The sequence below is a fragment of the Mirounga angustirostris genome, unplaced genomic scaffold (assembly GCF_029215605.1).
Source record: "Mirounga angustirostris isolate CCGP_5_RB_7025 unplaced genomic scaffold, mMirAng1.0.hap1 SCAF_10, whole genome shotgun sequence".
Lineage (NCBI taxonomy): Eukaryota > Metazoa > Chordata > Mammalia > Carnivora > Phocidae > Mirounga > Mirounga angustirostris.
In genome coordinates, this window is record NW_026991718.1 from 120,643,456 (window position 1) to 121,796,888 (window position 1,153,433).

A 1,153,433-nucleotide genomic window follows, 5' to 3' on the forward strand; every position below is an offset into this window, starting at 1 on the left:
GGTCCTTTCTGGCCTGCCAGGTCTCTGTGGATAGGTCTGTTGCCAATCTAATGTTTCTACCCTTGTAGGTTACATATCTCTTCTCCCGAGCTGCTTTCAGGATTTTCTCTTTGTCTCTGAGACTCGTAAGTTTTCCTATTAGATGTTGGGGTGTTGACCTATTTTTATTGATTTTGAGAGGGGTTCTCCCTGCTTCCTGGATTTTGATGCCTGTTTCCTTCCCCAAATTAGGGAAGTTCTCTGCTATAATTTGCTCCATTATACCTTCTGCCCTTCTCTCTCTTTCTTCTTCTTCTGGTATCCCAATTATTCTAATGTTGTTTCGTCTTATGGTATCGCTTATCTCTCGAATTCTGCCCTCATGATCCAGTAGTTGTTTATTTCTTTTTCTCAGCTTCTTTATTTTCCATCATTTGGTCTTCTATATCCCTGATTCTCTCTTCTGCCTCATTTATCTTAGCAGTTAGTGCCCCCATATTTGATTGCACCTCATTAATAGCCTTTTTCATTTTGACTTGGTTAGATTTTAGTTCTTTTACTTCTCCAGAAAGGGTTTCTCTAATAACTCCATGCTTTTTTCAAGCTCAGCTAGTATCTTTAAAGTGATGATTCTGAACTGTAGATCTGACATCGTACTAATGTCCGTATTGAGTAGGTCCCTGGCAGTCGGTATTACCTCTTGTTCTTTTTGTTGAGGTGATTTTTTCCATCTTGTCATTTTGTCCAGAGGAGAATAGATTAATGAGAGAACAAAATGCTAGCAGAGTAACCATGTCCCCAGAAAATATACTCTAAACAAATCAGAAAAGACCTGAAGCAGTGGGGAAAAAAGGGAAAGAGAGAAAAAAGGAAAAAGAAAAAAAAAAAAGATAAAGATAAAAACAGAGCAAAACAAAAAAAAAAAACCAGAATATGATCAAATATGATCAGGCTGGTATATAGGTCAGTGCCACACACTAGATTTTGGGTGTATTTTGGTCTTTTGGAAGAAAGTGCCTCCCAGAATTTTAAAGAAAGAAAAACTTGGTGCGCCTGGGTGGCTCAGTTGGTTAAGCGACTGCCTTTGGCTCAGGTCATGATCCTGGAGTCCCGGGATCGAGTCCCGCATCGGGCTCCTGGCTCAGCGGGGAGCCTGCTTCTCCCTCTGATCCTCTCCCCTCTCATGCTGTTTCTCTCTGTCTCTCAAATAAATAAATAAATAAAATCTTTAAAAAAAAATAAAGAAAGAAAGAAAAACTTATATATGTACAAAAATATGGGTTGATATGATGAAGGGATGGAATATGAGTGCAAAGATGGAAATTATAAAAAATTTTATAAAAGGAATTGATAAGAAGTTGTTTGAAAAAAGAAAGAAGAGGATTTAAAAAAGAAAAAGGAGAGAATGTGATCAGGCAGGGGAATAGAAAAAAACCATACACTAGAGATTTAGGGTATATTTTGATCTGTTAGAAAAAACTATCTCAAAATTTTAAAGAGAGAACAACTTATGTATATATGCCAAAAATATGGGTAACTACTATGAAGGGATAGAATATGACTCTAAAAATGAAAAATAAAAATTTTTTTTAAAAAAGTGATTGATAAGATGTTGGTTGAAAAAGGGAAAAAGAAAAATTCAAAAAAAAAAGACAGTAAAAAAAAAAAATTAACTTTGAAAGACTACAGAATCATGGTAAAAAAGCCATGGATTCTATGTGCAGTTTTCCCCTAGCGCTGGAGTTCTGCTGTTCTCATTGATTAGTAAACTTGGTCTTGGCTGGCTGTTCTCCCTGATCTTCTCAGGGAGGGGCCTGTTGCCGTGGTTCCCAAATGTCTTTGCCGGAGGCAGAATTGCCCTGCCCTTGCCCAGTCCGGGCTAAGTGATCTGCTTGGGTTTGCTCTTGGGAGCTTTTGTTCCCTGCAAGCTTTCCGTACAGCTTTGGAGGTGGAAAGTGAAAATGGCGGCCTCCCAATCCTTGCCTCGGGGGAGCCGAGAACTCGGGGCCCCGCGCTTCAGTGAGCCCCCAGAGAAAAGCCGTCAGTCACTCCCGTCTCCCCGGTCTCCGGCCGCACTCCGTGCTAACCCGGCCTGTGACCGCGCGTTTCTCTCTCTGGCCCCCGACCCCGGGTGGAGTCTCCAAACCCAGCAGATCCCTATGGTGCGCTCCCACGCCTCTCCTCCCAGGGGAAGAAGGTGAGTCTCCTCGGATCTGCCGCTTGTTGGGTCCCTGCTGGAGGAGCAGGGGCCCGACTGTGCCGCGGATCGCGGTTTATGGCAACCCCGAGCTGAGAGCCCACACCTGGGCTCCATCTCTGCAGCCGGCTTCCCCGTTCCGATACCTGGGAGCTCTGCTGCACTCAGGCACCCCCGGTCTTTCTGTGACCCCGAGGGTCCTGAGACCACATTGTCCCGCGAGGGTTCCACCCCCCGCTTAGCCACCGGAGTGACGTCCCTCAGCAGAGCAGACTTCTAAAAGTTCTGATTTTGTGCTCCGTGGTTCTATCACTTGCCAGAAGCGGCCGATGGAGGCCCCTCCCCCGCCATCTATCCTCCCGAATATCGCCTCAGATTCACTTCTCTGCACGTCCTACCTTCCAGAAAGTGGTCGTTTTTCTGTTCAGAGAGTTGTTGCTATTCTTTTCTTCAATCTCCTGTCGAGTTTGTAGGTGTTCAGAATGGTTTGATCCCTATCCAGCTGAATTCCTGAGACCAGACAAAATCCAGGTCTCCTACTCCTCTGCCATCTTGCTCTGCACCCCGTATCCCTCCCAACTTTTAAGGCATAGTTATCTTCCAAGTGATACAAATACACAGAAAATGAGATGTTTCTATTTGGCACACAGTGATCAAGATCGACAAGACAGTTCTAAGGAAAATGTCAGCGAATTAAATCCACTCATATATTAAATGAATGATATGCCATGATCAAGTAGGATTTACTTTGGAAATGCTGGGTAATGGAACACCTATCATGGGATCATCAGTGTGTTAGACACTTCATACAAGCTAGATGAATTAGTGATCACAGAACCTTATGAGTTATCATTTTATAGCTAAAGAAACTAAGCAGGGAGAGGTTAGAAAAATTGGTCAGGGCCAAGGTGAACACTAGGGCTGACACTCAACTCCAGGTCCAACTTAGTCCAAATCATAAAGTATGTTTCACACATCAGCCTGAGTCTGATTTAATAAATTCCTGAAGTTGCATTTGATAATATTCAATCAACCCTGTCATTGATGGAAATTCTTCAGTTACTTAAGGGAGACACATTTTATATACTATGTTGAACAATATGTATATTAAAAACTCTATTTCATGCTTAGTGGTGAAATACCAGAGTAATTTCCAATGATTTATTTCTATTTAAGATTTTTATGGGAGTGCTAGTTGATATAATAAGACATGGATCAGAAATAAAATGTATAACAATGAAAAAAAGACATTATCTTTATTTGCAAATGATGCAATTATCTGTACAGTTTACCCCAAATATTATCATCTGAAATGCTAATAGTACTAATAAGATAGATCTATAAGGTAATCAAATATTTAAGAAATATTAAAAATATTATGTATAAATATGTACTATATTTATATATAATATAGTGTATATTTATATATACTAACATTACCAATTAGAAAATATGAGGGAAAACAGATTTCTATTAGCAATGCAAGTACAAAACAGTAATTTTAATAAAAATTGTACAGGATATACATGGACAAATTGACAGTGATCAATGGGGAGGAATAAACAAAGACTTGAATAAATGGTAAGGCATACCATAGGGCTGGTTGCAAACACTCAATATTATAAAGACATCATTTCCCCCCCCAGATTAATTTATAGGTTTGAGTTAATTTTATCATGTTTTATTCACAGTGGGGGGCAATGTCTTGGAATCCAATGAGGTGATTCTAGAATTCAAGTGGATGCATAAAAAGAAAATATTTAATAGGATTTCAAGGGATTGGGATGGGGAGAAAAAAAACATTCACTAAATGTATTCATTGATTCTAAGACTTTCAAAAAACATTAAATTGTATATCTTAGAATGGAGGGACTATGATAATCAATCCGTTCAAAATCTTCATGAATCCTTAAATTAAGACTTTCTACTACAACATATACTTTCCTCCCATAAAATGCATTAAAATTTAACTGAATAATGCATGTTTTTCTTCAGAGCCTTAATGATTCTATAAATACATGACTATAGAAATGTATAAAGTAATTGGCTTTTTAAAACCAGGAAACACAGCTCTTAGCACTTTGTGAGAGTTATTACAGGGATAAAAAGGAACCGAAAATCACAAAACCATGGTGAGAGGTGAATGCTGGTGGTCGACCAGGTTTGGCGGGCTGTTTAATGACCCATGCATCTTCAAAAGGCGGGTGTTTAGAACCTGGGCCTTTGTGCAATTAAACCGTTCTCGGTCATTCCCTGCAGTGAGGTTCCTTACAAAGCAGAGGCTGAGATGAGAATGCTTGAGCAACACATGGAAGACACCTCTAAGGGGGTGACAAAAGCAAGGCAGGAGAGGGAAAGAAACCAAAGATGCCCTTTCAACTGAAGTGTACCTGATTCTACAGGAAGCTCGAGCATAATGGGGCCCTAGCTTTTCTGCGTTGAGGGAGAGGACGCTGAGCTTTTTTTTTTTTTTTTTAAGAGAGAGCACAGCAGGGGCATTGGCAGGAAGAGGGAGAAGGAAAAGCAGTCTCCCCATTGAGCAGGGAGCCCGATGCAGGACTCGATCCCAGGATCCTGGGATCATGACCTGAGCTGAAGGCAGACGGTTAACTGACTGAGCCACCCAGGTGCCCCAGAGGCTGAGCTTTTATTTTTTTTTAAATTTTTTATTGTTATTTTAATCACTATACATTACATCATTAGTTTTTAATGTAGTGTTCCATGAGTCATTGTTTGTGCATAACACCCAGTGCTCCATGCAGAACGTGCCCTCTTTTTTTTTTTTTAAAGATTTTATTTTTTATTTGAGACAGAGAGAATGAGATACAGAGAGCATGAGAGGGAGGAGGGTCAGAGGGAGAAGCAGACTCCCCGCCGAGCAGGGAGCCCGATGCGGGACTCGATCCTGGGACTCCAGGATCATGACCTGAGCCGAAGGCAGTCGCTTAACCAACTGAGCCACCCAGGCGCCCCAGAACATGCCCTCTTTAATACCCATCACCAGGCTAACCCATCCTCCCACCCCCTCCCCTCTAGAACCCTCAGTTTGTTTTTCAGAGTCCATCGTCTCTCATGGTTCGTTGAGGCTGAGCTTTTATAACTCAGCTCGTAGTTGGTCTTTGGCTGGTGGGGCTCTCAGGGGGGTAAAACCTCCCAAGCATCTCAGATAGTAGGGGGCAGCTGTGAGCCAGCAGCAACCAACACTCAAAGCAACTGGGGGATGGTCTGTCTGCTCCGTAAACATCTGGGCAGATCTTGCTGCCACCGTGGCCCTTGGCTGTATGTTGTGGGTTAGTCAAAACCATAGGTGAGAAAATGGCACCTGCCAAATATCTACCATAGATACATAGAAAAAGGACCTAGAGGAAAACACGCCAACATTGTGGTGGTGATTATTTCCTAGTGATGGTAATTTTAATATTGTTCTTATTCTTTAACATGCTGTCCACATTCTAAAAATATGGATGTGATTCCTTTTTAAATCAGAAGAGCGAACAGCAGCCCTGGGCAGTAGATTTGACCAAATGGATCTGGGTTAGGGTTTGGCTTTGCCAGTTTCTAACATGTGACTTTGGGCAGGTTACTTAGCCCGAGCCTCAGCTTTCTCCTCTGTAAGATGGGGTTCACAGGTGTGAAGCACTGTATTAGATACTGTTGTTTGCACAGAATCTGTTTCCTTTTTTCCCTGATGCGGCATTTTCTGCTTGCTTTGGAGAATGGCTCCTGTCTTAGCCCTTGTGCTTCTGTGGGAATTACAGTAATGCGCACATTCCCGTGCCACGCAGGTGATGTGTAGCCCAGACTCACATAATCCCACCATCCTAATTTCCCTCCAGACTTTTCCGTGTTGGAAAGCAAGTTCATTCTCTTTTCCTTGGATCATAGGTTTTAGGACTGCGATTGAGGACCTTCCAGTGGCTGTCTTGCCTGTTACATGGAGAAAGCCTTTCTGTATGGAGTACGACAAAGAAGGCAGAGACAGAAGTCCTGGTGGCCAAGTCCCCAGTTTCTAACTCTGTTCTGTGTTCCCAAGTCTGTGGTTCTGTAGCTATTCTTTCAGCAAAACTCCCCACCCCTTTTATCCTTAAGTGGTTTGAGTTGGGTTCTTGGAACTCGCAACTGAGAGATCCCAAGTAATACAGAGTCTGTTGCTAAGATAATTGCTAATGTCATTTCTCTTACCTGGAATACCCACCATTCACCAACTCCTGCTCATCCTGCTCCTCCAGCCCGTAGAGGTCTGCCTTTCATTCCACTACCATGCTTTCCACCAACGAATTTAGCTTCCTTTTTGCTTCATTATCTGTCACAGGCTGTTAGATCATATCATAAGTGCCTCTTTGTTCACCCCCATTACCTACAACACATATAGGTGCTCAAAGTGTAAAATCAGAACTTAAATGGATCTTGCAAATCAAGTTAAAGAGAGGAGAGAGACAGAAGGAGAGGAGAGAAAAAGAGAAAGAGAGAAAGGAAGTCATCCAGTTTGTGAATTGTGGAAACTGAGGTCCTGGCTCATGCAGCTCCTTGCCCAGGGTGGAGACATAACTACATGCCAAGTTCTTTACTTAGGCTAATGTTCTCGACTCTTTGCAATGCCTGGACACTAAACAGTAAGACAAAGTGAAAAACCACACCAGGAAGCAGATGATTTCTGTCTCAGTTGAGTTTTCGAGCTGGCTGACCAAAGATGTGGAAGAATTTTGTTGCTGCTGTTGGCTATCTTCTACCTCTAGCTTTCTCATTGAAGCTCTGATTTCCTCCCTAATGGTGCAGTTAGAATCACCGACGCTCAAGCGGGAGCTGGAAGTGGAGCCCATCTTGTTAGACAAGACTAAAACCTCCGGGTGGCCTTCCTCAGCACATAGAGAGCTGCTCTCCAGGCCCATAAAATCCAGCATCAAGTCCAAAAAGGGCTCTTATCAGGGAGAGGGTTCAGTGCTTGAGACTTCTTGCCAGGTAGGAAGAAGGGTGTCCTCACCTGGGGACCAAGAAGACCTCTGTTCCTGCCAGAGCAGGTCCCTCCCTGAGGTCGGCCAAAACCAGTTAGTGCCAAGCCCCGAAGACTCCATCATTACTTCCCTGTTAGATCTGCTAAGCACAGCCAGACTCGTCAACCCAATCCCTCAGGCATGAATGATGTCTTATGCTTCCTTTCTAAATCATATCTTATTCTGGCCACAGGGAAAAATTAAAAAAAAAACAACAACCAAAAGTTATCCACAACCATTTCAAACCGCTTGGGATCTGTTGCAGGAAGTAGGAAACTTGCAAAGGGCTTATTTGAACCTTGAGAGGAAGTGTGTAGTGTAGGGGAAGGGAAGCCTGTGGAATCACAGTGGGCATGCTGGGGAGTCCCTCCTGTTTGCCTTCAGGCAAGTCACTTAACCTCTCTGAGCCTGCAGTTCCTCGGCTGTTGCTACTGTACATATAGACTAATAATGTCCCAGGGAGTGACCTCTTCTACAACCTGATAATTCTGAAGTGCTGAACTTGACTGCTTTTAGACCCTGGCCAGCATGTCTGCTGGGAATACAGACCTCGGTAGAAACAGTCGTGTTCCGCCGAAATCATACCAACCTAAGAGGCATACAAGCAGTCAGACCCCATCTCTCCCCAGGCAGAACCCTGCTGGGCTTTTCTTCTGAAGGCACTCAGCACTCTCCCCTCCTTCCACATGCCCTGGTGTTCCTTCAGTGGAAACCATAGCCTGCCCTATCTACGTAACATCTCTTCTTGCCTGCCCGCCCTCTGACTTTATCAGAATCTGGTTCCCAGGGAGCCCCTTACTGACCATGCTTAAGGACTCACCGATGTCCTCACCCTTTCCTCTCCCTCCTTTCCTTGGTGCCTCTCTGAGGTTCAAGTGCATTGTTTTTAATTTTTAAGAAATATTTCAAATACACACAAATTTAAAAAATATACATCCAGGTGTAAGAGGTTTCTTGTGTTTTTTTTTTTGTTCTTGTTTCTTAGATGAAGTATAAGAGTCTTATGTATCTGGCCAATTTTTTTTTTCAAGAAATGGCACATTGCCAAAATAGTTGCCCTTCTTGTTCCTTCCCCAGTCCTCCCTTCTCAGAGGTAACCAGAACTCGGAAGTTCCTCTGTATCTTTCCTCCGTTGGGTTTGTACTTCTGTTCATGTGCATAAATTCATTAATAATATAGGCCTTAAGTTGTATTTCCAACATGTCCATATTTGGTATCCTGTACATAACGATTGCGACTTGCTCCCAGCACTGTGTTCTTTAGATTTATCCATCTTGAGTTCAGTAAGCTAGCCCCTTTCCTTTAGATGTTATGTGAATAAACCAGTTTATCTGTTCTTCACTGAGAAATATTCAGGTTGTTTCCACTTTTCTCCGCTCCTTAACTTGCAGCACCGAATGCAGTGTGTCTCCATGGGCACAGCTGTGAGGGTTGTTCCTTAGTCCTGGGCTAGACACCCTTAAGTAGGACCCCTCTGTTGCGCCGCATGTGTGTTTCCAAGGGTACTGGTGTTGCTAGGCTCTTCTCCGAAGAGGTGGCGTCAATTTACACTCTCATCAGCAATTGTAAACACTTCACATTTGCTCCATGCTCAACAGTTATTGACGTTATCAAACTTTTAAAATTGCGAATCTAATGAATACGAAATAGACTCTTTTCCTTTCGAAATTTGCATTCCTCTCTTTACCAGCCAGGGAGATGTTTTTATATATTTATTGACTCTCTGGATTTCTGCTTCTGTGACTTGATTATTCATATTCTTTGTACAGTTTTGTTATCCATGTGTCTTTCTCTTATTGATTCTGGATTCCAGTTCTCAGTTATATGGATTGCAAATATATTCACCCAGGGTTGTAAATTTATGGTGTCTCCTATACATCTTAATTTAGAATTTTTTTTTTTTTGGTAGAAGTTTTTTTTTTTACCTTTTTTTTTTTACCATTTTGTAATGACTTTTTATTCTTTGTGATTTTTACCTTTTTACCTCTGATACAGCCACACCAGCTTTCTTTCCCTTTGCAATGATTAGGGGCTTCTTTTCCCATCCCTTTGTTTTCAAGCTTTCCATGCCATTATGTGTTTTTTTAAAAGATGTATTGATTTGAGAGAGAGAGAGAGAGAGAGAGAGAGCACAGGCGTGAGCAGGGGGAGGGGCAGAGGGAGAGGGATAATCTCAAGTAGACTCCATGCTGAGCACAGAGCCCGATGTGCTGGGCTCGATCTCATGACCCTGAGATCATGACCTGAGTTGAAATCAAGGGCCGGACCCTTACCAGACTGAGCCACCCAGGGAACCCCTCTGTGGCCATTGTGTTTTGAGTGTATCATTTCTGATTATCTTATAATGGTTCGTTTTAAAACCCAGTCTCAGAGTGTCTGAATTTGAACCACCAGATTTTGTCTGTCCTTATTGATACATGGGCATTTATTTCTGTCTCTTTGTGTCTACAGTTGACTCTGCTGCTGCTTTTATTTCCTCCTCTCCCTCTGTCACTAGAACACAGTTGTCTTCATTACTCTTTCCTACCTCAGTAGTGCCCTTCATTTTTCTCCTTTTAGTGGTTACCCTTAAATTTTTAATGTTTATTCTTGACTTAACGTTAAGACTGAAGGTAATCAAAATTTTACCTTCTGCTTTACTCTGATCATCCCCCTACCCGCCCCGATCTTGCAAGTAATTATTGCCTTAAACATTAGTTCTACTTTCTCTACCTTCAATTCATCACCACCATCATTGTTACTATGATTATTTTATACATTCATTGTTGGTTTCGTTTTACTGAGTGTTTGTAACAATTTCTTTTCTCTTGCATCTTGCATTTGCTTTCTTTATTTTTGTTGCAATTTCTTTTTCCTGATAGCATTTTTTGCTAGCTCCTTCAGTGGACCATCCCATGCGTGAGCATTAAATCTGAGACCCCCAGAATCTAGGACCTGAGCTGTAGCCACTCTCTGTCCCTGCCTCTTCATGGGCAGCTCGGTACCATCTCTCTTGCTTTACCACCTGATCCATTGTTCCCCCTTCAGTTCTGACATCTGAAAAATCACCTTTCTTTCTTTTAAGCTCAGCTGTGTATTTAAAATAGTTACACCTTACCTCTTTCAATTAATTTGCTAAAGTGGCCCACAGAATTCAGAGAAACATATTACTTACTGGTTTGTTTAAAAGGATACAACTCAGGAACAGCCAGATGGAAGAGACAGGGCAGGGCATGGGGGAAGGGCATGGAGCTTCCATGCCCCCTCTGGGTGTACCACTCGGTACCAACCAGGAAGTTCTCTGAACCGTCTTTTTGGGTTTTTGTAGAGACTTCATTACATGGTCATGATTAATGAAATCGTTGACCGTTAGCAATTGATTCAACCTCTAGCTCCTCTCCCTTCCCCAGAAGTCTGGGGGTGGGGAATGAAGGTTCCAATCCTTTTATCTCAAGGTTGGTTCTCCTGGCAAGCAGTCCCCATCCTTAGTTATAGTCCAAGTCGCCTCATTAACATGACAAAAGGTACCTTTAAAGCTCTTATCATTTAGGAAATTCCAAGAGTTTTAGGAGCTCTGTGCCAGAAATGGAGATGAAGACCAAATACATAGTTCTTATTATAAATCACAATATCACATATGTTTTTTAAATTACAGAGCACATGTTGACTATATAAAAGAAAAACTAATTATATCCCTGCCATTCTCCAAGCATCTCCTCCCTGCCAAGATAACCAGTGTTGCCAGGCTGGTGAATATCCCTTCTTGTAGTTCTCCTTGTGAGAAAACATACACAAACATATCTACACAAATACAGAAAGTATATTTGTTTGTTTAACCAAAACAGAATATGCAACTTGTTGTATTCAGTTAGGAGTATTTTATTATCCAGAATTCCTCAGAGTTGTTAGCCCGAAAGTTGTCAGATTATTTTAATCCACCATTTTTCAGGATCCCAACTCACCTGTTTGCTTTCCATCTTTATGGATTCTAATCTTGAGCTCATTTTCCCATTTTTAGCCTTACTCTTTGGCTTGAGCCTCAGTCCTGTTTTTCAGGTTAGTCCTTTATCATAATCCACAAAAAGTTCAAGTTCAAAAGTCCCCTCCCTTACAAGCATAGATCAGGGGAGAACTGAATTAGTATCTACTCTCATAGAAAAGGCCTGGGGTTCCGTGTGATCACTCCAGGGTCTACTTGAGCTCACAAGGTTGCAAGGTGGTAGGCCTGGAAAAGATGTAATTTTGAAACCAGGTGTGTTTGGTTAAACTGTGGTTGCTAAAAAAAAAACCAGACCCAGGATCTATTTGTCCAAAAATCGATCTAGGACAATGATCTTCAAGGTTTTTGATGCTATTGATTATTAATTATTTGATGCTGAACATCAAAATCACTTGGGAAACTTTTAAAAACACTTATTTCTAGACCCAGGCCTTAGGAGTTCTGATTTGATTTGTCTGGTTGGAGGCACAGGCATTGACATGAATTGATTCTCACATTTAGACCACGTTGAGACGGACAAGACCAAGGATAGCATGGGACTCACATGAGAGCTTCTCTCCTTAGGACTGCTGGTTCTCAGCGCAGTCCTCGGAGCCATCCAGATATAGCTATGGCGTGGTAAAAGTAGCTCTGGATGTGGTGTGAGACATTCTGTGGTCCAGCCCTAGTTTGTCACTTACTTGCCATGGGACCTTGAACAAAACGTGTCCCTCTCTCGATCTCTGTGTTCTCATCGTAAACATGGAGATTATGGTCGTGTTACACACAGTGATCATTAGGATCAAAAGATAAAAGGTTCCTGCAAGGTTTGTTTTTTGTTTTTTAATAAGTTGTAAGTTTCTTTTTTTTTTTTTAAAGATTTTATTTTTAATTTATTTATTCACGAGAGAGAGAGACAGAGGCAGAGGGAGAAGCAGGCTCCCTGCGGAGTAGGGAGCCCGATGCAGGACTCGATCCCAGGATCCTGGGATCATGACCTGAGCCGAAGGCAGATGCTTAACCGACTGAGCCACCCAGGCATCCCAAGTTGTAAGTTTCTATCAAAATGTTGAGCATGAAGTTTCTTCGAGTCTTAAGATTTTTTTGGTTGTCTAAGTCATTGAACTTTTCCTTCACACGGGCCTGTGAATCCAGTGGAAAAAATATTGTTAAATATTCTGAGTGTTTTGATTTTCTGAAATATCTCCTTCAAAAGCTCTCCAAGGCCGGTAATTTAGGCTAGATTTAGCAGACTGACTTAAATAATGAAGGTAATTATCCAGGTCATTCTGGTCCCTGGGTGATTCTCCCTCAGAAATATCCAAATGATTTAACTCAAGAGCAGTTTTGAATTAAAATTATCTGCATTGTTGTTGTGGGTCTTCTCTTTTCTGATACAAATAAGTTTATAAAGAGAATTCAGACCTTTGAAGGTGGGTCTGTATGAAGGGCTATAAATACTGTGAATAAACTTGCCTTTGTAAATGGTTTAGTCTCATAGTCAAAGGACTTAAATATTATGAAAAAGTAAAAAAACCATGAAAATTTAAATATCATTGAGAGAATGCTCCATTTTGACATACCATATAATTTTAACACACCAAATATTTTTTAAGGTAACAATTATATTCTTCACTCAGGCGTAAGATCACCTGAGTGTGTGTGGCTGTTTCTCAAGAGCTTGTTACTGTAGCATTTGGTGTGTGAGTGGACAACACCTGGGAGGTGGTCATTTCAAAACTGGAAGTCATCCAGCATTATCCGCTACATCTCAATTGGAAGGAAATTACCAAAAATGAAGTCTGGTCTTTTCTCTGTTCTCATAAAAGAGATTTCACTTTTGGCCCTTATTGGCTATGTAAATTTCTCTTACTATTTCCTTAAAAAATAAAAATAATTGAAATGGTGTGTTTCTCTTCTGTTATAAATTCAACCACAATAGTACATTGTCCAACTGAAGTAAATGGACAAAGCTCTCATTTCATCCTCGTCTGAGGAGGCAGGCTTACAGCATGAGGGGATCAATCTCCTACTTCCTCCCTTTGGCAACGTTATGTCTTGAACACTAACTCATGAAGGAGTGAGCTATTGAGACTTCATTTTGGCGAGTGAGTTTGTGCATGACCCTGTTCTTCCTCAGATGAATGTAAAGGACGTGAAAGACCTATAGCTCCTTCTTCTTTGTAGCATCCGGAAGATGTCAGAATTGGTTTTCTTCTTTCTATCTCTATTGTGTATGTGTCATCATCCAGAAAGGAAACAAGTATTCTTGGAGCTACTACTGTGTCACTTACTTGCATTGTGTTGGGAGTTTGCCTAGATCATTCTGTTAGTCTTCACAATCATTCTGTAAGAGAGGTGTTGTCATGCCTGTTTTACTGATGAGGGAACTGAGGTTTAGAGATGTTATGCAACCTCAGCAAAGCCAGCAGAGGGGTAGGTTTGTATGGCCTCTGTTTTGCCCCTTACGTGAAGCAAGGAGAGTGTCATTTGTGAGCCCCAAATATGGGTACTATTTTCCTTGGGCCAAAAGGGTTTTTGTACCCTTTTTGATATTTGCAACTGAGGCTTTTCTAGCAATCCAGGAAGTAGATGAGGTGTATTCAGCTCTGGCTTTGTTTCCCAATCTTTGACTTTCTCAGGTGAGGTTGGCTGGGTGTAAGACAGGTCCCTTCTGTAAGTACAGGGAAAATTTAATTGCAAAGGTGAATGTTAGTGGAAATACCCAAGTAACAATGAGGCCATGTTATGACCTGCTTTATTGTGATTGTTATCAATTCAAATGTAATGAATATGATTGATTATTTCACTTATTCATCTAACAAACATTTATTAAGCATTTACCATCAGTCAGATAATCTCAAAGGTGCCAGAGAGAGAGAGAGAGAGAGATGAACAAGACCAAAATCTTTACATTTATTGAGTACAGGACAGATGCTGTGAGGATAAAAAGACAATACCCATTCTCAAAGATTTTACAATCAGGCTGAAAACTCAAACATCGTATCAGTTAACTTGACTCATAGATAATAAAACTAGGTGCTAGAAACATAGGCAGATAGCTAGGGGAGCACAGAATCGGATGGTGAAAGGCGGTGGTGAACTCTCATAGTAGAGATGTAAGAAATTTGTTGGGGCTAAGATATTTTAAATGTGCCTTCAATCATGGGAATGGAGAGATGCAGTGTTCTGGACTCTGCTATAAAATCCTGGAGACTCCTGCAAGTAGTTATAGGTATAATCCTGATATATCCCAGGGCTCCAAATGGACTAGTCTCTCATGGTGTTACATTCCTAGGAACAGTCCAGGAACCAAAAATTAGTTGTGAGTATTTCAAGTCTATACTTAGTTTCTGAAGGAAATGCCAAAGAGGGAGGGCATCCTTATTGCCTAGAAGACATTACAGAAATTGCTCTCTCCAGATCACCGCCGTTCTTATCTACCACCTTCTACCCAGAAGGGAGCTGCTCCTGCTAAACCTTCTTTCTTATTTTTACATCCACTCCTAACTCTTCAGCTCTTTCTAATACCCAGCTCACGCAGAGTTTCTCTTTCTCTTCTGACCTTCCAGCTGTACTGCCTTGGTTCTTTTTTTATGTATATTGTTTTAGCCCCTCTGACTTCTATTAATATTTTCTCTTGCTGGACTATTATCCAGACTCTCCTCAGCAAAGGAGATCTCAGGGATAGTCTCAGAAAGCAAGAATCGTTTTTCCTTAGACTCCAGGAGGAGAACAAACAATTATAAATAGTTATGTATTAATAATATTTTTGGTCTTTATCACATGGGCACTATGTCAATTTATGCAGAGCTATCTCCTAGGAATTCTGGTCCTGATGGAGGAGGCCTTAAATCCTGTCACTTTGTAACAGATGTTCGCAGCACTCAGGCCCAGCTTGCATGGGCTCCCTAGGGCCCTATCTGGGGGGAGTGTAAATGGTCTCCTCAACTGTCTTTCATCCACTCTAAATTTCACTAAGGGCTAGAATAAATTCACTTTCTATTTTAGTGTGGGTACCACTAGCTGCCATGACAAATGTAAGTATTTCAGTGGACTTAGCACAGTAGAAATTTCTTTCTCACTTTACTGTCCAATGCAGTGTTCTCAGTTGGCACCTGTCTTTCTTCCATGCAGTAATTCAAGGATCCAGGCTGTTATAGGTTCTGCCATTATGAATAAGTGTCTTCCAAGGTGACCCTCTGGGTCATTCCTATGCCCATCAGACTAAAGGGAAAGATATGGAGGAGCACAGGTGGGCTTTTATGCAAGGCCAGGAAGTGGTACCTCTTCTCATTTTCTGCTGGTTAGAATGCAAGCACCGTGGTGTGTTAGGCTGGGTTCCCTGGAAACAGGCCCTGAATGACGATTGATGTGCAGGTGATTTCTTTAGGAAGTGTTCCCAGGAGAACCAATAGAGAAGCAGACAGGACTGCAGAGGGGATGCGGGTAAGCATAGATGTCATTTCAGACAAAGTCCCCCAAACTGCAGTGCTTGGGGGAGAGGGGTTTCTGGAGTGTAAATTACACCATAGAGTAGGTCCCACTTCAAGGCAAGGGGTCCAGGCTTTCATACACTGGCTAAGGGCTACCCTGGGGACACATGAACCCCCAGGCATTTCTGGCTTGACAAGTACAGCACTCCGTTAACCAGGGACAAGCTTCAAAAGAAGGGCAGGAGGAAACCCTTGGAATCAGAGCACTCTGAAACAGGAGGATGGATGTGCAGAAATAGTAACTAGAATCCAAGGGGATTGGGCAAAGCACAGATAACATCTACTACACGTGGCTACACTTAATGGCAGCGGGAGCTGGGAAATGCATCTGGTTTTATCCTCAGGAAGAAGAGAAACATGGATCTAGGTGAAAGAGAGCAGTGTCTCCCTCACATTTGCTTTCACATGATACTCCGCCCAAATCCCTCTTGTCTCTAAATCCAGTAAACACAGCAGAAATGATTATTTCATCAGACTTCATGGGTGTGTGTCGGGGGTGGGGGGGCAGGGATGGCATGGGGGCAGGGAGGGCAGATGCTCCCATTATGGGTGTAATAAAAATTGTACATCTTAGCTTTTATCTGTAGTGGCAGAAACTTCAAAAAGAAACACTACAACCATTTAATATCTTTTTTTTGGTCTGCTATGCAAATCCCCCTACCTACTACCATGGTGAGCATGGGGAGCTTTCTGGGCTGGGAGCATGGGGCCTGGGGAAGGGCTTTGGCTCCTACAGCCAATGATACTGAGACTTCCTCTCAGTCCAGATATTTCAGCCATTCCTGAGCACATCTGGCTGCTTTTGTTTCAAGGGCCTCCTCCCTCCTCCCTTCCTTGCCAACTCTTCATTCTTCAAGGCCCAGCTCGTAGATCACTTCCTCTAAATACACTTTCCCAAGGCTGCGCAGATAACCACACTTTATGAGCATCTTGCAAACAGAAATAGTAAGGATGGCTACTCTTTAATGAGCATGTACTCTGCACTTTATATGCACCATCTCACTTTGTTTTCACACTACTCTGGAAAAGGAAGTGTTATTCCCATTTCACAGGCTGGTGGGGAGGAGATTGGACAGTTAAACTGGATGACAACCCTCTGGTCAAGAGTCATAGGCTGAATGATCCAGAATATGATCATATTTATCTTTTAAGGTGTCATCAAAATGAAATTATATACATCTATATATGTATATATGTTTATATATGCAACATACATATATATACATACATGCACACATCTCTCTCTCCCTCTTCCCCCTTTCTCTGTCTCTGTCTCTGTCTCTCTTTTTCTATGTCTCTCCCTGAAGAGGTCAGAGAGTTCAAGAAACAATTCCCTGGCACATCGCCTCTCTCTCTCCTACAATGCTCACCATCTTTTGGTATCTCTGTTTGCCTTGTCTTTGTCTCTCTCCCCCTATGATGCTTCTCTCCCTCTTCCACTCCCTCCTTTCTCTCCCCTTCTTCTGTGGCCAGAAAGCCTGCATCGTCCTTTGGTCTGCATTGTCTGTTCAAACTCCTAGCAAGGCAGGCTGTGTCGTTGGCTCTCGTTTCTGCAGAGAAACAGCTTGTTTAAATCTTCAGCCAGACTCTGTCCCCTTCCCTGGGCCACAGTGATGGATGGACGCAATTATGGCCAGTGTGATTCCATTAGGGCTTCACCAGCCCCAGGTACTGTGGAACCTCTGCGGGGTTGGCTAATTATGGTGTGGAGAAGTAATGGGAGGGGCCCCCAGCAGTGGGGCTGGGCAGCAGAACCTCAGAGGCTGAGCATCGGGACTTGGCTGTGGCCCAGGTCCAGCACATTCTAGCTGGGGCTCATTTGGTTTGTTCCCTATTCTGGGGCCTGCACCTCCAGAGCCATGCCTTTCCCTGTCTGGGGGACTTCATGCCCATGTTGGGGCACCCACAAGCTGCAAACACGTCTCATGGCCAGGAGTTTGAGCTTTGGAACAGGACTGCCTGGCTTCAGCTCCTGAGCCTGTCATTTGCTAGCTGGGTGAGTTTGGGCGAGTACTTACTCTTTGTGCTTCTGCTTCCTCATCTGTAAAGTGGGCATAAAAAATGGGACATATCTCAAAGAGTTATAAGGGTCAAATAATGTGATTCAGGAGAGGTACTTAGTAAGGTTGCTGGCACATAGAGCTCAAGCAATGCAGACTGTTATCACGGTGTCAGTAGACCACTTGGTTCAGCTCTCACATTAAACTTGCAAGTAGAAACTAAGTCCATTTTATGGTGGAGGAAACAGAGGCTCAGACATATGAAATGACACTGGGAGAGGGTAGGAGAGCCAGGATGGGAGCTGAAGAATTTAAATTCTGAGCTCAGCGCTCCTTCCCCTGTCCTCTGCTGGGTACCTTCTGGCCACCCTAACCTTTTCCTCCTCCCAGGATTGCCACATTCTCCTTTGCCTCTGAACTTTTGTTCCTGTCTGCTCAGTACAGAGCCTGAAATCTCACAGCCTATGGGAGTGGACTGGGCATGCCCAAGTTCACAGTTCACAGGGGAGCCTGGCCTGGCACTTGGGACTCTTCACGTCTGATCTCAGTTCTCCTTCTAGTATTTTATGTAACTTTGAGAAACTCTCCCCTCTCCGGGCTTTGGTTTCCTGACATGGAAAACCGCCTCGGCAATTCCCCTTCAAGATGCGAGTTTATCCTGCAGAGACGCTGTGGCGCTTGTGCAGAGCTGGAGGGACCCGCAGTGTTTACTGCAACCTGCCCGTAAGAGTGCAAAACTGGAAACAATCTCATTATCTTTCAGATGATGGTAACAAATAAAGGTAATGGAGGGGAACTCTGCCTACAGACATGGGAATATGAGGAAACGTGGAAAGATAGATTGTTAAATGCCAGAAGCCAGCCATGCAATTGTATATACAGCACAATCCTATTCATTTAAACAGTCAGTCCCTAAACTCTACATATGTATATGGACATATAGACAAATGCATTTAAGAAAGGTCCAGGGGCACCTGGGTGGCTCAGTCGGTTAAGTGTCCGACCCTTGATTTCAGCTCAGGTCATGATCTCAGGGTCGTGAGATCGAGTTCCACGCTGGGCTCCGCACTCATTGCAGAGTCTGCTTGGGATTCTCTCTCTCCCTCTCTCTCTGCCCCTCCCCCTGCTCGCTCACTCTCTCTCTAAAATAAATAAATCTTAAAAAAATTAAGGTCTAGAAGGCTGCACAAAAGGCTCTTAATAGTTACTTCTGGGGAGAAGAAAGGGATGGGGTCGTGGATTCCGGGGGGACTTTCAGTTTTTATTTTATACATTTTGGCATAACTTTAATTTTTATGATATTGCATTTAATATGTAATTTGTTCCTCTTTTTTTTTTTTTTTTTTTGGTAACAAAATACAGAGGCATGAGCTAGGGATTCTCTCAGCTTCAGTTGCAGCAGCCTAGATCATATCGTGGGCCTGTGGTTCAGAGTGGGGACTGAACTCATGCACAACTTGGGTCCTCCTCACCCTGGGTCAGGGAGGGTCTCGGGCTGTAAGGAGCATCCCAGGTGTTTGCCACTCCTGACTCTTCTCAGGGACCCAGGCTGGCTGGATGGCCTGCTTCCAGGCTTGCAGGAGCCTGAGGGACTGGGAAGGGCAAGGCAACTCTCAAGCTTTCTGCCATGGTCCTTTAAGCCTGGTGGATCCAGAACTGGTTCTGGCCAGTTGTGCCCTGGTGGCCTCCGAGGCCACAGCCTGAAGTATCAGGCCAGATTTATTTCTCTTCCCTGGTCCCCAGCAGTTCTTTCTGCTTACATGTCACAGGGGACTGCAAGGGCCTGAGCTACAGGGGAAAAAAATATGCCTCAAGAAACATTCCAAGACAAGGGCATCCCTCCCAGCCATGTGGGCTGGTTATCACTGGTTCCTGGGAAGACCTGCTGGATTTCAGAAAAATCCATTGATTTCTGCTCTGTGTCACTTCAATCTCTTCTTAAGAACCAGTTTTGTTGGAGTTGTTTCGATGTCATAGAGCTTAAAAGGGCCTCCAGGGCAATGGGTCATTGCCCCGGTCTTCCCGGAAGTATCTTGAATACGAGGTGAAATGATTTTCTAATAGCACCCCAAATTAGTAAACCAGGGAGACTCCGGCTCTCTATTATACCTCACCCAGCTCTCAGAGTGTGTTTGTCCTGAGAATAATTTTCTTCCTTGTAAGATGTACTGCTGTGGAATGGTCCTTTAAGGAACAGAGAGCTGGAAGAACAGAGGATGGCTCCTTGGCCATTGGTGGTGAAGGAGGAAGAACAGGTGAACACCACAGCCAAGTGCAAGTTCACTAGCCAGCTTCCATGGCATGTGGAGCCTCTCCCTCCAAATCTCATTTGCCAGCTCCCTTGTTCTTGTTCACCTCCTTTCCTCTCTTCCTAACCCTCCTGCCTTTTTTTTCCCCCCTCTTGACTTGGTCTCTCTCCCTTTCTCCCTGGGTCTCTTCTTTTTCAACAAGGGCAGCCTGTCTGTCTGTGTCTGTCTCTCCTTTCTCAGACTCTTCCTCGCATTGTTGGCTCTGCACCCTTGCCTTGCCTCTACCTTAATTTGTCATAATTGGAAAATTAACTACATTTACATCCTTGTTGTATTTTTAGTATTTAGTGCTTTCTGTGCCAAACTTAAAGGCAGAGGAAACAGAGTGCATATTTCTTCCTCTCAGGGTGACAAGAAAATTACAACCCAAACAACAGCCCTAAACTAAGATGCTTTTTGTGTGGGATTCCCGAAGGGGTTTTTTGGGAGGCAGGGAGGGGAACCCTTGATAAAGGGGGTTCCTGGAACCTCTGGGAATGTTAAAGTTTTAATTCTGACTCTGATTTTAGATTTTGATTAATTTAATGCTTATATATTAACTGCATTGCAGAAATAGAAGTAAGAGGAGTTCAATTTGGCAGATCTGGCCCTTCCTTCTGTAGCAACCCAGGTAGTGGTGCTCTCTTCCTGTCAGGATGTTCTGGGGGCATGAGAAAGACAGAAAAGTGGCCCTAGGGTTGAGAAATCCAGGATTAAACCCTTGCTCAGCTGTTGATGAGTTGTGTGACTCTGGGCAGTCCAACCTCTCTGAGGCTCCATTTCCTCATATGTGGAATGAAATCAATAAAGTGACTCTGTAGGCTTGTGAGGGTCAAGTAAGAAAAGTTATACGAAAATGTATGACTCATCCTAGGGGCTTAATAAATATGAATTAATTGTCCTTTCTAGCCCCTTCTGGGTCTCTCTCATTCCCCCTGGGACACATGGAACTACATTGGGCTCTGGGACTTACGGTATTCTAGGCAGGAGTCAGGACAAATCAACTAAAAGACCATCCTACAAAATTCAGTTTAAATATCCCCTCTTTCAGGAAGCTCTCCTTGACTTTTTACTTCCCAGGCTGAGTTGGATGGGCTCTCTTTGTCCCCACAGCACTCTGTCCTTAGCCTGACTCAGTTTTCTGTGTCTGTCACAAGACTCTGCCATCCCCTGGGCATGGGCGACATCTTCTTCATTCCTCTTCAGTCTCCAGGGCAGAACAGAGCCCTCTGGAAGCCCACAGGAAACATGGAAGCTTCTATGAAGCCTGGCACTGGGTTGGGCACTTTACACCCTTATATACCCTATTGTTTTGACCTTATAACTGTGTTGAGGTGACCACTATTACTATTCTCATTTTACAAACAGGGAAACCGAGTCTCATAGGGTTTAGGTAATTTGCCCAAGATCACACAGCTGGCAATCAGCAGAGACAGTTTTGAACCCAAGCAATCTACTTCCAGAGCTCATGTATGCCACCACCGTCTCATATGGCAGAAGAAATGAAAGAATGAATAAAAGAATAAGTGCATGAATCACATGGCCTTGGAGGACCACTCAGGGCTTACTGATATAATTAACTTCAGTTTGAACTTGGTCATAGTGAAGTTATAGCAGCCTGAGAGACCAAATCCTTGACACTTTGCTCCTCTCTGGTAAGAGATTTGAATAGCCTGAAATCCCTCACCTGTTTTGATAAATACAAATACAAAGAAATAAATAATGCAATAGCTTTTTTCCCCATCGCAATTGAGACTTTGCAGTCATAATTCTGCTCCAAGCCAGCAAATTCAAGGAGGTAGGGAAGAGGGGGTGACGTGGCTTCTTAAGCAGTCCAAAATAAATTTCCCAGGATAATTACCAACCAGAGTAAATTCCATAAATTTGATTTAATTGGCACCAAGCAAATGAAACAGGGAAGGAAAATATTCTTCCTCTTAAAGTCTTTGGGGGTATCTCAGAAGCAGAAGACGGAAACATCAGGATAATGTAGAAGCCAGCAGCAACCACTAGACAAACTTTACATTCAGGGCAGGGGAAGAAAGGGCCTCCATTTACTGGCTTTCTCATATATGTCAGACACTGTACTGGAAGCTTACATATTGTCTAACGTAATTTGTATGACCAGCTTGAGAGGTAGGTATTATTGGCTATTGCATCTGTTGACTATTACTGTGTAACGAACCACCCCACAACCCAGTGTCTTAAAACAACCCAGTGTCGATAAACAATAGTTTATTATCACTTACATGTCTCTGAATTGGCTGGAGCTTGACTTGTTCAAGCTGAACTTGGTTGGGATAGCCTTGCTTCATACTGAAAATCTGTAGGTTTTCTGGTGTGGCTCTGGTCTACATATCTCTCTTCTTGTCCTGTTGTCACTCAGCTAGCCAGACTACGTTCCTCCTATGTTGATAGCACTTCCATTTGTATATCACTGGCCAAGAAAGTCACATGACCAATATAAAAGCAAAGGGCAGGAGAGTATACTCTACCCATGATGAGGCCATAACAAGGGATGGATGCAGGAAAGAGTGTTGAATTGAGCACAGTAATTCAATAATACAGGTATTATTACCTTCAGTCTGTGGATGGACAATCTGAGTTCAGAGAGGTTAAACAAAATGCTCCTATCACACAGACAGTAAAGTGTGGATATGAGATTCAAATCCAGGATTTTGGGCACCAAAGGCCGTGCTTTCCCTCCTGATTCTGATTCTTAAAGAGAACTTTATGAATCCTAACTTCAGGAGGTCATTGAAATCCTCCCTGACATCAATCTGTTTCCTCCTATGTCCAAGAATTCATCTCTCAGGTGAGTGAGAAGTTGAACACAGTTTAAGATTCAGGTCCTATTTAGATCTCCCACCCTTTCCACGTCACTCAAACCTTGGCCTTTCTTGGATTCATTGCATGCAAAACCAAGGTCAGTTGCCATCTCTGCTACCCCTTCCCTCACTCCACTGACATTCCACTGACAGATCCATCCAGTAGGCTCTCCTTGGATCATGTCCTATACTGGATGGTGCCCCTTCTAGGCTCTGGAATGGGTCCTGGAGCTGTCCAGTGTCCTGAAAATACCCACTGTGAGCCTGGCTTAGGGAATCCAGCTGTAGGCAATTAACGACTCATGCTTGATAGGCCTCATTTGGTTCAGGAAGCTTCTGTTCTGGCTTTCTGCCTCAAGTGCACTTGGGAACGTGAACTATATGGGTAACTGTTAGTAACTGTAAGTACACTCTCAAGACTTACAACATTTTGCTGCGTGCCATGTCGGAAGCAAGGGGTTGGTGTGGCAATTCACAAAATCTCACAAGGGAAGTCAGTAAGATTTTTGTATGATGTTTTGCAGTTTGTGAGCCCCTTTCACACACACCATCTGCTCTGTGGTACTGTGGCCAGATTATTTTGCCCATTGTACAGATGATGAAACTGAGCCTTGGAAGACATTTCTTATTCCATGGTCATAGACCAGTAATGAAAGACACAGGGCTATGGACTTCTGGATTATCCATCTTTCTCCTTCCATTTGTCCTCTCAACAAATAGATTTTGATTAATTGATTTAAAGTTCTTTGGGGGCCCAGAGAGGAAAAAAAAATCTTCTATACCTAGTATACCTAGAAGTTTGCAATTATGCATATGAGTATTTGGGGAGGGCAAGGTAGCTGAGTATACAAGTAGGGATAATGGAGGACAAAAAGTATCAGCTCTGAGCTTCATTCATTCATTGATCTAACAAATATATATCAAATGCCTTCTATGTGCTAGGTACTCTGAGTAGTACAGGTGATATGAGAGTAAATAAAGCAGATATCATCCCTGCCTCGTCTAGAAAGGAACATAGTTATTAGAGAAGTAAACAAGAATGGAGCTCATAATCACAGATTTCTTATGTATGCTATTAAATCAGCCAATGAATAAAGTATTGAGATGGAATAATGGGGGATGAGGGGAGGGTCCTACTTAGGTATTGTGATTAGAAAAGACTTCTGAAGATGTGACATTTAAGCTGAGACCTGAAGGCTGAAAAGTCACCCGGGCCAAGGGATGGGATAGGGTGTTCTAAGCAGAGAAAATAGCATGTGCAAAGGTCCTGTGGCCAGAAAGAGTTTGCCTTGTTGGATGAACTGCAGAGGTGCCCATGTAGCTGAAAAAATGTGAGTAGGGGAGTGATAGGAGGTGAGATGATAAAGGTGGGCAGGAGCCAGACCATGCTGGGCCTTATAGGCCCACTATTGGGAATTTGTCTTCCTTCTTTGTATTATCAGTTGTTTGGCAAAGAATCTGGCACAAACTAGGTGGCCATAACTGGGTGTCCTAGATTAGATACCCTAGAAGCAGACCCTGAGACAAGAAAGTGAGTGCTAGTTGTTTATTTGATCCCAGGAAGTGCCAGTACAAGAGTGGGGAAGAAGACAGGGGAGGAAATAAACAATACAGGTACAATGTGGAGCAGGCTACTGCTGTGGGCAAGTGGGGCTCCTCAGGAAACCTCTGGGAGAGAGTCCAACATTCTTAGTTATTCTAACTGAACAAAGGAGCTGGAGTATTTATGCACCAACTGCCATCAGTCACTGGTTGAAGGCTGCTCCCGGGGCATAGGTGGAATGAATTCTTCTAGCTTGTCTGAGGGCTGGGCAGGCAGTGTCTCAGGTGTTTTCATTTGGAAGTGTTCAAGTTTGTGCATAGGAGTTGGCAGTGCTGAGGGACTATTGGTAGGGCACTTACAGTGTTTGCTACAGTGGGCATCCAGTATCCCTTCTATAAGCCACGATGCATGGGGGGGATGAGGGGAGCAAGGACAAAGGAAGGAGGAAATGCCACAGATATTGGCAGAAAGAAGAAAGGCCCCACACTTTGGGGGATACCCTCCCCAGAGATGGCGTAGGGGAGCACCTGCCCCAGATGCTTGCTGAGGCCAGAGGAGCAGGCCATATCCCTGAGGGTCACATTCTCACCTTCATGGGAGTAGGCTTTGCTTCTCAGCTCTCCTCCTAGGGTCAATCACAGAGGCTTCTCCTTTATAAGGTTGAGAGAGCCCCCAGCTCTGTTTCCTTTTACAATGAGGGCTCTTCTCAAGATCAGCCGTTAATACACGGTGGAGGGAGGGGTTGCAAAGTCAACCTATTCCGTGGGTGTCCCATACCAGACACTTGTACTTCATTTTAAGGGAATAGGTGAGATTTAGGGACCAGACCAGGGATGGTGGAAACCCCTTCAGAAGCACATTCAAAATAAACTTGTGTTCTCTACAGAATCTTAGGTGATTAATGAGGAAAATCATCTAGTCCTCCCTTGGCTATATAGATAATAAAACCAACATTACTGAACTTTTTTTTTTTTTTTTGAACTTGTTTTTGTAGCTAGTGAAAGGCTAGCTAACAAATGATCTCATTTGTTCCCACAACAACCTAGGGAGGCAAATAATATTGTTAGTCCCACTTAACAGATGAAGGAGCTGAGGTTCAGGAAGCATTAAGTGCTTTGCCTCAAATCCCACAGGCAGTGAATATCAGAGACACTCTGTTTTTCCTCTGGTGACAGTGAGCTCTTGATTAGGGACACTTCAACTTTTTTACAATGAAATGACAACTGATCCATATAGTACAATTTATAATAGAAATATTAGAAATGACTTCTGTGTACAACAATAGAGCATAAATACCATGGAGCCAGTAAATCTGAGGGTTGAGGTTCATAAACATGGGCAGATAAATGTAAAGGAAGCAGCTTACACAATTGTACCATAGGGCAAGGTCAGCAAATTTCTGCAAAGGGCCAGATAGTAGCTATTTTAGACTGTGCAGGCCATTCTGTCTCAGTCACAGCTACTCAACTCTGCCATTGTTTTTAGTTAACAAAAACAAAAGCAAAAAACAGCCGCGGACCATTTGTAAATGAATGGGCGGAGCTGTGTTACAATAAAACTTTATTTACAAAATCAGGCAGGGGACAGATTTGGCCTCCAGGCTTGGTTTGTATTGATCCCTATTGTGGACATTTCAGAGATGGTATTTCTATTTCCGTCACTAGAGGGCGCCCCTCCACTAGCAAGGTGGCGGCTTGACTTGGGGACTTGGGGAATGAGTGGATTCTGGCAGGAATTACCCTAGGAGGGTGGGACCCAAGAGGAGTCTTAGTATAATTCAAATAACAGAAAGCACACATGCGCGCACGCACACACACACCCAAGCACACACACACACACACACAATTTACTGTGTTCCAGGCACAGTTCAGGCAATAGTGTGCTGGTAAATATTTTTTTTCTTAAAAAAAAAAAAAGAAAGAAAAAAAACAAAAACACCCTTGATTTGTAGCTTTGTTGATTTCTGTAGTGAAATACTCACATCACGGCTGTTTTCATGCTACTAACTTGCCATCAATCTGTTCACAACTTTCCTAATGTTAAATAACAGAGTCTTGGAATCTCCCAAGCCTATACAAGCCAGCTTCAGCACACCACTGACACAAGGTCTTTTATGTTCTTCTGTTCCTTGTTTTTACGTTCACCTGCTGAGGTAGGCAATACATACCAACAACAACTAACATTTGTTGAGCAGTTGCAACATGCAGATATTCTGCTATGTGCTTTACATATATTACCTTATTTTGTGGTCTTCACCATTCTGTATAGCTATAACTATCAGCCCACTTTGCAGATGAGCCAATTGAGGCTTAGAGAAACTCAGTGATTGGCTCAAGGTGATATCACCAGGATTCAACTATTGCAGTTTGACTCCTGAGGGCAAGCACTCAATGAGACCATACTGCATTGCCTGTGCTGTTGTTGGGGAAGGTTTAGGTGTTTACATCTGTTTATAGCTAAGGAAAGGGGTTTAAAAAAGTCACTGGCCTATCCGTTGCTGGTCACATTAGGACTAGAATGCAGTTCTTTTTGACTTCGCTGTCTATGTTTTTTCCAAGTGCTAAGGAGCTAGAGAGTTAGTTGAGTTGAGCCAGTTATTATTTACAGAGAAGATGAGTCTGAGGAAGGATTTGAAGGAGGAGAGGAGCCCAGATGGACAGAGGAGAGGGAGACATGCATTCTGATTGAGACAGATGCACACCCAAAGCAAAGGTGTAGAAAGAAGCAGAACTATATGCCACCTGGAAGGTATTGAGAAGATTTTCTTGGTTGAGTCAGAAAGGGTGAGCTGGAGATGATAGGGGAAAATGAGAAAGGTAGAGAGGGGTCTGGTTTTTGAGTCGCTAAATTATAGGGGGACATGCAATGCTCTTCCAAGCAGAGCAAGTGTAGAGAGTTGGAGCCAGGGAGGCTGATGGGGAAAGGAATCAGAGCTGACCACTGAGGATGCACCAGGGGAGGAGGTCCAATGCCTGGTGTGGAAGAAGGTGACGGTGGACCTTGTAATGCTCTCCCTCCCTCCAGTCTGCTTGCATGTGGGAGCTGGCATTTTCAGGCTCCTTGGGATATTGCATGTAAAGGAAAGAGCATCAGCCTTGAAATAAAAAAATGCGGATTTGAGCTTCAGCTCTGTCCATTACCAGCTGCCTGACCTTGGGCAATTTCCTTAATTTCTCCGAGCCTCTGTTTATTCATCTTTAAAATGAAGTAATGGATGTTAAGACATCTAGCCCCGTGCCTGACACACAGTTGGAAGTCTAGTAATCTTGGCTCATTCATCTGTTTCCAAATGCCTATGTCTTGGGGGTGGGGTGGGGCAGGGCTGCAATGTTTCCTTTGTAAAGCGCGTGCGCGCGCACACACATGCACATGCATGCCAGGAGTGCTAGTCCAGGCCCTGGCTGTTCCTATTTTACTGAACTCTTTTCTGTAAGGGCTTGAATGAGAAGAGACTATGAGTAGAAATGAAGCCAGGTTTTACCTTTCAAGCAGTGAACATATTTAGAAAAAGCATAAGAAATAATACCAGTTGTGTATACACACTTTTCACCTGCAGAGGAGACACTCATGAACATAGACATTGGAAAAGCTGACCGCACATCTATGTACAACTTATTCCATTGCACGGTGGGAGCTGAGGAATATTCATGGGGCAGCAAAATTCAAAATGGCCTTGGTTCTCTTAACCGTCCATCATGGTGAGATCATCTAGGATCTCATTTACCCAGAAGTCACTTGTTTAGCAACCTCCATTGTCCAGAATACATCTCAGAACCAAGAAAGAAGAAAACTATCCCCCTCTCCGGTCCACTACCAACACAGGCATACAAACTCATTTGTGGCAGAGGTAGAGGTCATCAAATTCACGGACTCCGAATGGGTCCAGTCATCTTATTTGTAGAACAGAACCTCAACTTTTCATTCAGAACATACTTAGTCTTATGTTAATATAACTTGGATGAGAATGGTTATCAGGTTTTCCATCCCAGAGGAGATTAGAAGCAATTGGTTAGAAGCGATAGTGGGTCTAAATTTCCTATAAGCAGATTCTTTGAAGGCAGGAAGAAGGATCTGCTGATACTTGATAGTGGAGGGAGAAGGTGACAAGGCAATTTCAGAAGTGGGATATTTGGAGCCATTGGGTGCAGGAGTAAATAGTTCTCCACATTTTACTGGATTTGAGGGTATTGCTGTCTCGGAACGCCATCGTTCATGCTCATTGCAAGCTCATTCAAGTCACCTGGAAGAATTTAAATGATACTTAAGAAGGTAGGGCATTGGCCAATTCATTTTAGAAAGTCTTCTCTCCAACATGCTTCCCCCCCCCCCCCAGTTGTCCTTAAAAGACGTACATCTTGTCATATGGAAATTTTATATGCATGGAAAAATCCCTCTCCTGGTAAGGTCAGATGATTGGGGCATTGCCATAGCATCTTCTGTTCCTTCTGATTAGCTCTAAAGGTGACAACCCTCCATGTAAAACAGGCCTTTTCTCATCTGCTCTAAAACACTCTCTTCTCATTCCTTGGTTGTGGGATTTGATGAACAAATCCATTTCCACCATCTCCCTTTATGAATTTGTGCACTTTGATTAGGACTGTTTTTAGGTGGCCTTTTCGCAGATAGAGGCAGTTTGATTCTTAAAATCTGTTCTTCCCTATAGGGCATTCCATCTAGTCACCCACCTTCTGCTCCCTTTTTCCAGCTATGCTGCCTCAACACTTTGACTGGGGGTCATGTCCTCTCTGAAGACTTCTTTGAGGTGCCATCTTTGTTCAAGTACGTTAATGACTCATTCTTCTCTGCTACAGGTGCCGCTTCTCATATTCTTTTCATTGTTTATGATCTCCTTCCTTTAAGAGAAAGAAAGTTCTTTAAAAGGAAGTAGTGAATATTAGGCAGGTCTGTGCTTCTGGAATTTAGGACTGCCTGTGGCTGCTCCCTCCAGGAGAACCTGTTACAGGGTGACTGGTAGCATCCTGGCTGTACCTTTGGCCTCTCCCTGTCACTCAGACTAAGGTTGAGCTTCCTCTGGACTGCTTCTAGCCCCAGACCAAAGATTTTAAGAGTCTAGAGCCACATCATTCTTGCCCAAAATGGAGCTCCTCCAAGGGGCAAACTTTGGGTTTTCTCCACCTGGATGACACTATCACAGGCGTGCCTGTGATCTGAGCTCTTCCTTCCCAGTCCTGCCTTTCCTCTCCCACAGGTATCAGACTTGAATCTTTGAGGGCTCTCCCCATCTACTCTTGCTCCCTTTCTCCTTCAGAGGCATTTCCCTCAACACTAGCCAATGCCTCCTTAAACTAGACTGAATTATCTCTGGGTGACTCGGGATCCTTACCATGGACATTCTTTGACTGAGTAGTGAACCCACTGATACCCTCAGAATCTACGCAGATGTTTAAATCTGTTTATCCATGTGTGAGTGGCCCCAGATAGCTGTACATTGAGTTATTGTATCTGTTTTTTAGTAGTTTTATTTTTCTGTCACTGCTTTGCTATCAATTTTTTAAAATACTGGAGCTTGGAGAGACTTCAAAGATCATTCATAAGGAGATCTTCAGAGCATATAATCACCAGGCACTACTCAGGTGCTGGGAATGCAGGGTTAGATATGAAACAGTCCTTTCCCTCAAGGTGGGAGCAGATTCTAGCTCCTCATTTTACAGATAGACAAATCAATTTGGCAACATTTCTCAGCAGAACCATTATGAAAAGGAACATATAGGAAGTCAATATATAATGACAGCAATGGATTTCTTCAAGATGGGCAGGTGTGGCTCCACTCTAAACATTTATAGTGCCTTCTGGGCCTTATGTCTGAGCCAATTCATGATGGCATAGAATCACCTGCATACCCAGTCTTCACAGGAAGCTTTGAGATTTCTGTGACTAATCAACATATTGAAAAAGATGTTACTGTGCACTGACTCCATCAACAGGGACCTCATGCTGCTCATTTAATTGTTGATTTACCCTTACGAGAGAATAAGAAATGCAGTGACTTGCGAATGATGCCAGGCATTAGCTTGGAGGAGTATTGCCTTTCCTAAATGGTGGAGTAATTGCGGTCTGGAGACCTGGGTCTACTCTCAGCTGTGTCACTAAGTCTCTGGGTGACCTTGGGCAGGACATTTAACCCCTTTATACTTCAATTATCCGCAAAATTGGATCATAATGAATACTACCTCATTGCAATGTTATTACTAATAAGGGTGAATCTCTATATGAAAGCATTTTATAAATAATTCAGCACCATATAAGGATATGAGATAGTAATTATTAATTTTATTCTGGCACATACTTTGGCGGGATCATTTATTTGTTGAGCACGCACCTTTGTAATACTATGTGTCAGGCACTGTTCTAAGTATTTCATAAATCTTCCCAACAACATAAGATGTGTTATATGAGATTGTATACTATTATTATCATGATTTTACAGATGAGGAAAGTGAGGGACAGGGACATTGAATAACTTGCCTAAGGTCATACATCTAGTAAATGGCAAAACTGGGATTCTAACCTAAGCAAGCTGATTCTGTAGTCCATGGGCATAACCACTGAAGGACAGAATGTTCTGGCTTTCCTTTAAACTAGGAACTGGGAAACAATATAAACAGATACAGTCCTGCCCCTAAGGTACTTACAGTCTGGTACCTGGAGGGGGGAGAGAGATAAATAAAAAAGTATAACATCTTCGTCATGAGAAGTGATTATGTACCAGGCAAGCCCTGAGATCTGCTTCCAGTGATTCCTGTCTCTTGGTATTCCCATCCTTGTGTAATCCCCTCTTTTTCAGTGTGGACTGGATTTATGGACTCACTTCTAGACTAGAATATGGCGGTAGTGATGGGTATCACTTCTGAGATGAGGTTATAAAAAGACTGTGACATGTGACACATGTCTCTCTGTCTCTCTCTCATATCACTTGTCTTGAAGGAAGCAAGCTGCCATGTTGTAAGCAGTCCTATACCCCCAAGGAATGGTGAGGAGTGCTGTATGGAGTGCTCCATACAGCAGCCCACAAGGAAATGAATTCTGTCCACAACCACGTGAGGGGGCTTGGAAGTGGATTCTTCAGCTCTGGTTGAGCCTTGAGATGACTGTAGGTCCTCTGACACCTTGATTGTAATGACAAGAAAGATCTTTTGCCAGAAGAACCCAGCTAAACTCCTCGAGAAACTGTGAGATAATAAATACTTGTTATTTTATGTTTCCACGTTTGGGTTAATTTGTTACACAGCAATTGATAACTAATACATGGCGGCACACAAGCTTTTCCATACTAGCTCTATAGAGCGAACTTACAGTCAAGTTGTGATTTAAAATGACAGATGTTTGCCAAGTTGGGGGGGGGGTATTCTAAATAGTGGAAGAGTCATAGAGGCCAGAGGGGATAGTCAGAGTTTGACCAGACTAGAACATGGAGTGTGGGTTGGGGCAGAAGTGGGAGATGAGGTTGGAGAAATGAGTTAGTGTATGCGATGGGCTAAGGAGACTTGATTATAAAGTCAGATTCCCCCTGTAGAATCACTCTGCAGGGATTTTTGTGGGTTATTTGAATGAGCAAGTTTAGGAAGGCCAAGAATCTGAAAAATCCTTGGAATATTGGACCCTGTAAGCCTATAAATTCAGCAGCCTTCACTGTAATTGATTTCAAGGCTACAGTTCTCTCTGCCTCAGGGGTTTTTATTTTATTCTTCTTCTAATCATTCTTTATTGTCATTAATGTTATAATAAAATGCAATGCATGTAGCTTATTGCATGATTATGGGGCTCACTGAAGACTTACTGTGCTTCACCCCCAGTCTCAGGCACAGATCTGGGAGGGTCCCTGTGGAGCTGCCGCACTTCACGTGGATGTGAAGAGGGGGAGCTGGGGTGGGCCCTTGCCCTCATTCCCACAGCCTGTAGAGGCTCCTGACCCATCTGTGGTCTGGTCAGGGTTATACTGCCGTGGTTAAGAGGGTAGGTTCTGAAGTCAGAGAGGCCTGGGTTAAACCCTGGTTTTCAGCACTAGCTGTGTGGGCCTGGATGAATTACTTAGTCTGTCCAAGTCTCCATGTATTCATCTGTGAGGCAGGGAGTGGGGCAGGGCCAACATCACCAGTGGTGGTGTGGATTGAGTGGGATGACATGAGAGGTATGCATGCAAAGGATGTACTTGCCGGCAGTGTTGGTTACTATTATTTGTGGTGCCTAAGAAGGGTATTTCCCACTCAAATTCCTTTTCTTTGTCTTACTTTTCCCCTGTTGCTGACTGTAAAATGATTGTGTCTACAAATCATGACTCTAAGTCCTAATTATGGTCCCAATGCTTTCTCAGTGGCAACCAATAAGAGCCAGCTATGTTTGCATGTTATCAGAATCAATATATTGGGTATGCTAGTTATCTATTGCTGCATAACGATTTACCCCAAAACTTAGTGGCTTAAAACAGTGCACATTCATTATCTTGAGATTTCTTTGGGTCAGGAATCTGGGCACAACCTGACTGGGTCCTTTGCTTTTGCGTCTCTCTCAGGCTGCATTCTCAGTTGAAGGATGGACTGGATAAGGACCCTCTTCCCAGCTCACGTGGCTGTTGGCAGGATTCATTCCTTTGAAGACTGTTGAACTCATGGCCTCAGTTCCTTGCTGGCCATTGACTGGAGGCCATCCTCAACTCCTTGCCACATGGGCATCTCCAGCTTGCTTCATCGAGCAAGCACACAAGAGCCAGGGCAAGAGTGCCAGCAAGAGAGAGAGCGGGAGAGAGACATAGTCTTTTGTGTCCTAATCTCAGAATTGACATCCCACCACTTTGCCATATTCTTTCCATTAGAAGCAAATTACCAGATTCAGCCCACACTAAGGGGAGGGGATTACACAAGAATGGAAATACCAGAGATCACTGGGGCCACATCAGAAGCTACCTACCACTCCAGGGGGGCCCTATTTGAATGTCAGTAAAACATACCACTACAGGGTTAGGAGTCCAGTTGGCATCTACATTACTACCAGCACTTTAGGATTTACCGGGGTTAAGAACTTACTGTATGACCCTTCCTCCCCTCTCGGGAGCCCATGCTCTCTCTCAGTCTCCTAATATTCGCAGATTGAGTCTCTGGTCAGAGGTTCTGGACCTCATTGTGACAGGAGTCTTTATGTAGGGTCCTCTCCACAGTGATGGCTAGAGGGGGCCATCTCAGCACTCACATGGGGGTTAAGCTCCATGGCCTTCTACTCCAATGCCCACCCTATTCCCACTACTGCTCAATTTTCTGTGTGCTGTGTGTGTTAATAGGAAGGATCATTTCAGACAGATCAGATGGTTTTGTACAGGATAATCTTTTGCCGAAAAATTCTGTGAGAAGTTTAAATTATTTGATAAAGTTATTTCTGTGCGCTTGGTTTCCATCAGTCCTAACAGAACCAGTGGAGTGATTGTCATGAGGGTCACTGAAGGTCTTAGACCCTTCGGGAGCTTTGACACTGATCACTCTCTATTTTTGGAATCTATGGTCACAGGCTCACATACCCCATCCTAAGCTCCTTGATTCCCAGCCCAGTCAAAGCTTTGGGACTTTGGGGGTTTCCCCAGAGCTGGCTCAGGGGTTGGGGCTCATTGAAGGGCTGTGATCCTGGAATCCAAAACAGATTTTGAAGTGCAAGTCGTATCCCTAACACGCAGATGCCATATCCAGCATCCCTCTTGAATGCATCTCTCAAGAAGTCCACCGTTTGGGACACAAGAGGTCAGCTAAGTCCACGTTCAGATTTGCACTTAACACTTTCCTGCAGCGCCCACTGCTTTCTCAGGTCCCAGTCACCGTGTTTTGACAGAATGTATTTCATTTAATCTGCACGACAGCCAAGAGAGGTGTATATTTTGACTCCAAGTTGTGAAATATGAAGTAACTGAGGTCTAGAGAGTTGAAGTGACTTAGGTGTCAAGAGGCCAAGCCAGGACTGGAATTCAGGCTGGTAACACTCTGAATTCCAGGCTTTTTCCAAACAACTCAGTAGCAGCCCCTGAGAACCAGAACTTCTGACCTGTCCTTAACATGGGGGAGGAAGCACTGACATCTATCATCCCAGGCAGTGACTCTAACAGAGACCCCCAGCCTAGCGCTCTCTCCTCCCACAACCCAGCCAGTGCTTATCCACCCTCCTCACCCCCAGGCTTCAACATGGCAGCCCCTTCTAGGTCAGCCTCCATACCCCAGTCCCTGAGTAGGTTCCTGCTGCAGCAGTGAGCGTATTGAATTGTGTTTGCTGCTTTCCCCAGATTGGTGGGTTCTGGAGGATAGGAGTTGGGTGCTGTTGCTGGCACCTGGCAGAGTACCTGGTAGCAGATAGGCACTCAATAAAAATTGATGGTGCTCGGGGAGGACTGCAGCCATTTCCCAGTGGAAGTTCCCAGGACTGGTATTTATGTAGCCCTTTAACTGGAGTAGTGCCCTTAATTTCCATGCTCTCTCCATCTTAGCACTGACTGCACTGGCTTGCGATGGAATGATCACTTGTTTGCCCCCTGCCTTAGTTTTGTTGTTTCCAAAGCCAATCTTGAAACAAGGGTTTGGGTGCAAGTAGTTTATGTGGGAGGGGATAACAGAGCAAACTGATGAAGAGGGGCAAGTAAAGAGCAGGTTGTGGGTAACTGGGCTCAGTCCCACTGGAGCTTTCCAAGAAGTGGTGTGGAACAGACCTCAGGATGGTTCTACTGGGGTGAGGAAGCTGGAAAATTCAGCCACGAACTCCTGTCCCTCAGTGACTGTCCTGCAGCTATTGGTGCAGACAGGAACTTTGGGTAGATGCCCTCTGGGGTAGTATATGGGAAAGCACAAGCAGGTTACCAAGAGTATCTATCTACTCATCTCTTTGTTGGGGCAGGAAGCTCTGTAATAAAACTCGTAGCCAAGGTTTATTGAGAGCTTTCTGTGAACAGGCATGTGTATGATCTTATGTAGTTTTCACAGCCATGGGATTACTATCATCAGCCCCATTTTATGGATGGGGAAACTGAAGCTCAGAGAAGCTACCTAACTTGTCCAGGCTAGTGAGTGGGTCTGATTACTCAGCCAGTGGCCATTCCACCCCATTGCACCTCTGACGGTGCTTTACAAAGAAGAGGGTGATGGCGTTTAAATGTTGATAAAGGCAGGAATCCTGGAGATCACTTAAAAGTGCAGCCTGAGAAGGTCCAGGCCTGGGCTAGCCATAGGCTGGGTGAGAAAGAAGAGGCAAGGAAATGGGACAGTAGAAGCTGCAGGTGGCAGGTCCAGGTCAAGGGCTGCAGCCCGAGCCAGACAGATGACAGTGCAGATCAGGAGATATGGGGAGACCTCAGTGTGTGGCAGGGAGGGCAGGGAAGAAACTGCACCTCCAGATAGACCCAGAAGCCCCTTGCAAATAAGCAGAAAGAGGTTTTTACAAAATGCATGAAATAGAAGAGGCAATAAAGAATCAGTGGGACCCCGAGATCTCCAGCTCGAATGACTCATTTGGGCATTGTTCTGGTTTGCCAAGCCTCTGGGATCACCCTTTGGTGACAACATGCCAGAGCTAAAAGGACCCTCCTTTGGAGATTGTTTGGCCAGGTCTTCATCGTTTTGATGGGGAAACTGAGCTCGACCAGAGGAAATGGCTCCCCCATGGCCATAGAGCGGAACCTGCTGGGCATCCCAGTTCTCACTCACGGATCAGTCACTTCCATTTACAAATGGACTCTTGCACCTCCGAGTGAACTTGCAAACTGGGGCAAGTCAGTTCCACCATCTGCAGCCTCATCATCATTTTCTGTAGAGAGAAGCAAGATTCTGCCTGGTTGTGTGGCTTTGAGGGTAATAGGAGGTTCTAGATGGGAGTCTGTGCTCCCTGCCCATCCCATGGCTGGTGCAGGTTCAACATGGTAGCCCCTAGCCCTGCCCAGCCCAATCTTCATGGGATGCTGGGCTCAGAGCTGGAGCCAACACTGTGGGAGGGGCACAGGGTCCCCTGCACTGCTTGCACCTCCACCAAGATGAGGAGCCTCTCACAGAAGACCCCTGTCCCCCCCCTTCCCTTCCTGAGAGAGGAAATGCAGTTGCTGTGTGATTCCAGGGGAGTTCCTTGGCCTCTCTGCTCCTCCATCCCCATCTGTGAAGTGTGCAGCTGAATGCGGTGGCTAAATGTTCTGAGTTTGTTACCCTGTGACATGAAGATGGATGATGGATGGACGCGGGTGACGTGGGTAAGGACATGGGTGTTCTCTGTGTCCCTGCAAGCTGGAGGCATGTGGCTTGGAGGAGGGGTGGGATGGGCATTTGTGGTTTGACTCTGTTCATCCATTGTGCACCAGGCTCAATGCCAGGCAAGGTGTGGATTGCTGAGGTGTGGGAGGCATGGCCCTGCCTTCCAGGAGGGGTGTGGGGCTGCCAGCTCTGCTTTCCACAAGGGGCTGTTCTAAACACTCTACATGTGCTAACTAACTGCATCCCTGCCCCACCTTATAGGTGGGTTCTATTCTTGTTCTCATTTTTTTTAAAGATTTTATTTATTTATTTGAGAGAGAGAGAGAGAATGAGATAGAGCATGAGAGGGAGGAGGGTCAGAGGGAGAAGCAGACTCCCCGCCAAGCAGGGAGCCCGATGTGGGACTTGATCCCGGGACTCCAGGATCATGACCTGAGCCGAAGGCAGACGCTTAACAATCTGAGCCACCCAGGCACCCTCATTTTTTTTTTTTTTTTTTTGAGAGGGAGAGAGAGTGTGAGCAGTGGGGGACGGGGAGGCGGGCAGAAAGAGAGGAGAGAGAGAATCCCAAGCAGATACCCCGCTGAGCATTGGCCCAATAGGGGCTCAGTCTCATGACCCTGAGATCATGACCTGAGCTGAAACCAAGAGTCAGCTGCTTAACTGACTGTGTTTCTTTGATTGTGTTATTAATTGTTCTTAGTTTAAGAGCAGGAAGTTCAGGCACAGAAAGGATGGGTAGCTTGTCCAAGGACACACAACTGAAAAGTTACTGAACCAGGGACTGACTCCAAATCCTGTCCTCTTAAACCCTACAGGATGGGACTTCACGGCCATCCCTTCAGCAACTTTTCTGTGCCAGGCACTGTGATAGGTAAATTACACATGTGATCTGCTTTCATCTCCCCGGTAATTTGGAAGGTAGAAATTGTAGTATTCATGTTGTAACAAGGGAGACAAACTCCGAGAGGTAAAGTGACTTTCCCAAGGCCACACAGCTCACCTGTGTGGGGAACCTGGATTGGGATACAGGTTGCTCTTACCAGCGTATGAGAAGAGACCAAGTCCAGGGTACGTTCCAGATTGTTAAGAATCCCAGTGGGAGTACCAGTGTGATGTAAAAAGGCAAGAGTGAGTCCAGCTTGGGGGGATGAGAGAGGGAACTGTAGAGAAGGTAGGGTTTGAATGATGCCTGGAAGGGTGAGTAAGGTGGGATGGGGTGGAAGGGCATCTGCGTGAGAGCAAATGCACAGAGGCAGGTGAGTTGGGCAAGCAGGAGCAGCAGGGTGAGTAAGCTCGGGAAAGCATGGAGAGGAGTCTGGACCTGATATGTCAGCAGTGGACAGTGGTGGTGAGGGAGCCACGGGTGGCAATTAGGAAGGTGCTTCCGTGGCCCCTGCTTGTGCGAGAGCTCTTCCAGAGTAGCTCCTCCTGATCCTCCTTGTCCCCCTTCTCCCTCCCAGATATCACGTCCTGCTGTGTTTGGGGGTGTGGGAGGATTGCTGGGGCTGTCTGACTGCTGAGACTTGGGTTGCCCGGGGTCGGCTGCCTGGAGGTTTCCTTTGCCTCTCAGAGGACAGTCTTGAGGAGCTTCCTTGCTGTTCTGGTCAAGCTCCAAGCACTTCATTCTTACCGGGGAATGAAACTCGTCGTGGCCCAGCTGTGTGAGCAGGCTCTGCCTCCACCTGGCAGCCTTGGCAGCTCCCACAGGCCCTCCTGATGCCTCACACAGGGAGGATGATCAGCATAGGCTCCTAGGGTCTTTTCCAGTTGGGCTCGGCCGGCGTGGGGTCTGCTTATGAGAATTTGCTTAAATTGAGCCAAAACCCCTCTTTGCTTTCTCTGTGACCCCATGCATTTCCTGCCAACAAAGGAGGGCCCGTGAGATGGCTGCAGAGATCTAAGCATCTGTCATGGTGTGTCGGGAATGCCCGCTTGTTTCCCTGCAGGTAGGAATGCAATCAGGGCTGGGTTTGTGGTTCACGTTGAGATGACACCAGGATATTTTAAGAAATGAGTGCAAAGCAGTGGAAATTGAGAACTCAGGCTCTTAGCAGTAACATGTATTTAGAGTTTGGGGAAGGAAAACAGCCTAAATTGTAGGAAAGTGTGATGAGCAAGATCTGACATAAATACATCAACAAAGATGAAATGCAGACCTGGAAATTGGGAAAGCCTCTCTTGCATGCTGTAGGGGATCTCGACTTGCTGTCTCCTTTGCCTGGCAGAGAGGCAGGAATCCATCTTATACCTCCAGCGGGACTTCTCTTGGCTGGGATGCCAGCTAAGCCTAAATTACTCTGATCTTTGGGCCTAGGGTCACCTGGAGGAAGGGTTTTCTGTGTCATGGTCTAAATGCTGGGCAAAGCCTTTACACCTGGAACCAGCAGCTTTCCTGTGGACGGGGCTTTGCAGCTTTGGGGCTGGTTCCTGTGTTCCTGGCTATGCTCACAGAGGGCCCTCAGATTCTGACACTCACTCGTCCTTTTGGTATCTCCTGGAGACCTCTGGAGCGGTCTGTGCCAACTCCCCTGCTGTAACCAAGACCTTCTGCTGTTCACCGATTGCTGGTGCTGAAAAAGCCCCACCCAGAACCGACCCTCTGTGCTCCTGCCTTCTCGCCTGGTTCTGCGACTTTCTGGGCATAGACGATGCTTGTTCTGGTTCATAGCAGTTCCTAAGGAGTGACTGATTTTTTTTTTAAAGATTTTATTTATTTATTTGAGAGAGAGAGCACAAGAGGGGGGAGTGGGAGAGGGAGAAGCAGACTCCCTGCTGAGCAGATAGCCCGATGCGGGACTCGATCCTGGGACTCCAGGATCATGACCTGAGCCGAAGGCAGTCGCTTAACCAACTGAGCCACCCAGGCGCCCGTGGGAGTGGCTGATTTTTATTTTTGTTTTTGATCTGCCAAAGAGAAGTGCCTGGAACAGCAGTTGCTACCATGCCACAGGGCTGAGATGGTGGGCACGGTGAACACTGCTGCCCACCTGGGGGAGGTCACAGGTTAAGTGGGAGTATCTAAGTTGCACTTTTTCTCTACCTCCCAGAAAGTCCTTAATTCTTGGGTTAGCTTTTGATTTCTTCTGTCTTAAAATCTTTTGTCTAGACATTCAGGAGCCTAGTGATACATTGCATTGCTTAGCACTTTGAGCATTATTTAATAAAGCACTTTTACATTTATTAGAGAGCACTGGCTTAGCATGTAGACTTTGAAAACACACTGCCTGAATTCCAGTCACGGCTCTACCATTGCAGGCTGCATGACCTTGAGCAGCTCATTCTTCCTAGATTCAGTTTTCCCATACAATGGGGGCAATTGTATATATAAATCGTAAGTTGTTGTGGGGATAGCTAAGTTAATAAATGAGACCTGCACGTAATAGGTCTACATAAATGTTAGCTACTGTTGTTGCTGTTATAATCGTTATTACATTTACTTTCCTGGCCAACTGTTTAGGTTAGTGGCATAATCCAAGTGACCCAGGCCCCCCAGCTCCCTCCCTTGCATGCACCAGCTCCAAGCCCTGTGAGTTCACCCTGCCGCGGGTATCTGGAGAGCTCCCAGGTGCTGGCTCACCTGCCTTTAGCACCCAGCCCACGTCCTCTGTAGCAAAGCTGTCTTTGGAGGCACAGTCTTCTGCGGGTCGTTGCTGTCACTCCCACCCTGACCCTGGTGTTGCCTCCTGGCTTCTCTGGGAAATATTGCCTCTTTCTCGGCTAACGCAGGTCTAGCAGTTTTTCTAAGACCATTTGGAGAGTCCAGAGCCTCTCCTGCAGAGTGACCTGGAGTGAAACAAGGAGAGTAGCTCACTGCTCTTTAATCTGCACTCTTGACACAGGACTCAGCCCTCTTGCCTGTTCTACCTTCCTCTCCAACCCCAAAGAAAACCCACTCTGAAACATCAGTGAGCAATGGAGCTTTTACTGGAGGTTGGATCAAGGATCTGGTTTAATTGCACACTGAACAGTGAAACACCTAGTCAACACTTCTTTAGCTTACTAGGATTCTCTGCCCATCCGCCTGCCCCCAGGCACCCCTTGGCCCTGCTCCTCCTTCCTCCTCCTTTCTTTAGTGTTCAGAATCTTTCTATCTTCTGCCTGATCCCTGGCATCTTGCTCATCTCAACCCCCAAGGTGCTCATTAGGGCTACTTTTTAGCATAGAAGGCCTCTCCCTGTGAATGAGCTCTCCCACTGGCTGCTGAGAAGGTCAATGTTTCTTTCTTTCTTTTTTTTTTTTTAAAGATTTTATTTATTTATTTGGCAGAGAGACAACGAGAGAGGGAACACAAGCAGGGGGAGTGGGAGAGGGAGAAGCAGGCTTCCCGCTGAGCAGAGAGCCCAATGTGGGGCTTGATCCCAGGACCCTGGGATCATGACCTGAGCTGAAGGCAGATGCTTAATGACTGAGCCACCAGGTGCCCCCTCAGTGTTTCTTTATATGTTGCACAAAATAGGGTCACCACTCCTTCGGGTCATTGCTCTCCTCACTGACCAGCCCTCCAGTCAATCTTTGTTTTCAGTTCTACTCAGTTCTGGATTCTTTTTCAACTCACACAAGCTCATGCTGGAGCATTTGCTCCTTCCACTGCTGCAGCCCTCCTGACTTACAGAAATGCCAGGAGTGTGGTATCATGCACCTCCCTGGGGAGGGGTGGCCCCACATGGATGCAGTTGGCTCTGTAACAGGTGGTCCATGCCATAAGCCCTATTACCCAATGAGAATACCCAGTGAGAGCATGCTGTCTCTCCTTAAGGCCAGCCCATCAAACTCTCTGAAGGTTACGAAAACTCACAGCTTTTTAGAAATGCGTGTAAAGGCGAGTGACCTCAGAGAGTAGTCAGGGATCAGACCATATCTGACACTGGCAAGGCCTAGCTGTTGGGTGGGAATGGCTTGTCTGGCTGGATCCAGTCACTAGACAGTGTTTCTCAGAATGCACTCCACTGACCACCTGCATCTGAATCACCTGGGAAGTGTGCAAAAAATATCCATGCCCGGGCTTTCCCATAACCTACCAGATCAGAGCCTTGGAAGTGGGGCTGAAGAATCTGAATTTTTAACAAAGGCCCTACTCGTGCTTCTGCATCCTTAAGTTTGAGAATCAGTGCTCAAGACTCTGAGCTCCATTCAGGCAGGGACCTCAATTATATTCTTCAAGGAGCCCATCATTGTTCCCCTCCTCCTCCTGTAGAACACAAAGGAAGAGTCCATCTCCCAATTCCCTTGCAAGTAGGTGAGACATGTAATCATTTCTAGGTAATGGGCCGTAAGTAGAAATTAATTTTATTACTTCTGGGCCAAAGTGTAGAAGAACAGGGGTGAGTCTTCCATCTTCTCTTTCTGTGGCGACTGAGGAGGCCAGGTGTTCCAGCTGGACAGCTACAAGATGGTGGAGCATCCATCATCTGGGCTCCCTGAGCGGCCATATGGAACAAAGCCCCCTAGCGGAGCCCCTGTGGACATGGAATGTGGGTGATAAATAAATGCCTGCAATGTTAAGCCCCTGAGATTTCAGGATTAATTTATCACAGCATCACCTAGCATTCTTCTCACCTATCTACAAGCTAAACTCATCATCTTTCAGTGATGTTGGACAATTGATTTATCTATCATTAAGAAGTTTAATGAGATTTGCTTCAAACTCTGGTAGCAGTTGCTGGTGAAATGGTATCTGACTGCGGTGGACAGGGCTGGGACAAGGGTGTGACAAGTGGGGCACGTCAGTGTGATACTGAAGAAGGTGCTCATTCTCAGGTTCACGCCAAGGAAAGGGTCAGCCCCAAAAAGTGAGCACCTATTTCAGTTTTATACCCTAGGTGCCTCACTTGCCTTATCCCAGGCCTGGCACCAGCAATTGAAAAGGCCCAGCCTGTTTTTGTTTTAGTTTTAAAGATTTTATTTATTTGAGAGAGAGAGCGCAAGCGGTGGGGAGGGGCAGAGGGAGAGAGAGAGAAGCAGACTTCCTGCTAAGCAGAGAGCCCGATGTGGGGCTCAATCTTAGAACCCCAAGATCATGACCCGAGCTGAAGGCAGATGCTTAATCAACTGAGCCGCCCAGGCACCCTCGAAAAGGCCCAAACTGTTAAGCTCAGCACAGCGGGGGAGAGCTCCTGCTTTTTAAAGGAGAAAATAACAAAGCAACGAAGACTTGCTGAGACCCAGGCTCTGGCCTGATCCTCAAGGAACTCACAGTGAAATGAGAAGGCAGACAAATATGGATGACATGGTGGTTCCAAGGGAGATGGGGTACAAGCCAAGAGCTCAGGAGCCCAGACGAGGCAGAGGCCTGCTCAGCGGAGCTGAGAGGGCAGCTCAACTTCCCTGGCAGATGATGATGTGAAAATGCCAAGCAGAACAATGCCTCCTGCTTGTGTTTGGAGAAGGGTTGTATGATCATAACTGAGGACACTTTTTCTTTTTTTTGTGTGTGTGTTCTGATAAAACTTTTTTAAAAAATTTTTTTATTCTTATATTATCGCCATACATTGCATCATTAGTTTTAGATGTAGTGTTCCATGATTCATTGTTTGTGCATAACACCCAGTGCTCCATGCAGAATGTGCCCTCCTCAATACCCACCACCAGGCTAACCCATCCTCCCACGCCCCTCCCCTCTAGAACCCTCAGTTTGTTTTTCAGAGTCCATCGTCTCTCATGGTTCGTCTACCCCTCCGATTTCCCCCGCTTCATTCTTCCCCTCCTGCTACCTTCTTCTTCTTCTTCTTTTTTTTCTTAACATATATTGCATTATTTGTTTCAGAGGTACAGATCTGAGATTCAACAGTCTTGCGCAATTCACAGCGCTTACCAGAGCCCATACCCTCCCCAGTGTCTATCACCCAGTCACCCCATCCCTCCCACCCCACCCCCCACTCCAGCAACCCTCACTTTGTTTCCTGCGATTAAGAATTTCTCATATCAGTGAGATCATATGATACATGTCTTTCTGTGTTTGACTTATTTCACTCAACATAATACCCTCCAGTTCCATCCACGTTGTTGCAAATGGCAAGATCTCATTCCTTTTGATGGCTGCATAATATTCCATTGTATATATATACCACTTCTTCTTTATCCATTCATCTGTCGATGGACATCTTGGCTCTTTCCACAGTTTGGCTATTGTGGACATTGCTGCTATAAACATCGGGGTGCACGTACCCCTTCGGATCCCTACTTTTGTATCTTTGGGGTAAATACCCAGTAGTGCAATTGCTGGATCATATGGTAGCTCTATTTTCAACTTTTTGAGGAACCTCCATACAGTTTTCCAGAGTGGCTGCACCAGCTTGCATTCCCACCAACAGTGTAGGAGGGTTCCCCTTTCTCCGCATCCCCGTCAACATCTGTCGTTTCCTGACTTGTTAATTTTAGCCATTCTGACTGGTGTGAGGTGGTATCTCATTGAGGTTTTGATTTGGATTTCCCTGATGCTGAGCGATATTGAGCACCTTTTCATGTGTCTGTTGGCCATTTGGATGTCTTTTTTGGAAAAATGTCTGTTCATGTCTTCTGCCCATTTCTTGATTGGATTCTTTGTTCTTTGGGTGTTGAGTTTGATGAGTTCTTTATAGATTTTGGATACTAGCCCTTTATCTGATATGTCATTTGCAAATATCTTCTCCCATTCTGTCGGTTGTCTTTTGGTTTTGTTGACTGTTTGCTTTGCTTTGCAAAAGCTTTTTATCTTGATGAAGTCCCAATAGTTCATTTTTGCCCTTGCTTCCCTTGCCTTTGGCGATGTTTCTAGGAAGAAGTTGCTTCGGCTGAGGTCGAAGAGGTTGCTGCCTGTGTTCTCCTTTAGGATTTTGATGGACTCCTGTCTCACATTGAGGTCTTTCAAGCATTTGGAGTCTATTTTTGTGTGTGGTGTAAGGAAATGGTCCAGTTTCATTCTTCTGCATGTGGCTATCCAATTTTCCCAACACCATTTGTTGAAGAGACTGTCTTTGTTCCATTTGACATTCTTTCCTGCTTGTCAAAGATGAGTTGACCATAGAGTTGAGGGTCCATTTCTGGGCTCTCTGTTCTGTTCCACTGATCTATGTGTCTGTTTTTGTGCCAGTACCATGCTGTCTTGATGATGACAGCTTTGTAATAGAGCTGGAAGTCCGGAATGGTGATGCCGCCGGCTTTGCTTTTCTTTTTCAACATTCCTCTGGCAATGCGGGGTCTTTTCTGGTTCCATACAAATTTTAGGATGATTTGTTCCATTTCTTTGAAAAAAGTGGATGGTATTTTGATGGGGATTGCATTGAATGTGTAGATTGCTCTAGGTAGCATTGACATCTTCACAATATTTGTTCTTCCAATCCATGAGCATGGAACGTTTTTCCATTTCTTTGTGTCTTCCTCAATTTCTTTCATGAGTATTTTATAGTTTTCTGAGTAAAGATCCTTTGTCTCTTTGGTTAGATTTATTCCTAGGTATCTTATGGTTTTGGATGCAATTGTAAATGGGATTGACTCCTTAATTTCTCTTTCTTCTGTCTTGTTGTTGGTGTATAGGAATGCCACTGACTTCTGTGCATTGATTTTATATCCTGCCACTTGACTGAATTCCTGTATGAGTTCTAGCAGTTTTGGGGTGGAGTCTTTGGGGTTTTCCACATAAAGTATCATATCATCTGCAAAGAGTGAGAGTTTGACTTCTTCTTTGCCAATTTGGATGCCTTTGATTTCTTTTTGTTGTCTGATTGCTGTGGCTAGGACTTCCAATACTATGTTGAATAGCAGTGGTGATAGTGGACATCCCTGCCGTGTTCCTGACCTTGGGGGGAAAGCTCTCAGTTTTTCCCCATTGAGAATGACATTCGCTGTAGGTTTTTCATAGATGGCTTTTATGATATTGAGGTATGTACCCTCTATGCCTATACTCTGAAGAGTTTTGATCAAGAAAGGATGCTGTACTTTGTCAAATGCTTTTTCTGCATCTATTGAGAGGATCATATGGTTCTTGTTCTTTCTTTTGTTAATGTATTGTATCATATTGATTGATTTGTGGATGTTGAACCAACCTTGCAGCCCAGGGATAAATCCCACTTGGTCATGGTGAATAATCCTTTTAATGTACTGTTGGATCCTATTGGCTAGTATTTTGGTGAGAATTTTTGCATCCATGTTCATCAGGGATATTGGTCTGTAATTCTCCTTTTTGATGGGGTCTTTGTCTGGTTTTGGGATCAAGGTAATGCTGGCCTCATAAAATGAGTTTGGAAGTTTTCCTTCCATTTCTATTTTTTGGAACAGTTTCAGAAGAATAGGTATTAATTCTTCTTGAAGTGTTTGGTAGAATTCCCCTGGGAAGCCATCTGGTCCTGGGCTTTTGTTTTTTGGGAGATTTTTGATGACTGCTTCAATTTCCTTAGTGGTTATAGGTCTGTTCAGGTTTTCTATTTCATCCTGGTTCAGTTTTGGTAGTTGATACATCTCTAGGAATGCCTCCATGTCTTCCAGGTTATCTGATTTGCTGGCATAGAGTTGTACATAATATGTTCTTATAATTGTTTGTATTTCTTTGGTGTTGGTTGTGATCTCTCCTCTTTCATTCATGATTTTGTTGATTTGGGTCATTTCTCTTTTCTTTTTGATAAGTCTGGCCAGGGGTTTATCAATCTTGTTAATTCTTTCAAAGAACCAGCTCCTAGTTTCGTTGATCTGTTCTACTGTTCTTTTAGTTTCTATGTCATTGATTTCTGCTCTGATCTTTATTATTTCTCTTCTCCTGCTGGGTTTAGGCTTTATTTGCTGTTCTTTCTCCAGCTCCTTTAGGTATAGGGTTAGGTTGTGTACTTGAGACCTTTCTTGTTTCTTGAGAAAGGCTTGTATTGCTATATACTTTCCTCTTAGGACTGCCTTTGCTGCATCCCAAAGATTTTGAATAGTTGTGTTTTCATTTTCATTGGTTTCCATGTATTTTTTAAATTCTTCTTTAATTTCCTGGTTGACCCATTCATTCTTCAGTAGGATGCTCTTTAGCCTCCATGTATTTGAGCTCTTTCCAACTTTCCTCTTGTGATTGAGTTCTAGTTTCAAAGCACTGTGGTCTGAAAATAGGCAGGGAATGATCCCAGTCTTTTGGTACTGGTTGAGACCTGATTTGTGACCCAGGATGCGATCTATTCAGGAGAATGTTCCATGGGCACTAGAGAAGAATGTGTATTCCGTTGCTTTGGGGTGGAATGTTCTGAATATGTCTGTGACGTCCATTTGGTCCAGTGTGTCATTTAAAGTCTTTATTTCCTTGTTGATCTTTTGCTTAGACGATCTGTCCATTTCAGTGAGGGGGGTGTTAAAGTCCCCCACTATTATTGTATTGTTGTCGATGTGTTTCTTTGCTTTTGTTATTAATTGCCTTATCTAATTGGCTGCTCCCATATTAGGGGCATAGATATTTACAATTGTTAGATCTTCTTGTTGGATAGATCCTTTAAGTAGGATATAGTGTCCTTCCTCATCTCTTATTAGAGTCTTTGGTTTAAAATCGAATTTGTCTGATATAAGGATTGCCACCCCAGCTTTCTTTTGGTGTCCATTAGCATGGTAAATGGTTTTCCACCCCCTCACTTTCAATCTGGGGGTGTCTTTGGGTCTAAAATGAGTCTCTTGCAGACAGCATATCGATGGGTCTTGTTTTTTTATCCAATCTGATAGCCTGTGTCTTTTGATTGGGGCATTTAGCCCATTTACATTCAGGGTAACTATTGAAAGATATGAATTTAGTGCCATTGTGTTGCCTGTAAGGTGACTGTTATTGTATATTGTCTGTGTTCCTTTCTCGTCTATGTTGCTTTTAGGGTCTCTCTTTGCTTAGAGGACTCCTTTCAAGATTTCCTGTAGGGCTGGTTTTGTGTTTGCAAATTCCTTTAGTTTTTGTTTGTCCTGGAAGCTTTTTATCTCTCCTTCAATTTTCAATGACAGCCTAGCTGGATAGAGTATTCTTGGCTGCATATTTTTCTCATTTAGTGCTCTGAATATATCCTGCCAGTCCTTTCTGGCCTGCCAGGTCTCTGTGGATAGGTCTGTTGCCAATCTAATGTTTCTACCATTGTAGGTTACGTATCTCTTCTCCCGAGCTGCTTTCAGGATTTTCTCTTTGTCTCTGAGACTCGTAAGTTTTACTATTAGATGTCGGGGTGTTGACCTATTTTTATTGATTTTTGAGGGGGGTTCTCTGTGCCTCCTGGATGTTGATGCCTGTTTCCTTCCCCAAATTAGGGAAGTTCTCTGCTATAATTTGCTCCATTATACCTTCTGCCCCTCTCTCTCTTTCTTTTTCTTCTGGGATCCCAATTATTCTAATGTTGTTTCGTCTTATGGTATCGCTTATCTCTCAAATTCTGCCCTCGTGATCCAGTAGTTGTTTATCTCTCTTTTTCTCAGCTTCTTTATTTTCCATCATTTCATCTTCTATATCACTGATTCTCTCTTCTGCCTCATTTATCCTAGCAGTTAGCACCCCCATATTTGATTGCACCTCATTAATAGCCTTTTTGATTTCAACTTGGTTAGATTTTAGTTCTTTTACTTCTCCAGAAAGGGATTCTCTAATAACTTCCATGCTTTTCTCAAACCCAGCTAGTATCTTTAAAGTGATGATTCTGAACTCTAGATCTGACATCGTACTAATGTCCGTATTGAGTAGGTCCCTGGCAGTCGGTACTACCTCTTGTTCTTTTTGTTGAGGTGATTTTTTCCATCTTGTCATTTTGTGCAGAGGAGAATAGATTAATGAGAGAACAAAATGCTAGCAGAGTAACAACATCCCCAGAAAATATACTCTAAACAAATCAGAAAAGACCTGAAGCAGTGGGAAAAGAAAGGGAAAGAGAGAAAAAAGAAAAAGAAAAAAAAGACAAAGATAAAGATAAAAACAAACAAAAACAGAACAAAACAAAACAACAACAACAAAAAACCAGAATGTGATCAGATATGATCAGGCTGGTATATAGATCAGTGCCACACACTAGATTTTGGGTGTTTTTTGGTCTGTTAGAAGAAAGTGCCTCCCAAAATTTTAAAGAAAGAAAAACTTATATATGTACAAAAATAAGGGTTGATATGATGGAGGGATGGAATATGACTGTAAGGATGGAAAGTATAAAAAATTTTATAAAAGGAATTGATAAGTTATTTGAAAAAAGAAGAGGATTTAAAAAAAGAAAAAAAAAACGAGAGAGAATGTGATCAGGCAGGGGAGTAGAAAAAAAAACCATATACTAGAGATTTAGGGTATATTTTGATCTGTTAGAAGAAACTATCTCAAAATTTTAAAGAGAGAACAACTTATATATATAAGCCAACAATACGGGTAACTACTATGAAGGGATATAATACGACTCTAAAAATGAAAAAATAAAAATGTTTTTTAAAAAAGTGATTGATAAGATGTTGGTTGAAAAAGGGAAAAAGAAAAATTAAAAAAAAAAGTTAAAAAAAAAATTAACTTTGAAAGACTACAGATTCATGGTAAAAAAGCCATGGATTCTATGTGCAGTATTCCTCTAGCACTGGAGTTCTGCCTCTCATTGATCGGTAAACTTGGTCTTAGCTGGCTGTTCTCGCTGATCTTCTGGGGAGGGGCCTGTTGCCGTGGTTCACAAATGTCTTTGCCAGAGGCGGGATTGCCCCGCCCTTTCTGGTCAGGGCTAAGTGATCTGCTCGGGTTTGCTCTCGGGAGCATTTGTTCCCTGCGAACTTTCCTTACAGGTTTGGAGGCGGAGAGTGAAAATGGCGGCCTCCCAATCTCTGCCCCGGAGGAGCCGGGAACTCGGGGCCCCGCTCCTCAGTGAGCCCCCAGAGAAAAGCCGTCAGTCACTCCCGTCTCCCCGGTCTCCGGCCGCACTCTGTGCTCACCCGGCCCGTGACCGCGTGTTTCTATCTCTGGCCCCCGACCCCGGGTGGAGTCTCCAAACCCAGCAGATCCCTGCAGTGTGCTCCTGCGCCATTCCTCCCAGGGAAGGAAGGGGAGTCTCCCCAGATCTGCTGCTTGTTGGGTCCTTGCTGGAGGAGCAGTGGCTTGACTGTGCCACGGATCACGGTTTATGGCAACCCTGAGCGGAGAGCCCGCACCTCGGTTCTGTCTCTGCAGCCGGCTTCCCTGCTCCGATACCTGGGAGCTCTGCCGCACTCAGGCACCCCCGGTCTTTCTGTGACCCTGAGGGTCCTGAGACCACACCGTCCTGCAAGGGTTCCACCCCCCCGCTTAGCCACTGGGGTGACGTCCCACAGTGGAGCCGACTTCTGAAAGTTCTGATTTTGTGCCGTTCGGCTCTATCACTTGCCAGAAGCGGCCGACAGAGGCCCCCTCCCCCACTGTCTGTCCTCCTAAATATCACCTCGGATTCACTTCTCCGCACATCCTACCTTCCAGAAAGTGGTTGCTTTTTCTGTTCAGAGAGTTGCTGCTATTCTTTTCTTCATTCTCCTGTTGAGTTCATAGGTATTCAGAATGGTTTGATCCCTATCCAGCTGAATTCCTGGGACCAGAGGAAATTTAGGTCTCCTTCTCCTCTGCCATCTTGCTTCTCCCCCTTCTCTGTGAGTAGCTTATTTCACATAGCATAATGTCTCTAGGTTCATCCTTGTTATTGCATATGGCAAGATTTTTTTTTTTAAGGCTGAATAATATTTCATTATATTTATATACTGCATTTCCTTTATCCACTCATCTGCTGATGGACGTTTGGGTTGTTTTCACATCTTGGCTATTATGAATGATGCTGCAATAAACATGGGAATGTAAATAAAGAAGACAAAAATAAATGAAGTGACATCCCATGTTCATGGATCAGAAGATGTAGTATTGTTAAAATGTCCATACTGTTCAAAGTGATCTACAGATTTGATGCAGTCCCTATCAAAATCTCTTTGGACTTTTTTATAGAGATAGAAAATAATCCTATACTTTATATAAAACCACAATGGACCCTGAATAGCCAAAACAATCTTGAAAAAAGAAGAAAGCTGGAGGCATCACACTTCCCGATTTCAAAATATATTACAAAACCCTAGTAATTAAATCAATATGGTACTGACATAAAGACAGACATACAGAGCAACAGACACAAATAGAGGTCCCAGAAATAAACCCATGCATATGTGGACAACAGATCTTTGATAAGAATGCCAAGAATGCACAATGGGGAATGGATAGTCTCTTCAACAAATGGTTTTGGGAAAACTGGATATCCACATGCAAAAAAATGAAATTTGACCCTTATCTTAGGCAATACACAAAAATCAACTCAAAATGGATTGAATATTTAAATAGAAGACTTGGAAGTATAAAACTCCCAGAAGAAAACATAGGGGTAAAGCTTCAGAATGCTGGTCTTGGCAGTGATTTCACTGATAAGATACCAAAAGCACAGGTAACAAAAGCAAAATTAGACAAGTGTGATTACATAAAACTCAAGAGCAGCACAGCAAAGGGAACAACCAACAGAGTGAAAAGGTAGCCTATGAAATGGGAGAAACTATTTACAAACCATGTATCAGATAGGAGATTAAAATCCAAAGTACATAAGGAACCCCTACAATTCAATACCAAAACAAGAAAACCCAACCCAATTTAAAAAGGGCAAAGGACTTGAATAGATACCTAAAGAAGATACACTAATGGTCAAAAGGTACATGAAAAAATACTCAACATCACTAGTAATCAGGAAAATGCAAATCAAAACCAGAATCAGATATTATCTCACAGATGTTTCTTTTTTTGAAAGAATTTAAAAAAATTTTTTTAAATTTAAAAATTTAGCTACTATTTAAAAAAATAAAAATAAGTTGTACATTATTGGTATGAATGTAAAATAATGTAGCCACGTGGGAAACAGTACAGAAATTCCTCAAAAAAATTAAGAATAGAACCACTGTATGATCCAGCAATCCTACTCCTAGGTATATATCCCAAAGAATTGAAAGCAGGATCTCAAAGAAGTATTTATGCTGCTACTGCATTGAATTTTGAGGCTCTCCATCCTAGGTTTCAAAGCTCAAGGGAACCTTTAGGAAGAAGAGGGCTGGCTCTGAGAGGGGATGAGATCACGATCCCTCTGGGAGGTGACTGGGGAGCACTAGCAGAGGTCTGGCTGGTGTTCCGTTGTGGTACTCCTTCTAGTTCATTGTCATAGCTCAGATACCTCAGTGTCCCTCCACTTCCCTACAGATGGGCAGCCTCATTATAGTCCCACCCACATAGAACAGCTCTGAGCCTCTGTCTGCACATGGACTAAGCATTGCTGCCCCCCCCCACCCCAAAATACTTCTGAGAACTCTAGGGGTTGCTTGCACTCACAGCCTGAATATTTCCACTGCAAGTGTGTGGGTCTCAGTGATGTCTGTTTGTAGTCCTTAAATTTGGCAACTGCCCTGCAAGCAGAAGGGAGTCTCTTGAGGATGTGCTATCTTGTATATAAGAGTTGTTGTTGGGATCATTCCTTTTGTCTCGGGCACTTGGCCTCCTTCAATGGAGAGGTACGTTTACTGATGATTACTATTGGCCAGACCCTGTTTTAAGCACTTTACACGAATACCCCCATATTTGGATTCAAGGGCTGAGGCTCAGAAAGGCTAAGTACCTTGCCCCAGGGTCACAAAGCTTGGAAGGGGCAGAGCCTGGCTTTGAACTCAGGAAGTTGGGCTCTGAGTCTGCTCTCAAACCCCCTGGCCCTCTGAGTGCTGAGCCCAGCACACAGCGTATTGGGGTGCCTCCCCCATCAGACCATGTGATCCCGGGGCACTTGCCCTACCAAACTCTTTTTCTGTGTCCTCAACACTGAGCCAGTGCCTGACACACTGCAGCCCAAGAGATATTCCTTGTGAAGGAGTACGCGTGCCCCAAGGTGTGATCGCAGCAGGGCTTTAATTCCACAGGGAGACTTTGGGGTGCAGCCATGGGAGCACCAGCTGGAGCCAGAGGAGACGCTCAAGTCCTGAGTCATGGAGGAGAGAAAGGCGCGAAGTTCTCTGCTCTCTCTGCCCATGAAGAGGAGGGGAGGCAGAGGCTGGTATCTGACTGGGTCACCCTGCCCCCTGAGAGGGACCCACTGGCTCTTACTGAAATGTCAGAAGCGGGGCCAGGAGCTGTGGGTGATTCAAAAACACAAATTTATGAAAATAGCACTGCCTGTGGAGAAACAGGGGCTCAAGGAGGAAGAAATCTAAATGGGAGAAAGATGGCTCCTCGCTGCCGTGAATGCATTCCCTGGGAGAGGCTCAGAGATGACCTACAAGATGCTGGGAGGCACACCAGTATCTCAGCACCAGCACTGAGAGACAGGTGCATGATGGGCTTGGCTCTGTAGTCTGCGTCCTCGCTTGTCACTCTGGCCAGAGTACCAAAGCTGGGCCTAGCCTGGATTCCTCCCCAAGCCCTAAAAGCAGATGGGGCCAGCAGGTTCATTTTGGTGATCTGTACTAGGGGCCAGAAGTGGAAGGAGGAGGCAGTCCCACTCTCTCAGCTGGGTTTCCATAGGAGTAGACTCAGACAAGGGATGGGTACAGTGGTTTATTGGGGTGGTGGTCCCGGAAAGCTTACAGGGAAATGGGAAGTGAGACAGGGAAGGAAGATAATTATGAGAATTTGCTCCTGTCTTGCTTTGAGGAGTCTAGTCTTCAGCTATCATTGCCCTAGTCTCCTGCAGTGGGTTAATGTGACAATAGACGCCTGCAAAATCTAGCTGGGTCCCTCCGTGTGGGTGGCTCGAAGGGCAAGGGATAGGATGAGACCTGCAGGCAGAATGGGTGTCAGACCTCATGGAAACTGGGCGTAAACCTCCTTCTGATGCTGGGGAGCAGGGGAGAGGGAAGCAAGAAACGAAGGTACACTAAATACTGAGATCACGTTCTGGGGTTCCATCTAGGCCTGCCATCAGTACATAGGCACAAATAAAGTTAAAGTTTGTCTCGACACTGAAATCACAATTAAATCACAATTTTCCCTGGGACTAGGGCAAAATCATAGAGAGTTCTTCTCAAGTCTGAGTAACCTGGTATCTTCGTTTGTGGGAGGCCACCTTTCCCAGACTTTTCCTGTGCAAGCAGCTATTTCTAGATAACTCCCTGATTGTTGAGCCCCTGGTGGATCTGTTTAATCTGGAATTTCCCCAAGGCCTTGTTCCATTTGCCAGCTGAACAGATTACATTGATTGGTGTGTGTGTGTGTGTGTGTGTGTGTGTGTGTGCGCGTTTCAAGTCATTTTTAAATAACCCAAATCTGCCTATACTCCCAGCACTGACTGTGGTTTGTTTCCCGACATGTGGGGTCACGGGCCCTGGTGAGCGCGGAAGCACAAACAGAAGGCAGGCCTGGCCTGGCCAGTTTCATCAGCGCGGCCTGAGAGTAGGAATAGTGCTGGGCTCCTGCATGCCCAGCCAGGTGGCTCTGGTATCCACAGACCCGGGGACCCTTGTGCTCTGAGTGGACTCTGCTGGCCCCTGTCTACCACTGAGCACACCACAGATGGCAGACCTGCCTTCCCGGGCCCCAGAGAGCGACTGATAAGGCAGGTGGCTGGGACCACAGTTGGCCTGGGTGGCTTCTTTTCCCCTCAGAAATCCTGTGGGTCCCATGATGTCCCGAGTTCAGTTATTCTACCTGCTGATTTTCTGTGTTTTGGAGAATTTGAAGGGTTGCCCCCTAGACTGCTTCCCTCTTTCCTTTCTCCCCTCCCACACTTCTTTCGTCTACCAGGCAAGGCTTGAACAGAAGGGCAGGAGTGTGGGAATTTAAAATCAAGGAGCTAAACTCAGCTCTGTACACGTCCTTTGCACTCACCTCACCAGGACTCCAGTTGCTGAGACCCGGAGCTTGGTTCTCAGACAGGTCTCACACTCACCTTAGCTTCTGGATCTCATCTTGCAGGTGCCCTCCCCTCCACCTGGCAGTGCCAGCCTACATACCAAGACACTCCCCATGCCCGTCAGCCTCTGGGCTCCTGCAGCCTGGCACATTCCGGCTTTCTTCTAGGGCAGTGGTCAGAAATAATGTGCCCTTCTCTACTGAAAACCCTGGGCCAGCGTCAGACCCCTCATCCTACTTACCTACTGGAAGCACCTGTAAATTACAGCACTAGTTGGTGGACTTTTTCTGTAAAGGGCCAGATCGTAAATATTTTAGGCTTTGTGGGTCATGTGTCTGTTGCACTGCTCAACTCTGCCATGTAGTATGAGAGCAGCCATAGATGATATGTAAATGACTAGGCGTGGCTATGTTCCAATAAAACATTATCTACAAAAATAAGCAATGGGCTGGATTTGGCTTGCCTACCTTATTTTGCTAACTCCTAAATTGGAGCTTAGGCTCTGAGAATAATTACATTGCTTGCAGTCATTTATTGAGTGCATGCTAAAAGCCCGGATCCCCTATCCAGAGGTTCTGCTTTGGTGGTCCTAGGGTGGGACCCAGGAATCTGGATTTTTGCAAACTTCGTGGGTAATTTGGCAGTGCACCCAGGCTGTACAGGTGGACCGGTGGCAAAGCTGGGAGCAGAGCTCTGGTCTTCCTCCTAGACCAGGATCACTTCTGTTTCTACCTGCTCCTCTGGTGACTTCTGGGGGCCCTTCCTGGAATACAAGAGGTGTGATGAGCTCAGCTGTGGGCATCAGTGGGTTCAGATAATGGGAGCATTTCTCACCTCATTAGTTTTCAATTGCCTGCCATTTAGCTCAGGAGGAACTGCCCACCGCACAGTTAAGCCCAGTGACAGGAATATTAATAAGTCACATGGAGAAGAGCTTGGAGCCTTCCAGAGTGGACATGAGAGAGGGATACCTTAAAAATAAACCCATCTCCTTGGCCCCATGTCTGAAAAATCAGCCTGAGCCGTTTTCAACCCAAACCCACTTACTCATTCACTCATTCATTCATTCAGTTTTTCTTTTATGTATTTGATCAGCATTTATTTAGCACCTCTTTGGAGCCAGCTCCTGTTCTGGCATCCAGGAAATACAGCTGAGTCACCCATTATCTTTGTCTTCTCTTTACTGTGATTCATGTAACCAAGGGAATACATTTATGAGTGACTGGGGAGAAAGGGAGTCAGTTTTATCAGAATCAGGAATCAATTTGGGGCAGGAGTCTGGGCTATTTCAGGAGTCAGTCTGGGGCCCACGATCAGAGGTCAGTTTCTGGTCAGGAAACATAGGGAAGGTCATAGAACACACAGGTCCATTTCCTTGGGCTTCATTGCCACAGAGAGGCCTCAGGTATGGATGGACATCCTGGGTGGTCTTTCTCACGACCTGCAACATTGATCTCAATCGTGATAAGATCCATTCCAAGGCCATATGATCTTGAACAAGGTGGGGAAGCGGCTCAGTAGGATCAGAGTGTCTTCTTACCTTCTCATTATTCTCTACTCACTGGGGTGAAGGTTGGGGAATAGTCTGGTCAGAAAGACCATTTTTGTAGAACTGGTTTTGGAATGAGAGCCATTGTAAGATTTAAAGATCAGCTCGTCTTAAAGGGTGAATCACAGTTCCAAAGCAGAAAGATATTTTGCACTTTAGAGGGACAGTATTTTATTTCATAAACAGGAATTGCTGAGCCACCGCCTAACCATGCCAGTGATTTTAGCTGAATATTTTTCCATGTTAAACCCACAGAATGTCAGAGCTGGAGGATTGTTCTGGTTAGTTGTTTTTAAATTGTGCTCTCTGGACCCATCCATTTCTCTGGTGGTGCCTGTGGAGACGCTGGAGTTGGGGTGTGGGTGTCTCTGTATGGTCTGACAGCAGGGTAGTTAAGAGAAGAGTGCTCCACTCTGTCTCCCCTCCTCCACCTTCCACCCCAGCCCTCTTCTGCCTGCATTCCCTCTCTACTTTGGGAATTAGCATTCCTGCCCACTCACAGAAGACCTACTGGATTTTTCACTGGTGTCCAGGTGCGCTCACCTGAGACAGGTGCATAAGAGGATATTCAGTGAAGGGCAGTGAAGAGGGCAGTGAAGACAGACTGGCAGAGATCCGGTACCTGGAGAAATGGTGTGGTCTTTCCATTTTCCAAGGACCTATACTGTAGAAAACGGATTATTTTAAAGGAAGTTGTGTCCACATGAGTTACCTTGCTTTTCCCTAATATTGCAATGGTAAGGTGTGCTTAAGGTGAATATATATGTGAGACTCCAGCATTACCATGTTCTATTCACCTTTTGTTTTTTCATGAAGCAAGTAAAAGAACATTTCCAAATGGCACTTAATATTTTGAAAGATTTTCTTCCAGTTTTTGTGATATCTCCTCCTTTAGGTAGGACCAAGAACTTGGTTTATCAACTCTTCTCATTCTTGTTTTAAATTTATTCATTCTTTTGATGATTTAATCTTTTGCTAACTGTGCCAAGGGCTGGGAGCATGGATATTAGGGAGATTGGATTCCTGTCTTGTCTTTAAGATTCTCGGAGGTGAGGGGAGGAGGGGAGAAAGAGAGAGAGAGATCGGGAGAGAGGGAGAGAGAGAAGACAGAGCTGCAGAGCTTAGGCAGCCAGGCCAGCAGAGTATTTGTTTTTTGAAGAGCAAGTTGCAATGCCTGAGCTCTGCGGGATGGGGTGTGGGGTGGGCACCATTTACATAAACCGCCATGTGAGTGGCACCCCCCTGGAGGCAAGCAGTGCAGCCTGCTCTCACAAGCACAGTCACCCTTTCTGGTCTCCTGGACACATTTGGGTTCCTTGCATAATTCCTGGACATGGTACCAGGGCTTGCAGAAAGGCATGGCTATTGGGGGCTGGGGGAAATGGAAGGCATATAGAGGAATAAGAGAGAAAGAGGTGCAGAAAGAAGAAAAGAGTGTTTGGAGGAGGAGAAACTGTGATTGTGAAAGCCTGGAAGCTCCAACTGGGTAGGAGCACATACCTTTTCTTGACCCTCAGGGAACCAGAAAGGGCAGAGTAGTGGGTGAGTGACTTTGAAGAACCCAGTGATATGTTCAGCCATGTTTACTCTCCTGTGTAGGGGGCCAGCTGTTCTTGATCAAAGTGTGGGTGGATTTCTGCTCCACATGCTTTATGCTGCCTTCCAGAATATTCCGCCCTTCCCCATCTCCCTTGTAGTCTTCCAACAGTGCTGTTTATTGTCCCGTGAGGTTCTGATGTTCTTGGAAGCTTGTTTCTCTCATTCTTATTGAAGTTCTAATTGTATTGAGAGGAATTTAGGTTGGTTTGACCTGAAATGGGCTTTTAGAAGCCAACGAGGGTATTTCTCTTCAGATATTTAGCAGTAATTGTCTCATGAAGTACTCTCAAGTCCACACTCAGAAAACAAGCCTATAATTTCTATTCAAATAGCCTCTAATGAGATGACGTTTTTGTCAACTTCTGAGGCCAAGTCAGGCCATGAAAAAATATATTTTGGATCCCTTGGCCTCTGGACAAACTCAAAATGTGCACCAAATATGCTTTGGAACATTGTGGAAGCATGAGAAATAGACAACTGAGGTGAAGTGGAGGGCACGAAAGGTCTGGGAATTTTTAGAAGCCTTATCCCTGAATGATGTATTCACTTAATCAAAAAACATCCACCAAACAGTGACCATATGTGTATGTGCAGGACATCAAAGGGTAAATAAGAACTGAATTCTGTGCCACAAGTATGATGTACAGCCCTGTGTGGTGGGTGTTTGTGTGCACATGTGCCTTTGTGTGACATGGAGTGCGTGACAATGCATCATTCACACGGTGACTATACCATTTGTCATCCAAATTTGGACACCTTTAGGACAAACGCTAACCCCTGGACAACAAACATGCACTGGGACTTTCCTAGGCAAACCAAGACATGTGGTCACCTTATGCAACACCTGGTACAGGGAAGAGCAGAGGACTTCCTGGAAAAGTTCCCTCTGGATCTTCCAAATGGCTTCTCCCCATCCATTCTATCTACCTCAGTTACTGAGGTCCCAGCTCCATCATCCCTTCCTCTGGGAAGCCTTCCTAGACCTGTCCCCATCAGACCAAATCCTCCTCATGCACACTCATAGCCCCAAAGAGCTCCCCTTCCAATCAGTCATCCCTGAGATGGCTTTCTATGCATTCGTGTGATCATTTCATTGTTTATCTGCTTCCCTCACACCATGAAGACAGGACCATCCATGATGGTTTTATTGACCATATGTGGGTATTCAGTAAATACTGGAGGAGTGAGTGGTCTGAGCCTTGAAATGCTGTCCTGCTGAGCCAGGTGACCAGGCATCTGAAGAGAGAAGGGGAGGAGTGGGGCGGGAACTGGAAGCAGAGTATTCAGGCGTAGAGCCTGGGGGTGTGAGGTCTGGTGCCAGGACAGTGCACGTGGGAGGTGGACACAGCTCAGCGTGACTGCATCACAGGGTCTGGGAGTATTGTGGGGAAGGGCCATGGGGAGGGCAGGTCACATCCTGTTGGGCTCGTGAACCACACTATAGACCCTGATCTATGGCTGCCTCACCCTACATGAAATCTGATTAAATGAACTCTAAGGCATCTGCCAACAATTCTTCCTTGTCATCCTTTCACAGATCTGGCTAACTGTTTAAGGACATTTCTCCTAATGACCCCTACCATTTTATACTCCTTGTCTGGATCAAGATTTCCCTCAGTGTTGGAAAAGTCGAGCAACCCGGGAAACCCGTAAGAGATGCTGGGGCTGACTGAAAACAAGGGGAGGGGACGTTGGAAATGGATTCACGCAGTCAGCCTCTCCCTCCTGCTGAATACCTGGGGCAGGGGCTTCCTGTGATCTGAGTACCTCAGGAAGGCCTCCTCTCTCCCACATGTCAGGTACTAACTAGATGACCAATGAGCGCTCTTGCTAGGCTGGAGAGTTCACAGGCTTATAAAATATGCACTAAACAGATGCCACCTTCCATTTCTCTCAATCTGCAGGTATTTTGTGAAAAGTGTGTGTGTGTGTGTGTGTGTTTCCCTTAAAAGGTTCTCTTGGTTTGAGATGTGACAGAGCCATCCACTGGGCCCCTGGAGCCTGGGTGGTTCTAATGACACTTGGTTGGCCCCAGAGCACAAATGTGCGCAGTTCCACAAAGAGGCGCTAACCCAAGTCACCATGTCCCAAAGCCAAGAAGCCGTGTCCTTAAGTGTATGATTGGTTCCTTGCAATCTCAGCCACTCTTGCATCTTCCGCATCCCCCACCAGCCCAGAAATTGCATCAGATAACAGCTCCCAAGTCCCCTTCCTGCCCCCTTCCTCACCATCTCAGCTGACAGAGTCTGTAAAGGAAATGAGAACAGAGACTCATTTCCAGTGGTAGCAACAAGAATTTGCTAATTAAAATGAAAAGCCTCAGTTCCCTGGATCAACGAAGGAGGCCTCTGAGAGGCGCCGAGAGGAAATCTTTCTCCAAGCGAAATGGCCTTCCAGCTGGGCCCTGATGGAGCCCAGGCATCCTTCTCACAGCAGGGAGCGGGGAACTGGGGCTCAGCAGACCCGCTCCAAGCCTAATGAGGCCTCGGACCCATTTCTAGGAGTGCCTGTCCCTTTGTCTTCCCCAGTCCTGGATCATCATGTGGATTCACACACTTCTTCAGAGATTTAATAAATGTGAGAGTCGGGGCCTTTGGATCATCCAGTCAAGTGGTTTTCAACACACTACGATCACCTGGTGAGGGTTTAAAAGATACTGTTACCCAGACAGGATCATGAAAAATGAACCACTGGAGGGGGTCTGAGCTCCTGCATTTGATAAAAGCTTCCCAAGTGATTCTGCTGCCCGGTGAGCAGTGGGGGCTGCTGGTCTCATCCTATAGCCTTGTCTCTGGGTGATGAGGACTCTGAGGGCCAGAGAGGGAGATGAAGTTGCCCCAGGCCACACGGCAAGGCAAAGGCCGAGCCCTGGTGTCCTGACTTGCTGGCCCTTTCCACTACACAGGACTGCTCCCTGCCCTGCCTTCCTCATCCCACTGTGTGTGAATGCAGTAAAATGAAAGGGAGATGGAGAGGTGTTTAGCCCGAGGGTGTTCGTGTGACTAAGCATGTTTGGAGAATAGCCAGCAGGAGTCTCTTTGCAGAAAGACCAAGGAGCCTCATGGGCAATGTTCAGTCTGAGGGAAAAGGTGAGTGAGATGTATGAAGGTGGTCCAAGCATCAGGGTCAGGTCCAAGGATGGGGGAAGCACTGGAGGTACCTGACATGCAGCACCATATTTTCTTCGGTTGAATCATATGAAATTGTGTTATCTGGTCATTTTTGACTTACAGAAGTGACAATTTCATATGATTGGACATCATAGTTCCAGCAGCAGTGAAGAGGGGTTGAAAACCAGGGACCGCCACGGGCTCAGATGTGAGCTGGGGTGTGTCGGACTTGAAGTCTCATCTTGGCCTCAGAGCTGTGATCTCCCACACAAAGAAAGCAACTGGAAACTTTCCGATCATAACTGTGAGAAAAGTGACGTCTAGGTAGCTAAAGACCTGGGGTCCTCGTGCCTGGTTCTTTGACTTCCCCTTTGTTATTACCATTATTGTTATATTAGGGAACATCTGTAATTCCAGCGATCCTTTATATTTTGGGGCAACTTGCTAAGACCTCACTTTTCCCAATGAAATGCGGGATATGGTGTTGGAGGGACTTCCCATCTCCTTAATTCTGATGGTCTAGTGAAAGTGATGATTTACATTTGTCATGAATTTTACAGCTTTCCAAAGCATCATGGCACATATGGTTTGGTTTGAACTTTCCATAACCTGATTAGATGGAAATCATCATTCCCAAATTTTAGATGGAGGAACCAAGGCCCAAGAAGACATTAGGCAACTGTTAAAATCATACAATGTTTTACTCGTAAACTTGGAACTAGAATTCAGGTTTCCTGACTCCAGAGTGTGAGGGCCTTTCTGGGCATTAAAAAAGAGGAGGTCTGATTTGAAAGGCTGGAGTTCAGAAGTGGCCTCCATGGGTGCATGCTCCCTTTGCTTTATCACAGGGGTATTGGCAGGCTTATCCCAGGGGTATGGGAAGAAGGGATTAACCCTTAGTTTACCTTTCAAGGGCTGCCCTGCCTCCTTACTCCCCTACTCTGCCCTGTTTCAACATCCCCAAATCTTCTGTAGAAGAAGGTGCTTAGCCATGAAGTTCCTTGCATTTTCCTTTAAGATACCTCTATCAGTGAGAGCCAGCCTGGCATAGTGGTTAAGAACAAAGGCTGCATGGATTTGAATCCCAGGTCTGCCACTTACCAAATAGGAGACCTGAAAACAGTTACTACACTTTTCTCTGCCTCTCTCCCCTTAATGGGGATAATCATGGTGCCTATATTATAAGATTATAAGGAGGATTAAATGAGTGAATTGTAAGTACTGGTATTAGTCCAGGTAAGCTGTAGTAACCAGCCTCCAAAACTCAATGGCTTAACCCAACAAAGGTTTGTTTTTCACTCACATGGAGTCTGATGGGGGTTCAGTAAATCTCCAGGGCCCTCCATGTTAGATTCAGTGATCCAGATTCCCCTCATCATGTGAAACGTCTTCACACGTGGTTTCCAGAGCCTCTCAGATAGGTCATGCTGTCGCCCCTCAGTGTCTACTGGCCAGAATTAGTCACGTGGGCTCAAATACAGTTATGAAGGATCCTAGAAAATTCACGAACCATTTGGTGACCACCACTGTCTCTGCCAGTAGTTTTGTTAAATATGAAATGTTATTTTTAAAGAAGTCTCATTTTTATATGTGTTGATAGTTTAATCTTCTTACTGGAATCATGTGTTTTATTCTTGCTTATTTCTTACTTTACTGTCAATTTAACATTTCATCACTTCTTGTTCTTTTATGCTGCCCACTGATTTTGCTTTATCTTTTTGACAACCAGTAAGACATAGTTTGGCAGGGACAGTAGGAGCGAGAAACCCTACCCACATCTGGGAAATCTAGAGGCCACCATCCTTCCCATTCCAGCTACTTCTGTAGCCTCCTCTTTGAGTCCCCTTGGGTAAGTAAGTCTTCTAGTTATTTCAAACATCTCACCCTGGGTGCTTATGGGACCCATGGTTCAGCTTCCCCAGGGCTTTGACTCTCCCCCTGCTGTTGTATGCCTCAGTTGTCAGAGAGGTGTTACCACTGACATTTCCTCCAGGCCTGATGTAAGGTGTGGTATGTTTTAACTCCAGTCTCTGACGCTTGTAATTTTGCCTTCTGGGATAAACAAGCCATGTCCGTAGTAAGCCACAACCCAGGGAGGATGGCTAACAGAGGTCCTGTGCAGGGAGGTACCCCAGCCCAGTGCTGTGAAGAGCCACATGGTGGTGACCTTTCCTACAGGTACCCACAGCTAGGTGGCACTACCCAGCTCCTAAGACTTCCTCCTGAGTTACCCACCTCCCACCTCAGCAGGTGTTAAGACACCTCTTGCTGTGTGGGCCCCTTAACTCTCTTCCCTTTATGGGAAGTGTTAAGCAGAAGAGAGGCAGACTGTGGTTTTTTTTGAATGCAGTCAGCTGGGAGGTCAACTGCATTTGTCAGGAACATATAAAGCAATGTGGGTTGGCTGAGAATTCTAAAATCTGAAAAGAAGGGGCACTTATTCCTCTGAAGAGTAGGGGCCTGGAGTCCTCCTGGTAAGCTCTTGGAGCTTCAGGGAAAAAAATCAGGATTGGGGTTCTCTGCTCTAGATCCATCTTTTTAAAGGTTGATAGATGTATTTCTGGGAAACTTGGGGGTAGTGTCTCTGCAGAGGGATTTTATCAGCTTGCAGAGTGAGACCATAATGACAGTATGCCCCCACATCATGCATATCTCATCCTTCCCTCTGTCCCTGATGAATTCTAAGAATGGCATTTCTGTCACACAAATGTGACCTTTGATCCCATAACTGAATGAGCTCTTGCCTAGCCCCAGAAAGAGGCCTCTCTCCTGTCTTTCCTTCCTTCCTTTTTTTTCTTTCTTCCTCCCTCCCTCCCTCTCTTCCTTCCTTCCTTCCTTCCTTCCTTTATTTTTTAAAAGTTTAATTACAAGTGCCCTCCTTAATCCCCATCACCTATTTTGACCATCCTCCCTCCCTCTCCTCTGGTAACCATCAGATTGTTCTCTATAATTAAGAGTCCGTTTCTTGCTTTGTCTCTTTCTCTCATTTTTTCCCCCTTGCTTCTTTGTTTTGATTCTTAAATCTCACATATGAGTGAGACCATATGGTATTTGTCTTGCTCTTACTGGCTCATTTCACTTAGCATTATACTCTCTAGCTCCATCCATTGTCATTGCAAATGGCACAATTTCATTCTTTTTTATGGCTGAATAATATTCCATATATCTTCTTTATCTGTTCATCAATCGATGGACACTTGGGCTGCTTCCATATCTTGGCTATTGTAAATAATGCTGCTACACACATAGGGATGGAGGTATCCCTTTGAATTAGTGTTTTTGTATTCTTTGGGTAAATATGCAGTAGTGTGATTACTGGATCATAGGTAGTCCTATTTTTAACTTTTTGAGGAAATTCCAACTGTTTTCCACAGTGGCTGCACCAATTTGCATTCCCTCCAACAGTGCATAAAGGTTCCCCTTTCTCCACATCCTTGCCAGCACCGGTTTTTTCTTATGTTTTTGATTTTAACCATTTTGACAGGTGGAAGTGATATCTCATTGTAGTTTTGATTTGCATTTCCCTGATGGTAAGTGATGATAAGCATCTTTTCATGTGTCTGTTGGCCACCTGGATGTCTTCTTTGGAGAAATGTCTTCTGCCCATTTTTAAATTGGATTATTTGTTTTTGGGTGTTGAGCTTCGTAAGTATTTATATATTTTGGATACTACCCTTTATTGGATCTGTCATTTGCAAATATCTTCTCCCATTTAGAAGGTTGCCTTTTAGTTTTTTTTGATTGTTGCCTTTGCTATGTAGAAGCTTTGTATTTTGAGGTAGTCCTAGTAGTTTCTTTTTGCTTTTGTTTCCCTTGCCTCAGGGCATCTATCTAGAAAAAAGTTGCTTGGGACAGTGTCAGAGAAATTACTGCCCATGTTCTTTTCTAGGATTTTTATGGTTTCAGGTCTCACATTTGGGTCTTTCATCCATTTTGAATTTATTTTTGTCTGTAGTGTAAGAAAATGGTCTAGTTCTTCTACATGTGGCTGTCCAGTTTGCCCAACACCATTTGTTGAAGAGACTGCCTTTTTGCCACTGGATATTTCCTACTTTGTCAAAGATTAATTGACTACATAGTTGTGGGTTTATTTCTGTATTTTCTATTCTGTTTCATTGATCTGTATGTCTATTTTTTGTACTAGTACCATACTGTTTTGATTACTACAGCTCTGTAATATAACTTGAATCTGAAATAGTGATGCCTTCATCTTTGTTTTTCTTTTTCAAGATCGGTTTGGCTATTCAAAGTCTTCTGTGGTTCCATACAAATTTTAGGATTATTTGTTCTAGTTCTCTGAAAACTGCTATTGGTATTTTGATAGAGATTGCTTTAAATATGTACATTGCTTTGGGTAGTATAGACATTTTAACACTATTTGTTCTTCCAATCCATGAGCACAGAATGTCTTTCCATTTCTTTGTGTCATCTTCAATTTCTTTCATGAGTGTTTATATATATGTTTCAGAGGACATGTCTTTCACCTCTTTGGTTAGCTTCATTCCTAGGTATCTTATTATTTTGGGTGCAATTTTAATGGGTTATTGTTTTCTTAACTTCTGTTTATGCTGCTTCGTCATTGATATATAGAAATGCAAGGGATTTCCGTATGTTGATTTTGTATCCTGTGACTTCACTGAATTCATTTATCAGGACTAGCAGTTTTTTTGGTGGAGTCTTTTACGTTTTCTATACGTAGTATCATGTCACCTGCAAATAGTGATTTTTTTCCTTCTTCATTACTGATTTGGATGCCTTTTATTTCTTTCTGTTGTCTCATTGCTGTGACTAGGACTTCCAGTACTCTCTTTATTTTTTGCATATTTGTTACTGATTTTGATTTTTGGTTACTATTAGGCTTGTATACAGCCTCTTCTGCATATAGCAGTCTATATTAAATTGGTCGTTTAAGTTTGAACCCAATCTTTACTCCTTTCCTCCCCACATTTTAGGTATATGTTGTCATATTTTACATCCTTTTATTTTGTGAGTCCCTTGACTGGTTTTTGACAGAAATACTCATTTTTCACTGCTTTTGTGTTTCCTACCTTTATACTGTCACGTTTGTTCTCTCTTTTCCAAAGAGTCCCCTTTAACATTTCTTGCAGAGCTTCTTTAGTGGTCATGATCTCCTTTAGTTTTCGTTTGTCTTGGCAACTCTTTATCTCTCCTTCTATTCCAAATGATAGCCTTGCTGGATAGAATATTCTTGGCTGTGGGCTCTTCCCATTCAGCACTTTGAATATATCATGCCATTCCTTTCTTGCTTACAAAGTTGCTGCAAAAGCTGCTGCTAGCCTTTTGGGATTTCCTTTGTATATAACTGTCTTCTTTTGTCTTGTTGTTTTTAGTATTTTTCCTTCATCACCATATTTTGCCATTTTAATTACAGTATGTCTTGGTGCGGATCTGCTTTTGTTGATTTTGATGGGAGTTCTCTGTACCTCCAGGATCTGGATATTTGTTTCCTTCCCTACGTTAGGGAAGTTTCCAGCTATTATTTCTTCAAATAAATTCTCTGCCCTCCTTTTCTCTCTTTTCCTTCTGGGTCTCCTATAATATGAATATTATTACACTTGATGGAGTCACTGAGTTCCCTAAGTCTACTTTTTTTCTCTCTTGTTTTTTTCTCCCTTGTTCAGCTTGATTACTTTCCATGACTTTGTCTTCTAGATCACTGATTTGTTCCTCGCTTCTTCCAGCCTGCTATTCATTCCATCAAGCATGTTTCTCATTTTGTTTATTGAGCCCTTTATCTCTGCTGTTACTCCTTATCTCTGTGTTAATGGTCTCAGTGATGTCCTTCACTATTCTTTCAAGTCCAGTGAGTATCCTTATGATCATTGCTTTAAATTCTCTATCAGGCATGCTACTTGTACCTGTTTGCTTATTTCTCTGACTGTGGTCTTGTCCTATTCTTTCATTTGGGACAAATTCCTCTGTCTTCTCATCTTGTCTAAATCTCTGTGCCTGCCTCTGTGTTAGGAAAGTCAGCTACACCTCGCATTCCTGAAGCCAATGGCCTTATGAAGAAGAGGTCCCGTAGTGCCCTGCAGTGTATTATCCTCTGTCCCCTGTAGTTCCTGCCACTTCTGGGAGTGTCTCCACTGTGTGCTGTGTGCACTCTGATATTGTGCTGCTTTATCCTTCAGGCCAGTTGTCTGTAAAGGCTCTCTGCCTGTTGTGGGTAGTGTTTGGTCCCTGGTCTGAATGTGGTGTATTTCAACTAGGTGTACTCTGGTTTGCTTGTGAAATGAGACCTGTTGCTGCTGCCACCAAAACCAAGGCCTTGCAAAACTCCCGAGTAGGGAGATGTGGTTTTGGCAGGGGTTTAGATCAGTCTTCTGGGGGAGGGGGCCTGCTGCACTGGGACGGGCAAGTGTGACTGTGAAGGGCAGGTCCACCAGAGTGTGGGGTGGGGTGGGGCATGGTGCAAGTCAGTTAGGCAGTGAGTGTCTGCACTATGCTGGTTCCCACAGGTGGCCCTGTGTTTATGCTGGGGGGCCATGGAGGGAAATGGCACCGGCCAGTTCCCTTATTCCTGGAGGGGTCTCTCTGTGAACGCTGCTTCTCTGGGACATGGTCCAAGCTGAACAGCTAACCTCCCACTGTGTACCCCAGGTGCTCTTCAGGTTGATGTTTACGTGCTGTGTGTTGTGGGTTGTTTGCCTACCTTCTCTCCAAGAGCAGCACAGGGCCCCTGGGCTCTATCCCAGCCAAGCCTATTGACCTTTAAAACTCCAGGCTTTAGCTCTGCTGGTTGCTAGAACTCATGAAATTCAGGCCCTCTTGCTTTCCAAGCCAGTTGCTTTGGGGATTTGTTCTGCCCGTGAGCTCCCCTGTGTGCTAGTCTGTTTCTCACCCTTCTCTGTCACAGCGGCTCCCTCCCCACCACAGCACCTGTGATCCATTTCTCTCCCAACCTGCATCTCTGCATTTTTTACCTTCTCTGATGTGGCCTCTTTTTTACCTTTAGTTGTGGAGTTTGTTCTGCTAGTCTTCAGATTGATTTCTGGGGTATTTAGGATGATTCGATAGTTATCTAGTTGTATTCATGGCATGAGGTGAGCCTAGGGTCTTCCTACTCTGCCGCCATCTTCCCCTCACACTGCTTTCCTGTCTTTTCTTGACAGAGTACATGAACTCATAGGCCCTCCTCTTGCCTATGGCCTACATTACCATTTCTGGGAATTTTTTTCTAGTTGGCTGATTCTTTAATAATCCTCACTCCAGTGTAAAAACCGACATCTTTACTTGCTTCAGGAACTGGTAAACAATGCATGACTTTGGACCAGTTAGCTGGGCTTGTAAGATTCTAGATGAAGTGCTTCTTGGAGATTTAGGACTTTCATAGGTAACAAGGCCTGCTTCAGATGCAGTGAGCAATCTGGGGTACACTTCTCAGAGACAGGGTATTTCTTTTTTTTTTTTTTTAAAGATTTTATTTATTTATTTGAGAGAAAGAGAGAGAGACAGAGAAACAGCATGAGAGGGGAGAGGGTCAGAGGGAGAAGCAGGCTCCCCGCTGAGCTGGGAGCCCGATGTGGGACTCGATCCTAGGACTCCAGGATCATGACCTGAGCCGAAGGCAGTTGCTTAACCAACTGAGCCACCCAGGCGCCCGAGACAGGGTATTTCTTCTGGACTTATTTGGTTGGGATTATAAAGGCATAAATCTGGATGCTTTGGCTTTAAAAGTTTTAATATTAATTTTTTTTCAAGAGGCCTGGAATCTAGAATATTCATGTGGTCACATTCATAATTTCAGATATTGTATTTCTCCAGTGGCATAGATAACAGAAAATTGGTTAACGTTTTCCTTTCTGCATATATCATGTGGCTCTCTTTGCCTCTTGTGACCAGGACTTTCTGTCTTTCTGGTTCTGACAAACAGGACATGAATTTCCTTAGCTCATTTCCCCTCTGAAGGCACCCACAGTCTGTTTGGACATATGGTGCCTCTCTGAGGATCTTTTAGCTTGCACTTATTCCACAACCCCAGGGCAGAATTCATTATCTCTGGGGAACTGGATGCCAGAACTCTCTGGGTGTCCCTTGGGGCCCTACTTGGAGCTATTAGTGATGATGGCTGATTGCTCTCCAAGGCCAATCTTAAAGAGACAGATGTATTCACCTCCAAGGAAAATACCTCACCCAACTACTTATTTTGCACACAACCTGCTGGAGCTGAATTGTGGAACATGGCATAAACCCTGGGGGAAATTTGCCCATCATTCCAGCCCAGGAATCAATATACTGAAGTTGGCCCCTCTCTGCTTGCTTCTATTTTCAGATGAGATGTTCTCAACCAGGTAAAGCCATTTCTTTTCCTCAGAGTAGTGCCTGGGAGCCCATTTGCCCTCATGGTTGCCTGGAAACATTGCACCAGAGTTAGAGTTAGATGGATCAAAGACTGTTCCTTTTCCATTGGGGAGGGGCTGGGGATTGGGGATGGTTGCCAAAGAAAGCCTAACTTCATTGGTAAGGTTCTGATTATTTTACCAGGAGAATGTCTTTGTGTGTTACTTGTGTAATTAAAAATTAAGTAAATGAATAATGTGAACACTTTAGGTCTTCGACATTAACATAAATGGATGTCCTGAATACAATAAAATGCATTGAATTGAACTAAACCCGAAAGACAACAAACACTCTGCTTTGGTGTTTTGTCAGAGAGGTTTTCCCTCTCATTTTCTCTTGCCTTTGATCAATGGATACTTGATAATATCAAACCACTTTTATTCAAATTATATCTTAATAGATATGAAACTTGTCTTCCTAATATGTAGTGTGACAAGAAGTCCCAAGGAATTGATTAGATGTATTCCTGCACTGGTAATACATAGTTTCAATTACTGTAGCTCATTTAAAAATTGGTTATTCTTGTGTGTTGATTTTTTTTTTCAAATAAACTTTAATATGAATTTTTTTCATGTTACCTACCTACTAAAAGACTCATTTGGATTTTGATTGGAATTGAATTAAATTTATTCTTTTAATTTTGCTAGAATTGGCATTTTAGCTATAATTATTCTTTCCCTCTGCTACATCTCTTCATTTATTATTGTCTTCTTTGAGGTCTTGAGATAGGATTCTGTAGTTTTCTTTATGTGAGTCCTCCACATTTTTAAAGTTGATTCCTAGGTTTCTAATAATTTGTGCTGCTGTTGTGAATACAATATTTCTTTCTCATTATGTTTCCTAACATAAAATTTATGTTAGCTCAATGAATTAATTAATTCATTATTTCATTCTGCAAGTATGAATAGGGAAACCATTTATTCTGCATGCTTATAACTTGTACCTTTGCTGAATATCCTTATTATTCTTAATAAGTTTGGGGTTACTAGGCATACATCATTGGTTGTGATAATTTTGAACTTTCATTTACAAAGTAATTGTGGCAATTTAAAAACATGTATGCAAATTATTTGACACTCCTTTTATAAAGAGGATAATGTCCTCTTCCTTTGAATTAGGGTTGACCTCAGCGAATCCCTTACAACCAGTAGACTCCAACAGAAGTGATGTGGTATAACTTTGAAGGCCAGGACAGAAAAGTTCACTTAGTTTCCACCAGAAATTGTGGGACAGTCCTCTGGGTGAAGGCAGGGTCTAGGTCATGAGTCTGACTGCCCTCAGACCACCATTCTAGAGAGGCCCCCTGTAGACACCTTAGTTGATAGCCCAACTGATCTCCTAGCCATCAGCCAGTATCAACAGTAGCCATGTGTGTGAGCAATCCAGAACATCCTGCCCAGTCAAGGCTTAAAGATGACTACAGCCCTAACTGACATCTGATTATACCCACAGGAGAAATCCTAAGCAAGAACTAGCCAGATGATCCCTCCCTGAATTCATCCCTCCCGGAAATCATAAACAAGATAAAAATGGTTGTTTTGGGTGCATTTTTTGTACAGTAATGGTAACCTTGGTAGTAATCTCTCTTTTTTCTTGCCTAATTGCATTCACTCCATTGGCATCAGCCAAAAAGTTAGATAATAGCAATGATGTAGGCATTCATGATTTTAATAGAAATACACTTACTTTTTCTCTAATCTTGAATACATTGACTATTTATATTAGGTATTTTGTAGTCATACAGAGCTCCAGACACTCATTGGCTAAGGACCACAAATCTCTGTATGTCCAGGTCACCCCCAGGAGCAACCGTCCTCCTTGTGGTGATTCAGTGATCCAGGCTGATGGGGGCTCCTCCTTTCTATGGCTGCATCATCTGGATCACAGGACCTCCTTGACTGATAAGGCAGGGAAGAAAACGCTATCGGGTCTCTTACCAGCAATTAGATACTTTGGCATAGAATTGATACACATCAAGTCTGCTCAGGCTGATTGGCCAGGACTTGTCACATAACCCCACTAATTTCAAGGAAGGTAGGAAGGTGTAATCTTCCTTTATGTCTGGATGGAAAGGAGAAGTAGATATGGGTAAATTCTAGTAATGCCTCCCACTCATTATTTTAGCTTCTTATGCTAACAGACTGTCTTATAATTACTAGCTTACTGAGACTATTATATTTAATCAGAAATTGATACTAAATTTTGTCAAATGCTTTTTCAGTATTAAGATAATTATATGTCTTTCTCCTTTTATCTGTAGACTTCCTAATATTGAGTTATTCTTGGATTCCTGGCATACAGGCTACCTGGACATGGTATATTATTTTTAAAAAGCAGCTAAATATAATAAAATTTGGTAAAAATCTTTGCATTTATAAATGTGACTGGTCTAAAAGTTTTAGGTGTGTGTGTATGTGTACTTTTTAGATTTGGTTTCTATGCCATTTTAGCTTCATAATATAAGTTGGGAAGCTTTCCCTCATTTGCATTGTTCTGGAATAGTACATTCAACATAAGAATTGTATTTTTGTTCAAAAGTTTGACCAAGTGTGCTCTTAAAACTATCTGTTCTTGCATCTTCTAGGGAAAAATTAACAACATAAACATTTTTTTCTGATAACTGGTCTACTCAGCTTTTCTATTTCTTGAGCCAATTTTGGTAACATTCATACTTTCCTAAAATGATCCACTTGATCAAGATTTTAAAATTAGTCTCCAGGGTTGTTCATAATACCCTTTTATTACATTGCATAATTTCCCTTTTCACTATAATATCCCTTTTCTATTTCCTAATTTTGAATATTTGTGTTTTATTTTGGTTAGCATTGTCAGCAATTTGGTTGGATACAACAAAAAATTTCTTGGACTCAGTTATGAAATCTAGTGTTTTTCTGCATTTGTATTCATTGTACAATGTCTTCCTTTCCCTGGCAAGAACCTTGATTTCACAGGCCGGCACTTTCTCTGATTTCTCAAAGTGAACCTTGGCTTTGAACTCTTGCATCTTTTCATGTGTCTGGTGATGTTTTCCTGTTTGTTCATCCTTATAAGTGGAGTTCTGAGCTTGCTCAGAGTTGGGAGCTGCCAGAGAACATGGTGGGGGAAGAAGAAGGAAGGGGAAGGAGGTGAGACTTGGTTATTTTTCTCTGTCAGTTGAGAAATCTGACAGCCTGTGAGGGCAGGGGGCTTAGCCAGAGCTGGGGCTCTCAGTGTAGAAACTTCATCAGCCCTCAAGAGGCTTGTATCTGTTAGTGTTGGCTGGACACCCTTCCTCTCTACCTTTTCCTGGCACAATTTCCCCCATTGGGAACCAGCTGCCTACACGTTTTGTCAGGAGCCACATCCTGTCAAGGGCAGGCTGGAAGGAAGTATTGCTGCAGGCTTCCGGTTCTGTGGGCAGACATTCCCCTGCTCCACCAGCCAACCCACCCCATTGTGCTAGTGCTCATAGTAGGGCTCCCTTGGGGCCACTTATGGCCCTTCTTACTGTCTACTGGGCAGGATTACTATTTTCAGCAAGAATATGGGAAGGCAGGATTCCTGTTCCCAAATCTGAGTAGTAAATTAACATGACACATAGGATGAACCTAGGACAAGACTGTAGATTCTCCCATATGAATCACTTTACACCAATTCCATTTTTGTCCCTGGATCAAAAGCTTAACTGGACAGCTGGGAGCCTTCTATGTGTGTTGGCAGGGTCCCATTTCAGATTAGTAGCTGGAAGGTGGGGTACTGTGCATAGCTTAGCCCAGTTTCCTAGTTAGTACCCCCCTCAAAGCCAAGCCTAGGATAACGTTTTATTTGAAGATATGATTCCAAGAAGCAACGAGAGTAGGAGGTGTAAATTGGAGAAGGAGGGAGGGAGAAGCAATACAAGGTTGTGCTATGCAGTTGGCTACTCCTACAAGGGTCTGTTTGCTTGTTTTGGAACCATATACAAAGTCATGAAATATAGCTCAGAATTGCCTTCAGAGGCAAGAACAGAGAAAGAGTTTGTTTACAGGCTCCAGTCTCCTATTGGTCAAAGTTTGCCCCATGGTGGCGGCGGCGGGGACAGTTAGCTCCCCCATACTTCTGGGTGGCACGCACATGACTGCTAAGTGGGTTCCTGTGGGCATCTGAGAGCACACGTCAGAAGCTATGAGGCAGGAGCAAAAGGTGCAGAGCAGGTCTGAGGGGAGGCACTGTGGCTTCCCCTGTGTGGAATCTGCAGAAGGCTGCTTGCTCAAAACAGCCACGGAGGATATCAGAGGTGAGGTTGAGGATATTTGAAGTGACACAGTAGGCATCTGCTTTATCCAGTCTCGTACATGTTCAGATGACACCATGTTCTCCTCTCCCTGCCTCCCTCTGGGCTGCTCTGAACAGCTTGGGGACATGAAAGCGCAAATCCTCAACACGCAAGTTTCTCCTTGCCATTCCCCCTCCCAAAGAGGTTTTTATTAATGTCATTTCATCTCCAGGGGATAGAAATGGACGATTGGCCAATTTTCTGAGTGAGTGCAGACCATCTGGAGGGATGAACCACTTCATCTTCTCTGAAGCTCCTTCACATGGTTTAGGTAGCAAACCATGATTCAGCACCAACCACTGATTATGATTCTCATTTCAGCTCCTAATGTCTTGTAATCAGAGGAAACTCCTCCCAGATTCACTCAGTGGCTTGGCAGCCAAGTTTCCAGCTTTTATGAATGTGTAGGTATTTTAGAGGGAAGTAGGATCAGATGGAGTCAGCCATGGTCAGAATCTGGGATGACAATGGCTTTTTGGTCCTGCCCCACCCCACCTCACCCCATAGAGGGATGAACCCACCTTCTATCTGGGCACATATAGTTGTTAGGGTCCTCATCATTCAAAAGGACATGTTAATACCTATACCTGGCTCAGGTTGACTTGCAGAGAACTTTATAGTTGGGCCCCTTCAATTTGGTCCTCCAGTAAAGAGCTTTCATCAAGTTGTTCCATGGCAAGAGACCATCAGCCTTCAGGGAGGGAAATGTTGCATTCTGCTAAGCTATTCTTTTTATTAAGGGGACTCATAGAAAAAATTACTTTTTGCCTCTGTAGCAGGAATACTTTTATTTATGCTGAGCAACTGGTTTATTTTTCCCTTTTGGACATTAAATTAATTGACTGTGTTCTCCTTCTTGGGTGGTTGGGCAGTGCCAAGTTTTTGAACCTCTTCCTCCAAATGTAAGGCAAGTCTTTTGGGTATGGTCCCATTCCAGGTATCATCTTGTCTATCCTGCTCTCCCTATTTTTTCCTATGTTCTGCTCTCCCCACCTTTTTATATAATTGGGTTTTTCAAGGTATGAGAATAATATAAAATTTAGAAAATATAGAACATGTAAAGAAGAACAAAAATTACTCATGTTCTCTATGATGAGAGATAATTGCTATTAATATACTGATACAGTCATTCACTTGTACATTCCATTTATTTTCTCTATGCATCTATTTTTCTCCATATGTTTCTCTGTCCTTCTGTGTACTCTGGCTGTTCTTGAATAATTAATTCAACTTTGATCCAGTGCCTAATCCATGGACTGTGGAAACTGAAATCCTCCTCAGTTTCTCCCAATTTCCATGGGTTTATTGCCATGCTCCTGTCTCTGGTTATCAGTTTGTGGGTGTCATCTGTCTGTGGGTGCTAGATCTCTACTGCATGCCCAGAGAAATTAAATTCCCCTTCTCACCTCTTGCATGGCATGTCGGTGACCTCATGCCATGTTCTTAAGAGTCTGAGGGCTTGGGGCGCCTGGGTGGCTCAGTCGGTTAAGCGGCTGCCTTCAGCTCAGGTCATGATCCCAGGATACTGGGATCGAGCCCCACATTGGGCTCCCTGCTCAGCAGAGAGCCTGCTTCTCCCTCTCCCTCTGTCTGCCGCTTTGAAATCTTAAAAAAAAAAAAAAAAAAAAAAAGAGTCTGAGGGCTTCTAGGTCCCCTGGAGTTCATGTGGAAAGCTTGAACTCCTGGATTAGAGGAAGATCTTAAGCCAAACCAGAGCTACCCATCAGTATCCAACAAGGTGCTGTGAGGTTTGATGTGGACCCACATTCCAGGTCCAGCCAGAAAGGAGCGCCAGGCCAGGACCCACCTGGGCAGCTAGCAGCCATGAAAAGAGGATTGTGCCACTGTGGCCAGTCTCCAGGTTGGATCACACAGGGGTTGGCATCCCTCAGTGTTAATGATGGCTCAAAGACATCCCTGTGAGAGCACCTGAGTCTTGACATACTCAAACCAGGTTACCCTCAGGTTGCAGATGTACTGGGAGGGGGTCAAGAAAGATAACAGCTATTTAAGCAGATGTCCATGGAAATGGTGGTAAGCATGCATAAGCTTCATGTCCACAGTATGATGTTAGGTGGAAGGAAGCCTATCCGCATGTATGTGTATGTATAGATGTTTATAGATGTGTAGAAAGGTCTGGAAAGGCATAAAAATATTAATAAGGCACCTTTGAGAAGTGGTGACTTTCACCTTATGTCACAAACAATTTTGTATTGAGTTCTTTCAAGTAAGCATATGCTACTTTTATAATAACTCTTTTTTTTTTAAAAGATTTTATTTATTTATTTGAGAGAGAGAATGAGAGAGAGAGAGCACATGAGGGGGGAGGGTCAGAGGGAGAAGCAGACCCCCTGCTGAGCAGGGAGCACGATGCGGGACTCGATCCCGGGACTCCAGGATCATGACCTGAGCCGAAGGCAGTCGCTTAACCAACTGAGCCACCCAGGCGCCCTTTTATAATAACTCTTAAAAAGGTATTTCCATGTGGGGGAAAAATGATATGCCCCAAAGTATTTTTGTTATTAGGAGATATGCAAGGTTTTTCCTTCTTTCTCATTTTATTTTCCCAATGTCAACTATTACATTTGTGGCAAAAGAATAAATATGGCAGGCAGAATAAGTGAGATTAACATGACCAAGGACAAAGGGACAACCACAAATGACTGTTGTTTCAAGTCACTGAATTTTGGGATGGTATGTTATGCAGCAGTAACTTCTGTATCCAGGCAGTTTGTTACTATTCAGATCTTGAAACTGCGATTCTGTAGGGTCTTAAAAATTTGTCTGTTAATAAACTTCCTGAGTGAATCTGGTACCATTGCTCTATGGACCATACTTGGGGGAAAAACTTTTAGACTCAACCCTTTTACTAGCTCAGTATATAATCATGAAAAATCCCTTAACATTTTTGAACCTCCAACTTTCTCATCTGCAAAAAGGGGCTAATACACATTTTCCTGCACTGTAGACATGAGGATTAAATGAACACAAAGAAACCCTAGTATTTTCTCCTCCTCCTCCTTCTACTTGTCTTCCCCTCACCCTCACCAACCCCAGGAAGACACCAGTGCGAATATCTTAGGAAAACATGAATCTCAGGGTCACAGCTTTATTGTATAGATTTTCAACACAGCCATATTACAAACATTGTCAGGGAACATTTACAAGAATAAATAAGATGGACTTGCAGGTGTAAAAAGATTACACTTCACTGTAATGTACAGTCAAAAAATATATCTGATATTCATTGACCTGACATTATTTACCTTCTGCTTTTTTAAGCTAGAATTGGAAAGGAAAAAGAAAAAAAAAAAGAACACTGACAGCACAGTGCTGGCTTTTTAAAAAAAAAAGTTGATTTATTTTGTTTTCTCTTCTCATACGTGCTTTATCTACCAAACACCCAAACTGTACAAGCGCAGGCCATTGGGATTCACGGAGAAGGCTGCAAACAGTGTGGAGACTTTGGTCTCATGCAATATCATATGCCCAGTGGATGTGATGATGTCAGTCTCCCTAGAGTCGAGTGGGAACCCCATGATGGCCCTTTGAGGATGATGATGGTGTCCAGTAGCCAAAGCAACCTTAGAAGCCCTCTTTGCCTTTCGTTGGCTAGTTATGTTGGGTGAAAACAGAAGGTAGAGAAGTGCTTTTGAGTCTGCCTGCCAACATGGGGTAGCCTGGATTCACCTGGGCTAGCCCAGGGTCCATCTGGCAAGGAAACGGACACCCTGGGGATGATTATAATTACGTGCCAACAGAGTCACTATGCTTTTGCTTTTGCAGTCTGCTCCAACAGGCCTCGAGTGGGGAGTGGGGAGAAGTAACCTCTGCAGATCATGCATGTGGTAAGCAAAGCCCTGCTCTGGGTTCTGCTTGAAACTTTACTAGTTCTGTCTGTCACTGATGGCCCTGATGGCCAGTGGGCCTGAGCTAGGGTTGATCTCATCCCAGATCTTGGTGGGCATGGGTCTATGGCAAAGCGGCCGTTCTTTCTGGACTTTTTGGTGATAACCAGCCTGGATGAGCCCTAGATATGGGGCCAGAGCAGCATCTTGGCCTGCATGGTTGGAAGACTGGGGCAGGAGAGTAGGGGACTTCAACCTGCACAGACCAAGCACAGCCTTGGCTTTGTGCTCTACAGGAATGAAGGAGTTCAAATACAGTCCCAGCTCCATAACAGATCACCCATCTAGGGTGGAGGAAAGTTCAGGGTCACCTCAGCAATGCTCCTTCTTCTCTTTAAAGCCTGGCCTCTGCTGGACCACTGCTGAGATGGGCAGCTCATCCTCTCTGGCACACAGCAAGTTCTTCCTTACAATCATCAAATTCATGCATTGATCCTAGTTCCACTCAAAAGAGAGACCGGGGACTAGCAAACCATGCTTGAATTTGTCCAATGATCTCTAGGCATATGGGCACTAGCATTCTGCCTGACCCTTTGGAAGTCTGATTTGACCTGGGATGACACCGCTTGGCCCTCTGAGGCTCCAGACTGCCCTGGGGCTTTGACCCAAGGAATACCTTCCATCACTGATCTTCCATGGGAGGGGCAGGGGGGCATGATGAGCACTGAGAGCTTGTTAGATCATCCCATAGGAGGTCTATAGATTTGTATTCACAAGCCCAAGTGCACTGAAGTATGCTTACAGGAATTCAGTTGTGCACTGTTGGCAGGTTCTTTCACATTCTCCTTCCTCCCCCAAATCTAAGAGTTCCACTCACCAAGGAACCATGAACTACCCTGAGCTCCAGGCTTGCACACCAATACCTTCCTGTCCAGTGCTCTACTGCCCCCAGACTCTAATTCTCTGAGCATCCCAACCAAGGATCAGGGTCTAAATCCCATCACCCAGAGCAGCTCCGAACGATGTTCCATGGTGATCCAGCCCCAAAAGGTCTTCCCTATAGACTCATCCTGAGTCTTCTCACATCCCTTCTATCAGCCCCAGTGGACTACCCCCAAGCTCTTAGATAGCTAAGATGCCAGGTGTGGGGTCTACCACTGTGGGTGCTGACTTCACCTCTTGGGGACGAAAATTTATGAGTGGATTTCACAGGGGTGAATGTGGCCCTTTTGATGACCTTTTCCCATCTTTTCTGAGGGTGGGCAGGAGGGATGCAAGAGGTGGTCTTGGTCTCTACAAGATAGTTGCACAGCCAGTGGTATGCAAAAATCTACCTCTGGTTACCAGTAAACCAGAAGAAAGTCTTCTCATGTGCATTAATATGGCTTAGACATCTCTGCTGTGCTTCTAAGGGTCATATCCTGAAATATGTGTCAGAGGAAATGAGTACAGTAGCCCCTCCACTCTTTGCCATGGACTTCTCTCCCTGCTACTCAGATTGTATATGACGTCAGAGGCAGATCCCTGCTAGGTGATGCCAACACCATATATTTTATCACTTTCAGTTATATATCCATGGGAAATCTCCAAATTTGAACTCCTGCATGGGAATATAGGAATAATGATGAATCTCATCTGGTCTTCTCTAGTTGGATTCACTTTATCTTTTTCCTGTTTTATTGGGCTGTGATTTGGAGTTGGCATCATCAGCTGAGAAAGAGCTCAGACTAGTTGGATGATGAGGAAGGCAGGTCAGGGCTTAGAGATGAAATGGCCATCCACAGGATTCATGTCTCTTCTTCTGATCTGCCCTGAAGGTGGGGACTTTTGGTCCCCACAGATCTGGCCCAGCACAATCTGTTAGCATCCTGCTCCTCCTACTCTTGGGCTGTTCGTGTTTCCCATGGCATTACTGCTGACTTAGCTGGGTGCTGGTGGCCTGTCTACCTAGCCCAGGGGTAGCCAGGTGCGGGCTAAAGGAAGGTGGCTTTCTTCATTCTGTTCTATGGCAGTGAGGTGTAGGAGAATTAGCATCTGCTTCGATGTCTCTGGGTCTGGGTAGGGCAGTTACTCCTGCTGAGATGACATGGTGAGTACCTGGCTATTCCCCACTGGGCCTCACTTCTGCTGTCTGCAGCAGCTTAACTAGACTGATACCTACATGCACACAACAGGGATTCATACCAGAGCTGAGGAAAGTGGATCCTCCTGAGAACATATAGCAGGAGCTAGTTCAGCAATGGGGAACATATGATGAATAGATATGACTTGATTGGTTAGAGGGAAAATTATCATCTTTTCTCCAGGACACTGAAACTTGTTCTAAAGTGACATACTTGCTTCCAGTGGTCCTGGCCAGCCCTCCCCAGCCCCTGTCCTTCTGAGCAACAGAAGTGACCACTTTGCTCTGTAGTCCATGTGCATCCTTGAGTATTTCTGTTGGGTCCCAACTCCTTGGCCTTGCCTTCCTGTTTTCCTGCCCAAAACTCTCCAAATCTATGCCTTCTACCCAGCTGAGGCTCCTTTTTTTCACATCTTTTCCATTAATTGGTTGGCCCAACATTGTATAGCTAAGAAATGGCCACGCTGAGACGTGAACTGAAGACTAAGCTCTTCCAACCACAACCCTATGCCTCACCAAGGGATGAACTGTGCCATAATAACCTGTGCTTCCTGTGCCCTGCCTGGCATGTTGCAGGAACCCAGTATGTATGTGTGGTTGAAGTAAAGTGAGAAGACTTCCAGACCCCAGCCCCTCATGTGAAGCATGTCCTTAGATTTGCCCACATTAGCAACCATGTGACTCCACCTAGACAAAGGGCATCACCTTCTAGAAGCCCCAGCATTCAGGAATCTGCTCAGAAAGGCTGTGCACATCTTCTCCTTTCCCTTTAGGGTATTATGGGCTCAGCCTTCACCATGCCAGATGGGCACATCCTCATCATTCCAGGATATGCCTTCCAATGGGTTCCTTTCAGCATCCAACTGGAAGAAACTTGAGATCGACCCATGAATGGTGAGTACCCCCACACCAAAGCATCTGTCTAGGGGAAGTTGAGCTGGTCTTGAGCCTGAGTCTGGAATTGGTCTCAGGAGGAAGCAGTGCAGACGCTATGCCTCTCAGACTGCGATATGATTCCCTAGGTTCTGTCATAGGGAGTTGAGGGGCTGGAAGGACCTCAGAGCACATCATTTAAAAAATAGTCCTATTAAAACAAATCAGGCAAATTAGAGTGGAATGCAAGTATTGCATGAATTGTTAAAGTAAAACAAGAGACTGTGAAGGAATTTTAAGCTTGTCTGCTTTGGGCTTTACAAGACCCACTGGGTTTCTGTTCCACTCTACTCTTTGCCATTATGGGTAGACCCATGGGAAAATCTGAGTCACAGTGGTGGAAAAATATGGTTTTTGAAGTCAGAAGAAATTGAATTCCTGGCTCCCCTATTCACTAACTGGGGGAACTGTGGGCAAGTGATTTCTCCTCTCTCAGCCTTCGTTTCCTCATCTGTAAAATGGTGACAAACACAAACACTGCTTAGGGATGTTGGAAGAATTCAGTGAGCTCTCTGGTTAGTGTCCCCAACACAGGTTCTGCTGGTTCCATGGGAAGGCTAACCTTTGGCAGGCCATTGCTCAGGCCACACACAAAGAGAGGGCCAGCCTAAAAAGCAGTCTGATCCTTCTGTTTGCACGAAGGGAGGTGGGCTGTGGTCATCCAGAGGCCCAGAAAGGGTGAAAGGGCGCTCGTGGAGGCATAGCTAAGTGATTCCTGAAGCCATCAAGGCCATAAACGCATGAGGCTGGTGATGGTTCTGGCTTCTCACTAACTAGAAGGTGACCCTGAGGCTCTGTACTAAGTGGGGGCGCTCCCTTTGGCACCCCAGAGATGAGAGGCTGGCTCCTGCTGTGGAGGCTCAGAGAGCATGGATACCATTTTCCTCTGCCTTGTGAAAGGTGGCCCACCCTCTAAGTGGAGCAGCGTGGGAAGATCGCTTGGGGGAGGTGGTGTTTGCTCTTATTTCCCAAGGACTGGATCAAGTCCAAATTCCAGGGCACTGGTGCCCCATCTCATCCAAGCCCTGCCACATGCATGTCATGTGGAATCTTCGGGAAGATATCCCCATCATGAGCCTTAGTTTCATCCCTTGTAAACAGGCCCAAGACCTGTTCACTGCCCTGCCCTCTTTGGAGAGCGGCTAGGTTTTGAGGAAATGGGGGGGGGGGGCGCTTAGCTGGGGGAATCATCGCCGGCCTTGTTGGGTCAGGTACCCCATCGTGGCCTGAATTTTTCCAATTTCCCTTCTCCCTGAAGTCACATTTTAGATTCCTACCGTTTGAAATGATAGAAGCCAGTGTCGTTTTTATCTGCCAGCTCTGTCACCCCTTCTGGAGCAGAATAATCTTAGGCTTTGTGTTGGATAGCTCCCCTCCCCCATTCTGCAGGGATGAGCCATGATCTGAGAAAAGAGCATAGGACAGGCTGATTTGCTTTGTTACCAGCTCCTTGAAGGCAGCGTGAGGGCTGGCTGGAGTCGTGGACTGGAGCCAGGGGACCTGCTCAAGCACACTGGGGAAGAGACCCATCAAAGGAGAAGAGTGAGTTTGTTGCAGGGGGGGAGGGGCGCTCCTTTGCCTTCCTTTCCTTTGAGATGCTTCCTTTTGAACCTCCAAAGTGACAGCCCTTCTGTGATCAAGTCTGGTGTCCCTGGACTTCCAGACAGCTCCAGAGCCGAGGCCAATGGGAACAACTTCTGTGGGCCCCTTTCATGTCCCAGCCTCATGGCTCTGGAGGCCTGGATTGGTCACCTTGCTCCACGGTAGAGCAGAGACCCTGAGTGTCTCACAGAAGCTGAGTCTTATGATCCACTGTGTATTTTGTTCCAGCAACAAAATAATGAGCAGACAGACAAACAGATGTGATATTAAAAAGCACGCGCTTCAGGGAATGTTTTCACAGTGTCTGATGAAAGAAGAGGCAGCCCCACTGGCCCCAGAGAGAGTCTTCTCTAACACTGAGCCGAGCACATCACTCGGGAGCTCTGCTGGCCCCCTGTTGCCCACAGGGGTATTCTATACTCCAGGTAAGCTCTCTTCTCCCTGACCCTGGCTCATCTCCTGCCACCCCTTCGGCAGTGCTATGCTCCAGCTGGGCTCACCTGCCACCATACCATGTGCCCCCCTGCCGGCCCCCAACCCAAGGAGTTTTCACACCTCTTTGCCACTGCACATCCTGATTCCTGGGACTGATTTCCTTTCTTTCCTTTTTCTATCTGTTGAGATCCAGCTGGAGTCGATGCCATCCCCTCTAGAAAGCCCTAGGCAGGCAGAGTCTTGCTCCCAGGTTCCTGTAATACTCATATGCTCTACCACCTCTGCACTGGGGGCCAATCTCTCCAGTATACAGTGAGCTCTTGGGTGCAAAAACTGTGCCTTCTTGAATTCTGTGTTCCTCATCCCCTGTCTGGGGCTAGACCGGCCTCCCAGCGGAGCTTCCTAGATCCCAGGCCACCCCGAGGCTGCCAGATACTGTGCTTGAGCACCCAGTAGAGACCAAGGTAGAGAGCATGTCCCTGGCTGGCCGACCTCACAGCCTGAGGGAATAGGCATCTGTTTTCACTGGTGAAGAAATGAGAAGAGACTAGCTTTCCTGGGGAGCCGGGAAGGAATTACTAAAAATATATCTGAAATTCTGGGCTTCCCAGAAGAACTCACATCAGAAAGAAAGAATTAAATTTCCATTGTGGAGTTCTCTGCTCAGAAGTTTCTAGCCTTATTTTCCTCTCCACAAAATAACTGCTTTGCTGAGAACGATGAAGAAAACAGTATGAATAAGTCTTATCACCAATGTCTGCCTTTTCAGAACCCAGAATTTCATCACTGAGGAAGATGCCTCAGTTTCCCCAGTCATGAAGTAGAGATGATCACAGGTTAGTAGTTCTCTCATGGGAGTCTAGGACCACGTGAAATGTCATATGGAACGTGCCAAGCCTGGCCTACAGCAGGTGCTTAGCAAATGTTGGTTCCCTGTCACTGACTTACCCATACTTTGGATAAGATCCTAGATCCCTGGTGTGATCTCCTTGACCACATACCTGGGTCCACTGTGGCCTTTCTCACGATGGCAGCTAAGGGTTTCTCTAGGAGGGAGTTCAAATTTGGAGATTCAAGATGATGCACAAAGCTGGCACTCTATCTGCCCCACAAACTGAAGGGACCGTCCTCAGATGAGCCTGTTTCCCTTGCTCAGTAGCAGTGCTGTTCCAGGGTGGGATCTTTTAAGGACATTGCCAGGAAAGATGAGAGGCCCGAGAGATTTGTCTTATAGTTACACATCCAAACTTCCCTCTCTCTTTTATTTTGGCATAACAGACTAAGATTTTACACCCCCAAAGAAAGTTTCTTTTCATATGCACTTTGGAAAATAATCAAATCTTATCCACCACCCGAAAGACACAAGGTCAGCCAGAGCCCTGCCCCAGAGAGATGGTTCCTTTTCACAAAGACAAGGAAGAGCAGCAAAATTCCACACTCCCCCGTCCCACTGATTACGAAAAGCAAAGAGAACCTTTATCAAAGGCTGGACACAGTGGGCTGGCCAGTGAATGACGGGTCAAGGCCTAGGCTAGGGGAGGGGTACAGAATGGTATTGGGCCAAGCCCCATGCAGGTTAGGTGTGAGAATGGGGGCCTCTGCTGTGGTGTCGGGAGCATCCCGAGGTTCACACTGATCCAGACTGGCAGGTGTCCAGCGCCAGAGATCCCTGAAGGAGACTACAAGGGGCAGCAGTGCAGGGACCCCCAAGAGCCCAGTCATTTCCACGACAGCATGGAGTAGAACCCACACCCCCTCCACTCCCAAGGACAACTAGGGCAGGGACGTGCTGCTGAGGCTGTCACTCCCCAACACTCACACAGCCGGCTTGCCAGGAGATTCACAAACTTGAAAAGAGCAAAAGCAGGAGGTCTGGGAACGGAAAAATCCAGGGCCTTGCCATGGGCGCACTTGTGCACAGGCCCGTGGTTCCAGCTGGTTGGGTGTGGAAGGGAAGCCTGGGCCTTTCAGAGCAGCATCTCCCACAGCTACAGGAGACCCCTTGGAAGGTGCAGAGCCCACCACGGAACACAGGACCACAGTCTTCTCCTTGGAGTTGGGCAGGGTGCTGCCTCTTAGACCCTGAGCCCAGTCACTGCCATTCACAGAAAAGGGGGCTTGGCTGCAGCAGCCTCTGGGCTCTGGCAGGCTCCCCATCCCATCGGACTAAAAGGAGCTTAAATATTCCAGTGCCGCCTCGTATACAAATTTATACTGTTCCTGAGAGGGGGAGAGGCAGAGAGGGAGTAGAGGAGGCAAGAGAGAGAGATGAAAAGGAAAGGGGAGATGCATTTAGGTTAGAGACACAGATTTTGGAGGAAGCTTTACCTACATCCATACTAACAGTCAACTCAAAATTACCCACGTAATTATCCGTATCTGGACATCCCCCCAAGTTCTGCCCCATGCCTACTTACACCCACGCCTTCCCAGATGCCCAGTGGGTCATTCCTTTCCTTTTCACCATTCTGGACTCCAGTGCCTCTCAGACTGTAAGGTGCATATGAAGGACCCAGGAATCTTTCTAAAATGCAGACTCTGAGTAAATCTGGAGTGGGTTGGGATTCTGCATTTCTATCAGGGGCCTGCCTAGGTGATGCTGACACTGCTGGCCTGTGGACCGGAGTTTGAGTAGGAACATGCTTCAAGTCGGTTAAGACTCTTGGAGCAAAGTTCCTTGTGCAGTGGGCCTGATGACCTGGGCTCCGCCCGCCCACGTACTGTCCACCCCTTTCCGCACGGTGTCTGAGCCCTGTGCTTACGCCGTGCAAGTTGCATACATTAATTAGAATAGGATTGGACTGAATTGAAAATATAATGCACACTCTCCTAAGCCAGAATCTATGGCATCAGGATGAGTATTTGGGCTGCCTTGCAGGAAATAACTGTACAAAGGCTGTGGCCCATCAGGACTCTGTACACAGCCAGCTGTTGGGTGTTTTTACTATCTGAGGCTGTCTTCTCCAGATCAGGGAACTAGGGTCAGTCCCCTGCCATGGTAGAAGCCTCCTGGGACACTCACCAGGGTCTCCACCATGTTGGATTTGTTGTTACGCAGCGTTTTCACAATGTGGAACACGTCGATGATGTTTTGCTGCTGGATCATTTCACACACACTGCAGATGGCACAGAAGGTCCCACTGCGGCCGCCCCCATTTCTAGACACAGAGGGACAGAGGTGAGCGATATGCCTGGGTACCCCCCAGGCACCTGCTGGTCCTAAAACCACATCAGGAGTAGTGGGCAGTGGCTGGCCTGGTATGTGCAAAAGTCAGGCTACGGTGAAAGTCTTAGTGGTTTGAGTTCCGTTGGTGCCATGAACCTGCTTTGACTTTGGGCAAGTCTTTTCCTATCCATACAATGGAGGGGTTGGACTAGATGCTCTTTGAGAATTCAATTAGCCCGATGTTTCCTTGGTTCTATGAGCATGTTAAAGTCACCCATGGCACACTGACCCAAACAGTGTGACAGTGTCTTTGTACGTGTGGTGCCTGCATCCTTGTCCAAAAGGAGGCTCTGGGTCCACCTACACATCCAGTGAAGACCGTGGAAGGTTCCAGGTGGTTTTCATTCTAGTTCTTTCCATCCACTAAGGACAGAAACAGCCTCAGGTCAGCCAGCCTAGGTTTGGAGGTGGGGCTGGGTAGGTCTGAGATGTTCTATCCTGAAATGATAGGTCTCTGGGCACCCTGGTTTAAGCAAGACCCTGTCAATCGGGAGAGCAGAGCTCCAGGGCTCCTGGCAGGTCACCTCTCTGACTCTCCTTTCCGGTGCTCCATAATTCATGTTCATGGAAACACCCCTCCAACTATTTACAGAAAGTCCCTTTAGGAATCTGCCTGATTTGGAACTCCTGGGCGTGTTGCCAAGGGCAACTAATGATTGCATGTAATGGCCTATGTCTAAAGAACATCTGGATGGAAACTAAGGCGCTCGGTTTCCCAGATGTTTTATCTACAGGACACCCAACAAGCAGATGTTTCAGGTACAGACAGTTGCCCTCCATTCACTGGCCAGTGCCTGCATTTTGGTGTCTGTTGTGTCTGGCCTCCGAGGATGCCACGGTCCCCATTGATAGGAGGACATGCCTGTGCTTTCCTTGGGTTCAAACTGTGGGTCACCTTGGCGAGGGGGGACCTGGATAAAAAAGTACTCCTTCCAAAAAGTGGGCTAAAAAACAATCACCTGCAGAGGAGGAAGAACGGATCCCCCCTCCCCAGAAGGAGGGTTCAGTACTTTCCAAAGCAAGAATGACAGAGTCCAAGAGGAAGAGGTGAGTGGGCACAGGTATCCCAGGGCCTGGTTGACTGAGACCCGGATGGGGACGGGTGTGGCTGTGGGCTACAGGGGAGGCCACCTGAGTGTGTGGGAGGGACCTGGAGGGGGCAGGGGCTCGTTGGCAGGGAACCAGTTGCCAGGTTCTAGGATGTGGGCAGAACCAGCTTGGTTTGGCTGATAGCGCCCATCGGCGTGACACAGCTCACGGCATCTTCCTGGTCCCTGGTTCGTGATTTGCGTCCTTGGAGAAGAAAGGATTGTGATAGGTGGTGGCCTTAAGCTGTGTGTGCGCGTGCCTGTCTGGTTTTCCTGACACGTGAATGCACCACTTGTTTGAAAGGTGGGAACAATAAGCTGGTTTTGTAAAGACTGAACTCGATTCTGAGGTCAGTAAGGTGTTATTAATGCCTCTGCTGGCCCCAGAAATATTTACTCCGAAAAGGAAAGAGCTTGCTCCCAAGTCCTCTGACACGACATTTTGAGAGAGCAGGGCCCACTCCGTCACCTCCCCCCAACCTCCACGTTCTTGGCAGCAAAGTGACGGTTGCCAGTCAGATGTTGCACATACGGCTGTTACGGCTGGGGTTACACATGTGTTCTGGGTCTGAGATCTTTGCGGGATCCTTCTCTGAGGTCATTTTATACTCCTCTGGCAGACTCTGACACAGGTTCTTGGAAGTAATCACTTTTACAACAGGTGCATATTTGCTACCATGATATTATGGGTCTGTATGTTGGTAGATGAATTGTATTTTTTCTCTATTTCCTACCAAAGCACGATAGGGTCTTAAGATGACCTAATTCAACATACCCACTGGATGGATGAGGACACTGAGGCTCACTCAATTAAGTGACTTTCTTGATGACAGCTTGTCAGCCCTAGTCCCCTAAGGGTCCTGACCTCCACTGGGCATCAAGGTCTATTTGGGAACCCCTGTGCCCCAGCCACGCCCATTCTAAGATAGGTGGTAGAGATTCCAGCATGCCCCAGCAGTGGAAGTATAAACACAGCCCACCTGAGCCCACTGAGCTCTGGGAAACAGAGTTCCCAGGGCCCTTCATAGCCATCAATCCGCCCCACAGGCTCCCCATGTCCCTGCGTGCCCACTACGCCCATAGCAAGAGATGATCCCACAAGGTGACGTGGCGGATGGGTCCTTTGGTTTACTCAGAAGCAGTGTGGGTTAGCAGATGGCATATTAGCTTGGAGGCCAGTGGCTTTAAATCAAAGCTCCTCTCTTAACTGCCTGGTCCCTTCCCCTGTCTGTGCCTGTTTTTTACTACATGATTACACCTACCTCACAGATGGTATTTTAAGATTCACTTAAAACATCTGGCATCAAACTCAATCAACACCTGCCCCTTTCTTTCTTCTTTTCCTTCTTTAGGAAATAATTGGAGGATCTGGTCAGTGGAATCCACTTCGTCCTAGCTTTCTTGCGACTAACAGGACACATCGTGCCTCCTGTGGGGAGTGGAGTTTACCTCCCTACTGGGTGTGCTGGGGGGCGGCCTGCCCACACCCGATGTTTGTGAAAGACCACCAGGTTTTGCATCAATAACATGTCACATAACCTTAGTTAGTTCAGGGCAACAGACGGGCAACCCCAGTCCATGAAAGATTGTAATTCCTTGAATACACACCCCTGGGCTTTTAAGGGATGGCTTTTAAGGGAAGTTCACTGGACTTAAAAATCTTTGCTATGTTGATTTCAAACCATTTGTTAGGGTTGCTGGGCCTCAGTTTCCTCCTCTGTAAAGCAAGGGGGAATAATACCTCCCTTGAAGTGCTGGCAGGATTAGAAGGAGCAAGTACAGTCTCTAGTTCAACGTGAATCCAGGCAAACTTCCCCATTCCGGAAAAACCTTCCCAGTGTCCCATGGCATGCCCATGGTCATGGCCAGGCATGCCCATGGTCAGTGGCATCCTCCAGGACAGATACCGGTCACCCACCCCCAGAAAGCCCTCCATAGCACTCACAGGCAGTGGACCACGGTGCGCCCCTCCCTCCCGTCGTACTGCTCCTGCCACTTCTCCAGCCGTCGGACCACTTTGAGCAGAGAGCGCTTGGAGGGGGGTGTGTCCCGGTAGGCGGGCCAGCCGATGTACTGGAGGTGCTGGACTATACGATACCCATCCTGAGGCTGAGAACAGAGAGGCCGTTAGGGCTGTTCTGCCAGGGATGTAAGCCCTTCACAGGCCCTGGGGCTGCAGCACTGGAGTGGGAGACAGACCGAATGGGGTCAACGCTATGTTGTCATGGGGACACACTCCTCTTTCTACCTTTGTGCACATGGATTCTCCTGCCATGACTTCCCTGCACCCCCTTTCTCCTTGGAAAACTACTGGTTTCCAAAACGCAACTCAAATGTCCCTTTCTCTAGGAAAAGCTGACTCTACTGGGCAGAATTCATCTCTTCCCCCAAGGCTCACATGCCAGAACATAGCTCACCTTCCCATTGGACAGTGAACTGAGGGCAGAGATGGAGTTCTGTTCACCCTGGGACCCCCAGTAAAGACCAAAGTCGTTCTTTAGCTATTTCATAGACTACTCATCTGCTCCCTCCCACCCACTTCTCCTCCACCTAGCCAGTGAATTTCCCCACGGAAGCAACTAATTATTTTCCATCTTGGTGTTCTCAAGGTCTAGCCCAAAGCTTACTGGATCCAATCAAAGACCCTGTCACCTCATGCCAAAACAGCACAGCACAGTGGGGAAGCACTGATTTCTGAGCAGTTCTGACTATAAGACAGCGTGTCAGGAAAGAGGCAGATGGCAGGCTGGAGGTTTCCCCGTGCGTCTCTGAGCGCTGGAGCCATTGTTGGGTCTGAAGCTGGAGTCGGCAGAAGCATTGCTTCCCCAAGGATGGGATGATCAGGAGAGCACAGCACAGACTCCTGGCTGGCTGAGGACTGCCTCCATCTGGGCTGGGGAGGAGCAGCACAGGAAGCCGAGGCAGGCTGGATGCTTACCCGGGCCATGTTACAGATGCGGAATATTCTGTGGATGATGTCCTCGTCGATGTCTGCGGACACGAACTCCACCTGGATGGGCCCGTAGCACCCGGAGGTCTTCTCAGGCCAGTACTGCATACAGAGCTGGGGCAAGGGAGAGGTCAGAGAGAGAGGCCGAGGGAGGGGTGGTGGGCGTTGGGCTCATTTATCACCAAGCCCTTTCCTGCTGCCTGCAGAACATGCTGGCTAGGAAGGTAGTAGGTGGGAAACTTGACCCCACTTCCCCGTTGGGGTGCAGCCACCCATGTTTGTTGTTAAAAAGTCAAAGCTCTGAACACAGAAACACTGGACTTAAAAATCTTTGCTATGTTGATTTCAAACCATTTGTTAGGGTTGCTGGGCCTCAGTTTCCTCCTCTGTAAAGCAAGGGGAAATAATACCTCCCTTGAAGTGCTGGCAGGATTAGAAGGAGCAAGTACAGTCTCTAGTTCAACGCGAATCCAGGCAAACTTCCCCATTCCGGAAAAACCTTCCCAGTGTCCCTCTCATCATCAGATCATCACTAGTTTAAGAAACACACAGGCCTTAGCATCTGACAGGCTTGGGTCCCCATCCTAGCTCTGCTGCTCACTTGCTGTGACCCAGGCCTGTTTTCTCTTACGTAAGATGGGGACAGTTATGCTTACCTTGCACCAGAGATCATGTGACATGGTGCTGAGAAATCCTGCCTGTGATCTTTCCTATTTTTCTGGAATTGGGAGTTAGGACCTACAGTTGAGGGCAAAAGGCAGTGGTTGCCCTTTGACCAAAGACAGTGGTTTTCAGCCAGAGGTGGTTTTGTCAGCCGGGGGACATTTGGCAATGTTGGGAGACATTTTTGAAGGTCACACCTGGGAGTTGCTATGGGCATCTAGCATGTAGAGGCCAGGATGCTGCTAACCATCCTACATGATATCATAGAGCAGAGATTGAGAAACCCTGGCTTAAGATCCTAAATTGTTCCCTACCTTTATAGCACCATCAAGGTGAGACAGTAATTTATTCCCCTCTATCTGTTGATGAAAGAATATTCAGGTCGGTGGCAGGGGTTGTGGCTCAGAGAGGGGCAAAGCATGCTTCCTCAAATCCCCAGTTTTGAAGGGGCATGGAGATAGACCCTGTCCAGGTCTATAGCCCCAGAGTTGGGAAATCTGGGGATTTCCCAGGGATATCTGATGGCCCCCCTATGGCCACCATGGATGCAGGATCTTCATGAAAATGATCCTTCTCCTTCTTGTTGAGATCAGCCAACTGTCCCTGGCCAGTCACATGCAAAAACAACTATTTATTCTATCTTTGCTCCAGAACTAGAACCAGAATGGAAGAGCAGGGAGGAAGGAGGATTATAGGAGAGAGAAAAGAGCCCAAATTCCAGCTTGGGAATAACATGTTCACACGATGGCTTACAGGCTAAACCTGGCCAGTTGGCTGATTTTGTAGATATAGTTTTAATGAAATACAGCCATATTTACTCATTTATGTATTGTCTGTGGTTGCTTTCAAATGACAACGGCAGATCTGAGTAATTGAGAATACCTTGCATAACCCAAAGTAGCCTGCAAAACCTAAAATACTTCCTGTCTGGTCCTTTACAGAGCAAGTTTGCCAACCCTTGACCTACAGGGTTGTTCTAAGGATAAAGGAGTTGATAACATGTGAAGAAAGCCTTTTGCATAGTGCCAGGCATGAAATAAGCATCCACTAAATTCCAGTGAGTCACATTATTCTGGAACATATCAGTGTCCAGCAAACATAACCACCATAATGATAATAGCTAACACATATATTTGAAGGATTCTTCTTATCATTCCTCTTAAATAGCAAAGATGAGCATAGGAAGGCTAGGTTTCATAATGCAATGGTGCCTTGCTTTCCTGTGTCCATCATGGGTTAATTGAGCACATTGAGAAAGGACCTGGGTGTGTGTGTGGTGGGGGTGCTGGACAGTTACCCGCTGAGCTGTGCAATAACGACAAACCCACAACCTGAACTTGATTTCTCTTTGCCATTGGCTCTTCTGGCTTGCAACCTTCACAGTAATGAGGGACTGGTAGAGGTAAGGCGGTGGCTAGCCAAAGAAATCAGAATTAATCAGAACTGCCCATTAAAAAAAATAAGAGCCTTCATCACCTGCATTGAATTGAGCCTTGCCAGAGGTTGGCTGTGATTCTGACAGGAGGTGCATGGGTCCCAGGAATCAGGGAAAAAGTCTATTACCCCCAATATTTTCAGTCCGGAGAGAAGGCAGATTTGTCTCTTTTAATAAGATTTCCAGACCAATTTCTCAAGCTAATAGGTTCTACTGTGCCTCAAACAAGACTCCTATATTTCGGGACACTTCGCTGCATTTGATTTTCCAGGTCACTCTCCCATGATGCCCAGAGGGCTGCGGAAGGTGCAGGGTTCTTCTAATCCTAAATCGGAGCCATCCTCGCACTTGAGGATGGGAGGATTCACGTGACTGGAGTGGCAGCAGGAGCATGGCGACATCCAGCCCAGTGATGTGTGCGCAGACGGGGTGCTGGAGCTGCCAAGCATCATCAGGTCTCCCCACAGCCAAGGATGGCCTACATAGTCCAGGTATGGGCAACAGGAGAAAGACGGGGGAAGCCAGTGTTCTGTTCCCAGTGATCCTTTAGGGCTTGGAAAGGATTCTCACCAAGTGTCCTCTGTGGTTTAGCTCAAGGCTGTCCTGGTGTCCAAATACTGGGATGGTGTCTCGGTGGGCGCTGCCATTTTGGCCTGTGTCCGTAGTATAGCTAAAGGTAATGGGGCTCCCACTTGAAGCGCCCTGGGTTCAAATCCCAGCCCTGATGCCTTTTAGCTGAGTGACTTGGCCACATCTGATAGCTTCTCTGGGTTATGAGTGGTTGGGAATCTTAATGTGTTACTTAGCACAGAGATCTTTCGTGTGTACTCAATCAATGTGAGCTATTGTAAGCAGGCAGTGCTGGGGACGGTCACCCAAACAAGGGGGATAAAGTGAAGGGGTCCCCCCCAATTAGTATCCCTTATGAAAATTTCTCCTTAGGATAATACCCATAGGACTGACCTTGTGAAAATTCCTGCTGAGCCAGCTTGGGGTAACAGTGGAGGTGGGCAGCATCCTGGACATGGGGACACTGTTGTTCATGTCCAAGGAGAGAGAGCTGTGGGCTCTTATTAAGAGGGACCCAGGCGATGAGAAAGGTTGGGAGCATAGGAGAACCAGTGAAAGGGTGGAAGGTGACTCACTGAGTGATGTGGTCCCCCCAACCTCCTAAATATTCAGTAAATTTATAATAGCATGTACAAGGCTCAATGCACATGGTGGTTTCTTGTGAAAACCAGTGTGGAATTGAGCTTTGTTACCTAGGTGACACAGAAAGGGGGCAGACGTTACATGTGTGAACCGAGGAGCCTGACTGTGAGCACATAAGTACCAGTGATTGACAGAATTCGTGGGGAGGGAGGATTATGGTTTCTTTCTTTTTTTTTTTTAAAGCTGTCAATTAGTAGTATTCTTTTGAAGTTTTTTTTTTTTTTTTTTTTTTAATTCCAGTTAACACACAGTGTTATATTAGTTTCAGGTATACAATATAATGATTCAGCACTTCCACACATCACCCGGTGCTCATCACATGTGGCCTCCTTAATCCCCATCCCCCATTTCACCCATCCCTCTGCCCCCCCCCCCACTTCCCTCTGGTAACCATCAGTTCTCTGTAGTTAAGAGTCTGTTTCTTGATTTGTCTCTCTTATTTTTTCCCTTTGCTTGTTTTTTTCCCCTTAAATTCCACGTATGAGTAAAATCATATGGTATTTGTCTTTCTCTGACTGGCTTATTCTGCTTAGCATAATACTCTCTAGCTCCATCCATGTCATTGCAAATGGCAAAATTTCATTCTTTTTTATGGCAGAATAATATTCCATTGTATATCTACACCACATCTTTATTCATTCATCATTCGATGGACACTTGGGCTGCTTCCATTATCTTGACTATTGTAGATAATGCTGCTATAAACATACGGGTGCATGTATCCTTTGGAATTAGTGTTTCTCTATTCTTTGGGTAAATACCCAGTAGTGTGATTGCTGGATTTTAGGGTTGTTCTATTTTTAACTTTTTGAGGAACTTCCATATGTTTTCCACAGTGGCTGCAGCAGTTTGCATTCCCTCCAATGATGCAAGAGGGTTCCCCTTTCTTCACATCCTTGTCAATACCTGTTGTATCTTGTGTTGTTGATTTTAGCCATTCTGACAGGTGTGAGGTGATATCTCCTGGATGATGAGTGATGATGAGCATCTTTTCATGTGTCTGTTGGTCATCTGTATGTCTTTGGAGAAATATCTATTCATGTCTTCTTTCCATTTTTAATTGGATTATTTTGGGGGAGTTGAGTTTTATAAGTTCTTTATATATTCTGGATACTAAACCTTTATCAGATGAGTCATTTGCAAATATCTTCTCCCATTCCATAGATTGTCTTTCAGTTTTGTTGACTGTTTCCTTTGCTGTGCAGAAGCTTTTTATTTTGATAAAGTCCCAGTAGCTTCTTTTTGCTTTTGTTTCCCTTGCCTTGGGAAACCTATCTAGAAAGAAGTTGCTATGGCTGATGTCAAAGAAGTTACTGCCTGTGTTCTCCTCTAGGATATTTATGATTTCTTGTCTCAAATTTAGGTCTTTAATCAAACTTGAAGTTAATTTTGCCTGTGGTGTAATAAAGTGGTCCAGTTTCATTCTTTTGCATGTTGTTGTCCAGTTTTCCCAACACCATTTGTTGAAGAGACTGTCCTTTTCACCACTAGATATTCTTTCCTGCTTTGTTGAAGATTAATTGACCATATAATTGTGGGCTTATTTCTCAATTTTTTTTATTCTGTTCCATTGATCTATTTTTGTACCAGTACCATCTGTTTTGATTATTACAGCTTAGTAATATAACATGAAGTCTGGAGTTGTGATGCCTCCAGCTTTGCTCTGCTTTTACAAGATTGCTTTGACTATTGGGGTGGGGTCTTTTGTGGTTCCATACAAATTTTAGGATTGTTTGTTTTAGTTCTGTGAAAACTGCTGTTGGTATTTTGATAGGGGTTGCATTAGATGTGTACATTGCTTTGGGTACTATAGACATTTTAACAATATTTGTTCTTCCAATCCATGAGCACAGAATATCTTTCCATTTCTTTGTGTCATCTTCAATTTCTTTCATGAGTGTTTTATGGTTGCCAGATGACAGGTCTTTCACCCTCTTTGGTTAGGTTCATTCCTAGGTATTTTGTTATTTTGGGTGTAATTGTAAATGGGATTGTTTTCTTAATTTGTCTTTCTGCTGCTTCATTATTGGTGTATAGAAATGTAACAGATTTCTGTCCATTGATTTCATATCGTGCGACATTGATGAATTTGTTCTAGCAGGTTTTTGGTGGAGTCTTCTGGGTTTTCTCTGTATAGTATCATGTCACCTGCAAATAGCGAAAGATTTACTTCTTCCTTACTGATCTGGATGACTTTTACTCCTTTTGTTGTGTGATTGCTGTGGCTAGGACTTCCAGTACTGTGTTGAATAAAAGTGGTGAGAGTGGACATTCTTGTTTTGTTCTTGACCTTAGGGGAAAAGCTCTCAGGTTTTTTCCATTAAGTATGATGTCAGCTGTGGGTTTTTCATGTAAGGCCTTTACTATGTTGAGATATGTTCCCTCTTAGTCTACTTTGCTGAGGTTATTATCATGAATGGTACTTTGTCAAATGCTTTTTCTTTGTCTATTGAAATGACTGTATGGTCCTCATTCTTTCCCTTATTGATATGTCACATCAATTGATTTGTGAATATTGAACTACCCTTGCAATCCAGGAATAAGTCCCACTTGATTAGGGTGAATGATTTTTTTAATGTATTGTTGGATTCAGTTTGCTAGTATTTTGTTGAGGATTTTTGCTTCTATGTTCATCAGAGATAATGGTCTGTAGTTCTCTTTTTTGTGGTGTCTCTGTCTGGTTTTGGTATCAGGGTAATGCTGCCTCATAGAGTGAATTTGGAAGTTTTCCTTCCTTTTCCATTTTTGATAATAGTTTAAAAAGAATAGGTATTAATTCTTTAAATGTTTGGTAGAATTCTCCTGTGAAGATCCTGGGCTTTTGTTTGTTGGGAGTGTTTTGATTCTGATTCAATTTCTCTGCTGATTATTGTCTTAAGTTTTTTTATTTTTCCTGCTTCAGTTTTGGTAGTTTACATGTTCCTAGGAATTTATCCATTTATTTTAGGTTGCCCAATTTGTTGGCATATAGTTTTTTTTTTTTATCATATTATCTTATGATTGTATTTCTGTGGTGTTGGTTATTTCTCCTCTCATTAGTGATTTTATCAATTTTATTGATTTTTTTAAAGAATCAGCTCCTGGATTCATTGACCTGTTCAAATATTTTTTTTTAGTTTCTGTAACATTTATTTCTGCTCTAATCTTTATTATTTCCATCCTGCTGCTGGTTCTTAGGTTTTGTTGTTCTTTTTCTAGCTCCTTTAGGGATGAGGCTAGGTTGTTTGAGATTTTTCTTGCTTCTTGAGATCGGCCTGTATTGCTATAACTTCCCTCTTAGAACACTGTTTGCTGCATTCCAGAAGTTTTGGACCATTATGTTTTCATTTTTGTTTCCATGTACTTTTTGATTTCTTGGCTGATCCATTCATTGTTTAGTAGTGTGTTATTTAACCTCCATGTATTTGTGGTCTTTCTAGATTTTTACCTATGGTTGATTTGTAGTTTCATAGCATTGTGGTCAGAAAAGATGCTTGATTTGTTGAGGCTTGTTTTGTGGGCTAATATGTGATCTATTCTGAAGAATGTTCCATGTGCACTTGAAAAGAATGTATATTCTTCTGTTTTAGACTGCAATGTCCTGAATATATCTGATAGATACATCTGGTCTAGTGTGTTATTCAAATCCACTGTTTCCTTGTTCATTTTCTGTTTGGATGATCTGTCCGTTGATGTAAGTGGGGTATTAAAGTCCCCCACTATTATTGTAATGTTATCAATTTGTTCCTCTTTGTTATTGTTTTATGTATTTGGCTGGTCTCATGTTGGCTGCATGTATGTTTACAATTTTTATCTCTTTTTTTTTTTAAATTTTATTATGTTATGTTAGTCACCATACAATACATCATTGGTTTTTGATGTGGTGATCCACGATCCGTTGTTTTCGTATAACACCCAGTGCTCCATGCAGTACGTGCCCTCCTCAATACCAATCACTGGGCTAACCAATCCCCCCTCACCTCTAAAACCCTGTTTGTTTCTCAGAGTCCATAGTCTCTCATGGTTCATCTCTCCCTCCAATTCCCCGCCCCTCCCCCCATTTTTCCCTTCCTTCTCCTAATGTCCTCCATGCTAATTCTCATCTCTTCTTGTTGGATTGTTCCCATTATTATTACATAGTGTCTTTGTCTCTTTGTTATAGTCTTTGTTTTCATGTCTATATTGTCCAAAATAAGTATTGCTAGCCTGGCTTTCTTTTGACATCCATTTTGCGTGATAGATATTTCTCCATCCCCTCACTTTCAATCTGCAGGTGTCTTTAGGACTAAAAGGAATCTCTTGTAAGCGGCAAATAGATGGGTCTTCTTTTTTTTATCCCTTTATCACCTTGTGTCTGTTGATCAGAGCATTTAGTACATTCATATCCAAAGTAAATACTGATCTATGTATTTATTGTCATTTTATTACTTGTTTTGCAGTTGTTTCTGAAGATTTCTCTGATCTGGTGTGATTTTCTTTAGTGATATACTTGGATTCCTTTCTCTATTTTTTGCATATTTGTTATTGATTTTTGATTTTTGGTTACTATTAGGCTTGTATACAACCTCTTCTGCATATAGCAGTCTATATTAAATTGATGGTCGTTTAAGTTTGAACCCATTCTTTACTCCTCCCCACATTTTAGGTATATCATATTTTACATCCTTTTATTTTGTGAGTCCCTTGACTGGTTTTTGACAGAAATATTTTTCACTGCGTTTGTGTTTCCTACCTTTATACTGTCACTTTTGTTCTCTCGTTTCCACTCAAAGAATCCCTTTTAATATTTCTTGCAGAGCTTCTTTAGTGGTCAAGATCTCCTTTAGTTTTTGTTTGTCTTGGCAACTCTCTATCTCTCCTTCTATTCTTTTTTTTTTTTTTGAAGCAAGAAAAAAAGGATTTATTAATTTACATAACATGGATCTACTCTTACATGTTTCTACAGGGGTGTACTTTCTACTTCTAAATAACACGAGTAGTTTCAGTTCTTAATACTTTGGTTGTAGGACTTATCTATTGACTTCCCATTTTGGAAGATGAGAATTTAGTTTATTTACCAATCTCTGTCCCTCCTCACCCATGTTCCCTCTCTCATACTTTCCAATATAGTTCAATATTCGGGGTTATATTTCTCTAGCTATGCAACTGCCATTCCTACGTAAGCTATGTGAACAATCATTTTTAATTCACATGCAAACTTGCTTGTAGAAGTGTTAATCTTCTCTCAGTCTGTTTAAATACGTTGTCTGCAGTGAAGGTTGCTTTTTTTTTTTTTTTAATGGACTGTCCTCTAAGACAGGTGTCATCCTGGAGTCTCCCTTTGCCTCTCTTAACCAATCTCTAGCTTTCTGGCTCATATGTCTTATTCTTTTTTGATTTATTCCTTTATTCTGCTAAATGGAAGATGATATTTTGAGACACTGCACACTTGAAAAAATATTGTTAGATACCCTTAGTTGTAATAGAGAGCCGAGTTTAGATTTTTAAATTGGAAATCTTATTCTCTGGGAATTCTAAGACAAATCCCCTTTGGCTCCTGGCTCCCAATATCATTATTACTTAAGTTCAGTGCCTTTGTGCTCCTTGATCTTTTATATGAAATGTTTTTCTCTTCAGGGGCTTGTGGGCTTTTATATTTTCTCTCAAATGTCTGAAATTTCATAATTGTGTGCTTTAGTTTAAATGTATTTTGATCCATTTTGCTGTTCCTTCTATTCTGAATGATAGCCTTGCTGGATAGAATATTCTTGGCTGTGGGCTCTTCCCATTCAGCACTTTGAATATATCATGCCACTCCTTTCTTGCTTGCAAAGTTTTTGCTGAAAAAGCTGCTGCTAGCCTTTTGGGATTTCCTTTGTATGTAACTGTCTTCTTTTCCTTTGTTGTTTTTAATGTTTTTCCTTCATCACCATATTTTGCCATTTTAATTACAGTATGTCTTAGTGTGGATCTGCTTTTGTTGATTTTGATGGGAGTTCTCTGTACCTCCAGGATCTGGATATCTGTTTCCTTCCCCAGATTTCCAGCTATGACTTCAAATAAATTTTCTGCTCCCCCTTCTCTCTTCTTCTGGGACCCCCATAATATGAATGTTATTACGTTTGATGGAGTCAGTTCTCTAAGTTTTCTTGTTTTGCATAACTTTTTTTCTCTTTTGTTAAGTTTGATTATTTTCTAGTAATCTGCCTTCTAAGTCAGTAATTCATTTCTCTGCTTCTTCCATCCTTATATTTATTCCATCAAGCATGCTTCTCATTTCATTTATTTAGCCCTTTATCTCTATGTTATTCCTTACCTCTGTGTTAAATATTTCACTGATGTCCTCTACTGTTTTCTCAAGTCCAGTGAGTATTCTTATGATCATTGCTTTAAATTTTCTATCAGGTATGTTACTTATATCTGTTTTGCTTAGATCTCTGCCTGTGACCTTGCCCTCTTCTTTCATTTGGGATAAATTTCTGTGTCTCCTCATTTTGTCTGCCTCTTTGTGTCTGTTTCTCTGTTAAGGAAGTCAGCTGTGTCTCGTTTTTCGAAGTAATGATGATATGAAGAGGTGTGGAGTGACCTATAGTGTGGCATCCCCTGTGCACCAGAACCTGGCACTTAAGGAGAGTTTCCTATATTTGTTGCTTATGCTGTGCTGTTGTGTCTGGGTCACTTTTCCTTTCAGTGCAGTTGTCTGCGCTGACTCTCTGCCTGTTGTGGTCTGTGCTTGCTCTCTGGTGGTAGCTCCAGGGGGGGTGTGCTGCCGGGGAACTTGGGAGTGGGCCAGTGGTATTAGCAAAATTTTTGCTGGGCCACTAGTCCTATGCTGGATCTCCTAAAATGCTGTGGGAGCTTGGGGCTGCATGCCAGAGCGGACCACAGGCCAGGGCTGCCAGGGGTGTCAGGCTGGGAGTGGTGCATGAAAGTGGCTGGCTGCAGCTGGGCCTGGTGTGTGATGGTGGCTGTGGGTGTGCAGCAGGGCAGGGCATGTGACAGTGGCTGGCTATGGCACAGAGTGGCAGCTGGGGGCACGGCGATGTGCCTGGTACACTGAGGCTGCTGTGCACCTACTGGCTGGTCGGGGCACATGTGCAGCTTTAATGAAGTTTGCCCTGAGTCTAGGGTGGAGGCCAGCGGGCCTGGAGTGGGTGAGTCCTCAGGAGAACTCAGGGGTGTGGTGCCCGGCCACCATGTCAGGCACAAGGGTCTCTCCAGCCCTGCCTCTCACGGGTGGCTCTGTGTTTATGCTGGGGGGCAGGGGAGGCACACGGTGCCTGCCAGGTCCCGCAGTTTCAGAGAAGTCCCACAATATGCTCCAAAATTAGTATGAACAGATCTGTTTCCCATTTGCCCCGGTGTTCTATAAACTGCCACTTTAATTTGCCTTTCAGTGCAGGCTGCTGTCTCTTTAAGGGTGGTGACCCAGCTTTCACTCATCCTCCTGGCTCACCCAGTGCTGAGTCAGCTGACTTTTAAAGCTCACAGAATTCAGCCCCTCTGGTTTTTATTTTATATACACACACACAAATGTATTTTAGAGTGAGAACACAAGCAGGGGTGGGGAGGGGAAGAGGGAGAGAATCTTAAGCAGGCTCCACGTGTGGAGCCTGACTCAGGGCTTGATCTCAGGACCCTGAGATCATGACCTGAGCTGAAATCAAGAGTCAGATGCTTAACTGATGGAACCACCCAGGCGCCCCAGCCCCTCTGGTTTTTAAAGCCAAATGTTATGGAGCTTAGTCTTCCCTTGGTGAGTTCCCTAGTGCCAGGGCTCATTTCTTTGCTCTCTGCACATACAGCTCCCTCTGTCCTGAGGGCCATCTTCCTTTGCCTTTCTGACATCACTTCCTAACCTTTCAGAGGCAGCTTCTTGTCTATATTTAGGTGTGAAGTTTGTTCTGCCAGTCTTTGGATCACTCTCTGATTTGTTGACTTGGGATGTGGAGGATACCTAGTTGAAAATGTGGGACAGGGTCCTCCTACTCTGCCATCTTCCCAAGCTCCTAGGAGACCTGGGGTTTCTTAAGGCCCTGGAAAATGGCCAGGGTTCAAGGAGGCCCACTTGCCTCTAAGACCATGAGAACCCAGCTGACCTGGGGCTGCATGCACACTCAATGCAACTTTGGCATTTTTTTTTTTTAATTTAGTTGAAAATCTTTTGAAGTGGCTTTCTCCAAGAATAGGTTCCAATCCTCTAACCTAGAGTCTGGATCAATGGCCCTTTCCCACTTCATGTCCTGGCACCCCACTCCCATTTCTTACCCAGTAGTCTGGGGAGGGATGATATTGCCTTCTCAAAGGGAAGCCTTCACCACTGCAGATACAGCCAATGTTGCTGATCACACCTGGGAGGAGAAGCCAGTCCATTTGCTGTATATGACTTAGAAATGCCCATGCTTCTTCCAGAAAAGCAGAGGGGCTTTTGCTATTTATTGTCAGAACAAGTTAAACCAAGCGTGGGTGGACAGCCCTGGAACAGATGACATACATTATTCCACCTAGTGATCTCCATAGCTGTTTGGGCCATGAAAACATGTCCTTTGGGAGTGCAAATTCACACGTGAAATATAACAAATGTAGCCTCACTGCTGAACATCATTATCTTGCTGATGGAATCAGAAAGCTTGTTAGTCACTGAAATAAACATGCTCTGATGAGTTGAATGAAAACTAGGATATGGGCCTATTTTTGGAATAAACAATTTAAAAGCACATTTCAGTGTACCTTAGTTATGCCTTTTGTTAATTAAACAATACTTTGATAAAATGGAAAGGCCAAGTAATAACACAGCTTTAGAAATGAAAGACTTATCAAGGTTCGTAGTAGGGGAAATCAGTCCTGGGCCACTTAAAGGTGAAGTTGAATTAGTATTTCTAAGAGAAAAATATGAAAGTCACCTGAATTGGTTTCAAAATTTAGATCAGTGATTATAAAATTCCCTTATTTTTTAAATTAATTTATTTGACACAGAAAGAGTACGCACAAGCAGGAGGAGCGGCAGGCAGAGGGAGAGGAAGAAGGCTCCCCGCTGAGCAGAAAGCCCAATGTGGGGCTGAATGCCAGGAACCTGGGATCATGACCTGACCTGAAGGAAGATGCTTAACTGACTGAGCCACCCAGGTGCCCTGATATAAAATTCCTTTAAAGTCTATAAAGAATTAAAACGTATAATTGGCCAGCTAAGGAAGACAGATTGAGGGGGAGGTGGCACGTACAAAGCAAGGGGCAGAGAGCGAAAGGCACATGGCTGGTGATCAAAGCACATCTTTCTCAATGGGTGAATAATACGCTCTCTATGTATTGGGGGAACTTATGACAGTTGCATCGGAGTCTATTTCCAGGGAGGAAGGGTAGGAGTTTAGACTATCTACAAAGGACAGTAGAATGGGTGGATGGCAAAGTCTCAGGGCCGGCATGAGAAAGAGAGAGATCAGGAAGGACTTCTAGGGAAGATGGTGTAATAGGAGGACGCTAAGCTCACCTCATCCCATGGATACCACTAGATAACACTCATATCAGTGCAAATAATGCAGAAAATAACCCGAAGACTGGTAGAACAAACTCCACAACTAAATGTAGAGAAGAGGCCACACTGAAGAGGGTAGGAAGGGTGGAGATGTGGTAGGAGCTAAACTGATTCACAGGCCAACCTTGGGAGGAAGCTATGGGTGAGGAGAGGGGAGAGAAACAAACTATCCCAGCAGGGAGCCGGCATGGGGAAGGTGAATCCTCATAGCATCTGGCCGGGAAACCAAACTGAATTTTCTGAGTTCTTATAACTAGGGTGACTTAAAGCCTGGAATTTTAAAAACCAGCAGGCTTGGCTCTGGGAAAGCCCCGAGGATGTTAGGAAGCTGAGTCCCCAGGCTTAAAGAGATAGCCCACAGAGATCCAGCCTAGAAGCAGCAGTTTGAAAATGCCAGGGGCCTATGGGTTGGAGTGTTATTTACTCATCTCAGAGCATGTCCCAGAGGAGTGGGCTTCACAGGGAGACCCCTCTGGGTACAAAGGAGCTGGCAGGTGTCATTTCCCTCCTCCACCCCTCCCCCCAGCATAAACACATGGCCACCTGTGGGAACCAGCACAGCACCCACATTAACTACCTAACTTGCTTACACCAAGCCCTGCTCCCCTGTGCTTTGGCAGATCTGGCCTTTCCAGAGTGAGAAGACCCTGCAAATCTTGCCAACACCATGTCTTCTGACTGACTGTGTGCTTTGCAAGGCCTCAGTCTTGGCAGCAATGGTGGAAGCTGGTCACCTCCTGCAGAGGACACATGCACCTTGTTAAAACTGTATGCCCCACCCAGGCACACTTTGTGCAACAGCCCCAGCCACCCTGGTCTCAGCAGCAGTGGCTCATCCCCTGTGGAAAAGAACCAGTGCCCACAACTTGTGGGTACTGTGTGCCCTGCCTGTGCGTGCTTTGTGGATTGGCCCCAGTCTCAGCAGTGGAGACACATTCCCTCTGGCAAAGGACCAGTGCCACCTTGTTAAAAGTGCTCGCCCTGCCCACTACTTTCAAGAATAAGAGATGTAGCTGACTTTCATAACACAGAGAAACAGACATAAAGAGGCAGACAAAATTAGGAAACAGAGGAGTATGTCCCAAATGAAAAAGCAGGACAAAGCCACAGGAAGAGACCTAAGTGAAACAGAGATAGGTAGTATGCCTGATAGAGAATTTGAAGTAATGGTCATAAAGATACTCACTGGACTTGAGAAAAAAGTGGAGGACATCCGTGAGGCCCTTAACAATGAGATAAAAAAAGAACAAATCAGAGGTGAAGAACACAATAAATGAAACTAAAAATATACTAGATGGAATAAATACAGGCTAGAGGAACCAGAAGAATGAATTAGTGACCTGGAAGACAGAGTCATGGAAAGTAATCAAGCTGAGCAGGTGGGAGAAAAAATTATACAAAATAAAAATAGGGAACTCAGCAACTCCATCAAACTTAATAACAGGGACAACAGGAGAGAAAAGGGTGCAGAAAATTTATTTGAAGAAATACTAGCTAAAAACTTCCTTCATCTGGGGAAGGAGACAGATACCCAGACCCAGGAGACACAGAGATCCCCCAACAAAATCAACCCAAGGAGGACCACACCAAGACACCTAGTAATTAAAACAACAAAAAGTAGTGATGATAAAGCAGCAAGACAAAAGAAGTAACTTACAAGGGAAGACCCATAAAGCTAGAAGATTTTTCAACAGAAACTTAGCATGCCAGAAGAGAGTGGCATAATATATTCAAAGTGCTGAATGGAAAAATCTGCCACCCAGAATACTCTATCCAGCAAGGCTATCATTCAGACAGAAAGAGAAATAGTTTCCCAGACAAACCAAAGCTAAAGGAGTTCATGACCACTAAATCAGCCCTAAAGAAATGTTAAAGGGGACTCATTGAGTGGAAAGGAGAGACCATAAGTAAGAGTAAGAAAATTAGGAAGCACAAAAGCAGTAAAAATAAGTATATCTGTAAAAATCCGTCAAATGACTCACAAAATGAAAGGATGTAAAGTATGACATCATAACCTACAATGGGGGGAGGAGAGGGGTAAAGAATGTGTTCAAACTTAAACAACCATCACCTTAATATAGACTGTTATATGTAGAAGATGTCATATATAAACCAAATGATAACCACAAATCAAAAATCAAAAAGCAGTAATAGATATGCAAAAAATAAAGAGAAGGGAATCCAAATATATCATGAAGAAAGAAACAGAGAAAATCTATAAAACCAACCAGAAAACAAATACAAAATGGCAATACATACATATATATCAATAATCACTGACTATACATGGATTAATGCTCCAATCAAAAGACAAAGCGTGGTGGAATGGATAAAGAAAGAAGACCCATCTGTATGCTGCCTATAAGAGACTCATTTTAGTCCTCAAGACACCTACAGATTGAAAGTGAGGGGATGGAGAAACATCTATCATGCAAATGGGTGTGAAAAGAAAGCCAGGGTAGCCATCCTTATATCAGACAAAATAGACTTTAAAACAAATAAAAAGAGACAAGAGCACTATATAATAATAAAGGGGACAATCCAACAAGAAGATATATATATGCACCCAACATGCGACCACCCAAATAACATAACACAATAACAAACATAAAGGAACTAATTGATAATAATACAGTAATACTAGGGACTTTAACACCCCACTTGTATCAATGGACAGATCATCCAAACAGAAAATGAACAAGCAAAGAGGGGGTTTGAATGACACACTAGACCAGATGTATCTAACAGATATATTCAGAACATTTTATTCTAAAACAGAATATACATTCTTTTCAAGTGCACACAGAACATCCTCCAGAATAGATCACAAATTAGCCCACAAAACAAGCCTCAACAAATTTAAAAAGATCAAAGTCATACCATGCATCTTTTCTGACCATAATGCTATGAAACTAGAAATCAACCGTAAGTTAAAATCTGGAAAGACCACAAAAACATAAATCTGGAAAGACCACAAAAACATGGAAGTTACATAACATGCTACTAAACAATGAATGGTTTAACCAAGAAATCAAAGAACAAATAAAAAAGTACACGGAAACAAAAATGAAAACATAACAGCCCAAAACCCTTGGGATGCCACAAAAGCTATTCTAAGAGGGAAGTTCATGAAAATACATACCTACCTCAAGAAGCAAGAAAAATCTCAAAGAAATAACTCAACCTTACAACCTAAAGGAGCTAGAAAAAGAAGAAAAAATAAAACCCCAAACTAGCAGAAGGAAGGAAATCATAAAAGGATTGGAGTGGAAATACATGATACAGAAACTAAAAAAATGAAACCAGAAGCCGGTTCTTTGAAAAGATCAACAAAATTGATAAACATCTAGCCAGACTCATCAAAAGAAAAAAAAAGACTCAAACAAAATTAGAAGCAAAAGAGGAGAAATAACAACACCACAGAAATACAAAGGACTGTAAGAGACTATGATGAAAAATTATATGCCAACAGATTGAACAATGTAGAAGAAATGGATAAATTCCTAGAAACATGTAAACTACCAAAACTGAAACAGGAACAAACAGAAAATTTGAACAGACCAATTACCAGCCAGAAAATTGAACCAGTAATCAAAAAACTCCCAACAAACAAAAGCCCAGGACCAGATGCTCTCACAGTGAATTGTACCAAACATTTCGAGAAGAGTTAAGACCTATTCTCAAACTATTCCAAAAAGTAGAAAAGGATGGAAAACTTCCAAATTCATTCTATAAGGCCGGCATTACCCTGATACCAAAAGCAAATGAAGACACCACAAAAAAAGAGAACTACAGGCCAATATCCCTGATTAACACAGATGCAAAAATCCTCAACAAAACCCTAGCAAATTGAATTTAACAATACACTAAAAAAATCATTCACAAAAATCAGGTGGGATTTATTCCCAGGATGCAAGGGTGGTTTAATATTTGCAAATCAATGAATGTGATACATCATATTAATAAGAGAAAGGATAAGAACCATATGATTATTTAAATAGATGCAGAAAAAAACATTTGATAAAGTACAATATCCATTCATGATAAAAATCCTCAACAAAGTAGATTTAGAGGGAACAAATCTCAACATAATAAAGGCCTTATGTGAAAAACTCACAGCTAACATCATTTTAAATGGGGAAAACCTGAGAGCTTTTCCACTAAGTTCAGGAACACGAGAAGGAGGTCTACTCTGACCACTTTTTTTTTTCCCACTCTCACTACTTTTATTCAGCAGTGTACTAGAAGTCCTAGCTACAGCAAGCTATCCAAATTGGTAAGGCAGAAGTAAAAATTTCATTATTTGCAGGTGACATGATACTATATATAAGAAAAGCCAAAAGACTTCACCATAAAAACTATTAGAACTAATGATATACTACTATACATTGGCTAATTGAATTAAAAAAAAACTATTAGAACTGATAAATGAATTCAGTAAAGTCACAGGATACAAAATCAATGACAGAAATCTGTTACATTTCTATACGCCAATAATGAAGCAGCAGAAAGCAAATTAAGAAAACAATCCCATTTACAATAGCACCCAAAATAATAAGATACCTAAGAATGAACCTAACCAAAGAGGTGAAAGACATGTCCTCTGAAAACTATAAAATACTCATGAAAGAAATTGAAGATGACACAAAGAAATGGAAAGATATTCTGTGCTCATGGACTGGAAGAACCAATATTGTTAAAATGTCTATAGTACCCAAAGCAATGAACACATTTAATGCAATCCCTATCAAAATACCAATAGCAGTTTTCAGAGAACTAGAATAATCCTAAAATTTTATGGAACCCACAAAGGATCCTGAATAGCCAAAGTAATCTTGAAAAAGCAGAGCAAAGCTGGAGGCATCACAACTCCAGACTTCAGGTTACATTAAACAACTGTAGTAATCAAAACAGTATGGTACTGGTACAAAAACAGACATGTAGATCAATGAAACAGAACAGAAAATCCAGAAATAAGCCCACAATTATATGGTCATTTAATCTTTAACAAAGGGAAGAATATCCAACAGCAAAAAGGCAGTCTCTTCAGAAATGCTATCAGGAAAACTTGACAGCAACATGCAAAAGAATGGAACTGGACCACTTTCTTACACCATAGACAAAAACTAACTTCTAATTTGATCAAAGACCCGAATGTGAGACCTGAAACCATAAAAATCCTAGAAGAGAACACAAGAAGTAATTTCTCTGACATCAACCATAACAATATCTTTCTAGATATGTCTCCTGAGGTAAGGGAAACAAAAGCAAAAATAAACTATTGGGACTACATCAAAATAAAGAGCTTCTGCACAGCAAGGGAAACAACCAACAGTCAAAACCAAAAGTCAATCTGCTGAATGGGAGAAGATAGTTGCAAATGACCTATCTGATAAAAGGTTGGTATCCAAAATATATAAAGACTTTATACAACTCAACACCAAAAACAATCCAATTAAAAGTGGGCAGAAGACATAACAGACATTTCTCCAAAGAAGACATTCAGAGGGCTAACAGACACATAAAAAGATGCTCAACATCACTTATCATCAGGGAAATGAAATAAAAGGCACAATGAGATATCACCTCACATCTGTCAAAATGGCTAAAACCAAAAACATAAGAAATAACAGATGTTGGCCGGGATGCGGAGAAAGGGGAACCCTCCTACACTGTTGGTGGGAATGCAAGCTGGTGCAGCCACTCTGGAGAACAGTATGGAGGTTCCTCAAAATGTTAAAAATAGAACTACCCTATGATTCAGTAATTGCACTATTGGGTATTTACCCAAAGAATAAAAAAAATAATTCAAAGGGATACATGCACCTGATGTTTATTAAGCATTAATTATAATAGCCAGATTATGGAAGCTGCCTACATCTCCATCCATAGATGCATGGATAAAGTAGTAGTATATATATGGAATATTATTCACACATAAAAAAGAATGAAATCCTTCCATTTGCAACAACATGGATGGATCTAGAGAGTATAATGCTAAGCAAAGTAAGTCAGAGAAAGACAAATATCATATGATTTCATTCATATGTGGAAGTTAAGGCAAAGAACAAAGGAGCAGTGGAGTAAAAAAGAGACAAACCAAAAAAACAGACCCTTAACTATACAGAACAAAGAGATGGTTACCAGAGGGGAGGTGGGTGAGGGTTGGGTGAAAAAGGTGAAGGGGATCGGGAGTGCACATACTTGATGAGCACCGAGTAACCTATGGCCTTGCTGAACTGCTATATTATAAATACCAAACTAATACAGTAGTGCATGTTCACTATTTGTAACACTGTATGTTAAAAAAGAGTGCAACTGTACAGCTTAAGAAAGGCACAACTTTTGCGTAGAAGGTGGCATCACTAGGAGAGGCATGGGAGGAGAGGTAGAGGCAGGAAGTGGTTTGGGCAACAGAGTGGGGAGGCGGGAGATGTGCTGCCACATGCCAAGGGTGAGGAGGCAAGGTGGGGGGGTTAAGAATGAGGATATGCAATGTTCAACCTTTGGTCATGGGCATTACTGGCATTCCAATCCCACCTTGCCTCCAGTAAGGCCCAAGCAGGAACTGGGAAGTATACATGCAAACAGGACTCCCTTGCAATTCCCAGAAATCTGTGGGGTAGACAATGGACTTGGCCACAGGATGGGGAAGAGGAAACAGAGCCCATCTCAATGAAATCTTCAAGGACAGAGTGAACTTAGCTGACCTCTGGGTTTCATGAATTTAATAGATGATCACACTGAGACTTGTACAAGTTATGAAACTGGCTTAAGGTAGCAAGTAGGTGGCAGGGCTAGAACTTGAAGTCAGGTCTCACAGGCCCAGACTTCTGATTCTACTGTTACTCCCACTGGAACAGAAACACAGCCCCTTGCAAAGTCAGACTTGAGGCTCTCAGAGACATAGACTTGGGTGTTCTGTGGGTTTTCCCAGCATGTTAGGCTGTTTTCACAAGCCGAGATAAAAATGGGGATATCAATGCTTGCTATTTCCCTTGCAGGCACAATGACAACAAAAGACATCCCTGAAACATCACCCCTGCTTTTGTCCTGGGAGGATGACAGACTTGCTTGCCTCTCTCACTTCTAGAAGTTCCATGGGAATGCACTGTTCTTGGTCTCATCCTCCCTCACCTTTCTACCTGGCCTAGCATGACCTGAACGCTCAGACTTTCCACGGTGGGAGCCTCAGAACTGGGTGACTCAGTTTTTATAGAGCGCTTGTTTGCTTTAAACCAAAGAACATTCCTTCCTGCTCCATATACCCAGGTACCAGTCAGGGACTATCAGGCACGAGGGCCCTGGAAATCCTATTGTTTAAATGGTGACCAAAATCTCCACAATCCCTAGCAGAGGGCCTTGGGCCCAAGTCAGTGATGGGTTATGGGGCTTTGGATAAATCCTTTTTCCTGCCTGGACCTCAGCTTCCTGATGTGCAAAATGAGGGGAAATGGACTCCAGGCAGATCAGTGATTTCCAAAGTGGGGTCCATAAAGTTGGCAGGAGAAGCCAATGAGATACTGCCAACATCTTTGAAAGCCTAAGGGAATCACATTGTTGTCGTGGAGTGGAGGACACCGAATCTCTGGCTTTGGGCTGGAATTAGACCTTCTCATGTTAGCTCTGTCTGCCAATCAGAAATTCACTGGGGTAGTTATGTTTGTGGAAAAATATACAAGTAAAACTAACAAATGATTGATTAGTAAATACAGTTCAGAAAATAAAAGCTTCTAAAATAGGTCTATGGAGAAAGGACCTAGGAAATATCAAAGGTGCTTGGAGAACATATAGATGATAAAATCTCTAAGATAATAAGCAAAATGATGTGTCCTCCCAAGAATGAGTGACAAGTGAAACACTGAGAAACTCAGGGATGCTGCAAGCAAAGCCAGTGTAATCAATGCGTAGGATATTCAAGGAATCCTAAAGACCTAGCACTTACTGTGTGGAGACAGCCAAAGTGACACTGGGTCTCATTGACCCCAAACCTGATTCCAGGCTGGTGGGGTGATGTGTGGTGGCCATCTGCTGGATTCTTCCAGAGCTGCCCACAGAGCTCAGGAGCAATGTGACATGCTGCCTGGACACTGGCTCTTCCATCCCTTCTGCTTCCTGGTGAGCTTCTTCCTGCCACTTGGGGGTCTTGGTTGAGATGGTTCCATCCTGACTGATGCCAAAGGGAGTCTGGCAGGTAGATATGACTTCACTACAATGTCTGCACCTTGGGGACTGTGGGTTTTTTGTGCCTCTTTTGTCCTGTGCTATGTCTGGTCTGTGCCTTGTGCATGGAAGGTTCTCAACTGATGCACGTTGATGACTGAAGGATTGAATGCAACCCAGAAAGCAGGTACCTTGACTTTAAAAGACCTCCTTCTGGGTCCACAAGAGTCCTGTGTTTGGTGAGGTGGACATCTGCCTTCTCCTTGGCTTTCCCCATCTTGCTCTCTCATGGTTCCTGAAGGACTCTGATTCAGACATGGATTTCTCCAGCTTGAACCACTTTCTAGTCCAACACTGCTGACTCAGGATGTTCCCAGGATTTCAGCCTCACACCTTGCACTGACACTGATGCCCTGTACCTCTGGGTCTGAATTCCTGTTTTCAGTTTTATTGCCTGTATTAGTTTCCTATGGCTGATGCAACAAATCACCACAAATGTGGTGGCTTAATGTAACACAAATTTATTATCTGGAGGTCAGAAATCTGAAATGAGTATTAAAGGCTTAAAATCAAAGTGTCAGCCAAGGTGTCTGTGTTCCTTTCTGGAGTCTGCAGGGGACAATCCATTCTTCATCTTCTCCAGTTTGAGAGGTGGCCAGCATTCCTTGGCCTGTGGCCATATCTCTCCACTTTCTGCTTCCATCACCCCGTGGTCTGCTTCCAACACCACTGACTCTGGTCTTTCTGCATCCCTCTTACTAGGACCCTAATATTGGGCCCACCTGGATAACCCAGGACAATGTACACATCTCAGTGTCCTTAAATTTACCACATTTGCAAAGTCCCTTCTACTCTGTAAGACAACACATTCGCCGGTTTAGAGACAAGGATGTGGACATCTTTGGGAGGGAGGGGACGTGATTCTGCCTACTGCACAGCCCCACCCCACGGCTGGCACAGAGGATCTCCTGAGGTGTCTAAACAATATGGTGGGTGTGGCATGACCATGAAGAAGGCTCCTTTTCCACGTCCGTTCCCCATGGACTCTGGGCTATCCATAGTGCCCCCAAGGATGGAAGGGATCTTGCGTCAGTGCTATTGGGTGTGACTGGAAAGGTTCTTTCTGAGGTGCCCACTGGAAACCACAGTGCCATTTACTGGATGTTGTGGTTCTAGGATATTGCCCCACTAATCTGATCACAGGCCTTAGAGTCCTAAAGAGCTAAAAAAAAAATCTCTAAGGTTGAATACCTGTAGTGGCCTTCAGAGTCTTCATCTTCAGCCCCCGCTGCTTGGAATTATCTTTGAACAGAAGCCACTGTGGAGAGTGGGAGAGTATCTGTGGCCGGGAATGGCCGACTGAATGATGCAGTATAGGATTCCGAGCAGTGCAAGAAAATAAGGCACTTGCCAAAATAAGGCAAGAAAATAAGAGATGCGGGGAGGTCTCCATATCTCCTCCACCTTACTTTGCGGCAACTTACAGGTAGTCCTGCCACAACCCTCAACCCGAGCCCGGATAGGTTTGGTCCCCAGTCAGACCACAGGATGTGGTCCCCCGCTGATGCTCAGGCCCTAGGGCAGACCCATCCGTGCAGACCCGAGGCTGTCCTGGCTGGCATGGGCACGCTGGCGGGCAAATGCTGATACCGCTTCAAAGAACCGCCCTTCCAGGTGCTGAGGGCGGCTTTCCTGACGCTCACGCGGTGTCACTGTTTATTTTCACAAGGCACCCAGCTGTTGTGGTGATGATATTTATATCAATAAGTGCTCTATTCATCTGCCGATTTTAGGGGACGCTTGCCAGCAGCATATGGCAGCCAACCCCACGGCTCTTCTGAGTCTGATGTTTTTGCATCTGGGGAAATCAATTCTCAAAGGCTGTACCAACATCTGGGGCTGAGAAATCTCTGTTTATCCAAGACCCACCCTGGAAGGGGGAGCTAGAGCCAAGGACCTTGACCCTGGCTTATCTCCATGTCCCAAAGTGAGGTTCTTGGAGACTCCTCCTCCGTGCCTGAGCTCTGGTTTTGCAAAAAGGGATTCTGGAAGAGGTGAACGGCAAACAGGCTTTCACAGACTCTACTTCACTCAGGGGCTCGTGGAGCAGAGTTCACGGTTTTACTTTTTTAGGCAAAGTAATAGGACAGCTGTGCCTTCTGAGTCTGGAACTCCACAGGGGTCTTTGTTTTATGGGAATCCATTTAATTTCATGGTTATCTCGGATTCCAGTCATCTACCATTTGAGCCCCAAATCTTGGAGTCACCTTTTTTCTCTCACACTCCCTACTCAGTCTGTCAGGTTTTTGGTCGGGATATATGCGGAATCCACTCCATTGCCAACCCCAGGTTCAAGCAGCCATCACTTGTCACCTGGGATGACTGCAGAAGCCTCCTCCTCTCCATCCTCTCTGCTCCCTCCCTTAGCAAACACCCTCTCCCCCTTCCTGCACCAACAGTCTATTCTCAACGCAGTAGCCAGAGGGATGCTTTTTTTAAAAAAAAAAAAGTCAAAGTATGTCACTCCTCTCCTCAAAAACTTGTCAGTGGCTCCCTTCTCTCAGAGTAAAACCTCAAGTTCTTCCTATGACCCCCAAGACCCTCCATGACCTGGCCCTGCCATGTCTCTGGGTCACCTGCTGCTGTTGTTCCCACTTCCACTCTGTTCCTGTCACAGTGGCCTCTGTGCTGTTCCTGAAACGTGCCAGGCATGAACCCACCATAAAGTGTTGGTGTGGTTTGTCCTTTCTCCCTGTGATGCTCTTCCTGGAGACGGTCACACGGCTCGTTCTCTCCCTTCCTTCAAAAATACGCTTCTACGTGACCTCCTCAATAGGACCTGCCTTGATCCCTCTATCACAATTGTATTCCGGGCCCCAAACCCGCCTTCCAATCTTCCTTACCCTGCCCTTGTAGTTTTTTTCCATATACTCATCACCTTCTAACATATAATTAAGTACATTATAGGGTGTTCGTTATTCACTGTCTCCTCCACTTTAAAACAGAAGTTGCAGCAGAGATGGGAGTCTGCTGTTTTGCTTGCTCTTATTCACAACTCGTTCCAAACACCTAGAATAGCTCCTGGTAGGTAACAGATACTCCACAAATACGGCTGAAGAACAAGCGCATCTCTCCCGCACATCTCTCCCTCGAGCGTCCCACTGGGCACTCCAGCTCCCCCCGCCCCCCCCCCCCGCCTCCTCCCGCATCCTCCCAGACGCCTGACTGCCCAGACCTGGGCCCCTGCCACCATCCGCAACTTTTCCTTCTCATTCACCTCCTGCATCCAACTGCTCCCCCAAACCGTGGACTTGGATCTGGAAGCCCAGCTCCCACATCCCAGCCCCACCGTCCAGCCTGCCAGCCACCTCCTCAGTTCAGACCCCCACCTCTCTTTTCTGTGCATTTGCAACATCCTCCTCCGCTGTCTCCTGGCTGGCAGGTTTCCCTGCAGCTTCTTCTCCTCACTGGTCCCCAGACGCGGCTTTCTAATGGGATCTCAGCCACACCTTGGCTTACACGCTGCCATCTCTCTCCTCTTTGGACTGCAAGTGCTGTCTCACAGTGCTCCTAGGAAGCCTGGGGGTTCACAAAGCCACCCAGAGTCCTGACTCTCCAAGAGGCATTGGGTGGGGGCAGAAGACCAGTCTGGAGGGAGCTTAACACCCACCCCAGGTGGCTTCACCACGAGCAGCTCTTGATTAGACCTGTTCCCTATATGCCGCCTGCATGAGAGCTTTATTCGAAGAAAGGGTTCTGCTGCTTATAAAGTAAGCATCTGACACCTACCATGCTGCAGGTCAAGGCCCAAACTCTGTAGCCCACATGGGCAGCCCCGTGCAAGCAGCATTCTGCTGCATTTTCCACCCTCACCCCCTCCTCTGCTCCCGAGAGACCCCAGCTCCGGCCCCACTGCAACCCCAGCTCTTCTGCAAACAAGCCACACACATTCACACCACCTTGCCTTTGCCCTCCTGTTCCCTCTGCTCAGAGGGCCTTTTCCCAGCTCCCTTAGCCCCACACCCCCAAACCTCTGCTGCCTTCTTCAAGGCCAAAGTCACCTTCTTTTTGAAGTCTTCCCTCACCCTCTGGGCAGAATTAATTGCTCCCTGTTCGCGGCCAGCACAGCACTTCGCGGCTGACCTCTATCACAGCATTGCCACATGACGTTGGGACAATTTGCTCATCTGTCTCTGTAGCAAGACTGTGAGCTCCTGCAGCGCTGAGACCGCAGCTCAGATCCATTTTATTTTATTCCCACACAAGGCCAGCGCACACACAGGAGTGTACTGAGGTACCCTGAGTTTCTTTCAAGACACCACTTTTCAAACACTCGAAAGGACATTCCCACTTTTCCACCCAGGAATGGCTGTCCTGCCATGGGGGGCACGGGCGCCAGCAGCTTTCCCATGACACGTGTCCTGAGTACTGGGATGTGCTGCAGGCACATGATGCTTGGAGCTGTCAGACCCTGGGGGGCTGAGGCATGAAGCCTGACTGGACACAAGGGTCATCTGTGATGATGCCAGGATCCTCGGGGTGGCTGGTGGGCAAAGGGCCCACGGTTCAAGCTCCAGCTCAGTCGGTGCGGGCTGCATCTCCGAGGGGGTAGGCTGGGTGGGGGTGTGGCCAGGCCTCAGGCTCTTCTGCAGGGCTGGAGATGCTCAGAGCTGGGGAGGCTCTCTGAGCCCCTGGGCTCAGTGTGCTCAGTGGGATTTGGAGCAAGACCCTCATCAGTGCCTGGCGGATGAAGCAACAGAATCTGGCCCCAGACTGGGGAGGAGGGCTGGGCAAAGCCCACAAGCAGGGAGAGTCATTGCTGGAAGTGAGAGGGTGCGGGGTCGGGGGTGGCGGGTCTGGCAAGAGACCCCCCCAGCCTCTGCTGGCAGCCAGCCAGTGCCCATGCGCAGGCAGCTCGGTTAGGTGGAGGAAGCACTATGCTGACCCTCACGCTCCCCCTCCAACTCTCGGGCATGGCCGCCCGAATGCACCCGGGCACCTGGGTGGAGGCCAGGCCCCTCCTACCTGGGCAGTGTCCATCTCATTCAGCATCACCACGGAGGAGCAGTTGTAGTCGAACACCAGCCTCCAGAAGTCCGCCACGGTGTTGGGTAGAGGATGCTGCGTGACCACGAATGCAGCAGGCTGCTTGTGGCTCTGACAAAGGAATGACACAGGCTTCGTGAAGGACACACCCAGCAGTGATGTTCTGACGGGGAGGAGGCTTGCCTGGCCGCCAGGGGCCCCCGAGCCTGCTGAACAGATTGCACAAGACACCTACCTGTTCTGTCATCTGTGGGTGCCCCCAGTGGCTGAGGGGGCCTTCTCATAACGAACTCATTCTCCTCTAAACTAAGACATTTCATTAGCAAAGTGTCACTTGGCTGGGGATTATCCACATAAATTATTTATGTTGTGGAGCTCAGCAAATAATCATTATTAGAATATGAAATGAAAGATTCTGGATGCAGATTTGCTGCTCTGCTGCCCGAAGCACCTCCTGGGACATTGAGGATATCTGTGTTCCTGTGCCCACAGTGCTGGAGGAGGGGTTGGCTCAGGCCCAAGGCAGAGAGCCTCCTGAAGGGGCTTCTGTTGCAGGAGCCTCACTCGCGCTCCAAGGCCAGAACGAGGGCGGAGGTGGCCTGTCAGAAGGCGGACACGGTGTGCTGTGAGGCAATGGGCAGTGGAAGGTGCTCAGGTTTTAGTGTCAGGCAGCCCTGGGGTTCAAATCCAGCTCTCTGACTTGTAGGTTATCAGTCATCCACCCGCCTATCCATCCATCCATCCATCCATCCATCCATCCGAGCATCATTTGTAGAGTGCCCCCCCCCCTTTTTTGGTGCTAAGCCCTGGCAAGTTATTTGATCTTTCTAATCTGGAAAATGGGAATCGAAACTCCCATTCTGGGATGGTTGTCATGCACAGTGAATGCGATTTGTATTTGAAAAGACCAGGACACACGAACGGGCGGGGAGCCCACTGGCAGGACAGAAACATCCCTGACGTGGTTCTTCATCCTTGGCATTGGCGCCGTGGCTGACACACGAGACCCCCAGTACAGGTCAGGCAAGCAAACGAATATACTCAGTTCCATGTTACAGACAGGGAAACTGAGGCCCACAGAAAATAGCTTGTGAGAGTCTGGGCTACGTGGGAAGCTTTGGCGGGGCCCTATTTATTACAGTATCTTGTGAGAAGGTGTTTGGAAAGATTGGAGGGCTTCTCCTTTAGTGGCCCGTGAAACCGGAGATTGTCCACAGCCTATCTTCTCAACAAGCTTTCTTGAGAGACGGGCCCTGTGGCAGCAGGAAGATGGGGAGGAAAGAGGAGCTTGCCCATCCAAACCAGGGGAAGACCCAGGCAAAAGACCCTGCCAACCATACTACATAAATGATTTCTTGATGCCTTGTGACTGTGGATGTCATGCAGATACCAGGGTCCCGTCTTCCAAGGGCCTTCTCCTGGCCAGTGGGATGGTCAAAGGGCGGGGGTGGGGCTGGGGGGGCAGAATAGTTTCTCCAAAACCCAAACTCCAGCTGCAGGTAGCAGGTCTTTGAGCCCTTTCTAGACATGGAAAAGAATCTAGTTTTTAAGAGTCAAAAGACAGACTCCGGACCCTGGGCTTCACCCTTTCTGAGCTAGTCAACCTGGAGACAGTCATGCAAATACCCTGAGCCTCAGTATTTCATCCAGAAAGTGGGGACAGTAATACTCAAATACAGAATGAATCAGGATAAGTCTCAGGTCCCGACATGGTGCCCAACACTCAGTGAATGTTAGTGCTCTTTCCTTTCTCTCTGTCTCTGTGATAAATGCTCTATTAGACCAGTATGCCTGACTAAGCCTTATCTGAAAATATGTTCAAGATCCGCGCTCCTGCCGGGTTTCAGGGATCAGCCAGCAATCCATTTCATGGATAACATCATCCTTTACCAGGGGAAACATTAAAAATTAACCCAGAGGACTTCATATTTTTCTGCTAGGAGCAAAGCTGCTATGGTTACCAGATAATGCACAGACTGAACTGGAATACAGATAAGGACTTTTTTCTTTTTGTAAGAAAGGCAAAGGCCCGGTGATGGCTCACTGGAGAAATGCCCTGTGGACAAAGAGAACACAATCAGCACCAGAGCTTGGCAGAAGGCATTTGGCTCCAGGCAGCATCTAACCTACTAAGTCGAGGCCAGAAGCATGTTTGCTCCCTGCATAGATGAGGAAGCCAGGGAGAGGGAGCTGGGACAAGTGGGAGAAAAAGCAATGAGGAACTTGGAAGTGTGATTACACCCCCAGGCCCCATCTCTTGCCCCGCTCCCCCCCCCACACATGTGCACACACACACCTACATGCACACATACACGTACATGCACACATTGATCCTGGAGGGATCTAAGCTAAAGCCAGAGGTCTCCCCTCCACCTCTAGCTATTTGATCTGACCAGGACAAAGCTCCCTGCTTTGGGACCCATAGGAGGGAGTCCGTGGAGGACTCCCCCTGTGGACAGAGGCCAGGGCAGGCCCCGACAGAGCTGATAGGCATTGAGCTCCCATCACTTCTCTGCCTCCAACACCAAGGGCCCTTGGGGAGAGTTTCAGGAGGATCAGAGGTCAGAGAAGTAGTTGGCTTTGACCCCAAGAGAGGGCACTGCACATTCCTGCCTGTTCTGGGGGAGATGGGAAGTCCACGTGGGCTGGATGGACGTGACCTTGGACATGAGTGGGGAAGGGAATCTGGAAGGGCTTATTTCCAATCAGGCAATGGTATTCTTGGTCCTGAGCCTCGGGAGGCAAGATGTCTGTGTTTTCCTGGATTGCACAAACTGTGGGGAGGCCCACGGAATTAATCTAGAGTGAGTTCTGGGTTCTGGCTCTGCCACTAGCTTTCTGGGGGTGACCTTGAGCAAGTCTCTTCCTCTTTCTGGCCTCAGTTTCCTTTGCTGAAAAGTACAAGGATGAGACCAGATGATCCACGGCTCCTTCCTGCTGCAAACGTCTCTACATCCAGGAGGTGGAGGGATGACCACGGGAAGGAGCTGAAGGACCCAGTGGGGAAGCCTAGGAGTCAGGAGCAAGGACTCACTGGGGCAAGGACATGACCTCCTCATTGGGGTCATGACTCCTAAACCAGGTCAGGGTGGGAGTGCCCTTCTTGGACTTGATGCTGAGAAAGCACGAGACAGTGCCCCTGACGGAATAGTCAGGAACATGGCCTGTCCCCTTCTGTGCCCCCTTTGCCACATCCCATCACTTGTCCAGTAACCACTTACTGATCACCTACTACCTGCCAGTCTCATTCTTGCCTCTGCACAGGGGTTATCTGGGAACCTGCCTGGGAGCTCCCCGAGGGCAGAACCTACGTCTGTACCATCTTGCATTCCCAGAGCTCAGGCCAAGGCCTGGCATATAGAATGTTTCCTGAACTGAACGGAAGGCCGAAAGTCAGCTCTATAGGGAGCAGGAGGGGGGACTGGGCAGGCCTGTGCTGTACCGTCATGGACACACACTTTATGCCTTTGGTCCATTCTTTCCAAGCTTATGGGAGCAAAGAGCCAAGAACACAGCTTGTATATAGGTTTGGGCCAGAGCCTTCAGGGGGAGCAACGGTCCTTGGGGCCAGAAGATGAGAAGCAAGGAGAGGCTGTCTGGGGGTGGTGGTGTGGGGTGTCAGTGCCCTGGGCTCCAGCCATCTCCACCTCAAAGAGACTTCCCAGTGAGTGCCAGCCAGGTCTCAGCTTACGTCCATCAGAGCGGCATTGACGTAGTTGCTGGGTTCCCCATCCACCGAGATAAGGAAGGGCAGGCAGCGGTCTAGAGGCAGGACATCCATGCTCCGGTTCTTATCGTGATTCCGGGGCAGGAGCCCGATGCTGCAGTCCTCGGGCCGGACTCGGGGAGTCACGATGTTGAGGGTCTGTAGGGCGCAAAGACAGATAGGTAGGCACTGCTTAGGCGGTTGCCTCAAACACAGCAGACAGCGAGGTTCAAACTCAGCCTACCCCATCCTATCTCTGTCCTCCAAGCTTGGCCCTCCAGTCCCCGCCCCCCCACCCCCAGGACTTGTTCTTCTCCCTTGTGATATGCTGCCGTCTCCTGTTGGCTGCTCCATGCCCTGGGAGCTGAGAGCTCCTGCTGGGGCTGTGGGACACCCCCAAGATGCCAAGGCTGCAGGGCGGCACGCCCACGTGCAGAGCCAGAAACAGGTTGCCAACACCTGTCAACCTACTCATCTCTGTAAAGGGTGGGCCAGCCAGGAGGTCAGGGGTTGGGGGTGGGGAATCTCTAATGAGTGTTATGCATCCCTTGAAGTGTCATGGAAGGAGGGAAAGGATTTCCCCAATGCTCCTCTCAGAGAAAGTGGTTTTTGGAACGAGCTGCTCAGGATGGGTGAGAGATCCCCAGGGGGCAAGATCTAGGCATCTGGAAAATTTCAGGGCTATGTTCTGCAGAGTGAGTCTTGCAAGTGTGGGGCCAGAGCTGAACTGTCCAGCCAGGAGACCAGATGCTCTGTGCACCCAGGAGGGGGCTGTGGCCTCCATCTTTCCCCCATTCTGCACTTGGTCTCCCGTCCCAATCAATAAAGCTTCCGTTTGAGGGAGCATGGGGGATCTGGCCTGGCTGGGTATCTGCCCATGGAATCATGGGCCGAGCCCTTGCCCCTTAATTCCTGAAACTTCCTTGCTTCCGGCTGCCTGGTTCTCAGCTCCTGTTGCCCAGGGATGACCCTGGCACAGACCTCAGAACAACAGGCTGGATTCTTGGCTTACTCAGTGATATATGTCCAGGCCTCCAGACCAAAGCTGCCACCATTCTGGCCACATGGGCTGCAAGGTGCAGATCTGCCATGCCTGAGCTGAGCTGAGCTCTGGGATGGTGCTTCTCAAAGTTTAATGTGCAGACAAATCATCTGGAGATCTTGTTATACTGCACATTCTTGTTCAGTAGATATGGGTGGGACCCAGGATTCTACAGTCCTGATGAACTCCCAGGTGAAGCTTATGGTGCTGGACTCCAGACCCCACTTTGAGTAGTGAGGATCTAGGACCAATACACTCTAATTGTACAGAAATGGCAAGAAAACCTGAGTCCCTTTAGGGCCGGCGGAGCACGAGACTCACACCTATGTTTAGAAACTTGTCTCCACCCACAACTAGGACTAGACTAGAACTAAGTTAGTTTAAACACATGATCACAATTAAAAACATGTGTCAGCAGTCACCGAGTGACTGGTTAATAGTTGCTCGTGGCTATGTACCGAATGTTCTGGAACTCATTCTGCAGCTGCCCAACGCAGCTGACACTGGAAGCACTAGGCTTACCCACTCTCGTAAAGAAAACCCCTCGAATGTGCTCAGTGCCACTGAAGTTGGCTGGGTCACCAAGCCTGGGACTTGCCCATACCTGAAATTCGTCTTTGATCTGGCTGGAGTTGGTCTGGGGGTCCAGCCTGCTGATGTTGTAGTAGAGAGAGCGGAACTCGCACACGGGGATGGCTGTGTTGCCGCAGAGGCATGCTTCCAGGATGGCGTCGTGCACGAACACATACTGCTCCTGCCAACCCACAGAGAGGAGAGGAGAGATAGGGTTCTGGGTGAGAAGAAGAGCGGTCTGGGCATGTGTCGCCCAAACATAATCCTATGGCGGCGAAGGATGCGCAGGATTTAGATCGCAGAATCACAGCTTCCTCTCCAAAACCCTGAAGGGCCAAGTTTCCCTGTTTCTTCGTGATCGCCTGAGCAAGGGTGAGACTACACTGTAAGACTCAACAGTGTAGTCACTGATGACAGTTAGAAACTTCTGGAACTGCTGCAGCATGGGCTCTTGGTGCCTGCCTCTGTCAGCTTTCACCTCTACCTTGAAGGCTGCTTACTGCAAGCACCTGAGATTCAGGCTGAGGGATTTCTTCTAGTCCCAGGAGCATACTGGGGCTGGGTGCAGGGCGAGCCAGCAGGGCTGCAGAGTCAGCACGCCAGGAAGGAGCCCTCAAGCAGTGTCAGCCGGAGAGCTGGGGCAGAAATACCTAAGCTCCTTCTCTCCCAGGTAGGATATTTGGGAGGGCATGTTCCATACTACCTCAGAGCTCCCAGCACGCTTGGGCTCCAGGTGTCCACAGGGTGAAACAGCTTGCAAAACCCCTTAGCAGTGTCACACAGACTGGCTTTCTTTCCTTCTCTTTGCTTTCCAACCAGTGAGTCTTGGGATCACCTCACCAATAAACCACATGCCCTCAGCTCCTTGTCTCAGAGTCTGCTCCTGAACCCTGGGCCCCCCTGCCACCTGTGTCCTTTGCACCTGCTGTTCTCTTCCCCTGGAACCCCGTGCTCCCTTTGCTATGGCCCCCATTGCTTCATTCCCTCTGGAAAGTCTTCTGCAAATGCACCAGGTGGAAGCTGTTGCTATTGCTCCTAGGCCCTTAACAAACGTTTGTTGAGTGACTGTTCTCTTGCAGAGCTTGGCCCATCTCTACATCAAACACTTATCCAGATGCATCATGATGATCTATCTGAATGTCTGTCTCTGCACCAGACAGCAGGGACCCTGTGTCTAGCGCCAGCCAGTGAGCCTGTCTTCTGCAAGCACAAATCTGGGAACAGAGAAAGCAGCCACTCGTCTTTCCTGCAGCCTCACCAAGTCTAGACGTTTGCCTGCGGGAGTTGGCTCAGAGCCCACAGCGGGCTCCCTATGTTCATACGCTTGTAAGCGAGGGGATTCTCTGCGGAGCCGGCAGTGACTGGTCAGGCCCAAAGCCAAAACTTGCCTTTGCAGGACTGATGATGGATGTAGCTCCTTATCTGCCCTAGCTGACTGCCTGGGCACCCACAGGCTTGCCTAGAACCAGATGATGGGCTTGTTATAAGAACAAGCCATGGCTTTGAGGAGTAGGGTAGGCAGAAAAGGCTGCCTAACAAAAGAGTACGGTTCAGGGAAAAGTGCATGGGCCTTGGGGTCACATGGACCCAGGTTCCACCACTGTCCACCTCTGTGAGGACGTAGGGACCCTTTATCTGTAAAATGGGGATTTTAGTAGGAGCCACCCCACAGCCTTGTTGTGAGGAGTACAAATAATATCCTGAATATAAAGGACCTAGCGTGATGCCTGGCACATAGTAGGTGCTCAACAATAAAGATGAACTCCTCCCATCTCCCTCGGGTCTTGGGCTCTCTACCTAGATGGAGGGATGCGTGAAGGTCTGCTTTTCCCTCAAGGGCGGGGGCTATGTGTTACCTCTTTTGGAATCCCTAGAACCCAGCTCAAGTACTCAATAATTTTGTTGATGAAGTCATTCCGGCAGGGACTGAAGCAATGCTTGGCACACAGTCTTCTCCTTCCACCAAGGCAGGAATACTATTCAAAGAATCCTTGAAAGTTGCCATTCGGTCCCTGCTTGGATGCCCTCAGAGCCAGGGAACTCACCACCACTCCCCACTGGTGCAAGTGCTTGCCCTGTGGGACCTCAGGGCTGGCAGCAGTGTCCTAGCTTCTACTGTGGTCCCCACTGTAGCAAGCCATGTATTCCCTCCCTCCCTTTCTCCCACTCCAGGTCTCTCTCTACAGGATACCCCCACCCATGGGTGTCTGTTCTACCCTGCTTCTCCTTGGCCACGGCTGCAGCTGGCTGCCCAGCTCAGTCCCCCAGGACTTACCTCTGTCTGCACCAGGTTGACCCTCTGGGCCCGGAGCTCACGCACACAGTTGAATATGTCCACTACCCCTTCGTTCTCGGCCATGTCGAGCATGGTGTCGATGGCGATGAAGCAGCCAGTCCTTCCGGCTCCCGCACTGGAAGAGAGGACAGTGTCTGTGTTAGGGATCTCGGGGAGGGACTAGCCCAGGCGACGCTCCCCGCCCCCACAACCACTCAGCCCTGTCCCAAGGACCCTGCAAAGAGGCAGCAGGCTGCGGAGGTCAGACACAACAGTCTGAATCCTAGTGCTGCTGGGAGACTCTGAGCAAGCAAGTGAACTTGGAGCCTCAGCTTTCTCTTCTGTAAAATGGGAGAGCAATGCTTGCACTGGGGGCTCTTTTAGCAGAACCTGCTTACTTTTGTTGTCCTCATTTAGCAAGCATTCACTTAATGCTTACAAAGTACCACACATTGTTCTAAGTGCTTTTACAAACATTACCTATTGACTCCCTTGCGAGGTGGTTGGGAAGTTTCTCACCCCATTTTACAGGTGAGAAAAGCGAGACCCCGGGGTCTAGGAGGGAGCACAAACAGCCACTCATTGGCGTCTTCCTGAAGTCTCCTCCTCCATCTGTGTTAGGGGAAACAAGCATCCTCACCTGGTTTTGAATCTTGGATCCACCATGGGTGAACAACCTGCCTGGTGCCCATAAACCTCACACATATAACCTGCCTCCCTACCGGGTTCTCTTGAGGACTTGAGCTGTATTTCAGCCTCACATAACAACTGAGCTTATCATACTTGGGGTCAGACCCATGGAACCCAATCCTGGCTTAACCACTTACTAGCTGTGTGACCTTGGGTAAACGACTTAACCTTTCTGGGTTTCAGTAACCGCAGCCATGAAATGAGGCTGATGATAATAAATAGACCCACCCTGTAGCATTGATAGCACAATACATGTACATTGCACGAAATGATGCTGAAAGAGCCCAGTGCATGTAAATTACCTAGCCCTATGCCTAGTTGCGTCACAATTTCTCAGTAAATTGTAGCTACTTAAATTCAACAAGTATTTACTGAGCACCCAGTATGCACTAGATGCTGGGATTGGGAGTGGGGATATGAAGATAAGCAGACATGGTTTCTGCTCTGAAGAATTAACAGTCTAGGGAGCGGACCAGTATTAGAGGCAGAGAACAGTAGCGTTTTTAAGTGTTTATTAGATGTCAGGACTTCTCCTAGGCGCCGAGTATATGGCAGCCAGCACATTTCATCTTCAGAATGGTCCCAGGAGTGGGGACCACTGTGCCAGGCGTGTTAGGCGGACTGGCTCTGGAGGAAAGACATAGAGCCATCGTGCAAAGAGAGCCTAATAAATCGTCCCCCTTCCTCCCTTACTCCAGAGCAGAGGAAGGGAGACAATTTATCTGGCTGCTCTCTGGGACACAGGACTTGGGGGCTAACGTTCTACTGTCCTTGAACTGTCATGAGTTATAAAGCAGAGGATATATGCAAAATGCTTAGAGAGTCCAGGGCTGATGGCGACTATTACCTCCCAACCCTCAGTGACCTCCTCTGTGAATTGGGGTCTCTAATTCCCACCTGCTCCCGTGGGGAGGGTAAATGGATGCCGAGTGACAAGGGGCTGGCCCTGAGATGCCTGCAGTTTGTGGAGTCCCTCCGTGGCTTCACTCAAGACCTTGACTGACGTGGACACCACCAGGGCAGGCATAAGTCAAGAACACACAGGGTCTGAAAAGCTGGGCTGGGCCCAAGGTCACACTGGAAGAGGGAGGCAGGAGTGTGTGGGCCAGCTAGCCTTCAGGTCTGGTCCAATTCTTAATGCCCTTGACACGACACTTCATCTCCATTTAGGAGGATTGGAAGATGTGCCAGTCATTCCCCATGTGACTTTCTAGGTCAGAGCTGAAAATACCTCTTCTCCATAATAAGGTGAAGCCTGGCGCTGTCCATTTACTCTCGGTTAAGGACCCTGCAGGCCAGCAATTGAGTTTTAAAATAACAGAACTGAAGAGCCGCATACTTCCACGGAGGTGCCCCGCTGCCATGGCAAGCGGCCGAGGGAGAGCGACTGGAGAAAAGCCTGTCAACTCCCAGCGCTGCTGGCTTACACCTGCGTGACCCGAGCAAAGGGCCCACCTTCTCAGCACCTCGATGTTCTCATCTGTAGAATGGGAAGGATGCTAACACCCACCCCTCCAGGCTGCATGAGGAGTGTGCCAAGTGCACACGTAACAGACGCTGTCAGTGTGAGCCCACGTCCCCAGGGGGCTTTACTATTTCAGGGCAAGAGTAATGATACCCACGGGTACTGCTGCTATTACTTTGCTGTTGTTGTCCCACGCAGACCTTGGGACCTGGGCTGAACTTGGGGACAGGCAGGGCAGTCCTGACGGCAAAGAAGAAAGGCCACTGGAAGGGCTGCGTCTCCCTCCCTGAGAGCAGCCCTGCAGAAGCAGCCTTGTTTGGAGCTGGAGGCCGTCGCTTACCTGCAGTGGACCACGATGGGCCCGGCCTCGGGGGGGTTCAGGAACTTGACCTGGCGCACGAAGCCCAGGAGGCCAGTGGCATAGCAGGGGACGCCGTGGTCGGGCCAGCTGGTGAAGTGGAACAGGCGGAGCTCCCGGATCTCGTGGTAGCCTTTCTGAGGAGAGAAAGGGCCTCTGTTCCTCCAGCTGTCACCCCCACATGCCCGCCCAGCACCCACAGGGAGCACGGCTGCCACACGGAGGAACCAGCCTCCCTGCCGTCAGGGAGGACAGGACCCTGCCAGGATGAGCAAGGGCTGCCACACAGGGTGACTCCTGTGATCCGTTGCGTCTGGGAGCCGTGGAAGTAGGTAATGTAGAGGTAGTATGGCTTTGCTGCAGGACTTCTCAGAGCCTTCAGTGGGCTTAGGTACACTCTCCATCCCCAAGGGGGCATTATAACACACCCACAGTGTTTGTCCTTTTGACAAGGGTGTCATAGGACTTCTATTCAGCAGAACAGACTCAGAGAAAGGTTGGTCTTAAACACCAAGTTCAAGTCATTTCCAGTGGAACACAAGGCCTTTCAGTGACTGGGGTCTGCTTCCCTCACTGTCTCCATGGCTTTCAAATTTAAAAAAAAAGTGTCTGACTCCTCTATTAGGTTCTTATTTAGAATTATAAGACAGGAAACAAACAAAAGCAGAGCTTCTCTGACTGATGGGGGCAGTGGGGCCTGGGGCTCCAGTCCTACCACTCCTCACTGACACACTGCAGGCGAAGGGCACTTCTCTGCCCAGTCTGTAGTCAGGTGTCACCTCGGAGCCCATGCTTATGCGGTGCCCCTACCCACTTTCTCCTACCTTGCAATCTCCTGCAGATATGCAGAGAGCACCAAGTAGGAAGAGTGATCATTCTTTCATTTAAGGAAGAGTTTTAGGTTTAAGGGTTATCTGTGCCAAGCCTTGTGCTAGGCACTGTGAAGGCAGAAACAAAAGCCACAGTCCCTGTCCCTGGAGCAGCTCATGGTCTAGCTGGAGAGGCAGAACTCCTAAGTGGATAATCCTATTAAAGTGCTTAAAGAAGCGTCAGGTAACCCCACCTGGGGAAGGAGAAATCAGAGAAGGCTTCCTGGAGGAGGTGATGCATGACCTGAGTCTTGAAATACATTAAGAGTGAAAATAACAGCTAACATTTATTGAGCACACACTGCATGCCTGTTACTCTTCTGAACATTTCAGTGTATTAACTCATTTAATCCTCCTACCAGTCCTTATGTTATCTCTGTTTTACGGATGAGGACATTGAGGCTAAGCCAGGTTAAGGAACACAACCAGGTCACACAACTCGTGACCTGTAACCCAGTCTGGACCCTGGCTGTCGGCCTCCACAGTCTGCACTCCTAGTCACTATGAGACACTGAGGCCTGAGTGTTGCCCCGTGGAAGAGATGGCAGGACTCATAGGCCAAGAGGCAGCCCAGGCCACAGCATGGGGACAGGACTTAGCACGGCACGTGCACAGAATCACAAACAGGGCACCCCCAGGAGGGACTGGGGGAATGCTGGCTGCTAAAAGGCCTCGCATCTCACGCTGGGTCTCGCTGGGGAGCTCTGGGGAGGTTGCCCAGAAAGGGAAGGGCATCATCACCCTTGTATTTTGGGAGGACTGTGTTGGCTGCTATGTGCAGCCTGGAGTTGAGTGCGTATGTTGGGGGGCAGTGCAGAAGGCCCTGATGGTGCCCTTCCAGATCCCCTTTCCTGGGCTAGGGTCCCCATCCCCAGCTCCTGGGTCTTGGCTGCAGACACCCACAGCTCCCCCCTTCTTCAGAGAATTGCTCAGCCGCCAGGAGCAGCTTCCCCTGGGGGTGGGGGTGGGTAGCTGGCATTCAGGGGCTGACGGGACAGCAGGGTGACCAGCTGACTTGGTGAGTCTGCGCAGGACTGAGGGGTTTCCTGGGACATGGGACTTTTGGTGCTAAAGCCAGGATGGCAAACCAGGACATTGCGTGATCCTAATGGAGGAACAGAGGACTCCTTTGCCTCGAGACAGGATCAGCTGTGTGGTGGAGTTCATGACCCAGAGCTCCCATGGGATCCAGCTGGCTTTGGTCTCCAGCTGAGAGCATGCCCTCGCTTGGCTCCTTCTGCTGCCCTGTCCCACCTCCCTCTCTTCCTCCCCTTCTCAGAGCTCCTCCTCCAGCTTCAGCAAGCGCACCCAAAGCCCTGCCTCAGGGTCGGCTTCCCAGAAACCCAAACCGAGATGGGGTGAGACCAGAGGCAGAGAGCCCCATAGGAAGCTGGGGCAGGAGTCCGGGTGGGAGTGAACAAAGGCCCAGATGAAGGACCTCATGGACGAGCTGAAATAGCAGAAGAGGAAACAGCTTCAGGAACACTCAGTTTTTCATTCCATTCTCCAGGTCAGCTCAGCCCCGGGAAGCCCTTGTTTGAGCCCTCACCACCTCCACTGCGGTCATGGATCAGGGGTCCTCCCTCCCTGATGGGACTGTGCTCTCTTCGAGGGCGGACACCACTTTCTGCTTATTGTTTCTGGATCCCCAGCTCAGGAACCAATTTTGAGTTAATGACCTGGGCAGTGTTTGCCGAGCGCCTGCCTGCAGTTCTCTAAGGCCTCCCTGCTCAGGTGTGGGGCCCAGGATGGGTCCCCACGTCGCCACTACTCATCTCACTCCCTGGACTAACTGCACACATGCCAGACGGGATGCCCTGCCAGGTCCTCTTCTGTGGCCTCTGTCCCTGGGCCTCAGCTGTAGGAGTGCTGGCTGCTAGTGACTCCCCTTTTCTGGAGAGGTGCCCTCAGCTGACAGGACCCAACTTGGGCTGGAGGTGCCCTCTCAGTGGCTGGTCCACAGTCAGTGAGCTGATCGAGGCAAGGGGGCCAAGTCTGTGGTGCAGGTCCTGCTCTGGTAGCCCCCATGGATCAGGCCTAGGTTAGACTCTGCTGAAGACTCTGTCCTTGCTCAGGTCCCTCCCCTTCTCTCTCCTGTTTCCCTCCCTCTCCTATAAGTTTCTCTTGAGAGTGGTCCCTGGATACACCATATGCACCCAAATCCTTGTCTCAGGCTCTGCTTCTAAGGAACCAACCTAAGGCTGTGTCGATGTACCTGTTGTCATGGAGAAGTGCCCTTCCCTCCTGGCTCTTCACCTGAGTCTGCAGATGCAGGCCTTTAGGAGCACCTGGCTTGGAGAGGGGGCTACCAGGAGCAGTGTGCCCCATATCAACCTCGCAGCTGGGCAACTCTGGACAACTGACACACGTGCTCGGTGCCTAATTTTCTTACCCTGTAAGATGGGAGTAATAATAGTACCTCCCTCAAGAGGTTGTTGGATTGAGTGAGTTCATGTATGCAATGAAAAGCACCTGCTTTAGTAATTGCTCAATAAATGTTAGCTATCATTATAATAGGAATTAAATGATAAATCTAATTTGCAATCTCGTTCCTGCTCATCAAGCCCCTGCCGGCCTCCTTTCAATGCCTAGACCAGCACTTCTCAATCCTGACATCATGGACATTTTGGGCTAGATAATCCTTTGTTGTTGGGGCCTGGGGTGTCCTGTGCATTGCGGGGTGTTCATTAGCATCCCTGGCCTCCATCCACAGATGCCAGCAGCACCCTCCATCCTCAAGTCTGGTAACTAAAAATGTCCCTAGACATCGCCAAACTTTCCCTGTGGGACAAAATCACCACCAGCTGAGAACCACAGGCCTAGAACATGTTGCAATCTTCTTTCCCCGTGACTCTGCGTACTTCTTTCTTTCTGCCTGGCATAGGGTTCCTCCCGCTCTTCCCTCAGCTGGCTCCTTCTCATCCATCACTGTCTGCCTAAATGCCTCTTCCCCTAGGAAGCCTTCTCTGACCACCTCATCTTGCTGTCTGCACTCGTGGCAGGTTTCTTCCACGGCTTTTGTCACCATGTGGCATCAGTCCATTTATTTGTCTGTTGAATTCTGTTTGTCCCTCCCGCTAGAGGGGGTAGGGAATCCTCTGGAGCAGGATCCACATCCAACTTGACTGCTGATCTGTCCCTGGAGCCAGGCACAGGGTGGGCACAGAGCAGACCCTTGCTCAGCGAGTGTGCTGAATGAACGAACAGCTGGCTTGCCCAGGGCACAGGCTGCCTGCAGCCACGGGGAAGCTTACCTTCTGGACGGTGAAGGTGCGTATGACGTACTCCGCCAGGGGCTCTGTCTCAATCAGGCTGACTTTAATGTCCCCGTAGACCTCCGTGTCATCCGGCCAGTACCGCACACACTTCACCTGTGAGGAAGGGCAGAGACAAGGACGGATGAGTGCGTGGCCGAGCGTGAGCAGCCGCCTCGTCCGGCCTTCCTGCTCCGATATACCCGAGGGCGATTTGGGTGGAATTTCGGTCCAAGGGGTTGTCAGCTGGCTGGGGACTGGCCAACTGCACAGGGCCACGCCCACTCCCAAAGGCCCTGGAGCCGTTAGGAATAATGGTAGTACCTTCTTTGGCAGAGCTCCTTAAAATCTCCAAGTCCATTATCATACTAGGTGAGCGAATCAATCAAGGTGAGATAGGCAGCTGGTGTTACCCCATTTACAGATGGAAACAAAGCTCGAGTTTGGAGGTCAGATACCTGGTCCCAGGTCACGGGGCCAGTTTTCTACCTCTGGCTGAGCCCTTTTTCTGCTAGATCAGGTGGGGCAGTGGGGCGGTGTCAGCGGAGCAGAGATGAGGATAAAAGTGGGAAGCAGTGAGGGGGTGGAAGCAGAGGGGTTGGGGAGAGGGCCATTACTATCCAGAGGTGGTGACTGGGGGCTGGAAGGAGAAAGGCTCTCGGTTGGGAGAAGGATGCAAGGAGCGGGACTAAAAGGGAAGAGTCTGCACAACGGCTCTCTGCCCGGGCGGTGGGTGCAGATGCTGGTGACAAGCCAGTCCCACACTGGACTCTAGGTCACATTCCGAGGGAGGAAAAAGAGATCATTGTTTTCCCCTAAAAAGAACAAAAGCATTACCATTCCGGGGGACGCCGTGCGGGCTAGAGTGGCATTTCCCACAGTGTGTTCCGCTGGGTGCTAATAGGTGTTAGGTAAAAAAAAAACAAGAAACAAAAAAAACAAACAAAAAAAAAGGTTTTGTGGTCAAATGAGTTTGGGAAATGCTGGATTAAACAAAGTTAAACAGGCCGCTCTGCTACAAGACTCCTCAGCTCGTTGAACGTGCTAACGCTAATGTGTTTTCGACTCTCCGAGAGGGGCAAAAAGTACACAGCATTTCCCAAACGTATTTAACCATGGAACCCTCTTCTCACTAGGCATCCTGCAGACTAGCATCCCATGGAACCCACTTAGGGAAACGCTGGTATAGCGCAACAGGCTTGGCAGGCAAACGGATGCATTGCTTGGTTCTAACGCTCAGCAGCTGTGAAGCTTCCAAAAAGTGCTGAAATCTCTCGGAGGCTCAACTTCCTATTAATACGGATAGCTAACGCTCACTGACAGCTTACGGTACCTCACACTGCTTGCTAAGTGTTCTACTAATTCCTTACCTGTATTATTTTAATCGCTTATCACTACAACCTTTACAGATATGATTATCACCCCGTTTTATGGATGAGGAATCAGAAGCATTGAGAGGCTAAGAAAATTGTCCAAGGTCACAAAGGGATGGAGCCAGGATGCAAAGCCAGGCCACCCAAATAATTACCATAAACACTGCCTCGTGCAGTTGTTGGAATCAAAATGAAGTAATGCACAGGGAGCGTCAGGCACGGTGTTTGGCTCCTAGCAGGAGTTCCGTCAAGAGACTGCTCCCCTGTTCCCTCCCCAAATCCAAATTAGATTCATGAACTGTCCATCGAGGGACTCTGTCTCCAAGATGGGATATGTTATAGAACGGGCTGGAATTTGCCTCTGAATTCTTAAATCCTAGCCTGGCCTTTTTGTCCACAGTAGCTGCTCCCTGGGCCTGGGTCCTTGGGGAGCAGTTGTGAGTGGAGGGGCCACGACACTAGCATGAGAGTTAAGAGTCAGAGATCGTGGCCAGGCTCTGGCTGGAGGACTAAGGGGTAGACGCTCCAGCCCCTCGGGGTCTGTTTCCTCATCTGTAAAGCTGGGGAGGGCATGAGGTGAGAGTGAGCTCAAGGATAAAGTCTCTCTTGGCCCTAGAACCCTATGAGGCCACGAGATGTCCACAGCCCTTTCCTGGATTATGATGACAGCCCAGGTTCTCTCTTTCCCATGATCTTGGAGGCCAGGACTCTTTATTTTAATGGGTTATCTGGTTCTTTGCCAAAACAAAAACTTACCTGCCCACTCTTCGGTTAGTTCCTATGGTAAGTAGAGAAGCCCTCTTCCTTCTAGTGTTGTGCACCCTGCCTTTCAACCCAGCAGCCCACCCACCCACATGCCACAGTTTACCAAGTGAGCAAAAGCAAGCTGGGCATAGCAGTCCCATTTCCAAGCCCTAGGAGTAGCTAAGGACGACGTAGGAGAGAGTTGAGATAGAGCAGAGCAGGAGACCAAGGCCTGAACCCTGAGGAATATCAAGGTTTAGAGGTAAGGGAGCAAAGGGTCAGATGCTCTGAGAGGCTGAGTTCGATGAGAAGAAAGAAGTGGCGGTTGGATTCGTCAGCATGAAGGATGCTGGTGATACTGACTGTCTCACTATGGGTGGGATGGAGAGGGGAGAAGAGAACTGGAGTGCAGAAACAGAGCCTGTGTGTGAGTCTTTAGAGTCTGGCAGAAAAGTAAGGACAAGAGAGTCCTTTTTGTTTGCCTGTTTTGTATTTTCAGGGGGAAGGTACTCAGGATGTTCCGTATGTTCAGGGGAATAATCTAGCAATGAGAAAAAGAGTTTCGAGTGAGAGGGGAAATGAGACAATTCTTGCATAGAATCTGTGATACAAGGCACTGGGATTGCCTTTGAAAGGGCAAGAGTCACTTCTTCCATAGAAACAGCAGATAGTCTACCATTTGGGTCAACAAAAAACGGCCATGTTTTATGGTTCACCCTGATAATAGAGGGGAAGAATGAGAAGATGGTTGTAGATGCAAGTAGGATTGTGGCTTTGTGGTGTGAAGATGAACGTTCATGTCTGATGGCTTTCATTTCCCCAAAGGGTATGAGATGACGTCATCAATGGAGCGAGGGTGGAGAAAGGGATGACTCGGGGGAAAAGGCCGTATTCCCCGAATGGGAAGCAGTGGTGAGGATTTCTCCCACGCAGGTTGTTGTGAGGGTGAAGTGTTGAGTGGGGGCACATGCCATAAGGCACAGAACAGAGAGATGCTCAGGAGGGCAGGGCCAGCAACCTCTGTCCAGGTAATTGCGGGAGGGGCTTACCCTGCCCACTTCCACGAGGTTCGTGACCATGACGATGCTGGCCGAGTTCTCCTGCCAGATCATTCTCCAAAAGTCCTTGACAGTCTCCTGCATCGGACCTGCCGACAGAGAAGGTGACAGGGTCAAAGACCACAAGTGCAAGAAGGCAGCCAAGAGGCCATCCCTCCTGGTTGGTAGGTCCAGGCTCAGAACAGGTGAGCGAGAGTGAGGCCAGATGATTCTCGCTGGGACACCTGAGTCACTGAGACCAGGGCCAGAGTATGGAAAAGCAAAGCGGCATTCCAAACTAGCATGGTCTACAGCATCCATGGAAATGTCCACACCCTTTCCTCTTCCCTCTGCTGTCCTCCTGCTCAGAGGCTGTCCCCCAGCCGCACTTGCCCCCCATCCATCACCTTATTGGGACTATATTATGGGTTAATAAAATAGCTTAAGGGAGTTTTCATAAAAATTGGGCTCCAGAACCTCAGTGAGAGACAGGGAGGAAATTGGGGTTGCAGGGGGCGGGGAGGAGGACAGAGAGCTGCCAGGAGCCGGATGCTCACAGTGCAAACAGTAGAGGCCTGATTTTGAGCTTGACAAACACAAGGAGCATTCCTCTGGAGCCCAAACAGGAGGGAGGGGAAAGAAATGGACAAGGAAAGCGAGATAGGATCTGAGAGTCCAAAGCAATTTCCCTGGAAATTTCTTTCAATGTCCTGGGCCTTCATTGCTTTTACAATTACAAAATACATGTATTTGATATAAAAATCTGAATAGCATTTTTCTGTATATGTATATATATATATGTATTTATACATATGCATTTGCTGTAATAAGCAAATTATTATATGCATTTTATATGCATCATTATTATGTGCACTTTTGCATGCTCTTAAAGATTCTTACCAAGCATGGTACGTGTTCACTGCATAATTTTTCTATAATATAGAAGTATCACATTTTATTTAAGCAATCTACCAACTGTTGGGCACTTAAGATTTTTCACTTTTTTCCTATTAGAGATAACACTGTGACGAGTATCTTTGTATATGTCACTGTCCACATATGTAATTATCCACAGGATTTGCTCCCCAAAGGGTTCGGGAGGTAGGATCATTTTTAAGCCTCTGATAATGGACTGCCAAGTTGTTTTCCAGAATGGCGGAGTACTTCTCTCTTCTAGGCACACACTCATCAAGGAGATAAGGCACCTAGTTTTGGATGGTGGATCCTGAGGGCACGTGCCTGAGGCTGAGGCTTTGGGTCTGCCCTGCCTGTGCCATTTCCTAGCGATACCTCCTTCATCTCTCACTCACGTCCCTCCCCCCGAGAGCTGAATTCATCACCTCCTTCCTTCCCAAACAAATGGACGCTCCCAGGGACCTATGTTTGTGGGACTTTTTTTTGCTGGCAGAAGCCCATTCCTCTCTTCCAGTGAAGGGTGAGGCCCCCTTCGAGGAAAAGGGGAGCACTTACCCTGAGTTGCAATGTAGTGCCGAGGTCGATGGTATCCCTGGATGACAGGAGAGAAGCAGAGTGAAGGGCCTCCAGTCAAAGCTCGCAAACACCATAATATTAATAGTTATCCTTTCCAAGACATGCTTTCCTCACAGGCAAAATGAGAACAGCATTAGACACTTCCCAGAGAAGTGGCAAAGATGAAATAAGTAACGTATGGCAAGCCCTTATTAAATCACTAAACGTTAGCTATTAGAGTAGTAACTTGGAAGGGGCCCATACGGGCTTGCCTCAGAAGCAAAACTGGGTGGCTGTTACTTACGCCCATGTACCCAGAAAGAGGTGGAGAAGGAATTGTGGCGTTTCTGTGGGACATAAACCACCAAAAAGTCCTTCCTGGGTCCTAACTGTGCAGAACACTGTGAGTCTCTGTAGGGCACCTGATGGAAGACAACCATTGCATCGCTGGCCCCTTGCATTAGTAACAATTAGAAAAAACTGGGGAAGAATGCCACAGGGCCTCTCTGTGCCACACGGCAGGGCTTGGAATTAAAAGTCCCACTCACCAGGGAGGACCCCGTGCAGCTGTGACTTCGAGGCTGATAAAGCCACTTTCTGATTCAGAGGCCAGTTTCTGATATCCCTGTATATTTCAGTGTCCCAGGAGGCCCTGCCGCATCTGGTGTGGGGTTACTCTGTGCTCCATAACCCTCATCATTGGGGAAGAGGTTGAAGAGAGCCTTCTCTTTTGCCTGGGTATGGCAATACTTGGAGGATCCCCTTTCTAGTTCCAGAGAGGAATTCTATCATACTGGGTAGAGTTCAAGTTTTGGATAAAGATTTGCATTTAGTACATACCACTGGACATAGTATTTATGGAATGAATACATGAGTGAGCAAACGAATGGATGGACAGATACTTTTTCAAACTACAGATGCCAGTTACAGAGCCTGCTGGAGGAGAGGTCACTGACAGCCCTGAAATCCACTTTGCTTTAGGGTTATCCATCTCAGGAGAAAACAAACCCAAACCGTTGATGAATCCCTAGTTTTGTCTCCAATGTTGGTGATCCATCTTTCTATCCTGTTGGCGGGGAGGGGATGAGCTGCCTCCAGGCCCTCTCACTCAGGAAATGAGCCAGAATTACCATCTGTATGGTTTATGGTGAAACAGACGTGGCCTCTCTCCAGTTCTGGATCCACTTTCTGATTCAAAGACTCGTTTTTGAGCCCCCAGTGTATTTCTCCACCTCAGTCTTCCCCTTGCTCCATAAATACCTAGTACGTACCTTCCCATTGCTGGGCATACTCTAGAGGTGCCAGAGTTCACTGTCAGCACCAAGCCAGGGCCGGCGGCGTGGTCAGAACTGCTGGATTAACCACAGTCCCTAGGAATCAACAGCCCCACCTAAATAAACTGTTTGCTAACTTCTTAGTGAAATTATCAGTTTCTTGAGGACAAATATTGCCTCCTCTAAGTTTAAAAAAAAATTTCTATAGACTCTCGCACAGTGTGAGACTCAGAACAAATGTCCAATGAACAAGTGGCTGGGAGCACAGCTAAATAAGGTACGGCTGGAGGAGGTCATGTGCACACACTCTGGACCCGATGGCCTGGGTTTGAATCCTGGCTCTGACCCTTGGGAGCTGTGTGTTCTGGAGCTAACACTTAACCTCCTCGTGCCTCCATTGCTTTTTTGCTGTCAAATGAGGGTACTTAGATTTACAATATAGTGTTTCTATTAAGATTATATGGCAGTTACTATGCGCCAGGCACTGTAGTCTAAGATTTAACATACATGACTTTATCTTATTAGTATTTTATTGGTCATCTGGCAAACATCTATTGGGTGCCTCCCGTGACCGCTTGGGAGATGGTGAGATCAGAAGCCCTTCCCGCCTCACCGCTCTGCCTCTAATGCAAAACAGAGCCCCCCTCTGACACATGAGAAGTAGGAAGGGAGGTGAGAGGGACAAGGAGCTCTCTGTTCTTTCAAGTCAAGATGGACAGGGTTTCCCAGGCTTGCAGGAAGAATTAGACACTGGGAATTTTCTTGAGTAGGTTTGGGAACAGAATATAGTCCCCTAGAGTGTGGAAGGATGTGGTTTCTCAAGCCCACCCTCTTCCATCAGCCGCATCGTCACTCCTAGTTACAGTCCTTGTCCTTCCTGACCCAGGCCACAGCACTGGCCGCTTGCTGGCCTCCCTGCCTTCAGTCCGGTCCCATCTCCCATCTGCTTCTGACCGGAGTGAACTCTGCAGTGCACATCGGATTACGTTATTTCCCCACCCAACAGCCTGCAGTGGCTCCCCGCGGTGTGTGCAGTCATGTCCGGATGTTCTAGCTCAGGACTAATCACCCGTCTCTAGCCTCCGTGCCAGGTGTCCCTCTCCATGCCCTCCCACGGGCCCTATGTCCCAGCTTTCCGGCACCACACCTCCAATGAGACCTCCCTCCTCCTGAGCAGTCCTGCAGGCTTCTGCATGTGCCCAACAACACATGTAGCACATGAGCTGCAATACGGTTTTCGTACTTGTCTCCCCATGGGCCGTGGAGCCCGCACTCAGAGCTGGGGGCAGCTTTCAGCAAAGGCCGGTGGGTGGCATATATGCATAAACGGGTCTCCGAGGTGAGGCTGGGGCACCCTTAATGGAGTTCCCGTTTCCTCCCCTCTGGCAGCATGCCCTGTTCCTACCACTCTTGCCCTGGCTCACAGGCCATCTTGCTCTTCTTCAGACACAGGAGTCACGTTTCCATCCAGAGGCCTTCGCACAGGCCATTCCCTGCGCAGGGTGCATCTGCCCCCACCGAGCTCGGCAGTTTGCTCTCTCACTCCAGCCCGGCTTCCGCTTGGTTGTCAGTCACCTCACAGAGAGCCTCCCCTGACCATCCTGTCGGTCCCTCTCTCATTTCTCCGGTTTACTTTTCTTCAGGGCACTTATCACTCAATGGCAGAATGTTCCTTGTTTATGGACATGCTCACTGTCTGTCTCCGCAGTGGAATGAGAGGGCCGACAGGGCAGGGCTGTATCTGGCTTGCTCATGGCTATGTCCCCAGCACCGACAAGTCGGCCTGGGCCATCAGCCTTGATAAACGCGTATCGAATGCATGCATGCATGCATACTGTGGGCCTGTCTGTGCACTGCATGGGAGTCAAGAGGCCCTCTCTGGTCTCCAAGACCCCATCGAGTCCCCAAAGAGAAAACGTTCTAACCACGAGATTCCTCAGCAAAGGAGATAAAAGGAAATGTATTGCTCGACTGGGGCTTTACTGGGGATTTGCCAAGGACTGGTTCAGAAAACTTCCTAACCTTAGAAGAACTTTGAGTTCATTTAAGTCCCACCTACACAGCACACAGATCGACTGCAAACCAGCACCGGGCCTGCCTCCATCCGTCTGTGAGCAATGGGAAAGAGGCTTGCATCCAAAACACATTTATCTCACTCTGAACTTACGCATCTGTTACTTACTGGGGACCCAGATACGATATTTATTTCCAGACCGGTAATTTATAACAGGTTCAAGTGGCCAATACATTCTTGGGTGTGCAAACAAACCTGCCAGTGGGATGGTTCAGATGGTAGCAGAACCATGGCCTCTGGAGACACAGACAGGGCTGGCCCCATCCAGCTCATTATCCAAATGGAGTTGTTTTAATGGATCGTCAAGAACCAATTGTGGATAAATGATTCCAGCGTGGGCAGTTAGCTCTTCTGAGAGCAAATGTCCAGGAGGATTTCAGCGGGGGTGGAGAGCAGGGCAAAAGAGTGAGGACCTAGAAAACTATGTAGTGTGTGTCTTGCCAGGAATCCCCAAAAGGACTACAGGAATTTTAAGTTTGCTAGAGCACACAGTAGGCTCAGAAATCATGGGATTCCTCATTCCCCGTTATGCCCCATATTGATAACAGGGTGCTAGGAGGTGCTTGGTGTCTTCTCCACTGCCCCCCCCCATGTTCCCGTTTTTCCCTTCTAGACTCTGCTCTGTGCTGTGGGATGGATGCTGACCTGTATGGACTACATCATGGGGTTCCATGGCTTCTGGTTTCCAGTTGGGTTCAGCCAATGGGGGAGCAGAAGCAGGCCATGGGGAGGCTGGGGTGTATGTCTTCTAGATCTGCCCTCATCAGGCCACTGAGGTTGGCACTGACTGTCAGAGGCTTCTGTTTCTAACTCAGGGATACTGCACCCCACCCCCTTGGTTTCCCTTAACTTTGTTCCTACCTTGCTAACCCCCTCCCTTGCCCCTCCGTTACTCCCTTTGAGTGAGCCTGTTTCCTAATGGGAGACTGACAGATATGTTGGTTATCATATTCTGCCGGGGTAGCATTATTATCGCACTTTACAGATAGCAGAACAAGTAAATAAGATCCTAAGGCTAGTAAGCAGAAAGGCCTAGACTCAACAGGCCCAACAACGGCTGAATTCATGACTCTGGTCTCGTGAACTTTTGACTCTAACCACTGAGATCCAGCAGAGACCAATGTCACATATGAAGACAGCATCTTGTAGAGGCTGTTTGGCCTATTTGCACAATCTACTTCTCCAAGAGGGAGAAGGTGGTGGGGTGTCCTTAGTGCACAGAGAACAGGATTCCAGCCATGTAACCTTGAGCAAGGATCTTAACCTCGACCCCTGGTTTCTTATCCTTAGAAGCTTACAGAATGCACCGTAACGATAGAACCTGGCAGGGATGGGAGGTGTTTTCGGCGTTGATGTCACGGAGATTCACCTGCATTTGAAGCAATTTCATTTGTTGCCTGTAATATACCAAAGTGCCTCTTGGCTCTGACTATAGTCAGATGCTTATGCAACTTTGTTTATCTAGGGAAGCATCTCTCTAGGAAAGTTAACTTTTGTCGGAGGGTTACCACTCAGATGACAAAAGCTATATATGGCACCTTGGGCCGGCAGACCCCATGTGGGCCTTTGGGGTTGCCACAAGTACTCGGCTGTAGACAAGGTCAAGGGGAAACTGGAAGGAACTAGTTCAGTCTGGTTAACTGCATGCTGAGTCCCCACTATGTGCTGGATGCAAGGTGCTGTCTGGGAGTAGATGGGGAGGGACAGGAGGAAAGGCCCCAGACTGGGAGCTATTCCGGTCTGGTTCCTAGTTTGGTTTTGCTGCTGACCCGATGCATGGCTGTACTAAAGCTCTGTAATCTCTTTAAACTTTTTTTTTTTGGGAGAGGTTGAGAGAGAGAGAGAGAGAGAGGTGGGGGGAGGGAAAGAAGGAGAGAGAGAGAGACAGACAGAGAGGTGGAGGGAAAGGACAGAGGGAGAGGGAGAGAGAATCCCAAGCAGGCTCCACGCTCAGCACAGAGCCTGACATGGGGCTCCATCTCACAACCCTGATCAGGATCATGACCCGAGCTGAAATCAAGAGATGGATGCTTAACTGATGGAGCCAGCCAGGCGCCCCAAGCTTTGCAATCTCTTTCAACCTCAGCTTCTCTTTCTGAAAAATGGGGATGATTCCCTAACTTGGGGGGTTATTGAGGGGTCTCCATAAACTGACTCCTTTACAAACACCCACCACAGGGCCCAGACATGACTCATTTAGATCCACTGGCTGTTGTCATTGCTTTACTGTTATTATTTAAGCCAGCAGAACACGGTGGGGAAGCCACCCCTGATTCAGACTTCTGCTCCCTCCTCCTCTACATCCTAGCAGTGTGATCCTGGACAAGTTACATAACTAATCAAGAGCCTCAGCTAACTCATCTGGAAATGGGTAGTAACAGCACTTACTTTGTGAGGTTGCGGTACCTAGTTAAGTAATGTTGATACACAAGAGGTGATCTTAGGTTACTATCAGTCCTTCTTGCCTGTTGGACTCTTACTCATTGGCTGAGGCAGCACTGTTTCACCTCTTCCAGGAAGGCTCCCCTGACTACCCAACCCCATCCCAACCAAAGCTTTGGTTTTCCTTTATGTTCACACAGGCCCTGCTCTGTGAGGGTCTCTTTTCTTACCCAACTCCTTCACCAGACGTGAGTCCCTTTTCGGGTCTGCATTTCCAGCACACACTGGAGGACCCACTCAGTGTTTGAGAAATGAACACCAGATGCACAAGGGAGAGGCTAGAGCTGTGATGGGCGGATACTCAAGAGTGCTTTGTCCAGGCTCGAGACAGGCTGCTCTGAACTGGCCATCTCCTTGTGAACTTTCCTGGGAGGGCCACAGGGACAGAGACTGTGTCTACTTTGACTTCCACTGAAACTCCAGCCCCAGGTCCTGACCACGGGAAGGCCCTTTATAAGCCAGGGTCCCTGGGGGGACTCGAAACCACTCTGGGTGTTTCAGACTCAGGGAATTCAGCATGGGGTGATGACATCGGTGACAGGGGAGCTGAGATGCTAACCAGGGGACAGAGGGGTGACGCAGAGATTGGCACCAGGAGGAGACTGTGACTGCCCCTGCAACTAGCGGACGACCAGAGACAGAGAAGCTGCCAGACCCTGGAGCTGGGGCTGCCGGGCAGAGGCGGGAATTCTGGTGGGTCTGCCTGGTAGAAGCTGGTGCCACAGCTGGGATGCGGCCCCTGCCAGAGCTGCTACCCGAGGAAGTGAGGGAGGAGCCGGACACCAGCTCTCCTTTCGCCCTCCAATCTCCCATCACAGCCCTCCCTGCCGGGATCGGCTTGCCCTCCTTCCTGCCACAACACACACACACTCACGCACACACACTCACAGGTATACTCTATCACACACATACTCAGATAAGCAATGCAAAGCAGAATGGGGAAGGCCGAGAAATAGATCTGAGAGCAAACAGACAAATGACTACCACAAAGCTCAATAAGTTTTTGTAGAATCAATGAATCATCTGGATCAGCCTAGATTAGGGGGAGTTCAAGCCCACACCATTCCACTTCATAGCCTGTCTACAGAAACACTTGGGTGTCAGAGGGACCAAGGTGATCTCTGCCATTCGTCGAGGCCCCCAGGCTCCTAGCTGAGGTCCTGAGAAGCCTGGCTTGCATGGGTTATGAAAGGACGTCCATTTGTCCCTGGTGGCCATGCTCCCCCTTTGCAGACTCTCTCATTTCCATGGTGAAGCAGCCCCTTTCCTAACTGGGCGTCTGAATCCCATATTCTCCTCCCTCGGATCAATCTTACCCTTGGCGATAGATAAATGATCCCGAAGCACCCTTGGCGATAGATAAATGATCCCGAAGCTCAGCTCTGCACTGATCACATCCATGATCAAAAATTTCCAATAGCGTTCTCTTGCCTCCAGAATCAAGCCCAGCTTTCTAAGTTTGTTCGTAAACCACCGATGATCTAGCTCCAATCTTATTTTCCACTATTCCCATGACATGGTCTCTGCTCTCCTCAACCTGAGCTGCTACATACTCTCGGCTTCCAGGTGCTACATTTTGGTTTGTGCTGTTCTAACTAGAGGCCCATCTTCCCCCTCATTAATTTTAAATTCATCCTGTGCTTGGAGCTTTGGTTCATATCACATTCTGCACTCCTGAAGGAAGAAGCGATTCCCCCCCACCCACCTCTGAATCCCTGCAGCATTTTATCTGAACATATGACACTTACCACTTTCCAGTTTGCCCTGGAATTATTGATGTGCATAGCTTATCTTCCTGCTCAGGTTTTAAAGGGTAGAGACCATGGCGCTTTTAGTTTTATGGTTCCAATAGCATCTGGCACACAGCACGCACTTTTAAATTTGTGTTGCATAAATGGCTATACCTTCAAATGAATGAATGGATGGACAAACAGACACACGTACAAATGAATTAATGCGTGAATGAACAAGACGGGCAGCTGTCCTGGGGCCCCACAGAGCAGGCTACTCCAGCCAGCCCCAAAGAGGATGCAGCTTTCGATGGATAATCAACGTGGGTTATGCTAATTACACAAATCAGGGAGGGCCCAGACCCCTCTGGACACGTTCTGGGAGGGCCACCTTGTGGGGGAGGGAGGCTGGAGGACAGCCACAGGTCTCGAGCCTGCTACAACCAACCCCAGAGCCCGGCTGCCCAGCCCTGTGAAGACTCACATCAATGTAGTTGGCGTTGATGTAGTCGGAATGCGGGTCTCCGTCCAGCACCAGCAGCCTCACCCGGGAATGGTCGTCTGCAGAGAGAGAGCAGAAAACAAGGGGGCGGGGGAGTAGAAAGGAGCCTGCGGTGAGGGGCCAGCACTGCCCTCCTGCAGACCTACCATGCATTAGTAGTATGGGCATCGTGCTGCTTCTCACACACTCTCTCATTTGACCCCCGGCGCCACCCCATTATCATCCCCATTTACAGATGAGGCAGCTGAGGCTCAGGGAGATCATTGTGCCTTAAAAAGCAATGTGTGTACTCCTTCTCTTTTTTCCACCTGCCCTTCTAGTTCTAGTTATGACCTACCTGGGTGAGTCACCTTGCTTCTTTAAGTCTTAGTGATTTTGTCATTAAAAGGGCAGTAGAAATACCTTCTTCACACGACAGTGCAAGAGAGATCAAAACACTCAGGAGGCGAGAAGTGTCTGATCTGAACTAACATGCTCTGTTTTCATTATTGCATAAAAACGGCAAATTTACCTATTTTCCACATGTGTGCAAATGCTTTTCTTTTGCCTTTCGGAGAATTGTTGCAAATAGATTGTTGGCCACATATTGTTATCAATACAATCATTCAAGGGAAGCTGGCTCCATCATTATAAAAGAGGTCATCAATAACTGAAAACGTGTTCTGGAGAATACCATTTCAGCACAATCCAGGCATAAACAAGATTTGCAGGGTTTAGTCAATGGCACGTTTACTTCAAATAACATCAAATAAACACCATAAAAAAACCCCAAAAACCCTTGTGCAGAAGAATCAGGCTAATCCTTTACAACGAATTAAAGCGCACTGTGACGCGCTAACAGACGCACACAAATGGAACACCCTGGCTGGGTCTGGTGGGAGCAGGGGCTCAGCTTGCTGTCTGGGTCCCTGTCACCCATCGCTGCATGTTCCTGCCTCCACTGTCTGGTCTAGGACAGGGCTAGGGTTCCTACTAAGGCATATGCAGCCCTTTGCAGTTTACAGGCATATCTATTACTACGAACCGGAAGCCCCCGAGAACAGGGCCATTACCACTCTGTTCCCTGTTTCATCCTCTCCGCCTCCACCTGCAGCAGGCACTCCACAAATCCTTAGTGAGAGCATGAGTGGATCACCTCGTTGGACTCTCACAGCGATCCCAGGAGACAAGCAGCATAGCTCTGTTACAAATGAGGACACCGAGGCTCACATGGACTGACTGGCCACATGGCCTGTGAGTGGTGGAACTTGAAAGAGAGGGTTCTCTGAACTCTGAGCTCAGACACTCCTGCTTCCAAAGAGGGGTCTAAGCAGGATATAGGAAGGCTTCAAGAGTACATGGCAGGGCGATTAATGCCAGAGACTTGGCCATCTGGTGATGGAAGAGCTGAGAAGCCAGAGAGAGGCTGTGCAACTCAGAGACCAGCACTAGCGAGGAGACATTGCCTCCCTGGGGATGGTGGGGCAGATGGAGGAGGCGAGGTTATCAGAGCTGAGGGCTGGGGCCCCTGTGGAAACTGGAGCCTACGAGCCTCCCTGGTTGGAGCTGGAGAAAAAGAGGAGCCTCTCTTGCTGCTAAAGGAGGAGTCTGTGACTGGGACAGAGTGGGAGACATATCCCAGCTTCTTCCTTTCCCCGACTTCCAATCTCCCACCAGGGCATATCCTTGGCCAAAGCCAGCCAGATGCCAGCTGGCAAGAGACTGGGAAATGCAACCCACGGGTTGAACCCACAGGTCAGTAGAAGAGGAGAAAGCAAGGAATGGGTCCGAGATGGACAAACAGGCCCAGAACTGGACAGGACGCTACTTCATATCCATTAAATAATTCAAAAATTAGTCCTTGACCGTGTGCCAGGTGCTATGATAGACACAGAGATATACCAGATGCCACTTTTCTTACTCTTCATGGGCGAGAGTTGCAGGTGGGAGGTCTAACTCATCTCTTTGGGGGTGATGGGGGAGTGGGGTGTGAAGTCAGAAGTCTGAAGTTCACCTTTATGGAGTTCATGGCCGGTACTAGACTTTATAGACATGATCTCACCCAATCATTTATTCCTCAACATAGCTCTGTAGATTACTACAATAATACCATGATGATATAGTATGTTGATTCTTCCCATTTCACAGATGAAGAAACGGGCTCAGAGAGGTTAAGCACGTTCCCAATGTTATGCAGCCTGCACGGGGCAGAACTGGGATTCTATCTCAGGTCCGTCTGAACCCAAAGCCCTGCTCCATCTACACACAGTGCTGTCCCTGGACTTCCAGCATCCAGCAGGCACTGCTCCTAGAGTCTGTGCAAATGGTTGGTCCCAGATTCTGCAGTATTCTAGCCCCAGGAGTGGTACCTCCCAGGTGACCACCATCCTGCTCCAGGAGCAAGGAGTCAGACAAGGTCCAGCGCCTGACTCCAAGCTGAGACTGTTAAGCCCCATTACCAGTGGTTACAAAAACAATAAGCCTTAAAAAAGTAAAAATGCACATTGTGCTTTCACTCATTGGTCTCACTAATGACTTATTGATTTATTTATTATTTTTTTTAATTTTTTTTTAAAGATTTTTTTAAAAAATTTATTTATTAGAGAGAGAGAGAGAGTGAGAGAGAGAGCGCAAGAGGGGGAAGGGTTAGAGGGAGAAGCAGACTCCCCGCCGAGCAGGGAGCCCGATGCGGGACTCGATCCCGGGACTCCGGGATCATGACCTGAGCCGAAGGCAGTCGCTTAACCAACTGAGCCACCCAGGCGCCCATGACTTATTGATTTAAAAATCTCCTTTATTTATTGAGTTATGACTGCCCCTGGGGTCTATAGCACTGGAAACAGAGATTCTGGTTTAAAATGTGGAGAGGGAATTTTCTTTAACATAAAATGAAAGTTAAAACCTGAAAGCAAAAATGATTTAAAAAACCAATAAGAAACAAACTTAAGTTAAATATTCTTTTTTTTTAAAGACTTTATTTATTTGACAGAGAGAGACACAGCGAGAGAGGGAACACAAGCGGGGGAGTGCGAGAGGGAGAAGCAGGCTCCCTGCTGAGCAGGGAGTCCGATGTGGGACTTGATCCCAGGGCCCTGGGATCATGACCTGAGCCGAAGGCAGTCGCTTAACCGACTGAGACACCCAGGCGCCCTAAGTTAAATATTCTTAAAGATGAAAGGGGCCTCTACCCACCAGAGGATGGTGTTTGTTGGTATTTTGTCTTCATCCATTCATGAAGAACCTACTATGTGCAGGCTGGTTGAATGGCCTAAGGAAGTATTGTCAAAATGATACTCATGCTTAAGGAATTTGTCGGTGTTGTGCGGGAGACAGATTGTACACAGAAGTAGAACTCCAAGGCCTAGAAAGTGGAGAAAAGAGGGCTTTGTGAAGCAGTATGTGAATGAGGAATTAAAAGTAGGCTAAGACTTGACCAGTGGACCCTTCCATCAGAGGGTACAAGGAAAGTGAAGACAGTGCTCCTGAAAAAGCAAGCACACTGGGGAGGCTGAAAACCATCTCCTGTCTTATGGACACAGTGTGAGGGGATTAGCAACATGAGAAGAGAAAGAGGAGATAGGCAGGGGTTGGGTTACAGAGGGCTCTCCACCCTGTATTAAGGCACTTAGACGCAAATACCCATGCTGGGCTCTGCAAGGCATCCAAATACGATACCTCTATTTTCTGAGGGTGTGGAAGATTATTTTATTATGTAGTGACCAAGATTCACTCCCAGAAGGCTAACCTGTGGCAAATGGGATACACTGATGATGTGAGGTATGAAGCTGAGGGTCAGATCTGGGTTCAAATCTTAGCCCTATCACTTAGTAAGTCAATTGATCTCTCTTAGCTTGTGTTGCTTAACAAAGTAGAGCCAATACTATATAGCTCATGGAGTGCTGCGGGGGCGGGGATTAAATGAGAAAATGTAGGCATGAAAAGTGCGAGGGCCTTAAGAGAATGAAAAGACAAGCCACAGACTGGGAGAAAATATTTGCAGAATATCAGATAAAGGATTTGTATCCACAATATACAAAGAACTCTTAAATTCAACAACAAGAAAACAACCCTATTAAAAAATGGGCAAAAGGGCGCCTGGGTGGCTCAGTCGGTTAAGCGACTGCCTTCGGCTCAGGTAATGATCCTGGAGTCCCGGGATCGAGTCCCGCATCGGGCTCCCTGCTCAGTGGGGAGTCTGCTTCTCCCTCTGACCCTCCTCCCTCTCATGCTCTCTGTCTCTCATTCTCTCTGTCTCAAATAAATGAATAAAATCTTTAAAAAAAAATGGGCAAAAGATCTGAACAGACACCTCAGCAAAAAAGATACACAGATGGCAAATAAGTATATAAAACTAAGTATATAAAAAATGTTCAACATCATATGTTATTAGGGAATTTCAAATTAAAACAACAACAAGATATCTCTATAACACCTACTAGAATGGCCCAAGTCCAGAACACTGACAACACCAAACGCTGGTGAGGATATGGAGCAACAGGAACTCTCGGTTCATTGCTGGTGGGAATGCAAAATGGTACAGCTGCTTTGGGAGACAGTTTGGCAGTTTCTTTTAAAACTAAACATACTCTTATCATATGATTCCAGCAATTGCTGTCTTTGGTATTTACCCAAATGAGTTGGAAACTTATGTCCACACAAAAACTTGCACACAAATATTTATAGCAGCTTCACTCACAACTGCCAAAACTTAGAAAAAAAAACCCCAAGATGTCCTTCAATACATGAATGGATAGACAAATGTATACCCAGACAGTGGAATATCATCCAGTGATATTTAGAGATGAATGATCAAGCCATGAAAAGACATGGAGGAAACGTACATGCCTATTGCTAAGGGCACAAGCGAGTCTGCAAAGACTTCATACTGTGTGGTTCCAGCTCTATGACACTCTGGTATGGACACAGTAAATAAGCAGGGGCTGCCAGGGACTTGGGGACAGGATGAACAGGTGGGACAGGGGCGTTTTAGGGCCCTGAAACGATTCTGTAGGATACTGTAATGGTGGATACATGTCATTACACATTTTAAAAATCCCACTGAACTGCACAACACAAAGAGTAGACTCTAAACTATGGACTTTAGCTAATAATAAATGGATCAAGACTGGTTCATTAAGTGTAACAAATGTATCACACGGACGTGAGGCGTTAATAACAGGGGAATCTGAATGTGGGAGGGAGGCAGGCAGCACACGGGAACTCACTCTGTACATTCTGCTCACTTCCTCTGAAACCCTAGACTGCTCTAAAAAAAAAAAGGTATTAGGACAGTGCCTGGTATGCAGCAGGTGCTTAATAAATGGTGGTTCTGGGCTGGACATGAGGCTCAGGGCTGAGACGCTTAGAATGCGGTGTTCCCCACTTGCCCTTCTGTACCAGATGTAAATCCACCTTCTGCAGAGGCAAGGAGCTATGGTGAGTATTCTCGAAAGGGAAGAATTCAGCCGTTGGGCCTACCAGAAAGGCATTGCAAGGAATAGCAGTGTCCTCATGGTGTATTTATTCCTTCTGGGAGATGCTAATATTATTCTGTGTCCCCTTCTTCTTCTAACTTTACATAATTAGAAGGATAAAAAATTGTGTTTATCCACAGGCACACGGAGAAAGATGGGGCAGCGGGCGATGTGAAGGAATTTATACAAGGTAATTTACAAGCAGCCCAGAACGTTCATTATGCTCTATCTACATTTCGCAAGCCTGAAAAACAGCTAATTTGGTACTCCTCGTTTGATATTCCAGACAAGATGCTGGGAAGAGTCACATAGAGGAGAAGCATACTCGTCCATGGTGAGGTGAGAGGAGGCTGGCCCCACCTGGCTCTCAGAAGAGGTGGGAGACGGGCAAGAATAGGCTTGTGGGGAGGAGAAAACGGTAGCAGCCAGGGGAGGGGAGACATAGCTGCACAGATATGGAGATCCAAAGAGCTCCGCCGAATACAACTCTAGGGGAACAGAAACACCGCCCCTCTGGAATCAATCTGTTCCTTGTCATTTTAGGACAAAGACCAGTGGTATGTTGCTAAATGTTTAACAAACAGCTCTCTGGAGGGAAAAAAGGCCCTGATCGGTACAGTCTGCTGATTTCTGTGGTATAAATACTCCCACCATGACTAATTTCAAGCTACCAACATGGCATCAACTAGCTCACAAATTCCTGAAAATTTAACAATCTGTTCTTGCAAGCTGGTATGAATCAGCTCAGGACACCACTAACAGGGAACAAAGCCCACAATGCTTTGCATGATCTGATGGTTTGGGACCCACTTCCCAGTCTAGCCTCATGCTCCCCTCCCCAAATACTATGCTGAAACTATGCTCTTCTTTCAGTTGCTCAAATGCACAATGTCTGCTCTGACCACAGGGCCTTTGCACATGTACAGGAATACCCCCAACCCACCTCCACAAGTCTGGCAACATCTTATTCTTCAGGTCTCTGCTCCATGTTCCTTACTCAGGAAGTCTCCTGTGATCTCTCCACCTCAGACTCTGAGAGCTCCCTGTACTTTTCTTCAGAACTCTTAGAGCGGCTCTATTTCTGTGACTACCCGATTAACCTGTGGCTCCCCTTCACATCCTATTTAAGGAAGGGCATCCTATTTACTGAACTCCTCTACAGTGTGTGGCACATGGCAGGTACTCAATAATTATTTAATAAGTGAATTTGTATTTGTGTCTGAGAGGCTGAGAAAGGGCCAGGACCCCTTGCTTAATAGCCATACAGTTGATTTTAGGTAACCTGGCCTGGGACCCAAGGCTCTTTCCTCTACACAGAACTGGAAGGGTGTGCCTGGATCCTGTGCTCAAATACCCCCTTTCCCCATAGCTGATCCATTACCCCCCTGCAGACCCATTCTGTCCTGTCCCCAGATTGGCAGCCAGTTCTGCCTCTGTAGGAGAGACTAGGGGATCTGTAGACTCTGGAGGCAAGTGGGACATCTGTCGTACACTAATCACATCACCTGGGGCAAGTTCCTTACCTTACCTGAGTCTCACTTTATCCAACTATAGCATCTAAATCCTATCTACCTTTGCAGATGGACTGCAAGGATTAAAAGAGGTGAGATAGGAAGGCACCTGGTGTGTTGTCAGAAATCGAACTTAAGTATGTAAATTCGGTTTAATTATTATTCTAGATCAGTGGTTCTCAAAATGTAGTCCCTTGACTAATAGCATCAGCAAAGCCTGGGAGCTTGTCAGAAATGCAAATTCTTAAGTCCCAGCCCAGACCAGCTGAATCAGAAACTCCGGTGTGGGGCCCAGAAATATGTATTTTAACAAGCCCTCCAGGAGATGCTAATGCATACTCCAGTTTGAGTGTGCAGATCAATGTTCAATTATGTAGCATCAAAGTGCCCTTGTTATTCACTTCAATTTGTCTTGGGAAAGACCAAAAGATCCTTCTGGAACTGGGCCCTGAGACTAGATGCCCACCTTGCCTTAGGTGGTGAGGCAGAGGAATTTATCTGTGTGGAGTGCGTAGGATGGATGCCATGCCATTTGATTGTCATGGTAACCCTGTGAGGTAGGGTGTGTGTGTGTGTGTGTGTGTACCTTCTCACAGAGTGGTGGGATCCCTACTCCTCCTGAAACCTCAAGACCCGCTGCCCCCACACCCCTTCCATGCCAGTTCTGACTCCAACACTGCCCATCCCATTGTACCCACATCCCCATTCTGGAGGAGAGTGTTATTTCCTCTTGTGTGCCATTCTTTCTCTCCAAACAAACCACAACCTCTGCTCCCCTCCTCCCCCTGGAAAGGTAGCCCAACAAATGGGTCTTCTCAAGTGGAATCCACTTAAGAAGAGAATCACTTGAGAGAGTTGGGGCTGGGGAGAGACTATCACTTAGATATATGATGTGCTTTCTTCCTGTCTTCTGGGCACTCAGGAGGTTAAAGAAAAGGTACAATTTTTCAGAGAAAAGAGATTTGGCTCATTACAATGAACTATGGAGCTGAAATATCATTTCCTAGAAGGATTGGAAATGTTAATGCCATCATCTTGCACGAGTGGATAGGGAGGAGGCAGACAATTCCACTGAGTCTGCCTGGTACCTCATTGAAGCTAAAGGTCTGCACCTTCAATCTTGATTGAATTACTACTATCAAGAGAGAGGGTGGCTGGGAGGGGGAGAGGGAAAGAGCCCAGCAGGCTCTGTACCTCCTTGCTGTGCCCATTCTGTGCCGGCTGAGGTTGGGTGGCTCCCCTCTGCAGGGACCTACCTGGAGCCTTTGAGGGGGTGTAGAGGGGTTAGGCATAGAGGGGCAGAGTGCTGGGAGAAGTGAGAGGCACAGAGGACCACCTGATGCATTTACTGCTGCATCCTAAGCAGGCTGTCCAGCCCACACTCCACTAAGGGAACTTTCTGGAGAGGAGGAAGGTTTCTCATTCAGGTTCCTTTGGAAGCAGAATCTGAGACAAGGACTTGAGCGCAAGTAGTTGGTATGGGAGGTGATCCCCGGAAGTGGGAAGGGGAATGAGAAGGAGATGGAGAAAGGAAGGAATCTGGTAAGGGGTGTGTCGTCAAGCAAGCTACCACTGCAGACCACTGTGGCTTCATCCTGCTGAAAGCTCCAGTGGGTTTTTCTGCCTCAGGGGAGAGAGGCCAGGGTGCTCACACACCCACTCTCTTAGTCAATGGCTGAAGGCTGCTCCTGGGGATGGTTCATCTCTCGGCACTTCTGGCTTGCCCTGTAGGCAGGCAGAGAGGGCTCCAGTGGCCAGAACAAATCTTCTGAAGAACCAGGGCACTGACGACTTCTGTACTAAGACGCATGTGTAGGGTCCCACCCCCGCCTCAGAGACCCCAAAGGAGAAGGCAGACTGAGAGTCAGAAGCACTGGACAAGGTGTCTACTTTGTCATCCCAGGTCTGTCTTCCCAGGAACCAGCAGAGAAACCACTGTGAGAAAAGCCTCTGGGTTTGTTTTGAACCTGAGTTCCTCCCCCAGAAGTGAATCTGAAGAGCTCATCCCAGTCGGCCATTTGTTCTGAGGTTGGAGCCCTTAGCATGATGTGTCTTGATGCAGAAGGATTCCTTGCCAGGGTCACTTGGTACCCCAGCCGCTACAAGCCAGGAGGGCTGGGTGTGACCATCCTACAGACTTGCTGTGTGACCTGGGCCGGGGACTCTACATCTCTGGACCATTACTCCTCACCAGTGAACTCAGAGAGGCTGGACTAAGTCTCAGCTGGGTTTAAAAGTCTCTACACTGGATTTGGATTCAGTAGTAATTCATCTTAATTTGCCCTCTGTACACTGAGAGAGGAGAAACTGAGGGTCAGAGAGATGAAGTGACCTTGCCGAAGGTCATGCACCCAGTCAAGGGCAGAACTGAGACTAGAACCCGGCTCTGCCTGAGCCCATGTCCAGTATTCTAGTACACCCGGGCCCAGTGGACTAGGTCTGCAGATTCCCTTGTCCTCTGGCTTCGGGTTGGGTTTGGCCAATGGAAAGCCCCTGCAGGAACTGGACCAAAAGAGAATGTGACCAACGTATGCTTACTTCCTCAGCTCTTCACATCCCCCTCCTTGAGCGTCTCATCTGTTTCCTGCTGGGACCCTGACAGAGTTGATGAAACCTGCAACCTCTGCAATCACTTCCTCTCCTCGCTGTAACTTCTTCCCACCAGCCCAGGGAGCCCCCTCCAAAAGAACATCCACATGGGAACGCTGGGGTATTCTTGAAATTTCCCCTTGTCCACAGTCTCTGCCCCAGAGCTGCTTGAATGCAAAGAACTCTTTGTTCTGGATCTCCATTCACTTCCTTCCCTTTCATTTCCTTGTCATTCCACCCCTGGAAACCCCACTGTCTCTGCTACCAAATTCTAGACAGCCTCATTTGGAAGAAAGGGCTAATTTAACCAAGGTTTCTCTTTCATTGTTTCATTTGCAAGCAGTGCCTTCCCTCCTCCTCTTCCCCTTTAATCTTCTCTGTCTTCCTGGCCTGGGCCTTTGTCCTCCACTCCAGCCTCCCAGAGCTCCGGGTTCCTTAAGATGCTAATCACACCCAGTTTTCTTCTTGTGCCAAGAATATTTCTATTTATCAAGCCGCGACAGACTTTGCCTTTGGGAGGGACACATACAAGGACAGGAACACTTTCCATTCCTTGGGGCTGTCTCCCTTTTCCCTTTCTCATTTCAATTCTAGGAGTCTTTCTTTGCTTGGTTCCTCGGTATGTCTTCCAGGGTTTTTGAATGCACGGGTTGCCTGATCCTGTCTCCTTTTTAGGGAGTGCAGACCCACCCAGGCCGCAGTATCCTGTAGAATTACTGACCCTTCCGTGAGAAAGGAGATTCAGGTTTGTTCGAGCCTGTCAGGGTGGTAACGTTAGGTGTTTGAATTCCCTCTGCCTCCTTTGGGTTTTCCCAGAAGGAGATGCGAGAGGAGGATCCTGGTGCACATAGTTTATGCAGGAAGGGGGCACCAGCAGGAAGGGGGGCAGGGAGGCGGCCGAGAGAATGTAGCCCCCAAGGGAGAGTTTTCAAGCCCGTTCCTGTGGTGGGAAATGGCAGCCCAGGCCCTGATGGAACTCTGGAAAAGGTGAAGAACACACCCTCAGTGGGATGGGAAGGAGCTGGGCTATTTCATTGGCTAGGGAAAGACTGCCTTTTGCACAGAGTGTCTTGCCCCAGCTTGGGAGCAGGTCCTCAGGTGACAGGGCAGCACGAGGGGGAAGCAAGTGAGGTGTCCAGGGCATACACCTCAGTGAGGCGCTCGCTCTCAGGGTCATGCAGCCGAGCACAGCATCTCCTTGAATGTTGCACTCTGGGTGCCTGGCTCGCTCACCCTAGTCCCGGCGCAGGATGACAGACTGCCTGCTGGTTCCAAACACCAGGTGGTGAGGCCGTGGGGTGTGGGCGTGATGCATGCTGACAGCGTCTTCTGCACCCCCAGTGATGGAGTTCAATCCCTTTCATTGTTTTCCTTGCTACTTGGAATCCTGCCTTCCAAGACGCAGCTCTCACACGGGACAGGATGGTTCTCTTCCGGCCCTTTCCTGTGTCCTGTCTCTCTGCCCCCACTCAGGCTCAGTAGCTTCTTCCTACTGGCAAATCTTTGTGCCCCCTGTCATCCTGCTCCAGCTTACCTCCCTCCATGCTTCCTGAATATTCTCTCCTTTATTTGAGAAGCCAGAAGGGAGAGGTCCATGGCTGAAGCCCTTCGGGGTCTTGCAGAGAGTCTGCTTTCCAACATTAAGTTCCTATTTACTGAGCCCCAACCATATGCCAGGTTTGGGGACACAGAAGTACAGTCATCTTCCTGCTGTCACAGAGCATCTATTCCAGTGAGGAAAACAGGCAGTCAACAGATAGTCATCCAAATGCCTCTCAAATCACAATGATGATGAGGGTTAAGGAGAAGACATGCAGTGTGCCCAAGGAGTGAATAATGAGGTTTTGACCAAATTCGAAGGGCCTGGGGAATTCCCTGAAGAAGTGATGACCAAGAAGGATCTGAAGAATAAGTAGAACTTAGCAGAGCAAAGTGAGGCGGGAAGGGCACTCTGATAGAGTACACAGAGTGTGCAAAGGCCCTGTGGCATGAGTGAGCACAGAAAGCTCAAGGGACTGAATGAAGATCAGTGTGGCTTAATTGAGGAAACTGGGATGGAGAGGACACGATATGAAATGGGAGTGGAGAGGTGGCTGAGGGCCTTTGGATAAGGAGTGCTTAGAAATGCAGGAAAGCCATTTGAAGGGCTTTCAATAGGAAAATGACACGATCCAATTCCCATTTTGAGGATGTCCCTCTGGCTTCTGTCAGAGATCAGATAGGTGGAATTTGGGGTCAGATTAGATGTGCAGCAGTAGGAAGAAGGCTGGGCAGAGTCCAGGTGAGACCTGACAATGGCTTGGGCAAAGGTCCTGGATGCCAAGGATGAGCAGGGAAGTCTGGAAGACAGACAGCTTGGTGTGGCTTTTCATCCTTAGCCCCCACAGGCTTTTGCGTGGATACCTGGCCCAGGCTGGATATCCTTGTCTCTCAGGGAGGCAAAGGCTCTTCACTGTGCTCTAGTCATTTATCTTTTCTTATCTGCACAATGCCCTGGGAGGAAGACATCATTGTACCCAATTTACAGAGAGACGACTAAGGTTTGGTGTGATCACCTAAGGTCTCACAGACTATAATTTAGTGGCCCCTCTCTAAACTCACAATCTGAAAGGGGGAACGGACAAGTGGCCAGATATTTTAGGGAATGGTATGCACAGTGCTCGAGCAGAGGATGGTCAGAGTGAGCAGCTAACCTGTGCCCAGCACAGGAGCTTTGTGGGAGCAGAGACTGAGGGTCCAGCACAGGGCCTGGCTCAACGGAGGCCCATGAGTTATGGGTCTTAATAACACACTTCCTGATTGTTCGAGCATCTCTTTCCAACGCTTCACTTGCAATAAATCTTGCTGCCTGCATTACTGTCTTCCAAGAGACAAATTATAAATGTTTTCTGATTAGTTCTACCATTCATAGCCCATTCCTAAATCAGCACAGGAAACAGCTAAGCTAAAACTTCTGCCTCTTTCTTCCTTTGCAAGCTGCCTGTATCTTATGTTTTCTTCCTCCAAGTTTTTTTCTTAGGCAATGTCTAGACAGTTAAACAAAACAAAACACTGAACTATGCTAGAAATAATTTGTTATTCAAGGTCTTTTTTTCCCCTCTGTTTCTGGCTAGATGGGGTAATCCTGAGAACTGAGACCAGAAATGCAATGCACACAATTGGTGAGATGTCAAAAGGTCCAGGTTGAGTACACCATGGCAGACAAAGGCTGTTGTCAACTCTGTTCTAATCAGACCATGCGCTCAACATTCTGTATGAGGTAACTTTGTCCTCTCTGTATTTATGCTGCTTTGAAGGCTGTACATACCAATATTTGGCAGTGATGATACCGTGTGACCTCTCCTCTCTCCCTGCCTCATCATCTAGCACTGAATATTATGCACAGTCACACACAAATGTTGGCACTGTCCTTGTTCAGGCCTCACTGTCCCTCGCTGGGACCACTGCAGTAGCCTCCTGACCAGTCCCTCTGCCTCCGATCTCTCACACTCTAATCCACCCTCCCAATCAGCTACCCTAGTGATCTTTCAAAACTGGACATCTGATCATGCCCATCCCCCCACCAACCCAGTTTATCCCATGTCCCCAGATGGGTAGTCAGTGATTTCTGGTTAAAAGAAGGTGGAATTGGGGTGCCTGAGTGGCTCAGTCATTAAGCGTCTGCCTTCGGCTTGGGTCATGATCCCAGGGTCCTGGGCTCAAGCCCCGCATTGGGCTCCCTGCTCAGTGGGAAGCCTGCTTCTCCCTCTCCCACACCCCCTGCTTGCGTTCCCTCTCTCGCTGTGTCTCTCTCTGTCAAATAAATAAATAAAATCTTCAAAAAAATAAAAGGTGAAATTATATATCTGTACTGATCTTCAGGGACCACGAGAAACTAACTCTATGGCCAAGAGTAATGGTGCCAAGCACTGGGCAAAGGTTCATGTACCTTTTTAAAATAACCCTGTCTTTGTTGTTTGTGTCATTTCCGAGGGAAGAAACTGAAGCTTAGAGAGGTCAGGTAACTTGCCCAGGGCCCCATAGCTGGGATGGAAGCCCAGGCAGTCTGACTCCACAGGGCTCAAACCGCTCCGCTTCACTGCCTTCATCAAACCACGTATGAGCGGTGATTACAGGAATGTTAAAGCTCGTTGTCGAGCAAAAGGCAATGACCTTGCATGCCTCCCCAATCTCAGTACAAAACATGTTTTCCTCCTGCAGGCTCAGGGCCACCAAGTGTCTTGGCCAACGCAGGGCCTGCGTGGCAGACACTCACCTTACAACAGCCACCACCCTAGCAGTGGGGGCCGGCAGAAGTCATGATGCCTTAAACCCTGTCCCTTGTGTGACCAGAGTTGCCTTGGGCTCCTCTGGGCCCTGAGCTGGCTGCTCCCCAAACCCTCAGGGCTCTTACAGGAGATGATGTTTCCGTATCGATTCTTATTGCGGTTTTCATCCTCTTTGGCTGTGTCCCACGAAGCTGTCTGCCCCTCTGGTAAGGCCTAAAAGAGGAAGAATAGAGTGGTTAGAACGGCCTGAGATAGGGGCTTTCTCCATGTGTAGATGAGCTGGGGTGTGTGTGGGGGGGATCAGATCCACTGGGATGGGTCACTCAGTATAAAGGGCTCCGCGTTCTTGGATGTGGCCTGGGGAGAACGTAGACTTGGCCCCTTCGTGGACTTATCCACTCGTTCATTGACTCAAATGTCATTGATGCCTTCTGTGTGTCCAGAGTCCAAATCTGGCCCAGTACGGGACTCATTTGCTCATTAACTCATTCATTCATTTGACGGGTATTTATTGAGTCCCTAATATGTATTCGGCGCTGTTGTAGGTACTCAGGATACAGAGAAATAGGCAAAGTCCCCTTTGAGCTTCCAGTCAACGGGGCGACGCCGCAAGTAAAAGAGAAAACATATATAATTTCAGATTGTGGAAAGTGCTATGAAGAAAATTAATCAGGGAGAAGGGACAGTGATGGAGGATGAGAATTTCTTCAGATTATACAGTCTGGGAGGGCTTCTCTGAGAAGGGAACAGTTAACCTATCTCCTTAATCATGTGAAAAAGCCAGTTGTGCTAAAAGCAGGACATGCTTTCCAGGCAGAGGGAAGAGCAGGTGCAAAAGAGGTAACCAAATGACCGTATTCAAGGGTGAGGCAGGGAGAGCAGTGGTGAGAGCATCTGGGTGGGCTGGGACAGTTCAGGCTCTGTAAGGTATTGTGGTCACTGGTAACGAGTTGGATATGATATCATTCTAAGTGAGACGGAAAGCCTTTGGAGGGTTTTGAGCAGTGCAGTTAGCTGATCTGATTTAGGTTTTACATTCTGGCTCATGTTTGGGATGCAGGCTCTTAGGAGGCCCGGGGAGGAAGCAGGGAGATCAGTTAGGAAGCTGTTGCAATAGTCCAGGTAAGAGATGAGGGCACCTTGGCCCCTTTTCCAGGATGGTGGCAGTAGATGTAGTGAGAAGTGATTATTTTCAGGATGTTCAGTTGAATACTGTAGATTTTGGTTCCCTCAGAAGCAGACTTGGAAACAAGGATTTGAATATGAGATCTTCTTTGGAGGCAATCCTAAGGAGCATGGGTGGGAGAGTGGGGGAAATGACACAAACACGGGAAGGAAGTCAGTCCAAGTATCTCAGTGAGCAAGTCAGCACCGTGTACACCTGGGGTTTAATCTCACCAGCCCACCACGTGTTGGGGTATTTACCCACAAATTCCCATTGACCATTGGTTGAGGACAATGCTTAGGAAATCCCTTGGCATTTCTGCCATGCTCTGCAGGTAAGCTGTGCATATTCTCTAAGAAAGTCCTTGGGCAACAAGCCACAGGTGTTTCTAGGTGGCTGGCATTGGGTGAGCGTGCATGGGAACATGAATGTAGAGGGGACAGAGGCAGGCCAACACATCTGCTGTAGGTGTGGACTATGAAGGAAAGAGGGATGAAGGCTGGCTCCTAGACTGTTGGCTTGAAGAAGTGAGTGGAGAGCCGTGGCATTTGCTGAGATGGAGAAGAAATACAAGGGGAGAGAGACCGGAGAGGCAGGAATTATGTGTTGTGTTCTGGGCACATTGAGTGCTTAGAACAGCGCCTGGCCCTTGCTGAGTGCTGTGTGCTTCTTGCCATGTCCCACACAGTGAGAACAGTGTAGCAGGGGCCATGTTTGAGATGACTAGTCGACATCCATGCTGAGTATGAAGTTGGACACAGAAGCTCACAGTCAGAGCTGGGGGAAGGGGTGGGAGTCATCAACCCAAGAGGAGACAGACAAGTCCACAACCATGTGGAACGATTAACAGGGTTATGAGCCAAGAGCTATGGAAACACAGGGGCAGGTGAAGTTGCTTCTCTCACAGAGAACGAAGATGGGCATTCAGGGGAGCAGGAACAGCTGTAGGAAAGCTCCAGAAGCATGAAGACCTGGCCACATTTTGATTACTGTTTCCACCCTGCACCCTGTGGCGTGGGCTGAATGCCCTGCTTGTGGGCCCTGCACTGCTTCTGAGGCTGGACCTGCAATACCTTCAGTCTACACAGCTCCCTGTCTGCAGCTCAGGGGAAAGGAGCATCCACTCACCTTATTACACTGGCCTTGCCTTTTCCCATCCATCCCTTACTAGGTTCAGCCCCAATAAGCAGTCCATAAGCCAAACAGTCAGAAATTCCATCAGTGGGCTGTGTTTCATAGGCAGGCAGCACCACTGCCTGAGAAAAGCCCAGCTCATGCACAGTACCCCCTTTCTTGCTTCCAGTCTCCCATGTGTTAAGCCAACCTGAGTGGATCTTCTAGAGAAGAGGTAGGCACACTTTCTGTAATGGGTCAGAGACTGGGCAGCATGGGCTTTGTAGGCCAAGTACTCCATGCTGCGGCCACTCAAACTCTGGTTGCAGAGTGAACGCAGTGACAGACAAAAGGCAAACAAATGGGCATGGCTATGTTCTGATGAAACTTTATTTACGAAAACAGGTGTTGGGTTGGATTTAGCCTGTGGATGCACTCTGCCGACCTTTTTTCTAGAAGCGTGACCATGATCCTCAACTCTGCAGTGGTTGGGTAGGTAGAACTAGTCCTCATTCTGCGACCTCGCCATTCTAGATGGAATGGAGATGGGGTGGGAGGCCCTTGCCTGAGCTGCCTGGCTAAGCTGTGTTCCCCAACCTCGCTTTCCCCAGGGTTTCAGAAGGGGGTACTAGATTGTCTTCCCAATCTCTGCCCTAAATCTGAGTGTGACAAAAATGCCACGGAGAGAGGAAAGTGCTTACTTTTCAAACGGAGGGCCTGTCTCTCCTTTTTCTCCTGGTCCTCTTCCTCCTCCTTCCTCCTCATTACAAATGACCATCTCCCTGCACCCCCCTTGCCACTTGTGTAGGACAGCTCTTGATTGCAAATGGTTCTTGCTTTTTACATGCAACTCTTGGAACTCAGACTCCAGCCTGGGGCCTCATTCTCCTGGCCAGGCCCGCTAGCACCAGCTGTTGGCAGACAACTGCCGAGCCCACATAGTCCTGGCTCTCCGCAATGGTGGGCTGTGACTGTCTCACAGGTAACACTGGACTTCTCAAGGTTTAAGCCCACTCTGGGGATGGATGTTCTGCCTGAAACTCTCTGTGATAAAAGCCAACTGTTCATTCCATTATATCCACCCCAAAGTGGTATGAAACCAAGAATAGGACGCTCCAAATATTTTCATAATTATTTTTGGGGAAAAAGTCTGTTGAGTACCTACCATGGGCTAGGGTTTCAGTTATAATTCGCTGAGAGTTTTGTTATGGCTGTACATTAGAATCATCTGATGGAAGCTTTAAAACTCCCAAAGCCACGGCCCTATTAAGTTCAGTCAGACTCTCTGGGGATGGGACGCAGGCCATCGGCAGGGTTTAAACTCCCTGGGTGATTCTAATGCACAGCCACAGTTCTTGCAAATAGTGAATTTATCCGGAGAAACACTTTCCCATGAGTCTCCTCACTGGTTTCTCTTGCTTTGGTTTTGTCCCCTCCAATCCATTCTCAACTGTAATCAGAGAGATCTTTCTAAAATGTGAATAGGACCCAGTTACTCCCCTTGCCATTATCTTCAGGATAAATTCTAGTCTTTAATTCAAGGTCCCTAATGACTTCACCCTACATGCCCCTCCAGCCTCATTTCTTGCCCTTATATTAATATTCCAAAGATAAGGAACTAAACGTAAGGCCCACAGACAATGTCAGGTGTTTCAAACTTCTGAGACTGACTTTATATATGCTGTTCCCTCTGCCTGAAATTCTCTTTCACCTGAGTCTGCCTGGAAGACTCCTACATACCCTTTAAAACCCATTTCAAGCATCTTCTGTTTTGTGCAAACTTCCCTGCTAACCCTCCCACCACTCCATTTCATCCCCAGCTAGTCGGTCACTTCTATTATTAGATGGACTCCTTTATATCTAATAATTTGAAAGTCTTGTCTCCCAACTTGATGATGGGCTACTCCAGGAAAAGGGCAGCATCTTATTCATGTCTGTCTCTCCAGAGCCCAATACTGGCCTATACTTCATATGTACCTGAATCCCCTTTATTTTTTATTTATTTATTTATTTTTTAAGATTTTATTTATTTATTTGACAGAGAGAGACAGCGAGAGAGGGAACACAAGCAGGGGGAGTGGGAGAGGGAGAAGCAGGCCTCCCACGGAGCAGGGAGCCCGATGCGGGGCTTGATCCCAGGACCCTGGGATCATGACCCGAGCCAAAGGCAGATGCTCAACGACTGAGCCACCCAGGCGCCCCCTGAATCCCCTTTAGAATAAATGAATGGATTGGACAGACGGTTGAAAATATTAGTGGGTAAGGTGGCTTCTGTGCAGTCTCTTTAATCTCAGAGGTGTATGTGACCTTGAAAATTATCTGGTTGTGTTCCCTTCCACAGTGGCCTTCTGGGCAGTGGACAAGCTGATCCATAGCATCTGCTACTTGGATACCCTCAGTGACAGAGAGCTCACTACCCCCACAATGTTTCCTGTCTCACTTATGGACAGTGTTCTGCCTCTATGCACTTTGCCTTTGCCCTATGCTATGGGGGACCCACAGAATTAGCATGCACCACACGTGTTGCAACACTGCAGAGATTTGATGAAGATCGCTGTCCACCCCCAGAGTCCTTAAATGGCACAGTTTGGGAGCTGTCTCAACATCCAGACCATACCCTTCAGGAGGCACCCAGCATGCTGATATCCTTTGAAAAATCTTAAGATAAACAAAGCAGCTGTGATAAGTGGCCCTTCTTTGGGAAACCACATGAGCCCCTGATGCAGCCCTGGGAGTCTCTGCGTCCCTGGGTGGGGCTGGGGAGAGGAGGTGTGAGCCTGGGCTGGGATGCTGCTGACCAAGGTAGAGGAGGCAAGGCCTAACAGAGCCACCTAGGAGGGAGCAGTAATGACCCCCCAGTTGGCAGACTTTGATCACATATCCATTTCCCTTTTTAGGGAGCTGCAATGTAATAGGGGATAATCTCTTGAAGGAAGAAAAAAATACGAAGGGGTAAAAGTATGAAAGGGAGACTCATCTCCATCTTCAAAGTGAGGCAGCCAAGGGGCATTATTTTTACATTAGCGGCTAGTTACAGTAGATTGACCAGGGAATGGCGGTGGTCATTAGGAGCTAATCACATTCTTTTCAAACCAAAATTGCCAGCTCATTATATTCATCCATTATCAATCTCCGCTTTCCTCTTCTCATTCTCTTCTCCCGAGAATGCAAGCTCTATTTTTACACTCTCCTCTGAGTGTGGAAATGTTTTCTACTCTTCAACAGTGTTGCTTTTCTAAGGCAATCATTTGTGGATGTCCTAAAGGATGCATTTGGGGATGTCCTCATCCCTGGAGGTCTGAGCTGTGGTATTCACAGAATCCTCAAAAGTCAGACCTGGAAGGATCTTCTGAGAAAACCACTGCTTCACTACAGAGATCGACAAAGTGAGGTCTAGAAACAGGCAATGACTTGCCTAAGAACACAAGCTGAGTGAATCCATCTTCCTTCCGCTCCTCCTCCCTCCTTCCCATCCTCCTCTCTCCCTCCCTTCCATGGCAACTATCTGGGTGCTAGGCACTGTGTTAGGTCCTAGAAATAATAGCAATGGATGTGGCACACAAGATCTCAGGAACTTAGCTCTAGTTGTGGGAAGGTACAAACAATAAATAGACAAGATAATTACTGTTTATAAACCAGTATATCCCAGTGCTGTAAAGGCAATAAATAAGGTGTCAGCATAGACAATGCGTGGGAACAAGGGACTGCTTCAGGTAGAGTGGAGTGCGCAGGACCTTTTGAAAAGGTGACATTTGAGAAGGAAAGTGGTAGTTGGCCTGGCACCCACAGCCGGACCCCGTGTCTTACTGTTGAACATAAACAATCTCACAGAATGCCAACATCAGACGAGGCTCCTCTGAGACAAGGATGGGGCAAGGCATTAACATGACCACTGCGTAGTCCTAACTAAACACAGAAACAGTATGAATATTGTCCAAGCCAAAAAAAATATAACCAAACCTCCCCCTATCCTGGCTAAGAGGAGTGACCACTGTTCCTTTGCCACTTACAGCTTTAGCCTCTGTCCGGTGTCCCCTTATTACAGCTAGCTTCATTAAGGGGACCTTACCACTGCCTAACGATGCCCATTCCAGAACAAAGCCCCATATCACCCAACATAGCCCACAGCCTCGGAGCCCCTTCTCACGTCCTCTTTCTGAGATGTCCTGCAGTATTTAAACCTGGCTTGCTCCACTCCAGGTGTGTTCCTATGTGTTTCTCATTGACGCATTTGGGCTGAACACTAAATGATGAGCAGAAGCCAGCCATGGCAAGAGCTGGGGGAAGAATATTCCAGGGCTGAGAGAAGAGCAAGTGCAGAGGTGCTGAGGTGGAATGAGCTCTGTGTGTTCTGGAGCTTGAAGTGGGGGTGCTCTCTGGGGTCTAGAGAATAAGAGCAAGCAAGCGACGCATAATGTGGATGGGAGGGTGTGGTGAGCAATGGCAGTTGGTGAACCACCACGAAGAATATGAGTTTTATTCTATGTCAGTGAACATGCTTTGGATGTGCTTTCAGATGAGGAGGCTGAGCCAGTACCAGCAGCATGGTAAGTGGCTTGGAGCTCTTGCCTCGTGAACCCTCCCTTCATCCTTGCTGCCAGGGTTCATAGACTTGAGGATAAAATTCTGATCTGGCGCCTAGTCCAGACTAATCCTCCCTGTGACTGCGACCCACCCATTCACCCATCCAGCCTCGCTCCCAGCCACGGAGCTCAGTAAGCCAGACACTCCATGTACCTAGAGAGACCCCGGTGGGGGTCACAGGCTTTTCAGGCCCTGCTGTGCTGAGTCAGTCCATAGGACTGTGCAGCCTCCCTCAGTTTCCCCACTTACTACTTTAGTTCCCTACTCTAACCCAGAATTGCTCCTGATGCTTAACTGCTTCCTTCGACCTGTTGGTTTGGCTCTCCTGAGAGAGGAGGGTCCTTTCTGAAGCTTGCCATCCTTCTTTGCACACTATTCTTTGTACCTAAGCCTCTTCTTTCACTTGTGCCCAAATAGTGAAACATCAGAGCACAGAGCTTCGAAGAGAGACGCACCTGCAGTCCAAGGCTGAGCGCGTCCTGGTCCATTTCATTTCCCTGTTCACCCCCTATCCTCGGCCGATTTTGCCAGTTATGATGCCCCTCTTACTCCCTTTGATTTGACTGTATCCTTGGGGACAACTGGCTATGATATGCCCTGGGGTGCAGCACAACCAGGCCCAGGGAAGGCTGACGAGGCACTTCCTGGCCACTGCCTCAGGGCACAGCCGAGGGCTACTCCCTCCATGAGCAGTCCTGCCCTCCAGGACTTCCCCATGACCCTGCCCACCTCGGCATTCTCTTGAGGCAGGCAAGACTCCAGAGAGTCCCCGCCAAGGAGGCACTCTGTCCCCTGGGTCTTTCATTCATTTTTCTTGTCAAGAATACCTCTTGCCCACCAATGGTGCCTATGAGTCAGGGAAAAGGCAGGGCTTTGCAAAAGGCAGACTAGACTAGAGAGGGGATATTTTGTCACTCCAAGTCTCAATGGACTTTTCTGGAAATTAAGTCAATAAAACGCCCTTCCCAGCCCTGCCTGTTTCTGAGCCTGGCCTGCAGGGTGGGTGGGGGGTGGGGACAGCTGCTCTGCGGATGTTGGGTCGGCTCGCTCCCGATCCAGCTGCCGTACCTGAGATGTGGAGGCACAGAGGAAGTGGCTATTTCTATGCTCAGTGCTTAAAATAGTGAGCACTAAGAATGGTTTATAGCCTACCATGCTAAAAAGAAAAAAATGCACCCTTCAGGTTAGGGGTGGGGCAAGGGTTTGACCTTATGGGGCAGCGCGGGGAATTTTTTGCCAGTGGAACTCTTATGTTTCTTGGGGTTTATGTGATTCTATGCATTTGTTAAAACTTATGGAACTGTATACCTCTGCCCCCCCCAAATGGATCTGATAGCATGTAAATTAAAAAAAAATGAAAAACAAATACACCCCATGGAGTTTGGTGATGATTAGGGACTACCCGAGTAACTGTAGTGGGCTCCTCACCCCATGCCTAGTGCACAGGTGTTTGGAAACTCTTCCATCCCAGTCTTGCCTAAGGATGTGCTCTCGAGCACCCGTGGCTTACTTCTGGAATTCACTTTCTGCCTCCCCTTGATCACAAACATCCAGTTTATTGTCGTAAGACCAAAGATGGGGGCTCCTTGCCACATCCACCCTGGTTTCCCTTGACCAAAGGGCTCTCCGGGATATAGGATTTTCATTTTAATACTGGGGCCATCCCGGACAAACCAGGACAAATCATTCACCCTAGAAACAGGTAAGACCGAATATTCAAGAAATGAGAGTTTCGTGGAGCTGTTGGAAGCTAAAGGTCTGGTCTCCACGGAGGTCCATGAGTTCAGTCAGCACCCACATTTCCTGAAGTCCATGGCTAGCTGGTGGATGGGAAGGGCCACCGTGGATAGCTGTGTTGGTTGTGCACAATGCAAGAGTGCCATGTCTGAGGGAGCATCACACATCTGGTAGACATGATACATTTCTGTATATATTACAAACAAGCATCTCGAGACAGGTGCGCCTTTTGCTCTTTCACCCTAAGGAGCTGTAGGAGCTCGTGGTGGCCCCGGCAGAGCCCAGGCTTGCAACAAACGCCTCTTTCTGTGCTGAAGAGCCCATGCCTTAGGGATTATAAATGTGGATTGAGAAGGCAGGAGAGGATGACTAATGACATCTACTCAGAGTGGCATCAGGAGAGCAAATATTATTGCGACCATGTCACTAAACAGACGGTAATTTATGAGTTCTGCTGGGGAAGCTGAGTAGAAAATCAGACGGCAGTGAAATGGGGGATTTGTCTGTGACAGGAGCTCTGATCAAGGTGGAAGAGTTGAGTGCGTATCTGTGTGTAGAGTCACAAAGCACCATTTAAAAAGCCCCCATTAGGGTGCCTGGGTGGCTCAGATGGTTAAGCGTCTGCCTTCGGCTCAGGTCATGATCTCAGGGTCCTGGGATCGAGTCCCGCATCGGGCTTCCTGCTCCTTGGGAGCCTGCTTCTCCCTCTGCCTCTCTCTCTCTGTCTCTCATGAATAAATAAATAAAATCTTTAAAAAAAAAAAAATAAAAAGCCCCCATTAAAAGCTACAAGGTTTCTTTTAAAAACAAATTTTAGGACCATGGTTCTCAAATTTTGGTAGTCATTCAAATTTCCTAGGCAATTTGGCCAAATGCAGAGGCCTGGGCCCTGTCCCGTCTCAATGCACCTGCATCTTAATGTTCTCTCCTAACTTTCCAGGTGATTCTGACACGTCACAGTTTGAGAACCACTGTCTTAGGCAGTAAGGTAAATGGAAACAGCAGATTCCTGGGGAAGAGTCAACTTAAATTTTAAGGCAGATACTTGGTGCTCCTACAGAGACAGCCCAGAGATGTGAGAGTCTTTCTACGTTGGTGTCTTTCTTTAAGAAATACTGCCTTTTTCTCTCTCTCAACAAATAAAATCTTAAAAAAAGGTGGGGGGGGGGCAGTCTGCTTCTCTCTCTGCCTTTCCTCCTGGCTTGTGCTTTCTTGCTCACTATCTCTCAAGTAAATAAATAAAATCTTAAAAAAAGAAATACTGCCTTTTTTTTTTTTTAACCTGGATCGAACTATTCTTAATCACAAAGATTTTTGCCAGCACTTTGTAATTCAATGAAGTTGATATTTAGTATTTATATATTATTTTGCAGATGGTTGGGAGAAGAGAAAGGAGTAAGATTCTGCCTCTGCCCTCATGAAGCCTACTGTCTCCTGGGGAAGCTCACACAAGGGTACCTCTTTTCCTCCCAGCTCTGAGCCCATGATCTGGGGGATGCCTGCATCCCATTCTAGGCTACTGACTTGTGGTCCCCTCCATACACCGTCTCCATCTTTGTGCATGAGCTTCTGGGTGGCTGTCTCTGGGCCAACAGCTCTTTCTTGAAACAAAGTCAGCCACAGTGAAGGGAGGGATATTAAAAGCCATCACTATTGCCTTGTTAACTTTATCCAGGAAAATGGCAAGAGGTGCAAAATTCCTCTTTATCTCCCCAACTGGTTTCATTTTTATTTCTCTTTTCACGGGCAGGAATCTTTGTTTCTCTTCCAAGAAGTGGTTCGCAACATTTCAATTCTTTCATGTTTCCAAGCCCTGCACACCATGGTTCCCTCGGCCACACATGCTTTTCCTCCACTCAGCCTTCTTCTACTTTTCTTCAACTCAGTATCTCATCTTTTGTGAAGGTTCTGATTGATCTTGGCAGTAATAACTGACAAAAAGCAAAAATAAACACCACCACATTGATCCTGGGCTGGCCTTACCCATGTGCTGCAAAGCATTTTAAACTGGGGTTTGTTATGTAAGTACAAGGTGTAGTAAGACCATGATCTTCCTTTAAAGTAGGGTCTTCAATTCCTTTATTGAGCTTTCTAAGTATCTCCAGGGCTCCAAATAGTGCAAGGTAGACAGTAGGCACTCAGTAAGTGTTTCTGTGCCAATGAAGTAGAAACATATACTATTAGGCTGCAGAAGTCCACCCTATGCAGTCAAGTATTTCACAGGAGGTAATATGGGGACCCAGGGATGGAAGAGTCTTGGCTAAGACCACCCAGCATGTCAGAACAGATCGAAAACCAAGTCTTGACTCTTGGTCGAGGGATTTTTCTCTGATACCATCTGGAAATTACTCACTTGTTTACAGAGGGCTCTCATATCAAATGCAGAAAATACTGTTTGTTGGATTACAATTATAAGTAGAAAATAAAAATAAGCTCAAAGGAAAACACTGAGTTAATAGTCTCGCCTACATGAGCTTTTTCCTGCTAGAAAATCTTTCAAGTCCAAACCCACATGGTTTACTGATGTCTTTGGGCCACCCTCTGGAAATGGCTCATTTTCTCCTTATTTTAACCCACAGGGAGTGGAGTGAAATGAGCAGGTGGAGTCCAAGTCTTCCCGTTTTGGTCACTGTGAGTCCCCAGAGTTGGAGAACAGCCATGGTTTCCCCTTTCATGACTGGGGCACCTGCTGCTAATTCCCCAGCCCCTCCCCAGAATCACTTTCACTCAAAAATTAAGGAAAGGGACCAGAATCTCTTAGGAGTCACCTGCCAGTGGATGTTCTGTGACTAATCTTATCAACTGAGGAGCGAAAAAGTTATGGGAGAAGCAGAAGGTCTACTCTGCCTCTGCTCAGGAGGCTCTGAGCAGAGAAGGGGGCACTGGGGTGTGGAGACCCCCCGTTCGAAGGCTGTCTGCCACTAGCCCCCACAGATGACTAGGAGAAACATGGCAACACTAGATGAAGCCAGACATGCATGCAGCATGTCTGTCCAGAGCTGGAGAATGAACAAATGTTTGCTCTTCATTAGGCTGCATCCTATTCCCCCCAGCTGTTCCTTGTTGCCTTAAATAGTCTTAATGGGGCTGTAATAACCAGATACCTTCTGGTTGCCCCACTGGGCTCATCATTCATTATGGTGACAGACTGCCCGGATTGGACTGGGATTAAAATGCTTCCCTTCTCTCCATGACAAAGTCACCTCCTCCTGTTGTTTCGCATCTTCTTTGAGCCTACTACTCTTCTGACCATGATGATGCCTGGGCTTACCAGGCTCACAGACAACCCTTCTCTCCAGCCAACATCTCCGAGCATGTTGGCAGGCTAGGGTTTTTGTTTTGCAACTGGGGAAGGTGGGAGAATCTGGGCTGGGAGAAATAGGACAGGGAGAAGGGAAGACTCTGCAGTCCAAGATCATGTGCAGAAGCCTCTTAGCTTCAATGTGGCTGGGTTCCATCGCCTCTGTGAGGGGATGTCACATGCTCCATGACATCAGATGTGACCAGCAGCAAGTAGAGTAGGTGAGGTGATGGGTCTGGGGGCACAGGCAGGACATGCACTGGGGACTCCATGGGTCTCCTTAGACCAGTGTCCCTTAACCTTGAAAGTACATTATAGTTACCAGGAGGGCTTAGAAAATACAGATTTCTGGATCCCACCTCCAGGAATTCTGATTTAATTGGTCTGAAGAACAACTTGGGCATTGGTGTTTTTAAAATTTCCCTATGTAATTCTAATGTGTGGCCGAGACTGAAAACCTCCAGGCCTCATATTTGTATGGGAGGTGCAGTTAATTTGCCTTAGGTCTCCTTGAGTTCCTGGGAACCCAGGGTCCCTGGTCAATCATGGTTGCTAGGACTTGAGATGTAACTATGGAGGGCAGACCCAGAAAGGGGTCCAGTGCGACTATCAATAGGAGGGAGATCCAGCTGGCCTGGACAATTAGTTCCTACCTAGGCTCACAAAATATGTGGGACATAAGCATTTTTTAGATCACTTGGACCAATCCCTTTTCCCTCATTGCATAAATATGGAAATGGAGGCCCAGAAAGGAGAATGACCTGGCCAAGGTCACCCAGATACTTAATGAAAGAGACAGGACTTGAATCCAGGTGTTTTGACTATTAACTCAGAACGATTCATACATGAATTCAAGTCATTGAACTTAAAATATATATATTGAGAGACTCAAGTTTACATGCCAAAGAGCATGAGCTGATTTTACGTCTCTACCTGAGAGAATGTGTGTGGGCTTGTCTGGGCTCTGGGCCCAGTCTCCTGGTTTGAGCAATTCCATCTTTTCCTTCAATTAGTGTCCTCGTCGCCTACCCGCCTACCTGCCCCTGGTCTCCCTGCTCTGATCTATGCCAGACAATTAAATCTAAAATGCTAATTCAACTTTAAAAAAATGCTGCTCCCTTCCATGGTTCCGCATGACCCCTAGAATAAAATCCAAATTCCTTAGCCTGACAAATGTCCCTTTGCTTCCCTACCCCAGCCCACTCCTTTGTGCAACAAACACAGTTTGTGTGCCAAACTGCTTCTGGTTCTCTTCACTCAACCTGCTATGTGTATCTCCATGCTGTAGCCTGGTCTAGTCCCTCTGCCCAGAACACCCTTCTTTGCTTTCATCTGATTATTCCTATTTCTCAAGCTTTGGTTTAGGCTTTATGTCTTCCAGAAAGCCAGTGGCCATCCATCCCCAGGCTAGGATGAATGCATGCCACTCCCAAGGGTTCCCATAGCACTTGACTGTGACATTTTGCCAAGATATTGAAGTGATCAGTTTATATGCCTGTGTCTAAGAATATGCTCTAAATTCTCCCAGAAGGCTAGGGCTCTATCTCTTCTCAGTTCCTAGAGCCTAGTACAACATCTGGTCTATGGAGAGTACTCACACATTGAGCTGAAATTCCACAAGGCTCAGTCCTTGGTTATCATCTCTGTCGATGCTCACTTGCTTCATGACTTTGAGCAGTCTTATGGCTTTAATATCATCTATATGACACTAAGTCCTGAAGTTTTCTCCCCAACTCACGCTTCTTTCTCAAATTCCAGACTCATATATCCAACTACCTACTATCCCTCTCCACTATCAAGTTTAATAGACATCTCAAACTCAGTTCAAAATTGAATTCCCAGTGTTCCATTGGCCCCAAGTCTGTTCTCCCCATGGCTTCCCCATATCCGTTAGTGATAACCCCATCCTTCCAGTGGCTCAGATAATAGCCCTGGAATCACTCTGGATTCCTCTCTTTCTTTCACACACCATGCCAATGTACTAGGAAATCCTGTTGGTTCTATCTGTAAGATATATTCAGAATCCAACCATTTCTCACCACCTCCATTGCCACACCTTGATTGTGTCGCCTTTGTCTCTCACCATGGCATTACTGCCATGGCCTCTGAACTGGTCTCCCTGATTTTACTCATGTCTTCCTATGTCTCTTCTCAACACAGTAGCTAGAAGGAGTATTGCAAAATAATGTCAGATGGCTATTTATCTTCTCAAATTTCTGCAGTGGCTTTCCATTTCATTCAGAGTAAAAGCCAAAGGCACTACATGGTCAGATCCCCCTTTACTTCTCCAATGTCATCTTATATTACTCTACTCATGTCACTCTTGGCCTCCTTGTACTCCCCTGATCTGGAACTTTCTTCCTCTAGATTTCTTCCACCATGTGTCTGCTCAAACCTTATCCTTTAATTAATGACTACCTTTCTACCCTATTTAATATTGGAACCCACTTACCTTATGTCCCTGGAATATACCATCTCCTTTCCTTTCTCCACCCTTTCTTTTTCCATGGTACTTGTGGAAGATTGTATCATCCAAAGATTGTATTTTCCAATATCTCCTGTTCTGCATTCTCTTTTAGAATCTTGCAAATGCCTCTCTATGCATCAAGAGATGGAGTCTAATTCCCCTTCCTTAGACTATAGGCAGTTATTACTTGCTTATGACCAATACAATGAGGTAATAGTGATGCTTTATGATGTTCAAGTCTAGGTCACAAGGGATGATGTACTTTCTACCTTATTAGCTAAGAGACTTGCCTTTGAAACTATGAGCTACCACGTAAGAAGTCCAACATCCTGAGGCTACCATGCTGTGAAGAAGCCCAGACCACCCGAAGAGGCCATGTGTAGGTGTTCCAGCTGGCAATCCTACTGAGATCCCAGCAGACAGCCTGCAGCAATCACTAGATATGAAAGGAAAGACACTTTCTGATGATTTCAGCCCCGGCCTTAGAGCCTTCCATGTCAAAGTTTCAGACACCAAGGAGCAGAAGCAGACCCAGTTGTGCCATGTTCAAATTTGTGACCCACAAAATCAATGAGCACAATACATTGTTTGTTTTGTGTCGCTAAGATTTGGGGTAGTTCCTAACACAGCAAATAGTCTGTTTCACTGTGTAACATACTACATGAGTGGGAGGAGGGGCAAAGGGAGAGAGAGGATCTTGAGCAGACTCCCCACTGAGCACAGAGCCCCATATGGGACTCGACCCCTGAGATCATGACCTGAGCTGAAATCAAGAGTCAGACACTGAACCAACTGAGCCAGCCAGCCGCCCCTGAGAGGTCAACTTGTCAAACCCACTCATTTGTATGAAAACAAAACAAAACAAAACAAAACAAAACAAACCTGAGCAGGAGCAACAGGCAAGAAAGAACACGTAGCATGTTGGTTTGACAGTAGGATTAGAGGCCCAGGAACCTTATGTCTACAACAGAGCATAGTCTTCAAGCAGACCTGTGACTCATATGCCTGTTATATAGATTCCAGACATCATGGGAGCTTTGATGATCAAAGTAACATCCAGCTCGAGTCTAGGAAAGGGGACGGGCACATTGTGGAAAGATTCCCATAAAGTAACGCTTCCCAATTAACCTCCAGTTAATCAGAAAATGTAACTAGAAGCTAAACATCCCAGATAACTGATTAATACAATTTGAACAGATTGAACGCAAGGCTGGTCTAGTTAGCGATGTTTCCGTTTGGGGTCTAAATGATGGAACAACATGCACAGTTTTCTCTCTTACTATGTAAGTGGACCGTTTCCAGGTTAGAAAGTTTAGAAAATTCAAAAAGGCACAAAAATAAATTTTAAAAATCAACCCAAATCCTATCACACAGGGATGGATACTTTCAAAAAAGATATCATTCTGGAAAGAAAAGTACTAAAGGAGTCAAATGTATTTGTATTTTTGTTTTCAGATGTTAGACCACAGGTTCTAGAATAGTGTTTCTCAGTCTTTGACTATTTGTTCCCCTTTTGGATAAGTCAGCTGTCTCCCTTAATGCTATTCAAACCTTAAAACAAATGAAATAGTAGGGCTGATGACCTATTAAACCATCATGACACTGAATGTGCCTTTACCAACAGCACTTTCTCTCCTGACATTCACTCGCCAGTCAGAGCTACATAGGTGTGCATAAGCACGTGTGTATAACACTTTCAGGGGCTGGGACTATTCAACAAAACCCCTAGGAAATAAGGCCCAGGGACGGGAGGTGATGAGACAATCTCCTTCAACTATTATCCCAATTTCCTCCAAAACTTATAGACTGAGCATATGAAAAATGCTCTTTTCCTTGGACCATATTTGAAATTAAATGTACATTCTCTTGAGCTGGTCATTACTCCTATCCATTGACATAAATGCTTTTGTTCTCATAAGTGTGTCAAACATGCCCCCTGCCACCATGTTTTATACTCTCCTAGTTTTAGGACCAGACCGGCCCCTTAGAAATCACCTTATCCAAACTCTCCACTCAACTAATAAAGAATCTCAAAACTCAGGGAGCAAAATGATATGCTAATATCACACGGTTTATTGTATTGGAATCTGGCTGTCTGGATCCCAGTTTAGCACAATTTCATGACCTCATACAGCTTGTGAAATACTGCTTTGTAAGCTTTTTCTCAGAATATAGTCTGAGAGATAAACTTAGTCTGCATTATCAAGAATTCCAAATGTGTAGAGTCTGAGTCAATGCGTCCCATTGCACACAGTGTAACTGAAGCAAGCATATTTGGGGCACATGCTGCATGTGAAATAAAAACCCACAAAAAAACTAGTACATATAACTCAGAGCCTGGCATACAGTAGATGCTCGAAAGATATTTTGGGAAGGAAGGAGGAGAGGGAGAGAGAGAGAGGAAAAGGAGAGTCAAAGAAAGAAATGCTTGTTTTCAGAGCTGGCTCCAGGAGGAGGCTTGCAAAATTCCTCTGGGGGTGTGAGGTGCTCTTTAGTTCAGGAAAACAACTTAATGAATTTTTCCTCCTATTTTACTTCACTCTTTGTAAAAGGTGAGGCCTAATGGGCAAGGCCTGAAACAAAAGGAGGGAGGCAGAGAAAGCTGAGTTGTTCTGCATAATAGTGAGGGGAGTGTAGGAATTCTTTTCCAGGCTGCTGGGAAGAAGAAGAAGAAAAAAAGGAAGATTTTGAGGACACCACAAAGGACTTTTGGTGGGGAGTGGACAGACATGTGTCAGGAGACCAGAACCTCAGGAGGACTTCTATTCAGGTACTTCCTGTACTTTGCTCCAGTCCTTCTCTTATTCCCCAAACCTCAGTAACAACCACTACTCACAAAGTCCTTTGCATTAGAGATGCTCTGGGGAGGGAGGAAAGGGATGAGCAGGGGTGAGGAGAAGGTACAGAGAGAGAGAAGACAGCAGACACCAGAGGTGACACTGACTTGGCAGGGGTGTGGGATGGGTGTTGAGCAGCAGAAGCAAGATAACGAGGCCAGAGCAAGTCTCCCAGAAATCACTGTTTTTTTTTTTTTTTTTTTTTTTTTACAATAGGTGGGATGGGGTTTGAGCCATTCTGTCTTCCTATTGCAGGAAAGTATGAGTGCAAACTGATTCAGTATGTCTGGGTGGGGACTGAGATGGTGCCTCTCCAGCATGCCCCCAAGTGATGCTGATGCTGCTGGTCTGGGGACCATACCTTGAGTAGCAAGGATTTAGCATCCATAAAACCTCTGCACCCCCGTTGGTCTCTTACCTCATATTCCTCCTTGAACCCGTAGCCCTGGCCTCTCTTCATCTGCGTGATGTGCTGTAGCAGGTCAGCCACCCGGATGGCGGGCTGGAACTGGTCCCGGGGATAGCTCATCTCCACGGGGTCGCAAGCCCGGTAGGGGTGAGTCTGGATCGTGAGGGTAGGCTGGGACAGCTCCCCACGGCTGCCATCTGCTTCAAAGAGAGGGAGGCAAAACACACATCACCTATGAGAGTTTTGCCCTCTGTCCTCCCTGCCTCCCCCAGGGCGGGGGGAACTAACTCAGGACTCAGGTGATCAGGAAGCAGCAGGAAGAACAAAGACGCACTGCTTCCCTTGCATGGCTGTGGAGGTCGATTTAAAAATCAAAACAACAAACCAACCAAAGAACACATAACCCTTTGGGTTTGTTTCTATTCCAAGGGTGCGTATCGGAGCAGAGACAAAATTCCAAGTTGGCTGTCATCCTCTGTCTGTCTCAGTCCTTGACAAGGGTGGTCTTGGCTAATCCTGGCCAATCCCAGAACAAGTGAGAAGCCAGATGGCTGTTTAGGAAGGAGGATGCCAGGAAATCATCTCTGGTGCCTGCCTGCAAGTGAGGAGAGAGCCCCAGGTCTCTGGAGATCAGAGCCTCGTGTCTGCTCCTGGTCCATTTGCCTACATCCTCGAGAGGAACTGAAGCCAGTTGTGGACCCCCAACCGGTAGCAGGGACGCTAACCCTCTCAGCTGCTCTCTCCAGCTGTGGGCTCTGCAACGGTGATCGCCTTCTGCTTATGGTCTAGTTTCCCCACTGCTTAACACTCTTGATCCAGGAGTGTCGCTGAACCTACCTGTTAGGTTAAGGAAGCCCAAACCTCTTCCTTTAGTCCTGCTAGCTTCTTCTCCCAGGCCTGGGTCCTATGCCCCATCTCCTTTCTCAAATCTCTCCTTGATAGAAGGTCTATGCTCTCCTTGGTAATAGTTTTCATACCCACTGAGCTGTGCTGACTGGTCTCTTGGGAAACCATTCTGCTGGGGCTAGATGTGAATCCCCCTGTTCCCTTTGTACCAGAACCACCACATTCTTGCCCTACTGACTCCCTGGCAAGCATATATTGCTGGTCTTTCAGGGCTAGTTTGTCTTTCTCACAACCATCTAGGCTTGGTTTCCCGCACCTCCTCCCAGAGACACGGACAGTCTATGCCCTAGAGCCTCCTGGTATGGCATGCACACGGTGAGAACTGCCATATTTGATGTGACTCTCCCCAGATTTTCAGGTCCCACAAGATACCCATGCAGACCCCATTTCAGTCTATGCCATGTTCACTCCCTGGGAGGCTTTAGCATATATTCCTGACTTGCTGCAACTTGTCTTTTCAAAATTCATGTTTCCTTTAGCTTGTCTGTCGCTCATGTCACAATAATCCCCCAGACATTGATTCTGTATATAAAAGTGAAATTTTCTATGTGACAGCAAGAGCAAAACTGTTCCAAGCAAGGAAAGGATTGCCAATGGAAAGATCTAGAGTGTACAGGTTTCTGTACAAGGAGGAAGGGCCTAGGTGAGATGTTAGCACAGCTTTCCTGACCACCCAGAAGAAAAATACTGCTTACTTCTTCTGGAATTGTAGGTAACAGGTAGTACATTTTCACTGGCATTGTTTCAATGTAGAGCTTTGCAAATGTGGGGGCTGCTCCTCTCCACCACACCCATGGGATCAGGAGTCAGATTTATTGAGAACTCACTCTCAACGTGCCAGGGATGTGGTAGGTACTCTCAATGTGCAGCACACAGATTTCACCCTCAAGACTTGATAGTCTGGTATGGCAGACAGGCCAGAAGAACCATCTAAAGCACAAGAACAGAAGCCGGAGAGGCCAAGCACATTGAGGGAAGAGCAAGGAGGCTGGGATGGAGAGAAGGTGGTGGGTGGAAATGTGAGTGGGCAAAGCTGTAAGAGTTGATGAGAGCTAGGTAAAAGAGGCTGTAAATGGGTGAGAATCTCCAAGCCAGTGGGCAGCTGCTGAAGGGTTTTAAGAAGAATTCCTCTCTTTAAGGACACACTATTTTGCTGCAGGTGTCCCAGCTGTCATAGATATGAGGCCTCCTTCCAGTGAACATCACTCCTGTGATGCTATGGTGGGTTGGGGATGGGGAAGGGGCACTTGAGTTTGCTTCTCTAGATGCTGCACTTCACGATCCCCAGGACAGCATGAGCTGGAGTCCGTGCCCAGAGCCCTGTGTCTCCCACCTAAACCACCAGCGCATATGGGGACAGATGTCTTCGGAGACCCGTGGTCTCCCAAAGGCCCTGGGGTGTGGCCTGCCTGGGATGCCTGCAGAGACAGGCATCTTCGGAATGGGCCCCTGGCAAATTTTGTGAGAGGCCAAATGTTCCCCAAACCAATATGGGTATTTTCCCTAAACACATTGCTAGACAGACTGTAAACTTGGTGTCAGCAAAACCAACACTGGAATGGAAAACAAATGCATTTGAAATTTAACAACTTGTATCGCTGTAACATTTGTCATAACTTCAACGCGGGTGCTAATGATGCTATGAAGACTCAGAACCAAGGGGCTTTCAAGGTTTATTAATTCAACTAGTTGGACTCCCTTTTCCAATGTATCTTACCTCACCTATTCCCTTATTAACCTCTGATAATGCAGAAGTGATGCCTTTTATCACACCCCATTTCACCAGACGCACTATACTTAATTTCCCGTCATTAGGTTTAATGAAAACCCAATTTCACAACTCACTTCTCTCAGGAACCTACAAGTAAAGCTACGTTTTTATCAGCCCCAATTAAAAAGCGTTATGATGCTCCTATTCGAGAGGGAGCCTTAAAAGTAATGTGCGATTGGGCTGCTAATTCAACAAGGGCGCTAGAATTCACATGCTGCTCATAAAATGTAACTCAAACCAGCTGGCCCAGGAAGAGAACACTGCTCATTTTTCTCCTCACTAGACCCTTAATTTTCATGCCATTTCAACTTCTCATGTATGGGTCTTGCATGTTTATTTATCACATAATCATATTTTGGATGTCTTCTGCACCTTTTCTATAGCTGTTGCCTAAGCCTGTGAATTCCCCTGCAACTTTTGTGGCTGCCTGCAAGGGGCTTGTGGGTGATACGAATGAGATGCCCGGATCACCACTGTCCCTCTTCCGGTTCCCCTCCCGTCTGGACTTGACCTATTTTTTTTACCCCCCCTGCTACCAGTCATTATTGATCTCCCTCTAGCTCCAGCCACATATTTCCAATTACTTCCTAAGAATTGCCACTCCAACTGGTTAATAAATATTTACTGAGTACCTATATTGTGCAAAGCACGGTGTTAGATTCCACGTACATACATACAGGAGGGTGGAGGAAAGTGTGTTCCGTGGGAGATAAGCACGCCACAGCCCTTGCAGGAAAGAAGAGATAAGGTGTACATCAACAAGTCTAACAAAGGTGGGAAGGGACAGGTGCCCAGGATGTGGGAGGGTGATGTGCTGTGGAGCTGTGAACCCCAGAAATGTTTCTCAAGCTTTAGGCACTCACACCCCAGCTCCGTGGTTTTTGCACATCAGCTCTGTCTGATAGAACTTCCCACAGTGATGGAAATGGTCCATATCTGTGTTGTGCAATATGACAGCCACTAACCACAAGTGGTTCCTGAGCATGCGAAATGTGGCTAATGTGACAGATGAACTGAATTTTAAGTTCTGTTTAATTTTAATTAATTTCAGTTTAAACATCCACATGTGGTTTATGGCTACTGTATTGGGCAGCACAGATTTCGAAAAGAAAAAGGGAAATAGCACTTGAGTCACATAATAGGGCAGAGAGGTCCATGGAAATACAATGCAAGCCATATAAGTTAATTTAAAATTTTTTTTAAAATTTAAATTCAATTAGCCAACATATAGTATATCATTAGTTCCAGATGTAGTGTTCAATAATTTATCAGTTGTATATATTACATCACCTGTCCTCCTTAATGCCCATCATGCAATTACCCCATCTGCCCACCCATCTCCCCTCCAGTAACCCTCAGCTGACCTCGGCCGCAGCAACTTCTTGCTAGACAAGTCTCCAAAGGCAAGGGAAACAAAAGCAAAAATGAACGATTGGGACTTCATCAAGATAAAAAGCTTCTCCATAGCAAAGGAAACAGTCAATAAAACTAAAAGGTAACCTATGGAATGGGAGAAGATATTTGCAAGTGACATACCAGATAAAGGGCTAGTATCCAAGACCTATAAAAAACTTCTCAAACTCAACACCCAAAAAACCAAGTGATCCAGTCAAGAAATGGACAGAAGACATGGAACAGACATTTCTCCAAAGAAGACATACAAATGGCCAACAGACACAAGAAAAAATGCTCCACATCACTTGGCATCAGGGAAATACAAATAAAATTTTCTTAGAGCAATATTAAGTAAGGTAAAAGGAACAAGTGAAATTAATTTCAATAATACATTTTATTTGATCCAATACACAAAATAGTATTTCAACATAGAGTCAGTATAAAATTATTAATGATATATTTTACACTCTTTATTCACACTAGAACTTTGAAATCCAATGTGTATTTTGCACTTACTTTAGTGTAGTCTTATTTCAATTCAGACTAGCCATATTTCCAGTGCTCAAAACCAACGGGTGATTGGTGGATGGTGCGGGTGGATATAAACTTACCCAGAGCCAAGTCAAGTCCTAAAGAGAGCTGATTTAGAGCTACAGTGAACTTCAAAGACACTGATCTAGTGGAAAGCAGCTCTAACACAGCACTGCCCGATAGGCCATTTTACGATGATGGTAGCGTTCTGTGTTGGCGCTCTTCAAGATGGTAGCCCCTAGCCACCTGTGGCTACTGAGCAACTGAAATGTGGCTTGTGTGACTCAGGAACTGAGTTTTACTTTACCTTAATTTCAATTTAAGTTTAAATAGCCACGTGTGGTCAGTAGCTGCTGTACTGAATAGTGCACATCTATATGATTATGTCTTAAAATTTTTCCCGCAACTTTCCACATTTTTAAATTTTATTTCATTATGGATGATAATCAAACATGAAATCATGGGTGCAATATGCCAGTTTTTGTTTCATGCTCACTGGAACGTTTACCTAACTATTTCAGAACTGGCCTGACCATGTCCCGTGAGAGGAGCATGATCTACCCCCTGAGAAACGCTGTGAGTCTGGGTCCCAGAATCAGACAGAATGGGGTTTGTATTTTTAATCAACCAGTTGTGGGCTGTGTGATCTTGGCCAAGCGACTACAGTTTCTGAGCTCAGGGTTTTCATCTGTAACACAGGGAAGGTGCATGTGAAGATTTGAGGACGATGCCTGGCTTCTGTTAAGCAGTGAAGAAACATTAGCCACTCTGATGTTGGACAAGCTCTGCTGATCAGCATGAGACAATCTCAGACCAGCAAGAGCATCTGGGGAGTCTTTTAGGCCCTCTTTCTTCTTTACTTCACGACACACTCCACGGCCATCTAAATATTTTAGTCCATTCCTGCACGACTATTCCATCAGGTTCCTCATGGGTCTTTCTGCCTTCACAGTTTTTTTTTTTAATTTTTTTATTGTTATGTTAATCCCCATACATTACATCATTAGTTTTTGATGTAGTGTTCCATGATTCATTGTTTGTGCATAACACCCAGTGCTCCATGCAGAACGTGCCCTCTTTAATACCCATCACCAAGCAAACCCATCCTCCCACCCCCTCCCCTGTAGAACCCTCAGTTTGTTTTTCAGAGTCCATCGTCTCTCATGGTTCGTCTCCCCCTCCGATTTCCCCCCCTTCCTTCTTCCCCTCTTGCTATCTTCTTTTTTTTTTTCTTAACATATATTGCATTATTTGTTTCAGAGGTACAGATCTGTGATTCAACAGTCCTGCACAATTCACAGTGCTCACCATAGCACATACCCTCCCTAGGGTCTATCACCCAGCCACCTCCCACTCCAGCTACCCTCAGTTTGTTTCCTGAGATTAAGAATTCCTCATATCAGTGCCTTCACAGTTCTTTTTACACAACTTTGATCAAGTCATTCATCTTAGCAGAAGCCTCCACAGAGTCCAGACAGAATTTCTTCACTAGCCAACCAAATTCCTATGTTTTCTATTTCTTATTTCATCAATCACAATTCCTCTCCATCCATGTGCCCATTAAGGCAGGAGAGCATGAAGAATGGATGGGTAAACATCTGGAGACTGCTTGCTGAGAGGGGAGAGTCTGAGCCCAGAAAGAAAGTTGAGGTGGGGATGAGGCTGGCTCACCTGCTCAGAGTGGAGACCTGATTAGCACAAACACAGTGGGTGCTGTGCCAATAGCAGGTGTCAGGGTCAAAACACGGAACCTGAAGATAAAATCTGGCTTCAAATATGAAGTTCAACTCTCTAGCTATGAGATGTCAGGTAAGTTACTAAGATCTTTATTTGTAACTGGCATTAGAGATGGAGATGACCATCATCATCATCATCTAAGAAGGTCGCTGTAACTTGTTAAATGGGGTCCATTGGAAGAAGCCTCAAGGTGGCACCTGGCTAGCAGGCAATGCCTCATCCTACCAAATATCAGTAAAGCCTCAAGAAAATAAACTTGTAATAGCATTGAAATCTAAGTCTGTGAACTAAACTAGCATCAGAATTTGGGAGGAATATCCATTAATCATGTCAGTATCACACTGCCTATATGCATGAAGATGAAGAATTTTGTCAAAATTTCTTAAGCATCTCTGAAATTGTATAAAATCACCTTTCACCTGATTCAATGTAGGGGAAGTTTCCCTCTAGAGTGAAAGAGATTGCAATTTCTTTGGTGAAGCATCAGATGAAGTAGTTGGCTTGTGTTCAGGAGCCACGTTGTAAGAGAAATTTATTCTGTATTTCCAAATTCTGGACTTCAACTAGGAGAAGTGTATAGATTTGTGACCCCTGAGGCACAGTAGATCCACACCCCCATCTCACATCCACTCTGGATGTGCTCTCACTCAATGGAACAGTAGATGAGCTAATCTTCTCTTCAAATATGAACCTCACAGTCAGTACCCTTCCAGCCCTGGCATCTGGCAACCACTGCTCTGCTTTCTGTTGTAATAGTTGTTTTTTCTGGAATGTAACGTATATGTAATCATACAGTACATAGTGTTTTGCAACTGTTTTTTCACTTAGCAGGAAGCTTTTGAGGTTCTTCACGTTGTTGCACGTAGCAGTAATTTGTTTCAGTTGCTACACATCCTCACCAACACTTGTTTGGTAAGGTTTTATTACTTTTAGGTAAATTTTTATTAATTTTAGGCATTCTAGTGGTTGTATAGTAGGATCTCATTGTCATTTAAATTTGTATATTTTTATGTACCTATTTGACATTTATTTTCTTTCTTTGGGTGAGGTGTCTGTTCAAATCTTCTGCCCAATTTTTTTTATCTTATTATCTTATTACTTTATTTATTTATTTATTTTTATTCTTATGTTAATCCCCATACATTACATCATTAGTTTTAGATGAAGTGTTTCATGATTCATTGTTTGTGCATAACACCTGGTGCTCCATGCAGAATGTGCCCTCCTCAATACCCACCACCAGGCTAACCCATTCTCCCACCCCCCTCCCCTCTAGAACCCTGTTTGTTTTTCAGAGTCCATCGTCTCTCATGGTTCGTCTACCCCTCCAATTTCCCCCACTTCATTCTTCCCCTCCCGCTACCTTCTTCTTCTTCTCTTTTTTTTCTTAACATATACTGCATTATTTGTTTCAGAGGTACAGATCTCAGATTCAAAAGTCTTGCACAATTCACAGTGCTTACCAGAGCACATACCCTCCCCAGTGTCTATCACCCAGTCACCCCATCCCTCCCACCCCACCCCGCACTCCAACAACCCTCAGTTTGTTTCCTGCAATTAAGAATTCCTCATATCAGTGAGATCATATGATACATGTCTTTCTCTGTTTGACTTATTTCAATCAACATAATACCCTCCAGTTCCATCCACGTCATTGCAAATGGCAAGATCTCATTCCTTTTGATGGCTGCATAATATTCCATTATATATATATAAATATATATATACATATATATATACCACTTCTTCTTTATCCATTCATCTGTCGATGGACATCTTGGCTCTTTCCACAGTTTGGCTATTGTGGACATTGCTGCTATAAACATCGGGGTGCACGTACTCCTTCGGATTCCTACTTTTGTATCTTTGGGGTAAATACCCAGTAGTGCAATTGCTAAATCATATGGTAGTTCTATTCTCAACTTTTTGAGGAACCTCCATACTGTTTTCCAGAGTGGCTGCACCAGCTTGCATTCCCACCAACAGTGTAGGAGGGTTCCCCTTTCTCCGCATCCCCGCCAACATCTGTCATTTCCTGACTTGTTAATTTTAGCCATTCTGACTGGTGTGAGGTGGTATCTCATTGAGGTTTTGATTTGGATTTCCCTGATGCCGAGCGAGATTGAGCACTTTTTCATGTGTCTGTTGGCCATTTGGATGTCTTCTTTGGAAAAATGTCTGTTCATGTCTTCTGCCCATTTCTTGATTGGATTCTTTGTTCTTTGGGTGTTGAGTTTGATGAGTTCTTTATAGATTTTGGATACTAGCCCTTTATCTGCTATGTCATTTGCAAATATCTTCTCCCATTCTGTCGGTTGTCTTTTGGTTTTGTTGACTGTTTCCTTTGCTTTGCAAAAGCTTTTTATCTTGATGAAGTCCCAAGAGTTCATTTTTGCCCTTGCTTCCCTTGCCTCTGGCGATGTTTCTAGGAAGAAGTTGCTTCGGCTGAGGTCAAAGAGGTTGCTGCCTGCGTTCTCCTTTAGGATTTTGATGGACTCCTGTCTTACACTGAGGTCTTTCAACCATTTGGAGTCTATTTTTGTGTGTGGTGTAAGGAAATGGTCCAGTTTCATTCTTCTGCATGTGGCTATCCAATTTTCCCAACACCATTTGTTGAAGAGACTGTCTTTGTTCCATTTGACATTCTTTCCTGCTTTGTCAAAGATGAGTTGATCATAGAGTTGAGGGTCCATTTCTGGGCTCTCTATTCTGTTCCATTGATCTCTGTGTCTGTTTTTGTGCCAGTACCATGCTGTCTTGATGATGACAGCTTTGTAATAGAGCTGGAAGTCCAGAATTGTGATACCGCCGGCTTTGCTTTTCTTTTTCAACATTCCTCTGGCTATGCGGGGTCTTTTCTGGTTCCATACAAATTTTAGGATGATTTGTTCCATTTCTTTGAAAAAAGTGGATGGTATTTTGATGGGGATTGCATTGAATGTGTAGATTGCTCTAGGTAGCATTGACATCTTCACAATATTTGTTCTTCCAATCCATGAGCATGGAACGTTTTTCCATTTCTTTGTGTCTTCCTCAATTTCTTTCATGAGTATTTTATAGTTTTCTGAGTACAGATCCTTTGCCTCTTTGGTTAGATTTATGCCTAGGTATCTTATGGTTTTGGGTGCAATTGTCAATGGGATCGACTCCTTAATTTCTCTTTCTTCTGTCTTGTTGTTGGTGTATGGAATGCCACTGACTTCTGTGCATTGATTTTATATTCTGCCACTTTACTGAATTCTTGTATGAGTTCTAGCAGTTTTGGGGTGGAGTCTTTGGGGTTTTCCACATAAAGTATCATATCATCTGCAAAGAGTGAGAGTTTGACTTCTTCTTTGCCGATTTGAATGCCTTTGATTTCTTTTTGTTGTCTGATTGCTGTGGCTAGGACTTCTAGTACTATGTTGAATGCAGTGGTGATAGTGGACATCCCTGCCGCGTTCCTGACCTTAGGGGGAAAGCTCTCAGGTTTTCCCCATTGAGAATGATATTCGCTGTGGGTTTTTCATAGATGGCTTTTATGATATTGAGGTATGTACCCTCGATCCCTATACTCTGAAGAGTTTTGATCAAGAAAGGATGCTGTCCTTTGTCAAAAGCTTTTTCTGCATCTATTGAGAGGATCATATGATTCTTGTTCTTTCTTTTGTTAATGTATTGTATCACATTGATTGATTTGCGGATGTTGAACCAACCTTGCAGCCCAGGGTTAAATCCCACTTGGTCGTGGTGAATAATCCTTTTAATGTACTGTTGGATCCTATTGGCTAGTATTTTGGTGAGAATTTTTGCATCCATGTTCATCAGGGATATTGGTCTGTAATTCTCCTTTTTGATGGGGTCTTTGTCTGGTTTTGGGATCAAGGTAATGCTGGCCTCATAAAATGAGTTTGGAAGTTTTCCTTCTGTTTCTATTTTTTGGAACAGTTTCAGAAGAATAGGTATTAATTCTTCTTGAAATGTTTGGTAGAATTCCCCTGGGAAGCCATCTGTCCCTGGGCTTTTGTTTTTTGGGAGATTTTTGATGACTGCTTCAATTTCCTTAGTGGTTATAGGTCTGTTCAGGTTTTCTATTTCATCCTGGTTCAGTTTTGGTAGTTGATACATCTCTAGGAATGCATCCATTTCTTCCAGGTTATGTAATTTGCTGGCATAGAGTTGCTCATAATATGTTCTTATAATTGTTTGTATTTCTTTGGGGTTGGTTGTGATCTCTCCTCTTTCATTCATGATTTTGTTGATTTGGGTCATTTCTCTTCTCTTTTTGGTAAGTCTGGCCAGGGGTTTATCAATCTTGTTAATTCTTTCAAAGAACCAGCTCCTAGTTTCGTTGATCTGTTCTACTGTTCTTTTAGTTTCTATGTCATTGATTTCTGCTCTGATTTTTATTACTTCTCTTCTCCTGCTGCGTTTAGGCTTTATTTGCTGTTCTTTCTCCAGCTCCTTTAGGTGTAGGGTTAGGTTGTGTACTTGAGACCTTTCTTGTTTCTTGAGAAAGGCTTGTATTGCTATATACTTTCCTCTTAGGACTGCCTTTGCTGCATCCCAAAGATTTTGAATAGTTGTGTTGTCATTTTCATTGGTTTCCATGAATTTTTTAAATTCTTCTTTAATTTCCTGGTTGACCCATTCATTCTTCAGTAGGATGCTCTTTAGCCTCCATGTATTTGAGTTCTTTCCGACTTTCCTCTTGTGATTGAGTTCTAGTTTCAAAGCATTGTGGTCTGAAAATAGGCAGGGAATGATCCCAATCTTTTGGTACCGGTTGAGACCTGATTTATGACCTAGGATGTGATCGATTCTGGAGAATGTTCCATGGGCACTAGAGAAGAATGTGTATTCCGTTGCTTTGGGGTGGAATGTTCTGAATATGTCTGTGACGTCCATTTGGTCCAGTGTGTCATTTAAAGTCTTTATTTCCTTGTTGATCTTTTGCTTAGACGATCTATCCATTTCAGTGAGGGCGATGTTAAAGTCCCCCACTATTATTGTATTGTTGTTGATGTGTTTCTTTGCTTTTGTTATTAATTGCCTTATATAATTGGCTGCTCCCATGTTAGGGGCATAGATATTTACAATTGTGAGATCTTCTTGTTGGATAGATCCTTTAAGTATGATATAGTGTCCTTCCTCATCTCTTATTACAGTCTTTGGTTTAAAATCTAATTTGTCTGATATAAGGATTGCTAACCCAGCTTTCTTTTGGTGTCCATTAGCATGGTAAATGGTTTTCCACCCCCTCACTTTCAATCTGGGGGTGTCTTTGGGTCTAAAATGAGTCTCTTGCAGACAGCATATCGATGGGTCTTGTTTTTTAATCCAATCTGATAGCCTGTGTCTTTTGATTGGGGCATTTCGCCCATTTACATTCAGGGTAACTATTGAAAGATAGGAATTTAGTGCCATTGTATTGCCTGTAAGGTGACTGTTACTGTATATTGTCTGTGTTCCTTTCTGGTCTATGTTGCTTTTAGGGTCTCTCTTTGCTTAGAGGACCCCTTTCAAGATTTCTTGTAGAGCTCGTTTTGTGTTTGCAAATTCCTTTAGTTTTTCTCTCCTTCAATTTTCAATGACAGCCTAGTTGGATATAGTATTCTTGGCTGCATATTTTTCTCATTTAGTGCTCTGAATATATCCTGCCAGTCCTTTCTGGCCTGCCAGGTCTCTGTGAATAGGTCTGTTGCCAATCTAATGTTTCTACCCCTGTAGGTTACATATCTCTTCTCCCGAGCTGCTTTCAGGATTTTCTCTTTGTTTCTGAGACTCGTAAGTTTTCCTATTAGATGTTGGGGTGTTGACCTATTTTTATTGATTTTGAGAGGGGTTCTCTGTGCTCCCTGGATTTTCATGCCTGTTTCTTTCCCCAAATTAGGGAAGTTCTCTGCTATAATTTGCTCCATTATACCTTCTGCCCCTCTCTCTCTTTCTTCTTCTTCTGGGATCCCAATTATTCTAATGTTGTTTCGTCTTATGGTATCGCTTATCTCTCGAATTCTGCCCTCGTGATCCAATAGTTGTTTATCTCTCTTTTTCTCAGCTTCTTTATTTTCCATCATTTCATCTTCTATACTACTGATTCTCTCTTCTGCCTCATTTATTCTAGCAGTTAGCACCCCCATATTTGATTGCACCTCATTAATAGCCTTTTTGATTTCTACTTGGTTGGATTTTAGTTCTTTTACTTCTCCAGAAAGGGTTTCTCTAATAACTTCCATATTTTTTTCAAGCCCAGCTAGTATCTTTAAAGTGATGATTCTGAACTCTAGATCTGACATCGTACTAATGTCCGTATTGAGTAGGTCCCTGGCAGTCGGTACTCCCTCTTGTTCTTTTTGTTGAGGTGATTTTTTCCGTCTTGTCATTTTGTACAGAGGAGAATAGATTAATGAGAGAACAAAATACTAGCAGAGTAACCACGTCCCCAGAAAATATACTCTAAACAAATCAGAAAAGACCTGAGGCAGTGGGATAAGAAAGGGAAAGAGAGAAAAAAGAAAAAGAAAAAAAAGAAAAAGATAAAGATAAAAACAAAAACAAACAAAACAAAACAACAACAACAAAAAACCAGAATGTGATCAAATATGATCAGGATGGTATATAGATCAGTGCCACACACTAGATTTGGGGTGTATTTTGGTCTTTTAGAAGAAAGTGCCTCCCAAAATTTTAAAGAAAGAAAAATTTATATATGTACAAAAATAAGGGTTGATATGATGAAGGGATGGAATATGACTGTAAAGATGGAAATTATAAAAAATTTTATAAAGGGAATTGATAAGAAGTTGTTTGAAAAAAGAAAGAAAAGGATTTAAAAAAAGAAAAAAGAAAAAGAAAAAAAAAGGGAGAGGATGTGATCAGGCAGGGGAATAGAAAACACCATATACTAGAGATTTAGGGTATATTTTAATCTGTTAGAAGAAACTATCTCAAAATTTTAAAGAGAGAACAACTTATATATATAAGCCAAAAATATGGGTAACTACTATGAAGGGATAGAATATGACTCTAAAAATGAAAAATAAATTTTTTTTTAAAAAAAAAGGGATTGATAAGGTGTTGGTTGAAAAAGGGAAAAAGAAAAATTCAAAAAGAAATAAAAAGACAAAAAGACAGTTAAAAAAAAAATTAACTTTGAAAGACTAAAGAATCATGGTAAAAAAGCCATGAATTCTATGTGCAGTAGTCCCCTAGCGCTGGAGTTCTGCCGTTCTCAGTGATCGGTAAACTTGGTCTTGGCTGGCTGTTCTCGCTGATCTTCTGGGGAGGGGCCTGTTGCCGTGGTTTCCAAATGTCTCTGCCGGAGGCGGAAGTGCCCCGCCCTTGCCCCCTCCTGGCTAAGTAATTTGCTCGGGTTTGTTCTCTGGGGCTTTTGTTCCCTGAGAGCTTTCCGTACAGCTTTGGAGGTGGAGAGTGAAAATGGCGGCCTCCCAATCTCCGCCCCAGAGGAGCTGAGAACTCAGGGCCCGCTCCTCAGTGAGCCCCCAGAGAAAAGCCGTCAGTCACTCCCGTCTCCCCGGTCTCCGGCCGCACTCTGTGCTCGCCCGTCCTGTGACCGCGCGTTTCTATCTCTGGCACCCGACCCCGGGTGGAGTCTCCAAACCAGGCAGATCCCTTCAGTGCATTCCCGCGTGGCTCCTCCCAGGGGAGGAAGGTGAGTCTCCCCGGATCTGCCGCTTGTTGGGTCCCCGCTGGAGGAGCAGGGGCCCGACTGTGCCGCGGATCACGGTTTATGGCAACCCCGAGCTGAGAGCCCGCGCCTGGACTCCGCCTCTGCAGCCGGCTTCCCTGCTCCGTCACCTGAGAGCTCTGCCACACTCAGGCACCCCCGGTCTTTCTGTGACCCCGAGGGTCCTGAGACTACACTGTCCCGGAGGGTTCCACCCCCTGCTTAGCCACCAGAGTGACGTCCCTCGGCGGAGCGGACTTTTAAAAGTTCCGATTTTGTGCTCCGCGGCTCTATCACTTGCCAGAAGCGGGCGACGGAGGCCCCTCCCCCGCCGTCTATCCTCCCGAATATCGCCTCGGATTCACTTCTCCGCACGTCCTACCTTCCAGAAAGTGGTCACTTTTCTGATGAGAGAGTTGTTGCTCTTCTTTTCTTCGATCTCCTGTTGAGTTTGTAGGTGTTCAGAATGGTTTGATCCCTATCCAGCTGAATTCCTGAGAGGAGACGAAATCCAGGTCTCCTACTCCTCCGCCATCTTGCTCCGCCCCCTTATTATCTTATTATTGAGCTGTATTGGTTGAGTTGTATTGAGTTGTATTATTGGTTATGTTATTATTGAGTTGTAATCTGGATACAAGCCCTTTATCATAAAAATGTTTTGGAAATCCTTACTCCTAGTCTGAGGTTTGCCTTTTTATTTTCTTAATAGTGTCTTTTGAAAAGAAAAAGTTTTAATTTTAATCAGGTTGAATTTATCAATTATCTTCTTTTATGGTTTGTTATTTTTTTGTTTTGTTTTCTCCAAGAAATCTCTGCCTTAAGGCCACAAATATTTTCTCCTATGTTTTCTTCTACCTTCTCTCTGTTAACTCTGACCAAATGTATAGGGTTGAACTTGTAAAACTAATAGTAAGTACAGTGCCACCCCACTGTGCCACACTTTGAGGAGATGAAATGGACATTATATACTTGGTAACTGACAGTGATCCACTTTGTTATGTGAAGTAACACTAGCCTGAAGAATAGAAAAGAAACACTTCACCATTTTCTAATTTCCTTTTCTGGGCTCCAAGAATCAAAGACTAAGCAACCAAATATGGGGGGCTGGGCATCTCTGAGCCCTTTCTTCCCCTCAATCACATTCACTGGTGTCTCTGACATGGCAAAGACAAAAGAAGGTGGATAAAGACCTTTATACCCCAGAAAGCAGATTCAGTATTGGGGAAAAAAACTGGGAGAAGAGCAGTCATGGGGAAGGTGATTTCTGGATTCACTTGCCCCTTCTGATAAAGAGATCAGTCCTCCTCTTTGTGGGGAGAACATGAATTCCTTCCTCCACAGCAGTCACATCAGATGGAGGGATGGTGTCAGATAGTTTGCAGAGGGATGGGGGCTCTGAACATCCATTACTCCGCCTGCTTAAGCCACAGAAAAAGGGTTCCCACCAGCGGGGTGGTGAGGACAAACAATGAGAATCTGCCTGTTCTGTTTGCAGGAAACACCAGTCCTGGAGAGATCTCTCCTCTTTTTTAAAGGTCAGTAAATTGTTCTAAAGGTAGAACAATTTACCATATTAAAAATAAGGAGAATGACACTCTGAAGGCTGAGAAAAATAAATTATCAGAAGAGAAAAATCAGCCAGTGTTGACTATTTCCCTAACCACCATCTCCTACCTTCTTCCTTTCTGGCAGAACCCTCAAATTAGTTTAGGTATCCACACATTTTCCATGTGACTCAGGTGGATGACCCACCCTATTCCTAGATCTAGAGGCAAATCCTGATTTCTTTGAGCCAATCAGGTGCTCTTAACCTCTTTGCCAATTTTTCAAAAATTTTTAGTGAGATAGGAGGGGGTTTCTATTAAGGAGCTTCTAGGAAAAGTTCCCTTGCTTCTAAGATTATTCCAGTTGCCCCTCTCTCCCATTGGACATTACACCATTTGTGGGTTTGAGGCTTGGAACTACTAAAGCAATCCTGTATCCATGAGGATAGACAAGCTGTAGGCAATGCCAACATGACAGGGCAAAGTGGGGAGCTTATCAGGACTTGGGTCCTTGATGACACTCTTGGGCATCTCATTCACCCAACCCTGGAGCCTACTCTAACTCTTGCCTTCCAGTTCTGTGAGTGAACACATTTATTTATTGTTTAAGCCAATTTGTTTTTTTCCCCATCACTGGTAACTCAACCTACACAGCAGAAAACAGAAATGCCTTTTAGATTGCATGCATTTTATTGGAAACACAATGCAAGAAAACACAGAAGAATAAAAGAAGCAGAAGATGAATGAGAACAGATTTTTCAAAATGTGGGTCAAGAAGCAACTAGGAAAAAAACTCACTGGGTGAGAAAAGGGAAGATTGTAAGGAAACCAAAATGCAATAAGCATTATTAAAGTGGACACTGGAGTCTGTAATGAGAATAAGCAACAGGCAGAGACTTGAGGTTTAACCTGCAGGGGACTGAGAACCAGGAGACTTCCATGTCCTGCGTACCTATCTGCTCAAGCGTGCTCACGTGTTCAGGCACCAAAAAGTCATTTTCAGAGAACAGAAAACAGACACAGAAAAGACAGATAACTGGTGTTACTAAAGAAGATAACAGAATAAATGACACAGAAGCAATAATAAGGGGTATTTGTAAAAATAGCTCTTTGGCAGAATAAAACAGCAATCTTCAAATGTAAAAAGTTCTCTGTGTACAGCTTAAAAGAGAACAAATCTCCTGATGCTTCTGCTTAAATACTAAGGATGAAGAAGCACTTAGATAAACATCTAGGCTAGAAAAAAAATGGTTATATATAAAGGAAAAGAAACTATGCTAACTCTATTTTCTGTTGCCCAAATTTAAATGCCAGAAAGTAACGGAAGAAAGTTTTTGAGGGAAAAAGGCTGTGACCCCCCCAAATTATACACTGACATAAGTTGTTTTTTCATTTGTGAAGCTCTAGAAAGACATCCCCTGCTACACAAAGATTCAGAAATTATATCTGCTTTGATTCTTTTCCAGAGGCTTGGGGAGGTGGAGAAATAAGGGGAAAAAAATAAAAAGTAAAAACCCTGTGAGATTGAAGGAAATCATGTTATAAGATAATTGATTTGTTCAACACTGAAGCCAGTTAAACATAGATAGGAGCAGAAAAATCAAAACAAATATGAATAAAAAAGAATGAACTACAAAAAAGAATTCTTAAAGAGAACATACGTAAAAATGTCTGACATAAAAATTCTTGGCTAAAATCTGAAATTTTACCAACAAAAAGGAGTGGGTGACTGATACATCACCAGAAGTAAAAGTGTTAACAACTGCTTCATCTTTCATACATCATGGATAGCTGACACATACTATTTTAGTTTTGATCTTAGTTCAAGGATCTAACTTCAAGCATGGATGTGCATATCTAAGTGTGTGTGTGTGTGTGTGTGTTTAAGCTGAAGGTATCAATTAGTAGAATAAAAACAAGGGTGGACAGCTTTCAAACAGAGGCAAAAACCAAGCAAAACAAAGCAAACCCTGGGTCTGGGGTCCACAGCTAGACAACTTGGGTGATAAACAAACTGCAAACATAGAAACCAACAATACAAAACATTACAAAACCTCCTGTTCTGACAAGCAAATGAGAAACCATGCTATGGAGGTATTTTCATAATCCAAGACACATGAATTCCCCCAGAACCAAACCGCTTCCACTAACAATGAACTCAGAGTGGGAAAATAAAACATAAAGAAAGACAAGCCATGTGAGGAAGCTCATGCCTGTGAGGGCGAGGTGGAGGACATGGTACCAAGAGAAATATGCCTCCCAAGAATTGAAAATAATACAACCACCAAAGAGGCCATAAAATAAAGACATTTAGATTAATTAAAGAGAAAATGGGAGGACTTGGAACCACAGCAATAACGCAGCACATCATGGGAAAAGGATGAATGGATTTGAAAAGTACAAACTTCACTTTGAGAGATGAAAAATACTCATTGAAAGTAGAAAATAATAAATATAAGAACAGCTGTTAATGGAACACAATGGAAGATAAACACAGAGACTGATGAAAAGCAAAAGCTGGTTTTTTCCTTTGAAAACATCAATAAATTAGACAAACTTCTGCCAAACATGATTAAGAAAAAAAAAAAAGAGACACAAATAAGCCACTTGGCAGTTGCTAGAGATTGGTGGAGCACTTTTATTGCATGTGGACTGGCAAGTGAGTAAATGCCTGGGAAGACCAGGAAGCCCATCTGAAGACTACGATGGATGTGGCCGGGGCCGGAAGTGCCGTATCAGCCCATCACCGGGGCACCAGCGTTTTTTATTTTATTTTATTAATTAATTAATTTATTTATTTTTAAAAGATTTTATTTATTTATTTGAGAGAGAGAATGAGATAGAGAGAGCATGAGGGGGGGAGGGTCAGAGGGAGAAGCAGACTCCCCGCTGAGCAGGGAGCCCAATGCGGGACTCGATCCCAGGACCCCAGGATCATGACCTGAGCCGAAGGCAGTCATTTAACCAACTGAGCCACCCAGGCGCCCCACCAGCGTTTTTTAAACACGAGGTTTTATTTTGAGATAACTGTAAATTCACATGCAGTCTTGAGAAATAATGCAGAGAGGTCCCTTACACCTTTCCTGTGGTTTTCTCCAACATCAATGTCTTGTAGAACCACAGCACCACCTCACAGTCAGGAAGCCGACGTAGACACAGTCACTGAGTGTATTCAGATTCCACCCGTTTCCACACACTTGTGCATGCGCGAGCGTGTTTCCTTCTCTACAATGTTATCACATATGTAGATTCCTGTGACTACTACCACAGCCAAAATGCAGAAGCAGTTTGGGTGCAACAATCCTTCGCATAAGAGAACACTAGCCTTTGAGTTCCTCTATTGTCTCTGGGCTGAGGGCTGGTTACTGGACCCTGCGTGACTATTGCAGTAATTAAAAAAACCTTTCCTGATGCTCCTATACCCCAGAGGCCCACAGGGCAGCCCTAGGGGCTGTGCATGTTGTGCACTGCTAAAGGTTGGAATGTGTCATTCATGTGATAGCCTTTCTCTTATGACCCACGCCCTGTTAATTAAGCTCCACCAGTCTTTTCCTGTTTAAGTGACTAGTTATTGGGTTCATTGTGTTCATTTTTTTGGTGAATCATACAGTGGAAAGGTTCACCTATGCAGTCTAGAAGGAAAGGGATAAGTGAATTCTATTCTGTGGACTTAGTGTCCACAATGGGCCAGAGTTAGGAAGGGAGACCTCTGTTCAGAGTCTCTTCTGTGGGTCAAAGGATGGGACCCGTGATGAGTTTTGTATCAAAGGAATGGAGTACTTGAACTTTGACTAGCAGAAAAATACCACATAAACAGACAATGAGATATGTACCTAAACACTTCTGTAAACAGATGATAAATCTGGTAGAAAAACTGGCTGGGAAGGAATGGGTTTCTGGGGAGTGTATTACTTGTCAGACGAGAATGGTGTCTATAAAAGTAAGAAGAAAATGAGGTCACTTAATGTTAGATCAGTATTATTGTGAAGTTCTTTAATATTATCCGCAAGGAGGGTGGAGCAAGATGACAGAGGAGTAGGAGACCTGGATTTCCTCTGGTCCCAGGAATTCAGCTGGATAGGGATCAAACCATTCTGAACACCTACGAACTCAACAGGAGATCGAAGAAAAGAATAGCAGCAACTCTCTGAACAGAAAAGCAAGCACTTTCTGGAAGGTAGGATGTGTGGAGAAGTGAATCTGAGGCAATATTCGGGAGGATAGATGGCGGGGGAGGGGGCCTCCGTCGGCCGCTTCTAGCAAGTGATAGAGCAGCGGAGCACAAAATCAGAACTTTTAGAAGTTGGATCCACTGAGGGACATCGCTCCAGTGGCTAAGCGGGGGGTGAAACCCTCATGGGACAGTGTGGTCTCAGGACCCTCGGGTCACAGAAAAACCGGGGGTGCCTGAGTGTGGCAGAGCTCCCAGGTATCGGAGTGGGGAAGCCGGCTGCAGAGATGGAGCCGAGGCGCGGGCTCACAGCTCAGGGTTGCCATAAACTGTGATCCGCCAGCAGGGACCCAAGAAGTGGCAGATCCAGGGAGACTCCCCTTCCTGCCCCGGGAGGAGTGGCGTGGGAGCACACCGCAGGGATCTGCTGGGTTTGGAGATGCCACACGGGGTCATGAGCCAGAGATAGAAACGCTCAGTGACAGGCCAGGTGAGCATGGAGTGAGGCTGGAGATCGGGGAGACGGGAGTGACTGACTGCTTTTCTTTGGGGGCGCACTGAGGAGCGGGGCCCCGAGTTCTCGGCTCCTCCAGGGCAGAGATTGGGAGGCCACCATTTTCACTCTTGTCCTCCAAAGCTGTAGGGAAAGCTTGCAGGGAACAAAAGCTCCCGAGAGCAAACCCAAGCAGATTACTTAGCCGGGAGGGGGCAAGGGCGGGGCAATTCCACCTCCGGCAAAGACTTTTGGGAACCACGGCAACAGGCCCCTCCCCCAGATGATCAGCAAGAACAGCCAGCCAAGACCAAGTTTACCGATCAATGAGAATGGCAGAACTCCAGTGCTAGGGGAATACTGCACAAAGAATTCATGGCGTTTTCCCCCCGATTCTGTAGTCTTTCAAAGTTAATTTTTTAAATTTTCTTTATTTTTTCTTTTCTATTTTTTTAAAATTTTTCCTTTTCTCTTTTTCATCCGACATCTTATCAATTCCGCTTTTTAAAATCTTTTATAATTTTCATTTTTTGAGTCGTATTCTATCCCTTCATAGTAGTTAACCTTGCTTTTGTATATATATGTTTTTCTCTCTTTAAAATTTTGGGATACAGTTTCTTCTAACCGACCAAAATATGCCCTAAATCTCTAGTGTATGGCTCTGTTCTAGTCTCCCACCTGATCACATTCCCTTTTTTCAGTTTTTCTTCTTTCTTATTTCAACCAACTTCTTTTCTTATCAATTCCTTTCTTAAAATCCTTTTTAATTTTCATCTTTACAGTCATATTCCATCCCTTCATCATATTTACCCTTATTTTTGTGTGTATATAAGTGTTTCTTTCTTTAAAGTTTTGGGAGGCAGTTTCTTCTAACAGACCAAAACACACCCAAAATCTAGTGTGTGGCTCTGTTCTATTCAACAGCCTGATCATGTTCTTTTTTTTTTTTCCCCCTTTCTTCCCTATCCCCCTCCCCCTGGTTTCAGGTCTTTTCTGATTTGTTTAGTGTATATTGTTCTGGGGTCTTTGTTACGCTTTTAGCATTTTGTTCTCTCGTTCATCTAGTCTCCTCTGGACAAAATGGCAAAACAGAAAAACTCACCTCAAAAAAAAAGGAACAAGAGGCAGTACCGACTGCCAGGGACCTAATCAATACGGACATTAGTAAGATATTGGAACTAGAGTTCAGAATGATGATTATAAAGATAGTAGCTGGGCTTGAAAAAAGCACAGAAGATATCAGAGAATCCCTTTCTGGATAAGTAAAAGAACTAAAATCTAACCAAGTCAAAATAAAAAAAGCTATTAATGAGGTGCAATCAAAAATGGAGGCTCTAACTGCTAGGATAAATGAGGCAGAAGAGAAATTAGTGATATCGAAGACCAAATGATGGAGAATAAAGAAGCTAGGAAAAAGAGGGATAAACAGGGGGGCGGAGCAAGATGGCAGAGGAATAAGAGACCTGGATTTTGCCTGGTCTCAGGAATTCAGCTGGATAGGGATCAAACCATTCTGAACACCTACAAACTCAACAGGAGATTGAAGAAAAGAATAGCAACAATTCTCTGAACAGAAAAACGACCACTTTCTGGAAGGTAGGACGTGCGGAGAAGTGAATCTGAGGCAATATTCGGGAGGATAGGCGGCGGGGGAGGGGCCTCCGTCGGCTACTTCTGGCAAGTGATAGAGCCACGGAGCACAAAATCGGAACTTTTAGAAGTCGGCTCCACTGAGGGACGTCACTCCGGTGGCTAAGCTGGGGGTAGAATCCTCGCGGGACAGTGTGGTCTCAGGACCCTCGGGGTCACACAAAGACCAGGGGTGCCTGAGTGCAGCAGAGCTCCCAGGTATCAGAGCGGGGAAGCCGGCTGCAGAGATGGAGCCCAGGCGCGGGCTCTCAGCTCGGGGTTGCCATAAACCGTGATCTGCGGCACAGTCGGGCCACTGCTCCTCCAGCAGGGACCGAACAAGCGGCAGATCTGGGGAGACTCACCTTCTTCCCTTGGGAGGAGAGGCGTGGGAGTGCACCGCAGGGATCTGCTGGGTTTGGAGACTCCACACATGGTCGGGTGCCAGAGATAGAAACGCGCGGTCATAGGCCAGGTGAGCATGGAGTGTGGCCGGAGACTGGGGAGACGGGAGTGACTGACGGCTTTTCTCTGGGGGCTCACTGAGGAGTGGGGCCCTGAGTTCTCGGCTCCTCCGAGGTGGAGATTAGGAGGCCACCACTTTCACTCTCTGCCTCCAAAGCTGTAGGGAAAGCTTGCAGGGAACAAAAGCTCCCGAGAGCAAACCCGAGCAGATTACTTAGCCCAGACCAGAAAGGGCGGGGCAATTCCGCCTCCGGCAAAGACATTTGGGAACCACGGCAACAGGCCCCTCCCCCGGAAGATCAGCGAGAACAGCCAGCCAAGACCAAATTTACCTATCAATGAGAACGGCAGAACTCCAGAGCTAGGAGAATACTGCACATAGAATTCATGGCTTTTTTACCATGATTCTTTAGTCTTTAAAAGTTAAATTTTTTTTAACAGTCTTTTTTTTTTTTTTTAACTTTTCTTTTTCCCTTTTTCAACCAACATCTTATCAATTCCTTTTTTAAAAAACATTTTTATTTTTCATTTTTAGAGTCATATTCTATCCCTTCATAGTAGTTACCCGTATTTTTGGCAGATATATATAAGTCGTACTCTCTTTAAAATTTTGAGATAGTTTCTTCTAACAGATTAAAATATACCCTAAATCTCTAGTGTATGGTTTTTTTCTACTCCCCTGCCTGATCACATTCTCTCCCTTTTTTTTTCTTTTTCTTTTTTTAAAATCCTCTTCTTTCTTTTTTCAAACAACTTATCAATTACTTTTATAAAATTTTTTATAATTTCCATCTTTACAGTCACATTCCATCCTTCATCATATCAACCCTTATTTTTGTACATATATAAGTTTTTCTTTCTTTAAAATTTTGGTAGGCACTTTCTTCTAAAACACCAAAATACACCCCAAATCTAATGTGTGGCACTGATCTATATACCAGCCTGGTCATATTTGATCATATTCTGGTTTTTTTTTGCTCTGTTTTTGTTTGTTTTATCTTTATCTTTTTCTTTTTTCTCTTTCCCTTTCTTTTCCCACTGCTTCAGGTCTTTTCTGATTTGTTTAGAGTATATTTTCTGGGGATGTTGTTACCCTGTTAGCATTTTGTTCTCTCACTTATCTATTCTCCTCTCGACAAAATGACAAGATGAAAAAAATCACCTCAACAAAAAGAACAAGAGGTAATACCGACTGCCAGGGACCTACTCAATACAGACATTAGTACGATGTCGGATCGAGAGTTCAGAATCATCACTTTAAAGATACTAGCTGGGCTTGAAAATAGCATGGAAGTTATTAGAGAAACCCTTTCTGGAGAAGTAAAAGAACTAAAATCTAACCAGGTAGAAATCAAAAAGGCTATTAATGAGGTGCAAACAAATATGGGGGCGCTAACTGCTAGGATAAATGAGGCAGAAGAGCGAATCAGTGATATAGAAGACCAAATGATGGAAAATAAAGAAGCTGAGAAAAAGAGAGATAAACAACTACTGGATCACGAGGGCAGAATTCGAGAGATAAGCGATACCATAAGACGAAACAACATTAGAATAATTGGGATCCCAGAAGAAGAAGAAAGAGAGAGAGGGGCAGAAGGTATAAAGGAGCAAATTATAGCAGAGAACTTCCCTAATTTGGGGAAAGAAACAGGCATGAAAATCCAGGAAGCACAGAGAACCCCTCTCAAAATCAATAAAAATAGGTCAACACCCCGACATCTAATAGTAAAACTTATGAGTCTCAGAGACAAAGAGAAAATCCTGAAAGCAGCTCGGGAGAAGAGATATGTAACCTACAAGGGTAGAAACATTAGGCTGGCAACAGACCTATCCACAGAGACCTGGCAGGCCAGAAAGGACTGGCAGGATATATTCAGAGCACTAAATGAGAAAAATATGCAGCCAAGAATACTCTATCCAGGTAGGCTGTCATTGAAAATTGAAGGAGAGATAAAAAGCTTCCAGGACAAACAAAAACTAAAGGAATTTGCAAACACAAAACGAGCTCTACAAGAAATATTGAAAGGGGTCCTCTAGGCAAAGAGGACCCAAAGACACCCCCATATTTAAAGTGAGGAAGTGGAAAACCATTTACCAGGCTAATGGACACCAAAAGAAAGCTGGGGTGGCAATCCTTATATCAGACAAATTAGATTTTAAACCAAAGACTGTAATAAGAGATGAGGAAGGACACTATATCCTACTTAAAGGGTCTATCCAACAAGAAGATCTAACAATTGTAAATATCTATGCCCCTAACATGGGAGCAGCCAATTATATAAGGCAATTAATAACAAAAGCAAAGAAACACATCGACAACAATACAATAATAGTGGGGGACTTTAACATCCCCCTCACTGAAATGGACAGATCGTCTAAGCAAAAGATCAACAAGGAAATAAAGACTTTAAATGACACACTGGACCAAATGGACTTCACAGACATATTCAGAACATTCCATCCCAAAGCAACGGAATACACATTCTTCTCTAGTCCCCATGGAACATTCTCCAGAATCGATCACATCCTAGGTCATAAATCAGGTCTCAACCGGTACCAAAAGATTGGGATCATTCCCTGCCTATTTTCAGACCACAATGCTTTGAAACTAGAACTCAATCACAAGAGGAAAGTCGGAAAGAACTCAAATACATGGAGGCTAAAGAGCATCCTACTGAAGAATGAATGGGTCAACCAGGAAATTAAAGAAGAATTTAAAAAATTCATGGAAACCAATGAAAATGACAACACAACTATTCAAAATCTTTGGGATGCAGCAAAGGCAGTCCAGTCCTAAGAGGAAAGTATATAGCAATACAAGCCTTTCTCAAGAAACAAGAAAGGTCTCAAGTACACAACCTAATCCTACACCTAAAGGAGCTGGAGAAAGAACAGCAAATAAAGCCTAAACCCAGCAGGAGAAGAGAAGTAATAAAGATCAGAGCAGAAATCAATGACATAGAAACTAAAAGAACAGTAGAACAGATCAACGAAACTAGGAGCTGGTTCTTTGAAAGAATTAACAAGATTGATAAACCCCCGGCCAGACTTATCAAAAAGAAAAGAGAAATGACCCAAATCAACAAAATCATGAATGAAAGAGGAGAGATCAGAACCAACCCCAAAGAAATACAAACAATTATAAGAACATATTATGAGCAACTCTATGCCAGCAAATTACATAACCTGGAAGAAATGGATGCATTCCTAGAGAAGTATCAACTACCAAAACTGAACCAGGAAGAAACAGAAAACCTGAACAGACCTATAACCACTAAGGAAATTGAAGCAGTCATCAAAAATCTCCCAAAAAACAAAAGCCCAGGGCCAGATGGCTTCCCAGGGGAATTCTACCAAACATTTCAAGAAGAATTAATACCTATTCTTCTGAAACTGTTCCAAAAAATAGATATGGAAGGAAAACTTCTAAATTCATTTTACGAGGCCAGCATTACCTTGATCCCAAAACCAGACAAAGACCCCATCATAAAGGAGAATTACAGACCAATATCCCTGATGAACATGGATGCAAAAATTCTCACCAAAATACTAGCCAATAGGATCCAACAGTACATTAAAAGGATTATTCACCACAACCAAGTGGGATTTATCCCTGGGCTGCAAGTTTGGTTCAACATCCGCAAATCAATCAATGTGATACAATACATTAACAAAAGAAAGAACAAGAATCATATGATCCTCTCAATAGATGCAGAAAAAGCATTTGACAAAGGACAGCATCCTTTCTTGACCAAAACTCTTCAGAGTATAGGCATAGAGGGTACATACCTCAGTATCATAAAAGCCATCTATGAAAAACCCACAGCGAATATCATTCTCAAAGGGGAAAAACTGAGAGCTTTCCCCCTAAGGTCAGGAACGCGGCAGGGATGTCCACTATCACCACTGCTATTCAACATAGTACTAGAAGTCCTAGCCACAGCAATCAGACAACAAAAAGAAATCAAAGGCATCCAAATCGGCAAAGAAGAAGTCAAACTCTCACTCTTTGCAGATGATATGATACTTTATGTGGAAAACCCAAAGACTCCACCCCAAAACTGCTAGAACTCATACAGGAATTCAGTAAAGTGGCAGGATATAAAATCAATGCACAGAAATCAGTGGCATTCCTATACACCAACAACAAGACAGAAGAAAGAGAAATTAAGGAGTCGATCCCATTGACAATTGCACCCAAAACCATAAGATACCTAGGAATAAATCTAACCAAAGAGGTAAAGGATCTGTACTCAGAAAACTATAAAATACTCATGAAAGAAATTGAGGAAGATACAAAGAAATGGAAAAACGTTCCATGCTCATGGATTGGAAGAACAAATATTGTGAAGATGTCAATGCTACCTAGAGCAATCTACACATACAATGCAATCCCCATCAAAATACCATCCACTTTTTTCAAAGAAATGGAACAAATCATCCTAAAATTTGTATGGAACCAGAAAAGACCCCGCATAGCCAGAGGAATGTTGAAAAAGAAAAGCAAAGCTGGCGGCATCACATTCCGGACTTCCAGCTCTATTACAAAGCTGTCATCATCAAGACAGCATGGTACTGGCACAAAAACAGACACAGAGATCAATGGAACAGAATAGAGAGCCCAGAAATGGACCCTCAACTCTATGGTCAACTCATCTTTGACAAAGCAGGAAAGAATGTCCAGTGGAACAAAGACAGTCTCTTCAACAAATGGTGTTGGGAAAATTGGATAGCCACATACAGAAGAATGAAACTGGACCATTTCCTTACACCACACACAAAAATAGACTGCAAACGGTTGAAACACCTCAATGTGAGACAGGAGTCCATCAAAATCCTAAAGGAGATCACAGGCAGCAATCTCTTCGACCTCAGCTCCAGCAACTTGTTACTAGAAACATCGTCAAAGGCAAGGGAAGCAAGGGGAAAAATGAACTATTGGGACTTCATCAAGATAAAAAGCTTTTGCAAAGCAAAGGAATCAGTCAACAAAACCAAAAGACAACCGACAGAATGGGAGAAGATATTTGCAAATGACATATCAGATAAAGGGCTTGTATCCAAAATCTATAAAGAACTTATCAAACTCAACACCCAAAGAACAAAGAATCCAATCAAGACGTGGGCAGATGACATGAACAAACATTTTTCCAAAGAAGACATCCAAATGGCCAACAGACACATGAAAAAGTACTCAGTATTGCTCGGCATCCGGGAAATCCAAATCAAAACCTCAATGAGATACCACCTCACACCAGTCAGAATGGCTAAAATTAACAAGTCAGGAAACGACAGATGTTGGTGGGGATGTGGAGAAAGGGGGACCCTCCTACACTGTTGGTGGGAATGCAAGCTGGTGCAGCCACTCTGGAAAACAGTATGGAGGTTCCTCAAAAAGTTGAAAATAGAGCTACCATATGATCCAGCAATTGCACTACTGGGTATTTACCCCAAAGATATAAAAGTAGGGATCCGAAAGGGTACGTGCACCCCGATGTTTATAGCAGCAATGTCCACAATAGCCAAACTGTGGAAGGAGCCAAGATGTCCATCGACAGATGAATGGATAAAGAAGAAGTGGTATATATATACAATGGAATATTATGCAGCCATCAAAAGGAATGAGATTTTGTCATTTTTAATGACGTGGATGGAACTGGAGGGTATTATGCTGAGTGAAATAAGTCAAACAGAGAAAGACATGTATCATATGACCTCACTGATGTGAGGAATTCTTAATCTCAGGAAACAAACTGGGGGTTGCTGGAGTGGGGGGTGGGGTGGGAGGGATGGGGTGACTGGGTGATAGACACTGGGGAGGGTATGTGCTCTGGTAAGCACTGTGAATTGTGCAAGACTGTTGAATCTGAGATCTGTACCTCTGAAACAAATAATGCAGTATATGTTAAGAAAAAAAAAAAGAAGATAGCAGGAGGGGAAGAAAGAAGGGGGGGAAATCGGAGGGGGAGATGAACCACCAGAGACTATGGACTCTGAAAAACAAACTGAGGGTTCTAGAGGGGAGGGGGGTGGGAGGATGGGTTAGCTTGGTGATGGGTATTAACGAGGGTATGTTCTGCACGGAGCACTGGGTGTTATGCACAAACAATGAATCATGGAACACTACATCAAAAACTAATGATGTAATGTACGGTGATTAACATAACCTTAAAAATTTCACAAAGTTAAGAAAATATATTATCAGCAAGAAGTTCTGTATATGGTTCTGCATGTTAATGTAAATAGAATAATATTCAAAATAACTTCAAAGAACATGTTTGGTCAGTTACTTCAAGTAGAAATAATAAAGAAAAGTGAATTGCATAGTTTTGATATTCTTGCCAACATGAAAAGGGCTGGCATTGGGATGGCTCTGGAGAGGAGTTTGAGCAGAGAAAAAAACTGAGATTGTATGAGGAAGGATGTAAGTTATACATAGAGGGATTGAGCTGCAAGCACAAGAACTGTCAGGTGGCTCCTGCAGGTCATTTCCGTGTTTGGAAGAGTGACAACCAGCGTAGATAAAAATAAATAAAACTGAGTACTGGTAGAGCCATGTTGGATCACCTGCCCCCATCCCAAAACCGTCACTTAAAGGAAAATCTGGGCTACAGATGATGAACTTATCCTCAGAGTAGACCTCAGTTGGTTGGGATTGCTAGCAACTGCGGCAGCCTTCCACCTTGAAAATTCTGGAGTGGTTGAGGAATCAGATATAATGAGGGAAGAATGATTCTAATTAGAAAGGTTGAAAAACTCCCATTATTCTTTGAAGAGTAATGAAAAGTAATGAAAATTATATAGACTTTGACATAAATACACGTGAGTGAGGACCCTGACATCGTAACTTACTGGCTGTGTGACTTTGTGCATGTTACTTAACCTCTCTGAACCACAGTTTCCATAAAAGCTTTCTGGCTGATTTCACTGAAAAATGAAGATAGGAAAGGAAAAGCAAACGTTGTGATTTATAATTGTTAGAAGTGCAATGCATCTGAGGTCAGCACAACAGAAGAAGGGATGGACATGGCCAGGGCCCTCATATATGCTACCCCTCTCTTTCTCCATAACATCTGAAACAGTGTCTTCACATCTCCCCGAATCCCCTCCTGTTTCTCCATGTTCTGTTCTCTACAGTGAGGCATGATAATTTTTCAGAAGTCCAAAGCTGAGCATATCACCTCCCTGCTGAAACCATTTACTGGCTGCCCACTGCCCTTCACCTACATTCCTGAGCATTAGCATGGCTTCAAGGTTCTGACTGATCTAGTTTCCACCTCTCTCACCTGCCTCATCTATGTCCCTCTACCCTGTGCTTGCCAGGCTGTAGCCAGGCAAGTTCTTGTCCACCTGAGAACCTGTACATGATGTGTTATTCTCCTGGAATGGTTAATCTTCTTGAACCTTCCAAGGCCAAGTGGACTCCTATTCATCATTCAGAGCTCAGCTCAAAGACCACTTCCTCTTCTAGAACAGACAAACTGATCATGGTAGGGAAAAATATCAGGACTGTGGTCACCTACTGGGTGGAGTGGGGGCAGGGTTTGACTGGGAATAGGCATGAGAGGTCTTCCTAGCCTGCCTTTATATTATTAGGGGTTTGGGCTGCACAAGTATATGGAATTGTTGAACTCATTGACTCGAAAGCTTAGGATATGTGTATTTCTTTATATGCAAATTTTACCTAAAAAACCATAGAACATGGAGCCTGCATTATTGATATGCACAGTGTAGTATTCGGGAAAGGGAGGTGTACTAATGTCTGAAATTTCCTTTGTAATGCATAAAAATTCAAGATGGATTGAGGGATGGATCAATGGGAAATAGGTGATAAAGTAAGTGTGGTAAAATGTTAACAGTAATATTTAGGTGATGAGTAGCAGATGGGTGTTTACTAAAAAAAAAAAAGAAAAAAATCTTTCTTTGAAGATATCAAAGAAAACATTTCTGTCTGCCCCTCTCCCTATCTGAGAGTATCATGTTAGATCCTAACAATATCACCTTCATGAATTACAATATATCTTCCTGAACACAGATGTCATCTCCATGAATTACAATAATTAATAGTGATTAATAGATCGAATAATAGTGAAATTATTTAATGTCTAGAATCCTTCTCTAGACTGTAAGTTTCATGAAGGCAGGTGCCATATCTCTGTTGTTTACCACTGCATCTCTAAGATCTAGTGGTTGCTCAGTAAATATTTGTTTAGTAAGTATACCTGCCTTCCTAAAATCCATCTTCCATTTTGCTGATAGACAAGATGCCTGTTTTCAAGGTTCATCTCTCATGCCTTTTTACGTCTATGGTGAGAGTAGCAAGATCTTCATTTCCTGCCTCAGTTTCATCAGCCTTGATGGGTGTAGGGAGCAAGAAGTCACATTTATCCCAAATGCATTTCTTCCCCAGATAGGCTTCTGGTGATTTTAGTTATACCCAGATCCAATGTATTTCTCTCATACTGAAGATTGTCAGCTTCTCTAGAACTCCAGGTTGGCGGGACATGATCTGGAGTTTCTCATTGTCTCCATGGTTGTGCTCATACTAAAAATCGCCAGCCCAGCATTTTGTGTTGGGTATGCATCACTACACTCCAAGACCCCCATCCTCACAGGAAGATGTGTGATGGGAAGAAAAAACCTTAAATAATGCCCGACACTGAAAACATGGCTTGTCTTATTTTCTCTCTCTCATTCATCAAAATCATAATAAGACAAAGGTATGCAAAATAGTTGCAGAGTAATACTTAGCTAAACTAGAAAAACTCAATTTTGACAGGTTTTACAATCTTCAGGCTGACAGGTGACTTTGTCTTTCACTGATGTGTAAGAAAGAGAAAATGAAATGACTAAACTTGTCTGGGAGAAAATTTAAATGTGCAACAGCTGTTTGAAATGAGTTTACCATTGTACTGGGTGGACAGCAGTCTGCTTTCTCCATTTCAAACTATGCCCCTGGATACTTAAGCAGTTTGTGGATATAATAAACCACTAAGACAACAGCGCATTAACAGAATGGGAATAGCACAGTTTTGGTGTTACAAGACCTGAGTTTTCATCCTGGTTTTGCCACTAAATTGTCTTGCACAATTACTTTCACCTTTGTGGATCTTTTTTTAAAAAGAATTCATTCATGCATTCATTCATTCATTCATTGAGAGAGAGAGAGAGTGAGTGTGTGTGCATGCAGGGGAAAGGGAAGAGGGGGAGAGAGAGTGAGAAGGAGAGAATCTCAGGCAGACAGACTCTGTGCTGGGCATGGAACCAACATGAGGCTCAATCCCAGGATCCTGAGATCATGACCCGAGCTGAAACCAAGAGTCAGAAGTTTAACTGACTGAGCTATCCAGGTGCCCCGCCTTTGTGAATCTTAACTTTATTTTTTTTTAAAAAAGATTTTATTTATTTGACAGGGAGAGACACAGCGAGAGAGGGAACACAAGCAGGGGGAGCGGGAGAGGGAGAAGCAGGCTTCCCGCTGAGCAGGGAGCCCGATGCGGGGCTCGATCCCAGGACCCCGGGATCATGACCTGAGCCGAAGGCAGATGCCTAATGACTGAGCCACCCAGGCACCCCTGGATCTTCACTTTAAAATCAGGGAGTTGGATTAGACCATTGCTTCTCAAAATTTAATGCACATTATCTGGAGATAGTTTAAAATGCAGATTCTGATTCAGAGGGCCTGTACTATGGCCTGAGAGTCTGCATTTGTAATGAGCTCCCAGGTGATACTGATATTGCTGGGCCATGGACCTGTACTTTGAATAGCAATGGATTAGAAGATCTCTCTAAGGGAATTTCCAGTTAAATACAATTTATGTATTAACAGCCTAGAGTTGCTCATAAGAAAAGCAGGGGCTCTTGGGTGGCTCAGTCAGTTGGGCAGCCAACTCTTGATTTCAGCTCTGGTCATGATCTCAGGATCCTGGGATCAAGCCCCATGTTGGGCTCCTCACTCAGCATGGAATCTGCTTGAGATTCTCTCTCTCTGCTCCCCACCCCCCATTCAGAGACAGCAAGTGCACTCTCTTTTTCTCTCTAAAATAAATAAACCTTTACAAGAAAAAAGAAAGGCAAACACTATCCTTTCTGCTCTTACTGAATGAATGAGGTACTATAGCTTAGTACTGTTCAAAACCTACCAAACAAAAAATTTCAAGCAACCAGAGCTGATGGCCTTCGCTCTGAAAGAACAGATATCCAACAGTTCTCTCATAAGAGCTAACAAAGCAGTGTGTACCAAATGTGTGAACCAAGCACTGCATAAGCAGTGTTGTGAACTAATAAAGCACATCACAGTTTAGCCTAGCAGCCCTCAGCTGCTGAATTACTGAAGTTGATCCCTGAAATGGCAATCTACTTTGTTTAATATAGTGGATCCCAATCCTGGTGCTGTACAAGAGTCACTCGGGGAGCATATGAAATAGAGATCTCTTACTTCACACTCTGGACCTAAGAATTCAGGAGCTTTAATTTGGGCCAGTCATGTTTGGGAACTACTGTTATAACCATATGATGGGGGAACAGGGCAATGACTTGGGGCCAGAAAGGAAATTTTGACTCAATTCCTGATGGAAAGATGGTAAAGAAGAGCAATTCCACAAGCCAGCTTCTCCAGAATCCCAGTGGCATATTCTAATGGTAATGAAGGTGTATGGGTCACAAGGGAATCACTGTTTTAGAAAAGCAGCCTCTGAATAGGATGGTAAAGCTTTAAGGACCCCTGAAAGTTGCAATGAGAAGTTTTCACTGTAATTCATTTTCTTTCTTTCTTTCTTTCTTTCTTTCTTTCTTTCTTTCTTTCTTTCTTTCTTTCTTTCTTTCTTTCTTTCTTTCTTTTTTTTTTTTTTGTCTATAGTAATGCATCAGAAGAACTGGGGTTAAATGCTGGCTGTACTATTTATTAACCAAAGGCTTTTGGTAAATTATCATAACATCGAACATGTCAAGCCATGTAGTAGTCATCTACTGCTACATAAGAAATGACCCCCAAACTTAGCAACTTAAAATAACAAACATCTACTACCTCACAGTTTCTGTGGATCAGAAACCTGAGTGCAGCTTTAACAGGTACTTCTGGCTCAAGGTCTTTCATGAGGTGGCGTTCAAGCTGTCTGCTGTGACTATGGTTGCATCTGAAGACTCAATGGGGAGGAATCCAATTCCAAGTTCACTCATGTGATTGTTGGAAGACTGATTTTCTCATGGGATATTGGAGTAAGGGCCTCAGTTCTCTGCAGGCTGTTCGAGGGAGACCTCCCTCAGTTCCTTGCCCAGTGGATCTCTTCTGAGCACAACGCCCAACATGGCAGCTGGCTTCCCGAAGAGCAGGTTAATGCAAGAGTGAGAGAAAGCACCCAAATGGAAGCCACAGTCTTTTTATAACCTAATATTGAAAGTTATATCCTAACACTTTGTCATATTCTATCATTACAAGCCAGTCACTAGACCCAGCGTGCATTCAAGCGAAGGGATTTTTGCATGAATGTGTAACAGGAGGCAAAAATCACTGGGGCTATCACAGAGGCAGCCAACCATAAACTCCAGTGTCACTCCACAATGAGTGAAAGCCCCCAAAATAATGTAAATGAAAGGGGATTTATAGACATTACAGCAATATATATGTATAGGAGTATAATAATTTCTTCCAAGGAGTCCAGTGAAAGCTCTCCAGCTAATTTTACTCAGCTTTGCCAAGTGTTCTGAGCCTCTCAGTTAATGAAGGTTCTTTAATTCTTGCAAGGTTCTAAACTACCCTCTCTACAGTCTTCCAAAGATTTTCCCACCATCCGATACTTCAAGAGAAATAAATGGTTTAATTTTCCTTACAACATGAATTGCCACTGACAACAATCTTTAATCATTAAAGAGTTAACAGTGCACTTTGAATTGCTTTACCCAGATAAAAAATTCATTCCCTAAGTAAATGAATTAGCCACATAATTGACAGTTCCAGTAATAAAACACTAATTAAGTGATTCTGCTAAGTAAAAATTGCAATGTGATGAATTTGCTAAACAATGGCCTAACTAATAAATTTCATGCTAAATAAATGGCTTGGAATGGTGACTAAACACTCACCATGTCTAGGGTCAGTCAAAAAAGCAACCATGCTTTTAGAAAACAATGACAGAAATGACTGTACCAGCTAACATCCTTAACAGCATTACACTGGGCTCCTTGCCAAGCAGGTACCCAGTGAATAAGTGTGAATGGGGTAGATGTACTAGATTAGGGGGTGGGGGCAGGGAAATCACTATGGGTATAGAATGGGTGAGAAGCCTAAATGAGAACTTGGAATAGTCTAGTATAGTCACACTGGAGTCATAGCACAACCCAGTATTGGGCAAGCAGAGGCAGGATTCAATGCTAGACCTTACTAGGCTAAGCTCGGAATCAGCACCAAGGAGAGACTGGGAGCAATGGCTTCAAGAGTGATTTCTATAGATGTGTATGTTTTATCATGGACAAGGAAGCTGAAGGTTATAAAGCTTGCTCTAAGCTTCAGAAGGCTAGCATGGCAGTGGGACTCAGTCCTCATAGGTATAGTGGTATGTGTTGTCCTTTAGAAGCATCTTGGGTTAATCTCATTTACAATGGTGCCTTCTGGAAGGATTTAGATTCAGAGAAGTCCATGCTTCCCTTGGGCTCCACTCATTTGGATTTTCAAATCCTATACAACAAAGAACAATGCAGGCTTTTCATCACTAAAACCTTGTTCTCTAGACCCTTGAGCTGGAACAGGGCCTTGATTTCCTTGCTTTTCCTTGAACACATCAGGCATCTTGGGAACCTCTAGTAGGAACATCCTTCCCTGATTTTCCCAGACATTGGGACGATCCATAAGGAAATAAAGTTGGAGAAGGGTAAGCAGTGCCTGGGGTGGGGAAAGAAAAATATCAGAAGCACAAAGCCCTCTGGAAGAGAAAGAGAAGGTCATGAGGGGAGAGACAGCAGGGGCCACACAGTAGTTCTGAAGAGTGCTCCTTCTGTTTTCCAGGCCTGCACTGAATGATGAGAGTCCAAGGAAGCCAGTATTTGGTGATGAGGCCTTTTAAATTAATCATTAAGACAAAGATACCAAGATTAGAGCTTCCAAGAAATGCAGTTGCAAAGTGTACCCAATGTATCTTTCTCAGACTAGTGCAATAGTCTTCCCTCTGGTTTCTCCATCCCCACCATGGGATCAAAACCTGAGTAATCTTAGTCACCTCCATGCTTAAAGGTTCTTGTTGTTCCAGTAACACACAAGAACAATTGGCCGACTAAGAATAGTTAAAAGTGAATCATTGTGATCCATCTTGATCACAAAATTGACACAGTGATTCATTCAACAAATACTCATCAAGCATATATTATATGCCAAGTACTATACTAGTATCCAGGGGTACAGTGGTAGCCAAAAACAGGAGTGGTCTCTGCACTTGGGAGCTTATAGACTAGTGAAGAAGGCAGATGTGAACCAAAAAACTCTTCAATGAATAAACATTTGCATATATGATACTTGTGATACCTGCTGAGAAGAACTAGAACACAGTGCTAGTAGAAAAAAAAATGGTCACTGTTTCGATAGGTGCTTGGGAAGCCCTCAAAAGTTAACAGTTCATCACAGATCTGAAGGATAACTAGAGGCCAAACAATAAATGAAGGCAAGAATACTCTGGGAAGAGGGAACAGAATTGTGAAAGTCATGATGTTGGAAAATACTTAGTGTTTTCAAAGCATAGGAAGAAAATCAATATAATTGGATTATAGTGAGAAATCCAGACAGTGGCCAAAGATGAGACCAAAGATATAGATAGGAATCAGATCATTCTGAACCTCATAGCCCATGAGATACATTTTAGCTTCATCCTGGGAACAATAGGAAGCCAGTGTCAGGCTTTTAGCTGGGCAGTGGCATGGTGAAGTTTGCATTTTTAAATTGCAGAACAAGGCTAGGCAAGTAATTATTTTATAAGTAAAGCATAATAATGATATTGAATTATTAGGCCAACCTCTGCTGATGATCAATTTGAAAGGAGAGTGATGGGACAAAATAAGAAGGGTTACTGATGAGAGAGAGCCCAGGGACAGATGTGCAAGTGCATGCATTTGCTAGAGCACAGCTGGCTGAAGACTCAGTGGAGGACCACATAGGTCTTCACTGCAGCAGCAGCAGAAGTGACTCTGCTAGTTTGGAATGACTCTCTTACTTTCTGAGCCTCTGTCACATCCATAGATCTAAAGGAATTTCATCCTACCTAGATCAAAGACCCTGAAGATGAAAGGGGTTTTCACCATGGAAAAACTGAACTGACCCAATGAGATATTAGCTGAATAAGGATACTCATTTAAAAAACCAAACATGTCTAAGTATTTTAGGGCATCAAACCATCAAAATATTGACTGATCAAGAAAATATGGAGCAAGGAGGGAAATCTAATCAATACTTCTGGATTTAACAACAGTCCCAAGAATAGGAAGTCAGAGAGTATCTGTTCTCTTACCACCTGCTTCATTACAAAGAGTTGGTTACACTAGTTGGGTTGTAGTGACTATTAAAGATTTTATTTATTTATTTGACAGAGAGAGACACAGCGAGAGAAGGAACACAAGCAGGGGGAGTGGGAGAGGGAGAAGCAGGCCTCCCGCGGGGCAGGGAGCCCGATGTGGGGCTCGATCCCAGGACCCTAGGATCATGACCTGAGCCGAAGGCAGATGCTTAACGACTGAGCCACCCAGGCGCCCGGTTGTAGTGACTATTAATGCTGTAATCAGGTATATGTATATGTGTGAGTGTGGGTGTGGATGTGTATGTAAAATAAAATTTCCATGGGCACCACTATTTTGTGCTGTCACTTTCCTTGAATCTGATATACACAGAGACCATACCTACTTTTTACTGGCCTTATTAACTCCCACTCCAGTAACATTCTCCTCATTGTTGCTAGGGTGATCTTTCCAAAATTAGACTCAACCCTGCCCCTCCACTTCTTAAGATCTATCTTAGCTCCTTGCTGAGAACATAATAAATTTCCAACTTGCAGGTTTTTGAGACTCTTTAAGACATAGTCCTTGATTACCTTTCCAAGTTAGTCTCCTACCACTTAACCTCACGGAACTAACACTCCAAAAGTTCAGAACACTCCTAATTACAAGTCCAAAAGAAGGGACTTCCTGAGAAAAAGGTCAGGGTTGGCTTGACTTCAAGGACAATCAGCACCTTGGACAAAGACCCTAAGTTCTATCTCCACTCTTCACATTTTCTCTCAGGCCCTATGGAGAAGTTAACATTACTGATGTGTTTTAGACACTGTATTTTAGGGAATATATTTACACTTACAAGGAGCTACACAAGAGAGCAAAAGCTCTTTCTAAATTTTGAAAATCTTCAGAGACGCTGCTAGACCATGTGCTAGTAATGGAAGAGTTATCAACCTAACCAAGGTAGAAACTGGAGATCTAGAAAATATTCCTATTTATTCTTGATTATATTAGCTAAGTAGACTTCCTCACACCTCTGTGCCCTTGTACATGTACTCTCTCCTTTTAGAACAGTGAGGTGGTTTATCTCCAAGATGACTACCACCGATTCTTGCCCTTCCTGTAGGCATATGCCATCTCCCTGATTAAGAGGTGGAGTCTGTTTCTCTACTCTTAGGCTGGCTGGTAACTGGCTTTAATAATGATAAGCCACAGAAGTGATGTTAGCCAGTTCTGGCCAGCAGAAGTGATGCCTAGTTTTTAAGAGACTGGCATTCCTCCTGGCTTTCTTGGAACACTCACTCTGGGGGACATCAACCATCATACAAGAAGTCTGATTGCCTTAAGTCTGCCATGCTAGAAGGGAGCCTAAGCTAGATGCACAGGGAGATAGCAATACCAGCTAGTGCCAGATGTTCTAGTCATTTCAACCCAGGGGTCAGATGTGCAAATAGAAGAACTATTTGGGCATTCCATCCCTAGCAGATGCCACTTAAGGAAGAACTGAGGCCCCAGACATATGGACCTCAGATAACTGTCCAGTCATTTCCAGCCATTAAAGTCATTCCAGCTGTCTCCTCATTTTCACACAGACACAAGATATCCCTGCTATGCCTTGCCTAAACTCCTGGCCCACAGAATTTCAAGCAAAATACAATGATTGTTGATTTAAGCCATTAAATGTTGACATGGCATGTTATAAGAAACCAAAGAACAATGACACATTTCTCCCTTTCTGTCTTGACAAATTCATACCACTCATCCTTTAAAATTCAACTCCTCCATGTTTTCCTTGATATCTTGATACAGCCTGGGAAGCCTAGTTCCATTTCCTACTGATATTCTATCAACTCACTTTGGCTTCTTCTCACCTAGTAAACCAACATGGTCCCAAACCCTTCTTTTTACCTAGTAAGTGAGTTGCAATAACTAAAGAAACAGCTCAGCTCCCAGAACAAGGGGTGTAAAGAAGCTACCTCTCTATGACCATAGAAATTGGATCCACATAATAGGTGCCCATTGTCTCCCAGTACCTTCCCAGACAACTGATGTTCCCATGGCTACTTGAGAGGCCATCCAGCAGTGGAGAACCACAATCTGTTGCTACATCTGCTTCCTATATTTACTATTTTATTTTATTTTTTTTGCTTCTTCTGCTGGCAGAGCCAGAAAGCAGTCCATCTGAGTTTTGCCCTTATTTGTGTGTGGTCTGAAGACTACCAACTGTTTTTCTTTTTCCTAGGATTGGAGGAATGATTGTATCACATTCCCAGACCAGCCAATAGTTGACCACTTGAGGATATTTTGAGTAGCAGTTCCCACTTGTGCTGGAACCATGAAAAGGGACTTGTAAAATTCCTTTGGTTGTTGGCAGACTAGGGATTGGTGGCAGGGGGTGGGAGACATGCTAAGATCTGGATATCAACTGAGTGGCAAAAAAAAATTCTTTGATTCCTTTGTCTGCATATACTCAATTCTGGATGCAGAAAACAGGACAATAATGTATAGTGTCAGCTGTACCAAGCTCTCTAAATATTCCTTCTTATTCTGTCTTAGTATATAGGATTGCTTTGTCTGAGTCCCATCTGTCTAACACCCAACCACTCATTTATCCATTCAACTAAATAAGCATTTTTGGGTATCAGTTCTGTGCCACACACCACAAGGGGAGGACCTTAATCAAACACATTTGGAAGATGAAGTCAGTGCTGAGAAGAAAAGGGGAACAAAATTCTTTGAAGCACCTAACAAAGGAATCCAATCTGGTCTGGAGAGAAAAGGGTTAGGAATGGAAGAAATCTCTGAGCTGAGATTTAAAGGAGTCAGTCAGGAAAAGAGTATGGGTATAGCCAGATGAGGAGTTTGCAAAACATTTCTGTTAAGTGCTAGAGAGTAAATAATTTAGGCTTGTGGGCTAGATGGTCTCTGCAGCCATCACTAAACTCTACCGATATAGCACAAAGGCAGCTATATATAGACTGTTTGTAAACAAATAAGCAGAGGTGTGTTCCAATAAAGCTTTATTTACCAAAACAGAGATTGGGCTGCATGTGGCCTATGGGCTGTAGTTTGTGCACCCTGCACGAGACAGAGCAATCGCATGGACAAAGGCCCTGTGGTAGAAAGAGTATAGAAAAGGTGAACCACCAAGAGAAGGTAATATAACTGGAGCTCACAGAGAAGGAGGCAGTGATATGCGAGAGCTTGGGAGAGGTGGACAGTGCAAGACCTGTATGTAAGGTCAGAATGAAGACTGGTTTGTAGCTTAAGAATAATCGGAAGCTACAGAATTGTTTTAAGCCAGGGAAGGATGAGGCAGCATGTTCCAATTTGCATCTGCTTAGTTGTTAAGAAGGACATGGACTAGAGAATGACAAGGATGAATCTGATGATTATTTAGCGGCTGTGGGTCTTACTGAGCTAAGAGATGGTGGTAACTCAAAGATGGAGGGAGTGGGTTTTGATGAGTTCTAGCTATATGGAAGACTTAGAATAATCAAAATGTGGTGTAGAACTGGTTGTTGAGGGTAAGGGAAAGGAACACGTTGAGATGAGTCTGCACTGTATCTATGATGAATGTATCCTTATTGTTACATTGAATGCATCTCCTCTTGCTTTGGTGCTAAGGAACTGAAACCTTATTTTCATTTCCAGCCTCCACACAATTAGAAAGTCAACTTGCATGGTTGGTGAGGTGAAAAGTAAATCACTTGAAGAGAGATGAAGCACATGGATAATGGGCCAGGATGGCTTCCCCTCACCAGACACCACTCTCCTTGCAGATTCCCACACATATCTCTACCAGAGGAATCATGCCAGATCACTGTTGTCTGCCTTCCCTTTGGGATTTTTAAGGGAAGAACTGCCTTTTTCTTGTTAACGTCACCAACACTTTGTATTCTGGTTGGGGGAATCGCCTCACTTGAAATCTGTACACTCTAGATGTAGGTATGGGTGACAGATGTATTAGATGTGGTGTGGGTAGTTCTCTCAGTTGAGTCAGGAGCACCTCAATGATACCCTCCTCCAGAAATACATAGAGCACCATTCAGAGAATGATGAGGATTATGATGGGGACAGACAGATTTTGCCTGTCCTTGGCCCTCTGATCTTTTCTTCTACTTCCTCAAATGCTACTTAAAGATGTTCCCTTTCCAAAACTCTACTTCCTGTCTATACTTCATACCTGCTGCCCATCTCTGTGAGCAAAAATTTTAGGTTGGCTCGAACTGTGTGATGGATCCAACCCTATGACTAGACCTTCATCGACTTTCCAAGATATATAATCCACTCCCAACCCACTAACATAAATCAGACTTCAGGTTCTTTGAATTTCTACTTTGAATCAGAAAATTCTGCTTTGAATATTGAGACTCTATCATAATCCAGGCTGAGTAGATAGCCATGAGGCTGCTTAATCCATTAACTTCTTCACACACTCTGAGTTCCATCTCAGAGTCCAGGCGGATGACCAGAATGTTCTGCATTTGGATCACATTCACACAGTCCTTTTCAGAGACCTGTGTTTTGCCCTCAGTTGTGACTACTTCTCTATGGGCACTCCTAATATATAAATCCTGGTTCAACATTCTGGCTCTTCCATTAACTTGCTAAGTGACCCAAGGCAATGTGTTTCATCTCAATGGGCCTCAGTTTCCTTATTCATGGCAAAGTCTTCAATCACCTTATGTACACAATGTAGCAAATATTTTTATCTCTAGGCTGCACCCCTCTGCTGAGCTCCAGGCCCACAGATCCAGCTGCCTACTTGACATCCCTTCAATGACTCAACAGCACCCTCCAGCCTAACCCGACTAGATGTAAACTCCCCCTCTTCTGCTCCAAATCTGGCCTCTTCCTGTGCTCATGATCTCATTTAATGTCATCACCACCCACTTAGGCTGAATATGAGCAGAAAAGAGAAGATTCTGGACTAAGATCTGGGATGCTTCAATGGTTAGAAGTTGGGAAAAAGAGGATGAATGGATAACAAAGAAGGAGAAGAAATGGCTGGGGAGGAAGGAGGAATACCAGAAAAGGAAAAGCCAAGCAAAGAAAGTGTTTCAAGAAAGATGACATGCTGATAGGTCTATCATATAAACCCAGGTTCAAACCCAGATTTGACCTCTTGGTAGCTGGGTGCCCTTGAGTAAATTACTTAAATTCTCTGAGTCTCAGTTTCCCTAACCTGCCTCATAGAGTTGTTAAGAATATGAAATGAGGCATGTAAAGTGCTTTGTCCAGTAATTACACATGAAATGTTAGCTAGGAGAATTATTATTTATGCTTTCAACTCATCAAGGCTGTAGCACTGAGCTGAGGGAAAACAAAACAAAAAACCTGGTCTCTAAGCTTGGTTTATTCTGCTACCTAGCAACTATATATTTACACTTTCAACTTCACTTCTTTATCCCTGATTACTTTAACAAGCACTTTCTAAGTGCCCTCTTGTAATTCAGGACTACCTATGAGATATAGAGAACAATCTATTTTCTTCTCAAGATGTAGTGGACTAGCATAAATTGCCCAAAGCAAATTTAGCTTTGGAGCTTTACTGAGGTCTCTTTGAGAAGGAACAGCTGGGCCAGCTCCCTATGAAAGCAAAGGTCCATAGCTGATAAAATGCTGTTCCTACTTATCTACAATGGAAAACTGAATCTATACAAATCAAAGAGAATATGAGGCCAGCTTTCAACAACATGCAAAGGCGCCTAACACTGGGATCACTCCAATTTCCAAATAGGTTGCCCTTCCTGTAAAGTGAATTGAAGTAGGCTACAAATTTAAGACTCTTCTCAGGCAGGTTCCAGCTACTGTTTCAGCCATATCTCTGGCCATATGCTCTCAACACAGGACACTCTGTACTCTAAGCCCCCTTTTCTGAGCCCACCATGATCCTTTCCCAAGCCTTTGTCCCCTCTATCAGGCACAATCTTCCTCTTCCACCTCCCTCAAGTCAAAATCCATTCTCTCACATAGTATTGTCTAGGGCAGAATCAATCACTGGTTAAGCCTATGATGAGTGTTCCTAGGGCACTATATACATCTTTTCTCTATCACTTATCACATATATTGAAACTAATCCATGTATAAGTCTCCTCTTGGAGGACCATAATATCCTTGAGGGCAGAGACCATGCCTTATTTATTTTTACAACCCCTACATCAGTTGGCATACAGTTGGGATTCAATGAATATTTAAAGGAACACCTCAGTTCCCATAACCAGGAGTTGAAAAGCATAATTCAATTTGAGAAGATTCTGTTTATGCAGAAATTGGATTGGGGGGTCTACAGAAAATGTCTACAGAAGACAAACCATTATTGACCACATTTCATTCATCCAAAGGAGACCACGGGACACAGACTAGAGTGGTCACAGCCCCCAATTCTAGCCCAGGTTCTTTTGCTGGTGATTCAATGAGTGACCCTGAGGAAACTCTCTGGGACTCAATACTTCATGTTTAAGATGGGGAGTTTGGATCAGATGGTGTCTAAGGTAATTTTTAGTTTTGATTTTCTATTATGTCCCTTTTCGAGTTTAATACGCTTCTTTGAAACTTGTGTTAGTTTAACTCGGTGTTTGTGATAGACAGTTTGTCTACTTTTTCAAGGCCACTTAAATTTCCATTTTGCACTTCCAGGGAATAAATAATTCCATTCAACTTTGGGTTGCCAGGAATTAAATAAGTGTGTCCTTTAACCTGTCAGCCAAGTGGATGATTACAAAATATTCAATAATCCCTGTAAAATATTCAGTAAAACTGGAGGTGGCAAGCTTGTAACATTCAATTCTTCTCCTAGATTCAATTTAATCTTGGAGCAACCAGAAAATATAATTTCCTTGCAAACAGAATTTTGTGCATTTTTTTTTTATTTCTCTTCATGATGTTCCATTGAGCTCTTGGTTTCACTGTGTGACTCATGATTGCTTTTCCTTGTAAATTTCCACTCCTTCCATTCTCTTAGGTTGTTTGCTATTCAGACAAAAGGAGAGAAAGCTCCAGAGACTGCTGAGAAAGAATGCCTATAAATGGGGCACAGCTATAAATGGGTTTTAGCAAACTTAAGGCCCAGTACCTCCAAGTGGCAATGCTTTCTTGGTGACTCCACCCTGAGAAATGGGGAGTTAGCTTGTCACCCCCAGTGTGCTGTAACTCTACCATTATCAGAGACAACTTGGTACATAAAGACCAAGGCCTTTGGAGTCTGACAGTCCTAGGCTTTACCTGGAGCCAATGACTCAAACTCGAGTGTGCATCAGCATCACCTGTAAGGCTTGTTAAAAACAGTGATGGCTGGGCCCCACCCCCAGAGCTTTGGCTTCAGTATGTCTGGGGTGGGGCCAAAGAAGTTGCTTCCGAAGAGTTCCCATGTGATGCTGATGTTTCTCATTTGGGGACACTCTGAGAACCACACAATGACTCAGTACTCAGTATCTGTGGACTTCAGTTTCTTTCTCCATAAAATGGGAAGAGTAACACCTGTGATTTAGTGGCGTGGTCTTGGCTGTAGGCATGTCAGATCCTGGTTTTGGTTCCAGCTTTGCTACATAAAGCTATGAGCCTTAGGCAAGTTCCTACTGTTTAAACCTCAGTTTCCTCACTTGTAAATCATCAGGGACAATCATAACACTTATTTAATCTTCCCAAAAAGATAATGCACATAAAACACTCAGCTGGAAACAGGCACATAATTAATGCTCAATAGATGATAGCTGGTATTATGAATAATAATAATCTAATAATTAGTGCATTTTGAGGTTCCAAATTGGGAGGATTAAGTGAGCTCACTGGCTGACAAAACCAGAAATAAAAAATACCTCAGTAGGGTGCAACCACTCTGGAAAACAGTATGGAGGTTCCTCAAAAAGTTGAAAATAGAGCATTACTGGGTATTTACCCCAAAGATACAAATTTAGGGATCCAAAGGGGTACGTGCACCCCGATGTTTATAGCAGCAATGTCCACAATAGCCAAACTGTGGAAAGAGCCAAGATGTCCATCGACAGATGAATGGATAAAGAAGATGTGGTATATATATATATATACAATGGAATATTATGCAGCCATCAAAAGGAATGAGATCTTGCCATTTGCAACAACGTGGATGGAACTGGAGGGTGTTATGCTGAGCAAAATAAGTCAATCAGAGAAAGACATGTATCATATGACCTCACTGATATGAAGAATTCTTAATCTCAGGAAACAAACTGAGGGTTGCTGGAGTGGTGGGGGGTGGGAGGGATGGGGTGGCTGGGTGATAGACACTGGGGAGGGTATGTGCTATGGTGAGCGCTGTGAATTGTGCAAGACTGTTGAATCTGAGATCTGTACCTCTGAAACAAATAATGCAATATATGTTAAGAAAAAAAAAAAGAAGATAGCAGGAGGGGAAGAATGAAGGGGGGGGAATCGGAGGGGGAGACGAACCATGAGAGACGATGGACTCTGAAAAACAAACTGAGGGTTCTAGAGGGGAGGGGGTGGGAGGATGGGTTAGCCTGGTGATGGGTATTCAAGAGGGCACGTTCTGCATGGAGCACTGGGTGTTATGCACAGACAATGAATCATGGAACACTACATCAAAAAGTAATGATGTAATGTGTGGCAATTAACATAACAATAAAAAAATTCTCAAAAAAAAAATACCTCAGTAGGCTGGGATAACAGGATCAAATCTAATGAGGAGATATGGCACAGAGGAAATATAAAGTCCTTTGTCTGGGCCCCCCAAAATCATCTTTACTTGGGCTGAATGAGGCAACCTTAGTTGGAAGCCATGAGCTCTGCATTAGGTAGATATGTGATGGACATATGGAGGTTCACTCAAATGTGAGCAATGTATTCTGAACCCAGATTTGGAATCCAGAGTGAGGGTGATGGAGGCTCTCTAAACTTCCACTAATTGAACCTAATGCAGAGAATCACATCCATCTTGGAGACCAGGCACTCCATGGACACGGACCAAATGGAGACAGAGGTGCCATTCAAGATTTTGAGCAGATCAGAAAACAGAAAGGTATCCCAAAGGAGGCTGATGGCTGATGTGGGCTGCTCAGCCAGAGGGAAGGACCTGCAGGGCACACACATGGCCGCAGTCTGACAGTGTGGGGTGGGAGGTGGGTACTGCAGGAAGAGAAAGACTGACTTCACTACCTTATGTGAGATCAGAGGGCAGACAAGGGCCAGCATATGGTTGCTGGCCAATACATACTTGGGCACAAAGAAACAGGAATAAATGGATGGAAGTTACATACAGCAAAATGCAGCTTAAAAGGAGAGAGAATTCACTACCAGAGGAATTGGAACCAGATATGGGCTCAGAGCTAGAAGATCTTCATTTGAGTTCCAGATCCATCACTGGTTCTCTGATTCACACATTCAAACAAATACTCAATGGGTATCAGATGGACCAGAGAGTTTGGGTAGCAGTCAAGGTACACACTGGTCGGCGGCCATGGAGAGCCAAGGAGTCCATGCTTAGGACTTTAGCCTTTCCCTCAGGGGCTACAAGGAGCTACTGAAGGGTTTTAAGCAAAAGGAGGGAGGGTCAAGTTGGAGTACTGCAAAGATAGGACAGTGGGAATGTATTAATGTATTGCATTTAGGATTCCTTATGACACCAGGATAGTAATTCCTACCCTGGTTGCAATGCTTTGAGAAGTAGAGATAATTCAGCATCTAGCAAAATGACTGCCCCAGCAGGTGCCAAACAGAGTGAAGGTATCATAAGCAATCCTTAACATCACTTATCATCAAGGGCATAGCGTCCCAAGGGAGGGTCATAGCCAGACCAATTTTCCCAGAGACCCATTTCTCCAGCTGGCTCAATATCCTCCTGACAGGGTAAAGGACTCTTCCTAAGGAGTTTAAGGCAACCTCAGCCATTATACTTTTAAAGTCATGATCTGTAGTCCCTATCTGAATCACTTTAGTTATATAATATGTTCCTAAAATAATCAGGTTAAAATTCTGCCTGGTGCTTCCTTCTGCCCGGCCCATCTCTGCCAAGCCATTCTGCAGGGTATCAAGCTTGGACATTCCCTGATGTATCCACAAGGACATCCTTTTAGTAGGTCTGTGGGCTGAAGGTCATGGAGGACCATTAGGTTTCAGGATCACCCTCCTTATCAGCAGCAAACATCTCTGAGGCCACAGCAAGCTCTGAGGCTACCAGATATATTTTTGGTTGCATTGGAGGTACAAAGTCAGGGCAAGAGTCCTGTGGCTCTTTTTGCAGGCACGCTGCTATTGCAGCCCCTGTTGGGCTCTGCAAAAATCTTTGTTGTTGGAGCACCTGTTCCCCTCGTGAGCTGTGAGCTCTCTGTGCCCGGGGCCATCCCCTCTCTGCGTCTATCTAGGGCTTCGTCCAGATCAGGAATGCCTGAGGATGGGGCCATCTGATCTACAGTCCCACCTCCTAGGAAGCTCCGATGGGACGATTCCCACAGATCCTGCCTGTTAGAGCATCCCCTGGGGCAGCTGCCTCCCTGCAGGCTCTCAAGCGGATAGAGGAACCAAGAGGAGGTGCTGTCCTCCCAGCTGGTAGGGCAATTCCCCTTAATCTCCTTTCTTTCCTTCACCTCACCTTATGGTGGGCAGAAAGCTAAAGGTTAGAGGGAAGACAAAGACGGTTTGGGGTTCAGACCTCACTATCGATTCATCATGTGACTTAAGGAAGATTTTTCAATATCTCAGAACACCAGTTTCAACTGTAACATGGGTTTGGTAATAAACATACCACTGTACAGGGTTCTGTGAAGACAGATGAAGATGCATATTTGAATGTGCTTATCCCAGAGCCTGGCACCTTGCGGGAATCTGACTGGCTCCATGTCAGTGCCCAGCCCCAGGCCTCCATGTAGGACAAAGCTACAGTAGCAGCTTCTGCCCACATGGGAGAAAAGCTGGCTGGCCATGGGGAGAAGAGTGATGCTCCCCCTTTCTCCTAGCCGTCAGCAGCTACCGTTCATGGTCCAGGACAAGGAACACTGGTTCTGCAGTCAGATAACCCTATTTGGCTTCTAATCCCATCCCCACTCTTTGTGTGTGCGATGTTGGGCTTATTTATTTCAGCTCTCTAAAACTCAGTTCCCTCATTTATGAAGTGGGAATGATATCTAATTTATAGGGTTCCTAGGAGACTTAAGAGTGGGATTTATACAAAGCATATGGTCTAGTATGTACGGGGTGCCAACGAAAGTTACCTTCCTTTGGGCTTTTGCTACTAGAAAGCTCAGAACAAATTGCAATTTGAAAGTTACCAGCCTGCATATTTAGATTACTTTTTAATATAATGCAATTACATTTTAATCCAACCTGGTCTTGATCTTGTCTTCATTTATGTGTTCCTGATCTTGATTATTTATTTCTCTTATTACTATTTTACTTTAAGTACTTTTATTGGATATGTTCCCAAATTCTCTGCAGAGCTAGATGGATAGAATCAAACTGATGTCAGGAGAAACGGATCCTTAATATGACCCTGCAAATGCCTATGTGATTGGGGCACGGAGTCTCTCTGAACCTCAGTTTCCTTGTCTGTAGAATGGGAGTAATAAAAAACCTACAAGCTATCTTATTTATGCTGCATGAATAAGGATCTTTGGCTCCAGCATTTTGCAAAAGCACTTTTGTAAACTATGAAAAACTTAGTAGAAACACTTGTTATATGCGAGACACTACTTTATACATGCCTCAGAATGCAAACAGTGTATGTCCTCCTTGTAAGGGACAAGGGGTTAGTGATTTTCTTAGAATAGATAACATCTAAGGAAGGACCAGGTGAGAATGACCGCATGAAGCCACCACATGCCTATTCCAGACCCCCGGCATTAGGACACTTGAGGCCAGGACCCCTGGGTTCCAAGGAATAACAGCTAGGCTCTTATCTTTGTTCTACCTGGTTCCTGGAGGCCTGAGTGGACACATATGCCAGACCACCATCTTCAGTACAGCCCCCAGACCCCAAAAAAGACCAGACTCCCTCCTTTCCTTTCTAAGTCTCCCAGACACTCTGTACCTTCACTCTCTTTATACCTTCGATAAACTCTGTTTTCACCTCTTGTTGGCTGGTGTTTGGTTTCTAGCCTGTGCACAGCCGGGACCCTCTTGGCTGGCCCTGCGGGAACCCCTCTGGGTCCTCGGACCTGGCCCACCAGCATCACTATCACAGAAATTCAACAGGGATTTGTTTTGAAGCATTTTGATTTGGACTGAAAACGAACACAGAGACAATGACGCTATGAACAGAAGATAAAGAAGACGATGTAAGCATGGATATAAAAAGACATCGGAAGAAAGACCCGGAAAATTATCCCAGTGAGTGAAAGATCTCAGGGAAAAAAAAAAACAAAAAACAATCAGGTACACATGACAAGAAGATCAAAATGAGATTACTTAATAAAAGCCAGCATGCTTCAAACCGAAGACAACGCACACTGTTTGTCCTTGAAATGTGACGTACACTCCTTTCTCAAGAATGCTGCAGTAAAGACAGGCCCAGCGCTGACAGGGCCCTATCACCCTTGCAGCCCGGAGGTCATTGTTCCATACAAAATCCAGAGGCTTGCCTGAACCACTGCGGCACAATTTAGCAGTCATTTGGAAAGAGAGCCCCAGAAAATCAACGTATGCAGGGAGATGGGGAGTTTAAATTAGGCAAGAGCCCACCTGTTCAATAATGAAATAATTGCTCAGGGCCCATTCTTCTGTAATCTTTACTGATGCGGCATGTATTCTTGGGCTCTGCCTTTCTCAGTGCTTCCTCGACATTTGCAAATCATCTCAGGGCCTCCTAAAACTGATGCAGAAGCCAGGCAGTCAATTCCCTAATGCCGCGAAAATAGATTCAATTTTACATACATCAGGGTGATTTCAGAAGCAATTTCTACATCTCTAGTGTAAGCATTACTTACATTTTTCCCCCTCAAATCTCATCCCAGTGGTTCCACAGGACATTTTAAAAGGTACCTGATGCATTCCAGGGCATTAAAAAGAATCCCCAGGGCGTGTTTGTGGCTGTAGCCTGAGGATACCAGATGCACAGATAGAGTCCTAAAATATTCAGTGATTCAAACAAATGCAAAATTTCTTAATAATTGAGTATAATGCCAATTGAATTTTTTCCTTGTCTTTCTAAAAGCAGTATCATTAAAATGTATATGCGGGTATGTCTGTGTATATATGTTTGCCTGTGTAGACATGGGTATGTCTGTGTGCGTATGTATATTAATCACACACACATATCAATCATTTGGAAATATTGTCTCTCTTTATGTTGAAGATGTCTAATTAGATTCTACTGGATAGCCTTCCTCTTCCCCTCTGGCTGGCTAATCTACTGGGTCTTGGGTGCTTTCCTCTTAAGAGCCTAAGTTTTAGCCCACGGGGAAAACAGTGGTGATGTTTCCCCTTGAAATCCAAAAAATTGGTGTTAACCAGGTTTTCACTTGAGATCAGAAAGCTTAAGATCAAAGACCTATAATTTTGAGGTCATGTATCTCTATAATATTTTTGGCAGTCAGTCTTCCCAGGGCATTTTTATAAATGGAAAAAAGTGTGCCCAAGAATCTGGCCGATCCAGGAAAGGTTTTGGGTTAATGGGTATCACTTGGCCAGGATATTCTATCAGCTAGACTCGCTACTGAACTTCCTGGTCCTTGGTCCAAAAGCAGGAGAATCTGTGACAGGTTAATCCAGGCAGAGGTTCTCAGGGAGCTCCGGATGGACCTTTCTGTAAGGACACACCGAGACCACTTCCCTGTCAACCCCCTGTCTGCCTCTCCTGGACACCTATGACACTTTCCCCTTTTCCCCTTCCTGAGGGAAGGTATGAATCGCTGTGATTCATCTGTGTTGAGAAAGGAAAGAGGACTGGCTTCGTGGGCAGGCAGACTACAAACTTGCTCTGCTCTCTGAGGAAAACAGAAGTTAAATATTTGCTCATGAAATAATCAGTATGCAATCTTAGATTTTATCTTTAAAGCTATTACACAATCTTAAGAAGTGCGCAGACTTAGCGTGGCCAACAACAGGCAATGGGATAGCGTTTGTCTGCTGATACAACGCAAAGGCAGGTATATGATACCACCCAGGTCAAATTTTTGCCAACATGTTGACCTGAATGTGATCATGATGAAAAAAATTCAGATTAATGTGGATTGTGCCACATCCTATGGGACCACTGGCCTAGACTTTTTAAAAAAGATGTAAGCAGCCTGAAAGAAAAAATAAAGGAGGGAGGGCCGTTCTAGGTGAAAGGTGATGGAGAGACATGATGACGAAATATAATGTGAGCACCTTGACTGGACCCTGCATTAAAACAACAACAACAACAACAACAGTTTGGGGGCCACTGAGGAAATTCAGCTGTAGATGGTATATTAGATACTGAAATAAGGTTACATTTCTTGGGTAAGATAATTTTATAGTGGTTATGTTGAAGAGCTGTCCTAGTTCTTAGGAAGCACATGCTGAATTCTCTGGAGATAGAGTGTCATGATGTCTGCAACCTACTTCTAAATGGTTCGGAAAATTATATATATATATATATATATATATATAATATATATAGTATATAAATATATATAGATACACACACACACACGGAGAGAGAGTACATGTGAATAATTGGTGACTCTAAGTACAGGTATAGGAGGATTCATTTTACTATTTTTTTCAACCTTTTTATAGGTTTAAAACTAATTTCTTTCCTAAGGCAGCATGTCAATATTTGAAAACGGCTATTGCTTCCCCAAAGTTCAGGGTTCTTAACCAGTGTGCCTCTAAGAACCATCTAAATAGCTTTCACAAAATCCACATCCTACCTTACCCCTCATCTCCCTCCTCCTCTTCCCTCAGGAGATTTCGATTTAGTTGGTAAGGTGCACAGCCTACATATGTGTTCTTTGAAAACTTTCTCAGATGGGTTCTGTGCTGCACATGAGGTTTGCAATCATGGGTCTGAGTTACCCTCAGAACCTGGATCCATCGGGAATTAGCTAGGTCACTCTGAGAAGGTCAGCCAAATGCACGGAACTTTGGATGCCTTATCTACAAAATGGGACCAATCATACAAAGTATCTTACAGGGCATGGAGAGGACAAAGATTGTCAATAAATACTTGTTTCCTTTCTTTCTTCATTTTCTCATGGGCTCTCACCACCCCAACTTGATCATACCTACGTGATTTTTACATATTATGGTTTCTTCCATTTGCCATTGATGTAGTGTGTGGAGGACATTTGTCTATGCTCATAGTCCTTTAGAGTTTCTGAATTCCCCAATCTGGAGCAGAGGCTGGAGGATCCACCATTTCTATTAAAGCCAGGAAAAAGACTGGCTTAAAGAAAGATGAGAACAAAATTTAGCTCTCTTGAGTAGCTTTAAATGTTGCCAGTCCTGTAGTTCTCCTTCGGACTAGGGTTAGTCCTGAAATCTTAGCCACTTCTGTTGGCTTGGGATCCTGTATCCACTCTGAATGAGGGCTCAGGGGCTCTTGACTGAACAGCACTTGGAAACACTGGCTGTGATTTGGACCTGGCCAGGCTTGCAAGGCCTGGCTTCCAGGTCTGGATATGTTACTCATCAGCCCTGGGACATTGGAGAATTTGCTTCTCTGAGCCTCAGTTTCCTAAGCACTTAAAACAGAAACAGTAATAATCCATAATGCACCTACCTTACATAGTTTATATGAAACACTGTTTTGAAAACTGTAAGACACTCAATTCAGTGTGGCATGTTTTTCTCCTTATGGGCATAACCATGTCCTCTTTTTTTTTTTTTTAAATATTATTAATTTTGTGAACAAGTAGTTAAGATGGCCTGCCCCCACTTCTACCTGCTTTGGGGGACAGTCTTAAATTCTCCTTTTCCCTCAAGATGGGCTGCCCCAAGTCTCTGCCAGGGAGAACCTTCCTGGAACATGCTTGGGAACATCCTAGGGAAGCACCCTGAGCCCATGCCCTTTAGCATCTGACCACTGTGAGGGGTCCACAGCAGAGGTACCAGGGTCAAGCAGGACCACAGGCATTCCCTTCCCCTTAGTTGATTCAACTTACTGAATCCATTAACGTCCTGAGAGCTAGAGGAGAAGCCTTCATCATTGCGGCTGGTGCTGAGCTTGGTGGTAGGTTTGTCAGCTGAAGCCACAGGCCCCATCTCTCTCTGGGCTCCACTCTGTGTCTCCTTCTGCTTCTTGGCCAGCTTCCTTTGGGACATGTGCAAGGGGAAAAAAATCACAGTCAGATGGTTTCAGTTGTATTAAAGCATTGGGAAGACCAGATTGCTCTTCTTCCCTACTCATCATCCTCAACCCCCAAACCTGGCTCATTCTCCAGAAACAGTCATGGTGGGTCCTCCAGTGCCAAGGTGGAATAAGCCTAAGACCTCCTGAAATCATTAATGGCTTTCCTTCACTCAGAAATTTGAGACTTATCCTGGCTCATCTCCAACAATAGGTATGTTCTTTACTTGAACTTAAAATGGGAAATCAGTGAGACTTGGCATGATGCTTCCCTTGCTCTCCTTCCAAAGGGGGGAAGAGGCCAGATTGATCTTTCTGTTCCCAAGGCTCTGAATGAGATTCACAATGGAGTCTGACGTTTTTCAGGGACAAGATTACAAAATAACACACCAAACAATGGTAGACTGAAGTAGGGGCTGTTGGTTGGTGAAGGGTGAGGGTGGGGGTAGTTAGTATTGTAGCTCAAAGGAGAACACCGAAAGCTGAACTGTATGCCTAACTATTCTCATAGGAATAAAAGACCCTCAGAACCAGATGGTATTTATAATAATACTAGTTTAAAGCAGTGGTTCCCAAACTCTGATGGAAATTAGAATTATTTCAAGAGCTGATAAAAGCACACAGAGGCCCTGGTTCATGAAGGCAGGACAGGGGCGAGGCCGGTGTGTGACCACCTAGGTTCCCCAGGTCATTCTGACATCATCACTGGAGGTTAAAAAAATTGGTTTTGGCCAGGAAGGCCTGGGTTCATATCCTATCTCTGCTGGCTGCATAACCACAGCAAATTCTTTAGCCTCTTCAAGTTCTGAACTCATCTTCTATGTATTATGGGAAACAACTACCAAACCCCTAGGGTCATGATGATTAAATGGGATCAAGTGCTAAACACATGGAGCACAGTGCCTGGCACAGAGAGAACATTCAACACTTGGCAACTGCTTTTCTTGTTTTTATGTCATCCTTACTGGTCCAACCTCATTCTAGGAGACCCACCGTGAAATCCCTGGATATCAAGTGGTAGAGATTTTGATACCTCCCCAGGCAACTGAAGGGTTAAAAAGTTCTCCATATGGATTTCAAATCTATTTCTCTTAAATCTTAACTGATTGTTCTTAGATCATTAGAAATACAAAAATATGACTAATACCTCTTACCTATAATAGTTCTTCAAATATTTCTAAAAAACCAACACAGTTCCTCTGAGATTTCCCCACATTTCCAATTCTAAATACAGTTATTTTGTTCCTGTGATGTGGAAGGCAATGGGCATATTATATATCTGGGGGGGTAAATTCTCAGGTCTCTTGCTCTGTTTTCCATAGGTCTTGGCTTCAACTTCAATCTTGATCACTCCTACCTCAGCATGGAAACAACAGATCTCTCAGACAAGTCAAATTGAGCACCATGTAGGAAATAATTTTCCAAAATGGAGCCTGCTTGGTCACGAAATAGGCAGTTCAAGAGGTAATGATCTCCCTGTCAGAGGAGGTATGATACGAAAGAATAACCCTAGGCCTAGAAGTATTTTAGGGGAGTTCATCTAGGATCAGTTCTGGTTTGACAGTATGATAGCAACCCCCTATATATGGGTCCCTCAATCTAGGTGCAGACTGCACAGAAAAATGACAGATGGCACACTCAGGTGGGCATAATTTGGGAAGACTTTATGTGCAAAAGGACTACTGCCAAAAGTAAGAAGGGTGAAGGGGAATGCAAGGTCCACTCTAGTGACAGATGAGCTGTTGGCCACCATGTGTCCAGAGGGACAAGCAGAGGCAGCAGCGACCAGAACCCCAAAGGAGAGAGTTGTGAAGACAAGAGAAGACCACTGGCCCAGAAGCAGCAGCCTCTCTCAAGGGATCCAGCTGGTCCTCCCAGGGAGGGAACCAGAGACATAAACACCCTGACTACATCTTCCCCTCTCCCCCTGACCTCCAAACAGCGGCTCTCATTAGCTAAAACCAACTGGAAGCCGGAGGCACGGAGTCCATGTCAATCTAGCTCTGGAAGCAGAGGGCAGAGTGGAGAGGCAGGAAGAGCGAATCTGGATCCAGGAAATGCCCCCCAACAAGAGGATTTTATCTCTCTGATTTGGGCCACAATTTGAAGACAAATGTAGCCTAAAATGGAATTCTTTTTTTCTTTCCTTTCCTTCTCTTTTTCTTTTTTTCCCATTGGCCTGAAGAAAGAAGGACCCTCAGGAAAAGGAATGTGTCTTTTAGTTAGGATGTTTTGGCTACAAACATTGTGTTCCAGGAGTCAGAATCTTTCTGACAGACAGAAACAACAAGGAGCAAAGCGTTGGATCATTTGGGCCTTCTCTCACCGTTGCCAGGCAATCAGACTGGGGGGAGGGGGAGCACCAGCGAAAGAGATATGAGTGGGTCTACTACTGATGACATTTTGAAATTTTATTCTTCATTTATTATCAAAAAGGAGTGTTTAAAAATGTATATGTGACCTTCTTAATCATAAATTTGAAAAAATATACAGCAGATCCGTTGCCTCTCTCTGAGCTCTGCTCACACTGCACCAGCAGGAAATAAAAGGAAATCCAGTAAGAAAGTTAACTTTAAAACTAGAAGTGAATGTGTATTAGTGGCTTTGATATTTCCATAGGGGCAGAACTCCCCCCAGGGGTAAAATAATATGGAGAGAGTTGTCTTAGGCACAAATCATTTGCTTCCAAAGGAATAATAACAATAATAATAAAAGGTCTCGCTGCATTTATGAAAAATGGCATTTTACAGAAATGTTTGGGTAGCTCTGAAAACCTGGATAAAAAATGAAAAATTGAGTTTCTCCAAAACATAGGTATTTAAAAACTGGACAGCTAACCAAGTTATAAAAACTCAGGAGTATGGCATGCTTAGTATTTAGCCCATGTTGACACTATGTGTTCGTGGCAATGATGATGTTCTATATAAAAATGTATAGACAGGTGTTTTAGCAACTGGCAAACACAGCTACAAAGTGCAAATAGAAGGAAGGAATATAGAAGGAAATAAAACACAAAAACCATAGTTTTGGGACCTATCTTTATTCTATCAGAATTCAAAATAGAAGTATTAAAAAACCCTTTCGGTAATACAGGAAAAATCATGTTTATTCCTATAACCACAGAGCTTAACTGAGTCCCTTCCCTGTTTTTCCTTAAAAGAGGGGAAAATCCAAGCCTATGAGTTGGGCATGAAAGACCCTCAGGCTATGGCTCTAGGCTTCAACTCAGCCTTATCTTCCGCACACACCTCCTCTTAGGAAACACCAACTACCTGTCTTCATCCCCCAACAATTCCTCAATACTCTATATTCCCTAATGTGTCCCCATTCTTCTCCATTGGCCACCTCCTCTTCATCCTTCAAGGCTCAGCAGTATTCAGATGTCACCTCTCCTTTGAGGTTTCTCTTGCTCCTCTAAATAGATTTGTGGTTTTCTCTTCTTGGCTGACTTATCCGCTGTACAAATATTTATTGAGCACCTACATGTACCGGTCTCTGCTAGCTGTAAGATCACAGTGACAAGAGCCAGACACGACCTTGACCTTCAAAAAACACAGACACTACTGGCAAAAACAGGTGCTAAACATGTAAATACAGAAACAAATATAAAATCATGAAAGTGATGAAAGCCAAGGAGGAGAAATGCATGGAGCTATAAGCATGCCAATAGGTGATTTGAGCCCTCTCAGCAGATCAAAGAAAGCCTTGTTGCCATGTCAGCTAAGCACTCGTCTAGTTGAACTGAAATGATTCAACTCTCCCACCCACTAGGGCAAGAACCTCTTGGGTGAAGGGCTTTTGACTTCTTGCACCTACTCCAATTTCTTGCTAAGTGTCTGGCACATAGCCAGTGCTCAATAAATTTGTTGTACAAATTTATATTTAAAAGTCTACAATTTGAAGTGCAGAAAAAATTGCCATCCTACTCCGACTGCAAATTATAACCACTTTAAAAAAAGATACATACGAGGAATGAGGAAGAAAAACTTGCACAAAATTAGTTTGTGACCTGAAATATTTCTACTTATGAATATTTTTGGCTGACAACTTAGCATTTTCTTCCGGTGGTTATCATAGAATTCTTGTGATGTTTGCAGAATTAATGGAATGTTTACAGAAGTCAGAATTTTTTTTCACTTAGAGCCCATGGAATAGCCATAGCTACAGAATGTTTTTTAAAAAATCACATAAAATGGTTACATGATAAATAGGATAGTCACATAACTCATGGAATCTTCAGATCCTTCAAGACCCAAGTACTTCTGACTTCTGAAACTTGGAATTTTTTCTCTAGCTGTTCTGAGATTCTTGCCAACTGGGTCACAAAATTTCACCAGCAGGGGGTACCAAAAGCTGGTAAAAAGAGAACATGCATAAGCCTATCTATTCCTCTGCAGGGATATTTCTAGAGCTGAAGAATGTTTTAAGACCTAGCAATCCAAAGTTTACTGTTTCTGACAGGTGGGGACAATGTGATGTGACCATAGCTCTTGGCATTCTTTCTTCTAACAGATCACTCTGAGGTCTTTCTGACCTTTGCTTGTTAGCTGAGTGAGGGTAGGTGGCAGGGGATATGCCCATGACGGACCTTGAGTCCTATGATTTATTCTGAGCACCACTCTTTATAAGGGACAGTGTCAGGTGGAATGGCTCAAGAGAGAGGAATGCAAGGCTGTGAAAGGTTCTGAAATCATTTTGAGAGAAGGAGCATCTGAAACGATGGGGATTATTTCTCAAGGAGAGGGAATATTCAGGAATGCTCTCTTCACACATTTGATGTCTGGCTCTGTTGTGGCCCCAGGAGCAGAATTAGAAACAGGGTGGCTTGACACAGGAAGAAAGAACAAAGTAGAAGTTCTTGGGTCTCTTTCGGAAGTGCCTAATACCCGACTGTCCTTCCCATTTCTTCTTCCTTGGTAATCTTCTCTACATCTTTTACATCCCAACTCAAATGTCCCCCACTCTTAAGGAAGTCTTTGTCTCCTTCCCAAAGTTAGTAGTTTCTTCCTTTTTGCTCAATGATTTGTTGGAAAAATATTTAATGAGCATCTACTTTGTACCAGTAGCTCTTAGAAAGAGACCATGATGTAAAAAGCCAGGCATGATCCCTGCCCTGCTTAAGCTTTTGGAAGTAACAAGCACCCCATCCCTGGAAAAGTTCAAGTAGAGACTGAGAAGCGACTTGGAAAAGAGGCGGTAGGGAATTCCACCATCTGGATTCTGCAAAACCCTTGAATCTGTTCTGGGCTGGGAACAGGAGGCTCCAGCCAACGGGGGGAGAGTGTTGGGGGTTCCACCTGGTTTTTCCCTACATGTGAAGAGCTATGCCCATGCTCCTGGGGAGACACGGATAAGGCACTCTTTCTTTTCCTCCCAGGGATCTTCCTCTGACCCATCCTCTGTTGGTATCTCTGGATAGATGTTCTGGGAAGCCACAAAGATTGGAACACTGGAGCCAGAGAGAGATCCTCAGCCCGTAGGAGGTGGACAAAGAAAACACAGAGCTGAGACTCTACTCCTATTAAAAACTGGCACTGTACCCTTTGAAGCTGGGGTGCTTCTGTGCTGGTACAATCGGATCTTTAAAGTTATGCATCAGAAGTATAAGGGAACTGTACCATCCTCTCATTTTATTCAAGAAGAAACAGGCCCAGACAGAGGAGGGGCTTAGCTAAGGCACATGGCACAATGGCAGAAGCCACGGGACCCAATCCCTACTTTCTACCTGCCAGCGCAGGACACCTGTTCTAACTAACAATCCTCCACCTCTCTTTTCGGAATGAAATTAGAAGTGCAAATTCAGTCCATGGTATACATGGTTCTAGTCCCTTGTGAATGCAGCAAAACCTTATTAATCCAAACCTCACTAACTCAGAATTACTGTAATTGAGGCAGGGGCTGAGCTATACCACATCAGAGTCGATAGGGTAAACGAGGCTATGGATATGTGCAGGATTTAAAGGAGAACACACCACTTTCTCTTAGGCAGAATGGCAAAGCAGTTAACACACTGGCTTTGGTGCCAGACAGCCTGGCATCAAAACCTGGCTCCATCTCAGACTAGCTGTGTGAGCTCTTGCAAGTTACTCATCCCTCTGCATGTCAGTTTCCTCCGGTCTAAAAAGAAGGTACAATAGTACTTTCCCAGAAGGCGGTTGTGAAGATGAAATGGTATGTGGCTAGCAAGGCATTTTTCCTAGTACATGGTACACAGTAAGCACTCAATACATGCTCTCTGGTAATCCTTTAAATACAGGAAACAGCCACGTTAATTTAAATTGCCTCATTATTTATTAAATATGAATCTTCTAAAGTGGATGCCCTGAAGAATGCCTTTTCTCTAAAAACATCCTTTGAGGTATTCTAGAGCCACGTTTCTCAACCTTGGCTGCACAAATCATTTGGGGAGCTTTAAAAATTACTGACGAGCTTCAAGTTTAATTGGTGTGGGGTACAGCCTGGGTATATGCATTTTCAGAAGCTCTCCAGGTGATTATAATGTGCTGCCAAGCTTGAGCACCACCGATGTAGAACAGTGTTGTCTCTGGACCAGCAACATCAGTTTCACCTGGGAACATATTAGAAATGCAATTTCTCTGGCCCCACCCCTGACCTACTAAGTCAGAAACTCTGGATGATTAATAATCCCTCCAGGTAATTCTAACGCAAGCTGAAGTTTGAGGACCCTGATGTTGAGAACCCACTCCTCAGCTGGTCTGAATCAGTGAAGAGTCCCTATCATGTTTCACCTGTGAAAGTGGAGGACCAAGAGGTAGGAGATCTGGATGCCAGCTCTAGGTCTCCCAATCCCTTACTGAGTTACCAGGGACACACCCTTTCCCCTTTCTGGGCACTGATTTCACTACAGGGGGTAGTTGGCATCTTAGAACCAAGGCAAGAACAGATACTTTTTAAATGACTGTTCTTGGTTGCATTGTGTCCCCTCCTAAAGATATATTGAAATCCTAACCTCTGGTACCTGTGAATGTGGCCTTCTTTGGAAACAGGGTCTTTAGAGATGGAATCAAATTAAGATGAAGTCATTAGGGTGGGCCCTACTCCAACAGGTCTGGTATCCTTACAAGAAGGAAATTTGGATGGAGACATGAAGGGAGAAGGCACGTGAGGACAGAGGTAGAGAATGGAGGGAGGCAGCTGGAAGCCAAGAGTTGCCAGTAGCTACCAGAAACCAGGAAGAGGCAAGGAAGGATTCTACTCAGAGTTCTAGAGGGAGAATGACCCTGCCAACATTTTAATTTTACACTTCTACCCTCTGGAACTGTAAGAGAATAAATCTGGTTGTTTTCCACCATCCAGTTGGTGGTACTTTGTTATGAAGCCCTAGGAAATGAATAACAATTCCATGAAACAATAAATCCCAAATTTATTTCATTTCTTTAATAAACACATATATAGCACTTATTCCACGCTAGGCACTATTAAGGCTATCACAAACACAGTGTATTAACTCCTTTAATTCTTCCAATTACTATATGAGATTGGGAGTATTACATCCCTATTTCACAGATGAGAGAGGGAGGCAGAGAGAGTGGAAGTAACTCATTGAAAGTCCACCCAGGCTTTAAGAGATGTAGCTGGGATTCAAACTCAGGCAGTCGGGCTTCTGGATGGTTCTCTAAGGTTCTTTGTTATGTCATGCTCAGCCAAGGACCTACACATATCCACCCTCATCCCAAAGCTTTTTCAGCTGGCTCTCTTCCTTTCCAGGCAAACACACACTCACCCACATATGTACACACATTGAGGCAGAAAGCTCACACTCACACCCACTCACATCCAGTCTGCTCATGACCTCTGTGGGGTACCCATTCTGGAATGTAGCTGGTTCCTCTCCAATTGCATCACCCTAGCCTGGGGCTTCTATGTGTTTCCACCAGAATGGCAAGGTTATAGAAATAACTGCAGCACATCCCACCACAATTTGAAAGGCCGAAGGACCTCAGCCACCACCTGTCACCTCCATCTTTCTGCTGTCTTGCTCTCCATGTCTATGCCTCTACCTGTCTGCTTCTGCTTCTCTCTTCTGGATGTGGCTGCCCCTCTCTCCTTCTTGCCTGGGTTGGCTCTCTTCTGTATCATGTTCTTTCCACTAAGGACAGAGTCAGACTCAGTCTGACCATCCTCTAGAGGGCTGGCAAGGGAACCAGTGCAGCAGAAGGCCTAAAACAGGTGCCAGGCCCTCCTTCTACTGACCACATCGCCACACTACCCCTTGGACCCTGAAGCAGAGCCCAGAGGGAACAGCACGGGCTCTGGAGCCAGACTGCCTGGGTTCAAGTCCCAGCTCCACTATTTACTAGCTATGTGCCTTGGAAAATTACTTAGCTTCTTTATAACTCAATTTCCTCATCTTTAATAGGGATTAATTATAGTGAATTCTTATGACAACCATTTGCAATAGATACTGACTTATAAATACTAAAGCACTTACAATAGGATCTGTCACCTACCAAATAAGCTCTCCAAAAGTGTTTGTTAAATAATACACAACGAGAAGGGAGTAATGCCCTCACAAGAAAGAGACAGTAGCAAGTGCCCAGAATGCTTTCAGGCCACTGAACTCAGAACCCCTTGGTTAAGCAAATAGCCCTCTGTTCTCAAGGCTGTGGAAATGAACTTTGGCTCCAGACTAACCTGGCCCTAACCAGCTGTGTAATCACAATTGTGCCTCCATTTCTGAGACTATGAGACTCAGTTTCCTTCTCTGTAAAATGGCAAGCTCTTGACCGCAGAGTTACTGTGATGATTGGATTCTTATAATAATAAGTGTAATGCCCATTTAGAATTTTTAAAATGAATAAACATTTAAAATGTGTTCCCCCTAAGCAAGAAATTCCATATGTGATATCATCCCCCTGGAACACATGATAAAACAATAGGATGAACAATAACTAATACTGTCAAAAAATAAAATAAAATAATAATAAAAAAAAAGAAATAAGAAGTGTAAATTCCCTAGCATGATCTTTGGCATATAAGAGACTCCGCAAATGCCAGTGCTTTTTCTCTCCCTTCTTCACACTAGCAGTCTGCATGTTTTTTTTCTGCTTTATTTTTACCTTAATTTTGTGTTTGACCTGCTCCCTGGGACGAGCACTCCAGGGAACCAAGTTAACGACTTTTTCTCCCCTGCCCTCCTCGCTCCACCCATACCTTGCTCATATGACTGCAAACCAAGCCAGACAGTTGGGTAGATGTTTTTCTCCCAGTCACGCTCTGACCCTCAGTTTCAGGTCATTACAGGTTACAGGGTCTTAGGTTCTCTGGGCTGGAATGGCCTTTGGGGTTCTTAGAGTCATTCTCCAAGAGACCCCTGGGTGGAAGACCCCTGGAAGACCCCTGGCAATCCCCCCCAGCAAGTGGACATCCAGCCCCTGATTGCCAACTCCGGTGACAGGGACTCCTCACCTCTGCAGCCCTTCCTGAGGTGCAGGCCCCTACCTGGGGATGTTTTCCTCTGAGCTGAGGCTGAGCTGAACTCAGTCTCCTGTCTATGTCCTCTCAGATGCCACAGGCTGCTCTGCCTGCTCTTACCCATCCAGCTTATCCATGGGCGGATGGACGACCACGAATCCTTCAGACTTTATCCAAAGCAACCTCTTCCAAACCATCTTTTCTCATTGCCAAGGCTCTGTAGCTCTTCCTTCCCCAACTCCGTGAACCTCCTTCTGCATTCTGCATCCCTGTGCCCACACCTCTTCTTAGATCTCGGCCCAGGGCACTCTCTTTCTCACCCCCACCCCAGGCCTTCAGTTCCCATCCAGAAACCACGCTGGCCTGCTGGATGGCCAGTCCCCAAGGTCATCTCTCCCGCTACACTGTAACCACATGGGCAGGGACCATGCTGGCCTCGTGCACTTCCCATGCCCCAGCACCCTGTGCAGCTTCTGGCACAAACACGTGTTGAGTTAATGCATCCACAGATCATGAAGCCATCAAGTTCCATCTCAAGCCCTATGTCTTTCAGGAGGCCTTTTCTGATCTCTCCCTAATGGGACATACTTTACCTCCATTTCCTATCCTCGTCATCTGCCTGCCACTCTCACCATTCTTCATTATAATAACTTACACAATATGCATTAGTTCACATTTCTCTTTTCTCTAGCTACCTAGTTGAGCACTTGGCACAATGTCATAAAAGCTTTAAAAATGTTGACTGACTAAATGAATGAATGAATGAGTCACATTTTTAACTCCTTTGTTGTTGCTCTGTTTCATTATTTGAAGATGCCCATGACTTAGACCTGACACATTTAATCTATTTCTGCCCCAAGTGTCTGTCCTGGAGCCGTACAAGTGGGCCTTTCTCTACAGATGGTGTGTGACAGTGATTCTCAAACCCGAGGGTGCATCAGAGTCACCTAGAGAGCGTGTGAGAACAGGGATGGTTGCGTTCCACCCTCAAGAGTTTCTGATTTGGTGAGTCCGAGGCAGGACCCGAACACCTGCATTGCCAAGTTCCTAGGAGATGCTGGGACTATCCCTGGAGAACCAGTCTATGGAATGTCACCTCCTGCCCCACTGGGGAGCACATACCATTTACCTGCTGCCTGTTCTCCCGAATCAGTCACCTCCAACCTTATTCCCATCCCCCACCCCACCCCATTTCTCCTTAAACTGCCGGTGGGCGTAATATACTCTTTGCTTAAGTATTCCCATTTTCTTAGGACTTTATCCTAATGAAATAATAATAACAAGGGAAGAATATATATTCTGTAGATCACACTGGAAAACAGCTTTGTGTACACCAGGGGTTCTTCATCTCAGCACTACTGACACGTGGGCAGTATAATCCTTTGTTGAATGGGCTGTCCTGTGCATGGCAGTGCGTTTAGCTACTTCCTTGGCTTCTACCCACCACATTTCAGTAATTCCTCTCACTCCCAGATGTGACAAATCAAAAATGTCTTTAGGCCTTGTCACATGTCCCCAGGAGGGAGGCCGGGGAGGACAGGATTGCCCCTGATCCGCGAGCAGTGGTATAGACATGTGAGTGTAATAGTTTCACATGCAGTAAATACCACCATGTACTCGGTGTCTTGAAAACACCTGTAATCCTCATAGCAGCACTACAAGGTAGTGATCATTTGTTTCATAGGTGAGGAATCGGAGGCCCAGAGGTTAATCTCAAACTCGTAAAACAGGTAAATGGACCAGGTGGGATTGGAGCCCCAAGTCTTCGGGCTGCAGAGCCCTGCTCTCTCCCAGAGTCTGCTCTGCTGCTTCTCTTGAATAGCACACCATCAGTCACAGCCTCATAAATGTCTACCGACAGGGGATTGGTCCAGTAAATGACGGTGCATCCCCTGGATGGAATATTATGCAGTTATTAAAATGATGGAGTGCCATTAAAAATGAAAACTATGTAACAACATTGAAGAATGCTAACTGGCTTACGTTAAGTTAAAAAAAAACAACAACAAAACTATAGACAATGAAATGGGGTCTGCATTGTGATTGCCACTGTGAGGAAGTGCATCCGTGCTGATGTGTTCTAGGGAAGGTATTAAGGATCATTTTCATTTCTTCTTTGATATCCATTATTGCTACTAGAATATCTCTGCGATCATTATTTTTAAGTAGTCGCAAGGTAATGAAATTCAGGATGTTTGGTTTGTCATAGGTCTTTCTTCCACCTGAATTAGTAGAACAAAAGCGTCTCTAAATCCTTTGAGTGGGGTCGGGGTTTGACACACTCTCACTTCCCCTCAGAGAGCCCTGTTGTATGTATGTTTCTGAACCAGGACATCTCTCCTTGAACTGACCAGCTTCCCCGAAGCGCAGCAAGCTGGAAATGCAAAAGAAAACGACGCTGAAGGCATCGGTGTGGATCACTTGGGGAGCCAGGGCTGTGAGGAGCACACAGCCTGTGAATAACAGATGTGTCTGTCTGTCAGAGGGTACTGAGCAGTGTACCGGCTTCATGCATTATGCATCAAGAGTGGCCTGGCATCCTGGCCCGGCCATGCGGGAGAAGGCTTGCATAAGGAACATCTGATGAACTGATTGGAATGTCAAAATGTCATTAAGGATAAATTAATGGATGTGTTACTTTGGCTGTAAGAGGCAGTGCCAGCAAGACAACAGGCTGCGGGCCGGCTGTTCCCTAGCCCAAGACAGACGGCGTTTGCAATGGAGATTCACGGTCTTTACGCAATGTGAGGTGCTTTGCAGGGAGAAGAATCAACAGAAACGCTCCAGCACTTAAGCACCGTAAAACCATCAGCATGAGATAAATTAATTAGTGTACACTAGGAAGGTGGCTGGTCTGTCTGCACTCCTGGGGAAAGCCAGAATGGATGGCACTGGGCTGGAGAGGATGGGTCTCAACACCAGACTCCTAAAGAAAGCAATTGAATTTAATGTGTAATCATAAACTGCAGCTGATGGAAAGATAAGTCTGGTCTGCATTTATTTTTTTCACGGATACCATTTCTGTCTATTGCTTCAAACTCTTTGTGTCTGTGGGTCAAGTGTCTTAGGTGACCAGGGAGACTGGAACCACTGCCACTTGCTTCTAATGCCACGGGGGAATTTATAGTAACTTAACACATGGGAAATGCTCTGGGAAGCCTGACTTCCCTTGGGACATACTAGATAATGGTGGTCTATTATTCTGTGATGGGAGGCTCACTACCCCACATGCAGCCTATTCTATCGTTGGACAAACATTGTTAGAAAGGTCTTTCTTAGGCTTCTCTAGCATCTTCCTCCTTGCAGCTTAACAACAACAACAACAACAAAGCAACAATGAGAGTATCTAACACTCACTGGACATTTGCTAAGTACCAGGATCTGTGCTCTGGTCAAGTTACCACCTTATTTTGTATCATCCCCACTTTATAGTAATAGGAAATTGAAGAACAGAGAGTGTGAGAGACATGCTCCAGACCACACAGCTGGTGCATGGCAGAGCTAAGATCCAAACCCAGGTCTGCCTAAAACTAAGTCTTACCATCTTAACTATTCCATAATTCTAACTTCCATAACCCCCACTCATGGAATAGAGCCTCACTTTTAGAGCACTACAGAATGTGAGAAGCTAAGACAAGTGGAACTAACATTTTGAGCACATACCGGGTTCTTGGCTAAGTACCTGGTCTGGGTTAGCCTAACCTATCTTTTTTAATTTTTTTCATTTGAGGACAGTTGACACACAATGTTACATTAGTTTCAGGTGTAAAATATAATGATTCAGCTTCTCTCTATGTTAGATTATGCTCACCACAAGTGTAGTTACCATTGATCACTATACAGCACTATTATAGTATCATTGCTCATAATCCTTATTCTATTTTATTCCCATGGCTCATTCATTCCGTAACTGGAAGCCTGTATCTCCCACTCTCTTTCCCTCATTTTGCCCATCCCCCACCCTTCTCTCTGTCAGCCATCAGTTTGTTCTCTGTATTTATAGGGCTGATTCTGCTTTTTGTTTATTAATTTGTTTTGTTTTTAAAAGATTTCACATGAGTGAAATCAATGGTATTTATCTTTCTCAGTCTGACATACTTCACTTAGCATAATACCCTCCAGGTCCATCCACGTTGTTGCAAAGAGCAAGATCTCATCCTTTTTTATGATTGTGCAATATTCCAGTGTGTCTGACTATACACACACACACGTACCACATCTTCTTTATCCGTTTGTCTTATCTAATCCATCTTTCATGCAATAGCCCTGTTTGCTTGAAATAAGTTACTATTTCTCCACCTGAGACCTCTCTTTTTTTGTTTCCACATACATTAGCTTTTTAATATACAAGAATCAGTTACATTTCTATATATTAACAATGAACAATTAGAATATGAAATTTAAAAAATGGTACCATTTACAATAGCACGGAAAAAAAATGAAACATTCAGGTATAAATCCACCAAAACATGCATGGGACCTGCATGCTGAAAACTACAAGTAGGTGATAAAATAAATCAAAGTAAACCCATACAAATGGAGAGACACCCCATGTCCCTGGGCCAGAAGACTCAATATTGTTATGATGTTAATTCTCACCAAACTGATCTATAGATTCAACACAAGCCCAACCAAAACCAAGCAAGATTTCTTGCAGGTATCTACAGCTGATTCTAAAATGCCACTGTACATTTATTTTTAAAGAAAGAAATGCGGGGGGGGGGGTGCTTCAAACCTCAACTGTCCAGAAAATGAAACCAGACACCTGTTGTCTTGTTAAATATCATAATCATCAGGTATATTTAAATAACATTATTTCTCTATGTCTGGCATAACTGAATTTAAATAAAGTCTTCTCCATGGCAGAAGCTTATTCGTAAGACATTATGAACAAAAAACATGTTAAGAGACAGAAATTTATCCTATAAAATTAAAAGTGGGACTTAGGGCACCTAGGTGGTGCAGTTGGTTAAGTGTCTGACTTTTGGTTTTGGCTCAGGTCATGATTTCATGGGTTGTGAGATCAAGCCCCATGTCAGGCTCTGCACTCACCATGGAATCTGCTTGAGTTTCTCTCTCCCTCCCCCTCTGCTCCTCACCCCACTCCCCCACTCTCTCTCTCATTTCAGATAAATAAATCTTAAAAAATAAAGTGGGACTCAAGAGGCCTGCTTAAGAACCAAATCACCTTATCTTCTCTTTAATCTTTGTCCTTATTTCTCCAACACATATTATAAAATTTCTTACAATTATAAAAAAGATGATTGACCTTGATCTTGTTCGAGTTTTGGCCCATTTATATGATGAATGTATTTAATGGAATGAAGGGGTTGGTACAGGTTTATTTTTCTCCAATTATAATATGGAGCAATGGGTATAAACTTTCAGGTAGTGACCAACTCGACTTCATTCATTGCATATTCCGCCTGGTCTCAGAGGGCATAAATCTCATCAGCTCTGCTGCCAGATCCCCGTCACACCCACCTCCCAATCCATCATAAGAACATGGTACCAGTAACTGGCAACTCTGTTCCATGGATTTCTTTCAAAGAGCCTGTGGCCCTGGTCAGTTTGGTGAGCCTTCATTTCCTTACATTTAAGAGGATAATTCCTCCCTTGAAAGTTACAGGAGATGCCTGGATAAAAGTACTTTGTAAAGTGCAAAACACATGTATACATAAAACATAAACTACAATTAACAGCAACAATGCACTGAGCACCTACTATGTACCAGACCCAGAACCAGATGTTGCTCACGCATTGCATTCTCTTATGCAATCCTGGTAAATCCCCATGGCAACCCTCCAAATTTGGTATCACTGTCCTCCTTTTACAGATGAGGAAACATAGGCTCAGAGAAGTTAGGTTGGAAAGTGTCAGAGGCCAGGATTCAAACACAAATACAGTCCATGGTCTTCTTTCTACAACACTGCTTCTAGGTGCTGAGTATGGTTTTCCTTGACATTCAGAGCTAAGTCAAAAGCACTGTTTAATACCCATAAGAGGTGGGAGATGAGGTTAAAGAAGTATCACTTATTGAGCAAACTGCTCCTAGCTTAGATGGCTGGAAGATACTTGCATGGTAATATAGTAGGTGCATACACTTTGAATCAGCCATGGATCTCCTGGAAAAATCTTAGATCCCACATCTTCATGGTAGTTTTGCTGTATAAAGCAGAGCCAAGACAAAAGAATAGTATGAGGTCCCTTATTAACCACATCTGAGCTTAGATTTTTCACTAGAAGTTCTGTCTTCATCAGTAGATGTCCAAATCATAATGACATGGGAAGGGAGAATAAAGTAAAATAAAGACTCTCTTAGCTTTTTTGATTTCTAATAATGTCCATTGTCCCTAAGCTGTTTTCCAAAACAAAGCAAGCTATCTTTAATCTTGAGGCTCAATTTGGTTTATAACTTTAATAAATCATATTTTCACTAAAAGGGTCTTGACCACGCCAACCTTTCAATCCTTCCACTTAAAAAACATGGGTAGTTGTAATATACCCAACAGTCGCCACCCTCTTAGAATACTCTGCACTGTGGCTCAAAGCCATTGGAATGAGAAACTGCTCAAGAATGAAGCTCAGCCAATGTTCTTTTATTCTGATAAAAAGCAGATTTCATAAGCAGAGGTACTGGGCTCCTTGAGGTTTCACTGTTGAAAAGAATGCTCATGAACACTTATTTCTCAGGAGATTGTTCATGGCTGAGGGGTCTTTACTCCTCATGGTGGCACCAAACTGCTATGAGAAGTGACTGTTATGAGAAATTAAAGACTATTTTAAAATGTGCCTGGGGCATTTTTGCCATTTGTTAAATGGCCTCTACACATTTCTGAACAGCACACAGATAGTGTACCTCAATATCTAAAGGAAGGAAATGGTGCTGGCCAATATGGCTCTGTCTTCTATGGACTCTGCCTTCCAAACTCAATTTCCACTAACATAACCAAAACTATGTCTATTTGATTATACTGTGGGATCAAGTTCTCAGCTGAGGTTCTGGGGTAAGTGGCCAGAGCAGGCCCTCATGATCATCTTGCAAATGCCTACATAACATGAGCCTAGATTTTCCAGCTCTCTCAGATGGATGATTCTCAACCATGGTTTCAGATCAAAGTAACCTGGTGGACTTTAAAATGTGTAGCCATCCCTTGAGACCAAGGAAATCAGTTCTCCAGTCTTTCTAGGTTGTGGCTTGTGGTATCCTACCTCACTGCCCTCCCCAAACATACACCAACTCGGTTGAGCTCTGCTCCCAGGAAGGAGGCATCATTCCCAGTGGGACAATGGGACCGTTCACAATAGAATGAACATTCTGCATTCTGCCTCCTGAGAACCTTGTCTCTTTTAAGGCAGGTTTTGGCAGCCACGTTACAAAGGACAGACCTGTCATTGCCCAGCCTCGATTTTGGGAATAGCCAAGGGTAGACCTTCTACCTTCAACCCCAGCCTTTTTTCTGACCACTGGTCTACAAAGTCTTCTTGTGTTGAAATAACTTTGTCAACCCTTGTGGTGCTGGCCAGAATCATTAACTGACTCTGATCTCTCCCACTGATGTCCACAGGGATGGATGCCAGGAGGAGGGGTGTCTTATTCGATTACTCAGGGGAGAAATTTTCTAAGTTTAAGAACCACTATCTACAATTGCGCCACTTCATTCTGTCTGACAAATTCTTCCATTTAACTTGTGTTGGAAGGTACAATTTCTATCTTCTCCCAGCCCCGACATAGCCAACCATAGCTCTGTCCTAGCTCAGCTTTGCCATTTAATAAATGACAATTCCCCTGGCACACACATTATATCATTTAATTTAAGATTTCATTTATTTATTTTGAGAGAGAGAGAGAAAGAAAGCATGAGTGGGGGGGGGGTGGGCAGAGGCAGAGGGAGAGAGAGAATCCCAAGTAGACTCCACGCTGAGTATGGAGCCCAACATGGGGCTCAATCTCATGACCCTGAGATCATGACCTGAGTGGAAATCAAGAGTTGGATGCCTAACCAAGCCACCCAGGCGCCCCTCATTTCATGTCTTAAGATAATCTCATGAATTGAGCACTAAAATTCCCATTTTATATATAAGAAATAAACTCAGATGCTTAGGATTCACAACTGCTAGGTAGTAGGACTGGGATTCACACTTTCTCCCTCCTCTTTTCTTGCTCTCTCTACTCCATCCCTTTCTTCCCAAGTTGTTCTCCAGCACATCACCTATTTAGTTATACACGTGTGTGTGTGTGTGTGTTTCTACACAGTGAGACCAAGGAGAAATGTGGGTGTCATTTCTCCAGTGAAGGGTTCTGTGTCTTCCCCCTGCTAGGCACCATATTAAGCCCTTTGGCCTATAGATGTCTTTCCTCAAAGCAGATTTGGTGACTTCCTCCCCTTGTCATGTCTTCACTCTCCTCTTTCATGTATGCATAACTTTCTAACTTTTTAACATGGGCAAGTTGCCTTTCAAGCTGTGAGCTTCTTGAGAGAAGGACATTTCTTTCTAAACTCTTGACACCTAACTCAGTACTTAGCACAAAAGAGTAATTGCTCAGTAAATGCTTATGAATGAAAGAATATGTCGCTTAAACAGAACAGCTTTTCTAAAAATGTAGGTGTTTTTACCCCCATTTTCCAGATAAGACACTGAAGGTGGGATTGTATCAAGTGCCCTAAGCTGCAGAGCCAGCATGCCCAGGGCTCTTTTTGCACAGTGTAGTCATCTGTCTGATAATACCTTGCTAAGTACCTCCAAGCCCAACCAGACAACTAGGTAATAAGTGGGAAAGCACTTTGGAAGAGATAAAGTTGTATATACAAACACGATGTAATCATTATCATCATTATCAACATTGCAGAGCTTAACTAAAGCACTTCCTTCCATTAAAAGCACTACGCTGAAACACTTAAAAAAGCATTTTCCAGTTTGTGCCTCTCAGGATCCTATCTTTGCTACAGCCCTAGCTGTAAGAGTCATTCCCACTCTGGGGATACTTGCTAAAGGCAAGTGCTTTCAGGATTAAACCCATTCCTGCCCTGGAGGGCCCTGAGGAGCGCCATGGCGGGTGGGCACTTCTGACCCTCAGCTTTTCCTCTGGCTGGTTCAGCAATAGCTACAGTCTCTTCTGTGATACACAGTGAGCTCCCCCAGGCAGGAGCTATGAATGAAGATGCCCACAGCCCCCCGCCCAGCACAAACACAAGTGAGAAGCAAATGCCTGTGAATGAATCATTGTCCAAGGAAGAACTTTTTAGAGTTTACTTATCATCAGTGGGCAACAAGTGGTGACCCCAGTTAGCTGGCATACAGTGTGTCCATAGGCAATGACACGTGCATGTGGAGGGGAGGGGCATGCCATGTACTCAGATCCACTTGTCTCCAGTGGCCAAATTGAAGAGAAGCCAATGGATGTTGTGTTCTCTGAGAATGAGACTGTGAGACAGAGACTGACGTGCAGGAGATGAATTAGGAGGTGCTTTTGGGGTCAATGTCTGTGGAAGGGAAAGGGAATGGGAAGGGGAAGGAGGGGAGGGCAAGGGGAGGGGAGGGAAGGATAGGAGAAGGAGTGGGTGGAAGGGGAATTTGGTGATGCAGGTGCAGTAAAGGCTTGAGCCAACCCCATGGGAAGCTCTGAAGCTGGGGTGACTTTCACACCCCCGCACTGAATATCTACTCATGACCTTGGATGAGGCAGCTCTGAAGGGCAAGTTGTCTGAAAGGGAGCTGTCAACCAAGAGCTCCTTCATTCTTTAAAAATTTTTTTAATTTTAAAAATTGAAGTATAATTAATATATAGTGTTATATTTGGTTTCAGGTATACAATGATCCAACAATTCTATACATATGTCAGTACTCAGCAAGATAAGTGTACTCTTAATCCCCTTTATCTATTTCATTCATCCCCTACACCTACCTCACCTCAGGGAGCCACCGGTTTGTTCTCTGTATTTATGAGGTTTTTTGTTATGGCTGTTCATCTCTTTCTGTTTCTTAAATTCCACATGAGTGAAATCATATGGTATTTATCTTTCTCTAGATGATTTATTTCACTTAGCATTACACCCTCTAGGTCCATCCATGTTGTTGCAAATGGCAAGATCTCATTCTTTCTATGTTTTTATGGCTGAATAATATTCCATTTTATACACACATACGTTTATGTATACATTTTACACACACACACACACATTCTCTTCCACAACCTCTTTATCCATTTTTCCAAAGAAGACATCCAGATGGCCAACAGACACATGCAAAGATGCTCAAGATCACTCATCATCAGGGAAGTGCAAATCAAAATCACAATGAGATACTACCTCATGCCAGTCAGAATGGCTAAAACCAAAAACACAAGAAACAAGGGTTGGTAAGAATGTGGAGAAAAAGGAACCCTCACACACTGTTGGTGGGTGTGCAAACTAGTGCAGCCACTGTGGAAAACAGTATGGAGTCTCCTCAAGAAATTAAAAAGTAGAACTACCCTACAATCCAGCAATTCCACTACTGGTATTTACCCAAAGTCCTTCATTCTTTTTTTTTTTTTAAAGATTTCATTTATTTATTTAACAGAGAGAGACAGCGAGAGAAAGAACACAAGCAGGGGGAGTGGGAGAGGGAGAAGCAGGCTCCCTGCCGAGCAGGGAGCCCGATGAGGGGCTCGATCCCAGGACCCTGGGATCATGACCTGAGCTGAAGGCAAACGCTTAACCAACTGAGCCACCCAGGCACCCCCAAAGTCCTTCATTCTTGAAGGGAGATCTGAGTAGCACATCACAACTTTCTCCATGAGAACTTCTCTTTCCAACCACATTTCCATATGTCACCTCTCTCTGTCAACAGAGAATCCCTTGTACTCTCTTTTACCTTATTTACAAAGTTGAAATGCATTTACAGAATAGAAGCATTTAGGATCACAGGCATACCTTTCTAAGCCTGAAGGCATCACTAATACCTAGTTCGTTTTAAAACTTAAAGTATAAACTTAAAACTTAAGTATAAACATCTTCCATCTTCTTTGGAAGGGACATGCTCATTTGTATTTTCCCTGATTAAGGTGACAGAGCCTCTGACTTATAGATTTGCTCTGTTTGGTATTCATGACTGATGTGTTTAGACTCTAATTCAATAGAATAAACAATAAAGCATCCATTCAGTTGCAATCCCTATCCAGATCTATCTGTTCACATGATCTAGCCCTGTGCATTTATATCTATCTTGTTGCAACAGCATTCACTAATTTTATGCATTTATAATTGTGACACAGAAGTACAACATTTCTAAACCTAAAACCAATATAAAATTACAAAACAGGTCTGATCCAAAAGTCCCCCCCAACCCATCACCATATGCCAAAATAAGTGAAAATGGATACTAACTTCTGGAGAATGGAATAGTATAATTCAGTGGGAGATCAAACAAAATGGGGGTATCAACCTCACACATACACCCACCCATGTGTACTCATTCATGTAATCAACACAGTCTTATGATGTCTGATTTGTTCTGGGCTCTAAGTTAGTCATCGGGAAATGAAAGATGAGTAATACACAGTCCTTGTCAACAGGGAGACAGACATGCAAATATACCACGGGCAGTCTAACCTGAGAATGGCTCATGAATGAGTGAGTCAGCAGGGGATGAATGAAAGCTGAATGCAACTACAAAGATGAGGGCTCAGTACTACGGATACTATGTCCCCTTTAAAGACACTGGAATTTTGCAGGCACAGAAGGTGGCTAGGCATCCTAGGAAGAGGGCTAAGTGCAAAGGTCTGATACTGAGAAAGGGACAGTGGTATCGGGGTGATGTGAGGATGTCAGGAGAGAAGTTGTTCTCAAAGTTGGCATGCAGAGTAATAATCTGAGGTGTGTGCTCACATGCAGATTCCCGGGCCACACCTTCAGAGGGACTGAGCTGCTCTGGGGTGGGGCCCAGGAATCAGAATTCTTGCCACGGTCCTCCCCTGGGCAGAGCAGCGAGGAACGGCAGCATGGCAGTCCTTTCTGCCTTGCCCTCATGGCAATGCCTTCCATTTCTGCTCGTCAACATGTTTGCTGTCAGCTTTTGGTAATTGATACTTATCATCTCTAAATGGTTTCCTTCGATTCCCATTTTTTCTTCATTTTTATTTGAAGTGACTGATGAATTACATAAAATGATTTTTGAGTATCTCTTGATATAATCATTTTAAATTCCTCTTTACGTGTATTGAGGCGATGATACTTTATTTGCAAAAGCCTATGGTGTGGAAAGGTGTACGCACTGACAAAAGGAGGTGGTTTCTTACTTTGGTTGAAGATCTACCACATGCTAAGCATTTTCCAAGCATTATATCCTTGAGTCCTTGCAAGATCTCTGTGAGGTATGCATTTTTAGGCTCCATTCTGCATATTAGGAAACTGGGATTCAGATGCTGAACAGGACCAAAGGTTGCCTTAAAGATACAGCAGCAAGGAAGGTACAGGGTCTGGAGGTATCTAAAATTTGTTGCCATTTTTTTTCTTTTTAAGAACAGATCATCTCTCTGTTGACTTTAGCTATTATGTCTTTTAATATCATCTTGTTCTTCTCATTCATTCCACACACACTTACTGGGGTTCACTGTACCTGTGAGGGGTACCATGGGGGAAAACCTCAATGAAAAATAAACATTCTTAAGACACATTTGCTCCTGCCCGTGGTAACAAGCAACTGCAGTGAGAGTTCTGAGAAAAGGCCCATCCCACAGGTGGAGAGAATCAGGGAAAACTTCCTGCAGGAGGCACTGTTAGATCTGGACCTTGAAGGGTGGACGTAGGATTCAAATATGCTGCCACGGGAGAGACAGGAAGGATATGGGAAAAAACCAAGAGTTCCAGAGTGTCTGCAGACAGGGCCCAGCCCAGGTCACCGTTTTTCACCTCCTTGATACTTGCATGGCATTTATCTGAGGCTAAGTGAAATCGTTAAGTGCTCTCTCTCTCTCTGTTGGAACAGTTGGTAAACATCTTAGTGCTTTTTCAAGAACTACTACACTAAAATGTCTCTGTTTGAAACAATTACTGTGCCCATCACACACCTTGAGATAAATTAACCCGTGAACACATGCCAGCTCCTAATATCCTTTTAAAAAGCAGACACTGAAGTTGTTGGGTGCTTCTTTACTATAGAAAGGCAAAAAGGCATTCTAGAGAAGCATTTCTGTCAGCCCAGAATGCAAGGAATCATAGCTGCTATTTATAAAATACCTCCCTGTGTCAGTAACTCTGCATATACCCTCTCTCACCAGCCCTTGCAAAAACGCTGGGGAGTCACCATTGCCATCGCCACTCTGCAGATGCAGAAACAGGCTCAGAGTGGTTACATGATTGTTCAACGTCTGAAGTATCTGGCAGAAGAGGTAGACATAGAACTGTGATCTAGGTCTGACACCAAAGCCCACATTATTCTGCTATTTTTTCGTGTGTGCTGGACAATGAAGGGCCCCATTCTAGACTCTCCTCTGTCCCAAGGTCTCAGTTCCTTTGATCTATAGCTCTGTTTATCTTGGTCATTAGCACTCTATGGGGCACTCTTCACTCTAACCCCTTGGCTGCATCTGATCTGGCAGCCCGGTGCTCTCAGGTCTGACCAGGTGGCAAATCCCTAGGGCAGCAAATCCTCAAGGGCCTCCTTGCCAGTCAGAGATTGCTACCACTTCTTGTCCCTAGCAAGGCACTGAGGTCCATGCATGGAACTGAGTTTCTGCAGGCAGGCAGACTTGCCCGTTGATCCTGGCTCTCCTGAAGTCTGGTCAAGGGCTGTCCAAGCCTATGGTCTAGGCAGGAGCTCCTCCATCCCCTGAAGAACAGGGCTTAGTGAAAAGGATGGGCAGGGCTTGGGGGCATATGGTCCTGGATTCAACCCCTCACCCTGCCATATCCTGCCTGTGGGATCTACACAAGTCCTCAAACCTCAGTCTCAATGTCTATGTAGACTCAACACAGTCACATGTATCTTGCAGGGCTTGCTGCAAGCATTAGAAGAGCCTGGCCCGTACTAGTGACCAACTGGTAGTTCTTTTCAACTTCTGCCTGCTTCTTAACTGGATCAGGTGCGCCTCATTCATCTCTGTGTGTGCAACAGCAGACACATGGTGCAGCACACAGTAGGAGCTCATAAAACAGGATGAATCTTGAACTCCATCCTCCTCCTACCTCAAAAGTCTAGGGCAGGGATTGGCCAACTATGGTCCCCAGGACAAATCTAGCCTGCTATTTGATTTTTTTAAATAAATTTTTTTATTGAAATATATCCATGCTCCTTCACTTGCACATCATCTATGGCTGATTTCCTGTTAAAACAGCAGAGTAGATGCAACAGAGACCATATGTCCACAGAGCCAAAAATATTTACTTCTAGCTCCTTATGGAAAAAGTTTGTGGACCCCTGAGCTTGTGCATAGGATCTTTCAGTGCAAGTAGAGCCCTTGGGGACCTCTTTGTTTTGGGGAAAAAGATTCTGGGGCTTTTAGAGGGATCCGGTGGCTCTCCAACCCTGGGGGAAGGGTATTACTTTTCCTATTTTATAGATGAGGCAACTGAGACTCTGGCTAAGTCAGTGCTTCTCAAACTTTCATGTGCAATGCGAGTCGCCTAGGGTTCTTGTTACAATGCAGGTTCTGATTCAGGAGGTGTGAGCTGGGACCCTCGTGCTACAGTTCTAACACACTCTGGGTGATGCTGCTGGTCTACGGACCACTCTTAGAGTAGAGAGGGTTGAAGGCACCCGCTCAGGGTCCATACCTAAGACTTGGGGGAGTGGAGTTCTGAATCTGGAAATCACGGAGGTCAGCATTTCCCTTGTGTTTCCTTTATTCCATCTCCATGCACCTCTTAATCCTATGGTCTCACAGAACCTGTCGTGCCTCCCCAGTGGGGCTGCTTGCTGTCCCCAAATAGTCTGCCCCCAGACCTTCTCTTCCATAGCTGCCAGCATCTTCAGGCTCTTCCTTCTGCAAAGGACTTCTCCTCTTGGTTCTGAAGGTTCTCCTCATACCTCTCTGTCTGCTTTGCCAGTCCTTCTCCTCTGAATTGTTAACCATGGTCAGTTCCTGAGCTGGCATGAGTTTCACGCTCTAAGATCTCTGACTTAGAACTCCTAAGTATGCACAACTTAAAGATCCCTGTGTATCACTGCACCTTGAACTACAAGTACTTGAGTGTCTGTCCCCTATACTCTCACACTGTGATTTGATTCTATCACAGTGCCCAGCACAGTGCCTGGTATGAAGTGGGCATCCAAAGACAGGTCTAAGTACCATGGCTAACCGACGGAGGAGGTGAGGTGCCCAGAGGCTGTGATGGGTCATTGCAGGCCCATACCTACTGTGGAGCACTGATGCCAGAAGAACCTCTGGAAGATCAGAGGAGCTCCTAGGGGCCACCACTACTGTCCTGACCCCTTATGCTTTCTGAAGGGGGAAAGAAAGAAAACTAACATTTCATGAGTGCCAACTGTGTGCCAGGCACGTTACAAGATCCCTCGTTCCCTGAGTTAGGCACTATGACCCCTATTTAGGAGTTAGGAGAAATAAGGCTCAAGGAGTTCAGAAGATTTTCTCAAGGTTTCATAATGTGAGTGACAAAGATGTGACTTGAACCCAGAGCTTCATGACTCCTAAAGCTCATTCTCTTTCTACCACAGCAACAACACCCCACATTGTTTTAACCTCTATGCCTTTGCAGATGCTGTTCCCTCTGCTTAGAATTCTTATTTCTTCAGTAGTAAATCCATCTCTATAAACACTGATAACTATCCCTGCCCCATTAAAAAATTAGTCATCCAAGTAAGCGCTCCTATACCAGAGTACATATAGGCACCTCTCAGCTGACATTTCAAGTATTTGGGTTTATCCTAGACCCCAGAGAGGCTTGAACACTAGGAGGGTGGAGCTCAAAGTCCTGGACATCTTTCCATCCACAGTGTCTGGAACATAATGAGCATGTTCAATGCATGTTTGTCAAATGAATGAATGAATGAAAAAATAAAGCAAGTTCTCTGATGCTTTTAGTGTTGGTGGTAGGAGTCCATTGGTTCCTATATAACATGATGGCAGTGGTACCAGAATCTTATCTGCTCGTTGCCTGGCCTATTGACCTGGGACCCAAACACTGAGCAGAGGGGATGGGAGAGCTTTTTGTTGGTCAATTCACATGACTAAAGTCTTCAGCAGATGATCACTAGCAGACATGGCCTCCCTCATAAGGCTGGGTGTGCCAAGAGCGGAACAAGACATGGAATGATGGACAATACACTTTACCAAAAGCCAGGCATCCTGAGTTTTAATCCCACTGGATGTGTGATTTCACACACTTCTTTGGACCTCAATTTTCAAACACTGGAAATGCATATTAGGGATATGGGACTCCTTCAGTGGTTTTCTTAACTTTTCATTACCAAGGCTCTGTTTATGGAGTTTTTTCCCCTTTACCTTTGTGTTTTCAAACTTTCTGGTTTAATAATGAGAAGAATCATCACCTTTATTCAGAAAGTGCAAAAAAATTGAAAGGCAACAACCAGCTATGACTACCAACAAAATACATTGGTAACATGAGATAACTAATGCCAAACCCCAGACTGCGATCATTCCAGCCCAAAGCAAAGACCTTGGATGTTTCTGTCACCTGTGAAGCTGGTTCTAGGTAAAGCCATGGTTCCCTGTAGACTTACTGAAATAGTGGAAACAGCCAATGAATTTCTTTCTAACCTTTGAGCCCCTTGAGGCTACATATTCCCCAAGTAGATGCCAATGGGCTCTGAAGTTGCTGAGATTGGTGATTCTGTTTTATCTCTGCAAGTCCTGCAGGGGTATTAGGTTGACCTCTTGCTGAAATTCAGGGATTTCTAACTAGAAAATTATACTGCCTTTACATCTCCAAAAATTGGGGGGGAAATCCAAGATGGCAGAAACATAACAGACATAAACAATGACAGTGCATTTTCAAATGGAAAACATCTATGTGAAATAAAAACTTTGGGGCTACAGATAACTTAGACAGAAGTGAGTATGAGAAAACCAACAGACACTTGGTTGGTGCAGGAAATGCATGCTACAGGTTCCCTTACAGGGCATGAAGCAAAGTTTCCCCGGGTCGATACTTACAAGTAATAGGAGTAGGAATAAGCATTTCTTCTATATATTGATGGGCAGTCAGATGAAGGAAATGTCCAAAAAGGGGGAAAAAGAAAAGACAAACAAGAATTAGATTTATATGAAATCTTGATTCTTAGAAATGCACATAGTATTCCAGCATCCCAAAGCTCAAGGAGATGCAAGTTTCTCTAATCATCTTCGCTGAGAATCAGATACTTTCGGTGGTAGAAGGAGAGAGAGAAATTCTTAATGGTGGAGAAATTCACTACTCATGCAGAAAAATCCATGTCTAATGTTGGCTGTTTTAGTTGTTTGAAAGTTCTTTTCTTATGGTCAACTAAAACTAGCTTCCTTGTAATTATGACTTTTTTGGTCCTGGGTCAGACTTTTCTGGCCTTCTAGAACTATTCTACCACTCTTCCACATGATAGTGCTCTTATGACCTAAGGAAAACCATAATGATTTCTATGTTCTCTGTTTCAGGTCAAACCACATCAGAACCTATTTAGTAAAGTCATCAGAACCTATTTAGTAAGGTCATGCCAAAAGCAAGGTAATCAGGTAGCTAGCATTCAAGATGGCTCCCCAACAATCTACACTTTCCATATGCATGCTCATGTGTACTCCCTTCCCACACTGAACCAGGACTGGCCCTATGTGACCAACAGGATGTGGTAGGAATTACACTCTGGGACTTTCTAGGATAGGTCAGAAAGAAGACTTGGAGCTCTGTCTGGGTCTTCTGAACTCTCAGCTGGAACCCTGACTCTCCATGTAGTAAGTCCAAGTATCCTGAGGTTGCTGTCCTGAAAAGACCAAGTGGAGAGATGCTAAAACTGCATGAAGAGAGACACCCAGCCAGCCCCTGCCAGTTGGATTATGTCAACAGAGACCATTGGTGTCATGGAACAAAACAAGTCATTCCCTTCAATCCCTAACCGAAGCACAGATATATAAGAAAAATAAGTCACTAAATTTCAGGTTTGTTACATATCAATCATCAGAACAAAATTCAAACTTTATCATTAAGAACACTGCACTAAGAGAAAAGAATTCCAACCTTCAATCTGAACAAACTATAACTTGAATAAATTCTCTGTGCCTTTATTTCCTTATCTGAACCTCATAGGAGTTGAACTAGGTCATTAGTTTTCAAATTGTGTTTGTAGGATCCTGGGGGTTCTGTACAGTAGCCTCACTGAAATGGGAGAGAGGGAAACTGAGCAGGTAGGACTGCTGGTCCCCCACCATCCACAAAAGCCAGCACTTCTCTATTTTTTTCTATTTTATAAACTGAAGTTGCATTTAAAATTTCACATGACTAAGAATTCCACTCTCCAAAATGAAAAATCACTACCTGAAATCTCTTTCCAAGATGTCCCTTCTAGCTCTTGGCTTCTGAACAATAAAAAACTCAAATAAGTCCACGATATTCCTTTTGTTATAACTTTTTGTATTCTGTAGGAAAAAATAGGAATGCTTTTATCTTACAGACTTAGCCACACTGACAATAACAGATACATTTGTGGATTGAGAAAAATTGCTGATAATTAAGGTCCCCAAATATCCATCTGAATAGGCAAGAATAGTTCCCTTCCCTCTAGAGTTATTTGGTTAATTGCAACTGTTATCCCAGTTGCTTGGCTCAGGAATATGCAGTCTTTATATCTGTAGCGTGGGAACATGTCCTCAGAGCCTCAAATTTCTCCCTCTTGAGTAGGAAAGTAGCCAAAGTCCCCTAGGCAGGGCCACCTCTAGGCTTTCTCTTATTCATCAGGAGAGCCCAACCTCTAGCTCCAGAAGGAAAGTGATTCTGAGAGCTAAGAAGTTATGGCAGAAAGGAAGCCCCATGTATACTTGGGAAGCTGAGCCAGGGAAAATAAGCCACAGTGCAGAAAGATCTGGTCACTCATAAAACCGTTCAACATCTTGGGTCAAAGGAACAGCAGCCCTAGGTGATGAAAGGGGTGAGGAATGCCCTGCTCTAATGGGTGGGAGATGGAAGAGCCCACGCAAGTCACCATATCCCCCTTGCCAACCATACAGGTTCACACTGTACGGAAACCATTCCTCTCCTTCATGGCTGGCTCTGTAGTCCTGTGCCTAGAAATGTGATTCCTTGGGGAAGAAAGCTAGGGTTCCATTTTATGAAGACTTACAGCTACCTATGTTCTCCATATTGTCAAGAAAAGTGGCTGAGATTTGAGAGGACAGGGTTCTGATCTCAGCTCTTTCACTTGCTCACTGTTACATCCTGGGCAAGTCAGTTCCTCCCTCCAGACTGCTGTTTCCTGATCCATGTGCCAAGGTGAATGGCATGGATGACTGCCAGCCTAAACAGCTTTGAGGAGTGGAAATATGTCTTTGTGTCCCAGCACCACCACTTGCTAACTGCATGGCTTTGAATAAGTCACTGAGTATCTCTGAGTCTCAGTCTCTCCACATCAAGGTTGGGGGCAATAATTATCTATTACCAAGAGTCATTGTGGGCATTAACATTAATCTAAGTTGTATTCAAATTGTATGTGATATATGATATATAATAAAGTATATTAAGTAAATCATATTAATCTAAACACCTGACATTCGTAGTCCTCAACAAAGGGGAGTTCATGTCCCTGCCTCACCTACAGATATAAGGTTTACTGCTTCTCACTCTGGTGACCAGGAACAAAGTGTTCACCTCTACAGGAATGTTAAAAATCATAATAAAATAAGAAAAGATACTTATGGAGCACTTACTATGTATCAGACATTGTCCTAGGCTCTCATACGTTAACTCATGTATTCCTCACAACCACCCTGACAGATGGTATTATTATCATCCCCACTTCACAGAGGAAGAAATTGAGGCAAAGAAGCTTTATGTAATTTGCCTAAGATCAAGCAGCTAGTAACCAGATTTGATAGCAACATGGCTCTAAAGTTTGTGTTCTGGACCACTAGCAGGTGCTGTCCATGAAGAGGTAAGAAAGCAGATGTATTTTTTTTTATTCTTATTCTTTTTCTTTTTTATTCTTCCCCATACATTACATCATTAGTTTTAGATGTAGTGTTCCATGATTCATCGTTTGTGCATAACACCCAGTGCTCCATGCAGAATGTGCCCTCCTCAATACCCATCACCAAAGCAGATGTATGTTGAGCAACACAGTGGGTCTGGCATTGAGATGACACATGCTTTAAATCTTTTAATCCTCCCTACCACCCTATGGAGCAAGCATTATTGTTCTCATTTTTGGTTGAGGAATCTGAGGCTCTAAGAAGTCACTAGGTCTATTGCCTTGTGTAGTTTTGAACCACCAACTGCAAGGCCTCCATCCTGAGCCAGATGTCCTCGCCATCAACAGCCCCAGGCTGCACTCAATATTCTGTACCTTCTGGCTTTTCTGCTTTTAACCTTCAGGATTCACCTCTGCCAGGCCACCTCCTCATGACAACATACTTCCTTACTTTCAAACCACCTCTTCCAAGTAGCTTTTCTGAGTTATCCTGGTTGTCACCAAAAGCCAGGTGCTATCCTGACCCAGCTTCAAGTCAACTCCAGAAGAACAGCAACTGGCAAGCTTCTATTAACTGAGTAGCTTTTCCCAATTATATTGCAAAGTGTTCCAGGGCAAGGATTACAATCTTTACTGTGTGGCCACAAGACAGTATACGTGTGTGTTTTCTCTCAGGCTTGAAGAAGATTTACTGAACGTTTAAATTTACAAGGATACAGTGATATTGCAAGTAACAGATTGCCTGAGACCAAAAATCTTGAGCAGGAAGACAGCTGTGCTTAGAAAAAAACAAAAAACTCCAAACTTAATAAATCACATACTGCAGAATCTTCTTTTCAGCTGGCTAACAAGGCTGACTCGAGGTACAGCTTTCCTTTGTTCCATACTACTTAAACAGGACTAAGTTATCTATTTAACTATCTGTTTGACCATCTACCCATCCATCTAGTTCATAAACCCACCCGTCCACTCTTCTATCCATCCATGCATTCATCTATGCATGCATCCAACCATCCATCCCTCCATCCATCTAACCATCCATCCACCTACCCACTTAGCAATTTATCCACCCACTTATTCATCTAGCCTATAAACCCACACACTCATCTACCCTTTCATCCAACAATCCATCCATCATTCACTCATCCATCTTTCCATCATCAATTCAGCAAACATTTCTTAAGAGCCTACTATATGCCTGTCCCTGCCAAGTTCCAGAGATAGAAAGACAAATGAGATCTTGATCCAGCCCAAATGTCTGATGAGAGAGCCAGATAAGAAACTTGTAAAACAAAGAGTAATAAGAGTTACCACTTAAACAGCAGGACATCACTTACGTGTCAGGTACTGTGCTAATACAACATGTAGACTACTTTATTTAGTCCTCTGTAGCATTATTATCCTTGTTTTATGGATGAGGAAAGTGAAGCTCAGAGAGGTTAAACAACTTACTCAAATTTATATAGTTGGTAAGTGGCTGGCATGAATGAGAATCCAAGCAGTCTGACTCTAGAAGCCTGCATTAATAATCACTATGCTATACTGTCTTCTGGAGTGATAAGTGGCATGAAGCAGCAACACAGGGAGCAGTGGGACCATATCCAGGGGTAAGGGTGGGGAGGGGGTACAGATAAGGTGGCCTAGAGTCTGTGATGCTTGAGTTGTAAAGTCAAGGAGCGTCTAGATGGATGGAGGAGGAAGGGTACTTCCAGGCAGATGGAACTATCTATAAAATGGGTGGGTCAGTTAGCAAGGTGAGAATGTCAAAATATTGGCAGGGCCTAGTTCCCAAGGAGCTGAAGGACCTTAGTCTCAATACCACAGCTCATAGGGAGACCCCAAAGAGCCAGTGGCCAAATATTTTTCTAGATGAATTATTCTGGCAGGAGTGTGAGAAGAAAGTTGGAGGGAAGAGGGATTGGGGTCATGAATGCTACTGCAGAAGTCCAAGCAAGAGATGTTGAGGGCCTATCTCATAATGGCCATGGGGAAGGAAAAGTGAATGTGAAAGGTGAGTCAGTAGGCGATTAAATGGGAGCATGCTGAGGAGGACCTCCAAGGTTCTAGTTTGAGTGACTACCTGAATAAGTGCAAACAGAAGGATTCACTTTTCAGTGTGTGGAGCAAGGAGCTATTTAGAATGGGGTAGACAAAACAGCCAGCATGACACACTTAATTTGGGCTGCTTTCCCACCTCAATAAACCACTGAAAATTATGTCATACAATTCAGCATCTCAGTAAGTCCTGTTTTATATTTCATTCAGGCTAGATGGTGTTTAAGAGTGTGGCATCCATTATCAGATTGGCCAAGTCTGAGACCCAGCTCTGCCACTTATTAGCTATGTGACTTGGGGCAATTTCTTTAAATTCCACATTTTGGTTTTGTGATCTGTAGCACACTATAATCTCATAGTACTACTGTCTCTTTTGGCTGACACAGAAGTTCCCTTTTCCTATTGCCTCACTTTTCCAATCCTGAATAGACAGTATGTTCCCTGAAGGCTCAGACCATGCTGTATCTTTCCCATGCTGACCTTTCAGCCTCACATCCTCACCACAGGACTGGTGTACTCTTGATGTTCCATGTTGATATTTGGGTCTGTGTTCTGAGTGAAGTTTTCATGCCCAAGAGACAGAGTTAATCCTGGGCCCCATCTGTTCTAATTTCACTGGGCTCCTCCATTCAACATGCTTTTAGGGAATCCCCAGTATCCACATGGCACGTTTGTGATAAGGATGAATCAGAATAGGCAGCTGATGGTCTAGTGGAGAAGATAAGATATGAATACAAATGACAAATATAACAGGGATATACCATGGATCCTAATAGAGGGGATCCAGATGGTGAAGGGATTGTGTCTGGATTGGAGGTCAGGGAGGGTTTACTGGAGAAAGATGGCTTTTGAATTAGACCTTAAACAGGGGTAGAATCTGGTCCCATGGAATGGAGGAACACAGGCATTGAATGAGGAGGAGATTTCACAAGCAAAGGTATAGGAATGGAGTAAGACCATCAGGAAATCTGCCAGAATTACTGTGAGCAGGAGGATGGCATAGCTTGACACAACTCTGCAGATGACCTAAAACATATGCTTCTTTTCTCATCTCTACTCCATGAACTATTGTTATAAGGGAGGAGAAGCCATCAAGGGATTTTCGACAGCAGGTTTGGGAGTACAAGTTTCATTCCTGAACCATCACTCTGGCTGCACTGTGGAGGGTGGGTAGGAGGGGTGGGGCTGGGGAGGAGACTCATGCAATAGAGCTACAGAGGTCTGCACTAGGGAAGGAGCAGTGGAGGGAGTGAGGGGAGGATGTGACCCAAGAGAAGGTAAAGACTCAGTTTCAGAAGTATCAGGGTGATACAACCCCATCAATTTGACTGATGGAATGAGAGGTAGTACCTGTCACTAAGATGGGGACACAGGATCATGAGCAGATTGGTAGGCAGGTGATGATTGGGGCTTTGACCATGAAAACCTCGAGGGATTTTCAAGGCAGATATCCAGAGGCAGGTGATACAGGGCAGTGAAGCTCTGTTGAGAAAAGGCGAAAGCAGAAGATCCTGCCCTCCTGGGCCATTTCCATCTCAAGGCCAGCAAAACTACACCCACAGTGTGGATGCATCCACACCTGAAGACCTGGGCATATGACACAGTGGCTGCATGCAGGGAGTGTCACTGAGTCTTCCTGGGGTCTGGGGTTTGTGGGAAGACTCAAGGAAGAGGGAACAGTTGGGAGTCCTACTTGGAGGAACTTGGGCTGAGGGTTAGCGATTGGCAGGAGGCTTGTAGGTGAAGACAAATGTCCAACAGTTGCTCCAGGGCACTAGTGTGCACAAAAGCAGAGAAGAGCAGCAAAGGATACCTGAACCTGGGTTGCCTGTTTCCTATTCCAGGATTCACGTATTTCCTACTAGTCTCCATAGACTGACAGAATAGAAGTTATGAGCATTCAGTTAACTCTCTGGAATCACAGAGCCTGGGTTTGTGTTTTGATTCTCCAAGGTCATGGGCAAATTGTAAACCTTTTTGAACTTCAGTTTCCTCTTCTCAAAACAACAACAACAACAACAAACACACAAAAAACCCCCCACAGGAGTACAACGTCCTACCCTATTACAATTACCTGTAGTATTAAAATCAGAATATGGGGGCCATTTAAATGGAAAATGTACAAATATGTTAGAATGTGTGTACTGATTGTAGCACCGCCCTTAGCATATTAGCAATGGGTTTGGAGCTGGCTTGGTCAGTTGATGGTCACGTGAGAGATGAATGCCCCTGTTGACATTATGCTTTATGATCTCTTAGGCAGGTACAGGAAATAAAGCCTGTCCCAACCATTAGCTCACTTGATCTTCAGAACAACCCCATGGGATTAGCTGCATCTCACAGGTGAAAAAGCAAGAGGCTGAGCTTTGTTGTTTCTGCAAGGCTAACAGAAAATAAATGGGACTGTAGAGATGTGGACCCAGTTTTTCTGCTTCCCTTTCCACAGCAAAAAGATGTCTATACCTATTAGACTGGGAGCTCCTAGGGCAGACCCAAGTCACAGATAATCAAAGTACACCAAGAGATGCACATTTTTCTCAAAGTAGGCTATCATATCTCAAAGTCAAGACACTCCAAATTCATTCTTAGAAAAGTTACTATTTGGACAAAGCATGGTTGGCAGAAGATCAAGGCTGGACCAAGAAAAGCTGGGCAGGGGGAGGAAGAGGGGAGATAGAGGTGGCTAGAACCATGGGTAGGGACTGACTTCAAAAAGGTCTCCCTAAAAGTTGTTCAGTTTCCATTTGAAAAGTAAAAAGGAATGGAAAGGTTAATGTAGGATCCAGACAAGTCTTGGGGTACACATCTACCAAAGAATCCTGCTTCATAGCTCCAGTGTTTCCCCGTGCAAAAGTAAATGACTATGCCTTAAGCCTTGGAGGACCATGCTCAGACTTCAGCAAGTGTGTCCCAAGGATTAAACTGGGACTATGTGAAGCCTGTGGGCATGCACACATACATGCATATCGCCAAAACAAACATTAAAATGTAGAACTTCCCATATGTGAGTGGCTAATAAACACCTTCAAACACCAAGGGTAAGGCACTGAGGCTTGAGCTTTCCACCTTTCTTTTCATTGATGGCACCCACAGCCCTATAGTAGTAAGCCAAGGGACCACACCTAGCAACATATTCCTTTGGGAGAGGATGTCCAGCAATTCTAGAGGGAGGAGGCCAGGGAAGAAGATGACCGGGATTGTAGTAATGACAGTCTCTCTCTATTTCAAAACTCAACAGGGTGAGTGAAAAGGAGGTATGTTCTATTACATAATGGCACAAAGAGACCCATTCTAGAACATTTTGAGGTCCAGATGTGATCAAGAGAACCAGGAGTAAAGGATGGAGCCATTATCCAGCCAATATTCAATATCCCAGTTAAGAACTGTATCAGGGAGGAGCTCCAGGTTGCTTTCTTTTTTTTTTTTTTAAGATTTTATTTATTTATTTGAGAGAGAGAGAATGAGAGAGAGAGAGCACATGAGAGGGGGAGGATCAGAGGGAGAAGCAGACTCCCCGCCAAGCAGGGAGCCTGATGTGGGACTAGATCCAGGGACTCCAGGATCATGACCTGAGCTGAAGGCAGTTGCTTAACCAACTGAGCCCCCCAGGTTCCCCCCAGGTTGCTTTCTTAAAATGCTCATGTAACCCTTTGTATCTCCATGTAGTTCTGATCCTGCATTGGCCTGAATTCAAAGAAGCCCTCTCCAAACAGCCAAAGGTACTACGCAAAATCTTCAACTTGTATTTTTGGCAAATCCTGTTTGAATCACCCACCGACATTTCACATCCCCTTCTGCAACCTTACATTTCTCAATACCCCCTTCATCCATTACAAAACAACCAAGCAACAACAACAAAACAATTGATTTAGCTTCTTTCATTAAGTCTTTCCCTTGGTCCTCTGTATCTCTAGCCTATTCTCCATAGCTTTCTAGTTCAGTATCACCAAAGGAAACATCTAACAGCAAGAGAAAGACCCTCATCAGAGAGCCACAAGGAAGCCCCAAGGCCAATGATGATGAACACTGCAGGGAGAATCGAGGGACATCTTATGTGTATTGAAACATCTGGCTGTGCTTTGGGGAAATTTTTGAGCCAGGTGAATCCCTTAGGATTCAAGTCAGTGGAGGGGGGTGCATCAGGCATGTGACTTCTGAGAGTTCCTGCATCCAGGAATTAACTCTAGGTCACACTGGGATACTGAAGAGATGCTGACACCAGGATATGAGTTGTGATGATCTGCCTATTATTTAGGGGTTTCTTTTCCTTTAATATCTCTTCCTTTTAGGTAGCTGCAGACAACATTCAGGCCAGCAGTAAGTTAGTGACAGACTCAATTGAACAGTGAAGCTTTCCCCATACTTCTATAAGGGGCTGGAGTCAGAAGAGCTAAGGGAGCTCACCAAATGCTTCACTGTCCTTCGGGGGCATCTCTCAACATCAGAAGACACTAGGCTACTGGAAAGAGCGCAGACCTATATTTATGTTCTCTTTTTCTCTTATTTCCTTGCCCTGCACCCATCTGTAAATTATTACTCTCAGCTTTTCCCTTTCTCTTTTTTCCAAAAGATACTGTGTATGCAAACAGTGATTAGTCCCTGCCCCTGCCCACCCCCTTTGATGCCACAACATCTCAAATTTGCCTCTTGGGGACAAACGGTGATCATGTGACTCCTCTTGGTTGGGTCTGATGGACGGTTTTGATACAGGTGAGCAATGATGAAGATACACAGTAGAGGTTAAAACCACACAAAGGACTCACTTTATACTTGTTCCCACCCTGGAAACAGAAAGCCCTTTCCTCCCTCCCGAAAAGTCACACATTGCAGAAATAGCTGTAGAGAAGGAAGTGAAATTTCTTCACAAGCTCACAGATGATGGTGACGTGGGTTAAGCCAGGCTTTAGAAAGAGCAAAATTGGAAGAGCTTATCTGACTTACAAATCAGTGGCAAAGAATGAGAACATTTCAGGTCTATCAGAGGATATGCGATTCTATTAAATTGGTTACTTTTTCCAGGTAGACAATCCCAAACTCCCACCTCTGCCTCTAATGCGTCTGAGACTCTAAGAAACATGTCAGCAATCTTACACGTGCTTACTGCCTCCAGAGAAACCAGACTTCATGTTTGACTTCACCTAATAGCAGCTGACTGATTACTAAGACCTATAATATGGTCTTAGGGATGATGAGGATATGACAATGCGGTGCTGTCCTTAGTGCTTCGGGGGTTCTTGTTCCCTGATATTAATGTCATACCTTCCCTTTCCCCTCTCCCACCAGAAAATCAGTAGCTGGGTAAGAACCTTAACTCTCCCGTCATTCTATTGAGAGCCTGAGGAAAGGAGTGATCCTGTTAGACAAAGGATATCAAGAAAGGACAAGGTCCTACCAATAAGATATCCTGGCCAGAGGGAGGACTAGCTGATTCAGAACAGAGTCATGAAAGACACAGGGATATTCTGGTGCCAAAATAGCTAAGAGAAGGCTGACTGCATGCATAGTGGGAACCCCAGTATTTCTGACTCACTGAACACTGGAAAGGGGGATTTAAAAAAAAATCAAAAACTTTCTGCATTTATACTCATGGGACTCCTTAGGTAGAAGCTGGAATTTGTCTTTAGGACATTCTGTCTCTTTGCTATGGTGGGAAACAAATTTCATGAGCACTTTTTGCTTCACAGAGGGAAGCAAGTCCCTGGGTCCTTGTTATGGGGCTTGCCCTAAACTCTGTGAATGACCAAACAAGCAGAGCTTCAGGCTAGGTGTTAAGTGGTTTGTTTAATGATGTAAAATTATCTTCAAGTTGGGGGCAAGTCATGCTGCAGCATATAATATACAATGTAGATGAATGTTTTGTTTGCTCTGGCTGACTAGGGGAGTGGGAAGGAGGAGACCAAGACTGGGACTGCCATGTTGAAATTGAGAAGACAGGGAGGTGGGTGGTAGGTATGGAAACATGGTGCCAGCCCAGGGGTCAAGGAGAGGTGAGCCCTGGGACTCCCTCTTTGGAGGAATAACCTTGATCCTGGGACAGTGACAGCTGATACGCATCAGCTTTCTTAGATGAATGGTTCCTTTCCCTCTCCGCAATTCCCTTGTGAATGTCTGATAAACAAAAGATGTCAGTGCAGCAAATCTTGGGGATGTGGGGATAAGGAGGAGTCTGTACCCTGGTTTTCATGAGAAATTCAACAGGCAGTAACTGTGTTAGTGGACCCAGGAAGACATCTTGTTGAGAAATAACAAGCAGCAACAATCCAGCTGGGATGATATTATCAGACATAGAGTAGGAAGGAACCTTCCTTTGGGACTACAGCACCACAGGAGGCTTTATCTCTGCCACGCTGGGGTCAGCTTGGGATACTGCTGGTAGACCAAGGAGAAATCAGGGTGAGTGAAGGCAAAAAGGGTGAAGCATTATTTTCCTCCATCTGTATTTCTGGGGCTCCCCAGTAATCATGATGAGACTTGATCAGTTATAACAGAGCAGTTAACTCTGAGAAGACTCATGACCTGGAATCCCATGGCACATCAGGGTGGCCCAACCGTAGGAGGGATCACTGGCTCTGTAGGAAACCACTGCTCTCTGGGTCACTTGCCAAACAGGCAGCACACACCTTTCAGACGCCAACACAATGAGCCACAACTGGCTCAAGTATTTCAGGACTTGAACACTCATAAAAGAAGGTCCCTGCTTGGAAGTGATCAGCGGAACAAGGACCTGGCCACACGGCAGTATTGGGCCAGGTGGGGTCAGCAGAGTCTGAAGGGCAGCACCGGACACTCACCTCCTTTTGATGGTGAGCATGACGCCCAGAAGAATGATGATGAACATGAGGAGGCCAGCAATCACACCGGCCATCTTCACGGTATTGTCCACCTGCTTCTCTGGCTCTACAGTGTTAGAATTCTGAGTGGAGGCACCTTCGAGGGGAAAGAAGAAAGATGTTGAAAAGGCTCATACACATGACTAGAAAACAATTATAATGACAACAGCTTCCATTTATTGAGTGCTGACTATGTGCCAGGTACTGTGCTAAGAGCATTACACACAGTGTCCCATCTAATCTTTTTGAGGGTTAGTCCCTTGTGATGTTGATTATTATACCTTTTTTTTTTCAGATGAAGAAACTGAGGTGCAGAGAAATGAAATGAGTGGTCCAAGGTTGCACAACTGCTGGGTTGGGGCATTCTTATCCTCCAGTGAAATCAAGTGGAAGGTTTTATCTCCCACACTGATTTGTCCCTGGGATCAAACCATGGATCTGTAGTTCGATTTTTGAGTTCATGGAATTATCCCAAGCCCTACTTTATTCTTTTTGGTAAGTGGTGAAAACAACAGCTTTGTTGTTAAGGTAACACGATTAAAATCACTGGATTTTTAAAGGTACAAACATAAAGATTTTGTTTTGTGCCTTATATGAAACAAATGGTGTGGCAGAAATGTAGTACATTGAAGGAACTGCCTGGGGTTCGGAAAACACATGCAACTAACTCCATTTCTGGAATTTAATGCTGATGCTACGTGCTCTGCCAGGTACTAACTTGTTGATTCAACTCTAGGTAGCCAAAAAATGCCTCTGCCTGGACTCTTCAGGCAATGGACCAGGGGTCAGAGGCCACTTCTCATTCCAGACACCTATATGAACACTCCTGGAGAGTGGCCCAGGGATTACCAGCACCCTGAGTGAATTCCTTCCTGCTCCTGTTCATATTCCCAATGGTGCCATGTTTGTGTGGGGCAGCCTAAATCCACAGAATCCTCTCCCTGACACATCTCTACTCTGCCTCCTCAACACCAGCTCATCTTTCATCAGTGACTGCATCTCCTCTGGTGGCCTGTACCCCTGGGACAGTTCCTCCTTCTTCACTAAATTCTAACCCCCTGTAACACTTGGCTCACACCTCAATATACAGATATTATTAGTTATTTGTTTCTCCATCTGTCTCCTCCAGTGGTCTGTAAGCTCCTTGGGTGGGGGGAGATTATACCTCCTTTATCTTCGTTTCCTCTTGGTAGCACTGAGCCTGGCTTGTAATAGGTATTCCCTTAATGTTTGTGATTGTTCAACGTTTAGCTGAAGGGGTGACATCTATGCCCACACACATTTGTTCTCATGGAACCAAATTGAATTTCTCCATTTTCAGCCATGTGTTCACAGGACTCAGCTGAATTGAAGGGATGCTAATGCCCATAAGCTATGATTCTGATTCCCCAAAGTCACTGATTTTTAAGAACAGCCCTCCAGCACAAGGATGCATCCCTTCTTCTTATTGTGTCAAGTGTTTTCCTGGAGCACAGCACATTCCCCAAACTGTCTTGTAACTGGGACAAGCTGGGTTTACTTAGTCTAGTCTCCCCAGTGGGAATGACCAGTCTCCAAGAACAGGGAGTGCGTGTCCTCATCTCTCTGTCAGTGTCTCTCACACAGGCTGTCCTTCTCCTCCTCCTGTTGATTGGACTGTTGAGTGGACTGCAATTGTTTGCTTCACTCATTCATTCACTTACTACTGAGCACCCATGTGTCAAACGATGCTATCTATTGAATGGGATGAGAGATCCTTCTCCCGGATGGACTCATGAATATGGGATTTTATTCAGTTCCCTTCACCAGCTAAAGGCAAGACCAGCTCATCAAATCCCAGGGCTGCCTGAGCAACCTCTACTCATCTACAGCCCAGAGAGTTCATAGGGGGAGTTAGCCAACCACCTCTTTGGCAGGGCTGGTCTCATATCCCAGAATGGGGGCAGGTTCCAAGGAGCCCCCACATAGCCTCCATTTCCCAGTTTGGAGCCATGATTTTTGAGATGGTGGCTAGTCCACTGCGTACCAAACATCAGGGAAACTGAACACCCCAGATAACAATTTCCTCAATTGTATCAGAATCTTTTTATTTGGATTTGGAGGAAGGAAATTGGCTCGGGAGCATTCACTGGCATAGCTAAACTTTATTTAGTGCCTGCTCTGAGATCCTATTCTAGAGACCAGTGGTACAAGGGCAAAGGAGCCCTGGAGAGGATCCTATTACCTTAGGAACACTGTTGCTGGCTTGGCTTAAAGAGATTCACACATCATTCCTTTGGTAAATAATCACAAGCACTCACTATATGCCAGGCATTCAGTGATACAGTGGTGAGCAAAACAGGCACAGTTCCTGCCCTCAAAGAACCTACCATGAGTGGTGGGGCGGTGGGGGGGGGGGGGGGGGGGCTCGGGAGATAGAATTAATGAACCATGAATTGGTAACAGTAAGCTTTCAAATCTGTTAATGATGAGACAAGAGAGGCATGTGGCACTTGGAAATCACATAAGAGGGGAATGAAATCACTAGTGGGAAGATGTGGCCAATGGGGTGAGCTCCGAGGGACGACGGACTATAACCAGTTAGAGAACACTACAAGAGCCTGTGGGAGCAGCAGAAGGAACAGCACTATGTGATGGGGCAAGGAGCCTGGAGCATTCAAGAAATGAAAGAAACAGTGTAATGAGGGTGAGAAAGCAGAGCTAGCATGGTAAGAGAGAAGCTGGAGAGCACAGCTGGGGCCCGTCCACACAGGGCATCAGAGGCCACAATGAAAGCTTCTGTTCTTTACCCCGAGAAACCCAGACATTTAAGTGTTGTTCATGGAGCAATAATATGCTCAGATTTGCTTTTCTAACAGATCATTCCAGCTTCAGCATAGAGCCAAAGTGGCTTGGAGAGACGAATTTGGAAACCATGGTAGGCGTCCAGGTGGGAGATGATAGTTGTGTGGACTTAGGTGATGGCGGTGGAGATAGAAAAAAAGAGATGATTACTTGAAATGCATATAAATAAAACCTGTTGATGGGATGGATGCAGAGAGTGAGGGAGAAAGATGTCAAGGATGTCCACAAGTCTTTGGTTTCCTTTTTTTTTTTTTTTTTTAAGATTTGAGAAAGAGAGAGAGACTCTGTGTGTGTGTGTGTGCATGCAAGTGCAAGTGCATGTGTAGGGGAAAGGCAGAGGGGGAGGGAGGGAGAGTCCTCAGCAGACTCCCTGCTGGTCATGGAGCCCAACATGGAGCTCAATCTCATGACCCTGAGATCACAACCTGAGACGGAACCAGGAGTTGGATGCTTAACCAACTATGCCACCCATGCACCCCAAGTCTTTGGTTTTCATAACAAGGTGGATGATGGTGCTGCTTATGGGTTCAAGAAACAATAGAATGAGTACAGCTGTAGAGAGAAAATGGGTGTTTGGGGGGCAATCTGAACTAGAGATATACTCTAGAAAAGGAGGCAGTTAAAAATGCAGGTCTGGGGCGCCTGGGTGGCTCAGTTGGTTGAGCGACTGCCTTCGGCTCAGGTCATGATCCTGGAGTCCCTGGATCGAGTCCCGCATCGGGCTCCCTGCTTGGCGAGGAGCCTGCTTCTCCCTCTAACCCTCCCCCCTCTCATGTACTCTCTCTCGCTCTCTCAAATAAAGAAATAAATCTTTAAAAAAAAAATGCAGGTCTGGAACTCTGGAAAGAGGTCTGAGCTGGAGGTAAAACTGTGTGATTTATGCACACAGACTGTATCTGAAGCCTGAAGTTGATGGAGTCACTCAGGGAAAGAATAAAAAGTGAAAGGAGAATCAAGCTTAGAGACAGAGTAGAGGGTCTGCAGCACTTAATGAGTGGGTAGAGGAAGATGTGCCTGCACACGAGGCAGAGCAGGAGTGGCCAAATCGGTAAGATAACAACCCAGGAGAATCAAGTGCCCCAGAGCCAAGAGAAGAGTGTTTTCGAGAAGGAAGGAATAATGGACCATGTCAAACACTGCTCCTAGGAAAGAATCAAGCTCCATACTCAAGGGAAAGCGAAGGTCTTAGATGAGTGTTAGAAACCCTTCTCCAAATAAGTCCCAAGATGTCCCTAGACTGAAGCACCTTCAATGGTGACCATGAACCAACAATGGAACACACTTGATCCAGGGAGGCGATCTGAAAGGCCAGAACCCAGTGGTGTAGACAGATTCAATGAGTTCAGCCAACAGGCATCAGAGGTGAAATCACATACTCTGTACAGGGAAGTTATGAGAAGGAATCATGCTTGGCTGACCCAACCAGACTCCAGGTACAGGGACATGAACGTGCCCCAGGACACTGCCAACCCAACATCCACTGCGGCACACTTTCAAGGGCATTTGCTGTGGCCACTGTGGAATTGTGCCTCAGTTCAAAAAGGAAGTATGCCAACAATGTTGAAAGGTGGTACAGATATAGAGGAAATGGCTCTGGGACTGAAGCCAGACAGCATTCCTGTGTGGCTCCTCCATCTGAGAGGAAGAAGAAAGGGACAGAGACCAAGCATGGGCTAGCCCTGCTCCTGATTCAGAGTCAGAAGTAAGTCCATGAGGCTTAGATCTAAGTGCTCAACAGAGCAAATGAGACCCTGTGATAGGACTTACAGGGAAGCACATAAGGGTTGCCTTATGATGGGTCCTGCTAGCAATGTGATGGGCTGTCTCAGGTAAGCACTGATCAAACAGAAGCTCAATTACTACAACTTTTAAAATAATTCAGCTTAAATGGACTGATCCATTGCTGGGTGCCAAGTAATGTGCCAAATACTTTTCATATATGAGGTCATTTAATCTTCACAAAACTCAGAAGATGCTAGTTTTGTTTTCCCTTTTATATAGATAAGAAAACTTCACAGAAGGGTTAAATGACTTGTCCAAAGCCATATAACTAGTGAGTTCCAGAGGTGGACTCTGTACAGGGCTCACCTCCTTGTCACTATAATGAACTGTCCTTCATAGAGTTGTAGTTAAGGAAATGCCAGAACTGGGTCCACAAAGAATGTTGGCCAAGCAACTCACCGTCCAGAAATCCAAGGGAAGTTTTCAGAGATAGAATTGGTAGCCCCTCAGCAACATGATAGCTGTGTTGCTTTTGCTCTAAGCCCACCCTTTTCATGACAGTCAAACTTAGTACCATACCAGTCCCCAGTCCCTAAAAAGTCCTGTTTCTGGCCTTAGGCAACTTCTATATACTAAGCAGGGATTGGGATGGGAGTCTGCCGAGAGAAGGGGGAGGGACATGGATATATCCTCTTCATTTCTGCCCTCCATTGGGAGCCAGCCTGAGAATAGTTCAAGTAAATTAGAACTGGCAGCTAGGCACCAGGTGGTAAATTTATCCAACTGGGGGAACTTCAAGGCTCTACTTGAGTCCCCTGTGTGACGTAGTCATCAAAAACAATCTTGTGAGCTCAGCCTGCACTAACAGGAGACTACTGTCTCTGACATGAGGTTCCATGCCCAACCTTATACCCCAACCAGCTGCACCCTTTGAGCTCTGAGCACTCCCAAAGCTGAGCCAGCCCTCTCAAAGCAGTTGCTGCCATCCCCTGCCTATGAAATCTAGCATGTCTTAGAATCCAGATCCCTTCCAGTTCCAGCTCAGAGTTCCCATCTGGCTTTCAGTGTACTACCTACTCATTGTTGCATATGGAAACCTGGTGCCCAAGGGAGGAGAGCTCTTGGTCTCGTGAAGTCTTCTTCTCTCCCTCAATATCTGCTCTATACATAGGGCTCAGTTGCCATGTTTTACTTCCCTATCTCCTCCTCCCATGCCACCAAACAACCACCCCAGCTTATATTCCCCAAGGACTCTTGATATCCACCAAGGCCAATTAGCTTTGCTTAACACTGCACTAGTCAGACCACTCTGGTGAGGCTTATCTAATTGTAGACTCTACCGTCTGAGAGGGACTTCCAGGGTAAAGACAGGCTAAGAGCCTTGCCATTCAAAGTGTGGTCGAAAGACCAGAAGCATCAACATCGCCTGGGAGCTTATTACAAATGCAGAATCTCAGGCCCCATCCCAGATCTAATGAATCAGCACCTGCATTTTAACAAGGTCTATTTGTGATTCAGGTACACATTGAATTCAGAGATTCATTGACTTTGGAGGAATGGTGGTCAAAATCCGGACTTTTCAGCTTAGAGAATGGAAGATTCAGATGAGACTTAGTTTTTGCCTTCAAAATGTTGAAAGACCATTGTGGAAGATGGAATAGATTGGTCCCTTTAATCTTTTTTTTTTTTTTTAAGATTTTATTTATTTGACAGAGAGACACAGCGAGAGAGGGAACACAAGCAGGGGCAGAGGGAGAAGGAGAAGCAGGCTTCCCGCTGAGCAGGGAGCCCGAAGCGGGGCTCGATCCCAGGACCCCGGGATCATGACCTGAGCCGAAGGCAGACACTTAGCCGACTGAGCCACCCAGGCGCCCCTGGTCCCTTTAATCTTAAAGATTGGAGCTAATATCAATGGGTAGAGTGACACGGGTAGATTAGGGACCAACACCGGGAAAGGTTTTTATGTGGAAGCACTATCCAGGGGAGGCTCAAGCCCAGCCCCTGTAGGCAGCATTATGATATAGAGAGGAGCATGAAAGCAGTCATGGTTCCCAAGTCCTGTTCCAGAGTTGGCCCTCCCTTTCACCTGTCCACTTTGTCTCCACCTGTTTTTACTTCCTGGGCTTCCTGGATGCTTAACCAAACCCTCAATACCTCACTGTCATGGGATGCTGACCTTTCTTCTTTGCTAATCGACCCTGCTTCCCACCTCGACTCAGCATCCCTTGATTCCAGCGATACCCATGCTCTGGGTGAGAGACATTCTCCTTAGAGATACGGGACTCCCATGGGGTCTACCTCCAAGTCCCCAAGTTACCAAGAAAGGCAGGAGAATGTGTCACCAACAGTGAAAAACACTATCTGGAAACTTTGTGTTCTCCCATCATGCAGAGGGACTACATGACCTCTTACACACCTTTTGAAGTTGAGATTCTACGGTTTTATGAGATCAGTCAAAAGCAATGGGTTTCAGACCTGAAATACATGCGTTTGCATCCAGACTCCATCACTAACTGGCTGTATCATCTTGATCAAAGCTATTAATCACCATGTGATTTTATATCCTCATTTGTAAAATAGTAAGTAAATGCCAAGTTCACAGGGATTTTCTAAGGATCAAATGTAGTAACAGAGGTAAAAATGTTTGATAAACTCTGAGGAACTGCTCACACATGTGGCATAATGATGGAATGGCCTTGGAGCTGGTTCCAGGGTGGTAGCAGGAGTTTTCTGTGTCTATAAACTGTGGGTGCGCTGTGGGTGTTGGGGCCATGCTTCCTTGCAACCTGCAGCCTGAATTCATCCAATCCTTAGGATGAAGGCAGGCAGAGTCCCCAGAGTGATTCACTTAACTTTCCTCCTATAGGCGAGACCTGTATCAGGCTTACATCTAGATGACTTAATGGCAGCAATAACAAAATTTGGCAACAAGGGATTAATCATTCATTCTCAAGGTGCTCTCACTGGCTACAGGCCCAAGTCTATAACTTTACTTCAGAGAATTTCCCCGTGAAGATTTGGAGCAAAAATAGAAGTCTCAGATAAAGAACATCTAATTGCAACTGATAAAACCAAGTAAATCTCAGTGGATGCATAACCCATGCTGGTGATCATTGCTGATGGTAAAGAAAGGAAGCTGGCTCTTGGGAACACAATTCCTAAAAGCGGCAGTCTTCAAAACACACAGTCCCCTCTTAGCTATCCAAGGGCATATTATCCCCAAATCTTACTATGCTGGCAGTTCACCTCCGTCTCCTTAATGACTTCTTTTCATGAAGAGTTTCTCTGTCTTTACTCTGGCTTTGCATGCATCTGGCACCCAGTGGAGAAAACCTTTCAGACTCAGGCTTGGAGCTGCTACCTCTATGCCAGTGAAGGTTTTAAGGATCGCAGACATCTCTGATTATTGGAAGGGGGGTTGCCAAGAGGAGGCAACAGGGAAAAGATAAGGAAGCTGGGCAACTTTCTGGCTCTTCTAAAGTCAGGTACGTACCATATCCCTTCTTGATTTTGCTGGAAGCAAATTCTTAGAATGGTAGGCTATTTTTAAGATGGAATTTAAGTCCAAGATTGGAAAAAACGTTGGTAGGAAAGCATCTGGATACTTCATTAGATTCAAGCCTCTAGACTTTACAAATTGCATCCCAAGGCATTGAGAGCATTTGTAATTGTGATCATGAACTACTTTGGCAGTCTTTGAGGATTGAAATTGTAGCAAACAGGAGGGGTGCGAGAAGCCTGGGGAGAAACAAATGCTGTTGTTGACTTTTTTTTTTTTAATGGAAAATGTGGATTTCAGATATTTTGCAAGAGTAAGTGTGATGTTGATACAGGAAAAAAACATATAGACTGGATGATTAAATCAGAATTTTTCCCTTACCATTTAACTAAAGGAAGGAATAATCACTAGAAATCAGCACAGGCTCTGCATCCATCAGCATCCAACCAGGAAAAGGGAAACCACTCCAAACATATAAAATGGAGCAAATTTGCTAGAGAATGGATACGCAGACATTGGAAGAGGATGGGTGAAGCAGCCCAGACAGTACTGACACCAGGAGCCATTACCCAGCATAGATGGGAGAGACAAAAGGAGGTGGTGGTGTCATCAGAGCCCAGAGGTCAGGGTCACCCAAAAGAAGCTGGAACTCTGGTAGACCTCTGGGAGAAATGAAGTCATGGAGGGCACATAGTCATTGTCCAAGAAGGTGCCTGAGGTCAAGAGGGAGAAAGCTCCTCCTCCCTCTTACTATATAATTAATGTCTCCTACTGGCCAAACCTAGATGCCAGTTGACATGGGGCCCAGGAAACCTGCACATCCCATCCAGGAAGGGAAGAGCAAAGGAGGGATGTGAGGCCAAACAGGCCAAGGGCCAGCAAGGGCTTCCTATGAACAAGTGATGATGTTCACCCTGTTGCCACTTTTGAGGGGTGTCTGGGCTTGTCAATCAGGAGGAAGGTCCAGGACTATGTGTTAATTTTAGCCAAAGTCAAGGCTAAGTTAGAGACATTGTGGCTGGCTTTCAGGAAAGCTAGGTGTTAAACTGGGCTGTTCAGTAGGTATTGCTTACTGGTATTTTGATCTAGAATCTTATCTTGATGAGCCAGATTAAGCCATCTTTGTATATATGCCGGTTCCTGCTGAGTTTGACACCTGCTGTATAATGCAGCTCCATTCTATACTCCCTTCTCTTGAAGATTATCTCCCCTCACGCCATCTTGCCAATATATCATATTCTAATATCGAAGGGATTGATGAACATGTCATGTGAACCTTGTTATATGGGCCAAATTATACAGACTTTGCTCAAATGATATTTAAACTTGACCTTTTAAACTTAAGCTCCCTCATCCTTTTTAGTTTCCTTGTATATCAACCACCATCTCTAAGCCCTTAACACATTGAGTTCAGTTTTATTATTAATCTCTGGGCTTTCCCTATAATTCTTTTCTTGATATTTAGCCACCACAGCATCTCATATAATTACAAAGGGAGACAAGCCTTGCTCAAGTTTAAGTAACTGTTGTCTACTTCATACCTAATACTCTTTCTCTGGTCCCACGATGACTAATTTTTAAAAATTTCTGACTACCTCCCCTACACCTGGGCATAGTGCCTCCCTCACTAGGTCTGGTTGATAACAGAGTGCTTGAGAAAGATTATTCCATCATTCTTCTAAGTGACATCACCTAGGATGTTTCTCAAGTAATAAATAAATTGCCTCAATTCATCATATGACAGTAATTGCTTTTAGCCAAGATTTAACTCAGAGTCAATGTCAAGGAGCTGGAAAACACTACAGAGACACAGGTTTTTTCAAAGATAGCTCTACCCTTGCTGGGGAAAACCATTTAATAAATACCGAGTTAAGTGTAAAGAAAATACAGATCTCTAAAATCCTAGCCTCCCTCAATATCACCCAGCCGGTCCTAAGAGGTTGGAATTGACTTCATCACAGCCTATGTAACTAAAGCTGCTAAATATTGCCGACAGAGGTTGCCCTCTTTTTCAGCCTTAAATGGAGGTTAGCACCCCATGAGATGGGAATAGCTTTAATTGATTGTTTGAAAGCACTCCTGCCTCTCAAATAAATTGTTTCTCAAGTGCTGATTCTGCTTGGTCCTCTGCATCTCCTGAATCTGTTTCCAGGTGGACCCTGCTTTACACAGCAAATGCTCTGTGTAAGTCAAATTCTAACTCAGTTGTGTTACATACAGTAGGAAAGCTGACTACGTAAGACCCCCATGGTGAATCTCTTCTGGGTGCAAGAAAACTCCTTTATTAGAAATTGTTTTTTTATGCATTCATAAGTTAATAAGTATAGACTTATTTAAGAGTAGTCATGCCTGAATGATGCCGGGCGTTGTCATTACTGATGCATCCCTTGCAAGGCATGCCCTTTCAAAGGCTTCACCATTGGTGGGCTGAGAGTTCCTTTATGCTTCCATAGCCTCAACTGCTCCCTCTTGTGCCCAGAAGCCCACAGTGTGAGTGCCAGGACCCTAGCCTGGGACTAGACTAGGACCATGAGCTATGGTTAGAGTTGGGTGCGCTTTGTAGGCTGCTTTAGGAATCAGACCACAGTTAAGGTTAAAGAGCAGGATGTGGCTGAGGTAGGGGTCAAATCTAAAGGAGGGATCAGGAGCAGGCTTGTGGTTGCGGTTTAGGAGTGTTCTGCTGGTCAGTCTGCACCCATTCATGGTGAAGAAGTAACCTATGCCTACAGTTGGGAGTGGACTTTTTGGCCAGCAATAATATTTAGCCGATGGAATGGAACTGGACAAAGCTAAGTGACGTCTAAATGGACTAGACCCATTACCTTGATCTCATTAGCATCAACTCAACACCAGACCACAGAGGAAGTCCTGGACATTGCCTGATGAGTGGTGCTAGGATTGTAACACTGATGGTGAAGACAGCAAGGTGCTAGGCATGCAAGGTAATTAAGAGACAATCCTGCTGTCTGGGAGCTCACTACATGGTAGGACAGAGAAGTGTACAAGCTAAAAATCAAAGCTAACACAGGTATGTACAGGGAGGGGCACACATGACCGCTTAGGCAAAACTAAACTACAAACTTGGTTTTCACATGTCATCAGTGGTATGGGACATGTCATGGGCATCCTTGAGACCACCCAGTGGCCTCCTCTCTCCCCTCCCCACCCTGGCTCCCTAGGGTCCAGACGAGGCCAGCCCTGACAACAAGGGTGAAGAGGCTGAGTCAGCTCGGTGCCAACAGGCCTGGCTTCCTGCTTGTAGAAATCTGTGCACTGAGCCTGAGCACAGGGGGGTCAAAGCTGCTTAGCCAGGGCAGAGAGGAGCACCCACAGCCTGTGATGGGGATTAAGGATTTAGTCTGAAAAGCAGATGTAAGAGAGGAGAACACACACTCTTCCGTATGCCCTGTGGCCAAGCAGATAGTCCCATTAGACTCTCCAGGCAGCCAGTGTGAGAGAGGTGTGGTCACCCTGAACAGACTGTATTCTTCCTGTGGAACGAGGGAAGCCTTCTCAGGAGCAGTCACCGGGGCAGTGTGCCCCAAAGCCCACCGGGATGGTAGACAGGTCAAATAATGCCAGGACGCCAAGAACAGATTACCACAGCCTGGTTGGTGAGGCAGAGGCCAAGGCCAGGGTGCGACCAGCAACAGATGCTAGGACTGCTCAAAAGCAGGAGGCAGAACCAAAAAGGGGAGGGTCAGAGCCACAGAGTAGAGGCTGGCTGTAAGCTAAACGCAGAATACAGCCAACAAGGAGACCCCACAGGGTGGGCTAAAGAAACTCTGGGAGGGAGGGCAGCTCCTGGCCTCCGTCTCACTGAGGTCTGTCCATTGTAATGGTACAGCCTCGAGGGCGGACCCCTGCCCATTGCCCAGGGCTCTGGATCCCCCTGTTTCCAAGTGTATTAGTTTTGTAGGGCTGTCATCACAAACTACCACCATCTGAGTGGCTTAAAGCAACAGAAATGTACTCTCTCACAGTTCCAGAGGGTAGAAGTCCAAAAACAAGATGTCCATGATTCCTGTGAGACTGGGTAGAATCTTTCCTTGCCTCTTCCTGCCGCAGGTTTATTGGAAACCTCAGCAGTCCTTGCCTGCGAATGCATCATTCCACTCTGCCTCTGTCACCACATAGCATTCTCCTTGTGTGTCTGCCTTTACCTGATATTTTCTTCTTTTTTTTTAAGGACTTACTTATTTAATTTAGAGAGAGTGTGCACATGCACACACAAGTGTCGGTGGAGGAGGGGCATAGGGAGCGAGAGAGAATCTTAAGCAGACTCTGAGCTGAGTGTAGAGCCCAACGTGGGGCTCGATCTCACGACCCTGAGATCACGACCTGAACCGAAACCAAGAGTTGGATGCTTAACCAACTGTGCCACCCAGGCGCCCCGATGTTTCCTTCACATAAGGACATCAGTCTCACTGGATTAGAGCCTGCCATCTTCACTAATTCTATCTGCAAAGACCCTCTTTCTGAATAAGATCACCTTCACAGGAACTGGGGGTTAGGACTTCCACATATTTTTTGGGGAAAGACACTGAATCCATAACACCAGGCTAAGCTCAACTAAGCAGCCTGCAAACAGGAGGAAAGTCTTAGCATTTCACTGAGTAAAATGCAATCACTGATAGAGGTTAGGGTCAATCAGAGAGGACGTGGGAAGAGAATGGGGCACTCCTGCTTGGTCATGGTCTGAGCAGCAACAGGTGCTTCCAGAAGGCCAAAATGTCCTGGCTTTATTTGTCTGAATAGCCCAGGAGGGTGCACCAGGTCAAGGTGTCCCCAAGGCTCTTACTCAGAAACATAATTCAGTTCTTTCCAACCGACTCTGGTGGAGCTGATCCCTCAAGGGGTGATCACATTACCTGACCCAAAGGGGTAGGAACGGGGAGGAGAGGCAAAGATCTACCCAGCCTGGGCAGCTCTGTCCGGATCTTGCCTCTGGAATATGCTGCTTGCGGCGAGCATCAGAGTCTGGAAAGGAGAGGAGGCACGGGAGGGAACAAGAAATCTATAGGAAGGATTAGCGGAAGCATGAGCGGGATCAGAGAGAACGGCCGATAAACATGCAGCACGGAATTCAGATTAGTGCAATGAAACTGAGCAAGGGTAATAAAACCAGCAGCGGGAGTAGCATCGATTGGTGAGATTCCAGGCAAATCCACCATGAACATGTTTTCTTTCTTCTAGCCTTTGCCCCTTGGCTTTTGGAAGCAGAAACACTGAATCACTGTGTTCTGTACTAAAAGCTGATCTACCCTCCTCCCCAAAGGATGGATGGAAAAGCAGCTCTGTGTTAGGGGAGACGATAAAGGGCAGAAGTGAGGCCCAAAGAGTTTGAAGCCATGGCTGTTGTCCACAGGGGCATGCTCAGAGTTCTGAGAGGTCTCCCCTGGGGTGCCCACGCTTTCTGCCTACAAGCCTGACCGCTCCTGGGCCAGCACCAGGGGAGCCCAGGGGAGCTTATGTGGGGCCAAACCAGCAGACATAGGGGACCTCCATTCAGAAACTCCAGAGAATCAGTCTCTAAGAAGCTTGGCAGGTGGGGCCACACAGAGTTCAAATACTGGATTGAAAACCAGTACTCAGTGACTCACAATCAGCCTAACCAATGGCAGAAGGTGAGCCAGGTGATGTGCTGGAACCTTCGTGTGTAGAGGCAGATGGGGGGGGGTGTGTGTGGCGAGCACCCTATGCCTGGTACGTGCTCTATGAGCATTAATCATCCCCTCACCTATAAGTCCACTCATGCATGGGGTCAGGTGAATGGCTACCATATGTGTGGTGGGCATGGGCTAAGAGGTGACAGACCAAAAAGCTCTAAGACAGTGTGCTTGGGATGTGAATGTGGCCATGTTGGTGAGGCTCCTCACTCAGGGCTGATTCAGGGGGTCCTCTGTGCACACCGGCCTGGCCAGTTGAGCATCTCCTCTCAGTGCAGCCCAAGACAGTGAGGGGTCAGGGAAGGTTTTGTCTGGACTTGATCCTAGGGGGTAAGCTAGACCACAGAGGGAAAGCATTCCAGTGAAGGGAGGGGGTGTGAGAAGGCAGGTCCTGCTAAGATAATCTGTGTGAACGGGGCACAGGATGCCAAGGAGGCAAGAAGTCAGAGAGCAGTTAGAAAGTGAGGGTCTTCGATGGAGGCTAGTTCTCCCAAAGCACAGGGGAGCCTGGGGGCATTTCAATCAGGAGCAGATACTTACTGCTGGACCATCACTCAGGCTTCAGTGGAGCTTACACTGGAAGGGCACTAGTCTGGAAGCTGCGACACTAATCTGAGCAAGATGTTATGGATCTTGGGCATGAGAAGCAGCAGCGAGGAAAGGAGAGATCCAGGAGAGATTCTGGAGGCCGTATCAGTTCCATGTGGTGACTAGCTGGTACTGAAGATGGGGAGAGAGAGCAAGGATGACCCTAGGATTCCAAATCTGAATTTAATGGCAGTTTGCATAAAGCCTGGAGACTGGTTTCTCCCTGGTCTACGGAGAAGACCCCCAAGAGAGAAAAAGGTATAGTGAAGACCTTAGTCATATATGATGCTTGTTTTCTAGGCAGCAGAAATATTCACCTGCTATAGGGGACCCCCCACAGGGGAAGTGGCATGCCAGAAAAATGCTTTCTTCTTCTGCATTAAGGCTACTGATTCAGTGGGGAGATTGGTAACATTAAGGCTACTGATTCAGCTGGCAGCCAGAATGCGCCCAGAGCCTTGGGCCCATCAGGCTATGAGCATCTATTGTAAGACTGCTGACAAAGATGGCATTCTGGTGCGCTTGATCGAGTACTGCGCTCCCTCCGTGCTCTGCCGAGTCAGCCTGCAGCCACGCCGACAGCCAAGTGGAGGGAAGAGCTGTGTCTGCCTGGATCTTGAATTTCGCCCACCTCCCTGACCTCTAGCTGTGGTCCTTGCTCCTTAGCTGCAGACACAGCCCTGGCCTGAGCTTCGGGACCAACCGAGGCCTGGGTCAAGGGGGACTGGAGGACGCCCAGGGGGAAGGCTCAGGGACCTCAGCATTGTGTCACCTCCGCTCGCTGTCCTGCTCTTGCCTTGGGCCATCACAGCAGCTGAGGTTGCCATGCAACTGTGTCCAGCCTCCCACTTGATATCCTAACTCCCTAAGGAGCCCCTAAATTTGTGAACCCTGCTTGTCATTTTAGGCTGAGGCTCTGATGGGCTCTTACCTCTCACCCCCATCCCCCACGTTTCTCAGGAAGCACGGTTCTGGTCCAGCCACCTGCCTGAATTTCACTACTAGTGAGCTTACCTGCTTCTTCCTGTTTGGATCTCAATTTCCTCACCTGTACAATGGATTTAGGATAATAATAACAGCAACAGCATGCATTCAAGTAGTTAAGGTGTGTTTTTCTCCCTTAGTCCTCTTAGCAAGTATATTAGTATCCCCATCTTGCTGATAAAGAAATGGGACAGTTTATGTAACCTTTCTGTGGTTCCAAGTCCCACTGCTAGTCATGATGTGGTTTTTGAGATATCGTGCTGAACCCCTCTGCTCTGGTATTTCCTGGTTCTTGGCACATAATAGGGGGCTCACTAATGTGGGCTCTGGGCATAGAGTATGCTGGGTAGGAATGCAGACTGTCCAGAGAAATTCATCATCTCTGAGCTGTGTGATATCCAATGATCAGAGCCTCAGTTTCCACATCCGTAAATGGGAATGCTAACAGCACCCTACGGGTGAAATACATAAATAATGGGAAGCCCTTTGCATGTGCATGGGATATAGGAAGTCTGTAACACGTCTCGGCTGTCCTATTGTTCTCTTCCTCATCTTGCTAGGTATCCCTGATGCCACTCTCCCTCAGAGCTGCCACCTCTCTCCAGCCAGCCTGGCAGGCTGTGTCTCCCACTGGGGGGTCTTCCTTCCCCCTCTCTCCACCCAGCATGGTCCCGTCATGGTGGGTGCTTGGGTTTCAGCCTTTTCCAGAGCACTACATCTGGTCCTACTGCTTTCCAGCTCCTGTGCTCATACCATCTGTCATCCTTTGCCAGGGGGGCATAGCCTCCCTGGGAAGGTCGCTGAGGCCCCAGGGTGTCCGAGGCTGCAGAGGCCACCAGGCACTACGCTGAGCCCCCGGGAGGCTGCCGTGCTGCTTCCCCATCTGCTGTGGGCCCACACAGCTTTATCCCAGAGGCTGAAACTCAACCTGGGTCCAGAATTTATAAGCCATCCCTGGGCAAGTTGCTTTAGAGGCAAAGCAGTCTCCGAGAGTGTTTTATGGCCTGAATCCTGCTACCGTGGCAAGGCTCTGGTTTTAAAAACTGCCAGGAAGACAATGACAGAGAGTTTTCACATGAAGTGGACGGGAAAGAAAAGAACGACAGAGGGGAGGTGCACGTGATACCCTCTCAAGCAGGAGCTATGCCAGAAATGCACTCCTTTTCTCTGATGACCCTCGCCACCAGTGAGCATGGTGGTGCTGGGACTCATCCACATTATCTCATAGATGAGGACCTGGGATCAGAAAGGCTGTGTGATGTGCCCAAGTTCCCCCAGTTTTAAGGAACAGAGTTTGGGCTCCATATGAGGGCTTGTCCCATAGCCCTTCTCCTTGTGGAGAACTGACAATGGGCACTGGGCACGGTCAAGGCGGTGAGTCTGGTCTGGCAGGGGTTCAGCTCAAGAGCATGGATGCCTGGCTGACCATGAGTGCATCCTCTCCAGCCTCCAGTTGGTCCCAGGGTCCCAGACTGCTCCCTGGAGGCCTGGCTGAGTTACTGCAAAATCCAGAGAAGGGGTACTTCCTGCTGTGGTGGGTCCATGGGGTCCCAAGTCCTTCAGGTGAAATGTTAGCTAGTCATTTGTCGACTGCAGCCTCAAGTCAGCCCAGTACACAAAAACACCTACCCTGGCCACAAGACCTTATTTTTGCAAGGCAAGCATCCCCGGTCTCCACCCTCATACCCACCCATGACAACTAAATATATTTCCAGACGTTATCAAATGTCCCTGTGTGTGTGTGTGTCAAAATCAAACAAAGGAATTGAACATTTACCGAGCCACTTCTCTATGCATATACACTTCTGTTCACCAGCTAGGCACAAAGATGGTCAAGATATCTTTTTGCCTCTAGATCAGTGCTGTCCAAGATGGTAGCCGCTAAGCCACATGTGGTTACTGAGCACCTGAAATGTGGCTAGTGTGACTGAGGGCCTGAAATTTTAAATTTATGTTATGATTTGTTTTAATGAATTTAAATTTAAAAACTAATACAAAGTATGTTTACTTATTAAATATAATGTTTACCTTTTTAAGGTTATGTTTCATTTTAACTGTTTAAAATCTAGCATCTGAATTGAGATGTGCTCTAAGTGGAAAGTGTATACCAGATTGCAAAGACTCAGCGCAAAAAAAAAAAAAATGTAAAGTACTTTTCATTAGTAATTTGAAAATACTGATTGCATGTTAAAACGATAATGTTTTATATGCACTGGGTTAAACAATATCTATTAAACTTAATTTCATCTGTTATTTTTTCTTTTTTTAATGTGACTCTAAAACATATAAAATTATAGGGGCACCTGAGTGGCTCAGTCGGTTAAGTGTCTGCCTTCGGCTCAGGTCATGATCCCAGGGTCCTGGGATCGAGCCCCGCATAGGGCTCCCTGCTCAGCGGGGAGCCTGCTTCCTCTCTCTCCCACTCCCCCTGCTTGTGTTCCCACTCTCGCTGTGTCTCTCTCTGTCAAATAAATAAATACAATCTTTAAAAAAATGTCAAATTATATACATGGTCCCAGTTCTATTTTTATTGAACAGTGCAGCTCTGGAGGATTTCCACAGGGGGAGCTATTGCCCCTCAGGGGACCCTGCAGACTGGAGATAGAGTTGGCTGTCGTAACTGAGGGATGAAGTGCTACGGCACCTAGTGGGTAGAAGCCAGAGGTGCTGCTAAACATCCTACTGTGCACAGGACAGCCCCCCACGACAGAGAATCACCCATCCCCAAATGTCCCTTGTGCCGAGGTTGAGGAACCCTGCCCCAGAGCATAGCCAGGAAGTCAGAGACCTGCAGAGCTCTTGGAGTGAGCTGAGCAAAGAGGTTAAGGCAGTTACCATACTCAGTTCTCACGACTAATATGGCTGGGGGGTGCCACGGTCCCCACTTCTCCAGAAGAGAAGGAAGCCCAGAGAAGAGAAATCACTGGCCCACGATCGCCAGGCCAGAAGGGGGCTCTGCTCCGCATCCCAGCCTCTCCCTGCTACACGCTGAGGGTCCGCGGTTCCCCGAGCTGGTGCCGATCCAGAAAGAGGCTGCCTGAGCTTTGGGTCTAATATCCCTGTCACTCAGAGCCGGCAGTTATTATTTCCACCAGCCCTTCTTGCTACCAGGGGATGAGCAGGAACAAAAACACCCTCTGAAAGGGACATTCTGCTCCAAGAAAAACACTCGTAGGCACCTCACCCATCAAATGGGCCCAAGAAACAATGGACCGCGATGAAATAAACCTGTCAGAGGAGGAACATTCAGACACCTCAGAGGCAAGAGGTAAGAACAAATGTGCCCGATATGGAATCGGCTCTGTTTAAAGAAAACATTATCCAACTGCTCAACTTGAAGAGATGCCAGAGAACAATGGCCCTGTGGAAATGGAGCTCCCACACGGGCTCCGGAGATGCGTGGTGTCTCAGGAGAGGGGGTGTGGGCACAGTAGTGAGAGTCCCTTCCCCCTCGCTGTGAGTGACCAGGCAACTGCATGCAACTCCCCGCCTCCTTGGGGGTGAGGGTGAGGCTGGTGGGCCTATGATCGGGGACGGTAGGGGACTGGCATTTCCTGAAGGCCTACTACATATGGCTGTTGAGCAGGGCAGTCTCTAGGGTCGCCTAATAGTGATCCGTAATAGGACTCTGAAGTGTGACAATTAGATTTGCAGGTGAAAAAATGCTATGCAACTTGCTTTAGGTCATGTAGGTAGGGAATGGCTACGATGACATTCCTGGGGTGTTGGCAGTGACACGCTGGGCTATGGGGGTGGCGGCAGGGAAAACCGGGCTGCAGTGAATGCTTTGGAGGCTCTGCCCACATCTCCTTTCCTGGGCTGGCACACCGAATGTCCAGCTGCTATGAGTGTTGGCTGCTAACGGCTCACAGATACCTCCTCACCGGCAGAGGGGCCGTAAGGCAAAGGCGAGGGGCCCCTCCAGGGGCCTGTGCCCTCCCATAGCAGCCCATAGCCAACGCCGGCTGGTACCGTGGCACAACTGTGAGCCCCTTGGCCTCAAGGTAAGAGCAACTCCCACCCGTCGGAGGCCCCTGTGGGCTCAGGCTGCCACAAGCCTCCACATCCTGCCCTAGCCTGCCTTCCTGCCTTTCCTTCCTCGGAGAACACCCCTCAATGAGTCATTTGCACAGAAATCCCTATCTCAGGCTCCGTGTGTACAGAGCCCAGCCTAAGACATTCACTAGCAGTGATATTTCTGACTTTGGGGAAGGGGGTGGACAGAAGTGGACCATGAGGTACTGGATGGCCAGACTCCTGTCATCCCTGCCAGCCACAACCCCTTTCCCACCGTGACAAAGTAGCCGGTCAGGGACTAGTAGAAAGGAGGCCACTGTCTGAGCAACCACTCTGAGAGAGGTGACAGGTAATGATTTGAAATTATCAGAGTCTTCCACTGAAAAGAAAGGGCCCTGAAGTAGCATCTCTAGGTCAGTGGGGTCTCTTTCGTCTGTAGGGCCTGCCATGGGCATCAGCCTCTGACACAGGTGGGCTCTGCATCCCAGTCTTGGAAGAGTGGCAGATGTTTATGGGAAATACAATCAAACTACAGCGTGTTCCAGGAAAGGGGCTGGTATCTCCCTCACACAAATACCTACTCTAGGTTGGGCACTTCCACACAAGCCCTTTCACACTCATCATCTTGTATGGTCTTGGAATACACCTCCAGAAGACTCTGCATGTGCAGATTCTAGAAGCAAATGGTGCCCCCTAAGAGGCATCCGTTATGATTCCTGCTTAACACATAGGAGAGGTGGGGACCATCACATTTCAAGGGCTTGTCCAGCACACAGGGGAGGCCTGGGATCATAGCCAGATCTACTCATGTCCTAAGCACAGATATAGTAGGCCCACTACTTCCCCAACCTCAGACCACAGCTCAGTTGTCACTTCCCGGGACACATGCTCTTAGCTCCAGGTATGTGTGTGTGTTTCTTTTGAACACCACGCACCTCTCCTTTGTAGCCCCCCTCATGGTTACAGTTATACATTGATCAGTGTGGCTCTCTCCCTTCCCAGAAAGGCACAGGAATATGTCTTCCTTTCCTCATTATTGTATCCCTCCATGCCTAGAACAGTGCCTGGCACATAGTAGGTACTTAGTAAGCATCAGTACAATGGATGAGTGGATAGATGCATGGATGAAGGGAAGGATGGAGAGATGCGTAGGTGGGTGAATGGGTAGGTGGGTGAATGTGTGGATGGGTGGGTGGCGTGGAGGGACTGCCAGTTCCTCTCTGGTGCACCTGGCCCGGAGGACACCCTGAGCGTGAGCCACTCTCAACCCCTTCCCACCCGCCCAGGGCTCTGGTGGTCACCTGTGGTGAGGAGGCAGAGTGGAGTCCCCGGGGTCACCTGGGCGCTGCCCATTGGTACTGACCACAAGGAAGCCAGTCCCCAGGCAGCATGCAGAAGAGAAGGAGAGAAAGAAACACACATGAAAACGTGTGGCACCGTGAACAAAACTACAGTTCTTGTGGCTCTGAAGAGCTCACACTAAACAGCAAAAGAACATTGTGTTCTAACAAAACAAGGCCTGAAATAGATTTTAAAAAATGAAACGAGAATAAGAGTCAGCATTTATCAAGCACCCACGACATGCCAGGTACTCTGCCAGGTACCTCACGTACAATGTTTCTAAGACTGAGAGCAACCCGGAAAGGTCAATTTTATTATAAACGAACCCCCATCATCTTTCCACTCTGTGTTTTCTCTCCCAGTCTCTGCTTTCTTAGTAAATGGTGGCCCTACCCACGTGGCGGCTCAGTCTAGCAATCTGGGAGTCATCCTTCGCCTCTCCTTTTTACTGACCTCCCACTTCTAATCACTCAGCATGCCTCAGTAATTCTTCTCCAGGAAAGCTCTCGCAGTCTCTCCCTTTCTCTCCAATCTCATTTCTACTTGGTTCAAGCCACCCTCACGCTTCACTTGGGATTGCTTAAAATACCAGCCTTCTTGCTGGTCTTCCTGCCTCCGGTCTTGCCCCCTTTTCAATTTACCTTCCACCCTACAGCTGAAAAGCATCAGTAAGGGAAACCTCAGAGCCCCTCCCCCAGCTCGCAGACCCTCAGTGATGAGATCCTTGCCTGTCCCTCCACACACTCTGCCCCAAGCACAACGAAATCCTCTCCATTATCAACAGCCCCCCACGTTCTTGTCTGTAGGCCTTACCCAGGCTCGTCACCTTGTGTGGAATACACTCCCTTCCTACCCCTTTACCCGACTGGCAACTGCTCATCCTTCAGGAATCAAGTTAGGAAATACTTTCTTGGGAGTCTTTGGTGTCTCACTGTGTGTGGGGCAGATACCCCGCTCTGTCTTCCCATAACACCCTAGTCTTCCTTTCTCACAGCGATAACCCTGCCCTGTTATTAATGGCTGTCTTTTCCTCGACTCTGTAAGCTCCCTGAAGGTAGTCACCGCGTTTCATTTACTAAGCGCTCCTGTGACCTTGTCTTGTACCTGGCACGTAGTAGGGACTCTGTGGACATCTGTTGAATAAATGAATGAATGAGTGAAGAAATGAATCAGAGCACCGATATAACTTGCTCAACGTCTCAGAACTAGTAACCGGAAGAGGCAGTATTTAAACCCTGGTTTGCAAGACTAATGCTCCTGGCCCTCTGAAACCGACTACTTGTCTCTGTAAAGAGAATGATATAAAAGGCAGGAAGGTGTCTTATGCTTGGAGAAAGCCTGCATGTTCCTCTAGTGATTCATCAACAAAACTGTATAAAAGCCCTTATGCAAAATGGAGAGAGAGGTAGGGTGTTCCAGACCAACTGATAAACAGGAAGTACATAATTTCAACGAAAATCACACAAATAGCAAGCTTGAGCAATGTTGTGAAATACTATAAAATGTAACTGCCAGTCACAATGTCCATAATAGCCAAACTGTGGAAAGAGCCAAGATGTCCATCGACAGATGAATGGATAAAGAAGATGTGGTATATATATACAATGGAATATTATGCAGCCATCAAAAGGAATGAAATCTTGCCATTTGCAATGACGTGGATGGAACTGGAGGGTATTATGTTGAGTGAAATAAGTCAATCAGAGGAAGACATGTATCATATGATCTCACTGATATGAGGAATTCTTAATCTCAGGAAACAAACTGAGGGTTGCTGGAGTGGTGGGGGGTGGGAGGGATGGGGCGGCTGGGTGATAGACATTGGGGAGGGTATATGCTATGGTGAGCGCTGTGAATTATGCAAGACTGTTGAATCACAGATCTGTACCTCTGAAACAAATAATACATTATATGTTAAAAAAAAAAAAAAAGAAAATAGCAGGAGGGGAAGAATGAAGGGGGAGAAATTGGAGGGGGAGACAAACCATGAGAGACTATGGACTCTGAAAAACAAACTGAGGGTTCTAGAGGGGAGGGGGCAGGGGGATGGGTTGGCCTGGTGGTGGGTATTAAAGAGGGCACGTTCTGCATGGAGCACTGGGTGTTATGCACAAACAATGAATCATGGAATACTACATCAAAAAGTTATGATGTAATGTATGGTGATTAACATAACATAATAAAAAAAATATAACTGCCAGTCAACTGTCATTGTAATATTCCTCCCTTACTGGTACGGGGAGCTTCACCATTTTCAAAGCATGTGCTAAGTCAGAGGTCAGTAAACTGTGGCTCGTGGATCAAATCCAGGTTCTCACTGTTCCCTCTGTGGCCATGTGAACTAGGAATGGTTTTTACATTTTTAAATGGGGTGCTATTTTATTTATTTTAATTTTTATGTATTATTTTTCATTTTTTATTTAAATTTGATTTTAGTTAACATAAAGAGTATTATTAGTTTCAGGGGTAGAATTTAGTGATTCCTCAGTTGGGGGAAATAAAAGCAAAAAGAAGAGTAATATTTTATGACACATGAAAATTATATAAAATTAATATTTCAGTGTCCATAAATAAAGTTTTATTGGAACATGATCAAGCTCATTCTATATTTCTCATCTATGGCTGCTTTCTGTGCTACCATGACAAAGTTGAGCAGGTGTGACAGAGACCACATGGCCTGCAAAACTGAAAATATTTACTATCTGGCCCTTTACAGAACAGTTTGCCAACCCCTATTCTAAGTGGCTATTTTTATTAATTTTTCCCCACCCGTGGAGATAGGCAGGACATGGCTCACATGTCAGAAGAAGAAACAGAAGGCTTGAGAGAGGACACGACTCCAGTGCTCCCACATGGCCTGTTTCAGTGGCTTCCTACCTGTTCTCCCCCATGGTCTTGCCTTGTCTGTACCCCAGAACCCCATCTCTGGTCCATCTTCTAAGGCGGTCTGCTTAAGCACCTCCAAGGGCTCCCACAGTCTCAGGACCATGTTCATATATGTGCTACAGGGCTACACAGAGTCCTTGGTGTCCTGGCCTTGCTTGCTACTTCAGCCCTACCTCTGATCACTCCTGGCCTCTGGTCACATTGGCATCTATCCCTTTGCTTTGACCCATTCAAGTTCAGTGGCATGCTTTCTTGCCTCCAATGATCTGCACATGCTACTTCCTCAACCCAGAAGACCTCCCTGCCTTACTCTCCAGCCTTGTTCAATATAATAACTGTCACTCTTTCAAAACTTGTCTCAGCAACCATGTACCTGAGAAGGCACACCCTAAACTGATTTATGTTTCCCTTCTCTGCTCCCACAGCATCCTAGATTTACCTTCATCACGTACTTAATCATGCCGTATTGATATAATTTATCTGTTTGCTGTTCTCCCACTAGCTATTTGTGGAGTGCTTATTATAAGCTCAGCATTACACGAAGCACTTTATATGCATTGGCCCATTAAATTCTTACGTTAGCCCTATGAAATAAGTGGTGTTTTTGTCACTGTTTTACAGATGGGGAAACCAAGACACAGAGCAGTTAAATGCCTTTTCCAGCCTAGAATCAAAGACTGTCCAAATCCAAAGACAAAGTTCTTAACCTCTCTGGGACAAGAGGCCACAATCAATAGTAAGTTGCACTCAATATATGTTTATTGAGAACTAAATGAATAAATGAAATTCTAGTTTAGTATTTACCTACTAGCTGTGTCACTTGGAAAATTACATTTCTGAGTTTCAATTTCTCTACCTATAAAATGGGAATAATAATAAGTATCTCATGAAGTTCTTTTAAGGAATAAATGTAAAACAGTTGAAGCCTGGTTGACAGGCCCAGGAGTCTCCCCACCCTACCAATCCAGGGCTACAACTCTGCCGAGCAAGAGTGCTCAGCTGTGAGGGGCAGAAACAGAGGTATAGATGGACAGGTGGTGTTGGGATGGGAAGAGGTTTTCCCAGTGCGTGGAATAGCAGAAGATAAGTGATGGATCATGGGTCTCAGCAGGACACAAAGGGAAGTCAAAACAGGAAAGGGGCTCATACCTTTTCTGTAGAGATGACTAGTGTTTCCTGGTGCCTGGCCTATCTCTCCTTAGGCACACAGAAGAATCCAAGTCCCATCAACACCATGCAAGTGGAAGTGACACAAGTCATTTCTAAGTGAGGTATTCAAGATCCAGGTTACTAACCCCATACCTTCTCTTTCCCTGCTGTGGAGTCTGTTGAGGCCACATATATTCTAGATGGCATAACAACAAAGAAAATTTTCTGGTATTAAGCTACTGATATTGGGTATTCATCTGTTATTGCAGCAAAGCCTATCCTAACTAATCCAGCAGAAGAAAAGGTAGCAGTCCCTTGCCTTCTCTTCTATCACCTGGTTGCCCCATCATACAGCTTTTCTATTAGAGGATTCATGACTCCACTCTCTCCATATTTCCAGCCTATGTTCATATGTATTTATATGAAAATTAATTAATTAATGAAAATAGTAAGACCGTGCAAAAAAGAAGGAGGTCAGAATGCTGAGTGCCTCAGACTTCCTTTCTTTTATTCCCTTCTAAGGCAAAGAATGTTGAGTAGAGAGAGATACTGATGGGCTAAATATGACACTGGAGCTGATAATGCTGATGACAAACTAACTTCTTGGTTTATCGGCTTCAGTCTATTATAGTAATGTAGAAGGCTGAGGGTTCTTTGTGGCACCAGGTCTGCTACAGATTCCAGGACTTAGCCTGGACACTGCTGAAGAGAGACAAAAGACCCATCATACCCTAAAGATTCCACTATCAACTATTACTGGAAAAGAGGCATGGGAAGGGTTTAACAGACTCCGACAGTGGCTCATAGAATCTCGCCCAGTCTACGTCACTGACAAGATTCAAAATGGTGCCCTGGGAATGCCATAAGCTTTGGAGTTAGAGCTACAATTCTGTGGATCCTTGAGGTCTTTATTCAACCCTTCTGAGCTTCTACTGCTTCATTTCTTAAGTTAGGGTAATAAGCATGACCACTATTTATTTAGTGTGTAATACGTGCCAGACTTTGATTCTTCTTCTTTTTTTTTTAGATCACATTGTAAACTTGTAAACTCATGTCAGCATACACAGCCTTGTGACTGGCACAGAGTAGATGGTGATTTTCACTAAGCCCCTTCACAACCCCCTCCTTCAACACTACATTGAAACCCCATCAGAGAAAGCGCTCGTGGAGCTTTCTTCTATTTCTAGCCCTTGTCTTCAGCCTACCCAGATTTTCCCCTTTCTTTGACTCATAATTTTAAAAGGCCTCCTATTCCCTTTGTAAGATGCAATTGCTTTGGAGCATCAGATTCGAGCTAAGGTCAACTCAGGTGTCTCAGGTCTTGTGTAGATGATTCTAATTTCTAGTTCACAGGGATGAACTGAGACTGCCCAGTGACATGCTTGAAGGACAGGTGTTGGTTGTGGTTTTGGTTTTCCTGTACTCCATTGCACCAGCTCCGTCTCCCTGAGTGGGGTGTGGAAAAGGTGTGTATGTGTATTGTGGGGCAGGGGGGAGTAGTTTGAACAGTCTAGAGAGTAGGGATAGGAGAAGGATAGAAGAAGACTAAGGAGATGTACCAGTGGGTGTAGCAGGGAAAATATTAATGGGTTGGGATATTTGAGTGTCATCTTTAGGTTATTTTTGGTCTACTTATGATATAATTCTCTTCTTTTATCTTGTCACAAAAGCTTCAGGAAAAGCCACATTATTCCTTTGGCATTTTGGGGCCTAGAGAACACTGGGTGAGAACAAAAGGGGCCAAGGGTCAAGGCGAGCTTGTCACACTCAAGCAATTCTGAGAACCTCCACTGTGGAAAATTCACCTCATTGGGCTTGCATAGGGAAAAACAGCACTACCCTACCCTAACCCCCAAAGTACACACCCTGGGCTTTCCCCTCTGAAAGTCTGGCAGGATTTCTAAGGACTGAACAATAGCCAAGAGCTTTCCAATAGACTGATTCACTATAGTCTACCTCTCATAAATAGGGTCTCGACTCTAGCTACCATAGCTAGATTTGGGCATCCTGTGGTCCTGAGTCCCTCCTGAAATTGCTGGGTAGATGATGAGAAAAGAAAAAGGCTAGCGGGTGCATGAGCAAAATGCTACACTTAGTCAATAAAAATATGATTGCTATGTAGAATCTCATCTAAATACAACAACCCTTAGTTGAAGAGGTTAAATACTAAGAGCTGAGGCCAGCATCATTCCTGTGCCTCTGTTTCTGCACTTTGAATCTCGCCTGAGTTCATTTGATAAACATGTGATTTGTGGAATTGTATGAGAAATGACTAGAGTCCAGGCTTTGGCTTTTCTTCCTTAGAGAACAGCAGTGAGAGGCTTGGGCCTCTGGGTCTCTTATCAGAGAAGGTTCAGAAGAACGAAGGAGGGAAGCCCAAGATGTTTATCATTTGTTATATTCTTGACCTTTTATGTGCATTATCTAAAATAACTGGGAGAAAGAATTAATGACCTCTGGCCTAAGAGGGGTGTGATAGACTCATAGGGGATTGATTTATCCAAGGTCAAAGAGTTAAGTTTTGGATGTGGGATTTGAATCCAGGTGACTCTAATTCCCCATTATTCCATGTAACCTCTCAAAGAAGCTTCATATAAGATAGAACTTCCATATAGAACTGGATTAACAGAAGAGGGGAGGGCAGGCAATGGGCATTTCTTATCTGATAGCAGACAATTCCTGCACTGTGCTTGGCTTCTCATACCACCTGTGACATGTTATTCTTATGGATAAGGAATCCGTGGACACATCATTCCCTTTCTTGGCTCCAATCTTAGCATCTGCAAAATGAGGGCATCTCACTGGAGAAGGCGTATTTATTGTCCTGCCAGTCTCTGCAGGGGTGAGAATCCGTTATGAAGAGAGAAGAGAAAATGCTGGATGAAATGGTCTACCTCAGGCTTAGCCATTATAAAAAGAAGCCACAATTACAAAAGACCATTGCCCACGCCTCTTGCCTGTTGCCGTTGCGACAATGGTTTTAGTCCACCACTACCACGGGGCAGCATGGGACTATTGGTGACACTGGCCCCTTATCTCATGCTTCATTATTCTGGAGTTCAGCTTTCAGCACCTACTCCGAGGGGGTTGTTTTAATGGGATCGTTAGAGAGTGTTTACTAGATTAAAACTGTGGCTGTCTTCTGCAAAGCAACTCTGCAAATGGCTTTATGGGTTTCCGGATTTATTTTGTCTCAATGACTAGGCTCAGTTTGCAAATCAAATCAAAGCTGATTTTTCTAACTGCCACTTGGGCACACCCAGCAGGAGTGTGCAGAGCCAGCTGTGTTCCTTTGATGGCTGGTGCCAGAGATGGGAGTGCTGCTGCCTGCTGGTGGCGAGAGGTTCCAACAGGGAGAGGGTAGACAAGCAAGTACCTGCTTAACCCTAACCAGGGCAGGCGGACAAAGTCAAAGAAAGCAAATTTTACTTTCTGGAAGGAGAAAAGGCAGACGGGATCTATGTAGCTTCAAAGACTCACTGGCAGAGATAATTGGGAGCCAAATATGGACTCATGATATTGAAGCTCCCTCCAAATGAAGTGTCCCAAGTTTGGAAGGAACTCATTGGGACAGAAGTGAGGTCCCTGTCACAGCAAGTGGAACTGGACATCAGTTTCTGGAAGAGAAACTGACTGGTATGGTTTTAGAACTGAGCCTCTGGATTGGAAACCATTTTCCCCTTGGCCTGCTCTGAGTCAGAAAGGCATGACCTAAGATGCTCAGGTGCCTCCTTCAGCAGCTGCAGCCTGGAGCAGGGGCATCTTCCACCACATGGGATAATCATCTTCCACAGGAAAGGCTGTTCCCCCCTCCTCCTTGAGCTTCAGCACCTTGGAAGCCTAAGTATCCCACCCCAAACTTCTGCGTGCTCCATTTTCTCAAGGGTCACCTCTGAGCAGATTCAGCTTACATCTTCAACCTGGTTCCTAAATTGAGCCCATCCCTCCTCTTCCAGATGAAAGGTAAACATTATTTAATGGGTCTAAATGCACCTCCCCCTTACTTGCCCTGTCTTTACATTTTCTCTTTTAACTACACCATTGTTAAGTAATCTTTGTACTGCCCTCCCTTCAAGGAATGAATAATAGTTCTCTGTTTCTAAACCAAAATTTAATGTTTACCCATTAGCTGAAGTTTTCTATGGTTCTGAACAAGTTCCCAGAGTACAGTGTCCCAAGCATAAGGCTTTTAGAATTTTCTTTCAGCTCTTGAATTGGAGGCAATTCCATGATCTCTTTGCTATCCCTCAATCCGATGATGAAACACATCCTCTGTATAAGAAGAGCACGTGGTAGATGCCACTCTCCCCTTTTCAAGTTGGTGTACCATCCCCCAGCTGCTGTGAGTGTTGAGACTAAGGGCTTATACCTGTGACTTTCTCCAGACACATGTATAGGACTCAGGGTTGCCATTTCCCTTGGAACCACCTGAGAGATGGAGGGGAGGGAGAAGGGGAAAGGAAGAGGGGGTACCAAGGACTAATTGTTATGGGGGAAGAGGCAGAAATCCGGGTCTTGTTCAAGGCAGAACAACTTTGGAGAAGTTTATACTCCACCCATATCTAGTGTAGGCTTCAATTTACCTGAGACTAGATTCTTGCTTATCATTTTCTCATTACCTATCCCACTTCTCTCTTTCTTTTTTTTTTTTTTAAAGATTTTATTTATTTCTTGAATGAGAGAGAGAAAGCACATGAGAGGGGGGAGGGTTAGAGGGAGAAGCAGACTCCCCGCCGAGCAGGGAGCCCGATGCGGGACTCGATCCCGGGACTCCAGGATCATGACCTGAGCCGAAGGTAGTCGCTTAACCAACTGAGCCACCCAGGCACCCCCCACTTCCCTCTTTCATTTACAGATTTCTTCCATGAGCCCTCCCTTAATACCATACTGCACCCAAATCCCTGCCCCAGGCTCTGTTTCTAGGGAATCTGTCTTAAGAGAGCTCGCATTTGCCTTTATCTGCTCACTGATAAACTCCACTTCCCCACTATGGTTGAACTCACATTCAGATTCCTCTAAATCTCCAGCCAAAGTTAATCACAGGCAACCCCTGACTGAGGAACAAGGTGAAGATGAATGTGAATCTGGGGCAGTGCCAACAAGTCCCCCATCAATGAAAAAGACTGCCTTCAAAGCTTTGGAGGTGAGCTTGTTCTGATCCTAGAATTATCCCCTTTACTAGCATATACCAAACTCCCACCCCACAGTCCCTTAGCTGTGCCTTCAATTTGTGGTTCTGTAAATAGTGTCCCCTGGTGATATGTGAATCTATCCACTAAATCCTCCCTAAATACAGGGGACTTGGCCCTTTACAGGGGCTTTGGCCAGGGGTGTGGCTCTTCTCACAGTCTGAGGTGTTCAGTCAGCTGGCCTCCCAAATCCTACCCTTGGTTCTGGTCATATGCAATTCCCAGTGTTAGGTGAGAAGGGGTGATGATGGACAGGGAGACACAAAGCCTCCTATACTATACCAGTCCCAGAGACGCAGAGCCCCAGATGATGGCCCAGGGCCATATATGCCATTATTGCCTGAGCCTTTGGCACCATTGATACTTTAGTCCCCATTCACTACATTTCACTCCTCTTTGGAAGCACTAATCACAATCATAACTCCACTATTATCTGTTAAAATCATTCATGTAAGGTCTGTTTCCACACTAGACTATGAGCTCCGTGAGGACAGGAACCAAATCTGCTGATTCACCACAAAACCACAGTTCCTTTCAAAGTGCCCAGCTCACAGATGCTGAGTGAGCTGACTATACAGAGGAAATAACATTCATCGACAATAATTTTACCCAAAACACTTTGCAGTACAACACTTATACGCTTACTGTATCACCTGATCCTCTAACAAACTGGAGGGTAAAGGTCTTCATGTGCTGGAGCTGGCTCGTACCAGCTTGCTAGAGCTAACTGTTAAACATTCTTGACTTTTTTGCAAGCCAGTTGTTAAACCATTAGTAACGTGATTGAACATGGTGGGGATATTTATATCCTGGAGATCAACAAAGACTACAAATAAGAGGTTTTCTTTTACAAAGAGCAGGTTTATCATCAAAGCACTGGTAGTAGGTGTGTTAAAAAATGTTCTGTAAATGAATAGATGGGCATAACTTTAAATATGGTGCCTCTGAGTTTCAGGAAGATGAAGTGAGACTTTCAAGGTCTCTGACCCTTGCTATAGTGAGATGCTGGCTTCATGCATTTACTCATTTCATCAGGCATTTTTGAAGTGCCAATAATGTGCCAGGAACTTCCTGCCATGGCAAAATGTGATGGGGAAATTAGTAGTTAAGACCAAGGAGCTCCTCAAGAGAGATCCTCTCAATCAGCAGTGATGGTGCCTACCCCAGGAGGTGGGCCCTACTCAGACCCCAGAAACATGACTGGATCAGGACCTGATACATCATGTGGGGTCTGAGAGGGGTCCTGCTGTCACAGACCTAGCCATTCGGTGTGTACAGATGGCCCACGGTGTTTACCCTCTGTCCAGGGCTCCTTCCACAGAACCTGCAGATCCTCTGCCCAAAGCAGCCTCACTGAGCTTCCCAAGGGAACAGCAGTCAAATCTAGACCTCAGCTCACCACCAGAGGCCCCTCTGACAGGGCTAGTTCCTGCTCTCCTTGCACACCCTTAAAAGCTATTGGGATTATACCATGAATAAAGAATAGTCAGAGGCTCCAATGGAAACCACATGGACACTACCCCTAACTGTATGGATCCTGCTATGGGTTGAACTATGTGTCCATCCCCCAATTCATATGTTGAAATCCCAACCCCCAGTGTCTCCGAATGTAACATCTACAAACCCTATATTCAGAATGTCTCAGAATATAGGGTTTGTGGATGTAATTAGTTAGTTAACTTAGGATGAGGTTAAACTAGAGTAGGGTGGGCTCCTAACATAACCATACCAGTCCCCATAAAAAAAGGGGAAACCTGGACACAAGATGCCCACAGGGAGAATGCCATGAAAGATGAAAAACCAAGGAATATCAAAGATTGCCAGCAGTTAGGGGAGAGGCATGGATCAGATCCTTCCCTCATAGTCCTCAAAGGAACCAGCCCTACTGATAACCTTGACCTTAGTCTTCTAGCCTCCAGAACTATGAGACAAGAAATTTTGTTATGAAGTCACTCAGCTGGTGGTACAGCAGCCAGAGAAAACTAACCCAGGTCCCTTACTTTGCAACTCTCTAAACTGGGCGGTACTACATTAGAGTTTGGGTGACTAATAGGGATGTTAAAGACAGACAAGAGTTAGAGCTCCACGCTGGAGCCAGGTGTGGAATCTAGCAGAAGAGGGGCTGCACTTGGGGTCAGGGCAGAATGACCCTGCCTGAGTGCTGGGGACTGTTACATTCTGCCTGTGAACCCTCCAGTTCTGCGGGACTCACACAGTTGGCTATAGACACCATCTGGAATCACCAGGGTCAGGGACAGAATACCAGCCAGCTGCTCCATCACCAGCGCAGTGGCCTCAAGTTTGCACATGTGATCACACTCCAGAGGCTAGATGCCTACTGGCAGCCCCGCAAGGAAGGTGCCATGATGACAGGGACATGGAAGCATGTGGAGGGAGCTGGGTGGCCAGTGGAATATGCCACTGGCACTTCATCAACCTCCGACGCCTGCAGGATTCCCAGTAACTTATTTTCCTCTATTAAAAGGAAAAGTGTTTTCGGCAAACCCACAAAGTGGGAAATTTGATTCAGGAAAGAGATGGGTCAAATATGGCTTCCTGGCCTTAGATCCTTGATACAGAGTCCTCATGAACTGTGCACTGATTTAGAGAGGGTTTGCCTTTAACCAACCCTGGATGTTACCAGGCTAACTCAAGGCACAGAGAAGACATTGACCAAATACAGGTCTCCTTTTCTTTGCTTTTTTTTGGCTTTTTTTCCAACAAGTAACTTCTTATCTGAGGTGGTGCTGAGAGGGCTAACTCCCTGGACTCCACGAGACTGGCATTGTCCAGCTCTTGGTCCAATTCCAGGTACTCCTAGTTTTGTCTCTCTGGGCTGAAGTGACGGCCCTTGCGGACCTGGAAAGTGTGGGTGTCAATCCTTGGAATCTACTTCTGACTCTTTCCTGCCTGGCTAGCACCTGGCCAGCTAGCTGGGCATTCACCTTGTTCCCATCCTTCCATACAACCACATGCTATATGAGCACACACTCCACTAAGGAAGACTGTGACCTAAAGGTCGAACAGGAGGAGAAATCCTTATGCTATGAGGAGGTACAAGCTTTCTGCTCTAGCTCTTTAAAGACCACTGCAATTCTCCTGCAGAGGAGCAATGCAGCTCTGGAGAAGTATGGCATAGTGGGCCTCAATGTCTATGATGACAGCAGATCCTGAAATCACCAGGGCAGTAGAGTTTTAATTATTCTCTCGCAAAGTCCCCATATGTACCTATTGCCCATCCAACCACATGTTCCTGATTCTCAGTTTAGAAAATAAGATCTAACCAGCTACCCCTGGTGGGGAGCTTATGTCCCAGAGGGTGTCTCTAGAATCTCACAAGCCCATGGAGGGCAGAGCAATTGCATCGACCCCTCCCTTGTCTAGAGGTCAAAAGCTGGAGGGGAGCCACGGAGCACCATCATAGTGGATAAGGAAGGTCTCCCCCTAAGTTTCCTTCCCTCAACCGGCTGCTCTTTTAAGCTGGACACTGCAAACGCTCAGCTGTTCTGCTTGCAGTCTGGAGCTCTGGTGCTCTCCTATAGATGATGTTCTTCCTTCTGGATTATCTGTTTCCTTCAGTGGGGAAGTCTGCCACGGCCTGTGATTTGTGCCACTTTTGTTTGCAGGCCATCAATTCTCCTTGCCTCACAAAGAGTATTTTATCTCTTTCTCTCCTAGCCTGAGTTCCTAAGAGCGAACAAGTGAGGGACACGCCGGCCTCTCATGACTTATGTGAAATCAGAGTGAGTTCTTACCACGGTGAGTCCTTAGTGCTTCCATCTTCTCCCTCCTGTATCATCTTCCCTCTTCTGCCTACACACTGAGCTGGTTTTTTTCAAAGTTATGGAAGTCACGAGTGATAGGTCTTCATGTATATTTTGTCAAATAACCGTAGATATTCTCCTCCTTCTCTCTCTCTCTCTCCCCACTCCCTCAGCTCTTCCTCTTCCTCTACACACGCGTGCATTTTCCTCTGAATGAGTGTACATGCGTGTACATAGTCACATATGTATAGACACACTTGGGTCATCGTCGTTATTCATGGTTTATACCTATGATTATATGTCTACTTGTATTTGTAATTGTCATCTCTGAGGAAGCATCCTATGTAACTATATGCGCTGTCGATAAATGCAGGGAACAACAGAATTGTCCAATTTTGGTGTGTTTATATGGAGAGAATGGCTGTTAAAAATATCCATTCTGTAACAAAAAGATAAACCTGATTTCTAGCCATTCAACCTTGTAATAGGTTAAATGATAACAAACCATTCATTGATTTTTTTTTTTTTAAAGAGTAATAAACAGAAACATGTACCAATTGAAAGGGCCAGGCAATTCAGTTATAATTAGGAAAACAAAAACTGATGAGCCTGAACAATGCTGCCTTGGTTTTGGGGTAAGTATTGAAAATGCCAACTACATAACAATGCAGTGTTTGTTTTCTCATTATTAAAGGCACCAACACTATCACCTCATTTGTGAAAGCCAAACCCAGTTGAAAGAAATACAAAGCTCAGAGGATAGGTTTGATAGACATATTTAAAAAATACCCACATAAACACAGACCTAAATATAATGAAAATATATAGCAGAAGAATATTTGAGTAAATTTATATTCACCACTCTACTGATTAATGTACCAGTCCATTCATCCATTCATCTGTCTGTCCGTCTGTCTGTCCATCCATCCATCCACCCACCCATCCATCCATCCATCCATCCATCCATCCATTCATCCATTCACTGATTCAACAAATATGTTTTGAGCTCTTACTATGCTTTAGGAACTATGTTATATAATATATACTGCAAGTATATATTAATACCTAGATTCAAATGACTCCAGTGAAAATAACAATTCTTTTTTATTTTTAGTAATTATTGGCTCAACTTTCCCTGTGTGGCTAGAAGAAGAAATACTTAAACAGCTGAACACAGACAATGATATGCCAACATACCTTTTGTAGCCAGGCGAACGCAGTTGATTTTGGTTTCCTGTGAACAACAAAAGTGAGGTTCCAGTTAATTAGTTGCAGGTTTGATTTGTTATATAAAGAAAAAACATACATATGTATTTTTAATTATAATTTTAAATCTGTCCTTTCCATTTCTTCCCCCATTGGAATCACCTTTTAATTCTATTTCTTCATTTCTTTTCAGGCTAGGCACATACTTGGTTCCTTTCACTTCCTGGCTCCCATCACCTCATAAACTTCTTCCCCAGACAGAACCACTTATAAACATATCAGATACTGCTACTGCATAGCACAGGACAACTTTAACAATGACACTAAGTAAGTAGACTGTGGCATGAGTTAGTAGATGGCACCAGGACCATCCTTGGGAAACTATAAATAAATAATGCATCTATCCGCACAGGCTGAAATAGACCCTTGGCAATAGCTCAGTCAATAGGAACGTGTAAGAATCAAACTACAAAGTTCATGTTCAAAAAGTCACTTTGGTCCCCAGATCTTTGGTGAACCTCATGGTTTTCATGGATAATGTTGTATGTGTGTGCTCGTGTGGCAATCAAATCTTTGCTGGGTACACTAATTATTGTTGGCTGTTCCCCAAGTGGACAAAATCCATAAACTTGTGATGTTACTGGGCATGCAGTTGAGTTACAGAAGACTGTGTTTAGAAAGAGAATCATTTTAGCCTGCTTTATTGGGATCATCTCCCAGGAGGCCCTGGAACCAGTTAAAAATTCCAGTTTACTAAGCTATACCTCCAGCAACAGTCTGAATGTAGTGTAGCAATGAAAATAAAAGGCAAAGAATGCAAGTGAGTCTCAAGAATCAAACGTGTGTCCCGCTACTGCTCAGTCATAAGAAATCACGGCATCTTGAAGGCACCTGTGTTAGTCAGGTCTTTGAGGGTTCCTGGACCCAATTCTGTTGTGTGTGTGGGGGGGTGGGGGTGGGGGGTGGTTCCTCCCCTTCTATAACACCAAGCAATCTTCAGACACTGGCAAGGTATCTGGGAATTCAACTCAGTTCTGACACAGTCTACCTGGAGATGGCATCAGATTCCACAGGTTAAAGGCTCAGTTCTACAAGACTGTCCCCCACACCCTACTTCAGATGCCAGGTGCAAGCCTCAGGCTGTTACCTGTGCTTCTGACCTACCAGCTACAGATTGAAGGTTCCAGTGATCTCCTCCTTAGGTTTGATTAATTTGCTAGAGCAGCTCACAGAACTCAAAGAAACATGTTAGTAGAGCACCAGTTTATTGTAAAGGGGTGTAACTCAGGGGCAGTCAGATAGAAGAGATGTATAGGGTGAGGTATGTGGGGAGGGGTGCAGAACCTCCATGCCTTTTCCAGAAGTGCTACTCTCCCAATCTTCATGTGATCACCTACCCAGAAGCTCTCTAAACCCAGTCCTTCTGGATTTTTATGGGGGCTTCACTGCATAGTCATTATTGACTTAGTCATTGGTTACTGGCTGATTCAACCTCCAGCCCCTCACCTCTCCCCAGAGGTCCAGTAGGCTGGGGGTGGGGTGGGACTGTGGGACTATGGGACTGAATGTTCTAACCCTCTAATCAGAAGTTGATCCTCCTGGCAACCAGTTCCCTCCTTGGGTGGGGTCCAAAAGTCACCCTCATTAACATAACAAAAGACACCTTTATCACCATTGACACTTAGGAAATTCCAAGGACTGAGGAAACTGTGAGCTAGAAACCAGGGACAAAGACCAAATACACATGAGAAATATATTTTTTGTCATTCAGAAATCACAATCTAAGAAATCACAATATTGCATCAGGGTTATGCAGAAGTATAAAACCCATGAACTTCAGTGGCTAAAAACACTAAAGGTGTATTTCCCACTTAAACCAACATGTCCAATGTAGGTGCATGACTAGGTCTGAAGTGGGGTTGCGGTGGTGGTTGGGGGATACTGTAATCACTGTAGGTCCTCAGAGACCAAGGCTGGTACATTTATTTTTTAATTTTTAAATTAAGAAAAATTTTATTTAAATTCAATTTAGTTAACATATATTATTAGTTTCAGAGATAAAATTTAGTGATTCATCAGTTGCATAAACACCCAGTACTCATTATATCAAGTGCCCTTCTTAATGCCCATCACCCATTTACCCCATTCCCCCACCCACTTCCCCTCTAGCACCCTCAGTTTGTTTCCTATAGTTAAGAGTCTCTTATGGTTTTTATCTTATTTTATTTCTCTTTCCTTTCCCCTCTGTTCATCTGTTGTGTTTCTTAAATTCCACAGGAGTGAAATCATGTGGTATTTGTCTTTCTCTGACTGACTTATTTCACTGAGCATAATACCCTATAGTTCCATCCACATCATTGCAAATGGCAAGACTTCGTTCTTTTTGATGGCTGAATAATATTCCATTGTATGTGTGTGTACGTACACACACATATATATATACACCACATCTTCTTAATCCATTCATCTGTTGAATGAATGTTGGCTATTGTGGACATTGCTACTATAAACACTGGGGTGCATGTGCCCCTTCAAATCACTATTTTTGTATCCTTTGGATAAATATCTAGTAGTGCAATTGCTGGGTCATAGGGTAGTTCTATTTTTAACTTTTTAGGAATCTCCATACTGTTCTCCAGAGTGGCTGCACCAGTTTGCATTCCCACCAACAGTGTAAGAGGGCTCCCCTTTCTCAGCATGCTCACCAACATCTGTTGTTTCCTGAGTTGTTAATTTTAGCCATTCGGACTGGGGTAAGGTGATATCTCCTTATGGTTTTGATTTGTATTTCCCTGATGCTGAGTAATGTTGAGCATTTTTCATGTGTCTGTTAGCTATTTGTATGTCTTCTTTGGAGAAATGTCTGCTCATGTCTACCTCCATTTTAACACAAGCCTGCACTGTTCACTGAGGCAGGAGAAAAGAATGCTGGAGTTGGGAACTCACAATCAAATACTTTGTATCAGAAGCTACAGTTACTTGACTCAAGTTTCATTGACTAGAACCAGTCATATGGCCATGCCTAACTTAAGTGAGGTAGGGAAATGGAGTCTTCCATGCACCCAGAAGTAGAGAAGAAATCATAATGTCTATAGCAGAGTCTATTTTCTCTAGGCACACCTCTGAATGCTAGAAACTGTCTCTTGAAGTATGACTCCCCAGTGGTCTTGATTCTGTTCCTCACACCACAGAAAGTCCTCCCTTGCTTGTGTACAAAAGATGTCTGGATATTGAAAGATGGTTCTCATTTCTATTAATGTTCTTCAACCATTCCTCAGATGATAAGAGTTCAAGTCCTTTGAACCAATATTGCTACTCATCCTGGGGCATCTTGCAGTTTCATCCCTTATTGAGAAGGAACTAGAATAGGAAGCAGCAGTCTACATGTGGTCTTGTCAATATATGATTACCTAGATTATCACTATTTTCTATTTTCCTTAGTTATATGGGCTTCTATTAACATAGCCAACATCTCAGTTTTTCATTGATCACAATGAATGTGCCATCAACCTTCCCCCTACCAAAAAAAAAAAAAAAAAAAAAAAATCTGCCTGCTTCTACATACATAAATGTGGTTGTATTTCTGGAATCCAAGTAGAGAGTCATATACTGATTTCCCCTATTGACTTCCATCTTCTTTGATCTGGTTGCTACAGCCTGTCATCATATTCTCCACCATACATAAGTTTTTGGACATAGTTCTCTATAATTTTATCCAGATCATTAATATAGGTGGTAACCTGGAAAATGCCATTGATAAAGATTTGTGACATGTACTAGAATCCGCCTTCCAGGTTGGCATTCATTGCTCATCAGAATTTTTGGATGGTTATCTAACTACTTATTTCCTCAACTGCTTATGCACTTGGATCCTCCTGCTGTGTTTTCCCACCAACATAGCTTGAGGATAGGGTCAAACTCACTTCAGATACTCAGACTCTGTCTACTTCATTTCCCCACTCTATCAGTCTAAGAACTCTCTCAAAGAAAGAAGGTTGGGTTGACATGACTTGTTCTTTAGGACAAGTGTTTCCCTTCCTTTCATTTTTTAATGCTGAAAGTGCTCTTTTTTAAAATAAACAATTACTTTATTAAACAACTGGAAAATGCAGAAATGTTAAAAGAATATCACACACTATGATTCAAATATAGGAAGTATTCATTTGAGGTGTTCATATATTTCAAGTAAGCTATATTTCAAGAAAAAGGTTTTTTTTTAAAAGAGTATATCCAGAAGAAAGAAGGAAAAATTATGAATAAAAAATAGAAAAATAAAGTGGAACTTTCTAAATGTGATGCCAAAAAGCTTCAGTCACAAATGAGGTAAAACTTGAAAATGATGATAAAAGTGAGCCAATGAATTCTTTTATTTTCATGTTTGGAGAAAGAGCAGATGTCCAACTCCTGTTGGCTTCCATTTCTGTTCTCTGGCTTAAAGGGTCAGTGAGCTGAAGCCTGAGATGGTTACAGAGAGTATGAGCTCCTGAGGACGGAAGGCGGTCTGCATATGGCTATGTAGCACCATAACAACCAACACCGAGAAACCCTGGAGAGTGGAGCTATGCCACTAGGAATGGTCAGAAGGATTGCCAACTTTATATTAATACAACGAAAAGGATTTTGCAAGAACTGTATTAGGAAACTTGCCAATTACATGCAAGATTATTACATACAGGAATGGGCAAGGGTTTGATGAGGATTTCACTGCTGGAGGTAATTTGTAAATATGTACCTAGACTTCAAAGAGAGTTGATCTAATCTTTTCACATCTCAGATTCTATTCTCAGGATGTCTTGGTGGCTTAGTTGGTTAAGCATCTGACTTTTGGTTTTGGCTCAGGTCATGATCTCATGTGTTGTGGGATCAAGCCCCACATCAGGCTCCGTACTCAGTGGGGAGTCTGCTTGGGATTCTCTCTCTCTCCCTCCCACTGCCCCTCCCCTGCTTGTGTGCATATGCATACACGTTTTCTCTAATAAATAAATAAATCTTTTAAAAAAAAGGATCTATTCTCAGGGACTAATCTGAAATGTAGACGAAGGTTTATATTCAAAGATGTTGGTTTCAGTGTTCTTTATATAAAAGTGAAAGTGAAGAGCAACATACCTGTCTAACTCTACAGGCACGGTAAAGAAAGTTGTGGTCTATCCACACAGTGGAATATTATGAAGCTAACAAAAAATGATTGTGAGGACCACATAACAACATGGAATAGTACACATAAGAAAATATTAAATGGATAAAGCAAAGTACAACTTTAACTACAACTAACATGCAAAGGTAAGCATTTAAAAATAATCCGTGAAGGAAATATACTAAATCATAAGAACTGTTACATGGTTCATTTGAAGTGCAACATGTATAGAGACAAGTATACTAACCTTAACTACAGTTTGCCAAATTTTTCACAAAGCAAGCACCCACCGATGACCGGCACCCCAGATGAAAACGTCAAACATTGCCAGCACTTCAGAAGTACCCTTCATGCACTCTCTGGGTCATTTCATCCTGGCAATGGTGCACACTAACCTGCTTTCCTTTTTTACTTTAAGGTTTTATTTATTCAGGAGAGAGTGGGGGAGGGCAGAGGGAGAGAGACAAGCAGACTCCCCGCTGAGCATGGAGCCTGACATGGGGCTCAATCCCAGGACCCTGAGATCAAAACCTGAGCCAAAACTAAGAGTCAAATGCCTAATTGACTGAGCCACCCAGGTGCCCCGACACTAACCTGCCTTCTGTGGTCGTGTTCTCTCTCTCTCTTTTTTTAGAAGATTTATTTTATTGAGAGAGAGAGAGAGAAAGAGAAAGAGAGAGAGGGAGGGAGGACACACATGTGGCAGGGGGAGGCAGACAAAGAGGGAGAGAGAAACACAAGCAGACTCCATGCTGAGCATGGAGCCCGATGTGGGGCTCAATCTCACAACCCTGAGATCAGACTTGAGCCAAAAGCAAGAGTCAGATGCTCAACTGTGCCATCCAGTTGACCCGGGAATGTTCTCTTTAATATGTGTTACATTAAAGGAAATCTGGGTAGCTGCAATGGTTTATTCTACTGCCTTCAGTCCCTCATTGGGTCATTTGTAAGAACTTTCTAATTCTGAGAATCATCTTCCCTTCCACAAATGCATGCATGAGAGTGAGCCATATCCGACAACCACCTCCTCCACCCCACATCTATTAAAAGCTGTTTTCTATAACCTGGAGTGCATGTCTCATTATGCTTAACTCTCCCTCGTTCTCACAAACATGATGTTGACATGTCTGCTTTCTCCCAAGTTCCTGACACCTTTAATTCCATAACCAATTTGTCTTTGTTGGTTAGAATTAGATACAAAATAACAAAGTCCTAAGTCACTCTCTTGACCTTTTGCATGATTGAACTGTTAGCAAGCAAGTCAGGAAGATGTTCTGCATCCCAAGTCTGCTAGATAGTCTGCATCCTGACATGTGGGAAGTCTGGCCAGTGCACATATACCCAAAGTCCCCAATCAGCTCAATAAACAGGAAATGAGTACTTTCTTTGTACCAAGATTATATAAAGTTTCTGAAAAGGAGAAACATTTGGTATATTTTCTGTTCTATCTCCATTATTATATCCTACTTCTAGGTCTGTAATATATTCTGGGACAGAACAAAAATTTCATTTCCCCATCATCTGACTTTCACTCATATCCCACGTCCCACTCCAGATTTGTGAATCTGGACACAGGTATGTACCACGTTGGGGAAGAATATAATTCCCTAACTATTGTGATTCTGTTGAGACCGACTTCTACTCAAGCTCTGCCAGTGCTGGGCAATATTGAGCAAGTCACCACCACTCTCTATGGCTCAATTTCCCCATCAATCAAATAAAAGAGAAAGGGATGGAGAAGGCCAATTTGGTGGAGTGGGCAGAGTATTCTAAGGTTGCTTCAAGTTCTCAAAATGTGAGGTCTGGCTTCAGCTACTGGCTGTCCTCCTGCTCTTTCAGTACTCTGTTCTCTTGACACCACTCCATATCACCATACCCCATCCCACAACACTTAGCTTACTTAAAAAAAAAAAAAAAAGCTATCATCTACCTTATTTCCCAGAATGCCATATGTTTACACCTACTTACCTACTCATGGCCTCCATTTCAAGACTAGATCAAGTCTGACTCATCCATCCATCCATCCATCCATCCATCCATCCATCCATCCATCCTTCACTACCTACTGAAATTAAAGGGTGTCTCTCTAAATCAGAGACTTACAGCATAGAGTCTAAGGCATCAAGTATTTCAGTAATTGCTACTTACTATCCAGATGGGCTTAGGTTAAGTCATACTGCCACCCTGAACAAGAAGCCATAGGTACCTGGGTAGTGCATACAATTCTTATTCTACTGCCCCATTAGACTGCCCTATGTAATAGGATGGGGAATTAGGCCTGATCCCAGTTTTCAAATAATTTCCCCAGTTACCCTAACTCTTGCCTTTGTCTTCTCTAAGACTGAGCCACCCTAGTAAATATGATGTGAGTTAGTTAGCCCTGACACCATAGTCTAGTTTGCTGAGTTGCTTTTGCTCCACCCTTAATATTCCTCTAAGTCTTGGCTGTGGCTCCAACAGCCCACTTAACCTTTATTCATCTGGTCAACCAAGCAACAGATATTTATTGATATGATCACTATTAATTATATTGATGATTACTGCACGATCACTATGTGCCAAGCATTGTGCTGGGTACTAGTATTACAGCATATGCAAAACAGACATGGTCCATGTCCTCATGGAGCATGTACACATTATTTTCCAATATTTGTAACAAACATTAGATAACTATTCTCACAAATAAGTATCTAATAACAAGTTGCAATAAACACTGTGAGGAAGAAGTACTAGGTGCTATGTATGTGTATGAAGATGATATGAGGTATAGATGGGAAGGAAGATGATACATTGCCTTGAGCAAAGACCATTTAGCCTGTAACCTGGAAGATCAGTAGGAGGTAATTATATGAAGTGTCAAAAAAGTGTGTCCTGGACTCAGGAACAGACATGCAAAGACCTGTAAGTGAGAAAATGCACGGTGTAGTTGAAGGTGTAAAGAAGTCTGGAAGGTTACATCATAATGAAGTACTTGGAGAATGATATGAGATGAAGCTAGAAAGAGAAGCCTGGTAGAGCCTTTTAGACTGTAGAATTTCAGTCTATATTTTAAGAACAACAGGAACCAATCAAAGAGTTATGAGCAGGAACAATAAAGTTTTCAGACTTATATTTTATTAAAATGTAGAGACTGTTATATAGAGAACAAACTTATGGTATAAGAGAAACTAGTCAGTAGGAAGAGTATAGTGGTGTAGTCTAGCCTAGAGATGGCGATGGCCAAGACAGTGGCTGCAGAGAGCCTCTTTCAACCTACCCCACTCTGGGAAGACATATTTTGGCTCTGCCTGAGCTTAGAGATCTCCCACTACCTCACTACACCCAATGCTTATGAATCTGTATTGGCTTCTGGTATGGACACCTACTTGGGTCCTCAGTCTAGCCTCCCTGCACCCCAATTCTCCTTGACTCTCTTCTAAAAATCCACAAAGTACACAATCTCAGCATAATTAAAATACAGAGAATCTTCGAAACTTCATAATCCTTGTTAGGAAAAAAAAAAAAAAGCATCAAACCTGAATGAAATATTTCTAAGGTTTTCAGCACAATACAGAAAAGCAATTGAAAGAGAAGAGAGGTAAGCCAGCACAGGGTGTAAGATTGATCTAAAATGATCACTATATGATGGCTAATTGAACATAATAAAAAAAATAAATAAAATGATCACTAGCAAAGCCGAGTTTGTATGTAGGAAAAATTGGAAAATGTGTGAAAATGCTGGTAGATTAAGATGATGAATAGATGGAAAGGACTTGAAGGCACAATAATTCAAGGGGCAACCTTAAATAGGTATCACTTATGGAGGAAAATATGGTAAAAAGAGGGGAAAGTGCCCTTGGGAGATTGGATGAGGAAAAGGAAAAGAGGCAGGAGGAATTTTAAGATCCTGTAAGTCAAAAGAAAACAACAGCAATGATTCCAAGAACACACAACCACCCATCCCCCATCATACACAAAACTTAGTTATCCATTGAAAAACTGTACTTCACTATTCTATCAGAATACTGTGTTTTTAAACTAGAAATATTGTAAGCCACCTTAAATCTACAATATGAATAAAAGAAAGGAGTCAAATACAACTACTATATGAAGAAAATGGAGGGGCACCTGGGTGGCTCAGTCAGCTAAGTGTCTGCCTTAAGCTCGGGTCATGATCCCAGGGTCCTGGGATTGAGCCCTGCATAGGGCACCCTGCTCAGCGGGGAGTCTGCTTCTCCCTCTCCCTCTACCTGCTGCTCCCCTTGCTTGTGTTCTATCAAATAAATAAATAAAATCTTAAAAAAAAGAAAATGGAAAATAAAAATCAAAACATCCTAAGTGATGAAAATCCACCCCCTCAAATAAAACAAAAACAATTGCACACCAGAGGAAAAATATAACAATACTCCAAACTGAATTAAATTTCCTCAATTTTGAATTAGAAATGCAAAGATTAAAAACTGAAATGTCTAAAAAAATCAGCACAAAAAGAGAGTTGATTGAACTCAGGAAAATAAGAAAAAAGGCCAGAGCACTTCAGAAATTAAGTTTAAATAATATGGTGTCCAAAGTAAAATTTTAATAAGGGGCACTGAAGAAAGAGAAAAACAACCAAGAGAAGAAAATGAAATAAATAAAACAGCCAGGGTCAGTGAAAGGGTGACTTAAAGAGAAGACAAAGAGGATCCAATATATGTATACTTGAAATCCCTGAGAAGACAGACTGAATAATTGAACAGGAAAAGATTTAGAACAATAATCCAAGGAAAATTTCTGGAATTAAAAGAGAACCTGAGCCTATATATTGAAAGGACTCAAAGCCCTGAAAGATCTATTCCAAGATCCTAATAAAACAATTCAACTTTTCAAAAAGAAAAAAGTCCTCAAGGACTCCAGTGAAAGAAATCAAATAATTCACAAGGGCAAGAGATATCATGAGATATTGCCAAGGCAACATAAAAGGCCAGGAAATATGGGGCACCATTTTCAAGAAACTCAAAGAAAGAAATTATGAACCAAGGATTTTATAACTAGCCAGGTATGTTTTGAATATCAAAGCTACAGAAAAATAACTTTCAACATTCAATAACTCAATGAATACCACACTCATGACTCTTTCTTGAGGAATATATCAGAGGATAAGTTTCACTCAACAAAGAGTTGACTGAGGAAATTTCACCAAAAGGATTGATGGTAAGCATTTAATATAATTGTAAATCTAAGATTAAAACAAGGTAGGGACATAGTTGAGAGTAGAACACAGAAATGTTATATTTTCTGACATGCAGAAGTAATGCAAGAAAAAGTGAAAAAGAGAAAAAAAATAGAGAAGAGGAAAGTAGGATAAACTCATTGATTGCTCTATAGGCACTAGGTGAAAGTCAGTGGATACCATCAAAAACTGACAAGCCAGTGATGTCTGCAAGATGGCAGAATAAGAGTTTCCAGCACTCATCCTCCTACAGAAATATAATTTTGACAATCACGCCTGGAGAAGAGTACCTTTGTGGGAGCTCAGAAGTCCAGCAGAGGGGTCCCAGTACACTACCAGAGCACAAAGTCTGAGAACAAATGCAATGAAGAGGGTAAGAAGAGCAGTTTCACTTTACTCATGTCACCTGTCCCCCAAAGTGGCACAGCCCAATGCCAAGAGAGACGCCCTCAGCCCACAATTTCTCTCCTGGGGTTATGTGAGAGCACAGTGAATGCATGGCTTCCCCAGATGGCAACATGCTGCCCAAGAGGGCCACTCTTTTCTTGTCCCAACCAGAACATTAAGGGGATAGGCATGGCTAAATAGTTTGAGGGACATTAGGAGTAGGGAAAAGAAAAATGTGATATATATAGGATTATGGACTATTATTGAGCCTTAAAAAAAAAGACAGACATCCTGCCATTTGCAACAATATGGATGAACCTGGAGGACGTTATGCAAAGTGAAACAAGCCAGACATAGAAAGACAAATACTGCGTGATCTCACTTATATGTGGAATCTAAAAAAGTTGAAATCATAAAAGCAGAAAGAGGAATGGTGTTTGTAAGGGGCTAGAGAGCAGGGGTGATGTTGGTCCAAGAGTTATACAGGATTCATAAGTTTTGGAGATCTGTATAATACTGTATTTTATACTTGAAACTTGATTAGAGAGTAGATCCTAAATGTTCTCACCACACACAATGTGAGGTGATGGATATGTTCATCAGTTCAAGTGGGGTAATCATTTCACAATGTACATGTGTCTCAAAATATCACATTGTTCATCTTAAATGTATACCAATTTTATTTGTTGATTATACCTTAATAATTCTGGGAAGAAATGATGACAAACCAGATAGGAAAGGTTAGCTATGAAAAGAGGATCAAAGGATTACAAAGATAACTACCAGAAAAAAAAGTACAAACCTTTCTAAATATTAAAAGATATTTTAGCACAAAAGAGTAAGGAAAACACATATAAATTATGATATAAAGAATGGGTGATAGAGTTGATACCAAACATGTCAGTCATGTCAACAAATGTGAATGGGTTTAACTCACATAATTAAAATGAAAGGGATTTCAAATTATCTCATAAAGCAAGACCCAACTATCTGCTATATATAAAGGTCACACCTAAAACAAAGTGATTCAAAAAGGTAACAATAAAGGAAAGGGAGAAATTATGCAAATGAAAAAAACCCCCAGCAGTAATAGCAATCCTGATATCAGACAGATGAGAATACAATTTAAAAACAATTAAATATAACAAAGGACACTTTTTAATGCTTAAACCCACAGTTAATGAGAAATACAATAGGTATGAATATCTATGCACCAAAACCACAATAATCACCTTTATGAAGTAGAAACTCTAAGAGATGCAAGAATAATAGATTATTGTCAGTTTAAGACAGATCAAGTGGGAAAAAAAGATAGGCACAGACATAGAAAAGCTAAAATAATTAGGCAGACCTAGTGGATGTGTATCAAACCCTACAGACTGATAATAGAAAACTTCTTATGGGTTTATGAAACATTCACAAAAATTGACCATATATTAGCTAATTAAGAAAGCATCACTATGTTCCATAAAGTAGAATTATTATCAATATTCTATGATTACAATGTAATGAAATTAGAAATTATTAAGAATATTAAAAAACCAAACAGGTCCTTCCACCTCAAAAGCTCCAAAATAATTTCTTTTGACTTACTCCTGGCTGAACAGGATGTTAAAATATAATGAAAACTCTACATGGCAGAATCTATGAAAAACATTTAGAGCAGCCATAAAATGAAAGAATGAAAACTAAGTTTCCAGCACAAAAATCTAGGAAAGGAACCAAAAAAAAAAAAAATTCACCAAATAGCATACAAAAGGGAATAATAAAGGCAAAATAAGAAATTATTGAAGAGAAAAATTGTAGAACAAAGGGAAAGAGAGAGGAAGCACCATTATACAAATAAGAAATGACAAAGGGGAAATAACCATTGAAAACGGGAACATTTGTAAAAGTGAAACTATTCTTCAGATGTCTGGAAATAATTTGAAAAGTTAAATGAAACTGATAAATCCCTAGGAAAAATGGGTCCTATTAGAAATAAAAACTTATACCACAGTCCACAGAAGAAACAGAGAAAGATGTCAAGGACTACTCCATAAAAAACACACTGTGCCCAGATGTCTTCACAGGGAACTGCTACCAGACTGTTAAAGAGAAGATGATACTAACATACATTGTTCTACAACATGGAGAATGAAGGAAAACTTGCTCATTTCTTTATGAAACCAGCATAACATTTACACATAAACTTGGTAAAGACAATACCAAAGAAGGGGAAATTATAGACCAATTTTATTTTTGAATGTTTGAGACTTTTAATGTGTTAGTGAGCAGAATTCAACACTGCATTGAGAAAAATAAAATGCCATGGACAAGTGGAATGTATTCTAGAAGTGGAAGGTCGGTTCTATGTGAAGAAATCCATTCATATAATATATATACCGTATTAATAGATCAAAGAAGAAAATGATTATCTCTAATGTAGAAAAAGCATTTGATGCAATTCAACACTTACTTCTAATTAAAAAGACACTCAAGAAAATAGGAATTGATGAAGACTCTCATAATATGATGAAAAAATATCTTAGTCCTAAAATCAGCATCCTACTTAATGGGGATTTAGTAAAAGGAATTCCCACTAAGATCAAGATCAAGAGTAGAATGTTCTCTATCTCCATTACTCCTTTATATCATACTGGAAGTATCAGCCAGTACAATTGGATAAAAGAAATCAGTTAGAGGCATAGACACTGGAAAATAAACCTTTTTTTAAAGATTTATTTATTTTTGAGAGAGAGAGCACTAAAGAGTGAGTGCCTGAGCAGGGGGAAGGGCAGAGGGAGAGAAAGAGACTCCCTGCTGAGCATAGAGCTCCAGGAGGCAGGGCTAGGTATCTCCAACCTGAGATCATGACCTGAGCCAAAACCAAGAGTCCTATGCTTAACTGACTGAGCCACCCAGGTGCCCCTTGAAAATAAACTTTAAAATATTTCTGTTTGCAAATGACATGATGGTCTATCTGGAAATCCTTAGAGAATTAACATTTATGTGAATAGTATCCATATATACAACTGATAATCAGTCAGAGGATATCATGCCAGCAAATCCCATTTACAATGACAACAAAGATTAAATACTTGGTAATAAACTTAGCAAGAAGTACAAAACCTATATGAAGAAAATTTTATACCACCCCTGAAAAACAAGCAGACTTGAACAAATAGAAAGCTATTCTCTGTTCTCAGCTAGGACAATTTAACATCTTAAAGATGTCAGTTCACCCTAATTAATGTATAAATGGAAGGTAATCCCAGTAAAATTACTAACAGGATTTTTATGGAGCAGGACAAGTGACACCAAGACTTACATGAAAAAATGAACATGCAAGAAGTAGAAAATCAGTGAAAGAGAAAATCTGGGCAGGAGGACTGGCCCTATCACATATTAAAACATAAAAATCTCTGTAATTTTAACAGTGTGGTACTAGTGTATAAATAGGCAAACATGCCAGTGGAACAGAATGCAAAATCCAGAAAAAGACCCAAGAACATATGAAAATTTAAAATATGAGAAAAGGGGCATCTCAAATATTGGGGCAAAATGGACTTATAAATAAATGATACTAGGACAACTAAATAGGCATTTGGGAAAAAAGATAAAATTAAATCTATACTTCACACCATATGCAAAAATAAACACCAAACATCGGAAATCTAAAATTTAAAGAAATGAAAGTATACAAGTACTAGAAGCAAATGTGTGAATTTCTTTATAAACCTGGTGTAAGAGAAGGTTTTTCACTATGACCCAAAGTTTGGATTCAATAAAAGAAAACAAAGAGATGCACTGACTACATATTTTTTTTTAAGATTTTATTTATTTATTTGAGAGAGAGAATGAGAGACAGCACAAGAGGGAAGAGGGTCAGAGGGAGAAGCAGACTCCCCGCCGAGCAGGGAGCCCGAGGTGGGACTCGATCCCGGGACTCCAGGATCATGACCTGAGCCGAAGGCAGTCGCTTAACCAACTGAGCCACCCAGGTGCCCCTGACTACATATTTTTTGGGGGGTGTGGCAAAAACATAAGCAGAGTTAAAAGATAAATAACAAACTGGGAAAAAGATAAAGAATTCACAGATAAAGAATTAATATCCCTTATACATAAATAGGCCTTAGAAATTGAGGGGGAAAGGTAAAAAGCCTGATAGAAAACCAGGCAAAAGACATAAGGAGGAGTGCTTGGTTGGCTCCATTGGTAGAGTATGTAATTCTTGATCTCAAGGTCATGATTTCAAGCCCCATGATGGGGGCAGAGTTCACTTTAAAAAAAGATATAAGGAAGTAATTAAGAAATTAAAATGTCTCGGGGCGCCTGGGTGGCTCAGTTGGTTAAGCGACTGCCTTCGGCTCAGGTCATGATCCTGGAGTCGCGGGATCGAGTCCTGCATTGGGCTCCCTGCTTGGTGGAGAGTCTGCTTCTCCCTCTGACCCTCCTCCCTCTCATGCTCTCTGTCTCTCATTCTCTCCCTCTCTCAAATAAATAAATAAAATCTTTAAAAAAAAATTAAAATGTCTCCTAAATACATGAAAATATATTTTAAAATATATGTTAACCTCACTTATAAGAGAAGGGAAATTAAAACTATATTGAGATTGAGGTATAATTGACATACAGTATTATATATATATATATATATATATATATATATATATATATATATATTTTAAAGATTTTATTTATTTATTTGACAGAGAGAGACACAGCAAGAGAGGGAACACAAGTAGGGGAAGTGGCAGAGGGAGAAGCAGACTCCTCGTGGAGCAGGGAGCCCGATGTGGGGTTCGATCCCAGGACCCTGGGATCATGACCTGAGCTGAAGGCAGATGCTTAACGACTGAGCCACCCAGGGGCCCCCATACAATATTATATTAGTTTCAGGTATATGACACTGATTCAACATTTGTATATATTATGAAATGATCACCACAATAAATCTAGTTACCATCTGTCACCATACTAAGTTGACAAAATATTACTGACTATATTCCCCATGCTATATATTGCCCTAGGACTTATTTATTTTATAACTGGAGGTTGATATTCTTGATCCTCTTCAATCATTTTGCTCTCCCCCAAACCCCTCCCTTCTGGTAACCACCAATCTGTTCTCTGTTTCTATGAGTCTGGGTTTTGTTTTGTTTGTCTGTTTGCTTTGTTTTTTAGATTCCACATATAAAGTGAAGTTATGTGGTATATGTCTTTCTCTGACTTATTTCACTTAGCATAAAATCCTCAAGATCTATCCATGTTGTCACAAATAGCAAGATTTCATTCTTTTTTATGGTTGAGTATTCCATTGTGTGTGTGTATATACACACATTAAATATATACATACACGCATCTTCTTTATCTCTTCACCCATTGATGGACACCTAGGTTCTTTCCATCAAAAAGATATGCACTCCTACACTTGTTGAAGCATTATTTATAACAACCAAGACAAAATTTCTTATGTATGACTTTCAAGACACACCTCCAACAATACAGAAATATATATTCATATATTCCTTTATTACAACAATGTTTGCAATTGAAAAATACTGGGAACAATCAGTATGTCCATACATGAGTGAAATTGAATACATTAATATAACTATATCATGAAATACTATGCAACTCTAAAAAAGAATGAGGAAGACCTCTATGAACTAATATAAAGTGATTTCCAGGCATCCATGGTATGTTGCCTTTTCTATAAGAAGGGGAAATAAAATACATATGAATTTCTTAATTTTTCCAACAATTTACAAGAAACCAATGACGTGGGTTTCCCACAAGGGATGGTGGGAATGGGATAAAAAGAAATGGTATGTACCTTTCTGCATACACTTCTTTTGTACAGCTTACACCTTTGGAACCATGTTATAATATTTTACCTATCCAAAAAAAGAAATAAGAATGGGTAAAGGGAACCCAAAATTCGTAACAAAGATAACCAAATAAACCTAACTATATTTCCAATAAATAACCATACCCTAGAGGAAGAAAAAGAACCAAGTAACTTGGAACACAATATTCTGTACAGCCTAACTATCTATAAGCCTATGTTGAACCACAGTTAATTGGTTTGTTTTACAAAATGATATAGGTTAGTCATTCTGAAAATAATTTCTGGGTATTCTAGGGTTGAACTAATAAGTAAATATATTGAGAATAATGAAAGCCAAGTTCCTCACTGCCAGAGAAGTGAATTAAAATATGGGAAGGGCAAAGACTGAAATCAATCCTGTGATGTTGGACCAGAACTGGGGCTATCAGTATGAACTCTTGGTTTTTAATATGGAGATAGCTAGCTAGTTAGGTAGGCAGATAGATATAGGGAAGTATATAGGTACATGTATATCTTGTGTTTATGTCCACTGTGAGAGCCAAGAAGCAGTAGTACCCACCAGCAATGACACACAGTAGCTCTCAGATCTTGGCTTTTAAGTACCATTCTCCACTAAAAGGAAACGGAGTTGGTGCAGAAAAATCACAAAAAGTTGTGCCAGAAAAATAAAAGAAGTTTTCAAGAACTGATGGGGACATATCAGAAGGACATAGGCACTTCCCTAAAGGTATACTTCTTACATTTGCAGGATCTGGAGAGAGGGACAAATGGAAGCCACGTACTGCTTATTTAAATGTTTAAGTCATTTAAGCATTTAAATATTTATTATTTAACATCATATATACCATATATAATGGTATATATATTAATAAATATTTATTAAATAAGCATTATTTAAATGCTTAAGATCAAACTAATAACCTATTAAATGAGATATATTCCATCCTACTTTGGCAAATGTATGTATGTATAAAAACAAAAATGAGAAGATATATGCACAGTTTTCACATGAGTACAAATTGGCAAAATAAATCTAAAAAAAGGATTTAGGAACCAGCTTGTAGGGGTTCCCACTAAGACTGGGAAAATATGAGCATAAAAATAAGTAATAATGGCAATGGGTTTTCACTGGCTGAATACAATAAGAATCTATGAATTTTCACTAATAGAAATAAAAGATACATTAAAAAGAGGGGAGAAAGGAGAGCCCATCCTCACAAAAGATGTTAACCAATACATAAATTACAAACAATGGGCTGAGAAAAACATCATTTGGCAAACATCTTACCAATAACCAATTCAGACAAGATTCATCAACAAATGTTAAAACTAAGGGCTAAAAGTTAGATGAAGAACAGTACATTTACATAGTCTAGAAATAAATCCTCACAAAATATGTACACATTAAGAAAGGAATAGTAACTTTACAGTGAGGAAAGCCTTAGTGGACAACACTTTTATGATCAACTTTAACATCACCCATAATGGGACACATGGATACAATGTGTCTCCTGATAAGATGCACTGGGAAGAATTCAACATCGCTTTTGTAGTATTCCTGCCAAAAAGGCATAACTTGAATCTAATCGTGAGCAAACCTTGGGCAAACCCAACGTAGGGGACTTCCTGCCAAATAACTGGCCTGTAATTTTCAAGAGTTAAAGTCATGAAAGCCAAGGAAAGACTGAAATACAAGGAATCTAGAGACAGGACAACTAAATGCAACATGTGATCCTGGACCAGATCTTGAAAAAATTTAATGGAGAGGACATAACTGAGACAACTGGAAAAACTGCAGCTAAGAGTGTTATATCAACATTAATTTCCTGGTAATTGTATCGTACTGTATTGGAAAAGCACACTGAAGCATTTAGGTGTAAAGGGATGATAGATCATTGATGGATGGATCTATAGTCAAATAGAGGTGGGGAGACAGAGACAGGAAGAAAGAATGGAATGGTAAAACAAATGTGGTCAAGCAATTAGGGAACTGGGGTGGTCTATGAAAACCCCTTATACTATTTTTGACACTTTTCTGTAAGTTTGAAATTACCCTGAAATAAGGAGTTAAAAATATTTGGCAGAGCAGAGGGAGTGAGTTGAGGTAAACAGAGGAAAGAAGACTGGCTACTGGTTGATCATCGTTGAAATAATGGGCATAGAGAAATGAGTCTATGATCCTCTATTTTTGTACATGTTTGAAATTTGCCATATTAACAAATTTCTTAAAGGGAAAGGATAAATGTTTTTCCACATCCTGAATATATTGTGTTCTCTTTGTCTCAGCTGTTACCACCTTAATCTAAACAGCCATCATCTCTTCCCTAAATGACTGCAAAGGCTTCCCGTCCACTCTACCTACAGCCTTTCTTGTCCCAGATAATTAATGCTTCTCTGTAATCTTTTAATTGCTTAAGACAGATGCCACTAATCCCCATTTAAACTCTCCAATGGATTACCAGTGGACTACAGGTAAAATTCCAACTCTTCCCCTTGATTCTTACTGCCCTGCATAAACCGACACTGCTATCTCTTCTAACTTCTTGCCACTTTCTCCCTCCAGGCAGATTGCTCTTGCGTATAATCCCTGAACATGCTGAATTTATTTCATCCTCAGGGCCTTTACATTTGCTGTTCCCTCTGCCTGGAATACCTTGCAATCTTCATGTCCTCATCTTTTGAGTTCTGTTACCCGTCACTTCCTCAAGATGCCTTCCCTGATGGTTCCACTCAATAGTCATATCATACCACTCTTTTGTATTCTCACCCATCACTCTATGAAATGATTTGTGGATTTACTATTTGTCAACTTTCCATGCTACCCACCGGGTGTAAAGACCATGGAGGCAAGAGACCTGCTCTTTCTTTTCACTGATGGCACAGTATCTAGCACATATTAAGCATGCCATGAAAAATGGGTGGTGTTAGGGGTGCCTGGGTGGCTCAGTCGTTAAGCGTCTGCCTTCGGCTCAGGTCGTGATCCCAGGGTCCTGGGATTGAGCCCCACATCGGGCTCCCTGCTCTGCGGGGAAGCCTGCTTCTCCCCTCCTTCTCCCCCTGCTTGTGTTCCCTCTCTCGCTATGTCTCTCTCTGTCAAATAAATAAATAAAATCTTTAAAAAAAAGAAAAAGAAAAAAGAAAAATGGGTGGTGTTAGACATTCAAATTCTAGTTTTGTTTTTCATCAGTTGAGTGACCTTGGGTAAAACCCCTAGGCAAATTCCTTGGGTGAATTCCTTAATCTTCCTGAGTCACAGTGTCCTCATCTACAGAATGGTAGAAAAATCCAATGCACATCTCACTGGGTTGAAGAAATTCTGAATGCACAAGTGCCTGAGAGATGCAAAGAAGTATACGTGCATGACTTTATTATTGTAATAAATTGATATTGGGATTATTGACAAGATCATTTCCCCCATCTGCAAGAAAATAAATTCTAAGCTTTTTAGCATGGCATGTAAGCTCCTCCCACCCCCCATTATCTGCTCCCTGTCTCCCTCTAGACTTCTATCTATATATATTTTTTTATTCTTATGTTAATCCCCATACATTACATCATTAGTTTTAGATTAAGTGTTCCATGATTCATTGTTTGTGCATAACACCCAGTGCTCCATGCAGAACGTGCCCTCCTCAATACCCACCACCAGGCTAACCCATCCTCCCACCCCCTTCCCTCTAGAACCCTCAGTTTGTTTTTCAGAGTCCATCGTCTCTCATGGTTCGTCTACCCCTCCGATTTCCCCTGCTTCATTCTTTCCCTCCCGCTACCTTCTTCTTTTTTTTTTTAACATATATTGCATTATTTGTTTCAGAGGTACAGATCTGAGATTCAATAGTCTTGCACAATTCACAGCACTTACCAGAGCACATACCCTCCCCAGTGTCTATCACCCAGTCACCCCATCCCTCCCACCCACCCCCTACTCCAGCAACCCTCAGTTTGTTTCCTGCAATTAAGAATTCCTCATATCAGTGAGATCATATGATACATGTCTTTCTCTGTTTGACTTATTTCGCTCAACATAATACCCTCCAGTTCCATCCACGTCATTGCAAATGGCAAGATCTCATTCCTTTTGATGGCTGCATAATATTCCATTGTATATATATACCACATCTTCTTTATCCATTCATCTGTCGATGGACATCTTAGCTCTTTCCACAGTTTGGTTATTGTGGACATTGCTGCTATAAACATCGGGGTCCATGTACCCTGTCGGATCCCTACATTTGTATCTTTGGGGTAAATACCCAGTAGTGCAATTGCTGGATCGTAGGGTAGCTCTATTTTCAACTTTTTGAGGAACCTCCATACTGTTTTCCAGAGTGGCTGCACCAGCTTGCATTCCCACCAACAGTGTAGGAGGGTTCCCCTTTCTCCGCATCCCCGCCAACATCTGTCATTTCCTGACTTATTCATTTTAGCCATTCTGACTGGTGTGAGGTGGTATCTCATTGAGGTTTTGATTTGGATTTCCCTGATGCCAAGCAATGTTGAGCACTTTTTCATGTGTCTGTTGGCCATTTGGATGTCTTCTTTGGAAACATGTCTGTTCATGTCTTCTGCCCATTTCTTGATTGGATTCTTTGTAATTTGGGTGTTGAGTTTGATAAGTTCTTTATAGATTTTGGATACTAGCCCTTTATCTGCTATGTCATTTGCAAATATCTTCTCCCATTCTGTCAGTTGTCTTTTGGTTTTGTTGACTGTTTGCTTTGCTTTGCAAAAGCTTTTTATCTTGATGAAGTCCCAATAGTTCATTTTTGCCCTTGCTTCCCTTGCCTTTGGCGATGTTTCTAGGAAGAAGTTGCTGCAGCTGAGGTTGAAGAGGTTGCTGCCTGTGTTCTCCTTTAGGATTTTGATGGACTCCTGTCTCACATTGAGGTCTTTCAACCATTTGGAGTCTATTTTTGTGTGTGGTGTAAGGAAATGGTCCAGTTTCATTCTTCTGCATGTGACTATCCAATTTTCCCAACACCATTTGTTGAAGAGACTGTCTTTGTTTCATTGGACATTCTTTCCTGCTTTGTCAAAGATGAGTTGACCATAGAGTTGAGGGTCCATTTCTGGGCTCTCTATTCTGTTCCATTGAGCTCTGTGTCTGTTTTTGTGCCAGTACCATACTGTCTTGATGATGACAGCTTTGTAATAGAGCTAGAAGTCCGGAATTGTGATGCTGCCGGCTTTGCCTTTCTTTTTCAACATTCCTCTGGCTATGTGGGGTCTTTTCTGGTTCCATACAAATTTTATTTGTATGGTTCCATTTCTTTGAAAAAAGTGGGTGGTATTTTGATGGGGATTGCATTGAATGTGTAGATTGCTCTAGGTAGCATTGACATCTTCACAATATTTGTTCTTCCAATCCATGAGCATGGAACGTTTTTCCATTTCTTTGTGTCTTCCTCAATTTCTTTCATGAGTATTTTATAGTTTCCTGAGTAAAGATCCTTTGCCTCTTTGGTTAGATTTATTCCTAGGTATCTTATGGTTTTGGGTGCAATTGTCAATGGGATCGACTCCTTAATTTCTCTTTCTTCTGTCTTGTTGTTGGTGTATAGGAATGCCACTGACTTCTGTGCATTGATTTTATATCCTGCCACTTCACTGAATTCCTGTATGAGTTCTAGCAGTTTTGGGGTGGAGTCTTTGGGTTTTCCACATAAAGTATCATATCATCTGCAAAGAGTGAGAGTTTGACTTCTTCTTTGCCGATTTGGATGCCTTTGATTTTTGTTGTCTGATTGCTGTGGCTAGGACTTCCAATACTATGTTGAATAGCAGTGGTGATAGTGGACATCCCTGCCGCGTTCCTGACCTTAGGGGGAAAGCTCTCAGTTTTTCCCCATTGAGAATGATATTCGCTGTAGGTTTTTCATAGATGGCTTTTATGATATTGAGGTATGTACCCTCTATCCCTATACTCTGAAGAGTTTTGATCAAGAAGGGATGCTGTACTTTGTCAAAAGCTTTTTCTGCATCTATTGAGAGGATCATATGATTCTTGTTCTTTCTTTTGTTAATGTATTGTATCACGTTGATTGATTTGTGGATGTTGAACCAACCTTGCAGCCCAGGGATAAATCCCACTTGGTCGTGGTAAAGAATCCTTTTAATGTACTGTTGGATCCTATTGGCTAGTATTTTGGTGAGAATTTTTGCATCCATGTTCATCAGGGATATTGGTCTGTCATTCTCCTTTTTGATGGGGTCTTTGTCTGGTTTTGGGATCAAGGTAATGCTGGCCTCATAAAATGAGTTTGGAAGTTTTCCTTCCATTTCTATTTTTGGAACAGTTTCAGAAGAATAGGTATTAATTCTTCTTGAAATGTTTGGTAGAATTCCCCTGGGAAGCCATCTGGCCCTGGGCTTTTGCTTTTTGGGAGATTTTTGATGACTGCTTCAATTTCCTTAGTGGTTATAGGTCTGTTCAGGTTTTCTATTTCTTCCTGGTTCAGTTTTGGTAGTTGATACATCTCTAGGAATGCATCCATTTCTTCCAGGTTATGTAATTTGCTGGCATAGAGTTGCTCATAATATGTTCTTATAATTGTTTGTATTTCTTTGGTTTTGGTTGTGATCTCTCCTCTTTCATTCATGATTTTGTTGATTTGGGTCATTTCTCTTTTCTTTTTGATAAGTCTGGCCAGGGGTTTATCAATCTTGTTAATTCTTTCAAAGAATCAGCTCCTAGTTTCGTTGATCTGTTCTACTGTTCTTTTAGTTTCTATGTCATTGATTTCTGCTCTGATCTTTATTATTTTTCTTCCCCTGCTGGGTTTAGGCTTTATTTGCTGTTCTTTCTCCAGCTCCTTTAGGTGTAGGGTTGGACTTCTATCTATATCTCAAAACCAATCCTATAAAATCTCCCCAAGTCATGGAATGATACAATTTGAGTCTCTGCTTAGGTGCTTCCTTTGCAGGACACACCCAGTCCTCTGACCTATTGTCTGCATGAGAAATATTCACTTATCTTCAATATTCCCCTGAAATATCATTTTTTCTATGAAACTTTTCCTAAAAATCTTCTCATCCCCTCCATTTCCAGGCTACCAATTGTACACTGGGTACTCCACCAATGAGATTCCTGATATGGTTTATTATACACATTTGTTTTCAGGACTGTCTTTTCCACTGTATTGTGGGTTCTCTGAAGGCAGGGATTGTAGCTTATTTAACTGTGTATCCCCCCACTGACTCACAGCAAGCCCTTAATAAATAATTGTTGAATTTTTATCATCATCATTATCACCATCATCATCATCATCAATATCTCCTTACAGAGAAAGAATGGCCAATGATGACACAATTTTGCAGAGTAAACAAATGCAGATAAAGTGTGGGAGATTGGGTTCAAGTCATGGCTCCGACCTTAGGCAAATTACTTTCCCACTCTGGACTTTTTTCTTTTTCTGTCATAAGAAGGGATCAGCACAATCTATAAGCTCCCTTCCCAAACTACATATCATGCTTTTCATTCTTCAGCACCAGAATTATACTCTAATGGGGATATCAGAAGTGTGGTTCCTGGGCCTCATGGAGATAGGTGTAGACTTTTCACCAGAGACTCGGGACTCCCAGGTCTAAATCAACCTAAGCCAGGGCTGTCCTTCATGCCTCCCTGCACAGCTCTTACCTGACCTTAATGATCACTGCTCTCAGTGAGAGATCCTTTGAGCTGTAATTACTAATTGATGTTTGTAAAGTCTTTGAAATTCTCAGGTGACAGATGTAATCAAAGGCCAATTTATTATGATAATTGTTATTAGTACAGCTCCTCATTATTTGTTGATATTAACGGCAGGGCCAGCAGGTGTTTCAAGATTGAGCAGGGGATTGAGGCTGGCCATATCTGGGGGGAGAAAGAGATAAGTGTGGATGTGTGGGGAATTTGAGGTCTTTTAGGGACCCCTGCTGGTTTCAGTCTAGCCAGATTCCACTTTGTGGGGTTATGAGTCAGCCTGAAGCAAGGCACTAAATGTACAAAGCTGCCTAATGGCATTTTTACATGCAAAGATTCAAACCTAGCTCTGTGTCTTGCTTCTGGAATGTGCTCTAGCACATTCTGAGTCTTGGTTTGCTCATCTGTTAAATGAAGATACATAATCAATTTACACTTGCTGTGTAATTGTGTAATTTACACTTGCTTGAGGCACGTAAGAATGGATGTGGGAAGACCAATTATGAGGCAGGTTTCCCAGGCAAGAGATGATGATATTCAGGACTAAGATGGTGACAGTGGAAATAAGAAGAGTATATGGACTGAAGAAAATTTCAGAGTGCAGAACCAGTAGGATTTGGTGACAACTAGATATAGAAAGTGAGGTGTCTTGGGCAACCCAGACTTCTAAGACAGGAAAGACCCAGGGATCTTTTTGGAGGGGAGGAATGAACAATTCAGCTTTTAAGAAGTTGTTTACTACTTCCATCAGTCTCTTGTAGGTTTGGTTTATGTGAATCTCACCAACTCTGTAGCCTGATAAATTGAGTTAATGGGTTTGCAAACTTGGGGGCCATGATATGAAAGTTGGAACTTGACCAACATTCAGTTTCTAGGAAGGGCCTGCAGAACTGCCCACTTGTTTCTCTGTTAAGTACATTCCCAACCTCCCTTTGAAGTCTCATACTTCCCTTCTTCTCGATGCGTCCAGTGTGCCAACTGGTCTCTCTGTACACTTCGGACTTCACTGATTTTGTTTCTCCTCCCTGAATTAGCCCCACCCCCAAACCCTGTTCACAGTCTATTCAAATCTGATTTTAAAAGTCTGTGTACCCACTGATTTTTAAAGATATATTTATTTATTTGAGAGAGAGATTGAGAGTAAGAAGGAGAGAGAATCTGAAGCAGACTCTGCACTGAGCACAAGCCCGATGAGGGGCTCAATCCCACAATCATGAGATCATGACCTGAGCTGAAACCAAGAGTTGGTCGCTTAACCAACTGAGCCACCCAGGCGCCCCCCTGTGCACCCACTGATTTTGCTTGTTCTTTCCTTAGCACACCTCCATACTCTACCTCATATATATCACCTGTGATATTCTGATAATGATAGCTGAAATTGTTTATTGCATACCAAGCACCATGATAGGCATTTTTAATGCATCTTATTTAATATTTATAGATCTTTTTATAAAGTTGATACTATGGGCATCAAAATTTTCCAAATGAGAATGTGATTAAGAAAGACTAAATCACTTTCCTAAGGTCACATGGATGGTCAGTGCCAATCTGTGCAACAGATCCCATACTAGACATATTTATCAACAATGCCTAGGGAAAAGAAACTTTGATATCCATTAATCTTATTTAATGGAATCAATTAACGGCATTAATGATATTATACAGCACAAGAAACAGAATCCTTAAATGTAAATGGATCCATTAAATTCCAGTTTAATACTATATCACAACATTGATGGATAAAGGACTAATGAAGTGTTGGAATAGAGATATTATGATATTGACCAGTATCTCCTCAGGGCTCCTTATGTAAGAATGTATATGATAAATCTCCCTTCTAGTGTCTCCCATGAAAAGTATGTATGCTTCTTTCTTTCCACTAAGAGAAGTTTTGCAAACCTACCATACAATTTTATTTTATTATGTCATGTTAGTCACCATACAATACATCATTCGTTTTTGATGTAGTGACCCATGATTCATTGTTTTCGTATAACACTCAGTGCTCCATGCAGTACCTACCATACACTCCTTTTGCCTTCACTTCCAGGAAGCTCAAGAGATATAGATAATGTTCTATCTCATTAGCCACCTATATTAGGCCTCTGGTGTAATGACAACCTTTCTGCCACTAAGATTCTTGAGCTAACTTAAAATTTCAACTAAGTATGTATACATATTCTTATATATATATACATATATATACACATAATTATATACAAATGCCAAAATATTTATGTGTATTATGTACATATACACATATGCTGAATTTGCACACACACACACACTCATGTTAGTAGTATCTTCATTCAAAAGGTGCTTAGGAATGTGCACAAAATTATCACACCTATTGTTTATTCCTCACAAAGACCCCAGTGAGCTTGGGAGGGCACATCTCATCCCAACTTGACAGATGGGGAAACTGAAGGTTAGCAGGCCAGTATTCAGTTTAGGTAGCTGAAAAACAGCAGAGCCAGTTTTTAAACCCATGGATCCAGTATCCAAATTCAGAGGTATCTGAACTTTTTCACCATTTGGGAGCCAACTGAGCCAAACTTCATGAGGACCCCTGTCTTTGGAAGGGGCCCAATGGAAGCAGAAACCCCTGCTCTACGGAAACTTAGGCAGTTACTTCCATGAAACTTTTTAGGACTGGGGGCTGGATCATTGATGCCTCAAGACCCAGGCTGACAAGATTATCAGCTGTCAACATTTGGGTAACCTTCATTTCCTTTTCCAAATGAGTCTAAAGTATATTTGAATCAAAAGGAAAATGTTCTTGGTCCCTCAGGTCTCATACTGTGATAATAAAATCTGTAGGAACTGTAAGTGAGTGGAAAAATAAATTAGCAACCTGGGAGAACTCATTTTGGTATTTGTACAAGGTGACACTCAGGGAATTTCTCTGTCACTTGGAAAAAGAAGTTTGAGCCCCAAGAAGCCTTCAATAGAAGTTCAGAACTTTCAAGAGCAGGTGCTAAGGTTCACATAGTGGAATGGAGCCCAGAGGTAGGTATGCCCAAGGGGTTGGGTGATCTCCAGGATCCAAGGATTGGGAAGGAGGACTAGGCAGGTTGATGGGGCATGAAACCTAGGCTCTGGTGACAGAACAGAACTGGGAGGGGCATTGACCAGGCCAAAGGTCTCCAAAGTGGTTACAGAAAGGTTTGGTGATAACCCTGGATTCCAAATGTCTATTTCAATCCTCTGCTGTTACAGAGCTGATAAAATCCAGAAACAGGTTCCTAATAGAGGACTATGGCAACAAGTCAGAAAAAGGATATGTGGAGGTCTTTGGTTCACAGTTTTCTGTTACTCTACACTACTCAACCACACTACATGGTAGACTTGGAAGAACCACTGCCTTTCAAAGTGGAATAGTATCACAGGGAATATTAGACATTTCTTTACCATGTATCCATGGAGATAAAGAGAGAAAGCTGTTACTAAAATCCATTTCTCAGTATGAAATAACTGAGATGCTATGAGATTATTGAGTGCTGATGGGATGGCAGGCCATCTATCTACTGATTTAAATGGAGTCACTTTGTTTGTGAGACCAATCAGGAAGTAGCACAGATGATAGTACTTTCTTAGTGTCTGGGATACAGTAGGTACTCAATAATAGGAAGTTCTTAAGATCTATGATAGAACTGTACAGGTGTTTAAAAAATGAGTGTGGGTATTGTGGGAATTTGAAGGAAAAGCTTCATAATGATGCATAATGGGGAAGTGTGGTGGTCATTAGGGATGGTCTCAAATATTCCAGTTCACATTCTAGGCACATAGTTGGAATGCACTGCCTCATTCTTTTTGAAGTTTAGCATGGCTACATGACCAGCCTTGGCCAATGGAATGTGAAAGTGCTATGTGTCATTTTGTGTGGAATTTTAGAATCCGTGTCCTATTTTGCCATATTACTCTTTCTCTGCCTTGGTGATTGTGGAAGCATATGTCAAGATGGGCCTTCTGTTAGCCTAAGCCTCTAAGTTACTATGATAAACAGAGCCCTTCTGCCGACCCATTTTGAACATGTAGGAGGAGTGAAAAATCTTTTTTTTTCAGATAATACACTGAGATTTCATGGTTCTTTGCTACTATAGCATAAATTAGTTTGTTCTAACTAATATAGGAGTTTTCTTATAAATTCCATGACAGAATATCTAAGACCCAAGCCATGAGATACCCTGTGTGAATTTCACTCCAACCTTTTTTGAGCTTGGGTCTCCCACATCTTCTCATTCCATGGTCCACCTGAGATTTTCCCACATGACATATGAGCAGTCACTAAAGTAGAAATAGAATCAGGAAATGGGGTTGGGAGGGGCAAGATTACTCCCCAAAGACAAAATCAATTATGTCACAAGATTCACAAGAACAGAGGTCAGGCTTGGAACCATATGTGAAACATTAAGAAAAATAAAGCCTGAAATGGGGTTAGGAAGCAGTTAAGTCATGGGTGAGTCAAGGCAGTCAATAGCTGCCACATAGACATGGTTCCTAGGTCAGGTAGGATGCTCCAACCTTCCCCTCCCTCAGGACAACAGCTGCAGGAAAGCAGCAAAAGGGAAAAGAGAACAAATATTACAACTGTGACAGATGACTTTTACGTATTGTCTCATTTACTCTCCCCAAATTTTGGGGAGGTAGGTCATTAATCACATCATACATCTTGAGATATTAAGTAACAGCTCAAATTCACATCACTGGAAATAGCCAAAATTCAGAGCCAAGTCTGTCTGATGCCTACCTCTCAATTCTTTCCATTCCACCATGCCACAGAGAATCAAGCATGTACAAATGTTCTTTTAATAGTGCTTGGACACAACTATAGCTTCTTCCAATACATTCAGAGACACAGAAATTTCCCTAACCCAGCTCTACCTAGATAATCCTAACTGTTATAATGTGATTACACTGCAAACATGAGGACCCATTCAAAATAGCATCTGGCTTCCAACTGCTCTCAAGAGGCAATTGAGTTCAGGAGGTGGAAAAGAAAGCGAGAGAACAAGAGCAATCACCCTTCTACTTCCCACTTCTCTTATTTAGATCACCATTTGGCAGAGGCATCATCAGGTTAAATGTGTCCCTACATGATGAAAAAGATATGGCAAGGTAAGAGTTTTCCCATTACATAAATAGAACACACACAACAGCCCTGCCCAAGAAAAGGTGGCTTCTGGTGGATATTTGCATGAATTTGCCACACTTGTTTTGCAGCCAACCGTTAATTATGGTCCTTTCAACTTCACAATCATGGCTAATGGTGGTGGGGATGCAGAGAACAGTAGATTCAGCAGACCTCATTCTGGGAAGAGTGGGGGGAAAAACAATGCAAAACTGTACCCACCTGCTGTTTACAACTGAGACAGCTACTCTGGGTACCATTTGGAAGATTTGGAAGAAATCAAGGCTGCCCAGGAGGAAATCAAGGCTGCCCAGGAGCCTGGAGCTTGGGAAATGAGACAGCTGGGGAAAAGTCTCACTATTATGACGGAAGGAAGGTCCTTTAGGGCTCATCTGTCTGTGGTGAAAATAGCTCATAACTACATCTCATGCACACTGGATGGAAATTCAGACTGTGCTGACACTTATTTGGTGCCTTTCAGAATTTAAGATCTTTCCTCATTTAATCCTCAAAATGATTGTGTGAAGTGGTATTACCATTTCGATAAGTGAGGAAACAGACTCAGAGAAAACAATCATCATTCATTCATTCATCCAACAATCATCAGGTATTTATGTGTTAAATATTGTACTCAGTATGGAGAACACAGCAGCAAACAAATAGAGCTGCTACCTCCTGGAGCTCTCAGTCTAAGGAGGGAGGTATGCACTACGTAAAAACAAGTGAAATTAAAAATATGCTCAGTGTTATAAAGAAAAACAGGTTAACATGTGAGTACTGGCATGGACAGCTCTTAGATAATATGACTGGAAAGTTCCTAGAGGATGTGACATTGAAGATGAGGCCTGAAAAATGAGAAGGTAGTAGTTCTGCAAAGAATGAAGAAAAGAGACACTCAGGTAGAATTACAGCTTGCATAAGGGACCCAAAGAGAGAAAAATACCTTGGAATGTTTGAGAAATAATGTTTTAGAAAATGGTAAAGAGAGGAGAAGTAGTGAAAATGTAGCAGGCATGGTGTAACTGTATCTGAAACACAAGGCAGGTTCTGGGCACCCCTTTTTAAGGAGGCATTGGAAAAATGGAGTATGACTATGAGAGTATAGAATAAATAGGATTAAGGAGATACAGAAAATCATGCCATGTGAGAAACAGAAGTAACTGCATGTTAAAATATCAATAAGAAAGAGCCTGGGTAGCCAAAGATGGTAGTTGGTACTGTCGTATTTCCTCCAATAGGCTGACATGGGAAAGAAAGATTTGATTTGTTCAAATCAATACAAGTGCCCAAGAGTAGAGAGTTAAGGAGACCAAATTTGGCTTTACAGAAGGAAGAAAGTTCTAATAATTTTACCTGCTCCACAAAGGAGTCAACTCTTTCCCTCCAGAGAATTGCAGTGGTCAAGCTGAGGCTCTATGATACCCCGCCAAGAAGACTTTATTGGATCTTTATTTGTTGTCTGCTGGTCTACATTAGATGACACTGCAAAATCATCCAATTCTAAAATGCTATAATAGATCTATAATATAGCTCTACCCAAAACAATGGTTACAATATGGCCCGATTCACAAGAAAGACTAACACTGAGGATTCAGAACCAAGGACAGCGCACTGACAGACAGCACTGCCCTTGTTTTCTTTCTGTAAGAGTATTACTCAGCTATCAGAAAGGATGAATACCCAACTTTTACATCAACATGGATGAGACTGAAGGAGATTATGCTAAGTGAAATAAGTCAAGCAGAGAAAGTCAATTATCATATGGTTTCATTTATTTGTGGAACATAAGGAATAGCATGGAGGACATTAGGAGAAGGAAGGGAAAAATGAAGGGGGGGGGGAAATCAGAGGGAGAGATGAACCATGAGAGACTATGGACTCTGAGAAACAATCTGAGGATTTTAGAGGGGAGGTGGGGGGGATGGGTTATCCTGGTGATGGGTATTAAGGAGGGCACGTACTGCATGGAGCACTGGTTGTTATACACAAACAATGAAACATGGAACACTACATCAAAAACTAATGATGTACTGTATGGTGACTAACATAACATAATAAAAAAAAAAGAGAAAGCATTAAGGGGTAAATGTGATATTACTAATCTGATCAAAATTTCCAATAAAAGTGCCTGTCAACAACTCATACTTCACAAAAATGTCTGCAAGGATTCTGAGCATCATGTCTCATAATGCATATCATACTTGAGTTCTCCATAGTGTTTATAGATCTGGATTACAATATTCCACATTTATATAGATTACTGGAAAGTTTACAAAATGTCCTTATCCTCATCCTATTAATAGTCAACATAGATCTTAAATCAACAGTTAATGAGTGACCTCCACATTCATAAATCTAATGACACATTAGATTAGACACAAATAGACACAAATCTATTTGACACATTATTTCACTTAGTTATTTTTACATCTCCCCTACTAGAATGTAAACAGTATGAGGGCAGGGATTTTTAACTGTTTGGCTTACTGTTTTACTCTGGGCACTCAGAAGTGCCTTTTTTTTGACATATAGTATGTGCTTCCTAGATGTTTGCTTAATATATTTAACTCTTTTTTAATAGCTTACTTAAAGTCAGAGTTACTAGGGTTTTTTTGTGTAGGTTAGTCTGATCGTAAAGGCTGGATATTTAGCCACTCTGCTAAACTGAAAAACAAAACAAAACAAAACAACTATCCTTAATATCCACAGAATAAATGTATCTGGACCCTAAAATTTTCTTACCCTGTCCTGACTGAAACCTGCAGATTAGGTTGGGAGGAATACAATTGATAGTAAATTATTCAATCGGGCCCACAAATATCCTGCAACAAATGGCCATTTTTACTTTCCTTTAATTTGTCTTAATTTAGTATGACTTTGCCCCATCCTTTGGTTTTAATCTTCTAGTGATACAGAAATATCTTGACCCAAGATATTTTTTCCTCTTTTTGAAGGGAACAAAGCACCACTTGAAAAAACCTAGTGCTTTTGTCTTCTGGCTTGTTTTATAGTTGCTGATTTTCATGTTAACTTATAGTTTCCTTTGCTTTTCCACCTTTTCTTTGTAGACTGTTGTTTTCTGGCTTTTTTAGGATAGACTGGAAAGCTGCCTTTATGTTTAAAAAACTGTACTTTTCAAAAATTCTCAGTATCAAAAATAAAGTAGAAGTTATTTATTCCATCCTGGCTAAAGTGGGGAAATCAGATTTTTATTTACACTCATCAATCCTCCAACTCCTTTTCAGTTTTTGTTGACATAATAGCAAATTATAGACCCAGATTACAATGGTTAATTTTTTACATTATACATTTTCTCCTTAAGTAATTATTTTTATGTTAACATTCTCTTTTATAACATATTTATAGCAATTATTTAGCATTAACTCTGTGTTTAATTAGCTTCCATGCTCACTGTAGGTCATTTCATTCCATATATCTCTGTTCTTGATTTCTTTATTTTGACTCATTGCTTGTTCAATTACTCTTTGAATGATTTATTAGAAGCAGGGCATGTGGGAGCCCCTGGATACTGAGAATGTCTTTCTGATGTATTTGCACAAGAACAACAATTTGGCTGATAAAGAATTTGTGGGTTATAACATTTTCTCCTCAAAAATCCTCCAGGCTTACTGCATTGTCTGCTGCCCTTTACGAGATGGAGAAATCTGAGAAGGGCCAAGCAGAGATTTGTTAGAATGGCTTTTCTGCTCTTATGACCCTTTAGCTTAACTCTTTTTAGTAAAACTTAATACTAAATACAGTAATTTGAAATAGTGTGTAGTTTTTCCCTTGCCAGAAGAAAAACAACACGCTGAGTGCCCAGCTCTCACGGCTTTTCCTCTCTGTTCCTGTGAAGCCAATGACACACTCAAGACCCCCGGCATAAGCATGAACCCAATTCTCTTAATTCCCTTCCTGAAAATCTTAGTTCCAAAACAGGAGCACACATGGCGTGGGCTCAAAGGCATAAGTAATTAAATGATCCTTGTTCATCTCGAAGCAATAGTAGAAACTGCTTCCTAGATGAGGTAGCTTCAGGTTAGGGTGACTTTTTTTCCCAAAGGCAAAACCCCATGTCTTGAGGAGACAGTCCACTGTGTGAAGTTTGGGAAGCAAAACTTCCCACAATCCTCCTGTGTCACCTGCTGTTCTGCTCAAGGGTCAACCATGCTTGGGTTGGGCAAATTCCATTTGGGGTCCATCTATCAATTTCTTGGGTTCTACAGACTTGGTCTCTTGCTAGGATTTTATTAGAGTCTTGGTAAGAATGTGACAGCAAGTGAATTGAGTGTAGCTGCTACTCTTCTTCACAGCATGGAAACCCAAAAGCACCTCTTGACATGTTGCCAAGAACAGGGAAAGTCACACCTTCTCAGAGTTGTGCTCCGCCAATAAACTGGCCAGTCTGGAATGCAGAGAACCAGGAACAAGATGGGCCCCCAGATGCTTTCTGCTCATCTTTATGTGTTCCTCTTTAATACATCAGAGTGCTTCATGCCGAGGGAAGACCAGATGGACAGATGGAAGGCAGTCTGGCAGCTTCTCTTTGTAGTTTTAAACTCTCTGTGAGGAATGTTGCTCGAGTAAGTAGTAAGTGCAGAACTGAAATACCAATGTGGAATTTAAATGGCTATGTGGACATTTAAAATGTTAATTAGTTCCTCAATCCAGGTTTCTCATAAGGTAATGACTGCCACTGATGGACTAAACTCTCTATCTTGGCCACCAGAGCCTATAAAAGCTATTCTTCACACACTTCACCAGATCTTGCTTTTGTCTCAGTGTCCCCTTCTCCAGTGAGCTTCTCACTTCTCCAGAAATACTGTGAAATATGGCACATACCAGATTCCCTTATGTTACAAAAGCTCTTGGAGGGTACCTACTTTATAACCTTAATATGAACTATAGGGCCTAGCATATGTCAGTGTTTGTTACATATTTGTTGAATGAAATATAGCAACCTGAGATATGTCCACAAAAGCATCCTAGATAGAAAATACTTGTGTCATAAGAGGAACTAAAGACAGTGAACTTTCAGAAAATAAGACTAGATGGATGTGTTTGAACAGAGGGGAGGTGGATGGTAGGAAAGATCTTATGGAACTGAAAGAATGCTGCCTGAAAAGGTGATTGCATTAGCTATCTTGGGACCTAAGAGTCTAGACCAAGGGCAACAGGTAGAAGCTATAAGAGACAAATTTCAAGCAGTACAATAAAAGGACTTCTTAGAGTCATAGCGACCCCAAAGATCAGTAAAGTTACCAGGTAAAGAAGTGAGTTCTCTGTCATTGGAGATATTCAAGAATACGCACTATTACCAGTTAAGTGTGATGTTGTAAGGTTGATTGTTTTATGTGTAGGGGGAGGAAGTAGGTATTCGGTGATGTTTCAGATCTTTTCTAGCCCTGTGCTTTTGTGATGTTATGACTGGCATCCCATCTTGACCAAAGAAATATTTGACATTAAAAAAGGTTACCTTGTCTTTGGGAGAAGAAAACATTTTCTAATGTGACTATTGGTAATAATAAAAGAGTTAGCATTCACTGATTACAACATGCTTAGTACATTCATAGATAATAAATTGATAGGTATTATTTTGTAGGTGAGGAAATTAATCTTCAGATAGGCATGTGATTTGCCCAAAGGTAATTTGAAAGACCCTTTTTATCTTTTATTATTTTTATTTATTTATTTTTAGAGAGAGAGTATGCATGCATGTGTGGGCATGCAGGGGTGGGTGGGTAGGAGGGGCAGAGGTAGACGCAGAAAGAGAATTCCATGAAGGATCCACGCCCAGTACGGGGCTTGATCCCACAACCCTGAGATCAGGACCTGAGCTGAAATCAAGAGTTGGTGGCTCAACTGAGCCACCCAGGCACCACAGACGTTTTATCTTTGAATACTGAAGTCTGCAAATCTTTTCTGTAAAGGGCCATATAGTAAATATTTTAGGCTTTATGTGGCATAAAGTCTTTGTCTAAACTACTCAACTTGGGACATCTGGGTGGCACAGTCTGTTAACCATCTGCCTTTGGCTTGGTCATGATCCCAGGGTCCTGGGACCGAGTCTCGCATCAGGCTCCTTGTCCAGCAGGGAGCCTGCTTCTCCCTCTGCCTGCCACTCCCCTGCCTGTGCTCTCTCTCTCTCTCTCTCTGACAAATAAATAAAATCTTTAAAAAAAATAAACTACTCAACTATACTGTTGTAGCATCAAAGCAGCCTTAGACTATATAAATGAATAGGCATTGCTGTATTAAAAAAATGTTTATATAAAAGGCATGGGGCTGGATTTGGTCCCCAGGCCTTAGTTTGTCAAGCTCTGCTCGAAAGCCATGCTACTTCTCATTTGAGAATGGGAAAATACAAACAAGGCAAGAAATGGCCTCCATGTGGCCGTACTTACTCCATTTGCTTTGCTGAGTGCCTGGAAGTAGATGCTGTAGCTTTTCAGAGGGGAAAGAGGAGGGTTCCAGTATCCATTGTATGTCTTATTGTCACCCACTGTAAATGGCTGGGTGACAGGCAGGTTGGCGGGCTTCAATTCAGCAGCAAAGTAGTGTAGAGAATCAAGGCTGGAGGCATTCCTATAGCTCACAGGCACTGAAAAGCACTCAATGATGTCAGCTGCCCTTCGTGACTTCTGAAGTCGCTCCTCCTTGACAACCAGCTGATAAACACTGGACAAGAAAGAGAGGCAGATGAGCAACTATCTAGAAGGATGAACTTGTTATTTATCACCATTTCTGTCTACAACTAAACCTCCCTCCTGAGCTTTAGAATTAATAAATCTACTGCTTTGTAGAAATCTATCTCTATTTAGATGTCCCAAGGCCAGCTCACATTGAGATAGATCCAAACTGCAACACGGTCCCAAGCCCTAAACACCTGCCTCCTTCTTCTATGTTTGTTTGTTTGTTTGTTTTCTTAACAAAGGGTAGCGTTGCCCATCAAGTGATGAGATCTGGAGTCGGGGCTCATCCTCAATTCCTACCTCCTTAGATCTCATTCTGCACTTATAATCAAAAAGCCCTGTTGACATCAGCAATCTGTACCTGCCCTTCTCCTTTCTTTCCCTTCACTGATAATGCTGAGGTTGGGCACTTCCCTACCTCTTACCTGGATTCAACTGGTCTCTTTGTCTCTAACTTATTTATCAACCAGTCAACATTGTTCTTCCTGAACATATAACACTGTCCCTCTTCAAGCACTCTCATAAGCTCTCCATTATCTGAATGATATAATCTAAAGCCCTCATCCTGGCATTGGGGACACTTGTGCCTGGCTTCCAGCCTGTCTTTTAGAAACTCTTGGGATGAACTCCTCATTCCAGCTGCTCCAGGCCCCGTGCTACTGCACAAACATCATGTGGATCCCACTCCATGCCATCATCAGTTCATGCTTCCTCCACCTGCAATGCCCTCCACTTCTGCCAGTGGAAGCCTTTCCCTAAAGACTGAGTCTATCTTTCATCTCCTCAATGAAGCCCATCTAGACCTTTCCAATCTGAATGAGTCTTCCTCCTTAGTTCCCCTACAATTCATTAATGGATATCTCCTTGGGATTGCAATAATATGTACACAAAACTATGTTTCTCTGGCTAGACTGTGACCTTTTGGACAGTGGGAGTTGTGGCTTAGTTATCTCTGTATCACTCCCTCCACCATATACTGCTGAATAGGTTGCCTGATAACCATACAGTGATCAGTGAATTCTTGTTCAAGTGAACCAAATTAAATTGAGCTAAAACTGAAAGTAGGCATGAAACCAAATATGACTGGATGCAGAATCCCTAGTCAAGATAAACACTCCAAACTCCTGTACAAGATCACTTGTACCATTCCTTTCAACTTAGAAGGAAGTAAGAAGGTGCTAGTGTGTGAAGAGAGATGACCAAGCCTTTAATGAACACCAGCTATATGCCAAATGTGTAGGCTCTTTTTATAAAAGTTATCCTAAAGTTTGTGCATTTGGATAGCATTTTATGACCTCTTTGAATGTCCACAATTTGTACTTCTCTTGAGAAATGCTGTCCTTTTTTTAAAAAAGATTTTATTTATTTGAGAGAGAGAGAGAGAGAGAGTGAGTGAGTGAGAGAGAGAGGGAGAGAGGAGCAGACTCCCTGCTGGGCCGAGAGCCTGATACAGGGCTCGATCGATCCCAGGACCCTAAGATCATGACCGGAGCCGAAGGCAGATGCTTAACCGACTGAGCCACCCAGGTGCCCTGAATGAATGCTCTTCTTTTAGAAGGTCCTTACTCCATAGATCTCCATAGGTCCTTACTCCAGATCTCCAAACTCTCAATTGCCCAAAGAGTACCCCCAGGAAACTTTTGTGAATTAATGAGGTGATTGCAGCAGTGGCCCCAAACCAATTGTTTAAAGATGGCATAGTGAGCTAGCATAGCACATGGTTTATGAAAATGGAATGTGGTGCAGCCTACCATCTTTTGATCAGGCAGTCCATCTAAAGACATTTGGTTAAGAAGCACAACTTAGGCAAAGACAGAGGCACAGGACTATTTCAATTAAAAAAAAAAAAAGGTACAGAGGGACTGACCCAAGGAAACATGCCACACTCAACATGGCAAATCTTCCCCCTGAATCTCCTTGAGCATGGGGATCATCGGCAATGCAAATGGGAAAGAAATAGGCATATGAATGTCCGCCACACTTAGAATGTGGTATCTGAGTTGAGGTGAGCAATGGCTCAGCAAGCATGTGTACTGTTAGGCACATCTGAATGAGAACTGAGTGGCCCAGAGGGCATGTGAGTGGCATGTGAGTGAAAGTGGCCCACGTTTCTGGGAATGCAGACTACATTTGAGTGTGAGCAATGTCCAAATGAGCATCTTTAGGACTTGGGTGTCTAAAAACTGAGCAAACATATATACTCTTGGAATGAATGGGTGTGACATCCAGATGAATGTCACTTAAGTGTGTACACACCTAAATGTGTATGACATCTGAGCGTGTATATGTGTGTGTGACATCATCTATATATGTTCATAAAACTGAAGTCAATAAACACCTAAATTAAATGAGGACTTCAGTGTTCATTCCCTCCTCGTCAACCCTGGGGTCCTTCTGAATGGTATAATCACTTTGTTTACCAGGACAGCTAAGCTCAAAACAGTCTCTGAAAGACATCACAAAGACCCAAGATCCAAACCTAGAGGTCATGAGGTGAGAGTGGAGGGGTGTCTATAACAGTTTTCAAGACCCCCACTGCTTTACATGTAACAGCAGTCTCAAAAATCAGGCTAGAGTGTTAAGGACTACTTATTGAGGGTTTATGATTCATGCAACTCTAATCTATGAGGGAAAGAGCAAAAGGCAATGAACAGAGAAGGAGCAACAGTCTCTTGGGTCCACCTGTGGAGGCTTATAGTAGCACCTATAAGACAGAACTGGGCTTGGAAGCACTCAGCCTATCCAAGCCTCATGCCCTCCTGACCAGGTTGGGAAGCATGAACAGCCTCATCCCTAGGAACAGGGGTTGCAAAGAGCTGTGAGTCCCTGCTTTCCCCTGAGGCCCAGTCTATCCCTAACTACTTTCGGGTTAACCCTGTCCACATAAGAAGACCTCTGTTTTCATTTCTAAGCCCGAAACTCTCATGCCATTCCTGACTCCTGTCACCTTTCCCCTCTAAATTGAGAACCCAAAGCCTTGGGAGCTTCACTGTGGCTGGATCTCATTCCTGGAATCACTTTCTGTTGTCCTTGGCCCTACTATGATGGGATGGATCAAGAAGAGGCACAAGGCTGGCCTGAGCACTGCCCATGACCTGCATGAGATTCCACAGTTGTGGACAGCTAAACAGTGGGTCTTTGCTGGGCTCTGACACGCGAATGTTGCCAAAGGCTACAGAGGGAGGCAAAACATGTCTCCAGGCATTGGCCTGTGATCCTGACACCAATTTGACTTTGACTCAATTGTCAATTCAACCACACTCAGTAGCCAGATAACAGAAGATGCTGAGGCTGACACAAATGGCCCCCGATTGTCAAATTGCAGCAAAAGTAGAAAGCCAGACTTCTCATTTACAGTCTTGTACCCTTTTTTCTCTACTTTTCTTCTTTTTCTATAAGCCAACAAAATGTACAAAGGGCCTTCTGAATATTTTTTACTTGGCAGCCTGAACTACTTAGCTCTATCCTACCCAGCTTCTTCTGAAATCACAAAGCCTCACAAAGGATATATTTGAGGAGGGGGGGTGTTAAACTGTGCTGTCAACATACAGTTCACATACAATTGGGATGAATGTGCCAGAGTATAGCCAGCAAGACCCTCAGGCCCATTGTGCCTGCAGCTTGTCTATTCAGAGGCAAATCTGCAATTGCAGTCAGAAAACTATAAACCATTTGGTCGTATAAATCTTTCTGCCAGTAGATCCAGCCTCTCTCCAAGATCAGGAAACTGATGGAGGAGGAGGAAGGAAGAGATGGCACGTGCAAGCATGCCCTGATATATACGCTTGAGGAAGTGGGGGCAGGGTTGGGTGGGTGGGGGGACAAGACAGTTTCTTTTTGTTTCTTGTCGTAACTTCATTCTGATCATCATTCTCTTGGAAATATATTTATCTAAGCTCTTTTCAGGCTGCTGATAATGATGAAATCATACCTAAATGAGAAGAACTCCCCAAAAGTCATATCTCAAGTGCAAAAGAAGTCATTGCAATACACTATTCAGGAGCATTTGTGAAGTTTTTTTTTTTTTTTTTTTTTTAGTAGAAAAACCCTGATAGTATAAGAAGAACTTAAGATGCTCACCTCACAACATGTAGCATTTATTCATATATTTTCCCCTCCTGTGGCACCCCCTTTATTTCTCCCAATGAGAAGATGGATATTTATGACCATATTTTGTGCATAAGTTCTCCTGAGAGTCTCTTCTTGCAGGACCCTGAAAGCAGCTACTCATCAGGAAAGGTGAAGCGGAATGTGCACGTTCTTTCACCTCCCTGGCTTTGGCTTCCTCACTGCAGCTCACCTTCAAGGTCCACTGGTGATCCTCTTTGCTGCAGTGACTGCCCCCAGCCCTCTCTCTCCAACTGTTCAGACTCAGGCTTGCCTGCAACTTCAATCCTCTAGTTTGTATCTCTTGAGACTAGAACACTCTACCCAGTCTCATGTCCCAAGACTCAGCCCATACAGAACAGTTGCTTCAGACACCTTGAAGAGCAAGACACGCAGGAATTCCTCTGCAGGTGTTAGAGGACCCTGCCACTGTAGACTCATGCCCCCCCTGATTCCTGAGCCAACAGTCCGGATGGGAACTCATGCTCCTCTGTGAGGGACCAGGGGCCTATCAGAGCCATCCATCAATCACTAACACATCCCATGGCCTCCTTTGTGTATCCGGGAAGAGATCTCCAGTTAGGGCCTGTTATCCATTCAGAATGCTGAAGTCAGGTGGCAGAGAAGATGCTGTAGCTCACAGGTGAAGACTGCCCAGGTTCATAAAGGGATACATTTGGGCCCATGTTCTCCCAGAAATAGGCTTCATAAATTCATACCCATTAGTTCATACTGATATCCTCAAATCAAATCCACTAACACAAGTTCTTCCTCACCTTCCCTACTGCCTATTTTTCCTTTTTCCTGCAGTAAAAACCCTCATTTCCAACAACAGTATTGTTTAGTCATTTACTCTCTCACACAATACACACAAAATCATTTAAGAATTAACTCAATACCACAACCAACCTCAATACTTAAAAGTAAAATTCAAGACTTCTCTACTGCCCTGTTCCAGCTCCTTCCCAAACAATTCAGTCTTAAAGCCATTACTTAAGGCAGAGTGAGGCAGGCATCCCTATGTGATGGGGAAAGCTATGGTGGCCCAGTGTGGGGATGGAAGCCCACCTAGTATCCCTGAGGCTAGTATCCCTGCAAGGTCAAAACTATGTTTAGAATACCGTAGGGTTCTATTTGTTTTGCACTTTCAGCGTCTTACAAGCATACTCATAAAAAGCCACAAGACAGGGCGAAGCAAGATGGCAGAGGAGTAGGAGACCTAGATTTTGTCTCCTCTCAGGAATTCAGCTGGATAGGGATCAAACCATTCGGAACACCTACAAACTCAACAGGAGATCGAAGAAAAGAATAGTAACAACTCTCTGAACAGAAAAGCGACCACTTTCTGGAAGGGAGACGTGCGGAGAAGTGAATCCGAGACAATATTCAAGAGGATAGATGGCGGGGGAGGGGCCTCCACTGGCAGCTTCTGGCAAGTGATAGAGCCACAGAGCACAAAATCGGAACTTTCAGAAGTCTGCTCAGCTGATGGACGTCACTCTGGTGGCTAAGCTGGGGGTGGAAGCCTCGCGGGACAGTGTGGTCTCAGGACCCTCGGGGTCACAGAAAGACCAGGGGTGCCTGAGTGCGGCAGAGCTCCCAGGTATCGGAGCGGGAAAGCCGGCTGCAAAGACGGAGCCCAGGCACGGGCTCTCAGCTCGGGGTTGCCATAAACCGTGATCCGCGGCACAGTCGGGCCACTGCTCCTCCAGCAGGGACCCAACAAGCGGCCGATCCGGGGAAACTCACCTTCTTCCCCCGGGAGGAGCGGCACGGGAGTGCACCGCAGGGATCTGCTGGGTTTGGAGATTCCACCCGGGGTCAGGTGCCAGAGAGAGAAACGCTCGGTCACAGGCCGGGTGAGCACGGAGTGAGGATGGAGACCAGGGAGATGGGAGTGACTGACGGCTTTTCTCTGGGGGCTCACTGAGCAGTGGGACCCCGAGTTCTCGGCTCCTCCGAGGCGGAGATTGGGAGGCCGTCATTTTCACTCTCCGCCTCCAAAGCTGTACAGAAAATTGCAGGGAACAAAAGCCCTGGAGAGCAAACCCAAGCAGATTACTTAGCCTGGAGTGGGCAAGAGCGGGGCAATTCCGCCTCCAGCAAAGACTTTTGGGAACCACGGCAACAGGCCCATCCCCAGAAGATCAGCGAGAACAGCCTGCCAAGACCAAGTTTACAGATCAATGAGAACGGCAGAACTCCAGCGCTAGGGGAATAATGCACATAGAATTCATGGCTTTTTACCATGATTCTTTATTCAAAGTTAATTTTTTTTTTTGAAAATTTTTTTCCCTTTTTCAACCAACATTTTATCAATCCCTTTTTTAAAAAACATTTTTATTTTTCATTTTTTGAGTCATATTCTGTCCCTTCATAGTAGTGACCCATATTTTTGGCATATATATATATATAAGTGGTTCTCTCTTTAAAATTTTGAGATAGTTTCTTCTAACAGATCAAAATATACCCTAAATCTATAGTGTCTGGTTTTTTTCTACTCCCCAGCCTGATCACATTCTCTCCCTTTTTTTTTTCTTTTTCTTTTATTTAAATCCTCTTCTTTTTTTCAAACAACTTATCAATTCCTTTTATAAAATTTTTTAATTTCCATCTTTACAGTCATATTCCATCCCTTCATCATATCAACCCTTATTTTTGTACATATATAAGTTTTTCTTTCTTTAAAATTTTGAGAGGCACTTTCATCTAACAGACCAAAATACACCCAAAATCTAGTGTGTGGCACTGATCTATATACCAGCCTGATCATATTTGATCACATTCTGGTTTTGTTTGTTTTTATCTTTATCTTTTTCTTTTTTTTCCCTTTTTCTTTTTCTTTTTTCTCTCTTTCCCTTTCTTTTCCCACTGTTTCAGGTCTTTTCTGATTTGTTTAGACTATATTTTCTGGGGACGTTGTTACCCTGTTAGCATTTTGTTCTCTCATTAATCTATTCTCATTTGGGCAAAATGACAAGATGGAAAAAATCACCTCAACAAAAGGAACAAGAGGTAGTACCGACTGCCAGGGACCTACTCAATATGGACATTAGTACGATGTCAGATCTAGAGTTCAGAATCATCACTTTAAAGATACTAGCTGGGCTTGAAAAAAGCATGGAAGTTATTAGAGAAACCCTTTCTGGAGAAGTAAAAGAACTAAAATCTAACCAAGTCGAAATCAAAAAGGCTATTAATGAGGTGCAATCAAATATGGGGGCGCTAACTGCTAGGATAAATGAGGCAGAAGAGAGAATCAGTGATATAGAAGACCAAAAGATGGAAAATAAAGAAGCTGAAAAAAAGAGAGATAAACAACTACTGGATCACGAGGGCAGAATTTGAGAGATAAGCGATACCATAAGATGAAACAACATTAGATTAATTGGGATCCCAGAAGAAGAAGAAAGAGAGAGGGGGGAAGAAGGTATAATGGAGCAAATTATAGCAGAGAACTTCCCTAATTTGGGGAAGGAAACAGGCATCAAAATCCAGGAGGCACAGAGAACACCTCTCAAAATCAATAAAAATAGGTCAACACCCCAACATCTAATAGGAAAACTTACGAGTCTCAGAGACAAAGAGAAAATCCTGAAAGCAGCTCAGGAGAAGAGATATGTAACCTACAAGGGTAGAAACATTAGATTGGCAACAGACCTATCCACAGAGACCTGGCAGGCCAGAAAGGACTGGCAGGATATCTTCAGAGCACTAAATGAGAAAAATATGCAGCCAAGAATACTCTATCCAGCTAGGCTGTCATTGAAAATTGAAGGAGAGATAAAAAGCTTCCAGGACAAACAAAAACTAAAGGAATTTGCAAACACGAAACCAGCCCTACAGGAAATCTTGAAAGGGGTCCTCTAAGCAAAGAGAGAGCCTAAAAGCAACATAGACCAGAAAGGACACAGACAATATACAGTAACAGTCACCTTACAGGCAATACAATGGCACTAAATTCCTATCGTTCAGTAGTTACCCTGAATGTAAATGGGCTCAATGCCCCAATCAAAAGACACAGGCTATCAGATTGGATTAAAAAACAAGACCCATCGGGGCGCCTGGGTGGCTCAGTTGGTTAAGCGACTGCCTTCGGCTCAGGTCATGACCCTGGAGTCCCGGGATCGAGTCCCGCATCGGGCTCCGTGCTTGGCGGGGGGTCTGCTTCTCCCTCTGACCCTCTTCCATCTCGTGCTCTCTCTCATTCTCTCTGTCTCAAATAAATAAAATCTTTAAAAAAAAAAAAAAAACAAGACCCATCGATATGCTGTCTTCAAGAGACTCATTTTAGAACCAAAGACACCCCCAGATTGAAAGTGAGGGGGTGGAAAACCATTTACCATGCTAATGGACACCAAAAGAAAGCTGGGGTGGCAATCCTTATATGAGACAAATTAGATTTTAAACCAAAGACTGTAATAAGAGATGAGGAAGGACATTATATCCTACTTAAAGGATCTATCCAACAAGAAGATCTAACAATTGTAAGTATCTATGCCCCTAACATGGGAGCAGCCAATTATATAAGGCAATTAATAACAAAAGCAAAGAAACACATCGACAACAATACAATAATAGTGGGGGACTTTAACACCCCCCTCACTGAAATGGACAGATCGTCTAAGCAAAAGATCAACAAGGAAATAAAGACTTTAAATGACACACTGGACCAAATGGACGTCACAGACATATTCAGAACATTCCATCCCAAAGCAACGGAATACACATTCTCCTCTAGTCCCCATGGAACATTCTCCAGAATTGATCACAACCTAGGTCATAAATCAGGTCTCAATCGGTACCAAAAGATTGGGATCATTCCCTGCCTATTTTCAGACCACAATGCTTTGAAACTAGAACTCAATCACAAGAGGAAAGTTGGAAAGAACTCGAACACATGGAGGCTAAAGAGCATCCTACTGAAGAATGAATGGGTCAACCAGGAAATTAAAGAAGAATTAAAAAAATTCATGGAAACCAATGAAAATGACAACACAACTATTCAAAATCTTTGGGATGCAGCAAAGGCAGTCCTAAGAGGAAAGTATATAGCAATACAAGCCTTTCTCAAGAAACAAGAAAGGTCTCAAGTACACAACCTACCCCTACACCTAAAGGAGCTGGAGAAAGAACAGCAAATAAAGCCTAAACCCAGCAGGAGAAGAGAAATCATAAAGATCAGAGCAGAAATCAATGACATAGAAACTAAAAGAACAATAGAACAGATCAACGAAACTAGGAGCTGGTTCTTTGAAAGAATTAACAAGATTGATAAACCCCTGGCCAAACTTATCAAAAGGAAAAGAGAAATGACCCAAATCAACAAAATCATGAATGAAAGAGGAGAGATCACAACCAACACCAAAGAAATACAAACAATTATAAGAACATATTATGAGCAACTCTATGCCAGCAAATTAGATAACCTGGAAGAAATGGATGCATTCCTAGAGATGTATCAACTACCAAAACTGAACCAGGATGAAATAGAAAACCTGAACAGACCTATAACCACTAAGGAAATTGAAGCAGTCATCAAAAATCTCCCAAAAAGCAAAAGCCCAGGGCCAGATGGCTTCCCAGGGGAATTCTACCAAAACTTTCAAGAAGAATTAATACCTATTCTTCTGAAACTGTTCCAAAAAATAGAAATGGAAGGAAAACTTCCAAACTCATTTTATGAGGCCAGCATTACCTTGATCCCAAAACCAGACAAAGACCCCATCAAAAAGGAGAATGACAGACCAATATCCTTGATGAACATGGATGCAAAAATTCTCACCAAAATACTAGCCAATAGGATCCAACAGTACATTAAAAGGATTATTCACCACAACCAAGTGGGATTTATCCCTGGGCTGCAAGGTTGGTTCAACATCCGCAAATCAATCAACGTGATACACTACATTAACAAAAGAAAGAACAAGAATCATATGATCCTCTCAATAGATGCAGAAAAAGCTTTTGACAAAGTACAGCATCCTTTCTTGATCAAAACTCTTCAGAGTATAGGCATAGAGGGTACATACCTCAGTATCATAAAAGCCATCTATGAAAAACCTACAGCGAATATCATTCTCAATGGGGAAAAACTGAGAGCTTTCCCCCTAAGGTCAGGTATGCGGCAGGGATGTCCACTATCACCACTGCTATTCAACATAGTATTGGAAGTCCTAGCCACAGCAATCAGACAACAAAAAGAAATCAAAGGCATCCAAATCGGCAAAGAAGAAGTCAAACTCTCACTCTTTGCAGATGATATGATACTTTATGTGGAAAATCCCAAAGACTCCACCCCAAAACTGCTAGAACTCATACAGGAGTTCAGTGAAGTGGGAGGATATAAAATCAATGCACAGAAGTCAGTGGCATTCCTATACACCAACAACAAGACAGAAGAAAGAGAAATTAAGGAGTCGATCCCATTGACAATTGCACCCAAAACCATAAGATACCTAGGTATGAATCTAACCAAAGAGGCAAAGGATCTGTACTCAGAAAACTATAAAATACTCATGAAAGAAATTGAGGAAGACACAAAGAAATGGAAAAATGTTCCATGCTCATGGATTGGAAGAACAAATACTGTGAAGATGTCAATGCTACCTAGAGCAATCTACACATTCAGTGCAATCCCCATCAAAATACCATCCACTTTTTTCAAAGAAATGGAACAAATCATCCTAAAATTTGTATGGAACCAGAAAAGACCCCGCATAGCCAGAGCAAAGCTGGCGGCATCACAATTCCGGACTTCCAGCTCTATTACAAAGCTGTCATCATCAAGACAGCATGGTACTGGCACAAAACAGACACAGAGATCAATGGAACAGAATAGAGAGCCCAGAAATGGACCCTCAACTCTATGGTCAACTCATCTTTGACAAAGCAGGAAAGAATGTCCAATGGAAAAAAGATAGTCTCTTCAACAAATGGTGTTGGGAAAATTGGATAGCCACATGCAGAAGAATGAAACTGGACCATTTCCTTACACCACACACAAAAATAGACTCCAAATGGTTGAGACCTCAATGTGAGACAGGAGTCCATCAAAATCCTAAAAGAGAACACAGGCAGCAACCTCTTCGACTTCAGCCGCAGCAACTTCTTCCTAGAAACATCACCAAAGGCAAGGGAAGCAAGGGCAAAAATGAACTCTTGGGACGTCATCAAGATAAAAAGCTTTTGCACAGCAAAGGAAATAGTCAACAAACCAAAAGACAACCGACAGAATGGGAGAAGGTATTTGCAAATGACGTATCAGCTAAAGGGCTCGTATCCAAAATCTATAAAGAACTCATCAAACTCAACACCGAAAGAACAAAGAATCCAATCAAGAAATGGGCAGAAGACATGAACAGACATGTTTCCAAAGAAGACATCCAAATGGCCAACAGACACATGAAAAAGTGCTCAATGTCGCTCGGCATCAGGGAAATCCAAATCAAAACCTCAATGAGATACACCACCTCACACCAGTCAGAATGGCTAAAATTAACAAGTCAGGAAATGACAGATGTTGGCGGGGATGCGGAGAAAGGGGAACCCTCCTACACTGTTGGTGGGAATGCAAGCTGGTGCAGCCACGCTGGAGAACAGTATGGAGGTTCCTCAAAAAGTTGAAAATAGAGTTACCATATGATCCAGCAATTGCACTACTGGGTATTTACCCCAAAGATACAAAAGTAGGGATCCGAAAGGGTACGTGCACCCCGATGTTTATAGCAGCAATGTCCACAATAGCCAAACTGTGGAAAGAGCCAAGATGTCCATCGACAGATGAATGGATAAAGAAGATGTGGTATATATATACAATGGAATATTACGCAGCCATGAAAAGGAACGAGATCTTGCCATTTGCAACAACGTGGATGGAACTGGAGGGTATTATGCTGAGCAAAATAAGTCAAACAGAGAAAGACATGTATCATATGACCTCACTGATGAGGAATTCTTAATCTCAGGAAACAAAGTGAGGGTTGCTGGAGTGGGGGGTGGGGTGGGAGGGATGGGGTGACTGGGTGATAGACACTGGGGAGGGCATGTGCTCTGGTAAGCGCTGTGAATTGCACAAGACTGTTGAATCTCAGATCTGTACCTCTGAAACAAATAATGCAATATATGTTAAGAAAAAAAACAACAAGAAGAAGGTAGCAGGAGGGTAAGAATGAAGGGGGGAAATCGGAGGGGTAGACGAACCATGAGAGACGATGGACTCTGAAAAACAAACTGAGGGTTCTAGAGGGGAGGAGGTGGGAGGATGGGTTAGCCTGGTGGTGGGTATTGAGGAGGGCACGTTCTGTATGGAGCACTGGGTGTTATGCACAAACAATGAATCATGGAACACTACATCTAAAACTAATGATGTAATATATGGGGATTAACATAACAATAAAAAAATTTAAAAAAACCCCATCAAGTATAAAAAAAAAAAAGCCACAAGACATCAAAACTGCACAAGGCTGGTAGTACAGATATCTCTTTGAGACACTGATTTCATTTCCTTTGGATATATAACCAGAGGTGAGATTGCTTTATCATAGGGTAATTCTATTTTTTTTTTTTTTGAGAAATTCCACAGTTTCCCATAATGGTGGTACCACTTTACATTTCTGCCAACAGTATACAAAGAGTCCCCTTTTCTTCATATCCTTACCAACACTTGTTATCTTTTGTGTTTTTGATAACATTTTAATAGGTATGAAGTGATATCTCATTGTGGTTTTTATTTCCCTGATGATTAGTGAGGTTGAGCACCTTTTCATGTACCTTTTGCCCACTGAATGCCTTTTTTTTTTTTTTTTTTGGAAAACTGTCTATTCATGTCCTTTTTCTACCTTTAATTAGATTATTTTATTTTTTCCTACTGAGCTATAGGATTTCCCTATATATTTTGAATATTAATCCCTTATCAGATATGTGGTTTGCAAATGTTATTTCTCATTTTTTAGTCTGATTTTTCATTTTGTTGATCATTTCTTTTGCAATGAAAAGGTTTTTTTGTTTGTTTGTTTGTTTGTTGTTGTTGTTTTAGTTTTGTATGCCCTACTTACTTATTTTTGCTTTTGTTGCTTGTGCTTTTGGTGTCAATTCCATTATATCATTGTCAAGTCCAATTCAAGGAATTTTTTCCCTATATTTTCTTCTAGGACTTTTATGTTTCAGGTCTTAAATTAAGTCTTTAATCCATTTCAAGTTCATTTTTGTGAGTGGTGCAAGACAGGGGTCCAGTTTCATCTACTTGCATGTGAATATCCAGTTTTTCCAATGCCATTTATTAAAGAGATGATCTTTTCCCCATTGAGTATCCTTGGCTTCCTTGTCAAACAGTTTGACATATATGCATCTATGTATATATCTATATATGCATGGACTTACTTCTGTCCTCTCAATTCTGTTCCATTGGTCAATGTGTCTGTTTTTATGCCATTGCCATACTATTTTCATTACTATAACTTTGTAATATAGTTTTGAATCAGGTCATGTGTGGCTTCCAGCTTTGTTCTTCCTTTTCAGGCTTGCTTTGGCTATTTAGAATCTTTTGTGGTTCCATATGAATTTCAGAATTTTTTTTTCTATTTCTGTAAAAATGCCATTGGAATCTTGATAAGGATTACACTGAATGTATAGATGACTTTGGGCAGTATGGATATTTTAACAATATTAATTCTTCTGAACCATAAACACAGGATATCTTTCCATTTATTTGCATCTTTCAATTTCTTTCATCAATGTTTTATAATTTTCAGTGTAGTGATCTTTGATCTCCTTAAATTTATTCCTAAGTATTTTATTCTTTTGATGCTATTATAAATGGGATTGTATTATTTTTCAGATAATTGTTAGTATATAGAAATGCAACTAATTTTTAAATGTTGATTTGCGGGGGCGGAGCAAGATGGAGGAGTAGGAGACCTGGATTTTGTCTCCTCTCAGGAATTCAGCTGGATAGGGATCAAACCATTCTGAACACCTACAAACTCAACAGGAGATCGAAGAAAAGAAGAGCAACAACTCTCTCATCAGAAAAGCGACCACCTTCCGGAAGGTAGGACGTGCGGAGAAGTGAATCTGAGGCGATATTCGGGAGGATAGACGGCGGGGGAGGGGCCTCCGTCGGCCGCTTCTGGCAAGTGATAGAACCACGGAGCACAAAATCGGAACTTTTAAAAGTCTGCTCGAATGAGGGACGTCACTCTGGTGGCTAAGCGGGGGCTGGAACCCTCCGGGACAGTGTGGTCTCAGGACCCTCGGGGTCACAGAAAGACCGGGGGTGCCTGAGTGCGGCAGAGCTCCCAGGTAATGGAGCCGGGAAGCCGGCTGCAGAGGCGGAGCCCAGGCGCGGGCTCTCAGCTCGGGGTCGCCATAAACCGTGATCCGCGGCACAGTCGGGCCCCTGCTCCTCCAGCAGGGACCCAACAAGCGGCAGATCCGGGGAGACTCCCCTTCCTCTCCCGGGAGCAGCCGCGCGGGAGTGCACCGCAGGGATCTGCTGGGTTTGGAGACTCCACCCAGGGTCGGGTGCCAGAGATAGAAACGCAGGGTCACAGTCCGGGTGAGCACGGAGTGCGGCTGGAGACCGGGGAGACGGGAGTGACTGACGGCTTTTCTCTGGGGGCTCACTGAGGAGCGGGGCCCCGAGTTCTCGGCTCCTCTGGGGCGGAGATTGGGAGGCCGCCATTTTCACTCTCTGCCTCCAAAGCTGTACGGAAAGCTCGCAGGGAACAAAAGCCCCGGAGAGCAAACCCAAGCAGATTACTTAGCCGGGAGGGGGCAAGGGTGGGGCAATTCCGCCTCCGGCAGAGACATTTGGAAACCACGGCAACAGGCCCCTCCCCAGAAGATCAGTGAGAACAGCCAGCCAAGACCAAGTTTACCGATCAATGAGAACGGCAGAACTCCAGCGCTAGGGGAATACTGCACATAGAATCCAAGGCTTTTTTACCATGATTCTTTAGTCTTTTAAAGTTAATTTTTTTTAACTGTCTTTTTGTCTTATTATTTCTTTTTGAATTTTTCTTTTTCCCTTTTTCAACCAACATCTTCTCAATCCCTTTTAAAAAATAAAAAAAACATTTTTATTTTTCATTTTTAGAGTCATATTCTATCCCTTCATAGTAGTTACCCATATTTTTGGCTTATATATATAAGTTGTTCTCTCTTTAAAATTTTGAGATAGTTTCTTCTAACAGATTAAAATATACCCTAAATCTCTAGTATATGGTGCTTTCTATTCCCCTGCCTGATCCCATCCTCTCCCTTTTTTTTTCTCTTTTTCTTTTTTCTTAAATCCTCTTCTTTCTTTTTTCAAACAACTTCTTATCAATTCCTTTTATAACATTTTTTATAATTTCCATTTTTACAGTCATATTCCATCCCTTCATCATATCAACCCTTATTTTTGTACATATATAAGTTTTTCTTTCTTTAAAATTTTGGGAGGCACTTTCTTCTAAAAGACCAAAATACACCCCAAACCTAGTGTGTGGCACTGACCTATATACCATATAGATCATATTTGACCACATTCTGGTTTTCCTTTTGTTGTTGTTGTTTTGGTTGGTTTGTTTTTGTTTTTATCTTTTTTTTTTCTTTTTCTTTTTCTTTTTCTTTTTTCTCTTTCCCTTTCTTATCCCACTGCTTCAGGTCTTTTCTGATTTGTTTAGAGTATATTTTCTGGGGACGTGGTTACTCTGCTAGCATTTTGTTCTCTCATTAATCTATTCTCCTCTGCACAAAATGACAAGACGGAAAAAATCACCTCAACAAAAAGAACAAGAGGTAGTACCGACTGCCAGGGACCTACTCAATACAGACATTAGTACGATGTCAGATCTAGAGTTCAGAATCATCACTTTAAAGATACTAGCTGGGCTTGAAAAAAATATGGAAGTTATTAGAGAAACCCTTTCTGGAGAAGTAAAAGAGCTAAAATCCAACCAAGTAGAAATCAAAAAGGCTATTAATGAGGTGCAATCAAAAATGGGGGCGCTAACTGCTAGAATAAATGAGGCAGAAGAGAGAATCAGTAATATAGAAGATGAAATGATGGAAAATAAGGAAGCTGAGAAAAAGAGAGATAAACAACTATTGGATCACGAGGGCAGAATTCGAGAGATAAGCGATACCATAAGACGAAACAACATTAGAATAATTGGGATCCCAGAAGAAGAAGAAAGAGAGAGAGGGCCAGAAGGTATAATGGAGCAAATTATAGCAGAGAACTTCCCTAATTTGGGGAAAGAAACAGGCATGAAAATCCAGGAAGCACAGAGAACACCTCTCAAAATCAATAAAAATAGGTCAACTCCCCGACATCTAATAGTAAAACTTACAAGTCTCATAGACAAAGAGAAAATCCTGAAAGCAGCTCGGGTGAAGAGATATGTAACCTACAAGGGTAGAAACATTAGATTGGCAACAGACCTATCCACAGAGACCTGGCAGGCCAGAAAGGACTGGCAGGATATCTTCAGAGCACTAAATGAGAAAAATATGCAGCCAAGAATACTCTATCCAGCTAGGCTGTCATTGAAAATTGAAGGAGAGATAAAAAGCTTCCAGGACAAACAAAAACTAAAGGAATTTGCAAACACAAAACCAGCCCTACAGGAAATCTTGAAAGGGGTCCTCTAAGCAAAGAGAGACCCTAAAAGCAACATAGACTAGAAAGGAACACAGACAATATACAGTAACAGTCACCTTACAGGCAATACAATGGCACTAAATTCCTATCTTTCAATAGTTACCATGAATGTAAATGGGCTAAACGCCCCAATCAAAAGACACAGGCTAACAGACTGGATTAAAAAACAAGATCCATCAATATGCTGTCTGCAAGAGACTCATTTTAGAACCAAAGACACCCCCAGATTGAAAGTGAGGGGGTGGAAAACCATTTACCATGCTAATGGACACCAAAAGAAAGCTGGGGTGGCAATCCTTGTATCAGACAAAGTAGATTTTAAACCAAAGACTGTAATAAGAGATGAGGAAAGACACTATATCCTACTTAAAGGATCTATCCAACAAGAAGATCTAACAATTGTAAATATCTATGCCCCTAACATGGGAGCAGCCAATTACATAAGGCAATTAATAACAAAAGCAAAGAAACACATCGACAACAATACAATAATAGTGGGGGACTTTAACATCCCCCTCACTGAAATGGACAGATCGTCTAAGCAAAAGATCAACAAGGAAATAAAGACTTTAAATGACACACTGGACCAAATGGACTTCACAGACATATTCAGAACATTCCACCCCAAAGCAACGGAATACACATTCTTCTCTAGTGCCCATGGAACATTCTCCAGAATAGATCACATCCTAGGTCATAAATCAGGTCTCAACCGGTACCAAAAGATTGGGATCATTCCCTGCCTATTTTCAGACCACAATGCTTTGAAACTAGAACTCAATCACAAGAGGAAAGTCGGAAAGAACTCAAATACATGGAGGCTAAGGAGCATCCTACTGAAGAATGAATGGGTCAACCAGGAAATTAAAGAAGAATTTAAAAAATACATGGAAACCAATGAAAATGAAAACACAACTGTGCAAAATCTTTGGGATGCAGCAAAGGCAGTCCTAAGAGGAAAGTATATAGCAATACAAGCCTTTCTCAAGAAACAAGAAAGGTCTCAAGTATACAACCTAACCCTACACCTAAAGAAGCTGGAGAAAGAACAGCAAATAAAGCCTAAACCCAGCAGGAGAAGAGAAATCATAAAGATCAGAGCAGAAATCAATGACATAGAAACTAAAAGAACAGTAGAACAGATCAACGAAACTAGGAGCTGGTTCTTTGAAAGAATTAACAAGATTGATAAACCCCTGGCCAGACTGATCAAAAAGAGAAGAGAAATAACCCAAATCAACAAAATCATGAATGAAAGAGGAGAGATCACAACCAACACCAAAGAAATACAAACAATTATAAGAACATATTATGAGCAACTCTATGCCAGCAAATTAGATAACCTGGAAGAGATGGATGCATTCCTAGAGATGTATCAACTACCAAAACTGAACCAGGATGAAATAGAGAACCTGAACAGACCTATAACCACTAAGGAAATTGAAGCAGTCATCAAAAATCTCCCAAAAAACAAAAGCCCAGGGCCAGATGGCTTCCCAGGGGAATTCTACCAAACCTTCAAGAAGAATTAATACCTATTCTCTTGAAACTGTTCCAAAAAATAGAAACGGAAGGAAATCTTCCAAACTCATTTTATGAGGCCAGCATTACCTTGATCCCAAAACCAGACAAAGACCCCATCAAAAAGGAGAATTACAGACCAATATCCCTGATGAACATGGATGCAAAAATTCTCATCAAAATACTAGCCAATAGGATCCAACAGTCTATTAAAGGATTATTCACCATGACCAAGTGGGATTTATCCCTGGGCTGCAAGGTTGGTTCAACATCCGCAAATCAATCAATGTGATACAATACATTAACAAAAGAAAGAACAAGAATCATATGATCCTCTCAATAGATGCAGAAAAAGCTTTTGACAAAGTACAGCATCCTTTCTTGATCAAAACTCTTCAGAGTATAGGGATAGAGGGTACATACCTCAATATCATAAAAGCCATCTATGAAAAACCCACAGCAAATATCATTCTCAATGGGGAAAAACTGAGAGCTTTCCCCCTAAGGTCAGGAATGCGGCAGGGATGTCCACTATCACCACTGCTATTCAACATAGTATTGGAAGTCCTAGCCACAGCAATCAGACAACAAAAAGAAATCAAAGGCATCCAAATCGGCAAAGAAGAAGTCAAACTCTCACTCTTTGCAGATGATATGATACTTTATGTGGAAAACCCCAAAGACTCCACCCCAAAACTGCTAGAACTCATACAGGAATTCAGTAAAGTGGCAGGATATAAAATCAATGCACAGAAGTCAGTGGTTTTCCTATACACAAACAACAAGACAGAAGAAAGAGAAATTAAGGAGTCCATCCCATTTACAATTGCACCCAAAACCATAAGATACCTAGGAATAAATCTAACCAAAGAGACAAAGGATCTATACTCAGAAAACTATAAAATACTCATGAAAGAAATTGAGGAAGACACAAAGAAATGGAAAAACGTTCCATGCTCATGGATTGGAAGAACAAATATTGTGAAGATGTCAATGCTACCTAGAGCAATCTACACATTCAATGCAATCCCCATCAAAATACCATCCACTTTTTTCAAAGAAATGGAACAAATCATCCTAAAATTTGTATGGAACCAGAAAAGACCCCGCATAGCCAGAGGAATATTGAAAAAGAAAAGCAAAGCCGGCGGCATCACAATTCCGGACTTCAAGCTCTATTACAAAGCTGTCATCATCAAGACGGCATGGTACTGGCACAAAAACAGACACATAGATCAGTGGAACAGAATAGAGAGCCCAGATATGGACCCTCAACTCTATGGTCAACTCATCTTTGACAAAGCAGGAAAGAATGTCCAATGGAAAAAAGACAGTCTCTTCAACAAATGGTGTTGGGAAAATTGGATAGCCACATGCAGAAAAATGAAACTGGACCATTTCCTTACACCACACAGAAAAATAGACTCCAAATGGTTGAAAGACCTCAATGTGAGACAGGAGTCCCTCAAAATCCTAAAGGAGAACACAGGCAGCAACCTCTTCGACCTCAGCCGAAGCAACTTCTTCCTAGAAACATCGCCAAAGGCAAGGGAAGCAAGGGCAAAAATGAACTATTGGGACTTCATCAAGATAAAAAGCTTTTGCAAAGCAAAGGAAACAGTCAACAAAACCAAAAAACAACCGACAGAATGGGAGAAGATATTTGCAAATGACATATCAGATAAAGGGCTAGTATCCAAAATCTATAAAGAACTCATCAAACTCAACACCCAAAGAACAAAGAATCCAATCAAGAAATGGGCAGAAGACATGAACAGACATTTTTCGAAAGAAGACATCCAAATGGCCAACAGACACATGAAAAAGTGCTCAATATCACTCAGCATCAGGGAAATCCAAATCAAAACCTCAGTGAGATACCACCTCACACCAGTCAGAATGGCTAAAATGAACAAGTCAGGAAATGACAGATGTTGGCGGGGATGCGGAGAAAGGGGAACCCTCCTACACTGTTGGTGGGAATGCAAGCTGGTGCAGCCACTCTGGAAAACTGTATGGAGGTTCCTCAAAAAGTTGAAAATAGAGCTACCATATGATCCAGCAATTGCACTACTGGGTATTTACCCCAAAGATACAAAAGTAGGGATCCGAAGGGGTACGTGTACCCCGATGTTTATAGCAGCAATGTCCACAATAGCCAAACTGTGGAAAGAGCCAAGATGTCCATCGACAGATGAATGGATAAAGAAGATGTGGTATATATATACAATGGAATATTATGCAGCCATCAAAAGGAATGAGATGTTGCCATTTGCAACGACGTGGATGGAACTGGAGGGTATTATGTTGAGTGAAATAAGTCAAAAAGGAAAGACATGTATCATATGATCTCACTGATATGAGGAATTCTTAATCGCAGGAATCAAAGTGAGGGTTGCTGGAGTGGGGGGTGGGGTGGGAGGGATGGGGTGACTTCGTGATGGACACTGGGGAGGGTGTGTGCTCTGGTAAGCGCTGTGAATTTTGCAGGACTGTTGAATCTCAGATCTGTACCTCTGAAACAAATAATGCAATATATGTTAAGAAAAAAAAAAAAAAGAAGAATAAGAAGAAGGTAGCGGGAGGGGAAGAATGAGGCGGGGGAAATCGGAGGGGTTGACGAACCATGAGAGACAATGGACTCTGAAAAACAAACAGGGTTCTAGAGGGGAGGGGGGTGGGAGGATGGGTTAGCCTGGTGGTGGGCATTGAGGAGGGCACATTCTGCATGGAGCACTGGGTGTTGTGCACAAACAATGAATCATGGAACACTTCATCTAAAACTAATGATGTAATGTATGGGGATTAACATAAGAATAAAAAAAAAATCTCAATAAATGTTGATTTGCACCCTGCAACTTTATCTATTGAATTTTTTTATCCCTTATAATTATATTTTTATAAGGTTATTATACTATATATGTTACATATATCATATATGATACTATATCTTATATATAAGATCATGTCATCTGCGAACCATGAGAGACGATGGACTCTGAAAAACAAACAGGGTTCTGGAGGGGAGGGGGGTGGGAGGATGGGTTAGCCTGGTGGTGGGTATTGAGGAGGGTACATTCTGCATGGAGCACTGGGTGTTATGCACAAACAGTGAATCATGGAACACTTCATCTAAAACTAATGATGTAATGTATGGGGATTAACATAAGAATAAAAATAAATAAATAAATAAATAAATAAATAAATAAATAAATAAATAAATAAAATATTTCTAAAAGTTAAAAAAAAAGATCATGTCATCTGCAAACAGAGACAATTTTACTTCTTCCTTTCCAATTTGCATAAATTTTATTTCTTTTTATTGTCTGACTGCTCTGCCTAGGACTCTAGTACTATGTTGAATAGGAGTTGTGAGGATGGGCACTGTTGTCTTCTTATTTTAGTGGAAAACCTTTCAACTTTCAAATCTGAGTATGTTAGCTGTGGACTTGTCATGTCATTATGTTTAGGTATGTTCTGTAAATACCTAATTTGCTGACATTTAAAAAAAAATCATGAATGGTCACTGAATTTTGTCACTGAGATGGTATGACTTTTACCTTTCTTTCTATTAATGTGATGGATGTATCGCATTTATTGATTTGTGTATGTTGAACCCTCCTTGCACCCCATCCTTGCATCAGGTGGGATGAATTCCACCTGATCAACCATGATCCTTTTAATGAATTCAGCTAACCAGTATTTTGTTGACACTATCACTGATTTTTCAAGTGAGGGCAGAGAATAGTCATTTCAAAATCAGAAGTGTGTTGCTCAAGAACCGTGGTTCTCAACTCTGGCTGTACATTCTAATTGCCCAGAACACTTCCTAAAAATGCTATTCCTTGGCCCCACCTCAGACCAAATCTGAATCTCTAGGGGTGAGGCCCTAGCATCAGTACTTTTTAAAAATGGCCTCCAGATAGTCTTAATGTGCAGCTATAAAACCACAAATCCAGGTGATTCTGATATTTCTACCTCTGCCCTAGCAAGGACATCCCCCTCCAACATTCCTACTTTGTTGAAAATCATTGCTTTGGGTCATTCCAATCCACCATAGCATTCATTCATAATTACCAGTTTGCTTGAATCATTGTCTATTACATCTGCTGATTTATTTCTTTTATAGCTTTCATCACAATTGAAATATGTCTTGTCTGGTTATTTCTTTTACTAGCTTACTGCCTGTTTCCTAATAGTCTCTTAACTTCATGAGGTCTGAGGTCTTGTTGTCTAGTTCACTGCTGCATCCTCAGCTTCTAATATCTGTTAAACATGTAACAGCTGTTCACTAAGTACTTATTAAATAAACAAATTTGGTAAAATTTAGAAAATGAATTTCACATGTTCATGTCAATTCTTATTTTTAGATTTTAAAAAGGGAGAGAGAGGGAAAGAGGGAGAGAGAGAGTGCATATAAGCAGGAGGCAGAGGAAGAGGGAGAAAGAATCTCAGGCAGACTCTGTACTAAGAACAGAGCCTAACATGGTGCTTAATCCCATGACCCTGAGATCTTGACCTGAGCTGAAATCAAGAGTTAGATGCCTAACCAGCTGAGCCACCCAGGCACCGCCATTCATGTCAGTTCTTACTGCATGTTTCAATGCTATTCTAGATGCTATTCCATCTCCCCAAGATGCCTTTTTCCTTTTCCCCCATCTTGAGGTTTCCTTATCCAATCCAGACCCACATCAAATGTTACTCTTTCCAAGGAGCCCTTCTTGCAAACCAGAGCTAGTTTCTCCTTCCTCTGTTCCCAGAGCTCACTGTCCATACTCCTATCACAGTTCCCACTGCTGTGTACTGCAATGATTACTCACCCACCAGAAAATGTTGAAGGAGCAATTACCATCTGCTAGACACCATGTTAAACTCATTCAACATATTATCTAATCTGACCTTCATAATAACCCTAAGAGGCAGATACTATTATCTTATTCTGACAGAATAAAAAGAAATGAAGTACAGAGAAGCTCAGAAATTTACTCAAAGTCACATCACTGAATGCTGAAGCTAGGATGTGAATGCAGACAGTCTGACTCCTGAGCCCTCATTCTTAACCATGAGACCACACTGTTTTTTAGCACACCCAAAGCTGAGCCATCATCTGTATTGTACCCCAATAAATAATCTGCTTTTTAAAAAAATATTTTTTATGTCAAGGAAAATACAATAACATCTTATATAATCTGTAAAGTAGAGAAAAGAGAGAAAAGGATCCCTGTTATCCAGCCACTCTGATGCAATCATCAATGAAATATTGGTAAATCATCCACCATTCTTTTCTTCTGTGGGGAAAAAATGTCTGATTTAATACTGGAAATCAATGAGGGAAAGCTTTTCTTTCAAAGATATTTATCTTACAGATAACTTGTTTTGCAAGTACAATTTTAATATTATACACAAAAGGCTCCCCAATAGGAAATATCTTTATTCCAGAAGGTCTGGTGACTTAGCAAACTTGTCAACTAAGCCCTTAATATCAGCACACTGAAAACAGGTAAAGGCGTAAGGTCTTAATTCAAACACACTGACTAATGATCACATGGTCTGCTAATACCTTTTCTTCCAAAGGACACTTGACTGAGTGAGCTATAGGAATGTGTAGACCTTGGTTGTTCATGGCCCTGACAGTGATCTACAGGAACAAGGCAAATGCACTCCCCACCGAGGTTAACTTTGTTCTCTCTTATGCAGTCTCTGTACTTCTTTAGGTTAATACAATTTCATGAAGTAGTAGGAAGCTGCTTAGTCTCTATATTTTTTGAGATTACCACAGGGCCTTCTGATGACAAGAATGACTATAGGGAAAGGTCCCAAACTGTAGCAATGGGCATCAGAGTCGATTCATAAACAGATAATAAAGCCTTTAGTCATAAAAAAATGTTAATCAACAGTAAATAAAATATGTTTAATAAAACAAGGGCTCGTGTAACACATCTTTAGTAGGTTTCTAATAAATCTGATTAAAACACAAGTGTTTCTAGTGCAAGATCTGCTAATAAATACATAGCTGTGTGACCTTGGGCAATTAATTTAATCTCACAAGAGAACAGTTATTGCATTTCTTAATTACTCTTTCTGGTTTGGTGTGTCCATCAGCCAGCTTTTGTGTGGTATGATGTTAATGGGGGCCCTGTGGACCTCTTCAGAGTTGTTCTGAAACTCCTGGTGCCTCCCTTTCTAGTAAACAGGGCTAGAAAATTTAAGTCCTGCTCTTCCCCAACCTTCACCTGTACTCCGCCTTAGGCTAGAGTTTCCAGTATCTGTCTTGGGCAGAAGTGAAAAAATTCTGCTCCTTTGCCTCAAGGGGGACCTATTCAAGGTGTAATTCACTGTCCAGAGACCCCCACAGGATCGTACCCTTGTTTGGTTTCTTTACCTTCTCTTTCCAGCTTCCCTTTGTCTCAAACTAGTTTCTACTGGGAGCAACCTTTTGTAAATCATTTGCTTTCAAATCCTTGGTCTATGAGTCTGCTTCTGGGAGAACTCAACCTAAAGTAACCTCTACATGCCTCAACTTCCTCATATTTAAAAATTATGGTGTAGGTCTTCTTGAACAGTAGAGTGAGGGGCTCAGCACAATCTCTCTCCAAAGAGCAATGAATAAACTGAACACTGTCCACACTAACAATTTCAGGAGTGGCTAGAGAAAATGCATAGTTTTAAACATCTATATTAGAGAAAAAAAAAGTCTCAAATTAATAATCTATGTTTCCATCTTAAGACATAGATAAATGAAAGCAAATTAAACTCTAAACAGGCAGAAAGAAGAAAAGAATAAAGATTAGAGTAGAGGGGCGCCTGGGTGGCTCAGTCGTTAAGCGTCTGCCTTTGGCTCGGGTCGTGATCCCAGGGTCCTGGGATCGAGCCCCGCATAGGGCTCCCTGCTCCGCGGGAGGCCTGCTTCTCCCTCTCCCCCTCCCCCTGCTTGTGTTCTCTCTCTCGCTGTGTCTCTCTCTGTCAAATAAATAAATAAAATCTTTAAAAAAAAAAAAAGATTAGAGTAGAAATCAATGCAATAGACAACATAAAAATAAGAATGAAAAATCAATGAAACAAAAGTTGATTTTTTGAAAAGATCAACACAGTTGGCAACTCTTTCTCTCCACTGGTCAAGAGAAAGAGAGAGATGATATAAATTACCAAAATCAAGAATGAAAAAGGGGACATTACTACTGACCCCACAGATATTTTTAAAATTATAAAGAAATGCCATAAAAACTTTATGCCAAAAAACGTAGACAACTTAGATGAAATGGAAAAATACCTAGAAACACACAATTTACCAAAACCGAGTCATGAAAAAAGTAGAAAATTTCAATGTACTCATAACAAGTAATTGAATTAGTAATTAAAATTCTTCCCTCAAAAAAGCCCAGCCCATTTGGCTTCACTGATGAAGTCTACCAAATATTTAAAGAGTAAATAATTCTGATTTTTCATAAACTTATCCAGAAAACAGCAAAGGAAAGAATTCACCATTCTATGAAACCCTGACGTCAAAACTAGAGAAATACATTACATTAAAATAAAACTACAATCTAATCCTTCATGAATAATGACCCCCCCAAATATTTAACTAAATATTAGTAAACTAAATACAGTAACATATAAAAAAGATTATAGATAACAAATTGAGATTTATCCCAGGAATGCAAGGTTGATTTAATATCCAAAAATCAATTAATGCAATACAACATATGTTTAAAATAAATGGAGAAAAACACATGATAATTTCAACAGACTCAGAAAAAAAATTGACAAAATCAAATGTCTATTTATGATAAAAAGTACTAACAAACTAAAAACAGAGAGAAGCTTTCTAAATTTGATAAAGGCCATCTATGAAACATGTAAAGTGAACACCATACTCAAGGGTAACAGACTAAATGCTTTCCCTATAAAAGCAGTAACAAGACGAAGAAGTCTACTCATCATTGTACTCAAGATTCTAGACAGTGAAATAAAGCATTGTGCTAGAGATTCTAGCCAGCGAGCCTAGTTAATTAATTAAAGGCATTGGAAGGAAAGGAGTGAAGATTTTATTTGCAGATGACATGATCCTCTAAATAGAAAATTCTATCAAATACACACAGACACAGAAACAGACACAGATACACACATCCCAACTAGAATAAACAATTTCAACAAGGTCGCAGGATACAAAACCAAAATACAAAAATCTATTGTATATTTGTCATTGTCAAAGAACAATTTGAAAATGAAATTAAATGAACAATTCCATTCACAATAGTAACAAAAAGAATACTTAGAAATAAGTCTAAACAAAAGAAGTGATATACTTATACACTGAATAGTACAAAACATTGTTGAAAAATTAAAGATATAAATAAATGGTGAGACATTTGATGTTCATGGGTTGGAACAGACAATATTGTTAATATGGCAATTCTCAGCAAATTTATCTATAGCCTTGATGCAATCTTTATCAGAATCCCAGGAGACTTCCTACAAAAACTAACAAGCTGATATTAAAATGTATATGGAAAGGCAAAGATCCATAATAAGCAAAACAATTTTTAAAAATAAGAACAAAGTTGGAGGATTTACAGTTCCTGATTTTATAACATGAAAATCAATACAGTGTGGTGTTGGCATAAGATAGACTTATAGATCAATGGAAGAGAACTGAGAGTCCAGAAATAAACCACTACATTTATGATCAATTGATTCTTGACAAAGAATCCAAGAAAATTCAATGGTCAAAGAATAATCTTTTCAGCAAATGATCCTGGGCCAACTGAACAGCCACATGCAAAAATATAAATTTAAGTTCATACTGTATACAAGAACTAACAAAATAGATCATTGCCCTAAATGTTAGAGCTAAAGTATAAAACTTCTAGGAAAAAACACAGGAGAAGATCTTCATGATGTTGGATTAGGAAAAAAGTATAAGATACAACACCAAAAACATGACGCATTAAAAGGGGAAAGGAGATGAGTTGGATATCATTAGACATTGTTTTTTAATTGGGCATCAGAAGACACTATTAAACCAATGAAAAGACAAGCTACATGTTGACAGAAAATATTTGCAAACATATGTATGATAAGACTTCTCTCCAAAACACATGAGGACCCTTAATAACAAGAAGACAAACAACCCAATTAAGAAATTGGCAAAAGATCTGACTAGACATTTCACTAAAGATGAAATACAAGAGGCTAGAAAGCTCATGAAAAGATGGTCAACCTGATTAGTCATTAGGAAATGTAAATTAAAACCACAATGACAAACCCCTAACCCACCCATTAGAACGGCTACCAGTAGAAAGACAGACAATAGTGTTGACACAGGCAGGGAAAAACTAGAACCATCATACATTGCTGTTAGAAAGGTTAAAAAAAATGGTATAGCCACTTTGAAAAATGGTTTGGAAGTTCCTTGAAAAGGCAAACGTGCAACTACTATTCACCTAGCCATTCCACTAGCTATCTACCCAAAAGAAATGATAACATGGGTCTACACAAAGACTTGTATGTATATAAATGCTAATAGCAGTATTATTCATAATTGCGAAAATATCAAAACAATCTAAATGTCTACCAACTGGTGAACAAATAAATAATATGAGGCATATCCATATAATAAAATCTAATTCAGCAATGAAAGAAACAAATTACTGATATATTCTACAATATGGATTAAGCTCAAAAACACTGTACTAAATGAGAGAAGCTAGATGCAAGAGACTACTCATGGTATGATTCCACTCATCTGAAATGTCAAGAAAAGGCAAATTTATAGAGACAGAAATCAGATAAGTGATTTCCTTGGATTGGAGGTGGGGACAGGAATCAACCACCCTCAGGCACATGGTATTTTATGGTGTGACAAAGTGTTCTAAAATGGGATTGTGGCAATGGTTGCACAACCCTATAAATTTACTGAAAATCATTGAATTGTACACTTAAAATGGGTGAATTTTATGGTATGTAAATTATACCTCAATAAAGCTGTTAAAGAAATGAGGGAAATGGACTGAATAATCTTGGATGTTCTTTCTCCCTCAAAAGTCTGTGCTTTAGCATTCAGCTATGCACACATTTTAATACAAAAATGCTATGATAAACCTTTGACATTACTGTACAAGCCGGGCTAAGAAACAAATGTGAGCTTTATAATCCCCAACAGAATCTAGCTTTACAATTACATTCCCCACATTAAAGGTCACTTGGAACTAAGAAGCTGAAATTTACAATGATATGTCTTAGTTAGCCAACCTTTACTCCAAGGCTCTGGGAATTCCTGGTTTCCCCCCCCACCACTGTTTGCCTAGCACAATAGCCCTTTGAGAAGGCAAGGTAATGGGAAGATGTATACATTCGCAGTTTGGCACGTGCATGTGCATCTTTGCTAGCTGTGTGACCTATTGCCCCCTCCATCTTCCATGTGCTTATTCATTTATTCATCAGTGACTATAGTGTGGCAGGTGCAATTCTGAAAATAACATGATCCCTGGTTGATGGGAGCTCAGGACTAAGACGGGGAGACAGATATTAACTGTTCAGCATAATCCAATGAGGTGGAGCAAACGAGGAACTCAAAGAGGGAAGGATTCTGAGAAGAGGGGCATATACAGGATAGTGTGAGGACTAAATGAGATAATGTGTCTAGAGAGCACTTTCTATAGAGGAAAGTGCTCTATAAAAGTTGGCTGGAGCCAACAACAATTGCCGCATGCATCGTTATTACAGTGTTATCAAATTAGACAACAAAGATTTGCTTTGTTTTCCATTTGGACCTTCCCGTGATTGAATTGCACTTGGTAAATTTAGCAAAAGTGGATGTTGAGTAGAAATTTTAGAGAAAGAAATATTCTGTGTAAAGGGGCCGTAACAACTTTCAAATTAAGTTTTACTTATTATCAGATGAAAGCAAAAGAGGAAAAACCAGACAACCATCTGATGATGGCCAGAGCTCCACACCCTCTTCTCCAATATTTAATAGAAGTTTAACTAGCGTTGACTGAGCATGCACTTACTTGCAATGAGATATATTTTAAATCAAAATGCAGAAGACCTGGTTATGATCCTTATGTACCCCCCTTAATCATGGGTCCTCTCTTGTTCGGAATGCCATACGTAAGAACTCCCATGGCTCTAACTGTAATATATATCCAGAATTTGACCACTTTTAACACCGCTACAGCTACCACCTGGCCAAACGCCCATCATGTCTCAATTGGATTAGCGCAATGGCCTCTCAACTAGTCTCCCTGCTTTCGCTCTTGCCCCCCATAATCTGTCCTCAGAACAGTGGCTAGGGTGACCCTTTAAAAACATGACTCTGGTTATGACAGTCCTGTACTAAAAGCCTACCTACTTAAGAGTAAAAGGCAACATCTTTGCAATGTATCCAAGGCCCTCTCTTACAAACTCTGATTTCATCTCTTTGAAATCTTCTCTAGTTACATGGCCTCTTTGCCATTCCTTGAACACCCTAAGCATGCTCCCATCTCAAGGCCTTTGCCCTTGCTACCTTCTATGCCTGGAATACTCTTCCTTCAAATATACCCAACCCTTGGAAGGCTTGCTTCACCATCTCTGCCAGTGAAGTCTGACCTGCCCATTTTATTTAAAACACAACCCCAATCCTAACATACCCTGTTAGACTTCTCTGCTTAATTTCTCTCTATATCATTTATCATCATCACACACATGGTGTGTGTATGTGTGTGCATGTATGCACATGCATGCACACACATACACCTTTTAAGGGAGGACTGTAAGAGTAAAAATGTCAACCTTCCTTCGGGGAAAGGCAACTGGATAGATAGGAGGTCAGTTAGCTGGTATTTGGATAGATGACCTTGATTTGATGAGGTTTTCTAAAGCAGCACTGAACTAAAACACAAGGTCGGGGTTTTAGTCCTGGCTTTACCACTCCCCCGCTCTGTCTGACATGCTGAGTGAGTCACTTTACCTCTAGAACTTGCATCTAAAATGGGAAAAGTCTGGCCAATGCAATAAGACAAAAAAAAAAAAAAAAACAACAGACGAGATACACATTTTAGAAAGGAAGGCAATTTATCATCATTTGTAGATAATATGATGGTGACCTAATATATCGAAGAGAATCAACTGAAAGCCCCTAAAATTAATGAAATAATTCAGTAAAGTGCTTTGATAGAAGATAGAGATAAATAATCTGTACAGCATGAAACAAACCAGAAGATGTAATAAAAAGTCCTTTTAGAATAGAGTCCTTTAAAAATAGCTAAGGATCACACAAATAAGAAATGTACTGGACTGACATGGGAAGGAAAAATAAAGCTCTCTACTGAGTGAAATAAAAGGGCATCTCCAGCTCCTAGCACAGGGCTTGGCAGAGTGGGAGACAAAGGAACAGAAATGCTCAAGTCCCGGATGAAAGCATCACACACTGTAAAGATGTCTGTCCTGGCCAAATTGGGGTTTTTTTCTTTGGGGAAAAAGCAACCTGTATAAAATATGAGGCCAGTTAGGTGACATTTGGGAGCCCTGAAGATGTATATGACCCTAATTTGAAAATTCTAACAATTTCATTGGGACGTGCTTTGTTTTGTTTTTTTGTTTTTTGTTTGTTTAAAATGAGAAATATAGTTAACTTTTTTTAAACAAAGAAGGGTGAAAAACCACTACTGAATATTAAAGCATATAATGAAGTAATTAAACCATTGGTACCGGAGTATGATTAAAAGAAAATGTGATAAACGTGTGTGTGCATGCACACGTGTATGAATTTTACATACAGAAACAGAAGCAACACAAATCAAGGGAAAAGAAAAAAAATTATCAATAAACAGTGTTGGGAAAAACTGCATAATTATGAGAAATAACACCAAATTTAAGACCTCACCATGTATGATAAACCACATTATAGCCCATTGGTTCAAAATAGAATGTATTTATTAAAAATTTTCAGGATGCCCTGGCAATCAAACGCAATGTGACTAGATCCTGGATTGGACTGGAAAAAGCCTTAAAACTGGGGGTTCTAGAGGGGAGGGGCTTGGGGGGAAGGGTTAGCCTGGTGATGGGTATTAAAGAGGGCATGTATTGAATGGAGCACTGGGTGTTAAACGCAAACAATGAATCATGGAACACTACATCAAAAACTAACGATGTAATGTATGGTGATTAACATAACATAAAAAAACTAATGATGTAATGTATGGTGATTAACATAACAAAATAAAAAAAGCACAATTAATTGATATAATTGGGGAAATTGGAATGTGAGCTATATATTAGACGCTAATATTATATCAATTCTAAGTTTCCTGAATATGATAATTGTATTGTGGCTATATAGAAGACTGACCTTTTTCTTAGAAGATACCTAGCAACCATTTGAGAGATAAGAAAATATGACAAAATGTTCACAACTGGTGAGTCTGGGGAAAAGATATATGGATGTTTATTGTGCTATCCTTGCAACATCTTATAGGTTTGAAATTTACAAAAAAAAGATCTTGAGTAGAAAAATCTTTTTAAGCTTTAACAATAGAATGACTTACAAAAGATAAAGATGTGTCTATTATAAATCTGAAATGTCTGAATACAAGAATAAAAAATAAAATGACAAATTAGAAAAGCCACTCCCAGAAAATATGACATAGACAAAAATGATACTTTAATATTTGAGATACTTGATATGCAGGATAAAAATGGTAAGGGGTATACACAAAGATCAATAATGCCTTTGTATACATAGGGGTATGCACTATATTCTCTCTGCATAATGAGACAGAACCAGAAATTATTAAAGCAAAATTCTAAACAAATAAAAACTTCCAGCTGGGGAAAATAAGAACTTTCCTAAATAACTCTAATATCAAACAGGAAATCAAAACCACAATTTCACACTCTTTAGAAACTATTATGAGGAGAACAATGATGTTTAATGCTTATAGGATAGGACCAAACCTGTTTTCAGAATCTGAAAAGCCTTTGTTATTAAACAAAAAAGAATGACAATAAATTAATTAAGCATTCCATAAAAAGAAAATTAGAATAAACAACACTGGAGCCAGATGGCTTTTTCAATGATTTTTTTTTCAATCTTTCAACAACTGATAATTCCCATGCTATACAAACAATTACATAAGACAGAAAAAGAGGGAAAGCATCTCAAATTATTGCAAATTATTCCTCTAATATATTATTAAACTGGTTCCCCATAAACAGGTCATTTAGCTCAGGTACACAAAACAGACTTAGTTATAACTGTTGAATCTCAGATCTGTACCTCTGAAACAAATAATGCAATATATGTTAAGAAAAAAAAAAGAAGAAGAAGAAGGTAGCGGGAGGGGAAGAATGAAGCGGGGGAAATCGGAGGGGTAGACGAACCATGAGAGACGATGGACTCTGAAAAACAAACTGAGGGTTCTAGAGGGGAGGGGGGTGGGAGGATGGGTTAGCCTGGTGGTGGGTATTGAGGAGGGCACATTCTGCATGGAGCACTGGGTGTTATGCACAAACAATGAATCATGGACCACTACATCTAAAACTAATGATGCAATGTATGGGGATAATATCAGAATAAAAAAAAAAAACCAGACTGAGTAATAGAAAATCTAGGAAAATAACACATAAATAAAATCAATATGATCATGTGAATAGATGCCAAAAACACATGATAAAATTTAACATCCATTTCTGATATAAAAAGAGTCACAAAAATAAATGGTAAAATACAGGTAATTTTTCTTATCATGTTTTAAAAATATCTATTTTAGGGGCTCCTGAGTGCCTCAGTCATTAAGCGTCTGCCTTGGGCTCAGGTCATGATCCCAGGGTCCTGGGATCAAGCCCCACATCAGGCTCCCTGCTCGGCGGGAAGCCTGCTTCTCCCTCTCCTACTCCCCCTGCTTGTACTCCCTCTCTTGCTGTCTCTCTCTGTCAAATAAATAAATAAAATCTTTAAAAAATATATCTATTTTAAACCTACAACTAACATCACACATAGAAAAAATTTCCTGGAGGGCTAATCTTTGAGGTTGGGGGGTAATGCAAAAGGTTAACCATCAACATCATTTGGCAACATTGCCCAGAAAGCTCTACAATGTAACCAAAGTATAAAACCAAAATAAAAGCTATCACAACTGGAAAGGGGGACATAAAATTATCCTTATTCACAGATGATGTGATTATTAGACTGGTAAACCAAGATAATAAAACTTAAAGAAATTCACAAGAGGTTTCAGCAAATGGGATGGGTAACACACACACACACACGGTTTTCCTAAATACCAGTAAAACCCAGTTAGCAAACATAAGGGGGGAAAACAGCATAAAATATCACAAACAAGAGGAGGAAGAAACAATTTTAACAAAGTAGCTAGTGATGTCATCAATATGAAGAAATCTATGTAATTTTCCTGAGAAACAGTAAAGACTTGAATGGATATATTCAAAGCTCATGGTAATGTAACCATTTCAGATTAAGTAAGAGTCTTGATACAATTTAGGTCAATTCCATTGGGGATTATTTAGGGAACATGATAAAGTGATTTTAAAATTCAGAGGGAAATGTAAATGGGTGAAAATAGCTAAGGACAGTTGGAACAACAAGAATCATTAGGAAGACCACATATTAAAATGTTTTGTTATGCTATGATTAAAATGGATGGTACACACAGTGATCAACAGAGGCAGTTCTAATGGAACAGTGAAGGCAAACCAAAAATATAGTGGGATGCATACAAATACACACACAAGCACAGACAAGCAACATCACAAGTCAGCAGTTCCACAAGGAATAATCAATCAAGAATAAATACCCAAATATTTACCCCAAAGATACAAAAGTAGGGATCCGAAAGGGTACATGCACCCCGATGTTTATAGCAGCAATGTCCACAACAGCCAAACTGTGGAAAGAGCCAAGATGTCCATCGACAGATGAATGGATAAAGAAGATGTGGTATATATATATAATGGAATATTATGCAGCCATCAAAAGGAATGAAATCTTGCCATTTACAACGACATGGATGGAACTGGAGGGTGTTATGCTGAGCAAAATAAGTCAATCAGAGAAAGACATGTATCATATGACCTCACTGATATGAGGAATTCTTAATCTCAGGAAACACTGAGGGTTGCTGGAGTGGGGGGTGGGGTGAGAGGGATGGGGTGACTCGGTGATAGACACTGGGGAGGGTATGTGCTCTGGTAAGCGCTGTGAATTGTGCAAGACTGTTGAGTCTCAGATCTGTACCTCTGAAACAAATAATGCAGTATATGTTAAGAAAAAAAAAAGAAGAAGAAGAAGGTAGCAGGAGGGGAAGAATGAAGGGGGGGAATCGGAGGGGTAGACGAACCATGAGAGACGATGGACTCTGAAAAACAAACTGAGGGTTCTAGAGGGGAGGGGGGTGGGAGGATGGGTTAGACTGGTGATGGGTATTGAGGAGGGCACGTTCTGCATGGAGCACTGGGTGTTATGCACAAACAATGAATCATGGAACACTACATCTAAAACTAATGATGCAATGTATGGGGATAATATAAGAATAAAAAAATTAAAAAAAAAGAATAAATACGCAAAAAAAATCATTAAAATGATGACTACTGTTATGATATGTGGCAAAAGTAGTACGCAACATTGTAAGGGAGTGTCATAATTATGTACAACCTTATTTTTTAATTTGGTAAAGAAAAATGGAAAAGAAATCCCACTCCAAATGTTAATATTTTATGGTAATAGAGGACTTTTTCCCCTTTATTTTTTCCATAATTTCTATATAAGCACATATCATTTTTGTGATGAGTTTCTATTAATCTTTATTCAAAATAAAGTTATATTAACCACCTCAGTGTTTGATGGAGATCAAAGATAATTAGGAACATGAAAGTACTCTAAAAATGATTACTTAATGTAATATGTTACAACCAGCCATAGTATCGTATTTTAATTAATGGATGGATTTCTGTGCTTGGGTGACATGGCATAATCCATGCCTAATACACTGGTAGCTTGCTAAGTAATGGTGACATGTGAATATTTAGTAAATCTACCCCACCCCTACCAAACCTCAGAGTGTTATTGCCCAACCAAGTTTATGTTGAAAAGTATCACTTCAGTCAAGGATCCAGTAAGGAATGAAGGAAAGTTTACTCAGTTTACAATGACCACTGACCAACAGCTCTATTAGCTAACATTAATAGCTCATTTAAACAATAACTTTAAGGGGCACCTGGGTGGTTCAGTTGGTTAAGCGTCTGACTCTTGATTTTTGGCTCAGGTCATGATCTCAGGGTCATGAGATTGATCCCGCATCAGGCTCCACGCTCAGCAGGAAGTCTGCTTGAGTTTCTCTCCCTCTAACCGCCTCCCCACCCCACCCCCCCACTCAGGCAATAAATAAATCTTTAAAAAATCCCAAAACTTTAAAACTGTTTATGTAGACTTAATAAAGAGTCTTTAGAGCAAACAGTGCCAATCAACAAGGAGAAGCAGAATGCTGCAGGGCTTTGCTACTTAGTGGTCCATGAACGAGCAGCATCCTTATCTAGGAATGTGCTAGAAATGAAGAACCTTGGGCCCCATCCCATATCTACTGAATCAGAAACTTTTTTTTTTTTAAGACTTCAGGTAAAATTCCTCTATACATTAAATTTTGAAAAGCAGGAAAGTGAAATAGAACACTTTAGGGACTGAAAATCTTCCTGTTTTGTTTTGTTTTTCTCATAAACATTTGGAAGCATTTTATGTCCCCCAGTGGAGAGCCAGGCTGTTTCCCTCACCCCAGGCCTCCCAGCATTGTCTTCTTCTCCAGATGTCCTGGGAAGCAGCCCCTTTACCCTCCTGCCAAGTTCTCAGTTGAAATGTCATTGTTCTTTTCTAAAGTCACCTTATATTGCAAGGGGAGCAAAGAAAAAAAATAAAGTTGAACAAGGCTAGCTTCAACAGGGATTCAGCTTCCAAACTTCACGGTTAAAACCCATAGTGATGCTTTTTATAGAAGAAAATGCTACACTGGCTGTTTTTAAGACTGATCAATAGGGCGCCTTGGATGTCTCTACTTGCAACAAAGACATTTGCTTAAGGAAAGTGTCACATGAAAATCCTCTGTGCACGTTTTTATAAGACTATCTGAAATCAATTATCCTCAAAAAGCCCTTCTAAGCTCTAAAAAGGTAAATGGAATGATTATTAATTAACCATCAAATTAATAATAACTGGTATATTAGTGCCAGATAGGGCAAATAAATGCTATAGAAGAATTATTGCACCAACTAAAGCATTTTTTCCCATGGGGAAATGTAACCCACTGATGAAATTATTTGTAGGAGGGCAGTGACGTGAAAATCACCCATGTGTAGGGAACTGTAGATGCCGGTTTTCCATCCAAAAAGAGAATCGCTGTGAATTTCAGAGCCCACTACACATCTCTGGATGTGGGGCTTAGAAATATGAACTTTCAACAGGCTCACCGAAGTTTTCTTATATATACAAATTTCAGAGACCCTCCTGCAGAATTCTTGCCCTGATTTTATGATAGGAGTCAAAGAGATCCTTGGATACCATATAATCACTTAACCTAGCAGTTCTCAAAATGTTTTCTATGAAGCTCTGGGGGTCCCCAAGACCCTTTCTGTGATTCTACAAGATCAAAGTGATTTTAACAGTACACTAAGACTCTATTTGCCTTCCCCCCCCCCCCCCACTGTGTTGATATCTGCACTCAGTGCAGACACAAGGGTGGGTAAAATGGCTGGTATTTTAGCATGAATCAACACAAGGATTTCCAACTGTTCTGTCATTGTATTCTTCACCACCATGTAAAAACTCACTTTATAAAAACCCAAAATGCCAGTTTTTACTTAAGAATGTCCTTGATGAAGCTGTAAGAAGTGTTAATTCCAACACTTGAGTGCATGTCTTTTTTTTTTTTTTTTTTAAGATTTATTTATTTTAGAGACAGAGTAAATGGGGTGGGGAAAGAGAGGGACAGTGAGTCTTAAGCAGACTCCAAGCCCAGTGAGGAGCCTGACTCAGGGCTTGATTTCAAGACCCTGAGATCATGACCTGAGCCTAAATCAAGAGTCAGATGCTTATCTGACTGTGCCACCCAGGCACCCCCCCCCCCTTTTTTTTTTTGAGTGCATGTCTTTTTTTTGTTCATGTGACACAACAGGAAGTTTTTATAAATCATTTCTCCTGCTTACTGAAGTTCTATGTGTTCTTAGGGAAAAACATTTCTGTGATCAAGTTGCATGGTAAAGTAGCCGCATTTTAAATGAAGCACCATTTTTTTTTTCTTAAATGAGTGACTGACAAATTGTGGTTATTCACATTTGGATATTTGGCAAACATTTTCTCCATAATAAATGAAATTTATCTGTCACTTAAGAAAACTGACAGTATTTGTTCATAACTGAGCTTTCACATGAAAATTAGAATTTGGAAAACTTGTTATCTGTCACTCTGAATTTGACAGATTCCCAATACTTTTAAACTTACTGATGAGATCAGTGGTGATATTAGCAAATGTGATTATTTTGATACTGTGTAATGAGATGTGTCAACATTTGGAAGATTTTTATAATTTGGTGAAGTTTTACAAAGGACCAATGCATAATGTTACAAAATCAAGCAGAAAACATCAAGGATAAAATATCCATTCAAAATGCAACATATAACTGATATATTTTAATATAACAGAATAGGAAAACTTCACTGATACAGTTACATTGCAACGAAACTTGAGGAAACTCTCACTCTCTGAATTTTGGTGTTATATCAAAGAATATCCATAATTACTTTAAAAGGTTATTGAACTACTCCCCCTTTTTCCATTACATATCTGTGTGAGGCTGGATTTTCTTAAAATATTTCAACCAACCAATTCATGACAACAGATTAAGTGCAGAAACAGACGGGAGAATCCAATTATCTTCTATTAAGCCAGACATTAAAAATATTTGTAAAAATGTGAAACAATGTGCCTCTTCTCCCTAATTTTATTGCTCTGGAAAATATAAATCTGTTATTTACATTAATATGTAATGATTTTATTACTATTTTTAAATGACTTATAATGTTCTTAAAATGTGGCTTTAATTTCTAATACAGTAAATATTGATAGACAAAACTCACATGAACAAAAGCTATTTGGGACCTTCATTATTTTTTAATAATGTAAAGGGAGATGAACCATGAGAGACTATGGACTCCGAGAAACAAACTGAGGGTTTTAGAGGGGAGGGTGGTGGAGGGATGAGTTATGGGTGATGGGTATTAAGGACGGCACGTATTGCATGGAGCACTGGGTGTTATACGCAAACAATGAATCATGGAACACTACATCAAAAACTAATGATGTAGTACTATATGGTGACTAACATAACATAATTAAAAAAAGGGGGGGTCTTGATTCCACAAAGGTTGGGAATCTTTGAACTAATCATACATTTTCAAAAAATTAAAAAAAAAATAAGGAGGCTATCAAGATCCTCCTATGTCAGCATTTCTCAATGTTGGTGCTTTTGACATTTTGGCTAAATGATCTGTGTTGTGGAGGGCTGTCCTGTACATTGCAGTATATTTAACAGGATCCCTGGCCTCCACTCACTAACTAGAAGCCAGCAGCATCCCCCCCACCCCCAAGTTGTAACAACCAAATATATCTCCAGTCATTGTCTCTGGGGAACAAATTAACTCTGGTTGAGAACCATTGCCATCGGTAAAAAGATGTGAAAAGGACAACTTACAAAAAGGAATGTCAATAGTATAAAAACACAGGAAAAAATTATGTCTTGCCATTAATCCAAGAAATGCAAATCAAAATGATAATATGCTTCCATTTAAAACCCATTAAATTATCAAGGTAAATGTAAATTATAACATGCCATCTCAGTGAAGTTGTGGTGAAACTGGGAGGATTATATCATTCCAGCAGCTCTGTAAATTGATTCATCAAATTGGGAAAATAATTTGGCGAAGAATTTCAAGACTCACAAACACTTTTATGACTTAGGAGTACAAAGAGCATAGATTCTAAACTCTGCATTAAATCTGAATTTTGGCTTTGAAACTCACTAGCTATGTGAACTTCCTTCAAAGATTTAAATGATATTTTAAAATCCGAGGACAATAAATGATTATTGTGAAAACTGAATAATAATGTAAGTGAACTTCTAGTTAAAAGTGGAAGATTTAATGCACTCTACTTATCTCTCCTTTCTACTGAAATTCCACTAAAATGACAGGAAAAGATGAAAAAGCATATAAATCCACAAGGAAAGAAAGAACAGGAGAGGGGCCTTTAGTGGTTGAGAAGTTTCAACAAAATTCTGGAAGATTAAAAATGGCCAGAGAATGGGTGTCTAGAGTGGGAAGATAAAGAAAACCAAACTGTAAAGAAATATGAGTCAGGGGAGTTCACTTGCCAATGGATTTCAAACAAGACTCTGATCTTGGAGCAGAAAGGTATGGGGAGTGTGGAAGTGAAATGTGGGGCTGAAACCAGGGGTGTTGATCAAAAGTCTGCATATGAATCCATCAAACTCTTGGAATGGGCCTCCATTTGTCTACTCTCTAGTCTCACCCTTTAGGCAGAAGAGAAGAAGTTCCATCTCTGGAGAATCTGTCTTTTTTTTTTTTAAAGATTTTATTTATTTATTTGAGAGAGAGAGAGAATGAGAGACAGAGAGCACGAGAGGGAAGAGGGTCAGAGGGAGAAGCAGACCCCCAGCTGAGCAGGGAGCCCGATGCGGGACTCGATCCTGGGACTCCAGGATCACGACCTGAGTTGAAGGCAGTCGCTTAACCAACTGAGCCACCCAGGCGCCCAGAATCTGAATGTCTTTACTCCCCAAAACATGGCACTTCCAGTCAATTTCTACATCTTACTTTTATTTTTGTATTTTATCTTTTTTTAGGTTTCTTCTAATCTTTTAATCATTCTTTATATACACTTTCAATACAGAATTAAAATTGTATTATATGTAGTTTTATGTTTTTTTTTTATGTTGTGAACATTTCTTATTTACTCTCATTTATTCATTTAATCAGAAGGAAAAATAGCACAACTTCTCCCTTCTGCCTTTTCAACCGAGTGTTAGACAATCCTATATTAATTTTGACAGGTTTTCAAAGGAAATAGAAATACTAGCTCAAAAAGATATCTGCCTCCCAATGTTCATGGCATTATTTACAGTAGCGAAGACATGGAAACAACCTAACTGGCCATCAATGGATGAATGGGTAAAGAAATTGTGGTCTATACATACAATGGGATATTATCAGCCATAAAAAAATGAGGAAATCTTACCATTTATGACAACATGGATGGATCTTAGAAGCATTATGCTCAATGAAATAAGTCAAACAAAGAAATACAAATACTATATGATCTCAGTAACATGTGGAATCTAATAAAAAACAAACACAGAACTCGTAGAAAATGAGATCAGATGTGTGGTTTCGAAGCAGGGGGGTAAGAAAGAGGGGGGTATTGGAGAAAGGTGGTCAAAAGGTACAAACTTGCAGGGATGTATGGACAGCATGAGGACCACAGCTAACACTGTTGTGTGACAGACATATAGGAAAGTTGTAAAGAGAGTAGATCTTAAGAGTTCTCACAACAAGGAGAATTTTTTTCTTTTCTTTTTATTGCATCTATGAGAAGATAAATGTTTGCTGATCCTATAATTGTGATCATTTCACAACAGATGTAAACCAAACCACCATGCTGTACACCTTAAACTTATATAGTGATGTATGTCAATTATTTCTCAATGAAAGTGGAGAAAATAAAAAAAATGGACAGGTTTCCCAACTAACAGCCAAAGTTTTTCATTTTATAACATTCCAAATTTTCTTATGAAAGAAAAAAGAAAAACACCCTGAAAATTAACTGGCCTTGACATGTATAAATTAAACGTTACACTGTAAATAAAAAATGTATCCTAAATATTATAAATAACCACTTTTTATTTTTATCAGGATATTACCTCAAATCCTATAATACTGTCAGATGTCTGAATTTCCAAAGATAATTAAATTTTGGACCTTTTCACTTCAGAAAAAACAGGGAAGAGGCATTGAGAATAGAAGAATAAAACTGAAGGCTACTGGAAGCTATGATGAGAAAGCAAAAGGCAAATTCAGATTGATATAACTAATAATGTGTCACTTAATTTTGTATCATTACTGCAGGAAATTGCAGTATCTCAAGCAGATTATAGACAGGGTGACCATATTTCCCAGTTGGCCCACAAGAGTCCAGGTTAATGCTTATAGTCCTGCAGTATTTATTTGACACCCTTCATTCTCAAAGTGTTCCAACTTGGAATCAATTATATGGTCACTGGAGTAATTCATTCACAAGGAAAGTCTCCTGACACAGATACCTAGTTGTACACCATTGAAGAAGTGCACAAAGCAGGACATCATGTCTTAAATGCATGTCTTAAAATGGTTGCCCTTATCACAGATAGCACATGGCGGTTGGAATTACTTTTTTTATTGTAGTTTCATCAACATATATTAGTTTCAGGTGTATAACATAATGATTCAGTATTTGTATACACTGTGAAATGATCACCACAATAAGTTACCTTCCATCACTATACAAAGCTATACATTTTTTTTCCCCTTGTGATGGGAATTTTTAGGATTTGCTCTCTTGGTAACTTCCAAGTGTGCACTACAATATTATTGACTATAATAACCATGCTGTACATTACTTCTCCATGACTTTATTTTATAATTGGAAGTCTGTATCTCTTGACCCTCGTCACTTACTTTGTCCCCCTTCCCTCGAGTAACCATTGCTCTGTTCTCTGCATCTATGAGTTTTGTTTAGTTCGTTTTCTAGATAAGTGAAATCATACAATACTTGCCTTTCTCTGTCTGACTTATTTCACTTACCATAATTCCCTCAAGATCCACCCTGGATGCAAATGGCAAGACTTCATTCTTTTTCATGGCCAAGTAGTATTCTGTTGCATACAATATACCACATCTTTATCCATTCATCCATTGATGGACACTTAGGTTGTTTCTATATCTTGGCTATTGTAAATAATGCTGAAACAAACATAGGAGTACACATATCTTCTTAGTGTTTTTTTTTTAAAGATTTTATTTATTTATTTAATTGACACACAGAGAGAGAGAGAGACAGCGAGAGAGGTAACACAAGCAGGGGGAGTGGGAGAGGGAGAAGCAGGCTTCCCGCTGAGCAGGGAGCCCGATGTGGGACTCGATCCCGGGACTCCAGGATCATGACCTGAGCCGAAGGCAGTCGCCCAACCAACTGAGCCACCCAGGCGCCCCTCTTCTTAGTGTTTTAATTTTCTTTGGATAGTCAGTAGTGGAATTGGTAAATCATATGGCAGTTCTATTTTTAATTTTTGGAGGAATATTTATATTGTTTTCTAAAGTGACTGCATCAATTTACATTCCCACCAACAGTGCACAAGGGTCTCTTTTTCTCCATATCTTTGCCAATACTTATTTCTTGTCTTTTTTGATAATAGCCATTTTAACAGGATGAGGTAGTATCTCATTATGGTTTTGATTTGCATTTCCCTGACGATTAGTGATGTTGAGCATTTCTTCATGTGCCTATTGGCCATCTGTATGTCTTCTTTGGAACAATTTCTACTCAGGTCTTCTGCCCACTTTTTAATCTTTGCTATTGATTTGTAGGAGTTCTTTATATATTTTGGATATTAACCCCTTATTGGATATATGATTTACAAATATTTTTTCCCATTCAGTGACATGCTTTTTCATTTTCTTGATGGTTTCCTTTGCTATGCAAAAGCTTTTGTTTGATGCAGTCCCACCTGCTTATTTTTGCCTTTCTTGCCTTTGCTTTTAGAGTCAGATCCAAAAAATCATAACCAAGACCAATTTCAAGAAACTTGTCACCTATGTCTTCTTCTAGGAGTTTTATGGCTTCAGGTCTTTTATCCAAGTCTTTATTCCATTTTGAGTTAGTTTTTGTGTATAGTCTAAGATAGCAATCTAGTTTTTGTTTTGCATTTGTTTGCATGTGGCTGTCCAGTTTTCCCAACAGCATTTATTCAAGAGACTGTCCTTTCCCCATTGTATGTTCTTGTCTCCTTTGTCATAAATTAATTGACCATATAATTATGGGTTTATTTCTGGGATCTCTGTTCTGTTCCATTGATCTGTGTGTCTGTTCTTATGCCAATACCTGTTTTGATTACTATAGCTTTGGAATATGCTTTAAAATCAGGGTGTGTGATGCCTCCAGATTTGTTTTTCTTTCTCAAGATTGCTTTAGCTATTCAGGGTGTGTTATGGTTCCATATAAATTTTAGGATTATTCCTTCTATTTCTGTGAAAAATGTCATTGGAATTTTGATAGGGATTGCACTGAATCTGTGGAATGTTTTGGGCAGTATGGACAATTTAGCAATATTAATTCTTCCAATCCATGAGCACAGAATATCTTCCCATTTCTTTTTTGTCTTCAATTTCTTCCATCAATGTCATCATTTTCAGCATACAGATATTTTGCCTCCTTGGTTGAATTTATTCCTAGGTATTTTATGGTTTTTTTTTATGCAGATGCAAATGGAATTGTTTTCTTAATTTCTCTTTATGATTACAATACCTTACTTTTAAATATGACTACAAGCCTTGTTGGTTAGGTGAGAAATGCACCAATATAAAAGAGAGTAGTCAATTCAAATGGCAAAAAAATGATTCCAGAGGAAATGGAGATAATACAGCAGTCAGCAAAGCCTCTCTCTCTCCCCTAATCAAAATAATATCCTCAGAAAAGTTTGAGAAGTGATTGTTTCTATAAACAAGAAGTGATGATATGAGGAAGACAAATTCAGAGAACTATAAATAGCTCTTTTTTCAAAGAAAAAAATTGTAATTGCTCAAATTTTAAACAATTGCTATACAAGGGTTATTTTTCTAGAAAATAGAATGAAAAGACCAAAAAACAGAAAGAAAAAATGAAAGAAAAAAGAATATATAAGAGTAAACCTGAAATGATAGAGCTCTGTAAGAGGAAAAACATATGAATATCATAATGCAGATATTGCTTGAATAAAATAGAATAATTGTACATTCTAGGATGAATTAAAAAAAAATTATACAAGACAGGAAGAGTCATGACATGTAATACAGCATAGTGGTTAAGAGTTCAGACTTTGAAGCCAGACTGTTATGTTCAAATCCCAGATCAGCAACACACTAGCTGCTTGAACTTGGGCAAGTTACCTAATCTCTCAGTGTTTCAGTTTGCACATCTTAAAATAGGGGTCATGCTATTCTTACCTTAAAGGGTTTGGATGAGAATTAACTGAGTTAATATATGTAAAGAACTGAAAATAGTATCTAGTACATAGTAAGCTTTGAGTTAATTATACAATACTATAACAAAAATAGTATATACCACTTGGCACTGAAGTGCCCTGCCTTTATAGAACTATAAAATTAGCCATTGTGTATTTATTTAACTAAAAATTGTGGTATAACTACATTGGGAAGCTGGAAGGGAAGTACTGGATGATTTAAAACAGCCAAATTCTCATCTATAATAACAGGAAGTAAATAGATAATGTCTATAATCAATGATTTTACAACAGCACATTATGTAGTGACAATGCCAATTCCCAGAAGAAATAAAGAATTACAATGCGGCTGCCTTTGGGTCACAGGAGTGGGGCTTGAAAAGGTGGGGGAGGGAATGGTCTTTAACTATCTGATTTCCTAACTATGTACACTTGTTACTTTGAGATTCTTTTTAATTAAAGAATGAAAAAGGTTAATATATATGAATTGGCTGTCAGTGCCTGGAATATAAGAGTAGGTACTCAATACATTTTAGTTAGATTTTATTCATTTCAGTAATTCCACTCCTGGGAATTTTTCCTATTTAAAGACACAATACCAAAAGAAAAACATGAATGTTTATTTCTGGGTTATTTATAACAACAAATAACTGGAAATGACCCAAATTTTCAACCATATAGGAATGTCTAAGTATTATGCAAAAATTTGGTTGAATGATATAGGCAAGAGCATAAGTTTATTGTTTCAGATGGCTATGGACTGGCTAAAAGCTACCCCACACAAATATACACATACATGCACAGAGAGATTGAGAGATTGAGAGATCGAGAGAGAGAGCGAGAGAGAGAGCGCATGCGCCCCTGATGTGTTTAGACTAGGAAACATAAACCTGAGAAAACCAAGATGTCCAAACAGAGGAGATGGAGATATGGTGCATCTTAGAGCAGCTTCCTCTGCCCCTAAGGTCTCTAATGGGGGGCTTAGAGCTACTTGGGACACTATGGAAGGGGAATTTCTTCCAAAACTCAGAGTTTGTTTTGAGCTCTGGGCTTTATGCTTAGAATTCACATTACTATTCAGGAAGGATGCACACTAACAATTTATGCCATTAACAGCAATTACTATAGATATGTAGGGGCCTCTCCCTTGTCCTACAGTCAGACTCAGCATTAGCAAAGGCATGACGCACCTGGAATTCATTCTCAGGACTGGCTCAGCCTCCAGCTTCACAATGCTCAGAAAACCCATTTATTAGCAAAATATTGATGAAGCAAGGTGACGACAATGTAAAAAAATGGACAACATAGTGCATCTGAGTCTCCATCTGAACCTACAAACAAGGCCTACAGCTCTCAAAGATGCCATGAGCTGGACAAGTCAGCTTCTGTGGATCTTCGTTTTCTCACCTGAGAAACGGGATACATTTTTCCTGCTTCAGTGGGATGTTATGAGTATAAAATGAAATGATGCTTGGGAAGTTGCTAATCATGGGTTCTGATCCAGAGTAGGAGGAGTTCAACAAAGCTCAGCTAGATGTGACTTGGGCACTCTGTGACTCACTCTTTACAACTGTGCTTCTCAAAGTTTAGCATGCATCAGAAACCCTTGGAGGCCTTGTTAAAACCCAGATGGCTAGGCTCTAGCCCCAGAGTTCCTGATTCAGTAGGACAGGGGGCAGGGCCCGAACATCTGCATTTCTAACAGATTCCCAGATCATACTGCGGGTCCAGGACACAGGCACAAAAATTACCAAAACCAAATGGGATAAAGATTGAGACTTGGAGTGAGAAGAAAAAGGCAGGTGGAGAAAGTTTTCTAAGGGTTCCTCATCTGTCCTTTGTCCTGATGCCCACCAGGCAGAACTTTGATTTGGCATTTTTACCAATTACGCCTCCTTCCCAAGTTCCCTTTCAAGGTTCTCCCACCAAACCAAACCTCCCTTGTCAACTTCCTGCACTGAAAGATGACAACCCGCTCCCATCCGCCTGCATCCTACATGCTGATGCAAGAGGCCACCTCTTTAGGTTCCAAGAAATTATGCATTCGTTATGGAGGAAATTAACACCTCAAAGCAAACTATAATTAGGAATTCTTCAATTCAGTTTATGCTTTTTCAATTAGGCACTCTATAATTTTAATCATGGGAGCATTAACATGTTTCTGTAATTTATATACCTGTGGTATAATCAAGCCTGGGAAACACACTGCTCTAAACCTGAATAGAAGGGATTGTTTCCCTTCACACTTGCGGTATTACAGGTCCCTAATGGAGAGATGATGCCGGTTTCAAAGGAGCCATTTCTAAGTTGCAGAGGCCAATGAAGGCAGTCGTAGACCATGTGATGCCTTTGAACATCTGGCTCATGTGTCGACATCTGCATCCTGAAGCTTCAACTCCTATTGTGACTTTCAAAACATTCCCGCCATTGGAAACTGCTCTGGACAACTATTCTTGGAAACTAATTTCAATTAAGCAGGAACAGGGTGTCCTGGCAGGGGAGACGTTATCTGAGAGCTGTGGGAAGCAGATGGCTTGGAATTGAAGAAACTGAACAATAGGCTAAAACTTAGCCTGGAGTGGGACCAAACTCCTTTTTGTACATTGATTCCTCTCCCCATCTCTCTAATTCTGCTCCTCTCTCATAATTTCTGCTCTGCCTTTTAGCTCTAAAGCAGGGCCCGGATTCCATTTGCAAGGTAGTTCTCTTGGGATTCTGAGCAGTTTTGCAAATTCAAGGAATTCAGAGGCACACTGAAAGTTTTTGTGCTTATTCAGACTGAACCTCTGAACTTTCTGAAGGTTAAAAACCTTAATTTTTTTTTTCCCTCCTCTTCCTGCTCTCCCCACAATAGCAAATTCAGATTTGCTGACTGCAATAAAAGGAAAAAGAACATAATCAAAACTGGCCCGGGGGGACAATGCATACAGATTCCAACCCAGCTGAGTGAGGCGCCCATAGAGCTGCAGCATTTTGGCACTCAATATATTTTGTCTGATCTAAGAAAATATGGAACTTTTTATAAAGTGGAAGTTAGAAATGGATTTGTTTCTCCCAGGCTGTTCTAGCCTTCCACAAAAGAATACAAATTTGTTCAGATCCTGATGCTCCATCTCACCAAACATCCATCTTCTACCTAAGCCCCATATCTGCATCGAAGTGATATATTCAGATGTGCTATCAGCATGTAACAACACAACATGAATGATTTCACACGCCAGTCACTCTCATCATCGTAGGAAAACAGGGGTGTGTTTCTGGCCCCCATATGGACCTTACTTAGTGAAGTAAGCTGGCAGAGATCCTAGTTCGGCTCTTATGAGCTAAAATTGATTATCTTCATGCTGAAATGTATGCCAAAAGAGACACAAGTTCCAAAAGCTGTAAAGCCAACAGGGGCAACTCCAGAGTAAAATGTGAAACAACTACTTCCCCACGTCTTGAGAACAAGCAAGTATCAGCACCAGAGAAGAGAATGCTTGGTTTCCCTGTACTGGCTCCTTTCTCTACACAGATGCTCACCTGTAAACTAACCCAGTGGTGCTGAAGATGTGGTTTGAGACCAGCATGATCATCCTCTGGGAGCTTGTGCAAATAGAGATTCTCAGGTCCGGTCCTATTAGTCCTGGAGATGGGAAAAACCTACATATTTCCTAGCTCCTTAGGTGATTCTAATAGCCACTGGGATTTGATAACCCTGGGGTTAAATCATTTCCCAGATGCTACGCCAGTGAGCGGGATGCAGTGGGGCTTGGGAAGCCTCCCTCAGGAGGTCAGGGTCTGAGCAGCAAGTCAGCCCAGTCATAGGTCCCACTCGAGCTTTTGAGACTTACATTTTAGGCCTGAGTCTAAGCCCCCATTAATAGTCCCTTTGAAATGGGATGTGGGCCCTGACCTCTTTTGAGCAGCCCTCTGAGGGTCTAGAGCAATGCAGTGAAACAGAATTTTCTGTGATGATGGGAATGCTGTTCAATATGGTAGCCACTAGCCACATGTGGCTATTGTGTTTGAAATGTGGATGGTGTAATTAATGAATGGAAGTTTTAATTTCATTTCATTCTAATTAATTTAAATTTAAATAGCCCTATGTAGCTGTGGCTTCAGTATTAGACAGTATAGGTCTAAAGTCTTGCCCTTGAATCCTTCTTGTGTTACTGGAGCTGCTACCCCTGTCCTATGAATACTTACTTTATATATTTATAATCTTTACAAAGTGCTTAGCGAGCCTACACTCAAGTGGAGATGCATCAGTGAAAGAGCAAACCATAAGCAGTTGTAGCCAGGCAAGAAAAGGATGGACTGCATTGTGAAAGGGGGTAAGTACAAATTTCTTCTGCCTCGTGGCTGAGACTCTAACCTTTAGGTTGCTCTTGTCCTACCAAAAAGCCAGGACTTTCAAGATCACCTCTCTCTCTCTGCTACTGAGAGGAGGCAACTCTCTGAGCAGCCGCAGACAGCTGGAGCGAGCCTTGTGCAGAATGCTTTTTGGATGAGAGCAAACCTCCTTGGATTCTAACATGGCACAGATCTATGCACTAGCTCAGAAGAACATCAATAGATCAGGCCATAGAAATGCACTTGATGGAGGCTGACTTGAAAGTCTGACCTTTGGGCGGCTGCAGACAGAGAAACAGAGAATCCGTTATCAGCTGCGCAAGATCTGAGACAAAGCAGTGATGCAAACTGTCACAGGGTCCAGAACACTGTGAGAAACAGAAGTCAGCCAAAAAAAAGTTGGAGCAAAGTGAGACCCAGGAGAAGACACCTTGCAGAATCACTGTTGCTCCTGCAAAGGGTTTCAGCACATCCCCAGGGTTGGGAGGATTCGAGTTATAAGAATTACATCTACTCAGACAGCTTGCCCATCCTTAGTTTGGCCTCTTTGGTCCTTGAAATACTTGGCTTCAGTGACCTTCACCTTGAATCCATTACCATCCATCTACTACCACTGCCAACATGGTGACACCTAGAGCCATATTCTCCCGTTCCTGGGCTCCATTACTAAAACCTTATCTTTGATCATTTTACTCTCTGAATGCCACTTCCCGTCTGTCTAGCCTCTCTCAGCCTTGTACCTTCTGCACAGTTTCCTCAACAACATTGGGGTCACCTGGCCCTCAAAATCTGTTATCTGCACATCTACCTCCATGGGCTTTTAAAATCAAGCCTGGACCATATGGCCCATTTTTAAGCACTTCTGTTGACATCATCATCTTCCTTTTCCCATGGCCCTGGATCAAGGTAGGTGTCTTTCTTCTTTTCTATGGTAAGAGCTGCTGGGAGCTCTTAGAGAAAACTGAACTACAAAACTTCAACCATCTCCTATTTAAAAAAACATTCTTCCTTTAGCTTTCATGTTTTAACTCTGCCCTGGTGTTTCTTCTACCTCTTTGGCCAGCCTTTCTCCATCTCCTGCATGGTTCCTTGACAGAGCTTCACAGAGCTGTCTTGTTCTTCATCTCTTCTTGTAGATACTCTCCCTGGATAAGGTCATCTGCTCCTCCCATGCTTCAAATACCACTTGAATGTTAATGGTTCTCCAATCTAAAACCCGCTGTTCTCATGCCTCTCTAGCCCTCCAGCCTTCTGGAATTTAAATAGTCCCTATGGTAGGAGGTGAACATGACAACCACACGCTCTTCTCCCTCATGCCAGTGACAGTTTGTTTCCATCTCTCCAGATGGCAGACGGTCCAAAATAGAACACTCTTTCGTTCTTCATGTTCTAGCAACTGCTCCTCCTGCTCCATTTAAAATATTCTTTCTGAAACACCTGTTTTTCCTCCTTGATTTGAGCCTAAGGAATAAAATCCAGAATCCATCAACACCGGAACCAATTCTTGGTAAGTTGGGTTGTCCGGGGGCCAAAAAAAGGAAAGCCGCAATACAATTAGGGTGAGCTGAAGTGAATGTTAACCCGCCTACGTTATCTGGGGCCCACCCTTCCTCCCTTTTGTTTCCCTGCATGGTCTTTCCAACTGTGCCTTTGTGCCACACTCACCGGATTGACCCTGTCTCTCTAGTTTCAATGGTGGTGACATGTCCCTTTAATCATAGTTACGTGTGTCCTTAGTCGCCATATTTAGAGTATGGGACAGCCCCATCGGGAACAGCTCTGCAGTAGTATTTATCCCACTATGTCTTATTTCTGGTTGTCTCTTTTTGTATCTGGCTCCTCTTCCCCAGTCTGGTGTGATGAAATCCCGGCATGCGGATAGACTTGGCGACAAACGGTATTACTTTCAGAGCTAAATCTTCTTGCAGTCTATGTGGGAGTGCCTCTTGCCCATCCCTCCACCAAAGTGGGACATGTAGCGCTCCCTGTCTTCAGGCCCCAGCAAAGGAGGCCCAGAGAGCTGGGGAACTAAGTGAAATAAATGGTATATCGAGAAAGAGTATCCAAGTATAATTGCTGTTTTCCATCTCTCCCAATGTGGACGGGGACTCAGGAACCCCTCAGTCTGCCCCATGCTAATAAATCCTCGAAAATGTTCATTCCCCTTCCTAATTGGACACCATCATGTGCTCATATCTGAGAATCAGATGGTAACGATGCCAATTTTGCTCACTGCAGCTCCAAGGGACCAGCAGAAGCCTTCTGTGGTTGTTTTATGTGGTCCCCATCTGGGCTCCACGGTTATTAAAGGAATCCTGGAAGAAATCTGGCAATTTTTTCTCTTCTTTCCAGTGAAGTGTCTTCTTTCTTTAGGAGTTGACTGGATCTCCAATTTGTACTGCAGCTCGTGACTGTGCATTTCAAAGTCATAGTCTTAACGACCTGCACCTGTCAAATGCAAAGGGCTCAGGGGTTTCTCATCAGGGAGTAAAGAGAACTTGCAGTGGATATTAGAGGCCACTAGCCAGATTCCTGTCTTCATGTACTCAGACTGTCATGCCCCTGGCCCTCCAAGCCAGAGCTGCCCCACCATGTACTAGGCCTGAAGCATCCCATAAAAGCAGGTCACAAGTCCTAGCTCTGGAGGAGGTCCCTCAGAGGTCCCCCAGCACTCGCCTGGACCACACATCAAATCCCAGCCCTATTCCTGCCCAGCTGGTTCCTTATGCCCCATTAGGTACCCAGGCCACATTCACCACCACTGGTGTCTCCTGGGTGATGTGTCCTCGCAGACTCTTTCTGCCCTCAGTGTTCCTTGACTCAGAGAATGGCACCATCCTCCACCCCACTAATTAGCCAGAACCTGGGAGTCACCCAGGACAATGTCTTTTCCTTCCCACCCACATGCCCACCCTGTAGAGAAGTCATCACCAAAGCTGCTGCCCATTCTCCCCGCTCAAGGCCCTCCCTCCATAGCCACAACCGCTCAGCCTTGGATGGCCGTCCCTTCTCATCTGGAGAGCAACGTCTTCTAGCCCTTTCCCATCCACCCTCATCAGGGGCCACTTGCCCTTGCATTTTCTGCCCACCGCTGTCCTCCTGGCCTCCTTTTAGTTTTTCCAACCTCATCTCCTGACTCTCCAGCCTGGTGTGATCCCCTCTTAGGTCAAACAGTGAGACACAGAAGGAAGAAAAACCAGCAAGGTGTGTGTTGTTGAGCTGGATCCCCTTGCGGGCAAGCCGGGCTCAGTCCTAATGTAAGTATGTGAGGACCCGCGTGGCATGCATCTCAGAATGGCCCATCCGGAGGATAGGAGGCCGGGCATGCCTGGACTCCCGCCCCTGGTTGGCATTCAATCCCATGTGTTTCTGAGCTGTATCTGCCTGCTCACATGCACCAAGGTCTGTGGGGCTTTGGAGGGAGCACTGAAGCCAAGAAGAAGAGAGGGAGGGGGGCTGGCGCTGGAGGAAGGGTCCTGTCCCTCTGCATGGAATCCACCCAGCTCAGCCTCAGCTGAAATCAGAGGTGGGGTGGAGAGGAGGCCCCGAGCCAATGAGAATGGGCTGCAACTGCGAACGGGTCCGTGTCGTCAGTCAGTGTCTGGTACCATTTGCCCAGAGCTCTCTCTGCCATTAGGATGTCTGCACGTGGGCCTGCCTGCTCATGTCTGGGTCTCCAATGCTCAGCCCAATGTCTGGCACATGGCTGTTTGCTCAAATTCCAATCAGGTATTTACTGACTTAATGAATTGTGAATGGAAAAACCTGACTCCTCTCCTGTGATCTGGTCTCACCTCTCCTGCTTGGTTTTGATTTCAGGTCCCCAGTCTGGTCCCCTGTATTTATAAGGTTCGCTAAAGAAAGTTCATGTGGGACCCCAAGCCCCTTCCCGAGGATGCTTTGGGTCTGCTTTCCTTTGATTTCACAACATATGGGGGCCTCTCCTCCAAGTTGAGGGCGCTGCTCTTAGCCCTTGATTTGCTGGCCTTTCGGCAGTGGAGATGCCCCAGCCCCATCTGCTTGATTCCGTGTTTCTGAAATGTGCCGAAATCTGAGGATGTGTTTGGGAGGAATACTGGTTTGAGGATTTTGTGACACTCCTGGAGATCACTGCACATTCCCCGATGTGTCACACCCTTGCCAGCACCCTACAGGCAGATCTTCTTGGTCTCCGAGCAGCAAACAGCAAACAGGCATCCGTGTGCAGCAGGCCTCAGAGAAGCATCTTCCCCGCGGCTCCTAGGGCAGGGAGCCACTCTCTGCCAACAGCTGGGCCACCCCAAGGAGCAAGCTGAACAACGACCGGGCGCGCCTTACACAATTCACCTTATTGGACTTTTAAAACAATCTGTGACGTGGGTACTCCCATTTTCCCAGCAAGCAGCTTTAAGGTCAGAGAAATGAAGTAACTGGCTCGAGGCCACTCAGTGAGTCAACTGTGTAAGGCTGGATCTGATTCCAGAAGCCTCTGCTGTTCTGATGGATCCAACCGGGAAGTGAGCTACGGTAGGAGGAACCTAAGAGGTCAGGGGCTGGTAGAGACCAACACTCCAAGTCCCTGACCGGGGAGCACGGCCAGCGCCGAGTGGGAGCCCAGAGGGGAGCCGATGCAGCCTGCTGCAGGGTCGGACCCGGACACTGGCTGGGTAGAGAAGACGAGCTCAGCACAGAGAACGGCTAGGCGAGGGCTCGACTGCTGAGAGGAGAACGAAGTGTTCCCTACACCTGTCAGGACAAAGTCCAAACCCAGAGTGAAGATTCTTTACCTGGCTCCGGCCTGCTCCTTTGCCTCCCTCCTCCTCTCCACCCGAGCACGCTGCTGTTCTTGCCACCACACGTGTACCTTCTCTGCCTCGTCTCCTGCGTGTGCTGCTTCCCCCTCCTTCATGGAGCAAACTCCCCTCAGCTGGCAACACTGCCTCCAGGAAGCCCTCTTTGCACCTGAGCTCATCAGGCTCAGGATGTATGCCTCTGCACAGAACACTCTCATAGAAACCTCTGACCAAGCACTTTTTTCTTTCTCTGATTGTCTTCCTGACAGAACTACATCGTCCAAAATGGCAGCCATGAGCTATGAATGACCTTGAAAGACTCTTTAAAGTAACTTAAAAAATTAAAACTCCAGTTCCTCAGTCACACTGGTCATATTTCAAGTGCTCAGTAGGTGGTTGAGTTGGAGGTTATGACTGTTTGGAGGTGATGACCGGACGGCACAGACACAGGACATTTCCATCGCTGCAGGAAGTTCTACCAGGCGGTGCTCTTACGGATTCGGAGACAGCTGAAAGCAGCGCCTGTGAACTGCATCTCCAGGACCTGACATCTACCAGGTGTGCAAAACAGACGTGCTGAATCACTCACTTAATTGTGTTTCCGAGGACCTACTAAGTGCCGGCCACTGTCCCAGGGAAAGGGCATCCAACAGTGTCAAGCCTCAGGTTTGCTGGAGCTCATCATCTAGTGAGGGGCGGGCAAGACACAGAACCAAAGAAAACCTACTGGCAGGTACATAACACAATTAAAGAAAGAATGAGGAACTGGGTCCTGCTGAGTAAACACTGGTAAAGGGGGCAGAGTGAAGGGGAATAAAACCAGAAGCGGAGGTCATAGCCAGATTCTGATGGGCCTTGAATTCCGTGCTAAGAAGCTCGAACCTCATACAGTGGAAAGCCAAGTGAACCACTTAAGAATTTAAGGGAGCGTCCAGCAGCTCAGTGGGGGATGGACTGAAGGAAGAACAACTGATGGCAGGCAAACCAGCAAGGCCACCACGGCAGGTCAAGGGAGTGGATGCAGTGTGGCAGAGGAGTACAAGAAAGAGCTAATCCCACCGCTGACTCTGCGGTGCGGTGGTGGGCAGGTCCCTGTGACTGACAGGAGGGGAAGGAGAGCAGGGGGACAGAAGGACAGCCCCAAAGAAGCCAGCTGGGGACCTGGGGGGGAAGGTCTGCTACAGACTCTGGGGCTCTGCTTCAGGGACTGCATTATGGGTGATAAATTCACGGCCAAGTTACTTTCTTATGAAGGTTACCACAGATACATCGGCGTGACAGGTGAGGCGTGGGGGAAGAAGGTTTGGTGGGTTCGAGTTGGAGCTGAATATTAGATTCTAGTCACTATTTGATTGATCTTTTAAGCAATTCTGGGATTCTGTCACTTAAAAACCAATAAATCTTTGAAGGCCTGGGGAAAGCAATGCAAAAGCAATAAATCTCCATTGTGGAGTATTAGAAAAATAGGCCAAGCTTCCGAGGTGGTTTGGATGGAGGGATGGGGGTGCAGGAGCCCCACAAGACAATCCGCTCTTCTCCTCCTTGCCTCCCTGCATGGTGGGGGGAGGGGGCCTGCAGCTGAGGCTCAGGAGGAAGGCTGCTGGAGAACCGGCTGCTTGACTCAGGGACGTGCTGGGGTTCACAAGTTACAGGCTGGACCTGCACCGTCCTGGGCTGGAGGCCCCCTGTGAATTCACCTTGCCTGCCCCAAATTCCCAAGTCAATGAGAGCTCACTCAACAGCCCTACCAAAAGGTTACCGAGACCTCACTTGACATCCTGGGCAGAGAATACAGAACGTCCTGAGGGAGCAATAAACTCAGAAGCAGGAAGCGAGGTCCATGCACTGGCTCCATGGAAACGAACTCCATGACCCTGGGCCAACCACTTAGCATCTTAGACCTCAGCTTCCTCCTCTGATATGCAGATGGTACTCCCCACCAGCTGACTCACTGGGTAAGCGAAGATCACATGATACAATGGAATTAAAGGAGCTATCAACCAGAAAATATGATTCCAGGCACCCATGACCCAATCCATCCAGTGGCTCACCATGTCCTACGGTTAGAGAGCCTTCACTGTCTTCTTGATGCCCATGCTTCCCTGACCTGTGGGACTCCTCACTGGCCTGCTTGCCAGGGTTGTGCCTATCCCTCTGGCCAGTCCAGTTCTCTCCATCAATACACTATCCCCACAGGCTTCATAGTATCTTGTTCTGCCAGTTTCAGTACTGGGTCTGCTTACCTGCTCCATGCCCTGCCTCTCTCCCTGTCTGCATGCACACTTGCTGGATGCTAAGCCTCAAGAGGACAGGTGTGTATCGACCTTGTGTCTTGCTCTATCCCCATTGCTTAGCTCAGTTCCTGGGACACAGCAAGGGCTCAATATATATACGCTGAATGACCTAATGGTCACCTGCCTCCCAGATGGGCATCCCAGTGCCTAGAGTTCAAGATGAAAGAGGGTTAAGGTAACTGAAATCTTCCATGACATGGCCACTGCTATTGTTGCTGTTGGCCTGGAAGTCACGCAGGCCGGCACTGGCTAGTCTCCTTCCCTTCCTGGCAAATGCCCAAGCAACAGTCTGAAAATAATTCCCGAAACTGAGCGTACACCCACCCTCAGTGATCCAGAGCCTTAAGAAGAAAAGCATCCAGACATTTCCAGACACCAAGCATTGCCCCTTTGAGCGGTGACATTTAATTTTTTTTTTCCAATGGAAATGTCACGAAAATATGGCATGCACAACTTTCTCCTCGGGAGGTAGTGTGAAATGAGTGCTGGCTTAGGGTCAGCTGAACTGAGTTTAAATTCTGCCTCTACCGCGGCTTGTCTCGTGGCCTGGGTCAACTTACTTGGCCTCTATTGATCTCCGTTTCTGTATCTGCAAAATGGGGAGACGATTATGGCAATGTTGTGAAGATACAGAAAGTTTATGTATGGCGACAGGCACGTAGTGAGGGCTTACTCATTACATGGGAACTAGCAGGCTCTTTTCACTTGAAGACGCAGAACCTAACGCTACATTTTTAGTTGAATCAGAGCAGCTAACGAACATCCATGGCTGTGAGTGGCTGCAGGGGTCACAGCAGGTACACCTCCCCGTTTGCTGAGTCATCTGTGATTGTTTTGTAGACTTGCCCTGTTTTTTTGCTCCCTGCTCACTGTCATTTCTCACTGCTACTGGGGCATTTCCATTCCCACCTCCTAATCACCGCAGTCTTAGGATGCAATGAGCTTAGTGCAAACTAAGAGCATGCAGGCTCAGAGGGGAAGTGTAAGGGGCCCCTTTTGGGGGGGGGGGTGACTGGAAAAGCTTCCCCAGGAACATTGGTTTGGGCTGCTCAGAGGACCCTTTTGCTGGTCTCTGGAGTTGGGCAGGCCTGGGTGTTAAGTCCCATCACATCACTTACTGGCTCTGTGACCATGAGCTTTTAGTTTTCTCATTTAACAGGGACATAATAATACGAATAGGTTAGTCAAGGTTAAATTCTTGGAACCTAACAGTCGCCCAATAAGACACGATGATAATTACTCCCATCTGTGTTCAGCTAGGCTTGATGAGTTTTCAGAGGCTCACAGATATATAATCTGATTCATTTTGAGGATGGGACCTTGGATCCTCTGTAGAGAAAGTAACTTGATCTGCCACTGGGCAAGATCAAGATTGCTTATTTCTCAGTATAACATTTTTTTTTTTTTCTGAAAAGAGGTTTTTGTGCAACTTTGTGCTGGAATAAAGTCAGGGGCTCCTAGGTAAAAAAACAAAGCCCTTTCTTTCCCACCATGGAACTAGGGTCTCGAAAAGCCCTGGAAATTTGAACAGGTTGTAAGCCTCATCTCATCACTTACTGGCTCTGTGACCATGAGGAAGTGGGCAACACTGTGACCCTATAGTGAGGGTAGATTTTCAAAAAACCTGTTCTGAATAGAACCCCCTAAGTGCCACAGAGAAGAAGCAAAGCTAAGGAAGGAACTAACTCTCTAAGGTCTGCCTTGCTTTGGGCACTTCCATATTTTATTCAGCCTCTATGAAACAGCTACCATCCATGCCTTCCTGATAAGGAAAACTGAGGGCCAGGGAGATTAAGTATCTTGCTCAAAGTCACACAGCAGGGATGGAGCAGGATCTGAATCCAGGTCAGCAGTCACCAAAGTCACATCCTCTCCATCACCCCACACAGCAACCAGCAGTCGGCAGCAAGCTAGAGAGAACCCGCACCTGCCGGGAGGCGCACGGTTGGATGCCAGCTGATGAGGTCCCCTTGCTGATCTGCAGGCCTGCAGTAATGCAAGGGGACACGGGTCTCCAACATAAAGGTCATAGGCTTTCGGTCAGATCTGGCCCGTGCACCTGGGTCAGCTGCTAACTTGCTGTGCAATGTTGGGCAAGCTGTTCTTTTTTTCCAGACCATACTCGTACCACCTAAGAGGCTCTCTTAGATTTTGGAGTAGTGACCAGTCCTGCTGTATGTGAGGCTGAGAGCTGGGAAAGGGAGAGAGGCATTGGTGGCCCAAGGGGAACACATGATTTGGCACCTGGGGGACCTGCATTCGAGTTCGGCTCTCCTACCGACTCCTGTGTGTTCCTGGGCATTTCCGAGCCTCGGTACCTTCCCGTGAAAATGAGGACAATCACTTATAGAATGTACAGAGAGAGTGAAATCCGTGCACAGAGAGAAGCAAAGGACCACGTTGCCTGAGAGTTACAGGGAGAAAAGCAGTTAAGTCAGGTAATGATTCATCTGACGGAAGAGCCACCATCTGCTCTGGCTCATCACAGGTAGGACAGTTCTGGAACAACCCATGTGGAAAATATAAGACAAAAGTTCTACGGCCAGGAGCTCCACGAGTACTATACATACCTGTTGCAAGGCCTGACTCAGAGCCAAACACTGTTCAAAATCTTTAGAATATGTGGCAACTTCTAAGCTGTTGGCCGTTGATTCTGTTTCCTCTGCCACTTACACTTTCTGGGTAGAGCTGGATCCAGGTCAGAAAACAGAGAACTAGACCATCTCAATAGCCTCCATCCTGGCTGGTCTCCCAGCCTCCAGTATCATAAAAGTCACATTGCAGGGGGCTATCCAGTGGCTCCCCAAGGGCCCTCAGAGAAGCTGGAACTTCTCAAACATGGCCCCCCTTCTCACCCAACCGCTCCCGCCTTGCCCTTGATGCTAAAGGAAGATCCTGAGCCTTGGATTAACTACTGCTGGTTGCTCCCATGATATCAGGCTGTTTCTCTCCTTCATGCCTTGCTCATGCTGAACCCTCTTACTACTTTGGCAAAATCTTATATAACATTTAAGATACACAGCTCTGTGTCACTTGAGAATGTCAGCTGGGAATGTCTTCCCTGAACTCTCATAATGACCTATGTATATCTCCATAAGCACGCACTCTATTGTAATTATGTTCTCATGTTTTTTGCTTCCCAACTCAAGTGTGACTTTCTTTAGAAAATGACTTCTTCACGGCTAGTTCACTGCTGTCTCCCAAGTAGTTAAACAGGGCCTGGCCCTGAGTGAGTGCCCAATAAATGTTTGCTGAAGGAATGAATAAACAAATCGTTTTGATCCCCTGTGCCCCATCCATTCCTGGCATGTAAGATGCTCAACGCATGCTTGTTGAACTGAGCTGAGCCAATTTTTTTTTTTTTTTTAAAGTAGGTTCCATACTCAGCATGGAGCCCAACACAGGGCTTGAACTCATGACTCAGATCAAGACCTGAGCTGAGATCAGAAGTCAGATGCTTAACTGACTGAGCCCCCCAGGTGCCCCCGAACTGAGCCAATCTGAAAGCTGCAGCCCTGGGGCAAAGTGTAGTTGCTGGCAAAGTCCAAGGGAAGAACCTTTCTCACCTGACAGGGGCTCCCCGTGACTGAGCGGGCTTCAGCATCACCGTGATGGTCGTGTCTGTTTCATTCAGTGGGGTGTCTGTGTCATATTCAGGCATCGACGGAGCTGGGCAGAGAGCAGAGAGAGGAGGGCACTCAGCACAGGTCCCAAACCCAGCTCACCACCTCCCCGTTGGGGCCATCCCTAAAGATACCCAGGATGACCAGTAGGGGGACATGTGGGAAAGGGTTCGGTGAGAGGCACATGGTGTCCCAGGCTTTCAGCAGAGCACGCTCTCCTTCCCACCTGCCCTCGGGTCCCTCCCAGGTGCGCAAGAGTCTGGGGAACAATGGCCATGAGGTGGCCAGCAGCCCTCAGGAATCAAAAAGTTCCACACCAAATAAACAGATAAATGCAGGAAGTCTAAGTACTTAACAAAGACGTGAAGGCAGAGCCGATCTTGTTCAACACATTTGAAATGCAAATCACAGCAGTGATGAACTAGTTCCTCTTATCTTTTCTCTCTCTCTCTTTTTTTTCATGAGACCCTCCCTTCTCTCAGCCCCAACTGATAGGAGTATGAAAATCTAATCCCTTGGGAAGGTAATCTAGCCATTTATATTAAGAGCTATTAAAACCCACATCCCTTTTAATTCAGTATTTCAATTTCTAGAATTTAATCCTAAAGTTATAATCCAAACCAAGGAATTAAACTTTATTCTGTAACAAGTTTATGAAGCATTATGTTATAAAAACATGGAAGCACCAAATATATCCAACCACAGGGGAATGTTTAATTAAATAACGTCCATCCACTTGACAGAACATTATCATGAAAGCAATGTACCAACATGGAAAACGCTTATGGTATAAAGATAAGTGAAAACATTAAGCTGCAAAAACCACTGTGGGTATCTATACAAACTATGTATGTATGCAGGCCAGAATTGCACAGGGAGTCTCAAAAAATGAAAATTGTAAAATGGGATCCGAGATAATTCTGTATTGATGTTGCCCGGTGGTGGAGGGGGCCCTCCCATGGACGGCAGGTGAAATCTCAGACTTCTATGGCTTTGGACTAGTCATTCATTCATTCATTCATTCATTCACTCATTCTCAGACATTTCATGAGAACTTGTGCTGTGCTCTGTACTGCCAAAAGGAATATTGCTGAAAGCACATTTTTACAAACCAATTTGTATGAGAAAAAATGTACTATTTAATGCAGTTGTGTGGTAAATTATTTGCTGAATCACTTAGCATTCCCGCTGGTCTAGTCTAATTAGTATGTTTTTTACACTTTAGGAAGGTCGTGGATTCGGTTTCTTCACAAGACTACCATGCTAACACGTTAGGGACTGCATCATCCTAATTGCTCCAATACCACCAGGTGACAGCTGGCTCTGCCCTTTTTTGCTCCCAGAAAATTAGAAATGGGGAAAAAAAAAACCCAGAACACGCTTCTTCCCTTTTCCCTTTCTATTAAGAGAGATACCTGAAATTTTGGTGGCAATCCTAGTGGTGACAGGGGGCCCGAAGCCTTTTGCTGTGCTGGCCTTGATGGTGAAGGAGTAGGTGGTCCCCGGGTACAGACCCACAAAGAGGTGGTGGGTTTCATTCCGGAGCTTGAAGACTTTCCCCCGCTGGCTGGAGAGGTCAGCACTCGGGTCCAGTGAACCAACAGCCTTGTAGTTGATCTGTACGACAAACCAGCAAACAAACAAGTAAATACCTCACTCAGGAAGCTAGACGGAGCTCATCCAGGGAAACATCAGGAGAGGCAAAGAAAAGGAGGCATGTAGGCTTGAACAGCAAGCTCTGCTGTGACCGTCCACTTTCCAGATTATCCCAGCCTCGAATACTCCACTGTTGATACACGGGAGCCTTGCTGCCCAACAGAAACAGAATGTGAGCCACACACCTGCTTTTCAACCTTCTAGTGGTCACATGAAAACAGAAGAAAGTAAAAAAGAAAGTAGAATTAATTTTAATAATATATTTTGTTGAACCCGATATTTGCAAAGAATTATCATTTCAACCTGTAATCAGCCTAAAAATCTAACACGGTATCTTATATTCTGTTATTCATATCAGGTCTTAGAAATCTCGTATGTACTTTGTCCTTAAGGCACATCTCCATCTGGACTAGCTACATTTCAAAAGCTCAGGAGCCATGTGTGGCCAGAGGCTGCCATATTGGACAGCACTAAGAGCGGTGTTTATGCACGGCATCCGGTAAGAATGGTTTGGAAGGCTAATTTAAAAGGCAGTTCCCGTGTCCCTTGGTGTCCACATGGCACTCTCTGGTGCTTTTTCTTTTTTTTTTTTTTACTGCTCTTCACTTTATTTATTTTTAATTTGTTTTTATTATTATGTTATGTTAATCACCATACATTCCATCATTAGTTTTTGATATAGTGTTCCATGATTATTTGCGTATAACACCTCGTGCTCCACCATGCAGAACGTGCCCTCCTTAATACCCATCACCAGGCCAACACATCCTACCACCCCCTCCCCTTTAGAACCCTTAGTTTGTTTTTCAGAGTCCATTGTCTCTCATGGTTCATCCCCCCCTCCGATTTCCCCCTCTTCATTCTTCCCCTCCTGCTATCTTCTTCTTCTTCTTTTTTTATTTTAACATATAATGTATTATTTGTTTTCTCTGGTGCTTTTTCATGCATTATCTTGTTCCTCTTCCCCAAACCTTGGGGCATCAGGATACTTATTCTCATTTTTAATGGTGGAGACACTGAGGCTCAACTGGAAGTAACTTGCATGAAATCAGCACTTTCCAAACTCTCTACAGTAAAGGCCCAGTTTTGTGTTTCTCAATCCACTGCTGACCCATGATCTGCAGACCACATGGGACTCATCACGTGAGTCTGGTCACAGCCAAACTGGTCTGCAATCCGTGTGATGAGACCCGTCCACTCATCACACACTTGGGTGTTGCAGCAATGTCAAGGTACTACGAGAGTTTCTAAGCGTTCACTCCCAATTTCTGCACTTACCCTGCTGTGAAGGTAACCAAACAGGTGGCATTCCAGCACCAGCCCCCACAGATCCCATTCTGAGTGCCACATTCCTAAATCACACAGTTGTTGAAGTGACAAATACAGGATTGTGTGTTTGTTTCATCTAGTCTGTTCTATTAAAAATGTTTTATTAGAGTATAACATACATACAGAACACTATACAGTTCAATGAATTCTTACTAACAGGACACTGGCCAATAACCCAGCACCCAGTCAAGAGACAGAACATCACCGGAACCAAGACGTAGCCTTTGTGCCCCCTTCCCATCTCCTGCCTCCCCCAACCGCAACCCAGCAAGGATAACTTCTATCCTGACTTCTAACAGCACAGACTAGTTTTGCCCGGTCTTGTACTTTATATAAATGGAACCATACAGGGTGTACTCTTGCATGTCTGGCTTCTTTCACTCCACATCATGTTGGTGAGAGTCATGCAGGCTGTCCCGTGTCACTAGAAATCACGCATTCTCGTGGTTATGCAGTATTCTACCACCGACACACGACAAACCCAAGTCTGGGGGATCTGACCGCTGTGCTCCTTATTCTATAAGGAGCTGCCCGGCTTGGAGACAACACATCTAGACAACACACCTAAAGAATGCATTCATTCGATCCATTTACTCATCCACTTATTTGCTCCTTCACGAATGTTTCCCGCGCAGGCCTGTATTCTGGGACCTGCGCTGTGTTCTGCTGGGAACAGCCCAGGTGAGTGCAGGCTTGACCCTGTGCCCTGGGGTCTTCCGTTCCAGAGCGAGGCAAGGCAACGACACAGACACCGAACGTCACTCTGTCTTCTGTAGAAGACTCAACGGGGAGACCAAACCCAGACCGCAACAGGAACACACCAACTTTACGTCCGAAATAAGCAGTTGGCTGTTTCTGGCAAGGGCACCAGATGTTTTGGAGACAGAGGTAAGTTCTCTGTCCTCTGTCCTGCAGTAGGTGTGTAGGAATCGATGTCACCTGCCGAGGAGCGAGGCCAGACTACTTGGGGCAGAGCAAACCCTGGAGGAGAAACACGCAGAGCTGAAGGATTTGGGCACTTTGCAAGCAGAGCCACCGGCCAGGGGCACCCGGGCCACAGGTCCTTGGCGAACCTGTCCCCAGCTTTCCCTCTGGTCACCTCTGCCTCGTCCATGCTTCTCGGAGGGAAGCACTGCAAACATCTGCCTCTCTGTGCGTGAGTGCTGTTCCGAGGCGGGGGGCACTCGCAGGAAGCTCTGGATAACGAGCACCCCCAGTGACCAGACTCACGGTAGCTGATGTACACATTCGCTGGGCTCCTCCCACGTGACACCCCCACAGCATCCCAGGGGACTTCTTGGAGGGATTCCACTCCGACTGCCTCCAAAGGTAGCCAGCTGGGGAACACATCCATCACTGGCTTCCTTTCCCTTCCCCACTCCTGCTTCTCAGTAATCTACTTATATTTGAGTCTATGTCTCAGGGTCACCAAACTAAGACAGTGTGCTCCTGGAGGTTTCTCAGGGGAGAAGTGGGCTAACATCTGATGATGACAGAGTCAGAGCAGAGGTGAGAGCATTCTAGGTTCACAGCAAAGGGAACTGCCTGGGTGAAGGCCTGGGGGAGGAACAGAGTTGGGAGGAGTGAGGAGAGCCCAGTGTGACTGGTGGGTGGTGAGCAAATGGGGGAGCTGAGCCCCCCATGTGCAGCTGGATTCCAGTTTCCCGGTGGCACAAGAACAGAGACATCCAGAGAGCTCTGCTGGGTGGCAGCTGACCCCAGTCCACCAGGTGCTCATGCATTTTGAAATTCTGCCCCTGTCCCCTTGCCTGGGCTGGTGGCAAGCACACTGATATACAGACACTGGGAGGTAAAACTCATGCCTTATTTACTAGCCAATTCCTTTCCTGCACTCCAAATTCAATCCAAAAGCGACTCAATTTCCACCGAGCTGTCAATATAATATACTGTGCTCCCCTGCTCTCCTAACCTTTCCTGGTATTACAGGATCCTCACTTACTTGTAATGAAACACTATGAATAAATCAATGTATGTTAATATAGCGTGTCTTCAATTTTTTATGAAGGGCTTCACCAAATCTAATTCCCACTGCTTTGTCAGAAACAGTCTTTGAAAAATTTAACTTGCAAGTTTTACGAAGTTAGTTGGGGATTGGCCTGGGGAGGGAAAGCCAGGAGGTGAGAAAAATGGAATGGGATGGAGCTGTGTGGTCATAAAATGCATAATGCAATGTGAACTTTGGAACTGGAAGAAGAGCAAGATTTGTTAGAATAGCAAACATAAAATAAAGAGTTAGTGGGGGAAAGGGTGCTGAGCTGCCTGTCAACCCGGGTCTCTTTTGATCGCTGTCAGGGAGATTCCCAGCCAGAAGTCAGAGTGAGCACTTCATAAGGAGAATCTAGTCATATCACCCCTTAGAGTCAAAAAAGCAGTGGTTTCCCATTGCTCTTGGGATTAAGAGCACACTCTTACCCTGTGGTTTTCATCACTCCCGCGCCATCCCTCTTGTGTTCCAAGGCTCTATTCCAGTGTCTGAAAAGAGCTATGGTTCCTTTGGCCACAGGGCCTTTGCACCAACTATTCTGTCAGCTGAGAACACTTACCCCTTCCCATGCCTTCCTTTCACCTAATTAATGACTCCTCATCTTTAGATCTCACTTAAAATGACACTTCAACAAATGGATGGTCACCAGAGGGGAGGTGGGTGGGAGGATGGGTGAAACAGGTGAAGGGGATTAAGAGGACACTTATCCTGATGAGCACTGAGTAACATACAGAAATGTTGAATCACTGTATCATACACGTGAAACATGTAACATTGTATGTTAACTATACTGAAATTTACAAAAATAAATACATAAAAGGCACCCTCCCCCTGCAAATGACACTTTTCATGAGTACCTTCTCCGACTCTCCGGTCCTCCTATTTTATGTTCCCAGAAGAACATCTCTTCCCTTTGAACGACTCACTTTACAGTGAGCCATGCAATTGTTTCATTCATGAGTCTCTTTTCCACTAGCCCAAGGGTTGAAAAAGTAAAGCCTGGAAGCCAAATGTGTCTCATCATCTGTGTTGGTACATAAAGGTTTACCAGAGCACAGCCATGCCTTTCAGTTACGGATCACTATGGCTGCTTCCACACTTCAAGGGGGGAATTAAGTCATGGCAGAGAGACTATGGCTCATACAGTGTAAAACATTTACTCTCTGCTGCTTTATAGAAAAAGTTTGCTGACCCCTGTAGTAGACTTTAAGCTCCACAAGGGCAAGGATCTTATCCAGATAAGATACATGCTTCCCCATGCAGTATAAATGAATGATCAAACTAGCTATGCAGTTTGAGCAATTTGCTTCACTTCTCTGAGTGTAGGGTTCTTCCAGGGTTAAATAATCATTTTAATTTTGGTTTCTGTTTGATTTTGCAGAGTAACCCCCACTTCTTCACTCCTGGAAGGCAGCCTCTTTGATCAGGAGTGAGGCTCCAGGGGGGTCCATGAGCAGCTTCTGCCTTTGCATCAAGGCTCTGGCTGCCATGGACCATGGGTCACCTTGTGAAGAACAAGCAGCCTTTCTAGCCCAGGCTGCAGAGGATGTGGCAAGAGAGGCAGGAAGAACAGAAGGAAATGATTTCCCTCAAAGAGCCCCACCAGGAAAGACCTGTTTGTTTCTTAAAGACGCTCAGATTGAGCCGTGCTGTGGTCCAGGCACTGGGCTGGGTACGGGGTAAATTCAGACAGAGCAGCTGATGAGATTCTGGTCCTGAGAATGAGATACTGCATGGAGGGGGGAGGGTGAGGGAAGATATGAGATAAAACAAGGGTGAGGGAAGTGGCCAAGATGCAGAAGCAGGGGGCCGGAAGTTGCAATTATGACAAAAACGCAATTTGGGGGCACTCAGTATGTGCCAGGCACTGTGAGGGGACCTCACACAAAAACCATCTCATTTAATCCTCCAAAAAATGTTTTGGGTTCTTTATGATCATTGCCATTCCTTAGCTGAGGATACTGAGACCAAGAGAGGTGACAAGTCAAAGCAGGCATGAGGGAAGCTTTGTGTGCCAGGGGGCAGTGTGCTGAAGGACAGATGGGAACCCACAGTTCATGAAGTGTTCTCCGCTGCCTCTACTTCCCCATGGTCTCATCTCAGCTGGTGCCTGAATGTGGGCGCCATGATGCGGCAAGAGCTTGGAGAAGTCACTTAGAATACACGGAGATGTCCTGGAAGGACCAGAGCGCTGTTCAAAGAGCTCACTCACAACTAGATGACCCCAAGTGGAGGAAACCCATAACAGCATCAGCTGCATAAAGTGTGTCAAGACCTGCCTGCTTATAGTGTGATGCTCCAGAAGCATCTTCCATAGCTTAGCACCCTCCCCCCTCTCACTACACCCCTGCTGTCTTTGTCCTAAACCCCTTGGGGGAGGGATAAGTCAGCACCCTACAATTAGGCATCCCATCTATTCCTGACTTTCTCCACATGGCTTCTGACCCATACTCCAGAGGTTTCACCCTCATAGAGTCCTAACAAGGTTACCAACATGGTCAGTTCATTTAAAAAAAAAAAAAGGTTAAATTAATTTTATTTTTCTTTAAACTCAAAACAAACGGTTGCAATATTTTCTCCCTTTTTTGGATCCATTGTAAAAGGGTTTATAAAAGGCATGGTCTTTGCCATCTTGGTGAGCTCCAAGGTAAACAGCCAAGAAGGGACCTATTCAAGGTCAACTCTTCTCGTCAGAAGTGTTAGTGTTGTCTTTTTGGGTTCCTGAAAATTAAAAAAATCAAATGTGAGCACGTTCCTTCTGAACAGTGTGGATGCAGGGATGGCTGAAGTGCATATGCCAGTGACTTCTTGGCCACGGGGCCCTCGTTTCTCCTAGAGAGCGGAGAGCTGTAACTACAGCAGGAAAATGAGTATGACTGACACATATCCTCCTGCTCCTGGTGTTTCTAACCCAGTTTCTGACTTTGGGGACAAACAGAGGCGCTGATGGATACTGCCAGGAACCAAGTCCTTGAGGAACACAGATTGTGGGAGTGACCGGTTCTGCCCGAGAGAGTGAGGACAGCCTCCCGGCGAAGCTGCCAGAGGGTGGGGCTGGGCCCACGGTCCTCAGCCCGGACTCCAGAGCACGGAACGCCCTTGAAGACCTTTTATAAAGTATTAATGCCTGCACCCTACCCGAACTAACGGAGTCAAATGCTCTGTACACAAAGATCTGGGCATCAGTACAGTTTTAAATTTCTCTAGGAGAGGCTACGGGGCAGACAGGGCTGAGAGTGGTAGAGCTGGACCCTCTACATGAAGGGGATTAAGCAGAAGAATTGCAAACAGGGGGCCGTGCCAAGGACAAGTGTCCTCAAAAGGCATGCTGGAAGGAAGGGGACTCACCAGGGAGCACCACAGTGCAATGGTGAAGGCTGCAGGCAGGACTGTGGGTGAATGTGGAGTTCGGTGGACCCCAGTGAGGGGGAATGACATGTCTGCACAGCCTTGTCTCCCCCCAGGGTTACTAGCTACCATTGTGGTTTCACCAGCGGAACACAGATTCTTTGGCACCCCTCCCCCCCGGAAGGGTGTCCTGATCCCTCTCTCCTTGAGTGTGGGCTGGACCTAATGACTCACTTTACATAGACCTAGTATGAAAGGGGGATTATAGTAGCTTAAAGTGGAGAGACCTGGCTGACACCCCCTTAACCAAGTGATCAAGGTCAACACTGCCAATGATCAGTCATATTGAGCTCAAGAGCACCTCTTAACGATGTGATGAGAAGGGTATATGCCCTCTGTGGTCTTTTTCCCTAGAATCTCAGCCCACCAATTAAAACAAACAAACATATAAACAAACATCAGGGCACTTGGGTGACTCAGTCAGTTAAGCGTCTGCCTTCGGCTCAGGTCATGATCCCAGGGTCCTGGGATCAAGTCCCACATTGGGCTCCCTGCTCAGCGGGGAGCCTGCTTCTCCCTCTCCCTCTGCTCCTCCCTGCCCCACTCATATTCTCTCTTACTGTTGCTCTCTCTCTCAAATAAAAAAAATAATAAAATCTTTAAAAAAATACAGATCAGACCAACCCAGACTCAATGCTGGTCAGCACTCTTAAAAAACATCAAGGTCTTAAAGACAAAGAGAGACTGAGACACTGTCACAGAGGGGAGGAGGAAGAGGACACATGACATATAAATGCTACATGGGAACCTAGAGGGGAGAAAAGGACACCTGTGGAAAAAACTCAGGCAATCTGAGAAAAAAGTCGGAGGTCTAGTCAACAGTAAGGCACTGACGTGAATTCTCAGTTTGGATAAATACACGGTGGCTATGTGAGACGTTAATATTCGGGGAAGTTGTGTGAAGGGTACAGAACTCTCTGCACTGTTTTTGCAACTTCTCTGTAAATTTAGAATTACTTCAAAATAAAATGTCCACAAAACAACAACAAAAAGTGGCGTGCCGGTTTGGGTACCTGGGAGGTCTTTGTGGCTGCAGAACAGAATCTATGACAAGTATTCACTGAGCTCTTGCCTTGGCCCTGTGCTAAGCACCAGGGAGCCTTCAGAAACATATAGTCTGGTTGGGGAGATAGGCACGCCCACAGGAATGAGTGGTAAAGGCACAGAAGGTTTACTGCTCTGAAGGAAGGGAGGCTTGTTCTCAGAATACATATTAGAGAAGGTTTCTGGGGCCAGGACGTCTTTCCCAGAGAGAGTGAAGGTGTTAACAAGGCGAAGGAGTGAGAGATGGCTGGGAGACAGGGAAGAAGGGAGGAAGTAGAAGCTGCAGAGATGTTCCTGGGTAGGATGACTGCTGGCCTATGTAGTGCTTTTGTGGAAACTAGAAAAAGGCACTTCTCCAGGCAGATGCAGGTGCCCTCCATCCCAGCCCCTGGTACATCAGTGAGCTGAGGGTGCCCCTGTGACAAGAAAAAGATAGACCCTTCTTCATGCCCAGTCATAGTCCGCCTGACAAATACAGTTCAGTGCTTCGTGGATTTCATCCTCTTAGTGGTGTGTCATTGTGCAGTGCACAAACTATACAACAGAACGTGACAGCCCTGCTTTGAGGTTGGTCGTAGAATACCCGAGTGTTTAGATTTTATCTTGATGGTAATAGAAAGCCACTGAAGGGGTGGGTAGGCCATCAAGAGAGAGACAGGGTCATACCCTAATTTAAGAGCAGTGCTACTGAAATTGTGGTCCAGAGCCAAGATAGCTTCAGCATCACCTGGGAGCTTGTTAGAGATGCAGATTCATGGGCCTATCCCAGACCTACTGATGAAAATGTCTGGGTTGGAGCCCAGGAATCTGTTTTCACAGGTTCTCCAGGTGATTCTCATGCATGCTGAATCTGAACGGGAGCATTTCCTGGCAAGGGGAAGAAGGATTGAACTGACTGGAGGAACAGGGCCCTTTGGGAGGGTCTGGCTCTCATCCAGATGACAGATGACACAGAAGGCCTGGTTTAGACTGGAAGCTGAGGGGATGGAGGAGGGAGTGAATTCAAGAGCTGTTGAGTCCTGGCTGGTGAAGAATAGTATTCCCAACACTTGGCGCCAGGCCTGAAGGCAGATGAGACTTCGAAGGCTGGACACTGATGGGAAGAGCTGTGAGAGTCCGCTAGCCTGGACCTCCTGATGCTGCTGACATTCAGGAATGGGAAGAGTAGGGAAAGGAAGACCATGGATCTCAGTCTTTGGAGAACCTACACTGAAACTGAGAACGACCACTTATGGAGCTAAGTGCCTAGGATGTATTTTGTAACGTCACCTGCCAAAGCACTCTGCTAGCATTTGCCAGGGCCTGCCAGGCTTCTCTGGCTCCCAGGGTCAGAGGCCCAGACTGTGGGTTTGGTTTGCCCTGCAAGCACCTTGCCTGGGCTGCATTCCTTCCACAAAGCTGCCAGCACAGGGACCAAGACCTGCAGTGGCTGGGCTCGTCAGGCCAGCCGCTGCCCCGTAGGGAGCTTGTCCTAGTCTCGCGTGTGCTCCCTCAGTTGCCACAGATCAAAGAGGTGTTACAGAAGGGAAGCTGGCTTGTTTGCCCAACATGGCTTTTACTGATTTCCAATCAATATCCTGTTCACTAACTTTGGCTGGTTTCCCGGCCGCTTCGGGATCAAACATGAGGAGGAAGCAAGCTCAGAATCCAGTTGGCCCAGGGTCATTAATATTTACCACCCAGCAACCCAAGCTGCAAAGTTGGCGTGTAGGTGGTAATAACAAGAACTAACATTTATTGAGTACTTACCTTGTGCACCTCCCTCCCTTCCCTAAATCACCACCTTGGCCTTCAGCTCCTGGCCAAACTTCAGGTGAGTACGTTCCTGTCAATACTTGTCCCCCTCCCTGCCCCCAAAGCACCACAGCCCTTCCAATCCCTACCCCTGGGCTTCTCTCAGTGTCCTCCTCTCCCTTCTTCTGGCTTCCCCACATGGGAGGGATATTCTGATAGTTTCACTCTGTCAAACTGCTCTGAATTTCAAAGACGCAGGCAGTCAGATTCCCATAACAGAGCCACCACCAACTCGGATGGCTCTAAATTCTTCCTTCCTAAACTGTCATAATGTAGCTTAACAATATGAAGCTTGAACCTCCTTTCAGCTTTTAATCTCATGCTGGGGTGCCCTGGGTGCTATGATTTTGTTATTTTCACAGAAACCTTCTTGCTTAATGAGTCTGTCTAGTGATATTCCCAATTGCTTTTAGTCTGCATTGCAATATTTCCTGGGTTTCTAGATGTAAGCTGCTTGCCTTCCAACTTCACACTCAGCTGATTTCTGTTCTGCTGAGTTTAACCTGGTTCGGTTGCTAAATTGCGTGACCAATTCCTCTCCAGTGGGCTTTGGGCATGGAGATGTGAGAGCAGTCGAATAATCCCTTGACCCTGCTCCCCAGAACCTTGCAGCGCTGCCCATGGGCTTTCTGGCAGAGACAGCCTGGGGAAATCCTTCACTGAGGGCAAGGCCTGGATTCTATTTATTTACTGCTGTAATTGCCATCACCCAGCTTGACGCAGAGCAGGAGTCAATGAGGTTTACTAAATGAGGATTAAGGATGAAAATGTAACAAACTCAGAATGTGGTACAGCCCGGTTTACACTGAAGTCATTCTGATGCCAAAGTCCAGCATTTTCCACCCTGCGCTGCACCTCATCCTTGACCCTCTGCACATGTCCACGTGTGACCACGTACCAGAGGGGGGGGGAATGCGGTGGCGGCCACCTTCAGTGGTCAGACCACAAAGCTTTGTCGTGGGTCCATCTGGGCCTGCCACCCCATGGAGGGACTTGGCAAGCATCCCTGACAGCTGGACCCACACCTGGTCCATAGCTGACACTAAATTGTGTATTTAATAATTAATGAGGCCCAAGTTGGTGAAGCTCTTGTGCTCTTGGGGCTGTTTCCAAACCTGTATAAGCAGAAAGACCCTTCCGTGCTTTTCTATTTTTTCGTGTTTTTTACAAATGGCCACAATCCTTTGACACTCATCCCCTCAAGAGGTGGAGTTTTGTCCCCCTCCGTGAGTCTAGAAGGACTTGTGATTGCTCTGACAAATAGAACATGGAGAAAATGATGTGGTGTGACTTCTGGGACTGGGTCACAAGGACAATGCAGCTTCTGACCTGTCCACAGGGGGACACTCGAGTCTACAACTCACAGGCTGCTGTGCCAGATGCTGCCATGCTGTGAGGAAGCATGGGACCCACGGAGAGGCGAAAGGCCCTGCTGAATCCAGGCTGGGAGCCATAGCCGTGTGGGCACCAGTCTGGTAAGAGAGCAAGCCTCCAGATGGTCCCGCTTCTCTGTCCGGTCACTCCTACTCATCTGAGTCTATTTGGTTGAGTCCCTAGACATCGTGGGGCTGAGACGAGCCACCTCTGCCACGCCCTTTCGAATTCCTGAGCCCAGAATCTGTGAGCACAGTGAAGTTGTTGCTCTCCGCCACTAAATTCTGGCATGGTTTCTTATATGGCAATAGTAACTAGGACACCATTTGTCCATGAGACTTGACAGTTTCTTGGGAGCATGGGTAACATTTTATTCACTTTTGTATCCTGAAAAGGAAACGCAGTAGATGTTCAATAAGTGCATAACTACCTTCCTAACCAAATGATCAAAGTTAGCAACTACAGTAATGAGAAATATGGACATCAGGAGCCTCCTGGTAAGACGCTCTGAGAAAGGCATATCCCTTGTGTGGTATTTTTGCCCAAAATGCCTAAGTCACATTGATGGGCTAATCTGGAATCATGGAACCACAGGTCAGAAGCCAAAGGCTCAACCCTCTGCTTCCCACTTCCTTGTAGAAACGTATTACTCTAATAATAACAACGAGATGAGTTAATATTTATTGCCACTCAACGTTTTCCAGGAGCCATGCCAAGCACTTTCCACACATTACTCATTTAATCATCACGCATGTAGGAGACTAGTGCCATTATTATCCCCACTTTACAGACAAGGAAACTGAGGCTTAAGGAGAATAAGTAGTTTCCAGGCTTCTCAAAGCTAGTGAGAGGCAGAGCAGGCTTGCCACCCAGGCGGTGGAAATCTAGATTCTACCTGCTTAATCTCAGGGCTCCGGTATCCTAATGAAGAGGGGCCAGTCTTGTTTCCAGGTTCTGGGACACCAGAAACTGCTGTGGGAACCTGTCTGCTGAAAAATTAGCTGGCATTAGAGGATGTGCCTGGAATTTGGGGATACAGGGAGAGCTCCAGGTTAGAGAGTTGGGGGGGGGATACAGAAGCCAAGGTTCAGGAGGACTGGGTAAAAGTGAATTTGGAGGATGGGGATGATGGGGGGCTGGCCCCCAGACTGCACTTCCTGAGCACCCCAGAGGGTCTCTCCTTCCGACCTCGAGCTTCCTGCCTCCTCCTCAGAAGGCTGAGGCAGGGGGTAGATTCCAGAGGGCTTTCTGAGGAGAACTTCACTGATCACATAATAACATATTCTGGGGCAGCAGGGGGCTGAAGGCTCAAGCTTCACTCTACTGCATTTTTCTCATTCAGCATTTTCCTCATGAAATTAAAATAAAATTGATTTTATACCCCCCCCAAATTAGGCATTAAGAAAGGAATAAAAGGGTGGGCATATTGGAGATCTGAACATCAATTCAATCCAGCAGAGCACATATGTAAAATGTTTTATGAGCCCCTATTAGCAGGGGAAGGTTTTGTGAAAAAAAAAAAAATTTTATATATATATATAGTTTTATCTCCTCCTCCTCACAAGAAATGAAAGCTTTTGTTTTCCTCCCTTCTTGGTTAAAATGATCATTTATTCTAACACTTTCGTTTGCTGGTCTCGGGTTAGAAGCTCTTCCTTCTTCTCATCTTGCCCCGGTGTGGTATCTCCCCAGAAGCAGACAGACAGCAGGTAGCGATGCTATTTAGGGAACTGTCATTTCTGTCATTTCTGCTGAACCGGGTCATCAAAGAGCCCACACCCTCCTATCTACAGTGACTCCAGGCCCCCAGCTGGGTCCATTCTGGGTCCTCACAGCTGGAGGGAGCTTTTTCATTTGGAGCTTTTCATTTACAAAGCACTCAGGAGAAACGAAGGCTCAGAGAGGCTAAGGGGCATGCCTAAGGTCACACAGTAAGTGCGTCTTCTGCGAGGAGACAGCTGTGTGATAACAAGACAGCCAGAGAGGGAGTCCGAAAACTCAGGTACAAATCCTGGCACTTCCACTGAACAGAGGGTTGTCTGCAGCACCACGGCCCGTGAGAAATAGAATGGGAGCTACACGTGGAATTGTATCTCTTCTAGGAGCCACGTTAAACAAAAAAATAAAAGAAACTGGCGAAATTAATTTTAATAATAACCCAAGATATCCACAATGGTATTGTTTCGGCATATAATCCTCACAAAATGATGAATGAGATATTTTATATCCCGTTTCTCCTCCTAAGTGTTGGGAATCGGGTGTGAATGTTCTATTTCCTACACAGCTTGACCCGGACTAACCACCTGTCAGGGGCTTGACAGCCACATGTAACTAGTAGCTAGCCAGCGCTGGTCTAGATCAGGGTTCCTCAACCCTCTTTTCTTCCTCATCATCACCTCTTAAGAAGCCTACTTAGTCATTTTTTCCCTCAACCTCCCCCATGAAATTTTAATTCTGCAGGTATGCTGGACAGCTGTACACGGACTCTGCACAGACCTGTGCAGCTGTGTGTATCCCATGCACATGCACAGACGGGGAAGATTTTTTGGCCCACTCCTTCCTGCAAGAACCAGCTTTCATCTCTTGTGGGTGATAACACTGTGTTAAGAATGCATGGTCTACCCCTCCGATCTGAATCATGGAACACTGCATCAAAAACTAATGATGTAATATATGGTGATTAACATAACATAATAATAATAATAATAATAAAAAAGCAGAAGCAGACCCATAAATACAGAGGACAAACTGATGGCTGCCGGAGCAGAGGAATGGGCAAAACGGGTGAATGAGAGTGGGAGATATAGGCTTTCACTAATGGAATGAATAAGTCACAGAGATAAAAGGGACAGCATAGGGAATAGGAGATGATATTATAATAGTTTTGTATGGTAACGGATGGTAGCTAACTTGTGGTGAGCACAGAATAATGTAGAGTTGTCCAATCACCATGTTGTACACCTGAAATTAATGTAACATTATGTGTCAATTGTATTTCAATTAAAAATAAATTTTAAAAACATCTGGGGGGGTGGGGAGAATGCATGGTCTAGAACAAGCAGGAACAGCCCTGAGCTTAGGAGGAGAAATGGATGTAATGTGAGGACTCATGAGTGGACAAAAGAGTTCTGTGGAAAAGCATCTAGTAGTGCCAAGCGTAGCACTGATGCTAATGACCTCGTGGGACTGGTGCTTCCAGCACATTGTTCCCTCACACATGGCTGGCGCTGCCAGGAGTTAGGATCCCCCTCCTGGGCCTGCAGGCTGTTCCCGGGGTATGTGCTATATGCCCACGTCCTCACTCCTTCGTCACAGGGAGAGACCAGGGGTGCCATCCCTCCACCTGGCCACAGCTCGGCTGGGGGCACCAAAACCTTGTGGATCACTGCTTCGATGCCCTCTCTCCCTTGCCTGCTGGACACTGAATTGATGCCAAATGGCCAGAGGGCACCCCTGAGGGGCAGCCCAGGTCCCCTGACACACCGGGACCAGGCTTTTCTTCTTCCCCTGGGTGTCCTCTGGCAGAGGGGTGGTGCCAGGTTCATTATCTCCACAGAGACACCTGCCCCGTGTTCCAACACCTTCTCCTCCCACAGTCTCCTAGATTTGAGAGGTTGCTAACTGTGGGCTAACATGGTTTCTCCCCTTTTAAAAAGCCCATGCCCTCTGTGGATGGAGATATAGATTTGATGCCCCAGCTCCTTGTTGATTCTAGCACCTTCTTCTTCCCTTCCCATCCCAATTCTTTGTAGAGGCCAGTGAGATGCGTCTCTGCACCTGCAGTGCCCAAGGAGCTCTAACTTGTCATCGACAACCCCGCCATCTCTACCCAGTTCCTCCTCCTGTCCCACCTGAGTGAGGTGCTCTTGGAGGCAATGCTGGGATCACTGGGGAATCATCCATAACAGCTCTGGAGATAGGGACCTCAGTTCCTCTCACTCACTCTGTGGTTCTGCCTGTGGGCAACGCTGTGAGAACAGGGGTGCTGGGGTCAGACAAGGCTGGCCGGCTTCCACGCGCAGCTCTTCCTACAAGCCCATTGACTCTACACAACGTGTGTGAGCAGGCTTGCAGCAAAGGCTATGACTTGGTGTCCTGAGCTGGGGATGGCAGAGTAAACACAGGAAGTGAACAGTGATTGCCTGGTCTTCCAGAGCCATGCCTCATTAGGCACCCATTGTAGGGAGAAGCCAAGCAGCCAAGCTGCAGACTGGAAAGGAAATTGGCTTTGGGATTTTGCCTTTTTTTTTTTTTTTTGCCTCATAGCAAAGTGTACTTCTCGGATTCTTGTGTTTCTTTTTAAATATAAACCCTTCCCTACCTTTTACTTGGGAGGGGGTTCGGAATAGAAAGATATTGAATCTCATCAGCTTTAATTCTTTTTTTTTTTTTTAAGATTTTATTTATTTATTTGAGAGAGAGAGAATGAAAGAGAGCACATGAGAGGGGTTAGGGTCAGAGGGAGAAGCAGACCCCTCGCCGAGCAGGGAGCCCGACGTGGGACTCGATCCCGGGACTCCAGGATCATGACCTGAGCCGAAGGCAGTCGCTTAACCGACTGAGCCACCCAGGCACCCCCAGCTTTAAATCTTTTAAAGACTCAAAGAAAACACAAGGCCAAACCTTGAATTGTGAAAGACTTAAGTTAACAGGTGTGCATGTGATCTTGGGTACCTGGGGTTGACTCCTGGCCACGATGCTCAGCAGCTGGGGGACCTTCCATAAGACTCAGTTTCATCATCAAGAGAAAAGGCTTGCTGTGGCACTAAAGCATGTCCACATGGATAAGAACCCTTGGAAATGCCTAGAACTTAGGAGGATAGCAAGTAGGTCAGTCTGACCTCAATATGCAACATGAGAGGGTCTTTGAGGCTATTCTGGGCAACCTATAGCTTCATTCGATTTGAGTCAATAATTATTTGAGCTAATATAAACTAGCCAGTATTTCAGGCACTTCAGTCAGTGAACAAACTGATAAAATCCTCTGCCCTCCTGGAGGTTACCTTCCACCCGCCAGGGCAATGAGAGGAGGGGAGAAAACGATACAAAATATAACATGGCAGTTACTTAGTATGTGAGTAGATGATAGGTGCCATAGAAAAGAGAGAAAAGAGAAAGGACACAAGAGAGCAGAGTAGGAGGTACAGGACTGCTGGGGGAGACCCAGGCAGTGCAGGCCTCATCGAGAAGGTGGGGTTTAAGTGAGGACTCCACGGAGGTGAGTCAGCTAAGTGGATTTCGAAGAGAAGAGCATGAGGACAGGCCCTGAACTGGGTTCACGTCTGGTTGATTTGGCAAACAGCAAGGAGGCCAGTGTGGCAGGCGGCCAGCGAGCGAAGGAGGGCAGATGGGAGATGGGGTGAGAGGGGGTGAATGGGGTCCCTGTAAGATTTAGGCTTTCTGGTCTGGATGGAACAGGGGCCCCTGCAAGTCATGAGCAGCATCAGACTGAGAGACAGATCTGGGGGTTAGGACTGGCTGGAAGGACTGAACTCTTTGTCCTAAAAGGTGATTAGTGGCTGGTCCAACTCAGGCCACGGACATAGGGGCCCATGAGCTCCTGGGACTCCAACAAGGCTCTGGGGCCCTGGGTAGCTGAGAGGGCAGGCTGGTGTAACTGGGCCCACCTCCCTGCCCTCTGAGTCCATAGGGTACTGCAGAGCCCAGCTTTTGGACCCTGCGTCCCTGTCAGCTGCCCACCCAGTTTCCTTCCAGGACCACTGCTGGGTGAGTCAGGGGTAAACGTGGAGCATGGAGTCAGCCCCAGGCAGGAAAAATGAACACAAATCAGGATGCTGAGGAGGTGTCTAGGAAGATTGCTGCTGCCCACCCAGCATGGCCCTCCCCAAGCTGGACCTCAGGGGGAGCAGCTGATTTGAGGAGGTCAAAGGCTATTATAAGCAACGCTCTCTGAAATGGGTGATCCCAGAACTTTGGCAGGTGGGGCCTTTAGTGTGTTAGCCTCCCATGAAGCCTGAGACCTTGAAACTCATTGCTCTCTAAGTAGAGGAACTAGAGATGGGGGCTCAGCAGAGCTTCAGATTCAAGGTATACTGCTGGGCTAATAGAGTACACAATCTCTTTCTGAGGTCCAGTCCTGAAATTCCAGCCTCCCATCAAGATGCAAGGCTCACAAATCTCTCAAATGTGAAGAAGGCAACTCAGAGACTCTCTCCTCAGCACATACAAGGTACGCAACTGGAAGGCACTGGGTGTTTCATGTGGGAGGTGGAAAGAATCATTCCATTGATTCAGATGGAAGCTTCATTGAAAAATATCAAAATTTGCATGAAAGATGTTTGCTAAAGTAATAGCAATTCAAATACTCTTTGAAGTGCTCTGAAGATAAATACAGAAACACTCCCATGGAGACCTGTCTGGACTGGCTTCTCATCTTACCTCTATATTACTGGGTTCACTGTCAGCCTTGGATGGGGTGATGGAGTGGCCTCATTATCTTGGGCTGCCTGACCTGCCATGGGGTTGGAGGGAGTCCTCCATTGATTACTGCCTCTCTGGGTCTGGCTCTTTTCTTCAATGACAAACAATCCTGGGCCCAGATTTTGTCTCCAAAGAAAGAAATCAGGAGCCTTGAGAATATTCCAACAACAAACTGGACCCTCAGAAGAGGGGTATGCTATCTGTCTCCAAATTTGGGTACCTCTGGAGAGGTTTAATGGTATCACCTATCCATCCTTTCCATCCTGAATCTGTGTGTTGAAAGCTACCTTCCCCTTTCCCTGAACCATAGTTGCCATTTCTGAGTCAATGGAGTCCATGGTGCCATGGACACATCTGCCAACTTGCCTTCAATTGCTCAGAGGACAGAGACTGTGCTAAGCCAAAAGGGTGGGTTGGAGCTCAAAGGCACAGTGGTGGTGGGGGCCAGAGTTATCCCATTGCAGGCTGAAGACTTACACTCTTTGAAGCAGGTGGCATAGAAATCAACAACCAAGCTGAGAGGAAAGTCAGTGTGCAGAAAGGAAGATGGGGCAGACAGACCAAAGGAAGCAAGAAGCATGGACAATGGAGAAGAGAAAGAGAGACAGACCTGGGTATTCGACTTTCCGATTACAGGTCCATGACACTAAATCATTTTTCATCCACTGCCCAGGGTGGTGTCTGTAAAGCCAATCTGAGCTATTTCAAGAAACTCTTGTTTCTTAAAAAGTGTATTTCCCTGATGAGAAGATCTCATCTACACCATCACGTCATCTGGGTCTTAAATCCATTCCTCGCTCTTTCTTCAGCAGATAGCCGCAAGTTCCTGGCTCCTCCAGCTCTGCAGTTGCCTCCACGCCCCCTCCTCTGGGTCCACGGTCCTTCCTTCCCCATCCCAAGTCCTGCACCCGCCCAACACGAGCCATGGATTCACCCACGTGCAGACTCCAAACCACATTAATTCAAGTGGGCACCTGGTGCTCCCCAACGCTGCACAGTTTATGCAGCAAGCAGAACTGAATGTCGATGCCTTCATTTCATGGCCATGTCGCTCCCTGGGGAAACAGCCCAGGAAACAGCTGTGTGGGCTGATAAGGGCTTTTCTGCCTTGTCAGAGTCCTCAGCACCAGTTCCAGATAAGGGCCGGTGATAGGGTCCGGCACCTGTCCCAGGTGTCAAGTCCTCTCCTCGGGCCACAAGTATACACAGGCACACCACTCCTCCCGGCCTGGCCAGGTTCCTGGCAGAGGGGTGGGCATTCCCTTGGGAGACAGACTTGGGTTCTCCTGCTATACCCCCAAAATAATACCAGTCCCTAGTCACTCCTCAGAACCAGGTGACGCCTGCCTGCACTGGTTAAGCACGTGGGCTCTGCCACTGACAAGCCGTGAGTCTTTGGACAATTTGCTTAGCTTCGTGGTACCTCCATTTCCACATCTGTTAAATGGAGGTAATGAAGTCCCTATCTCATGGGTGTGAATGAGGAAACGGTGGGGATAATACTGGAAAAGCCTGTAGAATGGGTCCTGGGAAACAGTAAGCCCTCAGTAAATGCATCTATCATCATTCCTGCAAAAACACTGAAGTTCTTCAATGGTTCTCCATTGCTCTTAAGATAAAACAACCATCTGCACTGTGGCCCACAGATCCTGCATGATCTGGCCCATGCTGTCACTTCCATGCCATCTCAGTGACCACATACATCCCCCTGTATGGACGTGCTAGCCTCTTCCCTACACCTGGTGTTGGCCCTGCATCCCCGACCATAAAGGTATGTGGCCAGGCTCTTCCCGCCACACAGCACACTCTTCCATCCCCTCTTTGTTCAGTTAACACATTCTCTTCCTTTTGTTCTCCATTCTACTGTCATTCTTTCAGGCAAACCTCCCCTGCCCAAGTCCAGTGTGCCATGATTTTCTCTGAAAGGGCCAGGACCATTGTGCACAACTCTAGGGAGCACTGCTCATATTGTATAAATATGGATGGTGCCCCTAGAGTTGCACAAAGCAGCAGGGCAGCAGGGCAGGGGGTCGGGCTAGAGATAGGGATGGGCTGACGGGGGTGTTGGTGGGGGGAGATCTGCACCATTGGATGGTGAAGGAATTAGGATATCAAAAAGACACCACTACTTGCCAACGGTTTCTTTGTGACTCAGGGTCTAAGCACCGAGGGCTCAGTCTTATGACTCATGTGGCTTTTCTACTCTAGTCTCTACCATTTTTCCACTACAGTCTTAACATCTATGGCCAAGGTACCACTTTCAGACAATACATGAAGAAAAGGCAACTGATACTCCCCTTCAAATCCTCCCTTACAGTGACCCGGGAAGAGGAGCCTCACTGCCCATCTTATGTACACAATTTAACATTTATTTGTTTGCCTCTCTGATTAATATCTGCCACTCTGACCAGACTATGTAACAGGTGAACAGGGACCACATCTGGGGCGTTCCCTGCAGTCACCCTAGCAACTAGGGAACAGAGTAAACCCTCAATAAGTATTTGTGGAATGAATGAATGAGCCTAAGTTTCAATACCCAGGGCTGTCCTCTAGCCCAAAACTATCAAGCTCAGGGCCTGAAATTCCAGCCCAGTCCCCAGCTCAATGGAAAGAGAGTAAGGAGCTTCAATCACACTGAGTAGGTACATTCCAGAATCAGTCCTTTCGTTGAAGGAGAAATTGACAGTTGTGTCCCAGTGAGCTGCTGGGTTTGAGCTCTCCTACCCCTGCCTATGTGAACCCGGGGGCAAGACTGGGATCACCTTAGAAGGATCACACAGAGGGTAGTCCCAGGCTGACGCTCTAAGTAAGCTGGTCTAGAATGTGGCCAGGGTACCAACATTTTTAGCAAGCCTCTCCTCCTTCTGGGATTTTGATGCAGTTTGTCTTCAGGCTGTTGGGGAAGGGAGTATGGTTGAGAGACCCTGCACAAGGAGGCTCCACAGGTCCTTTGCTTCCCTAAGAATCCAGGGTATAATGAAGAAGCAGAGGGTCCAACCAACAAAGATGAGAAGCCCCTTCAGACCTTGGCTATGTTCCCAATTGCAGAAGGACAATTAAAGACAGGTTAGCAAGAGAGCTGGGCCAGGAAATAGGAATTCTGAATTGAAGGTAATTAGGGATTCTGGAATTTGGGTAAAAAGAAGACAGGGTCAGCTCAATTTTGATAAAGGGTTCTTAATTCTATTTAGAGGACATGTAAATAGAGTATTAAAAACATTGAGACTGACGTGAAAGCAACGTAAGTGTCCACTGACAGAGGAACAAACAAACAAAATGTGGTAGACACATACCATGGAAGATCATCCAGCCTTAAAAAGGAAGGAAACCTGACCCAGGCTCCAACATGGATGAACTTTGAGGACATGACGCTGAGTGAAATAAGCCAGTTGCACACAGGCAAATAAGCAGGATTCCACTTCTAAGAGGTTCCTGGACTAGTCCAATTCCCAGAGACAGAAAGCGGAGAGATGGGTGCAGAGGAGAGTCACTGTTTACTATTTAATGGTACAGAGTCTCAGTATTACAGAATGAAAAGAGTTTTGGAGATGGATGGTGGTGAACATGAGTGTATTTAACCACTGAACTGTACATTTAAAGACAGTCAAGATGGTAAATTTTGTCATGTGTATTTTACTGCAGTTAAAAAAAATAAGGAAAAACAAAACACTGAGACTTCTTTCACATTCTGACCAAAAAAAAAAAAAAAAAAAGAGATCCCAGCCAAGGCAGGGCACATGGAGGCCGCTCAGTTTCTGAGCACCTACTGTGTGCCTGGTACTTTGCTAGGCTCCCTAGGATCCACTGTATTATTTAATTTGGCGAATAACACTATGAGTTAAGGATTACTCTTTCAATTTCCTGCTGAGAAGACAGGCCCAGACAGGGTGAGTGACTTCATCTAGGTCATTCACGTGGTGAGATGCTGCCCAGCTGGGCTCTGACTTCTATCCAGAGAGTAAGTGACAACAGGCTCGTACGTGTCACCAAAGGAAGCACTTGAGGACAGAGTGACGGAACTATTAGCTCATAAATATTCATTTTCAATCCTTATTTTCAGGCAGGGGCTTAGGGTTTCTAAATATTTAGATTTTCATTTGTAAACTGACAGGATTCTGCCATTGATAGAAACTCTCTGAGGGAAAAGAATTTACTCCTTTTTGACTGTCACATCCCCAAATGACCTTTCAGCTGTGTCAATGCTTCTAACAGCCTGGACATGGTGCTGGACAGCGGCAGGCGGCCTCAGACGTTAAATGAACCGGTTGATGCCAATATTAATTTGTAACAGCAATAATGGGAATCATGGACATATGTGTAGAGCTCTGCCATTTGCAAAGTACAGACTCAATTTGACTCTGAGCGCAGCTCTGGGTGGTGGGCAGAAGAGGAGTGACACCATGTTACAGAGGGTGGGGAGGAGAAGAAAGCCAGGGATGGGCCACAACCACCAAGTGAGAGATCAGGGCTCATGTGTACACCATCCCATCGCAGGTTCTGTGTTCATTACACTGCAAAGCCCTTCCTTTTGTGCTGACGGCAGAAGCTACAGGCCAAGGATAACAGGGAGACCATCTCACAGCATGAGTCATGCAGGACCCAGGGAGATCCAGGTTCCAGAGGGATGGGGAGGAGCTAATGGCCCAATCTGGGCAACAGTTCTCCCCCCAGAGGCATGGAAGGCGTGTGGAAGGGGGCAAGTAATAGCCTAGGGAGCAACACTGACAGTTCTTGTAAGTCTGAACACCCAAGAGGGAGGGCTTCCTTAATCAAACTCAGTGCCCTGGGCACCTCACTTGCCTTCTTTGTCCCTGACATCTGTATAAGAATGGGGTGACTCCAGGGCTGGCAGATTCAACATCTGTCCTGCCCCAGGAAATCCTACAGCATCCCTCAGGAGACAGCCTCCCTCCAACAGATTCAACATCTGTACTGCCCCAGGGAATTACTGCAGTATCCCTCAGGAGGGAGCCTCCCTCCAACAGCCCCACCCCTCTGCCCCTCTGTCTCACTCAGCTCCAGCTTATCTTTTCTCAGAAACCTTACCAAGGCCAGGTCCGCTATGTTCTAAGGTTCAAGGAAAACATCAGGTATGAACAAGGAGAAACCTCCCTCAATTAAGTAGTCAAATGTAAAATAAATGAAATCGTAAAGTAAGAGAATTCAAGGTGGCTAGTTGTTCCATCTCTGACTTGGACATTTTAAACACGCAAGTAAATGAAGAAAGCATACCTTAAAAAACAGTGATAGAATTTAAAGTCAAGTTTTAAAAATGTAAAAATCTATCATCAATGCTACTAAAAAGGAAAGAACAAAAGGGAAAACAATGAAACGGGAAATCTAAAAATAGATATGACAGTCAACGTCCTCAATATAGAAAAACCTCTTGCAAGTCAATAAAAAAGAGGAACACTCGAATGGGGAAAAAATGATGAATGACATGGACAGGAAATTCACAAAGATATATATTCGTCAGTGCGGAGACGAGACTCAATCTCACTTGAAACCAAGTACATGCAAATTTAAATTAGACATCTAGGTTTGCTTTTCTAAGTAGTAAAGAGAATTTAAAATGATTAACAGAGAGCTTTGCTAGAGTGGGAGTAAATGGGCAGTTTCATGCATTACACTGATGGGGGATCTCTTTCTGGGACTAATCTCATGACTAGAAGCCTCCCATAAGAAGTTAGTAATACCAGAGCCTGACACAGACAGCAGGACCATAACCAAATAACCAATAACCAAATAATCAATACCAAACCAAACCAAAACTACAGACCAGCATATCAGTTGTTTAATAATATTACTGCCAATAAGAATCTATTCCAGAAGTTGAAGGATTATTATAATTAAGACTCTCCTAATGTAATGAATCCTATCCACGAGTCAGAGTTCATCCCAAAAGATGTCAAAATGTATTTGGCAAAATTCAACATCAATTTATGAAGAAAAGGCAAAATATGTATAATCTAGGAAAGAAAGAAGGCTTTCTTAATGGGAGAGAAAAATCATCACACACACAAAAAATGTGTTATATCCACACTCATCTACTGAGTACCCTCCAGGGCCAGGGGATACACTGGGAGTGAGACAAGCCCCTGCCCACATGGAGGTTACTTCTAGTGGGGGAGACAGGTGGTAACAGATAAATAAAGCCATTTTTTAAAAACAAGTGAGTGACAGGTGCTATAAAGAAAGTCAGGATGAGGGCTTAGAGAGTGATAAACAGTCAACTTCACATTTAGGGCAGAAAGACTCAGGACAATCCCCTAAAAGACGCATGGAAGGAGATGCCTGGTCAGACCGCGATGGTTCAACTTTGCTATCAAAAGGCAGGCACCTAGAATTAAACAAGCAAACGAACAACAGCTGCCATAAATAAAGCAGCATGGGAGGGTGTAAAGATTGCATAACTCTTCAGAGAAAAAAAAAATCTGAAAGCTATACAAATTAAAATATTTCCAGAACCCAAAGACTGGATTTTGCCAACAGCGAACTATCACAATGGATGGGGAAAACCGCATCCCCAATTATGCCAGAAAGCCATCAGGAACAGGGCTGAAGAGCTGTGAGATCACCAGATAGAAGATGGAAATGCTCTCACCCTGCAGGGGAGAAACAGCAATCCCAAGTTCCAAGAGCAGGAGGAGAGACATTTTTAAGTTGATTCAGTGCAAAACTGTCTCCGAAATGTCATCAGGAAAGAATCTCCCTCACCGTACTCCTAAGAGCCTCACATCAACAAATACTCTTTCCCCAGAAAACCTTCTCCTGAAAAATGCATCCTTGGTCCAGGCCACAGCTGGTTGCACGTTGTGACAGTGATCAATGGCTCCATTATGTAGATTTGCTTCTTGCTCCATTTCATCCACCAGACAGTCCAGCTACCTGTCTAGAACACACACACACCAGGGGGCTCCTGTCCAAAATCATGGCGGCCTCTCTGGGAGAAGTTCCCACCAAACCCTAACCCTCACCTCCAAGAGTCCTGTTTTGCTAGCTCCTTCTGTGAGGGGAGTTTTAGGAGGTATAATGGCTTAAGAGCCCAGACTTTTATGTTACTGCTTATGACATGAAATGGGAGTAAGAAGCTTCTGAGCAGATTGGGGCAAAGGATTCCAGACATAAGGAACACCCTGAAGAAAGATCCCGAGTCACAAAAGCCTGGAGGGTTTGAAGAACAGTGAGAAATTCTGTGCCATGGCATATCTGTTGGGGGAGATGAGCCAGGGAGAGGGGGGTGGTGAGTTGGGTCAGATAAGTAAAGGGCCTTGAAAGGCATGATAAAGGGTTCAGGTTCTATGACAAAGCTGTGGGAAGCCAACTCTGGAATTAAACCAGAGGGTGATGTTATCGCATTTTCCTTTTTAAAGGAAGAACACAGTGGTGATAGTCTGAATCCATGTAAAGAGAAGATACAAAGCAGGAGAGGGAGTGAGGTTGTCAGCTGCTTGTCTCGGAGTTCATTTTGCAATTACCTCCTTTCTTTGATAACTTGGACGAGTGCCATTTCTACCACCGTGTTTCCTTCTCAGCAAAGCCATTTCGCTGTGCATGCGGACACGGAGGGAGTGCTCCCGAGGGCACTAAGGGTAAACATCCCTCACTTGTGCTTGAACAGCCTTCGTGGGGGGATGCTCTCGGGCCACTCTAGTCAGGCACAGGGAGGAGTCTCATGTGGCGGAGTAGAGAGCCAGTGAGCTGTCTGTGAGCCCCGGGGCATGGCACAATGCCAGAAGTCTTCGAGCAGGGGCCCACCATGGAGTTCAAGCCTAGGTAATGTTCCCAGCGGGGAGAGACGCTCAAGTTGAAGTCCTAGGCAGAGGTGATGGTCTACTGTCCTTCATTATACTCCACAACACACACATGCATGCACACACACGGCCCCCTCCCAAGTTATTTACACCATCAACAGATATTCTTCCAGAAGTTCATGGACAGCAGACAGGAATCCAGATGCACGTCTGACACCTGTCTGGCTGGCTCCACCTGACCTACTCCCTTCGGATCCCCGACTCTCACAACATCATCATCTTGACCCCCACGGAGAGGGAGTTACCGTACTAGCTTGCCATTCACACTCCCGACCCAAGTGGGAACAGCATCATCGGCTCTGTTTCCTGGTGGGTTTTAAGGATTAAATGTCGGGATGGATTTGTGGGCATTTTCAGTGCTTGGCCCACTTTGACATGCAATCCAACCAGACTCTGATTCAGGAGGCCTGGGATGGGGCCTGAGATTCTGCATTTCTAACCCATTCCCAGGTGACCCTTACACTTCCCTCGGCACAGAGAGGTTCTAAACACTAACAGGCCTTCTGCTGCAAGTTCTTTGTATCAATCTGAAATTCCACCAGTCTGGAGATAAATGACCAAGATCTAAAATGCTGTGCTGCCTCAAGTCAGCCTTGGGCCCCTACCTGATGCATTAACTAGCTCGGAGCCTCCATTCCCCATCTGTAAAAAAGTACCTGCAGAAGGCAGGGCAGCAGATCTGGGACTGGGGCAATGAACATGGGGAGTTTGGAAGAGCGAGGAGGAGGAGGAGGGAGGAAGCAGCATGAGGTGGCAGCAGTGGTGTTAGGATTTGTAAGAAGAACACCACAGGCAGAAGCGGAGTGATAGTATTACAAGCCCTGCGGCAGCCTCAGAGAAACAGCAGTAAAAATCAGATCATTATCATTAACAATACAGCGGTAGTACAAGGGGTCCTGCTCACGGCAGTGATAAGAGTGTCAGCGGGGGGTGGGAGGTGGGGGCAGACTAGGAGGAGCAGGTGCAGTATATCCCACTGCTCAAGAACCCAGACTCAAGCCTGAATTTATTTTTATTTTTTAAAAGATTTTATTTGAGAGAGAGAGAGAGAGAGAGAGAGAGAGAGCAAGCACACAAGCAGGGGGAGGGGCAGAGGGAGAAGCAAACTCCCTGCTGAGCAGGGAGCCCGATGCAGGGATCAATCCCGGAACTCCAGGATCGTGACCTGAGCCGAAGGCAGACGCTTAACCGACTGAGCCACCCAGACACTCCTCAAGCCTGAATTGAAAGACCAAGTCTCCTACTCACTAACTGTGTGACCTTGGGAAAGTTGTTTAATGTTTTCGTGCCTCGGTTTCTTTGTCTGTATAATGGCACCTGTCTTTTAAGTTGGCTGTGAAGATCATATGAGTTAGTGTCTATAAAGGAGAGGTCAAGTTGTAGGAGAAGGGGTCGAGCTTAGAGACAGTATATGAATCATTCTAGATCCAAAGAAGGTTGCTAAAATAGACTCCGTTTCACCTGGTCTATGGTGCCCTGCTGCACCATGACAGTAGGAATTATATCTAGAGGAATCCTTTGTTATCTCCCTTGGCAGGCTGCCCTATGGAGTCTCGGGGCTTTGGGACCTCAGCGGGGCATCTGGGAAGCTGCAGGCTCAGCCAGAGCCCACTGCCCCTTGCCTTGGCTGATTAGAAGAAAAGCCATTACACATGAGGGGCAATCTTTGATGTGTTAGCTAATGTCCTTTCACTTTTCTGGGGTTTCCCCTTTCTCTGCTCCCCTATTCAAAAAAGGTCATCAACTCTGTACTTGTTGATTGCCTGAAAGCAATAGTGCAGTAGGGTAGAGATCATCCTCTTTTATACGATCGTTAATATATTCCCTCTTTGGGAAGTTGGAGAAAGGCTTAGATCTTTTATGGCAGGGGAATGTGGGCTATCCAGAGAAGGAAATACTGCTCTTCAGATTTTCCGGCCATGAGCCAAGCATAGGAGAAATAAAGGTGGAGGGCATGTTTTAGTAGAACTGACAATGGATGAAAAAAAGGGTGTCTTGTAAAGCTTCAGGTACCCAGGTGGCAATGGTTGGGGAAAGAATGTAAGATCCATGAGGAGAGGGACTGTGGCTATCTTGTTCTGGTGCCTAAAACAGATTGGCACCAGATCACTAGCTACGGAATCTATCAGGAGTCTTGGATTCTTTTCTCAACCCTGCTGCCAATTTAATGTATGGCTGAGATGACTCTCCTTTTCTTGGCTTCAATTCCTTCACCTGGCATTGAAGATCCTTTCATGCTCTCGTATTTTATCTCCTGATACCCTAGTTTACTTTTTCTTTGCAACCTGATATTCTCTTTTCCATTAACTATTTACTGATTTTCTGTCTCCCCAGTAGATAGGAGCCCCCATGTGAAGACACCGCTTGCCATCTTGCTCAACCCTGGCTTCCCAATACTTAACATAAAGCCTGTTGCATATTGCACTCAGTGAATATCTGCTGAATGAAGGAAGGACTAGATGAGCTCTATTTTCATCACCAGAGGTTTCACAGTACAGCAATTAAGATAGGGGCTCGATTTTCAGACTTCTGTGTTTGGACCTCAATCCCACCACTTACTGGTGCGGACACTCTGCAAACTGATGAACTCCTTGAGGCTTAGTTTCCTCATCTGTACAATGGGGATGCTAATGGTATTCACCTCTTGGGATTGTGAAAAGATTAAATAAGATACAAAAAATTCTTAGAAAAGTCCTGACATATAGTAAGTACTCACTACTTATCAGCCATTTTAATAGGACTGTCATCACTTAATAATGATCTATATAACTGAGAGGAAAAAGAAATTCCTTGTGAATTCCAGACATGAGTTGACTGATGTGACATTAAGTCACCTTGCTCTAGCAAGCCTCCAAGGGGAGCACTCCGCAGTTCATGCTTCTGCTGTGCCAACCACATCTCCATTTTCCACCTGCGATCCCATATTTAATTTTTAATGTGCATGCCTCTTCTTCTGCCTTTAGACTCTAACCTCTTCAGTGGGCCAGGCCCTCCTAGTCTCCTCTCCACCATTCCCTCCCTTCCCCTTCCTGTTCTAGTAAAGTGCCTCTGGGCTTTGGCATGTGGTCTTCCCTCTATATGTAGTGGACTTCTCACTTCCCTCCAACTGAGTAGCTCCTGGTCATTGTTCAAGACCCAGGTCAGGCTCCTTGATTGCAGGAAGATTTCTCTGAACCCCTAGGCTGGAGAAACACATGACTAAGTTCTATTCATTTCCCTGCAGCAATACAAAAATCCCCACTATTTCATCAAGACAGAAAATGAAAGCAAAGAAAAACCAGTGGGAGTACCTTGGTATAAGTCAATTGACTATGACCCCAATCACACCATCCTGGGGGGAGGTCTAGAACTACTGGACCCAAGTTTAGAGTGCCTACACCCCTCACTCTCCCATCCCTAGAACATCTGAGCCCATGTGGGGACCTGGATCTCGCCCTCTCACTTCACCTCTTTTTCATGTTCCTAAAGAGGAGGTAATAGGCCAGGTACCTCCTTTCTCATTCTTGGCCCTGGCGGGGTAATTGGGAAAATGAAACAGAGTGGCCAAGGTTTGATGCCCCTAAATTGTAATTTCAAGGTAATTTGAACTCCCTTCCTCTTGGGGATGGATGGAAAAGCTAAAGTCTCCTCGAATCAGTGTGTGGAACTCAACAAAGAATTAAGGTGCTCCTCTGCCTTGCTCCAAAGCCTGTGTGAGACGAGCAGGATAATCAATTTCACAATTCTGTAAAGCTGATTGGAATGTGATTACAAAGCTAGCCAGAGCATTCTCTCTGGGCTCTAAAAAGGCCTGTTGCACAGGGTATAAAGTCTATGATGTCTGGCTATCCACAGCATGCCCACCATAGCCAATGACTCCCTTCACTTCCTAGGGTTTAATCCCTTGCTCCCCCGAGCTCCAGAGCCAATCCTGCCCAAGACCTGTACAGTGTGTGTGTGGTGGGGAAGTCCTCTCAGAACTAAAGCTCAACTTTAGCAGACAGGTTTTGGGCTGAACTGCTACTATAAGTGGATTAAGGAAAACCCGATGCTTCAGTATTGCTCTCTGCTGAATTCCTGCCTCAGTTTCCCCATCTCACTCTCCACTACCCCACTCCTTGTGGGGTCTGAATCCTTGCTCCAAACTGCTCTACTACCTCCTCCAGAGCCCTGTCCTTTGAAATGATTGACTTCTTGACACTGAGATGCAATAGGCACCTACCAGTAGGCTATGGAGCAATCAGGGTAACCCACACCCACCATGCTGCCTGAACCTCAGCCTTCCCTCCTTGGGCTCCTCACTTTCCTGAACCTCAGGCATGCCTAGGCTGGTTGGTCTCAGACAGTTCCTTTCCTCATAAGCCCATGGATCAAGGGTCTGTGAAACTGAAGACAGGGACCTGGGGAACTGGGTCAGGGCGTGACTAGCCCTTCCAGACACTAGATCCCAAGGAGAAGGAGGAAGGTGCTCATACCACTAGCTGTAGCAGAGCTCCAGGGGAAGGTCAACAAAGAGGGGAGCAAATGAGCCCACTTGGCCCCACGGCTCCTAGTATAATCTCACACCCCATCTACTATGCTCTGACTGGAGTTTGTTTTCTAGTTCTCCCAATAGATTCTGAGCTCCCTGAGAGCAGGGTCTGTTTCTAATTCACTGTGATATCACAGACTATTATTACATTGGTTGGCTCACAGAAAGGGCCTTTGGACTCACTAGAGGATAATACTTCCATGATCCCTTTGAAGTTAGGCACGGCCATATCACTGACTTTGGGCAATGAAATATGAGTCGAAGGGCCCCATATATTCAGGTAGATGCTTTTTATTTTATTTATTTTTTGTAAGCTCTACATCCAACATGGGGCTTGAACTCAACAACCCTGAGATCAAGAGTCGCTTCCTCTACTGACTGAGCCAGCCAGGCACCCCTCAGGTAGACGCTTGAAAAGCCAGATCCCAATTTGCTACCTTGTCTTTTCCCTCTGGCAGGATGACTGGGAATGTTCAGCATGGTGGCTGCCCCATCAGCCTGGATCCTAGAATGACTCTGCTCCCCCTACTGACCCACAGTGAACAAGCAGTACAGATGACAGATAAACTTTGAATGTTTTCACATTTAGCAGAAGTAACCTAGCCTAACCTGTCTGCTAGAGGGCTCAAAAAATATTTCAGTGAGAGCGAGAGGAAGGAGAGAGTGGGGTCAAGGAAGGAAGGAGGGAAAGAAGAAGACAGGAAGAACAAAGAAGGGAGGAAGGGAGAAAGAAGGAAATGAGTACACTCATCTTCAACTCTCTTTGGGGCTCAGCTTCCAACTTAGGTGGGAACTAAGGTGAATCTACTGTGTTCCCTTCACCTCCAAACACTCTGAGAACCTGGGAGGATGCAGACACAAAATCCACTCAAAATTTCATGTTCCCAGATCAAACACATAGCATGGCAATATTTATAGAGAAAGGTGGCAGAGAAATGAGGCAGGAAACAAAGCAATTGTAACTTTTTTGGTAATATATCCAAGCCATAAAGATTTCATTAGATTCCCTAATAGATTGCTAATGAAAAATAAGACCCTTTCCTATTTTATCTCCTTCCTCAACATTAGAATCAACTTGGCTTTCCAAGCTTTGCACCCCATTTACATTAATTAGTAAGTTCCATATTAAGGGAGGCTTTTAATGGGCTGTTATTGCAGATTATTTTACTGGTGAGCTGCACTGTTCTGTTTAATAGCACATAAAATGGATCATAGGGGAGACTCTGCTCAAATTGAAGTTTTGATGGACTCTGGAGCTGAGATGGCGTTTGCTGGGGTGCTGGGGTCCAGGGAGATTTTCCGATTAGGAGAAATGGCTCTTCTGCCTTCTTGGACTAGAGTTTCTTCTAAAGCATCAAATGTTTCTGGCTCCAGAAGTCCACACTGCCTCCTGAGTACACTATTGGCAGGCTATTTCCAGATCCCTGCACAACAGGAGGCAATATCTCTCATGGGTCTTTGTGGACAAGATGGAGCAATCTCAGAAGTGGATATAAGGAATGGATTTCAGAAGGACAGATTGCCTGGGCCAGGTGGAGAGTGTCATGGAGGTGGGGGCCAAGTCAGTCCAGGAAAACAGGGGAGGCAGGATTTGAACACATTTAGGGGCAAAGGTGGGAGGACAAAATACTTGGAAAAACTGATGTTTGTAGATCTTAGAAAGAGGATGTAAAGTGGGGAGAAGTCACACATACTGACAATGAATTACACAGAAAAAAGCCTGGCGGGTGAATTGTGATAATTTCACAACTGGGGTATCATGGTGGCTATAAGGAGAGCCAGAGGTGCTGACATGGGGCCCAGATAGTATCTGACTGGACAGCAATTGCTATTCCAATGGTCTTTGTCCCCATTTGTGCCATACATAAAGGGTCTCACCCATAGGTGTTCTTGAAGGTTTTCCTTGTTCCAGGATTCTAGATGCATAATGCCCACGGGATCCCCACTTAGCCCTATGGTATGAGAATAAACTGATTCAGGAGGCTGTATGGTATGGAGTGTAGGAATGTGGGCACTGGAATTATGTCTGGGTTCAAATCCCAACTCTCCTGCTAAATAACAGCCCTATGTTTTGAGCTCAGTCAGTTAAGCTCTCTGAACCTGTTTGCTCAGCTGCAAAACGTGTATGCTTTAGGGCAGTTGAAAGGATGCAGCAAAGTTATGCGTGTGAAGAGTTAAATGTAATTCCTGGTATCTAAAATGTGCTCACTATATGTGAGTGATTATAAGTAGGATTAAATAACTTTGGATGGTTTAAAATACTAGCAATTTGGACAGAGGGCAGGACATCTGAAACTGGAACCATCTTGAAAACCAAAGGGGCACCAATGAAGAAATGGAGCATGGGGTCTCTGATCTGAGAGAGCCTTGAATGATGCCTTCACCAGTGATGTTTGAGGTTATGCAATCTGGCCTCCTGGGTGCCTTGACTAGATGCTATAATCTGTGGTTCGAGTAACTGTGAGTACCATGGGCTCACGCAATTTTATTCTTGCCAGGTTGGCAGAAGGATGCTTCTAGGCAGAGATCAAGAAAAACCAACTCTTTTGTTTGGACTACCCTGGAGGATAACCATGATGCAAGGTCTCACAAGGGAGCTTCCGGTGGATGTGGGAGGTCAGGCAGATGGTTCTGCAATTGAGTTTGGGGACTAGAGCGAGAGTAACTAGTTTGGGGCCGTTGCTCCTACAGTGTATGACATTTGGTGAGGACTTAACAATGTTAGCTACTATTACTCCTATTGTAGAGAAACATAGGAATAAACACAAGCATGCTTTATTTTCTCCTCTTCGTACCACAATATCATGATTAGGACAAAGACCCTCCATGCTGTCAGAATCCATCCAGTATCCTGGGTTTAGGTCTAGCCATGGCACTGGTGACCCACAACAAATCCCCATGAGGGAGAAAAGGGGATAAGGGACCTGGACACCACTGTCACTCTAGGAGTAAGTAGAGGAATTCTCTAAGAAGAGGAAATTTTATTGCTGCATGATGTTGATAGCATTCTAATAGTGAAATGGCAGCCATTTGAGGATTATATATATTCTTTCTAAGTAGGATCAGAGGGTAGTGGGGGGGTAGAGAAGTAGATATGGCAATAAAGATGGAGACCTATCAATCTGGATTTGACATGCGGGCACATGGTCAAAATCAGGCTGCTGCCTTGCAATGTTGGAAGTTCCCATCACTGTGAGGATTCAAGCTAAATGTGGATTCATTCATCAAATGCTTATGGAATATGGACCAGTACAGGATCAGTGATAATAGCTGGGAATACACAGATTAGTAAGATCTGGTTCTTGCTTTCTAGTAATTCACTCTCAAATGGAGAAGACAGACCCATAAGTAAGTACTTAAATCAATAAGGCATGATATACATCAGCATAGAAATGTGTACGAGGTTGTGTCAAAGCAAAAAGGTGGTGAAGTGGGGAGGGAGGCCAGTGGGAGGTCAGAAGATGCTCTGGTAGGTGATGGGTTCTTGAGAATGAATCAGTAGGACTCTGGTGGGTGGACAAGGATTGGGGAGGGATGGATATCTACCTACAGAAACAATGTCTGAAATGGCATGAGACTATGAAACAGCATGTAGGACTCTGTCAGAAGTTTGACATTGCTAGAGCACAGGATGAAAGGCAGGGTGCCTAAGAGAGAGAAGTCTGGACAGGTAAGACAGAATCCAATTTTGGATCCTGTGGGACAATGAGAGGTAGTATTCAGGGAGTGACATGGTTAGATTTCAAAATCTTTGGCTATAGGCAAGTTGGAAAACCATTGCAAAGTATCCAAAAAATAAATTATGGCAGCCCAAGTAAAACATGGAGGTAAACTTGAGGGAATTTGGTAATCTTCTGGATGTAAAGAGGAAAGAGCTGAGGATAAACGAGCTCCCAGATTTCAAGGGGACCATCTCTTAGGGATGCTTGAGAGGAATATGAACCGGATCATCTGAAGGAAAGAGGGACATTTCATTTATTGGGCATCTATTGTTATGTCAGATGTTGCTATAATCTTATACATCCTTATAATAATCCTGCAAAGTAAGAATTATTATCTTCATTACATATGAGGAAATTGAAGCTATTTTATACATCCAAGATCACAGAGCCAAGGCCAAATTTGACCCAGAAGTGTCTGCATTCCAAAAGCCATGATTTTCCCATAAGATTCTCTACGTTCCCTTTTCACTCAAGATTTCAGGATTCTAAGCACACAAGCTAATTCTTGTCTGCTCAAAATTGAAATAAGGCAAGTCTTGGTGGAAGTAATCTGACTTTATACCCAGCCTGGTTATATACTCTTTCCACATTAAATATATTCATATAGGATATAAGCAGTACCTATAAATATCTTTCCAATAAAAGCGAGGCCATGTATTTCTCAGTGATAATACCCTGCTTCAGGCAGTGATATAAACCAGCAGGCTGAAGGCCAAACAACTTTAGCCAGCCCAGAGATTCAATAAGTTAAAATACGTTTTGGAAGAGAGCTTCAGGCCAGACCTGTTTTTTCCTTAGCAATTATATGAAGACACCTTATTCAGCACAAGCAGACTGGCTACAGGGTGTGAATTTCTGTTTAAAGGGGCACCAACAAGTTATCCAGACAAGAGTCTGATCTGAATTTAAACCTGAGAATCAGAATTAGGTAACTGGGTTTTTTGTTTGTTTTTGTTTTGGGGGCGTTCATATTACTTGATAACATCTGTCAACAAAAATCTCACTAACATATTCTTTCCTCTTCCTGAAATGCCCCTTCCCCTAACACTTTTCATTTAGAAATTTCCTATAGACCAGTGGTTCTTAATTGGGGGATATTTTGCCCCTGGGAAACATTTGGAAATATCTAGACATTTTTGGTTTTCGCAACTTAGGGAGGGGTGAGGGCATCTAGTAGATAGAGGCCAGGGATGCTGTTAACATCCTACAATGCACAGGATAGTCCCCACAAAAGAACTATCCAGTCTAAAATGTCAATAGTTCTGAAGTCAAGAAATCCTTGCCATATGGCTCTTCCTGATTTTCAAACTAAATTAGATCACCATAATACATGTTTTCATAGTACTATATATTGGTATATTACCACTATTGTGGTAATATACCAATTTATGCAATTATTCATGTAACTTTCTCCCTTACTCAACTGACAACTCTGGGATGGTAAGGACAGTATTTATTTCCCTTCTCACTGTATCCAAGCAACTAGTATAGTGCCCAGCACATGGGAGATGATCAATAAAGAGTTAATGAATGAACCGACACATACTGAAAGATGGAATGCAATTAATTGATGGGTTGTGTCTCTGAAATTATCCACATCTCTAATTAGAAAAATTTCCATCTCTAGTTGGAAAAATTAATGGAAAATATAAATGGATTGATTAATTCATTACAAAAAGTATAAACCAGGAATCATTTTTCACCCTGGTGTTGCAGATACACATGGTGCTAAAATCAGCCAAAGTAAATGTCCTGTGGAAGCCAGCCTCCAAGTAGGACCCCAGGGAGCCCCATCTCCTGGTATTCAGACCCATGTGTGGTCCCCTCCTGCCTCTAAGCCTGGGTCATAAAATATACTGTGATTTCTCCCTCTATTCCCTGCATCTCTCACTTTGGTGGAAGCCATGTGCCACGTCATGGAAGAGGCCCACGTTGTGAGGAACTGAGGCCTTCTGCTAACAGTCATGTGAGTGTGCCATCTTGGACACAGATCCTCTAGCCCCAGTCAAGACTTCAGATGATACAGCCTCAGCTGACAACTGGACTGCAACCTCATTAGACCAGAGTGAACCAGTGAACCAGAACCACTCAGCTCAGTCATTCTCAGATTCCTGACACTCGTAAACTGCGTAAGATAATAAAGGATGTTTTACAGGGAAAAAAAATATTTACCAAAGAGCAAGGTCTGTCTGAAGTACTGATCAGGAAGCTGCTATGTAGGAGTAGGAAACTAGCTTATGGAGTCGGGCCTGAGTTAGAAACTAGTTATTTAGATTTACTTTTGCATTATAATTGAGCCTGAATAAATTAGTTAGCTCTTTCCATTGCTTTTAAAATAAGAATAATACCCACTTTTAAAGGTCACAACTAGAAGTAAATTGATAATATGTAGTGAGGTGTCAGATGGATAAATTAAAGAGGTATTTAGGATTTTTAGAGGAAAAAGAGAAGGAGGTTAACTATGAACTCTTTAAAATAAGAATTAAAAGCAATCATCCTTTTAAGTGTGAGTTCTGAGCTCCTTCAACACAGAGATGAATTAAATACTTCTATTTAATATCTCTCAACTACACCTCGAAGAGAGGGAGGAGGAGCCTTTGTGCTACAGCAAGAACAGAAGAGGGGCATGGCCTGACCTGGAACACAAGTGTAGCAGTGGGGAAGGCTGGAGCAGGATTATCCTAACTGCAAAGACACAGACATGTTAGGAGGGAGACATTCTGAGTACCGAGCTCAGCAGCCTCAGGAATTAAAGCCCTGGTCAACCTCCTGGTTGCTGAGCTTGGTAAGGTGGGAGTGGACACGATCAATAAAGATTCCAGGGCACCTTGGGCCTGGACAACTCACAGCTCAGAGGCAACCCAAAGGCCCAAAGACCAGAGGCCCTTCTTGGACATTCCTATAGTGAGTGGGTCAGCCTGCAGTTCTTTTAAAATCCCAAAGGCTAGGAAGAGGCAAATGCAACAATGATTGGGCTTAGATGAGCTTCCAACCACCCTGGTGAAAGTTGAGATGTTTCCTTTGATTCAGTAAAGCAGAAGAAACCTGTTAAATCTTGCCCCTGGGTATCACTGAGCAAGTCATACATGTTGAAAACAGGAGTTTAAATGGGCTGAATTTGAATGTGTATAAGCATGTTAATCATTGTTGAGGACAGCCTATGCTCCTCCCAGTAGAAGAGCTTATCACTGTCGGATGCCCTGCATGTGTCAACAAGGTTGCCAAGGGCTCCACTGGGCTCCTATCCTCTTCCTGCCACACTGGGTGATGGCCAGTGTGGAGCGCACTGCCTTCACCACCATGCTGTGTCCTGTTCTGCCCACTGGCCCCACACCATCTCTTGCTTCCCAGTAGCTCTCAAAGGGTTCTATCCCATACTTACACCTGGTGCCACCTCCCCATGCTCATGGTTAATTTGTTCCCTGCAGGCGTTCCATTTCCCCTCACATCTCACTTCCATTTCGGCTAATTCCAATGGAGGCAATTTTACTTAAACTCATTCAGTTCTAACACAGACAAACATTTCTTCCCCTACCTTTTCTCAGACCTTGCATGAAATGTCTTTGTTCCTTCTCTCTGTTCTAGCTGTGAGTCAGCCAAGGACCTGAGAGGTAAAAGGGCTGTTCGCATATATCAAGCACAAGCAAAAAAGGTAAAATAGTTATGTTTTTTTTTAAGAAAACAAAGGTTAACATTTTCTTCTGGTGGAGGGCGTTTACTAATCTTTCTTCTGATGCTTTTTCCAAAAAACAATCCACTTCGGTTTTTTGCTTTTTATTTTTTTTTAAATCTCAACCCACATTTACCTTAAAAAAAATTTTTTTTTCAATGACCCACAGTCACCTGGCTTGGCATAGGAAGAAGAGAGGGGCTACAGAGTCTGACGGAACTAAATTTAGTTTCTAGGAAAGACTGCAACATAATCGCAGCTGTTTAGTTCTCTCCATATCCCCAGAGATTTGGAGCTTCACAATATAACAACAGGAAAAGCTTGCATGGGCCCTGGGAAACTTGGAAGGGGTAGCATCCACATGCAAGAACTTCGAAGAACTTCCATGAGGTCAGATGCAGATGTAGCAGGATTGAAGGGGACACAGATGGCAAGCTCAGGACAGTCAGTTCCGCTATGATGTTTATTTTGAAAATGCAAACTTGTCTATTAGGGAATAATTTGAACATAAGTTTTGACTACGTGTCATTTCGTACAAGAGAAACACAAGGTGATGCAGAAAACTGCACCCAAATGAACCGAATCATGTAGGAATACACAAAATGCACACACACACGCCTCAAACATCTGCCGGCTCCCTCAGTTCACTGCATGTTATCAGCCACATCTGGTGTTCCAACTTTTCCTTCCATTTCAGACTAACTTCCTCCCATCAGTTCATAATAACTCACAAGCTTCAACCTGATGCTCACTTCCACGTGCAAACTTCAAGTCTTTTTCAAAATAAAGACAAATTATTAAAGACTGAAATGTGAGCCATGGAACCATATAAATCCTAGAAAAGAATACAGACGGCAATTTCTCTGACATTAGCCATAGCAACTTCTCTCTGGATATGTCTCCTGAGGCACGGGAAACAAAAGCAAAAACAAACTAATTGGGACTACATCAAAATAAAGAACTCCTGCATGGGGAAGGAAATAATAAAACTAAAAGGCAACCTAAGGAATGGGAGAAGATATTTGCAAATGACATAACTGATAAAGGGCTAGTGTCCAGAATATATAAAGAACTTATAAAACTCAACACCTAAAAAACAAATCATCCAATTAAAAAATGGGCAGAAGACACAAACAGACATTTCTCTAAACAAGACATCCAGATGACCAACAGACAACTGAAAAGATGCTCCACATCACTCATCATCAGGGAAATGCAAATCAAAACCACAAGGAGATATTACCTCACACCTGTCAGAATGGCTAAAATCAAAACCACAAGAAACAAGAGGTGCTGATGAGGACGTGGAGAAAGGAAACCCTCTTGCACTGTTGGTGGTAATGTAAACTGGGGCAGCCACTCTGGAAGACAGTATGGAGGGTCCTCAGAAGGTTAAAAACAGAACTGTCACACAATCCAGCAATCACACTACAGGGTATTTACCCAAAGAATACAAAAATGTTGATTCAAAGGGATACACGCACCTCACTGTTTACAGCAGCGTTATCTACAATAGCCAAAATATGGAAGCAGTTTAAGTATCCATCAATAGATGAATGGATTAAGAAGAAGTGGTATATACATATATATACAATGGGATATTATTCAGCCACCAAAAAGAATGAAATCTTGCCATTTGCAATGATATGGATAGAGCTAGAGAGTATGATGCTAAATAAGTCAGACAAAGACAAATACCATATGATTTCACTCATATGTGTAATTTAAGAAATGAAGCAAAGAAGCAAAAGGAAAAATAAGGGAGGAGACAGAGAGAGAGAGAAATCAAGAACAAACTGATGGTTACCAGTGGGGGGTGGGTGAAATAGGTGAGGGGGATTAGGGTGTACTTGTCATGATGAGCACTGGTGATTAAAATAAAAACTTAATCGAAAGACCATATTTGCATTGGATTCATATATTTGTAACCATTTAATGTGTAAAATCGTGCTACTATTTTTACTAGGTTCCTATGTTCTTTTTTTGTTTGTGTTTGTTACTGATAAAGTTTTTGAGTATACTGCTAATCCCACTTTCTCACTAATCCCTGTGGTTTTTATTGTGCAATTTTGCATAGCATAGTGATTTTTTAGGAATGCATAACTCATTTTATATCACAACTGACGATATTCCCAAGTGTCAGGTACATAAAGGGGAGTACATGTCAACAGAATCCCACTGGAAGCTAAGTGCAAATCTCATTAACCTCATGGTTAGTAAAATGGAAGAAAATTACTCAAATTTTCTTCCCTTTTTTATTATATTGACAAAAATAATTAAGCAATAATACCCCAAAAATGTGCTAACGAAACGATCATTTATGTGCGGGAAGATTGATGCGCAACGACTTTCATCACAGCTCTGATTACAACAGTGGAAAAGTATCCAGTAACGGGAACTGGTTAAATAAATTATGTACATCTTAATGATGGTGTATTATGTAGGCATTAAAATGATGTAGAAGATTATTTATGGGATATGAAAATAATGAGAGTATTATTACATAAAAAATGCAGGTTGCAAAATAGCACATACAGTGGAATTCCAATTGTGCATCACCTAGAATAAAAACGTTTATGTCTCCATTTGAATATCAACATTCTGGAAGAATGCAAGCTTTAGTACAGAGAGATCATATGTGATCATTTTCAATTGCATATATATGTATTTTTTATATTATATAAAATAGTAGGGTATCAGATATCTATTGGTATTTCAATGGTCAGTGGCTTAACACAGCAATGATTGGTCATTGCCATAAATCCATGAGTTAGCACTCTGGACTGTTTTTCTGCTGGGCTTACTGGGATCACTCATGTGGCTGTAGTCTCTCATATGAAGGCTAAGCTGAGGCTGGACATTCCAAGATGTCCTCACTCCTAAGTCTGGCTGATCCTGATTAGAACACTTTGATGCTCCTCATTTGATTTCTCATCCTCCAGAAGACCCAGACTGGGCTTCTTCACAGAATGGTGGCCTCAGGGGGTGAGAATAGACATTTCAAGGGGAGGCCTTTGAAGACCTAGTGTCCAGATTTGCACATTCCTACCACATTCTCTTGGTCAAAGAAAATTATACAGTCGGCACAGATTTGAGAAGGCAGGGAAACTAGATTCCATTTCTTGCTGGGAAGAGTGACAATATTACATTACAAAGGTGCATGAGCACGAGGCCATCTAACAGATAAACTCTAACAAGTTATTCAGTTTTCCTCCAACTCAACAGGCCTTCTCAGGATTCTCTCTTGAACTCAGTTTAGGTTCATCTTTGGATTTAGTTGTCTGGGACTCTCTGGGGACCTGGTGAGGTGGGTCCACCAGGGCTTTGTTACGCACAAAAGGCACAGTAGGCTCATCATTGTAGCTTATTATAAGAACAAAGATGGTCAAAGCAATGATGTAATATCCAGTGATGATGGGTTAGTATCTGGGGAGGAGTTACCCACACAGGGTCTTATATTCAGGTCGCCCCAGGGACTCATGCCTTAGTCCTAGGCTAAGGAAGATAGGGGAGAAAAGGAGCTATTGTAGTTATTTATTTTTTTTTAAAGATTTTATTTATTTATTCATGAGAGACAGAGAGAAACAGAGGGAGAAGCAGGCTCCCAAGGAGCGGGAAGCCCGATGCGGGACTCGATCCCAGGACCCTGGGATCATGACCTGAGCCAAAGGCAGACGCTTAACCATCTGAGCCACCCAGGCGCCCTATTGTAGTTATTTTTAATGAATTCCCACTATCCTGATAATTTTGCTGGTCCTTGTGGCATCACTGGCCTGTTTTCAGGCTATCGGTTATCCCCCTTTAGCAGGGATGGAAGAGCCTGTCCCTGTGAGCATCAGCAATGCTGGTCCAGGCATCAGGATTAGTTTAGCGTCAGTGCCTTCAAAGGACATCCAAGATCATCCTTTGGCAGTAGAAACTATGGTACCCTCAGAGGTCATTACTCAACTACAGCTTTGAATTTGGGTAGCAATATGAGAAGCCACCTCCTAGTACCAAAGCAGGGGAGGAAAAAAAATTCAGAAATTATACCAGGATCACCTAGGGCTTTAAAAATATGTATATTTTCCTGGAGCCCACTAAATATTCTGATTTTAATGGGACTGGTCTAAAGTTGAACCAGTGAATCTTTTAATAAATCCTTCCCAGGTAATCCAGATGCTGAACCAGGTTTTTAAATATCTGGACAAACCCCGGATATTCTGAGGTGGTTTTGGGGGAATCCTGGAGACAGGCTCCTTTCCCCCAGCTCTTGGGTGTACAACCAGATGGCTTTGAGACTTGCTGTGACCCAGGAGACACGGGATATATTTACCAACTCATCCTACACAAGCACTGCAACAATATGGATTAAATATAATTCTGTAGGTTCTAGCTACCATTTATATCACTTTTCACCCTGAAAAATGTAATGTGTTTTTCAAATATCTGGCTTATGAAATGACTTTGGCAATATCACCTTTTGTAAATTGAAGATGGCCTATAACTTGGTTGCCTTAGCAACAAATTGGATTGAACATCAACATTTGAATCCAGATGGTATTCCAGGAAGACAAGAAATAGCCTCAGTCCACTTTGGAATGCACCCATCAGCGCTGTCCACGTCAACATTTGACATGGTCCTAAGATATCCCGTCTTGTCTTTAACCCAAGTCAGAGCCATGCACATTTCCAAGGCTGGATTATGGTTTTGTTTTTGTTTTTTCTTTATTAAAGAGACAGCAACGTGGAGTAAAACTGAGCACTGACTTTGAAAGCAAAACTCTTCCAGCACCTGATTCAGGGCCATCACTATTAGAATCATAGGGGGCTGGCTTCAGTACCGTTTCTGTTTCCTCTAAGGAAACATGATTTTAGATGGACACAGATGACTGATTCATTTATTCAAATCATTTTTATTGAGAATGTATCTTTTGCCCGGCCCTGGGCTAAGTCCTGGGGGTACAAGCATGGCTACTGTAATTTCTGCCCTCAAGGAGCTCCACTCTGGAGAGGAGATGGTATTTAAATTGCTGCTATGTGTTGTGAGAAAGGACAATGTAAAGATATTTGCAAAACTGGGGGAGCCGAGAGTAGGCCAGGTAAGCATGGAACTCACCCCCTCTCTGACTGTAGCAGGAAACACACCCTCAAGGAGCCACAACCTGTTGGATAAAGACAATGGTACAGGACGAAGGAGAGGATGAGGGAGCATCTTTGCAGAAGGAATTGTCCTTGCAAAGGCCGGAACTGGAAGCTCGTGGTGCATTCAGGGTGTGCCAAGCACTCTGATGTGTGCAGGCACGAGAAGAGAAAGGCAGGGCCCTGTGAGTCATACTAAGCCCTTGGGCTTTAGAGAATGGGAGCCACTGAGGGGCTCTGAGCAGGTGAAGCAATATGCTCAAATGTACATCTTAGGAAACTGGTAGGGATCCTGAGGATGAACTGAAGACAACAACAACGGTGGGGCTGTCTGGGGATGACTGGGATTTGAATTGCTTTTAACTGATGAAGCTATACTGAGGGAATAGGCATTTGGTGGCTAGTTGGATGTGGGGTTTGAGGAAGAGGGTGGAGTCCAAGATGCCCCCGGGGCTCTGGCTTGTGGATGGTGGATCTCCATTTTACCAGGACAGAAATACAGGAGCAGTAGTTTTGATCATTCAGATTTCAATTTGGAATAACTAAAAGTGTTAAGATGGTTAAAAAAAAAAAATCACCAACCTTTAAAAAAAAATGCAAGAAAACTCTAGTAGAATTGGCATCTTAATGCATTACTGCAGACTTAACATCTCAGAGGCTTATTGATTTAGTCCCCTTCCTCCCCACACTCTGCCCATCATCCCTGTGAATAGCTCCTAACAAAACAACATGCAAGGGAAGTCCTGAGGAATCAAACCATTGCTTATGTAAACCATGACAGAGTGGTGGGGGCTAGATAAGTGGATAAAGAGATAATAATATTCATATGGTATTCCGTAGTTTCCGAAATGCTTCTACCCAACCCATCTCACTATCTTACTGTAACAAACAAGGCTATAAGAAAAATGTTATCTTTTTTAACCACCATTTTACAGATGAGGACACACACACCACACACACCCTACACATGTGCTCATGTGTGCAAAGGCAGGCATGGAGCACCAGAGGAAGACTGAACCGAGTCAGAGCTAGATTCAAACACCACCTCTGCAGATGATGCACATGTGTGAACCTGGATGTGCCACCATGCTCTGCAGGCCCCAAGACCTGCCCTATGAAATGGGGTTAGTAGTGTTACTGTGAGGATCGCATGCTATTAATGGATGTTCCCAGCCCTGGCTTGATGAAAGGATGTTCAAATCCCAGGCACTGTCACTCTTATGGTCGGCTTTACCAACAGACTGTGCAGGCAGATCACTGGAACAAGCCCAAAGCCATTGGAGCAGACTTGTCTCTGTGCCACTTTTTAGGATCATATTTAAAATATTTTGCAACTGCTGCTTTTGATTGGCCAGGCAGTGGGGATGTCTTTGCTATCCAGAGCCTCTTATCCACCTCCCCAGTCACAGTTGGTGGACACCTGGCCTATCAATCAGATCCTCTGTCCTGAGAATCTGGAATTGGGTCATTCTGATTCTAATCAGGTTAAGAACTGCTGTAAGGGGCTGGGATGGCATATTCTGCCATGTGAAGGTGTCACGGGAGAAGAGAGAAAGGTGATCGATGTCAGAGAATGAAGCAGATTAGCAGAAGAAGCAGAGAGCTGGAGTGAGAAAGATGAGGACAGACAGAGCCAGCTGCTGCCTCAGTTTCTGTTGTGGGTTTTGGTTCCCTGAAGCTTTGCTGACTTGAGATTTGGGAGTTATCCTTGTACCTTTCCAGCAAATACTCCTCTCTTGATTAAGCCAGGTGGAGTAGGTTTCAATTATTTGCAACTAACCAAGCCTGGGCTAAAACAGATGAGGGTCTATTTTCAGATAATTGAGCCCAAGAGACTGGAAGCAAGCACACAACCAAGATATTTGTGAAAAATGCAAAGAAATTTACATGCTCATTCTCAGAAAGATGCCCTATTTGCTCATGGAGAATAGAGCAGTAAAAAGGGAAAAGTTGGCAAGAGTGTTGAAGCAGTTGTGAATGGGTTTGAGTCTGACCTGATGACCTACATTCAATAATATGCAGCCGTTATGAGAGGGAGGGAGAGAGAGGAAAGAAGAAGGGAGAAAGAGGGAGGGAGGGAGCGAGGGGGAGAGAGAGAGAGGAGGGAGGGAGGAAGAGAGGGAAGGAGGAAGGGAGGGAGGGAGAGAACAGTAGAGAAGGGGAATCAACAATCTGGTTTCCAGCAAAGTAAGAGATAATAATGCGCAGTGTGCATTATAAGGCATTTAATCTTAAAGAACTTGCAGGGTTTGCAAGAACATCTGCTGCTACTCATGCTGCCTTGGGTCTTGACCCTCTCAGGAAGACTGTGGGGTGTGGGTGTGCATGAATGTGGACATACTTCTATGTGCTCATGCATGAATGTATGTGTATTGCAAGGAATGCCGTAATATTTGACTCTCTGAATAGCTAAAATAGGCACCTCCAACAATGACACAGTTTTAAAAAGATGTTTCCTTATTCTAAATGTAATACTTACGGCATTTGCAAATACATAAAAGAAGACTGGCCCTTTCGTCTCCATCATATGGGAGTCTACCTTCCTACCCTTGTAGGCCCTCTGGGCTTTTGTCCCAGTTCCCAACAAAAGCTCCTGTTCTCCAGACTTGGTTTGGAACCTCATCCTGATTCCCAGATCAACAGAGGCCCTGCACTCAAGTGAGTTTCTTCCCCCCACATCCACATCCAGTCCTCTTCTCCACCCAAAAACAAGATATGGTAGAGACTAGATGGATGTTCACCGAACTCCATTCTCCTGGCCACACAGTTAGACAAAGTTAGGCACTTAGCTGTGCACTAAGGCCGTATGACTGAGTTCTGGCAATGGAAAGAGAGTGGAAGTGATGTATGCTGCTCCTAGGTCTGCTCAGAAAACCGCATGAGGAATCCATCCCTCTCTCCCTCTTCCCTTGTCTGGCAGCCAGATCCTGCAGACACTCAAATGCCCTAGGGGATGATGGATACACCAAATAGGAAGAACTTGGGTCACTGAGTGAAGTAGAACTCACATCCACATACTCCCCAACATTTATTAACTCTTCCTTTTTAGACCAGTAACTACATATTTTTTGCTATTTCCATTTTTACCTATAACTGATAATCTATTCTTGTAGTTTCATAGAGAAGTAATTTGATCATAGGACACTTGGAGGATGGGGTATGGTAGAAATAGTCCAAATACACCAGATTCACTTTGTGACTTAGGACAAGGCCTCTCTCCTTTCTTTTTTTTTTTTTTTAAAGATTTTATTTATTTATTTGAGAGAGAGCACATGAGAGGGGGGAGGGTCAGAGGGAGAAGCAGACTCCCTGCTGAGCAGGGAGCCCGATGCGGGACTCGATCCCAGGACTCCAGGATCATGACCTGAGCCGAAGGCAGTCGCTTAACCAACTGAGCCACCCAGGCGTCCCCTCTCTCCTTTCTTAACCTCGGTTTCCCCATTAGTAAAACCGAGAGGCCATTCTACAACACATATATGAATTTTTCAGTGGTAACATCTCATTTATTTGAAAAATTACAAGTGACACAAAACGTTAAATATAAAGGATTGAAAAAACATTTGAATTTGACACTTAGAAAAATAAAAAGGATAATAGTCATAAACAACATAGAAGCCAAACATATAATTCCTTAAATTGATATTTATATTTAAATTTGTAAATATAAATAAGTAAATATATATTTATATATAGTATATATATTTATATCTATGCATATATAAAGTATATTTATATATATAAGTAATTTATATATATATACATATATATAATTATTTGGCTAAAAGGAAAAGCATAATAAATTCCATTACAGCAGCAATCTTTTACAAATCATATTTCTAACTACAACCTAATCCAATGAAAATGAGAGCCTTAGTTTTTTGGAAGTTAAGAAACTTCATCTTAAATACCCAAACCTTAGATCAAACATGAGATCCAAATGGAAATTATAATCTAAAAAATAAAAAATAAAAAAAGATAGAGATTGTTTCATGCTAAAACATGTGGCAGCAGCTAAAGCTATACTCAGAGTAAAGCGATCCAAGAATTTCAACTTTATGAACTAGAAAAAAAAAAAAATGAAATTAGTAGAATATGAGAACTGAAAATAAGAATATAAAAAAGGAAAAAATACATATGTAAATAAAGCTAAAGCTGGCCCTTTGAAAAACATATGCACATGTGGTGAAGCAAATAAAGATAAACGAAGTATAACATAAAATACTAGAAAAGAGAAAGGCGATGTAACCATGAATAGGAAAGAGATTATATGAATTTATAATTTTAAAGAGATTATTATATATAACTCTACAGCAACAAATTTTAAAATCTAGAGAGTAATGATATTTCTAGGGAAAAAATTAAGTTCAATCAAGGAATAAAAAATCATGGAAGACTGTAAGAAGTTACTTAAACATCTGTTATAAAAACCCTATCAAGGCTATATCCTTTTTCCAGCTGTTTTTTTTATCTAGTCTTAATAAAAGATAATTCTAATGACATTTAAATTATTTCAGTCCATATAAAAAGAAAGAAAACTTTCCCATTAATATTTGGTATCAAACATAACCTTAACACCAAAACATGATACAAATAACGCAAAAGATATGAATACAGATGGAAAATTTTAAATAAATGGAATCAACCAGTGCATCAAAGGGATAAACCATGACTAAACAAGGATTATTCAAAGGATGGTTCATCATCAGCAAATATATCAAGACAATGTATTGCTACCAGAAATTAATGGGACGAACCATATGGTTGAATCGATAGATGCTGAAGTGACATCTGTTATTGTGCTGCGTAGTATTTGTTTTCTCTTAATGCTGGTAAGTAAAACCAAAGCTTTCCTCTGGGGATGCACCTGCTCTTTTCCACTCAGCGGAGGAGTACTGGACGGATCTCTACCCAGTCCGGTGGTGAAGCTTGTGCTCTATGTCTAAGCCAATCAACACATCACATTACCCTGGTTATAATGATTCTCTGATTCAGGGGCAAGCGATGGTCCTTCCAAATCCAGTGAGATGAAATAAGATATCTTATGGAATTCTAGGAAAATATCACTTCCCCCATTGCTGGATTTGAAGCTAAATGCATGGATTTTAGAGTTGATGTAGCCTATCAAGTTGCCACAAGGGCAGTCTGTAAGAAATACCAGATCCTGGTGACACAGTTTGAGCCTTTATATCAAGCTGGGCTCAAGTCACCTTTATCCTATGTGCTTTCAGTTATTAAAGCCAATGGATTCACTTTTTGCTTAAGCCAATTTGAGATTTCCTGGCACTTGTCATAGACGGAGTCTTCATTGATATATATGCCAAAATACATTCAATAAAATCCAGTAAATATCCTAATGAAAACTTTAACTAAAATAGGAATTGATGGGCACTATTTAAATATAAGGGCTCTTAAAAAACAAACAAACAAAAAAACCAAAACCAAACAAAAAAACCCTCAGTAAATCTCACATTAACGAGTAAAATACTGAAGCCATTTCCTCCAAAGTCATGAACAAAACAGACATGTCCACCATCTCCATTTCTATTTAATATTGTTTTAGAGGTTTATGCCAATGCCCTTAGTCAAGAAATGAAATACCCAGGAAAAACACTGAGAATGAAGGGACAAAACTGAACCTGTCTGCATATAATGAGACAGTAAACTGAGAAAATCTGAGAGACTATTTTTAAAACTATTATAATTTATACAGGAGTTGCTTATTTGGCTAGAACTGACCTAAACACATAAAGATCAATAGCAATAATCAAAAACAAACAAACAAAAAGTTCATAATTAGAAACTAAAATAATATGAAGTAAGAATACATTTGATTGGACTTAACATTTTAAAAAAGCAAATAAACAATAAACTTTATTGAAGACCTACAGACATGTCCTGAACAAATAGAGACAGTGGATATGCGAATGAGAAAACTCAATATATTAAATATGTCAGTTCTTCCAAAGCCAATACAATAATGGAATCTAATGTCACTCAGAGTCTTTATGACTTTAATTCATAAAACTGAGTACCAAATTATTTTGAAGTTTACATGGGAAACTGTATGTCTAAGAAACAAAGGAGTAGAGACTAGAAATGCAAGAGAAAAGATCAATGGAACTAAGAACTGGATTTTAGGAGATAAAATTTGACAAACTTTTAGCTGGACAAACTAAGAAGAGAGAAGAGCTCAAATAAAATAAGAAATGAAGGAGGAGACACTACAGCTGATAACACAAATACTGAGGATCATAAGAAAATACTATGAACAATTTATGACAACAAATTAGATAACCTAGAAGAAATGGATGAATTCCTGGAAACATACAAGACTTCTATGACTGAATCATAAAAAAAGTAGGGAATCTGAACAGACCAATTTAATCTCTGAACAGGAAATTAAGTCAAAAACCTCTGAAAAAAGAAAAGATGGCTTCACTGGCAAATTCTACTAAACATTTAAAGAATTAATACCAGTCCTTCTTGAACTCTTCCAAAATATTAAAGAGGAGGGAACACTTTCGATATTACTGTATTAGGCCAGAATTACCCTGATTCCAAAGCCAGACAAAGACACTACGATAAAAGAAATTTACAGGCCGATATACCCGATAAACATAGATGCAAAAATCCTCAACAAAATATTAGCAAACTGAATTCAACAGTACATTAAAAGGATTATCACACCATAATCATGTAGGATTTATTTCTGGGATGCAAGGATGGTTCAACACGCACAAATCAATAAAAGTGATACACATGAACAAAATGAGAGATAAAAATTATATAATCATCTCAACAGATATAGAAAAACCACTTGACACAATCCAACATCCTTTCAAGATTAAAAACTCTCAACAAATTAGGTATAGATGGAACGTCCTTCAGCATAATTAAAACCATATATGATGAGCCTCACAGTTAACATAATACTCAACAGTAAAAAGCTGAAAGCTTTTCCTCTAAGATCAGAAAAAAGAAGGATGTTCACACTCACCACATTTACTCAACATAGTACTGGAAGTCCTAGCCAGAGCTATTAGGCAAGAAAAATAATGAAAAGTCATCCAAATCAAAAAGGAAGAAGTAAAATGATCTCTGCTTGCAAATGACATGACCTTATATATAGAAAACCCCAAAGACTCCACCAAAACAGTAAGAATAAATGAAAACTTCAGGAAAGCTATAAAATACGAAATCATTATACAAAAATCAGTTGCACTTCTATATGCTAAGAATAAAATATTGGAAGGAGAAGTTAAGAAAACAATCTCATTTACAATAAGCATCAAAAGAAATAAAATACTTAGAAATAATTTAACCAAGGAAGTGAAGGAACTGCACAAAAACTATAAAACACTGATGAAAAAAACCAAAGAAGGCATAGATAAGTGGAAAGATATTCCATGCTCATGGATTAGAAGAATTAATATTGTTAAAATGTCCATGATGCCCAAAACCATCTATAGATTCAATGCAATCTATCAAAATTCCAATGGCATTTGTCACATAAATAGAAAACACAATCATGAAATTCATATAGAGTCACAAAAGACCCCAAATAGCTAAAGAAATCCTGAGAAAGAAGAACAAAGCTGGAAATATCATACTTCTTGATTTCAAATTATATTACAAAGCTCTGGTAATCAAAGCAGTATGGTATTGGCATAAAAACAGACACAGAGACCAATGGAAATAGAGAGCCCAGAAGTAAACCCATGCATACATGGCCAATTAATTTTTGACAAAGCTGTCAAAAATACACAGTGGGGAAAGAATAAACTCTTCAATAAATGATACTGTAAAAACTGGACATCCACATGCAAAAGAATGAACTACTTATTTTTACATCATATGCAAAAATCAAGTCAAACAAATTATAACATTGCTAGAAGAAAACATGAGAGGTAATCTTCTCGACATTGGTCTTAGCAATGAGTTTTTGTATTTGACATCAAACAGAGGCAACAAAAGCAAAAATAAACAAGTGGGACTAAACCAAACTAAAAAAAAAATTTTAGTAAAAGAAACCATCAAAATGAAAATGCAATCTATGAAATGGAAGAAAATATTTGCAAACTACATATGTGATAAGGGATTAAAAAGCAAAATATGCAAGGAACTCACACAATTCAAAAAAGGCAAGGAACTTATTCTGAATAGATATTTTCCAAGAAGACATACAAATGGCCAGCAAGTACATGAAAAGGTGCTCAACATCACTGATCATCAGGGAAAGGCAAATCAAACCACAATGACGTACCACTTCGTACCTGTTAGGATGTCTTTCATCAAGGAGGCAAGAGATAACAAATGCTTGTCAAGATGTGGAGAAAAAGGAACTCTTGTATACTGTTGGTGGAAATGTAAACTGGTACAGCTGCTATGGCAAATGATATGGTGGTTTCTTAAGAAATTAAAAATAGAACTACCATATGATCCAGGAATCTCATGTCTGGATATATATTCAAAGGAAATGAAATCACTACATTGAAGAAAAATCCATACTCTCCTGTTCATTGCAACATTATTCCCCATGGCCAAGGTGTGAAAACAACCTAAGTTTCTGTTGACAGAGAAATGGATAGATAAAGAAAATGTGGTGTGTGGTGTATGTGTGTGTGTGTCTAAGTTAAATATATAGCAGAGTATTCTTCTATATATATGGTGGAATATTCTTCAGTCTTTTTTTTTTAATTTTTTATTGTTATGTAAATCCCCATACATCATTAGTTTTAGATGAAGTGTTCCATGATTCATTGTTTGTGCATAACACCCAGTGCTCCATGCAGAACGTGCCCTCCTCAATACCCATCACCAGGCTAACCCATCCTCCCACCCCCCTCCCCTCTAGAACCCTCAGTTTGTTTTTCAGAGTCCATCATCTCTCATGGTTCGTCTACCCCTCCGATTTCCCCCCCTTCATTCTCCCCCTCCTGCTATCTTCTTCTTTTTTTTCTTAAAATATATTGCATTATTTGTTTCAGAGGTACAGATCTGAGATTCAACAGTCCTGCACAATTCACAGCGCTTACCAGAGCACATACCCTCCCCAGTGTCTATCACCCAGTCACCCCATCCCTCCCACCCCACCCCCCACTCCAGCAACCCTCAGTTTGTTTCCTGAGATTAAGAATTCCTCATATCAGTGAGGTCATATGATACATGTCTTTCTCTGTTTGACTTATTTCGCTCAGCATAATACCCTCCAGTTCCATCCACGTCGTTGCAAATGGCAAGATCTCATTCCTTTTGATGGCTGCATAATATTCCATTGTATATATATACCACATCTTCTTTATCCATTCATCTGTCGATGGACATCTTGGCTCTTTCCACAGTTTGGCTATTGTGGATATTGCTGCTATAAACATCGGGGTGCACGTACCCTTTCGGATCCCTACTTTTGTATCTTTGGGGTAAATACCCAGTATGCAATTGCTGGGTTGTAGGGTAGCTCTATTTTCAACTTTTTGAGGAACCTCCATACTGTTTTCCAGAGTGGCTGCACCAGCTTGCATTCCCACCAACAGCGTAGGAGGGTTCCCCTTCCTCCGCATCCCCACCAACATCTGTCGTTTCCTGACTTGTTAATTTTAGCCATTCGGATTGGTGTGAGGTGGTATCTCATTGAGGTTTTGATTTGGATTTCCCTGATGCCAAGTGATGTTGAGCACTTTTTCGTATGTCTGTTGGCCACTTGGATGTCTTCTTTGCAGAAATGTCTGTTCATGTCTTCTGCCCATTTCTTGATTGGATTCTTTGTTCTTTGGGTGTTGAGTTTGATGAGTTCTTTATAGATTTTGGATACTAGCCCTTTATCTGATATGTCATTTGCAAATATCTTCTCCCATTCTGTCGGTTGTTTTTTGGTTTTGTTGACTGTTTCCTTTGCTTTGCAAAAGCTTTTTATCTTGATGAAGTCCCAAGAGTTCATTTTTGCCCTTGCTTCCCTTGCCTCTGGTGATGTTTCTAGGAAGAAGTTGCTGCGGCTGAGGTCGAAGAGGTTGCTGCCTGTGTTCTCCTTTAGGATTTTGATGGATGCCTGTCTCACATTGAGGTCTTTCAACCATTTGGAGTCTATTTTTGTGTGTGGTGTAAGGAAATGGTCCAGTTTCATTCTTCTGCATGTGGCTGTCCAATTTTCCCAACACCATTTGTTGAAGAGACTGTCTTTTTGCCATTGGACATTCTTTCCTGCTTTGTCGAAGATTAGTTGACCATAGAGTTAAGGGTCCATTTCTGGGCTCTCTATTCTGTTCCATTGATCTATGTGTCTATTTTTGTGCCAGTACCATGCTGTCTTGATGATGACAGCTTTGTAATAGAGCTGGAAGTCCGGAATTGTGATGCCGCCAGCTTTGCTTTTCTTTTTCAACATTCCTCTGGCTATGCGGGGTCTTTTCTGGTTCCATACAAATTTTAGGATGATTTGTTCCATTTCTTTGAAAAAAGTGGATGGTATTTTGATGGGGATTGCACTGAATGTGTAGATTGCTCTAGGTAGCATTGACATCTTCACAATATTTGTTCTTCCAATCCATGAGCATGGAACGTTTTTCCATTTCTTTGTGTCTTCCTCAATTTCTTTCATGAGTATTTTATAGTTTTCTGAGTACAGATCCTTTGCCTCTTTGGTTAGATTTATTCCTAGGTATCTTATGATTTTGGGTGCAATTGTCAATGGGATCGACTCCTTAATTTCTCTTTCTTCTGTCTTGTTGTTGGTGTATAGGAAGGCCACTAACTTCTGTGCATTGATTTTATAACCTGCCACTTTACTGAATTCCTGTATGAGTTCTAGCAGTTTTGGGGTGGAGTCTTTTGGGTTTTCCACATAAAGTATCATATCATCTGCAAAGAGTGAGAGTTTGACTTCTTTGCCGATTTGGATGCCTTTGATTTCTTTTTGTTGTCTGATTGCTGTGGCTAGGACTTCCAATACTATGTTGAATAGCAGTGGTGATAGTGGACATCCCTGCCGTGTTCCTGACCTTAGGGGGAAAGCTCTCAGTTTTTCCCCATTTAGAATGATATTCGCAATATTCTTCAGTCTTAAAAAAAAATACTGCCATTTGTGACAACATGGATGAACCTGGACGGCATAATGTAAGTGAAATAAACCAGAGAAAGAAAAATACTGCATGGCATCACTAAAGAAAAAAAAGCAACTATAAAAAGAAAGAGGAACCACCATCTCCTTTTACTGAGCTTACAGTAAAGTCATTATAAAGAAAATAATACATTATTTGCCCAGAAACAGAGAATAAGTCAGTGCAACAGAATAGGATTTCTGGAGTTGGACCTAACTTTTTGAGTATATGGTAAGTAACAAAGGTTGAATTCATGGAGACATAAATGTATTTTAGTTGGAGAAGTTTGGTTATCATGTAAGATAAGGTTTTCATGGTAAAGTTAAGAAAAACTAACTATTCTACTGGCAAAGAAATTCGGAAATACATTTATAGAATCTGCAAGGCACATCAAGAATGATCTCCAAGGGGAAGTATGAAGGGGGGGACATCGGAGGGGTAGACGAACCATGAGAGATGATGGACTCTGAAAAACAAATTGAGGGTTCTAGAGGGGAGGGGGGTAGGAGGATGGGTTAGCCTGGTGATGGGTATTGAGGAGGGCACGGTCTGCATGGAGCACTGGGTGTTACGCACAAACAATGAATCATGGAACACTACATCTAAAACTAATGATGCAATGTATGGGGATTAACATAACAATAATTAAAAAAAAAAAAAAGAATGATCTCCAAAAGAGCTAACCCCTACCCCTTAAATTGGAAACTGGACCCTTTGTGTTAAACCCAGCCTGAATTTCTTTCTGTTAAGAGAAAACTACATGGTGCTTATACATGGGTGACCAGAGAATTAAATCTGATAACAGAATAATTTATTTTTTTTAAAAAAAGATTTTATTTATTTATTTGATAGAGAGAGACATAGCAAGAGAGGGAACACAAGCAGGGGGAGTGGGAGAGGGAGAAGCAGGCTTCCTGCGGAGCAGGGAGTCCTATGCGGGACTCGATCCCAGGACCCTGGGATCATGATCTGAGTCGAAGGCAGACGCTTAACAACTGAGCCACCCAGGTGCCCCTGATAACAGAATAATTTATCTTGCAATATAATAATGAAATTATAGGGGAAAAGATGGTAACTGATAGATCCATTAAATCTAAGTTGCTGTTGTCCTAAAATGGAGTTACTATACTGTAGTAAGATTGGAACTAAATCAGAATAATTGAATGTAATATTTATACAAATTGGTGAATTAACAATTTTTCAAGTTATAAAAATGCCAATAGGTTGCTGGAAGGCAAATATTTGAAAGGTGAAGCAGTCTCAAATAGTATGTGACTGTATTTTATGTTCTGTTAGGTTCAGAAGAAATGTTAAAGGAAATATAAGAGAACAAAGATAATGCAAATTAATGTTTTATTGGTCCTTTCAGGACAGCGTTTGGCACAGCCCATGTGCCAAACCCTGCCTTCTTTCTGTTTTTGTAAATAGTTTTATTGGAAAATAGTCATACAGATTTGTTACCTCTTGTCTTGACTGCTTTCACACCACCTGATTGGGTTAAAAGAAAACTTTAAAATTTTAAAAGCAGAACAGACTACAGTCTCTGACAACTCAATAAATTTAGAAGGAAATTACAAATAGGAACAAAGAAACAAAAACCCAAACCATTTGGGAATTTTAAAAAGTCTAATCAGGATTTAATTAAAAAAAAAAAATCAAAACCACATTTCATTCCAGAAATTTTAGAAAAGAGCAATAACTATTATGTTTCCTACAAAAACTTAGGGAATGCTGCCAAAACTACCTATTTCATTACATACAAAAAGAGTGAAAATAAATCACTGAATGCATTTAATTCAAAAAGAAAAAAAAAATCCTCACGAAAATCCAAGGTAAGGAGAAGGAGGAACTAATAAAATGAAAGTAATAAAAAAAGTAGATTCAAAGGCATATTTAAAATTGAATTGGTTGGAAAGCAAACACATAACAGATAAACGAACAGCTAATAAAATCAATAAAAAATAGAAATATAAAAATATTCTAAAATGCACCTAATAAAAGAGCTATATAAAACAAAACAAAAACACACCCAACAACAAAAACACATAAAACAAAAGCTGACAGACCTGAAAAGACAAATATACAAATCCACAATCACAGTTAGAAACTTCAATACTGCTCCCACAATTGACACAATAGGAGACAATCACTAGACCTAGAGAAAGAGTGAGCAATACTATGAACCCACTTGACCTAATTAGCATTTAGAGCACACCACATCTAACCATAGCAAAATATGTATTCTTTTCATGTGCACCTGGCACATTCCCCACAGTAAACCGTATACTGGGCTATAAAATAAATCTCAGTGAATAAAAAAGAAAGTGCAATCATAGAAAATGTGTTTTCCAAATCAAAGTAGATTTAAACTAAAAATCAATTCCAAAAAGATATCTGGAAAGTCCCCCAATATTTGCAAGTCCGCAAAACACTTATAAATAACCCATAGGCCAAAAAATAAATCATGAGGGAAACGAAAGTATTTCAAATTGATTGAAAATGTAAACATAGTATATTCACAATTAGGTGGGATAGCGGGGGCCAGCTAAAGCAGTACTTGAACAGAACTTTATAGCATTAAAATGCCTGCATTAGAAAGTAAGAAAGTTCTTATATCAATAATGTAAGCTGCACACTAAGAAACTAGAAAAAGAAGGGAGATTGAATATAAAGGAAGCAGAGGAAAGGAAATAATAAAGAGCAGAAATCAGTGAAATTGAAAACAGAGAAACAATGAAGAATCATAATAAAATCAAAAGCTGACTTTTTAAAAAAGATTTTATTTATTTGACAGAGAGAAAGACAGCGAGAGAGGGAACACAAGCAGGGGGAGAGGGAGAGGGAGAAGCAGGCTTCCCGCGGAGCAGGGAGTCCGATGCGGGGCTCGATCCCAGGACCCTGGGATCATGACCTGAGCCGAAGGCAGACGCTTAACGACTGAGCCATCCAGGCGCCCCCAAAACTAATTCTTTGAAAAGATCAGTAAATTGACCAATCTCTAGCCAGACTGATGAAAGGAAAAAGACACAAATTGTTAATATAAAGAATGAGAGCAGAGACATCATTACAGATGTTTGAGACATCAAAAGGAAAAAAAGAATGATATGGAGCAACTTTATGCTAATAAAATTTGATAGCACAGATTAAATAAACTATACAAAAGACACAAACTGTCAAAGCTCATTCAAGAGCAATTAGATAACCCAATTATCCCTGTATCTATTATATAAGTTGAATTTGTAATACAAGGATCTCTCATACAAGAAAAATCCAAACCCACATGGTTTCATTGGGGAATTCTACCAAAACTTTAAGGAAATAAATCATAGAAGAGAAAGGGTAGTATTTTTAATCAATGGTGCTGGAGTAGACATCCATATGTAAAAAAATGGACCTTCACCCACACCTCACACCATATTCAATAATCCCCTCAAAACAAAACACAGAAGAAACATTTTGTGACCCTGGGCTAGGCCAGCATTTTTTTAGATAAGACCTAAAAAGCACAAAATAAAAAGGCTTTGATTAGTTGGAGTTCACCAAAATTAAAAATTTCTACTCTTGAAAGGACACACTTCAGGAAATAAAAAGGGATGTCACAGACAAAAACAAAGTATTTACAAAACCATATGTAACAGAGGACAACAGAGGACATCTATCCTGAATAAAGAGCTCTTACAACTTGAAAATATGAGATAATCCAAATTTTAAAATGGGCAAGTGATTTGAACAAACACTTCACCAAAGAAGATCTCTAGAAAGTAGCAACACATGAAAAAGGCTCAACGCTATTAGTCAGGGAAACCCGAATTAAAACCACAATGATATCTTACCCCTTACCCATTCACCTGTTAAGATGGCCAAAGAGCAAAGGGGGAAAGACAACTGAAAGTCCTGACAAGGATACAAAATGACTGGGACTTTTATATACTGCTGTTAGAAATGCAAAATGGTACAGCCACTTTGGAAAACATAATGGTGGTCTCCTATAAAATTAAATATATACTTTATATGTGACACAGCAAACTCAATACTGCATATTTACCTAAGAGAAATAAAAATATATGTCTATGCAAAGACTTGTACACAAATATTCAAGTAGACAAAACTGGAAGCATCCTAAATTTCCATCCGTGAATGGATAAACTGGTGTATTCATACAATGGAGTAGTAGTCAGCAAATGGGAAACAAACTGATGGATGTTAGCTAAACTTACTGTGGTAATCATGTTGCAATATATACATATATCAAATCATTACGCTGTACACCTTAAACAAATACAATATTATATGTCAATTATATCTCAATAAAAAAGGAAACAAAAAGAAACCAACTACTGACACATGCATTAATGGGGGTAAGCATTGAAAGCATTGTGCTTCATGAAAGAAATCAGACTCAAAAAACTACATCCTATGAGATTCTATTTATTTGACACTCTGGAAATAGAGAAACATAATAGGGACAAGATAGGGACAAAAATCCGATCAGTGGTTTCCGGAGTCTCGGGAGAGGGAAACTTTTTGGGGTTACAGAAATATTCTGTATCTTGACAGTGGTCGTAGTAATTCAACTGCACCCATTTGTCAAAATTCATTACAGTGTCCTGCTAAAAGGGCCATTTTTATTAAATGTAAATAATACTTTGGGGGAAAAAACCTTAATTAAATTATTACATACAAAATTATTTACAAGAAAAGGCAAATAACCATGGACAAAGATAAAATTAAAGTGATATGGCACAATATTTTTTCCAACCCTACCACTATCCTATTTGAAAACTTATTTGAATTTTCAAGAAATCAGAAACTAATAAATTTAACTGAAAAAAAAAAAAGAAAAAAAGGAAATAAATCCGTAAACATCAAATAAACTAAACCACGTAAGAATGTCCAAGTGAGTTGTGTTCCCTTCCTACACCCAAAGCACAGGGACATCTGGTTTTATGAGAGAATATTTTCAGTCCTTTAAGAAGCAGATAATTCCTACATCAATGAAATGGTACTAGGCTATAGAAAAAGGAAAGAGGACTTAAAAAAAAAAAAAATCCTGTTTTTAAGCCTAACATACAGTCTAACATACAGAACAAAACTTGACAAAGAATGACTTAAAAATCTGCAGGACAAACTAACTTACGAATATGGATACAAAAAATCAAAATTAAACACTGTCAACCTAGCAGCCCATGCAAATAACTCTACATTGTGATGAGATGAGATTTACTTTGGCTGTACACGATGATTCAATATTAGGAAGTGTGCCTTCATTCATTATCACACCGGGAGGTCAAAGAGGAGATCACTGATCATTTCTGATTCCACGGCTTGATATCTTTCTGAAGATCTCACACAGCTCACCCCACACTGAATTCAGGTCTCTGCTTAAATGATATCTCCTCAGAGTTAGTTGCCTACTTAGACTAATTCTCTGAAATTTCACCTCCCCTCCAGCCCAGCACCATCTCTTTCCACAAGGATAGAGATTCTGCCCACAGCGCTGCCCGCCACTACTCAATAAATACTTGTTGCATGAAAGTCACTAGCTCCCTACAAGGCTTTTAAAGAACTTCAACATCCATTCCTGATAAAAGACTTGGTAAAATAGAAATAAATGGCTACTTTTTAACATGATAAAAAAGTAAGGTATCTCATATCTGAATCTTGCTTCATGTTTAATGCTTAATCAACCCAAGTATTTCCATTGGATTCAGAACAAGACAAGGATGTCCTCTATTCCAGACATAACTGCCAAAGCAATTAAACAAGAGGTTGAAATAAAAGATATGCCTGTTGTTAAAATGGAGGTAAAGATGATGATTATTGGCAAGTCAGTCTTGGCAAATCAACTGATAAATGTATTATAAAAGACTAGAAAAATTTACAAAGGAAGCTGGTTGCAAAATTATGTATTAATTAATAAATTAAATAATTTAATAAATTAAAATAAATTAAAAAGCTAATAGGCTTATAACGTATAACAAACAGAAAATGTAATGAAAGTAACCATCAGTTTGAAAATGTAATGCAAACAAAATTCTATTCATGAAAGTAAGGAAAAAAAATCTAGGCACAAGCTTAACTAGAAATGTGAAGTACTTACATGAATAAAGCTATCAAATCCTATTCAGAACATGAAAGATTTATGGAGTCATAGTAGCTATTGGATAAGAAATTCAATATTGTAAAGGTATCAATTCTTCCTAAATTAATGTAAGTTCAATGCAGGTACAATATAAATCCAATAGGGTGCATACTGCAACTTAAAATTCTCTACCATTTATCTGGAAAAACAAATAGATAAGAATATCCAAGGGGCGCCTGGGTGGCTCAGTTGTTAAGTATCTGCCTTCGGCTCAGGTCATGATCCCAGGCTTCTGGGATCGAGCCCCGCATCAGGCTCCCTGCTCTGCGGGAAGCCTGCTTCTCCCTCTCCCACTCCCCCTGCTTGTGTTCCCTCTCTCACTGTGTCTCTCTCTGTCAAATAAATAAATAAAATCTTAAAAAAAAAAAAAAAGAATATCCAAGAAACTTCTGAAAATGGGAAGTGGGGGACAAGTCTCTCAGATATTACTAATGTGTTATAAAAGTCCAAGGTTAAAACCCTATGGTAATGGAGCAGAAAAGACCAACAGACAATACAACTGAGTACTGCCCAGAAACAGAACATATATATATGTTATATATATAGAAAATATAAATATATATATAGAAAGAGGTATATATGTATATAGGTATGTATGTATACAGGTATGTGTGTTTATATATATAGGTATATAGGTAGGTATGTGTGTATATATATATATATATATGCATATATACATAGGCATATAAATATGTATGTATATAGGTATATATATGTAGGTATATATGTAAATGTGTATGTGTATATATATGTATGTGTGTGTATAAATGCATGCGTGTGTGTGTGTGTGTGTGTGTGTGTATATATATATATATATATATATAAATTCAGTGTAAAAGACAACAGTAGTTAGTGTTTACATGCCTGGGCACTGGGTTCAAATCTCAGCTCTGCCTCTCATAGCTATGGGATCATAGGCAAGCTGATTAACCTTTCTGGAAAGCATTCTTCTTCCGTGTAGTAGATGAAAACTAGGATAACAACAGTAACTATTTCAGAGGTTTCTAATATAATTAAATGAAATAATGTATAGAAATGCCATGATAGGACCTGACATCTGACATTTAGTAAATATTCAACAAATGTTAGTATATACACACATATATAATCTATATGTCTACATGTACATATGTAATTATTAAGTCTGTAGAGAAGGGATACTTGATTAATGGTATTAAGACAACTCATCAGATATCTTGGACAAAGTCCACAAGAGGTAGTGATACATGTGTGAGGATGTTCATCTCCACCATTATTTATAATGATGACATATTATTAATCCACAGGATTAAGCAAAATGAGACAAGTGTACATAACAGTGAACTGCACGCTATGTAGCACTCAGCAGTCCACAGAAATGAACCCAGGAGACCCCTATACATCGATATGGAAAGATGTTTCTAATATATTGTTGAGTAAAGAGAAGCAGATTATGGGGTGACATGTATGTAACAGGAACCTGCAATATACAACTGTGCTCACGAATCTCAATGCTTTCTCTTCCCGTAGTGGGTGGAATGGTGACCCCTAAGAGATAAGTCCACTGTGAAGCTGGAACTGTGACCTTATTCGGAAATTGGTTGTTTGCAGATGTTATTAAGTTAAGGATTTCAAGATGAGAGAGAGCTAGATTACAGTGCACCCTACATCCAATGATGAGTGGAAGACACCCTAAGGAGAAGCCCACATGAAATTGGGAGACAGAGACCCCGATCCTGGGCAGTCATCAGAAGGTAGGAGAGACGCACAGAGCAGATCCTTCCTTGGAGCCTCCAGAAGAAACTGACCCCATCAGTACCTTGATTTTGGAATTCTGGGTCCAGAACTATGAGGGAATACATTGTTTAAACCCACTAACTTCGTGGTAATTAGCTACAGAAGCCAGGAAACAATTATACTTCCTGAACTCATCAAATCCCAAATTTATCTTTGAAAGTCCCCTGTCATTCTCCATGTCCTTCAGCTCCTCTCCACTCTCCGGGACCCACTGACCTATTTGCTGCATCTAAGTTTAAGAGAAGAGACTGCTTGCAACCCGACCGTATGCATGATTCATGGCTGCTTCTGACTGGATCTGCTGTGTCAGCGTTTGATCTACTGCTTATAGAGATAATATCATTATCTGTATTAGAGGAAGTGTGCAGTAACAGGGGAATGGGTAAGTAAATTAGAGTCCATCAGTTTGATGAAATATTACATAGTCAATGAATAAGATAATGACAAAGACTAGCAACATGTAGGGAAAAAGGTTTCTGACATAGCACTAAGTGGAAGAAAAGTATGTTATCAGATCGTATCTACAATATCACAGTAACTATGAAAAAAATCTTCCTAGATGTGGACAAGAACTTGAAACAGCTTGATTCTCTGGGGGGCTGTGAGATCAACTGTGGGTGTGTTTCTTCTTCCTTTCATTCAGAGTCTAAGGGATGTAAGGGTGTTTCTGTGAGAGTAAAAAAGAAAAGACAAAGGTGACCAAAGCCTACAGTTTACCTCAGGGTATCATAGAAGCTGGAGAAGGAAAAAGGGGAGTAAGTGAAGGGCCCGGAATAGATGTTCCACCAAACTTTGTCCTCAGGGAGAACCGGGGTCTCATACTACAATATGGAGTCTTGTGTTTCTGAATGAAGCTCAAATGCCAACAGGCAAATTCCTGGTCCATCTTAGCTATCCCCGAGTGTCCCACTACCTACAGATAACCTCATGCCCCAAGCCTTCTATGACCTGGCCTTCCTGGATCCTAACCCTACAAACACCAGTGTTCTTCCTTGTGAAGAGTCTTCAGTTGCTGGGCATCCCCTGTTTTTTCTTTCTTGCAAACACACACAAAAAGGGTGTCCTCTTATCCCTTCTCCTATTTCTAAACAAACCAACCATCTGGTTGTTCTTCAAGGCTCTAAGTCTCTGGGGATTTCCCTTGTCAGGCCAATTCCTGCTTTGGCATGTGCAGATGACGACACTGAGTTCGAGAGTTCTAGAGATGCACTGGTCCCAGGAGGCCACATGGAGCTGAGAGTCTTGGAGACTGAGCAGCTTCCCTGGTCTTGCACCTCCAACATGGAGGTCAGAGGCACAGCCCCTCAGGACAGTCAAGCTTTCAGGCATCTGGGAATGTAAGGGGCAGGGTGAACTGCAACAGCACAGCATTAATGAGTGACGAAGTCCAAGCACAGTGGGCTGAGGGATGGAATGGAGGGAGAGGACGAGGAAACAGTTCACTGAAAGTGTATTAGTTTCCTTGGGCTGTCTGTTGTAACAGTGACCCTCAACTGGCGGCTTCCACAACAGATATTTATTTTTTGACAGTTCTAGATGTTAGAACTCTAAAATCAAGATGTGGGCGGGGCCATGTTATCTCTGAAGGTACTAGGGGAGGATCCTTCCTTGTCTCTTCCTCCCTTCTGGGATTCCTTGGCATTCCTTGACTTGTAGACATGTCACTCCAATCTCTGCCTCTGTTGCCATGTGGTCTTCTCTCTGTGTGTGCTTCTGTGTCCAAATTTCCTTCCTATAAGAGTAGTAGTTATTGGATGAGGCCCACCATAATCCAGTATGAAGCTGATCTTAATGACATTTGCAAAGGCCCTATTTCCAAATAGTCTCATTCGTAAGTCCTGAAGATTAAGACCTTAACATATATTTGCGGGGTGGAGGATGCAATTTAACCACCTACAGAGAGTAATCTTCCGGACGTTTTAGGGATAAAATAAAAAAGAAAATAACAGCTGAAGAAAAGTAACAAAATAGCACGAAATAATGGACAAGCTAATATCTATTATGTTTAAAAAGTTCATCTATGTTTTGAGGCAAATGTTAGCTCCTACCCAACATGCCCAAAATAGATGAATAATGTGAAGGTGAGGAAAGCCTGACATTTACTGATCCCCTGCAATGTTCCAGGAGTTCTCACACAGAAACTCATTTTGTTCTCAGTGACACAGGTATTCATATGACCCTCATACACAGGAGGAAACTGAAATTTGGCTACTGAACACTTGAAATGTAGTGAGAACAGACTGAAAATGTGCTGTTACTGGGAAATACACACTGTACCTCCAAGTCTGAGTCTGGGAAAAAAGAGTGTAAAATATCTCCATATTTTTATATTAATTACATGTTAAAATGATACGAGTTTAGATATACTGCATCAAGTAGATACATTATTAAATTATTATTTTTTCCTGTTTCTCTTTAGCTTTTTAAATGTCACTACTAGAGGGGCGCCTGGGTGGCTCAGATGGTTAAGCGTCTGCCTTCGGCTCGGGTCATGATCCCAGGGTCCTGGGATCGAGCCCCACGTCCGGCTCCTGACTCAGCGGGGAGCCTGCTTCTTTCTCTGCCTCTCCCCCTGCTCGTGCTCTCTCTCTCTCTGTATCCCTGTGTCTCGAGTGAATAAATAAAATCTTAAATAAATAAATAAATAAATAAATAAATAAATGTCACCACTAGAAAATTTGACATTACACTCATGGTTCGCATTACGTCTCCATCAGAAGGGGCTACTCTACAGTGTCAGAACTGAACAGCACAAAAGTCCAGATCAGACCCAGGATTAGGACCCCAAAACTGACCACGTGCTTCCCCTTGGGTCTCTGCCTCCGAAGACCCTGAGCTAGAAACAACTGTTTCAGACATCACGTAGCAAGGGTTAACAAATGCATAGAGCAAGAGGGAATTAACCTAGCCGGCAATCTTGACCAGGTGGACTGTCGCCAATACATGAAAAGTAAGAGGACTGTGGCCATCAGCTTGCCCTCGGAATCAATGTCTGAATCAGATCAGAACAGAGGGATGCAGATTACCCACATGCGGAAGAGGAGCTTCTAGACTATCCGGAGTGTTCTATGTGGACAGAAAGAACCTGCTGCTCAGATGGGGAAAGGAGTCTGCCAGCCAGGAGCGTCTGGGCTGGGCCAAGTCACGGAAGTCTCAGCCACAGCACATACCCCAGCGCCATCCATGGGTGAGAGGCTCTGCTGGCTGAGGGCAGCCTCCATTGTGGTCTTGGGGTAGGCAGAGGCAGAAGCCATTAAAAACCCTAGTTGGCCTCCTCTGGCCTTTGACCAAGGCTTGCCAAGTCTTCATAAAGCCCTCTATTTGAACCAAAACATCAGCTCCCGGAGGAGAAAGATTTGTGTCTGTTTGGTCCACTCAGGTATCCCAATTGTCTAGAACAGTTCCTGGCACATAGTAGGTACTCAATAAAGACTGAGTAAATGATTGAGCCAACAAACGAATGAATGTGACCCCCATGGTGTGCTGACCACAGGGAGAGTCTGTGATGGCTCTTAGGGGCTGGTTTCTACAGTTTCAGTTCTGACACTGTAGAGCAGCCCCTTCTGATGGAGACGCAATGCGAACCACGAGTGTGCACACAGATTGTGTGTGGCCCCACGCCTTCCAACATTCAGTGTCACAACTGTACATGCAGGTCCAGCCTACCCCAGGTGCGACAAAGCCAGAGGTCAAGCCTGGCTCACCAGAGTCTGCTGGCACTTGCACATAGCTTCCCTGAGCACCAGAGACATTCAGCAATAAGGGTAGTAGGCAGGAGCTCATCACCCCCTCTACCCCCATCCTCTGCTTCTTTCTCTGCCTCTCCCCCTGCTCGTGCTCTCTCTCTCTCTCTCTGTATCCCTGTGTCTCGAGTGAATAAATAAAATCTTAAATAAATAAAATAAAATAAAAGCTAAAACGGCTGGATTGGGGGGCAGAGTATGTATCTATGGCTTCTCCTATTTGCACATCTCTCTGCTTTAGGTCCTCTGCACCTCATACAGCTTGGCCTCACCTCAAACACCCCTCCTCCCCACCTCAGCCCCGAGTACATGGTTTGGATGTTAATGCTGTGGACCCTGGAATTGGAGGCTTGAGCTTCTCTGCCCCTATGCCCCTCTCCTCCACCTTCCTCTCCTCCGGGTCCCCTCCCCACTCCCAGATCTGGCCACTTCATCCTCTGGTTCCTCCCGTAGAAGTGGAGGGTCAGCAGAGGACCAAGAGAGCAGAGTGGGTGAGAGGTGGGTTGGGAGCTAACTGAGGGCAGATTGGGCATGTTGGCAAAGGACTCTCATTCTCTCTGGTCTCCTAAGGGGAAGGGGCAGCTTTGTTGGGGACTGAACTCGATGCTGACTCTCCCCCTGCTGCCTACACATGGGAAGGCTGCATGGTTTTGAAGGGTGATGGCCATGCAAATCCAAGTGTGGGGGTGTACAATGTAATGACCGTGCTGTCAACGGATGGGGCTCATCTCTCCGTGTCACTGGTGGGGAAGCTGCAGCTACCATGTGCTGATGCAGGCTGGGTGTGGGAGGAAGGAGGGTCTGAGGGAAAGACAGTTGTCCCCAGTCATTGTAAACACAGTCTCACGGGGCAGGCCTCAGTGTGGGCCTGGAAGATATAATTGGGTTTAGTGGTTTGTTGTGGGTGGAACTGTGTATCCCGAAAAAGAAATGGTGAAGTCCTAAACCCCCTACACCTGTGAATGTGACCTTGTAGCCTTATTCGAAAATAAGATCTTTGCAGATATAATCAAGTTAGAATGTGATCATTAAGGTGGGCTCTAATCCAGTATGACTGGTGTCCTTGTAAGGAGAGAAGAGACGCAGACACACCGGGAGAAGAGCAGAGGATGGGGGTAGTGGGAGTGATGCAGCTGCATGCCCAGGGACCCGAGGACGGCGGGCGACGCCCACGGTTAAGAATAGGGCATGGAACACATTCTCCCCTAAGACCTTCAGAGGCAGTGTGGCCCTGCCAACAGCATGGTTTTGGAATTCCAGTCTCTAGAACTGTGAGAGAATCAATTTCCGTTGTTTAACGCTGCCAGGTTTGCAGTACTTTGTTATGGCGGCCCCAGGAAACAAATACGGGGTGCTGTGGGTGAGTGTGGGGTGAGTGTGTGTGTGTGTTCAGCTATTACAGGTGATTGGTTACCAACAAGCATAATTTTGACGAGAAAAAGTGAGTCATGACATGAAGACGTGTATGGGAGGGTCTGACTAAGACTATCCAAATCCTACCATTTCCAAAGTTTGGAGTGACCATGACCATGGAAAGCCAAGCTAGTTTCCACTTAGATGAATGTCTGAGCTCTTGTGCTCCATTCTGTCATGTTCCCACTTCCCCCTCCTCCATGCAAATACAGTTTTTGTTCTGATTACAAACAAAACGCATGCTTGTTAGAAACTCAGATAACTCAGAGAGAAAGACAGAACAAACAAACCATAAAGGAAAAATAATTAGTCTCTATTCTCCTTATCCCTAGCTAATCACTGTTGATGTTATGTTCTCTTCCTCTTTCCCCATTAGGCTTATTTCATAAAGGACTTCAGCTAGCCTTGCAGTCCAGCCGGCTGCTCATGAACCTGACCCAGTGGGCTTGGTTACTCATGCCGGAGGCACTGAGGAATCTGTTTGGAGGGGGCTCTGGTCTGTCTTGGTCTGTCCGCAGAGTATGAAGTTCCCCAGGAGACAGGAAATAGTCTGGCAGTGTCTAGGACCTAACTGGCCTTGTCTAGGACCTCCTAGACCTTACGGCGTTTGGGGGTGTTTTGAGAAACACTGTCTGGAGGGGGGCCTGAATCAAAGAGGAGCAGCTGTGGAGGACACCCCTGGCAAAGGCTGAAGTGACCCCAGAGGGCAGTTCTCAAATCTTGATTAGAGAAGTGATTCCTTCTGTAAGGGAGTATTTCATTGTCTTAAACCATTCAGTCTTGCCCCAGGCCCTATCTAGCTCAGGCACAGTTGGCTCAGAGTTAGGCTGGGTATCTGTTCCTGGTGGATGCAGGATTGCTCTTTATTTTCTGCTTCTTCTTGGCATCAGGTAGATACCGTATAAACCCCAAAAAGTGAAAGGGCTGATTAGATCCCATTTTTCTGAAAAATGAGCTGCAGTCTGTCTTTGTTTTCTAGAGACATCTACAAAAGATGTTTCCAGCAAGCTCCTCCCACTCTGCACTTTTTCAGAGGATTTGCCACCTGTCGGGGGTGAATGGTGGGCCTCCAAAAGATACGTTCATCTGGAACCTGTGACTGTGACTTTATTAGGGAAAAGGGTCTCTGCAGATGTAATTATGTCAAGGATCTCAAGATGAGGTCATTCTGGATTAGTGTGGGCAACAAATCCAATGACAGGTGTCCTTTTTAGGGTCAGTCAGAGGGAGGATTGAGATACGGAGAGAAGACTGCATGAAGACTGTGGCAGAGCCCGAGTTATGCGGCCCCAAGACAACAAATGCCAAGGGCTGTCAAGGATTCCTGGCAACCAGCAGAAGCCAGGAGAGAGGCAACAGATTCTCCCTCAGTCTCCAGAAGGAACCAACCCTGCCATCAACCATCACCTTGACTTTGAACTTCATCCTTACAGAACTATGAGGGAGTAAACCTCTCTTGTTTAAGACACCTGGTTTGTGTCATTTGTTACGGCAGACCTAGCAAACTAATATACTGTCACTGAGCCAGTTTTCTGATCCCCTCATCCTTCAGAACCAAAAGGGAATCATGTTTAATGTCCAGAAGATATCCTGCAAATAAGAACTTGATCCAACTGTGTAGGACATTATGTCTCTACCCTACTGTGTTCATGAAGAAGGGCCAGAAGCTCTTGGGAGCTGTCCAGGTTCACCTGGGTTTGGTCAAGTTCTTGATGGTGTGTTTTCAAGAAGGCTACAAATAAATCCCATGTGTTGGGAGGAGGTATTGGACAGCTTTGGAGGGTAATGGCTTGCTGATGTCACCATCATTTCCTTTGATGGGTTTCAGGCAGGAGAGTGACATGAATAAACTGATGTCTTAAAAACACTAGTTGCTTCCTGTAGAATGGACTGTGGTAGGTGTGCGCCAAGCATGGGAGCAAGGAGAACAGCTGGGACATTATTGTCGTCGGGGCAAGAGATGCTGGTGCTTGCAACTAGGAGGGTAAAGGCAGAAAAGAGGGCAGATTTCAGGGACATGCTGGAGGCCACACTCTAAAGACTGCTGAGAAGCTGTGTGCATGTATTTAGGGGAGAGGAGCACAGAGCCAAAGGGGATCAGAGGTGACCCATTTAGTGCCAGGTCCTCCACTCCCCATCACAGTCAGTGACCTGGTTACCAACTGGCCAGAGTCGTCATTATTCTCCCCACCTACAAGCAAGGTATCGAGCCCCAAAGAATGACCCACACAACACCACGCAGGGACGGGGGGCAAAGTTCAGACTGGATCTCTCTTTTTTCACATGGTTCGTCGTCCTCTGTCCCTTCTCGCCACACCCTCAGTCCGTCCTAACCTTCGGAGCTCACCCTGCCCTGTGCCATGAGCCTCACTGGCCTGGGCTGCCATGCTCACTAGATGCGGGTTTGTGCGATGCACCATGAAAGGGGGCAGTGTCACCCCAGAAAAATGTCAGGTGGCTATGTTCTTTGACATCGTAATCATAACTCTGGAAACTTATTTAAAGGAAGTAATCTAAAGATAGGGGAAAAAAGGGGGCACCTGGGTGGCTCAGTCATTAAGCGGCTGCCTTCGGCTCAGGTCATGATTCCAGGTCCTGGGATCGAGCCCCGCATTGGGCTCCCTGCTCGGCGGGAAGCCTGCTTCTCTCTCTCCCACTCCCACTGCTTGTATTCCCGCTCTCACTGTGTCTCTCTCTGTCAAATAAATAAATAAAATCTTAAAAAAAAAAAAAAAGGGGAAAAAAGCAAATGCATGAAGAGGTTCACCAAGGCCTCATTTGTAAAGGAGAAATACTGGAGACTGTCCATATGTCAGATGGGGATGGTTAAATAAATTGTGGTAGCACCATTTGATGGGACATCAAGCAGCCATTAAAATGCTAATAATGCTGTAACTATGATATATTTTTAAGTGAGAAAAAAGCATTTAAAGTCATAGAAGTGCAATAATTATAGCCAAATGAAAATTTCATATGCAGATAGACAGAGGCTAGAAGGAAATACAGAAAAAGAAAAATGTGAGATTCTGAATAATTGAAATTGTCTTTTTCTGTTACTATGATTACATTTTATAAATACAAACTAAGTTTTTATAACACATTTGAAGTTTGTGCTAAACCCCAACTTAACAGCTCCCTATGGATCTCTATTCATTTGGCATCTGCTGACCTAACCAAATGTTATCTGGATGTGGAAAGGACCAATCTCAAAGTGGGGTATTTGTTTTGGTTTTTGTTTTTCCCCCAAAACATTTTTGTTGCTGCCTTATCCGTGACTTTAGATACTGAGGCTTTTCCAAACCTCAACAAAGAAAACCCTGCTTTCCTCTGCTGGAATCCCAGTGTCACAGGTGCACTTTCTCCCTGCAAACAAATACTCTCCATTTACCGATAGAGACTTGACAAAGCCAGGATTGCAGCTCTCAAGGTTACAGCAAAGGCATTGCCCCAGGACTTCTAGAGGTCAGGAATATATGTTTCCTATCAATGGATTCCGGAGCCCCTGGCAGAAAGTACCAAGGTTAGTAACTGAAGGTTTGCATCTCCCCCTCTCTCCCCACTTGAGCAATGCTGGCCTGATGGAATCTGCAGGATGGTAGAAGGGGAATACTGCGTCTTAAAAGCCTCAAACAGCAAGCAGGATGACCTGCTGAAGGCCTCATTGGAGAATGATTTTCTCATTTACACGTGTGAGTGAAGTTCTGGCATGAAGACCTGGTGTCATCGGATTCTGTGTCTACGGGGATGATGCGGCAGCCAGGACCACGCCAAGCGCAGGGCAATTACAGCAAATTGCACTGCTCCTGGGCATGGCAAAATAGACTTTGTCACTGCAGCCGTGGGCATGTGTGTTGTTTTTTTTTTTTCAGGTGAGAACACAAATATAAAATAATCCTTAGCAACATCTTTCTTCCCAAGACAAGAATGTAGGTGGGAATCTACGATGGCAACAAGATATACAGGGAGATGGTTCTAGTAAGAATCCTAAGCTAAAGAAAGGTACACATCTGTGATGCATACATGCAAGGGGACAGACTTAGGCAAACAGATAAGGACTAGAAGAGAAAGAGACCAGGAGTGGAAGACAAGGACTAGGGAGACACTTCTTCTTTTCCATATTTCTGACCTTAAATAACTTACTGCTAGAGCTAAAGCCATATGGGTCAATTCTGGGAGAAAACGAGGCCAAATAAAGTCAGGCATTTCTCAAGTATCCCTTGAGCGTCCACTGTGTGCTTAGCACTGTTCTAGATGTGGGGGAAGCCGTAGTGAATAAGACAACATCCGTGCCTTGAGATCTAGCAACTCACTCACCTGCAAATACACACACACACACGCATGCATGCATGTACTTCTATAATGCAATGACAAATATAGCCCGGGATATTGCACAGAGACTACAAAAACCAGTTGGAGAAGGTGAGAGGCAATCTCCTTGAAGAGGTAACGATTGAGCTGACTGAGAAGCAGGCATTACCCCAGCAAACAGGAAATGGGTAAGGGAGAGGGGCCTGGAAGGCAAAGTGTCAATATACACAGAAATACAGAGGCAAAGGGCAGCTTGCATAAGATGCTGCCGGATCACAGAGAGGGAAGCAGGAGATGTCTAGACCGGAGACGAACAAGGTTGTGAAGGCTGAGGAGCACATCAGGAGCTCACACACTGTTCTGTTGGTGCAAGGCCGTCCACGCCTGCTGGCCTGTGTGTTTGATGGGTTACGCTGATGGCTGATGGGCAGGGTGGATCAGAGAGATTTCAGTGCCTCCCAAATCTGGCTGCAAGAGGGACTCCTCGGGGCTCCGATTCTAAGTATTGAAGTTTCTGATTCAGCAGCTTTAAGGGGACCTGGACCTTTGCAAAACTTTAAGGTTTACAAGCTCAGACAGATTTGAAAGCAGCTGATGTGGGTCATCAGGTCTGCTCCCTCCTCTGTCCTCCCCTTTCCCCTTCCTTCCTTTCTAGAACTGTCTATTAAGCACTTACTATATAGCAAGAATGTATTCAGGTTAAAAAGTACCACAGAAGCTAAGGACTAAAGAAAACGGAAAAGGCCTTTCAGCCTGTTATGTTTCTCAAACAGGAAAACCTGCACATCTCCAAGCAGGAATGTGCAGATGTCCCCATGTGTGGGATTCCACAGACTCCAGTTGGAGAAGCATTGCCTTGAGCACCAAAAACCATCACTTATGGGCTGGACTTGCTCCCCAGAAACTACAAACTGAACATGGTCACTGGGTTCTCCGAAGGCACGAGATGATGCCTTCTATAAGCAGCAGGCATCATCTCGTGGCCCGGGACAGGCTTCCCTTGTTATTTAAAGATCATAATTGATTTGAAAATGTGAAACTTCATAACTGCCCTCTTTATAGGGAGCCCTGCCCATTCTAACACTGCTCTGCAAATGTTGGAAAAGGTTTTGTTTTTTTTTCCCCAAAATTGATTTGGAATGGGAAACTTTTTTCACTACTGAGAAATATTATGCCAATCTGCTTTCTGCAATTTTCCTTAGATACTGTCATACCAGACAGTGCATATTTGTGTCAGAAATTCATGTCAGAACCCTCCCAAAGCCATCGGGGCATGGCACGCCATTCAGTTGCAAAAGAGGGGAGGGCCAGGGCTTTAAATACCTCTGTTCAGCTGCAAAAATGTTCAGGCTGAATGGGATCTGCCAACAGAATCATGCTGGTGAAGCCCCCTCTGCTGAGGGCCAGGAAGCCTCCTGCTCCCAATCTGGCCCCACCTGGCTTTCTCCCACCCACCTCCCTGGGCAGGTCCTTGTCCTGACCAAGTGCCACTCCTCCAGGATTTGATGGTTCTGGTTGGGAAGACACAATGAAGACGTGAAGATGGTTTCCAGGCCCATGCTGGTTCCAGACCTCAGTCTCCCATTTTGTCCCAAAGCTGCCTCTTGAACCCCCATCTGCAAGAACATGACCACCCCAGGAGGGTGGACTGATCATGACTGGGAGCTCTGGCTCAATTCTATAATTATTTATTGAGTGCCTTAAGAGAAAGTACCATGACTGACTTGTTAAGCGAACGATTTTTGAAATCCATCCTGCCAGGAATCCAGGTTTCCCTTACAAGTTGTGTGACCTTAGGCAAGTTACACCCCCTCTCCAAGGCTCAGCAGTGAATGGAGATAATGACCCTCACTTGGGAGGGTTTAAGGCTTGAGGTCAATTACGTGATGACAAGCATTCTGAGTGGTACGTGACACTGATAACAGGGGTTTCAATGGGGTCCTAGCAGGAAACAAATGGATAATTCAAGGAAAGTCTGATAAAGGAACGATGTACACTGTAGGAGGGGTGAAGGAAACAGGGCACAGTGCAGTGGAAGGGGGTGATTTAGTATGGGAGAGAGGGGTAGAGGATGGAGCAGTTTCTGTAACAGGGAAGGTCACCTTGAGAGAAGTGGTGACCTTCCTCTAGGGAGATGGAGCAGTGACAGCCCCTCCCTCCCCCTTCTTCTATCTGCTGCAGAGCACTCTTCTGCTGAACAAAAAGAAGACAAGGCAGCTCAGTGATGTCTGAGATTCGATCTCCTGAGAGCAGGCAGAGAAGGATGGAGAAACCAGGAGGAAGACCTACCATACGCCAGGTTCTGGGAACTCAAGAGGGAATAAAATGTGTTCTTGGAAGTCTAAGAATTCTGAGCCTAGTTGCAGACAGATACAGAAATAAATGATCACAGTATAGGGCAGTATGTGCTAGAATAACATAACAAGAAGGGACCTCTAATTCAGGTGGTTCAGAGGAACAAAGTGACCCTGGAAGGATCCTCAAGCCCTTCAGCACGCTTCTGAAGGATGCACAGGCTTTAAATACAAGAAAGGAGGCTTGGGAAGGAGCTCCTAGAGAGGGAGGATAGGAACATGGGGAGTGTGGTGTGGCTTTTAAGCAAAGCCTGGGGATTTGGGAAGGGGGATACAAAACCAGGAGAGGATGCCAGGGAGGCCAGCAAGGGGTCCATCATTCTTAGAGGGACCTGCTGGTCAAGGCAAAGAGGGGTTCAGCAATTATCTTGAGAGCCACTGGGATCTACAGCTGGATTTTAAACAAGAGAGTGACTAGTAAGATCTGTTTTTCAGCAAAATGGCTTTGGTCACCTTAGGGAAGAAGGTAGTGGTTGTTGCGACCCAGACCCACAAGCACTGGTAGGGAAATCCTGAGATGGGTATGGTCATGGTGCAGGGAGAGCACGGTTCTAAACTGAGGCTCCCAGCAAATGTTCCTAGAGGGATAGAAAGTCTTGGCCAGAAGAGAATTCAGCGCTCTATGTGTCAATCTCTAAGCAAGTTACACCCCCTCTCCAAGGCTCAGCAGTGAATGGAGATAATGACCCTCACTTGGGAGGGTTTAAGGCTTGAGGTCAATTACGTGATGACAAGCATTCTGAGTGGTACGTGACACTGATAACAGGGGTTTCAATGGGGTCCTAGCAGGAAACAAATGGATAATTCAAGGAAAGTCTGATAAAGGAACGATGTACACTGTAGGAGGGGTGAAGGAAACAGGGCAATCACCTGGGGTCTTATAACAGTGCAGACCCTGACTCAGATCTGGGGTAGAGCCTGAGATGGCACATTTCCAGATGATGCTGACGACAGAGGACACACTTTGAGTGGTTAAGCCTTCGAGGCCACCCAAGTGCTCTTCCCCAGATTAGCTAATCGAGGCCATGGGAGGGCGTGCCTGGTGGGGTACCCAAGTAGGTCGGTGGCAGAGCCTACAAAAACCTAGCTTTGCGTCCCCCAGTTCTGAGTTCTTGTGGGGCCCCCAGGACCTTTTGGGAGATTGTCAGAGGCCAGGCGCTTTACTTGCTACTTAAGGGCAAAGGGGAGAGGGAGCGAACAATGAGTTGATGAAGCAAAAGTGTTTCCGGCACATCCTTGGACAGTGCAAATGGATGTGCCAACATGTGTGATGAGCTCTTCACACATCAGCCTGCTCTGAGGGGATCATGAAAGCTGACATAAATCTCTGGTGGGCTGCCAAAGGCCTGCTTCTCAGAGTGGCTGGCATAAAAGCACAAGACTCAAAACACATGCTCACACTGGTGCAATCTCACATACTTGGAGAACAATCTCATAATATGTATCAAGAGTTGCAAAGGTGTTCATTCTATTCAACCCTGTAATTTCATGTGGGGGAATGTCTAAGACAGAAATACATGGAATAGAGGAGGAAGAAAGCCAGCCATGACTCTGAATGACAACTGGGTAGCGACAAACACCTAATTCTTACAATAGTCCTGAACTGTAGGCTTGAATATTGCTTCTCCCATGTGCATTAAAAAAAAAAAGTTTAAGAATATAACTCAATTTCAGAGCCGTTAATTTGCCCAAAAGTCTTCCATCTAACAGGTAATATTCAAACCAGGATTTGAATCCAAAGGCCATGCTCTTTCCACCATCACACAACACCACATGTGCACACTAGGTTCATTACCATGTTATCAGAAATACAGAAAAACAGTAGTGGAATGGATAAGTAAATTAGGGTATATACACTCAATGGGAAATTATGCAGTCATTATAAAAGATAAGCTGTTTCTATGATGCTATAAAAGCATCATAATTGTGATAAAATGCTTAATGAAAAATTACAATAGCAAATTTTATGTAGTTATAGTTAGGTAAAAGATGTGCGCATATTAAAGATAAAATACAAGGAAAAATAACTGTTATGCTAGGGGAAGAGATCATACATGATTTTTTTTTCTCTGATACCCAAACTTCCTGTAATATTGTTAAAAGAATTGGCTGGGGGAAGGCTAATCTTACAGAATACATGTGTTGGTGAGGACTGCAAAAAGCAGACTATACATAGAGGGTCCTGAAGGGAAGTTCCAAACACAGTCCTGAAACCACCATGCATGCTCCCATCCTCCTATGGCCCTGTGTTTCAGTCAGAATTGTGAAAACACTCTAGCTGAGTCACTCCAGTGTTAAGTTACACCCCTCTAGCATCTTCCCTGGAAGGAAGTCACAGCACAGGTACCATATCCCAAGCAGTAGCACCATCATTAAAAAGAACTGCCTTCCAGAATTGCAGATGCTACGCTCACACAGAGGGTGGGAAAGGACAAAAGGGCAGTTAAGCATCACAGATGACATTAGGACAACCACCTAGAGTGCTCTGAGGGAGGGGTCCTGAGGCCATGTTAAGGTCTAAGGGAAGTGGGTGGCCTGATTGATTATTGATGTCTACCATGGGAATGGTATTAGGGAGGAGTGGGGACACACACATACCCCATATTCACCTCCATTTGTTAGGAAATAAGCAAACGGAGACTTAAATTTTAAAACAAGAAGGAAAAACAGAACTACCCCTTCTAACTTTGGGTTTATAGATTTCCATCCAGATGTGTGCATACTGTTGTAATCTCCTCCCTCAGATCCATTCCTATTGAATGAAGAGGGCTATTATTCTGAGCTCATTTCTACAATCAATGGAAGGCATGTGAATGTCTCTGCTTGCTACCGACAAATCTACCGAGAAGGAAAAGGAAAGCAGAGATTCAAACTTTGCTAACCAGCTGTTTAAAAAGATCCCAGTTCATTTATACCATATCCCCAAAATTCTGTCTTACGTTCTGGGGAGATCAGTCACCATACCCCACAATAGAATGATTAGAAAGTAAAATACAGCCTCTGTACTCAGGGGATCAGAAAGTGATTAAATGGGATAGTTAAGTAGATTACACTGAAATTGGAAAATGTTTGACATAGCGAAAACCCAAATTTTGCAATGTGGTCATAATCATGCAAGAGATATAATTGCACAAAGACTAGAAAAAAAATAAACCCATGTGAAATGGTTGGCGTGTGAGGGCCTGGGAATGGGGTTACTTTCCTCTCTCCATCTCCCCAACACCATGTAATGTTACAATGTCACTAACATTAAGAAAGAATAAATTCTTCTAAAAAAAATCAAGCCATCATAAAGAAATCCATATTTAAATATGCTCTCTTCACTCTGATTGAAGTTTGGAGGACAGTTTTATTCATGCAACAAATATTTATGGAGCGCCAACTTTATGCCAGGTACTGTTTTAGGTACTTGAGATATAGCTGGAAAAAAGACCCGTCACCTTGACAAATTGACCTATTGGAAGTGGAGCTCTATGTGTTCAATGTAAACTCACTGGTCACTGGAACCTCATGTAGTCTGATATCTTAGGATTTTTTATGGTCATATCAGGTTATATCTGTCAGTTAACTGATATGAAGAGTTACTCTTAACCACCATCACTTTACCCTAGCCATCAAAAAGAACCTCTCTAACCTTCATTCATTAAGAAAAAAAAAAAAGTTTTCAGTGCCTACTCTTTTCCAGGTACAGCATACGGCATTGAGTTCTCAAGCAGTGAGTAATACAGATGTGTTTCCTGCCTTCATGACACTTAAAATACAGGAAGACACATTTATAAATAAAGACACAGTACTTATGAATTGTGATACATGTTTTCAGACAGGAAGTGCTAGAGAACAACAGTGAGTGGGTAGAGTCCTACTTAAGTAAGACTGTGAGGAAGGGCCTTTCTGAGGGAGTAGTATGCATACTGATTCCTGTCATATGAGAATGGATTAGTCATGGGAAAGGAGGTGGAAGAGCTTTCTGTTGGCTGAGAACTCTGTATGCACGGAGCCTGAGGTATGAAGGAATGTGGCATTTGGAGGACATAAAAGAAGGTCAGTGAGACAAGAGAGAAAAAGAAAATGCAAGATACAAGGTCTCTGAGACCTAAGCTAGTAGTTCTGATTTTATGTGAAATGCATTATTCTCTGTAGGTAAAATAATAAAACCTTAGAAGACAATAAAGAAAACTTAAATAAATATAGAGAGATTTACCATTGTAAAGATGTCAACTACCACCCATGATGTTCTATATGTTCAATGCCATTCTGATTAAAACTACCACAGGGGGCAGGAATAATCAAGAGTTTTCTGAAGAAGGACGAGGAGGAGAGGGCTCTGTCAGAGATCAAGATTAAGAACTATCATAATTATGACTGTGTGTGGTTGTAATGTGTGGGTTCCCCATGGAACAGAGAGCTCAGGAACAAATTAATGCATTTAAGGAATTCTGGCCTATGTCAGATATGGCGGGGTGGATCAAGGAAAAAGAGGGGAGATTTTCAAAAGGACCTGGGAAAAGTGTTTATCTACACGGAAAAAAATGAATTTTGCACCCCATCTCACACCATACACAAAAATTAACTGCAGATAGATCAGAGACTCAAATTCAGAGAGAAAAACCATACACCTGTTAGTAGGAATATAGGGAATCATCTTTGTCACCTTGGTTTCGTGAAAAGCTTTTGAAGGACACAGAATGTGCTAACTAAATATGCCAAGACTGATAAAATTGGCCATATTATATAATTAAGGGCTTTTGTTATCAAAAGATAATTTACAAGAAGCAAAAAATGGCAAGTCACATATGTAACTGACAAAACAGTATCAAAAATATATAAAGGACTACTACATATCAATAATAAAACAGGTAATCCAGTAAGAAATGGGCAAGAAATATGAATAGGTACCCCACAGAAAAGGAAATGCAAATGAGTAACAAATATACAAAAATATGCTCAACCTTCTTAATAATCCAGGGAATACAGAGCAATACAACAATGAGATGCCATTTTATACCTATTTAACTGGCCAAAATTAATAACCCTGACAATACCAAATACCGGAGAGGATTTGGAATCATAGGAGTGCCTATCCTTTGTTGGCATAAGTATAAGCTGGTGAGACTAGTTTGGATATAAACTCAAGAGAAAACCTTACACATATACAATAGGAGATATGCACAAGGATGCTCATCACCACTGTTGACAAAGGCAACATCCTGGAAGCAATCCCAAATGCCTATCAAAGACTAATGGATAAATGCATTGTAATATCTTCACACAATGGAATATTATATGGCAGTCAGGATGAATGTGCTAGGCTACACTCATCAATAGGGATGACTGGAAGCAACATAATATGGAGTTGAAATGTTTCAAAAGATTATATACAACTTATAACTTAACTTAAAGTTAAGACACTAATAAAGCAAAATAATATGCCTTTAAGAAATGCATACAAGTAGTAAAGGTATATAAAAAGGAATTATATACAGGATTCAGGATAGCAGGGGGAGTCAGGAGGTTGAAATGAAAGTAGCTCATAAGTAGATACAAGATACTGTCAAAATCCTGGTTGCCTCGGTAGCTGGTACGTTATTACAAAAATGAAATAAAGAGTAAGTACAAATGAGGGTCATGCACAGACCAGTGAGGAAAGTGTTTCATGAAACTAGGAGTACAAATAATTCAATTTTGGGGGCCCAAGTGGTAGGCCAGAACAGGAAGGATCCTTTGAAGCTATCTGGTCCAATTCTCCCAGGTCTTGGATATAAAAGCCAAGGCCCAGGTAGGGAAAGGGACTCACTGAAATTTATTACTTGACCATGGCAAACTAAAAGTCAGTTTTAAATTTCCTAATTGCATAATTTATTATTGGCTTGAAATGACATGGACATGCTAAAAATATACATAAAATAAAAAGAAGACCAAGAAGGCAATAACCATTGTTATGACCTACATTCTGAAGGGCTCTGAAGGTGACCCAGCCTGTATGTGTGTATGTGTGCTTGTTTGCATGCATGTATGTGTGTGTGCTGTACATACGTATGCATGTATGTGTGCCTGCTGGATGTATGTATGCATGTATTGAGTCCATCACGATGTAGGCCAAGGCTCTTGGGTGTTAAGTTTTAAGGAACTACTTTTCTCTTAATCGAGCGTGAAGAAGTAGTAGTCGCAGAAAAGGGGACCTTAGCTCAGAGTGAGGGGAGGAGAGCCACTGGCTAGCTCCTGAGGTCAATGAAAGAATAATCTCTGAATCACAGATTTGAATTCCAGCCTCCAGAGATTCCAGAAAGAAACCTCCAATGTCCTTATGATAGACGAGAATTGCAATCACCCTTCATTTGGGTCCCAAACACAGGGCTGCTCTGACCACAACAGAAACGGAAGAGGCAGCCAGTTAAAAGCAGCAGGCCACGCTGCACTGCCCAGTCCGGGTGGAATTCCAACAGGAGGAACAAGGTAAAACATCGGAGATGAAAAGAGAACAGCTTATGATGTTTAAAGAGGCACTTGGCAGCTTAGACACCACCGCTGGGCGCAGCTTATTGAAAGGACCATGTAGCCAAAGAGAGGGTTCCATCTCTGGCTACGTGGCTGTGTGTACAGCTGTTTCTCTACACGGTCCTCTGGGTGCACAGCACATCAAAACCCAGGTTCCCTGCCACGTAAGGAACATGAAGGAGAGCCCGGCTGTGCCAAATGCAGAACTACCTTGTCATTTCCTTCCCTCCACTCTCCGAGGACAACGGCAAATGCCAGGGATTCAGGTTTAACCTGTGGATTTTTTTTTTAATTCAAAATTTTCCTTAAGAGAGGAATTATGGCAGAAGGGCATGAGAAACAGCAGTGAGCCTACGGAAATTGCAGGGAGCTTCTCCCATGACATTCCTATGGCATGGATAGGAGGTGCCCTGGAGTTCCTCCAGCCTGGAGCAGACAGACAGAGCCCCTGGTGTCTCTGGTGCCTCCAACAGCCAACTCTCCAAAGAAACAGCAATTCTGAGGATGCCATTGAGCATATACGGTCTCACACACATGCAGATGAACACGTAAGTGCATATGTGTGTACACATGCCAGTGTGCAACCACATAAACTCACATACGTACAGGCTCGTACACACACACACACACCAAGACCAATATACTCATCCACACGTGCACACTGAGGGAATATTCTCTATGCAGCAACTTCTGTTTTCTCACAGCTAACCCGATGATTAATGTTTATTGCAAAGGCTCCCTATCTGCCAGGAGAACTGTTCTTGTTACCTTGCTGTTCTTCAGGTAACAAGTGCCATACATCCGTCGATCCCCTCCTGTCACATTACCTGGCTCCTCCACAAACACCCAAGTTGTAATAGAAAAAAGAAACACCCTGAGGCGCATAGACAGGCATTCCTGATATTCCACAAGTGGATGACAGGCAGCTCTAATGGTCTCACTTACATAAATACAACTTACCCACATCAGAACACAACTTCCTTTCCTTCCAGACTCTGAGTGCCAGAAATCCCAAGATTTAGAAGAAGCCCTTTGGGCAGATCTATTGGGTTTTGTGTGTATGTATGTCTTTTTTAATCTCGCAAATAAACAACAGAACTAATTTCTCCCATACAGGGGAGGGGAAAATATTCGTAGGGTAAAGTTTGTGCTGGGCTCCAGCATCAGAATTGCAAGATGCCAGAGGTAAGACACAACAGGATACTGGCACGGCTCTGTGTGCCTTCAGTTACTCCACAAGCTATTTAGCAACCGTGAGGAAAAAAGGCCACAGCACTTCTGGAATTTGAGCCTTAGGATAATTACTACCTAGCACCTGTCCGTTTATGGATGAGTTAGCTATACTATAACATTAGGTAATGTTGGATTCTGGCAGAGTCAAATGAAGACAAGGGAAGGCCAGAGTCAAGACTGTGTTTATTTAGCTGGTATTTGGCTAGGAAAACATATCAGGGTGAATTTATTGGATTCATTTTATGCAGTATTTTTCCCCAACCCTGAATGTACATTAGAATTTCCTGAGGAACTTAAAAAAAAAAAAAACAAACCCACACGGATAAAGACTCTTCCCCAGAGATTCGGATTTATTTGGACTGCAGTGAGACCCAGGCATCCATCTATCTTCCATCTATCCATTTATGTATCTGCCTACCTATTTATTTATGTTTTGGGGCTCTCAAGATACGATTCTAAACTTCAGCCAAGCTTGAAACCACTAAATCTGTTAGATAAAACTTTCACCATTACCCCTTGTTAAGACAAAGCACAAATCGGGGCGCCTGGGTGGCTCAGTTGGTTAAGCGACTGCCTTCAGCTCAGGTCATGATCCTGGAGTCCCCGGACGGAGTCCCACATCGGGCTCCCTGCTCAGCAGGGAGTCTGCTTCTCCCTCTGACCCTCCCCCCTCTCATGTGCTCTCTCTCATTCTCTCTCTCAAATAAATAAATAAAATCTTTAAAAAAAAAAAAAAAGAAAAAAAAAAAGACAAAGCACAAATCTACACATTCACCTAAGGAGTATTTATTGAGCACACACTATGTGCAAACTTCTGTTTTAGGTCCTGAATGTACAATGAAAAGCAAAAACATACATGGCCATCATCAGTGCAAGACCAAAGGCTCCCAGGCTGGAGAACAAGGGACGAGCCATTGACACAGTTCAATTCTGAAGGTCATCTGCAGGCAGAGTTCCATCTTGCTCAGGAATGCTCAGTTTTTTGTTCCATTCAGATCTTTGACAGACTGGATGAGGCCCACAAACACTGTGGAAGCCATCTGCTTTACTCAAAGTCCATTGACTTAAATGTTAATCTTCTCCAAAAACACCCTCACAAAAATATCCAGAATAATGTTTGACCTCATATCCGGGCACCTCCGCTCAGCCACAGTGACACATCAAATAACCATCACGTGGCCCACCCTCTTATGAGCCTAAAGGTCCCACAGATGACACTAAAGCACACAAACAACATGAGTTCAGACTGAAAATTGTAGGGAAGAAAGAAGCAAGTTGCTGGATGAAGTGGACAGGAGAGGGAACCCGTCTCTTGGAGGTGAATAAGAGGAAGGAGCCAGTCGTGAGAACTATATCGTGACTACTGCTACAGGCAGAAGAAATGACATTTGCAAAGCCACATGAGCTGGAGAGAACTTGGTGGGATTGAGAAAATCACAGAAGGCCAGGGGGGCTGGTACACAGAAGCAAGGGGAAGAGGGGCTGGGGATGACATTAGAGACAGGCAGGCAGGCAGGGGCCAGACCATTCAGGGCTCAAAGTTAAAACCAAGCCAAAGCAGGAAAGGTATGTGATCGGATTTACCTTTAAGATGTTCTGTCTGGCCAAAGCGTGCAGTGGAATAGTGTGAGTGGGGGTTAGGGGATGGGTAGGGAGGTCCTCAAATGATCCAGGCATTGGGTGACTGCTCAGAGCAGGGTGGTGGTAGAGATGGGGCCACGCAACCTAACCTGTGTCTATTTTGGCAGGAGGAGCAATCAAACTTACTAGAGCATGAGATGTGTGGCAGGTGGGGAGGAATGAATGATTCCCACATATCTGGCTTAATTCAAAAGAAAGAAGAGCTTTTTTTTCCTAGTTAGAGCCTGGCTCAAGTTATACCCAATAACCGCCCGCATTATGCAAATTGTGTATCTTAATTAACGTAGATCCAGCCTGAATTATGAAAATTCTTGCTTTGGGCTGTGTTAGTCACTTCCTCCTATACCACCTCCAGCTCATGAGGACCACATTCCATCGCCCCCCACTGTCTCTCTGTGGACCAGAGCCATGTGTGTGTCTGGGGAAGAGGGAGCCCTAAGAGGCCACTGTGGCCAAGCCAAAGGACAGAAGGAAGGTGTGCCTGAACATCCAAGCTGAGTCAGTACCTCCTAGGGGCCTCCCTCTGTGAGAGCTTGCTCAGAGGCCCATGCCCACAGTCGCCCCCTCTCTCCATCCCTGTGTGCCTGCTCCAATCCCAGGCAGAATCCCTCCCAATCTCAGCCTTACTGTAATGCGCTATGATGGAATGTGCATTTCTGGGGCCCCTGCTTTTTGCTCAGATCAAATCCAGCCATCTGTATGCTGGAAAAATATTGACAACCCTCTGACCTATCGTACTTTTCAAAGCGCTCCCACACGGGAATGCCGCCTTGTTTTATTGAGGCAAAGTCTGTGTTTTATTTAACTCTGAACGCCAGGCACCTAGAATAGCTTGCAAGATAAATGTCAATCAACTCTAGCATAATCAAGACACCCATTCCTGCCTCATTAGGGTCCTCTCATTCCCTTTAAGCTTCTCAGATTTATACACTGTAATTAGAAACTTGGTGATTCTGAGTGCTCCACAGCAAGGCTTACTGGGAAGCTTCACGTGTCTGAATTTTAAATATTTTCACACTTCGTTAACCCAGTTGCTAGTGTAACATCTTCTGGCCCAATTCCCTCACACTGTGTGATTTTTATTTTTGGACAGAGACGAGAACAATTAATTGAATTGAAACGCGTATTGATTACTGTTTTTCATGAACTCCGAACAGCTTGCCGCTGAATGATTTTATTGAAGAGTTTTTAAACAACTGGCTGGATTGTTTCCTCTGTGACCCTATTCTGGCTGCAAGCACCCGCCTGCAGTTGCAATGGTCTGTTTTGCGTGAGTTGTGTTGTTTACAAGAGCGAAGTCAGAGCAGGAGAGACCATGCCAACCTTCACATGCAGGCCCTGGACAGGGGAACCCTGCTATCTCGTTCAAACCCAAGCAGGGCTCTGGAAGAGTCTAGGGGAATGGCTTGATGTCCACATCCCTGGTGAAGCTACTCAGCCCTCGGATCCCATGTGAGCAGGGATATTACTCCGTTCCATTCAGTGGCCACACAGAAGGATTATTCCTTCAAGGCCTACAGTGTTTTTATCAGGCAGAACTTCCTGGGTCCAAGCTGTGAACGTGTAAGATGTCTTAGGCCAGTGCTTCTCACACTTGTATATGCACATGCATCATCGGGAGATCTTGTTAAAACACAGACTCCGATTCAGTGGGTCTGGGCTGGGGCCCGAGATTCTGCATGTCTGATGTTGATGTGTTGGTTTGTGGAGATGAGGCCTCTGACATTACCCAACCCTGGGCACTATGTGTCACTCTGTTAGGAAACCGATCACAGAGGTGCACTCTGTATGGCCCACTAAAGTACAAATCCCCGAGGATCTGTAGGCCAGAGTCTAATTCACCCTAATGCCTCCTGTCACAGTGAAGGTGAGGCTGGCTTCGGTGGGCTCCGATGAGCACTGTGAGCTCCCACTTCGGTGGGCAGGGAGAGAGGTCATAACTGCTGGAGAATGAGACCATTTCACAGCCTCAGAGGGGCATTAGGGACAGGGCTAGACTCCCGTTCCTTAGGGAAGGGAGGTCCAGGGTCTCATGGTCCATGGCTCTAGGGAGTGCATCTAAATAAGAACTCCTGACTGAAAGAAAGGCATCAAAGACCAGTTTAGCAGCAGGAAAGAGGCAGATGTGACAAAGCTTTTGCATCTTCCACCTGGGTACAAGATCTTCCAGTAAAGAGCTGAGCCCTCATTGCAGCATCATAGGTAATGGAAATGTCCTTGCCTCTGGCACATTTTCCAGATGTCTCCAAGATGCCTGTGTATCCACAGCCCATTAGCCACATAAAAGCCGGGTGATCTTTTAAAAAATATAAATCTGATTCTTTCATTCCTCTACTTAAAATTCTCCTAGGGCTTTCTATTTCTCTAAGGATAAAGCACAAACTCTAGAATCCCTGCACAACCTGACCCTGCCCACACACTTCCCCCACGGTCTCATCATCATCATCCATGTTATGAAGCTTTAGTCACTCTGACCTTCCTCCTATTTGTTAAACATGCCAAAGTCATTCCTACCCCAGGGCCTTTGCATTAGCTGTTTTTCTTCAAGTGTCATCACTGCTTTGTGTTCAAAGACTCTGGCCACAGGCAAAGTTTCAATAGCAGAGCAACTCCAAAATGAGGTAGAAACCTTTAATTTTATGGGTTTGACATGGATTTATTTTTCTCTTGATTCTTACCCAGTTGAAGCCTGGAATAATCTGGCACCTTCATATTACAAAGAGGGGACTAAGCCCAGAGACAGAATGAGACATAATCAAAGCCACTCAGATTTGGAAGAACTGTCCAAGGATAGACCCAGACATTGTGACTTAGACACACGGGGAAGGAAATTTAATTTTTTAAACTTACTTGAACCTACTGCACTGAATAATATGTACAATATTCACATAGTCATAACCCTCCTTTACTACATCCACTGCCCCTTTTCTTGGCTTTTGACTTTGCCAAGTCCAAGATTATATATAGGAAGGTACAGAGAATCCTAGATTTCTCTTCTATTTGTGTTATCCTATTTTTCTTTGTCACAAAATATACTATTTGAGACCAGAAGAGGGTGATTTGTAATTTATGGGTTCCTCTCTAGAAATTACAACCAGAACCTGATTTTAAAAATCAAATTGGTTTCATCTAATTAAATTTGGAAATTGCCTCATAAACACATACTCTGTTATAAATATCTTTAAAAGCAAGGTCTCCTGCTTATGATCTGGAGCAGGAATGGGTTGAGCCCAGCGTGGAAGGGACTCCCCGTGTCTCTGCTCAGGAGGACAGTCTCTTACCAGTTGCTGAAATTTTCTAAAGAGTGGTGTGGTCTAGACCACTGCTTATCCAAGTTTCATGCCCATGTGAACCACCCAGGAATCTTGCTAACATGGAGACTCTGATTTAGGAGGTCTGGTGGGGCCTGAGATGCCGTGTTTCTAACCAGTTCCCAGTAATGCCAATGCTGCCGGTCCATGGACCACATCGAGTAAGGGGCAAGGCAACCACACTTGAATTCAGGACCCACAAATTTGCCACCTCAGCTCTATGAGCTTGGTCTCCATACTTGACCTGAGTTTCAATTTCCTTATCTTTATGTACTGTGAGAGCTAACATTTACTGATGCTATTTCTAAATGCCAAATACAGCATTAAACAGAAATAGATGTTTATAAATCAATATAAATGGGAGGCTACTTGAGGTGCCCACAGTTACACAGCAAACAAGTGGCAGAGCTAGGGTTGAGAACTAGGCTGTTGGACTTCAAAAGCCAGCCTTCTTACCTTCTGAGGCCCCACTAGCTTGTGAAGCACATGGCCACAGCCACATTTATGCTCAAAATACAATGACCTCAGCCCACAACCTCCCTGGCTCCCTTCACAGCAACATCCAAGAAGCTTAGCATACTCCCAGAAGGTGACCCCCCAGAGCTCACAAACAAGTCACACAGCTACAGCCTTCCGTCTCTGGCTCTCTGTAATCACAGCCCAGAGAGCAGCCAAAAATCTATCTGAAGATGTCTTGCCAGAGCTCTGTCCAAGACAGTCCATCCCAGAAATGCCAGCATCCCCCATGACTGGTCTTTGAAAATGTACAAGGTTCGGGGCTCACACACCAGTGAAAAGAAGGGAACACTCCCCCAATCTGTGCCCACCTTGGTGCCCAGAGCTCCAGAGAGTGTGCCATACAATGAGCCCTCAACTTCAAGGAGCTGCTGCTCAAACAGGGCATGCCCTTCACAGCTGGGCTTGCTCCCTTGCTCTCTCTCCTCCTCATAGAACGGCATGAGTGGGTTTCCCAGCCCAGCCCAGGGTACATCCCATTAGAGGAAGAAGTATACTGCTCCCAAGGCAGAAGTCGGTCTGTGCAGGGCTAGGACTCCACCTGCCACATGACCCAGCCCAGTGGTTTCCAAGTGCAGCTAGGCACAAGGACTAGGGCCTTTTCAGGACAAACTTGTCCTCAATTCAAGGCAAAAAGAGAGAAAATAAGGAGACTCATGAGTTATTCATAAAGCTAAATTTATTCAATTTGAAGGACTGCCTTTTATTCTTAAATTATGTCCTTTCTGTATTTTTGAAATGATGTCTTTTATGAAATGATGTTAATAAAAAATGGTAAAGAACTGTATGTTGGTCCTCCAAACCTTTTGAAATGTTACTGGCCTGTGAATTCCAAAAATCGTGAACATCTGGCATAGAGAGCCATTTACGTAATAGTACCAAGCAACTTAACTCCCTAAGTTCTGGGTCCCTTCCCTCTGCTTTACAAAGAGCAGGTTGCCACACACAGTAGATGTCTATTTCAGAGGGGTGTGTGTGTGTGTGTGTGTGTGACTGCAGCATCTGCTTCACAAAGAATGACAGGTAGCTTTGAAATGATGGGGCTTTGTTTCAGTTAAGGATCCAGTCCCTCTCTTCCCCAGGGACGTACTACTGAACATGTTCTGGAACGGTCAATATGGTCCCTCCCTCCTCTAGTGGGTTCCCCAGGAAGGAAGCTTCCCCAACCACGTGTCCCAAGATGGAGCATTAGACAGCTCTTCTTTTGAGGAATGCTAGATGTGGTGAGCTAAGGCATTTTCTTCAGTACCTGGACATGATGGATGGTGTTCTGCTTTCTTGGAGAGCTCTGAGGTCCTTCCAGGTCTCTCTAGAGAGCTCTTGTGTCCATCAAATTCACCTAAATATTTCTCCCTCACCAATACTCTAACTTCCCTCCCTTACGTAGGGATATTCTTCCCCAGTTCACTCTCAGGACACCTCAATACCTCTCAGTACCTTCCTGCGTGAGCCCTCGGTGTCTGCAGTACATTTCAGCCTGGGGATGCTTGGAACCTTTCCCACCTCAGACCCTCTAGAGGAACCCTCCTAAAGCAGCCATCACCACTCCCATTTTGCAGGGGAGGAAGCAGGCCTGGAGAGAGAAAGAACTGTCGGAAGTCATGTGAGACCGTGGAGGCACGGCCAGCATGCTGGGCTCCATCCCTGCAGCTCTGGCTTCCACTCTTCCCTCTGCACCTCTGCACTGCTGAGCTCTCCACTGCAGCCCATGCCACAGTCTCCGGGGGTCTCCGAATATGCGGGGTGGGAGGAGAGTCAACCGTGACCGCATGTCAGTACTAGAATTCAGCTCCATCCGCCTTATTGAAGTTTTATTGTTTGTGTTGGTTTTGCAGTGGACCCCTACACACTTTGTTCTAGGTTTGAAAGTTTTCAGGAAACCACGTCATGTTGGCTTGATGGGTACCTTCCTGCCAGAGAAGGTTCTGCTCCACCTCTGACATGATAAGGCCCTGCTAATGCTGGGAGGGGGCTTTCGGACACCATCACCCAAGCAGCAATAAAGTATGCTGTAGCTGCAGAGCGATATTAAGGCTCAAGAATCATGCAGCCCCAGGGTAGAGAATGACACTAGGATTATTCCGGAAGCGCAGAAACCGACAGGTGTAGGATGAACATCATGTGAGCACTGTGGTTTTCCAGACAAAGTGAACTGTCACTACTGTTTGCCAAGTGGGGGTTTTCTTGGCTCTGCTGGGACAGTCTGCCTCCCTGAGTGCTGACTCCTTTCTCAAGAGATTAGTAAACACTTCAATATGTGGTATGTCCAGTTTTCTCTGTCACTGGGGCTATCAAGCAGTTCAACTGTATGCCCTTGTGTTTCCTTCCCACTACATTGTCAGAAACCTCTGTAAGTTGTGTCTCTCACTCACCTTCATGCTCTCAATGGAGCTCTGCACACAGTAGGAACTCACCAACTTCATGCTGAAGTAAACTAAATAAAGCCAAGCCAAGCGGTACAGCAAAAGGGTCTTCTTACCTCATAGAGTGTGATGACTCCATTAGTCTCATTGGGAGGTTTCCACTGGATGTAGATCTTCTCCTCAAAGGGCCCTCCTTGGATGGATTCTAGGGGAACAGCTCCTGGAACTACAGAAGGGAAAAGTTAGGAATCTGATGTCACCTTCCATCCCATTTCCCCAGCCCAGTTGACCTAGAACAGCAGTTGGCCAAGCTTTCATATAAAGAGTCAGATAATGAATACTTTAGGCTCTATGGGCCATACAGTACCTGTTGCAGTTGCTCAGCTTTGTGCTTGTAACACAAAAACAGCCACAGACAATCCATAAACAAATGGATGTGGCTGCATTCCAATAAAACTTTATTTTAAAAAAAAAGGCACTTGGCTGGTGTTGACCCATGGGCCATAGTTTGCAAACTCCTCTCCTGGATAGTCAATGGCTTTTTATCTTGCAGACTGAGCAAGTCTGATCTGGAATTAAACTGACCAGCACAGGGAGGACATCAGTAGACCACGGCACTCCCAGTGGGTGGGATTCTAGAATCAGACTCTTGCCTTAGGACTGGTAACTGAGGAATGCAAAAGTGAGCTTCACTGCCATTTTCCTGACCCTGTCAAGTTGTCTCCAATACTCCTTAGTTTCCTAACTCCTGAATCCAACAGGATCTATGTGTCTTGAAACCTCAATCCAGTTACAAGAAGTCTGTCTCATTCCAAGAAGGCAGCTAGTTTGTCTCGCTGCTGAGTCTCTAATGCCTGGCACATGGCAGATGCTTAATAACCATTTGCTGGTTGGTAGAGTAGGTGAATAAATGACCCATGCCAGCATTTTGCCCTAATGAGCAAAACCTCTCCTAGGCTGCTTTTGTAACCAGGTCAGTTTTCTTGGCAACGTCCTCCTGCTGGATTCCAGCATCATTATGACAGTCTGGAAGATGCTGAACCATAAAATAAATGATTCTCCAAACTTCCAGCTATAACCCCCTAGGGAATCATGAATTCATGTAAATCATTACTGGATCTATTTATATTTTGGCATTATAAAAGCAGGTACTTTTACTAAGCACTTACTCTTTGATCAGAATTTTACATACATTATTTCATTTAAGCCACAAAACAGCTTTGCCCAGTATGTATTATCTCCTTTCTGCTGATAAGGGAACTGAGGCTAAGAGAATTAAATAACTTGCTCAAGGTCATCCAGTTCTTAAGTTGTAAAGAGGGAACTGAACACCTGTCTGTGAGCTTCAAAGCATATACTCTTAATCATCACGCTATGCCTCTCTCGATATAGCCTTGGCCATATGTTGCAATCAGTTCCCTATTGTTAAATTAAAATATATTTAGTTTTTCTCATTATGGACATGATACACAGAATTTGTTGAATATTAAGAATATACAGAAAGGGTGAAAAAAAAAAGAACAAAATCACTCATAATCCCCATAACTGGAGATATTTTTCCAGTATTTTTATGCCTATGCATATACATATTTTTAAAAATTAAACACATATTGTGTTGTGACCTTCTTTTATCACTGAACGAAACACAGATTTTTAAAAATCCTTAAGTGTTCTTTGGGGCCATGCATTTTAATGCCCCATTATAGTCACCATTATTATTGGGCATTAAAATTGGCTTGAATTTTTTATGATAAGTAACACTGCAATGAGAATTTTTATAAATAAGTATTTTCATGAAACTCTGCTGATCTCCCAAAGATAAATTCTTGGAAATTAATTTATTGGGCCAAAGTAGATGAACTATTTTATTTTTAAGACTTTTGACACATATTGTCAGATTGCCTTCCACAGAGTTTGTACAATTCTGTGTTCCCCAAAAGAAGAACATGACTATTCCCAATCCTTGCCAACACTGCCTATTTAAAAAATTAAGTGTATGTGTGTGTATCCTTTTTAGAAAACTGGAGAGTGCAGATTTTTTTTTTCAGTTTAATTGGCCATTTGCATTGATTCTTTTATGAACATGCTCTTTATACCCTGTTCTCATTTTCCTCTATGGCTCTTCATTTTTGTCCATCGTTGTCTTGTGAGTTTGTAATTATAATCTGTTTTTAAAGACATACGCTTTTCTTTTTGCATAGGTTACCAATATTTTTTTTATCAGTTTTTCACTTGCTTCTTGAATCTTTTAGGTATCTACAAGCTTCTAAGTTGTCAGATCTCTAATTGCTTTTCCTTATCTATTCATCCTTGCCACAAATATCAGGACTTTGAGGTAAGCACACAAAGTATCAGGAGAATTATAACAAGCAGAGAAAATCTAGTCTGGCAACTCAGGATACTAAGTGGAAGATAAAAGTCTATGGATTAGTAAAAGTTCCTAGGGCAAAAGTACAGAGGGTAGGTGTTGGAATGTGGTGGGTTGCTTTTTGTGAGGACAACAGTGGAAGAAGCAAGGCCATCCTGGGAAGAAAGGATGGTAATTCATCAACGGGGTGATGGTGGTATAGAAGAGAAGCAGATGGTGTAGGAGATTTGCAACTGCTAAGTGAATGTGATTTGGTGGTGATGGATAAGGGTGAAACAGGGAAGCGATGTTCAAGGAAGACCCCAGCTCGTCTGTTTTAGACACCTGGAGTGGGTCAGAGTGCTGTTCATAGAAAGGGATCCTTACAGAAGGGTTAGTTTTGGAAAGGAAGCTGGTGCGTTTTATGATGCTTCGTTTGAGGTGTGTGTAGAACACCCAAATGGCAACACTGAGTAGCAGTTGGAGAGACAAGATTGGGTGATGGCTTAGAGGGAAACCAAAAAAGCAGGTCCAGCACTAAGCCAAGAGGAACTACATCTTAACAATCAAAAGGAAACAAAGAAACTAAGAAACTAAGAAACCATGTTCAGAGAGGAACCTCTGGACCAGGAATGGGGGCTGTCATGGAAGCAGTCAAAAAGGGATCTAGAAGGGACTGGTTCGCAGTGACGGATGTGGCTGGATAGTCATGGAAACTGTGAGCTTCAATTTGCCCACTGAATGTACTGTCTTCAAGGTTACCTGTGACCTACATGAGAGTAATTGAGGGGGAAAGCTGGCCTCTCAGCTCTCCTGCTGAGGATGGAGGAGAGAGCCAAAGGTGAGGGACTGTGCCTACTCAAGTCAGCTATTTGGGCCGTGAGGGGCAGGAATGCAGGAAGAGCAGGATGGACTATGAACCACAGCAGCGCCCCTCCCCACATCCCACCCCCCAAAGGCAGGAGAAGTTATGGCGGAATTACAGGCAACCAGGAAAAATCCAAAACTGAAGTAAGAGGTAGAAGAGTGAAAGACAGGAAATGACTGGAGTGGTCCTGTCCTAAAAAGGCAGGAATCGCGGTGGGTGGAGAGAAAGCACCTTCCCTCTTGTGAGAGAAGACAAGAAAATGTACAGCTGCTTTGGAGAGGAGAGTTGAGGTGTCCTTGGGGCTCCATCTTCTTGAGAAGCGAGGGTGAAACCATCTACTAATAGTCAGGAATTTCGAGAAGCTTTAAGAGGGGCAAAGTGAGCTGAATGGAGAAATGCAGATGCCGGTTTTCACAAGGGTCTATCCAGGGGAGGCTGTGAGTGTGAATATCAAGCTGCTAGCACTCATGCGATGTGTTCTCCTGATTCCAGTTTGGAGCAAATTCTCTTTCTCACCCCAGATCAGAAGAAGAGTCATCTGTATGTTCTCCTACTTGATTTATCCCCACTTTGCTTTTAAACCTAACTCCTTAATCTATCTGGAATGTATTTTATACATTGCACAAAGTAGAAATCTAACTACAGTTCTTTACAGTTTTCTTAGGACAATTAATTGACTGGTCAGAACTTTCCCCAGTGATTTAAAATGTCATTTTCCTAGCATGTTCGATTATTTTATATGCTGACATGTGTTGTGTGGTTCCCTGTTCTATTTCACTGAGCCCCAGCCTCTGATTCTGACAGTATCTCTCTGCTGTGCTCATATAACACGTTTGAATAGCTGACAGAAAAAGTTCTTTTCTTTTATTACTCTTCTTTTGCAAAGTTTCCTGGGCTCTCGCTCCCCATTTGTTTTTCCAGAAGAGCTTTGGAAAAATTTTACAAAACTTCAAAAATGTTCCACCAGAACATTGTATTCTTCACTTCGCTGAGGGACAAATGATGCCGTTTTATAATGGGCCCTCCCACCAGTAATGCTGTATAAATCTTCACTTATTGATGTTCCTATTGTATGTCCCTCCCTTAAAAATATGTTACTAAAATTTCTTACAAATTGCATTTCCTAGGACTTTATTGCTTTTGTTCATATGACTTTTGACTCTATTTAAAAGCTTCTCTTGTGAAATCTATCATAAGCTGAAGTACAAGTAATAAATGTATAGTTTATAAAATAATTATGAAGTGAACACACATGTACCCACTATCCCCTCTAAGAAATAAAACATCACTGTTTCACTGAAGCACCCTGTGTGTCCCATACTGCTGACTTCTCTCTCCCCCTTCCAAAAAAAAAAAAAAAAAAAAAACACTCAATCTTGTAACTAACCTGAATTTTATGTTAATCATTCTCTTTATTTTTATTTGGAGTTATAAATATATACATGTATCCCAAGACATCATTTCGTTTCTCCTGGTTTTCTTTATATATACATGAAACTGAATATTTGTATTATATGATTTGCATTTGTCACTTAACATTGTTTGAGATTCATCCATGTTAATGCATGTAATTTTATTTCATTCATTTTATGAATATACTCTTATTTTGTCATTTAGGAGATGGTGAGATGTACTATAGATGGATGATAGGGCTACTTCTCAGAAGAGCTATTTTAGAACACAGCTCCTATGAATATTTTTGGACATTCAGTTCAATATTTATAAGATTTCACTCACATGTACCTGGGAATAGGACAGGTAGACTAAGGGCCATAAACGTCTTCAGCTTTACTGAGTAAAGTCAAATTGTTTTCCAAAGTGGCAGTAACAATTTATACTCCCTCCAGCAATATTCTGAAAGCTCCTACCTCTATAAATCCTTACAAACACTTAGTATTGTCAGATTTTAAAATTCTAGACCAACTAGTAAGCATGAACTAACACTTCATTGAGGTTTTATTTGCTTTTAGCTATTTACTAAAGAGGCGGAGTATCTTTAATGTTTGTTGAACATTACTGTCCTTTTCTTATTGATTTGTAGAGGTTCTTTCTATATTCTTGTTACTGATCCTTTTATTGGCTATGTGGGCTATAAAAATCTTCTCTCAGTTTGTGTGTTTTCCCTTCCTCTTTATGCTACCTTTGGATAAAGATTAGTTATTAATTTTAATGTAGTCAAATTTATCAGATCTTTTCTAGAGAAGGAAAGAGAGAGACAGACTTAGTAATTTGACTGTAGTAATCATTTCACAATGTATATGTATGTTAAATCATGCTGTTGTACTTCTTAAATATATGCAATTTTATTTATCAAGTACACCTCAATAAAGCTGGAAAAAAACCTACAGACTTAGTAGCAGATGCTGTCAGCGCCCTGCCCATAGACTGGTGCTTACTGCAAAACACTTGCTACTCTACCTGAAGGCTGTGAAAGCAAACATGGTCTCTGCACAGGGCAAGCAAGGAGTCTCAGAGAGTTAATGCCCCTAAAACATCCTTCAAGCAATGAAAGACAGGAAGTTATTGGATGAATATCCTAGTCTCCTCACCGCTTGGTTGGGTTAACTCTGTGACATATTCTATTTATACTTTTCAAACTACCTCCAATAAAAGTGATTATTATTGCCATTGTAGTGGTTGTTGTTTCCAACCCATTGTGGACCATTATTATCATAAAATACAAAACCAAAAAATAGGAAAAGTAAAATTAAAAAGTAAATGAGACTTCTTCCTAGAAACATCACCAAAGGCAAGGGAAGTAAGGGCAAAAATGAACTACTGGGACTTCATCAAGATAAAAAGCCTTTGCACAACAAAGGAAACAGTTAAGAAAACCAAAAGACAACTGACAGAATGGGAGAAGATATTTGCAAATGACATATCAGATAAAAGGCTAGTATCCAAAATCTATAAAGAACTTATCAAACTCAACACCCAAATTACAAAGAATCCAATCAAGAAACGGGCAGAAGACATGAACAGACATTTTTCCAAAGAAGACATTCAAGTGGCCAACAGATACATGAAAAAGTGCTCAACATCACTCGGCATCAGGGAAACCCAAATCAAAACCTCAATAAGATATCACCTCACACCAGTCAGAATGGCTAAAATTAACAAGTCAGGACACGACAGATGTTGGCGGTGATGCGGAGAAAGGGGAACCCTCCTACACTGTTGGTGGGAATGCAAGCTGGTGCAGCCACTCTGGAAAACAGTATGGAGGTTCCTCAAAAAGTTGAAAATAGAGCTACCCTATGACCCAGCAATTGCACTACTGGGTATTTACCCCAAAGATACTAATGTAGTGATCCGAAGGGGCACCTGCACCCTGATGTTTATAGCAGCAATGCCCACAATAGCCAAACTATGGAAAGAGCCTAGATGTCCATCAACAGATGAATGGATAAAGAAGATGTGGTATATATATATACAATGGAATATTATGCAGCCATCAAAAAAATGAAATCTTGCCATTTGCAATGACGTGGATGGAACTAGAGGGTATTATGCTAAGCAAAATAAGTCAATCAGAGAAAGACAAGTATCATATGATCTCACTGATATGAGGAATTTGAGAAACAAGACAGAGGATCATAGGGGAAGGGAGGGAAAATGAAACAAGATGAAACCAGAGAGGGAGACAAAACATAAGAGACTCTTAATCTCAGGAAACAAACTGAGGGTTGCTGGAGTGGAGGGGGGTGGGAGGGATGGGGTGGCTGGGTGATGGACATTGGGGAGGGTATGTGCTCTGGTGAGTGCTGTAAATTGTGTAAGACTGATGAATCACTGACCTGTACCCCTGAAACAAATAATACATTATATGTTAATTAAAAAATAAATAAAAAGTAAAAGTGAAATTTAAAAACATAGAAAAATGCAACCTCCTCCTTTTAAAATACTTAATCTCTATTTCTGTAATTATCTTGTCATGGACCAGGAAGAGTTCATAAGTCACTGCTTGTCCCTGGATCACACTTGGAGTGGCATGATTCTAAAACCCAGTTATTCACAAGGTAATTTTCTTGATAACACACCAATATTAGTTTCCTTCCCTTCTGTTCCACTCTTCATTACCAGGGTGTCCAGGACCACTTTCTAAATCAACTACTTGCATTTGAATCATTATCCCCAGGTCAGATAAACCCAAGCAAAAATAAACTCTAACAAAAGAATCTTATTTAAGAAATACTTTCTCTTAGGTCATAGGAATATTTTCTTAAATTATCTTCAAATAATTTCAAAGTTATGATGTTTGTAAAATGTCTTCAACTCATTTGTAATTGTGTTTTCACATACAGTGTGAGGCAGGGATCCAATTTCAATTCTTCTCCCTATTCTACCACCACTTAACGAAAAAGAAAAACTTATTTACTCAGCTGATCTCCACGCTACCTTTGCCATTCCATCACATTTCTTCATACGTATGGGTCTATTTCTAGGTTCTGTTTTGTTCACTTGTTCTATTAGACTATCCTGCTATCAATACCACATCTTCCTAAGAAACAGAGATTTGTGAGTCTTGATATCTGGTGGAGCAAGGCCTGTAACTTTGTACTTCGTGTTCAGAACTCTCTTCACTATTCTTTTTCTTTTTAAGATTTTATTTATTTATTTGTCAGAGAGAAAGAGAGAGAGAGACTGAGCACAAGCAGGGGGAACAGCAGGCAGAGGGAGAAGCAGGCTCCCTGCTGAGCAGGGTGCTGGACACGGGGCTGGATCCCAGGACCCCAAGATTATGACCTGAGCTGAACGCAGACACTTAACCGACTGAGCCACCCAGGCACCCCTCTCTTAGATATTCTTGCCTTTTCTCTGGCATATACATTTTAGGATGACCTTGTACATATTTGAAAAATGTCTTGTTTCTGTACTGGAATTGCATGAATTATAGATCAAATTTGAATAATTTATGTCTTTCCATACCATGTCTTGATAATATTGAGTTTTCCCACCCATAAACATGGCATCTCTCTCATTTAGGTCTTTTTAAATCTCTTTCAGTTCTTTATACCACACTTATATATGCTCTACATCTTGAAATCTTACATTAGGTTCATTCCTAAATACCCTATATTTATTGCTATTGTACTAGTATCTTTAAAAACATACCACATACTTATTGGGTGATTAGAAATGTAATTGGCTTTTAAATGCCAACTTTTGTCAAGCATGTTACATTCTCTTCTTCATTCTAATAATTTGCGTACAAATTTCTTTGGGTTATCTATGTAAATAGTCATAGCACTGCAGTTGATAAAGTTTTGTTCTTTTCCAGTCTTTTAACTCTATTTAATTTTCCTGTCTTCAACCACAGCCACCAATATGATATTTAGTGGAGAAGATAAGTATCTGTGTGCTTTCCAATGTTAAAGGAAATGATTTTATTATTTTATCATTGACTATGATGTTTGTAGGTTTCTTATTTTCCCTTTATCAGGATAAGAAGGTCTTTTTTATTCCTGATATACAAGGATATTTTCTTTTTAAATCATGCTGAGCTTTAACTGATGCATTTCTGTGTCTAGTATAGTAATGATTCATTTTTGTCCCTCTCTTAATGTAGTGAATTACATTAACGGATCTACTAATGTTGAAACAATATTGATTTTCTAAAATAATATTTTCCTAGTTGTATACAGCAATGGATTGTCTGCTAATATTCTGTTTGGGGTATGTGCATTTAATTTTTTTTATTATAATAAGCTTGTCTGGTTTTGGTATCAAAATTACACTAATGTCATAAAATTAAAAGTCAAGTATTACTTCTTTTTTCGCTCTTTGAAGGTGTATATGTAAAATTGGAGATACCACTGCCTTGAGTGTATGATTGTACTTGTAAGAACATTCGGAACTGGTGTTTTCTTTCTTGGAGAAGTTTATTAAACTACTGATTCTATTTCTCCATTTGCTGTGAAATTATATAAGTCTTTTTTGTGTGTGTGCTGAGTGAAGTTCTGAAGTTTATATTTTGCCAATAATTTTTCCATATCCCATAAATGGTAAAATTTATAGGTATAAAAGGGTATTTAGTATCCTCATTTTACCCTTTTGTGAAATAAGCACTACACAAGTATATAAAACAAATATACATCTCATTAACTTATGAATAATCAATTTTATGCCCTCAAAAGGTAACCTTAACTTCATAATAATAATGAATCTTGCTTTTCATTATAATTTTTATTTCCTAAACATACATCCCTAAGCACTATAGGGTTTATTATTTTTTATATTATTATTTTTTAAGATTTTATTTATTTATTTGAGAGAGAGAGAGAGTGAGAGAGAGAGCACCAGAGTGGGGAGTGGGAGAGGGAGAAGCAGACTCCCTGCTGAGCAGGTAGCCCGATGCGGGACTCGATCCTGGGACTCCAGGATCATGACCTGAGCCGAAGGCAGTCGCTTAACCAACTGAGCCACCCAGGCGCCCTATAGGGTTTATTATTAAATAAAAATCATAATACAGTAAACAGTGCTAAACTCTTTTACAAAGATCAGTATGGGAGAACTAACCTCTTTATGTTATTGACTTCCATTCCATGTACACATTCTACCCCAGCACTTATTTATATATTCTGGTGAGAATGTGGATTAGTGTTTTACTCTGTTTTTAAGTCTTGCTTCTTGATATAATGCTCAGGGGACATTTGCTTTGCATTATCAGGTTAGTCCCCTTTAATAAGAGTGAAAGCATGTTTTCATCTGCCCAATAATCTTTCCTTATGCAGCCTTACAAAAGGTAGAATGAGATGGTTTAGTTTGGTGGGTCGAGATGTGTGCTGCTAGTGATTATAGGAGTCCCTGTTTCAAATATTTCTAACCCAGAGGGAAAGGGAAGAATTTAGATAAGAGGTATACGTGCTTAAGGGTGGGATGGGGAAGGTTTGAGAAGGAAAATGACCAGGCGGCAGGAAGCTTCTTGTCAGAGAAAGAACTGTTTTGATATTTTAAGGCAGCCTTAAGTCACCAGGAACACTGCCCCCATCTTTAACTGGAGAATCTCTTCCCAAAGCTAGCCTTTCATTCAATCCCTTTCTTTTCCTTATTTACCATACCCAAGCTTAGAGAGAGAGAGAGCTCTCACTCTCTGCACTATGGACTGACATATAAGATGTCATCTCCTGCTCTCCAAACCCTCACTCCATCCACGCCAAGCTATAAGCTCACCCTTGCCTTCAGCCGTGGTCAGTCAGAGTCTGGGGGTATTAATGCAGTTGGCCTTGGAAGCCTTTCCTCTTGGGCCCCTGGGGTGAGGAAGGAGTTTCTTTCAATGAAGTTACAGCTCAGTTATCTTTTTCCCATGTAGGTTCCCCTTCTTCAACACTGTGTTGCATTCCTTCCTTCTGGCCTGGGGGTGGAACTCTTCTAGTTCCCAGGGCAGGTTTAGAGGTGTTCTCTTATTTCACTGGGAAGGTAGTTTAAGAATCAGATCACCACCTTGAATGGAAACTCACACTTTTGTCCTATGGACCCAAAAGGCAGCACTGCATGGTGACTAAGATCATAGGTTGAGCCAGACTGCCTGGGTGTGTGTCCTGTTCTTGCCATCTCTTGCTGTATAACCTGGAGCAAGTTGCTTAATCTCTTTGTGCCTCAGTTTCCTTTAAAGTGGGGGATAAAAATAGTCCCTACTTCGTAAGTGTTGTGGTGAGTCAATCTATCAGTACATGTGAAATGCTGAGCAAAGTGCCTGGAACAAAGGTAGTGTTACTCTGTGTTTTCTCCTCCCCCCAGTCCCATCACATTCTCCAAGAACTGCTCTAATGTAGCCTGGAGATACACCAATTTGCTTTTCTGCAGAATCAGGATTATTCCTATTTTCCTTGGTGTTCTTGCCTCTATTCTTTCTGAATGGTGTTATAGTGCTCATCATAAAAGCCATCCTTCCCATAGCTTACTGAGTATATTAAATAGCTTTCTACAAGCATCTTCTCATTTCTAAGGTAAATAATTCTAAAATCTATTTTTAGATAAAATCTGAGGACTCGAGATTCATTCATTCAATAACTTATTTACTGCATGCCTATTCTCTACCTGGCACTGTTCTGGGTGCTTGAAAATATGCAGTAAACAAAACAGAAAAAAAGTGGTCTCCTCCATGTGCATTCTAGTGAGAAAGACAGATACTAAAATGTATAGTGAAATACATAGTACATCCAATAATAAATGCTAATGAGAGACATGAAGCAGAGAAGAGGGACAGAGTCTGGTGCCTGAGGCTTCCAGTTGTTCATAGAAAGGTCAAGGAAGATCCCCCCTGAAAAGTGGTATTGACTTGAAACAGGTGTAGGAATCAGCCCTGTTTATTTGGGGGAGGATCATTCTAGCCAGCAGAAATGGCCTGCACAAAGATGCTGAGGGATGAACACAGCTGGTATAGCTGAGCAGAACAACTGGATCTGTGTAGTAAGGCAGAGGCAGAAGGAGATGAGACCAGAGAGGCAGCCAGAAGTAGCTGTGGCCACGTGGGGCCCTGAGAGCCACTGTAAAGACTAGGGTTTTTTCATCTCAGTGACGTGAGAAACCGTTGGAAGGTTCTGAGCAGAGGGGTGATGATATGATATGCCTCATGGTTTAACAAGATCATCCTGCCTGCTGTGCTGAGAAAAGAGTGTAGGGGCCAGAGATGAAGCTGAGTGAGCATTTAAGAGAGTACCGCAATAATCCAGGTGGGACATCACAGTGGCTTAGACCAAAGAGCGAGGAGTAGAGGCTGTAAGCAATGGTTGAGGTCATGCTATTGACTGAAGGATAAGCCAAGAGAATGTGCTGATGGACGGGATGTGGGAAGTGGGCAGGGCTGCTGCTTCACCCAAAGCAAAGGGGTGCCAACCACAGACAATCCACGTTGAAAGGTATTCAGGGCCTTGGGTGTGATAAAAGTGAGCAATCAAGGTTTTTGACTCAAGCCACTAATAAAAAGGCAGTTGGCATTAACGGAGATGGAGAAGACTGTGGGAGGAATGAGTTTGGTGATGGCTGAGGGATGATCAGGAGGTCAGCTCTGGACGTGTTTAATTCCAGAGACCGATTAGCAATCCAGCTGGACAGGCTGAACAGGCAGTTGGATAAATGACTCTGGGGGGCACGGGAGAGGTCCAGCCTGGAGATACCAATTGGGGAAACCATTAGTATACCATTGGATTGTAAAGCCAAGATATTAAGAGGATATAATTAGGGGGAATCAGTGTGGATCAAGGGTCAGCAAACCATGGCTATAGCCAAATGCAACCAGCTGCTTGTTTTATAAATAAAATTTTATTGGAACCCTGGCACACACATTCATTCCTACAGTCGGAGTGAGATAGTTGAGGTGGAGGTTACAGAGGTATTATAGGTTATTCTAAAATGGCCCCTTGCCCATGACTAACAGAAATTTTGCAAAGATCCTTGCTTTGGTTTCTTTCTAGTTACACTCCTTTGATTAAAATCTTCATTCCATGTCTGATATTGGCCACACACCACTGAGTGTGTCCTCTTGGCAGAGAGTACGTTGAGGGCTTTCCATACAGACTTTCATGTAGAACATGCTAAAGGGGCTGGTGGAATTATCACCCCATTTCACAGACGGGGACATTGCAGTGCCAAGTATGCGAGTAACTAAGGCTGCCTAACAACATAGTGAATGGAGCCTGAATGGAGCCTGCATTCGTCTGACTCCAGAGTGTTTTCTGAATCGGCCCTTTTTTCCATATTCTAGTGGATGTGGGTTCAGAAAGGCTGTAAAACAGTGTCACCACCTCTGAGTAGCAAAGCCAGGTCATCTCAGCCAGGGACCAAGGCTCTTTTGGCCACACCACACTACTGTTCCAAAGGTCGAGATGTCCTTCCAACGGAGCAGACTTACTTTTTTTGATTCAACTGGGTCCTTCCCCCCCACCCCTCCCCATTGTGAAAAGACCCAGAAAGATTTCGCTTTCATCTTATCTTCTAATTCTGTGTTACTTTAGTCTTTTTTTTTCTTTATAATTCTTTAATGAGTCCACATATTCCCTTCCCACAATTTCATTTCTTCTTGTATCTAACAGCACAGAACTTTCCATCCTTCTGACAGAGTTCTACAACAAAGGTTAATTACTTTATAATTTCATTCCCTTTAAAAAAAAAAAGGCACACTAAAATTGCTAATTTTAACTGTGCTTCTTGTCAGTAGGTTCATGTAAATTCACTGTAATTAAACCAGATGTTTTCTTGTGCCTAAAAGTCAGGTGGTAATTTAAGGGAAATTTTCATTTCAACATAAAGGGGGACAGAGTGTAATCAAGGGAAGGTTTCTCCTTTCCTGTTTTCCTTTCTTCTTCCCATTTTCATATCTGGGAAGTGGGGCTGGTAGTGGTGAACCCTGTGGGCAGTACAGGAAAGTCAGTCAGCTCATGTTGAAAGCACAGAGCCCCACAGAGTCAACAGAAGTTCCCATCCTGTTTCTCTTGTCTAGGTCTTTTTTTTTTTTTTTTTTTTGGCCTCTCCATTCCAGGGGCCACATTTGTTGGCTGGTTGGTTCATTATAAACAGACTCAGAACTAACTTAAGAAAAAATCAAAATAATTTGAAAATGGTTTGAAGGTCACCAGAATCTGTAAGTGTGTCTGATGGAGACAAGACAGATTTCCCAGTCTTGCTGAAGGAAAGATTTTTTTTTTTTCTGGATAAATTTTTACATTTTAAGATGTCAAATACTTTTTTTTTTTTTTTTTTTTGGAGAGAGAGAGGGCATGCAAGGCGTTTGGCAGGGGTAGGAGGGAGGGAATAGAGAATCCTAAGCAGGGGTTTGATCCCACAACCCTGAGATCATGACCTGAGCCGAAATCAGGAGTCAGATGCTTAACTGACTGAGCCACCCAGGAGCCCCACAAATATATCTTTTTAATGGAACTTTGCAGGGGTGTATTAGTAAATGTTTCACAACCAACTTCCCAGGAAAAACAAAACACCAACATGTTTGCCAGTACCCACAGTGTAAAGTCGCCAATATGACAATTTTGAGCAATGAATATGGTATCACATAACTAAGAGGTGGGAAGAGAGGCTAATGAGCAGCTCCAGCAAGCCAGAATGAGTTGGTTCTGAGTATAGATAGCATACATTAACACCTATCCTCCCCTTCTTAAGCAGTGCATATAAACAGGGCCCTGAGATACGGGGAAGAGGCATGGACTTTGATATCAGATAGTCATTCACTCACCGAACAGTTAACGAGCACCTACTATGTGCTTGGCAGATAATAAATGTGTGTGTGTGTATGTATGTACATTTCAGATGATGATGAGTACCATAGAAAACAAAGTACAGACAGTGTTGGGGAGGTTTGGTAGGTTATCGGATTATCTAATAGATGGTCAGGGGAAAGAAATCATGGGCAAGATTTCGGGATCTGTTAACTGGCTCTGCCACTTGTTGCTTGGAAGCCTGGGACAGGTTCCTTGAACTCTCTGAGCCTCAGAGTTCTCTTCCCCAAAACCATATAAAATCCAACATTGCAGGATTTGGTGACTCACTGCAAGAATGAAGGACATCAGCACAATGCCTCGGTCAACACAAGCATTCAAAAACCACAACTGCAGTTCTCCTTACCTTTTATAATATCTCAAGGTCATCTTTGTAAACCTCAAAAATGTATTGGGCTCTAGTTAAACAATGCTTTCAGGACCTGCTAAGCTGTATGTATAACTTTTTATCCTTCCACCAAATGACTGTGGACTGTTGCCTTGTTATTTACTGCCTTTTATACTTTTCTTCTCACTTCCCTCTTTTCTAGATTTCGTGTGCTGTGTCTTGTTACTATACACACACCTGTCCCTAGCAACATGCAGCCTCCGTCTAGCTTCCTATCAGCTGGGGAATCAGATACTGAGACTTCTAGAAACGCACACAAAATACAGGCACGCACTCCTGAGACACGTCAGTCTTCCCTACAATGCAAGGCCATTTACCATATTAAATTAAGTAACATATGTATTATACATCACTAATCATATTACATACCAATTGTATTACTATATTCTGCACATATTATTAATTATAATCAATTATATTTTATAAACTTACTATAAATTATATGGGAGCCTAAAATTCCTTATTGTAAAATAGGAAAAATAATACTGTTTGCTTTCTCGTATTTGGTGTTAAGATGAAGGAATCTACATTGCTAGTGAAAATGTAAAATGAGAGTGACTGGGTGGCTCAGTCGGTTAAGTGTCTGCCTTCGGCTCAGGTCATTATCCCAGGGTCCTGGGATCAAGCCCGACATCAGGCTCCCTGCTCAGTGGGGAGCCTGCTTCTCCCTCTCCTCTCTGCTGGTGCTCTTGCTCTCTTTCAAATAAATAAAATCTTTAAAAAAAGAAAAAAAAAGGAAAATGTAAAATGAGTGTCGACATCTAACAAAACTGCATGTTTGTTTCTCTTTTGACCCCAGCAATCCCACTTGTAGGAATTTACTGGGAAAATACAACTGCACAAATACCAAACCGCGTAAGCATGAGGCTATTCGGTACAGGATTATTCGTCATAGCAAGTAATGGGCACAACCACAGGGTCCATAGCACCCTGTGTGAATAAACCATGGCCTATCCACATAACTGAGCCTCATGCAGCTATCAGAAAGAATGATACAAATCTGTACACACCGATAGGGAGTGACTGCCAGAGTATATTATGTGAACAAAGACATGTGATGTGCAGTATATCTTTTGTGCTGTCTTTTATATAAAAATAAGAACAAGAGAAACGATTTTTACCTTTTTTGTAAAATGAACTATAGGAAGAATAGTATCTGAAATGAGTAAAAATGGTGACCTTCTGGGCGCGGACAGGAACAGTATGACGGTGCTACTACCTCTGAGCGTACTTTTTTTTACGTAGTTTTGACCTTTGAACCATGCAACTGTTTTGATTTTGAAAACAATAAAATTAACTCAAAAGGATGGGGAGGGGGAAGGCAGACCTTACAACTGAAACAAATGAACCTAACTGGGCATCAAGTCAATAATAAAACCGCACAGATAAAAGACTAAGCCTTGGAACATGGTATTTGGGCTGCTTCTGGAGAGAGAAACTAAAAAGAAAATCTTTAAGCTAACATACTAGATTTCCTGTTTTTTGGGGGGATTGGTATTGTAATTCTGAAACTATTTTATATGCATTGTGGGATGGAGCAAATGAAGAAACGTGTGGATGGTGAGAACCAGGGTTCTCACAGTGGGAGGAAGGAGACCTATGTATAGAATGAGGGTAAGAGGTGATTTGAATCAGTACAACCTTAAGACTTAAAACAGATAAGTTTCATCCCTCCATTCTACCTACTTGAAGAGTCTAGAGGTGGTGACACCCCACTGGATCAAGCTAAGATGTATATCCTAATGCCAAAATCCCACTCTCCACTGAAAGCAACCAGGAATCCTTAGGTAAGTGGTTGACTTCAGGTCTGGGTCAGAGATATTACAAGGATCGTCTAGAATATTTTGTTATGGCAGAAGCAAGGAAGACTAATGAAAACATGTCAAAAGAACCTAGGAGCCAACCCACTAGCCACAGATGAGACAATGCGAGCACTGAAGAGAATTATAAATAGTACTGGATTTTAATACAAGGAGTCAAAAACAAATGATCTATGAGTCAACAGGAATACTAAAAATGGAGAAGGGGCTGGGGAGAGAAAACCCTTCTATAAAGAAGAATGCTAATTAGTACATGTAGAGGGAAGGATAGATTTAAAATTCAACCTTTTAGGTGTCTGGGTGGCTTAGTAGGTGAAGCGTCTGCCTTCGGCTCAGGTCATGATCTCAGGGTCCTGGGATAGAGCCCTGCACTGGGCTCCTTGCTCAGCGGGGAGCCTGCTTCTCCCTCTCCTCCCCACTCTCGCTCTCTGTCACTATCTCTGTCTCTCTCAAATAAATAATTAAAATCTTTAAAAAATAATAAAATAAAATTCACCCTTTTATAAATACCCGTGTAGTAACCAAATCAGGTGAGGATTATCAAGGAAGCTAAAACCACTGGGTGAGAAGCCCATGGGGGAATCGGGCACTCACCAGGCCTCAAAGCACCACTCTACAGTGAAGCTGATCTCCAAAGGGAAAAGGACCGTATTTACAGCAGAGGGACTTAAATCTAAGTGACCAAAGGCAGTCTGTCAGGGGCTCTCTGACATTATGTAACTCTAGATACCCCACAGTGAAAAACATACATCACCAACCAACGTGGCATTTTTGCCAAAAATGTCGTTTTCTGGTTTTGTCACATAACAATCATGCTTAACATAATTGGAAATGTGAACGTGGATTGTCTACTTATTTTTCAAGTAATGCTAAGTTTCTTAGATGTTCTATAGTATCACGGCTGTGTAGGAGAACGTCCTTACCCTTAGGTAACGTACGCCCTCAAAGAGTTGAGAGATCAGATGTTGGAATTTCTGCAATTTACTTTTAAAGACTTAAAAATATTACATGTATTTTTATATGTGATATCTCCATTTCAGACATACCATACGTATATATGAGTAAGAAAATGGACCACGGTGTTCACCAACGGTGAATCTAGGCTAAGGGTTCACATGTCTTCTTTGCACTACTCTCAATTTTTCTACAGCTTGGAAACATTTCACAAGAAAATCTTGGGTAGAAGTCATTATATCTAACACACCTAGTAGTGCCTAGCATGGGGTTGGCACTCGGTAAACCAAAGTGGTAATCAAAGTGAGACCATCATCAACATTGTTTTATGGCTCGAGGTCTCATACGGTTCCATTTCATAATCGTGACTGTGGTCTGGGGAAAGGCAGAGAAGGAAGCACTAAATAAGTAAGCCACAGTTTTGTCTGAGTCATCTGTGAAAAAAAGGAAAAATAAAGAACCCACTTGGTCTCATAGCTGCTTCCCAACTGAAGCAATGGGGCTCAGTGGCCATGAGCTTCTTTCACCTGCGGTGGATTACTCTGTAAGCCCTCCAAGGCACTGGGACACTGAAATTACCAATTCTACAGATTTCCCAGAAGACAATTTTGGAGCAGAGATAAAAGCAGCATGAATCCAAGCAGCTCAACCCGAGAGGCTGCTCAATGGTTCCCTGAGGGGGGTTTCAGTTCATCCACTGGAGCCATGATCCATCCTCAGCCTGTCCTTGCGGTGAATGAGCTCCCCACAAACAGAAATGGTGCCTCTTCCCTCCTTGGGAGGAATGGAACCTGATCCCAGCACAGAGAGGGGTCTGTGCTCCTGGGCAGTCTTCCCTCAGCACAGCAGGGCCTGGGGTGGGGCCTCGGCATAGCTGGGAGACTGAGGACCGCTGTCTTGGAGGTTGGTGTTTTTAATATGGTAACGTCCACACATCTCTGCAGAGTAGGAATTGATGTTTTATTAATGGTGTTTAATTAAAGTTTAATTTCAAAGCATTGCTGCTCTGGAGTTATTTTGATAAAGGCTTTGTGATTTCCTCCTCTCCCCCGGTGACAGGAAGGAGAAAGGGAGAGGTTGGGGCATGGCTTAAAGACGGGACTTGGGATTTGCTATTACACATGTAGGTAATCCTCAAAAAGCAGCCCGAGGTTCACAGAGCATCCTGGAGGAAACACTCAGAGCTGCTCCTGGACCAAACCCTAGCATTCATGTGGACTCCTGAGTTTTCACGCTGAGTTTCAACAGCGGCAGCTCCCCCCTGTCTAATAAACCCTTACCACTGAACCAGCCTTCCTGCCCTGCCTCTGCATCTCAGATCAGGCACTGACCACATCACCACGCCTTGAGAGTCTAGGTCATATTTTCTCCAACCCGTTGGGAGTGCATGTCTAGAACTCTGGAGAGGTGTCCTAGGGCAGGCTGTTGGTTTCTGCATTGCTTGTGCTATAGGATCCTTTGTCAAGACATTTTTTCTTCTGTGATTTAATCCAAATGTAGCAGCCACATTCATTGAAAACCTACAGTTTGCTGTATATCATTCCAATTTCTTTTTTTTTTTTTAAGATTTTATTTTTAAGTAATTTCTACACCTAACGTGGGGCTCGAAGTTACATCCCCGAGATCAAGAGTCACATGCTCTACCAATGGAGCCAGCCAGGTGCCCGCATTCCAAATCTTTATATACCATTCCTTTCAGTGAGCATAACAACCTATCAGGTGGCCACTATTTGTATCTGCATTTGAGAGGCAAGGAAACCGAGGCACGGAGTGGGTAAGCAGCTTGTCCCAGGTATGCGGCTCCAGAGCTCGCCTTCTGTAGCAGCGCATCCTTGTACCTGCTGGAGAAGGCGTTGTGCATCTCTGAAAATGGCAGAGCCATCCAGGGAAAGGGCTGGCTGCAGATGAAGCCCAGATTGGATGCCCACCCCTCTGTTGGAGGTCGGATGAGAAAGGTTTCACAGGGAGCAAGGCACTTAGGTCGCCTGATGAGGCTGATCCAGGGGACAACTGTGCCCAGGGGACAGAGGTTCACTGCAAGGCAGGAAGGTGGGGGGCAAGGTGACAGAGGCTGGGTCTCCACTGCAGTTACTATCTAGAGAAGCAGAGTCTGCAGGGACGATGTCCTGCAGTCATTGTGACGATGAATTTAAAGGGTGGTCACGAAGGGTCCGCCACGTAGGTGGGTTGTGTAAAAGTTCCAGTTGTAAGATGGGATTTGGGAGAAAGGCGAATTGGGGGACAGGATGAGCAGAGGGTGGCACACTTTCCTCTTTCTCCTTAGGGGACTTTGCAGCTGAGGATGTGGGTCTGGACCCCAGCGGGGGCCATCACTCCAGGTCCGTGAACTTGCTTAAGTGAAACAAGAGTGCTAGGTGGGATGGCCACGGAAGAGGATCTGCCTTGAGGTTCTAAGGCCCACCTGGGTCAAGTGGAGATAGGGGCCTCACAAGGCTGACAATGACAGTGCTCTGCCCATTCCTTCCCATCCCTTTATACCATTGTTGTACCCCTCCACCTTTTGTCTGCATGCGTAGACAGCCAACACTTCCTGAGAATTTCCTCCCCCAATCCTCCCTCTGCATCCCAGCCCTAACCACGCAGGCAGCTCCCTTCCCTGATCGGGGGCAAGACTGATGCATGACCTGACCTGCAGAGTTCTCCTGGAGACCAGGTCGCAGCCCCCTTTGCTGGACATGGCCTGAAGTTGCACCTTGGCCTCCTGCCCTTCCTTGTCCTGCCCCCACCTCCCTTCCCAGACTCCCCGGGGAAAAGTTCCTTCATCCATCACCTGCACGCAAATCTCTACCTCACAGTCTGATTCCAAAGAAGTAACTAAAGATGCCCCCACGAAGCCAGGTGCCTTGGCTGAAAGGAAAACTGAAATACAGCCATCGAAAAGTGTTTTCTAGGTAAGTCCTAGAACCAGCAAGTTCTGTCCTCCCATAAATAAGATACTGCTCTGGTAGAGTTCCATGGAAAATGCAGCGGAAGCCTGGGAGGGAATACCCATGGCGGCTTGGAGCAGTCAGGGAAAGCTTCTTGGAGGAAGCAGCATGTGAGCTAAGACTTGAAGATGAATGGAGCTTGTCTCACAGACATGGAGAGAGAGGCCACAGCAGTAGGAGAAACAGCATGGGCAAGGACAGAGGGTGGGAAACATGGTGTGTTCTAGGAGCTACACGTGGCTCTGGAGTGCTGGAGTCTCGAGGTAAGAACCATGCTGGGAGGTAAACTGCATGAAACCCACTCGTCAGAACCTTGTGTGGGCGGGGGAGGGGGGGGAGAAGGGGAGAGGAAATGGAGGATCCCAGGCTCATTTCAGGTCTTTATTTTGATCTACTGGATGCAGTTCACTGACATGAGGAACACAGAACAAGCAATCAGTATGGAAGGGGAGACTGGTTCATTTTTGGATGCTTTGAGCTGCCTGTCAGACATGCGGGTGAGCACTCGGTTCTGGGTGCATCCAATGCCTGTGCTACTTAATTTACGTTTTTTGGTTTTTGGTTTTTTTTTTATTTTAACTCCTGCAAAATCCGGAGTGGTCTGATTCCCAGAGTCGGTGTGCTTAAACGACACAATACACAATACCTGTCTGGGAGGTCCTGGTGTGGTTAAACACTGGACACAGGAGGGGCTATAAAGTGAGAAGAGGGATAGGGGGTGTGGAAGCGGCAAATCTGAGGGCGTGTCCGCGTCTACGGGCACAGCGCCCCCTGGAGTTCTGCAATGCCCTCCATTAAAGACCCCGGCAAAGAGGCGGCTACGGAGGAGGAAATTAAAGATGCAGGGAGAAAGAAAACCGCATCACTGATGGGTGTGGCCCCAGGACAGGTTCAGCGCCGCCTGTCCCCGAGGAAGCACCGCCCGCCCCCCCACCCCACTCACCGTCCTCCTCTGTTTGCACCACCAGCTCCTCGCTCTCCATCCGGCCCTCGGGGTTAGACAGCAGCAGCCGCAGCCGGATGGTCATGAAGGGGCGCAGGCCCCGCAGGGTGTAGTGGGAAGAGGTCTGAATGACCTCTTCAGCCTCGTACTGCTGCTGGTTGAACACGTACTGGTACTGCACGGTGAGGTTGAAGCTGTGGCAGCGGGTCACCGCGTAGCCGAACGGTTCCCACTGCAGGGTCAGCTGCCGAGCGCGGATGTCCACAATCTCCACGTTCTGCGGGCCGTGCACGGGGTCTGCAAGACACACACGCAAGACACGGGGGCTTTGAGGACTGTCCGGAAGCGGGTGAGGGGGATGTTCTGCTAAAACAGGGGTGACCAGCCCTCCAAACTTAGCTCAGCCACAGCCATCATGACTATTGCCACAGAGAATACAATTTAATTAACATTTTTCTGTAAATCGAGCTCTTTTCTTCTTACTTAAACGCATGTATCTAAAAGAAAACGTAACTGTATAAAGGGAAAACCCGAATCACTTGCCATACGTAAATGTTAGCCATTAAAAAAATGCAAAATTGTTAAATTCTTAAAGGTTCATCAGGGTACCCCAGAAAACCACCCTGAGTACCACCAACAGCACACACAACACCCCGGGGATATACTAATTGAGATGGTTGCTGGAGTTCTGACCTGCCTTACATTTAATCCAGCCACATCCTCTCCCCTTGGGAAATCAGCCCCCTCACTCTCGTTAACCACACTGAGGTGCACAGGCTGCAAATCCAGCCACAGGCTCAGCACATGGCACTCAGTCTGTCCACACGGTCACAGGCGCCGCTAACTACACCTTGCAATTTCCCCTCCTTCCACTGACAACACGGCTCAGTCAGTTCAGCGTCTGACTCTTGATTTCCGCTCAGTTCATGATCTCAGGGTTGTGAGATTGAGCCCTGCGTTGGGCTCCGTGCTCAGAGTGGAGCCTGCTTGTGATTCTCTCTCCCCCTCTGCCCCTCCCCCTGATCACACACTCTCTTTCTCTAAATCAGTCAATCTTTAAAAGCAGATATGGTCATGCTTTCACACTCCACTGCCATACCAACCTCTCCCACATGGTCCCAGACCCCCATATATAACACTGGCTGTCTTATTTTACTACCAATATTCTGTTTATACTTCATGTAAAATAGATGCTTTTGTACAAAACAGATTATAACAAACCAAACACTTAAAAAAAAATCCCCACATGTGAAGTCATTCTGTAAATCTTAGGCTTCTGTAAATCTTATAATAGAAGCATAACTTCTTTTGTGATCAGCAACCCCATATGTTCTTGTGTTGACTATCTTAGCTGGAAGTACTTAAGCACTGGCTAAAGATTAAATCAGTATTTTCCCTCTATACTACCTATTGGACTTTACCAAGTTCTGTCACTTCTTTGGGCTCATCTTTTATTTCATTTATAAAATGGGGATAACAGTAGTACTAACCTCACCAGTGGGGGGTTAAATGAAATGTTGTTTGCAGAGCAGTTAGAATTGTACCTTGAACTTAGTAAGCACTCAATATATGGTGGTTTTTCTTTTGCAGCAATAGGAATAGTGATACAAATAATAAGGTTTCGTATGCTGTCTCTACTCTGAAAGTCTTCTAAATGGCAGTGCTGTGAAGCATCCTTATGCAAAATGACGGATTCTATCACCCTAAGAGCATTTGGGGGTATTTGAATTTAGGGGTATTTGCATTCTGTCTCCTAAGAGCATTTAGGGGTAAGGCCGCCCCTGTGCCACCAATGTAGCAGTAGGAAAGAGGGAGGGACTTGATGCAAACTGAGTTCCCTGACCTGCCCCTAGAGGGAAAAACATCCTGTGAACTGTGTCAGAGCCTTGCCAAGGAACACACTTCCAAGCAGTCTTCTTTTGAGCAGGATGCCCAAAAATGTCAGGGAGCCTGGCAAACCAGCCCAGACCTGCACCCGTGCTGCCGGGGACAGCAAGCAGCCTGGCTCTGGCTCGACTGAGTTCACGGTCACTCATACAGCCCAATTATTCATGTTCACAGGTCCTTTGTGTAAAAGAGAGCCAGCGTTCCAAAAGCAAATGGGTGACTTTGAAAATGTGACATTGAACAAGCTGTTGCTGAGGATGCATTGTGCTGAGCCCACACAGAATAAGGTGAAAAGTGTGGTCCCCGTAGTGGGGGTGGGGGGAGGTTATGATGTGGTGTGGCCGATTGGTTTAACAAGTCCTGATGGCATGAGGACAAATGTACAAGTACAGGATGAGCGAGAAACCGCTTGCCTGGGAAGTCCGCAACTCCCCACTGGCCTCGCCCAGCTGGAGCCTTTCTGCAGGTCCAGACGCCAGAACTCTCCCAGCCCCACTCAGGACCTCACGACATGCCTCCTCCGGGGGTGCCTTCAAAACGGACGCCACACCCCAATAAGATCATCACTCCTCGGGCACTCTCACCTCATCTCCTTAGAGAGTGAGAACGGCAACATGTAAGACCCTTTTAAATCCAAGAGTTGACCAACTTGTTAAATATCTTAAGATGTACCAAGCCCAATAAACCCCTGGCCAGACTTATCAAAAAGAAAAGAGAAATGACCCACATCAACAAAATCATGAATGAAAGAGGAGAGATCACAACCAACACCAAAGAAATACAAACAATTATAAGAACATATTATGAGCAACTCTATGCCAGCAAATTAGATAACCTGGAAGAAATGGATGCATTCCTAGAGATGTATCAACTATCAAAACTGAACCAAGAAGAAATAGAAAACCTGAACAGACCTATAACCACTAAGGAAATTGAAGCAGTCATCAAAAATCTCCCAAAAAACAAAAGCCCAGGGCCAGATGGCTTCCCAGGAGAATTCTACCAAACATTTCAAGAAGAATTAATACCTATTCTTCTGAAACTGTTCCAAAAAGTAGAAATGGGAGGAAAACTTCCAAACTCATTCTATGAGGCCACCATTACCTTGATCCCAAAACCAAAGACCCCATCAAAAAGGAGAATTACAGACCAATATCCCTGATGAACATGGATGCAAAAATTCTCACCAAAATACTAGCCAATAGGATCCAACAGTACATTAAAAGGATTATTCACCACGACCAAGTGGTGAATTTATCCCTGGGATTTATCCCTGGACTGCAAGGTTGGTTCAACATCCGCAAATCAATCAATGTGATACAATACATTAACAAAAGAAAGAACAAGAATCATATGATCCTCTCAATAGATGCAGAAAAAGCTTTTGACAAAGTACAGCATCCTTTCTTGATCAAAACTCTTCAGAGTATAGGGATAGAGGGTACATACCTCAATATCATAAAAGCCATCTATGAAAAACCTACAGCGAATATCATTCTCAATGGGGAAAAACTGAGAGCTTTTCCCCTAAGGTCAGGAACATGGCAGGGATGTCCACTATCACCACTGCTATTTAACATAGTATTAGAAGTCCTAGCCACAGCAATCAGACAACAAAAAGAAATCAAAGGCATCCAAATCGGCAAAGAAGAAGTCAAACTCTCACTCTTTGCAGATGATATGATACTTTATGTGGAAAACCCCAAAGACTCCACCCCAAAACTGCTAGAACTCATACAGGAATTCAGTAAAGTGGCAGGATATAAAATCAATGCACAGAAATCAGTTGCATTCCTATACACCAACAACAAGACAGAAGAAAGAGAAATTAAGGAGTCGATCCCATTTACAATTGCACCCAAAACCGTAAGATACCTAGGCATAAATCTAACCAAAGATGCAAAGGATCTGCACTCAGAAAACTATAAAATAGTCATGAAAGAAATTGAGGAGGGTGCCTGGGTGGCTCAGTTGGTTAAGCGACTGCCTTCGGCTCAGGTCATGATCCTGGAGTCCCGGGATCGAGTCCCGCATCGGGCTCCCTGCTCAGCAGGGAGTCTGCTTCTCCCTCTGGTCCTCCATCTCATGCTCTCTCTGTGTCTCATTCTCTCTCTCAAATAAATAAATAAAATCTTTAAAAAAAAAAAAAGAAATTGAGGAAGACACAAAGAAATGGAAAAACATTCCATGCTCATGGATTGGAAGAACAAACATTGTGAAGATGTCAATGCTACCTAGAGCAATCTACACATTCAGTGCAGTCCCCATCAAAATACCATCCACTTTTTTCAAAGAAATGGAACAAATCATCCTAAAATTTGTATGGAACCAGAAAAGACCCCACATAGCCAGAGGAATGTTGAAAAAGAAAAGCAAAGCTGGCGGCATCACAATTCCAGACTTCCATCTCTATTACAAAGCTGTTATCATCAAGACAGTATGGTACTGGCACAAAAACAGACACAGAGATCAATGGAACAGAATAGAGAGCCCAGAAATGGACCCTCAACTCTATGGTCAACTCATCTTTGACAAAGCAGGAAAGAATGTCCAATGGCAAAAAGTCTCTTCAACAAATGGTGTTGGGAAAATTGGACAGCCACATACAGAAGAATGAAACTGGACCATTTCCTTACACCACACACAAAAATAGACTCCAAATGGTTGAAAGACCTCAATGTGAGACAGGAGTCCATCAAAATCCTAAAGGAGAACACAGGCAGCAACCTCTTTGACCTCAGCCGAAGCAACTTCTTCCTAGAAACATCGCCAAAGGCAAGGGAAGCAAGGGCAAAAATGAACTATTGGGACTTCATCAAGATAAAAAGCTTTTGCAAAGCAAAGGAAACAGTCAACAAAACCAAAAGACAACCGACAAACGGGAGAAGATATTTGCAAATGACATATCAGATAAAGGGCTAGTATCCAAAATCTATAAAGAACTTCTCAAACTCAACACCCAAAGAACAAAGAATCCAATCAAGAAATGGGCAGAAGACATGAACAGACATTTTTCCAAAGAAGACATCCAAATGGCCAACAGACACATGAAAAAGTGCTCAACATTGCTTGGCATCAGGGAAATCCAAATCAAAACCTCAATGAGATACCACCTCACACCAGTCAGAATGGCTAAAATTAACAAGTCAGGAAACGACAGATGTTGGCAGGGATGCGGAGAAAGGGGAACCCTCCTCCACTGTTGGTGGGAATGCAAGCTGGTGCAGCCACTCTGGAAAACAGTATGGAGGTTCCTCAAAAAGTTGAAAATAGAGCTACCCTATGGCCCAGCAATTGCACTACTGGGTATTTACCCCAAAGATACAAATGTAGGGATCTGAAGGGGCATGTGCACCCCGATGTTTATAGCAGCAATGTCCACAATAGCCAAACTGTGGAAAGAGCCAAGCTGTCCATCGACAGATGAACAGATAAAGAAGATGTGGTATATATATACAATGGAATATTATGCAACCATCAAAAGGAATGAGATCTTGCCATTTGCAACGATGTGGATGGAACTGGAAGGTGTTATGCTGAGTGAAATAAGTCAATCAGAGAAAGACATGTATCATATGACCTCACTGATAGGAGGAATTCTTAATCTCAGGAAACAAACTGAGGGTTGCTGGAGTGGGGGGTGGGGTGAGAGGGATGGGGTGGCTGGGTGATAGACACTGGGGAGGGTATGTGCTATGGTGAGCACTGTGAATTGTGCAAGACTGTTGAATCACAGATCTGTACCTCTGAAATAAATAATGCAATATGTTAAGAAAAAAAAAAGAAGAAGATAGCAGGAGGGGGAAGAGTGAAGGGGGGGAAATCGGAGGGGGAGACGAACCATGAGAGATGATGGACTCTGAAAAACAAACTGAGGGTTGTAGAGGGGAGGGTGTGGGAGGATGGGTTAGCCTGGTGATGGGTATTAAAGAGGGCACGGTCTGCATGGAATACTGGGTGTTATGCACAGACCACTACATCAAAAACTAATGATGTAATGTATGGTGATTAACATAACAATAAAAATTAAAAAAAAAAAGCCATGTTAAATATTTTCTGGGGGATTTCCAATGTGCCCTTAAAGCACAAATGAAGCTATAAAAACAAAACACTGTTGATGGCCAACTGCACGGTGTTGGGTTCTATCACCTGCATCATCTTGTGACCCTGTGAGGGAGGGACTGACTGCCAGCCCCACTTTACAGATGAATAAACTGAGGCCAGAGAGGGCCAGGAACTTGTGTAGAGTAGCAAGACCAGCAAGTGGCAAAGTGGAGTTTTTGAACTTCTGTGTACCTGACTGCATACCTAGTGTGCAAAGTCAGAAGCCATACCTGACCAGAGGGGTCTGGAGAGAGTCCGGGCAGGTGCCACGCATGCCCTAGAGGGAAGCGGAGCCAGCCTCTCCCACCCCCTCTCTTGCACTCTGCCTGCCACCTTGCCCCTCCCTGCTGGAGCTGGGCCATACCCTCTCCTGCTTTCACTCCTGTTCACTTTGTCTCCTCTCTGAAGATGTCCTTGCTGAGTCCCTGGGCAGAGCTCAGTGGCTCTTTCTCCTCTTGTTCACTGTTTCTTTATATATTCGTTTTCCGTAGTCGGCAGCTTTTCAAAAGTTGGCCCTGGCCGCTAGAATGTAAGCCCTGTGTGTCAGAGCAGGTGCGCTGTCTGCCCGTCCCAGGAGCCTGCATGCAGCCCAGAGACATGCACGGGAGGGCCCCAGGGAGTATCAAGCCAACGGACAGATGCCCTGTTTTGTAGACCTCACCCCCATCTGTGAGGAAAGCATCACTAGTCTCGTCTGAGAGGAAGGCGGAGCTCTGTGGGCTGTGCCACATAGCGAGTGCGCGGCTGAGATCTAAGTCCCCCAGGGCCCAGTGCCCCTGTGTTTGCACTGCGCTGGGATAGCACAGGGCATGGAGTCAGCACGAACCTGAGGCCATCTGGGGAGGATGCTGGGAGGAGGCCGAGAACTGAGGCCGAAATGCTTGACCCTCAGGAGCCAGGGGCCCGCTGGAGAGGGTGATGCGGGACTCCGTCACACTTAGTGCTCAGCTGACCGCTGGCCTGTCTTCCCACTGCTGGTCTCAGCTTCTCCAGAATTCCCCCCCCAGCTCACCTGCGCAGCTGTGCACTCTAACACCTTTCTGCTCTTCTTAAAGGAGGTAGCAGGCAGAGGCACCTTTTCCAAGAGGGGAAGGGATGGTGCAAGCCTGCCACGGAGCAGAGACTCCCTCCCAGAGCGGGAGGGTCAGGGCAGTGGGAACATTACTCGCTTCCTTTGAGCCCATGCCTCTGTCCTCAGGCCACAGGGAACAGTGGAGCCCGGCGGGGCGCAGCTTGAAGCCAGACTCTGGCGCTCACTAGCTGTGTGACCTTGGGCAAGCGCACTGCATCTCTGAGCCTCCATTTCCTCGTCTATAAAGTGGAAATTATTGCACTAATCTCAGAGGTCTGTTAATGAGCATAAAATGAGCTGTAAAGGGAGAGAGAAAATTGCCTCTGTCTAACAGTGGGCATTCCTCTTAGAGAAAATGGCCTTTCTTGGAGAAATGCCTTAAGAAATTTATTTGGAGCACAAGCTGCATCCCCAGGGCCCTGGGATCAGTTGTGCTCAGCCTTCAGAGGAAGAGAAAAATGAATCCACTTGTCGGCTGAGGTTGAACAGGAGAAGATGGGGGCGAACAAGGTGGTAGAATGTTCCCGGGAGCCCAGTGGGCCTGTTCTCTGTGTGACTCCGAGATCTTCAACAGGGTCCTCAAAATAACACAAAAGGGTTTAGACCCCCTGTGGATTCTAGAAAGGACTGAGATCTGCATGCCTCCCTTGGGCCACTGAAATACCACCTGGGAACACAGGGACCGGAGTCCGAAGGCACTTGGGAAATATGGCCACATGTGTTACTGATAACCTTGAGGCATGACTTTGGGGGTTTTCCAGAGTACGAAAATTAAGAAGATCAAGGAAGGCTCAGTTCCTATGCAAAAGGCAAGACCTCCGGTAGAGCTGTGGGTTAGACAGGTGTGGATGAAAGTGTTTGAAAGTTTGAGAACTCCCACTCCAGAAAGGGAAAGACAGTGGTTACTGATGACATAGTAACTCTGCGCTAGGCACTTGCATGCTGAACAGAATTCTCTGGCATAGAAAATCAGGGCCAATGAAGGCACGTGACTGACCCAGAGCCACACAGCCAAGTCCCCAGCTCTGGGCTCCCACAGCACTTTGCACAGGTGTCCAGCCCACTCAGCATTTGTCACACTTTCTAGGAACTGCTTGTTCATTTATCTGTCACTCCTCCCAGGCTGCCAGGGACCACATTCTGTTTGTCCAGCAAGCCCCAACACATGGTGCAGGGTCTGTCGAGGGGCCAGTTCATGTCTATTAAACCGTGATGAACAGATGGTGACCTGTTCTTGGGAACTGAGCTCGGACCCTTGACTCTACAGTCCCAGTTTCGTCCCCGCCACGATGTCACAGCGTCTTTATGGTGAACATATTTATTTTTGCATTCAAGCAAGAAGAGTGTCCTGAAATCCACACAATGAAAACTAGTTTTCAAAATGTGTCATGGAAGCATTCATGCTTTTAGTCTGACCCCTCCCCCCAAGCCTCAGCCTCCAAACCCAGCTTCTGCTCTGGTAATTGTCTGTAGCACGGAGAGTCCTGGGTTTACACTGGGGTCGGTGTAAACAAGTTGGAAATTGCCGAGAAAGCCTCGTGTGTGCAGTGGAGATTGGTTTGTTGAATTTACATCTCCCATGTAAATATGTCCAAGCTTCGAGCCTAGGGTGGTTTCAGCCACCAGAGAAGGCCATGCCCTCATAACCTTCTTAAGTAACAGCCTCCAGGCCAATGAGAAGACAAACAGTGGGAAGAGAGTGTGGCTTGTCTGGGAAGCTGGAATATCTTCCTCTGATGAAAAATCCAAGCGGCTTGGCCTCTGGGTAAACTTTCTCTCTGCCCTTATACCTGACAACTGGGGCCCTGTCCTGAGCCCCGTGCATTAAGGAGCCCACTCTAGCCCTCTTTGGCCTGTGCCCTCCTCCTGCAGCAGGAGTCAGAGGGCCTTTAAAGCATCCATCTGCATCCCGTGCTCCCTATTCTGGACCAGGACCCAGGTACCTGATACTCCCAGAATTCCCTGCCCCAGTGCCCCAAATTCACTTCTGGGGCCTGTGTGAACCTCTTCCTTTGGTCTGCCCTTCCTCAGACTATATCCCATGTGTGTGCATCCCTAGGCCCAAGGGGTAACCAAAGAATGGTCATTTGGGGGGAGTGAACAGAACCTGGACATGAGGACTGAATTGGCCACACAGGTTTGTGTGAGGCTTTTAGTGGGGAGGGACAGAGTCAGAGGAAAGGAGAAGGAAGGGGGCCACGGGCTCTAACTGTTCTTGCCCCAGACCCTATTGTGTTCTTGCACAGGTTAGGGACAGATGTGTGTGTGGGTCTGTGTGTGACTGACTGACTCATGTCTTCAGAAGCCCCCTCATTCCCACAGCTGCCTCTGGAAGGCAGGCTGGTCCTCCTGACCTCCGAGCACTTCTCCTCTTTTGCATGTTAGATCTTACTAATGTACCATTTCTTCCCGAAGTGCCATTTTCAACCTAATACCTGAGACCAATCTGCAACATATACCCTCCCACCTCCAAACTCCCTTCCTCGTTTCCCACAGGTCACTCCTCAAATCCTACATTGGGAAAGCCAAGCATCACATCCTGAATCCTCCCATACCTCCCTGCTCTTGCCCATGTTCTTCCTGCTGCTTGGGATGCCACTGGCAAATCCCTAGTCAACAGATTCCAGGCCCAGCACCAAAGCCACCCTTTCCTTGTAACTTTCTCCAAAAGCCTTCCTTGTCCAGGTGCAATGGGTGCCTCCATCATGTTTTCTTTAGCCCAGTAGCACATCTCCTCTGTACATCTTCTCAAACTGCAAGTTAGTCGTTCATAGGCTCCGTTCACGTTCACCTGCTCCCATGTGAGTCCTTAGATCTCTTCATTTTCATAACTAGAACACATGGCTGCTTAATAAATAAACTGAGGAATGAGTAAAATATAGAAAGTAGGTGATGGCTGAAGACCAAACCAGAATTAAGCTCCTCCCTGCCGCAAGGGAAAAGAAGAACGGGGTGAATCAGGACTCTCTTCACACTCCAATTGTGAAGGTAGTTATGTGGTTAAGTCAGAATTTGAGGCTTTTTTGTTCTCTGTGGACAGCTTCCATTCCTACTGTCAAAGGCAATAGCTGTAGAATCTCCTAATGACCTTAATCAAGGCAGAACATCTTATTAAAAAAAAGAGCAGCAAAGCAGATTTCCAAATCATGAATTTTCTATTTATTCATCTTTGCATGTGGAGTTGGCTGTAACATATGTACTGTTCAAAGTTGAACCTACATTGAGATAATTTGGGGCATGGGGCTGAAAATGTGGAGGTGGATAGCTTGTATGTAAAATTAATTTTTTATCCATTTGGAGATGCAATTTGAATTCCTTTCAAATTAAATTGCAATGGAGTCCTAGGCAGCTGGAAACATTATTGCCAGTATAATTTGACACTGCAAGAGCAGTAATACGTTGACAGATATTTCGATGTGACCATTAATTTGCAATTTCTGCATGGAAATGATACACGAAGGGAGAAAAAGGTAAAAGGAACAAAATTAAAATCCATCTTCCTTCCAGCATCATCCAAACCCACTTTCGTGCTTACTTTCCACCACCTCCTTTACTTTGTTGCAGATGCTTGGTGGACAAGAATTTGTTGACTATTACCACAGACATCTTATAGAAGGAGGCAAGGACAGGAATCCAGAGGCTTCTGTGGAGAATGCTGGTACACTCACCATCCAGAGTCACCGGGTCCTACTCATCCTGATGAACGGAGTCCTGCAAGGCTGGGAACATGTTACCTTGTGAGAAGGTGACTAGCTGCTATTTCTTGTAGCAGTGAAATAAAGAAGGTAATTCCTGTACATGTTCACTGACTCATTAATTAATGAAAAACTACTCTTGAGCACTGGAGATGCCATGGCATAGTACAAACAACACTGGCTCTGTGAACACCTGAACCTAAAGCAAGTCATGTGTCCCATCTGCATCTGTGCTGCATTTTTTTTTTCCCATGCAGAACGTGGGTGGTATTCCCTGCCTTTCAGGGCTGTAAGGGGAACTAAGGAGAGTCTCCACCAAGCTCTTATGTGGGACTAGACACAGCTGTGCTCCCTCAAATACAGCTCCCACCTACGGAAGGGAGGCAGGTGGAAGAGCCATTAAGATAGAATAGGAGTCCTGTAGGTAACTGGCCTGGTTCTCGATCTCGTTGGTTGTTGGGTTCATGCTTTTAACCAACTATGGTTAGGAGCCAGCAAGCTTCCATTAATGCGCCTTCGGATACTGCTGTATCTAGTCCTTTTTTTTTTTTTTTAATTTTATTACGTTATGTTAGTCACCATACATTACATCATTAGTTTTTTTTACATTTTTTTATTATGTTAATCACCATACATCATTAGTTTTTGATGTAGTGTTCCATGATTCATTGTGCATAACACCCAGTGCTCCATGCAGAACGTGCCCTCCTCAATACCCATCACCAGGCTAGCCCATCCTCCCACCCCCCTCCCCTCTAGAACCCTCAGTTTGTTTTTCAGAGTCCATCATCTCTCATGGTTCGTCTCGCCCTCTGATTTCCCCCCTTCATTCTTCCCCTCCTGCTATCTTCTTTTTTTTTTCTTAACATATATTGCATTATTTGTTTCAGAGGTACAGATCTGTGATTCAACAGTCTTGCACAATTCACAGCGCTTACCAGAGCACATACCCTCCCCAGTGTCTATCACCCAGCCACCCCATCCCTCCCACCCCACCCCCCACTCCAGCAACCCTCAGTTTGTTTCCTGAGATTAAGAATTCCTCATATCAGTGAGGTCATATGATACATGTCTTTCTCTGTTTGACTTATTTCGCTCAGCATAACACCCTCCAGTTCCATCCATGTCGTTGCAAATGGCAAGATCTCATTCCTCTTGATGGCTGCATAATATTCCATTGTATATATATACCACCTCTTCTTTATCCATTCATCTGTCGATGAACAGCTTGGCTCTTTCCACAGTTTGGCTATTGTGGACATTGCTGCTATAAACATCGGGGTGCACGTACCCCTTCGGATCCCTACATTTGTATCTTTGGGGTAAATACCCAGTAGTGCAATTGCTGGGTCATAGGGTAGCTCTATTTTCAACTTTTTGAGGAACCTCCATACTGTTTTTCAGAGTGGCTGCACCAGCTTGCATTCTCACCAACAGTGTAGGAGTGTTCCCCTTTCTCCGCATCCCTGCCAACATCTGTCGTTTCCTGACTTGTTAATTTTAGCCATTCTGACTGGTGTGAGGTGGTATCTCATTGAGGTTTTGATTTGGATTTCCCTGATGCCAAGCGAGATTGAGCACTTTTTCATGTGTCTGTTGGCCATTTGGATGTCTTCTTTGCAGAAATGTCTGTTCATGTCTTCTGCCCTTTCTTGACTGGATTCTTTGTTCTTTGGGTGTTGAGTTTGATAAGTTCTTTATAGATTTTGGATATGAGCCCTTTATCTGATATGTCATTTGCAAATATCTTCTCCCATTCTGTCGGTTGTCTTTTGGTTTTGTTGACTGTTTCCTTTGCTTTGCAAAAGCTTTTTATCTTGATGAAGTCCCAAGAGTTCATTTTTGCCCTTGCTTCCCTTGCCTCTGGCGATGTTTCTAGGAAGAAGTTGCTTCGGCTGAGGTCAAAGAGGTTGCTGCCTGTGTTCTCCTTTAGGATTTTGATGGATTCCTATCTCATATTTAAGTCTTTCATCCATTTTGAGTCTATTTTTGTGTGTGGTGTAAGGAAATGGTCCAGTTTCATTCTTCTGCATGTGGCTGTCCAACTTTCCCACCATTTATTGAAGAGACTGTCTTTTTTCCATTGGACATTCCTTCCTGCTTTGTCGAAGATTAGTTGTCTAGTCCTAATTTCTACGAACACATCTTGAACCTCTGAGATGGGACAGGCATTAGGGGTTCATGTGAATAAGACAGACACTTTTTTGCCTTCATGAGACTCATGCTCTAGAAGGAGATGCAGACACAGCAGTGTGATGAACAGAATGATGAAGCCTGAAGCGCCTTTTTGCAGGGGAAGTGCCGGGCTTCCGGGAAGCACATGGCAGAAAGACAGAACCGAGTACTGGAGACTCATCTGAGCCCACTGACTCATGACTCGTGCACAACCCTCACATCCTTTTCCATAGACACCAGAAGCCACCAAGGACATTTGAGGTGAGTGAAGGTTAATGATCCTCCCACAACTGATTAGGTTATAATAAAAGCAAGTCTCAGGCCAAATTCTATGACATAGATGTCCACTTATTACACAAATGTTTATTAGCAAGCAGACACAGAACAGGTCACACCATCTATTCTTTAAAGTTCAAGGAAGTCCCAGAAATCTGTCCTTGCAGAAGTTGGCAAGCGTTTTTCTTTTCTTTTCTTTTTTGTAAGGGGCTTAGATAGCAAATGTTTTAGGCTTTGCAGGTCAGACAGTCTCTGTTGTGATTGCTCATCTCTGCCACTGCAGTGGAAAGGGACACTGACTATCCGCACACAAAGGGGTGCGGCTCTTTCAATAAAAGCTTATTTACAAAAACAGGTAGCCAACACCATAGCTGTCCTTTGCCTACTTCTGTTCCAGGGGCAAAATCAATTACCCTTCTAGTAACATCAGTAAACCAGGAATCCTCCTTATGCAATGGGTGACCAGGGCTGTTTGGGAATCAATCACCCTAAGTTCAAGGCTAGAAGTCTTACTGGGTTCTTCTTCATTATGTATGTCCGGAAAGAGCTTTAAAAATATCTTGGCCAGCCCACATATTTTGATTACCTTCAATTTCACTAATTAGAGCCCACTCATACGACTTATTATTATGCTAGTCAACAGGTCCCCAATTTCAACCACAACAACCAATTTCTGACACTTAGCATGCTAATTAACAAAATGAGGGTTAGCGATCAAGATCTGGCATCCGAAACACCTGGGCAATGCAGCATTGTCTCTGGAGTAGGAGCTTCTTGACAGGGATACCAACAGATTTTCAATGAACCATGTGTTCTTGCTTGGAAGGCTGGAAGCACTGGGTTTAACCTGTAACTACAGCTTAACCTAGAACTCATCCATAACATTCCACTGTTAAATATTTGAGAGTAACTCACCGACAATGTAATGTGGAGTCTGGAAGCCAAGAAGGCTCTCCTGAAAGAAAGGGCCTTGGGCAAATGATGAATAGGATTTAACCAGGTAAAGAAGCAAGGTGTGCGGGGAATAGGAGAGGGAGGCTAGGGGGTGGGAAGGTTAAACCCTGGGCAGAGGAGACAGCATATTTAAAGTTCAAGAGCCAAAACAAAGGAGCAAATAGTCATGCAGATTCTGACACAGGAGTAGACAAGCCATGGGAACAGAAATCCCCCATCCCCCACTCACGCCCCCCCCCCCCCCCCCCCAGTGATGAGTTAGGCCAGTCTGGATGTTAAACATTCTAACAGCCCCTCATACCATTCCTAAGAAGTAAGTGAGAATAACAACAAAAAGCAGTTGTGACGTTGTGATATGAGTATTCTTTGCCAAAAGTAAAGCACTGGACAAACTCAATCTTTTAATAAACATTTCTGAGCTCCCACCACGTGCCAGGTATTGTACAGGATGTAAGAGTGAACCAAACATCCAAAAATCCTCCCTGCCCTTAAGGGGATTATGTTCTAGTGCAGCGGGGGGATGATATAATACAGGAGATAACCAGAAAATTAGAATGTCAGGTGGTAGAAAGTGCTCTAGAGAAAAATCAAGCAGGGAAGGGAGACCGGGGGTTCAGGAAGCCTTGTGCCTAACATCTGACCTTGATTCCAGGTCCTGCTCCCTGCTCCCTGATCTCTTCACTGACACTCAAGTTTTCCTAGACCCAGTTTAGCTTGAAATATATACTGAGCACCTGTAGGGCGGCAGGCTAGGTGCTGGGACACAGTGTGAACAAAAACAGACCCGGTCCCCGTCTCTCCTGAGCGTAAACTTGGGAGGGGAGTCAGACTTAAACAACCATAAAGGGAATCGGATGTGCGGGCTAACAAAACTGCAGGTTGCAGTAAGAGTTTTAAAGGGAAGAGAGAAGGGGTGAGCTGGACGAAGACGGCAAGCCAGGACGTTCCCGTACGGCAGTCACGGAAGACCATTCTGAGGAGCTGACACTGTGCCTGAGGTTGTCACTCTTCCCTCCTCTCTCTATTCTTACCTCTCTTCCAGCTTCCAGTCATTCCCTGGGCCTCAGTTTCTCTGGGAAAACCTGCTCTCAAATGCTCATCTCACCCACAGTTGGATTAGCTGTGCTGCCTCAGGATCCGTGAACTCGGCCAGGATATAAAACAGGGGCCGATGAGGGCTGTCCCAATGGCCCTATGCCCTCAGTCCTACAGCTAAGCAGCTTGGGACGTGGATGGGGAACCAAGAGGCAGATGCAACCTAGGCTCCAGAAGGACCCACCCGTGGGGGCCATGGACCTCAGGCCCAGAGTGAGCATGACAGCTGCCACCCAAGCACCCTGGGCCATTTACCGAGCCACTCTCTTGCTCCAAACACTCCCATACTATTTTGTGCAGCTGGGGCTAGGATCTCTGCTCCCCCCCCGGCTCCCTGCTCGTCCCCGCCAATAGGGGACCATAGAGGGACCCTGCAAGGCTGAAGGAGGAAGAACAGGCTTCCTGTTTCTGGGTGCATCACTCCAACATCACTCCTTCAGCCTGGGCAAGTTCAGTCTGTCTCAGCAGTTAGATCTGGTCTGCGGTTTCCCCAACACTTCAAGAGCCAGCCGCAGAGACCTCAGTGCCTGCCAACAAGTGCTCTGTCTTCCAGTCTTTTAATTGTTTATGATTCCAGCCCATTCTCTTTGTTCTGTCCAGAGCTGGCAGTGCCTGCTTCCCACGGGGGCTACACTGCTATAATACCTTCACCTTCCCTTTGTACCTTGTCGGTTTCCCAGCCAATTCTTTATATCTAGTTACCCAGTAGGTTTCTAGACTTGCTCAGTTCATGGTGCCCTTGCTGTTGGGGTAATTTTTCACAGAGTTCCTAACCAAAGAAACACCTGTTTCATTTATTAGTTAGTCCAAACAACTTAATAAGTATTTATATCCTAATAACATAACAGTGGTTTGAGAAAACATTACACACAAATGACAAAATACTGTAATGTCACTCTGTAACAGCCACAGTTACTTGCTACTGGGACGCATGCATCTGTTGAGCACTGAACAAGCCACTCCTATTTCCTGCCCCAGGTGGACTTTTGTGCAATACTTGTTTTTCATCATACCAGCTACTGGAAGGCCAGCTTTGCAAAGATACAATGGCATCCAAGGAATGTGGCTCAGTCTAAAGCTGAAACTGTGGACCACCTCTACTTAGTAGTTTGTATGGTGTTGGACAGAGGACACTGTGTTTCATGATCTTTTAAGATTAAAATCTAAAATGTCCTCACGTGATACCTCGGCAAGTTCACTGTGGTGTCCTGGGCTGCCCCAGTACGGTTTGAGAAACATGGCAGGAAATAACTCCTTACAAGCAATCCTCTCTACTAAAATAAGTGGTGTGATTTATCTGCTAACGAGGCCTTGACCAATGCAGGACCCCACTGCCTGAACTTCATGAACATTCTGTGTCTTCATCTTTCCTCTCCCAGAGCTCCCTTCTGCCTGGGGACCCCCTGACCACCCCCTGACGTCCCAACTGGCACTGTGTATCCCAGCGGAGGCTCAGACCAGTGCATCCGGTGTTAAACTGGGGAGCAGGGTGTTGGGCCACACCTACTTCCACAGTGATTGCCCGGGTGCTCAGATGCCAAGAAGAATTAAATGGACACGGGCACAAGATGGCAGCCTGAAAATAAAAGCTTTGGAATGTTTAAAAATTACTTTGGTGGCAGAGGAAATCAGACTGGAAAGAGAGAAGCAATTTCTAAATTACATGGTTTCAGTTTCCAGAGAGGAAAAGAGTTTCAGAATGGGAGGGAGGAGAAGGTGAGCCCATAAGATCCTCTGGGTTTCAGCTCAGTTCACAATTCATGGCAAGTCTACCTTGTCTATTTATAAAAAAAAGCAAAACAAAAAGAACCCCAAGAAACTAAAAGGAAAAGCTGGAGAAAGACTGAAACCTGAAGCATCTCTGATGGTCAAAAGCCACTGAGAGCTGGGCCCAGGTGAGGCATTAAATATTCTGAACGCCGCACTTCTCCTCGGCAAACAGTCTGCCTGTGAACGAAATGGGCGGTGGAATCAGGCAACAGTCTTCCCTGTAGCCAATATGGCCATCACTGTGATGCTGGTGAAGGGCTGTGTATAAACCAAATTGTTTCTAGAATATGGAAAACAAATAAACAAAAGCAGTATCTCCTGATTGGACTGTTAGTCCCTCTCTCCCAGAACTATTACCCTCTCTTTTAGTTGGAGAGTTTGGCTTTTTATATTCAGATCTGGGGCTTTTCAAAAGCCAAGGCTGCTCACAGCTGAGAACCCCCCCACCCCAGGACATTCTTGATCTCCCAAGGAATAGCATTAATCTATAGACACTACTCAGGGCTGCCGGGCCTTGAAGAGTCCTGCTGTGTCAGCAGGCCCAGAAATGCCTACCAAGCTTTTTTATGATGTCCAAAGCTTTATTCTTTGAAATATATAAGAGGAGAATTAAATTGAAGGGAAAATTTCAAACAAAAACCACTGTCAGGTGAAGGAGGCTCATTCTCTGTTGGATTTCATTTGGGACTCACATAGGCATTGAGAAAGGACAGGTGACAAAGCAAACCTGTCTATTCCAGTCACCTTGGGGCCAAGAGCCAAGAAGGGAACCCCAGTAGAAGAGGGAGCACAGAGGAGCCGTAGCTGGAAGACCCCTTTACCCCTGCCTGCCTGCCTCACTCGCTGGTAAAGCACCCTCACTCACTGTGAGTGCCTCTCAGCAGGGGTGATGGCCTAAAATGCACACGTGGAGTTTCCTGGCTGGCCCCAGTAACAGCAGTGCCCCCTGGCCACGACACTGTGAGATATAATCCAACCACGGGCTCTTACAGAGCCAGCAAATGATCACCCTTCATATCAGAACTGTGAAGAGATAGGTCACTGGTCACTGTCCTTCCCCTTGACTTTCAACTTCGACGCACCCTTCTACGGGCTGCCCCCGGACACATGGGAGCTCTCACATCTCCAGGGTCACCAGTCACAATCCCCTCCCCACTGTGCATCTCCCCTCCATCTGCAAAGAGCTTTGCTCATGTCCCTGATGTTTTCACACTTTGTCTCTCCTGACAACAAAATCTGTTTATGAAATGTGTGACCTTGAATAAGTAATTTTACCCTTTCTGAGCCTGGTGTTATAATACGTAAAGTAGAGCTCCTAGGAATCTATCTCCTAGGAGCCTCCTGATGTTGAAACAATATTATACGTGCTCATATATTAGTGGAGTATTGCTGTGTAACAAATCGCCCCCAAAGCTGCTGGTTTACAACAGGCATTTATCCGTGAGCTTATGCATCTGCCTGTCTGATCTAGGCTGGGCTCAGCCAGGCTTGGTTCCAGGCTGTGTGCTGTGCTCAGGTCTGCTTCATGTGTGTTTATGGGCGGGCCCAGGCTGAAGGGGCAGCAACTGCTCAAGGTATGTTCTTTCCCTGATGGATGCGTCAGAGCCAAGCCAACCCATGCAAGAGCTCCTGAGGCCTCCCTCATGTCACATCCACTAATACTATATTGGTCAAAGCAAGTTATGTGGGCAAGCCTGACATCATCCCAGCCACTCCTCCCACAGTAGGAAAGTGGAGGTGAGCACAATGAATATGGCTGAATGATAACTCAATAGTACAGATCAGTATGAATTTATGTTTTGATTAACAGGACCAACCAGCACTTCTTACATTGCATAGGCTTGGTCCCCTGATAGGAGGACAGTCTAACTTTGAGTCAGGTCTCAGGGCAGCCAGAAGGGGTAGGAGGGGGAGGCAGCTGCCTGCTCTCCCCACTTTTGGACTATTAGGAGCTGTGTCTCTGGGAAAGAAGGGGCAGAAATCTTATAGAGAGGCCTGGGAAAAGCACCCCTATCATTGGAAGTTCTTCTCGATCTCAATACGATCCTTCTGATCCACCAACTACACTGGGTCAGGTAAGTCACTGCTGTCCTCACCTCCCAAATGCTGGCTCAGACCACACCCCTCCACGTATCCTGCTCTCCTATGCCCCAAGCCAAAACTCCTGTGATAGGCAAAATAATGCCCCTCTCCCCAAAGATGTCCATGTCCTAATACCTGGAACCTGTGAATATATTATTTTTCATGGCAAAAGAAACAGTTGTGGATGTGATTAAATCAAGGATCTTGAAATTTAAGTTATGGATTTTCTGAGGGGGCTCCATGAACTCACAAGGGTCTATGTAAGAGAGAAGCAGGTCAGAGAGGAGGAGAGAGAATGCCATGCTGCTGGCTTTGAAGATGGAGGAAGGGCTCACAAGCCAAGGACTACAGGCAGCCTCTAGAAATTAGAAAAGCAAGGCAGCAGATTCTCCTGTAAAGCCTACAGAAGGAACCCAGACCCGCAGACCTATTTTAGACTACTGACCTCTAGAAAAATACATTTGTGTTCTTTTAAGCAGTTGATTTTGTGTTGCTTTGTTACAGCAGGGATAAGAAACAAATAAACCCTCAAATACTATTCTGCTTATTTTTGTATTTTTTAATCCACACCCCTCACTCTCATTGCCCTTCTCCATGGACACACATCCTATGTTCCACATATGTCCCTTTGTTATAAAATGCATGTAATGTGACAGTATGCACATACATTAATTATGTACATCTGAATGTGTTATATCTTCTTTACCTTCTCATTGCTCAGTACGCTGCTTCTGACATCTGCTCAGGTGGCTGTGTCCTTCCTGCCAACCATCCCATGGGCTGCATCCATCCTTCACAATTGATCCATCGATGGCTCACTGATGGGCATGCCGTTTGTCTTCAACTCACCCCTATCAGAGCCTGTGTTATAGGAGACCTCCTCACATACACCCCCTTCTAGATTTGTGTAAATTCCTTTGGGGACTACATTTCTAGGAGCAGGAGGGCTGATTTACAGGGTATGTGTAAACTTAATTCAACAAAGTACTCCCATTGCTTCCAGAATAGCTACAGCAAAATGAGCTGTGTGTAAAGGCTCCTCTAAAAAAATTTGTTCCAAGACAATGGGTACAACGTTTTTCTCCCATTTCTATTTTAATGTACGTTTCTCTAATACTAATGAGCTTGGTGATTTCTTCATATATCCATTGGCCTTAGTTTTCATCTTTGTAAACTCCCTTTCATATCCTTTGTTCAAGTATCTACTCATTTGTGGGACTTCTTTGTATATTCCAGATTTTTTTTTCCTGTTAATTCTGTTCATGGTGATCTGTGATAAATAAAAAGCCTTTATTTTTGATGCACTGAAGTCAACCAAATTTTTAAATGGTGTTTCGTTATTTTAAAACATTTCTGCCAAATGACAGACCTAACATCTATTCTCAAATTTCTCTCACGTCCCAGGCATACATCAGGTTACACTTTTCAGTTCCTTTGAAGTTAGGTGTGTCCATGGGGCTGACTTTGCCCAGTGATATGTGAGAAGAGATGGTCACTTTCAGGGTAACTTTAAAAGCCCAGGTCAGACTTGTCTGTCTCACTTTTTCCTACCCCAGAAGCACTTACTGTAATGAAGCCTTCTTCAGGCTGGGACCCTGAAAGCTTGAGGGAAAGAGTCACCCCATGGTCATCCCTATGGAGAGGGAGAGAAAGAGAGAGAGAGAGAGGGAGGGAGGGAAGAAGGGAGAGAAAAGAGGAGGAAGAGGGGGAGTGGGGGGAGAGAGAGAAGGAAGGAAGTGGGGGAGGGAGAGGGGCACTCATTTCTGTTACCACACTGGTTTTACAATTACGGCTTTAGAGTATATAGAAAGTATTTAAGGGCGCCTGGGTGGCTCAGTTGGTTAAGCGACTGCCTTCCCCTCAGGTCATGATCCCGGAGTCCCAGGATCGAGTCCCGCATTGGGCAACCTGCTCAGCAGGGAGTCTGCTTCTCCCTCTCCCGCTCCCCCTTCTTTTTTTTTTTTTTTTTTTTTTTTTTTTTTTTTTTAAGATTTTATTTATTTATTTGAGAGAGAGAGAATGAGAGACAGAGAGCATGAGAGGGAGGAGGGTCAGAGGGAGAAGCAGACTCCCTGCCGAGCAGGGAGCCCGATGCGGGACTCGATCCAGGGACTCCAGGATCATGACCTGAGCCGAAGGCAGTCGCTTAACCAACTGAGCCACCCAGGCGCCCCCCGCTCCCCCTTCTATGTGCACTTGCTCGCTCTCACTCTCTCTCTCAAATAAATAAAATCTTAAAAAAAAAAAAAAAGAAAGAAAGTATTTAAATCTGGCAGGGCGAGTCCCCCCCACCCATCTTTTTTTTTTTTTAAATCCCTCCTCAACGCCGACTGCTAACTATGGATCTTTAGTCTTCTATATACATTTTAGAGAAAGTTTATCAAGTTCCTTAAAAATCAAATAGGAATTTCCATTGACATTGCATTAAATTTATAGGTAAATGTGGGATGAGAATGGACTGTTTCTACATTTATTCAGATCTTCTTTTAGGTCCTTTATTAGTTTTCAAGTTTTCTCCATTGAGATTTTTATAATTCTTGGGCTAGTTAAACCCTAAATATTTGATAATTTGTATTGCAATTGCTTCAAATTAGATTTTCAAGTTTATTACTGCTTTTTTTTTTTTTAAAGATTTTATTTATTTGAGAGAGAGAGAATGAGAGACAGAGAGCACGAGAGGGAGGAGGGTCAGAGGGAGAAGCAAACTCCCTGCTGAGCAGGGAGCCCGATGCGGGACTCGATCCTGGGACCCCAGGATCATGACCTGAGCCGAAGGCAGTCGCTTAACCAACTGAGCCACCCAGGCGCCCATTATTACTGCTTTTGAGGAGAGGCTTGCCATTGATTTTTGAAGTTGATCTTCTGTCTGGCAACCTTGTTGAAATCTCTTGTTATTTCTCATTTTACGTATATTTCTAGGAGGATTACCACACCATCTACAAACAACGAGTTTTATTTCTTCCTTTCCAATCCTCACACGTCTTATCTTTTTCTTTCCTTAAAGTGTGGGCCAACAACCCCAGCATTACGTTAAAGAGCAACTGTAAGTGGGCATTTTTGTCTTCTTGATCTGGAAAGGACGGCACCATATTAAGTATAACGTTTGCTGAAGGATTTTGGCTTGTCAACTTCAGCAGTTTAAAAAAGTTTCCCGGGGCGCCTGGGTGGCTCAGTTGGTTAAGCGACTGCCTTCGGCTCAGGTCATGATCCTGGAGTCCCAGGATCGAGTCCCGCATTGGGCTCCCTGCTCGGCAGGGAGTCTGCTTCTCCCTCTGACCCTCCTCCCTCTCATGCTCTCTGTCTCTCATTCTCTCTCTCTCAAATAAATAAATTAAAAAAAATCTCAAAAAAAAAGTTTCCCTCTCCTTTTCTCTCGGTTTTTAAAAAAATCATCATAAATTGGTACCGATCTTTATTAAATTCCTTGTCTCATGGATTGAGACAGTCATGTGATTTTTATCCTTTAGTATATTAATGTAGTAAATTACACTAATCTCGAAACAAGCTCACTCCTGGGATAAGCCCACATGAATCCAATTATTATTTTTGTAAAAGACTCTTGGGTTCATTAGCTAATATTTAGGTTAGGATGCATTTTCCATATATTCATATATGAAATGGGCCTCTATTTTTCTTTTCTTGTATTCTTATCAGATTTTGGTGTCAAGAGTCTAGTAACTTAATAAGAGGAGCCAAACAACTTTTCTTATTTTCAAGAAGAAATGGCACAAATTAAAAATTAAGTATTCTTTAAAAGTTTGTTTAAACTTATTCTTTAAAAGTTTAAAAATTCACTTTTAAACCATGCAGGCCCGGCATTTTTGAGGAAGAAGGCTTGACTACCATTCCAAATTCTTTCATCTTATAGGTCCATTTCAATGTTCTCTTTCTCCTCATGCCAGTTTTGTCCTTTTAAGTTTTCCTGTAACTGGATCTACTTAATGTAAAGTTTCAAAGTTAAAAGCACATAATTCATTATATTCTTGTGGGGCTTTTTTGAATATTTGTATCTATTGCTTTTTTTTTTTGGTTTGCTCTGTTTTTTTTTTAGTATTCTTTTCACAGAATCAGCATTCATTCTTTTAAACTCCTATTACTGTTGATTCTTATTTTATCAATTTCCTTCCTCTTGTTTCTTTGGGCTTTTACTGATACTCTTGAGTGTTTAGCTCATTTTTTAACATTTAAAATAATTAGAGATTCACAAAAAGTTGCAAAGAAATGTATAGGAAGGTCCCACCTACCCTTCACCTGGGCACTCCTAATTTAGCAATTCATGTAACTCTAGTACAATATCATGAATAGGAAATGGATGTTGGCACAGTACAGAGTTTATTCAGACTTATACCTGCACTCATTTGTGAGTGTGTGTTTAATTTTATGCCATTTTATCACGGGTGTGGGTTCATGTAAAAACCATTACAATCAAGGTACAGAACTATTCCAGCCGAAGGCTCCCTCGTACTACCCTTTGAACTGGCAGGCCACCCTCTCCTCCCTACCACCTGAAACCCCTGGCAACCACCAATCTGCTCTCCATCAGTTTATGATTTCAAGAACGGTGCATAAGTGAAACAATACAGTATGTCACGCTTTGAGATTTTCTTTTCCACTTGGCATAATTTCCTTGACTACATCCCATTTGTTGCTTCTTTCAGTAGTTGGCTCCTTTTTATTGCCATGCAGTAGTTCATGGTCTGGGTGGCCCACTGTTTGTTCGATCATTCACCCACTGAAAGACATCTGGGTAGTTCCCAGGTTAGGGCTATCAAGAACACATCTGCTATGGACATTCACACAAGTTTCTCTGTAAATATATTTTCACTTCTCTGGGATAAATGCCCAAGAGTACAATTGCTGGATCATAGGGTAAGTTCATTTTCAGTTTTAAGAAATAGACAAACTACTTTCCAGAGTGGGTAGACCATTTCACATTCCCATAAGAGACCCGGCTCCTTCACATGCTCACCAGCATTTGGTGTTATCACTAGGGTTTCTATCATTTATTCTATTCAGATAGGTGAATAGTGTGATGTCTTGTGGTCTTCATTTGCATTTCCCTAATGACTAATGACGCTGAACATCTTTTCATGGGATTTTTGGCCATCTGTATATCCAGCTCATTTGTTTTTAACTTTTGTTTTCCAGTAAATGAATTTAAAGCTCCAGATTTTCCTTTAAGTATTGTTTTAGCTCTGTTCTATAATAGACACGTGCTCTTCTTTCATTATTATTCACTCCATGGTTCTTTGTGCTTTCCTTTTTAACCCATGTTATTTAGTAATGTGTTGTTTAGTTGTCAAATTCCTGTGATTTTTAAAGCTGTCCTTTAGTTATTAATGTCTGATTTTATTGTGTAACAGTTGGGGAACATCATCTGTGTGATATGGATTCTTTAGAATTTAATTGGGCTTCTTTTATGGCCTAACACGTTCTATTTTTGTGATTATTTTGTATATGTTCAAAGATGTGTTTTCTCTTTTTGGGTGTAGGGTTCTCTGTATTAAAATTATTTAATTTGTCAATATATTCATAAGCTTGAGTTTGTGAATTATATTTTTCAGATCTTCAACATCTCTGTTTATTTTTGTTTAAATAGACTGATCTCCTAATTTGGTCATTAAATTGCTTCCATCTAGAATGATGTCCACGGCCATAACCACCACCATAATTTGTGAGTGCTTATCCATTTCATGTAAAATTTTAAATTCTGCGTGCCAGGCACTTGACCAAGCACTTTGCTTAAACTGTATTTACTTCTCACAGTTGCAAATCTCAATGTCCCATTGTACAGATGAGAACACTGAGAGCCTAGAAGCAGTGACCACATCATGCACCCAGCACAAGGGAGAGCTGACATGTAAATGCAGATGTGTGTACTAAGTCTATGCTTTCAGTGACTCTCCCCTAGGACTTGGTGTGTTCATTTGCAAAAGGAAGAGATTAGGAGAATTTTTCTGGTTCATTTTTAGTTTAAGAAATTCTCCATTATTATCATTATCTGAGTTAGCATTTACTGAGCTCTTGCCATGCAAGTTCTGGGTTCTGTGCTAAGCATGGTATCTGCATCACGTCATCATCCTCACAGCCACCCTGTAAGATAGGTATTTAAATCCTAATGTTGGGGTGCCTGGCTGGCTCAATCGGTTAAGTATCTGCCTTCAGCTCAGGTCATGATCCTGGAGTCACAGGATCGAGCCCTGCATTGGGCTCCCTGCTCAGCAGGGAGTCTACTTCTCCCTCTGCCCCTCACCCTGTTCATGTTCTCTCTCTCACTCTCTCTCTCTCAAATAAATAAATAAAACCTAAAAAATAAAATCCTAATGCTACAGATGCGGAGAAGAGCGCTCAGAGAGGTTTCCCAGCTAGGATATGAAATTGGTGGTGATGACTCCAGGGCCCACGTGTCTAATCACAATGCTAGACCTTGGTCTTTCACACCGAGCTAGAAGTTTCATATACAACGTCTCGTGTAGCCCACAAGAGCCTTGAGAGGGAAGAAGTTGTTTCCTGAACACATCTATCCAATCAACAGTCCTCTGGTTGACCCTGGGGACTCCTGAAAGAAGTCCCCTACCTTTCTTACTTGATGGACTTATCCCTTTCAATTGCTTAGAATCTGAAGTAGAGCAGCCTTTCTTGATTGTCCCAGGGTACCAATACTCCTAGACGCAGCACCTTGTCCTTATCCAAGTGCCTTCACACTGTTAGCTCCTTTCTTCCTCTTCACCAGCCCATCTCAATTCCCCACCTCCTAGGGAGGCACACCCCCCCTCTGCCCACATTGCTGATCCTCACCTGCTTCATCCCAGAGAAGTCCCACCCTAAGATGCACTGCCAAGCCAGCTACAATTTATAGTATCCTTTAAATGAGGAGATGTGTGCTTTTCCCACTCATCCCCACCCTTTGATCTACCTGCTTTTTCTCCCTCCCCACAGTCCCCTGGAGTAATGAGAGAAAAGCAGTGAGTTATTACCATGTTAAGCTGCACTAAATGGCTTTATATTATGGTTAGAGACCTCTGGAGAAATAACAATGAGATCACTACATCTTTTGTTCTCAGAAAAATAATGTGGCAAAAAGGCACCTCTAATCCTCTGTTTTAATTTGTTTTTATTGATCTCTTTCAAAATTAGGGAAACAAGTTTTCTCACTGCAAATGTTATGACAATGCATGGGGAGGTCCTAGTTATAAAGAGTAATGAAACTAGGGCTGGGAAGAAGCATCTTTTCATAAGGCTGGGGGGGGGATGGTCGGCGAGCAAGCACCCATGAAAGGAAACACACAGAGAAAGGAAACCCACAGGAATTGCTGGTTAACTGTAAGTGGTGGGCTCATGAGTGATGTCTCATCAAAAAGGCCCTCCATGACCGCAATCAAAAATACTACCCACTCCCCAACTACCATATTACTATCACATCTATCTTATTCATTTTCTTGGCACTTGTCACTTAAATTGTCACAGAAATTATCTCATTTATTATGGAATTTATGGAATCTACTTTCCTGATATCCTCTACCCTAGCCTGAAAAATGAGTTGTACAAGAAAAATAACTTTGTATATTTGTTTTTCTGCTATTTCTCCAGTGCCTAGAACAACACTTGGCACATAATAGGTAGTCAAATAGTTGGATGGCTGGATGTCTGGCTGGCAGGATGGATATGTGGAATAAATGTTTTTCTCTGCCTCCAATCTTCTGTGATTTCTAAATTTCCTATAATGAGCAAAAATTACTTCTCTAATTAGAAAAAAAGAAAACAGGGGAAAAAAATAAGTTAATTGTAGCATCATCTCTTCCTACAAACCTCCCGCTTCCTCAGACACAAGTGGGTGTTCATGTTCCTCTTCTGATCTCCCAAGAGGGTCTATACCTCTCCCTGGATACCAGGCTTTGTCATCCTAACGACGCTAAACATTTCTGTACATTTCCTGTCTTTCCCACCGGAGTCTGAGGTCCCTGAGTGTCAGGTTCATAAACTGTCAGAGCAAAAAAGAACTTAAAATCAAAGGTCCAACTTTCTCTCTTAGAGATGAGGACAATGAGACTCAGAGATGATCCATCCAAACTCAAGAGCAAAAAATAATCCAAAGGAAAAAAAAAAAGCCACGTTCTCCATGTCCTATTTTCTTTGTTCTAATTGTCCTAGGTCATTTGGTACGTCTGTAGCAGATCCAGCACTTTTACTGGGAACCGAGACCTACTGCCTCTGTTCGCCTGCTCGTCGGGCAGTGCCTCTGCGTCTGCACACTCACATTTCCTATTTCAGGGCATCTGCTCAGCTCCTGAAAGAAGAGGAAGGGAGGGCAAGTGGAAGGACTGCACCTACACCTTCCCTCCTTATCCCGCAGGTCCTTGCGTGTGCCATCCTACCCCTCATGCCCAAAGAATCAACAAGGAGAAGAGAGGAAAAAAACCGATTCTCTGGCAGCTGTCAGGAGATACGCAGACCATTCACAAATAGTTTTTCTGATAAATATGTACAGAGCCTCTTTCAGCTTTGCCTTTGGATTGACAGTGCTCCAGTGAGGAAGAAGTAGTTTAGCTCTAAAAAGAACTTCAGTATGAAGTATTTAATGCATGTGGAAAGGTGTAAGTTGAAATACAATAAACACCTCCAAACCTAGCACCTTAGACAGTGGATTTAGGGTTAGGCATTGCCATGCAGTTACTCATGTTTCCTTTCCACATATATGTATCTAAGAATTAAAAAGTACTGATTTGCAGGTTCAAAAACCTTATTATTGTAAAAAAAACACAACCCTATATGTTATTGGTATTACATATGTCTTCTGCAGCTTCTGTCATTTTACTAAATGACTTTTATACTGGTCTGGTATCTAACAACACTGATACAACACCTTACTATTTATAATTTGCTACAATTATAGACTTGTAAATTTATACTGTAATACTTTTCCTCTCTAGACAATCATGGTACATGTGAATGGCAAAGTTTTTTCTTCCTAACCAATAATTATACTTTTTTCTTTTAAAAAGAATTCCCTGACCATACTGGGTGCCTCTAATACTAAGTTATATAGAAGCAGCATTGGTACATTCTTTCCTCAGTTTTTCCTGGTGTTAAAGATAACATTTATAAATTTCATTCTTTTTTTAAAGATTTTATTTATTTATTTGAAAGAGAGTGCAAAAGAGAGCAAGCATGAGAGGGGGTGGGGGGGAGGACAGAGGGAAAGGGAGAAGCAGGCTCAACCGACTGAGCCACCCAGAGGTGCCCCAAATTTCATCCTTTATTCTGATGCTTGGTGTCTGATTTTTGAAGATGTCCCTTATCAGATTAAGAAAGTTAATTTCTAGGGCGCCTGGGTGGCTCAGTTGGTTAAGCGACTGCCTTCGGCTCAGGTCATGATCCTGGAGTCCCTGGATCGAGTCCCGCATCGGGCTCCCTGCTCGGCAGGGGGTCTGCTTCTCCCTCTGACCCTCCCCCCTCTCATGTGCTCTCTCTCTCAAATAAATAAATAAATAATCTTAAAAAAAAAAAGTTAATTTCTATTCCTAGATTTACGAGTTTTTTTTCAGTTTATTATCAATGAGTTTTTAATTCTAGCAAATGATTTAATGCATCTATTCAGCTTTGAGTCTTCTATTTGGATTGATTAATGTGGTAATTACATTAACATATTTTCCAATGTTAGACAGCCCTTACACTTTCTTAATGAACCCAACTTTGATTTCATCTATTTACTCTTTTTACTTTTTAAATTTAAACTTTTAACTGATATATACATGCAGAAAAGTACCATAAATAAAAAATACACATCTTGGTAAATTTCCACCAAATAAATGTTTCCATGTAATCAGCACCAACACTGGCTGACAAAACATTGCAAGCAATTCGGAAGCCCCACGATGCTCTCTCACTACCACTTACTCCCCCTCCCTGACCAAGGATATTCAATACCCTAACTGGTAAAATATTAGTTTTTGTTTGTTTTTGAACATTTATATAGATGGAATCATAAATATCTACTTGTGTGTCTATTTTGTACATAATTACATTTGTGAGACTTTACCATAGTGTTAACATGTAACATTATTTCATTTATCCTCACTGCATTGTAGGACTATCTCACAATTTATTCGTTCTATTACTGAAAGACATTGTGTTTGTTCCAAGTAGTTAGCTATTAAGAATAGTGCTGTAATGCTAACATCATACTCAATGGTGAAAAACTGGTAGCTTTTCTCCTAAGGTCAGGAACAAGGCAAGGATGTTCACTCTCACCACTTTTATTCAACATAGTACTGAAAATCCCAGCCACAGCAATCAGACAAGAAAAAGAATAAAAGGCAGCCAAACTGGTAAGGAATAAGTAGAACTTTCACTATTTGCAGATGACACAGGACACTGTATATAGAAAAGGATAAAGACTCCACCCAAAAACTACTAGAACTGATAAATGAATTTACTAAGGTTGCAGGATACAAAATCAATGTACAGAAATTTGTTGTATGTCTATATATTAATGAAGCAGAAAAAAAAATTAAGAAAATAACCCTGTTTATAATTACACCAAAAACAATAAAGTACCTAGGAATAAACTTAACCAAGGAGGTGAAAGACCTGTACTCTGAAAACTATAAAAAACTGATGAAAGAAACTGAAAATGACAGAAATAGAAAGATCCATATAACCCAAAACAATCTACATATTTAATGCAATCTCTATCAAAATAACAACAGCAGTTTTCACAGAACGAGAAGAAACAATACTAAAATTAGTATAGAACTGCAGAAAACCCCAAATAATCAAAGCAATCCTGAAAAAGAAAAGCAAAGCTGGAGGCATCACAATTTTGGATTTGAGTTATATTACAAAGCTATAGTAATCAAAGCAGTATGGACTGGCACAAAAACAGACACATAGATCAATGAAACAGAATAGAAAACTCAGATAAAAACCCACAATTATGTAGTCATTTAATCTTCAGCAAAGAAGGAAAGAGAGTATGCAATGGGAAAAAGACTGACTCTTCAACAAATGGTGTTAGAAAAACCGGACATGCAAAAGAATGAAACTGGACCATTTTCTTATACCATACACAAAAATAAACTCAAAGTGGATTAAAGACCTAAATGTGAGACCTGAAACCATAAAAATTCTAGAAGAGAACACAGACAGTAATTTCTCTGACATTTGGCCATAACAATATTTTTCTAGATATGTTTCTTGAGACAAGGGAAACAAAAACAAAAACAAATCACTGGGACTGCATCAAAAGAAAAAGCTTCTGCACAGCAAAGGAAACAATCAATAAAAATAAAGGCAAAAGACAGAATGGGAGAAGATAGTTGCAAATGACATATCTGATAAAGGGTTAGTATCCAAAATACATAACGAACTGATACAACTCAATATCCCCCCCAAAAAATAATCCAATAAAAATGGGCAGAAAACAAAGAAGACATCTTTTTTCCAAAGAAGACATCCAGATGGCGAACAGACAAATGAAAAGATGCTCAACATCACTCATCATCAGGGAAATGCAAATCAAAAATATAATGAGATATCACCTCACACATGTCAGAACAACTAAAATCAAAAACTCAAGAAACAACAAATGCTGGTGAGGGTGTGGAGAAGGAACCCTCTTGCTGTTGGTGGGAATGCAAACTAATGCAGCTACTGTGGAAAACATGATGGAGGTCACTCAAAAAGTTACAAATAGAACTACCCAATGATTCAGTAATCACACTATAGGGTATTTACCCAAAGGATACAAAAACATGAATTCAAAGGGATACATGCTCCCCAATGTTTATAGCAGTCTTATCTACAGTAGCCAAATTATGGAAGCAGCCCAGATGTCCATCAATAAATGAATGGATAAAGAAGATGGTGGTAAAAATATACAATGGAAGATTATACAGTCATAAAAAATGAAATCTTGCCATCTGCAATGACATGTATGGAGGTAGAAAGTATAACCCTAAGTGAAATAAGTCAGAAAGATAAATACTATATGATTTCACTCATATGTGGAATTTAAGAAACAAAACAAAGGAATAAAAGGGAAAAAGCAAGAAACAGACTCTTAACTATAGAGAACAAACTGATGAGTACCAGAGCGGAGGTGGGGGTGAGGGGGAATGGGTGAAACAGGTGAAGGGGATTAATTATGCCCTTATCTTGATGAGCATTCAGTAATATATGTAACTGTTGAATCACTATATTGTATACATGAAACTAATATAACCAGTATGTTCACTATGCTAGAATTAAAACAAAAATTAAAAAAAAAAAGAATAGTGCTATTATGAGCATTCCTTTACACATATTTTGGTGAGCATATATATGTATTTCTGTTGGAACTAAACACAGAAGTGGAATTTCTGGAGCACAGGGTAGTATACATTCAGCTTCTATATACACCAAGGATCTGCAAACTACAGCCCATATGCCTATTCAGCCTGTTACCTGCTTTTGTAAAGTTTTATCAGACCACAGCTACATTTTTTTTAAATGTACTGTCAATGGCTGTTTTTGTACTGCAATTGCAGTGTTGTATAGTTGTGACACAGATAGTAGAATATTTACTATCTGGTTCTTAACAGAGAAAGTTTGCTGTTCCCTTCTGTATACTTTCAGTTTTTTAAAGTGGTTGTACCGATTTATACACCCACTTATTAACATTCTTTACTGAGTGTAATCCCATTTACAGGTAGATATTAGGCTATAATTTCCTTTTGATTTTTTCTGTCCTAGTGTGGATTTGTTATCAAAGTATCCTAGTCTTATGAAATAAATTAGGGAGTATTCCTTTAGTTTCCATTCTCTGGGAGAGTTTGCAAAAACATATATTTTAAAAAATATTTTAAAAAATACATACATACATATATTTTCCTCTTAAATGTTTGGCTGAATTCAACTACTGATTGAATATTTTTTAATACTATTTATTTCTTCTTGGGTCAGTCTTGGAGGTTTTATTTTTCAAGAAAAGGATACACTTTGTCTTAGTTCCACTTACTGACAAAATGTTACTTATGATATTCTTTCATTGTAAATACTTTAATAAAAATTATTTCATATGTAAAAAGAGAATTTAAAATGTGTATGTAGAGAATAATAAGATTCGCTCCTGTGCATGCAACACTTATATTAATAAAGAGAACAGTATCAATGTATTTAAAATCCATTGTATCCCATTCCCTCTACTCTTGCCTCTAGGAGGTGACAACTACCCTGAGTTTTTATAGATAAACACATATATACACAAGTATATCCCCAAACCAGATACTGTTTCACTTTGCATGTTTTCAAAGTATATATAAAAGGAAGGGCATAGGGGCGCCTGGGTGGCTCAGTTGGTTAAGCGACTGCCTTCGGCTCAGGTCATGATCCTGGAGTCCCGGGATCGAGTCCCGCATCGGGCTCCCTGCTCAGCGGGGAGTCTGCTTCTCCCTCTCCCGCTCCCCCCTCTTGTGCTCTTTCTCTCTCTCACTCTCTCTCTCAAATAAATAAATAAAATCTTAAAAAAAAAAAAGGAAGGGCATAAGTATATATTATTCTTTGCCTTATATTTTTCACTCAAACATCATGTTTATGACAGTCATCCATACTGGATAACTCATTTTTGTGTTGGTTCACTTGTTTTTACCGTCCTAGAAGATGAAATTATATGAATGGGTAGAAACTACAATTTACTCATCAATTCTCCTGACATATATATTTATGTTGGTGCCATATGTTTTAGCTCTTGTGAGCAAAGCTGCTTTGAATGTTCATGTATTTATCTCCTGAGAATATATGTGCAAGAGCTTCTCTAGTCCAGGCTATACACTTTTCAGTGAAATTACTGGTGTGACGTTAAGCACATTTTTAATTTAATAGATAAAGGCAAATTGTTTATCAAAGTGGTTACGGTAAACTACATTCTCATGAGGAGTCTTATAAAAGTTACTGTTCTAAATAGTCACCAATGCTTGGTAATTCAGGCTGTTTGATATTGCCAATCATATAAGTGTTCTCTTATTTGAATATCAGCTGTATTTTTAGATATCCTCTTTTATTCCTAATATTGTCTGTTTATGTCAACATTTTTTCTTGAGGGGAAAAAAGATGGAGCTTGGTATGTTTTTTATATATGTTAACAGAGTTTTGGCTTTGTTGATACACTCTTGTAGCTTTTAATTCTTATTTAATGTCTGTTTGAATATTTATTATTTCTTACTTTCTATTAGATTTAGTTTTAATATATTGTTCTTTTCTTATCCTTTTAAAATGGATGCTTAAGTCATTAAATATTTAAATATTCATTATTATATTCACTTTAAAGCTATAAATTTCCCTCAAGTTATGAGTTTAGCCAAATCTTATGAGTTTTATTTGTATTATTTTCATCTTTTAATCTAAGTAGAAATGTACAGATTTTTATAAGTGTAACTTTTATTTTTGCTTTTCACTATTAGCTTAATTTCACTGTGATCAGATGATCTATATTTGTGCGATACTGATGCAAAGTTTTTATTGTTTTATTATCAATTTTTTAACTTTACTATATGATCTTGAGAAGAATGTATATTCTCTAATCTTTGGATGAGCATTTTATATTTTTCAATTGGATCAGTCTTATTGTATCATGCAAATATTTTGTTTATTATTTGCCTGGTTAGTCTGTCAATTATGGAGAGATGTGTATCTGATGTCATCTCCAGGAACTCTTTCATGCACTCTGTTCATACCAGCATTTTTGCTGTTCTTAGAACAGGTCAAGAACTCATCCTCAGAGCCCTTATACTTGTCGCTTCCCCTATTTGAAATTCTTTTATTCAAACTATGCACCTTCCTTTCTCCCCCACTTGATTCACGTTACCTTATGAAAGAGTTCTACTTTCATCACAATCTATACAATAACCCCCTTGCTCCATCATTTTCTGTCCCCTTACCCTCATTTATTTTTTTCCTTCTAACATTTATCAACTGCTGACACATTAAATATATTTATTATCTTTTCCATCCAGGAGAATGTGTACTTCATAAAGAGGAGGAATGTAGATATATTCATCCTCAGCACTTAGGAGGAATCTTGAAATAAAACATGTTCAGCAAACATTTGTTTAATGATGAATGGATGAATAGTAAAGCTCTCCCATTAACACACCTGAAATTTTCTCTTTCCAGTTTTGTCAAATTTGACTTTACATGTCTTTTAATAAAGTATTAATTTATCATTAATATCAGTATATTTTTTCTTAGTATGGTTTCACCAGCTTTTTCCTATTACTGTTTTCCTGTTATTATTTCCCCCATATTTGACTTTCAATCTTTGTATCCTTATGTTTTAAGTGTAACTCCTTGAAAATTGTATAATTTGGGTTTTGTTTTCTAATAAAATGTAACAATTTTATGTTTAAACTAGAGTTTAGTCCATTTATATTTGCCGAGAATACTATTAAAAGTTTTATCATTGTATGCTGTCTTGCTTTTACTATGTTTTCTTCCTTTTTTGCCTTACTTTAAATTTATCACTGAGTTTTTAATTCTGTTTTATTATAAGTCTAGCCTTTGAACCTCCAAACATTTTACTAGACTCTACAGGTCACCAGGGATAAATTATGCAGAAATGTCTCTGAAATTTATGCATTCACATATCATCCATTCAACATGTCCTACATTCTAGAAGCTAAGCAGGGAGTACTCACAATATACTATCTCATGGAATTCAAATACTAACTACCTCCCAACAAGGAAGTCACTTTCAAGTTTCTACTGAAGGTGATTCCTCCCTTTCTCTCTCCTTATTTTATATCCAAACAACTGAGTCACCAAGTATACTGCTTTGTCAAAGGATTCTCAAGTTTCAAAAATATGCTTAATAGAGTTCATGACTTTATTATTTTAAATGGCTGTGTGACAAATCTGACTCTTTATTTATTGAGAGGACAGATTTTTAGGGTCCTATGTGGAGAGTGGGTTTGATATGAGCAACAGGAACTACTGCTTAAAATGTGTAAATTAACACTTCTTTGCATATCAACAAGATGTGCCCACCTTTCTGCTTGGTCTCCAAGGGACACAGATGGCTCACAACCCTCTGTGACATTGGAAAGAGAAAAAAAAAATGAGTTATATTTGCCCTTTGACTGTGTTTTCCATTGGAATCTGATTAAAGAATATTTTACTTTGTTCAGCTCAATGAAAGTTTGAGTCAAAACAAGCAGCTAAAAAGCTTCCCTAAGTTCCTTCCCCATGGGTTCTTTAGTAGCAACAAAGTCACTTCTAGGCAGAAAGATACAAAGCTACTGACTCAGTAGTGAGTTATGTATATCCTAACCTATGCTCCACCATCCATTGGAGGGTGTGGAAAAACCATATTAGATCATCCATTTCTGTTTATTTACTCAACCATTTAACATTTCCCCTTTGGTATATGTTTAATGTACACAAAATGTATACATAATGCACATAGTGCATTACTCTAGTAATGTACATATACATTGATCAGTAAGTGTATGTATGTATGGGAAAAGTGTGCTCAGAAATATTTTACTAATAATGTTTGCAGGTCATGAAAAAAAAAAAAAGTCCACTGATTTGTGAAACAGATCTGGAAGCCTGGATTGCCCTTCTACACTATTCTGTGAGCAGATAGCCCTACAGAGTCATCAGTCATACAATTCCAGCCCTTTTCTTGTGCTTTCTTTACTGACCTAATTCCTCATGGAGACATTGATGCCTTCAGTTGAATCTATTCTCAGAATCCTTCCCTCCTACCTTCTCTTCCTTCCTACATTCTTTGTCCAGGACCCAGATTATTGTCACTCAGTTCCAGATATTTCTGGAATTTTTTACTACTTGAGGCAGTGAACAATATCACACAGTATCTTGTGAAATCCCTGACTTGAGAAAATATGAGGATCTCTTTTTAGTATCAGGCTCCCTACAGGCCATGGATTTTAAATCTTACATAGTATCATTCCCAATGTATATGTGAAAAACTTAAATTAGGTGATTTTAATGTAAGGTTACAAAAAGAGTCAATACATTTTAATCTGACCTTAAGGATCTGGGTCCTATGTTTTCCTTTGCTGGGATCCTCAGTGGGCCCATGGAAAGCCTCTGACCAGGGCCTATGTGTGTATCTCTTCTTTGTCATTCACATGGTGAGGGTGGTATAAGACACTGACCTCCTGGATCCTATGGTTGGACTGTGTCTCATTAAAAGAGTTTGGTGCACAAAAGATTGGGATCATTCCCTGCATATTTTCAGACCACAATGCTTTGAAACTAGAACTCAATCACAAGAGGAAAGTCGGAAAGAACTCAAATCCATGGAGGCTAAAGAGCATCCTACTAAAGAATGAATGGGTCAACCAGAAAATTAAAGAAGAATTAAAAAAATTCATGGAAACCAATGAAAATGAAAACACAACCATTCAAAATCTTTGGAATGCAGCAAAGGCAGTCCTAAGAGGAAAGTATATAGCAATACAAGCCTTTCTCAAGAAAAAAGAAAGGTCTCAAATACGCAAACTAAACCTACACCTAAAGGAGCTGGAGAAAGAACAGCAAATAAAGTCTAAACCCAGCAGGAGAAGAGAAATAATAAAGATCAGAGCAGAAATCAATGAAATAGAAACCAAAAGAACAGTAGAACAGATGAAAGAAACTAGGAGCTGGTTCTTTGAAAGAATTAACAAGATTGATAAACCCTTGGCCAGATTATCAAAAAGAAAAGAGAAATGACCCATATAAATAAAATCATGAATGAAAGAGGAGAGATCACAACCAACACCAAAGAAATACAAACAATTATAAGAACATATTATGAACAACTCTATGCCAGCAAATTAGATAACCTGGAAGAAATGGATGCATTCCTAGAGATGTATCAACTACCAAGACTGAACCAGGAAGAAATAGAAAACCTGAACAGACCTATAAACACTAAGGAAATTGAAGCAATCATCAAAAATATCCCAACAAACAAAAGTCCAGGGACAGATGGCTTCCCAGGGGAATTCTACCAAACATTTCAAGAAGAATTAATACCTATTCTTCTGAAAATGTTCCAAAAAATAGAAATGGAAGGAAAACTTCCAAATTCATTTTACGAGGCCACCATTACCTTGATCCCCAAACCAAAGACCCCATCAAAAAGAAGAATTACAGACCAATATCCTTGATGAACATGGATGCAAAAATTCTCGCCAAAATACTAGCCAATAGGATCCAACAGTACATTAAAAGGATTATTCACCACGACCAAGTGGGATTTATCCCTGGGCTGCAAGGTTGGTTCAACATCCACAAATCAATCAACGTGATACAATACATTAACAAAAGAAAGAACAAGAACCATATCATCCTCTCAATAGATGCAGGAAAAGCATTTGACAAAGTACAGCATTCTTTCTTGATCAAAACTGTTCAGAGTATAGGGATAGAGGGTACATACCTCAATATCACAAAAGCCATCTATGAAAAACCCACAGCGAATATCATTCTCAATGGGGAAAAACTGAGAGCTTTCCCCCTAAGGTCAGGAACGCGGCAGGGATGTCCACTATCACCACTGCTATTCAACATAGTATTAGAAGTCCTAGCCACAGCAATCAGACAACAAAAAGAAACCAAAGGCATCCAAATTGGCAAAGAAGAAGTCAAACTCTCACTCTTTGCAGATGATATGATACTTTACGTGGAAAACCCCAAAGACTCCACCCCAAAACTGCTAGAACTCATACAGGAATTCAGTAAAGTGGCAGGATATAAAATCAATGCACAGAAATCAGTGGCATTCCTATACACCAACAATAAGGCAGAAGAAAGAGAAATTAAGGAGTCGATCCCATTTACAATTGCACCCAAAACCATAAGATATCTAGGCATAAATCTAACCAAAGAGGCAAAGGATCTGTACTCAGAAAACTATAAAATACTCATGAAGAATTTGAGGAAGACACAAAGAAATGGAAAAACGTTCCATGCTCATGGACTGGAAGATCAAATATTGTGAAGATGTCAATGCTACCTAGAGCAATCTACACATTCAATGCAATCCCCATCAAAATACCGTCCACTTTTTTCAAAGAAATGGAGCAAATAATCTTAAAATTTGTATGGAACCAGAAAAGACCCTGCATTGCCAGAGGAATGTTGAAAAAGAAAAGCAAAGCTGATGGCATCACAATTCCGGACATCCAGCTCTATTACAAAGCTGTCATCATCAAGACAGCATGGTACTGGCACAAAACAGACACAGAGATCAATGGAACAGAATAGAGAGCCCAAAAATGGACTCTGAACTCTATGGTCAACTCATCTTTGACAAAGCAGGAAAGAATGTCCAATGGCAAAAAGACAGTCTCTTCAACAAATGGTGTTGGGAAAATTGGATAGCCACATGCAGAAGAATGAAACTGGACCATTTCCTTACACCACACACAAAAATAGACTCCAAATGGTTGAAAGACTTCAATGTGAGACAGGAGTCCATCAAAATCCTAAAGGAGAACACAGGCAGCAACCTCTTCGACCTCAGCCACAGCAACTTCTTCCTAAAAACATCGCCAGAGGCAAGGGAAGCAAGGGCAAAAATGAACTCTTGGGACTTCATCAAGATAAAAAGCTTTTGCACAGCAAAAGAAACAGTCAACAAAACCAAAAGACAACCGACAGAATGGGAGAAGATATTTGCAAATGACCTATCAGATAAAGGGCTAGTATCCAAAATCTATAAAGAACTTAACTAAACTCAACACCCAAAGAACAAATGATCCAATCAAGAAATGGGCAGAAGACATGAACAGACATGTTTCCAAAGAAGACATCCAAATGGCCAACAGACACATGAAAAAGTGCTCAATCTCGCTTGGCATCAGGGAAATCCAAATCAAAACCTCAATGAGATACCACCTCACACCAGTCAGAATGGCTAAAATTAACAAGTCAGGAAACGACAGATGTTGGCGGGGATGCGGAGAAAGGGGAACCCTCCTACACTGTTGGTGGGAATGCAAGCTGGTGCAGCCACTCTGGAAAACAGTATGGAGGTTCCTCAAAAGGTTGAAAATAGAGCTACCATATGACCCAGCAATTGCACTACTAGGTATTTATCCCAAAGATACAAATGTAGGGATCTGAAGGGGCATGTGCACCCCGATGTTTATAGCAGCAATGTCCACAATAGCCATACTGTGGAAAGAGCCAAGATGGCCATCGACAGATGAATGGATAAAGAAGATGTGGTATATTATACACACACACACACACACACACACACACACACACACAGAGGAATATTATGCAGCCATCAAAAGGAATGAACTCTTGCCATTTGCAACAATGTGGATGGAACTGGAGGGTATTATGCTGAGCAAAATAAGTCAATCAGAGAAAGACATGTATCATATGACCTCACTGATATGAGGAATTCTTAATCTCAGGAAACGAACTGAGGGTTGCTGGAGTGGTGGGAGGTGGGAGGGATGGGGTGGCTGGGTGATAGACATTGGGGAGGGTATGTGCTATGGTGAGTGCTGTGAATTGTGCAAGACTGATGAATCACAGATCTGTACCTTTGAAACAAATAATACAATATATGTTAAAAAAAAAAAAAGACAACAGCAGGAAGGGAAAAATGAAGGGTGGGAAATCAAAGGGGGAGACAAACCATGAGAGACTATGGACTCTGAGAAACAAACTGAGGGTTCTAGAGGGGAGGAGGGTGGGGGGATGGATTAGCCTGGTGATGGGTATTGAGGAGGGCACATACTGCATGGAGCACTGGGTGTTATACGCAAACAATGAATCATGGAACACTACATCAAAAACTAGTGATGTAATGTATGGTGATTAACATAACATAATAAAAAAAATAAAAAAAAATAAAAGAGTTTGGTGCAGCATAAAGGGCAACATCTTTGAAAGAAGAAAGACTGTATTTAAACCGCAGCTCCTGGATTCACACAAGCTGTGGGATCTCAATACACTGACGTGTATTAATTAGGGCAGGCCAGTTATGTTGCAGTAAAAACAAGCCCCAAATCTTAGTGGCTTGAAAACAACAAATATTTATTTCTCACTCATGCTATATATCCATGGGCAGGTTAGAAGTGGGCTCTGCTCACCCTAATTATACATGGGCTCAAAATGATGAAGTGGGTGACAGAGAAAGAGCACATGGTGATTCACAGCCTAGCATTTTAAGCTTCCGCCTCAATGAGATACATGTCACTTACATTCACATGAATACACCTAACCAAAGATAGCAGAGAAGGGTAATCATATCATATACCCAGAAGGAGAACAAAAAATATTTGAGAAGCTCACTAATGATTATCATACCAAATTATTTAACATCCCCAAGCTCTGGTCTTCTCTGTTAAAACAAGATAGTGATAAGGATGAAGATAAGTTAATTAAAACTGTCTCAATACAGGAAGTACCTAGGCCTTCCTATAACACCTGGCCACAAGCTGAGCCTTGACATATATTGGTTCCCTCCTGGCTGCATTTTGTCCTCTTTCCTCAATAGAGGAAATTGGTAGGAGAATGCCAGGGGCCCAGTTCCCAATTCCACTAAGAAGAGGATGAAAACGAGCTGTTACAGCAGCCAGAGGGCAGAAGGCCAGGGTAGCCAGCCAGGCCCCAGGGAACCCAAAGAATTTCATTACCCAGAGGATTTTTTAACACAAAATAACTAACCCTCTAAAAAACCCGGATGAAGAGAAAGTTCACAGAAGAATCACAAAAGTAGCCCAACCTCTCTCCAAGGCCAGCGCGGGGTGTGCATCTTGATATAGTCTAGCACTTTCATTAACATATTTAATCATACTTTTATCTTTAATCATCAAATGGCTTAATAGTGTACATTGTATTCCCAGGCCCAAAATAACAATGGTTATGTGCTTCTGTGATCGATGTTTTTAATAAAATCAGTAATTACCCTTTGTGTGTGTGTGTGTGTGTGTGTGTGATTATCTTTCTGTTTCCTTTTCAATTTTGGCTTTTAGGTATGTCAAAAAAAACAAGGCTAAGGTAGAACATGCAAAATACCATTTTTGCTTGGTTTTGTCTTAGTAGTGGCTGCTTAGTGAAGGGAAGGGTCTTGCAGGTGTGGATTGTAATGAAAGTTTCAGGTAGGCATAGCTGGGGATGGGGGTGGAGCCTGGTTTCAGTGCCAAGCCTACTGGATTGGAATCCCAGGAGTTTGAGGGTGGTTGGTTACATGACCCCTCTGTGCTGCATTTCCAAGTCTGTGAAATGGCATATGATTATTCTTCATAAAGTCTCTGTGAAGAAACACAAAAATGCTTGAAAAGTGGTTTTATTAACAAGCACTTAAACCACCTTTACTATGCACTGGGAAGTAGTCTAAGTGATTTAAAATATTAACTCATTTAATCCTCAATCTATCTTACCAACATAGGTACTTTGAACATGAGTCAACTAAGGGGCAGAGAGGTTAAGCAACCTGCCCATGGCCCCACAGCTAGTTAAGTGGCAGAGCTGGAATTAGAAGCCAGAGAGTTGCCTCCAGGGTCCACGCTCTAAACAAGCGAGCTGTTACTGCTGCTGTAATTGGTCCCATAAGCCCATTTTTTTACTTAACAGACCTGGCTTGTGGACTGGACACTTTGGCTACTACACGCTCAACTTGCTTCCCTGCACATGTTATCCTAACATCCTTTGCCTAACTTAGGTTTCTAGTCAAACTGCCTTGTAGTGTAAGGTCGAATTGTGTGGATTTATTTCTCAGTGCCTGATATGGAAGCAACCCTTATTTATACTCATTGTATCTCACTCTGCCAAAGAGTCTAGGGTATTTTTAAAAAAATAATCTGATTCAAATTATATTGCTATAGGTGAATCACTCAGCAACTTAGTTCCTTTCTCTATAAAATGAGGCTGTTCTGCCATTTTATCAACTGAAGGGGTGGAAAAACACTATCAGCTCTTATTTATTTAGCAAATAGGTGTTGAGCATCCACTTAGGATTGGCTCTCAAGGACAACCAGGACTGTTCCCACTGTGGCTTGCAACTCCTCCTTCCTCGGTGGGGGAGGGTATTGGTAGTTTTAATCCTGACACAGCAGTCCTGGGGCCCTCCACCTGTAGAAGGACATGTTACCCCATCTTCTGAGCCACATCTATAAAATAGGGTTGCCCTAAAAAACCAAGAATTTGAGAATGTGAAAACACACAGTCCGGTGCTGGGCACAGAGCAGAAGCGAGGAGGGAGGTGGTCTGTTTCTAGTTAGAATTTATCATGTACAAGAGACAAGGACCTTAAAGGCACATGGTATGTGCTGTGAGCAAGAGCACCATTACCCTGCATAAGTGTAGCACCACGTTGTTTCCAACACCCATCCCCTATATGGCCTGTAGGATCAGAGCAATGCCAGAGTTGGCAGGATGGTGCATTCTTAGGGTCCTTCCTTCCTTACAAACAGTAATTTGTAGCCTACATTCTTCCTGAATAATCTGGATTGTTTCTTTTAAAATGTATTCCTGGGATTTTGTTGGGTTAAAATTCACCTGTGGTTTTACCTTCCACATGCATGAATTCACACCCTATAAAGTGTTAACAACAAAACAAACAACAACAACAAAAAAAGGAGCTTACAGCAAAGAGACACAGTAGGAGGGAAGGTGTTTACTGATTATGCAAGAAGTGCTATGTTGAGCACACAGCAGCTCAGACCCACAAAAAGGAAGCTATTTTTCCAGCCCAAAAGGATGAGGTACAACAACCTTTCCCATTATCTCCTTGGGCAAGAAATCAAGACAAAGGGGCAGAATCTAGGGGCAGCTGGCAAAACAAAGACAAATCCCTCAGAATGCAAGAAACAGAGCTGTGGGTCTTACAAGCAAAGCAGGGAAGCCATTTTACTCTGTTCATTTTGGAGAATGAATTGGAGGAAAGCTCCACTCCTCAGCTAGAGCACAGATAAAAATTCAGAATTTAAAATAATTCTTGAGCAAAAGCATTAATAAAGGCCTTGCCTGGTTCTGCAAATAAGAAGAAAGGTCTTGATACGGCAGAATCCTAGCAGAGACCAGCATGAGGCAAGAACAGTGAGAAGTAACACTCAAGGGCAAGAGAAATTTGAATGGTACCATGACAGAGACTTTTGTCTTATTTGGAGATGACTAAAGGTTTTCACCAATTTCTTTGTATAGGGAGCTCATTGTTTATAGTTTTGTTGTCATAATTATGGTCTCTAAATTGAAGAGTGGAATGTATTAGTTCTCAGTTGAGAATCTGAAACAATTATTCCAGTTATGTCCTTTAACTGGGGACCACAAAAATATATTTGGAGATCAGGATGGGATACTCCCAATTTGATGAGTACTGCTATGATTTTGGTGACAAATGGTCAGAAGCTGGTAAAGAGCCTATTTTTAGAGATCAACATCTTAGGGAGGTGTATTTCTATCTTGTACCTTTGCAGACCTGCCTCTTGTTTTCTCAATCTTAAGCAAGGTCCAACCAATGAGAATAAAGCAGCTCCATTTTTCATAGTAACCTCTAGTCTTTCACTCGGAATAAAATTTGATTTTTACACTGTGTACATTACCATTCAAAGTTTGAGTATTATGCATGAGCATGATACAAAATTCAGAAGGTACAAAGGGCAAAGAGAAAAAGGCTCTAAGATTCCTCCCCTCTCCCTGAGCTGAGCCATCTGTCCTGTTTCTCTCCCTGGAAGCAATTACTCTTAGCATTTTGGGGTGCAACCTTCCAGAGACTTTCTGTACTTAAGCATCTAAATGTATTTTCTACATGTAATTAAATTATCATACAAAAATGTTTATTTTGGTGGGTTACAGATCTATGAATTTTAAGACAGATTTCGTGTATCTGCTACCACTACCAGGATACAAAACAGTTTCATCATTCCCCAAAACACTCCCTTATACTATCCCTACGTAAGTCACAACGTCCCTACCATCTTCCACCCCGCATCCCTAACCCCGGGCAACCACTGGTCTCTTCTTCATCACCATAGTTTTCCAGAATATCACAGAAATGGAATCCTACCATATGTAACCGTGTGAGACTACTTCACTCAGCACAATGCCTTTTAGATTTACCCGACTGTTCATTATATAACACATTTCACTTATCCATTAATCTGTTGATGCCATCGGTTTTTGGTAATTACAAACACAGCTGATAAAAACTTCCATGTACACATTTTTGTGTCAACATAACTTTTCATTTCTCTAGGATAAATACCTAGGAGTTGGGTTGCAGGGTCATAGGATGGTACATGTCTAATTTAATGACATAACTGAGAAACCCTTTTCATGTATTTTATCTTTTAACCTGAATGGAAGTTGAGTGTATACATTATTCTGCATTTTGATTCTTTTCATTAGCAATGCATCCTATGGATCATTACAGATATGTCAGTATACTTGGATCTCATTCTTTTAATTATGCTGTTTTGTTATTGCTGTTGTTGTTATTGTGTCCTTCTTGTATCCTCCATTGATTCTTGAGTGTTTTCTAGGTACAAGATCAATCGCTGTGCCAATTACACCTTAGGCTCTTGAAGAAACCATTTATATTTCCTGTTTTATTAATTTCTGGATACTTTATTTTCTTTATTCTACTTCTTTTAGCTTATTTTGTTGAAAAATTCTAATTTTTTAAATTTTTATTTATTTGACAGAGAGCGAGACAGTGAAAGAGGGAACACAAGCAGGGGGAGTGGGAGAGGGAGAAGCAGGCTTCCCGCGGAGCGGGGAGCTGGATGTGGGGCTCAATCCCAGGACTCTGGGATCATGACCTGAGCCAAAAGCAGACGCTTAATGACTGAGCCACCCAGGCGCCCCGAAAAATTCTAATTTCTTGAGTTAGCTCCTTAATTCATACACATTAAACCTGAAAGAGTATACACTGGACTAAAAAAAAAACAACATAACACGAAAAAGTACGAATTAAGTCCATGAGTGCACTGCATTAGCTGTAACCCATCACTTCTGATATGTAGTGTTTTCGTTGTCATTTTCTGGGTATTCTGTAGTTTTAGTATTGATTTCTTCTTTTACCTGAGAGGTCTGTGAGAATATTCTTTATCATTGTTATTTCTTTCAAATTTCCAGGTGCCGGGACATACATGGTACACAATAATTTTTTTAAGAATAATAGAAAGGACACTCATTACCAACAGTTTAAGAAACAGAACATTATCAATACCTCTGAAGTCTTGTTTTCCTCCCCTGATTGACACTTCTTCTTTCCAACTTATGTGTTAATCCTTCAACTTCTTATACACATAAATAAGCGAAATGATTATTTTTACCTTCATGTCAATGAAATCATAATGGTAATAATGTATATTCCACTGTAATTTGCATTTTTCTCTCACCAATGTTTCCAATTCATCCATTTTGATATTTATAGTAGTTGTTTGTTCATTTTCGCTACCGTGTAGTATTCCATTAAGTGTAAACATCACAATTCATTCATTTTACTACAGATGGGGAGCCGGATTGCTTTTAGGGTTTAGTTTTTACATGCAAATCTGCTAAAAATATAGTGTGTGTGATCTATGATCTACAAGAATGAGAATTTGTCTAGGTAAGCCAGTTCAGATCGAAATTGCTAGGATGGAAGACAGATCCATCTTTAGTTTGATAATAAAATGCAAAATTGTATGTAAGGTGGTTTTATCAATTTACACCTACCTCCAGTACTATATCAGCAACTCTATTGCTCCATATCCTTGCTCATGTTTGACAATATTAGACTTTTTCATGTTTCTTTACATGTAAGATGTGTAATCATATCACATAGTACTTTTAATAATATTTGTATGATGGGGGGCGGAGCAAGACGGCAGAGGAGTAGGAGACCTGGATTTCGGCTCCTCTCAGGAATTCAGCTGGATAGGGATCAAACCATTCTGAACACCTACAAACTCAACAGGAGATTGAAGAAAAGAATAGCAACAACTCTCTCATCAGAAAAGCGACCACTTTCTGGAAGGTAGGACGTGCGGAGAAGTGAATCCGAGACGATATTCAGGAGGATAGACGGCGGGGGAGGGGCCTCCGTCGGCCGCTTCTGGCAAGTGATAGAGCCACGGAGCACAAAATCGGAACTTTTAAAAGTCTGCTGCGCTGAGGGACGTCACTCTGGTGGCTAAGCGGGGGGTGGAACCCTCCGGGACAGTGTGGTCTCAGGACCCTCAGGGTCACAGAAAGACCGGGGGTGCCTGAGTGTGGCAGAGCTCCCAGGTATCGGAGCAGGGAAGCCGGCTGCAGAGGCGGAGCCCAGGCGCGGGCTCTCAGCTCAGGGTTGCCATAAACTGTGATCCGTGGCACAGTCGGGCCACTTCTCCTCCAGCAGGGACCCAACAAGCGGCAGATCCGGGGAGGCTCACCTTCCTCCCCCGGGGGGAGCCGCACGGGAGTGCACCGCAGGGATCTGCCTGGTTTGGAGACTCCACCCGGGGTCGGGGGCCAGAGATAGAAACGCTCGGTCACAGGCTGGGTGAGCACGGAGTGCGGCCGGAGACCGGGGAGACGGGAGTGACTGACGGCTTTTCTCTGGGGGCTCACTGAGGAGCGGGCCCGAGTTCTCGGCTCCTCTGGGGCGGAGATTGGGAGGCCGCCATCTTCACTCTCCGCCTCCAAAGCTGTACGGAAAGCTCGCAGGGAACAAAAGCCCCGGAGAGCAAACCCGAGCAGATTACTCAGCCGGGAGGGGGCAAGGGCGGGGCAATTCCGCCTCCGGCAGAGACATTTGGAAACCACGGCAACAGGCCCCTCCCCAGAAGATCAGCGAGAACAGCCAGCCAAGACCACATTTACGGATCAATGAGAACGGCAGAACTCCAGCGCTAGGGGACTACTGCACATAGAATTCATGGCTTTTTTACCATGATTCTTTAGTCTTTCAAAGTTAATTTTTTTATAACTTTTTTTTTTTGAATTTTTCTTTTTCCCTTTTTCAACCAACATCGTATCAATCCCTTTTTTTAAAAAACATTTTTATTTTTCATTTTTAGAGTCATATTCTATACCTTCATAGTAGTTACCCGTATTTTTGGCATATATATATATAAGTTGTTCTCTCTTTAAAATTTTGAGATAGTTTCTTATAACAGATTAAAATATACCCTAAATCTCTAGTATATGGCTTTTTCTACTCCCCTGCCTGATCACATTCTCTCCCTTTTTTGTTCTTTTTTTTTTTAAATCCTCTTCTTTCTTTTTTCAAACAACTTCTTATCAATTCCTTTTATAAAATTTTTTATAATTTCCATCTTTACAATCATATCCCATCCCTTCATCATATCAACCCTTATTTTTGTACATATATAAGTTTTTCTTTCTTTAAAATTTTGGGAGGCACTTTCTTCTAAAAGACCAAAATACACCCCAATTTGATCACATTCTGGTTTTTTTTGTTGTTGTTTTTGTTTGTTTTTATCTTTATCTTTATCTTTTTCTTTTTTTTTCTTTTTCTTTTTTCTCTCTTTCCATTTCTTTTACCACTTCTTCAGGTCTTTTCTGATTTGTTTAGAGTATATTTTCTGGGGACGCTGTTACTCTGCTAGCATTTTGTTCTCTCATTAATCTATTCTCCTCTGCACAAAATGACAAGACGGAAAAAAATCACCTCAACAAAAAGAACAAGAGGTAGTACCGACTGCCAGGGACCTACTCAATACGGACATTAGTACGATGTCAGATCTAGAGTTCAGAATCATCACTTTAAAGATACTAGCTGGGCTTGAAAAAAATATGGAAGTTATTAGAGAAACCCTTTCTGGAGAAGTAAAAGAACTAAAATCTAACCAAGTCGAAATTAAAAAGGCTATTAATGAGGTGCAATCAAAAATGGGGGCACTAACTGCTAGATAAATGAGGCAGAAGAGAGAATCAGTAATACAGAAGACCAAATGATGGAAAATAAAGAAGCTGAGAAAAAGAGAGATAAACAACTACTGGATCACGAGGGCAGAATTCGAGAGATAAGCGATATCATAAGACGAAACAACATTAGAATAATTGGGATCCCAGAAGAAAAAGAGATAGAGAGAGGGGCAGAAGGTATAATGGAGCAAATTATAGCAGAGAACTTCCCTAATTTGGGGAAGGAAACAGGCATCAAAATCCAGGAAGCACAGAGAACCCCTCTCAAAATCAATAAAAATAGGTCAACACCCCAACATCTAATAGTAAAACTTACGAGTCTCAGAGACAAAGAGAAAATCCTGAAAGCAGCTCAGGAGAAGAGATATATAACCTACAAGGGTAGAAATATTAGATTGGCAACAGACGTATCCACAGAGACCTGGCAGGCCAGAAAGGACTGGCAGGATATATTCAGAGCACTAAATGAGAAAAATATGCAGCCAAGAATACTATATCCAGCTAGGCTGTCATTGAAAATTGAAGGAGAGAAAAAGCTTCCAGGACAAACAAAAACTAAAGGAATTTGCAAACACAAAACCAGCCCTAAAAGAAGTCTTGAAAGGGGTCCTTTAAGCAAAGAGAGACCCTAAAAGCAACATAGACCAGAAAGGACACAGACAATATACAGTAACAGTCACCTTACAGGCAATACAATGGCACTAAATTCCCATCTTTCAATAGTTACCCTGAATGTAAATGGGCTCAATGCCCCAATCAAAAGACACAGGCTATCAGACTGGACTAAAAAACAAGACCCATCGATATGCTGTCTGCAAGAGACTCATTTTAGAACCAAAGACAGCCCCAGATTGAAAGTGAGGGGGTGGAAAACCATTTACCATGCTAATGGACACCAAAAGAAAGCTGGGGTGGCAATCCTTATATCAGACAAATTAGATTTTAAACCAAAGACTGTAATAAAAGATGAGGAAGGACATTATATCCTACTTAAAGGGTCTATCCAACAAGAAGATCTAACAGTTGTAAATATCTATGCCCCTAACATGGGAGCAGCCAATTATATAAGGCAATTAATAACAAAAGCAAAGAAACACATCGACAACAAAAAATAATCGTGGGGGACTTTAACACCCCCCTCACTAAAATGGACAGATCGTCTAAGCAAAAGATCAACAAGGAAATAAAGACTTTAAATGACACACTGGACCAAATGGACTTCACAGACATATTCAGAACATTCTATCCCAAAGCAACGGAATACACATTCTTCTCTAGTGCCCATGGAACATTCTCCAGAATCGATCACATCCTAGGTCATAAATCAGGTCTCAACCAGTACCAAAAGATTGGGATCATTCCCTGCCTATTTTCAGACCACAATGCTTTGAAACTAGAACTCAATCACAAGAGGAAAGTCAGAAAGAACTCAAATACATGGAGGCTAAAGAGCATCCTACTGAAGAATGAATGGGTCAACCAGGAAATTAAAGAAGAATTAAAAAAATACATGGAAACCAAAGAAAATGAAAACACAACTATTCAAAATCTTTGGGATGCAGCAAAGGCAGTCCTAAGAGGAAAGTATATAGCAATACAAGCCTTTCTCAAGAAACAAGAAAGGTCTCAAGTACACAACCTAACCTTACACCTAAAGGAGCTGGAGAAAGAACAGCAGATAAAGCCTAAACCCAGCAGGAGAAGAGAAATAATAAAGATCAGAGTAGAAATCAATGAAAAGAAACTAAAAGAACAGTAGAACAGATCAACGAAACTAGGAGCTGGTTCTTTGAAAGAATTAACGAGATTGATAAACCCCTGGCCAGACTTATCAAAAAGAAAAATGACCCAAATCAACAAAATCATGAATGAAAGAGGAGAGGTCACAACAAACACCAAAGAAATACAAACAATTATAAGAACATATTATGAGCAACTCTATGCCAGCAAATTAGATAACCTGGAAGAAATGGATGCATTCCTAGAGATGTATCAACTACCAAAACTGAACCAGGAAGAAATAGAAAATCTGAACAGACCTATAACCACTAAGGAAATTGAAGCAGTCATCAAAAATCTCCCAAAAAACAAAAGCCCAGGGCCAGATGGCTTCCCAGGAGAATTCTACCAAACATTTCAAGAAGAATAAATACCTATTCTTCTGAAAATGTTCCAAAAAAGAGAAATGGAAGGAAAACTTCCGAACTCATTTTACGAGGCCAGCATTACCTTGATCCCAAAACCAGACAAAGACCCCATCAAAAAGGAGAATTACAGACCAATATCCCTGATGAACATGGATGCAAAAATTCTCACCAAAATAGTAGCCAATAGGATCCAACAGTACATTAAAAGGATTATTCACCATGACCAAGTGGGATTTATCCCTGGGCTGCAAGGTTGGTTCAACATCCGCAAATCAATCAGTGTGATACAATACATTAACAAAAGAAAGAACAAGAATCATATGATCCTCTCAATAGATGCAGAAAAAGCATTTGACAAAGTACAGCACCCTTTCTTGATCAAAACTGTTCAGAGTATAGGCATAGAGGGTACATACCTCAATATCATAAAAGCCATCTATGAAAAACCGACAGCGAATATCATTCTCAATGGGGAAAAACTGAGAGCTTTCCCCCTAAGGTCAGGAACGTGGCAGGGATGTCCACTATCACCACTGCTATTCAACATAGTATTGGAAGTCCTAGCCACAGCAATCGACAACAAAAAGAAATAAAAGACATCCAAATCGGCAAAGAAGTCAAACTCTCACTCTTTGCAGATGATATGATACTTTATGTGGAAAACCCCAAAGACTCCACCCCAAAACTGCTAGAACTCATACAGGAATTCAGTGAAGTAGCAGGATATAAAATCAATGCACAGAAATTAGTGGCATTCCTATACACCAACAACAAGACAGAAGAAAGAGAAATTAAGGAGTCGATCCCATTTACAATTGCATCCAAAACAGTAAGATACCTAGGAATAAATCTAACCAAAGAGACAAAGGATCCGTACTCAGAAAACTATAAAATACTCATGAAAGAATTTGAGGAAGACACAAAGAAATGGAAAAACGTTCCATGCTCATGGACTGGAAGAACAAATATTGTGAAGATGTCAATGCTACCTAGAGCAATCTACACATTCAATGCAATCCCCATCAAAATACCATCCACTTTTTTCAAAGAAATGGAACAAATCATCCTTAAATTTGCATGGAACCAGAAAAGACCCCAAATAGCCAGAGGAATGTTGAAAAAGAAAAGCAAAGCCGGCGGCATCACAATTCCGGACTTCCAGCTCTATTACAAAGCTGTCATCATCAAGACAGCATGGTACTGGCAGAAAAACAGACACACAGATCAATGGAACAGAATAGAGAGCCCAGAAATGGACCCTCAACTCTATGGTCAACTCATCTTCGACAAAGCAGGAAAGAATATCCAATGGAAAAAAGACAGTCTCTTCAAAAAATGGTGTTGGGAAAATTGGATAGCCACATGTAGAAGAATGAAACTGGACCATTTCCTTACACCACACAGAAAATAGACTCCAAATGGTTGAAAGACCTCAATGTGAGACAGGAGTCCATCAAAATCCTAAAGGAGAACACAGGCAGCAACCTCTTTGACCTCAGCCAAAGCAACTTCTTCCTAGAAACATCGCCAAGGCAAGGGAAGCAAGGGCAAAAATGAACTCTTGGGACTTCATCAAGATAAAAAGCTTTTGCAAAGCAAAGGAAACAGTCAACAAAACCAAAAGACAACCGACAGAATGGGAGAAGATATTTGCAAATGACCTATCAGATAAAGGGCTCATATCCAAAATCTATAAAGAACTTAACTAAACTCAACACCCAAAGAACAAAGAATCCAATCAAGAAATGGGCAGAAGACATGAACAGACATTTTTCCAAAGAAGACATCCAAATGGCCAACAGACACATGAAAAAGTGCTCAATCTCGCTCGGCATCAGGGAAATCCAAATCAAAACCTCAATGAGATACCACCTCACTCCAGTCAGAATGGCTAAAATTAACAAGTCAGGAAACGACAGATGTTGGTGTGGATGCGGAGAAAGGGGAACACTCCTACGCTGTTGGTGGGAATGCAAGCTGGTGCAGCCACTCTGGAAAACAGTATGGAGGTTCCTCAAAAAGTTGAAAATAGAGCTACCCTACAATCCAGCAATTGCACTACTGGGTATTTACCCCAAAGATACAAAAGTAGGGATCCAAAAGGGTACGTGCACCCCGATGTTTATAGCAGCAATGTCCACAATAGCCAAACTGTGGAAAGAGCCAAACTGTCCATCGACAGATGAATGGATAAAGAAGATGTATATACAATGGAATATTATGGAATATTATGCAGCCATCAAGAGGAATGAGATCTTGCCATTTGCAATGACGTGGATGGAACTGGAGGGTATTATGTTGAGTGAAATAAGTCAAACAGAGAAAGACATGTATATATGATCTCACTGATATGAGGAATTCTTAATTGCAGGAAACAAACTGAGGGTTGCTGGAGTGGGGGGTGGGGTGGGAGGGATGGGGTGACTGGGTGATAGACACTGGGGAGGGTATGTGCTCTGGTAAGTGCTGTGAATTGTGCAAGACTGTTGAATCTCAGATCTGTACCTCTGAAAGAAATAATGCAATATATGTTAAGAAAAAAAAAGAAGAAGAAGAAGAAGGTAGCAGGAGAAATCGGAGGGGTAGACAAACCATGAGAGACGATGGACTCTGAAAAACAAACTGAGGGTTCTAGAGGGGAGGGGGGTGGGAGGATGGGTTAGCCTGGTGGTGGGTATTGAGGAGGGCACATTCTGCATGGAGCACTGGGTGTTATGCACAAACAATGAATCATGGAACACTACATCTAAAACTAATGATGTAATGTATGGGGATTAACATAAGAATAAAAAAATTTAAAAAATAATAATATTTGTATGATGTTACTAGAATTGAGTACTTTTTCAATTCGTTGTGGTCATTCACATTTTATAAAATGTCTTTTCTTTGTTCACTCTTTCTTTTCTTTGTAAATGCCTTGATTGCATTGATTCACTGAAATCCATTATACATTCCAGATGCTTATTTGTAGTTGGCTTTTTATGTTGCAAATATTTTCTCTCCTGGTGTGTGGCTTATCTTTTAAATTCATTTGGGATGCCTTCTCAGGAACAAAAATTCAAGGTTTTAGTATATTTGAATTTATCCACATTACTATTTGCATAACATTTAGGAAATCATTCTCTAACCCACAGTCGTAAGGTATTTTTCTCTACATTTTTCTTAAAATGTGAAAGTTTCCTTTTGACATGTGAGACCTTAATTCATCAGAACTTGATTCTGTGCGTGGTGAGAGATAGTATCCAAATCATTTTTTCCGTGTGGATAATCAATTATCCCACTGCTGTACACTGGATTGTTTCACTACCAATTTAGAAACCAGTTCCGGGCGCCTGGGTGGCTCAGTTGGTTAAGCGACTGCCATTGGCTCAGGTCATGATCCTGGAGTCCCAGGATCGAGTCCCACATCAGGCTCCCTGCTCAGCCGGGAGTCTGCTTCTCCCTCTGGCCCTCCCCCCTCTCATGTGCTCTCTCTCATTCTCTCTCTCTCAAATAAATAAATAAAATCTTTAGGAAAAAAAAAAAAAGAAGAAACCAGTTCCATAATGTGTATGGTCCTATTTATGGACTTTTCTTCCTTTTCCATTTATCGATCTCTGTATCAAAACCACACTTTCTTCATTTCTATAATTTAAAGTATGCCTTTGTTACCGAGAGAGCAACACCCTCCATGATTTTCTTCTTCTGTACATATTAGAAAATCCACTTGTCTAGTTGCATTAGGATTTTTATTTTAATTACCATTGGATATAGATTAGTTTGGGGAAAACTAATATCTTAAACATACTGAGACTTTTTAACCAATAACATATCTATTTATTTAGGTCATATTTAATGACTTTCAATAAAATGCTATAACTTTGTTCATAAAGAGAGTGTACAAGTGTTCAATCCTAAACAGGTACTTTTTCATTGTATTTATCATTTTTTGAGTATCTTTGTTTGCAGGGATATAGAAATGCAACTGATTTTTGTAAGCTTTTTATTGAAGTGTAATGTACAGAAAACTCCAGAAGTTATAGGAGTACAGCTGTATGAATTTTCAAAGAGCATACAGAAGTAGCCAGTACCTCGACTAAGAATCAAAACATCACCATGACATGAGAACTGCCCCCGAACCAATGATTGTCATCCTATATAAAGGTAACTCTTATGTTGACCTCTTTTACCATAATCCAGTTTTCTATCTTTTTAACACTTCTGGAACCATACAGAATGTATTTTTTTTTTTAAGATTTTATTTATTTATTTGAGAGAGAGAGAATGAGAGAGAGCACATGAGAGTGGGGAGGGTCAGAGGGAGCAGCAGACTCCCTGCTGAGCAGGGAGCCCGATGCGGGACTCGATCCTGGGACTCCAGGATCATGACCTGAGCCGAAGGCAGTCACTTAACCAACTGAGCCACCCAGGTGCCCCAGAATGTATTTTTTTTATGTCTCACTTTTTTTGCTCAATATTACGTTTTTGAGATACATCTGTGTTGAACATGGTTAGAGTTTATTCATTCTCTTTGCTGTATAGATTTACATTTTGTAAACAGACTACAATTTATGCATTCTAATGTTGGTAGATATTTAAATAGCTTCCAGTTTGGGGATATGGTTGCCAAGAACAGTTTTGAGTAAGTCTTTTTGGGTACGTATGCTCTCATTTCTGTTAATTTGTTCCCAGGAGTAGAACTGCTGGTTATGCATATCTTTAGCTTTGTTAGATCTTGCCATGTGATTTTGGTTTTCCAAAGTGTTTTTTTAGCAATTCACAATTCACTTACAGTATATGAGAATTCCAGGCAGAATACAACCTGTTCTTCACATTTTGATATTTCTTATTTATAGAAACAGGTGGCAAATTCTCATATTAATTTAAATATTTTATCCATCTAAGCTACCATAAGCTACCATTCTGAAAAAATGAACCCACATGAAGTCGTCATGTTATTTTGTATATGGTTGGCTCTAATTTTTTTGTAAAAATGTTTGGTTTCTGAATGCTCCTGACAGAATTAAGCTATAATTTCTTCTTTCATGCTGATCTTATCTACACTTTTGACATTAAGTTTATATTTGCTATGAAAATAAATCAGGAAAAGTTTCTGCTATTCCTCTTCTCTGTAAGATTTTGCCTAAGATTAGAACTTCTTATTCCTTTGATGTTTGGTAAAACTTGCCTATTCAGCCATTTGGACCTGATGTTTTCTTTGTGGGGATATTAGCTACTGTTTATCAGGCAAATTTTTTAATTTCAGATTTTCAGGACTGTTTAGATTTTCTATTTTTTCTTTAGTCAGTTTTTATATTTTTCTAAAATGTGTTCAATTGCACTTAATGTTGCAGATTTGCCTGAAAATTATATTGTCTTTTGTATCACTGATATATTTATTACAGTCTCTTTTTTTCATGTAGTATAGTTTATATGTACTGTCTTTTTTCTCACTTTATCTTGGCAGAGGTCTGTCAGTTATTTCAGCCTTTATTACTTTCATTTTATTGATCTTTTCTATTGCACATTGGTACTCCATTTAATTAATTTCTGCTTTACCCAATTCCTTTCTATATTCTTTGTTTAGTCTAACTTTGAAGTGGGATGCCTAGTCCATTAAATTTCAACTTGAGGTCTTTGCAAACATAAACACTGCATTACCTACATTTCTCCCCAAATACTGCTTTAACTGCATCTTCATGCATTTTGATATATAGAATTTTCATTATTGTACAGTTCTAAATATTTTCCAGTCTTTATTGTGATTTCTTCTTTGACCCCTGAGTAATTTAGGAGGAATTTAAATTCCCATGTAGATTCTTATAAAGTTATCTTTTTATTGATTTTATGTTAATTACTTTATAATCTGTGAAAGCTAAAATGAAATGGAGCTAGTTATGTCAAGGCGTTTTTAGATGGGGCTGGAGGCCATTAAGAAGGTGGACTCTATGCATGTCCTCACTGTGGAACCATGAACTTTTAAACTGGGTCAAACCCAATCTTCCAAAGACTCTGCAGAAACACCTGAAATTTGATAAGGACTTTTGCTTAGTGATAGACTTAGCAGCCAATTATGGTTAGCCAAGATTAGTTTTCTGTCACCAACACCAATCAAAATTTTTGTAACCAATATATACAAGCATTCCCTTTTTTCCTTAAAAGCCCCCGAGTTTTGTTCCCCAGTGGGACACAATCTGGGTTGCTACCCAAATCCATGCTCTGTGAATTGCAATTCTGAGACTCCAAATAAATGCTTTTATTTCAGCTCTGCCTCTTTTCCCTGTCCACAAATCAAATATCACAGTCTATGTGATACAGATTGTATTGAGAATTGATTCAAGCCTAATACATGGTCATTTTAAATAAATTCCTATGAATGCTTGAAAAGAACACGTCGTCTCCAGTTACTGAGTACTCTGTAAAGTGTTGCCTGAATATCCATACTAATAATGCTTTTATTCTGATTAAAACATCACTTATTGAGAGAGGGTATGTTGACATTGTCTACAGTAATGGTGTATTTGTCACATTCTCCTTGTATCTCCAAAAACATGTGCTTTGAATTTTTAAAGCCATGTTAATAGTGGCATACCCAGTTTAGAATGGGTTATATCTTCAAGATGAATGGAATATTTGTCAGGATATCAGTATATAATGGGTTTTTCTATCTCTGGTAATATAAGCTTTCTTTTTAGTGTTTCCTGATATACCCTATTCTACTAATTTATCTCCAACCTTTCCATGATCTTATGTTTTGAACTGTGACTCCTCAAAACAGCATAGAGCTAGATTAAAAAAAAAAAGTCTAATTGGAAAACTTTGGTCTCTTCCTAAAGAATTTTGTATTTTTGTTCTGGGTATATTCCTGCCATTCTGTTTTTTTTTTTTTTTCCTTCTTCTTCTTCTTCTTCTAAGTTTTATTTAAGTAATCTCTATACCCAGTGTGGGGCTTGAACTCAAAATCCTGAGATCAAGAGTCACACGCTCCCCTGACTGAGCCAGCCAGGTGCCGCTCTGTTTTGCTTTCTATATCTAGATTTCTTTAATGGTCCACAATTAATGCAGCTTAGGTACTTCTTTTTGAGTTAGTTTTAGTGTTTTGTTCCGCCTGGAATTATCCATTTTATCTAAGTTTTCAATTTTATCAGAATAACGTTATCCATAATATTCTCTTATATTTAAATTGTCATGTTTGCAGATTAATAATTGTTTCCCTTAACCCTGCGTGTGTGTCTTCTTGCTCTTCCTTTTGACTTTGCTCATCTTCTTTATGGTATGTTTTTCTGTTTCGTTAATTTCTATTCTTGTGTTATCTCCATTCATTTACTTTGTTTGAATTTATTTCAGTTTCTTTTTTATACTTATTAGTTTGAAAGCCTAGTTTACTAATTTTCAACCTTTTTGCTTTATTATTTTTTTTATTATTATGTTATGTAGGATTAAAGACTAAACTTGCTTTCACTGTATTTCACATGCTTTCATCTGCAGTTTTAAATGTATTTTCTATTAATTTTTTAAAATTTTGAGATAATTGTAGATTCACATACAGTTATAAGAAATAGTTACAGAAAGACCCCATATACCCTTCATCCATTGCGCCCCCCCATCATTTTAACACCTTGCACAACTATAATACACTATCAGAACCAGGATACTACCAAATACAGGACATTTCTGTCACCACAAGGATCATTCATGCCGCCCTTCTACCGTGACACCTACTACCCTCCTACCCTCAACCTCTTCTTAATACGACAGCCACTAATCTGCTTACCATTTCAGAAACTTGATCATTTCAAGAACGTTACATAAATGGAATGTAACCTTTTGGGATTGGATTTTTCCACTCAGTCTAACTCTCTGGGGATTCCTCCCAGTTGTTGTCTCCACAGTTAATTCTCTTTTATTGCTGAGTAGCAGTCCAGGGCAGGCAGGTACCACACTGGGTTTAACTCTTCGCTCGCTGAAGAGTTAACAACCAGTTTTTGGTTGTTTCAAATGAAGATGTAATGAACATTCATGAAATATGAAAATGAACATTCATATTCACATTTTCTGCATGAACAGTGTTTACACAAGAACCTGTACAAAGATGTTTACAACCGTTTTACTTACAGTAGGTGAATATATCTTCATTTAATATAATTTCATTGTTAATCTGTGAATCATTATTTGGAATTTCAAAAAATATTTATGTAGCTACAAATATAGAGGGTTATATTTTTGTTTTTGACTTCTCTCTCCTCCTTCTCTGTCCCTCCCACTGGATCTCAAGAGATCACTGGATAGGAAAGAGAGATGTCTATATATGTAGGTTTGTATTCATGTATTAAAATTTGTTGAGTCTTTATTTGATCGATTTTATAAGCTTTCAATGTGTGCCTAAAAAGAATATGTACTCTCATTTCTAAATGTAAGATTCTTTATATTTCTGTTAGATCTTATTAATTTTCTAACTCAAATCATTTAAGTCCCCATTAATGGTGTATATGCTTAATGTATCAATTACTAAGACGTGTAAAATCTCCTACTATGATGGTATATTTGAACATTTTCCTTGCAAGTACAGTCAAGCCTTTTTTCATATGTTTTAAGCTGCTTTATTTGGTGCATACAAGTTTAGAATTATTATATCTGCCTAGTAAATTTATCCTTTCATCATCACATAGTTTTTTTTTCATAATAATTTTTTTTGCCTTAAGGTCTGTTTTGTCTGATATTACTATAGCTACACTGGCTCTCTTTTGGATAGTTTTTGCCCATAATGTCTTACTCTATTTAAAAAAAAAAAAAAACTGTGCTCATTTTCTCATTTTTACTTCCAGTCCCTCTGCATCCTTATGTTTGAGATGTGTCTCTTAAAGCACACACAACTTCAACAGAGTAAATATTTTTGTTGTAAAATGTAGTACAAATAAAGAAAACTGAATAAAACAAATATAGGGCAAAAATAAATGTTTATGAAGCAAATATCCTTGATATCAAGTCTCGGGTCAGCAAATAAAATTTTCCAGCCACCCTCAGAAGTCCTGTTCCAGTTACAAACCCTCTTTCTTTTCCTGAAAAGTAACCAGTTTCCCGACTCTTAATGATAATCACTCTGATCTTATCTATAGTTTGGTCTTCCCAATGTTCATCCCCAAACACCAACTTTAGTTTTCACCCCCATTTTTGTCTGTTTGCTTGTTTTAGAAGAAATGCCTTAAGTCTCTTCTAGTCTGTAGGTTCCCCTTCATCCTACTTACTTTTTTTTTTTTTTTTCCCCAGTGCAATTTATTTGTTAAAACACTGGGTCACTGGATCTACAGACTTGGTCTGGTTTCATCTTGTATTTTCTCTGCTTCAGCTCTGAAATCAACTACTTGTCTAAGGAGGCCTGGCTCCTTTTATGGGAGTATGGTATTTAGAAGCCAAGATCTGGGTGTTAGAGGAGTTCACAGTTACTGGGGTATCTATCATTGCTTCTAGGTCTTCTCTGTAGACAGTGCTTGGAAATACATACATGTATACTAACCCATGCATACACACACATCTATATATCTCGGTTTATTATCTATCAATCACTTATCTATCACCTCTCTATCTGGCCTATCAGTCAGCTCATTCGGTTACTTTTGATTCCAATCCAGCAGTGTTCATTTTTGCATTACCAATTCTGGCCATTTCACATGAAGTTGAGATAAAATATCTTTTTAAATTCATAATAACAATTCTGATTTGAAGTCAGAACTACAAGGTTTTTACTTTATCTCTCCCATCTTATATCTGTATTGCCTTTGTTCTCTAAGAATCCTGGTTCTCAAGGAGACAAAATAGAATTAGGATATCATATAACTCATGTGCTTTTTTCCATATTGTCTATTTGACAGTCTCAGGATAACAGTGATGATACCATCACTAGCTCCATTAATTTGATTACTGAAACAGTACAGTTTTCTCACAGATCCTCTTCCTATATCTCTGCATGTTTAATAACTGTGCTGAAGGCACACAGAGCACATAGCCATTTAATATTACACTTCTTCCATAAAAATGTTTATTTAATGTTCACCATCAGCCCTTTGGTTGCTGTCTCTCTAATCATCTTGGTTGACTTAAGCTTATTCTTGATGAGATTCTTCAGGAAGAACCCAGGAGAACATTTTCTAATTTCTTGCCTGTTGATAACAATTTGTCTGTAGTCTCTATGCTAAAAGTCAGTCTGGCTGTGTATAAAGTGCTTGGCTCACATTTTCTTGAGTATCATAAATATCATAAGTATATTGCTCCATTTTCGTCTGGCATAAAGTATGGCTGTCAAAAAGTCTGATAATAATCTGATTTTCTTTTCTTTATATATGACTCAGTCATTTTGCCTGGAAGCACAAAGGTTTTTCTTTCTTTTTTTTTTTTTTAAAGATTTTATTTATTTATTTGAGAGAGAATGAGAGACAGAGAGCACGAGAGGGAAGAGGGTCAGAAGGAGAGGCAGACCCCCTGCTGAGCAGGGAGCCCGACGCGGGACTCGATCCCGGGACTCCAGGATCATGACCTGAGCCGAAGGCAGTTGCTTAACCAACTGAGCCACCCAGGCGCCCTTGTTTTTATTTTTTTAAAGTAAAAATCAAATTACTAAAATATGTCTCAGCGTTGACCATTCCAAGTCAATTTTCTCAAGTAGGTGTGGTGCCCTTTCAAGATGTAATTTTTTGCTGTTTAAGTTATATAGGTAAAGTTTTCTTGAATTGTCATTTTGGGTACTTGTCTCCTTGCTTTGGGTTTCTTCTTTGGGTACTCTACTTTAGCTATGATGATCTTAGCCTGTCTTGGAAACTTTTCATGTTCTCTTTAATCCACTTATCTCTTTCTTTTGTAAAACTTCATTCCTTTAACCTGGTTTCCTTCAGGCATGATCTGTTGTATTGATTTACTCTTCAGTTACTTATTTAGTGTTCATTTCTAAAATACATCTTCTTAAATTTCTATTTATTTCCTGAGTCCTATGACCTCACTCTGGGTTCTTCTAATTCTGATTTTTATTGTTCCTTCATATCTCATATCATTTTCTTAATGTCTTTAGCACTCTTTGAAATAGTATATCATAGTTTTCATTTGACTGGTAACCACATTTCTCTGGCATGCTTTTATTATCTGGAGGGAGGCTATTCTGTTTCATGATACCAACTTTGTATGTGCTTCGAATCCAATCCTTTTCTGTCTTTTTAGGTGAAATTAGTTTTCCTGAACATTTAGAAGAGGATGTAGTTGAAAATTTAATTTCTAACTCCAGAGAGCTCTCTTGTGCTGTTTTTGTTTAATGTTAGAAAGTATGGTGGCTTACTTTCTGAGATGCCCCAGCTCTGTTTTCTCACATTCTTTTATCCAGGCCTTCAATTTCCTGTCACTATTGTCTCTGCACTACCCAATTTTGATTTTTAATCCCAGTATTTATTCCTGGGAGGGGACTTTGGCTGGCTACTTTTGGGAGTTCACAGGGTCCAGACTGCTCCAGATGCTTTACACTTTACTGGTGACCCTTTGTTTTCAACCACAATTGGAGTGTGCAAGATTGTTCCCAGCATTCAGCAACTATTCTCATTTTGATTTTCAAGCTTTCCAGCCTATTGGCTGTTTTTGATCCTGAGGTCCATATGATGCTTCACTGCTTTCTCCTCCCGCTCCCTGCACAGTCCTGATACCATGCAGGCTTTGTTGCTGTCAGTCTGATAATAATCTGATATTCTTTCCTTTATGTAAGTGATTTAGTCTTTTTTTGCCTGGAAGCACAAGAATTTATTTTTCTTTTAAAGTCCAGAAATTTTACTGGGATATATCTCAGTGTTGGCCATCCTAGTTGTCGGTGGTTTGACCCTCCTCCCTCATAATTGGTAATTCATGAGAATAGTTTATCACCTAGGTATGTTGTTAGTATTATCCATGGGTTGCTGTTTTGCTATTTGAGTTTTTTTTGTCTGTTTATATGGGAGAATTTGGGAAGATTCAAAAACCAAGTCACCAGCGTCATTTTCCAGCATGTAGCTTTTTGGTGTTTTTTAAAACAACTTAATCTGACAACGTCTCTCTTAATAGGTGAGTTTAAGTACAACAATGTGTACATATATTATGGTTAGTAATAAGTTTGGTATTAGTTCCTCATCTTATTTTGCATTTTTACTTTGTCCCTGAAATTTCTAAATAATTTTTTAACCCTCTCTTTAATTCAGTTTTCTCTCTAATGTCTTGAAAATTAACCTTTATCTTTGAAAGTTTTATAATGCATATTTCACTTAGAGTCTCAATATTTCAGTACCCCACTTACAAAACAATTCAAGGATGTTAGAATACTTTATATCAATGCACTCTTTCCCACTTTCTATATTATTATTGTCCAGCAGTTTAGCTCTGTCATATTTTCGGCACAGGAACACACCAAATTGAGCATTACTATTTTTTCATAAAGTCAAGGTTTATTTAGATTTCCCACTCTGTTTACCAATTTCCTTGCTCACTTTTCTCTCTTACAGATGAGGCCTTTCTTCTAGCGTGGATTGATGTTCTCCTTCCTGAACTAAAACTTTTTGACTTTGCTATAACTGAGGTTGTACTGATGGCCAATTCTCAGTTTTTTTTTCATCAGAATATTGTTCTCTCACCCGCATTTTCAATTAAGTATGTGAATTAGGTTTAATTTTTTTTCTTCTTCTCTCAGCACTCTGCAGAATTTTCACTGTTCTCTGGCTCCTGTGGCCACTGTTGACAAAGCTGCTTCTGGTTGGTCATTCCATGGTAAGGTCATCTATTTATTTTTTCCCAGCCTTCTCTGACCACTGTTTTAGCCCTCTAAAATTCTCTATAGTAAGTCTCAATATCTTTTTATTCTTTTTTAAAAATTCACCGTGCTGGGTGCCTAGATGGCTCCAGTTGAGTTAAGCGTCTGCCTTCGGCTCAGGTCATGATCCCAGGGTCCTGGGATAGAGTTCCACATCAGGCTTCCTGCTCAGTAGGGAGTCTGCTTCTCTATCTCTCCCTCTGCCCCTCCCCACTGCTCATTCTCTCTCTCTCTCAAATAAATAAATAAAATTAAAAAAAAATTCAACCTTCTGAGGATTAACTGGATTTCTTCAAACCAAGAATTGTCTTTCATCAGTTCTAGAACATCCTGAGCTGTATCTCCTTGAATATTGTCTCCTCTCCCCAACTCCCCTTACAGCACGTGTATGTGGGACTCGCTCATCCTTGTCTCATGTCTCTTCGTGCATCTTTCTTCTTGTTTGCCTTTTTTGTCTTCCTGAGTACATTTAGGTGGTTTGCTATTTCCATCTTTCAAGTCATTACTTCTCTTCTCATGTATGTCTCATTTCCTCCATAACATGTCCATTGAGTTTGTAATTTCATATCTAAATTATATTTGATTCTTTTTATAATATGCCTCATCAACAGTTGGTACATTTTGACCCATTATTCCATCTTTCATTTCTTTAAATGCTTTAAATATTTTTTTCCCTCTATTTGGCTCTTCACTGAGGGTATACCATGAGCTTTACTGAAGGTGGGATTTACTTCTAACTCACCCTATGGCTATTAAAATTCAGGCTCTAAGTTCTTTTTACTGGCAAAAAGTTCTTTTTACTTCACCTAGGGTGAGCAGTGCTTTACACTGACTTATTACTCTGTTCCCGGCTCTCTTTTCACTTTTGCCCCTGAATATTTCCTTTAATTATAAAAGCATAATTATTCATTTAAAAGCACACTGTGATTTTCCAGTAAATAGGTAATTATTATAGGAAGATATTTTAAGAATACCTTATTTTCAATATTGGCCATAATGGAAGTCCAGTGGGTAATTTCCACATTTCCATTTCTGCAATTTTAATTCCAAGAGCTGTGGAGGAAGGGGTTGTTTCTTTTTGTTTTTTTTATGTTGTTTTTTGTTCTTTTTGAATGGAGAAGCTACAGCAAAAAGGCTAGACAGAGAACATTGAATCCATTTATCTGTTGTTTACTGAAATTTATCTTCTAATAATTTAACATGAAATGTGAATGGGGCCTGTGCTTCTGGAATTGTGGTGTGTTCAATAATGTCTGTCTCTTGCATCTATATGTAAATGGAAGTTTGGCTGGTTACAGATTTTAAGGGTCAAACTTTATTTCTCTGAAACTTTTAAAGATATTATACTACTGTCATTTAGCATTTAATGTTTCTACGGAAAGCCTTTATTTTTTCTTTTAGAGGCCACTTGATATGTTCACTTGTACAACAAATGACTCCTTGTTTAGACTGCAAATCCATTAACTTCACGAGGATATCTATTTGTTTGACTATTCTGAATAATGTTTACCTAGAACATAGTGTGATCTTTCATTCTTTAGATTTAAGTCTCCTTTAATTTCTGGAGCATATGCTTGTTTTCAATCTTTGAATTTTTTTTGAATTATATTTCTTCAGTTTTCTTCTTTGGTGCCACCAATTAGGTGTATATTGGAATTCCTTTGTCTTCCATGCTTACTATTCCTCTTTAATGTTTTTTAATGTTTTGTGGATTTCCATTTCATGTTCCCCACTCTTAGGCTATTTAATATCTTTAGGACCGTCCATTCACCTTTTTAATGCTTCAGGTATGGCTTCTTCATTTCTGTGATGGTTTTATTTTGTGGTACCACCTCAATTCTCATTAAAGCAAGATCATGCTTAATTCCCTGCTTGTTTTTTCAGTGTTGAGTTGTGGTGTGAAGAGGTAATCACTTAATTTCCTTTAAAATTAATTATGACACATTTGGCCCAATTTTCATTTTATCTGTGGTCATACTTTCTCGCAGCATGCGTGCTTGTGTTTACTTGCCTTCTCTCCCTTCCCTTCTTTATTGTGTTTGTGTAGAACCCATACGAGTTCCTTTTAAAATAAGTATTATTACCAATCTTTGATTGAGGTTTAGTTGCATTAGCTATTTATAGAAGGCTTAACTGGAAGTGGGACAGGGCCATACTCTAAACTTATAGAAATTCTACCAAATTCATGGTAAAATTATTTATAGTGCAGTGTTGGGTATGTTTACTTATTATTTTACCCAGCAAAGATCAATGTCTCTGCCACCCTGATGCACTAAAACAGACTGCCTCCTTGGTTTTTATTCATTCCTTCATTGCTTCTCGGTGATGCCAAATTGTATCCAGGGACTGTCCCATCCCTGTGTACTCCATTCCTGACATTGACATCAAAAGGATTATTGGTTTTGCCCCTTAGGTTATCCTACCAATCTCAGAAGCTGTCCTGCCGACACTGTTTGAGGTTTGCAGCCATAGAGGTCTTGTCTTGGCACCTGACCACATCCTTGGTCTGCACCCTGCAGCCCTGCCTCCTAGTTATCGTCCAGCATGATAAAGCCTTCCTAGTTTTACCATAGCACTTGCATTTCCTTTTCTTCTGATTTTTTTTTTTTTAATGGAGGGGTAATTTCTGAGAGCAGAAGGGGGCAGAAGGATCTTTACTCTGCTGTCGCAAAACCAAAAGTCTGTTACTCACCTTTCTTAACAACCTTTGATATGGAACATGTTGGAGGCTTTTCACAAGTCTAAATAGATTATAGGCTGTCCCCCAAAATGTCATTTGTAATTAGGTTGTCTGGAATTTGGAATGCATTTTCTTATAGAAACCAAGTTATAAATGGTAGCTGGCAACCAAGGCCGGCTTTTCAATAGGCTGTTTAGCTGGATACATTGTACTAATAGCATTATTCTGGCATCACAGAACTACTACTTATTAAGTTACTTCTATGGAAAAATGAATTCCAAGTGCTAGCTAGTAGAATATAGCATATTTCAAAATGTAAAGCTATGTCACTCTCGCGTAAAATCCTCCAGTGGTTTCTCATTGTTCTTAGGCTAGAGACAAAATCCTTAACATGGTCCATAGGCCCATGATCTGGCTTTGTTGGCCCCTTTGATTTCAAACCATTACTCAAACTGGCCTTCTTATTATTAATGGAATGGGTCTTGCTTCTTCCAGCGCTAAAGCCCTTGCATATTTGCTTCCTTTTGCCTGGAATAGCTTTTTCTTACCCGTCAGCCTACTCGCCCTTCAGACAGAACTCAACCCGTCCATTTATGTGGGAAGACTTCACAGATCTCAAAACAGGCCAAATCACTCTGCTATATACATTCTAATAGCAACAGATCGTCTTTATTTATGTTTGCTACTATATGCCCTGCACTCCTCACAGAGCCTGGCAGGTCGTAGATATCCAATAAGCATGTGTTAGATAAACAAACAAATGATTACATGTTTTGTGTCAAAGACAAGAGCTCTTAAACTGAAACCCACCTGCCTGGAGCCAAGGACATTTCTGTACCTCTTACCACTTCTGATGCTGCTGGGCTGGCTATCTTGGCTCTGAGTCTCAGATGGATCATATGAATGTTACACAGAACTCCAAGTTTCATCCTTGTGATGGCCAAGTCATTCTTATTACAATTATGTGAAAACACTGAGAAGTCATTAAAGATAGCTTATAATTTGGTTCCTCATAGGATCACAGTTTTAAATACCTAGAATATAAACACTGCACTACAAAATCAATCGTATGCAATGGTTATATAGTCCTCGATATCTCTACTTTAACATTATACAACTGTGGCCATAGGTCCTGGAGTTTTCTGGAATAGTTTCATTTTTTTTTTTAAACAATTGGGTTCTTGCTCTTTGACAGTGTATCTCACCTGTCGGCTTTGCGCCCTAATTTCTTTTTCCATAAAATCTGACCTCTATCCATCTATGGTCCTGTCATTCATTGAGTCGTCATAACTGTCTTTTCAAATCGTCTTAGGTTTCCTGCCAGGCCTCGCTCTTGTGCAAAGAAGTTAGATAAGTTTATAGCCCTCTACGTGAATGAGAAATGACTGTTTCTACATTTCCTTGCTCCACTTTCTATACCTAGGTCTGATCCAGTTTCCTCACCCGGGAGATAGACTTAGTGTCAAGCGCAGGGCACGGCCCTTGTAGGGCCACTCTGTAGGAATGTAATTGCTGGATTCAGAAGAGGAAGGGCAAAACCCCAGGAAGGAGGTCAGGATCTGTGTGGCCAAATTAAGGAAGGGCATCTTGAGGTTGCTGAGCTTTAGTGAATCGCATGAACGGAAGTGCCCTGAGATGGCCATTGTTTGACAAGCAGTCTGATGCCTGTGAAGCAAGGATGGCCCCAAATGTGGAGAAAAGGAGAGGGGGAAGTAGACCCTGCTGTTGATGGTAGTTACCATGAAGTTTAGAAACACTTTCTGGGGTGACATTTAATAAAAAGTACATTAAAAATCTTTTTTTTACAGAAATAAACAGATTTTTTAATTTTTAATTTCATTTTATATATATATATATTTTTATTATGTTCAGTTAGCCACTCTGTAGTACATCATTAGTTTTTGGTGTATTAAAAAAATCTTGACAAAATAAATCATCTTTACTCCTGAACAAGTTGTTAGGGTCAAAGACGACTTGCTGGGTTTGTCATATGGACAAGGAATGGACTTTTTATTCAAATATTAGCACCTGAGCTACTGTGAAATGGGTTTATTAAGCTTCCCCTCCTCCCTGTTCTGTGCTTTCTGGTCCTTCCATTTCTTTACCCAATGTTGGCTAGAAAATGTTGCTAGAGGTCTTCAATGTCCATGAGCTAATTAAGCCTGTTAGTTAACTTGAGCTATGTTGATACTGGATGAGTTTATAAGTCTGCGGACATGCTGTTTGTTTCTAGCCATTAATTGATTTCATCTATCTTGAGAAAAGAAAGGACTCGTACACAGACTGATGAGGCATTTCCAAAGATTCATGGAGAAATTAGAGATGGTTCACTGAAGCAAGATCAGATAAATAATTTTGGAGGGAGCCACACTTTCTAGGATCACCTTTCACAGAATGTGGGGACCAATCAAGCACTCCTATGAACTCTCACTAAGTTACCTGGCCATGCATTCCTCAGTCACTGTAGGCCTGCTGCAAACCCAACCCCACGCACCATGGCTCCCTTCCATAAAGAGTATAGAACCTCATCGGAGAGAGACACACATATATTCTCAACAGAATATCCCTTCAAAGAGGTCTAAGCTGTTGTGTGAGCTTTAAAGAGGGAGCAGTTAGCTTAGCCTGGAGATCTTGGTGCAGGCTTTGAAGAGGAGGGAACTTTGGGGATCAGACTCACATAGACAAGAGGAGTCAACCAGATCAACATTGGAAAGAGTGAGTACAGTATGGTCTTGTCTTCCCCTTCTTGTTTGTGAGAATGCCTGCATTTTCCCTGTGTACCGAGGCTTCTTTCTGACCCACTGGCTTGTCCCATCATCACACCCAGCTGTCAGCTGAAGCCACGTAGAAGGGGAATAGAGGGATTCGGGCATTCAAGTCAAGTCAGCATCCACAAGCAGTGCTTCTGACGTGGTAGGGCTGGGGGAGGGCCCAAGTATGTGCTTTCTAAACAAGCACACAAGATAAATTTGATACCTGGGATCCCTGGAAAACACTTAGAGAAATATGACCCTAGAATCTTCCCTATGACACAGTCCTCAGCATGGTGACCCACACATTCAAACTCAACACAAAACACAGGAAATGCCTAAGAGATAGAGAAGCAAACAATTGCTACAACTAAAATGACCAAGCATAACTCCTGCTGCCAACTGCTGGTGGCACATACTTTGACCCCCCTTTGGTCTGGAAGCACATTTTTTGGAATCTAGGAAAGTTGATAACAAATCTGAAAGTTAGGGAGGCATTAATAAAGGCTGAAGTGCCAACAGTACTTTCTTTAGGGGTAAAACTCTCTTTGTTTAAGCTAGGCTGAGAGGTTCTGACATGTTATTAGTCCTCTGCAATGAGCATATCTTCTCTTATATTCAGAACAGAACAAAGACAATAGCCAATTGAAAATCTACCAAAGGGCGGGGGTGGACAAAGGATACTTTATATATTTTGTTTAAAGGGATTTTGAATAGTGAAAAGGACATCACCAGAAATTGGAAAAGAAGGGAGGCCTCTATAAATTGATTCCAATCTTATTAGTTTTCCCACTTAATAGTATATAAAAACTTAACAGTTTGTACTTTGGGACAGTAGATGTGCCAGACTTACCGGGGGATGTTAATAAGAAAGTCAACAGCCATTCCCAGGTAATCATTCAGCAAATATGTATTGAATGCCTCTTGACTACGAGGCCCTCTTGATTCCTAATCCTGGCACTTTTGTTTTGGAGTGTAGCCAATCATGACAACAAGAAGCTGTCAAAAGAATCCAGACTATGGGTAGAAGCTCAGGAATAATGCCACATGCAAGAGACCAAGTGCAGATGTAAGGATTCCCAGTATCCCAGGGTGAGCAGACACTCACTGTAAGAAGACAGTCTTTACTTTGGATAGATGTTGGCTATCCCACAACAGTCCTATGAATGCACAGCTTCATAGCACATCAGAGTTGGAGGGGACCCCAGACCTCACATGGTCTAGCCCTCTAACTTTACTGAAAGGGAAACTGAAACACAGCACAGGGAAGAGACTTGGCCAAGCATGTGGTATCTGAGTAGCAACGCTTTTGTCTGTCTGCCAGACACTAGGGCTAGACAGAGGAGTATGAACCCTCCAGGGAGCCTGGGGAGACAGATGCCCAAACTAACGAATTCAAAGTAATATGGTATGTGGTGAAGGAGTTATAGGGTACATAACTTGGTTTGGGGATATGCAAGGCTGCAGGAAAGAGGAGGTCATGCTGTGTGACCCTTTGTCTGTCTCATGCTTGGGATGGGAATGGAGGCCAGTGGAGGAAGTATATAGCTTGCGGAATAGGGTCAGCACAAGTCCCACCCAAGTGCACTAAGTTCCTTGAGCCTCAACTTCCTTTCTGTAGTTCCTACCTCACAGGACTGTTTTTGAGGCTAATATAATAGATGCACAAGGGCTCAGCACATAGATGTTCAGTGAATGGCATAATTCTAGAGTCCTTCAGGGACCCCCTTCACACCCTTCTATAAAAGGGCTACACCCACTATAACCAGCTCCATTTTACATGAAGGCGGTGGCCTTGAGAAAGTGTATTTGCTGCTTTGGGACTCAGACCATCTCCACAGACCTGAGACCATTCCCCCAGCTTCTTTTCTGAGACTCTGGGAGGTGCTGAGGTTGGCCAGCCACAGTCTCCAGGTATAAACCCCATCCTTTCAACATGGACTTCTCCTCCTTCCCAAAGCAGACCTAAAGCTCTGGGGGGGGGGGGAGAAGCCCCTGGAGTCTCCCACAAAAGAAAGATGTCCCACTGAGCCCCAGAGTTAGCTATGGAAGTCATTTAACAGAAGCCTCCCAAATCCCCTTCTTAGTGCAGGGAGAGGTGTGGGAGCCCCAGTAGCTCCCTTTAATGCAACTGGATTAATTGCCTGCTCAGAAAACAGCTCGATTCTAAATGATCCTAAATGGCCTCTAATACCTGTAATCTTCCCTCCACCACATTGCCCGGCTGCATTACTAAAGCAGGGCTGGTTTCAGGAGCTGGTTTGCTCGGTAAACAGCAGGCAGCATTGCGGGAGGCCAAGGAAATCAGGCTTGGTTCCAAGGGAAGACTGAGAAATTGATGAAAATGCCACTGGCCTATTCGCCAGCCTAATTTGATTCCAGGAAATCAAGCGAAGGAATGTGGACTGGCCTATTCCACAAATTTGGTGTTCCTTTGCAGGACTGGGTAATCAAACATGGGCACACTGCTGGCTCTCAACCCTGGGTCCTTCCTGGCCGGGCAGTGGTTCAGGAAGATCCTCTAGAGGATCTTGCTTTTCCTTCTGAAAGCCACAGAAGGAGCTGACAAGTCACCTGACCTTTCAGTCAATCATCTACCTGGGACATGAAGGTCTGGTTTTGGGTGTGCATCTGCCTGGAATATAAGTGAGCGTCACAATTAAGAGAATGGACTGGCTGGTATTCTGGCTCTGTAACTCCTAGCTGAGTGACCGCGGGCAATTTACTTCTTGATATCTCAGTTTCATCATCTATGAAATGGGGACGATTATAAATAAGGATACCAGCTCAAGGGGTTATTGTGAGGGTTACATGTCTTGGACAGATCTAAGGTGCCTCAAGAGCAGCCGGGTCATGGAAAATGCTATGCCCAAGTCTGGTTTCATTGTCCCAGGGTCCCTGCTTACACGTGGGCAGGGGCATGGCCTTCCTGCAGTAATCTGAGGACGATGGCTAGTGTGTGGGTGAATCGGGTGCACAGGGTGTGACACTGAGATGTCCCAAGTATTAGCCACCTGCCTCTCCTACTGATCCAACGCTGAAAGCTTGGCCACCTTCTCATGCAGCTGACAAACTTGTGAACACTGCTAGCTGGCTTCCCTCCCTGACCAAATCTGGAGTTTCCATGGCGATCCACAGAACACCGAGGGAAGACAAGGTCACCTGGGCTGGGATGAAGGTTGGGAAAGGGGAGGCTAGCCCCACTGGGAAACTGAAGGTGACCAGACAGGGGTCTGCATTCCCTCCCTTCAGGCCAGTGAGGTTAAATGTCAGGGACAGAAATCAAACAGGCCGTGTTTGCTTGAATGTCTCAATATTTGAGTCTGCCACTCTCTTTACTGTTCCCTTTCTTGGGAGCTCTCACCACTCTGATTTCCAGCCTCGAGGTTTTTTTTTGTTTTTTAAAGATTTTATTTATTTATTTGACAGAGAGAGACATAGTGAGAGCAGGAACACAAGCAGGGGGAGTAGGAGAGGGAGAAGCAGGCCTCCCGCGGAGCAGGGAGCCCGACATGGGACTCGATCCCAGGACCCTGGGATCATGACCTGAGCCGAAGGCAGATGCTTAATGACTGAGCCACCCAGGCGCCTCAGCCTCGAGGGTTCTTGTGAGTCCTTGGTAAACAAAGACCAGCAGAGAGTGTGCATGCATTTCTACAAGGACAGCATCTCTCATGACAAAGCCTCAAAGACAAGACGCAGAACTGCAGGGCTGGACACTGCACCCAAACAACACTGGCACCTTTTAAGCAACATTATCATCACTAGTGACTGAGATGCCGAGAGCCATACTTGTCCTCACTCTTCAGCCTCCAGACCTGGTGTAGAGGCCTGTTTCTCTTCTTACTGGCTGCTCTGTGACTTCTCTGCCTCAGTTGCTTCCGCTGTAAAGCGGGGCTAACCGTCATGCCTACAACATAAGGTGATGAGACAGAAGGAGCATAACAACAACAGTCAGGGTCTGATGAAGGCCCACAATGCAGCCAGTTCTGCACCTCATGTGCACTAACTCTCTCACTGAATCTTCCTATTACCCACGTGAAGCCCGCCCTGCTGGAAATCCCCACGGTGCAGATGAGAACACAGAGGAGGAAAGAGGTTAATGAATTCACCCAAAAGTCACACAGCTGGTGTGAATGAGGAGCCCTTTGCAAAGTCCCTGGCCCGTGGTAAGCATGTGATAAAAATACAGTTGTCCTGGCAGCTACCATGAGTGCTACGTTTTGATGGCAGAGAAGGGGCTCATGGCCTGAGGATGGCACCAAATCAGAGTGAGGGGTTGATGGGACCAGGCAGTCAATACCTGGGAAAGGTCCAGCAGCGATGGTGCCCTGGAGGAAGAGGCCAAGTGCATCTATTTCTCATCCCATGGCAGGGCAAGCTTTGAAGTGGGCTTGATTCAGAAAGGGCTGGGAGCGGGAGACCCAGTGCCCACTCCAATGCCACCAGAAGTAGCTGGTGCCAATCAGGGGCCCCACACAGACAGCAGGGGCTGTCAGAAGTGACTCCATCACCTTGGGTCTCAGTGATCCCATCTGTAAACTAGACATGTTGACGCCCACTCTGTCTACAAACGGGAAGCTACGGGGCCTAAGACTGGCCATTCCGGTTATTCCTCAGAGTCTTGCACAGAGGAAAGAATAATATTCAGGGTTTAAGGCAAAAGCAAATGCCCCCAAAGGCGAAGCCTGACAGCTCTGGTGGGAGCAGGGATCCAAGGGTGTCACATTTTAAGCAACAGCTTCACATGTGCTGGGCAAATTTTCTTTTCCGTTTTTTGTTTTTTTTTAAATTTTTTTTTAAATTTTTTTTAATTTTTAAATTTTTTTAAATTTTATTTTATTATGTATGTTTCAAAGCAAAAAAAGCAGCTACTATTTCTCAAAAGCTGCCTGTGTCTTATCTGTTCTATTTAATCCCCATAGCAATCACATGAGATTCATGTTATTCTGATTTTACAGACGTTAACACTGTTATTCCCAAGTAGGTAAATGACTGGCGACCTGGGAGCCCCGGGTTTGGACCTAAGCCCATCCAGCGCCAGCATTCTTTTTTTTTTTTTTTTTTAATATTTTATTTATTTATTTATTTTTTATTCTTATGTTAATCCCCATACATTACATCATTAGTTTTAGATGAAGTGTTCCATGATTCATTGTTTGTGCATAACACCCAGTGCTCCATGCAGAATGTGCCCTCCTCAATACCCATCACCAGGCCAACCCATCCTCCCACCCCCCTCCCCTCTAGAACCCTGTTTGTTTTTCAGAGTCCATCATTTCTCATGGTTCGTCTACCCCTCCGATTTCCCCCGCTTCATTCTTCCCCTCCCGCTACCTTCTTCTTCTTCTTTTTTTTTTCTTAACATATATTGCATTGTTTCAGAGGTACAGATCTGAGATTCAACAGTCTTGCACCATTCACAGCGCTTACCAGAGCACATACCCTCCCCAGTGTCTATCACCCAGTCACCCCATCCCTCCCACTCCACCCCCCACTCCCAACAACACTCAGTTTGTTTCCTGCGATTAAGAATTCCTCATATCAGTGAGATCATATGATACATGTTTTTCTCTGTTTGACTTATTTCACTCAACATAATACCCTCCAGTTCCATCCATGTCGTTGCAAATCAGCGCCAGCATTCTTATCAATGATTTTTATTCCACTCTCAGCTCCTAAGCCTCCTTTACTCTGCCTCAGCACACCTGTCAGGAGACACCTGCTCTCCTGTGTATGAACACTGTGCCACTGTTAACGTTGTGGGCTGTGGGGATGTTCTGAATGGCCACGGGGGGCCTCTGGTTCTGCATCTGTAGGAGGAAGGTACTAACAGTTCACTCACTGTGTCATGTCAAGGCTCAATGAGGACATGCACAGAGCATCTATCACAATGCATGAGAAAGTGCTCGACTTCTCAATTAGTTGGGTGATGTAATACCATTTTGGGGCCACTGGATTGGCAGAAATGAAAATATTCTTGTAATACCAAGCTCTGACAAAGATGGGGAGAAACAGACACTCTTTTTCCACCAGTGCCAGAGTGAATGGATGGAGCCACTTAGAAGAGCAACTTGGCAAAGCTCAGTAACATCTAAACTACTGCTTCTATATAGCTACCCAAGGGAAACTCCCTGTGCCCCAAGACACAGTTTGGCAGAGGTCATTAAAGCCATTTTGTTAATGGCAAAATATAGTCATTTTGTTAATGGCAAAATATAGCCAACCTCAATGTCTATTGATGGATTAATGACTGAATAGCTATGGTATATCCCTTATATGTGGAATATTCTCCAACAAGTATGGATAAGTGAAAAAAAGTAAGTTCTACAATATAAACAAATATCTCCAACAAGTATGGATAAGTGAAAAAAAGTAAGTTCTACAATATAAACAAACATCATTTCAGTTAAAAAAAAAAAACCCTCAAACATGACAATAGGTTTCACATATACACATACATCTATGAAACACACTGGATTAAGCTTCTTCCACTGATAAGCATGGTGCCCAGGAAAATGTGAGGGAGGACCACAGGCCTAAGTGGACTTGGTATTATTTGATCTGTTCTAATTTTGTTATACATGTGAATATATGCCCACATATGACTTTGGTACTTACTTACAAAGGCAAAATGATGATGATGATGATGATGATGATGTATTAGGTGCTAAGTCTGAGTATTCATTTTCTTCCAAAATAAATCGCTAATAAGTTTATATGTATCTACTCTAACTGGTACACTTCTATATGCCATCTTTTTTTTTTTTTTTTAACTAAAATAGGAATGATTCTTTTCATTGTGTTGATAATGAAAGTGAAGTTGAGCTTCAGCAACTTGGCCCAGTTAGGAAGGAGCAGGTTCAGGATTGAAAACTGACTGTTCTTTCCATCTTTTCATTCATTCCACAAGACTTCTGAGCCCTGTCCACATCCAAGGCACCCTGTGTGGTGCTGGGGATGCAAGAGGGGAAAGATGTGCTCTCTGATTTCACTGCATCACAGCCCAGCGAGGAAAGTGGGCTGACCCTCACACACGTACAGCACGGTGCACCATGCTTGAACATCATGGGTGAAGGCGTGCTCTATTACTGACATCTGAGACAAAGCAGGAAGCACAACTCCACAACAAGATTTGGGTCTGGCTCATAACCATGAAGTTCACCACCACTGTGGCCTGTTGATCCAAATATCTCAGTTTTCCCAATAGATTCCTTAGTCAGTAATAATGGAAATAATGGAAATGGTCACTGAGCATTACCTACCTATCTGCCAGACATCACTCCAGCATGCCTTGACACATTTAATTCTCAAAATATCCCTATGAATAAAGTCCTATTACAGTCCTCATTTCACAGATGAGCAAAGTGAGGCACAGAGATAAAACAAAACAACAAGACAGATAAAAACTTGTTGGAGATTATAGAGTTAGTAAATTCTGAAGCTAGGTTCAACATAGGGCTATCTAGCTTGGTACCTCCATGCTCCACTGCCATCCAATGAAATACTCCAAGGTGCCCAACAAAGCACATCTGCATCAGGGTTCCTTCTTCTGTGAAATCAGAGCAATATTGAGTGTCAGATGGTCTCCCTTTTTCAGGAGTCACTGGTGGTCAGAGAGAGTAAATGGGTGGGTTCTTTTGGGCTAAATCTCATGTCCCCTGTTGGCAGAAATTACCAGGCTCTGCAAAGAGGGAACTTATTTTTCAGCAAATGCAAGTATGTAAGAGCCTCTTGACCAAAGCCCCCTAATCAGAGAAGCAACTTGCTAATTGTCACTAATGTTATTAGCAAAATTAATTGGCCACTCAAAAATATTACACATCAAGCCACATGGGGACTAACCTGTGCCATCATTGGGAACATTATTGCTCGGTACAGAGAGAGTAAGACAATTGGCCTCCACAGGGACATCTTGATGTTCTCATTTATCCCTCACATGAGTCGTGACTATGTTGTGTATTAGACAAAGACAGAGAGATACTACGAACTCTTCCTCTGGGCTGCTCCACTGATAGCAATCTGTCACCTTCAGGGCCCTGTGTTCTGCCGCATGAACCCTCTTCCTGCCCACCCCCCACATTAGACCTTTTCATACTTCCACCCCGTTATCTATGCTATTTGCTTCCCTGAAAAGCTCCTCTTCCTCCTGGTTCTATTTAATAAACGCCTATTCACTTTCCAACAAAAGGTCCAAATGTTGCCAATCCACGGAATTATCTCTGATCTTCCTCCTCTCTTATTTCACAGTGATATGTATAAGCTTCTGTTTTACTCACACTATGAACCAGTTTCCTCCACTGGCAATGGGAGCTCGGGGTCAGGTACTGCGCTGTTCTCACTGTTCTATCCTCAGATCCTAATTACAGTGCTTGGCATTCAGGAAGGTTCTCAGAACTTGCTGACTGCCTCTGGATCTCCAGACGAGGCATGGGGCTGGGTGCACACTTATTATGGCTCTGGGCTCAAGGGTGTGGATTTAGGGAATGTATACATTGCACCACCAGGGAATTATGTGAGAATACCACACAATGGATTCGTTATACTTGCTCAACTTTTTACCAGGTGAGAAAAGGCCATATGCCACAGGAAACCCAAACCCAGTATCTCCACACTAGACTGCTTCTTCCTAAACTCTGTGGTTCCTACTGTGTGTCTCTGATCCTGGAGAATCCAAAAACCAGAGAGTCACCGTCCCCTTCTCTATCTTCAGTAATCAACCTCAATATATGTTTCCTTCATTCCCATCTAATCGACAACTTCTCCGCCACACGTTCCTCAGCCTAAGTCTAAACATTTCTCACCACATTCAGATATCTGGGGAAAATATCCAGCAGAGAAAGAAAGAGATCAAAACAAATAAGCAGAACAAAGGAATTTGGAGGAAATGGATGCTTTAGGAGTGAAGACAGATTAAAACAAAAATAAAAACGAAACTATTATTGGGGCGCCTGGGTGGCTCAGTTGGTTAAGCGACTGCCTTCGGCTCAGGTCATGATCCTGGAGTCCCTGGATCGAGTCCCGCATCGGGCTTCCTGCTCGGCAGGGAGTCTGCTTCTCCCTCTGACCCTCCCCTCTCTCCTGTGCTCTCTCTCATTCTCTCTTTCTCTCAAATAAATAAATAAAATCTTAAAAAAAAAACAAACAAAAAACGAAACTATTATTAACACTCCCAGAGCAGTAAGAGAACATACTGTGAAATGGCAAACAAAATGTTAGAAGAAAAAGGAAATTTCAGAAGAAAATAAAGAGCACTCGAAAATTAAAAATACAGTTATTATATATTAAAACTCAGTAGAAGGGTCAGAAGACGGAGCTGAGAAGGTCTCTTGAAAAGCACAACAAAAGGGGAAAAAAAAGGAAAGAAAACACAAGGGGCGCCTGGGTGGCTCAGTCGTTAAGCGTCTGCCTTCAGCTCAGGTCATGGTCCCAGGGTCCTGGGATCAAGCCCGCATCCGCTCCCTGCTCCACAGGAAGCTTGCTTCTCCCTCTCCCCCTGCTTGTGTTCCCTCTCTCACTGTGTCTCTCTCTGTCAAATAAGTAAATAAAATCTTTTTAAAAAAAGAAAACACAAACAAAACAAAACAACACCCCAAAGATTTAGAAAACAGTAAACACAGCAGCAGAAGAGGACCACTCCAGTGGTTCCAACAGAGAAAATGAAGGGAGGGAATAACCAGCCAAAGAATTCAAGAAAATTTCCTAGAAGTAAAAGATGTATATTGCCAGAATGAAATAGCCCACCATGTGCCCAACCAAATAAATGGACAAAAACTGGTCTGCATTCAGGCATATAACTGTGAAATCTTAGAATGATGAGCCATTGATAGCATCCTACAAGTTTGGGCAGGAAGTGGGGAGCACGTCATAATTTCGTCTTCCCAAAAGCAACGCTGGGCACTGGGGTGTAATAGAACAATGTGTTCAAAGTTGTGAAGGAAATTATTTACAGTCAAATCACTAACTTGTGTAAGGGCTGACTATGGAAGGCCTTTGCATACTGATCTCCTGGATACCATTCTTCGGAAGCTGCTGAAGGAAGTGTTCCTCCAAGACAAGTCAGTAAAGCAAAAAAAAAAAGGGAGCCCAAGACAACAGGAGTGCAGCACAGAGAATCGCTGGGTAAATGATGAAGGACATCTCGGGACAACAACCGTGCACCAAACAGAGAGAGTGAAACACCAGATCAGAACAGGCTAGAGGCTCTGGGAGAGCTTTCTGTAGGAGGATGAAGTCCAAAAAATAACTGAAGCATCTGAATATCTCAAGAAGAACTTCAGATAACTGCCAAAGAGTTTGGGCTGAATTAGTAACAAAAACATAAAAATGAAGCAAACAAACCATAAACAAGGCAAATATTAGCATCAGAGAAAACATAATAGTTGGGCAGGAAAGGAAAATAATCATAATTTACTGCATGGCTCATTGTGAATGGCATTTACATAGTCAAAATATTGTAAACACTGAATGCTGATCTAACCAAAATTAGGAGATAAGTTTAGTGGAAGGATGGGGAAGGTAGGTGGGAAAGATGCTTGGGTGTGTATTAGGCTGGACAGCAGGGAGAGTTAAATTATCTTCCTCAGGAGAAGTTAGTAGGTAATGATAAAGTGGAAAAACTACAAGTATCAATAGAAGTGGCTAATTTAGAAATAGGGAATTAACACAATCGTAATCAAGTGAAAAGTGCTGGCTCCTGGGTGAGGGGGGTTGGGGCCCACACTTATTTTTAACATACACTGAAGAACAATGTGACTGTGTGCACATACAACTTGGATAAAAAATTAAAAATATAAAGAAAATTTCACAATGTGCTATTAACACTCCGAGGTTAATTAAAATTTAATGTGATCCCAATAAAAATACCAAGAAAACGACTGTAAATTTCATATGAAAAATGAACAACCGAGAATATCAGGTAACTTTGAAAAAGAAGAGCATTATGTGGGGGAGAGGGGCAGGAGGGGTCGATTCATTCTCTGAGATATTAAAGTATATTTTAAATTTCAGCAAATAAAGAAAGCTGTATGATCTTGGTACACAAGTGGACAAAAAGAAATACACTCAAAAATATAGAAAGAGACCAAAACACAGCATGGATTTAGCATATAATAAAGGTGGAACAGAAATCAATGTGAAAAGAAATACATTATTTAGTAAAAAGTGCTGGGAGGCCACTTACGGGGAAAAACGCAATTTGGATCCATACCTCACACAAAGGTAAGTTTCAGATGCGCCAAAAAGATGCAAAAGATCAAAGTTTAAAAGTAATAGAAAAGACTTTTGTTTATTGATGAAATTGGAGTGGGAGAGAGCCAAGTGCGACACTAAATCCAGAAGCCAGAAGAGGAAAGATTGATACGATGACATAAAAATTAAAAAAAAAATAAACAATCTGCATGGCTCAGACCACTATGAACCAAAGTCAAAAGACTTTAAACTGGAGTAAATTATAATTCAGCTTTCCTGATACAGAAAGAACTATTACAAAGTAATAAGTTAAGGAATAACAACCAAACAGAAAAATGGGCACAGGAGATAGCTCCTGGGGAAGAAAAATATAAATGACTCTTAAATATTTGAAAAGATGCTCAAATTAATTTACAATTCCAGCATATAAAATGACATTTTACTGAGATACAATTTTCACATATCATATTGAAGAAGTAAAAAACAATATATGTATAATAGGCTTTGTTGGTGAGAATGTAGAGAAAACATGCTCTTTTTAGTATTTCTGTAATAACTGCAACATTATGCAATCTCCGTGGAGAAGATAATTGGGCAAATCTATGAAAATTACATCTGCAACCACCTTGGGACTAACAATTCTACTTCTAAGAATTTTTACTACTAATATACTCACACATATATGAAACAATGTTTATAAGAACAAATGACTGCAAACTACTTCTATATCTATTAGTCGGGGAGTCTTAATCCATTACCTCCATATCATGAAATACTAAACAGCCATTTAAAAAAGCTCTTTATGTAACTAAATGATATCCAGGCTATACTGGTAAGTGAATAAAGCAAGGTGCCCAACAGCATGTTCATTTACAGCTTTGTTTAAAAAAAAAAAAGTGTTGGGGGGCACCCGGGTGGCTCAGTCAGATAAGTGTCCGACTCTTAATTTTGGCTCAGGTCATGATCTCAGGGTCATGAGATTGAGCCCCACATCAGGCTCCACCCTCAGCACAGAATCGGCTTGAGATTCTCTCTCTCCCTCTCCCTCCGTCCCTCCCCCCACTCTCTCTCTCTCTCGCTCTTTCAAATAAATAAATAAATAAAATCTTTAAAGAAAGTGTTGAGAGGTGACACACACCTATCTGCTTACACATGCATAAATATTCTGTACATTGATTAAGTGCAGAGAAGGGAACTGGGCAGCTGAGGAACACAGACTGGAGGGAAAGTTACTTTGTATTATACACCATTTTGTGCCTTGTGAATTCTGAGCCTCAGAAATATATTACATAGCTAGAAAACAACAATGGGCCAAATTAATTTCAAACTTTTCAATATGCCCTCTATTAGATGTTGTAGAATAAGCAAGAAGTTCAGAAAAGCAGTAAATGTCCTTCTCATATGGAAACCAACACACATTAAAATTAATTCTGAATGATGCTATGTACTTCTATTCACACGTTACCCCTTTCCTTAATGCACAGGAGTGACTGAAGCTTGCCATGTGTATGCAGCAGAAATACTGTAAAATCAAAGAATTAAAAATATATGGCTAAAAACTTTACATTCACAGCAGGTAACAGATTTTTCACTTTACACATAAGGAAACAGGTATGAAATTTATATTAACAGAAAAGCAGGTAGAGTCTCAGGAAAAGAAATCACATCATTAATAAACAGAAAAAGAAAAATCATAAAATTATTCCAGACAGGAAAAAAAAAAAAACTGATCTAAAGCTCAATTTTTACCTGTGATTAAAAACTCTAAGCAAACTAAGAATATATACCTAAATATATATATATACCTAAAACCTATAATAACTAGTACACATTTTTGAGAGACTTTAGAAACATTCCTTTTAAGATGGATAATGAGAAAAGATACCCAGTATCATTGGTTCTGTTTATCAAAGAATGTGGAAAGGAACAGGGTGAGGGGATAAATATTAGAAAGGAAAAGATATACTTGCCATTATTTGCAGATAATAAATTGTAACAGAAAATGTAACACCACCAACAAATACTAGAATCAATAAAAGTTACACTAAGTAGTCAGATACAATATCAACTAAGAAGAATCAATAGCAGTTTTTAACATCATCAATAACTAAGAAACAGAATAAAAATGATACCATACACTATGGCAATGAAAGCCATAATATATCTAAGAATTAACTTAACCAAGAACTCACGAGACCTATATGAAGACAATTTTTAAAAATCTAGTAATGGACATGGCAAAACTGAACAAATCCAGTCATTCCATGTTCTTGGATGGAATGAAATGATACAACAATCCTGCCAGTTTTTTATTCAATCAATCTATAAACTCAATGCAATCTCATAAAACCACTAATTGGGTTCCTTTAAGAACTAGATAAACTTAGTTTAAAATTTGTAAGAAAGAACAAGAGTCCCTGGCTACCTAAGGTGGGGCACGGAGGCCTGCCCTATCCAATACTGAGACAGATTAAAAAGGTATAGTTATATTGGAATTGAGCAGCACGCTCTAAGATAAACCAGTGAAAACACAAAAATGCATTATATGATAAAGATTAAATTGCATACCAGTGAATAAGCAATGGGAAGATTAATAGATGTGTTGTACATACTGGTTCACCCTATCAGAAAAACATAAATGTAACATACAAAAGCAGATTCCAAGTGGATCAAATACCAAAACATGAAAAGTAAAATAGTAAAGTTAACAGAAGAAAATACAGACTCTCTTTGTGATTTAACAGTGGAAAGACTCCTTAAACTTTAAAGGCACACACACACACACGAGGAATTTTATTATATAAAAATTATGGATTTATGTTCAGTAAAACAGACAACACAGATTGGAATAAGATACTTGGCAATGTCTAAAATCGACAACTGAATAATATCTGGAGTACAAATTCAACTCATGAAAATTTAATAGAAAAGATAAGAATCCTTCTTCCAAAAAACAGGCAGAAGTTAAATGAATAGGCAATTAATAAAGAAGAGGAAACCTAAAATGTTAATAAGTACTGGGTTAATGCTCAAACTCATTAGTAATCAGAGAAATGAAAATTAAAACAATGTACTGGCATTTAAAAACTTAATAGACTGGCAAACATGTATGGGAGATAGTTCGTGCTAAGGGAAGCCAGAGCTGTGCGGGAGAAGGAAACACTCCACCACGACTCTGGGACAGCTGCATCCATTTTGGAAAACAATCTTCAGTACTTACAACAACTAGTATAATCTATGATTCAGATATTCAGACCCTGATTTATAGTCCAGAGATCTCGCAGAGCTGCACGAGTGAATGTGTATCAGAATGTCATATACAGTGGGGGTGATTTGAAGGCAATCTGGGCCCATTCCAGGAGAGTGGATAAGGAAAGTGTAGAAAATCATGCAGGGTTAGATGTAGTGGGTGAAATGCACATATACTAACCCAGATGGAACTTAAAACATACAGTGCCAATTGAAGAAAGGGTAAAAAGAGTGAGTTATAAATGATTCATTTGTATAAACTTAAAATACTCAATTAAGTGCATTTTTCCAGAACACAAAGAAATGTAAATTAAATGCATTAAAAAAAGACAGTGGGAGTGGTGTTGGAAATGGGAGAGAGGGACAGGGATATAAGGGGGTGACTAAATGAAATCAGAGAGGGGTCCTTTGCAGAACAATGTGATTAGATGTCATAAACGAAGGAATATCATTAACTCAACTACCTGCACTAGAGGTCAAAAGGAAAGTCAGTTTCATTTTTTACCTCTATGCAATAAATATTGGAAAAAATATTGTAAAACTATCCATGTGAAGAGACACCCATGTATTCGTTTGCCTAGAACCCTGTTTAAGACATTTTGCTCAGTAACAGTCCCACTCCACAGGTGCAGAATGGGAGGGAAAGGTTGTCGTCTATGTTATGTACAACTTCCAGCACCTACCTAGGACCTAGGACCCACTGCCTTCTCTCCCATTGATCAGACATACCTAGGGTATCTTGACACCACTAGGGATAATTGTGGTATTATGTCAGGATGTTCTCAAGGGCAGAGACCCACCCTGGTTCATCCTATCTCAATAATTCCTTGGATGAATCATTTTGAACTTAACCAAAAGCACTTAGACAAAGACCAGACTGTTTCCAATTAAAAAGGGGCATGAACTGCGAATGGTTTGAGATGTTGTAATTTTGGGGAGACTGTAGGCTGGTTCAAGATAAAAAATGGGAGCCATTTACTGAATAACTATGTGTTAGGCACTGTCCATTTATTATCCTTTATACCCACAACCAAGTTTGCAGGCCAGTTTTGCAGATGAAGAAATGATGGCTCCATAATGAATAATTATCTATTGTTTTGTCTCCTGTACAGCCCTCGGTTTGGGGCACTGTTACTCTCCTCTGAGTTACCCTAATGGGTTGCTAAATGCCTGCCCAACTCTGTTGTGACCTCGGCAAGGGCAATAAGAGTCTGTCATGAACAACTGCAGGTATCTCCAGACCACCTTTCCAATTTCTGGAAGGGACGTCCCCTGACAATGAAGGTGACAAAGAGGAAAGCCATGACGTGAATGAGAAAGGGAAGGAAAGAGGGGGAGAGGGAGAAAACAGAAGAGGGACATCAGCAAATCCTACCCCGGAAGTTTTAATTATCTGAGCCATAACGTTACTCTTTTGGTTAAGGTTTTTGAGTTAGGTTTCTATCAACTGAATCAAAGGAACAGATGGCTTGCCCAAGATCTCACAGCCAATTAGTGATAGAGCCAGTTGTCTTCCTGATCCAAAGCCAAGCCACTTCCTATGGAGCCATGCTATTTCTTGTCTAGGCACAGATTCAGACTGGTTCAAAGGGGCCATCATGGCTCCTGGCGTGTTGGACATTCCACTCTGGAACTGCTTCAATGTGGAGCCAAGTTCCATCCATCACAGTAGATTCAATGTTGAGAAACTGCCCAAGCTTGGGTTTATGGAATGGAAGATGACCCAGAAAATATCTTTCAAAATTCTGTTGGGACTGGAGCAAATAAGGATGACACAGCGTAGGTCACACACTTGGTTTTGAAGGCACCTCTCAGGGAGTCCAAGTCTGCTTGGAGCAGTGGCCTCCCAACAAGTAAGTTACCCACCACCCAGGAGGCTTCTTTGAAGAGACAGAGCCCAGAGTGTGGAATCGGACTCAGTTCCTCCCTGCTGGATATGTAAATTGGTAACCTATTTAACCTCTCTATACTTCAGGAACCTCATCTGTAAACTGGGGATGATACCTTCTTCATGGGGCTACAAATGAAAGCTATTCATATACACAGAACATCTGGAAGAATTCTTGTACCTTACTGACCCTCAATAAATTACATACCTTTCTCTCGAAGGTGTATGTTATTTGTATTTATGCATATTAGACTTTTTTAAGGCATTAATCCTGATGTGTTGATTAAAACATCTGCCTTGTTACTCTATCATTATACCCTGCAAAGAGCTGGGCCACTCCCCATTTCATACACTTCCCAGTGGTCTCATTCTTTTAGAAATAGTCATCAGGCACACACAAAAAGCAATTTAAATGGTTCATCTTTCCTCTTTTCATCCATAGACAAATTTCAATAATTATCTTAGTCAACCCATTAATTAGTCTAAATTTGCCCAAGCATAATTGATGCTGCCTACACAATTTTCTATAAAAATTTGAAATGGATGGCTAAACAGAGACTTTTTTTTGTTGTTGTTTGACTAAGTGCATTTTCCCCTATGCAAAATGTGTTAGTCAATGCTTATTTAGTGTAATAAGCTAGTTTGGTGTTCTTGTCTGCATCTGTGATAGAAAGAAGTTTGAATCTCAGAGTTCAAATCATGCATTGGCCATTTCTAACTTGCTGACCTATGGTCTGCTCTTTAAACTCTGAGAAAAGCTTCCACTGCCTTATTTGTTGAATGGGGATCTGGTGGCCATAGGTCTGCCTTCTGGAAACACTCTTTTGCCTTGGGTTTCCTAGATGAACACTGCTCTGACTTCTATACCCCTGTCGAGTACTTCTTGCTTTTCTGGACCTTCCAGACACCTTCTTTGTTTTGTTGGGTTTACCAAGGTTCCACTCTCATTCCTCTTTTATTAAGTAGCTCTCCATTCCTGGGTAATTTGATTGGTCTTAAACTTCATTACCACAGGGACATGATGGGAATACCCCTTAAAGATCAATATCAATCTATAACTCCAGCACTGCTGTGCATCATTTTTTCTAATCTCTGGACCATTCTCTTCAACAGTCTCTGTTCCTCTTGGAAATTATTAAGGGAATAAATATGGGGAAACCTCCAACAGGATAAATGCTTCAAAGTATTTGGCTGGATTCATCATGACAAGACCATAATGAAAGAAGAGAAGAAAAAACCGATAACTTTCAAACGAGCTTCGTGAGAAATTTCAGACATCCTAGGAATCAGATACAGGAGAACAATACCTCCTTTACCCTCACTGAGAAGGGTGATGGCTGCAGCTACAGAAGCATATATAGAGTAGAATGTAACATCTAGACACAAACACAAAGATAAATAAAAATTCAGAATCTAAAGGTGGCATTTCAAAGCAGCAAAATAATGTTGGATTATTCAATAATATTAGCATATTTTGTTAAATATATGAAAAATATCCTACCTTGCCTCCAAACAAATGCCAGATGGAATAAAACTCTCAGTGTAGTACAAAAGCAAGCAAAAAAATGACACCACAATTTAGGTAAATATTTATGAAACATGTTTGCCCTGGAAGCTTGCAAAGACAAACCATTAAAACTGGATAAATTTAATCACATAATAGACAGTATTCTCTCATTATCAAAGACTACTAACACACTCAAAAGTACAGGTCTAAATGGGAAAATATTTGCCATACACAGAACCAACCAAGACTGATGCTGCTATAAAGTGTTCTCACAAATCAATAAGTAAAAAGATGCGTCCCTCCAAAAAAAAAAAAAAATGTGCATGGAATCTGTAACTTAGGAAAGAAAAAATACAGCTATCCAGAAAACATGAAAAACTGTTCCACTCAAGTATCAAAGATTTAAAAATTAAAACAATAAGATTTCTGACATAGGATATTGTTACGGATTAAAATGAAAAATAATGCCAGGTATTGGTGAGGGGGCAGGTCAATAAAGAACTCCCTTGACTAGTGGTACAGCCAGTTTTAGAGGGCAGATCAACCCTCTACAGTCTATAGCTATAGCTAAAACTTCAAAAATATGGATAATTTTTCACTCAGCAACTCTATATCTAGGAATTTATCTGAAAGAATCATACACGTCTGCATTGATGCATGTATAACAATGTTCTCTGAAATGGTGTAATAAGAAGAAAATTGGAAATAACATAAAATTCAGTGATAGGCTAGCTCGAATAAAATCTCTTCCCAAAAGAGTTCCTTAAACTCCTCACCACTTCCTCAAATCTGATTTGATCCCTAAGTCCTAATGAACTCACAAAGTCACCAATGGCCTCTGTCACTAAATTCAAGTACGTTCTTTGATCCTTAGCTCACCTGATACCCCAGCAGCATTCTACAAAAATGGCTCCTTCTTTCCGGAGACATTCTGCTTCTTGAGCCAGTTACTGCCAGTGCCCTTCCCTTGCTGCTTCTCCTTTATCTTCTTATTAAATGTTGGCATTCCTTCCTCCTTTCCCTGTTCTTTTTTCCATACCGGCGGCTTCTTAAAGTGAGGCCCCAGACCAGCATCATCAGCATCATGTGGGAACTTGTTAGAAATGCAAAATCTTGGGTTCCTGCTTTAGATCTATTGAATCAAAAACTCTGGGGGTGAGGCCAAGCAATCCGGATTCTAACAAGTCCTCCAGGAGACTATGACACACATGAATGTTTGAGACCCACTATATTAAGTTACTCAGTGCTAGTGAGAAGAGCTAGGACAGCACGGTGGTCTTGTGCCAGGCCATGGGAGACAGACTATCCAGGTTCAATACTCTTCTCTGCACTTATCATGACCTTCAACTTATTACTTAACCTCTCTGTGCCTCAGTACCTTCACTCATAAAATGGGACAATAACTATGCCTGTCTCCCAGGCTTGGGGTGAGGATAAAAATGAGATAATCCACGATGAGGTCGTGGGCTAGTGCCTTGCATTGATAAAGTGCCCACTGAATGGAAGCCATCCTCAGTTACAAATTGATGTCTTTAGACCAGACCTTTTCTTTGAGTTCCCTGCCTACAGCCTCACTGCCTGCTTATCTCTACTTGGGTGTTCCACAGGCACACATCCCAGGATGAACTCCTCAGCTCCTCCCCAAGCTGTACACCCCTGGTGCTTGCACCTCAGCCCTGGCCACCGTCAATGTCTTAGATTCTCACAGAAGAAACTCCAGAGCCACCACTGACTCTGTCTTCCATCTTACCTGCTGCAGCCAGTCAAATGCCTGGTCCTGAAAACCCCTGGAATCCCTCACACAGGTCTTCCCCTGCCCTCCTAACACTCAAAATTCACCACCATCCCAGCATAAGCCTCCTCACTGGCCTCCCCATTTCTGCTCTGTTCATCTCCACCTATCCATTCTCCTCAGAGGAGTCAGAGTGACTGCTCAAATATAACAGCCACATCACATCACGTCCCTGCTTCAAATACTCCTAACACTATCCACTGTATTTGGAGAAAATCCAACCTCATCACCATGCCCTGGAACCTTTCCAGGACCAAGCATCTGTCCGTGTCTCCCTCCTCACCTCATGCCTTCTTTCCCTCACTGATGGGGCACCCGGTTTTCCTTCAGGCCCTTGGATTCACAGAGTAGAGTCCCCCCCAACACACATCTTCGTGCACAGTTGCACCTCCCTGGTCTGTTCAGTGTTTGTACTTCAGCCTCCTGGGGAAACACCAGTCACTTCCTGTGATGGTTAATTTTATGCATCAGCTTGACTGGGCCACGGGGTGCCCATATATTTGATCAAACATTATACCAGGAATCTCTGTGACAGACTCTCTGAATGAGATAAACGTTTAAATTGATAGACCAAGTAAAGTAGATTGCTCTCCCTACTGTGGGTGGGACTCAACAACCAATTGAAGGCCTGGGTAGAATAAAAATGCTGATTTTGCTCTCAGAGGAAGTTCCTCCAGGCTGACCACCTTCCAGATGGGAAATTTGTTTTATCCTGCCTTCAGCCTGGAACTTAAACGTCAGCTCTTCCTGGGTCTAGAGCCTGTGCATGGTCAGATTGGAACTACACCATCACCTCTCCTGGATCTCCAGCTTGTCAACGGCAGATCTTGAGACTTGCCAGTCTCCATAAATGTGGGCCAAGTCCTTATAATAAATCTACATCTGTATCTATATCTGTAGTTACTGTTATTATGTTTCTCTGGGGAACCCTGACTAATATACCTCCTCCAGATACCTTTCTATGACTCCCAAGAAAATTTCAGTTGGCCTTTTATACATCTCCTCCACAGTCTGTATGTCTCCTTCTCCATACCTAGCTCTCCTGAAACTCCATGTCCAGACCACAGAGAATGGTGGATATTATACCCAGAGCTAGCACAGTGCTTGGCAATTACTGGGCTCATATTGGCGAGATGAAGATCCATGTAGAATATCCTACTCAGTTATAAAAAATTATTGTAACAGGGGCGCCTGGGTGGCTCAGTCGTTAAGCGTCTGCCTTCAGCTCGGGTCATGATCCCAGGGTCCTGGGATCGAGTCCCACATCGGGCTCCCTGCTCGGCGGGAAGCCTGCTTCTCCCCCTCCCACTCCCCCTGCTTGTGTTCCTGCTCTCGCTATCTCTCTCTCTGTCAAATAAATAAAATCTTTAGAAAAAAAATTATTGTAACAGGTTATTTGCTATCATAATAAAATTGTGAAATATATATGTGAAAAAAGCTATAGAAATGTATATTCAGTATAGTACTGTTTTCCATAAGACAGGAGAAAAATATTGAATACAAAGACAAAATTGCTTAGCTCTGGTTGGTTTTTCTGCCTTTCTGCTTTTACACTTCTTTCTCAGTTCTCTGCCTTGAATATGTACTTCCTTTTAATATTTAGTAATAGACATTATAATCTAATTCTTCTGTATATCTAAAACAATACAAATAATAGGAAAATGAAGAGTAGGAACCATATTTATAATGGAAGAAACACCATGATTCTCTTTTATGTAAAGATCTCTACAAATCAATAAACACAAGACAATCAGGGAAGTTTTTAAAAACGAGCAAAGGACATAAATGGATTGTTCACATTTAGAAAAGACATTCAGATGACTGATGGCCTATGAGCACCATCGCTGTTAACTAGGAAAGTGCAACTATAAACAAAAGATATATTTTGCTCTTGTTCTTGGCAAAGATGAAAAAGGAGATAAAATCCAATGGTGGCATGATTTCATATAATTTTACTCAGTAATTCAATTACTTGGACTTTATCCTAAATAGTAAGTTGATATAAGATGTAGATGCCTCTTACACATTTAATGGTAGTGAAATTTTTGGAAAATTCTAAAAAACAAACAAACAAAAGACACAACTTCGGGAATTAGTTCAATCAATTACAGGCTATCCATAAACCAGAATGCTATTCCAACTTACATATGATGTTTCAGAAGAATACTAACAATACGAAGATTATTTTGATCTACTTTAAAAAGAGTGTACTGAGAGCTTCACCCTCCACCATCCCAATTTTGGAGGGAAATGTATACACCAAAGACAAAAATGTAGGGAATAGGATGAATTATTATCAAGATTAACCCTGAGTGGTAGAACTGCTAATGAGTTTTGCTTTTCTAAACCTTTCCCAATTACTCCACAGAAAATGTCTTCCTTTATAAACCAAGAAGAAACTAAACTAAGAACAAAAAAGATGGGTCTGTTGAGTGTGGGAGAGTAAAGTGTGTTAGGAGCCTGGGTCTACAATAAGAACAAGGGGGTAGTGGCTGTCAAAGATGGAAGGGATGGTACCTGTGCACAGGAGAGGAGAAGTCCAAGAGCTATTTCGGAAAGAATGAAGAAAATGTAATGAACAATAGGGCATGTGTACAGTAAGATATCTCTGCCGGTCATGTTTTGAGTGAACAGGAATGAAGACCATAGACTATGGTATGTAGGGCAGTCCTTGGTTTTTGGAGACAGTCAAGGGATGTGGGAATATTCCGGTGATAGCTCAGAATCTCGCACTGGTGTATACGCACACTAAAGTAGGGACTGTGCATTAATTATTTCTGTTTTCTTTACTCCTAGCACTCTGCTGGCATTCTAAGGTCGTTAGAAACTGTTTGTCACAGGAATAAATGAGTCAGTGGGAGAACTCCTGACTTGGGGACAATTTGAAATTGACTATTTAAACATTACCATGTGCAAGTCAATGATAAATCACATGCACACAAAAAAAATCACTCTCTTCTAGTTACAGAAACCCTATCCATAAGACCACAAACCTTTTTTATTCAATCCAGCTCTTCTTGAAAAATGTAGTCTCAAGGACTGACACAGCCTGAAACACCAACTATTCTTTTTCTTCAGAAAAATGATAGTGTGTTAGATTTATGTAATGCATTCTATTTGGGCATTCATTAGTAAGTCCAGTTTGACGTGGTTTCTTTCTGAGGCATGTTGAAATACTGCACTTTTGCTTTGACATTTGCACTTGCTCTTGTCCCTAAAGAATAATGACTTGCTCTGACATCCCACCTCCAGTCTGAAGCCAATCTATAGCATGAGAAAGCAAACAGAAGATAACATGTAGAAAAGCAAGCTGTTCACATGCATATTTTTACATCTCTGCTGATGTCAGCGTCCATATGCACTCACGCCCAGACTTCAACCATCATGTCTACCTAAACACAAAGCTTAATTGGGGCAAGGGCTAAGGAGAAACCTAATTGGTGTTTCCTGCCAAAGAAATGGGGGCTGAGAGTCAAATGTGATTAGGCTGGTACCATCTTCTCTGTTTTTCTCTGGGAAAACCCATTCTTGGTACCTTCCAATAACTCACATTTTCTGAACTAGGTTTGCGGGAAAGGTTTCTCTTGGTGGTGACGAGTATCACAGAATGGCTCGTCTCCAAATAACGTCCTCTATTCAGTCCCCAAATCATCAACCATGGTGGCTTGAGATTCCACCTGCCAGGATGCCAGTGTGAACAGAGCCTCCTCTGCGGGATGCGCCACAGGATGCACCCCAGGTGCGCATGGATCACACGTCTGGGACTGTGAGAGGCAGGGCTCCCACTCCTGACAAATGAGAAACCTCGGAAGAACTGCATGAAGTCGAAAAGGAGCCCCGCTAGCTTCCTAGCACTGTGGCAAGGGGCTCCAGGCCCACGTGATCCTGGAGCCAATGTCCATCTGTCTCTCTCATCTTCTCCCTTTCCCACTCACTCCTCCTCGTCTGGTCCTTACCGCCACAATTTCCCTCAACTTTTCATATTTACTTTCTCTTTCTCTCCCTGACTCACTTTTACTTTTCCCCTCTCCCTCCACCCCATCTTCCTTTCTCTCTCTCTCTCTCCCACACACTCTCGCTTTCTGCTCTCCACTCGACTTTTATTTTCTTGTTCCCCACGCGCTCTCCTTCCTCACGCCACTTCTGCTTACTCTCCCTCGCGTCCCACACCCTCATGTGCTCTCCCGTGCCTTCCCTTTTACTTCGCTGCACCCTTTTCTCCCCACCCTCCACCTCCACCCCAGCTTCCATCCATTTACTTTCCTTCTCTGACCCACAGAATTTTAAGCAGAGAGTAAAGTGGCCAGATTGGAGTTTTCTAGAACAACCTGGAAGCCAGGACCAGATTGAGACTTTGGGCAGGAAAGCTGTTGCAATATTCCAGGGCAGAGCTGAGTTCTTTTGACTTAGCAGCAGCAGAGGGAAGCTGTGGATGCAGGAGACATTACAGGTAAAATCGATGGGCCTGAGTACTCGGATGTGGGGTGATGGCAGGGTTTCTGGCTAGGCCCACTGAGAAGGATATGCCATCAAGAACCATGGAAAGGGACAGAAGAAGCAGGTCTGGGCGTTCTTTCCTCGACCCAATTTATCTACAGTAAAAAAAATACTTGTGGCCTTTCAGAAAGGAAAAGCTCTTGGAAGAAGAGAAACTAATTCATAATTACACACAGTCACTCCTTGCATTTTTTTCAACTTCGAACAGTTCTCCCTCTTATATACTATTCAGAGACGTCCTTAAAACACATTTTCTCTGCGCAACTTAAGCTTTGTGCATTAACAGATAAAAAAAAAAAAAAGAGCTGTAACACGATGCAGCTTTTGCCATCCACCAATTAAACGCCGGCTGTATCATTTCTTTGTACAGTATTATTGATGCAAGCAGTTCCCTGGAGGATTGGCAAACCCCCTGAGCGTCGGTAGGCTGTTCCCACTGCTCACCACCAGGTCCCAACTGCCTACTGAGTAACAGCCACTTAGTGGGTACTCAAGAAACGGATTTGGAATAAATGAATATTTGAAATCTTTTATCGATGTCGTCATCAGCTATTATTCTGTGGAAACAGAATACATGAAAATACAGAAGCACTCATATTTGTGATGAGAAGTGCAGCCCCCTAAGCCCCAGGCAAGGACGGGAATCATTAAGCATCACTGAACTTGGTCAATTTTTAGCTTTCACTGGATGCTCACTGGACTTAAACTGGTCAAATGTGTGTTCATTTGTCAAAGAAAAAACAGAGTTGAAGATCTACTGAATGCAGGAAATAAGGCACTGAAGATTTTATGTTAAAGGTGAGGGCAGTTTTGGGACTGCCCTTTTGTTATTCTTAGATTCCTTGAAACAGGCCTCCTTACTCCTACCAAAAAAGAGAAGGAAGAAACCATGCCAACAGTTCTGATAATGGACATCTGACTTTTAAGTGTGTTTTCAGAGAAGTACCGAGGGGGCGGTGTCCATCCCCACAGATTACCCTTGTATGTCACATACAGAGGGAGGCGAGTACTTGTTAGCAGACCAGACTATGGGGCCAGGATGACAAACAACCTCTCAAGTTTGCCTTTTAGAGTAACTCAGGGCACTGCTATGAGGTCACCTGGGCACAGATGTCACACTAATGGGTGCAGATGTGCTGGGCCTGGAAGAGAGGAGCCGATGCTCAGGGAGGCGCTTGGTACACATCATCTAATGTTATCGTCAAGTAACAGATGGAGCGATGAATCAGCTCAAAGTATTTATGCAACTGTCCCAGGATGGGGGGATATATGCATAAAAACACAAATAAAAATGCCTGCCCTCATGGAGTGGACACTTGAGAGTGGTCAGATACAGAGAGATGGACAATTTAAAAACTAAGTAACTAAATTATATATAAAGATGACAGTACCTGATGAAGCATAAAAACAAAATGAGACTGAGACCGGGATAGGCACGCTTGTGTCAGGAGCTGCTGCCGCGACTTTACACGGGGTAGCCAGGGAAGTTGAGGCAGGCTGTATTATTGTTCAGGACCTATTACTTCCTCCCTTCCAAGGACATTCTACATCCTGCCCCTGCCATGTGACTTGTACTTCTCCCAGCCCCGAGACAGGAGGCTCATCACAGGACTTGCTCTGGCCAATGGAACGTGAGCAGATGTGAAACATGCCACATTCAAAAGGAAGCTCTGAATGCACTTGTGTGTTAAGCTCAGCCTCTCATTTCTGCCTTCCGCCATGGAAACCGGAAGTCCAGGCGAGGGCTGGGTCCTTCTGGCAGGGTTCTAGAATGGGAAAGTATGTGGAGGAGAGCCACAGTCTCCAGCAGGTCCACATCTGTAATCACATTACCTGTAACGTCTCCTGCATCCACAGCTTCCCTCTGCTGCTGCTAAGTCAAAAGAACTCAGCTCTGCCCTGGAATATTGCAACAGCTTTCCTGCCCAAAGTCTCAATCTGGTCCTGGCTTCCAGGTTGTTCTAGAAAACTCCAATCTGGCCACTTTACTCTCTGCTTAAAATTCTGTGGGTCAGAGAAGGAAAGTAAATGGATGGAAGCTGGGGTGGAGGTGGAGGGTGGGGAGAAAAGGGTGCAGCGAAGTAAAAGGGAAGGCACGGGAGAGCACATGAGGGTGTGGGACGCGAGGGAGAGTAAGCAGAAGTGGCGTGAGGAAGGAGAGCGCGTGGGGAACAAGAAAATAAAAGTCGAGTGGAGAGCAGAAAGCGAGAGTGTGTGGGAGAGAGAGAGAGAGAAAGGAAGATGGGGTGGAGGGAGAGGGGAAAAGTAAAAGTGAGTCAGGGAGAGAAAGAGAAAGTAAATATGAAAAGTTGAGGGAAATTGTGGCGGTAAGGACCAGACGAGGAGGAGTGAGTGGGAAAGGGAGAAGATGAGAGAGACAGATGGACATTGGCTCCAGGATCACGTGGGCCTGGAGCCCCTTGCCACAGTGCTAGGAAGCTAGCGGGGCTCCTTTTCGACTTCATGCAGTTCTTCCGAGGTTTCTCATTTGTCAGGAGTGGGAGCCCTGCCTCTCACAGTCCCAGACGTGTGATCACACTTTATATGCTATAAACACGGTATATATATAACTATATATAGTTATATATGGTACATATATAACTATATATAGTTATATATATATATATATATATATATATATATATATATATGTATATAATTAGTTACCACAATAAAGCCAATTAACATAGTAAGGCTTTCGGAGAAGGTGACATTCATGTGGAGAACAGAAGGAGATGTAAAACCCAAGGCCCAGAGAAGTGATGGAACTCTCTCAAAGTCCCCCATCCGTGAGGTGGTCAGGACCATACTGTATTGGAAACCCTCTATCTGGGCTTGTTCACACCGGCCTCTCAGGCAGGGACCTGCCTGCTCAGCAGTCACACTGGCACAGTGCTTCTCTCGGTCCTGGTCAGGTGCACATCCTCCCTCTCTGAGATCCTATAGTATAACAGGCCCCCAACAGTCAAACCAGCCCCAATTACTTGAGGCACAGCGTCCTCTCGTGCAACTGAAGGCAAGTGTGCCCAAGCCTGCAGCTGAATTCTTCCACCTTGTCATTTACCTCTCACTCAGATCTTGCAGTGAGCCCGCGACCCAAGCCAGGACAGTGCTTATTGTCACCTCCTGTTTACAGATGAGAAGGCTAAGACTCAGAGCTGAGCAGCTTCCTTTAAATCACACAGATGGCGAACACAGGTGATGTGAGCCCACTTTTCTGAATCCAGGGAGGACATTACATCGCCAGAACTTGCACATATTCTGTTTGTTTCGTTTTTGGTTTTTGTTTTTTTGTTTTTTTAATCTTGTATATATTTGATTAGTCAAGCCTCCTGACAGTGAAGTGAGGTGGTTTGTTATTCCTATTACAGAGATGAGGAAAGTGAAGGTCAGAGATGTGAAGCAGCTCTCGGAAGGTCTCAAAACTTAGAGAAGCAAGGTCCGAACCAAGGATTTCTCCCCAGGAAGAATCTGTGTGCGGCATGGAGCTTTGCCCTCTGTAGAGCTGTCTATGAAGATACAGAATTCTGCTCTTGGCTGCAAACGCACTTCACAGTGTGGTTAGTTTAAAGAAGTTCAGTGGACATTGTGACTTTATCAATTCATCCCTAAACTGATGACAAGAAAGCACCTGCTGATGCCCAGAGAGAGGCCAGACTCAATGTGCATGAAGACACCACAGGGCATGGTGCATCTTGATTCTGACAGCGCCACTCCTCACCAGCGTCTGAGACTACCCAAGTCACATGATAAGGAATGTTTGTCTCTCCCCAGCACTTCTGCTCTGCTGGGCACTTTTCTCTTCTCAAATGAGAACTACTATGTCCTGAAACATGAAAGGCAACCCACTGCGACAGAGACAGGGAAGTGGGGGTTGGAAGCTCAGCTCTTTCACGTAAAAGCCATATGGTCTTGAGCAATGCCTTCAAAGGTTTGCTTTAAGTGTTCATCCCAGGACTCATTCAGTGATTCCTTCATTTATTTAATTATATACAGAATGCCCATTCTGTATCAGTTACCATGCTAGACTCTGGGAACATAGCAATGAACAAGGAGACAGTCCCTGTTCTCCAAACAAATATCCACAAATGCTCATCACTGTTTCATTCTGAATGCACAGAATGGCTGCTCTGCCCTTACCCTCTGCTCAGTAAAGGGGGCCTCTGTACCAACAAAACAATTCAGCAGATCATAAGGAAGTCTCAAAGCCAGGGAGAGGTGACAGGGATATAGTATTCCCCTAGAGTCTCCATCCCTCTGCCAATGCATAACTCCACCTCTCATGACACCAGCCAGCCTCAGGCAGCCAGTCCCAGACAACTCTGTTGCCCAAGGTCAAACCACTGGCTAATCTGTTTCCTTGTGACTGGAAGAGGAAATGGGTCCAGACAATCAATGGCTAGAGCACAGAAGAATCATTTTAAATAGCAACTTCTGGTTGTGTAAAATTGTTTTAAAAAAAAGTCATACAAGGAAAGTGGTTGAGCTGCCATAGTGAAGAACCAGAAACATCTGCATCATCTTGTTTCCTCTACTGGACCAGCTCTGATCCTGGAATGCCTAGAAAAGAGTGCTTGGGAAAGCTGGAACAGCCATTCATCTGACCCATGGGCCATCTTGCCCATGGTCAACACATTTAGCAGTTATAGATACAAATACTCTTTTGGTTAAATGAATCATGTATTTAATGGAAAGGTGGTTGGCACTGTCATTGTTGGTCTTGACAACCCCATCCTGAGGGAAATAAACTCATATGGCACAGAGCGGAGTGGGAAGTGGGATCCATTCCATAGTTTCTGGGAAGGCAGGCAAAAAGGTCAACTCCAAGCAGTAATGACTAACACGTTCAGTGAATTAGTAGACATTAAAGTTAAACCCACCTTACCTTCATGGATTTACAGACATTCTTATCATTACTTAATTGGAATGATTCTCCTTATGAATTATGACTTGATATTACCACTTGCAACCCAGCCATATCCCTTTATGGCTATTGTTTAGTGCCAGTTTGTGACTGATACAAAGCTAACTGGCTGTAAATAGGATCCTTGGGATTCATGTCAACTTGAGCTCAGCATTCCCAAGACTCTGTGCATTATCTTTGGTGTGAATGAGTTGGGAACACCATGACCAAGACCGAGGATGTCAAGTGAAGGCCAGTGGTCCATATCAAGGCTACATGAGTTTGCTGGGTGAACTCCTTGAGGACAGACACATCTAGAATGAGGACAAAGGTGATGCTCATGTGTGGCCCTTCCACTGTCCTCAAAGTATCCTCGGAGCTTATCCTGACCTGTGGATCGTGATACTGATGGGACAGAAAGAGGAACTGGGAAAATTACTGGAGTGTACAAAGGGACTTCATCTATATAAATTTTTGTAAAATTCTGCTCTTTGAGCAGGGCTTAATTTTAGTGACACATGCCTGCTTTGTGATGTGGGCAGGAATTCCAAGCTATTGAGTCCCCTGGGAAAGCCACCCAGGATTTTTGTCCCTCACCACTTTTCTCTTTGTGACTCCAGAGGCCACAGATCCAGGGGAGTGAGGGTGGGTGGCAGGAGCTCTGTTTCTGGCAACAGAGAGGGTTCATGGAAAGCACTCGGCAGACTGCCTGGTACCCACTAGGTGAACAACAAACCTACATTCTCTTGCCCCCCATGTCATGCTTCTTTTCTCATGAGTTCACTTAACAGATTTCCAACTTATTCATATTTTCTGCCCCATGGTGTCTAAAGGAATACAACTATTATTAGGGGAGGGGTAGTATGTGTCCAGGAAGAGAATGGAATGAAAAGCCTCGAGGGCATGGCCTGACATTCCAGTACCTTCCATTGATGCTCTCTGACCCCTACACCTTGAAGAAACTGTGGACTCTGAGAAGAGAGAACAACCTCATCTCCAAACATGCCTGCCAATGCTATTCTAAATGCAAAGAAATGTCAAAGCTGAAATAACCATAATGCAATTGTACTTAGCCTGTTTACTGAAATACCAGTCATTGCTTTGCACAGCAATTCCATTTTTAAAGTTCATTGTGCTAGAAAAATGTTGCAACTCCTTAATTCTTACTTTCTCATCCAAGTTGGGTGGGAGGTGAGAAGTTTTTGAACTGTATGAAAATCCACATGAGACATTTCAGCTGCATCTCAAAGCTCTCTTCCGGCATCCTGCATACTCTCTCTTCCTTCGACTTAGAGAAAAATCCCACCCCCAAGGCCTGCCCTCATTCTGACAACAAACATTAAAAGAACATCAGCAGAAGTAAAGACAGGAAAAAAGGACAGCATGGGGACACTGAGTACCTGTCCTGCTGTCTGAGGAGGACCAGGACTCACCTGACATTTATAGGTTGAGTCTCGTCCCTCTGCCCTCTTGCCTTATACTGCATATTGGCATCAACAACCACTGTTCAAGAAGTGAAGTTCTATGGATTGCCCCACTGGGATCACTTGGACTCTGGCATCCGATTGGGTTCAGCCAACCGGAACAGTAGACACAAGATTATCGGACAGGAAGATGGACAGACAATCATTGTCTCTCTGCTTTTTCGCAGTCTGGGAGGTGACTACCTTCTTTCCCAGCAGGGTTTCTGTACCTTAGTTCTTCTGGTGTTTGGGGCTGAAGAGTTCACTGTTGTGAGGGGTTCTCTTGTGCACTGCGAGGCATTTCACAGTACGCCGGGCCTCTATGTGCACCTTTCCTAAATTGTGATGAGCATGTGTCCAAAGATGTCTGCAGACATAGCCAATGTTCTCTGGGAGGCAAAACTGCCCCCGAGTGGGATCCTTGCCTCCATCTCTGCAGTCAGCCCTTCATTTAACTCCCTTTGCTAGCCCACTGAACACACCATCTGCCCACAGCTGGGACCCTGAGACACGTACATCTGTCAGCATAAGTACACCTCAAGCAGGATTCTCCTTGGAAGCCACTTAGAGGATGTTGTGTCCCTCAGTAGATTGTGAGCTTCCGGAGGACGGGGACCAGGGCCCACCCATGTAGAACACCCCCTCCCAGGCCTGTTTCTAGGTATCTGACTGGATCCCAGTGGCTGTAAGTGAGAGCCTCTTTCCTGGCTTCCTCCTCCATGGAAGCAAAACAGGCACGCTGCTCCACCCACTCTCTAGCCTCTTTTTATAATGACTCTTCAAGATTGCGGGCAATTTCCTCCCAGGGCCTGAAAGGTCTAGGAGGCTTCTGAGTTGCACCGGTGCCCTGTGGTTAACCTGTGGCCGGCAGCAAATACAGCCGGTCCCCAGGATGCAGCAATCACCTCTAAATGAGGTCTGCCTTTGCCTTCGGTTAAGGACCGTACAATTGCTTGTTCTTCCTTGGAAATATAACCTTGGAGATGAACTGCTCTTGAATCAGTAAATGTGTGTGCCAGTTTCCTTTGAGTTCCATGAGGAGGGACTGACCTCCTCCTGCAAACTCAAGAGGAAAGCACAGGCCTGAAGTCTCTGCCTGAGCTCCTCAGTCCCTGCAGAGGGCTGAGGCGGAGGGCTGCAGGCTGGCCTGGGACCCCAGGAGGAAGATGCACTTGGTCTGATTTGCTTCTGGACTGCACGTGTCATCACTGAGTATTTAGTAACTACAAGGATGTCCCAGGGCCACTGTCACCATTGCATGCCTGCCTCGGGGACATCTTAAGACAAAATCGGCATGAATGATCTCACAGGGTGTACCTGCGAAGTGAGGTGTAAAGTTCCTCTGCGGTATATTTAGACCCTTGTATGGCTTCTCCAGTTCTGGAACTATATACACTTCTGCTTGTTTCTTAACAAAGACTTGTTTCTCCTGGACCTGGAGGGGGGGTGGCGGTGGGCTTAGAATGTTGGTCTCCACACTTCATCATGCTGCCTGCTTTTGCCAAGCTAGATGTGCCAGGGAGCAGGGAACCCCAATATGCATGCACTTCTGGCTCATGGTGATTGGCCCTCCATGTCTGTTTCCCCACTTAATGTGCCAGAAGCCACCAGGACTCTGCAACCTCACTGACTCTGATGCTAATCCCGGGTGCAGTTGCCCCTGGGGCCCTCTCAGGGGCTGGATCCTAGGACTGCGTTTCCACTCTCGGCTGATCAAGGTAATCACAACTCTATCAGCACATGGCTACAGCCTTGAAATGAGGCACCTCTGTTCTGAAACATCTGCTAAGAGCAAATCACATCACCTCTGTGGACTTCAATTGCTTCAGCTGTAAATTGAAGTTGAACATTTTTATCCATTCCCAGAACTTTTTTTTTTTTGTTTTGAATATATAATTTGCATTCAGTAACATACACAAATTTTAAGCATGCAGTCTGGTGCATTTCTATATAGGTATATGGAGAAGCCAAAGGCAGGCCACCCCAAAAGGTACCGCTTTGGCATATTGATTATTTTAAATAAAAGTTACTTAAGAGACAGCCAGTGCAAGAAGGACACTCAGACCCTCCTGTGTCCCCCTGAAGGCAGGAAATAAATCTCCCACGTGAAAAGTCCTCTTCCTGGCCCAGGAGTACCCTTAGCACCAGAGAGCCGAGAAGGCTATATAGACAACAGTTGGTACTTTTTACTAATTTACTCCCCCATTCCAAATTCTGTTTAGAATTCCTTACAATTCCTTGAAGCTCCCAAAGGTAAGTTTTCTTTGTCCTGTCAACTCCTTACAGATTTTGCCTAAAAAGTATAAAAACTGCCAGCCTTGGTTATTTCTTTAAGTCTCAATTTCAATATTGGGCCTCCATGCGCAAATCATACAACTTTGGGGTTTTTTTTTTGCCTCCTGTTACTCTGTCTTGTGCCAACTTAATTCTTAGTCCAGCTGGAACACCTGGGAGGGAAGAGGAAGAATTTCTCCTTCCCTACCTATAAGATCCACCTCAACTGATACAGAGAACATCCATTTCTATCAGCCCAGAAGGACCCTCCGCATCCCGGGTAAGAGCACACCCCCACAGAGAATGACTAATTCTGACTTTTATTGGCATCAGAGTAGTTTTGCCCATTCTTGGACATCCTATAAATGTATGCATTCTTCTGGGTCTCACTTTCTTTGTTCACCATAAAGGTTTTGAGATGAACTTACTTCACTGAATGTGCTAGCAGTTTCTCCCTTCCTATGTCTACGTAGTATTCCATGGTATGGATGTAACATCCCAATCTGTTTAACCATTCTCCTGTTGATGGGCCATTTGGACTGTCTCCAGTTTGGGGCCATAACACTATTCTCAACATTCTTATGTGGAGATGGGCACTCGTCTCTCTCGAGTCCCTTCCAAGGTCCTGCCCCAGAGATTTAAGGATCCACTGCACCCCACACCCCAGTCCCCACCAGCCACAGGCACCTGGGATCAGCCTGCTGTACTCCATGTCTGTCCATCACCCTCAGCACCTGCCCAGATGATCCCACCAGGTTCAGTGCAACTTGCCCTCCCCCAGTGGTATAGACCAGCCAACCTGACCTTCTTTTAGTGTTTTGAACTTGCCTCATTCTATCTCCCTTCCTGGTCTTTAGAGTAAATTAAAGCCAGATGACAACATTACCTTGATAGGGAAATACATTCTAGAAAGATAAAAGATTTAAAGGCCTTTGATAAATCATAAAATGCTAGAAAATCTATAGAATATTTTCATATTCTGGACTTAATTCCCCAAAATTATAATAACACTAAAGCAAGGAAGAAAAACTGAAATTGAAAACTTCTCTACAGAAAGAATATAAAGAACATAAATATGTTAAAAACTAAATAAACGTGAAAGACATAGTAGTAATATCTTGTATATGTAAAGAGCTCTTACAAAAATAATAAAAAATGTGTGAAGCCCCAACAGAAAAAAAAAAAAATGCATGAAGAGGCAATTCATAATAAGGTCCAATAAACATGAAAAAGTTGCTCAATATTATCAATAAACAAAGAACAACGTATTAAAACAAGCTATTTATCACTTATAAGCTTAGTATTCAGACAGTTGGTGGTTTTGGGAAATGAGATCTCTCATATACTCCTAATGGAGTGCCTCTTTTCCAAAAAGATATTCCTATGACGAGCAAAAACCATTTAAATGTAGTCAGGTAATTCAGTTCCTAGGAATGTATCCTAAGCCAATGGTTGGATATGTGCCCAAAAACATGGACCATCTAGCTCATAATAAAGTGCTTATAAAATTTAAAAACTAAACAGCCTAAATGTCCAGGAATATGGGACCAGTTAAATAAATTATGGTACATACATATAATGGAATAATATACAGACATTGACGTGATTGGGTGAATATATCTTTATCATGGATGTTCACATCAGTGTCGAGAGGCTAAAGCAGGTTGCAAAAAATAATTACAGATAAGCCTCCATTCTTGTATGTGCAGGTGGTTGCGTGCACGCATGCCCAGCCACCCATAGCAGTTGTTTGGAAGGTGTTTTATTCAGGGCAGGCTAACATCTGTAAACTCAGAGGCTGAACACAAGAACTTGTTTTCCTCCTATCACGGTCAAGTATGGATCTGTAGGGAGGCCCCACATCACGTGGTCAGTGAAGAGCCCCAGTTCTTTGGGTCAGTGGCTCCCCTGCCCCTCAAAGTGCCAAAGTCCTCCTCCGGGTCCTCTGCATCTGGCCATCAGAAGAGGGAAGAGGCAGGGGGTGGGAGGCCTTTCAGGGGCCAGGTGGGGAGGAAGTGCAGCTCACATACCCCTGGTAAAATTACACCCCTAACAGCAAGGTGGGGGCTGAGGAGGCAGCCCGGCTCTTTCCCATACGAAACAGAAACAGAGCAAAACCCCAAAGTGGTCAGGTCTGGCTAGAAGCATTCAGAGTCAAAACTCTGGGTTTTCTTTGTACTCTTATGCATTGTCTGAGTTTTTCCCAAAGGACATGTATTATTTTTAAAGGGAGGGAGGAAAAGCCCAATAAAGCTACTGCCATTTTGATGGTCACACAGAGGAATCAGGCAGAGTCCCCCACGGTGGCTCAAGCTGTAACTTGGGTCCTGGTGCCCTGGGTCCCTCATGTCTGCATGTGGCCATTACCTAGAGCATCCCCTGCTTCCCCTCATGCCCCCAAAGCCACAGCCACCAGTGCCCGAAGCAGCTCGGGGTGCACCGCCTGCAACTCTCCCACACCTGGGAGGCCTCAAGCTCAGAGGCGAACCCCCGGGGCTGGCTGACAGGGTCTGTTTTTGTCAGTCTAGGTGCACAAGCCCATCCCATCACTCAGAGGAGTATCCTCCCCACACCGCTATTTGTCACTGTCAGCCCAGGAGCAATTACATTCCAGCCAGCCAGAAATAAACAGACAGCAGCATCACGCGTGAGATGACAGGCAGACACTCTGTCTCTAAATGCACCGCCGTCCCCATCGTGCCCAGCCGCCACTGAGCCTCGGGGCACCGATGCAGCCCGGAGCCCGCTGGGAAAGGGGAACCAGGCTGGAGCATCCTCTCTCATCCCTTGCTCTTTCTGGAGAGAATGAAGGAATTTGGGGGAAAGCCTCCTCCCTAAACTGAACAAGTGTAAAACCCCGGAGGAAGTGCGCTTACAGAAATGTAGGAGGGGCGCCTGGATGGCTCAGATGGTTAAGCGTCTGCCTTCGGCTCAGGTCATGATCTCAGGGTCCTGGGATCGAGTCCCGCATCGGGCTCCCTGCTCCTTGGGAGCCTGCTTCTCCCTCTGCCTTTCTCTCTCGCTCTGTCTCTCATGAATAAAAAAAAAAAAAAAAAAAAAAAAATCTTAAAAAAAAAAAGAAATGTAGGAGATAGAAGCACATCTCTGTGGCTCATCTCTCGAGCACAGGCTGGTTCGGTGCCAAGGCAGACGTGGGGTTAGGCTCCCTGCAGCGGTGCCCAACAGCGGGGCACCCGGGTAAGCCCTGTAACCTTCTGGCCTATAAAATGTCCGTGAAAGCACTTGCCCTTTCTCTACCTTTATTTATGTAACTTCTGCTTCAAATGCACTCCTGGATCTTGCTGCACATAGACAACTGACTCCACCAAACTCATCCTCCCCTTTCATAGCATACAGCTGCAGCTGGGAAGCAGCTCCCCTCCTGGAGAATATATTTTTCCACTCACATTTTGACTATGCGTGGCCTCAAAACCAGTCTGGTGGTGTCGTTGTTGTTTTAATAGACTTTATTTTTTACAGCAGTTTTGGGTTCAGGGCAAGATTGAGCAGAAGGTACAGAACCTCAAGACTAATTTGCACCAATGAAATATGGGCAGAAGTGGCGGGTGGGACTTCACTCTGCCCCCAAGCCCCTCACACACAACCCTCCATGCTCTTCCCTGCTGGCAGCTTGCTGGGGTTGAGAGGACCAGGACCAGCTCAGAAGCCACATGCTGAGGAGGTCAGGGCCTCTCTGTCCACCCATGTCCCTAAGTGATGGAGGAGTCAGGAAACTGTTCATCCTGTCTACCTGTCCAGAACGAACAAAAAAGAAACTTCACTAAAGGCACTGTGGGATCCTGGACTGGACCCTAGAACAGAAAAACCACATTAATGACAAAAAAAACCCTGGTAAAATCCAAATAAAATCTGGTGTTTTTTAATAGCAACCTACCAATGTCTTACTTTTGACAAATGTACCGTGGGAACGTGAGCCATGAACAGGGGAAACTGGGCAGAGAGGAAATGAGAACTCTATATCATCTTTGCAACTTTTCTATAAATTTAAAATATTCCAAAATTTAAAGTTTATTAAAAATAATTTAAAAACCCTTCAAATGTATTGAGCCTGATTACACACACACATACACACACACACACACACCCCAGTAGTCTGGTCTCCCCTAACTGACGCAGCCCTCTTCATCTGTGAAACTCTATCAATTTCAAGACTCAGAATTGACATCTTGTCCACTGAGAAGTTTCTGTGATCCCTGATGGGTGGGGTAGGTACCCCTCCACTGTCCACTTTCTTCTTCTGTCACACTCAAGAGAAGCCACTAAGAGATCTGCCCATTTCAAACCACCACGAAGTCTTCTTTGAGTCAAGAACCCTGTCTCCTTCCCAGGCACAAGATTCCTCCTGGTGCTCACAGATATTTGTCCAATGCGTTCACGCCAACCTCACCTGTTTGCTAAGAACATTTACTATACCAACCAGAGTGAAACCTCTTCATTACCTCTGAAGTACTGCACGATGCAGGGGATGATTAATCCATTGCAAAGTGTTTATTGAACACCAGCCCTGCTTTACAGTTGTGATGTATTTTTCAGGGGGCCTCCGGTGTCTGCACTGATACATGGTACTTGGTCTCATTATTGTGATTGTCTTAATTAGTATCAATGCAGCAAAATGGCTTAAATAGTCAATTCAGTGCCTGCTATTGAACACCTGAAGACATTAAAGGTAGGAGCTTCCATTTACTGCATGCCTACTGGGTGCCAGCAAGCCTGTGCTAGGCGCTTTCACCCCTATTATTTCCTTGAATCCCAGAGAACCCTCCAAGTTTGGTATTATTATCCCCCATGTTAGAGGGGAGAAAATTGAAGAGCAGGGAGAGTTAAGTGATGCGTTTACCATGGCACATTTGTTAAGTGGAGCCTGGTCTCCAAAGTCCACCTATAACCTGCTTCCTTTCAAAGCAGCATCTTGACATATGATTGATTGGCAGTCTCCATAAGAACTGTCATAAAAATAAATCCAGTCTCTTCCATGCCTCTCTGGGTTGGACCTCAAATAAAAGCTGAATGCCAGAACTCAAACAAACTGCTGTAAATGGAAGTCCAGTTGTGGGAACTGGGGCTTGGGCTCAGAAGGACCCCACCCGGCCCTTGGAGAGCAGTCTGAGCAGCTAAATCCAGAATCCTTCCAGCGTCCTGGAATCATCTGGGAATAAGGGTGCTATTTCAGCCCTTACTACATGCTGCTAAGCACTTTACACAGTGAACAGCTCAATGAATCCTGACAACAGCTGTTATCATTGCAACTTCAGAGATGAGGAAACTGAGCCCCAGATATGTAGAATATAATTACTGCAAATAAGTAATTCACCATGACATCAGATGTCCAACACCTCTTTCCCCAGGAGTCTGTAAGCCACGTGAGGGCAGGGGCAGCCCCTGTCTTGTTCACCATCATATCTAAAATGTGTATCCCAGTCCTGCATATGACGGGTGCTCAAAGTTCGTGAATAAAGGCATGGGACGTTCAAGATCACAGGAAATTGGGGGGGGGATGATAGCATCTTTGGGAGACCCTAAATGGATAACCTAATTATTTTTTTTTAAAGATTTTATTTATTTGACAGAGAGAGAGATAGCAAGAGCAGGAACACGAGCAGGGGGAGTGGGAGAGGGAGAAGCAGGCTTCCCGCCAAGCAGGGAGCCCGATGTGGGACTCAATCCCAGGACCCTGGGATCATGACCTGAGCCGAAGGCAGACCCTTAACGACTGAGCCACCCAGGCGCCCAACCTAATGATTTATGATGTTACATGAATATCAGCCAAATGCTTAATAAGCTTGCACCCCATCTATCAACCCACTTCTGCCTGCTTCTCTTGCTCAGCCTCCTTCTCTACTGTGCTCCCCCCTGCAGCAGCCAGAGAGATAGATCTCCCAGAGGCCAAATGATAGCGGGTTCTCTACAGGCCTCCCAGTGTTCTTCCACACATTATCGCTTGGCCTTGAGTTAGCATGGTTTGTGTACAAGGTCTCACACAATGTCCCCTCTTAAGACAGTTACCATGATCCAGAAGACATTGCCCAGAGCCCTCTTCTTTTCCCCATCTCTTCTGTGTCCCCTCTAGACATCTTCTTCTCCTTCCCCTTTCAGGAACCTTTGCCCTCCAGGTGCATCAATTCATGCTGTCAGAGGCCTGGGAAGGCAGGATACAAGATGACTAGTTCAGCAGAATACTCAGACTCTGATCCCAGTGTGGGCTCATGTGGGGGTGTACCTGCCCACTGTGAGCTTTCTACAAATGGCACACCATAAACTTGGGGAGCTGTTTGGGGCTGAGGAGGGAGGACACTGTCCTTTACTGTAGAGCCGCCTCATAGCCCCACAGCAGCATGCACAGCTTGGTGGGCAGAGCATGCACTCAACTCCTACCTCGCCTGGAGCCTTTTTTTTTTTAAAGGTTTCTTGAGAGAGAGAGAGCATGCACACAAGTGAGGGAGGGGCAGAAGGAAAGGAAGAGAATCTCTAGCAGACTCCCCGCTAAGTGCGGAGCCAGACGTGGGGCTCGATCTCACAACCCTGTGGATCATGACCTGAGCTGAAACCAGGAGTCAGACTCGTAACCGACTGAGCCACCCAGGCGCCCCTGGAGTCTTTATACCATGCATGTACTCACGGCTGTACACAGTGGCCTGGCTTTACTGAAGGCCTACCGTGTTCCCGGTACCCTGCTCAAGACTTTACCTTGGAGCCCCTTATTAGAAGTCCCTATTAGCATCCACTACTCTCCCTTTGTAATATTTATAATTGCCATGAATTAATTTTTGTGCATTGTACATGGTTATCTGTGTCATGTTGGACACACTCACTAAGCTCTGAATTGCACAAAGTTGCCTTGTCCAAAACTCTATAGAACATGAGCTCCTCCAAAAAAAATAACAGTTGTAAAAAAAAAATACGTTGTAGGTTACACTATCAGTTCAAAAATGTTGCCCTCCCTTTATCGGGGTCCTTTGCCCAGTGACTTTCCAGTTCTTCTCCCTGAAGAAATGGCCTAGTCTTTGGGCCTGGCCTTGTGACTCGCTCTGGCTGACAGAATGAGGCTGAGATGATGATGAGCCTGTCTCCACACTGGTCGTCAGAGGACTCCCATGTGCTGTTCGTCTATGAGAAGATGTAGCCCTCACTAGCTCACTGGTTCCTTGAGGAGGAAGGGAGACTCAAGAACAGATGAGATCAACAGAACAACATAAAAAATAGAGCCCGCCCAGCCACCTTGACCGGCTGACCCCCAGCAACCTAAAGATGTGTAAACAGACAATTGGGATCACCCAACCTGCACACACATAAGCTAAATAAATGCTCACTGTTGTGTGCCCCTGATACTCTGTGCTTGATGTGTCTTGCACAGTAAGAGCTGACTAATGCAAATTAACATGCCCGTGCTGTGGAAGAGGAAACTGAGGAGCAAGACTAAGTAACACTTCACAGTAAGGGCAGAAGCTAGTATTTAAATTCAGAGCTGTCTGTCTGTCTCTAAAACTGATGTGCTTCTCCTCCCCCACATTATCTTTCTTCACTCTTCGGAAGGCTTGCCTACTACATCTGGTGGGACATCCAGGGTGTGTGTGTCATCTCTCCCATCTGTACCTCCCAAAAGTCGCACAGAGGTGACCCCTGGGCAAATCCCTACTGACTCAGGATATTATACCTGGAAACCCTGCTTGTCCTTGCTGAGTAACCATCCTTGACTCCAGAGCTCTCTCAGCACGTACATATATTCCTCACTGTAATGTGTAAATGCCATTCCAAATAAGCAACCAAATCCACCAGGTAGGGGAGCTCCAGGTGATTAATGCATCTCTCAGGTGGTGAAAGCCACTTAATCTTCAGCTGCAAGTTTCTGACTCCACCAAACACAGTTCTAATCGCCCACAAATGCACTGCCTGATGGGCCTTTATTGCTTAATTACCAAGGTGAGAGGCTCGTAATTAATACACCATTTACTCCTACATTTAGATGTTTTTAGGAAATGCCACTGAAGATTTTCCAAGGAAATCCACATTATCTGTCATCTTACTCTGTATCTCCTACCACCTGCGTTGGTCACCTCAGTGATTCCCAAACTTCTGTGCCCACAGCTAGCTTGAACAGGCAAAGTAAAAGACCCCAGGGTTTATCTACTCTTCCCTGTCCCTCTTTCTAACTAACAGTGAACTTGGTGATTATATTAAAAGTGAATTATAGAAATTGTAACAATTATCAAAATTGTAACAATGCAGCAACTACACCAGAACAAAAGTAAAACCTAACAGTAATTTTGTAGATACATTAATGCAAGAAAAAGAGTCGCTGAAAGTTACAACTGTCCAAGACCACACTTAGGATGTGTAACAAAATACCCTTTCCAAAAATTGTGGAGATTCCCACTATTTTAAGTATGCAGATCCATTGGCATCTTCTTAAGGTGTCAGAGCACTGGTATTGGCAAAATAGCCAAGACTTTCAGGAGCAATGAATTAGATCCTCAAAGCTCTCCTAATGAACTCATTTTAGTTTAGAACACAAAGTTTCATTTCCCTTACAAATCAGGTGACTTTGTGGGTTGTAAATCAGTAGTTTTAATTGCATGTACAAATAAGCACAATGTGGTCAAGTTGCTATATACTTAACAGTGGACATTTCTACAGATGTCCATTTGTACCTAATGCTTAGCCATCCTTGCTTTGGAACCATTAAACGAGGTCATATGTGCTGGGTGGATCTATAGTCTGCCATCGGGGAGCTCCTACTGCAGGGTCTCAGACCACGCCTCCAGAAACAGGATCAGCTTTGGGTAACAATTTGATCATCACAACTAAGAAAAGTCCACATCCCCACTAGGGAAGCAAGCCCTCACTCCCAGGCCCCTCACAGTGACAGATGCCTAACACCATAACCTCAACAGGTGAATGGGGAGTTAAGACCTTTCAGAGTACTGGGTCAACAGTCTGCTTTGGGTCTGGAGTCTTTAGAATCTTGTCCTGGTTCTTTCTAATCTCTGCTAACTCCAGGCTGGCTTGCTTCCACGCCTTCCCTCTCTGCCAATGCTGGTAGACTTTTTTTAATCAATGTGTTTATTATAGAAAATGAGGGAAATGCAGGAAATTAGAAACTAACAAACACACGATTCAACTACCAGGTATAACAAATGTAAACCACTATTTTCTTGCAATCCTCTTTGTTCATAGTTGTTCAACTTTTTTGCATGTTATGCAACCTAATACTTTTTTAAATTTGCACAGTTTTCTACCAAATATTATGGCATCAGCAAGGACCATGTTATAAGCAGTTCTTCATAAACACTTTAATGGTGGCAGAGGCGATGACAAGGATGAGATTATTTAACCGTTTTAAGGGAAGCTTCAGTTGTTGCTTCTCATCTTTCCCCACTATAGCAATGCAGGGATGACTACCAAGGTGAACAGAAAAATGCCCCCTCCAAATGTCAACATCCACATCCTAATCCCAGGATCTGTGAATATGGTACCTTACTTGGCAAAAGGGGTTTTGTAGATTAAGTTAACTAGTTAATTAAGTTATTAATTAAGTTAATGAGGGCTCTTGAGATGGGGAGATTAGGCTGCATTATCCCCGTGGACCCAATGTAATCAGGAAGCTCTTTATAAGTAAAAGATGGGGAAGGGGAGAGAAATGAAGGGAAGGGGAGGAGGGGAGGGAGAGGAAGAGAGGATCGAAGATGCTACACAGCTGGCTTTGAATACAGAGAATCAGACCACAAGCTGAGCAATACAAGAGGCCACCAGAAGCTGGGAAAAGCAAGGAAATGGATTCTCCCCTAGAGCCTCTCTAAGGAATGCATCCCTTCTGACATCCTGATTTTAGCCCTATAGGGCACATTTCAGACTCCTGACCTCCAGAACCACAAGGTAATAAATACGTATTGTTTTAAGCCACTTAGTTGGTGGTTATTTGTCACAGCAGCCATAGAAAACTAATACATACATCCTTGTAAATGAAGCTGTTTCTAAAGCTTAGATTTCTACTAGGACAGATTTCAAAAGTTAGAACTCCTGGGTCAAAGGGTGTCATATTTTGAGAGCTCTTGATAGATGTTGCTAAACTGCTTTCCAAGAGGGCTGCAGAACATCTTTTGTAGATGCTCCAGAAAGGGGACCCCAAGCCCTGGAAGGTTGTGTGCTTCTTACATCTTCCATCCTTGCCCAGGCCACTCTCTCCTCCCCTGGGAAATATACCCAGCCCCTTCGCTAGCCTCCCTGCTTCCTTTCTAATGAGCCACAGCCCCATCTCCCACACAGGAGCGAGAAAGATGCCATTAGCACATGAAGCAGAAAAAAGAATCCCTCTCTGGCTTGCACCCTTCTATGACTTCCCATTACTCTTGACATAAAGAGAATAAGCCCTATCCTGGCCCCAAGGCCTGCCTCTTCTGACTGGCCTCTGACCTCACCTCCCAAAGGTACCCCTAGCCCTTTGTTTTTTTCTGCTGTGGCTACAGGATCTTCCCTCAGGTTCTGCTAAAAGGCCGTTCCCTGCCTACCTCAGGGCTTTTGCACACGCTGCCTCTCTGACAGAATGTGCTCCCCGCCTTGCTCTTTGATCCTAGAAAACTCCCTCTTGTCCTTTAGGGCTCATGCCAAATGCCAGTTTTCCAGGAAAGCCCCCCACCTTGACATCTCGGCAATATCTGATGATACATTGTCATACTCTGCTCTCCTCTTTCGTAACACTCACCATGATTAACTTTTTAGTTATTAACTTTTAATCAAAGCTTAATAGCCATATAAAAACGTGCACATAACATTATCCCTGTGAATTTTCACAAACACACCTGTGCAAACAGCAACTATGTCAAGAAATGGAACATTCTCTACCTTCTAGGGCGTCCCAGAACACCTCCCCCCCCCACGCCCCTTCCTGTCACTGACTCCCCACCCAGAGACGATGGTTACCTTGACTTCTAACAGCAGAGACTTGTTTTTTACATAAACAAAATCTGCAGTTATGAGCAATTTTTTCTATTGGTCTCCCACATTAGAATATCAGTTCCGTGAGGGGAGGTTCCACATTCGTCTTGTTTGCCAGCACATCTCCAGGGCCCAGCATCTTTGTTCAACAAATGTTTGTCAAATTAAATAATGTGTTATTTAAAATTAACAATAAATGTTGTAGAAATTGGGTGGTTAGATGTAGGGTGTGAGAGGTACCCTGGCAAGGTGCCCACGAGAATATGCAAACAAGAGAAGAAAGGCACTGTCTGACCTGCAGGATGAGACCCCTCAGAAGGAGACTCCTCCGGGCTGCACTGGAGCTGAATGTGGGAGGTCTCCTCTCAGGGGGACAGCAAGCATCTGGCTAAGGAGTGGCTGGCAGGGAGGCAGGAGTGGGGCGGCCAGGAACGATCCTGACCCCGGCAGCAGAAGCCCAGCCTGCCATCTGTCGGGCAGGCACCCGGGCGGCGAGCCGGGTCTCTCTACTGATGAAATGAGCACCCGCACCTGCTCTGCCCATGATGGTCTCAATGCCGTATCTTTCCCGGGCAAGAACAAGCTTTTCTAGAAGGACACAAGCTGCTGGGCCCCAGAGAGGGGCCTCGACTAAGAGAGAGCATTTGACAGCACTGTGGTGGAAGTAAGCCAGCATCGGTCAGTCTCAGAGTGGGAGCAACTGTGGCCTGCAGCCCCGGTGTGGAGGTGGGGGCATTTACCCCATAACCACCCCACCATTCAAGTTCTGACTTCACCAGACCCTGCTTCCTTCTTTCCTTCCGTTCAAACTTCTGTCTGCATAGGTATCAGGGCAGTGTGGTGGGGTGGGGGTGGGGGTGGGGGGTAGGGGGCAAAACAATCCCATTATCCACATGATGGCCTAAGAGCAGAGCAAGATGGGCTCCCCCCATCCCTCTGACCGAGGCCAGTTTAGGCTCCAAAGCCAGGAAGCTCTGAGCGTGTGGCCGTGGGCTGGGGCTACGGAGCCAACCAGACCACTGCAGGCTGAGCTTCTGACACCCCCTAGTCAGTCAGAGGGCTGTGGCAGCAGATATTGACTTAAGGCCCTTGAGGCTTACAGCTAAAAACCCCTAAGTCTGAACAAATTCTCTAACTGGCAATTCCCTGCAAAGGCCATTTCCCTCATGTGTTCAATCAAGGGATATTGGGGACAAAACGGTATGTTATCACTATTGACATTCTCCAGCCTACTTCACTTTAGTTAAAAAGTGGGTGCCCGAAGATGCCACTTAATAACTTTGGGCATTGTGAAAATGTCATTTTGACAAGTAGAAAAGTGAATTTACACACCTACCAAAGGCGACCTGCTTAGAAAGAGACAGCAGGAATGTCCTCTGGTCTCAGAGAAAGACAGTCCCAGCCCCATGCCCCAGAGGCTACCACTGCCGGAGCAGAGGGAAGGAGGTGGGCAGAGCCCAAAGGGCACCGAATCCCAGGTGGCTCCGGGTCCATGGCACAGGCACAAGTGGACGGACGGGCTGCAGGGCCTTCAGCAGCACAGCTGGGAGGGGGACCTGGGGGAGGCGAGGACATAGGGACTTTAGGGCCCTGGGGCTGGGAAAATGACTAGGGTCTAGTTCTGGTCCCAGGTGGGGGTTGCAAGTGCATCGAAAGACCCAGGTGGATGAGCACTGGCTGGGATGCTCAGTCCTTTGTTCAGGGTAGAAGGGGCTGCAAGTATCCTGCGGTCAGATGAAGCCAAGGTCACGGCTTTGGCAGAACATCCAAATCTCAGCAGAGTTCCAGCTAGAGAAGAGGAGGAAGGGCAGGGCCAGTCTCCCTGGGGAGGAGGCTGGGAAGAGCCAGGCAAAGTGTCAGGATGCAGTTAAGGAGCAAGGCTGAAGCATGGCTAACAGGACAAGGGGCCCCTTTCCCACCTCCCGAGTTTTGGTCTCAGCAGCAGGCACACTCAAATCCCTCCTCTCCCTCACCTCTCCTGGTGCCTGGTGTCTAACCCCACAGTGACAAATATTTTCTCTAAAGGACCAGATGGCAAACATTTTAGGTTTTGTGGGCCATAGGGTCTCTGTCACAACCATTTAGCTCTGCCACTGTAGTGTGAATATGTGCCAGTAAAAGTTTACCAAACCAGGCACTGGGCCAGATTGGGTCCAGAGGCTTTTGTTTCCAAACCCCTGACCTAACAAATTGCCAAGGCCTGTCAATTTTACCTTCTAAAAACCTCTCGAATCGGCCCACTTCTCTTCAGCCCCCGCACCCGCCCGACTGGTCCAGCCACAATCCTTTCTTGCCTGCACAACCACAACAGCTGCCTCCTTGGACATCCTAAGGTCACTTTTGTCCCCTATAACCCTCCACTGAGCAGCCAGAATGAGCAACCCAAAATGCAGTTGTGATCATGCCACCTTTCTGCTTAAAAATCGTCAGGGGTTCCCCCATCGCTTTTGTGATGAGATCTACACTCTTGGCTGGCCAACCAGCCCCTCCCCTGAGAAATCAGCTCCTCTCCACCCCTCCACCCTTCATGCTCTATAATCCAGCCAATGGAAGCACCCTGGGCACTGGGTGATCTCTTGCTCCTGGGCCTCTACCTCTAGATCATCCAGCATGGACCTGCTTGTATCTCCATCACACAGTGCCCCTTTCTCTCCTCACTTGACTTATCACACACCCCACACATTACTTCTCCTGGGCAGCCCATCCTCTGTCCTGAGTTGGTGTTTACTGCCTCCTATGGACCCTCAGTTTACTTGTCTGCAAAACTGTGAGCCTGTGGAAGGGAGTTATGTTCATTCTTACACCTGACCCACCCGAAGCCAGTGCTCAGGAAACATCTTCTGACTAGCTGTGTGTGTCAGTGAGTCGATCAATTAACCCAGGATAGGAAGATGAAGTCAAAGAATATCGAGGTGCCCACCATTCCCCAGGGCCATGAAGATTCTGTGGCATGGGTTTCTGTGGCTCTTCATGCTGTGGTCGGCATGGCTTGATGGTCTGGTGTGCTCTGGAACTTCCAAGTCTGGGGTTTTCCTGGTCAGCAAAATAACCTAGCTTCCAGAACTCTCTGTGCTTATTTATAAGATGAACTAGGGTTTGGAGAGACATAAAGGCACTGACGTGTTCACGTATTTTAGAACTGTTAAAAGATAAACTGAGGCATGTTAAAACTTTTAAGTTTATCTGAGCATAGAATTGGGCAGCGCCAAACCATAACAGGAGCCAGGGAGAGACTTATATGTAGAAAGTATGGAAGCAAAGGAAAGAAATTATGTGGCTGTCTATAGCTTAAAGCCTAGTGGGCCATTTGTGACTGGCTGTCCTTACTGCTCTGATTTCATAACCTTGAGGCATTCATAGGCTTAGATTTTGGTTCACTTAGATAGGCCACCACAGCCTATTCTAGTGGCCTCCTTGTTTCATGACTGGTAGGGGTGTCAGTAAGTTCACCGTTGTCTTTTCCTCTGGATGATTATTATTTTATTAATTCCTTCACCTATTTGTTCATTCTACCAATGTTCCCTGAGCTTCCATGTGTTCCCACCCCTGGACTGGCCTCTGCACCCACAGAGAAGGCCAATTCCCAACTCCTGGCTTGCTGCCTGATGGGTAAGGCAGGCCATTTTGATAGACTGTGGTAAATGCTATGATAAGTGGATGGTCAGGGACGATGCTAGGGAGTAAGATGAAGAGAATAAAATTGACCATAAAGTATACTAGAATGTTCAGGTCAAGTAGTATTTTAGAAACGAACAGACTTAATAGTCTGAAGAAAAACAGGCCTGCACCAAGAAAGAGGACCAATATAGAGGCAGTTAAAAAAAATAAAGCTAGATAGGTCAATTTACCACCAACAGTTGTTAGAACAGAACAGAAAGGAAACACCAGGCTTTTTGCAAAATTGGATCACAGAAGCATAATGCAGTTTGCAAGGAAATCAACTAGTTCTAAAATGATTCACTCCCAAAAAAAGAGCCATACGAGAGCCATCAGGGGGCCACAATCTCCCAAGAGGAGGTGAATGAGCAAGTCTAATGGGATGCATGGAAGGAAGGAGCCTAGCGAGACCTCCCAGGTAGTGGTACCGGTACAAGGGAGGGGAAAAGGGCCATAGAGGGAGAGCCATGCAACCATGTCTGAGGACATCAGAAGGAATGCAAACCTGTTTGTTTCCTGACCTGGACTCCTTTCAGTGTAAATAAGATGGTGCTCCAGATCTGTGATATTTACCTCCTCTCTTATTGGAACCCTTGAAAAGAGGTGAGGGGTTCATCCCCTTGGCAGTGACTGTGGTCATACTGCCTACACTGCTCTGTCTGGTGTGGCCACTAGGAAGCCCAGGCTGCCAGACTATGGACCACAGAGGAAGGAGATCTACAGCACAGAAATCTGTGTGCCTCCAGTTGAAAAGGGTTTGGCCAGATGCAGTCACTGACATGCCCAGGAACATGGGAGCTGTCCAAACACAAGAAAACCTGCAGGGCTGGGTGGGTGTGTGTGCGTGCGTGCATGTGTGTGTGCACACACATGCATGCACATACTTGTGTTAATCCCCAGAGTGAGGCAGGATACTAGCAAGCTGGAAGGCAGAACCCCTCCAACCCTGGGTCCTCCCATTCATGCAACCTTAGTGCCAAGGCAGGCCTGAAAGGTTAGTCACATCAACTTTCATTTTACTGATGAGAAACCTGAGGCCAGAGTGGGCGAAGTGAGTTTCTGGAGAGCCTATGAGTTGAGAGTAGATTTGATCCCTAGTGTTTCTGAAATATACCAAGCAGTGACTCACCTCTACAGCTCACTCTGCTTTCATGACACACCCCTCCATGATTGTATCCTGGTCTCAATCTCCAGTGCAGTCTACATGGAGAGAATGGTCTTCATTGTAAGAGCATAAGATCTGAGACTCAGAGACATCAGTACTTTTCTGAATGTCACAGAGCTAACCAGCACTGGAGGTGTGACTTCAAATGAGGCGTGTTTGACTCAGAAGCTGTCTTTTTCACGTTCTCATGTTGTCTAATAGATATCTGGGAGACATTCCAAACTTCATGTGCCTACAGCTAAACTGCTGGTCTTCCCCAATGAACCTGCTCTGTCTGCATTCTTCTCCATCTGTTTTGGCAGCAATTCCATCCTTCCAGTAACCCAGGCCTAACTCTCTTCTCTTTCTCTCACTTCCACCACCAATCCACCAGCAAATGTGTTGGCTGGATGTTTACCATCAATAGGATCCTGGATTTGCAATGACTTTCTAGCCAGAGGGATCCTTTTACTTTTGCAAGCAAACCATCTCCCTCTTCTACTCAACACCCTTCACTGCTCCCATTTCATATAGAACAAAAGCCTAAATTGTAATTACAATGGCCTTCAAGGCCTTGCATGATCTAGTCTCCAATTACCCCCCCCCCCCCCCCCGCCTTCGTCTTTTCCCACTCTCCCCCTCACATACTCAGCCCCTGGCCTCCTTCTTTGAATGTAGCAGATATACTCCTGCCTCAGGACTTCTTCACTGGCCATCCCTATGCTGGAAAGTCTTCCCTCCTCCCTTCCCCCTCACCCTTCACAATTGATTTAACTAAATTTTTCTCACCTCCTTCAAGTCTATCAATACATAACATCTTCAATAAGGCCTAGATTAGCCACTCTCTTTAAAATTATAAATCACAGGGGCGCCTGGGTGGCTCAGTTGGTTAAGCGACTGCCTTCGGCTCAGGTCATGATCCTGGAGTCCCGGGATCGAGTTCCGCATCGGGCTCCCTGCTCGGCAGGGAGTCTGCTTCTCCCTCTGACCCTCCCCCTTCTCATGTGCTCTCTCTCATTCTCTCTCTCTCAAATAAATAAATAAAATCTTTAAAAAAAAAATTATAAATCACTACTACCACAAGCATTCCCAGTCTCCCTTATTTTGTTGCATTTTTCCTTAAAGTACTTATGACTATCTAGTATATCATAAAATTTACTCATTGATTACACTTATTGGTTATTTTCTGTCTCTCTTACAAAAATGTAAGCACCACGAAGGCAAGGATTTGTCTGTTTTGTCAATGTATTCCAACCACCTAGAACAGTGGCTGACACCTACTAGGTGCTCAAAAAATATTTACTAAATTGAATGGTCCCTCCAAATGGTGACTGAAGAAGAGACAGGCCTAAAGTCACATTATATCAGTACCTCATCACCAATTCTTGAATAGGAGTAACCTTTACAAAGCAGTTTGCATAGAGGAAGAAATCAAACTTGAAAAGAGAATATAAAAGGAGCCCTTGGGTAGGGAAAATTGCATTGCCTCTAAATGGAAAAAAAAAAAACATGTAAACTTTTAAAAATATGTAAAATTGTGGGACATCTGGGTGGCTCAGTCAGTTAGGCATCTGCCTTCAACTCAGGTTATGAGCTGGGGGTCCTGGGATCGAGCCACACATCAGGCTCTCTGCTCAGCGGGAAGTCTGCTTCTCCCTCTTCCTCTGCCTACTGCTCTGCCTACTTGTGTTCTCTGTCAAATAAATAAATAAAATCTTAAAAAATAAAAAACATAAAATTGTAACAGCACTAACCTAATATATGATGAGGGGAAATAAGTAAAAGAGTAAATTATATTTATTCTATTGGAAATTAAGTTGTTATCAGTTTAAAGTAGGGTGTTATAATTCTAAGACATACTATGTAAGTCTCACGGTAACCACAACAGAAAATCTTATAGTAATTACACAAAAGAAGCTGGTAAGAAGTCATAGCTTACTGATAACAAAAGACATCAAAACACAAAAAAAGACACCAGGATGAAAAAATGCTCAACATCACTCATATCAGGGAAATACAAATCAAATACAATGAGATGCCACCTCACACTGATCAGAATGGCTAAAATGAACAACTCAGGAAACAACAGATGTTGGTGAGCATGTGGAAAAGGCAGAACCCTATTAAACTGTAGGGGGGAATACAAACTGGTACTGCCACTCTGGAAAACAGTATGGAAGATCCTCAAAAAGTTAAAAATAGAGCTACCCTATGACCCAGCAATTGCACTACAGGTGTTTATCCAAAAGATACAAACATAGTGATTCAAGGGGGCACATGCACCCCAATGTTTATAGAAGCAATGTCCACAATAGCCGAACTACAGAAAGAACCCAGATGTCCATCAACAGATGAATGGATAAAGAAGATGTGGTACATATATACACTGGAAATTTATGCAGCCCTCAAAAAGAGTGAAATCTTGCCATTTGCAACCATATGGATGGAACTAGAGAATATTAGGCTATGTGAAATAAGTCAGTCAGAGAAAGACATATACCATATGATTTCACTCCTATGTGGAATTTACGAAACAAACCAGATGAACACAGGGGAAGGGAAGGAAAAATAAAATAAAATAAAATAAAAACAAAGAGAGAGGCAAACCATAAGAGACTCTTAACTATAGGAAACAAATTGCGGGTTGCTGGAGGGGAGGTGGGTGGGAGGGATGGGGTAATTGGGTGATGGGCATTAAGAAGGACACTTGATGTAATGAGCACTGGGTGTTATATGCAACTCAGGAATCACTAAATTCTACCCCTGAAACTAATAAACACACTATATGTTAACTAAATTGAATTTAAATTAAAAATTTTTTTAAAAGAAAAAAAAAAGAAGGAACAGTGAATCTACAAAATAATCAGAAAACTAACAAAATGACAATAGTGAGTCCTTACTTAACAATAATTACTTTAAACATAAATGGATTAAATTCTCCAGTCAAAAGACACAGAATGTCTGAATGGATAATAAAACAAGATCCAACAATATGCTGCCTTTAAGAGACTGACTTTAGTCTTAAAGACATATAGTGACACAGAGTGAAGGGATATAAAAAAAAATTTCAAGTAGATGGTAGCCAAAAAAAAAAAGCAAGGAGTGATAATTATATAAGAAAAAATAAAACTAAAAATAAACTAAAATAAAATTTTATTTATAAACTAAAAATGGTAAAAAGAGACAAGGTCATTATATAATGATAAAGGAGTCAATACATCAAGAAGATATAAAAACTGTAAATATTTATGTGTGCAACATCAAAGCATCTAATATATAAGGCAAAAACTAACAGAACTAAAGGAGAAATAAACAGTAACGTCATAATAGTTGGGGACTTTAGTACACCACTCTCAACAATGGATAGATCATCCAGAGAATAAAGAAACAGCAGACCTGAATGCTATAGACCAAATGGACCTCATAGACATACAGAACATTCTATCCAACAGCAGAATACACATTCTTCTCAAGCACACATCAAACATTTTCTGGATGGACAATATGCTAGGCCACAAAACAAGTCATAGCAAATTCAAGAAGACTAAAATCATGCCAAGTATCTTCTCTAATCACAATGGCATGAAACCAGAAATCAATAAATCACAAGAGGAAAACAAAAATTCACAAACACATGGAAATCAACACTCTCCTGAAGAACCAATGGACCAAAAAGAAATTAATGGGGAAATAAAATTTTTTTCTTGAGGCAAAATGGAAACACAACATTGCAGAACTTATAGAATGCAACAAAATCAGTTGTAAGAGGAAAGTTCATAGCAGTAAATGCCTATATTATGAAGCAATAAATATCCCAAATAATCTAATTCTATACCTTAAGGAACTAGAAAAAGAAGAACAAACTGAACCCAAAGTTAGCAGAAGAAAAGTAAATAATAAACATTAGAGCAAAAATAAATGAAATAGGGAACATAAAAACAATAGAAGTGATCAACCAAACTGACAGTTGGCCCTTTGAAAAGATGAGCAAAACTGACAATCTCTTAGCTAGACTAACCAAGAAAAAAAAGGACCCAAATCAACAGAATTATAAATGAAAAAGATGCCATTATAACTGATACCACAGAAATTCAAAGGCTCACAAAGGCTACTCTGAACAACTATCTGCCAAAACACTGTCCAACCAAGAAGAAATAAAGAAATTATTAGAAACATACAACTTGGGGCACCTGGGTGGCTCAGTCAGTTGAGCATCTGACTCTTGATTTAGGCTCGAGGTCCTGAGATCTCAGGGTCCTATGTTGTGCTCTGCGCTTAGCGGGGTAGACACTTAAGGATTCTCTCTCTCCCTCTGCCCCTCCCCAGACTCAAACACACACACATTCTCTCTCTAAAATAAATAAATAAATCTTAAAAAAAAAAAAAAAAGGAAACATACAAAATACCAAGACTGAGCTAGGAAGAAATAGAAAATCTGAATATACCAATTCCTAGTAAGGAGACTAAATCAGTAATCAAAGAACTCCTGATAAAGAAAAGCCCAAGACCAGATGCTTCATTGGTGATTTTTACCACACATTTATAGAAAATGTAAGCCCAATCCTTTCCAAAGTCTTCTAAAAAATCAAAGAGGACAGAACACTTCTGAACTCATTTTGCAAGCTATCTTGATACCAAAACCAGAAAAGGATGCTACTAGAAAAGAAAATTCCAGGCTAATATCCCTGATGAATAAAGATGCAAAAATTCTCAATAAAATACTAGCAAAACAAAGTCAGCAGCACATTAAAAGTTTCATTTACTGTAATCAAGTGGGATTTGTCCCTAGGATGAAAGGATGGTTCTAGATATACAAATCAATCAATGTGATACATCACATTAATAGAATGAAAGAAAAGAACCATATGATCATCTCAATAGATGCAGGAAAAGCATTTGGCAAAATTCAATATCCATTCATGATAAAAACTCTTAACAAATTAGGCATAGAAAGAAGATGCCTCAACATAATAAAGGCCATATATGACAACCCCACAGCTAATATCATATTCAGTGATGAAAAGCTGAAGGCTATTCCTCTGAGATCAGAACAAGACAAAGGTGTCAACTCCCATTCCTATTCAACTAGTACTGAAAAACCTATCTATGGCAATCAGGCAAGAAAACAAAATGAAAGGTATTAGAGTTGCAAAGGAAGAAGTAAAATTGTCTCTATTTGCAGATGACATGATTTCATATACAGAAAATCTAGAGACGCAACAAAAAAAAACTGTTAAATCTAATCAATGAATTAAGTAAAGTTGCAAAATATAAAATTAATGTACAAAAATCAGTTGTTTCTAAAATTAACAATGAAATTTCTGACAAAGAAATAGTCAATCCCATTTATAATAGCATCAAAAATAATAAAATACTTAGGAATAAATTTAACCTAAGGAAGTGAAAGATCTCTATGCTGAAAACTACAAAACACTGATGAAAGAAATAGAGACACAAATAAATGGAATGGTATTCCACATTCATGAATTGAAACAATGTTTTTAAATGTAAATATTAATTAAAGCCACCTGGAGATTCAATAAAATCCCTATCAAGATTCTGATGGCAATGTTTTTTACAGAAATAGAAAAACCACTCCTAAAATTTATATGAAACCACAAAAGACCTAAAATAGAAAAAAAAAATCCTGAGAAAGAAAAACGAGGCAGGAAGTATCATACTTCCTCATTTCAAGCTATACTATGAAGTTATAGTCATCAAAACAGTATGGTACTGACTTAAAAAGAGACCAACAGAACAGAACCAAGAGCCCAGAAATAAACATAAGCATGTACAGTCAACAAATATTTGTCAAGGGAAACAAGACTACTCAAAGGAGAAAATAGAGTCTCTTCAATTAATGGTGCTAGGAAAAATGGATATTCACATGTAAAAGAATGGAACTGGACCCATACTTTATGCCACTCACAAAAATTAACTTGAAATAAATACTTAAATGTAATATGTGAAACCATGAAACTCCTAGAACACAACACAGGTACAGAGCTCCTTGACATGAGTCTTGGCAATCATTTCTTCAGATATTACATCTAAAGCACAATCAACAACAACAACAACAAAAAACTAAAAAAGTGGGACTACATTAACCTAAAAAATTCTTCACAGTAAAAGAAACCATCAACAAAATGAAAAGACAACCTACGGAATGGGAAAAATATTTGCAAATCATATATCTGAAGGGGCTAATATCCAAAACATATAAAGAACTTATACAATTCAACAGCAAAAAATACCAAATAACCCAATTAAAAAATGGGCAAAGGACCCAAACAGATATTTCTCCAAAGAAGATAGACAAAAAACTAACCATACACAAAAAGATGGTCAATGTCACTAGTCTTTAGGGAAATGCAAATTAAAATCACCATGAGATATTACCTCACACCTATCAGAATGACCATCATCAAAAGACAAAAGATAACAATGCTGGTATGGATGTGGAGAAAGGGAACCCTTGTGTACTACTGATGGGATTGTAAATTAGTGCAGTCACTATGGAAAAAGTATGGAGGACCCTCAAAAAATTAAAAATGGAACTACCATATGATCCAGAAATTCTACTTCTGGGAACATATCTAAACATAACAAAAACATTAACTCGAAAAGATATCTGCAACCACATGTTTATATCAGCATTATTTACAGTAGCCAAGACATGGAAACAACCTAAGTGTCCACTGACGAATGATGGATGAAGAAGTTGTGTACACACACACGCACACACACACACACAACAGAATGTTATTCAGCCATAAAAAAAAACCCCACGGAAATCCTACCATTTGTGACAACATGATGAACCTTGAAGGCATTATGCTAACTGAAGTAAGTCAGACAAAGAAACACAAACACTGTATGATCTTATTTATATGTGGTATCTAAAAATGAATGAATGAATGAATGATTTTTTTTAAAAAAATCAAAATTGTAAAAAGGTCAGACTTGTGGTTACCAGAGGCGGGGGTTGCAAATTGGAGGAAGGGGGTGAAAAGGCACAAACTTCCAGTTAAAAGCCAAATAAGCCCTAGGGATATAATGGGCAACATGAGGACTGTAGCTAACGCTTGTGACAAATAGAAAAATTGTTAAGAGAGTAGATCCTAAGAGTTCTCATCACAGAAATTTTTTTTTCCTTTCTTCTTTCTTTTCTTTTCATTGTATTTATGTAAGAAAATGGGTGTTAGCTGAACCTACAGTGGTGATCATTTCACAATATATGTACATCAAACCATCATGCTGTACACCTTAAACTTATATGGTGATGTATGTCAATTATTTCTCAGTGAAACTGGAAAAGAAGTGCCATCTAAAAGCAAAGATGCTTAATACATCACCACTGTAGCTGGAAGTAACTGAGAGGTTGAAGGGGTGCTGCCAGGTGTGGTAGAATTTTTACTGCTATCTGGGGCTCCTGCCTGGAGCATTACTGGGCAATTGACCACCAAATCAATAAAAACCTTAAATTCTGCTCTAAAGGAATAATTGAAATGAATGTTCAACAACACAGGGAAATAACAAAGGGGCCGGGATCCTGGCTTTGATTCTCCCAAGTGGACCCAGCACTTGGGGTTACTTGTTAAGCACTAAGCACTGATCATAATAATGGTGATTTTGCTGGTAGAGTGTCAGCTCAGCCCTCCCTCCCTGGTCCTCATAAATGCATCTGAATCTGATCTCTTATGCGGAGAGAAGGGAGGGGGGGCACCAGTTTCAGTCCTGTCTGCAGCCCCCCTTGTTTGGGTGTGGAGAGTCTCTTGCAGACTTGGTGTGGATCGCTGATCCTGAGGGCAAGGCCTGGGGTGGATACTTTCAGGGAGAAAAACAGAGAATGAGCCTCAAAATCATGTCTGCCAGATGGAATCCCAAAGCTAGAGAAGGAATGACACGCTGGACCATGCTGTCCAGAGCAAAGATGGGCAGAAACAGCATCAGAGCAGGTTACACGAATGACCTAAAAGGATCCAAGGCACCTAGGCTGCCATCCATGTTTGTACAGTACATAAAACCACAGACATTAGTCAAGGCTACAATTAAATTAGCCTGGGAGCCATTATCCCCCTGTGGACTGGATTAGTCCAGAAAGATTAGCATCTTTTGCAATTTGCTCACCAAGAGGCATTGACTTTTGAAATCTGCAGAGAGACCCCAAAAATGCTGGAAACCATGGCTGTCTGTGATCATCCTTTGTTTATTGGTCTGCCACTACCCCTTGGTGGTTTAATGCATAGAATTAGGAGTACTAGCTTGCTCAAAAAGCTGGACATACACACAGATGAGAAGCCTATGAAACATTCTAGACTTCCTTTCAGAACCCTGATTTGAACTGTGTAATTGACTCTGTACCCTCCCAAATTTGTTCGGAAATGGTCCTTGCATTTATTCATCCAAGTATTAGTAGGGCTACCATGAAATGTTGGCCTTAGGGCCAGGCCAGAATACCGAGATGACAGACCTGGTTCCATGGCAAACTCTTCATGAACAAAGAACCTATCTTACTCATCTCTACAGTCTAGGGCTTAGTAGAGTATCTAGCTCATAGAGCTTCCCTCTCTTACCTTGTCCTGCGCTTTTAATTGTATGGTACTACTGACCATATGGAGGAATGAATAATGAGATTATTTGAAACTTCCTTGACTACCAGGTCCACAGAGATGATCTTGAGTCTGATCTTGACAATGGAAACATTTTCTTAGATAGCCAGTCATCTCTTAATAGAGCTTCAAAAAAGTGGTTATAAAATCAAATACCCACCCAGTTTAAGGTCATGACAATGGCACCCAGCATGCTCAGTCATTTGAGCAATGGCCTGTTTGCCTCCTGTCATCCAAAGTCCCTGTTTAACTGTCAGTGGGAAGACTTTAAAGGGGCTCACATTCAGAACTCTGACCAAATGGCCACGCAAGAGGGCCATAGATGCCCTGATCACTACTGAAAGAGTGGCCATAGCTGAACAATGACCCTCCCCTGCCTGAAAACTTTTCAAGAAGTGTGTATATGGGCACACACACATACACACACACACAGGCACACCCTGCATTATCTTCCCTCACTTGTCAATATTCCCTAAAAACACAATTTTATTGACAAATATTCCATTATGTGGGTATAAATACATATAAAATATATTTAGCCATTTTTCTCAGATATTTTGGTTATTTACACACTGTCACAATTTTAAATAACACTGAAATAACCTTGGCCCTTTGTTCTCTCTTACTCTATAGGATAGACCAAATGTGGCTGCCAATTCTATTCCTCCCATGACAGGTGAGCTCTCCTCCTCTTCTATTGAAACCAGACTAGCTGTATGACTGTATGAACACAGAGGAAGTGACTCTACCCAATTTCTGTAAGAGACTTTCAGCTTCTGTTTCCTGCCCTTTGGAACACTCTCTGGGAGCCCTGAGCTGCCATTAAGGAAATCTGACTATCCAGAGAGCACCGTGCCAGACAGTTTGTAGGTAGGCACTCCAGCCAACCAATTCAGCTGAGCCCCACTTTCCAACCATCCCTGCAAAGCTGCCAATAGGAGTGAAACCATCTTGAATCCTGACAAGCTCATCCTCCAGGTGAATACCTGAGTGACCTCTGTCAATGCTACATGGAGCAGAAGAATCTCCCAGCTGAGCCCCACCCACATTCCTGACCATAAAAATCACGAGATATTAAAGGAGTAACCATTTTTTTAAGCATCAGCCAGTTTTCTTAATGCTCTCACAACCCTCAGAATGGCCCACAAATCTCTATGTGATCTTGCCCTCTGCACCTCTCTGATCTAATCTTTGATCTTCCCCTGGCCAACCCCACTCCAGCCACACTGGCTCCCCTGTTCCTCCTCAAAGAGAAGATACCAAACATGCTCCTTCTCTTTCAAGCATTTGCATTCACTGTCCTCTCTAGGATGATGTTCCTTCCCCAGATATCAGCATGGCACGGTCCTTCAATGTATGTAGGTCTTTGCACAGATGTCAATTAATCAGAGAAGTCTCCTCTAATTCCTTATGTAAAAAAGGTATTACACCTCTTTTCCCTCCATGTCAGCACCCTTGGGGAGCTGGGGAGCACCCCTCCCCCCTTACCCTGCTTTATAGTACTTTCACTATCTTTATCTATCTATATTTTTCTATATCTGTATCTCCAAACTGGTTTTATAAATATATATGTGTGTTTGTATGTTTATTGCCTGTCTCATAACTCCCCACCAAAAAAAAAAAAAAAAAAATACCCATACTACACCATAACTCCTAAAGAACAGGAACTTCCTCTGCTTTTATCATTGCTATACCCCCAGGACCTAGAAGAGGGTCCTGAGTGTAGTAACGATTCAGAGATATTTGTAAATGACCAGATCAATCAATGAATACACATTCTTGTATAGAAATCTTTCTATGCATTTCTGATTATTCCTCAAAATAACTTCCTATGAGTTAAATTGTTGAATTGCAGGAATCACACATTTTTTAAAAATTAGCACTTACGACTTTAGACTGCACTGAACTAGTTTCTACTCCCATTATGAAGGTGTAAGACTGCTAATTTCCTTACATCATCACTAATATATAATAAAATCACTCAAAAATATTTGCTACTTGGGTACAGTAAAAAATGATTCACTCTTTGTTTAAATTTGCATTTCTTTGATTCTTTGTGAACTGGATTCCTTGTCCATATGTTTATTGGCTCTTTTAATGTAAGTTCCTTGAGAGCAGGGGCTTAGTTCCACCCATTTTTGCACCCCAACATCCTGAAGAGCCCAGTGTATACCAGGCACATGGTAAAGATTTGTTCAAAGAATGAATTAACACAAATGTCTTCTTTTATGATTGGCCTATTGAAACTCTAGTTCATATTTCCTTGGAGAAGTCTACTACCTCTTTTCTTCTATTGATTTGGAATAACCATACATAGATATGTTTTCCCTTATTGATTTGGAATAACTATCTATACAGAATATTTACCCTTTTTTTTCTGTCATCTGGATTGAATTTTTTTTTTCCTGGATTGAATTTTAACGTGCCATTTGCATTTTCTATTTGTGTATGCTATCTTTTGACATTCAGAAATTCTAAAATTTCATAGTCATATCTACCATTTTATTTTAGTTCCTTTATTAGATATTATGTTTAGAAAAAGACATAATAGTTAATACTTATATAGTGCTTACCACATGCCAGGCACTTTTCTAAAGACTTACATTACTCATATCATATTACATCACATGGATTACTCATTTGATCCCCACAGCTATCCTTTAAGATAGACACTATTATTATTTCATTATATAGATGAAAAAAACTAAGGCAAGGAGTTATGAAATAATTTCTTATACAAAACTTTTTATATATTTACCAACACATTGTTCAAATTGTTTTATGATTTCAGTTTTAATATTTAATAATGGTAATTCCTAGGGGATTTTTTTTTTGAGTTTTGTGTGAGGTGAGGGTATAATTATTTTTCCTCAAATAGATTCCAAGTCCTCCAACATAGTCTATTGAATAATTTATCCCTCCTCCACCAAATGAAAATTATACTTTTAATATATCTGTAACATATAATATATACACATGCAACACACATGCACACACAGAGAATGTTTGTTGATATTCTTATTTAGTTCAACTGCACTGTCTTTTTAGTTCAATAATTTTGTGATATGTGCAGTGAAGCAAATTTATAATGCAGAAATATAAAGAAACATAAAAGGATTACCAGTGATTCCTTACAAACCCTGATTAAATACAAGTTCAATGTTGTTCTCATGAAATATGTATACATCAAATAAAAACATAAGCGATCCTAAACTGCATTAAAAATGCACAATACTTTTTGGAAACAGTTTGCTTCAGACTTTTGGCAGCCACAACAACAACACACACAAGCCTCCTCCACCCCAGAGGAAATATCTACAGCATATGAATGTTCAGCTCTATCATTTTTCACTACTTTGGGTTTCTTGCAGAATCATTTTTAGTTCAAACTAAGAAGAAGCAAGCAGTTTAATGGTCAGGTTCACAAAGCACACTTCTACCTTGCTGTGGGAAGGGGACCACAAGGAAACAGCTTCCAGTGGGTCAGGACTTACCTGGCTCCCAAAGGTAGGGCTACTTCACTCCACCCTCCCCCCTCTCCCTGCCACCCTCAGATGACTATGTGGACCTTGACAGGCAAGTGACAGGAATGAAGAGCCATGGCTCTCCAGTCTGGGGAGAAGCAGCAATTTTGGGAATGGCTTGGCCCCTGAACTGAGCTCAGCTCCTTGTTAAGAAGACCCTCCCCAGCAACATCTAGGTAATAATAACTGCTTTTATTAGTATCTTGTAATCCTTTGGCATTTACACTTATACATATACACTTATATACACTTGTATATATTTACACTTATATATGGCATTACACATATATTACACTTATATTATTTCCACATTTTCTTACAAGAAAAAGACTATTGTAAACATCCTGTTCCCACCTTGCTTTTGTCCTAATGATATATTTGAAAAGTGTTCCTCATTCATTTCTCCAGCTGGATAAAATTTTACTGGAGAGCTACACCATCATTTATTTAACCTGTGCCAGAGGTGACTCCTCGTGGCCCACTGCCTGGTACTTGACTTGTTTTGACCAACACAACCTTCTGGGGACCCTGTTGGTGGTACTCCTCCCCCAATTCAGCTTGGTCCTTAGGAGCAAACGGCATGCCGAGTCCTGGGGTCGCCCGGATTCAACCCATAATCCAGCCACATTGGCTGACACCCCATAAGCTCTGCCTGCCTTTCCTGTTCTCTACCTCACCATGACCACTCCATGCAACACAGCTACTGGAATCTACTTTCATAGACCCTGGTCCCATCCAGGGTGGACACAGTAGAGGCATCAGGCCATTGTATGCCCCTAACATTCCCCAGGGAAGTTACCACTCCTACTAAAACCCTCACCTTCACTGCAGCTGTGCCCCTAAATAAGCATTTGCATTGTTTCCCAGTTTCCTGCTCCTAGAAATTTCCAAAGGCATCGCCAGGCCTGGTGTCTGGCATATAGGTTTGACCTGAAAGGTTTCAACTCCTGTGAACTTGCTGCATGTAACACTCTGCCCCTTGGATGAAAAATTGAGCTTAGACCTTGACTCCAAGCAGAGCCCTGACCTCTGCCTCAGGTCAAACTTTGACCTGGCCACAGATGGAGTTCTGATCTTGGTCACAGACTCAATTCTTATTCATAGACTGAACCCAGATCCCAGCCTTATACAGAGTCATGACTAGGTCACAGTCACAGCCCCAAGCCCCGGATTTATCCTGAACACTGACCTGAGAGCCAGACTCAGTCCTTGGCCTGTTTGTGACCAAGCCCAGATGGGCTCTATTCAGATCTGTCACAAAGAAGTCCTGGCACACATTACAGATGTCTCTATGTGAGCGCTGCCTTGGATTTGGATGGCCCTCATTGGCCACTACCAGAAAATCCAGCCTCTAGTTACCACCTCACCACAGGGAAGGAGACTCAGCTTCACAGACCTAATTTCAAGTTCAGCCTCTGTCTAACTGGGTCATTTTGGGTAAATTAGTTATCTGAGGAAACTATCTGTAAAATGGAAGGGGGAGGTCCAATATACCTGCTGGCAAGAGGGTCATAACAATTAAATTAGATGGTACATGTAAAGTATCTGTAAATATTTATAGTAGGTACTCAAATGAAATACATCCCTTTGCCCTAGTAGGGCATTTTTTCAGCTGCCCCTGAACTTATGGTGTTGTGCAATATAGTGGCCACCAACCACAAGGGGCCACCGATCCCTTGAAATGTGACCAGTTAAAGCTGAAATATGCTCTAAGGAACCTATCATAGCAGAGACCAAAGACTTAGTATGAAAAAAGGAATGTATAATACACCAATAATTTTATATTGATTATACACTGAAATGATAAAATTTGGGGTATACTGGGTTAAATAAAATACATTACTAAAACCAACTTCACCTATTTTTTTTTTTTTTTAAATGTGGCTACTAGCAAAGTTAACATTACATATGCCATCTAGAGATCTGGGAGAGCAGTTTATAAGCAATAATGACAATGAGAACAACAATCACAGCCATAGTGAAAATAAGAGCTAACATCTGCTCGGTGCTCATTATGTACCAGGCACTGTTCTAAACACCATACTTAAATCCTCACAACATCCGCAAGTAGGTACTACTATCTGTTCCTGATATGGGATAACTGAGGCATCGAGAAGTGAAGTCACATGCTCTGGATTGCAGTGTTAGTAAACAGCAGAACCAGGATTTGTGCCCAGAACATCTGGATCCAGAACCTACATTCTACAACAAATGCCACATTCATTACAGTCAGTCTCGGGGGTGCCCGGGTAGCTCAGTCGGTTGGGAATCTGACTCTCAATTTCAGCTCAGGTCATGATCTGAGGGTCATGGGATCGAGCCCCGCATCTGGCTCCATGCTCCGTAGGGACTCTGAGATTCTCTCTCTCCCTCTCCCTAAAATAGTAATTATTAAAAAAAAAAAAAAAAAAAAAAAAAAAAGTAAAAAAAAATAAATAAATAAAGGTGGTCTCAGCGGGGCCCACTTCCTACAAGTGGGTTATCTCCCAGGGCAGAAACTTGCACTGGATGGTTCAATGTTGTCACTGAGACACAAACAGCAGTGACACTCACCCCCCCAGCTCCCATCCACCCCGAATCCTAGGGATCTCAGGGGACATCAGACTGGGCAAGACCCAGCAGGGTCCTCCCCAGGGGCAGGAAGTTCTCTCACCTATTCTCCTGCCACTGTCTACAGGCCCAAGCATCATTACCTGTGGGAACAAACGAGGACAGCTTCCTCAAACCCTTTTAGCCTTCTCCATTAGTGAGAGGTGGCTCCGAGAGCAAAAACCATAAAGTCGATTGTTCAAACAGCGAGCTCAGTTCTTCAATTTGTGTGCCAGTCATAAACACGGCACCTTCCTTTTGAGCAGAAACCCTACTTTTCAGCAGAAATACTTAATGTGTCATCTCTCCTATATGCACCTTCTTCAAAGCACTTACTTGAGAAAGTAGAGGAGGAAAAACAAACCCTAAGAGCCCAGTGCTTTGAATGGAGGAGAGGAAGTTTGTGATCAAGAACTCAAAATGCTTTACCTACATGACTGCACGTATCCGCATGCAGCTCCTGAAACTAATGGGAAAACTTCCCAGGAGCTTGGCTCCACACCCAACCTGGGTGAGGGCAGGGAGCACCCTCACCTCAGGCACCTGTTCTCTTGCTGATCAATCCAATGTCCTAGTTCAAGTCTGAGCCCAGAATGTAACCATCCTGGTGATCTTGAATCATGTATTTACAAATATTTGAAAATATCTGTTGAGCACTGTGGCAGATTATACCTTCCAAAGATGGCCATTACCATATCACTTATCCCACAGGTTCTACACTTTGACCTTGCCACTCCCCATCAAGGGGTGGAGTTTATGTCCTCTCCTCTTGAAACTGGGTGGATCTCTGCCTCAGTCAAGAAAGTATGAGGGGCCTGCTTCAATGTGACTTCTGAAGTCAAGTCATAAAAGATGATACAGATCCCTCCAGGCTCTCTTGCTCCTCAAAAGCCAAGCCACCATGCTGTGAGGAAGCCCATGCCACACAAAGAGGTCACAAGTAGTAAGTGTTCCAGCCAAGAGCCCCAGCTGGGGCCCCCAGCAGACAGCCGGCATGAACCACCAGGCTTGTGAGTGAAGAAACCTTAGCCATGGCTCCTGGCTAAGAGCCATTGTCTGGAGGAAACACAAGGGATCCCCAAAGTAGAGCCACCTAGCTAAACCCCATCACGGTTCACCAAGACAATAAGAGATAGGGGCACCTAGATGGCACAGTTGGTTGGGTGTCCAACTCTTTGTTTCAGTGGAGGTTGTGGTCTCAGGGTCATTGTGGGATGGAGCCCCATGTTAGGCTCCACACTCAGCACAGTGATTGGGATTCTCTCTCTCCCCCTCTGCCCCTCCACCCCCCTTCTCAAATAAATAAATCTTAAAAAAAAATGAGGTAATAAAGAATAAACATTGTTCTCTTATGTCCTTAAGTTTCAGGTAGTTTATTATGTAGCAATAGATGACTGGGTCGAGTAGCTACTATGTAGCAGGCACTGTGCTCTCAGCTGACCAGGTGCTTCCCTCAAGGAGAGTGCAGCCCAGCAGGGGAGACAGAAAAGTGGCCAATCACAAGCCTTTACCATATGAGCAGGTGACAGAGGGACATGCAGGGTACTGTGGGGAAGAACCAGGGTTGGGAAACCTAACAAAGCCTGAGGACATCAGGGAAGATCCCCAGAGCTGAGGTTTTTGGGTTTTTTTTAGTTGAGACTTGAAAATGAATCTGTGCCAATCAGATGAAAGAGACAGAGCTTTTTATTCACTGTAAGGAGTTTAGGGAAACTAGAGTAGCAAGAATAGATAGAAAATAAGCTATGGGAAAACCTTCCCAACTTTTTAAATTAATACCTTAAATGGAAGTAATACATAAAAAAGGCCAATAATTAAAACCTCACTAATCAATTGTCATACCAACAGACCAATTGACCAATGGAACATTAGACAGTCTAGAAACAGATCCAAATGCCACAAGGATTTAGTATATTAAAAGTGGCATCCCAAAGATGGATTTTATTAGAAATGCATATTACACATTGTATACCAAGATGAAATTGATCAAAATTGGAAAGCAAAAATTAACCCACTGAAATCCTAGAAGAAAATATATGTGCATTCCTTTATAACCTTAGGGCCTTTCCATTTCTTTACTCAATATCCAGAAACACTAAGCAAAAGATGAATAAATCTAACCGCATAACCAAAAAATGATGTAATAGCAAAAGAAAAAGAACGAGACAGACAAGTGTGCATATTAAGCTAAGTCTAAAAACAGAGTTCTATCAAAGATCAAGATGGGTGCAATGTTAACCTGGAACTACAGCTTCTCCTTTGGAATCCTAAGGTATCTGTAGCTTCCTGCACCCATCACCGGGGTGCTGTAAGTGGATCGGCCATTTTCAGAACAAGGTGGAAAAAAGATGTGGCGGTATGTCATGCTTAAAGACGTGACACCACCCACTCTGAAGGTCTGATCCATCCCCAGGCGTCTGCCCTTTGCATAGACCATATGATGCTCGCACCTGGGGTGCCCACTGTTCAGCTCACCTGGTTTCCATCTTGAGGCCTCCGAGGACTCTGCCTAGCCACGCTGTCAGTCCCTGCCACTTTATTTTTTTAAAGATTTTATTTATTTATTTGACAGAAAGAGACACAGCGAGAGAGGGAACACAAGCAGGAGGAGTGGGAGAGGGAGAAGCAGGCTTTCCACCGAGCAGAGAGCCCGATGCGGGGCTCGATCCCAGGACCCTGGGATCATGACCTGAGCCGAAGGCAGACACTTAACGAATGAGCCACCCAGGTGCCCCAGTCCCTGCCACTTTAAATCAAGAATCTGAGGGCGCCTGGGTGGCTCAGTCGTTAAGCGTCTGCCTTCGGCTCAGGTCATGATCCCAGGGTCCTAGGATCGAGTCCCACATCGGGCTCCCTGCTCGGCGGGAAGCCTGCTTCTCCCCCTCCCACTCCCCCTGCTTGTGTTCCTGCTCTCGCTATCTCTCTCTGTGTCAAATAAATAAATAAAATCTTAAAAAAAAAAAAATCAAGAATCTGAAAGGCAGCTTCTAGGAGTTTTCTGTGTCTTTGAAAATGAAAATGACATTGAGGAATACCCTAAATATTTCTTCCATTTCCAGTGGAGTGAAGTGGTTGGTGAACTTCCCGTGTGTGAAAAACTCAGCCGCTGAGCTGGCTACATGGTCCATCAGGCTATTAATGGATGGAACGAAAAGCTCAGGAGACTTTGACCAAGTAACAGCCCAGGAAATGCATGGGAGGGCAGGGCAGAAACAAAGCCATGGCATCCAGCTCATGAGTCTCTGCATGGCCCGGGCCTCGGGATGACCATTGGATCTCAGAATCATCTGAGGAGCAAGATCCTAGAAACGTGCCTACCTGGCCACTGCTGGAGGCTGACATTCCCTGCATACCTTCCTCGCCTGGTGGTCATCCAGCCTCTGACCACCTCGGGCCCTGAAGCTCTACTCTGAAGGTATCTGGAAGGGAGGCTGTGCTCCTCATTTAGACACTGGCTCCTGCCTTGTCCACCCTCCTGGTCACTGCCTACTACGTTATCCTACTCCGTCTTCTTCATAGTTGTGTTGGGTCCTGTGCCACACACTGGGATCACACAGCAACATGATGCTGCATGGCTTACTGTGAGCCATTAGGAGAGCTGGGGAGCTTGTCTATCTAGTCTGTGAAAATGAGATTTGGAGGAAGGCGCTATTTCCACACTTGCTGACAAACGTAAGCTCTCGTGAGGAGCAGGAAGTTGCTACTCAGACTCGTGTTAAGGCAACAGTGACCACAGATAATGACAACCACAAAGATGACAACTCTCCTACTCACAATGGCAGCACTGACTGCACCAGGGATCCGGCAGCCCCTTCAGCAGTACGAGGAAGGGACCTGTTGGAAGCTACTCTGGGACTGTTTCCTAACTGAAGTGGGAAAGAGAAGTCAAAACACCAGTCTGGGTTTCTCACACTGGATGGATCGGGAATGGCTCCTTTGCTAGAAGCAGCAGAAACTGGGAAGAGGTATGTTTTCATCTCACTGGCTGACAGGTCTGGGGCTCAGGGAGAGACTGAGGCTGGAGACCTGGATTCAGGGGTTAATCTGTAGACTCAGCTGGTTGAGGCCTTGAGAGTTAATGAAATTGCTGTAATGTGGGGCGGTGGGGGGGGAGGGGGGCTGAATGGAATGGGGAAGGAGTCCCAGACAACAAGCCTACAGAGAAACAGATCAGCCAAAGCAGGAGTATCGGGAGACTGATGTTAAGGGAGGGGAGTGAGAGACAGGAGGTGGCTCCTGCCAATGGGGATTAAGAATGAGGAGGATGAGAACCCTCTAGGGATTGTGGGCTGGAGCAAATCCCACTTGCTGCTGTCAATCCAGATTCTGTGCCACCAAGACCATTTCTGAGAAACAGATTCGAGACACACACACAAAAAACTTCTTTTTTTCCCCTGTAAAACTGGTTCATGGAAACAGAACAGAGGCATGGGTACCCTTTATGAGTGACAGTTTAGGGCCAGTATTTATTCCTTGTAATGTTTGTTCTTTATCTCTTGGGGACAGAAAAAAAAAATGCTGCCAACATCAACATAAAAAAGAACACACACACATACACACATACACACACACACTGTTCCATCTGAAATCTATCTTTAAAAAAAAAAAATCCTTCAATGTGTATATAGTATCCATATGTCCACATGTCCATATAGAGAAGGGATATTATGCTTGAGATACAGATAGCATTTAATGCTAATTTATCACAGTTTCACTTTTTCTCTGGACTGCTCTAGAGGAGCACTGTCCCAGGAGTTGAGAATCCAAATCGTCAGTTCTGACTCATGTACAGAATGTCCAGCTTCAGCTAAAACATATCAAATATTTATCTACTTTCAGAATTTCAGAACTCCATCCTCCTGCCTCCCCCACAGCTGACCTCGTCTGACAGATACAGTGCTTCCGTCGGGCAAAGTGAATGGATCACCAGAATCAAAGTCGAGGTCAGTACTTCTGTGGGTTGGTAGAAGACGTGGGAACCTTGCCAGACAGTAGTGAATGTTTATAAACATCAGACGTGGGGTTGGAGAGGCAAGATCCTGCTGTGCTCCACAAATGGATTTGCTTGTTCACCTCTCCTCTCCAGCTTTAGGATGAGCAGAGTTGCCTGCGGCCAGAACCTTGGGGTGGGGGGGTCCTCACTCCTACCTCATACTCAGCACCAACAAGGCCAAGCAGTGCCCCGAAGAGACCCCAGGGAAAATGTAAAGGACTTGGGGAGGTCAGTTATTCACAGGGTTTCTCTACCTCAGCACTACTGATGTTGGAGGCCAGATAATTCTTCATTGTAGGGGACTGTTCTGGGCATTGTAGGATGTTTGTAAGCATCTCTGGTCTGTACCCACTAGATGTCAGTAGCAATAGCCTCCCAGTTGTGACAAAGTAAATGTCTCCAGATATTGTCAGATGTCCCCTGGGCAGGGGCAAGATGACCCTCAGTGGAGAAACTCTGTACTAAATGAACGAAGGGACCAAGTGAGGTTTTTAATAACCCACACTTGAGCTCAGTCGTGCCAGAAGACGTTCAGGACCTCAGCTTTGTTATCTTTGGAGTCTCCCCTCCACTCCACCAGCGGGAGACCCCAAGCATGTCCCAACCCTCTACCTGACAGATCTTCATTTCTGCCATTACAGAATTCTGGATGGTGTGAAGAATCTTCTAGAGTCTAGGAACAGACGAGTCTAGCTTCTCTATTCCTGACAGCAAATTTGCATGTGAAGTTTGTTCCCTGCAAGGCTGAACACTTCCCCTCGCACCCGCCCCCACCTCTGCCTGCAGACAAGACTGCCCAAGGTGTGTAAGGGGAAACCCATCCTGTTCCAGACATGACCAAGTAGAGATCCTTCTTGGAGCAAACATCCCTGCCAATCTGCTCAGCTTCAAAACCATAGGACTCTCTGGTGACAGGGATTCAAAGAGAACACAGCAAAGAGTAATTTCTTAGGGAGGGACAAAGAGCCTCCAGGAATGATTTATTCATCCACCCACTGGCAGTTAAGGCAGGACTGTGATCACAAGAGGTATCTGCTGCCTGGTCTCAGGGGATTTGCCTCTGATTCAAGGGGGAGAAACTTCTTCAGGGAACTTTGTACTTAGTGATGAAGCCAGGACCATGCATAACTTCCTTTATCTGGAAGTTTCTATTCCCCATCTACAAAAAGTCAGTTCTGAGTATACCACACTTCACAAATTTCATTTCTAAGATATCTCTGGACTCAGGTCCTTCTTTTCCATCTCTACAATACCTAAGGCAGTTCCAGCTTCATCTTCATTAGCTCACTTTGTCTAATGTAATTGCCTCCTCACTTCTCTTACTATCAATCCATCTTCCACACGGACTACTAGAAAGGCCTTTCTAAACCTCAAGAGAATGAGAAAACATTCAAATCCCTCCTCACCAAATACCACAAGCAACATTTGAAATAAAAACAAAATTGCCAAGCTGGAAAAACAAAATGTACTTGCAATATTTGTAACAGATAAAACAAGATCTGTGTTTCTCTTTCCTCTCATCCACATATGTAAAGAGCTCTTGCAAACCAATTTTAAAAAATTCAAAAATAGGCAAAGGATACGATGAGACAATATACTAAAATGAATTTTAAAATAAAAATAAAAATATGGAAAATATGCAACCTTCCTTGTAATTGAGGGCCCACAAATTAAACAAGTATTTTTTTTTTTTACTCTTAGATTAACAAAGATTTAAAAGGTTGGAAACACACAGTATTGGCAAAAATTCTTGGAAACAGGAGTTCTCATACTGATTGGGATTTTAAATTTGTCTCCAACTTATCAGAGGTAGTTTTCCTATGCTGTATTAGTTTTCTACTGCAACATAATTAATCACCAAAAATTTATCAGCCTAAAACAACACACATTTATTATTGTACAGATTCACTGGGTCAAGGTGCCTAGGCAGGACTTAGCTAGGTTCTCTGCTCTGCTCAGAGTCTCCCAAGGCTGCAGTGAAGGTGTCAGCCAGGGCTGGGATCTCCTCTGAGGCTTGGGGTTCTCTTCCAAGCTCACATGATTACTGGCCAGAATTCATTTCATTGGAGCTGTAGACTCACGGTAGCTTGATTCAAGGCCCAGCAGGATAGACAGTCTGATTTCTAGACCCTCTGTTGAAGAGCTCACCTGACTGGGTCAAACTCACTCATGGTAATCTCTCTCTTGATTAACTTAAAGTCAACTAATTAGAGATCTTCATTATATCTGCAAAATTCCCTCACTTTTGCCATGTAATGTAACATCACAGAAGCAAAACCCCATCACCTTTGCCACAATCTACTGCTTAGAAGCAATCATGGGTCCCACCCACACTGAAGGGGAGTTAATTATACCAAGACACAGGTCATCAGAAGTCATCTGATAATTCTGCCAACCACATATACAGGCCCAAAAGTAAAACATTCACAATTTTTGTCATAGCAATTTCACTTCTAGGACTTTATCCCAAGGAAATAAATGGACTACAGCACATATATACTCATACAAGCCTTTTCATCATTCTGCTGTCTGAAATTAAAACAGAGAAGCAAACTAAATATCCATAAATATGAGATTATTATATATCCATATAGGATATCACTCAAAGTAACTTCCCTTTGGATTAACTTAAGGTCATATAAGCCCATCTCCACCTCCATCCATATTTATATCTGTCCGTATGAACATAAATTTCTGAAAAAACATATACACAAGTGTTAGTAGAAGGTATCTCCAGGTATGGGAGTAGTAGGTGATCTTTGTTTTACACTTGGTTTTCATCTTGTAAAATTGTTTGAAATAGCTATGTATTCCTTTTATAACAAGAAAGAACAACAGAGCTGTTGTTTTTTTAAATGCTATGGTATCCTTTAGTAAAAAAAAAAAAAAAAAGCTGTGGACAAAACAGTATAGCCAAGGGCATCTCAAGTTTTGTAAAATATAACTGTGAAGAAGAAAACTTGTTACAGAAGACACAAAATTTTAATAGTAGCTAGACAGAGGTTGAGACTATAGGAAAACTTTCGGCTTCTATTTTAGCTGTTCTCTGCCTTTTTCCATGAAACACAAACATTATTTTCATAGTTTTTCAAATGAATCCCTGGTATTTTTTTTTTTAAGTGTGAGAAAGGAACTGTGGGCAGGGAAATGAATAAGCCAAAAGGCCCTCTCCTTTCTCCCCTGGTCCCCGTCAGGGCTTGCCTCTGCCCTCTGAGCCCCACAGCAGGGAACACTAAATTCCTCTAGTAGCTTCACACGGTCCTTTATTAAGTCTCCTCCACCAGCCTCTCATCTCATCCACCTCTGAACCCATCCCAGGGCCTGCCACACAGAGAGCACCAGACTGCGTAGTCTGCTGGGTGTGGGGCATGGAGGACCCAGCACTAGGACAACAACACTAGGACACCCAGCACTAGGACAAGGGAGAAACACAGGAAGCAGAATGGGCAGAATTCGGGGAATATGGGGTTGGGGTTTTCAGGGCAGGAAAGCGTTGAAGGCAACTAACTGCCACGGTCTGACTTGGACAGCAGGGTGGTCATATCAGCCTAAATAAGGGGCAAACATTTTTGAGGGAGAAGAAATGATGAGTTCAAGTTTGGATACACTGGGTTTGAGGTCTATGGGTGACAGCCAGGAGGAGACATTCCTGAAGTTGCCACAAAGGGGCTCCTACGTCACTCTCCCAGCTGTCCCCCTACACATAGCTGATTTTACAAACCACAGGAGCCTAACAGATTCATGTCTAATGAGTAAAACCCATCTATCCCTGTTCGAGAATGAAATGCCCCAGCCTTAGGATTCCATGGCTCCCTGGAGAGGGCTGGGTTATAATACCAGGCACCCCATGAGCAGAGTAACTTCCTGGAAAGCAAGGTCCAGCCTTCCTGCTTCTTGAGAAGATGCTCGCCTGCACGGCTCCCGTCTGCAGTGTGCATGTTCTCCATAGGCCTCGGCAGGACGGTGCATGCTGTCTGCACTCCCACCCTGAAAACCTTTCAAGTAGAATTGACTGCACATTCCACAAAGCTGTCAGTGACCTCCAAGACTAGCTGTAATGGGAGAAGACTGACCCCAACTGAAAATGACATTTGTCACTGAGGGATCCTAATCAGGTGCCACCACGCATTCATCCCAAGATGGGTCCCACAGACGCCATCCCCCTGCCTAGCTCAGGTTCTGCCTGGCACTCAATGTATCTGTACAATGGCTCCCACCACCATGTCCACCCATATGCCAGGCCTCTCCTTGGAGCCATAGTCTGTTTCTTGAACTTGCCACATCACTCTTTGCACTGTTCTCTCAGCCTTGTCCACCCTTCCTGGTAGAACCCAACTGGTCAAGCCCTCTGTAGCCTTCAAGACCCCCTGAGTCATCATCTCTCCTGCTCAGTCCACCTCTAACAAGGTACGTTTGGGGTCCCTCTGTCAAGGCACTGCACTTTACCTTTCTGTTTATGATTCTGTGTCTCCTGCAAAACTCTGGGTTCACAGATGGCAGCGCCTGGTCTCAATGTCTTCCATCCTCACACTTGTCACAGGGTTAGATATCGGCAAGCGGTCGCTGCTGCCCAGTTCAATGAGCTACTCCCCATAGCGGAATCCTTTCTTATTTATTCCAAACAGCACAAAGGACCAACCCTTAGAATAAAGGATTGGGGGTCACCTCTGGCTCTTCTCTGCTGGTTCCCCAACATGCAATCTGCCCTCCACAATGGTCTCTTTCATTTTCCCATTACATTATTTCAGTGGCTGCCACTCTGTGCTTGCAAATTATCATCCTACCAGTACAAAGCATCATCTACAAATTGCTTTAGAGGCCATCAAGCATCAGCACGTGTCACAATTATGTGGGTGCTCATAAAATCCTAGTGCGATTCACAGGCCAAACACCATCTTCCCTATTTTACAGATGAGGAACTGAATCTCCGTCAACCACTCCAGTTCAGATGGAAAGTAGCAGATTAGACTGGAACTCAAGACTTGAAATTCTCAGGCCTGAGCTCTTTGCCTGTGAGCCTCCATTAGACAGACTTCTGTAGGTGTGAATTGTGTCTGCTTTGCTCAGAAAGAGGGAAACTTCTCATTCTTCTCCAGCCCCTAGCTCGGGGCCTTGCAAACTCGCTCAATAAGTCATTGCTGAATTAACGAATGACTAAATGTCCCTTTCCATCATGGCTTCCGTTTTCTCATCTGTGAATGAGCATGTTTAGGAAGACAGCTCCCAACGACCTCTCCAGAACATCCTTTCTGTAACTGTGTTTCCAGCCACTGGAGACCAGCAATTGGGCCAACATCCGTGCTGGGCCCAGCGCAAGTACGAAGAACATCAGCTGCACTGGTTGTGAACAAGAAGCAACAACAACAACAACAACAAATGAGTTGAGACCACTTACGAAAAGAATAACAAAGCCACCCTTTCCTTGATGCTAGAAATAATAATATAGGGCTCTGGGCTCGTTACCGGCTCCGCTTCTTGATGTCTTTGCCAGCCCAGTGTCATTCATTCCCACTTTGTCTGCAGCTCTTTTCTTGTGCAGAAATGTAATTTAGTGGGTGGCTTTTCCCACAACTCTGTGTCACTGACTCATTCATTTCCTTCTCTGCTTTTAAAGTTTATGTTCCTTTGCCAAACGATGGGCTGTACGTTACCACTTGCCTCCGAAGCCACCTGGGACAGAGAGATTGTTTCTAAAAGCTCCTGTGGGTCTTGAAAGACAGACAGACCAGGGGGTTTCCAGAGAGACCTACATGCTACCAGATGGTTCTTCAGGATCCTGAGGAAGATTGTGCAACATGCAGGGTGAGCTGCAGGATGACAGTAATCGCGATCAGAGCAGGAAAGCCTTCTGATGCAGTGCTCACCCTCGCCAGATGCTAGTCAAAGGGCTGTGCACATCTCATTCCATTTCATCTTCACAGTGACTCTGGGAGGCGGGTGCTGTTCAAAGGTCCATCTTACAGATGGAGGCACCAACGCACAGAGAGGTTAAGAAATTTGGTAGGGCACAAAGTGAGGAAAGGGTACAGCCAGGCTTGGAACCCAGGCAGTGCTGTCCCACAGTACGTATTTTTACCATGCTGCCACTCTCTCCTCGAGTTACTTATGCCCCTCCTCGAAGCAGCCTTCCTGGCCACCTCCTACACAACACCAAATGTTAGAGGTGACAGAGCAAGGAGCTTTGAAATTGGCTGGAACTGGTCTCCATTCCCAGCTGTCCCGAGATGACACCTTATGTGATTGGAGGCAGATCAAGTAGCCCTCTTTAAAGCCTTAACTTCTTCATTTGTAAAATGGGAAGGTTACATATTTCTTCGTACCTTGGCAAACATATAAGATCTAAGAGACAAGTAATGTCATGCACGCTCTGGATCTGGAAGGCCCCAGGGCAGAGCTGGGGAACAACACCCTTTCATTTGTTGTTCATTTAGTCACTCGTTTACAAGACAAGTCTTTCTCGAGTACTGCCCATGTGCCGCTGCATGTGGTGCTGGAGAAATCCTCTTCTGGAGCTTTACGGTCTGGGGATGAGTTACGGAAGGTTAAAAAGTAAATACCACAATGACACACAGTTCCAGAGAGATCAGTGCTATAAAGAAAATAAACAGGATACATGACAGAGACGGTAATGGGGAACAGGGAGAGGCAGAATGGGTTAGACTGGGCTGGGAGATATTTGAGCGGAGACCCAAATGAGTGGCATCCGCCAGCCAACTGAAGATCTGGAGCGGGGAGAACATTCCACACAGAGAAAGGCAACACATGCAAACAAGCGGTAGAACCTTGAAGAGTTCCAGGAAGAGAAATAAGGCTAGTGTAGCTGGATGGTACCTGGTGGGAACAAGACAAGGAGGTGGGTTTTCGAGAGCTAGGTGGGGCTAAATCATGCTGGGCCTTGTGGGCCCCACCATCGGTGAGGAGCTTGGATTTTCTCCTCAGCACAACAGGAATTCCTATGGGATTTTTAAGCAGGGGAGTGGCATGATCTATGTTTTCAGAGCTCGTTCTGGATCAGACGTGGGGAATGGGTAAAAGGGGAGATGAGCGGAATACATTTAGGGGTGGAACCTGGAGACTGAGGGAAGTGTTAGATATCACTCAAGAGATGGACAAGAATGGCATTTCTGCTTCCACCACCCTGGATGAGTCTCCCAAGATTCCTGGGACAGAGGAAACTGGAGGCGATGGTGAGCAATCACTCTCCACCCACTTTCCAGACCCCTTCCTCCAGATCTTCCTCAGCCCAGGGCTCCTAAGGAACTCCAGCTTCAACAACTGCCATAGACCCAACATCTCCATCCTTCTTCCTTCATCTAATTGTAAAAATATACTTGCAAAAACAAATCAAATGATCAGGGATTGGCATATAAATAAATCGAGAAGGAAACAGAGAAGCAGACCCAAGTGTGTGTAAGCCGTGCTTAGCTCTCCAACATAAGTGATGCATGAGCTGCAGGTGGTTCCAGGCGCAGGTGGGGCTGGGGTGGGGGCAGCGGGCAGGGGGAAGAACTTCCTGCGGAAGTTGGACAGCCGTGAGTCAACAATGTACTAGTTGATATCTCTCCCCCATCTTCCTCCCACCTCTGCATTTTCTGGTCTTTTAAACAGTCATCTGGTGAGAACCCAAATATTTTATAATATTTTATCTTCCCTTTTCTCCCTGTTAATACGCAGGGCCTGCCAAATTTTGATATTCATCTGACTCATTCATGTCAGGCCTAAGACGGAGAGAGCCAAGCAATCCTTCTGGAAATGGGGAATCTGGTTTGTCTGTATCTTCCAGACAAATAGCATGATGTTGGTTTATATCTCATTTAAAAAAACCTGAGTCAGTAATATTCCAGGACAATGCCTCAGTCAGTAGCAGGCTTCTTTCTCTTTTATCTCCTGATAATATTCTTTTCAAGCCAGCACCCATGTGGGTGGCTACGGTGGCAGAAGGGGAGGACTTAGGAGAGCATGCTGGAAGGAGGGTCTCTCATTCTCATGCTTGTTCTGTGCATACATCCATTAGGGAAGAAGGTGGAGATCCTCGAGCCCCAAGTCCTCTGGCTCCAGGTACCCATGAGGACCATTTAACCCTCTAAGGTCCTGAAAGCCAGACCACTTTCTCTTCCCTATATGAATCACAAACACCAAAGTTTCCCAGCTGCCAAAAAGGGCAGAAGGGTACCCATACGCCAAAATTGCTGCAGAAAAATTAAGATACACTGAGTAAAAAAACAAAACAAAACAAAAACAAGCAAGCAAATACACAGAAACTGATTTCTACTTCCCTCCTGCCTGTGTCTTCCCTGTTAAACACCACACCACTTAAGTCCTTCTTCCTGGGCCTTTCTCCTTTCCATCTGTAGGGTCTGCTCTGCCCGTGGCCCCACTCCAGCAGCTTGGTCAGAAAAATGTCTTGTCCCTGCACCACCCGGGTGGTATAAAGGATCCTGTGTGCTCAGCGTCACAGGGGGCCGTAAGGATCACAAAAGTCCAGTCTCCCAGATGATGCCTGGGGTGCATGCCCTCCAGAACATAGCAGCTCCTCAAGATAGGCATCAGGGAAGGAAAAGCAGGTGAGAAAGAAGATGGGAGGGACATGAGGGCTCCACCCTTCTTTTTCTCTCTGGAGTGCTTAGCGCAGCTGGCTTTGACAAAACCTCCCTGAATACCATGAAGTCACTGAGGAGTTCCATAACTGCATCATGCCCTGCCTGCCATGTCTGCATTGCCATCGCTGGTCACTGGTGGAACAACATGGCAGTTGACCTAGGCTCCTCCTGAGGGTTGGGTGCTGAGAAGGAAACTCCCATTTCAGGCAACCCAGACCAGGGCTTTGTGTTGCTCATGACAGGCAAGCTGTCAGCCGGGGTGTCAGATAGAGGCTGTGGGACTCCTGGCCAGCTGGAAGACAGTCAAGGCCAAGGAAGAAAGAGCATTTCAGAGCTCTCAGAGCACCTGGCATGGAGGCTCATGTAAGGCACAGGCCTAGACGGAGGCCTAAGGAGTCCATTAAGAATCTAGTTATGAACTCATACAACTCAGTAGCCAAAACCCCACATAACCCAATTAAAAGATGGGCACAGGATCTGAACAGACATTTTTTCCAAAGAAGACATACAAATGGCCAACAGGTACATGAGAAGATATTCAACATCCCTAATCATCAAGGAAATGAAAGTCAAAACCACAATGAGATATGATCTCACACCTATGGGAATGGCTATTATCAAAATGACAATTCTTAGCAAATGTTGGCAAGGATGGAGAGAAAAGGGAACCCTTGTGCACTGTTGATAGGATTGTAATTGGTACAGCCACTATGGAAAACAGTACAGGGTTTCCCCAAGACATTAAAAATAGAACTACCATACAAGCCAGAAATCCCACTTGTGGAACTATATCAAAGGAAATGAAATCATGGTCTCAAAGAGGTATCTGTATTCTCGTTTCATTGCAGTTTTCACATAGCCAAGGAATGGGGACAACATAAGTGTCTGTGGACAGGTGAGCGGATAAAGAAAATGTGAGGGAGATACATAATGGAATATTATTCAGCCTCAATAAGGAAGAAAATTCGAACATTTGGAACAATGTGTGTAGATGTGAAGGGTATTATGATAAGTGAAGAAGCCAGACAAAGACAGACAAGTACTACATGAAGTCAAACAACAAGTGGGATCTAAAATTAGAAAGTCGAACTCAACGAAATAGCAGGCAGACCAGAATGGTGGTGGCCAGGGGCAGGTGGGTAAGGGGGGTAGGGAGAGGTTGGTAAAAGTTTAGTGCAAACTTTCAGTCACGAAATAAGTAAGATCTGAGGATCTAATGCATAACGTGGTAACTACAGTCGATGACATTGTATTGTATGATTGAAATTTGCTAGGGGAGTAAAACTTAAGTGCTCTCACCAAAATAATTTTAAAAAAGTAAATACATAAGGTGATAGATACATTAATTAGCTCAGAGGGAAGCCTCTCAAATCAACACAACGAACACTTTAAATATATATTTTTATTTGTCCGTTATACCTCAATGAAGCTGGGGAAAAAAAAAAAAAAAGAATCCATTTACACCTGCCCTGGAGCCAGTGAAGGTACGTCACATGGTCAGAGCTGGGAACCATGGCTGAAACCATTCTCTGGGGGGTGGGGGAGGGCTCCAGCCACTTTCTGCCTCAGGCCAAGACTGACCCCTCAGGACACAGCCTGCAGTGCGGGCAGGCAAAGAGATTCAAAAGCCAGGTGAGGCCTTGCAGGCCAGTTCTACTCATCAGGCTCTTATCACTCCCCGCTGATGTTAATTTACTCCCTTCTCTGCAGAAAGGTCAAGGGCTCCATGAGTAATCATGGCTGCGCTAAACCCTGGGCCCCAGCCATCGATTCTCAACCTCAATTTTTGCAAATGTCTCAGGATCTTAACCAAAAATGCTTCAGACCTTAGAGCAAAGGGTGCTCCTGGTGAGATTTGTGGAAGATTGACTTAAAGGGTTGAGGTTTTCAGAAACTGGCATGAAGGAGTACGAACAAATAGTGACTTCCTGGTACAAGAACCACCCACTGAGGGGCTGCTCTGGGGAGGGGCATGGGCACCGGGAAAGGGGTCTCTCCCCCTCCTCTAGGAGCTCAGAACCTCCCACACCAGTCCAGGTATCAGCAGTCCTCAGGCTCCAGGATGCATCACAATAAGCTGGAAAACATGTTCATTGTCCAGGTTCTGAGGCCCTGACCCCCAGAGTCTGATTCTACAGATGTGGTCCCAGACTCATGAATCTCCACGTGACCCAGATCCGCAGTGAGCGCAACGGACGTGGGTCCTCAGACCCCTGCCATTCAACCTGGGGCTGGTGGACTATTCACAACTGCAGCAGCAGAGAACTGATTAGAAATGCAGAATTCAGGCCTACCCCAGACCTAGAGAGTCAGCCTGCATTTAACGGGCGCCTCAGGGATTCCTGAGCACTGAAGTTCGAGAAGGGCTGACTGAGAGCACACTGTGAGCCACCTTGGCGCTCTTCTCCAGCACCCGATCTTCCCTGACCCTGTCTGTGACAAGCCCCGCAATACCGCTACCTCCCTGAGGGACCCCTTCCACCCAGTGACAAATGCCGGATCCAATCTCACATGGAGACATGTGCACACATACATCCGGCTACCTGGACTGATGTGGTAGGGATGTGTCCCTGCAGAGCGGGGACCTTGGCACAGCCAACCTCAGAGCAAAAGAATCAGGACGAGAAAAAACACAGAGACTGCAGGCTTGCTATCTCCCCACAGACTTCAGCAAAACAAACAATTCAACAATCACCTACTCAACCAACATTTGCGGAGCACCTGCTATGCGCCAGGCCCTGGGGGAATGATGGCCACCATACACATTATGCCTTTTGGTTGATAAATCTATGATACAGAAAGCACGATCCCCAATTGACAAGTGATGAAACAGAGGTGCAAAGAAGCTAAGTAATTTGTTCAGGGTTAAAAAATTCGAGCTGGAATTGCACTACTGGGTATTTACCCCAAAGATACAAAAGTAGGGATCCGAAGGGGTTGTGCACCCCGATGTTTATAGCAGCAATGTCCACAATAGCCAAACTGTGGAAAGAGCCAAGATGTCCATCGACAGATGACTGGATAAAGAAGATGTGGTATATATATACAATGGAATATTATGCAGCCATCAAAAGGAATGAGATCTTGCCATTTGCAACGACGTGGATGGAACTGGAGGGTATTATGTTGAGTGAAATAAGTCAAACAGAGAAAGACATGTATCATATGATCTCACTGATATGAGGAATTCTTAATCGCAGGAAAAACTGAGTGTTGTTGGAGTGGGGGGTGGGGTGGGAGGGATGGGTGACTGGGTGATAGACACTGGGGAGGGTATGTGCTCTGGTAAGCGCTGTGAATTGTGCAAGACTGTTGAATCTCAGATCTGTACCTATGAAACAAATAATGCAATATATGTTAAGAAAAGAAAAAAAGAAGAAGAAGAAGAAGGTAGCGGGAGGGGAAGAATGAAGCGGGGGAAATCAGAGGGGTGGACGAACCATGAGAGACGATGGACTCTGAAAAACAAACTGAGGGTTCTAGAGGGGAGGGGGGTGGGAGGATGGGTTGGCCTGGTGGTGGGTATTGAGGAGGGCACGTTCTGCATGGAGCACTGGGTGTTATGCACAAACAATGAATCATGGAACACTTCATCTAGAACTAAAGATGTAATGTATGGGGATTAACATAAGAATAAAAAAAAAAAATTCAAGCTGGGATCCCCACCAGGTCTGCCTGATTTTAGATGCAGGGTCAGTACAGTGAAGCATGGATACGGGATGGCAGTTAGAAGGGAAAATGTCAAACATTTCATAGATTTGCGTTGATTTTGTCATAAAGGAAGTTCAAGGAGCTCAGGAAAGAATGATCGCCAGGGGTGCCTGGGCCCTCGCACACACAGGATGTCAGTGAGTCTGTGATGGTTCCAACCACCAAGTTTACGAGCCATCTGTTTGGGTGCTGTCCAGGAGAACTGCCCGTCATGATGGGCAGGCATCTTCTAGACCTGTGCTGCCCCACGCTGTTTCCACTAGCCACACGAGGCTACTCAGTCCTTGAAATGCACCACTACGACTGAGAACCGAATGTTCAGCTTTACTTAACTCTGCCTGGAATCTGAGTGGCCACAGGTAGCCACTGGCTACCACAGTGGACAACACTGGACGGCAGGTCACTAAGCCACCACTCTCCATTCTAGTGCATCTCAAGAGGATTAACGGGAACACGGAGAAAAGGAGCTGATGGGAGTGGTAGAGCTTCTGGAGGAACGCAGAAGGTGGCTGCTTCTCTTCCCAACCCCCGTGTAGGGCAGTCCGTTGAACAGATGGTGTTTCCAGCAAAAATTGGCTCCTGGGGGTGAAAAGAATCTTACTCTATATATGAAGTGCAGATACATGTAACAGCACACCAATGTTCATGGGGAGTTAGGAAGAAATGTTTTAAAAGGTTCCCGGGAGAAGGGGGTCAATGCTTTAAAAAAAAGATTGAGAAACACTGTGAAAGTGAAAGGCAAGTGACATCACAGCACAGAGAGAGACGTTCTGCTCTCACACCCAATGTGATCAGTTTGTCTGCTGCACGTGGTCATAGAAGACTAGCCCGGAGCTGTGTCCGCCGCTTCTCCTGGGTGCGGTGTCATCCGTGGAGAGGCAGGGTTGGGTCAGCACAGCGCCCCCATCAGGAGGCACCAGTCACTCGGAATGGAAGTGGTCCTGAGCACACCTGCGTTCACGGCAGCATCATCCACCGCAGCCAAAGAGAGAAACCCGAGCGTCTGTCGATAAAGAATGGATACGCAAACGCGGTCTATCCATACGGTGGAATATTAGCCTTCAAAAGGAAGGGAGTTCTGACACAGGCTACAACAGGGACAAATCATAAGGCATTTTGTTAAGTGAAACAAAACCAGTTACAAAAGGACCAGAAGTGCACTGTTCCATTCCGATGAAGTCCCTAGAGCAGGCAAATTGCCAGAGGCAGAAAGTAGAAGGTGGTTGCCAGGGGCAGGGTGAGGGGAATGAGGAGTTGTTTAAAGAGTAGAGAGTTCCAGTTTCGTAAAATGAAAAGAGTTTTAGAGATGGATGAACAACCATGTCAATGTACTTAACGGTGCTGAACGCTACACTTAAAAATAGTTAATACAGTAAGTTTATGTTATGTGTATTTTACCAAAATTTTTAAAAATGGGAGGGGAAAAAAAAGTAGCTCTGACCAGCCTTTACGGAAAAGTGAGATCTTGGAATTGAGGGTCATGACTGAGCCACCAACCATGGGTGGGATGAATGTCCTGACTGGACAGAAATGTACTGTTACATCTGCCTGAAGCAAGACTCAGAAACTGAGCAGAGCCTATGCGGGGGGCCGCCTTGAACTGTGGACTTTTTTATCACCCATCAATGACAATTCTTACACTTAGAGCAACACTACAACACTTCCTGAACACACAAGAATACGCTCTAATAACAAAGTAAAATGAAATGGAACTGGAATGACTGAGCTTGCTGGTGTGTAAGGGTGATGAGGAGCATGAAGGTGCTGGAGGTGACGGGCGTAGGTGACAGGGCACTGGGAAAGCAGGGGGAGGAGAACTCCAGGGTGGGCAGGAGCTGCGAGGGCTTGCTTTTGCTTCTGAGTCTTCATCAACATCACAAGCCTGAAGGGTGTGAGGGGTCGATCCTCACTCTGCCCTGCTGACCCTTGCCCTTGGTGCAGCTGCTGATCCTACACCCAGAGCTAACTGGAGCATCTTCACTCGTATCTGGAAGCAATGACAATGAATAGGTGTGTGACGTGTCACAGCTGAAGGGGCATCTATCTCCACACGCCTCTCCCTCTCATCAGGAAAATGCCCTGGTGTGATTACTATCTCCACCCACTTTACAGATGAAAAAACTGAGACTCGGCAGTAAAGCTCTCTATCCAAGAGTAGACTCACAACCAGATCCCCCCGGACTCCAAGTCCCAAACTATGCCTTTGGCACCTGATGGCCTCATCTGTCCCTGGAATGAGTGAGTCCTTAATGGCCCCAGCTGTGGAGCCCCCGGATCACAAGCAGCCTTAGCCGCTGCCTCAGTCCCCTTGTCTAATGAACATGCATCATGATGTCACCCTAATAAAGGGACTGTTGTTAAGAAGGATTAATTCATTAATGAATATGAGGCCCCTGGAAAGCCAGAGCATGATATAAATACCCATGTTGTCAGCTTTGCCCTCCACTGCAGATGAAAAGACCATAGTCCCCCCATTGTCCTTGGATAATAGCTTTGATTTGGTGCAGGGCAGGAGGAAGGAGACTCCGTCTGGGGATAAACAATGCTGAGCTGTTTGCACAGTGCAGGCTGGGGAAGGAAGATGGGAGCTGGGGCTTGAGTCTTTCCAGAGAGCTCTGTGTCTTGGCTCCTGAACTCACTCTTCCCACACCACCCCTGCTGGACTCTCTCTCTCTCTCTCTCTCAGTCCAACTCTTGCCCTAGAAAGGACACCTTCCAGTGGCCTCTTGTTTGAAACTAAGATCTTCCTCCTGGAAGTGTATCTGCAGTGACCCGTTCTCACTTTGTAGACCATGCTCGTGGTGACCAAGGGACCAGGTGACAAACGTCAGAGCTCAGACTGGGTATATCCCAGTGTCCTACTGTTGTATAGCTGCCAGTCCATTCTGGTTGTTCTAACAAAGTGTCATAGGCTAGGTGGCTTACACCATACACATTTATTTTCTCATCGTTTTTGAGGCTGGAAGCCTGAGAGCAGGATGTCAGCGTGGTTGGGCTCTGGTGAGGACTCCTTCCCCAGATTTCAGGGAGCCAACTGCTCACCGTGTGCCCACAGAGCCTCTCCTCAGTGAATGCGCAGATGACGCTTCCTCTTCTTACAGGGGCACTAATCCCTTCATGGTGACTCAGCCTCATGACCTCACCTAAACCTAATTACCTCCTGAAAGCCACACCTCCAAAGACCAGTGCACCTCGAGGTATATCCAGTCCATGGCAAGAGTGAACATTCCAAAACACAGTGGCATAAAACAGCAAACAATTTACTACGCTCATGGATTGTGTCCATCGGGAATTTGGGCAGAGTGCACGAGGATGCCTTGCTCTGCTCTACAATGTCTGGGGCATCAACGGCTTAGCCGGGAACAGCCAGCAGAGATTTGCGCGGCTGGGCGCTGCAGCAGCTGGAGCAGGAGGAATGCATTTCCAGCAAGACTTCTTCACTCACATCTCTGGTGCCTGGGCTGGGCCAGCTGAAGGTCAGCTCAGCTGAGACTGTCATCCTGTAACACAGGCATGTGGCCCTTCCATGTGATCTGCACTTCTCTCTGCATACACGGTAACCTCTGAGGAGTGTCTCCAGAAGGACAGGTGTCCCAAGAGGTCATCCTCAAGAGTTACATCATCTTCTGTCAAGGGTGAGGAACAGTCATAGGCAGGCCCAGATTCCAAGGAAGGGAACAGACCCTAGCTCCAATGGGAGGAATGCCAAAGAACTTGGGACCATGTTTTTAAACCGCTATAGGGAAAGACATCAGAATTTGGTGCAAGACTTTAGAACTGGGTGAGTATCATGGTTCCAGACCAGATGCCTGCCTCCAGTCCCCATGGGGGAGGTAATTCAGAACATTCCAGTACTCTGGATTGTGGCATTCTTACTCTCTTGAAGCATAAGAGAAAGAGGTTCTCCAAATCACAGGGTCCCTGAGAAACCTAAATCCATGCCTTTATATTACCAAAGAGGAACCTGAGACAGAGAGGTCACTTCACATACCCTGCGCCACATGGCTGCTAAGGGACACTGCCAGGGTTCAAAAAGGAGACAACTGACTCCACATCCAGGGCTGACTCTGTTCCTCAGCTGCTGGATGCCATGGGGGCTGGAAGCACCAGAACCCGCTGTAAGGCAGAACCTTCCAGTTGCCCTTCCTCTAAAGAGGAAAAGGAGCAGGGGAGGCCGGGGGTGCTTACAGATGGGGGGAGGTGGCTGTAGGCTGGCAGGCAAAGGTGAGAGGGTCGGCCCAGTCTGCTAGGGTGGGCCTGTGATGGGCAATTGGATAAGTATCTTCGGAGCTGGATGCGTGTGCAACCGAGTGTGTGCACATTTTTAAATATACATTTCACATGTACATGCAGATCCCACTGACATGTGACAAATATGCAGTACTTATTCCATTTGACTCCAGGCATCCAAGCCTCAACAGATGCCAGGATTCCAACAGGCTGTGGGAAGCAGACTTCAGTTACAGCAGGAAGACCCGAGTTAGACAGCGGGAAGAACTGCTTTCTTTCTCTAGAACAATAGCTTTTTGCGACGGCTTTTCTTCACCGTGGTATACAGACTCAACGCAGACATTTAGATAAATAAGAATGCTTTCTGGAGGCGTGAAAAAGGAATCCAATTGATAGAAACTGGGATTTTAGCCCATAACCCCGGATTTTCTGGAACACATGATTCCACAAAGGCAGTGGTCCCGGTGAGACCTTCTGACTCAAATGAAGGCCCAGTGTCTGTTTTTGGAGAGCAGACATTTTAACAAGTATAACAAGAAGACTTGAACTTGGATAGCTGAGAACTGAGGCCCCGCCAACCTTTCCCAAACTCATCTGTGAGACAGGAAAGGGCTTACTATTGTTTAAATAAGCTACCTGCTGTGCACCACCTATTTTTTCTTCTGCTGTTTTTTTTTTTTTTTTGGTGTTTTTTTTTTTTTTTTGGACAGGGGTGGGTAACATCTCTATTAAGATATAATTAGCATACTATACAATTTACCCAAAGTGTACAATTCAATGATTTTCGATATATTGTTAGAGTTGGGAACCCATCATCACAAACAATTTTAGAACATTGTCATACAAAGACAACCCCCATACCCTTTGGGAGTCACCTCCCCTAACCCCCCCCCCCACCAACTCCCCCAGCCCTAAGCAACCACTAATCCACTTACTGTCTCTACAGATTTGCTTATTCTGGACATTTCATATAAATGGAATCATATGATAGATGGTCCTTTGTGACTCTCCACACTTAGCATAATGTTTTCAAGGTTCATCCATGTTGTACCACGTGTCAGAATTTCATTCTTTTTAAATAATAATTCTGTGTGTGTGTTGTGTGTTTTTTTTGTTTTTTGTTTTTTTTTTTACTTATTCATTCATCAGCTGATGGACCTAGGAGTTGGTGCCATGTGAATAAGACTGCTATGAACATGCAGGTACGAGTGTTTCTGTGCATGTGTGTTTTCATTTATCTTGGCTATACACCTGGGCGTGGAACTGCTGGGTCATATCGTAACTCTACACTTCACCTTCTGGGGAACTTCCAAACTGTTTTCCAAAGTAGCTGCACCCTTTGAAATCCGTACCAGCAGTAGATGAGGGTTCCTATCTCTCCACCAATCATCCTCACCAAGATGGTATTATGCGTCTTTCTGATGAGAGCCACTGGTGGGTGTGCGGATGCACTCCTTACAGTATCGCACTTAACCTTCACAACATCACTACCAGGGCGGGTACCACAATCCCAGGGCACAGGTCACAAAGCTGAGTCTCAAAGAGGCCAATTCACTTCCCAGCCCAGGGTCGCAGCGCTGGTAAAGGGAAGCAACAATCTGCTGCCAGGTTGAGCCAAAGCTCCTCTCCTGGCCCTACACCCCGGCCTTCCCTCTCAGGCGAGTGAGGCCACCCAACCCCCCCCCCCCCACCCTGCTGCCCTCTCGGGCAGCTTTCTCTTTGTGCTCTAACTCTGACTCACTGTTGAGATATCCAAGGATAGAAGCAACTAAACATTCTAGCTCAACTGTCCTTCCTCACTTGAGCCCTAAGATGGGCCATCCCCTCCTGACTATCTGCTTTCCTTCTGTTGAGGGTGGGTGGGAGCCCAGGCAGCCAGGAAAAAACCAACATGCCTCTCTGCCCCCCCCACCCCATATGCTTGGTCCACCTCATGGAGGGAGACTTCCAGATTCAGCTCCACTGGGCTGCAGGGGGCTTAGTGGCCTTTTCCCCCACCTACTAAAATACATGAGACTCTTGCCTGGCCCCCTGGTGGCTTCAGGAACCACCCCCTCCCCACCTCCACATCAGACTCATGGGAACTCTAGAGAAATTTTAATGAGCATGACCCCAAACCACCTGGCACAACCTAAAATGCACACTAAGAGGGACTCCTGTGGTGGGAGGCACCTCACAGCCTCAGGGAAGCCAGGGGCCTGTCTGCTGCCCACCCATCTCCCCGCGCTCCTGGCCCTCCCCACCACACAGGAAGAAAAATGATGCTGGGGAGCCGTCAGGTGTGTTGTATTTATATGATTCCCATCCTTCCTATTCTCCCTCCATTGTTCTCTGATGTATGACAAAACTCCCAATTTGTCAAATGCTTAAGAGCAGTCAAGATAATCTATTCTCCACACATTCACAGAGCTTTTCATTTTGCACAACTGTCACTGAGAACAGTTTATGAATTTTCCATCATAAGGAATCCAAGACGATGGGAGGGGGGGCGAAGTCCCCCCACCACAACCTGTGTCTCCTGTGAGTCACAGCGGTAACTCATTAGAGAGCAAGCAATGCAGCTTCTGAGGCCCCCACTGGATCACACACAATCTCGCTCTGCATTAAAGCCCATTTCCCCAGGAAGCCGCCTCCGAGTTCGGCTCTGCTTGTATCAGATCCTTCCTGGGGACGTGCGAGGGAGAATCCGGCGGTGCCCTCCTCCCAAGGGACTTCGCATTTAGAGCTCAAAGGAGCTAGCCAGAGGGACTGGCAGTCCAAAGCCCTCCACACCCCTGGCTGGCCTTCCACAGATTCTAATGCAATCCCCAGGAGCCAGAAGCTTTTAGAAGAATTGTATATTGAAAAATGTACATTGAATCATCTGTGATAGCAAAAATCTAGAATCAACCTCAACTGCCAGAGAGAGGGATTAAATAAATTATGATAATGGAACATGGAGCACCACCCGAGTCATGTTTCCGTGGCACGGGAATGTGGTCCGGATGTAATGTTGACTAAAGCATGCTTCAGAACTGTATCACAGTAGGATTCCAATTTAAGTAAATGTATGCGTGTATATGTATGCATGGGGGAAATAACAGCCCAGATGGATAGACGCCCTACATGTTGAAACTCAAGGGATCATCTGCTTTTTACAAAGATACTTATTTTCATATATTTCCCCAATTTTCTTCAATAAAGAAAGAAGTTGTTTTTTGTTTTTTTTAAAAAAAAGTTGGTTTTGCCCAGTGCAGTCTACCAGGAGCTCTTCTGAAAACTAAACTCGGCCAAAAGAGCCAGTGGTACAGTAAACAGAATTTACAGCCCAATGGCTCTCTGACAGCAAGCACTTTTTCATTCACACTGGGTGACATCGCACTGAACAGCAGCTGTCCATATGATTTTAATCACAGTAGCTTCTGAAACCACAACCCACTTTCCCCCTTACTTTATCCCATTAAAAAGCTGTCTCTCGAAGCTAATGAGCAAATTCTCTGAGTGCTGGAGCCTAGGAAATGCTGAATCACGGGGCAAATAGCCCATTAAATCCACACTAGTCAGACAGCCCTTTGAAGACTCACGCAGCTCAGACAACTTGAAAGCCCCTCGGAGAACAGATTCAATCTGTGGCTATCATATGTAAATGTAAGCGGATGCCTAACAAGATAGGATTATTTGCAAATACCCTGGCTGTGATCTAAGCCGGCAGCTCTAATTTGAGGAGTAACACTGATAACTTCAGCAAGAACCTGGAGGCTAAGATTAACCTTTACAGGAACATTCTGAAGAGGGTCGAACTGTTCCAAGAAACTGAAGCTACTCACAATTACAACCATAGGAGCTGGAGGAACATTTCGGCCTCAGATCCCTTAGTTTTTCCTTATTGTCTGTGTCCTTTCTCATTTTACCTTCTTTTCCCTACCCACCTTGGATTCCTTGAGCTCTCTCTTTCATAATGCTTTTAGAATGTGCTCTTAAAATGTTTGCCTTAGGGGCGCCTGGGTGGCTCAGTTGGTTAAGAGACTGCCTTCAGCTCAGGTCATGATCCTGGAGTCCCAGGATCGAGTCCCGGGCTCCCGGCTCAGCAGGGAGTCTGCTTCTCCCTCCTACCCTCCTCCCTCTCGTGCTCTCTCTCATTCTCTCTCTCACAAAAAAAAAAAAAAAAAAAAAAAAAATTAAAAAAATGTTTGCCTTAATGTGCTCACTTTAGCAGCACTTATGCTGAAATGTTTGCCTTAAGTCCTTCACAACCACTGGAAGGGGGGAGAAAGGAAAAGAAAAAAGAAATCACCTTATCCCTTGTGTATCAGGTTGTTAGGGCTGCCATACCAAAGTACCACAGACTGGCTATCTACCACAGTTCTGGAGGTCAGAAATCTAAGATCAAGGTATCGGCAGAGCTGGCTCCTCCTGAGGGCTGTGAGGGACGATATGTCCCATGACTGTCCCCTAGCTTCAGGTGGCTTGCTGGCAATCTTTGGCAGGCCATGGCTTATAGAAGCATCACCCTGAGTTCTGCCTTCATCTTCACATGGCCTTCTCCCTGTGTGCACATATCTGTGCCTAAATGTCCCATTTTGATAAGGAAACCAGTCATAATGGATTAGAGCTGTAATCACCTCCACCTAATTATGTCTGCAAGGACCATATTTCCCAATAAGGTCACATTCTGATATCCTGGGGGTTAGGACTTCAACATATAAATTTCCAGGCACAATTCAACCCATAACACCCTGTACCAACTCAACCAACCAGGCTCCAATGAGGATGCTGAGCTCTGCTCTAGAAAATACACAACCCCACAGATTGATGGCAGCCTTCCCATGTCGGCTGAGCTAATCTTTCCCCATTCCTCTGGGACCTCCCCTCCTAGTCTCCACTGCTGCTTTTACAAACTTTCACCATGCGCCTGAATACTTCCTTACCCCAACGTTAGGGGATCATCTCACCTCCCACTTCACAGAAGCAAGAGGCCATCCCAGAGAAATGTTCTGACACCCTTTCTTGCCTGGGACCCCTTCTTTCTCCTTCTGCCCTGACATAGAGCAAGGGGCATTCCTCTTTCCTGGGTCCTGGATCCCCTGCCTGATGCCTCCTTGGGAGCCTCGCCACACCAACCACCCTTCTTGCTTATATCTTCAACTTCCTCTCCACTGGCTTCTTCCCAAATTCCCAGTTGGGCAATGAAACAAGCTCAATTCTTTCCCGCCATTAAGAGCAAATTCTCTCATCTCCACGCCTCTCTGTTATTGTCCAAACCCTCCCCTCTACCTCGTAGGCTAATTTATTGAAAGAGTGAAATAAAGTGATCTTCACTTTTCTTGTCCTCAACTTTTTCCATCTGACTTTTGCCTTCGCCTGTATGTTGGCAATTCTCCTGCCATGGACCCCTTGCTGCTAAACTAAGGAATTCGTTTAGCCCTCCTCTTAAGGGACCACTCACCAAGTGTGGCCCATATCATGGACCACTCCCTTCTTTAAAAACACAGTTCCTTGGCTCCTGAGTGATCTGATAGCTTCCCGGGTTCTCCTCCTTGGTTCACTTTGCTGGCCCTCCATCTTCGGCCCATATGTTCAGTTTTCATATTGCTTGGTATTGTACACTAGATCTCTCTCCTCCTTGTCTGATCTCATCTATTACTCTAAATTAAATTGCTACCTATATCCTGAGGGCTCTCAAGTCTATACTTCCAGAATACTTCTTTCTCCTGAACTCCAGATGCCCACATTCCTCCCTACTATTACATCTCTCCTTGGGTGACCCACACCCAGTAATAGTTAAGAAAGTGGACAGCCAACAGGCAGCAGACAGAGGACTCAGGAGGGGCAAAGATCCTCTTGGCAAGGTAAAGAAAAGCAGAGTCGAAATGAGGGCTAAGAGACACCTCAATGCCTTGTTCCTGCTTCACAAAAATAGTCTCAAATCCAACTTTCCTTAGTTCCTTGCTCTCCATTCTGCATACCTATATCTTAAAGGACAGGGCTCTCCTTGGTATGAATTCTTAGAAAATACATTCTTCCTCCACCAATGCCCTAGCCTGTGAAGACTGTCCACTGAAAATCACAGATAGGTCATCAAATTGCAGAATGCTAGCTTTGGAATGGGTACTGCTTTTTTAATATACACAGACAATTTTAAGTGAGGCATCCATATTAAATTATGCTTCCCACTGCCCACTAGGCTTGGTCCTTGACTCCGTTGCTGGGTGGAATTATAATTGCTTGTAGCTGGAAATTAAAAAGATGTCAGTGCAGAGAAACAGATGTCAAAATAAAAAACAAGATTAGAAACACAGATGTTCATGGCTTTAAGATGTTAGTCTGGAAAAAAAAAAACGGTTTCACATCATTATTATTAAAATAAAACAAACAAAAAACACAAAGGCATGGATCTTAAAAAACATGTAGTCCAACACCCTCATTCTACCAACAAGGCTACTAAAGCCCAGAGAGGAGAATGGTTCAACTTTCTCAAGGTTAAACCCTATGGAACGGGAGCAGGTGGAGAAAGAATGGGGTGCTCATCCCACCAGCACAAGGGAGGTCGGAAAATGCAGCTCCATTCTGCCAGGGCCTTTGAGATATCAGAATTTTTGTAGCATGCATCAACATCCTACCCAGCAGGACCCTGGGCATACTCATCTCCACCATGAGCTTCTTTCCAGGAGCCCTCATCCTAGCCAACTCCACATCCACATTTCAGCAGACCCCTGATCCTCCTGGATTCCAAATGCCAGGCTCATGTCTGCACGTCCAGCTTTGCCTCTTCTCTCAGACTAACTTTGGCCCCATTTGCTCCGCTAGAATGTTCCTTTCTGTTTTCTTCCTCCTCTGGTCCCAGAGCAACCAGGCTCACCAAGTAGCATTCTGCTCACCCGTCTAGGAGCTCTGCAAAGTGTCCTGAGCTCATGCTCCTACTGGGCTGGACCCAGCCTAATGAGTGGACCTGAGTGAGAAATGACGGCAACCCTTATCACGGAAAACGAAGAGTGAAGGGAAAAGCAAAGCAAAAACAAACACAAAACCCCTGCTGAGCTCAGAATGATTCAGCCAGCATGAAGCCCTGACTTGTGCCAGGCACCGTGCTAGGTGCTGGTGTTAATACTGTCTCCTTTAATTTAATCTCCCAGCCGTTAATAGAATCCTGCTACGTGAAATTTGCACAGGGGCCAAAAGGAAGCAAGGCATTATTTATAATAATTGGCTCGCCATTATCCATTCACTTGGCACTGCCTGGAATAATATGATGGGCCTTTATGCTATTCACAGCCTATAAAAAAGTAGTTCTGTTGTGATTCAACATATAGTAATCTCCATTTTAAGAGGACAACAGAAACATATAGTAATCTCCATTTTAAGAGGACAACAGAAACATTCAGCCATTATTCATCCCAGGGCTTTAAACAGCAGAAAATTCCTTTATCAGGAACATAAGGTCAGAATGGCATGAGTTATTAATATTGCCAAGTAGCCCAAAGCATTCATCGAGGTGCTCAAACTATTGAAAAAAGAAACTAATGATTTTTAAAAGCCACATCTAGTAAAAGGCTAGGACCAAGTAGCACTCTGAAAGAACAGTGTAAAATGCACAAACTATTCAGAACTGCTTAAATTGAAATGAAAATGGGGGCTAGCTCTTCATCCCCAACTCACTTAGTTCCAGAATGTTCTGGAAGAAAAGAGATGAAGGAGAAAAGCAATGGATGTTCAGAAACTCCGATTCGAGAGGGGGAGAGAAATGTGGCAGGAGCTGCCCATCAGAGTGAATTAACAATCATCCACGGTACGTGCAGAACACGCATGGTGTGTAGTTAGCTCCTTCCTCATTTTATTCGCCAGCCCGCCTTCCACAAAGGAGCGGAGGCAGCCTACAGCAGGAGATCACGCCACCAGAGTGGCGAAGCGTACACTGGAGTCATGCATGAGGACCAGAGTAAGGACAGCTATGACAGCCACGGCAAGAAGGACACACGTGTGCTGGCTGGAAGCTTCCCACAGGCACCACAGGCAAGTTTCCCATTGGACTAGAAGCTTCCTGGCAGCCAAAGTGAAAAGGACAGTCAGTTACAGAATTCTCTTTAGCAAGAACTGTCAAGCGTTTTTCTTTCAAGGCAGGGTGGAAAGATGAACGCTGGCACAGTGGCCTCACATGTCACCGAAAAATCGAGAGGCCATTAATCGCGAAGGCAGAGGGGACCGGTGTGCACGGGAAGGACCTGCATTCTGGAGCTCCAAGTCCCTAGGTGTGAGGTCCGGCTCAACTCGTAATAGCTCTGTGGCCCTGGAGAAGATCCTTAAGTTCACCGAGGCCCATGTGCATCATTCATTCACTAGAGATTTAAAAATATCTAATTTGCTAAATCATGTGTCAGAGAAAGAAAGAGAGAGAAGAGAGGAATGATAAAGTGTATGAACAGGACGTGAAATAAAACACACAAAGCATCCAACACAGTTCCTGGCCCTTGAAACATGATGGATCCTTTCCCAGAATACTTTTTTTTTTCCCCCTTTCGTTCCTTCTGTGAGATTAAATCTGGTCCTAAGAGTACGGCAGCCTGTTTTCTCATCTGGATGGCTCTTTTCAGCCTCTCTTCCCGCTCCCGCCCTCTGCTCCGTCCCACTCCCTCCCCACCCTCCTCCCAGCAGGCAGCCTCCCTGTGCCGCATCTCAGCCTCAGCTTGCAGGAGTGAATGCAGCCCAGAAACCCAAGTGGATGGGTCAGTCCGTGACTGTCAGAGCACTAGAAGCAGCGAGTGCTTACGGGCACAAGATCAGCTACCACAATGTGGGAGAAAGCGTCCACTCGGAAAGAAGTACTGACTGATCCTCATTGAAAGCTCGTGAGGAAGAACTGCTGTAAACCAAAATGTGTCCATTTCTGTTACATGTTTCTTCTACCTTGAGCAGTCATTTACAGATACTGGTCACCTAATCCATTCTGATCTTGATGGAAATGTGGTACTGGCTTTCTTGGCACGCAGACTTCGACACACTCCAGCGAACAGCCTGAGTCTAACTACGGAGATTTCATGTTCCCATTGACCATATTTTCCAAGCTGAACAGCAAAATCAATCAATCAATCAATCAATCCCAATGGTCTGAAAATTAAATTACTTTCACACACTTTGGGGATCTTCTAGTTTAAGGAAAAAAAAATATGGAAAGTTGGAGCTGTCTTGGAAATTCTGGGTCACACGGTCACTGCATTAAGTGACTCTGACAGGCAATATCATCATTTTTCAAATGCTTCTCCTTCCTTCCAAGCTTGGGTGAGAAACCTCTGCTTGTATTCCCTTAGAATGTGCACACGTCTCCATCCTGGCACTGACCAACCTATCTTTTTCTTTTTTCTTTTTCTTCTTTTCTTTGTATGCCTGATGAACATACTGTTTGATTCAAAGCCCTGGATGACCTATGAGATTCTGTAAGATTAAGCCTCAAATTTTTAATATAGCTTTATCTTTTTCCTTCATGCTTAAATTCTCATAAAGCTCTGGATCCATTTTTATAGTATTTAATCATATGTTTATCAGAAAAAGCTGCATGCACTCACGTGGTAGAAAGACTCAGTTTTCTCATTTAAATAGACCATGTGTGTCTGAATTAAGAATTAGACTGTAGGGTAAGGCAAAGGGTCTTTTTACCTATATTTGGGCCCACATCTGCTCAGGTTCTAATTTTCAGGGCTAGTTTTCACTGTTGTGGGGTAGTTTCTGTCTTTTTTTTTTTTTTTTTTTTTTTTAATGTCTTCACTAACATATAGTTGCATGCAGGGACAATCTGTTTCAGGGATAAAAATTTAAAGCCAGAAACTGAAAAACAAACTGAGGGTTCTAGAGGGGAGGGGGGTGGGAGGATGGGTTAGCCTGGTGATAGGTATTGAGGAGGGCACATTCTGCATGGAGCACTGGGTGTTATGCACAAACAATGAATCATGGAACACTACATCTAAAACTAATGATGTAATGTATGGGGATTAATATAAGAATAAAATAAATAAATAAATAAAAATAATAATGATTTAAAAAGCCAGAAATTCCAGTCTGAGCCTCTTCAATTTATTTTCAAGGGTTACTAATAAAGAATGGGGGCATGTTTGTATTTTCTCAAATATCATGAAGGGTTATCTTTTTTTGGACACATATACACTGCATGAGCAAGGTTCCACCCATCCAGGCCACTGAAGGGGACCACAAGAGAACAGGTCAGTCATTTGCAGAAACAGATCTAAGAACCCTAAGACCTAAGAGCCACTACAGGTCCCTAACCATCTGGATGTCAGCAAGACACCTGGCATAGAGAAGATAGGCAGGTGCGAGTGCAATGGGACCAGAATGCAGACAATCCCTGGAGCCTCCCCATCTCGGATATTAAGGATCATCCTGGATTCACTGAGGGAATTTATGCAGATGCTGAAGGAAGCTGGGATGGCTCTAACTCTCACAGAAAATAGTTGTTGGGTGGGTAGGGAAGAGGGCAGTCGAAAAGGAACTAACCATTTCTGTTGTTGTTGTTGTTGTTTATTGTGGCAGCACAAGCCTCTGTAGCTTACCTATTTAGCACTGTTGCTCTGCTCCATGGGACAAACATGAGTTACCTGATAACTCCACTCAGGCCATTATCGCTACAGCTAAGAAGAGCTGTCTCCCAGATACTGGCAAATTATTGTTCGATAGTTTTAATCCCTCCCACCGTCTCTTTCTTTCATCCTTCCTGTCTCCCTCTAACCATCCTTCCCATCCACATATCTTTTCACCCATCCATCTGTCATTCATCCACTCCCCCATCCATCTTTCTATCCATCCACTCATCCATCCACCCATCTATACATATATCTGTTCAAAGATATATTATCCATGTACTTCGTGGCAGGTGCTGTTCTGAGCGCTTTATATACATTACCTCATTAAACTTTCACAACACCATGAAAGCCAGCTCTTAATATTCATTATTAATATCATTAAAATTTTAGAGACTGAATATCTTGCCCAAGAGTCAGCAAAATATGACCCATGGGCCAAATCCAATCCATTTCTCTAAATAAAGTTTAAATAGAATACAACCATGCTCATCTTTTACTTCTGCTACAATTTTAGCAAAGTTGAGTAGTTAACAACAGAGACCATGTGGTCCACAAAGCCTAAAATATTTACTCTCTGGCCCTTTAGAGAAGAGTTTGTCACCCCTGTCACCCCTGACCCTGACCAATAATACTTAGCAAGATGACAGCAGAATCAAGGGCTTAAACCCAGATCCATCTGCCTCAAAAGGCTATATTCTCCAACAACACAGCCTACAATAGAAGCACTTGAGTTTCATCTGCATGAGTCCTGGACACCTAGGGTGAGCTGGCCAGGCTAGGTTTATGGTCACAAGAGCAGAACTGACATATTACTTATTAAGTAGCCAACCACTGTAGAGAACCTTCTTCATTAGTGAGAGAAACTAGTGAGGACTTTTTTTTTCCCCCTGGTAAAATAATTATAGAGATGAGTGTTGATGTGTGTTTTGACTTTGCTGCAAAAGTAGTTCTGTCTTCTCCAGTTTAAGTAATTACATTTGTTTCTAAATAAAGCAAATGGAACTATAGTTGTCAAAGAATGCACAGATCAGTTGACTGCATTTATGGTATGCTAGGTAGAATAGAAGTTATGACATCTAAGGAGAGATACTACAAAGTAACTCGTGCACACCGAAGTGGGTGAGTGCTACTGAGCCCTTTGTGAAAACAGGGGAACATGGAGCTGAATGGAAATGGAAATTTTCTCACAATGGGACCTAGTTTTAAACAGCTTTTGCTATCATGATGCTCTACCAATTGCTTATTTTTATTTTTTAAAGACTTTGTTTATTTATTTTAGAGAGAGAGAGAGAGTGCCCACGCATGTGTGCAAGTGGGGGGAACAGCAGAGGGGGAGAGAGACTGAGAATCTCAAGCACACTCAGCACTGAGCACAGAGCCCAATGTGGTGCTCGATCTCACGACCCCAAGATCATGACCAGAGCCAAAATCAAGAGTTGGACGCTCAACCAACTGAGCCACTCCAGCGCCCCCCCAGTTGCTTATTTTAAATTGTTTTCTAATGTTGCCTGGCATTAGGGATATATTCTGGGTGTCCCTCCCACACTTGCAGAGTCCGATTTTTCTGGGGCTCTAGGATGCTTTACTTGGTACTCGAAGTGCAAATACACCCCTTGTACAAAGTAAGCAGCTTAAGAAGCAAGCAGTGACTCAAGTCTGGCACATTAGCCCTAAAGAACAGGGAGAGGCTAGAATCCAGAACTGGACAGGAGAAGTGATAAGGGAACTGGCCTGGCCACAGACCAATAATCCAAAAGACACAGAGAAATAGGCACGATTCAAAACAGCCATTCCTGAGCACCTGTTCAGCAGGAGAAAAAACGATATCCTTGTGGCACTGGATTTCACAGCACACCCAGAGTCCCAGCTGTGATAGGCTTAATAATGCCCCCACTAAAGATTCCCACATCCCAAACCCCAGAACCTATGAATACGGCTTACACAAACCTTCCATGACAAAAAGCATTTTGCAGATGTGATAAGCATCTTGAAATGGAGATATTATCCTGGATTAGCTGGGTGGGCCCAATGTAATCGTAAGGGTCCTTATTATGGAAGGAGGAACGCAAGGGAGTTAGAGTCCGAGAGAGATTTGAAGATACATCTTCTGCAAGCTTTGAAGATGGAGGCAGAGAGCATGAGCCAAGGAGTGCAGGAAGCCTCTAGAAACTGGGAAAGGCAAGGAAATGGACTCGCCCCTAGAACCTCTAGAGGGAGCATGTCCTGATCAATACCTCGATTTTAGCCCAGTGAAATTCATTTCAGACTTCTGATTTCCAGAGGGCCAGAAGATAACCAACCTGTAACTGCAAAATAATAAATTTGTGTGGTTTTAAGCTAAGTTTGTGATAATTTGTTACAGCAGTAATAGGAAACTAATGGTTCATCCAAGACAAGGGGCAAGAGAGGGGAAAGATCCACACACTGCCCTCCCACCTTGGGTGGAACAGTCGGCATTAAGTGTGATTTCAGGTCCCCATCAAGCCACTGAATGCGTACCAGGGCAGCATGCTAATGACTTACTCGCTAATTCTCAGCTCTGAGTGTAAGGACAATTCGAAAACTTCCTTCGTTTTTAAACCTTAATTCATTTCAATGAACTTTCGCTTGAAAACCTACATTATTTATCCACAAATCTTTATGTAAATGCATGCATGCTGGAAAAAAAATAGAAATACGTGTTGGGCGGGTGGCACGAAAACAGTGTTGGAAATCAGGAAGCATTTACAATGTGCATGTCTGAGCAAATTCATAATGACCACGTGACATGTATGTATGTGGTGGCCATCAGGAGGGCCATCCCTGGGTCAGTATCAGTGACCTCAGGACTGTGGCGACAACCACATGTGGAGCTCAACAACACAGATACTCTCTGAGTAACTGAAGTTTTGCCGACCATAGCATGTGCCATCATGGAAGTGACCTTTCTCCTGAGCCTCCTTAACACAGCCATGGTACAGAGATGAGACTCTCACCCAGGAAACCATTATAGAACTAGAAAATAAAAAATCTTCAGTAGGCACGAATGGATGAAAATAAACTTTGGAAGGTAGACACTTAGAAGCAGACTGAAAACAGATACATGTGTCTCCAGATGAGTGATAACTATGTAAATAAAATTTGAAACAGGCAATTTATAGCAGAGAGAATTTCAGTATCAAGGAATACTTTAAATTCCATGTCATGGTTAATTTTATTACTAAACCCTATGAATAAAAGGGCATAGTTTTAAAAAATTGATATATTTTAAGCTGAAATTCATGAACAAGAAATGGAAAAATATAATAGTCAACAATGTGCTGCATCTCAACATCTCAGAGGGTCTAATATCCATATTTTCCTCTGATGTGCAATTATATGAACTTATAATCCTTGAAAAATCGTTATTATTTTTGCTGCTAGAATTGCTTGTAATAAGAATAACAGATATGTTTAGAAATATGCCTGGGTGATTACATCTGAACAAACATCACAGTAATAATTCTTATTTTGAGAAATGCTAGGATTCTGGAATTGCACACCAAATTAGTAACTTCTCTATTTTGAAGTCTTGCATTTTGTTTCATTTTTCATTTTAAGACAAGATAAAAATCCAACTTTCAGACAATGGATACTGAATTTCAGATCTAATTGCTGGAATGAGCTCCAAGTGGAGTTCAAAACACCTGCTGAATAATACTTGTGAATCATCAGCTTGAGATTATCATCAAGATTTCTGCAGGCTGGGTACCCACAGTGGCTTGTTAAGGACTTGCATACAATTCAGTTATATATAACTCATAAAAACGAATTATTAACTACTAGACTGTAGTTAGATTTTTTTAGAAAAGTCCTTGAATTAATATTGAATATGCACCACACCCCCAAGTTGGTACTTGTGAGATTAATAGAGTTGACTGATGATTTGAATAATATTAGGCTACATTGACCCCATACAAGCAATCAGGAAAGGCTGGAGAAGGACCATGGGTCTTCAGCTCACACATACAGGTCACCTACACCTTTCATAATTTCAAGGGAGGGCAAAAGTCTCAGGTGGCTAGGGACTGAGCCATAATTCACAGGATTTAGATTTAGTATCATGGAACAATTCATAACAGTTACATATATTTATGCTGTGTTGCCGACTGTTCTTACTGTTAAACTTCAAATAGAATCACCTTACAGAAAGAAACTACCAAGATGGGGGTACACTTGAAGTAACTGCTCGAGGGAGAAGCAAACCTGTGGTGAACAGAGTGATTTAATCCCCACTGGCTTTGAGAATGCACAGGTAGGACTTGGAAATGGAGATTAACAATGGGAATCGAGGTAAGGTGTGGGTGTCCTGGCCCCATACCAGCATGAGTAGACCTGATGGACTATCCAAGTGTCATCACAGGCATTCTTTTGTACTCTTTCAGGAACCTCACAGTGCTGTACATGTATTATGAAAAATAACCCTTGAACTTGCCGAGAAGATGGTGGCCCTGACTGGGGAGGGATGACACACAGGGGGCACCTGGCCACAGTCCAGGTCTCTAGCAGCCAACAGCACCACCTGGAGGTGTGTTAAAGTACAGGCTGCTGGATGCCACTTCTAGAGCTTCCTTGGTAGGTTAGGGGCCTAAGAACCTGCATTTCTGAAGTCCCACGTATTAACGATGATGCTGGTCAGTGGCCTACATGTTCAGAATCACTGGTCTAGGTACTCCACCCAGAAACCAGGATGATCTTCCCCTGCTACCTTCTCTCTGGGCTTAAAATCCAAAGTCCAGACAATGGACTGCAAGGCTCTCCATGATCTGGGCCCCAACTACCTTTCTGGCATCATCTGCCACTCCCCCTATTGCCGGCTCTGTTACAGGCTTGTTATCCATGCCAAGCTGATTCCCACCTCACAGCCACCGCAATTACTGTTCCCTTAACCCAGAAAGCTCTTCCCACAGATCCTTGAATGGCTCGTTACCTCACTTCATTCCGTTCTTTGTTCAGAGAGGCCTTCCATAGCCATACTATTTTAAAGTGCCCCTTTCTTTTTTTTTTATTCTTATGTTAATCCCCATACATTACATCATTAGTTTTAGATGAAGTGTTCCATGATTCATTGTTTGTGCATAACACCCAGTGTTCCATGCAGAACGTGCCCTCCTCAATACCCACCACCAGGCTAACCCATCCTCCCACCCCCCTCCCCTCTAGAACCCTCAGTTTGTTTTTCACAGTCCATCGTCTCTCATGGTTCGTCTACCCCTCCGATGTCCCCCGCTTCATTCTTCCCCTCCCGCTACCTTCTTCTTCTTCTTTTTTTTTTTCTTAACATATATTGCATTATTTGTTTCAGAGGTACAGATCTGAGATTCAACAGTCTTGCACAATTCACAGCGCTTACCAGAGCACATACCCTCCCCAGTGTCTATCACACCCAGTCACCCCATCCCTCCCACCCCACCCCCCACTCCAGCAACCCTCAGTTTGTTTCCTGCGATTAAGAATTCCTCATATCAGTGAGATCATATGATACATGTTGAAAGTGCCCCTTTCTCCATCCACATTCCCCTTCTCATCATGCTCTATCCCCTTCCCTGGCTTTATTTTTTTGCATCATTTTCACCTGGAAAAAAATGATACTTATTCTCTAATAGTCTGTTTCCTCCTAAGAACCTGGACTTTGTTTGGTTCACTGCTATACTCACAGTGCACTGGAAATTATCTAATACATAGTAGACACTCAATGCCTATTTGTTAAATGAAAAGATGAACAATCGATTTAATATACGAGTTGAAGAAAGAACAATTGTAAATAAGCCAGTCTCTGAGTTGACAAAGCCAATGGGGTACAAGGCATAAGGTTTCAAAACCAAACCCGGGTCTATGAAAACAATCTATAAGAATGTGCATTATAGAAGAGCAGGTGTTAGACAGAAGGCAGGTTGAATTGCATCTACTCACGAGCATTAACTGTGCACATCTATTCCCAGCCCCACATTGAGTGACTTTACACTGAGAGCTTGAAATCAGTCATGGTGGAAATATTTATACTTAAGGAATTGGCAAACACTACAAATCAAGGCTCATTTTGTCAGAGAGCTTGTTTATCAGCATACTGCTGATCCTACCCATAGAGAAATACATTCCGGTACTCAGTGTGATAACCTAGCCTATAAACCAGCCATCAGATGAGCTGGTTACCAACTGAAGGAGAGAAAATGGGACATCTCACTAGAATAAAGGGACACAGATTGGAAGCATTCATCCAAATCTTGCTCTGGGATGTCAATCCAGTGAGGCTGAAAGTCTACTCTGGCCTGCATGAGGAGTCTTAACCTAAAACATGGTGACCTGTACTTTTTGTGTGTGATATCCATACTTCCCTCCTGTTCCACATGTACGGGGAAACTGATCCCATTCCTGGTCTAGGGAGGAATTTATGACTCGGGTTCATGCTGATCAACCAGGAAGTCAGACCCACCAATGGATTTTCAGTTACATAAGTTAATACATCTCTCCCTCTCTTATTTACAACTAAGTGATTTGTTTAAAGCAGGATACAAAAAAAGGACAAGCCCAAGTTTGAGTGCAAGTAAATAAAACACACACCTCAAGGCCACAAGTCACAGAATAAAATGAGAACCAGTAAAATTGTTTTACTATTGGTGGTTACAGGAGTTTCTTCTTGGTCTAAACATTTTTGTTCAAATTTTAGTCACGTTGTCTTAATTAAAAAAAAAAAAAAAAGGCCCATAATATATACGTTGGATTTAACTTTTCTCCTCTGTTTATAAACTGTTTTCTCAAACACCAGAGAGGAAATGTATAAGAAAAACCTACAAATTAATAGGTAATTAAATGGCAGAGTGGATTTAAATACCACATCATTAAAGAAAGGCCAGAAAAAATCTCTTGTAACAAAGACTGCCACAGCACATTAATTATCAAGTTTCAGATAGATTTTTGTAACTCAAACACGAAAATTTTAAATTACCTTCCCCAATTGTTTCTTTGAGCCATTAAGGTCTCCAACAGGAGGACAAGCTGACCTTTAAGTTTAAGCCAATTTTATAAAGTTTAAACCTGTTTTATAAAGTAACCAGAAAAATCTCCCCAAAAATGATGCCGGAACCTTTAACCTGCTGTCCCTCAGCAACTATAAACCTGTATGATACCCTCCCTTTCACGGCCAAACCTCATGAAGGAGTTATCTAAATACAATGTACACCTGCTCCTGGGACCAGTGTAACCTGGTTTCTGTCCACACCACTGTCCACACCTGCTCTCACCAAGACCAACAAGTGCTAAATCAAACGGGCACATTGGACATTTTATCACTTGAACTGATGGGCGGTGACAATAATGCATATTAGAATATTAGAGATTTGGAAGAATCTTTACAGAAACTAATTTTACTACATTTAAGTTTAAAACATGAATTGGAAAAAAAAAACGGTTAGAGATGTTTAAAATTAGCAGGAAACTTCAAACATTGCATCAGTCCTACCTTGCTTTCCAGCTGAGAACTGCCTTCTCTCCAGCTGGGAACTTGGAATGTGGACTGTTGCTGGGGCCACACCAATTGTGACAACACGAACACATTTTTACACAATTTTAATTTCTGTGTGTGTTCAGTGGAGTCTCTTGGCCTGTTTAACATTCTATCACAAACAGTTCCCATGCTGCATCTGTAATTACCATTTTATGGCTGTATAATATTCCACTGAGTGGACAAACCATGATTTCTGAACCATTATCATACTGTTAGGCACTTAAGGTTGCTTCCAATTTTTGTTCCCATAATTGCCCTGCATTTAGCTTTTTCCTAGGTCTGGATTACTCCTTATGATAATTTCACCCACATTAGATTACTGGGTTAAAGAGTATAAACCATTTTTAAGGCCCTGGATACACATTTCCAATTCCTTCCAAAAGGACTATACCAATTTGTACTACCCCCAGCCATGTGTGAAGGGCCTTCCTAAAGTACCCATTAGAACTGATAAACTGTGAGCTCAGAACAGTATGGAATCTTGGATGAAGAGGCAGCAATGAGAGATGAAAGCATAGTATATTTTGATGGATTATACATCTGTCAGGGTTCTCTTTGATGGAGAATTTACACATCCACTCCAGTCCCCTCTCCCCCTTACCAGACCCTGCCTGGAATCAATTTAAGAAACCACCTATGAAGGCCTCTGCTGTAGGGAAAGTATCAGTTCTCCTATGAGCCCAAACCCCCAGGGACCTTGGGAAGAGACCCTCCAAGTCTGTGCCCAGCACAAGCAATGTGAAAATCCTTTTCCCTCAATGAGAGCCAGATAAAGGTTGACAGCAACTCTTTTCAATGGACGGAGAATTTGCAAATTGCTTAGATGAGTCATTCATGATTGATGGTTCCTTGAGAACAACCCAAAGAGACCAGAAGTTGTAAGAGTCAAGGCAAAGGACAGAGAGGTATGGCAGGATGGTCTTCTATGCCCTGGGAAGACCTGGTACCCACAAAGGCAGCAGCACTCAGATTCAGGGGCCCCAGGTTCCAGGCCTACCTTTCCTAACCACGTGGCCTTATATGGACTCCTCAGCCTCTTTGAGCTCTCTCTTATCCAAGGGGACCCGACATCTGCCTCACAGCTGGTGTGGTGCTGAGAGGACTGAGCAGCTGAGCTTGCCTTGGAAGACTTTGGGACCCACCAATGGAATGAGGCTGGGGAGTCTGTCCAGCAACAGTGTTCCTGTCCAAACCATGCTTACACATGCCTGGGAGATCAGTCGGGGAGACGAGTAGGTGTTTAATGACCTATGTCTCTGCAAGGCTGCCATTCCAAAGAGGACCCACATACTCCTGGAGGCACTATGAAGCAGAACGAAGGTCACTGGCCCAAAGCTGGAAGCCTCAGATTTGAGCTCAGAACTGGAACTTTCTACCCAGGCCAGCACACGTTCTTTCACATCACACTGTATGAATGATTTCAGGCTATTTTCCAAACTAGAGAAAGCTCTGTCCCTAATTAGCTGTGCGACCTTGGGAAAGTTATTAACTTCCCTGAGTCTCAGTTATTCATTTGCTAAATGGGGCTGAAAATGCCTATGTTGGAGACATTTAGGGGAGTAAGATAATAGTAACAGTCATGATGACAACAACAAAAATACTAATGATGAACATATGATGAGTTAATATGGTAGGCTGGCACTGAGCTAAACTAAAGGCTTTACCTACATTATCTCATTTAATGCTCAAAATATCCTCCTGAGGTAGGAATGTTTAGTACTTGACTTCACTGAGGTGCCCAGAGAATAATTAGTATTGTGCTCTTTAACACTAAAGAAGTGTAAAGAGGAATAGCCCAATTAGGATTGGCCTTCCCATGTAATGTTTATTTAAAAGACCATGGGGCACCTGGGTGGCTCAGTTGTTAAGCGTCTGCCTTCGGCTCAGGTCATGATCCCGGGGTCCTGGAATCGAGTCCCATATCAGGCTCCCTGCTCAGCAGGAAGCCTGCTTCTCCCTCTCCCACTCCCCCTGCTTGTGTTCCCTCTCTCGCTTGCTCTCTGTCAAATAAATAAATAAAATCTTAAAAAAATTAAAATTAAAATTAAATAAATAAATAAATAAAAGACCAAAGTGGTACTGATTGCATTAATGACTCCATTTAGTAGCCTCGCTGTATCCCTGCTGTTAGACCTGTCACTGTGCATCCCTTCCCACTGATGCTGGGCTCGGTCATCTGACTTGTGTTGGCCAATGGCACAATAGCGAGCTTTATGCAAGTGGAGGCTTGAAAAAGTGCTTGTGTATTTCTGCTTCTCCTCTTGGATTGCATCCCTGAGAACAAGCCCAGGCTAGCCTGGAGGACAGCAGACCAGGTAGAGCAAAGTAGAGTCCAGACAGCTGAGGCCACCCTTGACCACCTGGCTCCAGCTGACCAGCCAGCTGATGCGAGATGCCCATCAGCCAGGGATGCCCTAGGTCAATAGAACCTTCCAGACAAACCATGGGCCCATGAGCAAAAATAAATGTCATTTGTTGTGTGCCACTGAGGCTTTATGGGTTTTGTTATGCAGCATTATTATGGCAATAGCTGACTGATACAGCCAGTTCTATTACCTCATGGACACAGTTTTCCTGAATATATGCTGGTAACACCTAGTGAACAAGCATCTTGCCCAACAGTTCACATGAACTGTGTCATTTATTCCTCACACAAAACCCCATAGGGAACATGCTGTTATTATCTTCACTGTAAGGTTTAAAAAATAAACAAACAAATGAGGCAAAAAGAACTTAAATACCTTGCCCAGGCTCACACAGTTACATCACATATGGAGGCAAGATTTGAAGCGGGGCAGCTTGGCTTCAGAGCCCCCACCCCTAACCACTATACACTCATTGCCTCGTGTGCACTCACTGGCTTGTGTATACTTATTGCCTCGTGTGCACTCACTGGCTCGTGTACATTCATTGCCTCATATACACTCATTGCCTTGTGTGCACTCACTGGCTCGTGCGCACTGCAGGACTGCCCCTCAAACCATGATGCCCCGTAGCAGGAGCTGCAACCTCCCCTTCCCTGGGCACAATACGTCTTCTGATTTCCCTGTCCGGCCACTCTGAGCATATGGTGCCATGCCATTCTCTGAGAAGGTACTTTGGGATTAGCAACCATGTGCAGTAAAGGAAGCCTTCGACCACAGAAGATCCAACGATTAAGGGGTGGAGTGGCAGAGAGCAGTTCCTAATGGAGTGCTCTTAAAATCCCGGCTGTGTGAAAACTTGGGGAGATGCAAGGGAAAGCAGCAGGCCCGGCCTCTGCACTTCTGTGCCTTCTCGGTAGAGCTCCAAGAATCCACTATCAAGGCTTCAACCAGCTGAGCAGGTTAAAAATCCCAACAGCCCTATTTTTGCCCAGGCCCCATCCTCTCTGTCACCTAGATCTTTATGGCAGCCCCTTCTTGGGTCCTGCAGCCTCCAGACTTGCTCTTCTAATCCACCTGATACCCGAGACCAGAGAATCTGGAACATGTCACGTGGCTTTTTTATCCCTGAGATGAAACCCCTGAATGTAGCACTCAAGTCCCCTCCCAATTTGTCAGCACATCCTCCCAGACTTAAGGCACCTTCTTGTGTCTGTGTTCATGCTCCTCTCTCTGTCTAAATGCTCTTCTTCATCCCCAGGTCAGACTTCCCTAGGCAGGGTGGATCTGGACACAAGTACAAGAAGAGGGGCTGTGGATGAAGTGCAGACTAAGCTGTCTTGCATGAAAAGCCCTGATCTGGGACCTGCCTCTCCTCTGCTCATGAGCCCCCTGAGTCTAGAGACTCAGCAAGGTGGTCTGTGTTCCCCCAGAGGCTGGCCCCAAGAGCAACAGGGGTATCTGGGAGGCAGGGCCAAAAATACAGAGCCCAGCTTCATATACATTAAAGACTTGGAATAATAATTACTAGTTCATTTACTCTGCCTTAATCACAGCACTTAGTCCTTAATCAGTAACTTACAACCCTATGTGCTTTACGGATTACTCTGTGCTCAGACATTCCCTTGTCTGAGGTATGGCAAAAGCCTTGCTATCACTCCCATTACACAGAGGAGAAAACTGAGATGAGAGAAGTTTGGAACTTTGTTAAGGCAACCAGAAGACTCAAGGCTCATGCAGCAGTTTCTTCATTTAGTTACCCCAAGTGAATAAGTCTATCATTTCTCCTGGACTAGGCACATGGCCAAGCAGACTACTGCACTGTAGAAACTAGAAACAAACCTCTTCTACCAAAAAGTCCTTAACTGGAGACCTAATAATAAAGCAAGAAAGGAGAGTGTGACAGATGCTGCCAGGACCCTACTCATAGCCTGGTGGTCACAGGCAACATGCTTCATGGGGCTCTCTGCCTGAGGGGGAAGAAGTTCACTCCCAGGGAGTGTGCTCAACCCTGGACCAGTGCTGGAGAGTTAACCCTCCAGGACCCTCATCCAATGTGGGATTCTCATGGGTGGATAAATATCCTAACTTCCTATGGTGTGTCCAGCAGGGTCTCCAGTGGAGATAAACCTCAGTTGGCCACAATGACAACCCATCTGTTAACACACTCTTTACTGCTTTTATGCCCTTCCTTGTCTCCTTCTCCACTTCTTCACTTTGCTCTGTGAGATCATCTCCCAGGGAAATTACCTGCACTCAAATCAGGATCCATTTTCAAGGGAAACCAAAATAGATGTGGAAAGATAGCTTCCTGTTTCCTCCAAAGGAGGAAATGTGGGCTCAAAAACAATATTTCAGAGAGATGGAGTAAGCAGAGGCAGTTAGTGCAAAGAAAGATCAGGCCACTGGGGTCTCTGGGAGCAGAACAAAGTTACTTGACAGAAAAAAATACACGACTAACACTTGGTGACATCATACCTGTATTTCAGATGAGGGGTGTGTGTGTGAGAGAGAGAATACGAATACTAATATGTATATTGGGGGTAACTGGTAACTAAAACAACAAAATTGAAGCCAAGCTTGCAACTACTTTCCCCATTAGGATATTTTGAGGACCAAATGAATAGAACCCATGTGAAGCACCCAGAACTGTGCTTGGCACACAGTGAAGACACAGTAAGAATGGTTTTTGTAGTAGACACTGCAGTACACCTTCTAGACTCTCCCTACCTGGCCACCACACCCATCCTTACTGGCCATGATGGCAGGTGCCTGAGGGATCCTAGCACCCCACCACCACCCTTCCCCTGCTCTAGAAAATACCCTCAACCCATGGGAGTCCTGTTGCCTGGAAAAGTACAATTCTTCGTCCTGGTGACCTACATCAATGGCAGACGGACACACGCTATGGAAGGCTGCACTCTTGCTGGGGTGCGTGGAGGGGGCAACTCTGCAGTTTGCTTTATGGCCCCAGGGCCACATCCAGCTTGCCACTTGTTTTTGTAAATACTTCCTGGCACACAGCCACACCCATTCCTTAACCTGTTGTCTGGGGCTGCTTTTCTGCTACAACAGAGGCTGAATCATTGCAACATTGGCCGTGTGGTCTGCAAAACCTATAGCCTTTACTTACTGGCCCTTTATAAAAGCAGCCTGCCCACAACTTCTCCAGAGCTGCACTGCCCAACATGGTAGCCGTTAGGGATATGTGAGTATTTAAATTGAAATTACATTAAATGAATATTTCAGTTCCTCAGCCACACTGACCACATTTCAAGTTCTTAGTAGCCACATGCGGCTGGTGGCCCTGCTATATGACAGCGCAGATAAAGAACATTCTCACGATCACAGAAAGTTCTGTTGAACAGGGCTGCTCTAGGGCCTTTGCCTGTGGATCAGGTCAAGGCTTAGACACTCCCTGATCACATTCTGACTCTACCCCTTCCCCTTCTGCATCTTCCGTCCCTCCCTCCCAGGTTCTTCCTTCAGTAAATCACGTGGGCCTGCACCCTTTCAGGCTCTGCTTCCAGGGAACGCCACCCTAAGACATTTATGTTCTTGCATTGCATCCCCAAGTCCATGTCTTCATCTCTTTTGTGACAAAGATTGTGAGCTACTAAGTCACAGGGGAGAAGATCAGGTCCCCCCCTCCCAGCTCCCCAAATCCCCAGTCCCTAACACAGTGCCTGTCACAGAGCCTTCAATAAATACAGAGTAAATGAATGAATGAATTCGGGTCAATAAATGCCCCCTCACATGCTGTTCCCCTCATGTCCAGCCAGCAGCCCGGAGCTCCTCCTGACCCCCTCCTACTGCAGAACTCAGGCTCGACTTCTCAGCCATCCAGCCCTGCCCAGAAGTCCAGCTGTGACAGCTAATAGATGAAACCTTTCAATTTGCAAGTTCCCCCAAGTATCAGCTATAGAATCTGCCAGAGCTCCAGGATTCCCCACACCTGGATCTTAGCACTCAGCCCGTGACCCCACCTCTGCAAACACTGTGCTTGAACATTCCACCCTCGGCACCTCTGACAGGCAGGTACAGAACACCTAAGGATGGAGGCTGTGTCTCCGTCTCTGTGAACTTGCTAACAAGAACAATGTCTGTCAGACCTGGCCAGTGTCCATTAACTAAGGCTCTCGTGGCCAGTTCCCCACACATTTCAGGATCAGGAGAAAAAGCTGGCTCTCTAGATTTCTGGTTTTATCAGAAGATGTTGCAAATCACACCTCGAGGGGGCAGGGTGAAAAGACATCATTAAGTAATAAAGGTTGGAGTTTCTCCTCTGAGATAAGCTTCACAGGAAATTTCTGGCCCCGCTCCACACAGCATCTGGGAACACGTGGGGGCTTGGATGTGACCATCCGTCAGTGCCTTCCTCAGACTCTGGCTGCGAACGTCCTATCCCGCTGCTGCAGGGAAGGAGCTCACCCGAAGGTTGCCTGCGGGTTTTACAGCGCTCTTCCACAGCCCCTGGGCCCAAACCCTGGGTCTGGGGCACGGAGTGTAATTTGCTGGGTTGTGGGCAACCATCCCGAAGACAGATGCGTCCAGGGGCAAAAGGGCACAGTGGGAGCAGACACCCCTGTGGCTTCAGTCAGGGGTCCTTCATTAATGGGAAAGTGAGTGCTGGATGGTTTGTCCTCATCCTCCACCACCCTTCCAGATCTTCAAGACTCCTTTGGTCCTCCCAGAAGACCAAGCCTGGCAGAGAGAAGCCTAGCATTTGTTTACTTAAACTGTGGTAGGGAGGCAGCCACTATAATGAAGAGGAGAGACAGCAGATCCTATCATTGGAGACCCTGCCCATAGGAAGGGTTGCCCTGGGCCCCCGACAGGGGTTAAAAAGCAGCCCTTGAAGAATCTTGCAGCAGAGGGGTCTGTGCAGAGGTCCCCGAGTGTAGAGGGCCACTGTAACCTATAGCCCCAGGACACACCATCCACATGGGAGGCGGTGGCAAGATCACAGCCCTGCACATGTGCATGGGCCTCGCTGGCCTACAGAACACTCATCTCCTTCTGTTCACCCATAACTGGCTGATCAGACTTCAGAAGCACTCACTTTAGATCTTCATCATGTCCTGCTGTCTTAGTCCATCTGGGTTGCTACAATAAAATGCCACAGACTGGTGGCTTATAACAAAAACCATTTACTTCCTACAGTTCTGAAGGCTGGACGTCCAAGATAATGGTGCTGCCATGGTTCTGGGGAAGGCCCTCTTCCGGCTCGCAGACAGCCAGCTCCTTGCTGTGTCCTGACATGGCAGGAGGGGCAAACGAGCTCTCGGGGGGCCTCTAATCTTATTCATGAGGGCCGTCCTCAGGACCTCATCACCTGCCAAAGGCCCATTACCACCATCACACTGGGCATCAGGATTTCAACATATGAATTTGGGGGGACACAAACACTCCAGCCACTGCACCTACAACCTGAGTTCACTGATGCGAACACTTAGCCAACGGAAGTCCATCTCTAGGAAGCATCCATGAATTTTTCTGGAGTCAAAAAGATATCAGTACTGGTTAAGGTAGTAACTCTCTAGTCCCTTGGGATTATGTGAAGGCCCTTGAAGAGCCCATAGGTTCAAGCTCCATTTACGGCAAAAATGTTTGCTCCTCGTGGGCAGACATACTCGTCCCTTGAAGTTTGGAGACACAATCCAGCTGCAGTTAGTGTGAGAGCCCCTTCGTGTCCACATAGCATCCCAGAGTCCCTAGCACAGACACAACCAGAGCCTCACACCAGAAACTAGATGCCTTCAAGGGTTAATTGCCCCAGGTCTACCTCACCCAGGTAGAGGGAACAGGAAGAGGGCAGGAAGGGGCCTCACCAGTTACCAATTTCTGCCTCCCTTAGAAAGAGCTCTCCCCAAAGCCCTGCCCACTGCCCCACTTATGCCCCCCTGGTCAGAATGTGGTCACACGGCCACACCCAGCTGCAAGGGGGGATGGGAAATGTCATCTTTTCGACACCTGGTCACATGGTTGAATAAAATCAGATCTCAGTAAGGAAGAAGGTGAGAACCAGTATCTGTTAGATGACCAACAATCTCTTGCACCTGGCTCACGTTTTATAGGTAATAAAGCACAGAGGAGTTAAGAAACTTGCCCAAGTAAACAGTAGAACCAGGACTAACAATCCAGCTTTTCTCAGCCAACATCCAACAGGCTTCATTAGCAACATACCTTCTGAATTGTTGAGGCTTTCACAGAAGACAATGCCGGAAGCCATTAACAAAGCAATAGCCACTGCCCAACCCGCCCACCTCCATCTTCCCAGACTCATCAGGATCATGAAAATCAGCCTGAGTTTCAAAAATGAATCTGTCACCTCCATCAATCATGGAAAACAACTGGTCAGTTGCCTGCAGGGGTGGGGGCTGTATCAAATCAGAGATTGGACTAAATTGGAATTGACCAGTGGATTCATTCCAACCATCACCTTGACACTTCCAGGAGACACAATCACAGAAGCCAGGGCTGCTTTTATTCTCCACTGCTTGCATTTCTGTCTTGGCTCTGCCGTGACAACAAGGCAGAGATCATCTCCTACATGGCTCTGAGATCCCTGAGAATACTTGTGCAAAGATAAGGCACGAGAGAAAAAACAATTTCCTTCCAATATTCTTAGCTTCTTGGAAAAGCAACTACAGTGGAGAAAATATTTATCTCTGCCACTGTGGCAAAGAATGGCAAGGATACAGAGCAAATTGCCTCACGTGCAGTGAGAAAATAACCCAATTAAGAAACCCCAGGGATGCTTGAATTCCTGAGAAAGTGTGCAGATCTCCGTTTCTCTGGTTAAGCTCCCCGAGAAAGGCCCCCAAATAGACTGAAGTTTCCCTTATTCCCCTCCTTTCCAACTGGGTCCTTTAACATGTGCAACTAAATGGCTCTTGTACCTGAACAAGATTAGATTATAAAGAATTCTATAAGCAACAAGCATTTTGATAAGGAAAGGGGGTTTGTTATATATCATTGTGAGAGAAGAGGGGAGGTGCCTTTACAGAGGGGAAGTCTCAGAGGGAAGGCAGCGGCCAACACAGAAGTACTACACTGGCTCCAACAGGAATTAATGAACAAGTCCAGACCTAGGTGCTTGCAAAAGTCAGACATAAGAAAACATGAGCAAACTATAAAGTGATTGCTATCGTCAGAATCAGTAAACATTTGTTCATCCTCTATGTGCCAACCTCTGTGCGAGGTGTACTGCATCCTTGTTCCAAGCCTAGGATGTAGGCATATCTTATTCCCATTTTACAGATGAGAAAACGGAGGCTCGAAGACCTTAATCAACAGTCATTAAGGGACAGAGACAGGAATCAGTCTGGAGTCCACTTGCTATGACTGCAAACCCAGTGAGGTTTCTCTGCTTGGAAAAGCGGTCTCCTTTTCCAGGATATTACTGACAACATCCAAGCAAGGAGACACTGCGTTGAAAGGACAGACCTGAGGTTTCAGCCATGCTCCAGGGCTTGGGTCTGCCACTCATTAGCTCACGAGGGGACGAATGACTTCCTTTTCTGAGCTTCCTCCTCGTCTTTAAAAACAGCATGACACTACCTCCCCAATCCTATTCATGTTTAATTAAAAAACTAGGTAAAATATCTGCCATGTATTCAGCTTCTATTCTATTCTAGCGACAAAAATGGCCCATGAAACATCCATTACAAAATCAAGATTCCTGGAAAGAGTCCTTCAGGAGGAATTACGTGCTCTGAAGTCACGCTGCCATCTGCGTGGTTCATCCCCTCCACCCCTCATTAATGCATCAGCCTCTCCCTGAGTACTGTGCTAGGCACTGAGGGACCAGAGCTTCAGAGACTCTGTGGTCCCTACCCTTGAGGAGTGTGGTGAGGGGTAGCACACAAAACATGTGTGCTCAGTGATTCCTGGCCTGTGTTCGGTGACGGCCATCATGGCTCCCAGGACTATTCATGCCACACCCCCACCGGCCATGGGCTGATTTCCTGCTTTCCTCTTGGAATGTCAGCCTCCCCCCTCCCCCAACTCATGACACAGGACCTCTAGAAACCTACACTGCCAGTTCTGCCCACCATATACCTCTCTTCTCTGCCATGGAGACTACAGAGGACTGTGGTGCCCGTGGAGCCTCTGACAGTGGGCAAAGTCAGGGCTTGATCTCTTGCCGAGGGTGATCCCAAACCTGTGGGTCACCTCACCCATCTCTGTGTAACTTCACTTCGTGCAGATTTCCTGAGCAGTGGGTCCCATTCACATGGGGGACATGTGATGGAAAGGTCTAAACAATGGGTCTAACAGGTCTGGCAACACATGGGCCTAGTCCTGAGCACCTCATAAGAGGTAAATTCCTCCAGCACTCCTTTTCTTCATGGTAACTCCCCAGGACCAACCAGTGCTCCCCTCATGCTATTAAGCTTTGAGAGTCTGCAACTGTGTGTCAAGTCCTATGCTTTGAGCTAGGGACCCACTGGGTAATAAGGCCAACACATTCTCAGTCTTATGGGTCTTACAGCATGCTGGGAACATCATCAAATATCACGGGATTGAGTCACAAGGGAAAAAAAAAAGTAGATAGGCATATAATCAGCAGGTGTAAACACATGGCAGAAGGTAGCTAAGCAGTGAGGAGAAGCTAAAGGTCAAGGTGAGGGGAACGCAAGGCTGTGTGTGAGCTTCATAGGCCAGTCTGGTTTTGGAGTCTCCCTTCATAAAATATTAAGTGCACCTACATTCTACCTCCAACATTAAGAGTAGTATTTCCATCAAAATTATTTTGAAATATTTAAAAAGTTTGCTTTCAATATTATTTCACTTCCAGTAACTCAGTAATTTATCATTGCCTACGGTTTCTCCAATCACTTTGTTCCTTTGGGAATTCTTCATCTGTGAGAAAAGCTAACCTAGAGTTTATTGTTAAGCATAATGAAATGTTTGAACAGTAAATATGACTATATATATTTGTTATATATAGGTATATATAAAATAAGCATGTAGGTATATTTTAGATATATCATTAAATGCTGATTAGCTTCAATATAGTTTGCCTTACATATTTTTGAATCAATAAATTGCTTTTCCATGTGTTCAAACATTTCTATAAGCACTGAAATCTCTTGGCCACAGTGTCTAAAGACAAAGAGCCTAGAAAGGGGGAGGGCAGGACAGAGGAGGTTGGGAAAGCCAGTGAAAGTTCCTGAATGGCAGGAAGGCTATGGATGCCATCCTGTGGGTTGTAGGGGTTCATGGTAATGATGTCAGCGAGGGGAGAAGGAGAGCCAGATGTGCACTGGAATGGCTACATTGGCTGTCCTGTGTAGGATGGATACTGGTGAGGACATGCAGTGGGGAGAAGCAAGACTGTAAGCAGGGACAGGAAAGAAAAGGCTGGTGATGGGTCCAGGAGAGATGTGATCCCCCCTTGGGATATAATTCCAGAAAGCATGAAGCTATTCATACCCAAGAATTTCTATGGAGATGAGGCATGGGCACAAAAAAGAGTGTTACCTTTACAGACTACTCTCAGTCCAACACACCCGGGCAACACCAGCTGCCCAGAATCACCATCTTTCCCGAATACCTATTATGTTATGGAGACTTGGAATGACTCTTTCCACTTACCTGCTCTTTTGAGCCTCTTATTTATAAATGAATTTATAGATGAGGAAATGAAGTCCAGAGGAGTTTAGTAACTTGCCCAAGGTCACACAGCTAGTAAGTAGTGAGATGAGAGTCTACACTGGGAAAATCATACTTTCCCCACAATGCCCTTTTGAATCCAAAAGCCCACTAACATCAGGGCAAGAATATCACTATTATTAGCATTGAAGAAAGATTTACAGACAACATCTTACTGCACTATTGCTCTATACATTTAAATTCATTTAGTCATCGTGAGACTGTGACTTCAGCATGACAATCCAATGGATCCAATGAGGTCATTTGATCCCAGTGGAAACGGGATCCGTAGATGTCTCTTCCACCCTGATAGGGTCTATTGAAATGGACCAAAAAGAGAAAGATAGAGAAGGAGCAAAATGAAATTACATGTAAAAATACAACACAGTGTACCAGAAAAATAAAGAAAAGAAGAAGCAGTATCTGCCTTAGAAATTTCCTGGGTCTCAAAACCTGGTGAGACAAGGACTAGTAATGGATGCAAAACCCAACGTGAGACCTGAATGAAGCAAGGCAGCATAGAGTCCCAGGTAACGTATGTGGACAGGAGAGAAGAGCTGGAGAAGCAGCAGCTTGAAGGGATAAGCAGGGAAAATGCACCGTTTTACGGCTGACTGGAGGTGAGAGCAGAGTGAGGAGAAGGAAGGGTCCCCAAGTGACTCCAGGTTTTGGAACAGGGTATGCAGACTGTTTCTCATGTTCAACCTGCCGGACTGCAGTAGGCACAAGACAGGTAGGAAGAGAAGTGAGGTATTTAGATACGAAGCTCAGGAGAGAGATGGCAATGCGTCTGTATCCTGTTGAAGCCAGGGAGACAGGTAATATATCTAGGGAGGCTAATGTGTAATGAAGAGAGAACTGGGCAGAGGACAGAATCCTAAGAAACACCAAGCACAGAAGTCAGAGATGAGAATCAGTGGACCTATGATCCTATAAGCAGGTCCTTGAGGTACATGAGCTGGACAGAGTTTCTATTTGAAAAACAGAGCTGACAATGCAGGCTTCAGGAGGTAAAGGTGTAAATCTTCTCTATGGGTCCAAGTAAGTTGGGATTTTTCTAGGATATGAAGGCATAGCCATGCCTTAAGAGGAGGACAAGTTGAGGCAAGACAGGAATACTCTAAGGAAAATGGAAGAACGGATACGGAAGGGAAAATGTCAGGTGCTAAAAATTCAGAGCCTGCCTAAGCCGAGCCTAAAGAAAGATAGTACCGTGCAAATATTTGACATGTGTTAATGTCAACAAGGGAGAGAATTGATTCTGCTCCAAATAGAGGGTTGTGACTTGTGAGTGATGATAAGAAATAAAAGCCATTGATTATCAGCTGCAAACAACAAACCACTTGTTTGCAGAGTTATTGTCTGAGGGAAATGGAGAAGAATAAAAGGAGAATGTAGACTTGTAATAGCTATAAATGAGCATGTCCAAATATACAAAGCTGCTCATCCGCTGTTGAGGGCAGGGTGTGAACTGACCCAATTTTTAAAGAATTGTTTCAAAGTCTTCAAAATGTTCACCGATCTGGCAATGACCCTTCCAGGAATTTGTTTATTTATTTATGCATTCTAAGAAAAATATTGGATATGTGCACAAATCATGTCTACAAAGATATTAGTTACAATTTCTGAAAAATTAGAAAAGACCTAAGTGTCCAGAAATAAAAGTTAAAATACAATCAATGGTACATACATATGAGAGCATATTTAGACTTTAATCAAAACAACATTTCCAGGATGCCTGGGCGGCTCAGTGGGTTAAGTGTTTGCCTTCGGCTCAGGTCATGATCTTAGGGTCTTGGGATCCAGTCCTGCATTGCTGGGCTCCCTACTCAGTGGGGAATCTGCCTCTCCCTCTTCCTCTGCCCTTCCTCCTGCTCATACTCTCTCTCAAATAAATAAAATCTTTAAAAAAAACAAACACAACATTTCCACTTTCTCACCCGTTTCACCTTCGATCATATGTCATTTGAACCTATTTGACATATGGTTCCTATTTGACATATGGTTCCTATTTGATATATGGGTTCCTATTTGAACCCCTCAACAGCTGCTCAAGTCACGTCACTAGTGACTGCCAGGTTGCCAGATCCAAGGGGACCCTTTTAGAGTAGGGCTTACTGGACCTTCAGAGAATGGACAACGTCCCCCATCCTCAGTCTTGCTGTTGCCCCCAAAGTTCCACATTTTCTTCCTGCCTCTCTAAGCTGTTTCTTCACCTTCTGCTTTGCTGGCTCTGCCTCTGCAATCCAGCCTCACACTGGTGGTGGCAATCATCGGGGCTCGCTTCTGTTGTCCCCATGCACTCTATCTAGGCTGATCACATTTACTACCAAGGCTTTGCGGGGGAGAATTCTTTGCTTCATGGAAAACTATGCATTGTCTGTCGCACCAGCTTCCTTGTTATCTGATTCTGATTCTAAAGGAGCTATTTCACAGCTCTGCAAATTGTAGATAACTGACCACAATGCTGAATCATTTTTGTCTATACACATGCAAATAGTTCTGTCTGAGGGAGGGACAATCTTTCCCCTCCCCAAGGGGGGGGAAAAAAAAAGCCAATGTTGCCTCCATTTGCATATTCATGTCACTATTCCTAACCTATAAATGTCCGAGTTTTGGATATGCCTCTGTACTGACTGACACCCTACAAATTCCCTTGTAAATGAATTTAATAAAATCAGGTTCATATTTATATCTCTATGAGAATTATGATTTCATCTTTTCTTGAAAATTATCTTTTAACAGTCTTGAGTGCTTTCTAGAGCCAAAGAACCCAAATGTATATCTCCATTCCTGACGACCCTCCTACCTTATTGATTTGTATATAGAACTGGTTTCAGTATTTGCAATAGTTAGTTCTATAAAGTTGCACTGAATTAGCAAATACAGAACCATTGGCTCCTGGGGGAAATATGGGGTTAGGTTCCTGGGAGCCTCTTACACAACATTTTTGTCAACCAGTGAAAACATAACCCTGTTTTTTATTCATACATATTATGCACACACACATATACATATATACAAACACTATATAAACTGTAATAATGAATATGAACTATTAAACTATTAATGAACTATATAAAAATATATATAACTATAGCTAATTCATTAACATTGAACTCACAGCCAACAGCACTGTAACTCATGCCTGATCAAAGCTCAACTAACACATGTATTTTCTCCATAAGGCACCTCACAGCCTCTTGCTCTTAGTAACACTAGGTAGCACTTCAGCACTATGCTTAGGGATGATTTTTTTAATTTTATTATGTTATGTTAATCACCATACATTACATCATTAGTTTTTGATGTAGTGTTCCATGATTCATTGTTTGCGTATAACACCCAGTGCTCCATGCAGAACGTGCCCTCTTTAATACCCATCATCGGGCTAACCCATCCATCCCCCTCCCCCCTCCCCTCTAGAACCCTGTTTGTTTCTCGGAGTCCATAGTCTCTCATGGTTTGTCTCCCCCTTCGATTCCCCCCCCTTTATTTTTCCCTTCCTGCTATCTTTTTTTTTTTTTTTATATAACATATAATGCATTATTTGTTTCAGAGGTACAGGTCTGTGATTCATCAGTCTTAAACAATTCACAGCGCTCACCTTAGGATGATTTTTTTTTAAGATTTTATTTATTTACTTGAGAGAGGGAGCAATAGATCAGGAGCAGGGTGGGGGGGTCAGAGAGACTCCCCGCTGAGCCAGGAGCCCCACACGGGAGCTGGATCCCAGGACCCTGAGATCATGACCTGAACTGAAGGCAGACACTTAACTGACTGAGCCACCCAGGCGCCCCACTTAGGGACCATTTTAAACAGTACAATCACCAACAAAAAGCACAGAAGTGGGAAACACAGGGCACTAAACAAGACTGCAAAAAGGTTATTTGTTTACCAGAGGAGGCCTGGAACAAGGAGGCAGAGCACCACCTTGTTTGTCCCCAGTCGGGAATGTAAATTTTTCTACGATTCTGCACCTATCTGCAAATGACCGTAGAACACATGAGCATTAATTTTGGTGTCACAGCTACATGTTAGCGAGTAGATGAATGTGCAAACACAGAGTCCCCAAATAATGCAGTTGGATTGTATTTCTGTATCCATATACTAAATGTAATGTACAACTCTCCCAACAGTCTTGAAGATCCATAAAAACCAAGATCATGTTTATTTTATTCATCATGCCACACACTTAACACCAAGGTCCATACCTGATGCATGGAGTTATTCAAGACATATTTATATTAACTGAAGTAAAAAAAAAAATACATAGGTACATGGGAAAATACTCATTACACATTGTTAAATAAAGAAATCAGTTATAGAACAAATATGTACATGTTGGCTCAAGTTTGTCCAAGGAGATGTACATTAAAAAAAAAAAAAAAAAAACAACCCTAATTTGAAGAGTTATACCAAAATTTGAAGTAGTTACTCTGAGTGCTGGGCTTTACTCCTTTTTAGAGTTTTTCTGTATCATCCAAAATAAAAATGATGAAAACTATTTATTTCATCATCACTACAAAGTGCCATTAAAAAATGACCACCTGCCTTAAATTTCCCAACACGTTCAGTAGAAGTTGGAACAACTCCAAGCATCAGAGTCTCCCTAACTGGCGAGCCAACATCTTGGTCAGTGTCTCCAGCCTGCTCACATGACCAGTTTCATAGCTCATCCCACCTGGCCAGCACTCTCCTAAGTCATCTCTCTCATCTGATGTCTCTGAAAATATGTGGCCAGAATTAAGTGTCATGCTCTTGGGATATTTCGTGTGGCATATTACAGGTGTCCTGCTGCCCATTTATTCTGAATCCTAAACCCCCCATAACACAGAATATCGTTACCTTGATAGTCACATCTAATTGAGGATGTACACCCATCCATTCTTCAAACCTCCGCATACGCTAGCCAGATTCCAGGGTGAAATGCACAAGGCTCTGTCCTCAGGGAGTGTAGAATCTAGCAAAGCTCAGGACAGGGGGATGGCCCTTTACTGCCTGCAAGAGGCCTTTAGATGTCCAAGCTGCATCGCTTTGATCAGATGCTTTGGGGTGGGCACAGCAATCAAGGACATGTACCAACTGTAAAAGGCAATTAAGGGTCACATTGACTTCCTTCTTCTCTGGGAAATTCCTCTGGGCTCAATTTTATTGTGTTTAGTTCATATACTGTCCCATATAAACTAGTCTGAGCCAAGTTTAAATGGATTTGCTGCTTAACCTTCAAATAAAAAAAATAATAAACATTCAATTAATCAGAAGCTACCTCCTCTGCCCCATCCCCTCCACCCTTCTGCCAAGCCATGTGTTTAATCCAATATTCACAGCACTTAGAAACCTTCTGTAGTGGCCAAAGGGCAGGAGTTTGAAGAGCTTGGGGTCAGGAGATGTTATTTCACAGCTACCTTGAGATTTGAGATTTAGGGAAAGTCACTTAACTCCTGAGAGTCTCCTCATCCCCCTGTGTAAAATGGGGCAATCATCCAGGTTAGTCTCAGTCACAGTGAAGAGCAACAGAGATGCTATAAAGGCTCTAGAAAGATAGTAAAGAATTTGCAAACACAGGTGGTGCTGGCTACTTGGGCAGGGCTGGAGCTTTCCTCCCAAAATAAGTCTACCTAACTGTGGTCTGGGTGTCTGCTTAGCTACTATGTCAGGTCAGGGGATTCGCAGTTAGGACCCTCACTCTGATCGACTTTCTTTGGAGAAGCTTCTTTGGGTCAGGTTCCCAGCTTCCTTCCCTTCTCTCTTTCTCTCTCTCTGTTTCTCTCAAGTAGTCCTCACCCTGTCTCCCCAACCCCTCAATGTTTGGGACACTCTAAGCTTATTCCATCAGTGGTGCTGGGATAATAGGTCACACAGATATAACCAAATTGAAACCTCACCGTGTACCAAAGACAAAAATAAATTAATGAGTAAACTGTAGCACATGAAACAATTAAAACTACCAACTCAGTAAGAGCTTTTTATTGCTGAGTGATGATGCCATGTTGGCTCATTTAAATTTTTGTCTGTGTATTTCTGATTTTCCAAAGTTTCTACAGTGCACACATATATCTTCCCAATATACATTCAACACCTATTTACTAAGGGCCTACTATACGCCAGGCATGATGTCAGGTACTAGCGACCAGAGAAGAAGAGGGTACTGTCCTTGGGGAGTGCAGTCTAATGGAAGGGGCATGTAATAAACAAAGATACACACATAATCAGATGACTACAAATAGGGATAAATTCTGTGAACAGTGTTATAAATGGTTAGATAGGGAAATTGTAGGAGACTTAGACAAGGGCATCAAGCAAGGTCTCTCCGTGAAGTCAGCTTTAAAGAGACCTGGAAATGAGGATGGAGGGTCAGCAGGGGAAGAGAGTTCCAGGGAGAGGGAGCAGCTCATGCAAAGGCTGGAGGCAGCAAAGAGCCTGGCCATGGGGCTTATGAGGAACAGAATAAAGACCAGACTGGTGGCTGGCACATTTGGGGCAGGCTGAAGAGAACACAGAAGGAGAGGGTATAGACAGATTTGAAATACAACTTCATGCCTCTGAAATTGGAAAATTAAAAAAAAAAAATCGTGGTCCACAATTCTGCCAAGGTTACACTGAAAGCACTCATATCATTATAAAACAGCATACTTATTTCACTGAAAGTGATCTGTGAAATGTAGCAGAAGCCATAAGGACATCTCTCCCTTTTAATACCTCATTGAAATTTAGCCTAAGAAAATAATTCAAACAGAAGCGTAGAGGCTGGAAGAGGAGGACACTTTGGAAACACCCAAATATCCAACAATACAGGCATCATTTAGCAAGTTATGGTAATTAGACTCTAAGGGACACGAAGAACCATTAAAACAATATTGAAAGCTCCATAAGAACCTGTAAAATATTAACTTTATGGTGCTGAGTGACAGGAGAGGGCTATAAACGGCACACAGGGCATAATTACATGTTAAGAATGGGATCAGTGATTGAAAGGGAATATGCGGGGGCGTGGAGCAAGATGGCAGAGGAGTAGGAGACCTGGATTCCGGCTCCTCCCAGGAATTCAGCTGGATAGGGATCAAACCAATCTGAACACCTATGAACAGGAGATTGAAGAAAAGAAGAGCAACAACTCTCTGAACAGAAAAGCGACCACTTTCTGGAAGGTAGGACGTGCGGAGAAGTGAATCTGAGGCGATATTCGGGAGGATAGACGGCGGGGGAGGGGCCTCCGTCGGCCGCTTCTGGCAAGTGATAGAGCCACAGAGCACAAAATCGGAACTTTTAGAGTTCTGCTCTGCTGAGGGACGTCACTCTGGTGGCTAAGCGGGGGGTGGAACCCTCGTGGGACAGTGTGGTCTCAGGACCCTCGGGGTCACAGAAAGACCGGGGGTGCCTGAGTGCGGCAGAGCTCCCAGGTATCGGAGCGGGGAAGCCAGCTGCAGAGACAGAGCCCAGGCGCGGGCTCTCAGCTCGGGGTTGCCATAAACCATGATCCGTGGCACGGTCGGGCCACTGCTCCTCCAGCAGGGACCCAACAAGCAGCAGATCCAGGGAGACTCACCTTCTACCCCTGGGAGGACAGGCGCGGGAGCGCACCGCAGGAATCTGCTGGGTTTGGAGACTCCACCCGGGGTCGGGTGCCAGAGATAGAAACGCGTGGTCACAGGTACATATATAAGTTTTTCTTTCTTTAAAATTTTGGGAGGCACATTCTTCTAACAAACCAAAATACACCCAAATCTAGTGTGTGGCACTGATCTATATACCAGCCTGATCATATTTGATCATATTCGGTTTCTTTTTTTTGTTCTGTTCTTGTTTGTTTTTATCTTTTTCTTTTTCTTTTTTCTCTCTTTCCCTTTCTTTTCCCACTGCTTCAGGTCTTTTCTGGTTTGTTTAGAGTATATTTTCTGGGGACGTTGTTACCCTGTTAACATTTTGTTCTCTCATTAATCTATTCTCCTTTGGACAAAATGACAAGATGGAAAAAATCACCTCAACAAAAAGAACAAGAGGTAATACCGACTGCCAGAGACCTACTCAATATGGACATTAGTACGATGTCAGATCTAGAGTTCAGAATCATCACTTTAAAGATACTAGCTGGGCTTGAAAAAAGCATGGAAGTTATTAGAGAAATCCTTTCTGGAGAAGTAAAAGAACTAAAATCTAACCAAGTCGAAATCAAAAAGGCTATTAATGAGGTGCAATCAAATATGGGGGCACTAACTGCTAGGATAAATGAGGCAGAAGAGAGAATCAGTGATATAGAAGACCAAATGATGGAAAATAAAGAAGCTGAGAAAAAGAGAGATAAACAACTACTGGATCACGAGGGCAGAATTCGAGAGATAAGCGATACCATAAGACGAAACGTTAGAATAATTGGGATCCCAGAAGAAGAAGAAAGAGAGAGAGGGCCAGAAGGTATAATGGAGCAAATTATAGCAGAGAACGTCCCTAATTTGGGGAAGGAAACAGGCATCAAAATCCAGGAAGCACACAGAACCCCTCTCAAAATCAATAAAAATAGGTCAACACCCCAACATCTAATAGTAAAACTTACGAGTCTCAGAGATAAAGAGAAAATCCTGAAAGCAGCTCGGGAGAAGAGATATGTAACCTACAAGGGTAGAAACATTAGATTAGCACAGAGACCTGGTGGGCCAGAAAGGACTGGCAGGATATATTCAGAGCACTAAATGAGAAAAATATGCAGCCAAGAATACTATATCCAGCTACGGTGTCATTGAAAATTGAAGGAGAGATAAAAAGCTTCCAGGACAAACAAAAACTAAAGGATTTTGCAAACATGAAACCAGCCCTACAAGAAATACTGAAAGGGGTCCTCTAAGCAAAGAGAGACCCTAAAAGCAACATAGACCAGAAAGGAACACAGACAATATACAGTAACAGTCACCTTACAGGCAATACAATGGCACTAAATTCCTATCTTTCAATAGTTACCCTGAATGTAAATGGGCTAAATGCCCCAATCAAAAGACACAGGCTATCAGATTGGATTAAAAAACAAGACCCAGTGATATGCTGTCTCCGAGAGACTCATTTTAGACCCAAAGACAGCCCCAGATTGAAAGTGAGGAGGTGGAAAACCATTTACCAGGCTAATGGATACCAAAAGAAAGCTGGTGTGGCAATCCTTATATCAGACAAATTAGATTTTAAACCAAAGACTGTAATAAGAGATGAGGAAGGACATTATATCCTACTTAAAGGGTCTATCCAACAAGAAGATCTAACACTTGTAAATATCTATGCCCCTAACATGGGAGCAGCCAATTATATAAGGCAATTAATAACAAAAGCAAAGAAACACATCGACAACAATACAATAATAGTGGGGGACTTTAACACCCCCCTCACTGAAATGGACAGATCGTCTAAGCAAAAGATCAACAAGGAAATAAAGACTTTAAATGACACACTGGACCAAATGGACGTCACAGACATATTCAGAACATTCCATCCCAAAGCAACGGAATACACATTCTTCTCTAGTGCCCATAGAACATTCTCCAGAATCGATCACATCCTAGGTCATAAATCAGGTCTCAACCGGTACCAAAAGACTGGGATCATTCCCTGCCTATTTTCAGACCACAATGCTTTGAAACTAGAACTCAATCACAAGAGGAAAGTCGGAAAGAACTCAAATACATGGAGGCTAAAGAGCATCCTCCTGAAGAATGAATGGGTCAACCAGGAAATTAAAGAAGAATTAAAAAAATTCATGGAAACCAATGAAAATGACAACACAACTATTCAAAGTCTTTGGGATGCAGCAAAGGCAGTCCTAAGAGGAAAGTATATAGCAATACAAGCGCCTTTCTCAAGAAACAAGAAAGGTCTCAAGTATACAACCTAACCCTACACCTAAAGGAGCTGGAGAAAGAACAGCAAATAAAGCCTAAACCCAGCAGGAGAAGAGAAATCATAAAGATCAGAGCAGAAATCAATGAAATAGAAACTAAAAGAACAGTAGAACAGATCAACGAAACTAGGAGCTGGTTCTTTGAAAGAATTAACAAGATTGATAAACCCCTGGCCATACTTTTCAAAAAGAAAAGAGAAATGACCCAAATCAACAAAATCATGAATGAAAGAGGAGAGGTCACAACCAACCCCAAAGAAATACAAACAATTATAAGAACATATTATGAGCAACTCTATGCCAGCAAATTCAATAACCTGGAAGACATGGCTGCATTCCTAGAGATGTATCAACTACCAAAACTGAACCAGGAAGAAATAGAAAATCTGAACAGACCTATAACCACTAAGGAAATTGAAGCAGTCATCAAAAATCTCCCAACAAACAAAAGCCCAGGGCCAGATGGCTTCCCAAAGGAATTCTACCAAACATTTCAAGAAGAATTAATACCTATTCTTCTGAAACTGTTCTAAAAAATAGAAGTGAAAGGAAAACTTCCAAACTCATTTTATGAGGCCACCATTACCTTGATCCTAAAACCAGACAAAGACCCCATCAAAAAGGAGAACTACAGACCAATATCCCTGATGAACATGGATGCAAAAATTCTCACCAAAATACTAGCCAATAGGATCCAACAGTACATTAAAAGGATTATTCACCACGACCAAGTGGGATTTATCCCTGGGCTGCAAGGTTGGTTCAACATCCGCAAATCAATCAACGTGATACAATACATTAACAAAAGAAAGAACAAGAATCATATGATCCTCTCAATAGATGCAGAAAAAGCTTTTGACAAAGTACAGCATCCTTTCTTGATCAAAACTCTTCAGAGTATAGGCATAGAGGGTACATACCTCAATATCATAAAAGCCATCTATGAAAAACCTACAGCGAATATCATTCTCAATGGGGAAAAACTGAGAGCTTTCCCCCTAAGGTCAGGAATGCGGCAGGGATGTCCACTATCACCACTGCTATTTAACATAGTATTAGAAGTCCTAGCCACAGCAATCAGACAACAAAAAGAAATCAAAGGCATCCAAATCGGCAAAGAAGAAGTCAAACTCTCACTCTTTGCAGATGATATGACACTTTATGTGGAAACCCCAAAGACTCCACCCCAAAACTGCTAGAACTCATACAGGAATTCAGTAAAGTGGCAGGATATAAAATCAATGCACAGAAGTCAGTGGCATTCCTATACACCAACAACAAGACAGAAGAAAGAGAAATTAAGGAGTCGATCCCATTTACAATTGCACCCAAAACCATAAGATACCTAGGCATAAATCTAACCAAAGAGACAAAGGATCTGTACTCAGACAACTATAAAATACTCATGAAAGAAATTGAGGAAGACACAAAGAAATGGAAAAACGTTCCATGCTCATGGATTGGAAGATCAAATATTGTGATGATGTCAATGCTACCTAGAGCAATCTACACATTCAATACAATCCCAATCAAAATACCATCCACTTTTTTCAAAGAAATGGAACAAATCATCCTAAAATTTGTATGGAACCAGAAAAGACCCCGCATTGCCAGAGGAATGTTGAAAAAGAAAAGCAAAGCTGGCGGCATCACAATTCCGGACTTCCAGCTCTATTACAAAGCTGTCATCATCAAGACAGCATGGTACTGGCACAAAAACAGACACATAGATCAATGGAACAGAATAGAGAGCCCAGAAATGGACCCTCAACTCTATGGTCAACTCATCTTTGACAAAGTAGGAAAGAATGTCCAATGGAACAAAGACAGTCTCTTCAACAAATGGTGTTGGGAAAATTGGACAGCCACATACAGAAGAATGAAACTGGACCATTTCCTTACACCACACACAAAAATAGACTCCAAATGGTTGAAAGACCTCAATGTGAGACAGGAGTCCATCAAAATCCTAAAGGAGAACACAGGCAGCAACCTCTTTGACCTCAGCCACAGCAACTTCTTCCTAGACACATCACCAAAGGCAAGGGAAGCAAGGGCAAAAATGAACTCTTGGGACTTCATCAAGATAAAAAGCTTTTGCAAAGCAAAGGAAACAGTCAACAAAACCAACAGACAACCGACAGAATGGGAGAAGATATTTGCAAATGACATATCAGATAAAGGGCTAGTATCCAAAATCTATAAAGAACTTATCAAACTCAACACCCAAAGAACAAAGAATCCAATCAAGAAATGGGCAGAAGACATGAACAGACATTTTTCCAAAGAAGACATCCAAATGGCCAACAGACACATGAAAAAGAGCTCAATATTGTTCAGCATCAGGGAAATCCAAATCAAAACCTCAATGAGATACCACCTCACACCAGTCAGAATGGCTAAAATTAACAAGTCAGGAAATGACAGATGTTGGCGGGGATGCAGAGAAAGGGGAACCCTCCTACACTGTTGGTGGGAATGCAAGCTGGTGCAGCCACTCTGGAAAACAGTATGGAGGTTCCTCAAAAAGTTGAAAATAGAGCTACCATATGATCCAGCAATTGCACTACTGGGTATTTACCCCAAAGATACAAAAGTAGGGATCCGAAAGGGTACGTGCACCCCGATGTTTATAGCAGCAATGTCCACAATAGCCAAACTGTGGAAAGAGCCAAGATGTCCATCGACAGATGAATGGATAAAGAAGATGTGGTACATATATACAATGGACTATTATGCAGCCATCAAAAGGAATGAGATCTTGCCATTTGCAACGACGTGGATGGACTGGAGGGTATTATGCTGAGTGAAATAAGTCAGAGAAAGACATGTATCATAGGACCTCACTGATTTGAGGAATTCTTAATCTCAGGAAACAAACGAGAGTTGCTGGAGTGGGGGGTGGGGTGGAAGGGATGGGGTGACTGGGTGATAGACACTGGGGAGGGTATGTGCTCTGGTAAGTGCTGTGAATTGTGCAAGACTGTTGAATCTCAGATCTGTACCTATGAAACAAATAATGCAATATATGTTAAAAAAAAGAAGAAGAAGAAGAAGAAGAAGGTAGCAGAAGGGGAAGAATGAAGGGGGGGAAATCGGAGGGGGAGACGAACCATGAGAGATGATGGACTCTGAAAAACAAACTGAGGGTTCTAGAGGGGAGGGGGGTGGGAGGATGGGTTAGCCTGGTGATGGGTATTGAGGAGGGCACGTTCTGCATGTAGCACTGAGTGTTATGCACAAACAATGAATCATGGAACACTACTTCTAAAACTAATGATGTAATGTATGGGGATTAACATAATAAAAAATAATAATAAAAAATTACAGATAAAAAAAGAAAGGGAATATGCACTAGCAATAAAAAAATACTAATTGGTATATGGAATGTATGTTCTCTTTCCAAAAATGTGCTTTGGCATCAATACTGTTTCATTTTTTCAAGTATGAAGACCAAGAGGACAATGAAGCAAGTGCAGAAGTAGCAACCCCCACAGTAGCTGTAGCAGCCCTGGACACAGCTGGGAAAAGGGTTGGGTGGAAGAGATGCATATGCCCCCAGTGATCCAAGACATCCCCAGCTAGGGAAATCTATATGGCAATGGCAGATGGAGAGCCATTCCCTGCTGGGTCCTGAAAGACGCCCCAGCTTCCACTCTCAGCTCCTGCCACAGCCCCCCTTAAGCATCTCAGAATGACTGTGGGTCAAGACAATGGTGGGTGTCATGCAGAAACCATGACTGACACTGGCTTCCCTCTCTCATGAAGTCAATGAATCCCTTTCCTTTGGAAGCAGAGCAAGTGGCTACCCATTGTGCCCCTTGAGCCCACTGCAGTGAAGGTCTTTGGGCTCACTGGTTAGGAGGGCCTGGATAGGGAGAGAGTCTCTAGGGTGTTCAACTGCCAAATCTCCCATTTACTAAGCACCTACTACAGTTCAGAGCATTGTGCCAAGCTTATATGGCCAGCTGGGTAAGAGCAGGAATCAGAGTCAAACTCCATGGGCTCTAACCTTAGCCACTTACTAATCATTGTGATTTGCAAAAAAAATACTTAACTTCTCTAGACTTTGGTAGTGATGGTGATGATGGTACCTACCTTCCTTGTGGGGTTGCAAACAGATTCAGTGCATTAGCCATCATTAATACAATGACCCTAACTTCTATTCAATTATGTAAGTAGTAGTATCCACATTTAATGCAGAAAATGGTTCAGAGAAGTTAAGCAAATTGCCCAAAGCTGCCCAACATCCTAATGACAGAACCTGGATTCCAACTCAGATGGGGCAAACCCCTAATCTGACTGTCCCCTGCTCCATTTGAACACAGCACAAAGTTGTGTTCACATCCCAGGGCTCAGCAAGTGTGTGTACCTTCCAAGAATGTCAATGATACACTATGATAAAATAACCTCTCACATTTATAGAGAGTGCTTTATAATTTATAACTATCTTTCACGTTCACATTTGACTCTGAGGGGGAAACCTACTTTTCATTTGTACACATTTTATACAACACAATGAAGCAGAAACTGTTTACAGTGGCCTACAACTTACTGAATACATATATTTACTTACAAATATATAGCATATATATGGTATGTGTGACTGTGCATGCACATGAGGGCAGATAAATTAAAACACTTTTTTTTTTTTTAAGGGAAGGTTGTTCTCACTAAAAAAAGGATTTGATCTCAGCACATTAGTCGCCCTCTCCACACTCCTTTTTAGCGTGCACTTCAATGCAAAAGGTATGCAAAGAAAGGCCTGGAGCTAAAGCTGGAATCAATCAGGGGAAAGAGAAACTGCTCTGGAAATGAGAAGACTTTGCATCACCTGGTTGATCTGGGAGGGAGAGAAGATGATGAAAAATCCTTGCCCACTACAAGGACCTTTAAGTCTACAGAAGGATTTCAAGCTGTTTGCTGGTAGCAGAGCAAGGCAATCCCTTGCCTGTGTCCCATCAAGCATCGGGAGAAGAAAGAGCCTTGTGTCCACGCAGCTTTGGGAGAGTGGTGGAGAGAGATCAGTTCCATATTCGGTCCAGTTGGGACAGCCAGGAGAAACAGAGTGATGTTCTAGAACTCAGGGCAGGCAGTGAATGGGCGGGGGAGGGTAACATGGGCGTCCCTGGGAATCTAGGGGGCAGGATCGGACCAGGTGCAGGATTTGGAACGGGGAATTCTGGTCAATACTTTATAGCTCTGATAAACTCACCAGCTGGTACATGGGCTGCATATTTATATTTCAAAAAAAACTGGGACAGTAGTTACACATGCAGTTTTGCAAGCTGATTTTTTTGAACTTACCATAGCATGAACACTGACCCATGCCATCAGATATTCTATGAAATACACGGTTGGTAATGCCAGCATAGAATTCACTGTGTGCATGCACAAGAATTTTCCTTAACTGTGCTCCTATTGTTGGGGCATGTAAGTGATTTCCAAGTTCTTGCCCTTATAAATAATGCAGTGACGACCTCCATGCATACAGCTCCTCTTGTGCAGCTCTGATTATTTTGTTAGAAGAAAAAAATTAGCAAATTGTCCTCTAAAGACGCTGTGCCAGTTAACCCACCTGCAGCAACACCTCTAAGAGACCGCTTCATTGCTCCTTGCCAACGCTGATTTTTTACCAATTAAAAATAGATATATTTCGGTCATCTTATAGGTTAACAATGCACTTAATTTGATTATCTGTGACATTGGACATTTTAAATTTGTTCTTCACCATTCATATTTGGTTTGAAAATTACCTGTCAATACTTTTTGGTCTTTTTTTTCTATCAGTATAATGACATTTTTATTGACTTGTTAGAGTTCTTTTATGTAAGAATATTATCCCTATCTTATCGATTCTGTCATATTTTCCCACACCCAGCTTACCCATTTGCTTTTTGAATTTTGTTAATATAGAAGTTTTTCTTCTCCTTTTCTTTTTACATAATAAAATTTGTGAACTGTGACTCAATGGCATATTTGTTTGCTTTCAATGAACTGAAAGGTCCTCGTAATAAAAGAACAATATTTAGTTTCCTCTGGTTCTTGCTTTTTTCTGCTTTTAAGTTCTTAATCAATCCAGAATTTATTTAGCATATCATAATATATATGCAATGCATTCTATTTTTCCAAATTACTAACCAATTACAAATAAGACTGTTAAGCAATTCTCCATTCATATAAATGTTAACAGCTAGTTTCACTACGTACTGGATTATTTTCTGGGCTTCAATGATTATAGCTATGACACATGTTGCTATTTCACAGTGAAGTGACCCCCACACCACTTTTTTAAAGCGCTCTATTATCTTCTCCTCTATATTATTTTCAGATCAATTTTGAAATCACTTTGTCAAATTCCAAAAAGAATCCAGGTTTTGACTGCAATTGAATTAAACCCATAAACTAACTCGGGGAGAACTGACACCCCCACAATATTAAATGTGCTAATCCAACTACATGATGTATCTCTCCATTTATTCAGGTCTTGCTTTATTATCCTCAGTAAAGTTTTACAGATGTGTGTGTTTTCATACATAGTTTCTACAGATTTCTAGGTTTACTCCTAAGTATTTATAATTGCATTTGAGAACAGGATACATTTTATTTTTATATGGTTATTACTGGCATATCGCTATTGATTTTTGTTTATTTGCTTTGTGTCTGACCATACTACCAAATCTCTTGGTAATCCTAACTTTTTTTTGTTGTTTAGTTTATTTTCTAGGCTTTGATGATGTAAGAATATTTGCTCCTAGGGAAAAAGAAAAAAAAGTGCCTTTCCATTCCTAGCTTATTGAGAATTCTGATCAGTAATGAAGGCTGATTTTTTTTTCAAATCACTTATCAGCCTCTCTGGAGATCAGATGGTTTTTATCCTTTGACCTACTGGTATGAGGCATTATACCAATAGCTGTTCCAGTATTCAATATTTTTCATCAGTGCCTTTCTGGAATAAACCCAACTTGGTCACAGCGCCTTATGCTTTCATAATGATGCTGGATTCTGAGGGTCATTTTATTTTATTTTTTTTTTAAGATTTTATTTATTTATTTGACAGAGAGAGACATAGCGAGAGAGGCAACACAAACAGGGGGAGTGAGAGAGGGAGAAGCAGGCTTCCCGCGGAACAGGGAGCCCGATGCGGGGCTCAATCCCAGGACCCTGGGATCATGACCTGAGCCGAAGGCAGATGCTTAACGACTGAGCCACCCAGGCGCCCCTCTGGGGGTCATTTTAGAAAGAGCTCGAGCTTTGTAGCTATGTAGTTCAATGCTTGGTTCCCAGCTAGGCCACCTAGTCAGGTATATGGCTTTGGGTAAGTCACTTACCTTCCAGACAGTGAGTGGAGGAAATTATACCCACCGCCACCCCCCTTCCCCCATTAAGTTGCTGCAAGAATTCCAAGTAAAGTCTTCAAAACAAGCTCAATGCTATGAGCCTTGCATACTACAGAAACTCAAAACTGGGTAACTGTGGTTCTCATTACTATAATCATCCAACTTCTTTGTGTTGTTGGCTCAAGATTTTCACAGGTAGAGGAATGACTACCTCCAATTTTAAAGTATTTGGGAGCTATTTTTTTAATCCAGCAAGTTTGATAAACAACTTTTATTATCATTAATACTACCTCTCCATGGCTCACTTTTTCTTCTAATCTCGGAAAGTATTACTGAGTATTACCAGGGTATGTTTTTGGGGAGTATTTACCAGGGTATGTTTGTTGACTTATTGTACTTTACCCTCCAGGCCCTAGTTCTCTAAGGATCATGGGGGAGCAGAAAAATCTAAAAGTAACAGGATGTTTAATAGGGTTTTTCTTGTTACTTGGGAATTTTACCCAAGGCTACAAAACCAAGAAGATTAAGGAGTAAGTACTACCACACCCTCCAGAGAACAGCTGAGGCACTTCCAGATGTCCTTTTTGAGACCATCCGAGGCACCCAACTGGACCCTCCCTCTCCACTCCAACACCACACTCGGCCCACACAACAAGGAGGCCACACAGACTGGGAGAAGAGACTCCTGGAGGTTGTGAATAGGGGTAAGGGAAGAAGGCTTTAGCTTTTCTCCTCATCTTCCCTAAACCAAGGGAGGGGCTCCAAGGTAGCCAGCCACCTGTAGACATCATGTGTGCAGAGGGAGGGAGGGGAGAGGGTCTGCAAGGAGAGGGACATCTCATGCCCCAGCAGATGCCTGCTCGCGTGCAGATACCCTTTGGCTCATGTGGCAACTCCTGAACCAAGTATGGTGAGAGCAGACTTTCTCTCTCTTCATCCCCTCATCTCTCCTCCATGGTCCTATGTTCCAGGGGAGGAAGGAGGCACAGAAGCAACAGAGGAAGCAGAGGAGGAAAGGAAACGTGGAAGAATGAGGACTGCTTCTCCAAATCATTGTGCACAAGTGGTTGTCAAAATCCATCTTCTGTGGGCGCCTCCAGTCTGAGCTCACTGGCACAACTCAGGCAGCAATGTCCCTTTGAGCCTGATGTGCCATGCATGGAAGACTTTCTTTCCCTAGTTTGTCATGGTGTTGGAAATTTCTCCATTGGTCTTCAGATTTTGCTTTGATTCTGGGTGGGATGGTGATCTGACTACTACTGGTTGATCCTGCTGTGCTTCCCTAAGACTCACGGGTAATCACACCAGGATTATGGCAGAGCAGAGATGGGAGTTCGATGTCTGGGCTCATACCATCATCCTGCTCAGAAAGAAGCTCCATTTGCTTCTAATTCAGAGCCCTAAGAGTTAGGCCAGGTAATACTACCCCTATGGAAGCTGATGCTTATAGAAACTTAAGAAAAACAAAAAAGCAAAAAGGCCAGTTACATGGCTTTGTTCTATTTTCTAGACCCTCAGTTCCTCCTTCTCTCTTTCTATCCTTCCACTCCACCCTAGAACTGCAGGCTAGACTGAAAACAGAGAGCCTGCCTGAGGATGCTCATTGAAGAGAGTGGAGACTAACTCACCTCCATGCCTGTTTGCAAGTTCTCATGTTCACAAGCCTTGGCCTCCCAGAAAAGAGATGGGTCTGGATAACATGCTTCTCTCTCTAACTTGGGACTAAGACCAAACTGGAAAAAGCACAACTCCTATCTACACCCCCGACCCCATTAGCAGGTACCATTACACCCACCTCTGTGCCCTGCAAGCATGCATCAAGGACTCCAGCGCACCTGCAAAGCCTTTCCTTTCACATCTTCCCTGCAGCTCTGAGCTGCTGTACTCACCCACCACTTTCTGAGAAAGGAAAGACAAGAGCACTAGAGAAGTCCTTTATGACAGGGTCCATCATGCCAGAATGAAAGCAATCGGTTTAGATCCTGACGCCCTCCTTCTTAGGCCTGAAGACTTTTTTTTTTTTTTTTCCCAAATAATGTTCATTAAGGGGCTTCTATGTTTTGGGTTCTCTACTAGGCTTCTAACTTATATCACTGAGGCTTCACAAGAAAACACTGTGTTGTAATCTCCTGTAAATGAAGAAAAGCAGCAGAACCACGGGAAGGTGCACAGTCATCCAGACAGCAAGTACCAGCTGGAAATAAAAACCAGATTCTTCTTGGCTCTAAAGCCCCAATTCTTCTCACTCAATTCTAATGACTGCTCTCACTTCATTGAGCTCAGCAATTTGAATTCCTCCTTATTCCCTTAGAGAAGAGAGACAGACACATATCACTTCAAGTAGGAATCCATAAATATGTAAATAAAATATAATGTGCAATCAAACCTCAGGTGGAGGGAAAGAAGAAGAGAGCTCTCCAAATCAGCAGTGTGTGTCACATTTCGGGCTGTACAAAGTCACTTTCCATTTGGAAAACCTGAACAATGTGAGCCCACAATGAAGTGGGTGCCCAGGCAAGGGGGCCTTTGATTTACAGGGAGTAAGCAATCACGGTTGGGGGAGGGGGTGTTACGATCACTAGTTTGCCAGATTGTTGATTTGTGGCTCCACAACTGTGAAGTGACGGTTATTGTCGAGTGTCTGGCTCAAGCAGGGCTTCTAAGGATGAAGGGAATAGATTTCCAGAGTTTAAGAGAGATAACTTTGGGTTGCTAAGGACCTGTTCCTGAGATAAGGAGGAGTATGTCTCCTGAGAGTAAAACCAGATCCACATATAAGTGGGTGTTGAAGGGAGCCAGATTCAGGTGACAATGAGGGAGAATTTCTTCTGTCTGATTCTGCATGAGAGTTTTAAGGCATCAACAAGCAGGTGCTCGGGCCATTAAAAGTGTTACCTGGAGAGAAGATAAATTGGACCAAGGGTGTGTCTGCATCTCTCCTCATCTCACTGGTCTTCCCCAATTGCTGGCTCTCGCCCCCATTCTCAATGCCACTGACCTTGGTTCTCCTTGTGAAATCCAGATATCGATGCTAGCAGCCTCTGCTCTTTTGAACCTAAAGGACACTCCGCTCCTATACAGGACCCCATCCAGAGTTTTGTGATAACCAGCTAGTATTAGGTACAGAGTAATGGTAACCCCCAGGATCCACAAAGTTAAATGGTCTGCTATGGGTGATACTGAGCTTTCCATTAGAGATAGCACTCAAGGTGAGGCTGGATCGGCAACAGACAGCCCTCCTAGGACCCAAGTCCTATCCCTGGATGTCTGCTGTTGGAGATGTGCCACAGAAAACCATCCACTGTTCTAGACAAGAAAACCTTTGAGAGTCCAGACTAGGATCATCAGGTTCTGAAGTGGGATCTCCCATGAGATGATGAAGAACAAAAGAATATGGCCCATCCCTTCACCCGCCAGTCAGTCCAGACAAATGGACATGTAAGACTTCCTGTTTTAACAATTCATAATCACAAACGACAGATGTTGGCAGGGATGTGGAGAAAGGGGAACCCTCCTACACTGTTGGTGGGAATGCAAGGTGGTGCAGCCACTCTGGAAAACTGTATGGAGGTTCCTCAAAAAGTTGAAAATAGAGCTACCATACGATCCAGCAATTGCACTACTGGGTATTTACCCCAAAGATACAAATGTAGGGATCCGAAGGGGTACGTGCACCCCCATGTTTATAGCAGCAATGTCCACAATAGCCAAACTATGGAAAGAGCCAAGATGTCCATCGACAGATGAATGGATAAAAAAGATGTGCTATATATATACAATGGACTATTATGCAGCCACCAAAAGGAATGAGATCTTGCCATTTGCAACGACGTGGATGGAACTGGAGGGTGTTAGCTGAGCGAAATCAGTCAATCAGACAAAGACATGTATCATATGACCTCACTGATTTGAGGAATTCTTAATCTCAGGAAACAAACTGAGGGTTGCTGGAGTGGTGGGGGGTGGGAGGGATGCGGAGGCTGGGTGATACACACTGGGGAGTGTATGTGCTATGGTGAGCACTGTGAATTGTGCAAGACTGTTGAATCACAGACCTGTACCTCTGAAACAAATAATACATTATATGTTAAAAAAAAAAAAAAAAAGAAGAAGAAGAAGAAGATAGCAGGAGGGGAAGAATGAAGGGGGAGACGAACCATGAGAGACTATGGACCCTGAGAAACAAACTGAGGGTTTTAGTGGGGGGATGGGTGAGCCCAGTGATGGGTATTAAGGAGGGCACGTTCTGCATGGAGCACTGGGTGTTATATACAAACAATGAATCATGGAACACTACATCAAAAACTAATGATGTAATGTATGGTGATTAACATAGCATAATAAAAACTAATGATGTAATGTATGGTGAGTAACATAACATAATAATAAAAAAATAAATAAAAATAATAATAAAATAAAATAAAATCCTGTGCAATCCCATAGGATGCAATGAGAAGAAAAAAAATTCATAATCGCAACATCCTGAACAGTAGCAGCAAACAATAATGGGTTAGCCTGGTGATGGGTATTAAAGAGGGCACGTACTGCATGGAGCACTGGGTGTTATATGCGAACAATGAATCATGAATCACTACATCAAAAACGAATGATGTAATGCATGGTGATTAACATAACATAATAAAAAAATAAATCTAATTAAAAAAATAATTTGTTTTATTACAGGCATCTGAAGAGTATTTTGAGCTTTTCAAAGCACTTTGATGTACATATCACATATGCAGCACATGCCTGTATCTCAGGAAGGATGGCAAATGATTAAACTGAGCAAAAGAACAAAATGAACAAAATGATAAATGAAAAAAAAAAAAACGAATGAATGGGGCATCTCCAGGGAATAGCATGACGAAAGAAAATGAGACTGCATCCACTGGTACTAAGAAGTCCCTTCGATTCTACAATGCAGGTTCCATCAGGTGGTTCTCAGGGAAGATGAAGAGGTAGCCTGCTGGTCTCTCCTAGGCTCCATGTTTCCGATGCCATCACTTGCTGGGCATTTTTACCCCAAAAATAACATCTTCAAACCTGAACACACTCCCGTGCCCTGAACCCAGCTATTGTTTTCCATCCCAGAAAGCAGTTCCACCACTCATCTCTCAGCCATCCAAACCAAAAGCCTAGGAGTATCGTCTTTGGCCCTCTTCTCTCACCCCCACATGCCCTATCTGATAGTCTGTCCAAATTCTGTCTTAACTGGCTAAAAGTCTCGTTCTGAACTCCACAGTCTATTGGGCTAGGATGCTGCTGTGTCGACAAACTCTTGACCATCTCCACTCTTAAAGGTGAAACCCCACTCCTGATGCACCAAGGACATACCTAGCCAGTGGCCTGTCAGACCTAGAAGAACCAGAATACATCCCCATCTGCCCTTGCTGAACTGGCCCCCTGGTATCTTCCTGAGCTATACCTGGGCACTTGTAGCCTGAGCTCCTGCTTTAAGCCTCTGCCACCAGGGCCCCGCACAGAGTCTGGCCCAGGGAAGGGGCTCCAGAGATGTTTGATGGGAAGGCCTACGGCTGCAGTGGACTAGACCATGAGGCTGGTCTCAATAATTGCCAGGCTCCCTACTACCCAAGCCCATGCTCCAGAGGATGCATGGAGAGTAGACTCCATCAAACCATGTGATGGGGAGCTCCCTGGGCCAAAAGACTTAGTGCTAAACACTGAATTGATCTGTGACCTTGGTCTGATGATTCTGAGCCTTAGTCTTCCTCCCGTCTACCTCTCGGAGCTGCCTTAAGGACCAACATAATGGGCACACCCCCAAAGTGGCATGCTGGTGTGGCGCGGTATACCAGTGGTTCTTCAATGTGGGTGTGCCTCAGCATCACTCAGAGGGCTCCTTCAAGGACAGAATTCTGGGCTCCACCCCCCAGAATTTCTGAATCATTCGGTCAGGGCATGGGGCCTAAGAATTTGCATTTCTAATGCATCCCCCAGGGATGCTGATGCTGCTGGTCCAGGGACTACGTTTTGAGAACCAGTGCTCCAGACCACTTTAAGAGCACTGCTTTTCCACAGCAACCTGGTCTTTCTCCAGGAAGCATGCTATTTTAATATTCGGCTTTATGTTTATGTTTTACCCTTTTTGCTGTTTTGCTGGAATCTTAACGGAGTCTGTAAATTCCTCTGGGCAGAAATTACACCTTCCACATTCCACATTCTCTCATATTCTGTTTTGCAAAATAATGAGTACATTTCCAGTGTGATTGATAATAGAAAAAGGAATGGGGGGGGTACTCAGAGAGTACCAACCCCAATAAACAGCATCCACAAATGGATACCAGCCCTGAAATCCACTTAAAAATTAATTATGAGGCAAAGAACATTCTACCATCAGTGGCAATGTGGGAGAGAAGATTATGTTCTTGATGACATATTTTGTAAAATGTGGGTTATTTAAGATTTTAGCTGTAACTTACTTAAACACCAACATTTTTTGAAATATAAAACCACAAACAGCATTTCAACTCATAATTTTTATAGTGATAGTCAGACAATTGTGTTTTCCACATGTAAAATCCATTACACAGTCGTGGCAACAGTTTGCAATAGATTGTAAATTTTTATTGAGATGATCATCTTGCGATTGAATTTCAAAAATGTATTATATGATCATCAGCAAATAAGTCCATGGGGGCTGCTAAAGTACTTTGAGTATCATTTATAAAGATCAAAAACCCTGGAAACTCTTAGATTTACCCCGTGGAAAGAGAAAAGTCTCATCGGCAGGATCAAATCAATTACTTTTATGGATGAATATTGAATTGCAAAGCTGAGATAAGGTATTACCTTGTTTAATAACATAATCTTATGTCCTAAAATAGGTTTCATAATCGGGTTTCAATAAGGAATTTTACAAAAGGCCCGCTTTTGAAAATAATCAAGAAAATGGCATTTCCATTTATCACAGTGGTTCGATGACGTTCAAAAGAATATTCCCAAGCAATGGACATCCTCACTAACCTTGGGTTCCATACTGTCGAGATGCACTATTGAGGTACTTAAGAATGATTACCGTCAATTCTGCTATAGCTCTTGTTTTGACAACGCGAATGTTGTTCCAACGTGATTGACATATTAGGGGACAATTTGAGCATAACACGAATGTCACACTTGCTATGTGTGATTCTGTGTGGAAAACACTACTGAAGCAGAAAACTCCACCCAGCTCAACGGAGCCACACAGGAATACACAGACCGTACCCACCTCAAACATCCACTTGCTACGTCCATTGGCTGGACGTGCTAAGAGCCACATCCATCCACAGCGGGTGTCACGACTTTCCACCATGTTCAGAAAGCACTCTTCACCACCACTGTTGCCCACAGGTTGCAACCTTTCTGACACACACTTCCAAAGCAAACTTCAGGTCCCTTCAAGGAAACACCTCATATACACTGCAGTATATATGCATATCCTACACCATTAACATGCGGGACACTGTGCCATCACTTTTACTTACTTCCCTCTCTTTTTAAATGTGTCACTGATGAAGTAGTACTTCAGTACTTTTTCCCGTTACTCTGATGGTTTTTACTGTATAACTTTCCATATTGCAGTGATTTTTAGGGACACATAGTATAGTAGAGCTAACTGTATTTTGCTATGCTTTCTTGTTCTATGAGGTCACTGTGCTGATGGGTCCTTTTCTCCCCACCCAGAAGCCATCAGTGACTCTTTTCCCAGTGGAAGCCAATGGCCCATGCTGCCACGTCCCTTGCCCACCAGTGGAAGCTCTGTATTCCATGCTGATGGTGCACACCCCTCTGTTTGCACTGTGGTGTGACCGATCATCAATGGCATTAGGGTCAGAAAAACCTGAATGCAAATTCTGACTGTGCCAGTGGTCAATTCTACCCCTTTGTACAAAAAGTCTTAAAATATTGGGTCTCTATTTCTTCATGTATATATGAGATAAAGTACTTACATCAAATGGTTAGAGGAGAAAAATGAGAACATATAAATAATGGGATATAAAGGAAAACAAAACAAGACAAAGCAAAACACTGAGTTCTTTTAACTTCTTGAGTTCCATTCAGAGCTGGAACATATCAGGGATACAGTCAGAGATACAATCCTAGCCAATGCTCCTCCAGAAGCCTGGAGTCCCCAGAAATATTTATGCAGTTGGATCAAAAGAATCTTCTTAGACACAGTCCCAGACACCAAACTCTTAAGTGGCATCCAAAAACCTCAGAGAAAGTGCTGGAGTCACTAGCCCCCAGAGTGCACTGAGCCAGGAGCTTGCAGAGATACAGAATCCAGACAACCCCTGGAGGGACAGTCCTAGTCCAGACTCTCAGGTTGGAACTAGGAGGCTCCGAGGGATACAGAGCCAGAAAGTTCTTAGAGATTAAAGCAGTTCCAGAATCCACTGAAAGACACTTTCAGAGCCAGGAGGTACTCAAGATATGGTTGGCACCAGGAACCCTTCAGAGACAGAAGGAGAAACCCTCAGGGAAACTATGAAAACCAAGGGCTCATTAGGGTCATAGGTCCAGCCATGGATCCTCACAGACAAAGTTAAAATCACAAACACCTTAGATATATAACAAGAATCAGAAGGACTCAGGGATATAGTTCAAACAAGGCCTTTAACAAGGCACACAGGGCCAGGAGCCCTCAGGGACCTAAGACCAAGAAACCTCAGGGACACTTTTAGTACTAGGAAGCCTCAGACATACGGAGACACCAGAAGTCCTTGCAGAGACAGAACCAATGTCCCACTGGAAACACTTCAGGACCAGGAATGTCTCCCTGACATAGCTGGAGTCAGGTGGCTTTACAAACCACAGTCAAAGCTAGGCCATCTCCAGAGTTACTGCCAGACCCTGAAAGTCCTCTAAGGCAAGATCAAAACCCTATTGCTCTCTACAACAGGACGCACACTCCCATCAGAGAAGTTTCGGGATGATTGTCACTGATGCCAGGAGGAGGATCAACTGCCCAACCTCTCAAAATGGAGCTATAAACGAAGTTCTTACCTGCACATTTGGTTCTGGTGGTGAGGGGAGGCCCTGGTGGTCCCGTGCCTCCCTCCCCTGGTCGTGTGAGCAGCACCCGGATCTCATACTCCACGTCAGGGTCCAGATGCCACAGCTTATAGTTGGGAGAGTCAACTATGTGGGTCTCGGCCCAAGTGCCCGTGGTGGTGCGATATTCCACCTCCTTCAGGATGATGGGGCCATCGCCGATGATAGAATTGGCATTTGGCTTGATCCACAGGTATGTGGCCCCTACGGCCAGCAGCTCTGGGGGGGCGATGGGTGTGGGAGGCTCTGGAAGACAAGGAATCAGCAAAGGATGTCAGACCCAAGCGGTTTAGAGAGAAGAATCGAAGCATGTAAAGACTAGGACAGAATTCCAGAGAGAGCTATATAGAGTCGCTCAGATCCCTTTCTTAACTCCATTCACGTCCTACTCAAATTGCCATGATTTTGTATGTGAATACCTGAGTCAGTATTCCTTCTCCCACACTACCATATCTCCTTCATTTAAAGGAAATGAACGATGGATCGTGGACCACCACATCAAAAACCAATGATGTATTGTATGGTGACTAACATAACACAGTAAAATTTTAAAAAATAAATAAAGGAAATGAAGAAAGAAGGCAACAGTGGGTAAATGGATTTTCTAGAACACAGCAAAGATGCCTAGATTAATATTCTGTTTTCTATCCTCAAATAAGAACATGCTTTACTAAAGTGGAGTTTGGTTCAAAGCCCAGGGGAGTCTGAGATTTACAAACATTTCTTTCATAGCAACACAGAGGTTGTCAGTGGAAGTTCTCCCCAAATAGTGCTAGGAGCCTAAGAAGCAAAAGGATGATGGCGCAGCAAAAATTCAGCTTACTCCTCAACTCCAGTGGGTTCCCTCCATCAGGGCGAGTGTCACTGGCACAGTGGCCCCTGTGGGAATCAAGGGTCAAGGGAAAAGTCATGAAGAGTTATCCTGCATCCGCTATGAGTTGCCCCTCTCCCATTAAGTTCTACTTCTTCAGCTAAATAAATGAGAATTTCAACAGGCCCTCACAGTGGGTCTTACTGGCAATTCTTAGCCCTCTGGCAAAGCTGCAGAAATTAACATTAACTTTGTATTCCTTATTTACCAAGAAATCTCATATGCATTACTTTGTGCAAATCTTCCACCTCCATTTTGATGGATAAAAACAAAGAACCCAAGCAATGGGGTCACCTAACGGAGATCATGAAGCTTACAGGTAAGGCAGGATGGAACCCACATCTCTATGCCTTCCCTTACCAGCTATTCCCTTGGAAAGCTGTTTGCCTCTAGATGTCCATTTTCTAAAAATCAAAGTGTATGTATTTGCTATTTTTGTCTGTAGCAGAAAATAGCAGAACAAAAAGAAAATAAGTCCCCTTCCCTATGACCCAATATAATAGCCATTTTTATTTCTCCATGTTCCAATTTGTATTCATATATTTAAGCCTTTTTCATACAGCTACAGCAACACATAGACCCAATGTTTTTCTTCCCTCACTTACTACATTCTAAAGACTGTTCACAACATGGATTTTGTTGTCACTGTCTTAGATAGCTACAGAACCATCTATCAGGTAACCCCACTAACTAATCTCAAATGGCTGGGCACATGAGTTCCAAGTTTTGCTATGGTAAATAATGCTGCAGTGAACAGCTCTGTGCCAATGACTCCAGTTTTCCTTGTCTTATGGTTTTTTTTTTTTGGAACCAACTGCCAGAAATGGGATCTGTCAATGGATATGAACAAGTTAGTGACTCTTGGGGTAGAATTAGGAAGTGGAGGGTGAGAGGAAGCATCTGGGGGTGGAGTACAACATAGATATGTTCGAGAACTTTTGGAGGGCCTCTGGGCTATTCAGGTGAGTGAGGCAGGTACAGGTTTCAGTCTGAAACTCAGGTGAGAGCTTCAGGATAGATTAGACTCCTTCCATGTTTGCTCTTTAACTAATTACCTAGCCACAAAGATTCTCCAGAGACAGAATAATTGCTATGAAACAGAGGTGGACAATATTTTCTCAGTGTGACTTGAAGCAAATCTTAAGGGACAACTTCAGATTGCCTCTATTATAGCCTGCCATTTGGTCAGAGAAGGAAATTAAGCAGATTAGTCAGGCTAGATGTTTTTCTTTACAAAGCCATGAAGGTTATTACTCAAGGCCTTGTTATCTCAAAGGTGTTTGCAAATTGATTTTTGGATAATTTGTTCCAGGTAGAGAAGTTAAGTTGGCAGGCAGATAATTTCTGGGCTCATCCTTTGTGCATTTTATTTTTTTTTTAAAGATTTTATTTATTTATTTGAGACAGAGAGAATGAGAGAAAGAGAGAGCATATGAGAGGGGGGAGGGTCAGAGGACGAAGCAGACTCCCTGCCGAGCAGGGAGCCCAATGCGGGACTCGATCCAGGGACTCCAGGATCATGACCTGAGCTGAAGACAGTCGCTTAACCAACTGAGCCACCCAGGCGCCCCCCTTTGTGCATTTTAAATATACAGACCCTCGTATCACCATTGTCAACTCTCCAGAGTTCCCGTCAGTTTCCAGGGAGGCCCCCAGGGTGGTATATGGTAGCTCTGTGACGACTCTGCCCAACTCCTTAATGTAATTATTCACAGGCTGGCCCTGGACAGAATTAAGTGCAGCAGACTTCAATACTTTGGGGCTTGAGCAAGTGGCCACATTAAGCTCTCTCCCATTGACTTTACACCACGATTTTTGCTCTATTTCAGGCATTAGCAGTAAATTGCTGACCACCAGAAAGAAAATAAAGTATCACTCTTTCCAAATGTTCGGTCTCCTTTCACGAATTTCCGATGGTAGGTACAATACAGTAACAAACGTTCCCTCGAGTAAATAAATGTCTCCATCTCAAATGACTTAGTAGTTCACATGTCCCTGTGCAGACTAGCCAATGAGGTTCTCTCTCCCTCTGTCCCCTCAAGAATATATCATGAAGTACATCAAAGCGCTTCAGCTACTTGGTTCTAAGCAGCCATCAGATTATTGTTTTGTTTTCTCTTTTGTTAGTAACCACTGATTTATAATTGGTATTCTTTTAGAAGTCACACGGCCGAGTGATTCAGAGAGAAAAGTAGGGATGAGACACATTATTATATTTATATATTTATACTATTATATATATTTATTATATATAATGTTTATATATTATTATATTTATATATTATATATATATATTTTTTTTTTTGGTAAGCACCTCCCTTTTTTAAGTGAAAAGAAAGACCATGTTTGTCAGTTCTCCTCTTTGACATGACCTGTTCAACCAGATAGTGCAAGAAATCGAGGAGGCCATCTAATCCAACAGCCAGAGACTTCAGGAAGGAAACCAAGACTGGGGAGGGCTCATGGCCTGTTAAGTAGAAGAAGGTGGGGGTGGGGCATCAGAACTCAGGGCCCAAGCAGCATTCTTGCTCCTTTCTTCTTCTTCTTGTACATCAGATGTTTAAGTAATTAGCCAGAAAGGTCACTAAGGGGTGTCTTTCCTAGTAGTTTTTAACTTTTGAGGATGCATAGGCCCTTGCAAAGATCTGATGAGAAATCCCAGCCTCTCTTCCCAGGAAAATGCACATAAGTCTATTACTGAGAGTTACGCCCACCATTTCAGGCATTCACGAACCCTTCTGAAGCCTATGCATGAACCCCTGAAGAGACTATGTTGAGAATAAAGGAAAAACACAGAGATCCTGTTGACAGACCACATGCCCATAATAGTCTACAATTCTTTGGGACCCCGAAACCATCCTTTGTTGCAGTCCATGGCAGGGGCTAGAAGTTGGGAGTACAATCATGTAAGGAAATGGAACTTGATGTTAGGTTCACAGATCTAGTGCTTGCAGGCTCCCAGGGTCCCAAATATCTGGGTGAAAATAAACATGCAAAGATTTCCATAGGACAATGCAAAGTAAATGTGTAGGTCCTCATGGCCATAACCCACCCAACACATTCATAAATTTCACATTTGGGCTAAAATATTTAATGGTTAAACATATGACCCTACTGGCAAAAATGAACTATTGGGACTTCATCAAGATAAAAAGCTTTTGCACAGCAAAAGAAACAGTCAACAAAACCAAAAGACAACTGACAGAATGGGAGAAGATATTTACAAATGACATATCACATAAAGGGCTAGTATCCAAAATCCATAAAGAACTTTTTAAACTCAACACCCAAAGAACAAAAAATCCAATCAAGAAATGGGCAGAAGACATGAACATTTTTCCAAAGAAGACATCCAAATGGCCAACAGACACATGAAAAAGTGCTCAACATCGCTCATCCAAATCAAAACCTCAATGAGATACCGCCTCACACCAGTCAGAATGGCTAAAATTAACAAGTCAGGAAATGACAGATGTTGGCGGGGATGCGGAGAAAGGGGAACCCTCCTACACTGTTGGTGGGAATGCAAGCTGGTGCAGCCACTCTGGAAAACAGTATAGAGGTTCCTCAAAAAGTTAAAAATAGAGCTACCCTACGACCCAGCAATTGCACTACTGGGTATTTACCCCAAACATACAAATGTAGGGATCTGAAGGGGTATGTGCACCCCGACGTTTATAGCAGCAATGTCCACAATAGCCAAACTATGGAAAGAGCCAAGATGTCCATCGACAGATGAATGGATAAAGAAGATGTGGTATATATATACAATGGAATATTATGCAGCCATCAAAAGGAATGAGATCTTGCCGTTTGCAATGACGTGGATGAAACTGGAGGGTATTATGCTGAGCAAAATCAGTCAATCAGAGAAAGACATGTATCATATGACCTCACTGATATGAGGAATTCTTAATCTCAGGAAATAAACTGAGGGTTGCTGGAGTGGTGGGGGGTGGGAAGGATGAGGTGGCTGAGTGATAGATATTGGGGAGAGTATGTGCTGTGGTGAGCGCTATGAATTGTGTAAGACTGTTGAATCACAGATCTGTACCTCTGAAACAAATAATACACTATATGTTAAAAAGAAGAAGAAGAAGAAGAAGAAGAGGAGGAAGGAAGGAAGGAAGGAAGGAAGGAAGGAAGGAAGGAAGGAAGGAAGGAAGGAAGGAAGGAAGGAAGGAAGGAAGGAAGGAAGGAAGGAAGGAAGGAAGGAAGGAAGAAGAAGAAGAAGAAGAAGAAGAAGAAGAAGAAGAAGAAGAAGAAGAAGAAGAAGAAGAAGAAAGCAGGAAGGGAAGAATGAAGGGTGGGAAATCGAAGGGGGAGACAAACCATGAGAGACTATGGACTCTGAGAAACAAACTGAGGGTTCTAGAGGGGAAGGGGGGATGGGAGGATGGGTTAGCCTGGTGATGGGTATTAAGGAGGGCACGTACTGCATGGAGCACTGGGTGTGATATGCAAACAATGAATCATGGAACACTACATCAGAAACTAATGATGTAATGTATGGTGATTAACATAATATACTAAAAAAATGAAGTGATTTTGATTAAAAAAAAAAAAGATATGACCCTACCCATGAAATGCTATATCCTAAGTAGAAATCTTCCACAAAGGCTATCTTCGTAGTTTGGGTGGCTATAACAAAATACTACAGACTGGGGGGCTTAAACAACAGACATTTATTTCTTACAGTTTTGGAGGCTAAGAAGTCCAAGATCAAGGTGCCAGCCTATTCAGTTCTTGGTGAGAACCCTTTTCTTGCTTTGCAAGAATCCTTCTTATTATGTGCTCCCATGATAGAGAAAGGAAGATCTCTGCTCTCATCCTCCTCTTATAAGGGCACTAAGCCCATAATGGGAGCTCCACTTACATGACCTCATCTAAACCTAATCATCTCCCAAAGGCCACTCCTAATACCATCACATGCAGGGTTAGGACTTCAACATATGAATTTGGAAAGGGAGGGGCACACAATCATTCAGTTCATAGCAGAGGCTGTTTTCAAATCCATCCTTCTCTTCACGAGGGGCTTTGTCTGTCACGATCTTGAGATGAATAACCTGATAGAACTCCCTGTGAAAAGAAACCCCAACTAGTACATACTCTGTTTCTCACGTGCCAGGCAGAATGCTGAGCATGTGGACTTTAGTGGCCGAGAAACACGGACTCTCTGGACGCAGGAAATGAGAGTGTAAGGCAGTCAGTTAAAGCAGCAGTGACAATGAAGTAGAATGAAAGTCATGATGGGAGTGGCAGAGGCAGTTAGGAGGCCCATGAGGGGACCTAATCTGGTTTAGAGGTCAGGGAAGCTCTTGCAGAGAGAGCTTGTGACCCGTGGGCCTGCGATTCATGTTAAGTTTATGAACAAAGACAGAATGCCTTTGGGGTTCCTGTAGTTCTGAAATGCCGGGGAAGGTACTACACAGGGCCAGACTGGTAAACAATTAAAACTAGGTGCTCAGAACATTCATTAGTTCACTCATTCTGCAAACACTGAGCACCTGCTATCTGTCACACGCTGTTCTGAGCACTGAGGATTCAGCAGTAAACAAAACAGACACAATCCTCTGCCAGCAGCTTACATTTAGCTTTCACTCAAGCACAGAGAGAAAAAGGAGTAAGAATAAAAGAAGGTAATTCAGAAGCTGATGAGAAGGAGGAAACTGGAGGATGAGCCAGGCCCAGGTGCATGTTTATGGATAGACCAAATGACGTGCATCCATACAACAGAATACCGTACAGCAAGGAAAAAGGAACAAACAATTGACACACACAACATGGGTGAGTCCCAAAATTATGTTACGCAAAAGAAGAAGAGAAAAATGCATGATGATTCCATTTATATGAAAAGTTCAAGAAGAAGCAAAATTGACCTATGGAAAGTCAAAATTACAGTTACCTACGGGGAGCATATACTTAATGGGATAAGGCACGAAAGAACTTTCTGGAGTGTTGAAATGTACTACATACTGATCTGGGTGATTAAATAATAAAAAGCAGAACAGTGTTACCTCTGGTGGGGTGACTGCCTGGAACGGGACTTGAAAAAATTTTCTGGGATCATAAAAATTTTCTGTATCTTGACTAGGGTTATGTAAGACTCATGAAGCTGTATGCTTCAAAGAAAGGTATTTTGCTATACGTAAATGCTATGTTTAAGGACAATTAAGAAACAAACAAACAAACAAAAAATAGGGCGCCTGGGTGGCTCAGTTGGTTAAGCGACTGCCTTCAGCTCAGGTCATGATCCTGGAGTCCCGGGATCAAGTCCCGCATCGGGCTCCCTGCTCGGCAGGGAGTCTGCTTCTCCCTCTCCCACTCCCCCTGCTTGTGTTCCCTCTCTCACTGTGTCTCTCTCTGTCAAATAAATAAATAAAATCTTTAAAAAAAAAAAAAAGAAAAGAAACAAAAAAAAAATATAGCTTATCTGTGACCCAGCAGGTAGGAAGAATGCCAATAATTTTACCTGGAGCTCAACCCCAGACAAATGGAGGGAATGAGCCATTAATCCCATATGATTTATCTCCAAATAATTATCTCAGCATCACCAGATGCTTGAATTCCTATGATTTTTCCTAAGAAGAGGTTGTTCCTCCACACAGCAGGACTCATCCATGAGCCTTTCCACATATGAAACCACCACCCCCCTCCTTCTACTTGACCCTGCACCATAACTGTGCAAAGCCAGGAATAAGTGTCTCACTTTTGATGGCACTCTGCGCTGACCAAGTCTGGAACCAAATCCAGAGGGAGAAAGTCTGGCCTTCAGAGAGCTGAGCTGAGAGATGGCACTGGTCCCTCTCAACTGGGCATCAAAGCACTTCAAGGAGAAGCCTCTGCGAGCCTTCCACATACGAGTCCTAGGCGGCAGCTGCCCTGGACCTGCCTAGGCACTCCTTCAACATGCAGGTGGTGAAGTGACCCCTTAATATAATTCCGCCTCATCCTCAGGCAGCAATCTCCAGACCAATTCTGTCTTTCTTTTTCCTGCTGTGAGCACTTGTAACAGTTTGACTCCCCAGGAATTCTGACAGAGAGCAAAAGTGCTTCAAAGAGCAAGAGAGCAAGCTTTGTGCGTATGTATTGTCTGCTCTAGACAGAAATCAAACCTTTTGAGAAAAACTAAATGTTGCCAAGACATGAAGTGAGCCTCGACATGTTTTAGGTGGATGGAACCTAGCCTCTGACACTTTCCACCACCCTCTGCCCCCTATCTGATCACCTTTCTAATTGCATCACTATTTACTGACCCATGAGAGTCTGCGGGAAGCCCCCCCGCCACCCTACCCACCAACAGACACACAGACCCTCACGCTATTTAGTCATTCCTACTGCCATAGGTTAGCACATGCCATTTCTCTCAATTAGAACATCTTTCCTTTTACTTTTAACCAAACCAGGCCCATTTTTCTTTTCAGTTCTGCGTCATGGCTACTCAGCTGCATGACCATAGGGCCAGGCACACAGTGGATGCTCAAAGCATCGTACTCGTTAGATATTCCACTGACTGGCATGCAAGACTGTTCCATAAAATAATGACTTAAGGATCAAAAAGGAAAAGGGAAAACTAGCTTGGACTCAGGGTCCAAATCTCTCTCTGCCCCACCTTTACCACTAACCAGCTCTGTGACCCTGGACAAACCACTCAACCTCCCAGGCTCACTACTTTTTCATCTTCAGAATGAAAGACTGTTTTACAATTCTAATTAGAAAAGTATCTAAAGTCTCTACCAAGGACTATAGGGATGCTATGTGCATATGTTCACGGACTCTACCTTGACTGTGCATTGTCAACAGGAGACCCCACCTTCTCCCTCCCTGGCGTGGACCCATGAGGTCCTTGAGCAGAAGATCCAAGTAGACACAGCATTATTCTACCAGTACAGGCCTGCCAGAGTTAGTCTTTGTGCCCCAGCCTAATGTAGAGTCAATGTTCAATAAACATTGGATGTCTTATTCAAAAGAAAATTTTTGGTACCTTTTCCCAAAATAAGAGGTTGGGGCTGCAACGAAGAGATGAAAGAGAGCAAGGAGGAGAACGTTAGAGAGCAGGGAGTGGATATTCATGCTAAGAGCTGCAAGTGCTTGGGGAGAAGACATCAAATACGTGGAACAGAACAATAATGAAAGACCTAGCCGAAGAAAATTTCTTTGAAATAAATGAAGATCTGAGTTTGCAAAGGATGAAGAACATGGTGGGCTTCAGGCAAAATTAATGATGAGACTCAAAATTAGGCATGAACTGGTAATATTTTGAAATACAAGACAAGGAAAGTTCCCACAAGTATCTAGAGTTTTAAAAACAGATCTCCATCAAAACAAAAAAGACTAAGCAATCAGTTCTCAGACTTGAGCATTTCAATTTGAAATACTGTGGTGTAATGGGGAAGTTGATGAAAATAGTAATAATAATCCCAAATGATGGCAGCGGCAGCTAATATGTACTGCAAAATTGTATGCACCTGTCACTGTTCTTAGTGACTTAGAATATTAACTTGTATAATCATCACAGCAACACCAGGGGTAGATACTATTATGATTCATGTTTTTCTTAAAAGAAGAAAGAGGGGCATCTGGGTGGCTCAGTCAGTTAAGTGTCTGCCTTCAGATCAGCTCATGGTCTTCAGGGTCCTGGAATCGAGCCCCACATCAGGTTCCCTGCCTAGAGGGGAGTCTGCTTCTCCCTCTGTCCCCACCCCCTGCTTGTGTGCATGTACTCTCTGTCTCTCTCTCTCTAATAAATAAAATCTTTAAAAAGAAGAAGAAGAAGAAAGAGATGCAGATCAAGTAAGTTGCCCAATGTTGAACAATTAGTAATTCAAGAAACCAGGATTGGGGTCCCAGGCAGCCTTCTGGTGGGTGGGGCCTCTCAACCCTAATAATTTAACACACACACAAAGTTTTAAGAGGATGTTTCGTGGCCCAAGAATTTTACAGCCAGCTAAGTTGTGGTACTTTTGCACAGCCAACAGAAAGACACTCTCAGACTCTGAAAAATGCAGGAAATATAATGTCTACTTGTCCTTCCTTAGAGAAAAAATACTTGAAGACAGACCCCCATCCACCTTGGAATGAATCAAAATTATGACTCTAGGATGGGAGGGAATTGAGATACTAAAAATATTGGTCTTATGGACACACAAAATTTCTCTGGAATAGTCTCTCGCTCTTCCCCTTCTCCAGGTGCCTCACTTTTTCTTGTCCTTCAAGAGTCCATTCTCCTCTGGGATGCCCTTCTGGATCTCACCTCAAGGCTGTGTTCTCTGTGCTCTGTGGGTGTCTTAGCCCAGAGTCCCGACAAACAAAGCTTCAGACAAGCATTCTGTGCACGTGACTTGACTGGAGGAGTTTTGAGAAGGGGAAATAGTAGGGGAAAGGTCAGGAAGCCAAGCATGGATGTGGTTTGGGCTGCAGACTCAATCAGCCTGATCCCAAGGGAGCTCTGGAACACAAACTGCACCACCTCCCTGTCCCCCACTGAGGCAAGGGCCTCAGCCACTTGTATCCCTGTGTCATTAACTGGCTACAGGCTACTCTAGGGGTATAGGCATTGCCCCTGTGGTTGAGGACAGGTACCCCAGGAAGAGGGTACTAGTTTCCTAAGACTTCTACAAGTAGTGTACTACAAACCAGGTGGCTTAAAGCAACAGAACTCTATTGTCTCACAATTCTAGAAGTGAGAAGCCTGAGATCGAGGTGCCAACAGGGACATGCTTCGTCCAAAGCTTCTTCTAGCTTCTGGTGCTTGCCAGCGGTCGTTCATATTCTCTGGATTATAGACGCATCACTCCGATTTCTGCCTCTGTCTTCACGTGGCTTCTCCCCTGTGTGTCTGCATCTCTATGTCCAAATTTCCCTCTTCTGAGAAGGACTTCAATCACATTGGATAAGCACCCACCCTTCTCCAGTATGACCTCACTTTAACTGAATAAATTATATCTGCAAAGACCCTCCTTCTTTCCAAACATGGTCATGTTCTGAGGCTCTAGGAAGAACCGGAATTTGCAGGGGAACAATCAGTATTCAATCAGTACAGGGGGAAACCAGGAACTCTGAGCAGCCACACTCCTGGCAACTAGGGGATGCGCACACTAGCCAGGGGAAGGAGACGTGGATTGCTCATGCCAACAGCATCCTCTGGAGTGGAAAGGCACCTCAGTGCTCCCTGGGTGCAAATTCATCACAGAACTTGTACATGGAGATGACTTGCTGGTGGATCTTTCTCAAGAGCAAACACCAAGCCATTTCTGCCTGGGTCCCCAGACCCCAATCACAGGGCCTGCTCTATGGTGGGCTTGATCCTGGACTCAAAGCACCCCAGCAGTTTTTCCCTCCCCAGGGTGGTATTTGAGGACATGGACCATCCATGTGCATTTGCTCTTTCCTTTTCTGGCATAAGCATTTCTAGTTCTTAGGATTCTAAGCAATTTCTCCCTACTGCTGAGCTACCTTTAGGCCATCTGCAGCAGATTCTGGTGGCACCTAGGCCAAGTTCTTTCTCTTGACTCACCTCAAGGTCACATAGTTTCAGTGGATAATACTGCCATGCCCTGATGACTTCCTACCTCCAGCACCTACACGTCCCTGCCCAGAAGCTTTCTACAGCTGCCAGAGTTTGATGGCCCCACTGCAGGGCAGACTGGTCATGCCAGGGTACTACCACTCCCAGCAACAACTCTTTCTCAATGAGGAACAGGAGCTGGTGGATAAATACCCCAGTTTCCTTGACCCTTGGTGGGACAATGGGCCTGTTTAATCTTTTAAAGGATCTCTAGTGGAACTGAATATCAGATGCCCCCCAAAACTACCAACTCATTCATGCACCCTTTAGTAGAAGCCTACCTTCCTTTCCTGCCTCACTTCCCCTCCCCTTTACCAGTGTTCTCTTCAATTTCCAAATAAACTCTTTGGAAACCATTGTCTCAGGGCCTGTTTTTAGAGAAATCCAAAGTAAGAGATTAGGAAAACTAGAGCAAGTTATTAACTTCTCTGTGACTCAGTTTCCTCATCTGTAAAATGGGGATGATAACAACACCTCCCTCATGCCATGAGGATCCCATGAGGTAGTAGAGTCAACAGTCTCAGAACAGTCCCAGCACATCGCAAGTGCACTGTGTAAACTATTGTCTCCATCCTCCCAACCAGCAGTTGGTGGGAAACCTAGCTGGTGCCCTCATTTTGTGGCCCCCCCCCCTAGAGAGACACAAAGATTCTATTAAATGCACTCCCTTTCCTGGGTCAGGATATAGAGGGGCCACAGTAAAGTATACTCCTGCCAACATTTCCACAAGCAAATACATTTAAGAGCTCAGCCTCGGTCTACTTAACACAGTCATGTTGCAACCAATGAAGTCATTTAAAAAAATGCATAATTCAGTAACGACTCAGCACCAGGCGAGATTTCATGATCTGTAACACTCTGTCTGCTCCTGGCTCTTCTTTGTCCCCCAGCGCCTCGATATTTTTGATACTACTCTTTGCTGGGCCACTTCCCAAAATTAAGAACAGAGTAATCATTCTAGAAGAGCCTTTCTTTCCTTGCCTAATCAAGAGTCCTAAGAGAGTATGAATCAGGAGTCTATCTCCCCCAGGGAGGGGGCCTCGGAGAGCCAGGATTCCAAGCCTTCGGAACCAGAAGCCATGCTGCAGAAGCATCTTGTTCTGGAACAGCACAGGTCCATGAACAGGCACCGTCTGCCTCCCCTGCCCCACCCCTGCCCAGCAGGCTGGCTCTGGAGAATTGGGTGGAAGGAACTCAGGCCTTAGCCAGTTTGAATCTCTGAGTTCCAGAGATGCCCCGTCTGTCACACCTGCAGGATGTAGCAAGGGGCAAGGGACAAGGGCAAATACTCTCTCGGCACCACGTGCCGGCTCTACTCCAGGATTTACACATGTGGACTCATTTATTCATCCTAGCACACCTAAGCACTATCATAGTATCCATTTTACAGATGAGGGATAACACATACCAAAGGGATGTGCTAGTTATTTACCTCCGGTCCTTTGGCTCCAAGCCCACCCTGTTAGAATTGGCTCTGTGATTCTGGGGCAGGAATTCTACAAACTGCGCTTGGGATTCCCTTACCAGCCTTGGCTCAGTCCTCCCTGTGGAGGCTCTCTGTGGAGACCAGAAAGGTGGAAGAGGGCAGAAGATGCTCTGGAATCTCCCATCTGCCCCTGCTGCCTCCCTCTTCAGAGGGCCCTGCATCACCCAGCAGGGTGCCTCCTCCACACGCCCATCCCCTCATGTGACCACAGCCCTGGGTGTGATTGATGCTTCCTGCAATTCCTGGCTACTTCAGTGTCCCACGTTTGCTTTAGTGACCTCCCAACACTTGCATAACCCCCTTCAAGAAAACTCTCTGTCTCGGCGCCTGGGTATCTCAGTCGGTTAAGTGTCTGCCTTTGGCTCAGGTCATGATCCCAGGGTTCTGGGATCGAGTCCCGCATCGGGATCCCTGCTCAGAGGGAAGCCTGCTTCTCCCTCTGCCTGCTGCTCCCCCTGCTTGTGCTCTTGCTCTCTCTCTCTCTCTGACAAATAAATACATAAAGTCTTTAAAAAAAAAAAAATAAAACACTTCTCTGTCTGAAGTACCTATTATGGTTTGGGGTTTCCTTCCTGGATCCTGACAGAAGATCTTATAATTATCTTCACTTTGCATGTGAGGAAACGAAGGCACAGAGGTTGAGAATCCTGTCCAAGGCCATGCAGCTCAGGCCCGGCGGCGCTGGGATATCTGGGATGGCTTGCTCTGGTCTGCGGGTCTAACCGATGCACGGAACTGCCCCCAATGTTCTCAACACCTGGGGCAACCGGAGAGTGAGACAGGCAGACGAGAGCCAGGGAGAGAGGTTTTTTGTTCACTGAACCAGTACGAGGGCTGGTTCTGTGTTCTGAAGACAGGGAGTCAAAGCAAATCTGTCTCTACCCCGGAGGAACCTAAGAGGTTAGGGAGTGAACCAGAGGCAGGAATCAATAAGCTGCAAAATACCATGAGAAAGGCCAAGCAGTGGCAGGCCAGGGTCTGGGGGACACACAGAGGAGTGTGGTACACACAACAGTGGCCCTTGAGAGATGTCCACGCCCTCATTCCCAAACACAACTCTGAAGATGTGATGAAGTCGGGAGTGGGGAGAGTATCCTGGACTGTTGCGGTGGACCCCATGTAATCAGAAGGATCCATCTAACTGAATGAGGGAAGCAGAAGAACCAGAGACAGAGAGGGGCTGAAAGACGCTGTGCAGCTAGTTTTGAACACGGAGGAAGGAGCCACTAGCAAGGACTACAAGCACTACTCTACAAACTGCAGGAGGCAAGGGAACAGACTCTTCCCTGGAGCCCGAAGACACGCAGCCCCGCTACCCCACGGTAGACTTTGGACCTCCATGTTTGTAAGATAATGAATTTTTACATTTTAAGCCACCGAGTCTGTGGTAATTAGTTAGAGCAGCCCTAGGGAAGTACTTGGAGGAGGCAATCAGATGGAGGAAAGGAGGGAAGGCATCATGGAGAAATCCAATCAAGTCATGAAAGAAGAAGCGAGTCTAACTGGCAGCCGGGTAAGAGGCACCCACACAGAGACGAGAAGAGACTGGGTCACTCCGGAATGGCGCAGCCTGCTGCAACTTGGACGGGGGAGGAGGAAAGGGCCCAAAGGGGACTGGAGAAGTCAACGGGGACCAGAGAAGGAAGGGTCTTTCTGAGGAGCCGGGGCTCCGGCCTGAGGCTTTGTAAGGAGTGGCGTGATGCAGGTGCCTATTCTTTCTGGACAACCCGAGTGCCAGGTGAAGAACGGGTCTGAAGGAAAGACATCAGAGGCAGGGGCATCATGTCCACCACTGAGAAGGAGATGACGGATGTCTGGACAGGGTAATGGCCATGGGGCTGGAGAGACAGACGACTAGACACAGGTTTAGGACACTGGCCAGGGCTTGGTCTCTGACTGGATAGAAGGGGCAGCAAAGGGACCAGTACTTAGACCAGGACAAGCACAAGAGTAGGATCCAACAGGCCAGGTGAGTCCTGGGCACATGGACACCTGTGGTTCACAGTCTTTCCCTGACCTCCACAACGCCTGCCTGGTCCACATACATGGTGTCTGCTTCAGGTGCCCTGCCCAGCATCCCAGGGCACTGTACTGGCTTCTGTACTCAAGGCCCAGTCCTCTGGACTCCGTCCCTTTGCATTTTCATATTCACTGTCCCTTACAATGGGCAGTCAGACAGACAATTTGGCTTATAACCTCTCTCACTTATTTTTACAACTTTGGGCAATTTAATTAATTCCCCTGAACCTCAGTTTCTTCACGTGCAAAACCAGGGTAACGGATCCTACCTCACTGGGTCCTGGTGAAGACCAAATGCAAATATCTGTAACATGACGGGCCCCAAATGAATGTGAGTTATTCCCTTCTCCAACCCCTCATGGCCTCCTGCACTTGTCCCTCTCCCCAGCCCACAGCCCTTTCCATTAAAGGTCATTCCACCATTTCTCCAGCCTCCTGCGATCTCCTCTCTGGGCATCTGGGGCTCATGTAGCACATGCGATGAAAATCAATTTCAGCTTTCTGCATGAGGGAGCCGCTAATCTCCCACCGGGATGGGCAACGCACACTCAACGAGCACCAGGGGGAAAACATGGCAGCAGTCTTCACAGAACACGTCTGAGAAGAGCTGGAGGAGAGGGAAAGTGGGGTGAGGGGGGTGTTGGGGAGGGAGGGAGCAGAGGAAAAGGCAATTCAGGGCAAGCTGAGTCCAGGCAGCTCTGTCAGTTGCTATGCTACCAGCCACAGTGAGAGAGCAAAGGAAGGGGGCTGGGGCTTTAGAGATATTGTGATTTTGCACATTTCTCTCCTCAGCATATCCCCGTGTGCAGGGTGCAGGGTGGGAGCGGGGAGATGAGGGATTCGGCTCTAAGCGGCTCAAACGGCCGAAGTGACTATGAGGATCGACTGCTCTCAAGTGTCAGGAAAAGGTGTCCAGATGGATTAAGAGGCTTACCCACAACATCCTGCTCAGTTTGGGGGAGAGTTTAAGAGGCGAATGCCCCCTTTATATAAAGGATCCGAAAACGTGGCCTCTTTCAGCACCCCCACCCCTACCCCCAGCCCCACTAGGGCTGCCCCTGCATTCTGCCACAACCAGCATGATGACCAAGCTAGCATTAGCAGGCCTACATAGCAGCCCTCTGGGAAACAGACCACGGCAAGGTCTCATAGGCCATGGGCCACTGAGGCCTCATTGAGCAGAGGCCATAATTCTGACTCAAGCAAGTGGATACTGGGCTCTGAGAATAGGATGAGTGGCTTCATGCTGGCACCCACCATAGGCCACTGCACCTCGGTACTTCTGTGGCAGGGAAAGAATATGAAAGAAGAGGGCATCCCATTTCAAGCACTATTCTAGTTGTTACTAACACCTTCATCATGTGCTTCTTAAGCACAGACAGAGGTTAACCCAAAGAAAATCAGAGCAACCTCTGAGGCAATCTAAAAGTGACATAGCTTTTAGACAGAACGCCTTCCTGGGACAAAATTCTAAAAGAAGCTTGAATTTTTACATGCATAAAAGATTTCAAGGGAATACCACCTTTACACAAATTCTTTCACAGAATACAGAAGAAAGGGCCCCTGGGTGGCTCAGTTGTTAAGCGTCTGCCTTCGGCTCAGGTCATGGTCTTAGGGTCCTGGGATCGAGCCCCACATCGGGCTCCCTGCTCTGCAGGAAGCCTGCTTCTCCCTCTCCCACTCCCCTGCTTGTGTTCCTGCTCTGTCAAATAAATAAATAAAATTAAAAAAAAAAAAAAAGAATACAGAAGAAATACTTCCAAACTCATTTGACAAGCCGAGGATAACTGTCACGCCAAGACCTTACAAGGAAATCACAAGAAAAGAAACTTCCAGGCCAATCTTTCTCATAAAGAGAGATAAAAAGCCTACACATTATATTAGCAAACCAAATCCAGGGATACATAAAATGAGTAACAGATCGTGACCACACTGGGTTTATTCCAGGAATACAAGATCAGTTTAATATTAGAAAATTAATCAGTATAACTCATATTAACAGACTGAAAGATAAAAATCACGCAACAATCCCGAGACGCCAAGGAAGCATTTGACGGAAGTCGGCATCTATCCACGTTAAAAGTTTTAACAAACTAAGAATAGAAGGGCAAGTTCTTTAATCCAATAACAAGCATCCAAAACATGGTCTCACATCACAATCAATGGTAAAATACTGAATGTTTTCCCCCTAATCTCCCCAGCTTTCCTGGATGCTCGAGCCACGGCCATGGAGCACGAAAAAGACATAAAAGACACTAGGATTGGAAAGGAAGTAATAATGCTCTTGTTATTCATAAACTAGATGGGAAAAAATCCCAAAGAATCTCAAATTATGATGAAAATCAAAAGCAAGTTTAACATACTTTCATATATTAAAGCTAATGTACTTTGCCGTGCTGGTAGATTTCAATCAACAAAAAGAAAAGAGCTTTAAATCATCCATTTGCACAATATGCATAAGCCTTTCTAACTCTGCTTCTACTTCTACCCTCTTCAGATCTATTCTCCACCCTGCGGTCCTTCTTAACCTGATCTTCCTAAAGTAACAACTACATTCCATTACATGGCCTCAAACACCATGAGGGATAGGGCCCCCACCGGCCTCTTCAGCCTCATCTCCTTCCACAGGCCCTCTTGCTGAGCAGGCTCCAGACACACAGGTCTGTTTTCAAATATTCCTAATGTGCTGTGATCCTTTCTACCTCAGGACCTTTGCCCACACTGTTTCCCCTTCTCCTTGCTCCACCTAGTTCACTCTCCACAGCTCAGCTCAAACCTTACTTCCTGACCTCCCTGAAAGCGCTCAGACATGCTTCTTCAGTTGCATTTTGCATGACCAGTCACTCTGGTCTTCTCCACTGGAATGTAAACATCACGACCACTTCGATATTTTTCACTATCTTATTCACAGCACCTGCCTTGATCCTTGGCACACAATAAATGCCTCATAAGTATCTGTTGAATGAATGAGTCAACACAAAAGTCAGAAGAATCCTCTTCTTTCAGGCAATCTGATTTCTTTTTTTTCCATTAAAGCTTGGAGTGAAGAATATTTTGAGAGTAGAGAGGAGTTGCAAGAATTGGTAGCCTAATATTATCAGAAAACCCAGCAGTATAAGAAGTCTTGAACAGAGCACACTAACTCAGAAGAGGGGCTGCTCATCCTTGCCCTGAAAGGCCCCACTGTTTTGAGCTGAGAACTCAGCTTGCCACTTTAAACATCAGTGTTAATTTTTAAATTAAACTATTTTGAGATAATTATAGATCTAAACCAATTCTAAGAAATAATAGATGTTATGTATCTTTTACTCAGCTTCCCCAATGGTAACTTTGTGCACAAGGGGCGCACCTGGGTGGCTCAGTCACTTAAGCATCTGACTCGGTTTAGGCTCAGGTTGTGATCTCAGGGTCATGAGATCGAGTCCCAAGTCAGGCTCCACACTCAGTGCAGAGTCTGCTTAAGATTCTTTCTCCCTCCCCTTCAGCCCCTCCACATCACTCACTTGCACACTCTCTCTCTCCCCCCTCCCTAAAATAAATAAATCTTTAAAAAAAAAAAAAAAACTATCATGCAAGGGTGAGGACCATGTTGCTTCCAAATATCCTACTCCCAGGAACACCAGGGGTTGGAAAAACCATGCTAGGCAAAGAACTTGCATCAAGATCGGGACTGAAATACATTAATGTGGGTGATTTAGCTTGAGAAGTCTGACCATGGAGTCCAGCAAGATGGCTTCTCCCAAGAGCATGCCAAAAGATGCACAGATGATAGTACAAATCCTGAAAGACAGGAGGATTACAGAGTATGAGTCAAGAGTTATAAATCAGATGTTGTCATTTGCCTTCTGATATGTGACCACAAGTCTAGATGATGCAAAAATTTATTCAAGTCATGCTAAGAAAGTTGATGCAGATGATATGTGATTGGCAATCCAGTGTCGTGCTCATCAGTCTTTTACCTCTCCTCCCCCGAGATTTTTTATTAGATATTGCAAGGCAAAGAGATCAAACTCCTTTGCCATTAACTGAACCATATTCAGGCCCTAGGTTAACACCTGATATATATTGCTTGACTGCCCCAAATCTGTACAAAACACGGCATCCACTTCTGTGGGGAGAATAACAGCTCTGTGGTTAAGTGTTGGCTCAGGTACTAACAGACCAAGAACTCCCAGACTCGGCACACCAACCCCACAAACCTTATCTGTGTCAGCTGAAGTAGACTCCAATGTCCCTCACAGGGCAAAGGTTTATAGTATGGATGCCCATGTCCCCAGTCCCCAACCATAAAAGCATCAATTCCTGCAAGATCGCAGTTCAGAATGTTTTGATTAATCCATCATTAATTGGGGCCAAAAACATGCTAATTACCACTAACACGGTGGTCATCATCAAATACTGCCAATGAATCATGAAATGCAATGAGAAGAAGAAGAAAGGAAGAAGAAAAAGATGATGACAATTTGTAATCTAGCCCAGATGCTTGTAATATGTACACTTGGTCTTGGATCCACTGTACTGAAATTACATATGCATGCTGGATGCTTCCAAGCTGTGCTGTAGAAAACTTAAATGATATTTAATGAGTAAATATAGTTATCCTTTCCAATTGAGATGTTGTATTTTAATAGGATTAGCAATGGTTTTTCATCAGCCTTTAAGTATAAAAAATAAAGTTGTCATTCATCAAAAAAAAAAAAATCTATCACGCAGTATCACAACCAGAATGTTGACACTGATAAAGTCAAGATATGGCACGTTTCCACCACCAAAGAGAGCCCTCATGGTGCTCTTTTATAACTGTACTCACCTCCAACCTCGCTCCCCCCCCCCTCCACCCTATTCTCAACCCCTGGGAACCACGAAGCCATTCTCCATTTCTAAAATTCTGACATTTAAAAAATGACAATGATCTGTGGGGAATGGCTTCTTTCACTCAGCATAATTCCCTGAAGATAACCAGGTTGCTGCACATAACCACAATTCGTTTTTTTTTTTTTTTTTTTTGGCTGAGTAGGATTCCATGGTACAACATACCACAATTTAACCATTCACCTGGTAAAAAATATCTGGGCTGTTTCAGTTTTTAGCTACTACAAAATAAAGCTTCTATGAACAATCATGATTATACAGATTTTTTGTGCCTGTAAGTTTTCCTTCCTCTGAATAGATGGCCAGGAGTGTAACTGCTATGTCCTGTGGAATCTGGAACTGCCAAACTGCTTTCCAGAGGGCTATACTATCTTATACTCCCACTGTCAATGACCGAGTGATCCGAGTTCCCTACATCCTCACTAAGAATTGGTCTACCATTTTGTTTTACCCATTCTGGTATGTAGTGATACATCATTGTGGTTTTAAATCTGCACTTCCCTAATGACTACTGATATTAAACATCTTTTCTTGTGTTTATCTGCCATCTGTATATCCTCTTCAGTGAAATGTCTGCTCAGAAGTTTTACCTGTTTTCTAATTGAATTGTTGGTTTTTGTTCAGTTGGTTGGCTTTGTTGTTGTTGTTCTGCTGTTGAGTGTTGAGTTTTAAGAACTCTTTATATAGTCTACATACTTGTCCTTTGTCACATATGTGCTTTGCGAATATTTGCTCCCACTCTGTAGCCTGTCTTTTCATTCTCTTCATAAGAGCTTTCACGAGGCAAAAATTTTAATTCTGACAAGGTTCAATTTATCCATTTTCCCAGTTATAAGTCATGCCTTCAGTGTCAAGCCTGTGTGCATTTTTTACTTTTTACTATACTCAAATTCATCAGTACTCACAAATCAGTTCAGGTTCCTTACAAAATTGTGTTCAATCAAACATTCAGTTGGCAAACATATAACAATATTTGGTTCTATTTCCTGCCATAGAGCATTTTTCAGTAACACAGAAATGCTGAAAAAATATATCTGTTTTGTTTTGCAAGTTTTAGTGGCACTCCATTTATTTTTCAGAGGCATAATACTTTTAAAATTATGTTCTTCAATCAGGATGATGGATAGTTGCTTAAAAATGGGAAATAGGAAGCATATGCTCAAAACCATTAAAAGGATGTAAGACAGTAAAATGCAGAACCTATAACCTGAGAGGCATGTCTCCAACACGGCACTGTCCTTCAGAATCCCTTCATTGGACTTGACAGGGAAGAAGATGGCAGTGTTACCCAAAATTCAATCAGTGCTTCATTATTAAGCAGCTGTCAATCTGGGAAGTGTAAGATATACCTAGATACTTAATATGCAACTTTTGTTATTGTAGAGCTGTAAAGAGCTAAAACTGAGTATCTCTTGCGCCAGAAAATCCTGAACCACATCTGCAAATGACCATCACCTTCTGGTGATGCTTGAAGACCCCAACTGTGGCGGGCAGTCTCTAAAATGGCCCCCAATGCTTCACTCTTCTGGTATCTATGTTCCTGTGTAACCCTAACCCCTTAAAAGTGGGCTAGAACTCCACTTCTAACAAAGATAGCAAAAGTAACATGATGTTGTTACTTCTGAGACAGGTTACAAAGACTATCACCTTCCTTGCCCTGTCCCTCTCTCTCCCTGTGCCTCTCCCTACTCCCCCTCCCTCTCTCTCCTTCCTCTGCACTCCCTCCTTCCCCTCTCCCTCCCGCTCCCTCCTGCCTCTTCTCTCTTCTCTTCCTTTCTCCCTCCCTCCCCCTCCTCTGTCTACCCTGTTGTGAGTTGTCTTAGGAGAGCCACACATTCCCAAAGAAATGATATCTTCAGCCAATAGCTAATGAGGCTCGGAGGCCAATAGCCATGGGAGTCCTCTTTTAAGAGGATCTTCTGAAGGCTGCAACAGCCATGTGAGTGTGTGAACTTGGGAGCAGATCTTCCCGGGGACTAGACTCTAGATGACTGCAGGTTGTGAAAGCGCCCAAGCCAGAATCACCCCATGACTCTGCACCACGATCTCTAACCCATGCCTTCGAAACAATAAATCCTTGCTGGTTTAAGCCACCAGATTTTGGGATAATATGTGACTAATACAGCACACATATTCCATAAATAATTTAAAATGTGGAGGAATTTTACCAGACGTTTTTGTGACTAAAAAGGGAAAAGTCTTGGCTACAAGTTAATATAAAGTGGCACAAACAAATGTGCACACACGATGTTTAAAGCTTCCTTCAAGATCAGTTTCAGAATCACCTTTGAAATTAAAGCACACAAACCAGGCAGAAGACTGGGGAGGACTTGGCTGAATCTATTTGAGATAAAAAAAAATAAAAGGAGGCAGCCTACTTTTACTGAAGAATGCCCTCAAAGGAGACATTTTAATGCACTTAAAGATGTGTTTGAACACTTGGTAAGCCCAGTGCTTTTTATTTTGCAGTGGTAAGCAAACAAGGGAATTAACATCTGGCCATTTTGTATACTTATTACAGATATTATAGGACAGTGATACATATGAAGGCATTAATTTGCAATTACTTCCAAAAGGATACCTGGTGAAGAGACTGTCGAGAAGCTATGGACGGATGTTTGCATAGGTGAGACTCAGTGTAACACAGGTACAACCACTGGACAGAGGGGTCTCCACCACGGAAACGTGAATTCAAATGTTCTAGTACATACGCATCATTTACTAAGAAACGCTAGCCTTAAAATCCGCCTCTTTCTTTCTTAATGTGGTGGTATAAAATGAAGGAAAAGGTTTAAAACTCACCTTGGTAGTCATATACACAATAAAAAGAGAAGTGAATTTGAAAGCTTGCCCTGCTACAAAGATATACCTCGGCCTATTCAGTAGGGCACATTGATGGTCTCAGCGGAATTGCTTTCATTTTTCATTGAAGAAAAACATATAAGTAATAACAGCTTAAGAAAAAAAGCCTTGCCTAAAACCTCTTCTAGATCTTAATCAGGAAAGCAATCTGATTAAAGTCACATACCCCAAAGGACAAACAGGTTTAATGAAGCAATCTTCCCAAGGTATTAACATTTTTTTAAAAAAGAATTGATCTCGAAGGGCATCATTCCTATGGAGCTCTTCACAGCTTGGAGGCCTTCAATGTCCTCTTAAAATGGGACCATGAATTTCCTCTCCTACCTTTGATTCCCCTCAGGGAAAGGAAATGTACTACATGTTCCTGACTGGAAACCTCAGTGAGGTTTCCCAATAGTTAAGATGTACTCAAGGCTGACCCCAAACCATAGATGTTCTGCCCAGAAGGTTGATGTGGGAGCATTTTGGTGTCTCACAGTCAATTCAAAAGCTCAAGTTACCACTTCCTTGGCAGACAAGCAGCATGAAATGAACCCGTCTGAGAAATGGGAAGTCTCTTCAGGGCTGGAAGTTACAGGGAGCCCTCTGGGAGGGCTGGGCTGAACCCACACCTAAATGTCAAACAGCCTGGATCCTGTCATGCCCATTTCCTACACAGCACCAAGTACCATTTGACTAAAGGTCCTTTGGATTAGGCTACGCTATTCTTTAAAAAAAGATCTTTAGTGGTTGCACCCATGGCTTGCACACAGCCGTGTATTAGAACCACGTGGAGAAGTTCTAAAGCACCTGATGTCCAGCTCACAACCTTTACCCATCAGATCAGAATTTTGGGGGTAAGACTTAGGTATTGGCATTTTTTTTTAATACTTCAGTTTTTCCAATGTGTAGCCAAGTTTGAGAACCACTGGGCTACATCTTTCATTTTATTCACCAAAATACCTTCCTGAATAATCATATAATGCAGAGCATCTGGGTGATTCCTCAACCACCCTGCCCTTTAGTTAGTAATCTTGCATGTGTTTCTAGTCTCCAATCTTGGGGACAAAGCATTGGAGGTAACAGTGAATGAATGAATGAATGAATGAATGAATGAATGAATGAATGAATGAATGAATGAATGAATGAGTGAATGAGTGAATGGCCTTCCTCACCTGTCTCCTCCTGGTTTGGAGGAGTTCTAACTTATAAAGAGCCCTGCAGAGAGTAAGGCAACAACTTACAATCGTGCAGTGGTAATGCACAAAATCTAAGCAGTGAAAGGGGGCACAGAACAGACTGATGTGTGGAAAACGCTGCCGGAGCCCGAGTCAGCCCACCATCACCTGCATTACTGGCTGTTTATGTCCGTGCCTTTCTCCCCTTCAACAGGGTCGCTGCAAGGCAGGGACGCAGCCAGTCATGCTCCCGCAGCCTTTGCTGTGTCAAACATGGTGCCTCGAACAGGAATTGTGAATAGAAATCATTTTTCTTTTATTGTGTTACCAGCCCCATTTAGGTTAAAGGCAATTAACTAAGGACTGAGCTCATGAAACAATTCAGGTCACTGCTAAAAATGTAAAACTGATATTACCCTCAGGAGCAGCCCTAAATAGATGAGGTGTCGTGTCGCCTTCTCCCCCTCCCCAGCTCCCCACCTGGGCTCGCCCTGATCCCTCTCCCTGACAGCAGCCGCAACAGCTAGACCCTCACTCCTTTCCACCAGCTTGGCCATTGGGTGACGGGATCTGGGAAGGCGAAACCAGAGTCACAAGAGATTCGAGAGATTTCTTGACATCGCGTTCAACGCTCTAAACCAGTGTTTGGGGTTTTTCAGAGAATTAACTCCGACAACACAGAACAACAAACATTTCAATGTGACCACTAGCTTGAGAAGGCTTCGGAAATCACTTTGCCCTTCTGGCTCAGACTTCACGTGGCCCCCTCTCATCTGGCCTCAGCCTCCACTGAGAAGCCTGGAGGGCCCCCTCACAGAGCCTTTGCAGTATAAAAGGATCTGACACAGCTGAGGAAATGGGCAGACGTGGAGCGTCTCATCTACAGAGAGTATATTTTCTCAGTCAAAAAAAATGTGTTCTCACTTAAGAATGCTAATGGCCCATGCACAGAAATAAAATCCCTGACCTACTTTGAAGCTGAACTTATTAAACAAGCCGACCTTATTACTCAGAAGAGACTGTAAAACACTAGAATAAAGCCCGAATGGAATTCCTAGCATCCTTCATTGACAAGAGCCACCAAGAAAAGCACAAAAGAGAACCAGAGGCCTGGGCTGGGCGTCAGGAGCCAGGGTTCACGTCCAGCTCTCTCATCGAATCTTGCTGTGTAACCTGGGAGATATCACTGTCCCTCTCTGGGCCTCAGGACTCTCACCCAGGGACTGTAAGAGGGGCTCCCTGAGGTCATTTCCAGCTGTGACAATTGGCAATTCTATTTTTTTTTAAATGTAATGTTAAAATGAAAAAACAAAAAAGAATCAATTATCAAGGGCATATTATGCCAGACACTAAGAGGCAGGTGAGGGACCAAGACATACACTGTGCCTTGGAGGAGCCCACAGCCTAGCGGCATGAGTCTGGGCGGTCCATACCGATTAATGGATTTATTTCCTAGCAGCAATTGAAAGCCGCCACAAGGCTACAGCCGACGTCACACAACTTGTATCTGCAACAAGAAGTCCCTCCGGCAATCCCCCTGACAACTTCAATTTAGCTGAATGAATCTTTCAGCGCATTTTAAACCACTGCACAGCCACGAGTGGCCATCCACAAGTTATAATCAGATTTATCACACTGGGAAGGAAGCGAGTGGCGATACATTTCCATGGGGTTGTAGGGCAATAATGTGAGTCATCCCTGCTCATGCCGGAGAAAATCCTGGAGCTGCAAGGTAAATTATCCAAACCGGAATCAGAATGAGGCAGCACAGGTTGCTCTAATAGGAGGCGTTCGTAACCCACACACTGTTGGATTAGTCAGTCATGATGGGTGCTACCGTGGGATGCTGAATGATGTTCCTCAGAAAATGTCAGGGTGTGTGTAATAGCAGGACCCCTTTCAGTCCAGAGTTCAGGCTCAGAGAATACCCCTCGTTGAGTCTCTTGAACTTGCTCACCCTCACAGGTCTCAGTGAACAAAGACAATGGGGAGAACAGAATTCCCAGAAGGAACAAGAAGATCTGGGGTTTGGGAAGAAAATGGCAAGAGCCACAGTCACTCCCGGGGCCAGCCACGGTGAATCCAGGGCTCTGAAGCCGTATCCACAAAGGTTGAGGCAGAGTGAATGAAGAGTCCTGCAAAGACCAGAGAATGTGCAGTCCACCAAGAAGGAGGGGAGGACCCAGGCCAGAGACCCTGGAGTTTCTTCCCCCTACTTTACAGATGCGGACATGGAGATTCAGAGAGAGATGCCCAAGGTCACTGAGCTATGAAGTGGAACGGGAGTGTGTGTGCAGCCCCACATCACTGGGGTTCCCCACACCCTAACCTTCCGCCAGTCCCGGAACTTCCTGTGTAGCCACCTCCTGCTTGCCACCGGGGCTGAGACTCCAATCTCCCACATCGGTCTGCTGCAGTCTTTCCCCTCCAGCACCGGCCTATGGCACCCCCATCAGGATGCTCCCACCCTCCTCTGGAGGGCTGCTGAGCTTTCAATATAGTTGCCTTGCCTTTCACTATTTGTGACTCTATAATCACGACCTTGTCCCGGCAGTTACTCCTTGAGCTGTCTTGAGAGTATTCGTGTTGCTGGATGCACAAGGTGCTGTTCATCTTCTCAGTGTATCATTCCCATTACCATCCCCAGGGATCAATGCAAACAGTGAAGAAGCAGCAGAGTCCAAGGTTGCAAGGAAGGCAAAGGCACACCTTACTGGAAAAGCTTTAAGAGGCTGGTGTAAAAACTCCTTTGTTTCCAGAGCCCTGAGTGTGTTCTCTGTTCCTGACCTGATGAGAGCTCCCATAACACAGGGACCCCTCCACAGATCCAGTCTGTGGTGTCTCCATGAACGAAGGGTTTCCAGCCCCCTTGGGAGGACTGTCCTGTGTCCTGTAACAAACACACAGCCCTTGAACAGGAGGAAAAAGACGCACAGCCCTACAGAGCTGGGAGTGCACTGTTCCACCCCCATCAAACAACAGAGGGAATGGAGACCAAGAAAGAGCAAGGCGATGTTTTTAGTCAAGGGCCCTAAGAAACACAGTGGCAGCTCTGGGGCTTGCTGGGCATCCTGGAGCATCTAAAGCTCTGCCAACCACAATTTATACTTCCCCTAAGCATCCCAGAGGAGGGCAACCCCGAGTTTTAGTGTGGCGTCTCAACTGGAATACACAATGCTTCCAGTTAAGCACATCCTGAATTTTTCTTGGAGACCTCTTCCCCACAGCCAGCCCATATGGTTTGCAATTTGACCTGCCATCAGCTCTGGAAGTGGGCCCAGGTTCAGTCTGGCTGAATGCATCTTTCAGTGCTCTTTAAACTCAATCAGCATATCCACACTCCCACCTCCATAGTTCAGGGATGGTTCAGGAGTGGGCACATGACCCAGATCTGGCCACTGGTGATCAGAAGTCGTTTGCTCACCCGTCAAGAGAGAAAGGTAGGATTAGCACTGCTGCAACCTTTATCTAACCACGTGGGGCCAGAGAATGGAAACCTGATGGAAGCAGAGCCAAAAATATAAGGAGAGGAGGAAGAGAGCAAGAAACTGGAATGCATGGAACCATTGTTTGAGCCTTTAATCAGCCCATGCTGGAAGCCTATGAGACATGTTCTCTGACTACTCATTTCCATAAACCAATAAATTCCCTTATTGATTAAGAAAAAAACAAAAAGAGAGAGAGAGAAAGGGCAGGGCAGGGCAGGGCAAGGAATGGATGGGAAGGGAAGAGGAGAGGAGAGAAGAGGAGAGATTATTTCCAGGAATGGGGTGAATGGAAGTCGAGAGGCAAATGACACATCTCCATCACACCCACTGCTCCACCCCAGCCTAAAAGTGGTCTTGGCTGTGCAGGGAGATCTTGTGTGCGGTGGGCCCAGCAAGTGTTCTCATGGTCCAGCTGATGCTCCAGTCTCTGCTCTTCTCACTACAACCCAGGTGTCACTGATTTCTCCGAAAGAGAATCATGAGATCTCAGCTCTCGGGGAAAGAAGCTCAGAGACCATCTAGCCTCACCCCTCCCATTCACTAGAGGGAAAAGCTGGTCTCAAACAAGGAGGCAATTCATCCAAAGTCACAGTGAATGCGAGGAAGAGTGGCCTTCAACATGCCCCATCTTCCTGAAGGAGCTATGCAAAAGCAGATGAGACCTTGAATTGCTCTGTTCCCTGGGGCTCCCTACTGCCTTCCAAGAAAGAGAAGAGCAGCCCCTGACATCCAGGAGCTGGGCTGCTACATCACCTAGGATGTCAGGTTGCTGGAAGCTGGCCTGGCACGCCTAGCCAGGCCATTTTGTTCTCTGGTTGGCTTAACCAATCTCAGAAAACACCAAAACCAGACCAGCTTACTGGAACCATGAAGAAGTGAGGCAGAACAAGACTACTTCACAATTTTTCTAAGGAAGACCAAAAAAACAAGGCCACTGTGCAAACCATAACACACACATCCCCCTCTCCTGGCTCATGTGAGGCTGCTGCATCTCTACCAATTACATCTTTCATTCTGCTCTAGCATTACCTCCATCTAGATTAAACTTATTCAAATATCCAATCATAGAACTGTCCCCCCTTCCTGACAGATTTCAGTCTATGGCAAATGCCTGCTCCCTCGGACCCTCCTCCATATCGTCCAACCAAAGCCCAAATTCTATACTAAGTCCTTCTAACACCTTCTTAATGAGACTCCCCAAGGCTCGCCATGGTGTGCACGCTCACTCCCTGCAGTGAGTCACAAACCCAACTTGTCAACTACAAGTATGTTTGCTGTAAATCACAGAGCACCCTGCAGATGGAGGGCACCGACACCGCAAAAAAAAAAAAAAAAAAAAAAAAAAAAGCTCCAATTCCTTGGCCCAATACAGAACATTCTCCATGATCAGGCTCTACGGCTGAATCCACCTCCACCGCCCCATCCTACCTTCTGCCACAGCACACTCAACACCACTGCAGGCCTTTGCACCTGCCTCGTGCAGAGCCTGTTACCTGGAAAGCCCCTCCCTTCGCCCTCCTGGAGACCTAGTTTAGAAAGACTTCTCTGCTATGAACATTAGGGTGCATATGGCCCTTCTTTTCACATCTGTGTCTTTGGGGTAAATACCCAGGAGTGCAATTGCTGGGTCATAGGGTAGCTCTATTTTTAAATTTTTGAGGAACCTCCACACTGTTTTCCAAAGTGGCTGTACCAACTTGCATTCCCACCAACAGTGTAGGAGGGTTCCCCTTTCTCCACAACCTCTCCAACATTTGTTGTTTCTTTCCCTGTCCATTTTTGCCATTCTAACTGGTGTAAAGTGGTATCTCAGTGTGGTTTTGATTTGGATTTCCCTGATGGCTAATGATGATGAACATTTTTTCATGTGTCTGTTACCCATTTGTATGTCTTCTTTGGAGAAGTGTCTGTTCATGTCTTCTGCCCATATTTTGACTTGATTATTTGTTTTTTGGGTGTTAAGTTTGAGAAGTTCTTTATAGATCTTGGAAATCAGCACTTTGTCAGCCAAACTGTGGAAAGAGCCGAGATGCCCTTCAACAGACAAATGGATAAAGAAGATGTGGTCCATATATACAATGGAATATTACTCAGCCATCAGAAAGGATGAATATCCAACTTTTATATCAACATGGATGGGACTGGAGGAAATTATGCTAAGTGAAATAAGTCAAGCAGAGAAAGTCAATTATTATATGGTTTCATTTATTTGTGGAACATAAGGAACAGCATGGAGGACATTAGGAGAAGGAAGGGAAAAATGAAGGGGGAGGACATTGGAGGGGGAGACGAACCATGAGAGACTATGGACTCCAAGAAACAAACTGAGGGTTTTGGCGGGGGGTGGATTGGTTAGCCCGGTGATGGGTATTAAGGAGGGCATATACTGCATGGAGCATTGGGTGTTATACAAAAACAATGAATCGTGGATCACTACATCAAAAACTAATGATGTATTGTATGGTGACTAACATAACATAATAAAACTAAATTAAAAAAAAAAAAAAAGACAGACTTCTCTGGCTCCAGAAAGAGTCAACAAATCCTCCCTGCTCTCCATCACTTCCCCATGCTGCACATACACTGATTACAGCACACGTCACAATGAACTGTAATTATGTTTACCCTCTGTGACCCTCCCTCCCCAGGTGCAAAGCTCTTTGAAGGAAAGAGGTGTGCGGTGTCCAGTGCAGGGCTGAAACTGAAACAGAAGAGAAGGTCTGTGCACTGGCTATTCAGTTTTTTCCTGCACTGAACCAAGTGTCTTTGCTATTCAATTACTGCCATATTTCAAATCGTATTCAAAATAAGAGCCAAAATGATAATGTGCAAATCAAAGCCCCTATGAAAATGAAGGCTTTGGTCTGTTATAATAGTGTCACTTGTCATTCGCAGAGTGCTCTGTGATTGACAAAGCACTTCCTCATTACTTTACCTCACTAAATGCAATCCTCATGGCAACCCTGGCTTCTGTCCTGTCTACTCGCTCTTCCAAGCTGCTTAGACACTTGGAAGACTCAAGGCTGGGACACAATCAGGGAACAAACTATGGCTGGTGACAGCTGGTTGTTGCTCCAAGTTCACTGGAGGCCCAGTCAGTTCATGGGTTCACGGCCAGAGGGTCTTCTGGGAAACAAGTCCGATATTCACAATCTCACTTCATATCTATCCTGCCTTATGTATTAAATATACAAATATTTTAATTCAATGTCACCAGCATTTGAACAATGACTGGGAAGTCAGATAGAACTAGGTATGAGTCCAGATTCTACTTATTAACTGTAAGACTTTGGGCACAGTGTTTAACCTCTCTGAGCCTTGGTTTACCCAATATAAAATAGGAGTTTAACAGTACCTAACTCATGGAGTTATTATGAGGATGAAATGAGAAAATATAAGTTGAGAATTTCTAGAGTGGCTGGAATACAGTCATAATCCACCTGTAATACATTGTAGCTATTAATGATTATGCTATTATCATTACTCTTACTGCCATTAACTAGGATGATCCTAGGCCATTTATCATCAGATAGATTCCATGACCTTGCTCTGCTATGCATAACAGGGGAGAGTTTGGGTGGGAGGTGTGGGTTAAGAACAAGTTTCCCAAGATCCTGTTGTCAGGGGGCTTCTGATTTGACCACTTAGATGCACCTAGAGAAGACTGGAGGGCAGAAAGAAGGGAAGTCCAGAGCATGTATATCTTTATGGACTCCAGGGCATACACATGCCTGTAACTCTCTCTCTCTCTCCCTCCCTCCCTCCAACTCAGACAATGGCTCCTGTTGCAACCCCCAGCCCCTGCTGGAGTCCCCATCAGAGTTCCAGCTTCTTTACAGTAACCGAGAACCCCAAACACAATAATGACTGTCTCCGTCTTGTGACCCTCCAGCCTCGGGATGGTAAGAGCTTCGGGTCATGGTTCATCTCTCAGCTGGCTCACCCTGTAACCAATTCCCTACATTAAATTCCTTCTATTTCATATATCTAGAGTTTGTGTTTCTCTTGCTGGGCCCTGACTGACAGATACACTAAATACGTACATTTAAGCAAAGTTTCTTTCTGCATTAGAGTTTCTCCACTTATGAGATGTTGCTAATGTCTGGGAAAGATATAATAAAACACACGGGCACATATCCACTCAGTACCTGGCACAAAGTCATCTTAAAAAATTGGGTCCCCTTGAGTGCCTGGGTGGCTCAGTCGGTTAAGCGGCTGCCTTCGGCTCAGGTCATGATCCCAGGGTCCTGGGATCGAGTCCCGCATCGGGCTCCCTGCTCAGTGGGGAGTCTGTTTCTCCCTCTGTCTTCCTCCTTGCTCGTGCTGTCTCTCACGCTTTCTCTCCCAAATAAATAAATAAAAATCTTAAAAAAAAAAAAAAAGAAATTGGGTCCCCTCTTTATCTCTTGGAAAGAATTTCTATGCAGAGATATCATTCCAAGAATGGTACTAGAAGGAAACAATGAAGAATGAAACTATTTCATACTCAACAATGGCCATTACAAGATTATCTACCATACAGAATCTTAAAATGGCCTAAAAATACAATTAAAAAATGTAACTGTTATGGGTTGAATTGTGTCCCTCCAAAAGGCTATTCTGAAGTTCTAACCCCCAGTAGCCCAGAATGTCGCCCTAATTGGGAATAGGGTTCTTGCAGATGTAATGAGTTAAGATGAGTGGTCATACTGGAGTAGAGTGGGCCCTCATCCAATATGACTGCTGTCCCTACCAGAAGACAGCCATGTGAAGACGTAATGAGACAGGGAGAACACCATCTGAAGACGGACGACTGGAGCGATAGATCTGCAACCTGAGGAACTGCCAAGGTCGCCAGTGCAGAAAGAAACTGGAGACAGGCAATGAGGGATCCTTGTACAGGTTTCAGACAGCGCGCAGCCTCACCAACACCTCAACTTCAGACTTCTAGCCCCCAAATTGAGGGAGCACACATATCTGTCATTTTACCATACCCAATCTTTAGTGCTTTGCTGCAGCAGCCCTAGGAAGTGGAATACACCTGTAACAGGAGGTGGTGTGGTAGGCAGGATTCTAAGCATCTCCTCTGCACTCACATTCCCTGGTGTTAATGCCCTGTATTTCTTGGGTGGTGAGCAGGTGATGTCACATAGCACTCCTGACTCTAAGAAAGGGAGATGATCATGAGAAGAACTAATGAGATGAGCCCTTAAAAGAGATGAGGTTCTTCCCGGTGAAGGAGATTCGAAATGCAAGAGGGTTTTGGTGCAAAGGCGATTCTCCATCATTGGCTTTGAGGACGGAAGAGGCCACATGATAACAAATGCAGGTGGCCTCTAGAAGCTGAGGGTGGCCTCTAGAAGCTGAGAGTGGCCTCTAGAAGCTGAGAGTGGCCCCTGGCACAGAGCCAGCAAAGAAATGCAGACTTGTGATCCACCACCACGAGGAACCAAATTCAACCAACAGCAGAAATGAGCTGGGTATCAGATTTTTCCCTAAATAAGAATTCAGCCCGCTAAGATTTTGATTTTAGCCTGTGGCCCAGGCTTCTGACCTGCAGAACTCTGAGATAGTCATTCATTGTCCTAAAGCTGCCAAGTTTGTGGTCATTTATTAAGCAGCAACAGAAAACCAGTACAGAGAGGTACACTCACTGTCTACAATTGTTAAATATAAATAAGTCAAAGGCCATAAAGGAATACACAAAATATGGGTAATGTTAACATTAACCTAAAAATACGTGAAATAAACATGGTATGGTATTCTCATCTGATCACATCTCTGTCAAACACATACATGTGGACTAAAAAAACAAAAACAAAAAGAGACTTTGGATGGGCTAGGGTGACAAGACTGAGTGAGATTCAAAGCTGCCTTTAGTCTTCTTATATAATTTTAAGAATTTAAAAAATTATAAAAGAACAAGATTGTTCCTGCCTCTAGCCCATGAGTAACAGTCCAGTATAAGGTTTTACAGCAAGCACAGCCTCCCAAGAGCTCAAGCTACTTGAAAGAGAAGGCCATCAAAAAGCCAAGATTTCATAAAATTCCACTGGAGAGAGGTAATTTCTTAGTTAGATTAATGCATCATCAAAGAGTCACAAATGACTCTTTTCTCTGGAAATTCTATATAAGTCCTCCCTGCTATCATCCACCTCCCTGCCTAAGGGGAAGCAACAGAGACATCCGTCCTTGTGGCTAAAATCACATCTGTGTCACGGGCCAATCACATCTGGTTGGCACACTCCATACTTTCCTCACTTACAAGGTTCAGACAGAAACTTTAAGAGCCAGTGCACAACTCCCCACATCCTCTTTTCCTCTGTCACACTCCAGATGTCACAGCAAGGTTCCAGATGGTGACTGCTCTATCATCTTGGGTCTCAGAGGACAAGTGTAAAGAAAAGTCCCCATCAACCTCCAATGGCCAAGTAATGTGAATAAAACATAAACCATGCTGTTTGCAGCCTCTGAAATGTGGGGTTGTTTGTTACATCTAGCACATCTTACCGAGTAGGGTTAATGCTACCCTCCCCCTTTTATATGTGGGTAAAAGGAAGCTGACAGACGAGATAATTGGCTCAAGTTCACACACCTGCTAAGTCCTATGACAGGACTGAGATTCAAGTTCAGGGGGCCTGACTCCAGAGCCCATGACTCAAATCCCCTGGGCAGACATTCCTCTACTCCTTGATGCCCGGATAATCCAACATTTTACTCAAGTGGAGGCAGGATGTTGACAAGAGTCCCACTTCAACATGGGAGCGTAGAGTGCTTCTCTTTACCTAGACAAATGAGTCACAGATGATGTGGGAGACACTGAGTGCAAGGCGAAGGCATTTTGACTGATAGGAATTTCAGTTAAAGACTCTGAATGACATATCTCTTCTCCCTGGAGAGTCTTCTATTGTTCAGGTGCCAAGGTGGCCCCTTTTCACCAAATCCTGCATAATCTAATTGTGTGTTCTGCCCAGCCTGGATATCAGCTTAGTTTTTCCTAGGCCATAGCTGATTTGCCAGTGGATAAACTAACCCTTATTTTAAGAGAAGCAAACATCACACTGCAACCCCAAAAAGAGGCCCCTACTGAGAGCTTTAAGTACTAAGAGTCGGGTTCTCTATACTTATATAATGAGCTGAGAATGTACAGTGAGATGTCATGCTTTTCCAAGAACAGTCCACATCTGGGCATCCTGGGGTCCTGCAGACCATTCAGGCTGAGCAGTACCAGGATTCAGGCCCATCTCTGCAAACAACTATTAGAATGACCATGGTTGTCTGAGCCTCTGCATCTCTATCCATAGCACCGGGGGAAAAGAAAAGGTAGTACACAGGGTGATTTCCAGCTTGAAAATACAACAATGAAAACTGATGCCAACTCACACACATCACTGATAGGCATGTGAAACAGCACAACCCTTACAGAGAATAATTTGGCAATATCGACCAAAGTTTAAAATGTTCAGCAACCCCAGGCCTAGAAAACTACACTAAAGATATGTTTGCATAATGAAATGACGTTTGCACAGGGTTATTCATTGCAGTATTGTCTGAAAGCAAAAGACTGGAAGCAATCCAAATGCTCACCCACAGCAACCCGTTCAATAAATGATGGTACATCCATATAATAGAACACCCTGGAGCTATCAGGAAAAAAAAGAGGAAGCTCTTTATGTCCACTAATACAGAAAGATACCCAAGACACATTAAGAGGAAGAAAAGGTAAGACTCAAAAGAGCTTGTGTAATATGCTACAGTTTATGTAAGAAGAAGAATAGGAATTTGATCCACACATAAAATACCTCTGGAAAGATACACAAGAAAACAATAACACTGATAATCTCTAGGGAAGAGAAATGTGTGACTGAGATAAGAGGTAAAAGAACAAATTTTCAGTGTATATTCTTCTGTGTCTTTTGATTTCTGGACCAGTTAAATATATTCCCTACAAAAAAGTAAGGAATAACATTTAAAAAAAATTTTTTTTCACTGCCACCAGTCAACAGTTAAATAGGAAACAAGAAAATTCTTGAGCGCACATTCTAAAGATTGAAAACCTCAAGTATCTTCTTCCTAGAGCCCAGTACCCAAACGCTACTCATGGACAAAATCTCTCTCCTCCTAATATGCCCTAATATGCATTGTACTCTCTGCCTTCCTACCATTCCCTGCTCTTCAGAAATTTCACCATATACCTAAAATGCAACTGTTAGACTAACATTTTCTTTTCAATTTTGAAAAAAAAAATACATTAAGTGTAAGAGAAAGGAGCCATAGAAAGGAGTAAGTGGAACTAGGATCTAGAGAGAGTTATAATTCCCAGAGTTATAATGAGACTGTTAGATGAGCCCTCTACCCTCTCAGGGCCTCCGTTTCTCCACTGGTTCAACAAGGGCTATGGAATAGGAGATGCCTCAGGTCACCCTCCCCTCAGCCTTATCCTAGAGTTCTAAGAATTACATGGAATAGAGCAAAGGCAAGATTACATCCTGGAAGGAACTTTGGATCTGTTACCTGACATGTAGTTTCTCACTCTACTAAATGTCCTCTGGAAACATCTGATAGACCAATGAAGGTCCTGGTGGGGATAGGGGTGGTTCTAAATCCCAGAGTACAGGGAAGTGGAGCCCAACCACAGCATGGTGGTCTTGCTGAATTGATAAGGTAGAACTAGAGTTTGGGCAGCTGCCAGAGTGGCTGGAATTTGTAAGGCAGGGTACCAGAGTACATGTGAAAATTCCCTGCCAATCTGTGGATGATTGCTGGCCTGCACATAAGCAAGGCAAAACTCTGGAAGGTGTAGAAGAGATTGGTTAATCCAGGGCTGAGAGGTGAACAGAAATACCAGAGGTTGAACAAGGTTGAGAAAACACTGGAATCGTGGTCTAGCTACAGTAGAGATTCAGTTAAGACCCTAGAAAGAACAAGTCACGTAGTGAGTATCACATGTGAAAGTAAGGACTTCATACTAAGTTGACTGACAAAACCAAAACAGATCCATCCTAACAAAGAAAAAACAATCCTGACAGTCTCAGGAGGATGTGCCAGTAATTTAATGGCCTGACAGGATAAAATTCAATACCCTTGAAAGCAAACTGACAGAATCCAGACTACTTACAGTATATCAGCCACAGCTGTTGTATGAAAAATCAGGAAGAAAAAAAAACCACACAGCCAAGTAACAAACCTCAAGATAATTCAGATGTTAGAATCTACAGATGAGAATTTTAAAAGAACTATTACAAATACAATGAGGGTGTTAAAGAAAATTTGGACAGAATGGGAGGACAGACAGGAATCACAGCAGAGGAACGGAAAGTAAAAAAAAAAAAAAAAAAAAAAATTTGAATTCTATGACTGAAAAGTACCATATCTGAAACAAAAAGTTTACTCTGGGCTTAGCAAGAGCTCAGATACTGTAGAACAAATGGTAGCTGAATGGGAAAACAGATAAATAGATATCTGAACAACACAGCAAAAATGACTGAAAAATAAAGAGACTCAATAACCTGTGGGATATCCAGTGGTCTAATATATGTATATTTGGCATCTCAGAGGACAGAGCTGAGAGAATGGGCTGAAATCAGTATTTAAAGAAATAATGTCACAAAAAAAGGCAACCAAAAATAAAAACATCTTTAAAATTTTGCTGAAAAATGTTTTAAAATTTCAAAAAAATGAATCAAGAGATATTCTATATTCACAGATTAAACTATTCAATTTTATCAAGTGGTAGATTCTCCCATTGCTCTAGAGACTCAGTGTATATTTTGGTCAGAATCCCAAAAGTCTTTTTAAAAATTGGCATATTTATGCTAAAATTTATACGGAATGCAAAGAACCTAGAATAGTGAAAACAATCTTGATAAATAAGACACATGTATCGACCAGGGGTTTATAGGAACTCTCTATACTTCCCTTCATTTCTGCTGTGAACCCAAAACTCCTCTAAATAATAAGTCTATTTTTTAAGTCCCTGTGAAGTGGGGTTTGCCTTCCCGCACATCTGTCATTGCCTCCACTTAGGGAGCTGATTTCTCCAGTCTGAGTCCCAGAATGAAAAGAGAGCAGAGATCTGAGCTATCGAGACTCACAGCTCAAATAGAGCTGTATTGATGAACCCAGGTGGGATCAGCCAACCTCTGGCTAACTCACAGACGCAAGAGCAAATAAATAATTGCTAGTTGTTGTTATCGTTGTTGTTTATATAAAAAGCAGAGTTGCAGGACTGATTTTAAGACTCCTTGATAAAGGCTCAGTAATCTAAACAAGGAGATATCAAAATAGTGACAAGATGAATAGACCAACAGAAAAGAACATTGAATCCAGAAATGGACCCATATATTTATGGACACCTGGTGTATCACAAAGGTTTAACAGCAATGAATCGCGGAAAAACAATATTTCTAATAATGGTACTAGGTCAATTGGCATTCATACAGATAAAATGAACCATGATCTTTATAAAACAACTTATAAAAAATCAATCTTATAGGACTTACATTGACCTACATGTAAAATGTAGAATAATACAGCTTCTAAAAGATAATATAGGACAGTGATTTTTTGATAGTGTAGGACACAGTATTTCTTAAACATGGTAAAAAAAAATGAAAAGATAATTGGACTTCACTGAAATTAGTATCTTTTATTCAACAACACACACAATTAAGTAAAAATGCAAGCCAGAGAATGGGAGAGGATATATATGATAAATAAATAAATAAATAAATAAATAAATAAATAAATAAATAAATAAATGCATACACACACTAGACAAAGACTCCTATCAAGTAAATACAAACAACTCCTGCAAATCAGTAAGATACAACATGATTTTTTTTAAAAAGGGCAAAATATCTGAATAGGCAATTCACAAAATAGGTTATCTAAATTGTCAAAGAAATAAAGGGGTGGGGCACCTGGGTGGCTCAGTCGGTTAAGTGTCTGCCTTTGGCTCAGGTCATGATCCCAGGGTTCTGAGCCCCACATCATGCTCCCTGCACAGCAGGAAGCTTGCTTCTCCCTCTCCTTCTGCCACTTCCCTGGCTTATGTGCTCTTTCAAATAAATAAATAAAATCTTTAAAAATAAATAAATTGTCAAAAAAATGTGTGTGTGTGTGTGTGTGTAAAGGTGCTCAACCTCATTAGTCATCAGTATGATGCAAATCTAAAAATCACAATGAGCAGTATATTACCCTATGCCTATCAGAATGGGCAATATTAATAGACTGACAACACTAACAGGTCACATTAGAATACTGCCTGGCAATATGTATTTGACCCAAAAAACAATTCCACTGCTAGTTATACACCCAAGAGAGACGGTGCCCAATACCACAAGAAAACACATACATATGTCCACAGTAGCATGGTCTCTTATGGCTAAAATAGGGAACAACCCTATTGGGAAACCAAGAGACATCAGTCATGGAAGCCCAGTCCCAACTGGGAGGCAGATGGCAGCAGGAGAATGGACATATTTTGGTATATTCATTGTAACAAAACTCTGGTCAAGAATGAAAAAATGAACTATTGCTACACACAATATGAATGAGGCTCACAATATAATTGTGAATGGAAGAAAGAAGACAAAAACTACATACTTCATGATTATATTTATATAAAATTCAAAAACAGGAAAAACTACTCTAGAAGTTACACCACCTTTGGGGTAAATTAATGACCTGGAGGGGACACAAGGAAGGTTTCTGTGGTGCTGGTTATCATCTATGTCTTCATCAGGGTGTTTGTATTAGGGTACAGTTATTATCTGTGCCCTTCTCCAAACTAAAAATCCGGGTCCCTGCCAAGAAAGCCACTGCAAGAGTCTAGTTGAGAACAGACAGGAGTGGATGCAGTGATCATAACAATGAGACAGAAAAGATATAATCAGGAGACATTTAGGTGATAAACTGGCAGGTCCATTTTGATGGGTTACATGTGGCATGGAGTGGAAAAGGGCTGAGGAAGAGGTAGTAACCTAAGGTGGCTCTCAGGTTTCTTTCTGGTGTTAGTGATGAAATGAATGGCAGGGCCATTAATGGAAACCAAAGAATTGGGAAGAATATCTTGAACTTGAGGTGCCTGTGGCCATCCACAGGAACATCTCTGGCAGCTAATTAATTGGGAGTTCACTGGAACTGTCTGAGCAAGAGATATGGGTGTAGGAGTCATCAGCCTCCCTGGTCATAATTAAAATAATGAGACTAGATGGTATAAGAGGAAGAATATGGAGCATGAAGGGATATGTGAGCAGTCATCTGGGGGGATATCACATTGAAGGGAAGGAAAGGTATGGAAACAAATCTGTGACTGGGACAGAAAGGTTAAGCTGGAGAAACAGGCAGGAAACCAAGAGACATCAGTCATGGAAGCCCAGTCCCAACTGGGAGGCAAGGAAGAGTGGCCAAGGAAGTTGGCCAATTCTCTCAAAAACCTTGGCCAGAACCAAGGATTTAGCTCTGTAGCTGTGGTCCCTGGGCAATTTATTTCTCGTCTCTGAGCCTTGGCTTCTTCAACATTAATGGGGCAATGGTGTAGTACCTGCATTAAAGGGTGTTATAGGAAATGAATGAGATAACACATAAAAAGTGTCTTGTAAATACTGAGAGGTCATCACCTGTAATCATCATGATCCTTGCATGTGCCCATCAAGCAAGGTGTTAGTTTTCAGGGTGGGGGTAATAGGGCCAAGTTTATAGGCCAAGCAGAAACAGCCAGAAGGAGAAAGTCCCTGGATACCACAAAGAGGAAGCTGGACAGATGGGCCCCACCACCACAGGTACACCTGTTTCAAGAACAGACGTGGAGACAGACACAGGTGACAAAGAAGGGGCAGACGCGGCAGTGAAAAGGGTCATTCCTACCAAGCCCTCCACGACATGCCGCCCTGCCTCTGGGGAAAACACCATCTTTGGGACAATTAGTGCAGGTGTGAGAGATACTGAGGAAAATAACAAGCCTCATTCATCCACCTATGGCTCATTCACTCACTCACTCACTTTTGACAAGCACATACTGAACGCCTCCTATGGGACTTCTGGGAATAAGAAATAGTTCTTCCCCTAGAGGAAGTCACACTCTTTTAGGATGGCCAATGAGGAAGGAAAGGGGAGTTTACCTATACCGACCATTTCTAATGTACCGATCTGTGGGCTTTACCCAAGTGATAAATGTGTCATATCCTATGTACCTGTTAGCAGGACTGGGAGGTAAATTTCACTATCCCCATTTCACATACCTGAATACAAAGGCTTGAAAAGTTAGGGGATTAGTCCAACGTCACGTGAATAAAAGTGGCAGGGCCAGCAGTGGAGGAAAAGAATGTCATTATAGCACAGTATGGTGAGATGCGTGCCATACATACGTACAAACTGTTGTGGGAAGTACAGAGGGTTTGATGAAGGAACGGACACAGGAGTTTGGTCCTGAAATAAGAGCTTTCCCAAAAGAAAGAGGGTCAAGAGAAAGAAAAGGTTGACTAACGCTCAGATGTCACTAGGACATATGTGCCCATAGCTTGCTTCTCACATAGAGAAAGGGCTTAGCCCTAGACACGGACTGCCTCCCCATTACCAAAATATGGCTCTTCTTACATAAGCACAATTCATTCTGAGGACCAAAGTTCTCTTGGATTTTCTCCAAGTCTTCCTGAGTTCAGAATTGTCCTTCTGCACTGTCAAATCCCCAGATCTCATACTTAGCAGCTGTTTTCAAGATATTTTGTCAAAACTGCATGCCATATAGGCACAGAATAATTTGTCACAGGCATTTTTACATCTGGTTGATTCCAATCAAATCATCCAGAGATTAGATAAAAACTTACAAATTTTATCAGCTTTAATTACTTAAAACAATTTTGATGGGCCTTTGAGTCCCTCCCATCCCCCAGGTACTCAACACAAAGTTTCAGGAATAATAGGGAACAGATGGCAGAAATATTTAAGACTCTGATTTTTTTTTAAACAAAGATGATCAAGGAAAGATTTCATTTATTTTGATTTTTTTTTCCATTTAGGAGAAAACTGCTTTTCATGGAAAAGGGCATCTTCATAAAATCTAGCCTAACTTTAAAAAAAATCCCTTTATTCTAATTTTAACCAAAATGAAGCCTCCTTCCTAATGCGACTTTGATCAGGATAGACGTAAAGCACTTCGAGAGACCTCAGGAGTGTGTCATGAGAGAAGAACACCTGCAGGTGATTTAACCTGGTGTCTTAGGGGTCTCCATGGATCCCCCGCAACTGTCCGATGAGTAAGGCACACACGGAGTTGGATGATGCACCTGCAGATTTGAAATCAGGATGTTTAGGTCCCCATGCACGCAGAGCAGAGCAGAGAGTGCAGGCCTTGGAGCCGGAGCGGTAGGTGGAGAATGCTGGGCATCAGCAGAGAGCTGAGAGCATCTCCCCAGGCAGGAAGAGAGCCCAAGAGGGATGCAGACATCTGGATGCTGCAAGGGCTGCCATGCCCGGATTCCTTCCATAAAGTAGAAATTCTTAAGGTAGAAGGAGAATTCAGGAGAAATGCCCAAAGCTTTTGATAAGAGCCTTGGGCAAAATGGCCTCGGGGCTTCCTTCCAGCTCTGAGTTCTATGATCCTCAGGCTGATCTAGAGAAGAAGCTTCTAGAAAGATGCATTCTGATATGGATATCTAAGTGTAGGTGAAAACCCCAGCCTTTAGGGTCATAAACCTTAGATTCAACTCCCCTGTCTGCAGCTAACCAGCTGTACAACCTGGACAAGCCACTTACCCTCCCTGAGCATAGCTTCCCTCGTCCACTGTCTTTCTTATTTAACATTAAACATACCAGTAGGATAGTGTCTTGCACAAAAGAACCAACCATAAGAAGGAGATCCCCCTCACCCTAACTCCACTACAAATGGCCCCTAAGTCGCAAAGACTTCCAATGAGTGGTGAGGGCCCCTTCATCCGTCTGGCTCCTGCTCATGCTCTGTCTGGGGCTCATCCGGCCCTGCTGTCTAAAGTAAGTGATTTATCCCAGCAACTGGTGGGCCTCCATGCTCCTGTCACACCCCCATGCTGCCACAGGCAAGTCCTGGGCCTGGCGCCAGGCAGGGGCTCAATTGTTCTTTCATAAATGAATAGAGACCATCTCACTTGCAGAGACCATCTGACCGTTCACAGGCCTGTGTCCCTTTCTTCTTTGGCACAAGGTGGCCGACATGCCCAGTCTCCCCTGCGGTTAGGTGCAATCATGCAGTTCTGGCCAATGGCGAAGGAGTGAAAATATGTACCACCTTCAGGCTGGGTCCATCCAAACAAACAGAAACAGCCCTAACATGAGAAAACGAAGTTTTCCCTTCGAACATCTGATGCATGAAGCCACACAGTGAAGGCAGCTGACAGAAGACAGAGCCTGGGTCCCCAAGTCACCACCTGGAGAAGAGCCACCCATCCTAGATATTTCACAAGTAAGGAGTACGCCTCTCTCCTATTTTAACCACTAGACATTTTCAGATTTGTTATGGCAACTCCCCTAAGTCAGTGCGTGTGCAATGGGAGTGTGCCTCAGAATCTCCCAGACGGCTTAGTCAAGCGAGAGATTCCTCATCCCCAAACTTTCTGATTCAGTAGGTCTGGGTCAGGGCTCAAGAATCTGAATCCCTCACTGGTTCCCAGGGCTGCTGATGCTGCTGGTCCAGAGACCACTTGGAGAATCACGCTCTCTAGCTAGCGCATCTACAAGCCTTGCATCTACAAGCATCTACAAGCCCTGGAGCTGGGGCTCAGTAACCCTGACGAATGGAGTAAGTGCGAGAGACTTCTGCAGCGTCCAGCCTGCCCAGCTGCCCGGAGCCCGCAGTCTGTCTGTGTGGGAAGACAGCCACGTCAACACACAGCTGAAGAACTGTGACAAGTGTCAAATGAGAGGAGTGTCAAGGAGACTGTGGGGACAGAACTCCGTGTTACCTCTCAACGGGCAGCACTCCTTCGAGGACAGATCGGCGGGGTCTGCCACACGCACAAAGTCAGGGAGTCTGCACCTTCAGAGCAATTTCAAGAACTCAGGTTATGTGGGCCTGGACAGGGATGGGGTGCTTGGAAAGGGCTGACAACGGATGGCAACAGTGGGGCTCAGGAGGCTGAAATGCGTCTCTGAGGCAGCAGGGAGCCCCTGAGAGGCGGGGAACAAGGGTGTGTGGAGAGGAGTGTGTGCTGGGGAGTTGGAGCTGAGATCAGTCAAAGAGAGGCCGAGCTGGAGGGCAGCTCAGGAGTCCTCAGCAGTGTGCAGGCGGGAGTGGGGACCAGTGCAAGGAGCGTGTGGGCAACGGGGCTGGTATGCTCAGCTGAGTGGCCTGCACTGGGGCTGGGGAGCAGCTGAACGGTGCGTGGACAGCAGTGCTGAGACAGGGACACGGAGAAGTCGGCTGAGGGAATAGGTCAGTCAGCTCAGTCCGGGGTATGAGGGTGGTAAGGCCTGTGGGATCTGTGGGCTTTCCGGGGTCCTGGAGCTGACATCAGAGCAGCAGGGTTCCCACTTAATTCCTACCATGAACCAGGTGCAGTCAGGGACCTGGCCTTTTCCCAGGGCCCTCCTGGTGCCAAGTACACCCATGCATGTGTATGCACATGCGTGTGCGCACACACACACACACACATGCACACACACCCCTTCTCTCACACACAGGTGCATCTCTCACTTCCATCTCCTAATGTCACAGACACCTCCTCCGTCCAACCATCAAGCCAACCCATGTGGTCAGTCAGTAAGCCACTTGGTGAACACCTTTCCGCTGCCCGACCCTTCAGCGGCCACTGCCACTTGTCTGAGGGGCCCGCGGTCTGTGTCTGTCTTGATGCTGTCTGTACTGGGGCAGCTTTTCCAGAGAACGCCAATGCCCTGGCATCCCCAGGTCTCCTCTCCATCCCCCCCACCCCGCCCTGCCTTCCAGCATCCGACACTGCCCACCTTCATCACGACCCCTGCCCACTGGCCTCTTCACTTGCTCCAAGCCATCACCCTCCGTGCCCACCCCTCCTCACCCACTTGGAATCCACACCCCACCGCTCCAGCAGCACTTGCCAACCTGTGATTCCCTTCGCCCTTGTCCCCTGTCTGGAAACACCCAACCACGCCCAAGGGCAGTGCTTCCAGAAGGCTACAGGCTCTACCAATCCCCTGATGAACTTGTCAAAATACAGATTCCAGTTCAGTAGGTCTGGGGGTGGGGGGTGAAATTCTACATTTCCAATAAGCTCCCACCTGATGCAATACTGCTGGTCTCAAACAAGAATCCTCTAGATCCACTATCTCTACCGCCTCATACCTACGTATGGTAGGAAGCGTGGCTTCTGCTGCCCACCACCCCATCGGCATGGCTCACACAGCTCACTAGCAGCCTCGAGGCTGCTAAAGGCACTGCATGCTCACATTTGACCCTTCTACCCCTTGAAACAGCTTCTTCCCTCCCCTTTGACACCCCATCGAGACACCCTGGGACTTGGGCTTCTACTCAAAACGGGCTTGTCAAGGAACTCCCTCTTGAAAGGAAAGCTGGTGAATTCCATCTTCTCCATCCTAGCTGGGAGCTGGAATCCTCCTCATGGTCCCTTCTAAGACCCTCAGGGAAACTCTGGGTCTGCCTGTCTGTTCTCTGGCCAAACTCAGGGCTCTGCCCTCATCCATAGCAGCACTGTCCAACAGAATTTTCTGTAATGACAGAGATGTTCTATAACCACAGTGTCCCATATGGTTGCCACTAGGCACATGCAGCTCATGTGACTGAGAAACAGAAATTTTTACTTTTATTTAATTTTAATTAATTTAAAGTTGAATTTAAAGGGCTACATATGGCCAGTGGCTGCCATACTGGACAGCGCAGTTTTATAGGAATGAATACCTAAGAGACAGTCTCATCACACACCAGATGTTCCTTGGGCCCATGGCAAATTTGAACAGTTTTGCAAGTCTATCATAGGAGGTAGTAAACATGAATGGGTGGAAAGCATGTCTATCAGACTCAGATGGCCTGAGTTCAAATCCTGCCTCTGACACTTGCTGAGTGACTTCAGCAAGTCACCACCTCTCTGAGCTTCAGTGTCTTCACACGTACGTACAGCAAAGGAAAGAGCAGATCTTAGGGAACTGCTGTGAGCATTCAGGAAGTAAACACAAGGCATTTAGGTCAACGCCTAATATGTAAGTGCTCAATCAATGCTCTCTTGTTACTATTTTTATTATTAAATCCTCACGCTAGTCTTGCAAAGAAAGGATTACTGTCTGTCTCTATATTACATGAGGACACTGAGATGCAGAGGGGAAAAGGGGTCACTCTAGAAACACACAGAAACCTGGGATTTGAACTCAATCCTGCCCAGCTGCAAAGCTGCCAGCAGGCCAGCTGTGGGTGGGCTGCCCCAACATGGGCTGCAGTGCCCACCCCCCAGGACAGCCTTCCCTATGGCCTGTGGCGACCACAGGGGCTGGAAGGCAGTGGGGCTTGGTACTGGGGACAGTTGTCCCACAGCTCAGTGCACAGCCCTAGAAGCAGATGGAGGTCCAGACATAGAAGTGGGTGTGGCGTTTTGCGGCAGTTGTAGTGTGTGCTCTACCACCCAGGGCCTGACAAGGAGTTGCACGCCACCCCCTTAAAGATTCTCAAGTCTGGAGTGCCCTGCCTCTCCTGCTGTACCATACAGGGTCATGTTTCCCTTTCCACTCAATGCTGCCAACTATGTGCTTCTAAATCCAGAGTGAACCCCAGAAAGAAGACACCTGCCTCTGAGATGTGCTCATCATGCTTCCTTGCAGAAAGCACTCCAGCCCAGGCACTTCCCTGAGGCCGTGCTGTCTCAGGGAGCAAGCCACCCAATGAGCCTACAAAGGATAAGTAGACCAGAAGGCCTAGGTGGCTGGGATGGTGTAGGAATAGCACTGGACTTGGACCCAGGAGACTGGGATTCAAATCCTGCCTCTGGTACTTAATAACTGTTGACCTTAGGAAAATCACATGACACCTCTGAAGCCAGTCTTAATTAATGAGTATGAACTTGTGCAGAGGAATCTGTGACCTTCAAAGTATTTTCATAGTCATACATTCATTTATTCATTCAATAAACATTCATTGATCACCTACTCTGTTTCTCTCCCTGGGGAGATGATGAGAGGCAAAGCACCAAAGTTCTTGCCTTCAGTAAAATGATCACTTTTAATCTAATCATCTCCCCATGAGTGTGGAATTACCACAGAGAGCAATCTTATGAAGGAATATTACACAGCAGTGAAAATGAATTAACATGAGCTGCATGTTTGTGCACATTGTTCTGTTTGACCCCTGAATCCAGTCTCTGTTCTGCCCCATGCACCTGGACATCTACCCCCATCGACTGGATCCCTAGCTCCCTTGCCCTCAGCTCTCAGTGGCGGTCTTGCCCTAGCCAACAAGAGGCTACTGTAGGCGATCAAAGGCTGAAAAGGAAGCACAGTCAGGGTATCTTTCTTCCTTTCCTCCCTTCCTCATTGCCTTTTCTTTGGCACAGCTGCTTCCTCTGGGACCTGAGCTCCCCCACACCTGCCCTGCTGCCCACCAGCTCTCACTGGGCTCTGGTACCACCTCTCCTTTCCCTGTCCCATTGGCCCTGGGGAATAACAGATTCCAGCTACTGCCTGTCCCCAGTGCCTCACTAATATCTGTTCTCTTAACTCTGTCCCTATCCCATCAGAGGTCAAAATCATCTCTTCATTAAACTCTCACAAGAGACAAACATGGGAAGCAAAGTGTAAGGTATCTGAAGAACATGTAATGCAGGGGCTGACATCATCTAAGGAGGAAAGCAAGGTTTTCCCTGAGAAATAAAATCTCACTTGGGATTGGAAGAATGAGTCTGAGTAAATCATAAACTTGCACAATGACAATTAACACCCCCCCCATACCATTTTACAAATGAAAACATGAGGCTCAGAGAAGGGAAGGTGGCTGAGGTTATACAAACTCAGTCTTGTCTCTGCATGCAGGGCAGGGTGTGGAGGTGCCTGCCTTACAAGTCCTGGAAACCTCTATTACTTTCCTCTTGCTGCTATAACAAATAACCCCAAACCTAGTCACTTAAAACACAATGAATGTATTCTTGTACAGCTCTGGATGTGAGAGATCCTAAACATCCAGGTGTCAGCAGCACTGCATTTCTTCTGGAGGCTCTAGGAGAGAGTCTGTTCCTTTGCCTTGTTCAGATTCTAGAGGCCACCGGCATTCCTTGGCTTGTGGCCCCTTCCTCTTCCCTCAAGCCACTAGCACAGCATTTTCCAATCTCTCTTTCTCTCACTCTCTCTCCTTCCTTCTCTCTCTCTCTCTCCCCTTCCATTGTCACATCTCCTCCTCTGACTGTGACCTCCCCACCTCCCTCTTGTAAGAACCTTATGACTACACTGAGCCCAGATAAGTCAGTATCGTCTGCCCATCTTAAAATATTTCATCACATCTGCAGAATCCCTTTAGTCACACAAGATAATAGATTCACAGGTTCTAGGGATGAGGATGTGGGCATCTTGTGGGGGGAGGCATTATTCTGCCTACATACAGAGCCCTAAGGCCTTGGAAGTGGCTAGAAATTTGTCTAACATAAAGACTGACTCTTACTGCTAAAATGTTACCAACAGTCACATCATCTACACAGAGAATCACACAAAACCAGCATTTCTGAGACCAGGTGGCCTTTGGCAAAAGGGCAGCCAAATGGCTGCTGTACAACCATGAGCAAGACACTTAACCTTTCTGAGCTTCACTTTGCTATTTGTAAAATGGGAACAATGTCTATTCCCCATGTAGAGAGGACCTCATGAGCTGGTGCGTGTCAAGAACACAGCGCAGAATGGGGCTCCCCCTCCCCTTCTGCCTCCCATTCTGAGAACACACATGCACAGCCCACATTCAGCCCTCAGTGACTGCCATCACTATGCTTCGGGGACTGATGAGCTGTTACTAATGGGACTTTTCTGGTGGGGTGGGGGGGCGGACAGAAGAGCTTCAGTGCCTCACTCGTCCTGAGATTTTGACATAGACACAGATTTTAAGACAATTAAGCAAAGAAGTAGAAATGCTATGAATAAATGTCAGCGTCCCTCACAAAATGTTACCTCCCAAGACCTCACTTTTCGCCAGTGAATACTCTGGGATGTCACGATGTCTCTGAAGTGGCTCTCATTATGTCACCCACCTCTTAACATCTTTTAAAGACTGCCCTGATGGTGACAAAACAACCCTCCTTTGCCTTGAACCTCCGATGGCCTCGTGCCTGTCCCTGACTGCCCTTCTAGCTCTGTCCTATAACCTGCATGTTCCAGTAAAAAAAAAAAGGACTTCCCTAAACCTGATATCCTCTGATATCCTCTTTGATATTTATTCCTTTCCTTTTCAAGTCCTAATATATGTGACGCCTCTCAGTGAAGTTTCTTCAGCTGTAAAATGGGTCACTGTGAGCACTTTGTGAGACTATCCTTGGGACACCCCAAGAACATTGCCAAGGGATAATAACTAGCAGCGATTACATCAACAATACCATCTGCAGCGTGCCAGGTGTTCAACAGAGGTTGGCCCCCTTTCCTTATCACACTGTGTAATAATCATGCTCATCATGCTTCTCAGGAAACTGTGGACCATGGTTGGGTAAGGATTGTTTTGCTTGTTTTATGTGTGTATCCCTGAATGCCTGGAGCACTACAGGTATTCAGTGAATATTTGCAGGGAGTTGGATGGAAGAACAAGTAAAAAAAAAAAAAAAAAAAAAAGACAACTGGTATACCCGTAAATGTACAATTTTCAGTAGAAAGTTTTTTTCTGGAGACTCCAGGGACCATATTTGCCAGGGTCCACTGAGTCTTCCTGCTAACCCTCTATAGCTTCCATGACTCCTCTTACCAATACCAAATCTGATCTTGTCACTTCTGTGTTTAAAGCCCATCCATAGTTCCCCAAGATCAAGCTCAAAGCCTTTGTCCTAGTCAAACCAGAGGCTTATGATCTGACTCGATCAAGCTGTCTCTCTATTGGTGTGTCTCCAGCCACCCCTTCTCCTGGAGTTCTATGCCTGTGTAGCACCACAGCTTGCACCATTCTCCAAACATCCCTGGGTCTTTGCCCACACTGTGCCTGCATCCAGAAGTGACCTTCCTTCTTAAAAATCTCCAGTCACCTTGCTAGAACTGGCTCAAATTAAAACTTCCAGTGACGTATGCTGCACCCTTACTCACCATCTGTTATTTTTGTTCTCGCTGCAGTAACAGCTGTAAAACCTTTATTAATCATCAGTATTCGGGCAGGTTGTATGCTGGACAACTTTTGTACCTTATCTCTAACCCAGTACTTCTCAGATTTTAGCACACATCATAATCCCCTGGCAGACTTTTATTTTTATTTATTTTTTTTCCTGGCAGACTTTTAAAACATAGATTCATATACCCTACTCCAGATTCTGATTTAATAGCTCTGGGGTGGTACCTGAGAATTTACTTTTTTCGGGGGAGGGGGCTATAGGAGGGGAAGAGGGAGAGAGAGAATCGCAAACAGGTTCCACACCCAGCATGGAGCCCATCACAGGGCTCTATCCCACAACCCTGAGATCATGACCTGAGCTGAAATCAAGAGTTGGACACTCAACCGGATGAGGCACCCAGGTGTCCCTGAGAATTTACATTTCTAATATGCTTCCAGCAATGATGATGCTGCTGGTCCATGACCAGAATGCTCTGAGTAGCACCGCCTTACTTGTAGGTAAAATTATATTACCAGTTTGCAGGGGAAGAGAAGTTAGGGGACTTGCCACAGGTCAAACTATTCAGTGATGAGGCCACATTTTGAACCCCCAACTCTGAAGCCACAGCCTGAGCTCCCTTAACAGCAGGGACAGCAGCTGACATTTACGGACACCTCACTCCACACCAGACATTCCACCAAGCATCACATATATATTATCTCATTTAATCCTTATACCCTTCTGAGATGAATGCTATCATTGCCACGTTATAAATGAGGAGGAAACCGGCATGAAAAGAGTAAGTTATCCAAGGTCATACAGGCAGTGTGTGTTAAAATGGAGAATAGGGCCAAGGGACAATGACAGCATGCCCATACATCAACAATGACCATTTCCAATATGTGATGTTGTTCACCCTTCACTGCAATCATCCATTTCCATACAATTCTCCCCAGCCAGACTATATCTTTGGGGTCAGGGAAATCGTCTAATTTAACTTTATATCCTAGCTGCTGGCAAAATGCTAAGTGATTTGCAGATACAAAAATGTGTCTGATGAATGAATAAATATACAAGACCGAAGGAGTAAACAAAGGACATGAAAACAACTGAAATCTTTACCACATGACAAGTAGACTGCCCCTCCCTAATAAAGGGTGTGACTGGATCCCCAGAACTATTTGTAGAGGGGCTACAAGGAAGCCAATCTGTCTTCAAATTAAAAAAAAAACAAAAAAAACAAAAAAAAAAACACCAAGGAAAACAAGAACACCAACAACAAAAACACTGTCTCAAGAAGCTGTGGGCTGGCATTCAAAGGCAGCTCCAGAGCCAGGCAAAAGACTGCAGGTTTGGCAAAACAAGGCTCCCCACTAAAAATGCTTCCCTTGTTACACTTTTAGCTAATTTCTCTTTTTTCTGAGCCTACCAGGGGTGTCAGTCTAGCAGATGCTATTCAAACTAACAGCTGCAAAGGACGAGAAAAAACAGAGAGGAACTTTTCTGATGCTTGTAATCAAGGGTAAAAATAAAAGAGGCACAATGAAAATTAAGGAAAATAAACAGTGATCAAGTCTTTTTCTTTTCCATTGCCTGTGGAGTCTTGCTGTGTGTCCAACAATGGGAGAAGAACAGGACTGGGGTGTGGGATTCCAGGTCGGCTCCCCGCTGCACACAAGGACAGCAAGACGCCCACACTGAGCCCGAGCTATGGGACCAGGGAGACACAATTCTCACAGCCCCCTTCTCCCATGCAGAAGCTGAGCCTGTGGCTGCATAGGGAAAGAGCTGGGTGGGAGGATGGCACAGGCAGAGGAGGGGCATGAACCAGGGCTGAATGCTGCTTGGCCCTTGGCCGTGAGATGTGGGTCTGCACTTAGATACAGCCCTCGAGGCATCCATAATAATCTCTTGAGCAGTGGGCTCAAACTTGGCTGGAGGCCCAACCAAATTGTGGATAACCTGCTTCACCACACCTAGCTCATCTCATCTCTAGCTACGCTCAGGACGGCATTTCTGCAGCCGGGCTCTATGCTTGGCTCTGAGATTTGGCCTCAACTGCCCTTGGCCAGGCTGAGTTGACCATGGCTGTCAATGAAGACAAATAATGACAATTTCTACCATGGGTTGGGTGCTGTGTTGTGGGCCTGTCTTGCTAGTCCTCAAACAGCTCTGTTATGCGGGTAGACATATCCCCATTTCACAGATGCAAAAGGTTCAAAATGATCAAAGTACAACACAAAACAAATGAATCCAGGCCTGTGTCCCCAGGAGAGCTTATCTGGAAAGCGACAGAGTGGGGATCCTCATCCTGGTATCTGGCCTGGAGCTCACACAACTCACCAGCACACTCGGGTGCTCTGACAGAGGGGGGACGTTAGGCTTCCAGACTCACTGCTGGGAACCAGACCCCCGAAAGGGAAGTAGCACAGTGGGAGTGGGAGTGCAGGGGGAAGCTGCTTTCAGACATAGCTGATCAGCCCTGGGAAACCAAAGCTGAAAGCAGGAGGAAGGGAGCCCTGGAGGTCAGTGCAGGTGCTGGAAGCAAGCAGAAGAGAGGAGGGAGGGGAAACCAGAGTCCAGGTAGTCAACGGACTTGCTCCATTTCACCCAGAACAGGTGGAAGACAGAGAGGACTGCAACAGAAGAAAGTGTGGGGGTTCCTGGGAGTCAACATCTGAGGAAGAGAAGGCATGCCCGGGAAACCATGGGTTGTGGGTTCCTGCTGCCCTTGTAGTAGATACTGTAGTATTCTGCTTATGAGGCAGGTGCACGCCTCACCCAGCAGCTGGGAGTGTCAACTGCAAAGTGCTCCCACTTTCATCCCTCTCCAGGAACTGCTTCATCCAAGGTTACTTTTGCTGGAGGTAAGGGGACATGGTCAATGGCACATGGGAATGCCAAGGCCCATCCTCGAGCCCAAATTTAGGACAATGCTGAAGGGCTGTCCAAGCTCCAAGGATCTCCCACCTCCAGTTGTAACCACACTGCAGGCCAGCTTCACCCTCTGCTCAGTCCTGCCTTCCTTATTCCCCTATGGGTGGGCCTCCATAGAACTTCCCTGAATAAACCCTCTGCATCCAACTCTCTCAGATTTTGTTTCCAGGGAAGCCAACCGAAGAGATTCCCTCTGTCTCAGTGCTTCCCGCCACATCCTTCAAGGAAACTCCTGGAGAGGAGGTGCACAGAATTCATGGGGAGGATGAGCAGTTGAAGTGAACACCTTCACCTGGACCCGAAGCACAGGCGGCTCCTCTGGTCCAACTGGACTCCTCCATGGTTCCAATGACCAGCTGCAAGCTTTCCACACTGGTTCTGGCACCAGCCGTTCAGCACAGTCTAATTACACCAAATTTTATTTGAGTCTTCACTGGGGCTGTCACTTCATCCAATTAAGTAGAGGTTATGGAAGGATCCACTTGTCATTACAGCAATTCCTCCTTGCGCTAAATGCTCCCAGAATCTTAACTACCAAGCAGGCACAATCAGAAAAGATGGCTCCAGTGAAGACAGTATTTCTCTTTCACAGAGACAAACATGGGCAGGCCCCTGAGCCCGACATGCACTACCCATGTACAGCAGCTACATAAATTAGACAGGCCTAAATAAGTCAGGCTGGAGACAGGGACGGAAACAGAATGCAGATGAGGCTCGCCACCAGACCAGCAACGCACGGATGTTGGGAGCCCACAGCGCTTGGGCAGCATGGCACAGTGCAAGTCCTGAGCTGACAGCCGGGGGACATGGACTCAGTGCCCTGCTCTTTCTTACCTGAAGGGAAGACTTCCAACAAGCCCCCTCCTGTCCCCCATGGCCTCCACTGCCTTCAGCGGTCTGGCCCCTAACCATCTCCCCAGCCCCCACTCCCAGTACTCTCACTCACTCCATTCCAACCACTCTGACCACCTGCAATTCCTGCAGCATGCCACACTCATTCCTACCTCTAGTGTGGCCTACTCAATGTCCCCTTTCCCTAGAAAGTCTTCCCACTCTTTAAATGGCTGACACCTTCTCATCCCCCAGGTCTTCAATCAAAACATCACTTCCTCCAAGAAACCCTTCTTGTTCATCTACCAAAATAGGTCTCCCCTTATTCTCTGCCACTATACTCTGATTCCAACATGGCCCCATCACAACTGGTAGTAATATAGTGATCTATTAACTCGTTCAAAGTCCATCTCTCCCTATAAAATGGTGCTGTCCAATATGGTAGGCATTAGCCATGTGTGGCTAAACGAATGAAACTGAAATGCAATTTAAAATTCAATGCCTTAGTCACAACGGCCACATTTCAAGGGCTCAACAGCCCTATGTGGCTACTGAGTCCAGATAGCAGACAGGAGAGACAGAGATTTCCATCACCACAAAGAGTTCCCTTGGACAGTGCCGGTCTACAATACACACTTTGTGAGTCTGATCAGCCCCTGTATCCCTAGTATCTACAGCAGTGCCTGGGCATATAGTAGCCACCCAATAAATATTTAAGTGAATTAACAAACCAACAACAAATATTTCACATGGAGGGATGTTCAAAAGAGCTAAGAAGTGGGAATGTTCCTATCTGCTCGAGCAAGTTAAAGAAGTCTTCGTGGAGAAGGTGACATTTAAACCGAACTTTGAAAGATGACAGGGTGAAAGAAGGTAAAGGGGCACAGAGCAAAGAGAATGGCAGAGGGAAACCCACGGAAGGAAGGAAGATCATGCATTTCCTGTTTGGGGACTTGGTCAGGTTCTTGTCATTGCTGTTGGTAGCAGAGTTGAGATGAGCACCCAGGTTTCTTTCAAGTGTGATGTGCGAGGGCTCAGGGCTGAGATATTTGCTTCAGGGTCCAGAATTTAAACATAGCTAGTGAGCCATGCCATTGGAAAGCAAGAGAAATACAGCAATTTTTTAAAATTCAAGGTGCAAAAAAGGAATACAGATGCTCCTATTTTAATAAGCTGCAAAAGATCCCACATCCTCTTCCTGGTCTGCTTCTTGTTGCTTCTATGCTGAAGATACACTTTAGCACAGACAGGTTGCACAGGAGACAAGGAATCAATCTCGGGATAGATAAACAGAAAAGCTGACCTCTTGAGAAGGCTTCCGGGCATGAGAACACAGGGAGGCAACCTCATGAGGAAGTAAAGGTGCCCATAACGTGCTGGCACACACCTGCTCTCAATCAATTCCCTCCCCAGATGTAAGACTTAGATACCTGCCCTCCAGGTGAGATGTGCATCCTGACATCCACCTGGAAACAGGGAGACTCGGCTTCAGGAAGCCAGGGGGTGGGGGCCGAGGATCACGGGGGAGGAAACAAGGCAAATCACTGGGCATCACATCCCTTTAAAGGAGGAAGAATTACTCTCTTTTGAAAGACCGCCTCATTGATACAAGCAAACAGATCAGAACATGATACAGGGAGGAATTCCCAGGCTCTTCACTTTGCCTTGTGGAGATAAAAGGAAAAAGAAATAAAAGACTCCGGGAGAGAAGCTGGTAGGAGCCCATGAAGCTGCCCTGCATTAATCACCTCTTCACCCGCCCTTGCTGGCACCCTCTTCAATGCCAGCCCTGGGTCTTTTGCTGGGAAGATGCAGGTGGAGCTGTAGCTGGCTGGGGAGCTCATTAGTGCCTCACCAGAGCCAAGGGCTGCCTGCCTTCCAGAACATCTTTTGAACTCTCACTTTAGTTACTGCCTGGAATCAGTATAATGCTTTGCCAGTCGGCTCTGTGTATTGCCCCCGCAGCCATGACGGGCTACAGGCTTCTAAGCAGAACTGTTCGGGCTTACCAACACACATACCTTGACTGCACAGGAAACAGCACTCCATCCTTGGCACACTGGTCCCCTGGGTTCCTCCTACAGCAGGGCCCAGATCTAGGGATGCGCTGGAAGTGGGGATCCAGTGGGTGCTGGGTGCTGGGGCAGTGTGGACAGAAGGCCCTAGTGACAACAGGGGTTATACTGCAAGGTACTTCAGGCAGTTCCAGAGATGGCTCGAGTCCCAGCTGGGACCCAGACCCTGAAGCCAAGTCTCTTACTCAGACATGAAACCTCAAGAACATGATGTCTGAGATGTGTTTCCCTTAATGATTCCTCTGCTACCTGGCCCAGCTTCCAGCTGCCCTGCATATGGCCCCAGGAGAATCTTAGCTCTACAGATGGCCCAACAGGCCTCACGCCTCTGACAGGCTGAGCTAGAGGACTCTGCAACTCTGCAACTCCAGCAGAGCTAGAGGACTCTGCAACTGGGATCCTCATGGGCCACTGGGAGTGTAAGTCCTGTGCAACAACATGGACTCCTGTTCTGCAGGGTGGTCTTCCAGAAGCCAATTTCTCTGCGGAGTGTAAAGGACTGCCCTGAGCCCCACCACACACCAGCAGGAAGCCAAGAGATGGTGTCCCCTCCTGCCTTCAGATTGTCTCTCAGTCAACCCTTAGCATCCACGCCCAATACAGTGACACTGTTCTTTGAGGCCCCCTGACCACAACCTGAATAGAGAGCGGACACTGCCAGATTCCCACGGTTTAGGATTACAGGTCAGAGCTCAGTGGCATCCTCAAAGAAAATGATCTAGCCCAACCCCATATGTCAATGAGGGAACACTATAGCTACTTCCTTATTCAAGATCATACTTTAGGGATGCCTGGGTGGCTCAGTCAGTTCAGTGTCTACCTTCGGCTTAGGTCATGATCCTAGGGTCCTGGGATCAAGTCCTGCATCGGGCTACTTGCTCAGCGGGGAGCCTGCTTCTCCCTCTGCCTGCCCCTCCCCCTGCTTGTGCTCTCTCTCTGTCTCTGACAATAAAAAAAAAAAAAAAGAAAACTTTAAAAAAAAGATCATCCTTTAAATGTGCTGTATTAGTCAGGGTTTGCTGTAGTAACAAACATCCCTGAATCTTAAAGATGTATACAGACACTTCTCTTTCTCAGGTCTGTGGGTCAGTGTGGCTTGACTCCGAGTTGGGTTCGAAACTGCTCCTTATGCCCCTCATTCCAGGAATGAGGCTGAAGGAGCAGCTGCTACCAACAGTGAGAAAGACGAGGAGCAGAAACATGTGACCTTTTCTTGACACTAGCACCCTGTTCCTTCTCCCACATTGTATTGGCCAAAGCAAGTCACACGGCTAAGCTCAAAGCTGGGGTCCTGTCAAAGTTCAGTAGCAAGTGCATTCTGCCCATGGGGTGGGATCAGGAAAAGTAAATATTTGCAGAACAACATAACATTCCAGCGGGGCTCAGCGAGGGCTTGGCACATAGTAATCTCTCAGAATATGTTAGACATGACCAGTATTAGTATCATTATCATGATTAGCAGGAGCATTCTGCTGATGATTCACTGACATTCAGATAAGATTGAGGTAGATGAGGCAGAATATTGGGAGTCTGCTACTTAGGAGTGGCTCTGGGGAAGCTCAAGCCCTCTCACCTGGTCCCGACTGGTGCTGAGGACTGTGATGGGGCCAGCTGGGACTAATGGAGAGAAAAGAGGCTGCAGCCAGCCCAGGCCTGAACCCATGGCTGTCCTTGGGACCAGCAGGAATGCAAGGTAGCATCCCATGGAACAGTGAGGTCATGGCGAGGCCAGGATGTAAACCCAGTCCCCCTGACCTCCAGCCCCGGAGTAAATTCCCATTCCACCGTCACTAGGCAGGAGAGTATGTTGAGATGGAATGGATTTTTTTTTCTACATTACTTTTCTTAAGGGGCAAAAAAAAAAAACCTCTCAATGTTTATTTTTATTTCTTTTAGGCTGAGGCTTAACTCCAAAAATAGACAGTCTTTTTCAGTAGCCCTGTCATTAGCAGTTGCTACAAACACTCTGTCCCCCACACATCGAACTGCAAGAACGATACTTGAAAAGAGCAGTTAGAACAGGAGTCTCCAGAGAATCCCGATGAGGGCAGTGGCTGCAGATCCTGGTGCCCAGAGCCTCTGCGTGGGTGCAGCCAGGAGGCAGGCCTCCCTCGGGGCTCCTTGGGTCTCTGTGGGGGCTGCCCGTGCCCTAGCATTTACCCTCCCATGTGCTTGAGCATGCGTCTCCCACAGGGGACGGCAGGGCCTCTCATCCCCCTGACTTCACGCCAGCTCTGTGTGCTTAGCAGTCCCTTCACCTCTGAGACTCTGATTCCTCACCTAGAAAATGGAAACAATAAGAATTATAGCTTATTTGGGAAATACCCATCATTTTGTTTACATAAAGAACTCCCGGATTTCATTTAAGCAGCTATGAACAGAATTCCTTCTACACACAGTGATCCTGGGAATAAAGAGAGAAACTGAACACAGTCCTTGTCTTTGAAGACATTCTAGTCTAGCAGGAGTTTCTGCTAACTGGGTACAGATTTGGGGACGTATACCCTAATTTTCAGCGGTGGGGAAGGCTGCCAGGGAAGGCTTCTCTGGAGCGGAAATGCTTGGGCTGAGCCATTGAAGAGCTAAGCGGGGAACAACATTCCGAGCCATGGGCCCAGTCTGTGCAAAAGCGTAGAGGCTGTCTGTAATGGCCGAGGCTGTTTTCTAGCCCAAGTGCAGTGTAAAGGTGTGGAAGAAAAGAGACTGCAAAGGGCTTTGCTCATCCTTCCCAATAAGCAGTACTGAGGTCTTATAACGGGCGTGTTCACACAACAAATGTCCAATGAGCCAAGCAGTAGGGACACAGGATGAGCAAGCACAGACCTCATGCCTGAGCACATGGAGCCCTTCGTCTAATGGACTGGACACATTTGCTAAAAGATGTGCAGTTTAGAGAGGTCTTCTTAGTTAACTCAGGTAGGCAAGGCAGACTCAGAAGGCCAGGAACCAGGCACATCAGAAGGTCACGTGAGGAGTGAGGCCACTGGCTGGTAGTGGGACTACAGTCTGTGGGGTTGTCTGAGAAGGGAGTTCATGGAAGGGGTTCAAGAGAGCTATGGGATGCAGAGGCACAGAGTCCAATTTATGGAGGCAGCTCCTTCTGTAGGCAATGGGGTCCCTAGAGGTGGGGTCTTGTTTGGAAACAGGGTCTTTGCAGATGTAATCAAGCTCGTAATGAACTAGGGTGGGTCCTCATTCAATGACCTGTGTCCTCATAAGAGGAGGAACATTTAGACACAGAGAGACACAGAGAAGGCCCTGTGATGATGGAGGCAGAGATCAGAGTGATGTGTCTCTAAGCCAAGAAAGGGAGGGGAAGGAAAAGGAAAAAAAAAAAAAAAAAAGGTCCTACAAAAGTGCCGACACCTTGATGGACTTCCAGGCTCCAGAACAGTGAGGAAATAAATTCCTCTTACGTGAAGCCACTCTGTTTATGGCCGTCTGTCATGTCAGCCCTAGGAAACGAACACAATCGCAGATTGACTCTGTCCCGGTGAGCCGCCCTGGGGGTGGCAAGCACAAGTACCCCAACAAGTGTATTGTGAGCCAGGGCCCTGGGTTGGCGGCTCCCGTTCTGGCCCCAATGCCCGCTCATACCTCACAACCAACCTGAGAGGTGAGCCTCTCTGACGGGGGTCACATGCAGGGGGGAATCAAGGCTTGCATGAGCCCAGCAGCATGCCTGGGTCGCAGAGCTGCCAGGTGGCAGAGCTGGGGTTTGAACACAAGTCATCCTGTGGCCTGCTTTGGGGCTGTAGGGACATATGTAAGCAGTCCCTCTCTGCAAAGCTCTTGTTATTTACAGAATTAAGAACCGCATTTTTAACACTCTCTGAAACACTCTCACCATTCACTCCCTTGTTAACTCCTTTCCTTCTTTTCTCCTCCTCTAGAATGTACGCTCCAAGATAAAAGCCCTGTCCCCACACAGATCTTTGGTGTATCCCTTGGGTCTAGAAGATTCCTGGGACAGAGGAGGTGTGTCATGAACCTTTGCCTCGTTGACCAATCAGTTAATAGGGGCATTTGCAGACAGCACCGCCCAGGTATATATTTCTATATTGGCTTAACAAAGTAGTAAATGGAGCTAGCTGCTTGCTGTCCTTGACCAGAGGAGAAGACTCACAGGAAGATGCCAGTGCCACCCATTTGTGCAGCCCCAGCCCATTCCCAAGTTATCAGGACTGGGTAAGCCGCTGCCAACAAGTCCAAGACCTACGGTATCACCCCCAATGCTGGCATGTAACAAGGCATTAGGAAGTGACGGAAGGCTGAGACACAGAGGGCAGGGACAGAGGGAGTAAGGAGTTGGGAAGGACGGAGAGGGAGGGGGACAGGGTAGGGGAGCGGAGCTTCCCAGGAGGAAGCATCCCACCAGAGGGCACCGGCAAGCAGGTACAGGGAGCCAGTTACATTTGTGACCTGAAGGAATGACAGGGCTGGGGGGGGGGGAGGGGGGGTTGAGAACGGAAGCCAGGAAGCAGCGAGCAAAGACAGCCTGGACTCAGAGAGGGACAGACACAGACACATGTCTGGTTCTGAGATGGCCGTGCATCGGAGTGAAATTCACTAAAACAAAGTACATCATTGTTACTTAAGCCTGTTATTTAACCAAGGGACCCAGATTTAGACCACGCCTACAAGTGCATCCTAAATCCTCCCCTCACTGTTCTAGAAAGCCCCAGAACAGCACACATACCAGGGGTGCCCCGCCCATGCCCGCCCAATTTCTGTCTGCCTAGAACCCCTCGTTCGGGGAAGGGTCCCACCCCACCGCATCTTCCTGGAGCACCTCAACTCCTCACACACTGCCTCGCTGGCCGCAGACGGGGACACTGGGTTCCCACGGGGCCCTTCCCCATGCTACTGGGCAGAACAGCTGGTCCAGCACTGGTTATCCACCCAGGCAGGGATGTTCAAAATCCTCTCAGGAGATGGACATTCAGACACAGAGAGACGAAAACTCTCTCACTTGTTAAACTAGAAGGGTGGACCTGAAGCCGCCAGCCCCCTGTTTTGCCCCCACCATTCCCCATGAGCATACCTACGAATAACATTGAGGAGGAACAAGTAGAATAGGAAACACAGAAAGGAGACAGAGTCCTGATTCCACCATTCAAGCCTTGGGATGTGACTCTACACGGAGGCAGCTCCATGCCCGGGCACCCCAGGGACATGAACCAGTGCCCTCCCTCTGGGGCTGTATCCAATCAGACGAGGAGCACTGCCGCTCAGCCCTGAGAGGGTCCAGACTGAGCACAGCTCCCCCTCTCCATCCTCGCCTCACAGCAGCCGCTGCTGGGCCCGCCTGCCCTTGACTATGTCAATAACCACACACCTTTGGCAGGACAAGCGTGAGGTGTGGGCAGGGTTGTGGCCTGCAGAGATCTCCAGGTAAGTCTTGAGGTCCCAGGCAAGAGTGGGATCCACGCTAGAGGTAAAATTGGGCCCACTTCTGAGATGCACAAGAAAGGCAAGGGGAGAGTCATGCATCTGCCAGGCAGAATTAATCCAAAGCCAATGGAGAAATAACTGGCAAGTGGGGCTGGCAGAAATGAGCTGTGCAAACAGGTCCCAGAGCCGCTGTCTGCTGCCAGGATGCTCTGCCTCCGAGCTCCTGAGGGTGCAAGAGAGGGGAGGAGCCAGGGCAACAGGGCAGGAGGCCAAAGTCTTCAGAGGAGACAGCAGCCACCAAGAACTTCTTGATGGGGTGGCCAGAGCGCTTGCTAGAGCACGCATACCCCACATCCCATTTGGACGCGTTCACATAACTGTGCTATAAGCCCCATCCCTTGCCCTAAATCCTCCAAAGTCAGCCACACCTCAAAGAGTGTGTGTTTGGGGGGGTGGGTGCATGCATGCATATGTATGTGTCAAGGAAAGAATGAAAGGAAATTGAGGAAAGAAGTCCAAGTTCCAAATTTGGATGGCGTAGAGCAGAGAGAATGTGTAAGGAGTAAGAAGTAACTGACACTAAAAACCAGAGAAATAGAAAACAAAGAGTTAGAAGTGACCAGAATCTGCATCCCCAGAAATATGCAAACATATGAAACAGACTTCATTCTACCCAAATCTCAAAAGGCAGGGTAACTTCTGTTGGCATCCTGGCTGCAGACAAATCTGGGATTATGAGAGCTCCTCTCAGATACAACCCCAGGAACACAAGTCATGGGCTCTTCTCATGCAAAGTCAATGACAACAGGTGTTTCTATGAGCTGCCTCTCCACAGCTTCTGGAAATGGCAGGGCAGCCCTTGATGACCTGGGGATCAGGAGTCCCAGAGTCATGGCTGATAAGGTGGGATGGGCAAGGTGGTAGCTTGGTATTGGGCCGTAGAGGTGGGGCCTCTAGACACAGCAAGAGGACCAAGTCCACACCCAGCCAAGGCCTGGGAGGTGGGTATTCTGCCATTTCCTTCATCCCTGCTTATCACAGAAACCAAGGAATAAAATCAACAGAGCCTAGGATTCAGCAGAGATAGGCAGAGACATCTGGAGGAGTCACCCTTGTCCCTAGGTCTGTAGGCTTCCTTGGTTACTAAATGGAGTGCATCAGTCTAGCTAGGGAAAGAAAGGTGAAGGGGGAAAGGGGCAGTCAGCTCATTGCGCCCAAAAGAAGTCACAGGGATGAGTACAGACGTGCCTGGGGCAGCAGTGCCCAGAGAGCAGGAGCACCTTTGAGATGAGTCAGTCCAGACGGCATCAGGCAGAGAGAATCAGCTAACTCCGTTCACCATGAGGTCAAACTCAGCGAATCCCTTTCTGGCCGCTGTCGGACTCCCACAAAATTCCAAGTGGGAAGTATGGCACTGTCCTGATGCTGTGGGTGTCTGTCCACTATACCAGTGGAAACCTTAGAAAGAAGTCTCTGTAAGCCATCAGGGTAGGAGAGGACTGAGTAAGGGACATTGGTCATGGCTGGTTCACCTGCTGCTCATTCACGTAACAGCCTGGTGAGATTATGGGTGGGGAACGTGGTGCTGGGCTCCACACATCATTCAGGGATGCAGACTTCTCTCTAGAGATGCCACCTGCCTCATCATACGATCTCCAATGTCACAACAGGAGGGGAAAAGACAGGGGCCTGGTGCATGGGAGATTTTGTATAGGTCTGGCCTGGAAGGGACATAGATCACTTTGGCACACATTCCTTTGGTCTCAGCTGGATGTAGGAGTCTGAGAAATGTAACCTTCCTGCCTACCCAGGAGAAAAAAAATAAATGATACAGAGAACAAGTAATATCATCACATGAGTCTTTAAACTTTCCCAGCTGGCATGAAGTAGGTCCCACACTCTGGACTTCTATGCCTTATTTCACTGAGGCTCAGAAAATACAAAGCAAATAACAGCACTTTTTTCCCTTTTATAGATGGGAAAACTGAGGCTCGGTTCCTTGGTGCAGTTTAATTCAACAGCAAAAAGTGGGCAGAGCCAGGAGTCAAACGCAGCCCTGCCGGCTTCTAAAATACAGCCTCCTGGTCTTCCCTTAGGAAGGGCACTTTCTACAGCTTGTAAAAGGCAGGAGAATCCCAGTCCTCTCCCGTGGGGCCCCAGCGGTACCCCCCTCACGTGTGTGAGATGAGAAGAGCAAGCCATAGGGCACATTTTGCCAGTGACTAACTCAAACAGGAGGCCTTCCCTCCCTAGAACAGATGATGAGCTGCTCTGCCACTAAGGGTCTGCTCCATACCACCAGGCTGAGCTCCATCAGAAAGAAGCAGTTCCATTTATTGGGCTGTGAGTCACATCTGCCTCTAGATACACATAGAAAGCAAGAGACCTGCTACTCTGACTAATAATGAAAAGCTGGTGCAAGCAAATTTCATTTAAAAGAGAAGAGGCCAAACCCTAGCCCCACTGCTACCAGGGTCCGGAAAAGTATGAAGAAACACAACGATCAAATGCATTCAAAAACAAACACAAAGACAAACAAACAAAAAAACACCCTTAAATAAGTAAAGAAATCCACCTGCCCAGCTGGTGGTGAAACAGAAATTTTATATCATCCTAAGAGCCCCACGATTCCATAGAGCTGTGTCATTGGTTTTCTACACTATTTATGGAAAGCATTCTATTGTTTCAGGGGGCACTAAGTTTGAAACCCACCTGTATAATACAGCCCTGGCTTATGACAAACGGGGAAGCAGAGGCCCAGAGAAATGGTCATTCAAAGCTAATTAGCTGTGGGCGCCTGGGTGGCTCAGTCGTTGGGCGTCTGCCTTTGGCTCAGGTCATGGTCGCAGGGTCCTGGGATCGGGCCCCGCATCGGGCTCCCTGCTAGGCGGGGAGCCTGCTTCTCCCTCTCCCACTCCCCCTGCTTGTGTTCCCTCTCTCGCTGTGTCTCTCTCTATCAAATGGATAAAGTCTTTAAAAAAAAAAAAAAAAAAAAGCTAATTAGCTGTAAAATGGAAGCTACCTTAGTTCTAAGCTAAACCTCACCAAAGCACTGGTTTGGAATTCCCTGGATGCAGATGGCAGCACACCCTGCGCAGGGGACAGGAGTGTGGGGTTTAACAATGCAGTGTAGGCATAATGAACCCCACTGACTACACTGGGAACCTGCTGCTCCCCCCAGCCCCCAGCCCAAACCGCTAAAATACTGCTTTTTGGCATCTGCATCTCTCTAACTGCTCCAACTTTATTTTTATGTAATGTTTAAACATGCTGCCATGATGAAGAGCCACTTCTAAATGATTGGTGGTGCTTGTTTTGAAGTGCCAAGTGCTGTGCTCTTCCTCCTCTCTCCATCCCATCCACTCGCAGTTGGAATCACTGGGCTCCACTGGTAGGTAGACTGACCTGGTTGGAGAGGTGCTGTGCTAGGGGAGACCAGGCACAAGGACAGCTCCCCTGGTCACACTGGGCTGACTCAGACTGTTCACCTGGACAGCCTGCCTATTGCACCAGGTCCTCATGAGACCAGAGCCCCAGCCCACTCCCTGCCCCACCATTCTGCTCTCCGGTTCCCTCACATGGGGCTGGGGTCTTACCCTGTGATACACCTGACAGGGCTATCGCTGGTCCTCAGACTCCTAACATAAGACCCACCCTTCTGGATAGGGCTTCCAAGCTGTCCCATCTGGCCAGACCCTGCCTGAGCTCCCACTGTTCCTGAGCTTCACATGCCACAGCCAAGGCCATGCCCACCCCCTTTCCTTAACATAAACACACAGTTTCTGCCCTCATATGTTGTTCTGGAATTTGTAGTCTCGACATCAATAAATAATAGTTGGAAAGAGAAATATTGTTTAACCTTTAAAATAAAAGCAACACCTGGAAGAAAAAAAAAAAAAAGGATAATCATCCAGCTATCTGGTAGACTTTTGGGCCCAGTATCAGTGAGAGAGAGGAGAAGTATCTTCTCATCTCTTCAGAAGTAGGAGAGAAAGCTCTGGTTCAAGAGGATAGGCCTGGGGAGGCTGCTAATGACTTTTCTTCATCCAGCCTGTATCAGTTAATCTAATGCTAGCTGCTATAACAAACAGACCCCAAGGCATAGTAGCTTCACACAATAATAATTCATTATCGTTTCAATAATAGGCCTGCTTAGCAGGCAATTTTTCTCCACAGGGTGACTCAAGGACCCAGAATTGTTTGATAGTTTGACTCCTCTGCCTTCTAGGGGCTTGGAGTCATCTGCACACAACCAACTAAAGAGGGAAGGAACAATGTGGAGAATGACTGCCTACTTTTTTTTTTTAATTTAAATTCAATTAGCCAACATATAGTACACATCATCAGTTTCAGACGTAGTGTTCAATATAATTCATCTGTTGCATATAATACCCAGTGCTCATCACATCACTTGCCTACTTTTTAAACACTCTGACCCTGAATGTACTTCCACTCACCGTTCTTTGTCTGGAGTGAATCACAGGGTCCCACTGAGAACAAGGCAGGCTGGGAATTGTAGTCCTTGGTCAGGCAGCTGCTCTGAATCACAGCTCCACTCAGCAGAAGGGGAGGCTCATGTGTTTGGTACACACATAGCAGCTTCACGGACCTGACAGCCAGAGATTCTCACATTCCCAGCACTGGGTAGTTAGTCTGCAATTTCCTTTTACTGTGTCTCCATAGGTGTTTAGTGGAGAAATGGGAGAGGGGAGGCCACAAGAGCACAAGTCACAGTAAACCAAAAGTCAATGTCAATTTTTCAGAGACTGTGGCTCAGACCAGCGGAATCACTCCTTCACAGCCACATAACTAGCTCTACCTTCTTTCTCCCACATCTCTCCACCCCCCACCCCTACCGCAGCCACCAGAAGCCCACAGGATTGCAGATAAGTGCAGAGCATCAGGGATAAAGAGACCATCCCATGGGAAGGGGGGAGGGACAGGGTTTCACAACTAGCCCTTGGGGCTGGCTAACTGTTGGCTATGGAGGCTGTTCTGTGCTTTGTAGGAAGTTTAGTAATATCTCTGGCCTCCACATACTCCCTCCAAGGTATGACAATTAAAAATTGGACACTGCCAAACATCCCCTGAGGGACAAAAGAACCCCCAGCGAAGGGTCTAGACGGAGGCCATACCTAACATTTCGGAGGGGAATTCAGCTCCAGGGTGGGGAGGGAGAAAATGATCTGCAGCATCCCTTCCAAATCTGGAGTCCATGGTTTACTTGAGTTTAACTGGGCCTAAAACTTAGGTTCTCAGAAGCAATATTCCATGAATATCTGTCACAGAATAGAACATTATGGAAAATTAGCATTAGGAGACCCAGAAAAAAGTCTCCATTACAGTAGGAAGAGGACAGATTTCAGGCAGTGGGACCCTAAGTAGGCTGGGTAATCAGGCTTCCGCATCCTCATCTGAAACATGGGAGCAGGTGAGGATCTAAAGGAACCTCCTGTGAAATATCCAGGGCAGTGTCTGGCATGCAATAAAGGGTCTACAAATGCCAGCTAACTACAGACCTTTCAGCTCATTCCATACCTCAGATAATCCTTCCATTTGAACACAGGAGGGTAATGTTCCAAGTGAATGAGGATTTAATGCAATTGCCATTTGATTTAATTTCCCAAAGCGTTAAAAGTGTTAACGCAACACATCAGCATGCAGCTGATAAAGTAGTCAAAATAATTCAAGGAAACCAATACTTGTCAGGTTTTATTTATCCACATTTACGCTTTTTTAAAAATAAGCTGGTCTTTGTGCCCATATAGAATACAATATACATAGATTTCTCCCGGTTCGCCTTCCCCCCACACACACACACATATGCTCAAGTTAAGTTTCCCACTTTCTTTCCATCTGTCATTTTTCCCTTCCCATGAAAAGCTAGCAGTGACGTTATGCAAGGAGGAGGGAGTTGGGGCTAAGACTGGGCAGCTGGCAAATGTGGGGTTGATGAAGACAAGCATAAACATATGAACAGCACTTTGTTTACACAAGATGAACATATCTGTGACCCCTCCCTCAAATCTAGGGGGATCGGCACTATTGTTCCTTTTTATAATTAGGGAGTCATGAGGTGACATTCCTAATTCTCACATAGCTAATACAAGATTTGAACCCAAGACCTCTGATTTGCAATTTAGATGTTCTTGCCAATAGCAGCCATGGCAAAAATATAAGAATAAGAATAACAATAAAATAAATGCAACCCATTAATAAAAGTTAAGACTGAAGAAAGACAAACCTAAGAACCCAAGCATCAGGATATTTTCCTACTGAACATGAAGGCTGCAAAGAAGATGAAGATGCTCAGGTTTTTTTGCATAGCATCTTTCTGGAAACTCAAGGTCAGACATGGGGGTTGGTGGGGGAGAGGTGGGCCAACACTTGGAGACGTGGGCTGAAGAGGTACACTCAAGTGGGTAGGACTTAGTGGAGAATGGGGAGGGCTCAACCTGAGACAAGCTTTCCCTCGACCGGCACTGAAGAAGGCCCAGAGGTTTCTTAAATAACCATGAGAATGGCCCCATGGTAGACTGGATAAGTAGCATGGCCATGGCAGGTCAACTGAGACCCCAAAATTGCAACAAAGCAGGACAAAGGCCACACGAGTAATACAGGGACCTGTAAATCTTATGGCTTCCACAGCCAAGAAGAAAAGAATAAAGCAAAGGAGAACAAGACTAAAAGGAAAAGATAAAAAAGCGGTATAAAAAGTGGCATCCATCAAGAGGATGGAACCTGCCCAGAGACAGGAGGGAAACCTAAGGTTCCAAGAGTAATGAGAACCTTGGAAAAGGAAGGTGTGAGGAAGAATCTGCAATGCTATGCATGCCTGTGAAGGAAGCACTGAGAATGTTGCTGGATATAGCAAATGTTCGAGCCCCTTCTATATGCCAGGTATCCTGGATCCAGCAGGAAGCAAGACCTACAGAGCTTCTGCCTTCAGGAGATTATGCAGTATAGAGATATAAATGACAATGGCAGACAGTGATAAGGGCTGGGAAGAAAACCACAGACTGGAACAATGGTACAGCATTACAGGTGGTAGGATGGGTGCTATTTTAGATAAAGTGCTCAGGGGAGGCTCTCTGAGAAGCTGATGTCCGCGCAGAGACCAGAATGAATAGAACAAATGAGCCATGTAATTATTTGGAAGAAAAGCATTTTAGGCCAAGAGAGAACAGCAAGTGCAAAGGTCCTGAGGTCAGAACTATCACAGTGTGGGGTTCAAGGAAGAGGAAATGGACCAGTGTGGCTAAAGAAGAGGATGAAAAGACAAATACAGGAGGCAGGGGGTCAGGAATCAGAGAGACAGAGGAGCCAGATCTAGAAACCATGTTAAGAAGTTTAGATTTTATTCTGAGTGGGAGATAGGACTACTGGAGGGTTCTGAGCAACAAAACACCATGACTTGTTTTCAAACTATCACACAGGCTGCCGCAGAGAGAGTGGACCTCAGTGGCGCAGGAGTGGGAGAGGGAAAGAGCTGGTACGGTCATCCAGCCGAAAGGAGGGAAGGGCTGGTCCTGGGCAGCAAGTGGCAAACTGGCCTGGTAGCCAAATGCAGACCCCCACCTGCTTCTTTAAGTTTTATTGGCACACAGCCACACTCATTATTTACATATTTTCTAAGGCTTCTGCTACAACAGCAGAGTTTAATAGTTGCAAAAGAGCCTGCATGGCCCCTGAAGCTGAAAATATTGATTACCGTGCCCTGTACAGGAAAGGTGTACCGACCCCTGGTCTAGGGTGGAGAGTGGCAGGGGTCCAGGTACACCGAGGGAGTGAGTTTACAGGGCAGAGGCTCTTCCACCCCAAGCCCACTCTCTGACTGCTGGGCAATACAGCCCCCCAGCTCCTCCTGGCCTCTAAGGGCTGGCAGAGAACAGGGACAGACGCTCCAAGTCCAGTTCGGATGGCAGCCTTTGAAGAGCTCCTGTGGTTGCCCAAGAGAATTGCTCAGAGTGGGTCCTCGCTTCTCCTAGCATACAGCTGCCCTTCCCGGCCACTGTCACTGATGAGGCACGGACGGGCCAAGAGCCTCCGTCACATCAGAAGCCTACAGATGCCACAGGGTCCGTGTAGCACACGCTGCTGGATCCCACACTTGCCTCTCTCAGGCCTTATTTTTTCAGTGACTGGGGGCCAACTTCCAACTCTCCTAACCTGAATCTCACTGGCTGTGGGCTTTCTCCAAAGCCCCGGAAGGCCGCCCTCTGTCCTACCCAACAAGCCTTAAGTACCAGGACCTTAACACCCCAGGAACAGCCCTCGACCACTGAATGGTGGGGGTTGGGGTACAAATACCCCAGCTCTCTCACACCTGAGGAATCTATGCGGAATCCTCGGCTTCCCCAGGAGAAATGAGCTCCAGATGTCCACAATGGTCACTTGCTTGAAAATGCCTCTTGTGACTGCCCTTTCTCCCCACCTCACCTCTCAATGTCCCAAACAAACCTCTAACACTCAAATTCCTGCCAAGTCTGCTTCTAGGGGCCCCTGTCCTGTTTGTCTCTGATCTTCACTTCTCTTCCAAACACAGGCTGTGCCTTTTACCATTGCCACCTGCCTGACAATGGCTTTCCACTGGTCACGGTCGGGACCAGGGAAGAGAAGAACAGATGGATGCAGAGGTTCAGTCTCATGAGTGAGTGCACTACTGTCTATGGACCATGGATGGGGGGAGTTCCATCAGAGCCCCGACTCCTACAGAATAAAGCTCCAACTCTGTTCTAGTACAAAGACTTCCAGTACGCCCCCGACCTACATCTGCAACCTCAAACATGACACCCATTCATGTCTGAAAACTGCCCCAGGCTGCCCCTGCTCACGAGCCTGCCAGGTTGAGGAGTCCTCACAGACGGGAGCACTTAGAAAAACTTTCTAGGACTTTCTCAAATGGCATCCATTGTTCCATTTTCTCAGCTCACACCGATGACAGGGCTACTATATTGAATTTTTTTTTTAATATTTTATTTATTTATTTGACAGAGACATAGCGAGAGAGGGAACACAAGCAGGGGGAGTAGGAGAGGAAGAAGCAGGTTTCCCCGCGGAGCAGGGAGCCGGATGTGGGGCTCGATCCCAGGGTCCTGGGATCAGGACCTGAGCCGAAGGCAGACGCTTAACGACTGAGCCACCCAGGCACCCCTATATTGAATTTTCTAAGAAACATATAGAAGAAAGAGCACAGTCTGGGGCACCAGCAGGCCTGGCTTTAAATCCTGGCTCCATCACATATAAGCTGTGTGACTTTGGGAAAGTTACTTAACTTCTCTGAGCCTCTGTGCCCTCATCTGTAAAAGGGACACGCTAACAGCCCCTATAGAATACTGTTATTAATAGTATCAGTAAGATAGGGCAGTAGGTACCCAACACAAACCAAATGACCACGCATTACAGGTTTGCATGATTCTTCCCACTAAACCACGGGCTTATCACACTATCTGACCCATAGTTGGCGCTTAACAAACTATCAAACAAATGAACACAGAACAAGTCTACTACTCCAGCCATGCAATCTCTAATCCAGAGCTGTAAACTCAAATGCCTACAGAAACCAGACTAATGACATCAGCGAAATGGGCCAAGGGAGTGGCTGTGGTCAACTGTGCAGCATGTGTCCCAGAATGGAGCAGCCACACTCATCCACGGCTGCCACAGCAGGCTCGATGTGGCCCAATCTGATGCGATTTCAGGATGCCTTTAAATGTTGGAACACAATGTTAAAAAAAAAAAAAAAAATGCAGTGCAACACAATAAAGCATTTCTGTGACTGACTTTGAACAACAGGCTGCATTTGGTGACCTCAATCCTATTTCAGAGACAGACCTTAAGATGGCTAAACTTAAATTTATATCATACAAGTCATTGTTCCTTTATGCAGGACAAGGAAAAACAGCCAATGTACTTAAGCCATACCCCTTAAAATAGTAGTAAAATAGGATTACTGATACTTACAGATACAACTGTGTGGGTGTCCACTTTGTACTAGGATCTATACATGTAATCTCTCTCTCTCATAATGGATCCAATGAGATACACTCACCCAGTGAACAGATGAGGAGCCTGAGGCCCAGAGGGAACATGTGATTTACCTGAAGTCACCCAGATAGCTGGGGCCAGGACTGATATTGAAACTCAGGTGTGCTCACATCCAAAATCCTTACTCTTGACCCTACCAAGCTGCCATCGTAGGAAGTCAACATCAGTATTTAATTCAGAACACCTGACTCACACTGCCAGGATTCGATTCCTTCTGGGCACTAATCCACATATTGATAAGAGGGTTCTGAGCCCACGGTACATTGTTATGTGGAGTTGGAAGATGGATTTAAAAATCACTACTGACAATACATTTTTATGTTAGCAAATTTTCATCAGGACCCTATCTGCATAACTTGGGTTGAAGACACCTATGTCCTGGGAATCTCCTGACTCCTACAGAATAAAGGTTGGGATAAGCGAAAACATCTTGAAACCGAAGATAGGAGGAAACACAGAAATGGGGAGAGAATGAGCGCATTTGTGAGCACTGGTCCGGAACAGGCAGGTTGAGAGGCCAGACTGTCAACTGAGTGAAATCTCAATTACAGAGTAATCTAACGTATACCCAGGTACATTATCGCAACTCAATAAACAGCTCTTCAGAATTAAGTAATTCCAATTTGCTTTCATTCTGATCTGTGTCACCCCGAGAATTTGATATTACCTACACTCAAATTACATGGCATCTTCTAAAGCCCAGATGTTCACAATCCCAGGATAGCACATGAACCATAAGCCAGCCAGCCATAAACACACTGACTGAGAGAAAGACATTGCTCGACGTGGTGCAAGCACCTGCTATGAATACCATCAGAGGGGCCCCTATCCAGCTCCTGACGCCCTGTGACCTCCCAGCCCCAGTATGGCACATTCTGAATGGATGATGCCATGTGGTCAGATGGCTGAGCCCAAGAAGGACCAGCTAACTTCTCCTTAGTTCCCAGATTCCTGGCTCACCAGTGGTGGGTAGAGGAGGGGACACGGGGAGCCTGACCTAGCATGGACCCCATGACACAAACTTCCCAAGCCCACATGTCAACACCCACTTTTATATTTCCACCCTCCCTTTCCCTATGCTTGGCACAGGACTGTATGGGGAGAGACCACCAGTGGCCCTCTGCAGAGGAGGACCACCACCCCAGCCCTTCACCATCTCTTACCTCCTTACCTGGGAAATTACACCAACCTCGGCAAGTTATTTTAACAAACGCTTCTAGGGCAATGGGCCAAGCACTGCTCTAAGAACCTCTACACACACTGTCTTCTTGAATCCTCTGGACACACACCACTCTGAGGTATGGAATCCTATATTCCCATTCCTAGATGAGCCAGTTGATGCTGGAAGAGGTTGATGTTCAAGGTCACAGAGCTGGGACGAGATGGGGCCAGGATTTAAACCCACATATCGGGGCTCTAGAGTTCTTTCCTGTCTCTGAATTGGAATGAAGTAAAGAAAATCTGGAGAAAAACCTGCCCAGGGGTGGTTTTCCTCCTGTGACATGCCTAGGTCAGCTGCCTGCTCCCCAGCTCACATCACCTGGGTGATGTGTAAACCAGGATGCAAGAAACTCAATTTGGATAGCAGCACCATCCCCTGGGAGAAGACTTAGCCCTTGAGAACACTTTTGTTTTGTTTTTCCAAATTTCCTCCATTTCCTGAAAGAAGGAAGATTTATGTTTATTCCTTGTTGTTTTTTGTTTTGTTTTGTTTTGTTTTTTTTACAAGTGCAAATATTTCATCAGTACTAAAGTATCTAACCATCCTGCTAAGTCATGGCAAGGGGTGGTAATGGGCCAGTGAGTCATTCTTCATAAGACACTTTCCCCCCAAATGCTCTGGTTTGCTGCCTTCCCATGGGTTCCTGGCCAGACATCCAGGGTGACAGGCCTCCTCTGATGAGGCTTCCAATGATTCCTGCTGCTCTGGGCATCCCCTGCCTTTCATTTTCTTATTTGGCTCGGTTACCACTAGCTATGGGTGGGTGGGTGGGTGGGTGGGTGTGGGTGTGTGTAAAAAGGGTTAAATTCATTTCTCTGGGAACCTGGAAGGTAGTAAATACTCCACTCCAGAGAGGTGGGGAGCAATGATGGGAGAAGCATGAGTTAAAAGGGCAAGTTAGCAACAGGTCCAGAGATTTGTCATGAGCTTTGCATGCAGTCTGGACCCTTTCAACACTGTTTATAACATCATGATACCAGGCGCCAACAAGGTTGCACGTGGCCAGTGTACTGCTTCCCCCAGCCCGAACCCCAGCCCAGGGTGGAGAGCCCACAAAGGATAAACCACTGTCCCAATAAACCCTGGCCACCCCTCCAAACAAAGGCAATGATGCTCCCCCATGGAAATCGCATCCTCAGCCCCAAAGCCCTCCGGATTTGGCGTCCCACACCTCCTCCTCCTCAACAAGGGATGTAAAGGAAGAATAAACCCAGTGCTTTCCGGTTCCATTGGTCTGTGTGGAAAGATCAGAGCCCTCCAGCAGTGGCCACAGTCACTCATCCCGTTATCTCCCTCCCAGCCTCGTGCCGGGCACCTGCAAGGTGCAGGCGAGCCCGTGGAGGGCGTGAGCGGATACAGTCCATCCTCTGGTGGGTTCCCACTCCAGTGTGTGAGGCCACCATGGAAGAGGTACGATGAACTTCCAGAGGGGGCAGCTCTGGAAATCACAGATTCACTGAGTGCCTGAGAGGCCTGCAAAAGGCTGCTTCATCACAGAAATCAATCTAACGGCACAAAAAAAGCAAATATATAAGCCTAATGCAATGGAAATGATGGTTTCTTTTATATATTAATGGCTCTCAATGTAAACGATTTTAAGATGGTTTTTTTTTTTTTCCCCCTGTTGGTTGTTTTGTTCATGACTGCTTAATTTGTTGATCTTCAGCTTAACTGTTCATGGTTTTATGGAGATGAAATGAGTTCCTGCTGAGGCCAATAATTCATTCACTCATCCATCATTCAACAAGTATTTTAAGCTTGAGCCTTATGAAATGACCAACCGTGCAGGTCCAAATGGCTGAACGCCGGTGGTTTCATATTTGGGTGTGCTCGGGACTCATGCCAAGCACTTGGCTAAGCCTGGGGGGACTTGTACAACATGAACCAAACCAAAAAGTGCCCCTATTCTCACAGTGCTCATGTTCTAAAGGACAAGATGGAAAATTACCAAGAACACGAATAAAGGAAAAATGTAATTTTGAAGTGTGGTGCTACGTAGAACAAGGGACAAGTGACCTGATAGAAAACACCCAGCTGGGGTTGGGGCTGGGGATATCCCCTTGGAGGGATGGCATGACAACATTCAAGCTAAGACCTGACTGATGATAAACAGTCAGCCATGTGAATATCCATCTAGAGTCAGGACACCCCAGGAGGGAGAATCTCAGACTAAAGCTCCCACCCCCCACCACTCCAGCAACCCTCAGTTTGTTTCCTGAGATTAAGAATTCCTCATATCAGTGAGATCATATGATACATGTCCTTCTCTGATTGACTTATTTCGCTTAGCATAATACCCTCTAGTTCCATCCATGTCGTTGCAAATGGCAAGATTTCATTTTTTTTTTATGGTGGGGGGTGGGAGGGATGGCGTAGCTGGGTGATAGACACTGGGGAAGGTATGTGCTATGGTGAGTGCTGTGAATTGTGTAAGACTGATGAATCACAGACCTGTATCTCTGAAACAAATAATACATTACATGTTAAAACAAAAAAAAAAAAACAAAAAAAAGAAGATAGTAGGAAGGGAAAAATGAAGAGGGGGAAATCGGAGGGGGAGATGAACCATGAGAGACTATGGACTCTGAGAAACAAACTGAGGGTTCTAGAGGGGAGGGGGGGTGGGGGGGGTTAGCCTGGTGATGGGTATTAAAGAGGGCAGGTGTTGCATGGAGCACTGGGTGTTATACACAAACAATGAATCATGGAACACTACATCAAAAACTAATGATGTAATGTATGGTGATTAACACAACATAATAAAATAAAATTAAAAAAAAAAAAAAAGACTACAGCTCCCAGTCTAGGTTCAGGCAGGGCTACCAACTAGAGGTCAAGGGGCCAGCAACTAGAGGTCAAGGCCCTCACACCAACCCGTCCTTTGACCAAGGAAACCAACTCAGGAGACTTCCAGGGAAGGGGGAGGCGGGGAGGGGGCGTCGATCCATGTTTTCACCTTCATACACACCAAGTATCATTCCACAGCTGGCATAAGAGGAATAGCTTCATTATTTCATTTACTAAAGTAATGCTATATTAAAATTTTAATCGGTGAACATAACGCTGGAAAATGAGTACATCCATACACTGCAATTTTCCAGTGTAAACTGTCAAACCCATTTTTTTTTTTTTTTTGCAAAAGCAATATTGCAACACAAAGAAAAATCCATAAAGATGCCGGTATTCTTTGCTCTACCAACTCTACCCCTAGGGAATTTATCCAAGGAAATAATCTGGTTCAATAGAATAAAAATATTCTCTTTAGAAGAACTCCATTGAGGTGTTAATTGATGCAGAGGAAAGATAAAACAAAAACCAAAAACACCTGGAATTACCTAAATGACGACAAATAGGGAGAATTTAAGAAATGGGGGGGACTCACTTGATGAAACAGTATACAACCATTAAGCATTACAACAGAGATTATCTAGACTTTCAAAAATAAATGGGATATCCCAGCCCTTGGAAGGAGCAGAAAAGGCAACAACGTGCATATTTTAATGTAAAGCATGTTGACAATACCTCAAGGTGAACAAGAACAAGAAAACTGGAAAGAATTGAATCAAAGCCAGTGGGGGGGGGTATTTATTTCAAAAGTCCTTCCAAAATATTGCCATTAAATCGCATTTTCAGTTAAAAAAAAAAAAAAAATCCCTCAGAAACTATTGTACACTCTCCTAACAAGGCAGAAGACCACCACCGAAACACAAGGACGTTGGTTCAAACTTTAAATGCAAAATAAAGCCAAACCTGGAGATGCCTTCCATGTTGTATACCCCAGAGGTTCCCACAGGTGGACCCTACAATAAGACTCAACTTGTTGAATAACAATGCCATATGCATGATTTTACAGTAACTCCACCTCTTTCTCTGCAGGGTAGGAATGGGGGACTGGAAAGGGTGTGTCTTTCCACTGAGATGAGAAGAGGCACCTGGATTCCTCCCACCCTCTGAGGGTGGGGCCAAGGCAGCCGGTGAAATCAGCCCCGTGGGACGGGCCACTCACCTTTCACAATCAGCTCGGCATAGTTGGACACACCGGAACCACCGTCGGAACGGATCACACAGCGGTACTTGCTCACACTGCGATGGGCGGTGTCGGCCACGCTGACCGTGGCTGAGAAGCGTCTGTGGTTGACCACGCGGGTGACCATGAGGGCCGTGTCCCTGCCGTTCCATTGCTGCAGGACAGAGGGAGGGAGGAGGAGAAATCACATCACCTTACAGCCCCCGGGGACCCCCAGCTCGGAAGCTCCACCTGTCCCCACATCCCTGGGGCCATGGCTTTCCTTAAGAAGGAGTATCGATGGCTGGCTTTTGCAAGTGATCTGACTCAAGTGTAAACTTTGCTAGCGAGCTGATTCAGGAGGGCAGAGCCTGAGGATAAGAAGAGAGGGCACAGGCCTCCTCCTGACACCTTGGTTCCCTGCTTGGCCTGAGCTTGAGGCTGGCATTTGGCCCTGAGCCCTCCTCCCATCTTCCTTCATCTCTTAAGCAGAACCCACAAGGTTCCCCCAAAGACAGACTCAGATAGACTACTGAAAATATAACCCATGAAGTGACAACAAACAGCCTGGCCCTCAGCCCATGGCTGGTGCCCTCATACCCCACCCACAGGCCCTGAGGGACCTATCTGTCTCCAGGCGTGGTGTGGATGGTGGCTTCCCAGCACCTCTCCTCCTTGGCATTTGCTTTTTCCTCAGCCTGGAACCTCCCATCTGCCTGGGGTCAGTCCCTCACCCTTAAAAACTCACGCTCAGCACATTGCCGTCTCCGGTAAGTTCGCCTGTCACACCACCTTCTAGAAGCTATTTACTCTCTACTGGTTTTGTCGTTGTTGTTTTGGGGTGTTTGTTTGTTTGCCTACACGTTTCCCCCTTTAGACTAGACTCGGAGCTCCACGAGGGCATCCTTTAGCCCCTTTTCATCTCCAGCACTGTGCCCAACTTCCCAACTTGGTAAACATTTCTAGAATCAAAGTGAATGCACAAGCGTTTTTGTCTATACTGTGCTGAATCTCAGGTGTGATATTCTGAGTCTGAATGAGCCCCTTCTATAGCAGCAGCAAGCAATGACAACTGGTAAGGTACATGCTTGAGGATACAGCCTGAGTGACTATTAAAGCACCTTCTATGAGCCAGACCCTGAATCTCCTTTTTAATCCTCCCAGCCTTGTTTGAGGTATTACTGCTGCTCTCCTTAGCAGAACCCAAATGTCAGTGTGGCTGAGTACATATGTAGAGCAAGGAAGTCCCTTATCCAGCTTTTCCGACTTCGGGTCAAGCATCTTTTCACTGAGACCCTATCCTCACTGCCTTTATTTCGTTTCCAAAAGTAAAATTGAGTGTTTTAATTATCTAGTTGGATTTCAGGAAACTTTAGGATTTAGGAGCTTCTCCACAACTGAAAACTTCCACGATGCAATCTTCATCCCTTCCTGTCCATAGTAAACACCTCCAGCACACATATGACCTGCTTCCATCCATCCACGCTCCCATCAGCGACGCGTCAGGCCTGGGACATGGGAGGGGGTAGGACTCCAGGGCTCAGCTGTCCCAAGCCAATGAGATGGAACAGCAGGGAGGGCCGGGAGCAAACAGCCAAGAAACACGGGGAAACCAAGGCCTCTGTGTGACTTGCTCCAGACTGGACAGGGAGATTGGAGGGGCTGGCTTTCTTCTTTTTACTTTTTGGCATTCTCTAGACTTTCTGCCTTAAACACTGCTTTTATACTTGAAAAGAATAAAGGAACTAAAGGAAATGCCAGACTTAAAAGCATGGCAGGAGGAGGGGCAGCCATAACCCCCTCCCATTCCGGAAACTCTGCAACAGGCCGGGACAAGAACAATGCAAGGGAACTGAAGGGAGAAGTAACTGGGGCGGAAACCGCCCACCACCTGCCTCATGCCCGGGTATGTTTTTGCAAGAGATGGTACAACTCGCTCAAACTCTGAGAACTGACGACCCCAGACACAAGTCCCTGTCCCAAAATATGCAGTGAGGAAGTAGAGGAAATCCTGCCAAATGCCAGGAATGTGACCTGATCTGAGGAAAAGTTGGCTGAAGGCATAGAAAGGCCTCGGAAGAGATGGGTCACCAAACCAAACCAAGCCCATTTTCTCCTCACTGCTGAGCAGTCCCTTCACACCTGGAAAGGGAGCGATGAGGCTCTGGCTGGGTATTTTCTAACCTGATTTATTTATAACATCATAAAGATTTTGATCTTTCTTAAGTTGACAGTGAATAAGCACTACTGTGGGCTAAGTGTTTTACATTCCTTCTTCATTAATTCCTCACAAAAATCTGTGAGGGGGGCCCACTTCTTACCTCCGTTGTATATATGAGGAAGCCGAAGCTCAGAGAAGTGATCTGCCTGCCCAGGCTTGCACAGCTTGGAAGTGGCAGAGCTGGTATTTGAATGCAGGCCACCGGGCATCAGCACTTGGCCCAAAGATACCATGTGGTGCTCTAACGTGGGATGACTACTCCCCACCCCTCACCTCCTCTAGCACACTCATTCCCACATGTGGAGAAGAGAGTGTGGCCAAGAGCTACCTATGAGCCACCAATTTCTTAGCTAAGGAACATCCCCCCCCTCGCAAAAAAAAAAGGGAAAGACAGGGGTAGAGGAAGCAAAAATGCCTACATCCCAGCCAGACAGCTCATCAGACACAGGGCTTTTCCTCAGACCTCCAATGCTTTGAACAGCTAAGAAATTTACTTGGGAGATAAGAAGACACAGAGCACGAAGCCAGCACATGAACTCTACAGACCATCACCTAAGAAGTGAGTGGAGAACGAAAAGTACTAAGAAAGAAAATAAACCTCAAAAGAATTACGGGAAACAAACAAGGGCACCATTTGCAGGATTCAAAATAGTGCTAGAAGTGAACGGCAGACTCAACACTGCAGAAAAGAACTGACAGCTGGAGGCAGGGGTGGGGGGAGGCTTAAGAAAATAACCCAGATTGCCAAGAAGGCACCGATAAAAGGAGAGGAGGGAGGCAAACTGAGGAAGAAAACAGAGATCAGACAACATACCAGATAAGTATTTGGTACGCATGAAGATGGGAGCTTAGGGAATGGAACACAAATTCTATCCTAAGTCATATCAGCTCACCTGCCTGGATGAAAACAAGACCCAAACCTTTAGACTGAAATGGCCTACCATTCACTTGACAAAATTTATGAAAAGCACAACAATTGAGGTACGCATTTTACTTCACAAAAATATTAGATGTTAAGGATAAAGAAGTATATAAAAATCTAGGCAGGAAAAAAAAAAATACTGTGCTGAAAACGCCTCATCTGCAACTGCTCCCAAAGCCCAGACAACCTCTGTCCTGGATGTGGCTGGTCCCCCAGTGGTCACAGCTGAGCTCCCAGGAGGCTAGATACTTGAGAGAGGCCAGGGCAGGAGCTAGGGAAAGATGGGACAGGAAATGATAATAAAACAAAAGCATACAAATGCCCAATATGTGCAGCCTTGGGCCCTGATTTCATTTCTCTCAGCTTTGGTTTCCTTACACCATTAATGGATGTGACTTTATGAAGTTCTCGTGATGCATAAATGAGAAAGTGTACAGAGCACTGAGCCCATGATGGCGTATCCTGGTGTGAGCTGAGCTCTCCAAATTAACCACGAAATTAACCATGAAAAGTGGGGTAGGGATAATGGCCCCCCCCACAATGTCCATATGCTAATCCCTGGAAGAACCTGGGACTATGTCACCTTCTATGGTGAAAGGGACTTTGAAGATGTTGATTAAGCTCAGGATCTGGAGATTTGGAGAGGATCCTAGATGATGCAGGTGGGCTCAATGTAATCACAACGGGCCTCATATGAGAAAGACGGAGGAGGGTCAGAGTCAGAGACAGGACATGTGGTGACAGAAGCAGAGGTCAAAGTGACGTGACTGATGGCTTGAAGATGGAGGAAGGAACCAGAACCAAAGAATGCAGACAGCTTCGAGAAGCTGGGAAAGGTAAGGGAGCATATTCTCCACTAGAGCCTCTAGAAGGAATGCAGCCTGGCCAACACCTCCATCTAACCCTGTAAGATTCATTTCTGACTTCTGATCTCCACCACCGCAAGGTAATAAATTCGTGTTGTTTTAAGCCACTAAGTCTAATTTGTTACATCAGCCACAAGAAACTAACAAACAGCAAAGAGCCAACTAAGTGCAAAACATTCATTTTTCACATTTAGTTTAAATTTTGTTGGGCGCCTGGGTGGCTCAGTCGGTTAAGCATCTGCCTTCGGCTCAGGTCATGATCCCAGGGTCCTGGGATCGAGTCCTGCATCAGGCTCCCTGCTCAGCTGGGGAGCCTGCTTCTCCCTCTCCCTCTGCCTGACACTCCCCTGCTTGTGTCCTGTCAAATAAATAAAATCTTTAAAAATTTTTATTTTGATGTGACTTCCAGTATTATTTGCTTTTCTTCCTAATGATGTCACATTCCAACAAAAACAGAGAGGAGTAATGCATCCCCTGAACCACTCACATTTTTCTCTTTAGTTCCTGAACCACCAAGCTTTCTCCCATCGAAGGACAGGAAATTGTGGGTTGTCTTATAAAATCTCTGGAAAATAGGCCTTTTGATAATCACACTTGTCATATTGGGAGCAGGCAAGAGCAGGACAGGAACGTGCAGGAGAGCCCAGAGCCATGATAGGAAATGGCACTGCAATGGACCACCGGCAAGGAGAAATGAAGGTTAAGTTAGAGAGATGAGCTCAGATGAAAGGGCAAGTAGGTGACGAAGGTCAAGGCAAATGAGCAGCAACCAAGGAACTGAGATCAGGAGAGATTCTAGAAGACCAGGCACGGTGACGGGCTCAGTGACCAGAACGCCGTGGCAATGTGAAGGGATTTAACCAGAGGGACTGTGTAAGCAGCCCTGTTAGGCAGGTTCCAACCATGGTCTCAGTCCCAGACACAGGCAGGAAGGGAAATGCAAGGGGAGAGAGGAAGGAAAATGCAAGGGGAGAGAGCAAGGGGAGGTTTCATCAAGCAGGAACAGACTCGGGAATTCCAGGTTCACAGGCAACTGAGCGGGTTTGAGTGGGCACAGGGAGGGGTGGAGCGGGCAGGGTGCCAGGAGCCCCAAATGGACCACAGCCCAGAGACAAGGTGGAAGAGTAAATCCTCCCAAGCAAGACGCCAGGTGCCACGTACATGCATGGGGATATAAATGCTAGGATGCAGGGAAAGAGGAGCAGGACAGCAAAGAGAAGTCAAAGTCCTTGGAAAAGTCCAACAGAAGCATGACATGGATGATGTATATGGAAGCCTGGAGAAGAATCTATCAGGCCCCCACGTCACCACTCCCGCATGCTGGAGATTTTCTTTTGGTGCCTATCACATGTTTCACACGTAAGTATATCCTTCCTCTGAAATTTTGGGCATACTTCCTTTCTTCTTTCAGACCTACATCCGTTATTCTAAAATGGAGTCATCTTCTAGCCCCTCAGTGTCCGGGGCAAATTGGATAAACTTCCCAGTGGGCACTGATAGAGCCGGGCTCCCCAGAAGCAGAGTCTGAGACATGGTGACCTACCGAGTGCCCTCAGGAAAAAGGGGATGAAGGACAGTGAGCGAAGGAGCCGCTGAGGAAGGATGTGGTCAAAACAGTCCAGCTTCAGCCTGACTCCCCGGGATCTCAGGAGCCTCAAGTGTACCAGAGCTGATCCCAGCTTGAGGCAAGGAACCAGCACTGGTACCCCACGTCAGCCAGTCACTGGCCATGGCCTGCCAGGTGGGGAAAGAAGGAAACTGTTCCCATTTGCCCCAAAGCAGTTCTGTGGAGAAGGGGGAGCTGTGAGCGTCTAGCAGCCAACCACACAGTGCCTGAGGGTTGGGGGCACCGGCTCAGAAAGGACACTGTCCAGGACACCGAGAGCATCCATTCTACCCAGCACCTTCCTATCTCTGCTGTCTCCTCCTCCAGGGTCTCCTGAAGTCCCATGAGCCACTGCTTTGCGATAATGCCAGGAGCCTGCTCCTGAACCTGTTCAAAAAGGTGGGAGGCGGGCACCAAGCTGGGAACGGACTCCACTGAACACTCGCTACGTGGGAAAGCTTGAGCACCCCTGCAGTAACACACTGCTTCCCTCAAAAGTCAATGTATCTCCCATAAGTAAAGAGTTCCATAACTGAGTGAGTTTGATAGGTATTTCGTTCAACCTAACAGGATTTGTCAGAGCATTTATTAAGTAAAAGTCACATTAACATTTTTGAGGAGGTAGCTTATGCCAGGCACTGTGTTAACTGGCTTACATGACAGAATTCACTTAATCCTTTAAAAAAATCTCTATGAAAGTTCTTCTAGTGTGTGTGGGGGGGTGCTTTCTGGACCATCAGCATCACCTGGAAAGCTGCTGGAAATGCAAACTTTAAAGAGAATCCCAGGGCTGACATCCATTTGTAGACACTGTTTATTGGGGTTGGCAATCTGAGTTTTTCCCCTTCCCTATTCTATTATTAACAACACTGGAAATGTCCTCATTATTCAATGAAACACAAAATGAAAGAGTATGGAGTGTGGAAGGTGTAATTTCTGCCCAGAGGAATTTACAGGCTGGGCTAAAATTCCAACAAAAGGGCAAAAAGGGTCAAGTATAAAGTTGAGTATTGAAGTAGCATGCTTCGTGGAGGACAACAGGGTCAGCACGGAGAGAGCTGTGATCTTAGAATGATCCAGAACACTGGTTCTCAAAGTGTGGTCTGCACACCCACTACAGGAGCATCCCCTGGGGAACACGTTAGAAATGTAAAATCTCTGGCCCCACCCTAAACCTAGTAAATCAGGAACTCGAGGGATGGAGCCAGTCCAGTTTTGTTTTAACAAACCCTCCAGGTGCTTCTCGTGCACCATAAAGCATGAGAGAAGCCCCATTATTACTCCTATTTTAAAAATGAGGAAACTGAGGTAGAAATAGGTCAAGCAACATGCCTTATGAATGGTACTTCTCAACCAACCATGCATACAAATCCCCTGGAGATCTCATTAAAAAGGCAGATTCTAACTCAATGAATCAGAACCAACCACATAGGCAGTAGCAAGTCCTTGTCTGACTTTGCTGAGTGACTGAATTAGCATGTGGACCCAGGTGATCTGATTCCAGAGACTGAGGCCTTATCATCCCATTGCCCAATTACCGTCCCTATAGGACCATGCACAGTTACACCAGGACTCTGTGAGGGGAGGGTAGAGTGTGCAGTGTTCCAGAAACTTACTTTGCTTATTCAAAGAACACCAACTGCCATCTTGTAGGAAATGATGGTTCCAGAGAAAACAGTTTGGGAAATGCTGTGACAGAAGTCCAGATGCCTAGCTTTCCGGAAACCTCAGTGGTCTCTAAGTCAGAAATATCTACGTGAAGATGCATTGCCCAAGCATCTTCCCACATTCTTGGCTAACAGACTCTCTGAGTACATTATTAAGCAATGGCATACCTGACAGGCTATTAGGTTCAGGTGAGGTTTTCTTAACCCAACTTCATGAATCTAAAACAGTGGTTCTCAAAAGTCAGCAGGCACTGGAATCACCTGGAGGGTCATTCAGTAGGTCAGGGGCAAGCCTAGATAATCTGCATTTCTAACAAGTTCCCAAGTGATGCTGATGCTGCTCACTTTGTCCTAGGTTTCCAAGACGTAAAGGTTATTGCTGTCTTAAGTCCCTCAATGGAAAGTAAGGAGTCAAACCATACCACAGAATACACGAATGGAAACATTCCTTAAATCCAGGCCACTTCCTGTAGTTGAGCAACAGGTCACTGCACCAGAAATGCCCAGCCACTGGGGCGTCATTCAGAGCCAGCTCGAGCTGTCCTGGCAAACCAGAGTCCAGACCCACTGGTTCACGGAGCCCACTGGAGGAAGGTTATCTGTTTGCTTTGCCCAGAGGCTTTGTCTGCTCACCAAGCTCTAAGCCCATGAGGATGCATCTGCCCAGAAGGTGAACTTTGTCCAATCCATCCATCCGGGAGTGGCGGGGGGGCGGGGACACATTCTCAACTGAATGAAGGCACTGCGAAACCTAAGTGGTAGTCCTGCTTAATCCCATTTTATACTCCTGCCTCTCCAATAGTGGCAACAGCATCCTTAGAAATCGCTCATTTTTCTTTCTTCTCTTTCATCAGCTTGACCTCTTTTAAAACAACTCGAATTCCACCTTTCCTTAGCCGTTTTTTTTTTTTACGTCATTTGAGAGTCACTCTTTGCAAGAAAAGGGGCTGCCAATACCCACACTTGAATATTTCTGGCCCTAGCACACACACATCCTTCCAGCCCCAGGCAAGATCTATCCTCAGGAACTACCTAGAGAGGAAGCCAGAGAAGCACCTGATGCCGCGCAGAGTCTGCTGTTTTCACGCTGCTCTATTACAGCTACGGAGGCATCTCTGATGGCCTCGCCATCCTGCAATCCCCCCTCCCCTCCGATCCTATGGCAGGGCATTATTCCCTTCATGGAGAGATAAGACATAGCCTGCAACAATGATTCTCATTATTATTATTTCAGAGAGAGCACGCAGGCTTGTAATTTATTTGTGATTGGTCGAAGTGGAAACAGTACTCTCTTTAATAAAAGGGAAAGGCTGTGTTACAGACAGGATGCCTATTTCACAGGAGACGCTCTAATACAGAATCCTGAAAGCCTTCTTTCCTGGCTAGAAAATATTTAGGTGAAATTCTCACAGTTCATTTGTAAAGGAATATTCTTTTCACTTTAAGTCCTACTTCTTCAATGGCATGACATTTGAAAACTCACTAAAGCCTGACTCGTTGATTCTCTTAAGACCATATTTGTACCTCTCTGGCAGTCTCTAAAGAATAGCTTTTGATTATTTTTTATTAAAAGTTAAAAGAAATAGAAGTGGACATAAATCATTTTTGATTAGCTGTGCTGAAGCCCTCCCATGGGCCCCCTGCACGCATGGCTGACTGATTTGGGGTTGATCCCCGGATTCAGAGCTCCTGCAGAGTCGGGAGGGTCCTGGATTAAACCCCATAGGGAGTGGGAAGCCCTGAGCAAAGAGGATGAGTAGGTGGTGAAGGGCCAGCACACGGGCCACCTCCCTGTGTGGCACCATCTCCTATGGCAATTTCCAGGTCCCCCCTCAGAACTCCAATCAAAGGCCACTTCCTCCAAGGGCACATCTCAGATAGATTCTTGTACAGCATCTCCCAGCAGACCCTTCTCTTCCCCTGGTAGCCTGGTCACATATGTGCTGAAATATTGAACTCCGTCTCAGTTGCTTTATGTCTGTGTCTGCTGTCAGAAGGTAAGCCCCGTGAGGACATGAAGCAGGTGCGCCTTGCTCACCACTCTTCCCCCAGCTCCCAGGCGCTGAGGCTGGGAGGAGCAGAGATCAAATCCTGAAGTGCATAAACTGAGGGTGGGCTAAGGGAAGGCCCCCAGGAAAGGGCATTAGGAAGTGAAGTAGGAAAGGGTAAGTGTGTGAAGAGAAATTTCCAGGTGTGAGTTGGCTACAGTCCTCAGAGATGCGCTGCAAAGGATGACGGAGGAGGGGTCCATGTATCACGCACAGAGAAATTGGGGAGAAAGCAACCTTCCGTAGATCCAAAGCCCAGCAAGTTTTTCATCCCCCGGGTTGCCTGAAGGAGCTATTTTTTGATCTAAGGTACCTACAGGTGAAAAGAAGGAAAGACAAAGCATGTGATGATGGGGCCATGACTGCAAATACACTAAAAAGCACTGAATTCTAGACTTGCTAAGCTTTATGCTTTATAAATATCTCAATAAAGCTAACAATAAAAAGTTGGGGATTCCTAAGCACAGGGTTCCCCACTGTAAGCAAACCTGGCCCAGATCCACCCTCACATCATTCTCACTGGACTTGGCTGGGGGCGGAGGTGGAGGGCAGGAACTGTCCCAAACATGAAGGTCATGCTGCCTGCTGTGTGGTGACAAATGAAGTCCTTTGTCTTTGACCCATGAGTCTCACATCTTCTGCCAGCATCTATGAATCTGTGCAGGCTAACAGCCTGCAAAGAAGGTAAACGCTCAGACCTTTCATGGTTATGAGTAGATGATTTCGTGGAACCAAGAGAGCAGGAAGATCTCCAAGGAGGGGCGGTCAGCATCATCAAACAAAGAAATGTATAAGGAACCATCACCATCACCACCATTGGCTTTAGCAACAAGAAAATCACCAGTGACCTTCACGAGGGCCACTTCTGGGAAGAGGGTGGGGGTAGTTCAAGAGAGCCACACTTCAAGTGTAGACATCATGTTTAGGAAATGTGGCTAAGAAGGGGAGAAGTAAGAAGGCAACTGGACGGGAGCAACTTGGGGAAAAAAAAAATTCCAAGGGTATTTTTATTTTGTTGATTTTTCTTTGTAAATTTGAGAAACACAAATCTAGTACAGTGTGAATTAACAGTGTATAAATATGTGCTAAATAAAAAATTTTTAATAGGAAGCCACCTGTAGGGAAGGAAAGTCTGGCATGGTGACCTAAGTGTCAGGTCTACGAGGTGACCATGGAAGGACGCTCAGGACAGAAGAATGTAAGAATGTGACACAGACATTCCAAACCTGCCTCCACCACTCAGGACCTACGGGACTCTGTCCTGTGGGGCTCACTGACCCCCCCCCCCCAAGGCTTAGTCTCATCTACAAACAGGGCTAAAAGTAGCAACTCTTTGAAAGCCTGGCTATGAGAATCAAGTCCATCCTATGTGTAACCAAGCTATCAATGTCAGCTGCTGTGTTATTACCCACACGGAAGGGACACGTGGTACAGACGTAGGAGGTAGGAGCCAGGTCCAGCACATGCACAGCCCAGAGCCAGCGGCAGCCCTACAGAGAGCAGGGAACCAGGCTGGCTGGAAACATCAGCTGCAGAAAGGACTGACCTGTCTGCTTAGCTTGTCAGCCCTGGTGTGACTGGTGTGGAGCTGACACACTCACAGGGCAAGAGCCTTTTCCTGCCAGATTAGGGTCTGCTCCCAGTCCAATGCTTGTGATTTGTCGAAACACATATGCTGTGCCTACTGAGATCTGTGCCAAGCGCTTGGACTCACAGCCTCATTTCTGTGACGCGTCAAATGTCATTTGTTGTACAACCCGTGGGGAAGCAAATCCTTTGTAGGGACGCCTGGAAATAAGCCCTGCGGTGGGGCTGACACCATGAGCCATAGTCTTCCATAAAGACCAGATGCCACATACAGAATATTTCTAAACCCCTCTCAGATGAACGGTATCTGCTGGTGAGGAGAGTGTGAGGGAAAGTGGCGGGGGTGGGGGCTGCTTCTAAGTCTGTGGGGCCTCGTGGTTTTTTTCTGTTTCTATTAGTTACCTATATTCATTTCAAAGTATTTGGATGAAACAGAAAAGGTAAAAATACAAAGCATACATAATCTACCATCACGATCAATTACTAAGTGTCCCTGGTATGTATTTTATAGCATTAACGTATAATACTATTTATATAAATATGGGTATATTTGTGTGCATAAATATGCATTGTTTATTTTTGGAAGGCAGCTATGCTAACCACTATACCACCAACGCCTCTGCATTGTTTATTTTTGATAAAAAAGATACTGAACACATTGTCTTATAACCTGCTCTTTTCACTTAAACGCCTATTGTGAAAATGGCATTCAATATACTTCTATAACCTGATATTTAATGACTCCATTCCAGCATTTACTTCTTCAGTCCCTTCTGCTGGATGTTCAGGATGTTTTCAGGTTCCATCCTTTTGAACATATTTGCAGATACATTTTTTTCTCGCTCTCTGGTTATTTTCTTAAATTCCCAAAAGTAAAACCACTTGTGGGAAGAACACGTACTTTTAAGATTTTAGCTACCTACTGCCAAATTACTTTCCAGAAAAGATGAACCCACATACACATTTTCCCTGAGTTGCACTGATAATCTGTCAGCACACCTCCACCTAGCTGGACCCTGAGCATTGTTCTGTATTTTAAAGGGCTCCCCAAACTGCAGGCTGCTTTGCTTACTGGACGTTCCACTCAGGGCGCACACCATCTACTTGCTTCAGAAATCCTTAAAAATTTTAAGTTTCGGTTGCTCAGGCCAATGTATCACATAAGGAATTAGCAAGTTATGAATGAGGCCCTTCCACCATAGACCATGGCATTATACTCTTCTCAAGGAGAAATCGCCCCCAAACAAGATGAGCTTGTTTATAACTTTTAGTGGCCTCTATCAGCCTTTTCCCTAAAAGACTAGTGTTGTTCTAGGCTCAGGGATACATGTTTTTTGCATAGATCCTATCCATTGATTGTTAGGTAGAGCGTGCACTGTAATTCCAAGAAAGCTGGCACCAGCAGCTGGGGGTTTCTAAAGGGCATATAAAGTTTCCAGGAGACAGTAAACAGGGGTATGAGCTGGTCTTCCTTTTTAACTTACTAATTTATGATCAGAAAGCACTTAAGGATAAGCACACTACAGAGTCCCACTCTATAGAAAGGAAGGCAATCATTCTCTCCAACACAGATGATAGGGATTTATCTCATTGCTGGAGAGAAGGGGCAATGACATATTATTCTGGAAACAGAGTCACTGGCTTTATTTCCCTGACTTAAAACTGGTGGATAAAAAAACGTTTCCATCTTTGGTGACCAACAGTGATGCCTCAGTGTCTCTTGGAAGCTACAGAAGGAAATAGCATTGTTGAAAGGTAGACTCTTGGCCACAGTATACCTGTTTCGCTTACTTTGGAAATTTTCAGACTGAGTCACAAAAGCCCTGATCTGTGGAACAGAACTGTGGCCAATCTGTATGCTGTTCCTCCAGGTGCTGGAACAGATCCAAAGCAGCATCTCATGAGAAATTCACTACTGCCTCAGCCCATGTCAGATCAGGGTGCAGCGGCCTCCTGATCGGCAGGCAGCTGTCATAACAGGTGCCTCATATTTTCTACAAAGATGTTAACTCACTTCCAACCACACTGCTGAATGTAAGCCTGGACTTAACTAGCCAAGCAGCATTTACCAGACAGCACAGTGTAAACCATCTACCTCCCAGTATTTCCTGAAGTATAGATGAAGGAGACAATATTTCTGGTGGTTTCCTTAAAGGAGTAGCTATTGAAACTATTCACTCACCAGGTATATCTAAAGTATCCCAGGATAGAGACATATTAGCAGAGAGTTGGGGACTTTTGTCCCATCTCACTGCCCAACTCCATCCCCTCCCTCTTCGACCACCTCCCCAAACTGCCTTTGCACAGAGCACCAATACAGGAAACGAGCCCGTGAAGCTCAATTTTGTGCCCTCAATAGACAGAACGCCGTGCCTTACATCAGACGCTGTTTTCTTTATGAGGACTCCTGGGAACAATTCCTGTCTGGCTTCTGTGTGAACAAGTTAGAAGTTTCCAGAGCAATTGGTTTGTGTTTATCTTGTGGACACTCTGAACTGTGTATCTGACAAGTTTCCTTTATGCGGTTAGCAGCTGCGGGGCGGTGGGCTCCGCCCGTGACCCACCCCCCTCAACCCAGGAAGCCACAGATGTGGAGAAATGCAGTTTTAACATTATGACCAGCTCTGCAGCAGTGTGTTCCTTTCCTATCTCCCACTGCCTCACTTTTAATTTATGCTATCTTGTCATGCTTTATGTCCCATTGTAAGCCACCTGAAAAACGTTCTGCAAAATAAGATTTGGTTTACACTGAAAAGGAGGTAAATAAATAAGATGTGGAAGAGCTCCACACCATATGTTTCTGTTTTCTCCAATACTTCTATTACCTTCTAAATCCTCCTGCTGATAAAGCCAAGGTTTAGGACATGCAACTCAGAAATGCAGCAACAATCACCATAAAATAATTGGAAAAGCTAAGTAAAGGTGTTGAAAATATTGTGATTGTTCTTTCTCGGTCTCCTGACCCAACAGAGGCAATGCCGTCGAAATGACAAAGCTTCTAGAGAGCCCGATGCACATGAATACAAATTACAACTGAAAGATGAATTAACACTAAATACTTGAGTGACACATGGAAGTTTACCGTGAGTCTTGTGGTCTGCAGGCAGACCGGGGAAGCAAGAGGGTCGGGCACTACTACTCTTTTCATTCTACTGCACTGCTAAGGAGCAAGGAAGAATGGTCAGCCCCGAGAGATGCTTTTTCACCCAGGGATTTTCCAACTGCAGGAAATGGGTTCAAATGCAAGAAGAGAAGCAATACTATGAACTTCCATCCATGTGCAGAGAGATGGCTGGGCATGGACTGGGGACCAACATCCAAACTAGATCAGCCAGAAGAGATGGTGGAGATCTTTCAATAAATGAAGGTAGAGGTAACTGGAGTTAGCGTCTTCCAACCAATATTCATGTTTTGCTGAAGCTCAGACTATGCTCTCCACTAAGACTTTCTGCAATGTTGCAAATGTCCTGTGTGCGCTTGTCCAACATGGTAGCCACTAGATGCACGTGGCTACTGTGCAGCTGCAACGCGACTAGTGTGACGGGCGTCTAAGTTCGGAATTTTATTTTAATTAATTTAAATGTAAATAGCCATTGTAACCTTAACAGGGTCGTAGGATACAAGATCAGTATATGGAAGTCAATTGTATTTCTATACAGCAGCAGTAAAAAGTCAGAAATGGAGATCTTTTTATACCAAAAATATCAGATACCAAGGATAAGTCTGACCAAAAAAATGTGTCAGACCTATGCACTGAAAATTACAGTGAGTGCTGAGTGAAATCACCATAGACCTTAAATAAATGAAGAACTATACCATGTTCAGACTCCCAAAAGTCATTATTGCTAAGATAGTCAGTTCTCTGCAAAAGTGATTTACAGATTCAATGCAATCAATCCCCATCAAAATCCCAACAGGCTTTTCATGTAGAAGTTGACAAAGTGATTCTAAAAGTCATATGGAAGTGCAAAAGACATAGAACAGCCATAATCACTGTGAAAATGAACAACAACTGGAAGACTAACATACCAGATTTCAAAACTTAATTATAAAGCTTACAGTAACCAACTTAGTGTGATAGTGGCATAAAGATAGACGAAGAGATCAACGGAACGGGAGCAAGGGCCCAGGGATAGCCCCCTATCTCTGTGGACAAAAGCAGCACAGCAGAGAAAGGCGGCTCTTTTTCAACTAATGATGTTGGAACAATGGAGATACCTAAATGCACACCAAAAGAAAAAAGAACTTCGATGCATACCTCACACCATATGCAAAATTAACTCAAAATGGATCACAGACCTAAATGTAAAAGCTAAATTATAAAATCTCCAGAAGGAAACAGAAGAAAAAAATCATTGTCTCCTTCGGTTAGGCAAAGATTTCTTACAAATGATGCCAGGACAAGATCCAAAAAAGAAAAAATGATAAATTTGATTTCATCCAAATTTAAAAATTGCTCTTCCAATGCTACAATTAAGAGAATGAAAAGAAAAACCACAGATGAAGAGAGAAAATATTTGCAAAGCATGTATCTGACGAAGGATTTGTATCCAGAACATAAAGAGAACTTCAAAATGCAATAATAAGGAAACAAACCAATAATAAAGGATCCAAAAAAAAAAAAAAAAAAAAACTGAAACAGACACAGCACCAAAGATGACACACGAATGCCAGCAAATGAGCACATGGAGAGAAGTTCAACATCACTGGTCCTGAGGGAAAGGGAAACAAGAATCACGAGGAGGTACCACTACACACCTGTTCAAATGGCTCAAACTAAAAAGAATGACCATACCAAGCGTTGGCAGGGATGTTGATGAGCAAAGACAGCTCCCATCCACTGCTGATGGGAATGCAAAATGGTACAACCATACAGGAAAACAGCTCAGCAGTTCTTTAAAAGTTACACATCTACTAGATGACCCAGCCATTCCACTTCTAGGCATCTGTCCAAGAGAAACAAAAGCATTTGCCCATACTTCCATTCAAGTCCATGAATGTTCATAGCAACTTGTTTTTAAATAACCGGTAAATGAACAACCCACATGTCCATCCACAGATGAATGTATAAAGGAATCATGGTATCTTCATACAATGGAGGATTACTCAACAAAAAAAATTTTAAAGTTCATATATACACATCATAGAGGAATCTCAAAGTAATTCTGTCGAGTGAAAAAAAGCGTACATACAGTGTGACTTCATATAAAATTCTAGAACATGCAAATGAATACACAGTTGACCCTTCAACAACATGGGGGTTAAAAACAGCAAGCCCCACTATAGTCAAAAATATGTGTATGACTTCTGTCTCCCCCCACAAACTAAATGAGTAATAGCCTATGTTGACCAGAAGGTTTACCGATAACATAGTCAATATATGCTTTGTACGTTATATGTATTATATACTGTATTCTTAGTGAAGTTAGAGAAAAGAAAATGTTAAAATCATAAGGAAGTGAAAATACATTTACAGTACTGTACTGTATTTATTGGGAAAAAAAAAATCTATGTATAAGTGCACCCACCCAGTTCAAACCTGTGCAAGATCAAGGGTCAACTGTTCAGTGACAGAACACGGATCAGTGATCACCTGGAGACAGATGAGAGTAAGGAGGGCAGAAAGGAGGGATTTCAAATGGGAATAAGGAAACTTCTGAGGATGATGGATATGTCTAGTATCTTGACTGTGATCACAGTTTCACAAATATACCCACGTGAAAATGTATTAAATTACCCATTTTAAGTACTATATCTCAATGAAACCTCAATGAATTTGTGTAAAATAAAAAACAAAACCAAAATACGTTCAATAGCCCATGTGGCTACTCACTGGTATTTCTACATTAGCATCCCGGGGAATATCTCTGATGCTGCAACAATTTGTGTCTAATTCTGTGTCCCATCCTTTCCCCTACCTCCACTGAAAGAGATCCTCTCTTATCTTGCTTTGAAAGTAAGGCCAAAGAGCAGACCTAAGAGCGGAACAGATTCAAACTCAGAACATCCTCCTGACTTTCTTGAGAGACTCTTTCATCCAAAGAACACATGGCTTTGCTGATGCAGTGAAATATTCTGGCAAAGGGTGATTTTATCAGACTTTACCAGAATACTGTGGAGGAGCATTACCCATCAGACAGGAATCCGGTGGACCACTGGGTAGTTAAGGTCCCTCCAGGGAAGATTTCATGATTCCACATACCCAGAATCTAAAGTATTAAGTTTTGCCTTCACCCTGGGGGTCTGGCCTTAAAGGACAAAGTTTGTTGGAAGGCAGCGTGGAAAGGGCATAATTACAAATTCTAGTTTGGCACTTCTAGGTTTGTGGCCTTAGTTTCTACATCTGTAAAATGGGTATCCTGATGCCTACAGAACCAAGTTAGAGTGAAGATCTCACAAGATCATGGAGGCAGAGTATCATCCAAGGAGCAGAGGCACATCAAAATATCCCCTCCCCTTACCCACACCGCACCCTTCATCCCAGCACGTGCCTTCTGCCCTTACCGAGGAATGGGCAGGCATGAGCAGGGGGCCACTGCCATCCTTACCTGGAGCCAAAGTTTGTCATGCTGAGACCACTTCCCACCAGCGATGCACTGAAACGTGGCGTTCTGCCCCACGTTCACCTCAACATTTTGGAGTCGCAGAAAGTGAGGTGCTTTTCCTAGGAGAGAAACCAAACTGCACGTGAGGGCTGAATTCAACAGCCGGCAGCACTTCCCCATGGGTGGATGGCGGCTCAGGACGAGCGCTGGGCAGTGGGGCATCACCACCTGGGAAGTGGCCCAGCGCAGCACAGCTACTGTTGCTTGCTCCCTTACTGTGAGCCAGGCACTGCTTGTCCCAAGAGCTTCACATGATCGCCTCACTTAAACCCCGCCAATATCCAGGCGATGGGTAACATCTCCATTTCACAATCAGAAAATGAAGGCTCTGAGGACTTACATAGTTCAGCACAGTCAGAGAGCCAGAAAATGAGGGAGCCGAGACATGAATCCAGGTCTCTTGGAGCCTCAGAATCCCACTTATTAGCCTCTGGGCAATACTGGCATGTTCGGAAGGAAAAATTGAAGGTGGGGACATGGGGAGGATTCATCAGAGAGAAGTCCTCCCTCCAGCCTGAGAGCAGAAAGAGGAAAGCTGCAGCAAAGCACCTCTGAGCCTGAGACCCACACGCCTGGCCATGGTGAGGACGCCGATGAGGAAGATGATAAGGAAGGTAGAGCAAAGGAGGGAGAAGAGGTGGAGGAGAAAACCAGGAGCTGTCATTCACACAGGACTCGCTGTGCGGGGTCCACACACGGTAACTCACTGAACCCAACGCGGCTGGTGGCAGGATCATCTCTGTCTTACAGTGAGTGAACTGAGGCACAGAGAACTCAAGCAACACTCAGTCTACACTCTGAACTCTAAGCTACAGTCTCTCTCAAGGATGGGAGGGATGTGCGACATTTGCTCTGGGGACTTGGCATAACAGGAAAAGGGACTTTCAAATAAATGAAACTCACAGGGTCTGTGAGTAATCATCCCAGAATGAAACTGTTTCATGTGGGGTAATGGGTTCATCTCTTTCCTTGTTTGTGGAGTCAGGGTCTCACCTATTTGAGCTCACCCAAGATGCGTGGGTTGCTAACCAATGTCTAGAAATATGAATTTCTTCACTGAGGCACAAAAGTGCCAAGGATCCCCTAGCACATCAACCAAATCAAAGATGAACTGGACAGCCACTACACCACGATGAGCCCAAATGAACAGCTGTTAAGACAACCAAAAAGGTTCAACAAGGGCCTCTGGCCATCTTTTCAGAGAGAGTCCGATACCCAGAGAGACGACTAAAAGCAATAATGTCACTTATCTAAAGCTCTGGCAATGACAGGCACTCTGATAAATGCTTTACATGCTTTATCTCATTTAACTTTGTAACATTCCTGTAAAGCAGACAATATTACTATTCCCCTTTCAGAGAGGCAGAAACCAAGGCTCAACGAGTTTAATTTGCTCAAAGCTACATGGCATTAGTAAGAGACAAACAGAATTCAGTCCAAATCTTAGCCCAAATGTCAACATTTAAATCATACATTCTCTGGCTTCCTGGGTAATGGGAGGTCAGTGGTGTCACCTGGACGCCAGGGTTGAGAGAAAGGGCTTGCAGGCCAGGCTGTGCTGACTCAAGGCTCCTCTCATTGCTCCCAAGTATTTAATCATGAGTCATCCTGTTCCCAGCCATTTGTCCCCATGGCCTTCCCACTTTGAACTACCTGCTCTACCAATGTGTGTCATGACATAGAGAGTTCAGCCAAAGCCAAACCTTTGGCATGATGAGGCAGACCTGCTGTGTGAAAACACACCTTCTTCTCAGGCTCTTAAAAAAGGACAACAGCTCAGGGACCCCCTCACGCTACCTTCAGGACCCCACTGCTAAAGTCGTGTCAAGCAGCAAAGGCACAGGGGAGACCTCTCCTTGCAGGCTTCTCCAAACTGAAGATTCCAGCATCTGGTCAACCTGACAAATACCATGCTGCTTTGATTGTCTGAAATTGTTTCCTTTTGGCTTTCCTGTATAATTTTTTTTTTAAGATTTTATTTATTTATTTGACAGAGAGAGACACAGCAAGAGAGAGAATGCAAGCAGAGGGAGTGGGAGAGGGAGAAGCAAGCTTCCCACAGAGCGGGGAGCCCGATGCGGCGCTCGATCCCAGGATTCTGGGATCATGACCTGAGCCGAAGGCAGAAGCTTAACAACTGAGCCACCCAGGCGCCCCTCCTGTATAATTTTATAAAGTTATTTTTGCAACTATCAGTTCAAGTCAATTCTTCAACTAGGACTAAAAGTAAACCTTGTAAGCCCCTTTACACCCCAGGTTTAAAAGGGAGGGAACAGCCACTCCATGCAGGGAGGGATGACAGTCTCAGCTCCAATCTTGGGAGGCTTTGTGCTGGGTTTCACAAAGGGACGTCTGTCTGTCCTTACCCTTGGGGACACTGGGCAAATGGTTTAACCTCTGGAACTTGTACAATGGGAAATGGATCTCTGGATCAATGTTCCCTGCTTGCTTCTGATTCCCGGCTTCTCAGCAGCAGAACTTTTGTCTGGATTCTTTCATCTTCAGGCCCTCTGCCTCCCTCCCTTCTAGGTTAAGGGGTAGAGAATTTAGAGGCTTAATGGCCCCTAGGGTTAATATTCTGGTGAAACATGGATGGTTTATAGCAGTGAGGTTGAACCCATGCACCCACAGAAGCCAGTTATATCAATGAATAAAGTGGTTCAGTGGAAAACAAAACAAAAACAAAACACCACCTCCTTGTTCCATAATCACTTTCCCACTTTTGATAGAGATTTGTGTAAAATAAAGATTTGGGGGCATCTGGGTGGCTCAGTCAGTTGAGCGTCTGCCTTCAGCTCAGGTCATGACCCCAGGATCCTGGGATCGAGTCCTGCATCGGGCTCCCTGCTCCGCGGGGAGCCTGCTTCTCCCTCTCCCTCTGCCCCTCCCCTTCACTCGTTCTCTCTTTCCCAAATAAGTAAAATCTTAAAAAAAAAAAAAAAAAAAAGGTAAAATAAAGATTTCTCTGTCTGTGAGAACAGTAACGCTGCACACACAGTGACAACTGGTATCTGACACCTGCCTCAGCACCGAGGAGGGACTAAGGAGTGTAGGGCCTGAGGAGAAACGGATAAAGACCCCATGACCCCTTGAAAGGGGGTTACTCAAATCCAGCGGAGAAGGCCACTCCACAGTACTTTGCTCAGGGCAGCCAATCGTCCAATTTTTCAACCCAAGTAAGAAATCCGATTTTATGTGAAATCTCTCATTCTAAAATCTTGACTAAATTCCATTAAAACGCCATGCAGACTTAACAAAACACATTTGCAGGCAAGCTCTTCGCAAGTGCAGTCTCTGTTAGCTCCTATGTAAGTCATCTAGAACAATTCCCACTGGCAGGTCCTGCCTTGTCTGGCTCCATAAATCCAGGGATGCCCCCAACCCTCCAGGCAGCATGCTGTGGATCACATGACTGCTAGCCCTAGATCAACGTTCCCGACACAAGAACTTACCCAGAACTGGGGAGCCTCCTTATGTTGGCGACCTGTTCAGGCCACTTCTCTGAGCTCCTGGCCTTTCTGACCCTCCCTCTCCCCCCAAAACACACACACACACACACACACTCTCTCTCTCTCCCTCTCTCCCTCGGGTCTACTTCTGAGCCCTACACTCTCTCCACCGTGATTTTCCTCCAGCATCTATAGCTCAGGGAAAGAATTTATCCCGCCAGCTTCCGCTTGCCAACCTGGGGCCAAACACGGTTGACCTTGGGGCCCAGCCCAGTCTCCAGCATGTGGTTTTAAACATCCCACCCTCACTCCCCACTAAGACCCAGCACCCCCAAAGTGGGGTCCCACTGAAGGGGGGTTAACAGCAAACTGGCTGTGCATTTGGGGCAAAACGCCTTGATGTTGGTGACATTTAAACTCCTGCCGATGTCAGAGCAGCATCTGGAGACACAGTATTATGCCCTTTATCTCGCTCTTTAAACCTGACAGCGCTCAGTAGGAAGCCATGCGACTGAGGAGAAAGCGCAGTACATACATTAGAAACGTGTTGCAGACGCTCCGTGGGCTCGGTGACATGGCCCTGCAAGGTTGTGATGGGGGGGGGGGGGGGGAGTTTAAAAAATTCTAAAAGTCAACTTGGGAGCTAGAAACTTGGAGACCGGGTAGAAAATCGTGCCGACGTTTCTCATGTAAGGTTGCAGCTGTGGTGTCCCTGCTCACAGCTGACACCGAGAACGACAGCAGAGGGGTGACAATGGCTAAAACACTTTTAGAATCCCACAAAAATGTTAAATGGGCTATAAAATATAGACGAGAGGCTTCAGTTTGTAGGAGAAAATCACTTCCTTTGAGTCTTACGCCTGTCTGTCGGTTGGTGTTTGGGAAGCTGCACGGCAATCACGGGAAGTGGTAACTTCAGCTCAAATCGATCGAGAATACAGTTGCAAATCAGGCACTCACCGGCCCCCACCCCACCGGCCCTGGAACTTTTGGAATATTTAGCAGAATAGCTTATTGATAAGTGCTGACCTGATATTAAGAGAAAAAATGTCTTGGAGGACGGAAGTGGAGAATTACAAAGCCTGAGGAGAACGCGTGTTTCTCAATATAGTTAAGTTTTTAGCACCCGTGAGTGAAACCATAAATGCACTCACACGAAGGCTTTGGGGGCAAAAGGCGCCATCACTGCAAAGGAGCCACCAGCAGCACGCATGACTCACGGCCCCCCGAGCCCCCCAGGATGCACACACAGTCGGCACGCTGGAAGGCAACACTCAGCTCCAGAAACGTACACCACCCCAGCCTGCACCAGCCAGGTGCCCAAGCCACAAACCCAGGAGAGCACCATTTCTGATGCCTCTGCCTCCCAAACCAAGCCATCAAATAGGACCAGCAGACTCTACCTCCTAAATCTCTCTCTCACCTGTCCACCTCTCTCCATCTCTGTGCTTTGTTTCTTCATAGCACTGCTGACCATCTGTTACGGGCTACATTGTGTGTCCCCCCCCCCCAAAAAAAAGATTCAGATATTGAAGCCCTACTGCTCCACACCTCAGAGTGTGCCGGTATTTGGAGATAGGGCTTTTATTATGGTGGACCTTAATCCAATCTATCTGGTGTCCTGAGAAGGTTTGGACACACAGAAACGTAGCAGGAACACTACACAGAGCAAAGCCCATGTGAGGACAGAGCAAGAAGGCAGCCAGCTGCAAAGGACAGAAGCCTCAGGAAAAACCAACCCTGCTCTCTTCACCCTGGAATTCCACCTACAGAACTGTGGGCAAATACATTTCTGCCGTTTAAGCCTGCCCAGCATGTAACATTCTGTATGGCAGTCTTAGCCAACTAATTTACCCTGTTAGAGATCATATAATTAATTACTTGACTATTTCATTTCCAGTGTCTTCCATCTCAATGGAAGCCCCCAAGGACAGAGAATGAATGTGCATAAACCCAGAATAGTGCCTGTCCTGGAGTACATGCTCAGTAAACAAATGCCAAACGGTGAACAGACATCTCTCCACCAGCCTGGTCCAGGCCACCACCACCTACCTCTTCCATGACTCCAGAACTTCCTTCCTGATCGGTCTTCCTGGCTTCTCTATTCTCTTTCAGCTCATTCTCTGCAGAGCAGCCAAAGTGATCTTCTAAACACTTAAATGAGATCAAATCAATCCCTGGGACAAATCCTTCCAGGGGCGCCTCCTTGTGTTTTGATTAAAGCCTAACCTCATCGAGACACTCAGCCCCTCCATGGCCTGGCCTCAGCCTCCCTCCCCAACCTTCACTCAGACCCTTTTCCCCTGTGCTCCCTACACTCTAGCTACTCTGGCAACACCTGTGAATTCCCACTGCAGGGCCTCTGCACCTGCTGTTTCCTCTGCCTGGCCTGCCCCCCCTCCCTAGATCACCGCACAAGGGACTCAGGTGTCAGCTCAGACCACAGGTGCCCAGACTCATCCCCTGCCCTCTCTACCTAAGGAGCCCTCCCCAACCACAGCAACTCACATTTATTCTCTCCACCATGCTATCACTATCTGAAGTTACATTTGTTACTACTTACTATTACTTATTGAGTGGCTTTCCTCTCTCTGCCACTCGGCTAACACCATGGAGACAAGGATCTAACCAACGTGATGACTGAAGTGCCCCCCATGTCCAGCGCAAGTTCCTGACACATAGCTCATGTGCAATAATTTACCTGTTGAAGAAAGTAGGAGTGAAGAGCTGGAGTGGCTGTGGACTGAGCACCCAACTGGAGAAGGGGCCTTTGCGAGGCACCGCTCAACTCTATGCAACTCAGGAGCTGTGTGTACAGACCCCTGCAGACTATACGCATCGCCAGGATTTGTACATACTGTTCAGTGGAATTTTTCCAATTCCAGCCACTATCACAGAGTCCTCACTTTTTGATTTCTGGGAAGTTTAAGCCCAAGCTGCCTAAGCATCGAGGCTAAACTCTGCATTGTACTCCCATTACCCAGGAACACAGCCAGAGTCACGTCCTTCTGAGTTATATCCTGTGGCCCATTTGCTGGCTAACTGGCTCTCAGCAATTCCATAACCATGCAATCCACACTCCTCAGCAGGAGGAATACAAGGCTGTCAGGGAGAATCCTAAATTCAGGAGCAGCCCCAGTGAGGCTGGGGAGGGGGGGCAGTACTCCAAGGGGGGGCATGAGGCTTTAGGGTGTAAAAGCATCTAAACACCCTCCAGAGAACCCTTTCCCATACAGACGTCTCAGAGAGAAGGAAGCATTTGGCTTTAACAGCAAACCAGTGCTTGAAGTTAAGGCAGAGTTGAGATTGAAACAAGGGACAGGAATCAGGTTGGGCCTCACGACAGAGGTGAAAATTCCCCACTCTGAGTAGAGAGATCTGGGATCCCCGACAAGAGAGCCAGGCCAGATTCTCCTGGGAAGGGCCAAAAGTCACCTACTAGAAAAACCAAGTATAGGGTAAGAAGCAGGGATGCAGCTGGACACAGCAGAGGTGAGCGTCCCTAGCGAGGATGGGATGTGTGCAGGGCTTGGGGAAACTGAACCCTGCCTCACAGAGACCACCTCAAAACTGGGAGCTGGGCAGAGCTGAGTGTGTGGGGTTAGGTGGACCACAGGGAGGGCAAACACGTCCTGCAGCAGTTGTCCAGGGTGAGATCAAAGGTCATTCCTTAACGGGCAGCTAATCCTGATTCCCAGAAGGCCAGGGAGGGGAAAGCTTAATCGGGGTGAGTTGGATTAACTATCTACTATAAAAATGGTGCATGGAGTTAAGGCAACAGCACTTGGAGTTAAGGCAGAGTTGAGGTTGGAATAAGGAACAGGAATCAGGTTGGGCCTTATAACAGAGGTGAAAATTCCCACTGCATGGCTGGGGGGATTTCTGGGACCCTCTTCACATGAGGTCTGGTTCAGCAGGCATGACTGCATGGACAGACCCACCTAAGGAAATCCCAAACACCCAGCAAGTAACCCAGAGGGCAGGAAGCTCAGGCCAGAGTAATGAAGAATCTCGTATGATCTCAGCATTCCTGAGAAGCTGGCTGGTTTCGGGGAAGAAGGGCTCCCTTGCAGAGACACAAAACACAATGATCCCAAACACCGCCTAGCCAAAACCCCTTGGAACCTATCCCAAATTCCTCCAGAGAGGTGCTCTAAGCAATGAGTCAAACAATTGGCATTCTAGTACTGGGGAAGGAAGTGATGTTCAAGTTCTAACAAATTCATTGCAGCAGAAGTGGAAAGTGTCATTTCAATTAAAGCAACATGGATGGGGCGGACATGAGAAGAGCCCCAAAATGAAAGGACTGAAAGGCCTCTAACAACAAGGGGCATGACACTTCTTGAGGAAATAGCAAACTGCACCACAACCAATAGCGTAACTCATGGCTACGAGGAGGGAGTAGAGCGAGCCCTCCAGGAGTTACCTGGAACCAGCTGGCTGCCAAGAAATTAATGGGAATCTCCAATATGCAGAATGCTAACAAACTAATGGGGCTGGTATCCCAGCTAGCCCTCCTGGGGGCGGCCATCACCCCCATGCATATTCCTTTGACTACAGCCCTCCCAACCAAATGTCACTAGATAGGATGCCATCCAACTCCCCTCTGGGATTTCGTGAAACTGGGAACCACAGGTCCTTGCACAAACACATTAAGATATCTGAGACTAAACACAGCAAAGAGAGCGAACTTCGAGGGGGAGACTGGATGGGCACAGAGGAGCAGTATGCCTTCAAGGACTCTTGACACTGGACCGTGAGCACTAACCACTGTGAGAAAACTCTCCCAATGCCTACACAGAGCTGATGAGTGTATTTAAAAGTACTTTTAAAGAATTAATAGCTTTGGGGTACTTTTCCCTGTGAGTGAACAGTGTACTAATTTGCTCAGTGTTTTGGTGGTGGTCTTTTTTTAAGACAATTGCACAAGATTCTATCCAAAGCCTTCTAATTCTTCCACTTCGGTGGTCAGAATCCCACTAATAAACAATCAGGACTTTAGACTCCCTTAACGACGGAGACAGATTCAAACAAAGATGTTTTGCCACTCTGCAAATTCCTGTAGGTGCTGCCTGTTGAACAGGCCAGCAAAATTACGAATTTATTCAGGACTGATTGCACTGAGTATGTAAGCATTTCTGAAGGATTAAAAAAGAGAGAGCGAGCCAGAGATGGTTGTGAGCTGAATGAATGGGGGGGGACTGCAGGCTCCAAGCTCCCCAGTCTGGCAGGGAGTGGGGCTGTGTGAGGAGGAGGGAGCAGACTTACTGCATGGATGAGCAAGGACCCGGACCTCGTCCACAGCGATGTAGCCAGGATGACCCTTCAAAGAGACGGATTCAAATATCACCTGCAACACACAGGGTGGGAGTCAATTTCACAGAAGTAGTTGTAGGCATCACAGGAAGCTGCCCAGCCCCCAAACCCTCTATGTTTCAGCTTCCCACCAGAACCTCCCAAAGAGGCCTTCTATTAGCCTTGTACACTACCCTGGCAATGGACTCGGATTTTCAAAACAAGATTTAAAAAAAAAGGCCACATTCTAATGACCAGCAAAAGAAGAGTCAGCCACATGGAACATTTTTAATGGATTTCAGAAATAACGCTTGAATGCAGAAGAACAACCCAAGCATGGCCTGAAACCCCAATCTGCACCTTTTTCATTGTTGTTTCAAGGAAGCACAGAGGAGAATTACTTCCTAATACCCCAACTTTCTTATGAAGTGTGACAGAGGAGCTTGCCTTGGAAGCTACCATAAGCCAAGGAGGGTTTACCCTGATTTGATTCTACATCCCCCAGGAATATATGCCATCTGAATTTTTTTTTTAATTTTAATTCCAATACAGTTAACATTCAGTGTTATATTAGTTTCGGGTGTACAACACAGTGATTCAACACTTCCATACCACACCCAGTGCTCAACACAGCATGTGCACTCCTCGACCCCCATCCTTATTTGTCCAATCCCCCCCAGCCCCCCTCTCCTCTCTGGTCCCATTCCCTCCTCCCCCCATCAGTTTGTTCTCCATAGTTAAGAGTCTGTTTCTTGGTTTGTCTCTCTCTCCCATCTTGAATTTCTTAATAACACCTCTTGAAGATAAGCCCCATGCACAAATGCTGGTATCCAGGAATCCAAAGGCAACAAGTTCTTTGAATTCTCCATTCTGACTCTCTCACCCAAACCATGTATTTCAGTAGAGCTTTTAAAACTCAGTTAACAGGGTGCCTGGGTGGCTCAGTTGGTTAAGCGACTGCCTTCAGCTCAGGTCATGATCCTGGAGTCCCAGGATCGAGTCCCGCATCGGGCTCCCTGCTTGGCAGGGAGCCTGCTTCTCCCTCTGACCCTCCCCCCCTCATGTGCTCTCTGTCTCTCTCATTCTCTCTGTCTCAAATAAATAAATAAAATCTTAAAAAAAAAAAAAAAAAAACTCAGTTAACAGCTTTCCTTGCCACCCACTGTCTAACTTCGCCTAGGAGATGTGACTGCCTATATGAACACCATGAACGATGCCCTTGACCTCCCTAATTCCATGGTCTTTATCTCCCAACCAGCTTCGGCCACATCCACATCCTTGTCCACTCCAGAAACCGGAAATTCCATCCACCGGTATTCTGACACAGCCTCCTGCCCCTCACTCCTTTTAAACCTGCCCCTGCGGCTCACATTGTACCCTGGACCTCACCCTTCCTAGAGCCTGTATGATGGCCCGGACCTCCTGTATTCTCAGCAAGCCCAGGGCCGCCCCACCGCACTAGCTAACCATCCACACTGATCTCACTCAAAGCCCTAATTCTTTCACACCCTCATTCCAAATTTGACAAGTCTATTGCAAACTTGCCTTCTCCACTGCTGTGCCCCACACAAACGTCCCCCTTCAACATCACCCACCCAACCCCAGCACACACCCACAGCACATCTTCAACAGGTAAGGGGACAGGAGAGGGGCTCATTTCTAACTTCTTGCCCATCGATCAGAGGTTAGATTACACCTCGGATTACCACAACCAACCACTGCCTCCTCTCCTCAAGGCATGCTGGTGCTCTTGACCCCTCCTCACCTCTACTGCCTGTTCCAGCTTCTTGGTCCTTCTTGGTTATCTTTAGCCTGTATCTCTGAACTCTTTTATCCCTGATTTTGGCACACGTAAATACTGGGGCTTCTCTTATTCTTTAAAAGCTACCCTTGGCCAACAGGTTCTGCTCCAGCACAGTCTAGCTGTGTTTCAATCACATGTGGGATTCTCAACAGTTTTATCTACACTCACTCTCAACACTCCCTTACTTCCCACTGCAAAACTCCACTCCCCACTATGATCTTGACTTTGTCCCCAACACTTTCCCCAGAACAGCTCTCATGGCAAATACCAGTAACATCAGAGTTGCTAAATCTAATGGACAATTTTCAATCCTTATCTTAAGAAGGAAGATAGTGTAGTGCTTGGGCTCTGGATCAGAATGCCTGGGTTCCAGTCTTGGCTACACCACTCACTAGTGTGTGACTTTGGGCAAGTTATCTTACTGCTCTGTGCCTCAGTTTCCTCATCTGTAATTATAGTGTCCACTTTACTAGATAAGTTTTCATATTAAAGGAGTTAATACACTATTTAGAACAATGTATGGCACATGGTTGGTACTCAATGTTTGCCAATAATTATTATTAATACTTGACCATTTTTCTACAATTATCAATGTTTGTAGCTTCTCCCTTTCTGGATCTCTCTTGTTTTGGCTCAAGTGACACTTCACTCTCATGGTTTTTCCTCACAGATCTGGGACTATCTATACTACCATAAGTTTCTTTGTAGGCACTTCTCCTCCTACATCTATCCCTGAAATGTCAGGTTCCTCTACTCATGTTTTTACTGAGCACACTCTGCAATGGCTGCCAATTCACCGACAATCCCAAGTCCAGCCCCACTCCATACTTTTCACTGAACAGCAGTCTCACCCAACTAAGAGATCTGCATTTTTCTGCAGATACTATATACAGATGTCTCAAACACAGTCTGTATGCAACAAATCTGAACAGCTTCCCTATCAAATTGTCTCCCCCACAGCCCCATTATCCTTCCTGAAATATGGTCCTCAGTGGGTTGCCCTATGACCCACCCAGTCACTGACGACTGGGATTTGGGCATCTGCTGGGGCTTCCCCTTCTGCCTTGCTTCTCATTTTCTTTTTGATTCTGACTTAATATTTCTAAATCTGGCCATGTCTTTCCATTTCTGCTATTAAGTTGAACCATATGAAGCAACCATTTTGTAAGTCAAAGCCAATTTGATTCCAGTCCAATGGCTCTGGTTCAAATCTTCATTGTTCTTCATCTCTACTACCTCAATAGCCTATACAATGGACCCTTCTCCCTCCTGTCTTTCACTCCTCACTTCAAGCCTGTGGATAGAATGTAAGATGGGTGATGAGACCAACAGGAAAACATTCACATGGAAACTTTTTGTGGCCCATGTGGTCATTCCCAGTTAACGGATTCAGAGGCCAGTGGTCTCAGTGGAGCCCAGAACTCCAGCAGCTATAATGAGAGAGCAGAGAACTGGTGGAGAGGGTGGCGATACTTGCCAAGAGGCAGCTTCCTTGGGTGGTAAGATCAACCATTAACAACACACATGGCTCCCTAGGGATTATGTAAAATGACTTGGGGATGACAGTCACACCAAACAGAGAGCATCTGACACTAGCATGACAACTGCTCTGGAAGAGGGGTTTACTAAGATAACAGGGTCCTTCAGTGGCACAGAAACAAAAATGTGTAGGGAGTGTGGGAAAGTCTGCAGAAATAAAAGGCTAAATAAAGGATAAATGCCACAGCCTGCACAGAAGAAAGTCAACAGAAGACCTTACTATAAAGAATTAAGTATCTAATTACATTTTCAATAACTGAAAGGAAAACAAAAGCAAAGGCCATGGGGTAAAAAAATAAAATAGAACACAGAAAATATATTTAAAAACATGAAAGCATTCAAACTGTGTAATAAAAATGACAAAAGAAAAAATATTTGTTGTGACATTAAATATAAATGGGTTAAAATAGAGAAAAGGTCTCAGACTGTCTAAATAAACAAAATCTAATTGTACACTAGAAGATAAACACCTAACACAAAATGACCCAGTTAACTTAAAAATAACAAGTTGAAGAAAGGCATAATGGGAAAATGCAAATAAACAGAAAACAGTGGTTGTAAAAATAATGTAAAAGTGTCAAAGTATAATTTAAACTGGAAAAAAATAAAAACCATTAAGTGGATTAAAATGTCATTTTTGGGCGCCTGGGTGGCTCAGTCGGTTAAGCGACTGCCTTCAGCTCAGGTCATGATCCTTGAGTCCCGGGATCGAGTCCCGCATCGGGCTCCCTGCTCAAGAATGTTTAAGTCCACTCTGCAAAACACAAACATTTTTGTTTCTGTGCCACTGAAGGACCCTGTTATCTTAGTAAACCCCTCTTCCAGAGCAGTTGTCATGCTAGTGTCACAGCTTCCACATGTTTGAATTTCTTCCAAATTTTTTCTTGTGATTGAGTTCCAGTTTTAAAGCTTTATGGTCTGAGAATATGCAGGGAATAATCTCAATCTTTTGGTATCGGTTGAGACCTGATTTGTGACCCAGTATGTGGTCTATTCTGGAGAAAGTTCCATGTGCGCTCAAGAAGAATGAGTACTCTGTTGTTTTAGGGTGGAATGTTCTGTATATATCTATGAGGTCCATCTGGTCCAGTGTGTCATTCAAAGCTCTTGTTTCTTTGTTGATTTTCTGCTTAGATGATCTATTGCTGAGAGTGGAGTATTGAGGTCTCCTACAATTAACGTATTGTTATCAATATGACTCTTTATTTTGGTTAACAGCTGGCTTATGTAGATGGCTGCTCCCATGTCGGGGGCCCAAAGTTCATAGCAACAATGTCTGCAATAGCCAAACTGTAGAAAGAGCCAAGATGCCCTTCAGCATATGAATGGATAAAGAAGATGTGGTCCATATATACAATGGACTATTACTCAGCCATCAGAAAAGATGAATACCCAACTTTTACATCAACATGGATGGGACTGGATGAGATTATGCTAAGTGAAATAAGTCAAGCAGAGAAAGTCAATTATCATATGGTTTCACTTATTTGTGGAACATAAGGAATAGTATGGAGGACATTAGGAGAAGGAAGGGAAAAATGAAGGGGGGAAATCAGAGGGAGAGATGAACCATGAGAGACTATGGGCTCTGAGGAACAAACTGAGGGGTTTTTTTTTGGGGGGGGATGGGTTAGCCCGGTGATGGGTATTAAGGAGGGCACGTACTGCATGGAGCACTGAGTGTTATACGAAAACAATGAAGCGTGGATCACTGCATCAAAAACTAATGAGGTATTGTATGGTGACTAACATAACATAATAAAAGAAAAATTAAAAAAAGAACAAGCTGTATAGGTCTGGGCCTATGTATTTTCTGACAAGTTTTCTAAGGCTAAAAATTAATGACAAAATCTTAAAAATCATTTTCTTAAAATTGAAATATTATATATTTCTTAAATATGTAATACCTTCCATAATAACTATGATTTCAAAGTATGTTTTCTTTCTTAACAGAAGCCTGAAACAAAATTAAAAGCCAAATGGCAAGCTGAGAATAGTATTTATAACATCTAGGTCAGCTAAAAGATAAATAATCTGTTTTGTGTCAAGAATTCTGAAGAATCGGGCACCTGGGTGGCTCAGTTGGTTAAGCGACTGCCTTCAGCTCAGGTCATGATCCTGGAGTCCCGGGATCGAGTCCCGCATCGGGCTCCCTGCTCAGCGAGGAGCCTGCTTCTCCCTCTGACCCTCCCCCCTCTCATGTACTCTCTCTCATTCTTGCTCTCTCAAATAAATAAATAAATCTTAAAAAAAAAAAAAAAGAATTCTGAAGAATCAACAAAATAAATCCTCCAAAAGAAAAGCTGGCAAGTGACTTGAGCAGGTAATTCAAAAAAGATAAAGTAGGAGTGGTAATAATCTCTGAATGCATCTTTTGAATGATACCAGGAAGATTATGGCAGATGGATATTTTCTTTGTAATTTTCTAGATTTTTCTAAATTTTCTGCAAAAGAATGAGCTATTTTATACTTACAAAAAAATTAAATGCTCTAAGGTGCATTACATTTTTGTGTCTCTCTTCATGCTGTATTATTACTATGTCATGTACCATGGCATAATTAATTCCACTATAGCACCTATCAGCCTATCACACCATCTTGTAATTGCTTGTTCCCAAATCATTTCATTCCCTAAACTCCAAACCCACTGGGAACAGAAACAGTATCTTCATTCATTCATTCATTCATTCATTCATTCATGCATGCATTCAGCATTTACAGAGACCCTCCTCTGTACCAAACACTGGGACACATGCTGGGGCTATAAAAGTGAATGAGACAATTAAGGTCCTAACTCTGATGAACTTCATATTCTAGCGAATGGAAATGGACATTAAATAAATATATAAAATTAAACTCATTTTGTAATTGGTATTATGAAGGAAATAAATAGAATATTGTGAATAACTAAGGGGAGGAGGGTCTACTTTACTTAGAGTGGTCAGGAGAGAACCCTATGGAGGTGATACTTGAGACCAGAAGGATGAAAGTAGCCTGTCAAGGAAAATGTGGGGGCGAGGGCAAAGGCCATAAGGCAGGGAAGAGTTGGGGATGATATGGGAGCACAGGAATGAGACTGATGTGGCTGGGATACAGTGAGTAAGCTAGAGAGGCACAAGGTGAGGCTGGAGCATTAGCTGGAGGGTCAGACAACATGGAGTCTTACAAGACATGGCAGGGAGCCTGAATTTTCCTCTAAGTCATGGAAAGTTCTAAAGCCGGGATGTGACATAAGCTAATCTACATTCTACAGAGATCCTCCTGGCTCTGCTGTGGAAAGTGTAGTCATCCAATGGGAAGATAAGGATGGCTCTCATGAAGGTGGTGGAAAACAAAGACGTCGATGGCTGGAGAGGTATTTCGAAGGCAGAGATGAAATCATTGCTGTGGGAGCAAGAGGGGAAAAGTGAAGGAAAGAGAAGACTCATTGAGGACCCTTCAACTTGGGGCTTGAGCTTCTAGGTTGATTCTGGTGTCATTTACTGACACAGGAAGATGACACAAGGAACATGTGATGGGCACACAGGCAGGGCAACATCAGGATTTCTTTTTGGCCACACTAAGCTTGAGATGCCAAGTAAACATCTTAATGGATATGTTGAGTGGGACCCTGGCATTCTGTTTCTGGAGCTCATGGGTGATTTAAGACCAGAAGTACAAATATGGTAGCTTTGGCTATACCAGTGACATTTTAAATGCCATACCAATGACATTTTAAATGTCATTTGAAACTGATGAACTAGATGAGGTCACCATGGAATGCAGAGTAGGTAATTCAGAGAAGAGAGCTAGGGCCAAAGGTCAAGTGCTAAAAGCACAATAGAGGATTTTTTTTGGGGGGGGGATGGTAGAGATTTAAGCATGATTTTAGGTAGAGAGAAATGAATCAAGGGAATAGGATAACACACAAGGGGGTGAGGGAATCAATGAAACAAGCTTCTAGAAGGAGGAGCCAATTGGGATCAGGACTCCAGTGAGGGATTGGTATTGACCAGAAAGGACACCTCATCAACTGAGACTGAATGATAATACAAATAATAAAAACAGAAATATAACCACAATAATGAAGGCTGGCAATATTGACCATTTGTTACATAGTCTTGATCCAGTCTCTCAAAAGCCCTAAAAAGGGGGTGGGGCACAGCTGTGTTACTAAAGCTCAGAAGGGGAGCCAGAGGTAGATTGAGAACTGAGGCCCTAGGCTCCTAGCTCACAGTGCACAGCCACACCTATTACTGGGCTTCAGTGGAAAGCAGTCCAAATCTCTTTTAACCAAAACACATGGTTAAGCAGAATTCTAACTTTTTTTTCCAGTTAATCAAAGTATAACTTGAACTCTTTTAACACTTGGACTGTTTCTTGCATCATGACCCAGTGTCTAACCCGTATCATAATTATTAAGAAGTGTTCCATTAATGAATGCAAGGCTGGTCATGGGAGAATGGGTGATAGGAAAACACATTAGTTCACTGTTCGCTCTCCCTTCTTCTGCAGAAGTAACAATTCTAGAATGAGAGAGAGAATCTTTCACTTATCAGAATTCCTCTTGAGAATTTTTTTTAAAGCATCAGGGTAGGTTAGACTTGGGTTTCTCAAACATGGGAGAAAAATATCCCATAAGAAACAAGGGAGGGCGCCTGGGTGGCTCAGATGGTTAAGCGTCTGCCTTCGGCTCAGGTCATGATCCCAGCGTCCTGGGATCGAGTCCCGCATCGGGCTCCCTGCTCCTTGGGAGCCTGCTTCTCCCTCTGCCTCTCTCTCTGTCTCTCATGAATAAATAAATAAAATCTTTAAAAAAAAAAAAAAAAGAAAAAGAAACAAGGGAAAGAATGCTCTGGCTTTCCATTAAATGAGTTAATAATTTTAAAGGGTTTGCAATATACATGGTAATATATTGATAAATATTACTATTATTGTTGTTCTTAGTCTGGGGAGAGGGATGGGCAGTAAGAGCAGGAATCCCAGGGAACGGTGCTAGGTCTGGGGGGAGGAAGAAGCTAATGCACCACCCAACATAACTATTCCCTCCAGTCCCACCTCAAGCTTCCACTGAAGTTCCCGCACTCAACAGACTCTTTGATAGGAGTCCCCACTGTAAGAAACTGGCACAAGCTGGACTTTGGGTCCACATGGAGTTACATGGAAATAAAGAGCCATATGGAGTTGCAGGAACCAAGGGAGTTGGGGAAAGGTGATGGGGACTAAGTACAGAAGCAGAGAGAAAAAGACCATGGCAGCCCACGAAATCCCTGATGAAGTCTCCAGACTCCTCAGATCCTAGAACTAGGGTCCACAGGATATTTACACCACAGGGCAGGCTGGGGATACAGCGGAGAATACAGCACTTCCCAAGACAGAACTGGGGCAAGTCCTCCCCATCACTGCCAGATCACTCAGAGCAAAATGCTCACAAAGCATACAGGAGCCAAGAGGGTCTTATCTCGGGCATGCCACTCCAGAATTACAATTTTTTTTTTATAAAAATCATGCAAGCTGCCATGAGATAGACCCCCTCAATGGCTGGGGAGTGAGGAGTCAACACAGATAACAAGACTGGATGTATCAGAAATAGAGCCAGAAGGGAAAGAAAAGGAAAAAGGTCCATGCTGGACCCTCTAAGGCCTATCTGAACTCACCTGCTGAGGCAGGTCCCCTCAGCACTGAACTCTCTCAACGAGGCTGGCACTGAGGTGGGTAAAGAATTGTAGAGGCTACTTTAGTGCTGTTTACAGGTGGCAGGGAGGGCAGAGAGGACAGAGGGCGGAGGGTGGGTAGAAGTAGACCATGCCAACACCCAGGGATGCTCCATGTCAGTGTGTGGGGGCAGGGACTCTGACAGGCAGGGATGGGGCAGAAGGCCTAGGCTGGGAAACTCACCTGCTCTGCAGGACATTCTTCAATCCCAAGGCCACTACATGGACCTACGGTCAACTACACATGCCCCAGACCCTGGAACCTTAGAGACCTCCTAAGGCTTACATGGAAAAGCACAAACCTCTCCCCATGCATGAGCTGCTGGACAAAGTCAGGAACTATTTCCCAGGAGAGGCCCAGAGATGAGTCACCCTCAACCTCTCCAAAAAGCAGGTTGTGTGCATGTTGGGGGAAGGGATGGATAGGTCAGGACATGCTTTAAAGGAGTGGGGGCACTCTATCCTCACCTTTTGTAGTCCTTGAGCAGAGAATCTGTACAGCAAAAGTTTTAAGGGGCTGCAAACATTTTCTCCAAAGAGAGAAAAATGTTGGCTCACCAGCACCCCTCTTAGGAAGACGACCACGTATTTTCATGGAGAGGAATTGCTTAGGGAGAAATCAAGAGAGCCTCTCTCCCATCCCAGCCCCAGAAGGCCTGAATAAAATGAGGAGGAGAGTTCGCTGCTCAGCAAAGAGGGGAGGTGAAAGAGAGGAGATGGGGGAGAGCGTGAAGGGTGGGAAAGTGCCCGCCCTGTGAGATGCACCCCCCTAAATTGTACGTGAAGTTACTAAGCCTCCAGAGTGCCAGATGCTAGTGCCCGATCCCTGAGAAAGAGACTGGATCTCAATTCCAGTTGAATCCAAGCCTGGCAGGCCCTAGATTTCATGGGTCTACATAGCAATTACAAGCACCAAATAAAAGGCAACTTCACCCAGGCAGGTGCTGGAAAACTGAGTAAGCAGGTGGCTGCAAACCAGTAAAAAACTTCTCTTATTTTTTTCTAAATCTTGGGACAGAACAGTGCAGAATCATTAAAAACATAAAACAGACTTAATATCACCTGCAAGGGGGCCTAGATCTAAAGCACAGCTCAGGCGGTTTTAATAAGACCCTGCTCTTCAGGGAGGAGGCAGGGGTGGGGGTACACGGCCGGGGGACGTTCATCCCTGGCCCTGCTGAGACCCTGGTGTCACAGAGCCCCCTAATAGGAAAGATGAAATTTCCCTGTGTATTATGGAGCTAAAAGTCAATTTTGGAACTATGAAATATGACTTTAATAAATGAATACATAAGCCATCAGGATCTGAGTCCCAGCACCGCTGAAAACTAAAACTGTATTTAGTCCACAGAATCATACATACAGGACCAGAGCTCAGGGTCTGATGAATTTTCAAATCCACACCGCAAGTGTCTTTGACTCTCTGGACAGCACCCCCTTCTCTCCCCTGGTATGTGTGGGGGTAGTGACTCTGGGAGCGTGCAGGTGCACCTGTGTGTGCCCCTCTGGGTGTGTGACCACAGGACTATGCATTAGTGGCTACATGTGTGTGTGTGTGAGAGAGACAGACAGACAGAGAGGGACAGAGAAAGAGAGGTTTCTGTTCTAAACTGCTGCTTTCAGTACATTAGTGGCTTTGTCCCCACGAAGCTCAGAGGATGTAATGTAACATAATGATGCCGTAGTGGTCAACAAGTTAGAAATCAGAAAACTCTCCCAGATGAGAATGCTCATCACAGGGATGATACAGAACTTACAGAGGACGGCTCAATCACGGTGGGGATTTCTTCACGAAAGGCATCCTTCCTCCTTCCTCTTCTCCTGTTCCTCCCCCCCTTCCTCCTCCCTTCCAACAATCACTGAGGCCCGCCACGAGCCTGACACATTGTTTAATATATATGCTATCTCATTCAATCCACGGAAGAACCCTTCATTGTACCTATTTCCTTCTCCATTTTATAAATGAGAGAACTGATTCAGAATAGATGACAGGATACATCCAACATTACACAGCTAGTAAGTAGAAGATTCTTATAATGTGCTTTTTCTCCCAAAAGCAGGAAACTGAGCTTGGTGCCAGAGGACCTAGGAAGGATTATGGGAACCTCAGTTTACCAATAATATGCCCTACTCTAGAACACAAGACATGTTGCTCTCCAACACAAAGAGTTACAGGTAAATGAGAGGCAGTATGCTTACCACAGAGCTGGGATAAAGGGGGAGCCCAAGAAATGTCCTCTTTCCCCTCCATATCCCAACAAAGAGCAAGGCCAACAGTCCCTGCCCTGGATCACTTTTCCTCCTCATTACACTTGCAACTGTGGCCCTATCCTATAATCCATTTGCATCAGGCCCTAGATAGGGGTTTTCTAATTGGAGCCCTATGGCTTCACTGGGGGTATCCATGGACTTACAGACACACTTACTTTATACTCAGTTATACAGGGTGGAGGGGTGGGGGAGGAGTCTTGGGATTAGGCATCCAGGTTCTTGTCCCAGCTTTTCCAATGATTTGCTATATGATCTTGGACTTCAGTATCCATCTCTAGACCTCAGCTTTACTACTTACATCAAAGTTCAGCAAACTATGGCCCAGAGGTGAAATCTGGCCCACCACTTGTTTTTATACATCAAGTTTCATTAGAGCACAGCTGCATGCTTACGCTCATTTACATAATATCTATGGCTACCTGCACAGTCCATCTGTTGAACACAGTCCATAGACGTTGACCTGAAGGATGTCTGAGAAGTTCCCAGCCACTAACCTTGTCAGCCTCAGGTCCATTTTCTCACCACAAAGCTCAGAGCAGACTCTAGAGAAAGGTCTCTAAAATGCCGATCTGACTATGTCACCTTCTTACTTAAAACCTTTCAACAACAGGCAGAAATGATTTATTGGGGTGATGAAAATGTTCTAAAACTGGTTGATGGTGATGACTGAATAACTTTGTAGATTTACTAAAAATCACTGGATTGCACACTTAAATGGGTAAATTCTATGACATGTACTTAAATACATAAAGTGGTTTTAAAAAAAGAAAAGCTTTCAAGAGTCCCAGGCCAAGCAGGCCACAGCTGTGCTCCCCAACAGGTGGTGCACTCTGCTCTTCAGACGGCCAGCAGCCTGTGCCCTGTGTGTTCTCAGCCCACAGGGAGAGAAGGCAGCGGGAGGCAGCGGGAGAAGTGGGAGACGTGTTTAGAAGCTCTTGCAACAATGTGGCATTGCTGAGACATTTTTACTACAGTCATGAAAGGACTGGTCCACAATGAGTTGAAAGGAAAAAACTGGTCTTTCACAGCCCCAGCTTGAGGAGCACTGCTCTAGACGAGGGATCACACTTCATCTCCTTGGCCTGGCATTCAAAGCCAGCCATGACCTACTCACCTCCGCAAGCTGAGCCACTGCGTATCTCCTTTGTGACCCACCCTTAAACAAGTGAGAATTTCCAAACTCTGCAAAAACTCTCTCGCTTGCTCCTCCAGCCCCCGGCACGCACCATACCTGACAAATCAAATGCCTTTTCCTTGCTTTTTCAATAATGACTTATTCATCCTTTAAGACTTAGCCTAGCTGCCACCTCTGCCTGGAAGCCTTCCTAGTTGCTTTTCCCCAAATACCCTCTTCCCCGGGGGATGGGGGGATGGGGGGTTGAGGGGGTGGTGATCTTTTGACTAGTTATCCCAGCTCTCAGAACCTCACATTTTTCATCCGTAAAATAGGAATAATAGTAGTACATTGCTCATCAGGTGATTGTAAGCAATTAATTTATAAAAGGCTTCCATGCCTCTGTTCCCCCAGCATTCTGGAGAGCCAGCTGTGTCCCACTGTACAGTAACTGCTTGTGTATCACGGGTCTCGTCTTCCTGAGCCTCCCTGAGCATGATCTCCAGGGAAGCAGGGGCCATGCTGGACCACCTCTGTGCCTGCAGGCCTGCCCAGGAGAGGCTCAGTAAACACGAGGTGCACAGTGAGTGAGTAAATGAAGGTCTTTCTTGACTAACAAACTCTAGGTAGGGCAAGAGGTATATAGATTTAGGATCACTTTAAAAAAAAAAAATCAAACCAAAGAACACCATACCTGGTAGAAATGTGGCCAGAAGGTGCTGATAGCAAGCTCTGCTTTCACCCAGCCCTCGGTGACGACCCCAGACACGTTCCAGACAGGATTCCCCTGGGGACCGCCGTTCACCTTCACATAGACATTCAAGGCTCCCGGGCTGGACCTGTCGCGGCTGGAGAAGTAGTAATGGAAATCGATACAGTGGGTGTCATTCTCCTTCAGGGTCGGCAGGAGAAGGTGGGCCTTCTGGCCAGAGGCCCTCCCAGAGCTGTTCACCATCATGAAGGATCCTGGAGACCCACAAAGGGGACGGGAAGTAGAGACAAAGAAAGAGAAAGAAAATCCTTCTGATAATCAGTCATACCCGTCAACGTGGGGGCCGGAAATCAGGACACTCTAGGAGGGCCTGATCAATCCTGAGGAAGCCACATCCCCTCTCTCTCTTCTGTAACTGGGCATTTTAAAACCTGTTCCATAAGGCAGTTTAAAAAGTAAGAGATAGGGGCGCCTGGGCGGCTTAGTCGGTTAAGCGTTCAACTCTTGATCTCAGCTCAGGTCATCATCTATATGAGGTCCTGGAATCGAGCACCGCATCAGGCTCCATGCTCAGCACGGAGTCTGCTTGGGATTCTCTCTCTACCTCTGCCCCTCCCCGACTCATGGTTGTTTTTTTTTTTTTTCCCCCTCTCTCTCTAAAATAAGTAAAATCTTTAAAAAAATAAAAATTAAGAGGCAGTAACATATACTAATATTTCTACAAAGTAGGCAGTCTATAAACATTTACAGAAGAAGCATTCTATCCAGGAGGTCCTAAAGAAACATAGAACAAAACCCCAGGAATACAGCTAACTGCAACCTCCAAGGGTGAAATGTGACATACAACCTCATGTAAGCTCGGGCTATCTCAATGGAAGCAGAACCTCTACAATACAGGACCTGTCATTCCAACACATTCCACAAAGACCCTTGCATTCAGGCCAAGGAGTAAATGCAAACTATCCATTAATATTGCAGTCAGCACAGGGAAGGACTCTCTGTATCACAGGAGGACATATAAGAAGTAGAATGGAGGGGCGCCTGGGTGGCTCAGATGGTTAAGCGTCTGCCTTCGGCTCAGGTCATGATCCCGGGGTCCTGGGATCGAGCCCCACATCGGGGTCCTGGCTCAGCCGGGAGTCCTCTTCTCCCTCTCCCTCTGCCTCTCCCACTGCTCATGCTCTCTATCTCTGTGTCTCAAATGAATAAATAAAATCTTAAAAAAAAAAAAGAAAGAAAGAAGTAGAATGGATCCAAATAAGCAAGGAAGACTGAGGAAATGTGAGAAACAACTAGAAGGTGTTCGGCCTGGAACGGAGGGTAATACTTACTAAGCACTTAAGGAGTACCAGTGTGATGCTAGGTGTCTTTTTAATATACTCTCCAACTTAATCTTCAGAATGACCCTGGGAGGCAGAGGATTTTCACTGTATTTAAAGATTGAATGACTTGCCCTGGGCCACTCAGCCAGGAAGGGATGGAGGAAAGCCAGATTCTCTCCAACTCAGTGTTTACACTATTGCTCTACAGTGAACGTGACCACTGTTTTTCAAGCATTAAGCAGGTTGCCTACCCACAGAAAGGAAGGGAGCCTCTTTGGAGTTGCTTTGACAGATTAAATGGTTATTTCTAGTTCTTCAACCCTCTCTGGATCCATGTCCTGGGCCTCCCAGAAGAGGCAGAGGGCGTGTCCCCAACCCTTGAATTTGGACTGCTTTGGTCAATAGGACGTCAACAGAACAAATCAAGCAGAGGTTTGAAACATGCATGCCTAGCTGGGCTTGCCCCCTTGCACTCCCACCACCTTTCATGAGGAGAATATGCCCCAGGGAGCTGCTGCCCCTTTCAGCTTAGGATCAAGAAGAGACGTGCGTGGTGGAGAACGGAGCTCAGCCAGTAAGAAAGAACCAAGCCATCCCCACCATGCAGCTCGGAGCACAGCCATGCAGTCAACAAGCCCAGCTCCGATCTGCCAGTCCACAGTCAACGCTCAGACCCACAAGTAGGAGAATAAATGCTCCCTGCTGTTTGCCACTGAGTCCCCTCTCCATTTGCTGGGCAGCATCACTGTGGCAATTGCTAATTGATAAAGGTGCCTGAGAGGCAGAGCTGGGAAAGAAACCACGGGAGGCATATTTCCATTCAAGGAGCCTTCTAACAATGGCCTGGAGACACAGCGAGTTAGTTCCCTGCCGCAACAGATGGCTAAACAGAGCCTGGACAATGGAAGAGATGTCTAAGGAAATTCCACAATCAACCGTGAGGGCTGAACTCTGTGACTTAAAGCCCTATGATGCTAGGAAATAAATTGCATCATAAAACACAGTAGATAAACTCAGGGGATCCTGGCATGAATATTCCCACCTAGAAAAAAACTATTGCCTAGAAATCTTATTTTAACCACTAAAATCTTCCATTTGGAATGAAACCTTAAGCCTGCTTATCCTCAGTTGAGATGAGCCACTTCAGAAAGTAGCCTCATTTATTCACCCTAATACCCAGAAGACTAAAGCTGCCACCTAGTAAGTGTTGGGCAATCTGTTGCTCGTTGGGGTTCTAGAGGGTACCAGACATCCATAGCCCATCCTCCCTGGGTTCTGAATGAATTTAAAGATAGACACAGGAGTGGGGCGCCTGGGTGGCTCAGTCAGTTAAGCGTCCGGCTCCTGATCTCGGCTCAGGTCATGATGTCTCAGTTGTGGGATCAAGTCCTGAGTCGGGCTCCGTGCTCAGTGTGTAATCTGCTTCAGAGTCTCTCTCCCAGTCTCCCCCACCCTCTCTTTCAAAATAATAAATAAATAAAATCTTAAAAAATATAGATACACGAGAGAGAGAGAAAATTCAAAACCCTCTACTTCATCATTCACAAAACTGGATTAGAGAAAGTATCTTGGACTTCAGGCCAAATTAGGCTTCCTGCCTTCTCTTCTCTGCACCAGCACACACAGCAGCTATATGGTCATGGACTCCTTCCTTCTGACTCCACGCAGGTCCCTAGGGCCAGGGCTATCCTCCAGGGATGACCACACAGGACCACTGGGTAGGCCCATCCCCAAAACGAGCCCACAAGAAGCAAGGGGACTAAGAGAAACAGGAACCTAGGCTCCCAGACTTTCGCCATCCCACCCATCAGAAAACTCTCCACCTCCTAGGATAAGAGCCACTGAAAGCAGCTCCCCGCCCCCCACCTTCCGTGTTTCCAAGAGAGTCAAGTCTCCTTTCTTATGGCCTGGCAGTAACACAGGGTAAGTGGAGAGACGTGCCTTGTCAGATATATTATCTGTAATTATCACAACCTCCCCCATGAGGCAGCGAGGAAGGAAATACTGCATGGGGGAAATGGAGTACAGAAAGAAGACTGAGCTAGCATCCATGCCTCTATCTGTTGGTCTACATCCCACAGGGTTCCAGAAGGTTACCCAGGAATAGGTGAGTGATGTCCCACAAGCCCCACGAATCTTGGGTGACTGGCCCTGCCACAGAGGTGTGGTACAACTACGGGTAGAGAAGGCAGCCTGAGAAGCGAGCAGCGCCTGGCTCTCTCCACTCAGAAGCTCATGGTGCCCCCATGGACATTTCAGTTCCTGTCTGCCTGGCAATCCACACCAGGCAGCACAGAATCCGCAGCAGAGTCAGGAGGCTTTGCCTCCCACCAGCTCAGGCTCCTACTTCTTTTCATCCCAGCTCCAGTTGTGAGGCAAGCTCACGGAGGAGGCAGAGCCACATAACCTATATCCACTCACGTAAGTTTGGCTACTCTTTATCTTGCTGCCCCAATGACTGTTGAAGAGGATGCTCCATCTCCCTGAAGACAGAGCTGGTGAAAGTGCTTGGCCCTCCATTTGGAGAAATTGCTGGTGAATGAAGAGACCTGTCCCCTTTGTTCCAGGCACATCGCTGGATTACATTCCCCAGCCTCCTCTTAGAGGGTGGTGGGGTCATGCAACTGGGTTCTTGCCTGAAAGTTCTAGCCACTTCCAGGCTTGGTTCATAAAAGCTACCTCTCTCTCCTCACTCCTACCCCCCGTTGCTCCATCTTCCATTGTTTTGTCTCTCAAAGGATTGTCTTTGAACCAGGAGCATCAGCATCACCTGGGAGTTGGTAAGAAATGCAGTATCTCAGGCCCCACTCCAGGCCTACTACATCCAAATCTGCATTTTTTTTTCCAAGATCCCCAGGTGATTTGTATGCACATTAAGGTGTGAGAATCACTGCTCCATTGTCTTTCCCATCCACCAGCCAGCTGAAAGCATAGGATTCCAAGAGAAATGGAACACAGTAAAAGGAGCCTGGCTCCTTGAATGACCATGATCATGAGGAAAGGCCACCCACCCAATAGGAATACTCATTTTGGCTTTAAGTAAACAAGGAATAAACTGTTATGGGGTTATTAAGCCACTGAAATTGTTAAGTTTATTTCCGCAGCTAGCATTATTGTTTTGGCACCCCCGTAGAGCCCTTACTTCCTCCCAGTCCCTTTATTTAAGGGGCTAAGACAAAAAATGATCGTTACTAAGCAAAGCGGCAAGACACGCGAAATAGGAACATCACTAAGAGCAGTGTCCTAGTGTAAACAGAAGCAGAAAGAAAGAAGAAAAGGAAAACCATGTGCTCTGAGCATGAATTCTCAAAAAAGCAAGAAATATCTTGGATCTTCATTAAGATCACCTGTCTTCGGTGGGCCAGAGCTGGGTCCAGGGGCCAAGGTCACAATACCAAACACCCCCCACGACCATCCTGGCCCCTCATGTCTTATCTGGGTGACTTGATACGCATGCCGCAGCCTTTAAACTGGACAGAAAGGGATGTGTTTTGGTGCACGGCTCAGAGAAATAGACAAGACCACTGCCCTTCACAGTGGTGATTACATCACAGAGAGAAAGGTGATGAACTCGGCCAGGTGGGTCAGGATGTCTTCCAGGCGTGGGCTACCCAGAGCCGGGGTGGAAAGAATGCGAACACATGAAACATCCCCAGCCAGTGAACGCAGGATGAGCCCCGATGGTGGGATCTGGCTAGCTTTCCACCCTGCATGCACCTGCACGAACTCCAGCTCCTAGCAATCCTCTGCATGTATTGCTCAAAGTCCGCAAGGCATGTGCTCACTGGCGACTGAATTAAGGATGCCAATCCCCCTGTCCTCACTGCACTTCCAGCACAGAGCTCTCGAACGGCGCTCACTGTCAGCTGTGGTTTCTCAGGGCTTGGGCAGGTCCTTGCCAGCATCTCTCTGCTGAGGTACACCCTCAGGGGACACACAACCCAAGTCAATAAGGTTCAAGAGACAGTTCCTCCTGCAAGCTTACATGGTCTGTTTTCCCCTCCTCCATCAGGGTGCAGGCTCACCCAGCACCATTGCTCCCTGAATTCCACTCGGCATCATCCTCTGTGACAGATTTTTCTCCTCCACTGTGGCCCTGCAATCACCCCCTACAACAGGCACCCTCCCGTCTGCAGGATACACCTGAATATTCTCATATCCTAACCGCACACGGCTCAGTTTTCTCTCTCCCAGCACGCCTTCCCCAGGAATATCATCAGCCGTGTTAGTGTAGATCACTGGATGTGAAGAGATCCTAGAAGGTTTACAGCTCAAATCCCCACGGCAAGGTCTAGGTGAGCCTCTCCTCTTTCCCCGTCGGGATTCCTGTCACGGATGTGTGCCTGGTGGTAATTTGGGAGAGCATTTCCGAGAGAGGGAATAGCATGTGCAAAGGCCCAGACACTGAAAGCCAGAACACTCAGCCATGCAAGCATAGTGTCTTTGCGGAGAGTGGGACCTCTAGCCGCCCCCACCATATCCACCTTACAGAGGTCTGGCCACTTCCTCCGCAAAGGAAGGAAGCCGTATCTCTGACCGGAGCCCAGGCCTGCCATTTTAGAGATGGTTAAGGCATGAGAATCCTCATCTACCAGCAGTTCAGTAGGACCCTCTTTGATCAACAGGTTGGCTTAATTAATATCATCCCGGGGCTGTCAGTTTCCCGGAGATCAAAAATAAGGCAGTCATTATGCCAAGATCAGTCAGAAACAAGAAAGAGGAAGACTGTAAATATATTCTTTTCCCTTCTCCTTTTTCCCCCCAAATCCACTGACGTGATAAGGAACATAAAACAGCATTAGTATCCTCATAGTTATTATACATAGCACCGAAAATCGTGGAGTTAAACCAGGAAGTACTCTCTGGCTGGCCATAAATTTTGCATTTTTCCCCTCCGTGCATAATAATGCCTTGATATGCGCCCCGTTATTCATGTGTCTGCAACACAGATCCCCTTTTTGGAGTCTAAACGCTCCTCCACAGCAGATGGTGGCTATTGTGTTTACACACGAGCACCTCAGGATTGCGTTTCCTCACGTCGGCAGTAAAAAGAAAGCCCTAAATGTGTTTTTAATGGCTTTGCACATTGTTCATTAAGATTACATGAGTGTGCTCAGGCGACTGGCAGCTGAGGGCCTGGAGCTCCGAGAGCTCCGAGCTGTCCCTGCAGACAGGTGGCCCCACCAGCTTCCAGCGCCGGCCCCGACGTGAAGGGAGTGGATGGCAGCAGGGACCCAAATGCCGGGCCCAGCCAAGGCAGCTGTGATGGCACGGAGCGAGGGCTGGCCCTGCAGCTGGGAGGGGTGGCTTTCAGGACCGCTGCTATGATTTCTTAGTTGTGTGACTTTGAGCCCGTCAATAAAACTCGCTGGGCCTCAGTGTTCCCATCTAGAAAATGGGATAATGAAAGCTTACACGTCCAACTTCTTTGACTGTTTTCAGTGAATCTTAAATGAAAAACTGGACTTGACTCAGTAAATGTTAGTAAGAAATGGCCAGCAGCAGAGGTCTGTGTGCCCAGTGCCATTGATGTTGAATGTTACTCATGTTCATGGAGAACTTAGCATGTGCCAGGCACTGATCTAAGCATCTTTTAGCATCCCAGTGAGGGGGTGCCATGCTATCCCTCTTTTAAAACCAGGAACACGGAGGAAGAGGGAGTCGTTTGCCTACACGGCTGTCATCCACTCCGTGGTAAGCAGAGTAACAGCCTCCCAAAGATGTCCACGTTCTGGCCTCCAGAACCTATGAGAATGTTACCTTAACATAGCAAAGGGGGATTAAAGTTACAGGTGAGAGTAAGGCTGCCAATCCGAGGACCCTAAGATGGGGGTGGATTATTCTGTACAAGAGAGACATAAGAGGCAGGCTCAGAGAGGGATTTGAAGATGCTATGCTGCTGGCATCGAAGATGAAGGGAGGAGCCATGAGCCAAGAAATCCAGGAGGGCCTCCAGGAACTTCCCGGAAAAGGCAAGAAAACAGATTGTCATCCTAGGGCCTCCAGGAATGGACAGAGACCCACAGACACCTTGATTTTTGCCCAGTGCAACCCATCTAGGTTCTCTGACCTCCTGAACTATACAATAAAAAATCTGTGTTACTTTTAGCCACTAAAGTTGCGATGATTTGTTGTAGCAACAATAGGAAACTAATACACACTGCAGACTTCCCTGCTTCTGGGTTTCTGCTCGGGTGATGCTGTACCTGAAATCCACACAGCCCAGCCCCGCCATGGTCCTTCACTAAACTACTTAAATGCCGCTTACTGTCGGTGGCTTTCACTAATGCCCAGAGAATACTTATTCCCACGCTGGTGATCCTATCTATTCTGGACAAGGCTACATTTAGAAGTCCCGAATGTTGACGTTTAGCTATCTGGTCACAATATAAAGAGCAGGGGGGCACCAAAATATCCAAAGACACAACGCACTATAAAGTAAGAAAATGCATGTGGAAAAGCAGCACATTTCTACCAACAGTATCGTGAAAACTAACCGTCAGTAAAAGGCACTCGTAAACACAACAGTTTAAATAGCCAGAATAACAAACATATCACTCAACATCATCCATATTATCAATGAAAGCAATGTAATTATCATGTGTCAAAAAAAGGAAAGAATTTTGCTTCTTTTCTAATACACCAGAAAATAGGGGGGAGGCATTAATTATGGCTTAATGGATACATAATATCTATTTAAAACAAGGAAAATACCTCCTGAAGTTTCAAAGGAACTGAGCATTGTGAACATTTTGCCAGTCAATTTGTGTGAACAAGTAATAACTATTTCTGTAATCATTCAAACCAGTAAGTTGGGGTTTAAGCATTTCATATGCAAATTTGTTAAGGCAATTTTCCAAGAAACGGCTATCTGATAACCCATGTAGGTATGGATGATGTAGTTTAAGAACAGAACTAAACCCAGGCAATTGGGTTTGAAGGTGCTGCTGGAAGGGGGTCAGTCCACGGGCGTGTCTTCCCAAAGACCAGGCACGTGGGCTGCCTGCACTCCTTCCCCATTCCTGAGAAAACCATGAGAAGCGGAGGGGAAGAGGGAGAGAGAAAGAGTAGCAAGGGAGGGAGAGAAGGCAGAAGGAAGGAAAGAAGAAGAAAGCAGAGGAGTACACAGCAGGGAAGATGAGGGAGGAGGGGCAGAGGGAGGTGGTAGAGAAGGAGAAATACAGGTGAGGAAAAGAACAATGAACAGGGAGAAAGGGGAGGATGGGATAAAGATGGTGACAAAGCAGAATACAATCGAAGCCATGTGCCACCACTTATTTCTCATCCCCTTCACTCCCCAAATAAAAACAAAAGCCTTCCACCCAACATTCCCCTTCTAGACCTTACCACGATCCTGTGATGAGAACAGGCCCACATACAACCCTGTGGGGCACTCCAGGATCTGGGCTACCCACCCCCTTCACAACTTCACAGCTCGCCTCCCCCAGCATCTCAGCATAGCTCAACATCCCAGCAGGAAAAATCAATGTTATCGTCGGGAAGACAATGGAACCCTGAGCAGGACCCACTGAGAACTGCTACACCCAACATGAATGGTGGGTGAGACGTAAGGCTTGTTCTAGTCGCTCTTTGATGTGGGAAATAGCACAACTCTTTGGGCAAGGTCAAGACAGAACTGAAGGGTGGATAATGGCACTCCCCCTTCAGACCTCCCACCCCTTCCTGTGTACCTGTTTCAGTCAAACAGAGCCTCGGGGAGCAGGGGAGCAAGAATTCTTGCTCCAGTTCCTCACCTGTAGCAGAGATGGGCCACCAGCGAAGCCTATGGTTCCCAAGTTTCATAGTCACAGGACTAGTTAGTGGTGGGCAAGGAGCTAGGACTGGCTTGGATTTTCCATCTAGGCTCCTTCTAGAGTGAGAGTGAAAGAGGAAAGACCCCTTTCCTTGGGTCTTGTTTCTGGAGAACCCACTGATTTTTATGTCCCCCCAAGAGCTCATTCCCCTCAGTCACGCCCGCTAATTAATAATAACGGCAGCAGCAAACACACACCCTCACGTGTTACTTAAGTGCACTCAATTCTAATACCAGCCCTGTCAGTAGCTGCTGTTGTCATCCTTCTCATACAAGTGAAGAAACTGGGGCACAGAGAGATTAGGTAACTCTCCCAAAGCCACACAGCTAGTAGCAGAGCCAAGATTCAAATGCAGGAAATCCTGCTCATCATTCAGCTCTCAGGCTCCTGCTCACAAGCAGGGGGTGCTGTGTTCAGAGGCAAGGAGGGATCTCGTGCTCCCCGGGCTTAGCCAGCCGTGCCCTGGGGAGCAAGGCGCAGACAGCAAGAGGGGCAAAGAGGGAGAGGAAAGAACAAAAAGGAAATCAGTTGTCAGGCTGCTGCCATATTAAGAGTAACGAGAACAACAGGGCTGCCTGTAACACTGTCAGACCCCAAATTGTTCCTGACATTCACTGGGCTGAGTCCTTAGCTCCTGCAGCTCTAAATCTCTTAAATTGAAATGACATGGAACTAAAATATATATTTCTTTTAAATCTCCAAACTCTTCACACATCCATTGGCATGATAATATTTTGATTAGTTACATTTATGCTCCAATTACACTCACAGAATGTTCAACTGTGTCTTATATATAGCATGTTTGCCATGCTCCATGGAAAATACGGGATTATTACCCTCATATATTTGCAATGGGAAAAGACACAAATGGAAGTGGAGAGGAAGGAAAAAAAAAAAAAAAAAGCAAAGCGAAGAGATGACTAAGCCTGTTAAAATAGTGCTGTCTTGCCTTCACGTTACTAAATTGGGTCACTGCTATTATTTCCCAAGCTTTAAAATACCAGGGCTCGGAGAAGCATGCAGTATTCGAGCCTACCTTCCCTCACCTGACACTTCTACCTCCCCTCCTAACAACGGGGTCTGACCCGGACGGCAACGTGATCACGCACCCACTGAGTGGCAAGGTCAACAGTGGGGGAAGGTCTGTGGTTTTGTGCCTTTTTTCTGGAGAGAGTGTCCATCTCTTTCTCAAGGAGGTCCTTAACCCTGTCCATCATAAATATATAAATAAAAGTTAAGAGCCCTTGGTAACCCCAGGATAGACTTCTCACCGTGAACGCTGGCTAGATGCCATCACGTTAGTTTGCTCCCCACCGGAAGACCACATCGTGGTTGTCCGGGTCAGGGTATGACCCTCTCAAATGCTGCTATCAGATGGGCCCCTGCCTCTGTCCCACAGAGACGGGGGTTGTCTGCACCCCAACTCCACAGCACCCTCCCCTCAAATCCTCTGCCACCGGGGCCTCCCTCTTCCACTTGTTCTCCCTGCCACAGCCTCCCTAAGTCAGCTCACTTGTACCTCTATGCCTCAGTTTCCCCATCTGGATCCATGGTTAACCCCTCCACTGATTTCCTCACAAAGTCCACTGGAACCAAGCTGTTTACAAACTGAATGAAATCGGTTCTAACCTCAGATATTACTTACACACCCACGATGTGTCCGACACTTTCCAGAGAAACAGCCGTCGGCACGACAGTCTTTGCCCCAGGTGCCCATTACAGACAAGTAAAAGGCTGTGAGGAGGATGTGGGGGAGTTCTGGGATAAGGGCGTGGACATGGAGAGAGATCTAAACCAAAATTGATTTTGGAGCGTGTGGGAGGTATAAAAAGAAAAACAACTTCCTGGAGCAAATAAACTCTGCACTGAGGCCTACGTTATTCGGGAGCCAGACAGGTAGAGAAGGAGTGGCCAAATGTTCCCTGCAGATGCAATAGCCTATTTCAAAGCCAAGAAGACATAGACAGTCTCTAACCCATGGAGATATGATAACAAAATATAGATACAGAGCAAGCACCTTATAGACCACCTCTCTAGCCTCCCATCCTTATTTTATAGACAAAGAACTTGACTTACAGAGAGGTTCGCAGTGACTTGCCCAAAGTCACACAGCCAACAGGTGTCAGGGCCAAGAGTCAGATGTAGGTGCATCAGACTCCAAGGTCAGTGCTATTTCCTCTGAAACAGTGGTTCTCAGATTGCAGCACACATCAGAAATCACTTGGAAAGCTTACTGAAAGATTGCTGGATCCCACCCCCAGTGGGTTTGGGATGGGGCCAAGAATTTGCACTTCTAACGACTTTCTAAGAGAAACTGATGCAGCTGATCCCTGGGCCACACTCGGAGAACCACTGGTCTAACTGGGTCTCCACCTGCCCTCGTGGGCCTGAGGTCCATACACTGGGGCCGAATGACAAGCAGTACCATCCCGCTCTCCCTCTGGGGCAGGCAATGATGCTAACCTGCTGGAAGGGGTTCCCTCTGACCCTGGGCCACACGCTGCCCCCCTCTCTCAGGAGCAGGAGGGCTCCAGCCACTGCCCATCAACCGTGAAGCTTGTCTCTGCTGCCCCACCTCAGCAAGGCCTGTCCTCTGAAACCCCCCCTTCAATCATTGCCAATTACTGTGAATATCATCAGCCACTTACTGACTCCCCCAAATGTACTAGGGTCTGCATAGAAAGTAGCACAATAATTATTCCTCCTCTTTCACCATCCTCTAAGGAGATACAAGAACCTGACAGCTGTTACCCGATTAATCCTGACAGCATTTTTTTTTTTAATGTAAAGGTATATCTTTCATCTAAGATGGGAAAAGCGGTTTCCTTTTCTGAGGTAAGAATGAGGGCAAGGAAAGGCCAAGTGACGCGGCCAGTATCACTAGGGTTGTTTCTTGCCTCTTTTCTTCTGCAGGGACAGTGGAATACTGGAGAACACGGGCTCTGGGCTCAGATTGCCTTATCAAATTCCAGCTCTCCCAGCTACCAGCTGGGAAAGTCACTAAACCTCTCTGAGCTATAAAATAAGAGTGGTGATGGGAATAATGGTACCTGCCTGGGAAGTCTGTTACGAGAACTTGATGTATTTATGTAAGTTAAGTGCTTAGAACAGTGCCCAGCACATCGTGAGATCTATGTAAACGTCAGCTGTCAAGGTCAGCTTCGGCGGCAGCACCCTGAGCCCTCCTGTAGATCTCTGACTAATGGAGAGTGAGACAGGTGGGGTTGTATCCTACAAACCAGCAGGATAAGGTAGGCCCCAGGGTCACTCTCCACACACGGGATGACTCCGGGAGGCACGGCTGTCTGCAGTTTACCCCAAGGAGCGTCCTTCTTCGTCAGTAGTTCTCCAAACGTGGTCCCCCAACCTGCTACAGCGGCATCACCTGGGAACCTGACAGAGAAGCAAATATCTCAGGCCCCACCCCAGACATCCTGGAGCACAAGTTCCGGAGTGGGACCCAGCCAGGGACGGGACCCAGCCGGGGATGCTCGAGTTTGAGAAGTACTTTTCCTGCAAACAGATTTCCAGGGCTTCAACCTACCTGGGGAGATATGTGCTAGTTCCTGTGCACGGGGTGTTGCCTGCATTCCCCACGAAGGGACGGGCCATCCGGGGGAGTCACAACACTGTACTGTGGGTCCAGAGCCTGTGCGTGAACCCGCCTTTCCATTCCCACTTCCAGGAAGACCTGTGAGCACCACCCCTCATGGGCCAGCCTGGGAGGGGCACTCACAGCCCTGCGAGGGGATGCAGCTGCCTCTGTGTGTCACAAGGCAGAGAAAAGTCTGTCTCGTACAAATAGACATACAGTCTCCCAGTCCCACTAGCAACCTTGAAGGCACCTGCATGTCCCCATGGCTGTCAACTGGGGCATCTTACAATCACACCCCGGGACCCCGATATTCTTCGATGCCTTCATCCTGACTGCTCTTTCTCCTCTCACCCTTCCCTCCTCAGCTGGTTTCCAACCCTGTCACAGACGCAGGTCTGATTTCCTACTTCCATCTTCCATGTCTCCCAGGACCAGCTCCAGGCTCCTTCCCTGGTCCCGCTTCTCCTGCCAGACTCCACTTCGGACTTTGCGCTCCTTGACCACAATGCAAACAGCCCTCTGCCCAGGTTACCCTTCCTACCACAGTGGTCCACCCCCTACAGTCCAGAGGATTCTATACTCCACGCTGCCAAGGAGGAAGACCCTGTCAGCTCCACTCCAGCTCAGCCTTGACTTCCCCGTGGGCCCTGGACACAGATGGAAAGACAGAGTAGCACGAGCTGAAATGAGGAAGCTAAGGGGGGCTCTAGGAATGAGAGCTGCCAAGGGGGGCATGGGTTCTGTATTCCTTTGCCGGGGCTGTAGTAACAAAGTACCACCAACAGAGTGGCTCCCACAACAGAAATTCCCTGTCTCACAGTCCTAAAAGCTGCAGTCTGAGACCGAGGTGTTGGCAGGACCAGCTCCTTCTGAGGGCCGTGAGGGAGGACCCATACCATGGCTCTCCCCTAGCTTCTGGGTCCTTGCCTGGTAGAAGCATCCCCTCAATCTCTGCCTTCAGATTCACCTGGCATTCTCCCTCTTTGTGCGTCTGACTCCTAATTTCCTCTTCATAAAGACACCGGCCAGATTGGATTAGGGGCCCACCTACTCCAGTAGGGCTCTTCTTAACTCATCACATCTACAATGGCCCCATTTCCAAATCAGGTCACATTCTGAGGTACTGGAGGGTTAGAACTTCAACGTGTAGAGGCAGGCGGGCAGATACAATTCAGCCTAGAACAAGCTTCCTAGAGCCTTACTGTGCTTGCGGCCCAAAGAGGGGTCTAAGACCATCACTTAGGAGGATTTCTATAGAAATAGTCAAACATCAAATTTGGAGACGTGCTGTAGTAGTAATTGTTTTTTTATTATAAAGTGATCCCTGGAGGGGGAAAAAAAAAACAGGAAAGTAGAACCAAGTGGAAAAATTACCCACTATAGAAAGACAACCACAGGAGCATCCCCAGTGTGTCCTTATAGTCACTCTTCCTGGCACAGGTTAGTCGCTTTCTATGGAATTGTGGCATTTAATTGGGCTTGGGACTTCACTTGGTAAACCCTTCCTGAAGGAGAGGCTTAATGAGGGATTGCAGCTTCTAGTGAGCTTGTCTGCACCAAAGCCACACTGGCAAGGCCGCTGGGAAAGGCCCCAGCATCCCGTCCATGGGATTCACCGTGCATTGATGTCGCCAGTTTGTTCTATAACAAATGTCTATCGAGCGGGTGATGCGCCAGGCACTGTTGTAGGCCCTAGGAATACAGCTGTGAACAAAACAGTCAAGATACTTCATCAGAGAGAGTTTGCTGAGATGAAAATTCGCCTTAAGAGACTTGGAACAAGTTGAATAGGACTTCTGGAGGCGGCCCCCCCCGGGGGGGGGGCAGCCTTTCATCCCACAATTTCCTCATTTTGAGTTCCTGATTTTTAGCTCATCTTTCCATGCTCTGAAGTGCCTTTTCAGTGATTATTTCCCCAGGAAGAACCTATGAATGTCATATTTTCTGAGCCCATGCATTTCTGACGCTGTGTCATTTTTATAGTGTAGGTCACAAGGCTGCAACTACATCTCCTGAGTCTCAAGCTATCCCCTTCTGAACAGCACAGACTCACACTTCTCACACTTTGCTGATGGAACAAGGACAGTGGGCTGGTGCCTTGTCTGTCAGAGGCCCTGGCTTGGATAGCCCCCTGCTTGAGAAGTAGCTAGATGGGCCCATTTCCCACCCTAATTCCTAATGTAGAGAGGATTCTTCTGTCCTATGCATTCGTGCTTGGGAGCACAGGACAATAAAGATGCAGGCCAACCCCAGTTCTGCCATTGCCTATGTGCATCATGGGGCAAATTACTTAGACTCACCATGCCTTTGTTTCCCAATCTGTGAAATGGGGACAGTGAAAATGCCAGCCTCCCAAGATCAGCATCAGTATTAACGGAGTTAATTTATGGAATGGCTCAGAAGACAGGCTGGCAGGCTTCTCCCATACAAGGCCAGATAAGCAACATTTTAGGCTTTACAGGCCATAGAGTTTGTCATAATGACTCGACTCTACTGTTGGGAGCATGAGAGCAACCAAAGATGATAAACGAATGAGTCTGCACTCCAATAAAACTTGACAAAAACAGGAGGCAGAGGCAGCCCTTGAGCTGTAGTTTGCAGACCCCTGACTTAGAAGAGTGCCCAGCAAATACTAAGCTCTCAATAAATGTTAGCTGCTATTATTATGAGCTGTGATTAGATTCAGGAGGATGGCGGTTGGATGATCTCCTACGCTTACTGTCTGGTTCTCGGACACCATGAACAGATGGTGTACATGAAAAACTCCCATCCAGAGAAGCATCCCAGCCCACCTATGGCACTCTACTCGTGAAAACTACACCTTCCAAGATGCAACTTGCCACCATAACTTCCTTGCTAATTTCTGCCTTGTTGTATTTGTGAGTTTCAGCCTCCAGCAAGACACAAAAAGAAAGGGCAGGAAGAAAACAACAGAACTTTGAGAAAGCCCTGTTCGTGCTATAAGGGATGTCTGTTCCATTTTAGGTTCTACTAGAGAGATGGAAGAATTAAAGCCCCATCTCACTTTTGCTGGGGGCACAGCATAAGTGCCCGATTTAATGTTTGTTTGCTTTTTGGGTGGGTGGGGGAGCGCAGAGGGAGAGGGAGAGAGAGAATCTTAAGAAAGTTCCGATGCGGGGCTTGATCTCACAACCCTGAGATCATGAAACCAAGAGTGTGATGCTTAACCAACTGAACCACCCAGGCACCCCTTAATGTTCTTCTTGATCATTCATTTAGCGTTAGAGTTGGGGGATGATTCTCCCAGATTCTGTCAAAGAGATGCCTGTCTTACTTGCAAGAGGTCAGATTCTGAAAGGATCTTAGCATTTATCTCCACCCTGGACTCTGAGCATCCAGAGTAGTGTTGCTAGGTCCTGAGCTCTCCTTCATGCCCTCTGTCTCACTCCAAACATGTGGCTCCCAATTCTTTATCCACTTTTCAGGACTGAGTTTTTCCTTCACCACTTACACCAATGGCCCTGCTGTTTTCAAGAAGAAATGAAACATGATAAAATATTCATCTCACAAAGATCAATGTCTCTTATCAAGGCTCCAACAGAAAAGGAGGGTCCATGCTGGATATGTCAAGCAGGTAGAGTTTTTGTACAACTGGACCTTTACATGACCATTAGAAGGCTGGGGGAAGAGTCATCAGGAAAGTTCTCTTTGGGAAACTCCTAAGTACAGGGATCACCGCAAGACTAGTGTCTAATTCTGGCTGCCTGTGGCCCCACAGTGGGTGCTCACCAAACTCAGGCACAACCCTGTATCTGCTGTGCTAACACCTCTACCTATGCCTGTTCTCAGTCACTGGAGGCTCGTGGCTTCCCAGCTCTTGGGCCTTACAGATCTCTCACTGGTGGAATCCAGCTGGGACCCCACAGGCTAAGGAGTCTAGGAAAAGTAGTTCCCAGCCTTTGTGTCCCAGCTTGGAGGGCTGTGTATCAATAAGTAGTGGAGACCAACAGGATGCAAGTTGGCACTTCTGATCAGTTTAGAGGCTGAAGCAAAAGCCCAGGCAAGAGACGATGGTGCCACTGTCATGGACCACTTCTCCCTCTTGCTCCAAGGACCCCTAACCTACTCTGAGGCTGGGCAGCGAAAGTGGACAGGACTGAGGACAGTGAGTATGTGGGACACACAGCACTATCCTGCCAGGCGTGAGTACAGGCCCCAGATGAGGTGGCTGCTTCTCATTTGCTAGCCTTTGGGCAAGAAGGGCTCTGAGATGGATGCAGAACCAATGTTGAGTCAGATACCCTGGCTTTGAGCCCTTTCCACCATAATCTACCCAAATGCAGGAGTTTCCCAGGGCTGTCCTAACAAATGACCACAGAGTAGGTGGTTTCAGGTGGCAAAAATTCAGTCTCTCTCAGTTCTGGGGGCCAGGAGTCTGAAATGAAGGTGTCAGCAGAGCTGCATGCTCTCCAAAGCCTCTAGGGCAGAATCCTCTCTGGCCTTCTCCAGCTCCCGTTGGCCACATCACTCCGGTCTCTGCCTGTCTCCATGGGGCCTTCTCCTCGTGTTTCAAAACTCCCTCTCCCTGTCTCCTACAGACACACCCATCATTGGATTTGGAGCCCATCCTAAATCCAGAATGATCTCGAGATCCTTAAGAACATCTAACAAAGAACCTTTTTTTTTTTTTCCCCCAAATAAGATTCGTAGGTTCTGGGAGTTAGAACTTGAATATATCTTGGGGGGGGCGGGCATTATCAACCCACTTCAACCACACTGAGCGACCTTGTGCATATCACTTACCCTCAGGCTAAGTCCACATTTCTACACCGATAAAACAGGTAATGGGAGGAGAAGACTTAGCCAGCACAGTTACTGGTGCAGGGAAAGCCTACATTAAAAATCTGCTGAATCTGAATCAGGCACCCACACCATGGCCACAGAGTGCACTCCTAGGACTGGTTAGGACATGGAAATGGACTCTGTTCATGGAGAGCTAAGACAAAGCGTTAAAGCCCAATTCATATTGACGACTGTGCTCACTTGCCTCAGAAGTATTTTCCAGGTCTAAAGCCAATGCTGCATGAAACAGCACCTGGTGCCTCCAGCCCTTCATTTATTAAATGGGCAGGGCAGATGGAATGGTTTCCAGATTCCCTCCAGCTCTCACAGCCTACGGTTTAAGGATTCCTATAAAAGTTTGGGCATTCGATTGATGACAAGGAACTAACTCAACAAGTGAAATACTACCCCCCACCCACAAGGTGAAAATCAGATTCAAGAGGGATCGCCTCTACCCAGAAGGGGTTTTCAATGCTTTTGCCCCACGTGGTTGACCACCCTGTCTCAGAACTCCCCGTCCTCCAGGCTCAAGGCTGAACCCATTTTCTAACCACGGGACCCAAAACAAGCCCCTTTCCACCTTTTTTATTTTCTTTTATGCTTTTAAAGTGTCAGAAAATAGAGAAGCCTACAAAGAATAAAATAATAAACATCCTAAGCTCTACTATCCAGGGTTGGCCACCGTTAACATCTTGACGTATGTGCTTTGCCTTTTTATTTAAAAAAAAAAAAAAAAGATCACTTTATTGTTACTGTGAAAATGATACACATTTTGAAGAACTGAAGAAACCACAGAAACATACAGAGATGCAAGTTTCAAAAAAAAAAGTCCCAAGTCTCACCACCCAGAAATAGCTCTGGTTACCATATGGCAAACATCATAGTAAATATCTTATGATCTATATACAGAGACAGAAAGGATGGATGAGGGGTGGCTCGATGGACAGAAGAGCCAATAGAAATACTACCAAATGTGGGTAAAAAAATATTACATGCTATTTTAAATTCCCTACGTGTCATTTATTTTGACTTGTCTTTAACAGAAAAAGGAAAACAAAATTGAAAGACATCTAGACCTTCCAATGTTTCTTCACCATGAGATATTTGCCAAAAGATCCCTATGAGGTGAGGAATACAGACTGTGACGAGAACGTTAACAGTATGGAGTAATTACATTGTTTTTTAACTATTTATTTTAATTTTAGGCACTATTTAATGATGCCACACTGTGAAAGAGAGCAGGATTTTTCTCCCACATTTCCTCTCAACTTCCCTCTCCCCGTCTCCCGATTTCTCAGCTTTAATTGTTGGTGGCTCCTTCCGTGACGCTGCCTTCACATCCTGATCTATAACTGTACTTGTCGGAGTTGTTTATTGTTAATTCTACATTTCCAGGGAGTTGCTGCTCATCATCAATCCTTATACCATGAGTTCTGAATTCATGAATCTTTTATTTTATTCACTCTTAATTAGCTGGATTTTGTGATTCAGTATTTTTTTTCCCAAGATCTCATGGAAGTTATATTTACTCTGAGTATGTTTATTCTTGAGGACAATTGTTTGTGGGCTTTATATCCTGTGATATTCTTGGGCTGTCTTTTCTTGCCGTTAAGTCTACTGCACATTATTCCATTGCCTCCCCAAAACCGAATGCTGAGGCCAGCTTAATTCTGGGTGCTTCTTCTAAAGGATGTTCTGAGTCTGAAAACTGGGGAACTTCTCTCTTTACCCAAAAGTTTAAGAGCTTCACTAGCATATACCTGGACAGTCAACATTCTATACCAAATTTTCCTGGAACTCATTTTTTTTTTTTTTTTTACTGTGGTAACATAGAACATAAAATTTGCCATTTTACCCATTTGTAAGCTTGTAATTCAGTGTCATTACACTCACAATATTGTGCAGCCATCACCACCATCCGTTTCCAAAACTTTTTCCTCACCCTAAAGGGATTTATATTTATAAAGGTGGTAACACCCCATTATAGACTATAAGTGGAATCCTATAATCAAAAAAAAACCCACCAAAACTAGACAATAAAAAGGGTTAGGGAGATGTGGACAGATCAGAACCCTCATACACTGCTGATGGGTAGGAAAGACAATGCCGCCGCTTGGCAACACATCATCTTCCGAGCTGCAAATTTAGTGATGCGTTCATCTCAGGAAAGTTTTCCTATTCAGAAGCAGAACAGCATAATTCCACTCTTCTGAATCACAGCTCTGCTATATATACTAACTGCGAACTTAGGCAAGTGACTTGTTAGGTCTTAATTTCTTCATTTGTAATTTGAAAATACTAATGGTATTGACCTCAGACTCTCGTGAAAAATTAATTAAGGCATGTAAACCTCTATAATGAAGCATCTCATGCACAGTCAATTCAAAAAGGATTTGTTCTTATGTTAAACTAATCTATATTATGTGATCTATTTGAATAAATCATAATGTTTTATATACATACAAAAACCTAAAGATCTATGCCTTTGAATAAATCTTTTTTCATTCGTTTCCTTCTAACTACCTTTATATTCATCTTCCACGGACTATTTCCATCACTCTCACCTGCATTCATATGCTTGTCAAGACGTTCCTCCATATGTCTGTTTCCAGCAGTGTATATTCTATTTTGCTTTTCTTTCTTTTTTTCCCATTCCTAATTTATCTAGGGGCTCCTTAATACTATGAATGGTATTTTAGGCCTCCACGTGTTTCCTTTTGTCCCCATTAATCCCTTCCTGTAAATTGATCACCCCATCCTCGAACTCTTCCCTTACTGTCTTTGTGATCCCATCAGGTTGTTCCATACAGGAAAGCAATTGTGAATAACTTACTTCTCCTTAATTAATACCGCTTCCTAGGTTGGAAATACTGCTCTTGCACGGTATAGCCTCCTGTTTCTGTGTGTTCTTCTATGCCTTCCATTTATTTATTTATTTACTTTTTTTTTTTTTTTTTTTTTTTTTTTTTTTTTTTACTATGCTCAAAAGTTGCCGTGCCCTTTCTTTCTTTCTGGCTCTGCTTGGGTGGCTCTGTCCTGACATTCTATTTGCCATGATATATAGCAAACATGACACTTGTCTCTCTTCCCACATAGCAGGGAACAGTTTGTTTTCCCCTTGAAGCTGAAGTTTGAAGATTGAGTATTCTTTGTGCCGCCTGATTTTTGTAACCTAATGGACCACTGACGGGAAGGAGAGAGCTCAGCCAGAGTGATGTTCCATCGTGGTTAGAATACTGGAGATCTATTCCCTTGTCTCGGATTTTGTGAAATAGGCTGTAATCAGATTCCAGCTACTTGCAGATATTCACTCTTCCTATGAGGAGATATTCTCTATTTCTACTGTATTATTTCTCCAAACCAATGTGTAGTCCTGCAGCTTTGGCTACCTTCAGAGAAGGTTAACCACCTCTGCAACCTTTCTCTCTCCCCTTGTCTCTACTGCCACCCTTGCCCCAGGCCATCTTTCTTATTCCTTTGCCAAACACCAGAGGTTAATGTTACTCAAATTTGCTTTCCTCCAACAGCCTGATTGGTGCAGCCACTCTGGAAAACAGTACGGAGTTTCCTCAAAAAGTTGAAAACAGAGCTACCCTACAACCCAGCAATTGCACTACTGGGTATTTACCCCAAAGATACAAATGTAGGGATCCGAAGGGGTATGTGCACCCCGATGTTTATAGCAGCAATATCCACAATAGCCAAACTGTGGAAGGAGCCGAGATGTCCATCGACAGATGAATGGATAAAGAAGATGTGGTATATACATACAATGGAATATTACACAGCCATGAAAAAATGGAATCTTGCCATTTGCACCAACGTGGGTGAACTAGGCAAGTGACGGATTGTGCTAAGCGAAATAAGTCAATCAGAGAAAGACAATAATCACTTTATCTCACTGATATGTGGAACTTAAGAAACAAGACAGAGGATCATAGGGGAAGAGAGGAAAAAATGAAACATGACAAAATAGAGAAGACGACAAACCATAAGAGACTCTTCATCTCAGAAAACAAACTGAAGGTTGCTGGAGTGGGGTGGGGGGTAATGGGGTGGCTGGGTGATGGGACACTGGGGAGGGTACGTGTTGTGGTAAGCACTGTGAATTGTATAAGACTGATGAATCACAGACCTGTACCCCTGAAACAAAAAATACATTATATGTTAATAAAAAAATGTTGCTTTCCTCCAGATGTCTGGGTATTACTGAGAAATCTCAGGATAGGCTTTCTGGTAGGTGGAGAAAGAGAAGTCCAACTATCTCTATCACAATAGTAATTTCTGTTTAAAGTTTACTGCATCTGATGACCCCATTTACTTTCTTTAGATGCTCTCATGAATTTTATTTATTGCTCTTGTATTTTTGTTTGCTCAGTTCAACAGGTATAGGGCAAGCAGAATTCTGTAATACAGTATTTCTGTCCATGACCTTCACCTGAACATCTGAGTCACATTTTCCATATGTAAATTGATATAATAATAATCGTACTGAATCCATGGATTTTTTTTAGTTGTACTAAATTAGATAATATATGTAAATTGCTTTGCAAGCTCCCAAATTTTATATGAAGAGTAAGTATTCAATAAGTGTATTTGTGAATGAATGAGCTGTTATTACTCTGTGGAAATGAACTCAGTTCTCTAATTCACGGGACTATAAAATGTTAGTACTTAAGGGAATCCTAGGAATCACATAGCCCATCCCACTTATTTCACAGTAAGGAAACAAAAGCCATGGCATTACCTGTAGTACTGTGCTTCATCAAGAGGTGGGCGACACAAGAATTCAACTATCCGTAATCTAACAGCAAGCAAGTCACTCACAATAATTCTTCTCGAGAAAAACCCTTATATGTGAGAAAAATATTTTCATGTATTTCTTATGAGGAAGGTCTTATCCTTCACAAGCCCCCTTGCCTTCACTTAACACCAAGATGGGCTAAGATATGCAAGCTTGTGGGTAGAAACTAGAAGCAAAGCTTAACTGCTTTCTATAAATTGAGGACAGAAAAAATACAACAGAAGGGGGGAAAAAAAAACAGATGAGAAAGGAAGAGCTAAATAAAATCAGTGGAAGTACAGATGAGAATGGGCATTGAAAATTAAGGCCTTTTTTTTAAGATTTATTTATTATTTATTTATTTATTTGATAGGGAGAGAGCGAGCACAAGCAGGGGGAGCAGCCAAGGGAGAGGGAGAAACAGGCTCCCCGCTGAGCAAAGAGCCCGATGTGGGGCTTGATCCCAGGACCCTGGGATCACAACTCGAGCAGAAGGCAGACATTTAACTGACTGAGCCATTCAGGTGCCCAGAAAATAAAGGTTGGATATTAATTTTCAGTTGTTTGCTCTGAAGTGTATACTTTTTTCATCTCATACACAGAGCATTTACTAAAGTCTACACTACTCACAGATGTTTTTGTAGTACGTTCTTTGGAAGAAGCATGCATGAATACATTTAGATCTGAGTAGAGAACAAGTAGACACATTCACTTACAAAAGCTAAAGACATGAGACCTCCTGGAGTATATATGTCCGTCAGTTGTATCTTCCTGTGTTCAAACACAGTCCTGGGGCAGAAGATGGGGGTGAGTAGAGGGTTGGTCCTGGGGTTCAGGGTTTGTCAAGTGACTGAGTGGAAAGATTTTAACCTGAAGCTGAAGGGACTGCCGACACCTAGGAAGGAAGCCAAGCCCAAACCATGATGGAAATCAGAGACTCTAATACACATCAAAGGGAAGCAAGTAGCAAACCTGCTTGCTTAAGCCAACAAGGAAGAATTTTTCTGCCAGTCCAAACCTAGGAGTTATTGTCTGCTTCCCAACACATTCTAAGAAATCTGAACCAGCCTGATATTAAAGCTAAATGAAAGAGTTCACAAAACTTAAATAAGTATAGCAAACTGACCATTAATAGTTATTTCCTAGGGTCTCTTTGAAATGATAAGTAGGTTTTTTTCAAGTATTTAAGCTTCAAAGCGATAGGGACAAGGAACACAAGTCTACCTGAACCTGTTTCCTGAATTAAAATTCTGATTGCCCAAATAAATGCCTATTTACTTAAAAACAAACAAAAAAGAGGGAATCTCAGTCAACAGAACTTCTTATCAACCACTTTTGTATCCTAAAGGAAAAAAAAATGTCACCATAGCTTAATATTTTTTAGGGAAAATGGTTTTCAGCCAAAAATTGTATACCCAGCATTACCCCAAAGATACAAATGTAGTGATCCAAAGGGGTACGTGCACCCCAATGTTTATAGCAGCAATGTCCACAATAGCCAAACTATGGAAAGAGCTAAGATGTCCATCGACAGATGAATGGATAAAGAAGATATGGTGTATATATACAATGGAATATTATGCAGCCATCAAAAGGAATGAAATCTTGCCATTTGCAATGGGACGTGGATGGAACTGGAGGGTATTATGCTGAGCAAAATAAGTCAATCAGAGAAAGACATGTATCATATGATCTCACTGATATGAGGAATTCTTAATCTCAGGAAACAAACTGAGGGTCGCTGGAGTGGTGGGGGTGGGAAGGATGGGGTGGCTGGGTGACAGACATTGAGGAGGGTATGTGCATGGTGAGCACTGTGAATTGTGTAAGACTGTTGAATCACAGACCTGTACCTCTGAAAGAAATAATATATGTTTAACAAAAAAAAAAAAAAAAGAAGAAGATAGCAGGAAGGGAAAAATGAAGGGGGGGAGGGAATCAGAGGGGAGATGAACCTGGAGAGACTACGGACTCTGAGAAACAAACTGACGGTTCTGGGGTGGGGGGGGAATGGGTGAGCCTGGTGATGGGTATTGAAGAGGGCACGTACTGAATGGAACACTGGGTGTTATACGCAAACAATGAATCATGGAACACTACTAATGATATATTGTATGGTATTTAACATAATGATTTAATGTATGGTGATTAACATAATTTAAAAAAAAGAAAAAAGAAAAAAGAATTTTATACCGAGCAAAACTACCAATTAAATCTGACCCAGACATTTGAGTCCTATCAAGTCTCAAAAATCACATTATTTATAAACTTTGTTAGGAAGTTATATGAGAATGTAGTACAGTTTGGACTGAAATTATTAATTTTTGTGTACTCTTTCATTTTATTTCAGTACCAGGCTTATGTGAACTCCTGGAAGCAAATAAAATGTATCTGGAAGCAAATAAACTTCTGGGCTTGAGAATGACGGCGGCGGGGGGAACCAGATCTTCCTTTTGGGGCTGAAGTCAATGATCCTAACTCTGAAAGGACAACCCGGATGATGGCCACAAAGAGTATTAAGCAAAAATTTGGACAGTAGGACAGGTAGCTCTAGAAGTGAGTGAGGTCTTCCACAGAATAGAAAGACTCATTAGTTTAAATACTACGATAGAAGAGTAGAATGCAAACGGAAGAGAATCCATTCAACCTTGAAGGTAGGAGCATTCTCTTTTGAGAGGTACAGAAGTTGTGCCTGAGGCCAGCAGAAACCAAAATATGATCCTTGCACAGTATCTGACTTTGCAGTGAAAAATGTGCATGGTCATAATAAGTGCAATTAATGGATCTTCAACTTTTATAATTACGCAATTGATTAATCATAAAAGGCAAGAACAGTTACAGAGAAAAGTCTAAAAATCACCCACACTGACCACAGAAGAGGAAAGACAAGGCTGAGAGCTGGAAAAGAAGATGAGTGGAAGAAAGGAGAAAGCATTGATGGTCTCATCTTGCCCCGAAGACACTACCGATGGAGCCTGGTATGAGAAGTGGAGCTTCATGCATATTGTCTGGATTGGCAATGATTACCAGTAAAAGATACTAACTATAATGGGAAACAGAGGGTTACTCAAGAGGGCAAGTCCTTACTTCTCTCAACAGGAACCAGAAAATAATGCTTGAAGTTAGTAAGTCAAGAAAAACACTTTAAGCAAAGTATTCACACATATAGACATAACAACCAGAAGAAACAAAAACAGTAGTGGATTTAGGAGAGTGGAACCTGGAAGGCAGAGGACCCAAAAAGCATATGGTGGCTTTTCAATATAAGCCCCCACTTCTTAAATACTTTTTAAGTAAACTCTATGCCCAACATGGAGCTTGAACTCATGATCCTGAGATCAAGAGTCACATGCTCCAACAACTGAGCCAGCCAGGCACCCTTCTGAGCTATTTGAAATGTTCACGATGTTTATTTTTTTGGTTTAACAAATATTTTACTTTTTTTTGAAATAAAACTTAAAACTATATAACAGTCTCACAAATATGTACTCCAAAAAATGCTTCCTGAATTAATCATAATTAAGCATTATATGAAAAAGAAATATATGCATAATCAGGGACAATAGGCTTATTCCAGGAATGGAAAGATGGTTTGCAAACATGAAATGCATTTATGGGTCACTTTTAACAGGATAAAGGTGAGAAAAACAATCTTCACTCTATTGTTCCTCAAGAGGCTTTGGATAAAATCTTCAACATTCTGGGCTTTAAAAAACTCAGTATTCTAGACACTGAAGAACATTTCCTGAGAATAAGAGTGCCCATCTGAAACTAAAGACAGCATCACATTTAAGAAACACCACAATCATTTCTACCAAACTTAAGAATGACACAAGGTTATGTCAGTATTATTCAACACTTATTTGCAAATTCTACCCAATGAAATGAGAACAGGAGGGAGAGCAGGGAGAGGAGGAGTGAGGGAAGGAATAAAGAACACATGATAAAAAGTAAGATAAAATGACCATAATCTGCCTGGTAATATGACTGAACACCTATAAAACCCAAACCATCTACTCAAAAATCCAGAGGACTGATAGATAAAAGGGTACAGTAAGGTGAATGGTTAAAAAATAAATAGATAAAACACAACAGCTTTCTTATATAGCAGCAATAACCACTTGGAAACTCTAACAGGAAATAAATTAAATCACAATAGGAGCAAATACCTAGGAATCAATTTAAATGTGTGAGGGCCAGATGAAGAAACCCATAAAACTTCACTGAGGGACATAAAAGATTCCTTGAAAATGTGAAGATACATGTAATGATTCCAAATCTGAAGACTCAATAAAAATGGAAATTCTCACAAAAAATAATTGGTACAATATTTGCAATTCTAATAAAAACCAAGAGGTTTTTTTTTTTTTTAGGAATGAGATCAAGTAATTATAAAGATCACCTTAAAGCAAACACAAAAGGTCACACTTCTTTTTTAGTAAACGGTAAGGACAAGGAGAGGTCCTATTAAATACTGAATAACCTGATAAATCTACCATAACTAAAAGAGTGTTATAATGACATAAAACAGAAAACTAACAGCACCTATGGTGAGTGCTGTGAATTGTGCAAGACTGTTGAATCACAGATCTATACCTCTGAAACAAATAATACATTATATGTTAAAAAAAAAAAAAAAGAAGAAGATAGCAGGAGGGGAAGAATGAAGGGGGGGAATCGGAGGGGGAGACAAACCATGAGAGACAATGGACTCTGAAAAACAAACTGACGGCTCTAGAGGGGAGGCGGGTGGGATGATGGGTTAGCCTGGTGATGGGTATTAAGGAGGGCAGGTATTGCATGGAGCACTGGGTGTTATACACAAACAATGAATCATGGAACACTACATCAAAAACTAATAATGTAATGTATGGTGATTAACATAACAATAAAAAATTAAAAAAAAAAACAAACTAACAGCACCAAGTAGAAAGATAATCAACAGACTCTATAAAAGAATGTGTTTGATGACAAAGTTGAAATTCAGGGTCCTGGGACACTGGTTAACTGTTCAGAAAACAACAGACTGAGATTCCTATATAGATGCGTGTGTCTGTTGGTCCAGATATATGTATATATATCTTTGCTTTTCTTTTCAATATTCCTCTGGCTATTCAGGGTCTTTTCTGGTTCCATACAAATTTTAGGATTACTTGTTCCATTTCTTTGAAAAAAGTAAATGGTATTTTGATAGGGATTGCATTAAATGTGTAGACTGCTCTAGGTAGCATACACATTTTCACAATATTTGTTCTTCCAATCCATGAGCATGGAACGTTTTTCAATTTCTTTGTGTCTTCCTCAATTTCTTTCATGAGTATTTTATAGCTTTCTGAGTACAGATTCTTTGCCTCTTTGGTTAGATTTATTCCTAGGTATCTTACGGTTTTGGGTGCAATTGTAAATGGGATTGACTCCTTAATTTCTCTTTCTTCTGTCTTGTTATGGTATACAGAAATGCAACTAATTTCTCTGCATTGATTATATCCTGCCACTTTACTGAATTCTTGTATGAGTTCTAGAAGTTTGGGGGTGGAATCTTTTAGGTTTTCCCCATAAAGTATCATATCATCTACAAAAATTGAGAGTTTCACTTCTTTTTGCTGATTCAGATGCCTTTCATTACTTTTTGTTGTCTGACTGCTGAGGCTAGGACTTCTAGTACTATGTTGAATAGCAGTGGTGATAGTGGACATCCCTGCTGTGTTCCTTACCATAGGGGGAAAGCTCTCAGTTTTTCCACATTGAAAATTACATTCGCTGTGGGTTTTTCATAAATGGCTTTTATGATATTGAGGTATGTACCCTCTATCCCTACACTCTGAAGAGTTTTGATCAAGAAATGATGCTGTACTTTGTCAAATGCTTTTTCTGTATCTCTTGAGAGGGTCATATGGTTCTTCTTCTTTCTATTATTAATGTATTGTATCACATTGATTGATTTGCAGATGTTGAACATACCTTGCAGCCCAGGGATAAATCCCAATTGGTCGTGGTAAAGAATCCTTCAAATGTACTATTGGATTCTATTGGCTAGTATTTTGGTGAGAATTTTGCATCCATGTTCATCAGGGATATTGGTCTGTAGATTTCCTTCTTGATGGGGTCTTTGTCTGGTTTTGAATCAAGGTAATGCTGGCCTCATAAAATGATTCTGGAAGTTTTCCTTCAATTTCTATTTTTTGCAACAGTTTCAGATGAATAGGTATTCTTCTTTAAATGTTTGGTAAAATTTCCCTGGGAAGCCATCTGGCCCTGGGCTCTTGTTATTTGGGAGATTTTTGATGACTGCTTCAATTTCCTTAGTGGTTATGGGTCTGTTCAGGTTTTCTATTTCTTCCTGGTTCAGTTTTGGTAGCTTATATGTCTCTAGGAATGCATCCATTTCTTCCAGATTATCTAATTTGCTGGCATATAGTTGCTTATAATATGTTCTTATAATTCTTTGTATTTCTTTGGTGTTGGTTGTGATCTCTCCTCTTCCATTCATGATTTTATTTATTTGGGTCGTTTCTCTTTTCTTTTTGATAAGTCTGGCCAGGAGTTTATCAATCTTATTAATCCTTTCAAAGAACCAGCTCCTAGTTTCTTTCATCTGTTCTACTGTTCTTTTGGTTTCTATTTCATTGATTTCTGCTCTGATCTTTATTATTTCTCTTTTCCAGCTGGGTTTAGGCTTCATTTGCTGTTCTTTCTCAAGTTCCTTTAGGTGTAGAGTTAGGTTGTGTATTTGAGACCTTTCTTGTTTCTTGAGAAAGGCTTGTATTGCTATATACTTTCCTCTCCGGACTGCCTTGGCTGCATCCCAAAGAGTTTGAACAGTTGTATTTTCATTTTCATTTGTTTCCATGAATTTTTTTTTTAATTCTTCCTTAATTTCCTGGTTGACCCATTCATTCTTTAGTAGGATGCTCTTTAGCCTCCATGTATTTAAGTTCTTTCCAACTTTCTTCTTATGATTGAGTTCCAGATTCAAAGCATTGTGGTCTGAAAATAGGCAGGGAATGATCCCAATCGTTTGGTACCAGTTGAGACCTGATTTGTGACCCAGGATGTGATCTATTCTAGAGGTGTTCCATGGGCACTAGAGAAGAATGTGTATTCTGTTGCTTTGGGATGGAATATTCTGACTATGTCTGTGAAGTCCCTTTGCTCCAGTGTGTCATTTAAAACCCTTTATTTCCTTGTTGATCTTTTGCTTAGATGATCTGTTCATTTCAGTGAGGGGGGTGTTAAAGTCCCCTACAATTATTGTATTATTGTTGATGTGTTTGTTTGATTTTGTTATTAATTGGCTTATATAATTGGCTGCTCCCATGTTAGGGGCATAGATACTTAAAATTGTTAGATCTTCTTGTTGGATAAACCCTTTAAGTATGATGTAGTGTCCTTCCTCATCTATTATAGTCTTTGGTTTAAAATCTAATTTGTCTGATATAAGGATTGCCACACCATCTTTCTTAGGATGTCCATTAGCATGGTAAATGGTTTTCCACCCCCACACTTTAAATCCGGGGGTGTCTTTGGGTCAAAAATGAGTTTCTTGCAGACAGCATATCGATGGGTGTTTTTTTATCCAATCTGATAGCCTGTGTCTTTTGATTGGGGCATTTAGCCCATTTACATTCAGGGTAACTATTCAAAGATATGAATATAGTGCCATTGTATTGCCTGTAAGGTGAGTGTTACTGTATATTGTCTGTGTTCCTTTCTGTTCTATGTTGCTTTTAGGCTCTCTCTTTGCTTAGAGGACCCCTTTGAATAGTTCTTGTAGGGCTGGTTTGGTGTTCACAAATTCTTTTAGGCTTTATTTGTCCCAAAAGCTTTTTATAGTATTCTTTGCTGCAAATTTTTATCATTTAGTGCTCTGAATATATTGTGCCAGTCCTTTCTGGCCTGCAGGTCTCCATGGATAGGTCTGCCGACAATCTAATGTTTCCACCACTGTAGGTTACAGACCTCTTGTGCTGAGCTGCTTTCAGGATTTTCTCTTTGTCTCTGAGACTTGTGAGTTTTACTGTTACATGTCAGGGTGTTGACCTATTTGTATTGATTTTGAGGGGGGTTCTCTGTGCCTCCTGAATTTTAATGCCTGTTTCTTTCCCCAAATTAGGGAAGTTCTCTGCTATAATTTGCTCCAATATACCTTCTGCCCCTCTCTCTCTTTCTTCTTCTAGGATCCCAATTATTCTAATGTTGTTTCGCTTTATGGTATCACTTATCTCTCGAATTCTCCCCTTATGATCCAGTTGTGTTTCTCTTTCTCAGCTTCTTTATTTTCCATCATTTGGTCTTATATATCACTAATTCTCTCTTCTGCCTCATTTATCCTAGCGGTTAGAGCCTCCATTTTTTATTGTACCTCATTAATAGCCTTTTTGATTTCAACTTTGTTAGATTTTATTTCTTTTATTTCTCCAGAAAGGGATTCTCTAGTATCTTCTATGCTTTTTTCAAGCCCAGCTAGTATCTTTATAATCGTCATTCTGAACTCTAGTTCCAACATCTTACTAATGTCTGTATTGATTAGGTCCCTGGCAGTCAGTACTGCCTCTTATTCTTTTTTTTAAGGTGGGTCTTTCCGTCTTGTCATTTTTTCCAGAAGAGAATTGATGAATGAGAGAACAAAATGCTAAAAGGGTAACAAGGACCCCAGAAAAATATGCACTAAACAAATCAGAAGAGACCCAAAACCGGAGGGAGAAGGGGTGGGGAAGAAGAATATGATCAGGCTGGTGAATAGAACAGAGCCACACACTAGATTTTGGGTGTATGTAGAGGAAACTGCCTCCCAAAATTTTAAAGAAAGAAAAGCTTATATATAAACAAAAATAAGGGTAAATATGATGAAGGGATGGACTATGACTGTAAAGATGAAAATTAAAAAATACTTTTTAAAAAGGAATTGATAAGAAGTTGGTTGAAAAAAGAAGAAAAAAAAAAAGGAGAGAATGTGATCAGGCAGGAGACTAGAACAAAGCCATACACTAGAGATTCAGGGTATATTTTGGTCTGTTAGAAGAAACTGTATCCCAAAATTATAAAGAGAGAAAAACATATATATACAAAAAACAAGGTGAATTACAATGAAGGGATAGAATATGACTCTAAAAATGAAAATTTAAAAAGATTTTAACAAGCGGAATTGATAAGATGTTTACTGAAAAAGGGAAAGAAAAATTCAAAAAAAATAGAAAAAGAAAAAATAAAGAAAATTTAAAAAATTAACTTTGAAAGACTAAAGAATCATGGTAAAAAAGCCATGGATTCTATGTGCAGTATTCCCCTAGCGCTGGAGTTCTGCCATTCTCATTGATTGGTAAACTTGGTCTTGGCTGGCTGTTCTCGCTGATCTTCTGGGGGAGGGGCCTGTTGCCATGGTTTCCAAAAGTCTTTGCCGGAGGCGGAATTGCCCCGCCCTTGCCCGGTCCGGGCTAAGTAATCTGCTCGGGTTTGCTCTCCGGAGCTTTTGTTCCCTCCAAGCTTTCCATACAGCTTTGGAGGCGGAGAGTGAAAATGGCGGCCTCCCAATCTCCGCCCCAGAGGAGTCGAGAACTCGGGCCCGCTCCTCAGTGAGCCCCCAGAGAAAAGCAGTCAATAACTCCCATCTCCCCAGTCTCCGGCTGCACTCCGTGCTCACCCGACCTGTGACCGCGCGTTTCTATCTCTGGCACCCGACCCTGGGTGGAGTCTCCAAACCCAGCAGATCCCTGCGGTGCACTCACGCGCCACTCCCCCAGAGGGAAGAAGGTGAGTCTCCCCAGATCTGCCTCTTGTTGGGTCCCTGCTGGAGGAGCAGTGGCCCGACTCTGCCGCGGATCAGGGTTTATGGCAACCCCGAGCTGAGAGCCCGCGCCTGGGCTCCATCTCTGCAGCCGGCTTCCCTGCTCCATTACCTGGGAGCTCTGCCACACTCAGGCACCCCCGGTCTTTCTGTGACCCCGAAGGTCCTGAGACCGCACTGTCCCACGAGAGTTCCACCCCCAGCTTAGCCACCGGAGTGACGTCCCTCAGCGGAGCAGACTTCTAAAAGTTCCGATTTTGTGCTCCGCGGCTCTATCACTTGCCAGAAGCGGCCGACGGAGGCCCCTCCCCCGCCATCTATCCTCCCGAATATCACCTCAGATTCACTTCTCCGCACATCCTACCTTCCAGACAGTGGTCACTTTTCTGTTCAGAGAGTTGCTGCTATTCTTTTCTTCGATCTCCTGTTGAGTTTGTAGGTGTTCTGAATGGTTTGATAACTAGCTGAATTCCTGGGCCCAGATGAAATTTAGGTCTCCTACTCCTCCATCTTGCTCCTCCTCCTCCCTATTTTGAATTTTTAATTTTGATCTTTTCCCAGGCCAGTGATATGCAGTATGATTCCCTCTCATGCTCTCTTCCCACTGCTGGGACTGCAACAGCAAGCACAACTCTCCGTCAGCCATGCAATCATGAAGGTCAACAACCCATACACTTGCAACCATTCTGCACCCATACAACCATTCTCTCTCTCACTTTCACTACAGTGTTCAATAAATTATATGTGATATTTAACACTTTAATATAAAATAGGCTTTGGGTTAGATGATTTTGCTCAACTGTAGGCTAATGTAAGTGTTTTGAGTATATTTAAGGTAGGCTAGGCTAAGCTATAATGTTTGGTAGGTTAGGTGCAGTTAATGCATTTTTTAATTAAAATATTTTCATGTGTCTGTTAGCCATTTGTATGTCTTCTATAGAGAAGTGTCTTTTCCTATCTTCTGCCCATTTTTTGACTTACGTGTTTTTTGGGTGTTGAGTTTGAGAAGTTCTTTATAGATCTTGGATACCAGCCCTTTATCTGTAGTGTCATTTGCAAATATCTTTTCCCATTCTGTGGGTTGCCTCTTTGTTTTGTTGACTGTTTCCTTTGCTGTGCAGCAGCTTTTTATCTTGATGAAGTCCCAAAAGTTCATTTTTGCTTTTGTTTCACTAGCTTTTGGAGATGTATCTTGAAAGAAGTTGCTGTGGCCGATGTCAAAGAAGTTACTGCCTATGTTTTCCTCTAGGATTTTGATGGATTCCTATCTCACATTGAGTTCTTTCAACCATTTTGAGTTTATCTTTGTGTAGGGTGTTAGAGAATGGTCGAGTTTCATTCTTCTGCATGTGGCTGTCCAATTTTCCCAGCACCATTTATTGAAGAGACTGTCTTTTTTCCATTGCATGTTTTTTCCTGGCTTTGTCAAAGATTATTTGACCAGAGTTGAGGGTCCATATCTGGGTTCTCTATTCTGTTCCATTGGTCTACATGTCTGTTTTTGTGCCAGTACCGTGCTGTCTTGGTGATCACTGCTTTGTAATATAGCTTGAAATTGGGCAACGTGATGCCCCCAGCTTTGTTTTTCTTTTTCAACATTTCCTTGGCGATTCGGGGTCTTTTCTGATTCCATACAAATTTTAGGATTGTTTGTTCCAGCACTTTGAAAAATGTCATTGGAATTTTGATCGGGATGGCACTGAAGGTATAGATTGCTCTGGGTAGCAGAGACATTTTAACAATGTTTATTCTTCCAATCCATGAGCATGGAATATTTTTCCATCTTTTTGTGTCTTCTTCAATTTCTTTCATTAGTGTTCTGTAGTTCCTAGAGTATAGATCCTTTACCTCTTTGGTTAGGTTTATTCCAAGGTATCTTATGGGTTTTGGTGCTATTGTAAATGGAATCATTTATCTCATTTCTCTTTCTACAGTTGCGTTGTTAGTGTATAAGAAAGCAACTGATTTCTGTGCATTGATTTTGTATCCTGCCACATTACTGAATTGCTGTATGAGTTCTAGTAATCTGGGGGTGGAGTCTATGAAAAGACACTCCTCTGAAGAAGACATACAAATGGCTAACAGACACATGAAAAAATGTTCATCATCATTAGCCATCAGGGAAATTCAAATCAAAACCACATTGAGATACCACCTTACACCAGTTAGAATGGCAAAAATGGACAGGGAAAGAAACAACAAATGTTGGAGAGGTTGTGGAGAAAGGGGAACCCTCTTACACTGTTGGTGGGAATGCAAGTTGGTACAGCCACTTTGGAAAACAGTGTGGAGGTGCCTCAAAAAATAAAAATAGAGCTACCCTATGACCCAGCAATTGCACTCCTGGGTATTTACCCCAAAGACACAGATGTAGTGAAAAGAAGGACCATATGCACCCCAATGTTCATAGCAGCAATGTCTGCAATAGCCAAACTGTGGAAAGAGCCAAGATGCCCTTCAGCATATGAATGGATAAAGAAGATGTGGTCCATATATACAATGGAATAGTACTCAGCCATCAGAAAGGATGAATACCTAACTTTTACATCAACATGGATGGGACTGGAGGAGATTATGCTAAGTGAAATAAGTCAAACAGAGAAAGTCAATTATCATATGGTTTCACTTATTTGTGGAACATAAGGAATAGCATGGAGGACATTAGGAGAAGGAAGGGTAAAATGAAGGGAGGGAAATCGGAGGGAGAGATGAACCATGAGAGACTATGGACTCTAAGAAACAGGGTTTTAGAGGGGAGGGCGGTGGGGGGATGGGTTAGGCTGGTGATGGGTATTAAGGAGGGCACATACTGCATGGAGCACTGGGTGTTATATGAAAACAATGGATCATGGATCACTACATCAAAAACTAATGATGTATTGTACGGTGACTAATGTAACATAATAAAATTTTTAAAATAAATAAAAATAAAAAACAAAAAAAAATATTTTCCACTTAAAATGGGTTTTTCAGAGTGTAACCCCATCGTAAGTCAAGGAAGGTCTGTATATAACTAGGAAATATGTGTGTGTGTAGACATTAATCTCTATCTACAGAAAAAAGACTTGAGGAGAACTTGTGTTTAACATAATAAACACATGCATTAACCTCCATTTTCTTTATTCCCAAGTCTCACCAAAATGACAGTGTAGGAATTAAAAAGACATAAACCCACAAATACCAAGAGAATGGGCAAAGAAATGACAGCAATTGAGAGATATCAACAATATCTTAGAAGAGAAAAACAGCTGGACAAATGGTAACTTATCAGAGAAGATCTGGCTTGTAGGATTTCATGACCTGTGTAAGATGTGTAGGGAGACATACAAGACCAGGCATCATCCTGGGAAGCCAACACATGGGGTGGAAAGTATCCCCCACTTAGCTCTGAGAACACTGGGAGCCAGGCTTTACACACATGCCCTTCACAGGAACAGAGTGTGTCTATCTTTGGGAAAACCGACCAGATAAAGAAGAAGACTTAGATGTGAACATTCTAAGGGTCAGCAATGAAAAAGCCATGTTAATGCCTTTTCTCTGTACAGTCCAGCCCATCAGTGAACATGCTCTCTGCTCCCCAATGCAGCATGTGCTCAACATTTTAGCCCCCTTCTCTTAAATATGAATAGATAACCAATGATCACCAGCATCTGATGAAACTTTTAACATGAGTGAAAAAGATCCAAACAGAGGGGGGAGGGAAAGGATAGACAGAAATCAAAAGAAAATTGAAAAAGCATTTTAAAGAAATCTAAAGAGAAGATATTTCACCCAAGAATAGAATGCCACAAAAAAGGAGCATTCTGAGAACCAAAAGAGAACTCTCAGATGTTAAAAATATGGAAAGCTGAAACTGAAATTACTAAAGTTGGCTTATAAGATAAAGTTGAGAAAATTGTCCACGAAGTAGAACAAAAGAAGAAGGAAAAAGATAGAAAATTAGAGGATTGGCCTATGAGGTCCAAAAGCTATTAAAATCTGTAAAATGAAAAGAAAGAGAAAAGGAAGGAAGGAAGGAAGGAAGGAAGGAAGGAAGGAAGGAAGGAAAGAAAGAAAGACAAAACAGAGTACACTATCAAAAAAAGAAAAAAATCACAAAAATTCCCATAATTGAAGATAATGAAGTTGTAGACTGAAATGTTAACCAAATAGCCCTGCACCATGAATAAACAGTATCTACTCCAAAGCATCATGAAGCCGTCAAATCACTGGAATTGAGAGAGAGAGAGAGAGAGACACTAAAGGTTTACACCAAGGAAAAAAATTCTAAGGGGTTTACAAAATACAAAGATAATTCAATGGAGAAAGGAGAGTCTTTTCAATGAAAAGTGACGAAACAATCAGACATTCATTTAAAAAAAAAAGAAAAAAGAACCTGGACCCATACCTCACACCAGATACAAAAGTTAACTCAAAATGGAACTTAAGCCCAAATGTAAAATGTAAAATCATAAAACAGGAGAAAAAATTTTATGACGTTGATTTGGGCTAAAAATTTTTAGAAATTATACCAAAACATCATCCATAAAAGAAAAAAACTGCTAAGTTACACATTAAAAAAATATTGGTAAGAAAATGAAAAGATGAACCATAAGATTAGAAGAAAATATTTAAAAATCACACATCTGACAAAATACTTCTTTTCAAAATATATTTAAAAACTCTTGGGGTGCCTGGGTGACTCAATCAGGTAAGCGTCTGACTTTTGATCTCAGCTCAGGTCTTCAACTCAGGTTGTGAGTTCAAGCCCCATGTTGGGCTCTATGCTGGGCATGAAGCCTACTTAAAAATAAATTAAAAAGTAAAAGACAAAAAAAAAAAAAACACCTCTCAAAGCCCCATAAGAAATCAAACAACCCAATTTTTTAAAATGGGCTAAAGACTTGAACAAATACATCACAAAATATATAAAAAGCAAAGAAGCATATGAAAAGATGCTTAGCATCATTGCTCATTAGGGGAATGCACATTAAAACCACTATAAGATGCCACTGTACACTTACTAGAATGCCTAAAATTAATTTTAAAAAAATACCTAGTGCTGCTGAGAATGTGGAGAAATTGAACCCTCACACTGCTCATGAGTATGCAAAATGGGACAGCTATTTTGGAAAACAGACATTTTCTTATAAGGTTAAATTTACATTTATCATATAACCCAGCAACCCCACTCTTAATGTTTACCTAAAATAAAAACTTACACTGATAGAAAAATCTGTGTGCTAATGTTTATAATAATTATATTCACAGTCACCAAAACCTAGAAATAATGCAAATATCCTTCAAGTGATGAAAAGATAAACTATAGTAAATCCATGCAATGGAATATCACTCAGCAATAAATACACACAATATTAGTACACATGATATGGATTATTCACAAAAGCATTATGCTTCATTTAAGAAGTCAGACTCAAAAGGTTACATACTGTATGAGCCCAATGATAAAGCATTCTGAACGAGGTAAAACCATGGCGACAAAAAACATACCAGTGGTTGCCAGGGGCAGAAAGTAGGGAAGGGAGGGGCTGACTACAAAGGGTCCATATAACATTTTTTAAGAGATGGTTTTGTTCTGTATGTACTAAGGTAATACCTCCATGATTCTATGCATTCATCAAAACCCACAGAACTATATACCAAAATGAGTGAATTTTATTGATGTCAATAAAAAAAATTAATTCTGAAGGAAAATTATATCCTATTAGAATTCTATACCCAGCCGAACTATCAAAGGTAAAGAGAGAATAAAATTTTTGTCAACCACATAATATATTTTTTAAAATTTTACTTTTCATGTCCTTTCTCAGGAAGCTCCTAGGTACAGTGATCTAATAGAACAAGGAAGTAAATGGGAAAAAAAAAACAAAAAACAAAAACCAACAACTCATGGGACTTGGAAAAAGAAGAGAGCTAACAGGAAACCCCAGGACAACCAGTGCACCCAGGGTCTAGAGAGTGTGTATATCAGAGTCAACCAGGAAGTCAGAGGGCTCTGGGAATAGGAGTACAAGGGGAGGGAGAATGAAACCAACAGATAACCTGATGAGTCTAAACATAATGACATCAGAGGAACACTCCCAGAGGAGAGGTAGAAAATCCTAGTGATTAGTTAAAAGAAAATGGATCAATTTTAAAAGGCAGTTACTAAACTCTATGACAGGAGAAATGAGGAAAGAAATGTACTCACAAGATACCACATCCCCCAGATGTAATAACATTAATATTTTACGAGACCAACCCTGAAAACAGCCCTCCCCCCAAGGTAGGATATGCCATAGTGGGGAGATGGAGGAAGGCAGCGTGCTTGGATGTGTGAATGTATGTGGTAGGAAAGAAGTTTAAGAAAGCTTCCAGAGAAATCAATAAATAATATGCAAACAAGGAAGAGCAGAATCTGTATGTTACTTAGAAATGCAGTGTTAAACGCAAGGGGAAAAGAGCTAGGAGTGGTGAAACTGGTTGCCTGGGGGATAGAAAATCAAGGCGCAGGGTGGGGGGAGCGGGTAGGGGAGGTTACCACTGCTTTTCACTCTAAGCCTCATAGAATACATTACTTTTAAAGCCATTCTAAACAAAGACAACACTTCTGATAACAAAGTAAGAAAAAAGAACAGATAACCAGGACCGAGATCAAATTACTAGCCATGTTTATCTCTAGTTATTGGGGTGGTAGGTCATTTTCGTTTTCTTCTTTACAATTTCCTGAATTTCGCAAACTTTCTATCTTAAAAATCGGAAGGGGGCAAAAAGGGAGGAGAGAAAGAGAGACAGAGGCAGAAACCAAGTAAGAGGGAGAGAGAGTATATGTATGTGTGATTCAAGAGCAGAAAATACTTCTAATGAAAATCCATGTTTTATGAAAGGAATTCTGCATTTTAGAGAGTGAGGATTTCAGGGTGTAAAGTTTTCCATGAAATGAAATGAAATGGCATTTGGCAAAATGGGTATCTTGGTGCCTAGCACACAAGTGGGGTTCAGACAGCATGAGACTCTCCACTTGCCCCCTGGCCCCATTTTCCCATTTGTGCTGTAAGACGAGAGCTTCGTGTCAACCAGCTCTCTCTAGCTCTAGAATTTGACTCCAAGAAACCTTAACCAACAAACCTGCCAAAAACAAGTCGCCCCTGCTGCCCAGGCCTGGAGGCAAGGAGCCCTCTTCTGCCCACCCTCCATGCAGGGCCAAGCATACTCCTATACCAGACACCCCAACCAATAGATTCCTGGCAGATTTATGTCTTCTCTAAATTGCCCATCTCCCAGGAGACAGGTCCCCCAAACCAATTATAAATGGCTGTCACGACTTCAGTGTCTCCACCTGATTTGTGCCCTCCCAGCTTTTGAAAAAATGGTAACTCCTTGGACATTTCTATTTCCTGGAAAGCCATCCAAGATTACAGGCTATTCCTCATGAATCCTTGCAAACTCAGCAATGCAGAGCCATACAGAGCATTTAGACATGAAAAGAAAGACCAGCCTTTAGTGAAAGCCAGGTCCTTGAGCTCTAAGACCCAGGCAAGGGCCAACCTCTGGTTTCTAGAATTTGCAAGTCAGAAAAACAAACAAAACAGAAGGTGATGAGCTGAGCTTTAAACAAAACAGCCTAGGTGTGAATCCCTAATAGGCCATTTACTTCCTGGCACTAATTTAGACACGTTTTGGTAGATTTATCATCCATAAAACTGGGAATTTTCTTGTCAATTCTCATTCTTAATAGTCCTACTTTATAAGTAAAATATCTAACAAAGTATTATATGAAAACAGCTCATGTTCACTGAGCACTTGCCATGTCTGTGGCACTGTGCCAGGCATTTTATGTAGATTTTCATCTAATCCTCACAAATTAAGCATTAGGAATTAAGTACTACCGGGGCGCCTAGGTGGCTCAGTTGGTTAAGCGACTGCCTTCGGCTCAGGTCCTGATCCTGGAGTCCCGGGATCGAGTCCCGCATCGGGCTCCCTGCTCAGCGGGGAGTCTGCTTCTCCCTCTGACCCTCCTCGCTCTCCTGCTGTCTCTCATTCTCTCTCTAATAAATAAATAAAATCTTTAAAAAAAAAAAAAAAAGAATTAAGTACTACCATCCCCATGTTAAAAATAAACAAACGGAGGCACAGAAACTAGCCCCGTGTCATTCAGCACAGAAGTGTTCGAGTTGGGGTGTGAAGCCAGGCAGTCTGAGATCAGACTTACTGACAGCACCTGCACCTCCAGAATGACAGGCATTCCTCAGGATGCATGGTCACCAACCCTTTCTCCTCCACCCACATCACAGATGAAGGAGACCAAGCGCCAAAGCCAGGACACGGCAGTCATACAGAGGGGAGGTGACAGCCAGGACTTGGGTCCTTCATTCAGCAGGCTGTCACAGACTGGAGCCCAGAGAGGCCTATCTAGAGGATGCCCCTACCAAGGAACCTACTGTGACCGTGCCCAGCACCCTGCTGCCTCAAATCGCTTACCACCTTGGACACCTGCAGTTCCCTCACCTGGTTCTGATACGCATATCGTCTTCAGTTGGCAGAGCAAATGTCTGGGCCCTGCCACCCTCAGCCACACCTGGAAGGCTTGCTATCCTATCCTGTCACCTGCCCTCAGCCATCCCTCTCAAGCTGTCAACTCCATTCTCCACGCTCATCAAGAGCCCAAGCCTGCCACCACGGCTGGGGGACAGACACATTCCAGGGCCCGGCTTCATCAGGCTCACTGGGGTCTAAACCATTTAGATTGTTCAGATAGCTCATGCATATCATGGCAAGTGATTTTTTTTAAAGATTTTATTTATTTATAAAGAGAGAATGAAAGCAAGAGAGATCACATAGGAGAAGGAAAAGCCGACTCACCGCTGAGTGGAGAGCCCAATGTGGGGCTCGATCTCAGGACCCTGAGATCATGACCTGAGCCAAAGGCAGATGCTGAACCGACTGAGCCACCCAGGTGCCCCTCATGGCAAGTGATTTATCTCCCTCATAATAGGACCACTCACTCACTGTGCATGATTTATTTATTCAGGGACCTAAAGTCATCCACAGCTGGATCCTCAGAGCTTATGACGGTGCCTAGCAACAAATAAGAGGCCAATCAACATCTGTTTAGTGACAGAATAAACTGTAGCATTCTACCCTTCATCCCCATCTTCACACTTAATCTGGAGAGACCCATGATTCTCTCTCGGGACCCTTCCTCAAGAAGACAAACCCAGGTCAGTACACAACAGATTAACTGTCTTTGCCGAGGATGTTTTTCCCTGAATGACCCAACTATCCTGTCTTTTAAAAATCACTTTCTAAAGGAGTTGGGAGTAACGTGGCTCTTTATACTGACACCCTTGTCGATAAATCAGCAAATCCTCCACATCAATCTCTAACAGCTAAAAGGTTAGGATAGAGCAGAATCAGGATCTTCCATGAAGAAGCCTCCAGGTCACCATCTGTACAAGAGTGATTATGACTGGGGCACCACCACCCCCTGCCCCGGCCAGGTCCTGAAAAAAGTGATATTGGATCCCTTCTGTCGAGGCTAGGACTTGCAGAAGACACACTCACAAGTCCCCACCAGGTGGGGCAGCAGAAAATACATAGGGCTCGGGAGGGGCCAGCCTGGATTTTAGTCCCAGCTTTGTCACGTGCAAGCTGCATGAGCTTGGGCAGTTTTTCACACATTCCTTCACCAGCCATTAATGCTTTCAGTAGATACTCAGTTCCAACTATGTGCGAAGCACTGTATGAGGCACTAGAATACGAGCATCAGGAAAATGGTTTGCAAGGGGAATGGGGCAGAAGATAGGTCATCAATAACCAGCTCAAAAAATGTACATTTACAGATTGTGGTATATGCCACAAAGGAAGACTGCAGCATCACCTGACAGGGCCTGACCCCAAGGAGGAAACATTTGAGCTGTGAGTTAAAGAATGAAACAGAGGTGGGGGGAGTGTCAGGCATCAGGAGGAGAACAAGTATTATCAGCTGAGGAAGCAGTGTGTGCAAAAGCCCTGGGGCAGAACAGAACACATGGCACATTGAGGGCACTGAAAGAACTCAGTGGAGCTTGAAGATGAACATATCCAGGATGCAGAGGGGGGCAGGTTCCAGGTGACCCAGGGCTCTGTAGCAAACGGAATCTGGATTTTAGTCTAGAGCAATGGAGAGCCACGAAGGCTGTTAGGCACAGAAGTGACACGATCAGAGTTTGGTTTTAAGCTCTTTAGTTATTATGTGCAGAGTGAAGTAGAGACCAGAAAGAGACATGGCAGCATGCTCGTGGCAAAGGAGAAAAGGGAACAGATCTAAGGTATATTTAGGAGGAAAACTGGACAGGATTGAGGGCTGAGGGAAGGGAGGAGTCAGGGGTGACTCTTGGTCTCATGTGTAACCCGGACAGATGGTACGTCTGTCCTCTCGGGAAGTGTGAATACACTTTCCAATCGGCACAGCAACTTGGGAGTACTAGGCACTCATTTAAAGTTTTAGGTGAAACGAGACCACAGATAAAAGGCCAGCCTGTTGCCTGGGGCACACCATGTTATGAGTCCTCGCCCCTCTCTGTACCCTCTTAATTAGGGAGCCCCGACTGAGCTAGCCAGCCTGGGACTGGGGTTTGTGACAGAAGAGGATCTCAGATCCCTGAGATCACGGAAACAGATGGACAACCGCAGGCCCAGCTGGGCATCGCTGCATTGTATGGGTACCTGGATCAAAGAGTCTATGTGACCTTGAAGCTCTACGGCCCTGTCGTTATCGGGTAAAGAGCAGGACTGGAACCAATGGCAAAAAGCCATCATGCCCGTCTCTGATTGTGAATGTGCGATGCCTGCCCACTGCTCTGGGCAGGGCATCAACCTGTTTGGCAAGGAATTCAAGGATGGATGCCAACCCTCCCTTCCCACTTCTTCACCAGTGCCCGGTGTAGTGACCAGTATCAGCCGCCTACCTGGTATCTACTTCCCCTTGTCCTTCCTAGGCTCCTTTGGGGAGGCCCTGCTTTTGGCAGGGGGCTGAAGCCACATGCTTTGGGCTGAACTGATGGCACTTGTGGTCCCCGTGTGTCTGGCCCCCAGATTGGTCCAGGTCACTGACTAGCGCATCTGCGTTACACTGCATAGCACTGGCTATTTTAAGCATGTGTGTCTCCCTTCTGGGGCCAGGATGAGGCCAGATGGCTCCCCGGGCTCGGGCGGGCACTGGGAGGTGGTCTTCTCCTGCATGCCTGCTGAGGGATTGCGCTCCACACAGTCTCCCTGACCCCATCAGCCCTTCCCACGGTGGGTGCAATTCTAATCTGTGGCTGGAGAGTGAAAAGCCAGCTTAGGAGTGAAAAGCCAACTCAATGTCACTCTGAAGCTCAACCACACTTACTCTGTGTTCTCAAAAAAAAAAAAAAAAAAAGTGCCCTTCACATGATCTAGCTCTCAGGCAAATGGGGGGGGGGGGGGCGGGAAAAAAGGCTTTAATTAAAAGAAAGTAAAGTATAACAAGAAACAAGGCCCTTTGAGCCAGGATAATAAAATCCCACCACTCTGGGGTCACCCCCCGGGAAGTGAGGATTAAGGAAAAAAAAGGGGTTTGATAAAGGCCACCTTGAGAAATCACAACAGCAAACTCTAGGAAGAGCTTACTGTGTGCGAGGCACCTTTCTAAATGTGTTCCATATAAAGGAAAGTAGCTATTTCCCTGAACCCTGCTGGCAGAAAGCTGGGAAGGCGGGGGGGTAAAGGCAGGGTGAAAGACAATGACCCAGGAAATCCTGTGACAGGTATGACACAGTCCTGAGGATCAGGGGGAAGCCCAGCTCAGAGCCCCCCGTGCTCAGTCACCATGGGGACCTGGACACGCCACCCAGGACCATCATGGAGCACACCCTCTAGGCTGTGGTTCTCAAACTCGGCTCAGTGTTCGTTTGCTGCAAATTTTTATCTAAATTCTAATGAGTTAACATACAATGTAAACATTTTGAAACCCCCTGGGGAGCTCTAAAAACCCTGACACCTGGGACCCACCCCCAGAGTTTCCAGTGAAATTGAACCAGGGTACAGCTGGGCATCAGGACTCTTTAAAGAGCCCCAAGAGGCACACACGTCAGCCAAGGTTGAGCGCCAGTGCCCAGCGGCGTACGTGGGAGTATCCATTTCCTAGGGCACCGTGTGTGTAACAAAGCACCACAGACCGGGTGACTTGAAATGACAGAGATTTATTGTCTCACAGTTCAGGAAGCTGACATCTAACACCTAAGTGTCGGCTAGGCCATGCTCCCTCGGACACCTGTAGGGGACAATCCTGCCTCACCTCCTCCTAGCTCCTGGAGGGTTTGCCAGCCACCCTTGGCTGCAGAAATCCATTCCTCTCCTTTGTGTTCTCCCTGCGTGTCTGTGTCTTCCCATGGTCACCTTCCTAAAAGGACACAAATCATGCTGGATTAGAGGCGCACCTACTCCAGCAGGACTCCGCCAATTACATCTGCAATGACCCTATTTCCAAATCAGGTCACAGCCTGAGGGACAGGGACTAGGACTTTCACATGGAACAAATCAACCCATAACACAATGGGTTTCAGTCCCAGCTTTTGCAGCCCTGTCAGCTCGGCCCGTGGACTCCGCCTGTCCACTGCCTGAAGTCCATGCTCACAGCAGCGTGGCTAATTGAAGCCCCAGTACATCCAAACATTTGAGGGGATCCCCAGTGGCCTTCCTGTCCACAGAGGTTCTGCCTTTCTCATTAATGGCCATGGAAATACCTGTGCTACTTGACTCAACACCTTTGCCCTTGGCTCTCTGGGTCCTGAACTTTAAGCTGCTTGGCAAGGCCTCTTTCCATGAGGAGATATATTGTACCCTATCCCCCCAAATCCCACTTCTGCCTGGAGCCTAACCCCAAAGCAGACATCTAAGATGAGATGATGAGATCATCATCGATGGGCCTGGCACCTGCCCTCTGTTGGGGAGCATCATAGTTCAGAGGACAACCTCCCCATCAGCGAGTCAAAGACCTTCAAAATCCACACTGTTTGTACCCAGCGGCACCGTTCAGGATCTGAGCATCCTCAAGCAAGTCACTTAACCTCCCTGAGGCTCTGCTTCCCTCACTTTAAAATGCAGATTGTCACCTATGCCCACATCCCTGATCTAAAACTTCCAGGATAAGATCCACCTCAGAATTCAGAATGGTCCAGATTTTTAGAAAGATAGTAGGGGCACACATAACATCCCTTGTGGGATGTGGGGCAATATTCTATGTTTAACGTATAAATATTTCTACAAGGTGGGCGGGGCGCCAGGGTGGCTCAGTCGGTTAAGGATCTGCCTTCGGCTCAGGTCATGATCCCAAGGTCCTGGGATGGAGCCCCGCATCGGGCTCCCTGCTCAGTGGAGAGCCTGCTTCTCCCTCTGTTTGTGCTCGCTCTCTCTTTGTCAAATACATAAATAAAATCCTTAAAAATAAATAAATATTTCTACAAGGAAGCACGTGAAAACTCACATACAGGGTGAGATAAGTAAAGACTACAAACAGCTTTACACCACTTTGGGTCAGATTCAGCAGCCAGAAGAATTTAGCGCTAAACTTAAAAATGCAACAACAAACAAACAAGCTCTCTCCATTTTAATAGCTTCCTGGATTGGTGGACTCCGGGTAAGAGAATCTAGTTCAAAGCCTGAGGTGAGTATTACGACAGAGCATGTATGTGCAGCCACAGCTAGCTCAGATTTAATCCAGTACTGGTGAGCCTGGGAAAGAAAAAAAATAAGCTTTAATCCAGCTCAAGCCAAAGTTGCCACCCTCCTTAAAACACTGTAATCTGGGGCACCTGGGTGGCTCAGATGGTTAAGCGTCTGCCTTCGGCTCAGGTCATGATCCCGGGGTCCTGGGATCGAGTCCCGCATCGGGCTCTCTGCTAGGCGGGGAGCCTGCTTCTCCCTCTGCCTCTGCCTCTCTCTCTCTCTCTCTGACTCTCATGAATAAATAAATAAAACATTAAAAAAAAAACAAAAAAAAAACACTGTAATCTGGCCCAAAGGCCTCCCACTTGTACATTCTAAGAGGCTATGGGGCCCGGCGCCCCCCCCCCCACCCCATTGGCTGCCCGTTTCACCACCAGCACCACACCGAGGTGTCAGCACGTCCCAGGAGCCACAGTCATTCTAACCATCACAATGAGTTTCACTTTTTAATTCTAGCACAGTTCCACATCTCACAAGATTTGGCATAAATTCTCTGTTGCAACAGGACCCACTCAGCGTCAGAACACTCAGGGGCCCCCTCACGCTGGAAGCAGTTTCCCCAGAGAATGCATGGCGAGCATTTTCAAAACTCCAGAAGACACGCAAACAGGCAAAGAGTCCAGTGCCTGCACGACACGGGCTGCCCCTTGGAGAAAGCCGAGCAGCCAGGCTCTACAAGGCCAAGGTCAGGAAAGCCCCGTCTCTCATCAGGCCTAGCGTGATCTTGGAGAAGCTATTTGCCTCCCGGGATCTCAAAGTCCCCACTTGCCAAAGCAGGATGTGGACTGCATTCCCTCCAAAGGACCTTCGCCTTAAGAACTCCACGAGTAGAGGATTCTTCTCGTGTGAGATGAACTCTGGTTCCCTAAAGAGAGCTGGGAAATAAACTGCAGCTATTGATAGCTTCTGATAGGCGATCACAGGCAGGAGGGAAATAAGCAATTCCACAGTGCACATCACACGCACGACACGTTGCCTTCGCGTGCGGACGGCATCACGGTATTAGTATGGCTCTGCGGCAGCCCCAGGCTGCTCTCCTCCTCATAGCCCCGCGGCCCGGCTGCTCCCACCACTGCCCCTGCTCAAGCAGCTGCCGCAAGCAGGGACCTGTCAGAAATCAACCCAAGGAATTACTTCTTTTTGGAAGCAGAAACTCCAGAATTGGAAGTAATCCAGGTAAATGTGGCAAATGGTTGCATCTCAAGTTGTCACTTCTCCAAAGAAACTGGCAAGGGTGACAACCTCTGGTGGCCATAATCCAAAGATGGGGAATATAAATAATGCGGCAGGTGTAACAGGTACTTATTGGGGAAAGGGGGTAGACTGAGGGCAGAGTGTTCCCTGAGAGGTGCAGAGAAAGGTGCTGGGCCCGTGGTGGGGAGTGAGCAGGGCCGGGGCCGGGGGGGCTCCTGCAAAGGAGCCATGGGACTAATGCCACCCCTGTGCTTAATTCTGGGTGTCAAGTTCTTATCAGAGTGAAGTAAGGGGTGAAGACTTGGCCACCTATCACCACGTTATGGTGACCTCAGAGAGTACATTTCATTCCTTAGGAAGAAAATTCTGTAACTGGGCAGGAAAAAAATAAATGTGAGGAATGTGCATGTGAAAGCACAGAAACCCAGCGAAGAAAATGGCAAGATCAATAACCTGAATGAAATTTGTCAGAACAACAGAAGATAATGAGGAAAAACACTGAACTTCAAAACTTGACAGTCAAGTTAAATATACATATTGGGACAGCATTTATGCAGATGAGCTTGAGAGAGGAAGGGGTCTTTTTCTGAGTACCAACTACCTACCAGGCACTGTGCTAGGCACTTTAAATTCATGATTTCACTTCACTCTCATAAAAACATATGAAATGGCGTTGGCAGCTACAGTAGCAGGAATAACAGGGAAAACACTAGCAGAAATAGTGTTTTTAAACTTTTTTGTGCTAGTGTTTTCAAACTTTTTTGTCACAAAAAACATCATTGGTTCATGGCAGGAAGTCTATAAAATTCAAAAAGCAAGAAGAGAAAAACAAGAACTCTTTTTTTTTTTTCTAAAGATTTTTATTTATTTATTTAAGAGAGAATGAGATAGAGAGCATGAGAGGGGGGAGGGTCAGAGGCAGAAGCAGGCTCCCCGCCGAGCAGGGAGCCCGATGTGGGACTCGATCCCGGGACTCCAGGATCATGACCTGAGCCGAAGGCAGTCGCTTAACCAACTGAGCCACCCAGGCGCCCCAAAAACAAGAACTCTTATAACTCATCCTGGGAGATAGGCCTGATGGCAATGCTGCCATCAGTGTCCCACCTCACCACCTGAGTTAGAGGTTCTTTTGACAAGATGACTTCTAGGTGTATAGAATGTCCCCAGAACCAGTGCTTTCAAAAATGCCAATGGTTCACTTCCCTCCTTTGTGGTTCAGAGTATTTGTTGTCAGAAAACCCACTTGATTACCTGCAGTGGCAGAAGGACCCCTGGCTGGGACTCGTGGAGGGCATCCATGCTGACCACTCAACTCATTATGACAACGGGCTAGGTAGAGCTGCTAACACTTCCCTTCTAACCCCCTCTGCCCTCTCCAAATTCACCAAAATACACTGTCCTTGGGTACCTCCAACATACCCACATATCCAGAACCAGCTTATACTGCCCCAGCAACCATCCATCTATCCAGCCAGCCAGCCAGCCAACCTCACTGTCCAGGCACTTGCTCTCAGCACTTTCTTCAAGTGTGTTTAAGCACTGAGCTTGGGGTCTCTGAGATGCAGCCTTCTGTGAACAGTTGGTGTTTTGTTTGACCAACCATGACATTAACTGCCAACCCCTGGATGGGTTACAAAGGCAATAGGGATTAAGGAGTACGCTTGTTGTGCTGAACACTGGGTGATGTGGAACCACTATATTGTACACCTGGAACTAGTACTACACTGTGTGTTAACTGAAATATAAATAAAAATTTTAAAAAATTAAAAAATATAAACAAACTGCCAACCCGTTACTATGCAGGTGAGGTGAGGATGGAGATGCCCCCATGAAGGAGAGGTGTTACATGAGGACGATGGGCCCAGACACTGCTCAGTAAGGAGCTCCCCCTCCCCCCACCTTGCCTGAGTGCGTGAACATTCACAAGATCATCACATTAGTCAAGCATGTACCTTATTCCAAGTCACACATTGTTTCTGTTTGGTTTGTTTTCCCCCTATGATCACTTTAGTGGAAAGAGGGTCAACCTGGGGAAAGTGCAAAGAGCTAACTTGTGTGGCATTAGCCAGGTCACTTCCCTTCTGGATCTCAGTTGCTTCATCTGCAAAATGGGGGGACTGTATTGTTTGATTGACCAACGTTGTCCTTCCCATGTCTGATGGTTCATGATTTTATATAAATCTATTTCCCATCCTATCATGAACTGAAGAGTGTGTGTGTATGTGTGTGTGTGTGTTGTGAATGTGGCCTGTAAGTCTGACTCTGGCTTCCTGCTGAACAACCCTGAGATTACTTTTAAAAAGTCTATAGTCCCAGACCGTCCTATTGACAATCAAGAGCCTCTGCACTGAGTGTGGTCCACGTACACCAGCCACACAATCCATTTGCTGCACAAGGATGGACCCAAGCCTGAGTGAAGAGCATGTCAGGATGCTTCCAGGTTATGGGCTGGCCACAGGAATCCAAGGCAAGTGTGAGCACAGTCCTGTCTGGGGAAATGGACAAGTACGGAGCACGGGCTCCAGGGCAAGCTAGATGATACGAGAACCCCTCAGGAAATCAGAGACAGCTCAACCACTGGGAAATGAGGACAGGGAAGACCTGGGCAGGAGAAGAATCAAACCTCCAGCTGGGCCAGAGCTCAGGGTTCAATCCCGGGGTGCTCACAAAGAGCGCACAAGGTCCTCGATCCCAGTCACAAGACAGCGATGCTTGCTGGGTGCAGGGCGCCTCTAGAAACACACACACTTCTTCGGGGTCTGCAGGGGAGCCGAGCAGCCAGCGGCCTCCAGGGACGGGACCAGGCCGCTAAGGGAGTTAACACCTGCCCACCACCCCCACAGTGGGCCAGCCTCCAGGAGTCACCGGGAGCCGCGGACTGGCTTGCGGCCTGCTCCCCTTCTCCCAGTGCTGATAAGGTCACCCATCGTGCTTTATAATGCACAAATAATATTCCTGCTGCCAATGCAAATTATGTCCGAACCATCCAACCTCCCCTGCCTCATGCAGAAAGCAGCTCCACAGGGGAGATGTGGGCCAGGCTGCAGTTACAAGGCTTATTAACACACCTAATGAAACACCTCGGGGTGACCACCCCCTCTGAGGAGAGCTCAGCAAAATGCATCCCAGAAGCAGATGTCAGGCTCAGGGGGCAGGGGGGTGGGGGCGGGGGAGACAATGCTTCCAAAGCACAAAAGCCATGCGGGGAGGGACTGGGGCTGGCCCTGTCCTCACTACGTGTCCCCCAGGTCTGTGGTGCTAACCCTTCAGGGTCAGTCAAGAGAACCCCAGTAGTGGCCCCCCCATCCCGTGGCCTCAGGGTCAGCCAAGAGAACCCCAGTAGCAGCCCCCTATCCCGTGGCCTCAGGGTCAGTCAAGAGAACCCCAGTAGCGGCCCCCCATCCCGTGGCCTCTGGGGGCACAGGAGGCACCGCTGTGCCTAAGGAGAAAGCTGGATGAAGGCTACAGACATCTGCTGAGCCTCAAACTCAAAAGCAATAAAGTTTTAGTTTAACTCAAGAGGTTAATAGCTCAGGGCTCTGGGAAATCAGCTCTTTAAGGCTCCCTTACTACATCCCTTAGGAGCTCTGAGCCCCTCGCGGCTGGCCCGTCCCCACCCATTGCAGCAGTAAGCCCTGGAGAGTCAGATGAGGACATGGATCTGGGTACAGGCTCCAAGAACACTGCACAGCCTCCTTTTTCTTCCTCTTCTCCCATGTCTTAGACCCGCTTGGAAGGGGGTTCCCTCGTGTGATGGCAGAAAAACAGGCAGCCTGGACACAACCTGTGCCTATCCCTTGCAAACAATGGGACTCCAGGAAATGACCGGGCCATTCCATGCCTCAGTTTCCTCACTTAAAAATGAGGATGATAGTAATAATAGTCTATCTCCTCCAGTTTTTAGGAAGATCCGATTAGATAATGCAGAGGTATCAATCAGGGTCACACTTGGCGTGTTCAAACGAGGAGAGTTAAAATAAGACTATTCACAAAGGTACAGAAAGGGCAAGAACATGGGCAAGCGCCACCAAGCGGTCTCCACCCCTAAGGATCGGGGGGCCACAGGGAGGGGACAGTTACTGGAATCGAGCAAGAGAATACAGAAAACAGTGGTGAGAAGACTCTCTGGGGAGGAGCAGTGACCTTCAGTCCAGGGACATGGCTGGCCTCGAGCAGGTGCACAGAGAGGCAGCTAAGGAGTAAGTATCTGGACCACACACTCCTCCCTCCCTCCAATGTCTGGCCATACAGAAGCCGATGGGCATTGGTGAGGTCCCTCCAGGTCAGCCTTCCAGAGCACGGTGGAGGGGGCAGAGCATGGATTGAGAGGGTCACGAGCAATACAGCAGCACAGCACTCAATGCGCCGGAGATGTTGTGCTACCCAAGGACAAGTGGGTCCGGGTCCGGGCCCGGCCCCTGGAAGACTAAGTGGGGATTTAGAGCCAGATGCCATAGCCATCAACGTCTCTCAGCTGCCATTGATGGGTGAGGTGCTCGGTGTTGGGAGGATCACCTTCAGGTGGCACAGCTGCTCCAGCCCCTCCCTGGACCTACACCAAGTTGCCCTACCAAGTTCACCTCAAGGATGTGTAGGCTTTGGAAATGGCTTGGGGCAAGACACAGGGGAGGTCTGCATCCTCAAATCAGAAAACAGAGGTGCCTCTCGCAGCCAAGAGGGCTGTCTTTCACTGAGTCAATGGAACTTGTTAAGAGAAAGAAGTCCCTTCGTCTAACTAACAGCAAGTCCTACCTTCTCTTAAATCAACACCAGCCTCCTTTCTAAGACTTTCACACCTGCTCTAAATGAGTTCAGAGTTCTGCAGAACAATGAAAGTCTCTCTCTTCCACAGAAAAGCTCCCTGGACAGACAAACTGATAGATCAAGCCAATGAATCCAGTATTTATGGAGAGCTGGGCCTGGTGCTGCTTCCAGGGCGTGGTGAAACAGGTCAGAGGCATTTAAGGCACTGTCCACGGCTTCTCTTTCCCAAGACGACCATCTTCCTCACATGTCCCTAAATCAGCCCAAACTGGAAGAAGCACATTCTCTAAGGCGGGGTGGTGTAGTGGGCAGAGCGTCGACTGGGGGCCACAATACCCTCACCGGAATCCCAGCTCCGTTATTTACTTGGTATACAACTTTGGGCAAGTCCCTTAGGGTCCCTGAACCCTGTTTTCCTCATCTGAATCTCATGGGTAATAATCCCTAACTCACAGGATCACTGAGGATTAAATGAGATGATGCGTGTGATTCTCCTAAAACGGTACCTAGAGCACACAGTAGGTCCTCAATGAATGTCAGCTCTTCAGTCATAAAAGCAGCTCCCAGGTCTCCAGACAGCTGAGTTAGTGTTTCCCACGTCCTCCCTTGAAAGAGCATAGAGGGCTGCCAAATCCTGCTGTTTCTGTGTCCTGAAACTTGGGCTGTTTCACCTTGTCTCATTTCCTTCTGGGTCCACATTTCGTCATCAATGAAATGGAGCAAGTTATAGAAGGGACTAGACAAGTGGTTCTCAAACTTCGCTGTGAGTATACTTCTCCCCGGCCCCCACATTTTGAAAGACTTGTCTACCACCATAAATAGAATTTCCAAAGTAAAAGTTACCTCTCCCTCCATTTTCCCTTAATCAAAGCAAAACATAACTGCCCCCCGCCCCGAGCTCTTGAGCAGTGGAAGGATCACCAACCTTGTTGACTGGGGTGATTCCACTCAAACCCTAACCCAAAAAACCCTGAGATTTCTTTGAACCTCTGTAGCTCAGATACATTATCACGCAAGCATCTTCAAATACTGAAAGCAGTTCAAGAACCACCACGTCTCCTTCCCAGAGTCCCTGCTCCTCAAGTGGAGAAACACCACAGTAGGTGATTCCCAGGAAGCTCTCCACTGCTGCCATTCTGAGATCCCAGCTGCAGTAACTAAGGAAGATCAGTCACCCCCTAAAAAGGTACCTGCTAACATGAGACAGCCTGGGACTCATGTGGCAAAGAACAGACCCACAAGGATGAAGGGACCATGCTTCCATTAAAAGGCTGAGCCCAAGAGGCAGTGCCATCAGTTTATCTTCCCAAGGCAAACCTTCTGTCACCCCCCACCCCTGTAGGAAACCAATGTCCCTTATGTTCAATTGCTAAATACCCATGGCCCTGGGGTGTCACCCTGAGGGCACCCACACTCACACATTCTTTCACGAGGCCATGGGCTATGGCTTCAACCCACAACATGGTTCTTCAGGAGCTTGCCTCAGAGCATCCCCACTGACCACGCAGAAGTGATTTGGGATCAGATGCCCTCACAGAGCATCCCGGAGGCCAGCCTAGCTCCTGACTCCCTTTTCTTTCCATCACATGGACAACTCACAGATGGGAAGGAACAAGCTGGTTGCCTGGGTCTCATTCCCCACAAACACCTTCACTCCGTGGTCCTCCAGAGTGCCCTCGGGACTGATTCGTAGCTAAGTCAAATTTGCAAAGCACTCTTTCCTGCCACTTCCTTAGATGTGCACTTAAATCACAGCTGCTCCTTTCTGTGGGCCATTCTCCACGATTTCAGGCATCCAGGTTACTGGTCTCCTGATATTCTCGTATGAACTCATTAGAGTTGAACATTTTGTTCTGGACTTCTATCTGCTGTCCCATGCACAGCTTAAGAAGTACTTGAGTTTTTGTCTCTCCCACATTACCTAATAAATATTACCTAATAAACAACATTCTGTCTGGTGTGGGATTGAAAATAACTGCTTGATTTACTATTTTCTATCAAAATTACCCAAAGATAACCTTAAGGTCCTAAAACTCTTCTCCGCCTTTAGAAGACCTTGTGCTTTTCCCAATATCTGACATCTATTATTCTTACTTAACCATTAAGGCTAATGTTACTCACCCCTAATTATCACTGTCGTGCATTTCTCCTTTTCCAAACTAATTCTTAAAAATCCATTATGAGTACCTACACATCCCTCCATTATAATACCTCCCTGCCTGCCTGCCTGCCTGGAGCATCCCTTTCACTCTCCAAGTATCTCAGTTGGGACAATGTATATGGTCACCCAAGCACAGAGAACAAGATGCTTTCCCTTTATCTGCCACGGCTTCCCCTCAAGTTCTTGCTGTCGGTGGGACAAAGGAGGGGTCAGCAAACACTTTCTGTAAAGAGCCAGACAGAAAATATTTTCTATTTTGTAGATCAGACTGTCACTGTTGCAACTTCTTAATCCCACCCTCTTATCCCCCAATCAGCCCCCAACAATATGTCAACGAAGGGGTGGGGCTGTGTTTCAATAAATTTCACTTACAAAAAGGAGCAGCAAACCAGATTTGGCCTGTAGCCCACTGCTGGCTCACTCCTGTGATAGAAGAAAATGGTATTTAATTTGTAGTTGTATTCTTTGATAATGAGGATGAGATTTTTCCCCCACTTTATAAAAAACGCGGGAGGCCTAAGCTGGGGATGGAAATGTGGGGAGATCACAAATTTAGTGCTATACCTGCTACATGGGAGAAACCCATCAGCCAACCAAATGAACACATCATGTTGGCAGGTGGACACACCAAGCTAGAGTCTGAGAGAGGCCCTGGATGAAGGAAAAAAAAAAATTGGCACATCAGCCCCCCTAGAGATGGGTCTTTAAGCCACTGACCTGAATGAAACCATCAAAGGAGCCTGTGTAGCTGGAAAGAGAAAATGTCCAGGGGCGACTCCGCCCTAAGAGGGCCTGGAACCAGCAAAGGAGAACAGGGAAAACCACCCTGAGAGGAGGACCGCGAAGAGAGCTGGGATTAGAAGCCAAATAATGAGCAAGTTTCAAGGAGAAGACTGGATTGAATGCTGCCAACAGGTCAAGCAGCATAGCGATCATCAGTATGGACACCACCAGTGGGGGGCTGGACTCTACCAGTTATGCTGGGGTATTGGGGTGGGGAGGGCGGGGGCGGGGGGGGGGCACAGCACAACGGCTTAGGCAGAGACCCAGCGGTGGAAAACTAGAGCCTAAGTTCTCTGGGGGAGCCGTGTTGAAAAGGGGACTCTTATTTTTAATTTTATTTTTATGATATTTTTAACATTCATTTTCACATATGATGATCATTTCCATCACTGATGGTGTCCCTTAAAATATTCTTGCTTGGGGCGCCTGGGTGGCTCAGTTGGTTAAGCAACTGCCTTCAGCTCAGGTCATGATCCTGGAGTCCCGGGATCGGGTCCCACATCGGGCTCCCTGCTCAGCGGGGAGTCTGCTTCTCCTTCTGACCCTCCCCCCTCTCATGTGCTCTCTCTCTCTCATTCTCTCAAATAAATAAAATCTTTTAAAAAAAATATTCTTGCTTGAACATCACACAAAATTCAAGTGCATGATGTTTTTCTTTTCTACATTTAACACGCTAGCAATCTATTTTCATATACGGACTGACTTAATGATCTAACTTTCCCCCTAAATAGCCAATTTTCCTAGCAGCATTAATAATCTATTCTTTCCACCACTGATCTGAAATCCACATTATAATAAATATTTACATACACTCAAACCTTACTATTTTCTGTTCTGTTCCAATTATATTTCATTTCACCAGCCACTAAACTAAATTACTTGTAGTGTTATTTTTATAACCCTTTATAACTTTTTACTGTGTAAATCTCATTTTTAAAACTTTTTTTTTTTTGCTACTCTTATGGGTTTAAGCTTCTATATAAACCTTAGAATAAATTTTATCAAGTTCTAAACAGCCATTCCTCAAGGATTTTGACTGAAATAACATAAATGCATAATCAATTTGGGGGAGAACTGACATATTTACATATGTCAAGAAGTATGCAAATCACACTTGTTCAGAGCTACGTACTTCGATTTTCACAGGCACAGCATTCATTGGTGTAAGGATTCATCTCCACTGGCTCATTCTGGAAGTGTGTCCTTCACACAGGGATTCTATCTCCACCATGGCCTGTCTAAATGTCTCCTCTACGTAACCTCTAACTTGACCTGTTGACTTATGCTCTGCCATCTACAGAGCCTCATATAAAGACCTGGAATAAAGCAGTTTTGTATTAAGGAAGACTGGGGTTCAGGTTTACCCCAAAGAGAGGCGTATGCCAGGATTGAACCAGTAGGCTGATGTCAGTCTCCACCACCCTGAAGGACAGGCTCCGAAAACACAACTGAGCCGAGTCAAATACCCGAGGAGACTGAACCCGTGGCAGGACGAGGCAGAAAAATAGGACAACTCCATACCCTCTCTTCTCAAGTGTATGTCTATACAATTGACAGCAAATCCTTTCTAACCCCCCATATTTAATCACAGAGAGGAGAACTGGGGAGGCATGCTGTGCCATCACTGGTCACAAATCCTTGGCCACAGAAGGATTCTGAATCCCCTTATACCCAAATAATAGTGGACACCTGAGGAATGAATCTGCCTGGAGGCAGATGGGTGGCGGCATTCCATCTTCCCTTCCATTAGGTACCCATTTGTTTCCTTTCATTCATTCATACATTCATCTATTCATTCATTTGGCAAACACCTATCAAGCCTACTATCTGCAACTCAGAAAAAGAAACAAACTGGTCAAGTACAAACAGTGTTTCATCAAGGACCGCCTGACCCTTCTACACCCACCACCCTTCAGAATTCACATCACAAAGCTTCCCTTGACACAAAGTGACAGAATTCCTAATGCTGCCACCTGATATGTGCCTTGCATCCATCACAAGCACCGCACCTTGAAGCAAAACAACAGACCAGTCAGAAGGGATCCGCCCACACCCACTCCCCTGCCTCCCCCCACCCCCCCACCACCCCGCAAAGGCCCATCAGACAGAGACTCATGAGGGTATTTTGCTGCTTAGGAAGCAGCATGGTAGTTAAAGCAATCCCCAGGAAAAAAGTTTCTGAAATCTCTAAGCACTGTTCATTAGCATAAACCGTGAAGAGTGATAAAGTTCAGAGCTTATCTCCAAGCCTGCTTGCTCCCTCTCAGCCCAGAGCAGCAGCTGGGCAAGGGATCACCTTCTTTGCAAGGAAGCAAATTAAATTAAATTAGATAATTTATACCAGTACCAACAGCAGCAGCAGCACCTTCAATAAAATTAAGATCTTGAATTGAAAACAAAGGCGTTATCTTCTGAAAACCTAATCCCACTGACCAGTTTAGGCACTCGCCATTGAGACCTTCTGTGACAACTCGACATAAACACTCAGGGAAGGGGCTTCAGGGAGGCCCTGCAGCATCGCCTGGCAGCCCGCAGGTTGGTGTTTTGTTTGTTGCTATTCTATTCTTACAGAAACGCATATCCAGTAATGTACTTGACATATAAATGGGCCATTTCGGTGAAACAGTCATTGAAAACCTTTTCTAGTAAGAGTATGTCATACTGGCTGTGCAAGAATGTATTTATAATCACACAGCATGGCAGAGTGGAAAGAATGCCAGGTCTTCCAGAAAATATGGTGGCTGGAGTACTGTTTCACAGAAACTCCATCTTCAAAGTTGACTGAAATGAACAAGAATAAGTGAAAAGAGCAAAGAATATACTATTCATGCTGCAATACAGAGAGAAAGAGGCCCTAACTACATGCCATGGGTTTTCTTGGACCCAAATGAATGGAGAAGAATCCATGCCCATCTTCCCTTTCCAAGTGGAACAGTGCTGTTGGAGGGAAGAAATGTTGGATAAACAGAAAAGCTCAGGGATAGCTCCCAATTTGAAGGGAGTTAAATTGGAAAGTATTGCCAAACCATAGGATAAATGTAAACCATCCCAAGTGAAGTTTGTTTTCCCCACCCCAGAGGCCTACCAGTTACATCATATCAGGGCTCAGATGGGCAAAGACAGACAATGAATAAGCCCAGAGGAGACAAAAAACAAAAGCCTATGAAACAGAAAGGCCATTCCTGATTCACAAGCAATAGAAGCTTTAGGAGCCCCACCCCCTACTTCCAAAAACAGGATCCATTACCAACTCAGCAGAACCAGACCCAGTGTAAAACTTCAGACAGAGACCAGAGATAAGGCCCCCAGGTCCACATTGATTTCCTCCCCCATAAGGGAAAGGGTCAAGTTAAACTGTGCCCCAATAGACAGGAAGAGTAGCAAAAGAAAATTTGGCATTCCCAATTTGGATCAAATAACACTATCATGTAACTAGTCCCATTTATATATACAGTCAAGTAGGCAAAAAAAAAACTAAAACGGTCTAAGACTTAAATGCATACTGTGTCACCTCAGTGTAGGTTTGATATGCAAAAATAGTTACAAAAGAAAAAAACCTCTCTTGAAGAAGAAGAGGTGCTCCAGGAGAACTAAACAAGTGCTTTGTAATCCTAGGGAAATTGAAGAGGCTAAGAACTGTCTGAGACAAGCAGCGAAGAGGTAAGAGGACATGAAAGATGGTCTCTGGACTGAAAATGCACAGCTTCTGGACAGCCTTCAGGTCTGCATGTTTAGTAGGGGATTGTCCCATCATGGATACCAGACCCGCAGTTCCTGAACATATGCTAGGGCAGTGTGTGAAGAATAGACACCCTATCAGGGCTAGAAGGACACATCTAGTCCCAATCAGGGACAAGACAGTGAAAACCAAGGTCATATATTTAATAAGTGGCAGAGCTACAACTTAGATCCCCACTCTCTCCAGGATCTATAAATAGGAAAGAAGAGAGAGTGGGAAGGGAGGAGGAGGGGAGAAGAGAGAGAGAAAGAATCTAAGTTAGAAGCAGTAGCTGGGGTGCATGCAACATACGAGCACTGGACTAGTAGCCAGAAAACCCACTGTGGGTCAAATCCGAGTGGGTTTTCTGTTCTTTGGGGTATACTCCTGGGAGAGGAATTGCTGGGTCACACGCTAACTCAATGTTCAACTTTTGAAGGCACTGCCGAACAGTTTTCCACAGCAGCTGCAAAACTCTGCATTCCCACCAGCAATGTTAAAGGTCCAGTTTCTCAGCTCTAGCGCTATGTTGTGCCACTTGAAGTCATGTCATCAATCTGTGTCTGTTTCCCCATCTATAAGGGGAGGAGTTAGACTAACTATCCCATCTCTGCTTGCAGTGTTGTATATTCACACATGCTTTCTTCCCAGCCAGTTCTGACCTTCCATTGCCCACATCTCCTTCCAGGAGTTCCTCAACAGTGTAAAGTGCTATAATAAATAAATCCTGGTTCTTCTCCTTCTTAGAGCTGGAATTATCTTAATGCATGTTCCCAAATTATAATAATGCACTTCCCTTTCCATTAGTATCTCTCAGTATACCTTTTTTCCCTTGTCTATTCTTCTAACCCTTTTGCAAGCATCATCTTGTTCTGTCTGTTGGCTGTCAGCTTTTCTCTACAAGCTTTCACAGAGTTACCAGATTCTTGGCTATTTCTCCACCCTCAGCTCATAACTATTTTCCCTCAAGCTCAGTGACTACTAAGTGGTCTTTGTGAAATCCTATTAGGATAATCTCCATCCATGTCTCAGATGGGCTGCCTCTGGAAACCTCAGTTGTCTTCTTTCCCACAGTCTGCACATCGTAGGCTACCTCCTGAGACACCCAACATCATACTTATTCACAAATGTGCTTAAAAGGCTCTAAACATGTGGACACAAGCAATGGTTAAACTCAACATAGACCCAGCTCAGATGTCATCTTCTGCAGGAAGCTTTTCCTGTTCACCTGAACCCTTCTCCCCTCAAAACCCTAGGGACAAGGACTCTGACTAACCAACCCCTCTGTGCTTCTTCTGTTTATGTTTGTTTTTATCATCCATCTGTCTCATCAGATTGTGGGTCTCATGAACGTGGGAGCTAGACTATCTTGTTCACAGTTGTGCCCCCAGCATCTGATATATTATAGGTTCTCAACACGTTTGTTGAATTAGTGAATGAGTGAGCTTCTCTTCCATGCAGCTGATCATGGGTCTGCCTATCTGTCTATCCATGAAACCCAAAACTCCCCTTGGGCAGGCTGGGATTTACTCACCATGGTAACCATTGTTAAAGAATTACTGTGACGCTTGCTACAATGGTAAGGAAAAATTTAATCGAGACTACTATAATAGAGATATGGCAATGGTGAGAGAGAAAAGGCTCAACTCTGAACATAGCAAAGACAATTGGGGATTTGTAGCTAAGGAACAGAGTGACAGGGTCAGTGGATAGAAAATTCTAAGAAAAGACATCAAAGATAGAGGGGATTCTTGCTAAATTGACTTAATAGGGATCTTGCTGAAGGCAAGTCAGAATGATCAGATCTCAAGGGTTGGGGGAGTCTTGCTACAACCAGGTTAAGTAGGCCAAAGACAGGATAGGGGATGGGAGTTTTAAGATATGGGGGAAAGTTGAGGCCCAATCAAGAAGAGGAACCTCATTGAAGTTTGGTCAAGGGAAGGTGTTTGTTACCCCCAAAACCTGGCACAAGTCCTGTCCTACATATGGTTGGTACTAACTAAATAATAAATAAATGTATGCTGAGCATCCATCCTCAGCAAAGATCAAAGCTCTCTCCTTTACTCCTCCTTGAGCTGAAATAGCAGAAGACAGTGTCCCAATAGACAGTGTCCAAGGGGCTCGGGTGGATAGGAAGGAAGCAAAATGTGCCGAGCCCCAAATTAATCAAGAATTCACACCATGTTCCAGGATTCCATAGCTCCAAGGCTTTTCCAGGTCAGTCTTCCCAAATGACCCTCATAGCCACCCTATCAAGGAAGTGTATTTTCTCATACTATGGATGGAATAATGGACACTCTGGAGGTCAAGTGTCATGTCATAGGTCACAGACCCAGAATTTATCTGTCTCTTCTTGTATTGGTATATGTTACTTGGACTGTTTTAATTCCAGGATATATTTCTAGAACTTAGAAATCTTCCCCCATCGTTCTCTTTCAATACCTGCTTTGTGACTTGTGACATTTTTCCAGTTAAACTTTTTTTATGTTGGACTCTTTTTTTTAATTTTATTTTATTATGTTATGTTAGTCACCATACAATACATCATTAGTTTTTGATCCACGATTGTTTTCGATTATGTTAGTCACTATACAATACATCATTAGTAGTGATCCACGATTGTTTTCGTATAACACCCAGTGCTCCATGCAGTATGTGCCCTCCTTAATACCCATCACCAGCCTAACCCATCCCCCCACCACCCTCCCCTTTAAAACCCTCAGTTTGTTTCTCAGAGTCCATTGTCTCTCATGGTTCATCTCTCCCTCTGATTTCCCTCCGTTCATTTTTCCCTTCCTTCTCCTAATGTCCTCCATGCTATTCCTTATGTTCTACAAATAAGTGAAACCATATGATAATTGACTTTCTCTGCTTGACTTATTTCACTTAGCATAATCTCCTCCAGTCCTATCCATGCTGATGCAAAAGTTGGGTATTCATCCTTTCTGATGGCTGAGTACTATTCCATGGTATATATGGACCACATCTTCTTTATCCATTCATCTGTTGAAGGGCATCTCGGCTCTTTCCACAGTTTGGCTATTGCGGACATTACTGCTATGAACATTGGAGTGCATATGGTCCTTCTTTTCACTACATCTGTGTCTTTGGGGTAAATACCCAGGAGTGCAATTGCTGGGTCATAGGGTAGCTCTATTTTTAATTTTTTGAGGCACCTCCACACTGTTTTCCAAAGTGGCTGTACCAACTTGCATTCCCACCAACAGTGTAAGAGGGTTCCCCTTTCTCCACAACCTCTCCAACATTTGTTGTTTCTTGCCCTGTCAATTTCTACCATTCTAATTGGTGTAGGGTGGTATCTCAATGTGGTTTTGATTTGAATTTCCCTGATGGCTAATGATGATGAACATTGTTTCATGTGTCTGTTAGCCATTTGTATGTCTTCTTTGGAGACGTGTCTGTTCATGTCTTCTGCCCATTTTTTGACTTGATTATTTGTTTTCTGGGTATTGAGTTTGAGAAATTCTTTACAGATCTTGGATACCAGCCCTTTATCTTTAGTGTCATTTGCAAATATCTTCTCCCATTCTGTGGGTTGCCTCTTTGTTTTGTTGACTTTCCTTTGCTGTGTAGAAGCTTTTTATCTTGATGAAGTCCCAAAAGTTCATTTTTGCTTTTGTTTCACTAGCCTTTGGAGATGTATCTTGAAAGAAGTTGCTGTGGCAACTTCTTTCAAGATACATGTCAAAGAAGTTACTGCCTAAGTTCTCCTCTAGGATTTTGATGGATTCCTGTCTCACATTGAGGTCTTTCATCCACTTTGAGTTTATCTTTGTGAATGGTGTTAGAGAATGGTCGAGTTTCATTCTTCTGTATATAGCTGTCCAATTTCCCCAGCACCATTTATTGAAGAGACTTTTTTTCCATTGCATATTTTTTCCTGCTTTGTCAAAGATTATTTGGCCATAGAGTTGAGGGTCCATATCTGGGTTCTCTATTCTGTTCCATTGGTCTACTTGTCTCTTTTTGTGCCAGTACCATGCTGTCTTGGTGATCACTGCTTTGTAATATAGCTCGAAATCAGGCAACGTGATGCCCCCAGCTTTCAACACTGCTTATAAATTTCTATTGTAATTCACATTATATCTTTTAAATTACATTGACAAGCTTTAAAAATATCACATCTTCCCATCCAGGAATAAGATACATGCACTTACTTACATTCTCAGTTTTGCTTTATAGCTTCTTTCGAAAGGTCCCTCATAGTGCCTCTTGAGTTAATTCCTCAGCCTTTTACATTTTTTGTTCCTTTTACAGAATGAAACCTTTTAAAATTATATTCTCTAACTGATTATTGCTAGGATTTAGAAAATTGTTGATTTTGTATATTTATTCCCTAACTAGTCACCTTGCTGGACTCTTAATAGGTTCTAATAGTTTTTCACTTATTTCTCTTGGCATTTAGATAATATCCTCTGCAAATAATGACTTTATTTCTTCCTTTCCCAGAATTATACTTTCAGTTCTGTTACTGGAAATCCCTGAATGAATGTTAAATAATTATAGTGATCATTAGCATCCTTGTATTTTTAGGACATCAGTTGTTGGTTTGGAAGACATGCTCAAGTTCATTAAGAAAATAGCTTTCCACAACTTTTCAAGATGACAGTTATTCTCTGTGAACCCCACCCCCAATCCAGACCCATCCCCACCCTGCCCTTTCAAAGTCTGACTTCTGTGGTCTGCATCTTCCAGCCTCCCTTACCCTCTGCCTCCTCCAGCTGAGTTTGACCAGTGGCAAGTACTAACAGAATGCCATAGGGTGGAAATAATGAGCTGTGTTTCTCTGTAGCCTGTTGGGCAATCTTAGGATACCATTCCCTACCACTGCCCTTCAGTCCTGGGTGTAGTAACAGTTCCCCAGCACTTGTTTATTTCCCCATCCCTTATAAATTCCCTTAATCTTGATCTCACCTCTATTTCAACAAACTCTCTCCATTTAAACTCTTCATATACCATATGCTTCTCACCCAGACCTTCTTTAACTGATAAATTAGGACCCGCCATTAAGTGTTTCTAAATGTCTTTCAACATCTCAGTATGATCAAAATATTTTGTCCTTTGTGACATTTACACATTCATTAAGAAGAAAAACTGAGTGCCAACTTCCTGCTAATTGCTGTGTTAGACACTGAGATTAGTACAGAAAAAAACAAAAAAGATGAGTTCTCTGCCCTAACGTTTTTATAAGAAACAGATACGCAAACAAAGTACCTAAATATTACAATAGTGATTAGGAAAGAACAGGTGTTTTGCTAAGTAACAAAGGAGATATATTTAGTAAGGATGGCCAGAGACTATTTCTCACAGAAGGTGACATTGGAGAAAGAGCCGAAGAAGAGCCTTCTGGGAAAGGATGATGTCAAGTGCAAAAGCCCTGAGGCATGAAAGAACTTGGTATGTTTGAAGAACCAGCAGGACTACTACCAGCAAGGGGGCAGAGGGTGTGGTAGAAAACATGAAGAAACAGGTAGGTAGGGGCTAGATCAGTGCCATCCAACAGAAATACAGTGCAAGCCAAATTTCTGTAGTTTTCCTTTTTCTGGTATCCATATTTGAAATGCTAAAATTGGTGAAATTTATTTTAATGTATTTTACTTAACCCAATATATCTAAAATACTACCTTTTCAACATCTGAATAATATAAAAAATTAACAAGATATTTTACATATTTCTTGTACTAAGTTTTTGAGATGTAGTGTGCATCTTACATTTAAAGCACATCTCAAATCGGACTGGCCACCTTCCAAGGGCTTAATAGTCCCATGTGGCTGGTGGCCACCATGTTGGCCAGTACAGGGCTACATCATGCCCATCAGTCCTTGGTGACAGGGGAGGTTGATTAGGAGGGGCAGGGCATATGAGCTTCATTTCTACTACTACTAGCATCATGCCTGGCACACAGTAGGTGCTCAGAGAATGTTTGCTGGGCACAGTGACAGAAGAACTACAGAGGACATGCCAGATTCCATAAGCAGAGAGGCATCATCGAGATCACGCAAGTACCTGCTTTAGGAAACTGGGTCTATTCTGTGTCCTCAGCCAAGAGAGGAAATTAGGGTCTGCTTGCTGGGTCTCCTATGGTGGGGGCCATTCAGCGCCCTCTCCTGTGCCTGGGGCACTGGGCGCAGCTACTTTCTTAATTCAGAAAGATCACTTTACACCATATGCTAGGGAGTGGGAGGGAGGGAGCCCATTAGCATTCTTTGTACACAGCTTTTCATTTGGAAAAGCACCTCAAATGTGCCGATCCACATTGCCTTGCTTCATTTTTCAACACTCATGAGTGTAATTGCATTTATTTTTCTCGTCAAGACTGCAAAACAAGTGATAATTTACTGTATTACAACCCATATTGGCTGGGTTTACAGCCACAACAGTTCTCATCCGCCCTCAGATGGGCTGGGTGAGTAAGTAGGGGGGGGTCTTTTTAGCTGAGAACACTACATTTGTTTGTGACAGGAAGCCTGGTCCCAGCTATTCAAGGTCACAATAACCGTGACAACAGCTAACCCATAGGACTACAATGAGTTCTGCAAGTATGTTTACCTCCACCGTCTTGACTGCTTTTTACAGTCAAGGCAGACATGTAGCCCATTTCACACACAACAAGACTGAGATTCCGAGAGGTCCTCAGTCATCCATGGTGATGGGCTGCCAAGAGCAGAGCCAGGGCTCAAACATGCACAGGTGGGCTAGAAACCCCGGTGCCACGTGGCAGGGCCTAAGCTCTGCAAAGCCTGAGGTCCTGTAGCAAAGAAGCAGGCAGAATCTTAAAATCGTGTAAATCCGAAGTGCTTGCAGTAGCTGGGACTCCTGAGGAGATCTAATTCCCTGAGTCTAGACTGCAGAATGCTGATTTTCAGGATTCACACCCCTGCTGAAGGGCCCGTCCACATCCAAGTACAGCTAGCTCTGTAAGTGATTATCTACGTGTGAGAGTGGGGAAGTACGGTCTAGCCTCGTTTGGGAATCACCTAACGCAGTATTTACTGCCCTTTGAAAAGAGAAGCAAAACCCACAGGGACATTGACTTTAGGTCACAAATGCTCATGAAATAATGAATAATTTAATAAGCGATCAAAAGAACCTAGACCTAAGAGCTTCCAGATTGGTTAAACTCATTTCCATATTCGATAAAAGTAGTAGACCTATCACAGGTGGCAAGACCCTCAGCTCCTCTTCTACAAGCCAGAGAAAGAAAAGCCAAGAGCTGGGTTTGCCTAAAGGATATGAGTGGGGCAGGGTAAGCGATGTAAAAGCTCAGGTCTGAGTCACAGGTGACTGCCTCCATATGGTGTGGCATCTGCGGGGGTCGAGCCCCACCTCTCTAGCTCTCTCCACAGCAGGGAAGACGGGCTAGGGAGTCACCACAGGGTCTGAAGAGTCAGGGGCTGAATGGGTTCAGAAAGTCCCTCTAGCCACCTGGCCAAGGTGCTCCAGTCTCCAGGAGATGCCTCCCCTCCTCTCCGTTCCTGTCCCTTCCCTATAGTTAAGACCCCTTTCCAAGCAGGGTCTGGCACTCCTGACATTGTATAGGCAGTCCCACCCCAGGCCAGAGCTAAAAGGGCCAGGTCCAGCCACTCAAGAAGCTGCTGCTAAGCTTCCACAAGAGCCCTGGAGAAAAGACCTCCAACAGCTGCTCTTAGTATAAATGGCCTAAGGTCTTCAAAGGTGACCAGCTGGGAGGGACCAGTGTCACAGCCATACCGTCTAGTCTGTCTCCCCCAGCCCCCCAAAACAGAGTTCAGGCCTGACAAGACCTCAGTAGAGACAGGTTAACACTGCACCCCCACAGTGAGTCCCACCTGAGACAGGACAAGGAGGAGGCGCATGCGGATGATGGAGAGGACCTACCATGTGCCCATGCACCAAGCATTTTGTTCTGTGTTTTCATGTTATCTCATTTAATCTCCACACCCTCCAATCACATTACCTTTATTCAACAGGTTAAAGAAAACCCTGAGCCAGAGAGAAACTAAATAGCTTTGTTCAAGATCCTCCACTCATGTCCTTCTAGGCTATAGTGTTCATGAACTCCGTATATGCATATGCTTCCAGCAGCCTTTTGAAAAGTCAAGTATACAGAGAACCAAGGTCAGAGGTTATGGAAGTTTCCTTTCAAATGCAGGAAAGTAGTCTTTCCATCCAAGCAAATAAACTTTCTATTTATTTTCCATTTTGTAAAATCTAAAAGTTTAGTACAAATCTAAAAATTTAGTACTTTTTTCTTTTTAATTTTTTAAATTTATTTAAATTAGCCAAAATATGGTAAATCATTAGTTTCAGAGGTAGAGGTCAGTAATTCATCAGTTGCGTACAACACCCAGCACTCACCACATCATGTGCCCTCCTTAATACCCATCACCCAGTTACCCCAGCCCCCCAACCCACCTCCCTCCAACAACCCTCCGTTTGTTTCCTAGAGTTGAATCTCTCATGGTTTATCTCCCTCTCTGATTTCATTCCGTTTCAAGGTCTTAAAATCAGGATTATAAAGCAAAGTTCATCCACATTGTAGCATGTTAACAGGATTTTCTTTTTTAAAGCTGAGTAATATTCCATTGTGTGTATAGATCAAATTGTCTTTATTCCATTCATCTGTTGATGGGACATTTAGTTGCTTCCACTTCTTCACTATTGTGAATGTTGTGCAATGAACATGGACGTGCATGTATCTTTGGAGAACCTGCTTTGGGTAGAATTGCTGGATCATATGGTAATTTTATTTTTAATTTTTTGAGGAAACTTCATACTGTTTTCCATAGTGGTTCTATCATTTTCTATCCCCACCAACAACGCACAAGAGTTCTAACTTCTTGGAATCCTCCCCAGTGTCTATTATTTTCTGTTTATTATTCCTGTTATTATTACTGTCATCCTAGCACAGTGAGGTGATAGCTCAGTTGGTTTGATCTGCATTTCCCTAATGATTAGTGACGTTGAGCATCTTTTCATATGCTTGTTGGCCATTTTATAAGTTCTTTGCAGAAATGTCTACTCAAGTCCTTTGCCCATTTTTTAACCCAGTTTTTTGGGGCTTTGGTTGTTGAGTTTTAAGAGTTCTTTATATAGTCTAGATATTAACCCTTTCACAGATACATGATTTGTAAATATTTTCTCCCATTCCATAGGTTGCCTTTTCACTCTATTTCCTTTGATTCACAGTTTTGAAGTTTGATGTAGTCCCACTTGTCTATCTATTTTTGTGTTGTCTCTGCTTTTGTTGTCTTATCTTGAAAAAAATCACTGCCAAATCCAAGGTCATGAAGCTCTTCTCTTGTTTTCTCCTAGGACTTTTATAGTTTCAGTCTTAGGTTTAGGTATTTAATCCACTTTGAGTTTATTTTTGTGGGTGGTATGGTATAAAAATCCAACTGCATCCTTCTGTCTAGTTTTCCCAACACAATCTGTTGAAGAGACCATCCTTTACCCACTGTGTGGTCGTGGTACCGTTGTTGAAAGTCATTTAACCATATATGGGAGGGTTTCCAAAGGTTCAAGCCTCTTACACCCTACATTAAATACCTTCCTGATTCAAATACCTAGGGAGGTTTCTGTATTCTTACTTAATTAAACCCCAACTGATAGATTCCTCATGCTGGTATGTTTTAGCAGCTATAGTTGAGAAGGTTTCTGGAAGCTCTAAGTCTTCTTTTAACCTTAGGAACTCTCAGGACTCTTAACAAAGAACACAGACTTTTGCTTAACCATAGCTTTTATAATTGCTTCACTAATGACAAGTAATGCTTTGAGAATTCTGAGAAAGTATAACCTGGCTTTCTTGATGATGAACACAACACTTGGGAAAGGAAGCATTTTTAAAAGACACTGGCAGATTCTTGCAAAGTTTAAAAACCAGTTTGCTACAGTAACGGTTGCTTTCCAAAACTAAAGTGGCATCGTGTCAGCATAGAGCATAGCGGCAAGACTGTATGGACTGGGGGTGGTGTGGGGAGGGAGCAGGGGGCAATCTTTTTTAGAGAATGGGCGAAATTTCTCTATGTGACCAAATGTCTCACTGATTAGCAACTGCAGGAAAATAAAAACTGAATATGTACTCATGATCTTAAGGGTTGGGGTAGATCATTGCAGCTCTAAGAATGGAGGAAGGTTGACAGGTTTATCTTCCTGTTGCCCATCTGTGCACACTCATGAAGGCAAATTCCCCTGTTAAGGTGATTCCTTGCAGATGCCATGACTGACTGACAGACACACAGATGAGGGGATAAGACCAAAGGATTTTTCACAGACATTGTATTTTATAAATGTGTCACTTAATTCCTCCCTTTAAAAATGTATCCTTTTTGGGGTGCCTGAGTGGCTCAGTCAGTTAAGTGTCTGCCTTCAGGTCAGGTCATGATCCCCGAGTCCTGGGATCGAGCCCCGCATGGGGGTCCCTGCCCAGCAGAATCTGCTTCTCCCTCTGCTTGCTGCTCCACCTGCTCATGCTCACTCACTATCTCAAATAAATAAAATCTTTAAAAAATGTATCCTTTTCTTCTTGAATCATAAATTACAAATCAAAGACCACTAGAGTCAGAAGAAATTAACTCCTGATTTTATGTATAAGGTAAATAAGACCCAGGAAGGGATGATGCTTGGCCCAAGGTCATAGAGCATGTTAATGGCAGAGCGAGGACTAAAATCCAGGATTCCTTACTTATAGACTTATTTCACAGAAAAGGATGCAGGAAGCACAGAGAAAAGTAGCTGACCTGCCCTAAGTCCCAGGTTAGTGGCAAAGCTAGGACAGGCACTGAGGACTGTCTCCCTACCCACCAGGTAAGGAGGAGCCAGGCTAACTGAACAGCCTAGTGCAAGAGACAGCATCTCCCCCAGCCCACCACATTCCCACGGCTCCCAAAGAAGCACAAAGAAACCATGGGAAGAGCAGCACTGGAGGGGCCTGAGGGATGTTCCAACCTACTCCTCACTAGGGAAACAGGTTCAAAGGGTAAAGTGAGCACAGTCCCATGTCAGTGTGTCAAAAGGTGGCAAGCCTGGGAGCAGCCCTGTGAGGCACTGAATTGGGCTGCTTTGGTTCAAATCCCATCTCTGCCACTTGGTACCCCTGTGACTACAAGCAACTTACTTAATCTCTTTGTGCCTCAATTTCCCTACGTTAATCTCTTTGTGCCTCAATTTCCCCATGTGCAAAGTAGGGAGCACAATGGTACCTACGCTATAAAGGGCTGTTATTAACCATTAAAGGAGAAAAGACATTTAAAGTGTGTGGCACATAGTAAGTGCTCAATAAATGCTAGTTATTATTATGAAAGAGACATTCCTATTGGTACAATTGACAATACAGATCTGATCATCTAGGATAGTGCTAGACAACAGAAGTATAATGTGAGCCACACGGGTTATTTTCAAATTTTCTAGTAGCCACATTTTAAAAGGTAAAAAAAAAGAGGTTAGTGGTTAAATCTTAATGATTTTACCTAACCCAATATATTTACAATATAATCATTTTAACAGACAACCTATATATAAAGTACGAATGGATGCTTTACATTTTTTCATACAAAGTCTTCAAAATCTGGTGTGTATTTTACATGTGTAGAAGTAGCCACATTTAAAGTATTCAATAGCCACATGTGTCTAGTGGCCACCATATGGGACACTACTGGTCTAAGACATTCCCAAATGGGGCTACAATGGGTTCTTGGGCTTTTCCAGATTACTGGACCCTATTTTATGAAGTCACACAAGAGCCATCTTCACTAAATTTAATAAACTGTATTTTTGCTAAACTACACTTTTCTTATCAAATCTCTCATAGTATGTAATTATAATTCAAGTTACTATAGTATTCAAAGCATAAAGACAAGCTTTTTCCTAAGGAAAGACAATCCATAGATTCAAAAAGGTGTTCACTTGGAGGAGCCCAAGCCCCCGGAATAGCAGCCAAACCAGATGAGCAGTCCATGGAAACCTCACCCTCTCCACTGAGCTGGCAACACTAGGATTGTGAGGATTTTTGGCAGTATCTTCCTCTCAGCCTGTCGGTCCCAGGAGGGGCTGAAGTAGAAGAAGCGGAAGGCTGAGAGTCATGATAAAAGTCATCTCTGCTGTCCAGATCAAGGTCTCTGAGGCATGACTGCCTCCACTCAAGTTCCCTTCTGACAAATTATTCAGAACAATTCACAGGCTTATTCTATCTGCACTGAGGTGGACACTGATGGCTTAGGCAATTCAACAAAGTGATAGGATGGTCAATCCTCAGTGCCTAGAAGTAGGACATTTCCCTTATTTCCCAGGGAGAAGACCCCACAAAGAGTTTTTAGACTGCTTTAATACATGAAATATTCAACACGTAGATGAATTAGTCAAATGTCTACTTATGATGCTTAAGATAGGATTTAATGACACATATTTAAAATCATGTGTCATAAGATAATATATTGTGTTATAAACAGATAGTGGTTCAGAGCACAGACTCTGGAGACGGAGTGCCTGGGTTCAAATCTCAGCTCCTCCATTTACAACTAACTTTTGGGTGAGTTACTTCACATTCTGGGCCTCAGTTTCCTCATGTGTAAAATAAGGGTATTAATAGTACCCAGTTTGTACAAGTATTAAACAGGTTAAAATCATGTAAAAGTCCCTAGAACACTGCCCAGTAAGCAGTGCACATGTGTTAAGCCACAAAACAGTGGTTTATTGTCCATTCCCACATATTACAGAAACGTTCTCTCGAACTTGTCATCTGCACCAAGGGCATCTGGGTCTGTCCTCAGAGCAAGCACTTCTTAAGTTGAACACCTGTCTACATCACCTTTACCTCCAATTATAGCATTTGGAAACATTACTTTTTTTTACAGTCTAGAAAATATAGTTATTTTGTTTCTAGATATAGGAATATAATGCTTTGGAAATTTTTTATTTTAGTATAATTAACATACCATGTTATAGTAGTTTCAGGTGTATACAATATAGTGATCCAACAATTCTATACATTTCTCAGTGCTCACATCATGATAAGCATACTCCAAATGCCCTTTATTTCAACCATTCCCCCCCTACCTCCCCTCTGGCAACTGCCAGTTTGTTCTCTGTTTTTAAGAATCTGGTTTTTTGTTTGTGTTTTTCTTCATTCGTTTTTGTTGTCATTGTTGCTTAATTCCACATGAGTGAAATGATATGTGTCTTTCTGTGACTTATTCACTTAGCATAATAGCCTCAGATTCCATCCATGTTGCTGCAAATGGCAAGACTTCGTTCTTATGGCTGAGTAATATTTCAGCGTGAGTGTTGAGTGTGTGTGTACACATTTTCCTTATCCATTCACATATTGGTGGACACTTGAGTTGCTTCTGTATCTTGGCTATTGTAAATAATGCTACAGTAGGTAGGTGCATCTATCTTTGAACTAGCGTTTTTGTTTTCTTTGGGTAAATACCCAGCAGTGGCATTGCCCGATCACATAATTCTATTTTTAGCTTTCTGAGGAACCTCCATACTGTTTTCCACAATGGCTGCACCAATTTGCATTCCCACCAACAGTGCCCAAAGGTTTCTTTCTCTCCACTTCCTTGCCAACACATTATTTCTTGTGGTTTTGATTTTAACCATTCTGACCAATGTAAAGTGGTATCTCACTGTGGCGTGAATTTGTATTTCTCAGATGATTAGTGAGTTTGAGCATTTTTTCATGTGTCTATTGGTCATCTGTAGGTCATCTTTGGAAAAATGTCTATTCAAGTTCTCTGCCCATTTTTTAATTGAATTATTTGGCTTTTCTGACATTGAGGTCTAAGTTCTTTATGTATCTTATCAGATAGGTTCATTTGCAAATATCTTTTCCCATTCAGTAGGTTGGCTTTATGTTTTGCTGACTTTTGAACTGAGGTTTGATATCACAGAAAACTGGACTTCAAGGCAAGCATACATGTGGATATTAGAACAGGCCTATTTTCTCATTTATCTAACCCATGTATATTTTGATCATCAAAAAGATCCTTCTGTTGCTTTTCCAAGCCATCCTTATCACTTGTCCTTATCACTTGTCCTTATGTGCTCATATCCTCCAGAATACTACTAAGCCTGTCTTCAATTTTCTTGCCTTTTTTTTCCCTACCAATTCTGTTATCACTGTAAACATCCCAAACTAGTACTGATTGGGGTGACTGTAGGTTAATGTAGTTTCCCTAATTAATTTTGTGGTTCAAAGTACACAAAAGACCATCCCATAATATAAAAATGCCCTAAAGGAACTTTTTCAAGAGCTGTTTGGAGACAAAGATCTTGCCTTTTATTTGGACATATGGGGTCCATTTTGGCTTTTATCTTTTCTTCTCCCACTGCCATTTCTTGGATATTAAATAAACATAGTGCATCCCTCTAGTGAAAGACCATGTAGCTCTGGCAGGTGAACACTAGATCTAAGTGGGTGGTAGGAAGGCAATAACACAGCTGTTGGGAACCATGACCTGATTCATCATGTGCATTCTCAGGAGGCACGAGAGTGAGGTGATCCAGAGTACAGACTCTGGGCACAGACTTCCTGCAGGCAAATCCTGGCTCCACCATATGCTAACTATGACCTTGGGCAAGACATAGAAGCATTCTGTGACACCAGCTCCCTAATCTGTAACATGCAGATCAGAGTATTTGCATCAGAGGGACTTTCAGTGGATTAAATAATATATTTAAGGTACTTAAGATAGTACCTGCCACATAATAAGCACCACATAAATATTGCTTCCCTATTATTATCATCACTATTACTACATATGTATATTCTCTCCCTCCCTCTCTCCCTTCCTTTCCCTTCCCATCCTCCTCTCCTCCTCTCTCTTTCTCGATACACATCCATCTGTTAATCGTGATATTTGAGGGAACGGGGATGGTGATGGAGAGAGTTAACGTATATGGATACACTCAGCATTTCTTTAAAAATGAATATATAATATTTTATCATTAAAGAGGGAAGAAAAAAATGTATTGACTCAACAGTGGCTAAATGGGAACCTAAGAGCTCATAGCTTTAAGCCAATCAATAATAATATCAGGAGTGATTAAGGATGGTTAAAGGCCTCTACTTCCCGATGGTTGTAATGTAAGCACTACATTAAAGAAACAGTAGGGCAGTTTTTGGATACATCAGATTTTTCCAATAGGGAGCCTCTTACACAGGCAACAAGCAGATCTGCACACTTGTGAGAGTATGCCAGGCCCCAGAGTGAAGGAAGGGTAATCCCCAGGATCCTTTTACTTGCCCTAAGGATCAACTCTAGAGCAAAAGAGGCTCGACAAGCCAGGCCCTGGGACCAAATGGCCCATCATGACGGCAGCCTCATCAGGCTGAGAGGCAGCACTCAAGATGGGAAAGCTGCAGATGCTCCACACACCACGAACATGCCAGAGAAAGCAGCAGCCTCTCCAGGGTTCTCCCAAAACTTCCCTGACAGCAGCTCGCTTTTGACTCTCCAAATGCTTATCCCTAATGATAATTTCATCTTATGCAGGTCACCTTCCCTAGGTCAAGCCCCATGCAGGACACAGGGAAGTCAGCAATGAGAAGCAACCCATACCCTCAAGTAGTTCACAGCCCCAGGAAGGAATCAAAGGTGTAAAAACTTAGCCACAGGAGCAAAGAGAAGAGGCAATTCCCTGTGGGTAGAATCAGGGAGGCCTTCCTGGAGGAGGTGAAATCTGTTCAGGTTTTTGATGTAAGAGGAAGGGAGACAGGATAGCTCCTTCTAGCCAAAGGCATGATGGTGTGACCTGCAAGGTTTATGGTTGAAAACAAGAAAACTCAACTATAACAATCTTTCCCAAAATTAGGGATGTTCTAGAAGATATTGGGAGGCTCATCATGAACAGTAAGCTAGAGATAGCCTTGAAAAATAAGCAAAAATTAAGGCAGTTCTGGGGAAGCAAGAAGAAGACAGTGTGCCAACCTCATTCAGTAGCATCTCTTGAGGCCCAGACTCCCTATCACTGGACACCCCACTGCACAGGCCTCTGGCCAGTCCTCCCTACATGGAAAGTCCTGTGCAGAAAGGGGCAGCGGGCTACATCCAGGCCACATGTCCAACCACACCCAGGCTGCCAGGGGTAGCAAATTTCTGGCACCTTCACCTTCCAGCAAGTTCCACATTCCATCAAGATCCCCACAGTGGGAGATTCTCAAAATCAGGAAGCAGAATTGGAGGCTGGACTCCCAAAACAAAAGCACAGAGGCCTCTCTCACATGATTATATAGAAGGAGAAAGGGAAGCAAAGAGGGCAGAAGGGGAGGCTGAGGCTGGAGACAGATGCCAGGGTCAGATCATGAGAAAGTTCAATTATTAATAAGAACAATTCATTCGGGAACGTTCACTGCCCCTGCCTCCAAGGAGAACAGAAGCTAGCTGAGCAGCAGACTATAAAGAGGCTTGCTACCTGCCAAATAAGCACTGGAGAGCCCAATCTGCTCTTACAGCCGATGTCCACCTTGACTTGTCAGCACTTGGACTGCTCTCTGGTTGATTACTCTTTTGAGCATAATTCCTGCTAATCCTCAGAAGGTCTCCAACCAGTGAATGAAGGGCTAGAACACGGTGCGCTCAAGGGGACCATCATCATTTCTTGACTTGTGTTGACGGCTTCAGAATTCACCAAGAATGTTCCCTACATCAATTCATAGGCAAATATCCAGGATTCCTATTTGACATGTGGATGATATTCCTCTTCCAGATCTCAAAAATAATATACAACCACTCTGTGTTTGGTACATAAGGGAGTACAGAAATACATATATATGAAAGCAAATGTGAGCACTTCTACTGGAGAGGAGCACAGAGATATATATATGAGAACATTCACTGCAGTGGAATTCAAGAGTGACTAACTGCAAAGAACTTAAATATGCAACACTTTAGGGTGGTTAAATAAATCATGAAACAGTCACTGTAATGGAAATCTATGAAGCCTTTAGAAAGTATGCTTTTGAGGAATATTTAAGGACATAGGAAAACACTTAAAAAGAGCATTAAGTAGAAAAACAGAGATGTAAGTTTATGTGCATTCATGACTTTTTTTTTTGTTCCTTATAGCTACCTCTACTGTGCATATTCTTTACAATGAACATAAATTATTTTTGCACTCAAAGAGCAGGACTTTAAATAGAAATAATTTTAAAAGATGTTTAGTTGATGACACTGCCATGTATATGACTTTGTTTATCCTGGATTTGAAGGCTGGCTCCTCTTTAATATATAACTTGCATGAGGTTGGGCCAATCACTTCATCATTCTGGGGCTTTGGTTTTCTCAAAAGAAAGAGGAGACAAGATCCCTGAACTCACAGGATGGTGGCACACGAAGCATTTTCCTATACATTTCACCTAGTCTAATTCTTGGTTAGAATAAACACAGAAAAAAAGGTCAGTTCTCTTCAAAGAAAGCAAAGGTTCCAATCCTTCCAGCACTCTGCTGTGAGTTCTACTGGGAACAAGGTGATGGGATCAGGATACAGGAATGTGATTGCCCCAGGAACAGTGTCCTAGGGCTGCCATAACAAACTGCCGCAAACTGGGTAGCTTAAGCCAACAGAAACTGATCCTCTCAGAGATATGGGGTTGACAAGTCTGAAATCAAGGTGCTGGCAGGGACCTGTTCTCTCCCAAGGCTCTAGAGGAGGCTTCTGGTGTCTGCAAGTAATCCATGGCATTCTGTGGCCTGTAGATGTACAACTCCAATCTCTGCCTCTGTCTTCACGCGGCCACCTGCCCTGTGTGTCTGCGTGTCTCTCTTCCTCCACCAGTCCTACAGTGCGAGGGCCTGCCAGGACCACTGGCATAAAGGGAAAGGAGCATCACAACCTGGAGACTGTGCCCGCTTCTGTGGCAGGCCGACTGGTTGCAATATTCCTTTCTGTGTGCGAATGCTTGTGTATGTCTTCTCTGATGTTTCCTAACATCTGCCCCTTCCAGTCAGGTAACTAACTAGGATCTTTGCAGGTCTCTGCTCTAGAAATTTGTGCAAGATGCAGAAAGAAGGAGCTTGAAGTCAAGGGTTCCTTCTTTCCTCTCCTTGTCTGAAAGCTTAAACTTAAGAGATTAGGAGTTCGATAAGGGCCAGGCCAACAAAGGTGTGCCTTTGGGGTTTCGAAAGTGAGGAGAGAGAGTCTTCCACAGTGGGAAGGGTGAGGGATGGGTCCCGCTGGTCTCATACTGCCCTGTGGCACTGGCCCCAGAAAGATGACGGCTGACGCCCCCAGGCTGGCTAGACGCCACACAAGGGCTCCCAAACCTAGAAAGCAGCAGCAGAATTACTAGACCCAAAGAGACCATGGGAATGGGACAGGGGGCTTTAAGAGGAAACCACAATAGCCTGGCCTGTTTAAGTCCCCAGGATATCTGCAAACCCCTACGGAAGGGGGAGCCCCTAACATGAAAAAATGTACACCTAACTCCCTGGAAGCTCAGGGTCAGGTATAAGTTGATATAAAGGCAGCATTTCTAACGCACCTGGGTTTTCAGCCTGAGAGTCAACCTTACTTCATCCCAACACTTAAACAGCCTACAAGCAGAAGAAATTGAAGGATACCTCCCAAGCCCCAATGCCTCTGGTTTTAGCCCTTTTGAAAGGACACTTAACAGTCCTGAATCTCCCTCCAGCCCCCAAGGAGCTCTCCCACACACATACATACTGGGCCTTGGGCTGTCTCCCAGGGTGGACATGTTGACACTATGCCAAGGCTGGGGAAGGCACAGCTAGAAACCAGAGACACCTGCAGGAAGTGCCAGGGACCAGATCAAGGCTTCTAGGGAGGCTCTCTGGGTATAGTAACCCCCATTGCTCTGGGAAAGCCCCAACAAAGATGAGGTCAGAGCAAAACCAGGTCGGAAGCCTGGAATGACAGCCTCTTCCCATGGAAAGGGATGAGGAAAAGACTCTGAGAGTGACTGTGTGCAGCACTGAATTAACAGAGCAGAGATAGAGGAGGTGTGCAAGCCCTTAGGGCAGCAAGTACCCTGGGTATTGAAAAGCCTCCCTGGGTCTCTCAGGGACCCATGCAGACCACCTGCTGGGTGGCGCACCCGGGTAAAGCAGTACCTGGGGTCAGGTGAACTTGAAGGAAGGGGCAAGGCTGTAAGGAGAACTTAGACTTACAGTTCCAGAGACTATAAGAACCAGAAAAGAGCACAAGGCAACCAGTACTGATGAAATCCTACTATGTGCAGACACTTCACACGCTCTCAGGCATCATTCTCTTTAACTCTCATACTGGTTCCTATACTAAAGAAGATGAAACTGACGCAGTGGGATTAAGGGCTCAGAGTCACTGAGCTATGGCTTAGGATTGGAATAAGCTGGCCTGGAAACACATTTATGACAAGAACTTTGAAAGCCAAGAACAGGATACTATGGGAACAACAAGGAGGGACTCTTTCTTTACCTAGACTGGTAAGGGACCATCTCCCTGAGGAGGAGTCATTTGAGCTGAGGCCTGAAGAAATCAGCCAAGTGAATAGTGGAAAAATCCATTCCAGTGAAGTGAAACAGCATGTGCAAATGTCCTGAGCCAGAAAAGAATGCGACAGTCTTTCAGTCTCCAAGGAACTGAAAGGAGCCAGTGTGTCTGGGACATTTTGAGAATAAAAAAGGGCTTGCAGAAGACACTAGATCATGCAGGCTGTAGCAAGGAGTTCAGATTTCAACCCATGCGCCAGGAGAAGAGAGCAGAGGGATTAAGTGCCAAAATGACAGTACGATCTACCCACAGCCTAGCACAGTTTGTCACACAGAAAGGGATGAGTCAAAGGTCGTGGAACATCTGAATAAATAGATTTAAACTGGACTTCCAAAGAAGGGAAACTGCTGGTTTTACAAAAGGAAAAGTAAGATTTCAGTTTTTGCCCATGAGAAGAACAATTTTGCCTAATCCAAATTCACTTTCATGCCTCTCTGCCTACGAAGCACGCAGAGCAGCTAAAATCCACAGGCGCATCATGACAGAATAATTTCGGTGATCATTATCAAATGCCTCTATTTAGAAAAGCTCAGAAAATTGTATTAGCACAATCCAACATTTATGAAATGACACTCTGCCGTAATGAGGGGCTGAGAAAATTAAGATTAGAAGCAAGAGTTACTCCTTTGGGAAGAGAGATTGGCATGGTGGGAAAAGCAATGTCACTCAGCTTCTTAGAACCTTGGTTTCCTGATCTGTAAAATGGAAGGATTTTAAGAAAGATTAAAAATTCATCATCAGTCAATAGAGGGCCCAACAGCATTTCAAGATGCTTATCATTCTTCATTTAAAAAACAGTTGATAGTGAAATCAGAGAAAGACAAATACCCTATGATTTCAGTTACACATAGAATCTAAAAAACAAATGAATAGACAAAAAGCAGAATCAGACCCATAAGTACAGAGAATAAACTGATGGTTGCCAGAGGGAAGGGGAAGTGGGGTGTGGGCAAAATGGGTGAAGGGGAGTGGGAGATACAAAGGAATGACTAGGTCATGAGGATGAAAGGCACAGGATAGGGAATATAGTCAATGTATGGAGAGAGATGCTGGTGAGCATAGCATAATATACAGACTTGTTCAATCACTATGGAGTACACCCAAAATTAACACTGTATGCCAACAATGTATGTACTTCAACTCAAAAAAAGAAAGAATAAGCAACAGAGAGCAAACAAAATTTTTAAATAAAAAATAAAATACACTTGATAAAGGCTATTTGGCCATCCATCCATGTATCCATCCAACAGAAGGTTATTTTGTTCATACTATGTACAATGCCCTGTATTAAGCACTAAGATAAAGCTATGAACAAGCGTGCCCGGAAATAGCAACTTGGCCCATGCCGTCTACCTCAATGGGGAAGAGTGCCCCCCTACCTGCCCCAGCACCTACTAGGCCACCTTCTGCCACCTGCAGCCTGGTACCCTCTATCAGGCCCGAGTAGAGGCTCAGCTCCCATCTCCAGAGTCCTGGGAACCACGCTGGGAGAGGCTGGAGCAGCGGGCCGCCACCCTGCAGTTCACCACACTCCCGGCAGGCACACAGGCTTAGCCTTGGGCTGCCCCTAACACCCAGAAGGCCGGGCAGAGGGGGTTCCTGGGGAACCGCAAAGTAGGCTGCTCTCTCGAGGTGAGCATGGTCCCCAGGCACACGGAATATCTCATCTGGGGGTAAAACATACACTGAACAAACAACATGCACTGTGGCCTCCATTCTTGAGAAAAAGCGTAGGATGCGATGACCCAGGCTAAAGTGTCTTGGAAGCGCTATATCCTAAGGAAGTGGTGTTTATGCTGAGATACGAAGGGGAAGAACAAGAGAATGAGGTGGAGGAGAAGGTTCTATGGAGAGTGGTCTTTCCTGACAAGGAACATGGCAAAACAAGTACACAGGGAGTGGGAGATGGAAATCAAGAGCTCAGTCTGGGAGCTGTTGAGTTTAAGGAGCATACAAGATCCTACAGGTGGGCTAAGGAGAAGCAGGAAGAGCATATGTGTGTGCATGCAAAACACATTCACATACTAGAAGATCTGGATGTATCTGGCCAACCACAAAGATGGCCAGGCAAAACGGAGCATGTGGTACGTTCCAGCAGAGTGCTCTGGACTCTGTGGGTTCCTAATGGAATGAGTGATTCTATCATCTAAACCAAGACACTTCTGAGAATAAAGTCAGCAGTGTTAAAAAGGATGATGGGGCAACAGGCAAACAGGTTGTCCCTCGGTCACCTTATGAAGGGGCATATGTAGTTGTTGATGACTCTGCTATGATAAGTAAGATCCTACCAGGTCTGCAAAGCTCAATTTTGTACCGTAGCACCTATTTATTTTACCTGGGGCTGGTATCTACACTCATGAAAAACTTATACAACCATTTACGCCCTTAACTGGAACTATACAGAACCATCCAGTAGCCTCCTGCTTTGGAGTCAAACTCACAGTCACTGAGGCCACACAGGCCACACCCTTACCTGGACATCCCTGAGCATCTTCTCTGTCTCCAGCTTAGTGGCATCCTGTTAGACCCCTCTCCCCAGAGGACAAGAAGAAGAAGTGGCAGCCAGGCAGTGGGGGGTGTAGGTCTAGAGTTCATACAAGATGGCTGATGGCAAATGAAGGCACAGGAGGGGTGGAGGCCATCCAGAGTGTGATGGTTAATGTTGTATGTCAACTTCCCTGGGCTATGAGATGCCCAAATCGCTGCTAGAACATTATCTCTGGGAGTGTCTACGAGGGTATTTCCAGAATAGATTAACATTTGAATTGGCAAACTGAGTAAGGCAGACAGCCCTCCCCAACATGGGAGGCATCATCCACTCCCTTGTGAGCCCAAACAGAACAAAAAGGGAAAGGTAGGATGAATTCATTCTCCCTACTTGAGCTAAGGGTATCCGTCTCTCAAATATCAGTGTTCCTGGTTCTTGGGATTTCAAACTCACATCAGGGTGTATACCATCAGCCCCTGACTCAGACCGAATTACACCACTGGTTTTCCTGGTTCTCCAGCTTGCAGACAACAGATCACAGGACTGCTCAGCCTCTATACAGTGAGCCAATTCCTGTACTAAATCTCCTCTTAAATGTATCTCTATATATATCCTATTGACTGTTTCTCTGGAGAACCTCATACACATGGAAACAGTATAGAACAAGCCTGAGATCTCCCATATTTAGTGGTCAAAGTCAGGAAGGGTGCCAGAAGGTGTAGGCGAGAAAAAGAAGACAACGTGTGGGTTAGAGGAGCCCTTGGGCAGGAAGGAACCACAGACACAACGTCCCCTCTCCAACAACCAGATGTCTTTACCGCTGAACCTGGGATCACACATACAAAGAGGTGATCTTCATGTTCCCAGAATTACAACACTTCCTGGCTTATGTCCCCAGGTAAGCCTTTTCAAGAGTCCAGTCACCCAGGCATACCCCACCTTAAATGTATTCTGAGTGTTCCTCTGCTAGGTGTATCTTCCCTAGAATACATCAGATGTCACTCTCACATGCCTGCCATAAGCAGCTGTCCACCAAGAAATTACATTAGCCCTTTAGCCCCACTGGTTAAGGATAAGCTGCGCATTCAGGATGTCAGGACATTAACTTTATGAGTAATAGTCTGACTGTGCCAGTTTCCCTAGATATATGTGTGTCTGTGTCCTGGAAGAAAAGGAATGACCTCATTCTTCAGACTTTCTCTCCCACAAAATCCAACTACTATTAGGTTCCCAAGCAAAACCCAGGGATGCCCTAACTTGCAGCTAAATCTTAGACTCTTAAAGATAAAAGGAATTCTCAAGGTTCCTGAATCTAGGTGACATGTGATTCCTACCACATACCTTAAGAATTCACCAAGCCTTGGTTTGAACAGCCCTGGGGATGGGGAATGACTACCAGTGAACCTGTCTACTGCCCAGCTCAATCCCTAAGAAAGTTTGTCCCCACAAGCCATCCAAAGAGTGAGTCATCCTCATCACAGCCTCAAACACAGGGGATCACGTACCTGTGGGCACCGCTGGGTCCAGCATTGGTTTCTCCCACGTGTTAATCTGCTCCCACGTAAACCCATTGGTCCCCAGGGCCACGCTATAACCACAGTTGCCGTAGTGCTCATCAAAGGAACAGCCACCTGCAGACAAAAGTGATAGGAGTAAATACATCCTTGTGTCTGAGACTTGGCTTGTTACCCCCATCTCATCAGCTCTTCATTTACAGCTTTGAATGTTAAACTCTGGAGAAAATTAAAAAAAAAAAAAAAAAAGGGCAAGCAAATTGGATTTTTATATTTGTTTTGGTGCTTTCAGGAAATGCGCTGGCATCTGCAGCCCGCCACCGCCCCCCCCCAACCATTTAAAAAAAGTTAATAAGGCCAGTTACATTGATTTCAATCTTCCTTCCTGAGAAAGTAAACAGCAACGCCTCATTCTAAGCAGGAAAAAGGAATGCCAGGGCCATGCCTCTGTGACTGTTTCCTGCCACAGGGAGAGACACTGGGGACAGCAGAGAGAGCACCAGCCCCAGAGTCCGGCCAGACCAGCCACAGATCTCAGCCGTGCAGATCCGGGCCAGCTGCGGCCTCACCGGCATCTTAGTCTCCTCACCTGTGACACGGAGGGAAGGGCCACTGGACAGAAACACCATGAGGATGAAATGGGGTAACATACGTAGAGTAACTGGCACAGAGTAAATTCTCCACATCTATCCCCTTCCCTATAAAAGCAGTTTTTGAAAACTCATGTTTCATGGCATAAAAATCAAATTTGTGGAAGAATCAGACAATCGTGCACCTGGAAGATAGTGAAGTCAATGTTCACAGTGTTTAAAAAGTCACCCACCATTTTGTAGGAAGCTGTATCAGTTCAATCCTGACAAGGATTTATTAAGCATACTCTTAGGGGGCTGGGAGTCCCCTCCGAGTGATGCTGACTGTGGGGTACAGAACCAGGGCTCCATGGAGGGAATGCCGTCTGTCCGGAGAAACAGGCGCCATGACATCCTGAAGGAGGACTGATCAAGGCTCTGGAGGATCCAGCATCTCCATGGACCAAGAACAGGAGGAAGGGCATCCAGGGTGAGCTGGTGCTCACACACGTGAGGCGGCAGCCTCCTGACTCGTCTCCCAGACCCAGTTTCACACCCAATCCAACTTTGCCACTGCCCCCCATTTCCTTGATGCTCAGGTCTCATCACAGCACCATCTCCCTCCCTTACACACTCCTGCTTCCCCATCACTCGTGCACACGTGGTTCTGATCCGCGTACAGAAGCCATCCCTCGCTAGCCCCAGCCTGCGTCTACAGCCTCCCCTAACGTCACACTGCCTTCTCCACTAGCTGCCAAGGACAAAAGCCCCTCTCTGCACCCCAGGCCTGGGATGTCCTCTGCTTAGCGGGGTGGAAGTCCTGTTGACAGGTATAATATGGAAGACAGTCACAACACCACTAAAAAACCCTATGATGCCAAAGGCTTTCTCTACTTTCCTTCCTTACTGTGAATGAGAACCTGGAAGAGTTGGCCCTTAACACCCCAGTTTGGAGTCTTGGCTGGGCTGAGGAAGGCTGGACCTACTTTGGTAGTACAGGACTTCGGGCTTAAGTAGAGAGTATTCAATAACTTTGTCCTAAAAAGTAACAGGAATGTGGGGTGTCTTATGTAGGTACCTAGATTAAAAAGCAGAGGAGAGGGAGAGAGGAATGCAAGAAACAATAAAAAGCAGAAACCTACAGAAGATGACAGCCAGTAAGAAATTTCCTCTGACAGAAACTGCCTGATGCCTTGGTAAAAACTAAAATACACGATTTCATTTACTCATTCTTCAACAATTTTTTTTTTTAAAGATATATTTGAGAGCGCACATGTGCATGAGCATGAACAGGGAGTGGGGAGGACAGAGGAAGAGAGAGAGGATCTCAAGCAGACTCCACCCCAAGCGTGGCACCCAACGCGGGGCTCAATCTCACAACCCCGAGATCGTGACCTGAGCCAAAATCAAGAGTCAGACACTTAATCGACTGAGCCGCCCAGGCGCCCCAATTCAACAACCGTTTAACTGAGCAGTTAGTGCAGATCCCAGAGAGTCCGAGGCCCTGGCTATACAGTGCTTCACAGAAGCAGCCTGCTAGCGCTCTTCAGCAACACAGACTGATGGTAAACAAGTCAATGAATAAACCCGCATGCATTTCAGCACCATGCCACAGAGGCCGCGGCTGGGGTGCGGGAGAGGAGCCTATTAGCTTGGGGCCCCGGAAACAGTGCCCTGGTCTGTGCTCTCCTGTCCCTCCACTACACCCAGCTCCTTGGGGAGAGCTGGCCACACAAGGCAGCCGTGTGCTACTGGTAATTCAGGGAACTGAGGGAAGAAGAGCGGTGACCAGTGTGTGTGGACAAAGGTCAACGGGGAAGGACGGGAGGCCCAGGAGATGAGAGGAGAGGGTTGGAGAAGACACTTCACCCCGGGTACAGTGGAGAAGGATGGCCTTTGAAAGGCAAGGTGGGAGGCACTCAAGCAGCTCCCACCAGATGTCAGCGTCAGAATGGCTGGGAACAGCTCTGGCACATAGTAGGGCTTAAATATCTGTTGAATGAATGAACCAATAATGCTAACGGGAGGCCTGACACAGACAGAGCTCTGCTTCAGTAACAGCGACAATGAGCACAGAGCCCCCGGCACTCAGCCTGCTCTTCCAGGTCTCAGCCTCGCCCCTTCCACCTAGGAAGCTCCTTCCCCACACTGCCTGTCTGACAAATCCCAAGTGATCCTCCCAAATCACTTCTACAAACTTCCCAACCAGAGTAGAGTGTGAATGCCCCAGACACACGACGTTTACAATTTAAAAGCAGTGACGGCAGCAGGTGTGCTTTTCTTCGGAGGGCTAACCTCCCTCCTCTACGTCTCCCTGCCATCACCTGCCAGGGGCCCAGAGACAAATAAATCGGGTCAATGCCATGGACAACAGATCCTGACGTGCTGGAATTGAAAAGCAAGGGGCACCTGCAGCATCTCCAGTGTCCACTGGAGACCTTAGCATCCTAAACTGAGATTGGCCTCCAGGCTGAGAGAAGGAAAGAGTGGCCAAGACCATGCTACATATATGGCAAACTGTTTGGGTCTTCTCTCTTGTGCATACAAAAGATAGGGCATCTGGGTGGCTCAGTTTGTTGGGCATATGCCATCAGCTCGGGTCATGATCCTGGGCGCCTGGGATGGAGCCCCATGTTGGGCTCCCTGCTCAGCTCGGAGTCTGCTTATCCCTCTCTCCCTGCCCCTCCCCCTACTCATGCACACTCTCAAATAAATGAAATCTTAAAAAAAAAAAAAAGTCTCTCTCTCCCCCCCTTTCCCTTTGCCCCTCCCCACATTTATTTTTAAAAAAAGGAAAGAAAGAAAAAAGAAAGAGCACTATGTCTCCAAGCCACTTCCATCTGGGTAGTAAGACCGGGTAGTAAACCCTAGAAACATGTAACAAAGTGATATCCATCAATTGCAGGTTGTATGACTGGCCCGTAAAAATGATCTCTTACAAACAATCCACCTCACCTGCCCCTGCTGTGAGGAACTTCAAAACTACAGGGGAAGGCAGTGGCCTCAAAGGAAAAAAGATGTCTAGATCCCTAAGGCACTCACTGGAAGAGAGCCAACCATTAACCTTCCCAGAGCAAAATAATGTGTCTTACGTTGCTGACACCTTAAGGGTTAAGTATGACCACTGCAGAACCTTCTGCACCCTGACGAATAGAAGAAGCACACTCTCTCGAGCATCTGCTCCATGCCAGGCAATATACTAGATACAGACTGCATATTTCATCTCACTTGCTTTCACTTAATGCTTGCAACCTGGTGAGGCAGGTTATTATCCCTACTATAAGTACAAGGTAATTAATGTATGGAAGGGTTAAGTGGCCTTCTCAACTCACAGAGAAGGGAGTGTTAGAGCCAAGATTAATTCTGTGGTGACCTAACCACACAACCCATGCTCTAATAGACCAGAGAGAGAATGTATTCCCCCAAACCAAGGACCAACCCTTTCACTTATAAGGTTATGAGAGAGGATCACACAAAGGGCTTCCAAGGTGGTTGGGCCTCCCACTAGAATGCATTCCTTTGCTCATTCTAGAAACATTTAACAAAGTTGGGTTTTTTGTTTGTTTGTTTTTTACGTGTTCTGTGCAGGGGCACAGAATTGACAATTAGAATTCTTACATTCATGTAGTTGGCAGAGTGCAGGGAAAGACAGCCACATCAACATACACCCAAGGTGCAAAGATGCAAAAAACACCTTCATGGGGATGTGTTGAAGCCCAAAGATCCCATTCAAAGGAGGGTGTTTAACTGATCCCCTGATCTATCCTCTATCAACTCTAGCACTACCGCTCACAATCCCACTGTGGCTTGATGAACACGGAACCAGGAAATCCAGCATGTTAGGCATGATGGCAAAAAACAATTGAGAACAGAGAAAGAAAAAAAAAGTTTCCTACATGTCTGCCTGCTAAAAGGGGAGTTAGGTATTTGGCTCTGAGCTTCCAATGGCCACTAGAAAAAGGAAAATCTGTTCAGATACTGAACACTCTGTGTTCATACAATAAAAGCCAAATTGCACAGGAAAATTACAGCCATTCCAAGCGCTTAGCTCACACAAGAACTTCTCCACAGGGCCACTGGTAACAGAAATCCCATACCCCATCACGAACAGTGTCTGAAACAACATCCACACAAGGAGTGCATGGCCAACGACATGAGACTATTTCTCATAGTCATTCTCAACATAAACTGGCAGTATTACCCAAACATGCAATCGGGGGGAAAGCTGCTCACTGGGACTCCATATGATTCAATGTAGAGTAGTCTGGCTTGACCCAGAGACAAGTTTTAGAAGCTATTTGGGAGAAAAAACATACTTCAGGAATTTTTTTTTTTTTTTAAGCAAGCCTCCCTGAATTTTCTTCCTCTCAACCAACAGATTGAGGAAGAGTGGTTATGAGCTCAAGATGATACATCCTGACAGCAACCCACACTGCAGCTGGGTACAGCCCCTCTAGCTCATATCTCTTCCTCATTCCTGGGCCTGCATTTTCGGGTGTGCATGACGGATCACCAGGAAACACTGCAGTAGTAAAGGTTAAGGATTCCAGAGACTCAGAGAGAACTGGGAACTGCCAGGAGCCACAGAGATGCAGAGCCATGCTGCGAGCCAGGGATTGGCTCCTGGGGGCCAGCAAGAAGAGAAGAAAGCACAGAGCAGTTGCCCCTGGACCTGTGGCACGAAATATGCAAACCCTTGATAATCTCGAGTCTCACTGCTGTTCCTCTTAATCTTTAAAAAATTAGGTTTACTCTCGGATGCCTGGGTGGCTCAGATGGTTAAGCGTCTGCCTTCGGCTCAGGTCATGATCCCAGGGTCCTGGGATCGAGTCCCGCATCGGGCTCCCTGCTCGGCGGGGAGCCTGCTTCTCCCTCTGCCTCTCTCTCTTTCTGTCTCTTATAAATAAATAAAATCTTTAAAAAAAATAAAAAATAAAAAATTAGGTTTACTCTCTTGGTGCAATTCCTCAGGTCCTTAATGCCTGACCAAAAAGGCTCCTGGCCATCTCTGCAGGTGGTTGTGGCAGGCTACTTAGGAAAGACTAATGACTGGAAAGAGTCCCGAAAGACTCTCATTTGGATGCTCACCTCATTCAGTTTTAAAAAACAGGCAGACCCATTTAACTGAGGTCAACCCTACCACAATCATTTTGGGGGGAAACCAAAACCACATAGCCTACCCCTACCCCAGGAATCAGGCTCAGCCTCCAGAGCACATGTCCTGGTTTGGAAAAGACCTACATAACTCGGGAAGGACAGGACAGGGCAGTTCAGCCGCAGGCAAAGGACCCAGCCCTACCTCCTGGCACCCAGAAATAGGAGCTATTTCCCTGGATGGGTTGAGGTCAGAATGTAGCAAAGACCCCAGATGCTCTGATGTGAGTCAAGCATAAAAAGTCAACAGAGAAATGGAAAACTGTAGCAAGGAAATTGGATCCTGAAAATCCATTTGGGTTTGGTAATGTATCAGCATCTGTAAGGGAAGTAAAAATAGTGCAGGATACATACTTTAAGATACATTAAAGCATAAATAAAGTTTATAGTGCCAATCAGAATTTTTTTTTAAACATGAGTTCTTCTTCTGAAAATGAGAAAGGAACAGAATTCAATAAAAATATAAATGTGTCTGCCTCTGCATTTCTCAGATATGATCCTGTATTTTCTTGAACAGAATTAAGTTCAGAAGAGGAACTACAGATTTCCTGGGCTTCTGCTATATGCCAGGCACTGCACTTGAGCTGTGTAAGTATGTATGTATAGATGTGTGTACACGAATGGAGGTAAGTCCAACTACCACCACTAAGACAGGGATCAACACACTTTCTCTGTCAAGAGCCCAACAGTAATAATTTTCAACTCTATAGCCATACAGTCTCAGTCATAACCACTCAACTCTGGCATCATAATGTAAAAGCAGCTGTAGACAATACATAAACAAATGGATGTGGTTGTGTTCCAATAAAACTTTATTTACAAAAACAGGTGGTGGGCAAGATCTTACCCAGGGGCTGTAGTTTGCCAACCCCTCCTCTAAGAAAGAAGCATTGCTTTCTCTGTTTTACACATGAAAACTTGTCCTCAGACTTACTAAGGGATGTGCTCAACTAGGAATTTCAGGGAGAAAGAATACCTCACAAAAAGCAGTAACAATACTAACATCTCCTTTTATTGGCCACTGAGAATATAACCATCACCACAGGCCATGCCATTTTGATTATACCCATTTTACAGGGATAAACGAACCTGTATGAAGTAGTAAAGTCAAGACATTAGTCTCAGGCTGTAATGATACCAAAGCCCGAGTATTTCCTTTGCTCCAGCCCTGCCGCTCTTAGAACACTGTGTGTGTTCACAGAATCCAAGTTTCATCCTGCTGCTTCCGGGGGGGGGGGGGGGGGGGAGCTGTGCCTGTAACATCCAGTGGTGGAGCAAGTAAAGAGATAAAACTGGAAAAAACATTTTAAAAAAGGGCAGAAAGTTGCCTTCACTTCCTCTACATGGCCAGTACCACTTCCAGCAAAGCTCGTAACTTTGACTGACAAACATGAGCATGATCAACCAAGGTGATGTGCCATGAGGATGAAACCGTAACACCCCATCCTCTGGCAAGTACGTATAGACCTAAAACTCAAAACCCTCGTAGCCCATTCAATACCCTCCCCCCTGGGTGCTCGGAGGGCACATCCAGCACTGGAGACCTGGGGAAAGGGAGAAATGAGACGACAGGACTGTGTCCCTCCAGCTCCAAGCCCCAAAGCTCCATGAGAGCAGAGGCATGCCATTTATCTCTTCATTCAGCATCTAGCCCAGTCTGTGCTTGACTTTATTGTTCAATGAATGGCTGAATACATTTAAAATGGACCGGCACTCATGCAGGGGAGGCAGGCTGAGACCCCACAGGGGGCTCTGCTGCATCTTCCACTGGGCTTCCTTTGGGGGTTAAGATGAACCCAGTGTAGGCCTTGGAGCTCCAGTAGAGATCTGGAACTCACCCTGAGACTGGACCTTTTAAGAGCATTTACTCTGGTCCTGCAAATGCCCAGTACAGAGGGAAAGACTGAACCCAGCGTGTGAAAGGAAGTCAAAGGATGAGCCCAGGAGAAACCATCCAGGCCATCAAACAAGGGGAAGAGTGAGGTGAGACATGTGTGGGCCAAGATGTCCAAAGAGGAGAAATGTGAGAGCATTAGGAGCAGACCCAGAAAGAGAAACAGGTTGCTCCAGGTTAAACTGTGAGCAGGGTGTGAGCAGGAGTAGTGGGCACAATGCCAGAGGAGCCAGGTAATCACGGTGCAAGATCAGAGAGATGTGGACACAAAGCTACTGGGCAGACACAAATCCCAAGTAAATCTGAGTGGTAATGACAACCAACACCTCATGTCAGGTGCTGAACTATAGGCCAGACACTATTCTAAGTGTTCACCCACAGTAGCTCATTTAATTATCTCAATCGGCCATGAGATAGGTATGATCATTATCCCCCATTGTAGAGATAAGGAAATCAAGACACAAAAAGGTTAAAAAAAAAAAAAAAACTAGCCCAGGATCACAGAAATCACAAGTGCCAAAGGGAGGCTTTGAACCCAGACTGACCAGCTCAGTCTTCATTCTTACCCATCACACCAGGTTGTCATGACAATGAACTTGGAAGGCAAGCTTGGCCTTGAAAGGAAGTTCTGGCTGAGGGAAATGGGTGGCTGTACCACAATTCTCTGATCCCTGTGAGAGGAACGCTGAGCCAGCCTGCAAGCCTTCTGCCCCCAATCACTGGCTCGGCTCAAGATGCCGGTCTGCAGTCCTGGAGGTCAAGTCAGGGAGACAGGCCTCTCTTTAACTTACAAGAGGCGACAGTGTGCTGGGGAGAAGAAATGGAGGTGGGATCTCAGGCAGGCAGGAAGGTGCATGGGGTGGGGGCTCAGGCCTCACGCAGCCATCCCAGATCTGTGGCAAGCTCACACTTAGTAGCTACTAAGACAGACTCAAGAGGCAGCAGGACTAAACACTTAGGGGCATAGGAAAAGGCAATGCGGTAGAAGTGGTTTTAATTACTCTCAGAGTTTAACAAACTTTCCCAAAAAACCCAAGTAGTAAATATTTCCACTTTGCTGTTACGTTGCTTTTCTACAGCGATGCAACAAATTAACACAAAAATCAGGGGCTTAAAACAGCCCCCATTTATTATCTCATGGTTTCCACAGGTCAGGACGGCAGGCAAGGCTGGGCTGGTCTCTCAGGGCCTCACCAGGCTAAAGTCAAGGTGTCAGGGAACTGCCATTTCTTTCTGGGGCTCAAGTTCTGTTTGGAGCTCAGGTGGTATGGGGCAGAATTCAGTGCCCGGTTACAGGACAGAGGTACGTGTCCTCTGCTTGGCTGCCATCCATGGGCTACCCTTGGCCCCTAGAAGCTGCCCACAGTTCCTGGTCTCTCATGCCCAAAATCTCCTGCTCTGGACAGAGCACAGTCCTTTCTAAGGGCTTGTCCAATTAGGTCAGGTCCATCCAAGACCATCTCCTTTTTGATTAACTTAAATCAACCGATTTGGGGCCTTCGCTACATCTGCGAAATTCCTTGACCTTGGTCACTAACATGAACTAATCATGGGCGTGAAGTCCATCGTACTCACAGTCCCATCCAAGAAATGGGGATTACCCAGGGTAGGCATGCCAGGGGGTGGAGGTCTTGGAGGCTATCCTAGAATTCAGCTCACCTCAGTGGGTCACCCAGTCTCTCTCACGACAACACAGCCACACCACTGGGGCTCAGAAGCAGCCAGAAACATACAAAAAAGAATGAGCAGAGTTGCATTCAATAGAGAAATTCAGTGTTTATTGACATTGCACTTTGAACTGCATTATGATTTTCACATGTCACAAAATACTACTCTTCTCTTGTCTAAAGCATTTAAGAATGTAAAAACCATTCATCATTGCTGGGCTGCTTAAAAACCAGCGAAGGTCTAGAATTGGTCTACAGGCTGTACTGTGCAGACATTTGCTTTAATGCCATAAAAATTTCTAATTTTAACACAGTCACAGAGAAGGACCATGTTTCACCATTTGAGTGTTTGTTGTCTATATGAGGTCATGTGCTTTTAACACCTCTTTCCCAGTTCCCAGATGGAGAATGTTTTTTTCCTTCCTCTGGGGAATGGAGAGGAAGGAAACGTATCTCCCACTGTCTCCCAAAGCTACACTCCTACCTGTGGGATAAGGGCTGAGAGAAGCACAAGAGCTCCCCATATTTAAATAAGCACTTCCCCTACATCACAGCTTATGTTCTTTATGGGTAAGGATTAGCATGCCCACTTCAGGGAAGAAGAAAACAAGGCCAGAGCACATGACCTTCTCAACACCACACAGGGGCAGGGCTGAGACTCAAGCCACAGACCTCCTCCTTAGTCAGCTTTGAAAACCAGGGCAACATCCAGGATCCATCCAGCTACAAAATTTGTGGGGCTCAATACCTAACTAAAATACAGAGCCTCTTGCTAAAAAATTAAGAATTTCAACATGGCCACAGCAGAGTCTAAAACCAAGAATATGAATCCTTCCAAGCACCAGGCTCCATGAGACTGCACAGGTCACACCCCCGTGAAGCCAGCCCCACTCTGCGGACACCCATATTCTAACAATAAAATGCCCAACCCCCAAACCATCAAGATCCCACCCGCATGCTGACAAATGCTTTGAAGGCAGGGTGATATCTAAATGGGGCTTGTAATCGGGAGCAGCCTATCGCGAATAGGCCAGCCTTGCCCCCGGAATGAATGTAAACCAGCCTTGCATAAATTGAATTCCTCTTTTGAATATCTAATTGAATTTGCAGAAGTGTGTGCCAGGGGGGTGTTTAAATAAGTGCACAAATATGATAAGAAGGCCTTCACACCATTATATCTAATTCAGTAAGCAAAAATAATGGCAGGGCACGTTCCAATTAGTGTTTGATTTATTTGCTTTAATAAATCCAATTAGTAGAATGTTTTATAAAGTCATCCAATGTCAAACACTCATGGACTCAACAGATAGAAACAATACTCCTAATAGGAAAAAAAAAAAGTTTTAAAGCTTTTTGAACAGTGGATGTCTCTCTGATGGCTTGAGCATTCCCTAAGGACCACAGAAAGTGCCTGATCTGTTCATTTGGTTCTTTCTCCCAAAGACTCCATGAGGCAACTCAGGTTAATCTGGCCCATAATAATAAATCCAGGAATAAAAACAACAAAGGTGGAAGTTAGCAAAGGCACTTCAAGGGAGAATAATGAACTTGCTGCTGGGTCTTCTAGACCAGAGATGTGTTTGGACTTCCAAGGCAGCTCAGGAGAGCAGGAAAAGACAGGGCTGATCTGTGTTCTAGAACCTGATGCAGCCCTCCCATGCCCTGAGCAGGGTCCACCTATAAACTAGAGAGATCAACGAGTTGGCGGCCCTCAGGCATGCACACTTCGGGCAGTGGATGAGGATCTTTGTCCACTGAGACATACACAGATGGGTATTAAAATTGTGGACTCTGGAACCAGCATCCCAGCTCTGCTATTTGTGGGTGGCGGCGGGGCGGGGGGGGTGCGGTTAGCTTTGTGACCTTGGCCAAGTTATTCAACTTCTATGTTCCTCAATTTCCCCATCTGTAAAACGAGAATGATAATAGCACCCCTTCTCTTAGGGTTGTTACGGGGATTGGGTCAATTTAATATATACCCACCAAGACGTGGTACAGTGCCTGGCACATAGATAACAAATGAGTATTTATTAAATTAATGTTCAATATCCCAATGTATGAATTAGACATGGGGAAGACAGCTATGTTATATATTATATTCAGGCTACAAAATCTCATAAACAATACTTTAAAGAAACTATCTGAGTTGGCCCACCATTTCCTGTATGGATCAGCAACACCTACTGTGATATGCAACTGATCCGTACTCTAAGTCTGAGCTTCATTCTCCACTTACTGCTGTGTGACCCTGGGCAAATCACCTAACCTCTCAGGCCAGAGATTCTTCCCACGTAATAGAAGGCGGTAAGTTAAACTCTCTCAAACAGCACTTGAATTCCTGATACCCTGTGAAATGATGACTATGTCCTCTACCATGTTTACCCAGCTCATTTGCTGAGATACAGACTGTCAGGCGTCCCCAGGACAGAGAAGCCTCCGTTCAGAGCAGCTTCTCTGTGTGATCTGCCACGGCCCTCGGTCTGGTCCATGTGTGTGGTGCCAGAAGAGAACATGGTAGCCATATTCTCACACGCCCCAGTCCTGCCTGGCGCCAGTTTCCAAGCAGACCCGAGAGAGAGCCTGCGGGAGAGGCGGCATCTCTGCCCCGGACCAACGTCCCAGGGATGCTGCAATGAACTGTGTCCAGGAGGAAAGAGCAAAGGAGAAGCCCATGTGTGGGGTCAGCGCTCAGCTTCAACCTGCCAAGGAGAGGATCAGGGAGCAGGGAAAAGCTTCATCACCTTCAGTTAAAAGTGAAGATGGCTCAATCTGGATAGTCCACCAGCCTGAAAAGCGGCCCCACCCAACTCAGCACATCTCCCCCCACCCCCACCCCCACTCCACCACCCAAAACAACCTGTGGCCAGATACAGGGATTTCCACTGCTCTCCCCCATTTAAGGGGGGCACAGATCATCTGGCCCAGCTCCCAGTTTTACAGGTGGGATAACCATGAAAAGCACAAAGCTGCAGAGAGGGGTGGGATGGAACCCCGCTCTCCTGGCCCGGGGCCAGACTCTGCCTACTCAGAAGCCAGAATAGCATCTTTCATCTTTTCTCACACAACGGAGATGTCTTTTTCATGTTGATTTCTGCAGGAGCAGGAAGAGAAAGAGATGGCCGCAGGTCCTAACCCATTCTGGCAAACTTTTTTATCTGTCAGGAGAAGGTAAGTCAAGGTTTCCTTTACACAGAAGGATGGGCTTACAGGGCTCTCTGGCAGGCACTGTGCCATCTTCTGACAGCCCTGAAACCCATGCCAAGCTCTCGGGGGCCTCGAGGTCTTTGCACTTCCTCTTTCCCTGCCTGATAGGCTCTCGCATCGAAACGCCACCTCTGCGAACATTTGGGAAGGAAGTAGCCCCCTCCCGTCTCCAGCTCATTATAACAATACCACCTTTTTGATGTGCAGTGCAGTGGTGTGGCTCACCCCTTAATAACTTGGAAATTGTTTACTCATTCGCTTATTTATTTTCTGTTTTCCTAAGGTGGACCTAAGTCCACCAGGGCAGGAAGCGTGTGTCCGTTTTATTTGCCACTGTATCTTCAGGACTGTTCAAAGAGCCAAGCACTTTGATGCTCGAGAGTTTGAGGAAAACTCGGTGAACACCAAGTGAATGAATAAATGGAGCCAAATATGGTGAAATCTCAGGACTGTATGACTCATCATCAGAAGATGATGTGGGGCTTGGTTCTGGCACTTTCTTTGTGACCACCAGTGGGTCAGAGAAAATCTCTGAGCCTCCATTTCTCCATCTGTCAAGTGGCTAGCATTTACTGAGTGCTTACCATGGGCTGTGCACTGTGCTAAAGGGATTTTCATAGATATTTCATTGAATCTCTAAAGGGCCCCATGAGACACATACTATCACTACCCACATTTTATGCATGATGAAACTGAGAACCAGTTAGATAACTTGCCCCAAATCTCCAAGCTAGGAAATGGCAGGACTGGGATTTGAACCAAGGCACTCCTATCCCAAACACCACATTCTTAGCCCCTGGGTGATGCCACCCAAGTGAGAACTAACATTGCCACCACTACGGGAATACCTGGCCTTCGAAAAACCTCTTCTGCAAAGTAACTTATTTTTAACATATAATTTTTTCAGACGGGGGGAAAAAATGCAGCCACATGTTGTGAGGCTCTGTCAACAAGACTCACCCAGCAAGACCAGCTTTCTGAGTCTCCCCCCTCACTGTCCTAGTGTTTAAGGTCATGTGCAATCACCTAGTCCACATGGGGCTCTCTCTGGGACTCTGGTGCTCCCTTTGACCCCATTCCAGATCTCAGCTCCATTAGTGACCTAGCTTATAGATCATCAGGAGAGACCATGGCCAGTAATATTCACTTCTAAGACATCAAGAATGTCTGAGAGGGGACATCTGCAGGTCATTTAAAGCTTTCCAGGGCTTTACATTTTTTCCACTTTGGTTAAAAAAAAAAAAATCAGCCTTCTGTGCCCACTCTCTAACTCTGAAAAATGAAGTTCTAGGCACTTTACAAGCACTACCCTATTTCCCCTTAGAGCATGCCGATGAGCTGTTCTTTGGGATTCATCATACCATTTTGCAAACTTGGAACCTGAGGCTCAGAGCAGTAGCTTCCTCACGGCCACACAGCTGGTAAAGGGCAGAGTAAGGAAGAGAATGACTTTCAATCTGACCCCACAGCACAAGCCCTCTCAACTATATCATGTCTCTTGCATGAAGAAACCACTAAACACCTCCAGTTTGGCAATTCTTACTCTTCCTTATTATCCTCTCTTAATTCAGCCCATGCCTGAATGTCATCCATTAATCCTATACCAAGCATCTACTGTACGCCAGACTTTATTCAAGGCACCAGAGAGAGAGCAGGGATGCACAGCTGTGCACCACTACTTCACGGAGCCCATGTTCAAGGTGGGGGGCCTGACAATGAAAACACAGAGAAATAAAGCAGGAAAGGTACCCACCTCAGCATATTCATCTGTCATCATGTCTTGAATGGTGGCAGGCCCTCAATAAGCATATCTGTAGGGTACACAGAGAAAGTGACCCTCACTGAGCAGCTACTCTATGCGGGGCAAGAGGCCAGCCTTTCTGCACAAGCTCTCTTAATCCTAGCAGCCATCCTCTGATGCCGGAATTACTCATTCTCACCGTAAAGATGAAGAGACTGAGAATCCAGTAAGAATCCAGTCTAAGTTACCTTCATTTGTGGTGCTGACTGTGCTTCCTTTCCCCCAAGGCCGCTCTCTCTCTGCTGCCCGATGCCGTGCGTGCAAAAGCCTCAGACACGTTTGGGACTGCTTGGCAGATAATGGTTTATGGACTCACTTTATAGAAGTATATTAACATTTAATGACAAAGTAAAAACTAGGGTTCCATATGGTCAATTAAACTCAATAATAGCATCCAGTGTTACATAAATCACCAAACTGGTAAAGATAAAATATTTATTGAGGTCTGAGTGTTATCGTAAGTATACTTGGTACGAGAAGCTCCCTCCAAAATAGTTAAGCTTGGCAAATCTGTTTGGGGTTGCCAGCTGGGCTTCATCTACCACGGTGCATTAAATGTGCATTAAATGGAGAATGGAGGGTTTTTAAGGACAGAGCATAAAGGGGCCTCAAGTAAGCTAAAGCTCTAATTACGTGGAAGGCACAGTTGGGTCAGTCCAATTGGGGCGGTGGATTCAGAGTGTGTGGAGGTATCAGGAACGGTGACAGTGCCCTGGGTAACAGCAGTTAGAGCTGCGCGGGCAAATCTCGCTGTTAAATCATTAAGCCTGTGCGCTCTCTCCCTCTCTCAAATGCTGACAAGTTAATTCCCTGGAGAGGTAAATCTCACCTACAGAGAGGCACCCACCAGTGGGAAGTAGGGCGCTCTCCCAGTCATTAAGGAAGTGGCCTTTGATGAACATTTCACAAAGAGATAGCAGGGCAGTCACTAAGAATCCTTAGCACAAAAAAGAGACCCAAATAACTCAAAGCGGCCTCAGCTCTGCCTCTCCACTGCCTGGGAGTTCCTGTCCAGGACATATAAACACTTTTCTCATCTTTGGATCAGGCACTCAGCAACTTCCAGCTCCATGAACAATTTTTTTTTTTTTCCCAATCTGAAAATGCCCAATGCACATGATCCTCCGAGGGCAGCCCCTGACGGCACAGACTCCACCTCAGGCTACAGCTCTCCGGAACAGAAATGAACTTCTAACAAAGCCACCACTTGCTAAATCACATCATAGCTCAGCCTCTGACAAGACGAGAATGGCAGATGGTCTGGAAGACTGAAGATCTGCCTAGAAGAAAGGAGCCCCGCATTAGACTTGGCCCTGCCACCCGCTGGCTGCATGACCTTACCCGAGTCACGTTCCACTTGAAATAGATCTGGCTAGAAGCCCCTGATGGGCTCTCACAGGACCTTACTGCGAGGCCTGTAAAAACACTGGAAAAGGTAAAAACTTCAGTGGAACTGAAAGCAGGGCTCACAGTAAAACTATCACAAGCATCCGGAGAACACTGAAATGGATTTAAATGTAAATGGCAGATCAACCCTTCTTAGCATGTGGGGGGGAAAATGTTGAACCGCATGTGCCTGGAATTAAGTGGGTAGGCCATGTGTTCCTTCCACACTGCCAACCCCCAGATCAGAAACACACGGTATCTACCAGGTAGAAAACCGAGTCTCTGGCGCCCTACTGAGTAAGACCGGTTTTAGACCCTTGGAAGTCTCTCTTGCTGTCTCCTATCTGCAGTCAGAAAATAAAATCTTCAGGGGGAAAAAAAAATTATTATGAGCAGATAAAAAAAAAAAGGAAAAAGCAAAAGAAATCATTGTGAAAACTTAAAGAGTAGACCTCTAAAAATGATCCACCACGGGAATGTGAAATATGCTTCAGAAAATGTCAGCATCCGGAATCCGATGCAGGGAGACCCAGCCCTTGAAACAGAAAGATAAAGCCACCAAGAGGGGCTAGTGGGTTAATAAAGGATTTCAGCAGAAGTGAAAATGCAAAATGCAGAATGGAAACCAGCATTAGAGAGAAAGATGGTGGCATAAATTTATCAAACCCTCCCACCTTAACACCGACTGAAATGAACAAAAAGATGCAAAAATAGAGAAACAGTAAACCGTGAGGCTACAGTGCTACGACTTTTGTCACAGACTTGAGAGGATGGGAGACAAGTGGGGCCCACCCAAAATGCCCAATGTTTAAAAATCATATAACTCATTCTTGAGAAAATGGCACAGTGTGAGAGGAAGTGGCTGAAATCCTGGAAAACCCGGGACTCTCTGCGAGGGGAATGTCAGGGGCTGTAGGAAAGACGAAAAATACCGGACGGGAGCGCCTGCTGCACACATCCATCAACAGCATTCCAAGGCCTCAGCAGTTTTTGGTGTCTACCCCCCAACCCATTCTCCCTAGAGGTCCTGGTACCTTCTCTCACCTGGGAGAGCCCCAAAACTTGAGTGGGGAAGAACTGAGGGCAGAGTGAAAGCAAGGAGGCATGGCAAAACAATTTTCCAGGTGAGGACCGACAGCCGCCACTGAAGCCAAAGTGATCATGAATGAGGACTGCCCAACTTTTCCCCACCTGGAGCCAAGTGAGAGAAGTTCCCACGTCCCACCAGCAAGCACAGAACACTTTCCCAAAGCACCGACCGAGACCAAAAAAGAACGGGTACTAGAGCTGGCAGCAGAGAGCCCCCCCACATCCTCCAGAGTGCTAGCCGTTAGAGAAGCAAAACTGCATCCCGAGCACGCTGGGAACCCACGGGTGATGAGCATCTTGGAGCCCAGCCCATGACCATGTGACCTTGGACAAGCCAGTTCCCCTTCTGGGGTTTCCATTTCCTCCTCTGTAAGAAAATAACACTATATATATATACTTATGTGTGTGTATATACATTGTATACTATGTATACTTGTACATATATGGTTACATATATAAATACACTATACATACTATCTATGAATTATATATATCCCACTAACCCAAACTACATTTCAACTTCCACTTGTTTAGGTCCCTATAATGTCCCTAACTACTCCAAAAGCCCCACCTCCAACCCCCAGAAGGAAAACAGGATGAAGGAAAAGTTGGAGAGCATCCTATAGCAGTTAACTTAACCCATTGTGGTTAAAACTCATTAAAAAAAAAACAAAACAAAAAAAAAACAAAAAAAACCCTATCTTACCTTTGATAATTTGATAAAATATCTGTCAAGCTGAACCTATGGCCAGGGCCTTGGAAAAGTAATAGGAGAGCAGTTTCACAGGCGGAGGGCCCTGAAACTAGCTCACAGGATGCGAGAAGGCGGCGAGGCACAGGGCCTGGCCCACAAGCCATCAATGTCCCTACGTGCCACAGAACCACACTGCTGATGGAGGCATCTGAGATCGGTCCGGAATTTACGAACCTCTGCAGCACCTGCACGGCTGCACATCTCACCTTCCTCACTTAGCAGACCTCAGGCAGGAGACGAGGAGGCACCTGGGGGGCAAGATCTGTACCATTCACCAACACTGTTACTTTCATACATTTTGGATTTTTTACCTTGGGGAGAAAAACATTCAGCTACTGTGCTAGAAAACATTGCTATTATCCATGGCTCTGGCAAAATACCATAAACCGGACATTTGCCTGGTTGGCTAAAACATGCTGAGGCCAACAGGTATTTCAGACTCTTAGGAACTTTCCCAGTCCTCTTCCCTTCCCTTCTCCCTGGGAGCTCCCTCCACACCTCCATCACACCCTTGAACCTTTAAGCAGGTACCAGATACCTTAAAACTGGTTACCTTATCCCCTTCATTCCCTGCAGGTTGTGTTGTTGAAGGCATTTCTCACAAGAAGCCCCAGGCAACATCGCATGCCACGCCCCAGACCACGGCCCCTAGGAGTCCTGCTGCACACCTGGGAGTCTGGAACTGCTTTGATTCACTTTACAGTAAAATTACCCTGATCTCTGTCAATGAGCTTTTACAGATTTCGCTCTGCCGCTTCTCAACAGTCCTGGGAGGCTCCTCAAGGCAAACCTCAAGAAACAGAGCTATGCCCTAGCCAGCAGCCCCTGGACCCCAGGAACTTGCTGGGAGACAGCAATGCACTCCATACTGGAATCTGCAGCAGTTCTCAGATCCTCCTTTATCATGCCCCGTTATTCTGGAAATGATAAATGCTATAAGGTAAGACAGGGAGACTCAATTGGTTTTTTACTGAAAACAGACTAGAGAAAGGATGTTGAAGGAAGGTGGGCTTAAAGAAGCTTCATTCCTTCTACTCTCCAGGGAGCCTACAGTTTGCACCAGGATCAAACCCAACAGATCAGTGAGAGCAACATGCTGAGTCTCCACACTGCACTGAGCCCCTGGAGAACTCCCTGGGTACCCACAAGAGCATGGTAAGAAGCTGCCACACAAAATAAATATTTACTGAGGTGGAGGAGATTACAGAGCACAAAGACTTCTTTGAAATTAATCACCAAAGAACATTTTCTTAAATCATGGTGCCCCCTCCAAAAAAAGTCTAACATATTTACCTTAGGTACTTTGTGAGTCTTGGTGTACACACACACCCCCCACCTCATAGAATTTCTTAGAGGAATTAACAGAGACTATAAACACACAGAACCTAGAAAAAAGTCCGGCACGTTTTAAAAGCTAAATATATATTAGCTATTATATTGTTATTAGGAGTGCCTATAAAATGTATTCATAATTTAACACTACACATTTTGACAAGTTACAGCTGTTGATAGATATTAACTAGTGACTATTCTACTTATGGAAGTCACATCTATCCAAAATTCCTACTAGTACCAGTGCATTTGACAACATGGCCTTTTTCGGTGTCATTAACGTCTGAAAGGTATGTACATCATATAGGGGCCTCCTATACACATTTATTTATTCATAAAACTCTATATGCATATGTTAGGTTTATTAGCTTTATTCTAATTGCAAAAATAACACATTTCGACTGCAAATAATTTAAAAATTATTTTGAGGGTTTTCTTCCACTGGTATGTAAACATATATTTTTTCCACTGATATATAAATTCATTTTCTAAAAGAAAAAAAATTGGAACCAAAGTGAACATAAAACTTTGCAACCTGCTTTCAAAGTGCATTAGCACATGAGGAATGTTTTTCACAAAATGTTCTAAAATCTAGTTTTAATGGTTACCATCCTATATGCCAATAATTTACTAAACCAAATCCCCTTTCTTATTTTTCTTCTTTCCTTAATTTACTATTCATAAGGCAAGGAGATAAGCTTCAGAATATCTCTACATTGGTTTCCTTAGGAAAATTTTCTGAAAATTCAATCTCTGGGATCAAAGGGCATGCATAATTTTATATAGAAATCATCAAATCACCTTCCAGAACAGTTGTTCCAATTAATACTGCTATCTGCAATGTGTGAGATTGCTCATTTCTTCTGCATCCTCACCACTGCTAAGTATCACGGTTTTTATTTTATTTTAGAGATTTTATTAATTTAAGAGAGAGAGACAGACAGAGAAAGCACAAGCAGGGGGAGAGGGAGAAGGAGAAGCAGACTCCCCGCTGAGCCGGGAGCTGGACATGGGGCTTGATACCAGGACCTGGAGATCATGACCTGGGCCGAAGGCAGACACTTAACCATCTGAACCGTTTTTAATCTTTGTCAATTTAACTGGTGAAACACAGAGGCCTACTGTTTTAATTTGAAGTTACTAACCTAGGCGAGGTTGAATGTTTTTCATCAGCTCAACTGGCCACTGGCATTTCTTCATTTGTAAATTACCTGTTCATATACTCCACTCATTTTATGTTCAAGCTGTTTATCCACTCTAACTTGTAAGTGCTCTTTTTTTAAATTTTTTTATTGTTATGTTAATCCCCATACATTACATCATTAGTTTTAGATGTAGTGTTCCATGATTCATTGTTTGTGCATAACACCCAGTGCTCCATGCAGAACGTGCCCTCTTTAATACCCATCACCAGGCTAACCCATCCTCCCAACCCCCTCCCCTCTAGAACCCTCAGTTTGTTTTTCAGAGTCCATCGTCTCTCATGGTTCGTCTTTGTAAGTACTCTTAACATGGTAAAGACATTAACTCGTTTTCTATATTCTTAGACACTTCTCTAGTTTCTTTTCACCTGTGAGTCATTTCTGCCATATGGACATAGCTGAGTATCAAGTAAAATCTGTAAATCATTCCCCATTCTGGCAGGACTGCCTACAGAGAGTATCTGATACTCTGGTATTTGATACGGCAGAAAAATATTCACCTGTATCGGCTTTTGATCCTCTTGTTAAATTATGAATACATTTAAATCTTTAATTCATCTAGAAATAATTTTAATGTATAATGTGGCATATGAATCTATTTTACTTTTTAAATTATTTTCATTGTCCCAGCACCACTGAATAATCCATCTACTCCTTGATAACCACCGTATATTAAATGCTAACATACACATAAGTCTATTTCTGAGTTTCTAACTGTTCCATTGATCTATGTGTCTAAATATATCAGTACCAACATACTGTAATTATTATGGATCTGAGCAGGGCATAATTAGTGGCAATGTTAGAGATTAATTCAAGAAATAGACGGAGTTTAAATTGCCGTCCTATCTCTTCCTAGCTAAATGGCCTTGGGAAAGTTTGCTAATGTCCTGGTGCTTCAGTTTCTTCATCAACAAAACATCAGTAATAATCATATCTTCTTCATAAAATTGTTGTGAAAATTACAATGCCTTCATGGATATGAAATGCTTTGAGCAACACCTGACATATAGTGGGTGCTCAATGTTAGCTACCGCATAGTTTCTCAGGGCTGCTATAAAATACCACAACTGGGCAGCCTACACGATGTACTGCCTCGTGGTTCTGGAGGCTAGAAATCAGAAACCAGCATATTGGTACACAGGGTTGGTTCCTCCTGAGGGTCGTCGGAGAATCTCTCTCCAGCTGCTGGTGGTTTGCTGGAAATCTTTAGTGCTCTTTGGCTTATAAGTGCATGACTCCAATCTCTGCCATCATATTCACAGTGTTTTCTTATTTCTTCACACGTCTTGTCTCTGTGTGTCTCTCAGTATCAGAATTTGCCCTTTTTATTAGGGCACCACTCGTGACGCATCACGGCCCACCCTAAGGATCTCATCTTCACTTGGTTAAATCTCCAAAGACCCTATTTCCAAATAAGGTGACATTCTGAGGAAGAATTAGGACTTCAACATATATCCTTTTGGAGAACACAATTCAACCTACAATAGCCATTATTTATTATTCCTTTTCCATGTTGAATGACAGAAGTATTAAGCAATTTAGTCTTAATAACAATTTTAATGTCAATGCTTCTAAAATTCCATAGCAAATGATGACATTAGCTTTAGATTTAGAAAAAGTTGGGGCACTTGGGTGGCGCATTCAGTTAGGCATCTGACTCTTGGTCTCAGCTCAGGTCATGATCTCAGTGTCATGAGATCAAGCCCCACGTTGGGCTCTGTGCTTAGGGGAGCGTCTGCTTGAGATTTTCTCTCTCCCTCTCCCTCTGCCCCTCCCCACCACGCTCTCACTCGCTCTCAAATCTTTTTAAAAATATATATATTTTTTTAAAGATTGTATTTATTTGAGAGAAAGAGAACAAGCAGGGGGAGTGCAGGAAGAGGGAGAAGCAGGCTCCTGGCTAAGCAAGGAGCCCAATGCAGGACTTGATCCCAGGACCCTGGGATCACGACGTGAGCTGAAGGTAGATGCGTTAACAGACTGAGCCACCCAGGTGTCCCCCAAAAAAACATATTTAGAAAAAGTTCTGGATTTTTTTTTCCATTGTTGTTGTTTTAGTATTATAAGGGCTTTCCTCTCAATTTCTAGTTGACCAAAGCTTTTGGTGTGTTGGGTTGCTTGTTAATTTTTAAATCAGAATGGGTATTGGATTTTATCAAAAGCCTTTTTGAGACCACTGAACTAATCATAGGGTTGTTCTATTTTGATTTATCAATATGACAAATATTTAATTTCCTCATGTTGAATTTTCCCTACATTTCCAGGGTAAATCCTGTTGTATGGTGTTGTATTATTCCTTTAACACATACTACTGGATTTGCAAGTTTTTGTTCTGTTTTGTTATGATGGTTGCATCCATCCTCATTTGTGAAAATGTCCTATATACTCTCCCCTTGACAAATTTCAGAACCAGGATTGTTTTTGCTTTCTTGGGAAAGAGATTTGTGGATCAACCCTAAGGTGAATATCTTCAATCTAATCCCATCACTGTACCAAGTAAAACTATTCTGTGAGTCAGAAAGATGGCACCTTTTCTAGTTCCTAGCCTAGTATATTCTTTTGTCACATCAATTCATTTGAAGGAAGACAGAATGCTAGAAGACGTGTGCTCCAGTCCCCATCCTCCTCAGATGCCTGGCCCGCTGCACACATTTGAATGAATCACCCATGAAGGCAATACCAGTTGACTCTGTAAGTCCTTGGATCCTTAGAACCCAATCAAACATCAAATATGGAATGCTACTTAGCAATAAAAAGGAACCAACTAATGATAAATGCTACATCATCGACAAGAATCAAATGTTTTATGTTAACTGAAAGTAGCTGGGTTCCTAAAGCTACCTGATACGTGATTCCATTGACCTAAAATTCTGGAGAAATCAGAACTATAGGAAGATCAAACAGATCAGTGGTTACCAGGAACTGAGGGTGAGGGAAGGGTTTGATGAAACAAAGGGACAGCATGAGGAAATTTGGCAATAATGAAAAAACGTATTAACAATACCTGAGAGGTAAGTGCATAGCAGGAATATATGGGTACCATGAAATTGGCCCTGATGTGATCATTCTGGAAGCCAGGTGGAGAGGGTGCATTATGTTATTCTGTGTACTTACTTCTCTGGCACATGTTTGATGTCTTACAAAACAGCCAGTTTAAAAAAAAAAAAAAAAAAGACTAACACATAGCACCGAATTTGTGCTTAGAAATTTGGGGCCTAGAAAACATGGCCTTGGGGAACCCTTTCCTACCCTCCCTAAATGGCCTAGTTCAGGAATATGCTAGCCAATCCAAGAGATAAAGAGGAAAAACAAGAGACACAATTAATGCATCAGAAGCATCCCCAACTGTGGCCCCTACAAGTGAAATGGCTATGCTAATGTCTTTGTTAATGTCTTGTGGTCAGAGCAAAGACAAAAGGGCTCCCAGGTTTACTGCCTTTGCCATTTTAGGGCCTCTCAGGGAGCCCAACTACGATGTAATGTGCTTCAGAATCTGAGCTTCTATTAAAAAGTTTATGGCACAGCTGAGATATCCCCATAGCAGGGCCTCTTAGAACACACCTCTCAGGCCTGGCCTGGCTACAGGGAAGACGTAGGGATCTCTTCCCCTGCCAGCGGACTTCTGAGCTTGAAGGCCCGCTGCAAGCTGCCTTCTGATGGGCACAATGGCTTTGCGTCTGAGGCCTGGCTGCTCCCCGGGCTGGGCAGGCTGCCCAGGGAGGGGATGCTCCACTCTATGCAGCGCTGAGGTGTTGATGTGTTTTAGATCGCCGTGATGTTCGGTAGCAGAGGCAGCTGCCTTAAGAACACTCCTCCCTCCCAACGTGTCTGCAGCTTTACTGCAGGAGACAGGTAAATTGCTGTTGTTTGCAAAAGCCATTTCCTTCACTAGAGCTGACTTTTTACCAACAGAAGATCTCAGAAAAGTTAAACAATGGAACCAATGAAATCACACTGATCCTGCCTTCCCACCAATCCAGAACTGAGGGATGCTCTCACGGGGAAAACAGCTTGCAAAGTGAAGCAGGTACCGCTGCACCCATTTTAGTGATAAGGAAATCGCTTCCGGAACTCAGGCAGCCAGTGAGGGATGGAGCTGAAGTTTGAAACTGGTTGGGGTGAACGGGTAAGCATAGTTACCTCCTCCATCACACTCCGAGGATGGGGGAACCACTCATCTGACTGGTCAACTTGTCATTCCTGGGGCCCCACCTTACCAGGGAGCACAATCATAGTGTCTGAGGTACAACTCTCTGCTTCTACAAGCTCCTTGCCCAACTAAGCTCAGGTGCCAAGTCCTCTGGCCTGCTCTTTCACCTCCCACTTCCAGATTCTTCCCTCCTTCCAATTCAGGTGCATCTGGGCAGCACCCAGCACCACCATTCTGCTGCCCATTCATGTGACAGGGTGAGTGATAAGTCAGGACACAGCTTGCTGGTGAAAATGCTGAATTTCACCTGAGCCCTATGATCCTGGATAACAGTGAGGGTTAAGAAACCACCCCCTTCTGTGTCTAGGCATCAGCTTATGACAAAGATCTACTCTTTCCCCATAAGGCTTCAATGAGACCTGGGATGTACCCTTTGTTTACTTATGACAAGGCCAGAAACCAATCCCCCAAATTCTCCTTGTCTCAGAAATGATCAATTGAACCATTTGTCTCCAGTGACCAATCTCACCAAAATAGCAACTAATTTGACCAAATGTTAGTAGGGTGTCTGTCCTCCCCACACGCCCCTTCCAAGGACTGGTAACTGCAATGAAAACCACTTTCTGTTCAGTGCATCAAACCACCTGCTCACCCCACCCACCACAACCAGTCCCCCCAGGGCACAGCCCTCTTCCCCCATCACAATCACCTTCATAAACTTTCCTTCGTACTGTCTGCTTGCAATGCTTTCTTCACCACTGTCCTCGGGAGGAAGAGACCTGAAGCCCAACTTTCACTTGATCAGGGGGTAGAGAGTGTCTGCTCACATTAAAAGGATTGGTACTGGTACTTGCTTCCAGGTTTTGGTGTATGTATTTTATCAGTTTAGTCTTCCAAGGAACAGGTGGGCAAGAAGAACCCTGGTGACCTCAATATCCCAACTCCACCTGTTCCCCTCCTTCTATTCTCTTCCACTCCTTAACACCAGAAGAGGCCCTCTTAGCTCATGCTACTTTAGGGGAACAAATTTTGCCACTAAAAACTATGCCTCTTTGGCATATTATTTTAAGCTGGTTATTTTTAAGAAACTGCAAACACAGGAGCAGCTCTGAGAAACAATAGCTCTTTTGAAGAGATATTTACAAGTATAAGGGACACATCCACCTGTAAGGGTGTCTCTGCTATACCAGGAGGAAGGGGAGGACTCTAAATCTCCAGAAACTACTATCAACAGAGAAGGCAAGGACTTAAATCTGCATAATGATCTTAACCCTTGTTCACTGTGTTTTTCCTGGTCACCTCCCATAACTGACTTCCCACCCCCACATCTTTTGTCTTTTGCTAAAGGCAGTATTTAAGGTGATGGCTTCAGCCATTTCAGGGAGTTACCAGTTTTCCTGGGTCTCTCCCAGGTATACATGTTATTAAACATCATTAATTTTTCTCGTTTATCTGTCTCATGTCTATTTAATGCTTAGACAAACTAGAAGAATCTTGAAAGGTATAGAAAAACTTTTCCTCCCCAACACCACACCACCTATACAACTCCCTAAAACAGATGGAGTGCCTGGGTGGCTCAGTCAGTTAAACGGCTGACTTGATTTCAGCTCAGATCATGATCTTGGGATCCTGGGATCAAGCCCCGCATTGGTCTCCATGCTCAGCAGGGAGTTTGCTTGAAGATTCTCTCCCTCCCTCTTCTCTCTCTGCCCCTCCCTGCCAAATGTGTGCATGCTTGCTTTCTAAAATAAATAAATCTTAAAAAAAAAAAAAAGTAAAACATTTCAGAAGGCAAAGGAAAACAGCTGTTCCCATTTCTCAGGAACTAAGGGCTGACACCAGGAGACAAAGCAGGCTAATGGAAGCTGATGCTTCGCCTATGAATAAAACACAGGGCATCCTTCGGTGCTAGAGTATCCCCAAAGAAGATATCAAGGGACACTTCTGATTTGGCCAAGCAGCTAAGAATTTAAATAGCATAGGTCTTAAGATACACAACTGTTAGGGCTTTGTACACCAGGAAAGCTAGATGTGCTTTTCCCCCATTCTGTGACTGAGGGTGGCTGGACCCCCCCCATCTGAAATCCCTCTGAAGACTGAACACTCATGTCCAGATGTATGACAAGGGGATTACAAGACCAATACTCCATGGCATGAGAGATGGCCTGTCTGTGGGGCCACACCAAAGATCAGCAGCTAGAAAAGAAAGAGACCAAGTGACCAAGTTCTGAACAACTTTTTAAAAACTAGGGTCTATATGCAATTATGATCTGGACAGGGGTAAATTTAAATCCATGAAACATTTCACCATACACACTATGTGCCAAACCCTGGGTTCATTGTTTTTTCAAGTATTACCTCATTAAACCCCCACTATCTGGGGCACCTGCATGGTTCAGTCAGTTAAGCATCCAACTCTTGATTTCAGCTCAGGTCATGATCTACAGAGTCCTCGGATCCAGCCCCACATCATACTCCACACTCAGCGTGGAGTCTGCTTGAGATTCTCACTCTTCCTCTCCCTCTTCCCACTGCTCATGCATGCTTACTCATGCTCTCTAAATAATATCTTTTAAAAATCCTCACTATGGGGGGGGGCGGAGCAAGATGGCAGAGGAGTAGGAGACCTGGGATTTCGTCTGGTCTCAGGAATTCAGCTGGATAGGGATCAAACCATTCTGAACACCTACAAACTCAACAGGAGATCGAAGAAAAGAATAGCAACAACTCTCTCAACAGAAAAGCGACCACTTTCTGGAAGGTAGGACGTGCGGAGAAGTGAATCTGAGGCGATATTCGGGAGGATAGACGGCGGAGAAGGGGTCTCCGTCAGCCGCTTCTGTCAAGTGATAGAACCACGGAGCACACAATCGGAACTTTTAAAAGTCTGCTCCGCTGATGGACGTCACTCTGGTGGCTAAGCGGGGGGTGGAACCCTCCGGGACAGTGTGGTCTCAGGACCCTCGGGGTCACAGAAAGACCGGGGGTGCCTGAGTGTGGCAGAGCTCCCAGGTAATGGAGCCGGGAAGCCGGCTGCAGAGGCGGAGCCCAGGCGCGGGCTCTCAGCTCGGCGTTGCCATAAACCGTGATCCGCGGCACAGTCGGGCCACTGCTCCTCCAGCAGGGACCCAACAAGCGGCAGATCCGGGGAGACTCACCTTCCTCCCCTGGGAGGAGCCACGCGGAAGTGCACTGCAGGGATCTGCTGGGTTTGGAGACTCCACCCAGGGTCGGGTGCCAGAGATAGAAATGCGCGGTCACAGGCCGGGTGAGCATGGAGTGCGGCCGGAGACCGGGGAGACGGGAGTGACTGAATGCTTTTCTCTGGGGCTGAGGAGTGGGCGCGAGTTCTCGGGCAGGATATAAAATCAATGCACAGAAATCAGTGGCATTCCTATACACCAACAACAAGACAGAAGAAAGAGAAATTAAGGAGTCGATCCCATTTACAATTGCACCCAAAACCATAAGATACCTAGGCATAAATCTAACCAAAGAGACCAAGGATCTGTACTCAGAAAACTATAAAATACTCATGAAAGAAATTGAGGAGGACACAAAGAAATGGAAAAACGTTCCATGCTCATGGATTGGAAGAACAAATATGGTGAAGATGTCAATGCTACCTAGAGCAATCTACACATTCAATGCAATCCCCATCAAAATACCATCCACTTTTTTCAAAGAAATGTAACAAATCATCCTAAAATTTGTATGGAACCAGAAAAGACCCCGCATAGCCAGAGGAATGTTGAAAAAGAAAAGCAGAGCTGGCGGCATCACAATTCCGGACTTCCAGCTCTATTACAAAGCTGTCATCATCAAGACAGCATGGTACTGGCACAAGAACAGACACATAGATCAATGGAACAGAATAGAGAGCCCAGAAATGGACCCTCAACTCTATGGTCAACTCATCTTTGACAAAGCAGGAAAGAATGTCCAATGGAAAAAAGACAGCCTCTTCAACAAATGGTGTTGGGAAAATTGGATAGCCACATGCAGAAGAATGAAACTGGACCATTTCCTTACACCACACACAAAAATAGACTCCAAATGGTTGAAAGACCTCAATGTGAGACAGGAGTCCATCAAAATCCTAAAGGAGAACACAGGCAGCAACCTCTTTGACCTCAGCCGAAGCAACTTCTTCCTAGAAACATCACCAAAGGCGATGGAAGCAAGGGCAAAAATGAACTATTGGGACTTCATCAAGATAAAAAGCTTTTGCAAAGCAAAGGAAACAGTCAACAAAAACAAAAGACAACCGACAGAATGGGAGAAGATATTTGCAAATGACCTATCAGATAAAGGGCTAGTATCCAAAATCTATAAAGAACTCATCAAACTCAACACCCCAAGAACAAAGAATCCAATCAAGAAATGGGCAGAAGACATGAACAGACATTTTTCCAAAGAAGACATCCAAATGGCACACATGAAAAAGTGCTCAACACTGCTCGGCATCAGGGAAATCCAAATCAAAACCTCAATGAGATACCACCTCACACCAGTCAGAATGGCTAAAATTAACAAGTCAGGAAATGACAGATGTTGGCAGGGATGCGGAGAAAGGGGAACCCTCCTACACTGTTGGTGGGAATGCAAGCTGGTGCAGCCACTCTGGAAAACAGTATGGAGGTTCCTCAAAAAGTTGAAAATAGAGCTACCATATGACCCAGCAATTGCACTACTGGGTATTTACCCCAAAGATACAAAAGTAGGGATCCGAAAGGGTACGTGCACCCTGATGTTTATAGCAGCAATGTCCACAATAGCCAAACTGTGGAAAGAGCCAAGCTGTCCATCGACAGATGAATGGATAAAGAAGATGTGGTATATATATTTACAATGGAATATTATGCAGCCATCAAAAGGATTGAGATCTTGCCATTTGCAACGACGTGGATGGAACTGGAGGGTATTATGTTGAGCGAAATAAGTCAAACAGAGAAAGACATGTATCATATGATCTCACTGATATGAGGAATTCTTAATTGCAGGAAACAAACTGAGGGTTGCTGGAGTGGGGGGTGGGGTGGGAGGGATGGGGTGACTGGGTGATAGACACTGGGGAGGGTATGTGCTCTGGTAAGCGCTGTGAATTGTGCAAGACTGTTGAATCTCAGATCTGTACCTCTAAACAAATAATGCAATATATGTTAAGAAAAAAAAAAAAGAAGAAGAAGGTAGCAGGAGGGGAAGAATGAAGCGGGGGAAATCGGAGGGGTAGACGAACCATGAGAGACGATGGACTCTGAAAAACAAACTGAGGGTTCTAGAGGGGAGGGGGATGGGAGGATGGGTTAGCCTGGTGGTGGGTATTGAGGAGGGCACATTCTGCATGGAGCACTGGGTGTTATGCACAAACAATGAATCATGGAACACTACATCTAAAACTAATGATGTAATGTATGGGGATTAACGTAAGAATAAAAAAAATCCTATGTAAAAATGAATAAATAAAATTGAGTTAAAGTTACAGAGACTTAAAATAGAGCACAAAGACCTCAGAATTTCCACCCATTTAATTCAAGAATGCCTTGTCTACTTGTCTGCATCGTTTTCTGTTGTTCTTTCCTTCAGTCTAGTTCAATTAATGTTAAACTGTAGCATGCAGAAAAATTACTCACTCCAAAATACTTTATCATGAGTGATGTAAGGAATTTTCCAAGGATTACTGTGACAGTATGCAATTCCCAACTTATCTGTTGATTTCAGAACCCAATCCCCACCTAGGATTCCAGGTGGCTCTGTTACAATTTATGCTCATCACACAAAGAGGAGGGCAGTGAGCACAGGTAAAGCACTCAGCATTTTGAAGGTCCTGATCAAAAACATTACAAGAAGCTTTCTGACTGTCTCTGTCACTTGCAATTTAAGGATGAATGAAGTGAGTGAGTGGAGTTAGAGGCAGGGAACAAAAAGTGAATGGATTAACACATTGTGGTAGGTCCTAACCATGGAAGAAGACTTGGTCCTAACATGGAAGAAGAAATATTAATAGATGCAAAAAGACAAAGTGAAAGAGTCCAGTACAAAAGACTATATTCCATTTTATTCCTTTTATATAAAATTATAGAAATGGAAAAACTATAGTGTCAAAAAGCAGGTAAGTGGTTGCCTGGGGCAAGATGCTGGGTGGAAGTGAGAGGCAAAGAAGGGGGAAGGAAAAGGAGGGGAACTTTTTAGGGGGAGGGAACAATTCTGCATCTTGAGGAGATGGTAGCAACATGATTGTACACAGTGATCAACAATCACTACACTGCAGCACCCTTCTAGCACTTTTAGTCTGGGAAAAAAACATCTTAATACATTTTTTTAAAGGGGTGGGGGAGTTGTGGCCACAAACAAAAAGATTAGAGAACTTTTTCCCAAACAAAAGGCTATCCCAAACAAAAAGCTGGGTCGGAAGAATGCACAAAGCAGAACCAGATTCCTCCCTTCACCTTTCTCCTCTCATATTTGTGAAACGAGAAGAGAAAGAAGGGGGGAAAAAAGAACCTCAAAGGCACATTTGGATTTCTCCTTTCATATCAGGGCAGTAATCAGTGCAAAGAAGTGGGTAACGAGTTAGACCAAGAGTGTTTAATTAAACTGAGCAATCATTAAGCTGGATTTAAGAGTGCTTATGTTTGCAAACCAACAAAATATTTACAGACATTTTCTTCATCCCCTTCATTAGTTTCAGACTCCACAGGAAATACGGAGGTTGGGAACAGGTCCTAATGAGATCATGCAAGTTTTAACTACCCAGGTTACCGTGGCAAAGAGACAGAATGGAAGACCTCTGGTGATGAAATGTTAAGCTGGAAAAGGACTGATCCTGCATTAACACTGTAAGTGGTTTAAAAAATTAGAAGCATGGAAGGGGTTGGAAGCTGAAAATTACAATGTATTCTATCAGGGGTGGTATAAGGGAGGTGGGTCTAGGGTACTGTTTTCATCTTCCCCATTTTCCAAAAATTCATTATTTTCATTTCAAAATAGAAAACTACTGTAGGCACATAAAGGTGTGGGTGTTCATCATCTCTTTGTTCCCCCATAGAAGGGGACAAAACTGGAAAGAACCCTCTGTAGTCACTATGTTCAATCTGAAGCCACGGTATCTGGCACCCACTACAATCAAGCTCTCATTGCCACCAGGAAGGGAACACCACACCCCCCAAGGTCACCTGTGACCTCCATGTTGCTGAATCTGACATCATCAGTTGGACATGACTGGTTGCTGCCTCCTCCTGGATTCAGACACTGCTCTGTCTTGTTGCCCAGCCCCCTCCACCTCACTCTTTCTCAGCCTCCAGGCCAGCCTCTCCCTCACCCTCCTCTTGACTGCAAGATGCTGGAGTGCTCAGGGTTCGGTTGGTGAATTTCTTCTCTCTCTTTTCCTGAGGATCTCACTCCAAGCCCGTGACTATAAATAGCATCTACATACTGACTACTCCCAGTTTTACATCTTTATTCCAGTCCTGTGTTCCCTGGACTCTACAACTTGTATATCTAACTGCCTAAATTCATATCCACACGGATACCCAACAGGTATGTCAAGCCTACATGACCACCCTCCTCCAAGCCTATTCCTCTGAGTCTCCCCTTGGTGCCCCAGCACCCCTTGTAGGCTTCCTCAGCCTCTAGGAGGAGGCATTTTAGGAGTTGCTTCATGAAATTCTCTTCAATTACACACTTCTGAGTAGAACTGTGTTTTCCTGCAAAAACACTAATCGATCCATCTAGGACAGCTGCCTTCAAAAGGAGAGTCCCTCCCCTGACACCCACCCACCCACCTCATGATCCGTATCTCAGTCTTGCTTAACTCAGGGTCATCCAAACAAATGGTAGCATTTAAAGCCTTCGTGCCCTTCTCTTGGCAGACAGGTGAGGCCTAGGACCACTCTTCCCTTGCAGTCTCATCGCCCTCGGAAATGTCCTTCAAGCATCAAGGCTTCCTCAGGGAAGTGCTCCCTGACCACCCCTCCCATCCCAAGCAGGGATGGTATCCCACCTTATGGTTCCCAGCACCTCACTCATGGCTATTTGGGGAAGGGCCCTCCATCTGATGTTGGTACACAGGTGACATTCAGCAATACTCCTCCCCTGGCCCCATCACCATACTACTCATGTCAAATCATGACTGCACGAGAGCCAATCATACATGGAGCATATTCTTCCACTACACCCGGGGACCACACCTGAAAATCCAGAACTTTAGAGATCGCCTCCAAGGATCTCTGGGTCCACAGGTAATATAAATGTGCAAAGCCACAGACTGGACAATACATAGGAGTAGATGTTCAACAAATCAAAGAATCCAGATGCCATCTAAAGGTGTCCCGAAGCAATTTTTAAAGAACACTGTGTACTCAGAAGAATTCCTGCCTGTGCATGGAGCTAGCCTCGTGGTCCATGAATTTGCCACCTCTGAGTCAAATGACATACAAAATCCCCTAAATGTGCAAGACCACAGGGATTAAAACTGAATTAAGGTTTCCTGACAGAAAATGCCTGCACATAAGTCTCCCAGTGACAGATGGGCAGCCAACACCTGCACATCACCATCTAGGTGACAAAACACTTTCCTGCTCTCTCTTCTTAGCCCCTCCCCTCATAATAGCCCCAGGAGGCAAATTCATTATTATCCCCATTTTGCCTTTGGGAAAACTGAAGCCTGGAGAAAGCAGATGATTTAACAAGGTCACACAAAGAGGACTTAGAAGAGCCAGAAGCCCCGGCACCAGTCCCCAGTCCCCGCATGTCTTGCTGGGCCCGAGGATGCTTCACAGACTGAGGGACGGCCCTGGTTTCCTTGGCCGGCACTGTCCAATGTCATCAATACCCAGCCCGTTTCCAACTGGACAATGCATTCTGGAACAGGCTGTGGACTCACACAAGAATCCCCATTAACACCACTTTAAACCTACATTTTTAACACTTGTTTTCTTCCCCATCACAGGCTGTGCCGCAAAGCCCTGCAAGATCTCTGGGGTTAAAACAGCATGCAGCTAGCTAAGGAAGGTGGCGGCATCTGCATGTAAAACAGCCTTCCATTCTGGTAATAGAAGCAGCCATGGTCTGATAAACAGGCTGAGCGGTGCTGGCCAGCACCTGAGGCCACACATGTAAGCCTCATGGGGAAAAACATTTGATGTGCAGAAGTACACCTTACAAGGAGCAAAACTGCCAAGAGAGCCAGAACATGTCTTAAAACCCCAAACCCAGGGGCGCCTGGGTGGCTCAGTTGGTTAAGCAACTGCCTTTGGCTCAGCTCATGATCTCGGGGTCCTGGGATCAAGCCCCGCATCAGGCTCCCTGCTCGGCGGGAAGGCTGCTTCTCCCTCTCCCACGCCCCCTGCTTGTGTTCCCTCTCTCGCAAATAAATAATAAAATCTTAAAAAAAAAACAAAAAACCTGGCCTCAGTCTTGGTCCTAAACTCCATCTTAACCTCTGTGCCATGATGGTTTAAGAAAAATTGCTTTGCATTACATCTGCCAGGTGAAGAAAGCTGAGCTCACACAAATTGGTGCATCGAGGCCGAGAATATCATAGCTGGCCAACTGCCTGAGTCTCACACCAATCCCTTCCAGGAGATTAGCTAACCTGGCAAGGCCGAGGGGAGATTCACAAATCTGTGTTCCGACCACCTCCCTTGTGGTTCCCAAGTTTACTGGTCATTAGACTCTCTTGGGGACTTGTTAAATGCAGATACCTGGGCTGTGCTCGTTCAGTAGTTCAGGGGTGGGACCCAAGCATCCATCGGTTTTTTTTTTTTTTTTTTTAAGATTTTATTTATTTATTTGACAGAGAGACAGCGACAGAGGGAACACAAGCAGGGAGAGTGGGAGAGGGAGAAGCAGGCTTCCCACCAAGTAGGGAGCCCGACACAGGGCTCGATCCCAGGACCCCGGGATCATGACCTGAGCCGAAGGCTTAACAACTGTGCCACCCACTCACCCCTAAGCATCCGTTTTTTTTTCTTAAAGATTTTATTTATTTATTTGACAGAGAGAGAGCACAAGTAGGCAGAGAGAGAGGGAGAAGCAGACTCTCCACTGAGCAGGGAGCCCAACGCGGGGCTCGATCCCAGGACCCCGGGATCATGACCTGAGCCGAAGGCAGCCGCCTAACTGACTGAGCCACTCAGTCGCCCCAGCATCCGTATTTTTAAAGAGCCTCCCAGGTGATTGCAAGGCAGGTGGCTCCGTGTCCACAATATGAGAATCACTATGGCCATCCTCAGGTCCATAAGCCCCGTCTTCGCAGCAATGCTTCTAACCATGCCTGCTAAACTCTCCCAGCCCTCCAGCACAGGCAGTGACAAATCCTAGTACCACCTGTATGAGTATTTAAGTGACTTTTTCTTAACTTACTTTAAAAGGGAACTCTGCATCACTACCAAAACTGGAAGCTCATTCTCACGTGCCATGAAGACCTAAAGATTCTAAAGGCAAAATTAACAGCAACAAAAAACAAAGCACATAAATACTAACAAGACGCTGTTGTTCACCTAAGGTTCTGACCTTGACACCTCCTTTCTCCCAGATAAAAATAGGCAGCAGTGTTAAAAGGCAGGGCATTAGACACCCCAAAACTGAGAGGTCCCCTTTGCAGAGGGACAGTGAAAGAAAAGGAAGCTTTTTCTCTATGTGATTCAACGCTTCTGAATGAATGCCCTGTCCACACACCACCTAAGGTTTCATGAACCACAGATGGTGACATGCCATATGCGGGGTGTCACTGGCCTATGGCAGCGGTTTTCAGACTTAAGGGTGAATCACAATCACCTGGACAATCACAGGGATTGCTTCGGTTTCTGATTCAGCAGGTTTGGGGCAGGGCCTGAAAAGCTGAATTTCTAACAAGTTTCCAGGTACTCCTGCAGCCTCCACTCTAGGAACACTCTGAGGACCACCAGCCAAAGGAGAGCAAAGCAGATGAGCAAAGGAAGGCTTAATTGCCAGTACTGACCTGTATCTTAGGGGATTGTCAACTGCGTGTGATCACCAGGTGCTTGTTATTGCTATAGTTCCTTTGAAGATTCCCAGCTTCAGACATCCTATTATCCCAAAGCCCCAGCTTCACAGAAGACCTTCAATTGCTTTACTCCAGTGTTCTTCCAGATGCCTCCTGGAAGAGGGGTTAAGACCGCACCAGCGAGGTCTTTAAGGTGGGCTATCTCTTCTCATGGTAACTCATGGGGGTGGAGAGAGCAGGAAGTCTGGCTACCATGTTGCCCACTAACCCATGGGGCAGGATCGGCAGATCAAGCCAGCCTGTAAGCTAGACTTCTAGAAGGCAATGTGCCTCCTTCAGACCCTGTTATTTCCATGATGTGGCTTCCGCACTTACCCCTAGGGACCATTTCTGGTGTGCCCTCACTCCCTGATCAAGTCTGAGCCATGTTCAGACATCTACATGGTCCCTAGACCCCACATGGATGATGACTCACCCACTCCTGGGGCCCTCCCACCCTCTCCTCTCCTCACTTCCTGGACCTGCCCAGAGCCCCTGGCACTGCCCTTCCTCAGGTCACAGACCCCAGCAATGGGCTGTGTTAGCTCAAACCCCACTCCTGGCTCTTCTCCAGTGACCATTAGGTTCAAGTAGCCAAGTACAAGTATTTTCTCAAAGCAACTCACATTGCAATTCACTCCACTGCACCTGATGTTTTAAGGAGCTTACAGTATCAAATAAGGGATCAAAGAAACATGTTTCATGGGGGGAGAGAAATCTCCCACTGGAAGCACTTGCAGAGAAACTTGAGCCTGGACTCTGGTTCTCCACCCCAACAGGATAATCCGAGGGGAGATCTGAGGCGTGTGTCAGAACCCAGGCAATGCGCAGAGGCGCACGGGCTCCAAGGTCTACAGCCAGGTTAGAGCTCCAGCCTCACACTTACCCCCTGCAGGTCCTGGGGCCTCTGTCTGAACCTCTCCACGTCTCACTGCTCCATCCACAATACAGAGGAAATCATACCTACCTGCAGGGTTGTTGGGGGGAACGGAATTAAATCACGTATGTCAGGCCCCAGCAGGGTGGCAGCCAGGCTTACAACAAGTCCCCCGGAAAGGATGGAGCTGCCACCAACACTCACACCATTATTGACGGAACGGCCACTGTCGGAGGGGATTATCTCCAACTCCTGCTCCAGCGCCCCCCCCCACCCCCAGACCACTAACACCAGGAAAAGGAGGCTTCCCTGCTTGGTGCGTGCACACGTGTGTCTGGGTGCTCACAGCCTGACGCTCTCCCTCCTCTCCCCCCTCAAGGTCCCCACAGACCTGGAAGCTACAACAACATGGGTTACGATGTACAGAGGGGCGTTTTTAAGGCTGCTGTTGAGATGTCTGCACTAAGGGAGGATAGGAAAACTTGGGGCCAAGGAAAAATGAAGAAACTCCATTCATCCAGGAATTCGTACTTGCCCCTCCCCCCAAAATGGGGAGAGTTTGGCAACTCCCTGAGCTGAGGCCACTGCCTTCTAAGTTAAGGACAGGAACAACAGGCACAAAGACGGCAAGTGAAGGAGGCAGAAAGGGAAGCGGGCACATGGTGGGACGGACCCATGCCTGCGGTCAGGCAGACTGAGCTCAAAGCTCAGTACCCCACTGGCCGCCTGCATGGGCTCACATACATGACTCTGTCTCTGCTAAGCTCAATTTCCTCCTCTTTAAATAGCATAAGACAGGATGAACTGAGCCGTCGGGGGCAGGATATAAAATCCTACAAATATAAACAATAATTAAGCACTTATGCTGTGCAGTTTCACTTGGTCGTCAAATCCTCCATGACCAACACTAGCAATTCTTGAATTCTACAGAGAGGCTGGGTAACCTGCTCAAGGTCACACAGCCAAGAAAGGGCAGAGCTGGGATCCAAAGCCACGTGGTCTCCCTCCAAGCAGCACAACACGGCGCCGGAACAGAGCAGTTGTTCATATAAACTGAGGGCAGGGGGGCGTTTGCTTTCCCAAAGCCTCTCTCTCTGGAGCTAAGGGGAGTGAATCTGCAGACTTGATTAATCCAAACCCAAGCTCACCACACAAGGCTCTGGTTCCCTGCCCCAAATTTAAACAGCTGCTCCGTCAATGTAATGGAATGCGAATGTCTGAAGAGCTTCGAGTTTTAATTATCAAAGTCCTGATGAAAATCTGAATCAACAGCTGCTCCCGGCAAGGCGGCCCTCAGAGATGCCCAGAGAGGGGCAGAGGGAGGGGAAGGGAGGACACAGCCCAGACAGGATGCGGATGACTGCAGCTGTCTGGGGAGCCCCAGCACCTGCAGCTGCAAGCTGGGGTGGGGCGGAGGGGGGGTTGGACGAAATGGACAGAAATCAGGCAAGAAGAGGAGGGAACCTCTGGGGTGTACCTGTCCTTGCACCACAGAACGTGAGCATCTGGCATATGTCCTGTGGAAGTGACAACATGGGAGGGATGACAGCAGGGGCTCTGGGGATGTCCTAACATGGTGCTTCCAGTGGGTAGGGCAGGGGTGTGGGGACAGCTGCCCAGGGGGCCAAGAAGGGGTCAGTGGGACAGGAAGCAGGTGTCAGAACCAGCATATGACAAGGGCTCTAAGCCTCTGCTGTGGCAGGAACTCCTATATATCAGGTCCTAGAGCCTCTACCCATCCCTCCCACTTTCTCTTTTCCAGGGGAGACACCTCACCCGCTCCACAACAATTCCAGGGCAGGTCCTGGCAAGCAACACAAAACTCTTCCTCGTTTGCTTCAACGCACAAGAAAAACACATCCCCTTCCCTGAAGACGGACCTTGTCAGTCACATCTTTTGATTCTTCTTGTATCTAACACCTTTCCTTCCGTGGACGTGGGATAACTCCAAGCTGGAAATACTAGAGTAACAAAACAGCTGGGACAACAGAATATCCGTCCTGTCTTGCTTTGCCCATCAGCAGGGCAACGGACGAGTCACTGCATCCAGGCCCCTAGGCTGCTACCACAGGCCGGCGAGACACGCTGGGCACCTGTGTGTGTCACTATTAACAGCCTTGGAGCTGGAGGCAGTCATTCTCTCCCAGGGAGATGTTTTCTGACTTGCATGCACAGATCCTCGGTCGAGTGTTACTTATATGAATGCAAAGGGATCCAGAAGTGTTGGAAATCAGACTGGTTGAGTAAGCGGCGGTATGCTCATGCACCTGAAGCTCATGCTGCTATCCGGCCTTCGGATTTCCAAATCACCCAAAGTGGGGTCATGGGAATGATAAACGTTAAGGGATAAAGCAGGATGTGAAATCAACTGTCACGTGTAAAATTACTCCAATTGTGTTTAAAATATACAAATACGGAAATGCGAATATTTAAAAAACATGGAAAGGAAGTGCACCAAAGAGAACATTAAATCCCCACTGTTCTTCTGCATGGGGCTTTATTTTTTTCTCTGTGCTCTTTCTGTATTTTCTACAGAAAATAGGCACTACATACAAACTTACAATTTTCTTTCAATAAAAGAAGTCTAAAAACAAATAAAAATAGGAAGATTAGGGGAGGAGAGACGGCACTCAAACATGATAGGGCCGGAAACCTGTGTGAGACAAACCTTTCCCCGCTCTTGCACCCTCAGAGCCAAAATTACAGGGACAGTTTTTTTCCCCTTAATTTCAAAAAATATTTGCTCCAATGTTTACAGAAATACAAGTGTTCTCAGCCCCAGCAAGCGTATGTCAGAGAAAGGGCCTCAAGAACCTGTGAGTGAATGGGTTCTCAAGAATTAGCAGTTGCCATGGCAATGTGTCCACCAACAATTTGTTAAGTACTTGAAATTTCTCCTCTACTATTGATCAGTAAATGGGTATTGGAATGGTCATGTAACTTATCACTGCTAGTTCTGTGTCCCTATCTCAGAGCCTGATCTGACTACAAATGATCCCCAAATTGGGAAGCCTGGCTCTAGGCTGCATACTTGGAACCCATTCAAGAAAGCAGTCACTTAGGGGCGCCTGGGTGGCTCAGATGGTTAAGCGTCTGCCTTCGGCTCAGGTCATGATCCCAGGGTCCTGGGATCGAGTCCCACATTGGGCTCCCGGCTCAGCGGGGAGCCTGCTTCTCCCTCTGACCCTCTCCCCTCTCATGCTGTTTCTCTCTCGCTTGCGCTCTAAAAAATAAATAAAATCTTAAAAAAAAAAAAAAGAAAGAAAGCAGTCACTTGGGAAACATCCACCCATAATCTCCCAGACTTGTTTCTAATCGACAGTGGAAACAGCGGGTGGAAAGGCCTGAGTGGTGCTTGTTGATGGTGAGGAAGCTGATCCCTGCCTCTGGAGCACCCAAAAGGCATCAGGGCGATAGAAAACCACCCACCTGCCCTCCGAGGCATCTCTCCCTGGGCCAACATCATCAGCAGCCCAGAGGGCCAGATCACTACCCCTGCAAGTCCACATTCCAGAAGTTGTGGGCCAAATTCTGTTCTCATCTGATGAAGTCACCCCTCTCAGGGAACCAAATACCTGCCCACCAACCAAGCATCTACTTATGCTGGAAGAACCAGCCACGAAAAGGTCACTGTGGTCACATCCTTTACTAAACAAAATTCCCCCAAGAGCACCAGCAATGTGATGGGAAGCAGTGAAGTCCTGGTCCAACTGCCCTACCCTCCCAGATACCTGCTAGGACTTGCCTTCTCTCCTAGGAATCAGAGCTCACACACTGCAACCACAAATTCACCTTCTGGAAATAGCATGCTATTGCTGCCAAATAAGCTGATCTTAGGAGAATGGTTGTGACTCGTATCTAGAACACAGAAGCTTTTTTTTTTTTCCCCACTTCCTATTCTTTATGCCATTTGAACCAGCTCTCCCTCCACCAATCCCTTCCCACCTTAGCTACTACCACCGACCCTGGGAGTGCCCTCATGCAGACAGCCAAGCTCTCTGACCAGGAATGGGGTAAGGAGTCAGACGCGGAAGAGCACACTGCTGGGAACTGAATTGCATCCCTCTCCCAGAAATGGGTATGTTGAAGCCTGAACCCCCAGCATGACTGGACTCAAAGAAAGGACTCTTCAGAGGTTATGATGGTTAACTGAGGTCATAAGGGTGGGGCCCCGGTCCAACAGGACTAGTGTCCCATAAGAAGAGACACGGAAGAGTACTCAGTCATGGCCACCCCCCACTCCACTATGTGAGGACCCAGTGAGAAGGCAGCCACCTGCAAGTCAGGAAGAGAGCCCTCACCAGAAACCGACCCTTTTAGACCTTAATCTGGCACTTGCCACCTCCAGAATTGTGAGGGCTAAAAAAGTCTGTCGTTTAAGCCCCCACCCCCCCAGCATGGTATTTTGTTTCACTACCCAAGCCAACTAAGATGAGCAGATTCCAAGAGGTGGGAGCCATTGCTTCCTAAAAGTGGAGGAATTACCAAGGTTCCTGAGAAAAGAAATGAAACCTGTATGCAGAGAGAGCGCAAGGAGACCATCCTGCTCAGAATGATGGAGAAGCTTCTATCAGAAGGGGCAGAACAGGCACTGAACAGGCTCCTGGAAGGGGAAAGGAGGGAGCGGGGGCACCACCATGGACATACACCCCCCCCAGGGACCCTCCCATGCCGGGTGGGAATCAGCTGAGAAGCCACAGCATGGACACTCAATAAATCTTTGTGGAAGGAGCACCATGTTTCCCTTCTAATTAGAAACCAGGCATCCACTGAGATGACTCACAGCTATCTAGCAGGGAGAGGGTAGGAGCAGACAATACCCCAGTGCAGATGAGCCATGGTCTCAATGCATGGAGTGAAGGTCACTTCCGGTAGCTTTCATCTTAGCTACACAGCACCAAAAACATCCTGTCAACATTTTTCCTGATTGCATTCATCTCAATTCTCACTTGCACCATGGGAACTATGCAACAGCATCCTCCTGATCCCATGAATGGCACACACAGGGCTGGTTTGGGCCCAAGTTCCCCTGAGCCCATCCTTTCAGAGAGCAAGGAACCCAGGGCAGAGCAAATCCAAGGACTGGGGCGGGGCGGGGGGCTTTGAGAACACGGGGCCAGTGAAAGCACCTGGAGCTGGGGAACGCAGGCCCACTCCCTAAAGTGCAGAAGATGGAGGCCAGAACCAGCCTCAGGGACATGGGGGCCAGCCACACAAGGGTCCTGGACTGGGGGCAGCTCCAGTGAAGCAGCCAGCAACCCCCACCCCAGGACACACATGTGCCTGGTCTGGACAAGGAGCCCAGGGCCTGGCTACAACTGAGGGAGGAGTGGGTGCAGGCCTCTCGTCTTCAGGAGGTGGCCAATGCACATCCCTGACAAATAGGTCAGAGAACTGAGAAGAGACGCAGACATAGAAACTCAAAAATTGAGAATGGGGTGGTATGGGAACGTCTGGCTGAGAAGGGAGGGAACCTCAGCATTACCCTGTTGAGCCAGGTGACCTCACTGGCCTTGGTTGCCCAGGACATTGCTAGTTTTAGCACTGAAAGTCATGCCTCCTGGCAAACCAGGACAGTCGGCCTCCCCACTGCCAGAACACCCTCTGACTGGGGCCCCGAGATGCCCTTGGAGATGGGCCTTGAAAATCTCATGTCTGCCCTAGACACTTAGATGATTTCTGAAAGGACTACTCCACCTGCATCACCTCCCCATCAGATGTCTACCACCATTTGGCGATGACCGTAGTTAATCCGAAAGGAGGGAAAAACAGAACAGCAAATAAGCATGGTTCAGAGTGACACAGAAACACACATCCTTGCTTCTGATCTCATCGGTCTATCTGCCCCCATTCTCACTTCTTCCAACCCCTCTTCCTCTGGAGTGAAGTGACAAGTGACCCTCCCAAACCCCAAATCTGCCTACGCCTCCCCTACATGAGCTCCCTGTTGCCCTTAGAACTGAATCTGAACTTTGGCCTGGCCCTCAAGGCCTTCTGAGACCAGACTCAGCTGTCCCTCTGGCCTCCTCCAGCCTTGTACATGTCCTCCTTGATGGCCCTCTCAATCCCCAACCTGGCCACACTCACTCATACCTCCAGGCCTCTGCAGAGGCTGCTCCTTCAACCTTCAATGCCCTAGGCTCCCCTAGATCCTTACCCCACCACTTACCTACCCAAATTATTTGCCTACTCAGAAAGGCATTTATCCTTCCCTGTTCCCTGTGGGTAGGATCAATCACTTTATTTGGCCTCAAACAAAGCCCAAGCCCCCCATTCCCTGTATTAGGATTATGTTTACATGTGTTGTAACATGTACTATTCCATGGCCTGAGAACAGGATGGAGTCTTATTTAACTATATTTTTCCATCGTGAGTGTGGTTCTGGGCACAAAATAGGCATACAGGAGGTGTTTGCTGGCCTACTGATTGAGTGACTGACTGACTAAACTTACTCCCCGCAAACCCTTCCATGTGAGACTATATTTTCCTCCAAGGTTTTAGCCATTACAAATGACAGACAAGATGCCTCTTTAAATTGCCAAACGCTTATCTCAAAACTTCCAGTTTCATCTAGCAGCGCATGCCGCCAATGGGATGAGCCTCACAACGTGTCTGTCAAAGAGGCCTTCCTATTGTGGATTCACTTTAAAATGCAACTGCATGCCTTCCAGTTGGAAGAAGAATGCAGCTGCGTCTTCAACCTGTCCTCCAACATCGATCACGGGCCGGCTGAGGACATGTGACTGTCATCTTCCCAACCCAACAAGATGGTTTTTCTCTGCCATAATACAAGCCCAGTGAGCCATACAATCATGGTGAATTCCCTATCAGTTCAACATCCTACACAATTTTTCAGAGAATATGATTCTATCTGAAAATAAGTGCAACAGTCTGGAACTCATTTTTCCCCAGGGCCTAACTTTCGGCTTCCTATAAATACCAGACGGCCTTCCGAGCAGTGACACATCCTCGGCATTATCAAACAAGCATCACTTACAACTCTGCCTTCAGCAGTGTCAGAGGTACTGAGAATTTACCCATCTTATTATGGCATTACTAACAGGGTCTCAGGCAGTTTCTGTTGGGCCTAAAGTTGTATCAAATACCAATGTCGGGAATGCCTCAGACTAAAGCAAATGTGTGTATGCGTGTGTGTGTGTGTCTTTGCGTTTGTGTAGCTGAGGAAGGAAATAGGAAGGAGGGTAAGGATCTAGGGGAGCCTAGGGCATTGAAGGTTGAAGGAGCAGCCTATGCAGAGGCCTGGAGGTATGAGTGAGTGTGGCTTATGAATCACACTTGACATTCCTCCAATAAAGGAATCCAGTTCCCAACAGATCAAGAAAAAAACAAATGTGCCTTAGTTACACAGAAACTGTTATACTGCTGTGTAACAAATTACCCCAAAACTTAGCAGTTTAAAGTAATATACATTTTTTTTAAGATTTTATTTATTCATTCATGAGAGACAGAGAGAGAGAGAGGCAGAGGGAGAAGCAGGCTCCCAAGGAGCAGGGAGCCTGACGCGGGACTCGATCCCAGGACCCCGGGATCATGGCCTGAGCTGAAGGCAGACGCCTAACCATCTGAGCCACCCAGGCGCCCCTAAAGTAATATACATTTCTTATCTCGCAGTTTCCATGTTTCAGGAATCTAATCACAGCTTAGATGGGGGTTCTCTGCTTTAGCATCTCATCTGCCTGCAATCAAGATGTTGGCTGGAGCTGTGGTCTCATCTGAAGGCTTGGCCAGGGAAGGATCTGCTTCTGAGCTCACTCATGGCTGTTGGCAGGATTCAGTCTCTCAAGGGCTGCTGGACTGAGGTCTTAGTTCTTCATGCATCAGTGGTTGGAGGCCTCCCCTAGTTCCTTGCCCCGTGGGCCTCTCTAGAGAAGATCTCACCAGTCAGCTTGCTTCAACAAAGTAAGGAAGGGAGCAAGAAAAAGTGCCAGCAAAGAGAAAGTGCTACCAAGATGGAAGTTACAGTCTTTTTTAACCTATCTAAAGAAGTAACAGCCCATAACTTCTGCCTTATTTTATTCTTTAGAAGCAAGTCTCTAGGTCCAGCCCACACTGGAAGGAAAGGGGTTACACACAAAGGCATGAATGCAAAGAGACGAGGATTACTGAGAACCATGGTGAAGACTGCCTACCATAGAAATGCCCAAGGAAACCCCAGAAAAGTATCATCAGAGCCTCTTGTCTAAAACCTGCCACATAAGAGTATTTGGGAAACTCACTGATATATGTTTTAACAAATATTTAATGAGTACCCACTATGGACCAAGCAGTGCTCTCAATGGCAGGTGAATAAAACATTAAAAAATCTTCTTGTAGAGCTTATTTTCTAGTGGAAGGAGAAAGACAGTAAACAAGATAACTAACAGGTCAGATGGTGCTAACTGCTGTGAATCAAACAAAGCAGGGAAGGGAATGCCACAAAGGGGTGAGGGCTACAGGTTGAAATAAACAGCATGCAGGAAAGGCCCCAGTGAAAAGGTGACATCTGAGCAAAATCATGAAAAAGATCAGGAAACAAGCCACCTGGCTATCTGGGAGAAGAGCATTCCAGACAGAAGCTGCAGGTGCAAAGGTCCTGAGGCAGGAATATAAATCAGTGGGCTGCCGTGGCATAAATGAAACAGAATGAGAAAGAGTAGTAGGAATGACAGAAGAAAAGTGTGAGGGCCAGATCATGTGAAGCCTTGCTGGCATTTGTAAGAACTTTGGCTTTTATGCTGAATTAGATAAGGAGCTCCTGGAGAGCTTGGGACAGAGGAACAACAGAAAATGTTTTGTGGCTTAACAGACCTCCTTTGACTAGTGGGCAGAGAGTGAGGCTCAGCCCCATCTGCATGACCCCGCATGGTTCACACAGCACCCCTGGCCTCTAGGATCTCACCTTACCTACAAAGGTCCAATCCCTCAGGAGTCGCACACTTAGCCAGCAGCCTGAACCCATGCAGTGGGACTGCCTGCTTTACATATTAGGTGTGCGTATCATGCTCCTATATAAAAACTCACTGTCTTACTGCACAGGTCAATGAACAAAACTCTTGCAAGAAGATAGGTCACTGAAAGGAGCACACGATGTGCATCAACTGTGTGCGAGGCACCACCCCAGGCACTGTTCCTATGTTATCCACATGTATACACAGGCCCAGGGCTCACAGGTTCCCTGTCAGTGGGCTGTGACCGTTTTTCCCAAGCAGGTCTGTGTTTCTCTACATTAAGCTTCCCAGAAATGGGAGCCAAGTCTGGGAAGCTCTTTAGTACTGCAGTTACCATGAGCAACCCAGCCTCTGCTGGAGTACTTTCAGTGATGGGAACCTCACTACCCCATGAGGCAGCCCACGCCATCATTACAGCAAGTTGTTAGAAAGCCCTTCTCTATTATTATCAGCCAAAACCTGATCCTACAGTTTCTCTTCACTGGCCCCAGTTCACCTCCTGGAGCCACCAGAGAAAATTTCCTCTCCCTTCCAAATCACAAGCTTTCAGAGAGTTAAGAGCAACTCTGCAATCATCATTTGATGCCAACAATAATAGCTCCAGCTAAAAAGTCTGAATCACATTTTATGAATCACACTTGACAGAAGTGTTTTAACAAACATTCTCCATTTACTATCCTTAATGGCTAAAAATTAATTGTTACATATTATTTAACAATCACTACCAAACAAGACAGGAATGGGAAAACCCTTGATAAAAATCTGTAAGGATTTCACTCTGTATTATTATTCCCATTCTGCAGATGAGCATGTTGAGGCTCAAAAAGGTTAAGCTACGTAAAGAGCGTATCTCAGTAACTAGTGTTAAAAGATAATTTTCAAAAAATGGTAAAATCATGACTCTCACATACAGAATGAACACGTGATGAGATTTTATCATGAATTTTTTCTTTTAAATTCTTTTTCCTGTCGTTAATTTTACTTTGTTCTATCATTTATCAATACAGATTATGAAGATACTGCAACTGGCTCAAAAGAAAACCCAAAGTACAGCCACATCCATACATGAGAAATATTCACACGGATGTGCACACGGAGGTCAAAGTGGCTTTGGGGAGGTTGTGTGGGCCAGTGGAACCTCTGCCTGATACAACAGAACGTGCACTATCAGTTATTTAAAACTCACATATTATAAACTAGGCTCCATAAAATCAAAATCAGATGGCCTAGAGGAGTGTCCTCTAGAATCAAGAGCCCAGGCAATCATCATTTTCTACCCAGGCACAAATTTCCTCCCCATCCTAGCACAGCCAGGATCTGTGACCTTGGTTCTTTAGGACTCTTTCCACTTCCTCACAGTCCTCTCTAAGTATAAAGCTGTTTCAAACATTCACTGACCCTGACTTTTCTGAAGCCCCAGCCATAAAATGGTTAGAACTTACATTGCTGGCAGGATATGAGAGAGGGAGCAGAAGGCTCTGAAGAAGAGAGTCCAGCAAGAACACTCAGTCTCTGACTCTGTGCATTTTTCCTGCAGCTTATTTCTCATGCAGTAACATGTGGTGCTGGGTGTTTGCAGCCTGCTCCCCTGCCCCCACGCTGCTCAGAGAGGCCTCCATTGTGCAGCCAAAGGAGGTGAGGAGGTTCTTCCTGGTTTGAGTTTTTCAGAAAGTCTATGGTGTTTTAATAGCCTCTTTGTTCACTCTCTCACAGTAGTTCCTGTGTCTTAAGAAATTACAAATTTTCATTCTTCCTACTGCATTAGTTTGGGGGAAAAGAAAGATGCCAATTAAAAAATAAAGTTCTTACGTGTAAGAACAGCATTTATAATAACTTCACACAGGTCTAACCCACACTTACTGCTGGCAGTTTAAACAGAAGATTCCTTGAGAGGTGAGCAATAAAGAAGCCATTTAGTACTTGTTCTCCAGAGACGCTTTTATCAACTCGCTTGCCCCCACAATCATCGCTGGTTTCTGTAAAATCTATATAAAGAGAAGACACACCAAGCAGCTCTCACACATTTGCATGGGTCAGGCTTCTTATTAAATGAGTTTTCCCCAAATGGCAATGCTGAGTGTACTCTGATGGCAAATGCTTAAATATTTCATCAATTTCAATGGGATGTCAACTTCTCCTGCCAGGCAAGGTGGCCTTCTGGGCTAATCTGGAGTGAAGGAGGGAACCAAGTCCACAGTAGAATGTGATTCTGAATAGAGAAGTGTTGCTCATTACCACTCCTTCCATTTCAGCTCATGTTTCTGCCAACATTGGCTCAGAAACTGGACACGCTGGACACCCTCTTCTCCTTTTCTCCTCCCTTCCTTCTCGAGAACAGGGTCTGTCTTGTTCATCTCTCTATCTAGTGTCTAGCTCAGTACTTGGCCCAAAGTTGATGCTGAGACAATGGCTACTCATCCAACTGAACTAAATCCACCGATCAGATTTCTCATGCACTCATCAACTATTTCCTTGACACTTACTATGAGCTACATTTTCAATGAAAAGTTGGGGCCATGGCAGGGAATCCGAGACGGTTTTGACTTTCAAAAGGCTACATTTTAGTAAGAGGAAGGTAATAAATGAGTAAATATTTCATTAATAAATAACATTTCATGTAGAAATAAGGGCTCTGGGGGAAAAAAAAAAAAGAGAGAGAGAGAGTGACAGAGTCCTGGAAGGCAAGATAATTGACTTTACCTCCATCTCTCTGTCCAACAAAAGCTCACTGAGTAGCTTCTTACCCATTCAGGGAATACGTGTTGGACAGAGGGATGAAGGTAAAGTCAATTACCTCCCCTCTCAACCCCACTGCTCTCTCTCTCTGAAGACCAAAAAATAAGAATATACTAACATTTATTAAGTGTCTACTGTGTGTCAGCCATGGTGCCAAGACCTTAATATATAATAAGGTGACTTAGTCCCAAATATCATCTTCCCAGGGGATGGTACTTTTTACTTTAGGCCTACCAATGAGGAAGAGAGGCTCAAAGTCACTTGACTCAAAGTCAATACCTAGTTGACTGCTGTGACTTCCTAACCAGTCTGCAAGCTTCATGTTCGTATTCTCCAGTCCCTCCAAATCTTCATGAAACTCCCTGTGGTGATGTCACTCCCTGAGACAGCAGGGAAAGATTTAAACCTCACAGGCTACTCCGCTATGCCCTGCTTAGCTATGAACTCTTTGAGCTTAGAGAGGGAACTGTTAGCAATAACTCTCCTCCAAGTGGAAAATTATGCTGAAGTCGGAAAAGTCCACATGGCTATCATAAAGAGGAGACTACACGAGCCTGGGCATGACATACTCTAATAGCACTGCCTTCCTCAGCCCCCTGTACTTGGAATACTAAAAGGCACAATCCAGGGGATGCCTGAGAAGAGGCCACACCAAAGCAACCCTTCTTTACCACAGTGCAATTGAGAAGTCATCCTTCCCACCCAAACTGCAAAAGACAACGGTCTCCAAGGAATGGGGGCAGGAGCAAAGTGCCAAGCCCATGAGGAAGAACACTTGGGCTGCAGAAACACGATGACCACAGGCGGAGTGAAATGCAGGCCACTCATGGGGAGCCACTCTCCTGAGAAGTCAATATACAGAGAACAAAGGTATGCTGGAGCACGAGCAGGTGCCCAGCTCCACGACATCCTGCAAACCGAAATGGGTAGGATATGTCCACGCTGGCTCCGGAGGGACAAGAGAGTAATGGGGGCATTCCGCAAATGAGAGGAAAAATGGGTCATCTATCCACCCACCCCAGTCACAGCTCCCTAAGAAGAACACATACAAGCCGATGGAAGAACCCAGGTATGGTATTTCCTAGACAGGGTTATGTACTAAGTCTTAAAAGACAGCCCTGGAGAAGCCTTCCCTGACTGACCCCATCCAAAAACAGAACAGGTGGGCACCCTACTACGACTCTCTTCCCGGACTCTGCTTTCACACTCTTTCTCATTCTTAGACTTGTCTAAGCGTTTGCCTAAAACCGGCCTCCATGCAATACACTAAGGATGAAAGGCGAGCGGCGACATTGTCTTGTTCTCCCTCCTGTCCTAGTACTCAGTACCTCCACTAGCTGTGGCTAAATGACCTTCAGTGAGTGGCCAACCCCCTTAAATCTCAGTGATTTTATCCCCCAAAAGGATACTGACCGCACCATCCTCACGAAGCTGATGGAGTGTTACAAGAGATAATATGCACAGAGCAGTTTGGTACTCATGGCATGTAAGAGGTGCTCATTAAGTGTCTGTTATTACTTTCTTACCTTGGCCAGGGGCCCATAAATGCTTGCTGAAAGGAGAACGACCTACATTAATTGCATATTAAACCCTGCAAAAGCGCTTTGACGCCCACGGACTTTAACATTTAGCATTTCCACTCTTCACTAGGAGAGCTCATGACTTGTCACTTGACATTTGTCCGTGGCATGGATTTCAAACATCCATTTATTCACAACAAAACCCAGACAGGACTTGAGGGGGGAAAAAAGATTTTTCAACAATGCTTCGCAGCTCAGCCAAGACTCCCATTCCAAGGACATGCAGGGAGAAGCTCAGGTGCCTAGGTGTCCAAGAGGCTGCAGTTAGGAAAATGTCACAGTGTAGTAGGTGTCCCAAGACGTCCCTAGATACCCCATGGGTATCAGCCCCGAGCAGTCAGATCAGAGCTCACTAGCTGCTGGAACGGATTCCACTAGTCCAAAGCCAGCCCTTTAGGGGATTTGCTTGTGGCCAGATCTGCACAGCCTTCAGGTTAGAAACGTTTCCCCAGTGCCTGGAGCTGAGCAGGCCTAGGGAAGCCTGGCCTCATGAGAAGGGCTACCTACTGAAGACCCAGCAACTCACTTTTCCTCTCCCAGGCACCAGGCACTGGACAGCAAGTCTCTCCTAGGGCACCCCTACTGACAAGTGGCTTCAGTTGTCTGGAATAATGCCCAATCAGAGGAAAAGGGAAACCCAACCACTGCCAGGACCAGAATCTTTCACCTTCCCTGCTACTGCATCCCTACATTGCCTTCTTCGTGCACAAAGAATATGAAGCCAACTGATCAATCTCTCTCGATATATAACTCCCCACAGAAAACCTCCTTGAAATCTTTTACGTTCCTCTGCTCCAGGAGAGGCTGGTCACAAGTAGAACTTCCTTCAGTAGGGTGAACTCATGGGTGAAGACAGCAGTCAAAATAAGGAGCCACTAATACCTTCCATACAGCTACGTGCACTAGCCCACCACTGCATCATGGAGACATCTAACAAATACAGGAGAGCAGAGAAGATGTCCATCTAGGATCTTGATGCTGGAGAACCCAAAAGAGCTTCCAGCTGGAATTTCTATCTTGCCAAGCAGACAAGAGAAGCGAGCTCTGATGCCCTCAGGCGGACGGACGCAAGAACCTGTAAGCTGCTCTTCCAACAGCACTCGTGAGCTCTGCACGCCATTCTCCCTCACAACAGCAGCGTGACCTCCTAAAACAGAACTCTGCTCCCACCACTGCACTGCACCAGCTTGGCCTCAAACTCCCAGTAGAATCCACATTGCTGGAAATAGCCCCCCAGGTCCTAAGTGGGGACCACCCCCTTCTCCTCCAACCTCCTCTGGAGCCTCATTCCTCAACCACCATGCCCTGGCCTCACCAGTCTCCTTTCAGTTCCTCCATAAGGCAGAGCCTGCACACCTACTGTACACCCCCACCCCCCGGAAAGCTCCCCACTTTGCCTCTGCTGGCTCCCAGTTCAAACAGCATCTCCTCAGAGGAGCCTTTCCCAACCACCACCTACACAGGCCACACCTGGCTGTTTTCCACCTTAAGCACTTGTGTGTTTTCAGTCATAGCATTTACTATAATTTACTCTTATGTTGATCTTTGATGTCTTGTTTTCTCTCTCCACTAGCACAGAAGCTTCGTGAAGGCAGAGAATGTGCTCATCTTAGGCACTGTTTAGTCAGTCCCTGTGCCTGGAACACAGTGGGAGCTCAACTCCCTGAATGAATGAAGGAATGAATGAATGAATCCACGTCCCCATTTTATAGATGAAATGAATATTTGCCAGCATCATTTGTGGGCCAGACATTGTAGAAGGACCTGTGTATATCTCATATTACATATATATTATATATAGTACTTATACCGTATATAAATTTATACCTTATTTTATACTATAAATATATTGTTACATATATTTATATGTTTATGTGATATATATATACTATGATACAAATATAAGGTCACATATTTGTATCTGCCCATCTAAGCTTCTTAGATGCCTGTGGGAGAGGCATTACCATCACCATTCTGTAGATGAAGAAACTGGAGCACAGAGAGTTTAAATCATTCAACCAAGATCACACAGCTGATGAATAACAGCTGTCTGACTTTTGTCACCACTCTCTATCCCTCACGGATAGTGTATCTCAGGTCTGGGACTCCACACAAGCACTGCACACCCCAAGGGGGAGCACAAGGGGGCTGTGGTAAGAAGAAAGGGCTGTTTTCTGCACCCCTGCATCTGCTGAGCCACTCGGGGGTCAAGGCCAGGGGGAAGGCTCACTCACACAGCCGCTGGCAGAACGCTCCCTCCGCTCCCTCCCCAGCTCTATTTTATATCCTGCAGAAAGCTGGCTACTGAGGAGGATTTAAACGTGTCTGCCAGAGCGTCTGCTACCTCTCCCGGGACTAATCTGTCGTGAAGCAGATGCAAAGCTTCATTTATCACTTCCAGTGGAACATGAAAGAGACAAAACCCCAGCAGACACTCCCTGCTGCCAGTGTCCAACAGGGCTGGGCCCCTGGTATCAGGGCTTCTGGGGGGCCAGCTCCCCTCAAAGAGAGCCTCTCTCCCCTGGTGCCCACCCGGGTGCCACAGCATGGGGCAGACCCAGGGATCTGTGGTCCGAAGATGGGCCAGCTCAGCCTCTCTGTCCATAAAAAGTTATTTTCTTTCGAGGTGAAATTCACCTAACAAAAGTAATCATTTAAAACATACAATCCAGTGGCATTTTTTTTTAGTACTTCTACAATATTATATAACCACCACCTGTATCTAGTTGCAAAACATGTTACCATTTCCAAAGAAGACCCCTCTACCCATTAAGCAGTCACCCCCCATCCCCCCTTCCCCAGGGTTAACCACTCATCTGTTTCCTGTCTCTGGGGATTTGCCCATCCTAGACATTTCACATAAATGGAATCTTGGGACCACGGTGTCTGACTTTCACTTAGCGTAATGCTGCAGAGGTTCATCCATGTCGTGGCATGGATCAGTATGTCCACTGGGGATTTGACCACTTGCCGGTTAGAGATGCCAAAGCCTTAGGTGAGGGGCACAAACAGAGAACCGGTCATCTCTCTATCTACCCAGGCCCACTAAGAAGGGGAAGAATCAGAATTCCACTCATCTGAAAAGTTTCCCCATCTGCAGGAGCCCTTCAGGGGAAATTACATGCCCTCCCAATGCCTTACCCAAGGGAGTGCCATAGTATGTGTCAGGGCCAGGCCTGTTAGAGACCCCAGGATCCCACCCTGCTCTGCAAGGTCCTATGCTCATAAAGAAGGAGGAACACATTAGTATTGAAGGCTTGTATGCTTTTGCTAAAGAAAACAAAACCAGGCAATCCCAAGAACAAAGCAATCCGGAGAGTTTCAAAAACAATATTTTAGCTGTGAGGACAACAGATTGTGGTCTGACCCCACTGTGGCATCAGCAGAGAATGGGTCAGAATGTTACCAGTTCCTTAGACAAGGGCCCTGAGTTGTGAATATAAATGCAACTGTTGAATTCTCTTAAAAAAAAAAAAAAAAATCAGTCCCAGTACTGAATATCCATTACCTTCTAGCAGAACTATCAGAATCATTTTCGGTACGTTCTTGTACTAAGTCTTCCTTCCTTTCTTCACTCCCCATCGTGGCCACTCCCCTCTGCCACAAAAACATCAGGGCTTCTCGGCCTCAGCACAGCTGACATTTTGAGCAGGTAATTCTCTGTGCTGGGGGGCAGGGCGGGGGGGGGGGAGGGTGGCCCTGTGCATTCTAAGATGCTGAGCAGCATCCTGGCCTCCCCCCACTAGTCACTGCTGGCACCCCTCCCTGGTAGTGACAGCCAGAAACGTCTCCAGACTTGGCCAAATGTCACCCAAGGGGCAAAATGGACCATGACTGTGAACCACTGATGTCAAAGTCAGGTGTGAGAGCAACTACGAAGAGCTTTCTCACCAGGTCACCTGAGAATTGCAGGTACAGGATCTTGTGCTGTGCTTCCAAAATCAGGTTAATTACAATCAACTCCAAATTATCCAGGGGCCAATTATCCACATTAGCCCAGCCCCCACCCAACACTACCTGAGGTCGCCCCGATTCACCATTCACAAGCAGCTGGTGCGGTGGGGGAGAAGGAATTTCAAATCAAGAATGCAGACTCGCGCAGGGAGTTCAGATTGCTTCTCTGGTTTTGTTTAGGATGGAGAGATGGGAGGATGTTGAAATGCATCCTCCTCACACCCTGTGAGTGCTTTAATGATGCCCAGCGCTGCCCCAGCTCGCCGGCAGAAGAGACACTAAAAGGCGCTGGGATGGAAGGCCCTTCCTTGTCCTCTCTGGATGCCAGGAGTTCCTGCCCTTCTCCCTCTGGCAGGGAAAATCCTAGTAGGACCTCTCCCTTGAAGGGCCTACCTTCAGACAGTACAAGAGTCTTCTCTGGGGGCGCCTGGGTGGCTCAGTCGTTAAGCATCTGCCTTCGACTCAGGTCATGATCCCAGGGTCCTGAGATCGAGCCCCGCATCAGGCTTCCTGCTCCGCGGGGAGCCTGCTTCTCCCTCTCCCGCTCCCCCTGCTTGTGTTCCCTCTCTGTCTGTCAAATAAATAAACAAAATCTTTAAAAAAAAAAAAAAAGAGTCTTCTCTGGGGGAGCAGACCACACCCAGTATCACAACAGAGGATTAACTGACATATGCACAAAGAGGGAGAACCCAACTGCCATGTTACAAAACTGAATTGAAAATGTCCCTTAGAGTCCAGCCCTGATCTTCTTCTCTCCTCCCTTTGACAACCAAACTCCTTCTAAGAGTTGTTCTCATTTACCTTCCCCACCATCTCACCTTCCACTCACTCCCCAACCCCATCACTGCACCGAAACTGTTCTCACCAAGGTCACCAAGTGCTCCCATGTCGCTGGATCTGGTGACCACCCTTCATCCTTATCCAGGATGCAAGAGCCCTGAGAGCAGGGACTTCTGACTCTGTTGTCTGCTTTTGTATCCAAAGTGCTAGAACAGGGCCTGGCACCAAGTAGGTGCTCAGTATATATCTGTTGAATGAATGAATCTCACTTGACTTCTGCAAAGCACTGCTAACGTGGACCACTCCTTCCCTCTTGAAAGGCTTGCTTCTCTTGGTTTCCAGAAAGCTACAAACTGCTGGTTTTCCTCCCACCTCCCCAGGGACTCCACAGTCCCACGGGGACTTTTTTAGCCCATCCATTAGATGCTCATCAGAACCCCACCCTGGGCCCCCTTCTCAGCCAACAACACCCCATTCCTAGACCATCTCATTCATTCCCTTGGCTTCAGTTGCCACCTAGAGAGGGCAGTACTTTCTGCTATCCATCATTGTCCCTAAGAACTTCTGGGTCATTCTTCTAGAAAGCTGCCCCTCCCACCCAAGCCTGCCCCAGGTGTGGACACATAACTCAGGATTGACCAATCAGAACCGCACAGGCCTATGGCCAGAGTGAACGGTTCAGAGATGCTCACAGGACCCACCCAAGCCAATGCAAGTCTGGGCCAGGCTTTGAATGGGTGGTGATGGGCAGTTCTCCCCTCTCCACTGAGCTTACAGTTCTGAGCTGTGACCATCCTGACTCCCTAAGGAGAACCTGTGCCTTCCGGTTGCATCAGTTCACAAAAAAAGCCAAGAAAGAAGATGAGACAGACACAAGGAACTGATGACATCATATGAAACCTAGGGTCCAGCGATGCTTACCTGCCCCCCGGGAGTTTTCAATTAAGTGATTCAATTTCCTTTTTGCCTCTGCCAGTTTGGGTTATCTACTGCCCCACGGAGATGGCTACAGTTAATCCAAAAGGAGAAAAAAAAAAAAAGAGGGGCCTATTCCTCTCCTCCCCTTATATCTGCTTTAGCCTTAGTGGTTTGTTTTCCCAGCAGAATGCCACGATGGTGATGCTCTGGAACTGCTCAGGGTAAGTCACAAAAAGCCTCGCAGCATCCACGGCCGTGGACGACTCTCCTGAGAAGGCCGTGGTCTACGGGGAAACCTTCAAAATACATAAAGGCGTTTGGGCCATGCCCGCCATCCTTCGTCTGGGAGCCACCACAGCAGAAGCCCCAAACATCACGGAGCAGACACAAAACTTTCCACCGCGCCCCATCCGAATTCCCAAGCCACAGGATCACGTGTCTATCCATAAAACAGTTGGTGGTTGACACTCCTGGGTTTGGGGGTAGCTTGTGATGCAGCAAACCTAACTGAGGCACTCAGAGCTTGCTTACCTTTGCCAGACCATGCCTGGGATCCAGGGAACACCGGGCATTTCCCTCTCAGGGAACCCCGGCCAGAAAAACCTCTCTCGCAGAAATGAAGTTATCGATCTGCCTGTCTGTCTCCCTCACTGCAGCACGGACTCCCCCGGGGCTCAGCACAATGTCTGGTGCCAAGCCAACGGTATGCATCTGATGAACAAATGAATGAAAGAAGAGCCCCGCGTCACTGCCCTCTGTGAGGATGCTCCGAGGGCCCTACAACTCACCGTGTCCTCAGGGGCTCCGTGGAAGGGAAGATGCACTGCAAGCGTTATTATTATAATTGTGACAGGTTCCAAGCCTGGTAATCATTAACCATCCCCAGGAGAGCTAGTTAGCCAGCAAAGAAGAAAGCCCCCTCCCCGGGGTTGGGAGTGCCGGTGCCCTGACGGCACTTGGCTTCAACCTGAACTCCCGCGCCTTCTCACGGAGCCAATCTGTCTATAAAATTGGTGGTTTCTATAGAAACAGAAGCACTGTAGTAAAGCGAAGGGAAATCGTACATTCTGTCAGTGTACAGAGATCAATCCCATTCTTATACAGGGCCAGGACTCTTTCACGCTTTATTTTTGAGCATCTCAGCTTTCATTTCCATCCGAGCTGTCTCATCTCATATTTATGAGGCTCCTGCGCTGGGAATCTCATTCCTCCTCGCCTAGCTAGCTGCCTTTGTTGACTGTGACCACAGGCGGAAGTCTGTGGAAGAGCGTGGAATCCCCAGCATCCCCTTGGGGTGCCAACAGCTCCAAACCCCCAGCTCAGAGGCAGAGCTGGGATCCCTGGTGCTCCGCGCAGCACCCACGAGGGTGGCCAGGGCCCCTCAACTGGACATTATAAAAATCTGCCCAGTAATCAGGTACTTGTTTTATAAGCCTATACCTTAGCTTAGACCGTCTCCAAGCTCTTAAATATTAATATGTCTGCAATCTCTGTTTTGCACTGCAAAGTGCAAGTGGCTTTCTAACAGGCAAGGAATTAGAACTTAGCTTGTATTTGAATTACTCGTGCTGTCTCTTGATCATCTACGGACAAAATGAGAAAAGACACAGGTTGTATTTTAATATTTTAGATGAAGGTCCGAATTTTGAGACCTATGTTAATTCATGAAAAGTGCCTGCTTTTATCTTGTTTCACTCTTAAAGAAATAATATGACGTTTCCTTCATCAAAGAGGCCTTTAATAATACCTATTTGAGTCTGACCTAACAGCACTGTGTTTTGCCTTTTTCCTGCTCTGATATGTGATTGATTGGATAAACAAGAATAAAGAGATGGATGAATGAGGGGATGAGGGATGGATGGATGGATGAGTAGATGGATGGGTAGATGGGTGATGGATGGATGGATGGATGGGCTAATCACGTCTACCAGAATAATTTTCCTAAAATGCAAATCTAATCTTCCATGCACATATTCATACACAACATTTCTGAGCACCTACCACATACCAGCACGACGTGAAGCACGGGGGATGCAGCAGTGGATACCTGAGGTACGGTCGGAACCCTCCAGAAGCTAACATTTCATATCTTTGGAACAAGAAGTGGATGGAGAGGAAGCAAGAGTGACTTCAGAGAAAGCACTGCAGAGTCTATCACCCTGGTCCAGGGTGACAACTGAGAGGGACTTGGCCGAGGACAATGGCAGTGGACACAGGGAGGCCGGAGTAGATCGAGCGCTATCAGTCGGCCTTGACCACTGACTGAGTCACACAGCCGTGAGTTTCACTCTCAGTTCAGCCCCTCCACAGGCCGTGCGAGCCTCAATCGCCTCAGCTGCAGATCATGAATACCTGCACCGCCTCCCAGAGTTGGTACGAGGAGTAAATGAGATGAAGTACGTCAAAAAGCCAGACACAGGGCCTGGCCAAGAAAAGGTTTTTAAGACCAAAACCCTCCATTTTAGGGAAAGACACCCAGACCTCTGGTTCTTACCCCCACTGTAAGCCACAATGAATGCTGGAAGCTGTCAGGGTGAAAGAGCAGACAGAAGGTCCAGAAGAAGGACTCAAAGACATGGCAGCACGGGGCCATGACCACTCAGCAGCCAGCCTACCCCCCCACCCCCCACCCCAGGCTTCAGCCAGCTGCCTCCCACAAGCCCGCTTCACACACAGCTGAGTCCACACATGACACCACCCTCCTTGACCAGGGAAACCTTTCTGGGAGCCTGGGTCCTGCCCGCCCCACCTGGGGCATTCACCCAACTAGAACATCCAAGGATCCAGAATCAGGAGGCTGCACAAATAAGATCACGTATGTCCTGCTCCATCAGAACTTTCTTGTTGTTGTTTCTATGTATCCACAAAGCACACCTCAGCTGCCTCAGTAATTCTTTTTATTATTATTATGTTATGTTAATCACCATACATTACATCATTAGTTTTTGCCTCAGTAATTCTTAGATGTGCCATTCCACTCGGTCCACAGGACTGTCCCGAGGGTGGGTTCCAGAACAAGGCGTTTGGACACAGATCTGCCAGCACCTTGCTGTGTGATCCTGGATAGACACCGAACCTCTCTGAGGCTCTTTCTTACCTGCAAAATGGATACGAGAGTACTCACTATGGCACCTGATCAAAGAATGAGTTGGGTTTTTTTTAATGAGTACTTTTAAAAAATCTTGGGCTAGATAAATTAAATGCACCTTTGGAGACACTTTCATGCCCTTCTGTTCATGACTGAAATGGGTCCCTTCTCCACCAACTTTCCCCTTGTTAGTACGCCTCCTTCCTCTGTAGAACCTGCAAAGAAAACCTGACCAAGCCCAACTAAAAGTATGAAGGTGGAGGAAAACAAAGCAAATCCAAACCAAACAGCAGTTCCCTCACCTGGGAGTCAGCAGCGGGGCAAGGCTGCACGAAGGTGGAAATGGGTGGACAGAGCTGTCCCCTCCACCAGTGCCAACTTCTCAGCTAGCAAGCATACAGTGTGGCACGCATGACCACCTCGAGGGAAGACTAAGGTTCAGAAAGGTTAAGAAACTTACCCAAGGTCACACAGCTCAGTAAGAGGTGAAGCCAGGATTTGAAAGCAGGTCTGACTCCACATGCCCTTACCATGACACTCACCACCACCCCCAGCGGATCATGCCACATAGAATCCTCGGTGTGTCAGCACTCAACCCACAGTTTGCTTGTTTGCAGGAGAATGTGAGTGACCTCTGTCCTTTAGGAGGAGTGGTTTCTCATCCCCACCTGCAATTATAGACTGGAAGACAGGGTCTACCACAATCTTCAGACTCCAGCCCCGGATTGAGAGGGTCATCAATTTGAGGCTGCCAGACAATGGGAAAAGCCAAATCTTCTGGCTTATCCGTGGGGGCAACAGAAATCCCCCTCAATGACTCTTCACTGTCCCCCAAGACTGACCCCAGCTGACAGAGCCATCTAGACCAGGGTTTCTCAATCCTGACATCATCAGCATTTTGGAGTGGATAATTTTCTTTTGTGGAGGCCTGAGCTTTGTATGATGTGGAGTGGCCTGCCTGTCCTCTACCCACTCGATGCTATTAGTACCTCTCTCAGTTGTGATAACCAAATTGATCTCCAGACATTGCCCAATGTCTCCTGGGGGACAAAATTGCTCCCTGTTAAGAACCACTACCCTGGATGGATGGATCATACTCTAAAGATAACAGGCCAGAGAGAGATCACAGGGTGGGGTGGGAGAGGCCTCCAAGACCACTCCCACAAAATAGGACGGCTACCCCACAATACAGCTAGACCCTCAGCATTGCACACTCTGAACCCAAGCCTACCAGAGCTGATTGGCCTCAGTGGGACTAACTTAGTAGACCCAGCTCCCAAGAGGCTGATGTGTACCACAGATTCCAGGGTACTGCTCTCCCCAGAGAAATCGAGCCTTCAAGGAGCCCAGGTTTTCATTCTATCTGGTCCGCACAGGCTTCCCTGGAGAGAACTATGGGGATGCAGAACCATGATCAGTGAGAAGGCAGGCACAGGGGAGCATTCCTGGGCTGAACCTCCCTCCACGGGTGGAGGATGGGAGCAAGCACCCAGGCACGTCATCTTCATTTTTGCATCTTCTTTTGCATCTTCTTCATGGTGGCACATGCCCATCAAACGGTTCTGGCAGCCTGTGAGCCCCAGAAAAGTGAGAGCTGCATGATATCTACACCTTCAGAGACCGCACGGTCCACCTGCATGTGTTTCCTTTATCGTGTGTCACCTTTTTTTTTTTTTTTTTAAGATTTTATTTATTTATTTGACAGAGAGAGAGATACAAGTAGGCAGACAGGCAGGCAGAGGAATAGGGAGAAGCAGGCTCCCTGCTGAGCAGAGAACCCCATGTGGGGCTCAACCCCAGGACGCCGGGATCATGGCCCGAGCCGAAGGCAGACGCTTAACTGAGCCACCCAGGCGCCCCCGTGTGTCACCCTCTTGAAAGAAGAGGTGTGGGAGGAGAGGAGGAAGGAAGGTGAGAGAGACTTCCTGCTACAGAAGGACACAGAAGAGACTCTTCAGAGGCTATGACGTCACATCACCCTCAAATCTGGCCTGAGTTGGGCAACACGTCAAGGCTTCAAATGACACCAGCTAGCCATGCTTTCTAGCTCCCCTTTGTCCAAGGAGATCTTGGAGTCATTATCGGGAGAAGAACATGGAGGAGAGGAGGAGATGGAAATGGGGGAGGGAAGGGGGATAGGAGTCAGGAGGGAGGACACACACAAGAGCTCATTCTCTGTGGACAGCAGGAGTTCCAGAAATGCTGCCCACCCTACCCTCTCCGTAATCACAACGCACACCATCCTCTCAGTAAAAATCAGATGGGTGATCATCATTAACACTGACTGAGCTTCAACTGTGTACCAGACACCACTCTACATGCATAGGTCTATGACCACTGTTAATCCATACCCCAAGCCTAGGAGGCACAGAGCCATGAAGGAATGGTTACTTGGGGTTACTAGTCAATTAGTAAAGTTGCACAGCAGTGAACAAGGCAACTCAGAGACCCTGAGAAGTCCTGGCTCAAAAGCCATTATGATCCTAGACTCTCCCACAGTTGCTTTTCTACATCTGCTCAGTTGCTGGTTTTGTGGCTTTTTTCAAGCAGCTTTTTCTTTTTAAGATTTATTTATTTTAGAAAGAGACAGAGAGAGCACAAGTGGGAGGGGAATAGAGAGAGGGAGAGAGAAACTCAGGTCAACTCCCAGTTGGGCAAAGCCCGATGTGGGGCTTGATCTCATGACCCTGCGATCATGACCTGAGCCGAAATCAAGAGTCGAGGGCTTAACCAACTGAGCCACCAGGTGCCCCACAAGCAGCACCTTTTGACAAGCTGTAGAATGCATTCTGGAAAGCACATGTCTAGAACATAGGCTGTGGTTCACCCTAACTGTAGCTCCGGTACCTTCATATAATGAGCCCAAATTGTCCTAACTTAAAAGCATAACTGTAATGAGTATGACATAATTAATATGATTTCATTATTATATCATCCTATTTATATTTAAATTATAAATTTTAAACTTGTATTTATAGATTTTAAATGTATAATTTGAATGATACATTATAAATTATGTTTATATTAAAGTTCAAATATAATTGACATTCTATTTAATGTTCTATATTGCATAACTGAAATAGTTTTTGTACTGTAACATACTAAAATATAAATTAAGTATTATTGAGCTTTGAAATGTCCACATGAGGAAAGTACTAAGGTGGGACCCATTTACCAGATGAAGATTAGCTCAGATTACCTGACCTGCTAGGGAATCCCAGCCAGCAAACTCCAGTCACAGCCCAGGAATAAAGGCTGAGGCAAAACAAAGCATTCTTGCCAAGACTGGGTGGGAGGGGCATGCCAGGGCCGAACTGAGGTAAAGGAGAAAACCCCTCCACAACAGCACAGTCTTCAGCTGGCCACAGCCTTGCAAGCAAGCCAGGTGCTGGGACACGGCTGCGTGAACTCGCCTTCCAGAATAGGAAGGGAGAGGAATTTATCTGCTGCCCCCTATCCTGCCTCTCTGGTTAAAGCATCCCCCACAGAGTCCCAACTCCTGCACATACAGGTCACGCTACCCATGCTCCTCCAGGCCGCCCACAAGAAAAGGCAGCTCACACCGCCACCTCGTTTGAGGCCTTTTTGCTCCAATCTGGGCACCAAAGACCCTGCAGCTCCCACCTGCTGCGGGCAATGGAGGCCGTGCCAACGCCCGGCTCTCTCCCCAAGGGGAGGGTAAGACTCTGCAGTCTTAGGAGCTGAGGTGACAACAGGTAGGGGTGGGCCTAAACGCTGAGCCAGAAGTTGGGGCCACGAGGGGAGAAAGGGCCAAGAGAAGGTGGGGAGCACATAAACCAAGTCCCCACTGTCTTAGACCGTTCAGGCAGCTCTAACAGAATAGCACAAACAGGTGACTTAACAGCAGAAATCTCTTCCTCACAGTTCTAGATGCCGGGAAGTCCACGAACAAAGCACTGACGGATCCCACATCCGCTGAGAACCCAATTCCTAGACGTCAGACTGTTGTAACCACACAAGGCAGAGGGGCAAGGGACTTCCCTGGAGCCTCTTTGGAGAGGGCACTAACCTCTCCATGAGGGTGACCTCATCACTTCCCAAACACCATCACACTGGACATTAGGATTTAACTCACCTCAGGGGGACACAAACATTCAGTCCCCAGCACTGCGTCTTTGAATTAAAAGTCAGGGCTCCTTCAATTCAGGGGCAAAAAGCATTCGACTCAAAGGTCCCACTGCCCGAGGCAGCTGAATCTAAACCACCCACTGAAAATGCAGATTCCCCGGCCACAGCCCTCATTTGGGGATGCAACCACAGAATCCGCCTATTTTTAACAAGCTCCCCGAGTGACTTTTGTGAGCACTCAATTGTAGGAACAGCTCGAGCAGCGTCACGAACTGCCCTGAGCACGCCTCAACTCCCCGACTCATTTCAAGGGGGAGAAATCGAAACCCAGAAGTGACGAACTACAGATCAATAGAACAGAACAATGAGTCACGCAGGTCAGGTTGCAGCACACGGGAGCAAAGGGAAGACTGCAAGCAAGGCAAGCCAATGTCATTAGGGGCCCTCGCCAGCATCACTTGCTCTGAAACATTTACAAAAACAGCTCTCCTGGATAGGAAAGAAAGTTAATTTTTCATGCAGCTGTAGGAAAAGTAAATGTGCTTTTAATACCCTACTCTACATCAATTTGTTATTCTTAAATTTCTGAGCAACTGAAAGACTCTGTCTGTTCACCCTTTTCCGTATGCGTGAAGCCGCAGGAGGAGGAGACCAGAACGTACCTCCTCTCCTCTCATTCTTCTACATTAAGACCTCCCCTTGGTTCTCGCAGCCCCAGCTGACATCAGATGCTATTTAGGGAGACAAATGACACAGGGTGAGGCTGGGCATACCAAAGGGGCCTCGGATGTCAGTTACACAAGCGAGACTGTGTCACTCGCAAAGACTTTCATTAATAAATCTTTGAGCACCTACTTTTCTGGCGTACTGTACCCACCTCTGGAAATTTTTAACAAACTCACATTTAATTTCCTTTTTCATTAATTAATTTTCGTATTAATCTCATCCATTAGAACCTAATACCTCCCAATTACACATTATAAGCTCGGAGGAAAGCTGGTAATTGAGACTGTCCCAGGATTTCAGGAGTGCCCTGCTCAGGATGTCTGCTTTAATTAGGTTTTCATTAATTACTTTTTTTTTTATCAATTAATATTTTGTACTTTAGACCCAATACTCGCTATCTCCACATCACCTGCTCTTAAATGACACCTCATTTACTGTAATCAGTCAAGCAAGGGGGCTCAGGAAGAGTTCAGCAGAACAAGCTGTACTACAGACAGGCTCTGGGTCACCCATGCAAATTACACAGAACCCTTTGGGGGCGTTTTGCCCCAAAATGTGTGTTGTGAGCATATATGCAAACCAGGAATAAAATGGAAGAAAAACAGACCCCAAAACTCCCCTGCAGATAAGGAACCGATCCCCAAAAGGGGAGGTATCCTTGCCAACCTCTCTGATGGCCCGTCCAGAACACGTCCCTCACCATTGCCTTGCTCGCTGCATCTCTCCGCACCCTCATTACACTAAGGTGAATATGGAATTTATCCCCTATGCCAGGACATTTCTGACAGAGAAAAGAACTGTGGTTCCTAATTATGCCGGGGAACACTAGACACACACCGGGACTGTCCACAGCACACCGGGATGAAGGGTCACCCAACCCATCACCGCCATGCAAGCTCCATCTTCCCTTGGAGACGAGCCTGACAACCTCCTCCTGAGAATCATTCCTTCAAGGATGAAACTCTGCTTTTGCTCCCTTAATAGAAGCCAGTATTTACCTGAAAAATCAATATGCACTGATAAATGATAATTTTTTTAAATGTTTTATTTATTTATTCATGAGAGTCACAAAGAGAGAGAGAGAGAGAGAGAGAGAGAGGCAGAGGCAGAGGGAGAAGCAGGCTCCCCGCCGAGCAGGGAGCCCGATGCGGGACTCGATCCCAGGACCCTGGGATCATGACCCTGAGCCGAAGGCAGACGCTTAACCAACTGAGCCACCCAGGCGCCCCGATAATATAATTTCTACCTCCTGAACTCTCACGATTCCTACTTTCTGTTGATGTTTTTGGGTGGTGAAGAACACCTGACATGAGCTCTACCCTCTTAGCAAAATTTCAGTGGACAATGCAGTATCGTTAATGACAGGCACAGGGTGGTAGCATCTAGCAGGTCTCTAGAATTTATGCATCTTGCAGAACTGGGACTTTACACCTGTTGAAGAGCAGCATCCCATTCTCCCCTCCTCCCCCAGTCCCTGGCAGCCACCATTCTCATCTCTGTTTCTAGAGATTAGAACTACAGTATTTTTAGATACCTCATGGAAGTGGAGTCATGTGCCATTTGTCTGTGACTGGCTTCTATCACTTAGCATAATGCCCACTACATTCAACCATGTTGTTACACACAGCAGGATTTCATTCTTTTTAAAGGATGAATAATACGCCATTGTATGTATGTACCACCTTTTCTTCACCCTTTCCTCTGTCAATGGACATTTAGGTTGCTTCCGTACCTTGGCTATTGTGAATAATGCTGCAATGAACATGGGAGTGCACACGTCTCTTCGAGATGCCGAATTCAATTCTTTGGATGTATACCCAGGGTTAGAATTGGTGGATCATGTGGTAATTCTTTAATTTTTTTGAGGAACCATCATACTGTTTTCCCTAGCAGCTAGATCATTTTATATTCTGGTCAACAATGGACAAGGGTTCCACTTTCTCCTCCCAACACTTAATATCTTTTCATTTTTTTATAATAGCCATCCTAATGATCTTAAGGTGATACCTCAACGGGGAAAGGACAGTCTGAACAAATGATGTTGGGAAAACTGGATATCCAGATGCAAGAAAATGAAATTGGATTTCATCTTACATTATACACAAAAGTCAACTCAAAATGGATTGAAAATTTAAACATAAGACCTAGAATGTAAAACTCCATACTGACGGTGCACATAGTGATATCTTGAATAGGACACCAAAAGCACAAGCTTTGCTGCAAAATTAGGTAAGTGGGACTGTATCAAACTAAAAAGCTTCTACAAAGCAAAGGAAACAAGAGAGTGAAAAGGCAATCTATAAAATGAAAAAAATATTTGGAAACCATGTATCTGATAAGAGATTACGTCCAAAATATATAAGGAATTCCTTCCTACAACTCAACAGCAAAAAAAAGCACCTGATTTAAAAATGGATGAAGGATTTGAATAGACATTTCTCCAAAGACATACCCATAGCCAACAAGTACATGAAAAGACGCTGAATATTACCAATCAGGAAAATTCAAAGCAATCCCGCTTTCCATCTTAAATTAGATTTTTTAGTACACCCAGTATCTTTTTTTCACCTTATTTGACCAACTGTTATTTTATAAAATGTTACTGAAAACATTTGGTTGAGCATAGCTTTCTGTGCCAGGGAAGGAGGGAAGTACTTTAAGAGCATCACCTCATTTAATGTACAATAGCTCAGGAAGGTAGGAATTGCTATTATCCCCATTTTGCAGAGGAGAAAAACAGAGGCTCAGATGTAATGATTGGTCTCCCCCCATCCTACAAAACTAAATCCCCCAAGAATTGAGCCCAGATGGGGAAACAGAGGGGAAAAAAACACCAACCTCAACCTGAGCATCAAGTTGATTTTCTCCTTCTGCTTGGGACTCTCTTCCTTTCTAGTGTCGACTAACACCTATGCCCAGAGGGCCGTGCTCCCCCTTTAAAGCCACGACCCTAGGCTCTATGAATGGCTGACACTGGCTAGAACTTTCAGAAAGGCTTCCTGAGCCCTGAGGGAGAACCAAAAGGGAGCACAGAGGTAGAAAACTGGTACAGCTGAGAGTGAACAGTGCTTCTCTCCTCCACAGGGAGTTCACTCCTGGACCTCCCAAGTCTATCCCATTCCATGCCGGGATCACTGGCATGGTGCCCCTCTCACCTGGAAGGGCTGGCCCACTGCCCAGAACTTAGTCCCTCCCACCATCCACTAATAAAGAGTGCCAGCCCCAGGGGACTGAGAGCACTTCTGTACCTTGACCACTCAACCCACTACCACCTACCAGGAGCCAGCTCAGATGGTCACCAACCAGGTCACAAGGATATTTAACATATATTCATGTGCATTCTGATAAAGATTAGTGAAATACTGCCTTTGGTCAGATCAATAAAATCATCTATGTCAGTGTAGCCAGACACTTGTCACTGCTCCCCCACAAACACTAATGTGCACATATGCACGTACACACACACACCCTTAAAAAACTGGCTTGAGCAAGAAGAGGATACAGTGACCGTGGCTGCCAGGGTTAAATACAATGTTTCAAACGCTATCTGAGCAGACAGCAAACAGCACCCCAAATAATTTCATTTCCCTATTTCTGGAGAACATACCACCACAGGTAAAACTGTCCCCATTTACAAAAAGACTACAAAAGAAAAATATAACCAATACAGAGCCTAGGAAGATGTTTTGTAAATTAAATAAGACAGAATAAAGTATGCAGGGAAAATACACTTTTCTAAAATGATTTCATTGCATGAAATGTCATTAAATTTCATACTATCTCCTTTGTGTTCTCCATAAATTCAAGAAAACGTGGCTTCTTTGAAAAGAAGAAATTTTTAAAGATGAGATCAAAAGAGATTTTTAAAAAGGGATTTAGTTAGAAGGCTAGGAAAAAATTAAAGATAGGTAATTAAAATAAAAATGTTTTAAAATTCAATAGTTGGTAAGATAACGTTAATGCATTTAATAGCCACCAGGAGCAAAAATGATGCTGTTGAGTACTGAAGCAGTGATATGTAGAATGAACTTCCCAGAAACGAAGAATAGAAGAGGGCAACGAAGATTGTTACAGTGTTGTTGGTTCTCTTAAAACATAAAATCTTATTTTATCCCCGTTAAAAGCTAATCTCCATACACTATAGTATCCTTGCTTAGAAATGCCTGAGGTGCACACCTGGGTGACTCAGTCGGTTGAGCGTCTAACTCCTGATTTCAGCTCAGGTCCCGTGGTCTCAGGGTCATGAAACGGAGGCCCACACCAGGTTCCACATCAGCGGGGAGTCTGCTTGGGCTTCTCTCTCCATCTCCCTCTGTCCAGCCCACTACCCACCCCCCTCCCCCCACCGCGCTTGCTGGCACATGCTAGCTCTAATAAATCAATCTTTTAAAAAATGCTGGATATTTTAGTTACTGGGTACAATACAGCACTGGCTGGAAGGGAAAATAAGTAAGAAGTTTCTTCGTTTTTTAATTTTTTTCAAAGACTTATTTACTGATTAGAGAGAAAAAGAGCACAAGCAGGGGGAGGGACAGAAGGAGGGCAAGAGAGAGTATCTCAAGCAGACTCTGTGCTGTGCATGGAGCCAGATGTAGGGCTCCATCTCACGACCCTGAGATCATGACCTCAGTGGAAACCAAGAGTTGACCCTTAACCGACTGTGCCACCCGGGTGTCCCTAAATATGTCTGTGAAAAGAAAGGCTACAGTTACATTTGGCCGGAAGGAAGCAGAACAGGTGCCCTGGAATAGAATAAAGGGTTAGCATAACCAGTATCCATGGAGCAGACACTTCACAGAAGTCAGTAAAGACGTACAGATGGGACAGGGGACAGAGAGGGGAAGAGAGACCAACTCAACTGCCTTCTAAAGGGGAGCACAGATACACAGAGTTCTGCATGCATCGGGGGAGGGTACTGCAGTGAATGAATCATGATGCCCCAAAAAGCCTACATCCTAATAATGCCCAGAATCTCTGAACATGTTACCTTACAGGGCAAAAGGGACTCTGTAGATTTAAGTTGAGGATTTTGACATTGGGAGATTCTCTGGATTATCCAGCAGGCCCCATGTAATCACGAGGGTTCTTGTAAGTAAAAGAGGGAAGAATAGTCAGAGAAAGAGACAGGAGGACAGATTCAGAGACCTGAATAATTTCGGGCCACAAACCAGGTAATGCAGGTGCCCTAGAGATGCCACCTTGTCTGAAAAGGCAAGGAAACAGCTTCTCCCACAAGAGCATCCAGGGGCGCCTGGGTGGCTCAGGCATTAAGCGTCTGCCTTCGGCTCGGGTCATGATCCCGGGGTCCTGGGATCGAGTCCCACATCGGGCTCCCTGCTCAGCGGGAAGCCTGCTTCTCCCTCTCCCACTCCCCCTGCTTGTGTTCTCTCTCTCGCTGTCTCTCTGTCAAATAAATAAATAAAATCTTAAAAAAAAAAAAAAAAGGAACACAGACCAGCTAACACCTTGATTTTAGATTTCTGACCTCCAGAGCTGTAAGATAGTAAACCTGGGCTGTTTCAAGTTGGTGAAAATCTGTTACAGCACCAATAGGAAACTAATATAGGTGTTTTACTGCAAAAAGGAATAGATGCAGAAATTTACTCTCCACTTCTGTATCTTGTACCTAATGCAGTGTTGACGCTTTCCTATTATTAGTTGAAGTACTAATATTGAATGTGATAATAAATGTACAAAGTCCATCAAGAGAATTCAGAGTCCTGAAATTCTGGCATACTGGGTAAGCCCATGACTACAGGTACCAGTGCAGACAGAGAGCCCTCAGCAACAAAATGACAAGAAAATCAGAAATATTAAAGCAAGAGATATATAATGAGAATTCCCAAGAAACAGATTAGATCACACACAAAAATAAGCTGTACAGCATGTCCTAAACATCCTGAATAATATTTCCAATATCAAAGAAGAAACTAACAAGCGATCTATATAGCAAACATTCCTATAATTAAATGACTAATCTCAGACTTCTCCTCCATAATACTGGACTGCAAAAGCTACCAATTAAATAAGTACAGAGTTTAAAGCACTCTTTGTTCATGTACAGAAGAAGTGTAAAGATAGTTAACAAATGTGAAAAAATCCAGAGAATATGTGCAAAACATCTCCACCACCACCTACCCCACCCTCCCCACTGGCCAGCTAACAGTCCTCAGGAAAGTACTAAAAGCAACAGTCTAATCAAACAGGGGTTAATATTTAAAATGAAAAATGAGTATTTTTTTTACATTGTCAAAGGCCTGATAGAGAACACCAAAACAAGCTGAGCATGGAATTGTCTTAAAACAGATATAAATACAGTTACCAACAATGTATCATTAATGGTTCTTTAAAAAAAAAAAAAAAAAAAGGTACACAGACCTATAATTTTAAATAATGATTAAATTAGAAATGTGGATAAAAAAATCCCATACTACACCCTCAGCAAGTGAGGACATGAATGAAGATGATGTAATGGTATATAAAACTACACCAACCTGCCCTATCCTATGCAGGAGAAAGACAAGAATGTATTTTGTATTCTGAAGGCAATTAGAAGTAAGTTTTAGAAACAGTTAAAATTAGTTATATGTTTTTAAAACAACTAAACGTATTTCCAACAGTGGAGCTGAATGCAGGATGTAATGCAAATACCTATTTATTAAGTGAAGAATTAGCCAACTCCTTCTGGAAGGACCAGATCGTAACTATTTCAGGTTTCTGAATCACATAGTTATTGCCACATATTCTTCTTGATTTTGTATTGTTTTCCAACCGTTTAAAAATGTAAAAGCTACTCTTAGCCTGTGCGCTCCACAAAAAACAGGCCCCAGGTTGCCAACCACTGCACTTGGGTGGAAAAGAAAGGGACATAGGGAGGATGAAAAATCTAAAAGTAAGAAGAAATAAAAAGCATTAAATACAGATGATGAACATTAGAAAAAAATATATAGGAGTTTTGACAGCATAAATGGCCTCGACTTCTCTAGTAAAAGACAATGACTCACAGACTCAAAGAATCAAGCAGAACTGAATATTTGCCATCAGACACAACCTTAATTCAACAAAGGTGAAATGTGAAAGAATGGGCCGGTTTAGCAGGCAACTGTCAATGCAGGTTTACCAATATCCATCAAAGCAGAATTAAACAATATTAAGTAGCACAAAGAAAGCCACTTTACATTGATAAAAGCTGTAATTCGGGCGCCTGGGTGGCTCAGTTGGTTAAGCGACTGCCTTCGGCTCAGGTTATGATCCTGGAGTCCCTGGATCGAGTCCCGCATCGGGCTCCCTGCTCGGCGGGGAGCCTGCTTCTCCCTCTGACCCTCCCCCCTCTCATGTGCTCTCTCTCTCATTCTGTCTCAAATAAATAAATAAAATCTTTAAAAAAAAAAAAAAGCTGTAATTCACAAAAGAATCCTATTATGACATTTTCTGCAACAAGTAACACTGCACTGAGATCTATAAAGCAAACTGTTAGAAATCAAAAGAAACATAATAAGTACATTTAACCTAATCTGAGAGCTGATTAATCCAAAGAGAAACATTTAAGAATAAGGAATGATCCAAAACTTTTGGGATGTAGAAAAAGCTGTTCTAAGAGGCAAGTTTATAGCAATACAGGCCTACCTCAAGAAGAAAAATCTGAACCTTACGTTAGCCTAAAGAGCTAGAAAAACACTTTTTTTAATTTTCTTTTTTTTTTTTTTTTAGGTTTTTTGTTGTGATCTCTACACCCAACATGGAGCTTGAACTCACGACCCCAAGATCAAGAGTTCCATGTTCTTCTGACTAAACAAAACCCAAAACCAATAAAGGAAAAAATAAAATAAAAATCAGAACAGAAATAAATGAGCTATATATATATCTATATATATGTGTGTGTGTGTGTGTGTGTGTGTGTGTATATAGATATTATATATAAAACAATGAAACCAGGAGCTGATTATTTGAAAAGGTCAACAAAATCGATGAACCTCTACCCAGACTCACCAAGAAGAGAAAGAGAGAGAGAAACAGGGGACACACACAAAATCACAAATTAAAGAGAAGTAACAACCAACACCACAGAAATAAAGGATTATAAGAGAATACTATGAACAATTACATGCCAACAAATTGGATAACTTAGAAGAAATGAATAAATACCTAGAAACATATAACCTTCCAAAACTGAAGCAGGAAGAAATAGAACGTTTGAACAGACCAATTACTAGCAAGGAAATTGAATCAGTAACCAAAAACAAACAAACAAACAAAACCAAGGAAAAAAAAAAAAAACTACCAACAAACCAAAGTCCAGGACCAGATGGCCTCACAGGGGAATTCTACCAAACATTTTAAGAAGAGTTAAATACCTATTATTCCTAAACTATTCTAAAAAAGTAGGAAAGAGAGGAAAACTTCCAAATTAACCAAAGAATACAAAATACTAACTCAAAGGGATACATACATCCCTATGTTTATAACAGCATTATTTACAATTGCCAAGATGTGGAAGCTCAAGTGTCCATCAACAGATGAATAAAGATTATGTGGTATATATACAATGGAATATTACTGAGTCATAAAAAAGAATGAGATCTTGCCATTTGCAGTCACATGGATGGAGCCGGAGGGTATTATGCTAAGTGAAATAAGTCCATCAGAGAAAGACAAATACCATATGACCTCACTCATATGTGCAATCTAACAAAACGAACAAAGAAAAAATGACAAATGAAGAAAGAGACTCAACCACAGAAAACAAACTGATGGTTACTAATGGGGAGGAGGGTGGGAGGATGGATGAAACAGGTGAAGGGGATTAAGAGCACACTTACCTTGATGAGCACTGAGTAATACATGGAATTGAATAGCTATATTGTACGCTTGAAACAAATATAACACTATGTTAACTATGCTGGAATTGAAATAAAATTTTAAAATAGTAGAAATAGGGCGCCTGGGTGGCTCAGTTGGTTAAGCGACTGCCTTCATGATCCTGGAGTCCCTGGATCGAGTCCCGCATCAGGCTCCCTGCTCGGCAGGGAGTCTGCTTCTCCCTCTGACCCTCCCGACCCTCCCCCCTCTCATGCTCTCTGTCTCTCTCTCAAATAAATAAATAAAATTAAAAAATTTAAAAAAAAATTTAAAATAGTAGAAATAAAATAAGGAAGCCATGACTAGTATAAAACTTTCTTTTCCTACAAAGAACTCATAATATTGTGCCACAAAAGAACCACAACAGGTCATTTTTAAGTGCTTTATAAGCTTTGTCACCTGGATCTCACAGCCAAAGGTTAAGCAACATTTAACCAATGATAAATTTTGAAAGAGCAGACATATCACCCATCATTTTTTCAAAGGTTTCTGTCATAATCATGATATCAAGATTTGACCAAAGTTGCAAAATTATAAACCTATAAGCCAGTATCTATATAAATAAAAATAAAAAAAAAAAGAAACCAAGCCCTATTACATATGAAAAAAATAAGACAACACGAGCTAATTTCATTCCAGAAATACAAGGATATTTCAGCATTAATAATATATTTAATTCAAGGAGAAATACCTTTTAAATTTAACATCATACAAGTGTACCAATAGATGCCAAACAATATTGGATTAGAATAAATATCCATTCTTGGATAAAATAGTTTATCATTATTTTAAAGTGATTTGTACCCACCTAGGAAAGCCAAGGTGATCAACAGGAAAATGACTATAACTTATATTCAAATTCAGTAAGACATCTAGTGTAAAATTAAATGAATAAACTCATTGTTTTTTTCATATAACATCATCAACCAGTAAGAAAATATAAAGTTAGGGCAGAAGACATCCCGTTTGTCATATATACATGTATACACACACATACACACACACACAGATACAATCTCACCAATAGTGTGCTTGTAAATTTTCCACTCACTCTCTGGGGGAAAAGCCCTAATTTATAGCATTTACAGCATTTCTGATTTCTGCAGTTTCAATATTCCCACCACGGCGGTTTAGAAATGCCCAACACGGTACCACTGTACGTAGGGCTGGGAAGAGATGCACAATGGTACACGGTGGCACAGGATTTCCTGCTTACAGATATACCACAGACATAAATAACCTCAAGGGCACTGATGATAATAAAATGCAACAGAACAATTAGGAAGTCATGAGTTTTGAGTATTTATTACCTCTGATAATATATACAGTTGCAAGTTTATGTAAGTTTTAAGAATGCCTACGTTTCACAACCACCTCCCAGAAGTTCTGAAAATTTAATAATCAGCTCTTGTGAGCAGGTACAGACGGACTCCAGCATATCACTGTCTGAAGAACCTAATAATCTCAACCAGAAAGATTCATCACTTATAAAAATATTACTCAACTTCTCCGAGAGTCAATAAACAAACAGAAGGTCATCATGCTCATAGCTAAGAGAACTTAATATCGTAAGGATGTTAATTCTCTTTAGATACAACTATACATTGAAGAAATCCCAAGCAATACCCAATTTAATTTTCTTTGGGGACAGTGGAAGGGGGAGCCTGACAAAGCAATCCTAAATTTGATCCGTAAAATAAATCTAGGAAAATTCCACAGAGACCACATCATTCAGGGGGCACCTGATCCTAAAGGTATTTCAAGGCTGGAGTATTCAGAAAAGCATGGTACTAAGTACTAGAGAAACAGAAACCCTGGTCTCAGTCTAGCAGGGCGGAAAAATACCCGAACAAATCATTCTAACCCCATGGGGCAGGCACCATGATGGAAACAGCCAAAAGGATGTGGGGGGAAAAGAGGAGCCTGTGAATGTCACAGAAAAGGAGTGACATCTTGAATAGATTTGCCTTTTCCAGTCTTTTGAACCTCTCATCAAATTGCTTTCCAGAATGCCTGTACCAATTCACATTCCCACCACCAGTGCGTGAGACTACTTCTCGGTGCTTGCCAACGTGGAGCATTATCCCATTTTTATTTTATCTTGCCGAGTTTGACAGGTGAAAATGGTACCTTGTCTTAAGTAGCAGACCCAGTATCTAATGAGGTTGGTAGCATTTCCTCTATTTATTGGGTGTTTCTACTTCTGCTTTTGTGGAACTCCATCTCTCCTCCGTGCTCCCCTCCTTGGCCGCCCTTGCTGTCTTATCAAAGCCTTCCATACAGCAGGCCACGGCTGTGTGTATGTCCATGTTCCCCACAAGACTCCAAGTCAGGAACAGGGACTTATCTAGTCTCTCCCTGTATCTGCAGCAGAAAACACTGCCCTACTTAGAGCAGGTGCTCTGAGAGCCCCTGCAAAAGGAACGAGACGTCAGGTGGTGGAGCACTTGGGGCTGCTTCACCTGGGTGTCCGCAGTGGCCAGGTTGGAAGCACATAAAAATGGTGCTGCTTGTCCAGAGACAGTTCTGCCAGCATTACTAACAGCAACTGGACACAAACAAGGAGAAAAAGAAAAATAGAGCACCACTGTGGTTCATTCCATTGTACCTGATCATTAGGCTGGGCAAAGTTTGTAAAATTGAAGGAGAACTGTCTTTAGAAAAGACATTTTGCTTAAGAGACTGTTCCAGTGTACTTGCAGAACTGTCGGAGAAAATTTGATTCTCCACAAATAACAGTCACTTGAATTTCTACTTTATTTCTAAAGAGTTCCCCGCTTGAACTTCCATTCTCTGTGTCTTTACAATGCCTCCTTTCAGAGAGGTGGTTGGTCTGCCATTATCTGCTCATCAGATACTGGAAAGGCACTGCAGAGAGACACTGTGGCATTTCAGCAGGCCATGAGTTTACTCAAGTCGGCTAGGACATTTGTGCAAGAGCCCAGGCCCTCCTTCAACAGCTACTTAAAGGGGCCCTGAGAGCAGGGGCAGCTCCATCCATTTGGTTGGTGTAGTGGGTTGAATGATGCTCCCCCAAAGCTAAGTCCACATCCTAATCCCTCAAAAAATGTGAATAGGATCTTGTTTGGAAAGCAGGTCTTTACAATATGATTTGACAGATAGGATTCTTTTAAGGATCTTGAAATGAGATTATCCTGAATTACCCAGGTGGGTTCTAATTCCAATGACGAGTGTCCTTATAAGAAACCCAAGAGGAAAAGACATAGACACATGACCACACACAGAGAAAGGCAGAGGCGGGGGTGAGATGGCCGCAAAGAGTGCCAACAACCCCCAGAAACAACCAGACAAGGAACAGAGAGTCCTCTAGAGTCTTCAGAAGAATCATGACTCTGTTGACACCTTCATTTCAGACTGTGGCCTCTAGTACATTGAGTATGTTACTCTGAGTCCCCAAGTTTGTGGTCATTTATTGTAGCAGTCTTAGGGCACCTATACAGTGGCTGATCCTATTCACCTGCTCCTGAATCCCTTCGCTCCTAGACTGTTATTCGGACCACGACAGCAGCCTCCACTTAGTCTCCTGCCTTCAGCCTTGCCCCCTGTAAGCCAATCCCCCACCTGCGCCGATGTCAGGAAGAATCTCCAAACACTCCAACCAAAGACTGACACTCCCGCATGCAAGCTGGTGCAGCCACTCTGGAAAACTGTATGGAGGTTCCTCAAAAAGTTGAAAATAGAGCTACCCTATGATCCAGCAATTGCACTACTGGGTATTTACCCCAAAGATACAAAAGTAGGGATCCGAAGGGGTATGTGCACCCTGATGTTTATAGCAGCAATGTCCACAATAGCCAAACTGTGGAAAGAGCCCAGATGTCCATCGACAGATGAATGGATAAAGAAGAAGTGGTGTATATATATATATATATATATATATATATATATATATATATATATATAATGGAATATTATGCAGCCATCAAAAGGAATGAGATCTTGCCATTTGCAACGACGTGGATGGAACTGGAGAGTATTATGTTGAGTGAAATAAGTCAAAAAGAGAAAGACATGTATCATATGATCTCACTGATATGAGGAATTCTTAATCGCAGGAAACAAACTGAGTGTTGTTGGAGTGGGGGGGGTGGGAGGGATGGGGTGACTGGGTGATAGACACTGGGGAGGGTATGTGCTCTGGTAAGTGCTGTGAATTGTGCAAGACTGTTGAATCTCAGATTTGTACCTCTGAAACAAATAATGCAATATATGTTAAGGAAAAAAAAAAAGAAGAAGAAGGTAGCGGGAGGGGAAGAATGAAGCGGGGGAAATCGGGGGTAGACGAACCATGAGAGACGATGGACTCTGAAAAACAAACAGGGTTCTAGAGGGGAGGGGGGTGGGAGGATGGGTTAGCCTGGTGGTGGGTATTGAGGAGGGCACGTTCTGCATGGAGCACTGGGTGTTATGCACAAACAATGAATCATGGAACACTTCATCTAAAACTAATGATGTAATGTATGGGGATTAACATAAGAATTAAAAAAAAAAGTGGTAAAAAAAAAAAAAAAAAGACTGACACTCCTGCTAAAACCTTCAGTCAATAGCTGGCAACCCAACCACGCACATTGGGATAACTCAAGATGCTTGGTCTAGCGTCTGAGGATTCCCACCACCTGGCCCCAGCATGCCTTTCAGAACTTGCACCTACCAAGACGAACTCCCTGAACACTCTCTTCTAAGGCAGTCAGTCCCCTGAGTGTGCAAGACTCTTACATGCTGTGTCACGTATGCCCTTCCCCCTTACTTGACAAAGGAAATACCTTTGAAGACTCTACTCAAGGGCCTTCTCCTTTTCAAGAACTTCAGGTAGCCTTTCCCTCTACTTCTACCGCCAACCCCAACAGAACTGAACTCTCCCCTTGTGTCCCCATTGTCTGCAGCCTGCTCCTGAGTTAGGGCACCAGCCACACCTGATTACACTCATCTGTGGATGCATCCATTTCCCCATTAGCTTATGAACTTCATTAGGGCCACGTCCATCCTTACCTGATTCATCTCCAGAACCTAGCCTCATACCTGGCACACAACAGGAATTCAGTATATTGGGTAGGTAGAGACACGGATGTGTGGATGAATACACAAACTGGCAAGTACAAAAGGAACTCACAAATGGGCTACTGTGGAACGAAGAATGACATGCACAAGGATCCCAGGACACAAGAGCAATACCTGGAGTCACACAAGTCAACTCTAGGTGGCAAATCAAAAGCTGACTGCACATAAATACATCATAGCGAGCCTGGTATTTCCTAGAGCTTCCCAGTTTATAAATCACTTTCCTAGGCTTGAAGCCATTGACTTCTCACAATGACCTTGTGACATAAAGAATTACTATTTCTTCTATTCACGATGAAGGAAGCCAACGCTCAGAGTTAGGGGACATTAGCTGAGTGAGTGGCAGGTAAAGACTCCAGGACCTAGGTCTGTTCAGCCCTTCAATCTATGCTCTTTCTGTTATAAGCTGTAGGCCAACCATCAAGCACTCACAGAAAAAACAAGCAGCGTTGCAAACATTCAACTGTGTCCATGTGGAACCCAGAGACACAGGCTGTTTGCCTGAAAATGACTGATAGGATGGAAACTGACAAGTCATCATCTGCTTCTGGCGCCATCAATGACTGGTTAACATGAACATTGTGTCGCTTCCCACTAGATGGAAGAAGATGTCACTTATCGTTAATGGAGTGTCACACGTATGTTTGCCTAAAGGAAAATGCTCTTTTGGTTGTTGTTGTTGTTCTCAATTTCCCCCTCATTTTACAGCCATAAAAAAGAAGAGATTCAGCAGAAAGGATAACTCTACCTAGGGGTGAAATAGGGAAGGCATTCTCATTCTTCTCATTTATTTCCTTTTTTCTTTTTTTTAATTGAATATTTCCTTCTTTCTTGAATGGAACCACCAAAATCCAGACAAAACGCCAGTCCAAGTCAGAGGATGGACCTGGGTTCTAAGAGCAGCCAAATGCTCTGAGCTCTAGGTCAGAACTCCAGAATCCAACCCGTCAAGCTAGGAGGGGCTCAGAGTCTAGCCAGGACCACCAGGCTCTTTGCCAAGCTGGGCTCACCTCTGCTCAACCAAGATGACTGAAAATACATCTATAAATAATAGCAGAAAACATTCCTGAGCACGTCACAATGGACGATGGAACATAAAAACACTTTTCCTTCAGTCACCCTTTGAGGCTCTTACAGGTCCACAAACCCTGATCTAAGAATTCTGAATTCTCAAAAGCTTTGAAAACCAAACAATTTTTTCCTAAGTTTGGTGCAAACTTACTTGGGGCTAAGACTTGAGTTAAACCGATACAGACTTGGGGTGGTTTTTACATCTCCTCCTTGGTGTTAATATCCATACTTTTGGCTGCAAAAAAAATATCAACATGCTTGATTTGGGGGTGTTGCCTCAGACTCTGCTGGAGGCGTTATTGATTCTACAGTATATGTACTCTATTACCCTCCTACAAAGTAAATCTGAATTCAGAAACACATTTGGCCCCAAAGGCAGCAGATAAGGGGTTGAGAACTTGTTCAACCCATTTCATGGACGAGAAAACAGATTCCAAAAGGTCAACACAGCAGCAGCAAAAGTTTGAGCTTGGACCCTGCAGCCTCTCTCCACAGCTGGTGTCATTAACCACTGAGCTCCCCTGCCTTGGACAAACTGCCCTTCCAGGTGCTCTCAGGTGGACCCTCGGAGCCCAACAGTTCATTCCTGGCTTCCTCTTGAGCAGGAAGGCAGAATTTGCCTTCCTAGACATTTCAGCTATGAGACGACTCCAAGAGCAACAGGACCCTAATTAAACTGCTTTATTAAAACAAATCTTGCAATATTGACCTATGTTTCCGATCTAGAGTGAAATGCAGTGACAGCATCAGACGTAGACAGGAAACTGCTGTCAAGAATCTGGATCCATACTTGCTTGAGTTTTTATGCAGAGAAACAAAGACAGACATCTATCAGTTTGCTGATGGTCAGGCTGTCCCAAATTATCACATTTTCTCATATTACCCAGATTAGGTCAGACCCTGAGCCAGAAAGCATGTGTTCAAATCCTGACTCAGCTACCTTATGGCTGTGTACCCTGGGACAAGTTACTTAACCTCTCTGAACCTCTCTGTACCTCAGTTTCTAGATCTGGAACATGGGGATAATCATAGCACCAACCTCAAGAGTTGCCATGAGGATAACATGAGTCTGTATTCAAGGCACTTAGAATATAGCAAATCCTATATTAGCCTTTGATTCGTAAGTAGATAATGGTAGATAAAAGATACGTTGCTTCACATTTAACCTCTCCGAAACCGGACTCCTCCTTGCCATTGAGATGTACTTTTAATATCATGCTTACGTTCTTGTTCCCAAGAAGTTGCAATTTAACCAATGTTGCTTCTTTTTTCTTTATAGCATCTCAGAATTGAGAGAATATGATAAATGATACTTTTGGAAGAACAGGATGTATTTTCCCTTTGGTCTCAAGAGAAGAAATGGAGACAGGGGCAAGTTATAGATTCAAGCTATGCTCACCTGTGTCTACGCATGGAGGTCACATTTCCCTTTCATAGTCCGATGTGACAAAGCACCAAGCTGACTAGGTGTTTCCATTCCAAAGGAAAAGCTGTACACACTTTCATATTTGCATTTCAAAACTCTAACAAATGGCCGCAACCAACTACTTGGGATTTTTCCTAATTAGTTTTACCCTGTGCCTCTGTCACCTTTAGGAGGAAGCTGAACATTTTTAACCTTCAAAATTAGCAGCAGTGCATGTCAGGAAGCATTTCAAAGAAGAGTCAATGTGCGTTTGGGACCTAACTGCTGTGTCTGAAAGTGTTGTGTGAAGATTTTTCAGTCTTCAGAGAAGCAAGTCCCCAACCCTTGGGAAAACTAGCCTTGAAACTAGAAATTTCCCCAAATCCCATACCTGAGAAAAATGTTAGAACAGATTTACCCATTAAAGCAAGGAAATAAAACTAAGAATAAATAAATCGTAAATCAGATGTCTCTCTCTTGCTTAAATCCTCCAACCGCCTCCTACTATACATGGAACATCGATAAAACTTCCTTACCACAGCCTTCCAGGCCCCACGTGACCCACCCCCAACCCTATCTCCTGATTTTTCTCATTCTATGCTCTCCTTTACACACTATGTTCCACATACACCAGTCTTTTCTCAAACACATCAAGCATATTCCTCCAGGTTCTCTGTACTTGCTATGCCTCCTGCCTGGAGAGATCACCTCCTTCCCAGGCTATTGTGCGGGATGTACACGATACAAGGTCAGCCAGAGCAAAGGGTGCCTTTTTCTAATCCATACAAAGCAGCCCTCTGGGCTAGCAGCAGCCCTGCTTCCCAGGGAGGATTCATTCATTCCTACAACAGCTATTAGTTGAGCACCTACTAAAGTCAGGCACTGTTCTAGGTACTGGGGTTGTAGGCTTGAACTAGACAGACAGCTCCCTGCCATCTAGGACCCCACGCAGTAGTAGGCTGAGACACACAACAGACAATCCAGCAATAAATAAGCAGAACATCAGACAATAACAACAGTGGGAAGACCACGTAAACTCAGTTGTATGATAGCCACTGGGTGGCTACTTCAGATTGGATGATCAAGGAAGGCCTCTGGAGGAAGTGGCATTTATTTTCATAGCTAAATGACCACAAGGAGGCATCAACACAAAGAATTTGTTTGGGTTGGGGGATGGAAGACAAGGCATTTCACGCAGAGGGAACCGAGGTGTGAGCTCTTTTTAAGGCTATTAAGGAGTGAACAAGCTGTGTTCTAGCAATAGGAAGCCAGGGGACGGCTGGAATATACCGATCAAAGAGGGAACAGAAGCGCGATGAGGCTGGACAGGTGGGAAGGGTCAGATGATGTGGGACTCTTAGGTCAGAGTGAAGTTTGGATTTTATTCCCACTGAGCTACAAAACCATCTGAGGTTCCAGGCAGAGTGTGTCATGAGCTGGTGTGTATTCTGGAAAGATTACTCTAACTCAGAGTTATCCAGAAGAACTTGCTGCAATGATGGAAATACCCTGTTATCTACACTGTCAAATGCAATAAACCACTGGCCACATGCGACTAACAAGCACTTGAGATGTGGTTGGTGGGACTGAGAAATTGAATTTTTATTTTTGTTCTATTTTAGTCTATTTAGTTATTTAAATTTAAAGACCTACATGAGACCAGTATCTCCTGTTTGGTCCAAGCCCCTTAACTGCTGAAGATAATTAGGAGGTACAAGAGGAGGGCAAGGGTGGAAGCAGGAAGATTAATCAGGAAGCTATCACATCAGTCCAGGGGACAGATGATAACAGCGAGAAGCAAAGATGGAGAGAAGAGAGAGTTCAGAATACATTTCAGGGGTGGCGACAAGAGAGTGGCGGGGCGGGGGGGGGAAGAAAGGGAAAATGAGGAATCTGAGAACTCGTCGATTTTTGACTCAGCAACTAAGTGGATGGTGGCACCGTTTTGGTACAGAGAAGACGGAGGAGATGCCAGTTTGGGGGAGGAAACAAAACACAAAAACTTGCTTCTCCCAAATTCTTCACATGGCAGGTTACTCTGGACATCTGGGCCTCAGATGTCAGCTCAAACATCACTTCATCAAAGGCTGGGCATATCATCCACCACAATTCCTCATCGCTATCTGTCATGGGGCCTGCATTTACTACCTGTAATTTTTTGATCATGAATGCATGGTCTCCCTCTTTGAACTGTAAACTCTCCATACTGGGTCCTCAACGCACACACACATGGAATGGTACCTGGCAAATGGCAGGTATTCAAATACATGCTGAATTAAAGAAACAGGTATAAATATTTTACAAAAACAAACAACAAAAAACAGGGCTGAAGTCTCAAAGGGTAGGTTTCCAGTTTGAATTTGTACAGAATCAAATAGTAGAAAACAAAATGTGCTCACACACCTGCCCCAGGTATAAATGGATAAATTCTGTTTGGGGTTATTTACCAGTATTTCTTTTATACAGAAACAGAGTATAATTTTCGGTTAATGATCTGCCCCATCTGACAGGTGCAAAAGTGAAATGCTAATCAGAACATGGTTCCCAGCTCTGCAGTCCTGTTTCTCTCCAAGAATTTTGAGGGACAGAGCAGATGATATGTAAAATGCAAACAGGATAAATCCCAGGCTATGGTTTTTAAAGCTCAGCGCGTCCTTGAGTGTTACCTGCCCTTAGTTAGGAGCAGCACATGACCATCAACCACTTACATCCCACTGCCAACCAGCAGCAGATCGTATTCCAAGTGAACAGGTGCTATGTGACAGGACGCAAGGAGGAGGAGCTTTGCCATCATGCAGATATGGACTTGAACTGGGCTGTGCAATCCTGACGAATCAGGGAGCCTCTCTGGTCTCCATTCACAACCAGCCTGCCCTGCATACATCAGGTCACCCTGCACAGCCCGCCAACCAGGATCTCAGATATTTTCTAACTATAGGTAAGCCCTACCACCCCAAAACTTTGGAGCCCCAGAGAAGATCTTTGCATTTATTCACTTGAGCTTGTCAGGTGGGAGCTGCACACAACTTTGTAATTATCTCCCACATTCTCCTGACTTAATTCTGTCAATGCACTGCCCCAAAACTAACACACACACACACTCTCTCTCTCTCTCTCTCTCTCTCTCTCTCTCTCACAATTCCACACCCACAGACACATGCAGAGCTCTCTGCGGCTTCCTTCACTCTACACTGACTCACAGTCGTGAGAACACATTTCCTTTTCCTCTTCACAGGCTCCCAAAATGAGATCGTTTCTGGTGAAAGCAATTGTAAGTGCTGGGTGAACAACTCCAGAAAATTAGTACAAGTTCCACTAAGACAGAGAGAAGAAAAACCTGTTCCATTTCCACTGTATTCACATTACCCGCAAAACAGAACACGCCTCTCATTTCCACCCCCAACTAATCCCAGTCCTTAACAAAAATTAAAACGAAAGCTACTGTCAGCTCCACCCCAAATGTACATTTTCTATTTGCCATGAACAGTCACTCCAAGTCAGGAATGCACCATTCTCTCCACTTTTTGAAGCATGATTTCTCATCAAAACTGCTGCAGCATCTCTATCTCCAATGGAAATTACAGACAACATTAAAAAAAATAGCGAGAATGCATTAAAGATTTAACCGTGAGTCATTACAGACATTGAAAGAAGGTATAATTCTGCCAACCCTAGCCTGATATATAGATGTTATGAACAAGGAAATAATTTGAGGAATATCTGATATAAAGGATACAAGACAGAAAATATCAGAAAATAATTGAAATGAATAACTACCTAATATCCACTAGAGTAACATGCAGCTATCCAAAGCCATTTTTACAAAGAGTTTTTAATAATGTGAGAAAAGTGCATATTAGGTGGCCGAATTAAAAAAAAAAAAGCAAGATGCATGGCAATATATACAGCATGATTTCAATTATATGAAATGTACAGACAACCCTAAAGGGAATACATGAAAACACCAAGAATGGTTATCTTTGGGTCACCAGAAAATGTGTCCTTGTTTCTCTGGTCTATCTATTTCTCTACACCAAACTTTGTGTAGCAGGTACCCATTATATTTTAACAAAATCTTTTCATTCAGTGAATTTTTATTTTTAAAATAAGGTTTATCTAAAATTTGTAAACTTGAATGAAAACATTTTCTGCAAAAGCTTCTGTCTCAAGGTGCCCTCATGGCATTATGATGTTTGGGGAAACAAGGCATTGCCCCCATGCCCATACCCACCCCATTTCTAGGGGAGCTGGCTACAGATCCAGCCCATAGTATTTCTGGGGACTATGGATGTGTAGGGAGTCTGGCAGCCTCTCTGTTCCCAAGGAGTCCAGGAGAATCAATACAGAAGGCTAAAGTATCCACAGTTATTACAATTCACCGAAAAAAGGAATGACGACATAGGATCACACTGCTAGTCCTCAGCATTCTTGCCTCCTCTATACACAAAGTCACCGCAAGACTAGCATTACCATACCCATTTTACAGATGAGGCAATGGGCACATAGAGAAGGGAGGCATCTGCTCAAGGTCACAAGTCTACCTATCAATGTCTGGGTGCAGATCCGTGTTTGCGGATGCTATGATCAGATCTTTCTATTACCCCACATGGCTCCCCTTCATCTACCCCACAATGACTGAGAGAACTATGTCCGATTTGGAGCCTTACTCATCATCACCATCATCTGGACAGACCTGTAGACCTTTGGCCTCCTGTCAAAGGAACCCTAATTCTAGGGGTTTCACAAACACAAGCAAAGCACTTATGCCTATCCCCTTAGGTCCTAAAACGGACACAGGATTGGAATTGTAGGTAAATTATGATGTGTAACTGTTTATTATCTTAACACATTACTTCCCAAACGTGAGTTTACTGAATCAAAAGATATGAAGGTACTTTAAAAAGCTGTTATGTGTTTTCAAACTTTCCTTTAAAAAGGTTGTAGGAAACAGGATTGCAGGAAGGGATGGGGGTGGAGGGGTGGGGTAACTAAGTGATGGACATTAAGGAGGGCATGCGATGTAATGAGCACAGGGTATTATATAAGACTGACGAATCACAGGCCTATATCTCTGAAACTAATAATACATTATATGTTAATTAATTGAATTTAAATTTAAAAATGTTTAAAATTTTTTTAAAAAGGTTGTATGAGTTTCTGGGTCCATGAGAAGGGTATACAAATGCCCATTTAGTCACATCTTTGCCACCACCAGGTATTACAATTTTATTCTGTCAGACTAACCAGAGAAAGAAAGAAATATACAAGTCCATATCCCATCCCATATCTATTCTCTAGAATAGATCATGTATTAGGCCACAAAACAATAGTCCATAGCATGATAGAGTCTAAACAAGGCCATTCAAATTTTTAACTACAGCAATGTCAAGGGTGACTTAACCCTCTTTGGGGAAAATGGAACAAAGGGCTGTGGTTAAATAATTAGAAAATACCCAAACAAGCACAAAATCATAGAAGAGAATTCAAAGGCCAATCCAGACCCACCTTCCAAATCCAAGTGCCAAACAGACCCACAGAGAGAATGGAGGACCCTAGTTAACATTTACCAAGAATATATTCAGTGCCACGTTCTTTATATTCTAAATTAGCCCTTGTAACAACCTGTGCAGAGCTCCACTTGCTTTCATTTTACAGACAGAAGGTTCAAAAACATCAAGTGCCAAGCAAAAATAAAGGAGTTCATGACCACTAAACCAGTCCTACAAGAAATATGAAAGGAGACTCTTTAAGTGGAAAGAAAAGACCACAAATGAGAGTATGAAAAATAAGTATATCCATAAAAATCAGTCAAGGGATTCACAAAATAAAAGGATATAAAATATGATACAATATACCTAAAATGTAGGGGGCAGAGGAGTAAAGAATGTGTTCGAACATAAGCGACCATCAACTTAATATAGACTGCTATAAGCAGAAGATGCCCTATACAAACTTAATGGTAACCACAAATCAAAAACCAGTAGTAGATTAAAAAAAAAAAAAGAATAAAGAGAAAAGAATACAAGTATATCACTAAAGAAACCAGCGAACCATGAAGGAGAGCAAGAAAAGGATCAAGGAAAATCTATAGAAATAACCACAAAACAAGTAACAAAAGGACAGTAAGTACATATCTTTCAATAATTACTTTGAATGGGGACACCTGGGTGGCTCAGTCGTTAAGCGTCTGCCTTCAGCTCAGGTCGAGATCCCAGGGTCCTGAGATCAAGCCCCACGTCAGGCTCTCTGCTTGGCGGGAAGCCTGCTTCTCCCTCTCCCACTCCCCCTGCTTGTATTCCTGCTCTTGCTATCTCGCTGTCAAATAAATAAATAAAATCCTTGAAAAAATATACTTTGAATGGAAATGGACTAAGTGCTCCAATCAAAAGACACAAGGTGACAGAGAAATTAAAAAACAAGACCAATGTATATGCTGCCTACAAGAGACTCATTTGAAGCCTAAAGACAACTGCAGATTCAAAGTAAGGAAATGGAGAAACATCTGCCGTGCAAATGGATGTTAAAAGGTGGGGTAGCAATACTTATATTAGACAAATATATTTTTTAAAAGATTTTATTTATTTATTTGAGAGAGAGAGGAGGAGAGACAGTGAGAGAGTACAAGCGGGGAGGAGAGGGAGAAGCGGGCTCCCTGCAGAGCAAGGAGTCTGATGTGGGGCTTGATCCCAGGACCCTGGGATCATGACCTGAGCCAAAGGCAGATGCTTAACCGAATGAGCCACCCAGGCATCCCTAGACAAATAGATTTTAAAATGAAAACTAATGAGTCAAAGGACACTATATGATAATAAAGGGGACAATCCAAAAGAAGATAAAACTAATTGTAAATATTTAGGCACCAAACACATGAGCACCCAAATGCATAAAAGTTAATAACCAACATAAAGGAATTATTCAATAATAGTACAATAATAGCAGGGGACTTGAACACCTGACTTATATTAAAGGACAGATTATCTAAACAGAAAATCAACAAGGAAATGGTGGCATTGAAGGATACACTGGACCAGATGGATTTAACAGACATATTCTGAACATTCCATCCCAACAGCAGAATACACATTCTTTTCAACTGCACATGGAACATTCTCTAGGACAGAACATGTATTAGGTCACAAAACAAGTCTCAATGAATTTAAATAGATCAAAGTCATACCATGCATCTTTTCTGACCACCATGCTATGAAACCAATCAACCACCAGAAAAAATCTGGGAAGAGCACAAATACATGGAGGTTAAATAACATGCTACTAAACAATGAATGGGTCAAGCAAGCAATCAAGAAAGAAATCACAAAGTTCATGGACACAAATGAAAATGAAAACACAATGGTCCAAAATCACTGGGATGCAGCAAAAGCAGTTTTAAGAGTGAAGTATATAAGCAATACAGGCCTACTTCAAGAAGAAAAATCTCTAATAAACAACCCAACTTTACACCTGAAGGAGCTAGAAAAAGAACAAACAAAACCCGAAGCCAGCACAAGGAAGGAAATAATAAAGACTAGAGCAGAAATAAATGATATGCAAACTAAAAACAACAATAGATAATGAAACCAGGAGTGGTTCTTTGAAAAGATCAACAAAATTGATAAGCCTCTCCAGACTTATCAAGTAAAAACGAAGTACTCAAAATCACAAATGAAAAAAGGAGAAATAACCAACACTATAGAAATATAAATTCTTTGAGAATATCGTGAAAAATTATATGCCAACAAACTGGACAACCTACAAGACATGGTTAAATACCTAGAAACATGTAACCTTCCCAAACTGAAGCAGGAAGAAATAGAACATTTGAACAGACCAATTACTAGCAAGGAAATTGAATCGGTAACAAAAAAACTCCCAACAAACCAAAGTCCAGGACCAGATGGCCTCAAAGGGGAATTCTACCAAACATTTAAAGAATACCTATTCTTCTCAAACTATTCCAAAAAATAGAAAAGGAAGGAAAACTACCAAATTCATTCTATGAGGCCAGCATTACCCCCATACCAAAACCAGATAAACACACCACAAAAAAAAAAAAGAAAGAAAACTACAGGCCAATATCTCTCAGGAACATAGAGGTAAAAATCCTCAACAAAATATTAGCAAACCAAATTCAAAAATACATTAAAAAAAATCATTCACCATGATCAAATGGGATTTATCCCCAGGATGCAAGGGTGATTCAATATTCACAAATCAATTAGCATGATACATAATAACCATATGATCATTTCCACAGATACAGAGAAAGCATTTGATGAAGTACAACATCCATTCATGACAAAAACCCTCAACAAAGTAAGTTTAGAGAGAACACCCATCAACATAATAAAGGCCTTATATGAAAAACCCACAGCTAACATCATCCTCAATGGGGAAAACCTGAGAACTTTTCCCCCTAAGGTCAGGAAGAGGACAAGGATGTCCACTCTGACCACTGTTATTCAACATAGTGCTGGAAGTCCTAGCCACAGCAATCAGACAACGAAGAGAAATAAAAGCCATCCAAATTGGAAGGAAGAAGGAGAACTTTCACTATTTGCAGATGACGTGATATTATATATAGAAAACCCAAGAGACTCCACCAAAAAAACTGCTAGAACTGATAAATGAATTCAGTAAATCTGCACCATACAAAAACAATGTATGAAATGTATGAAATCTGTTGCACTTCTATACACCAATAATGAATAAGCAGGAAGAGAAATTAACAAGTTCATTTACAATTTCTCCCAAAATAATAAGATACCTGGGAATGAACCTTATCAAAGAGTTGAAAGACCCATCCTCTGAAAACTATAAAACACTCATGAAAGAAATTGGAGATGGCACCAAAAAAAAAAAAAAAAAAAAGACACACACACACAGGAATACTATTTGGCCATAAGAAATAGTGAAATCTTACCATTTGCAGTGATAGGGATGGAGCTAGAGAGTATAATACAAAGTGAAATTAGTCAGAGAAAGACAAATACCGTATGATTTCACTCATATGTGGAATTTAACAAACAAAACAAAGGAACAAAGGGAAAAAAAGAGAAAAACCAAGAAACAGACTCTTAACTATAGAGAACAAACCAATGGTTACAGGAGAGAAGGATGGCAGGGGGATGGGGATTAAGGAGGGCACTTGTCCTGATGAGCACTGGAAGATGTATGGAATTGTTGAATCACCACATTGTACACCTGAAAGGACTATAACACTGCTAATTATACTAGAATTAAGATAAAATCTTAATTGAAAAAAACCAGTAAGATCAACCAGCTACTAAATGTGAAGTTCAGATTTAAACTCAGATTCATCTATCCCAAGCTTCTTGATTCTATCTCACTCGGTTTTTATTTTAGTGTTTCATTTCAGTATCATTAGATTATTAGCTTTTAAAAGAAATACTTGTTTATATAAATATGAAAAATAGTTTGAACGTTCCTTTAAAAAGGAAACTAAGAGTTGCCCATAGTCTACCACTCAAAGATAGGAACTGCTAACACTTTGGTTCATTCTCTTCCATTAATTTATATATGTTTATATATGTTATAAAATTTAAGATCAATAAGATTGCCTATGAAGGTTTACTAATTTTTAAACTAAACACAGTGAGAGACTTTTCACATAGCATTCATAATACTTGAAACTATCATTTTATATTTCTGCAGATAATTTCATTATATAAAAGCCATGTAATTATCTTAGCTACTCTCTGCTACTGGGCACTCCAGTTTGTTTCCTCATTTTTCTCCATCCCAAATAACGTTCTGATAAAAATCCTTTTATCTTTTACGTACATCTTTATCTCTCCAAAATAAGTTTCTGGGAATGGAAATACAAGGCCAAAGGGTATACACATAAAAATTTTAAGGTTCTCAAACCATGTATCAAAGTGCCCACCAGAAAAAATTTGCAGAAATTTATACTCTTGACAAACACATCACCTCATCCTCACCAATATCATTGCTGAAATTGTTGTAAATGTAAGAACTGTACCTTTCTTTATCAATTTATATTTCAGTAACTGTAAGTAAAACGGATTTTCCCCCAGATTTTTATTGACTGTGGCAATGTTTCTTAAATTGACTATTCACATCCTTTTCTTCTTTTTCTAGCAAGACATTTTTTGATTATTAGTGTTAAGGATAATTGACCACTTGTTAATTGTGTATGTTGTTAAGTATTTTCCCCAGGTTGTCTTTCAACTTTTTTGTCCTTTTATTTTTACCTACAAATGTTTAAGATTTTTATGTAACCAAATGCATCTTTTTTCCCCTTATAGTTTCTTGGCCTTTAACTTAGAAAGCCTTTGCTCCTACTAAGATCAAATAAACATTCACCTATATTTTCTTAAACTCTTGCCTTTTCCACTGCACTGCGCTGATTCTTATTTCATATGGGTGAAACGTCAAACAAGAATAGAAAAGTAACTGAAAATATCCTTAAGGTAAAAAAGAAAAAAAGTAAATCCATCTGAGAAGACACTTTCACTGGCAGATATATTATGGATGAATCTGCCCCCTTTGTAATCTCAAGGATGACAACTACAGTGAGCATCAAACACCCTTAGAAAAACCCCCTTATCCCAGGTCTTCAGTCTGGGTATTGTGGGGCCCCTGATGCTGTGATCCGCCCCAAGGGAGTGTCAAACTATGGCTACCATGTGAAAGCAGGTAGTTTCTGTCCCAAGATCTCAAACCAGTCTGGTATTCCCAGAACATCTGCCCTGTGCCCAGCCCCAAATCTCCACCAGAGAACCCAGGGAGCACACAGGTATGCCCAGAGGGATCTTTCTGAGGTTCCAGGAGCTGGGGAACTTGCAGGTATGCCTGGAGGGGTCTTCCTGAGAGAAGGCAATTAAAATTCACATCACAAAAGGAATGAGGCTTTTTTTATTCTCAACTGCAAAACGTGGTGTGGTTAATCAGAGCAATTATAAATGGTAACATCATTATTCAAGCTTCTATTTCCAAACGAAGTCATTTAAATGAATACATTTTCTGCCTTGGAGCAGTAGCTGCTAGTGAGCCTTTAAAAAGAAAAGAAAAGCGGGGGGAAAATACCACAGAGAAGCCCCCAGTGCAAAGCCTTGGAGGACGGGGCAGAAGGAACTCAGCCCTTGGCAACTGGGAGTCTGAGCTCTGGGCACAGTCCAAGTCTGACCCCAGCTCACTCTCCAACCTTGGGCATAACCTTGGGCGTGATCTTGGGCAAGACCTCGTCTCACACCTGTGCAGCCAGGGGAATATAGTACCTTGTATTTGTAAGCCTCTGGGCTCTGACATTGTGGTTCTGAATTCTACAGCTTATTTTCAGATCAACTTTCTCTATATGTTGCATCTGCAATTGTACAGGAGCCAACAAGGTGTCAAATGCATTCTCTTATTCAAATAAGACAAATTCTTCAGAAGAAGCTGCCCAAACTGCCTCTAAATGGTCACAGATTTATCTTTGAAGTACAGTCTGCGCTCTGTGCTCACTCTAAATCATGGAGGAAGGCAGTGGTCACTGAGGCCCTGAACTCTTCTGCAAGGAGATGTGAATTTCCTACCAACCTATCTAGCATCAGCAACACCTTGCTTTTGGCTCAGGCACCCTGGTAAAGGGACACTCAATCCTTGCAGAACCAAAACACTTTAGACAGACCCAGAGAGGCCACTCAAGAGTTTCTACCCTTGGACGGTTAGTGCCCAGCTATTTACACATTTCCTCACCACCACTATGGAGTGGGCACTGAGCTCAGTGATGGACAGTCAGTCACTGAGAAGCCATCCACCTGCCCTGTTGAGCTCACCGTCCAGTGTGGGACGTAGGTCATTAAGGAGTAAACAAGTAAGCAACATGATCATATCAGGTGATAAACATTATGAAAGAAGCGCAGTGCTTGGCAAAGAGTGACTGAGCCAGGGACCATGAGCACCCACTTCAGAATGGTCAGGGAAGACCTCCCTGAAGAAGTGAGATCTGACATTAGATCACAAAGGGTGTGACGAAACCAGTAATTTACAAAACTTAACAAGCGTTGGGCAAAGAGAACTGTGCAAAGGCCCTGAGGCAGCAAGGACCTCTGAGAAGTTAGAAGGCAGCCAGTGCAGATGGAGTCAGATGAGCTCGGCTTCCCCAGGGTGAACCACCTCCATTCCTCCGATATGCTCTCTCACACCTGCCCTCCTGAGGACATGCTCCAGGTTGTCACCATTGCTCTCACTTGTGGAGATGAGAGGTCAGGGGTTCTGATGAACAGAGGTACTACTGCCTTTACACGAGGCCCTGTGTGGACTTACTACCATCCCATAACCCATGAGGTAAATACATTCACTGCCCCCACATACACAGAGAGGTCAGGTCACCAGCCCAAGGCCACACACCCAACCAGGGGCAGCACACAGGTGTGCCAGCACTAGAATCTGGGCCTGAGCTGTTTTCACAGGCCCAGACTCCAGGCTGTCCCTGCTGGCTCTTGGCTCCTTGGCATTGAGGTCACTTAGCCCCCTCCCCCACAAAGGGCTTGGTCTCTTTTGTTCCTGCTCATTTCAAGCTCTCTGGTCTTCTGCATGCAGTGTTGGTCATTTCCTAGAGCCCAAAGGGAGGCGCTTAAGCATCTCCCTCTTGCTTCCCTAGGTTAAATTCAGGCCACTTCATAGCCACCCAGAGCCATACTGGCTACTGAACACCCGGACAGCTCACGGGTGGAAATAACAATGAAGAGGAGTTGAAAAAGAAGATCTGGTGCTTCCTGAGTGTTTCTCTACCCTAAGCACTCTATTTACAACATCATGCTATTTAATCCCTGATCAACCCCAGGAGGTTGAGCAACTTCCCAAGGTCACTGAGCTACCAAGCGTGGGGTCAACAGGAGTCCAGGCACTCACCAACATGAAGCCCCCCCAACGACCACCGCCGGTCGCCAAGTCCACCATCGGGGAGACTTTTCCAACCCCAGCACCCCACTCAGACAACTCCACTTTGGTCTCCGCAGCCCTGCCACTCCCATTTCGGTTTTGTCTGTAGGAAAACACCAAGTTCACTCACAATCACACACATGCAAACAAAGGCGCATGTACTCACCCATGCATGTGTGTCAACAGACATGCACTTATGGACACACACACACAAGCACTCAGCTCCCTATGTACAAGTAGGCATGTTCACAGACACATGCCCATGTGTGATCAAATGCCACACAAGTCATTCAAAAGCCAAGTAAAGACTGCAACTGACAGACCATGTAAACAAACAGAAAAAGCCCTTGAACACACCAGTTAAAAGCTCCCTACTGTTGTCTACCCCACAGAAGCTTGTAAAAAGGCCGAATGATCTCTGACACAAATACAGCTCTCCTCTTTCTACAGAAGGATTCCAATAAAGATAAGAGCCTTCTCATTATTCTAATGTGGATCCAAAACAATTCCATTCCCGAACCGGCACAATGGAATAAAACATCTTTAGTTAATGCTGTAGCTCCCCACCCCCACCCCATGACTCCAAGCTCACTCAACAGTCGTGCAACAAATTTTCTTGAGCAGCTACTATATGCTTTTGTGCACATTCTCTTTTTTCATTCTCATAAAACTCCCAGGTAGGTTTCATTATTCCTATTTTTGGAGATAATAGGCCCGTAGACATTCTTGATGTTAACTTGATCCAGTCCAATGGGTAGTAGGAGAATCTGTGTGTGTCTGACACTAAAGTCCGTTCTCCTTGTGCAATGCCAAGCATAAGCAGGAGGTGTTAGTGAAGAACACAACTCCTAAGAATTGTCAACAGTTAAAGGAATGACTATCACAAGGTAAGCGGAGCCAATGAGTGCCATCAAGGGGTTGGCAGCGGGGTGAGGGAGCCTTAGGAGGCCTACAGTGTGGATAGAAGAGCTGGGTGGAGACGAGAAGAGTAAGACAGCAGGCAATTCAGGAAGGAGGAATGAAGGAGAGAACAACAAGAAAGTCAAGTGAATACGATCCAGTTGGAAACCAGAGCAGGATGGATGTGGCAAGAGTGGAATGAAGTGGACACTGGAGATCAGAGCCTTGAACAGCTGACCAGAGTCTCAACGCTTATTCACTCAACATTTTTATGGCTCAACCATGTCTATGACTATGACTATGTCATGCCTGGCTCTGTTCCAGAAAATGGGGACACAGCAGTGAACAAAACAGAAGAGAACCAAGACCTCTATCCTTGTGGAACACACTTTTTCGGAGGTGGGGGATTAAAAACTAAACTATATTGAATGCAGTGGTGAATAGCATGGGGAAGAAAAGAGATCAGAGCAAAGGGACAGGTGATACTGCACAAAGGAGGAAGTGCGAGAGTGACCCCACAGATCTCTGGGGGAAGGAAGTGAGGGTGCTGTGGGTATCCAGAAAAACTAGCACAAAAGCCCCAAGGCAGAGGTGTGTCTCCGAACTCCAGGAACAGCCAAGGGGCTCATGTGGCTGAAGCCAAGTGAATGACAGTGAGAAACACAGGACCCAAAGTACCAATTTACCCTCCCCGCCGCCATGAACCACGGGCACCTCAAAATGTGGGACAAGAGAGAAATGAGTATGCTGGTATAGAAAGGCTGGGCTTACTGTGGTTATTTGATTCATCTGTGAAACCATTCCATGAGATGAATAGCAGGAAAAAGAGTGTAGTGATAGGATATTCAACTAATATTTGACATTAGCATGACATTAGCATGAAGACCCAGCATGAAGATCACCATCTGAAACTAATATTTCATAGTACATACATATGCTACCTTCATGAGGTCCCGGGCAAGGACAGGACCCTCAAGCCAGACTTCCTTGTCCAACCGAAGGAGACATTCCAGAATGCCTCTGGCTGTGAAGGCACAGACCTAGGGGATGTTCCCACCTCCACTGATTCGCAAGAAGTACTCACTATGCCCAAAGCCAGTCAGTTTCCCAGGACTCCCACCTGTCCATTTCAGGCCAATGACCTGCATGAAATGAAAACAGACCAGAAATTCTGGCACCTCCCTCCACCTGAGCTCATCCTGGACCATCAGCTCCCCTCTGCAGCAGACCAGTGAATCCAATCCTGGACTTGCCCTTAGTAAGAGCTCAAGAATTCTGGAAAAGGCCCAGTAGTAGCCCTGAGGCTCCCATAGCTCAGATGAGGTTAGCACGTGGAGCTAGAGAATTCCAGCTCTGAAATGATGCTGGTGATTATGATAAAGCAAACAACAGCAGTTACCAATTCTACCATATACCACTCATTGTGGGAAGCAGTTTGAATGGTTTTCTCTCATTTGAGCCTCCTAAAATTCCTAAAGGTGGATGGTCTTAATACCCAATTTTGCAGATGAAGAAACTAAAGCACAGACAATAAGTAACCTGAATGAAGGACGGGGCAGATACATCACTGCACCTGAGCCTTGCAGAGGGAGCTGTACAATAGGGCCCTTCTGCAACAGCCAAGAGGGGAACCCTGCCACCCTCTGCAGCTAGGAAACATCTGTCCTTGGAGACCATGCCCAGCATCCAAGTAGACCAGGTAGGAATGATGCCACACTGACACCCCAGCCTCAGCATCTATAACACTCACGTGGTCCTGGAGCCACAAGAGGACACAGGGAGCCTGTGGTGGGGGCGGGGGGGCAGCCACCATCTACCACCTAGACAACTGTTCCCGCCTCCTCCCACCCTGCCTACCTTCCATCCATTCTCCACATAGCAGCCAGGAAGATCCTCCTCCAGATTCCTGTCCAATCCCATCACTACCCACTGAACGCCTCCCCAGCTTCCGTTTGCACTTTCTACACTGTCCTATAGAGTACACACATGCCACATGTGGCTTTTTAAATTGAAATCCAACAGTATTAAGTAGAATTAATTCAGTGCCTCAACTGCACTAGCCATATTTCAAGTGCTAAACAGCCCCCTATGGTTGGTGGCTACCCTACTGGACAGTGCAGATGTAGAATACTGCCATTGCCAAAGAAAGTTCTATCAGGCAGAACTAAGATGATGAAATCCCAACTCCCCACCGTGCCCTACAAGGCCCCATGGAGTTTGGCCCCTTGTCATGCATCCAGCCTCCTGCCACTGAATACTTGTCACGCTCCAGCTTCCTGCCCTTTCTTCAGGTCCTCAAACATACCAAGTTCTTGCCCACCTTGGAGTCCACCCTCCTCCTCCTCCTGTTACCTCAGACTAACTCCTCCAGATCCCTCAGGAGTCACTTCAAACTTCCCCTCAAGGTGTCTTCCTGACTCTCCCTAAACCTAAATGTACATACACCCAGGAATCCCAGTAGTTCATCTCCTCTCGCATGGTTCCCTGTCCTTCCTTTCATGGCCCGTTAAGTTTGTAATGTCTCAAGCCGGCAGTCATCTGAAAGCCTGACTAGTGCTGGGACTCTTCTTCCCAGCTCACTCATGTGGCTGTTGTCTGCAGGTCACAGGGGCCTCTTCATAAGCCTGCTCATGACATGGCAGCTGGCTTTCCTCAAAACAAGGAACACCAAGATGCAAGCTACAGTATCTTCTACCGTCATCTTGGAACGGACATATCATTACTTCTGCAGAATTCCATTGGGGATCACACACACGAAGTCTGGTTCAGGGGCAGAGGGGGCTTCATGGGGTGGTGAAGACCAGGAGGCTGGGGGCCTCGGGAGCCATCTTAGAGACTGGTTACCACAGGCTGCCTATTTGTCACTGTGTCCTCAGACTGCTGGGCACAGATTAAGTCCTCCGTAAATATTGTTGAAACAAAGTATGATTGAGTGTCCTTTTCTTACCTCATCTATGAAACCAAGGAGTCAGGCCTGAAAATACCCAATGCTCCTTTCTATCCACAATATCCTTTGGTCCATTTTGATGACACAGTCTCTATACTTCTCTTGTTCTTCAGCTGGTGACATGAAAATGAAGGGGAGGGTGGATCTGTGGTCCATGGGGCTGCTCTCTCTTAGGACAGGCTCTTGGGTGGGAGAGATATTCAAGGCTTCCCTCCCTCTGACTTTGGTAGGGCTTTTTGATTTTGTTTTGTTTTGTTTTTTTGGTCTTTTACACCTCTGACTTTGGTTTAATCCAGGGTTCCCAACCCCCACATGCTTCAAATGGCTCTGCCTTACATCACACAGGAACTGACAGGTTCATGATGGTCCATGAAATTATACTTCCCATGCACCAGGGAAGCACACACTCATGAAGGACCAGCAGAGCCACTGACTTTTTATTAGTTGCTTCTCCCAGGCAATAAACAGGGAGACACAGTGGCGGCAGAAAAATAGAAGCCACTGGTCAGAACCTGTGACTGGGTCAATCACTGGAGCAGAGATGAGCACCAAGTCTTGACACAGGTTCAAAGGGTCAACTGGCTGGATCAGCTAGGAATCAGGGCAACCATCTGACAAAGTAACCTTGTACCTTGTGACCTGGGATTACCAACATCGGTGAGCATGATGATGGTGGAACAGTAACAGCTACCACGTAGTAAGCACCTAGTGTGTCTCTAATCCTTGCAACATCTACTAGTAGGTCTACATCTGTTGCATGTCCTAAGGTTTCAGGGCAACATCACACAGTGCCTGGCACACAGTAGGTACCCACCATTGTGTAAATGAATTAAGGGAGTTTCACAGATGGATAGTATTACACCCAATTTATAGAATAGAAAACTTAGGTCTACGTATTTGCTCAAAGACATGGGAGTTGTATTGAGTAAAGCCAGGTTTAAACCTTCACCTTCTTCAAATCCAAGACCCTTTTCATGTTACACCAAACCCTTCAGTGTTTCACACAAGGGTGCAAACACACTTAGTAGAATTCTTTCAATTTCCATGCAATAGTGTGAGTCTTCATGAAAACACAGAGACCAGGAAACATCATGGGTACTGAAAGGTGAGACAACTTGCCATTTTTGTGGTTTGGGAGGAGCCAGGGCTCCTCCTGAGAGTACTCAAGGTCCGAGTCGGTGGTATCCTTCCAAGTCAGAGCAGGTGAGCTGGGAGGCAGCTTTCCCAGGGAGGCTGACAGAGACCACCAGCTGGAATGGGAGGAGGGGTATGCCTACCCTAGAAAGCAAGAACTGGTTTCTTATTACACAAATCTCCACTGGCTCCCATAAGTCAACTCAAATTCTCCCCACTTTATTTTTCATTCACAAAACTGGGTGCCTCTTCCCCAACCAGCCCCTCCTCGCTCCCTGAATTTCTCAACTGCAGAAGCCTAGAAGATTTCTGTATTTTGTGATTTTGCTCACTCTTCATTTATCTCCCTTAAGTATCTTTTCAACTGGAAAAATTGGTGATTAAAAAGTGAAATTGTGAGATGTCAACTTGACACCACCGAGAATTTGAAAGTTAATGAGAGAAGGACAGAAAAACTTGAAATCACAATAGGTCACACTGCAGTCTTGTCCCTCGGGCTGCCCACAACAACAGGAGCCCTCCAGGAGCTGTGAAAGCAGCACAAGTCACAGTATGAAGGGGCGGGGGGGGGGGGGTCACACTTAGTGCTTGGGTATTATAGATTGGTTATTACTGATTATTAGAGAAATGAAAAATGTGTCCAAGTATTCTTATACTAGGCACAAAATATCACCTTGTGAAGTCAACACTTCTTTCAAAGAGATCTTAAGAACATGCACTTTAAAAAACATTTTAAAGGTTAAAAAAAAAAAATGCACTACTGTGAATAACTGAGAACAGGGCTGGCAAAGTATGACCTGCTGCTTGTTTTTGTAAGTAACGTTGTACCGGAAAAAAATCATGGAAATGTATTTACTAGCTGGCCCTTTATAGAAATGTTTGCCAAGCCCTGATTGAGATAGTTCACTGAGGTTTCCTTCAGTATATTTATAACATTGATATCTATGAAGTTATTTATAAGTTACTGATAGAAAAATCGTCTGGTACATGGGATTTTGGTTTTGTTTCAGGAGAGCAAAGTGATTGAACTTTTTTAATGTGTGAACTTATACATAAATGAGCCCAAATCAATAATGGACAACACTGTAAAGAAGCCACAATGTTACTCAAGGCCACAGGAAACCCAATGCCCTAGAAATTTCTGCAGCATTCACAGACCCCACCTCCTGTCAAAATATGTTCAACAGGATGGTCAAAATGATACATCTTAGAAAAATAAAGCAAAGTGGTAATCTGAATTTTTCACCACACACACAGTAAAATGAAAAATGACTTTGCAAACACAAGTGCTGGGACAGTTTTAGAACTCTGGGTCGAAATCTTGTTTTCACTCATAGGATAAAATAAAAACCCAAAGATCAAAATCTAAATAAGGAGAACTAATGCGTAATTCACCTTAATGAGAAGGGAAGTTTGTAAAATCAGATTATTTAGCAAACATTGTTTCATAATGTGAAACAATTTCATAACTGCGAAACAACTGTGTAGAATGGGCAGTATTGATTAGAAGGGGTTTCTGTTACACAGAAGGGAAAGGAATAAAGATTATCTAGGAGAAACAAAGGGTATTGCATTAGTAAATTCAGGGGTAGAAGAAGCACTTTCCAAGTCAGTTAGATCTTGTAAAAAAAAGAAACAAACAAAAAAAAACCACCCTGAGACAAAGCAGGCAGCACCCGAAAATGGTTTGCATTCTTTAAAATGAGGAAGGCTGAAAACAGAGTAGGAATTTGACCAAGCAGAGTTAAAGGTTCTTAGTTATTTTTCTACTGTAGAAATCCACCCTCAGTCAGTGGGAAGAGAGGCTTCTTTCCCATGCTAATGAAATAATCATAGAGGTCAGGCAGTCCCATCTAGCTCAAAGGTCTACAAACTTTTCCTCTAAAGCACTAAATAGTGCATTTTCAGCTCTCAGGCCAGACAACATCTAATACAGCTACTTATCTCTGCTGTTGAAGTGCAAAAGCAGCCAGACAATATATAAATGACTGCCATGGCTGTGTTCCGGTAAAACTTATTTAAAAAAATGTTATCCAAAATAATGGATGATTCTACCCTACGAGGTACTTAAACAGGCAAATTCATAGAAACAGCAAGTAGAATGGCAGTCCCCGGGGCTAGAGGGAGGGAAAATGGGGAATCAGTGTTTCTTTGGGGATGATGAAAATGTTCCAGAAATGGATAGGGTGATGGCTGCATAGCATTACAAATGTACTTGGGGGCCCTGGGTGGCTCAGTAGGTTGAGTGTCTGATTCTTAATTTCAGCTCAGGTCATGATCTCACAAGGTCATGGGATCGAGCCCCATGTTGGGCTCCATGCTTAACAGGGAGTCGGCTTGAAATTCTGTCTCCCGGGTTGCTGGAGTGGGGGGTGGGGTGGGAGGGATGGGGTGACTGGGTGATAGACACTGGGGAGGGTATGTGCTCTGGTAAGCACTGTGAATTGTGCAAGACTGTTGAATCTCAGATCTGTACCTCTGAAACAAATAATGCAATATATGTTAAGAAAAAAAAAAAGAAGATAGCAGGAGGGGAAGAATGAAGGGGGGAAATGAGAGGGGGAGACGAACCATGAGAGATGATGGACTCTGAAAAACAAACTGAGGGTTCTAGAGGGGAGGGGGGTGGGAGGATGGGTTAGCCTGGTGATGGGTATTGAGGAGGGCATGTTCTGCATGGAGCACTGGGTGTTATGCACAAACAATGAATCATGGAACACTACATCTAAAACTAATGATGTAATGTATGGGGATTAACATAACAAAAAATTTTAAAAAATTCTCTCTCCCTCCCTCTGCTCCTCACCCCGAATGCTCTCTCTAAAATAAATATTTTTTAATGTACTTAATGACACTGAACTGTGTATTTAAAAATGGTTAAAATGGGGTTGTGGCGGAGCAAGATGGCAGAGGAGTAGGAGACCTGGATTTCGTCTCCTCTCAGGAATTCAGCTGGATAGGGATCAAACCATTCTGAACACCTACAAACCCAACAGGAGATCAAAGAAAAGAAGAGCAACAACTTTCTGAACAGAAAAGCGACCACTTTCTGGAAGGTAGGACGTGCGGAGAAGTGAATCCGAGGCGATATTCGGGAGGATAGACGGCGGGGGAGGGGCCTCCGTCGGCCGCTTCTGGCAAGTGATAGAACCACGGAGCACAAAATCGGAACTTTTAAAAGTCTGCTCCGCCAAGGGACGTCACTCTGGTGGCTAAGCGGGGGGTGGAACCCTCCGGGACAGTGTGGTCTCAGGACCCTCGGGGTCACAGAAGGACCGGGGGTGCCTGAGGGCGGCAGAGCTCCCAGGTATCGGAGCAGGGAAGCCGGCTGCAGAGGCGGAGCCCAGGCGCGGGCTCTCAGCTCGGGGTGGCCATAAACCGTGATCCGCGGCACAGCCGGGCCACTGCTCCTCCAGCAGGGACCCAACAAGCGGCAGATCCGGGGAGACTCACCTTCCTCCCCCGGGAGGAGCCGCGCGGGAGCGCACCGCAGGGATCTGCTGGGTTTGGAGACTCCAGACCGGGTCGGGTGCCAGAGATAGAAACGCGCGGTCACAGGCCGGTTGACCACGGAGTGCAGCCGGAGACTGGGGAGACGGGAGTGACTGACGGCTTTTCTCTGGGGCCTCACTGAGGAGCAGGCCCGAGTTCTCGGCTCCTCCGGGGCGGAGATTGGGAGGCCGCCATTTTCACGCTCCGCCTCCAAAGCTGTACGGAAAGCTCGCAGGGAACAAAAGCTCCAGAGAGCAAACCCGAGCAGATTACTTAGCCGGGAGGGGGCAAGGGCGGGGCAATTCCGCCTCCGGCAGAGACATTTGGAAACCACGGCAACAGGCCCCTCCCCAGAAGATCAGCGAGAACAGCCAGCCAAGACCAAGTTTACCGATCAATGAGAACGGCAGAACTCCAGCGCTAGGGGAATACTGCACATAGAATTCACGGCTTTTTTACCATGATTCCTTAGTCTTTTAAAGTTAATTTTTTTTTTAACTGTCTTTTTGTCTTTTTATTTCTTTTTGAATTTTTCTTTTTCCCTTTTTCAAACAACATCTTATCAATCCCTTTTTTTAAAAAAAAAAACATTTTTATTTTTCATTTTTAGAGTCATATTCTATCCCTTCATAGTAGTTACCCATATTTTTGGCTTATATATATAAGTTGTTCTCTCTTTAAAATTTTGAGATAGTTTCTTCTAACAGATTAAAATATACCCTAAATCTCTAGTATATGGTGTTTTCTATTCCCCTGCCTGATCACATCCTCTCCCTTTTTTTTTCTTTTTCTTTTTTCTTTTTTTAAATCTTCTTCTTTCTTTTTCAAACAACTTCTTATCAATTCCTTTTATAAAATTTTTTATAATTTCCATTTTTACAGTCATTTTCTATCCCTTCATCATATCAACCCTTATTTTTGTACATATATCTTTTTCTTTCTTTAAAATTTTGGGAGACACTTTCTTCTAAAAGACCAAAACACACCCCAAATCTAGTGTGTGGCACTGATCTATATACCATATAGATCATATTTGATCACATTCTGGTTTTTCTTTTGTTGTTGTTGTTTTGTTTTGTTTGTTTTTGTTTTTATCTTTATCTTTTTCTTTTTTTTTCTTTTTCTTTTTTCTCTCTTTCCCCTTCTTATCCCACTGCTTCAGGTCTTTTCTGATTTGTTTAGAGTATATTTTCTGGGGACGTGGTTACTCTGCTAGCATTTTGTTCTCTCATTAATCTATTCTCCTCTGCACAAAATGACGAGACGGAAAAAATCACCTCAACAAAAAGAACAAGAGGCAGTACCGACTGCCAGGGACCTACTCAATACGGACATTAGTACGATGTCAGATCTAGAGTTCAGAATCATCATTTTAAAGATACTAGCTGGGCTTGAAAAAAATATGGAAGTTATTAGAGAAACTCTTTCTGGAGAAGTAAAAGAGCTAAAATCCAACCAAGTAGAAATCAAAAAGGCTATTAATGAGGTGCAATCAAAATTGGGGGCGCTAACTGCTAGAATAAATGAGGCAGAAGAGAGAATCAGTAATATAGAAGATGAAATGCTGGAAAATAAAGAAGCTGAGAAAAAGAGAGATAAACAACTACTGGATCATGAGGGCAGAATTCGAGAGATAAGCGATACCATAAGACGAAACAACATTAGAATAATTGGGATCCCAGAAGAAGAAGAAAGAGAGAGAGGGGCAGAAGGTATAATGGAGCAAATTATAGCAGAGAACTTCCCTAATTTGGGGAAAGAAACAGGCATGAAAATCCAGGAAGCACAGAGAACCCCTCTCAAAATCAATAAAAATAGGTCAACTCCCCGACATCTAATAGTAAAACTTACGAGTCTCAGAGACAAAGAGAAAATCCTGAAAGCAGCTCGGGAGAAGAGATATGTAACCTACAAGGGTAGAAACATTAGATTGGCAACAGACCTATCCACAGAGACCTGGCAGGCCAGAAAGGACTGGCAGGATATATTCAGAGCACTAAATGAGAAAAATATGCAGCCAAGAATACTCTATCCAGCTAGGCTGTCATTGAAAATTGAAGGAGAGATAAAAAGCTTCCAGGACAAACAAAAACTAAAGGAATTTGCAAACACAAAACCAGCCCTACAGGAAATCTTGAAAGGGGTCCTCTAAGCAAAGAGAGACCCTAAAAGCAACATAGACCAGAAAGGAACACAGACAATATACGGTAACAGTCACCTTACAGGCAATACAATGGCACTAAATTCCTATCTTTCAATAGTTACCTTGAATGTAAATGGGCTAAATGCCCCAATCAAAAGACACAGGCTAACAGACTGGATTAAAAAACAAGATCCATCGATATGCTGTCTGCAAGAGACTCATTTTAGACCCAAAGACACCCCCAGATTGAAAGTGAGGGGGTGGAAAACCATTTACCATGCTAATGGACACCAAAAGAAAGCTGGGGTGGCAATCCTTATATCAGACAAATTAGATTTTAAACCAAAGACTGTAATAAGAGATGAGGAAGGACACTATATCATACTTAAAGGATCTATCCAACAAGAAGATCTAACAATTGTAAATATCTATGCCCCTAACATGGGAGCAGCCAATTATATAAGGCAATTAATAACAAAAGCAAAGAAACACATCAACAACAATACAATAATAGTGGGGGACTTTAACATCCCCCTCACTGAAATGGACAGATCATCTAAGCAAAAGATCAACAAGGAAATAAAGACTTTAAATGACACACTGGACCAAATGGACTTCACAGACATATTCAGAACATTCCACCCCAAAGCAACGGAATACACATTCTTCTCTAGTGCCCATGGAACATTCTCCAGAATCGATCACATCCTAGGTCATAAATCAGGTCTCAACCGGTACCAAAAGATTGGGATCATTCCCTGCCTATTTTCAGACCACAATGCTTTGAAACTAGAACTCAATCCCAAGAGGAAAGTCGGAAAGAACTCAAATACATGGAGGCTAAAGAGCATCCTACTGAAGAATGAATGGGTCAACCAGGAAATTAAAGAAGAATTAAAAAAATACATGGAAACCAATGAAAATGAAAACACAACTGTTCAAAATCTTTGGGATGCAGCAAAGGCAGTCCTAAGAGGAAAGTATATAGCAATACAAGCCTTTCTCAAGAAACAAGAAAGGTCTCAAGTACACAACCTAACCCTACACCTAAAGGAGCTGGAGAAAGAACAGCAAATAAAGCCTAAACCCAGCAGGAGAAGAGAAATCATAAAGATCAGAGCAGAAATCAATGAAATAGAAACTAAAAGAACAGTAGAACAGATCAACGAAACTAGGAGCTGGTTCTTTGAAAGAATTAACAAGATTGATAAACCCCTGGCCAGACTTATCAAAAAGAAAAGAGAAAAGACCCAAATAAACAAAATCATGAATGAAAGAGGAGAGATCACAACCAACACCAAAGAAATACAAACAATTATAAGAACATATTATGAGCAACTCTATGCCAGCAAATTAGATAACCTGGAAGAGATGGATGCATTCCTAGAGATGTATCAACTACCAAAACTGAACCAGGATGAAATAGAAAACCTGAACAGACCTATAACCACTAAGGAAATTGAAGCAGTCATCAAAAATCTCCCAAAAAACAAAAGCCCAGGGCCAGATGGCTTCCCAGGGGAATTCTACCAAACATTTCAAGAAGAATTAATACCTATTCTTCTGAAACTGTTCCAAAAAATCGAAACGGAAGGAAAACTTCCAAACTCATTTTATGAGGCCAGCATTACCTTGATCCCCAAACCAGACAAAGACCCCATCAAAAAGGAGAATTACAGACCAATATCCCTGATGAACATGGATGCAAAAATTCTCACCAAAATACTAGCCAATAGGATCCAACAGTACATTAAAAGGATTATTCACCATGACCAAGTGGGATTTATCCCTGGGCTGCAAGGTTGGTTCAACATCCGCAAATCAATCAATGTGATACAGTACATTAACAAAGGAAAGAACAAGAATCATATGATCCTCTCAATAGATGCAGAAAAAGCTTTTGACAAAGTACAGCATCCTTTCTTGATCAAAACTCTTCAGAGTATAGGGATAGAGGGTACATACCTCAATATCATAAAAGCCATCTATGAAAAACCTACAGCAAATATTATTCTCAATGGGGAAAAACTGAGAGCTTTCCCCCTAAGGTCAGGAACGCGGCAGGGATGTCCACTATCACCACTGCTATTCAACATAGTATTGGAAGTCCTAGCCACAGCAATCAGACAACAAAAAGAAATCAAAGGCATCCAAATTGGCAAAGAAGAAGTCAAACTCTCTTTGCAGATGATATGATACTTTATGTGGAAAACCCAAAAGACTCCACCCCAAAACTGCTAGAACTCATACAGGAATTCAGTAAAGTGGCAGGATATAAAATCAATGCACAGAAGTCAGTGGCATTCCTATACACCAACAACAAGACAGAAGAAAGAGAAATTAAGGAGTCGATCCCATTTACAATTGCACCCAAAACCATAAGATACCTAGGAATAAATCTAACCAAAGAGACAAAGGATCTTTACTCAGAAAACTATAAAATACTCATGAAAGAAATTGAGGAAGACACAAAGAAATGGAAAAACGTTCCATGCTCATGGATTGGAAGAACAAATATTGTGAAGATGTCAATGCTACCTAGAGCAATCTACACATTCAATGCAATCCCCATCAAAATACCATCCACTTTTTTCAAAGAAATGGAACAAATAATCCTAAAATTTGTATGGAACCAGAAAAGACCCCGCATAGCCAGAGGAATATTGAAAAAGAAAAGCAAAGCCGGTGGCATCACAATTCCGGACTTCAAGCTCTATTACAAAGCTGTCATCATCAAGACAGCATGGTACTGGCACAAAAACAGACACATAGATCAATGGAACAGAATAGAGAGCCCAGAAATGGACCCTCAACTCTATGGTCAACTAATCTTCGACAAAGCAGGAAAGAATGTCCAATGGAACAAAGACAGTCTCTTCAACAAATGGTGTTGGGAAAATTGGATAGCCACATGCAGAAGAATGAAACTGGACCACTTCCTTACACCACACACAAAAATAGACTCCAAATGGCTGAAAGACCTCAATGTGAGACAGGAGTCCATCAAAATCCTAAAGGAGAACACAGGCAACAACCTCTTTGACCTCAGCCGAAGCAACTTCTTCCTAGAAACATCGCCAAAGGCAAGGGAAGCAAGGGCAAAAATGAACTATTGGGACTTCATCAAGATAAAAAGCTTTTGCAAAGCAAAGGAAACAGTTAAGAAAACCAAAAGACAACCGACAGAATGGGAGAAGATATTTGCAAATGACATATCAGATAAAGGGCTAGTATCCAAAATCTATAAAGAACTCATCAAACTCAACACCCAAAGAACAAAGAATCCAATTAAGAAATGGGCAGAAGACATGAACAGACATTTTTCCAAAGAAGACATCCAAATGGCCAACAGACACATGAAAAAGTGCTCAATATCGCTCGGCATCAGGGAAATCCAAATCAAAACCTCAATGAGGTATCACCTCACACCAGTCAGAATGGCTAAAATTAACAAGTCAGGAAACGACAGATGTTGGCGGGGATGCGGAGAAAGGGGAACCCTCCTACACTGTTGGTGGGAATGCAAACTGGTGCAGCCACTCTGGAAAACTGTATGGAGGTTCCTCAAAAAGTTGAAAATAGAGCTACCATATGATCCAGCAATTGCACTACTGGGTATTTACCCCAAAGATACAAAAGTAGGGATCCGAAGGGGTACGTGCACCCCGATGTTTATAGCAGCAATGTCCACTATAGCCAAACTGTGGAAAGAGCCAAGATGTCCATCGACAGATGAATGGATAAAGAAGATGTGGTATATATATACAATGGAATATTATGCAGCCATCAAAAGGAATGAGATATTGCCATTTGCAACAACGTGGATGGAACTGGAGGGTATTATGTTGAGTGAAATAAGTCAAACAGAGAAAGACATGTATCATATGTTCTCACTGATATGAGGAATTCTTAATCGCAGGAAACAAACTGAGTGTTGTTGGAGTGGGGGGTGGGGTGGGAGGGATGGGGTGACTGGGTGATAGACACTGGGGAGTGTATGTGCTCTGGTAAGCGCTGTGAATTGTGCAAGACTGTTGAATCTCAGATCTGTACCTCTGAAACAAATAATGCAATATATGTTAAGAAAAAAAAAAAGAAGAAGAAGAAGAAGAAGGTAGCAGGAGGGGAAGAATGAAGCGGGGGAAATCGGAGGGGTAGACGAACCATGAGAGACGATGGACTCTGAAAAACAAACAGGGTTCTAGAGGGGAGGGGGGTGGGAGGATGGGTTAGCCTGGTGGTGGGTATTTAGGAGGGCACATTCTGCATGGAGCACTGGGTGTTGTGCACAAACAATGAATCATGGAACACTTCATCTAAAACTAATGTTGTAATGTAAGGGGATTAACATAAGAATAAAAAAATTTAAAAAAAAAGAAAAAAAAATGGTTAAAATGGTAAATTTTAGGCTATATATGTATTTTAACCACAATAAAAAATTTTTCAATACATTTACATACACACACAAAGATATGATTCCTTGTTGGAAATGGCTATGTCTTACCACTGGGACTCCCAGTGGTATCTTCCACTTAATGAAAAGTCCCACACAATAGCTTTACAACCAAGTTCAAATAGCTTCATCCTATAAAAATTCTTAGGCTAACTTCTTAGGCTAACTCTTCCAAGTATGGCCAACAAACTTCTAATCCTAGCAATTTTTTTCTCTTGTTGGGATGAGAGCAGCAACAGAAGTTATTCTGCCTTGGTTTCCCTAATACTCTAATTTACTTTAATATATGTGGTACAATTTCTCGATATTATTTTGAATATCATTAATATTTAAGAGGTAAATGAAAGTCAGCGATAAAGGAAAAAAAAAAAAAAAGACTCTCATTTGGTCCCCAGATCACAGTTTTGCCAGCCCCCTGTTCTAGTTAACCTTGGGAGAGAACTCTAGGGTAGCTTGTCAAGTGGCACATCAAGAATGAGGTCAAAAGGGAAAGGATTTGAGGTCTGGATAAAAGGATTACATTGAACCAGGACATGAAGAATCAGCCCATGTTAATTCTAGACAAGCTGCTGTAGGTCATAAATGGGGTAGATGCATATCCACGTTGCCTTACCTGTTTCCTCTTGGAAAGATGGGGGAGAGGGGGAAAACTCAGTCTTTGGTGCTCTGTGTAAACGGATCTGGGGTCAGGAATATAGATGTCCTGCATACCCTTCTCTTCCTACCCCTCCAGAAGAGAAGAAAAGGAAGTTAACACCTTTGTCAGGCCATCAAGGCTAAACTCTTAGTGTTATAATGACAAATGTCAAGAGGACTGAACCAAAAAAAGTAGGTTGGCAGATTGGGTGGTTAGAGCTTATTAGAGAGAACTGTTCTAGTTACTAGTTGCTGTGTAAAAAAAAAAAAAAAAAAAATCACTCCAAAATTAGTGGTTTAAAACAACAATCATTATTCATCTCTCATGGTCTCTATGGATCAGGAATCTGACAACAACCTGGTTAGACATTTCACTTGGGTGAGTTTTAGCTGGTTTCTGTATGGATAAAATTGAAGTTATTAGTGATAAAGCAAATATTCTTCTCTTCCTTTGCTCACACATTCCTTTGACTGGCATTTCCCACAAATGGTAAACAAGACCACGTGATATGAGTAACCTGATCTCTCATCACCAAAACCCACCAACAAGGTTGGCTTAAAATATTGCATTGTGGCACCAGCCTGGCATCATTCAGAACCTGCCTGCTTGGTGACTGCCTTGATCCCACGTGTAAGGCAGTGAAGTAACCAATTTATGTGAGACCTACTGAGATACTGTGGCAGAAATACGAGAGAAACTGCTTGGACAGAGAACCCAACACAGCTCTCTTGCTCAACGTCATCTTTCAAGTGACAGTCTCAAAGCAACACATTCTCACCCATTAAATATTGGGAACAGTAGAAAACCTTTCGATTATAACTTTAAATTCCTGTGGCAGAGGTAATGCTATGTATTTATCAAATCCTGTTGAAATGATCTCTTCCCGAGCATGCAGGACCACTTTAGTCCAGTCCTCTCGGAGTTCCAACAGGACTGTGTGACTGGGTTCTGGTCAACTGCATGGGCTGTACACCTCTTCCAAGCTTCACCGCAGCACCCCCCATGGAACATTCCACACTTGCTCTCCCCCCGCCCTTTCCAGAGGCCACATGGGAGTGTCATAAAAAAAAACAGAGAGTAACGACTTCGGAGGATCCACAGAACCCACACTGAAATGTGATTTGAATCAGAAATCACCTTTGTGTGTATTAAGCCACTGAGATTTTCTTCTTTCTTACCCCAAAGCTAAGAGCCAAATTAAGAAACCCAAAACTGGGGTGTACAGGAATTTGGGGCAATACACTTTTTTTTTCACATAAACCATCTCACACCTTGACAGACTACTAGATGCCAGGCACACTCCCCTCTCAAGCAAGCCCCTGAGATTTTGGAGTTTGTTACTGCCGTATAACAGACACTAGCCTGACTAACCTAACATTATGTTAAAACATGAATATATTAATTAGCAGAATTTAAAATTCACATGAATTTTTTAAGTTAAAACATGAAACTTTAAAGCAATGTCCTGCTTGAGGCAACCTACCCTGGCTATGCCCCAGACCCCCCAGGAGCACACACATTCGCTCTCTGCTGTTAGTAGAACGTCAGTGGAAATATCTGGAAAGTATCCTAAGGCATTTGGCATAGACAGTCTCTGGAGTTAGATGAAACCCAGCTCTGTTACTTCCTAACTTAACCACTAACTCGCTCCCATTCATTCCCTGAGCCTCAGATTATGTGACATGGGAACAACTGGTATTGGGTAAGTTGGTTACCATTTGGGCCAGCTGGCCTAGAGGAACAGAATTTCTCATGGACAAGTAATAGGCCTTTATTTAGGGCAACACCTGAATGTGCTTATAAAAGATGAGGCCTACCCAGACATGGCCAAGAGAAATTCAATTTTTTTTTAAGTAGTAAAATTGTTCATTAGGATAAACAACAGGAATTGTGGAGTGCCCAGCAATCTCTTGAAATTGTCCTTAAAGGACAAATGGACAGAAAGGGCCAAGAAAGTTCCGACAGTAATGCATTAAGAGACCAGAGCCTATAAAGGGTACTAGCCAATGGGAATCCCCCCATTGTATTAGTTATCAGTTGCTGCCTAACAAAGCACCTCAAATCTTAGCAGCTCCAGGTAACAAACATTCATTATCTCACATTTTCTGTTCATCATAAAGTCAGGAGCAGCTTAGCTGGGTGGTTACAGTGTAGGGTTCTTTGTGAGGGTGCAATCAAGATTAAGGAGTAAATGGTTACAAGTAGAAATGAAGCCACTGATTCCATTTTAAGTCAGAGCTTATAGTGAACATTTTAGAGAAAGGGGGAGGGAATCAGAGCTGGGAGATCCAGAGACCCCAGTTCTAGCCTCATCTCTAACCTTAAAACTTGTATGAACCAGGGTGCCTGGGTGGCTCAGTTGGTTAAGCGTCCAGCTCTTGATTTCTGCTCAGATGGTGATCTTGGGGTTGTGAGATCCAGCCCCACATCGTGCTCGGCCCTGGGCGTGGAGCCTGCTCTTGGGATTCGCTCTCTCCCTTTCCCTCTGCGCCCCCCCACTTAAAAAAAAATAAAACTTGTGTGAACCTGCATGGCTCACCCAGTTTGGGTGTCCACTAGAGGACTCAGATCATTCTTACAACTCTCTCAAGCTCTGGAACCCTGGGGTCCTGGGGCCCAAATGCCCATCCCAAGGCACTGAGCCAAAGAGATAAGAACAGAAAAGCACCCTGTACAGAGGGCAGCCAACAGGCTTCGCTGAGACTCCCCAGGAGGATTGTGACTGTGATCTTCCCACACACCAGGAAACACCATTATGCTATCCAATCTACTGCATTTCCATACAGGGCAGAAATCCCATTCCTCAAAGGGAGAGTCTCTGATTTGAGGGTTTTTTGTGGTAAATCTATTTCTGTCATAACCCCAATCCAACTCAACTCATCGTCACCCACTTAAGGCAGCTCAAGCCCTCTTGCTTCCCATGGGGGAGTTCAGCAAGGGCAACGACCTGTTAGGTGAACAGCTCCCCAGCAGGAAGTATGCCTCAAGGATACCAGGGAGGGAAGGAGGGAGGAGGAAGTCAGCACATACGTGAGCAACTTCTGTACGTACAACTCCTTGCACGTGCCATTTTTAAACCCTTACAGCAACCCTATGAAAGAGGTGGTATTAGCACCATGTGTGACAGGTGAGAATGGTGAGGCTCAGGCCGAGAAGCTACCTTGGCCAATTCACTCAGTGATGAGAGGCAGGATTTGAATGAAGTACCAAAAGCCTCAAAACCTGGCTGGGGTAACAAAAAGGAAGGAAGGAACAGGGAAGCCGTATCCATGAGTGTTTCATTCAATACCAGGACAAGAACCTGGCTCTCGGTGGTGGGATGTGACGGCATGCCAGGCTAGATATACTTGGTGCACATGAGCTCCTCCCACTATTAAAGAGATTTAACGACTCTAATTAATCCTCAGAACGTGTGTGTGAGGGAGGCTATTAGAAAAAGATCTCATCTGTCTTCAGTGTGGAAGGAGAGAAGTGGAGGTGGGGGGCAGAACGGTCATTACAACCAATCTGCATAGTTACTTGAGAACCAGAAGAGTACACTGTTAAGCATGTGGACTCTGGAGCCGGAGTCTGAATCCCAGCTCTGACACTTACCCACGTGACCTGGAGCAAGACTCTTAACAGCCTATGTGCCCTAATGTCACCATTCGTAAGATGGGGATTAAAACAGCACCCATTACTAAAGTTTGTTAGAAGGGTTAAGTGAAAACATTTAAAGACCTTACATGACTAAATAGCATACAGTAGCAACTCAATACATGTTTACTATTATGATTGTTAGTGGTGAGAGGATACATTCTAGAGCCAGCTTGCCAGCATTCAAGTCCCTTTCATTCCACAAGTTTGTGACCACAACTTACATAACCTTTCTGTCAAAGGAGGGAGAACATTCCATCTTGGAGGAGTTCAGGCAGATTGCATTTTCCAAAGATGGCAGCAACAGCATCTCCCACCCACATGGTCTTCTATACTGACTTTGCCACGACCCCATCCGCATGTGAACGCTAAGTCCCCTCCCCTTGAATCTGGAAGGTCTGTGAACCCTTCCATAGTAAGATGTACTAAAAGTGATGCTGTGTGACTTCTAAGAACAGATTAGCAAAAACCATGCAGCTTCTTCTTGGCTCCCTGAGGATGCCCACTCTTGGAACCCAGGCTCCATGCCATCAGGAAGCCCAAGCAATTCACGAAGAGGCCATACATGGAAAGAAACTGAGACCCCCAACCCCCAGCCAGGCTTGGTAGTCAGGTAAGTGAGTCATTCTCCAGCCCCCAGGCTGTACAGCCAATACTGCATGGAACAGAGACGGGTTCTTCCACTGAGTCCTGCAAAACATGCATATGCATGAGGAAAATAAAGGATTTTGACTGTTTTGAGCCACTGAGATTTGAGGTGGCTTGTTATGCAGCTCTAGTAACCAGAAGAGGAACTCTGGGGAGATTACTGTGTGACAATATAAGTACTTAGCTTAGTCCTGGGGATGTATTAAATGCTCTTTAGGTATATGATCATTGTCAGTATTGTTCAGTAACTCCCCCAGAATCACTCAGCTAATATGGATCATGACCAGGAACTCAATCCCAAGACCTCAGTCTCACTTCATCTTAGGCTGATGAACAGGAAGGTAAGCTATTCCAATGCCCAGGGATTCAAGCACTGCTTCTTCTCCCACTGTTCCCAGCTGAAAGGCTGAAATAATACAATGATGAGAACACAGGCAATGTCTCTTTGGGGCCTCCACACTGGAGTTTGGGCTGAAAAAAGAGAACCAGGAGACAGTGGGTAAGGGAACAGTGACTAGCCTTCTTTCTTTTCCTTTAAGCCAACTACGAAGAGTTTGAGATACTTGTTCCTTGAGGGAAAGGCTCGCCCTCTATGGAAAAGTAAAATATGCAAACATTGACCAGAGGATAGATGAGAATGCATAATTCACAACTAGCTGTCTCCCTGGACCCAAGCAGGAAGGAGTAGGTTGAACTTCAGGTCAGAAAAAAAATTCTAGCTGTTGCATCCCAGCACCTAAGTATTCAATTACAGAAAAGTTTTTGCCCCTGGGGAGACCACTGGAACCTGCATCAGCATCAAAACCTTTCTTAATATGATTGTGCAGTAAGCAGAGATATGCAGCACCCTGGCAATTGATATGCAAATTAAATAAACAAAATGACATAATAAATAATTAAATCAGTCTAACATGATGAATGAATTAATCATATCAGAGTGATGAGAAGAAGCCAGCACTGTCACCCAGAAGATCATTGATTTGAGGAAAATGAAACATTCGTAACAAGGCCATTTCAGCAAAGGATGGTGCCTCCTCAAACTTTTATTGATTAGCTGTACTGGCCTCTGAACAGAGTAGGTGCTCAATAAATGTTAGTGGAATCAAATGGACTTTTGCCACCAAGATATCCCTCTGCAGTATATAGAATTATTCGTTCAATAAGCCATTGCACAGACATCTTCTCATTTCAATCTTAGTTAGGAATAAAATAGCTATGTAAGGTAGGCAAGGTCAGTATTACCATCCCCCATTTGACAAGTGAGGAAAATAAAGCTAAGGGGCCAAGTGGCTTGCCCCCAGTAATACAGCTGGGATGAGAAGAGCCCAGACCTATCTTGGGACTCCTGACATCTGGTGTATTCCCCACCCTCCAAACTCCACTTATGGGAACATTTGTGTCTCCGTGAGTATGAGTGTGTGGAGAGAGGAATGCTATGGCCCCCCACCATTTCCCCAACCACTTCCCATAATAAATCAATTGTAGATGTATTTCAAATTTATATGGACCTCCCTCCATTTTCACCTTTTGTTTAGTTACAAACATAGCATCTCTTTACAGGCTCTTTTAAGAAACAGGTAAGCCAGAGAAACATAAAAGTACCGCACGGCCATTAAAATTAATGATGAAGAATAATATTGTGCCACATGGGAAAATTTCCACAATATACTGCTAAGCAAAAAAGGTTTCCATACAATACACACAGAGAGAAGGCTAAAAGCATGCGATAAAAAGCGAACACTGGTTATTTCCATATGGTGAGATTATAAGGAATTTTTGTTTCTCTCTTTGGGTATTTTTAAAGACTCCTGGAGATTTATACAATAAGAATGTATTACTTCTGTAATTGAAATTGTTATTTCAAAAGTAAGGGAAACTGCAGTGGGAGGGTGGGGAATAAAATGCTTCTGAGCCCACATCTATTAGAAGCCATAAATACCTCAGTGCTTGTTTTGCTTGTTTTAAGGGAATTACTTAACAATATGGCTAAACATTAAGGAGGTATGAAATAGGGAATAATTTGGAATCTCATCCCACAGTGAGACAGGATATGCCCCCAAATCAATGGCTCTGATGTATTACAAAATAATTGAAAAAGAGAGAAGAAAAAAATTTAAAAGCCTGCAAAGGCAAATCTCTCTAGTGGCAATAAACCACAGACCCAGCTCCCTCCTCTTGTCCAATCTCACAAAGGACTAAACAACTCAGAATAACCTCAGACACAGCCCTCGGCCTTGATTCTGCAAAAGGATTTGATGGTGCCTAGGAAAACAAATTGCATATCCAAGGAAAATCAACCAGACAATTTCAGGGTAAGTAGGAGAACTGAAATTACAGAGTCCTGATTCAAAAAGTGTTAAAAGGCAGCAAAAGATGGAGGAGAGACTCTTGCAGCACTGTTGGAGGGAAAAAAAGTAAATCCATTTTTAAATGAATTAGAAGTGTGCCCGGTGATGGGTATTAAGGAGGGCACGTACTGCATGGAGCACTGGGTGTTATACGAAAACAATGGATTGTGGATCATCACATCAAAAACCAATGATGTATTGTATAGTGACTAACATAATATAATAAAATTTAAAAAAATAAAAATAATAATAATAAATAAAAAAAGAAGTGTGCATCTCTAAGAGCACATACCTTATGAAGACCTACTCCAAAAAAAAAGAAATTGAAACAATTATGGAGACAATAAATCAAAATCTAAAATCTGAAATAAGACAAAAAAGTGACATGACAGAGGGGGGAAAAAAGCTACAGAAACAAGTCCACTGAAGAATTCAAGATAGCATAATGAACCAAGTCAACAATAAAAACAAGCTTGAGGTCATCATGGACTCAGCATGCAGAAAGTACATGGTAGACTGACCCAAGCAATCAGGAAGATGTTAGAGGGGACAGATAAAACACCACAGATCTAGAATGGATGGGGCCAAAGAAAGAACTGAGGAAGCCAAATAAAAACTATATTCAGTGATATGGCCGAAGAAACTGTGTATGACCTTAAAATCTGTGACCGGACTTGCAGGCATCAGAGGGAAAAAAAAAAAAAAAAAAAAAAAAAGTGAACAGCATGGAGAAATAGGCTAATGAGGTCCTTCAGTATCAAGGATAAAGACAGAATTTGCATGAGCACGTAGGCCAAAGTCGGTGATGTAAAAAGGATAAAGAGGTAAGTCTTCTCCTTGGATTCCAGGAGACAGCAGAGCAACGTCCATGGGAGTTTGATGAAAAGGTATTCTTCCACACCTAGCCAACCAGTCATTTGGGTGTCAACAGACAAAGAGGAGGAGGAGGAGAGGGAAAGGGAGAGGAAAGGAGAAGCCAACACAGAGGCCAAGATGATAAGTCATGATGTTCTCAAGCATGAAGGACTGAAGGCAACAGATGCTAAAGCACCACCGATGAAGAAAACTTGCACCCATGCTGTCCATCGAAACGCTCTATCAAAAATAGAGATCTCGAAAATTAGTGATACCAAAGTATTTTATATTCTTTTTTTTTTTTTAAAGATTTTATTTATTTATTCATGAGAGACAGAGAGAGAGAGCGAGAGCGAGAGAAGCAGAGGGAGAAGCAGGCTCCCAAGGAGCAGGAAGCCCGATGCGGGACTCGATCCCAGGACCCTGGGATCATGACCTGAGCCAAAGGCAGACGCTTAACCGTCTGAGCCACCCAGGCGCCCAGTATTTTATATTCTTGATAAAATTCTTGATGAAATTTATATTCCTAATAAAATGGTGGTATAAAAACATTTAAACCATGGGGCATCTGGGTGGCTCAGTTGGTTAAGTAAGCATTGTCTAACTCTTGATTCTGGCTCAGGTCATGATCTCAGGGTCGTGAGATCAAGCCCCACGTCAGGCTCCATGTTGGGCATGGAGTCTGCTTCAGATTCTTTCCCTCCCCCTGTCCCCCGGAGAAAACAAATGAAAATAAAAATTTAAACCATAAAACCTTATCATTTTCAAAATACAAAAAAATAAAAACCTAGTTAGAAGTAAAAGTAGATTGTAGGTTTTTCTCTGCCACCAAGATCAATACTCCTGAACAGAAAACAGATTTAAAGGCAAAAATATCAATTAAAAAGATGAACTCAGCGGTTAAGAGATTCTCAAACCGAATCCAAAACCAATAAAAACAAATGTATGATGTTTATCAGGAAAAGGACTAAAGCTATAATGCAAAGATGGGAGCGATACCTGACAAAAATATAAGGATCAAAAATACCGAAAGGCAAAAATATGCCAGAGAAAAATGCAAAGAAGATAAAAGCAGACATTCCTCTATTTACAGATGATTAGGTTGAATCCACAGAGAACAGTATTAACTTTTGCCAAAAGAGGTCATTTTTTAAACTGACAAGTTGCACAAGCCACAACTGAGATCTGTCAAAATATCCTCAGTCTGAGTAACATCGTGTCAAACACCAAAGAAAAAAATGTTGAAAATACAAAGTGGGGTGTCGGGGGATGGGGGAGGGGGAAATGAAACAACACTGCAGTGGCTAATCAGGAAGATAATCACTATTCAAGTAGGGGATTTGATTAATATTATTAAAGTTATTGTAAAAGCTTTATTCACACTTTGTATACTGCAAAGAATTTAAGTTCCTTTTCTAAGGCCCACTAAACAGTTATAAATCTACCAATATAAAACAACCAAGAAAATCCCATTAAATGCCCCAAAAGGAAATTAATAACACAGATTATATTCTCCACTCACAATAAACGAGAAATTAATTTCAAAAGTAGAACAAAATAATTATTCCAGCAGCTTGGAAATAATTCTTGGGTCAAAAATAAAACCAAAACAGCAATTACAGATTTTTTGGAGAATAGCAATAATGAAACCAACACATATCAAAATACATGGAAAGTGGCCAAAGTGTACTAAAAGTAAATTTCACAGCCTTAAATATTTTAATAACGGAGTAAGAAATAAAACAAATCAATTATTTAAGAAATCAACTCAAGAAGCTAGAAAATAAAACGTTGAATGAAACAGGAAAAAAGGGCTTAATAAAGATAAAAGCACAAATCAATTCATTAAAAAATAGAAGAACACCAAAATTAATAAATAAACCCAAGACTGGTTCGTTGAGAAAAAGACCATAAACTAAATAAATCATGAGAGAGTCTCATTGAAGAGAAAATAGAAATATCTGAGGAGATAGAGAAAAAAAAATTCAAAGACTGAGGAAATATTCAGAAAAAAATTCAAAGACTCATTTGTCGGGCAACAGACAAGAACGTAAATAAAATTAAATATATATAGTGTATAGGGGTGTGTTTATATATTATATATATTATATAAATATAAATTATATATATTTAATTTTATTTACGTTCTCAAGTCTGTTGGCCGACAAATGAGTCTTTGAAATTTTTCTGAAAATACACACATATATACACATTCTTAAAAGAGCACTGGATCCACGCACTGTCTAGGGTAATTCAGGTGGTATTTTAAGTCCCTTAGGACCTTGCTTCTCAAATGTAGTCACGTGTCAGCAGCATGGCCCTCAGCTAGGAGCTTGTTGGGAAGGCAGCCCCTTCCCACCCCACTCAGAACCGACCGAACTTGCATTTTTAACAAGCTTCCCAGGTGATTCAGAGGCAAACAAAGTTTGAGAAGCATGGTTTTCTATCTAAAGAGGAAAATTCTTTAAGATAGCATGCCAAAAAGAATAAACTACAGATTTACATAAAATTCTAAAATAAAATTTCTAACAAAAAGAATCCCACACCTTGTTACAGAAACACCATACAACAAAGAAGTGGCGTTTGTTCAAGGAATATGGTCATAGTTCATAGTAAGTCTATCAGTAGAAAAATATAGGTAAGTTTATACAAAAATAATAGTTTTAGGCTAGGGAAGGCTCTTCTGAGTTTGGTTTTCAAGCCACAAACTATAAAGGACATGGTTGAAATACTTCAAAGTTTTTAAAAATCTCTATTGCAAAAATCATTCAACTTAACAAACAAAGGTTAAAGAAAAATGACTAACTCGGAAAATACATTTGAAGCTTCCGAGAAAGGGTTATTTACTATAATGTATTATAAAAAGCTATTAAAACTTACCAAGAAAAAGACAACTGCTCCAACAAACAAATGAAGGATATTAACCAATTCACAAAAGGCAGGCAAACGGTCAAAAAATAGATCTATGCTTCATTTGTTCAAGCAACAAGATTTAAATGAGCATTTACCCTTCATGCATTAGGTTCACAGTTCTGTTCTAGACAAGAAAATGAAGTCACTTCCTATGAGGGAAGATGAACTAATTATCAAAGAAGTGCTATTCAGCCAATTAACAAAGATTTAATAGACAGATTCATATTCTGGGTTGAAAAGGATGCCAGGAAACAGACACCTTCAATGTTGTAGTTTAAAGTGGTATGCCATTGTGCTGGTAAATAATTCTTGTAAAGGCATACTTTCCAATAGAATATATCCACAGGAAATAGACAAATGCATCTATGTGAAAGAGCTTCCTCACAGCATTATTTACAATAGACATAATAACTAAAATGTCCATCAATAGAAGAATGGTATAAAAGTATCAAGTAACAGTTCTTGATCTCTTATTGTCTGTTCATGTATTATTTTTCAAATCATATCAATAGCAGACTAAGATGGTATTTTGAAATATTTATTTTGCAGCAATTCAGATCCAAAGCAAAGATAGTGAGAGGCTGTAGGAACCTTAATACATTTTAAATGATGATTAATGGGAGAATATGGGAGGATTTAGTCCTGAATGTAAAATACACAGGTTTAAGGAGGTAAGCCCTGCTCAGAGCTTTCTGAAAGTGAGGTCCCAAGGCTGCCTAGGCGCCTCTAAGAGCTGAGTCCAGCAGTCCTGAGAAGGACACTCGAATACCCAGGGGGCTGGGTCTGGTGCCTCCATATTATTTCCCCTGATGCTCACATGCCCTCCTGGGTATCCACTCTCCATACAACAGCCAGGACGGGGTTTTTTGTTGGTTTTTCTTTTTGTTGTTTTTAATCTGACTTAAACCCTAGCTCTCCCCCCATCCCCCAGGCTTTTCAGTACTCTTGCCATGAAAATGCAAACTCACAGTTAACAGCCCACAAGGCCCTGTGTGACGTGACCAGCCACTGCCCATCTCCAATTCCATCTCATTCCATCTTTCCTTTCATAGGGGCCTTCTAACAATTCCTAGAACACTCCAAGCTCTGTCCCACCTCAGGACCTTCACATGAAATCTTCTCCACTATGAAGAAAGTTCCCTTCCCCATTTTTCTCAGAGCTTGGCTTAAATACCATCTCCTCAGAACAGCATCCACTAACCAGCCCCTTTGTTATTAGATACCACTCCCTGTCTCCTTTGTTGCACTCATCACAATTTTGGGGGTAAAGGGGGAATATACTGGCTGCAATTTTTTTTAATTAGCTCACTTATTCACTGTCCCCTCCAGTGGAATGCACGTTCCAGAAAGCAGATCCTAGGTCTATTTTGCTATTCACGGAATCCACAATAATCTAGCTTTGAACCTACCATCCCCAGAGCATTCAAATGCTGATGAATGAATATATGAATGTGAACACACTTCTGAACAGGGCATCAAGAACCTTGAACATGTTTAAATGTTTTTGATCATCTTTCCTATTTCTGGGACTCGACCCTAAGGAAATAATCAGAGAAATACATGAAAATTAATAGCCAAAGATGTTCATTACAACATTCTTCTAATAGCAAAAATTGGAAGCAACCTGCATGCCCAACAAGAGAGAAATATTTAAATAAGTTAATATATGAAATGAAACAGTCGACTCTGAAGTATATGGCAGTGTGGTAAATTTTTAAGAAGTAGTAGGCAACAATGCACAGTTGAACCCTATATTAATAAAAACAGAACATACAATTGTATATGTAAAGTAGAGGGTGTTCCAAATAGAAATCATGGTTTTTTGGTTTCTTCCATATACTTCCTACATTTTCCAATATTACCTATTTTCCAATTTTTGACAATGACATTTTTAAAACAAATGCAAAACAATTTTAAATAATGTCTTTAAAAACAGATCTCTCCTTCCTTGTGACCCTATAATCTTTAGATCTCATAGGAGAGAAAACTTTCATTTTCAAATGCATTTTGAAAAACGTTTTCAAATTTGAAAAGAAGGCAGAATGGCTATACCCAATCAAGGACAATTGCTCTAGCTAAAATTGCGATTCTATCAGCATGTAAAGCACAGTAATAGCATACGATAATTTATACTGCTTCCCAAGCCCCAAAGAAAAAAATCATTAATATGGGCTCCTTCACCACCTCAAAATCTACGGAAATGCACTACATCCTCCAGTCCTCAGTCCTGTGTCTATCCGTCCCTTTTACTGCCTGCTCTGGAGGATCCCTTCACCATGTTCTGGTTTCTCTGTCCATCTCTCTTTTTGCTCGTATGTTTCACGCTCCACTTCGCCTGACTTCCTTTTCAACTTGACTTCCTTACTGACCTTATTCTTCACTGGGCTGCCTCCTTCTCCTTTGCTGGCCATAATCTGAAAACATGTGAGAAGTATTTATTGAACTGTCTTTGTTCCCTCCCCCATTAATATAATATCACAAGTGAAATCATCTGCTTACATTTCTCTTAAAGAATTCAATTCAATTATTTTTGTTTCTGGAGGTCACCCACCTTCGGGAGCCCATCAGCATCCCTCCCAAAGGGCCCCCAGGAAGAGAAACATACTCTTGCTGAGAAGTCTAGCGCTTCAGCACATAAGCAGACATTGAGAATAAGCGGATTTTTAAAACTGAAAAAAGATGTAAGGCAAGGTGTGGCTTGGCAATTTGGAGTCTGCCCAGAAATCTACAGACCACAGTAAGCGTGAAGCTCCTAAGAGGTCATAAAAATAGCATCTCATTCTAATTCAGGAGGACAAATCCCTGATGCATCAGCAAGAACTGAGCCCAGATGAGCCTTGCTCAGAACAATCACAGCAATCGGAACAATCTGAAATCAAGAGCAGCATCAAGAGAAGTCCAAAAGAGATTACGGCTCATGAGATCACATGGTCAATCAAAAGGTTAAACAAGATTGGAAACATCATCACTTAAGTAGAAAATAAAGTACCCAGCAGAGTAAAAGTGAAAGCTGTCTGTTAGCTAAGCAGTGTTGTTCTCTCTTCTGACAATTTAAAGGGTTCAGAGGGAACAACAAAATCTCACAAAGTATTTTTTGGTTCCAACATTTCTACTTGGAAATAGAATGGATATATTGGCTTCTGACTTTAAATTCAGGCAGCATCAGGTCTCAGTCGTCTTCTATCTTTAGCCATTTTTGCCTTCATGATTTATTTGTCATTTCACTTTCAATAACTTTGATATGTAAATTAAAGCCACTGTACCAAATGCTATGATTTTAGATAAAGATAGAAACACTAATATTTCTCATTATGGATTTTGCTTATCCAACTGAATCCAATGGAACTACCCAATTTCAACCACGTAGGGAAAACCTGGACAGAACTTTATAGACTTTTTTATTCATTGTTATGGTACCATGGGTTTTTTTTTTTTATTTTATTATGTTATGTTAATCACCATACATTACATCATTAGTTATAGACTTGAGACCACTTAAAATCCAAACCTACCAACCAAGGATTTCCTCTCCGAAGGGCTTCTCAGTTTGTCATCACGGCACACTGTCCATCAATTTTAAAACCATGATCAAATTTTCTGTTTAAAAAAATGCAGGCAGAATCATTCCTCAGCCCAATTTGAAAAGTTCTGAGTCTACAGGCTCATAAAAGTATTACGCACAGGAGTTGATACTTGAGGCATTATCTGCACCTACCAGCCATGCAGGTTTGGCCAAGTTATAACCTCTCTTTGGCTGGGTTTCCTTAACTGTGAAATGGGTAAAGAAATAGAACTTGCCCCAAGTATGAAATGCAATAATCCAAGTAAAAGTGCTGACTTAGCCCAGTGCCTGGCACATGGTAAGTACTCAATAAATGTTGACAGAGTTAGCAGATTATTGTTCCTTGGCAGAACACTGCAGCAACAGCTTTGTCACATTAAGAGTTATGGAATCGCCCTTCTTGAAGACTGAGGGATGGCCATACGGTCTCATTGTGAGGTCGGGGTCAATGTGTGGCTAAAATCAAACAAAGAAACAAAGACTGACATCTCCCCTGACCATGCATGCTACCCTTCCTCACCCATCTCCTGTACTCTTTGATTGTCCAAGTGAACACAAAACTACTCCAGTCACTCAGGCACCTGCCAGGTGACACTTTGGGGTCCTCCACCTGACCTCAAGAGTTTCCTTCTGAGAACATTCTGGTAGTCCTTATGCTTCACCAGAATGTGGTGGCCCATGAGCATCTTGTGGTTGACCTAATGACCATGATACACTGGAGAGGAAAAGACAGGAGCTGTAGGCAGCTAATGGCAAGGCAGACCAAGAGGCAAGGGGGAAGACACAAGTTGAAAAGAGCTGCCCCTGAAAAAGGACTAAATGTAGATGGCATTTCATTTCTCTATCCATGCATTCATTCACTTACTCACCCACTGATTCTTGCATATGCTATGCCCAGCCCTGTGACAGAAAAGGGGGACACAGAGATGCCCAAGAGGCAGTCACTGTCCTTGGAGAGCCCACAGGCCACTGGTAGAAAGGCCTGCCAAAAAAACACATTTAGCCCAGAGTGTTACAGGCCATGAGATATTGGGCTGGGGTATTGAAGAACATAAAAGAGAGGACCAAAGGAGAGGTTCCAGGGAAGGAGAGTGGCAGGTACAGAATCACAGAGGGCGGGGGGGGGGGGGGGGGCACCAGGTGTTCTTCCAGCTGCACGAGGTTCAGAAAAGCTTCAGGGAGGAGGGGATGAGAGAATGGTGTAAATTGTGATCCAGACCTCGAGGGACCCTGTGCATGAGTTAAGGAGCTGGACCTCACCCTGAGGGTTAGGGGTACCTCATGCTGGAGGGGTGGCCCAAGAATGACACACTCAGATTTGTGTTTTAGAAAGACCCTTCTGCCATCTTAGCCTCTTGCACACCCTTGACTCACATTCCATTCACTGGGCATCTGTGACTATAGCTATAATTACATAAATTCTGATCATCTGACTTCCTGAGAGAGCAGGGGCTCCTCACACTTCAATACCCTTCAGGTTTACTCAGGCTGAGCAGAGAAGACAAGCATCTCTTGGCAACAGACCACCTTTCCAGCTGCCTGATATATCTCTCCAATCTGCCCTCCCAGAGACAGCACTAACTCTACACGTCCAAGGCCAAACTCATCATATCCCACAAAACCAGCACTTTCTTCCTTCCTATTCTGGTCACAAGGTTCAGATGCTCCTGTTCTCTCCTTGCCACATCTTATCTCTTACCAAGGCCTGCTGTGTATCTTCCTTCAAAAATGGCCCCACTTCCTTCCCACTTCCTTCCCAATCCCACTGCCCCCACCCCTCATTCAGACGGCAGTGACCTCTCCATGAACTCTTTCTATACTGACCCACCTGGGCTCTCTGCCACCACATGTCATCCTTGTCAGCCCACCTCCCATTTTCAAATTACTTCCCAAGAAAGCTGGCAGACTCCAGACTCCCAACAATGTGGATTTGATAACTGTAAGACATTCAGACCCAAGGTAGTCAGATCCCTCAGAGGATTCCCACCAGGATCTCCTTCCTCACACTCCCCTTGCTAAGTTCTTCCTGTTGAACAAATCACCCAACCCACCTTATACTTCGTCTTCCTCTGGCTTCTGCTCACAGTGTGTACTGGGTCAAACAGCATTCGCCAAGAATTTATGCCCACCCAAACCTTAGGATGTGACCTTATTTGAAATAGGGTTTTTGCAGATTAATTATAGTTAAGATAAGGTCATACTGAATCAAAATGGGCCCTAATGCAATGACTGGTATCCTTAAAAAAAAAGACAAAGACACACAAGGAGAAAACAGCCATGTGTCAAAGAAGATACAGATTGGAGCCATGTGGCTAAAAATCCAAGCATGCCAAGGAATGCCAGAAACCACCAGAAGTTAGCAGAGAGGTATGAAAGAGATTCTCCCTCAGGGCTTCCAGAAGGAACCTCTTCTGCTAACACCTTGATTTCAGATTTTCATCCTCCAGAACTATGAGAGAATGCAGTTATCTTGTTTTAAGCCACCCAGATTTGGTATTTTATTACGACAGGCCTAGGAAACGAATACATGGTGCCCCATACCATCCCTAGTATGCACAGTGCTCATCCCTCTGGCTGTCTGATGAGACCTTCTCCAATGAACTAGTGCCAATTTCTCACCCACCAGCAGGAGGCTTTTTTTCCAATAAAAACATTGCCATGTCTTATCAGTCCTGGGTTTCTGGAAGCTATGCATTCCAAAGGCCATTAATCCAAGTTCAGTCACCTTGAATCACTAATTACCAACTCATGAGCTTCCTCATTTTTCCCTCTTACAAATGAGGGCTTCTCAGAGGGACTGGTTCATCTCCTTCAAGGGCAGTCACTGTTTCATTTTGTGGCCACAGGCTTCCATCCTAATTCCAGCCACCATTTCCCAAATATGTACCCTTGGTCACCAGTGAGGTAGATACATAGCACTCAAGCTCTCCTTCATTTGACCCTAACCTCCCTTTCGACACGTATTCTACACATATCCTCCTCACCGCACCCACCGTGCCTAAACGTCCCATCCATCCCAACACCAGCTGAATGTCCAGCTACATCTGAATCCCAAATAAACCCTGCATCCCTCATGACAATACCTGTGCTGGAACACTCTTCCTATTTCCGAGCCCCTAAAATTCTTCTAGCCCTTCAAGGCCCACTTAAGGGCACCTTCTACAAAAGGTCTTTCGACATAACAAGCCACTGAAAACCTACTCTCTTCCTTTATGATTGGTTAGGGCTTGGCTTCCATCCACAGCAGGGTATGCTTACTGTGAGCTACACTACAACAATGTCTATACAACTCTGCCCCTTACCAGCTGTGTGACCTTGAGCAAATCACATCATCCATTTGCACCTCAGTTTCCCCTTCTACACAACTGGTAGAACTACAGCACTGACTTTACAGGGTCAGGAGGGATGGATAACACAGGTAAAGCACTTAGCAAAAGTCGTACACTTAGTGACACTCAATATATACTCGTGGTATCATCATCATACCATCATCACCAAACTTTATTTTCAAATACCTTGCATCAGCTAAGAACACAGAATTGCATAAATTCACCACTCTCAAAGGGGAAAAAAAAAAGGGAACAAAAAACACTCTTCAAAATTAATGCCCCCACTAACCGTGAGTACTAAGCAGGTTCTTCACGTAACAAGGACAGCATATCATTATCCTCATAAAACTCCTTTCTTCCTAACAGATTAAAGAGCTGGGAAGATCTCATTCCACTCGGCTTCACAAATGCCCTGAGAGAGAGGCAACAGGTAAGCATTGCTTCTCCACTGTCCTCAGGTGTGTCAGGACAGAGACAAGAAGCAAGGTGGCCACCCCTAGAGCGGAAGGCTGCCTTCTCTCCAGGCCTGGGCCTTAAGGAAACACTGAACACCCTCCTGCTTATTCCTCAGGCAGATGCCCTTTCCTTACCCTGAAAGCAAGGGAGTGTGCTACTGGCAAGTGGTTCAAATCCAAGGCAGATTCCACATACCCTTGGACGCATACATTCCCTTACTCATTCATTCATTCAAAATCTTTTGCTAAGCCTCACTTTGTGCCTGCCATACTCTGTAAGTATCGAGCAGGCTACGGAGAATGGTAAAGTACAGACCCCAAAGAAAACACCCCAAGCAACATATGGCTACAGTCTGTCCTGTCTGCTGAATAAGGTAGAATGCTTCTAAAACCTCACCAATTTTAATTTTTTCCTCTTGTATTTTTTATAAAATGGACTAACAAATTCAACTTAATTTCTAGAAGTACTTCCAAAACAAGAGTCTTTCCTATCCAAATGCAAGACCCCTCCCCCACCTTTGCTGAAGCCATTGTACTCCCCAACCAAAGATACCAATGACAGGCTAAGGTCTAAGCTGGGAGTGAGGACGCACCAATGAATCAGAGCCTCCCACTGTACCCTCCCCAAGACTGAAATGCATCTGAGCATAAAATCAGAGGAAGCAGGTATCTGTACTCCCCCAAGTTCACGCTAGTATTCACAATACCCAAAAGATGCAAGCACCCCGAGTGTCCATCAGCAAATGAATGGATAAACAAAGTGTAGTACACGCATACAACAATCATTCAGCCTTAAAAAGGAAGGAAATTCTAACACATGCTACAACATGAATGAGCCTTAAAGATATTATGCTAAGTGAAATAAGGAAAATATGTCATGATTCTACTCATTTGAGGTACCAAGAATAGTAAAGTTCATAAAGACAGAAAGTAGAAGGGTGGTTGCCAGAAGCTTGGGGGACAGAGGAATGGAGAAATGTTGTTTCGTGGGTACAAAATTTCAGTTTGGGATGATGAGAAAAGTTCTGGAGATGGATGGTGATGGTGGTTACACAACAATGTGAATGTACTTAATGCCACTGAATTGTGCACTTAAAAATGGCCAAAATGGTAAATTTTATGTTATGTGTATTTTAACATGATACAAAGAAAAAAAAAATCAGAGGACTTCTCCAAAACCACTGGAGGAAGTTTCTGTGTAGAGGATGCTCACGGCATCACCCAGATCCCCTAGAATGGGTGTGGGTACACCCCACCCCAGTCACCATGTAGATGGCTGCTGAAGGCTCATGGATTCTGCTGCCTTCTCCAGAGAAATTTCCTTGGCCAACAGGAGCCACCTGGGAGGTCACTGCTCCACTCACCCCCTCATGGGCAGCCAATGGCAGAGTGACATGGTAGTACAAAAGTCACTTGCCTCAAGATGGAACCAACTCCATGGTATAATGAATGCTCTAGGGCAACCAACTGGATCAAGCTGTAGCTGGTCTCCAGCTAAGAATGCTTCTTTGCTTAACAGTCTTCCCCTGCCCTGTCCTGTTTCCCCCCATGCTTCTCCTGAGAGTGTTCCCTCAATAAATAACTCTCCCATGAATCCGTGTCTCAGGGTCTACATTAAAACGTTTCTCAATCTTTTTGCCATTATTGTCCCCCACCAAAGAGCCTTTTTAGACACTTTTCCCAATCACCCCCATTATATTTTAATATAACAAATATATGTCTGGGGTTTTTTAAGATTCATTTATTTCAGAGACAGAGAGCACACACAAGGTGCGGAGTGGGGGGAGGGGGCGCGGAATCATCAAGCAACTCCCCACTGAGTGCAGAGCCTGACGCAGGCCTGGATCCCACGAGATCATGACCTGAGCTGAAATCAAGAGTCAGATGCTCAACCGACTGAGCCACCCAGGCGCCCCTATCTGTTTTTGTACTGTATGTATATCTATGTTTTTTACATTAAAAGATTAAGAACTTTTCACTCCCCAATAACCCATTTCTGCCTCTTGGAGGCACTATTGCCCCCAGTGAGAATGCATGTTCTAAAGAACCTGACCTAATACAGTGTGGATATGACTAACGGACTCATGTGGGATATGGAATTCTCCCCCAAAGCATCAAGCACTTTGAAATGATTTCTGCTGCCATTAATGCATTTTATTCAAAACAAGCAACCTTCAAACCAGCCAGTGCAAGAAACTATAAAATCTGCCACCTTCTCTGTGCCCAGGAGCTATTCTAGACCCTGGAGATAGATAAAACCAATGAATAAGTTAGCATCCTGTGTCTGCCTGCATTCTGGAGAAGAGTAAACAAACAAACAGGTTCTGCAACAGCTAAGATAAAGAACAAACCAGGGTGAGCACACATATCTAGGAGGGGGCCATGCTGCTCAGAGACCCTACCTTTTTGGAGCCTGTAAACCCTCTACCAGAGACATGAATTCAGTGAGCTCTAATCACTCAGCAACCATCCCTGAGCACCTACTCTAATCCCTGCACTGCACTAGCCCTTGGGGGAGAGAACTGGAAGAACAGACTTGACACTGTCCGATCTGGGGTTGAGCTCTTCTCTATGACCCTGTCATCTGGGGCAAGTTCCTTAGGCATTCTTTTCCTTCTCTGTGACATGCGGATAATGAGCACATAGCTCACAGGGTTGTTAATGAACATAAGTTAGCTCACTGTCGAACAGAATATGCTCGATACATACTAGTAATTGTTGTTCCTGTTATTACCAACTGGACACAGGTCCTTCCCCCCAGAAGCTGGTGCAGGGATAATGACTGAAGCCTAGTGCCATGGTGCATCATGGGAAAATGCATCTCGTCCCTCACGTTTAGTCGCGGAGCTCTTGAGGACCCAGGTGCTGCATGGCACTGCCCCGTTTTGACTCCTAGCCACTCATATCGATGGTTGGAACCTTCCTCGACAAGTCCTGTTGCTCTGTTATCTGCACATAACAAGAAAGCCTGCACTTCCAGCTCATTTGGCAAACACTGAGTAACTAATGCCTACAACTGCCACCATTTAGTGAAAGATTTAATAAACGGGGTGTTCTTCCAAGTCCAGCTTCACGAGCCAAGCTGAGGTTTCATTCCCCTCAGTGTTAAGGCTGGCATATGCCCACCAAATGGACACCAAGAGGCAGAGCATTATTTTTCAGCCACATTCAGACCCCCAGTAACTTCTGAGACCAAAGTCACGTAGCCACACGATGAGAAGAGAATAAAAATCAACATTCCGGGGATGGCACCATCAACACTGAGTTTCAGGGGGTTATTTATTTATTATGTGATAATGGCCCGAATGTATACACTACTCCAAAATCTGCCATGAAAATTCAAGCGTCTTTGTAATCCCTATTTACAAAGCACACAGAGAAATTAAAACAGGCTTAACCAAGTAGTGTTTGTGCATATTAATGAACCTAAATTCTAAATCTGGATTTTGGAAATAAAAAGGGTTTAAAAGAGGATTCATTTCAGACTAATTTGCTTTTGAATATGACACTTTGCATGTCAAATAGTACAGGGGATGTGGAAATGGGGGCTAGACAGGCATTTTAAAGCATTTGCACACAAGTTATGGGGCATGAGATCTTTTAAAGGAAAAAGACCACATTCCATGTTCTACTTAAGACTTTTATGGTACACATCCCTCTATAGTCACCTGTGTCCTACTCAACGAGGGAAGAATGATGGGTTCCACTCCGACCATAGAATCTTTCTCCTTTATAACTTGTGTAACTTTTCCTTGGCTGGCTCCACTATAATACTATCACCAGAGTGCTAAGTGCCATAAGGGAGGGACATGGTCTAAGAACATGTACATAAGGCCCAGGAGTGCCTGGTTCTTAGGAGACAGAGAAAGAGAGGGAAGCCAACACTGGACGCAGCATCAGATGGACCCGAGTTCAAATCCTAGCCCTACCTCTCACCAACTGCAAATTACTTACACTCTCCTAACCTCGCTTTCTACATCTGTAAAATATAGTGTTAATTCCTACCTCTGAGGTCAAACTTATGTAGCAGAACACAGTAGGTGTTCAAAACTGTTTCCTCCATTCTCTCTGCTCCTCTTTGGAGCAGTATTAAATCAGGGAAGGGCAAGCAGTATCTTATGGAGGTTATAATTCAACGACTAACCAACACCCACTGTCCTATGGTCTACCCTGCAGGAGAGGAAAAACACAAATAAAAAAAATCTCCAAGCAGGTATTGAAGGACAGGGATGGATATCAGATGTGGATGGATGGAAGCGCGGTGCTCTCCAGCTTGCTGTCCTCAGCATGTGGCAGGTGCTAAGCCCGGCAGACCTCCAGCACTGGAGAAGAGGTGAGCGTGGGGGCTGTGCAATCAGACCTCCTGGGTGGACCCCAGGCACGGCCACTTACAATGGACTCTGTGCGAGTCACGTCTCTTCAAGGGGTTAGTCTTCTCACCTGCAGCTGGGGACAACCACTGTACCCACCTCCCTAGCTTGGCAACTTTTAGAAGTCACCTGTCGGTAGATTCCTTTAGGGACATAAGCACATGACAAGGGAACAGGCCTGGGGAACTACACTCAAATCAGAAAGATTCACAGAGCAAGTCAACATACACTAAATATCCCCCAATTAAAGATAAGAAGTCATTCCACACCGGCATTGAAAGACATCCCCTCTGCCAGAATCTGGCAGTTCTAGCCCCAAGCTGCAAGTGTCCCCCGTTCCCTCCTGAGGACAGTCAGACCCCTTCACTTCATTCCTTTCCAAGGGGGGCTACAGATGCGCTAAGTGTCTAAGGGTTGGGAAAGAGGAGAGTAATGCCCACCCAGGACAGCTGAACTCACAGGGCCCCTTCTCCCTAGCCAGCATCTCTCCGAAAACCTCAGGCACTGCTGAGCCCTGGGCTGGCAGACCGCACTGCCCAGGACAAGGTTTCTGGCTCCGCCCTTCACCTCTGCCTGAGGTGAGGACAGGTTCTCCCTGCCCTGATGCTCATGGGCCCTCTGTCCTCTCCTCCTTCCCACTCAGTGTCACCGTGTCCCCACCTACAGGCTCCTTTCTCTCTGGACCATCGATCTCTCCTCTCCGCTCCGTCTGCCTTCATCAGCTACCCCTCCTGTGTCCCACACAGCCCTCCAGAGCTCTGCCTTCTCACCCCCTCTGTCGTGGGCTCATCTCCTAACTGCCTGACCTCCACTCCCCCTGCCTTCCCCCCTCTCATTCTCTCTCCTACTCTCCTCTCACCACTTGATCCCCACCCCCGCAGTGTATTTGCCTCTGTTTCTCCTTTCAGGGCGGGAACTAGGGTAAGGTCAGTATGGCACAAATTTAAGGAGGTGCCAAAAAACTCTGTTATCAGAATATTGTTTTCATGTAGCATTTTTAAAATCAAAATTAACATGAAAAAATCCATGATGAATGAAGAATCAAAAATTTGCATTAAGACAGGATGGACCCTGCATTTGTACCCCTCTCCCTCGCTTCACCCTAATCCATCTCTGCTCTAAAACTTTTTTACAGAAAGAAGCTGCCAGAGATTTGATTTAATTGCTTTAAAGTTTTGATCTTGATTATCAAGTTTTCTGACATCCCCTTAAATTTTGCACTAGGGGGGTGGGGGTCTCTGTCAGTGTCTGAGCCCTTGCAATGCATTTCCCTTTCTGCCCCTTCTTCCCTCTTTCCCCATTTATGCCCTCTCCACTCCTCTTCTGCTCTCCATTTCTGACGTGGGGGGAGGGGGAAGCCACGCACACACCGTGCACACACACCCCAAGTCTGTCTTTCTCCTCTGATCTCTTTATCTCTCTTCTGCTCTCCCCCTGTGACTGAGTTTCTCTCTCTCTCCCTCCCTTGTCACCCTCCAGGTCTCTCCACATCTTGCCTGCACCTGTGGCCAACCCATCAAGCCTGAGCATTGCCAAGGGTACAAAGGAAGGACAAACAGGATTCCTCCTGGCAGAAAAGCAAGACTCAGAGGGAAGAGCTCCAACCTCAGTCCTGTCTCAGACCTCAGATCGGCAATCATCTGCCAGCATTCCTGTCAAACTCATCTAGGGCAGCAAATGCCCTGTGTCCCAGAGGTAGGCAAGCAGGCTACTGGCGGATGCTGGAGTCCCCCAGCATGGATGCAGACAGCAACCAACACAGGGGCAGACCCCAGCAGAGAAAGCCCACTGGCAGGAACTGCAGACATTGAGGCTCTCGAGGACCCAGATTCCCCAGGACAGGGCAGTTCACTCTCCACGTGGCCTTCTCCGGACAGCAATGAAAAAAGTGAAGCAACAAGGATTTGCCAACTATCTCTGGCTGTACTGGGGGCCATCATTTTCCATGCATAATCCTACATTTCCCTTAGGTATGACTATTTCTGCAACCGAAGGAACTACAGTTCAGAGAGGTTGAGTGATCTGCCCAAGGGCTCACAGCCTGATTCAAGCCTAGGACGTCTAACTCCCAGTCCAGAGTCCTTTCCTTCTACCATCCTATCTATTTAAAGAGCTAAGTCTCTCACACACGGCAAGGAATAAGAAAGACAGCCCAAAGGTTCCACAATCATTTCTTCATCAGGAGACAACATTCACAATGGTCTAAATGATTTAGAAACAATAAAGTCAGATCCCCAGATCACACCACACTCAGAATAAATTACAAATGGAGTAAATAATTACACGCAAAAAGGGAAACATAAAACTTCTGGGGAAAATGCGGGAGTGCGACTGATTCACAGGTGGTTAAGGCCACTTTGAGGATGCTGTGAAACACACAAGGTTGACTAATTTCATTTTTTAAAAAGTAGTTTTTGTATTATATGTATGGTATATATTATGTATGGTATGTGTTATGGTATGTAAAGATACCATAAACAAGACTGAAAGACAAAGGTAAGTGGAGGGGGGGCATCTGCAATCTATAGGACAAAAGGTTAATACCCTTCAAATACAAAGAGTGCCTACCAATCAACAAGTCTAATAACCTAAAAGAAAATTTGAAGGACTTCCAACAAGCAAATTATAGAAAAGTGCTTACACAAGGCAAATAAACAAAAAATGGAAAATAAAAACCTCAGAAGTATTCAAAATTTCAATTAAATCTATGAGACATCACTTATCAACCACTGGATTAGTAAAAATTAAGTATCATCATCAAGAGCTTAAAGAGCTGGGAACTCTTCAAGTATTGGTGAGAGTGGACATTGCTCTAACCTCCTACTGAGAAATTTGGCAGTATTTATCAAAATTTGAAATGCACATGATTCTTAACCCATTAATTCCACTTTTAGGAAACAGCCCCATAGGAATACGTGCACACCTGTGCACATGGGCAAAGGTTATTCATCCCCACACTGAAAGAGGGAGGGAAAGGCAACATTCTAAACATCTTATGAACTATTGTGAAAAGGTATTCAAAAGAAAAAAAATGTAGAAACTATAGATACCATGATCCCTTTTAAGAATACGTGTGTCTGTGAGTATGCGTGAGCGGATGGGAGCGTATGCGTGTGTTTTTATGCAGAGGAAGAGGCCTGGAAGCAGAGAGAGAAACAGGCTGCAGTGGTTGGACTGGAGAGGGAGGATTACAGAAGATCTGCTCTTCCCTTCAGGCACCAACCTATTTTTATTTGTACCACGAGTACCTGTTACTTCCATATTCATAGAAGAGAAGATATTTCTGTAACAAAAAAGAAAAGCATCCAGCATTTGAAATAGGACAGCTGTGAACATGGAAAGCACCCTTTCCCCCCTCAACCCCTCTGTGCCCCACCATCCCCCCAATCAACAAAAGCACCCTGCCCTAAGGGTGCTGCACATCGGACGCACTGCTCTCTCCTACAGGGGCCATGTGGCATACGCTTATTTGCAGTTAAATTAAACCTAGTTATGTTTTGAGATTTTCAAGGAACCATGACACATCCTGAACGAAAGCTAGAATGGCTTGCCATTTATGGATTAGATGCCTCCTTCCTGTTCTGTGCACTCTCCTCATGGCAACAGCCCTGTTAAAGATGTCAAGGTCTATTCCACTGAAGACTCCATCAGGCACCCCCTCAGGGTTAAGTGACAGAGCCAAGATTTCAACCCAGGTCTGTTGGGCAGTTCGGCTCATGTCCATTCCAACACCAGGCTGGAAGCTGACCGCAGATATCCCAGGCCACCGACCAAAGCAGACTCAAAAGATACAGGGCAGAGGGGTGCCTGGGTGGCTCAGTCAGTTAAGCAGCTGCTTTCAGCTCAGGTCATGACCCTGGGGTCCTGGGATCGAGCCCCACGTCCAGCTCCCTGCTCGGCGGGGAGCCTGCTTCTCCCTTTCCCTCTGCCTGCCACTCTGCCTACTTGTGTTCTCTATCTCTCTGTCAAATAAATAAAAGCTTAAAAAAAAAAAAAAAAAAAGATGCAGGGCAGAAATCTACTCCGAGCACTACTATAAACCAAGAACACATGGTAAGTATCTACTCAAAGGAAATTCTAAGAGCTGACGCAGTGAGCCAACAGAGAGGGGACGCTCCTTTGCCTGGTCCAGATCCAAGAAGCCGTAGAAAGAGGCCTAACGGGCAACGCCCTGAATACGCCTCAGTCTCTTGAAAGCATTACAGCTGTCACAGCTGAGTCCATGGCCGATGGAACATTCTGCACGTTTCCCTTCAAGGTAAAAACCTGTTCCATTTGCCTAAAGCCCACCCTGGAGCCCACTCAAGCCCTGCAGTCCAAGAATGGATTTGAGTGCAGTTGAATGGAGTAGATCGCACTCCCAGAAGGCCATGGGACAGGTTCCCTGGTCGGTTCTCCCTAGGCCCTCCTGGATGGGAGAAGACTATGTTGGGGGGGGTGGTTTCGGGGGCCCAAGCTGATCCACCAGCATCCTTTCAGGCCAACACCTAATAGAGGAGATGCAGATAGGGGGTTCAGGTAAGAGAAGCAGTGTTACCGGATACAAACCTTAACAACTAAACTCAACTTTTAACAGAAACCAATATAACGTGCCCTGAACAGCTGGGGTTGCTGGCATGGAGTCGGAGACTTCAGGCTGTCATACTGAGATCCCGCAATTCTCTCTTCCTCACGGTTTCCTCATTGTCACAGGTGACTGATGGCTCTACCTCCAGTATGGGAGCCCTGTTCCAGTCAGAAAGCAGCAGCAGGGCACAGGACAGAAGGGGTGTTAGCTGACCAAGTTGGCCCCCCTTTGGCGGGATCTCTCTTGGAAGCCAACAGCTTCTTCTGCCATCTTATTGGCCAGAGCTAGGTCACATGGTCACTCATCCCACAAAGGCTAGGAGCTTTAAAGCTTGACATTATCCAACAAATTCAGGAATTTTTTAGCGAGGAAGAAGAATGGACATCGGGTAAGCAACTAACAGTCTATCTAAGGAGATATTTTATGAAAATAAACTGTAAATTCCTCAATGCACTAATGAGGGAGTGGGTAGCACATGAGTTTGGAAAATTCTGGACCTGGGGGCATGGACACAATGTTTGCATTGGAGGAAGATTCTTACAAGAGTCTTCCAACACAAGGCAGACAAATAAACCTTGCGCTTATGGCCTTCCATGGTCTCCTTAGATAGTCATGTCATCAAGTCCCAAATGGGGGGGGGCGGGTTCTCAGAGCTGGGTGACAAAGGGCAGGAGCAGGCCAGGTAATGGGATGCAAAGATGCCAGGAGGTAAGCAGTTCCAGAGTTTGACTTCTGCCTACCCAGGGCCTCTTTTTGAAGAGTTGGCAATGCAGCTACACTGGACCCAGGAGGGGGTTTCTTAAAGCTAAAACCAAGATAACTGAACTCTTTGATGCCCAAGGGTACTGAGAATGCCCAGCCATGGCAAGACGACACAAAGCAAAGGCCATCACAGCAGAGGGAGGGTCCCTGCAACCTTGCAGTCTCTCTCTTCTGAAAGGAGGAGGAATGATACTCTGACCTTGACACCCACAGCTTCAAGCCGAGAACAGCCGCTTCTGTCCCTGATCACTGAGAGCTCCACGATGTTGAGTCTGCAGGACCAGTCCCAGCCCTCTCTGAAGACTGCCCTACACCTCACAACAGAGCCAGCTTCCCAAACAGGGTTCACTTCTCAGCTTCTGTTGCTTGAATAACTTTGACCTATTTTACATCACAACTTCGATGTGACCGAAAGCATCCTGTCCAGTGTATGTTGGCTGCATGCTCCAGATGGAGAACTACAACCAGCCCACAAAGGGGCAGCTGCAGCACATAGCTCATGCAGCTCTGAGCACCGCCTGGGAGCGCTTGGGAGCAGGGAAGAGGCACCAGGTCAATGGCTGAGCCACCTGGAGGAAAACCCAGGGCCTGTCCCCTTCTGACAAACACACCGAGGAACGCTCCTCTGGGAGCCAAATGAGCTACCCCCACCAGCCTGCTTTCTGGCTCACACCAGCCACAGGAAGTCCATTTTACTTCCCAATTTCATCACCTGCCTTCCCAAGAGAAAATGAGACATGTGGGCACCCCAGGCCAACTGGTTACCTGGCACCTCTTCGTACAGATGTTCTTTAAACATGTGACGAAGTTTAGTTAGAGAAGCAGCAGAGAGCTGCCTAATGACCTAGTGGCCACAGGCTGCACCTCCCTGCCTCTCCTCGCCTCACCTCTCCAGCACACTTTGGCCCCAGCCCTAACTCGCATCCCTTTCTCCACAGCAGAGCCCCACGATTGCTCTGACCCCTCCCCTTAAAAGGCAGCTTTAAAGGCTGCTTTTTCTTAATTGAGATTGCCTCTTGGCCTCACTCTGTACCCCATCAAAGTGTTGCTTCTCGCCCTGCAAAGCCTCCCCCCAGAGACAAACGCTGCAGTAAATACAGGCTATTTTCCTTCACCTTTGGTTCCCAGGGATGCTTAATGCCCCGAGATCACTTGGCATCTCAGCTCTGCTGCCTGTCACTGGATGCTCCATACACCAGCAGGCTCCCCAAGTCGGTCTTTGCAGGCTCACGCCGCAGGTGGGGAACCAGAGAGCGAATACAGTGCTCATAACCACGGGCTGCAGCACCTGGGCTCATGCCCGGCACTGCCCCAGGCCGCCGTGAGTTTAACATGTGCAGGTTACCTCACCTCTCTGCACGATGGGGCGCTATCAGTGCTTAGCTTACAGGGCTGTCGTGAGGCTTACAAGACGGTAGTGCATGGAGAACGCCCATCTCCGTGCGAGGCACACAACCACAGCCCTGGCAGTATTTAGTATTAGTACTGGAGGTAAACAAGGCCTCTGAAACATTCCTACGTGAATCAAATATGCAAGTGAGAAGGCTTCAGTGGGGTGGTAGTAACAACACAATTAGACAGGTTCATAGAAATGCTGTCCTGCCCGGCATCCAGTATCAGACCCTCAGAGCCAGCAGGAGGTCCTTCTCCGATCATCTACGCGTCATTCCTCGGGCCGGCACGTGCAAGGCTCGTCATAAGGGCACCAGCTCCCGTTCCCGGAAAACCGACGCTGCAGCCTCGTAGGGCTCCTCTGGGGGCACAGAACCTCATGTGGACATTCTTCTCTCTGACCTTCTGAACATGCTGTCCTCTTGCTCTTCTTTGCCACCTTTAGAACTTTTAAACTCTTTGGAAGATCATTCAAACACTACCACCTCAACAACACCTTCCCCGACTGCTGCAAATATAGCCAGAGCCTTCTGTGACCCCCGAACTTTCACTGGCACCTGCATCCAGACACCTCCCCTACAGGGTGACCTGTGCCCCCACCAGACAGTGATCCTCTGCTGGCATACATCATGAGCTCACCACGCCTGACACTTAACTACACACTTTACCCATGCTTTCTGAGTGAAAACAAGGGTCAGAGATAAATCTCACTTGGCTCACATACGAGTGTGCACACACACATGCGTGCACACCCACACACAGTCCACTAATGAATATTTGAATCCAACAGCAAACTAGAAAATAGAACTGTATTAAAAAGCTCAATAAGCCGGGGCACCTGGGTGGCTCAGTCAGTTAAGCGTCTGACTCTTGATTTCAGCTTGTGAGATCGAGCCCCACATCGGGCTCCACACTGGGCATGGAGCCTGCTTGGGATTCTCTCTTCCCTTCTCCCTCTGCCTCTGCCCCCTCCAAAAAAGTTCATTTTCAGAAAGTAGCCCATCCTTTTACACCGACGGTGAAAATCTTAGCGACACTTTGATTTCTGTGGTACTCGACAGTTTACAAAGTGCTTGGAAACGGAGGGGTCCCCAGGAATGGGAGACACCTTCACAGTGTCTGGCCTGATTCCCCAGGTGAGACAGGAATCCCCTATTCAAAATCCCCACTCTGAGGTCCTCCAACCTCTTGCCTAAATACACCCTGTGCCAAAGAACTTCACGTTTCTGAAATAATTGTTAATATCTTCAGAGGTTTCTAACCATTTAAAGGTTCCCTTCTTATGATGAGTGATAATTTGCTTCCCGGGACTTTTACGTATCAGTCCCAGATTTTCTTTCAGGAACACACAAAACTTTCTCATGGCGGCCTGCCAAAATTCTTTTGAAAACAACAATGTCCTGTCTAGTCTTTTATCCTTAAAGTGACCCATCCCCAGTACTCCGTACCCCCAACTCTGACTTGGATCTCAATCCTCTCACCATTCTGGGGACACCCCGCCCCTGCCTTGGGAGAACTCTGTGCTGTCTATGAGGAATGCCAACAATGATGAGGAGACTGTAGACAGTAGGTGCCTTTCCAGGAGAAGAGATGTCATTCCAGTTGGGTATTTCAGTCCTCCAGGATACAGTTCTGCATTGCCTCACTGATAGGGACTGAATTGTGTCCCCCAAAATTCCTATGCAGAGGCTCTAATTCCCAGGACTTCAGAATGAGACTGAATTTGGAGATAGTCACCTCTTTAAAGGCCCTAAGTTAAAAGAAGTCCATTACAATGGGTCCTAATCCAATCTGACTGGTGTCCTTAGGAGACAAAAAAATCTGGACAAGAAGAGAGACGTGGGCTATGCCCACACAGAGTAAAGACCAAGTGAAGACACAGCAAGAGGGTGGCCGTCGGTCAGCCATGGAGAGGCCTCAGGAGAAACCAAACCTGCCCACCCCTTGACCGTAGACTTCTATCCTCATCCTCCGGAACAGTTTAAGCCACGCCATCTGCGGTATTTGGTCATGGCAGCCCGAGCAAGCTAATGCACTAACTACATACGTACCTTGTTTATATCACCTACACAGCCCCGATGGCATCTAAGTTGCCAATTTCTGATCAAGAGATGAGTGACAAGATACTTTCTAAAATAAATCTCAGAGCCAGTCTGCTCTTTCTCTGAACTTTCAAAGAATGTCACACCCAGCCCCATCATCACTTCTAGCCCAATACAGTCCTTCTCAAAGAAACAGCAATTCCTCTATTAAAAGTGAATGCCCCTTACATGATACAGGCCAGAACTGTCTGACTTAATATCTTTGTTTTTAATGAAACATGAAAGGGAAGCAAAAGCAGCCAGTTCTGAAGTGGCAAGAGGCATAGCTTATGTCCTTTCAGCGCTCACACCTGTGCCTGCAGCATCCATGAACCAGACAGAACAGAGGTGATGCCCCACGGCCACCACACATAGACTTGCTCCAAGCTGTGGTCCTTCCCCACACAGCTGACCACAGGCTCCTTCAGATGCTATAGGGCCCAGGCATTCCTTCTTAGATTTCTTGAATTTCCCTTCTGCCCTTGCTCTACCCGCTGAACTCAATATACAGCAATTATCTCCCCAGGAACAAAACCCACACCCACACCTCTCTAATGTGAAATATGCTCTCTTATTCAGTGTCGTTCTGGAAGCCTCTACCATCTTGCACTGTCGTCACCTATGGTTTATCCCAGTCCTGAAACAAGGAACTGAATGTTATAAAAATGGGTCCCTTTTTAAAATGACTTTAGTGCCACAGCCTCCAGCTCCAGAGGTCTGATATCGCAGGGGAGACACACTGTGGTCATGCAGTAGCCCCAAGGATAAAGGGCAGTCAGAGGTCTGAGGCCACCGAAGGAGATGCTGAGGAGCTCCTTCCTTTGGCCTGAGCAGCCTCCAGCCTAAGGAAAGGCACGCCTCCCTACAGGCTAAAGGCAAAGTGCATCAAATGGGATCCAAATGCCTTTGGAACAGCAACGCCAAATCTGAGAGCAAGAAGGGAACTGAAATCAGAGCCCAGGCCAGGGGGAATAAGGGCACGAGAACAAGAGAGTGGCAGCAGATGGGATGTGAGAATCCAGGGAGCCAGGAAGACACAGCATCTGGCTTCTCGCAATCCTTTCCCTATGCACACCCCTTTGATTCCTTCGCCCAGCAAAGCCATGCACCTGCAGGTCAGAGCAGCAGAGGAGGAGGGGGCCAGCCATATGTCAGCGCCTCCTCTCAACTGCCTGCAGAGAGGTGCAAGCTTTGAATTCCATCTCCAAACCAGGAGATCTGCCTTGCCACGACACTCAGCTCCTTTCACAATTTATTCCATCCTGTGACTGATTGGAACAAGTCTTTAAAAGGGCATTTTTCAGAGCCATGATGGTACAGTAGTCATGCTGCCTGGCGCTGACAGTTCCAAACAAGTCACGGGCCCAGAAATTACATGGAGCGGCCGTCCATCAGCTGTCGCCATGGTCCACTGGCTGTTTGGGAAGCAGAGCTCAGTCGTGCATACATGCCACCAATGGGCCTGACTGCAAGGGCTTTGGCTGTCATCACTAGCATTAGCAGCAGAGACTTTGGCATCACAGACTGCTTCCAGAAACACAGCAGCTGTACCATGTAGAACTTCATTCTCATACCTTCGATGGCCACACGTTCTGCGAGCGGACTCCAAAAGACCCTTGGGCAGGTAACTAGGGATACCACCTGTGTTCTCCATTGCATTCTGTGGTATTCTGTATTATTGTTCAAAGCATGGGTACAGGTCTAATTCATCCCACCCCGCTGAGATGAGGCTTGGCCATGTGACTTGGGGTGCTTCTCCCTGGACGAAGATTAGACATCCCTGTCCTGGTGACAGGAAGCTTGCTTTCTGGCAGCCTGTGAGGTAGAAGGGGATAGGTACACCTGCATCCTACTGAACTCAGGAATAGTTACGGGACTTGCGATGTTCCCTTAAATGTGGACAGTCATGTGTCTTCTCCAGGTGAAAGCTTAAGAGCTAGCTCATGGTTTTCTCTGTTTCATCAGCTTACGTAGCGGATTAAAGGCCACAGAGTATGAAGCCACAGCTGGTCCCTGATGGATACATAGCGTGGATGAAAACAAACCATTGTGGTTGCTGTTTACAGTGATCTGGGGCTCATTTATTATTGGAGATTGTTTATTATTGAATTATAGCCTAGTATAGCTTAACTGAAATACCATCTTCCCTTTTCTCTTTTCTCCACTACTATTTATTAAGCACCTATTATGAATTCAGGACCTTCTATGAATTGAGAACCTTCCATGAACGGAGCACCTAGTATGTGGCAGCACTGGCTTGAGCAGGAACTGCAAATGAGACGTGTAGGATGGAAAGGTGGTGATGTTACATTGATACATTTTGATATACTGTGGCAAGTGTTGTAACAAGATTCATCAAGAGCTTGGGGGGGGGGGATGGTTCTAGCTCCATCTCCTCTACCAGGGAACAAGGAAAGACTAGATACCCAACATATAGAGTACACTATAAATAAATAAGGTTGACCGACTCTGAATTTGATAGGAATATGGGGAAGGGGAAACGCTCCTGACCAGGAAGAAAGGAAATGGCATTCCAATAGCAGAAAATGGGAAAGTATATTTCAGGCAGAGAAAAATGGCGTATGCTATGACATGAACACATACCTCTTTTTAGTGAAGACAAGACTCAGGATGGACAAAGAATAAGATAAAATGATTCCAGAAAGATCCACTGGAATCAGCTTAGAAAGAACCTGGAAGACCACACCAAGGAGGTGTGACTTAAACTTTGGGGCTTACAGAGCAACAAATGGAAGCTTTTAAGGAGGAAACTGAAGCGGTCTTCCTGCCATGGGAGGCGGTGTGGCTAGGACATGGGACTAGGTTTTGGGAGTCAGAAAGAACAGATTTTACTCTGGATAAAATGAAATTACAACAGCAAATATCAAATGGAAGAAGGGAAAAGCATATTCTCAATCTTAGATCAGCTTCCCTGGGAAACAAATTCAGAAGATGAAATTTGCAAGCAAGGTGTCGAATGTGGAGGGGTAATGGGTATATCACCTATAAAAAAATGAAGGAAGCAGGATGGGGCAGAGAGAGATGTTGAGCTATTGTGTAGTCACCACAGAGGCCTCAGCTCATCATCCAGGGAGCTCTAAACCATAGGATGGCCCATCTGAGTTTTCGGAGTTGAGGCAAGGCTATCAGACCCTTGTACTGGGAGATCAAATAGTCAGTGGGTACGAGCTAGGGGTGGTACCTTCCTTCCACAGAGCGCAATGATGAGGAAAGGACTCAGCTTTCAGCATAAGCAGCAAATACTCTCAGCAGCTGGGAAATGAATGCCTGAGTCCTCAAGTGGGAATTGGGAGATTCCAGCAGAGGATACAGCCAATATCCACTACAGACCATCAACAGGGAAAAACAACATTTACTGAGCACCTACTGTGGGCCAGGAATTGTGCTAATTTATTTGTATTCTATCTTTTAATCCGTATACAACTCTTTGTAGTAGGTTCTATTACGACAGACAAGAAAACTGAGGTTCAGAGAGGTTTAGTTATCTGCTCAAGAGATGGTGCAAGCAAACAGAAATTCAACTTCAGCTGTGTCTGCCTCTGGAGTCAACCTACTTGCTGTGCACTCCGGTGTTTACATGGGAAAGACCTGAACACTGCCAGACAAAGGCAGGGCAGACTGATCAAAGGGATGACACATAGGACTCTCTGGAGAAAGAAACCTCCTGTGCCTTCTCATGGGTTCTCAAACACACCTGGCCTCCGAATAGCAGGACACTGAGGTCAGTCTCTGCACCAGGCTGCTCTGCTCCCCAGCTATTAAGGCTTTTCCTTCTTGACCCTCTTTCTCTGCCAGGGCCAGAGCTTGCCTTGGAGGGGAGCAAAAATTTGGCTCAGTGAAGAGTGGCCAACAGGTGACATTAGGCTTGGAGAGGACCAGTCAAAATTCATCATAGGCACCTTGCATGAGACTGTGCACCTGTGACTGGCTGGCATCATTCTTACACTTAAAAAAACGAAGACTCAGAAAGTGGGAGTCCCCTCCCTGAGATCACACAACCTGTACGTGGTCACTCCAGAATTTTGTTCTTTCCTCCTGGACACCCATCAATGCAGAAGTAAATAAAACTAAAAATCCAGTTCCTCAGTTACATTGTCCACATTTCAAGTACTCCAGGGTCCCACGTGGCTAGCAGCTATCGTGGCGACCATATAGGGTAGGTCAGGTAGAGAACACCTGCATCACTGCAGAAGATCCCACTGGAAGTGTTAACACGGCGCTGGCTTTGGAGTCCTGGAGGAAACAACACTGCCCCAGTGATGACCCAGATTTTCTCCATGCCCCTCAGCCACTGCCCCAAATCTTTTTGCAGATAAAACAGTGGCAGATAAATCTAATGAATCTGAGGGGAGCAGGGGATGTATATAATTAATCCAGAAGGGAGAAGGCAAACCATTTTTGTACCTGTTTATGTTCACTTGATAAACAGGGAAAAGCTAATTACTCTGTATTCCTGGAAAGTCCACAGGGAAACTGGAATCTCTTATCTGAGCCCCCTGCAGAGAAGGAGGGCCTGTGCTCTAACTCACGCCTGAGATCAAAGAGGATATGTGCATGTCATTACCGAATTTCCTCCCCTTCCCTCCTAGTAGGTTTCCAAGTCCCCCAATTTCCAGAGACTGGCCTACATTAGCCTGCCAGTGAAGAGGGAGGCTTTTATTCCCCAACAATACTAATAAATTAAAGCAAAAGAGCCACAGCTGGATATCTGCTCCCTTTCTGGATACCTTCCCCCAAACACAAATTCTGGATGGGTGGTACAAAAATCACAGGGGCCTTGGAGATTCTCTGGTCCAACTTCCCATCTACAAAATTCAGGCCAAGACACTGTGTCTTGAAACTTGAATTAACTGAAATGTTTCGGGGGTGGGGGGAGGGCAGCAGCAGCCGAGACCACCTCCCAAGGAAGACAGCTCTATTTTCAGGTACCTTTGAATGTCATAACTGTGGGCACATTTCTCACATTGTATCAAATTCGCCACTTTGTAACCACTGCCTATTTCTCGTGGGTCACTCCTTGGGGACTCAGAGAACAAGTCTAGATTCACTAGACAGCTATTTTAAAGACAAGAGTTATGTCCCCTTGAGCCTTCCTTTTTCCACTTACAATGTCTCTAAGATCTCTCTCCTGGTCCTCTCAAGGAGTGGCTTCTGGATACTTCCCTGCCCAGGCTGCCTCCCCATGCTGTGTACCAATCTCCTCCTGAGATCTCCACTCCTGTGACTCAGCCTGCAGGTGGCCGGGAATGGGCCTCTTCATCACCAGGACCCAGAAACAAAAACACAGGCAGCAGAGATGAGGCCCTCAGAAGCTGCCAGGGACCTTAGGGAACTGCTCCACGCCCCCCCCCACACACACACACAGAAGCCCACCTGCTGTGGCATCCACTCCCGGATTCCACCCTGGCTTCTCCTAATAAAGGCCAGGTTAGGAAGGAGCAACATTAATTAGTTATAAATTGAAAGCTATTACCATAATAATGAAAAGATGAGTGAATGCAAAATCCCCTTCTTTCACAGTAGTATTTACAAAAGAAAGATTAATAAGGTAATTTTACCCCCAAATCTACAAAGAGCTCAGCACATAGAGCAAAGAGAAGTGAAGGCAGAGGGAGGGCATCTGCATTTCCCTCCTGGTCTCCAGTTTTCCCTAGTGGGTGAGGGCTAGGAACAAGTACACGGGGAGGGTACCATCTCATCTGCTGGTCCCTGGGCAGGACCCTAGGGGAACCCCTCATGCTCACTACCCCACCTAGAGGCCCCACCCATCTCTGCCACCCCAAGGGCACATCCCTGTGAATCAGCAGGGAGGATTCCGGACACCTGCTTGGGTGAAGGACCACCCTCTCTCAGTACCTGCATGAGGCCAGGGACAGAAAAGACAGCTTTCATGCTCTTCTCCCGCTCTTACAAAGCATGAAGTGGGCTCACAGGAGTCTAGGGGAGACGCCACAACATCACGGCTGGAAGACGGAAGCAGAGAGTCAAGGCAAGGCTTTGTGAGTTCTGGCCCCTACACCACACTGCAGAAGGCCCACCCACCACACCCGCCTGAGAGCTGCTTCTGCTTTGCTGAAACTCTTTCCAGAGCACTGGCATTCCCTGGCCTTGGCACCTTATCTTTAAACTCCAGCTAGAAGAGCCTTAGAGCCCCCCACCAAGCCCCACATCTGGCCCACTCATTAGGCCAATGTGTACGGCTAAACAGGGTCACGTAGCTCCCGAGCCTTCTCCCCACCCTGTCCCGTCCCCCGCTCCCCATCTCACCCCCGACCTGTGCCACTCCAGTCCTCCACACCCACGATTTGGAGCAACTTAGAAAGGAGGAGAGAGGAAGTTAGAGCCAAGGACCTTGAGTTCTTGCTATGTGTGCAAGCCATTCAACTTCTGCACCTCACATTCCTATCTGTAAAATGGGCTTACGGGAGGACTACCTTGCAGACGGAGTCCAAGGATAAAGGAGATCATGTAGGCCAGTGGTCAGTAAAAGTGTTCTGTCAAGGGCCGGTGGTAACTACTTCAGACTCGGCAGATTCTGGTCCCTATCACAACTACTCAACTCTGTCATGGCCAAATGACAGCAGGTCACAGTCAACACATGGCCGGGCTCCAATAAAGTGTTATATAAAAACTAGGCAATGGGCTGGATGTGGTCTGCAAGCCAACCCCTGACATAGGCAAAGTAAGTGGCACATGCTAAGTCTCAACGAATGATAGCTGTGCTCATAATTATGCTCAGCATTACCAGGATTACTGTTCAAGGTCTACCAGCTAGAAGAGGTATTTGGACCCAGGCCCACAGCTAAAGAAGCAGATTAGGAGGAAGGGGACGGACACCTGGTCACTCATTATGTCACAGGCCCTCAACACCAGGGGAGGCTCACTTGGCTGAGAGAGGGTGGGGTTTGCTCGAAGAAATCCCTTAAGTCTGGGCAAGAAAGGGGGCACCTGAAGCGGCCACTGGCCCCCACCATGGCCCCCAGGGGCCTCAAAGGCATTCACTTATTCTATATAGTTTTCTCTGTGCCAGGCACTGTTCTAAGCATTTTGCAGATATCACAAAAGGCCAAGTAAACCAAAGTGCCACTCTCTGGGTGGCTGGGCTTGGGCACCCAACTCCAGCCCTGAGACCCCTGGAAAGTCAGACCAGGCCCCTCTGCATCCCTACCCCTCTGCTGTCCAGACCGAAGCAGGCTGTTCCAGCATGTCACCCTGTGAGAACCTGAGAGGCAACACCACCTATCTCCTGCCTCAACACCATCCAGGAAATGGGCCCAAGCCTCACCAAGAGCACTTTGAGTTTCAAGGTACATTAGCATGTCTGGGGGTCTTGCCAGCTCTCTGCCTAGACCTTGCCTTCTCCATCAGGGGTCAACAAACCATTTCTGGAAAGGACCAGATAATAAATATTTTTAAATCTGTGGGACATATGGTCAGTATGGCAACTATTTGAATCTGCTATTGTAACACAAAAGATAGAGACAATACACAAAAGAATGGATGTGTTCCAAAAAAATTTATTTATAGAAACAGGTGGTAAGCCGATTCAACCACAAGGCTGGGTTTGGCCATCAGGCTGTCATTTTCAGGTCTGGCCTCCAGAGCACAAGGTTCTGTGGGATTCACCTTTGTTTCTGCCCATCAATATCCATGATCCTCTGTCTGTGCTCAAAAGCCAGAGAATTACAGTTAACTGCTTAAACTGATTGAACGATTTTTTAAAAATTTAAAGATTAATTAACGTTAGAACACCTGATATTCCTATAATAGATTATGTAAATAAGTGAGTGAGTGAATGAATGAGTAAAACTGCCTAGGCCTGGGGCATCCTTAGGTGCCCGGATGCTGAAGCCAAATGATGAAGGGCAGAGAATCTCCTAACAGCCTAAGAAAACAGAATTTGGAGACCACTGAACAAGTTTAATTGCTCTCTGGTGTCAAATCTCTCTTTTCCACACTCACAGCAGGCCACCCAGTTGAGGGAAATTCCAGATAAGACATTTACTGAAAATTTACATGGCACCACCGTAATTTAAAAGAGTAGTATTCATGCTCATGTCTAAAAGCTAAGGATGGAAAAGGTCTGCTCGGAACCATCAATGCACAATGGGCACTCCCCCAAACCAGCAACTACAAGCCAGCCATTCTCAGTCCTCTGGGTTCCACTGAGTCTGTCCCTGAAGTCCTGGTAAGGGGCCTAACACAGGAGGACAGAGGCAAACAGGGCTGGAGGTAGAAGCTCCTCCTAGTTTACTTCCTTCAGAGTCCACAAAGGAAAAATGACATTTTATGCTAAGAACTGTATTATAAAATTGAATGAGCTGGTCAGGTGGGATCGCATGTTACTTTTATATTACAACCCCCCCCCCAAAAAAACAGGGTCTGACACATAATTAAATAATCCGTATTACTCAATTTTGGTGGGAGGAATTACTCTTCTCAAATTTCTCATAAAATTTTGTGGGTGTGTGGTGGAGACAGAAGAGGAGAAAAAATTAATTTTGTTTTTAAGAATTTACAAAAACGAAACCTAAATTGCAAGGATTAAATCATACAGGTCATAGGCTGTGATCACAATGAAATATAATGTGACATTCATTAAGAAGGAAATACTTAAACCTCAACTACTCAAAAACTTTAAAATAGCATGCTAAATGACTGCATTAAAGAAGTAAAATATAATGACAGACTAATCTAAAAAACAGAAAAGTAGTAACTACCAGTTAAAACATTCAGGGTGAAGCCAAAGCTGTATTCAAATGAAAAAGCATACCTTGATTTTTCCTATTAAGTTAGAATGAAGATAAATGAACTGAGAAATCAACTTTTAAGTTTTTAAAAAGAAAGAGAAGTGAATTAATAAGCTAAAAGAAGTACTTAATGAATTAGACATTTCTTTTAAATGATAGGATTGATAAATGTAATATCTGGTTCTTTTCAAAAGACCCTAAAATAGATAAACCTTTGGCAAGAAGGAAAAAGATAAATATGCAAAATTAGGAACTGAGCAAGTGAATATGCCACATTCATTGATTCTTTCATTCAGCAAACATTCAGTGAGTACTTTAAGTGTCAGGAATTTGTGACACAGTAACGAATTAGACAAAATCTTTAACTTAACTCACTATAAAGGAGAAAAGATAAGTAATTGCATTCATGGTGTGTTATGAAAATATGCAAATTTTATGAACGACTACTCTGTGAAACTATACCAGAAAACTACATTGCAATGAAAGGTGCTATTTTTCAGGAAAATATAAAGTAAGAACTAGTTTGACTAAATCAATAATGCCTATTTTAAAACTTAAGTATCTGTCAAAATTTGCCTCCAAAACTTGTGCCATGACAGGTGGCTTTTCAGGCGAGTTCTGAAAAACCTTCAGAGAACTGATAATTCTGGTGCTTTTATAAATTACCCCACAGCCAACAGGGAGGGAGAAGGGTTCCCTGTGCATCTTAAACAGCTAATAAGACCCGCTACCAAGCTTCACTGGAGCGTGACAAGGGAAACAACAGAACAGCATCACCTGGGGGGCGCCTGGGGGGCTCAGTGGGTTAAGCGTCTGCCTTTGGCTTGGGTCGTGATCTCACTTGGAGATACTGAGGCCAAAACCAAAGTCCACAATCTCTTATGCCCAACTCTGGAAGTGAAAAAACTCTGAAACCTGGGTTTAGCTCATGTGGTGGCAGTGGTCTGCGCTGTCAAAGCTCCCTCCTTTCCTCATGACCCTCATCATTGGTGGGCACTCTGATGATTGGGGAAAGCAGGGGCACAGACACTCCAGCCCCCTGTCCCAATGCAGGCAGCTCAAGAGTCATGGTTTCCAGAACCCCCCTGAGAAATGGAGTCCAGGTCACCCTCCCTGGTACTCTGCCAGCCACCTCCTCCTTTTCCAGTTCGCACCTGTCCACCTGTTCTTCCTGGGAGCACTTCACAACCAATCATTCTCACATGAACCCTTATCTGGGGGGAGGGGGGAGCTGATGAACCCTGCTGCTCTGGGACCTATCCTGAGGCAGCAGAAAACCTGACCTTACCTTCAGCCACCACCCCTGACCTGACACACTTTCTCACATTCATCTCTCTGACTTTGCTTTGCATTCCTATGTTTGGCTGCATAAATATTAATGTGTTTGATTAAGGGGTACTTGCCCAGACTCCACTGGGGTTATTACACATCATTCACAGTGTATGTATCATACCACCTTCCTAAAATCTAATAAAATACCAACTGCAAACACATTTCACCCAAAGGGTTTTAGATAAGGGATTATGGAGCTGTATAAAATACTAGCAAATCAAATTTAGTACTGTATTAAAGGAATAATAAACCATAACCAAAGTTAATTATAATAATATTTTCAAATTTGAAAATTTAGTCACACAATTTTTAAAAATAGGTCAGTCAATGGGGTAAAAGCCACAGATGATCTCAACATTTATTTGATATTAAAAAAAAACCTCTTAGTAATAAGAATTCTGGTTCCTCAAAATGATAAATAACATCTATTTCCAAAAACTGTCATTGTACTTAGCTCTAGAAGTGTTATAACTGAATCAGAAAAAAGAAAAAGGATATCTGCTATCATCACTATTATTTAACCCAAATCAGGAATTTCTAGCACAAGCAAAAAAACTTAAAAATCAGAGCAATAACGTATTAGAAGGGAGAAGCCATTATTTGTAGATGACGTCATTGTCTACCTGAAACCCCAAGAGCATAACCGCAAACTATCAAAACTGGTAAAAAGATCTTTATTATGGGTGCCAGACAGAAAATACGTGCCTAAAAACCACATCCTTTTATACCAGTTGCATACCAGTATACACCAATTGGCAACAGCCTATTAGAAAACCTAATAGAAACACTTATATACAAAAGAAACAAGATGTAAGAATAAACAAGACATGACCAAGACCTAAAAGAGGGAACGATGAAGCCCCACTGAGGCTCATAACATATGAAAGTGGAGTAAATGGGCAACTCATCTTGTGATTAGATAAGAGAACTGAATATCATAAAAATGTCTGGGGTCTCTAAATTAATCTATAATGCAGAGTCAACCAAAATCCAAACCAGATATTTTAGGGATCATTTGACAAAATTATTCTAAAATTTGTCCGGTACAATAAAAACACAGAAACACCTGGGGAACTTCTGAAATTTAAGGTGATGGGGGGTTATGATCCTCTCCGATTTTAAAACTTATAGCTACAGCAATAAAACAAGATGGTACCACCACATAAGTAGATAAATAAATAGAAGCTAATGACACCCCCAAATACATGGGAGTATGTTCTTTAGGCTGCACTGCCTGTAAGTAGGAAACATGTGGGTTATTCAATCAAAGAGACAACTAGCTGTCATCTTGGAATAAAATAATAATAAAGCAAGATCTCTACCTCACCCTTACATCAAAATAAATGCCTGACATATTAAAGATTTAAGAAAAAGGAAGGATGGAGGGAAGAAGAAACCACAAAGGTACTAAGGAAAAAAAGGACAATCTTTCAAGAGTGAGGAAAGTCTTTCTGATAGTGGGATGAAACCAAAAACCAACAAAATACTGATCCATTTCACCACCTAAAAATTAACAAAAAAAACTTCAGTGCAACAAAAAAATACAGACAATAAAAACCCATAAACAATAAAATAAGTCTTGGGGCGCCTGGCTGGCTCAGTCGTTAAGCGTCTGCCTTCGGCTCGGGTCATAATCCCGGAGTCCTGGGATCGAGCCCCGCATCAGGCTCCCTGCTCCGCGGGAAGCCTGCTTCTCCCTCTCCCACTCCCCCTGCTTGTGTTCCCTCTCTCGCTGTCTCTGTCAAATAAATAAAAATTTTAAAAAGAAGTCTTAGAAAATAACACATGTACGACCAAGAAAGAACTATTTGTGATACTCATGAAGCACTTCCAAATCAGGAAGAAAACCACCTGGAAAAAAAAAAATATATGTGAAGGGTATGAATGAAAACATCAATAAACATTTGACAGTATTTTCCTACCTCACTAATAATTGAATGAATGCTAATTAAAAGTGTTTTTTCCGGGCGCCTGGGTGGCTCAGTTGGTTAAGCGACTGCCTTCGGCTCGGGTCATGATCCTGGAGTCCCGGGATCGAGTCCCGCATCGGGCTCCCTGCTCGGCGGGGAGTCTGCTTCTCCCTCTGACCCTCCTCCCTCTCATGCTCTCTGTCTCTCACTCTCTCTCTCTCAAATAAATAAAATCTTTTAAAAAAAAAAAAAGTGTTTTTTCCATCTATGCAATACTGAGGTAAAAAAGACGGATGATAACCATGTTGGGAAGGGAGCATAAAAATGCGCACCCTTTCCGACGGCGGTCTGTCATTATTTAGAATTAGGAGTATCAATAAAGAAAATGCCTAAAAGGTACACCCTAAACACCCAATGCTGGTTACCACCAAAGAACAGGACTGGGGAGGAGGGAGAGAGGATCCTTCATGATCTAACACTTCTGAAACAACAGTGGTTTTTTGTTGTTTTTACAATCACAAAATAATCATAGCTAATACTTCTTGGCTGCTCACCGTAGGCCAGCCACAGGCTATAAAGCACTCTCCCTGCCTTATTGGTATCCTCCCACAACCCATGGCTAGTGTTACAGGGAGAGTAAAATGTTTCCACTGCTATCTTTGGTCCTTCCACTCACTTCCTCCCGCTCTCAGGAGAAGGTAGAAGAGGAAACCCCTTTCCCTCCTGCACGCTCTCTTGCCCAACCCTTCCAGAAACTTCTCATGGAACCCCTGAGAGTCTCCATGCCCCTACTTGTGCCTCCTGAGGATGCAATGGGAACTCCCTGTTTCCCCATTCCACTCAGATCCTCATCCCACAATGTGTGTCTGCTGGGAAATAGTCAGGACCTGGAACGCTCACCATGCTCTTACCCTGTGGTTCTCAAAGTGTGGTCCCTGGGCCGGCAGCATCAGCATCACCTCGGAACTTAACAGAAATGCAAATTCTTGGCTCTGCCCAGAACTTCTCAATCAGAACCTCTGGACATAGAGCCATGTGCACCATACCAAGCCCTCCAGGTGATTTTAATCTGCAGGAAAGGTTAAGAACCTCACTCTATGAGGAAACCAAGACTCAGAGCTCAAATGACCTCTAGGACCATGCAGCTAGTGTGTTGCTGGGCTGGGATTTGAACCCAGGTCTTTCTCGTTACAAAGCCATATTCTTAAACACTAGGCTCTACTCTCTCCTTACCGGTTGCCGGTGGTACTAATTCACAGTGAATACAAGTTTTCTTTTAAAAATGTACTCTTCTTAATGTTGCTATGATTAGCTTTAGAATTGACTTTTCAGAATTTATGAAGGTGACAACGGAGCAGAAATTTATGCTAATCTTGCTCTCATTTAACTCCATCTATACCACCAGCCTCCTGTTTAGACCACAGGGACAAGCCTCCCGGTTCTCCAGAACAGCAGAATCTAGTTGCTGGAAAGCACCTAGAACAATCTCATCACCTGGAGGGATGGCAGGAATGTGCCACCTGCCTCCTTTGGCCCTTAGATCACTGCACAAGGTCTAAGAGAATCATTTCTGTTCTGGAAAGTAAACCTGGCTGTCTCATGGTTACTTGGGCAAATGTGGTGCTCACGGTCATTCTGGCTCCTTTCTAAGCAAGGGTCAGCAAACCGCAGCCCATGGGCCAAACCTGGTCCACTAGCTGTTTTTGTAAATAAAGTTTTATTGGAACATGCCTAAGCACATTTATGTATTATCAATGGCTGCTTTCATGCCATGATGGCAAGGTGACAGACATCATATGCCCCACAAAACCTAAAATAGTTACTATCTGGCCCCTTATAGAAAACAACTGCCAATCCATGCTCCAAATGTAGGTCACTCACGCTAAAGAGATTTTTGCAGTCAGTCATGCCTGAGTTCAAAGTCTAGATCTGTCACGTACCAGAGTCTTACCTCTACAAGCCCCTTAACCTCCCTGAGCCTCAGTTTCCTCATTTGTACAATAATTGCTGCACAGGATGGTGGGGAGGATTAAGTGGGACAGAACATGTTAAAGGCCTGACAGATAGTAAGTGCCCTTCAAGGACTGGTTTCCTCCCTTCCCGTCTTCAGGTAGAGACGTTCCTCAAGACCAGTCGGAGTCCCAGCTCTGGCACATAGTAGGGACACCATCCGTTCCCCTGACGGCTGATTCCCCCTGCAAATTCAGAATGCGGAGGCTCCACAAAGCCCATAGGCTCCCATTTAAAATGTCTCACTGTCCACTGATCCAGGGGATAATTTACTAACCAGGCAGCACATCTAGATACCATACATCATCTCCGAAAGCCAAACCTGTCCTGCCCAGAGCCAAAAGTTGGCTCTGCCCTGGAAATGAAAAATGGGCTCCCAGGGACAGCAGATCCTGGGCTGCAGGAAGAAAAAGCAACATAACTACAGAGCACTCATCCTCAGAAATCTCCACTTCAGGAAGAGTATCCCCCCGCCCTTAGTGACCTTAGGTTTTAGAATCCCCAGCTCCCTCGGCATGGGTAACTGAATCTGCCTCTCTTCTCAGTCAAGTACAAGAATGACCACACAAGGAGAGTTGTGTTGGGACAAGGTAGTGGGGAGGGTATTCTTTCACAACCCACCCCCCATCTGCCCATACCTCCAATAGGTCATGTCTCCCAAGCTCCAGGGGTCCAAGTACTTCCTTCCTCCTTCCAGTTTGTGCTTCTATCCTATCAGACCTATCATCTCAGTGAGGTGTTTCCTGCCTAGTTTTGCTGGTCTCTCCCCCAATTTTGCCTGTACCCCATTGGTGAGGAAGGTTCTGGTGTTGACCCTGTTTTACAAATGGGGAAACAGGTTTAGCAAGCTTATAACTGGTTTGCCCAACGTCACATAGCCTGCAGGCAGCCAACCCCATCTCAAGTCTCCCTGCCTCAAAAGTCCACGGTCCTAACCACACACCATGGTTCACACACCATGAGTGTGCGTGCAAGTTCAAAGAGAAGCCCAAGAACTGTCACGGAGGTCTCAAGCCACAGACCTGTGAAATGATCCAGTCCAGTATTCCCATTTTACCCAATGGGTAAATTGAGGCCCCGGCAGGAACATCACCTTCCCAAGGTCACCCAGTGAGAAAGTGGCCTGAGTAATACAATGAACGTGATTTCTGTAAGAGTGCTTTCCTGTTACGGGACTGCGAGGTGGGTAAGATTTGTCATGCTCACAGGGTCTCACGTTTTTGGACTGGTGCTGCTTTTCCCTTCCTTCCTCCACTAATTCCACCACCAAGAACTACTCACGTGCCTGAGTCAAGCCAATTTTGGTGCCAGGCTGAGGGGATCTTAGGGACCTTTCCAACAGGCCCCAACAGGAATAGCTGAGATGGCGCCCCCCTGGTTCCTGTGGTTGGGAAGTGGAGGAGACCTTGCCGAGCAGTAGGAGCCCAGCCCCCGGGGCCAGAGCCCAAGAAGGCTGAGGCAGAATCAGGGGCCCCAGCACAGCCTCTGGGCCTGGCAGGAGACCGCCAAGCAAATCCACCCAGGGCGCCCAGCATGAGGGGCATCTGCAGGTGGACAGGCTAGGAGACAGCAGAACCGAGGGAAGGCAGCTGACCAGATATGACCACATGCAGATTCGGGGATCAGGTGATCCCCCCACAGGCTGGAGGGGACAACACCTGCCAGTGAGACTGACCTGGGAAGCCAGAGGACGACATGAGTAGTGCCATGAAGAGGGGCTACACAGCCACTAATCCTTTCCAGTTTGTGTGCTACTCCTCCAACCGTCAGTCCATTACAAACCCCGGGAGCAGACACCAAATCGAACAACTCACTCTTTCCACAGGCGTTGGCAGGGGAATCAGAGACCGAGATTCGAGTCGTGCCGCCATGCAACCTCGCCACGGAGGGGGCCTGTCTTCGAGCGTGCTCCAGCCCTACAGGACTCAGATGCTGACGGCATGTCCCCCCCACCCCACCCAGAGCCGTGGGGAGGATGAAACGCAGCAAGGTGTGCAGAAATGCTCGGCACGATGTTCGTAACAGTTGCTCCAAGGGGTAGGGAGCCTCCCATCGCTTCGGAGCCAGTGTAGCCGACTCAAAAAAATGTTACAGAACAAATCAGAAAAACTCACAAAGAACTCACTTAACTTGTTAAATCAAGGAAATGAACAACTGTGGTGTAGAGGCCTTCGGCTTTTAACTACCCAAAATCAAATTGTTATTCCATTCTCCTATCTCAGCACCCGGTGCTAAGGTTATTTGGCGTGTCTGGTGTGTGACTACTTAAGAAGGGGTAACAGCCTCTAATTAAGCCTGAAAATGTCAACCTGAGACAGGCAGGCAGTGAACAACGTCTCTTCATGGAAACATTTCTGGGGCAGGCTTAGGCCAAAGAGCTGTCAATCAATAAACTGTTCTGTCTCAGAGCTTTTACACTCAAAGAATTTTGAGAGCCAGGAGGGAGGATCCTTGAGCATAATTTCTTTTTACAGACAAGGCTACCCACGTCCCCAGGGGCCAGGGGACTTGGCCCCCATCTCCTGAGTTAATAGTGTTCCTTCCATCATACCTCTGGTCCCTAAAATTCCCTCCTCCTTTCCTCAGTGCTATGCACTCCTGACTCCACCAACGCATGGAAAGGTCAGCCACAGTTTATGAAGAACCTACTGTGTGCCATGCACTGGGACAAACGAGAGAGAGGGAAAAAAAAAAAAAAACAGGACCTTGCCCTCTTGAGCTCACAATCTCATGAGAGAAGAGCAAGAAAACAGATAATAATGACAAATAGCAAGTACAGATGACATAGACAGACTAAAAGAAGGCAGCAGGCAAGGGAGGCGGATTTAGATTCTGTGGCTAAGAAAGGTCTTCTGAGCCAAAGCCCAGGAGCTCAAGAGCACCACGCTGTGCGGAGTTGAGGGATGGCTGTTCCAAAGAGAAGAGCAAGTGCAAAGCCCAGAAATGGGAAGAACCGGGCAAAGAGGCTGGTAGGGGCCAAGTCATGCAGAGCCTCGTGGGCCATGCTAATGAGTATGGATTTTATTCCAGGTGCAAATGGAAACCAGGTGCAATGCAGAGCCAACAAGGTGACGTGTTCTGTTTCATGATTTAAGACAATTATGCAGTTGGCAACAAGGAAGGCTGGAGGAGCCGAGAATGCAGGGAGAAGCACCCGGGGGCCCAAATGAGTTGGCCTGCCTCATCTTATCCTACCAGAACACCTAAAAAAGCCATTGAAGAAGTCCTCCCCATGGAGATGGCTCAAGGCACCGGGCTGAGGTCGGGGCACAGCACCTTCACAAGCCATTCTCCAATGGTTTCCCCTCATCCCGCCAAGAACCTCCTCAGGTCCAAAGAACCATTCCTCACAACCCCAGCATGCCCGATGGGTCTAATCCCAACCCTAGACACATCTCAGGTTTCAATAAACACTTGTTAAACCAAAATGAACTCAGTAGACAATCCCCGAGGATATACAAGTTCTGCTATTGACGGAGGCTCATAGTGAGACAAGGATAATGGGCTCAAATCTCGTTAGCAAACTCAGAGAACGGAGGAGAAATTTCTGAGCTCAGAACAATAATTTCCCTTCTGCTTTCAATATTTTTGCATAGTAAGGAATCATTTATAGGGCGGCCAGGAATAATTCTTGGGCAATTATTCAGCATGTCTTGGACCTGTTTCGCTTCTTTCCATGGAAGTTAAAGATCAGTCGCTTAATAGTTTCTTTTCAATACAGCCCTCCACCCCCACTCCCCCCATCTCTCCACCTCATAATCTAGCTGTTTTCCTTGATTCTCCCTCCGCCCTGCTCCTCCACTCAGGATGCTTTTAGTGTTTCATCTTTCTTGGGATCCCATGACTACTGTGCTTCAGCTCAGCAATTCCAACTTTTTTATTTGACATCCCAGTGTGTCTTCAGGCATCTCCAGGGGAACTGTGAAATTCATTTTCATTCACTTTAATTTAAAAAAATATAGGCCATTTAGTTCTTTTAGGAGGGGGGAAACGGGGTGTCACTCAATCAGCAGGGAGGTGAACGAATCCTGACTATTAGCTTACTGGGCAAAATGGCTCTTTTCCAAACATTCTTGGGTCGCTTAAGCAAGTACAGTGTTTTTGCTAACGTCTGAGAAACTATTCGCTCTTGGGGGAAAGAAAAATAAAGTTCAGAGAGAAAAGAGACAAGAGAAAATTAATGTTCTTTTATTAACTCTTTCAGAGAGTCAGATTTCAACAAAATGATGCATTTCATTCAAGCACTTAGTCCTTCTATTTAACAAGAGCTTACCAAGAATCCAGCATTTTCCAAAACCAAGTAACAATAATAGCATAGAACATTTATTCAGCTCCTGTGCTCTGTGCCAGGTATAGTCCTCCAAGAACTACCTCAACTAATCCCCAGAGTAATTCTGTCCAATAGTGGCTATTTTGTCCCCGTGCAGAACTGCTGGGGATACCCACACTACCCCAAATCCCCCAGACACAGTGGAACTGGAACCCGCAGATGCCCCATCACTGCCATGACATGCTGCTCCCTTGGCCCAGGGTTACCGAGATGGACAAGGGATGGTCCCTTCTGCAAGGACTCACCATGTGTGGTAGGCAAAACAGATGAGTAATCCAATGTGGAGACTGTGTGTGAAAACAGACAGGAGAATCTAGGGATACAAAGGAGGGTCCTGGGTTCTGCCTGGCAGCAGAGGATGCAGGAAGCACTCCAAGAAGTCAAGAGCTCATTGGAGGTAGCTGGGCAGATGGGGTGAGGTCAGAAGAGAAGGGGGTTACAGACAGAGGGAAGAGAGCAGGGAGGGGTGGCCTGAGAAAATGGGCAGGCTCAGAGAACGAGAGCATGCAGAAGAGGCAAAGCCAACAGCAGGGGGGCAGACGTCCAGGAACCCTGGGCTGGAGGCTGGCAGGGACCGACTGGTCATGAGGCCCTCCTCAGGCAGGCTAAGGATGAGTCACGGGGAGCCAGGGAAGAGTGTGAGCACCAGGGTGGCATAGCCAGTCAGAGAGAGACAGCCCCGTGATGGCAGCATGCCCACAGCATGGGGCTGGAAGGTAGAGAGAAGCCCACCCGGAAGGCAGTTTGTTGGCTGTCTGGCAGGCCTGAGAGGGTGAGGGCTCCAACCCCAGGCAGTGGCCATGGGGAGGAAAAACACACTGAAGAGATGCTCAAGTAGTAGAATGACAGGTGTTGGTGATGCCCACAGAGGCGTCTAGGAGTATTAGACATTATTTTCCCAAATTCTCCTAGGAAAAAAATGTTTCTACTTTCATTTTTCTGGTGATGTTAAATTCCTAATACATTCTGCCATCTGCTCTACAACAGAGAGGCAAATATGATCAACAAAGTGACAAAGTTGGTGACATGTGAAAACCCCATGGCATCCTTGATCCCACGGAGGGAGAAAGGGTGTTGACCAACAGCAGTCTTTTAGCAGGTGGCCTTCACTAAGGCACCTGCTCATGCCTGCCCAGCAGCCACCCTCCCGTCACAGGTTAACACATCCGCCCCACAACACCTGCACCTGAACCCAAACACCAGCGGGAATGTCTGAGGCAGCCATCCACAGGGACGCGGGGGAGCTCGGCAGGAGAACAAAACGAGGCTTGAATATTCAGTGGCCAGTTCTGCCTCAGAGGCAGTCACCCTGGGCTTAGTCCCCCATCTCCCCCTCAAGCCCTGGAACATGGGAAAAGACAACCAGACCTCTCTCAGCACCCACCCTCCTAGATCCAGAACCCCACGGTTACGGAGCAGGTGGTGGGGTCAACATCCGAACTTCTGAGTCTCAGCTTCCTGCCAGTCGTGCATTGAGGAAAGATTCACAGTCTTTGGCAAAGGAGGAGTCCATTTATACATCTAATTTATGATTCATGAATCCATAAAAGGCCTGATAAAAATTAGAGAAGTACCTACATACCCACATACATACTTCAAAACGAATATACAAACCCATCACTCTACTTGAAGGTCTTAAAAAAAAATTCCCAAGAGGCATTAGGTAGGTAATAGGAATATAAATAGTAGTATGAAGTTTGTAGCCTGATTATGATCTTGAACCCGAACATCTCAGCCACAAGTAAACCTAAGGCTTTAGAGAATGTGCTCCTCATGTGGAAGCGAATTCCTGCCAGAGCCAGCAGGACCACAGATCATCAAGGCCAGAATGGCTCTGTGTTTAAACCCTCAATTGCACCACTGGCATGAGGCTTTCAATTCCCACATCCTATGTATTCCTGCCCAGGTGTTTCCTGGGAAAATCTGACAAGGAAGCTTTGCTCTCCTGGGTGCAAGGGGCACCTTCTTTCAGGTCTAGATATGCTTCAGATGGCAGCAGGCTCTGGCTGCTGTTAAGTCCCACTCCTAACAGCTCAAGGAGGCAGGAGCTGTAAGACTTAGAGGTAAGGACCCACTTTGCCACCATGTGATTCTATGAACCTGTACCCATCATGGAATCTCCCTGGGCCAATGGCTATGGGTTAGAGTAATCCCTAATATTTACTGAGTTTCTGCTACACCACCAGCTTTACGATGAGCATTTATTGCACGGGTTATTTCAGCCAATCCTCCCAATCATTTATGATTCCCACATTACAGGTGAGGAGGGGGAGTTTCTAAGTGGGAGAGGTGGCCAGACTGATTAAAACCATTCAGTCACAGCCCCATTATCAACCAGAATGAAGCAACCCCTGGCATCACCCACCATCACCATGACTGACACCCAGGGATCCAGCACCACCCAGCTGTGTGCAGCCCCCTGGATCTTGCACTCTTTCACACTTCTGCTCCTGCCTAGAATGCCTGCCTTGCTCTTCTTGCCTATAAGTATCACTCCAACGTCCAGACCATCCAAGCCTTTCCACTCCTCCTCTAACACTGAACTGTCCAACACCTTCATGACCTTCATGTCTCCATGGCTAAGAAGACTATCCACCACCCATTGCTGGGCAAACCTCTGAAAGACAGAAGTTGTATCTGCTCACAGCTCCATTCCCAGGAAGCAGCACCCAGCCTGCAGTGACAATGTGTTGCGAGAACAAGAAAAGGACAGAGGGAATGGGAGAACATGAACGCACATCCTCCAAAAATCTAGGTACCTATTTTATGAGTCAACAAATTACTACTGTCTCTGATCCTGGAAGCTTCTGCCACCTCTAGGTTTTTCCCCCCATGCCCCCAGTCTGAGTAGGAATAACAGACCAGAGTGGAAAACAGCAGCTATAGGGAAACCCTCCACAAGCCCCAGCTCAATTCTCAACCAGGTTTATAATGGGAAGCTCTGCCTTCCTGGAATCGTGGAGAAGGATTCATAGAAGAGGCAAACCTGGAGATGTTGCAAAGGTTTTAGGACCTTGATTTTAAAACTTTGGTCCCAGATGTATATCTCCCAAATCTCTGAGCTTTCGGTGTTTTGCCGTCATTTATATTGGTGAGCCCCACAGATGCGTCTTGTTCTCATCTGTTCGGAGAAGCCCATGTGGACTCCAATCTCTGACAGCCTCTCTCTTCAAATAAACACCCTAAAGATAGAAATCATAAATATCCCATCTGCCTCTCGGGGGCAACAGGATGGTTTACAAGTAATTCTAAAGACCCAGCTAGCTTGAGCTCTCTATGATACTCTGTAAGGAACAAAATAACATGAAATAATAGCAATATGCATGAGCCCAATCAAAGACTTGCCTTTCAAAGATAAAAATGCAAAGGTGTAGTTCATGATGATTGAAAGCAAAAAAATAAGTAGTGACATTCAAGATTGGTTTTGATCACTCCTAACTGATTTCTAAAATCTCCCCATCACCCAACCATTATAATTTCCTGCTAATTACTACATGCAATTTTATTAATATATTTTTCAGCCTCATTAAATATTACCTTGGGCCTAACATTAAAAATGATGAGGCTCAGTAATCTTAATGAGCATCCAAGTTTCATCGACCCCGGAAAACCCAGACAACAGAGAACTAAACGTGTTGCCAGGCAGCTCTGTTCCCTGGGCATGTAGAAAAGCAACTTCAGAGACATGAAAGATACAAAATGTAAAGCCCAGAAGGAAACCAGACTTGGAAACACACAGGTTTGGCCAGGCCTCCTTCAGTTCCTGTCCAGTAATTGAGATGGGCATGACCAAGGAGGCATTTTTGGCTTTCTCTCTTCCTCCTCGGTCACCCAGATACAAACAATATCAATCAGCACGTTTTCACTAACATTAGTGCCTTCTGTGACCCCCAAGGACAGTGTTACAGGTGATTGTGGGCAGTGTGGAGACAGGCCAACTGGAAATGCAAAGTGTTCACTGCTCCAACTGACAGAAATTGTGGCTTTCTCTGAAATGGTGGCAGAAGAACAGAGGACGGGCAGTCAAGGACCATAGAAGATAAATTCTATTTTTTTTTTCCTTCCTGGCATGACCAGAATTGTATTTCTCAAGCAACAAGCTGGATAAGAACAGTGAAACTAGCTTCCCAGTCCTCCAAGTAAATTATTTATCAGAAGCTGAATTTACTGCTCTCATGACTAAACTGTCAAAAAATTCCTATTTCCAACAGTTGTGCTGTATGGTCCCAGGATTTCTTGTTTCCCTTAGCTGCTAGGTTAAAGATGAGTGGTTGGCAGTCAATGTTTGGTTGGCTTAACAGACTAGCCCAAATTTACTGAACCTACCTTCAGCCAAAACCTCAGAGATTTTTTCAATGTGTCCGAGAACAATACATTGAGCACAACATAAAACCATTAAATGTTAAGACAGGAACCTTTGATGTTACCTAATTTAACTCACTCTTTGTACACAAGAAAATAGAGATGCAGAAAGGGGAAATGACCTGCCTTGATCACACAATAAGTGTCAAATCTAGACATTGAACTCCTGGATCCCCACCCATTATGCTGCCATTGATACGATTAACCTGAGGTGGAGTCAGAGATAGCTGTCCAACAAAGAAGTATGGTTTCCCCAAAGAGGCAAAGAATCTGTACTCAGAAAACTATAAAATACTCATGAAAGAAACTGAGGAAGACACAAAGAAATGGAAAAACATTCCATGCTCATGGATTGGAAGAACAAATATTGTGAAAATGTCTATGCTACCTAGAGCAATCTATATATTTAACACAATCCCTATCAAAATACCATCAGCTTTTTTCAAGGAAATGGAGCAAATAATCCTAAAACTTGTATGGAACCAGGAAAGACCCTGAATAGCCAGAGGAATGTTGAAAAAGCAAAGCTGGTGGCATCACAATCCCCGACTTCAAGCTCTATTACAAAGCTGTCATCATCAAGACAGTATGGTACTGGCACAAAAACAGACACATAGATCAATGGAACAGAATAGAGAGCCCAGAAATGGACCCTCAACTCTATGGTCAACTAATCTTCGACAAAGCAGGAAAAATGTCCAATGGAAAAAAGAGTCTCTTCAACAAATGGTGTTGGGTAAATTAGACAGCCACATGCAGAAGAATGAAACTGGACCATTTCCTTACACCACACACAAAAATAGACTCCAAATGGATGAAAGACCTAAATGTGAGACAGGAATCCATCAAAATCCTAAAGGAGAACACAGGCAGCAATCTCTTCGACCTAAGCTGCAGCAACTTCTTCCTAGAAACATCGCCAAAGGCAAGGGAAGCAAGGGCAAAAATGAACTACTGGGACTTCATCAAGATAAAAAGCTTTTGCACAGCAAAAGAAAACAGTCAACAAAACCAAACGACAACCGACAGAATGGGAGAAGATATTTGCAAATGACATATCAGATAAAGGGCTAGTATCCAAAATCTATAAAGAACTTATCAAACTCAACACCCAAAGAACAAAGAATCCAATCAAGAAATGGGCAGAAGACATGAACAGACATTTCATGTCAAAGAAGACATCCAAATGGCCAACAGACACATGAAAAAGTGCTCAACATGCCTCGGCATCAGGGAAATACAAATCAAAACCTTGAGACACCACCTCACACCAGTCAGAATGGCTAAAATGAACAAGTCGGGAAATGACAGATGTTGGCGAGGATGCAGAGAAAGGGGAACCCTCCTACACTGTTGGTGGGAATGCAAGCTGGTGCAGCCACTCTGGAAAACAGTATGGAGGTTCCTCAAAAAGTTGAAAATAGAGCTACCCTATGACCCAGCAATTGCACTACTGGGTATTTACCCCAAAGATACAAATGTAGTGATCTGAAGGGGTACATGCACCCCGATGTTTATAGCAGCAATGTCCACAATAGCCAAACTATGGAAAGAGCCAAGATGTCCACCAACAGATGAATGGATAAAGAAGATGTGGTATATATACACAATGGAATATTATGCAGCCATCAAAAAATGAAATCTTGCCATTTGCAATGACATGGATGGAACTAGAGGGTATTACGCTAAGCAAAATAAGTCAATCAGAGAAAGACAAGTATCATATGATCTCACTGATATGAGGAATTTGAGAAACAAGACAGAGGATCATAGGTGAAGGGAGGAAAAAATGAAATAAGATGAAACCAGAGAGGAGACAAACCATAAGAGACTCGTAATCTCAGGAAACAAACTGAAGGTTGCTGGAGTGGTGGGGGATGGGAGGGATGGGGTGGCTGGGTGATGGACACTGGGGAGGGTATATGCTATGATGAGTGCTGTGAATTGTGTAAGACTGATGAATCACAGACCTGTACCTCTGAAACAAATAATACATTATATGTTTAAAAAAAAAAAAAAGATAGTAGGAAGGGAAAAATGAAGGGGGGAAATCAGAGGGGGAGATGAACCATGATAGACTATGGACTCTGAGAAACAAACAGGGTTTTAGAGGAGAGGGGGGTGGGGGGATGTGTTAGCCTGGTGATGGATATTAAGGAGGGCATGTATTGCATGGAGCACTGGGTGTTATACGCAAACAATGAATCATGGAACACTACATCAAAAACTAATGGTGTACTATATGGTGACTAACAAAATAAAATTATAAAAAAAAGTAAGTGGTTGAGCCAATAGACTCATGTAATTGCACTCCTTGAACAATGTTTTTTTTTTTTTTTTCCCTCCAGCTTTACTGAGGCATAAATGACAAATAAAACTGTAAGGTATTAAAAAAAAAAAAAAAGTAGTAGTATGGTTCCCTCTTCAGTGGTATAGTGCTGCCTCTGGGATGGGGCAACCACTAGGAATTACATCATTCCATTCTTCCAACCACTCACACTCCACCACCCTGAAGCTGAGTCCAGCTCCAAGAATGTATTCTAACCAACAAAACAGGAATGGAAGTGATGTACAATGCCCCTTCCGGACATACTCACACAAGGCTGCAATCTGGTGCTCCATATACTTCGCAAGGTTATTGTGAAGATTAAATGAGTACTCACTCCAAATGTGGTCAGCACAGTGCCCGCCATGCATTTAACACTTAACAAGGGCTTCCATGTTCTCCTCCAGAAGCCAGACACAAAACAGTACACAATATCCATTCATATGATGCTCCAGAATAGACAAAACATAGCTGAGAGAAATCAGATTAATGGTTGCCTAAGAGGAGGAGGACTAGGTGGAAAAGAGTACAAGGGAACTTTCTGGGGCAATGGAAATATTCTGTATCTTAGTCAAGCTGTGGGTTTTACAGGAGTGTACATGTTTCTGTAAACTCATAGTATGTAAATCATATGTCAGAAAAAGTTTTAATTATGAAGATCTAAATATCTAGATCCTAGAAAGCTACGTAGCTTAGTAGTTATATGGCTAGGAAAGAGTGGGGAGGACCGGCAACATCTATTGAGGATGTGTTTGGATGCTGTATTCAACTAATGGGCCCCAAGCAGCTCTGCTCCTAGAAAGTGGTGTCCACCATCTTGAGGCTTCAGTTTGGAATACCGTAACTGCTCCTATCTACTGAGCACTTACAGCATGCCCTGCACTGTTACAGAGGCTATGTATTTTCATTCCTTTAGTCCTCACAGTAAGTGCATAAGTCCGTCATTGGCACCATTTCATGGATGAGCTTGCAGAATTCAAGGTACCCTTCTCCCCAGTCTTTTCAGACCCATGAAATCCCGTCTGCAAATCTGATCTCAGTATCTGTGTCCCACACTTCACCATAAAGGAACTGGCAGGGTGGCAGGACTTGGGAAGGACAACTTGGGAAGAACAACTCTTGCCCAATAATATACAGAACAAGAGCTCAATTAAAAGCTCGACACTACAGCCCCAGATGAGCAACTGACAGAACAACAGGGGTAAAGCTTAAAAAACATTATGTTGAACAAACAGATATAAACACAAAAGAGCAAATACTACAAGATTCGGTTTCTATGAAGCTCTTGAAGAGACAAATCTAATCTACAGTGACCCAAATCAGGTCACTGCTTGCCTGGGGCTGGGCATGAGAGGCAGGACTGCAAAGGGGCAGGAGGGAAATTTCTAGTTGATGACAATGTTCTACACCTTAACCCAGGTGGTGGTTACATTTGTCACAATTCAAACTGTACACATAGGAAGTGTGCATTTTATTGGATGTGACAAAAGCTGATATTTTTATGCAAAACCAAAGAAAAGCCTTCAGATGCAACAGCCCTTGCTCTGAATCTCGCTTTGTCTCTTCCTGGGGCAAAGCCACTTAACACAACTGAGCCTTCATTTCAGGCTGTTGTCAGGGCTGGAGCTAATACATGCCAAACACCTGGGAAAAGAGTAGGCCTTCAATAAACAGCAGCTTCTATTATTACCGTTAATTAATAATAATGAGAAATAATAATCTGAATAACAGCTTCAATTCTCTACCTCACTTTGCTGGGAAGATCTCAAACTGCTAAATGTTCCTTGCTATTAGCCTCACTGGAAACCAACACACACTCTTGTATGGCATGCAATCATTTTAATGTTATGCTAGAAGAGATAATCAAGGATGAATACCAAATGTATGTAGATTAAAGAATTCATGTTTATATATGAATATGGGCCATGGAATCTTGGACTAATTCAAACCTGAGCAAGGCTGACAGTTACCATTTTCTTTCCCAAAAAAATCAGATTTTCAGTCTAAGTAACTCCATGGGGAGCTTACTACTATACTGTTATCCAGGGTATAATTTCTCTAATAAGGTCATTAAGGGGGGGGGGAGAATTCTGGACTCTATCATCACTTTGTATTAGTTTTCTCCTAAGAGTGTCTTTCTCTAGAGGTAAGACATAGGTCATCATGGCAAATTTCACATCTATAGCCATCTGGTTTTGATCGTTTTTAAAACTATAATCTGTGAGCTCATCTCTTTGTTTTTTGGTCACCTCCTTCCACATTCAGAAAACTGCAGCAAACTGTTCAGTTCTATTTAGGCTTACAAATAATCTCTCTGGAACTGGAGCAAAGGTGACTGAGAAAGTGTCCAGGTTCTTGGTAGAATCGAGATTCTCGGTGGGAGGTTGCCAAAGACTGAGCAATAACAGGGATCCCAGGCTCAAAGCTGCAGAAGTGTCAGCCAGCCCCTCTTTCAGCAAATGTCTCCAACCACCTTCATTGGGGAGCATCCCTGTCCCATTTGTAGCCAGCTTTCGAAAGAGCCAACTTCTACTGCTCAATGCTATGCTGGTTTCCTCCCAGGGGGCTCTTAGTCTTAGGACAGATCAACCCACAGTGTCAGGAGCAGTCTCCCTTTTGGCAGAAATGCCTCAGAGCTATTAGTCCATAATGACAGCTGGGGAATCCAGGGCCTTCTAAAGACCCATGGAAGGCTCCAGAGAAATAATACAGAGGCAGGGCCACCGAAACAGGACTCTTCAACCCAAGAGGAAGCTTTGTAAGTTCCCAGGTATTATATTCCATCCCCAGCCCGACTCAGGTCCTAACAGTCCCAAGGTCTCTGGGAATAAAGACTCACTAGTGCACAGCCCCACCTGGACTCTTTAGGAAATAATATTTGCTAACAGCAGTATATAGTTTTGTTTCATGATTTGCCTTTCCTTGTATTTTACTCATGAATAACAGCTTTTTAAGAGACCCAAACAACTTTTTTTTTAAATGACTTCCCTTCTAGGGCAGAGAGGGCTGTCTGGTTGATCCCCTATCATTTCCTCCTTTTCCTGAGCACACAAGGAGCCCACCCTTCCCAGGATCCCTTACAGTTGGGCAGTTAGGCACAGCTGTGTACCTGAATGACTGTGTGGAACATAGCTCCTCTGTCACCTACACTCGGCATGGTGAAGGGAACAAATATTACTGTATTCAGACTCCAAGATGTTGAGATGGTTTGTTACAAGAGTTCACCTGTCCTAACAGACCTTCCTCCCATGTAGTTATCCCCTCAAAACCCCCATTAAAATGATTCCAGATAGAAAAACAACAAAGGGATGCCAACATCTAGCTTATGCAGGATAAATATTTCTTGATCAAAATCCACCGTAAGTCAGCCTGAGAGCTCCTGCTTTAAGCTGTGAACTGTTGACAGGTGTCCTCATCCCTTCCTTCCCACAACCATCAAGTTCAAGTAAGTCTTCCAGAAGTTAAGAGCTGACAGGAACTGGCTGTGTCAAACAGGAAGCCCACATGTGTCTGTCTGCTGCTGGTAACACTTCAATTACCCACCACCTGCTTATCATGAGGTTCTCAGTACAGCTTTTTCCACTGTCTCCCGAAGAAAAGGTTAATGGGAAGTGTCAAGATCCAATAGGCAGGAAAATCCCAGCACTCGGTTGAGAAAATAGAAGAGGTTATTTCTAGACTCAGTCATGGTTTTGAAAGCTAGTATGTTCCGTCCTGGCCCCTCCAGTCTTCAGATTTGCCCTTTCCTCTCACACGACATGGCTTGTACGCACTGTTGAAGAAGATCATTACACCCATGGCCAAAACTTCCTCTCCTCCACACCATGCTTCCGAAGAGCTATGCTCTAGACTAGAAGCACCTCCAAAGGGAGAAACCATCTTCTTCCCTTCTGCGTCACACAGAGTAGGTGCACTAGGCAGCATAGGGCAACTGCTATACCAAATCATCTCAACACTCTGATGGCTTGAAAGCACGAACATTGTCTATGCATTCATGCAACAGTCCAACACAGATTTATGGATCCAGGCTCCTTTAGTTCCACCAAATCCTATGGCCCCAGAGTCCTCTACAGTCAAGGGAAGAGAATAAAAACACATGTGATAGGGACTTACAGGCCAAGCCTAAAAGTGGTATATATACACACATCACCACAGTCGCCTACATTCCAGTGACCAGAACTCAATATATGCCTACATCTGACAAGAGGGTCTAGGAATGTATTCTCACTATGGCTCAGAAGGAAAGGAGAAATGGATTTTGGTGATCACACAGTTGTATATGTCCCCTAATAGGGAAAGAGAATGTCTCCCAGAAGCATGTGCTCAGCTTTCAAGGACTGGATTCAAAGACCTGTTGGTCGGCAAATGAAACCTCCTAGAACTATGCAGAAATGTTAAACTTTGCACAATAACCAGGATAATGAAAACCAGCCTGAGGCCAAGGTGCGACCTCACACAAGTTGGGAGCAAAGCATCTGAGATGGGAGATTTGTGTGTGCATGGGATGGGCCAGGAAGGTCCTAAGAGAGGAGAAAGCTTGTGTTGCCTCCTAGATTCATGCCAGCTGGGACAAGCAGACTCATACTTCCACAGGTAGCCAAAGGGCTCAGAGCAGGAGACCTCTCATTTCCCAGATGGGGCAGCAGAGCTGTCCAGAGAGGTACAACAATTTACAAGTTGCACATGTAGCCCACAGCAAAGCCAGGAATGGAGCTCTACTACCTGATTCTATCGCTCCCGGTCCACGGCACTTGTGTATCCCTCTATCTGCCCAACTGTGGGCCTTAAAGAAAACAGCTATAAGCCAGAGTATTCTCTCAGACAAAAGATTTCTGGAAACCATGTTTCCCATTCTGGCATTTTGTTCTCAAGTCTCTCCTTCCAAAATTACAGAAATGTGCAAATGGCAGGTGCATGTGTGGGGCACAAGGACGAAGACACTCACATACCCACCACAGTCTGTGTCACCCAGATGGCTTCCTGCTCATCCAAGAAGGACTCAGCTCAGTTTTCATCCATAAATGTTTATTTGTCCCTGGAGGCCTTCCTGTCACCTACAGCAGCACTTCTCCGCAAGCTCTGTGAATTACAACTCTTTTAAAGGGTATGTTCCAGACAATGAACTTCTTTCCTTCCATCTTTTAAAATGAGATTAACCCAAGAACACTGCAGAGGTTCCGCAACAGGCTTCCAATGATAAGCGTTCCCTTAACAGTGTTGTGGGAATATCTCCACACTGCTTCCTAAATCTGAGAAAGTTTGGGAGCCCAAGCTTTGCCTGAAGAAGGATGGCAGATGGGCACAATTCCTAAGAATCTATCAACCTAGAATTCAAGCCCACAGGGGCTGTGAGATCAGAGTTTGCCCCCCAGAGTTATTTCTGGCTTCTCTCCTTCCTACTCCAACCAAATCACACTTCCCTCTTTCTTCTCCACCCACAAAGCCCTGATTTCCACCACCACCCCCCCGCCGCCTGTGGTTACCTCTACCTCATGTCAACTGTGAGACGAAGAGTGGGGACAAGTCAGGGAGAGTAGCACCAGCAGGAAGGACACTGAATTCTAGGGAGAGGGGCTTCATTTTGTTCTACAGCAGAGGTTAGAAAACTGTGACCTATGGGCCAAATCTGGCCCATCACATCTTTTTATAAAGTTTTATTGGAACACAACCAAGCCCATTTGTTTACACAGTTTCTGTGGCTACTCTTGTGCTACAATGGCAGGATTCAGAGTTGAGACAGAGACCCTATGGTCTGCAAAACCTAAAATATTTGCTATCTGGTCTTCTAAAGAAATATTTTTTAAGCCATAAAATTGAGCTGTACAGCAATAACAGGTCTCTACTCAAATACACGTACACACAAGTTCATAGTTCAACAGCCAAAAGGTGGAGCCAACCCAAATGTCCATCAATACACAAATTGTGCTATATACATACAAAGGAATATTATTCCACCATAAAAGGAAATCAAGTACTGATTGATACATGCTATGACATGGGTGAACTTCAAACACGTTACGCTAAGTAAAAGAAGCCAGACACAAAAGATCAGATATTGTATGGTTCCAATCATATGAAATATCCAGAAGAGGTAAATTCTTGGAGACAACACAGAATGGTGGTTGCCAGGGGCTGGGGGAAGAGAAGAATGGGGAGAAACTGCTTAATGGGAACAGGATTTCCTTTGATGAAAAGGTTTTGGAACTAGGCAGAGGTGGTGGTTGTAGAACACTGTGAATGTACTAAATACCACTTGATGGCTCACTCTAATATGTTGGGTTTTTTTTAGGTTGTGTGAATTTCACCTCAAAATTTTTTAACAACTCAAAAAGTACACTTTTTTTTAAGGAGTCAATCTCTGGGAATTTTGGAACAGGGGAGTGACACCATCTGAAATACACCTTCAGGCGAGAACCTAGCAATGCTTACAAAAAGGGAAGTCCTTGGATTACTCCTTGGTGTCTGGAAGAGGACACCACCATGAACAAAAATTAAAAATAAAGGAGAAAAAGCATATTAGGAAAGGGGGCATTTTTGCCACCTGCTGAGTTTGTCCACCTGTGGGACAACTGAGGGGAATAATAACAGGAAGTTTTTGATGCTGAACTGGGATTTAAGAGCAAGATCAATGCCACAGAAAGAGGTGCAGGATTCATCCTTAAAGCAGTGGTACTGTCATGAGAGACGAGAGGAGAAAGAGCTGGCACAAACAATGGGGAATCCCTAGTTTTACAGGGCAAGGAGATTAAGCACAGCCAGAAAGAGTATCAAAGAAGGGATGGGCAGAGGATCAAGAGGAGGACAGGAGAGAAGGAACTAGGAAGGGACTAGTGCGAAGTCACTGGAGTTGTAGGGAGCAGAAGAGTTCAAAACCTACCTCCTGGTTCTTGACATTTCCTCTGAGATTCTGAGGTTGCTAGGTAAGTGGGGCCATGCATAGGATAAATGGGGACTAAGTAGCTTAGCGCCCAAAGGAAGTAAGACTCCAAAGCTAGAAGCTCTGCCCTCCCTGGCCCTCTATCATTCCTACGCTTGAAAGGATGGCGCAAGCAGCCTCCAACACATACTTGCTCGCAACCATGGTCCCAGGTCCAAAGCTGAGCTCATTCCCAAAGCAGAGTCACGTTCAACATGCCCAGGGCCCCTCTGTGAACACGTCAATGCAGTTGGTATATGAAACAGTCATGGCTCAAGGTAATTACTACCCGGGGTCTTCTGGCATCAGTGGCCACTGACTGGCCAGTGCTCTATTTCTATTTGCTACAATAAATCCTCTACAGTATTACATTAACTTCAAAATGATGACATTTCGTATATAATAGCAAACATTCCTTAGAATCAGAACGGATTTAACTTGCCATTATTACCGTAAGTGGGAATCCAAAAAGGCTATAATATATAATATAGCCACATTCTATTTATTCACCCTTGATCTCTCATTTATAATATTAACTGAAGAGGTAAGCACCATGGAGGAGCAAGAATTATTTCTGGTATGACAAAGAAGGGACTTTGTTGGGGGGTGGAGGGGGAGAGGAGAATGCTTAACAAAAAGCAGTAGGATGTCTTTTAGCAAAGGCAAGTTTGTAATGAGTATCAGGCTGACTTTTTAAAATAAGAGCTATTCAGGTGTGAAATGGGCTCCCCCAGAAATGAGGTGGGAGTCCATCGGCTTTTCTGGGGCCGTAATAATGGGTTAGTCATGTATGACAGCTTGCATAATGGTTACTCCAGTTTGGGAGACTTCGCACAGCCTCCCTGTGATTTATACAGTATCAGTTGGAAAAGCATCCTATTTTGCCATGGAAAATGTTCTGGAGAACCAAGCTCACCGTGGGCTCCTAAGGCGAACACATCGAGTGAACTTCAGATAGCTATTTGGAAGAAATCCAGCAACCCCTGCATATGCCTTCTTAGAAAAGGTTTCAGAAAAACCTGTAGCCCAAAAGTGACAAACAGGCAGCCTCTGAGCCAAATTTGGCCTACAGGTGTGTTGTAATGGCCCTACCTAGTTCCTTTGTGGTTTCTGTTCTAGTTTTTAGTATGTGAACCTGTTCGCAGCCCTTCGAACTTGAAAGATGTTGTGAATGCCGCCAGTGGACAGCCCCAGGAGGTGACCACTGCCCAAATGTGAATCACTCCCAGCTGCCCTCTCTAAAGAATTGCCCTCCACCAAACCAGGACCACAGAGCAGCGGCCAGTGACTAACGAACCCAAGGGGGTACAGGGGACAAAAGTCCTCCCTGTCTTGCCTCAAGGTGGGGCCAACATGGTGCAGTTCATGCTACGGAGTCCCCCTTGGGTTCGGGCTGAACCTGGACCCCAGCCAAGGCCACATCCTTGCTTAGCTCCTCCACCTGTCAGTCCTACTTTCTTCCCCTCCCCCCTCCCCAGAGCAGTGCCTCTCAAAGACAGGTCCCCAGACCACAGATGACAAGGGCTTCTCCCGGGAACCTGGTTCCATATGCCAATCTCGAGTCCCACTGGAGATTTTCTGAACCAGAAACTCTGGGAAGAGGGCCCAGGAAGTTGTGTTTCAACAAACCACCCGAGCAATTGTTATATGTGGTTCAGTTTGAGAACCACAACCCCAGTCCTCCTGCGGTGGAATGACATGCTTTCACACGGACTCCCAACTCCAGTTCTGCCTCCAGAGAACCCACCCGTAACAAGAAAGTTCACATAAAAAAATAAATACCTCTCTTTCTAGCTCCTCTTGGAAATTGCTTCTTTCCCACAAGGAAGCAATCAGCTTCACCCAGAAGGACTGCTGCCCCACTGAAACCGTTTCGGGGTTCCACTGGCTTATACCAGCCTGGCTCACGCATCCTGGCCCAGTCTCCATGGACTAGTCTGGACATTTGCTCTAGCTCTCCAGACTGTAAGCTCCTCGAGATCAGGGCTTGCCTTTCTCATCTCTCTAACCTCAGAGCCTGGCACATTGCTGGCATTGATCTATTTCAATAGAGTTAAGATGAACTGAACCAACTCTGTCGAAACTGGCCAACATTCCAGAGACTCAGAGGCAAAATTCACACAATTAAGAGCCCAAGAAACAATCCCTGCAACAAATTAATACAATGACCTCATAGACATTATAGTTATCCATTGGCTATAATTGTGCAAGGATGTAATACGCTGGAGAAATTAGTTGCTGATTCACCTGGTCGTCATCCTCAACCCCGAAGCCTACAGATTGATAACCCCTGTAATTTGATCCCAGTCCACCTAAGTGCAGGTGCATCCCTATTCATTTAACATCTAATTCCTCAAAGTAGGTTTGCAGGCCCCTGACACATGGTTCAAATATTCATGCGGTCTCCTTAGCCGAGAGAGACATTTTTTTTTATTATTACAGAATAGAGCTGCATGTGAAATAAAACAAACACAAAATGCAATCCAGCTGCAAACCTGAGCTCTGGAAATAAAGAAGTCATTTCCAACCCAGCACTAGCTGCCTGCTCTCAAATTACCCATGTAGAAAATTGTCCAAACTTTTCTACCCAAACTGCATTTGTTTCTGATTTTAAACTAAGTTCCATTCCTAATTTTTCTTCCTTTCTCCAAAGCTTCTATCTTTAGGAAATATGGAGCCCAAGTTCTATAATTTGCACTTCATTTGAACACTAATGAAAAGAAATGCTCTTCCCCTCCAAACTATTTCCTCAGTCAATTACACAAATCCTCTAAGTGGAGTGTGTGAAGTGATTTGTGTCCAAGAACTTAATTAGTACTTAATTCTGGAATTTGTATCTTCTTAAGCCCACATCCTTTTAAGTTTCCACCAAGCTCAAAAAATGGTCCAGGTGTGGTCCCCTACTATAAGATCACGGCAGAAGCGGATTTGAAGAAGTCAAGAGGAATAAAAGACCATCTGTGTGTTCAAAAATGCAACAGCCCATTGCCTTACATTCCAGGCAGCCTTTCAGCCACCAACGAAGGTCCTTTCAAGTCCATAGAGAGGACATGAGCAAATAGCACTTGCTTACTTCACAAATAATAGTTGTCTTATTGCAAAGAGAAGCCATGCCCATTGTAGAAAAACTGGGGGGAAATACAGAATATAAAGGAAAAAAATAAAATCAGCTGCCTAGTGATAGCAAACACTTTCATTTTTAACAAAGACTTCCATTTTTTTTGTTGTTGAATATACAATAGATACATTATACTGTAAATCTAACTTGGTTTCCATTTCTCTCATTTCCTCTACTTAGAGTAACATTTCCCTGTATCATTCAAAACTGTTTGTATGGGTCTCTTATTCCAGGGAGAGTAAGAACTTGGTGAGGCTGCCTTCACACCCTGCTGGGCTCTTCCCTCCACATCACACGCTCTCGGATCTTGGGGAGGGACAGGGGGTGCGGACTATCTTATTCTTTTTATGTATAAAGCACAGATATATAAACAGCATATCTGGGGTATTAAAATTTTATAGGGGAATGGCAATTAGGGGAAAAAATGTCCAAAAGACTCCTTGAGGGGGCAATAAAAAAAAAGGGGGGGGGGTTGAGAAACTCTATAGATGACTGTAATATAATTGAGTTATCCAATCCCTTTAATAAAACCCTGCCAACACACACTTAAGCTATTGCTTGATATTAGACTGTTAAATAAAAGCAAAAACTAAACAAACTTTTCTAATGTCTCTTAATGACCATATGCTCTTTTTCAGAGGAAAAGATATGTTTCCCTATGGTTTGGATCTCCAACAATCTGAGTCATTAAAAGCAGGGAAAATGAAACCGGCCTTCTTGTTGGCAATCTGTGCATCGGCATTCCCAAGTTCCGTATGTCCATCATTCAATTCAACTCGGGAAGACAGGAAGGAACACCAAATAAGCCCTCACACATCATCCTCAGCAGAACACCATGAAGCCTGTGCATTTATTCAAACTTTTATTTAGGTTCTTGCTCAAAGTCACACATCTGTTCAGAGGCAGAGCCCAGATCTGGTCCTAAAGTCAGTCCTCTTTCCATCCTCCCCCAGAACAGCAGTGAAGTCACTCTTAGAACTTTCCAGAACTTAGTTCCTCACCTATAAAATGAGAGGGTTGGACTAGATTTCTAATTGGAGCTTGCAATGCTAGGCATCCATATAATCATGTCATCAAGTAGCTAAGTGTCTGGGGCCGTGGGTCAGACCCCAGGTTGTCAAAACCCCTAGAAAATCGATGAAGAACAGCATCCATTCTTCTGCTCTCCTGCCACATTTTGGAAGCGATATGTCCTCACTATCAAGGTGCTGCCCAGAGCCAAGGCTCTCCAGAAAGAATGTGCTGACTTCAACTCCGAAACTACACATCTCTCTCTACCCCTTCCCAGAGCTTTATCTCAGGCTCATTCCCAGTGCTGAGCCTCTGGGGAGAGCTCTGCATGGATGCAGAAGATAAACACCCAGCCTTTAATGAATAGTGTTTTTTCTCCAGGCCATTGTCCTGCTTTTTAGCACTAAACTACAGAGATGTATCAGCATTATAAGAGCACTGTCTAATTAAAAGAAAGTTTTAAGAAGTAGGAACCCTCATGGGATTCCTCACCAAAGTGCGAGCGTCCCTAAGCTGAGAGAACACACACATTTTAGAAGGTATCCTTGGAGGGCATCATTTCAAGTGCATACAGTTCCCTCCGTGATCCATCTGGTACCATGAAGAGGGTTCTCCTGCAGAGATGCACAGCCAGATGTTGGGAAGGCAATGTGCACGCACAGAGGCCGGACAGCCGGTCACATTTCTTCCACTGAGATTCATTATGCAGCCAGGTTATGTTCTCATAAATATTTGTCAGGTTCTGTCCCACAGGTTCTTGCATCTGTGATGGAGCTGGGATCCCTGTGTGGATGTGCCCTGCAGCCTCCCAAGTAAAATGTGCTGTGCAACTGGAAATTACTCTGATTTCATGTGGACGCCTCAATTCAGAGGGCAAAGCAGAATCAATCCTCCCTGACTTTGGTTAGGCACCTTGGACCATTCCCCTGACTCATCTACAGCCATGTGGTGGGCTAAGTCTGCCTGGACCCAAGGAAACCTAATAGCAAGTAAAATCTGCAATGGAAAGCACGTCTTTGAATGTGGAAGAAAAATAAGTGTGCAGAACCTAAACTGCTCATGGAACAGGTGTGTGCACTGTTAGAATTTTGCAAGCCTTCGTTTGCATAAAGCAGTACTGAGAGTTTTCCGCTCACTTTCAAAGCAGGAAATGTGAGACCCCAGGTCTCAAAGGGTTGAAAAACCCCTTTTTCACTCACCAGAGCTGCAGAATCCCATCTATGACAGAGCTGACGAACCTCTGACCAGAGGCTTAATTTCATCTGTCCTTCAGCAAATTTCCTAAACACTCTTGTCAGGGACTATAAACCCCCTATTTAAAAATAATTTTCACTATTTCAGTTGGAAAAAGACAATAATTGGGTTTTTTTTTTTAACCTAACAGTAACCACAGTATAACTAAATTCTTTCTCCTGCTGGGTGGGCAGATTAATAAATGCCTTCTTATTCCATGCACATCTTTCCCTCCTGTTTTTCCAAGAAAAATCCCTACCTTCCCAATTCCCTCGTGATTCCTAGGGTCCAGTGCCAAAAGTCCCGGGGTCTAGCACTACATTCTCCTATTCATCTGGGATACCATAAGTCTCCTGAACTATGCACAACATGAAATTAAAATTAAAATGTTATGTGATATATTTAATATTTAATAGGATTCTATCTCATTTTACTTGATTTTAAATACAAAACAAATTAAACAAAAACACTCTCAGAAAAGAACACTAATGAGCCTGCTTTTTACTTTCGTGTGGTCTTCAGGTGACCTTTTACTATAGATGTGTGGTCCTTAATTGGAGAGGGGGGAAAAAATATTCTCAAAAGTCTTCTCAGGACTGTCCCGCCCCCCCCCCCAAAAAAGATCCCAAGGAACATGTTCCCAGTCCCAGAACTCCTGAGCAACCTGCCCAGGAGATGAAAAGGAGACAAAATACACAGCACTCATCAGTACCACCTCTACCTACTGTCCTCCATTCACTCCATGATGGAGTCCCCTTAGGCTGGTCACCCAAGATACAGGTCCTGGGGATAGCTCTAACTCCTCCTTTCCCTCACCTCCCACATCATCACTTGAGTCTCCATGCCCATAACTCCTAAGCATTTCTAAACACCATCCCTTCCTCTCTTCTCCTCTTCCAGCCACAGTCTTCACTCAGGCGCCCTGCACCTCTCAGATGGATTTCCAACCAGCCTCCCAATGGGACTTCAGATCCTCCCAAGTGTTACCAGAGTGCTGGTTTTAAATCACAGATGAGATCACATCATCCCCTGCTTGGAAAACACAGGCTAGAGCCCCACTGCCAAAGGCTGAGACTCAGAATGCCAAATAGGACTATGAGGGCCAACATGAGCCGGCCCCAGCCCACCTTTTGATTCCATAGCTACTCAGTTAATGGTAAGGTTCAGGGTGACCTGATGAGCAAACAGATTTAGGTAACGAAGAAAAGGAGAAATAAGGAGAGTAATCACATCCAACAGTACAAAATGCTTATTCTGGGAAGTAGTACCAAATGCTATATATGCATTATCTCAATCTTCTCAACAAGAAGGCAGGCATTATTGTTTGCCCCATTTGTCAATCAGGAAAGCAGATGCACAGCTCATTAAGTGGCATGGGCCGAAGTTCAACCCAAGGAGCGATGACAGAGCCCATGTCCTTGCTCACTATGCCACACTGCCTCCCGTATGATGTCAACACGGATGGTCTAGGTCACTTGGACCTGGTGGTATGGATCAAGATGCCATTGCAAATACCCACCAGGTACTGCTTACGATACCCACTTCAGCTAAACCCCTTAAATGTGCAAGAGGGTGCCCCTCGCTCAGGCTAAGAGAGGGTCCAGAAGACATCAGGAAGTCTGAGTACCAACTCTAGTAGAGGAGGCCAGGCTCAACCAACACATGCCACCTAAAATGCACCTACTCCAATGGCCTCTCCCAGTCATTCCCAAGTATGTGCCCAGGACCAAGTACACAGAAGGGTTCCATGTCCCACTAACTCTGTGGATGGGTCCATGCTCCTCCCACACTGAGAACCTACCCAGTTGAGAATACATAAGAGGCAGGACACCTCTGCGCCCGGGTCCTCACTGTGCTCTCTTCCTGCACTGCTCAAGCCCCACCCTCTGGCCTAATTACATGGCTATGCCATCTTTCCAGCTTACATAAACCCTCTAGTAAGTGCTCAATAGTTCTTTCTGGGGGAAAAAAAAATGAGTGGATAAAAACTTTAGAAAACTTTAGTTTTGTCTGTTTTTATGAATTAATAAGAGCAGCACCTGGTTTTAGCCCCAGTGTCTTGTGGACGTGATCAGTGAGCTAGTCTCCCTGAAACGGACCTCTCTGGAGGCTCGGAGTAAAGGAGTCTGGGGACCAGTGAAGATGGGGAACTGGACCGAGGCCCAGCTTAGGCATACAGGCAGCCCTTGTCCCTCATATCCCCATCTCCTTTCTAGTACCCAGAAAACTCTGCTGCCTTACTTGCAGACACTGCCACACACACAAAATGTGGTATGATGCACACTCACTCTCCAAGATCAAACCACAAATGCAAGGTGGCAGGTGAACAACAAACGCCCTGTGAAAAAGGAACGAAAATCTAACTTTAACAGGCCTCTTCCACTTAGGGATGATAAACGGGACATACCGTTGGCAACATAAACCGTGAGCACGCTGCCCTTTGAAAAATATAACCATCAATCTGTTGTTAAGCCCACAACCAGTTGCAGTATTAATCACACTCTTTTAGCAAGAGAATCCATTTCCCAATAAAGTTTGAGTGGCAGAGAAAAGGCAGAGCCAACAACTGGGAAAAAAACTATGCTTCCAAATGATCGAAGGAAAGCTGCTCTTCTTGCTGGCGGCTCTCCCGCCATCCTGCTGCTCACACCAGACACACATAAATACACATGCCACTTTGCTTCCCCCACATCATATTTCCATCACTGCAGAATGCTGTGCAGCTCTGTTCTGGGCCCATTTTTCACTTTGTGCCATTTTTGTATGTTTGCACAAACCTCCCCTAGAAATCAAGAGACCCTTCTTAAGCAAAGCCACCATCTCTGGTTTCTCACAGCTTTTCTCCCCTTCCCTTCTCCTCCTCTGCAGGGAGTCTAGAACCAATCCTGCTAAGCAGCATGTGTGTTCTGCCTCACCTCTTCAACTGGGAGCCCCTAGAAATCCACATCCAAACCTTATTCCTATTTCCCCGATGGCTGGCACAAAGTAAACATTCAATTAATGCAGAGAGTAGGTTTTATTCACTCTAGGAGAAGTTTCTAATAAATGAAGCAGACTTGGGAACCTGTGAACTGTGCTATTCACTAGCATGTCCAAGCACCCAACTCTCAGATGCAACACTCACAATTACAGGTAAGAGGACAAATCCCCACATCTTCTGTTCTTTTCCTTTAAATAGATATTGATAAGCCAGTTTCCCTCCATGCAAATGGTGAGATGTGTTTGACCCATCACCTCTGGAAATGTTGTGATACAGTTACTGTATCTACATTAAGTTGACAGATTAATAGGGAATGACTGACATCAGGACAACACTGAGTCCTCCTTCCAATCCATACTATACCTCTCCACTTATTCTGGCCCGGTTTCATGCCCTTTAGAGTTTCTCCAGGTAAATCTAGGCATTCTTTGAACAGACTGATTCCTAGGTACAATTATAGTTGTTGCTATTGTGAATCGTATTGCAGTCTTATTGCAGTACAGAGAAAAACTTCATATTTGTATGTTTATATTATCTGACAAACGTACTAAACTCCTTACTACTACTGGTTGGTCTGGTAATTATCCTTTCTTCAAGTAAATGGTATTACATGCAAAAAAAAAAAAAAAATGACAATTTGTCTTCTCTCTTCCAATCCTTATGACTTTCTTTTTGCTTGTTTTACTGTATCACCCCAAACCTTTAATATGTAACAGCAATAATCATGGGTATCCTTACTTTTTTTAAGATTTTATTTTTTTTATTGACAGAGCGAGAGCCCACAAACGGCGCGTCAGGAAGAGGCAGAGAGAGAAGCAGGCTTCCCACCCAGCAGGGAGCCCGAAGCGGGGCTCGATCCCAGAACCCTGGGATCATGACCTGAGCTGAAGGCAGATGCTTAACTGACTGAGCCACCCAGGGACCCCACTTGTTTCTAACCTTGAAAAAGAATACTTCTAAAATTTATTTATTAAACAATGTTTGCAATAGGCTTTTGGAGGAAAGCCTTTATCAGATTAAGGGCATTCCTTTCTATAAAGACTGTATTGTTGTTGCCAATTATTTGCTGCCCCTCTCTACCAGGCCCATCTCTACTGGGCCTCTTCCTTCGGGCAAACTATAGATCCCATCACATGATATCAAGATTGACCATAAGACTTTATTTGGCCAATGGATTATGAAAGGGGGTGATGCATGCCACATCCAAGGTGACAGCAGCAACCATCCAGTGCTTCCACAGCTCTTCCTCCTCTGCTCCTGGATCACCACATCCCAAGGGCTGTTCCTCCAGCCTGCATTCTGGAAGTAAGACTACAGAGAGCAGACACAGCCAACATGTAACATGAATAGGAAATCAAACTTTGTCATAAACCACTGACATTTGGTGGTTGTCATTGTAGCGTAACTCAGCAAAAGGTGATATGCCATCTATCCCTATTTGTCTCTGGGCTTTTGTCATAAAAAGGTACTTTTTCCACATGCTTTGAGGTCATCATATAGTTATTTTCCTATAATTTGTTAATGTAATGATTTCTACTGAGAGGTTGTCTCAGATTAAATCTGTAGCAGACCACAGGGAAAGGATTTCTCAGATAAAAGGCTAGAATCCAAAACCTGAAGAACTTATCAACACCCAAGGAAAACCAAAAATCCAGCCAAGAAGTGGGCAGAAGACATGAACAGACCTTTCTCCATAAAGAGGACATACAAATGGCTAACACACATGAAAAAATTCTCAACATCACTCAGCATCAGGGAAATACAAATCAAAACCACAATGAGATACCACCTCACCCAGGTCAGAATGGCTAAAATTAACAACTCAGGAAATAACAGATGTTGGCAAGGATGCAGAAAAAGGAACCCTCTTACACTGTTGGTGGGAATGCAAACTGGTGCAGCCACTCTGGAGAACAGTATGGAAGATGCTCAGAATTTTAAAAATAGAGCTACCCTTCGACCCAGCAGTTCCCCTACTAGGTATTTACCCAAAGGATACAATCTAAAGGGGCACCTGCACCCCAATGTTTATAGCAGCAATATCCACAACAGCCGAACTATGGAAAGAGCCCAGATGTCCACTGACAGATAAATGGATAAAGATGATGTGGTGTGTATATATATGTGTGTGTATGTATATGTCTGTGTGTGTGTGTGTGTGTATATAGATAGATGTAATGGAATATTACTCTGTCATCAAAAAATGAAATCTTGCCATTTGCAAAGACATGGATGGAGCTAGAGGATATTATGCTACACAAAATAAGTCAGGAAGACAAGTATGTAGAATTTAAGAAACAAAACAGATGAACAGAGGAGAAGGGAAGAAAAAATAAACTAAGATGAAAACACAGAGGGAGGTAAACCATAAGAGACTCCTAACTCTAGGAAACAAACTGGGGGTTGCTGGAGGGGCGGTGGGGGGGGGATGGGGTAACTGGGTGATGAGCATTAAGAAGGGCTCATGATGTAATGAGCACTGGGCGTTCTGTGCAACTGATGAATCACGAAATTCTACCCCTGAAACTAATACTACACTATAGTTAACTAAATTGATTTTAAATAAAAAGCTAAAAAAAATCTATAGCAGGCTACAGGGGAATGTCATAAAAAAAGACATGACCGCCAGCTGACCTGTGAGCTATATCTGGGCACCCAATCTCCCCACCCCCTCCCCTATCCTTAGAATGTGGGTTCCACTTGCCTCTTCCACTCCAGAGACCACTCCACGGACACAGCCTTGAGATGGTGATATGGCGGTGAAAACATCTGCACAGTGTATGTGACTGGGCCCAGTTAGGGCTTCTTTAGGAACTCTTAAGATTGGCAGGCAGGTGCAGGGATCCATTCATCTTGCTGCTGCCCAAAACGAGCCTCACAGGTAAGTTCCTATGGTTTTTATTAAAATTGCCACCTTCCAACCTGGAGTGGCTGCCTCTTTGGTCTCTACCCGTCCTCTGAGTACAGGGTCTGGTTTCACATTACACCTGGGAAGCTCATGAGAGATTTGTGAACCAACAGAGATGTTAGTCTCCATAAAAAAAAAAAAAAAAAATAGTGCTGTCCTTCTATAATACAGCATTGTCACTGGAAGGTGGCTGCCCCTCCCAGAACTACACTTAGCAGCATCAAGTATGGCCATGCAACTAGCTCTCATCAACAGAAATGCTCTATCACTTGCAGGCCCAACACTGTCATAAAGTAGGCTGAGATTCTCCACGTGCTCCCTTGGGACTCCAGGGCCTTAGTAGTGGTTGATGGAGGGAGCCTGGGTCCATGAATCACCATATGGGACACCTGACAACCACAAAGTAGGCCGAGATTCTCCACGTGCTCCCTTGGGACTCCAGGGCCTTAGTAGTGGTTGATGGAGGGAGCCTGGGTCCATGAATCACCATATGGGACACCTGACAACCACTGTACCATTTTGTGAGCAAGAAATAAACCCCTGTTGCATAAGGAAGCTTATTAGAGTAACTACTGTTACCCTACTGTACTATCTTGTACTCCAGGAATAAATCCAACCACGTATTTTTTTTAAATGTTAGATTTAGAATGTTAACACTGTATTTCAGATTTTAACTGAAACAGACTTTTAAGATCTCTTCTCTGGTACAATGTTTAGTTTTGACTTTGGTATTAAGCTTCAGAAAACAAGAGCAGCTTTCCCCTTGTTACGTTGCTGGAACAACATATACAACACAGGGACTATCTATTCATATTAAATTGGGTAGGCCTTATGATTTGGGGAAGGGGTAAAGTTTTCACCACTGTTCCAGTTTCTTCAGCAACCATTGTTCTAATCAGGTTCCCCCCCCCCCCCATTAATCTGGTGGCCAACTCAGAAATCTCTTTTCCCATCAGTCCATTCATTTCATATGGGATTTCACATTTGTGTACAATTGTACATCCAATTCACTTACCACAGCTAAGTTGCTTCTGTACCTGTATTTTATATGAAACTTCCTCTTTTTATCCTTGATGAGTCTCACCAGAGACTTGCTCATTTTTCTAATTCTTTCAAAATATATTTGGCTTTGTGAATCATTGTTACTCTCCAGACCTCCTTTATTGATTTCTACCCTACCTTATTATTTCAAACCTTCTGATTTCATTGGGTCAGGGAACATGGTCAGAATGATGTCATTTCTTAGAACCTGGAGCCCTTCGGGTCTATAATATGATCTACTTTTGTGAAAATTCCATGTATACCCCAAAATAGGCATTTCGTGTTTTCTGGGTACAAGCTTATTAGTCATGTTATCCAAATTTTTTATACTCTTACTTTTGTCTGATCTGTTTCCAAGAAGAGTACATTTAAATCTCTACCTACAATGGTAGATTTATCTATGTATTACTATAAATCTGAAAATTATTTCTTTATATAGCTTAAGGCTATACTATTGGTTATATTCGTGACTATTACATTTTCTTGGAATATTGTGGCACTTCCAGAATATATCATCAGTTTTCATCTCTTTTCATGTTGTTCATCTTAAATTCTAGTTCATCTGATACTGAAACCATGAGCCTGGTGTTATCTTATTTTCCTGGAATGTCATTTTTATCCCTTTATTTTCAACCCTGCTCTGTGCTTTTATGTGATTCTCTTAAAACCACACAGATTGCTGGATCTTTTTTGTAACTCCATCTAGGAGTCCCCAGGTCTTAATCAGTGAGATTAACCTGTTTATACTGTAATCAATGATACTGGAGGATAGATTTCTTCATCCCTTTTTGTGTTTTCGATTTACTGAGCGTTTTCTTTCTACTTTCCTATCTCTTGCTCAATCAATCCAATTTTCCTTACTTTTTCCTACTGCTAGTTGGAAATATTTGGTTGTCCCTCACTTACAAAGACCCATATTTATACTCTTTTCCCCTCTTAATAAATAGAGAAAGGTTACCCATGACCATGTCCTCCCCACAGTTAAGACACATGTACTGCCTGCCCCTACCTCTGATCTTTCATACATACTCAGGCACACTTCACTTCTCATGTTGGCATCGCCTGGAAATTTAGCTCCAGATGGGATATGGGTCCCCTGCCACCACTGTTCCTGGCCTAAGCAAAACCCTGAGCAAAGAAAGAGGCCAGCAGACCATACTTTGTTTATCACGTTGATTAGAACCAGAATTCTTCTGTTCACTTACTTTTTGGTAGGGTGATTCAGAATCATGCTTTTATGAATATTCTTGTTTTAACAGCTTTATCTAAGGTATAATTTACATACCACAAAATTCACCAATTGCAAGTGTGATTCACTGATTAGTATTGTTTACAGTTGTGCCACCATCATCACACTCCTCTTTTAAACATTTCCATGACCCCAAAAGACCCCTCGTGCCTCCTTGCAGTCAACCCCTTTTCTCACACCTCCAGCCCCCAGAGAGTCACTGATTTACTGTGTCACTGATTTACACTGATTTGCTGTTTTCTGAACATTTCACATAAAGGTAATCTTCTAAGGGGTGGTCTTTTCTGCCTGGCTTTTTCACTTAGCATCAGATTCCTGAGGCTCATTCTTCCTGTGGTCTGTATCAATATTTCATTTTACTGCTGAGGATGACTGTGATAAGCATGCGCCACATTTTATCCATATCCCAGTTTCTGGACATTGGGCTGGTTTCCATTTTTTGACTATTCTGAATCATGTTCCTGTAAACATTTAAAGTCTTTCCGTGAACACAGGTCTCCTTTCTCTTGGGGAGGTACTTAGGAGTGGAATTGCTGGGTCACAGGATAAATTTATGTTGAATTTCTACAAGAAACTGTCAGACTTCTTCCAAAGTGGCTGTACCTTTTGAGATGCCCACCAGCCACATAGGAGGGTTCTATGTTCTCCACATCTCTGCCAACACTTGCTATTTTGTCTTTATTACACTCATTCTACGGGTACATTTATTATTTTTATAGTTAGAAAAAACAGTATATGAAAATTAGTTCTATGTCCTGTGATCTCCCAATGAAGTGAAGGGGTGGGGGGAAGCAAAAACAAATAGAATAGACCAAAATAGTAAACATGATTGCTTCCAGATGACAGGGTTAGGGGTATTTCTTCTATCCACCTTCCTGTAACTATCTTCTCGATAAGGAACAGGTGGTTACTTTTATAATAAAAAAATTAACTTTAATAGGAGTTTTACAGCTAATATGACCTCATTCTTCCTACATTCACACTCCCCAACAGTGGCAAATAAGATAGTAAAATTTCCCTCCAGCCTCCAGATTAACCTGCAGAGTAGTTGTTAGTTTTATTAAGCTCCAGAGAACTGCAGAGCTTCCAAGACCCTCTCTCCAGTCAGCTAATAGGCTGGGTGCACAGCTGCCGCTGCCATCCCTCCCACAATGCTTTCCGTGCCAGCAATGGGACACTCGGCTACTCAGAGACACCTTATTCCATTCCAAGCATCCTGTGAGCGTCCAGGCTCTCCCCAACCCACATTTGGCCTCTACACCAAACTCTACAAGACATATGGTCTTCAAGTAGCTCTGCTAGAGATCACAAAGGCTGCCTCATCATACATAAATGTAAATGCTATGTCTCAGCCCATCAACTAGAAATCTTGAATCCATCCATCGAGTATTAACTAAGCACCAACTCTGCATAAAGCACCTTCCTCCATGCCCTTGAGTTTAGAATCTAATAATAAACCACATACCTTCCAAAGTGTGGGTCACTAAGGATCCTAAGGAACAAACACACACAAAGGGTCAATGGGAGTTTAAAAAAGGAATCTTTCTTTTTCTAGCTGTGAGATGAAAGAGGTTTCCAGGAAAAGTCATCAGTGAGTTTGGGGTGTCAGTTGAGTACAGAACTCCGAGGTCCAGGAATTACAGGATGGCTCAAGACAAGCATTGAGGAGGCAAGACAAAGGAAAAACTCCCCTTCCTTGCACCCAGTTTCCCTCTCAAATGCTTCTTCCCTGTTCTTCATTCCCCATCACCACCAAGTGTCTTGTCTCCCTGCAGAAACCCATACCCAGTCTACCCTGCTATAAATGAATGCCTTCGGTGACTGCAAGTCCAAATGCAGCCAGGCAAGGGCGCTCTAATTCAACTTGTCCAAAATGAGGAAGGCCCAGAAGTACCACCAGAGTTGTATTTATTCTACATTATGACAGGGCACTTAAAAGCTCTACAACCTTTTAAGAATGTAACATGTGACAAAAGAATGACTTAACATCATATGCTACCATTTTATGCTAAAAACCATACTTTCCTGAAGAATTTCACAAATGACTTTAACATAAAGAGGCAAAGCAAAACCTTCAACTAGAGGGGATTGTGTTTTTTGGCCTGATGAATGATTTGCACTCAGTAATAGGGAGTCAGCCAAGCCACCAAGCGTGAATTACTAATTCTCAAAAGACCAAAAAAGTAATAAAGTACATTCAACCTTAAAACTATTCTGAGCATAATCTTCCTTTGAGGATTCAGAATGCCTGGAAACACTTGAAATTTGTGAATAAGGACCACGATTTTAGGTTGTCACATCCATACAAAGTTATTCAATAAAACCCAGCAGGCTTAGATATTACTAATCCTCCTGGTTCCAAGCTAAAAAGAATTGCTCTTCTAATAGTAAATATAGGTATACACCAGAACTGGGTATAGGAGTTGTGCCCATTAAAGAATGTCACTGATTTTACCTTAATTTATTCCAGGTTTATTGCATACAGCAAAATTCACCCTTTACTGGTACACAGTTCTTTAAATTTCGACAACCTTACATAATCCGTGTAATCACCACTACAATCAAAATAGAGAGCATGTTCATCATCCCCCCAAAATTCTTTCATTCCCTTTATGCTGAACCCCTCCCCCCCTCCCCTAGTCCTCAGCAACCCAAAATCTAATCTCTGTTCCTATCACTTCGCCTTGTCCAGATTATCCCATAAGTGGAGGACAGTACTTAGCTTCTGAGTCTGGCTTCTTTCACTTAGTATCTTTTCAGAGTTCTCTGTGTTGTTGCATTGATTTTGCTTTTTAGCTGAAGGAGAACTGGAACATCCACATGGGTACGGGTGGCCTCACACCAAGTTCTTTGTCATTGTTCCTAAGGGGGGAAACTCATTTTCAGGGGCCCTGTGTGCAACCTACCTTCTCTGAATATTAAAAATGGGACAAATCATATGTCGAGAGCACAGCAATATTTTCAAAGAGCAGAGTTCTAAGCCCTGAGCTTTTGTTAAAGGACACAAACTCTAGCCTCTGGACCTCAGGGAGGGACTCCAGCACTGCAGGGACCCAGAACGCACTGGGTAAACTCACCTGAACGGCAACATGATGGACTGGTCAACTTGGATAATGCTATTTTAGTTCCAAAGTAAAACAATCCTACTGGGCATATTTCTTAAGAAAAACACAGATTTTTTTTTTTTTTTTTACGTTGGGGTGTGTGTGTGTGTGTGTGTGTGTGTGTGTGTGTGTGTGTAAAACTGGCTCTGAAACATTTCCAAAAGTGGAACTTCCAAAGAGCTCAGAGCAAAGGCAGTACTTTTTGGATGTGTGATCAGAGGCCTAAGGTAACTCTTGAAGGGCAACAAGTATTCTGGTAAGTGAGGCAGAAATAGGAGGAGCCTGGTCAGATTGTTCCTTGTGTCCCCTTCCCAGGTTACCAGAAAGAGGGGCCAAGGCTCCCAGCAGAGATAGCCAGGTGCTTCCCCTCACCACCCACCACCAGAAGATCTCATTCTAGAGTCCTCATTTCCATCATTGTGCATGCACTCCTACACCTGCATATGCTACAAGTATTTACTGAGGGCCCTCCCTAGTGACTACACCAAGCTCATCAGGAGGCATGATTTACATCCTATGCAACAAGCCAGAAAACACAGAATCTAAGTGGAGATGGTGTGGAGTTCAAATCTCTCCTCTTGGCCCTTTAACCCTGGCCTTACCACCCCCCCACCGCCAACTCCCTAGCAAGGTCACCCAGACAAAGCCTGATGACCAAGGTGTTCAAACCAGGCATTCACTCTGCCCAACCCATTCAGGCAAATGCTGCTATGCCCATCCTTTTGGGCCGGGTGTGTAGCTTCATACCAGTGAGCCTGGGGGGCCTTTCAAACAGCTCTCCTGACAAAATTTTCACTTCTGAGTAACAACTTGGTTCTGGAACTCCCAATACCTAGGGAAAGAACACCTCATTCTAAAGCAGTCTAGATTCTAGAACCACCATATCTCTTGTTCATACGCAAGAAGAGAAGAGTAGCTTGGGAAAGTGACAAATTCTCTAAATCTGGTTTTTCTCATCCATAGAGTTAATAATCCTTCCCTGCTGCCAGAATTAAATAATGCATAATAGCAGATATTAATTGAAAGCATATACCATGAAATATGCATTACTTTCATTATTGACTTTAACCCATTCAACCAATCCTAGGAGGTAGAATACCCTTATCCCTAACTAACAGAGGAGGAAAATAAAGCTCAGAGATGCTGAGCAACTTGCCCAAAACCACTAGAAGGTAAGTGGTACAGTGAGGATGTCAACTTTTCTCTTGCCAACTACATTTAACCTTATTCTACTTCTGACCATCAGTCCCAAAGAAGTCATAATGAATGGTTTAGAGGTTTCATAAAGATGCTCCTCGTGGTTTGAGGGGACAAAAATCAGGAAAAAATTAAACATCCAAAAACCAGCTTTTGCTAACATAAATCTGCAGGGTTTCAAATCATTACAATGAATAGTTTATGAAGGCCTGCTGAAGAGAGGTGTTCATCTCCTCCCCCTCCACAAAGCCCATGGATATTACAGTAAATAAGTACAAAGAGGACAATGTCAAAGAAGTACTAAGAACCTTTGGTGAACTGATGAAAACCAGAGAACAGGTGCGGTAGTGCTGGTAGCAGAACCAGGACACATAGAGAAGAGGAGGAGGAGCCAGAATCATCAAGAGGAAGAGGCTGCCTCCCATCATGGAAGCCCCAGTGTGAGCAGACATGGATACCAGGAATGGGCAGAAGGGTAGGAGTGAGAGGAAAACTGTCCGCAAGAAGGTTACCTGTGTTGGCCTCCCCCTGCAGCAACTCAGCCATCACCCCTCACCTCTTTCCCCAAGAGCAACAAATGAGTTTTCCCAGGCCAAAACAGGAGTGATAATTTTTAAAGATGCTTAATCTCCCAATGGGCTGCTGAAGCTTCCAGAGTGAGGATCATCATCCCAGAATATGTTCCTTTTTGACTAAGCATGAGGGAAAGGGAGTGGCACAGCTCATCTGCTTTGGCCCCATCCATGTCCAAGTGAAGCCTGCCAATCAGCTCAGCTGCCCGTGGACTTGGTGGTGGACAAAGCCACTCCAGTTATCTGTAGCTGTCACCTTCGTCTTGCATGGCTAGAATAAACTAAAACCATCAAACACTTGGGGGAAAAAAATACCACAGAGAAGTGAGCCAAACAACCAGAATGGACTCCAAGGAAAATAGAGATAACGCTAGAAACAGACAAGAACTTTCAAAGTATCCTTAATATCTTCCAAGATGTTGAAACACACACACACACACACACAAGAACCAACAGGTGACCATTTAAAAAAGAAAAAAGCAAAGGCGCCTCAGTGGCTCAGTTGGTTAAGCATCCGAATCTTGATTTTGGCTCAGGTCATGATGGGGTTGTGAGATTGAGCCCCATGTCGGGCTCCATGCTGGGGGTGGAGCCTGCTTAAGATTCTCTCTCTCCTTCTCCCTCTGCCCCTTCCCCCTCTAAAAAAAAAAAAAAAAGAAAGAAAGAAAAAGAAAAAAGCAATCAAAGAACCAAAAAAAAAAAAAAATAGAGTTTATGGAAATTAAGAACATGCCTACTAAAACAAACCAAAAAAAAAAACTGGGAGAAAAATTTAAGGAAATCTCTCAGAATACAGAGCAAAGAGAGAAATATCTCAACAATGAAAGACAAAGAGACAAAGAAGGCCAGGCAATGGCATAAATATCTACTAGGAGCTCCTAGGCACATAAGTGGAGAGAAAGAAATTATCACAAAAATTTTTAAATTTCACAGAATTGAAGAAAGCAGTAAGACTGAAAGGGCCCATCAAGTACTAAGTAGGATAAATGAAAAATACCATATAGAAAACATCCTACAGGCATCCAAATCGGCAAAGAAGAAGTCAAACTCTCACTCTTTGCAGATGATATGATACTTTATGTGGAAAACCCCAAAGACTCCACCCCAAAACTGCTAGAACTCATACAGGAATTCAGTAAAGTGGCAGGATATAAAATCAATGCACAGAAATCAGTGGCATTCCTATACACCAACAAGACAGAAGAAAGAGAAATTAAGGAGTCGATCCCATTGACAATTGCATCCAAAACCATAAGATACCTAGGCCTAAATCTGACCAAAGAGGCAAAGGATCTGTACTCAGAAAACTATAAAATACTCATGAAAGAAATTGAGGAAGACACAAAGAAATGGAAAAACATTCCATGCTCATGGATTGGAAGAACAAATATTGTGAAGATGTCAATGCTACCTAGAGCAATCTACACATTCAATGCAATCCCCATCAAAATACCATCCACTTTTTTCAAAGAAATGGAGCACATAATCCTAAAATTTGTATGGAACCAGAAAAGACCCCAAATAGCCAGAGGAATATGGAAAAGGAAAAGCAAAGCTGGTGGCATCACAATTCCGAACTTCAAGCTCTATCACAAAGCTATAATCAAGACAGTATGGTACTGGCACAAAAACAGACACACAGATCAATGGAACAGAATAGAAAGCCCAGAAATGGACCCTCAACTCTATGGTCAAATAACCTTCAACAAAGCAGGAAAAATGTCCAGTGGAAAAAAGACAATCTCTTCAATAAATGGTGTTGGGAAAATTGGATAGCCACATGCAGAAGAATGAAACTGGACCATTTCCTTACACCACACACAAAAATAGACTCCAAATGGTTGAAAGACCTCAATGTGAGACAGGAGTCCATCAAAATCCTAAAGGAGAACACAGGCAGCAACCTCTTTGACCTCAGCCGCAGCAACTGCTTCCTAGAAACATTGCCAAAGGCAAGGGAAGCAAGGGCAAAAATGAACTATTGGGACTTCATCAAGATAAAAAAACTTTTGCACAGCAAAGGAAACAGTCAACAAAACCAAAAGACAACCGACAGAATGGGAGAAGATATTTGCAAATGACATATCAGATAAAGGGCTAGTATCCAAAATCTATAAAGAACTTCTTAAACTCAACACCCAAAGAACAAATGATCCAATCAAGAAATGGGCAGAAGTGGGGCACCTGGGTGGCTCAGTCATTAAGCGTCTGCCTTCAGCTTAAGTCATGATCCCAAGGTCCTGGGATAGAGCCCCGCATCAGGCTCCCTGCTCCGCGGAATGCCTGCTTCTCCCTCTCCCACTCCCCCTGCTTGTGTTCCCTCTCTCGCTGTGTCTGTCAAATAAATAAAATCTTCAAAAAAAAAAAGAAAAGAAAAGAAAAAGAAATGGGCAGAAGACATGAACAGACATTTTTCCAAAGAAGACATCCAAATGGCCAACAGACACATGAAAAAGTGCTCAACATGGCTCGGCATCAGGGAAATACAAATCAAAACCTCAAAGAGGTATCACCTCACACCAGTCAGAATGGCTAAAATTAACAAGTCAGGAAACAACAGATGTTGGCGGGAATGCGGAGAAAGGGGAACCCTCCTACACTGTTGGTGGGAATGCAAGCTGGTGCAGCCACTCTGGAAAACAGTATGGAGGTTCCTCAAAAAGTTGAAAATAGAGCTACCCTACAACCCAGCAATTGCACTACTGGGTATTTACCCCAAAGATACAAACGTAGGGATCCGAAGGGGTACGTGCACCCCGATGTTTATAGCAGCAGTGTCCACAATAGCCAAACTGTGGAAAGAGCCAAGATGTCCATCGACAGATGAATGGATAAAGAAGATGTGGTATAGGGTGCCTGGGTGGCTCAGATGGTTAAGCGTCTGCCTTTGGCTCAGGTCATGATCCCAGGGTCCTGGGATCAAGTCCCGCATCGGGCTCCCTGCTCGGTGGGGAGCCTGATTCTGCCTCTCTCTCTGTCTCTTATGAATAAATAAATAAAATCTTTAAAAAAAAAAAATGATGATGTGGTATATATACAATGGAATATTATGCAGCCATCAAAAGGAATGAACACTTGCCATTTGCAATGATGTGGATGGAACTGGAGGGTGTTATGCTGAGCAAAATAAGTCAGAGAAAGACATGTATCATATGACCTCACTGATATGAGGAATTCTTAATCTCAGGAAACAAACTGAGGGCTGCTAGAGTGGTGGGGGATGGGAGGGATGGTGTGGCTGGGTGATAGACATTGGGGAGGGTATGTGCTATGGTGAGTGCTGTGAATTGTGTGAGACTGTTGAATCACAGACCTGTACCTCTGAAAGAAATAATACATTAGATGTTTAAAAAAAAAAGAAGAAGAAGAAAATAGCAGGAGGGGAAGAATGAAGGGGGGGGAATCAGAGGGGGAGATGAACCATGAGAGACTATGGACTCTGAAAAACAAACAGGGTTCTAGAGGGGAGGGGAGTGGGGGGATGGGTTAGCCTGATGATGGATATTAAAGAGGGCACGTTCTGCATGGAGCACTGGGTGTTATGCACAAACAATGAATCATGGAACACTACATCAAAAACTAATGATGTGATGTATGGTGATTAACAAAAAAAAAAAAAAAAGAAAGAAAACATCCTAAAATCCTCCAGGGGTGTGTATGTTAGAGGCATCATGTAGGCAAAACCAAACAGATTACCAATAAAAGAATTAGAATTTTAAGTGTCCAGCTAACTAGCTGAATTACTAATTACTAATTCCACAGAGTATTAGAGGAAAGTGAACATGTTTTGAAATGTCAAGAACAGAATTATTGACTCAATTTTTTTTCAATCCTCAAAAACAAGAAGTGTTCGATATACCTATCCATTTTAATCAGGAATACAGTCCAACAAAATGAAAAGGAACCAAGAAGATAGGGAATTCTGTAAAGAGAAGTGTTCCAGGAGAGCAAGAAGCAGACACCCCGGGAAGATGGCTGAGCAGCAGGCCCACGAGGCAGGTAGAATGTAGGAGAGCCCGTCACAAAAAATGACTCAACAGTCAGGAGGCAGTAGGGATGTGGTGAAGGAGGCATCTGCTTCCTCCACCGCCAAGAAAAATGAAAGACAATTAGAAAGCAAAAAGCTGCACAAGAAAGTCAGGTTTGAACACAGTCGAAATGTGACACACTGTGATTCTAGCCACTGATGGAATGGTAAAGAAAGCAAATTCCTCTGACCTTGGTGCCCGAGGGGACATAGTTCTGATTGCAGAGGCATCCGTGCCTCTCTTGCCCAAAAAACAAAGCATCAGACAGGGGCATGTGAGTTTTATTTCTGGACAGTGGTCCCAGGTGGCAGGACTGGGCAGAGTGGGACAGGGAAGGAGGGAAAGTCAATGCAAGCATACGCTACAGAGCTGATCTCCACTGGGAGCAACCCAGAACCCACCCCACTAGGAACCCTCCACAAATTATCTGCCTAGGGAAAAAAGATGGGAATATTACCCACTGGCTTCCATCCCCTGTGAATCAAGGGCTGCCCTGGGGGCCTGGCATTTCCAGAGGTGTCTGTACATCAGAATGGCTCAGCAGGAGTCTTCCCAGATGCTGCAGCAGCAAAATCCCAGGACAGAAAGTGAGAAACACAGAGTACGATCTAGAATTGTATTTTCTATGTGCATGTAATACTTTGTGATAATGACTATGTAAATGAGAGACACAAATAGTATGTAGACATTAGCACTGCTCACCAAATATTTGAGGCTCTCAGCTTTCACAGCCTATGATGGAATCATACTCTTTGGCCCCTTGTGGTTGAGTGGGACCATGTGAGCAGTTCTGGCCAATGCACTGAAGTGAGAAGGGATATCCCACTTCCATTCAGGACACTTAAATGCTGCCATAAGACACTCCGAGGCCCGCTTTCCATCTGCTATAGTGAACAACACTGCAGATCACAGTTATTCCATTTCCATGAGTTGTCGAGGGAAGAACACCCAACACAGAGGCTCCAACCCACCCCAATGGACCTGAGCTTTTAAGAGCAATAACCTTCCACTTCAAGCCTTTGAGACCTGGAGACTGTTACTGGAGCCTAACCTAGCCCATCCTGACTGATTCAACTACAGGCCTTATGACGTCTTGAGGGGAAACCAAGAAAAGGGATGATAACACACCAAGTAGTAATAATGTTTCTGCTCAACTGGGAGAATTCCAAGAAAAGTTCTTACATTTTCTCTTTTTAAATTTCACCTCATAAGCACGTATTATTATGTATAGAAGACAGACAAAACTCAAGTAAGGGAAAGTACGGTCATCTAGGAAGAGGGACTGGTAGGCAGGCCATTTCTGCTGTGTGCTTACTAGGAAAACTCCTGTAGCTTTTCCATCTCATAAAATACACAAATCTCTTCAAGTAGAAGGACGAGTCCTAAATGCTCAGAAGTTTACTTCAGCTTTACAATACACCTATCTTGAAAGTCTTCTAAACATGCAGTAATGTTTTCAGGGGCCGTGGGCTATCTCTACTCCCTACTTCCAAACTCCCCCAAGAACTTGTACAGATTTTGCTAATAGGGATTATTTTTCCCCAAAGAGAAGAAGGTCTTAGAAAATCCATTTTTCCAAAACTCATCAAGGGGACAACCTGCGCTGTACTCATGCATTCTCACACCTGTACGTACACACACACGTGCCACAGGTCAGTATCTTCCATCAGTTCTGGGACCTGCCATACAATTTCTTTCATGGTCCTCTGTCTTCCAAACAGCAGCCAGAGCAATCCTTAGAAAGTTCATCAGTCCACCTAACTTCCCGAGCTCCAACAGCTTCCCACTGCACTTAAGGAATGAAATCTAAGCTCCCAACCACGGCATTCAAGGTTCTCTGTTCCACACCAACCATGATGATCTCTCCCTTGGTCCTTGAGCAAACCAAACTATTCGCCCACCTCAGGGCCCCCGTGCTTGCTGTCCCCCCTTCCCACACTACTACTCTCAGGGCTCTTGGCAAGGCTCCTTTCTCAGTCTTCAGCCTACATGCCACTTCCCCTGGGGAAGCCTTCCCCAAACACCACCATCCAGAATGAGCCCGTCCTCCTCATTCTCCCAGTGTTCCGTTCCTTCCCTTCAGAGAATCCACAGCAATCCTAGTTCTCTTGCATAGTTACCTGTTCAGGTGTGTGTTGCCAGAGGTCTTCGTCTGGTGCGTGGCTGCATCACCAGCATTTAGAACAGTGCCCGTACAAAAAAAGTGTAGATTACCTGTTGTCTAACGAATATGGCAGGCAGGCAGTGTACCCGACTGTGAGAGGGCAAAGGGAAGTGCACAGCAAATGCAGAGGAAGACACAAGCAGGTCATCCCTGGAGGAGACTTCTAGAAGACAATGCTGTAGCTGAGCTTTGAGGGACGGTCAGGAGTTAGGTACCCACAGGAAAGGAAAATGGGTGTGCAGAGGCCCAGCAGCCTGAAAGAGCCTGCCGGGTGGAAACAGGGCTAGTGCCTGGGGAGATGGGGTGCTCAGAGGCCCAGATATCCCCTCACCCTCCCTCCCTCCCTCCCTCTCTGCATTTTGGAGATTAAGTCCCACTCCCACTCGGGACCTGGGAAGAGCATTCATACCAAACACCTCTGCCTTGGGAGGGACAAAGCGCATCTCAGAAAGGAGGCCAGGCCCGTGCGCCTGAGGTCAGGTTCCAGGCCCGCTAGCTGGCCTGTTATCAAGCAGTTTTACATCCAGTGATACCTTGCACTTCTGCCCTGTCACCTGTCATCTCTCCCACCAGCTCTGAGAGGTAAATCACTATTATTTTTTCAGCTTTATAGCTGAGAACTGAGGACTGTGGAGATTAAGTGACGCATCAGCAGCTGGCCAAGATTAGAATTCAGAACCTGTGGTCGCACAGCCCTCACATTTCTGGGCACTCAGACCAGGAGGACCTGTGGAGTCAATGTATCAGTGTGGCTCCCCTACCCCCAGCCTCCCAAAATCTCCCAGCTGTCACTTTCTTCTCTCCCCCTTCCCCCCCCCCACCCACCCTTCCACATTCTCCAAAGCTTTTTGGCTATTTAGATTAACAACAGCCTACCACCTGCCTTCAGACCGGGGATCAGATCACTGCCTTCTCTTCTTGACAGTGTCCAAACTGCGAGGTTAGTCAACTCCCTGGCTAAACAGGGGCTGTGACCCCCAGAACCGCACAGAAAGAACCCTGAGGAACTGGCTCACTGGAAAGAGCCTCATGGTAACTGAGGCCTAATCCTCATGCAGGAGTGTGCTCCCATTCCTCCTCCCAGGAGCTCTGGACAGAAGGGCTTGCTCCACTCTTGGCCAGCTCCCGACCCAGCAGACTTCCCATCCACAGCTCTGCCTGCCCGGAATACTAACAAGGGCCCTTCCAGATGCACAGAGAAAGCCAGACAATCCCTCACAGCCCCCAGGGTCTGGCTGGACAGGGCTGGAATCCAGTGCATCAATGGGGCAGGCCAGCTCATCATGGTTCGGTTGGTACTCAGGGACTAGAGGAGGCCCCTGCTCCCAGGGGTACAAGGAATGAGGGCAAAAGGCTGTTGGCTGATGAGGCTGGAGGCCCCCGGGCTGCCCTTCCAGATGGCATAAATCAGCTGGTATGGCTTCACAGCTCCCTGCCACCTAGCACACAGGCAGGCACCTGCCAGCACAAAGACCCAAGGTAAGTTTGGAGGAGATTAAATTAAAAAACCGAAGCTTCCAAGCGCCAGGAGGCCTGGCAACCATAAATCTACCTGCAAAGGAGTACACAGAACACCGGGCAAACCAGCTTTCTCTAGGTTACTGATGAGCGCTGGCCTCTGCAAGTGCATCCCAGCAAGGCCCGGTAAGGGAGCCAGGAATGGGCATCTCAGCAAAGGAAGCCTGCGGCAGTGAAGAGGGGTATCTGGGCTGTGGGGTCAAAGGTCACCTCGAATTCCAGTGCTGTGGCTTCTGGGCTGTGTGACTTCAGGTAGGTCACCTAAGCTCTCTCTCCTAGCTCAGAAAATGGAGTCAAATCAAGGGGACCTTGCAGAGTCATGACAAGTACCTGCCCCACAAGCACCCCTGAAAAATGGCAGCCATGACAACAAAATTGCTGAAAATGTAGGAAAGTAAAAGTAATGGACACAGAACATTAATGACAGCTAACGGGGCACTCACTCTGTGCCAGGCACTATTCTTTCTTTCAATCCGCACAATTCCATGACAAGATGCCATTAGAGTTGGGTTTGCAGATGGAGAAGTGGAGGCACAGAGAGGCTGAGCCATTTGCCCAAGGTCACACAGCTGGTCATGGATGGTGCTAGGATTCAAGCCCAGGCAGCCAGACTCCTCTGGGATGGGAAATAGTACACTCCCCCAGCTCTTGGAATTTGAAAGCCAGAAGGAAAACAAGGATCATTTTTCCCACATTCATTTCACAGAGAGAGACACCTGAGCCCAGAGAACAAAAGAATATTGCCCGCTCACCCCCTACCCCAGTAAATACTGCATCAGCATTCACTAAATAGAAAGCTCTCCATGATCTGTCAAGCCCACTCTTCAAATAAGTGACTTTTTCTTTTTTGAGGGCTCCCTTACCCTATGGGGTGAGATCTTCAAAGACTGCACTGAAGCCTCAGCATTTGTCCTGAACCTGATGGAGTATGTCCTTACAAGGATGAAGAATGGACTCAGTACTGCTGGAAGCTGACCCCATAGTTTGAAGCAAACCAAATTATATGTTTAAGCAAAAAAATTACTTCAAGGATAAATGCTAAAAGCACAGCAATGGTCTACAAAGGCTCTGTTTTAAGTACTCGTGCTCCAGGACCCTGAGTCTGGCGGCACATGAGACGTTCAGTAATTGCATATCCGGCTTTGAGAGACTTTTAAGGGGTTTCGTGTTTTGATTTCCCTCACATATGCAGTGGCCTGCCTAGTGTGAAATGGCTTCATCCATTCTGACACATATTTCTGCTATCACCCCCTTACGGGTTGCCCCCTGCAGTCGTCCACACTGGGCTGGCCTCTGGCAGAAGCAGTATTTATACCAGCCTTGCACAAGGTCCCCGACTCAGTGCACACCTCTTCTTCATGCCATGTGTCCTGTGTGAAGGCAGCCTGATGGCTATGTCATGCCCCCAACTACACACACACACACACACACACACACACACACACAGGCATTTCTCCATAATGGTAATGAACAAGTCTTTACACCATGACCAGGGGAGTGTGTCTAAATCTATTCACCCTCTATACTCCAAGATCCCCCCCCCCGAAAAAAAAGAACAAGGATTTCCTAGATGTATGCAGAATCTTACAGTTCACAAAAGAATTTCAGACCTACCAATGTGCTTTGAATACCATGACACCCAGTGTGATCAGTGGGTCAGGAATGAAGTTCTGCTAGCCCCAGATGAAAGAAGTATGGATCAGAGAGGGAAAGAAATTTTGTGAAGGACACACAGCAAGTTGGGGAGGATGGACCATGCACATTAGTCGGCCTACCCTAGTCTGATGCTCCCCGTGGCCTTTTTCCCCTCCCTGCTCTGGGCTTATTTCCTGATGGCACCTGGGGGCCTGCTGATAGGACAACTTGCATCCCCACCCCATCAAAGTTATTCAATTTGCCCAAACAAGTATTCCACCCCTACCTCTCAACCTTCCCCTCTACAAGTGGTGTTTCTCAACCCCACCTGCCCCCAGCCACCTCTGGGGCTCTGACTTGGTCTAAAAGTTTCATTCACATTCTTGCAAATGCAATTCTACCAGGCCAACACACAGCTCCTTGTTAAGGACACGCTAGGACTGCCCCCACCCAGCCCACGGCAGCTGGAGATGCCACCCGTCTCCATATCCCTATAGCACTTGATTCTTCCTCACTGGGTCATTATTCCTGGTCTTGGGACTTGTCTTCCGTTAGGCCGGAGGCACCTAGAGGGCAGGAACCACGGTGTGTTTGCCCTGCAAGTTCCCAAGGCCTCACACAATGCCTGATACCTAGCATGGACTCAATCACAGCTAATAATGTGTACTAGCCGCATTCATCCTGAAAGGAAGGTCTGTTCGTATTCCATAGAAAGAGGTTTACCTACGCAAGAACAGCCCCCTTGAGAAATTCAAGAATATGGACAGAACGTACAATTACTGCACTGGGTCAGTTAAGAGTCACCTTACACTCAGGCAACACCCAAATCTGTCTGTGAATGAAATCAGAACTCCACCAAGGAGGAAAGCTTATGCATCATCAAGACATTAGGCCTTGAAATAGAGCCTGAAGCCCCAACCTCCCCCACCCCCAGGCCTCGGGGCTGATTCCACATGGTTTTCATTCCAAAACCATCACAAAAAGTCTCTTTCATTCCTGAGTTAGGGTCAGGGACTGAAGGGGCTCTTGTCCCAGGCCCTGCATGACAGAGCTCACAGCCTCATGGGGAAAAGAAATAGACAACCTGACAATGACAAAACAACAGAAAAACACCAATGGGGCATGTCCCCAGGCACCCTAGCACCACAAACCGAGGTATCCAGACAGGAGGAGATGGGCTAAACCGTGAAGACAGCATTTCCTGTCCAAGTATAAATACGTAGGACTGTGTGTGTGTGTGTGTGTGTGCTGGGATAGAATTGGGAGCAATTAAAACATTAAGTAGAATACTAAAATTCCTAAGCCAAAGATTCAATCGATTATCCAAATCATTTTACCCCAAGTTCAGGTAAGATGTATGGTCAAAGGCATTCCTGGGGCCAGAGAGATAAAACAGGTGGCTAACTTTGCCTTTTTATCCTAACACTCTGATGCCACGTAGACACGCTCATTACCAAATTTAAGTTGATTTATAGATTACTTCTGAAAGATACAAAGATAAAAACATTTAAGCTCTCGGGCACCTGGGTGGCTCAGTCGGTTAAGCATCTGCCTTTGTCTCAGGTCATGATCTCGGGGTCCTGGGACTGAGCCCTGATTTGGTCTCCCTGCTCAGCAGGGGAGTCTGCCCCTCCCCACCCCCACCCCACTTGTGCGCTTTCTCTCAAATCTTAAAAAAAAAAAAAAAAAATTAAGTCCTCTGAACCTGTTTTCTAATAGTACCAGGATAAAATGTAGACCTTGTGGGATCTACTGGGGATAGAGTCCATGAGATCAGGTACACAAAACACTCTCTGCAATGAAAAGCACAAACGGGTTCGTGCTTTCAGCTTTAATGTTGGCAATCAATCAGCAGCCTTATAGGGAAGAACCTAGACTGGAGTCTGTAAACATGAGTTCAAATCCCAGCTCCATCTCTTTCCAACGATAAAGGAAACATTTACCACAGTAGAGGTAGTAAATGCTCAATAAAGCATTGCTAGTAGTATGTTATTTTTGTCAACTATTTTGCCTATTTCAAAGGTGGTTGAGAAAATGGGCATTCACAATCTGCATATCCATGGATACCCAGGTGTTGGAAGCAGGGGGAGGGAATGATAGAAGTTTAAAAATTCAGATTCATGATTATTCAACATGGCTGCCTACATGGAACTACCTGGGTGACCTCCCCTGACAGCCTGGCAGGGACATGAGAGTAGGGACAATTCTCAGGAGAGACCCAAAAAAAAAAAAAAAAAAAAAAAAACCTGTATGTTGACTGTCTCAGGTTAGATATCTACTTAAGTTTAGAAGAAAACTAGATTTTCATTGGAGGTCATGAATACACACACATACCCATATGAGACCCCAGACAATTTTTTAAATGTGTTTAACTCATGCTGGGAAATGAAATATTCAACTGACCTAATTTTTACATTGGGAATAAGAGACATAAGTGTGTTTTTTAGCAAATCTAACAAAATATTTACTCCATTTCAACATGAAGTTGTAAAGAATCAGAGAGAAACAGTATGGCAGACCATGTCAATCAGCCACCCCCATCCCTTTGCTGTTCCCCAAAGGTCCCTGCTTGCAGAAATCTCCTGCCTACACCACAGATGACCTGCATCTCAGTGTAAGGGCATTTGCTGGCCAGGGGCAGACACTTCCTTGTCCCTTGGTGGGTAATTACAGTGTGTCGGACACAGACCTTGGCACGTCCCCAGAACGACTGCGCTCAGTTGCCCACAGCACAAAATCGCACTCAGTAACCTAGTCTTTGTGGGTTTTCCTCACTTCCCTGTCCCACGACCCCTCTAATAGGCGCTTCCTGGGAATAAACCTCCAGAATAAACCACTTGCATCCAAATCCTTTTCTCAAGGTGTGCCGGGGGCGGGGGGGGGGGGGGGGGAGAGGCACCAAAACTAAGACACAACAAAAAAAAAACCAGAAAAATATAGAAGGATGGAATGAAAGCAAGAAGAAGAAAGTAACTAATGGGCAGATAACCTGGAAGGAAAGGGGAGATGCGATTAGGACTGAGTAACAAAGGGCAAAGACCAGACATGAAATGTCCACTTCCTTGACCAAGTGCCCTGGCTCCTAGTTACAACCACCCCACCTCACCTGACCCCATCGCAGTGTGGCCATCAGCCAAGCCCGTAAGCTCATTCATCCCTCCAAAGGCTCGAACATCCCCTGATCTACCCGTGGCGGTCAACACTGGCCTCTTGTTCCTGGGTCTCCCAGCCAATGCAGAGAACAGAGTCTGGCCCCACCCTCCTCCAAAACCACAGGTGGAGACCTTGGGTCAGACAACCGACCCCATGAGGTTAGGTACCTTCCAGAAGTGCAGGTGCAACAGCAACTTACGCTCTTGATGAAGACCCCCTCGTAGAGACAAATCTCTTTCCCAAAACACGTGCTGTCACAAGAGGCAAATTTTAGAACCTTGCTGAGTGCCTTTTAAGATGAAACCAAAGCAAAGTCCATAACACCCCCAACTGGGACACCATTCTCTGACTTTGCAGAGCTTTTTATGAATCCTGTGTTCTCAATGGGGGAATAAACCCCTCAAAGGGGAAAAAGATTGTTGGGGGGGGCAAAATCATCTTACATATTACAAGGGTTTGTGGCTCCACCGTACCTGGCAAAATCTTATTCCTCTTAACTTCAGAGAGAGGAGTAGTTAAAAAAAAAAAAAAAAGGAAAAGAAAAGAAAAGAAAAAAAAGGGAAATTCCTACATATATTTGTAAGAAGGCTCCTTAGGAGAGTGATAATGGGGAAAAAAGCTTAAAAAACATGATGTAATGATGAAAAGCCTATTCTGGACTCACTTTCAACTCCTTTTAGGAAATAAGTCCACCCCAGTAAGAATGTAACTTCTACCTCTCATCTAATATCCCGTGAAAAACAAACATCACAGAAAAATGCATGGCAAGCAGGCACTTTAAAACTGTGCACGTGTTCACCACACCTAAGTGCACTTTGTAACTTTTATAGTGCTTTTCTCAAATTCCAGAGATTATCTTCAACTCCACCACTTTGTAGTGATGCAACAGAAAGCAAGAAAGATCATCATCTTTCAACACCTACCATGTGGAAAGCTCATTCTGGGTCACAGAATAAAGCTCTGCAAATGTCAACATCAGGAGTCTTGCCCTCTCCCACCATCTCCCTTGAACACACCTCCTAGCACAGGCCACCCTGGGGCCTCTGGCAAAGTTTTGGTGCATTTCCTTAAACTCAGCACATCCAAATGGGACCCATCTCTCCCCCAAATTTACTGCTTCCCAAAGCCCCAAGACCACCAGCTAGATCAACCATTTCCTGAGGCCCCAGGCAAAAATATTGGGGTATGTGTCATCCAGCCACTCATCAAAGCAGCCCAGGGTCCAGCCTTTGACATCTGCTACACTCAGGTTCAAAGCCCAGCTCTGCCACTTACCAACTCCGGCAAGCTATTTAACCTCTCTGAGCTACCGTATCTATCATAGCTACCTTCCTTGCATACTATGGTTACGGTTTAGACACAGTAAGTTATGTAAAATGCTTAGTATTAGCCCAGAATCAAGCCACAGAGTAGGCACTCAACCTATTGAGTGCCTATTGCTTTTTGGCTTTTTTTTTTTTTAAAGGTTTATTTGGTGGTGGGAGGAGCAGAGGAAGAGAACCTCAAGCAGACGCCACGCTGAGCGCAGAGCCCGACGCGGGGCTTGATCTCACGACCGTGAGATCATGATCTGAGCCGAAACCAAGTGTCAGACGCTCAACCAACCGAACCACCCAGACACCCATAGGCTTGCTAGTTTTGCTGCTAACACGGCCACTGGGGAGATCTTTACTCTCTGGATTTCTCAAATGGTAGCATGGTATCACTGAAAAGCATGACACGGCAAAGTCTCATCCCAGCCCCATTACTGATTAAGGCAGATTCTTTGCAGAATCCATCTTCCTCTAGATAATGCATGTAACACACACAGCAGATGCCCGATACCAAGTGTGGTGGCTGCCCTGACCTAATTACATGCTATTTCCAAATGTCCTCTAATTGTTTCTCACACAGAACAGTTTTCAAGTACCTGGCCATTCAGGGGTGCAAAATATCAAAGGGGTCCCTGGTTCCCAAGGCCCTCTTACTAAGAAGAAAATCAGGCGTAACAAGAAAAACTTGGCTCTTATCTAGGCCTGCAAGGCCTGAGCATAGGGTCAGAAGACCAGAGGAAGGCAGAGTATGGTCAAGGCCATGGGTAAGGGGGTTTAAGGTAGGGCTGCAGTAGAAGCAGGATAAAAATGCACCTTTTCAGCCCCCCCCCCCTCAAGTCTAGGAAGCCCATGTGCTTTCACAAACCCTCCAGATGTTTCCAATGCCCACTAAGTTTGGGCCACTGGACTGTTCAAATGGAATCTGAAGCTTCCAGCTTCACGTCTATCCCCACTTTCCTGCTTCAAAGGGCCAACAGCTTAACAGACTAACTGTTGTTCATGCTCTTCTCTGCGCTTTCTTGTGGACTCCCAGGACACCAAATTCTCCATGTCTGCATCCTAAGTAATGCATAAGGGCAAAGTGAAAATATTAAATAAGATAGCATATTAACCATGGCTCATGGCAGGGTTTCAGTTTCAATGGTCCCTTTCTCCTTTGACCCTTGGTGGAAAGTGATTCATTCATGGCTGGCTGAGAAAGTCGAGTCCTGAACAAATGCAACCTTCAACACACCAGGTACTAGCTTCCAACATCCAGGGCATGGTGGGCACCAAGGCCCTTCATCTGCAAGGAGGCAAAAGGCTCAGGGAGAGACCGCTCCAGGCAGAATGGGGTTGGATCAGCTAAGGCTTTCCCAGATGTGACACAAGCCAACAGCCAACAGTAGCCTTGTGCAGCCACTAAACCGAGTGGTTACCCCCTGAGCAAACCGCCTGCTCTCTCTGGGTCTCCTCAGTAAAATCAAGGTTTAGACTGGTTCTCCCAAGATCCTGTCCACCTCCATGCAGCTGAATCTAAAAGTTCAGTAAAACAGCAAAAAGAAGGTAAAGGGTTAGTGTTCCTCCACCCATATGACTTCCAGTTTGGAAAGAGACAGATACGTGGAGAGAATGAAAATTAAAGGTAAATAAATATTTTTAAATTTTTTAACTTTTCTATTTCTGTTTCCATTTAAGGGGGGAAAGGGATACAGACTGCTTTAAACAATTTTCAGGTGAAATGAAGATGCCAAGCAGGACTCAGAACGCTCAAGGAGAGTCAAGGGTAGGGAAGAGGGAAGGTCTCAGATTGAGATGCAGCGAGGGATGTGCAGGAGACAGCTAGTTTACAGAGGCTGGACATTTCATCTTCCCCGCTATTCATCACCTTTAGAAAAGTTTGCTCTAAGAAAAGGCAGCAGGGCGCCTGGGTGGCTCAGTTGGTTAAGCGACTGCCTTCGGCTCAGGTCATGATCCTGGAGTCCCGGGATCGAGTCCCGCATCGGGCTCCCTGCTCAGCGGGGGGTCTGCTTCTCCCTCTGCCCTCTTCCCTCTCGTGCTGTCTCTCATTCTCTCTCAAATAAATAAATAAAATCTTTAAAAAAAAAAAAAAGAAAAGAAAAGGCAGCAAAAAGGAAACGATGAAAAACATGCATTTACCAATGCGCTTCACTAATCTCTCCTGAAAACACAGCAATACAATTTGAAGAATTTTATGTTGTCTGGTTAAAAGAAAATACAAGACAGCACCTTCCATTATTTAAGTGGGAATAAATGATGTAACAAAAAATTTAAAAACGACATTTTAATGCCAAGTTCAGGCTTCCTGGTTAATGTCTCAACAGGCAGACAGAATCAACTGCATTAACAGGCACTTTGTTCTCAACCTGAAGGATCAATATTACAATTACAAAATGCCAGCAGAAATTAAAACACGTTTACTCAGTGAGGGTTATCTAAACACAAGAAGGGAGGGGTAGGATCTCAAGGAACTCAGTTCCTGTGTGGTGGTTACAATACTCCAGACAGCATGGAAAGAAATGGCATCTTGATCTGATCTCTTCTATATTTGTTCATGTAAATACCGTAATATCAGAGGTCATTAGTGAATGTTGAGCCATTGCTCCATATAGGGAATCATCCCCAACGCACACGGACTTTGGGCGTAACAGCAACAGGACAAGCTGAAGAAATGGGAGAAAAAAATGTGGCCGATCGTATTTTCCAAAGATGGCGGCTACCATCTCTCCCACAGCAGGGGTTCTTCTGCAGTGTGATCTCCACGCTCTCCAAGATGGAGAGTCCGTACCTCCACCCCCCCGAGTCACGTGGGCCCTCGGAGGGCTCTGGCCGAGAGAACATGGTAGATAAAACATTGTGCTGGGTCCGAGCACAGCTCTTAACTGGCCTGACATCTCTTGTTTCCCGCCTCCTGGAATGCTAGTCTTCTCAGGTGCCATACTGTGAGCAGCTCAAGCCCCACAGAGAAGCTGCTAGTGGGCACTCTGGTTGACCCAAGGCAGATACCCAGCGTCAGCTGCCACCAATGTGAGAAAGCCATACCGCAAGTCCCAGCACCACCTGTCTATAATCTCCTAACACACCCGAGGAAGGGAATGCCCAGCTGAGTCCAGTCAACCCACAGCACCATGAGAGACGGGAATACATTTAGTGAAGTCACTAAATTTGGGGGGCATCGTTAGACAGCAAGAGATAACCAAAACATGTGATGAGAGACAGAGTTAGAGTGGAAGCCTGGGGGCAGATAAAGAATCTGCTCTCCCGAGGGTCTTCTATCAGAGTTGTGCTTATCTGCTTTGAGGACCTCTGCAAAAAAACAGCACACCAAATCCCCAACATCCCAGTGGGGGAGAGGAGTACTTGAAGCTAACACTGTGAAAGACAAAATAAATATCTTACCAGACACACCGTTTTAAGGGTGAAGTCACTGCTCTGAGCCATGCAATGGGACAAGCAAAACTGCATTTTTAAGGTCTGAAATCCAAAAAGGCTTTTTAGAAATGCAAATAACCTTTTCCCTCTTTAAGTCTCTATTTTAAAGTAATAAAAAATCCATTAGCCAAATGCATTGCCTCCGGCACTAATCGAGGATAAAGTCACTTAAATTGCAAGGCCAGACCCCACTGCCCCACAGTAATTTGATGGCCATACCTGAGGAGCTGGCTAAGGAGGTCAAGCCCTTACTGAATTGTCCTATTTTGCCCGCCCCCCTTCTCTGCTGTTTTCCTTACTCTCCGGTACACAATAAAGCAATGGGTAAGAAGCAAGTGTCACTAGGCTGGTGCTGTGGTCATGTAAATGGTAGTTTCAGGACAGTATGGGAGAGGGACCAGCATTCATCAGTGATAGGAAGAGGATACACACAGCAGACGGTAGCCGGACAACAAAATGAATCTGGGGCCCAGGCCTCCGGATTGCTTGGTTGGAAAGTGGTAGCGCATGCTATTCAGAACTCACCAGATACAGAGGTTTCAAGGGTCTCCAAAGCTTAGCTACCACAGGCATCCACCAGGGCAGGAGATCGGCCTGATTCTCAACTCTGAGCTCTTAGCTGTGGGACCTGACTTCACACACTGCCTTTGGCCCCTGAATTTCACATTTAAACTCAGTATACTTTGTGTTCATTTTTTCATCCAAAATTTATTTAGCACCAATGTGCTGGGGGCAGAGGACAGGGCAATAAGTAAATCAGACAGGATCCCTCTCTTCACTTAGACATTAGAGGGGAAAAGACAAGTCACAAGCAAAACACCAGAAAGACAGTAAGTCAATACAGGAAAAAACAGGAGATATGACAGAGTAGGACTAGATGAGAAAGGCCAGTTTAGGTTAGGTGGCAGAGAAAGACCGCCCTGATATGGTGGCATTTAAGCTAAGGCCTGAAAGAAGGGATTTGGAGAAAAAGCATTCCAAGCAGCAAGCTCAGCATGTGCAAAGGTCCTGAGGCCAAAAAGGAGCTTGGTATGTTCTAGAAAGTTAAAGGGGGGGACCAAAGGCTGGGTGAGAGAGGAGGAGGGAGGTGAGAGGTGGAAAAGGAGCTGACAATAAAGGCAAGGATTTGACAGAGAATGGTGAAAAGCTTGACTGTTACCTCAGGCACAATGGGAAGCTATGAGAGGATTTTAAGTAGGAAAATGACTAAATTGGGTTAATGACTTTGAAAACTGTCCCACAGTTAGGATAGTGGTTACCTCTGAAGGGGGAATATTGACTGGGAAGAGACAGAGGGGAGCTTCTAGAGTGTTGGCGACATCCTATTTCTTCATCAGGGCACTGTTCATGTGGCTGCCTTCAGTTTGTGAAAATTCATCAAGCTGTACACTTAAGATATGTGTCCCTTTGTATATATGTGGTATATTTCAATAAAACATTTACTAAAAATCACTCAGGCTTCTCCCAGGGAATGGATTCTAGAGTACCAAGGGAAGAGGTAGGGAAGTCAGTTAGAAAACCCATGTAGACGCCTGGGGGAGAGTAGGGGGTGGTTTGGGTGGGCCTGGGAGCACCAGACAAACAGAGGGAGTCAGAAACACCTGCTTTCAGATGGGGCAGGCCTCTCTTCTGACCTCACATCTCAGCATCCAGGAAAGTCATTCCCATTCCTGAACTGGCCCCAAGGATTAGAGCCCCAGCTCCGGTGACAGGGTGATACCACCCAGATCAAGTTCACGGTGGGAAGGAGGGGAGAAATTCAGGTAACACCAGAGACACAGACGTTTATCCAACAATAATGAATCTGTTGAATATTTATGAAGCATCTACTAGGTCTCAGTTGGGAACGGCTGGAAGAGAAAAGATGGGGGGCTGGGAAGGACAGGGAAGCACGAGTATAGTGTGGATGGGGTGAGTCAGGAGTAAAGGGCAGAACAGCAGCCCAGACATTAGCAGGCAGCTGAGGCCCTCCATTCAGTTTGGGCCAGAGTCCCCACATGAGCCCCAGGAGAAAATATACCTGTTCACACTATTCGTATGGGACCTTGGGAACAGTCCCACAATAGGACTTCTTTAGCTCTTTACCAGAGATTTATAGATCCACTTCTTTTAGGGTTTTTTGTTTTGTTTTGTTTTGTTTTTTTTTAAGATCTAGGTTCTGTGTTGTTTAAAAAAAAACTGTTTAAAGAAAAAGGAATAATCTGGTGAGAAATGGACCTCAAAAGCAGAGAGCTAGAGAGCCCAAGTCCTCACTTGGAAAGGGAAGGAACAAACTGATACCGAAAGAAATTTGTATAATGGATTATTACTCTGAGAATTAATCACCTTTTAAGAAACAGGTCATGCTAATTATTCCTGGAGTGGGCAAACAGCTCTTCAAATGAGCTGCTAGTTATCAGACTTTTGTGCTTAGCTGAGTCAGCCACAGCATCTGTTTAAAAAATAAAAACTCATTTGCATGTCACTGTTCAGTGCCAATGGGGACATCATCTCATCACCATGCAGGACATTTAACATTTCCCTGAAGAAGACATTCTCTTCTGACCTCCCTCCCAACCCAGGTGGGAAGTCTCCAATCCACTTGAATGGAAATATGTCCTCATATGCAGATGAGGATACAACCAAGAAACCCAAATGACATCTATTGATTTAGCAGACACTAGACCCACACACCGATAAGAGAAGGCCAGTCCATGCATTCCAGTGGCACACGTACAACCAGACATCTAACATCTACAGTAGGAGGATGGATTTTTATTTGATTGGCTGGAAGGCAAAATGGTGGGAACACTTGCAAGCCACACTTCAACAAACACGTACCCATCCTAAAAGACAAATTCAATCTATCCAACACCAAAGGGTGCCAAGAACTATGAGTAGGAGACTGCAGGGTAGAAATGGGGCTCCTCCGTGCTAGCCAACAGGAGAATTTCCATATGGGGTAACGAGAATGTATTTGCCTTAAAAATCCAAAATTGTTCATTTCTTCTGACACCATTCTGTACCGTGTTATGTAACACAAAGGGCATGCAAGGGTCAGGAAACTAGATAAATGATGAAATTTGAGGCCGTGTGGAAAACACAAGACAGAGGAAGGGAAATGGAGGACTGCTTTTAAGGTAAGATCCTACCATGTCTGGAATGAAAAAGGATGAAAATAAAATCCGTTATGGATTACCAGGAAGTTCCACTAGTTTGGATGAATCAAACCAGCTTCAAAAAGGACTATTTCATAAGGGAGTTGAAACTCAAAGGCTGAATTAGGAGATTCATGCACAACTCTTATTAACCCCATATGGCCCAAATAAGCAGAGTAAGGACAGGTGCTGCTTTCTCCACCTCTGGGCGTTGGGGTTCTAGATGCAACTCATTCACGAGACAAATATGTCTCCTGCTTTAATTAAACTCCTCCTCTCATCAAGGGAAGGAGAAATAATCCCAATCTAACATCTCATCCATGATGAACTTTGCCGTCTCTCTTCTGTTTCCAAATGAATTTGGCTTATTAAAAAAGTAATGAGCTATTAATTAACTCTACACTCATACAAAGCTGTTTAATTCTCAATCCAATTAGCAGCAATCTGTTGAAGGATTCTAACGATTATTTTAAATTTGCTAACAGAAACATCTTTTCACTTTCCATAAGTTATTTATAGAAGAGCTCACATTGGATCCTGCTTGGTTTTTAATTTGATAACACTTTTATTAAGTGCTCTCACTCTTCTCCCATCACCACTGCAAAGCCCAGAAATAGTATCCCAGGTCGGCTGCCTGGCCAGGACGGTGCAACCTCCTATCCTTGAAACTCTCTCCAAAAGATGAGCTCTATGGAGAAGGGGAAATCTGTCCTTCCCATGTCATTCTCAAACTAGAGACAAAACTCAAGTATAAACCAAGGTGGGCATAACACTTCCAGAGGAAAGACTGAACGTCTGGGGATGCTGGTGGGGTTGGATGTGGTCGGGGAGAGAAGCAGGCATGTAATTTTCCTAACTGATGCAACAAAGCATGCCTGAGCCTCTTAGGAAACCACACTGAATCCCGCTGCATTCCTGTGTGGAATGGTTACTATAACCGCTATGCTAAAATGCAAAAATATTACGTGATCTTTTTATACGTGTGCTCTTTATGATCGGCCTTTCTGTACTCATTAGTCTAGATGGACGTATACAGTATGTCAAGGGCTATATACCCCAACTACAGATCAAGTAAAGACACACACATACACAAACTCCACATAAAATGTGTTTACACACAGGCTTTACTCTTCCCTATAAAAATGTAAGAGATTAGACTTTTCGGTGTGCCTCTCTCTCTGCTTCTCCAAGATTGTACAAGAGATAAACCGATTTCGTAGTATTGCTGTCAAGAAATATCTGGAGAAAAAGCTGAGGAAGTAGCAGATTCACTAGCTTTCTCCTAACATCTGAGGAGGAACAGGAGATGGGTTCCTCTCCCATCTCCTCCTCGGGACACCAAGACACAGTATGCATCATGTTTAAGAAAACAGAATCTAGGGGCGCCTGGGGGCTCAGTCAGTTGAGCAGCCGACTCTTGATTTCAGCTCCAGGTCACGATCTCAGGGTTGTGGGGTTAAGCCCCACATCAGGCTCCATACTCTGTGTGGATCTGCTTGTCCCGCTCCCTCTGCTCCTCCCCCTGCTCTCTAAAATAAATGAGTAAACGCTTAAAAAAAAAAAATCTTAAAAAAAAAAAAAAAAGAATTTAGAGCCAAACTTCCCTGAACCTACTGGTTATGTGCCTTTGGGCAAGTTAGTGAACCTCTCTGTGCCTCAGTTTAGTCATCTAAACAAATAGGAACAATAGTAGTACCTACTTCACAGGATTGTTAGGATTAAATGAATGTTTCTAGAGCTCTTACAACAACACGCCTGGTACAAAGCATATGGTCTGTTATTTCTAAATAAGATTTAACTCCAGCTAAGCGCTTCTCCTTATAAAATATATAGAGCTGGGAATGCTGCAAAGTCATTATCTCACCAGTAACAGCAATGGAGGGGAGGCGAGGGGAGGCGAGGGGAGGCGAGGGGAGGCGAGGGGAGGCGAGGGGAGGCAAGGAAGGGCCAAAAGCTCAAATTACAGAGAACATTTGGCCATAGTGTAAAATTTCTTATAGGCATTTTTTTTTCTGCTTCTTTTTTTAAGAAAACATAGGTAGGGTGTTAAATTAGGTGGCTTACATTTCGAGCCCTCACTCGTGTTATTATTTATTAAATGTGATTATTCATTAAAATGCTAATAGTTCAAAAAATTAAAAAATAAAATGCTAATAATTCACTAGGTTTTTTAAAAATTAAACAGGACCTTGAAAAAAACTGATTTTAAATAAGTTGAATATTAATGGAGCAGGAGGCCTGGGGGAGTGTATTGCAGAAACTAGTGATTTATTTTACAAAAAAAGATTCAGAGTTATAAATAGTATTATAACAGTAATAATAGCCAGCATTTATTGAGCATTACCCACATGCCAGGCAGTACACTGCTCAAGAGGTTACATGCCCATCTCATTCACGTGAAGATGTGTACAGAGATGAGATGCTGGTCGTTCTCTCCTCTCTGGGTTACCCACCTCTCTCTCTCTCTCTCTCTCGCTCATATCTCCTTTCCCCAATTACTCACACCCTGTAGCTAATGCCCCAAGAAGACCATTTGGGAGGAGATGCCCAATTCCAGTATCCCTGCCCTGGGATAGAAGGTCAAGCAGGAGCTAAGAACATTCCCAGGAGAGAGGGGACCAGGCAGATGAATGAAGCCTGGTTCAGCCCTAACGCTGGAGGCCAAGGTCTTCCCATGGACCTAAATATCCAATGGGTCAAGTCAAAGAACACACGAGCATTTAAATCCAAAGCCCCATCACTGAATGTTACCTGGGGATTCTCCACTTTGTCCATGTTTCCCAAACAGAAATCTTGGTTTCCCTTGGTTACTCCAACACTGATACCATAGAGCGTGGTTCTCACTCAGGGGTGATTTTTGTCCCTCGGGGAACTCTCAGTAATGTCCAGACTCATTTTTGCTGGTCACAACTGGGTAAGGAAAAGCTCCTACCAGCATCTAGTGGGGAGTGGTCAGAGATGCTGCTCAACATCCTACAAGGCACAGGATTGCCCCATGACAAAGGGCTGCCCTGCTGAAAATGGCAATTCAATCTCTAAATTTGAGCCAAGGATGAGAACCCCTGCCCTCATGTGGCTTACAAACAGCACAGCCTTTAGATCCAGACAGGCCAGACCATGGCTCAATCACAAGCAGTCGGACAGCCTTGGGCAAGGGACAGTCCCTGAACCTCTTCTTGCTCATCTACACAACTGAACCCTGATAAAGTCATTTGAAAATATCCCAGCACAGCACTGCACACTCAGCAAACTATGGTTATTACCACCATGGGTTTGTCCTCAAAGAACTCACGTCATCTCTTCTGTATCAGTATCAACTCTAGGTATTAGTTGGAAACCTTACCTTTGGGTGATGAGTTCCAAACGGTAATTCTAACTGATTCTTGCAGGGGACTGAGCTCATGACTTAGGCCCCATTAGCACCACATAAGAATCTACGGAGTTGGCCAAACAAAGGTACAAGGAATAGCTGTTCCATTTAATAATGCTCAGCAGCTGAATCAACACAATCCAAGTACATCAACCAGAGGATCCACCCTCTGGAATCAGGAGTCTCAACTTCCACACTGAACCAGGGACTCCCAAATATCCCCACTGCACCATCAGGTCTTCATGGGGATTATAAACCAGAACACACAAATGGTGGGGGGTTAAAGGAGACAAGGTTAACAAAACACTGAAGGCCTTGCCTTAAATAGTGTTCATTAAATGTTAATAGTCTATCATGTTATTATATATTAACATCAAACTAATAACCTAACAGGATGACACAAAAGCCTAACAGACTCTACCAGACTTACATGATAATGAAGAATGGCCATGTTTGCCCACCTGCTTAATTTACTCAAATGATGCCTCCTCACACTTCTTAGTTTACACATGATCTCCTCCAGGAAGCCCTGCTTGGTGGCCCTCACCCCAGGTCTAACTGCCCCTCTGTGTTCTGGTATTCAGTGGGCTCCCCACCGCCACAATTGCCTTCCTGCTCTACTCTCTTTTTCCACCACATGTTGTGAGCTCTGCACAGCGGGGAATACATTTTTGTCAGGGTCTATGTTTGCGACATGTGGCATAGGGCTTCTATGTGCCATGGCTGAAGAGCCACCAACGGTGGATTTCACGTGGGCTGAAACACAGCTGTATCAGATAGCTCTTGCCACAAAAATACCAGCCCCAAGCTCCGTGGTTTAAAGCAAAAACCGTTAGTTTGTGCTCACACATCTGTAAGTTGTCTGGAGGGCAACGGAGCTGGCACGGCTCAGCTGGGGTCCAGGTCTGTTCCACGGGACTCTCCTCCTCCTTGGACCCATGGACCAGCCACCCATGTTCTTCACGTGGAAATGACCAAACACAAAAGAGGCAAACAGAAACATGGTCCTTCTTGAGGCTTAGGCACAGACATGTCCACCTATATTTTACTGGCTGAAGCAAGTCCTATGGATGATGCCAACCTTATTGGGTCAAGAGATGGGCTACATCTCTGCTAGGAGGAAGGGCAAAAATCATGTGGCTAGAGGATGGGATGAAAAATTGGGGGAAACAGTCTAGCAGGAGAACTCTTGCAGGGAAGGGAGGGGGCTGTTTTTACATACTTTGGGAGTCTGTGTGCATTTATGGAATATTTATCCCAGACCTCTATCATCAGGAGTTAGTGTCCATGTTATCCCATAACAGTATCCAGCACTATGCTGCTACTGGTTATGAACTGCCCCAAGGTCACACAAGCAGAGAGGAATAGGGATTTCCATGACACCAAGGTCTGACACCAAGGTCTGTCCACCACACCCTGCTGCTCCCCAACAAAACGAAACCCAGATAGAAGATACCATCTCTGATGCCCTACTCCAAGCGTGTTTTTCCATCCCCAACTTAACTTCAGAAGTATTTTGGGAGCAGTGTGATGAACAGGAGGTGGAAGGAAGAGCCAAGGGCCAGCCTCAAGAACTGAGCCACATCACCAAGCTCTAATCCCCAGCCACACAGCAAAGGGACAGGGTGACAGAAACTGTCGGACATTCTGTGAGCTCAGTCCAAGGCATTCAGAGCCAGAATCTTTTTCAGAAAAATAGGTCATTTTTGTGGCAAGAGCAGAGAACCTGTCCTGCACTCTTAGGACAAATGCTTCCAAAATATTCCAGATGGAGCTTCAAGTTGGGTAACACCACGTTTTGCTCTAAAACACAGTGTAGATAAAAAGCACCTTACTCTCATGTAAGGTCAACCTGGCTTTTTCCCAGGGAAATCTAACAAGATCTGTGTCAATCAAAATTAGAGGCCCAAATCTTGTTCCTTTTGTAACTAAGTAGCATCCATATTCAATAGAGTTAGCCTGGCCATTCATAGCTTGGGGTCTATCCTCTATCAAAGAAAAATGTTGATTTTATAAGTACATGCCCTTACTTATTATCATGACTTCAGAAATAAACATTTTGGGGTTGGTCACAAGTCAGCAAAAGTTTTTCTGTAAAAGGCAAAGTAATCTTTTCATCTCTACTACAGCAGCAGGAAAGCCACCACAGACTATACATATAGGAGTAAGCATGGTTGTGTTCCAGTAAAACCTTTTCACAAAAACAGGAGGTAAAAAGACTTCAGCACATATTTTGTTGATCTAAAAGGATGAGAATACATGGCTAAAATTCTAGAAAATTGGTCAGTGTCTCCGAGAAGACAAAGAAACTGCAAAAATTTGGGTCATTTTTTGGTAGAGTCTGATTTAAGCAATGCCTCCTAAAACCCTAGGTAGTCATTCAACCCTCATTATAGATTGAGCTGATGAAAAACTCTATTCCCATCTTACGATGAAGATACCATGGCTCACTGAGATTAGTGACCCATTCAAGATTACACAACTAGTATGTGGTAAAGCCAGGACTCCAACCGAAGTCTGTGCTAATTTTGGGTCAGTGATTTGCCAGCATCATAGTTAAGTGTTGCCATTATGCACTCTGAGCCTAAAAGGGTTATAAAGAATGATCAGAAAATGCCAGTTTTATTCTAAGAAAGTCATCAGTGATGAACTCAAATTTATGAGTAAGGAGGTTCATTAAAGGCCTTTTTACAGTATTACAAAATTGGAAACAATCTAAATGTCCAATATTAAAGGGAAGGTTGAACAAATTACAATGTAGCTATTGAAAATCATGTTCACAAGAATGTGTAATGATATTGGAAAATGTTCATAATAATGTCAAGTGAGAAAAAACAGAAAGCAACACAGTGGCTAGACCATGACCCTCCTTGCTTTAGCAAGGATATTATACATATTAAAAGCTCTGAGAGGAAACACTTTGTTTATGATCATTTGGCTCTCCCTGGTATGAGGATGGCAGGTAATTTTATTTTATTCTTCGAACATTTTGGGTTTTGCGAAACTTGATTCAATATACATATTTGGCTTTTACAATCAGATATTTTTAAAAGTAATTTATCCTGGGGCACCTGGGTGGCTCAGTTGGTTAAGCAACTGCCTTCGGCTCAGGTCATGATTCTGGAGTCCCGGGATCGAGTCCCACATCAGGCTCCCTGCTCGGCAGGGAGTCTGCTTCTCCCTCTGACCCTCCCCCTCTCATGCTGTCTCCCATTCTCTTTCTCAAATAAATAAATAACCTTTAAAAATAAAAAATAAAAAAAAAATAAAATTTATCCCTAATTATTTTCTATTCTATTTCTTATGGGTAAGTTGCTCATAAAAGTTTAAAAAGGAACCACTCCATTGTCAGAGTTCAAGGGAGAATCCTATGCACAACCTTTAACAGCAAGCACCAACATCAAGCTGGTTTATTACTCTAGTCTTTAAAGGGCTGAAGCGAGGGTCCTTGGAATGTTCCGAACCACCCCCTCTCCCCCACCGACAGCACAGATGTACATGAATCTGGTCCTGTGCACAAGCCCTACTGAGTAAAAAGAAAATTTGGTCCAACATTTATTTTCTGTGGTTCTTCGTTCAAACAACAAAACACAGCACCAACAACAACAGGCAGACACCAGATTCGTAGATGATTGCTGAATGATTCCTACTGCCGCATGGCCAAGCCACACCCCTCAGGCTGCTAGAGACTAATGGGAGTGAGCCCCGAGACCCCTCTGACCTGGTGAGGGCCAAGAGGAGGGGAACAAGATGCTCTGTTCCAGAAAACCCTGTCCACAAACGTTTAGGGAGTAAGAGATTTCACAGATTCCCTCACCTCTTTTTAATTAAGAGATAAATCAACACAAGAAAAATAACACTGTTTCCTGCATTGCACACTGTTCCCAGGCACTGAAGCCATTGGGTATTCAGTGCCTCCGGTACCCAGGGGGGGTGCTGATAGCTGGAGACAGTCCTAATTGTCCACACTCCTGCTTGGTGCACATCCTACACTTCTCCACCAGGTCTTTGGGAATGCGTGTTGTGGCAGAATCTGTCAGTTGCCCCCTCAAATCTACTCTTCCCTTCCTCACAAGGTAACGGCATCCTAGTTTTTAGCCATGCATTAGGTTGCCCAGAAAAAAGACTGTTTTTCTTTGATATACCTACATGATTAAGTTCTGAACAATAAAATACAAGTAGAAGTTGACCTTCCAAGGAGTCGTCTTAAAGTGAGGGAATAGGTTCTTCTCAATCCCTTCCTCCATCCTGCTACTCCACATGCAATGGCTGGAACTCAAGCAGCCACCTTGGACTGTGAGGTTCAGGTGAATGGTAGAGGGGTAAACTGGAAGGAGCCTAGCACCCTTTCAATTTTATAGTAGCACTAGACCAGCTGGGTTGCCTCCTCTGTAGCTTTTACAAGAGGTGGAAGTCTACTTTCATCTTGTTTAAGCCACAGTTATTTTGAGGTTTCTTTTGTATGCAGCTGAACTTAATCCTAACTGGTACATAGATGTGTCAGTAGGCCCTGAGGAACCAGGTGAGGTACCACTAGACCCAATTTAGCCTCATTCTCTCGGATCATGTTCTAAGCAAGTCACTTCAGTTCTCTGCAGTCACCTCAGTTTCCCCATCTGTCAAAGAGGAAGAAAAACTTGTGCTGTAACTGCTTCAAAAGGCTTTTGTCAGGCACGATTACCTAGTTCAGATATGCTTTATGAAATACAAAGCCCTACAAATATATAAAGGACTTTTATTTCCTCCAAACAAGATTATTTTTAAAGAGAAAATGAAATAGGAGAAAGCCATGTATGAGAAGTCTCTTCTAATTAGGAGGAAGGAACTTAATCAGACCAACGGGTTCTCTGCTCATCTCTGCCAGGTCATCTCTCCAGATCCCATCCAGGTGATTCTTTATTTTCCAAATGAGAATTTAATTTTGTTCCTACACCATTATTACATCTAAATTAAATATTTATTGGGCTGAATATCAATTGACTTTTAGAAATAAAGATTCGAAATTTATGAGCTAACGGAGTAATTCAATAATTGTAAATTTCACAACTGAGCTTTGTAATCAATTACTGTTTAGTAATGATATAAATGCACACTGTTCTCAGGAGACCCTGGACAACCATAAATTAGATTCTGTACACACAACAATCTGGCCACATCTCCACACAGGCTTTGCTTCTTCCGAGGAGTAACGGAGGCCAGGGATAAATCCCAAGCTGGCCTCCCCAGGCCACGTGTCTGGACCCCAGTTCACCCATCAGTCAGGCTGTGCCGAGGCTAGACTTAATGAGTGCTCATACAAAACATAATTCAGAAGATAAATCACCTAGAAGGAAAACCTCACAACCCAACTTAGACACTGCACCATAGGTGGGTAATAGAGACAATCATTCATGCATTCACCCATCCAACAAATAGTTATTGAGCACCTACTATGTGCCAGGCACATCAGTGCAGGAAACAAAGACACGTGCCCTTCTGGAAGGTGAGAATAAGAAGCAGTGAACAGTAAATAATAATCAATGTAAATAAGCAAGTTGAACTGGGCTGAATATCGACGGACTTTTAGAAATAAGGATGTGAAGTCTCCAAGCTGGGAGTATGAAAAGGCCATAAATGCTATGAAGATTTATAAGCTGTTATCCTAATTTTATAAATAAGGAAGTTATATGTGGGTTCAAAGAGAAGTAACTTGCTCAGACTCAGAAACTAACAGATTTGGGATTTGAATTCAGATTCCAAATTCTAACCTCTTCCTGCCACTGACACTAAATGGGTGGCCAAACCTTACACAAGCAACTCTGACCCCATTGCTCACTGACAAAGAGAACAAATCCCTGTAAGCACACTCCCCCCAAGGCAGTTAGAGACTTGGGGGAGGGGGGATAAGGCTGAGATGAAAGGAAGGCCCTGGAGTAGAGCAGACGCAAGCACCTCTCAGCATCTACACTTTAATCTATACTCAGCTTGGGCAAAATTTCCATTTTAATTTCTATGTGATAAACGTTGGCATTATTTCCACTCTGAAAGAAACTTAAAGCAATTGTGTGGATCATTGTCCATTTGAAACCCATTCTTTGTCTTCATCGGGCTGGCCAACTACAAGAGAATACATTATAAATTTGGCTTCTCTTGGAATGAAGCTTGGTTAAAAAAAAAAAAAAAAAAAGGAGGGGGGGGATTTTGAAATCCCCAGGGAGACCTCTGTCACAAACCCACAGATTCTGGTAATTGATGAGAGAACTTTCGAGTGAGCTCAGTGATTACATTTTGAATCCTTTTATATTAATTATTAAAGGTAAATTATGTTGTTGAAAAGGAAAGCCATAGAAAGATGGTAATTTAATGAAATAGGTTAGGAAGGCAATCTGGATAAGGTAATTGATTTAAAAATTGAAAGGCATTTAGGAGAAGGTCTGTCAAAAATGGATTTAAACAACTGAAAATGGCATCCCTGCTATTTATATGTGAAGAGGAAAAGAAAGTAGCTGAAGATTTGATAGAACCTGACCGAGTAGGAAGAAGGTTCTAGTATTTTGTAAAGTGGGCTTGCCAGCTGGCACAGCCCCCGCAGCACCCTTCTCTTTCTAATGTTCCCTGGAGGCATCCACAGGAGAAAAAGATTTCACCTGAATGCTGCCATCTTCTTGGGCTACCCACTCTCAACAGAGATGCCAATACCTGCCAACAATATGGAAAGAAGTTTCAAACATCAGAGCACAGATTTTAGAATCGCTGTATTATTTAAACACCCCAAAACAAACTCTTATTCTAAGATTGACGCCAATCCCTCCGTCATCCTGAATCTCCCTTCCACTCTTGGTAGGAGATGGGGGCATCCTGTAACAGTAATAGTGGTAGGAATACTACACACAGCAGTGGTGCTTACTAGCAGTAGTAAACATCACAGAGGACAGGTTCTGAGCCTGGGTCCCAGCATCACCACCTGGAGGACTGCCCAGGAGAGCCACCCAACCAGCAACATCTGCACTGGATTTTGCATGAACAAGAAATGGACCTAGGATCATGATTCTCATTCCTTCTTCCCAATGCCTCAGGAAATGAAACATGGCAAGGGTGAATTGTGGAACAGAATTACTTATGGTTACAAACTACTTCTCCCTCCCTCTGGATTCCTGAACCCTAGCTGAAAAAAAAAAAAATTGCAATCACAAAAAAGGCTAATCACGAAATACAGACAGGACACATCAATACCCTAATGCACCTGTCAGCATTAGTAAAAGCCAAAGAAGCCTGGAGGACCAGTCCCTCCTAGCATACCCCACCCCTTAGGCATCCCCTAGCCACATTAGGGCAGCCATGAACGTCAGCCAGAGAGGTGAAAGGCCAGGCCACTGTACTAAGATGCAATTCACTGCAGATGTGGCTTCCGGTGGCCAACCTAGGCCAGACAGAGGTCAAAGGGTTCAAGATGGAGGGTCATGGACACGTTCTCCAGCTTGGCATTCCAAAGAGAATTTCCCCATGGAAGGGTGTAGTGTCTGAACTGAGAGAACCTGTTGCTGTTTCTGATGACAGGGAAACCCCTCCTCTGTATGCCAGACTCGGACTAACCTCCACACCTCTCGGTGTTTGAGGAGACTCACCACCTTGATTGATTGCTTTTCCCAACTCTCCTCCCATAGCCACAAATCTGGGTACTTCAAACTATTGCTAGCACTTCCATGTGGACGATGGCCATGGAATAGTAGGAGCTTAGGAAGGGTTTTACCCTTGGGGGCGGAGCAAGATGGCGGAGGAGTAGGAGACCTGGATTTTGTCTCCTCTCAGGAATTCAGCCAGATAGGGATCAAACCATTCTGAACACCTACAAACTCAACAGGAGATCGAAGAAAAGAAGAGCAACAACTCTCTCATCAGAAAAGCGACCACTTTCTGGAAGGTAGGACGCGCGGAGAAGTGAATCCGAGGCGATATTCGGGAGGATAGACGGCGGGGGAGGGGCCTCCGTCGGCCGCTTCTGGCAAGTGATAGAGCCGCGGAGCACAAAATCGGAACTTTTAAAAGTCTGCTCCGCCGAGGGACGTCACTCTGGTGGCTAAGCGGGGGGTGGAACCCTCCGGGACAGTGCGGTCTCAGGACCCTCGGGGTCACAGAAAGACCGGGGGTGCCTGAGTGCGGCAGAGCTCCCAGGTATCGGAGCGGGGAAGCCGGCTGCAGAGGCGGAGCCCAGGCGCGGGCTCTCAGCTCGGGGTCGCCATAAACCGTGATCCGCAGCACAGTCGGGCCCCTGCTCCTCCAGCAGGGACCCAACAAGCGGCAGATCCGGGGAGACTCACCTTCCTCCCCCGGGAGGAGCCGCGCGGGAGTGCACGCAGGGATCTGCTGGGTTTGGAGATTCCACATGGTGTCGGGTGCCAGAGATAGAAACGCGCGGTCACAGGCCGGGTGAGCACGGAGTGCGGCCGGAGACCGGGGAGACGGGAGTGACTAACGGCTTTTCTCTGGGGGCTCACTGAGGAGCGGGGCCCCGAGTTCTCTGCTCCTCTGGGGCGGAGATTGGGAGGCCGCCATTTTCACTCTCCGCCTCCAAAGCTGTACGGAAAGCTCGCAGGGAACAAAAGCTCCAGAGAACAAACCCGAGCAGATTACTTAGCCGGGAGGGGGCAAGGGCGGGGCAATTCCGCCTCCGGCAGAGACATTTGGAAACCACGGCAACAGGCCCCTCCCCAGAAGATCAGCGAGAACAGCCAGCCAAGACCAAGTTTACTGATCAATGAGAACGGCAGAACTCCAGCGCTAGGGGACTACTGCACATAGAATTCACGGCTTTTTTACCATGATTCTGTAGTCTTTCAAAGTTAATTTTTTTAACTGTCTTTTTTTCTTTTGAATTTTTCTTTTTCCCTTTTTCAACCAACATCTTATCAATCCCTTTTTTAAAAAAAAAAAAACATTTTTTCATTTTTAGAGTCATATTCTATCCCTTCATAGTAGTTACCCATATTTTTGGCTTATATATATAAGTTGTTCTCTCTTTAAAATTTTGAGATAGTTTCTTCTAACAGATTAAAATATACCCTAAATCTCTAGTTTATGGTGTTTTCTACTCCCCTGCCTGATCACATTCTCTCCCTTTTTTCTTTTTTTTTAAATCCTTTTTTCAAACTTATCAATTCCTTTTATAAAATTTTTTAATTTCCATCTTTACAGTCATATTCCATCCCTTCATCATATCAACCCTTATTTTTGTACATATATAAGTTTTTCTTTCTTTAAAATTTTGGGAGGCACTTTCTTCTAAAAGACCAAAATACACCCCAAATCTAGTGTGTGGCACTGATCTATATACCAGCCTGATCATATTTGATGACATTCTGGTTTTTTTCTGTTGTTGTTGTTTTGTTTTGTTTGTTTTTGTTTTTATCTTTATCTTTTTCTTTTTTCTCTCTTTCCCTTTCTTTTCCCACTGCTTCAGGTCTTTCTGATTTGCTTAGAGTATATTTTCTGGGGACATTGTTACTCTGCTAGCATTTTGTTCTCTCAATCTATTCTCCTCCGCACAAAATGACAAGACGGAAAAAATCACCTCAACAAAAAGAAAAAGAGGTAGTACCGACTGCCAGGGACCTACTCAATACGGGCATTAGTACAATGTCAGATCCAGAGTTCAGAATCATCACTTTAAACATACTAGCTGGGCTTGAAAAAAATATGGAAGTTATTAGAGAAACCCTTTCTGGAGAAGTAAAAGAACTAAAATCCAACCAAGTAGAAATCAAAAAGGCTATTAATGAGGTGCAATCAAAAATGGCACTAACTGCTAGAATAAATGAGGCAGAAGAGAGAATCAGTAATATAGAAGATGAAATGATGGAAAATAAAGAAGCTGAGAAAAAGAGATAAACAACTACTGGTTCACAAGGGCAGAATTTGAGAGATAAGCGATACCATAAGACAAAACAACGTTAGAATAATTGGGATCCCAGAAGAAGAAGAAAGAGAGAGGGGGGCAGAAGGTATAATGGAGCAAATTATAGCAGAGAACTTCCCTAATTTGGGGAAGGAAACAGGCATCAAAATCCAGGAAGCAGAGAACCCTTCTCAAAATCAATAAAAATAGGTCAACACCCCGACATCTAATAGTAAAACTTACGAGTCTCAGAGACAAAGAGAAAAACCTGAAAGCAGCTCGGGAGAAGAGATATGTAACCTACAAGGGTAGAAACATTAGATTGGCAACAGACCTATCCACAGAGACCTGGCAGGCCAGAAAGGACTGGCAGGATATATTCAGAGCACTAAATGAGAAAAATATGCAGCCAAGAATACTATATCCAGCTAGGCTGTCATTGAAAATTGAAGGAGAGATAAAAAGCTTCCAGGACAAACAAAAACTAAAGGAATTCGCAAACACAAAACCAGCCCTACAGGAAATCTTGAAAGGGGTCCTCTAAGCAAAGAGAGAGCCTAAAAGCAACATAGACCAGAAAGAAACACAGACAATATAAAGTAACAGTCACCTTATAGGCAATACAATGGCACTAAATTCCTATCTTTCAATAGTTACCCTGAATGTAAATGGGCTAAATGCCCCAATCAAAAGACACAGGCTATCAGACTGGATTAAAAAACAAACCCATCCATATGCTGTCTGCAAGAGACTCATTTTAGAACCAAAGACACCCCCAGGTTGAAAGTGAGGGGGTGGAAAACCATTTACCATGCTAATGGACACCAAAAGAAAGCTGGTGTGGCAATCCTTATATCAGACAAATTAGATTTTAAACCAAAGACTGTAATAAGAGATGAGGAAGGACATTATATCCTACTTAAAGGATCTATCCAACAAGAAGATCTAACAATTGTAAATATCTATGCCCCTAACATGGGAGCAGCCAATTATATAAGGCAATTAATAACAAAAGCAAAGAAACACATCGACAACAATACAATAATAGTGGGGGACTTTAACACCCCCCTCACTGAAATGGACAGATCGTCTAAGCAAAAGATCAACAAGGAAATAAAGACTTTAAATGACACATTGGACCAAATGGACTTCACAGACATATTCAGAACATTCCACCCCAAAGCAACGGAATACACATTCTTCTCTAGTGCCCATGGAACATTCTCCAGAATAGATCACATCTTAGGTCATAAATCAGGTCTCAACCAGTACCAAAAGACTGGGATCATTCCCTGCCTATTTTCAGACCATAATGCTTTGAAACTAGAACTCAATCACAAGAGGAAAGTTGGAAAGAACTCAAATACATGGAGGCTAAAGAGCATCCTACTAAAGAATGAATGGGTCAACCAGGAAATTAAAGAAGAATTAAAAAAAATACATGGAAACCAATGAAAAGGAAAACAACTATTCAAAATCTTTGGGATGCAGCAAAGGCAGTCCTAAGAGGAAAGTATATAGCAATACAAGCCTTTCTCAAGAAACAAGAAAGGTCTCAAGTACACAACCTAACCCTGCACCTAAAGGAGCTGGAGAAAGAACAGCAAATAAAGCCTAAACCCAGCAGGAGAAGAGAAATCATAAAGATCAGAGCAGAAATCAATGGAATAGAAACTAAAAGAACAGTAGAACAGATCAACGAAACTAGGAGCTGGTTCTTTGAAAGAATTAACAAGATTGATAAACCCCTGGCCAGACTTATCAAAAAGAAAAGAGAAATGACCCAAATCAACAAAATCATGAAAGAGGAGAGATCACAACCAACACCAAAGAAATACAATTATAAGAACATATTATGAGCAACTCTATGCCAGCAAATTAGATAACCTGGAAGAAATGGATGCATTCCTAGAGATGTATCAACTACCAAAACTGAACCAGGATGAAATAGAAAACCTGAACAGACCTATAACCACTAAGGAAATTGAAGCAGTCATCAAAAATCTCCCAGAAAACAAAAGCCCAGGGCCAGATAGCTTCCCAGGGGAATTCTACCAAACATTTCAAGAAGAATTAATACCTATTCTTCTGAAACTGCTCCAAAAAATAGAAATGGAAGGAAAACTTCCAAACACATTTTATGAGGCCAGCATTACCTTGATCCCCAAACCAGACAAAGACCCCATCAAAAAGGAGAATTACAGACCAATATCCCTGATGAACATGGATGCAAAAATTCTCACCAAAATACTAGCCAATAGGATCCAACAGTACATTAAAAGGATTATTCACCACAACCAAGTGGGATTTATCCCTGGGCTGCAAGGTTGGTTCAACATCTGCAAATCAATCAACGTGATACAATACATTAACAAAAGAAAGAACAAGAATCATATGATCCTCTCAATAGATTCAGAAAAAGCTTTTGACAAAGTACAGCATCCTTTCTTGATCAAAACTCTTCAGAGTACAGGGATAGAGGGTACATACCTCAATATCATAAAAGCCATCTATGAAAAACCTACAGCGAATATCATTCTCAATGGGGAAAAACAGAGCTTTCCCCCTAAGGTCAGGAACGTGGCACGGATGTCCACTATCACCACTGCTTTTCAACATAGTATTGGAAGTCCTAGCCACAGCAATCAGACAACAAAAAGAAATCAAAGGCATCCAAATTGGCAAAGAAGAAGTCAAACTCTCACTCTTTGCAGACGATATGATACTTTATGTGGAAAACCCCAAAGACTCCACCCCAAAACTGTTAGAACTCATACAGGAATTCAGTAAAGTGGCAGGATATAAAATCAATGCACAGAAGTCAGTGGCATTCCTATACACCAACAACAAGACAGAAGAAAGAGAAATTAAAGAGTCGATCCCATTGACAATTGCACCCAAAACCATAAGATACCTAGGAATAAATCTAACCAAAGAGACAAAGGATCTGTACTCAGAAAACTATAAAATACTCGTGAAAGAAATTGAGGAAGACACAAAGAAATGGAAAAACGTTCCATGCTCATGGATTGGAAGAACAAATATTGTGAAGATGTCAATGCTACCTAGAGCAATCTACACATTCAATGCAATCCCCATCAAAATACCATCCACTTTTTTCAAAGAAATGGAACAAATAATCCTAAAATTTGTATGGAACCAGAAAAGACCCCGCATAGCCAGAGGAATGTTGAAAAAGCAAAGCAAAGCCGGCAGCATCACAATTCCAGACTTCCAGCTCTATTACAAAGCTGTCATCATCAAGACAGCATGGTACTGGCACAAGAACAGACACATAGATCAATGGAACAGAACAGAGAGCCCAGAAATGGACCCCTCAACTCTATGGTCAACTCATCTTGGACAAAGCAGGAAAGAATGTCCAATGGAACAAAGACAGTCTCTTCAACAAATGGTGTTGGGAAAATTGGATAGCCACATGCAGAAGAATGAAACTGGACCATTTCCTTACACCACACACAAAAATAGACTCCAAATGGTTGAAAGACCTCAATGTGAGACAGGAGTCCATCGAAATCCTAAAGGAGAACACAGGCAGCAACCTCTTTGACCTCAGCCAAAGCAACTTCTTCCTAGAAACATCACCAAAGGCAAGGGAAGCAAGGGCAAAAATGAACTATTGGGACTTCATCAAGATAAAAAGCTTTTACAAAGCAAAGGAAACAGTCAACAAAACCAAAAGACAACCGACAGAATGGGAGAAGATATTTGCAAATGACTTATCAGATAAAGAGCTAGTATCCAAAATCTATAAAGAACTCATCAAACAACACCCAAAGAACAAAGAATCCAATCAAGAAATGGGCAGAAGACATGAACAGACATTTTTCCAAAGAAGACATCCAAATGGCCAACAGACACATGAAAAAGTGCTCAACATGGCTCGGCATCAGGGAAATCCAAATCAAAACCTCAATGAGATACCACCTCACACCAGTCAGAATGGCTAAAATTAACAAGTCAGGAAACGACAGATGTTGGCGGGGATGCGGAGAAAGGGGAACCCTCCTACACTGTTGGTGGGAATGCAAGCTGGTGCAGCCACTTGGAAAACAGTATGGAGGTTCTTCAAAAAGTTGAAAATAGAGCTACCATATGATCCAGCAATTGCACTACTGGGTATTTACCCCAAAGATACCAAAGTAGGGATCCGAAGGGGTACGTGCACCCCGATGTTTATAGCAGCAATGTCCACAATAGCCAAACTGTGGAAAGAGCCAAGATGTCCATCGACAGATGAATGGATAAAAAAGATGTGTACACACACACACACACACACACACACACACACAATGGAATATTATGCAGCCATCAAAAGGAATGAGATCTTGCCATTTGCAACGACGTGGATGGAACTGGAGGGTATTATGTTGAGTGAAATAAGTCAAACAGAGAAAGACATGTATCATATGACCTCACTGATATGAGGAATTCTTAATTGCAGGAAACAAACTGAGGGTTGCTGGAGTGGGGGGGGGGGGGAGGGGGGGACTGGGTGATAGACACTGGGGAGGGTATGTGCTCTGGTAAGCGCTGTGAATTGTGCAAGACTGTTGAATCTCAGATCTGTACCTCTGAAACAAATAATGCAATATATGTTAAGAAAAAAAAAAAGAAGGTAGCAGGAGGGGAAGAATGAAGCTGGGAAAATTGGAGGGGTAGACGAACCATTAGAGACGATGGACTCTGAAAAACAAACAGGGTTCTAGAGGGGAGGGGGGTGGGAGGATGGGTTAGCCTGGTGGTGGCTATTGAGGAGGGCACATTCTGCATGGAGCACTGGGTGTTGTGCACAAACAATGAATCATGGAACACTTCATCTAAAACTAATGATGTAATGTATGGGGATTAACATAAGAATTAAAAAAAAAAAAAAAAGGAAAGGTTTTACCCTTTCACAACAGTGGTAATGGCCTTGCTAAGAATTACACTGTGTTTTCAAGCATTGAACATGGGAAGCCAAAGTTAGTTAGATGTGTATGAAGACGACAAAGATGCCTCCATCAAATCCTGAGACACAGAGCAAGTCTATCAGGTAATCATGTCAGAGGCAGATGAAGAGAGCCTGACATCCTCCACTGGGCCAGTGAGGTGTTGTTCAGCAGGACACTTCCATGGACAACCATAAAAAAAGGACAAATAGATTCAAAAAGGGTCAGAGAATTTTTTTTTTTTTTTTTATAAAGGAAGATAAAGAAATGACCAATTGTTGACTGATCTGCATCTGGTCTTGTCTTAGACCAAGTGCTATACCTATCCTATCTTAGATGACAAAATGCAAAAAGGTTCAAGCTCACAGGCACACAGTTTGTACTCCAAACAGTGTTTGGGCTGCCAACACACTCCTCCTAGCCTGTCCCAGCACAACCATTTTGGGGGTACCAAAAGAGGTGAAAAGGACAGAAGGCAGAATAGTACCTTCACTGGATATGGTACCAAAGAAGAAAGTTCCAGCAACAAAAAGACTTCTCTAATATCAACAAGTGGGAGAAAGGATGTAGATTCTCACCAGGCTCTCCATTTTTATTACTGCACCTGAATAAATGAATCTGGGCTTTAAGAAAACAAATGCCAAGGGCACCTGGGTGGCTCAGTTGGTTAAGCGACTGCCTTCGGCTCAGGTCATGATCCTGGAGTCCCGGGATCGAGTCCCGCATCGGGCTCCCTGCTCGGCAGGGAGTCTGCTTCTCCCTCTCCCACTCCCCGTTTGTGTTCCCTCTCTCGCTGTGTCTTTCTCTGTCAAATAAATAAATAAAATCTTTAAAAAAAAGAAAGAAAGAAAACAAATGCCAAGCCCTTGGCTTCACTGGCCTCCAGCACATTTGAAAGAAAAAACAAAAATCAGACTGCAGCCTACTTAAGCCATAAACCCACTGTCTGAAATTCACACCTGGCTGGGCTAGGAGTTTCAAAGTTAGGGAGTTGTCTGTATCTTTCTCCCTGAGCTCCCATGCTGTAAGCCTCGGACAGGTGCCCCGAAGGCTTCTCAAACTATGCATATCATAGTATCAGAATAAGCTCCCCTTCACCCCAACTTTATTTTCTAAACATGTCTATTTACATATTTATATACACAGATTATACACATTTATATATGCATATATAGTATGTATGTGTATATATATTAAGTTTTCTGCCCAGCTACCCTACAAAGCTGTAAGTTCCAGGAGGACTCTGCTTCTTTGTTTTATTCACACTCACGTACTCCTGAGCCTAGCCAGGTCATTCATAAGTTAATTCAATGAATGACTGGACCTTTGGTTTTAGACCTTGAATCTCGCCAAGAGGGAAGGGTGTAGTGGTTGAAGGTACGGTGGTCTCCCCAGCCTTTCAAAAAGGCTCTAATCCTCAGTGTGTAAGGAGGGAAGGCAGAATTCCAACCCCCTTTGTCAGTGCCTCTTCTTGTGATTCTTCATAGTGTGCCCTGCAAAAGGGCAGTGGGTCTGAAACTCCCCACCCTCCACGGACTCAGCCATGAGGGGCTACATCTGCAGAGAGGGCGCACCTTTTCCTACTTTGCACAACCACATAGCTGAGCTCTGCCCCACGTGCCTTTTCTGACCCCATTATCTTTCTACTCTAATGGGGAAAAGGGACTGATTCTCTGCCAACTTCCTTCCTTCCCCTTCGTGCCAAACAGAAAGCTGCCTTTAGCTGCTATTCTCCTCCACCCCCACTTCCCCTTCCCCACTCCAAAGAGTTCTTTTTTTAAGGATTTTGTGATACAGAATCAAGGGAACACACAGAGATAGAAATAGGCCAGAGACAAAAGGAAAGAATTTAGGGCAAAAAAAAAGCTGATCTATGTTACAAAGACTTTACAAGGGCAGGAGAAGAAAAGAGAACAGAAAGTTGTGATATATTTGTGGACTCCCATAAGTAGTTTTTAATAGATGTCAATAACTAAATGTCCTTTTCATGATCTTTGTGCTCCTAAAACACAAAGTCATTCAGAGACTGAACCACATGGGCTTACAGGTTCCTAAGAGTTACAGTTCACTGATACAGCCAAGTGTGAATCCCAGTGCATCCCAGAAAACTAGACAGATACTGGCAGAAAGAGAAAAACACAGGAATATATTGCCTTCTCCCTTACCCCATCCCCACCCTGGAATAAAGAATGTCAGGTAGGAGCAGAAATTTTGCAAAAGCCTGGTACCAATGCAAGGGAAATTGCTTTAAAACTAAAGCTACATACCTGATTAGCCACAGAACTAAAGAGAACATTCAACTATCACACGTGAGTAATGTACTTGCCCCTTCCTGTTTCTTAACAACATGGTATCTGAACAGAGTGCATCCTGTTCTTGGAAGAAGAAAAAGAAAAACACAGGATTTATCTCCCACATACTGTGAAATGAAAAAGAAAGCATCAAGAGACCTTGGAGGTAAAGACCTCTGAAAATAACCTACTACAGGATCCAGAAGAAAACTTCACCAATCTGTTCATCACACTTTGTTATTCATGCCAAAACTGGAAACAACACCCCATCCCACCTCCACTGTGTTATGCTTATTCCAGGACAGTCCTGCTTTTCTCCAGTATGTTATGGACATTAGTAAAATGACTTTTATATTCTTTTCACACTTTGGAACTTTGAAGTTGTTCTGTAATGATTATGCATTGTTTCTGTAAATAAGTTTTTAAGCTACGTTGACAGAAAATAAAACAATTTCCCTTAAGGAAAGTTAGGGGTTTTAAAATAACTTATTTTCTATTTAAAATAAAAATACCCTACTTGTCAAAGACTTATCCCTCAAAGAAACATTTTAGGCCTAGATGGATGTAGAGGTGATTTATTGAGACAAGCTTTTATTTTTTAAACAAAGCCAGCATAATACTGATAACAAAAACTTTGACAAAGACCAGAAAAAAGAACTTGAAATCAATCTAACTTATGAACATAAACAAAATTCCTAATTAAGCACTTAGCAAATAGAAACTAGAAAACCATTTTTTAAAGTAACTATGTCCTAATGGAGTTCATCCCAAAAACAGAGCCTATTACAAATAATTACCGTGTTAATACATTAAAGAGCAAACATTTTATGAGCTCAGTAGATACCAAAAAAGCATTTAATCAAATTCCTCACTCATGCCTGAGTTAATTAAAACAGAACCCTTGCTTAACTAAAAATTAACACACATAACACACACAACACACACACCCACCACCACCACACCACAAATCAGCAGAGCACTCAAGGAAGAAACCCTGTAAGTGTTCCCATCAGAAACAGGAAAGAACAAGGATACCCATTATCACCACTGTTACTTAACATTGTATTCTAAGTGTTATTCAATGCAATTATAAAAGAACAAAGTAAATAGTATATATCAAAGAGTAAAATCCTCTATTTGTAGCTGATTGCTTACTTTAAAAACCCAACATCAACTGAGAAGCTAATTTAAAAAAAAATTTTAGCAAGATTGCAAAACAAAAATAATAGCCTTTTACACTAAGAATAACTATAAAGAAAGAAAAAATATGTAAGAACGAATTTTACAAAAACATACAAAACCTGGAAGGTTTTACTGGAGGACAAAAAGGAAGTACTGAATCCACAGAATAGGTTGTACTTGTATTCTTTGTAATATCCTATTTTGTGATATCGTAGAGGTAATTCCAATAAAAAAATTCCAATTTATGAACCTTGACAACATGACTCCAAAACTCATCTGGAAGAACGAACTCAGCAGGAATAGAAAAAAAAAAAAAATCTGAAAGTGTGATTACTTTAAGGATTTGGGATGAGTTGGCCTGCCAGATAGTAAAACGTATTATAATGCTACAGTGTAGGAAGAGACAAATAGGATACCAGACACAGATGCAAATTTATATGGAAATTTAATGTAAGATAAAAGAGACATTTCAAATCAGTAAGGAGGATAGGAAGGATTCAATAAACGATGGTAGAACAACTAGTCATTTAGAAAACTTGCATCAAAAGCATATATATATATATATAAATTAAAGGCTAGACAAAAAGGTATTTTATCATCTTGGTTTTATGTTAAGAACAGCATTATCCAATCCAAGGCCAGAAACTGAATAAAATGACTATTTTGATCCTATAAAAAATAAAACTATGCACAAAGAGATGGCATAAATACAGTTTAAATACAACACTTACCTTGGGGAGGAGAGAGTGGGCATCCGTTGGAAGGGGGCACAAGGGGAAAAATCCGGAAATTCCCTGCATCTTGGTGTGGATAATGGCTGCATGGATGTATGCATATGTAAAATTCATTGAACTGTAGAGTTAAGATTTGTGCATATTATGTGTATGTTATAATCCTTACTTCATTAAAAAAAACAACAAAGGGAATAAATCAAGCATTTATCCTACCATTCCTAAAAACTATTATAAGCAAAGATTTAATGAGGGAAAATTCTTCATAGAAAAGTTACAGCTCATAAATGCAAAAGGAACAAAAGAATCATAAAGTCATCATTTTGCAATCGCTGATGAAATAACTGATCTAGAAAAGGTCCAACAATGGCTATTAAAACCATTAGGGTAATGGTTCTCAAATTCAAGCATGCATCAGACCCACTTGGTAGAATGGTTAATTTTGTGTCTACCTGATTGACCAAAAAGTACCTAGGTATCTGGTCAAACTTTCTTCTAAGGGTTTCTCTGAGGGGAGTGTTGAATGAGATTAACATTTAAATCATCAAAGTAAAGCAGATGACCACCACAGTGTGGGTGGGCCTCATCCAATCAGTTGAAGGCCTGAACACAACAAAAGGCTGACCGCCCCTCCCAAGCAAGAGGAACTCTGTAGTGTGGACACTTCCTGATTCTACAGCCAACTGCCTTTGGGCTCCAACTGCAACATCAGCTCTCTGGGTCTCCAGTCTGCCAGCCTCCCTAATCATGTGAGCGAATGCTTCATCATAAATATCTCTTTCTATGTGTGTCTGTGCATGCTGGTGAAATACAAATTGTTGGGTCCTACCCCTTGAGTTTCCAATTCAATAGACCTGAGCTGGGACACAAGAATTAGCATGTCTCATAAGTTCCCAGTTGAAAAGGGTACTGCAAGTTAAGGGACTGGGAACCACGCTGTGAAAACCAACACATTACACAAAAGGTTGACAGGGGAAATTTACAACTGATAAAAATCAGGCTGACGACACCTAAACTTATTGATCAATCTCAAGTTCAATTTACAGGATATGGGGGAATCATGGGAGAGGATACCCCAATACCAGAAAGACACAGGCAACCAAATCAAATATATGGGGAAACCTACAGAAAATAATGACCCAGAGCCTTGAACAAATAAATGCCATGAAAAAAAGTGAAGGGGAAACTCATGGATCAAAGGAAATTAAATGCCCTTTTTGGGTACTGATTCAAACTAGCGACCTATTTTTCTTTTTTAATTGAAAAGAAAGTAAAGAAAGAATTGGCATCAGTTTTGTTACATGTGGTGACAGAATTCTGTTTGTTTATATTCTTAGACCAAGGTTCTTAGCCTCAGCACTGTTGACATTTTGGGCCAGGTAATTGTCTTTGAGGGCTGTCCTGGGCACTGTGGGACATGTGGTAACATCTCTGGCCTCTACCTGCCAGAAGCCAACACCAACCACCACCCACCTCCTCGTTATGACAACTCTCCTGCCACACACCCCCCGTCGGAGGGCAAACCTGCCCCTGGCTGAGATCCACTCATTAGATATACCTTCTAAAGAATTTGCAAGTGGTCTGAGCTGGCTGGGTTTTTTGTTTTAAGACACTCCAGAAAAAACTACAGGGAGGTGAGATGTTGCTAGAACCACAGAACGCTGGCAATCGCTGAAGCTGGGTGATTAAGTACACTGGTATCATTACTCTATTCCCTATGCTTTAACATACCTTTGAACACTTCTGATAAAGTCTTACAAAAACACACGTGCACACAAATACGTAGAAACACATTTTTCACAGATGTTCGTGACATTAATGGGGGAGAGGGACAGATCACCAGGCAATATGTATATGGTGACCCCATTCTGATCTAAGAAAAAGATCCTCAGGAGAGGCGTCCATTTACATTAACGATCCCCAGGTGGTGAAACTGTAATCATTCTCTTCTTCCAGTCTGTAGTTTTCAAAGCTTTCCACATAAAATGTATATTATTCAATGTAAACAAATGTAACAAAAATAAAGAAAGGTATCATTATAGAGACAGCCTGTGGGCAACGAAAGAAATAAAAAGACTATTCAAAGCAACCACAAGATCTCAAAAAGTACAACAATCAGGCAGGCACTGAATTTAGGGGCAAAGAGGTCTCTTAAGCCCCCAAGAAAATGCTGATTACAGCATGCAAATTCATTCATGTACACGTGTGGATGCCATGGGAGGGGTGTGTTTCCTCATACTGACCTTGGGCATCTGAATCCCATTTGCTCTCCCCTACTTCAGAAGGCAGTCACATGGAATAAATTTTAGACTTTTCTAGAAACAAAAAACCGACAGGCAGAGGTTTCAAGTTTTTTAAATGATCACGTTGGTGCTTAAATCCAGAGCCAAAGTGGAAAACTCAGCTATTAAGCTAGCCTTGTGCCCCCAAAGGTTCTCGGTAGCAGGGGTTTTGCTCTTCTGCTTTTGATCATCAAACAAATTATTTGCTATTTAATCACCTGTTGCTTTGTTTGGCTCACCTAAGTGGCTGCAGTCTGACTTTGATGCCAGTAAACAACAGTGAGCCAGATTTCCTGATGTGAGGGTTCCTAAATTTCAGTGCCCTGTCTTCAACTCTCCCACGGTCTGCTCTAACATCTCCACTTTCATGGTCATGCCCTTCCGCAAGAAGATGAAGCCCTTAAGAACAGACTTTGCCTTCTTCATTGCTGTGTCCCTGCCACCTAGAAGAGGGCCTGGGGCATAGATGCACGGTAAGTAATTGCTGAAAAACAATTCGTGTTTCCCTCCCTTATCCTGATATGTGGCCTTCCCAGGGAACATCCAGTATTTCTGGGACTACCAAATGGCCTGGATTATCAGCAGGCTCCGATTCCATTCACATGCTGCTTACCCTCAGCTCCAGTGCCTTAATGAAGATGTGAACAGACCCACTGGTCCATCCCTGTTCTACACACGCACACCACTCTGCAACACCCCAGCCCATTTACTCCGTGTGCCTCAGCCAGTCTCTGCTAGATCTCACTGTGTTCTAATAAAACGAATTTCCAGAGTTAAAATTCATATGTAACATCTATATAGCTGCTTCCGAATTCCCTCTAGCTGCAGATTTTATTCTGCCCACAGAGTCTCCTGAGTTTATTTGAAGACCCGTCCCCATGGCCTTCCCCAGCTCCTCAGCAGCCCACAGCAGATTTTTCTGCTGCTCCCATTTTCTGCTCAATTCACTCTAGTGTTTGGTGTGAGAACAGACATCAGATCCTGGAATCAAGGCCAACTAAGCTAATACCCTTCCACTCCTTTCTTCTGGCCTTCTGCGGAGACCCACACAGGATCCCCAAGTTGTTACCCCAAATCCTCTAACCACCCCCCTTAAAGGTCTAATCCAACTTCCTCTGAAGAGGAAACCGAGGCCCAGGAAGTTGAAGCATGTCAATGGTAACATGAGGGGCAGTGCAGGGACTGGGACACCAAGGGTCTCCTGACCCCCAGGGGCCCAGTTTTCTCCAGGAATCAGCAAACTAATCCCTGTGGGCTAAATTTGGCCCTCTGCCTATTTTTATAAAGTTTTACTGGAGCACAGCCATACCCATTGATTTCCATATTAACTATGACTCGTTTAAGTTACAACAGCAGAACTGTGACAGAGGCTATATGAACGAACTGCAAGCCTAAGCCATGGACTATCTTAACATGTATCAAAAAAGTCGACTGACCTCTAATAGAGCTCAAAAGCACAGGAAGAGAAAAGGCAGATGCAGACTGCCTGTGGAATGCTAGCTGAACACCCTGCTAGTCTCAACAGTGAGCAGCTCAGAAAAGGAACGTGAGGACTCATCAGGACAGAAGCAGTCATCAGACACCTCTTTCCCCACACTACCCGGGGCATCTCAGCAGATGCCTTTGCAGAAAGGCTGCACCACCCAGCATCAGGCACCTGTGGCTGTCCCCTCACACACACACACACACACACACACACACACACACACACACACACCGTATATGCTGAGTTACAAGTGCACTGTGGCCTCCACAAGTAGGTCTGGAATATTAACTTCAGGCTGCACAACAGAGCCTCTCAACTCCACGACACGGGAAAGGCCAAGAGACATGGAACATGTCTGCAGGGAGGAAGCCTTTTCCAGTTCATAAGAAAAAGCATGGTTTTGGGGGATCAGGCTGTCTGAAGTCCTGTGGCTAGCCTCACCCACTGGGAGCCCCAAAATTATTTCTCTGAGCCCACGGATCTTTGTCAGTTGCAAGGATTCACTGAGGCCTTGTGCACGGGGTTCTGAGCGCTGTTTGGGGCGCTGGGAAACAGCTCTTGTGAGAACTGCCTTAGACATGTGGACAACCAGGCAATGCATTCAAGTCAAGATTCGAGTATCCAGAAGGGCCTCTGACACACAGGGTCTGGAGCAAGCTTCTTCCATTCCAAGGGCAACGCTCAGAAATGCAAAGCAAAACGACAACCCAGGCGGTCAGAACTGGCCGCCCCGTTTGGCCTGGAACACGGGGACTGACAATCCCGCAATGAGGCAGAAAGCAGGCACTGGAGTCAAGCCAACTTGAGTTCCTCCTTCCCCCAACCGTCCTGATAGACACAAGCCACATGGCCCTGGGGGAGTCATCGGGTCTCACTGAGCCTCAGTTTCCTCATTTGTAGGTGACAACAGCCTCTACCCCACAAGGCCTCCGTGAGAAAGGAAGCGGGCCCTTGTACTGGGCTCAGGTGGGGACTGCTGCAGTCACTGAGGACAGTAACAGGTCAGCCTGGAAACGTGCTGCCCGCCCGACCACCCCTGGTTCTCTGTCCCAGACACAAAGCCCGCTGGCCTGTGGCCAGGGCACTAACCGTGCTCCCTCGAGCTCAGTCACAGTGGACCCTCCCACCCTGTTGGTCCCCAGGGCACCCCCACGCACCCTGGCAGCACGCCTTGCCATCAATACCGCTCTGGGGCGCAGTTATGCCAACCCCAGACCAAGTCACAACCGGTGGATGCAGAGCCCTCACGCAAAACAAATGCTGAGGCCCAATCCTAGCGCCCCAGGTTCCTGTGTGGCCGCCGAAGAGCCCCTCCCCTGTCTGGGCACGGACTCAGTTCTCCGTGAAGCCCATTCGGTTGGATTAGCCACCCTGTCCCTCCCACTCCACAAGCACTGCACACATCCTACCCCGACTCCGTGGGCCGGCCACCCCGTGGACGTCGCCAACTCCCACACCCCTTCCACCCCAAAAAATCCTTCCCCCAGCGGAGGTGGGACAGCCGGGAGGCTTCTCTCCGGGAAGGCGGCTCGTGGACTCCGGGAAACCCAGCCACCCCCGAACCCATCGCCACCCCGCACCTCTTACTCTTTTCTCGCACATCCTCAGGCCCGCGTTCTCTCACTGCGCTGGCTTGCAGGGACCCACAGCACTCCCCCGCCGCCGCCGCCGCCCGGCCACACTCCCCGCTTCTTCCCACTCCTCAGCGCCTATCTTTCCGGACACCCAGGACGCCCCTGGAGCCAGGATCACCCACATTAGCGTGCACGCCGCCGCCAGGGGGGGGCCTCACCTCCGCCACGTAGGGCTCATTCCCCACCACGTGGAGCACGCCCCTGCCACCTGGGGCTCATTCCCCACCCCACGGAGCATGCCCCTGCCATGTGGAGCTCGTCTCCATCCCATAGGGCACGCCCCCACCACGTGGGGCTCATTCCCCACCCCGTGGAGCACGCCCCTGCCACCTGGGCCTCATTCCCCAACCCCACGGAGCACGCCCCTGCCATGTGGAGCTCGTCCCCACCCCATAGGGCACGCCCCCGCCACGTGGGGCTCATTCCCCACCCCGTGGAGCACGCCCCTGCCACCTGGGGCTCATTCCCCACCCCACGGAGCACGCACCTGCCATGTGGAGCTCGTCCCCATCCCATAGGGCACGCCCCCACCACGTGGGGCTCATTCCCCACCCCGTGGGGCTCATTCCCCACCCCGTGGAGCATGCCCCTGCCACGTGGGGCTCATTCCCCACCCCGTGGAGCCCGCCCCTGCCATGTGGAGCTCGTCTCCACCCCGTAGGGCACACCCCCACCACGTGGGGCTCATTCCAGCCACGGGAGCAAACCCCAGCCATGTGCGGCTCATTCCCCACCTCGTGGGGGCACACCCCTGCCCCTCACAGAGCTCATCCCCCACCCCATAGAGCATGCCCCTGCCAAATGGGGGCTCATCCCCTACCCTCTTGGAGCACGCCCCCCGCCATGTGGAACTCATCCCCGCCACGTGAAGCTCACCCCTGCCCCGTGGACTCATCCCCCACCCAGTGGGCTTTGCCTCTACCCTGTGGAGCTTGTCCCTGCCACAAGGATATCGTCCACAGTTGGCCACCCATCCGCTTCCGCGTGGGGACAGGAGGTGACACCCAGGGAGCCCTGGAACCAAACCAGGAATGAGCCACGTGCTGTATGCGACCCTGTTCCTCCTCTCCGGCCGGCTAGATGTTCTTCCTCTGCCCACTAAGGAGGAAACCAAATGCGGCGCATTCACGGTGACCCAAGTTAGAAAATCGCCACACCAGGCCGAGAACCCAGAAAAGATGCCAAAGGGGGCGCTGCCTGCTTCTCTGCCACAGGAGGGCTTTCTCCTCTTCCTCCTCCTTTTCTAGGGCACAGAGTGCAGTGGGCTCATGGCAGGATGAGGACACAAAAGACTTCAAGGGGCGTAACACAGAACAGAAGCAACATTTTAAATAGGCGTTGGGAGATTTTTGTAAAGGTAGTCCAGAAATACAGGGAAATACACAGCAAACATATACAGTAAAATCTCCCTCCTTCCCCTGACCAGCGGCCACCCAGCTCCCCGCCTGGAGCAAAAGCACTTTGTTGTGTTTCCTTCCGCGGTAATCTGCATAAGCCTATATTTATACAAACGTGCTGTGTGTACCCTTTTGTTATACAACTGATAAGCCAGGAGACAAAGTTCTATACCTTGCTTTTTTCAACTGATAAGTCTTAGCTATTGCCCTGTTAATGCTTAGACATCTTGCTCTTTCTGTCCAGAGTATGGACATTTACCTTTATGTCCAGTCTTCTGCAAGTATGAGGAAAGCTGCAATAAATATC

At 44.0% G+C, this 1,153,433-nt stretch overlaps 1 protein-coding gene, 1 non-coding gene and 1 pseudogene across 2 annotated transcripts; 2 read left to right on the plus strand and 1 right to left on the minus strand.

Annotated features, from left to right (window-relative positions):
• Nucleotides 1–83,897: 83,897 nt before the first annotated feature.
• PTPRT (protein tyrosine phosphatase receptor type T) lies at nt 83,898–832,653 on the minus strand. Its single transcript, XM_064571786.1, has 29 exons — nt 832,385–832,653; nt 819,243–819,324; nt 810,469–810,584; nt 793,004–793,178; nt 716,926–717,219; nt 507,474–507,770; nt 486,091–486,200; nt 397,114–397,315; nt 395,642–395,744; nt 335,797–336,070; nt 300,027–300,063; nt 265,160–265,295; nt 226,585–226,733; nt 173,759–173,949; nt 156,262–156,349; nt 142,298–142,374; nt 134,294–134,330; nt 132,836–132,933; nt 129,617–129,786; nt 128,342–128,346; nt 125,529–125,700; nt 123,034–123,169; nt 120,790–120,939; nt 119,129–119,302; nt 115,417–115,548; nt 89,417–89,542; nt 88,424–88,587; nt 85,187–85,322; nt 83,898–84,384 (listed from the first exon to the last, which is right to left on the minus strand). The coding sequence occupies exons 1-29, from the start codon at nt 832,646–832,648 to the stop codon at nt 84,331–84,333; spliced, it is 4,149 nt and encodes a 1,382-aa protein (XP_064427856.1). The 5' UTR covers nt 832,649–832,653; the 3' UTR covers nt 83,898–84,330.
• On the plus strand, nt 164,034–164,155 carry LOC123852219 (small nucleolar RNA SNORA43). Its single transcript, XR_006792826.1, has one exon. It is a non-coding gene; the product is annotated as a small nucleolar RNA SNORA43 (small nucleolar RNA).
• LOC123851791 (transcription initiation factor TFIID subunit 9-like) lies at nt 735,631–736,385 on the plus strand (annotated as a pseudogene).
• Nucleotides 832,654–1,153,433: the final 320,780 nt, after the last annotated feature.

Excerpts from the sequence above, each read along its gene's own strand:
- PTPRT (XM_064571786.1), bottom strand. The coding sequence starts at position 832,648 with ATGATGGTGAACAGCTCTGGGAGGGCCTCTGGCCAGAAGGCCCACCTT. Across the intron at positions 119,303-120,789 it reads AGATCAAAGACGAATTTCAG|ACCCTCAACATCGTGACTCC; the intron begins GTATGGGCAAGT and ends TGCGCCCTACAG. Across the intron at positions 88,588-89,416 it reads GCATCTGTAACATGGCCCGG|CCTCAGGATGGGTATCGTAT; the intron begins GTAAGCATCCAG and ends CTCTGTTCTCAG.